This window comes from Cervus elaphus, chromosome 17 (genome assembly GCF_910594005.1).
Source record: "Cervus elaphus chromosome 17, mCerEla1.1, whole genome shotgun sequence".
In the NCBI taxonomy this organism is placed as follows: Eukaryota; Metazoa; Chordata; class Mammalia; order Artiodactyla; family Cervidae; genus Cervus; species Cervus elaphus.
Window position 1 is genome coordinate 14,225,397 of NC_057831.1, and position 1,086,289 is coordinate 15,311,685.

Consider the following 1,086,289-nt stretch of genomic DNA (forward strand, 5'->3'; position numbering starts at 1 on the left):
AAAGCAGGAATACAGATACTCTCCCAAGAATATTAATTCTTCCAAGACACGGAAAGTGATGAAAGAAATTTTCATATTGATATATGGGGAGGTCCTTCTGGTTAATACATGAGTTACCTTGAATTCCCTGCTGACTCAAAAGGAAAAGAATCTTCCTGCAGTGCAGGAGACCTGGGTTCGATCCCTGGGTTGGGAAGATCCCCTGGAGGAGGAAATAGCAATCCACTCCAGTATTCTTTTCTGGAGAATTCCATGGACAGAGGAGCCTGGTGGACTACAGTCCATGGGGTCGCAAAGAGTCAGACACGACTTAGCAACTAACACTTCAACTTGAATTCAATGCTCACTAAAATTCCCATTTGTGGCCTATCAAATTTGCATTGTACATCTGCTTTAATTATTAAAGAAAAAAACATTGATGAGAAACAAAGACTGTCTACGTTTAAAGATTAAATGCCTCTTTCTGGAATGCCAATGCCAGCCCTCCTTTGGGGCTAACAACAGCCCAGGCTGACTTGCTATGTACATGCTGGACTGTTCTTTTAAAACCTTGATGAAACCCTGATGTAACCCTGACATGTTTAATATTCTTTGTTCTGACAAGATACAAAACTGCTGAAAACTGCTTCTCAGAAAGTGCTGAGAGTATTTTCTCAGAGTAATCTGGAAAGCAGGCTTCCAGGCTAGTCCTTAGTTTGGCTCAAATAAATCTCTTTTCTATTCTTATTATAGATTGTTTATTATTTTCACTGACAAAACAAAATGCTTTGCTGGCTGCCTCATGATCACCAGTGGCTGTTCTCTTCTTAACGGATTTGGTTTCTTTCCTCTTTCCCCTCCCAGCTTACTAGAAACACGATGAGCTCTAACCCCTAAAGAATATACAGTGGAAGTTACAAACAGATTCAAGGGATTAGATCTGATAGAGTGCCTGAAGGACTATGGACGGAGGTTCATGACATTGTACAGGAGGCAGGGATCAAGACCATCCCCAAGAAAAAGAAATGCAAAAAGGCAAAATGGTTGTCTGAGGAGGCCTTACAAATAGCTGAGAAAAGAAGAGAAGCAAAAAGCAAAGGAAAAAAGGAAAGATATACCCATTTGAATGCAGAGCTCCAATGAAGAGCAAGGAGAGATAAAAAAGCCTTCCTCAGTGATCAGTGCAAATAAATAGAGGAAAACAATAGAATGGGAAAGACTAGAGATCTCTTCAAGAAAATTAGAGATACCAAGGGAACATTTCATGCAAAGATGGGCTCAATAAAGGACAGAAATGGTGTGGACCTAACAGAAGCAGAAGAGATTAAAAAGAGGTGGCAAGACTACACAGAAGAATTATGCAAAAAAGATCTTCATGACCCAGATAACCATGATGGTGTGATCACTCACACCAGAGCCAGACATCCTGATATGCAAAGTCAAGTGGGCCTTAGGAAGCATCACTATGAACAAAGCTAGTGGAGGTGATGGAATTCCAGTTGAGCTATTTCAAATCCTAAAAGATGATGCTGTGAAAGTGCTACACTCAATATGCCAGCAAATTTGGAAAATTCAGCAGCAGCCACAGGAATGGAAAAGGTCAGTTTTTCTTTCCAATCCCAAAGAAGGGTAATGCCAAAGAATGCTCAAACTACCACATAATTGCACTCACTTCATATGCTAGCAAATTAATGCTCAAAATTCTCCAAGTCAGGCTTCAACAGTATGTGAACTGCGAACATCCAGATGTTCAAGTGGATTTAGAAAAGACAGAAGAACCAGATATCAAATTGCCAACATCTGCTGAATCATCAAAAAAGCAAGAGAGTTCCAGAAAAACATCTACTTCTGCTTCATTGACTACTCCAAAGCCTTTGACTGTGTGGATCACACAAACTTTGGAAAATTCTTCAAGAGATGGGAATAGCAGACCACCTGACCTGCCTCCTGAGAAATCTATATGCAGGTCAAGAAGCAAGAGTTAAAACTGTACATAGAACAACAGACTTGTTCCAAATTGGGAAAGGAGTACGTCAAGGCTGTATATTGTCACCCTATTATTTAATTTACATGCAGAGTACATCATGAGAAATGCTGGGCTGGAGGAAGCACAAGCTGGAATCGAGATTTCTGGGAGAAATATCAATAACCTTAGATATGTAGATGACACCACCCTTATGGCAGAAAACAAAGAACTAAAGAGTCTCTTGATGAAAGTGAAAGAGGAGAGTGAAAAAGTTGGCTTAAAGCTCAACATTCAAAAAATCAAGATCACAGCATCTGGTTTCATCAGTTCATGGCAAATAGACGGGGAAACAGTGGAAACAGTGACAGACTATTTTCTGGGGCTCCAAAATCACTGCAGATGGTTACTTGCAGTCATGCAATTAAAAGATGCCTGTTCCTTGGAAGAAAAGCTATGACCAACCTAGAAGCATATTAAAAAGCAGAGACATTACTTTCCCAACAAAGGTCTGTCTAGTCAAACGTTATGGTTTTTCCAGTAGTCACGTATGGACGTGAGAGTTGGACTATAAAGAAAACTAAGCGCCGAAGAATTGAAGCTTTTGAACTGTGGTGTAGGAGAAGACTCTTGAGAGTCCCTTGGACTGCAAGGAAATCAAACCAGTCCATTCTAAAGGAAATCAGTCCTGAATATTCACTGGTAAGACTGATGCTGAAGCTCCAATACTTTGGCCACCTGATGCGTAGAACTGACTCATTGGAAAAGACCCTGGTGCTGGGAAAGACTGAAGGCAGGAGAAGGGGATGACAGAGGATGAGATGTTTGGATGGCATCACTGACCCAATGGACACAAGTTTGAGCAAGCTCCAGGAGTTGGTGATGGACAGGGAGGCCTGGTGTGCTGCAGTCCATGGGGTTGCAAAGAGTCAGACTAAGGGACTGAACTGATAGGACCAGAAGCCATGATCTTAGTTTTTTGAATGCGAATTTTAAGCCAGCTTTTTTCTCAGAAGACAGGTAAAGCATTCTGGTATTCCCATCTCTTCAAGAATTTTCCACAGTTTGTTGTGACCCACAGTCAAAGGTGTTAGCATAGTAAATGAAGCAGAAGTACATGTTTTTTCTGCAATTCCCTTGCTTTCTTTATGATCCAACAAGTGTTGGCAATTTGATCTCTGTTCCTCTGTCTTTTCTAAATCCAGCTTGTACACCTGGGAGTTCTCCATCCACATACTGCTGAAGCCTAGCTTGACAGATTTTGAGTATTACCTTACTAGAATGTGAAACGAGTGCAACTGTGTGGTAGTTTGAACATTCTTTGGCATTATCCTTCTTTAGGATTAGAATGAAAACTGACCTTTTCCAGTCCAATGGCCACTGCTGAGTTTTCCAAATTTACTGACATATTTCACTTACTAGCATATAATATATTTCATTTCAGTATGCTTCTATAAACATTACTTTTAGCGACCTCACACTATTTACCTAAATGGTACATTTCCCTATTGTTGAACATGTATGCTTCTTTTCATTTTCACTCTATCAACAATAAGTAATGAACTTCTCATAGCTAACTTTTTGCATAGATCCTCGATTATTTCCTTAGGAAAATTACCAGAGAAAAAAATAGTGAGTCATCCATTTAATTTTAGTCTCACAAAGCAGTTATACTTTATAGGGCAAATATCAAATACATTAAATTATATATCCAAGCTCTCTCAGTGGCAAAATTGTATCTAAAATCCAGGTTTCTGATTTCTTGTGTAGTATATGTTCTGCTCTCAAATCATCTAAAGCTCCTTGGTCACCATAGTGGAAGGACAGGTACTGCATAGGTGGGAAATTCCAGAACATTCTTACTAGTCATAGTTTTAGTTTTGAAATACTTCTTTCCACTTAATTACATTCATCTCCAGATATTCCTACATATGGACTTTGCTGTTTAGGTTCCTGTTTGGGTTTTCTGTTCCTTTTTTCCCTCTTCCACTTGTCCTTTAAAATAGACACATTTATTTTTCTAATATCATTTAGCTGCTCTTAAGTATTATTAGGCTGGCAAGTACAGTTAGACAGGCCTAGGAAGTCCTGATGGAATTAATCAGCCTAGATTATCAGTTTGGGAACTACAGATTGGTGAAAGTGACTATAAACACTCAAAAGAACCCATGATCCATTGAAACTTCTTCTTGTTAATTTTGTTCTATTACTTGGAGTTTCTAGAGAAATAGAACCAATAGAAAATATGCATATATACAGTTTTTACAAAAAATTAGCTTACATAATTATGGAGAGTGATTAAGGCCCACGATCTGCAAGCTGGAGACCCAGAAAAGTCAATGGTTTGGTTCTGAAAGCCAAGGAATTTGAGACCTAAGAAAAGCCATGTTTCCATTCAAGTCAGAAGGCAGGAAAATACCAATTGAAGTCTCAGTGCAAATGCAGTCACACAGCAGGAGTTCCCTCTTACTAGAGGCAGGGTCTGCATTTTTATCCTATTCAGGCCTTCAGTTGATTAGAGGAGGCCCACACACAGGAGGAAGGGCAATCTATCTACCAATTCAAATGTTCATCTCTTCCAGAAACACCCTCACTCACTGACACGACACACCCAGCATAACATTAACCAATATTTGGGTACCCAAATTTTGATCCCTGGGTTGGAAAGATCCTCTGGAAAAGCTATTTGGAATCCACTCTCACCCAATACATTTATGGTGATGAACACAAACAGTGATTAGAGACTAAACAGAGAATTAATTAAATGTAGGATGAGAAAAAGTATAGGTCATCATATATCAATAAGATAAAAAATAGATCTGGATAGAATCAAGGAGGAAAAATTGCAGCCAAACATAAAACTTGACTAGAGGAATATGACATGTGGAGAATGAGAGGAAGGTGGAAAAGAAGTCAAGCATCAGACTTCCCTGGTCATACAGTGGGTGGGAATCTGCCTGCCAATTCAGGGACGTGGGTGTGATCCTTGGTCTGGGAGGATTCCACATACCATGGGGCAACAAGGCCCATGCACCACAACTGCTGAAGCCAGGCTCTGGAGCCTGCGAGCCACAAGTACTGAGCCAGTGCACGGAAACTCCTGCAGCCTGTGAGCCTAGAGCCTGTGGTCAAGCGAGAGAAACCACCGCAGGAGCGCCCCACACACTGCAGCCAAGCGTACCCCGCCCGGCACACCTAGGGAAAGCCAGTACTGTTCATACTGTTCACGGGGTTCTCAAGGCAAGCATGCTGAAGCAGTTTGCCATTCCCTTCTCCAGTGGACCATGTTTTGTCAGACCTCTCCACCATGAACTGTCTGTCTTGGCTGGCCCTACACAGCATGGCTCATCATTTCAATGAGTTATGCAAGGCTGTGGTCCAAGTGATTGGTCTGGTTAATTTGCTGTGACTGTGGTTTTCATTCTGTCTGCCCTCTGATGGATGAAGATAAGAGGCTTGTGTAAGCTTCCTGATGGGAAGCATTGGCTGTGGGGAAAACTGGGTCTTGCTCTGGTGGGCAAGGCCATGCTCAATAAGTCTTTAATTTTCTGCTGATGGGTGGGACTGTGTTCCCTCCCTGTAGTTTGGCCTCATGGCAGGGCTAATGACAGTAAAAGCAACCTCATTCAAAAGGACTTATGCCAGCATGTTGGGCCTCCCAGGACTGTTGCAGTCAGGGCCCCTGACCCCCTGGTAGGTCACTGTCCAGCCACGCCTCTGCCAGAGACTCTCAAGCACACACAGGCAAGTCTGGCTCAGTCTCTTGTGAGGTCATTGCTCCTTTCTCCTGGGTCCTGGTAAACACAAGGTTTTGTTTGTGCCCTCCAAGAGTCTCTGCTTCCCCAGTCCTGTGGAAGTTCTGTAATCAAATCCTGCCGACCTTCAAAGTCAGGTTCGTTTGGGATACTCAGTCCCTTTGCCAGATCCCCAGCTTGGGAAGTCTGTTGTGGGACCTAGAACTTTCACAGCAGTGTGAGAACTTTAGGCTGAGCACTGAAGAACTGATGCCTTTGAACTGTGGTGTTGGAGAAGACTCTTGAGAGTCCCATGGACAGCAAGGAGATCAAACCAGTCAATACTAAAGGAAATCATCCCTGAATATTCATGGAAGGACTGTTACTGAAACTGAAGCTCCATACTTTGGCCACCTGATGCAAAGAACTTACTCAATGGGAAAGACCCTGATGCTGGGAAAGACTGAAGGTAGGAGGAGAAGGGGAGGACAGAGGATGAGATGGATGGATGGCATCACTGACTCTTAGACATAAGTTTGAGCAAACTCCAGAAGTGGTGAAGGACAGGGAAGCCTGATATGCTGCAGTCCATTGGGTCACAAAGAGTTGGACACAACCAAGTGACTGAACAACAACAAAAAGCCAATATATACTTTGATATGGTTATACGTCATTATATTTAAAAAAAAAAGTCAAGCGTTCAAAATTAAGTATGCCAAGATGTAGTCTGGGGACTAGATTTACCTTCTAGCTTGAAACAATTTTAAAAATAGACAAAATGGCTAAAAAACAAAGCATGGTTTTCAGACATTGGGTATTAGTTGCCACAGGAAGTGATCTCTGAGAAACAGGACGAAACAAGATAAGTCCTATGATTACCCAAGTTCGGTGCCTAGAGAGTTTCCAGCCATAACACAAAGTGGGACTGAGGACCCAAGAATTACTCAATAGTCTCCTTGAGTTGAGGAGAAGAAGGCAGGAGAACAGGGCAGCCAAGGGGTACAGTTCACAGGGTCAAGTTCCAAGAAGAGAAGTGCAGAGTGAATGTGCTGGATATTTGCAGAGGATACTCCTTGAGTCTTCAGCTGAGTAACGATTAGCAAGGCTGGGAGACAATTCCCAAAAACTAATCACGAGGGGCCACACAGAGCTGGGAATAGTTTGTGCTTTCACTAGCCAGAGTGAGACGCTCTTGTGGACTCATCTGTGAATTAGAGTACCTAGGTGTCAATAGAGTACTCAAAAGTGTACATGGCCCTGTAGTGGGAGAAAGTTAGCCTAAAGGATTTTCTGATCTCATCTAACAGATCATTAAAAACAAGCCTCAAAAAGAATCAAACTCTTTCCAAGTAACTTAACTGAATCACAGAAAAAAAAATTTTAACTACAGGAGTACAAAATACCCAGCAATAAATAAGGCAAAATTTACTGTGTCTGGCATATGATAAAAATCACCAGGCATGCGAAGAAGCAGGAAAACACAAACCATGATATGGAGAAAAATCAACAAAATGAACAGATTAAGAAAGGGCACAAAATGATAAAAATTAGTAGAGAAGAGAATTAAAACAGTTACTATATTTCATATGTTCAAGAAGAGAGAGGAAAGATTTGAGCATGTTAAGTGGAAATATTTAATACATATAGGAAAAGTTCCAAAAAGAACTTCTAGATATAAAAACGACTATGTGTGGGATTAAAATACACTGGATGGGATTATGAGTACATTAAACACCACAAAACAAATGAATTAACAACTACAAAGTAGTTCAAACTATGCAAAATGAAGCAGAGGAAAAAAACTAAAAAACGTTGAAACTGAAAGCCGCTCAGTCATGTCTGAATCTTTGTGACTCCATTGACTATACAGTCCATGGAGTTCTTTAGGCCAGAATACAGGAGTGGGTAGTATTTCCTTTCTCTAGGTGATCTTCCAACCCAGGGATTGAACCCAGGTCTCCTGCATTGCAGGCGGATTCTTTACCAGCTGAGCCACAAGGGAAGCCCAGGAATACTGGAGCGGGTAGCCTATCCCTTCTCCAGGGGATCCTCCCGATCCAGGAATTGAACCAGTGTCTCCTGGACTGCAGGCGGATTCTTCACCAACTGGAAAAACCATGAGCACTTGGTTAATGTGCTGTGAGCAACTTCACATAGCCTAAAACATGTATAATTGAAATCCCCATAAAAAGAGATTTATTTCCACAGAAAGAAATAAAAAAACATTTGAAGAGATTATTTGAGAGATATACAGACATGGTATGGACCTAAAAGAAGTAGAAGATATTAAGAAGAGGCGGCAAGAATACACAGAAGAACTATACAAAAAAGATCTTCATGACCCAGATAACCACGATGGTGTGATCACTCACACCAGAGCCAGACATCCTGGAATGCAAATTCAAGTGGGCCTTAGGAAGCATCACTACAAACAAAGCTAGTGGAGGTGATGGAATTCCAGTTGAGCTATTTCAAATCCTAAAAGATGATGCTGTGAAAGTGCTGCACTCAATATGCCAGCAAATTTGGAAAACTCAGCAGTGGCCACAGGACTGGAAAAGGTCAGTTTTCTTTCCAATCCCAAAGAACGGCAATGCCAAAAAATGCTCAAACTACCACACAATTGCACTCATCTCACACACTAGCAAAGTAATACTCAAAATTCTCCAAGCCAGGCTTCAACAGTCCATGAACCATGAACTTCCAGATGTTCAAGCTGGATTTAGAAAAGGCAGAGGAACCAGAAATCAAATTGCCAACACCCATTGGATCATAGGAAAAGCAAGAGAGTTCCAGAAAAACATCTATTTCTGCTTTATTGGCTATGCCAGAGCCATTGACTGTGTGGATCACAATAAACTGTGGAACATTCTTCAAGAGATGGGACCACCTGACCTGACTCCTGAGAAATCTGTATGCAGGTCAGGAAGCAACAGTTAGAACTGGACATGGAACAACAGACTGGTTCCAAATTGGGAAAGGAGTACCTCAACGCTGTATATTGTCACCCTAATTGTTTAACTTATATGCAGAGTACATCATGTGAAATGCCAGGCTGGATGAAGCACAAGCTGGAATCAAGATTGCCAGGAGCAATACCAAAAACCTCAGATACACAGATGACACCATCCTTGTGGCAGAAAGCAAAGAAGAACTAAAGAGCCTCTTGATGAAAGTGAAAGAGGAGAGTGAAAAAGCTGGCTTAAAACTCAACATTCAAAAAACGAAGATCTTGGCATCTGGTCCCATCACTTCATGGCAAATAGATGGGGAAACAATGGAAACAGTGACAGACTTTATTTTCTTTGGCTCCAAACTCACTGCAGATAGTGACTGCAGCCATGAAATTAAAAGATGCTTACTCCTTATAAGAAAAGCTATGACTAACCTAGACAGCATATTAAAAAGCAGAGACATCACTCTATCAACAAAGGTCTGCCTAGTCAAAGCTATGGTTTTTCCAGTAGCCATGTATAATGTGAGTGTTGTACTATAAAGCTGAGCGCCAAAGAATTGATACTTTTGAATGGTTGTGGTATTGGGGAAGACTCTTGAGAGTCCCTTGAACTGCAAGGAGATCCAACCAGTCAATCCCAAAGGAAATCAGTCCTGAATGTTCATTGGAAAGCTTGATGCTGAAGGTGAAACTCCAATACTTTGGCCACATGATGCAAAGAACTGACTTCTTGGAAAAGACCCTGATTCTGGGAAAGATTGAGGGCAGGAGGAGAAGGGGACGACAGAGGATGAGATGGTTGGATGGCATCACCGACTCGATGGACATGAGTTTGGGTAAGCTCTGGGAGTTCGTTATGGACAGGGAAGCCTAGCATGCTGCAATCCATCGGGTCACAAGACTCAGGACAGGACTGAAAGACTGAACTGAACTGAAGAGATTATTGCCAAAATTCCCCTAATTTGATTTTTTAAATATAATCATATCAGTCTGGATGTGATGTGTATTTTATGTTTCTTGTGCTCAGGGTTCATGAGCTTCTCAATCTGCGGGTTATATGACACAGGAGTGGGGGGGAGAGAAACGGCAGGAACAAAGTCCTTGAACGGAGAGAGGTTTCAGAGCCTACAAGAAGGGTTGACTCAGATGGGAGCACTGACGGATCTTTTACATAACAGAAGGAAAAGTGGATAACAGTAACTCACTACATACAGGAAAGGAGGTTTTAGATGGGCAGCAAGAAATTCTCTTTGCTTTGTTCCTACCATTTCAATTTATACAGGAAGCAAAATCCCCAGTCTAGTGTGAGGATGGAAGAAGGGATATTAGATTTTGAGAAAGGAAAAGAAGGTAGGAAATGTTGTTGGGGAAGGGAGGATAAGAAGAGGGAGCACAGTAGGGAGGTATGGTTGTGTCGACAGGAAGTTCTGTGAGCTCACTAGAGTTTATGCTCACAAAATATGAGACAAGTCAGCACAGTGAAATGTTTTTCCCCTGTTATGTTCATCTGCGTGGGTGCTGGTATTGAGCAAATCAATAATTGGATTTATTCAGGCTTATGCAAGGCAATTATCTAAGACTTCAGTTGAGTGGATACATATGTTAAAATCTGAAATATTAATAGAAGCTTTCTAGCAGAACTAAAGAGGAATTTCAGGTAGATGGAACAACATATGGGGAAACAGTGAAAGACTAAAATGTCAGGATACATTCAGAAATCTATGTGAAGTTTAGAGTTGCTGAAGCAAAAATTAGAAGAGCAGGGAAAGTATCAGGAAATAATACTAGAGAGACTCATGGTTTAGTATTTTCTCCTGGCAGGTAAATCTACTAAAAGTAGCAGATAGCAAATAAAATGCATTATCATGTATGGTAAGAATAATGGAACTTACTTATACATAATGGATAGAGAGACATTAAGGAGTTGGGATGAACTTCCCAAGAAACAAACGTCCAGGACCAGATAGTTGCACTGGTGCATTCTACCAAATATTTAAGGAAGAATTAATACCAATCCTTCTCAAATTCTTCTAAAAGATAGAAGAGGAGGAAACACTGCCAAACTCACTTTATGAGGCCAGCATCATGCTGATGCCAAAAACAGACAAGGCCATTACAAAAAAAGAAAAATACAGGCCAATATCCCCAATGAACAAACATAGATGCAAAAATCCTCAACAAAATGTTAGCAATCAAATTAAATAATACATGAAAAGGATCATAAATTACAATTGAGTGGGATTAATAGCAGGGATGCAAGGAAGGTTTAACATAAGAAAATCAATCAACATGGCATACCACATAATAATAATGAAGGATAGAAACTGTACAATCCTTTCAATAGAACAGAAAAAGCATTTAACAAAATTCAATATATATTAGTGATAAAAACTCTCAATACAGTGAATATAGAGGGAATATACTTTAACATAATAAAGTTTATATATGTAAGCCCACAGCTAACATCATACCCAATGATATTTGGGTATGGTATGTATGGGTATGGCATGCCCATCCTCATCACTTTTATTCAACATAGTATTCAAAGTCCTATCCAGAGCAATTAGGCGAGAAAAAGAAATCATCCAAATTGTAAATGAAGTAAAACTGTCACTATTTGCAGATAACATATTTTATATATAGAAAACCCAAAAGACGCCAACAAAAAAATTGTTAGAATTAATCAACAAATTCAATAAAGTTTCAGAATATAAAATCAATATACAAAAATCTGTTGTGTTTTTATACACCAAAAATGATCAGAAGAAAAATTAAAAACAGAATCCCATTTACAGTTGTATTAGGAGAAAATACTCAGGAATAAATTTAACCAGGAAAGAAAAATATCTGTATGCTGAAAACCAGGATATTGATGAAAGAAACTGAAAACATTGATAAATGGAAAGATATTCTGTACTCAAGATTTGGAAGAATATTGCTAAAAAGTCCACACTACCCAAAGCAATCTACCGATTCAATGCAACCTCTATCAAAATTCCAACGGCATTTTTCACAAAAATCCTTAAATTGGTATGGAACTATAAAGATTCTGAATGACCAAAGCAAACTTGAGAAAGAAGCAAAGTTGGAAGCATCATGCTTCCTTATTTCAAATTATATTCAAAGCTATGGTAATCAGAATACTATGGTACTGGCATAAAAACGGATACTTAAATTCATTGAACAGAAGAGAGCCCAGATATAAACCCAAACATATATGATCAATTAATTTATGACAAAAGAGCCAAAAATACATAATATCAAAAGGACAATCTCATCAATAAATGGTGTTAGAAAACTAGACAGACACATGCAAAAGAATGAAATAGGCCACTACCTTACACCAAACAAAAATTAACTCAAAATGAATTAAACACTTGAATTTAAGACCTGAAACCATAAAAACGCCTAAGAAGAAAACAGGCGATAAGCTCCTTGACATTGGTATTGGCAAGGATTTTTGGATTTGACACCAAAAGCAAAGGCAACAAAAGCAAAACAAACAGGTGGGACTATACAACTGCAGAGCAAAGAAAATCATAAAGAAAATGAAAAGGCAACCTACCAAAGGCAAGAAAATAGTTGCGAATCATCTATCTGATAAGGGATTAATACCCAAAATATATAAAGAACTCATACAACTCAATAATAAAAAAACAAACAATCCAGTTAAAAAAATGGATGGCAGTGCTAAACATATTTCTCCAAAGAAGACATATGGATGGCACACAGATACACATGAACAGATGCTCAACATTACTCGTCAGTGAAATACAAATCAAAACCAAAATGAGGCATCGCTTCAGACGTGTTACAATGGCTATTATCAAAAAGACAAGGAATAATAAGCGTTGAGAATGTAGAGAAAAGAGAACTCTTGTACACTGCTGGTGTGAATGTAAATTGGTACAATCATGGAAAACAGTACAGCGATTCCTCAAAAAATTAAAAATAGAACATATGATCTAGTCATTTCACTTCTGGACATTTACCCAGAGGAAACAAAAACACTAACTCAAAAAGATATTTACATTACCATTTTCACTGCAGCATTATTTACATTAGTCAATATAAGGAAGCAACCTAAATGCCCATCAAAGGATAAATGGGTAAAGAAAATGTGGTGTATATATACAATGTTTATCAGCCATAAAAAAAAAGAGGAAATCGTGCCATCTGTAACAAAGATGGACCTTGAGGGCATCATGCTAATGATTATATGTAGAATCTTTAAAAAAAAAAAAAAAAACTGAGCTCATAGATACGAATAACAGATTGGTGGCTGCCAGACGCAAGGAATGAAGGTGGAGGGAGGTGGTAGGAGAAATGGGTGAAGCGTCAAAAGGTGCAAACTCCCAGTTATAAAATAAGTCATGGACACAGTAATCAAGAGAGTATAGTACCAGCACAAAAACAGACATATAGATCAATGGAACAAGATAAAAAGCCCAGAGATAAATCCACACATCTATGGGCACCTTATCTTTGACAAACGAGGCAAGAATACACATGGAGGAAAGACAGCCTCTTCAATAGGTGGTGCTGGGAAAACTGGACAGCTACATGTAAAAGAATAACATTAAAACATTTAACATCATACACAAAAATAAACTCAAAATGGATTAAAGACTTAAATGTAAGTCCAGAAACTATAAACCATTTAGAGGAAAACATGGGCAAAACACTCTGACATAAATCACAGCAATATCCTCTTTGACCCACCTCCTAGAGTAATAGAAATAAAATAAAAACAAATAAGCGGGACCTAATTAAACTTAAGAGCTTTTGCACAGCAAAGGAAACTATAAACAAGATGAAAAGACAACTCTCAGAATGGGAGAAAATAATAGCAAATGAAACAACTGACAAAGGATTAATTTTCAAAATAAGCAGCTCGTGCAGCCTAATACCAGAAAAACAACCAACCCAATCAAAAAGTGGGCAGAAGACCTAAACAGACATTTTTCCAAAAAGACAGACAGATGGCCAAGAAACACGTGAAAAGATGCTCAACATTGCTCATTGTCCAGTTCAGTTGCTCAGTCGTGTCTGACTCTTTGCAACCCCATGAATCACAGCACGCCAGCCCTCCTTGTCCATCACCAACTCCCGGAGTTTACTCAAACTCCTGTCCATCGACTTGGTGATGCCATCCAGCCATCTTATTATTAGAGAAATGCAAATCCAAACTACAATGAGGTACTACTTCACACCAGTTAGAAAGGCCATTATCAAAAAAATCTACAAACAATAAATGCCAGAGAGGGTGTGGAGAAAAGGGAACCTCTTGCACTGTTGGTGGGAATGTAAATTGAAGCAGCCACTATGGAGATTCTTTTAAAAACTGGGAATAAATATAACCCAGGAATCCCACTACTAGGCATATACTCTGAGAAAACCATAATTGAAAAAGACAGGTACCCCTGTGTTTACTGCAGCACTATTTACAATTGCTAGGACACGGATGCAACCTAGATGTCCATCAACAGATGAATGGATAAAGAAGCTATAGTACATATATACAATGGACTACTACTCAGCCATTTGAGTCAATTTTAGTGAGATGGATGAATTTAGAGCCTGTTATACAGAGTGAAGTAAGTCAGAAAGACAAAATATCATGTATTAATGCATATATATGGAATCTAGAAAAATGGTACTGATGAACCCATTTGCAGAGCAGGAATAGAGACACAGACATAGAGAACAGACTTTGGACACGGTGTGGGAAGAAGAGGATGGGACAAATTGAGAGAGTAGCATTGAAACACACATACTACCGTACATAAAACAGATGGCTAATGGGGATTTGCTCTCTAGCACGGGGAGCTCAACACAGTACTCTGTGAGAATGCAGATGGGTGAGATGGAGGGGGGAGTGGGGGACGCTCAAGACGGAGCGGACATACATATACTCATGGCGATTCATGTTGTTGTGTGGCAGAGGCCAATACAATATTGTAAAGCAATTATCCTCCAATTAAAAGTAAAATAAGCCATGGAGTGTAATATACAGCATGGTGTCCACAGTTAATAAAACAGAACTGCATATCTGAGAGTTGCTAAAAGAATAGTCTTAAAAGTTATCATTATGAGGAAAAAAACTAACTACATATGATGATAGATGTTAAATAGACATTCACAAATATCAAATTGCCTTGCTGTTTATCTGACACTAATATAATTATTCATATTGATTATAATTCATATAAATAATTTTGAATTGTGTATATAGGACACAAAGAAGTAAACTGAGAAATTAGAAATGCTTCTGCTTCTATATCCTATATGCATTTTCTCCAATTGGTGTGATCTTATTTGACTCTTCACGTTAGATTTGCTTTGAGAAGTCATTTTCCAAAATTCACCAGTCTAGTACTAAAATGTACTACTTAAAAAAACATACGAATGATTTGGCTAGTTCTGCATTTTAGATCATTCTGGTAGCAATGTGGAGCATATACTGAAGTGGGTCAAGATTAGAGATGTGGATTCTGGGGTAGGCAAAATAATCATCATCAAAAGATGCCCATGTCCTAATCCCTAGGACCTGGGAATATGTTATCTTACAAGATCTATACAGTCAGCAAAAACAAGACCAGGAGCTGACTGTGGCTCAGATCATGAAGTCCTTATTGCCAAATTCAGACTTAAATTGAAGAAAGTAGGGAAAACCACTAGAGCATTCAGGTATGACCTAAATCAAATCCCTTATGATTATATAGTGGAAGTGAGAAATAGATTTAAGGGACTAGATCTGATAGACAGAGTGCCTGATGAACTATGGACGGAGGTTCATGACTTTGTACAGGAGACAGGAATTAAGACCATCCCTATGGAAAAGAAATGCAAAAAAGCAAAATGGCTGTCTGAGAAGGCCTTACAAATAGCTGTGAAAAGAAGAGACACAAAAAGCAAAGGAGAAAACGAAAGATATTCCCATCTGAATGCAGAGTTCCAAAGAATAGCAAGGAGAGATAAGAAAGCCTTCCTCAGGGATCAATGCAAAGAAATAGAGGAAAACAACAGAATGGGAAAGACTAGACATCTCTTCAAGTATCTCAAAATTAGAGATACCAAGGGAACATTTCATGCAAAGATGGGCTCAATAAAGGACAGAAATGGTATGGACCTAACAGAAGCAGAAGATATTAAGAAGAGGTGGCAAGAATACACAGAAGAACTGTACCAAAAAGATCTTCATGACCCAGATAATCACGATGGTGTACATCCTGGAATGTGAATTCAAGTGGGCCTTAGGAAGCATCACTACAAACAAAGCTAGTGGAGGTGATGGAATTCCAGTTGAGCTATTTCAAATCCTGAAAGATGATGCTGTGAAAGTGCTGCACTCAATATGCCAGCAAATATGGAAAACTCAGCAGTGGCCACAGGACTGGAAAAGGTCAGTTTTCATTCCAATCCCAAAGAAAGGCAATGCCAAAGAATGCTCAAACTACCACACAATTACACTCATCTCAAATGCTAGTAAAGTAATACTCAAAATTATCCAAGACAGGCTTCAGCAATACATGAACCGTGAACTTCCAGATGTTCAAACTGGTTTTAGAAAAGACAGAGGAACCAGAGGTCAAATTGCCAACATCCACTGGATCATCGAACAAAGCAAGAGAGTTCCAGAAAAACATCTATTTCTGCTTTGTTGACTATGCCAAAGCCTTTGACTGTGTGGATCACAATAAACTGTGGAAAATTCTTAAAGAGATGGGAATAGCAGACCATCTGACCTACCTCTTGAGAAACCTGTATGCAGGTCAGGAAGCAACAGTTAGAACTGGACATGGAACAACAGACTGGTTCCAAATAGGAAAAGGAGTACGTCAAGGCTGTATATTGTCACCCTGCTTATTTAACTTATATGCAGAGTACATCATGAGAAACGCTGGGCTGGAGGAAGCACAAGCTGGAATCAAGATTGCTGGGAGAAATATCAATAACCTCAGATATGCAGATGACACCACCCTTATGGCAGAAAGTGGAGAGGAACTAAAAAGCCTCTTGATGAAAGTGAAGAAGCAGAATGAAAAAGTTGGCTTAAAGCTCAACATTCAGAAAACTAAGATCATGGCATCTGGTCCCATCACTTCATGGGAAATAGATGGGGAAACAGTGGCTGACTTTATTTTGGGGGGCTCCAAAATCACTGCAGATGGTGACTGCAGCCATGAAACTAAAAGACGCTTACTCCTTGGAAGGAAAGTTATGACCAACCTAGATAGAATATTAAAAAGCAGAGACATTGCCCACAAAGGTCCATCTAGTCAAGGCTATGGCTTTTCCAGTAGTCATGTATGGATATGAGAGTTGGACAGTGAAGAAAGCTGAGCACAGAAAAATTGATGCTTTTGAACTGTGGTGTTGGAGAACACTCTTGAGAGTCCCTTGGACTGCAAGGAGATCCAACTAGTCCTTCCTAAAGGAGATAAGTCCTGGGTGTTCACTGGAAGGACTGATGTTGAAGCTGAAACTCCAATACTTTGGCCACCTCATGCGAAGAGTTGATTCATTGGAAAAGACCTTAATGCTGGGAAGGATTAGGGGCAAGAAGAGAAGGGGATGACAGAGAATATGGCTAGATGACATCACCAACTCAATGGACATGGGTTTGGGTAGACTCCGGGAGTTGGTGATGGACAGGAAGGCTTGGCATGTTGCGATTCATGGGGTCACAAAGAGTCGGACATGACTGAGTGACTGAACTGAACTGATATGGCAAAAAAGAGAAAGATTTGAGTAAATTAAGGATCTGAGATGGGGAGATGACCCTGAATTACCTGGATGGACCCAGGGCAGTCACAAGAGTCCATATAAAGGGGAAAATAGGGGCAGAAAAATTAATGAAGATGTGATTACTGAACCAGCTATCAGAGAGAGGGCGAGATTTGAAGACACTATCATTCTGGCTTTGAAAATGGGGGGAAGGTATATGAGGCAAGGAACAGAAGTGGTCTCTAAGAGCTGAGAAAGGCAACCAAGCAGATACTGTCAGAGAGCCTCAGAAGGTACACACTGATTTTAGCCCAAGGAGAATTCTGACTCTCATAATTGTAAGAAAATAAATATGAGCTGCTTTAAGCCACTAAATTTGTGGGAATTTCTTACAGATGCAGTAGGAAACTCATACAACTAGGAATTTAAGGTAGTTACCCCAGGTGAATGATGGAAACTCCTGAGCCCTGATGATAACAGTACATATGGAGGAAAAAACAATGAATTAACTGGATATTTGTTATTTGCAACCATAGAAAATTGCCCGCTTCATGGACACAGCCTTGCCGGGGCAAAGGGGTTTGCATTACTCAATGAAGCTATGAGCCGTCCTGTGCAGGGCCACCCAAGATGGACGGGTCACAGTGAAGAGGTCTAACAAAACGCGATCCACTGGAGGAGGGAATGGCAGACCACTCCAGTGTTCTTGCAGGGAGAACCCCATGAGCAGTATGAAAGGGCAAAAAGATACGATGCTGGAAGATGAGCCCCCCAGGTCAGAAGGTGGCCAGTATGCTACTGGGGAAGAGCAGAGAGCAATCACAAATAGTTCCAGAAAGAATGAAGCAGCTGGGTCAAGGCAGAAACGACTGTGTTATGGATGTGTCTGGTGGTGAAAGGCAAGTCTGATGCTGTAAAGAACAGTACTGCATAGGAACCTGGACAGTTAGATCCATGAATCAAGGTAAATTGGAACTGGTCAATCAGGAGATAATAAGAATGAACACTGACATCTTAAGAACTGGTGAACTAAAATGGATGGGAAAAGGCAAATTAAATTCAGATGACTATTATATCTACTAATGTGGGCAAGAATCTCTTATAAGAAATGGAGAAGCTCTCATAGTCAACAGAAGAGTCTAAAATGCAGTGCTTGGGTGCAATCTGAAAAACGACAGGAAGATCTCATTTCATTTCCAAGGCAAACCATTCAACATCACGGTAATCCAGCACTATGCCCCAGCCACTGATGCTGAAGTTGACCAGTTCTATGAAGACCTACAACACCTTCCAGAATTAACACCAGAAAAGATGTCCTTTTCATCAATATGGGGTTTGGGGAAAAAAGTAGGAAGTCAAGAGATATCTGGACCAACAGCAAGTTTGGCCCTGGAGTACAAAATGAAGGAGGGAAAAGGCTAACAATTTTGTCAATACCAAAATCAGATTAATTATATTTTTTGCACCCAAAGATGAAGAAGCTCTATACAGTCAGCAAAAACAGGACTTGGAACTGATTGTGCCTCAGATTGAATTCCTTATTAAAAAATACAGGCTTAAATTGAAGAAAGTAGGGAAAACCACTAGGTCATTCTGGTATGACTTAAATCAAATCCTTTATGATTATACAGCGGAGGTAACAAAAAGATTTAAGGGATAAGATCTGGTAGACAGGCAAAGTGGCTGCCTGAGGAAGCTTTACAAATAGCTGAGAAAACAAGAGACGTGAAAGGCAAAAGAGAATGGGAAAGATACACCCAACTGAAAACAGAGTTCCAGAGAATAGCAATAGTCACGTAGGGATGTGAGAATTGGACCATAAAGAAGACTGAGTGCCGAAGAATTGATGCTTTCTAATTCTGGAGCTGGAGAAGGCTCTTGAAAGTCCCTTGAACAGCAAGGAGATTGATCCAGTCAATCCTAAAGGAAATCAACCCTGATGAAGGATAGAAATGGTAAGGAACTAATGGAAACAGAAGAGATTAAGAAGAGGTGGCAAGAATGCACAGAAGAACTATACAAAAAAGGTCTTAATGACCCAGATAATTATGAAGGTGTGATAACTCACCTAGAGCTTGACATCCTGGAGTGTGAAGTCAAGCAGGCCTTAGGAAGCATCACTACGAACAAAGCTAATGGAGGTGGTGGAATTCCAGCTGAGTTATTTCAAATCCTAAAAGATGATGCTGTTTAAGTGCGGCAGTCAATATGCCAGCAAATTCGGAAAATTCAGCAGTAGTCCCAGGACTGGAAAAGGTTAGTTTTCATTCCAATCACAAAGAAGGGCAATGGGAAAGAATGTTCAAACTACCACACAATTGCACATGCTAACAAAGTAATGCTCAAAATCCTTCAATATAGGCTTCAGCAGTATGTGAACTGAGAACTTCTAAATGTATAAGCTGGGTTTAGAAAAAGCAGAGGAACCAGATGAAATTGCTAACATTTGTTGTATCACAGAGAAAGCAAGGAAATGTCAGAAAAACACCTATTTCTGCTTCATTGAATGTGCTAAAGCCTTTGACTGTGTGGATTGCAACAAACTGTGGAAAATTCTTCAACAGATTGGAATATCAGACCACCTTTCCTGCCATCTGAGAAACCTGTATGTGGGTCATGAAGCAACAATTAGAACTGGACATGGAAAAACTGACTGGTTCAAAACTGGAAAGGAGTATGTCAGGCTGTATATTGTCAACCTGCTTATTTAACTTCTATGCAGAGTATATCACGCAATATGCCGGGCTGGATGAATCACAAGTTGGAATCAAGATTGCCTGGAGAAATATCAACAACCTCAGAAATGTAGATGATACTAGTCTAATGGCAAAAAGTGAAGAGGAACTAAAAATCCTTTTGATGAAGGTGGAAGAGGAGAGTAAAAAAGCTGGCTTGAAACTCAACATTCAAAAAAATGAAGATAATAGCATCTTGTCCCATCAAATCATGGAAAACAGAAAGGGAAAAAATTATAGTAGTGACAGATTTTTATTTTCTTGGGCTCCAAAATCACTGCAGACTATAACTGCAGCCATGAAATTAAAAGATGCTTGCTCCTTGGAAGGAAGGCTATGATACACCTAGACAGCATATTAAAAAGCAGAGACCTCACTTTGCCAACAAAGGTCCAAAGGTCAAAGCTATGGTTTTTACAGTAGTCATGTACAGATGTGAGAGTTGGAACATTAAGAAGGCTAAGCACCATAGAACTGATGTTTTTGACTACAGTGCTGGAGAAGACTCTTGAGAGTCCCTTGGATAGCAAGATTAAACCAGTCAGTCCTAAAGGAAATCAACCATGAACATTCATCAGATGGACTGAGGCTGAAGCTACATTACTTCAGCCATCTGATGCAAAGAGCCCACTCACTGGAAAAGACCCTGATGTTGGGAAAGATTGAAGGCAGGAGGAGAAGGGGACAACAGAGGATGAGACGGTTGGATGGCATCACCGACTCCGTGGACATGAGTTTGAACTAACTCCGGCTGATAGTGGAGGACAGAGGAGCCTGGAGTGCTCCAGTCTACAAGGTCACAAAGAGCTGGACACAACTCAGTGACTGAATAGTAACAGAAAAACAGGATTCTGGTGTCCAGATCAGAAAGAAGTTTGCCCTAGAAGGGGGAAGGTGGTAGAGGACCAACTCACCACTACAAATTGTTCTCCTTCCTAAGTACAATGCTGTCACTGGAAAGCAGCTGCCTGACCCTGAGGAGGGATTACACATCTCATCCCCCACCTCATGTGACTGCTCCTTGCCAACAGAACGTGAACAGAAACCCTGTGTGTCCCTTCCAAGGCCAAAGACCTGAAGCTCCAGGCGTGCACTCTGTACTCGTCCCGTCCTCTGCTGAGCGAGCACCCTGAGGCTCTGGGGGCGGGACAGCAGCAGGTGCGGGGCCACGGTATGCACGCTCAGTCGCTTTGGTCCTGTTTGCCTCTTTGCAATGTTATGGACTGTAGTCCATCAAGCTCTTCTGTCCATGAGATTCTCCAGGCACGTATGCTGGGTGGGTGGCCGTTTCCTTCTCCAGAGGATCCTCCCGACCCATCAATCAAACCCACATCTCCTGCAACTCCTGCCTTAGCAGGTGGATTGTTTATCACTGAGCCACCAGGGAAGCCCCGTAGTATGAATGGAGGTCCTTAACTCTCCACATGAAAGGTCACTTGCTGACACAGAACACCCACATAGGTCTGTGTGAGGAGCAGGAAATACACTTGTGCTTTTCAGATCACTTATTTTGAGACATTTATTTTCACCCTAAAAATTGGTCCTGCAACTAGAGTGGTCTTCTAACAGAATCCTGCAAAAAATGCCATCATTCAGGGGATGGCAGAAATTGATGGAGGAAACTGGAAAGATGGAGAGCTATTTATGCAGTGGCAACTGATTTGAAAAGAAACTTGGCTGCCAATAACTAAGTACCTGCCAAACTTGCAGCTCTAAATTAGAATGTTGTGTTAGCTCATTACTGGCTGTTTTTAGCATGCTGTTGGAAGAAAGATGGACTCAGGCAAGAATTGACCAGTTTGCAAGCAAACATGAAAGGAAATAAAGAGAATGCAGCTATCCGGGTTTTCTCACAATTGTAAAGTCTGCCTAATTCTAGAACTCAAACACTAATAGGTAACTGAAAAGGTTTGGAACAGCAGAGGTTCTTTGTTTTCAATTAAACAACATGAGTTAGTCCTGGAACAAAAATCAGAATAAAGGACATTTCCTTTCCACGTAAGCCTGTTAAGATAGATTTAAGATAGTCATCATTAAGTTAAGAGAAAGATGTGGGACAAGAAAGCTAAGAAATAAAGCAGACCTGAGAATGAGTCTGGGATATTAAATGTTTAGGTGTAAGTGCTCATCTATGAAACTGCCTGGAACAGGAAGCTACTTTAAGTTATGGAGGGAGGAAGTGATACTGTCAAAGAACCCAGAATGCTGAATTAAAATGTTGTATATGGTATAGCCACTATAGAAAATAGTATGGAGTTTCCTTAAAAAACTAAAAATAGACCTACCATATGATCCAGCCATCCCACTCCTGGGCATATAACAAGATAAAACCAGAATCCGAAAAGATACATACTCCCCAGTGTTCACGGGAGCACTATTCATAGTAGCCAAGACACGGAAGCAGCCTGGATGTCCTTTGCAGAGGAATGGATACAGATGCGGCACACATACAACGGACTATTATTCAGGCATGAAAAAGAATGAAATAATGCCATTTGTGGACCTAGAGATTATCATTCTAGTGAAGTCAGAGAAAAACAAGTATCACTAGCTATCACTTACTTGTAGAATCTAAAAAAAAAAAAAGATACAAATGAACTTATTTACAAAACATTCACAGACTTAGAAAACAAACTTAAGGTTATCAAAAGGGAAAGGTACAAGGGAGGGATAAATTAGGAGGTTGGGATTAACGTATACACACTGCTGCTGCTGCTAAGTCACTTCAGTTGTGTCTGACTCTATGTGATCCCATAGACGGCAGCCCACCAGGCTCCGCCGTCCCTGGGATTCTCCAGGCAAGAACAATGGAGTGGGTTGCCATTTCCTTCTCCAATGCATGAAAGTGAAAAGTGAAAGTGAAGTTGCTCAGTCGTGTCTGACTCTTAGCGATCCCATGGACTGCAGCCTACCAGGCTCCTCCATTCATGGCATTTTCCAGGGAAGAGTACTGGAGTGGGGTGCCATTGCCTTCTCTGTCATATACATACTACTATATATAAAATAGATAATTAGCAAACACCTACTATACAACACAGGGAACTCTACTCAAAACTCTGTAATAACCTATAGGGGAAAGAATCTGAAAAAGAATAGATACACTAAGTTCCCCATATATGAACCTTCAAGTTGTAAACTTTCAAAGACACAAAAGTGCATTCACAAAGTCCAATCCCTTAAGTTAGTTCACGTTTCTGGCATTATCTGTAGAAGTTGGGTACTTAGGCAAATTTTGTTGGACTTACAAACAAACTGGACTTATGAACACACTCTTGGAATGGAACTCATTGTATATAGGGGACTTGCTTATGTATACATATAGCTGAATCACTATGTATACATCTGAAACTATCATTATGTAAATCAACTATACTCCAATATAAAATAAAAGTTAAAAAAAAAAATAACAGTTCAGTGCCCATGAAAAAAAATCCTGTTGAATGTTTAAGCATTATCCTCAAACCCCAAAATTTACACAAACAGAAAACTGAACAGAGGCAAAGGACATTCTCCAACATTCACTCCATCATGGCTATTTCCACAAGTAGAATCGCTACCAGAGGGCTGGTTCCATATTCAATCAAGAGACGCTTTCCCCACCTCCCACCCGCCCCCTGGCCAGCACAGAGGGACTTCACAATGTCACAAACTCAGCATGATTTCAACTTTGCCAGGGAGCAGGGGCTGCTGTGTGACTCCCATTTTTCCTCTGAATTGTTGAATGCCCCCAAATTTTCAGACCTTATTGCAGTAAAAGAGGTCATCACTGGCACCATCCTGCCACTCCAGAGTTTGGCTGCAGTCACAGAGCACCCGGGCACAGGGCGAGCACCGGGGCTGGGTGTCCAGGACTGTGCCCCAGTGCATTGCAATCTCAGGTGGGAAACTTACGTGTGCGTGAGGCCAGAGCTCTGCACGGGGCCAGGAAAGGCCAGGCAACCACAACACATCTGTGGGCTAGATGAGAAGCCCAGATGAACTTAAGGACGCTAGCATGGGATTCTTAGTTTTTCAAGTCCTCTGAAAAGCAAAGGACTTAATAACTTGCTTCAATATCATTTAATATTGACTGAAATGTGAACCAGATGGTATTACAGCCATGGAAGAAAATCCAAGTTTATAGAAGAACCTAATGGATGAACACCCAGTCTGCACCAGTATTTTATTTGTACTCCCTCTTCCAGCCTTTGGGGACCTCTTTGCCCGACTTCAGAACTATTGCTAGGAGCTCAGAAGTGGTGACTCTGGAAAAGGAGCACTGTTATGCCATGCACAGGAAAACTTCCTGTGACAAACGCCCCCTGCTTGTCTCAGGAAGGTCCTGGATTCTCTGAATGGGACTACTGAAACCCACAGAGGAAGGCGCTTTTCAGGTAACCCTCACAGCAGAAACCTATGCTTGACATGTGTCTTGGAGGAGAAAGGAATTATACTTGCTCTTGGCTCAGCATCATTGTATCTCCAGCCTGTTTTTGGTTTTATTTGGCAGTGACATTGCAGATAAACTCCATTTCTTGAATGACAGGATATATACATAGGAAAAAGATATCATTATGATATTTGGTTACCCAACTTCCTTCAAATGTCAAGTCCAGAAATGTCCAAGTTATCCCAGACAGAACATTTTCAGAATTCTAGACAATATTGTGATAAATGACATCAAAGTCTCAAGCTTTATAATTATAAAAGACTCTCCTCTTCATTCCCCAAGTGAAACTGCAAAATACAGCAAATTGAGCTAATATTTTTATAATCCAACTCAGAGGAAAGATGCCATTGCCAGCTGTTTTATTCATCTTAACTTGTGCATTATGAATAAATTTTACAATTTTTTTTCTGTTAAAAAAAAACAAAGATGATCACCTTGATGGAGGTTTGGAGTATCTCAGGAGGGAGAAGCCAGAAGTGGGATATTGATAGGTTTCAAAGTTTGGGATCAATTGGTTTAGGGCAGGTCATTCAAGGTGAAGAAGTACTTGAGACAGGCAAAGTAGGTGCTAGATCAGTCTAGGAGACTTATATGTAAGTGAAAGGGAAGATCTTGAAGCAAATTCTTGATATGTAAGATGTTGTAACATTTGAGCTATTTACCCAGGTGACAAGACCATTATATCTTAACAAAAAATCTGTGGGAATTTCCTAAAGCAAACCATAAAATTACTTCTTGATTTACACCCATGCTTTTCCAAGTCAAAGTTTTCCTGGAACAGACAACAAAATTGTGGTCCACAATACTTAGTTAAGTCCCATTGACACAAGGTCTCAGTTCTCACTATTCTAGCTAACCAGTCCCTGCTCTACCATGATATGGGTACCACAGAGTGGCTTTTAATTGAAATGTTGCCAAACCAACAGGAACAACAACCAAACTTGTGAAGAGGACATTCCTCATCCAGAGATCTAAGATTTGGGGGGTGCATTGATTGAAAATTCCCTGGGGAGGAAGTAGAGGTATTCTGTGTTTAGAAAGAAGTTTGAATGTGGATACTGGCTGCCCACATAGGTAGAACAAGCAGGAAACACTTAACTGATCATCACAAATTTTGTGCTTCCCTTCCATTGCCTAGAATCATCACAGTGAAGCAGCTGCCCAGCTGGAGGCCACACTTCCCATCTTCCTGTGAGGGTAGGTGGAGCCTTGGGACTGGTCCCAGGAATGTGAGTGCAGTGAGACTGGAGGTGAGGCAGCTTACTTCAAACTAGAAATCTGTGAAACAGATGTGAATTCTCCATTTTCTCTTTCTCCATCTGGCACTGAAGGAAACGCATTTTCGAACTCCAGGGAAAGGCCAAGCTACAAGGGGAAGATGCCTAAATGTCTGAATCTACACCTGAAAAGCTGCCCACAGACCAGAGGTTCTCTCTGTGGCCTTTTAGGCAAGGTAGATATAAGCTTCTCTTGGGTTAAGCCAGAGATGTGGTAGCATATTTATAATGGTGCCGGTGGTTTAGTCGCTAAGTCGTGTCCGACTCTTGCGACCCCATGGACTGTAGCCCGCCGGGCTCCTCTGTCCATGGGATTCTCCGGGCAAGAATACTGGAGTGGGTTGCCATTTCCTTCTCCAATATTTATAATAGTGGGTAGTATTGTTCTAACTAATGCATGGGGCTTATTATAAAAGATGGAAAATATATATCAATAGCAATATTTGATACATTCATTTCAAAAGCAGTACAAGCACATATGTATGGAATAATCATGCCATTGTTGTAACAACCACCATCTATACAAACAGAAGAAACATGGAAGAATATTGAATAAAATATTAATAAACATGTCTGAATACTGATATTACTGATAATTCCTGTCATAGTTTATGCTTTTCTGAATTTTCCAAATGCTCTATAATATTTTTGACATAAGGAAAAAGTCTTTTTTTTTAAGAATTTTTTCTATTAATAACTAGATGTGAGTATCTCTAAGACATAAACCATTACTATTATGTCCTGGCACATAGTAGGTTCTCAACAAATATCTACTTAATAATAATACTTAATAATAATAATAATTAATAATGAAGCTCTCATACAGTGGCTTTGAGTTTCCCAGGGGTTGGTGATAGAAGTGGAGGGTTACACACATGCTTTTTCAGAGCTGTGCTTGAAGATGTTCTTTTTTCAATGAAGAGCAACTTTATGAGTAAGTCATTTTTTGAGTGATTGGAAAGTAATAACAAAGTGAACTTTACTCAGGCATGGGTTTTTTTTTTTTTTTTATTAGTTGGAGGCTAATTACTTCACAACATTTCAGTGGGTTTTGTCATACATTGACATGAATCAGCCATGGAGTTACACGTGTTCCCCATCCCGATCTCCCCTCCCACCTCCCAGGCACGGTTTTAAAAGTGTGAGGCTGAAACAACGGCTTTCCAGGCATGCCTGACCTAATCCTGCTGTGACTCACGGTTGAGAACCCTCACCGGCGTAAGCAGTCAGTTCCTGAAACCGCCTGGGATCAGAGTGAAGCTGCCAGCCGCGGGGTTTTCTCCCCAGGGGAATGGTGAAGTGCCATCCAGTTCTGGCTCCCTCTGAAAACATGCCTTCCATCACCATAGCAGCAAGACTGATCATCTCATTCTGATTAAAGAGGTCTCTGCTCTCAATTCTGGGAGGGTAAAATCAGTACTTCCAGACAAGGGATGAGTCACTGTTTTGGGCCTCATTAACATAGTATAGCCCTTATGTCTGCTAACAACCAGGTATTAAAAAAAAAAGAATTCAGTTAAACAAATGAGTAAAATGGGGCAGCCAGGCAGTGAGAATTACGGCAAATAACTCCATATCTCAACTTTGTATTGGATGAAGGAAAGGTCAACTAAAAAACAAGACAAAACCCACAATTCTAGAAAGCTACATCAACCTTTTAAATACACAGTCCAAGCTCTTTAAAGAGGCAGAGCCATCTGGCTGTGAGAAGAAATTGTTGATTTAAACATATACTTACCTCTGAAGGACAAACAAGGTTGTTATCATGAAGGGTTCCCAGTTGAATATGCCTCTACAGAAGGGATTTGGAGTTAGAAGAGAGACTGTGTCTTGCTGCTGCTGAAATGGAGGGTTGAGTGGACAGGAAATGGGAAGCCCAGTAACAGCTTTGTGACGAGAGGAGTCAGTTAGGAACATTCAGAAGCACCTTTGTGGCTTTTGGAACAGTAGGTATGTTGTTAAATAAAAGAAGATACATGAAAGAGACAGGGCTAGACATAAGAAAATGCAACTGTTCAGTTCAAATTTGACTAAATAAGGATATGTGATCACTTTCCCAGGGTTAAATACAGACACACAGCATAGAAAATACAGAGTTCAAACTAGCAAACCCCTACCCTAACCCCTACAAAAATGTACAGGCAACCTTCATCACAAGTAGTTAATTGAAGCCCCATTTTTTTTCTTGCAAAGATGACACTCTAAAATTTTATAATCTCTAATACAGTAACTGTGCCAGTATTATCATATGCAAGCCCTTCCTGATTATTCTGGTTATAAAGACGCTGTCTTGTGGACTGAGATGGCAGCAGCAAGACTCTTCATTAGGATGAAAGGAGAGGCTAATAATTTGTCAACAGAAGTTATGACGAGCTAGGAGCATCTTTAAAGAGTCCATGTGAACATGATCTCATTCTTAAAGACAGTACAACAGAGAACTATTTGGTAAAAGGACAGAAAAGCTAAGAAAAAGAGATTCCATCCAGGATGGTGCTGAGAGCTGTCATATACATGTGTGAGGGTCCCCTAAGGTCGAAGACACACAGTGAATGGACACCAGTAAGTTCTCAGTTGCTTTGACAAAAGTTATCTCAATGTCTCAAAACAAAGCACCGGAAGAAATCCAATAAACAAAATAGATTCAGGCTCCAGAGACCTCTAACAAAATGTGGTTACTGAGGAGATAATACCCAAATGTGAATTGTAAACTAAACAAGTGCAGGAATAAAGAGCCAGTGACTATATTTAGTCTGAAATGTACTAGTCAATTGAATTTCACATTTCCTAAAGCAGTCTGACTTTGCCTGAGTTGAACAGATATACAATTTCCCACAGAAAAAACCACAGCAGTTAAAAATAAGACTGCATATTAACAAGATGGGATTGATGGCAAAATGCTTGTAGAGATGATAAAATCCATGGTACCTCAGGTCTACTAACAGCCCGTTGTCCATGTAAGGGCTACTGGCAACCTCTTACTTCACTTCCTGGGATATCTACCTTGTCAAGGAAATTCAGATAGCTAATTGCTTATCTGAATTATTTAGATAAGCATTTAACTTATGTTTATTTACCTTATATACAGAGTACATCATGCAAAATGCCAGGCTAGATGAAGCACAAGCTGGAATCAAGATTGTCAGGAGAAATATCAATAACCTCAGATACACAGATGACTCCACCCTTATGTCAGAAAGCGAAGAACTGAAGAGCCTCTTGATGAAAATGAAAGAGGAGAGTGAAAAGGCTGGCTTGAAACCCAACATTCAAAAAATACAGATCATGGCATCTGGTCCCATCACTTCATGGCAAATAGATGGGCAAACAATGGAAAGAGTGGCTGACTTTATTTTCTTGGGCTCCAAAATCACTGCAGATGGTGAATGCAGCCATGAAATCAAAAGATGCTTTCTCCTTGGAAGAAAAGCTATGACCAACCTAGACAGCACATTAAAAATCAGAGACATTACTTTGTCATGAGCAGATGTGAGAGTTGGACTATAGAGAAAGTTGAGCACTGATGAATTGATGCTTTTGAACTGTGGTGTTGGAGAACTCTTGAGAGTCCCTTGGACTGCAAGGAGATCAAACCAGTCAATCCTGAAGGAAATCAGTCCTGAATATTCATTGGAAGGACTGATGCTGAAGGTGAAACTCCACCTGATGCAAAGAGGTCTATTTTTGCTTTGTTTTTTGATTTTCACTTTTAGTCACATTGCCATTAGATATGTAAGGATCTCTTTTTCTGAAATCTCTCATCTACTTTTAACCAAGGATTATAAAATGGCACCATTCAGAATATCTCAGTTTTATGATTTGAAAGCAATTCTGGAATCAATGGACCAGAGATAGGAAGGACTCATGATCTTCATCATCAAGTGATCACTGTCATTATTTCTCAATAACATCCCCATCCAGAATGTGCCATGTTGGACTGCCAAGAAAATGACAATGAGATGGAACTGGAGCACAAGATATTTATTGGGAACCAACGCCTATGAAGGAAAGGAGAAGAATTAGATCTGGGGATAGGAAGAAGCCAAACTACAGTGGACTGCCAGCAGACCTTGGCCAACCAGACTAGAAATTCTTGAGCAAACATGGCCTGTCAAGAGTGTCACACATTGACCTGAAATGCCTGGTCTTTATATTCCTTTCTGGTCAGTTGTTCTATATGGGCTGTCCTGGGAAGGGCATGGACTTAAGTGAGGAGTTTCTTTGCCAATGAGGCAAACTTCGAAGGAGCTGACAGATTATCAAGTTGTCTGGTAATCACACTTCCCACAAACTGAGTGGCAAATTTTTCTTCAAAAGGCATCTGGACAGTGCTTCTTCACATTTATCAAAGGAAAATTTTGAATTTCCTCTTAAAAATGGTCATGACTCATATGTCCACACAAATATTTATAACAGTACCAAAGAGGAAGCAACCCAAATGAGTGGATAAATACAACGTGGTGTATCCATCCAAAGGAATATCACTTGGCAATGAAAAGGAGTTAAGTGCTGACAGATGCTACAACATGGAACCTTGAAAACATAATGCGAAGTGAAAGAAGCCAGTCATAAAAGACCAGAGCAGAGCGATAAGAACAAGATGGCAGAGTAGAAGGACGTGCCCTCATCTTCTCCTGCGAGAACACCAAAATCACAACTAGCTGCTGTACAACTATCACAGGAGAATGTTGGAATCCACCAAAGAAAGATACCCCACATCCAAGAGCAAAGGAGAAGTCACAACAAGACGGTAGGAGGAGCACAATCACATTTAAAATCAAACTTCATACCCACCAGAGGACGAGATGGTTGAATGGCATCACTGATTCAAAGGACATGAGTTTGAGCAAACTCTAGGAAATAGTGAAAGACAGTGAAGCCTGGCATGCTGCAGTCCATGGGGTCTCAAACAGTTGTACACAATTGAGCAATTAAACAACAACAAAATACCCGCCAGAGATGCTTGTAGGGCACAAACAAAATCTTGTGCGCATAAGGACCCAGGGAAAGGAGAAACTACCCACCCAAAAAGATGGAGCCAGACCTGCCTGAGAGTGCTTGAGGGTCTCCTGCGGAGGCACAGGTCAGCAGTGGGCTGCCACGGCGACAGGAACTCTAGCAGGAGCAGTCCTGGGAGATGCAGTGGGTGGCATATGTCCTCTTGACGAAGGTCACCGTTAGCCCCACTGTAGAGCTGCCAGGGGGGCGATCCACAAACTGAAGAGCAATTATACGAAAGGAGTTCTCACACTGTTGTGAAAGTTGTAGGCCCCTCAACAGACTTCCCAACCTCGGGATTCAGCAAGGGACTGAGAACCCCAGGGAATCTGACTTTGAAGGTCACTGGATTTGATTACACAACTTCCACAGGCCTGGGGAAACAGAGATGCTTGGACGCACAAACAAAATCTTGTGCGCCCCAGAACCCAGGACAAAGGAGGGGTGACCCCATAAGAGACTGTGCCAGGCTTGCCTGTGAGTTCTGGGGAGTCTCCAGAGGAGGTGTGGGCCAACAGGGGCCTGCGGAAGGGTCAGGGGCACAGGCAACAGGAGTCCTGGGTGGGAGGTGCAGCAAGCTGACCTAAGTCTTTTGCAGGAGGTAGCCTCAGGCCAAACTACAGGGAGGGAACATAGCCCCACCCACCAGCAGAAAATTGGATTAAAGATTTACTGAGCATGAACTTGCCCACCAGAGCAAGACCCAGTTTTCTCCACAACCAATCCCTCCCATTAGAAAGCTGCACAAGCCTCTTATCCTCATCCATCAGAGGGCAGACAGAATGAAAACCACAATCACAGCAAACTAACCAAAATGATCACATGGACCGCAGCTTTGTATAACTTAATGAAACTATGAGCCATGCACTGTAGGATCACCCAAGACGGACGGGTCATGATGGAGAGTTCTGACAAAATGTGGTCCACTGGAGAAGGGAATGGCAAACCACTTCAGCATTCTTGCCTTTAGAACTTCATGAACAGTGTGAAAAGGCAAAAAATTATGGCACTGAAAGATGAACTCCCCAGATCGGTAGGTGTCCAACATGCTACCGGAGAAAAGAAGGGAAACAGCCCCAGAAGAAATGAAGAGAGTGAGCCAAAGTGGAAACAAGAGTTGTGGATGTGACTGGTGGTGAAAGTAATGTGACTGAAGCTATTTAGAATAATGTTACACAGGAGCTTGGAATATTAGGTCCATGAATCAAGGTAAATCAGACATGGTCAAATGCAAGATGGGAAGAGCAAACATCAGCCTCTTAGGAAACAGTGAACTCAAATGGATGGGAACGGGCAAATTCAATTCAGATGGCCATTATACCTACTACTGTGGACAAGAATCTCTTAGAAGAAATGAAGTAGCCTTCATAGTCAACAAAGCTGTCTGAAATGCAGTGCTTGGATGCAATCTCAAAAATGACAGAACGATCTCGGTTCATTTCCAAGGCAAACCATTCAACATCACAGTAATCCAACTCTATGCCCCAAACACCAACATCAAAGAAACTGAAGTTGAACATTTCTGTGAAGATCTACAACACCTTCTAGAACACCAAAGGGGGAAAAAAAATTGTCCTTTTCATCACAGGGGACTGGAATGCAAAAGTAGGAAGTCAAGAGATACCTGGAGTAACAAGCAAGTTTGGCCTTGGAGTACAAAATGCTGCTGGGCAAAGGCTAACAGAGTTTTGCCAAGAGAATGCACTAGTCATAGCAAACAGCCTCTTCCAACAACACAAGAGATCACTCGACATAGATATCACCAGGTGATCAACACCAAAATGAGTTGATCAACACCAAAATAAGATTGATTATATTCTTTGCAGCCAAAGATGGAGAAGGTCTATACAGTCAGCAAAAATTAGACCGGGAGCTGACTGTGCTCACATAAACACCTTATTGCAAAATTCAGACTTAAATGGAAGAAAGTAGGGAAAACACTAGGTCATTCAGGTGTGACCTAAATCATATCCCATATCACAGTGGAGGTAACAAATAGATTCAAGGGATTAGATCTGATAGTCAGAGTGCTTGAAAAACTATGGACGGAGGTTTGTAATATTGTACAGGAGGTGGTAAGCAAAACCACCCCCAAGAAAAAGAAAGGCACAACGGTTGTCTGACGAAGCTTTACAAATACCTGAGAAAAGAAGAGAAGTGAAAGGGGAAGGAGAAAGGGAAAGATATGCCCATATGAATGCAGAGCTCAAGAGAAAAAGAAGGAGAGATGAGGTCTTCTTAAGTGAACAATGTAAAGAAATAGAGGAAAACAATAGAATGAGAAAGACTAGAGATTTCTTCAAGAAAACTAGAGAAACTAAGGGAACATTTTATGCAAAGACAAGCATGATGAAGGAAAGAAATGGCAAGGAGGACCTAACGGAAGCAGAAGAGATTAAGAAGAGATGGCAAGAATACACAGAAGAACTGTACAAAAAAGATCTTCATGACCTATATAACCATGACGCTGTGGTCACTGACTTAGAGCCAGACAACCTTGAGTGCAAAGTCAAATGGGCCTTAGGAAACATCACTACAAACAAAGCTAGTGGAGGTGATGGAATTCCAGTTGAGCTATTTCAATTACTAAAAGATGATGCTGTGAAAGTGCTGCACCCAATAAGCCAGCAAACAGAAAATTCAGCACCAGCCACAGGACTGGAAAAGGTCAGTTTTCATTCCAATCCCAAAGAAGGATATTACCAAATAATGCTCAAACTACCACACAATTGCACTCATCTCACACGCTAGTAAAGTGATGCTCAAAATTCTCCAAGCTAGCCTTCAACAGTACATGAACCGTGAACTTCCAGATGTTCAAGCTGGATTTAGAAGAGGCACAGGAACCAGAGATCACATTGCCAACATCTGAGTGGATCATAGAAAAAGTAAGGGAATTCCAGAAAAATATCTACTTCTGCTTCATTGACTACACAAAAGCCTTTGACTGTGTGGATCACAACAAACTGTGGAACATTCTGAAAGGGATGGGAATACCAGACCCCCTGACCTGCCTCCTGAGAAACCTGTGTGCAGGTCAAGAAGCAACAGTTAGAACTGGGCATGGAACAACAGACTGGTTCCAAATTGGGAAAGGAGGATGTCAAGGCTGTATATTGTCACCCTGCTTATTTAACATATGCAGAGTACATCATGAGAAATGCCAGGCTGGATGAATCACAAGCTGGACTCAAGATTGCCAGGAGGAATATCAATAACCTCAGATATGCAGATGATACCACCCTTATGGCAGAAAGCAAAGAGGAACTAAAGAGCCTCTTGATGAAGGTGAAAGAAGAGAGTGAAAAAGCTGGCTTTGCAACTAAACATTCAAAAAACTAAGATCATGGCAAATAGATGGGGAAACAATGGAAACAGTGCCAGACTTTATTTTTCGGGGCTCCAAAATCACTACAGATAGTGACTGTAGCCAAGAAATTAAAAGATGCTTGCCCCTTGGTAGAAAAGCTATGAGAAACCTAGATGACATATTAAAAAGCAGAGACATCACTTTCCTGACAAAGGTCCATCTAGTAAAGCTATGGTTTTTCCAGTAGTCATGTACGGATGTGAGAGTTGGACCATAAATGCTGAGAGCCTAAGAACTGATGCTTTCAAACTATGGTGCTAGAGAAGACTTTTGAGAGTCCCATTTTTGGGGGGCTCCAAAATCACTGCAGATGGTGATTGCAGCCATGACATTAAAAGACACTTACTCCTTGGAAGAAAAGTTATGACCAACCTAGACAGCATATTAAAAAGCAGAGACATTACTTTGCCAACAAAGGTCCATCTGGTCAAGGCTATGGTTTTTCCAGTGGTCATGTATGGATGTGAGAGTTTGACTGTAAAGAAAGCTGAGCGCCGAAGAATTATGCTTTTGAACTGTGGTGTTGGAGAAGACTCTTGAGAGTCCCATGGACTGCAAGGAGATCCAACCAGTCCATCCTAAAGGAGATCAGTCTTGGGTGTTCATTGGAAGGACTGATGCTGAAGCTGAAACTCCAGTACTTTGGCCACCTCATGCGATGAGTTGACTCATTGGAAAAGACCCTGATGCTGAGAGGGATTGGGGGCAGGAGGAGAAGGGGACGACAGAGGATGAGATGGCTGGATGGCATCACTGACTCGATGGTCATGGGTTTGAGTAAACTCCGGGAGTTGGTGATGGACAGGGAGGCCTGGTGTGCTGTGATTCATGGGGTCACAAAGAATCAGAAACGACTGAGCGACTGAACTGAACTGAACTGGACAGCAAGGAGATCAAACCAGTCAGTCCAAAGGAAATCACTCCTTAACATTCATTGGAATACTGATGCTGAAGCTCCAATACTTTGCCTACCTGATGTGAAGAGCCAACTCACTGGAAAAGAGCCTGATGCCAGGGAAGATTGAAGGCAGGAGGAGAAGCGGGCAACAGAGCAAGAAACAGTTGCTCAATGGATGTGAGTTTGAGCAAACTACTCCGGAAGATAGTGAAGGACAGGAAAGTCTGGCATGCTGCAGTCCACAGGTTGCAAAGAGTCTGACACGACTGAGTGAATGAACAGTAATGACAACAGAAGATCACATATGGTATGATTTCTTTTATATAAATATCTGGAATAGGCAAATCTATATAAATGGAAAGCAGATCAGTGGTTGCTTAGGACTTTGGTTGGAGCAGGGGAGGAAAATGACTGCTAATATGTATGAAGTTTCTTTTGGGGTTGAAAAAATATTCTAAACTTAGATGGTTGTGATGCACGACTCTGTAAGTACACTAAAACCATCCAATTTACTATTTTAAACCAATGAATTTTATAGTCTGCTATGTAGATTTCAATAAGATGTTTTAAAAAGGGTCACCACTAAAGTGTGGTAGGCAAATGTACTTGTTTTTCCTCTGAATATAGTCAATTAATCATCATTACGATCAGCAACATCATCATTATCATCATGGATATTTACAGGCACTCATCTAAAATGCATTGCATCCATTATCTCATTTCTATATCAACGAACAATTATTTGCTTTCCCACTTTTGAGGAATTGAGGGAAGGGATATTAATAGTTAGGGAGCATGGGGCTGACATATGCATACTACTCTATTTAAAATAGATAATCGAGGTCCTATCATACATGTAGCATAAGGAACTCTGCACAATATTATGCAGCAGCCTGGATGGGAGGGGAGTTTGGGGAGAACTAACACACGCATAGGGATGGTATGGCTGAGCGCCTTTGCTGTCCAGCTGAATCTATTACAACACTGTTAATCCGCTATGCTCCAATATAAAGTAAAAAGTTCAAAAGCACCAGACTTTAGTGATACATTAGCTATAGACGTGACAAAAAGGGAGCTGTCATGACTTTAATATTTCTGAAACTCTGTGTGCATTTCTACGTTAAGGTAGGGATATTTTTCAGTTAATTTTTTTTTTGGACTGCTGCTTACTTTGGATTTTTTGTTGTTGCTGCTGTCATTATTGATTTTGCTCCATCTGTTCTATCTTCTTGGCTTATAGACCAAATCTCTTTTGTCTTTCATGTCTGTCATCTCTTCTACCTTATAATAACAATTTCCCTGTTCATTAAAATCACTTATTCACTTTACCACTTTATGTATGATAAAATTTAGGTTTAGAGAGAACTGAGTAATTTGTCCAGGACTACAGTTAGTGATATCAAAACTATGGTTCAATTTCTTTCTGATTTCAGACTTGTTTAATGAGTGAGTACATTATCTGTGTTGTAGAAATAGAACAAAACACACATGTTGACATAGTGGCACTGTCCTAAAATTAACTTTGTATGATGATATGATGATTTCACATTTTACACGCCCTGTCCTCCATGAGGTTTAAGAGAATTTAAATCATATTTTCTAACTATTCATTTTGATTTTATTTGGATAATCAAGTTTTAATCTAGTTCTTTACTTTGGGAAGTAGATTACCACCCAACTAGCATAGTAAAATTATTATTCACTGAAATCCAAAAATCTGGAGAATTTAGGCAGTGGTTCAATGTTTCCAATTGAAGATATTAAATTTTCTTTGCATGTAGGTATAATAAACTCTACAAGTAGACAAATGGACTTACAAAGGTAAGGTATATGTACCAACAAGTTGTTGGATTTGTACAAACTTTTAGACTATTTTTTTCTTTAGACAGTTTCAAAATTTTGAGGCATGGCATGGGCAGATATTGTACACTAAGATTCAATATGCCAGAAAGTAGGACTGCAAATGACTTAATGAATATAGTCTAAAAAAATATGCCCTGATACTTTATTAAAGGTGTTAGGGTTATTTGTGATGTTTCTTCAGTTAAGTGGGATTTTAATTTGCTGTAGATTAGAAAGTATGAGTCTAGAATCCATCTCTAGTGGATACTCCTTGCCTCGGAACAAAATGATATCTGAAGAACTGTGCATCTCATCAAGAGGTAGTCATTCCAATATAAACCACAAGGAAGCTTATTTTAAAAATAAAAGAAAATTTGACAAGGTGAATAATGATTTCCTGTATAGAAACAAAGTTTAAATCTCAGAGATCCTTAGAACTATTGTTACTAAGGGAAAAAAAGACAAGACACAAATTACTAATATCATAAATGAAAAAGGAGTCATTACTACCAATCTCATGGATGTCAAAAGAATGATAAAGGGAAACTATAAACAGCTCTCTGTGCACAAATTTGATAACTAAGATTAAAATGACTTCTCCCTTTAAAGACACAAACTACCAAAACGCACGGAAAGAGAAACAGATCATTTATATAGAGCTCTATCTATTAAAGGAACTGAATCCATAATTCAAAAAGTCACCAAAAAAAGTGCCAGACACATTTCACTGGTGAATTACACCAAACACTTAAGAAAAATATAAATTCTCCACAGTTTCTTCCAGAAAACAGAAGCAGAATACACACATTCTAACACATTCTATGAGGTTAGCATTATCCTAATATCAAAGCCAGAACACTATAAGAGTGGAAAACTAGAGACCAATATCCCTCATGAATATAAGCATCCTCAATAAAATATTAGCAACTTGAACCAATGACTTAGTAAAAATTATTTACTATAATCAGATGATTTATTTCAAATATGCAAGGTCGATTCAACATTTGAAAATGAATGTAACCCATCATATCAATGTTTAAAAAAATGGTATTAGTTGCAGAAAAAGCATATGACAAAAATCAACTCACATTTATGACAATAAGTCTCAGCAAAGTAGGAAGAAAAGTGTCTTTCTTGAGAGATGTCAGCAAGATGATGGAGAAGGACATAAAAGCCTTTGCTCCCCCTCCAAACCCAACAATTAGACAGCTACTCATGAATGAAAATAACCCTGGGAGGACTCAAGAGTACAATAAGAACCTGCAGTAACACAGTGCGGAAAGAAAAAGAATAACTGCAAACAAAGAATCTCTGGAGAGATCAGCATAACTGAGATTTCTGGAATTCTCAGTTCCTGGAATTTGGTTTTAGGAGCAAAAAAGAGATGTGGAGACTATGAGTATCAGCCATGCATCAGGCGCCACCCTGGCTTCCAGTGGCCCTGGTGACAACCAACACCTGCAGACGCCCTCTAGTTTTCACAGCTTAGGGTCCAGAGTGTTCATCAGCGTCAAGCCCCGTGGCCTGTTCCAGCAGCTTTTGCCACTGATGCGATGACAGCCGTCACTGCAGCAGATCCTTGGAGAGGAGACATTGCTGCGTGCTCACCCACTCCCAAGAAGAAGCCATTGTTGCACTACCTCAGGACCGGCCCTCCCCCAGCCCACAATCCTGCACGTGCCCCAGGTCCGGAGCTGCAGCCACTGTGCATGCCCACACTCCAGACCTCAGCTCTGCAGTGATTTATGCCCATGCCATAAATCCTGACTCAGCAGCCAGCCAGTCCACGAGTGCCTGTGCCTAGGACACCAGAGGATGAGCTCTGCGGCAAGAGAACTCACAGCCCAGACCTGGAGCTTCGCTGACAGAGGGGCATGGAGACCATGCTGCCACACCCTCCCCAGTGTTGGAAGCACCACACCCCACTCAGCCAGTATCCTCACACCCCCTGGTAGACAAAGATCGCTCCCTATTAAAGCCAATTCGTAAAGTTTGGAAGAGATAACTGTTCCAGCAAGTGTGTGAACAAAAGGGCAAGTCTACATGAAAACATGAAAAAAAAATCAAGGAAAATGGTAACACCAAAGGAACAAAATAACTTTCCAGTAACTGTCTACAAAGAAATGGAGATTGAAGATCTGCTGGACAAAGAATTCAAAACAATCATCTAAGGAAGCTTAGGAAGCTACAAGAGAGAGGACAGACAGAAAAAAAAAATGAAATGAAATCAGGAAAATACACAAGTTCAACAAAGAGATCAAAAGTCCCCCAAAAATGAATGAGTAAAGTAAACATATGGAGTTTATTGGGGATTATCCAGTGAAACACATTATGGGGGTCCATAAAGTAAAAGCAAGAAAGGGACAAAGCTTATTTAAAAGAAATAATAGCTGAAAGTATCTAAAATCTGAGGATATATATTGACATCTATGCATGTGATGCTCATTGGTCTCCAAGTTCAATCCAAAGAAGATTCCATTAAGATACATTATAATAAAACTGTTAAAAATCAAAGAAAAAGAATTTTGAAAACATCAAGAGAAAAGAAACTTCACATATAAGGAAATCCCATAAAGCCATCAGTGCATTTTATCAGTGTATTTTTCAGCAGAAACATTGTAGACTAGTATAGAATATGATGTTACATTCGAAAATCTAAAAGGAAATCTGCCAACCAAAAATACTTACCATTATACAGTGGAAGTGATAGACTCAAAGGATTAGATTTGATAGAGATAGAGTGTCTGAAGAACTATGGACAGGGGTTAGGTTTATAACACTGTACAAGAGGCAGTGATTAAGATCATCCCCCCCCCCAGAAAAAATAAATGCAAAAAGGCAAAATGGTTGTCTGAGGAGGCCTTACAAATAGCTGAGAAAAGAAGAGAAACTAGAGGCAAAGGAGAAAAGGAAAGATGTACCCATATGAATGCAGAGCTCCAAAGAACAGCAAGGAGACATAAGAGCCTTCTTCAGTGATCAATGCAAAGAAATAGAGGAAAACAATACAATGAGGAAGACTAGAGATCTCTTCAAGAAAATTAGAGATACCAAGGGAACATTTCATGCAAAGATGGGCTCAATAAAGGACAGAAATGGTATCGACCTAACAGAAGCAAAACAGATTAAAAAGAGGTGGCAAGAATACACAGAAGAACTGTACAAAAAAGATCTTCATGACCCAGATAATCATGATGGTGTGATCACTCACATAGAGCCAGACATCCTAGAATGCAAAGTCAAGTGGGCCTTAGGAAGCATCACTACAAACAAAGCTAGTGGAGGTGATGGAACTCCAGATGAGCTATTTCAAATCCTGAAAGATGATGCTGTGAAAATGCTGCACTCAGTATGCCAGCAAATATGGAAAATTCAGCAGTGGCCGCAGGACTGGAAAAGGTCAGTTTTCATTCCAATCCCAAAGAAAGGGTAATGCCAAAGAAAGTTCAAACTACTGCATATTTGCACTTGTTTCACACGCTAGCAAAGTAATGCTCAAAATCCTCCAAGCTAGCCTTCAACAGTATGTGAACCAATAACTTCCAGATGTACAATCTGGATTTAGAAAAGGCAGAGGAACCAGAGATCACATTGCCAACATCCAATGAATAATAGCAAAAGCAAGGAAATTCCAGAAAAACATCTACTTCTGCTTCATTTACTACATGAAAGCCTTTGACTATGTGGATCACAACAAACTGTAGAAAATTCTTCAAAAGATGGGAATACCAGACCACCTTACCTGCCTCCTGAGAAACCTGTATACAGGTCAAAAAGCAACAGCTAGAACCGGACATGGGACAACAGACTGATTCCAAATTGGGAAAGGAGTATGCAGAGAACATCATAAGAAATGCCAGGCTGGATGAAGCACAAGCTGGAATCAAGATTGCCAGGAGAAATATCAATAAACCTCAGATATGCAGATGACTCCACCCTTATGGCAGGAAGCAAAAAGGAATTAAAGAGCCTCTTGAAAGTGAAAGAGGAGAGTGAAAAAGCTGGCTTAAAGCTCAACATTCAGAAACTAAGATCATGGCATCTGGTCCCATCACTTCACGGCAAATAGATAGGGAAACAATGGAAGCAGTGACAGACTTTATATTCTTGGGTTCCAAAATCACTGCAGATGATGACTGTAGCCAGGAAATTAAAAAACACTTGTGCCTTGGAAGAAAAGCTATGACCAACCTAGACAACATATTAAAAAGCAGAGACATTAGTTTGCCAACAAAGGTCCAGCTAGTCAAAGATATGATTTTCCAGTATTCAAGTATGGATGTGAGAGTTGGACCATAAAGAAAGCTGAGCGCCGAAGAATTGAACTGTGGTGTTGGAGAAGTCTCTTGTTGAGTCCCTTGGACTGCAAGGAAATCAAACCAGTCAATCCTTAAGGAAATCAGTCCTGAATATTCATTGGAAGAAGCTCCAATACTTTGGCCATCTGATGCAAAGAACTGACGAATTGGAAAAGACCCTGATGCTGGGAAAAGATTGAAGGCAGGAGGAGAAGGGAATGACAGAGGATGAGATGGTTGGATGGCATCACCGACTGTATGGCCATGAGTTTGAGCAAACTCCAGGAGTTGGTGATGGACAGGGAAGCCTGGCGTGCTGCAGTCCATGGTCGCAAAGAGTCAGACACAACTGAGCAGCTGAACTGACTGTAGAATACTTTACCTTCAAAGATGCCCTTCCAAAATGAAGGAGACACCTACCTATGGTCAGTTAATCTATGACAAAGGAGGCAAGAGTATACAGTGGAGGAAATACAGTCTCTTCGATGAGTGGTGCTGGGAAAACCGGACTGCTACATCTAAACCAATGAAATTAGAATATTCCCTAACACCACACATACAAATAAATTCAAAATGGATTAAAAACCTCAATGTAAGGCCAGATACTATAAAAGCCTTATAGGAAAACAGAGCCAGAACACTCTCTGACATAAATTGCAGGAATATTTTAACCCACCTCCTGGTATAATGGAAATAAAAATAAAAATAAACAAATGGGATCTAATTAAACTTAAAAGCTGTTGCACATCAAAAGAAACTGCAAACAAAAAGACAATCCACAGAATGAGAGAAAATGTTTGCAAACAAAGCAACTGATCAGGGATTAATCTCTGAAATATACAAGCCATCATGCAGCTCTAGGTCAAAACAAAGAAGGAAAGAAAGAAACCAATGACGCCAATGAAAAATGGGTGGAAGATCTAAACAGACATTTCTCCAAAGAAGACATACAGAGGATTAAAAAGCATCCGAAAAGATGCTCGAAATGTCTGTCAGAGAAAGGCAAATCAAAACTACAGTGAGGTATCACCTCACAACTATCAGAATGGCCATCATCAAAAAATCTACAAATAAAAGCTGGATAAAGGGAACCCTCCTCCACTGTTGGTGGGAATGTAATGCTACAGCCAGCAGGAAGAACTGTATGGAGATTTCTTAAAATACTAAAAACAGAGCCACCAAATGACCCAGCAACCCTACTCCTGGGCACATATCCAGAGAAACCCATAAGTCAAAAAGATACGTTCAGTCCAATGTTCATAGCAGCACCATTTACAGTAGGCGAGAGAGGGAAGCAACCTAACGCCCATCGACAGAGGCATGGATAAAGAAGACGTGGTACGTACATGCAGTGCGTGTTACCCAGCCATAAAAGTAAACAGCGCCATTTGTAGCAACATGACGGGACCTAGATAGTATCATACTGAGTGAAGTAAGTCAGACGAAGACAAATGCATGGCATCACTCATGTGTGGAATCTAATTTTAAAAAGGATACAAATAAACTTTATTTACAAAATAAAAACAAGCTCACAGATTTGGGGGAAAAACTGGTTATCAAAGGGGAAAGATGGGGGGAGGAAAAAGCATAAACACAGTATTATATATAAGATAGGTAGCCAACAAGCACCTATGGTATAGCACAGGGAACTACTCAATATTCCGTAATAACTGTATGCGTAAAGAACCTGAAAAAGAATGAACATATGTATATGTGTAACTGAATCATTTTGCTATACAACTGAATCTAACATAACATTGAAAGTCAACTATAGCCTAATAAAAATTTTAAAATATTTTTTAAATTATATTAAAAAATGATGGAGATAGAGCTTTCTTTTAGAGAAACAGAATCTGAGGGATTTCATCACCACAAGACCTGCCTTAGAAGAAATGCTAACAGGTGGAGTTTTTCACATTGAAATGAAAAGGCAATAACTAACATGAAACATGTGAAAGTATAAAACAATGGTAAAGGTAAATATATAGTCTAATTTAGAATACTGTAATAATGTATAAATCTCTATTAACTGTAGTATAAAGTATTAAAAACAAGAACAAAACTAAGTGTTCAAAAACAATAGCTACAATAATTAGTTATGAACATACAATATAAAAAGAAATTATGACATTAAAAACATAAAATGTGGGTAGAGGACTAACAAGGTAGAGTTTTTGTATGCAATAAAGCTATTATTAGCTTAAAATAGTGTTACAGGGGATTCCCTCGCAGTGCAGAACTCTGGACTTGCCCTGCAGTGGGGCACAGTTTTGATCCTTGGTTATGGAACTTAGCTCCAATGAGCTGCAAGGCAGGCTCAAACAAACAAACAAAAGCACTGTTGCAGCTATAAGGTGTTTTATTCAAGCCTTATGGACATCACAAAGCAAAAACTTATAATAGATACACAAAAGATGAATCAAAGCATACCACTACAGAAAATCAAACAATAAAGACAGACAGCAAGAGAGGAAGGAACAAGGAAAGCACTCAAAAACAGCAGTTACACTTCTATATATTAACAAATTAACTGAAAAATACATTAAAATATCCTATTTACAAGAGTATCAAAAATTTGGAATAAATTTAACCAAGTAAGTGAAAGATCTGTACACTGAAAACTGCAACATATTGATGAAAGAAATTAAAGACACCAATAAATGAAAGAATATCCTGTGTTCATCTCTTGCAAGTATATTATTAAATGTCCATACTACCCAAAGTAATCTACAGATTTAATGCAGTCCCCATTAAAATTCCAATGGCATTCTTCACAGAAAATCCAAAAATTTTTATGAAATCACAAAAGATCCCTAAAAGGTAAAGTAATCTTGAGTGAGAAAAACAAAGCTGGAAGCATCATACTTTCTGATTTCAAACTACACTGCAAAGCCACAGAAATCAAAACAGTATTGCTCTGGCAAAAAGACAGACACACAGACTAGTAGAATAGAATAGTTCAGAAATAAACCCATGCATATAAGGTTAACTGGGCTTCCTCAATGGTTCATCAGGTAAAGACACTGCTTGCAATACAGGAGATGCAGGTTCGATCCCTGGGTCAGGAAAATCCTCTGGAAGAGGAAATGGCAACCCACTCCAGTATTTCTTGCCTGAAAAATCCCATGGACAAAGGACCTTGGTAAGTTACAGTCCAAGGGGTCACAAAGAGTCAGGTACAACATCACAAGCCATCCATCCATCCATATGTTTAATTAAATCTCTACAAAGGCACCAAAAGTATACAATGGAGAAAGGAGAGCCTTTCCAACAAATGATGTTGAGAAAACAGGCTATCCACATGAAAAAGAATGAAACTGCACCCCTATCTCTACACAAAAAATCAATTCAAAATTATTTAAAGATTTGAACATAAGACTTGAAACTGTAAATTCTTCAGAAGAAAACATAGAGCAAATCTCCATGACATTGGCGGAGGCATTTCTTTGACTTTAACATCAAAAGCACAGGTAACAAAAAATGAAAACAAGTAAGGCTACATTAAAATAAAAAACTTCTACACAGCAAAGGAAACAATTAAAAAAATAGCAAAACCAACATAAAAGCTAATTAAGAAATGCACAAATGAATAGGATAGACATTTTTCCAGAGAAGACCTACAAAATAATCAATAGTTATATGAAACAGCCATGAAATTTAAAGATGCTTGCTCCTTGAAAGAAAAGCTATGACCAACCTAGACAGCATATTAAAAAGCAGAGACATTACTTTGCCAACAAAGGTCCATCTAGTCAAAGCTATGGTTTTTCCAGTAGTCATGTATGGATGTGAGAGTTGGACTATAAAGAAGGCTGAGTGCTGAAGAATTGATGGTTTTGAACTGTGGTGTTGGAGAAGACTCTTGAGAGTCTCTTGGATAGCAAGGTGATCAAACCAGTCAATGCTAAAGGAAATCAGTCCTGAATATTCACTGGAAGAAGCTCCAATACTCTGGCACCAATGCGAAGAACTGACTCATTGCAAAAGACCCTGATTTGGGGAAAGATTGAACACAGGAGGAGAAGGGGATGACAGAGGATGAGATGGTTGGATGGCATCACTGACTCAATGGATATGAGTTTGAGCAAGCTCCGGGAGTTGGTGATGGACAGGGAAGCATGGCACGCTGCAGTCCATGGGGTCACAAAGAGTTGGACACGACTGAGAGACTAAACTGAAATGAAAAGATGCTCAACATCAATAATTATAAGGAAAATTAAATAAAACCCACAATGAGTTACCACCTTATCCTTGTTGGGGCAGCTATTACCAAAATGTCAAAAGGTAAGTGTTGGTGAGGATGTAGAAAATAGGACCCCATATACTGTTGGTGTTTTTATAGCCATTATGGGAAACAGAGTGGATTTTCCTCAAAAACTAAAAATAAAACCATCATATGGTTAAGTAATCCCATTTCTGGGTATATATGTGAAGGAAATAAAATCATCATCTCAAAGAGATAACTGCACACCCAGCTGACTGAAGCACTAGTCACAGTAACCAAGATATGGAAACAATCTAAGAATACAGCTATGGATGAATAGATAAAGAATATACACACTCACACAATAGAACATTGTAAAGACCAAAAAAGAAAGAAATATTGCCATGTATGACACACAAAGACAAATACTCCAGATCTCACTTATATGTAGCATCTAAGAAAAAAACCAGATTCACAGCAGCAGGGTAGAATGGTGGTCACCAGGGTCTGGGGATTAGGAGGAAAAGGGAGATGTGAGTCAAGGGGACAAACTCTCAGTTATGAGTAAGTTCTGGAGACCTAATGGACTTAATGATGACTATTTTAATAATATTGCATTGCACACTTTGCCAACAAAGGTTCATATACTCAAAGCTATGGTTTTTCCAGTAGTCATGTACAGATATGAAAGGTGGACCATAAAGAAGGCTGAGTGCTAAAGAACTGATGCCTATGAATTGTGGTGCAGAAGAAGACTGAGAGTCCCTTGGACTGCAAGATCAAACCTTGCAATCCTAAAGGAAATCAGCCCTGAATGTCCAGAAAGTTCTGACTCAGGAAGGACTGATGCTGAAGCTCCAATAATCTGGCCAGCTGATGGGAAAATCTCACTCACTGGAAAAGACTCTGATGCTGGGAAAGATTGAAGGCAAAAGGAGAAGGAGGTGGCAGAGAATGAGATACTTAGATAGCATCACTGACTCAGTGGACTTGAATTTGAGCAAACTCCAGGAGATAGTGGAGGACAGAGGAGCCTGGCCTGCTACAGTCCATGGGGTCCCAAAGAGTAAGACATGACTTAACAACCGAACAACAACCCTGTACATTTGAAATTTGTTAAGAGAATAAATCCAAAATATTCTCACCACAAAAAGGGTGCAAGTAACTCTTGGTGAATATGTTAATTAGCTTGATGATGGCAGTCATTTCACAATGCACGTGAATATCAAAACGTAGTACAACCTAACTATACAACTTTTATGTATCATAAAAAATTGGGAAAAAGCAATTACCTTTCTCAACTTGGTAAAGAAATCTACAGAATACCAACAGCTAACATCATACTTAGTAGTGAAAAACTGTATGCACATCCCCTATGATTAGGAACAAGGCAAAGATGTCCTTTCTCACAGCTCCTAGTTGTCATAGAAACTCATATGTGAAGAACTTATACAACAACAAAAAGTATACAGATTGGAAAAAGAAGGAGAAAAAAAAACTTTTTTAAACAAATGGCAAGATTGCTGATGTCAAAAACCCCAAATAACTGACAAGAAAATTCCCGGAATAAATAAGTGAATATTGGAAGGTTGCAGAATACAATGTTAATACAAGTAATTCAATTGCTTGCCTACCTAGCAGCAATTGACAATGTGAAATGTGAAGTTTAAAAAAATACTATTTACAGTAACAAAAGACTAATAAAATATATGGAAGATCTGTATACAGGAAACTATAAACTCTGATGAAAGAAATCGAGAAAGATATCAATTAACAGAGAGATAAGAAATCTCCACACTGTTTTCCATAGTGGCTGTACTAGTTTGCATTCCCACCAACAGTGTAAGAGGGTTCCCTTTTCTCCACACCCTCTCCAGCATTTATTGCTTGTAGACTTTTGGATAGCAGCCATCCTGACTGGCGTGTAATGGTACCTCATTGTGGTTTTGATTTGCATTTCTCTGATAATGAGTGATGTTGAGCATCTTTTCATGTGTTTGTTAGCCATCTGTATGTCTTCTTTGGAGAAATGTCTGTTTAGTTCTTTGGCCCATTTTTTTATTGGGTCATTTATTTTTCTGGAATTGAGCTTCAGGAGTTGCTTGTATATTTTTGATATTAATCCTTTGTCTGTTTCTGACCCAGCAATCCCACTTCTGGGCATACACACTGAGGAAACCAGATCTGAAAGAGACACGTGCACCCCAGTGTTCATCGCAGCACTGTTTATAATAGCCAGGACATGGAAGCAACCTAGATGCCCATCAGCAGATGAATGGATAAGGAAGCTGTGGTACATATACACCATGGAATATTACTCAGCCATTAAAAAGAATTCATTTGAATCAGTTCTAATGAGATGGATGAAACTGGAGCCCATTATATAGAGTGAAGTAAGCCAGAAAGATAAAGAACATTACAGCATACTAACACATATATATGGAATTTAGAAAGATGGTAACGATAACCCTATATGCAAAATAGAAAAAGAGACACAGAAGTACAGAACAGACTTTTGAACTCTGTGGGAGAAGGTGAGGGTGGGATGTTTCGAAAGAACAGCATGTATATTATCTATGGTGAAACAGATCACCAGCCCAGGTGGGATGCATGAGACAAGTGCTCCGGCCTGGTGCACTGGGAAGACCCAGAGGAATCGGGTGGAGAGGGAGGTGGGAGGGGGGATCGGGATGGGGAATACGTGTAAATCTATGGCTGATTCATATCAATGTATGACAAAACCCACTGAAATGTTGTGAAGTAATTAGCCTCCAACTAATAAAAAAAATTTTAAAAATTAAAAAAAAATAAAACTGAAAGCACTTCCTCAAAAAAAAAAAAAAAACCAGAGAGATACTCCATGTTTATGATAGCTCAGTCAGTAAAGAATCTGCCTGCAATGCAGGAGACCCGAGTTCCATCCCTGGGTTGGGAAGATTCCCTGGAGAAGGAAATGGAAATTCACTCCAGTATCCTTGCCTGGAAAATCGTAAGGACAGAGGAGCCTGGTGGACTGCAGTTCATGGGGTCCCAAAGAGTCGGGCAGGACAGAGCAACTGACACTTTCACACTTTCATGGATGGGAAGCCTTACTACTGTTACAATGTCATTTCTTCTCAAATTGTTCTACAGCTTCAATGCAACCCAGTCAAAACCCCAAGAAGATAGTTTGTAGATAATTGACAAAATGATTTTATATTTTATATGAAAAGGCAAAAAACATAGAATAGACAACATAACACTGAAGAAGAACATACCTGGATGACTTATACTATCCAATTTCAATACTTATAAAGCTCCAGTAATCAAGTTATCCCCTGGACTAGGAAATGGCAACCCACTCCAGTATTCTTGCCTGGGAAATTCTACAGACAGGGGACCCTGGCTGACCACAGTCCATGGGGTCGCAAACAGTCGGACATGACTGAGCGCACGCGCACACACACACAATCAAGTAATCAATAACAGCATGGTATTGGTGAAAGAATAACACACTGATCACTGGACCAGACTAGAGAGCCAAAAAACAGACCCAAACAAATACAGTCAATGAATCTCTGACAAAGGAGAAAAGACAATCCAATGGAGAATGGATACTTTTTTCAACAAAGGATGCTAAATTTGAAGCAAATTGAATGTCTATATGCAAAAATATGAACATAGACCTTATACTTTTCATAAAAATTAAATCAAAATGCGTCATAACCCTCCCAGACAATGGAAAGCTATAGCACTTCTCCTATAGTTTCTGAGTTTCCTCTAAAAATATAAAAATTCTAGGAGAAAAAGATATATGTGATTTTGTTGGTGACTTTTTCTGTTTTAGATAAAACATGAAAAGATTGTCCATAGAAACTGTCAGTGGAACTTTTGCTTTGTGAAAAACACTGTTAAGAAAATGAAAACACAAGTCAGACTGGAGGAAAAACCTTGCAAAACACATACCCAACAAAGGACTTGGACCCCAAACATACAAAAACCCTCAAAAGGCAACAACAGAAAAACACAACTGTAATTCAAAAAGACACAGAGACGTCAACGTTCATTGCAGCAACCTAAACGTCCAACAGAGGAACGTTCATTGTGTACATATTCACTGTGATATTTTTCAGCAATAAAAGGAATGACATTTACAATACTGTAAAGCAACTATACTCCAATCTTGAAAATATTGCAAGAAATTACAGTTGCAGTGCTAAATAGTCACTTTAAATTAGAGGATAATTTTATATCAGCTATCATAAAATAAACTGTAAGTGCAAAAAAAAAATAAGCAAAAAAGCGTTGGACACCTCAAAGTTTGTATACAGATGGCAAATGAGCATATGACTCATTATATATCATTAGGAAATCACAAATTAAAACAGCAAAGTGATAGTGTTGCACACTCAGCTTTTGGTTAAAGTTCTTTTTAAACTGATACCAACTGGTGATGAGAATGTGAAGCAATAGGAATTCTCATTCTTTGCTGGTGGGAATATAAAATTGTAAATCAAATTACAAGACAGTTTGTTCATTTCTCTCAAAGCTAAACATAGTCTTACCATACAGTCCAGCAATCACGCTCCTATATATTTACCCAAATGGATGAAAATGTATGTCCACTCAAAAATCTATATTAGAAGGTTTATAGAAATATTCATACACCAAACTACAAGCAACCAAGACATCCTCAAAAGGTAAATGAGTAAACGAACGGCTACACTGTTACAATGGAATGTGCTTTTAGCAGAGGGATTAAAAAGGAGGTGCTAAATCACAAAAACTTATGTGTAACTCAGTTCTGTATTGCTAAGTGAAAGAAGCTAGTCTGAAAAGGTACATATGTGATTCCAATTATAAGATATTCTACAAAAGGTACATTTCTAGCAATGGTGAAAAAAATCAGCGGTTGGCAAAGGTTTAAGGATGAGGGACACACTGAACAGGTGAAACACAAGACATTTCCTAAGATCATGAAACAATTCTGTATTGCTACTGCGTCAATGAATAAGCGATACCGAATCTGTCAAAACTTATGGAATTTTACAGTACAGAATGAATCATAAAGCAAATTTTAAAAATTTATCACATAGGACATCAGGGGATCCACGGATGGACTGCAGAATGTGACTATATAATCTAACTGTATTTCAAATGTGTCAGTTCAGTTCAGTCACTCAGTCGTGTCCGACTCTTGCGACCCCATGAATCGCAGCACACCAGGCCTCCCTGTCCATCACCAACTCCCGGAGTCCATCCAAACCCATGTCCATCGAGTTGGTGATGCCATCCAACCATCTCATCCTCTGTCATCCACTTCTCCTCCTGCCCTCAATCTTTCCCAGCATCAGGGTCTTTTCCAATGAGTCCACTCTTCACATGAGGTGGCCAAAGTATTGGAGTTTCAGCTTCAGCATCAGTCCTTCCAATGAACACCCAGGACTGATCTCCTTTAGGATGGACTGGTTGGATCTCCTTGCTGTCCAAGGGACTCTCAAGAGTCTTCTCCAACACCACAGTTCAAAAGCATCAATTCTTCTGCACTCAGCTTTCTTTAGAGTTCAACTCTCACATCCATACATGACCACTGGAAAAACCACAGCCTTGAGTAGATGGATCTTTGTTGGCAAAGTAATGTCTCTGCTTTTTAATCTGCTGTCTAGGTTGGTCATAACTTTCCTTCCAAGGAGTAAGTGTCTTTTAATTTCATGGCTGCAATCACCATCTGCACTGATTTTGGAGCCCAAAAAAATAAAGTCTGACACTGTTTCCACTGTTTCCCCATCTATTTCCCATGAGGTGATGGGACGAGATGCCATGATCTTAGTTTTCTGAATGTTGAGATTTAAGCCAACTTCTTCACTCTCCTCTTTCACTTTCATTAACAGGCTTTTTAGTTCCTCTTCATTTTCTGCCATAAGAGTGGTGTCATCTGCATATCTGAGGTTATTGATATTTCTCCCGGCAATCTTAATTCCAGCTTGCGCTTCCTCCAGCCCAGCGTTTCTCATAATGTACTCTGCATATAAGTTAAATAAGCAGGGTGACAATATACAGCCTTGGTGTACTCCTTTTCCTATTTGGAACCAGTCTGTTGTTCCATGTCCAGTTCTAACTGTTGCTTCCTGACCTGCATACAGGTTTCTCAAGAGGCAGGTCAGGTGGTCTGGTATTCCCATCTCTTTCAGAATTTCACAGAAGAGTGTGAGGGGAGAAGTTCTGATCAAGATAACTATGGAAAAGAGTGGAGTCCGTAAGACTAAAAGCAAAAGAAACTGTATGTAAGTACTTCTGCTGCTGCTAAGTCACTTCAGTCGTGTCCGACTCTGTGCGACCCCAAAGACGGCAGCCTACCAGGCTCCTCTGTCCACAGAATTCTCCAGGCAAGAACACTGGAGTGGACTGCCACTTCCTTCTCCCATGTAAGCACTATACACTGATATAAGTTTGTTTCCCACGGGGCTGCTGGTTAGTGATCTATACCACTGTACATGTAGGTATGTGTGTGTGAGTCAGTCAGTCATGTGACTCTGCGACCCCATCAACTGTAGCCTGTCAGGCTCCTCTGTCCATGGAATTTTCTAGATTAGAATATTGGAGTGGATTTCCATTTCCTTCTCCAGGGGGTCTTCCTGACCCAGGGATCAAGCCCAGGTCTCCTGCAAGCAGAATCTTTATGGTCTGAGCCACCACACTAGAAGCAAACATATAAAGGAAAAGTGGCTGGTCTGAATGGGAAATCAGTAACATAGATGAATGGTGAGGTAAGGGAAGAGGCTGGAGTGATTCATGTAATAATGCATCAGAGTTGGAGACGTCAATAGAAACTCGTATGTATCCTAATGGAGAGTTGGCTACAGATAGTATTTTTCAGTATACGTAAATGTAGGGGGTGTTGTACGCATGCATCTCCTTGATCTGTCAGCTGAGAGGGTCTGTAAGAAACAATGCTGCAACAACGGTGTGCACCCTTAACGCCCAGATCTTTATACCCTTCTCCAATCAAAGGGACTAGCTCAGAGAAACGGCTGGTTCTAGAACTGCAGCAGGAAATAAACAAGATGAGCCTGGAATATCCATGATGCCACTAAGTAAGGAAGCGTTTAAAAAAAATAACAACCCACAGTGATGGGAATCTATCAAAGGCAACACTGGAGCCGATGAAAGGGCTTCCAATGGCCAAAGCTGAAACAACCTGATGAACAAAATTAAGTGCTATTGATATAAAAACTCAAGATAATGAAAATATTCCTAAGTCGATAGTGATACAATTAAATGACCAAATAAATTAATAAATGGAGGGGACAGACAAGTCTTCTGTGCATAAGAATTAAAAATAATTCATGTCTCCCTCCAGGAAGTGGAGCATAACGATCCACTCCTTATTTGTAGGTTGTGCAGGATGACTTTTTTCCAAAGAGTAGTTCAGAAACAGAATGTTTGCAGTGGAGAAAACTGACAAGCTCAACAACCAAGGTAATCAAGGTTTAGCACCACTAGTGATGTCACAGTGAGATGGGTATTACGTACCCTGAAATATATGATAAAAATGGCACATTCTCTCTGGAGTCTTTCTTCCTCAAACATATAACTCTGGTGTAATCATGAGAAAAGCATCAAACCCCAATAGAGAACATTTTCTGACAAGTATCTCTAAAAAACTGTCAAAGTCATCAAAAAATAAGAATGTCTAAGAAACTATCACTGCCAATAACAGTGTAAGGAAATGTTACAACTAAATGTTATGTGGTCTCTTGGAATAGAAAAATGACAATAATAACTTAGGAAACCTGAGTTAGTATGAACTTTAGTTAATATTCAGTTCTGTTCAGTCACTCAGTCATGTCCGACTCTTTGCGACCCCATGGACTGCAACATGCCAGGCATCCATGTCCATCACCAACTCCTGGAGTTTACTCAAACTTATGTCCATTGAGTTGGTGATGCCATCCAACCATCTCATCCTCTGTCGTCCCCTTCTCCTCCCGCCTTCAATCTTTCCCAGCATCAGGGACTTTTCCAATGAGTCAGTTCTTCACATCAAGTGGCCAAAGTATTGGAGTTTCAGCTTCAACATCAGTCCTTCCCATGAATATTCAAGACTGATTTCCTTTCGGATGGACTGGTTGGATCTCCTTGCAGTCCACGGGACTCTCAAGAGTCTTCTCCAACACCACGGTTCAAAATCACCAATTCTTCGGCACTCAGCTTTCTCTGTAGTCCAACTCTCACATCCATATATGACTACTGGAAAAACCATAGCTTTGACTAGACGGACCTTTGTTGGCAAAGTAACGTCTCTGCTTTTTAATATGCTGTCTAGGTTGGTCATAACTTTTCTTCCAAGGAGCAAGCTAATTAGTTTATTAGCTTATATTATATATATTAATTAATATTACTATGTCAATATTGTATCATTAATTGTAACAGCTGTACCATACTAATGTAAGATGTTAATGACAATAGAGAAAATTAGATGTGGAGTATACAGAAACTCTTTGTACACTTTTTTCCTATAAATCTTAAATAAGGGTTTTTGTTTGTTTGTTTAGTTACTATTACAGAGAGGTTATGAAAGTTTACTCTGACAGAAAGAAGTTGACCAAATTACCGAATCCCTGCCCTAATTCCTCACACATATGTGTATAGGAATATCATGATCAGTGGGATAGTCAACCTAAAAAGTGTATTTCTTTGAGGCACAGCTCCTAAAAATTAGAACCAAGTGATTAGGAAACATCTGATAAATATAAGATTTTCTCAGCAAAGCACTCATTGGCATACCAGTACAGTTTGTGAATACTAGCATTTGTCCAGAAAAGCCGCCACTGCTTCATCAAATTATGATTTTGGCATTCTACATCGATGTCCAACAAGTACTTCCAAACACGGAGGCCAGATAAATAGGGCTCACATTCAATTGTAGCATTTGAGACTGCCCTTTTTTTTTTTTTCTTTTTGCTGTGTAAAACAGCCATCCCATCTGAGATCTTAGAGATTCTTACACTGTGTCCATGAATCTGGATTGATTCTGAAACAGTTTCTGCTTATCACCTAATGATAAGAAAGAAGAAGCGGGGAGGGAGGTAAGGAGGGAGACGATAATCATCTGATTATCTTCATGTCTCATTCCATGTAAAGCAAATGTGACAAAAGAGGCAATAATTACTCCTCTGTCCCTTAAAACCTTAATTTCTTTGCTCCTTTTGGGTGAGTAAATATGGCATATAGCTAATGCCTAATTCAAAGTCTCCCAACAGAAACCTAATACCCTTGCCTCCTAAGCCTGGGCTGCATTCAGGAATCACATGGGCACACTGATGCCTGTCTGAGTTAATCACTTTGTGTAATAAAGTATATGGAATCGGTTCTCCTGTATCAAGTTTCTGGTCATATATCCAGCATGGCAGCTTTGTAACCTAAGAGTTATTTTTTGGCCAAGTAATTTAACTTCCCCGGGCCTCCATTTCCTCATGTGAAAAGGGGGACTTTGGGCCAGATTCTAAAAGCCATCTCAGTTCTGTCAATCCATATCCAGCAGCCCGAGATTTACTCGAGACTCAGAGCTTTTGTGCTGTTATTTCAGCACCTGGTAATTCTATTTCTATCTTCATTGCTTTTCAGAAAATTTGACTTCAACTTGAGTTACAAACTTGTCTTTTTTTTTTTTTTTTTTTTTTTTTTTTTTTTTTTTTTTTTACAAACTTGTCTTTTAACCTTATCTGCCCACTCTCCATTTCTCACAGTCCACTGACCAAACCAAAAAATTTAGAAAATTTTTATGTCCCACAGAGGAAAGGTCTACAATTTGATGACATTTTAATTTGTTCTTTTTCATTCTAAATATTTTCAAGTAGTATACTCATTTCCCGGGGCTGCCATGATAAACTACCATGATCTGGGTGGCTTGATCAACAAAAATGTGTTGTCTCCTTCCAGGAGGCTGGAAGTCACAAATCAAAGTGTTGGACATGCTGGTTCTCTCTATGGTCTGGAAGGAAGACACTGTTCCTGTCTCTCCTAGTTTCTGGTAGCGTCAGGCATTTTCCTGTGTCTTTAAATTGCTTTCTCTCATGTTCTATTTCTGTGCCCAAATTTCCTTTTTATAGATACCAGTCATATTGAATAGAGCTAACCCTAATGACCTCATCTTAATCTTATCTGCAAAGACCTTATTTCCAAATAAATTCACATTCACACGTACTGAATTCAACATCTTCCACACAATTCAAACCATGACAAGAAAGGGAAAAACTGTTAGTCCTAATAACAGGTAAAAATATTTCCTCTTCCAAGTTTGACCTTTATAAAATGATAATGTCATCTGATGTCTAGTTGGCATAATCTTGCTTTCATTTCATATTTATATAATTTTCTTTTTCTTCTCCTTTTTCCCTTCCTCCACTCTTTCTTCCTTTATATATGAAAATCCAAGAACTTGATGTAGACTTTTAAGCTTTCTGCTTTTTCTTTTAATTATCTCATTCATCTAGTTAGCTTCAGCCAATGTGGATCAGATGGCTAGAAAAATGTAGTGCTTAACCCCTGAAAGAGGGAGAGTTAGAGCAAGTGAGAGAGGAATCAGGACAAAATGAACAGTGGCCAAGGAAAGCGGAGATTATATACTTGCAAGTCCATTAACCTAGGCTTGGCTAGTTTTAAAAATTGCTTGCAAAGTTGCCAATAAAATTTGTACAATTTGGACTTCCCTGGTGGTTTGGTGGTAAAGAATCCACCTACCAGTGCAGGGAACATGGGCTGGATACCTGGTCTGGGACGATTCCACATGCCAAGAATCAACTAAGCCCACATACCACAACTACTGAACCCACACTTGAGCTTACACTCTGCGACTGCTGAGCCCGCGTGCTGCAAATATTGAGCCCCTGCTCTAGAACCTGCACCCCGCAACAAGAGAAGCCACTGCAATGAGCAGTCCAGGCACCGCAACGGGAGAGTAGCCCCGCTCGCCCCGACTAGAGAAAGCCTGCACCCAGCAATGAAGACCCAGCTCAGCCAAAAAAATATAAATAAAAATGTTTTTAAAAATTTGTACAATTCTTCTTGATTATAATGGGACACCCCCCTCACCCCATCCTATTGTCATGGAATAAACTGGCTCTGGTTTGAAATTTGTACTTACACTAAAGTGTTGTGAAATACACCTTGAACTTACCACTAGTGAGAGCAACATAGTACAAAAGCCAATTAAGCTCACCAGAAAAATCTACTTGAAGTTCCTGGGTCTGAGACTGGTAAGCAATTAGCATCTCTGCGGTTAGCACTTATTAGTAAAGAGGATTCTGATGCTGAAAGGTATGTAGAGTATTCAAAGTTGTTTGCTCCTCCTTTGAAAGGCATGACAGACACATGGAAGAAGAATCTGTCTCTGTCCTCACCCATGGTAAACCTTCCTCCCACCACGTATGTATGCAATATGTCTAGAAGTTTCATGACACGTGCATGGAACTATTTTATGATTCAGCAAATTCAGTAAAGAGTGATTTTCAGACTCTTTTCAGGTCCAACTGAAAGATATTTTTCATAATCTTAGCAAGTCCAAGAAAAACTCTGAAGCATCATTTTGTTTGCTTCATGCATTTTTGCTCAATATAAATTATTTCAGTGGTTTCAGGAACTGCAATATAGTAAGTGTTATTCTTTTTATCCACATTTATTATCATGGGTTAAATATATTCCCTATATTTCTCTATGTTCTTACCTTATTGTATATCTATGCCAAGTTGTACTCTAAGATTGTAAACTGCTGTACCAGAACTCCCTAAGCTTTGGTGTGCATAAAATCACTGAATTTTATTTTTAAAATGCATGTTCGGGCCATTATCCAAATGGATTCATAATAAGTAAATGTTAAGAGAGACCCAAGAACCTGTACTTGTAACAGGCATCATCTATGGAGCTGATGTAACTGGTCCATGGACCTAACATTAGGAAATAAACATGAAGGGTAGGGACTAATTCCACTTAAGATGATTTATACCATGCCAAGGGCTTCTCTGGGGTTCAGACAGTAAAGAATCCACCTGCAATGTGGGAGACCTGGGTTCAATCCCTGGGCTGGGAAGAATCCCCTGGAGAAGGGCGGCAACCCACTCTAGTACTCTTGCCTGGAGAATCCCCATGGACAGAGGAGACTGGTGGGCTACAGTCCATGGGGTCCCAAAGAGTTGGACACAACTGAGCGACTAAGTACGTACTATGTCGCGAGATGCTTACCTCTAGGTGTTGACTACTGCTAATTGCCTCCTAAGTACTCCTTATAGCCAACTTGGTGTACAAAAATGGAGTTTTACATGGTTGGTTCATTAGCCACTGAGAAACAGACTAAAGGGCTGATGGATTTTTTTCCCCTCCCTGAGTAGTAGAGATGGCCATTAATTCCTAGACAAGTTACTCAAACCCCTCCTTTCTTTGGCCCATACAACCCCCTTGGCTACAGTTCTTAAGGATGGCTGTTCTATGATTGACAACGTATGAATGAAAAAGTGTTTACAGCTAAGATCACTCACTGCTCTTAGTAGTTTCTCGGTATGTCACCTGTCTTTACATTTGCCTGATGTCAGTTGTGTGTGTTTGGGCAGCTCAGTCATGTCTGACTCTCCGCGACCCCATGGACTGTAGCCTGCTTGGCTCCTCTGTTCATGGATTTTCCAGGCAAGAGTACTGGAGTGGGTTGCCATTTCTTCCTCCAGGGGATCTTCCTAACCCAGGGATTGAACCCACATCTCCTGAGTCTCCTGCATTGGCAGGCGGATTCTTTGCCACTGAGCCACCTGGATACATTTATTTTATCAGTTGCAAAAATAGTGCACATGAAGGAAAGAAGCCAGTAGACAGTACCATGACACTAGGGGTAAGGTTTCTGTATGAAGACCTCTTAACTTCAGGGCCCCACAGATACGTCACCTGACCCTGTATGGTGCCGTGTAGCATCCTCTGCCCCCTCACTCCTTTCTAGCCCCCTCGATATAGTGTCATTGACAATCTACTTGTCTGAATCCCACTGTCATTTCTCACTGAGGGTAGGAATTACATCAAAACAATCTGTGTATCCACAACTCTTGGCAAAATGACTGACTTAAAGTAGACAATGAAAAAACCAATCGTCTAATGAATGAATCAATAAACCAACCTCCTGAGAAAGGAGAGCCAGTTTCTCCCACAAGCTTCTAGGAAAATTTCTAGTTTTTCCAGCTGTATTAGATCCGTACAGAAACCCATGCTGCTGCCCAACTGGTTCATCACATCTCAGCCCTGCATTGCATCGGCTTCATTAGATTTGTTTTGGAAGGATGGGTTAAGAAGAGATTTAGAAAGAAATCTAACTTCAACTCTCAAACACAAGATGTTCAAAGTAAAGGGCAAGCTTAGGCGCATGAAGGGGGAATGTGTATGCGTGTGTGCGTGGTAGGTGGTACGTTAAAGGCATTCTCACAGCTTACAAAATTTCTGAAACTAACCTTTCACAACTGAATTTACATTTATAAATCTACATATTAGGGATGTGTTCAAGGCCTTAATTTTTAAAAAGCCTTTCCTCAAGAGAAGTTACAATGGATATCAGAGAAAAACAAAGGATCATAAGACACTACTATAAGCAACTATACACCAATAAAATGGACAACTAGAAGAAATGGACAAATTCTTAGGTACAATCTTCCAAGAATAAATAAACCAGGAAGAAACAGAAAATATGAACAGATCAATCACAAGTACTGAAATTGATTAAAAATCTTCTAACAAACAAAAGTTCAGGACCAGATGTCTTCACAGGCAAATTCTATTAAACATTTAGAGAAGAGTTAACCTGTACCTTTTGAAACTCTTCCAAAAAAATTGCAGAGGTAGGAACACTCCAAAGCTGATTCTATGAGGCCACTATTACCCTGTTACCAAAATCAGACAAAAATGTCACACAAAAAAGAAAATTACAGGCCAATATCACTGGTGAACATAGACACAAAAATCCTCAGCAAAATACTAGCAAAGCAAATCCAACAGCACATTAAAAGGATCATACACCATGATAAAGTGAGATTTACCCCAGGTATACAATAATCTTTCAATATCCACAAATCAATCACTAGGATACATCTCACCAACAAACTGAAGACTAAAAGCCATATGATCATCTCAATAGATGCAGAAAAAGCTTTTGACAAAATTCAATACATTTATGATTAAAAAGAATCTCCATCTACATCAACATATAAAGGCCATATACGACAAACCCACAGTAAACCTCATTCTCAACGGTGAAAACTTGAGAGCACTTCCTCTAAGATCAGGAATAAAACAAGAATGTTCACTCTTGCCACCATCATTTAACACAGTTTTGGAAGTCCTAACCATGGAAATCAGAGAAGAAAAAAAATCAAAGGAATCCAACTTGGAAAAGAAAAACTAAAATTATCACTGTTTGCAGATGATGGGATACCATGCGAGAAAACCCTAAAGATGTTATCAGCAAACTGCAAGAGCTCAGAGAACTTGGTAAAGTGGCAGAGTACAAAATGAATACACAGAGACTTCCGTGGTGACCCAGTGGCTAAGACTCTGCCCTCCTGTGCAGGAGTTGCAGCTTTGATTCCTGGTGAGGGAGCTAAAATTCCACATGCCCCAAGACGAAAAACTCAAATCATAAAACAGAAACCATATTGTAACAAATTCAAGAAAGACTTTAAACATGATCCACATGAAAAATCTTTAAAAAATTAATATGCAGAATTCTCTTGCATTCCTATATGCTATCAATGAAAGATCAGAAAATAGAAATCAAAGAACCAATCCCATTTCATCAAAAAGAATAAATACCTAAACCTACCTTAGGAGGCAAAAGACCTATACTCAGAAAATTGTAAGATATTGATGAAAAAAATCAAAGATGACAGATGGAAAGATATACCATGTTCTTGATTCAAAGAATCTATATTGTGAAAATGACTATACTATCCAAGGCAATATACAGATTCAGTGCAATCCGTATCAAATCACCAATGGTATTTTTCATAGAATTAGAACAAAAAATTTCACAGTTTTTATAGAAACACAAAACACCACGAATAGTCAAAGCAATCTTAAGAAAAATAGAGCTGCAGGAATCAGACTGACTTCACACTGTCCTGAAAAGCTACAGACATCAAAAAAGTATGGTTCTGGCACAACAACAGAAATACAGATCAATGGGACAGAATAGAAAGCCCAGAGATAAACCCACACACCTACATTTGCCTAATAAAGTGGGCAAGAATACACAAGGAAGAAAAGGCAGACTCTTCATGTAAAAGAATGAAATGAGAACACTCCCTAACACCAATCACAAAAATAAACTCAAAATGAATTTAAGACCTAAATATAAGGCAAGATACTATAAAATTCTTAGAGGGAAACATAGGCAGAACACTGTGACATAAAATCGAAGCAAGATCTTTTCTGACCCACCTCCTAGAGTAATGAAAATAAAACCAAAAATAAACAAATGGGACCTAATTAAATTTAAAGCTTTTGCACATCAAAAGACATAATGAATAAGTCAAAAAGAAAATCCTCAGAATGGGAGAAAATATTTGCAAATGAAGCAACTGACAAAGGATTAATCTCCAAAATATACAAGTAGATCAAGAAACTCAATATTTAAAAAAGTCTCAATGAAAAAATGGATGGAAGACCTAAATAGACATTTCTCCAAAGAAGATATACAGATGGTCAACAAACAATGAAAAGATGCTCAACATCACAAATTATTAGAGAAATGCAAATCAAAGCTACAATGAGGCATCATATCACACCTGTCACAATAGCCATCAAAAAAAAAATCTACAAACAATAAATGCTGGAGAGGGTACAGAGAAAAGGGAAACCTCTTACCCTGCTGATGGGAATGTAAAGTGATACAGACACCATCGAGGCTACTATGGAGGTTCCTTAAAAAAGGAAAATAGAATTACCATATGACCTAGCAATTCTACTGCTGGGCATAAACCTGGAGTAAACCATAATTTAAAAAATACATGCACCCCAGTGTTCATTTCAGCACTATATGCAATAGCCAAGACATGGAAGCAACCTAAATGTCCATCAATATAAGAATAAAGATATGATACATATATACAATGGAATATTATTCAGCCATAAAAGGGACAAATTTGTGCAAATTACAGAAACGTAGATGGACCCAGAGACTGTCATACAAAGTGAAGTAAATCAGAAAGAGAAAAACAAATCTAATAATATCCTTTATATGTAGAACTTAGAAAAATAATACAGATGAACTTATTTGCAAAGCAGAAATAGAGACAGACACAGGCATAGAGAATGGATGTATGGATACCAAGTGGGGAAGCGGGGGATGAATTAGGAAATTGGGGTTGATATATAGACACTATTGTGTATAAAATAGATAAAGAAGCTACGGTAAGAACCTACTGCATAGCACAGGGAAGTCTGCTCAATACTCAGTAATGGCCTGTACGGGAAAAGAATACTGGAGTGGGTAGCTGTTCCATTTTCCAGGGGATCTTCCCAACCCAGGGATCAAACCTAGGTCTCCCGCATGGCAGGTAGATTCTTTACCAGCTAAGCCACAAGGGAAGCCTGAGAAAACTGGAGTGGGTATTCTTCTCCTCCAGCGGGTCTTCCTGACCCAGGAATTGAACTGGGGTCTCCTGCTTGGCAGGCGGATTGTCTACCAACTGAGCCATCAGGGAAGCCCTCTGTAATCGCCTATATGGGAAAATAATGTTAAAAAGAATGGTTGTATACACATGTGTAACTGATTCTCTCTGCTCTATATCTGAAACTAACACAATACATTACATCAACTATACCCCAATAAAAACTAATTTTAAATTTTTTTAAAAATTGAAGCCTTTTCTCTCCCCCATTTTTAGAAAACATTGTGTCCCTTATAATACATCTGTATTTCTATTTTTACAATATGAATTGGATATAAGTTGGAAAAGGAAATATGGCGATTTGGGAGAGTTTATCATCCACCATCTCCTAGAATGTTCTCAGTGCCCCAGGACCCTGGAATGAAATAAAGACAATCCCACTAGTGTCTCAGAGTGGAAAGAATCTACCCGCAACTCAGGAGACCTGGGTTTGTTCCTTGGGTTGGGAAGATCTCCTGGAGAAGGAAATGGCTACCCACTCCAGTATTCTTATCTGGAGAATTCCATGGACAGAGGAGCCTGGAGGGCTACAGTCCATGGGGTCACAAACAGCTGGACACAGCTGAGCGACTAACACTTTTACCAAGAAGAGGAAAGGAAAACTTGTCTCCCTAGCATTCTCCTGCCCCATTCCCATCCAACCATAACTCTTGTAGCTGAGCTGTTATCTACTTTTGATGCATCCTTGATAGAAAAATAAATGCTGGCATTTGTAACTGAGCTTCTAACTGTAATGTTGTTGAGTCAATAAGACATGTCTGACTCCCATGGACTGTATAGCCCGCCAAGCTCCTCTGTCCATGGGATTTCCCAGGTAAGAACACTGGAGAGGGTTGCCATTTCCTTCTCCAGGGGATCTTCCTGACTCAGGGATCGAACCCAGGTCTCCTACACTGTAGGCAGACTCTTTACCATCTGAGGTACCAGGGCAGCCCACATACAAATAAGATAAAAATACCTCAGATTATTGACTGTACTGCAACTTTATAGATTACTGATAGACTGTATCTCTAAACAGCATATATAGATCATATAGAGGTTAGTTAGCATAGCAACTAGCTCACTGTAAATGTTCCACAAAATCTGAGAGCGCTGAACTTTGAACTAATGCAGAAGAGCAGACATTTGGAGACTCAGCCCCTGGTCACCCAATTGCTCTGTATTATTTTTATAGTTCCCATCTCTCCTACTTCTCCAGGTTTTTGAATGCATCAAGCATTGTCCTTTAAAAAAAAAAAAACTATCATTTTAAGTCTTCTATAAAATCGGACCTATAAAACTGCTGCTTTTCTACCATTTTTGATCTGCAAAAAATAGCTACCTCATCAGTTAAAAGTCATTTTCCATCATTAGAGACTTTCTCAAGTGAATAAACAGTCTGGAAAAATTACTGTCTACAGGCTGAAATCATAGTATTATAGTTAGTTCATCCACTGAGCTTAAAGGGGCTCTAAGATATAGGATTTAGCTTACAGAAGCTCTCTCCACTACAAGCTTTGTATTAAAGCCCCTGTTATTACTTCCATTAAAAGGCTCTTCTTTTCTTCACAGTAAGACTTTTATAGGAAATCATATGCTGTGTAGCTGAAGATTTTAAAGACAATTTTTCTATGTAGAATCCAAAACTGTTTTCTACCATCCATAAAATCAAGAAACAACGAAAACTGTGGTTACTGAAAATAAAAGCCTCCTAGGCAACCATCTCATACAATACAAAAATAATCTAATGCTGGCAGAAACGGTCCCTTGGAAATAATGGCTCATTTGTTTAGAGTTCTACTGTTATTAACTTCTGGTGATTGGGGAGTGAGGAATGGAAAGGATGCCACAGAGAATCGTTAAGAACAACACACCAGATAGACAGAACCATTTAGATGACAAGCCACATAACGCACTTTGGATTAAAAGCAAACAAACATAGAAAAACAAAAATTTAAAACCACTGCTGGAGAGCATGAAGTCCCTGAAAATCTGGGCAGATTCTTAAACTCTCTACAAAGGAAGAGGCCATTACAATTTTATTGTCCCCAAACAGTAAGAAATACCAACCGTGTTTAAAAGGAGCTAGAAAAATAAAAAATAAAAACTCTTATCTGGAAGTTGGCACTGTTTAAATAAGAGATTTGAAATGCCGAGTGGCTCATGACCTTTTGTGACCTCTCATGCTCAGATGCTTCAGTGGGCAAAGCCTGCAAGGCCAGGCCTGCCCGGACCGCACAGCCCTATCTGGAACCTTCTCTGCCCTGCCAGAGAGCCTGGATCCCAGTCTTTGGGTTGTTTCTTTTTGTCCTGCACCTTTAGACTGTCACTCAAAATGACAGAACCAGCCTTTGAACTCGAAGACAAAATTAATCATTGTGTCCACATCGAAAAGTTTCCTGAACACCTGCTGAGGGCAGAAACTCTACTGACCTTCCAAGAAGGTGAGGGGATGATGGACCCTCACAAGCCCAGGACAGTGTGGATCCTTCTCCAACACAGGGCAGATACAAAGGGTGCTTACCTTCTCTTCCTGGGACTGACAATGTCCCCATCGAGCAATACCAGCTAAAGGCTTAGAGCACACTTGCTCTCTTACCATTTCCTCCCCTATAGTTTCTCAGATTGGAAAACTGGATAATAAGTGCCCAGGCAATGAAGGACTCCTGTTGTGATTATTCAGATATGGGGAGGACAACTAGAATGCTTGCCTCCACACATAAGGCAGTTTAGGGATATTCACAGCCATTAACAGAAGATTGAGAGATATAGATCATATCAAGCTTATAAAATTAAATACTTTCAAATTATTAGATTTATTTGACTCATAAATAGAAGCTGGAAAATGATGTCAGGTTAATTTTCCCTTGAAGAAAGACTTTCACCTCAATTCATTTTCTAAAATTTTATTTTACTGTGGTAAAAATCACCAAAAACAAGACCCGGGCTGACTGTGGTTCAGATCATGAACTTATTACAAAATTCAGACTTAAATTGAAGAAAGTAGGGAAAACCACTAGGTCATTCAAGTATGACCTAAATTAAATCCTTTATGATTATACAGTGGAAGTGAGAAATAGATTCAAGGAATTAGATCTGATAGAGAGAGTGCCTGAAGAACAACCGACAGAGGTCCGTAACATTGTACAGGAGGTGGTGACCAACACCATCCCCAAGAAAAAGAACTGCAACAAGGCAAAATGGTTGTCTGAGGAGGCCTTACAAATAGCTGAGAAAAGAAGAGAAGAGGAAGGCCAAGGAGAAAAGGAAAGATATACCCATCTGAATGCGGAGTTCCAAAGAATAGCAAGGAGAGATAAGAAAGCCTTCTTAAGTGAACAATGCAGAGAAATAGAGGAAAACAACAGAATGGGAAAGACTAGAGATCTCTTCAAGAAAATTAGTGATACCAAGGGACCATGTCATGCAAAGACAGATACAATAAAGGACAGAGCAGTATTGACCTAACAGAAGCAGAAGATATTAAGCAGAGGTGGCAAGAATATACAGAAGAACTATACCAAAAAGGTCTTAATGACCCAGACAACCACAGTGATGTGGTCACATTCCTAGAGCCAGATATCCTGAAATGCAAAGTCAAGAGGCCCTTAGGAAGCATCACTATGAACAAAGCTAGTGGAGGTGATGTAATTCCAGCTGAGCAATTTCAAATCCTAAAAGATGATGCTCTTAAAGTGCGGCACTCAATATGACAGCAAATATGGAAAACTCAGCAGTGGCCACAGGACTGGAAAAGGTCAGTTTTCATTCCAATCTCAAAGAAGGGCAATGCCAAAGAATACTCAATGTGCCTGCTAAGTCACTTCAGTCATGTCCAACTCTTTGGGCCCCTGTGGACTGCAGCCCGCCAGGTTCCCCTGTCCATGAGGACTCTCCTGGCAAGACCACTGGAGTAGGTTGCCATCCCCTCCAGGGGGACCTCCCTGAACCAGGAATCAAATCGGTGTCTCCTGCGCCCTCACATTACAGGTGTATTTTTTCCCACTGAGCCACCAGGGAAGCCTAAGAATATTCAAATCACAACAGAATTGTGCTAATCTCACATGCTAGCGAGGTTAACGCTTAAAATCCTTCAAGACAGGATTCAACAATACATGAACCAAGAACTTTCAGACTTACAAGCTGAATTTAGAAGAGACAGGGGAATCAGAGATCAAATTGCAATATCTGTTGGATCGTAGAAAAAGCAAGGGAATTCCAGGAAAACATACTCCTGCTTCATTGACTATGCTAAAGCCTTTGACTGGGTGGATCACAACAAACTGTGGAAAATTCTCAGAGAGACAGGAATATCAGACCGCCTTACCTGCCTCCTGAGAAACCTGTATGCAGGTCAAGAAGCAACAGTTAGAACCGGACGTGTAATGACAGACTGGTTCCACATAGGAAAAGGAGTATGTCAAGGCTGTATACTGTCCCCCTGCTTATTTAACTTATATGCAGAATACATCATGAGAAATGCTGGACTGAATGAAGCACAAGCTGGAATCAAGATTGCCAGGAGAAATATCAATAACTTCAGATAGGAGACAACACCATGCTTATGGCAGAAAGCGAAGAAGAACTAAAGAGCCTCTTGAAGAAGGTGAAACAGGAAGTGAAAAAGCTGGCTTAAAATTCAACATACAAAAAACTAAGATCATGGCATCCAGTCCCATCACGTTAAGGCAAATAGATAGGTAAAAATGGAAACAGAGACTTTATTTTTGGGCTCCAAAATCACTGCAGATGGTGACTGCAGCCATGAAATTAAAAGACACTTGCTCCTTGTAAGAAAAGCTATGATGAACCTTGACAGCGTATTAAAAAGCAGAGACATCACTTTGCAGACAAAGGTCCATATAGTCAAAGTTATGGTTTTTCCAGTAGTCATGTACAAATGTGAGTTGGATCATAAAGAAGGCTAAGTACCAAAGAATTGATGCTTTTGAACTGCGGTATTAGAGAAGATTCTTGAGAGTCCCTTGGAGACTCAAGGAGATCAAACCAGTAACTCCTGAAGGAAATCAACCCTAAATATTCATTGGAGCTGAAGCTCGAATACTTTGGCCACCTGATGCGGAGTCAAATCATTGGAAAAGACCTGATGCTGGGAAAGATTGAAGGCAGGAAGAGAAGATGATGATAGATGATGAGATGGTTGGATGGCATCACTGACTTAATGGACATGAGTTTGAGCAAACTCCAAGAGACAGTGGACAAGGAAACCTGGCATGCTGCATTACATAGGGTTGCAAAGAGCTGGACATGACTGAGTGACTGAAGTGAAGGATACTCTACGTGAGATTTACTCTTAATTTATTTTCCCTGAACTTATTGATCATTGTCTCATACCTGTACGTTTTCTCTCTACAGAGTAGCTTTTCTGTTATTTGTCATAAAAATAATTGCTTCAAAGTGAAATGCAGTTAAATCAGTTATTTGATAAAATAGTGGTTTTATCTAAATTTAACAAAGCCTAGCAATAAAACAATCAAATCTGTTTATATAGCCATTTTAGACTAACACTTCTGAGATTTCTTCACAGTATTTTACCTTTCCAAACCAATTAGTTAATTATATAGGTGTCTCAGTCCTCTTGGGGCTACTATAACAAATTACCATAATCTAGGTAGCTTATAAACAACAGAAATTCATTTCTCACAGTTCTTGAGGCTGGAGACCTGAGATCAGGGTGTCAGCACGGTGCAGTTTCAGAGAAACCTTCCTCCAGGTTACAATCTGCCAACTTCTATTGTGTCGGAGAGGGAAGTAAAGAGCAAGAGAGCTCTCTAGCCTCTTCTTGTAAGGGGACAAATCCCATTCGCGAGGGCTCCACCCTCATCACCTAATTTACCTCTTAGAGAACCCATCTCCAAACACCATTACACTGGGATGTTTCAATATATGAATTTAGCGACTGGGCTGCTGCTGCTAAGTCGCTTCAGTGGAGTCCGACTCTGTGCAACCCCATAGACGGAAGCCCACCAGGTTCCTCCATCCCTGGGATTCTCCAGGCAAGAACACTGGAGTGGGTTGCCATTTCCTTCTCCAATGCGTGTGTGCATGCTAAGTCACTTCAGTCGTGTCCGACTCTGTGTGACCCCATAGATGGCAGCCCACCAGGGGGCCGGGGGCACAAACTCACAGTCATAAACACACCCAATCCTTATGTAACTATGGTCTCCCTTTGCAACACATGGACCCAAAGGAATCAACCCGTGTATGTAAAGGACCACACTGACTCTTCTCCCTGACCAGCCCTTCTTCCCCTCAAGCTGTAAACCACACTCTTGCATCTTTCAAATCTTTATCTATTTAGGCTGATCCAGGTCTTCAGAGCTGCACACGCCTTCTCTATTTTGTCAAGAGGGGGCTACCCTCTGATTGCAGTGCTCAGGATCCTCCCCGCGGTGGCTTCTCTCGTTGCTGAGTGCAGGCTCCTGAGTGTGTGGCTCCAGAGCACAGGCTCAGTAGCTTGGTCGAGGCTTAGTCGTCCTGTGGCATGTAGAATCTTCCTGACCCAGGGACTGAACCGGAGTCCCCTGTATGGGCAGGTGGATTCTTCACTACTGGGTCACCAGGGACGTCCTCATATCTTTACTCAAGTGTCACCTCAGTGAGACCTTCCCTGCCCAGTCGGTCCAAAATACTGCTGTATTCCCAGGATCTCGAAGAATACAGACGTATAATAAACAGGAAATAAAGACTTACTATATGATGGAAGGAGAGACTTGTTTACTTCAAAATGTGCTTTGCAATCATCTTTGAAGTCACTTGACTATGAATGGAATTTATAGATGGTCCCTAACTTAAGATGATTCCATTTAATGACTCGTAGACTCTACGGTGGTATGAAAGCTGTATGCATTCAGTAGAAATCATATGTTAAGTTCTGAATCTGGATCTTTCCCAGGCTAGCAATATGTGTTACCACACTCTCTCATGATTCTGGGTGGCAGCTGCAGTTTTCCAGTCAACCAAGTGACTACAAGGATAAACTACCAACACACTTAATCATTCTGGACGCACACGACTATTTTGTGTTTCACTATCAGTACAGTATTCAACAAATAACACAAGATATTCAACACTTTATCATAAAATAGGCTTTGCCTTAGATGATTTTGCCCAACTGCAGGCTAATCTAAGTGTTCTAAGCATGGGTAGACTCAGCTATGATGTAAAGGTAGCTTAGGTGTGTTCAGTGCATTTCCCACTTGGGATACTTTCAACTTACAATAGGTTCATGAGGACATAACCCCATCATAAGGTGAAGAATATCTGTATATATCCAGGAAAAATATATCATGCAAAGTTCTTTGCAGGACAAATCAAACAAACTAAAACAAACAGTGATATTAAATGTGATATGTAATTTTTAAATATTATAGAAAAGAAGAAAGGGCAAGCTCTGTGGGGGAGAAAAACATACAAATTTTATATTTGTATCTAAAGGCCAATTCTCAAAAGGGCTTTACAGCGCTCACAACTTTACAACAATAGCGTGCATGGTCATTATTATATGAATAAACAGATGAGTTGACTATAGTTTACTGTGGGTATTCAGTTCCTTCATGGGTGACTGAAGAGGCTGCTAAACTTCATGAACTGAAACCAAAGGAAAAGATTTCCCTGAGATGCTGACAGGCTCTCCCTGCCACGAGTTTGATGTTTCTGAGCTGGAGGTGCAGTTGAACAGCAAAAGAGACTTCCTGTAGCTAATGAGGCTTTTTGCAGGTGCCCTACACTGAGGAGGCCTCACAAAAGTCAACACTGTGTTAGCGATTGCTCAAGGGAACTTTCTGGAGCCTAATTGGGCTTTCCGATATTGTCATTAGGCACAGCTATTGGCGTGCCCCCAGGTGACCCAGGCTGCCTGCTCTGGACTCACCGCTGCCTTCCTTCAGTGCCTGCTAGAGAAATGCTTACCATCTGTTGAGTCACAGGAGAGAAAGAGCAGAAAAGGATCTAGTGTGAGGCTTGATGGCAGCCCACAGCTGCCACCTAAGCTCTCAGGAGAGCTCCTTCATAAGCTGGATAGACCAGTTAACAGAACGGGCAACAGCAGTGTCTGTTTTGTCCTTTGTGGGGGGACAAAGGTACACCCACGGTGCCTCCCTTCCTCTGCCTTCCACCGTCACTTGCTGTGAACTTTCTTCTCCCCCTTACAGTAGGCTGGGCTGTCTAAATTCCATGACACAGGCATACCTTGGAGATACTGGGGTTTGATTCAGACCACCGAAATAAAGCAAATATCCCAATAAGGCAAGTCACACAAGATTTTTTATTTTCCAATGTATATAAAAGCTATATTTATATCACATTTAAAAAAGAAAACAGTGTATACACCTTCATGAAAATAATACTTTATTAGTAATAAATGCTAACCATCATCTGAACCTTCAGTGAGTCAGACAGTAACAAAGATCACTGATCACCATAATAAACATAGTAATAAAAAAGTTTAAAGCATTACCCAAACGTGAAAGAGACAGGAAGTGAGCAAATGCTATTGGAAAAAATGGCACTGAAAGACTTGTTCGACACAGGATTGCCACAAAGCTTTGGCTTATAGACAACGTGGTACCTGCAAAGCACCATGAATTGAACTGCAGTGAAACTCAGTATGCCTGTACTCTCTTGTCACTATTTTGATGAAGCCTGTCCAGGGAGTGTTGCTTTAATGACTGAGTTATCATCATAGAATAGGAGATCTCAGCTCTTGAAGAGCTATTTCATTCCACTCTCACCTTGTGAAGAAAAGATGAATTTCACAGATTAATTCACTTTCTCAAAAGAAAAACACATTCACCATATTTTTTCCCCCTAAAAATGAGCATGCCATGGTTTCCTATTAGAGCATGGTGGTTTAGTGGCTAAGTCATGTCCAACTCTTGCAACCTCAAGGACTATAGCCAGCCCAACTCCTCTGTCCACAGGATTTTCCAGGCAAGACTACTGGAGTGAGTTGCCATTTCTTTCTCCAGGGGAACGAACCAGTGTCTCCTGCATTGCAGGTAGACTTTTTACCACTAAACCACCAGGGAAGGCCTATTAGAGTATGGAGGGTAAATAATACAAAAATGTTCAGCTCCTGGACTCCTTAATCATGTAGCACTGCCTCTTATTAGGTATGTATGATTGGGCAATAAAAATATCTACCACTTAGGGTTGTAGTGAGAATTAAATGAAACCATGTACATAAAATAGTTAAGACCACGCTGGACACAGAATTTCTCCATAAACATTTACTGTTAACTGAAATGGAGCAGGACGCTATGGTCCTTGACCCCCAGGGCCTCAGCCTGCCTTTTGCCTGTGAAAAAAAATTTAGCCAAAGAATAAATTTTATTGGAGAAGTGAGAAAATGCAGAAACAAAACAGTCAAAGGAGACCAAATAATAATAATTTAGTCATTAAGTGTGGTCAAGGAGCTTTAGTTCCTTCTCAAGGGCCACAGTCTTCCCTGGATGGCTTGGGGGTTAAAAAAAAAAAATCTGCCTGCAATGCAGAAGATGTGGGTTTGATCCCAGGGTCAGGAAAATCCCCTCGAGGAGGAAATGGCAACCCACTCCAGTATTTCTTGCCTGGGAAAGCCCATGGATAGAGGAGCCAGGTGGGCTACAACCCATGAGGTTGCAAAGAATTGTACACAACCGAGGTGAGTGACTAAGCACCCACGCAGCACAAGGTCTACAGGTAAAACTGAGCCACCTCCTCCGACGGGTCTTACAGATACTGAAACCCCCACCAGGTGGAAGAAGTGAACGACACGAGGACCTAACTGTCACCATGACCCGAGCTGCCACAGTTCTGGGACCTGGCCTCAAAGGAAAGGGAACAAACTGACCCTGGGACTGAAAATGGCCAATACTTAATCAACATGACGCTGGGCAGACCACAGGTGACCAATTTCAAGATGATGCTCAGGGCTGTCTGTGCTCTTTCTACACATAGCCCCCCTCTCCCCAACCCTGTCTATAAAAGCTCTTACCCACTGAGTGTTAATGGGAAGGAGTTGACCTCTGGACCGACCCAACAGGGCCCCTCCCCCCCACAGAGGTTGCCAGCATCCAACATAAAGCAAATTTCCCTTTCCACCAGCTTGGCTTCTTTATTGACTTTTGCACAAGGAGTAGCCGCACCCCACTTATGATGCTGTTACAATGATTTCTTGCTATAACTAAGAAAAACCTAGAGTTTTTTCCTACAGCATAGGGGGGAAAAAGTCTTTCCTTCCTACGCCTTTCTCTTGTTTTTCTTTCCTGTATACCTCCTTTACTACTCAACAACAACAAAAAAAAACACTTCACTTCTGACACTTCTAATCACCAAATGTCTTGGGGTTTTCCCCACACCACCCATTTCTCCAGCCCAGCTGGGTGTCCTACAGTTTAATTCAACTCTGACACCATCTACTCAGGTATAGCATGAGATTCCACAGAGTCGGGGTTCAGTCCCACCAGACTGCTGCCCCTCACGGGGATGCTATTTGCAAACCTAGATGTCACCTGTGCTTCTGACCTACTAACAATAGAGCTTCCAAAGACTCCATCCTTGAATTTAATGTGCCGAAGCAGCACACAGAATTCACACAAAGACTTACTTACCTTAACTGGATGTGATAAAGGATACAGGTGAACACCCACATAGAAGACTCAGGGCAGGGTCCCACAACCTCTTCAGGTACCTTGCACCATCCAGGAAGTTCACCCAACCCTTTTGGCGGTTTTACTGCGGTGATATTACCTAGGCATGATTGACGGGCCCATTGGCCAATGATGATTGACGCAACCTCCTGCCTTTCTTTCCCTGGAAAGTGGTGGGTGGGACTGAAAGTTCTAACCTAATTAACTTCATTGGCTCCATCCGGCAGCCAGCCCTCAACACTTAAGTGCTTTCCAAAGGTCAGCTCGTTAACATAATAAAAGATAATTGTATTCTCCTCCTTTAGGAAATTCTAAGGGTTTTAGGAGCTCTGAGCAAAAAAGCGGACAAAGATCTAAAATATACTTATTTTAAATCACAATATCACAATGTGAGAAAAATGCATTAAACTCTTCTTCCCATGAATATGTGATACATTTAGAGAGTTAAATAATATCACTGATGCCTCTTAAGTATATGCATTTAGCAGACGGGGAGGAGATAAACGGTGATTCATCCACAGTTCTAACTGCATTTCAACTGCAACTGGTCAACTCTTTTCACCAGATTTAAGAAGTAATTAGCAGGCTTGTTTACTTCACCATCTCCAGCGCTTCTTCAGCATTTGGTTTAGGTGCTAATTAGCAGTAAAATAGTTGAGAAGACACAGTTGAAAAGAGAAGAAACTGACAAAAAGAGGAGAAATCTGGGGTCCAGGCTGGTCCTGAACAAGCAAAGGCCCTGAGTTAGTGGGCAGGCGCCCCATGCAGTCAGGGGGCTCATAGGATTTCCTCTTTGAATTCAGGATCTGCTGGGAGCTGTGGAGGAAATGTGAACAGCTCTGGGCCCTGTGGGCACGTTGTCCCTTTCTACTGCTACAAACCTAGGGACAACTGCAAAGGTTTAAATAACGTTAAGTGAATCTGCCGGAAAACCCTGGGAATTTCAGCACAGCACCAGCAAGAGGCCCCAGTTTAGGTGATGACTGGTTACAGGATGTGGTCTCCTGACTGGTAAAAGGTCAGCCTCCCTCCTGTCTGCACCCTCCAGAGCAACAAAGCTCCACGCTCTGGGACTTTGGCTAAGACTTGGTCATCTGCCCAAATCCATCCTCGCTTTTCTTCTGAGGTGGTAAGACTCTAATGGGCCTGAATTTTCAGAGCAGCAAGGCACACACCCTCTTTTCCTTCCACTGCTGCCTGAGTGTACCGGTAAGGCCCAACGTGTGGGTCTCTGAATCACCATGTGAAGGAAAACTATCCAGTTGCATCCACACTGAACTGCTGTGTGAACCAGCTATGAAATTCTGTTGTATTTGATCATGTACATTGGGGTTTAGCTGGTCCCAATTCATACACTACCTTCAGTTCCACTGCTGGAAACAGACTTTGGATTACAGTTTATTCCGTTGTCCAACCCCAATAAAAGACAAATACACCTGGGATATATAAAATAAATGCTTTCTTAGTTATTTTCTCCTTAGTGAGACAAGTGAGTCAGAAATTTCCTGAAAAGTGATTATGACATGGGTCACAGAAAAGGGGACATAAAAAGGCAGGAACATATGTAGGAAGGGAGGAGAGATGAGGATCCCAAGAGAGTAAGTGAGAGTGACCTTTAAGTCTTTCCCAACTTTGCGTGGACTCCTCTAAGGATGTGATGGATTGAATAAGACCAAACCCTATCCCCTCTGTGTTTATTGGATAAATGGCTTTTCTCCCAGCCTTGCTCAGAAAACTGTCTGCTGTTCTCTGGGACATGTTTAAAGGAGTTCTTCTCTATTGACTGAGCACCTACCATGTGTCAGCTAAAGTACACACAAGGTCCCAAAGAGCTGCTTCCCCCTGCTGGAATTAACAAACCTCAGATTCTTACTGCCAGGATTTCCACAGGGTAAGGTGGGGCTCACACCTCGTATTCCAGGTCACCATGGCTGAGGATCCCCTTGGACAGCATGATGACTGATATCTTTCATAAAGGTGCCTGCTTCCAAAGGAAGCTTTGATCTACTGAACTCATTTTGGCTCCGCTGCTAACCAAATACATATTTCTCATTATAAATCGCAGTAACACAGTATTACACAGAGGAAAAAAATATTAAACTCATAATATGAATATGTGATAAAGTCAGAGTGTTACATAGTATCACAGACATCTCTCAAACATCTGTGCTTATGAGACCAGGAGGAGACAAAGAATGATTATCCACAGTTCTAAGTGCATTTTAGCTGCAACTCATCAACTCTGTTTTCAGCATTCTTAAGGAGTAATGACCAGGCTTGTGTTTATTTTACCATCTCAATCTCCTTTTTTACCATCTATCGTGTATATATATATATATATATATCTCATATTATATCAGATTATATATATACATATATATATATATATAATTGTATAATAGTTCAGGTGCTAGTCTACAGTGAATCAGACAAGGGTCCTCCTGACTCAAACAGCCATTTCCAAACTACTTCAATTTAGTAGAAGAGCATTTATTTAATACATACTGTGTGCTAGGGATTCAGTGTTTGTTGGAAAAGGAGAGTTTTCATTCCAACCCCAAAGAAAGGCAATGCCAAAGAATGCTCAAACTATCACACTATTGCACTCATATCACATGCTAATAAAGTAATGCTCAAAATTCTCCAAGCCAGGTTTCAACAATACATGAACCGTGAACTTCCAGATGTTCAAGCTGGTTTTAGAAAAGGCAGAGGAACCAGAGCTCAAATTGCCAACATCAGCTGGATCATCAAAAAAGCAAGAGAGTTCCAGAAAAACATCTATTTCTGCTTTATTGACTACACCAAAGCCTTTGACTATGTGGATCACAACAAACTGTGGAACCTTCTTCAAGAGATGGGAATACCAGACCACCTGACCTGCCTCCTGAGAAATCTGTATGCAGGTCAGGAAGCAACAGTTAGCACTGGACATGGAACAACAGACTGGTTCCAAATAGGAAAAAGAGTACATCAAGGCTGTATATTGTCACCCTGCTTATTTAACTTTATGCAGAATACATCATGAGAAATGCTGGGCTGGATGAAGCACAATCTGGAATCAAGATTGCAGGGAGAAATATCAATAACCTCAGATACGCAGATGACACCACCCTTATGACAGAAAGTAAAGAAGAACTAAAGAGCCTCTTGATGAAAGTGAAAGAGGAGAGTGAAAAAGCTGGCTTAAAACTCAACATTCAAAAAACGAAGATCATGGCATCCGGTCCCATCACTTCATGGCAAATAGATAGGGAAAACAGTGGCTGACTTTATTTTTCTGGGCTCCAAAATCACTGCAGATGGTGACTGCAACCATGAAATTAAAAGACACTTGTGCCTTGGAAGAAAAGCTATGACCAACCTAGACAGCAGATTAAAAAGCAGAGACATTACTTTGCCAACAAAGGTCTGTCTAGTCAAAGTTATGGTTTTTCCAGTAGTCATGTTTGGATGTGAGAGTTGGACTATAAAGAAAGCTGAGCGCCAAAGAATTGATGCTTTTGAACTGTGGTGTTGGAGAAGACTCTTGAGAGTCCTTTGGACTGCAAGGAGATCCAACCAGTCCATCCTAAAGGAGATCAGTCCTGGGTGTTCACTGGAAGGACAGATGCTGAAGCTGAAACTCCAGTACTTTGGCCACCTGATGTGAAGAGCTGACTCATTGGAAAAGACCCTGATGCTGGGAAAGATTGAAGGCAGGAGGAGAAGTGGATGACAGAGGATGAGATGGTTGGGTGGCATTACTGACTCAGTGGACATGGGTTTGGGTGGACTCCGGGAGTTGGTGATGGACAGGGAGGCCTGGCATACTGTGGTTCATGCGGTCACAAAGAGTCGGACATGACTGAGCGACTGAACTGAACTGAGGGCGTTGACCTTCCTCTTTTTCCTTTAAGATGAAGAACTTTACCCGTATGTAACATCTGTCCATGTTCTGGGAGACTGCAGTTCAGAAGGACAAAGTCAGCCTCCACTAGTGCAGGACCTGAGGGGCGGGGAGGATCCGGGTCTTTGTGGACTTAGGCTCGACAGAGAGCCTTCTTCCTTGTCTCCACTCCCAACCTTCCTCCCTGGTCAAGGCGTCTGACCTTTCCTCAGCTCTTGGCTCTTGATTCAAATTGGCTCCTAATACAAAACCCTGGATCCACACCAAACCTCGGTTCTCTGCCTAAAATCTTGGACCGTTATTGAGGAATCAAGGCCAGAAACAAATAAAACCTCTATTCATCAGCTTCCATTTCTTGCAAGACTCACAGGCTGTTTCAGGAAGAGTTCAGTTACCAGCTCTCTCCCTGATAGGGGAGGACATGAGGCCATAATGGTCTGTTTACTCCATTCATTTCTAAGCCAAACAGGAAGCCCAGTAAACACTGCTGTTAGCTCTTCCTGAAACTGAACTCTTATTTTAAAAACTCTTCATGATTCACCCTCTTCACTTTAGTGATCATTAAATCCATTTATTTAATCCAAAGGAAGGAAATATATAAAATCCTAAGTAAGTGCAATTGAAACAAACACCATGGACATTGCATGAGGCAATCCACTGATAAAACCCCATTTCATATACCGAGTCCTATGTTTTTAGCAACAGGAAAAAAGAACTCAGACATGTTCAGTTGTAAGCATGACATTTATTACCACATTCCTCATATTGTTAATGAGGTAGCTCTATTCCCTGTAAATGAACAACTTTTGAAGAAAATGATTGCTTTTGCTCTCCCCTTGGTTTGGCAGGTTCTGAAAGGTTGTGGCACACATGTCCTCCTGTAGGACACACACCTTGCCGTAACCAAGCAGGATCCTACTGGGCCTTCTCAGGTCAGACCTCACTGCACCCATGTTCTCTACCTGCTTCTTGTCTGTAGCAAAACTTTACCCTCCTAGGCCTTCCCTGGTTCAGGGCCCCCTGGTGACTCAAGATGGCATTCGCCTACAATGCAGGAGACCTGGGTTTAATCCCTGGGCCAGAAAGATCCCCTGGAGAAGGAAATGGCAACCCACTCCAGTATTTTTGCCTGCAGAATTCCATGGACAGAGGAGCCTGGTGGGCTACAGTCCATGGGGTCTCAAAAAGTCAGACATGGCTGAGTGACTAACACTTTCATTTTCGGGCCTTTCCTGAGTTCCAAAGAATAAATTTAATCAGAGAAGTGAGAAAATCCAGAAATGAAGGAAAATAGTCAAGACGACAAAATACTAATAGGTTAGCCACTAAACAAAGTCAAGGGCCTTTAGCTCCTCCTCAAGGGCTATAGATAATATTCTGAGTCATATCGTCGAGCTCTTTTGCAGATTCTGAAACCCTCACCAGGTAGGAGAAGTTAACTGTATGCTAACCACAAATGCGCAGGCCCCAGACCAGTTGGAACCAGAAGACTGAAGATGTTGACCCCTGGTCACCTCACCACCAGCCAATCAGAAGAATGTCCATGACCTCATCTCACACCCCACCACCGTCTCCCTCACCCTGTCTTTAAAAATCTTACCCTGAGAGCCGTCGGGGAGTTCAGGCCTTTGAAACATGAGTTGCCTTGACTCCTTGTATATCTCCTTACAATAAACACCACACTCTCCTTCACCACAACCCAATATCAGAAGATTGGCTTTCCTGGGAGGGGTGAGTGGACCCAAGTTTGGCTCAGGAATGCTGCCACCACATGAAAAGTAAGGGCAAAGTCTCTCCACCCACTCTTTCAAACTGGGTGGAAAAATCAGTAAGGAAAAGTGGAACAGAGAAAGGAAGCCCGATTTTGGCCCAAACCCCTGCCTGCTCCTACCTTATCTTACTGCCAGAATGAAGCTGATCTTTACTCCTCAGCTTTTCCCATCTGGTTGAGAACTCACAGGAGATTCACTGCAAGCAGGGGGGTGGATAATCAAGGAAGAATATTCACTTCCTTATACATAAACTCAGATATTTGGTTTATGAAAACTGTTTTCAAAACTTCATTTTGAAAGTAGAAATTCCAATATCCCTTGTGAATGGTTTGTTGAGTTTGTTGTTGGCCAATTCGGGATCACAGGTTGGCTGCCTGTGACACGTGCGACCAGAACGAGAGGACATTCAGAAACCCCAGTCTTTGTGGAGAAAATCAGGGGTGGGGGTGAAGTTCTGCTGACGTCATGTCTGTGATTCTAGGCTCCTATTGTGATTGTTCAAAGGAAAAGAGCAATCATGATTTAATCAGATTTTCTAAATATTTATGAGCCACACTCATTTCTAATGCATTATAAAGCCCCAAACTGAATTTCCAACCAAATGTGAAATCAGCACAATTGTAAAGTCTTTTTAAAGGTGTAATAACTTAAAATATATAAATATTTCACAGCTTTGTACACTACTTTGTATTACAAAAGGATTTCTTCAAGATAAAGAATGAAACTATAAAGTTTCACAAATAGAAATGAGTCCATTGGCTCATTAGACATATACAAGAGGAAATATTCTTTCCCAGAGGAGTTTTGCCAAATTTGAGTGAATTATATAGAATTTATTTTGCCTTGGTTTTCTTACATTTTTGCAATATTTAATATTTTGTTACTTGTGAAATGTATTTTCAAGGCAGAAAACTTGAAAAGCACAGAAAAGCAGAAAGAAAAAGAATAATAATTAATTCTTGTACTCACAGATGACTGCTGGTCATCTTGCCATTCCTCATGAGTGTGTGAGGTATGTAAGTGTGAGAGCCTGTAAGTGTGAGCAGGAGTGTGTACCCATATGTGTGTGAGTGTGTGTGTCTCAGACGCTAAAGGGTCCTTTTCTGCTGACCCAGAGTCTGGCGCTTTTGTGAGCCCAGAAGGCACAACTATAGGTACTTGGCCATCTCTCCATCCCAAGATAGATTGGGCTGGAGAAACCAGTTTGGCAACCCTAACTCTTGCTTTCTGTAATCTAATTTAAAACAAAACAAAACAAAACATGACCCTTTCAGATTTACTTCTCATCATTCCCCCAAACTAGCTTCCTCTGTCATGAAAACTATCCGTATTCCCTGCAGAGGCCTCACCTGCACCCACCTCCCAGGTCACGCTTTTACATTCCTCAGGGCTCCTCTCCACCCACCCAGGATTAGCAGGTAAAAATTTTGGCCTTAAGTGTGGGGAGGAAGAGATATGGAATATGTATTTGGGGGACATATCAGATTCTAGTCAAGTTTAAGTTGGGCTTAGAAAAGCCATAAAGGGACATTGCCAACGCTGTGGAGAGGAGGGTGGGGAGAGATTGGTTCAGAGACCAACAGCCATGGCAATGGACAGATTACAGTGCTCTTTGTGGTAACAAAATAGTGCTAAAATCGCAAGGTATGGGATGCAGTTGCATGGTTATGTGCCTTGGGAAAGCTCCCAAGAAAGTCATTTTCTATAAAGACAAAACTATGAATTGCCAGCCAGCTGCAATTAATACCATTTTATTAGACATTTGGGTTTGCCTTTCATTGCACAGGTTCCCCGTGTGATGGAGCAGTTATGATAAATACGACCTCTGGCGTCAGAGCACTCACCTCCCGGCCCTACCCCTCCTGGCTGAGAGACTGAGCAAGTTACCTCACTTCTTTATACCTCACCTTTCTCTTCTGCAAAATGGGAGCACTTGTATAGCAGTAAATGGAAGGCTGTGTACCAGCAAAGGGCTTAGAACAGTATTTGGCTCATAAAACGCTCTCAGTAACTGTTCGCTTTTTACCCCCAAAAGGAATAGAATAGTATCTACATAGACTTTGGCTTAAATCGGGTTTATTTAATGGGTAAAGTTTAACAAGGTTAAATTCCACCAGTTGCTCCAGCCACCAAGTGAATCTAACTACGATAACGTCCTGTTAGAGCTGGCAAAGGTCTCATTTCACAGCCCCTCCCCATTTTCCCGGTAGAACAGCTCCCGAGCGGGGAGATTTCCACTCTATTGTGGCAGCCACCACCTGGCGCAGTCAGGCAAATGACTGATCCTCTGTTGCCCTCTGGTGGCACTTTAGGGAATTTTTCTTAGGTACAATGTGCTTTGCGTAGTCAGTTGCTCAGTCCTGTCCGACTCTTGGCGACCCCGTGGACTGTAGCCTGCCAGGCCCCTCTGTCCATGGGATTCTCCAGGCAAGAATACTAGTGGATTGCCATGTCCTCCTCCGGGGGATCTTCCCGACCTATGGATCAAACCCAGGTCTCCCTCATTGCAGGCGGATTCTTTACTGTCTGAGCCACCAAAAAGTCCAAGAATACTGGAGTGGGTGGCCTGTCCCTTCTCGAGGGGATCTTCCCAACCCAGGAATCTAACCGAGGTCTCATGCACTGCAGGCAGATTCTTTACCAGCTGAGCTACCGGGGAAGCCCTTATGGACACTAGTAGATAAGAAACTTGTAGGGGATAGTGGTGCTAAGTCGCTTCAGTCATGTCCGACTCTCAGTAACCCCGCGGACTGCAGGCTGCCAGGTTCCTCTGTCCATTGAATTTTCCAGGCAATAATACTACAGTGGGTTGCCATTTCCTGCGCGAGGGGATGTTCCCGACCCAGGGATCGAACCCGCGTCTCTTATGTCTCCTGCATTGGCAGTCAGGTTCTTTACCACTAGCGCCACCTGGGAAGCCCAACGATAGTACAGTTGACCTTTGAGTATGAGAGAGCAGTCGTTAGGAGTGCCAACTTTAAAAGCAGTTGAAAACTCAGGGATATATTGTAGCTGACCTTCAGTATCTGCAGTTCCAAACCCAAGGTTCCCCACCAAGAATCATCACAGCCTTTTTCCTGTGCCTGTGTGAAGTCCCTCCATATCCTTTTCTGTTTTCATATTAGGTTGTTAACATATGCAGTCTCTCTATACAATGAGTGACTTCATACTTTTCCATTTGTCTTTTAATTTTGCTTATAATATTTTTCCTGCATAGAAAGTTTAGATATTTATACAATCAAATGTATGAGTTTTGTTCCACCCAGGCTTCTGAATTTTGTCTACAAAGATCTTTTTTATTTAAGGTGATTTTTTTCTTTTTTTGCTATCACTTTATTATTTTTATGGTTTCTTTTACATTTTTTGGCATTTAAATAATTGAGCTATCTCTAATTTGTTTTTGTGAAGCAAATAGGAATTTAGCTTTTTTTCCTCCCCTAAATAACACTATATAGAATAATCTGCTCTCTTCTGGTTGATTTGAAAGGCGACATTGATCATATACAAAATTTCAGTTTTGGGGGGGATCAATTTCTCTTTCTGGATTCCCCATGCTATTTCATTGTTCTTTCTGTCACTTGCTACACTAATAATAAACTATTTTAGAAGTAGTAGACTATTACCACTTCTAAAAAGAAATATTAAACTATTTTAGAATGTATTAAAATACATTTTAGCATCTAGTAGGGCTACCTTGTTACAAACAGTTCTTTTTTTTAACCCCTAGAATCTTCTTGGTTAATTGCACATGCTTGATTTTTGTCATACAAACTCAAATTAAAATAAAATTCTACAAGAAATTTTATTGTAATCATATTAGGAAACAATGGAAAACTGACACCTTTACAATATTTTATAATTACATACAAGACAGTATATATTTATCCAATTAAGTAAAGCCTTTAAAACATTTTTAATAGGCTCTGTAGATTTCTTGTTAAATTTATAATTAGGCATTTTAATCATTTTTGTTGCTATTATAAATTAAATTGACTATTTCTTTCACTTTTAATCTGGAGATTTTCTATGTTAAAGAAAGTAATGGACTTTATGTTAATTTTGAGAAAAGAGACAAAATTGTTGACTAATTTTTCTTTCAGTTTCTCTCTGCTTTTCTGGTTTCACAAATATTATCTGCATAAGTTGGGAATGTTTTTTTTCTTCTTTTCCAACTTTTATGCTTTAATTTCTTTGTTTTTCATTTGACTTTTGGTTAATACTACCCAGAATTGATCAAGAAGTAATGGAAATAATGGACTTTTTTGTCTTGTTCACAGTTTTAAAATAGGAATATTCCCACTGTTCAACATTAAACAAGATGAATTATGGTGTGTCCCTTCCTTTGTGCTCTTAACATATATTTTTTTAAAAAAATAAGCTTGTGTGCAATGAAATATTTTCTATGAGGCACAAATTTTGCTTAAAATTGCAGCATCATTTGTAAAGAACATCTTATAAGTGAGTTCTTTCTATTTGTACTACATATGTAACAAAATTTGTTGCACATTTTTTCTCTTACGCTTTAAATAACTTAATGAATGTACTAATTTTGAAAATTTTACATGTGAGGATTCATAAATATTCCATACATGACATCATCTTACAGAGAGACAAGCTTGGATACAAATGAAAAATGTATGTTTTCAATGAAGTTTTTTGTCATTTGCAGCAACATGGATATCCCTGGAGGGTATTATGCTGCGTGAAATAAGTGTGACAGAGAGAGACAAAGACTGTGTGATATCACTTGTATGTGGAATCTTAAAAAATACACAGTAGTGAATAAAACAAAATAGAAGATCGTAGACATGGAGAACAAACTATTGCAGTGGGGAGAGGGGAGGGAGGAGGGTCGAGATGGGATAGGGGATTAAGAGGTCCAGCTATTAGGTGTAAGTCCATAGGTCTTAAGGTCTTAATTAAGCTATAGGTCTTCCGTAGTGGCTCCCTCGTAAAGCATCTGCCTGTCGATGCGGGAGACATGGATTCAATCCCTGATCTGGGAAGATCCCACATGCCGCGGAGCAGCCAAGCCTGTGCTCTACGACCACTGAGCTTGTGCCCTAGAGCCCGGAACCTGCGGCTACTGAGCCCACATGCCACAAGTACTGAGCCCACATGCCACAAGTACTGAGCCCAAGCACCCTAGAGGTCACGCTCTGCAGCAAGGGAAGCCATTGCAGGGAGAATCGTGCACAGGGCAGCTAGAGAGCAGCCCTCACTTGCCACAACCCGAGAAAAGCCCCACAGCATCGAAGACCGAACACAGCCAAAAATAAAGTTTTAAAAAATTAAGTTACAGGGATGTATTGTACAACATGGAGACTAATGCAATTATTTTATAATAACTAAACTGCAATATAACCTTTAAAATTGTGAATCACTGTATTGTACACCTGAAATTTATATAGTATTGTACACCAAGTACAGGTCAATTAAAAAAAAAATCTCATTAAAAAAGCCTTGAGGGTTGAGGGGAAGAAAAGAGAAAAAAATGCTTTCACTGGTGATAAAGGAAATTTGTATACCGGGACCCGCAGAACGGAGGCTGCCCCAGTGGTCTGGCCCATGTCGCAAATCTAAGTCAGTCCACATTTCCAGGAAACAGGAAAGTGTGTTCCTTGTTTCTTACTGTCAAGGAAATCTAATATACCAATAACAACCCTCAAAGTTAGCTTTGGCTTGCTTAAAAGGGGCTCCTCAGGTGGCTTAGTCGTAAAGAATCTGCCTGCTGATGCAGGAGACATGGGTTCGATCCCTGGGTTGGAAGGATTCCCCTGGAGAAGGGAAAGGCTACCAACCACAACCCTCCAACTTGGCTTCAGGTGGCTCACCTGAGCCTAGAAAACAGCACCTGCTAGCCTTATAAGGAAATCCTCGACCTCCTGGCCAATCATGCCCTTTTCCTGATTTGCCTCCTGTAATGCTCTATAAAACTTGCTCTTGAGCCCAGAACCCTCAGGAAGAGCACTTCACCACTTGGGAAGCACTGTTGTTGTTCCGTTTCTAGGTCATGTCTGACCCCATGGACTGCAGCATGCCAGGCTTCCCTGTCCTTCACTATCTCCCAGAGTTTCTCAAACTCAGGTCCATTGAGTGAGCAATACTATCTAACCATCTCATCCTCTTCTACCCCACTCCCCATTTGGCCTTCAATCTTTCCCAGCATCAGGGTCTTTTCCAATGTTAGTTCTTCCCAGGGTGGCCCTAGTGGTAAAGAATCTGCCTGCCAATGCAGGAAAGATGAGTTCAATACCTGGGTCGGGAAGTTCCCTTGGAGCAGGAAATTGCAATCCACTCCAGTATTCTTGCCAGGGAATTCATTATTGGAGGAGCCTGGTGGGCTGCAGCCCATGGGACCACAGAGAGTTGGACATAACAGCACATAGAACATGAGCAATATATTAAGAGCTATTAGCAATGAGCCACTTTTGTCTTGGAATGAAGCCAGTTGGTCACAGTGTATTATTTTTAAAAGTGTGTGCCAAATTATGTTTGCTATTTTGTGAGTTTTACATAGTTACACCTTAGTAAAACTGGTCTATGAGGTTTATTTGTTGTTATTTTGGATGTTTTTTGGTTGCATTTTGTCCAAAGATATACTTTGTTAAAAAAAAAAAATAATAATAGTAATGGGAAATTTTCTTTTCTCCCAGGGCCCTGTGGCAGCTAAAATGGTATCAGAATTATCTGTTTACTGAAAACGTAGTATAATCCATCAGGGACAGCACAATGATCTAAAGCTTTCTTGTGGGGTTAAATCTTTGGCTATTTTCTTGATTTCTTTCATGATTATTGGGTGTGTTAATCAATGTTCTCCTGAGAAAGAGAACCAATTGGACAGGAGGGAAGGGGGCAGGGTACAACCTTTAAAAAAATGACACAGCCATGGCGGATATGACATAAACTGGTTAGAACCAACGGGATTCAAGATGGCGAAAAATTCAACTTCCAGTGGGTCTTGAGCCTCACTGTATGCTCATTGTAACAGTAGTTAGCCTGTACATGACACCCACAGGTGCCATGACAGCTCCCAGGCTGACCACAAAAAACCACGAAGTAGGTGGTGGCCCAGTTCTAGGAAATCCTCTCTGCTTCCCCAATATAATTAGAATAATCCTCCCATTTTCTAGCCTATGAAATTACCCAGCCCATTACAACTAACTGCCCCCTTATCCCAGGCCACTCTCACCTTCTGACTTAGACCTCATTCTATCTATGGAATGTCAATTTCTCTGCACAGACCTGCTTTCACTTCACTATGGCTCGCTCTTCAATTCAGTCTTGCAAAAATCCCTCACTGGGCAGCCCACCCGGGGACTCACCAGAGACCTGGGATGTGACCATCCTCTTGTAGCCGATACCTCTGTGACAGAATGAGATTTACTGTGAGGAATTGACTTACCCGGTTTTAGAGGCTGAGGTCTGCTGTCTGCAAGCTGGAAGCCCTTGGAAGCCAGTGGTGGGGCTCCAGTCCAAACCCAAAGGCCCAAGAACCAGGGGGTCCACTGTGTAAGGCATGGCCCAAGTCGCAAAGCCCCAGAGCCAGGAGTACTGACATCTAAGAGCAGAAGATAAACGCCCCGCTAGAGCAAACTCACCCCTTCTCTGCCTTTTGTTCTGTTCAAGCCTTAATGGAATGGATGATCCTCACCTGCGTGGGTGAGGTGGGGGTCTCCTTATCAAATGCCACTTGGTCTACCCATCAAAGGCTCTACTGCCAACAGCTGCAGACACCCCGACGTCATGCTGTACCAGCTCTCGGGGAACCCATTAGCACAGGCAAACTGACAGATAAAATGAACCATCCCTTTGGGGTTTACCGTTACTATCTCTTCTGCAGTCAATTTTTAAACAAAATCTCTTTTATTCAGGTTTCTACATTTACTTTCATAAAATTAGGTACTATTTTTTTATCATTATTTTCCTCCCTGGGAAATAATATTTCTTCCTATTCATGTTATGTGTGTGTTGGAGGGATTCCCCACACTTAGGGCGCAATCCTCCAACACTAGTTGGATAGGGTCAATTCTGACACTGTTCCTACCCAGAGACCCTATCAGACCCCAGGTTAAGGTCCCTGTCTTACAAGACTATTCTCTGCCTTACACCCACCCTCTCTGCCCCCACGGCAGACACCAGTCAAAAGCTCAAGTTGTTACCTCTGCTTCTGACCAACCAGCTATAGAGGCTCCAACAAGCCCCTTGTTGAGTTCGATTAAGTTGCCAGTTCGATTAAGTTCCATTAAGTGGCTTACAGAACTCAGATAAACATTTAAGTTTCTAGGCCACTGGTTTATTACAAAAGGACACAACTCAGGCACCGCCAGCAGACACAGCAGCATGGGGCGAGGTGTGGGGAAGGGACAGGGAGCTCCCACGCCCTCTCTCTCCTGGTGCCCACTGTCCCCACATCTCCCCAGGTTCAGTCACCCACCAAGAAACTCTCCAAACCCCTTCCTCTAGCTTTTTATGGAGGCGTCACTACACAGGCATGAGTACTAAATCACCTAGGGTGGGACTGAATATTCCACCTCTCTACTCAACCCATGGACAGAGCAGCCTGCGGGGCTACAGTCCATGGGGTTGCAAGAGTCAGACATGACTCAGCCCCTAAGCAACAATATTCTCGGTTGGTTCCCCTGGCAACCAGCCCCCATCCTTAGGTACTTTGCAAAAGTCACCTCATTAATCTAAACTCAGGTGTAGTGGAAAGGGCTTTTTAAGAATAACAAGACATCCATCCCAAGCTTTGGGGAGCTCTGTGTCAGAAACAGATGAAGACCGAACGTGTTTCTTACCATAAATCACAATGTCACATTCATCCATTCTCTTTCTTAACATTGCGTATGTCTGCTTTCTCTTTGACCCCTTCTTTATGTTAGTGGCAATTCTGTAGTATTGTTTCAAAAGATAGCTCAGATATATTTTGCATTTTTACTGTTTTCTATTGTAATTAATAAGTTGGTTCTTGAAGGTTTCTATTTATCTCAATATATATAACATGTGGCATACTCCCTAGGTTTGCCACAGGCCTGTCTCGTTCTTTTCTTTGCCCAGACAATCCACACATTGTTTTCCTATCTGGCAATTCTAGGCATAAGAATTATGTCCCCTAGTTTAAGGTTTTCAGTTTGCCTGTGACCTCTGCTTAGATACATCGAATAGTTTCTAATACATTAAGTTTGTAGATTTTTTTGAAGCCAGACTTAAAGATAGTGAAAGAGGAATCTAGGGAAACACATGTGGGGAAAGGGAGAAAGAAAATTGGTTGCCTGGGTTGGAGGATGAATTTGTTTTCAAAAACTGGGAAACACCTGAGTGTGTGCCTCTGCTTGGAGACAGCCAGTGGAGAGCGTGACTGGTGAGATCAGTGAGGGCTAGTGTGCACGTGAACTTGAGTAATTTGGGAGGTAGGAATGGGAAAAGCATTTGTGATGGTTAACTTTTTGTCAACTTGACCGGGTCCTGGGTGGTAGATACCTGGTCAAGCATTGTTCTGAGTGTCTGTGAGAGTCCTTTTGGATACGACTGACCTCTGAATTGGTAAGCTGGGTAAAGCAAATTGCCCTCTCCAGTGTGGGTGGGCCTCACCCACGCAGTTGAAGGCCAGCCCAGAACACAAAGGCTGACTCTACCTTGAAAAGGAGAGACTGTCTGCTGCTGCTGCCTTGAGTTGGGACGTTGGTCTTTTCCTGCCTTCAGACTTGGACTGAGACACTGCCTCTTCGATTTGGAGGCTGTTGGCTCTTGAACTAGAAATACATCATCCTGGATCTCAGCTTGCTGACTGCAGAATGTGAGACTTCTCGGCTTCTAAAGTCACATGTGCCAATTCATTATAATTAGTTTATATTTATGTATACATCCTATTGTTTCTGTTTCTCTGTAGAACCCTAATACAGAATTGAAGTAATGAATGCCCATTAACATCTACTTTCTTATCAGCCAGAGTCAAGGTCGTCAGTTGAGCGTGAAGTAGATGAGAAAGAGAAAGTAGGCTTTGAGAGAAAGAGAGGGACTTCGCAGAAGAACAGAAATGAGGATGATACTGAACAGGGCTGATTTCCTTATAAATAAGGAACAAGATATTTCTCTAGAAGAAAATTAATTTCTAATTATTTGTGAAATTAGTGGTTCCATATGTCTCTGCTGCAACATTACAAACTCAAGGGGGAGGGACTGTGTCTGTCGAAGATGGAGCATGGTTACTGTTGGAGTCATAACTTGGATTTTATCCCAACCTTGCTGTTTTTTAACTGCCTGGTCTTGAGTGAATTACCCAGTCTCCTTGCCCCTCAGTTTCCTCAGCTGTATCTACTTCATAGGTTTTTCTAGAGATTAAAGAAGTTTCAAAGCCACTTTCAATGGTGACTGGCAATGGAAAAGCTCATGATTGTCTTGGCCTGCATCTACCATGAGGACTTAGCAAAATGCCTGGAACAGAATAGGGCTTGAATGCAGGAACGAGTGGATGGAGGAAGACGATTATTCTGTGGCTCAGCCCCTCTGGTTGTCGCTAACTCCGCATCATTTCCGCTCTACAGTCTTCCTTTCAGGCTGGGGGAAGATCCTCAGAACTCTATTTCCTGGCATCCCGTCTCTAGTGGTGTTGTGTGACACATTCTGCCAATGATAACATGTTCAGCTGATGTCTGAAAGGGAAAGAGAAGGAAAGAGTTTACTTGTCAAGGAGCAGCTGGACTTTGGCAGAAGACAGAGGAAGTCTGCACTCACGTCCAGGCCTTCTCTTAAGCAGCCCACACTTGTTGCTGCAAAGAGCTGAACCTGTCAGGGGCTGAAGTTCTGATTTCTGCACCTACGAATTTCTTTAAAGTAGCATCAACTTTACTGCCTTTCAACATTTGTATAAGTAACTAATTCCCTGCATTAAACCCTTTCCCACTAAAAATACCCAATGGACTTTCAGTTCAGTTCAGTTGCTCAGTCGTGTCCAACTCCTTGCAACCCCGGGAACTGCAGCATGTGAGGCCTCCCTGTCCATCACCAACTCCCAGAGCTTGCTCAAACTTGTGTCCATCGAGTCAGTGATGCCATCCCACCATCTCATCCTCAGTCATCCCCTTCTCCTCCTGTCTTCAATCTTTCCCAGCATCAGGGTCTTTTCAAATGAGTCCGTTCTTCACATCAGGTGGCCAAAGTACTGGAGTTTCAGCTTCAGCATCTGTCCTTCCAATGAACACCCAGGACTGATCTCCTCTAGGATGGACTGGTTGGATCTCCTTGCAGTCCAAGGGACTCTCAAGAGTCTTCTCCAACACCACAGTTCAAAAGCATCAATTCTTTGGTGCTCAGCTTTCTTTATGGTCCAACTCTCACATCCATACATGACCACTGGAAAAACCATAGCCTTGACTAGACGGACCTTTGTTGGCAAAGTAATGTCTCTGCTTTTTAATATGCTGTCTAGGTTGGTCATAGCTTTTCTTCCAAGGCACAGGTATCTTTTAATTTCACGGCTGCAGTCACCATCTGCAGTGATTTTGGAGCCCAAGAAAATAAAGTCTGTCACTGTTTCCATTGTTTTCCCATCTATTTGCCATGAAGTGATGGGACCAGATGCCATGATCTTAGTTTTCTGAATGTTGAGCTTTAAGCCAACTTTGTCACTCTCCTCTTTCACTTTCATCAAGAGGCTCTTTAGTTCTTCTTCACTTTCTGCCATAAGGGTGGTGTCATCTGCATATCTGAGGTTATTGATATTTCTCCCGGCAATCTTGATTCCAGCTTGTGCTTCATCCAGCTCAGCGTTTCTCATGATGTACTCTGCATATAAGTTAAATAAGCAGAGTGAGAATATACAGCCTTGACGTACTCCTTTCCCAATTTGGAACCAGTCTGTTGTTCCATGTCCAGTGCTAACTGTTGCTTCTTGACCTGTATATAGATTTCTCAGGAGGCAGGTAAGGTGCTCTGGTATTTCCATCTCTGTAAGAATTTTCCATAGTTGGTTGTGATCCACACAGTCAAAGGCTTTAGGGTAGTCGATAAAGCAGAAGTAGATGTTTGTACTTCTAAAGTAGACTAAATCCAATTGTTGCAATTGGAATTGTATGCTCCAAAAATTCATATTGGATTAATTCAGCATTAAGCTCTAGTACTTCAAAATGCAACTATAGTTGGAAATGGGGCCTTTAAAGAGGTGATTTGTTTAAAAGGAGACCACAATAGTTGGCCCAGCTGAGTCTGACTGGTGTGCTATAAGATGACATTTGGACACACAAAGAGACACCGGGCTGCCTACACACAGAAGAAAGAAAATGTGAGGACACAGCAAGAATGTGGCAAAGAGAAAGAGAAAAGAAACTAGTCTGCTGACATCTTGACCTCAGATTTCTGGCCTGCAGAACTGCGAGAAAACACATCTGTTTTTCAAGCCCTCTAATATGCGGTGTTCTTTTATCACAGCCCTAGGAAACGAACACACCAGTCTAAACAGTAACTGCATCTTTGGAACAACAGATGCTCCACATTGTCCCTCTGATGCTTTGGAGTGACAGAGTGTGGTTGGCGAGGTGGTTCTTTAAGGTATCAGATATTTGGGAGTCACTCAGAAAGTGCACACAAGGCCCAACTCACGCAGAAGTTGCTGCTACGCTCGTGTCATGTCAATCCTACCTACATCACGGCTTAAAGGAGGTCTGAGTTCAACGCCCAGAAAAAACTGGCAGGATGAGGATTTTATGCTGACATTATAATTCAATTGTTTCTGCACAACCACAAAGACAGCTGTTGTGTTCAGACCCGCCTCCAGTCCAGCTCAGGCCCCTGCCAGCACTTCTGTCTGTAACAGCTAAGTTGGACCTAGGAGAGTTTGGGTGGTTTTGTCCAATTCTGCAGTTTTGAAAGTGAAAAAAAATGGAAAGAAAGAAAACCCCCAATAGAACATGTGTGGGAAGTTTGAAAAAGGATTGGAAACTAGAACTGTGCTCTAAGGACCTGATGAGAAAAAAAGAGATCCTGAAGAATCCTTCCTCAGAAGGGAAGTAAATCAAAGGCTTAATTGACAAGCATGTCCTGTGAGTCTCTGGGAGGAAGTAGCTAAACTTTATTTTCTAACCTAGAGGACCCCCACCTTCAGTACCAATTCAGAGGCTCACTCCTTCCCACAGAGGTGGAAGGTCACAAACATGGGTCCATGCCTACTGGCCTCCAAGGACACATAGGACATGGTGGCATTTCTGGGTTAAAGGTGGCAAGTGGGGCAGGACTTGCTGTCCTTCCCTGTGTCTCGTAAGGCGAGAGGATTCTGAAGCAAGCACAGTCAGCCCTCCTTATGTGGGGTTCTCTATTTTCGGATTCAACAAACTATGGATCAGTTTGTAGCCTACTGAATCCCTGGATGCAGAGCCCATGGATTTGGAGGGCTGACTCTATCAGGCAATTTTATACAAAAGACTTGAGCATCCGTGGGTTTTGGTGTCCATGGGGGGCTTCTGGAACCATCCCTGGAGGATAATGAGGGACAACTGATTACCATCTCTTATTTTACTCATAAGGGAGTTGTATTCAAGTGGGTAAACCTATTCACAAAGTCACATAAATATTGACATAGCTAGGCTGATTCCAATCCAGTCTTATTCACTATCATCTATTTAACCTTTGTGTCATCTATTTAACCTTTGCTTCACGGAGACATTTCAAGGATGTATCAACTGAACATTTCCAGTAATTGAAGATATCTGTTGAAGTGCTACAAATACCACTGTCAAATCTTTGGCTACTATACAGAACAACTGCCCCCAAAGTATATTGGTGTGTATTGGTATATAAAGTATATTGATCAATATATTGATGTATATTGATACCATGGAGTAATTAAAAACAAGGGAGTACTTCTTTTTTTCCCAGGAAGTCTGAATATAATAATAACAATAAGAAAAAGAATAGTTTAACTTGTGTGCAGGAATTGGATGGGAATGCAGCTTTTTCTTAAGGTCTTTAAAAGATTTTCTTAAATAATCTGTTGAATGAGAAAAAGCTGTATTACATATTTACATCAGTGATTCATTCTAAGATTGTAATTCTAGCTTTAATTAGATCGGAAATAAAAATCATACCTTAACTGATGGAAGGACAGTGTAGTTTTTCAACAGGGCGTGCATGATGACTGAAGATAACTTTCCAACAGCATCTTTTATAGCATAAAGAAAATAAGCAGACCATCTTTATTCTGTGAATCAAGAAAATCTTGTAATGATTTTGGCTCTTATTAAATATTTGTTTAGCTTCCCTTTATCTGTCTTACTGTGTGCTTATATCTACCTGTGCACACCCAGAACTTCCATAGTGACATAAATGACAAGGGCAACTCAAGTTTAAATTCAAGTCTGTTTCAATGTGCATATAGGTGATCTGCACCTATCTATGGTTAATTCAAGTCATTTATGAGATGTGCATATCTTCCCTCAGTCTAGGGGGTTCCCCTCAACTTCACATTTTAAATATTTTTCTGTAAAATGTGATATGAATCACTGCTCATTTTTTATTTGGGGTTGCAAACCACATAACTAAACATGGGAAGACATTGAACATTCTCTGATGCTTTAATCTCCTAATCAAGCTCAAGGAAATGGAAGCTCAGAGTTCCTGTCAATAGAAAGCATAGCACATGAAATAAATGGGATGGTCACACAGCCACTCCCACTTTGGAAAAAATTCTTTTACTGTTGATTCTTTTTTCTTTGAAATACTTCAAGTATAATTGGTACTTCAATTTTGGAAGATCTTACAAATCAACCAGGCAGATAAGCCAGATCCAGTGAGTTTTCTATCTCATACTAGGTGAGATTTAAATAAATCCTAGGTTTTTACCTTGCTCCTTCATCTGTAACATGTTTTTTTGTCCTCTCATTTGTGTGTGTGTGTGTGTGTGTTCCTGTCTTACTGGATATTTGGCCTGAGGCTTCCAGCACTGGCGTCTGCAGGCAGTTGGGCTGAGCTGTGTCTGGGTGCCAAAATGAGGACCTTCAGGAGACTTCACCCCAGTTAATATCCTCTGGGGTCTGAGGTTCTCTGTCAGCCCAGCAGTTTGTATTCTGTGCTCCCACCACAGGAACTATGGGGTCATGAACCAAGGTTTCCACAAGCCACACAGTGTGGCCAAAAAAAAAAGGGAGAGCAGAACAATAACAAAGAATAAAAACTAAAATTATAAAGCTAACAGATATATTAGGGAAATATAAATGAAAAAATAACTGGAAGGTAAAATAGAACCACAATAGCAAAAAGAAAAAGAAAAAAAAAAAAAAAAAAGGACCAGAAAAGGCCTTGGCATGAGGGTGGGGTGCAGGGAGGGGGCGGGGCCTAGGCTCAGGGCCTGGGGTGTGGGGGTGGGACTTAGGACCCTAGCAGGCACCCCGGGGCCTGAGTGGGTGGGGGAAACACTAGCAGCATTTCCCTGATTTTCTGAATCCTTGAGGGTCTCTCCCCATCCCCACTGATCCCCTTGCAGTGAGTGGGCCTCTCCAGGTGTGGGAACACCTCTCCTCCCCAAGCCTGTCCTCCCCACTCCCAACATTCTACCTGGTCACTTGAGGGTCCCTCTTGTCCCCTTGTGTGTCAAGGTCCCCCACCAGCATCTGGTAGGTGCCCTAAGTTATGAGGAAATGTGAACTCCATGTCCTCCTACTCCTCCATAATAAAAGCCATATACAACAGACCCAAAGCAAATATCATTCTCAATGGTGGAAAACTGAAAGCATTCCCTCTAATACCAGGAACGAGACAAGGATGTCCAGTCTCACTACTCTTCTCAACACAGTTTTGGAAGTCCTAGCCATGGCAATCAGAGAAAAAATGAAACCAAAGGAATCCAAATTGGAAAAGAAGTAAAACTATCACTATCTGCAGATGACATGATACTATACATAGAAAATCCTAAAGATGCCACCAGAAAATTATTAATACTAAAGCTAATCAGTGAATTTGGTAAAGTTGTAGGATACAAAATTAATGCACAGAAATCTGTACTCAGATCTGTACTCAGATAACTATAAAACACTGATGAAAGAAATCAAAGATGACACAAACATATGGAGAAATACACCATGTTCTTGGACTGGAAGAATCAATATTGTGAAATGATTATATTACCCAAGGCAATCTAGAAATTCAATGCAATCTCTATCAAATTACCAATCACATTCTTCACAGAATCAGAATGAAAAATTTTACAATTTGGAAATACAAAACACTGAATAGGCAAAGCAACCTTGAGAAAATAAAACAGAGGAATCAGGCTCCCTGACTTCAAACTATACTATAAAACTACAGTAATCAAGACAGTATGGTACCAGCACAAAAGAAGAAATGTAGATCAACGGTACAGGATAGAAAGTCTAGAGATAGACGCACACATCTATGGTCCCCTAATCAATGACACAGGAGGCAAGGGTATACAATGGAGAAAAGACAGCCTCTTCAATAACCACTACAATATTGTAAAGTAATTAGCCTCCAACTAATAAAAATAAATGAAAAAAAATGGTGCTGGAAACTGGACAGCTACATGTAAAAGAATGAAATTAGAACACTACACACCACCACACATAAATAACCACACATAACACCACCACAAATAAACTAAAAATGGATTAAAGATCTAAATGTAAGACCAGACACTATAAAACTCTTCGAGGAAAACATGGGAAATCCACTCTGACAGAAGCAACAGCAAGATCTTTTTTTACCTCTGAGAGCAATGAAAATAAACACAAAAATAAGCAAATGGGACCTAATTAAACTTAAAAGTTTTTGTACAGCAAAGGAAACCATAACAAGATGAAAAACAACCCTCAGAATGGGAGAAAATATTTGCAAATGAAGCAACTAACAAAGGATTAATTTCCAAAATATACAAACAGCTCATGCAGCTCAATATAAAAAAAAAAAACAACCCAATAAAAAAATGGGCAGACCTAAACAGACATCTCTCTAAAGAAGACATAGAGATGGCTAAGAGGCACATGAAAAGATGCTCAACATCACTAATTATTAGAGAAATGCAAATCAAAAGTACAGATATCACCTCTGACTGGTCAGAATGGCCAGTCAAAATATCTACAAATAACAAATTACTAGAGAGGATGTGGAGAAAAGGGAGCCCTCTTGCACTATGAAATGCTCAAAGTTCTCCAAGCCAGGCTTCAACAGTACATGAATAGAGACTTTCCAGATGTTCAAGCTGGATTCAGAAAAGGCAGAGGAGCTGACTCACTAGAAAAAACCCTGATGCTGGGAAAGACTGAAGGCAGGAGTAGGGGATGACAGAGATGGTTGGATGGCATCACTGACTTGATAGACATGACTCCAGGAGTTGGTGATGGATAGGGAAGCCTGGTATGCTGCAGTCCATGGGGTCACAAAGAGTCAGACACGACTTAGTGATTGAACTGAACTTGCACTATTGGTGGGAATGTATATTGATAAAGCCATATGGAAAAGAGTATGGAGGTTCCTTTAAAAACTAAAAAACTACTATAAGACCCAGCAATCCCCCTACTGGGCATATATACTGAGCATATATACTTTTGGGATATAATCCAAAAAGACACATGTAACCCCAAAGTTCACTGCAACACTATTTACAATAGCCAGGACATGGAAACAATCTAAGCATCTAATGACAGACGAATGGGTAAGGAAGACATAGTGCATGTATACAGTGAAATATTACTCAACCGTAAAAAGGAGTGACACTGGGCCATTTGTCGAGAAGTGCATGAACCTAGAGTGAAGTAAGTCAAAAAGAGAAAAACAAATATTATATATTAATACATGCATGTGGAAACCATACAAATGGTACGGATGAGCCAATTTCCAGGATAGGAATGATGTAGAGAATGAACATGTGGACGTGGAGGTCGGGGGAGGGGAGAGCGGGACAAATTGGGAGACTGGCATTGACATATACACACTACCGCATGTAAGCTAGATGGCTGGTGGGAACCTGTTGTAATGCTCAGGAAGCCTGGCTCGGTGCTCTGTGATGACCTAGATGGGTAGGGCTGGGGGCAGGGATGGTGGGAAGGCAGCTCAAGGAAAGGATATATGTATACACAGAGCTGATTCACTTCACCATACAGCAGGAAGTAACAGAACACTGTAAAGCAATTATACTTCAATTAAAAAAGCATAAAATAAATAAATAAAACTTGACCAGTTCTTAAGCTGTGCCTTTCTCTTGTTTTTGCAGTAAAAATGTTATAGCAGCACTGAAGGGTTTCCTTCCAAAAACAAAACCAAAGATGCTCTCCAAACACAACTGATTTCAGTTTTGCACATTCCTGCCCTGTTCTTTATTTGGGTTAATGGATCCATTTCATGTCTAACTCTCAGTCAATGAGAGATGAGTAAAGCCCCCGAGCTAAATGCTGCTCCCAAAGGCAAAAGGTGTTCTCTGGGCCCCATGACCGCATAGGAGAGAAGTGAATCAGGGCCCTTCTCACCTCTTTCAGGCCCCCAAATTCCCATTTCTCATTTACTCGTGATCCCAAAACTAAAAATAAATCTTTGTTTTTCTCCTTTTGCATAACAATAACAATAAAAATTCTCTCAGGACAGGATACAGTCTGTTTCTCCCAGTGCCTAACAGCGTTGGGCATGGAGCATATTCAGTTCCCAAATAAGAACAAAAGCAAGTTGTGTGTTCCTTCAGGCTCCACATCTATTCCATCTCTTTAATATTAATCTGTTATCTCCTGGAATCAAAGGTGAGTGACAAAGAACAAAAAATCACTGTTGCCACATTTAACACTTGTACATTTTATTTAATTAAATCAGCCATTGTACACATTGCAGCTATGTATTGTTAGTGTTGTATTTTTTCCGTTAACTAATACATGCCCTCATAGATATATTCAATTAGTGTTATCACCATGGGAACAAGATGCTGATTCATCAACTGAAAATTCACTTCTTCTCACAGTATTCAAGTTTTTTGATTACACAGCAAAAATCAAAACCCAAAAAAAAAAAAGGTGAATAACCATTATGTTGTTACACAGACATCATCTGCACTGCAAATAACACAACAGAAATGCTTTTCTTGAGCTCCAGTGAAGGTTTGGACAAGAAGGCCATGGTGTGCTCAAAAAGTTTCACCACTGGCCTCCCTCATTTTGGCTGCCAAAGAATGCTTTATTTCCTATCCAATTGCCAAAAAGTGCTATCATTTGAGGCTTAGGAGATTTGGCTTGTGGGAAACCTCCCTCCCAGGAAATTTTCTCTCTTGGCAACATTACTTGAAATGATGAAGTACCATTGTTTGTCATCTTTCGGAACAATGAGTCATTTTTGCACAACAGGAAAAGGCCAGATAGAATTGGAAAATGTTCAATCCCTGGAGGATAGACTCTGGTTTTTAAAATTTTTAAATTTCATCTTCATTGAATATACTTTTCTTTAACAAATAACTGATTCAAAATGTATACTGTTTATATGAATATATTTGTGAATATATATATGTTAAAATGCTACACAGCTTCAACCACTAGAGGAATGAGGAATAGGACATGGAAATCACTCAGATGATTAAAGTCCCTTCTTTGAAACAAACAGACAGGAAAGTGCACAAATGCACTTCAGAGTTTTCAAGGGAGTTTGGATTTCAAATAAATAAACTAAAAATTTTAAACCCAAACCAAATTTTTCAGGATTTCTCAATCTCGTCTGCAAGCTAAAAAACAGACCTAGCAGAAAAGTGAAAAGTGCTTGCTGAGGGTAAAAAGAATGAAAACCATCGATGTGATTAGAAGAGGGGTTTGTGGTTTGATTCTTAAATGCTACATGCAGGTATTAGAGAAGATATAAACCTGGAGGAAAAAAAAAAAAGAAAGAAAGAAATCACTTCAACATGGTGAAGGAGTTCAACCATTTGTGTTGGGCAAATCTTGCTTCCGATGAATTATCTACAGTGCAGTGGCCAGGAGAGAGTACCACCAATAAGACAGCGTGGTTTGCTAAAGCAGCAATGAAAACTGGAAAACTACAGTAGTTATAGCTTTTTAAAATACCCTGCCAACACGTCCCCAATCTAAAGGACCTGAAGATGCTAGACAGCTGTGGGATGCTGCTGCTGGCAACTGAACACCTCACTGCTTCATCTCGTTGCCTCGGCTCCCCGCCTCCCGCCCTCGGTGACGGCTGGAGAGTCATAAATCATGGCTGGCCGGCACCAGCAGGAAGTGCTTAGTCAGGACAGTTCTTCAAGGTTATGACCCATCTTTAACTAGGAGCCAGGGCTACTGTGGAAATTCTAAGGACATGGTAGGTCTGAAGTGCTTCTTTTGTGGTAGAACTGTATTATCATTCGATTGTGTTAGCAATATCTTAATGAACCATAGTTCAGCAATTCCTCTAGAGGCCTTTTACTCCGTGATGCCCAGTGTAGTCAGGATAGGCAGTGGTTTCAATTTTAATATAGTGTTCGTCTGAGCATTAGCTATATACATCGTACACGGGTATCTCTTGGAAGGATTCCTATGTGTCATCATTTGAAGAGGTCTGCAGGTGAAGTTCTCCCGTTGAATGGATTTTCATGGAGCTTGTGCAGAAGCCAAGAAGAACAATGGAGGTGGCCAGGTCCCAGGTGAGCATAGATACAACAGAGTAGCGGATACAGCATCCAGAATGAGGGATGCTATCTTTGGTCACAAATTAGCTTACAGTTAAAGAGGATGGGGAAAAACTCAAACCAAATGCCGCATGTTTGCTAAAAGTGAAATGTCAGGGTATCCCATTAATCAGGCCAGTGAGGTCAGTCCTCTAATGAAACGGGAAGTTGCATATTGAGTGAATGTGTGGTTTCTGGTGTGAGAATTGGGCAGCCCCTCACTGGGCCTCTTGCTTTGAGTCCTCCTTGCAGAAATGCCGAAGGAGTTGCTGGAGGTCGTGCTGGAGGTCGTCCTGGTCTAGTGCTTCTGGGACATCCTCCAGGTGCTCCAAGTAAATGCGTTTTCCCTGCTGGTCCTTCACCACAGCCCTCTTCTGGGTTCTAGCTTTACTCATTGTTGTCCTGGAGGAAAGCAGACAAGAGAATGTCACATTCTTTCTTTACTGCTAAAGGCAGCCACTACCTTTGGTATGAGGGGACCCAAGACATGAACGTGGTACTTACTGTCGACGCTTCTGTACTGGGCTATTAGAACAACTACAGCCATCTCTGGACTTCTTTCTTTTAAATGTGGCTCTCCTATTTAAATGACTCATGAGATTTCTAAAAAGTATTCTGGAACAAGGCGTATTTTTTTTTTAAACTTTAAGAAATATTTCAAATAAAAGAAATGATGCTTTCATATGATTCTCTTAAGAACTAACCATACCATCATGCCTGTTTTGATTAGGGAATGCAGATTTAAAACAACGTGCATTCAAGTGTGTTCAATTGTGAACAACTCTTTGCGACCCCATGGACTATACTCTGTGGTATAGTCCACATGGCTCCTCTGTCCATGGAATTTCCCAGACAAGAATACTGGAGTGGGTTGCCATTTCCTCCTCCAGGGGATCTTCCTGACCCAGGGATCAAATCCATGTCTCCTGCATCGGCAGTCATATTCTTTACCACTGAGTCACCTGGGGAGCAAAGTAGCATGGCTCCTTCTGAAATACTGATTCCATATATAATTTTTGACAGCCTAAGAAAAATGGCTTTTAATTTATTTAAAACACTTTCGCTTCCAGCTTAATCCTTAGAGTCACTATCCAAGTCAGACTTCCCCAAAATATTCTGAAAGAACTTTCCCACGGGATATAGGTCTTTAAAAACTGGAATATTACTCCATCAATACAAACGAAGGTTACTACCAGCAAAAAGATGAAGGTCTATCCTAGCCTCTGAAATTCCATCTGGAGATGGGGTGGAGGGGGAGGAATGGGGAACGAAAAGGAAAAGACCACCAAGAGACAAACCCTTCTTGCGTCTCCCCAAAGTCCACGCACTGGCCCACTTTATACCTCTTATAGCCACTCGGCAGTCTACGCTCTCTTGGCTTCCTCGTCAGACTGGTGATTACTGGAGAAAAGGGGCGCTGATGGACTATTACATTGGTATGATTATTCTCCTGCATCCTTACTGCAAAGTGGTCATACTGTGATTTGCTCCCTCTCTACTCATAAATACAATTTTTCATTCCACAAATATGTGGTGAACATGTCTTATGGACCAGGTACAATTATTATAATAACAAATAAGGAAACTGGATCTCAAAGAATTTAAGCAATGCTCTAAATTAAAAAAAAAAAAAAAAACTCAGTTACTATACAGCAGGGCCAAAAATCAAAGATTTCAGGATTTGAATCTATAATCATGAGGCCATAGAGACCAACTTTATACCAGCATTGGAAGTATCAGTTTTTGAAGCTTTACCCAGTATTTTCCTTACGGATTCCTAGTGTCAAGAAGCTGAGGGTTCTGCCCATGGGCTGCCCTTAAGCATTATTCTTCCTTCTAACATCTCTACTCATTTGTTAAGATCACCTTGATTTTTAAAAAGGCTGACTTCAGTCAAAACACTTCCGGTTTACCTTTGGACATTTTGTTTCCCTCCTTCTCTTATCTCCCCTTCCCTTTAAGTCTACATGAATTATTTTGTATCTGAAAGCAAACTTCCATTTGTTCCTTTTGAGTAAAAGGTCAAATTTGGTGCCAGGGGTTGAAGTCAGATTGTTTTATAACTATTCAGCATCCATATATATATATATTTTTCCCACCCAAAATGCAAATTTCTGACTATTGCCATCAACATCTAGTATAAACCTTTAGGGCACTGGCATTGGGGGTTAAGCTTCTATCAGAGGACACCGCTTGGTGTTCTGTGTCCACATATGTCAATGAATGTGTTTATGAATACAGGACTCAGTGGAATGAATTGTATGCCTATCAGGGGAGCAGTGGGTATGATCAAATGTCTTCAGCAACATACAAGATAAAGTGTTGCGGATCACAAATAGACTTCCATAAACTAAGTAGCTGTGGGATTGGACTGAGATGTCTATATTCCTGGCTTTAAATTCACCAGCTGTCACCGAGAGTTTTGGATGAACTGGTCTCAATCTAATTCCATCTTACGATCTCATGATGCTAGGTGGTACGCAGTTTATGTGGGCCCATGTGAATAACTGAATAAAAGACGTAAAAGTTGAGTATAAAAAGAACTTTCTCCTTAATTCATATAGCATTTTTAAAGTTCTGTGAGCAATTACTCTCTTAAATTCCTAGCTGGGGCTGTTTTTCACATGTGGTTGGAGGGTGGAATTGTGACAGAACCTTTAATTTCACTGTTCTAATTATTATGTTCTACAGGCTAAAAATAGCCTTGTAGAGTACTATAAATGACAATCTTTCTTTTCTTTTCACTGAAATGAAAAGCGCAGCAGTAACTTCAATTTCCATTGTGTCTTCACTGAGAAGCCGAGGACATTTTGTTAATACATACAGCACTGCTAGAGGCCCAGAAAGAAGTGAGGTAACAGTGCCCAAGTTTACACATGGAACAAGCAGTGGGGATAAGGTAGACCAGAAAGCCTCAGAGCTAGTCCTTGTTCATATGCATAGAGATGAGCTGCTTACTGCTTTTATAGTACTTTCTGAATTTATTAAAGCCCCCGGTTTCAGCCTCACTAGGTACTAGCTTCATGGGTATCAAATTTATGCTCATGTTATTTGCCACTCACATGCAGAATCACGAAACAGCTTGTTTAAAACAAAAACAAAAACCCATCAAAGGAATGGTTTACCAAGATTGAGCTGAAGGCAGCTAGGTTAATTTGTGAGCAATTTAATTTGATTCCTCTTACGCTGTTCTACAATGGAATATCCCAGATGGTTGGCCCAATGAGATTGGTGACTTGCTGAAACCTAGGAAGTGACTGTGTAAAAGTCATCTGACTATTTTCATGTCTTAGTATTACTTAAAAAATTTTTTTGTTATTTGTTTATTTATTTATGGCTGTACTGGGTCTTCATTTCCGTGGTATGTGGGATCCTTCTGGACCAGGGATGGAACCCAAGTCTCCCGCGTTGGCAAGTGGATACTTCACCACTGAGCTACCAGGGAAGCACCTTAGCATTACTTTTAAAGCATCAGGAGAACACTTCAGGAATGACACAGTGACAGATGCATCACTTGACAGAAGTCGTAAAATGCAGGGTGAGTCTGTAGTTCCCAAGAGGTTTTAGGGTAGATGTGTGGACTCTATCTTTTCTTAAAATTAGAAAACTTTTAAAAAGTGTTAGTTGGCAAAGCATCACCCCATGCTAACCCAAACCTTCTAATTATTGATCCATCCTCCTTCAGGACTTCATTCTCTACTAAACTGGGGGAGTAGACTTTCATGTGGCTACCTGTGTAACTCAGAGCCTGAAATAAGGAAAAAACAGAACAAGACAAAATCCATCATAAACCATAGACTTTAACTTAATCTATCACTCTGCTTAATGGATAGTCAATATAAAAACACATGCTTGAAAGAATAAAGAAAAGCAATTCTTAGGAGCAGATCTAAGGATCAAGTTTTATTTAACAGGTCTGTAAAATTTCTTCCATTCATGAAGGAGACTTGTTCAACTACTTTACAGTTGTCCCTACCTATACTGGTTAATTTCTAATTTCCTCCTTGCCTCACCCTGTTCCTTTCTACAATGCAGACTTTAATGACAAACACAATCAATAACGATCAGAGGCAAAAACAAGCAACAAACAAAATAAAGCCCAAAGTGTGTAACTCAGGTGATTCTTCTTTTGATAGTTCAAGGTCACCAGCTGTCAAAATGTGAAGAACTAGAAGTATTATAAATAAAGTATGCTCTTAATATTCTAATGCATTCATATATAATCTCAATGCATACTGTGGGTATAAAAGAGGGCATACACATAACATTTAACTTCAAAATGTTTCAATAGCAAAGAATGTTTCATAGATGTATTTTGCACATGCCCACCAGCCCTTAGCTGAATCTTTGGGACCACAGGTGTTTCAAATTTCAGATTTTTTTTTTCTTTTTGGATTTTAGAAAGGTAATATGAGGTATACACTCTATATTCTAATATCTCAGTTGGGGTAGGAACAGCATCCTGAAATCACACCCATTAATGTATCAATAGCAAAACACAAACATTCATTCTTTTGGAATAAAAAAGACTCCAAGTCATTACAATTCCTTGTCAGTTCACACTTAAGTTTTCCTGCCAAACTAGCTTGCTACTAACTTAAAAAATTTGTTTCGGTTTTCAAAATTTGGGGAATTTTTGTATTGTAGTTAGTGTTTATGGATATCACTGTGGACCCATTTTGTAATTATTGAAAATCAGAACTTAATTATAAATGCTTGATTTATTTATGGTTATGAAAGATATCTGAATCTTCTTTAATGCTTATCATTGGAAATATCTGAGAACATCTATTAGCAAAAATAAGGGGCAATATCTAATTCTTTCCCTTACTAGTTGGAAGTACAGGTCAGTTCTGAGACTTTTAGGCAAGAGGTACCATCATGCCCCAACTTTGGAGATTCTGATTCAGAATGAGCTGAAATGAATCCTGGTCATATGGATTTATAAAATCTCTTCAGGTGGCTCAAATGAATACAAGTTGAGGAAAATTATTTCACTGTACACATTATTCAAATAGGAATTCTACTCTCTTGAATTATTCTGCATCCTTCCATGAATACAGGTATGGAATGACACAATGATAAATCATTTTCTTCTCAAACACAAGGCACACATAAAGACAAGGTGATGATGCTTCTATACCTCTTCAAAGTCATCTTTGGCAGAAGGAAGATCAGTGGCTAAACTAGAATCCCCCAGATGTTTCTCCATCCTCTCTCCATGTACCATAGTTGTCTTAACAACTTTGCTGACTCTACGGCCTTCCACTGGTTCAGCCTGAAATTGTGAGGTACTGGACAAAATGCTGGGCTCAGACAAAGTCACCTGATGAATGAAGGACACACAATATACAGTTTCTGATGACCAAAATGTAACAGTGATGAATTTTTCTATGCCAAAACCCACATACTACAATGGTGTATCTTAAAAACAGCATTTTGTCAACAAGCAGCAGAAAAAAACTACAATCAATTGGTAACATCTATATAATGACTATACAGACACAGTGCCAAATCAGCCGCTTGGACAGAGGCTGGTCGGGAGGTTTCATGACTGAGGAACTGGCTGCCCAGTGCAATGCAGACACAGCGCCCTGCAGATGAACTCTCTTTTCCCAAGGGTAAATGTGTTGTTCTGACATGAAGACAAAATTAACCATCAAAGAAGGATCTGACAGAGACATGAGAAACTGAAACTGTAGATTTTTAGAGAACCTCATGTGTAGAATAATAAAATTTTGAGGATGTGAATGGATGCAAGATGGTGCGCATGTCAAAGAGAGTCAATACGTTTCTAAAAGAGGGAAGTGAAACAGGAAGAAAGAAAAGTACAAATCAAGGGAGTTTCTGGATCCTGATTTCAGCGACTCTGAAACGCCAAAGTTTAGAAATCCAGCATTTACCAAAGGTGCCCTAGAGAGGGCTGCAGTGAGCGGCTGGGCACAAGCACCTCAGTGCGTCTGCACAAGTTTTTTCAGAACCTACCACCTGCCCGCTAACAGGATTGCTGTCTTTTAAATGTTGACTCTTGGATGTCTGCTGCAGTCAACTGAACGAATGAGAAAGTGGAAATGAACAGAACTAAAGACAATGAGCACAGGGCTACACTTCCCCCTCGTGGCTCTTTAAAAATTTTCCAAATCACGAAGACAAGAATCAACATGGAACTAAACACAGACTGCCTTACAAAGGGGAGAAGGGAGGCCAACAGGAGCAAACGATCTCGTCCGCCTCCTGTGAGCTCTGTTTTACACCTCCCCGTAAGTCAGCTCTAGAGGCGTCACGGGCTCACCTCTGACTGCTCGGTGTCACTCTTCAATACAATGCGCTTTATGACTTTGGAATAGCCATCCCCTTCTTCAATGTTGATAGAATCCTGCGGTGTTCCCTGCATCGTAATCTCTTCTTTCTCTGTGCCATCAGAGGAGATGAACCGCCTGATGATTTTCCTAGTAACCTAGAAGATATTTTATTCATGTATCTTGTTTTTGAGTGACAGTGCCGGGGTACTGATAGACGTTTAGACAGGACACTTGCATCAATCATGTTAATACCTTCTTTACCACGGTGTGTCCATGCTCATCGATGTATTCTTCTTCTGTGACTGTTTCTGGGGGTATGTCAGGCATATCATCTCCCTACACAGTTGAGAGAAAAGGGTCACTTCTGTGTTTGACATCAGTGCTGAAGAACTACTCCCAAGTGCTTATAATGCAAGGAATGTTAGAAAATTAAAGGAGCTTTGAGAAGCATTGCTGAGATGCCAAATCCTGTCAAGTAGTATGTTTAAAAGAAAAAAAAAAAAAAGGTGGGTAATAACATGCTAGAAAATCTGACCAAAGTTAGCTCAAACTTAAACAAACAAACAAAAATAGACCAGCCAGAGGTGAGGTGGGTGGAGCTGGAAATGCTAAATCTTGCTCTTGCTGTTCATTCTCTCAGAGGGAGGCTGTGGATGTCATTACTGCTGCATTTCTTTACAAACAGAACTTAGGAGAGGTAGGATCTGCTTTCTGAAGGCCATGCACTACCTAAGGAGCATGCCAAGCCCTCCACTGAAGGTGGGTCACTCTCAAAGGGTTATGGGGACAAAAGTGTCCCGGACGTGCAGTAATGTAACAACTGGTACCTGAATAATCACTCGTCGGCGGACAACCCTGGTTGTTACCATCGCCTCCTCATCTGAGCTGGCCTCCAGCTCACCTAATTCCTCTGTTAGCTCCTGGTGGAAGCATGGAAGCAGGGTTTTTGTTTATCATGCTAAGGAATGTCTTCACGACAGGTTTCTGTTTTAGCTCACACTGGTTTCTGCAAGTTCTATTCATGGAGGCTTTGGTGGAAAAGCCAGGAGGGGTGAAAACAGCAATGCTGGGCTCAGACTTTAGTGAGAATATAGCTTCTTGTTTACTGAATTAAAAAAAAAAATCTGAAATTCTGAGAGCGGCCTGAGCACCCATCTGTCAAAGTACATCAGAAGAAAGAAGCAACTTGCCCACTCTTCTTGGACTTCAACTCCTGATGCAGACACAGATCACAGGCAGCACAAGAAACACTTGTGAGCTGTTGATTCTCGGGCTCAGGCTGAGAATGACCCATCAAAGGTACAGAAATATCTTATGCTTGTAGCAGAACTTTCTGCAGGAAGTCAAAATTTCCTGTAGCTATTATCTGGCCAGTAGTGAATTTCCCTGCCATCAGGGAAGACAGGCTATGAATAGTATTAGACTCACAGTGCAGAGAAGCGGAGGTGCAGAGGCCAATCCAATTTTATGGGTCTGGCCCAAAGCCAGAGCTGGAGCTAAGATCATAACTTTAGATGAAAACATATCTCTTGGGAACCATATATTGAATCATTCTTTCCTAACGGAGTGCTATTTTTTTTTTAAAAATTCTATTGAAAAATAGAAAAGATTACTCAACTAAATTTTGTCAACATACTTTAAAATACCACTTATATTTCCATATTCTTTCCTGCTGCAGGAAAACATGTAAATTCCAAGCCAAATTATACTTCAAGTACACTTAGAAATCTGCTGCCTAGAAATACGGTCAGTAAGAAAAGTGACTGAAATTGGACCCTTAAGTCAGGGTCATGAGATGAAAAGGGTCAAAATAGGAAGCTTAAGAGAAAGAAATAGAAATTCATCAAGAATAAGTAGAATAAGTAAAATAATGTGGAATATAGGGCAATTTATCAAAATTTACTTATATGCATAGGACAGATTAAATATATGAATTATCCAGATAACTGTTTCAAGTCTACACTTCAGTTAGCCTATAGATTCTTAGACTAAAATTGGCAAGTTTAAAGTTCAGACACCATCTATGAAACATTTTTACTAGAATTCACTTAAGCCAAGAACTTGAGAGATGAATAAAGGCTGTACAAAGGCAAACTTGGAATAAACATCCATTCATGGGATGAATTCATTATTTAAAATAGCTGCCAAAATTTGGAGCAGTCCTTATCTGCCTGGACCTCCCCTAATTTTAAACTATGATTGTAGATAAATCTTGCCAGCAGACATCACACTCAGAGTGAACAAAAACAAATGCAGATGTTAAGCCCAAAGATATTTTCCCCCTAGAGTCTTAATTCTCTTATAAAACATTCTTTCTTAGAAGATGTATATTCATGCTTTAAAAATACTCTGACATATACAATGTTTTTAAATCCAAAAAAGGAAAAATATATCTAATTTAATTTACATTAAGTTTAATTCAAAAAGATTTTCACACTTGAGTGTGTGTGTATATGTGTGTGTGTGAATCCTTCAGGGAGCTATTGAAAATGCCAGTTCTTGTCCTTTCCCCTCCCTGGGTTCATTCTGATCCAGGAATTCTGAGGAGGGAGCGATACGAACCATTCAGACTGTGTTCTGAGATTAAATGGTTCAACTGAGTTTCTTAAGATGGTCTCCACCTCTCTTCACAATATCAAAACTCACTTAAAAACAAAGAAAAGACAGTGATGCATATTCATGCTGCTATCGGTTTTCTGACTTTTGGAACCAGCCATCAATTTAGGTGTAATGTCCTTTTCCTGAGTCATTCTTAAAAGAAATAGGAGATCTCACTTGGAAATAATACTTCCTCTAATGAGAAACATTTGTTTTGGGAGGTAAAGCCCACTCCATACCCACAGTCTGCGTGCCTATCACCTGACTGCACAGACAGACCTGCCAAGAGGGCAGATTCCAGCACTCTCCCATGGCTCGCCAGCTTACCTGACGCTCGGTAAATTCCCCTCACTGGTTGTCTTTATTTATAAGATAACTAATTCTGAAAGGTAATATCAGGTGTATTATTTCACCCCAATGCTCATTCTTCTTAGTAAAAGGGTTTCCAACTATAAAACTGGGGCTGATGGTCAAAGAGCTAGAATTAGAACCATGTACTACCTTTTTCTAGATTCACGGGTTCTCGGGTTTTAAAAGGGATTGGCGGGCTTCCCATGGCCCAAGTTAATTAATTTGGCAAGCCATTCTGTGGAAAAAACAGGTCACTGGAGAAGGACATGGGAGAGGGTGTGTAGCTTTGTTCCACGTGGGCAAAGAAACAGAGGAGATTTTACCTTTTGAAAAGCATCATCTTCATCAAGCTTCTCGAAGGCCTGCGGCTGGTCCTCGGCCGACTCCACGATCACGAGGCTGCTTTTCCAAGGTGAACTCTCCTCCCCCTCTTCGGGGGGCTCCTCAGGTTCCTGCACGACTGGAGAGCCTCCCCGCTCACTCGATGTCGGGGTCTGGAGATACAGCCTCTCCTCCTCGGGAGGGGTGACAATTTCCTCGGGTGTCTTGGCGGGGGAGCCAGATGTTCCCGCGGCCTTCAGAGTCTCTGACATTTCTGTCCCTGGGGTTGTCACGCTGCAATGGAAAAGCCCCAGGACACCATGAGAACACAGACATTTCTGCCCCCGTTGAAGAAAGGGAAGATGAGATCTGTCTTCATAGTCTATGGAAGTCTAAACATGTTTTCTAAATTTGGCCAAGAAATGAAATGTGAACAAAAATTGTATGTAAAATATAGTTATAGCACATTGATGTATCATTGACTGGGAAAGATGCATTTTAAAAGAATAAAAATTATCCTCAAATGTATTACCATTTCCTAATCTCTACAAAGTAGGGTAATAAATAATATGAGATATTAATAAATAAATAAATAATTTCATCTTTCTTTGACAACTCAAGGTAATATTGATGATCTGAGGAGGTTTATGTAAGAAAGTTCTGTGGACAATAAGGCTTCTGAAGCAAAACCAAAATTTGGCAAAAATTTTAGAAAGCAATATATAAACCCCATGGTAAATATAGTTACCATAATCATAAATAGAGGGAGATTCTTGTTATATCTCTGGAAAATCGTTATTACTTGATAAGATCTTTTGGTATTGAAACTTTTTCTGTTGATATAGTTTAAGTAATGCAAACTTTATAATTGCAATTCCTTTTTTTTAAAATTATTTATTTGGTTACACCAGGTCTTAGTTGAGGCACGTGGGATCTAGTTTCCCGTCCAAGGATTGAACCCAGGTCCTCTGCACTGGGAGCATGGAATCTTAGCCACTAGACTACAAGGGAAGTTCCTATCATCTCAATTTCTAAAAGAAAAAAAATGTTCCCCTACTTTATTATAATTTTCTGTCACTCTATAGATGTTAAATGCCCTGAGTGCTTTTCTGATAGTCCCTCTTTGCTTCCCATCTTTTTCTTCTTCCTTCTCTCTTTTCCTGACCTCTCCTTTATGCTCTCCCCTACAATCTGCAGGCGGGTGGGTAAGAAGGCGGTGCTCTGTGGAAGGCAAGGTCATCTCAGTGCCCATTTTACCCCCTTCTCCAGTTGCAATGATTTCAGCATAAAGCTCACCCAAGGACAAGGAACCCCCTGACACACTGTTCTCGCATTTCAGGGCAGGGACATGCTTGCCTTTCTTATGATCTGGCTGGTTTTCTAGACAAGTGTCATTTAAGAAACTTTCTTTTGCTTTTGCTTCCAGGAAGCCCAGAGCTTGAGTTCTAAGCTCGCTGAGCCCTGCAGCTTCCTTGAGCCAGCAGCTCTCCAGATGACTTCTCTCCATTCCCATTCCAACCTCTAATGGCCTTTCAGTCTGTGTGAGTGATCTGTGTGGCATTTCTGTGTTTACTGCCAGCCATCTCATAGCTATGTTGAAATACACACGGTGGCTTCCCCTGCACTGGCCCTGTTCACACTGCACCAGTCAGAACACAACCAGCGAACACAGAGAAGTGAGGCACAGCAAATACACAAGTAATAGCCGCATGGTCTACAGTTTCAACAATGCCTTCAGACACACCCTTGACCTCTGACCCCGTAAGGTGAACAAAGTGGATATTATTATCATAATCTGTAGATGTGGAAACAGAAACTCAAAGGGCTTAGGCATTCGCCCAAGGTCACCGAATTGGAAATTGGTTCAAGCAAACTTGTGCCATGCAATGCTGTCACATGATGTCTATTAAATATTTTGCTTCTTTTCCTCTAGTTCTGGCATTTGTTATTTGTGGGGTCATTTGAGAACTATCTGAAAACGCTTTACACTTGGATATGCCTGGCACCCTCGTCATGTGGGCTGTCTGGAGTGACCCAGTACAGGCTTTCTTTTGCAACTCACAAGTATTCTTGCTGTTCAAGAGATGACTCCTCAGGCAGGTCTTGCATTTTCCCTGAGAAATCCTGTTGAACTTGCTCCTTTTGAGTCTGGGGAAGGAGCTCTGTTGTGGAGCCATCGCCCTCAGTTTTGGGGATGCCATCCTGAAAAGTGGAGTAACCAACAGAAATGTCTTCCTCTGAGACGATGGGAGGGTGGTCAGAGGCCTCATCCTCTTTAGAAGCAGCATGCTCCTCTTTCTGTTTGTGCTGGGCAGTGCGTAGCTCCTCTTGCAGCACTGAGAACCCTAGAATGGAGAATGATTCAAATTAAATGTTTAATTGAAGCGAAACTATATTAAGTAGGTATTTATTAAGTAACTACTACATGCCACGTCTGTGATAGGTTCATGGTTACAAAGTTGATAGAGGCACTGTGTCTGCTTTCCACCTAATGCTGACCATCTAGGGAAGCATAGGCAAGTAAGAAACATTAAAATGCACAATGACTGGGTCACCAGTGCTAGTTGATGAATGCCAAGCACCCAACAGGGTTAAAGAATCAGGAAAGGAAATGCGGAGGGCGAGACATCTTTAGGAGACTTAAAGATAAGCAGGAATCCCCTGCAACAGTCAAGGCATAAATCTACGTTGTAAGAAGAGGGTTAATAAGAATGGTAATAAAAATACTACTATTACTACTACTAATAGCTAACACTCTCTGAATATTTATACTATACATCAGGTCCCATTATGGGCTTCCCAGGTGGTGCTAGTGGTAAAGAACCTGTGTGCCAAGGCAGGAGACATAAGAGACATGGGTTTGAATCCTGGATCTGGAGAAGGGCATGGCATCCCACTCCAGTGTTCTTGCTTGGCGAATCCCATGGACAGAGGAGCCTGATGGGCTACAGTCCATAGGGTTGCAAAGAACTGGACATGACTGAAGCGACTTAGCTCAGCATGGGCACTATTATAGGTGCTTTGCAAGTATTCACATGTATTATACAACGCTCTGAGGTTAGCACTCTTTTTATGAAAGGTCTCTTAGTGGAATTTCATTATATCAAAGGGCAATAAGGAGTCACTGAAAAATTTTTTGGCGGAGATGAGACTGACATTCATCTATCTCTCTATTCACTCAATAGATATAATATGTTGAGTTTTATATCTAATAGGTGTTGTTTAGATGCTGGATACACAGTAGTAAACAGGACAGGAAAAGTTTCTGGCCTCACTGAACTTGCAACTGCAGATATATATTTATAATAACTTTTAGGGGACAAGGAAGCCAGGGGAAAAGTACAGAGTAAAACTGGGCCAGCATTTCAGATAACCTCGTCAGAAAAGGCTTCTTTTAGGAGCTGATACTTGAGCAGAGGCCTGAATAAAGTGAGAGAAAAAGGTACCTGATGATCTGAGGGAAGAACACCTCAGAATGGAGGGGACAAAAAGCCCCAGAGCCTAGAAGCCTGAGAAGACGGAGGTGCCCAGGGAGCAGCCCAGAAGTCAGGTGTCTCGGACTTGGAAAGAGGGGGAGAGATGGGGGACAGGACAAGCTATGAGGCGCCTGCTGACAATAATACATGCCATTGTGTGAATTTACAGAATGTAAACTGCACAAAGACACTGATGGAGACTACCCTGTGAAATGGGAAAAAAGGAACAAGAAGAGAGGGTATCATTTTAAGAAGAAGAAGAAGAAGGGATTAATTTTCTGTGTCAAATGTTACAAGCGGGTAAAGGAAGATGAAGACTGAGCTGCTCAGTGCATTTGGTGATGAGGAGCAATTGGTGAATTTTGCAAGATTCTTTTCTGTTGAGTGGTGACGACCACACCTGGCCTGAATGGATTCTAGAGACAGTTCTACAGAGAACAGGAGGAGAAAAAGTAGAGATGGGAAAGTGAGACTCTTCTTTGGAAGAGACTTCCCATGAAATGACTGGAGAAACAGAACAGTCATACAGGGGGACATGTTGGGTGAAAGAAGATATTTGCTTTGCTTTGTTTTTTAAAGCTGGGATCTAGGAAGTACATTGTAATGCTGTAGAGCATGGTCTAGTACTAGGAAGACAGAGTGGGTCACTGCAGGAGTGAAGTCCATAGCTGGTAAAGAGGATGAAATCCAGTACAAAAGATGAGACGATGGTTTTAGCAAAGCAAGGGCATTTCATACAGCAGGGAAGGTAGACTATAAGCACTGAGGTGCACTTAAATCAGGAGATTTTGTGGTGAACGGATATGGTCATTTGCTTATAGTTATTCTTTTTTTTTTTCTAAGGAATGTGAGTTATGATCAGGTTGGAAAAAATGAAGAGAAATATTGGAGGCTTGAAAGAAGAAGGGACAGTGCAAAAATAGTGATGAGATAGATAGAAGGAGAATGAGTCAGCGAGAATGGAAATGAATGGGTAAATTAGAGACATTTTCATATCAAAAACAAGGTAGGACAATGGCTGGAGCTGCAGTGGGTTTGAAGGATGACTGTGTAGAAGCAAAAGAGGATGCAAGTATAATACCTCGAGTTAGGGCCTAGAAGTAGTGCAGTCACTGATGACTCAGTTTGGGTTGCAGGCATAGAAGCGGGTTACTAAGGTAGAGTGAAAGACACAAGTATCAGAAACGCCACCAAGGAGCTGAAGAAAGGGCACTGGATGGATCACCCATGCGGATGGTTGCTACTTGTGTGCATGTGTGCACGCTGAGTCGCTTCAGTCACGTCCAACTGTGTGACCTCGTGAACTGTAGTCCACTCCACCAGATTCTCTGGTCATGGGATTCTCCAGGCAAGAATACTAGAGTGGGTTGCCACGCCCTTCTCCAGGGGATCTTCCTGACCTGGGAATCAAACTCACATCTGCCTTTGTCCTCTGCATTGGAGGCAGAGTCTGTACCCACTGAGCCACCTGGGAACGTTGGGTCCCCTTCAAGTTCATATGCTGAAACCCTAATCCCAGTGTGATGATATTTGGACATGGTATCCCTGCTGCTGCTGCTGCTAAGTCACTTCAGTCATGTCTGACCCTGTGCGACCCCATAGACGGCAGCCCACCAGGCTCCCCTGTCCCTGGGATTCTCCAGGCAAGAACACTGGAGTGGGTTGCCATTTCCTTCTCCGATGCATGAAAGTGAAAAGTGAAAGTGAAGTCACTCAGTCATGTCCGACTTGTAGTGACCCGATGGACTGCAGCTCCTCCGTCCGTGGGATTTTCCAGGCAAGAGCACTGGAGTGGGGTGCCATTGCCTTCTCCAATGGTATCCCTAGGAGGGAATTAGGTCATGAGGGGAGAGCCCTCATGAACATGATTAGTGCCCTTATAAGAAGAGGCTAGAGAGCCAGCTGTCCTTGGTGTAAGGAAAGAGCAAGAAGACAGCCGTGAACCACCCTGAAGAGGGCCCTCACCAGACCCTGAATATGCTATCACCCAGATCTTGAACTTCCAGTTTTCAGAACCAAGAGAAATAAATTTCTGTTGTTTAAACTACCATGGTCTTCTGTTGGAGCTCATGGTTTTCGGTTGGAGCAGCTCACGATGACTGAGACAGTGATGAAACAACAAAGTATAAGCAGTTTTGGGTACCTAAAATGGGCAAGGAAGTCTCAGGGTAGTGAGGAGAAGAATGTATGACCAAAGACCATAGGTAACCCTCCAAAAAAGGAAGATGGTGGGTCTCATTGCCTGAATTAACCATATACAACAGACACACATACACACATAAGCTGTCTAACCTTCACTATGATCCAGTGCAATGGTCTGCTCAATCTCTGCATAGCTATGACTGATGCGCTCCTGGAGAGATTCTGTGCTGGTCTCCATGAGATGAACGATATCCATTCGGTTGATCTTGGTGAGACATTCAATGAGACTGGTATCTGGGATATTAAAGAAAAAACATTGATTACATCAGAGGGCTAGTCTTTTAAACTCTTTCCTTTAGTTGTCTTAGTGAATTTCTTTTGTTGATACATTTTAAGTATAGGAAATATTTACTAAAATTTTGATATCTGTACCAAAAACAGCCAAAGCCCAACTAAGGATCTTTGTGAAAGTAAGCAAACAAACAAGAGAAACACACAAAGTGGGTGACACAGCGTGGTGAGAAGCCCTAAAAGCTGAGTTACCAGACAACATGCAGGAGGTCCTGTCAATGTGAACCTTAGATAAAAAACAATTTTTTAAGTAAAAGTATATCCCAAATATTGCATGGGATATACTCATACTTGAGATATCTGGTCTTTCCCATTCTATTGTTTTCCCCTATTTCTTTGCACTGATCACTGAGGAAGGCTTTCTTATCTCTCCTTGCTATTCTCTGGAACTCTGCATTCAAATGGGTATATCTTTTGTTTTCTCCTTTGCTTTTCGCTTCCCGTCTTTTCACAGCTATTTGAAAGGCCTCCTCAGACAACCATTTTGCCTTTTTGCATTTCTTTTTCTTGGGGATGGTCTTGATTCCTGTCTCCTATACAATGTCACGAACCTCCATCCACAGTTCATCAGGCACTCTGTCTATCAGATCTAGTCCCTTAAATCTATTTCTCATTTCCACTGTATAGTCATAAGGGATTTGATTTAGGTCATACCTGAATGGTCTAGTGGTTTTCCCCACTTTCTTCAAGTTCAAGAAAATTAGAGATCTCTTCAATCTCTTCAAGAAAACTAGAGATACCAAGGGAACATTTCACACAAAGATGGGCTCAATAAAGGACAGAAATGGTAAGGACCTAACAGAAGCAGAAGATATTAAGAAGAGGTGGCAAGAATACACAGAAGAACTGTACAAAAAAGATCTTCACGACCCAGATAATCATGATGGTGTGATCACTCACCTGGAGCCAGACATCCTGGAATGTGAATTCAAGTGGGCCTTAGGAAGCATCACTAGGAACAAAGCTAGTGGAGGTGATGGAATTCCAGTTGAGCTATTTCAAATCCTAAAAGATGATGCTGTGAAAGTGCTGCACTCAATACGCCAGCAAATATGGAAAACTCAGCAGTGGCCACAGGACTAGAAAAGGTCAGTTTTCATTCCAATCCCAAAGAAAGACAATGCCAAAGAATGTTCAAACTACCGCACAATTGCACTCATCTCACACAGTAGTAAAGTAATGCTTAAAATTCTCCAAGCCATTCTTCAGCATTATGTGAAATGTGAACTTCCAGGTGTTCAAGATGGTTTTAGAAAAGGCAGAGGAACCAGAGATCAAATTGCCAACATCCGCTGGATCATCAAAAAAGCAAGAGAGTTCCAGAAAAACATCTATTTCTGCTTTATTGACTATGCCAAAGCCTTTGACTGTGTGGATCACAACAAACTGTGGAACCTTCTTCAAGAGATGGGAATACCAGACCATCTGACCTGCCTCTTGAGAAACCTGTATGCAGGTCAGGAAGCAACAGTTAGCACTGGACATGGAACAACAGACTGGTTCCAAGTAGGAAAAGGAGTACATCAAGGCTGTACATTGTCACCCTGCTTATTTAACTTATATGCAGAGTACATCATGAGAAATGTTGGCCTGGAGGAAGCACAAGCTGGCATCAAGATTGCTGGGAGAAATATCAATAATCTCAGATATTCAGATAACACCACCCTTATGGCAGAAAGTGAAGAGGAACTAAAGAGCCTTGTGATGAGAGTGAAAGAGGAGAGTGACAAAGTTGGCTTAAAGCTCAACATTCAGAAAACTAAGACCATGGCATCCGGTCCCATCACTTCATGGCAGATAGATGGGGAAACAGTGGAAACAGTGGCTGACTTTATTTTTCTGGGCTCCAAAATCACTGCAGATGGTGATTGCAGCCATGAAATTAAAAGACGCTTACTCCTTGGAAGGAAAGCTATGACCAACCTAGACAGCATATTAAAAAGCAGAGACATTACTTTGCCAACAAAGGTCCGTCTAGTCAAGGCTATCAGGTGGTCATGTATGGGTGTGAGAGTTGGACTATAAAGAAAGCTGAGAGCTCAAGAATTGATGCTTTTGAACTGTGGTGTTGGAGAAGACACTTGAGAGTCCCTTGGACTGCAAGGAGATCAAACCAGTCCATCCTAAAGGAGATCAGTCTTGGGTGTTCATTGGAAGGACTGATGCTGAAGCTGAAACTCCAATACTTTGGCCACCTGATGTGAAGAGTTGACTCATTGGAAAAGACCCTGATGCTGGGAGGGATTGGGGCAGGAGAAGAAGGGGGGGCAGGAGAAGAAGGGGACGGCAGAGGATGAGATGGTTGGATGGCATCACCAACTCGATGGACATGAGTTTGGGAGGACTCCGGGAGTTTGTGATGGACAGGGAGGCCTGGCGTGCTGCAGTTCATGGGGTCGCAAAGAGCTGGACACGACTGAGTGACTGAACTGAACTGATACTCATACTAGAAAAAGCATTTGTTGACTACCTGAAATTTAAATTTAACTGGGTGCTCTCTATTTTTATTTTTATTTTCTGGCAATCCTGTCTAGAAAAATGGTAAAAGAAGGAAAAATAAATGTGGGCTGGAAGTCTCTAGGTAGGTCTTCAAAGAGATATTAAAGGAAGTAGCAAATTTAGACCAGCTGAAGGATAAGAAGCAGTTATGGTTACTTCCCATTTTATTTGATGTGGTCAGAATATCCACTTGACATTTTCCCCCCATTTTAGTTATTTAGGAGTAAAGGAAGTAGGAACTGAATGTAATGTAGCATCAATAAGACAGACTAATAAAGCAAGTGTTTGCTGTTAATATTTAGAAAATTTAAGGATCTTAATAACATTCCTGTTAGCAACCAGTGCTAGAATCACTTTACACCACTTAATGCTGTTCACAGAAACACAGTACAAGAAGTTTTATGCAAGATTGTTATTTGAGAAATGTTACAGCTTCTTCTCATTTGCTTATAGTAGCACTTCAGATTGATGGCACCTGGCATAAAAGGTATTGAGTAAGACTTGGTTCTGCCTTCATCCTATTGCCTTTTATTTATAGCTCCCCACCTACCTGTAGCATGTTTCCCATCCCTTTCTAGCCAGTACTTCAATAGTGCATGACTCTGATCCTGGAGGGAGTTAGGGTTCTCAATTCGAATTTGATGAATTTGCTCTTCAGTGAAGTCCAGTTCTCTTGCTAATTCTAGAAGAGAAAATACTTCTTTGTAAACACATTAACTTCAAAGTTTGAGTCTCAACACCTTGTCTTGTGATTTTGCAAATGATGTATTCTTTGTACTGCTGTAACAGAGTTCGTTTATGTTTTCCTACTTATTAGAAAAGACTCTCATATGCCTTTCTTCCTCTAGCACTAATCCTGGATATTTTCCTTACAATTGGGTTTAGAATTGATCACTGTCCTAGTGGAAAAAGTAAGTTTGAAACAATGATTATAAAATATGTAAATTCAGGCCCATTTAATTCCAAAATTGAGAAGAGACCATTAATACTGGCTTATACTCTTAACCAAGATAATGGAAAATAAATAAGTGAAAACAGTAGAAGGGACCATGTCTCACTTTTAATCATAATTAGGTAATTTTCAAATACTATAAATCCTGTTTCTGAGTACTTGGATAAATATTGGTTGCAGCTATATTATGGTGGCTGGATAAACTCTTTTTTATAACACTATGTCATATGAATAAAAGGTCTCGGAAGCATTAAGTGACCTAGGGAAGAAGCCACAAAGTTCTTATTGAAAGTCTATACCATTAACATTCTACATGGATGCTAATGTATTGAGGCGGGGGTGTGTGTGTGTAAATGAGGTGTCCTCTTTAGAGGGTAATTTGCTAACATCTCTCAAAATTAAAAATACACACACCCTTTACCCAGCAATTCCCCTTTCAGGGGTATGCCCCACAGTGTGCGCGTGCTCGGTTGTGTCTGACTCTGTGCGGCCCCATGGACTGTAGCCCGCCAGGCTTCTCTGTCCATGGAATTCTCCAGGCAAGAATATTGGAGTGGGTTGCCACTTCTTTCCCAGAGGATCTTCCCGGCCCGGGGATCAAACCCACACTTCTTGCATCTCCTGCATTAGCAAATGGACTCTTTACCTCTGAGCCACCAGAGAAGCCCGCCCATGCCCTACAGACACAGCCACAGAACTACCAGTGCTCAGAGACATTTACTGCCACCAACAAGAAACAACCTAGGTATCCATCAACAAAGGCCACTGATAAAATGGCCTCCTATACAGTGGGATTAAACATTTATTTAAAAGAATTACATAGATATTTCTATGCTGATGGATTATTAATGAGAAATACTGCTAATTACACAGCTTATTTTTTAAATAATAGGCATAGACGTGAGCACTGCAGATTTTGTCTGAATACACGAGAAAGTGTTAGCAGTTACCCTTGAGGAATGGAGCTCGAAGGTAAGATGTAGGTAAGTGTGAGGGACTTATTTACTTTGCATTTTATACCATTCCATATGATTTTAAGGTTTGAATTTTCACCAGCTATAATAGATATTGCATTTAACATACATATACATACATACTTAAAAGGCAAAATAAATAATTTGGAATGCTACCTATTTAATAAGTCAACTAGGGATATTTTGAGATCCTCCCTTCCTCTAAATTCCTCAATTAAATAAATATGATCAGTATTATTAAATTACTTTAAACTATTTCAGTCATTTTTTCTACATTATCAATTATCTTTGTTAAGAGTATTATGACTTCATACCAAATCTTTAAGAAACTAAAGGAGCTTAATATTAACTTTATAATGTTTTAATTACATAGTCTGCCAGTCTCCTCTGCCCATGGAATTCTCCAGGCCAGAATACTGGAGTGGGTAGCCATTTCCTTCTCCAGGATATCTTCCCAACCTAGGGATCAAATCCAGGTCTCCCACATTGCAGGTGGATTCTTTACTATCTGAACCACCAGGGAAGCCCTTAAAACTGTTTCAGTTAAGTAGTCACAAATGACATAAAAGTCAGACCAAAAAAAAAAACCAGGAAAAAGAAAAAAATTCTGACAATATTGTTTTAGTATGTTACATCATAAGAAAGATGAAAGGGTATACCTTTTAAATCCTGATTTGTAAATAAACCACATTGACTTCAGAATTCACTTTGCATCAAAAAATTATTTAACATATAATTTCTAAACAGAAACATTCCTATTTCTCAGAAAATTAGTGAACATCTCATTCATATGTATTTTAACTTCCATTTGAAGTTAAGTTTAGTACTATTCACAATGAAAATATCTGATACAAGGTATCTAAAACAAGAAACCCTGGTTGAATTTCAAATTAAACTCTATGACAACTGCGTCTAACAATGGTTTTGAAACACAGTAATCTCTCCAAAATTTAGATATCCAAAGGAGGGTGGTGGGAGTTGTTTTGTTCTCAGTCTAATGTTCTATTATTCAAAATCCCAGAGACAATAAGAGGCTGGCCCTGGTTCACACAGTGAGTTGATGCAGACCCTGGATTTTTGAGTTCACAGTTTATCACTGTTTACACTATTCTGTGTGGTCTTCCTCAAGGGGGAAAAAAAAAGACCTTTCTCATTGTTAACGACACTTGGCTGATGCAAACTATGTCACTCAAACCAAGCAGGTTTTGTTGAAGAAATGGGTCATATGCATTTTACCTGTCCAGCTGAAGCCAAGGTGATCTGCAATATATGCCAGCCTTTCCTCAATCCGTTCCTGCTCATCCTGTTGATCTACAGAAGGTCAAAAACAGAATGGCCAAAAGTTGTCCATGACAGGAGAGGAACCACAATACTGATCATCCAAAGAAAGATAGTCAATTGTCCAAATATTTGATTACATCACAAGTTAACTATTACATTTTAAATCATATTAAATTGTGTGTTTGCCTGATTTCTGGAATGGAATGGGGGAATACATTTAATAAAAATCATGAAAACCATCTGCTTCCATATCTCTTTAATCAAGACTAGTCATTGGACATATTTGCATAAGTTACTGATTTCTAGTAATCTTACGACTTTCCTCTTAAATTGTCTGAGAGGATACTGCCCACCCTAAGATACTCATCTTGCTCATCAAACAGCAGAAAAATCATAAATGGAACGGAGAAGTGGAGTAATTGGTTAGGACCTCCTATTATTGCCTGTGGTAGTATGAGATGAATTCCGAGTCACATAGCAAAAAATCACATCCAAGATTCAAAAGAGACCTAGATCACGGGTTGATCGGACCATCCCGGTTTTTTCCTGTATGGCCAGAAACAATGTTTTTCTTGGTCCTGGTGACCTTGGAAGAAGGAAGAATAAAATGTACATAATTGTATGTGTATATTATATTAGTACGTATATATGTCTTTTGGGCAAAGTTTCTGTCTGCTTACTACTAAGTAAACTCAGGTAATACTCCCACAGACAACAATTTTGCCTTTTATTTTTAACTTCCATTAATTGATGGGCAGCATTTTAGGTCATGGTATCATGCCATTTTTTATAATCCAAATTTAAGAATAATAGTCTTTATTGTAGAGATATTGGAAGACAAGAGGCTTCTTCTCAAAGCCATCTATGGTTTCCTTTTTTCATAATTCAAAGGGTCATCATCCCCTCACAGTCAACTTAAATCATGCAAAGTTTGAGTTTTCGTTGTCTGCTGCATTTAATCAGAGTCCATTCTCTATTCATCTGTCGCATAAATGAAAAGCATGCTTTTACCTTGTGATTGCTTAAAGTATTTACCATTGGTATCTGAAATCCAACCTTTCTAAATCAAAAACAAATCCACAACAATTAATATTTCATGATATGTGAAATCTTCTTGTGCAAACGGCTTTCTAATGATCATAAAATTGCGAAGTACTAATTATTTCAAAGTACACAAAGGTAAGAAGAGAAAGCGATGAATCCTCATAATAACAAAACCAAACCAAATAAATCCATGTGCTTAATTTGAGGCTAAGCCTGGAAAGTCAGAACAACAAAACTCAAAACTTGCATGGCCTCACGTGCAGCAGCTAGAGAAAAGGCAAGATCCTGGTTGCCTGCCGATCATGTTTATGTTTTCCATAAGCATTCTCGTTACTCAATCTTGAGATTGTTTCCACGGACAAGAGTATACAGAGAAAGCACAAAACACAAAGGGTTTACACAAACATAGTAACCACTACAGAAAGCTTAAAGGAAATGAGACACAAATCACCAAATAAAACAGACAAAAAAAACTATATCACATTTATGACATGCGTAGCACAGGGAATCTCAGCAGCTGGCAAATACCTTCAGCATTGTCATGGCCATTTTCATCAGGGATGCGTTCAATCAGAGTCTCAATGGACTCATCCCAAATGGGCCTTGTGTCAAAGATGTCCTCGGGAATTGAGTTCTCGGTCTCAACAGGTGGCAGATTTTCAATTACTGAAACTTCCAGGGCACTACTACTTTCATCATCTGAAACTAAATCTTGCTCCCTTTCTGACTGTGTAAGTCTATCCACTAACTTGGAAGCTTCATCACTAATCTCCTCAAAGAATTCTATGGAGTTCCTGTAAAGATCAAAGAAATGCTCCTTATTGTCTTTTGTGGGGCTTGTGGGCCCCCTGCAGGAAGATGCGGTGCTTTTGCTCTTTACTGGCAATCGGGATGCAAATATCTTTGGTCTTGTGGCCCCTTCCTCTGATTCTAACTCAAGCTCCTCTTCCTCACCTGTGCTTTCTATATCTGTCTCAATATAACTTCTCATTTTTACTGGACATTTGGTCTTCACGTCCAAACTGGCATCGGATTCAGATTTGCTTCTATCATCTGGTGTGCTGCTTGTCAAGTCCTGTCCCTGGGGACCATCTGTCTTCTTCAGAGGTGAGTCTAGATGTGAAGGTTGCTGCTCCACTCTTTGGGCAGGTGCTTTCACGGGGATTTTAGACTTTGGTTTTGCTTCATCTTCTTTACCTTCCTCATCCAGGCTGGGTGGTTTTGCTTCATCTTCTTTACCTTCCTCATCCAGGCTGGGTAGCGAATCTTCAGAAAGGGAACTCTCATATTCCGCCGATGGAGGTATTGAGGTTGAAGTGGGGATAGTCCTTACAGGGGTTTTGGATTTGCTCTCAGTAGAAGGCACATTCTCCATGGGTGCAGTAGGGATTTCAATGACTGATTTCTGTTCCTCTGGGGAGGAATCGGGAGAATCATCACCCCGATCTGAATATACAGACCTAGTGACTGTGGGAAAATCTAACTGAACTTGTACAACTTGTTCAGGGAAGTCAGGGCAAGTTGGCTGCTTCACACTGGACAGAGGAACAGAATCATCCATGTGCCTAGTGGGTAGGTCCTCAAGCCCTGTAGAAGGAGCCTCTTTCATGGATGTTTCTATGGAGGCTGAAATGTCTATTTGGGAGCTAAGTGGGGTATCTGAAGTGTGTATTTCTTCTACCTCCTCACTCAGGTCATCTGGGAGTAACTCTGCTTCATCATCCACTGTTTCTTTTGATTCTGAGAGTGTTAATGACTCAGCTGATATCTCCACCTGTGGGGGCTCAGAACCTGTACCCTCTTCTTTCATGTCTTGTGAGAGAGTCTCTTCCCTGGATTCTTGCCCAATTTGGAAAAAGTGAAAGCTTTCATCAGCATAGGACCTTTTGGTCATATCAATGGCACCACTTCGGGTCATCTCAAACAATTTTCCTTCCTGAAAGAGAAATGGATTTTGCTCACTGGTTGGGGTCCCCTCTTCAGTTGGGGTCCTAGCAGGAGTGGTGTCAGGGGTGGTACCCTGCGATTGTCTGTCTACCATCAAACCAAATATCTTCTGTTCTTCCTCTTTCACCCGAGCCTCAAAGGCTTCGTCATCCTCACGAATTTCACTCCAGGAATCAGAATCCACATCAGTTTTTGTGATGATGACTTTGCTTATTTGTTCACCAACAACTGTTGATGTTTTTGGTGCAGTTGGCTCCATAGATGAGGAGGCTCCATCTGACTGTGTTTCCTGCAAGGTACTCTCTTGTTTGGATCCTACTTCCAAGACCTGGTCCTCAAAATTAGATTCTTTACTTGAAACAGTTTCATCAGAGGAGCTTGTCTCTACTATGGCTTCAACAGAGGATGTGATGGTAACAGAACACTCTTCAGAAGAATGAAAACTTGTGTGTCTTGTATCTGTTTGGGTTTTGCTTTCTTCACCAGAGAAAAAAGATTGAGAAGGAACATTTTCATAAGGGCTTATGATTTGAGGATCATAGATTTCATCAGTCTCTGTTAGGTCTGACACTGGAACATCCAAGGATGATCTATCAGTTTGAGTAGTAATGAGTGAATCTTGAGTGGAACAGTCCTCTGGTAAGCTCTCAAAAGCTTGGTCAGTTTTTGTGACCTCCATTTCTGTAGCAGAATCTGTAGAGACCATGTCTTCATCTAATCCTTTTGCTTCAGATGCTGGACAGAGAGGTAAAGAGGAGAAAGATGAAGAGCTTTCACTGGGGGGATCGGCTTGTGGAGATTCGACTCCAGGAACATCAAGCTCCTCTTCTAGGTCTTTCACACCAGTGTCTTGGAGAGCTAGTGATTCCTTATGGATAACTAGCTGCTCACTGACATCGTCACTAGGGGAACTTCGGGGACCCGAAGAGACAGGAGCGGCTGAGTTGCTAGAACTCCCAATCTCACACCCAAGGCTATCACAAAGTTTTGGCTGATAAGTATCTCCATTCAGATCATCATAAGATATCTCTGGCCCATCAGTGGCAGGAGCATGACTGTCTTCAGGTAAGCAAGATTTATCATCTTTTTCTTCTTCTGATTTATCTGAATCTTCCTGAGCATCTTCATTCATCTTAAAAGTGTATTGTTTGGAAACGATAGGCTGGAATTGTATTTCTTCAGGACTGGAATTTGAGTCTATGCTGGATGGAAGTGGGGAAGGAGGCTGCACGCGAATAACTGGCTCTGCCAAGAGGCCCGAGTCAGCACCTTTCTTCAGCTGTGTCAACTCAGGTTCACTTTCTGAGGAGGAAGAAGTCTTCCTGCCCTCTGTTGTCACTACCACGGGAGCATCACTTTCATCCTCCACACTTTCTGTGTGTTTTGGTTCGTCCGTGTCTGCTGAACAGTCGACATCTGCATCAGAGGATGAAGATTCCTCCTGCTTGGGTTCCCTTTTGTAGTCCCTTTTCTGCTTTGCCTCTTGCTCAAGTTCATCAAACGTTTTGACTTTGGTCACCATTTTAAACATTTCCTCTTCCGGCGTGAACCTCTTTTTCTCCCCATTTTCTGAGTCGTCCTCCTCCGCACATTCAGGAATCACAGCCGGTTTTGGGGTGCCTGTGTCTGTGGTTTTGGGCGTGACCTCATAGCTAACTTCTTCAGAGCTGGGGGTGTCTGGGGAAAGGGGGCTCTTGCCCGAGCTCTCCATGAGTGACGTCTGCTCGAGGCTGTCATCCTCGGCACTGCCGTCGGGGTCTCGGAGCAGCCGGGACCGCACAGAGGCCACTTCCGTGAAGAGCTCGGTCTTGGCAGCAGCTGAAGGAAGAGGAAAGTGACTTGGGAGGATTCCAGCCTTCATCTTTGGTTCAACAGGGCTGCTTTCAAGAGAGTCACGGCAAGGGGATTCCTTCAGAGGACTCGGTTCCAGAGAATCGGGAGTTTTGTGTGAGGAGTTATCTTCCAGCACAGGGCTGGCCTCCAGGGAGTCTTTGTGGCTCACAGCGAAGGATTCATCAGCCCCGGGGCTGAAAACCTCACTCTCGCGGCTAGGGAGTGCAAGTTCTAACCCTTGGGGACTTCTAATGGCTGCCTGGGGCTTTGATTCAGTCCCTGAGCCTGCCTTTACAGCAGCCTCGGACAACTGCGAGGCCTCTGCCTCCTCTGAGGGCTTGGTGGCTGTGGATTCCTGAGCTTTGGTGTCAGTTTGCGTCTCATGGGCTGGACTAATGTGTGCAAGTGGACCTTCGTCACAGGTCACTACCTCAGTCAGCCCTTCAGGTGTTTCTTTTGCTAATGATACACTTTGACCGCCAAGGCTGTCACCTTCTTGTGGGGGGCACATGTCTTTGGAAGGGTCTGGGGTGGCCTCTGTCAGCTGACACTCAGCAGAGGACTCTGCGGCCTCGGTGACTGCAGCACCTTGCCCTTCAGAACCGTCGGCAACATCTTTGGTTGAGGGATGTCCTTTTTCGGAATGACTTTCTGGTGGTGGTTCTAACTGGGTAGCTTCACGTGTTTCCCCAATCTGCTCCTCACTTTTCTTTGGCGAGAAGGCAAGGCTCTCTGGGCTTGTCTCGGGGGTCTCGGCTAGGCCCTCATGCTTATAGCTTTCCTCTGAACTAATCTGAGGGGTCCCTTCCATCAGGCTGCCACACGGAGAATCGGCCACCCCTTCGGGCTTCAGGCTCTCAGAACTGCCATGTAAAGCGCCACTCTGCAAAGACAGGGCTGGGAGGAACTCATCTTTCATGTAATCTAGTGGAAATGTTGTGTTGAAAGGACTAGTGAGCACTTGGTCTAAGTGAAGCTGTGCCTTCTCAGGCTCCTCACTCATACGGAACTGCTGGTATTTATCATTGTCTTCCAGTTCTTGCTTAATGACGTCAGAAAAGTCAGTGGAGGTTTTCCGGTCTGGGCTGATCTGGAGATCCATGTCTCCCTGGTCGTCAGCCAGCTTTTCTTTGGGGACTTCGCTATCTTTATGGCTTTCTTCTTCAGGCACTGGCTGAACAGGTTCGGGTGTTCTGTGGTTGAGAGATTTCTCCTTTTCTCCAGCCCCATCTTCTCTCTTAAACCCTGTGGAGGAAGCACGGACTGCTCTTCTGGGCTCTGAGAGTCCTGTGACCAGGAACCTCTGGCCTCGTTTGATTGTCTGACTCTCCATTTTCTGCGTTTCTCTTGGGGTTACTGTCGGTCCCTTTTCCTTTTCTAGCCGACCTCTGCCTTTTTCTTGTGGCTGTTTTTGTTTTGCAGATTTGTGCTCAAAGAGTCCGGTCTTATGTTTCGATGGGTCCTGACCTGACTGGAAAGCTTTCATCAGCTCCCGAACAGACATGGTCTCCTCGATTCTTTCTGTTTTTGAGGTGGGGGAGACAGGTGGTTGTTTGTCTGTTTTCCCAGAAGGTGACACTGGCAGGTGCTTCTCAGTCTTCCCGGAGCTTGAGACGGGAGAATGCTTTTCCATCCTTCCCGCGGGTGACACCGGCAAGCGTTTCTCTGTTCTGCCAGGAGATACTGGCGGATGTTTCTCGATTCTCCCAGAGGGAGATCCAGGGGGGCGTTTGTCTGTCTTACCTGACGGCGAAACAGGTGGGTGTCTTTCTGTTTTTGCAGAAGAGGACACCGGGGGGTGTCTTTCGGTTTTGGTCGAGGGTGACACGGGTGAGGGTTTGTCGGTTTTACTTGAGGATGACACGGGTGAGTGCCTTTCCGTCTTCGCGGAGGGTGACACCGGTGAGTGTCTTTCCGTCTTCGCGGAGGGCGACACGGGTGAGTGCTTCTCGTTCTTACCCGACGGTGATAGCGGAGGGTGCCTTTCTGTTTTGGCAGAGGAGGAAAGAGAAGGGTGTCTCTCTGTTCTAGAGGCGGCGGATGCTGGCGCGTGCCTCTCTGACTTCAGAGAGGGGGATGCAGCCAAATGTGTCCTTTGGGTTATCTTTTTTGGCACATCCTCTTTGCCTTTGACTCTGACAGGCAGCTTGCTTCGACCTTTCTGCTCATCTTCCACTCGTTTCTGAAGGGCCTTCACCTTGTCCTTTATGGAACCAATGGGCGTTTCCTCGATCAAAGGTGACGTAGCTTTGACGGCGGGAGGAGGCTCGGGGGCTGAGCCTGTGTCTTCATCTAATGACTCTTCTGAACTACCTTTTTTAACTTCTGTTTTTTCTGCACTAGCTGGTGAACCATCCTCTTTCTGCTTCTGTTTCTCCTTTAATTTCCTTCTCACTGGCTTCTTTATCCCCAGGCTTGGTTTGGGCTGTTTCTGGGCACTCTGTGTCTCCTCTGAGGGTGCATCTTTGCCTTCGCTTTCTGAGCGCCTGCGGGGACCCTGAGCCTCACGCTTCTCCCCCACCATACCTCGCTCCCTCTGGGGCTGCTCTTCGTGAGGAGGCACGTAGGAATTTAGATCCTCAGTAAGGTAGTTCACTAGCCCCGTTGAGTCTTTCTCTACTTCTGCTTTGGTCTCTCTCTCTAGTCTAACCTCTACACATGGGTGTTCGGTGATCTCTGAAGATGCTTTCCGCTTAGCCTCCTCTATCTCCTCCTCACTGACAATGACCCACTCCTCTTCCACTAACTCTCTCTCTGGCTGAGACCTCGGCACACTGCCTTCATCTCCTGTGCAGGTTCCGCTTCTCAGGATTTCGTTCACCTTCTCTAAGTCCTCTTTAACTCTTTCAACAATTTCAAAAGGCTCCCCTGGCTCTTCCTCGGCAGCCTTCACCAGCTCCTTCACTTTGATGGAACCTGCCCTATCAGATCCATCTGTGGTCAAGATGGCGGTCATTTTGATCAAATCTTGTTTCATCTCAGAAACTTCAGAGAGCAAGTCCGGACTTGCCAGGACAGGAACTTCATTAACGAGGTGACTTTTCAGGACAGATGTTTCTGTAGATTCTGTCTCATCATCTTTGATGTGAATGGAAAAACATCGAAAGTAAAATGGAAATCAAAAAAGATATTGGCAAATGTAATCAGGACTGAAACGACACAGTGTCTTTTCCTGTCGTGGCGGGAGGGACAACAAAATGGGCTGGGAATGGTGGATCCACAAGGTCTCAGGATACAAAAGCAAAGCAAGGCTAACGGAAAAAAAAACTGAAAAGGAAAAATGAGCAGGAAATAACTTGCTTAATTTTCTCACTTGTAGCACATCCACACATATAACAAAGCTTTAACAAATAATCAAGACACACACAATCACAAAACAAAGAACGAACGCAGTGAAATTACACAGATATCTCAAGATTGTTCAGATGTTACAGATCAATGTCGAAAAAAAATGAATATGGGAAAAAAAGGAAAAAAGCATTAGAAATCGCAGATAGTTGATTTCCTCTAGGAGAAAGCCAGTAGTAGCAAACTCAGAATACTTCCTAATGCTGTATATACATTATTTAATCATAGAAAAATCTGGAACGCAGCATGTTTAGTTCTGCCAATATACAATGACTATATAAAATATATCTGAATCAGCTGCAAACCGGCATTTCATCTAAGGGAAATTCACACCTAACAATGAAACAAACAGTCTTGTGCTGAGAGGCATGGTCCTTTCCTTGGAGCAACCTCCTTGCTTAGACACGTAATGGACAGACCAAGGAGGGAAAGAAAGGAAAGGAGAGAAAAACAACAAAAACGATTGTGATCAAACTTATATGTGAGTCCAGAGTTAAAATGTGATGCATGGCAACCCAAATCAGAGACAGTCACACGGGACACACGCACAGTTTATGTAAGCCAAGTTATTTCCATGCAAAGCAAAGGTGGACTAAAACTGGTGGGAGAGGCAGCCTTGCTGAAATGCACGGGCAGGAGGATGGTGAGAAATTAGAACAAATGTGGAAAACGTTACTATGGTGAAGCATATTTATTTGCCTAAAAGTCCATACACAAGATGCTCAATGCAGTATGTCTGAGGCATGGGTAGTAGGTACCTGCATCCATTAAAGCAAGGAGGAAAACTCAAACTCTTTTAGGATTTACTCATGAAAAGACCTTAGTTCAAAAAGTCCTTTCAACAGAGCCCTTCTTTGGAGGTTATTTCATACCTGGATGAAGATTATTTTAGGATTGTTTTTACACTAAAAGAAAGCAAAACATGGGACTTCCCTGGCAGTTCAGTGGTTAAGAGCTTCCACTACAGGGGATAAACATTTGATCCCTGGTCGGGGAACTAAGATCCCACATGCTGCACAGTGTAGCCCCCTCAAAGGGAAGCCAAATGTAAGCCTATATTTGAAAATTTTTAAACAGTCACAATACCTTGTGATTCATTCAGGAGGATTAATGGCACTATATCAATAGAGTAACCTTTTTTTTTTTTAATGATTGAGCCAGATGGATGAATTTTTAATTCCTATAAGCTTGTATCTAAGGAATAAAGGGTCATTTAAATAAACATATTAGTACCAAAGAAAAAAGTGGAATAATAAATCTCTTTATAAAAAGGAATTAATGAAAGCAATAATAATGTAAAATTTTTTATAAACATAGTGCCTTCTCTTGAGAGAATCAATATTTGTTGAGATATACTCTGTGAAATGTGTATATAAGGATATATTTAACTTATATTAATACAGATTTGTTCAGATATAAAACAATGAAAACATCCAGAATTTTAAATATGCTAGTCCTAAACAATGATTTATAGTGGGGAGTAATAGTGGTTAATAATGGCAACTAGCTTGTATCTTACATCATGATCTTAACCCTCATATTTAAGAGGGTAAGGAGACTCTTAACTAATTATTTAAAAAACTTACACAGTAAATTACACTGTGCTAGGTAGGACTTCAAGAAAGCAGGGGAAAGTCCAAAGATTACTGCATTGGGCCTAAAGACCATATTAAACATACTTCTAAGTTTTCTCCTTTAGTGAATAGCACTGTGAAATACAGTGAATCAAAATAAATCTTAAGATGAATAAACATTAAAAATCAGATTTTTTTTTCTAAAGCATTTGGGGCATAAGAGTAAGAAAGAATCCTGAAAAACTCAACTTCTTCCACACAAGAACGTAGTCATCAGAAACAAGCCAACAAACTGAAAATCTAACTGAATGTTACAAACCTAAAATGAGCTCTAACATAGCTCTTTCAATGTCTATAAAAACCAGTTCTTTCTGTACTATATTATGTTTAGGCTTTGCATCATTATTTAAAATTAGCCCTATTATGACTTATGACATACTGTTATGATTAGTAATTTCATCCAGGAGGTTTTCATTTTTGCTTTTCCTGGTTCTTACTTTTTCAGAACACTTTTACAAAAGTCTGTTAGACCTCAGCCCTAGAGAAGTCAGTTACACTTCACCACAGTAAGAGGTGCAAGGGGTGGGGGGGTGAGGGGCGCGTTAGCTTTAGCTGAGAACTATTAAGACAGTATCACTTTTGCAGGTGTGGCCTATATAAGTCATGAGCTCTCTACCGATGTCAGGGTTGCTTGATATAAAAAGTGATACTGTCACATCAGAGCTTAAAAAAATGAGATGACAATGTTATGCTAACAAATGGACAAAAACGTTAGGGTGAGTTTCTAAACAAGCATAACAGCAAAAAGCAGGGTTAACAGGGATCCAAAAGAAAGTGAATGCTTAGATGAATAATCATTGCATTTTACTGATAATTTGCTCACAAATTAGATATATTCATAATTTAACTGGCCAAGCTGCTTTTCCAAAAATATATTAATGATTAATAAGGATAATATAAAAATATAATTATTATAGTGGTTAGTAATGGCAACTAGCTTGCATCTTAATTCATGCTTTTCTTTATTGTAGCCAGCTTTCAAACAAACTCAGTTTTATTTGAAATCTTACTTTTTTCTGATGTCATATCGATCTGAAAGAAAAGATATATAAATTGAATGGTTACAAATAGTGTTGTGTCCCACACCCCCGATTTACACAATAAACTCTATCATAATTATAAACATGGGAGACACCATAAGTTATAGGAAGGTCAGAGTAATTTGCTACAGTTTTTCCCAAGAGTGTCTTTGATTCTTATCCTAACTTTGGAAAAAATAAATCTGCTCTCTAGACACTATGGGTACAAAGTCCTTTCCAACATGTTTCTTTGGGAAGATATGACTTAGAGGTGTTTGATGTTAAAAATATGCATTAGGGAAAAGGGCCAGGAAAAAAAAAGTGAAGTAGGAATAAAACAGTAAGTGTCAATTTAGTTGAAAAAAAGCAAAGAACATGCCAGGGTGATATGTTCTATAGAAACAGTTTCATTATTGGTTACAAGACAGAATTCCAAATCCCCAAAATAACACAAACTAGATGTATTGCACTGAATAGTTCCTGAAAATATTCAACAGGAAAATCGTAAGCCTAATAGAAAAACTCATTTGGATATAATAGCAAAGCTGGTTTCATAATTTTGTTGCTCTTTCAACAAGGTATGTAGGTACCATTTTGACCAGCCTGGGGATCGAGTCATCAACTACAGAAGGGAAACTGAATATGTGAGACAAAGAGTGACTGTAACTTGAAGGTAAGAATGGCTTCAGTCTTGTAAGTTTATTGTGCATCTGGCCATACACGGTAGGACAATGAGTCTATAATCACCCCTCTCATCCTGCTCCACGGCTGGTATGAATAAAGAAGGGAATTGAAGGGTAGTCTCTGAACTGATAAAGGCCTTAAATTTTAAGCTAGTGAGCACAAGGGTATTTATTACGTTTTTCTTCATAGCTTTGTATTTCAAATCCATCAGAATAACATTAAAAAAGAAAACTGATATATTTGAAAACATTTATGTGAAACAAATAACAATTCCATTTGTCTGTCTTAGAGATATGAAGCAATATGTTAATTAAGTATAAGAACTTTTTCAATAATTTCTTTCATTTCTATAATGCTTAGGCAGTTTCAGATCTTTATTAGGAAAACAAACACATACCTTCTTTGACTATCAAAGCAGGTATAATTCAAATGGCTATTTATTCAAGGTAACCTCTCTAAGACTCATTTTTTTCATCTGTCATATAGCACCTATGGTATGACAATATACATCTTTTAGCATGATTGTGAGATCACTATTGATGGGGTATGTGGAATACTTAATAAAATGTTTACCTTAAAGGAAGTGCTAATTATTAGTAGAGTTCTGCATTACAATATTAGTATAGTAAAAGGGATGAACTATATGCTCCTTTTGATTTCAGTGGTTCTCAAACTTTTTGTTCTTGAGACTCCCTTTATACTCCTAAAAAAGTACTGGTGAGTCTGAAGAATTTTTGCTTATGTTTAACATATATAAATATCTATCTGCATTACAAATGAAAGCTGAGAAAATACAAGAACCCAAGTGTAAACAGGCACACATTCCATAGTGTCAGGGTGGTAATGTCATCATATGCAGCGCAGCCTCTGGAACACTTCTGTGCAGCTTGTGAGGATATGGGGGCTAAAAGGGAAATGATGACTCAGTACTAAGGAAATAGTTTTCTCTTCCCAGCATCTCCTGACCAACCTTTTGAGAACCACTGAGATTGTGGTTTAGTTTTCAGTAGTTGGTAGAGAAATCTGTATTACTGCACAGATAGGTAATAATTTATAGAGAAGTTTTACTGTCCTATGAAATCAGTCCATAACATGAGAAAACAGGCTCAAGGAGGTTAAGTAAAATCGTGACCCTTCAATTACTAAAAACAACTGTATAACCCTTCTCTGTTAATCATGTGCTCTTATCAGTGGTTATAGCAATGACACAGCCATTAACAAGCGACAATGCCATATAATTACCTCTTCCTCCTGTTCTTGATCTGACTCTGATTCCTGGCCACCCCAAGATGCCATGCAAGATGGAGAAAGAGAGCAGGAAGAGTAAGAGAGTATTTAGAAGAAAAGACAAGACTAAATACCCTGACAACAAACATCAACAGGCAAGCATACAGTTAGCATTTGCATATGTTTTCTTACTAACAGTTTACAGAAGACAAGCACAAAAATTAAAGAAGATTGATTTAAATGCAAACATCTGTAGATTCAAGAGACAAAAGAAAGAACCAAAATTATAAATATACTAATCCATTAGGCAAAAGAACTAATATTATAAATGTACTCATTTCAGATGTAGGTTACCAGCAGCCACAAAGTGTGACATTTCATGGATTTGATGGCATATGTCTACAGAAATGGTGATGATAATATCTCAGCATAATATCTTGATGCTTTTGAACTGTGTTGTTGGAGAAGACTCTTGAGAGTCCTTGGACAGCAAGGAGATCCAACCAGTCCATCCTAAAGGAAATCAGTCCTGAATATTCATTGGAAGGACTGATGCTGAAGCTGAAACTCCAATACTTTGGCCACCTGATGCGAAGAACGGACTCATTGGAAAAGACCCTGATGCTGGGAAAGATTGAAGGCAGGAGGAGAAGGGGATGACAGAGGATGAGATGGTTGGATGGCATCACCAACCCAATGGACATGAGTTTGAGTAAGCTCTGGGAGTTGGTGATGGACAGGGAAGCCTGGTGTGCTGCAGTCCATGGGGTCGCAAAGAGTTGGACATGACTGAGAGACTGAACTGGCTGAACTGAATATCTCAGCCATTACAGATATTGGTTAAACATGGTAAAAGCCACAAAGGAACATGCAGTGAAGATATTTTCAATACACAGGCAATACTTAGGGGTTCTCTTGTAATAAAGAGCTACTCTGTTCTAACCTATATCTAAACTCTACCATGTTTGTCAATTTTTTCTTTTTGTTTTAGTTACTAATTGGAGAGCTGTCCTGGACCATCATTGAATTAATAACTGTGCCTGATATATCTTGATTTAGATACAAGAAGAAATAATGAACTAAATGCTTTCTTTTATAGCATACTGAAAGCTCATTTGAATCAGAGACAAAGCTCATTCATCTCTGCACATCACTCAGATGGATTGCCCCAGAATTTACATATTTCTCTGTGGTTCTTATCTGGCTTTCTGCTTCAGTGATTCAAAAGTGACCAGCACCACAACCCCCAAAGTACATTCTTTACCATTGGAATGCTATTAGATAACAGTTATTTGTGTGCATATGCCTACTTATGTATTCTAATTCTTGTAATAACATGTAAATTTACATATGCAGATTCTGGTATTTAATTTCATTTTTCATCATTAAATAAGAATTTAGTGTTAAATATGATGCTACATGGTTTTCTCTATGTGAACAATTTCTAATTTGTAAGAATAATTAATCATGAAAAATGGTGAAAGAAAATAAACAGAAAATGTTCTGTTTCGTGGAGTTAAGATTTAGGCTTTTAAATGTTTCTACCTCTCCTCCTGGGCTTCCCTTGTGGCTCAGCAGATAAAGAATCCGCCTGCAATGAGGGAGACCTGGGTTCTATCCCTGGGTTGGGAAGATCCCCTGGAGAAGGGAAAGGCTACCCACTTCAGTATTCTGGCCTGCAGAATTCCATGGACTGTACAGTCCATGGGGTCGCAAAGAGTCAGACAAGACTGAGTGACTTTCACTTTCACTTTTCACCTCTCCTCCAAGTCTCACCTGCCAGTATCCCAGGTCTCAACCTCTAAAATAAACTCTGACAACTTGCTATAACCTTCTATAAATTGCCACATGGGAACTTTCCATTAAAAAGGAATACTGGTCAAAATTTTTCAAAAAATAAAAAAAGCTCTTCCCAACATTTAATCCATTCTCTTGTCTTCTTTGATTTGATCAGAATAATCAAGGAATTCTGTAAAGAGGAGAGGTTTGAATAGAAAGAAAAACCTCTAGTAGATTTGGGTCAAGTATTAATTTTCCTTTCAACAATGTTTCAAATCTATTCCTATAACATGTGAGTATTTTGTATACTAATCATGTTAAAATAGTTGAAAAATGAATTTGATGCTCCCCAAATAGTATAGGTTACAAAACGAACACATAATTATTTTAGCAACAAGGTAAAATATCCTGAAGTTGCTCTGAATTTCATAATACATAATCCACCTGTGAACTGGTAGTAAACAGAAATGAATAAACTGATAATGTTTTGGCGGGGCTGAAAGCACTACTAGCATGGTGCCAGGAGGGCACATAAAAACAATAAGGAAGGCAAAGTGAATTATTTTATGTTCAAAATCAGTCCAAAAGGTTACATCTTAGATCGAAATTTTCTCTTACATATCCAATACATACTTATAGAAACTCTTCCATCAAAGTGAATTTAATGCAAAATGAGGCAGAGCTACTTTTTCCCTTACTTAAAAGGAAAATCACAAATTGGACAGGGTATCAAAAATGACTATTATACACGGTTGCATTCAGTGTCTTTACTTGTATCTATTCTAAAGGATTTGAAAATCAAATCCTCTACAGCCTGAATTGCACTATAGCAGATTATAATACCTTCGTATAAATTGGCAGGGTGATGTTTAAGTTGCAAATAGCTTGGTGCACCAGGCCTCTCGTAGATTTTGGCTCTTTCATAAATGATAGTCGTCCGCAAGGTTCCTGAGTTGTATCACGTACCTTAAACAAGAAAGGCATACATGCTTCACTCACATGTGACACACACTGTTTACTTTAGTGAGACGACACTCAAAAGAACCAGAGAAAAGTAAAATTCACTTGCTAACACTGAGTGATGATTTGGAAGTGTTCCTTTTCCCCTTTCCTATTATCATTTAGAATGATTAAAAAAATCATTCAGCTTTTAAAAAATTGTGGTAAAGTATACATAACATAAAACTGACCATTCCCAAAAAAAAGAACGTAAAAAAAAAAAACAAAAAAAAAAAACCTGACCATTCCCACTTATATTCTTACCACTATTATGCATACAACTCAGTGGCATGAAGCTCATTCGCAAAGTTATCTGATTATCACTACTGTGCAAAATTTCCCATCATCCCAAACAGCAACGTTTTACCATTAAACAATAACTCCCCATTCTCCTCTCCCTCCAGCACCCAGTAGCCTCTACTTAACTTTCTGTCCCTATAAATTTGCTTCTTCTAGGTACCTTGTATAGACAGAGTTATACAATCTTTGTTCGTTTGTATCTGTTATTTCAGGTTGCATAATACTATCAAGATTCAATCACATCGCAATATATACCAGAATTTCATTTTTTTTAAAGTTGTGTTAAATTGTACATAAAACATCATTTTAATCATTTTTACATGTATAGTTTAGTAGCATTAAGTACATACACATTGTGTACAATCATTACAGCCATTCATCTTCAGAATGTTTTCACCTTCACAGACTGAAACTGTTTCCATAAAACAATAATTTTCCATCCCTTCCTTCCTCCATACCCTGGTACCCACTATTCTATTTTCTGACTAGTTGGCGACTCTAGGTATCTCATATAAGAGGGAACATACAATATTTGTCTCTTGGTGTCTGGCTAATTTTACTCATTTTAAGGCTGAATAATATTACATTATATGCATATATCACATTTTGTATATCCATTCATCTGTTGATGGATATTTGGAATATTTTCACTTCTTGACTATTGGGAATAATGCTGCTATGAACACTGCAAGTAACTGGTTGAGTCCCTGCTTTTAATTTTTGGGGAAGTGCTGGATGATATGCTAATTCTATGTTTTAACTTTTTGAGGAACTGTCATACTATTTTCCACAGTATGGAATGGCTACACTATTTTACATTCCTTCCAGCAATGCATCAGGGTCCCCATTTCTCCATATCCTCACCAATATTTGCTATATTTTTTGTTTTGTTGTGTTTTTGATAATAGCCATCCTAATGAACATTAAGTGGTATCTCATAGTGGTTTGAATTTGAATTTCTATGCTGTTAAACATCTTTTTATGTGCTCATTGGCCATTTGTGCAACTTCTTTAGAGAAATGTTTAAGTCATTTTCCTATTTTTGTATTTGGTGTCTATAGGATAACTTTTGCCCACTAACAATATCAAATATTAGCATAATTACATAGCTGTTTATGGTAAATGGATCCACTACTCCTTAGAAGAACCTATCTTTAATCAGGCAAACCACTGAACCAGAAATGGCACAATGAAGGCCTTCAGTAGAGATCTTGAGAAAACAGACATTAAAACTTAAATAGAATTATTATTTCCTTTTATTTCATGAATCTCTCCCTCATACTCATTTTTGTTCTCTTCAGAACTGGTATCTGAAATGCAACTTGCATATGTTACTGACAAATTCCTAACCCAGATTAATATTCCTAAACAGGGACAACAAATTCATGGTACACTGAAGTGTCTCCACAAATGTTTGTTGAATGAATTTATGAAAGTATATCCAGTCTATTGCTCTATCTGGGATAATCTCTTGATAGATTAACTGGGTCTTTTAAGAGCTTTTACTACAAAAATTTGTCACTAAGAACTCTTTTTGGTCTCCACATTTGTGAAGTTCATATATTAAAAAAAATTTAAGCACAAATATTTAAAAGAAATAATAGTCAAAAAAATAAAGAGAGGCTTCTCTTAAAATTTGGAAAAGAATGACCAGTTTTCCTAATTAATCAGTTGGCGATGTGTCCCTCATTCTTGGCCTATAACTAAAAATCAAGGTTGAATCTGAAATTTTAAAAAATAGTTTTTAGGAGTTTAAAATTTTATAGAAATATTTTTAAAAAATCATTAGAAATGATTGAAAAGCAAATATTCTCTTCTACCAAAGGAAGTCAAAGCCTTTCTTGATGCTGAATAAAATGCATACCAAATTCTATGTATATATTACCTTGACAAAGAGAGGAAGTCTGTTTTCTTTGAAGGCAAAAAAACTGAATATATGATGTTGGCCACTCTTGGTTAATGGCACCAGGTTGCCAAAACAATCAACGTAGATGGGTTTTCCTTCTAGGACCTGATGAAAATAGAGAAAAACAAAAAGAATACAATAGCTGAAATTATTACATTACTGGAACAATATCCAGGGTTTTGTTACACTACTTTTTCTTGTTTCTTAATTTTCCATCAGTGTGGACCTTTGATATTGAATTCAAGTAACCCAATTTATTGTGATGTCAAAAACAAATATAAATTTATGATTTAAAGACATATTGATTTGGGAAAATAACACAGTACAGGGTTAGACCTGAGTATAGTACGATTAAATGCCCCTGTGCATTTGAAGATTCCTGTTACTAGTAAGAGGGAGTGCTGGTACATGCTTGTCACAGATAAGACAAAATGTCAGTCAGAATTTAAAGATTATTGTATGCACATTTTAAGAATTTTAATGTTTATGAATAATGTATAATTTTTCCCTTAAAAATCTTTAAAAGAGTCCTTTTATCCCTAATGAATGGGCCCAAACTGGCTAAAAATGGCACATTTTAGACACTGGCCTTCTAGCTGATCAAGATGTTGACTGGTCTGTTTTTGATGGCGTTATTTATTAGATGGGCTTCCCTGGTGGCTCAGCATTAAGAACCCATCGGCCAAAGCAGGAGATGCAGGTTCAGTCCCTGGGTTGGGAAGATCCCTTGGAAGAGGAAATGACTACCCACTCCAGTATTCTTGCCTGGAAAATCCCATGGGCAGAGGAGCCTGGACAGCTATAGTTCATGGGATCGCAAAGAGTTGGACATGACTGAGCGACTGAATAACATTTATTAAATACTATTTTAAGTATATTAAAAGAGGTATAAACAACATACTAACATAAATTGGTTTTTCAAACACAGTACCTCCACGTCCCTGCTTCTGGCCACCTCAGCAAAGTTTTCTTGTTGTTCCAGGGTCTTATCCACTTTATCATCAGTCATGCAGAAACACCTCAACCTGGCTTCAATGGGGTCATGTGATTTGGCAAACACTACAAATTTGGCCATATATGGTACACAGATAATTTCTCTATACACTTGTGATGCAAAGGTAACAGATTCCTGAATTTGTCGACAATCAATCAGCCAGAACCTATAAAATAAAATAAAGTCAGTTATCTGAAATTTAATTACAGTCATCCCTCAGTATCCATGGAGGATTGGTTCTTGGAACTCCACAGATATCGCGATCCCCAGATGCTCAGGCTCATTTTACAAAAAGGCAGAATACGGGCGGTCCTCTGTATCCATGGACTCCACAACTGTGAGAAAGGATAGTTACGTGAGAAACAAATCAGTTCCTTCAATACAATCAGAGTAATCATTACATGCCTCTTGGAAAAAGTGAGAAGCAAGAGAGGGAGAGAATGAGAGAAAGCAAAAACAAAGGGAAAAAAAGACAGGGAAGGGAGGACATGGAGGAGGACCGATGAGGAGGAGGGAGAGACAAGGAGGCACCAGGTGTTCAAGGTCAAATATTAAACACTGTGTGACTTTCTTCCCTGGAAAGTCTGAGTATTCAGTCTTCTGAAATACATCTTCAGGGTCTAGAATCCTTTTGTGGTGCACCCTGGTATCATGCCAATATCTTGCTGGATGAGCTTCTATATTCTTTGATCGGCCCTGCTGTTCTTCATTTCAGTTCCTAAAACTCTTTTCAACAAAAACTACCTAATGTTTCTTCATCTCATCATTCTTTTCCAAAAGACTCATAGTCACCAAGGTTGGATCAACCAACCTACTTTTTAAAAAATATGCTTTTGCATCAGAACTCCTAAATATTGCTTAATATAACCCATAGAAGAAATCATTGGCTTTGTGAATTTATGATTTCTAGCCTCAGTCAAATCTGTGACATATTTTGGTAAATTTTTTCTCAGATATCGTTTTATATATTATAGTAATGTTGCTAAACCTTTACGACACCCCTCAGGCCTTCAGAAAGGTAACTTCACAGAAAAAGCAGTAACCATCAGATGCACTTTTTCTCAATTTGCTCTTTATACACATCAAAGATTTATTCCACGTCCTCTCACTTTGAAACCTTCCTCCATCACTGATCCCTCCTTCCTGACTCATTGCTCATAATCTTTAAACGTTTGGAAATTTCCTTATCTTCTTAGTTTTTCTTTCCTTTAAGTTCCTGATCCATCTCTCTTCTACTTTTTAATTGGGATAAAATATGATTTAATTGGCAGCCTCAACTCCAAGAAATGGGCTGTGTGCACTAATGATCATATAAAATTTGTCATCTTAACCATTCTTAAGTGCTCAATTCACTGGCATTAAGTACATTTAAAATACTGCACGAAAAAAAAAATAAATAAATAAAATACTGCATGACCACAGCCACTCTCCATTTCCAGAAATTTTTCATCATCCCAAACAGAGACACTATACCCATTAGACGATAACTTCGAACTTTACCGTTCACCTCAGTCCCTGGTAAGCTGTTAAACTTTGTCTGTATGAACTTGCCTACCCTAGGTACCTCGTTTATGTGGAGACATGCAATATTTGTCCTTTTGGGTCTGGCTTCTTTCATTTACTGTAAAGCGTTGAAGGCAGCATAGCTCCTGGTTCTTGGCAGGCACTCAGTATTACCTCCTTCCTCTTTATACTGACTCACCTATACTTGATTCACTGCTTCTTCGACTGTCTGAAAGAATTATATTATTCCTATAATAATGTAATAACTCCTGATTTCTTTGTCTCTCCTATAAGGCCTGCTGTAAATAATGTTGGCCAACATTCCGGCATTATTTCTGAATTATAGACTCTGTTGCTGCCAGCCTCCAATGCCCATCTGCATCTTGGCTCATGTTACCTTCTTTTCCACTTTTACCTGCCTGTTAGGTTTCTATCTCATGGGCTACCTTCTCTCTGACCACTCTGATGTGAACACCCTTTTTTGAATTTTTTCAGTAACTCTTTTGTACCTTTCCATTCAGAACTTGTCGTTTCCTGGCATCAGAGTGGAGATGAGCGAGCGGCAGGGCACACAGACGCACAGGACCAGAGACTCAGAGTTGAGCCCTCTGGGTGGCTCAGACTACAAAGCGTCACTACACCCCGCTGTTGCTGTGCACTGTTATCCATGCATCTATCGTTTTACTCCCTGAATAAGGATGTAAGCTAACCACTCTCAACTTCAGCTTTCTCACCTTTCAAATGGACATACTGCCTCTTGCTCTTCTTAAGTCACAAGATTTTACAGTAATCAAATTAAACAAATAGGAAAACACTTGGCAATCCATTAAAGATCAAGCAAATGAGAACTAATAAGTTGAGCTGGTGTACACACATGCAATAAAACTAGACAAATTAAGCTTTTGAAAGATACGTGACACAAAAAGGATAATATGTAAATATGCTGTGATGCATTAAGAGTCACCGAAAACTCTAAACTGTGTAAGCAAACCTTAACATGCTCTGTGGTTTGGTTATCATTACGTTTGAAAAAAACCAGTTCAGGCTGCTTTGTTGACAGCAGGAAACCCATCATTCCTAAGTCCTTCAGGACTGGAAAAATTAGCTGTGGCTGCTAAAACCAGAGTCTGGGTCATACAGTAATAGCTGGCAATAATTTATTTTCTTTAGATTTTAATCTGAATGGCTGTACTTCATACTTCATTAATGCATTATCACTATTACATTTACTGGCGAGTCTGGTTTAAGACATGAAAGTAAATGCAGGCCATATTTAAAACCAAACCCAAAAAAAATTACTTTTAAAGAATCTATGAAACAAAGCAAAACAAAAGACATTTGGGCACACAATTTCAATGGTTTTTTCTGTGCAGTAATAACCATACCTGGCAGACACATTGGTTGTAAAGGAAACACATTCATTGACAAATGTTAATGGCGTAGTTCCTGTAATATCTTCCCACTGAGCAGGGGTGGTTCCACCTGAAATAACATGATTGTTGAAAAAAAAATTAGGCAGAACTCCAAACTCTGTGTTATAAAATAAAGGTTTTGTGGTTCTGGCTTCTGGCTACGTTCATTCACTCTTCAAGATGACACCCTGGAAACAAAATGACTGAAAACTACATGCTAAAAAAATGACACACACTGAAAACAAACATTAACACCACATTTCACGGAACTAAATTTAAGGGTGGGCATTTGAATAACTGCTTCAAATTACTAGGTGCTCTTTTCTCTCCCTGACATTCTAAAGTTTTTTACTGTAATAGTTTATGGAGATAATTTTGAATTGTATTCAGTTGATGATTTTAAAAGATCCTTCGACTAACCAAGGAGTTGAATGCTTTGTTAAAACAAAAATCCAAATATTCTTTCACTTGACATTTTAGGCAAGTATTTTCAAGAAACAAAATTTCCTTTCAATTTGCAATTGAAGGTTGGCAAAAATCCTTGGAAAATATTAAAAGCTCAGTAAATATTGCAAAGTGAAAGACCAAATGACTGAATGCCTCTGTACACAGACACATCACTCTGGAGGGTGATGTTGACTTTCATTTCTCCTGAGAAATTAAGTTGGCATAAATAAGGACAAAACTGTCTTCAGGTATTGCAGGAGAAATGTATGTTTGAGAAGAGAACAAATTTTGACTTTAAGGTTTCTTAAAGAATGGAATGAGTTATCAAAGTTCCTTATTCTAGGAGGCATAAAATACACATTCTAAACAGAATTCTATAATAGAGCAAAACACAAAAATCCAAAAATCTATTAATGTATTTGTAAAAATTAACAAGTAAGAAATTTTTTAGAACAAATCCATTCCAAGACAGAGGCCCAGAATAACCAGACTAGATGGTGTCAAGGCCCAGGTGGTATCTTCATTTGATCATCTAGAATGGTAGGATGTGCCACAGACATTTTTCAACCTGACTTGTTTTGCATCCATGTTGCTACATAGCATATTATAGGATGATTAATCATATACACATGAACCAAAAAGTATGGGAATGCTATCTAATAAGCAGAAATGAGTAATTGGAGAGGCCCTAAGTGAAGCATAAGATTTCGCACTACTCTCATCTTAGTGCATGTATTTTCTTTTATTATTTTTGCTTGTTTTGGTTTTGAGTGCCTTTTTTTTTTGTGGTCATGCCATGTGGCATGTGGGACCTTGGTTCCCCAACCATGGATCAAACCTGAGCCCTCTACACTGGAAGCACCGTCTTAACCACTAGACCACCAGGGAAACCCCCACGTATTTTAAAATTACATCATATTATTAAACTTATGGGGTAAACTCTTAATAGTTTGCTATCAAGAGTACAGAAAAAAAATACTGGTAAGAAGGAAGAATGAAAAAAAAAAGGAGGAAGAATGAGAGAGAGGATAAAAGAAGGGCTAACATTCCTGCTAAAATGAGGAGAAATGAAAAAACAGTCCAATAATACTGAAGCAGATATGGTTATTATTCCTACTAAAAACAGTATGAATGTTTACTGAATGCTAGTACCATGAAGTTTTTGTTAAATGAGGAAATTCTCAATTATGTAGTTCTAACACAGGTTACTTGTGTGGGTTTTTTTAATCTCTCACCATCTGTGGTAGTATTATTGGTCAGAGACAACCAGTGTCCTGGGAATATCCTTCTGGAGTTTGATGGTTAACTGAAAGCTATTAGGCTAAATATCCTTCCTTTTTCCAAAGTTAGTCAACAGATTAATGATAAAGTCATAACCAATTCCTGGACAGAAAAGTTCGAAATAGTTGGTATAATTATTCAAGATATTTAGTTTGCAACAGGTAGATAAGATGATGCCTTCAATGAAGTCTTGAAGTTTGGGTTTAGAGGTACATGGACTTGGATTTGAATCCCAACTCTGTCAGATATTTACTACAGTATCAGTTCAGTTTAGTCACTCAGTCAGGTCCAACTCTTTGCGACCCCATGAACTGCAGCACGCCAGGCCTCCCTGTCCATCACCAACTCCCGGAGTTTACTCCAACTCATGTCCATTGAGTCGGTGATGCCATTCAACTATCTCATCCTCTGTCGTCCCCTTCTCCTCCTGCCTTCAATCTTTCCCAGCATCAGGGCCTTTTCCAATGAGTCAGCTCTTTGCATGAGGTGGCCAAAGTACTGGAGTTTCAGCTTCAACATCAGTCCTTCCAAAGAACACCCAGGATTGATCTCCTTTAGGATGGACTGGTTGGATCTACAGTTCAAAAGCATCAATTCTTTGGTGCTCAGCTTTCTTCACTGTCCAACTCTCACATCCATACATGACCACTGGAAAAACCATAGCCTTGACTAGACAGACCTTTGTTGGCAAAGTAATGTCGCTGCTTTTTAACATGCTGTCTAGGTTGGTCATAACTTTTCTTCCAAGGAGTAAGGGTTAGGATTAGGGTTCAGAGAGCAGACAAACTGAAACCACAATCACAGACAACTAGTCAATCTGATCACACGGACCACAGCCTTGTCTAACTCAATGAAACTAAGCCATGCCGTGTGGGGCCACCCAAGACGGACGGGTCATGGTGGAGAGGCCTGACAGAATGTGGTCCACTGGAGAAGGGAATGGCAAACCACTTCAGTATCCTTGCCTTGAGAACCCCATGAACAGTATTTACAGTATAATCTCAGGCAAATTATAAAGAAACTTCTCTTAGTCTTGATTTCCTTTCTAGTAAAAGGGGGTTAAAGTTTTCTCAGAGGGCTACTTTGGAGATAAAAATGACAATGTGTATGTATGAAGTGTCTAAAAGTCTGGCATCAGGCTTTATTTAGAAAATATCAGTTCACTTCCTATCCCCTTTCACTTCCCTAGTTAGTGTGCTTTTCCTGAACTAATGCATATTAATAAGGTGCAGGCATCTTATGACAAAGGTAATTTAGTATTTACAATCTAAGTTTCTTCTTCCAGAACTTTCTATTACTAACACAATAGTCCTTTGTGACTCACCTGTGATGCTGCATAGTAATCTTAAGGTTGGTGCATCTCCCCCAAAACCATTCAACATGACATCACTTGAAGCTTTGGGGACAGGAATGGTCATGGTAATTGGCTTGTGAAATTTTCTTCTTCTAGGTTCCAAAGTGACTATAGGGCTAAAGGTAGCTTTGTTGCCCAGAATCTTCTTAACCAACTCACTGTGCATAGGTTGAGCCTTTTAAAAGAAAGGAAAAATATTAAAATAAACAATACATCATTATATTCCATGTCAAATTTCTTAACACATTGTTTTTTATTTCATAAATCAGTTTTGTGTCTTCAAATAGGGCAACTGTAATTTCCTACTGTTACCAAACACTCATGTAAAACTTTATGACACTGATGACTTCTGAGGGCAGCTTTTGCTCACCCAGGAATAATTTGATTCTTTAGCCATTTAATTCTCTTTTGAAAAGCTGATTTTGAATCGCTGGAATAAAATCCATGCTAGGTTTAAGCTGCCTCTTGGTGTGGGCGTACCTGTAGGCCAACACGGATCCGCTTGGTTAGCGCCCCCTCGGGGAAGACGGCCTGCACCTGGGGCACCACGGTGCTGCTCAGCACGCCTCCCTCTGGACCAATGAGGTTGCTGTCCTGCTTGATGCGAGACACCACCGCAAAGTACTGTGGGAAGTCGCGGGTGATGATGCGGCAGATCCGTTTCTTTTCTAGGTCTTCCGGGCTATCCAGCACTGAGACAAGAAATGACCCATCTTCATAGAGCAAGGATTCGCTTTTGAAAGCATTCTAGCAAACTCACTGGCGTAGTTAACACTGAACAGATGTGGCAGCAAAAACCGTCTTTTTTAAATAATAGGAAAATTTAAAAAACAAGGCTATCTTAACAATACCAGAATCTCTCAAGACCTGACAGCATTTGCTTGGCACATTTTCTCTCTTTGTGAAAACTAGGTCTTTTCCAGGGCACTGTGAAACAAAAGCATCTACTTCCAGAGGGAGTTTGAGGGCAATGAAAGGAACCTGTCCTATTTTTGGCTCAACGTGATGAAGAGGAAGTTGATTAAAGAAAGGGGCTCCTTTCTTTGCAAATTTCAAAGTTAGTTCAAAACCAGTTATTTGTGGTTTTAAGAAGTAATATGGTCCTTTTGGTTCTCAGGGGAGGAGTGCAAGAATAAAATCTGTCTTCGAAGGGTAAGATTTGTATCAGGGTGTTCATTCCAGTGGCATGGTTGTCTCTGAGATAATCACTGTGGATATTTTTAAAAGATCATGATTGCAAATTTAGGGTTTCAATATTCCCCTGAAATCATGAACTTACCAAGCAGATCATCTAACATCAGGAGGATGGGATAATGGACTCTTGATAAATTGCATTAGTGTAGATATATAGGGCAATACAGTAAACTCAACTGGTTACAAATTTGAAAATTTGAACTAAGTAGATTATTGAATTTTAAGGGATTATGGAAAGCTATTCATTTTTAGAAAACATTTTACAATTCTTACAGAGGCATGAACAGCAACTGTGTTTTTCTTGACTCTTGAATATAACTAGATAGCAAAAGTCAGAAGTCCCAGGATCTGATCATTCATGACTGAAGACTAACTAATACATTGGCAATTACTAGCATATACTTAGGAAAGAACAGGTTTTCACAGAACAAACATAACAAACATAAAAATACACAAACTCAATTTGGTTTCAAAATGAGCTTTTTACTTATGTAAAAGTTATGAGTGGGTCCCCATCTAAGGACAACATGGCAGTGTTAATAACAGGTAAATATATCAGACAGAAATGTCCTAAACTCAATGCAAGCAAAAGAAATGGTTCCCAGGAGCAGAAGCAGCTCAATACAGCACAGAACAAGCTTTATCAGTAAGAATACTGATCTTTACATCTTAATTGGAAAATACTGACCCACACATCTAGAAGGCATACTTTCCTCTTCGGTGGGCTCTCTTCTTACTAAATCTCAGCAGGGTACAGGAAGAAACATTAAACTGTCAGGCTACACTTTATTATCCATGAGCCTCACATGAAGCTACAGCCAGTGGTCCTGGAAGACTGACAAAATCTGACAAACAGCCACACAGTTGTGTGCCCAGGTCGGTGCAAATTTTGGTATGTTTTTCACACTTGGGCAAAAAGCATGCCTATTTGTGTAGTCACGTAAAGTGGAATATATCTCTGGTTATCAGGACTGACACCTCATCTCTGTGCAACGTCAGGAGGCCTAAGAAAGAACACCTCCCTCTAGGCAAACTAATGTATTTCAACCTGAGGGTAATTGGCCTAAGCTGGGATTTGGGATTTACAGAAACTAAAGCCCTAGTGAAAAATACGGTCCTTAACTATATGTGTCAGTGTGCATATGAAATTCAACCCTAGCTAACTCTCTGTTTAAATTAAGTGTAAACTGTGAGTGAACTTAATTTTCCTAACTCCTTAATAGAAAGTTAAAAGTATTATTCTAGTGAGAAGTTGCTATATAATCCAGAGAGCCCAGCCTGGTGCTCCGTGATGATCTAGAGGGATGGGATGGGGGGAGGGGAGGGAGGCATAAGAGAGAGATAAAGGACTTCTCAGGTAGTGGTAAAGAACCTGCCTGCCAATGCAGGAGAAGTAAGAGGTGTGGGTTCAGTTCCTGGGTTGGGAAGATTCCCTGCAGAATGACATGGCAACCCACTCCAATTATTCTTGCCTGGGGAATCCCATGGAGAGAGGAGCTTGGTGGGCTACCGTCCACAGAGTTGCAAAGAGTTAGACACGACTAAAACAACTTAGCACACACAGTACGTGTATAATCATGGCTGATCTGCATTGTTGCATGGCAGAAAACAATACAACACTGTAAAACAATTTTCCTCCAATTAAAAAATAAGTTAATGAAAGAAAAAATTACATTATCCTATAAGGTAGTAGTTATGGGTATATGTAAGTTTTCCTATAGAAAAGTTTAGCACTTTTTATCAATGCCTTAAATATCTAAATGTTCAGGTTAGGCATTTTAAAAAATCATGGATATATTATCCAGTATCTATCCATTTTGTTATGAAACAGCATCTATTCTATTTGATATTTTAGAAGAGTTTGCACAAGAGATAGAGATGGGGCTGTATTTCTTTATTAATGTAAGATATTTACTATTAAAGAATTTCATTTTCCTGAATGCAACAAAAATAAGACTAGGCAAACATACTGTGCACTCCAATGCATCACCATGGGAATATACCGGAACACTTTTGTTGTTGTTTAGTCACTAAATCATGTCCAACTCTTTTGTAACCCCATGGACTGTAGCCTGCCAGGCTTCTCTGTCCATGGAATTTCCCAGGCAAGAACACTGGAGTGGGTTGCTATTTCCTTCTCCAGGGGACCTTCCCAACCCAGGGATCAAAGCCACATCTCCTGCATTGGCAGGTGGATTCTTTACCACTGGTGCCAAACAAGCTAATGCTCAAAAACCCAGACTTCTTGTTTGGCACCTGCAATAACCTGGTATTTCCTTCACCACAACCTAGCGTCAATAGGCAGGCTTTACTGTGCAAGTGTCAGCAGAGAAGACCCAAATTGGATTAGGTAACACACACACACACCCTAGGATATAAAGAACTGCATCATTATCATGCCTCCACTTCAGAGTCCTTTTAAACCTTCAACATGAAGTACCTTCATCCATGCCATTCAGGATTTCATTCAGCTCATCCTCCGTGTATTCACAGTAATGCTCTTTCCAGCTGTCCCCGTTCTCACTGCGCAGGACCACCAGCTCCCTCTCCTTTCCTCGCAGGGCAGCGAAATGAGGGATCTCCACGATCACAGGCCTGACACAGCAAGGCAGAACACTCAGTGTGGACAGGAGCTAACCACCAGCAAGACAAGCACCTCGACTCTGTCTGTCGCAAAGTGACCTGGAATTCTTCTCCTTCTGGGGACAGGGACAGAGCGGGGCCATCCTCTGGAGCCCTGCAGCTAGCAGACAGTCCCACAGTAGCTAGCACCCCACCTCGGGGGCACCAGTCCCCGGGGCCATGCTGCTACCTTAAGCCAATGATGTCTCCCTGTGAGTGCATGTGGCATTCTGGAACTTCTCCTTTGATAAACGTAAGGATAACACATTTAACCAAAAGAAATGTACATGCATATCTATGAGGTATGCCAATCTCTTAAAATGTTTTCTACAAGGTGCAAAATGACAAAATGGTTTAAGAGGGAAAATGGCTCATACACTGCGTAATTTCATGTGGTAATAAATGAGGAGATGTCAGAAGAGTCAACTACTTCGGAACGCGAGAGACATGCACTCAAGGACTCTTTCCGTCTATTTCCTCCATTCAAGGAAACAATAGGCATGTGTACACAGTGTGGCCCTAAAGGAGCACCTCCGCAGGCAGCCAGGTTGTGTCCAATGCCTATTATATTCAGGATCCAGAACATGCACTGCCCTACTATTTTTCGGTCACATTCACTCTCAAAATCCAGAGAGGCTTTTGATTTTTTTTTTCAGTCCAGGTTGCTTTGATACAGACTCCGAATTTATCATAACAACACCATAACTAGCACATAGTACAACTAGGCAGATCTCATGCTTTAAATGAAAATGAAGGTCACAGCACTTTAAGGGAAAAGATATAAAAACATCACTCAAAAATAAAAGTCACATACCACAAGGGTCAGAAATGGTCCACTAAAGATAGGTTGTACAGAATTTAAATCATAGAGAGGGACATGTCATGGGCACAATGACAAAAAGAGAAATCATATTGCAGAAGAAGGAGGAGAATGGGGGCCCGCAGCCATCGATTTGTTTTAAGTCACTCCTACCCAAGGAATTTGGTTCCAGGAGGCCCCAGCTGAAGGATGCGGCTGACCAAACTTTCTCCCTCATTAAGTGGGGGAGGAGCCGTTGGCAGGTGAAGTTTACTGAGTACATCCAAAGCAGCAGTGAAAGAAAGAACATAGGTAAGCTTCAGGTGTTGTGTTGCACAGAACCCCAGCGTCACCAGCTGATGAACAGAGTGAAGTTTGGTTTCACACTGCGTTTGGTTCTGCCCCCTCCATTGGTCACAAAGAGCGAGAACAGAGACCCAGAGTGTACAATGGAGGCGCGTGGAAGGAGGGCGCTTGGGGGTCGGATCTATTCCTGCTTAGGTTCACCGCCAGGGCATGAGCCAAAAAAAAAAAAAATATGCTCCACAGGAAAGACAAAGCTGTTGGGAATACAATAAAAACTCTGACTCCATAATGAGGCCAGAAGTTTTCATGGGTATTTCTCAACAGATTTGTCAATTATTAAAAAACCTACAACTATCTGTCCATGAGGAAGGAGAAAGGACCTGTTACAGAATATGAAACAAATCACTGGGGAATTATTCCACCCATAATGGAGTTTTCTGATGCAACCCAGAACTTCACAGGCTCCTTCTAAATCTCTGGTCTGTGATAGGAGGACATGGGAGGTAGTTTCCATAACTGGGAAATACATACACACACCTTTTCAGGTGTGAACATAATTTGGAACAACCTGTTAATAGTTTGCTCCAAATTACGAGGCTTTAGAACATTTCCTGAGTTCTAAAGTAAGAAATCCTCTCCCCAGTATGACACTAGCAAAGCAAAAGAGTTCATAATTAATAGGATTTTCTCCCAGTTTTTTAGCACAAAGACTTTATATAACAAGACTTAAATACAACCGATTTGTTTCAAAATGTTTTGAAACTTGTCCCCCTCCAAAACTTCGTTTTGTCAGTTTTCAGCAGGCGCTACTTTTTCTTGGCATACTGAGATACCAGGTAACATAACAGCAGCAGTACAAATAGAAGAAAAGCTTATTTCTGCTCAAAATTGCTAAAATGAGCATGGTGAAAGTCATTCTTGATTTTGTCCTCTTAATGAAATCTATGCCAAATAAAACTGCCAGGATAATTTTTAACTCATGGTAGTAATTTTGATAACAGAAAACACAAATCACATAGATTAAATTTTTGTATGTTCTATAAAGAACACTGCTCTCCAAAGTGAAGACGATGACTGTTTGTTGTAACTATAAAGACGCCAAGTTTATGCTCAGAACAGACTAGCACAGTTGACTCCTGAACAATGAGGTAGGCCCATTTGATTTTTTTCAGTGGCAAATATTTCAGAACCACGTGGTCCACCAGGGGCTGCTGGAGCCACAGATGCAGCACCTGGGATGTGGAGGAGCCTCTTACAGGCAGAGCCAACCCTCAGGTGTTTGCAAAGTTTCGACTGTGTGGGGGGCGGTCAGCACCTCTAACCCCTGCCTTGTTCAAGGGCCAACTGTTTTTTTTCCCTACGACCTTCCCACTTAAATCCAGATTAAAAAATACCTACCATCAACCAGAGTAAGATTATTCATAGTGGAAGCCTGGCAGCTACCATCACATCCAAAGAGAAAGAATAATAATCAACCTGAATGCTTAACCCATTAATGCCTTAAAACAAGAGGCATTTAAGTGCGGTCAAACATTGAGGCATTACTTTCAATTCTTAAAAAATTTCATAGGGGCCAACCTTCTTCCAAAAGTTTGACGTACCTTTTTCCCCTCCATCCTAGTGATTTCATGTAGAGGACAAGCTCACCGGTGACTAACTGGGAGGTTTATCAGAAACCCTTACCCAAGGAACTGAGCACCAGAGGGTCCGACTTCAATCAGACGACTGGCCAGGCCTTCTCCTTCCACCATGGGAGGCATCGTCGCCAGTCTATGGCGTTTGACCAGTCGGCAGGTGACTCGTGTTGGGGCAGTACATTTCCGAGGCGGAATAATGATGCGGAGCCCGTTGTGTCTGCATCCCCGCATGGCACCACCTCGGGCATCCACCATAAAACTAACCAGGAAACTAAAAATCAAAATGGAAGATTAGGTGGTGTTTTGAAATATCGAAGGCAGATAAACAAGCTTTGTCAAGTTAGCTTTTTTCCATAATGCTCTGTTCTTAAAACATTTCTTATTTATATGCATGGTAGCGAAAAACATGCCCTTAAAAAGTAATTTTACTTTATACCAGTGCCTTTATTTCAGTTTGGTTGATGTTTTAATTTCTGTATTTTTTGATTTGTTACTAAAGAACAGTTCTGCTCCTAATTTGACAATGGTGAAATTAAACATGAATTTGTAGATTAAAAATACATCCAACTGACTTAGAAAGTGGAATGAAATTACATAAAGAATATGAGTTTCCTTTTGTTATAAATGCAGAGGCATTTGCTTCCTTCTATATGTGTCCTGAAAAATCCATAGTTTGAAATAATATAAAGACAGAGCAGAGAGGGAAGACTAAATTGTAGCTTTTCTAAGTTAACTCAACTTGACTTTCAAAAATTACATTGTGTCCAGATCATTTTTGCATAATTCTATGACTTAAGAAAAATTCACAGGCTTTCTCTCAAGACCAAACCCGTGTACATGCATCTTGCTACAACACTGTCATACCCAGGATGCAGGTTTTTAACTGATTACATTCTAAAAAAGAGGAAAACCAAAATAATCAAATGCTTTGGAAAGAGCCCAATTACTGATTCAAAGGTGCTTTTTCACTTCTTAGGTGGAAATATCTCTTCTATACCATTTTAATTGATAAGGGTAAGACAGAAAACAAGATTATCAATCCCCTCTGCTCTGGGTTTTGAGGCGGAAATCCTGGGCTCATGATAATGGAAGGCATCTGTGCATCATGATTTTCCCCAAATTATAAAAAATTGAACATGGAAAATCATAGCTAGTAATTCAGAAATGTAAAGGCATCTCTTCTTTTGCTTCTTTTCTGCCAACCTAATGGTTCATGAATAAGGGAATAATGATCCAAGGTGATTTGGCTTGTTTATTTTAACTGTACCAAGAGAAAGTGTTTGTCTCAACTTTGAAGTTGGTTCCTTCAGGATGTTTCTGCAGCTTAGTTTGAGTTCGTCTCACTAGGTTAGTATAAAACTCAAAGTCTGGGAGGCACTCATTTTGTCAAGGAGGAAAAATTAAACCAGGCAATCTGATGGTCATATACATATACACAAAGACACACACAAATAATGTGCACACCCTCTCACAAATAGCATTACTGTCTTTCCCAATGCTCCTTGCATTTGCAAGAATTTTATACCAAAACAGAAAGAGGAGAGCAACACATAGGTATAGTAAGATCTACTAATACTTAACCAGCACAGAACTATACCAGATTCATCACACTCAGATATTACATCCATAACAAACATGTAAAACATTTGAAAGGTATTTTAGTAAAGTAAGTTATGGGATAGAAACACAATATATTTGTGTTATTTTTAAATAAGTGAAGGAAAAATATCTTAGCATCCTCTTCATAGCAGAACACAGAACTCATTAAGCATGCTATTAAACAGAACCCCTGTTGCTAGTAATGCAGACGTCTGTGAAGGACTCAGAGTGCCTATCTGAAGCAGGTCAAGCAGAACGAGACCAAGAGAAGAGGTCTCACACTTCTTTCCCCTTGCAGGAGCCAGTCTAGACCTACCAGTTCAAACCCAGTCCTCTCAGTTTTTAGTATGGGGCACAAACTGGGGAGTATGAGCAACAGGTCAGTTCTGAAGTATGGATGCTTCTGGTCTTTATCAAAACACAATGAGAAAATGTGGGCTGCTTTTCTCATTACTAGTATTTAAGTAGGAATTCTTAAATTATTTTCTATTTGCTTTTTAAAATGCACTATCACTCAAAAGAATGAAAGAACTGGTAAAACGTCTAGATGACTATAAAGGTTTCTTTTCCATTTTATTATTTTCATTTGACTATGATATTTATGTTGATTTTTATAAAAACTAGAAAAAAATGACTGACGTTTCAACCGGTGCTATTTCGAACTCATTGCTGTATTTCTGACTTTCTCTACTTTCTTTGATTTCTTTTTCATCTTTTGATTACTAGCACCCTTGATGAAGAACAGGGACTCAAACTAGTAAGGAATTATTATAATACATCTGATTAATATTATCAATATCCAATACTACCTGTATTTTTTTAAAGCATTCAGGGTGTTTCCCCATTCATGGTACATGCTATTATATTTTCACTATATTTGTTCTGGTAATGGTTTACAGCATATATATTCCATTTAGAATATCTTCTAGTGGTGCATTCTATAAGGAGTGAATTGAAGTAGCTATATACTTGGCTGTAACAATGTCTAAGCACCTACATGTTTGATTAGTTTCTCTGATTTCTATGTTACTGACTTTCTTTCAAAATTTTCTTTTGTTCTCATTTACCCCCAAATTTCCATGCTGCTTTTCATGTCACATTTTCCACACTTCTTGTAAGTGCCAGGTGCTCTGCTAGGAACTGAGCAAGGATACAGAAAGTAAAGACATAGTCACTGCTGCCAAGATGCCCACAGTCTAAGCCCCAAATGTCACAGGATGATTTCACTTACTCGGAATCACTTACTCCCCTGCTCAAGGAGAAATGAGCTAAACCACACACAGGACCATAACAGCGTCACAATGGCAGTGACCTCGTGCTCCGTATTTCTTCCCGTGTCCCAAGTGCCTAGTGCAATGCGAATGGGGCACACAGTAGGCAGTTAAGAAGTAATTGCTTAATAGTGAACGAATGGAAGAGTGAAAAGGGTAAGTTGTGAGAAGCTGTATATATTTGTTTCTAATTGAGAAGAAGGCTAAAGTAGGTTATTTACTTCTTTGATTCCTTGACAACCAATCCAGTCAGACTTCATTCAAATTACTACACTCAAACACTTCAGCTCATAAAATAGCTAAATAGTTGAGAAGGACTGTCTTCAATATTAAATATTCCTCTACAGGCATTTCCCTGCTTGAAAATGAGAGAGTGAGTATATTTATTTCCCTTGATAGAGGATTAGTAGAAAATGAGAGTAAGCAAAAAACCAAGAGTTTGGATACACCAAAGTAATGATTTTGTTAGGAGTGAAAACTATATGAAGAAAGACCAAAGACTGGGATGTAAAAGGGCCTAAAGACTGAAGCTGCAGTAGATAAATTTAACTACATATGTCTTGGTGTCATCATAGATCTAGAAAATTATATTTAAGTATTGCACCAGAACACCAAGCAAATTTGAAAAATTAAAGAGGCAATGTGTCTAATTCAGAGAAAATTTCCAACAAAAACAAGCTTTTGTGTCTTTATGAAATAACTAAAGGAAGTGCAATAGACTAATAAATAGCAACAAGCTCTATTGAGGGAATTATTAGAGGAGAGAGGGAGAGAGAGATGAAGGAAGAGAGGGGCAGGCAGATAGAGAAGAAAGTAAATCAGAAAGATATCAAGAAAGAAACAAAAGGATGGGAAGTCATGAAAGAGCTAAATATTGATAGTCAAAATGAATAAAAATGTTTACAAATTTAGTAAGAAAATACTCTAAGCAAAGCAGACTCAAATAGTGTAACTGAAGATGCTGCTTAAATAGTGAATGATGGAAGAATGAAAAAGGTAAGTTGTGAGAAGCTGTATATATTTATTTCTAATTGAAAAGAAGGCTAAAGTAGAAATTTAACACCCGTCAGATCTCATTAGAGTAAACAACTAAAAAGCTGACTATGCAGAATTATATGTAAAAGTCTTTTCTTCAACTAAGACAGAATAAGAGAAATAACTATTCAATTTCTTTTTTCTAGGTACTGACGAGAAATCTTTTGATAAAAGTCAACATGCTGATCAGTTAATCCAATATAAAAGTTTGTAAATATAAAATTGGCTTATATATAAAGTGTTTATATATAAAATTGTTTATGTATAAATATAAACAAAAGTTTATAATATAAAACTGGCTTAGCATTTGAATATTTTCATTAAAAATATCAGGATATCAAAAGGTGTTACTACTTGGATGTGTGTTAGTCATTCAGTCGTGTCCAACTCTGTGCCACGCTCCTTTCTGTCCATGGGATTTCCCACTGGAGTGCGCTGCCATCTCCTCCAGGGGATCTTCCCGACCCAGCGATCGAACCCAAGTGGCCTGTATTGGCAGGCTGGTGGTTAACCATTGAGCCACCAGCGAAGCTGAGGTAATAGATTAGTGGATAAGTTATTTTGTGATGTATAACAATCTGAAAAAGCAGATTGTAAGAGACATTTTTTTGTTGTATCACAGGAAAAAGTGAAAGGCTAGGGTGACTCATGAGAGAAATTAGTTCACATACCAGATTTTTCTCATATTTTCAGGAGATTAAAAATGTAACAAGATAACCCTAACCCTAACACTGGGAGATGAAAAGAACTAAAGTAAAATGTATTGATAAATGGATTGAAGTTCACTTCCACTGTGAGCTGTGACTGAAGCCTCATCTGTCAATGAGGGATAATCCTATCACCACTTAAGGGTAGAGCAAGAATTAAATCATTGTGGGTCAAGCAGATAGAATTCAATAAATGCACATAATTTTATAGATTTTGAATGTCTTAAAATTAGCGTATAATATAAAAAATTAAACAGAGAAACTAACACTTATTAAATATCTACAATGAACCCAGAGCTTTGCTAAAGTAGTTTAATATGGAGTTTTGATTAGTTTATGAACTGCACTAAAGAAGATGTAAAAAACACTATTATTACAGAGCACAAGATAATTCAACAAGTACCACATTCTTTCCTGGCTCCAGCCTGGATCTATCACGAGATCTAACCCTGTGTTGAATTACTGCTGTAACCTCTAGCAAGTCACTTAACATCTTTAGGTTTCAGTTTTCTTATCCCCAAAATGAGAGACTTTGATTAAACTCAAACTCTAATGTGGCATTCTGGTATTAAAATTCTAACTAGGTTAGTTGACCTACTGGAATGTTCCATTTCAGAAGTTCTGGAAGCATTTCTATTTGAAAAACAAACTGCTATTCCTCCAAGAAATATATACTATTTTTGCTGTATGGCTAAAACAATCAAGAGTAGTTTTGCAGAAAATGTATACACATACTACACTAAACATTGACTTCAGACTGTACAGACAAAAAAAACATCACATAACATACTTGGTTTTAATTGTTTATCTTACTCTTCAAAGGAAATTCAGCAGTCATGCAAAGTAGAAATCCTTATTGAAGTTTTCTAAATTGTGAGATACAGTGTTATCACAATTTAAAAGGAATAAAACAAAAGCAATCCACCATTATTATGCAGATGACTTGCCTAGGAATATGTAGTTGATTAGCTAGACAGATACATGCTTCAGAGGAGGCAGCAGAAAACAATGATTCTGGTCTTTTGAGGACTATATCCTCCACCCCAAAAGTTATGAATCCTTAGGTTTACGTTTAATTCATCCAGGACCATGGGGTAAGGATGGGGAGGAGATTGCAGCATTCAGAGTTAGTTATTGAGTGAAAATAGGAAAAAAGTCTGTCATCAGGGTGCTTCAGTGATCCACACATACATAGCAAGAGGGCCTTCAATTAAATCTGACTTCTGGGTTGCTGTGAGAAAACCTGTCCTCTATAATTTCCTTAATTTCTTCCTAATCTTCCAAATTCCGTCAACGGAAAAACTGATGAAAAATAACTTTGAAATAAAGTGACTTAAACCTGTTAAAATCACCAAAAATGTATTTATCACTATGTTCATGAATAGAAACAAAATATTTAGTGGGTATTGCAGACAAAGTAAAAAAACGGATATAAATTTGTCAAAATTGAAAATTGTCTGATTTGTAGACAATCTTCAGTATCCTGATGGATGACTGTACAATAAAAATACTATAAACAGTAGTCTGATAAGAGCTTTAAAAAATAACTTTATCAAAATAGCATAGAGTCATTGATACTTTTAGAACAGTGGAATCATTCTATAGTACTATTTCCAAAATAACAAAAGTTGCATTTAAAGCAGTACTAGCAAGCAAGTGCACTATTAATAAACTTTCAGCCTTTGGTTCACCTAGACTATAGCTTTAAAAAACTCTGCTAAGTGACACTTAAAATCATAACCTTTACTATAACTTGAAAATAGCTTAACCAATTTGCATAATTGTTGGGAATGACATCTTTCAGCTCTATGTAGCCCTTTTTCTCTGGAAAGCAGCAGAGATATGGAGACTTATGATGAAGACAGCCTCTCACATTAGGTCTACATTCATTTTAGCATAAACCCACTTATTTCCAACAAAATAAAAAAATACCCACTTTCCCTGTACCATAATGGGGAATTCAGTAATGGTCATGGCATGGAGACAATAAATCATTCTCCTTCGTGTGCTCTCTCTCTCGCTCTCTCTGGCTAGGTATGGTCACACTAGAGCATCCCGAGGCAAGGTATAAGGAGAAGGACATGGAGAAAGGGGAAGAGGAGAGGCAACATGTTCAGAGAAGGAATGATGTGGAAGTTCACCTGCTGTTGTCACGATCAAGACATGGAGAGGTGCGGCTGCAACAGAATAGATACTTTAGCACAGAGAAGGAATGGATAAAGCGAAATATAAAGAAGGAAATCAGAAGTGACTTTCAAATGAAATATTCATATACCAATACCATATTCACTGAAAAAAAGGATGGAAATACAAATGAGATACAGCTCTATGAAAAGGCTGAGAGAAGACCCAGATATGGGGGCTATGGAGTAACTCCCAGGTTAGGGAATTGGGATATAAAATCACTGGAGAGGGATTTGTGGCCTTATTCAACATTGGCGTATGTGGGTACTCAAAGTCTAAATATCCAAGAAGCTACACAACATCAAGGGGCAGTATAATGAAAGTTAAAAAGTCTTTGATTTGATAGACATAGTTTTGCCTCCATAGCTTTTCACTCACACTTTTAATACTTTCAAAATAATGGTAATGCCCTTTGGGCTGCTACATAAGAAATGCAAATAGAAAAGGTGCAATTTAAAAATTAGCTCCAATGACAAACAGTAGCATAAACTATAAGGCAGAGTAGATAACATTAATTACCTACTATAGGTAACAAAAACTATGCAATGAAGTCTTAGTGCTTTTTCAAGACTTTCGTTCCCTGTCTTCCTCACTGGTCACATTGTTTAATCTCACGTTACAGTCCTGTCTTTCATCCTCTTCTACTTGAGTCTGCTCTTCCTCAAAACACTCCATATGTTTTCACAGAGTCCACTTGGGTTTTCAACACCTGATATACAAATGGATATACGTATACTTTGGACCAGAAACCTAACTTGACAAAACAGTTGTTTTACCGCTTATGAAACAATTTTCTTCACCCCAAAGAATTTACCTTCATGTACCATTAAAAAAAAAAAAGAATGTTTGAAATACATGAACAACTAAATTAACTGCCACGGGTACTTAGATAAATATTGATGTCATCAAATGAAAAATATCTTTAATTTCAATGAATTTCAAATTTTTTTTTATTTCAAATATCAACTTCCACTATTTGAGCTAACATCTTTACATTTTTAAAAAATAGACTATATTTTTTAGAGTAGTTTTAGGTTCACAGCGAAACCACCTTCAACATGTTTTTATGAAAAGAAGACCTATAAAAGATTGCTTTCCTATTGACTTCTAGTTCCTATGTCTTATATATGAACTGACATCATGAACTGACATTTATTTGTTGGCACTTGGCTGACATTAAAAAACTGTAACAGTAAAGACTTTTGAAATAATATTTAAAATGAGTCACAAAACTAGCTATTGATAGAAATTTGTGGCTTACATCTGTTGATTCATTACGCACTTAATGAAATGGGGAAGAAATGTAAAATTTAAGTTCTTGTCCAAGCTTGCATTGGATGTGATCATGGTTAGGATACTAGAAATAATAATCACACTGTGAATCAGTAAGGTAACTTCTTTAAAAACAACAAAAATATTAACAGTCAGCCTTTCTTTTGCTAGATAATAGCTGTATTTACGGGTCAGAACAGATTTTTTAATCACTGATACTTTTTCTCCTATTGTGATGAACACTAGTCATTGGAAAGTAGAAGTAAAAGGAAATAATGGTGCTTATTGGTAGAAGTTGTGTCTTCTATTAATCTAAAATCTCTTCATCTAATCTAATAGATCATTATACACAAAACTAGAGACATATGCATATAAAAGCTAACTTTATTATCCCCTCTATCAAAAATTATTTTTTTCTTACAATTTGGGCAGGCTTTGAAGTGGCCTAGGAAGGAATTCACCTAATTAATTAAAGAGAAACTCAGCTCCTTGAAAATTACATAAAAACTATTACTCAGGAACCTGATGTATAACAAATACAATTATAAGAAGTCATTTTTATATGATATATAATGAATACTGTTTATATTAATATCACAGTAGCTTTCAAATACCATCATATTCAGAAATATTAAATTTTTAGTGGTAACTATCCATTCTACTGGAGCCATCTTTTGCAGTGTTCATTCAAATACTATAGTAGAGACACAACTTTATGATAGATTACCTGATAAAAAATAAGTCAAATATTGCCATTATGAATTGTATCACACTGGTTATTCCCATTCAGAGAATTCAGAATACTTTTGTTTCACTAATTAGAAACTTGCTAAAGATGTGTGTGTGGATTGTATAAATACTAATGGCTAAAATCTATTGAGTACTTATTCTTTCTAGGCAAAATGCTAACTAATTAAGAAGCATCTAATCCTTAAGTCTCCCCTATGGACTCTATAATATAACATTCATCTTATAGATAAGTAAACTGAAATATTTTATACAGCCTGCCCAGTGCCACATATTGAGTGTCAGGGCCAGGATCTGAATTCTGTTTGATATGATTCCAAAGCACATTCTTAACCATCACGTTATTGCTTTTTCAGAGACTGTCTTCCAAATTCAAATAACAACAAATCAGCAAGTTTCTCAGAGGTACTGGCTAGGTCTTACTCATCTGTTTTCCTTAGTGCCTGGCACAAAATTTGGTGTGTTGTAGAAGTCAACAGTGTGTGAAGAGAGAATACTTAAGTAAATGGAAAGGATAAAAAGATATTTGAGGGAACTAGTCATATGTTAATTACCTAAGTCAAACTTATAGTCGAAGCTTTATTACACAATGTTGTTCCTTTCTAATAGCTTATATAAAACAAATATATTTGACAACTGGTGCTTGTAGAAAATACCAATGCCAAGGCCCAAACAACAGAGACTGTGATATAACTGGTTTCAGTTGGGGCCTGGGCATCAGTATTTTTAAAGCCCCCAAGTGATTACCACGTACAGCCAGAGTTGAGGATTAGAGTCAGTGATCATGTTTCATAGTAAAAAAAATAAGCATCTTTAAAATCTTGGTCTGCAAAAAGACAATTTTTCTATGTCTATTTTGCTTAAAATAATATTGTCACTTTGTAGGCTGGACATGGACTTCAAATACTAGATAATGGTTTCTAAATTCTGATCTATTATCCATCAACACTCTAGGCCCAAGGTTTTTTTATTATTGTTGAAAAATTTAGTATGTGATGTTATGCTTTCTGAACCACTTATAGCTGTCAGATTTTAATTATCTCATTTTATACTTAAAATAAGTAAATTTGAATGAGGTTTAATTGGTTTTTATTCCCCTGAATAACATTTGCATCAAGAACTAGCTTTTACTTATTTAACAAAGAAGAGTATTATGATTATTTTCAATAACTAATTTTAAGAGCCTTTAACAGAAGATCAGATTAAGAAGTCCCAAATTTTAAACTACAGTATCTTAGAATGCTTTCCTGAAAGGAGAATATTTTAGAATAATAGAAACAAGAAAGGATCCATTACTCAAAATCATTCTGTGGATTATGGATAAGGAGTTTGGGATAATAATTTAAATCAAAATATTACATTTAGTTAGATAAAATATGAGCAGGGTTTAAAAAGTAATTAAAGAAAAACATTTTAAAAGTTTATTCATAATTATGAAATTATTATACAACTTGAAACCATTAAAATGTAAGGAAAAGACCAATTGTGAAGAGTATTACAATTTAAAACCCCTTAAGGAATTTATATTCCAAATAATTGAATTCTTCTAACTTAAGAATATCTTTAACAATACTTAAAATCATTAACTCAAAGTCCTACTTTTTAATGAGCTAATATAAATAGGCAGCATTTCTTAAGTAGTGGCATATATATTACCTGAATGATTTTAAAACGATAAAGTCATCTTGAGAACCTAACTGGTTGCACTCAAATCTCCCTTTTTAACATATTCCTACTTCAAGCATCATGTGAACTCCTCTGTATATCTATATGACTCAGACTCCTGTAAACATTATTTTAAATGCATTAATATGCAAGGAAAGGCATTTATTAAACTAGTCATTTAATCTTAGTAAACAGAACTTTCAAAAGCAAATGGATCTTGCCCCTCTTTTCAATGTATCTTAATGACAAAAATATGAATAATAAGGAGGCCACAGGTATACTCTGGTTAGTTAACAAGCTATTTGACGTAGTCCTATGCGTTATTTTAAAACAATGGTCAGTTCTTCCATGCTGAATTCAACCCTTTTTGCTGGTCTGTTTGTGTGGAGAGAGTCCGTGGCAGATAAAGCGGATAAAGCATGACCTTTTTAAAAAAGGTCACTTCCCCTGTAAGCTAGCCATCAGCTAAAGCTACTGGACAAAGCTGTTATTTTCACTCATCTCTTTTTACCTCTTGATCTGGATACATAATATTGATTTACTCACCCTGAATGAATAGGGCTGGAAGAAAGAGCCACGTTGTCTAAGTTCTCAGTGCCCCAGCTTAGACGATAAGAATTCCTTTCTGCCTCCTTGGCTAGAGTTGTCACCTAAACACAAAGAACACTGGATTTAATAAGAAAGACTTTCTTTCAATTAAATTAAAATATAATGAACTTCAAAAATTGGCATCACAGGAAAGTGGTATTACATGGGAAAACATTCTTTTAAAAATATGATATGAGACTAAGGCATTTAAAATATATCTTTATAATGTATTCCAATTTAAATTACATTATTGATGTAGGGTTACACTTGAGAAGTTGTCTCTGAAAAATGTAGGTTTCATCTACTTTCTTATATACAGTCAAAACTGATAAAATCATATCTAAAATTAAGTTCATAACAAATTCTACATCTTTTCTCATAGAAAACAATTTTAAACATTGAGAGACATAGTTTAACCTGTACCTTTTATCTTATACTTTAAAATGCATCCAACCTTACATTTTCCTTTAATAGAGATTACACAAAGAAATTGAGTTTTATATATAATCTTCATAGAAGAATCCAGCATAGCTGAAGACACAAGTAGTATATTATTTTAGAAAAACTCTGCTCATTGAGAAACGCAGCAAACATTCTTTATGCTTTTGAAAAACTTGTAAATCTCTTATCCTAGGCTTATCGACTGAATTAAGACAGTTTTTTTTTTAGGTTAAAAATCTTCCTCCAGACATTTCCAGTGTCAGAGAATGTTAAAAAGGTCTCCAGAAAACAGAAAGGTAAAGGCAAAAAGTCACATACCTGGTGACTGGGGATCACAACCGTGTCGTCGATCATGGCGCTGTCCCTCAGGTAGGAGGCATGGCTTAGGGTGTGAGACCTGTCGGAACTGAAGGACCGAAGGCTGGTAGGTTGGCAGGAGGTCATGGTGATTTACCAACAGCAGTAGTAGGGTTGGGAGGATGGAATGATGAGCCGAGCAGGAGAGTGAAAAAAGCGTGCTATTAGCTAACAGTGCAACTTCCAGGGGGACATAAATCGCAACCGTGGAAGAAGGAAACACGGGGCTCTGTGTTGCCACATCTCTCTGTCCAGCAACTAAACTAACACATCTTTTGACTGGTTCCTACCACTCAATGGCCAGGGCACAAGGGAATCCAGAAGATAAAATCTGATACTCCTAATCTGATTCATTTTCTTCCCAGAAATGTTTTAAAACCAGCAACTGTAGCTTACTGCCAGTATAAGAAATTCACACAGAAAGTAATTCCAGGATAGAGTGCTTAAATCTGTGTTAAATCCCTGCAGCTAGGAAAAATATGAGTAGAGCAGAAGACAGCCCTCGGAGAGAATGAAATGAAAGCACAGGTTTCGTTTTCACTCCTTTTCCTTTGTCTCCACACCTCTTTCTCCTCCCCTCCAGCTGTGAATGACTGAAATCGTCGGTGCACACCCCTGGAAGCTACACGAGATGAATGGTGGCCAGATGCGTGCTTCCTGTGGAAGCAGGGTTTCTCCTGTTTGTCTCTGGTGTTTCCAATAAAGGTATTTCAAAGGACAGCACTGTTCCCTGTGCATGTCCTGCGTGTGGTGAGTGAAGCACCAAAGAACGCTGGCTGCTGTGGCAATGAGATGCAAGGGCACAAAAAAACGTTCCTAAGACCAACCCACACCACGCGCGCGCACACGTCTGCCAGCGGACACTGAGCAGAACTGAGGTTTGGCTTCACAACGGGATTCAGGCCTTGATAAGCGATGCTTTACATTGTCGGCAAATCTGAATTTCAGAGTTCTGAATTACATACTCATGTGCAACGGGTGAAACTCGATATGTGCACAGAGGCAATTTCCTTACGCCCTAGTCAATTTGTACAATCAAATGATAAATACATTGGTATCTTAAATAAACTATATTTTATACATGGTAGCCCAAGAATTAAAGATTTGTATTCAAAGTAGTAGCCCAAGGCCCACAGGGGAAAATAAAGACATAGGCAAACTTTCAGTATTTATAGAAGCAAGATTTCATTTACTTTTAGCTAGTAGGTATTTGGCCAGTGAAGCGCTATAGAATTATGGACTAAACATCAAGTTAGCAGATCTATTAGTAGAAACTATTTTCTTTTGCAAATATACCTAAGTTTGTAAGCCATATATTGTCATCTTTGAGAGGTGTCAAAATCTCCAATTATCTTTGAGGAAATCATCACTTGGTAGATAATTTATAGTAATTGGGGTCTTCTCCTATTTTGCTGTAAGATCTATGCCCCCAAAGTAAATGCTGAATATTAGAGGGTAAGTGACATCAATCAAAAGCTAAAGTATCTGATCATATGTTTTTACACCTATATAAGTCTGTGTGTTTATAATACAATTAAATTTAAACAGAATTTGTCAATACACGATCTTATGTTCTACAGGCTCTTGGGGAAGATAGAGGCTCCTGACACGGCCATGGCAGGAGCCTGGATGCCAAGCAAACCATTCACAGGGGTTTCAGTCCTGGCACCAGGAAGCAGCTTATATTACAGCTATTTTTACAGCTGCGCAGCTAGATTTGATGGTGCACTTCATAAATGGGCTACTGTGACTAACCTTAGCCTGACTTTGAAATTGAGGATAGGAAGGGGATTAAACTATTGGGGACAGGGGTCTTTAATCTCAGCAAAAGCTTGTCTCAACTGGCGGACTTTTTTTTTTTTTCCTGCTTTAAACTACAAAGATAACTAAAGATTCACTTGTATGTGTTCTGTTCCAGGCAGCACTAGATCAACAGCTCTTAAATTCTATTCTTCTTTATTTTGTTTTGAATTGAACCAAGAAGGGAAAAATAGTAGAGAGGTCAACCTCTTGAAATGATATGTTGTCTATGGGCTCCTCCATCTTCCCCCATCAAGTTCTACTGGGTTGAGATGTATTAATTACACAGTCTCTTTCCTTGGCTTTGAAATTCATAGATCCAGACAGTGAATTTATACATTTAAAAGTGCTAGATTTATATTAATGAAAAGCACAAAAGGATCAACAGGCCCTGGAGTGCAGGAATAAAAATGCCTGCTCATAACAGCAAGTAGAGACTCCATCACTGTGTAGAATTTACCCTTAAAGGCAGCCCTGGAATAGAAGAAACACAGGTGTCAAAAAGAAAATGGATATTTAGCTTGGATGGGCACAAACTGAATGGATTAAAAAAAAAAGATGCCTCAGTTAAGACCCAGTGACGTGGCTGCCACCACTGTAAAAGTGTAAACTTTGAAAGAGGGCAGCCAGGTCTCAATTGCTACTCTCAGCGAGGTCCCATAACTCAGTGGAGGTGTGTCTGCTTTAGGAATGAAGTATTTAAGAGCTCCTTTGGGTGTGAATGTAAAGAGGTATTAACGAGGTTTTTAAGAGTTCCTTGGAACTCGAATTTAAAGCCACATCCTGTAATCAATGTGTCAGTAATAAACGTGGATTACTCATATCCATCAACCTAATACCTGGGTCTACCTTTCAACTAGTTTTGAACCAAGAGGAGCAAAGGGATGTTGGTGCTATTTTTTGTCTTTCCTAGAGCCCAAACACAAAAGAAATACAGAGGGAGAAGACAGGAAACAAAGAGACAAAATGATCACAAAAAGGAGATTAGGGTAGGGAGAAAAAGATATTAGGATCTACAGACAGAGAGTGAGGGAAGTTAGAGAGAGTAAAGAGAATGAGTAAGTTAAAACCCTATGTCTGAATATCTCTACCCTCTGATTTTATTTTAGCTCTCTCTGTTTACTGCCTTATAAAATGCTAATTGGTATTTAATCAATGTTTATAGTTCTAACTGCTCTTTTTTTATGATATTATAGAATCTACTTAAATGAAATCAATGAAGTTAGAATATTCTAAGAGTAAGGAAATTCTTCTCTCCTTTAGAATAATGACTATAATTTAAGTCTCTGGATCAGAAAATGTCTACTCTGATTTAAAACACTGCTGCTGCTGCTAAGTCGCTTCAGTCGTGTCTGACTCTGTGCGACCCCATAGACGGCAGCCCACCAGGCTCCCCGCTCCCTGCAATTCTCCAGGCAAGAATACTGGAGTGGGCTGCCATTTCCTTCTCCAATGCATGAAAGTGAAAAGTGAAAGTGAAGTCGCTCAGTCGTGCCCGACTCTTCGCAACCCCAAGGACTGCAGCCTACCAGGCTCCTCAGTTCATGGGATTTTCAAGGCAAGAGTACTGGAGTGGGTTACCATTGCCTTCTCCTAAAACACTGCAAGTAAATTCAAATAGTTTGCAACAGAATTGCCACTTTTTAAATAGGTCAGAGGTGGTGCTGTTCAGTTCAATTTGCAATAACACATATCTATAGAAGTGTAAATTTTTACTCACTGCTCAGCTAAGGGATGAGCCAAAAGATTTTTATGATATTAAATTTATACTTTTTCACCATGATACAGCTGCTTATGGACACATATTAGGTGGTACAAAGTTTGCAATTTCACTGAAAATTATAATAATTACTATCCTAGTAAGCTGCATGATTTATTAGAAATTCAATTAATGGTGCTTTCAAACCTATTATAACAAGTGAATATCCCCAAATTCAGTGTGTTTGCTTTAATACATGGGGAAGCTTCTGTGGTTCACTGTTACTTAGTTCTGCACTGACTCTGAATAGCATTTTTTAATTTGTAAGCAATAATAAAATAAAATGGAAACAAAATCCAACTAATCAGATCTTGGTTGTATTCCTATTCAATGTAATCAAAGTTTAGCTATTTTTATTCCTCTGCATCCTTATACATTTTAGGCATCAGAATAATTTCTTCTATCATCTCCAGCTATAAATAGACTAATCACATTTCTTTTGGAGAAGGAAATGGCAACCCACTCCAGTGTTCTTGCCTGGAGAATCCCAGGGACAGAGGAGCCTGGTGGGCAGCAGAGCACGGGGTCGCAGAGTCGGACACGACTGAGCGACCTCACAACAAACACCTTTCTTTCGGGGAAGCCACGCTAATGTTTGATCAGCCACAAGGTGGTGCTGTGACAGTTAAAATAAAGTCGGGCTGGGGGCATGTCACAGACTTTCATTCTAGTAAAACATTCCCCCTTCTAGCTCAAATATTAATAGATACTCAATTTAATACATAAAAATCCTAATTTGAGAATAAATCCATAATTCTAGAATATAAGCAACCCTTGCCAAAACACACATGCACACACGCACACACACACATACACACACACAATACACATATATTGAGCAGTAAGCAGGGAAATGTGGATGTATCCAGGAAGGTCATGTTTTCATGCTATGCAATTAATACCTACCTGGGCATGGTACTATTGAAAGCACACCAAATAAAGAAATGAGAAGGAAAAAATGATTACCGAAAAAGATAACATATTCAATTGGCTAAGCAAAACTTAAAAAAAAAAAAAAATGCAACCATGAAAATGAAATGCTGACTTTAACGCCAACTCAGAAAGGATGAATGCATCTCATGTTTTACAAATGCAAGTGTGGCCCCGGACAACTGACCATGTCTTCATTGCTTCATATCCCCTGTCTCTACAAGCTGAGAAGTATTCAGTTTAGGTAGAATCCTCAAACCACTGATACTTGTCTTACAGAAAGTATTGTTCTAAATCTTTCTCCTTACTAAGTATTTCAAAGTAGGCAAAAGGATCAAGTTAAGCACTTATTCTTAACAAGAGAAATCAAGCTGAAAAAAAACAAGGATTTTTGGATAACAGTAATATGATTATTCACAGATTACTGTGAATTTTTGCAAGGCCATAAATGTTTTATTGCAATTTAAAGTCTTTCAAGAATCTCAGGTTGTCAGGCTCAAATTAAGCAGTGTATCAAAATTCAGAATCTAGAGCACTGGCCCCTCATAAGCTCCCCTATCCTCCCTCTCCAAGCAGCCCCTCCTATATCCTGATCCCAAGGACCCTCTCCATCTAAGTTACTGCAGCCAATGAGCCAGTTGGGTCTTCTTCCTCTTCCTCGCCCACCTCATAAAATCTGTCACCACATCTGGCCAATTTTGCCTCACTGATATGTTCTCAAATTTTTCATTTCTAAAATTCTCTCCAGGATTGCCACCACCCAGGTTAAAAGGTCAAGTCTTGTCCTAGCTACTCCAGTGAACATTGCAGCAATAGTCTCTCAGATGGTTACCAGAGGGGGGTAGCCCTTTGACAAAGCCGCTGAAATTCACCCTCTATCTCGCTGTCAGAGAGAGCCATCCAGAATGCAGACGAGGCCTCCCCGCCTTCACACTGGCGCTCCAGCCGCATCACACTATGTTTCTCTCACACACCACAAGCCTTTGCTCACCTCACTAAAGCTTCAAATGCCCTCCCTGCCTTTCCTCACCACTATTACTCATCATTCCTTCTCGACCTGAGCTCATCCGCTCTGGGAAGCCTGAGCCTCAGGGATTCGGGGGCACTGTGGGCCTCACCCTTCTCTCATGCCATTAGATTAGGAACTCAGCAATTATATCTTAGTCATCCTTGTACCCCAGCACCTACCACAAAGCCAGTCCAGAAAGGCACTCATGTGTACATTGAATTAAAAAAAAAAAAGATAGGAGGGAGGCATTAGTACTCAAGGAAAAAGCCCAAGGTAGGCTTGTTTTTGCTAATTATCCCTTTAGCATTGACTACTCTCTAAAGTATTTATTTCTTAAACTCCACCTATGCTGGATATAGCCAAAAATAGAGCCAATATTAAAATTATAAACCTGAGATTATTGATTGGCAAAAGATATCACATTGTATGAATAATCACACACAACCTAAATTGGCAGTCATGAGGCACCATGGAATGTTCTTAATCAGTTTGTCTCAAAAAAGAATAAACACCTGATGTGCTAGTTAGTAATAACCCCCCAAACTGATTTTATATTTCAGAACAAAATGTAAACCTCCCTGGATCTGGTGATAAAACCTGGTCTCCTTCAGATTTTGCTCAAACTGCTTTTGGTATCCAGGCTCTTGGGGAAGTCTATTCCAATTCCTTTTCAAACAGTCAGTTCCAGGCAACGTTTCCTTCTCAATTTGTTATTTTTAAATCCTTCTTCACAATGTAGTTCGGTTCACAGAAATGATTCCACTAACAAAAAACCCCAAGGGGATTTGGGAGCACCTGTAATGCCACTGAGTAAAGATTGCCCCTAAGGCAAAACCATCCTTTTAATTTGCCTAGAGAAAAAGTTGTAGGTGATTAAAAGTATCATACTTTAATGGTTCAGAGCCCTTTATCTATCATGACTCTGCTTCTTACAAAGTTACACTTTCACTGAACTGCTTACACTCTCTAGGCCCCCTTTCCTTTAAAGCGGACACAGAGTTGCTAGAGACGCAGTAAGATCATACACCGACTGCTGAGAGTACAGGACACCCGTGAAGTGTCCACGATCGTGTCTACTTCTTTTTATCACTATCGTCACAAAGGGAGCGCTTTCTGTGAATACCTGTCGGAGCGGCCTCCCTCCAAGCTGTATCGCAGGTAATTCATGCCGTCCAGGAACTGGCTGCTGGGCAGGGAGTCGTCACCCAGCTCCTTCAGGTCCTCGGGCCTAAGGTACTCGCCCCCATCACCGGTCACTGTGTCATCACCTTGAAACAGTCGAGAGAGATGGGGACTTACTTGTTGAATGTAATGTCAGCGACAAAATATGATTATAATTGTGAGAAAAATCAGCACAAGAGCATTGACATCACTGAAATACTGCAGACTGGGAAAAAACCGAACACACGCAATTACAAAGTGCTGAAACTCAGGGAAACAGTATTTGACCCACTTTTCTACTACTTAACAAGAAGAAATAATTACCTGAGTTGGAAATCTTTTAATATCAGTCATCTTTCTTTACTCATTTCTTATCATAATAGCTGATTTATAGCTTTATATTTAACCTAATAATTAGTACAATATGCACAACTTAGCTTCTGAATGTGGTTTCAATAATTTTATACACAGTAGCCAGCATTAACAGTCTTCATGTAATCAACAATATGCTAAGAAATATCTACTACTCTAAAACAAATAACAAGTGTACTAAATGGAGTTAATAAGGCTTATATACAGATATTAACAAACTATGCACATTAGGAAAAGAACACTAGGACGAAGTGGGCAGATTGTGACATTTTAATAAACAACCAGGGATTTAATTTTAAAAACATTACAGAGCTTAGAAAGGATGCTTTGGGATGGCTTCCCAAAGGTGAAGTACCAGGGAAAAAGTGAGTTAAGTAATGAAGCAGTGGCAGAAAGAGATGACGAAGTGTTGTAGTGTCATCTGGACGCACAGATGGTGCGAGTACATTCCCTGCCCGTGAACTGGAATAGAACACTTTCAAAAATACAGATTTCAGGAAATTCAACAAATGATACCTCATTCACACAAATGCTCTCTCTCTCATTAATGTGCTAGAATGGGGGAATAATTTAGCTAAGAGAAACTATTTTTGAAGACCCTTTAAGGGCAGTAATCACACAAAGCCTGAAAACCTACGTAAGGGAAAACCTGAAGGAATGTACTTCATTCTTTTAAGTTAAATATTATTTTAATTTCTTCCATTAAAAATAACTATTTCAAATCAGCACTAATTTATTTATAAAGACACAGCATTAAAGAAATATAAGAAGCATGTCTTCAGCATTTCATTACTTCCGTGTATATATGATCTTAAGAGCCCATAATCAAAATATTATTAGCTTTCTAAATTACTTAAAGCTAAAGACAGTTTGAACAAAAGATCTTGCAGTAAATAGAGATGCAATTTATTCACCACTGGAGTTTTTTCTCAGAATCATTACACTTAATATTTGGCAGTTACAAGTCTCATCATTAAAATTACTTTTTGTTTTTTCCTCAGTGAAATAATTATATTTTTATTTAGTTTTAGTTGAGTGAGCCTACACAGAATAGTAATTAAAAGTTCAGTCTTTAAAATCAGATAGACCTGGTTTAAAATTCTAACTCTGCCACTTACTGGCCAGTCAATCTTCCCATGAGAGTGATACTAATAATCTATCTCACACGCTGGGGATCTGAATTAAATAATACATAAGGACGTATTATAGAGTTCTAGAATATAATATTACTAGGTATTATTTTTGTTAATACAAAATGGTCAAAGTATTGACACTTTGAAATACAAGCTAAACTTCATTTATGCAAAATAATTTTTGAAAATATATAAAGAAAAATATAATTGCACTGCTTAAACAGTTCATAAGTCTGATAACTCTAATGAAAACATGAGTAAATTTTTAAAATTAATTTTGTTAAACTGGTTCCCCCTCAACTCTTGTATATAATCTCTTCTTCAAAGTGTTCCCTCACAAAACCAGATGCAGCAACAGCAGCAACCCATAGGCAAATAACAACACAGATGCACATGAAATGCATGATGTTAGTTAACGTTAAGAACCAAAAAGGCCAAAGGAGAGACAGATCTCTTGTAGTGCAGTGGGTTGAGCAGTATCCCCCCAAAATTTCATTTTGTCAACTTGGAGCCCCAGGAGGTGGTCTTATGTGGAGTCAGGGTCCTTCTAGATGTAAAAGAAGGATTTAGATGAGATCATATGGGATAATTTCAAAAAGAGTGTTTTCACAAGAGACAGAGAAGGACAAGAGAGACTCAGAGGAGACTGCCGTGTGAATGCAGATGCTAAAGAGATGCGTCTATAAGCCAAGGAACACTAACGGCTGCTGACAGGCACTGAGGCTGGAAGACGTGATCAAGGGTTCTTCCCTACAGCTTCCGGAGGCAAGCATGGTCCCACCATGGACTTCCAGCCTCCAGACCTGTGTGAGAATAAATCTGTGGTGATCTGCTGCAGTAGACCTAGGAAATTCCAGGGAAGCTGCAAAAGGAATCGCTGAAGAAGGAATGGGAGCTGGTCAATTGATTGGGGGCAATTGTGATGGGCAGCTGCTGCTGCTGCTAAGGTGCTTCAGTCGTGTCCGACTCTGTGCGACCCCATAGACGGCAGCCCACCAGGCTCCCCCGTCCCTGGGATTCTCCAGGCAAGAACACTGGAGTGGGTTGCCATTTCCTTCTCCAGCGCATGAAAGTGAAAAGTGAAAGTGAAGTCGCTCAGTCGTGTCCAACTCTTCGCGACCCCATGGACGGCAACCTACCAGGCTCCTCCGTCCATGGGATTTTCCAGGCAAGAGTACTGGAGAGGGTTGTGTGATGGGCAGAGATAAGGGTATTTCAAGTGAGAGGCTGGTGTGTAAGGGATCATGGAGGGCAGCAAAAACAGTATGACTATAAGAGTAACATGCATTTCTTACTGAGAGAATACTAAGTGGAACGACTTAGCATTAGTCAGAGATCATGTTGGTGAGCAACGGGAAAAATCGACGAAGAAAGCCTGTCTCTGAACACAGCAATGAGATCAGGAAGCTTGGACATTTTATTACAGGACTTGTGGGACTTTCCACTATTTCTCCCTCTTGTATAACTGGTAAGTCTTTACACAGGAGTATTTTTATGAGTCAAATAAGTTGGGATTCCCCCTTGGTTTATTTCTGGGAGACAAAAAGTTCTAAGATCAATTCTAAGACTTGGCTTATTAAAACACAAGTATTGTTTGGATATAGGCCTAAATTATTTCAGAAAAAAAATGCAAGTTTTGTTAACCTTTGAGAAAACTAAGCCTTATTTATGAAAAAGTGGAGGGAATGACTGAATTCATGATGACATATAAAACAAGCTGTACTTCATGGATCCCTTGAGCAAAAGGCCTACAGAACTATTTAAAACCCAAAAGTCTGCTTGAATGTACTCTCTCGTTCTTGCTCTATCCCCTACTCTACTACCCCAACCCTCCTCTAAGATCCAGCAATCAAATAGTTGAGCTTTGCCTTCTAGCATCAAATTCCTAATTTCACCCAGACTGAGGCATCCTACCCATCCCCAGAGTCAATTGGCTTTTGCATTTCATCTTGCTTCTCATAATTTGCCAGCTCTCACCAGTCTCTTAGCAACCAAGATGGTTACAGAGAACAAAGACAAGTCACAATGAGCTTCAATTTCTTCTTAAAATTACTCACAAGTGAAAGCATGAGCCACTCAGTCATGTCCAAATCTTTGCGACCCCATGGACTGTAGCCCACCAGGCTCCTCTGTCCATGGAATTATCCAGGCAAGAATACTGGAGTGGGTCGCCATTCCCTTCTCCAGGGGATCTTCCTGACCCAGGGATCAAACCTGGGTCTCCTTGCATTGCAGGCAAATTCCTTACCATCTGAACCACCAAGGAAGCCCCCAAATTACTCAAAATTCCTTAATAAAGTAGGGCTTACACTTCAGGTTCTCTGTCTTATTCCTCCCCTTCATCTTCCCCTCTTGTCATCCCTGAGTGGACAGAAGGTTTACATGGTGAAGGAAAGAGAAGAGAAGGTCGCCCAGCTGGACTCACTCCCAGTCTGGATAAGCAAGGCCCAGTGTCAGCAGTTTTACCTTGTAGAAGATGCAGATGAACTTAGCCTTCCCCTCCTGTGCATGTAGTCATATTAAAAGACAGAAAGAAAGCAACTGGAAGAGGACACTTTTAATCAAATATATAAAATTGAGTGACTGTGGTGATAAGTCAATGCACAACTGAAAAGCCCCTTATTTCACTGAGGTCATGAGAGAGTGGATGTCCTTTACATTCTCCCTCATTTCTGCATTTTGATGGTTTTATTACAATGGTATCTGCCTAAGACAGCTGCTACATTAAAAAAATCCCCTCCTAGGCTCTGTATTACCAAATGTGAAGTTCAAGGCTTTCGAGACCCCTATGGTGGCCTTGTGTCCATCCTGATGCCTGACTATGTTTCAGAGTCACTCAGTCGTGTCCAACTCGACTCTTTACGACCCCATGTTCTGTAGCCCGCCTGGCTCCTCTATGCATGGCATTCTCCAGGCAAGAATACTGGAGTGGAGGTCCTACAGTATAGCACATGAAACTCTGCTCAACATTATGTGGCAGTCTGGATGGGAGGGGAGTTTGGGAAAGAATGTACACGTAAATGTATGACTGCTTGGCTTCCCTGATAGCTCGGTTGGTAAAGGATCTGCCTGCAATGCAGAAGACCGCAGTTCGATTCCTGGGTCAGGAAGGGATAGGCTACCCACTCCAGTATTCTTGGGCTTTTCCTGTGGCTCAGCAGGTAAAGAATCCGCCTGCAATGCAGGAGACCTGGGTTTGATCCCTGGGTTGAGAAGATCCCCTGGAGAAGGGAAAGGCTGCTTACTCCAGTATTCTGGTCTGGAGAATTCCATGGACTGTTTAGTCCATGGTGTTGCAGAGTCAGACACGACTGAGCAACTTTGACTTTCACTTTCATGTATGGCTGAGTCCCTTTGCTGCCCACCTGAAACTATTACAACATCGCTAACTGACTGTACTCCAATATAAAATAAAAATTTTAAATAAAACAATAAAAAAGAGAATACTTAAGTGGGTTATGATTCCCTTCTCCAGAGAATATTCCTGACCCAGGGATCAAACCCAGGGCTCCAGCATTGCAGATGGATTCTTTACCGTCTGGGAACAGATTCTTTACCCACCAGGGAACACTTACATCTCAGAGAGAAATGGCCAAAGATGCAGAATCCCAACTTGCTGGCGTCAGTGGCCAGATGCTAACCCAATGTTGGAATTATCTGGAAAGGTACGTACTTAGGTAGTATTCTTGCCATAAAACTCCTCTCCCAGAACATGTGTGTATGAACCATGCTATTTGATGGTGTCTGCAGTGTGGGATGGAAAGCAGAAATATCTATAGAAATTAACAGAAAATGAAAAATAAGTCTGGGAAAAACATGATACAGCTAATGCTTTAAATGTTATTATGGTGTCCAAAAAAATAAGACAATCATATTCTTGCCTTTCAACGTGGTAAGAGGACTTCTACAGTCCAAGGCGAGCCTATCCCGGCCTTTAAACTCTCATCTTTTTTCATCTTCCTAAATTCCTTGTCTGCTAGATCCTTTATCTTCGACCTCTGCATCTCTGCTAGCCCTTTCTTTCCTCAGAAACATCCATGTTTCTGCCCGCTTTGAAATACAGCAACCTCTTCCTCCAACTCTAAGGCCTTCTTTATTTCACACTCTGAGTCCTTTTCCTTTCACAAACAGAGGCTTTCGTTTTTACAGATTAATCAGTGGCCAAGAGGTGACTTCTTTGCAAAACTACCCTCCTTAATTTTTCTGATGTAAATCCTCCCTGGTCTTCCCCCTTACATCTTTGAGTCTTTCTTTCCAGTCTCCACTCTCCTTAAATGTTGATACTTCCCTTCCAAACTTTCTTCTTATTTGATACATCATCATGTGTTTTTAAAACTTCAAAGATAACCTATATTTTGCTTACACACTTTCTGTATCCATCCCAAACCTCTCTCACAAACTTAACACACACATTCAAATGTTTCCTGGACTTCCCCACCTGAACTTGCTATAAGCGTCTCAGATTCAGCATGGTGACCCCCGCCTCATCTTCTTCCCCACCTTCCTCTCTATCCATCTGCTTCTGTCTGCAAATTCCCTACATGAACAAGCAGTACAACTACTTACCTACCAGAGCCAAGGCGGGGAAAAGGGATACAGGTCTACTTTCAGATAAGATTCTGAATTTAAATACTTAACCCTTATTTGTTCAAGTACAGTTCTACAGGCTTGGAAAGAGTTTATGACAGAGTGGTTATACCCTAGCATTCTTCATCAACTGCCTTATTTGTTGTAAAACAAATCAACAAAAAGTAACCCCCCCCTTTTTTTTTTTTGCATCATAACAAACCTAAAGTGAACTTCCTTTCTGTTTCTTATATTTGAACAACCCTTTCCCTGACATTACGTTTTCACTTACTTAACAGAATTCTGACTTCTAGGTTTTAGGAGTTAACTTTTTTTTTCATTGTATTCTCCAATCATTCCAAACAACTTCATGAAAACCCTTTCCTACTAATTGTATAGCATTAATGTACTGCTTGCTGTCAGTTTCCTGTTTTGTTATCTGGAAACTAAAGAGTCCTCCGGGCCAGAGCCACTGCCAGTCTCTAGAGGGCACAGACCACAGGATTATGGTGACAGATCCACACGTACAGGGGAAAGGGCCCAGGATTCTCCCTCCTGACAACTCTGCACAACGCCAGGAAGAAGGAGACTCTCTGAAATGCTCCCGAGGTCTCTCCCTCTCAAGGTTACTGAGCACTTCTGCAGATAAGTGCGTAAAGAACTGAAATCTGGGGGAGGTGCCGTCCTAGGGTCAAGAGTCCACAGTGGAAGTGGGTCAGAAGGAAAAGACAGATGTGCCTCTGTATTTCATCCCAACACTCAGCCACTCTGGAGTTCTCTTGATTATTAGGACACATCATCCCAGAGAACTAGTGGAGAAGTTTGTACAAACCTCCCGCTCACAAATCCCTGAGTATAAGGGATACACGGGTCACATTTCCACAGGTAATTTAGTTACTCAGGTGTTCTCATCCCAGAGCCCCATCATATAACTTATGGCTGAGGAGCTGAGTCAGCAAAGACAGGAAGCAGCTCACAATCCTTTGAAGATGTAAAGGATTACATTGACGGCTTGGTTTTAGTCTGCACAGTAGACTAGACTGAATTCTCATGTCTCTTTTTCTTCCATTTCTCTGCCATCCGACTTATTTTACATCCCGACTGAGCTATTACAGCAGCTTTCCAAGTGGGTTTAGATTCCAATTCTCCCACTTAGTAGCTCTGTGCCACTGAACAAACTACTGAATATGTTTAAGCCTTGGTCTTCCCATCCTTACTTAGGTGAGCCTTTTCACCTGAAAAAAAAAAAAAAATGAGGGAAATCCACAGTTGATCTCATATGGATGCTTTGGGGATGAGATAATGCATCCAGCTTACACACAATAACATTACTTTAACCATCTGTTGATTGGATTCATGAATGGAAAATTCTGATTTCTTTACTATAGCAAGTTAGCCTGCTAGGACATCTATACTTGGTTTGAACACTCTTCTGAGTGTTGACACACAGATGATTATTAAAACAGTAGAGTTGTAAAGAAAACAGGGACTAGCTAATACTATCCAAACACAAGCAGCTGTACTTTGCCCATATAAATGATGCTAGGTTCCAAGAAAACATTTTAAACTCACAAAAAATTAAAGGATTGGCAATGTCAACTAGTCAAACTCTTTTATACTAATTGTACTAAAACGTTAGTTCACAATACTTAGCTATATTCTACACAAGAAAACTATTCAACTTGACTTTCTTAGTAGGGAAAAATGCTCCCTGGTGGCGCTAGTAGTGAAGAATCTGCCTGCAATGCAAGAGATGCAGGAGACTCAGGTTCGATCCCTGGGTCGGGAAGGTCCCCTGGAGAAGGGCATGGCAACCCACTCCGGCATTCTTGCCTGGAGAATCTCATGGACAGAGGAGCCTGGTGGGATGCAGCCCATAGGGTCACAACGAGTCAGACACAACTGAAGCGACTTAGCATGCAGGAAGCCACAGAAATCTTCCTCTCTCACCATGAAAGATACTCCTGACCATTCACAAATACTCCTATAAATTCAAGAGTTCTTATCACTAATAACTTTTAACATGTAACAGTTTTAACAAAAGTATATAAGATGTTATAACTAGATCTTATATTATGCAATGGGTAGGTTCAAGAGGTTGTTTCATACAAATGAAATTACTAACACCTCAGTAAATACTTTGGAAGCATTAGCTATTAGAATTCTTTATCAATTATTTTAGAAATAAGTAACTATTTTTAAATTAAATAATCACTGCCTAATTTATCTCATTTATAAATTTAGATTTTCATGTAATAGGTCTCCTTAAAGTGGTACCACATGTACTTTGGAGGCTACTTGGTAGAGAAGATATTTTATATTATTCATTTTTCCCTATATGACAAAGTCTCCCCCAAATTTTTAAAGATTACTTTGTTCCTAGGTAATTAAAAAAATTAGATTATAATTGCTAACCTAATATATTTTTAACTACATCTAAAACATATCTTTATCTAAGAATGGTATGACTACATATTCAAGCAGTCTTAATATGCTCATGCTAATTCAATGTCAACTTATCAAAAATTAATTTTTCTCCAAATTTGTATTCTATGAAGAAATATTAGTTTCTAAAAATATTTCTAGTGTCATTAGATAATGTAATTAGTTTATAGGTCTCAATAATAGTTTCAAATCATTAATATTACAGTATAAGCAATTCATGGCATTAAACTTCCAAGTTAATACAATCCACACACTCAAATGCACATGTAAACAATTCCACTCATATTATACATGCTATATATATAAAAAAAAAACAAAAACAGGTGAGTATTAGGCACCCAGATGTAAATATTAAGCAAGTTGCTTCTAGCCAGGTAAGAAAAATTAAAAGCAAAGACAGGCTTTCACTCCAACAATTTCCTCGAAAGGTACCTGAATCACTAAGGACTTCCCCATCAATAAAGTGGTCACCAAACTGTTTAAAAGCTGTTCAACATGTAAGTGAAGATAAGAAAGATGATCACACAAAGCAAAATATAGTGTGCAAATACGAATGCAGAAAATTGGCAAGTATTAGGATGGAACACAAATTATCATAATAAATACCGGGAACCATTATTTTTGGCAACATCTTTTAATTAGACCCAACATTTGTTTGTTCTTATCATAAGTTCTCACAAAAGTTGAGACAACTCAATGTCTGTCACTGATAAGTGAATTAATGAATTGGTTTCAAACGAGGGCATCTCAACGGAAAGTTTGACCTTATGATTTTATCTTGAAGAACCTAAAGAAATATCTTTAATATTTCTCCATGAAAGCAATTAGTATTGGGCCTACTACTAGGGCCAGTATGGCAATAGTTTTTCAAACATATACACTTGCCATGTGCATGTGTGTGTACACATATTTTTCAAACATGTATGCCTGACCAATAGCTGTACTACTGAAACTTGGCTATTCACTTTATTAACTCACGAAATTTTTAGATTTTTCTTTTTGTTCAAGGAAAGCCAGCTACCCTAGTAAAGTACAGTAGTGGAAACCTGCTGGCTGGACCTCAAGCATAATGCCTCATACTCACCCCAGAGAGTCCCTACTGCTCCTCATAGAGCTTCTCAGAACTTTGAAATCCACTGGCTTAGATAATTTCTATCAACTTTAAAACTACAGGGGGCACATTTTCTGACTTAAAGAATCAAATCTCAGGTTTAATTTGTATGACTTACTGCTGTGCTACTTTTGGCCTTCTCTAAGGTTCTCTTCCTCTGGATTTAAAGTGGACTCTTGTGTGACTGAACCAGTTAGAAAGCAGAAATTTCTCAACATACCATCGATAAAACATGCTTTAAGTTCTTTTGCTTTCAGGCATTTTAATAAAAAATGTATTCTAGCATAGTTAAAATATATTAACAACAATTGTATTATCAGGTAGATATTTTAACAGATGGTCAATTTCCAGTTTATTTCCCTTTTCCCAGTCCTGTTATTTAGTGAGTCATTAAAGATAATACCAGTTGAAAATACATAAACAGAATCCTCCCTCCCCCCAAATTGAAAAAGTAAATGTACTGAAACAAAGGTGAAAAAGTGACTTTAAGTGCTAAGATGTTGTCATCTACACCCACTGTACCAGCTTGGTCCCTGAAAAAAAAGATGATTTCCTTCATGTAAGATCCTGACAGATGTCATAAAAGATTGAATAAAAGTCTTACCCTCTTCATCAGAAACATCAAGAACCTCAGTCATGGTCTCAGGAACATTTAGCTTGTGTTTTTCAGTGATAGTCTGGAAAGACAAAAATCATCAACGTTCAATTTATTTATTTATTTATTTTTTTATCAGCGTTCAATTTAAAACAAAGGATGAAAAGGATCACAGAGGAGAACACAGTCAATAGCGTCAGCAGTGATCACGCCCTGAGCACTCCATCTTCTCCATGTGGACATTCTGGAAGCTTAGTCTCTTATTCTCCTTTACAGAAGTTCTTTTGTTCTTTCTGAAGATAAATGACCATTTACTCCAGTGAAGTTGTTAAGAGAAAGTTCATTATTTTGAGTTCCCATTTGCAAAACACATTCTTTAGCAATGGCATTAGAAGCCATGTGGAGAAAGCAGATTCGTGTTTTCAAGACTTCCTTAAAATGGACTAAGTTATGTCTTTAGACAATCTTTAAAAAGCAGCAGTGAACATAGGCAATCTGTTATACACAAAACCATTGGTTAGAAGTTGTAAGCAACATGACAGACTTGGGAAGAAAATGTGATGCATCTGTTCTGGACCAGAAGATCAAGAGTGCACAGTCAATCATCCTTGTCGTCTTTCACTGGGCTACAATTCTGGTTTGCTGCCTAGCTGCCTTCCAGCTGCCAAATTCTCTGCCTTCCAGCCCTGATGGACCAGGTAAGGCTATGAGACCACTCTCTGGAGTCTGGCTGCCTAAGTTCAAATTCTAACTTCATCACTTTTCAGCTATGAGGCCTTAGCAAGTCCCTCTATTTTTCCATGCCTTAATTCCCTCATTTATAAAATGGGAATAATAACACTACTTCCTAAAACTGTTATGAAGATTAGATGAAATAATATATAGAAGAGGTCTAAGAACAGAGTTTAGAATATAATAATATTCAATAAATATTAGCTAGCATAACTTATCATAATAATTTGATATTAGTCTTAAAAACAAAGGTCCTCTGAACTTTTTAGTCATTCAGGCACTCAAGAAACATTTTGAGTGCCTATTCCATGATAGGCACTATTTAGATACCAGGGATACCAAGGTGATTAAAAACTAAAGGTAAAAAGTCAAATCCCACAACTTTAAATATCACTTAGAGATAGTGGAGTCTCTTTTTTGTGAATCCCTATCTCTTGTTTCTGTATTGAAACTGTATTAAGTACATCTATTGGCATAGTCATGAGAATGTTCAAATACTAATCTCTCAGAATAAAGAATATAATCCTCAACTAAAGACACCAAAATACAGTCAATAGGTTGTCAAGGTTTTTAAACTTTGTTGAATAGGTATTTCAGACTTGTTTGTCTTTAGTCTCCCATTACCATCTCATTTCTTTCCAAAAGCAGTAAAGAACTTCAAATATATTTATAGGGAAATTCAGTTGATTAATTTGAAAATGTATTTGTGTGTGTGCTGGCCTTAGTCTCTCAGTCGTGTCTGACTTGTCTGACTCTCTGCGATCCCAAAGACTGTAGCCCACCAGACCCCTCCATCCACGGAATTCTCCAGGCAAGAACACTGGTGTGGGCTGCCATGCCCTCCTCGAGGGGATCTTCCCAACCCAGGGATCACACCCAGGTCTCCCTCATTACAGGCAGATTCTTTACCATCTGAGCCACCGGGGAAGGCCAACATACAGGTATAATTTCTTTGTATTAAGAGGGATTGATTAAATCATAACCTGATACTGAACAACCTTTCAGTGGCTTCCCATTTTCTTCAGAAAAAACTTAATACAGTTGATCCCTAAATAATTCAGGTTTGAACTGCATGGGTCCACTTACATAAGGCTATTTTCCAAAAGTAAATACTATATTACTACATGATCTGAGGTTGGCTAAATCCATGGATGCAGGACGGGACATGGCTGACTAGAAAGTACACTTGGATGAACTCCCTAGGCTGTCAGGGGGTCAGATGAACTGGCTCCGATAATGCCTGGTGATGCAGCCGGAGACAGGGAGACCACATCACTCCCCTAACCCTGCAACTGCGTTGGCAGCCACGTTCTCTTACACCTCCGTTTTCCTCCCATATCCTTTTCTTTACAAGAAATGTTCTTCTCTTTTCTTGGCTCATGTAAGATGTAACTTCCTTGGAGAAACATTCCTTGACCCTCCCCAATGAATGTGTTTTCTTAGCCGTGTTTATCTGCTGCTACTCCCTCCTACAGCATCATGTGAACCACATCACACACACCTGTATATGCCTCATGCGCCTCCCACCTGAGTGTGAGTCATTAAAGAGATGGTTTCCGCAGAACCAAAAGCACAGTAGGGGCTTCTCAAATACATAGAGGAATAAATTGATGACATAAAATTATGCAAAATACATTTACAATTCACATAATGACTACATAGCTTTCCTCTGGGGAAGAAAAGTAAACGAAGACATGGAGAAAGTCCTGTGTTACCCAAAGGAAGGCACACGGAAGCCCAGAGGAGTGAGGTCAGCTTTCCAGAACGTTGCTTCTGATGTTTAAATAGTTCCATAATGTCATATGCACTGAAAACAAACTCAACACTGTAGGAATGACAAAACAACACCTACCCAAAACGACGGAGACTAACAGGTGGTAAACAAGTATTTGATGAGTGAACAAATTTTGAAAATATACCACTTAATTATAATATTAATTTATGAATATAACACAAAAAGACAATAATCTAAGTTCTATATCAATGGTTCTCAACTCTAAGCTAAGCTAAGCTAAGTCGCTTCAGTCGTGTCCGACTCTGTGCAACCCCATAGACGTCAGCCCACCAGGCTCCGCCGTCCCTGGGATCCTCCAGGCAAGAACATTGGAGTGGGTTGCCATTTCCTTATCCAATGCATGAGTGAAAAGTGACAGTGAAGTCGCTCAGTCGTGTCTGACTCTTAGCGACCAATGGACCACAGCCTACCAGGCTCCTCCGTCCATGGGATTTTCCAGGCAAGAGCACTGGATGGGGTGCCATTGCCTCCTCCGAACTTCTTCTTCTCAACTCTAGGTGCGTATCATAATTATTACAGAAGTTTAAAATGTATTATTGCTTGGGTCTCAACACAAGTCAATTAAATCTGTATCACTCAAGAGAGGAACCAATCACAGGTGCTTAAAAAAAGTTCCTCGGGTGGATCTATTGTGCAACTCAATTTGTAATCTGTTATACTTTCCTGTATTAAGAAAGTGCATATATTGCAGAAAAATGACTTTTTTTTGCATTTAATATATAGGATAGAGACAATGAGATCCTATTAAATTATGGGGAAACTGTAAAATGAAGTCTAAGTGTAAATTAAATGATTTAAAAAGTTAAGGGATATCTACTGTATTAAACTACACCAAAGTCAATTTTTGCAGAAACATTCTGGAGTAACTGTCCTTCACTGGAAACAGTTTCACAAGAAGATACATCTCAATTTAAAAACTGATGGAAATATACTTTAAACAGGTAACTTATATTGTCAAACATTCTCAGTTTCTATTTCAGATGCTGATAATCTGACTGTATTTTCTTTGAACTTGTGACAGTGGAACTAGCTTTGCATTAGTTTGGTTATTGCATGCTATTAAAATTACTATCAGCAAATATATGTGGCAACAGAAAAAGTAACACACTGATCATATTAGTCATGGATATTTTTTGGTACAGATGTTAAAAACGCCTTCTATTTACAAAGTAGTAAATATAGTATGCATTTTTACATGACATAGTGTCTGACCTTTAAAAAATCATCAGTAAATATTTGTTAAATGGATAATAAGTCTTGTACTCATGACTAATGATAAAAGAAATTTTTTAAAAAGTCCCTTTAAATGAAGTATCCTTTGAAAACGTGATTAGCCAAACATAAATATAGTTTTGTGCAACTCCATCTGAATAGTCCATGGAAAACAAGGATATAATTAAATGATCATAGGCATCTTCTTCTGCTATAGAATCTCAGATTCTATGGTCAAGACTAGAAACAACTTTAAAATTAAAATGAGTAGTGCACAAAGCATAAGTGTAATAGGATGTAGTTAAATCATATATTGTGGCAAAATAATTATGTGATATCTGGCAGACTTAACTTACATCATAACGTAGACAATAAAATATGAGTCCTTAACATGCTATTTTTGTAAATGGGGGATAATACCTGGCTTGTTTCATGTGGAAGAAAACGTGTGCTTTACTGCCCTTCACGTGGTCCCTCCCCTGGCCAACCACTCACTCTGTATCACACACTCTGCAAGTCGCAGCATGCTGAGCGACCCCAGCGAGGGTACCACCTTCCAAGGCCCACACAGTCTCCCATCAGCACTACAAGCTAAACCTTTATACCAATTGCATAAGGTAACATAATTTTTGTATATAATTTAAGTACTATGTAAGTAATATTTTTCTATTAAAAAAAACTAAGGTTAAAGGCTTGGAAAGTCTCAGTGAAGGTGAGTTACCAAAAATAACTGCTACTCAGATGTTGTTGAGACAATTAGAGTGCATTGGGAAAAATATGTCAAAAGTTTAAAAAGTTTCTGCATTCAGACTAGTGTTCTGAATCAAAAGTTTTAAAAAGTTCTGTATACAGACTATCTCTTTAAGATAACACATCAGATACATTTATATAGATATTATAAGATACCCACATGCAGCCACAATACAGTATGTATTATTGATGTTCTTTGTGCAAGAATAACAACTTTTATGTTTCTAGTCAGGCACCTGTGTCAAAGAAAAATTCTTGACTCCACCTTAAAAGGTGTCAAATGATTTACATGTTTTTATTGCATTGCCATTTTTATGATTCCCACTTTATCTGACTCTTGGTATCATATAAGATTTAGAACCGATGTTTAAATGCTAAGATAAATATAATGCCATTTTTATTTTAGTAGGTTATTCAGTATGTACGCCCTACATATCAATGATCATACGCAACATAAAACACGATCCCTTTAAAACTCTGCCAATAACTGATGATTGCTGATCAATCATCTGAGCCACTGCTCCCTGGTGGCTCAGATGGCAAAGAATCGGCCTGCGATGCAGGAGACCCAGGTTTGATTCCTGGGTTGGGAAGATCCCCTGGAGAAGGGCATGGCAACCCACTCTAGTATTCTTTCCTAAAGAATCCCATGGACAGAGGAGCCTGGCGAGTTACAGTCCATAGGGTCGCACAGAGTTGGACACGACTGAAGCGACTTAGCACGCAGACCAATAACAAAAGGATGAGTCATATCTCACAGTTCTTCCAAACTGCATTAGGAGAATGAGCTTGTTGGCTTCTGTGGCCAGAAATGTGTCCCTCCCACTGTGATGTCCATTCCAGCAAACAGACGTTGATTGTAATCCCTGGAGAATGCTCAACTGTCTCATATTCCCTGCTGCGTCTTATGAAGTTAGAAAAGCAAAGGTTAAGGAAACAAACTGCAATCCCAAAATGTCTCACAAATTTCTGAAGTGGTGACTTTTCCTTTACAAACTGCTATCTTACTCTCCTCTCCACACAACGACTTTATTCATACTTTGGGGTGAAGAGCTCTGGAAGGAGGAATAGCTAAGGAGACTTTCTCTGATGGCAAAGAACTCACATGGCTGCTCAAATGGCACATTGTACCAAGTGAACGATGTGAAGTTTGTATGTTAGGCGTGTGGCTGTAGCTCAGCTAATACATTCAAATGGTAATAATATTAAATTTAATTTGGTTTATTTTACATATTATTAAATTGCTTCATGCTATTTGCCTACCACCAGTGAGCAGTTCCAAATAATTTTTAGTGAAATCTATAGACTTTAGAAAATGATATTGAACATGATCCTTCCATGAATATCAATAAAGGGCTTTATGTAAGCTTTTAAAAGTTGAAAATTCCTATTAAACTACTTTTAGCAAAGCCAAGGTCAAGTATATCAGAAAGGTTAAGAATACGGATTTTGTAATCTGACAACCTAAATTTGAATCCTAGATCTACCCTCAATGTTTGGCATATCTGTAAATTACTAAATAATAGTCATAGCTTTAAATATCATTATGTGGAAAAAGAAAGAATGGAAATCTCTCCTGAAAAACAGTATAAAGTAGGAAGACCTACATCACAGAAGGAATAAGTTTGTATTTTCAATCCTTAGACCCAAACTCCATTTCATAAAACAATAAAATTCATAATTCTAAGAATCCAATTCTAAGAGAAGCAGAAAATAAAGATAGGACAGGAGCAAAACATGCAACCAGTAAAACTACCCACTTAGAGAAAGGGGGTATTTGTTTGGTTAATGTGGGCAATGATGTCTTATTTTGCCAACTTATAAAACATTTTATTATGTTTTATATTTACTTGCTGGCTTTTCACATAGAAATTTGATTGCTAAGTACGGTGGTTTTTGTTGGAGCAATGCTTAGCGAGGCAGTGTAAAGAATAATAGATACAAGAAAGAAAGCCCATGGAGGAGATTTGAGGAGTTTTCACATCCCCCTAGAGCTACATGTGGAGATATGACCATATGTCTGATTTGTGACAAGGTATCTGAGAATTTGTATGGCAATAGTATTTAAAAGCAATTGCTCCTCTTTTAAAATATAGCTCTGAATGGTTAAAGTATCACTCTAAGCAATATTTATGAGCCTGAGATCCCTTTGAAACATGTAAATTTTATAGTTTTGGTGATATTAAAGATTTTCTGACAAAACTTAAAATCTCATTTTCCACTCCCCCTACACTGTAAGTTATTGGTCGGGAGGAATAATGTTTTTACCATTGATGACTCTTCAGTACCCAGCATGGAATCCAACATACCTTTTATATCCAATAAACACTAAATGAATGAAAGAAAAGCAGGTCACAATAGCAAAAAGATGCCATCTAGTGGCCATTTGATAAAAAATGCATATACATGATTCCTAGAACATGGAAGTGGTAATAAAGTTGAGAGAGGACTTGAACAAATGTTTAGCCAATCTTGCCACCAAAAGTTTCACTTATCTGTGATGTGCACACTGTTTCAAAGGGGCCAAATAAAGACATATGTAAAGGTCCCTAATACGAAGATTCTCCTGGTATAAGAAACCATACCGTAAGAAAAAGCCATTACGATTCATTCATATACAGTGACTCAGGGCAGTGCTAGACGGTGACAAGACTTGCTTTTCTCCTATATAATTTATGAATGCTATGCTTTAAATCTTTAAAAATATTGTGGTACACTGGCCAAAGATTTTTCTTGAGGAAACAAACAGTGCCATTCTCTTATCCAAATTCAGTCTGTGTCTTGCAGTTCATCAATACATCATCCTTCCACTCTACTTAAAACTTCACGTCAAACTACTTCAACGTCTGTCAGCAGGAACTTGCTGTCAGCCTGAAGAACAAAATTCTCATCTTTTCCTTCACATCTATCAAAAGAATCAAGAGTTCTAAAACTATATGCATCACTCCTAGCTTGAAGCATGTGTTAGAACCTCATTCAGAATTTTTTAGTTGTTGATCCATGATCTCATTGGATCTCATCTCATTTCTAAGGAAAAGCTAGTGATTTGCTGTCGCTCTACTTTTCTACTTCACGAAGAGAAATTACAGAGCCGTTGTTCTCTCTCAAAGAGAAAAGTTAATAAATAAAAGCAAACAGAAGAGCACTTTTAGCTGTGAGTCTCCCTCTTAGGTGGAGAAGGCAATGGCACCCCACTCCAGTACTCTTGCCTGGAGAATCCCATGGACGGAGGAGCCTGTTAGGCTGCGGTCCATGGGGTCGCTAAGAGTCAGACACGACTGAGCCACTTCACTTTCATTTTTCACTTTCATGCACTGGAGAAGGAAGTGGCAACCCACTCCAGTATTCTTGCCTGGAGAATCCCAGGGACAGGGGAGCCTGGTGGGCTGCCGTCTATGAGATCGCACAGAGTTGGACACGACTGACATGACTTAGCAGCAGCAGCAGCTCCCTCTCAGGAGGGCTCCTTTAAGCTCTGCTCCAAATGAATATCACAAGAGCATTAGGAATGATTCCATCATGGTCTTCACTGTTTCAGAGTTTCTCTGGCAAAGGTCAGTGATGATCATTGGCCTAAAGAATCAGCACTTATATACCACATAGTGAAAAAAAAAAATTAAACATATACTCTATCAAGTTGCAGACAACGGTTTCTCTCCTATGCACACTCAATTTTCTTTTTGAATAAAAAAATACTCAGAAATAGGAAGAAAATCAGGATGAACTGTTCTCACTGTGAATGCATCTAAACCAGTCCTGAGCTAAGAAGGGGTCAAGGTCTTCCCCAGCATCTGGAGGGACCTTCAGACTAAGATAAAAAGTGGAGTGTCCTACCACTTTGCCAGCAGTAGGTGTCACACCCAACTCCAGCAACAGGGCAGCAGAGAAAAAGCAGTCAGTCACAGAAAAAGGGCTAAGTGTTATGAAATTACATTCACACATTTTATATGGATTTACGTTGACAAAAGGAAGCTGGCATCCCTGTATGCGCTGTGTAAATGCATTTTCATCTGCATACTTCAAGGTATACAGGCTCAGCAACATGTTCACCCAAAGTCCCTACAACCTGTTCAGCAAAGAAGTTCAAAAGCTCAAAACATTTTGTAAGTGAAAATGCCTGTGGCTTAAAAACCACAACAACGGAGCCAAAGTCGTTGGGGTCTTTTTACTCACCGTGGTGGTGGTGGTGACCTCCTCCGTTACAACCTTCAGGGTGTCCACCACCGAGATGTAGCCCAGACGCTTAGCTATCGCCAAGGCGGTGTTGCCGTTCTGAAGAGCGAGCGAAAGAGAGACAAAGGCAGTGAGAGCCGGTGGGGAGGACGGCGGCGTGAGCCAGTGAGCTCACCCGCGGCTCCACATGAGCCAGCATTTTCTTCCAAAACAAGGCACAGCTTAGGAAAATCACTAGTTTTTACCATTACATCTGAATCTTCTTTGTAACTTCTTCAAACTATAGCCCAGGTCACCATGGTAACACAACAAGCTGCATCTGCGTGCTCTAAGAAGAAGCACTCATTGCTTTAACCCTGAGGTCGTCAAGCAAGCGCTCCGAATTCTGTACTGTGCTTAGGAGAGTCACCTTTGAAACCCGAAAGAGGCCTCCGAAGAAAACTATTCAAGAACCAAGTACACTCAGTCCTCATCAGAAGTCAGGCCATCTGCTGCAGGTAAGATGTTACCGCGGGGAACGCGGCAACATATTTAGCTACAGCTGTGCAGAAGCTCTCCTCGCAGCGAAAGAACACAAACAAGCAACTGCGGCCCCAGGCCAGGCCACCGGGGACCCCGGGGTTTAACTGCACCGCTTACTTTACATTTCAATGGCTCCACATCCCACAGAGCTCCGTGGGAGCCAGCGGCCTCGGAAAGCGTACTCCCTTAAGAAGATCGGGCGGGAGGGGTGGACTCCGCGCCCAGCCGAGAGCCAGCTGGAAGCCGAGCCCGCTTCCGCAGCCCGAGCCCAGGGCCCCCTCCCGGGAGGGACGGCTGAGTCAGGCCGCTGCGCTCCCTCCGGGACCAGCGCTCCCAGAAATCACATGCTGATTGCTGGAAATCCCGGGCTTTCCCCCCGAGTGCAGAGGTTTAAGAAGGATGGGGACGGTGGGGGGGTGGGGAACTCAGCTCCGCCGAGCGGCTCCCGGGAAGGGGGATTCTAAGTCAATCAAAGGGAAAGAGGGGCGGCGTGGTGAGGGGCAACCGGCGCCCCCTTACCGCGGTGGTGGCGTTGGGCTTGGCCCCATGCTGCAGCAAGACGTTGATGATGTGCGTGTGGCCCTGCTGGGCGGCCTGGTGCAAAGGCGTGTAGCCATTCTGTAGTGGAGGCAGCGGCGGCGGACCCAGCAGGGGAGTGCGGGAGAAGGAGGAAAACTAGTTAGCCTTCATTTTGAATTTCTTAGTCTTATTTACACATAAGTCGGCGCGGAGGCCTGTTTTTCTCTGGAGCAAGATATCACCAGCAACCCATTTTCTCAGCAGCAAAACTCCCTCACACCTTATGGTCCGCTAAACAATGAGGCTGGCTTCTGAAATTAGCAAGATTAACAGACTCCAAATGGTAACTATTATTATATTTTCACCAATTAGCGTTCTAATTAGCATTCAAAATGGATACGCTGAGCCAGGCGATTTATAATGAGGAAGAGTATTATCACAGTGATTCCTTCCCTAGGAAAAATGGAAGCATCAACTGTTTAACTGAAACTTAAGAGGATCATACAAACCACTGTTTGTTCATTGTGACTTCCTTCGTCACTAACCTCTGGACTAGCTTTAGCAATTCTAAACCAATGACAGTAAATCTAAATCTTCTATTCCTTTCAGAAAATCTTCAAAGACGTACACACTTAACAGAAGATTTCATTGGAAGCTGAGGGGTCCACTTTCAAATAAAAACTCCTTTAAAAGTAGGTTCTTCTAAACATTGTGGTCTAAACTTTCACTTAGATGAAAGTTCTGCAACTGGGATTTGTGAAAAATTGCAGCTGAGGTTAGTGAGAAGCCAATCTTGCTCAGAACTCTAGTGAGTGCTAGGTGTGGTACAGATTGGTTGCATACAGACATCAATACAAGCTAACTGCCCTGGAATCCTTGGAGGCACAGTGAAACGGTAATAGCTATCATGTCCTAAGCACCCATTTTATGCCTGATATTGGACCTTATATTTATTCTCTTAATCTTTACTACCATTCTGAAAATGAGGGTGCCTGGTACCTAGTATGTGTCTTATAAATGAGTACATGAACAAATGAGTGAATGAATGAATAACTGTCTCCCTACTTCAGAGATGATGAAACTGAAAATAACGGGGCTAAGTAATTTGTTCACAATCATTCTAGGTTCAGATCCTATATCGAAGATCATGAAGACAATGACCATCAGATTGCTTTTTTATTGTCTACCTGCCTCACCCCTGATAAAATTTTATCTGTATATGTCAGACCCCAGGGTCCTGGGCTCTAAGTTCTGAGTAGCCCATTCATACCTTAAACTTGTAAGAGTATACATCTTCTATTTCTAGTGTCACTATCTCTTGATGACCAACACGCACATTTGCTTCTCCTGTCTACATGATGTGACTATCCCTATGCTGTTAAAAAGAAAACTACAGGCCCAAAATAGAGTCACTTATGCCAGGAAACCCCACCACACTGGGGCTTAATACCTAACCTAATAGAAGCTTTAACCTCCCCAGAAATGTCGTCTTAATTGGTCAGTCAGGAATTTTCTGGTCAGCACCAAAGAGGTAATCTGCCACTGAGACCCCTTCTGTCCGCCATACATAGGTTACCTTTTTTTTTTCTTTACGACTTCCTGGTTCTGCATTTAAAAAACCCTTCCCTTACTCTCTTCCTTGGGAACTCCTCCCTACGTGCTAGATGGATGCCACCGATTCATGAATCATTCAATAAAGCCAACTAGAGCTCTAAAATTTACTTGACTTAAAAGACTTTTAAAAAAGCAACGCACGGGGTGCCACATGATCCCGCCTGTGCTTCCACGTGGGCCTTTCCATCCACGGGGATGCACCATGCATGTGAGAGTCTGTCTGAGGATCTCTCAGACTGGAATGTCAGCAGCTCAGCCTTGTCTGCTCTATGTCCCTGTAATGGGATGACTCCAGGAAACCTGGAAATATAAATCAACCTCAGGGACTCTGCTCACAAACCAGGCAATCCATGGATATTTCAGGAGCATAAAATAAATAATATTTCTTTCTTAAAATTTTTTTTCCTTTCCATTGTGTTTATAAATATTACACCAAAGTTTTACAAACTTTTCCAAATTTTTATACCAAGTGATGAACATTTGAAGAGTAAAGGAAATACACATATTTTCATAGCAACAAAACAATTTGTAGTAACTATGGTTACATATGAGATGTGAGGAAGAAAACTAAATTTCTTCTCCAAAAGTGTCATTCTATGTGAAAACATTCTGAAGTGTTTATTAAAAGACTGTCCTTTGAGGTATGGATCAATACACTCCTCTGAAGATATATGAAGAGATACTTCCAACTGCAAGTAAAATCTACATAGTTCACTTTTTAAAAACCTTAAAAGTTAAACTGAGATTTTTCTCTAAACTAAATGTCCATTTGAATGCAGATCAAACCCGAGGGAGAAAAATTATGCTATCTAGACCACATGTTTGGCTTCTCAATATTATAACTATTTCAACAGTCAAACACCTAACATAAAAATATAGTAAATATTTTCAAGTTCTGCCAAAATTTCATTGCATTGCTGCATTAGGCCTTACAAGAGAATACCTGGATTCCAAAAGTCTTTCCTGTAGTACTTGTATGTGAACTGACTCAGCCAAAATGGTATTACACATTAATGCCTGAGGGAGACCTCATATTGAAGCTTTTAAATAAGTCTCCAAGTGCAATTTCATGAGAACTCAAGAATTGCTCAGAAACTAGGCAGTGACCATTCTTGGTCAAGTCAGATTAGAAGTTTTGAATCTCAAATGTTAATAGTATAATTTTAAAAATAACTTTAATTCATTTACAAATATGCTTATGTATAGACATGCTTTTGTTTATGCTTCAAAGAGGATATGAAAAAGCTAACGTCCAAAACTTGTTACGTTTCTAATTAGTATCATCTTGAATGATGACTTTGAAAAATCCTGAATGTGCTCACAGTAATTTACTTGTGCCTACTCACGTAGCTGAAATTAGGGATTTGTGATACATAAACGACGCAATTACATATATCTTTGGACTAAAAAAATTGGAGCTCCTAGGTTACACTACCAATAGTTATTTTACCCATTTCTCTTCCCTTGAAATAATCTGAATGTACTGAAGTGTGGTGTTATGTTCCCATCATGCTCTGCAGGATAGAACCCTTCAGATTACACTGCGAAAAATACTCAGCTCTACATTATCCTTGAAAACTCCCAACCCAGCTTACATGTTATTGCCTCACTGAGCACGACCACATGGTATTCCAAATGTGACAGAGTTCATTAAAATGAAAGGCAGGCAGTCTAGGCGGCTTAATTGTCTTTTCTCACTACAGGATGATTGATGGCTAGGGGAAGGGGGTCAAGGCTCTGAAACAAGGTAAAGGAAATCGGCCTGAACATCAAGATGTTCTTGCCGGCTTCTATTGCATCCTGCAGTGAATTGTTAAATCGATGTCAGCTACTTGAACTTCATAACAGAAGTAGTTCTGAAGCTGACCTACATGGCTGTCAAAGGTTATTAAAAAGAAAAGTCTCGAACAATTGCACAAAGCTACATGGCTTATTCAAAATCACTAGAAGCACTGAAAGGAAAATATGTAACTATGGTGAGCTAGTGAAGTGTCCCTATGGCTGAATCAATGGCTTACAGAAAACAGAAATGAGTACAAGTATTTTACCTTGGTTTTTGCATTGACATTTGCTCCCTGCTTCAGAAGGAAGTTGACCATTTTCACGTTTCCATAGTGACAGGCCACAATTAAAGGAGTGTAGCCAAGCTATAAATAATAAAAAATAAATTACTACTCCAGTGGTTAAAACTGAAGGGGAGAGGGATTAGGGAGAACTTCAGTTCTGGTAGGATTGGTAGAAATTCTATTTGTTTGTACAGATATTACTTAGCAGATGATATGTGCATCCTGTGGATATATATATATGGACAGGAGCAGAGCCCTGAGCATAGGAACTTCACGCAGCACAGGAGATCTGTCACTGGGTAACTTAATCTGACAAAGAGCTAAGAGAAAGACACAAATAATAGCATCTGAATACAAGGAAGAGACACTGAGTCTAATAGGATCCAGAGGAGATGCACAGAAAACATAGAATTTTTTGTTTTTGCTCACCTATAAGAATAAGGTGAGCTCATAGAATTTAATGACATGGAGAGAGAGAAGCTGTTTAGAAATCAAGGGCATGAAGGCAAGCAGGCACAGGGAGAAGCAAATCATTTTGCCTAACAGATGTGATGAGGGGAAGAGGGTAAACTTAAGCCTGCAAAGTTGGAGTCTTTTGGTAAAGAGCCCTAACATCTGCTATCCATTTTGACTTGATTCCAGCAAAAATGGAGAACCATTAAATATTTGTGAGCAAAGAGAGCCACAATTAAATCAGAATGGCCATCTGAAGAGGCGGGGACTTGGACTTGGGCTGACATGAACGGGGGCTACTGGGAATCACCCAGGTCAGAACCTGTCCCAACATCAACAATGATTGGCTTTACCTTTGTGTGAGCATCCTGGTCAGCGCCATGCTTAGTGAGAATATCAGCGACATTCACTTTATCTTCCTGGGCTGCCAGGTGTAAAGCTGTGAGTCCACTCTATGGAGAGAATGAAAGCAAAGGAGTACATTTGAAGAAGAAAATACACAGTAGCATCTATAACAGCATGTCGTGAAAAAAATCCTGGAAAATTCAGAACCTCTCCCTAGAAACTGCATCTTTTGATATCTAAAACAAACTCTCCAAGTGAATATCACTTTCCATCAAAGACATGCTCTCTAAGTTAATCAACTCTTCCCTCAAATTACATTTTCTGTATTGGGTACTTATATTATGAGACTTTAAAATAACCCAGCTAATAAGCTTCCAAACAACATTCATTTCAAACCTGTTCTGTTTCTCCGGCTGAATCTACTCACTTAAATAACTGATCAACCAATTACTACTTCTACTTTATAACTGCAGTAATAATCTATATTTTCATCAGTAAAACATTACATCAATGTAAAAAACATCCAGAGTTACAAGAAATGAGTTCAAAATAAATTTCTCCAGCACCCAAAGACAGGATACTATTTTAGGGATTTCCTAAGTGCTAAATAGTGACCCTATCACTCATATATCACACCATAAATTTGGCCAGTTATATGTAAATTTCCTAGCATATGTACATCAAGTAATTATTTTAAGTAATTAGGCACACTTTAAAGTACAGTTAAGAATTAACAAAAGAATAGAGAAAGGAGGGAAAGGTGATTTAGTCAGTCAATGCCACAATCTGACGGCCTCACTACATGTGCAAGTATCTCCCATCAAGCAAAACTGAAATTTAAAGGGTATCTTTAAAACCTAAATCACTTGTATGTTTAAAACGTGTTTTTTGAGTACCTCTCATATGCCAGGAAGTGTCCTAGACACTTGAAAATATCAGTGAACAAAAGTTTCTGCCCTTTTAAAACTTACATTCCAGCTAACAGGATATTCATACCATATGTTCATCTCCTCCTGTATTGTTCAAATACCTAGTATATTTATCCTCTCCTGGTACTCTTGCATCTGCATACTGAGGTATCGTACTTGTCCTCTCAGTTGGCACTCCCACTCCTCGAGTTCATATCCAAAGTGTTTCAACCATGGCCTGCAGGCCAGCTCTCCTACAGTCTAGTTGGGTTGAGAAATCTAAACCATGTTCTTCAAAATTCATGATCTCTAGCCATGGTGTTACTTCTATAAACTGACAAGTTCTCTGACCTTTAAAAAATCTAAGTAATATTTACAAAGAAAAAAAAAGAAAAAGATTCTCCAACTAGAGAAAGGGCTTTATGTTTAAGAGTCTGAGGCCTTTTAATTCTTAGAGTTCTGGCTGAGCTCAGCTTTGAGTTTCATAAACCATAAGAATGAGATGGAAGATACACCCTTCTGCATTAAAATGTTATCATTTCTAAACAAATAGTATATAGTCCTAAAGTATAAACATTATGAATATTAGGACAAAGCAGATTTTTCTTCATCTTGTTATTCTCTATATTAAAAGAGCAAACATAAAATTATTTCTCCTTAGAAATAATCAAGCTTTTAAAAATGTTACTGAAGTGATCATTAAGTGAAGTAATCATCAGATGTCTCAAAGGCATCTTTCATGGCATTTCGAATCTATGAGCTGATTTCTACATTATTTGCAGAATGGATTTTTTACAATATAAGATGGCAAACTAACAACCAGTATAAAAATCCTCTACAGTTTATTATGGTAAATTTGCATGCCTAAATCAAATTATGTAAACCTCCCTGATAAATTAAGAAGACAGAAGATGTTGAAAGAGTTCTTTTCCAAAAAAAGTAATCTATTTCCTAAGATGCACTGGTAGACTCTACAGTTGGTTTTATAATTAGATGGTGATTGGATAAGGCATGAAATATATATTTCTGTATTATAGTTCTCACTGAGAAAGAGTCACTTAGAGCATAGTAGTTGATTTTAGTTGACCTTTCTTTCTTTCTGGCCACACCGAGTGGCATGAGAGATCTTAGTTCTCAAACCAGGGATTGAACCCACGTGCCCTTCAGTGGAAGCATGGATTCTTAATCACCAGACCACCAGGGAAGTCCCTGATTTTAGTTGGTCTTAAATAGAAAAAGAATATATGTAGTTTAAAAAAGCAATGGGAAATTTATTATCAGCTTTGCTTATTATCTAAAATACCTTCACAGTCGCATTTTCCTGTATTTATTTCATATAAATTTATTTATTATTATAATTTATAACAAAAATAACACCAACCAAAAGGCAAAGTTATATTTTTCGATATCATATTATTATTCAGATATATCTTAACATATTTACTAAAGTTTTACTCCAGTAACAAATACATCATCGTTGGTCTTTAGGAAATCACCCAATATTGAAATCACGTTATACAGATAACATAAATACTTTGTGGTTCAAATGGAATATTTTTCTCCATTGCTGAGTGGAGAAAATATTAAAAAATACTCATTAAGTATTTGTTGACTACTAAAATTGTCTCAAAAGAAGTAATATGTTTAGAAGAATACCATCAGGGAGGACATAGCAAACTGATTCTAGATATATGTGTGCCATTTTTATGAATTAAAAATTACACCATCAGAAGCACAGTGTGATCAGTTTCATGAAATGTCAATTCTACTCAAAATTTTGCATAAATCGTTTATGGATTTCTTGTGTTTATTTTCAAATGAAGATTTGTTTTTAATGGACAATAAACATATGACTCATTTGTGTACTGATGTAAAATGAAATATTCTACCATTGTTTTCATGATGTGACTGTCCCCAGTGAGCTAAAAGACTAACTGAGTCTCATGATTTTAACAATCACAAAGAAATCTATGTCCCAGACTTTAAGGATTGTCTGGCTGACACATTGAATTCCACCGTAAAGCTTCATCATGTTCATTCTTGTTAAAAATGCAAATATCTTTTGGAGGGTTAAGCCTATAATAGGTCTCACCACACTTTAAAAAAGGATCTCTGAGGCCTTTTGATAGAGAAGAGAGAAATGCATTAGGGCAAGGAATGTACTAGAACACTTCTGAGTGATTAAGGCACAGAATGGGACTCTGGAGGCAGTCAAGACAACCTGTCTTTTTCACAGCTCTTTCTAAAGGACATAAGCTACATAACCTATTTACAAATGTTATTAAGACCAACTTACAACTGAGTCTCCAAAAATAATAATTAACTCAACAGTGAGATGTGGAAAATATCTTATTTGTTTATTTGTGGGAGATCATAAGAAACTTAACTTTCACTAAACCCACACCATGTATTAAAAAAAGCATCAGAAGATATAAATGATGAGCTAACTTATAAATAGGCTCCAATTTTTTTGTTTCTCAGCAGCTGGTTCCAATGGAGTACAAAGAAGTGTAAAAAAAATGATAAGATACATAAATAGACAGGGTTATGGATATATATTGAGAGACTGACATGTACTTGCAAAAATTTTAATATCTTTTTCCGATAGGTCCCTGACTTACTCTATTATAGTTAATACACTTGTCCACAATGGCTATTCTCTGGAGAGGTGCTTTATTAAAAACAGTGATTCTCTGACCACTACCACAACCACCCAAGCTAAGCAGAAGTTGGCCAGAAATCATTATTTTACTGAGTTTCCTGCTACTGATCAACAGGTGCCTCTGATGCTCAGCCCAGTTGAAAACGACTTGGGTCGTAGGCACAGAACAGCAGCTTAGAAGCAAGTGTTTGGACTGGGCCCCAGATGAAACAGCCAACTCTCCTCTCTCTCTGGAATTTGGAAGTAGGACCAGCAGGTTCTATAGCAGTCTGGACAGCTGCTTAACCTGCAGTGATACTAACTCTAGGGAGCGGTAGGAGAACCTCTTTGGTCACAGACATAGAGAAGCAAAGGGATCTGGTGCACAAAGAGAGGTAAAGGACGCCAACTTGCCGGAAAAGTCAAGACACAACAGACAGCCCTCCAGGCAGAGTCTGTGAGTCTCGCCCCTCACTTCCTTCTGATTTCCCAGTCCCTTGTAAGGCTTGACTCCTTTGCTACCATTGAATTCTATAAGATATCCCCGTTTCTCTCCAATACACGCCCCCTTTTTGTTCCAAATTATCTTAGATTGGTTTCTATTTACGTTCACTCAGAAGACTCCTCACGAAAGTAAGAGGCCAAACTGGAGTACCTTGGTTGACATGTGGATATTGGCTCCCTTCTCCAGAAGCAAGGTGACCATATCCGTGTGTCCTTCCTGCGAGGCCAGATGGAGCGGGGTGACTCCTTGCTTCGTCACGATGTTCGTCTCTGCTCCGTAGTTCAGGAGTGTGGAAGCTATCTGCATTTGATTCTTCTTGGCAGCAATATGTAAAGGAGTGTAGCCATTCTAAAAAAATAAAAACAAAACAACACACCTATATTGTAAGCTTAGCAATTACCCTGATGTATGCCTAATGGAAATATGAATCTCTCATCAACAGAAAAGTTAAAAAGTAAGGTTATAAGAAATCCAAGTTCTTGCTCATCATAAGTTTCAGTTCAATAACACCCAAATCTTTGCAAACCATTCTACTATATATATGAGACTTATACAGACACAAATACCCCAAAGCTTAAAATCTCCCCATCATAATGCTGCTCCTGAAGAGCAACAAGCCAGATACCTCATCTACACCACCGTCCTTAAAATACCTGGAGATGGTTTTCATATCTTCTTTTAGTCTTCTGTTTTTCAGGTTAAATTTCCCATTCCTTCAACTATTCCTGACAGAAGCCCCATTTCTAGAATTCTCCATTGAGGAGGACCTGCTTTGGACTGACTCTAGTTTAATATACTTTAGAAATGATTTTAATAGCACAGAATAAAAAAATATTATTTCCATGATCTTGTTATAACACCCCTACTAATGTGCTTCTAGTTGGAGTGTACTTTTTAATCATTTAACAACTATTTAGTATGTGCCTAGCATAGCCAGTCAGTGTGTGTGGTGCGGTGACAAAGATTTCTGTTGTTGTTCAGTCACTAAGTCATGTCCAACTCTTTGAAACACCATGGACTGCAGCACACCAGGCCTCCCTGTCCTTCACCATCTCCAGGAGTTTGGTGAAATTCATGTCCACTGAGTCAGTGATGCTATCTAACCATCTCATCCTTTGCTGCCCTCTTCTCCTTTTGCCTTCAATCCTTCCCAGCATCGGGGTCTTTTCCAATGAGTTGGTTCTTAGCCTCAAGAGGCCAAAGTATTGCTGCTTCAGCTTCAGCATCAGTCCTTCCAATGAATATTTAGGGTTGATTTTCTTTAGGATTGACTGGTTTGATCTCCTTGCTATCCAAGAGACTCAAAAGTCTGAGAGTCTTCCACAGTTCCACAATTCAAAAGCATCAATTATTCAGTGCTCAGCCTTCTTTATGGCCCAACTCTCATATCTATACATGACTACTGGAAAAACCATAACTTTGACTATATGGACCTTTGTCAGCAAAGTGATGTCTCTGCTTTATAATACTCTGTCTAGGTTTGTCAAAGTTTTCCTTCTAAGAAGCAAGAATCTTTTAATTTCATGGCTGCAGTCACTGTGAGAAGTGATTTTGGAGCCCAAGAAAACAAAGTCTCTGTTTCCACTTTTCCCCTTTTACTTCTATTGGCCATGAAATGGTGGGACCAGATGCCACGATCTTTTAAATGCTGAGTTTCAAGCCAGCTTTTTCACTCTCCTCTTTCACCCTCATCAAGAGGCTCTTTAGCTCCTCTTCACTTTCTACCATTAGAGTGTAACATCTGAATTTCTGAGATTGTTGATATTTCTCCCAGAAATCTTGATTCCAGCTTGTGATTTATGCAGTCTGGCATTTTACATGATGTACTCTACATATAAGTTAAATAAGCAGTGTGACAATATACAGCCTTGTCATACTCCTTGCATAATTCTGAACCAGTCTGTTATTCATGTCCAGTTCTAACTGTTGCTTCTTGACCCAAATACATAATTCTCAGGAGACAGGTAAAGTGATCTGATAGTCCCATCTCTTTAAGAATTTCCAGTTTGTTGTAATCCACACAGTCAAAAGCTTTCACATAGTCAATGAAGCAGAAGTAGATGTTTTTTCTGGAATTCCCTTGCTTTCTCCATGATCCAATGGATGTTGACAATTTGATCTCTGGTTCTTCTGCCTTTTCTAAATCCAACTTGTATATCTGGAAGCTCTCAGTTCACATACTCAAAGCCTAGTTTAAGGGATTTTGAGCATTATCGTGCTAGTATGTGAAATGAGGACAACTGCATGGCAGTTTGAACATTCTTTGACATCGCCCTTCTTTGGGATTGGAATAAAAGTTGATCTTTTCCAGTCCTGTGGCCACGCTGAGTTTTCCAAATTTGCTAACATCTTGAGTGCAGCACTTTAACAGCATCATCTTTTAGGATTTGAAATAGCTCAGCTGGAATTCCATCAAATGATGGAATTCCATCAAAGCTAGAATGTGTTCTAGCTTTGTTCATAGTGATACTTCCTAAGGCCCACTAGACTTCACACTCCAAGATGTCTGGCTCTAGGTGAGTGATCACACCATCATGGTTATCTGGGTCACTGAGACCTTTCTTATATAGTTCTTCTGTGTATTCTTGCCGCCTCTTTTTAATCTCTTCTGCTTCCATTAGGTCCTTACCGCTTCTGTCCTTTATCATGACCATTCATGCATGGAATGTTTCCTTGATATCTCAATTTTCCTTAAAGAGAACTCTGATCTTCCCCATTCTATTGTTTTCCTCTATTTCTTTGCATTGTTCATTTAAGAAGGCCTTCCTATCTCTCCTTGCTATTCTCAGAAACTCTCCATTCAGTTAGGTATATTTTTCCCACTTTCCCTTGCCTTTCACTTCTCCTCTTTCCTCAGCAATTTGTAAAGCCCTCTCAGACAACCATTTTGCCTTCTTGCATTTCCATTTCTTTGGAATGGTTATGGTCATGGCCTCTTGTACAATATTATGGACCTCAGTCCATAGTTCTTTAGGCACTCTGTCTACTAGATTGAATTTCTTGAATTTATTCATCATCTCCATTGTATATTAACAAGGGGTTTGATTTAGGTCAGATCTGAATGGCCTAGTGGCTTTCCCTACTTTCTTCAATTTAAACAATAAAATCAGCTTATATTAATCTTGTGGTCAACTAAAATCCTCAGTCTCCCTTTTGTCTCTAAAAGCTGCTCAAAGGTAGAAGTATGATGCTACTAGTTTTACGTGGGAGTTTGTGGAAAGAACCAGAGACCAGAGGAACTCAAACTTTGCTTGTAACAGCTGAAGTCTAAACCTCATGCTTAGTTAAAAGGACAAACAAATTAACAAGACTCTGGAACAAGTGTAAGTCTGGAACCTGTATTGTTTCCTTTGCTTTGTCAATTCTGGTAGAATGGTTCATGAAAAATATGTGATAGAAACTAAAAACAGTGACTGGCCACTAGTTGGGACTCCCTGAAGGGAGAACAGCATGTTGATGAAGCGCTTCTTATGAGACTCCTAAGGTCTAACTGCAAAGTGCACCAAAAATAAAACGGGGCTCTGAGAATATAAAAGGCCTTATGTGTTGTCATGAAATCTTGATCCTCAAACGTCCCCACATTATTCCACTGTCGTCTTCTCTCCAAGTCAATATAAGCATCTTTCAGTTCCAATGAACATTCCCCTCTGAGCTGCTCGGGAAATTCAGCAGCTCTTCCTGGAAGTCTTTTCACAGGTCCCTTATGTTCCATGTGATCTAGAACACTGCACTTGAACCATGGGCTCTATTAAATAAAAGAGCACATAGATTATTGTGGACCCTATAAGTTTACACATTTTTTTTTGCAGTGGGCTTTCTTTCCTCAGCCCCAACTCCCCCCAGCCCTGTAGCACAGACTACCAAAGCTAAGCAAAGTATCAGTAAACCTACCAAGGTTAGGTAAAATCCGTGACGCAGAGAAGGACAGAGAAGTTTTAAAAAATAAAAAACAACAACAACATAAGAGATCAAAGAGAATGCTAAGTTGTAGCAATGCAAGAGGTCTGACTGTCCAGCAGATACTTAACCTGCTAGTCTGAAGACCCCTCCTAACTCCATATAGAGTCAAATTCTGGGGAACCAAATAACAACAAAGCCAATGATGACTAAGAAAGGATTCTGGAGTTTGACAGAAAGAAGCTAAGAGGTTCCAAGATCCAAGGGACAGAGTGTGTGTGTGTGTGTGTGGCAGGTGGGGTGGGGGGATAGATGGGCTTTGGGGGGGTGGTTAGGGTACTGTAGTGAATAGTGTCAAGAGTGGAAACAGGGGCGGGGTCCACCCACCAGCAGCCTCTCGGAGCAGCCTTGGAGCTACAGGACTTATGCTCCTTGACAAGCTGGGGCAGGCAAGACACTCTCCCCACTGCAAACCCTGGAGCAGAGGCCACTCTCCCGAGCCTCTGGACTCTGTATGTTTGCTCCTGAGTAAGGACCACACTTTGTCCAGGCGAGAGATCAAGGCTATATTTGTCTGTTTAGAAAAACCATACACACTGTAAGTTAGGTCTTCTCTCTCTGGCAGATTGAGACTCTCCTGTGGGAGGCAAACATCCATTTTATAGTTTTACAACAACCCTTTCTTTATACATATTAAGAGTTCAAGTAAAGAGTTGTGTTGGGTATTGACAAAGTCTTTCATACCTTTGTTCAAAATGGTCAGCCTAGAAGTTAATGGAAAAAACACTGGGATGTTAAATGAGCAGGTATTCTTATCTCATTGGGACAGTTGCTCAGTCTTCATTCTTTCATTAAAATTTATTGAGAACCAACATAATACTGTATGAGACACCTCAGAGACATACAAATGTGAATATAACATGATTACTGTCCTCAAATAGTTTATAGTCTTGTAAGAAGAAAGACGTGTTATGACAAGTGCAGAACTGATGACATTACAGAGAAAAGGGGTTATAAATAAGAAGAGTATGTGAGATAATAAAATTTGTCCTGTTCTTTTGATAAACATCACAAGCTATATATTTGTAACAATAAAATATGTGTATAACATATTTATACATACACATATAGGCACATATGTAGGTATGGGTACAAAGTTTAAATATTTGTAATAGTTCCTCATATATAACATTTTTATATACAAAATATTTGGTATTATACAAAATATACTTCTAAATAGAGCATTCCATTTTATTACATATGTATAATGTATATAATTTAAATAGACATGTGAGTATATATGTACATAATGCTATTCTAGAAGTGGATAATTCTCTCTCTAATGCTTTGGGACACAATAGACCTAGTAGTTAAGAGTGCTGGCTCTAAAGTCCGATTGTCTGAGATCAAATCCTAGCTCTGTCAATTCTTAGTCATGTGACTTTGGATTTACAAATTAACCTATTTAAATCTCACTTCCTCATCTATAAAATAGAAATTATTACCCTAATCTCACAGGATTATTATGAAGGTAAATGAGATATTGCGTGTAAAGTGTTTGGCATACAGATGGTAACAGTTGTTGCTCTACTATGTCATCTGATATATAGCATGAATATTTTTCCACCACAATAAATACTGTTCCTTTTAAAATAAATAAAGTCTGACATGTTTTCAATAAATGTCTGCTGAATGAATAAATGCAACAGACAATAATGACATTATGTGTTATATGACATTCATATGTATTTTCAGTGTAATAAAGAGGCAGCTCAAATGATAGAAACATCATCCAAAGGTTCAAGTCTTAGCTGGATCTCTTTTACGAGGTGCTGCTGCACATACTCCCCAAATGCATTCCTAGACTAGAAACTTAAAAGGATGTATGCTACAGTTAACAAGAATGCAACATTTAAAAACCAAAGACCATTTCATAGAGCACAATGAAAATTCAGAGTCAGAAAAAATGAGCAAGTGAAAGGGTGGGTGTATCACATTTGGTTTATGCAAGAAAAGGAAAAACCTGAACTTTCTTATGTCAAAATTCATACTTCGGTGTCTAAAACACTGCGTGCTGGCAGTAATGGTCATCTTTCCTGGTTCCTAGGCACATCTCCTTAATGTTTGCTGACTTGCAAAAAGTTTTAAAAGGCTTTGTGGAATCAAGTGGAAAGGAAAAAATGTTCATACCAAAAGCTACTATCAGTACTAGCTGCAGTTATAACAATACCGTGTGTTTAAAAACCAGTTCCCGCGCGCTGTCAGATTAGTTACATCCTGCGTCCCTCAGTCCTCTCTGCGGGCCTCACCTTGGCCGTGGCGTGAGGGGACGCTCCCTTCTCCAGTAACAGCAGCGCCACCTTCTGGTTGTCATAATGAGCAGCGACATGGAGCGGGGTAAGGCCATTCTGCAAAGGGTGTGTTTAAGTTTCAGTATTAATAAATTAGCATTAGCTGCTGTAAAGCTGCCAGGATGCACGGAAACTAATACTGATTAAGTTCACGTTAATGAATTAATACAGTCAACAGGAAAAAGTCAAAATAAATATCTCATGATTTTCATATTAGAAATGTAACTAAAACTGAAAAGGACCAGTTGAGCTTACGATTTAACACATAGCATCTGGATTCCACCATAAATAAACGTCTAAAATGCCATGTAAGAATTATTACATTAACATTGCAAGGATTCTTCTTAATATAGAGAAGTTCTGGACCTTGTTGTGACACCAACACACGTTTCAGACACTGCTTTTTTAAACACCTTCAGAATCGGTATGTATGTGGACAGGTCACGGGCAGACACCTGCATCATGTCCATTTGGCATAGTTTCATCAATTGCATTGATATTTCTTTCAGAAGACTGGGAAAAATATCTTGGAACAGCGATCCCCCAAGTCTCCAACTTAACCGAGTTATAGGCTAAGAACAAACGTGCATTACTGAAAACTTTTACCTTCCCCGCAGAATCTGCGGCAGCACGGCGTTGCAAGAGAAGTTTTGCCACATCCAGGCTCCCATACTTGGCAGCTACGTGCAAGGGAGTAAAACCCTTCTGAAAATGGGAAGAACAAAAGTAAAATGTAGCATTTGTCTTTGTGACTGCTAACAAAATCGTTTTAACAAAACCTATTAAGCAAACTATGTTGATTCTCCACTTGGGAAAAATACTGGCAATATTAAATCTGTTAGTCATAAACAAGGACTAGAATAAGGAATAAATCTTATTTTGAGGGCTTGGAGACTGAAATTGGACCTTATAGGCTTGGAATGTGCAAGGGTCAGTAAAATGGCTCTGATCTGTAGTGAAAAAAAAAAAATCCTGTCTTTTTCTGACCTCTAAAATAAATAGGATTAAAACAACAGTGACTTCTGTCCAGACTCTTTTTTCCTATTCTTTTTATAATACCTGAATTCCAAATTTCTTCACTTAAGGTTTAGGGTATTTTAGCAGTCATGATAAAAAAAAATGATTTGTGATTCAGTTGATTGCATTTTCTGTAGATATAGCAAGATAAATGGTGAACAGAACAAAAAGTGTTCACCTTAAAAACCACCTCTCTTCCTGACTATGATCCCTTTTCTCAGAAGACCCACACTTTATCTAATACCTTTTGGAAAATACACTTTACTTCTGGCATTCTGTTGAGCTGATGAACACCAGACAAACTTGCTCTCCTACACGTTTGTATGTACAGATTCAATGTCCTGTGTGCCTAATCCACGTCACTGTCTGTAATTAGCAGTGTGTTACAAATATAGCCAAGTTCCTGGACTCAGATCTCTAGGATGGTACAGCTCCTACACCGTGATCTCAAATCCATCCTCTTGGCCAGACAGTCTAACCACAAGCTCTTCTGGCACTGGGGTGGGCGTGGGGGGATTCTAAAGCTGACCAGGGCTTGCAAAACACACGCAACAGACATGCCTGGGTTAAGTGGTCTAAGATCCGGCCTATCCTCCAGACCACTTGGGCCCGCATCAGAACACAGACCGTCCCTCAAGAAACAACACTGCTTTCTCACGGTATCACCATACAAATTATTTTTAGCTAAGAAGTCTTTTTTCTTTTTTGCTTTTTTTGAACCTTAGTTACTAGTCAGTCTTCGGAGGAGAGTAAATCTGCTTTTTGCAAGTGTGGGACGAATACAAGAAGTCCATTGAAGCCAACATATGTTATTAATACTCTCCTCCCTACACACAATGACCGGGGTGACCCCCAGGGTGAAGCAGAGTTCTTTGAGACAAACCATGTGGTAAAGAAGACAAATAAACTCCTTATCCTTAAAGTCTTGCTGGGATAGTGATCCAGCCCCTTTATAAATTTGGAAACTATTATTAGACAAGACTACGTAGAATCTTTACTGTAGAATCACAAAAGAGGTTGGAAAATCTCTCTTGAGTCACACATTTTCCTTCTTCCCCTATGTTAATCTCATCAGGATTTCACTGCCCTCTGATATTTATAAACACTCAAATAGCTTTAATAATGATGAGTCAGCTACTCTTCAGAACCCCAGTCACTTCCACTGTGGAACTGTTTTGTTTAATAAGTCCTTCTATTTAACTGTCGTAATATTGCTTTAGATATATCTTTAATTCCAAAAATCTTTGAAAGACAAGGGACTGTATTTTATTCCCTATTTCTATATTTTACATATCTGAATTTCATTTATTTATCACCTTTGTCTGAGGAGACAATCACCCAACCTTTCTTGGGTTGCTATTGCTGCTATTATTTTTATTATGGAGTTCACCCTTGAATAAAATGGGTTTGCACTGTGGGAGTTCACTTATATGCAGATTTTTTTCAATGGCAATACTATAGTACTGCACAGTCTGCATTTGGTTGAATCCAGGGATGCACAATGAATATGGAAGAAACCAGGATACAGAGGAAGTGCGGACGTGAGGACAGACTGCAAGTTATATGAATATTTTCAACTGCATGAAGTGTGGGTGCCCTTAACCTCCTCAGTGCTCAAGGACCAAATACATTTTTGTTGTCTATGATTTTAAAAAAAATTAAAAATACTTTCAACCCTTTAGATCTCAGCATTTGAATAACCACCAATTTCTTACATCAAAACATGTTTTGCAGTCATAGGCAACCAGGTAAGTCATGACAGATAGTGGACTGCTTCTACCGCTAAGAGGACAGAAGCCACAATACTTCGGTTTATACTTGGAAACTTCATTCTCGCTCAGATGTCGTATTTATGTCTATTTATTATGAGCAAATTGAAGTTGTCTCTTTAATAATCTGAATCACTGTTGGACTTGTCGGAATCATTTTGCCCTGCAAACAATTCAGTTGTCTTAGGTTGTAATATGTCTCATTCTCCTCTTCTGGACTAGTTCATTTCTTTTGCTCCAGTAAATTGTGTTTCATTCTAAGTCACATTCAAATAGTGGATCTCAAATAGAATGCGTCAAGTGGAAAACAATTTGTCTGCCCTAGCATTAAACTTTGAGGATAAGTGATATGGATATTCTTTGTTAGATGACAATAGTGACTAATAAAGTGTGATTCTGCAGCCCACTTCTGTTTAGTCCACTGTTTAACCACTGTGAGCTGGTTAAGTAGAAAACAGAAAAGGCGTGATAGCTGATACCAAGGCTGGGAAAAAGCAAGATTAAGTAAAGTGAACTTATAGGTGGTACTCTTAACAAGCTCTTTAACTCTTAACAAATACAGTACTGCCAATCTAATGCCATTTTCTTTTCCTCACTAGTAATACTAGCTCAGTGTTATTTGGGAATAGTACTTTTTTTTCCTCGTGACAATATATTACAGATTTTACCACGGAAAGTGAAGAGAATGTAGCCCCTGCTTTATGGAAATCATCTTAATTAAAGTTCTAGGGGGAATTCCCTGGCAGTCCAGTGGTTAGGACCCCACATTCCTACTGCAGGGAGCCCAGGTTTGATCCCTGGTCAGGGAACTAAGATCCCACAAGCCAGACAGCCTGGCCAAAATAATAATAATAAAGTTCTAGAAATAACACTGGCATTAAATTAGAAGAAGAAAATCCAGCCCTCTTTATTGAAGATACTATACGTAATCTCACAATCCCCCTTGGTCATCTGGAAAATGAATCTGAAATATTCAAAGAGAAAGAAGCCGCGGGAGGCTGACGGGAGACCTGCCCTCCCTGGCACCCTGTGACCAGGGCCGCTCCCGGTCCCCGTCGGCATGAAGCCACTCCCCGTACCTTGGTCGCCAAGGAGTGGGCTGCCCCCGCTTCCAGGAGGACCGAGGCCACGTCCACCTGTCCTTCCCTGGCAGAGATGTGCAGCGGTGTGTACCCATTTGTAGTGGCCGCATCTGGATGAGCCATGTGTTGTAGAAGCAGCTGAACAATTTCTGTCTTACCCAGGCGGGAGGCAATATGCAAAGGCGTCTGTTCCTCCTACAACTCAAGTCAAGTAAAAAGTTAGTGCCAGGATATACCGAACTTTACCGATAATGCTTTTCACCCAGATGTGTCATGATGTCTCCTCAGAATCTTTAGGAACCTCTACCCCAAAGGAAATTATTTCAACTCTGACCACAATTGATATTTTGTTACAGAATGACCTGTTTGATCACACACTCTTCCTCAGATTTTTTAAAAGTAGATATTTCCATGAACTTGGTCATTGTTTTCTGTACTTGCCAAAATGCTTCTCAATTCATTAAGGCTTCAGCCCTCACTTATGTTTAAATATAAACCAGCTTATCGTTCTGAATAAGAAAGAAATCTAGTCCAGAAGTCCTACAACCTAGATTCTCATCCAAAAGCTTTCAGCAAGAGACAGTATTCTGGGAACTGTATCAAGAGAAAAAGAACAAAGGATGCTGGGAAAACGGTGTTATTATTCCACTTAGCAGGCCAAGGATACACATGCTGGTTATTTTCTTCAAGGAGAGACTGTGGATAAAGAAGATATTGTAATCTGATTTAAAAAGATGTCATTCCAGGAAATGTGGCAGACGGATCTGGGACTTGCATCCAGGGCTTCAAAGATCAAATGGAAGTCTGGCGAGAAGCTAATGGGGTTAGGAATTTGCCAAGTGCTTTTCATTTAAAAAAGGGAGAGGATATAGCTGGTATAAGAGAAAGGAAGGACACATTCAAGGAGGCTCAAGAAACCACCTGACTCTAATGTGTGGTCAGGAAAACGTTTTCAGTGTTCAGAAAACCAGGCCAAACTATTCTCTCATAAAAAGAAAATTCTGTGTAACCTTAGTGATGAAAAGAGGTATATCTCTAATCTGCCCAAGGGCATGTCCTAACAAAGGTGAAGAAGGAAAAGCTGGGCCAGCTTCCAGGGCTAAGAATGAATAGAGAAGATACAGTGGGGAAGAACTGTTCAAAAAACGCCGTATCTTAAAGTTATAAGAAAAGAAGTATTAAGAGGGAGTGACAAGAAGAGATGAAATAGCACTATATGCATTCCAGGATGGTAAGAACAAAATAATAAATAGTAATTACATAAAACTGGGATTTTAGAAAAATTTGCACTTTCTAAACTTCTCTCATGTACTCGACAAGTCCTATGCTTCTAACAGACCTCAAAGGAAGGGGTAGGATGTATTAGTCGGTCTTTTCCAGAAGGAATTAAATGAGTTCTCCAGGACTGTCCAAGGTCACTCGGTTATTAAAACAGAACGTGAATTCAGGCAATGAATTCTAAAGACATTTCTTTGTCTGTTCATTCCACAGAGACAATATGACGGCCACTAAGAAAACTAACGGGCTTCCCAGGTGGCACCAGCGGTAAAGAACCTGCCTGCCAATACTGGAGACGCAAGAGACCTGGGTTCGATGCCTGGGCTGGGGAGATCTCCTGGAGGAGGGCATGGCAACCCACTCCAGTATTCTTGCCTGGAAAATCCCATGGACTGAGGATCCTGGTGGGTTACAGTCCAAAGGGTCACAAAGAGTTGGACATGACTGAGCAACCTAGCACACACGTAAGAAGACTAACAGGACAATGGGGGAATCTCAACAGGAAAGGAGACTGACGACACTTTAACAGATACAACTTCCCCTGAAATACAGAGGAGATAAGAGAGGAGTGAAGAGAAAAGAAGAGTGAAGTGCCAAAATAAATGGATAGCGAACACCACAACAATCAAAAGACCAAAGAGCTTGAGGATAGCAATCATGAACGCCTGTGGTTTCTGGGCGTCCTTTCTTGGGCTTCTGCCCAGCAGAATTTGATAGAGGGGGCATTGCAAAGTGACACATTGTAATGTGTGTTTTCAGTGAGCAAGGGAGAGAGCTGGGGCAACGATGACCCCTCACCCATAGCTGGGAAGTGACTCACCTTGACGAGTGGTGACAGAGTAACTGGTTAAATTATCAGTGTCTCTTGGTTCTTAGACCAAGAGCATTAAGGTACTTTTTTGTTTGTTTTTAAGAGTTAAAAATTAAGCTTTCTTGCCTAATTTCTTCAATTTTTGGTACAATCCTATCTGAAAATTGAAAAGGAAAGAACATACAGATTCAATAAGAAATTCTTTCCACCTGAAATCAGAGACTATAAGACTGCTGAACATGTGGGTTGTTGTTTTCCTGTTGAATAACAAAAGTTTAATTTGCCACCCCCAGTTAAAGTTAATTCAATCCAAGGCAAAGAATTGGGAAAGCACAGAAGATAATATTAAAAACTGTATGTATCTTGACCTTCTCAGTCTCCTGCAACTATCAGTTCAGCCGCTGAGTCGCGTCTGACTCATTGCGACCCCATGGACGGCAGCACGCCAGGCTTCCCTGTCCATCACCAACTCCCGGAGCTTGCTCAAACTCATGTCCATTGAGTCAGTGACGTCACCCAACCATCTCATCCTGTCATCCCCTTCTGCTCCTGCCTTCAATCCTTCCCAGCATCAGGGTCTTTTCCAATGAGTCAGTTCTTCGCATCAGATAACCAAAGTACTGGAGTTTCAGTGTCAGCATCAGTCCTTCCAATTAATATTCAGGACTGATTTCCTTTAGGATGGACTGGTTGGATCTCCTTGCAGTCTAAGGGACTCTCAAGAGTCTTCTCCAACACCACAGTTCAAAAGCATCAATCCTTCGGCACTCAGCTTTCTTTATGGTCCAACTCTCACATTCAAACATGACTACTGGAAAAACCATAGCCTTGACTAGAAGGACCTTTGTTGGCAAAGTAATGTCTCTGCTTTTTAATATGCTGTCTAGATTGGTCAAAGTTTTTCTTCCAAGGAGCAAGCATCTTTTAATTTCATGGCTGCAGTCACCATCGGCAGTATAGAGAGGCAATAATTCTCTCATCATAAAGCATCACTCACTGTGATACAGCCTGATCCAGGCAGACGTGAGCTCAGCCTTACCATCACTACTAGCTTGAAAAATCAGGGAGACTTTCTGAGCCCCAACCCCTTTTACCAAAATGACAAAAATCAATGGCTGGGACAGGGTTAAAAAGCTTGATAAAATTTCCGCTACTAGTTTCTAGCTAACAAGATCCCCAGGAACCATATCTGCTGGCAGCTAACTAAGGTTTCAAATTAGTTAAGTTTCAAGTGAGTTTAAATCAGGGGCCCTGTGATTGCTCAATACCTAAAGAAAATGTCAGACCCCCATACTGTGCCAGCAGAATGTGAGTGCTTAAAGCAGGAGAGCTCCCGGAAGCGCAGGTCCTAGCAGCCCGCCCCCACCGTTACGTCCATGGCGGACGCTGGATGAGAAAGGACCTGGGCCGGGGGTGGGCCAGGGACACGGTGTGAACAGGAACCCGTGCCGTGGCTGCCCCTGCTCCAGTCCTTCGGGCAAAATATGACCCATGCTCTTGACTAGTGAATAGAGTATGCTTCCTGCACTTCTTAAGTGAAAGATATTATTGTGATGACATGACATTTCTTTCATTATATATCACTCATAAATATGACTGAGCCCCATGATTATATAACCATGCGGTAATATTTCTACCACCCGATAGAGAAGAGTACATACGACCCAGAGACCTTGGCCTTAGAGATCAGTGTGGTAACCGGGTAAAATTTTTACTGTCTCCCCTTTGGAAGAAAGTGAATTTTAGCACAACAGGCCTAATACCTGTTAACCTGTTAGGTTAAGAGAGGGAGTTTTCACAGAAAAAGAGACACAGAAATACAGAACAGACTTTTGAACTCTGTGGGAGAAGGTGAGGGTGGGATGTTTCAAAAGAACAGCATGTATACTATCTATGGTGAAACAGATCACCAGCCCAGGTGGGATGCATGAGACAAGTGCTCCGGCCTGGTGCACTGGGAAGACCCAGAGGAATCGGGTGGAGAGGGAGGTGGGAGGGGGGATCGGGATGGGGAATAAGTGTAAATCTATGGCTGATTCATATCAATGTATGACAAAACCCACTGAAATGTTGTGAAGTAATTAGCCTCCAACTAATAAAAAAATTAAAAAAAAAAAGAAACCAAAAAAAAAAAAATAAAAAAATAAAAAAAAAAAAAAAGAGAGGGAGTTTTCAGAAGTGCATGCATGTGGGAATTTCACTCAAACTATTAGGCAGTTTCATATTAAAAGAAAGGGCTTCCCTGATAGTTCAGTTGATAAAGAATCCACCTGCAATGCAGGAGACCCCGGTTCGATTCCTGGGTCAGGAAGATCCACTGGAGAAGGGGAAGGCTACCCACTCCAGTATTCTGGCCTGGAGAATTCCACGGCCTGTACTGTCCATAGGGTCGCAAAGAGTTGGACACAACTGAGTGACTTTCACTTTCACTTCACTTCATATTAAGAGAGATAAATGTGAAGGCCTTTTATGATTAAGCATGGATTATAAAATTTTTGCCAGAACACTACCACAATTTCTGGTAAACTTAGTGAAGTTCATAGTATTCAGAGTGCATTGACTGACCATAATTCTTTTCTAATAGCTGAATTGCCAGGCAAACTTAAAAGGAAGTGAGAATGGGCAGAGTACAGAGGATTTTTAGGGCAGTGAAACTACTCTGTTTGATGCCTTAAGGATGGATACATGTCATTATACATTTGTCCAAACCCAGAGAATGTACAACACCTAGGGTGAGTTCCTGTGTAAACTGTGGACTTGGGGGTATCATGATGTATCAATGTAGGTTCATCATTCATAATCAATGTACCACTTCCGCGGGGAATGCTGATAATTGGGAGATTAGGGGGTCAGGTGCCTTTTGGAAATCTATGAACCTTCCTCTCAATTTTGCTGAGAAACTAAAACTGCTTTTAAAAAATAGTCTTTAAGGGTGGGGGAGGGGAGAGGGAAGCAAGAAAAATGCCAAGGCAGGGAAGAATAGAGACTGGATAACAAAAACACTTAATACATAAGAGCATAAAACATCAATGATGATTACCAAAGAACACAAGTTACACTACTTGTGCAGTGGATAGAAAGGTGGATAAAATCTAAATGCACAACAGTAATGTCAAGGCTGCCCATGCATCACTGCATTCTGCATGAAGGTCTGCAGGAAAAAAATGCTGCAACATTCGCAGAGTCAGAGAATGTTAAGGAAGTCTAGAGGAGTTTCAAGGTTTCTAAGTCGAAGCTTACATTTTAATCATAAAGACTCGGAAGTGAAATGACTTGCCTAAAATGACAATTTGTATGACTCCAGTAGAATGCTTTCATTCCAGTATACCAATGTTTCTGAAATGGACTCACAATGGTGGGATTCATGCTGAAGTGAGTTCTAGCTTAGATATTGAACAAGGAGAGAAAAAGTATTTAAATATTCTATGAGAATCCCAAAGATGCTAGCGCAAAAGTTAACAGCGTAGAAAAGGAAACAGAAGATATCGATAAAATATTCAGTGTAGAGGAAGAAGGTGAAAAAAGCAACAGGGAAGCAAAACTTTTTTAAAAAAGAAGACGGAAAAAAATCAACTCATGGGGGAATTAGAAATGGAAGAATCCAATCACACAATCTCCTAGGCCAAAATTCTCATATTTTGGAAGAGTGGAAGGGCAGAATGTCTAAATATGGAAAATCAGAGTAAGAAGAAATGTAGAACTCATTACCAAAAGGAAGAAAGTAAAGCAGATGAAGGGGAAACATGAAAACTTTAAACATGATTTGTTTCTTGGTAACTAGTAAGAAACGTCTATGGAAATTTGATCAGCTTTGGTGGTAAGAAATAAACTTTATTATGTTAGTATCTATATAATATAGACAAACATATTAAAGCTCATGAAAAAGAAGATATTTGTGGAAGTGCTTTCATAGGTTAAAAAAAATCATTAAAACATTACTCAATGCCAAATTTCTTAGACACCATACTGTATATTTTTTCAAATGTTAGTTTCTAAAATTGGAGTGTATTTTCCATTGTGTATGTTTACTGTACCATTCCATTTCTGCCTGAAAAACTGTTCCTGAATGAATGCGTTCACCTACAGCCCTTGGCACCTCCAGGTCAGGAGATGAAGGACAGCAGCCTCCCTTGGAGACGGAAGCCACGCACTTCGGTGCAGCGAGCCCGAGCACCAGCACCTACCCTGGCTCTGGCGTCGACGAGGGCGCCGTTCCTCAGGAGGCATCGCACCACTTCCACCTGGCCTGCTCGGGCGGCCATGTGCAGGGCCGTCTCCCCACGCTGCCAGGAAACAGAGACCGCTGAGTCCCAAGCAAACCCACCGCGCGGCATGGCACACGACCAAAATGTGCCTTCTTGTGAAAGATGGCATTATACCCAAAGGTGTCAGAAATCTAGGGAAAGGCACAGTTATTTCACAATTCTCCAGTCTGGGAAAACACAGTTTGGTATCTTCTCCATCTTCATAAGGATAGAACAAATGTTTATATATATATTTTTTTCTGCTCCATAAAAAAACCAGTGAACTTACCCAAACATCCAGGATACCCTGAGGTTTGACTTTGTAACCAACATAACCTAAATTGTCTTTGGTGACATGAAGTCATCTTTCATCCTGCAAACCTAAAATCTGTCACACTTGCCTATGTGATTACGGCTTCATCCTGTTATTAATAATGAGAAACTCTAGATGCTGAAGATCAAGTCAACACAAAAAACTGCAGCACCTGCACCATACGGAAGCCATTCCTGTCCAGAATTCAACATTTACTTCTGAAAGAAGCTGTTATTTCACATTGCATTTGTCTTGGTGTTACGAGAGACAGTCATATGAGAAATCTGATTTGCCCTGGAGGTCCCTGCTTATCACTGATGAGCAGGTTTGATTACAGACGGTTATCTGAGAGAAGCACTCAGAGGTGAGTACAGCAATGTTAACAATGCTTAGGTTGAGGGGGGCTGCAATGAGCTTCGGGTCTCCCCTTAAGCGTCTCCATGCTGCATCAAGGGGACACGCTCATCAGGAAAAGGGAGCTTACCCTGCAGCATGAAGGATGATGGTTAGACATAAGAGAATTTTCTCATTAGGAAGCCTGTTAATTACTGCCTCTAAGAGAGAGATTTTTTTTTTCCCGATCAGCATACTAAAATCACAGTAGTTCTAAAGAAAGCAGGGGTTCATTCTGTTAAACAATTTTACAATTACAAAAGAATAAGATTCTAGAATAAAAGTTACTGTTGTCACCACAACTATACTAGAAAAAAAGGTTGACTTCAACCTGGTAAAGTAAACCATTCCAAATAGACTAAATTGATTTCAAAGTTGGCTGAGGTAACTGGATAACACCTGACAAATCCTGGTGAATAATTTCTTCTGATTCCTTGCACAACAAACACTTAGACCAAGAAGATTTAAGGCAAACTTTAGTTTGGTGCTTAGCTCACAGTTCATTTTTTGCTAGTGTTCAGCGTTCCACTCCTTATGAAATTATAAGACATTCATTTCCAGTGATCTGAATTTAAAAGCACTGAATTGGATGTCTAACTCTAATTTTCTTTTTGTTGGTGATTCATTTACCCTCTAATGACCTTATTTTCTGACGCTATCTTTTGTAAATGTATCTGGAGTATGTTATCACATCAAATAACATTATCAGAATAGCTACATTTTTTTTCACCCTTTGGATATATGGGAAGATTTTTCCTCTTCAGACAACCACGATTTCTAACTTTTCTGTATCACTTAAAACCTGTCCCTAAATAGATGAAGCTAGATCTTCTGATTAAAAAAAAAAAAAAACCTCAATTTTTTAATTCAAAGTCCTATAATAATATGGCAATTTTACTAATTTTGGAAGAAATGAAGACAAAAATAAGTTTTCTTATAAGAAGTTAAATCAAAGTGGTCTCAGGAGTACCTACTCAATGATGAATTTATATGTTTCCTTTACAAGCCAAACTTTATCAGTAAGGGGTTTCCAAAATGTAAAGTGTTTCCAGTATTTCCAGTATTTCCAGTAGCTTAAACTTAGACTACTAAGTTTCCAGTAGTCTTAGTATTTCCAATATCTTTATTTGTACTTAAAATAAGTTATTTTTATAGTGTTTATGCATTTGAAATTGATAAGATATAAACCCTAAAATATTAAACATTATATTCAAAGAAAAGTTACACATATATACACACAAATCATCTGTCTGCTTTAAAACAATGGCCTTGTTCAATTTTTATTTAATGACTTCTGGATAACTTACTTTTATCATAAATTGTCCTTATTCATTTAGCTTTATGTTATCCTTATTTATACAAAGTATAAATAAGAAAATGAAAGATATTATATATTATTTTAATCAGTAACTTCCATTTCTTAGTTACTGGGTACCTCATCTTATTCAATTACCTTATTTTCCTTATCTTAAGCTAATTAACTTTAAGGATTAGGGGACATTCTTAAATATAATATGCAGTGTGAACTTAAGCCATGAATCCATTGATTAAGAAGAGAAAAACTCTGTGTCCCCTACATTGCACTCTGGACAGCCCCCAAAGTGCTGGGGTTTTTACTCCCACGCTTGTCAATGCATACTTTGGATTATGGATGTATCACAACTGTCAGCTCAGCTTTCTAGGTTGTAAAGTACATCTGTGAGCTTTCTGGAAAGGGAACTTTGTAGTAATAATATTTGCACATGATTGAGTTGTTGGTACACTTCAAGCTTGGAGTGAATTCTGAGACAAAAACAAGACTGGCAGGAGAATGAGTATGCTCATGTCCAAAGCAGGTACTAAATTTCATGCCCCTCCTCCCAGTCATTAAGATTGACTCTGCTGACAGCTACGTTGACTTCCACTTTGGCTGCATCAGTTGGAAAGCATCAAAGCACAACAGACAGCATTGCATTCAAAAATGCAACATGATTTCAGGCAACACACAAAGGCTCCAAGGGTGGGGTACTTTGGGGTCAGGAAATGACCAACTCTGACACAGCAAGCAGGCAGCCAGTGTTCACATGGTTTCTTAATCAACCCACAAAGAGTTTTCGATCCAGTAGCTATAACCTCACGTTTTGAGAATACATCAGTTCACAGGCATCCCACTACTAGAGAAAGTTAGATTCCTCTAAATGTTGGGTTGCCAGAATTACCAAATCAAAATACAGGATGGCCGGTTAAATTTGAATTCCAGACAAAGAATAATTAATTTAGCGTAAGTGTGTCTTGACTATTGCCTGGGGAATGCATATACTAAAAACAATTAGGTGTTGTTTTTCTGAAATTCAAATTTAACTGGGAGTACTGTATTTTTTCTGGCAACCCTATCTATATGGTATCTGCTCCCTGAAGGACACATCATACAAAACTTAAAATGAGCAAACAAAAAGCAACTAAGAAACACATTCAAGGAGAGGACTGCATTGGCAGGTGCCCCTAAAGTATTTATTGTGAAGGATCTGAAGGAAAAGAGTGTGGATGGACAAATGAGAAGATGAAGAATGAAGAACTTTATAATGACCACCAGGTGGAAGTGAAAGTTTAATATAGCAATTGCCAAATTTGGGAGTATTTAAGAACCTAAAGATGTCAATATTTTTATTGCTTTAATTGCTATTTATTTTTATTTGAAAATCTGTATGTAGCCTATACAGGTATTTTTTGGTGGAATGGAGCATATTAATATGGAATAAAACCATAAGCATCAAGCAATTTGGAATTGGTCAGTTAAGAAGCAAATTAAGAGTGCCACAGAATCATACAAGCATTTCTTGTGGCTTTTCTTTGATTAAGAAAATATTTAGCAAAAATCTCCCCGCAGAAAGATTTTTCAAAGTCTCCCCTCAGAAAGATTAACATAGGGAGTTTCAACCAAGCATTGCATAGACTACACTTATCTATATTATTATTATAGCATGATGATGTAATTAACATAGTATCACCATTGCTCCTGAGATGCTGTAGGCATTTTAATGCAGAGAAGGAAAATACAGTACAGTACTCAGAGAACTTCTTTTAAAAGGTACTGGGTTGTACAGGTCTCAGTTTAAGAAAAGAGAGGCAGTCATTTCTGAACACACAAAAAGGTGCTGTTGATTTCTTTTAAAGTTCTAAGAAGTGACCATAAATTAAACTCAAATTGGCATGCTGTGAAACTTATCTTTAATGGAGAAGTTAAAATTAGCATACAGTATTACTTTAGGATCAATAAGCTATAAGTAGGGTAATTATAAATATAGACTATATTTATTACTTTAGGATCAATAAGCTATAAGTAGGGTAATTATAAATATAGACTATATTTCAATTCTTTAGTGGTTTTATACTCCAATTGTGAATACAAGCAGAGGTATTAAATCATATTTAAAATCAAATGAATTTATTTCATATGGATTTTGTCCACGCATCAGAAACTTCAGCATGGAAACAGAGTGTAAAACACAAGGAAATGAGAAAGTGAGAGGGAATATGAATAAAAAGTGAACTTGAACATTTTGTTTTACAACTTAAAAGGAATGGGATACCCAAAATTAATAGCCATAGTAAACCAACTGCTTTTGAAAACATGATTCATTTTAATAACAAACACTAACATGTATTGGGGGAGTTATTTCTGTTGAATACTTTTTAAAACCTCTCAGTGGTTCAGTGGGTCCTGGTGAGCTTCAAATACTTGACATCATCTTGTACAGAGCAAGTTCTCTTGTTCAAAAGAAAATCTGCATTCAATGATCAAAGTTAAACTGGGCAGACTCCGAGAAAATGAGAGAAATAAGAAATGGGAAATAAAAATCCTAACTTAGATTATGTAGAAGAATTCTGAAATATCCAGCATTTATTGGCAGAACAAAAGCTGTCTGGAGACCAACATGGACTTTAGGATACATGAAAAGTTGCAAAATATACCTATTTCAGCAAACAAAATCAAATCAAAAGGAAAAATCAGAGTAAGGTTAGAAAATGGAAAATCCATGTAATTTAAAGAGGGAGAATTTGATAGTAAGTAAAAAAAAAAAAAAACTCTTGGTCTACCTCTGGTTAATCATTTGATATAACCAATTATGGTACTAAATATTTTAACCAAAATTACCTGGAATATGATTCACTAAAAACAAGTAGATTGAGCCTTAAAGTTTTTATTCCAACCAATAATTCATTCATATTCAGAGGACCTCTTAAAATGCATTTGGTTTTAATAAGTGTATTTAAGAATGTGTGGTCAATTCATCTGCACCAGGAAGCTGACACAGTCTTGCTCCACAGCTTCCAGTGTATTGTGTAAAATATTTCTTACCCTATGGAGGTTCTCCTCAGCGATATTCTAGCAATTATTTCAATAAAGTTATCACAGGGGTGCTTCCCAAAGCTCAGCCAGCCACGGAGCTTTGATCACACACACACACACACATCTCTGCACACACCCACACATGTCCTCTCGCTCTTTCTCCTGTGGTTATTCGGACCCAAGCCATACTCACAATGTTAGTGACATCTGGAGAGGCTCCGTTCTGCAGCAGAAGGAGGACAATGTTCAAGTGGCCCATGAAGGCAGCCACATGTATTGGTGTGAGGCCAGACTGTGAAACAAAGCGACAGGAGTTTTACTCCTCTGCACCGGTGGGGGCCTTGGGGCTTCTTCAGATAAATAAAATTCGGAGAGGACAGAAGATGGGTGGAAGGAAGGGGAAGAAGGAGTAAGAGAAGGAATGTTTCGTGACAAGCTGAAACATTTTTCTACCTCTGTTATAGCTTGGATTGAAGCCCCATATTTCACCAGCAGTTCCATGACTTTGATGCGGTTTTTCTTGCAGGCAATGTGCAGTGGAGTAAAACCATTCTGTGCAAAAGACAATCAAGTTAGTTGAAAACATGCAGAAACGCGTCTCACACAACTCCATGCTGGCACATTGCAGGCAGTACTGCTACATTGTCACATAATGTTACCATTTCTTCAAATGCTGTAGCTGTTGGGTTAGAGAGACAGTGATGGTGTGTTCTGGAGGCTTGTGTCATATGTGGGGGGCAAGTATGGCATTGTGTGTGGTTACAGAGAAAACAAAAGGGACCTGGGCCTATTCTTCTAAGATGGAAAACACACACATAATTATGGTTTAGTTCCAAAATGGTTTAAAGTATACTAATAGGCCAGATTATGAAATGGCTTAAAGATGCTTCAAAGAATACATTTTTTTGATGATGGGCTATTTCTTAGAGTGAAAAATCATTACCTGTTTTATTTCAAAATCTAAGATTTATGATTACCTCTATAATAAATATTTCAGGTTAGCTCCTTTTTTTTTTTAGGGAAGAGGTGTTACAAATTAACAGAAATCATTATTTGTGCTGATCATTTTTTATAGCCAGAAGTTATACTGTTTATATTAAAAACTTTTTATGAGGAGTTGTTGCATGTTAGCAGAAATCATTATTTATGTTGATAATTTTATAGCCGTTATATTTCTTATGTTTTTAATATAATATTTTTATAACATGCCAATCAAGATACATTTTATTTTAGAAAGACATGATTAATAAGTGCCAAAATATTTTCAAAAATAGTATGGAGAATTTCTGAAATAACTGTAAGAAGATATCTCTTAAAAGCAAAGAAATGTGGAGAAGTTTTTAAGGTACTTTTTAACTTTCCATACTAGGCTAATGTGCAGGAATTGGGGGAAATTACATAAAAATTTGTAAACCCCATGCTTAATCCTTATGTGTTATATTTAAGTATTATATTTTTATCTGAACAATGATGACTCTATATAGAATAGCTGTATCCATTCTGCTAGTTAACAATTTTGCATGTCCCAATAGGGACTTTTTATCAGAAAACATTTTTCTACACTAACAGTTCTCGGGAAAGCATATAATTTTCTTTAACCTATGACATTATTATTCAAAACATTTTTAAACTAATTCCCCATCTATTAGCTATGTAATAAGCCAGATATAAATAACCACAGCACTTAAAAAGATCTGCAATGATTAGAGTGTGATATCTTACAAGCGTACTGGCCACTATCCAATTAAAAATGAGTACTTTTTTCTTTATAAGAAAACAAATATTCTCATGTAATTGCACATAACCCAAAAAGTATAGTTGTTTCCCAGGCAACAATAAGTAAGTTGATTCCAATGGAAAATTTCTCATAAAAGTAAGATCCAATATTTTCTAATACATTCTCTTAAATATTGATTGCCTGAAGACTAATTTAACTGACATAAACAAATAGAAAAAAGGATTTGCCTTAGTTAGAGAATTAGGAAACAAGAGGCATAAATTAATACATGCCTAATACTTCCAATGATTATGGCTAAAATATAAGTGAAGCAAGGAGACTTATTAATATTAGACTGTGAGGGAAACAGAAGGTGCTCTAGGGACAACCACTTGCAGATTTCTCTTGAGCAATTTCTGAAATAGTTCATATAAAATGCTTCCTAAAGTAAAAAGATGACAAGCATTACTTTTCTATTAGTCTATGGTTGAGTAATCAGGTCAATAAGGAACATCTCCAAGTGAATTCTTTACAGCTTACATTTTACATTACCGTACACAGTGAAATCTGTTCACCACTTTAAAACATTTTTCCCCCCAAAGATTATAAAGTTTAGCTTTTTTCCAATTTTATTCTGACTCTACATAGAGTGTATAGAACTTATTTTTATAACTGCCTATTTTGCAACTCCTATTTTCCATTTAAAAATGCTTATCCCTCCAGAGGTTTCACATTATCTATGACTTGCTAATTATGGCAATGTTACCTTGGTGTTCTCTTAAATCTATCCCTGCCATTATTTAATAGCAAACTGTGAAGGCATGAAGTAGGCAGGCAACGTGTGGGAGGTGGCATTTTTAGAACTAATTACACATCTGTAACCATGCACGGCTGGTGTCTGCAACCACTGATCGATCAGTGTGGGTTTGCTGGTGTCAGTCTGTATTCATCTAACGCGGGCTGGGCCAGGTTTACCAGGGCTCTGGCGTTCGGGTTGGCTCTCTTGTCCAGAAGAAGTTTGGTTACACGGTAGTGGCCACAGTGTGCGGCAACGTGGAGGGCCGTCAAGTAGTCCAAGGTGACGTCATCAACAGGCGCCTTGTGCTGGAGCAGGTGCTTCACACATTCCACGTGGTCCCCCTGTGCAGCCATGTGAAGTGGAGACAGCCCATTCTGCGCATCAAAACCAAACCAGGCCACATTTTAGTCATACTGGGTAATGTAAGAGAGAGGAAGACACATCCTATGCTATCACTCATACGTGGAATCTAGCAAAAGGGCACAGATGAACTTATTTACAAAACAGAAGCAGAATCACAGATGCAGACAACAAGCTTAAGGTTATGGAGGGATAAGGGTGGAAGAGGGATAAATTGGGGGATTGAAGTTGATATATACACACACTACTATATATACACACTATATATAAATAGATAATTAATAAGGACCTATTGTGTAGCACAGGAACTCTACTCAATACTCTGTAATGGCCTATATGGGAAAAGAATCTAAAAAACAGTGGATGTATGTATAACTGATTCACTTTGCTGTAGACCTGAAATTAACATAACATTGTGAATCAACTATATTCCAATAAAATTTAAAAAAAAAGAAGAAGTTTGAAGGAACAAGAAAATGTATAGAACAATCAGATGGCAGGGAGTGACAGTGAACAGACCTGGAAATACAGTATGTAGTCAGGCAGCAGCAGGCTGACATAGGGATCTCAGGGATCATTAGGGATTACAAAGTTAAAGAGAGCCCCATCACTGCAGTTGGGTGCTTTCTGCAGCCCCATTCAGCCTCAAAAATGGGAGTTGGATTTAATCAGGGTGAAATGTAGCAAGTGTGTATGAGTATGTCAGGGAGTGGTACAAGTAACCAGGGAATTTCTGGTGCATTGTGGTGAGGGCATAAGGTGAACGGGGACCGTTCAACGACTGGCTAATGACACCAGCACAATAAACACTTTTCTGGAGCTGGGCTTCTGGGGAGTATTCACTGAAACAGAGGAGGAGGTGGTTGGACAGAGGGGAGGTTAAACACAGAAATTACAGAGGCTTTACAGTGACCAAACTGAGAGGCCAAGTGGGAGGATCATCTACTGCTCTCACCAAGATTGTTAAAACCACCAATTGGAACCGGGGTTGTGGGGACTTCCCTGGTGGTCCAGTTGCTAAGACCCAACACTCTCAATGCAAGGGGTCCAGGTTTGATCCCTGGTGATGGACTAGATCTTGTATCACAATTAAGACCCAGTGCATCCAAATAAATAATGGATACATCTGTTTTGTTTTGTTTTTTTTTTAAAGGATGAGTTGTGGAGAAGAGTCACAGTTTATTGAGAATTTGAATTTTCAAAGAAAGAGGGAGAGTGACAACTAAACAGATGAATATTTGCTTGAAGGAGGAATAACAGATGATACAAACATGGGAGATTTTCTGGAGAGGAAGGGAAGATAGTCTGCTATTAGTTGCTGTGGCGCTTTCCAGGCTAGTGGTATCAACTCACTCCAAGATGGTTAAGTCATTTTCTTCTCTTTCTTACCAAAAACATAGTTCTACTCTTTGTAACTAACTCCTTTTCTATCTTACCCACGTAAATTTCAAGCTTCTTCAAAATACAGATGCCATATTATTTATCTTGATAGTCCCTTGGTGTCCAGAACACTGTTTGGCATATTGTAGCTACTCACTATGATAGACTGATGATGCATGCATGCATGCTCAGTTGATTCAATCATGTTCGAATCTTTGCAACCCTAAGGACTGTAGCCCACCAGGATCTCTCTCCATGGGATTCTCCAGGCAAGAATACTGGAGTGGGTTGCCATGCCCTTCTCCAGGGGATCTTCCCGACACAGGGATCAAACCTGCATCTCCTGCATCTCGTGTATTTCAAGCAGATACTTTACCCACTGAATCTCCTGGGAAGCCCAGTTTGATGATATATGAATGATATCTGATTTTAAAAGTAGGCCAGTAAAAAATTCCATCAAGGTAATCCATAGTCTTCATTAGTGATTACAATTACAGGCAAATTCTGCAGATGAGATTATTTAATAGTTTGTGGAATAGCCTATCTGCCTACCCTCAATTTGATACAGGTCTTTTATTAGTTATAGCATGCCCCGTCTGAAATTTTGTTCTTTCCATTTAAATTTCAATCTGTTTCCTCAACAAAATTTTCCTTAATTATGTACGCATTACTCAGCCCAAAATGTTGCATTTTAAAGACAGATCTTTACAACATTCATAGTATAGATATAAGAATGAAAATGATGCAGATGATTTATTCTTTATCTTCATATACTTCTGATTTGAAGCCACCCTTTTAGGACCTATGAGGCACATCTCTAAAGACTGAGTTCATTCTATACAAATTTTGAGCCTGTGAGCTTGTTTTTGCTCCAATGATTTCAATTAAATATTTAATTATAACATAAATTGAAAAATATGTACTTGTGTTGGCTGCCTTATTTTTCTCAGCTTACCCTAGTTAGAGCATCGGTTGATATGAATCATGTTCAGGGGATGGAAGGAATGCAATAGGGAGAAAATAAAAGAATTGTCCCTTGTCTAACTTTCTGCTGTATTTAAGGATCCAAGTGTTGTTACATTTCCCATTAAATAACTCTGTGATTATTTTCAGACTGTGTCTCACAATATCTTCTGGTAACCCAAAGAAAATATCCAATAAATCAGCTCATCACTCTGTTTCTGTTTGTATGGATAAGAGTTTTCCTCATAGCTGGGAATATTGATGAAATGAGACCAAAATATACTAGATGTACTATGCCATAGAGAACAATATGCTTGTTTAATTGTTCTCTGTAGCTAGACTATCCTAACTTTTGCTTTTCAAATCACGTATTAATCCCAATTATAATCAACCAACACCACTGGTGAGTAATTCTTTTTAATAGTTTGTCTAAGAAATAAAGATTGGAGAGACAGAAATCTTATCTTGTATTGCTATTTGAACTTCTTTAAAACATAATTTTATACGCATTTTATAGCCATCTCAAAGTATCATAAAAATGTAGACTAACAGAATGTTTAGAAACATTCTCACATATATAATATTCTCATTTATATATACTACAGTAATATTCACATTTCTATCTACAGAGAGAACAGCAGGTAAAAATGTAGAAATAATCTGAAGTTATACATTTAATATAATATAAAGTTGGCTTAAAACTCAACACGCAGGAAACTAAGATCATGGCATCCAGTCCCATCACTTCATGGCAAATAGATGGGGAAACGGTGGAAACAGTTACAGACTTTATTTTTGGAGGTTCCAAAATCACTGCAGATGGTGACTGCAACCATGAAATTAAAAGATGCTTACTCCTTGGAAGAAAAGTTATGACCAACCTAGACAGCATATTAAAAAGCAGAGACATCACTTTACCAACAAAGGTCTGTCTAGTCAAGGCTATAGTTTTTCCAGTAGTCATGTATTGATGTGAGAGTTGGACTATAAAGAAAGCTGAGCACCGAAGAATTGATGCTTTTGAGCTGTGGTGTTAGAGAAGACTCTTGAGAGTCCCTTGGACTGTAGGAGATCCAACCAGTCCATCCTAAAGGAAATCAGTCCTGAATATTCACTGGAAAGACTGATGTTGGATGAAACTCCAATACTTTGGCCACCTGATGTGAAGAGCTGACTCATTGGAAAAGACCCTGATGCTGGCAGGGATTGAAGGCAGGAGGAGAAGGGGGCAACAGAGGATGAGATGGCTGGACGGCATCACTGACTCAATGGACATGAGTTTGAGTAAACGAGAGTTGGTGATGGACAGGGAGGCCTGGCGTGCTGCAGTCCATGGGGTCGCAAAGAGTTGGAGACGACGGGGTGAACTGATACATTTAATACATCTCAGTGCATGTATTTTTAAAATAATTTTTAAAGTTTGATACCTATAACTCATTCCTCAAACACAACTATTGAGCAACTAGAATATGTCCAGCTGATGCCTTGATTTTAAGAATAGATATTATCAAAAAATGTCATAAAGAGTTTGCGAGACACCATCTTCCTCATAACAACTCACCTTTGTCCTTGCCAGCAAGGGAGCGCCCCGCTCCAGCAGAAGCTCCACCACTTGGTCATGCCCACTCCTTGCAGCACAATGAAGAGGTGTCAACCCATCCTGCCAAAAGAATGAAAGATAAAGCTTGAGGTCACTTAAAACAAACAAACAAACCAAGATTGTATCTGCTGCCATCTTGAAGAGAGGGTTTTCTAAATTTAGTCCCAATGACTCAGATCAGTGATAGAATTGCTATCAGTTAAGTGATAGAGAAGAAAACTTAAGAGAGAAAACAAGATAGAGAGATCTTGATAGAGAGAAAGAGAAAGGCAAAGACAAAACAGAAAGAGGGAGAGAATAAGAGAAATCCCATGTGTGGAGGTTCAACATTAAAAAAAAGAAAAAAGAAAAAAACTGTGGCTGGTCATGAATTTGCATATTTAGGAAGATGGAGAAGCAAAGTGTGCTGCATTTGTTGAACTTCAAAGTCCTACTTGCCTGGAGCCACCCCCAGAGATGATATTTGATGATTCTATTTTCATTCTGGTTATCCTAACACAGCTCCTAAAAATTCTTCTTAATCTAACTTGTCCATCTATCTTCTCTCTTAAATTGTCACTTTTGATAAATTCATCTGAAATGCTCCATGAGGCTTATTAAAAAAGGGTCATTTTTTTTCACCTTCTTCTAAAGGTTTCTGCTCATATTTTCATCATTTTACAAAATACATAAAAGATTAAATTTATTATCAGTAAATAGCATTAAAATAGTGTCAAAATTATGGCACAACTGCATGTTATGCTATTTATAAAACTTTCTGACCTTGATAATGTCACGGGTAGTTTTTAACTCTAGGGCAATCTCCAATACTTTGGCCACCTGATGTGAAGAACTGACCCATTGGAAAAGACCCTGATGCTGGGAAAGATTGAAGGCAGGAGGAGAAGGGGATGACAGGGGATCAGACGGCTGGATGGCAGCACTGACTCGATGGACATGAGTTTGAGCAAGCTCCAGGATTGGTGATGGACAGGGAGGCCTGGCGTGCTGCCATGGGGTCGCAAAGAGTCGGACACAACTGAGCAACTGAACTGAACTGAATCTCCAAGTACCCTCAGTCTTTTGGGTTTTATTTCTCTTTAGGGCAACATGCCCCAAGAGCAGAATAGATGGAAAATATGATATAAGATATGTAAAACAAGATATAAGAACAATGGGTAAGAAGCAAAACAGAAAATAAAACCGTGCGTACATAAATTTACTAGTGATTTCAGATTTAAAGGAAAAAAAAGGATTGTCTCAGGAAAAGAAGTTGGGAAGGTATATAGTAGAGAAAGTGAGGGATGTCAAGCAGTTAAGAGGACTTTAGAAGCTTCTGGTTTATCCAGAATTTTAATGGCCTATCTTTTGTGTCTCTGCTTCAGTGACCGCTATCTCTGGGTTATGTTTTCCTCCTAATAAATATCACTCATCTGGATTGCAACACTCTTCCTGATCCAACATTCTGCGATGTCTAAGCTACCTATCTTCCATTTGCCCTTTCAGATCTGTGCTCTGCCATTCTCCACTGTGGGCTTTCTGCCCCCTGGCTTCTGGCTGGGGTTGGCCAATGGGATAAACAGCAAGACATAGAGGCAACCTCCTGAAGGGTCTCCTGGGTCTGGCAGTGACTCTTTAACCAAGTGTGCACTCCCACCAAAACAGCCTTCTGTGTACAACGCTCTCCTCTGAAGGGCGGTGACCTCTTCTCCTCACCTCTCAGACCTAGGGTTGGTCATGAGCCCTGCTGGTCACTAGCCCCAGGGATATGCCACCATCCCTGTTGCCTCTCCGTCAGTCCAGCTACAATGGTGTAAACAAGCCCTTGAATAATCTCTATTCAAATTATCAAATTTGAGTGTGCCATCTGATTTTGGCTAGGACCTTAATGATAACTATTGCTTGCTTTGTTAAATCTCTTTGGCCAGTACTGAGATACTAATAACCAAAACAGACCTTGCGGTTTTTGGGTATCTGGGAATTAGCATGAAAAGACTGTCTTTTCAGCAAAAAGTATGTATAAAAACTACTGCAGTTGGGATGCCAATGTATTTTAAAGTTTGCCAAAAGAAACTTAAAAGAAAAACTGTGTGGACAGGTGATTACCATGATGACGCATTTGTAAACTGCTATCAGCGACTGGTGGTGGACGTAGTGAGCACTGGTTGCTGTATTCTAAGTGAAACAGCAATTAGATGCAACTGTATGTCTCAAACGTGTTCTCGGTGGGGGCTTCATGAGGTCTAGAGTTTAAGAAATTCAACACAGCAAATGAACACAGTCCAGCATGTAGTCTCTGGAACCACTGAGCTCTGGGTGTGAGTGTGTCTGAGGCTCAGCTTCACGATATGCTGCATGAAGATGGTTTTTCTTACCCAGTTTTATTTACAGCCTTGTTTGAAAGATGAAGGGATGCTATTTCAAATCACGTTTAGAAAAGGCAGAGTATTGTTTTCTATAGATTGTATGAAATATTCATTGCATAATTATTTTGAAACCTCCAAAATGCTCTCAGAACAATAGGAAAATATGGAGCACACTTAATAAACCCACCAGAATAGCAAGGAACTGTAAGGGTTAAATAATTGGTTCTACTAATAAATATTACAATTTAGTGATGTAATTTATCTGCCTGTATAAATGATATGTAAATTGTATCAAATTCAAGTTGCCCAATATTATCAATCTGGGAAGATTTGGGATATTGTCTAAAAAATACAGTGTCTCAAAGTACAGCATCTCATCCCCTGTCCCAAATCTTTATCGAGATGTTTTGAGTTCAAGAATATTTTAAACTCTTTTCACTCTTAGGAACTATTACCTGTTCATTACCTTTTTTTTTTTTACTTACTTTCTTAAGACCGTATTTGAAGATTACCTTTTCCCCCGCTTCAGCGTCCCCTTCCCTGTGTTCTCTTCCCCCCACCACATTGGAACCATTTCAAATCACACTGCAATGTCTGTAATTCTTAAAAGGACACCATTTATCTGGCTAGTAACCCACAGCATTAGCTTCTTACAACCATTTCTCTTCTTATCTTTTCCTCTCCTCCCTGTCAGCTTAGATTATTCTTCCAGCAGTGTATCCTAAAGTCTGTGTGTTAATATAAGCTCTGCCAATTACTAAGCTGTGTGTCCTTGGTTAAGTTACATAACTCCTCTGAAACTCATTTTTTCACATTGGTAGTCTCATTCAATTGAAACCACCATATCTTCTCAATAAGAAAACTTGGTAAGTTGTTAGGAAGATGAATTAAGATGATATTAGCATAGTACTTAACAGAGTGCCTAGAACAGCATGTGCACATGACGACTTATAGGCACTCCTACCACTTTAATTATTCCTTCTAATAACGAGTAGCAGGGGTGATCTCTTTTTCTGATGCATTGTTTTTCATTTATCATCCTCTAATGTTTTTTGCATATTTTTATTGCTTGCATTGAAATATATCTTTCAATATTTTAACCATAATCCTTATAGGAAGTATTTCCACATTTAGATAAAAATAAGTTTAAAAATAAAAAAGAATAGTGCCTTTAATAAAAGTTGAATTGATAATATCATGTTTAACTAGCTATAACATTTTGTTTTAACATGAAAATGAGGTTGTTCAGACAGCAGAAAACCAAGGCTCTGGTGAAAATGTCTTAAAGTTTCACATGAGATTCTAGTCAATGATGAGAATGCCTCTGAGATGCAAAATGTCTCAATGATTGATACAATGCTGGTGAAAGTGGAGAGAAACTGTGGATATGATTTTTTAAATTGCTCCAAAGCCTTTACATATCATATTACAGAATAATGTTTATATTATTTAAAATTTCATCTATAGACACATTGTTATATTACCTAAAAAGATAGTCAAAAACAAATACAACATTTTAAAATTTTTAAATATATTTTTAAAGGACTAAAGAAAAACAAACCATGAATCGGCCTCCTGATTCCAGACATAGTCCTGGATTTTCAGTATTTACCTCTACGTGATTTTACTTTTGGTAAGAAGGATACAGGTATAATAACTATAGCCAAAACCTAAAGAATATAACAGCTTTCAAAATTCTACTTTAGAAGTGAGGAAATATTTCACTTATGGGAAAAGCTCAGTGCCACCTTCAGTATTGTGACTGATCCTAGGGTACATTGGAATCAGTTTGCGCAAATCGGTGAGAGTCAACCTTTTGCCTAGCTTTTCTCAGTTCTGCATCTGTGATAGGACACTGGTAGCTCTAGTTGGCCATGATACAAGTATGGAAGTATTTACACCATGCGGATCACCAGAGTGAAAGGCTACAAATCAGAGTCTATGGTTTATTTTTTTTGAAGAGCTTATTATTAAACTTTTACCAGTACATGGCTAACCTGCTCCCTTGGGTATTCTTGATATGCATCTCTGAGTACAGGGATCTAGTCTGTTAACAGCTGTATCACTAGGGTTCATAACACCAAGTAGGAAACCAAGAATTATTTGTTTAAGGAAGGAATGAACAGAAGGTCTGCACAATGTGTACAATTAGAAAATCTATTTTCACTTTATAAATTCCTGAGTGAAATTCTATTTATTTGCTATATCTAAAAGCTACACTGGATGAAATACAGTCCAAATATTCCCTATAAGAAGAAAGCAATGCTTACATTGACAGAACTAGTATAAAAATCTGTTTCTTAATATTCTTTTTATGAAAAAGCAATGCTCATTTGCAGTTACACTTTTAAATCATATATGCAAATGTATGAAGGGCAAGCAAATTAGAGCATATTGTAAAGGACAAAGCAAATATTGTGATGATCAATAAAAACAAAATCAATTGCCTCAATAATGAATGAATACACCAGAAAAGCATTAATAAGAGTAACATGCAGCCTTAAAACACTGATGAAGATAATTTTTTTTTTTTGCATTTACAAAGTGCTATCTTTACATTGGTCCTCTCAATTACTAGAGTCTCAAGAGAGACAGACAGGTAAGTGTAAAGGGACTCATTATGTAAGTAATGTACTTAAAGAAGGAGGTACAGAAACTTTTTCTTTCAAATACAGAGAAGAAGTAAGCAAAGCATGTGACATTACATGTAATTATTCCAAATTCTGCATGCCTACAGCATAGCAAGAGAAAAGGCATGCCATCAAAGCAAAGGGTAGAAACCAGAGAAGATCCTGGTGAAAGACACTAGACACCATAGCAAAGATCTTGACAGACAAAGCAAACCATTTCAGAATTCCCACGTGATAACATGACCCAGGTGCTCTGGACCAAATGTCTTAGAGAAATGAGATTTAAAAAGTAATATATTCTAAAGTCATTAAAAACCAAATTGTAGAGTCTGGCACTGGTGTAGTTTCTAAAAGCTCAAAGATGATAAGATTTATTAAAATATTTTTTAGTGTTAAGATTTGCAAGGGAATTAGGTTAGATCTTTATTCCTTCGACTATGAGAATGCAGAGTCCCAGAATTAAACAAAGTGACAATAAAATATCATAAGGGACATATTCTATCTACTAACTTATATAGACTTCTTCCATCATACATTTCAGAATTTTACATAATATGGATGTTTAAAGTTTTGCTTAAGTCTATGATTAATCAAATGTATTCGAGAATTAACACTGAAGTACTAGAATTAACACTGATGTACAATTACATCAATTGTACATCATTTCCATAACATGATAAAAATTATGAGTAGCTAAGTAATTTATTGGTAGTTCAGCTGGTAAAGAATTCTCAATGCAGGAGACCCTGGTTTGATTTCTGGACTAGGAAGATCCTCTGGAGAAGGGATAGGCTACCCACTCCAGTATTCTTGGGTTTCCCTGGTGGCTCAGATGGTAATGAAGAATCCACCTGCAATGTAGGAGACCTAGGTTCGATCCCTGGATTGGGAAGATCCCCTGGGGGAGGGCATAGTAACCCACTCCAGTATTCTTGCTTGGAGAATCCCCATGGACAGAGGAGCCTGCTGGGCTACAGTCCATGGGTTGCAGAGTCAGATAAAACTGAGCAACTAACCACAAAGCACTTAAAAAAATACCTAAGAGTTGATTCTCACACAACCCTATGAGGTAGGTAGTATTATTAGCCTAACTAAGTTTAGAGAAGATAAGTAAAAGGTTAATATCACTCAGTTAGTAAGCAGAAGTAGGATTTGAAATCAGGTAGTCTGCATTCAGAGTCTGCACTTTAAACAGTTGAATTGTCCTGCTATCTTATTATCTAGTTTTTGGGAGTGCATAAAATTTGAAATGAATGAAGGGCACTGTCTCTTGGCAAGTTGACATGAGTAAAAGTGCAACATAGTAATAACTGTATGCCTTTTTTTCCATAAGCATAGCCGCATATCTCCTGCTCAGATCCCTATAGCATAGCCAGTTAAGAAAAATGACTTAGGAATTGAAAAGTTCAAACCAAAAGATTTTCAACATGTTTTAAAATATTTTTATGTAAAAACCACACTCTCATAGCTTAATGTGTCCTAATGAGTTTGGGCTCTTGATATTTATGGCTAGCCAAATCACAGATGAGCAAGTTCAATCTTTGATCTTTGTGCCCAGAAAATCAGTAAGCAAGAACTTTAAAAACTCTCTCCTTGAGGAGTTAGCATTGTGCTTCTCTGGGTACTTATGAGCAAATATTAGTGCCACTTTATCATGTAAAACCTTTATATAATGTATGAAGTTTAAATCAAATCCAAGAAGGTAATTTCCTGGAAAATGCATTGCTTGTGTTGAGGGACTGGTACTTTAAAGTGCCTGCTAAAAGAATACAAAAAATAATAATTGAAAGAACAGAGACACTCAGGAAATTGAAAGAACAGAGACACTCACGCGAGTTTTGGCGTCAATCTGAGCACCGCGATCCAGTAAGAGCTTCACCATGCTTGCGTTTCCCCTCTTGGAAGCCACGTGCAGAGGAGTGATCCCATTCTACACCGTGCAGAGACCAGACAAAAACATGTTGATATGACAGGGCATGGTGGTGCTGGCTTTGTGCTCAAGAGCACAAAGGAGGTTGTGACCTATTTTGCAATTTTATCCAAGGTTTCTATGGCTTCAATGCTTTTGATTTTTAAGGAACAAAAAAAGCACACAAACCATATAGCACTGTAGAGAATGAAAAATACAATGAAACTGCATAACTAAGTTAATCAATAACTATGACATATGTACTAAATCTACACATCACAGTCAAGAGACAAAGGAAGCAATTTTGCATAATAGAAAAGCAAAATTTCAGATCCTACCTAGGATAGAGCCCTAGTCCAAAGTCTATCTTTCTTAAAACATTCATGCACTTAAAGATTCTGGGATCCTCAAGTTTGCTATCCTTAAAAATGGAATACACATATGCCAATAAATACCCAATGGAAAAATGACTCTTAAAAACATCTTCTTCAGAATAATTCAGTATGAAAAACTTGAAAATAACTCAATATAGCTTCAGGGCAGAAGATTTCTAAGGACAAAGACACTGTAAGCATGAATTATATGTATTTCTTTTTCTTGGCTATTCTATAATCATCATGATGTCAAGGATACATACCTTGTCAAGGATATGATTTTTTGGTATGCTATGTTTTTGCAAAATCAAGTATTGCATTTACAGTATATTAAATATACTGAATTTTATATCTGTCATGTAAGTGAATTCTTTCCAATGAAAGTATACCATTAAACCTATAACACCTCGTAATAACTTTAGCTAATATGACTCCCCATATGACCAAATTCTCAACCTATTTTAAAAAATCCGTGTCAAATTATGTGCCCTATAATCACTGTTAAGACATAGTATAAATGTACTTATATATTTTATACTGAACATTTTAACAGTTTTTTACTGACTTGAAGATTCTCATTCATGATTCATGGTGTGACCTTTAAATGTAACTGCTCAAACTGATGTCAAATCAACATCCTCCTTATCGAAAGTGATCTGCATGCATGTGAATTTACACACTATTTTTCACTTGCTGGGTCATAATGACTTCCTACGATTTGAAGAGAAAAAAAAAAAAAGGAAAATCTAATTTCTCCAGCACAGATAAATCCATTAAGAAAAAAGAAATAAAATCTTTATCACTGTTTATTTTTACTTCAGTAAAATGCCAAATTCCCTGGCAGTCCAGTGGTTAGGACTCTACACTTTCACTGCTGAGGGCTCAGTTTAATCCCTGCTCAGGGAACCAAGATGCTGCAAGCCATACAATGTGGCCAATCAATAAATAAATTAAATTGAAAGAGAAACTATGTTAATCCATACCCTGGCTGTGAAGTCCACAGCAGCTCCCCGGTTTAGAAGAAGAGTTGCCACGTTGACGTTTCCATAGTGGGCAGCGATGTGCAAGGGGGTGAATCCACTCTATGGAAAGCAAAGCAAACCACAGTCAGTCAAGCATTTCACCTCCATGGGTTGTAGTCACTGGATTAGTGAAGATAATCACTGGTAACTGTCTACCTCACACATGAGCAAAGCAAATCAGGTCATAAACGCTTTAATAAGATTTTTGAGTGGTATTATTTACATTTAGTGGTAAATAAGTCAACATAAAAAGGTCAACAAACATCCTATAGTTCTTGGCAACATTATTTCTAATTACCGTAGCAATTTATTTATTTATGAGATTGGTTGTTTATATAAAGCCATGTTTCCTGAGTTGATTTAGCTTTAAAGCAAAACAAACTATGATTAAACAACATTATTTTTTCAGCCACAGAATATAACTATGAATAAAGAATGTTTTCTCCAGAGAAAATTTCAAATCTTCTATTTTTAAAGTTTGTGTTTTGGTTTGGGTGTTTTACAAAATGAAAAATAGCATTGGTTGATATTGTATCTTTGGAACTATGAATATATTGTGAGAAATTCTTACAGAAAATATATAATTTCATCCCACATCGTTTATACTATCCTGATATTTCTATCCTCTTTAACAACTGAGTTTTGTCAGTCTATATTGTTATGAAAAAAAGTTTAAACAGCAAAAGTTAAACAATACACTAGAATAAATATGAATATAAAATAAAGAAAAAAATTAAGTGGAATCCAACTTTGAATGTTCATGAAACTAAATTTTATCAATAAGACTGATATAAAAAAATAAGAAATTAAATAAATCATATGAGCATTAGAGAACAGTTTACTCTCAGAGCATTTTAATAATGAGTCTGAAAATCTTAAATAGAGAAAAGCATATTTCCTTTATTTTTGCTAATGAAAGCATAGTTAGAAATTTCTGCCATTTTCACAGCAGAAGCATATTGATTTTTTTCTTATTTACTGTATTAAAAAAGGCATTGTTCCTGCTCTCCATAATTTCCATTGCTTAATAAAAGGTAATAGGGACAATAAAGACTGCTCCTGTAGAACTGGGTATCAAATCCTGCAGTTTTGAGGCCATCTTGCATTGCCGTCTTTAGTTTGAAATGAATTTTGATATACACAATATTGTTTTTAAGAAATGTTACTCACATCACAACCATTATTTTCCTATTCACTTGAGGACTTTGCTTTTAAAATGGCCTAAATAAGTATTCAGATACCTTAGGTAACAGAAATTCCTCTGTGCTAGTAGCCAAATTAGCTGCAAATAATTTCCGACTCTAGTGAAGCAAGATACAAAATAAGAATAGCAACTATCAATCCAAAGCCTACGCTTGTAGTCATGATATTTTTATTTTGTGTCTACATGATGCCAAATATTCATGTCAATATAGAAGAAAAAAAATCAGCCTACAGCCTGGCTGCTATTTTACAAAATGTCAAACTTTAATATTTTAGGAAATAATTGACTAGATGTTTTTCATTTTTATCTTGATATTTCCTGTCACCCAGTCATATCCTGAACATGCATCTATTATTTGAGTTACAATTTAATTTCAGAAAAACACAGAGACCGCTGATGAATCATTTTCAAATTATTCAAGTATAATAATATTATTTTTCCCATTTTCAGAAATAAACTACTTTATTGCTTGACACAGCCTCATTGAAAATCCACAGTGCTGCCTCAGGCTGTGACTCTTGGATCAGCATGAGGCTGGTGTAAAGCCCCTTAGGAATCCTTCCCCGATTAACAGAGATGGAAGGCTCAGGTCACGATTCTACAGGACTGTAGATGAATGGGTTTCTCTTCTCTGTTATTCTGTTGTCCTTGAAGAAATACTTCTAACTCAGTAGGTATCTACTCAAATTGCTGCATAATGATTAGAACCAACACTGCTTTCAAAAATGTAAACAATTACCAAAAATTACTTATAAGTAAAAAATATTAAAATCAGTAATTATTTTGTATCAATTTGTATTATTCCAGTCTTGAGCAATTTCAGCAAGCAGTTGGGCATTTTTTAAAAAAGTCTCTGACCTAAGATTTGGAACAGAAGAAATGATATGAATAAGTCTATTCACATCTCAGTAGATAAACTTGTTAATAAACAGGTATTAGTTTTAGAAATACACTACTAAGTGCAAATGCTCAAAATTCCCATAGGTCCACAACCCAGTGATCATATGAAATGTTAATCTAGAGAATTTCCTCAGCAAAGTGAAAATCAATCTATAGAAACAGTCACTTGCCTTTGAAGGTTAAATTTTATAATACAGGTTAATTTTTACAATACACTTTCAAAGTTTTTTTTATTAGTGCCTCTTGATAGCAACAAAGAGAGACCACTACACACACACACTCACTCTCTCACACACATACACACACACACACACACTCTAAACCAAATGCTCTTATTGATTTTGTTGGTGGATGGGACTTACTTAGGTATGTGGAAAACGGATGATTTCATGACAACTATTATCAGATAGCAAGATGATGAAAATATTTTGTTCATAATATGCTCAACATCATTACTGATTATATACAACGTGGTAAAAAAATACAAAAAAGGGCAATTGCAATTAGACAAGAAGATGAAACACTGGCAGAGCAACCTCCTTAAATTACACTTCACAAGATTCTAAACGGAGAATTCTCATTAAGAGAAGGAGGTCACATCTCTTATTGGCAAAAAGTTAATAATAAAGCTCACTTAGTAAAATACACATTATGGAACAGTACTGTTTCATGCTCTACTCTAATGAGCTATTTAAATAGTTATACTGATTAATAATGTTTCAAAAATATGTTATATTAAAATTTTTGAATTACCTATTTGCCCTAATTATGGGCAAAGTTTCCAAATTAATTTCCTAATAATGAAAGTTCTAATCATTAGTATGAATTAGTGAGTATTTATTCTAATTGGACAAAAAATACAATAAAATTTTTTGAAAGATATATTTTGGTATAACTGCAATACTGTACCTCGGTTGTCCTATTCACCATCATCTGAAGCAGTGTTGTGTGGGAAAAAGAGGGAAGATATTACACAGTGCAAAATTAAGGAAACAATCAACCTGCTCTCTGCCATTCCAGCATGCCAAAATGCATTCTACTTAGCAAAGGCAACCATAACACTATACAATACAGTTGTATCTTTCTATTTCTATTCCTGTTATTTTTTATCATAAATAGAATAAATAAGAAGATTTCTAAAAAGCTTCACCTTTTAGAGAAAATTATCTTATAGGGTTCTTTTTTGTTTTCTTACTGTACCCAGTAGACAGTCTCCTTTATTCTGAAATACCTCTGAAAGTAATTTATCTCTTTTGATGACCAGAAGTAATTTTGCATCATCACCATGGCCTACTTCTTTATCATCCCCCAGGAGGAAGCCGGCAGCTGAAGAGTTCCTGTCCACAAATACGGGCAGCTTTTACCTTGGATTGGACGTCAGCGTTGTGATCGTTCTGAAGCAGGAGGGCGGCAGATTTGGTGTCATCTTTCCTGGCTGCAATATGCAGAGCTGGCAGCCTCACTTTCCCTTTGGTGTCGTTCTCCAGGAGGATGGCCACTGCCTGGTTGTGACCCTGCTGGAGCGCCACCGCCAGGGGCGTAAAGCCATCCTGGGAAAACAGAAGGAAAAAATTTCCATCAACTTTGGGAAGCCTGGGAGTCAACTCTAAGAAACAGTGCATCTAATTTTCAAATTAAAGATTAAGATTGACAAAAACATTGGAAGGAATAAATATTACTGTGAAGATTGAAGCAACTTAGAGTCATTTATCACACTATGTACTGGCTTCATCAGATATTTTTAAATGTCTATTCTATGTATTTTTAAAAAACATCTGCATTTCCTAATGAAGCATACTGCACACAGGATATGCTCACTTATGTTTTGAATCTGAAAATAAAAATAGAAGCAAACCAAAGTGATGCCTGCTTATAGAAAGAAAACTGTGGGAAGGGGAGAAATAATGAAAACCAGGTCTGACTGATACGGTAGCCAACACAGGGAAATAAATGACATGATTAACTTTGCAAGTCGCTAAATATCTCTGTATTGATCAGGGAAAACAACAACTGTTAATGGAATGGTCTATTACCAATTAATTTGGGGAACCTGGGATATAATATGATCTAAAATTCTTCTGCAAATAAGGCTAATTAATTTTGCACTTAGTTGAATTTTATATTGTCTTCTGAATATAAAAGTGTGCTAAATAATGTAGAAAATCAGTCTTTCACTTTGAATCTTAAAAAAAAAAATTAAAGAAATAGCACAGATCATCAAAGTGAGAGGAGTCTTAGCGGGAGATGGATAACCATGCTAAAAAACTGGGAAGCTATATTTTCTGTCTAGAAACATGTATTCAAAAATGGAAAGGTGACAAGTAGAAAAAAAATATACTGTAGGCTCTGTTAATGTGAAAACCTCCCTTAATTCACAAAAGCTTCAAAACAAGTCTCAGAGTTAAAAGTTTCCATTCCTAGAGGAGACAAGGGGAATTGGATGGTACATCTAACAAATGCATACCAGAGACAATGGCTATTGAACCACATCTAACTGCTCCATTGGTTTCCAAAGGTAATTTTTAAAAAGGGAACTGCGGGACTTCCCTGGTGGCTCAGTAGTAAAGAATCCTACCTGCCACTGCAGGAGACACGGGTTTGATCCCTGGTCTGGGAAGATCCCACATGCCGTAAGCCCCTGAGCCCACACACCACAGCTATTGAGCCTGTTCTCTAGAGCCCAGGAGCTGCAGTTATTGACCCACAGGCCACACGTGCCGAAGCCCAGGAGCCCCAGAGCCCGGGTTCCATGCAAAGAGAAGCCGCCACAATGAGAAGCTTGCGCAAGGCAACGAAGGCAGCCTCCGCTTGCCACAACTAGAGAAAAAGCTCGCGCAGCCACGAAGGCCCAGCACAACCCAAAATAAATTCATTAGTTAATTTTTTAAAAAGGTAACTGTAGACTTTGGAGGGAAAATTGTTTTCCTCAAATGTACGTATCATATATGCACTACCACAATAAGGACTGAATTTTTTAAATTAGAATTGAATTTCAAATAAACACATTACTTAATGAAATGGAAGAGGAAAGCATGAATGTTGTAAGATGAAAGAGAGTAGCCTAAATTCGGAACTTTGGCACAAATTGAGTCCTCTGCGAAGGAGGAAAGAACAGTCTCATTATCATATACATATTTAATTTGATTCCCCCGCAACACTGGGATAGTTTATATTAAGAGTGTGAACTTTATTTTTTTCTTAGAGACAAGGCATTTGCTGACAGTACAGGGCCTGATTAAAAAATTCCTAGCCTTCAACTTTGGTAACATATAGGAAGAAAGAAGAAAGTAGAAAATTATAAAAATGATACTGGATGGACAGATAACTCCCTGCAGAAAATTTAACTTTGAATCTCCACCACATGATTTCATTCTAATCTACACTTCATGGAAGAAGGGTAAATATTTGACATTTTTTTTTCAAGTACCTCCACTAACTCTATGAAAAGGAAACCAATATTAAAATTCAATAAGCTTCATTTTTCACCATCTATTTACCAATGCCAATTGCCATAATTATGGGAAATTTCAAAACTTTAAATATTTCTTTTCAAATATGAGTTTCCCTGCCATACTGAATGATCTCATAACTATCTGATAAACTGATCATAATGTCTTGCTTAATAATTTTTGCAAATTATGGCTCTTAATGGGTTCAGGGTGTCTTCTTTAGGTATTTTCATACATGCACACATGATGGTTGTAGGTATTTAGCAATACAGCCTAAAATATCACATAGTATCAACTATAAATCACTGTGAAGATGTTATTTATTCACAGAATGGTAGACTAAAGCATGCATCCGTTCATGGTCAGTCATGTCTGACTCTTTGCAACCCCAAGGACTGTAGTCTGACAGGCTCCTCTGTCCATGGAATTTTCCAGGCAAGAATACTGGAGTGGGGTGCCATCTTTTCCTCCAGGGGATCTTCCCAACCTAGGGATCAAACTCGCATCTCCTGCATTGGCAGGTGGATTTTTTACCACTGTGTCACCTGGGAAGCCAAATAGACTAAAGGGAAACATGCAAAGAGTTTTCTGTTAGTGCATTTTCTGATAACCATTAAGGCCAGTGGTGTGGAATAACCAATTAAGTTTACATATGTCCACTCAGGAAAAATTAGAGTTATTTAAATGATTAAGGGGGCTTCCCCGGTGGTTCAGTGGTAAAGAATCCGCCTGTAATGCAGGAGACTCAAGAGATATGGGATGGATCCCCGGGTTGGGAAGATCCCCTGAAGGAGGAAATGGCAACACACTCCAATATTCTTGCCTGGAAAATTCCACGGGCAGAGCAGCCTGGGCAGCTACAGTTCATGACGTTGCAAAAGTCGGACACAACTGAGGACTCCCAATGCGAATGATTAAAAAATGAAACAACAGGCATAAATGAGTCTAAACCAGGATTCAAAACCTCATGCGACTGACTTGCAAGAGCCACACTTCGGTGTGGAAATCAAAGACCATTTTCAGTTTCTGAGAACCACAGTGTGACATGGACTCAACCAATGCGACATACATACAAAGGTGTTAATACTTCTGGAAACAGACTGAGATGGTACAGAGATCTAGTCTGGAGGAGCCATGAGACAGCTGAGAGTTCTGGCAGGCTGCGCTTCCCTAAACCATACACTGGAAATAGTAAGTCTATATGACAGGGAGACTTCTGTAGTGTAAAGATTTCTCTAGGTAAATGATTCTGTTTTTAAGGAAATAAAAGAAAACAAATGCAGATAACCATACTTAGCTACAATTCTCAGAGGATGTGACGCAGAGATATAGTCTTATTACTGTTACCCAAGCTTTGCCTGAGGATATCCACATGCCACTCATTGACAGAATTAGTGTCTCAGAAAATCATAAAATCAACAATAAAATCATAATTATAAAAATCACGCTGTACTCACGTGATAAGAGTGTAAACTCTGTGTGCTGAGTAGAGAACATGAAATTGTTTCACACTAGGTGGTTGTATTTTCCAGTCATAAGCAGGAAACGTGGTCTCATTAATAGTGATGTCTTGGGATTGTTTTTAACTAATGAGAATAAGCTGTCAGAAAGTTACTCTGAGGCTCCACAAAAAGTTTTCTGTCAAAGGGCCTGAACATGAATTCAGCAGATTATAATGACCTCTCCCCACAATGCAGGGTAGAAGGGATTTTGTGTTTATTTTATCTGGAGATTTAACTGCCCATAAAGGAGGTCATTCAGACATTAAAAATTAACAAGACAGTTTCTATTAGTCATCTTTCACTCCAGGCCAGGAGTTTTACAATTTTGTCAGTGGAGCCACAGATCATGAACCAGGGAAGTTAAAGCTGATTGAAAAGGGTGAGGAGAGGCATGTCCCAGTGGAGGTCTCCTCCCTTCCTCTCCTGTGTCACCTACTTCCAATCTTCCAGCGACCCTGAGCATTTTCCCCAAGCTCAAAAACATCCTGACCATCATGTACAAATCACTATTCCAAATAGTCACTAAATTCACTCCTTAATCTGCCTAGGGCAAAAATCAGAAGGAAAATACAAGGCAGGTTCTGCTTATTGGAGGACACACATAAGGAAAGCAAAGTGATACACGATGTTGGCTCATTTCAAAACCATTTTATGTCTAGATGTCCTGAACATTTGGAGACTGAATTGATTTTGAACATTCTATTCAGTTGCTGCCATAACCACAGTCATACAACCACGTCATAATTTGAACTTCAGAAATACGAACAGCTTTCTGATGTCCTATTATTCCACATTAAACTGTACAAATACAAAGAACTATGAATCAGTGCTTATCACTAAAAAAAGTTCCTTTAAGAAATTGTATTAGATCCTAACAAAGATAAAATATTGATGAAAAGAGATGGGTAGAATTTACTGTAATTTGATTTTAGAATGGTATAAAGCTCCAAAAAAGCTACAGAATGGCAAAATTGATGGAAGCGTGATTTCACATAAGAATAAATTGATATGAATCCCAAATTATAAACTCATTGAACGGTGCATTGGATTGTTCGTTCATGGCCACTGTTGTAGATTACAATAGTGACATAAACATTCCTAAAGGAAAGATAATGGAGACCCTTTACAGCTCGATACAAAGAAAATGGACACTAAGATTAAAAAATTCACGTCTTTAGAGTTGACAGTCTTACCTCAGTAGCCGTGCTCTGATTAGCTCCATTTTCCAGCAAATATTTCACCACGTCAATGTGATTCTCTTGGGCAGCCATGTATAAAGGAGTGAAGCCATTCTGAGGACAAACAGTGAAACAGGGGTCTTCAATCATTTGTCAAGTTTAAACCAAGGAAGAATACAAGACAAGGAAAGAATGAATACTATGGAGAAAAATTCTGAAATGTTGAAACTAATAACATACCTTCACACTGAAGAAATCATACCTGCACTTACCACCATAAAATTAGACAAAATCAAAGTTAACCAATTCCCACCTATGATATTTCAAAGGAGGAGAAATGGAAGAAATAGCCCCCTCATTTCCTGCCTTCATTTCAGTATCAGAGATTCACATTTCTTATCACCCAACACTGTGTTAAAACTAAAGATACTTAGTGCCTAAATATCTATATAATTCTATAGTATATAGAATTCTCATTATATATACTATCTATATAAAGCAATGTTAATGTAATATCTCCTATATTTATCAATTCATAAGCCATTTAAACAGATGACCATTATCTTGAATATACACATTTTAACCTCTTAAAGGTATGAAATATTACTCATATTAAAATAGGCTGGGAGAAATTATAAATCTGGTTTAAAATCTGTATTTCAATGTTCTGCCTGAGGTAGCATGATTTATACTGAACCCTCCATTCTGAAATTCTATTATTCGTTAATTCTCATATTCATTTACTCAATTATTTACAAAAATCCAAGCACTGGTATCTGGGCCATTGCTGGGAAATGATGACAAACAAGACAGACATCTGCCCTCCTGGAGAACATACTACAGTAATTTGACAATATCATGTAGTCATAGTTTTTTCAAAGCATTTACATTTTATAAATGAATTTCAAACTAAGTTTAAACTGGCAAATTTTCTTTTCATTAGAACCTTTGCAATATGTAATCTTTTATTAAGGTAAAAACCCATAAAGCTTTATTTTTAAAAACACATGAAATAATTCATAAACTACCAAAACAATATTCTCTCAAAATTATGTCAGAATCTTAAACACAGTTGGTTCCCTTAAAACTTGAATGCATTAATGAGAAGTAAAAATACAGATGAAACTTCAGGGAGTTTCAAAAACTTACAAGGAAAGAAAAATAGCTTTTTTGAAAAATTCTTCCGTATACATTGTATAAGTGTGGAAACATTATTCAAAATGGTCAAGATACAGCAAAATATAAATACACAAGGGTATAAGTAGAATGGGCTTCCCAGGTGGCTCAGTGGAAAGAACCCATCTGCCAGTGCAGGAGACGTGGGTTTGATCCCTGGGTGGGGAAGATCCCCTGGAGGAAGGCAAGGCAACCCACTCCAGTATTTTTGCCTGGGAAATCCCATGGACAGAGGAGCCTGGCAGGCCACAGTCCATGCGGTCACAAAGAGTCAGACATGACTGAGCAACTGAGCATGCACGCACAAATACAAGTGGAATAAGAAAAGTAATTTAAAATCTGATTACAAAGGAAAATTTGTAGGTTTCAAATGATGGTGGAAATTTTAAAACAAAGAAATATTACAAGAGGAATGAACTGACAGTTTTGTAGGATTCGGGAATAACTTGCTAGTTGGAGAGCATATTTTTTTAAAAAACATAGAAAACAGGTGAAATTTTGTGTATTTTAAGAACTGAAGAGGTGGCGGAAGGATGGAATTAGAGATTCAAAGGAAGGGAAAGCCAGTGAGGATGGTTACAAACAATGAGTGGGTGTGGACTGGGGCTCTTTCACGACAAGTAAAAGGCAGAGATACCAAAAGAGAAAAAGAACTTTGAACAGAATAAAATAATTTGCTTACATGTTTCCCTCAGACAGAACCTTGTATGTGGATCAGGAGAAAGGTAAATCGACTGTGGCTGCCAGATGGCAGGGGGAAGGAGCAATGGGCCATCCTTAGGCTTGTCTTGGGTCATGGACTTTAAAGGGACCTCCTCTTGCTGACCAGGGTAAGGGATCCAGAAGGCTAAGGGGACATGCCCTCTCTGATCCTGCAGCTCCTCTGCCTCAGATCACACATCAGACATGCAGACACCCAGAGTCCCCTCCCATGCAGCCCCAAGTGTGTTTCAGTGCTGTCTCAGACTTCTTCCTTCGGATCACCCTCTCAAGGGTCCACTGGCAGGCACACCCTGCAGATGGTTGAGTGAAAGTGAAAGTGAAAGTGAAGTCGCTGAGTCATGTCCAACTCTATGTGACCCCATGGACTGTACAGCCTACCAGGCTACTCTGTCCATGGGATTTTCCAGGCAAGAATACTGGAGTGGATTGCCATTTCCTCCTCCAGGAGATCTTCCCCAACCCCAGGGATCGAACCTGGGTCTCCCGCATTGTAGGCAGACGCTTTACCGTCTGAGCTACCAGGGAAGTCTAAGATGGTTGAGTAGTGGTCCTCAAATATGTCCACATCCTAATCCCCAGAACTTGTAAATGTTACCTATAATGGTAAAAGGAATTTTGCAGATGTGACCAAGTTAAAGATTTTGAGATGAGGAGATTAACCTGAATTACCCAGGTGGTGGGCTTGATGTAATCACAAAAGGTTTTTACAAGAGGGAGGCAGCAGGTCAGAAAGGAGAGATTTACTCAGAGCATTCAGTAGGAATCAGCAGTGACAGCACCTTGACATTAACCTTATAGGACTGATTTTAGACTTCAGAATTCTAAAATTATAAAAGAATAATAAAAGAATAAATTGTGGGTTGTTTTTTTTTTTTTACTACAGTTTGACATTTTTCATTGAAGGATGCTTGCTTTATACCATTGTGTTGCTCTCTGCCATACATCAACATGAATCAGCCATAGGTATACATATGTCCCCTCCCTCTTGAACCTCCCTCCCTCCTTCCACCCCATCCCACCCCTTTAGGTTGTCGCAGAGCACTGGTTTCGGCTCACTGAGACATACAGCAAATTCCCACTATCTATGTTACATATGGTAACGTGTATGTTTTCATGCTATTCTCTCCATTCATCCCACCTCTCCTTCCTTCCTACTGTGTCCACAAGTCTGTTCTCTATGTCTGCAACTCCACTGCTGCCCTGCAGATAGGCTCATCAGCACCATCTTTCCAGACTGCATACACGTGTTAATACACGAAGACTGAATTCTGTTATTTTAACTCACTGAACTTGTGATAACTATGACAGCAGCAACAGGAGTCTAACACACGCTACTAGATGTTTCTGTGAGAAAGAGTGCAAGTAACGGATGAACAGAGCCTGGCTGTACAGGTTGGCATGTCTGTACCTTTACACATGATGTTCCTGCGGCATGGATGGAGCCCAGGGTGAGGAAGGGGAGGGGGCCAAAGTCCAGAATCAGTCCCAATCCTGCACAGAATGAACTCGCAGGTTTTTAAGAAGTCTAAATTCGGACTTATCATATCGCTAGAAAGATATATTTATCAATGTAGGAGGATGTGGGCGTGTTTAGTTGCCTCAGTCATGTCCAACTCTTTGCAACGCTATGGACTGTAGCCCACCAGGCTCTTCTGTCCATGGGATTCTCCAGGCAAGAACACTGGAGTGGGCTGCCAAGCCCTCCTCCAGGGGATCTTTTTGACCCAGGGATTGAACCTGTGTCTCCTGCATCACAGGCAGATTCTTTACTGCTGAGCCACTGGGGAAAATGTAGGAGGATTTGATAGTGTATTAGCTTGATACATAACTTTTAATTTAAAAATATGCTATGAGTAGACCTCTTTTGCACTGTTGTCCTGGGCCCTGTAAGCATTAATGGTAGACTAGAATAATGGACAAGAAAAGGGAAAATATAAAAAACAGAGAAATATCAAGGGTGACAGTGTATAGTGTCTAGGGGAGAAAGGCAATGACAAATGTCCAGGATCTTGGTTAGGGGGCACCCTGATCACCATTTGCTCTTTGTGCCACAACCTCAGCATGCAAGCGCTTCCAGCAGAGTGTGGGATGCAGATGAGAAGAACAATGAAAATAAAAATGATTTATTGAACACACGCTATATATCATTCACTGTGAGAAATGCTTTGAATATATGGCTTCAAATTACTATGACCACATGTCTCAGTTGCCTGGGATGGTCTAAGTCTAGGAATAGTATCTTGGAGTAATTATTAGTAGAGTCTCAGTTCAGGTGTTAAATTAAAAGGCCCAATACTATCTCAAATATTTTAAACTGTGCTATAACACTGGTATTATTATCCCCATTTGCAATAAGGCAGCTAGGTCTCAAGTATTAGGTAACCTTGCCAAAATCTTACAGGTATTAAGTGAACTGGAAGCAACAAACAGGAGGCAGTCCATGGAGAATCTTCTTCCCTACAAAGGACCTGATCCTGTGGATGTGTGGTTCTCGGCCTGGCTGTGTCATAGAATCTCCTGTGAAACTTGTAAGAAAGCCTAGGGACTACGCTGCCTCCCCTGAAGTGGAGTCTCCAGATATGAAATCAACACACACGCATTAAAAAAAAAAATTTTTTTTTAAACTACCTTTAGGACTTTGTTATAGGCGATGCAGAAAACTACATGGTTTTTGGCAGGGATCACATTTGCATTTCGGAAAGGTCACTCTGGTGACCACAAATGCCTTGGTTTGGGATGGTAGGGGACAGAAATTGAAAAATGGGATTAATCAGCTTTTGCAATATTTGAGATAGTGTATGGAAAAGATGAAGGACACATGAGCTAAGACATCATCTTTGCTAAGAAGGAAAGGGAGCTATTTACTGTTACTAAATGTGTGAAGTAAGAAGGCAGTAAAGGTTTACTACAGGTGCTAAAGATGTTGGAAATTACCCTTCCTTCACTTACTGATGCTATCTAGTAAGAATTAGTCTACCAGACAATATGAAACACATCTCTGGGTAATTGGGAAAGGACACGGCAACACTTTAACACCACTGTCAATTTTATAGGGAAGCTTTTATCTTCCTACATTGATAGTTCCTCAACACGGAATTATTGGCTCCTGTGTCCATGTATACAAGTACTTTCCAATAAATTATGTCTCCATGTTTTTCTGTAATAGTCTGACTGCATGTAGGCATCAAAGTATACATATTTCCTCCTTGTTGGTATCAAAAAGTCAGAGGGACTTCCCTGGTGGTCCAGTGGTTAAAACTGCACGTTCCCAATACAGCAGGCCTGGGTTCAATCCCTGGTCAGGGAACTAGATCCCACATTCCACAACTAAAGATCCTGCATGCCACAACTAAGACCTGGCACAGACAAAGAAATAAATACATATTTAAAAATAAATAAATACAATAAATTAAATATTTGTTGTCAGAGTAGTTCCAAGGTGACCAACAGAAGCCTCTACCAATTGGTTATTAAATATTTTGAATGCTGTTCCTCTCCATAGCAATTATTAATTATTTGCCATTCATTTATATTTATTCACTAAACAAAACTATGTTTGGTGACTTCACTGCCAGGCATTGTTCTCAGTTCCAGTGATTCAGAAATGAAGGCTCCCTGTTTATGAGGAGTTCGTGGTCCAGAGGCTGAGATGGACAAGTAAGCAAACTATAGTATTACAATTCAGTTGACACATATCTAGTTAAGTTTCTTTAAAAAAAAATTATGTGTTGGATACAAGGAGAACATAAAGGGACACAGAACTCAACTGGATAAAAAAATTATATATGAAGGAAACCCTGGGAGTGATGCTTGGAGTGTCACTTGAGCTTGAGCTAAGCTAAAAAACAGAATTTAGGAGTGATTTGGCTTGAGCTAAGCTTAAAGACACAGAATTTAGGCACAGAAGTAGAGAAGGTTTTCCAAACAGAGGAAAGCCCACGAGAAGAGAAAATCCTGACCTTATAGGGATTTCCAGAAAATTCACTGTGACAAGTGAGGAGAACAGGCTGAGACGGGCAGGGATCAGCACCCATCCACCACACTAAGGCATCTGAATTTTATTCTAAAGTCTTGGGAGTCACTGAAGGGTTTTAGGGCTTCCTAGGTGGCGCTAGTAGTAAAGAATCTGCTTGCCAGTGCAGGAGACAGGAGATGCATGTTCGATCCCTGGGCTGGGAAAATCCCCTGGAGGAGAGCATTGCAAACCATTCTAGTAATCTTGCCTGGAGACACAGACACAGGAGCCTGGCAGGCTATAGTCCACAAGGTCACACAGATTCGGACATGAACGAAGTGACTTCGCATGCACACACAAAGGGTTTTAAGCAGGGGTTTGGCATGTTCATATTTGCATTTTAAAGAGATTAAGTTGCCAGAATGGGGAGGATGAATTAGAAAGTGGTCAGAGAATAGTCTGGAAGAGTAGAAAGAAGGTTTTTGTCATAATTCAGATGAGAAATGAGGATTAGAAACATTTAATATGATTTGGGGATTTTGAACTGTCATTAACTATTTATATGTATTTATATGCCACTTAAAGATTGGAAGTGGTTTCAGTCTGCATGATTTATTAGTCATTATAACATTTCTCAGATTTATTGAAAAGTTATAAGACCTTTCTTCAAATCCAGAAATTATATTTTGGAGAACTGAAACACTTGCAATATTACCAAAAATATTTTTCCTACTTTCATTAGTGATATAACTATGAACCAATAATGAGGTTTTAGTCATTGGAGAGAAATTTTTTTGGTAATTGGATTATTTGGGGAAATTTAATGAATATGAGCTAATAATTTTCCTATCAAATGTAGATTTATTGCAGTTTTGGGAACATTTTAATGGAATTAATCTATTGCTACCTGTATGTCATTGCAAAGAAATTATACAGCAACAGATAATGTGAGTATGAAAAGTAATGAATGGATTAGAATCAAAGTTTTAGATAAGGACCAAAACTCTAAGAACTATCATTATCACCAATTTTTAACAAATCTTAACTTTTCAGACTTAATTGTGCCAGAACATATAACCTTATTCTTCTATTACACAAATTAAGATTTATCAGTTGGATGATTTGAAATGGTTGATTATACAAAATCACTTTTATCTTAACATAAGAGTCAATGTTACTATTCAATTCAATAGGTATTTTTTTAAAAATTAGATATAATTGACACATATTAGTTTCAGGTGCATAACATAATGATTAAAAGGTTATACATATTGAAGTTCAGTTATCTTCTAAGATCATAAATAATTTTTATAATCATGAAAACTTCAAAAAAAGGTCTTTTTTAACAGCACCAGATTTGTTCTAAAGTTTTTCACTTTAGCACTGGACTAGGTGCTTTGAGGGAGAAGGCAATGGCAACCCACTCCAAGTGTTCTTGCCTGGAAAACCCCATGGACAGAGGAGCCTGGTGGGCTGCAGTCCATGGGGTCGCTAAGGGTCGGACATGACTGAGCGACTTCACTTTCACTTTTCACTTTCATGCATTGGAGAAGGAAATGGCAACCCACTCCAGTGTTCTTGCCTGGAGAATCCCAGGGACGGGGGAGCCTGGTGGGCTGCCGTCTATGGGGTCGCACAGAGTCAGACACGACTGAAGCGACTTAGCAGCAGCAGCAGCAGCAGGTGCTTTGAGAGTAACAATTATGAATATAATATTGTTCCTGCCCTCAAGAGCAGAAAATGCAACAGAATTCATTGATTACTACACAGATACAGAATCATAGCACAAGACATATTATAATTGCCAAAAGAGAAACATGAATAAAATGCTCTCAGAGCACTAAAGAGTGAGCGATTAACATTGAAAAATGGTATCATTGGCCTAAGCACACAGATCTGAGAGGAAATTAGGAATTAATGAAATCAAGAGGGTAGATCTAGAGAAAATGAAATGTTCTTTGCAGCTTTTTTTTTTCTTGTTTCATTTTCTCTATCTCTCAAGAGATGTGGTTTTTGTGTGAAAAGTCAAAAGATTCTTACAGGTCTAAAAATTAAAAGAAAAAATTCAAAGATCTCTTAGGCTCCTAACAAAACTTCAGTTCACATTTAGCATATTACTACCCAGCTAAAGATAAACTTTGGGTAATTTTATAAATCAAGAGTGAGCTAAAATAGTAGACAATGATTGTGGAAACTTCAAATGGTGTATAAATTAATTTCTCTATAACTGCTCATTATCATTTTATTTGTTCTTAATTTCAGTTCTATGTTGCTAAAATTAAGTATATTTCAATGATTAAAAAAACTATCCTATTTTTCTAGATGAAAATGTAGTATCTAAAAGGAGACTCATCATTTTACAATTGAGGAAATTTTAACCCTGAGACTGAGTGAACTTTCAAGTGGACAGGGCAGCGAAAGAGGTTAAGCAGAGACCAGAAGGTTTGTTGTTTAGTTGATAAGTCATATCCAGCTCTTTTGATCCCAAGGACTGTAGCCCACCAGGCTCCTCTGTGCATGAGATTTCCCAGACAAGAATACTGGAGTGGGTTGCCCTTCCCTTCTCCAGGGGATCTTCCCAACCCAAGGGTCGAAGCCACATCTCCTGCATTGGCAGGCAGACTCTTTACCACTGAGCCACCTGGGAAGCCTGGAACAGAAGGTCAGTAGGAAGTAAATGGCACAGCAGAGGCAAAGATGCTTGTGATAACTAACCCTTTCCTTCTCATCTTTCAAGCCCTGACACGTGTCACCCTCCCTGGGAGGCCTTATCCACACCCATAGCAATGCTTAACTTGTGGTAGAGGTTAAATAGCTGGTAAATGGATGAATCAATAAAGTGGAATAGGACCCAAGATTTTTTTTTATGTCTGTCCTGGTTTTAAAATATGTCTACCTCTTCTTTTCCCATAAAGTTTATTACAGAATATTGAGTAGAGCTTCCTATGCTGTAAAGTAGGTTCTTATTGATTATCTATTTTATATGTAGTGGTATGTATACGAAAATCCCCAAAAAGAATAGACATAGGTATAACTGAATCACTTTGCTGTACAATGGAAACTAACACAGCATTGTAAATCAATCAACAATTCTCCAATATAAAATAAAAATTTACCAAAAAGGAGCACTGCATATGTCTAAAAGTTCAAATCTTATGTTATATATCATGACAGAATTTTGGAGAAGAACTGCGTTGTTAGCAACGGTACCTTAAAAAATAAAAATATAAGTAAAAATTTTAAATTCATACACAAAAGTAAAACAAAATGGGTCTGCAAATTCTTTGACACTCCTCCCTTCAAAAGGTGGAGCCTAATTCTCTTTCCCTCAAGTGTGGGCCAACTTAGTACTTTGCTTCCAATGCACTGTTTACGGTGGAATTGATGATGTGTGACTCCTGAGGCCACGGTTTTTAGTCCCTATCCTATTACTAGGTCTCTCTTGGGTTGTCTGCTCTGAAGGAAATGAGCTGCCATGTCATGTTAACATTCAAACAGCCTGTGGAGAGACTCAAAAGAGGAAGAACTGAAACTTCTCACCAACGATTAGCACCTACTTGTCAACCATGAGACAGAAAGCTACCTTGGGAGTGAATCCTCCAGCCCTAGGAAAGCCCTGGTTGGCATCTTCACTTCAGCCTCATAAGAGACTCTGAGCCATAATTTCACAGGTAAGCTACTAATGAATTCCTGATTCACATATACTGTAATGATAACATGTGTTTATTACTGTTTTAGGCCATGAAGTTTTGGGATAATTTGTTACATAGCAATAACTAACTGACACAACGTCCAACAAAGTCATACACGATCTGGCCATGGCCTACCTTGCCGACGACATCTGTTACCGCTCTTATTCTAAACTACTCCCTTTTTGTTTACAAAAGAAATTCAGATCCTAATTTTGTTTTGTTTTTTTCAAATTTTCTAATCATATAACTTTCTTCAAATGCTATCTAACCTAAGAACTTTGAAAATAAAATATTAAACAGGGGTCCTCTGTTTGATGTTGAGTGAGTTACAACTGTTCAACAATGTCTTCCTTATTTCCAGACTACCAGGACAGTCATTTGTAAACTGTAGAGTTCCAGGGTCCCTCCTAGTAGAATAGCGAGTTTTATGTAAGTTATCGCTGTTTGAAAACACAAAGACAGAGCAGCATAATTCCATAGTCACGTGTTACTTTTCCTTTAGTATTTTGCAATTAAAAATGATATAGTCTTTGCATTAATAAGAAGACATGACTGAAGTAGGCAGTTTGCATACATTTGCTTACATGGAGCAATCTATATTTCAGAGAGTTTGAAAACCACAGCTTTAAATATTTATAATACTCTTAATTGCCTGTGTCATTTGCCAGTGGATAAAAACATTACATAAACTCTCCATATCTACTGGAAAACTCATCAACAAGTTACACAATCAGTCCTAAAAGTAGAAAATGGTAATGGCTATAAATAGCTCTGGGCTTCCCAGGTGGCGCTAGTGGTAAAGAATCCACCTGTCAATGCAAGAGACATCAGAGGCGGCAGACGTGGGTTCTATCCCTGGGTAGGGAAGATCCCCTGGAGAAAGAAATGACAACCCACTGCTTTATTCTTGCTCGGAAAATCCCAAAGACAGAGGAGCCTGGCGGGCTCCAGTCCATGGAGCCACAAAGAGTCGGACACGACTGAGCACATAAATAACTCTGGGTTTGAACTCAGCAAAATTAGAATTTCCTTTTCGATGAAACCTTCTGTCTTTTGCAGGAAGGTCACTATCAAGATTTAGCTTTTTCACAGAGCAGAATTCTTCAGCAGCCTCAGCTATGACGTGCTCAGAGGCTCTTTGTCATATACCAGTTAGCACTGGTTAGGAATTACTCCTCTAGTTTCTATTCCAAATACTATGTATCATCTTCTTCTTTTGAATTAACATTATGAGACATAAGGTTAGAAAGCATCCCCAAATTATCACATAGCTTTAAAGTCAGGATGATTCAAATTATTTGCCTAAAATACCATAAATGCGCAGCTGCAAAGGATGTAAAAAGCCAACAAGTACTAATTGCTGTCACAAAAATAAAGGCTACTTTGTGTACTTTAGGGGTGTGCTTAGGGCAAAAGAACAAAAGATACAATTATCCACTTGCTTAGTAGTTAAGAAGGCATTTTATTAATTAAAATGTCATATAAATTTTCTCAGATAATCTAAACATGATGATTCCTTACAAGGGTTAGGATATTATATGTTATTATAACCATCTTTTCTCCAAAGGTCCTCTCTAAAGGATTATAGCTAAACTATTACATGACTCTAAAACGATTAATACTAAATTTTTCTAGGAAGGTTAAACTTTATGAAGTGTTTGCTATGTCATCGTGTTTCCTCCCCACCCTATGTTATTAAGGTCATTTAAGACTATGGCTGGGGCTTCCTTACTGGTCAAGTGGTTAAGAATCTGCCTTGCACTGAAGGGGACTCGGGTTTGGTCCCGCGCCAGGGAACTAAGACCCCACATGCCTTGGAGCCGCTAAGCCTGAGCGGCTCAACTAGAGAGTCTGTGTACTGCAACAAAACATCCTACATGATGCAACACGGAGGCCACACGCTGCCAAATAAATAAATATTTAAAAAAAAGAAGATCATCGTCCACAGTCATTCACCCAAGGGCACACCACAAGTGGTATGGTCAGGGTCTGAACCCTGAATGACTCCAAATGCAGTGCTCCCTCCTCTCCCCTCAGCTGCCCCCTTCAACCAGGATTACACTGCCTCAGAGATCAGACTTTTCTCTAGTAATCGGACAACTAGCCTTCTCTCAGACTCTCCACTAGAGTCAGTAGAAATGCTGTGACTTGCTTGATGAAGAATGTCCAAATGCACTCTTAAGCCTAAGAATCCTTCCAGTCTTTATTTCCAGTGACTAAGAAATTTAGGGTAGTGGTGCTAAGGAGAAAGAAGGCTACATACTTTATATTTGCTATTTAACCCTAACAGCCGAGTGAAATAAGTAATATATCTCCATATGACTCAAAGAAATTAACATTCACAGGGATTAAGAAGCATGACTAGGGATTTCCCTGGTGGTCCAGTGGATAAGGCTTCACCTTACAATGCAGGGGTTGTAGGTTCAATCCCTGGTTGGGTAGCTAAGATCCTACATGCCTCATGGCCAAAAAAAAAAAAAAAAAAACATAAAACAGAAGCAATACTGTAACAAATTCAATACAGACTTTTTTAATGGTCCACATCAAAAAAAAGGTAAAAAAAAAAGAAGTGTGCCTCAATTTTCACACCACTTACAACATGGAGCTGGGATTTGAACCCACATATAACCAATTCTAGAGCTCATGTTCTTTCTACTACACTAATCTGCCATGTGTTTTAGCAGCAAATTTGACAGACAGTATTTTATCATGTCTGGATTTTGCCAGCAATCAGAAACATGACTGAAAATACTGTATTCCCATAATCATTCTTGTCACCTTCTCATGGATAAATTACCAAGAAAACATATGACCTATTTTACATATTTCAAGTTACTCACTTCAGTGTACCTTATACATCAACAGGAACCAATTTCTCTAAAACTATTTTCAACACTTTCCTGCACTGACTGACCTTACTGACCATAATCAAAGACCTTTTGATTATGACAAAAGACCTTTTTGTCATAAAGACAAAGACCTTTTCTACCCTCACCCACTGTCATATTAAGAACAAACCTTCAATGTGTAATAGAGTGTCATTCCAGACCAGCCTCTCATCTGCATTTCTACACTCACCAAGCTCAATTGTACCTTCCGCCATTGTTGTAATTAACCCCATGTGGAAAGTCTTCTGTCTCAATTTCCCCTCTGCAGACCTTAGCTCCTTCTCACGGCTGGGCTCAGTCCTCTGAGAATTTGTCACTAACAGAATTTAGCCAATTTCAACCTTCCTCTCTATGTGCTTGTGTTAGCCGCTCAGTTCTGTCCAACTCGTTGTGACCTCAGGGGCTGTAGCCCACCAGGCTCCTCTGTCCATGGGATTCTCCAGGCAAGAATACTGGAATGGGGAGCCATTCCCTTCTCCAGGGGGTCTTCCCGACTCAGGAATCGAACTCAGGTCTCTTGCATTATAGAGGAATTCTTTACCACCTGAGCTATCAGGGAAGCCCCTCTAGAATATAGCCTGTTCCATACAAGTTATACCGAATTGCCTACCATCTTCTGTTATTTACCTTTTCTTGTGTGATTGTCTGGACTTTGCAGGTAGCCGATACACTTTTTAAAGCAGCTTCCTGCCTCACGCTTGTTCAGAATCTTCCACAGCAATGAGACCTCTGCTGAGTACACAGTAAGCACCTAATAAACAGCTTCTGACTAACAGTTTACCCTCAGTTCCTGACAACTATCAAGAGCTTGAAAGTGAAAGTGAAAGCCGCTCAGTCGTGTCCAACCCTTTGCGACCCCATGGACTATACAGTCCATGGAATTCTCCAGGCCAGAATACTGGAGCGGGTAGCATTTCCCTTCTCCAGGGGATCTTCCCAACTCAGGGATCAAACCCAGAACTCCCACATTGCGGGCAGATTCTTTACCAGCTGAGCCACAAGGGAAGCCCTAAAAAGACCTTAGATTTGTGCTTTTCTCCTTTCTCATTTAAAATTTAAATTTAACAGGTGACACAGACCCAGTTCATTCTACAAAGGAGCTAAGGTAGCTGGTGATGTTCTGCTCATTCTCACAGAACTCCAAAATACTGAAAACATTTATGTCTATGTTTTACTTTACAAAGGTAAATAGATACCTTATTACATTGTTAAGCCATTACTGAATAATTACACAGTTTATGTTCTTTAATTTGCAAACAAAAAATGAGAAGTCAAATGAATGTTTAAATAAACACAGAGGAAGCAAATGCATTTTAAAAGAAAGTAAATGAAATTTTAAAACTGAAGAAAGCAAATGAATTTTTTTTAATGGAATGCCCAGGATATGGTAATAGGTATTTGTTGATGCCTACCCAGGATCCTTCCACTTTTTTTTTTTTTTCAGTTGATTTAAATACATAGTTTAAATGGATGCTATGGTTGAAATCTTCCACTTTTTAAATAAGCATTCTAATTTCCTCTTGGAATATCTAAGAGATACTCTAGATATCTGTGTCTTTCCTGACATAGTTCATGTAATTCCAACAAAATTGAACTTCTCTCCTCATCGTCTAGCTCCAGGAAGAGTATCAGATGACTTCAGACAATCAACACTTTTCATTCTCTTACATATAATTAGTGTCTCAAGTTTGGACAAGAGAGTTAAGATGGCCCAATCAGTCAGACTCAGGATTCTCTTATGGAAAGCTGGAGCAGAGTTCCCTTATTTTAGCCCTGAGCAAGAAAATGCCTGGCTCTAATCTTAGGTCCACAAGGAAACCCAGTCTAGAATAAAGCTGCAGAAATCACAGCAAAGAGAAAGAGCGAATCTGAACTCTTGGCTATGAATAGCTGGCAGAGGGAGGGAAGACAACAAAAATAATCTAGTACTGGAGTTTAGCATTTATCTACTTCAATATTGTGGGCTTCCCAGGTGGCACAGTGGTAAAGAATCTGCCTGCCAATACAGGAGGTACAGAGATGCTGGTTTGAATCCTGGATCAGGAAGATCCCCTGGAGTAGGAAATGGCACCCCACTCCAGTATTCTTGCCTGGGAATTCCATGGACAGAGGAACCTGGTGGGCTACAGTCCATGGGATCCCAAAGAGTTGGACAGGACTGAGCAGCAGGCATGGCATGGCTGCATTTGAATGCTGTATTCATGAAAACTAAGAAAGTCCCTTTTTTATTTACCCAAATATGAAGTAAGTTTTTTCTTGTTTGCAACTGAAGGTATCCTAGTTAATATAGACACCTACACTAAAATAAAGCTTATATTGCCATTAGTTTAAAATAAAGCACATGCCAGGAAGTCCAGAGTATTACAAAGTATATCACAGAAATAGAAGTATTAATAGGGATGCAATCTACAACAACTAACTACTACTAACTAACTACTACAACTAACTAACTAACTACTAACTAATGACTACAGCTAACACTACTGTATGGTATACAGGAAGCTGTTAAGAGAGTAAATCCTATGAGTTCTCATCACAAGGAGAAAAATTTTATTTTCTTTCTTATTCTTTTTATCATGTCTATATGAAAAGGTGGGTGTCAGCTGAAACTATATGGTAACTATTCAAAATATATATAAATCAAACCACCAAACTATACACCTTAAGCTTACATGATCAATAAAACTGAAATGTTTTTTCAATAAAACTGAAAAAATAAAAATATAAATAGACTTTTAAGAATGAGGTTAAACTACAAAAAGGCAAGTGGATCATTTTCAGTAAGGAAATAAATTTGCTCATCCAAGCAATAAGTTTAAAATATTTCTGAGTGAATGGCAAATACAAACTAAAGTATTCAGTGGTAGGTTTTCTCCCATTACTGTTTTTGCGCATATAAATGCTAACTTTTATTTAAATTATTGATAGAAATGGCAAATTTATGTACCCCTAGATTAAATGCTTTCTCACTAATCACATAAAATTTATATTATAATCTATATAAATGCTTTTATGTTGCATGTGTACTAAATGATTTTGATGACAAAAACTAAAAATAAATTTGCAAATGTTTTAGTAGAACTAATCTGTATAGAAGTAATAAAAATGCTGAAACATCAAAGATGAAAATTTAACATAAAATTAATTAATATTCACATACTGAATTTAAGTGGAAATTAATTATTGGATACATAGGCTTTAAATACACTTTTCTAGATGTTCAAATTGCTGAGTAACATGGATTATTTGGTTCAGAACTTTAGTATGTAATACAATTTACTTGGTATATGTAGCAGGTGCTTTAAAAAATGTGCATTTTTGGACCGCTTCATAATGACCCAAAACATTTGAAGCAAGAAGAAATGTGTCACCTCCACAAGCAAAAAATATCAACTACTTGTACAGGTCCATGACATTGAGAAAATTAAGCCAATAACAATCACTGTAGGGTGCTTTTATTTTCCCTCAGCAGAGTAAAATCCCTAAAACTGAAATAATTATTTTGAATTAAACTATGCATGCATACTAAGTTGCTTCAGTCACATCCGACTCTTTGCAACCCTACAACCTTATGGACTGTAGCTCAACCAGGCTCCTCTGTCCATGGGTTTCTCCAGGCAAGAATACTAGAGTGGGTTGTTGCCATGCTCTTCTTCAGGGGACCTTCCTGACCCAGGGATCGAATCCACATCTCTTTCTTCTCCTTCATTGGCAGAGGGGGTTATTTACCCCTAGTGCCATCTGGGAAGCCCTGGATTAAGCTATGAAAAGTGAAAGCATTAGTCTTTGCATTAGCTCTTTGCAACCCCATGGACTACAGCCGGCCAGGTTCCTGTGTCCGTGGAAGTCTCCAGTCAAGGAAAGTGAAGTGGGTATCCACTCCCTCCTTCAGCATATTCTCCCCACCCAGGGATCAAATCTCAGTCTTCACACTGCAGGCAGATTCTTTACTGTCTGAGCCGCCAGGGAAGCCCCAAATTAAGCTATAGCACTAACTTAATTGGTTATTGTTTTATTATTTTGAGGTCAATTAAATCTAATAAGGATCAAAGAATTTTGACTCACCAGATTAAAATACTCAAAATAAGAATAATGGGTAATAAGTACTTCTCTTGCACATTATACAAAAATATTAAATTAATGCTTACTAAAGAATTTTCTTATTTCTACTCAGCTGCCTTTAAGAAAATAAAATGCTGCTCTAAGTCTTTAAAAATATACCTAACATCAAAACAATGTACAATTCATCTAGACCAACAAATGTAAAGCCATATTTCTTAGAATCCTGTCAACAGCTGCAACTACAAAACTTAATTTTGTTAATAAACATAGAAGGCAATCAAATAGCATTTCTTTATCACCTGAGACACGTATCCAGAAAGTTTAAATATTTAATGCAAATGACATCATTGTATCCCTCAGTAATGTCAGTCACTTTTTGCTATTTAATAATTAAAGTACTTTGCAAGCTAATTTAAAAATTAAACCATATAGTTGAGAACATGCAGACACCCAACTCCACTGGGTTTCAAACATTTTTTTCTTAATTTTCCCCAGGTAAAAGTTTCCTTTTCTTTGTTTCCAAAATATTTGCTGTAAGTTTTCTCAGTCACTCAATAGCGGTCAGACTTACACTGCAATTCTTACCTCTTGTCCAATGTTAACAATCTGGGATATAAATAACATTTCATTTTGTATCATATTAGACATATTACACCAACAGAAATTAGAACAAAACTCCGGAATATAAACAGGTTCGGTAATATTTGAATCACAGAGTCGTAGGGCAATAAAAGCCTTAATACAGAACTCTTCCCTTACTAAATATGGGATTTTATCTGTGTTGATTTACCCTTATCTAAGCTCTCATAAAAGCTGTGACAGAGTTAGAGCAGACAGTGCTTCCAGGCAGTCTTGAGATCAAGAAAGAAAATAGATCCATTAAAATAACCAGCCCCACATGATACACTCAATATTTAACAGCTGCTTTACACATCTAGTTCATGACTTGCCAAAGATATAACCTCAAAGAATGAATAATGTAATGATTCAGAAACTCATGTAGACAACATGTGAAACCATTCAGTCATGTACTCAGACTTGGTGTCCCTTGGAGTGTTATTTATAATTTACACTTTGAAATATATTCACATTCACAAAGGATTTTAGGTTACCTAAAATACTTCATACACACATAGAGTTAACATATATACCTATAGTTAAAATAGGGCTATAAAGGCCTTCAATAAACAAACTTTAGTTGCAGAAATCTAGTGGGGATGAGCAGGACCCAGAATGAGCTGGTGTAATCACTGAACACTTGAATTTTGGCAGCCACAGAAATAAGGGAAATGGTGGGAGTTGCCATATTTTTGGAAAAGGGAAGCTTGCTGATTGTCATCTAGAATCTTGATTTCATACAAGAGACAGAGAAGACACAGAAGCTGGTTGTCTAAGCATGCCTGAGGCTATTCCTTGGGAGAGTGGTCTCAGGTGCAAAAATGTCAGGGCAAGAATTGTCACTGAACGGAGAGCAAGTTCTCCTCCAGGGAAATAAATTCTAATTAGCATCTGAGGTGACAAGGCTGATTCATGCTATTCCTGAAAGCTATGAGCGTGACATATTCTTCTTGAGTCAGAGGCTGCCTTACTGCAACTTAGAGGTACCAATAGCAACCCTTCTCTTCAAAAAACTATATTTGATCTGCTTAAAAAGTTTGGGTGCATGGAATTCTTGATCTCAAAATAGAAAAGCTAAAATTTGTATCCAAATTATTTTGAGGGAAGATGTACCCTTCAAGTTCACTCATAAGTGGATATAAATATGCCCCATTCATTCCTTGAAAGTGCAAGTGTTAGTCATTCAGTCATGTCTTTGCAACTCCATGAACCGACACCCACCAGGCTCCTCTGTTCATGCAATTCTCTAGGCAAAAATACTGGAGTGGGTTTCCATGCCCTCCTCCAGGAGATCTTCCTGACCCAGGGATAGAATCCATGTCTCCTGCATTGCAAGCAGATTCTTTCCTTCTGAGCCACCAGGGAAGTTCAATCCATTCCTTATTCTGCCATTAAATATCAGATTTTAAACAAAAACATTGTGATAGTCCTTCCTGAATGCAGTGGCTTCAAACTGTACACAGCAACAACCAACTGGCTGTTAAGATGTGTTTCTGAAGCATGCCTTCCCACACTTGTCATGGTCCCTGAGATAATAATAATTATTATGTTTTCAAATGATGATGTCTTAACAGATCTAATTACAAAAGGATTACTACTAGTTTGTGTTCATAAGTCATCATCATTGCCATTGAACAGAATTCTTATCTTTCTTTTGGCTGTGGCAAGTGGATATCTACTAAAACATGTAAGTACAGAATCAGGTTGTTTTAGACCTAAGCACCTTTAAAGGTCTGAAATTAGAATCTGATTTGTCAATAGACAGTGCTTTTCCTTCCTGGTGTTATAAACTACAATAGTTGAGAAAGCCTGTATTGTGTGAGGTCACTCACAGCATCCTGTAACTTGAGCTCAAACAGTTTCTAGTTACAAAATCAGAAGGTGAGAAAAAATTGGTAAAATGGTTCAGGAAAATGTATACTGTTTTAATAATTTCCTCAGGAAACTGAAAGATGATGACAAATATTAGTCATGAAATGGTTTTGCCAAAAATAGCTTGCTCTTTACATAAAGTAATATATTAAGAGGGTGGGACTTGAAATATACCAAGAAAATCTAGAGAGTAGCTTAGTTTAACAGTTGAAGAAGAAAAAATTGGATTTTTCTAAGCAAGCAATTTTCTTATCTTTAGCCTTCAAAGTGTGTTTTTCATGTGTAACAAGATAAAAAGAACAGGTTTTTCCTTTATGAAATCATATTTAAGAAAATTTGTTAAATACTGTGGTTTAAGTTATGTTGAAATAATGGAAAAGAGAAAATCAATTATTAGATAAAGATAACAATATTGTTATCTTTAGGCACAATATTATAAAGCAATTATCCTCCAATTAAAAATAAATTTAAAAAAAGATACAAGAAAAAGGTGATACTTTTCAGCTTGGTTGTTTTAACTATGAAAAAGTTGATAAAACAGATTTTTTTTCTTGCATTGCCAGCAGCAACAGCAATGCTTGGCATATGGTACATGTTCAACGAATATAGCCATTTTTCTTTCTTGCTGTTTATAGCAAGTTCCTTTTCTCATCTTTCAACTTCATGCCCTCTGCTCTGAACCTATATTCCATCAAGGAAAAGTTATATATTGTTAATCACTAAAGTTGAAATTTTTGTGAAATCTTTCCTCTACCTCTCTCCAGATAATATAATGATCTCACAGCTAGAATGGACAATCATCCAAAATAACAGATATTGTCCTAAAGTGATCTCCATACCATTTACCTCTTACTCAATAACTTAAGCAGGTAATACCATTATATCTAATAATTAGGATAATAGCTAACATATAAATTGATCTGGGCCTCCCAGGTGGGTCAGCAGTAAAGAATCAGCCTGCCGAGCAGGAGACATGGGTTCGATCCCTGGACTGGGACAATCGCCTGAAGAAGGAAACCACAGCCCTCTCCAATATTCTTGTCTGGGAAATCCCATGGACAGAAAGGAGCCTGGTGGACTCAGTTCACAGGGTGGCAAAGAGCTGGACATGACTAGTGACTAAACAAACAGCAGCAGGATATTGCGTTTATTGTGTACCAGGTACTTGTTCTAAGCACTTTACATGTACTAACCCACTTCATCTTTATATTTACCGTGTGCAGTAAATACAATTATCCCTATTTTAAAGTTGAGAATATGGAGTCAATGAGAGTTTCAGTAACAAGCCCAAGGTCATACAAATAGTAAGTCACAGACTAGGGGTTCATAACCAATAGACTACAGCGTCTCTCAGGAAGGCTACAGCCCTGCATGCAGTTTTCCTGGGTTAATTAAACATATTTCATTGCCTTCTCTCTCTCACTCAGAAGTAAAGTAAAATCCGCCAGGTTCCTGTGCTTGTGGCAACCCCCAGTTTCCCCATCAGTCAGTCTCTGCCATCAGGAAGCTTCCATAAGCCTCTTATCATTTTCCATCAGAGGGCAGACAGACTGAAAAGCACAATCACAGAAAACCAACCATCTGATCACATGGACCACAGCCTTGTCTAACTCAATGAAACTATGAGCCATTCCATGTAGGGCCACCCAAGACGGACGGGTCATGGTGGAGAGTTCTAACAAAACGTGGTCCACTGGAGAAGGGAATGGCAAGCCACTTCAGCATTCTTGCCTTGAGAACCCCATCAACAGTATGAAAAGGCAAAAGATAGGACACTGAAAGATGAACTTCCCAGGTCAGTAGGTGCCCAATATGTTACCAGAGCTCAGTGGAGAAATAACTCCAGAAAGAATGAAGAGACGGAGCCAAAGCAAAAACAACACCCAGTTGTGGATGTGACTGGTAATAGAAGTAAAGTCGGATGCTGTAAGGAGCTAGATTGCATAGGAACCTGGAATGTTAGGTCCATGAATCAAGGCAAATTGAAAGTGGTCACACAGGAGATGGCAAGAGTGAACATCGACATTTTAGGAATCAGTGAACGAAAATGGACTGGAACGGGGGAATTTAACCCAGATGACCATTATATCAACTACTGTGGGCAAGAATCCCTTAGAAGAAATGGCGTAGCCATCATAGTCAACAGAAGAGTCCGAAATGCAGTACTTAGATGCAACCTCAAAAATGACAGAATGATCTCTGTTCATTTCCAAGGCAAACCATTCAATATCACGGTGTTCCAAGTCTATGCCCTGACCAGTAATGCTGAAGAAGCTGAAGTTGAATGGTCCTATGAAAACCTACAAAACCTTCTAGAACTAACAGCCAAAAAAGATGTCCTTTTCATTATAGGGGACTGGAATGCAAAAGCAGGAAGTCAAGAAACACCTGGTGTAAGAGGTAAACTTGGCCTTGGAGTACAGAATGAAGCAGGGCAAAGGCTAACAGAGTTTTGCCAAGAGAATGCACTTGTCATAGCAAACACCCTCTTGCAACAACACAAGAGAAGACTCTACACATGGACATCACCAGATGGTCAACACTGAAATCAGATTGATTATATTCTTTGCAGCCAAAAGATGGAGAAGCTCTATACAGTCAGCAAAAACAAGACCGGGAGCTGACTGTGGCTCAGATCATGAACTCCTTATTGCCAAATTCAGACTTAAACTGAAGAAAGTAGGGGAAACCACTAGATCATTCAGGTATGACCTAAATCAAGTCCCATACAATTATACAGTGGAAGTGAGAAATAGATGCAAGACTAGAGATCTCCTCAAGAAAATTAGAGATACCAAGGGAACATTTCATGCAAAGATGGGCTCAATAAAGGACAGAAATGGTATGGACCTAACAGAAGCAGAAGATATTAAGATTAGGGGGCAAGAAGACACAGAAAAATGACACAAAAAAAATCTTCATGAGCAGAAATCACCATGGTATGACCACTAACCTAGAGCCAGACATCCTGGAGTTCGAAGTCAAGTGGGCCTTAGGAAGTGTCATTACGAACAAAGCTAGTGGAAGTGATAGAATTCCAGTTGAGCTATTTCAAATTCTAAAAGATGATACGGTGAAAGTGATACACTCAATATGCCAACAAATTTGGAAAACTCAGCAGAGGCCACAGGACTGGAAAAGGTCAGTTTGTTTTCATTCCAATACCAAAGAAAGGCAATGCCAAAGAATGTTCAAACTACCGCACAATTACACTCATCTCACACACTAGAGTAAAGTAATAATCAAAATTCGCCAAACCAGGCTTCAACAGTACGTGAACATGAACTTCCAGACGCTCAAGCTGGATTTAGAAGAGGCAGAGGAACCAGGTATCAAATTGCCAACATCTGTTGGATCACCGAAAAAGCAAGATAACTCCTGGAAAAGATCTACTTCTGCTTTATTGACTAGGCCAAAGCCTTTGACTGTGCAGATCACAACAAAATGTGGAAAATTCTTAAAGAGACAGGAATACCAGACCACCTAACCTGCTGCCTGAGAAATCTGTATGCAGCTCAAGAAACAACAGTTAGAACTGGACATGGAACAACAGACTGGTTACAAATAGGGAAAGGAGTACGTCAAGGCTTTATATTGTCACCCTGCTTATTTAACTTATATGCAGAGTACATCAAGAGAAATGCTGGGCTGGAGGAAGTACAAGCTGGAACATTTTTAACCTCAGATATGCAGATGACACCACGCTTATGGCAGAAAGTGAAGAAGAACTAAAGAGTCTCTTGATGAAAGTGAAAGAGGAGAGTGAAAAAGTTGGCTTAAAACTCAACAGTCAGAAAACTAAGATCATGGCATCTGGTCCCATCACTTCAAGGCAAGTAGATGGGGAAACAGTGGAAAGAGTGACAGACTTTATTTTGGGGGGCTCAAAAATCACTGCAGATGGTGACTGCAGCAATGAAATTAAAAGACGCTTACTCCTTGGAAGGAAAGATATGACCAACCTAGACAGCATATTAAAAAGCAGAGACATTACTTTGCCAACAAAGGTCCATCTAGTCAAGGCTGTGGTTTTTCCAGTGTCAGGTATGGATGTGAGAGTTGAACTCTAAAGAAAGCTGAGTGCAGAAGAATTGATGCTTTTGAACTGTGGTGTTGGAGAAGACTCTTGAGAGTCCCTTGGACTGCAAGGAGATCCAACCAGTCCATCCTAAAGGAGATCAGTCCTGGGTGTTCATTGGAAGGACTGATGTTGAAGCTGAAACTCCAATACTTTGGCCATCTGATGCGAAGAGCTGACTCATTTGAAAAGACCCTGATGCTGGGAAAGATTGAGGGCAGGAGGAGAAGGGGACGACAGAGGATGAGATGGTTGGATGGCATCACTGACTCAATGGACATGGGTTTGGGTGGACTCCAGGAGTTGGTGATGGACAGGGAGGCTTGGCGTGCTGCGGTCCATGGGGTCGCAAAGAGTCGGACATGACTGAGCTACTGAACTGAACTTAATGAGAATGCTTCTACTATTTTAACATTTAGACTGACGTTTCAGTGGTTTCTGGTATATTTCTTCATAAGCAGTCTAATATTACTATTTGAATATTTTTACATTATTAAAATTAAATTTTAATTTATAAATTTAAATATATGCTTGAAACATCATTTAAAATGATACTACAATGTTAGATACAAAAATATGAGTAGTAAAGGACTAAAACGACCCTTAAAAGTACCACAAATTAATTCTGAAAAGTGCTATCTGCCCATATAATAGATGTAGTATGGAATTTTAAAGAAAACCAGTTTATATCAATCAAACACTCTGGATGTTTTTTAAAGAATTTAAACTTTCTCTATACCTTCAACTTGGGACTTTAGCAACATTGATACCTTGTTCTAACTAAGGTGTACTGCTAAGTCGCTTCAGTCCTGTCCGACTCTGTGTGACCCCATAGACGGCAGCCCACCAGGCTCCCCCGTCCCTGGGATTCTTCAGGCAAGAACACTGGAGTGGGTTGCCATTTCCTTCTCCAATGCGTGAAAATGAAAAGTGAAAGTGAAGTCACTCAGTCGTGTCCGACTCTGAGCGACCCCACGGACTGCAGCCCACCAAGCTCCTCCATCCATGGGATTTTCCAGCCAAGAGTACTGGAGTGGGTTGCCATTGCCTTCTCCAACTAAGGTGTACTAGCACTATATTTTAGATATTTTTGAAAAGATTTTTTATTATTGTACTATATGAAAAATGTAAACCATACTTATAACGTTTATGGTTTTTCTATTTAGAATTTTCGACATTAGGAATTTGGCCCTGAAAGTGATTTTCAAAAATAATCACATTTCGTTATAACCACATTTTGCTATTTGTACTTCCATGTTTATTATCCAGAATATCTAAAATGAGAATTCTCATTCTTTAATCCATTAGTGTGAAGCTGCAAGGGTCTCTAGGTAATCAATGTTTATACGCTAAAAGAGCTGATCATTCAATTACTTAACCAAGTAAATTACTGCTGCGTCTATGCTTAGAATAACCATGGAGCCAAATGGCAGTGTTCTGAAGAGCATGTGGAAAAAGCCAGTCATGTGAACTACAGATTTCACTGTTAGTAGCAATCTCTTAATCTACGTCAATGAACTGATTTTTTACATTCTTCACTGTGCTAAGAACAGTCAGCAGTGAGTATGCAGAGTGGCTGTTATTACACAAACCCACTGTCACTGAATCTAGCAATAATGACAGCTAACAGTCATTGAGTTCCTATGCCAGGCATCATTCTAAGTGCTATACATGAATTAACTAGTTTAATTCTCACAACAACTTCTATGAGGGAGGTACTATTATTATTATGCCCATTTTAGAGAGGAAGACTTTCCTGGTGGCTCAGACGGTAAAGCGTCTGCCTACAATGTGGAAGACCCAGGTTTAGTCCCTGGGTCAGGAAGATCTCCTGGAGAAGGAAATGGAACCCACTCCGGTATGCTTGCCTGGAAAACCCATGGACAGAGGAACCCGGTACGCTATAGTCCATGGGGTCGCAAAAAGTCAGACATGACTGAGCGACTTCACTTTAACTTTAGAGAGGAAGACACTGAAGCATGGTTACATGAGTAGAAAGTAGAAGAGTTTGACAATCTCACTTCAGAATTTGTATTCTCATCCACTTCACTATGCTGCCTACCTATGCAATGTCAAAATGAGTCATGGGCAATTTTAATATCTTAAAAACATGTATTTGCTTTCATGGATTCAAGAGTGGACATAAAAAGTAGAAATAATCCAAAGATTTCAGTTATAACACATAAGTAGTTTAGCTATAGTTAACACTGTAATATATTCTAGTGCTAAGTCGCTTCAGTCGTGTCTGACTCTTTGTGACCCTATGGACTGTAGCCCACCAGGCTCCTCTGTCCATGGGATTCTCCGGGCAAGAACACTGGAGTGGGTTGCCATGCCCTTCTCCAGGAGATCTTCCAGACCCAGCAATCGAACCCACATCTCTTATGTCTACCTGTATTGGCGAGCAGGTTCTTCACCACTAGTGCCACCTGGGAAGCCCCAATGGTGTAATATATTCACATATAAATTTGTAGTATTTTACATGTGCAGTAAATTATTGGGCACTGCTTGTGTGTGTGTGTGCGTTAGTCACTCAGTCATATCTAACTCTTTGTGGCCCCATTCACTGTAGTCTGCCAGGCTCCTCTGTCCATGGGATTCTCCAGGCAAGAACACTGAAGTGAGTTGCCATTCCCCTCTCCAGGGGATGGTCCCAACCTAGGGACTGAACCCAGGCCTCTTGCATATTTGGTGCTGCAAATTTTCCCAAATAAGGAAATAAGTGAATACTTAAGATATTAGTTAGAGGACTTCCCTGGTGGTCCAGTGGTTAAGAATCTGACATGAAGATTCCTCAAGCTGCAGGGCAATTAAGCCTGCAAGCTGCATCTACTGAAGCCCATGCACCTAGAACCCATGCTCTGCAACAAGAGAAGCCACAACAGTAAGAAGCCTACGTGCTGCAATGAAGAATAACCCTCTACTCCCTACGACCAGAGAAAGCCGGCATGCAGCAATAAAGACCCAGCGCAGCCAACAATATGTAAATAAATATTTTTTAAAAAAATATTGGTTAGAATAACACTTGAAAAGAATCATGAGGAATTGTACCAAATATGAAAGTTTTAAAAATTAAGACATAATGTAGATGTTAATTTCATCTTCAATTAAGGTTATATAGTTAGTCAATGTTTGGGAAATAAACAAAATCACTTGAGACCATGAGTGTTATCTAAACTCAATTTCCTCTCTACAAAATGAAGAAATGGCTGATCTCTGTACAAATAATGCAGCGAGGAATAATACAATATTCTCAATAAATTTCCTTGTGCTTTCCAGAGTTTCAGACACACACACCTAAAAAATCCTATTAAGGGACAATAAAAATGCAATTACTTATGAAGTATTATAGTATCAATAGTATAAAGAGAGTTTAACTGCACAGAAAGAAACCAGAAAAATAATTACTTCTGAGGAAGGGCGTGGCACTTGGGAAAGGGGAATTAGCCCTTTTTAAGTATACTTTTGCACTGTTTTGATTGTTTACAATAAGAATAAATTCACATGTTACTTGTTAAGATAGATAGCTAGACACTCAAGTCACAGGGAGTATTTAACCAGATATCAGAAGACAAGTGACACCAACATGACTTTGGGTAAGACACTTGACTCTGTGGACCTCAGATTCCTATAATTAGTGCTAGAGATAGGCTGTCTCTAATACTACTCTTTCACTGCTAAACTACAATAATTAGTGAGGGGCATAATAAGGAGAGAATGCTAGGAACTCACAGCCCCAAAATAAAGCAAATACTTAATAGTTCATCCACAAGAGACTTACCCTCAAAATAGAATACTGTCCCCATCCTATCGCCTCTACTGTTTTTGCTAAAGCACAAAATACAGTGTGAATATAGAAGGTCAAAAGCTCTTCAAAACAATTTCATAAAATAGAAAAAACACCAAAGTACCTATGTACGGTGTAACACACTGAGTAGGGAGTGAGTGGGAGTCGCTCAGTCGTGTCCGACTCTTTGTAGCCCCATGGACTGGTGCCTGCCAGGCTGCTCTGTCTGTGGAATTCTCCAGGCAAGAAAACTGGAGCGGGTTGCCATTTCCTTCTCTATAGTATACTGAACCTAGCTCCAAACTGCTGTTTAACTGCTAATGAATGACACATTAAAATAAAGGAAAAGATGGGCCATCTCCAAAGTCTTTGCAATTGGTCCAGTTATCAAATGTCTGAGTTATAAACTGGCACAACTAACAAATTCATGACTGTTAGAATGCTTGTCATTATATACAATACATGGTGTGCACACTGATACAAGAATCGCTTTTTAATCAGGATTGAAGTAGGTGTATAAGTTGCAAATCTCTGATCTGTTTAAAAGGCCTTGATATAGTTTCAGATTTTTGACTCTCTCCTGGCTTCTCTCTTTTTTTTTTTAACTGATTTTCAGTGGTTCCCAGGTTTCCTCCAGCACTCCTTACCCCGCTCTCCTTTCTTTTACACTATGCTTGACTTGTGAATGCAAACTTAGATTGTGCCCTATGCTTTTATTCCTATGAATCAATAAATATAACAAAAAGAGGGAAAGTAATTTAGACCTAATGAATCAATAACAACTGAACCATTGCTTCCCACATAGAGTAATATCCTCCCCATGCCCATGAAGCTCACAACAAAAAGAATAAAAGTAACAATAACAGTGTAACATGGATTGTGCTACATACTTCAAACCTCACAAAAATCCTAGCTTTATGTACTATAGTTACTCCTGTTTTACAGATAAGTAAACCCAGACACACACATGATAAGGAACTTGCCCAAAATCACGAGGTTAGTCAGTGAGGCAGGAATCAGGATTCCAGATTATCTGACCCCTGAGTTGATGCTCTTAATTACTGTTAAATTGAAGTCTGTCCAACTTTAAATCAAGTGCTCATTACCCTGGTCTTAAGTGGTTCTCATTCTAATTCTTCAAAACTTGCTATTTTTCACTCACTTTACATTAAGGACCCAGAATCCTCAAGACGATTACTATAACATTGTCCCATTTTTTGGCCATATGTCCCAAGTTTTCTTCAATATGAAACATTTCCTTAAAACCTAGACCCTCCTCCACCTCTCCCCAGCTTCACTGCTTTGGCAGTCTCATTGAAGTCCACTGCTTCAGTAACTACATCTGTCAGATGACCCATAAATGTCTTCATTGCATTCCAGAATTCTCTGAACTCCAGACTTGCAGCTCAAGCTTCCCATTAAAATCTCCTCTTGGATGTCTAACTACTCACCCCCATCCCTGACAACAAAAACAAAACCTTTTCCTTTTCCAGCGTCCTTTATACCAATGGACTGCATCACCACCCATAGCGGTTGACAGACGAGAAATCCAAAAGTCATCATTGTCACCATCCTCTTCCTCACCTACTTTATGCCACCATGACCAAGTGATGAACAAGGTCCTACATCTCTTTCAAAGCAGTTTCCTTCCATCACCCAAAGCACCAGCAAGCACTCCACTCTAAGCTAATATCACCTATTTGCTAGAGTCGACCTCTGCAATCATCTCCAGTTTGCTTTGCATCTGTCCTGTCTCCCTCCCAGTTGTTCTCTGAACCATACCAGGTGACATTTTCAAAATCTAAGTCTTATGTTATCTCCCATCTCCATCTCATACTGGGCTTAGGATACATGGCTTAAAACAAAACCCTCAACGTGGTTCACAGGGTCCCATAGGATCTGACTTTCTCCCTCAGGCCTCATATATATCTCATTTTCCCCTTCATGTTTTAACCCTCAGATTTATTTTAGGCTCATGCACGCACTATTTCATCTTGCTGTAGCACACATGATCTCCTCTTATCCCTAATATTAACCCCTTTCTTTAAGAGAACAGGTCACTGGAGGAAATCATGCTAAATGAAGTTAGTCAGACAGAGAAAGAGAAATATCACATGGTATCACTTACATGTGCAATCTAAAAAAAAAAAAAAAACAGCCAAACTCATAGAAACAGAGGGTAGAAAAGTAGTTGCCAGGAGCTGGGGGATGGGAGAAATAGAGGTTGGTAAAAGGGTATGAATTTTCAATTATAAGGTGAAGAAAGTTTGAGGATCTAAAGTATAACAGGGTGATTATAGCTGATAACACTTGTATAATGTAAATTTGCTAAGAGAATAGAATTTAAATGTTCTAATAAAAGAAGGAAGGAAGGGAAGAAAGAAAATAAAGAAGAGAAGGCAGGGAGGGATGAAGGAAGGAAGAAAGAAGGTAAGGAAGGAAGACAGAGAGGAAGGAAGGAAGGAAGGATGAAAGGAAGGAAGAGATATTTGAGGTGATGGATTGTTAATTAACTTGATGGCTTGGGGGGGGAATCCTTTCACAAAGAATATATACAACCAATTATCACGTGGCACACTTCAACTAACTCACAATTTTATTCATCATTTATACCTTAATAAAAATTGGGAAAAAAAGAAAATTTGAAAAATTATTTATAAGTTTAAAAAAAAAAAGATCAGTTCAGTCATCCTTTCCTCAGACTCCATCACCCTTGTCTCTACCAAATCATCATATCTCTAGCAAACACTACAGAGCACACATGAATTCCCAAATACCTGCTGAGTATGTGAGGGAAGGAGTAAAGGATTACTTCCAACAATTTTCTATTGGCAAGTTTTATTTAGTGTCATATTTTCAAAATTACAATTGTAATTGCATATTTTTCTCCAATTGCAATTACATATTTGACAATTACAGTGTCAATTTTGTTCTGTGATCTTTGCCTTGAAGGATCGTTGTTTTGAGGTCTTCCTGAAGGTTCACCTAGCATCTAAGCTGCTGTGGGATGTACACACTGAGCCCTCAGATCTGAAATAAGAGGCAAACTGCTGCAATGCTGTTATAACTACTTACTGCCAGAGTACCTTATCCTCCACATTGCCTCAGAATGAGAGGGGAGAAAAGGGGAGTCCTCTGTGAAATTCAAACTCCACATTTATTAAGAGAAATTTGGAGCTATCTTTGCCATTTTGCTCTTCTCCCTTACTACAAATTTAAATTTTTACCTTACTACAAATTTAAAATGCAGTAATATAGGAGTTGGATAGGCTTGTGAAGGGATAAATAAATGGGACATCTACCAAAGAGTTAGATTTGATGATGCTTATGCCTTAATTCATTCAAGTTTCAGGAAAAAAGGACAACTAGCACTCAATCTTTCCACCTCACCTGTCTCCAGAAAGATGAACAGAAAGACAAAGTATGTGTATTAATTTTATGACAAAAATTTGAAATTTGCTTTATTTTACTACAAATGAAAATATTACCATGTCTTTTCAGATATGTGTATATGTATTTTGCAGACCAGTAAATTTAATGTTAGAATTCTACTGGGATCTGAGACAATTCCATTCAAGGCAATTTTTAAATGTATCATCAATCCTCAACATCTCTCCAAGCATACTGGAGGGTAGAGAACTGGAGAAAGTATATTACCTTCATTTAACTTGGAATGCTGCAGAATGCAGATACTCCTGCAAACTTGTAATCACCCAATAAATTGATTTTCAGAGTAAAAAAAAAAAAAATCCGGACTTCAATCTTACCTCCAGTCAAATGCAAGTATATGTCATCATCTTAACATCAGAGAATTTGTATTATTATAGCAATTTTCCTATAAAAAACCAACCCCTATTAAGAATCATATGTATATATTTGGGAAAAAAGCTGAAAATAAAACATTTTTTGAAATGTGTGATCATGGACCCCATTTTATACTGTGTGTGTGTGTGTGACAGAATGGAATGTCCCATTCTGAGTTTTTGTCTGGAGAGCCAAGAATGGCTATGTGGTTATATGGAAGCAATTCAGTGTAGCGGGCATGTAGGCCAACTGTGTAGGCTTTCTGCCTCTTTACAGTCCAATCCAAACTATGAGACAATGGGTGAGTGCCAGTGAGGAAAAAACTATTGGGAGCCATACCTGAACAGATATTTATCATTGCATATAGCAGTTGTTGTTGTTGTTTGTTACTAAGTTGTGTCCGACTCTTTTGCAACCCCATGCACTATAGCCCCCGGGCTCCTCTGTTCATGGTAATTCCCAGGCAAGAACACTGGAGTGGGTTGCCATTTCCTCCAGGGGATCTTCTCAACCCAGGGATTGAACCCACATCTCCTGCATTGGCAGGCAGATTCTTTACTAACTGAGCCACCTGGGAAGCACTGTGGGTATATGAACCCCTGTAATTCTGGTGGGGTATCGATGGTTATTTAATCTTGCAACTGGCATTACTGGTCATAGTGTGTCTAAAAGTTAATAAAATAGCAGTGTAATCATGTTTGTGTTACAAATTGAAAAGTCTTCTTCTAGAATAAAACTACTAGGATTTAACGAACAAAGAGTAGTGATCATAAAATAGGCAAAAGGATTCAAGGAAAACAGAACTAAATTCAGTAAAATATGGTATCAAGAATATCAAATCAGAATATCTTATTTGGACTCACCATTGAAACAAAATAAAAACTACAGTGTTCCTGAAGGCCTCATTAAAAAAAAACTGAAATCAAGAAATTCCAAGAAAAAGTAGAATAATGTGGACTAGACAAGTGAATCAAAAAAAAATCACAAACTATATTTCAGAAAGTATAAAATATTCCATTTGTAAAAAATTGTTTGATTAAAGAACACTCTAAAAAATGGATGGCTGAGTATCACAGTGCTAATGAATTCCTTTATGTGCCAGTTGTCTAGCTTTTGTGGAATCCTTTCAATATTCCTAGCATCTGAGTGACCAGACCAGGAGAGAATGGATGGCATTAAGCCATAGACCTGGCTCTGGTGGGAGGTAACCTCCTTAGAGGAGACAGAGGTGTAGCAACAGCTCAATGAGAAACAGTGAAGTATCCTGAAGATTAGTGGAAGGAAGGGGTCCATAGCATATGGCCATGCATCCGTAGCTCCATCACTAATTGATGATGAGACCTTGGTTTTCCTATTTGAACCTCAATTTCCCCCATATCCAACATAAGGATAATCATTGCTGATTCACATAATTATAAAAATAAAATTAAATAACACATGAAAAGACTTTTTACAATTAAGAGTCGAAGTGCAAGATATTACAATTGGGCTGCAGTTCTTCGGCATCTGGAATCTCTTCCAAGCCACACTCAGCTCCCTGGACATCCTTCTAATGAAGTCACCTTTTCCTTTCTCTATAACTGCCAGGGAGCTCAAACACTGTGGGCTCCACTGAACGAAGGTGAAAGTTACAGAGCTGCAGCTGACCACGAGTTCTCTCCCCACGCTCCGTAAGGTCCCTCAGCTGTCTGGAGGTATCACCTATGCTAGAACTCAGCCTGCTGTTTTTAAAGCTGTGGTAAAACATAAATAACATAAGCCAGTTTTCTTTGTAAAATCAAAAACCAAATACACATTTTAAAGTCACTTTGTTCTATTATTAGAACAGTCATTCGGAGAAAGCAATGGCACCCCACTCCAGTGCTCTTGCCTGGAAAATCCCATGGACAGAGGAGCCTGGTAGGCTGCAGTCCAAGGGGTCGCTAAGAGTCGGACAGGACTGAGTGACTTCGCTTTCACTTTTCACTTTCCTGCATTGGAGAAGGAAATGGTAACCCACTCCAGTGTTCTTGCCTGGAGAATCCCAGAGACAGGGGAGCCTGGTGGGCTGCAGTCTATGGGGTCACACAGAGTCGGACACGACTGAAGCGACTTAGCAGCAGCAGCAGCATTCTTATTTTAATAATTTTATATACAGAGACGATAATAAAGATCTAAAAACGTACACTTATATGAGGAACAAGAGTTGATAGACAAATGTTTCTCTGTCAACACATGTTGATAGAGAAAATTAAATAGGGGAGATTTCTCAAGCCACATATCCTTGCAGAAATAGCACATGTTCATATTTTGAACACTCTGCAAAGATATGGCATTTATAGTTCACAACAAATACTAGCTAAAAAATTTTCACATTAAGCCTTTTGGATGGATTCTGCTTCAGGAGAATCAGCTTATTTAGACCTTAACAGGATTTCAGCCATAAGAAAAAAATTATTCTCTGGGGTCTGGAGCGAAGGTAGAACTGAGGTCTTGATGAGATCTTCACACCACTAAATCCAGGAGACCAAAGAACCAAGCCAAGGAGCTACATGGTCAAGGCAAGGCTTAAAATCACACCAAGAACTGACTCAGTAGAGACCACACTTCTATCACTGCTGAACAAAGAACCATGTGTTGACTGTTTTTGTATCCATCACATAGTTCTATTTAAAACACTTGAAGTGCTCCTGCTGGTGCTCTGGAATTCTTCTTGAATGAAGGCCACTGCCTACCAATCGTGGCACAGTGCCATAGGAAGGTAAGCCTCCCATGGATCTCACTGTTTATGTAGAGAATGCATAGGAACCCATAGAGGCACACATCTCCATAACCTATGAGTCTGTAAATATTGACTCAGTGGTGGTTCCTTGGAGCTTTTCAGAGTTTCCTACTTTCTCAATTCAACAATGACCTTACTGCTCCATTTCCAAATAACTTGTCAGAAGTTTGTCAAAGGCAAGCTACTGTGCAGTAACCCATGATGCTATAGTAACAGACTATTCTGCATTCGCCATGCATTAGGTTCTTACAAAGAAGTAGGAGAAGACATAATTTGAGTACAAAATTCAGAATTTACATTATACATCTGGGATTCCTATGCTCTTTTTTTGGTTATCAAAAGGGAGTATTCAACTATAATAAGCACAGTTCCTACTGATTCACCCAACATTCACTGTTCTCACACAAGAAATCTGTATCTTAACAAGCCACCATCGACAAGAATCATACATGGAGAAGGGCCCGCATTCCCCTTCAACAATCCTTAAAATGACGCTTTTGGAATATGCTCACACACATGACAAAATAATCAATCTGTTTTACATAAATTCCAGCATTTTACCTACAATTATAAATTATAAAATATTCTAAGTTTTAATAATTTTTGTTAATTGGTAGTGATGGCTACCTAAATTTAATATAGCAAATAATGTTATAGATCTTATCAAATGACTTAGGCATTCAGAAAAACTAAATTTTAATTATGAATTTTTCTTACTCTAAAACTTTCCCACAAAAATATATGAAAATATAGAAATTAGTGTGAAGCTATCTGTCAGGATTCCCTACAATATAAACCTAAATTGAGTTAACTGAATACAGACAAATAAAAACTTTTTTAATCTCAAAGATAATATAAATTTTCCTTTAAGATCTGTTATAATCTGGCATGGTGTGACTATAAAGAACAGCCTCATTGACAATGAAAGCAAATCACTGATTAAATGGTTTGTTTTCTTTGAAAAGTCTCCAAAGCATATAATATCTAATAGACAGCAAAATAAATGATATGACTTTTAACAAGTTTTTACCTTACAGCATTTGATACCTGTCAGCTTATATGAAATTACTATGCTTAGTTGACAATTTTGAGGAAAGTAAGCAAGTTCTTTTGATAGATACACAGTACCAACATATATGTGAACTTTTCATCAAAAGTAACCTCCTATGAGCAAAGGAAGGCTTCTGTTTCCATGCTCTTTTTAAGGTCACAGACAACTGATTTATTACATGTAGTTGAATCTGTATTTAGACACTCTTATTGCAATATTCTTACACTCAATTTTCTCTTACATTCTCTCTAAAGCAGAGGTTCTCAAAGTGTGGTCCCTAGATCAGCAACATCAGCATTACCTGAGAATCTGTAAGAAATGAAAATTCTCAGGTCCCTCATCAGAATTGAGTCAGAAGCTCTGAGGTGTGGCCCAGAAACAGGTGATTTAACAAGTCATGCAGGTGATGCAGGCTAAAGTTTGTGAAACTCTGCTCTAAAGCAAAAAGATATTCTCTAGCTATGAAGAAAAGTTTGCTTGTTTTTTTTTAAAGTTTTTTAATATATTTATTTTTAAATGAAGGATAATTGCTTTACAGTATTGCGTTGGTTCCTATCGAACATCAACATGAATGAAAAGAAGTTTTTATCCCTTACTTTGGAGCAGTCAATTTTTTTTTTAATCATTTATCTTTATTTTTTTTTCCATTTATTTTTATTAGTTGGAGGCTAATTAGTTTACAATATTGTAGTGGTGTTTGTCATACATTGACATGGAGCAGTCAATTTTGTAGTGTCCTATGTCTCTAAGCCCAAGATACCATTATACTTTATAGAATATACTAGAGTTCTTTAGAATGATACTGATTTTTTAAAGAATTTCATTTAACAAAGATTTTAGAATATGGCATATTCTCAATGTGTTAAAATGCTGATGCACACTTAACTAAAAATGTGGATTATAAAGGGAAATGTGCTTATTTAAAACAGTATGGTATAGAGACAAAAATTGATAATGTTTTGTCTGTTGTAATTCCAACAGATTCTTCCCTACAATTAAGCTCAAAGAAAATAGGGCTGATTTTAAATTCTACCCTCTAGTGTTTTCTGGGTCCAGAATTTGTGTCATTTATACAAGCAGAGCCATGTCTGAGTGATGAATGAATGAACAGTACAGGTAATATATAGTCCTGTACAAAGGTCTTCAAAGCAAGCTGGAGAGATTAACCCAAGGAATATGGACAGAGAGGAACTGGTTTATTTTGCCAATAGCACCTCTGGTGTGGTCTATGTTATTAGAAAGGCTAAAAACTTTAAAAACGGAATGAATGGATTTGATTACAAAGATACACACCTCAATTTCTGCATAAATACATAATAGAAACTAAGAATAAAGCTTTGGGCAAAGCAATATTTTCTCGACCTTTCAACTACAAAAAAACAGGGATCAAGTTTGTAGTATGATGCATTTTGATTATTATTTTAAAATTTTAATTAGCTTCATTTTAAGATTATCTTTCTCTATACTATATAATTAGTATTACATGCACCTTAAGGCTGGGGGTCTCAAATTTTCCTATTTCCCTAAGGAGATCTGTAAAGCCCACATTTGACATGCAAACTACCCAAAAGAGTATGATTCCCACTTTATAGTTGATTCTCCACTGGACTACTAATCTTTTGATAATATTTTTTTTAATTTAAGGAAAGAAAATACTTTATAGACTGACATAACTTGCATGAATAATTCATCTTTCACAGATGTTACGTTCAGGGAAAAACACGGTATCATTTTTTAATGCACTTAAAGCTAATGATAGACTGTGAACTTGTCAAATTTTCAGTTAAATTAACAGGAAAATGATGTACTAAATGAAATAAGTCAGAAGGAGAAAGACAAATACCATAAGATATCACTTATATGTAGGATCTAAAATATGACACAAATGAACCTATCTACAAAACAAAAACAGATTCACAGACAGTGAACAGAGTTGTGGTTGTTGAGGAGGAGGGGGGATGGATTGGGACTCCAGAATTAGCAGATGCAAACTGTTATATCTCTAGATGGATACACAACAAGGTCCCATTACATAGCATAGGGATCTATATTCGTATACTGTGATAAAGCATGGAAAAGAATGTGAAAAAGAATGTATACATATATACATAAAACTGAATCACTTTTCTGTATAGTAGAAATTAACATAACAATGTCAACCAAAAGAAAAAAGAAAAACGCTAGAAAAAAAGAGGAAGATGATGATACGTAACGAAAATCAGAAATGGTATGAGTTAGTAAAATAACTTGGCTGAAATAAATCACAGAGTGTTTACAGTAAATTTATGTACCCAACACCTGGCTAAACACATTAAATCAATTTCACAAGGTTAATTTAAATTTCTTTACATTATAGAAAATCAGAATGTAATACCTGAGACTGTGCATTAATATTGGCTCCTTCCTTGACAAGAACTTTGACAACTTCTGCTTGTCCAGCCAAAGATGCAATGTGAAGAGCAGTATTTCCTTTCTGTTTTGGAGAAACAAAATAGAAAATGTTAGAGGCTTCTAAACCTTGTAGAAATCAAAATGTACAGGTATTTTCAATTTTGCTGATTATTTTAAGTGGTTAAAACTTGTCATTCTATTAAGATAGCAGCCCACCTTGGGAAAAGGTAATCTTTACCATCAAAACATTGGCCATCCTATAAAATGTTTTCCTTCTCTATTCTGTACAATCCTGGTTTAATGTTAAGAACATGGAAAGACTGAGATCTTACTGAAGTAAATAATTTGGGATGTGTGTGCATACGTGCATGTGTGACAATATTACCATTCATGTTATTTAATCAACAACAAAAAAAGTCCTACCCTAAGAAAAGTTAACCAAAAAAAAAGAAAGAGTTCATCTGAATTCATTTCACAATGTAGAGAACCCTAGGAATTTTAAGTGGTAAAGAAGATGACAATTCACAGTTCTATTTTGAGTCACCAGAGCACATAGGTGTTCAAAATATTTGGGGAATAAAATAATAAATTTTACATGCACTACACAATATTACCAACAATTTCAACCATTAGCTACATCAAAAATTTACCATTAAGAGTATTAAACAAAAATGAAAAATAATTTAAAACCATCATGAAAAGAAAAACCATCATGAAAAGAAAATAAAGGCCAAGACATTAAAAGAGGCCTAGGATATGATTAAAACAAATATAACAAATAAAAAACAAACAAATCTGGGGCTTCCCTGGTGGCTCAGTGGTCAAGTGTCCACCTGCCAATGCAGGAGACACAGATTTGCTCCCTGATCCAGGAAGATCCCACATGCCATGGGGTAACTATGCCCATGGGCCACAACTACTGAACCTGTGTTCTAAAATCCAGGAGCCACAACTACTAAACCCCGCGCACTCCAGACCCTGTGCTCCGCATCAAGAGAAGCCACTGCAATGAGAAGCCCACACATCGCAACTAGAGAAAAACCCACACAGCAATGAGGGCCCAGCGCAGTCAAAAATAAATAAATAAAATCATTAACAAAAAAACAAATCTGTACATTCAAAGTCATAAATTTGGGGGGAAAATAGTCATAAATTTTGGAAACTGGTTCTTTTTTCGCCACTAATTCACTGTGGACCTTAACCACTCACATACTATATTGAAGGCTCAGTTGCCTTTCATTTAAATGAGGAGTTTCAGTGAGATTTGTTTCTGGATCTCTACAACTGTTGCAATCTGTGATTAAAAATGAACCTGTATTTTATTTTATTTATTTTTTTTTCTTGAACCTGTATTTTAAAACATCAACAGAGTTTAAAGAAAAGGAAACAAACGATAATAAACAGTTAAGCCAGAAAAAGCAGTTGGTTTAATGAATACATTAATATAGACAACTTAGGGGAACCAAATAATTTGATATAGGTTAAAATTTACATTCTTTAAATATTTAACATTTATTTGATGTTGTCAAGAGAAATGTTAAAAATGTTTATTCTCTCTTTAGGTTTAAAAGTAAGCAATTTCTTGCATATGGTGGACTTATATTTTAACTTCTTTGGAATTGCCAAAGAGTTTTTCACTTGGTTTTGTTTTTATATTTCCACTGGAACTGCTGTATACTACACTGGGAGCAGTGTCAGTCCACATTTTGGCAATTGTGTATGAGGTATTGGAAATTCGGGTTAAATGGTCATATTTCTAACTTACTCCAGCACCCTTTTTGTCTATTCCTGACGAGGCTAATGACCCAGCTGGGGGCTGGGGTGCCTGCAACCTCTCTCTGCATCACACACAATCAAATTGTCATACTTCAGCCCTAGTCAACAGGCTTGACTCTGATTGGCTGTGGGTTTTGTTTTTTTTTTCCCCAAATTAAATTTTCACCTTCTAAAGATAAAGATTTGTCACCACTAATGATATTTTTTAAATACTTGTTGTTTTTGAAATGATCCCCCAAAGTTCAAATATATTTTACCAAAAACAGCATCAAGTAACAGGTACTAATGTACTGAGCATCTTATAAATTCCTTTAAAAATGAGCCCAATTTCTTTACAGACACACATAATAGTGACAAAAATCTAGTTTTACCCTAATAACTCAACCTATGATCAAAAATCTCTTTTCCATTAGAGTATAAAGTATCTGTATATTCTCTTATCAAGTTAAATGAATATATTAAAAGTTATAACAACTTACTGAAAGCATGAAAATTACTTGTTCATTTCCATCAAGTAGTTTACTACACCAATTTATTTTAAAAAATGAATTAACCTTGGGAAAATAGGTGCTTTTGTCTATAGAGGATTATATTAATCTAGTCTCTATGTGAATCAAACAAGAAAATAAAAGATAAAATATTAAAAACTAGAGATACAGAATTCTTTAGTCTCTGTTAAGTCCCTAAAGGAAACAATTCAAACTCTGCAAGATTTAATGAACAGGGGTTTCAATTTCAGTTCTGCATTGTGAAGAATCTTGGTGTTCCTGCAAACCTCTGAAAGGGAAAAGAAGCTTTAAATCGTTTCCTCTTTACCGTGGAATAAATATGACCAGCACAAACATTACCTTGGTGGCGGAGTCCACAGCAGACCCTCTTCCCAGCAGCTCCTGAACTAGCCCCACGTGGCCTTCCTTGGCAGCCAGGTGAAGCGCGTTGAGTCCATTCTGAAAGGAGAAAGCAACAAGGCTCAGAAGTGGAGTGATGATGAGGCACACCGTTGCTGATCTTAAGCAAGTATAAAACACAGAGGATAGACAGACTCTGATCCTCTCATTTTCTCTCTTTTTGTGTCAGCTTGAAGCTATTAATTTCACAGAGACTAATTTCCAATGGTTTTGATTCAGAGAGGCAAAGAGGTAAATATCATCACTGCCCCTTCCTTCTCTTTCAGGATTAACCCCAAACCAATGCCCACTGCTTGAGGCACTGCTGGCTCTTCTTGGAGAGGTCTCAGAGCAGCCATGGAACCCAGAGAAGGGGCCCAGGGTTCCAAGCCATTGGAGGCAGTGTTAGAGGTAGTCCAGGGGTGGCCCAGGCAGAAAAGGAGGCCCACGTGGGCCTAGTGATGGAGCTGCAAGGCCATGAGTGAGGACCACCTGCTGCAGAGGAAAGAGTAGATGGTGCTCACTGTAGCCTGGGGGGGATTAGGGCTGGATGCGGGACAGGAGCCCTCGGGTGAGGGGGCCACAGCTGCTGGTGGCAGAAACGGGGCTTCTCAAGCCACTGGACTGTCCAGGTGACTCCAATAACCATGGCAAAATGCACCCAATTCCACAAAAGGAGGGTCATCCGCCATGGGAGGAACCACGGTGGCTGCAACCGCTGCCCGGAACTGGAGAGTCTGTTGGGCCCGCTAGTATGTGTGGGTTGTGATCATTGGGCAGGTCACTGGAACTGCTGGGACCTGCATTGCTTCTCCTATGGGGACTGTGGGTGAAGCAGGTGTACAGTTGGGATTCTGGCTACCAGAACCCCAGAACTGCCTGCTAAAACAGGGCCATCTCTGCCTGCATCTCTTTCAAGCATTCCTTGCTGCTCTCGCCTGGCTCTTGGCACCAGGGCCCACAACCAGGGGTCCTTGTGGACCCAGGAATTGTGAGGCTGACCTGCCAGCTGATGTCTTTACTGTGGCAGCATCCTGAATACGGACCAACCAAAACAGGCTACTGTTGATAACTCTTTGATATTGGCTTTATGTAAGTTAATGTTGATAAAAGAATATGAACTTGAAAAAAAGGAATAAACAAAAAAATATATGAACTTGAGTCTTTTGAAACAATAAAAAAATATTCATTGAGCTGGCTTACTGAGAGCAAAATACTGATTAGGCTTATACACCTGTGAATCCCAAGCAAGATATCACCTTGATCTACACAACTTTTGGAATGATGCTATTTCTATATAATATCATTAAAATGACTAAATATACCACATAGTTAAAAAATAAGATCTTACCACTACTTTGAAACAACCATGTGTACATTATCAGAGGACAGTTATCTCTTTTGATTTAGCACTTTTATTAAGTGGCTATAAAGTAATATTGTACTATTTTATTTACAATTACATTTTACAATAAGCTCTATTCTCCATTTCTCTTGCTGATTTTATGAGATATTTTGCCCATTGACTGCTTTTCCATGATCATACCAAACTAGTGGATGAAAACCCAGGTAAAACAGTCAATAAAAATTTTATAGAGCCACTGACCATTGTTTACATTTCTGACACATACAGAATATGCATAGATTAATCCATTTCTAAAAGTTGAGGAACAGATTCAAGAAGAATAGCTACACATAACTGAATGTTAAAAGCATCAAAATCCATTAAACTGTTTTGCATCTTAGGACAAATCTGTAATTAATACAAACTTAGCAGTTAATCAACAAGCGTTTGCTAAGTTCTGACCAAGTGATCAGCTCTAGGTGCTAGGTGCTAAGAGAGGACCCATAGCATAGTTTCCAGGCCCAAAGAGCCCTGAAATATTTATTATTAAACTACTGAAAATTGCTTCTGCACTAGCATATACTTGTCCATGACTTTTTCAACTCATTGTCTATTTCAATTTGCAAATCTTACATGTAGAGTTAAAGGTTCTTCAATCTATTTGAAAAGGAACTAAATGCCCACATATAGAGATACAAATAATTGTGAAATGTTATTTACTGTTTCAAGCTTCCCAAGTGGCTCAGTGGTAAAGAATCCACCTGCCAAGCAGGAGATGCTTGGATCGGGAAGACCCTCTTGAGAAGGTAACAGCAACCTACTCCAGTATTCTTGCCTGGAAAATCCCATGGACAGAGGAATTTGGTGGGTTACAGTCCAAGGGGTCACAAAGAGTCAGACACAGCTGAGTTAATAAAACACCACCATTTAGAGCTTTACTCTGCCATTAGCATAAATGACACTGATAAAAGGAATCACCTATAATGGGAAGGAAAAAATCGAACTCAAAATGAAAATGACTGTTTACATATTCCCAACCCACTTCCCACTCGGTAAACTCATCCAGAATTTATCTGCACCCTTCCCATCTTTTTCACGGTGGCTGCTCTAAGCTAAGAGTACTCACTGTGTGACAGAATTAAGAATGTATTCCGTTTTCAGGAAAACAGGGAAAAGTAAAGCATGTGTCATCTTTGTCAGTTTAACTGATTTTACTGTGTCGAAGAATTGATGCTTTTGAGCTGTGATGCTGGAGAAGACTACTCTTGAGAGTCCCTTGGACTGCAAGGAGATCAAGCCAGTCAGTCCTAAAGGAGATCAGTCCTCAATATTCATTAGAAGGACTGATGCTCCAATACTTCGGCCACCTGATGTGAAGAGCTGACCATTTGAAAAGACCCTGATGCTGGGCAAGACCGAAGGCAGGAAGAGAAGGGGATGACAGAGAGACAAGACGGCATCACTGACTCAATGGACATGAGTTTGAAAGCTCCAGGAGGTGGTGAAGGACAGGGAAGCCTGGAGTTCTGCAGTCCATGGGGTCACAAAGAGTTGGACACAATTGAGCGATTGAACAACACTGTGTCTTTGATGTCCAAAGATTTCTGATTTAATAAGTAAATCAAGCTATGGATAATCCAAGAGGAATCTTGTTTTGTTAGTGAGTTATTCTCAAATCCTAAAGACTTTCTTTTTAATTCCCAAATGATGAATATTTAATGAGGATTTACTGAGTCTTTAATTTAAAAATATTTACAATGAGGCTTGAAATTTGGTGACTCATTGATAACTCTATAGGGAAAAGTCTTAGAATAAGAGTGATTTGAAGATACTACTTTATAAAGCCTGTTTCTGGATCTCCATTTCAACCACAGTGGAAGGCCTATCTACACCCCTAGCTGGTAGCTCCCTTTATGGCCACTAGTCCTTCTCCCCTGTCCAGCCCTATCAAATGTTTCTAGTGTACAATCCCCAAATATAGAGAAGGACATTAAATATGATGGTGAGTTACCTGTGAGAAGAAAGAGTTGCAGAAATCCTTCAAAATCTTACCAAGAACAAGTGGAATGAAAATATTATGGGAGCTGAGAAATAAATACTTAATGAGTGAAAGATAAGCTTATGACATAAATATCATTATATTCTATACTTTACATATATTATATCACATTATAATATTTTACAGATGAAGATACTAAAACCCTAAGATGCCAAGTGACTTGCCTCAAAGATCCTTACCGTTAAGAAGAGGAAAAGAAAAAACTCAAACTTAGATCTGATTTCCAACCTCATGTTTTTAAAAAAGTTAAAACAGTATAACTCTACACTAGTGTTTCAAACAGTAGGTTATCATGCACAAGTACATCTAAAATCTATTTAATGGATTGCCAATCAATGTATTTCAAAACATGAAGTAGAACAAAGAAAAACAGAGTACACTGTGGATGGCAAGTGTTGATATTATTTGGGGTTTTTTTGGTGAAATTTTACATACACAAACACAGGTACACATGTGGAAAATTATAAGAGAGATGAGAATACCAGACCACCTGACCTGCCTCTTGAGAAATCTGTATGCAGGTCAAGAAGCAACAGTTAGAACTGAACATGGAACAGACTGGTTCCAAATAGGAAAAGGAGTACGTCAAGGCTATATATTTTCACCCTGCTTATTTAACTTATATGCAGAGTACATCATGAGAAATGTTGGGCTGGAGGAAGCACAAGCTGGAATCAAGACTGTTGGGAGAAATATCAATAACCTCAGAAATGCAGATGACACCACCCTCATGGCAGAAAGTAAAGAAGAACTAAAGAGCCTCTTGATGAAAGTGAAAGAGGAGAGTGAAAAAGTTGGCTTAAAACTCAACAGTCAGAAAACTAAGATCATGGCATCCAGTCCCATCACTTCATGGCAAATAGATGGGGTAACAGTGGAAACAGTGGCTGACTTTATTTTGGAAGCTCCAAAATCACTGCAGATGGTGATTGCAGCCATGAAATTAAAAGACACTTACTCCTTGGAAGGAAAGTTATGACCAACCTAGACAGCATATTAAAAAGCAGAGACATTACTTTGCCAACAAAGGTCCGTCTGGTCAAGGCTATGGTTTTTCCAGTGGTCATGTATGGATGTGAGAGTTGGACTATAAAGAAAACTGAGAGCTGAAGAATTGATGCTTTTGAACTGTGGTGTTGGAGAAGACTCTTGAGAGTCCCTTGGACGGCAAGGAGATCCAACCAGTCCAACCACAAGGAAATCAGTTCTGAATATTCACTGGAAGGACTGATGCTGAAACTGAAACTCCAATACTTTGGCCACCTGATGTGAAGAACTGACTCATTTGAAACGACCCTGATGCTGGGAAAGATTGAAGTCAGGAGAAGGGGACAACAGAGGATGAGATGGTTGGATGGCATCACCAACTCGATGGACATGAGTTTGAGTAAGCTCCGGGAGTTGGTGATGGACAGGGAAGCCTGGCGTGCTGCAGTCCATGGGGTCACAAAGAGTCAGACATGACTGAGAGACTGAACTGAGCACATGTGCACACATCTGCATTGGGTGTGCATGCGGTGTGCACCTGTGTTTGTGTGTGTATGTGTACACGCACACTGCTCTACATTACAAGAAAAGCTTGAAGACCCAAAACATGAGAGCATCTTTGGGAAACAAGATGTTGTTTCAGACTAATAAGTAAGTTAAAAAGCTGATACAAAGTCATTTTAAAAGAAAAATGGTTTTTATGATATGTCTATTTGAATTTTATGAAATAAAATTTCACAAATTTCATAAAATTTCAAAATAATTTTCATCTTATATGAGTATCGTGATGTAAATAAAATGAAGGACATTGGCACAAACAATATTTCTTTATTTTGAAAATACTGGCAGAATCACAGTTAAATGACATCCACATTTTGAGTTCTAAGAAGGGCTGTGGTATAGTAGACAACACACATGTTAGAGACCCAATCCTGTCTCTCCATTACTGACAATGTAATTTAGTTTCTTCACTAGCATAAAATGGGGACATTTCCACTCTGCCTACTTCAGATAGCTACTTAAAAGAGAATATAAAATAACGTATGTTTCTATTGTTTGGATAAAGTAATATGCAAGTGTAGGTTAGATGCAAAAAAGTAATAAATTCACACATATTCCTAAGTCTTTCTTTCTGTTTTCTATCACAGAGATTTGGTTGAAGGATGATGAGCTGAACTGAGTATTTTTTCTTTCATGAAAGGGACCACAAGCAAATGGCATTCTAGAAGTCAGATGTCCAAATCGAATTTCACCAGGCTAAAATTATAGTGTCAGCAGCGCTGTATTCCTCCCAGAGGTTCCAGGGTAGAACGGTTTCTTTGCCTTTTCTAGCTTATAGAGGCCACCTGCATTCCTTGGCTGGTGGCCCCTTTCTCCATTTTTAAAGCCCACAGCACAGCATGTGCAAACCAGTCTTGAGTATTTGGGGTCTAACCTATAATGTTAACCTGGGCTGGGAAAATTATTAATTTAAACTGAAATGATTATTTTAAAAAGGATTTTGAATTCTGAGTGCTTAGACACACGCATACACACACATACACACACACACACACACACACGTTTAATGCACTGCTGTCTGTGTGTGTGGGCATGTGTGTGTGCTTCATCACTCAGATGTGTTCGACTCTTTGCAGCCCCATGGACTGTAGCCCACCAGGCTTCTCTGTCCATGGGATTTCCCAGACAAGAATACTGGAGTGGGTTGCCATTTTCTATTTCAGGAGATCTTCCCAACCCAGGAATTGAACCCCTGTCTACAGCATTGGCAGGTGGACTCTTTACCACTGAGCCATCTGGGAAGTCTCATTTTTATTTTTTGGAATTCTAATGAAAACTAAAAAAGCAGATGGGAACCTGGTCCATTAGTAGTCACCCTGTCAATAATTCAAAGAACTGCTATTTTACTTCTGAGTTTTAACTCTCTTAACTTAAATGTCATTTTCACATGGTCTCATTTCTTTGGTTAATTTAATTTCACAAGAAATGATAAATTATTTTAGTATTTGACTTGTGCTAAAGCAAAACATCTGACCTACCCATGACACTCAAAGACAGAAAATTACTTGAGCTACTTATTCTAATATCATGGTTTAAAGCAATTTAAACATCAAAAGTCAGCAGCAAATCATTTAAATAATAACTAAAACTTATTCAAATTTATACGCATGTGTTAGGCTTGGCTCTAAGCTTTTAATTGCATTAACTCATTTAACTCTGAATTGAACATTATGGGTTATGAACTACCTGGTGATTCTAGCTCAGAAACAACACTCCACTTCTACAGTCAAGACAAAAGCAAACTATATGGGCCCTGTATTATAATTTTATTTCACTTTCTTTAGACCTCAGTTTCTTATCAACTGTTATTTGGTATTTTTTAGAATAAAAATATCTCAGCCTTTGATAATAAGTCAGCAGTTAAGGAGAAAAATGATTTCCTCTAGGCCTCTACACTTATAATGTCTAAATGTGTCAAAATTAGAGATAAATTCTATAATGAGTTCTAGACTGTTATAGTATCAAGTCCATGCCAAACTTAGTTGGTTAAGTGGGTTAAGTGTAGTTGATCTTTAAGTTATATACAGTAATAAAATTCTTTGGTTCTTAAATGACAAGTAATGAGAGTATAATTTCCAGATGATTTAAAGAAAGTACCCATGAGATGAAGTCTTCTCTTTGTATATTTATCACTCGTTTAACTTTTCAACCGACTCATCTTGACAGAAAACTTTAAAAACATGCCTCTTCTTCTGACACAGAATTTATCAAGATTGGAAGCAGGGGAAAGAGTCTACATCAGAATTAATCAGCAATCTCTTTTTTAAAAAATGAAATGAAAAAACTCCCCTAGTAGGACAGTCTGAATTGGATGTGCATTCAGGGGTAAAGGGTAAAATTGAAGTGAGAGAGGGAAAGAGTAGCAGGATCTCAAAGGGAAGGAAGTAAGACAGGAGAACAGAACCTTAAAAGGTCCCACACAGTTCATTCCAGTTGTGTCCAGTCCTCCTACTGTTAAACATGGCACAGAGTTTTATATTAATATAGACTAGAGAAGGCTTTAATTCAATAATTAATAATAACTGAATATCAACTATTCAACTATTTAAACTGTTCTGTACATGCATTATATGCCAAGCATCATGCTAGGTACTAAGTCTACATTTCAAGGGACCCATAAAAAATTTAGTAATGTTGTCATTACTAATAATTAATCATATCTCCCCCTCCATTTTACAATTTTAATTAAAAATAAGCCATTTGGCTTACTGAGTTCTAAAGGAATATGGGGAGAGAGAGGAGGGAACTCTCAAATAACAAAAGTTAGCATACAGCAGTCTTCTAAGAATCTCATCATCACTCTGTTTTACGTCATAATAAAATGATTCCTGCAATTTGCATTTGGTATCAGTTTCAGGTTTGTCTGAGATACACTCACTGGCTTAGTCACTTCATCCTTTGCACAATTTTTAGTTCTTTTCACAATTGGTTGTATTTTGTGTTTCCTGTTTATATTCTATGAGAAACAAGGTTTCTCATGAACAACAGTCAAATCTATTCAACCTTGTAAACTCTACACCTAACATAGTACCTAGAACAAGAGGAAGGATACTGCAGTAACGTTCATACAATGAATGAGCTAATAAATAGTATGTGCCATGCAGAGGGAAACAAGAGTTTGCTTAACTCATCCAATAACTGTGCATTTTGTCAGTAAATGCGACAGGTGCACAGACAAGTCAGGAACAATTACATCCACCGTTAGCCTTTGGAAATACAATCAAGAAAAGTGCACTTTCTGAGGCTGAAGTTGGTTAACATTAACATATACAAGAGCAAATTAGACTCTGAGATAAATATTTAAAGTGGTTTTTCTCAACCTGAAATCCTCGGATGTGCTCTTAAGGATCTCTGAATTCTCTGAGAACTTTTTTTAATTTGGCATTTTCATGCAAGTGCCAATCTTAAAGTTAATAGACATATATGCTGGATCATCTGGATAATCACATTTAATTAAACATCATCTAGCAATTTCTTGTTCTCATATTCTTGATTGATTCCAAAGGATCATTTAAAGGAACATGAATTTTAATGCAGTATTTCTGAAACTGAAGCGTACAGATATATTCTCAAGGTTCTCAAAATAGTCTCCTTCTCTAAGTAGAAGAAATATGGCCTCAAGAGATGGTTTGTAAACATAACCTAATGAAACTTGGGTTGCTCCATTTAGAAAGTATAACAGATGCTTGAGGAGGCAAGATAAGAACTACTCAGCCAGAAAAAGGAACAAATTTGAGTCAGTTGTGAGGTGAATGAACCTAGAGCCTGTTATAGAAGTCAGAGAAAAACAAATATAATAATGCATATGTATGGAATCTAGAAACAGAATACTGATGAACCTGTTTACAGGGAAGAAATGGGAGATGCAGACATAGGAAACAGACTTGTGGACCCAGCAGGGGAAGGAGAGAGGTGGGACTAATTGAGGAAGCAGCACTGACATCACACAGCATCAGGTGTAAAAGGAAGCATGAGCAGGAAGCTGCTCCGTAACACAAGGAGCCCAGGCTGGTGCTCTGTGATGACCTGGAGGTGTGGGATGGGAGAGGGGAAGGAGGCTCAAGAGGGAGGTTCCTGTATAGATGATTATATATATATTATATAAATATATAAAATATATATTATAATTATGTTCAGCAGAAGCCAACACAACATTGTAAAGCAATTATCCTCCAATTAAAATAAAAGAACCTTCCTAAGCATTAGAAGCTTCACTATGTCCCAGAGAATTATAAATCGCCTGAAATGAATGATGACAATGTTGATCATATTGGAAAGAATAAGCTTGTTAGAATGTCTCTAGAATTTGTCCATCCAGCTATGCTAGCTTGAGTGAAATCAGTAACTGTGGCCAGCCCAACTTTTTTGTTAACTGCTATCCAACTGCAACTGACACAGCCATAATTTGGTCCCCTGAATAAGTGTGTGCAACACAGTGGGTTTTCTCTGATATCATTTGAGCCTAAAGTAGTCTTGCTTTGAGGAAGAGAACTACGCTGTGAAGGTTACATATATAAAGTACCTAGACAGTGATGAGCATGTACCCGGCGTGCAATAAAGTAGTATTTAATACGACAGGTATTATGTCCCATTTCATGACTGGGTAATTTGAGATTCAGAATGATTTAGGAGATTGGCTCGATATCCATATTTATTCAATTATTCATTTAGTGAATATTCATTGGAAACCTCTTGCGTGACAGGTCCTTCCAGCAAAGTGCCCTTTTCACTAAACAACACTGAAGCTTAAATTTTAGCTTATAAATCATTTTTTGTTTTTGTTTTTGTTTTTTAATTTTTTTATTAGTTGGAGGCTAATTGCTTCACAACATTTCAGTGGGTTTTGTCATACATTGAGCTGGTTCATATAAGTCAGTAACCATATTTAGATTGCTATACTTCATGGACTTTTCTTTTTAAACCCCTTAATTTTCCTGTGCTGTTAATGTTCCAAGTTTTCAGCCTGTGGGTTATGCATTTCTTTCTGCGTTTTGCTAAACGGTTAGCTCAGGATACAAAGGGTTAATAAGAATATAGTGCCTTCTTTAGAGACATAAAAATCTCACTAAAAGGAGTCATTAAAAAAGGCTATAGAGATCATAGCTAGTTTATTTTTCAAATTAATAAGTTCAAGAGAACTTGAACAGCAAATCTCTTAAACAACTTCTCTTTGGTTGCTTTGGATGAGAAAAATATATTCACATCTCCCTCCCTGATAAACTGCTTCCTTCCATCCTTACTTCTCTCCCCTGCCTCCCATGGGCACTTTGCTGTCTTCCTTCACTCCTTAAGGGAAATATCACATCACAGGTTCTCCAATAAACCTCTTTCTCAAGGGCAGTAGCATCCTTCTCTCACCCCAGCAATGGGCTTGTACACATGACCAGGTGCAGGGTTTGATATCAGCTTGTCCCCACCGCACCCTCTACCCTGCACAAAGTACTTGTCTTCTTTGTATTGTTGGTAACTTTTTTTGGTGGTGGAGGTAGTGAAGGGAGTCAGGGGAAGGGAAGACCCAGGGATTACCTTTTCCAAGGTGTGCCCTTATGAGCCCTTGTTCATCTGCATTTTAGACCCTTTCATCCTACCCTGAAGACCTTTCATAGCTGAGGGAAGGGGCTGAAGAAAAAAACAGTATGGTGCTAAAATCAATCACCTACATCAAGTTATACACATGTACATACACAGGTTCATCAACAGAAAGGTAGCTCCCCATCATGTCCGTTTCAATGGACAACCACTTTTAACAGGGAGCTGCTGAATTCTCTTCTAGAGAATGTCTAGAGAATGTCTATTTTCCTCATTTCTAAGAATCTGAAGAAGTTACCATCTGAAAACAAGGTTTCCTTTTCTTTCCTACTCCTTATCCATAAGAGAAGACTTTGAAGACTAGGGATCCTAGGATTTGGAGTTGCTCCTTTACAACCATCAAAACACACACACACAGAAGGAGAAAGAGAAAATTATGAGGGTAGACAGGCATGGTAAAGGCCTGGGAAATGTCTATAGAAGAGTGGGGAAAGACTGGAATAAGTGGTTAGCAAAGAAAGAGACTGTTAGACTAGGAATGGGCAAAACCTCAGCTACTGCAAAAGGGCTGGCTGATTTTTAATGGTACAAGGAAAAAACCAAGCAGAAAAATGACTAAGCAAGAATGGCATCTAAATACATCTCACTTCAAACACCCACTGTGTTTGGTTGTTGTGTGTATCTGAAGAGCTCTACTGAATAGACGTTTGGATAAAGATCTTCCCTGTCTTGACCCTCCACAGCAGAAATCAAGGTGGGACTCCAAAACTCTGTGGGCTCCTGGCTAGACTCCCCACTGCCTCATATGTTTTTCCAGACAACTTTCACAATCTCACCATCACTATCTGGTTGAGACTATATAGACTAAATTTAACAAAAGTTAGCATACCCTGTATCTTTGTGTATGCCAGTCACCAGGTCAATCCTCATCCCTCCAAATGCAACCCCCATATGCATCCCTTTTTCTGATCATCTCTGATGACCTCCCATATTCTGAAACTCTTACACAAGGTCTTCTAGAACACATGAAAGTGGTTATTAGCAGTGTCTCTGTGCCTTAAATCTCTTCTCTGAACATTCCTTTTAACCTTTCTGTTCTAACTGAAACTCAAACCACTGCTTCCCTGAAGTCTACTCAAGTGGTAGTATTATACTTATCCCCCATTAACCACAGGACTTGGTGGAGCTGTGCCGATGCTTCTTGCTCCTCAACCTGTTCTTCAAAACTATTTTTCATTCTCCGTTTACATGAATCTCCAGATGCCATCAGCCTGTATCTTTCGGATTCCATCATCTCTTGAAGATTTTAGCTTCTAGTTCATTGTCACTTTTTCCAACAAATATGAAAGTGGTTTTTTCACAACCATTTTCAGGTTCCTGACTTCTCAGCCAATAATGTTTTCTTCTCTCTACCTCATCTACTCTTTCCACAGTCATTTCCTGTAACATAATCTTCCTCCAGGATTTTTCAACTTCAAGCATCGAATCTGTTTACTACCATTGACTCTCTTGACAACCTCCTGACCCAAATCCAACAATCCTTCAGTCCCTGACACCTAGAGTCTGTTCACCTCTTCCCTGTGTCCATTTCTTTCCTCACTCAGCCTAAATTCCATGCAGAATCTTTATAATAATTTGATTCATTCCATTGCAGGCATCCTCAGTTGTCTTGGCCTTCTCTAGCTATACATACATACACACATGCTTAGCTGAACCACATTCCTGGTGACAGACCTCTCCATCTCACACCACTTCTGAATGTGGCTGCAGAAGGACCCATGCATACATGCTTGCCCATCAGGCTGCCTGGCAATCATACTCTGTTACTATTTCTCCCATTCCCCTAGATGATTATTTCACATCTTCTCTCTTCTCAATCTCCAATAACACCTCTCTCCCATTCCCCCTCTCTGCTGACGACCTTCATTCAGAAGCAATGAAAAGAACTTCCATTCCACATCCAGCTCCCAGCACCTCATCCAAAGTGCTTCTTGCTCTTTTATTCGTAAACCCTTCCCTTTTCCTGAACTATCCCTGTTCTTAGCAAAGGCCAACTCCCCATGTGTATACCAGGCCCCATCCCTTTTCACCCACCTTAGGACAGCATCCAGCATTTCTCCCTTCTCTCTCATGCCTCATTGACTTTTCCCTCCTCTGCTTATTTTTTCCATTAAGGAGACAAAAATGCTATAACTTACCTCATATTTTTTTCAAACGCCTCTCTTGACTCTACCTCCTCTTCCAGCTCCCTCCTCCGTTTTCTCCTTCCCTTTAGAGTCCGAGCCCTGTAGTATCCGGCCTTCCCATTACTGACTGAATCAACTCCAGTCAGGCTTTCACCCCACCAGGCAACCAAGACAGCTTTAATCAAGTCATTAGCTATCATCACTTTACTAAGGCTCTTGTTCCCTTCTTCAGCTTATTTGAACAGTGTTTTACAGAGCATTTTTTTTTCTCCACTTGAAAATAAACCTTTTACTTGGTTTCCTGGACACCACACTCCAGGTTTTCTCCCACTTTCCAGGGCACTTTCCCCCATTCTCCTTCCCAGCTCCACCTCATCTTCCTGACCTCTAAGAGTTGGAGTGTCCTAAGGCTCAGTCTTTGGACTTCTTCAGTTTTCTCATATAATTTTCACATATTGTTTTGGTGACATGGTCCAGTTTCATGGCTTTACATAACCATCTGTAACACTGAATGCTCCAAAATATGTATCGCTGGTAAAAAGCTCTCCTCTGAACCCAAGACTCATACGCCCAACTACATGCTCAACATTTTGGATATCAAATAGATGAACTGAACTTATATTCACAGCTGAACTTATGATTATTTCCTTAAACCTGCTCAAATCACAGTCCTTCCCATCTCAGTTAATGAAACTTCTAACCCTCACTATTCTTGTGACCCCAACCTTCACCCCCAGCTTCTCTTGTTTCCACTCATTCTACTTCGCTGCTTGGCAACCATTCACTTCCCAGGCGGTGCAGTGGTAAAGAATCCACCTGCCAATGCAGGAGACACGGGCGACTCGGGTTTGATCCCTGGGTTGAGAAGATCCCTGGAGAAGGAAATGGCAACCCACTCCAGCATTCTTGAGCGGAAAATTCCATGGATGGAGGAACCTGGCAGGCTACAGTCCATGGAGTCACAAAGAGTCAGACACGACTTAGCACCTGAGAACAGACACACACAACCATTCGGTTACCCTTCATCACGCTCTTCCACTCTCCGAGATGATTACTTCACAACTTCTCTCTCCTCTCCAGGAACGAATCTTCAACCCTCATTAGTGTCCTTGCAGCTCCAGTCTTCATCCCCGACATCTCTCTTTGGCTCTCAGGCTACACTAAATCCACCAACAACATTTATCAGCTCTGTCTTAAAAATATATCCAGACTCCGACCACTTCTCACATCTCTCCTGCCTGAGGCCTTAGAACAGAACACCTCATCTCTCACCTGAAGTATGACAGAAGTGCAATACTCCTGTGTCAAGAGTAACAGTCCTTCTTCATAAAGTATCCCAAAGCATTTCCTCCTTCTGCCGTTGCTCTTTTTCAGTTGAAGGGCTACTTTTCAACATAAAGTCAGCTTATGCTCCTTCTTTGCTATTACTTCTAATCAAGTGTCTTCTCTCAAATTGAAGCCAAAGTTCCTGAAATAGCCTTTCTGCTCCTTGGTGCTGCCCCGGGCTCTCCCCTGACCCTCTCTTCCCCTCCCTCATGCCACTTCAGCTACACCGGCCTCAAACATGCCAGGCGCACTCCTTCCCTGGGGTTTTCTCTCTGCTAAGGCTTCTTTTAAAATGTACTCCCTGGGATTGACGTATATACACTGTGGATAGCACGGATAAAGCAGGTAACTAACGAGAACCTACCGCAGGGCTCAGGGAACTCTGCTCTGAGCTCTGTGGTGACCTAAAGGGGAAGCGAACCCCCCCAAGAGAGGGGACATGGGGATATATATAGCAGGTTCACTTTGTTGTATAGCAGAAACTATACAACATTGTAAAGCAACTATACTCCAAAAAAGGTAAAAAATAAAATAAAATGTACTCCCTCCAAACAAAGCCGAGTTTCCTTGTTCACCTCTTTCCGGTCTTCTGACCATCCTGCCTTCAAAGACACACTGCTCTCCATCCCCCTCCCTTTCTTCCTCCTGACGGTATTTTTCTCCCTGTCATTCACTGCCATCTCTCTTCCCACACAGTTTACTTTTTCCCTTGGTGACCATCTCTCTCCTCTCAGGCAGACTGTAAGCTACATGAGGGCAGGGTTTTGCTTCTTCCTTCATGGCACCTAGAATTCTGCCTGCCACATAGTAAACATACAATATGTGCTTGAATAAACAGATAAACAAATGGTAAGCTTGCATTCAGGCTGGCAGAAAGACTGCTATGAGGGTAAAATCTGAGATGACCTAGGGAGGAATGAGCAGACTGCCTGGTTGTATGTTTAAAAATCAACATCTTTTAAGTCAGAAGGCAAGCACTGAAGAATAATCTTAGAATATAAATTGTTCTGTTCGGTCTAAATCACTTAGCAAAGTACTTAAGAAGACAGTCACAGGAACAATCTGCGTGAAGCTACCCTTGGGAGTTTTTAAATGAAAAGTGTGAAAGTGTTAGTCGCTCAGTCTTCTCTGACGCTATGCTACCCCATGGACTGTAGCCCACCAGACTCCTCTGTCCATGGGATTCTCCAGGCAGGAATACTGGAGCGGGTTGCCATTTCCTTCTCCTGGGGATCTTCCCGACCCAGAGATCGAACTCAGGTCTCCTGCATTACAGGTAGACTCTGCCATCTGAGCCACCAGGGAAAGCTGTTTTAAAGTGAAAGAAGAGCTACATTTCAAACATTTCGTAAATCTGTGTGGTTATACATGGAAACGAAGCTTTTTAGAGCTATGGAGAAGTAGCTGAGGAAAAGTCTCTGTGGAATTTCTTTACATTGAATGACTTAACTCTGAAACTAAAAATTCTAAGTGCTCAAATTATTTGGCAGACATCATTCAAATCCAATTTGAGTCAACACTACTCAGTATAAAGCAAGAATTAGTATTAATGTATTGAAGAAAATCAGAGAATGATGCAGAATCCAATAACAAAAGAGTGTACGTAACCTGAATCAGAAAAATACACCACCTTTTGCTTCCTCTAAATGAGATGCCACAATTAACTCATGGATATACACCTAGATTATCTGTACAAATATTTGTACCTCATTTAACTTGTTAGAAAACTGTGTAGTTCATTTCATATTCCATTAATTTTATGAATTCAGTTCTCAGCTATTCATTTTTCTTTTTATCTTTATTAAGTCCCAGGCTACCAATTGTTTTTGGCATTTTTAAAAAGAAGTTCTGACCAGATGGAGCCAAATGACATTCATAAAAATGATTTTCATTCCAAAATAGATTTTAGTTTAAAATAACCCATATAAACAGTACCTGTTACCAAATTGCTACTAAATGGGATCTTTCCTATTTGATGACACAGGCTATGATAATACCTTTTATGTTCTGCCTATGAGAACCGGCACTACTTTTTCTAAAGCTCAGGTTGAGAATCAATATAAAAATATTACATTATCATAAAAAGGATTATAATTTTCTAGTATTTTTAGAATGCTTGCTCTGTTAAGCATTTTGCAAACATCATATTTAATATCACAAAAGCCCTATGACTTCAGTGTTGTTATGAACACCATTTTTATAGTTGAGAAAACAGTTGAGTCCTGGAGAAACTGACTGCCCAGGGTCAGGTAGCTGAGAGGTGGCTAAAAAGAATTTGGGTTTCAGCACCCTCATTTTTAATGTGGCTTCCAAAAAGGCTGTGTGGTCTGAGTCATAGCTATGTGAGCATATGATAAAGTCATTGTTGGGTACAACGACACTACCCTCTGCGTTTGAGAAATGAAACATAGGCTGTAACTGATATTTCACTTTATCACTTCAGTGTAAAATGTCAAGACCAAAAATCAGAACACTTTAAGAACTGTTAACCTTTAAGGTAATAATGAGAATTGTGTCCAATAAATGATATGTGACATCCTTCATTCTGAAGTCATTGCAGTGGAACCAATAAATTTTGCACATGGTGAAAGTATCTCAACCTTCAGAGGCTTTTTTTGATGTATGCGCTGTGCTCAGTTGCCCAATTGTGTCCGACTCTTTGTGATCCCAGGGACTGTAGCCTGCCAGACGCCTCGGTCCACAGGGATTCTCCAGGCGAGGATACTGGACTGGATTGCCATGCCCTCCTCCAGGGGATCTCCCCAACCCAGGGATCGAACACAGGTCTCCTGCATAACAGATGGATTCTTTACCATCTGAGCCACAAACTGGCTATAAAATCTTATGAAAAGGTCATAAGAGGCTATTTTTAATATCTAGATGTTAACTTTGTTTACAATATTATCTTATAAACAATTACTTAAATAAATATAAACTAAGTACACATGAGTTTCAAAAATGGGGTTCAAAAGCTAAGATCTATTCTCTTTTTCTGAATGTATAAGAGATAAAAAATAAATACATTGCCAGCTTAATCTTATAAGAAAAATGAAAGGTAACAAAATTGTGATTGCTTTGAAAAGAGAAAAATGAAACCTCAGTTCTTTTTTTTTTTTTAAAGAATACTGTCATATGCCAAATTTTTAATTTTCCCCATATCCTTCAAATGAAAGTAGAAGCCAAATGGCATTTTTCAATTAAATTTCAAAATTTTCATGGTAGTTATGAGACCAATTTTATAAAGAAAAGGACTTTCATCCATATTTCAGTTTAAGGAATCTTAGCATGCCAACACACATGGTATTTTTGGAAAGCTGGTGTAGTCCAGATTGCTCTTCATTGAGAAATACAACAGGGTACAGAAAGTCCTGGTTTCTATGTTACATGTCATAATGCTCCCCAGAAGCTCAGATTTATGAGCAAGAAATGCAATATTAGCTTTGAGATTTTATATATTTAGAAATAGCAATACTTTGGCTAAAGAGTTGCCTCTTTTGCCCTCCTGTATGTTTGGGAATTATTTCTGTTCTATAGTTTATTTGAGTTTTAGTAGTAATCCTGGTGGTGGTGCTCTTTGACTTAAAAGTTCCTTTAACTACATATTATGCTAATCTGTGGATGAATAAGGTCCTTTTTATACCAGCAATATTAGATTAAAAATCAGATTTGAGCTTTAAAATAAAGGAAAGCACCACTGCAAATTTTGAAGGGCAGACTCAAACATCTCAGGAAGATTAAAAGTTGAAAGAGAACAGATCTCTGTGACCCTGGGGACATCACTTAACCATTTATTGACTCTTTCTGCATTTGTAAACTCAGGCGAGTCTCTCCCTTACATTTGTCTCTGGTGACTAATGAAGTATCAGGCCACCAACACAAAGCCTGATATGTAGTAACTAATTAGTTAGCATTTGTCACTTCATCTGCCTAATCTCTACTCAATATACATTCCTGAATGGTAATAAAAAAGAGCCAACACCAGACAACAATATTTACTTAATACCTGGTAAATTCTGGTGACTGAGGAGAATCAACCTCATACTTTGCAAGGAGGTCAATTTCATTTTACTGGTTCTTGGTGGATTATACACAGTCATTGCAGTTAGAATATGCACACCTCAGAAAGCCCTTTCATATTTCATATTTAATTCACATTGTTACTCAGTGTGTGAAATTGAACGTATTATTATTTTCTTATTCTAGAGATTAGAAAAATGTCACTTTCTAACTTGAAATGACTTGTTGAAAGTGGAGACAGAACTTAAACTTGAGCCTCTGGGCTCTAAATTCTGTGGGATTTTATGACATTGTTGCCTTCTCACAAAAATAGACATTCTTCCCTCCTATAGTAATGTGTTAGTGGACAGTGGGCTACAAGAAAAATATGTTAAGTTACTAAAAACTTTTCTAGGTAACTCAAGAAGTTAGGTTTATAACTCTATATAGCAGATAAGAAGTGAGTATTTACTGCTGAGAGTTTTTCTTTAAAAAAAAAAAACACCGAAGATCTTTTATATAATTAAGATATTTCTTATATTTTAGAGTAAAGTGGACTTGGTTTGACTGAGGTTAATGTCATTTTCCGTGGGTTCCTCTTTCAGCATCACTTATGATGATTTTATCTAAATGAACTAATACTTCAAACAGTTTCATTGCCTTTTTTCTAGCATATTACAAATATAGAATGTTAATGAATTGATATTAAAATTGGGAGAATGTATTTAATGTACTTGAAAAAACTCTAAAATAGCGTGTTAAAATATTCAAACAAATTATATTCATTCTCACAGGCAGTTTTGGAAGAAGTTCATATGTCTATACAGGAATTTAGAGAAAGTTCATACAACTATATAGGAATTTCGTATAGTCAAAGCTATACTTTTCCAATAGTCATGTTCGGATATGAGAATTGGACCATAAAGGAGGCTGAGTGCCAAAGAATTGATGCTTTTTAATTGTGCTGGAGAAGACTCTTGAGAATCTCTTAGGCTACAAGAAGATCAAGCCAGTCAATCCTAAGGGAAATCAACCTTGAGTATTCATTGGAAGGACTGATGATGAAGCTGAAGCTCCAATACTTTGGTCACCTGATGTGAAGAGCTGACTCATTGGAAAAGACGCTGATGCCGGGAAAGATTGAAGGAAAAAGGAGAAGGGGGCAGCAGAAGATGAGACTGTTAAATAGCATCACCGACTCAATGCACATGAAATGGAGCAAACTCCAGGAGATGGTAAAGGACAGCAGAGCCTTGCATGCTCTGGGGCCCGTGGGGTCACAGAGTCAGACATGACTTGGAGACTGAACAACAACAATAAGAATTTGGATGTTCTTTCTCTTCCAATATATGAAAACCTCAAATTATTTGTTCAAAAAAATACTAGAAATGTATCAAATAAAAGAACTCATAATGAAATATAAGATAGATAAGAAAAGGAGGTATAAAATGTGAAGATCTTATATACTAGGATAAAGGCATTTGGCTTGATTCCGTATGTCAGTGCCAAAAACTATGTAAGGTCTGCTATTTTATCTTACCTATAAGCTAAAATGTTAAACCGCTACTGTTTCTTGATGCTAGAAGAAGACACAAGTCTCCTAGATGAGAGGCAATGGACTTCACGCATGCGTGCTAAGTCGCGTCAGTCGTGTCTGACTCTTTGGGACCCCATGGACCGTAGCCCGCCAGGCTCCTCTATCCATAGGATTTCCCAGGCAAGAATCCTGGAGTAGGTTGCCATGTCCTACTCCAGGGGGTCTTCCCAACCCAGGAATTGAACCTGCATCCCCTGAGGCTCCTGCATTGCAGGTGGATTCTTCACTGTTGAGACACTAGGGAAGCTCAATGGACTTCACAGTTCACAGCAAAGAATCAGCTGACTGTCAACATGTTGCCTCCACCAGTTCCATACCCCCTCCCAATCCCAAGGAAGTTACACAGAGGACTATGGATACCTGTGCATACCGTGGGTTATGTTAAAGAAGAATTAACCTTGAGGGCTTCACAGCTTTTAAACTAAGAATGAATAAGCCTACTTTTTCTCTGAAGGAATGAGCTACCTAATCCCTTAAGGTTGCTCACTGCAAACACTACCCTGAGAAACGCCCCAGATAAACAGCATTCAGTGTCTTTCATTCTTGCCACACCCAAAGGGATATATAGGGATGCTCAGGGTTATAGCAGATTGATATTCCTAAAAGTTAACAGCACTCAATACTTTTGATGCCAAGAGATACACTCCCCTAAAGGACAAGAAATATTGCCGTTGGTGACAATACTTCCTGTGGTGGAAAGTCTTGGGAGGAGCAAGGAAAACCCTGCACCCTTTGCAAAAGTCTGCAGGTAATTTTTATACAACAATCACACTGATCTAAGCACTGGAAGCCGGAGAAAGTTTGGGGGTGGGGGAGTACCATAAAAACATTTTTATTTTAGAAAGATGACTCAAGACATAGCATAGAGATTGACCAGAGTGACGAGATGAAGACAGAACCTAATTAAGGAGGCTCTTATGGCAACTATGGTAAGTAATCATACTGTGGGTTAATGCAAATTTGTGGATGTGGAAAACGAATTAAGAAAGGAGTGCTGGAATGGAGTAGGGAAGAAGACAATGGTGGAAATCGGTTTGAACTAAGCATTAGTAAGGCTAAAACCTTTCACTGTGTGGATCACAACAAACTGTGGGATATTCTTAAAGAAATGGGAGTATCAGACCACCTTACCTGCCTCCTGAGAAATCTGTATGCAGGACAGGAAGCAACAGTTAGAACCAAACATGGAACAACAGACTGGTTCAAAATTGGGAAAGGAGTATGTTAAGGCTGTATATTATCACCCTCCTTATTTAACTTATTATCTGCAGAGTACATCATGCAAAATGCTGGGCTGGAGGAAGCACAAGCTGGAATCAAGATTTCCGGAAGAAATATCAACAACTTCAGATATGCAGATGATACCACTTTAATGACAGAAAGTGAAGAGGAACTAAAGAACCTCTTGATGAAGGTGAAAGAGGAGAGTGAATAAGCTGGCTTAAAACTCAACATTCAAAAAACAAAGATCATGGCATCCAGTCCAATCACTTCATGGCAAATAGATCAGGAAAATGTGGAAACACTGTCAGATTTCTTTTTCTTGGGCTCCAAAATCAATGCGGACAGTGACTGCAGCCACAAAATTAAAAGATGCTCCTTGGAAGAATAGCTATGACAAACTTAGTGTATTAAAAAGCAGAGACATCACTTTGACGACAAAGGCCCATATGGTCAAAGTTATGGTTTTTCCAGTAGTCATGTATGCTTGTGAGAGTTCATAAAGAAGGCTGAACGCCAAAGAAGAGACACTTTTAAAATGTAGTGCTAGAGAAGACTCTTGAGAGTCTCTTGGACAACAAAGAGATCAAACCAGTCCATCCTAAAGGAAATCAGCCCTGAATATTCATTGAAAGGACTGATGCTGAAGCTGAAGCTCCAATACTTTGGCCACCTGATGTGAAGAGTGACTCACTTGAAAAGACCCTGATGCTGGGAAAGATTGAGGGCAGGAGGAGAAGAGGGAGACAGAGGATGAGATGGCATCACTGACTCAATGGACATGAGTTTGAGCAAACTCAGGGAGAGAGTGATGGACAGAGAAGCCTAGCATGCTGCAATTCATGGGGTCACAAAGAGTCGGACATGACTTAGCAATTGAACAACAAAAAGAAAATCAGCAGGTAGGAATTTGGGAGGAGAGCAAGTTTGAGTATGAAAAGACACCATGTTCAGTTTTTGAGAAGTTGTATTTGAAAGATTTACTAATTTCAGGGGACTATAGATTGAATGTAACTGGGCTCAATGAACACATTAGGATATATATATCAGTATATAGCACGACATTCTATAGATGATTTAGAACTAGACAATGAAATTTATCTCCTGCTAGCTTATAATTATCCAGGACCCGGTAACATTTAGCACATTATAGTGAATACTGGAGTTCACCAGACACTTTCATTCATGGTATTAAAATCTTAAAGAAAACACAAAAATCTCAACATCCCTGGGATCAAATAATATCCAAAATGTATAACACTGTCTAAAGTCCTTGAACTGCAAGGAGGTCCAATCGGCCCATCCTAAAGGAGATCAGTCCTGGGTGTTCATTGGAAGGTCTGATGCTGAAGCTGAAACTCCAATACTTTGGCCATCTCATGCGAAGAGCTGACTCATAGGAAAAGACCCTGATGCTGGGAGGGATTGGGGGCAGGAGGAGAAGGGGACGACAGAGGGTGAGATGGTTGGATGGTATCACCGACTCGATGGACATGGGTTTGGATGAACTCCGGGAGTTGGTGATAGACAGGGAGGCCTGGCATGCTGCGATTCATGGGGTCGCAAAGAGTCGGACACAACTGAACTGAAAGTCCTTAGCAAACGGATGTGATAAATAAATAATCCAAACTCCTCATTTAAGCCAACAGTATCAAACTCTCCTCACTCAAATCCATCCTTTAAAAGTAATGGCAGGATGGGGAGGGGTAAGTGGGTGCATAATTTTGATTTTATTCTTTTATTTCTCTATCCCAAGTTGTAATAATCAGTTACCCCCTGAATAAAAGGCTTATAGCAGACAAGAACAGAAGCCAGCATCTGGATAACTAGTTGATAATAAAAGAGCAGGAAAACATCTTTCTTGGTCAGCATTTCAGTTAAGGGCAGCCCAGATCATTTCATAGGCAAAACTGATGTTCAATCACTTTTGATCTATCTACTTCGCTGGTATTATTAGCTCTAGATACAAATGTCTGAGGCTTTAAAAGTTGGTAAGGAGGCAAAAATGAACTTTCATAATTCTGGACGGGTGCTATTTTAATAAATTCAACAAAAGACAAAAAAACTCTCTGGGCTCTTGGAGTGTACCTATAGGTAACAGGTGTGCCTTCAGCATATAATACCGAGGCAGCTGCAGGGCGCTTACCTGGTTGCAAGTGTTGATGTCTATGCCCCCCTTCAGATATTCCACGACTTTGTCTAAGTTGCCTGCTCTGGCGGCACGGAGGAAGCTTGCATTGCTGTCAGACTGAAAAACAGAAAAGAGCTTCAGTGAATTACTGATAAAGTGAACACACATCACAGACAAAGAAACAGGAATGTCTGCACCGCATATTGGAAAAGCTTCGGCTGCAAAACAATCCAAACCTGAGTTTAACAGTTATTAACAGGACAAGTGAGCAACCTCACAACATTTCTAGAGAGCTAAGGACATTAAGGTCAATGGGAATACATTCTGCTCTATTAAAGAGTATAAAAGAATCATTAAAATAAAAATAATTTTTACTGCTTTATTCCAAATCTTTGGCTACATTTGAAGATGAACTTATACTACCCCCACATCCACTGTTACCCATTCATTTTAGCTTCAGGAAGCTAGTGACTTTACTCTGAGCCTAGTATGGAGCCAAAAAGGAATAAAAAACTGAAAAGAAATGAAAGGTTTCTTCTTTCTTCCTTGACTGGTTTTCAGACGCATCTGAGGGAGAATACTGACTATGGGTCACTTGGCAGTCATCTGTCCTTATGATAGGGGAAAAACAGAAAGTTGCAAGGATGCTTTGAGGAAAGCAGATAGTGCTAGCCGGCAGATGTGGGCTGGGCCAATACAGATTTTGTGATCCTAGTGATTTTGGAAAAACAAGATTAAATTTAAACCAGCTGACATAATACCAGATTCAAATCTCTTGGTAAAGATGATCACTCTGAGTGGAAACTGCTTTCTAAGTCCTCATCTTAGAGTCCATTCCTCGCAAAACCTGATCCTGGGAAAATCAGCTGAATCCCCCCACCCCCACCAAAGAAAATGTCCAAAGGACATTTCAGAGATGTAGCCACAGACACCTTGCCTCTCTGACTTGCTGACAAAATCTTATTTTCAAACCTTAACACAAGGATGATGATAACTTCATTAGGTTCCAAGATACTGGCATCACTTTATAGATCTTCTTGTGGTATAACATCTGACTAAAGAGGAAATGGGCTTCCCAAGTGGCATTAATGGTAAAGAACCTGCCTGCCAATGCAGGAGATGTAAGAGATGTGGGTTCAATCCCTGGATCAGGAAGATCCCCTGGAGGAGTGCATGGCAACCCAGCCCAGTATTCTTGTCTGGAGAATACCCATGGACAGAGGAGACTGGCAGGTTATGGTCCATAGGGTCGCAAAGAGTCAGACGCAACTGAAGCAACTTACCACGCACACAGATAAAAAGAGAAAACAGCAACCTACCTACAATAGTAGATCCCTATGAAAAGGGACCTACTAGAAAGGGAGATGCAGGTGGGATGGCTCTTAACCCACCTCCTTCCCTCTTGAAAGGACTCGGCAAGGGCCCTTGGCATACTCTCGGACCTATTTATTATGACTGGTGATGAAGTACACACATAGAAATGGAAGTGTTTCCTCTGGGAGTCTCAAATATGGAATTACTTGCAGACTGTTAGAATGATTTACACAAGGGAAGACTGAACACCCTAGGACAAAATTGCCTCACATTTAAGCCAAATACGACAATGCCATATATATTTACAAATCTGATAGATAATTTATGAGGCGTCGAAAGGTATGACTGAAATCTGCACATCTGGACTGCACGTTCAGAGCCTTCAGAAACATATCCCAGTGTGACTAACATAATGCTGCCTTCCTCCTCCCCACACCGCTGTGATCCTCACGCTTCATCCTTCCTGAAAGCTACGCTCATGGCAGGGTGCCCCCGGCATATCTGCAATGCTGCAGGGGCCGAATGGTGACTCATTTTGAAATGCCTATTCTATGGAAGTATTTGTGATTTGCAGCAAATTCTAAATTCCAGGAAGATTTCCCTCCTTCAAGTTTCTTGCCCCAGCACTTAAAAGTGAAACATGATAATACTTTGCATTATGCTCTGTCAATATCCCACAGGAAACATCAGTTATTACAAAACAACAATTAAATAGCATTAAGTCACAGAAAGTATGACAACATTATTTCCTATATCCAGGTTTCTAAAAATAAATCCACATGCTATATATTACATGGTCTTCCCAGGTAGTACTAGTGGCAAAGAATTTGCCTAGAGATGTGGTTTTGACTCCTGGGTCGGGAAGATTCCCTGGAGGAGGGCATGGCAACCCACTCCAGTATTCTTGCCTGGAAAATCCCATGGACAGAGGAGCCTGGCGGGCTATAGTCCACAAGGTCACAAAGAGTCCGACAGGACTGAAGTGACTTAGTACGCACATATATTACATACTATATTAAAGATGATGCCTAGAAAGTACTTCCATCCGGCGGTACACAAGGCTTCATAATTATAAGTAACATTTATGAGTGTCAAGCACTTCCCAGGTGGCACTGGTGGTAAAGAATCAACCTGCTAATGCAGGCAAGACACGGGTTCAATCCTTGGGTCTGAAGATCCCCTGGAGTGAGAAGTGGCAACCCCCTCCAGTATTCTTGCCTGGAAAATTCCATGGACAGAGGACTCTGGCGGGCTACAGGCCATGGGGCCACAAAGAGTCAGACACGACTGAGCACATGAATGTTTACTGTGGATCAGGCACAGAGCTAAGAAGTCACATGCATTATATTGTGATTACAATAATATTAGGCGAAAGCAACTATTATTATGCTCATTTAATAGGTGAGGAAAGAGGTTTAGAAAATTTTCAAGGTCACAGAATTTTTCAGTGGAAGATCCTATATTTAACTCTTATTTCTCAGTCTCAAAGCTAGTCTTATCTGCTGTTCTCTCTCATCTGGGCAAGGTATCAAAGCAGATGTTACTGTAGATACCTAACCTCAGCTATAGGTTTAGTTGGTTTGTGATAACCTCAGTATGCCCTTGGTCTACCTATTTGTTCTGTAAATCTTGGCACTTGCTAGATAGAGTGCCTTAGCTAGAGAGAGAATTCTTGGCAGATAGCTCTAGCCTCAAATTTATCAGTCATCTATGCACTAGAGAAATGAAGAGTTGGCTTGAGACAAACTACTTAGAAACACATTCACTTCGGAATAAGGAAAGAGACAGTAAAGTACATACTGCATTAAAAAGCCAGTTGACTGTCTCTCTCTACATGCCTAACATGATCAAACTCACAGACTAAGATCAGGGTTCGCTATCATTCCTGTAAAAAAAAGAATGCCATGATCAGAGGTAGAGCCAGAGGGTATAGCTGACCCTGCACAAATGAAGAAATACCCAGAGACACCCTGTGAAAGCTTGGCGGGGGAGGTGCTGTTGTTGGTCTGAAGGGACTTCAGGTGTCATGGAGGGGTACCTATTAGACACTCTCAGAACGTTCCGTAGGGGTTGGGCATGACATTGAGGATTGCTTTTCCTGTTACATAATAACAAGTTTTAATAACTAATTTTCTCTTTTCTGAATCAAACTCCTAAAAAGTAAAGGCAAGTAAAAGACTTAAGGCCAATCCCTGGAATTCTAGCAAAAAAGAAAAGTCCCCAGTGTTTTAGACAGGCTAGAGTCAATAGAAAGGAAACACGTGAGCTATCCTGGCAAGTATCTCTTCAGCAGTGGAGTCATAGTAAATTTTGCTATAAGCTGTATTCTTCTAGAACCCTATTAAGGGATTTAGTTTTCCCAAAGTAAGAAAATGCATTAGAAATGGATTTTGCAAATGCAAGTAAGTGTGTTACTATAAAATGCTTTCAGAGCATGAGTTTCAAGAACAAACTTAAAATGAAACTTCAAAATGTCTATGTAGATACTGACATTATTGAAGGTTAAAGGTATAGATTGGTACGGAAGTACATATTTTTCTCCCACTTCCAGATAAACACTTGCAAGCCCTGTACTACAAAGAGGTCAATCTGTGATTAAAGCTCTTGACATAAGAGCTTAGGATAAACAGCTTTCGGTCTGGTTACCTTCAATCAACACAGAGATGAAAGAGGATTCCGGGACTCCTGGTGAGAGATGCAGCAATTTTTACTACGCTATGTTTCCCTCTGAGTATGACAAAAGTAAGAATTTTAAAATTAAAATTAGGTATTAGTAGTGGGAGAGGCATGCTTTCAAAACAGACCATAGTCTCTTGGCCTGACCAGGAGATTTCACACATAAAGAAAAAAGAAGGCAACAGCAATTCCTTTGAGAGCAAAGTCTGACATACAGACTAACTTTTTATGCTTTGTTGTTGTCTGTCCCTAGAACTCTCAATCCTAAAACCAACTGTGCTTATGCCTATATAAAGTCTGACTCTGAACAAGGCATTCAAATGCTGAGCTCCACTTATTTTAATCTGCAACAGATGGATGTCATTAAAACTTGTCCCTTTTACAACCCGAGTGTGGCATCTCAAGCCGAGAAAGAAAAATTTCCTCTTCAATTCTTCTTGACACAGTTCTGTACATTTTTTGATCTGAATGTTAGAAAAACAATACTTTCTCAGCATCCAGCAGAGCGGACATGAAAGGCAAGGAGGAATGTGCATTCACAGAGCCACATTACGGCCTGAAGGAGTGCTTCCCCGAAAGATCCAGGGGCTCACTCACAGGGGTCCTTGAGTTTGCGCCAAGATTTTGCAAAACGTCTATGTTTACAGTTCAATAACAGCCTCACAAGGAGAATATAAGCATGTTCCTGGTCATCTAGATGGCTACCCTTCTACGGAGTACAGCCATTTATCTTTGGTATGTGACTTTGGGTTTATAATTCAGTGCATAACAGGTAAAGCAGAGATGGAATACAGACAGAGGCATAATATGCAAAATATTTTGCCTTGGAGCAGACTCTGACTCTTGTGACCCCATGGACAGTAGCCCACTAGGCTCCTCTGCCCATAGGATTTTCCAGGCAAGAATACTGGAGTGGGTTGCCATATCCTTCTCCAGGGGATCTTCCTGACTCAGGGATTGAACCTGGGTCTCCTGCATTACAGGCAGATTCTTCACTAACTGAGCTACAGACCCTGCATATTAGTAGGGACTTCCTTGACAGTTCAGTGGCTAAGACTGCAAGCTTCCTCTGTGGAGGGAGCAGGCTTGATCCTTGCTCAGGAAACTAAGATCCCACATGTCGCACAGAGTGGCCAAAAAAAAAAAAAAAACTAACAAAACAATAAAGTTGCAAATAACAGGCTCAGATGCTATCTCGGTCTGATCCAACTTGTCATAACTATTGGCAGTAAGTATAACAGAAAATCCAGAGTAAAATGTTTTTCAGTTCCTAATTGCAGTGTTATTGGCTTAGGTACCTATCTTTACCACAGTACTAATTCCATCACCAAGTAAATGAAGAGAGTTTTAAATGATTATCAAAGAGCATGCCATTAATATTGGCTTCCCAGGTGGCTCAGATGGTAAAGCCTCCGCCTGCTATGTGGGAGACCCAGGTCCGATCCCTGGATTGGGAAGATACCCTGGAGAAGGAAATGGCAACCCACTCCAGTACCTTTCCCTGGAAATTCAAAAGAGTTGGACATGACTGAGTGACTTCACTTTCACTTTCAATATTGGCATTGGCAAAGTTCTCCGATAGCTTTATGTTTTTATTCCGAAGTAGGAAACAAAACTTTAAATGTATTAATAATGGTTGCAAAATAATAATAATAATAATAATAATGGTTGTATGACATGCTTCTAAAAATGTATGCTCTGTATTATTTTTATTTAGGGCAAATTCAGAAATACATTATAGAAATACAAGGTTAAATCTTTTTACTATTAAACCAACATCTGTGATTTAGTTTTACACAGTCCTGTCCATTCTATTACATTGGTGCTATTTTTTTTTTAATAATACTAGTTTTGTAGTTCTGTTCATGCTTAATTTGTAAAACTTGCATTTTAGTAATGGTCTAAGAGTTTAAGGAGTTTTATGTAGTTTGATTTTTACATTTAAATTACCACTATAGGGAATTCTGTGGCAGTCCAGTGGTTAGGACTCCAAGCTCTCACAGGCCAAGGGCCCATGCTTAATCCCTGCTCAGAGTGCTAAAATCCTACAAGCCACATGGTGAGGCCCCCAAAAGTGTTTTTAATTAAAAAAATAAATTAATGAATAGTCTAATAAAAATAGAAACACTAGAGGTTACAAACTGTTTTCATACTTCAAAGAGGGGAATATAGTATTAATATTTGAGAAGCTCACATCCTCTAGCGTGAATCAGCCACCAGCCTCAACTAACCTAGCAAGTGACACTGGGTACCTACCCTCAGTCTGGCTTATCCTACAGCCTCCACAAATATTTGCCAACCGATTAACCATAAGAAACCACATGTTCCTTCTGAAACTTAGGGAATTTGCTTATTTTCTTAGGATACAGCTATTCCTTTAAAAAAAAAAAAACGGGGTCATTTACCTGCCAACTCGGAGATCTACATTTCTACAGTAATACAAAATAAACAAAATGTATTAAAATCACTTGAGGGGAAAAATCTTAATATGAACATAATAAAATAAGGGACATTTCTACAATTCCTTAGGTCTTTTCTTAGGAATGTTGGATAAGTTAAAACTATGTCCAGCAAATCACAAGTTGGATGATCTTGAGTCTTTGTGGGTCTCAATTTCCTTATCAAAAAAATAAATGTACTTGATAGAATTGCTGTAAGAATGAAATATGGTTTGAACTGCTTAGCCCCATGACGGGCACAGTAGACACTGGCTGAGCTTTTTTTAATTGCAGTTTTTCTTGTAAATTATAAAGGCAAAACAACAATGGCAAATCAAAGCATAGATGCATACATATCATCTTTAAAGAAGAAGGTGCTGCCAGAAGCCCAGAGTATTGGAAAGTATCCTGCTAACTGTTAAAAGTGTCCTAACTGTATAAACACTTTACACTGCAAAAGCCCACTTAGTTTCAATTCAGCTGGCCACTAATAACAAAAACTGTGACAAAACATAAGTTTGTACACTGCAGCTCAAACATGCTGATTAAGCTACATTTTTAGTGTCATTTAACAGGTCTTTACACTGCAACTAAATGGGAAATGCTGAAGGAGCTCTGATCTTCAGAAAGAATTAACATAACCTCTCGAAAGGTTGTTTTTACTTCCTTGTGACATATGTTTTAAGAATTTTAGTTCAGATATAGGTGTTTCCATTTTTACTTTTAAAATGTTACTTAAGATAATCAATGATTAACACATAAAATTGAGAATTGGTATCAAAACAATATCTAACTTCAATTAAACAAATAAATTGTACCTGAATATTTCAAGCAAATACCTATTTGGTATGCAAGATCGTTTGAAATTACTTTTAAATAAAGACAAAGATTTTTTTCTTAACTTCATATGACATTTTGACATTTGATTTGCACTAGCACACTAAATCAGAGAAGGCAATGGCACCCCACTCCAGTGCTCTTGCCTGGAAAATCCCAGGGACAGGGGAACCAGGTGGGCTGCAGTCCATGGGGTCGCTAAGAGTTGGACACGACTGAGCGACTTCACTTTCACTTTTCACTTTCATGTGTTGAAGGAGAATGGCAACCCACTCCAGTGTTCTTGCCTGGAGAATCCCAGGGACGGGGGAGCCTGGTGGCTGCCGTCTATGGGGTCGCACAGAGTCGGACATGACTGAAGTGACTTAGCAGCAGCAGCAGCACACTAAATACATTTTTTCATTATCAATGTTCTCCCTGAGATTATTATCCATGAGAACTGCCTATAGGATACCAATTCCACACCTATTCTGCAAAACTATTTAAGATTTCTGAATCCCTTATCAATCCTTATATAATTCTTCAAAAGAGAGTTAAACTAGAATATTATATACAGGGGAAATAGAAATGAATGAACCACATGCACATGGAACATTGACAGGGGTCACAAAAATAATGCTAAGCAAAATAAGTCAGACCCAAGAAAGGACACCTTCATGACTCCATTTATTAAAGTCCAAAAACTGACAAAACTAACTATACTCTTAGAAAACAGAATAGCAATTTCTGGGAGGTGGCAGAAAGGAGATTTTTGTTGCTGGTAATATGATAGTTCTACTTGCTTATTCTGGGTGTTGTTAAATGGGTATGTAAACTTTGTGAGAAATATCAAGAGAAACATTATATAAAAGCTATGTATTTCCATATGTATGCTATAATTAAAAGAAACATTTACTTTAAAAAGATGGTGACACTGAAAAATTATCTCTGGGCTTTCTATTCTGTTCCATTGATCTATATTTCTGTCTTTGTGCCAGTACCATACTGTCTTGATGACTGTGGCTTTGTAGTAGAGTCTGAAGTCAGGCAGGTTGATTCCTCCAGTTCCATTCTTCTTTCTCAAGATTATTTTGGCTATTCGAGGTTTTTTGTATTTCCATACAAATTGTGAAATTCTTTGGTCTAGTTCTGTGAAAAATACCGTTGGTAGCTTGATAGGGATTGCATTGAATCTATAGACTGCTTTGGGTAGAATAGCCATTTTGACAATATTGATTCTTCCAATCCATGAACACGGTATGTTTCTCCATCTGTTTGTGTCCTCTTTGATTTCTTTCATCAGTGTTTTATAGTTTTCTATGTATAGGTCCTTTGTTTCTTTAGGTAGATATACTCCTAAGTATTTTATTCTTTTTGTTGCAATGGTGAATGGTATTGTTTCCTTAATTTCTCTTTCTGTTTTTTCATTGTTAGTATATAGGAATGCAAGGAATGCAAGGAATGCAAGGAAAAATTAGTTGTTCCTAACTTACACAATGTTGACAAAAATCACTGAAGAGTAAATAGATGAAAAAATCAGTATTCAAAAGCAAAATCTTTTTCTTACTGTGGAGGCAGTTTTTCTAATGCAGATTATTCATATTATGCAGGGCTTCCCAGGTGGCACTAGAGGAAAGGAATCCAGCAGCAAATGAAGGAGACCAAGAGATGGATCCCTGAGTCGGGAAAATCCTCTGGAGTAGGAAATGGCAGAGTTCAGAATTCTTGCCTGGAAAAACTACACGGACAAAGGAGCCTGGCGGGCTACCATCCATCGGGTGGCTGAGTCAGACACAACTGAATGACTTGCTCTTTTACTTTCAAGGTGTCACACAGTCAAGAAAGAAACAATGTAGACTATTAAGTACGCAAGCCTATGGACTTGAACTCAAAATATGGTTGCTAAGTCAAATTCTAGAGCATTTTTTTATTATACTATTCTAATAGCACTCCTCTGGTCTTCAAAAATATTTAACATGAATCCAGGAAAACCAGATATGGCTCAGAGATCTTGATTGCCAAGTCTTCTAGGATAAATAGAAGTAAGTTGTTAGAGATAATTTTATACCTTAAAAATTTTCTGCATCACTTTTTTGAACACTGAGTCAAAATATTAATAATGTAACAATATCTTTCCTCAGTAAATTAAAAATATGGCAAGAACACAAAAAGCTTAAATCAAAAAATCATTGTAATGTACATTTGATTGATAACTATTTTATACTTCAGATTCCCTGTGATTTATATACAGATATATCCATTTTTAATTATTTCTTTATTTTTAATTATTAAACAGAAGAAATATGAATTCCTCAGTTAGTATATCATCAGACAGTAGAAGTCTGACTTGAAAAGTAACTCTGTTTTGCTGACATGAGTTTGATTTAATAAAAATTACAAATAAGACATACTGAAACCTTCACTAAAATGGGAACTTTTACAAAGAAAAGGTAGAAACTTTCTTAAGTGTTTATAAGTTTCAGTTTTCTACTGAACATTAAAACAACTTTTCCTAAGTCAGGAAAATCAACAGGTTTTGATTATTTATATTCTAGCTATATGTTCTGCCTATGACTACAAAACGCCTACAGAACTCAGAAATTCTGTCACAAAATACAACATGTCAATTTTTTTTCTGAATTTAAATGGGAAGATAGTAATGGCTCCACCACAATACTTACAAATCTAAGGAAATCAGAAAAAGGGAAACATTTTGCCATAGCTATAAGTCAGACATTAGATTAAATAGTTTGAGGTTCGTCTTAAAAATTTAAATTTTAGGACAATGCAACTGAATGCTTCAGATTGTTTCAAGGGATAAGATCCTCTGTGAAAGTGAAAGTGATAGTCACTCAGTCATGTCTGACTCTTTGCAGACCCCATGGACTGTAGCCCTTCAGGCTCCTCTGTCCATGGGGATTCTCCAGGCCAGAATACTGGAGCAGGTAGCCATTCCCTTCTCCAGGGGATCTTCCCAACCCAGGGAGGAAACCCAGGTCTCCTGCACTGCAGGCAGATTCTTTACTATCTGAACCACCAGGGAAGGCTTCAATTACACAAACAGATTAAAGGTAGTACTATAGTCAGTCAGCTAAGCACCTTAATAATTGCTTTAAACTGTTTATCTATAGTTAATATTCCTTCCTAAAGAGCATATCCCACTTGGAAAAAAATGGCATATGATCAGGAGATTGTGACATCCCCCTTTCAGCCATTACAGGTTCCTCTTGGTGTAGCGGGATCCTGTCACATTTCATGCCATTTACCACCCCTAACACTACTGTCTGAACTGATGTATTTGAAAAGTTCTGCTTTATTTATGTTCAGAATGCTAACAATGCAAAGGCCAGCAAAAATATTCTACAAATCTTATATTACTGAATATTAGTTTCTCCGTAATATTCGCTAATTTTCTCAATAGTCGACGTAACACGGAAATCTGCATTTCACATGCCAACAACAAAAATAATGAATACTCAGATTTCATATATATGCATTAATATTTGATATTTGTTTTTCTCTTCCTGATTTCTGGAAAAATAGTGCTGGTGAACCTATTTACCGAGAAGAAATAGAGACAAACATAGAAAACCGTCTGGTGGGAACACTGGAGGAAGGAGAAGGTAGGACCAATTGAGAAAGTGGCATGGACATAAATACACTATCATGTATAAAGTAAATAACTAGTGGGAAACTGCTGCCCAACCCAGGGGGCCCAGCCTGGCACTCTGACAACCTAGAGGGGTGGAATGGGGGGCGGGGGGTCGTTGAGTGGGGGGTGGGAGGGGTGGGGCCGGGGCGGGCTGAGGCTTAGGAGAGAGAAAACCGAAGTCAGAAGTGGCTCAGTCGTGTCAGACTCTTTGCTACCCCATGGACTGTAGCCTACTAGCCTCCTCCATCCATGTAATTTTCCAGGCAAGAGTACTGGAGTGGGATGCCATTTCCTTCTCCAGGAGCTCTTCCCGACCCAGGGATCGAACCCGGGTCTCCTGCATTGCAGGCAGACGCTTTACCATCTGAGCCACCAGGGAAGCCCCTTATGAGGGAGGGGATAGATATAAATATGACTGATTTGTGTTGATGGATGGCTGAGACCACTACAACACTGTAAAGCAATTATCCTCCAATTAAAAAACTAACGAAAACCTAGAGTTCCACAATAGAAATTTAACAGCACACACCACGTCTGTATAGGACTGAATTCAAAGCAGTTCTCTACTATTGCTTTGGGATCTCCAACTAGTATTAATTGAGGGTAAAACACTGAAAACTTATTTTTAAAACAATCTGTATCCCAAGCCTAATATCTTTCCTAATTTCCAATGAACTGGACATCTCCGTAAAAATGTTCTGCCAGCATCTTAAACTTAAAAGAACATGGGCCAAAGCTTGGAACAGATTATCAAGCTTTCTGTCAGTACACACAAATCCCCAAAGGAATTTCCCTTTGCCCAGCACTGGCCATAATAAGAGTAGGTTTCATAAATTAATAATAACCTACCATAATAACACTCCAGTCAGAAGAAAAAAGACAGAGCTTTTGATATAATTTGGTAACAACTGCTTATTTAATTCTTTCCTTAAGAAATATTCTCTATACAAAACTCTTCTCATTCCCTGACTAATCTGTGTGTTAAAATATTACAGAGCCTTTGGGAGGAAAGATATATTAGCGTTTATCCCACTCAAGGATCAGGATAAATGAACCTGAATTACATTTTAGTCTCCTTTGAAGGCCTTTAGAACTGTCGTGATATGAAAAAAATAAACCCAACCAAGTGAAAATGTCTTTCATCAATTCTTTATTATGCTGGGCATCCTACAGTGTTAATTTACTATTGCCCCCTTGAGGTAGGCACTGAATTTCTATCCCCATTGGTCTGATTATTCATCCTTAGACCATCTGTTCTGAAGCAGACATCACTCAGTCAAAAGCAGCTTCGTGACACAGCACAAATGAGGCACTGACCGCACCCCCACATACTGCGTACACGAAAACGTTGATTGCTTCTCTAGTACTGAATTATTCAAGACTGAACAAGAAAATACACTCTTCCAAGGAAAGCTTTACAATGGCTTACCTTAACATATGACCACTATTTTAAAAGAACTTGCATATATTTTTCAGTTCTTACATTGTTAATTTTAGTATGGGCCTCCTAAAACTCACATGGAAATATAGAAGGGTTTTCTGCTTACAATAGTCCAGTGTACATCTGTAATTGTCAATCAGATGGATTTTTTAGAAGGGTATCACTTATTTACAGCTCAGCAACCACATACAGTGACAACCTGACTCTACTTGTTTAAAATGTAACCCGGAACTCATTTCCCATTTATGGGAAGTCATTTCCCATAAAAGACCAGTATAGAGAAAATGCATCAAAACTGAGCAACTCAATTTTTTAATTTTACCTTTTTGAGTACGTATGTTATATAATATTAATATTCACTCCAGAATAACATAAGAATTTGAATTCATTACTTTCTAGTATCATTTTTGTCCCAAGACGATATTTTAATTTCTTGGAATAACAGACCTAAGAACTCTGTTTGTGCCACTCTTGGCATTTCTATTTTTTTTTTAAATCTTTCTAATTACTGGGTGTCAGGAATTTCAGCATGATAATTATGTTGCTTATTGGAAATAATTTGAGTCACTAGTCCCTTTGGTTAAACTGCTCTTAAGTTTATTGTTATCTATAAAATGGCAAAAGCCAACCCTTCTAATGTGCATATAATTTTTGAGAAGTTGTTTATTCAACCCATTCTCCAAAGTATGTGGGTCCCAAAGGAGTATGTACAGTTTTCAGACTCTTCTGCAATTTGTGATGATCTACATGGAAAGCAAAATTCCAATTCTCAAAAAGTCTGCATTATGCTAAATATAACATACAAAATCATTTTTTACATTCATTTCTTGACTCTATTTATGCTGGTCCAGTGGTGCACAGTTGAATGTCAACAAAACTTTAAAGTTAAATTTAAAAAATACCTAAAGGATATACAACATGTGTATTGCATAAGAAGGAAATCATTTCCCAGTTTGAGTAATTTTATTAACTTGATTAAATTACTGAAAAAATAAATGTGTACAAATCGGAAAAATCAAACCTTCAGTTTGGAAAAAGTGAAAACAAATTAGTAAAAAAACAAATTATTTTTATAATAAAATATACATATGGGATGGATAAACAACAAGGTCCAAATGCATAGCACAGGGAATTACAATCAGTATCCTTTTAAAAATCATAAGGGAAAGAATATGAAAAAGAATATGTATATATATGTGAGTCACTTTTTTGTACACCAGAGACTAACAAAATTGTCAATCAACTAAAATCAATAAAAAAAAACTTAAGTAATTAAAAGAATTTAACCAGTTCTTTATAAGAAGTTATTTAGTTGAGAATAAGACAACTTTGAAGCCAAGCAGCGTGTTAAATTGGAGAAGGCAATGGCAACCCACTCCAGTGCTCTTGCCTGGAGAATCCCAGGGACGCCGGAGCTGCTGTCTATGGGGTCGCACAGAGTTGGACACGACTGAAGTGACTTAGCAGCAGCAGCAGCAGTATGTTAAATGCAAAGAATTAAAAGTAGAAAAATAAACTTGATTTATCCCCTCATTTATCGCATCACTTTGGCCACCTCATGTGAAGAGGTGACTCATTGGAAAAGACCCTGATGCTGAGAGGGATTGGGGGCAGGAGGAGAAGGGGATGACAGAGGATGAGATGGCTGGATGGCATCACCAACACGATGGACATGGGTTTGGGTGGACTCCGGGAGTTGGTGATGGACAGGGAGGCCTGGCGTGCTGTGGTTCACGGGGTCACAAAGAGTCGGACATGACTGAGCAACTGAACTGAACTGAACTGAACTTATCCCCTCAAAGGCTTCCCAGGTAGCTCAGTGGTAAAGAATCTGCCTGCCAAAGCAGGAGACACAAGAGACTTGGGTTCTATCCCTGGGTCAGAAACAATCCCTAGAGTAGGAAATGGCAACCCACTCCAGTATTCTGTCTGGAAAACTCCATGGAGATAGGAGCCTGACAGGCTACAGTCCATGGGGTGACAGTGACTGGGCGATTGAGCACACATACATCCCCTCGAAAGATTTTAAGATCTGCATTTAAAAAATATTTTTTAGCTGCAACATAGTCCATGAATTAGATAGAAGTGGGCAAAAATGGATCCATGGATATCCATTTAGAAACAGTAGTCCAAGCAATAAATGCTTGTTTGTTTTATAACATATTTTACATTTGGAACATATAATAGGAATAGCAACACAGTATTTTACAACGTTCCTGGTGATGAGTTAGGTGGAAAACACAGCAGGCATAGGACTAGCAAGTGAAATGTTATAGTGGTAGGGAAGAACACAGTATGCAGGAAATTATGAGTAATGCAGTGTGGTGCATTACAAAGTTGGAAATGACAAAGAAGTTAAAATTCTCAGCGTAAGGCAGCGCCCAGAGTATGAATGTTCTTCCATGCTATAATAAGAAGACTGAATATTACCCTTTAGGTGAAAGGGCAGGAACTGCCAAGATCAGAATGCTGTCCTCAAAATAATCACTGGAGTAACATATGGAGGGTGAGTTAGAGGTAAAGAGAATGAAGTCTGTAAGATAATTTGGATACTATTGCAATGGTCCTGGTGAGCAATGTTTCAGGGACAGCAATGTGAAAAAGGAAGTGATTTGTCATACATGCAGGGGAAAGACGGTATACAACTTGGGGAAATTGAATTTAAGGGTTTATGGAAAAGACGAAATTAAGGAAACCTTGGAAACATCTAGCTTTGGTACGTAATGAGCAAAAATACTAATCAAGATCAGAAAATTAGGGAAACCGAATACCTAAAATTGGAGAGAACACAACAGTGAGATTTTGGTCTAATGAAATCTGATGTGCTATCACAGCATGGTAGTGTGTTGGAAATACAAGACTAAAAGGTCCAGGAGAGTGTGTGGACTACAGACAGAGGCCACGGTGTAGCTTCTGGGAGATGGTCTGGGTATTTTTGCAGTGATACTAGATTTGTCTTCATTCCTTTCCATTTCTCTGTCAATAAGACTGCTAAGAATAGGGAAGCACTTCTTGTGTTGCCTGTGGAAGCAAACACTGTTGACCTATCAACATCTTGCATGAATGCCAGGAAGTGCTGATAAAATAAATATTGCAAGGTGCACGTATACTTCAGTATACATGTATATGCATACACCAGAGAGACTAAAACAGAAATCTGTACAGGAGATTTCTCATGAGCTCAGGATACTGACAGCATGCAGCTGACGTTTCCCCAAAGACCAGGGCACAACTGCAGTACCGCTTTGTCCACAGTGGATGTGACCTGCTGTAGCTTTCTAAATTTACCCTTGTGCTATGTATGAACTGTAATTGTCTAGAATGGTTCTAGCTATTCAGTTCTAACTCTATGAAAGGTAAAGAGCCTCCTTAACCTTACACTGAAATGTAAAAAAGGTATGGAAAAGTGGCTTTAAAAAGAAATGTGAAAAAAAAGTAAGAAAGAAATGTGTTTAATTAATTATAGTACCTGTAACATGGCAATGGAAAAGGACTAGCAAATCAAGTATTTGTAGCTGGCACTGCCTTAAAAAAATTTTTTTTAGCTTATACTACAAAATCTCTGTTGGAAATCAGTCAATAAAAACTCCTCCAGTTATTACTGCATTTCACGGAATATCTGAACTTCTTCTGAGGCAGCTTTCAAAACAAATTCTTAATTTGTTGGGGTAAGAGTATTGGCATCAACTCCAAAGAGAATTTTGAAAAGTAAGGGATCTCCTAATTTAAACATAACTAAAACCAAAAGTAGGGTTAATTCATCTCATGAAATTAAGCTTTGCTTCAGATGCTCAAGACCGCTTTTAAAAAATTGAGCTTAAGCCAGGTTTTAATGAGAAATGGAGAATTCTCTATTAGTTATTTTTTATTATTTGACTTCTACAGTTCAGTTCAGTTCAGTTGCTCGGTCGCATCCGACTCTTTGCGACCCCATGAACTGCAGCACGCCAGGCCTCCCTGTCCATCATCAACTCCTGGAGTTTACTCAAACTCATGTCCACTGAGTCGGTGATGTCATCCAACCATCTCATCCTCTACCGTCCCCTTCTCCTCCTGCCTTTAATTTTCTATAAGAATTTGTATTAAGTGGATCCTGTGGGTCTATTTCCAGGGGCTTGGGAAAACTTCTTCACAACACCCTCCCAACCTACCCTTCTCCCCTCAAGTCTGACCAAGTTCCATCACTCTGGGGTCCCAAAACACCCCGAGAATCATTCAGTCATTCATAAACACTTGCTGACTACTAGTTATAAGCACAACATTGCACTAAATGTTGTGAATGGCTATAGCAGGATCCCCAAACATATGCTCACATATCTATCTCCCCAACTAGCCTGACCCTCCAGGATAGATGAGGCCATGACTTATTCATCTTGGATGTCTCCACTGCCCAGCACAGGGTTTAACAGAGAGTAGATCAATAAACCTTTGTGGAAATAAGATAAAATAAAGGAAGAAGTTCAACAAAGTGAAACTGGCCAAATAGACATATGAAGCAGCACTGGTCACTATGAATTAAACTAATGAAAAGTTTGGTGAATCAAGCACATTTTCTCAGTACTAAATTTTAAAACTTGGTTTAAAATCGACATGTATACACTATCGTGTAAAATGGATAGCTAGCGGGAAACTGCTATATAACACAGACTATATGACAGCCTAGCGTGCTGTGAAAGCCTAGAGGGGTGGGATGGGGGCGGGGAGGGAGGCTAAAGAAGGGGAGGATTTATATGTAATTATGACTGATTCTCGCTGTACCGCACAAGCCAACACAACACTGTAAAGCAGTTTTCTGCCAATTAAAAAATAAATTAAAAAATAAAATCCTGATTAGCAACATTTATACTCGTTATGTTAATTCACCTTTATAATCCTATTAGATAACCACAATAAAATCAAATCCTGCCTAACTCTTCCTAAGGGTATGTGAATACAGAGTAATGGGGTCAGGATGCCCTCCAACTATGGGACTGCCCCGAGACTCAGCAGTAAAGAAGTTGCCTGAAATTCAGAAGACACAAGTTCGATCCCTGGGTTGGGAAGAGTCCCTGGAGGAGGACATGGCAACCCACTCCAGTACTCCTGCCTAGAGAATCCCATGGACAGAGGAGCCTGGCGGGCTACTGTCTATAGGGTTGCAAAGAGCCAGACACGACTAAAGCTACTTAGCACGCATGCACGCCCTCCATCTGTATCATTATTATCTTACAGTTGAAATCATGGGAAAACTGTTATACTTAACAATGGAATTGGTTAGATAGGCCATGGACTCAACATTCTCTGAGCTAAATTAGTTTAACAAATAACTGCCAACTATGACATTAGTAAAGAAATTAAACACAGAAAGAAATGGTATTTTACTGATACTGACTACATAGAACTATTAGTATCCTGTTTCTCAGAAATAATAAACTATAATTTTATTATTATAAAATTGCTATTATTGCTAAAATTGTTACATAATTTTCAATAAAATTGTTTAAATTGTTATTGTTTTATTATTATAAAATTGTTCTCTTCTGGAGGGGGAAACTTTACAAAAAGCAGTAACATAAGCTTCCATTATTGTAAAAATTATCCAAAGAAGAAGGGATTATAATGTCTAACAATACACAGTGATACACAGCACTGTTATAATGTAGAACAACACACAGTAATACATCGCACTATCCCCAGTAGTTACAATAAGACTAACTTCTAAACAAAAGAGATGATTGGCATGTTTAAATTATTTTGACCAAGACACCAATGAGAGAGGCTATTTTCTTTTAGAATTACTATGCATATAAAATACCTCACTTCACTCATAGGGAAACTATATATTTAATTCTACCTCCACATTCTTATATGAATATCTATCTGTAACAAGATATATAAAATTAAACTAATATATATGTGCACAGGTGTATGTGTGGTGTGTATGTAAGAATTTGTGTGGAGAGTGAAAAAGACAACCTACTGAGTGGGAGAAAATATTTGTAAATGATGTGATGGATAAGGGGTTAATATTCAGAATATATAAAGAGCTTATACAACTCAACATCAAAAAATCAAACAATTCAATTTTTTAAAAAAAGGGCAAAAGAACTGAACAGACATTTTTCCAGAGAAGAAATGCAAATGGCTAACAGGCACATGTAAAGATGCTTAACATCACTAACCATCAGGGAAACGCAAATCAAAACCACAGTGAAATATCAGCTCACACCTGTCAGAATGGCCATCATCAAAATGACAGAAAATAACAAATGGTAAAAACGTGGAGAAAAGAGAACCTTTGTATACTGTCAGTGAGAATGCAAATTCGTGCAGCCATGGGGGGAAACCGTGAGGAAGTTTCTCAAAAAACTACGAACAGGACTTCTATGTGACTCAGCAATTCCATCCTGGGTATACACCTGAAACAAACCAAAACTACGAATGCAAAGAGATCCCTGCACACTGATGTTCATAACAGCATTATTTACAATTGCCAAGATGTGGAAGCAACCTAAATGTCCATCAACATAGGAATGGATAAAGCTGGGAGATACATACATATACATAAATACACACTCTATGTAGTAATACGTGAAGTGAGTGAAGTCGCTCAGTCGTGTCCGACTCTTTGCGACCCCGTGGACTGTAGCCCACCAGGCTCCTCCGTCCATGGGATTCTCCAGGCAGGAGTACTGGAGAGGGTTGCCATTTCCTTCTCCAATCGTCAGCCATAAAAAATGAAATTTTGCCATTTGTAGCAATATGGATGGACTTGGGGGGTATTATGCTCAGTGAAATAAGTCAGAGAAAGACAAATACTGTCTGATATCACTTATATGTGGAATCCAAAAATACAACAAACTCGTGAATGTAGCAAAAAAGAAGCAAACTCACAGACACAGAGAACAAACTAGTGGTTACCAGTGGGGAGAGGAAAGGAGGGGCATTAAAGGAGTAGAGGAGCTTAGGAGTAGAGGAATTAGTGATATTAGCCATTATGTATAAAATAAGCTAGAAGGATATATAACTTACAGCATAGGGAATATAGCCAACACCTTATAAATTTATTCATAAATGGAGTGTAACCTTTAAATATCGTCAATCACTATACTTATAATTTACATAATATTGTACATCAACTATACCTCAATAAAAATAAAAAACAAAAGATGTTTAGATTGTGCCATTTCTGATCAGCAATGTTTAATATGGGAACCCAGCACATAATACGAAGCTTGATGAGAATTTGGGTATATGTTAAAATCCTGTGGCATCCCAACAAGGTACAGTCCTTTATAGTTGGAGAAGCTCCACTTCTATTTGGTTTCCTTTTCCTGTTGGGCTTTCCTGGTGCTCAGACAGTAAAGAATCTACTTGCTGTAGCATCGAAACATGTATACTATTAAGTGAAACAGATCGCCAGTCCATGTTGGATGCATGAGACAAGAGCTCGGGGCTGGTGCACTGGGATGACCCAGAGGGATGGGATGGGGAGGGAGGTGGGAGGGGGTTCAGGATGGGGAACACATGTAAATCCATGGCTGATTCATGTCAATGTATGGCAAAAACCACTACAATATTGTAAAGTAATTAGCCTCCAACTAATAAAAATAAATGGAAAATAAATAAATAAATACAGACAGGGGTATAGAAAAGAATTTCAAAGCACAGCAAAAAATTTAACATAATTTTAATTGACCAACAGAAGAATTAAAAATATAATTAGGATATTAAAAAAAAAAGAAGAAGAATCTACTTGCAATGCAGGAGACCTGAGCCAGGAAGATGCCCTGGAAAAGGCAATGGCTACTCACTCCAGTATTGTTGCCTGAAGAATTCCATGGACAGAGGAGCCTTGGGCACTACAGTCCAGGGAATCACAAAAAGTCAGACACAATAGAGCAATGAACACTTTCCCACATGTAAGAAGTGTGGCATATTTTAGCAGTTCAGTTCCCTCTACTAATGGTATCTTTTCATAGATTTAACTATTAATTTAACATTAATTATGTAAAGTAATCATTACAAAGATTTAGCCTGACCTAAAGCCTTTCTCTTCTAGTTATAATTTCAAGTAAGAGAATTAATTACACGTGTTTTGATTACGGTCACTACACTTTTGTTCACTATGTTCTGTTCAAAGATAATTGTCAAAGGCACATTGAACAAGTCAACTGTTCACCATTTTTACAAGATTTGTGCACATTTATGTAGTTTTAGTGATTTTTTCCCCTAAATTTAAAAATTATTTTCCTATAGAATATGAACTGACATATACCATGTCAGAATCCTGTGGGACTTCCTCGGTGATCTCTGCGCTTCCACTGCAGGGGGTGCAAGTCCAATCCCTGGTCAGGGAACTAAGATTCCACATGCTACATGGTGCGGCCAAAAAGATAGAAAACAAAAAAAGAATTCTACATGCCACATAGATCTGCTTTGTTTTAAGGCATTTTTCTACTCATGAGACTGTGTGACGTGCAGTCTGCTTCGTGTGGTTACACGATGGCTATTCAACTTCCTGAAGGAATGAATAATAGTTTGTACTTTCTGTCTTTCTCACACTTACTACTACAATATTAACTGTAGGCTAATCCCACTATATGCCAAAATATTTATGTTCACATTTAATAAAACACACAATTGAAGAAACTGAGGTTCAGTTATATTAAAGCACTTGTCCATGGATATTTGGTAATAAGTGTCAGAGCTGTGAGTGGTACCCAGTCAGCATTACTCCAGAGGCCATGAGCATATCACCATATGATACCACCTCCCTGGTTCTGCCCAAAGGTGCCATATATCTTTCCACTATTGAATGCCTTGAAGAAGCGTCTGCTGCTTCCTGTTCTGGGGGTAGATTACTGCAGTCAGATTGGTGGCCCCAGTGATCATGTTCTGATTGCCCTTGACACCCAACTCCCTCTCCTGTGCTGGGGCAGGGCCTGAAGTTTGAGCATACGGCACTGACGCCGCTGGAATATCAAGATTTCTTTTCTTTTTTCTTTATTTTTTATTTTTTTATTTTTTTTATTAGTTGGAGGCTAATTACTTCACAACATTTCAGTGGGTTTTGTCATACACTGATACGAATCAGCCATAGAGTTACACGTATTCCCCATCCCGATCCCCCCTCCCACCTCCCTCTCAAGATTTCTTTTCTTTAATGTTGCTAACTCAAGAGTTGTGACTCTCAGGGACTCAATCACAGTACTTCAAAATATTATTGCATATTATACTCAACAAGTGAATCCAGAGCAATGTCTCCATCACCCTTGTTATTACTACGATGCACAGGGAAAAAGTTTCAAGCTCCGGAGCACAGCAGGCTTCAAAGACAACATTTGTTCCTCTGTTTTCAAAACAGCATGCAGACTTTTACGAGCTTGTACTGACATATTTTCCTGAGTGGGATTTAAACCTGGACTGCTTCCAAAGTGGATGAAACCTCTCTCAGCTGTTCTTAATTAATCACCATACCTGGTATTTAAATGTTGATTACACCTATACAAACTTATAATAGTAAATCTTGTTTTCCCAGTAAAAATTTAGTAAAATGTACCTATAGAAAGTCCTCTCTTCCAAATCAATTGAAAAGTTAAATGTAGAATAGTAAATAATAATTTATTATGCAACCTAAAGGATACAGAAAAGCATATTCCATCAGAGTATTTGTCTAAAACTATATAACTTTCTGGGCTTCCCAGGGGGCACGAGTAGTAAAGAACCCACCTGCCAATGCAGGAGACCTAAGAAACTTGGGTTTGCTCCCTCTGGGTTGGGAAGATTCCCTGGAGAAGGGCATGGCAACCCGCTCCAGTATTCTTGTCTGGAGAATCCCATGGACAGAGGAACCTGGTGGGCTACAGTCCATAGAGTTGCACAGAGTCAGACAAGACTGAAGTGACTTAGCATGCACATATAACTCTCTAGGCTCTTTAAATCCTTTTTTGCTTTTAAAATCTCCCTTCTCTTAAAAAAAAAAAAACAAACCTGGGGGAATCACTATAAAAGCATATACATATTCTCATAGAACATTTTAAAAATGACTTAAAGGGAATTCCCTGGCAGTCCAGCGGTTAAGACTTGGCGTTTATCCCCGGTCAGGTAATTAAGATCCCATAAGCCTCGCAGCACAATCAAAAAATAAAATAAAAAATACACTAAAGAAAAACAGCCAGTAGCTCTCGTTCCATTACTCAAACTTAACACTGCTTATTTCGATGTATTTTCTTTTAGAAGTTTTCTCATGTACACTGTATTTATGCATATAAATAATATTTTTACAAAGTTGGGATAATAATACCTTGTTTTCTACTTTTAAAAACTAACATTACTTCATGTACATGAGCTGTTCAAGCAAATCTGTTGAGTGAATGGTCTATTTTCAAAAGCCTGTAAATTAAAGTAAACCCAATGAATTTAAATAAACAAATAAAAATAAAACTAACATTACCAAATTAATAATGCTGACATCACTCAAAAATTGTAAGGGAGATTCAAAATCTCATATAGTAATTTATAGTTGGGTTACAACTTTTTTTTTAGCTTTCCCTAATTATTTGTAGAACTAGTGCCTTTGTTTCCATTGTTGTCAAGAATGCTATAATAGGGACTCCCCTGGGATTGATATTTTTACACCCTTTTATTTATTTTATTTTTTATTCTCTTGCTGTTTTCCACATCTAAGTCAACTGTTCATTATAATAGATCTAGTCCCAATACCAAATCAAGTGGTTAGCAGCAGACCAGAAGGCACCCCAGGATCAATAATTTGGCTGGCGATCTCAGGGCTAGGGTCTGACACATAGCTAGAACTGCATGGGTCACACTTTAAATGGAAATGGAAGCTGCCCTGTCCATCTGGATTACTGTTTAATTCTTCAAAGAATTCACTAGTGAGTTTACACAAGCCAACACCAAAGAAAAGACAGACTCTTTCATCTGTATTTATATATTAATACTATATCACAAAAGAAAGAAAGAAAAGAGTATGGAGACAATGGAGTTCACTATTTACTTTCTTGGAAAAAAAACTGATTTAATACTTAATTTTACAGGTCTTTTAGAAACGCACATATACTTTTTCAAACTGAAAATAGAGTGAATATTTAACACCTCACATTAGTTAATGTATTATACTAAGAAATTTTATTAACGCCAGAAGAACTCTGTCAAACATCCCTCACATGCAACATGACGTTTTAGTCACAAGTGTGGAATTGAGCCAGGAAATTGTACTCGACTTCAATTCCAAGGCAGGATCAAATCATTCTCAACAATCTTACTGTTCTAGCTCAACATGGAATGAAGTTTTGACTTTTACAAAAAATTTGGGGCACATTTTTATAACAACATCTTACAGTACCTCAGTGTCTAGGTTTCAGATGGAAGTTTATGAAGTTAAGCAATGAAAGGACTCTAATAGGTATATAGCGATGATTACTTTTTGGAAATAGAGTTTAAATTTAAGAGTTGTGGTTTAGAGTTTCTTTGTAATACAGTGCAGACACCTTTACTTTTAAGATAATGCATGGGACTACAGGAAGCCCCATTCACTGGCAGAGTAGCCTTAGTCCCCAAGTCCTATGTGGTCCTGGTGTCTTTGTCAGGAAATGGAATTTGGGAATTGTAGAATTAACCTGAAATAGAAGAAACTTAATATCATGTGAAGGGTTTTTATACTCTTATACCCTTCTGGGCAGTTGTTACATATTCAGCCCCATCTCTTCAGTAAAGTCAACCACTTAGAACATAAAGCAGTGGTTATCATACATTAATGCACTTAAGGGTTACTTAGAGATCATGCTTAATCCTGTTAAATAAATATTCTTGGCTCCCACCTCAGAGATTCTAATTCTGAAGATCTGGAATGGAGCTCAGCAATCTGCATCACTTTAAAACACTGCAGGTGATTCTTCTGATGAGAGCAGTTCAAGGAACACACTTTGAGAGGTGATGACATAAGGGATTAACTAGACCTTTCATTCTATGTATTTATTACACAAATACACTTTATCCTTTATGTCATCCTCAATCATTTAGGCAGTCAGAATGTATGAGGCAAGAATGCATAAGAAGCTGAATGATAAGCCACTCCTAAAGAAATAATTATAAACTACAGATATATAGACAATTTTATGAAACATACACCTTACTAACAGCGAACTGTTGAAAAAGTTTCACTTTTCTGAAAAATGAGCTTTTTCTTTTATAAATCTAAAGAAAAAATTGTATGTGACAACCAGTGGTTTTAAGAAAGGAAAGGAACCACAAATTTTCCTATTTACTTCTGTTTTACTAGAAGCCTCAGTATCGACACACACTTTCTAACTTATTTCCCTCAGAAAGTCGACAGTCTAGAAAGATATGATTCTAAAGTAGCAAATCTAAAGAGACTTCAACTCTAGTTTTAATCCATTATTTCTGCCTGACATGATCCTTCCCATGATAAAGTAAGAATTCCTCACTAGACAAATGATCAGTCTTAGGGATTTAATTGTAAGTACACAGTATGTTTATTTAATAGAGTTGTTATACTAGATACAAAAATTGCTATGGCATAAGGTAAAACATAAGATTATATTTAAAAGTTCCCTTTGAAACTCATTGATAACTGAGGTAGGTAAAGAGTAGAAAAATCCAAATTTTAAAATAAACAATATGTCAGTAACATTTATAATTCATCAAAAACACTGCTTCAGCTCACTATCTCTAATCAACACCTGGCTTTCACATAGCTTTTAGATAGAATTCATTAGCTCAAAGACACCATTGAAATGATTATGATTCTGATGAAGTTACCTCATATAAGCAAATATTAAGGGGAGTTTTACTATAATCACATAAGCTCAAATAAATACGACACGAATGTAAGGTTTGAAAACTTGAATTACTAAAATTTTGGCAATAAAAACGTAACATTATAATGCCCCAAATTTCCAAAAGAAATCTTTAAATGAAAATGAAGAAACCAGAAAGCCAGTAGCTATTTCTTATGGCAAATAAATTTTAAGTTTCACCCATTAAAAGGGCATTCAATCCAAAACAGTAACTGAAAGTGGGTAAGAAACAGCAGATGCCTGTGTGGGAAGAAAACAAAAAACAGTTGAAAAGACAGCACTCTCTCAACAGTCTTCTCAGCTCCACCATACATGTGACCTTAGAAAGGCCACTGTATGTCCAGTAGAACTGATCTTATTAAATATAGCAAAGAGAAGATTTAAAGATTATTACATCATTCAAATTTGGTTTGGATGAACATCACTGTAAGAAAAATATAACAGAAATAGTATTATATATTGATTTTTTATATTATGAAAATAATTCCTCTTATCACAGTGTAATCTTTCACTGAAGGCATCTATTCCATTTTTGTACAATTTTATATGGAGAATGCATAATAGCTCAAGAAATTATTATAGTAAATACGCTTTATACAATTAATATTTCACAGCAGTAATGTGTGTGCACTTGCAGTAGAGTACATTTTTTTTTTTTGAGCAGAAGGTTATAATTAAAACTTCTTAGTTTTTCCAGGTTCTTTAAATATTTTTTTGAAATGCTTTTTGTATCTTTCTTTATCACTTTTTCAATCTTCACAGCCTCTGGTTTCATGTAGGGGCTTGTCACCTGTAGCTACAAAATGCCCAAAACTAGATTTGCTACCTTGGGTGACTTCTTAGCTATTAATTAATTCATATTTTCCAAAAACATTTATGGAGCATCTGTTAGGTGCTAGATGCTTGTTAGGCACTGAGAACAGAGTGAAACTTCTGATATGCAAACCACAATCTAACTGGTTCTCCTAAAAAAGCCTTTGTCAGGGGTCTTTCAGTAGAACAGAGGCTAAATACTGAAGCTTAGCTTCTGAAGCTCTTGATAGCCTGATGTCACGAATACTAACCACATTTCACAAATTCCAAATATGTCCAATAAAAATGATGTGTTACATCCAGGGGCATTCATACACTGCTTTTCTATCATTCTATATTACAACTGACTCCAAGACGGAGTTTGTGATCTGCTCATAACGCTTCAATATTTGACTTTTCTGTAACCCTCTGAGACTCAGCTGTCATTCCAAGGCATTCCACACAGCCTGGGCTTTCTCACTACACTGTAACACAGTACTGGACCCCTGCTTTGTCCATCCTTGGGTCCCACTCCTTCAAGTCAAGCGTGCAAGTCTTATTCATCCTGGAAGGCCCAATGCCTGGTACCTAACAGATGTTCAAAAAATGCTTAGGAAATGTGCCTTCTTCCCAACAGGAACCAAGATTGTACTCTGCTTCCAAGATCTACTGCAGGCTAGCATACCTATACAACATGTACAATGGAGTACTACCCAGTCATAAAAAAGAATGAAAACTCGCCATTTGTAACAACATAGATGGACTTAAAGGGCAATATGCTAAGTGAAATGAGAAAGACAAGTAAAGTATGATATCACTCATATGTGGAATCTAAAAAATACAAAAAACTAGTGAATGTAACAAAAAAGAAATAGACTCACAGATGTAGAGAACAAACTGGTCAATACCAGTTGCAGGGGGTAGGGAGGTAAGTCAGGGCTAGAGGTTTCAGAGGTACAACTACATATAAAATAAATAAGCTGCAAGGATATACTGTATAGTTTAGGGAATACAGCCAATATCTTATAACACTTAGAGTATAACCTTTAAAAATTGTGAATCACTATGCTATACACCTGAAACTTATATAATATTAGATACCAACTATACTGCAATAAAAACATTTAAAAATAAAAAGATCTACTACAGGCTACAACATACCCATTAACAGACTGGATATTCAGAATATTTAACAACCGGTACAGTTCACACATCAAACAATCACAATGGATGCTGGCTGTAACACTGGAGGAAAGTGGTCCTGAAGGTCTCTAGCTGGTCCACACATTAATCCTTTGTTTGCTCATTTTAGGGTTGGAAGTAAGCTGAAGAATCCTGGGGATGGGCTCTAGGCAGCATTATAGAAGGAACAGCTTGGTGAGCTCACAGAAGCAGCTCTTTAGTCAGTCTGCATGAAAACGTTTCAAATTGTTGGCTGAATCTCAACCCTGTCTGTGGTCATCCCCCAAACACTGTGGTCTGTACTGCTCCTCTCCTTCCTTGGCATCTTTTAGGTACTCATTTCACCACCCACACTGCCACCTACTCCCCTGCTGAGAGGTCACTGATTACATGTGAATAAGTCCTGCTTCTAAAACTAGATTGAAAATTCCTAGAGGACAGAAGCCATATCTTTCTTCTTTCAATATTTACCTTTAACAAATCATCCAAGAGTTACATAACCATGCTCTGTATCATTTTATACTTTTAAAAATGCTTTACCAGAAAGATTTTCATTATACTTGAAGATCTTTTTAGGGTTAATAGCAAAACTATATGAAGAACCTTTTCTCATAGCAGTTATAAAAAGACTTCAGAAGATAATGCTCACAATACCAAAGTCTCTTACTTCTGTCTTCTTAGAACTCAAACTTGAAAAGTTTAAGTCTCTTGACATTCTGTGTACTTCATGGATAAGGAATTATCTCTTTCTTTCACCTACACACCACATTCATTCACACTCTTACACATGCCACTCCATCTTAGTAAATAGCACCATCTGGTACCCAGTTGCTTAAACCAATAACTCCTTGTCTTTCTTTTATAAGTCAATACAATCCTTTGATAAAAACAAAAAATACTCCCAGAAATTGATCACTTCGCGCTACCACTGATAACACCTTAATTTAATCTTATATCATCATTCACCTGGCAGGCTAGTCTATGGGCTTGCAAAAGAGTTGGGCATGACTTAGCAACTAAACAACATTGTTCACCTCAGGGGTCTCTGGGCAGCTTAAATCGGCCCCCCTTCTTCCTCCCTTGATAGAATGTATAACCCATTCTCCACCAAGCACAGACAGACAAAGAGAGAGGCAGAGACAGAGACATAGGGAGGGAGGAAGGTTGGGAGGGAGGGACAGACAGATCTTCTGAAGCACAAAAGAGATTCTACTATTTCCCTAAAACCTTTCGGAGATTTCCCACTGTACTTTGAATGAAATCCAAAGTCCTTTACCAAGACCCACTACAATTAGAAAGAAAGCTAAATGTCTGCCAAGGTAGGCTTGTGTCCGCCTCTCAGACCTTGTTGCCAGCCCCAATCTGTTCACAATGCTGCAGCCACGCTCTCTTCTGCCCCTTAAATTAACCCAACACACTCCCACCTCAGCTGGGCAGCATGTTTCCCCAGCCTCCCTAAGCATAGCGCCAGCATTCAGATCAATACCTAGCTCAATAAATATTTTCTATCTGACTTACTACCTTTTGATTCAGCACAGAAGAAAAGTACTGAATTGTTTTCACAATAACACCAGAGTTCATTGATCATGGACTAAAGTCAGAGGAAAATGTATACAGTAACAAAAAGCCTGAAATAAAGAAAAAATTCTTTGCTATAACTGGGGAAATAAATACATGAAACAAGAAAATAAAAATCTCTGAGGAAAAAACCTGATAAAACAAGGATATCATAATTCAAAAATCAGGACAGATAATCTAAGTAACATTTGCAATGAAGCATCACATTTATGGTTTTGCTCTTGGGACAAGGCAAATTAATCTGAAAGAGTAAAGAAACTACAATGAAAAGTACATGATCTCAATGCAAGAAAAATATATAGAACACACAGACCAAAATGCAAATCTATAAATGATGCCATGACAAAAACACAAGCCAAGAACAAGAAATAAAGATACATTCCTGATGCTGTTCTAGACTGCACTTCACCAAAGCATGGTCAAGAAGCTGTCTCTCTGCAAGCCCGCTTAGCCCCTGCGTGGCTTTGCAAACTTAGGTCCCTGATAGAGCTCCCCTAAATGTCCAGGACAAGTTCTGTAAGGCATGTCTTAGAACTTCTTCTTTAATAAGTGAGCCTAGAATAAACATACCAGTCATCTGCATAAATGAAAAGGAAAAGGTATCTGAGAAATGATGCCATTTTCCCTTCTGTGATCAACAGAAACATTTAGCACTATTACTAGAACTTACTCTGAATAAGAATTTGAATTTTGTTCTTGACTCTCTCCTGCCCCACATGCTTCCTCTTTCTGAAACTGTCAAGCTGACTGATAATAGCAGATTGTGGAGTCCTTTAAGGACTAATGTAAGAGACAACCACATTTCAGAGGAAAACCCTAACATATGCTCAGGAGTCTTACCTTTCCAGACATTTTTTTCTCAGTGGATTTTGAATAAGGTCTCTGAGGATAGAGTTCCCTGGCGCCCTTAAAGTTTGCATTAAGGGAGGGGTAGGCTTGGGAATACTCACAATAGAGGGGTTGGAGACCGGTGTGGTTGGGGGTAGGAGTCTGCCCAGGAGGTTTGCCTGCTCTTTTTCTCCATGCAAATACCTCCTTGCTACTAGAGTCCTCACTGCACTAGCAAAATGAAAAGAGACACTGTAACTAGTCTGAAATGTATTTCCAGATTGCATTCCAAATATTCAGAAAAGGTTTACAGCATACCCAGGAATGTCCACCAGTCTCAAAGCATTCTTCTGAGACTGAATATCACTATAATCTCTGTTTACAGATAGAATGATATTTTATTATTTTTAAAGTATAGTACAAAATGCAAAAGGTAACTAAAATTAATATTTAGTGACTGAAAAAATCAGCAATCAAAAATTTAATTTAAAAATTTAGTGATTGTTTTAATACAGCCAGCTATTTGTCTCCTACTGTCTACAACTGCTTTTTCTCTACAACTTAACACAGCTAAGAAGCAGCAACAGAGCCTACATGCCCACAGCGTCTATAAAATCCACTCTCTGGCCCTTTACAGAAGGGGTTTGTGGAATTTGGCTCTGCAGTTCAAGTATTAATTTGTACATAAGTTATAAAATAACCTATTTTTATCCAGCTGTAGAATTTTCAAATGCTGTGGTGCTCATCTTTTTTGCTATAATCTTTTAAAGTTGCTTTAAAGCTTAGGAAATTATTATATTGCCACAATATTTAGTTTCATTTTCTACTTTTCTGGTATACCTTCTGGGCTTAACTATGTAACAAACTTGGAAATTACTCTGGTCTGATTTTTTTATCTTATAAAAAATGAACAACACAACACTGTATAGCAACTATCTTCCAATTAAAAAAAAATTTTTAATGGATAAGTCTATAAGTGAAATTTCAAATATACACACACAAGAAGAAATTCTTTTTGCTTGCTTACTTCCAACACAATTCCTAGTAACTGATTTATTCCTCATTCCTATACTTATCTATACAAACAAATGTCAGAATATTCAAAATTCTAAGTAAAAACTTAAAAGAAAAGAATGAATTATTAATTTACATAAAGCCCAGCAATTTTAGAATCTTAAATTTATATTTTCCCCTGAGTTTAGTTCTGATTATGAATAAAGTTGCGAAATTTATTTATTTGAAATGTTTGGTCCCCAAACACAACAAACTCTATAAAACACATACAAGTTAATTTTTCAGAAGAAAAAAAGTGCTAAGAACCTCTGTTTTTCCCCTTAAAAAAAGAATATTATAAAAATATAAGTTAATAAAACTTGAATCTCCTAACTGAATCATCAACTGTGATAAGCCTGAATGATTAAAAAAAGAGACTAATTAAGATATGCATTTATCTAGATGATCTAAGGAGTGAGTGACTTCCGTCTTATAGTACCCTTTTAAAAGTAAAGAAAGATGGTAGATTACTTATATCTGGAGAACTTAAGCTACAGAGAACCACATATTTTGCCTGCTATTATTGGTATTAAGAATTAATCTTTTTTGCCCATGATTAAAGTGATAAAAAATCCTGAGTAGAATATCACTTCATAAGGTAGACAACAGGTGCATTTCCACTTCTGCCATTTCTTTCCATATCACAGCAATCAATATATGCTCCTGCCTGTAAAATTTTTGACAGAAGAGTTTATTTAACTATCAGCAGGTTAGAAGTATATTATTTAATTCACAGAAATTAGATTGTAATTATTTTTTAAAAAATCAACTCAAAGATTTTTAGGGCTAATATCTATATTAAAAGATTTTTAACAAGGGAATGAGGTCGCTATTGATTATTTCTTCTTAAAAAGCTTTTTTAAATCATTTTCTGAATTCAGAAGTTTTAAATGAATTTATTTTAGCCCTTGAATCTCAAAATCACACTAACTCTTCTTGCTCTTCTTAACTCACTAACTCTAACACTTGCTCTTCTTTACCTAAAAGAAACTATAAGTGCATCAGAATACTGTCTCTTCTCTACATTTTAAAAATAGGCTTTTATATGGACTTTTAAAGTACTTTTAATTTACTTTCATGCTTTACATTTTCCTTATTGGTTTTTTAAAGGTGAAAAAACACAAAATAGAGTTGTTTAACTTAAAAATAAAGTATTAGTTAATATTTTAAAGAATGGCCTAAATGATAAATTAATGGAAAAAAAAAATCCCTAGAAGCTATTTTTTGAACAAGGGAGTCACTGCTTAGAAAATATAAATATATAATGCAACAAGAGGCTACTGAACAGTTACCCAAAAGTTCACCCTTTCTAGCCTCTTCAGGCAATAACTGCACTCCAAGTGGCTACTCGGAAATTCTGAATGACACTCCTGGTGGATGTGGGAAATTTAAACCTTAAACCATAGCCTGCGACAGCCCCCGGTCACAAACCCAAGCTATTTTTAAGGCAGGTGCCTTCCCTCCACAGGGAATCACCTCTCTCCCCACCTTTTTGCTTCATCTCTTGCCTGGGTGGCTTCTTTCTAATTCCAGAAGCACCATCTTCCTTTGCACTACAGTGCTGACAGACTTTCTTTTCACTGCTGACTGTAAATGCTGGCCCTGCACGTTATTTTTATTGATAAATTCTTAGTTTCTCTTTCCATTTCACTGTGGTCTGACAGAATTTCAATGCTACAAAATTATGAAGTTCATCCAGGTCAGAGTAAAAGTCAAAGAGAATAGGGAGTCTCCTCAGAGTCCTCACTCCTGGAAATGTCAGGCAAACACTTCAAAGTATTAATACAAAGTATGCTTCTCTGATTCGGAAATCCTCCTTATCTTAGTTTCATGGCTTCACTCTGAAATAAATGCCTTGCAATGCAGGTCAAATTCCTGCATCTGACAGATCAAAGATACACTTTATCCTCCAGCAAAAATGAAAATAAAAATATTTCAGAAAGATTTCTGGCCCTCTCCCCCACCAAAAAAATTCAAAGTAAGCCTTTGTAACCAGTTTAAGGAACCTACCATAACTGAATTATTAAAGCATGTAAGTCAACTTAAATAAGTGATGGCTCGACTTCTCCAGGACTCTGAACAAAATACTATTATCATAATCAGAACAGTATTTAAAGGGCTTTTCACTGAGGTCAATTAAATATTAGAAGAAAAAAATGCCTTTATAAGCCGAAACTGAGATTTGAAGTTAGTATGTGCTTTTCAAAAATAATCTGTGATCCTAATGAAAAATGAACTATCAATATATAAACAGGCAAAATAAATTAACAGGTTGAATGTAAGTGAATCTGTGCAATATGGCTGCAAGTCACTCCATAATAAAATATATATTCAGTTTTGCACTAAATTTTAAATTAAAGAGATGGCATCCTTGTATACTCCCAAGTGTCAGTTCATAGCTACAGCCAGATCAGAAGGTACAAACATGAACCTTGGGGATCACGAAGAGGAAACCGCAGCAGGCCACAGAACCAGAGGCAGTCAGCTGGCTTGATCACATTGGTTTTTATTCTGTCAGCTTCCCTCCAGGAAGTTTAGAGGTTTAACCAATGAGGTCCAATGTTGAGTCTTAGGCCACCATCCTCCTCTCCTCCAGTCTGTAGCTTAGAACTTACCCGCGGCCCAAGTTCTTTGGTGTCCTCGCTGTTGCAGCCGTAGTAGTCTGGGGTTCTGTCCAATTCCTGCAAGTGTCCCTGAGCTCTTAGGCTCTTATCCGCATGGCAAGACGGGCAGAGAGCTGCATTCCCCATCTCAGCTCCAGTCTTCCCGCTGTCAGCAGGCCCGTCCTTGCCCTCTCTGCTCTGTCCAGGGCTCCCAGGGGGACACTAACGTGGACGATTCATCCAGGCGATCCTTGGCTCCTCTGCTCAGTTCCCCTTCACGCCCCTCACCAGTTCTCCCCATCTGCTGGCTGGCTTGCTGGTGTCAGAGAGAACTCAAAACCCCAGCAACTGCAGGCTGCCTTCAGTGACCATTTCCAATTCAGGCGCTGCCAGTCTATTTTTACACCTACCAGGCCAGCTATGCATGTCAATGGAGTTGGGGGGGGGAAGAGGCCAAGGGCGGGCAGGGGAGGGGGCGGTGTTGTTTTGTTTTTCACCATGCGAGCAGCCTGCTTTACACATGGAATTAAGTTCCTGCTGTGTAAAATGTCTCCACATAGAATTCCTGCATTACTCAATGAATGCCTTTGATTTTTCCCCCTCAGTCTTTCTACTCAGGCAGAACACCAAAGCTGCTAACCTGACTTCACCAACATAACAGGTAAAAATTACTTTTGTAATGGCATAAACCAAGAAGCAGCCGCTTACTTGGCTTAAATAGATTTTCTTTTTCATAATCATTTACAGAAGACAATTAACCATCCTTGCAGCATTTAAAGTCCACTGGGAAAACATCAATCAAAATGGCTCATTTTACACCAATATGGATGTTTGAAATTTTATACGTTATCCACAGTTTTTCACTATCTACGAGCATTTCAGGAAGAACAAACATTTTGCTTCATTTATAATTCATTTTGGGCTTCCCTGGTGGTTCAGAGAGTAAAGAATCTGCCTGCAATGCAGGAGACCAGGGTTGGATCGTTGGGTCCAGAAGATCCCCTGTAGAAGGGAATGGCACCCACTTCTGTATTCTTGCCTGGAGAATTCCATGGACAGAGGAGCATGGCGGGCTACAGTCCATGGGGTCGCAGAGTCGGACTGAGTAAATAACACTTTTTACATAATTTGTTTTAATTCGTACTATTTTGAAAATGTTTCACTCAGCTTCATACAGATATTCAAGAATGGTTTTCAACATAATACATACTATCTTTGAAACCACATTACAGATTTTGAAAGAAATTGTTCCCCACTGAGATGAGCACAGCAAATACACCATAGCTTTTTAAAGCCAATTATGATTTAAAAAAATATATCAAGACTTTTGTTATAGATTAATATGGGTTGCTGGAGAAGGAAGTGGCAACCCACTCCAGTATTCTTGCCGGGAGAGTCCCATGGACAGAGAAGCCTGGCAGGCTACAGTCCATGGGGTCACAAAGAGTTGGACATGACTGAGCAGCTAACACGCATTATGGGTTGAACTATATTCCCCCCATAGAATTTCCTCAAAAATTTATATATTTAGTTATTTTAGTAGTTCTTCCTCATTTATTATTTGTTTTGTGTGTGCATATTTTCTCTTCCAAATAGGTTTTTAAACTATTCACTTGTAGGGTCCAGTTTTGACTTTTGTATCATCCATCTATCCATATGTTACATATTAAATAGTAAATGCTTAAATGTTTTCAACTGAATTGAAAATAATCATTTGGGGAAAACACGAAGTAGAAGATACTTATGAAGTAAACACATTACACTTGATAAATAGAGCTCACCTTTCAAATTGTCATTTTTTTAAAAAGCTAAACATGCTTTGTCATTTTTTTCCATTAAAAATGGCATTCCTGAAATAGTCTATCACTCTATATTGCTGTCCAAAACTCTATGAACTTGAATCTGAGAAAGACACTTTTGGATTATTGACTTTTGTAAGAGCCTCATGCTGCTTTTTTTTAAACAATCCTGATTTTTGCTTCTGTTTTTGTTTAACCTTCCATTTCTTTCCTTTTTTAAATGGAGGATAACTGCTTTACAACGCCATCTTAGTTTCTGCTGTAGGACAGTGTGAACCAGGGATCAAATCAGTTATAAGTATACATATATATGGGCTTCCCTGGTAGCTCAGCTGGTAAAGAATCCGCCTGCAATGCAGGAGACCCTGCTTTAATACCTGGGCTGGGAAAATCCCCTGGAGGAGGGCATGGCAACCCACTCCAGTATTCTTGCCTGGAGAATCCCCATGAACAGGGGAGCCTGGTGGGCTGTGGTCCCTGGGGTTGCAACGAGTCGGACACGACTGAGCGACTAAGCACAGCACAGTATATATATATATATATATATATATATATTTTTTTTTTTTTAATTGACTGAACCAACAATATTAGGACAACAATGGAGGGGTAGACATGATTTCTTCATTCATGTTAAAGAGGAACATAATGTAAAGACTTAAAATGTTAAAGGTTTGGATGAAGGTATTAAAAAAGATGGAGCTTCAGTATCAGTTACATGATTGGATTGGTAGCTGAGATATATCAAGCAAAGCCTTCCATGTTGCCTGAATTATCTTTAAATAAACTATTTGCATAGTATGGTAATTTTTCATCAAATGTTCCATGTACTTGAACCATGTACTCTAGGAATAAGGTAAGCTATGATGTTTAATGATGTGGTTACAAACTCTACCAAAAGGATATCCTTGATATTTCCATCTCTTTTCTAGAAGGTATTTAAAGCCTTACAATGCAATACAAACTCTTACAATGGCTGCTTCTTCCTGACTATATATGAACTATTTTACTCAAAATATAAACCAAGGTTTTACCAGTCATTTATCCCCACCTTTAGAATCAATTAGTTGACTTTTTTTATACAAGAAATTTAATATTCAAGTCTTTTGATATAGAATTATGCAACTTAATAACTGGAAGCAAATCCTAAAAATTCTCTATAGCCTCCTTGAGCCCTCACTGAGCTGAGATCTGAAAATCGGTACAAAGCCATGTTGAAAATAAGAAAAAAATAACTCCTCCAGATTGGAAAAGATGTTCCTAGGTGCTTGATAAATACTTTTACAGTGCTTTACCAGCATGAAGTCTTCCCTGGCACGTTTCTGTCATGTTAATACATCACCCATTCTACCACCACTGAGCCTTAGATTTTGTTTTTCAGCCAAGCATGCCTTGCCATTCCTCTACCCAATACGAGTTCATTGTCGTTTGCAAAACTCTTAAAATTCACTTCCTCCCGAAAGTCTTAATTACATCTATGTTAGCCTCTTTTTCTATTTGTTCTATCTTGATAAAGTTGAGACTACCATTGGCTCTTGTCTTTTTACATAATGTTATTCATCTCTCTCACTGACCGTCTCAGAGGTAAAACACACACAAGAGTATTAAATGTTTGTTAAGTAAATGAATAAAAGGTAGCCACAGAAAGGAGCACAATTTGTAACAACAATATTTAACTGGGCTACACTGACCTAAACTTCTCCATTCATACATTAACAGTGACAGATTTAATCATTATAAACATTTTAAACATGACAAACCTTTAATTTTATTTCCAGATCTGCAATAAACACCCTTTTTAGTCTTTGAAAAAAATATTAACAGTGTTTGGGTGAATCTTTCTAGAAAAGAATTTGTAGTGCTTTGTTACAGAAGAAAAAAATTCCAAGAAGCTGTTAGCAACCCTTAGAAGATACTTTTTCTAAATGACTAGCCATCAATCTTCAACCCTTTTCTTATATTTTTATGCCAGGGACATCTTCTCATTCTTCCCCTAGAAGAGAAATGTCATGTTTGCTGACTGTAACATCCACGCTGCTATCATCTGAGCGGCCCAAAGTATGTCCCATAGTGGTACCAAAATCCCATTGCCAAAGTTCAACGGCTAAACAAAAATGGGCAAAGGAAAAGTACACAAGACCGGTGCTCCTGTAACTGCTGACATTTTCTATTTTCTGGCTTTTAGATTTAAAGTAGTGACTTGGAAGATACGATAGCTACTAAAACAGAACTTCCAACAAACAGCTTTCACATTCCAAACTTTGCCAGTGGTCTGACGCTTTCAGTCTGATCAAAACAAAATGATGAGAAGGGTCCACAGAAAAAGGCATTACTTCAGAAGTTAAAACATTTCCAGTTTCACACCTAGTGCTTAAGTAAGAGTGACTGCCAGACAAGTCTGTTACAAAGTCTTGGGTGACATGACAATGTATACACCTCACACTGTGTCACCTAGAAGGTAAGTTAGAGAATACTGTGCACCACCCATGTCCTGACAGCATGCCCACAGACTGCTAGGATCTCTGTGGGTACAACAAGGGGTATGCTTTCTGCTAGGGCAGAACAATGTCACCACTGTTTCTCAAAAATGTTCCAAAGTCATTAGGGCAAATTACTCAGAAAGCAAACATTTGCATGTTTGGCCACACTTGGAGCAGGATACTTGAACTTGGTGTATGATGTAGAAAGTGAAATTAAAGACACCTGCAATGTGACATATTTGCAATATCTTCATAAATTCCCAGGCACTTTTACTGTTATTATTTCACCTATATTGCTGTGTTTCAAATCCATCAAGAGAGAAGTGATTCAGGACTGAGAACAAAGACCATCTTCTCAGCTCTAATCTGAAAGTAGCTCCTGCAGTCTCTATGGTAGCAAATCTGAAAACCACCCACTGTAGTTTTACATTTCACCTCCTGAGTAAGAAGCAATGATTACAGAATCATCAGAAAACTAACACCTTGGAGAAGAAATACCTGTCAAGGTTCTACAAGTTAACCTATAGAGTTAGATCACAGCTCTGCAGAGGCATGAAAAGACCTCATAGCTAGGAGTAACTAATCCCAGATTTTGGTTTTACCACTAATACACCTGTGCAGATGTATCAAATCAAGGCTTTCATTTTCTCTTTTCTAAAATAAGGGGGTTAGACTGAATGATTGCTAGATTCCTTCCAGTTCTGAAGCTCTTTACTTCTATGAAACAAGTTAACACTTGAACATACATCTAACACAAGGTGATGAGAGAAGGTGACATCTGTTTAGTTCATTAGCATTAAAAACAAACAAAAACAATAAGAACTACTCAGCGTCTTCCATCACGGGCCCCTGTGCTAGGAGCTATGACACACAGCATTTCCCTGGGAGACTCATAGAGAAAGAAGAAAGGACCATAGTGTGAGATATGGCCAACTCTTTGTTGGGATCCAGGAGCTCTACTCTAGGACGTAGACTCTTTAGCTTTTGCCCAACCCTTTCTAAATATTAGCCGCACTGAAAACTTTCAAACATTTTGGAAACTGCACCCTGCCAGTATTCTATATTTCACAATTTGTAATGGAACTTTCACTTGGAATGGTCTCATTCACCAAAATGGGAGTGGTAGGATAGCTTTATAGGACTTCACATGACATGTTTTTGAAAATCAACTGCAAATGCTAGTAGGGGTTTCATTTTTCCTCCAATATTTTGATTCATTTGTTCTTAAAGGGCAAGTGCTATCATATTAAAAATACTGAAAGAAAAATATTTTGCCAAAACTCTTAAAAGTGGCAAATCAGAAAGAAAATTTCACTCAGAGTCATGGAAATTAATTTTTTTTCCCTCTCTTCCAAGTAGTAAGGGTTTTTCAGGGATATCTATTACACAGATGAAAAATTCAAGGTAGAGTCTCTCTTAATCTGAACTATCATGTACAAAGTATACGGTTCTAACATGATATTTAGTTAACACTTTGATTGTATTTTGAAGGCTACTGTTAATATGTAAGATTTATTTTACTTCTGCTGAATTTAGAAATCTGCTTAGATTACAAACCATACCTTTCTGCTTTGTTCCCCCAATTCAAGACTAACTGCTATGGTCAAATGTATTTATCTGATTAGAGTAGTACTTTGTTACTCCTGTTGTGTACAAAATTCTCCATGCTCAAACACATGAAACCAAGGACAAGTTCTTCTAACTTTGGGAACCACTGACCTGTGGAAATAAAACTGGAACATTTTGTGCAACAACTGAGGCAGCATGCTATTTTCTCCCTTGTCTCGGTACATTCAATGTCGTTTCTTTGACTAGAAGTTAAATATATAATGATTTTCACCAGTTGGAACTGTTATATAATTGATTGATCAGAAAAACCGTTGCATAATTTATAGATCTACACTAGATTCCCTGTAGTAACATGTGACATAACTTTTCTAATTGAGGTCAGTGCAAAGGCGTTTTACAGTTTATGCTGTACATAAATTAATCAAGATGACTATTGCCAAGCTATTTATTTGCCCACAGACATCAATTAACTGATTTAATTTTACATTCCTGCCAGTGATTATTTTCATTCCAGACTGCTGGCTCTTGACTTCCAGTATATAAAGGAGGACATTCTTTAATAAACAGTGCTAACAGCTTGAGAAGTTTTCCAAAGGCTACTCCACACAATGCCCACCACAAAGTGGGCACTCAATAAATGTCTTTGACATTAAAGAGACCATGAGGCAAGAAGTGTAGGGTGTGCAAACTCGGCCTAAAGGGTTTTTGACCGAGCTCTATGCCCTGTCATATTAAACTGGATTTTGAAACACAACATGAATAAAACAATTTAGCCATTGTGCACTCCTACTTTTTCTGAAGAAAACTATGTGTGTACATAATACTCAGAAAGAGGTTAACAACTAAAGCAGGCGTTCCCGACAAGCATTGTTTATAGAGACGGCCAAGTGACAAAAATAAAAAGCAGGTAGAAGGCTCTATTACAATCTGGCTTTAGATTACCAACACTTCTTGCAAATTTCCACCTGTAAACTAGAAAGACAGCTGACAAAGGGAATCTGAAAAGGACTCTGTTAAGGTGATTTTGAGATCAATGGATGGTGCGGAGCACAACTATGGGTCAGTTAATATGGGAAGTCTAGGGTTCAAAGGCACAATGTTCTCCAAGGCTGCAGAGAAAGCTGACCAGCTCTGTTCTGTACGTTGTCTGCCACAGTTCTCCAGACCTGCCTATCAAAGAGGTCTCTGACCACCACAGTGATTAGACGCAGGACTTGAACCTTAGGACAAGATAAACAGGAGAGCTGTACTAGTAAGAATTCATGATCAATCTCTTCAAATAATGTTCCACTATTAAGCATATAGGAAATCCCACTAAGAAACTCAAATCAATTATCCATGACTGAGACAAAAAAAAAAAAAAATTTACTTATCCTCCCCATACTTCTCAATTCTCACTTCCCTCAGAATCTGGACAATGTTTTCCTTTGATGGGTCACAGGCATTGAGCTACATGCATTTATAGTCTCAGTTTGTACATTCACTCTGGAAGGTCCAGAGAAATAGTAACTTTTCATCAACGTTGGGGGTTATGCCATCCAATATGATGGTTTAAATGTTTTAATCTATTTGTCATTACTGCAAGAATGTCTTCAGCTGTAAAACAGAGTCCAATTCAATGCAATCATATGCTCAGATATTTTAATTTGTTGGTCTCAAATATTTTAAAATAATATTTTCCAAACAAAATAAGGGCAGATACACACACACACACACACACACACACACACAGCGCATTTGAAACAGACTGTCAGGCTATAGCCAAGTATTGATCAATCAAGAACAAATTCAACTTCATATTAAATATCTAACCAAATTGGAGCAGATATGAGTATTTATCAAAATTACAGATTAAACTGAATTATTATGAGTATGGTAGCTGATATTCTTGTAATACATTAAAACACTGAAACAACTAGTTTCATCCAAGTGTGACTGTAAAATATGGTATTACTAGTTTTCGTTTAAAACTACTCGTTGAGTGTGCATTCAATCAAGAATTAAATGAACTATGATATAAGATGATAGACTAAATTGAATTTATTTCAAAGGCTGTGATAACTTAGAGCACCAGAAAGCATCTGAATTTCATTGTCCAAATGATAATTAATTCAGAATCTATTTTAAGCTCTATCTAGAACAAATGTATTCTATGCACCTTAAAGTACAAATAACTTTATTTTTAAATATTATTTATACTACAATATTCTGATCAGATGTAGAAAACAATCTCATGGTAACCAATGGGGGGAGGAATAAATTGGTAGATTGGGATTGATATATACACGTGAATGTGAAAGTTGCTCAGTCATGTCCAACTCTTTGCGACCCCATGGACTGTAGCCTGCCAGGCTCCTCTGTCCATGGGATTCTCCAGGTAAGAATACTGGAGTGGGTTGCCATTTCCTCCTGCAGGGGACCTTCCCAATCCAGGGATCGATCCCAGGTCTCCCCACACTGCAGGCAAATCCTTTAGTGTCTGAGCCACCAGGGAAGCCCATACACACACTACTACATATAAAACAGATAGCTAATAAGAACCTGCTGTCTAGCACAGGGAACTTTACCAGCACTCTATAATGACCTATAGGGGAAAGAACCTAAAAAGGGTGAATCCATGTATACGTAGAACTGATTCACTTCACTCTACAGCAGAAAGTAACACAAAATTGTGATCAACTATATTCCAATAATTTTTTAAATAAATAAATATCCTGATTAAATGTCAGTCATTCTCCCTCTAAAAGTGGAAAGATTGTTTTTAAGTTTTAAATAATGTCCTACATCTTTTGAAGACAGAATAATTTTATAGCCAATCAAAAACCATAAAAATTAAAATATCATAAAATTAATATTGAAAATTCAAGTCGTCATAGTGTCAGTGTGGTCTTATGTCCTCTGAGCTACAATGCTATTGGCCACATGTTATTAAAGAATGAATACTGGACAGAGTGCTGCTAGCTGCCACGTTGAAATTTATTCTCATCTGTATAATAATGAGCTACAGTAAACAGACTCTTATGCTAATACTTGTATGTCTTTAATCTTTAGAGTTATAACCTATAAATCATGCCACGAGCTCAGCAAATGATATCTTCTCTGCAGAAGATAAGAAACAAGGGAAGGAAGGAAAGAGGGAACGTAAATACGATATGAAAACACAGATCTGTTTTGAAATCTTGAATACTTTTAAGAGAGGTTATTTAAAAAATCTTTTAAAAGAAAAGTTTTTCCTTTCTAATAGATCTTAAAAGTTAGTATTTAAACAAGTTCAGGGCTTTCCTAGGTCATTAAAAGTCTCTCCTCTGAGCCACTGTTTCCCCTAAATCCACTCCCAACCCTGTCTTCTCTGGCTCACTGGGCAGAACCCTTGCATACCATGTTGCTCCAGCTGGAAACTGCTGATGTATTAACGTTCCCTTTTCCATACACTGTGTCCTGAAGAAGCCACTTTTGTACACCCCTTTGCTACTGTGTTACATCAGGAATTTATCATTTCCTGGCTGCTTTACTATCAGTTCAGTTCAGTTGCTCAGTCAGTGTCTGACTCTTTGTGACCCCATGAGTCGCAGCACACCAGGCCTCCCTGTCCATCACCAACTCCCGGACTTGACTCAAACTCACATCCAAACTGAGTCGGTGATGCCATACAACCATCTCATCCTCTGTCGTCCCTGTCTCCTCCTGCCCCCAATCCCTCCCAGCATCAGGGTCTTTTCCAATGAGTCAGCTCGTCACATGAGGTGGCCAAAGTATTGGAGTTTCAGCTTCAACATCAGTCCTTCCAATGAACACCCACGACTGATCTCCTTTAGGATGGACTGGTTGGATCTCCTTGCAGTCCAAGGGTCTCTCAAGAGTCTTCTCCAACAACATAGTTCAAAAGCATCAATTCTTTGGTGCCCAGCTTTCGTCACAGTCCAACTCTCACATCCATACATGACAACTGAAAAATTCATAGCCTTGACCAGACGGACCTTTGTTGGCAAAGTAATGTCTCTGCTTTTTAATATGCTATCTAGGTTGGTCATAACTTTCCATCCAAGGAGTAAGCGTCTTTTAATTTCATGGCTGCAATCACCATTTGCAGTGATTTTGGAGCCCCCAAAAATATAGTCTGACACTGTTTCCACTGTCTCCCCATCTATTTCCCATGAAGTGATGGGACTAGATGCCATGATCTTAGTTCATTGCTATACTGAACTGTAATCATCTTTTTACATGCCTGTCTCCTTCACAAGAATAGGAGCTCATTATATATTTATTTTTCTATCTGTCTTCAGTGCTTCTGGAATGCCTCTGATATAGCAGATACTTGTAATTGATTATTAACTATATAAAAAAATAAAAATCTCCCTTAATACATTTAAAATAAAATTGGTTTTTAAAAACATTTCTTTCATTCATCTCATTAATATTTATCCAGCAGTATAAGCCAGGTCCAAGTATATCATTTATATAAAAAGAGGCAAATGTGCAATATTTCTGATGTACACACAGAAATCCTTCAATAAATCTCTGAGAATGGCAATCCACAGCAAACTATTCAATTACCAGTTAATGCTCCTTGGTTTTATTCATATTATTATTCTGTCAGTTCTCATATGATTGTTTTTTCCGATGTTTGATTTTTGTCATGAAATAGTCTAGGCACTGATCCTATTGGTAATCATTTGCATATGAGCAAGAGTGAAGAGAACAAAAATACAAATGACCACAAAAGTAGCCACAAACCAGAATATGGTTTATTAAGTAAGAGAAACACTATTGATTTTTATCATGGATAGTTCATCCATGCCTAAAACCTATGGAGAATAATCACTGCTAATGCCAGAAAAATGCAATGACTGTTCTCTAGAGGCCCAAATAGATTACTCTTACAATGAGTGTTTACACACACACACTCCTCTGCGGTTTGGCCACTCTGGGTCTCTAATGCGTTACTTGTGGTAGAAAACCTCTTTTCATTCCATTCTTTCCACCTGGGGTGCTGCTCTGTGCTCTTTCACTATTGGCTCTTTTTTATTGATGATGATAGATTATCAATAAATCCCTGCCCTTACTGTCACATCTAATCCTCTTCATGGCCATCACCTCTATACAGTCAGGACCTCCTCTGACACTGCCTCCAATCTACAAAACCCACTTCCATCTCCTCTCGCCAGTTTTTATTTCTTCACATGTACCCTCACTTCTAACATATCTAACCTTCAGTGAAAAACACTAATATTTGCAGACAACAACCAATAATACAGCAAATCCATAAGTGCAAAAACACCCCACAGTGATCTGTCTACAGTAAGTACTTACAGAAAAGGTTTGCATTTTCAACTTTAGTTCACAAGAAATCATCAATTAAAGTGCTCAAGTGGAACTCCCCGATATTTGCCACTATTAGGTGCCAGTGATTCTGATATATGTTAATTGCAGGAAATGTATGTCCTGAAGAAAGGAGCACCATAAAAATTCAAAGTCTTAAAAAAAAAAAAGTCTTGCCTTCTTTTTTATGATAACTCTAAAGCTCGAAATTACAATTTACCATTTCTAAATCCCTATGGCAATAACATTTATTCCTAACTTCACACTTTAATAACTCATAGGATTATATTGCAAGATTCTAATCAGATTTTTGTCAAATTTTAATAAACACATAGGTAATGTTCTATTTGACTGACTAAGAAGCATGTTATGACATCAATAAGTGTGAATGTAGCTTTCATTAGCCACTGACATTTTAAAATGTCAATTTTTGAAATATGTTCTTTCTATTTTAATAACATTTGATTTTAGCTGCTTTGGGGATCAAATGTTAAAAATCATTTCTTAAATGTTTCCTTTGCTTTGCTCTGGAACCCAAAATAGTTCAGTTTATTATTAGCCCACACTAAGGTACAGCACGATCGATCTCTCTGTGTTACAAAGATAACATTCAGATACTGGTCCTCACTGCTCAGCAAAGCCGAAATGGTACCCAAAGACCTTTATGTGCTATATACCTTTTGTGTTCAGAGTTAACAATGCCTCAGTGACCTTCCTTTTCCAGTTTGTTTTGTATTTTTGTCCTTGGGTTCTCACTATGGTCCAGTGAAAAAACTAACTTTCAAGAAAATTTAGAACCACCTGCATCCACAGTTTGATAAACTGACTTCAGATTAATCAGCTATGTGATACAGCTCTACAAGACCTACCTCATCTGTCTTCCACTCTTACAATGTATTTCTCTTAGAGCCATCTAGGACTTAGACATCTGCTTTGATGTTATTTTGATTGTTGGAGATGCAAGTCACACTTGAGCACTTAATAATTTTAATCGCTTTGTCCTTCTTTCTATAACCTTAGTATTGAAGAACTTGATACGGTGTAAACCACATTATGACTCTCAAGAGGCTGCTCTATCCTATTTGCTTTGTTCCTGGAAATGTCAGGAATATTTTTATGTGTGTTGGTGTTATATATCCTACATCACAGCTACTTTTCTCTCCAGCATTATAGGCAGATACAAGTTGTCGAGAGCTTTCTCTTTCTTCTTCCTTAAACCTCATTTTTCCATTCGACAAAAGGGGGTTATAATCATTTCTATTTCATGGTGTTGTGAGAGCTGAAATAAGTTGCTACATAAACACTTAACATAGTGCCTGGCACACCGCATTGTTCAGGAAATGTTAGCTATGATAAATTTGCCTCATCTTTATTTTTCTTTGTTTGAATTGCACTTGTATTTATTTATCTGTTCTACAATTTGGTGGTACTAGTGGTGAAGAATCCGCCTGCCAATGCAGAGATGTAACATAAGCAGGTTTGATCCCTGGATTGGGAAGATGCCCTGGAGGAGGAAATGGCAACCCATTCCAGTATTCTTGCCTGGAGAATCCCATGGACAGAGGAACTTGGTGGGTTACAGTCCATGGGGTTGCAAAGAGTCAGAAACAACTGAGCATCTGAGCATACACACAATATAATTTAAAAGTACTGAAAAAATAGATGTTGTATCATAGTACACACCAGCATGGTTTAGAGAAAAGGCATGAGCTCTGGAATTGGATATCTGCGATGTATTTGCTCTGAGATTTGGGGGAAGATAAATTAATCTTTCTAAACGTCATTTATGCACCTGAAAAATGAGGCTGGAAATATACTTCATTGTGGGAATCAAATAATATAATGAATAATTGTTTTTTTTAAAAAGTACAGAGGCTATATGGTCTTATTTCTCTCTAGATCCCACTTGCTGCCTCCATTCATTCTTAATTTCAAAGCAAATGGGTCAAACTTCCCCAGGTTTCCTCCTAGTGGTAGCTGACAATGAAGTCATTTTCAGGAAAAGTACCTCCTGCTCCCCTGTCTCATTCACCAACCATTTGGAAGAAAGACCTTGAACCTTCATCTGCATCTAAGGACAACCAGTAATGATGTCATCCCCAAAATATAACTTCATCTTTATCTCCATGTTGTCACTGAACAGGAATAACCCTTCCTTCTAAATCTAGTCTGTTTGGCCAAAGCTGCAGCGCCTCTCTCTGGGTGGAGGGTTGTCATGAAGAAGGTTGTAGGTGGTATAGCTTCCAAGGTACATTTATGACACTTTTCTTTCCAATACCAAAGCTTTGTCCCATAATCACTGAGTCATATCATCCTGGCCAAGAAGAGATGTTTGCTTGATTGCCAAGCAGCTGACATTCCCCATTGCTATAATCCCCCTGCCCAATAAAAACCCCAGGGTTTCCTGCTTTCTTCATTGCAGATGAGGTGATTATGAGACACCACACCTGGAATGGGCTTCCCATGGCTGAGTGATAAAGAATATGCCTGTCAGCGCAGGAGACCCGTGTTCAATCCCTGGGCTGGGGAGATCCCCAGAGAAGGAAACGGCAACCCACTTCAGTATCCTTGCCTGGGAAATCCCATGGACACAGAAGCCTGGAGGGCTACAGTCCCTGGGGTCGCAAGAGTCAGACATGACTTAGTGACTAAACAACAGCAAAGCCTGGCATACCTGTCTGGGCCCAGACTTTGCAACTACATGGGTCTAATGCCAGATCCCAAACGCTCCCATCCATCTCATGGGCTGTCTCACTGAGACCGTGCCATCAGGCCTCAAGCCTGAGTGGCAAGATAGAAAGTAGTGCTGTGAAACGATTCTATATTTTAAATATTGATACTTTTTAACTTACAAAATTTGTTTTTAATTTCACATACTTATGAAATGGATCCATTCTTTTGTTAACTCTTACTAAAATGATCGTTCCCTTAGGTACACTTGAAGTACATACAATAAGACTACAACACTCTAACTTCAATATATTGACAACTCAGGGGAAGAAAAAGTAGAGAGAGAAATTAATAAAATTTTGAGAAATACAGATGTATAGAATCTAGATACCTATATGCATATATATACCTATACATCATACCTTAGGAACAGAGTTCTAAGGATAGGTTTTCTCGGAAAAGATACTACTTCAAAATAAGCTAGTTAGAAGAAGGAAGAAAAAAAAAAAAACCTCTAATCAAGTTGCAATAGAATTTATCATCTTGTGACATCTCAGAACAGTGTTCTATTTTTTCCTTTATATGATAGAGATAATTTCCTAGTCAACTTTACTTCTTTGGTAGGTCACACTGTTGACCTATGTACTCCAAGGAATTAGACAATCATTGAACTCAAAGAAGAAAGGGGGAGGGGGAGAGCCTTTGAACCATTAAAGCTTTTATCTTTACAAAAGCTATATGAAGCTTTTGTATGAAGTCTATATTTCATTTTTATATCTTGCCTGGGTGTGTTTTCACCCCTGAATCTTTCATGAAAATGAATGTGGTTTCACAAAGAGAAAAACTGCTTCTTCAGAATATGAAGACTCACAAAGAATCCCATTTAATTCTACCATGCTTTTGTGTACAGGAATGTCAGGAGGTTTTACACTCAGTTACAATGTACGCTTGTTGCAACAGAAGTGTGCCTTTGGTGTTCTGTTCTGCATGTTGGTCTCCACTTGAGAGTCTATAAAATATACTGACATGCCACAGGTTCTTTGCCAGTCTTTAAAGTCTAAATGAGCTTCACAGTTCCTTGCTTTATTTTTGCACTACAATGATGTGTACACTTTCCAGCAGCTTTCCATTGGAGAAAGCTACACATCAGAGAGCTTCCCAGGTGGCACTAGTGGTAAAGAACTTGCCCGCAAACACAGGAGACGAAAGAGACATGGGTTTGATCCCTGGGTCGGGAAGATCTCCTGGAGAAGGGAATGGCAACCTATTCCAGTATTCTTGCCTGGAGAATCCCATGGACAGAGGAGTCTGATGGGCTACAGTCCATAGGGTCACAAACAGTCAGACATGACTGAAGCGACTTAGCATGCATGCATGTGTGCTAAGTCAGAAGAGAGAATCCTTCAGAAGTTTTAGAAATCACTGGAACCTTGATATATCTCACAAAGGATAAAATCATGATTTCAGTAATGCAGCCTATACCTAAACAAGCTACATGTATGGGTCACTGGCATGCAGACACTTCATCACAAGAGCTTGGGTAGCATTCATCAAAATAGAGCAGGAAGAGAACAGGAAAAGTTACTGACTTTGGCCAGCTAAGCATGCCATTATTGTGTGTGAACAAGGATCAAGGTTAAGAGGAGAAACAGGGCAAACAGGAGTTATGAGAGAGTGCTGCCAGCCTAATGTAGCAGACTTCATGCACCCAAGAGGAAAGTTTCAAGTACTATGAAGACAAGGGAATTTGCACTGAAAACAGGAAATCAATAGTTTACAAAAATATTAATTTATAGTTTTAAACATCAGTGTGATTTTTAAGATGCAAATTCTGTGCATTAACTTTTAAGTATACAAAGGAAGACAAAAAATATTCTTCTAGAAAAATTTTTGTCCCATCCTTCATAATATCTTTCATTTCCTTGTTAATAAATGTAATTGAGAATAGTTTTTCACAAAATGTTAAAATTTCTGGTTCTGTTTCATTCTGTGATAACTGTTTATGCTACAATCTACAAGTTGCCCAAACAAACTTTTCTTCCTATGTTTGATTCAGAAGACTAAGTTATGACAAATTAGAGTTGATGACACAAAAATAGTACTTAGGTATTTAGAATTGGCAGGGTATCTACTGTGTCTTAAGCAATGGTGACACAGTATAGGAAGAAAATCAGCCATTATTATGGACACAGCAAACTGGTCAAATTCCATGATACCAGGGCCTGTGGGACACTGTTCTCATCTTATACATTAAAACTACAAAGTGCATAGGCTTAAAGAAAGAACTTTAGTCATCCCAGGTAAACACATTTAGTTATCACTATATCATGCAGTCACTTACACAGAGAAAAATGCATGGAACGTTAACAGAAGTACTTATGTGTGCTCTGATCAGTGGACAAGTGCTCTCTAGAGGAGATTGTTGGAAACAGCTCAACTTACAAGGTCATCATACCCTTGATCATAGCGATGAATTTAGTGTCAAGAGTGAACCAACATTACACATATAAATATTTTACCAAGCTAGACTGAGGTAGGCAAGTAGACTACTAATGGAAAAGAAATCAGAAAGGAAAAAATTTACTGAGTTTGGCCATTCAGTAGGAAAGTAAACTGAAACTAGAAACGAAGTGTACTTTTGGGAGAGACCAGGGATTGAGTCATAATTTGCGAGGTTATTATCTGTATGTGGAGAGCAGATGCCTGCTTCTGAAAATAATCAGAGAATTAAGTATGGCAAATCAAAGAGAAAGTCAATTCTCATGGCCAAGGTAGGAAAAGGACTACTCAGACATACACTGTTACCACCGAAACGGAAGGAGCATAGGTTCTGCAGATTCATGGTGTGTGTTAATTTACAAAAGAGGCAGAGAAGCAGTACAATTATCCCAGGAATTCAAACTATGTAAAATTATAATTTTGCACACCAATGCGAAGATGAAAAGTGCTCAGCAAATGTTAGTTGCCAATATAATTTTATCACCAGCAAATAAATATACTTACACACATTACCAAAACACCTCAAATACCTATTGAGAAGAGTTGTTTGATATAAAATATTTTTTACTCAATCAAAAATCTTTACCAAAGTTTAGTTCATAGTAGTTATTACTTAATTATTTTATCCAAGGTACTGCAATATGCCAAAACATATCTGCATTCATAATGGAAATAGAGAGGAGGATTAATGGGAAATGAATTGTGATAATATTTTTTAATGTAACACAAGAAAGAAGAGAAATTAAGAAGTACAATATAAAAGAGCTTCTGGGTGGCTCTAAGTGGAAAATGTTCAACTTTCTAGCATAATCATGAGTTTCTTGATTGAGTTTCACAGAATTTTAAAGCTCATTGGAGGGACTAAATTGTTTTGTAAGCTCTTATGCAACTTACTATAGAATACATAATCCAGAAGGCTCATGTGTGAAGGCTAATTACAGTGATTAAAGAGACATGCATCTCAGTTATCAAGCTTCCTTTGATGGCAAAAAAGATTTCTCATATTAGTTTACTATAAATTCTTCTTCCAGTGCTGTTTTCTAGTATAAAAGTCAAAAGTTCTGAAATATCGCCACTTGTGTTAAATGGGTGAGTGTGAGTGTTTTATGTTATATACAAAGCCCTTTCTATGGTTTGATAAAGTGTTTGCAGTTACAGGGTTGGCATCTGCTCCTGGGTCCCTTGTCATCTGCTTCCTCCCCATTCATGACAACTTGTGCTTCCACAGATGGCTCTTTTCTCCACCACCCACGCCCAGTCTTTGACTCCTGTCCTTCAGAGCCCACATGTTTTGTAGCCCCATGTTTTGTAGGTAACTGCCCTGAACAAAAGCTCCTCATTTCCTAAGTGACCTCTTCCTCAAAGGAGTTATGTTTCCAGGTTACCTGTTCTGCTTATTCTTCTTTGGTTTCAGTCATGTCAGGATGTGACATAGTTTAATTAAGCATCTGGCACAGTTTGAGGCAGAAGCCATAAATACGGAGGAAGTCTGTACTACCCCTAGAAGAATGCAGGGGGAGGAGGCAATGGCACCCCACTCCAGTGCTCTTGCCTGGAAAATCCCATGGATGGAGGAGCCTGGTAGACTGCAGTCCGTGGGGTCGCTAAGAGTCGGACACGACTAAGCAACTTCACTTTCACTTTTCACTTTCATGCACTGGAGAAGGAAATGGCAACCCACTCCAGTGTTCTTGCCTGGAGAATCCCAGGGACGGGGGAGCCTTGGTGGGCTGCTGTCTATGGGGTCGCACAGAGTCAGACACGACTGAAGTGACTTAGCAGCAGCAGCAGAAGAAGAAGAAGAATGCAGGAGATGTCTTACTTTCACTGAGCTATACGGCTGAATTGTTTGTGAACCGCTGAGGTTCCTTTAAGTGCTTACTACAGGCTCTTTTCACCACAGCACCCTCTAGTTCAAAGGCACCTATCATTACTACCATTGGATCTTTGTAAAACAATTAACACCATGATGATACTTTCTGTGGGTTTATAAGATGTGGCATTATCAGGATACACAGGCTCTAACAGAAAATAATGGAACCACAATAAACTTCTTCCTGCAAAATGACTCAAATCAGTACCTAAAATACAAAACAAAAACAACTGCACAGCTTCATAACATTACTTCATTTTCTGTATCTTCTGTCTTAACTACGTCCAGAAAATTTCAAGTGTTACCACAACAGGAACTATTTTCTTCCATTATTTTTTCTGCCAGATAAGAGCTTACAAAAATACACAGTCTATTAAATAAAACTTGCGTCATATACATAAAAATAGACAATCTTCATTCCAACTTAATGGCCCAAATAACATTTTATTCTTGTTATTTGTACCTATCCCCCAGTGGGTCTCAGAGCTTCTTGGTTGCAGGAACTGTGTCTGGGACATAGTGTCAGGCCAAAGCAATTCCTATTATATGAAGGAAAACTTGGAAATTCAATGGAACTATCTCAATCACTTACAAAAATAAAGAGAAGCAAAAACAATTGAAAACAGTGCAGAATCATATAGAAACAAGAAAGATCGCTAACAGATCAGGGCCACATCACTTCATAGGTGAGAAAACTAAAGTCAGGTTAATAGTTTGGCCCAGTGTCACAGTGAGTAGATGCAATCATACACAGGTCTCCTGAATTTGTCTTTATGGAGCTTTAGGAGTATCTGGTAATTTTATGTAAATATCACTTATTAAATTAGTAAACAGCTTTCTAGTATGTTTCCCGTTCTTTATAACCCATCTACCATATCCACCTCCAATTGTGCTGAATGTCTTGCAAAGATTGGCAGCTAAACTTAGTTTCAAACGCAAAGGTAATATTTGATCCCTATAATTAATAAAAAAACTAGAGTAGATTCTCAGAGTTCATGTTTGTAATGCTAATTTACTTTTAAAAAATTTAATCGATGTTTATTGATTAGATTTTTAAAGTAAATTATATTAGTAACACAAACATGAACTTGAAGATAATCTACTTTAGCTTTTTTTAATACACAGGGATCAAATATTACTTTAGCACTTGAAACTAATTTTCTTTGTGGCAAAACTTCTATATAACCTGGCTCCTCCCTTTGCCTCCTTGGATAAGTTCTCTCAGGGTCTCTTGAGATGCTGTCTCCTAGGCTTAAAATCCTAAGAATACCCACCAAATAAAACATAACTCTCAAAAAAAAGTGATCTAGAGATTAAATAACTCCCTTGAAAAAAAATAGAAATTTGGTAAAACCATCATTACTCACATAAAGATACATAGAGGTCAAAGTCAGTTTTGATTTCAACCTTTTTTTTAACAGACAAACTGTGAAAAAATGAGTTAAAATTGGTAATTAACAGGTCTCTATTTGGGTCAGTGGTGCAGAATCCACCTGCCAATGCAGGAGACACAGGTTTTATCCCTGACTCAGGAAGATCCCCTGGAGGAGAAAATGGCAAAACCCATTCCAGCATTCCTGCCTGAAAAGTCCCATGGACACAGGAGCCCGGGGGGCTACAGTCCATGAGATCACAAAGAGGTGAATGTGACTGAGCCACTGAACACACATGCATGCAAAATATATAGAGTGCCAAGAAATATATATTAATGTGAAATGACGCTATTTCTCCTAACCAAATAAAGATGAGGTTGATATGTTTATAATAATTTTTGTACCCCTGATATTTCTCCTCCTTAATAATAGATACTTTTTATTGAGGTGTTCCTCACGATATGACCTGTATAGTAATGATAAATATACAGTAAAGGGACATCTCTAGAAAAGGGCTAAGTTGGCGTCAACACGGATCTAATGGGAAAAGTTTTGGTAAGGTACTAATGAAGTGAAGGAAAATGGAAGGAGTAATATTCCAGCTATACATGCTGAAAAGTCCATTTCAGAATTCTATATAAACTAGCGGGGAATCCCTTTCTGGCTACCCTGGAAGCTCTGGTGAGCGAGGACGAGAGTGAGAGAACAGCTGGTAAAATATTCATGCAAGTAACCAAAAATATAACAAAGAAACAAACAAACAAAACCCTGGTATCGTAAAGAGCTTGTTGAGTTAGAACTATTAAAAGGAGATAGCTGAGGAACTGGGAGAGAGAATTCATCTATGAGCTGCTCATTCCTTCTTTCTTCCCTACATTCATGGATTTTATACTATTTTAAAGATATGGAAAATCTACCAAAGTCAAGGACAAAGAACAAAAAGTAGCTGTTGTCTTGTGTTTAGGAGTTTCAGAACTGCTGATGTCTCCAAAGGTTTGAGGTCTCCAAGGCTGCCAAATTACCAGTTAAATCCCCAGGACATTTATTAGAAGTTTATTCAAAACAGCACAGTCTATTTAAGGCATAACTTTTAAACCACACTTTAGTGGTCTTCTTTCCAAAATTCAGCTTGAGTAACACCTCGGGCCTCCATGAGCTTAGTTATGTATGTAGGTATCAGAAACACACAGCCTCATTCCTGAAGATTATACCATCAAGACAGACAAGTCATACTTCACGCAGATCATAAAGCCTTTCAACTCATCTGATAAAACTGTCTCCTCTTTCCCATGCTCAAAAGTAACTGGAGGGCAGGGTGGAAGGAAGGCTCAAAAAGGGGGGAGACACGTGTATACTCACGGCTGGTTCACGCTGTTGTATGGCAGAAAGCAATGCCACACTGCGAAGCAATCTTATCCTCCAACTTTTAAACATTCCCAACAGTTAATTGGCTATTAGGTAGACCAGTTAGTCTCACTAAACATCAAAAAATTGCCAGGGTGCCTCATATACACACACGGAAAATTTTTTCTCAATCGCAATGTAGAGTCGTACTGATTATTAGAAGCAGATCTGTTATTGCTTCAAATTCAAAGATGGGGTGGGTAGAGTAAGGGTTGATAGGGAGATGAAAGTATTTATTGCAGTTGTTTCCAATTCTGGTTGGAATCATCAGGGGAACTTTAAATGTATATAGATTATGGTCTTCTTTCCTCTTCAGCCTACCCCAGGATCCTGATTTATTATGAATGGAATGGAGCCAGATGACTTTAATGAGATTTTCCACAAAAGGCATTTAAAAATGACAAGTCACCTTTGAAGCAAAAGGGTCATACTCAAACAGCTGATGATTCCACTAGCAATTTCTGTAGAACTCCAAAGTTTGAGAAGTGCCTTTTTTGTACTATTCTTTATTTTAATATACTATCTCTCTGTCTCTGATAATAAAGGTAGTCATTCTTTGTGAAGAAATTATTTTGAGAAATACAAATGAAAAGAGTGATATAATGGAAAAATATAAACACAAGAAATCATTAAATAAGGCACAAGTTGAATTCTTAACTTCCTTGTATTTTCACTGACTCCTATAATACTTCTACAAAATATTTTCAGTATTCTTTATGGTGTAAAAATGTATGGTAAATAGCATTACTTTTATCCAAGTGATGAATACAGTAACTAATAAAAATAAAAATTTGTTAATAAAGGTCACCAATGAAATCTGTTTTCATAAAGATTAAAACATTTATATGAATTCAGATTAACATAACCAAAAGGGGATGGTGAATTCCACTGAGGTATGCTTAAAGAATTTAGATTCCAAAAATGAACCCACTCATAGTAGCTTATTTACTTTAAGACTGTTGTCTTTTTAGTCTTCTTAAAAACTTATCTCAAGCCATATACTTGGGACTATTTCTGCCACAATCCCACAAATTTGACAGTTGTAATTCTAACCTAGTAGTTAGTCACCCACTCAAATGGTTGAAAGAGGTTCTTTATAATTAAAAACTAATAAAAACTTAGATTACGGTGCTATTCAAGAGTACCATTAATAGTGCAAGTCACTTACATAAAAATAACTATTCTAGCCAGGAAGGGGTTTCTGAATTGAACTAAGAAAAGAGGATAGAAGGAATGTAAAAGAAAAAAAATATAGGTTTTAAAAAAATCATGATCCTGGGAGTTCCCTGGTGATCTAGAGGTTAGGATTCGGCCCTTTCACTGACGTGGTATGGGTTCAATCCCTGGTGGAGGAACTGATATTCCACAAGCCATGCAGGTGCAGCCAAAATTTCTTAAAAAATCGTGATTTTATAGAGGTTTCCCCATGTAAATAGATATGCCTGAACATACTTATTGAGACTCAAGTGACTATTAATTCATAAAAAGAGATAAAGCTGTCCAGATAAAGACCTCACCAATCTACTTTATGTAAATGCGGTTTCTAGAAGTACTGATGTATCACTGAAGGGGTTACAGGAAACTATATGAAGGCAGTTTGATATAAGTGCCAAAATACATTATTGGAATTTTCCATATTTGAAGAGTTCTAGAATGTAATACAGACTTCCCTGGTATCTCAGAGGTTAAAGCGTCTGCCTGCAATGCGGGAGACCTGGGTTCGATCCCTGGGTCGGGAAGATCCCCTGGAGAAGGAAATGGCAGCCCACTCCAGTATTCTTGCCTGGAGAATCCCATGGACGGAGGGGGCTGGTGGGCTACAATCCACGGTGTCGCAAAGAGTTGGACACAACTGAGTGACTTCACTCACTCACTCAGAATGTAATACATTATACAGGACCCACATTATTCTGTTGTGATTTGTACTTTTAATCATACTGCATTTGGTTTAGTATCCAGGAAACTGCATACACGGTTCTTAACTAAGTGTTGTTCATCTCAGAGGAGGGCTTCCCTTCAGAAGCCGGCTGGGTGTCCGTCAGAAGGGACAAGTACAGGAGAGATGACTGGCCTGTCCACCTCCCTCCCGTACCACTGAGTTCACTCAGAGACCACCAGGAAAGCAGGCTCAGCGGACCACTGTATTTTATGCTTATTTAAAACCCAGAACATAACTCAAAAGTTACAGAATACATTCCTCTCCACACTTGTAAACAAGCATTCCTCCATTTTAACAAAGTATACTAACAAACTAACTTTCAATAGTCTTCATGTTTCCATGTTCCCTTCCAACTTAGTGATAGGTCCATTAAATATACTAAGAATTCTCATTGTCATCAATTTAATAACAAAATGGACAAGACAAATATGGTTGGGACAGTACCCAAAAGTTATCCTAGAAATAAGAAGTCTTATTCTTTCTGAGATAATAATTATATACATTTAAAAGAAAGCAAATAACTGATCAGAACACTTTTTTATGACAGTCAATGAAAAGGACTTGGAAAAAAGTTTGCTTTTATTTTCTACTTAATCCTATGCAAAATCACCTTTCTGTGTTAGTTAAATAAGTGTAAATATGCAAATACATCTGATGTCTTGATAAAACTGTAACAAAGAATGATCATATATAATCATTTATCATTGACAGCAATTGCTATATTTAAGAAGCAAATGTTGACTTCTAACAATTGATTTTCCCAAAAATCTCATGAAATATTTTGGTGCAATTATAATAGAAGCATAACCTGAAATTTATACAGTTTCCTCTAAAATATGTCATTTAACTTATTCTCACAGTAATTAAATTTCTGTCAGCTATACGAAGATATTTTGGAGGTTAGAAAATTGAGACATTGGCAGATTAAGTGATTTACTTACGCTCTAGATTCAGTGTAGGTACAAGACCAAGAAATCATACTACCTTTTTTCCCGATGAATTTTGGAGCCTGAGGTTCAAATCACAACTCTGCCATATACTAGCTGGATATGATTGAGCAAGTTTCATAATGCTGACCGTAAGTCTCCTCACTTGTGAAATGGAGAGAATATCTAATGTATAGAACTGCCATTGGGATTAAATAGTACAATGTGTGTGCCAGACATGGGACCACCTTGGTTCTCAGTAAATATTATCATAATTTTCACACAAAATATGAACTCGGCATTTTAATAGTACAAATTAAAATAATAGGAATAATTCAAGCATTACAATGCCAAAAACTAGCCATACAAATTGCCTTTCATGCCATATAATTTAAATAAACATTGCAGACATTATGATGGATTAAAGAACGGTTTGTCCATGCTGAAAAATGGAGAACACATCTATTTATTTGAACTGGTAATCTTAAGTTTAAATGACAAAGATAATTTAAACATATGTTTTCCTTTCAAGAACGAAATTGTTTTGTTTAGTGATCCTCTGAAAATTATACATTTTTCCAAATTTAAAAAAAAGTACATTTGGGAAAGAGTATATGATTGTGGAATGAATATTATACTCAAAATCGCTTTCTAGAACAAAGTCTTGGAAGTCTGTGAGAACACATTCCTTTTGGAATCCTTCTCAAGCCCAAAGTTCTGAGTTTAGTATGAAAACTAGATATCTGGACATACACAGAAATGACTTAAGTTAATCAGCAAATAATGAGCTCTCATCTCTTGTAAAAAAGCTGGAATACCACTGTACTCTTTTGAGCAAATAAATGATAAATTAACTTGCTTCAAATAATCTTAATCTTGGTCCGCTTGCTTGAAGCTTGGTTTTATTCTCGGCCTACCACAGTATGACACATGTACCATATACGTTTGGTACATACTATATTTAAAACAGTCCAAAGAAGCCTGAACATTTTATTCTAAGACAAATCTTGCTTGTAATGAAGTTAAAACTAGGTTCCTTAGTATACAAATCCAGCATTTACAAAAACTGCACCACTGAGAAGCTGGTAGAGGGCTTACAGCCAAGCGTGCAATGCATTTTAACTTTACAAATAATTAAAATTTATTTAAAATGTTTTATGGAATACAAAATAACAATGCAAAGATTCTTTCAATTAACAGCAAGTTTATAAAAGGATATTAAAATGAAATCTAAATATGAGGATGCTTAATTGATTTAATACTCTATAATATTTTACTTCACTAAAGTATCACAGTATCAAAATCAGTTTATTTTTTTTCAAGATACACAGTTGGTTTTAATACCACAGGGGCATGTCTCATCTGAATTTTTTGAATAAACTGGTTCATCTACAATACACTTTACAAATGGATATGTAAATGATAAACTCAATCATCTCTACAACTGATGTATTCCCTTATGGTTATAAAACGGCATCAGCAAATAAAGTATAATCATTTTTAGGTTAATTTCTGGAGATGGTGTTCCAGAGCGCTGCTAATAAGCAACCATCCTTTTTTCATTTTTTTTTAATTACCATTTTATATACCTTAAGGAATAATTATGAGGTAGAGCTTTCTTCTTTCAAACCAAATTTTAGAACCGACTCAATTTGGTTATGTGCGCACGGGGCCAGAGGAGGGGGAGGTGGAAATATATCTAGAAGATAAACCTGAGAGCTAAAAAACCCAGTCACTCTTTTAGAAGCACTTCTTGTGCCGTGTAAACAGCCACGTAATGCCACACGCATCTGCAGGAGAAAAGGGAAGAGGACCAACACATGTGTATATTCCCCCCCCCCAAAAAAAGAGGAACAAAAACAAATAGTAGCTATGCCATTATTCCCCTAATTTAATGATACTATCTAAATACGAAGATCAGATGACCCCATCATATGATCACAGTATCAACCAATGATCTCTCCCTGCCGAGCTGGATTCAAGCTAAAGCAATGCAGCACCCAGGCAACCAAGACTCAACAACTGTTGGCACACTTCCATCTTAATGATGAGGCTTTGCAATTTTACTAAAGTGTAGAAAAAGAAGAAGCCTGGACTAGATACAGAAGCAAGCCAAAGGAGACCAGGAGAGTGGGGTGAGTGGTACTTCAGGTAGGCATAACGCTAAACAAGCACTCCTGGCCAAAAAATAATAGACTGTGTTTCAGAGAACAAAAGATAAAAAAAGATATAATCACAGGAAATTGCTTTATGGCACAATGTTCCATTTAGACAATTAGAAACAGAACTGCAGTAGCTGTCAAAAAGGGAGCCAACTCCCACCAAAAATGGCCAATAATATTCTTGATATTATAAAACAGAATTAATGCATCCTTGAAACAAGGCCATTTAAAGGTCAGGCAGGAAGTATTAAAGTTTTCCCCAGAAGGAAAATAATTATATACTGCAAATTTTATTTGTTTGTATTGCCTAATGACAGTCATTTGATCTAACTACTGATGAAAGAAGTGGTAAAACTGAAATGTAAGGAATCCCTGTGCAGTAAGATCTGAACTTAGTGTGGGTCCTCAAGTGTCCTTCTGAAAGTGAGGCAAAGATAACAACCCCCAAAAGAAAAGGTAAACACATCTATTACTGAAGAAACACAAGACATTGAGCACAAGGATTATTAAGGCTATGGATCCCCAGTGCATCCCTAATCCCAGAGCGATGTTTAACAGCTTGTGTACAAACCACTATTTTTATGCTCTACTAATGTAATATGCCATTTATCATCTTCTGAAATTATTCACTGACCCACTTTATTAATTAAAGCATTTATAGAGATCTCCTTGCCTTATAGAAACAGACCACTAGCTAAAGAATAGCTCAGTCCCACCAAGTTGTAAGATTGTTTCTGTCTTAAAGAAAAAAAATATTTTAAAAGACAGAAAGAGAAAGACAATGATTCTATACTTTAATGTAAAGGGAATCAACATTTTGTTCCACTTACTTAACCCTGGTCTTTCCATTTAGTGGCTATAGTCAGAAGAGAAAATCGTAAGATTAATAATGAAAACCAAAGAGGGAATTAATTAAAATAATAATTTTGAAAATTCTGAGACACAGCTCACTGCATCAAGACTCTGAGCATAGTTTAACATGGAACAGTGTCAACCTTTAGAAGTGGGGGGGGGGGGGAAGAGTAAATAAAACCTGTGGTTTATTCTTAAGCAGAGATCTACAGCAGATATGTAAAGTCAGAGGGAAGGCCCAGGCTAAAGATCCTGTAGCAGAGGTGATGAACAAGAAGAAAATACTTTAACCCTCCAATCAACCTTCCCTGCTTCTATGACAAGTGTTCAGAATCACTTGGAGGAATAAAAAAACACCTAGCTTTGAGACTGAATAAAGATATTAAGAAAAGCAGATAAATGAAGTGGAGACTTTTTTTTTTTTTTCCTTTTACTTGGTTAAGCCAAGGAAATTTGCTCTGCTCGGGCATCTCCTCCCAATGCAGCAAATTTAGGCATGAGCTATAGGCTGCAAACTGAGCTTGGAAATGGTGCAGGGGAATGACGGAGGGAAGGGAGGTGGAAGTTGCCCGTTCTGAGGCTGAGGGTTCTCACTGAGCCTCAGAAGCAAGGGCCTAAAGGGATGCTCCTCATACCTTTCTTTTCCGTTCCATACGTTCCCTGGGGATTTTCCGTTGTTTCTTTCTCTCTCTCTCAAGAATTTTTTCCTTTTCATCCAGTTCCGCCTCTCGAACTTTTTTAATAGAAGCAGCAGCGTGAGCCATGTTTGCAGAGGACAGCAGCAGGGGCAGTCGGCGACAGCTCCGTTTCCACTCCCCAGCAATCCAGGTGATATTAGAGCTAGATGGGGAGGAGATGTTCCCCACCAGGGCAAGGGCTGGCAGCCAGAACACTCACAAAATAATCCACTCCGCCCCCGAGCTGGGTCGGAACCTTGCTCCAGCCTCCGCAGCATTCATAATGCACAAGGTACCGAGGTCCGCGGCCAAGCCCCTCCAGAAGCGCACACCTGCACACACGCGGGCACAGGCGGGCGCCCACACTTAGAAATGGTCCCACAGGGAAGGCGGAGCACTAGATTTCCAGCTCTGCAGCCGTTGGATGGCCGCAAGGGCAGACAAGCATCCTACTAGTTGAAAAAGCCTTCCTCTTAGACACACATCACCAATTGGAACGGTCTTTGGGGACTCCTCCAGACAGTCTGTGTCCTCCGACTGGAGCCAGGAAGAGGCCACCTCCGTGGAACTGCTAGGGGGTGGGTAGTTTATTGCCGCTTCCAACCACACCTCTATGCAGGGTGAGAAGAAAATGGTGCAGTCTTGCTAAATGACTCGCTGCTGCTGCTGCTGCCGCCACTGCCGTTGCTAGGGCTGCTCTGCTGTAGCACATGACATGAATTCCTGTCTCTTAAATCTCTCAGCCCTTCCCCTCTCCAAGGGTCATTTAAGAGGGAAGAATCAACGCTGCAGTTCCGACAGAAGACAGCGCGGTTGGAGTCACTTGCCAGAGAAACACCGGCGTGAGCCCGTCTGGGAAGGGCTGGGAGTCGTGTCATGCGTGAGCCCGCATTAGGGAGCTGCGTTAAGCAGGGAATGGAAAGGAGCTGTCAGCGAGCACACAGCATAATCTGGACTCAGCCAGGTTATCCTGGGAGAAAGAGGGGTCAGAGGCAGAGAAAGGGAGAGAGGCAGGCAACACCTGAAGTCACTCTCCATCATTCTGAGAGGCACACAGGTACTCATCACTCATTACCACAGGCTTTCCTTAAACACAAAATTAACTACCGTGCTGAGGTCACGCAGGATTAATATTTCTGGATGTTCCTGTATGTATACCCAATAAAGAGACGCAATGAAAGAAGAGAAAGGATACAGCCTGTTAATTCAAGAAGATGCAGTTCTCTAGTGTTTCAATTGCTTATAGTACCAGTCTTTTTTTTTTTTTAGAAGTTTACAATTTTATCTGGGGCCAATAAAATGTCACTCATGTCTTAATTATTCATCTCTGGACTCTAGAGTCATAGCACTGTGTTGTACACACTGGATTATGGATCCCCCATCCCTACAGATAATCACACAGTTGTCTCATTTGCTCAGCCGGCAAAGTGTCTGCCTACAATGCGGGAGACCTGGGTTTGATCCCTGGGTCAGGAAGATCCCCTGGAGAAGGAAATGGCAACCCACTCCAGTATTCATGCCTGGAAAATCCCATGGACTGAGGAACTTGGTGGGCTACAGTCCATGGGGTTACAGAGAGTTGGACACAACTGAGCGACCTCACTTCACTTCTCATTTTAGGAGAAAATTTTTGACTAGTACTGTAATTGTTGACATTTAAACAATATAATCCTATCCTACTTATATCCTATTACTAAGAAAAAGGTAAAATATTAAAAGTGCTCTTTTACAAAATGGCATATTTTTGTATCCTAATTCTATGACATATCTACCTAGATAAAGGAAAATGTCACATTTCATTTCTAGTACTACATGAACAGAGTAACTCTTCTGGAAGAGGACATACTAATTTTCTATACTGTGGGTGGTCTCTACATATTTTGACCTATTACAACATAATTTATAATTTTTCATTTTTACCTAAACTAAGTTGAAAGAAAGGATTAATAAAATATCCCATAAGCAAGCAAAATGTACTTCATGATAGTTCAGGGCAGTGGTCCCCAACCTTTTTGGCATCAGGTTTCATGGTAGACAATTTTTCGATAGACTGGGATGGGGGGGATGTTTGGGGGATGATTCAAACACATTCCATTTATCGTACACTTTATTTCTATTATTATTACATCAGCTCCACCTCAGATTATTAGGCATTAGATCCTGGAAGTTGGGGACCCCTGATACAGCAAACCCTGCACTTAAATCGGACTCAAAAGTCAGTCAAAGAATAGAAATAATTGGCATGGCATGAACCAGCATTGTATTGGCACCATGAAGATTCACAGGTCGGTTAACTTACAGCCAGCATAGCTAGGTTTTTATATATGATGAACATAACTTTCTCTGACTTGAGCAGCTGAGAATTCATCTTCTTAAAAAAAAAAAAAATCAGCTTCTTACTAACTCTCTCCTCTGGGAAATCTTGTATGTATTTACAAAGAAACATACATAGATATTGAAGCCACTTAACCAGTTGAGTCATTGCCTGCCACTTGATATAAGATAATTCAAACATTTTCTCCTCTGAGGGACTTTGAGATAATTATCCGTGATGGTATCAAAGCCGTTGTTAGAAATGAAAGTGGTTCAGCGAAAGTAACAAGACTGAAGCACAGGGTGATCCTAATGCCGTCTAGCATTCTCTTTTCTTCTAATTTTTTAAATGTTTACAACCAACAAGTCTTACTTGATTTGTGAATATCCTTTTAACTTAATAACATGAATCCCAACAAACTGTACCTGAGTCTACAGCAGATTCTCTGTGGTGAGAATCTTTCTGGGCTTGTCTGGGATGATGCCTGTCCCACGCCCCTTTAGAACCTGCTTAAACTAGATCACAGTATCTTCTCCCCTCTATCAACCTCCCCAAAGGAAAATGAAAAGCCACAAGCACAGCTAGAGAGGAAAGTGGGGAGTTCCTGTTGTTAAAAACACTGTTTGTTTCATTAGCCTTTAATGAACTCAGTAGACCTACTTGTAAAATTGGACAGTATCAGTTTAATTATGTGATTTTCTAGTGACTGGAGAATTACACATTTTAAAAACTGCAATCTAATAACTTTACAAAAATGTTTTTAGGCATAGTTAACAAAGTCTTAGTCCTCTAGATTCCCTCCATTTTTCTACAAAAAGTATGAGAGCTCTTTTCTTCCTCCTGTCACATGAAGAAAAGGTAATGAGTCAGATGTTAGTTTGACATTAATCTTTCACAAAGCACCGTGATTGCCAGATCTTTAAAAACAATAATTACATGACTTTGATTATATTTTCTCATAATATCTTTGGATGCAACTCAGGGAGCAAAGTCACCGTGCTTTTACAGGTGAGGACCCCAGAAGGCCAATGACTTGCTCCAGATAGCCCTCCCCAGGAATGGCAGGAAGGCTGAGGTTCAGTGTTCTTCAATCAGCCCACCTCGGGAGAAGGAACCCACCCAGAAAGCCTCACTGTGGGCTCTCCTACTTAAATTACAGGAAATCTCAGACTAATATGAATACATTTAAATAAAATAAACTGATCACAAGTTCTTTTTTAGCCTGTGATTTTTCATTCATCTTTTTCCCAATCACAGAAAGTTTTGTTCCCACGGAAGATGGGTAGAAGCACATAATCCTTTTCGGAGCATCAGACTGGACATTCCTATCCAGTGATAATGTTGCCTCTCTACTGATTTATTTAATAGTAAACTGTTGAGAAAATCATTTTATAAAATCATTCCTTCTTGTATATTTGTGGTGCTCACACTTTCCTATGATTTTCTATTTGAATGGGAAAAAAAAAAAACCCCAAAACACCAGTCTCACTTTTCTGAAGGAAGAGAGCAGCATACACTCACCAGCTGACCTCTGCAGAGACAGGGTCCCAGGCTCCAGTCCCAGGGGCTCCGGGCCATTTAAATGATGCAGGTGCCATGAAAAAGGAGTCTTCCCATCAAGCCTCCAGCAGAGAGAGAATACTGGCTGAATTCTGAACAAGTAACAAAAGCTGCTTCCTTTTACAAAGCATTTTGGCCATCATTGGGATAAGCTCACGTCTGCCTTCAAAGTAAGGAATGCACTGTCGTTTACATTTAAACTTGAGAGCCAGCTTAGATAGATTGCCCTTCAGAGAGGACATACTTCACTTTAAAGACAGGAGAGAAGATGGCCATTTGCTGTTCTCAGTCTCTAGCATTCCATTGATCCAGAATCCCAAGAAAATCCTCTGCAGACATCAGGCATCAGTCGGGACGTTGTTCAATAACAACTGAGCTAGGCATATGCAATTTAATCTCCCTGCTCTCTCCCCAGCCTCACCCAGGAGAAGCAACTAAACAATTAAACAGCATATGTTGCCACGCCTCCACAAATGGAAAGTGGATGGTAAGTGGGTCAAGAAGCAGAGGCACTACAAAGACTTAAAACATCACCTAATCAGGAAAAAAAAAAGGCTCTGCTAACTTGAACTATGAACCAAGAGTTCATTCTATTCAAGTTCAAGGGTGTTTATCCATATTTAAAGATGTGTGTGTGTTCTCAGACAAATGAATGGTCAGGGTAAGGTAAAGTAGACCGAATGAGTGACTACATTGATCTATCACCGCCCAATTTGTTTTGTTGTTGTTTAGTAACTAAGTCGAGTCTGACTCTTTTGCAACACTGTGTATGGTCTATAGTCCACCAGGCTCCTCTATCCCTGGGATTTCCCAGGCAAGAATACTTGAGTGTGTTGCAATTTCCTTCTCCAAGGCATCTTCCTGACCCAGGGATCAAACCCATGTCTTCTGCATTGGCAGGTGGATTCTGTACCACTGAGCCACCAGAGAAGCCCCCAGTTTGTTTTCCTCGAGCCAAACCAAAAGTCAATTTGATAACACAAATTAATAAAGCAGAGCTTGCTAGTAATGTAACAGGTCCTACTCTCTCGAGCCAAACCAAAAGTCAATCTGATAACACAAATTAATAAAGCAGAGCTTGCTAGTAATGTAACAGGTCCTACTTTCGGTTGATAATACTTTCTGTAAGAAGATGACTTGGTTAAAACGACAATACCCAAATCGTATCTTCCTTCTACTTCTGCCTGAGGAATGGAAACAAAGAGTCTCCATAGCTCAGGATGGGCTTCCCTGGTGATTCAGCAATAAAAGAATCTGCCTGCCATGCGGGAGATTCGAGTTCAATCCCTGGGTCAGGAAGATCCCCTGGAGAAGAAAATGGCAACTCACTCTAGTATTCTTGCCAGAGACTTCCATCGACAGAGGAGCCTGGCTACAGTTCATGGGGTTGCGAAAGAGTCAGACACAACTGAGCAACTGAACAACAACCTAACTCAGGATGGAGCAGAAGTGGTCTCAGACCCTCGCCTTCCAGCCTCTGAAACAAGCTCACAGCACTTCTGAGGTTTCCCCAGAACCTCCCTGCTGGTAACAGTGGTAAGGGCACAGGGAGTGAAAAACTTCCAGCCACACAAATCGTAGGTGATAAACAGCTAACATTTTGTCACCACAGGCCTCGGCTCTATGACGACAGTCAGGGGGTCACTGGCAGCAGCCGCATTTGTAACAGGGAGAGGCAAGAGGAAAGCACAGACAGAGAAGGCAAAGTCGAAAAAGCCACAGCGCAGAAGAGAAAGAGAGCCATAGCCTCTCTCTCCCTGAACTCTGCCAACCCTCGTCTCCAGTCATTCATTCCCCAAGTGCGAATTTAGATGAACGAAGATGTCTGTGCCTCAGCCTCACTGCTAAGATGGGAGCCTGTGGGCATGGGTTGTATTTGTTCATTGTGAAAAACTTCTGACAGAAAATCCCTTCCACCGAGACTTCTTATTCAAATGTATTTTCTCGTGCCCAGTTGGACAGGAAATAAAAAAATTCATTCAGGAATCAGAAAAGCCCCACAATGCTAAAAATCTTTCTTCCTTTTAATCTACTCTATAATATCTTAGATTAAAAGCCTAGGAATTAATCTTAAAAAGCGCTTCTAAAATATTTTTAAAATAAAAACTGTCTCCCTGTCCTCACCTCATTACTGCCCAGCTTGCCTCTGGTGCCATCTTTTTATCAAAAGCAGTTACTGAAGGCCTGATAAGAGCCAGTCAAGGAGCACTGGGGATCCCATAGGGAAAACGACAGTCTTCACCCTCGTGGAGAAGAAAATCCAGCTGTTGTATGTTCTCAGACTTCCTTGCAACATCTCAGTCCCTTTGTATTATCTAGTTTCTGGAACTATGAATATTCAAATCTTGACTAGAAAGCTACTTCACAAGGATCACATGCCTTGTTTCAAGTTTCCAACTATTTCTTAGATATCTTCAAATGTCTTCTTGGGACTACACTCTTCTTTTAATTATTTAAACTTTTATTCTGAAAAACACAACGATCATGGGTAAGAAAGACCCAGTCTATTTTAGGGATTGAATTATTGGGGTTAAGTTCTAACCCCTCCTGAAAATTTACTGCTATGTTTTAAAAAACATAAAACTTCCCTTTGGGGTTTGTAACAGCCTTTTATAAGAACTCGGAATGTGTTTCTTAACCTTTTTATTTTGGTAAAGAAAAGAACACTGAATTGTGGTTAAAATGCAAAAATGCAAACTCAAGCCTCTTAGTCCTAAAGAACCCTGAAGATATTTGTGTGTGCCTATTATCCATAAAGGAATTTATATTTTAGAAATTTTATTTTTCCTCAGGAATTATTATTTGACAGTAGCTTTAGCATCTCAAAGGAAACAACTTACTGGTAAGGGAGAGGGAAGTCTGATCCCTACCTGCAGGCTTATATGTGCACAATGTCAATTACATAAGTGCCACTGAGATAGTCTGACAGAACATGTTTTAGTTAGACACAAAAACAGATTATTTTCTTGATTGTGACAAAATTAGTTTTAATTTTTATTCTTTGTGTAAATCCAAATTAAGCCATGTGTATCCTAAATTTTTGTGAAATAACCTATTGCATATAAATCAGTAAGGCTTAAAAGCCAGTAAGTAGGGGTTTAAATGACTGGGCTATTATACTATACATTTTATGGACCATGAATTGTAGCCCTCTAACTCATTATTCCCGGCCAGTAAATTATTAGCCAAAAGGTCTCATTGTTTTCCAAAATTAACCATATAAAAAGGGCAAAGTGTAATCTTAGAGTATAAGCAAATCTGCTGAAGATCAAATATCAAATCAGTGACAGACATTTCAGATCTCTGATTTTCCAACCCAATGCACTTATCATTAAAACATGCACATAAACACTTTCCAGAGTTTCAACAACCACTTTAAAGCCCAGTAGAGTTTCTGTGTAGTAGATAATTCAATAGGGATAAAAGACATAAAATATGTTGTTTCAAAAATACAAACACTTGGAAAAAAAATCTCCTTGTGGTAGAATTGCTTGTACCAAAAAACTGAAGTACTATATTATAGCCATAGGTAGTTAGTAATTTTTATAAAGATCTGGATTATTATTGTTTCTGGTGCGACTACATATAGTTAGCCATCTCCTCGCTGACTCACTAAGTGTCCATGAACTGTTTCACAAAAAAATGTTCTTTTTATTGCAACCTTTGTTTAATTAACCTATAAATAAAATCTGTTGGTAGGCAGTCAATGTTTCTTGATTTAGGCATGACCAGCACTTTTCATTTTACACTTACTCATGCAAAGTCATAGTCCATGAATATGGGAGCCAAAGTATAAAATTTAATCAAACTTTCTTTGGAAATCACATTTTAGAGGTAAGGCATGGTCAAGTCTTTTCTGTGACATGAAGGTGAAATCAAGGATCACTTTGAAATCAAATCAATCATGGAAATACTAAACACCAACATACACAGCATGTGTTTCCAGCTACTGAAACATACTAGCCATGTTGGATGAAATATAAATAACTTCTAAATAGCAACAAATAAATGATGTGATAACAAGGAATTCCTAGGCAAAACTGAAGGAAAATGGAGCCACTGGGAGATTAAAAAAAAAAAAGCAGATAAATTCCTTTTGTTTCCTGAGTGTATTTCCTAGAAAATTTGAATTTTCATTTTGAAAACTTCATCAGCAGGAGGGCAGAAATCAGGGAACTCTACTCAATGCTCTGTGGCAAGGAAAGCCAAGAAAGTTTGTTGAACTTTTTGGCCAGCCCAGTATTTATACACACAGCTGATTCACTTTGCTGTTCTGCAGAAACTGGCACAAGATTGTAGAGCAACTGTACTCCAATAAAATGCAATTTCAAAAAGGAAGGCAGGAATCAAAGAGCAATCAATGCCTATACAAGGTGCAGAGTCAAATAAGTGCCTCCCCACAACAAAAAGCTATATTCTCAAGCTAATGAATAAGCAGCCCTTCAGCAGAGGTTTTATTGCCTGGAGTTTCAACAAAACTCAAACCCTGAACTTGGATCAGGGTGATTTCCAAAGGATTTGTGACCACAGAGCCTGGGAGAACTAAATACATTATCTTCTCTGAAGAAGTTACCTTCATCCTTGGCCTCAAATTATCTACAGAAATAGTATTTCAAGTACAGTGACCTGCCCGTAATCAAAGACAACCAAACATAAAGCAAAAACCACAGAGCAGAGAGACAGACCTATAAAGACTTGAGCAAAAGGGAACTATGAACAAGGCACAGACACAAAAGAGATAAATTAAAAGAAAGAATAATCAGTTCTGGTTCCCCAAAGCAGCATTACATAGATTGGAAGTTAAATAATCTGAACTCTTCAAGCACAGTCTTATCTAATTTTTTTCTGTACTCTTCCACCAAACTACAGTATTTGCGTAAGAACAAATAACAATAAATGTTAGCTAAATGAGCAACATAAGCATCAAATGAATTGTAGAAGCAATATGTACTATAGACTTTAGAACAATATACTTATTTCTTAATAAAAAGTTTTAACAACAAAGTAATAAATCTTAATAAAGAATTGCATCCTTAAATGTTTGATAATTCAAAAATGGCACCAAAATCTAATAAATACGTGTTACTGAAAAAATACAATAGAAATATTTTTCACAAGTTAGAAGTTTTATATAAAAAGCAAACTTGATGGCTTAGGTAGAAACTTTAGGCAGTGTTCAACAAACTTTGTTAAATAGAACTATGGAGAGTTTTTAACGTTTCAAGTCTGTGATACATTTAGATTTCAGGGTCTTCAGAGAAAGGGAATGAGTTTTCTTCCTCCCCTCATTTCTTAAACAACATGAAGTAGAAGTTCTCTTAACAAACCTTGACTTAATAAAATGTCTCTATGCTCTCTATGAATACTGACTAATGCTCACCGTATATTAAAAGCTTGTAGCTTATTAGCTCTTGAATACTATGTGTATATTCTTCTCCTACCAGTAAAGTTGTATGCTTACCAAGAGCCAGGTATGCTTACTACTAATCTTTTTAATCTCAGTTGTAATTTTATTGCAATTATATAGTACAAATTAATAAATCTTTTCTAATGAAATATGGGTACAAAAGAGTTGTTTTCTGAAAATTAACATGAATGCTTTGTAAGGACTTGATGAAGATGAATCCCTAAGAAATATTGCTGTTGAATTATAGGTATAATTATTATACTTGCTAAAACAAATGTAAAAGAAGGGGGAAGTGGCTTTGAAAATCTAAAAATTCTACAGATTGTTTTGAAAATGTCTTTAAGTTCTGACTCGAATTAAAAGACATCAAACTGGAAAATAGAGATGGGACAACACCTACAAGTATGTATTGTTAAAAAAGATAAGGTGAAGCCCCAAACAGTGGCAAGTTCATAAACAAAATATTCTTAAATGAAATGTTATGATCTTACATCAAACCACTGGTTAAAAAATCCCAACATAAACATTTCAAGTTAAAATAAAATGTTTTAAATATGTATGTATCATTGTTTTTGATTCTCCACGTTAACCATCTTTTTGTTTTTTTACTAAGGGATAAAATAATAGTTTCGATAATGTTACAAAATAGAGTTTTTTGTGTGTGGTAAAGGGTCTTGAGTTTGGGTTTTGAATTCCAACTTTGGCTTTATAACTTTGGGTATATTATCTAGTCTACAAAGACTTCAATCTTCTGTTTATATAAACGGGGATAATGTCTATCAAATAGAACCAAGAGACCTCGTGCACATAAAACATCTGTTCTGAGGGAAAAAAGAAAGACATGAAAAAAGAAAGGCATGAAAGGGAAGAAAACTCAACTTGTAAAACAGAAACACAGGAAATAGGACATGAGATAGAATAACCCTTCAAAATAGTGTGTGTAGATAGCAAATGCTGATCGCTTTGGATTACCAACATCATTAATAAACTCACACTCTCAGGACTATATGAATAACGAAAGCCAAGACAGTCCTTGTAACACAGAATGAATCTTAAAGTCAATGAACATGTGCTATGGTCTGAGTGTTTGTTCCCTCACTCCAAAATTCACATGTTGACATCCTAATACCAAATGTAATGATGCTATCAGGTGGGCCTTCGGGAGGTAATCAGGTCATGAATGAGATCAATGCCCTTATAAGAGATACCCCAGAGAGCTCCCTGCCTGCTTCCCACCATGCGGGAACACAACCAGAAGCCTGCCCCCTGGAAGCCGGCCCTCATCTCCCCTGACCGTCTTGGCACCCTGATCTCGGACTTCCAGACTCCAGAACGGTGACAATGCATTCCTGTTGCTTATAAGCTACCCAGCCTGTATTTTGTTATAGTACCTTGAATAGATGGAGATAACATATGTGCCTCGGAAAGTATTCATTAGCCCCTATGAAAGCACAACTTTTTATAGCTGTATTGCTTAAATGGATTAAGTACCAAAGACTTGGACCAGGCCTCAGTCAGAACAAAGGGACATCCTACAAAAGCTTCACTCTGATTAGAAAAACAAAACAAAGAACAATGACTGTCTGGATACTGGGGAGGCACAGTTCCAAATGGAAGGTTCTGTAATGGTTTCTTTTGTGCATAGATTTATAACCAAGGCAAAGTCATAAACAGGTAGGAGAGAGAATGCTTTTTCACTCTCATAATTAATCCCTAAAATTCAATTTTAGTAAAGGGCACAAGTGGCCCCATTCCAGGAACAGTTTTAGAAGGGCACATTCTATCAGTGTGGCACGCCTATGAAGTCCTGCGAGAAAATCTGTCAGAATCAATGCCTTTGCCTCTCACTGCATGGCCCAGGGAATCCTGTTCAATGTTATGTGGCAGCCCGGATGGGAGGGGAGTTTCGGGGGAGAGTGGATGCATGTATGTGTACGGCTGAGTCCCTCGACTCTTCATCTGGAACTGTTCATCTCTTCATCTGAAATTGTTAATCAGATATACTCCAATTTAAAATAAATAGTTTTAAAAAAAGTCTTTTCCATTCCTAAGATTGGAAATAAAACTGCCATCTTTCCTGAAACAAAAAAAAAAACAAGACATACAACCACACAGTAGGAATTATAATTGAAGACAAAAACCTGTGTGAGGGACTTTTGTAATGCAAACATTATTCTGCTTATCTTTTTCCTGCAGTGTCAGCATTAGGATTTTCACAGAGGGAAATATATTTACGACTCTACTCAAAAAGAGCTGACTGTGAATTTGGAAGAATATTTTTGGATAAATCAGAGCTGAGAGTTTCGATTATCTTCCTCACCTCAGTGGGGTTTCTGCAGAGGCGTACAGGGGCCCTTCTGCAATTAAAGTATATCTCCTCTATGTGTTAGAAAATTCCATTTTAGGAAAAGGATCTGGTGCTTAAACAAACAAAAACTAGAAAACTGAAATCCTGTGTGCTTCTGCTCAGTCTTGTCCGACTCTGAGATCCCACCAGGGTCCTCTGTCCATGGAATTATCCAGGCAAGAACACTGGAGTGGGTTGCCATTCCCTTCTCCAGGGTACCTTTCCAACCCAGGGGTCAAATCCGCATCTCTTGCATCTTCTGCATTGGCAGGTGGATTCTTTACCACTATGCCACCTGGGATCAAAACATTCAGTTCCTCAAATAATACTTTAGAGCAACTGGATTTAATAGTTTATATCAGAGAAATAAACTATGTAAATTTGTAGTCATGTGTATAAATAGAAATTTATAGAGTTTGGTAGCCCTCTGCTGGCCGAAAGATATTAAATCCAGTTGCTCTAAAGTATTATTTGAGGAATTAAATGTTTTCATAAGGATTATAGGACTCCTTTAATGCTCACTATATGCATATTTTTGTTTAGTGGATATTTTCTGTTATTGCAGAAGAGAGGAAATATCCTCTCTGCCAAGCCATGTAATGTAACATTAAACTAGAAGAATATAATGGAGATTATTATTAAAATACCTTGCAGTTTTCTTAAAAATAGAAATTGAAACAAAGCAAGTAAAATTTGCAAACAACAAATATATTTGAAGGTTCTCAGTTGTCAAATCGCAAACCAGGATTTCTCTTAATTAAAAATTACTTGTTGATGCAGTCTTAACTGTCTAGTAGTATGCACTGTCAGATCTAATCTTACATACATTTGACTAATAAAAGATAATCAGGCTTTTTGCTTAGAGTAAGTAAATTTCTAAACATGATGGTAGAATCACTTTAGACTATTCAGCTCTTAGTTTGGATGTGCAATTTCTGACACAAGCCAGGTCCTAGAACAATACTATTTTTACAAAACCTGTTTCACAAATGAACTTTCATGCTTATTAAACCCAATTGGAAAATTATTTGTTGTATATTTTGAAGCCTCAATAGCAACCCTTAAAAATGAATGAGTCTTGAAATAGTCTCTTTAGAACTTGGATTAATTTCTGGTTAATTTTATTCACGTATCCAATCTTTTCAAAATCCCATCTTCCTGTTGTATCACTGAGGATGGGATATGCCCGTCCTCCTCATATGCCCAGCCTCTGTCATTGCTGCTTCCTAAAACTAATTGATAAGGTTCTGCCCAGTCCACAGTCTTCAATGTTCCCATCCTCACAGCAGAGCCACTTGATATTCACTTTCAAATTCTTTTAATCTTGTCCCAAGGCAAAAAGGGTTTAGGAATTAATTTCCAATTATCTAAAATGCAGGACCAACTCATTTTTATATCTCAGTTTAGATAACTTGGTTTATGCTTTAATGTCAAAATTTAATCTCAACCTGGGTTAGTAAAATGCCTAAGACTTCAGAAGTGCTGCCTCCTGACAGGGATTCCCTGGTGGCTGAGACGGTAAAGAGTCCACCTGCAACGCAGGAGGCCTGGGTTCCACAGTTGCCTGGCACCAACTGCCCATCATTCTACCAAATACCCAGAATAACTCTCCTCCCAAATTTCCATCTCCATGCCTTACCTATCTGGTGGGACACCACTGTCACACACATTAGACCCTCTCAATGTGTTTGGATTATCACCTATTTCCTGAGGCCATTTTCTACCACCACCCTAACTACTGAGTATACCAAGCCTCACTATTTTCTGTTCTGCTGCTCACTGTTCCTAATGAGACACTGCTGGAGGAGTCCCAAGGTACCGTGCTTACTACCAAAATAATGTTCTTCACCTTCACCCATTATATTTTATTTCATTTATATTCAATCACATGACACTTCACTTGATCTTTTTAATGATCCTCCCCTGTCCTTCAGTTTTTCCTCCATTATATATGCTTTTCACTCTTCTTCAAAACAACTGTCCAGATTTATAAAGCTCCTTGTGATACCAAAGTTTTCAATTTTCTTTTTAAGGTAGAAGTCTGCTTTTCCTTTTCACCTTATTTACCAACTGAAAAGCCCCATGATGTCTTCATCAAAATCATATATCACTAACTTTGGGGGAAAAAGACTATGACATTTCACCTGGAGAACAGTAACATGAAGTAGGGGTTACATTCTTAGTTTGATACTGAAAAAGAAACAGACTGGGGGAATGCTCATGTGGACAAAGCAGGTTTACCCTTCAATCTGCTTCTAAGGTTAACAGATACTCATCAAACCTCAAGTCTCTTAGATATTTTAAAAAGCACTGCCCAAGTCATCATTTTGTCTGCTTTCCAAGGACAAGAATGAGAGGTATGTAGAAGGAAAGGGACAAAAATGACAACTCATATTTTTTAACTTCCTAAAATCCAAATATTATTAATCTTTTACTATAAAACTAGGCTTAAACATCTTCCTCTTATTTTTTAGTTAAATAAACATTCATATGTTTATAAATATTGAATAAACATTCAATATTTCATGAACAATTTATGCAATATCCTTAAAAATGACTAATGGATACATCTAATGTATATACTCCATCAACTTTATACAGCTGATTTTTAAAACAGTGGCAATATAAGGTTATTTTCCTAAGTGAGAATCAATCATTCAAGGCACAAATTATATCCAGGAATGCATTTTCAGAAATCTTACATGTCTCAAAAGTACTAAGCATTATTTTAACTGGATTTTGCTTAGTGTCAAACAAGATTCTAGATTATTTAAGTCATTTACAGTAAATTCACAATGATGCATATACTGGAGCAACTTTTGATTACTTTCAAAAGTTGCTTTTAAATATTCTTTTTTATCTCAAAAACGTTTTCTACTTAAAAGAAATCTTCAATCTTAGGTAACACTATATTTAAAACTACATTTAACTATATTTAACAGTATATTTAAACCTATATTTAATACTACATTTAAAACATTTGATGTTTTTGTACCACATATGCCATCAAAGTTGCCATCAATCATGTAAGCATTTATTTCTTAGCTTTTAATGCCATGTATTTTCTTCTATGAATGTTATAAAAAATTAAATAAGTGAAAAAATATGAGAAATTTCAAGTCATCATGACATAAGCCATCTCAAGTATTCACGTTCCAAATTGAGGCCAACTTCATTTTATGCAACGGATTCCAGCAAATCACGTTACAAAGAGAACTCTATTTGTGACTTAATCCATCAGGAGGAGACAAAACAAGGACGTATTCACATGGGTTTGATAAAACAGTATTTTATTATTGATTCTTCTAAGTAGATGAAGGTAAGTAAACTAATATAAAAAAGAAGAGAAGTAATTCTATGAAGGACAGTAGAAAATAATTATATATTGGACGGATGTTGCATTAACTTTTTCTTCTGTCCTGCTCCATTCTCCCTGCCTCCCCTCTCCATGTGTCATACTTTTCTTTTGGCTCAAAAAAAAAAATGAGAAAAATTAGATAGGGGAGGATAAGTTGGAGTGGAACAGAAAATGCAGTCATTCCCTGAGGACAATACAAAGGTGAAAAGGATAAAGACGAGGATGTCCTAGAAATTCAGCTCAGTCTAGTTATGTGGTTTCAAAATACCTTCCTAAGTTACCAGTGACCTCCATGTTGCCAAATCCAATAGAGGGCTGTCAGTCCTCGTAACACTTGACTTTCAAACAGTATTTCATATACCTGAATATTCCTTACTCGTTTGGAAAACTCTCTTTCCTCAGTTCTGGCTCTAGAAACTTCTGTTCTTCCCCCCATCATTTTAGCTATACTTCAGCCTCCTTTGAGGGGTCCTCCTTATCCATCATCTGAACTCAGATGTTCAGAACTGTCCTGGGTATTACGTCTTCTCAGCTACACATATTCCCTAGCAGCAGCATCTACCATGACTAGTAGCCAGCCAACACCCTGGGAATTGTCCACATTTAATCCCTCTTGTACCTGTGCTGTAAGTTTCTCACCTAAATGTATCTTCGTCTATATGATCCCTGCATCCCTTCATTATCACTGCCTCTCACCAAGGCTATCACAAGAGCTTCTTATTAACTCCCCACTTTCCCTCCATCCCTCCTGCCTTCCTCTTGGTAAAAAGGTATCCAAGGATAAATTGTATCCTGCTTAGCAAATGCCTAAACAGTTCCAAGGCATTCACACGGAGCTTAGCAACAGTTCCAAAGTCTTCCTGACCTGGCTGTTTGCTCCTCTCTCCCGACTCTGCTCCAGGGACCTGATCTTACTTCAGTCTCTGTCCCTGTGTGCGACAAGCCTTGTCCCACGTGAGGACATCTCCTTCCCTGTGCCTAGAATGTGCTCTTCATTCTTCTCCTCACTTGCCTTTCAAATCACAGATTCAGTGTTACCTGCTTATAGTAGGTTCCTCTGATAACTTTCTCAACCAAGCCAAATTAGGTTTTCTTATAAAACTCTCTTATAACAATCTGTATTCTATTTTATAGCACTTATCACAACTTATAATGATCCAGTTAATTAGGTTCTTGTTTGGTTAATGCCTTCCCCACCCCCCCACCCCCTGCCATTGGGATGTAAACTCCATGAAGGCAAGTTCCTGGTGCCACAAACACGGACAGCACTTAATACTGACTCTGCATGTTTTTGTTTGATAGACGGATGAACGCATGAATGATTTATTAGTAACTAAGATCACGGCATCTGGTCCCATTACCTCATGGGAAATAGATGGGGAGACAATGGAAAGAGTGTCAGACTTTATTTTTCTGGGCTCCAAAATCACTGCAGATGGTGACTGCAGCCATGAAATTCAAAGACACTTACTCCTTGGAAGGAAAGTTATGACCAACCTAGACAGCATATTAAAAAGCAGAGACATTACTTTGCCAACAAAGGTCCGTCTGGTCAAGGCTATGGTTTTTCCAGTGGTCATGTGTGGATGTGAGAGTTGGACGGTGAAGAAAGCTGAGCACCGAAAAATTGATGCTTTTGAACTGTGGTGTTGGAGAAGACTCTTGACAGTCCCTTGGACTGCAAGGAGATCCAACCAGTCCATCCTAAAGGAGATCAGTCATGGGTGTTCATTGGAAGGACTGATGCTGAAGCTGAAACGCCAATACTTTGGCCACCTCATGCGAAGAGTTGACTCATTGCAAAAGACCCTGAGGCTGGGAGGGATTGAGGGCAAGAGGAGAAGGGGACGACAGAGGATGAGATGGTTGGATGGCATCACCGACTCGATGGACGTGAGTTTGAGTAAACTCCGGGAGTTGGTGATGGACAGGGAGGCCTGGTGTGCTGTGATTCATGGGGTCACAAAGAGTTGGACATGACTGAGCGACTGAACTGAACTGAACTGAAGAATATTGAAAAGATGTTTGATTTTGTCAAACATTTTTTCTACATCTATTGATACGATCATATAATATTTTTGCTTTAGTCTACAGATGTAATGGATTATTTTAATTGATTTTTCACTATTGAAATAAACTTGTATACCATCATTTTACTTTATTTGTCAATATTTTTATGAAAGATTTTTACATCTATTTTCAAGACAGATATTGGTCTGCAGTCTTCCTTTCTTGTCATGTCCTTAATCAGATTTTGGTATTAGGGTAATGATGGCCTCATAGAATGGTTTAGGATGTGCTCTCTCTTTATATTTCCTGGAAGAGATTGTAGAAAACTGATATTATTTCTTCCTTAGATGTTTTGTTGACTTCATCAGTGATGCTTTCTTATTGAAAAGTTATTATTGATATAATTTTTTAATAGATATAGGTTTATTCATAGGCCCAGGTGGTACAGTCGTAAAGAATCGGCCTCTAAATGCAGGAGACACAGCTTTGATCCCTGGGTGAGGAAGATCCCCTGGAGGAGGAAATGGCAGCCCACTCTAGCATTCTCGCTGGGAAAATCCCAAGGACAGAGGACCTTGGCAGGCTACAGTACGTGGGGTTGCAGGGAGTCGGATACAACTGAGCACGCACACACAGGCTTATTCATACTATCTATTTCTCCTTATATGAGTTTTGGTAATTACACTTTTCAGTGAATTGATCAATTTCTTTTTTCAATAAAAAAATATTTCTTTATTGTCCTTCTAATGTACATGGGGTCAGTATTGATAGTCCCTCTTTCATCTGTGATGTTAGTAATTTATGTCTTCCCTTTTTTTCCCCTTGGTTAGCCTGGTTAGAAATTTTTAAAATTATTTATTTATTTTTGGCTGCGTCAGGTTTTAATCGTGGCTGGTGGGCTTGGCTGCCTGTTGGTATGTGGGATTTTTAGTTCCCCAACCAGGGATCAAACCCACATCCCCTGCATTGGGAGGTGGATTCTTAACAACTGGACCACTAGGGATGTCCCAAGCCTTAGAATTCTATCAGTTTTATTGATCTTCTCAAAGAACCAGTTTTTGGTTTGGTTGATTTTCTGTATTGTTTTGCTATTTTCAATTTCACTAACTTCTGCTCTAGTTTTTATTATTTCTTTTCTTCTGCTTGCTTGAGGTTTATATTGCTCTTCCTCCTACAGCTTCCTAAGGTGGCAGCCTAGATTACTGGATTTTGGATTTTCTTTTCTAACACTGCATTCAAGGCCATAACTGTCCTTCTAAGCACTGTTCTTGCTGTTTTGTTTTGTTCATCTGGATTTTTTAACTTTTCAAAAGAAACTCAACACGTGTTACACATAGGCATGAGTGCGTGCATGTGTGCTCAGCAATGCTGGACTCTTTGCGACACCTGTAGCCCACCAGGCTTCTCTGTCCATGGAATTTTCCAGAGAAAATAATACTGGACCAGGTTGCCGTTTTCTTCTCCAAGGGACTTTCCCAACCCAAGGATTGAACCCATGTCTTCTGCATCTCCTGTACTTGCCGGCAGATTCTTTACCAGCTGAGCTGCCAGGGAAGCCCCCATTACACATACAGGCAAATATAGAAAAGCAATATAAACTCTGAAACATGGATAGAAATTGTTGATCACTAAGATATGTTAGACCTGTGTAGCACTTTATTCAAATCATACATGTATATATGCTTATGTGTATGTACAAAAGAAAAATGCCTATAGTTTTTTCTTGGTTTTCCCTCTGAGCTAATGGCTAACCGAAATTTCAAAATAAGCATTCTAAAAGGTAAAATGATTAGCAGTTCTCAAATATCTGTAGCATATGATGTTACTGAATCTGTCTACAATTTCTCCTGATTGTATCTAAAAATTAATTTCCCTTCAAACAGGATCAGCCTTAGGCAAAATTAGAACATTTTTTCAACCACACAATGCTTTCTGAAATAAATGTGTACCAAAAGCAGATAGCTCTGAGAATGATCTAAACATCAATTGATCCTGATAAATTGATTTTTAACCAATAGGATTTTTTTTTAAATGATTGCTTGCAACTTTTCAAAGTGTCCTTAATGACAAGGCATGAATATCCCTCCCAACTGCTAGATACGATGACTAGAGCGTAAGTCATTATTCCAGGCTATAAGGGAAAAGACTCATGGTGAGGATGGCTGGGCAAAAAGATAAAAGGACCCTGGATTCCTGGCCCAGTGAAGTACCTCATCAGCCCCAGATTATTTTATGTGAAAGCGAAATGAACTTCTATCTCATTTAGGCCACTATTACTATGAATTTTTAATGGTTCCAGTGATAAATCAATCAGTAAACTAACTAATCCTAATTAATGAAGAGATTTACCTGCAATGCAGGAGACCGGGGCTCAATCTCTGGGTAGGGAAGATACTCTGGAGAAGGGAAAGGCTACCCACTCCAGTATTCTTGCCTGGAGAATCCCATGGACAGAGGAGCCTGACGGGCTAAAACACGACTGAGCAACTGACACTTTCACTTTTCAGGAAACTTTTAGGTTAAAAATGAAAAACACAATACTGTAAAGTAATTAGCCTCCAACTAATAAAAATAAATGAAAAATAAATAAATAAATAAAATTGAATTTCACACACACACACAAAACCACCACTTAAAAAAAAAGAAATGAAAAACAACTCATTCAATCTCTTCAGCAAGTGATGCTGGGAAAGCTGGGCAACTGCATATAAATTATTGAAGTTAAAACACTCCCTTACACCATATTCAAAAATTAACTCAAAATGGCTTAAAGACTTAAACGTATGACATGACACCATTAAATTCCTAGAAGAAAACGTAAGCAAAATATCTCTCTCATAAATCATGGCGATACTTTCTTAGATCAGTCTCCCAAAGAAAAGAAATAAAAGCAAAAATAAACAAATGAGACCTAATCAAACATATAAGCTTTTGCATAGCAAAGGAAACTATAAACAAAATGAAAAGACAACCCACAGAATGGGAGAAAATATTTGCAAACGATGTGACTGTCAAGGGATTAGTCTCCAAAACATATGAGGAGCTTATACAGCTCAATATAAACAACCCAATCAAAAAATGGGCAGAAGATTTAAAAAGATATTTCTCCAAAGAATACATAAAGAGGCCAATAGGCACATGAAAAGATGCTCAACATCACTCATTATTAGAGAAATGCAAATTAAAACTACAATATATTATCACCTTACATGAGTCAGAATGGCCATCATCAAAAAAGATCCACAAATAATAAACGCAGGAGAGGGTGTGCAGAAAAGGGAACCCTCCTACATTGTGGCAGGGAATATAAACTGGTGCACTCACTGTGGAAAACAGTACAGTGGTTCCTCAAAAAAACTAAAAACAGAATTACCATATGATCCAACAATCCCACTGTTGGGCATACACCTGGAAAAGAGGAAAGCTCTAATTTGGAAAGATACATGCACCCCGGTATTCACAGCAGTACTGTCTACAAAAGCAGCCTACACGTCCATCAACAAATGAGTGGGTACAGAAGATGCGGTACATATATTCAACAGAGTATTAGTCATAAAAAGGAATAAAATACTGTCATTTTCAGCAACATGGATGGACCTAGAAAGTGAAGTAGTCAGAGAAAGACAAATATCATATGATATCACTTATATGTGGAATCTTAAAAAATGACACAAATGAACTTGTTTACAAAACAGAAACATATTTATAGACATAGAAAGCAAACTTATGGTTACCAAAGAGGAAAAGAGGGGATAAATTGGGAGATTGGAATTAACAGATATATGCTCATATATACAAAATAACATGTACCTAACATATAGTACAAGGAGCTATGTTTAATATCTTGTAATAACCTATAATGGAAATGAAGCTGGAAAGGAATCTGAAAATCTATATTTATATCTGTATCCATATATATATCAGATATCTCTCTATATATATATATGAGAAAGAACTGGAATGAAATTTGTGAGACACTAGGCCACAGGCCACACTGCTTCGGCTGCCATTCCCCGTTTGACGCAGCGGGAAATGAGTTCCCATCAGTGCCTCGGTACCTCAAGGGCACTGATGCCCCCGTGGAGCCTGGTGATAGAGCAGTGGGCAGTGGGAGAAAAGGGGTGATGTGCTCAGAAATCTTACAACGCCAACGAGCTGGCTCACCAGACTTGATGACCACACCTGGGGATCCCTGCCTTCCTCAAATACAAGAGTGGTGAATGAGGCCAAGGACAGCAGGCTTCTCAGGAGACTGAGATGGGGATAGAGGTCACTAAAGAAGACACGTGACTTTAAACTGACTTTATTTGGATCCATGGCTGGTGAGGCCTAAAAAAATTTGGAATCCAGATGTGGTTTCTGTCAGCCATTGCCATTGTTTTAGTTAACTAAAACAAAATGCCACATAAATTACAGAAGAAAATAAATAAGAGCAGGAACAGTGAGATATACAGTATAAATGTATTTAGATGAGAAACTGAAGCAAGGGATGAAGATTCCAGAGTTCCTGATCCAGGCTAGAAAGCAGAAGGAGAAAAAGTGTGTAGCAGTGGTGGTCTGAAGGAGGTGAGCAGCAAAATCTTAGAAAAACTTAGTAGTGGTACAGATTTTCTCACAGCTGGTCCTAGCCAGTTCAACTGATATTTGAAGTTCCCCTTTTAATATGCTGAAGAATTTGACTTTCTACATAAGAATCAATACATTTATAATTTTAAAAAAATACAATATTTGCTTCAACTCTTCTAATCTAGGCTCTTTCCCTGGCCTGCATCCTTTTACTTATGGTGACAAGAGGTGTCATTTCTGGAGACAATAGAAAAATAGAGAAAAATAATAAGGAGAAAGGACAGGCCAAAACAGTTTAAGGTCTGAATACTCTCCGTCATCACACACGCCTCTCAGTTACCCACACTATCGCTTATTTTAAATTCAAATTAATTCAGATTAACAGGGCTCTTGTTAAGTGGATCCTTCATTTTCATCTACATAGGTACCATTTCAGAATTCTTAAGAGTATCTAGCCAAAATTAAAAGCTGCCAGAGAAAAAAGCAGAAAAGAAAACACAAGTAATATAATAAAGGTATATCTTGGAGAACTATCAGCATGGTAGAGAGAAGACAGCCAGAGCGAATAAGTCTCTTCACTGAGAAAAAGAAAATCAGTATAAAACTTTCTCTGTGAAAAAGTCCTGAGCAACAACTGCATTCAAGTGTCTCCCAGCATCAGAACACTTTTTCCATGGTGGGGGAATCCCAAGATTAGAGGAAGGCAGTTCTGACCTCCCATTATGGAAGACCTGATGCTCCTTTCACCATACCTGCCGATTAGCACGTGATGCATGATCATTGTTCTCTAAATTCATCTGTTGCTTTGAATCTAGCAGTAATGCTATTCTGCCAAGACACCACTGGAGGCCAGTCACGCTACAGTATAAATTGCAGCCACACCCTAAATTAAAAATACATTTGTACCTAAATGATACTTATAAAAACAATGACTAAACACAAATAAATGTACACAATAAATGTATACATTTGTATACATTGTAATGTACACAATAAATGTGCACATTTATTTGTGACTAAACACATAATAGTAAACATAATAGTATACATTTTTTCTGGAGAAAAGATGGGATTTGGTTTGGATATTTCAATTAAACATCTCAATCAATCCAAATATAACTAAATATATTGATTATCTTGATGTGGTAACTGCCTTATGGTTCACACATATGTCAAAACTTCTCATATTGTACACTACGTTAAATATGCACACTAAATATTTATGTCAATTATATTTTTAAAAGCTGTTACTACAACAGAGGGGCTTCCCAGGTAGCCATGCTGGTGGTAAAGAACCCAACTGCCAATGCAGGAAACACAAGAGAGGCAGGTTCGATCCCATCCCCTGGAGGAGGAAATGGCAGCCCCCTCCAGTACTCTTGCCTGGAAAATGCCATGGGCAGAAGAGCCTCACAGGCTACAGTTCATGGACTCATAAAGAGTTGGACATGACTGAGCACACACACAAATAGAAAAGAAGATATACACACCCACACAAGGGCTATACACTCCTCTCCACAGCAGGAAAGTTTTTCTGGCCTTCTCAGTATTGAAGGAATAATTTTGAATCCCTAACCAAAGTTCCTTCTCCAGATGAAATGTCCAAACTTTTAAACTTTCTATAAACATGGTTCCCTTGAGATTGTCTCTTTTCTAATGACACAAAGTCTCTGCCTCAGAGATCTGTTGATAAGTAATGTCTTTGCTTATTTATGAGTCTGATGATTAAGCAAAACAGTATTCCCATGGTTTTTAAGAAACTACTCTTTTTTAAAAAATCCCAGAGTACCTCAATGGGATATGACTTGCAGATAAATTAAAATAAGCAGAAAAAAAGGACCCCATTTAATTTGTGTTCACGTGAACAGGCAATTCAGTTTAAATATTTATTCAATGTGTTGCCCACATGTTCACCAGGAAAATTTATCATCACTAATTGAGAAAGAGAACTGAAAGCAGCAAATGAAGAAAGGTCCAAGAAGTTCTATTCATTTATAAAACTTACATAATAGACTCTAGTTCCACATAAACACTGACTGAGTTAATTATGAATTTGGGACAGGCTTTTCAGGCAAAGAAGAATTACTGAACTCCCAACAGTTGTTTTTGGTTATCACAGAGTTGAAATTTTGCTACAAACTTTATAACCAGAAAAGAGAAGCAACAAACTTCAGAGAATTTTCCAATGGAAAACAGACAGTTAGGATGAAGGTACTGTCTTTCATCCAATGAAGATGTGCAGTGTGTTTGCAATGATTTAGCCAACATGCTCACATAGAGCCTAGTCAATAAGGGACAAAAAGAGGAGAGGACAGCCAACTTCTATTCCAAGCTTTAATTAATGAGCTATTGCATTTTCAAATAGCAAATTATTTCCTATGGAAATAATGGATTTGGTTGCCTCATCCACCATACGCACCTGACCTCTCACCAACCGACTACAACTCCTTCAAGCATCTCACAACTGTTTGCAGGGAAAATGAGTCCACAACCAGCAGGAGGCAGAAAATGCTTTCCAAGAGTTCACGAAATCCCGAAGCATGGATTTTTACATTACAGGAATAAACAAACTTATTTCTCGTCAGAAAGAAAAAAAAGAAATAATGGATTTGGGATTAGACATGGGTTGCATGAATGCTCAGTCGTTCAGTCGTGTCCGATTTTTTGCAACCACATGGACTGCAGCACTCCAGGGATTTTCCAGGCAAGAATAATGGAGTGGGTTGCCATTTCCTTCTCTGTAGATATGGGTAATTAGAGTATATATGTGTGGTAGAAACAGTAACAATAATTTGAATGATTTTCTGAAACTTCTAGAAGTACCCAATGATAATCCCACAAAAAGATAGTCATCTGAACACAAATTCTCATCATTAAGATGATAAGTGGTTTTGCCAGTTCTATAAAATCTATAAAATAGTACTATGCGCATTTTATAGCATTTTATGTTCTCATATAATAGTCATGAAATCCAAAGATGTTAGACTTCAGGTTCAAGGTCAAGAGAATGGGACTAGAATATAGTTTGTCTAATTCCTACTGCAATGTTCTTCCAGTGGGCTCTTTAACTGGAAAATCTTGCTCCTTTTAATTTCAATTTTTAAAAGCATATTTACATTGGTATAACTTCGGAGGGAAAGTTATGATCAACCTAGACAGCATATTAAAAAGCAGAGACATTACTTTGCCAACAAAGGTCCATCTAGTCAAGGCTATGGTTTTTCCAGTGTTCATGTATGGATGTGAGAGTTGGACTGTGAAGAAAGCTGAGCGCCAAAGAATTGATGCTTTTGAACTGTGGTGTTGGAGAAGACTCTTGAAAGTCCCTTGGACTGCAAGGAGATCCAACCAGTCCATCCTAAAGGAGATCAGTCCTGGGTGTTCATTGGGAGGACTGATGCTGAAGCTGAAACTCCAATACTCTGGCCACCTGATGCGAAGAGTTGACTCATTGGAAAAGACCCTGATGCTGGGAGGCATTGGGGGTAGGAGGAGAAGGGGATGACAGAGGATGAGATGGCTGAATGGCATCACTGACTCGATGGACATGGGTTTGAGTAAACTCCAGGAGTTGGTGATGGACAGGGAGGCCTGGCGTGCTGTGATTCATGGGGTCGCAAAGAGTCGGACACGACTGAGAGACTGAACTGAACTGAACTTCGGAAAACAATTTTGTATTACCTCATAAAATTGAAAACATGCAGAAAACATATCTATTTACAGGTACAGGGAATTCTGAAATAAGTGTATTATCTCACTTGCCATGTGATAAAGGTAATATAATACAGTACATCAGAGAAACAATGAAAAAAAAAATCACTGCACGCATTTATTCACGACATACAACATGTGAATGATAGTCCATACACCTTTTAACAATTACACCATTTAATACTCACAACAGGGTGAGGTAGGTAATATTACTACCTCTATTTTCCAAGCAACTAAATGGAGATACAGAATAACTTGTCCAGAATCAATGTGGCAAGTGACAAGGAAGGAGGGAACTAAAATATGAGCACAGTAAGTGGCTTCCTAAAGACTGCACAACTAATAACTGGTGTAATCCAATATCTCTAGCCAAGTGTTTTTCAAACTTTAGCAGGTACGTGAATCAGCTGTTAACGTAAACATAAGTTCTGATTCCCTGGTCTGGGCTGGCATCTGAGATTATGCATTTCTTACAAGGGGATGCCCGTGCTTCTGGCCTATGGTTACCCTTTGATTAGCAAGGATTTATACTATTGTTTCTGCCTCTGCGTCAAGTTACTTCTCACTAATTGTTCCTTATATTTATTAAGCTTAATACTTATTAAACCCTAGTCCCCACAGTCAGGAGTAAGGGCAGTTCTGCACTGGGATAAGTGTGGTATATACCTTTGCTATCGTGTATGGAAAACACTTTGAACACATGGATTTTAATCCTATAGCCAGATGCCGTTCTAAACAAACTCAAATCTGTGCTCTGTGTTCAATCACTCAATTGTATCTGACTCTGTGGCCCCATGGAGCTTGCCAGGCACCTCTGTCCATGGAATTTTTCACGCAAGAGTACTGGAGGGTGTTGCAATTTCCTACTCCAGGGCATCTTCCCAACCCAGGGACTGAACCTGTGTCTCCAGCATCTCCTGCATTGGCAGGGGGACTCCATACCATTAGGACCACCTGGGAAGCCCTAGGTAAATTTAAACAGTCTAACCTTCATTTTCATCTTTGCACATTACCACATTTTAAGAATAACTTTGAGAATGTACACTGATTCTATTCAAGCCATCTTAGAGAAGAAAAGTAATGTTTAGAGTAGGAACACATGATTTTATTTTATAAGATTCTACAAATCTTCAAATTGAAGAATCTTCTGTTGTTATCTGTCATTATAGTCCCCACAGGGCTTCCCTGGTGGCTCAGGTGGCGAAGAATGCCTGCAATGCAGGAGACCCTGATTCGACCCCTGAGTCAGGAAGATGCCCTGGAGAAGGGAATGGCGACTCACTTCACTGGATTCTTGGCTGGAGAAACCTATGGACAGTGGGTCGCAGAGTCGGACACAACTGAGAGACTAACACACATGCACACACAGTACCTAGGATGAATATTCTTTAAGTTTCACACAATATGTTCCAGAAGCCACATGCATTGTAGACTCCTGCACATTATTAAAACATCTGGAAACAGGCCGTTGTGAAATTCAGTGGAGGCTGGAATGCATGTCAGAGAAACCAGGCGAGAGGTGGTAGAAAAGTGTGATTAAGAGCAGATTTGGAAATAAGACTGCCAGGAAACACATCCCTGTGCTCTGTGACTTTAGACAAACTTTATCCCCTCTGTATGCCTCAATTTTTTGTATCTATAAAGTAGGGCTCTCTAATAGGAATAAATGAGCTAATTAATATGGAACTTAAAATACTAGCATGTAATAAGCAGTCGATAATGTTAGCTACTATTGCAAAAATTTTGATCATTTTCAAAATTATTCATGGTGATCCATTCTTTGATTCAGAAAGGAGAACAAGAGAAATTTGGTAATTTTTTCTTTTTAAACAACCTTAAAATTGACATGAAATTCATAACTATATTCTGTAAAAAAATTAATAATAACAAGGCAGAACACATAGCATTTTAAAATAGAGAGATCAAGAAACATATATTATAAAGGCTTGGATCAGTTCAGTTCAGTCGCTCAGCCATGTCTGACTCTTTGCAACCTCATGGACTGCATGAAGCACGCCAGGCCACCCTGTACATCACCAACTCCCAGAGTCTACTCAAACTCATGTCCATTGAGTTGGTGATGCCATCCAACCATCTCATCCCCTGTCATCCCCTTCTCCTCCTGCCTTCAATCTTTCCCAGCATCAAGGTATTTTCAAATAAGTCAGTTCTTCGCATCAAGTGGCTAAAGTATTGGAGTTTCATTCAGCATCAGTCCTTCCAATGACTATTCAGGACTGATTTCCTTTAGGATGGACTGTTTGGATCTTCTTGCAGTCCAAGGGACTCTCAAGAGTCTTCTCCAACACCACAGTTCAAAAGCATCAATTCTTCAGTGCTCAGCTTTCTTTATAGTCCAACTGTCACATTTATACATGACTACTGGAAAAACCATAGCCTTGACTAGATGGACCTTTGCTGGCAAAGTAATGTCTCTGCTTTTCAATATGCTGTCTAGGTTGGTCATAACTTTTCTTCTAAGGAACAAGTGTCTTTTAATTTCATGTCTGCAGTCATCATCTGTAGTGATTTTGGGCCCCCCAAAAATAAAGTCTGTCACTGTTTTCCCATCTAAATGGGACCAGATGCCATGATCTTAGTTTTCTGAATGTTGAATTTTAAGCCAACTTTTTCACTTTCATTAAGAGGCTATTTACTTCTTCTTTGCTTTCTGCCATAGGGTGGTGTCATCTGTGTATCTGAGGTTATTGATATTTCTCCCGGCAATCTTGATTCCAGCTTGTGCTTCATCCAGCCCAGCGTGTCTCATGATGTACTCTGCATATAAGTTAAATAAGTAGGGTGACAATATACAACCTTGATGTACTCCTTTTCCTATTTGGAACCAGTCTGTTGTTCCATGTCCAGTTCTAACTGTTGCTTCCTGACCTGCAGACAGGTTTCTCAAGAGGCAGATGAGGTGGTCTGATATTCCCATCCCTTTCAGAATTTTCCACAGTTGGTTGTGATCCACACAGTCAAAGGCTTTGGTATAGTCAATAAAGCAGAAGTAGATGTTTTTCTGGAACTGTCTTGCTTTATCAATGATCCAATGGATGTTGGCAATTTGATCTCTGGTTCCTCTACCTTTTCTAAATACAGCTTGAACATCTGGAAGTTCACAGTTCGCGTATTGCTGAAGCCGGGCTTGGAGAATTTTGAGCATTACTTTACTAGCTTGTGAGATGAGTGCAATTGTGCAGTAGTTTGAGCATTCTTTGGCATTGCCTTTCTCTGGGACTGGAATGAAAACTGACCTTTTCTAGTACTGTGGCCACTGCTGAGTTTTCCAAATTTGCTCGCATATTGAGTGCAGCACTTTCACAGCATCATCTTTTAGGATCTGAATAGCTCAACTGGAATTCCATCACCTCCATTAGCTTTGTTTGCAGTGATGCTTCCTAAGGCCCACTTAGCTATATACAGCTCTAGACAGCAAAAACAAGACCAGGAGCTGACTGTGGCTCCGATCATGAACTCCTTATTGCCAAATTCATACTTAAATTGGAGAAAGTAGGGAAAACCAATAGACCATTGAGGTATGACCTAAATTAAATCCCTTATGATTATACAGTGGAAGTGACAAATAGATTCAAGGGATTAGATCTGATAGACAGAGTGCCTGAAGATCTAGGGACAGAGGTGCATGACATTGTACAGGAGGCAGGGATCAAGACCATCCCCAAGAAAAGAAATGCAAAAAGGCAAAATGGTTGTCCTTACAAACAGCTGTGTAAAGAAGAGAAGTGAAAGGCAAAGGGGGAAAGGAAAGATATATCCATTTGAATGCAGAGTTCCAAAGAAGAGCAAGGAGAGTTATGAAAGCCTTCCTCAGTGATCAATGCAAAGAAATAGAGGAAAACAATTGAATGGGAAAGACTAGAGATCTCTTCAAGAAAATTAGAGATACCAAGGGAACATTTCATGCAAAGACGGGCACAAAAAAGGACAGAAATGGTATGGACCTAACAGAAGCAGAAGATATTTAGAAAAGGTGGCAAGAATACACAGAAGAACTATACATAGAAAGAGGCTTGGATATCAATCCAAAACATGATCAAAGGATTTGACCACTATTTAGTTTGCCTAGATTTCTGAATTCAGAATTCAAGGTAACTTGAAATTATGTTTTTTTATTTTTTGTAGCTTTAGAAGAGTATTCAGAGAAGTCACAATTTCAGGCTATGTTGGCTTGCGTTTCAATATGCTGCTAAAGATGACTGATGAGTATTTTTAAAACAGCAGGTACAATCTGGTGCTGAAGTATTACTGCCAAAATCAGGTTTATGATACGGTTCAGAGAGAGACAGAATCTGTACCACTGCAGTTCAGAGCTTGATCAGCAGGTGGATAGACAGAGGTTCTTTTTTGCATTTGTTTTTGTGCCCATACACCTGATGGTCTCCACACTCGGTCATGCGTCTGCCACTGAAACCCCACTGTAGCCTCCAAAGTCTTAGATTCTCAAACATCACAGGGGTGTTTGGATCCTGTCAGCCATAAGCCCTCTGCTATCTCAAACCCAAAATGCATCTACAGGCAAACAGGTTATGTAAGCATAAGAAGCAGGGATGATGGTGACCAAGACTGCATTCGCCCTATCCAAAGAGGGCAATTTCTATTCAGCCTCAAACCATTATGTTCAAGTGGGAATGCTGGCTCAATATCATCAGATATTCTGATTTTTATAAAGAAGCTTGATTTCAGACTCTTATGTAAGATACTCTATCAAAATATTGACAACTAAATCAATGTTTAAACATTACATAAGCAAAAGAGAACATACCTATAGCTTAGGCCATGTTTTCTAATTTCCAGATTTTATGGTAGAGGATGCAATTTAAGCAGACAAACTTACATAAAAACAAATCAAAAAAAAAATCAAAAGTCACAGAAGGAAACCATAAATCCTTATAACATCAGTTACCAGAGCCATTTAAAAACAGATCATTTAGGGCTAATTTTCAAGAACCGATTCCTAAATAAAGCCCCCAAAATCTCAGACAGCTTCCTCTTAGAAAAGCAATCTCAGGAGGATCTCTCTTTTTGTTAGGTTTTCCATTTTAGAATTCATTTTGGCACACTGCAGTAATATTTTGAGATGCCAAAAGAAATTAAGATTTTTGGAAGAAGGAGTTAAGAGTCATGATTTATTACACAAAATGGTAGCTTATCAATTATTCGATGGTTTTATGAAAGTCATATTCAAGGTTAGAATAATCATTAGAAAGAAAGGCTGTCATTGAGAAATATTATGTTGGGAGAACACCTTTGGGTTAGCAGGCATCTCTGCATTGCTGTTTGTTTTTCAGTCCGCCAGTTGTGTCCTACTCTCTGCGACCACGTGGAGTGCAGCACGCCAGGCTTCCTATCCTTCAGTATCTCCCGGAGTTTGCTCAAACTCACGTCCATTGAGTCAATGATGCCATTCAATCCTCTCATCCTCTGTTGCCCTCTTCTCCTCCTTTAGCCAGAACCATTCCACGCTCATAATATGATTCTATAGACTTCTTGATATTAAAAACAACTGGATCTAATAGTATTAACCACCCAAAGGATGGCAAGACTTGGACTTCACACAGTTTTTACTTATTTCTTGATTCTACACAAACAAAAATACAATTAAAAAAATCACATTTCACTGCATTTCAGAAAACCATTAATGCTTCTGTAAGTCTAGAAGAAAATTCCTATGCCCTATGAACTAGAGATTGTTTCATATTTCTTTTTAATCTCGTTTTAATCTATTGAAAATTCCTTTTAACTACAAATCTACCATCTTTTATAAATCATAACATCTTAAATTACAGAGGGCTCTATTTATAAGCTTTCAAGATATCTTGATGCTCAAATCTCCTTTAAAATGGTAAAGCAGGACAAAATTAGGAGATACATTCAAGAATCTAAAGCATTATTTTCTAACATTCTTCAGTGTTTTGGTAATAATGCAACACAATATCACATATTAAAAATCAAAAACAGAAAAGAATAGCAGCCAATTAAATACGATCATAATATGTTTGTAGTCCTTCCCATCAGGAGACAAAATCTTTTTCCATCCCACTGAGTCTGGGCTTCCCCTGTGACTTGCTCTGACTACTGCAATTCGGTAAAGTGGCACCATGGGACTTTAAGAGCCCAGGTCTCAAGACACCTTGCAACTTTCATTTCTACCTTCTTTTCTGTTACCTTGAGACCCCCATGAAATAAAAGCTGACTGAGCCTACTAGAGTATGAGAGAATTTAAACTGCTGTTGTTTTAAACCATTAAGTGTTCCAGTGGCTTGTTATGCTGTAATAATTAACTAGAGTAGAACTAAGGCTCAGAACAAACTAATGATGTGTTTAAGCAGAACTGGGACACATGATAGGCAAGACCATGGACGTTAGAGCCAGAAAGGCTGCATTCCAATTCATGATCTAGTCGTCCAGTTTCTCTGAGCCTCGGTCTACTCATCTGTAAAATACGGTGCTAATGATGTCTGTGTAACAAATTGTGACACATGAACTAATGCAAAAAAAACAAATACAGTTTGGTTGCCTTCCCAACTTAGGTCATTTGTCTTCTGTTTCATTGTCTTTTGGAGACACAAAATGGTCTTCTTTTCTAAATGACATTTTGTAAAAGATTAATATTCTGGGGGTTTTGAGCTTTATTACATAAAGCTTATTAAAGAAAGAGCACAATCATGCTTTTAGGCCAGTTGTTGATGATGATGTGCTCTGAAAATCTCCACTTTAAAATAATGTTTGAAAGGGTGAAACAGATCACCAGCCCAGGTTGGATGCATGAGACAAGTGCTCAGGGCTGGTGCACCGGGAAGACCCAGAGGGATGGGATGGAGAGGGAGGCGGAAGGGGGATCGGGATGGGGAACACATGTAAATCCATGGCTGATTCATGACAATGTATGGCAAAAACCACTGCAATATTGTAAAGTAATTAGCCTCCAACTAATAAAAATAAATGGAATAAATTAATTAATTAAATTAAATAATGTTTGAAAATTAAGAATATGCTAATGTTTTGTTCACAAGGACACACATATTCTAAAGTACCAGTGTTATTTGATCATTCCTAGATGAACTGTGACTGCTGGCAACCACTAAAGAGAGGCCCCTCACATAGTCAGAGAGGCGCCCATGAAAAACTCCCAGTGACCCAACTGTACCTCTATGGGGGCTGCCTACACCTCTGAAGAACCTCAGAGTCCCTGAGCTCACGTTCTACATGGCCTGTGGTTCCCAAGACATTACTTCACATAGTACTTTCAGTTCTAATGAAGAGCATCAAGGGAGAGCTTGACACAGCAATTTATCAGCCTTAAACCTACCCAGTGAACAACATTCATGAGTGAATTCTTTTTTTTTTTTTTCCTCATTAAACTTTTTTTAATGGGTCTCAAATTCTGTGACAGATTTTTGGTCAAGTTGTTTTCATTAAAAAGTACTGATGAGTGAATTCTGATTTCTTATAGACAACATACAGCACTGTTAGAGGAATTCTAGGAACACTTTAATCTTCAAAAACAGTACCAATGAGGTTTTGCAGATGCCACCAATGTCAACACCCAGCCAAGGTCAACCCACCCAGTTCTTTGACATCACAGTCAAGGGTGAGACCTTCAGGCACATCTCTTTCAAGCTATTTGCAAACAAAGTTCCAAAGACAGCAGAATACTTGCATTCTGATCCCTAGAGAGAGAAGGTTTGGTTGTAAAGGTTGCTGCTTTCACAGAATTACTCCGGGGTTTGTATGTCAAGGAGGTGACTTCTCACGTGGTAATGGCACTAATGGCAAGTTCATTTGGGGGAGAAATCTGATGATGCAGACTTCTTCCTGAAGCATAGCCTGGCATCTTGTCCGTGGCAGATACTGGGCCAATACAAAAAGTTCCATGTTTCACTTGTACTGTCAAGACAGTCTGGTTGGATGGCGCATGTAAAAAAGAAGGTATACAGTAGAAGCCGTGGAGCACTTCTGGTGAAGGAATGGCAGGACCAGCAAGAAGCTCACTAATGTCCACTGTGAGTGATTCTAATCAATTTGACTTGTGTATTTTCTTAACCACCAGGTCATCCTCCTGTAGCTCAGGAAAACACCCTTCCACCCTTATTGGTAGGCAATATTGCATAATCATGCTCTCACTGCAGTTCTTCAAGGTCAATGTTTTCCTATCTCCAGGTAGGTCTAGCTGGATTGCAGAATTAGGTTTATGATTACAAAATCAAAGCTAAACAAACAATAAAAAAAACAATACCAATGGAAATATTGCATTAGGAAATTTATGTTCAGAGTCTAGAATTTATTTACAATTCATTTCTAAAAGTTTCCAGCCAGGATGTAAGACAATAAAGCAAATAAATTTTAAATAATGCTAACAGTCATTCAAAACATATGGAATCTCCTGAAAATATTACTTGAGCAAGAAAGAGTTGTTAAAAAATAGATTACTATATTTATGTCCCTAGAACTAATAGAAAGTCAATTTCTGTGAGGAAACCAGAAAATCCATCATTTTTTAAAAGTAATTATTAAGTAAAGTAGATACAACTTTGAGATTTTGATTTTTTTCCCCCAAAACTGAAAGTTAAAGCAAACATGGAAATTCTCCTTATTTGCCTGCCCTGAGGAAATAGAAAAATTCATCTATCTTTGATATTATTAATTCTTGTTAACAATTAGCCCTACTTTTAAGGAGTGCCCCCCCAAAATAAAACAGAGAAAAACAATGAATTTAATATAATTGATAAAATTTTATACTTCCATAGCATAAAGTAACTCAAATTAAAAAGGAAAAACTGTCTGGAATACTTTAATGTTCAGTTTTCTTTTTTCTTTTTTACTTGGCACTTTTATAATTCGATTCTAATCTATTCTCCAGCCTCATCTCCCATTACTTTCCAACATACATCTCGGGGGGTTTTGTTTGGCTTTTTCTTAATCTCATCAAACATTTTCTTAAATCTAAAAATATGCCTTGACTCTGGCATGTGCTCCTCCCTTCCCATCCTGGAAAGCTTGTACTCATCTTTCAAATTCCATTTCGGCATCACTGTCCCCTGAGTGCAGTCAGCTATGTTAGCCACTGTACTTTGTCCCTTTCTTCATAATGGCACCTACCACACTGTATGTAATTTACTCACTTATCCATCCATGTGCTATTTGAATATAAGCCCCGTGAAGCCAAGGGCTGTCTTAGTCACTTCTGTATTTCTGTCTCCCAGCATACACATGCCACCTAGAGCAGTAATTACAATGTGGTCCCTGGTGACTTCCGACCTTATCTCTGACCATCCTCCTTCTTGCTCCATACGCTTCAGACTTAATGACCCTTCTGCTCCTCATCAAGCCTGCCAAGAATGTTCCCTTCGCAGGAACTACTGTTTCTCTGCCAGGAATGGCGTACCTGAGTGTCACAGAGTCTACTCCCTCTCAGGTCTCCAATCAAATATCACCAACACTTCCTTTCCTAACTACCTACTTTAAACAGCCACCTGTCACTCTCTAGCCCCTTACTGGGTTTTAGCTTTGGTCATAGAATTTATTGCCATTTAACATTGTCTGTCTGTTGATTTATGTCTCCACTGTCTACCCTACCCCTCCCTCCACTAGAACATAATCACCGTAAGGGGAGGGACTGCTTTATCCATGGCAGTGTCCACTTAGAACAGGGTCTGTCAAGGGTGGGCACTTAGTCAACATTTGTTGAATAAATGAACAATCAATGCTTGAGTTAAACTGAATTGCAACTCTAGAAAAATATCAATGAATACAAAGAATGGAATATAAATATGATTTTAAGATAATATAGCAATTAACCTCTTTTCAAATTTTTCTTTAATTTTATTGTATTGGTTTTTCAATAAAAACAAAATGGTTTTTCACAAAAGAAGGGAGAGTCTTGCAGACATACTGTCTTTCATTGACTTTTGAACCTCATGTCAAAAGGCAGGCAAGATGCCTTCAAGGTATATATTAACAGAGTACAGTGGTTCTTAAATGAGTTCCAAGGCAGCTTTTGTGTTTACATTAAATATAATATGTTAAATTAGTTCTACTATAATCTTCTGATAAATGATCAATAAATATATAACACTGGAACAGATTTGGGGACATATAGAAGGAAAAACCGATTAGCAAATTGACAGATTTTACAAGGACAAGAAGCTAAAAGCAATCTTGCTAGGTCCTCTGTTCTGTCCATATTTCCCTCTCCTGTCTACATTTATGCAGCACTTCAAGAAAACTGTTCCAGACGATGAGAAACTATTTTTTTAAGGAAAAATAGGTCAAGGTTTTACAAAGCCTAGTGACTGAAAGTCCTTCCTTCCTCTCAACCTCTTAGGCTGCATCTAAGTCTGGGCTGGTAGGGCTTCCCCAGCCCTTTCCTCACAGCCAGCCTCTCTGCTAACAGGGCCTTCAGAGAGTTCAACAGTGTTACAAACTCATGTTTTGGTTCTATAATGAACTTTCTCTGATCTCCCAAAGAATTTCAATATGCAAAGTCACAATTTGCATCCATTGGTGACTTCTAGGTAGGCAGTAAATACTGCCACTGGAATTAAGAAAAAAAAAAAAAATCAAAGCCTGCAGAAACAAAAGTGTTACAGAAACCTGTGAAGGACAAGGACTAACACAAAAAAGTTGGGCCTAAGTAACCCACATGGAAACAACTACACATAACAAGCACATCACAGCAGGCACGGGAAATGATTAATGCAGGCTGGGCCAGAGGTAGAACAGAGACAGGGTAAAGAGAAGGATACACTGCAAATAAATACACATAGGTCATATACGTGAGGAAGCCCAGAATAAGCACGAGTTAATTATAAATCTAACCATAATAGATTTATACTTATGGAACAGTTTGCCCTCCCTGGAGAAGGGAATGATGACCCACTCCAGCCTCCTTGCCTAGGAGATTCCATAGACAAAGGAGCCTCTCTGGCTACAGTCCACGGGGTCACAAACAGTTGGACACAACTCAGCAACTAACACACACACACTCAGCCATAATACATGCCTACCATAGTATCCTATATTTTTAATTGGTTTTATTTCCCAATGTTTATGGGACGACAGAGAATGAGATGGTTGGATGGCATCACCTATGCGATGGACATGAGCTTAAGTAAACTCTGGGAGTTGGCAATGGACAGGGAGGCCTGGCATGCTGCAGTCCATGGGGTCACAAAGAGTCAGACACGACTGAGCGACTGAACAGAACTGAACTGAACTGATGGCTCTCTACTGAGCAGTCCTTTAAATTCCTTTTCTGAAGCCCAGATGTGGATACTATGTTTAGATATTATTTCAGAATTTTAAGTCAAATAATTATAATGTAACTGAACTTTGTATTTTACATTTTAAAAAACACCAGGTCTGGTTTGAACTTCTACTCATCCTTCCAGAATCAATTCAAACATCACCTTCTATAGCACCTATTCCATCCCACCCATTCCATCCCACCCTTTTCTGGGGGCCTATAAGGCTCCCTGAATATTCTTTCATCAGCTTTACAGATTGAGAAGTCTCTGCTTACTCTCTGACCCTCATGAGACTGATCTTCTTGAGAAAAGTGACTTTGTCTGTTATATCTGTAACAACAATTTTAGGCAATAAAAGCTCATTAATGTATCAATGAACAAAAAGGTTAAAAGTCAACTATACTAAACAAAAGCATTTTGAAAAATATACAAGAGTTCTGGGTTCATTTAGAAATACACTGGAGCTATAGCTTCGATGGCGCTTCTGGATTAAAAGGAAAAGCCTTAAGATCTGTCCACTCCTGGAATTCTACTCTATAAATATTTAAAAGCTAATGCACGAGATATGCCTACACCAGCAAAAATGAGTAAGCCCAACAATGCTGATTTGTTATTTCAGTCACCTTGTGATTCTCACATCACCTGCATCAGTGGTCATTTTTATAGACTGTACAAACTGAAAAATTCAGACTAATGGTCTTTTCCAGTGTTCAGATAGATGCAGTCACGTAAGTAAAGAAAACAGCATTAGAAGATTATACTTCTAAGGCATCTAATACTTACAATTCCAAGGATTTTAAGCTAGTCATTTAAACACTGTGAGTCTATATTTCTTATCCAAACAAGGGACTAATAACACCTTTTCTATGTTTCTCAAAGGCTCACTGATTGCCTCAGTGGTATAAGGACTCAGAAATACTTTGAAAAGTACTCTAAGGACACAGCTATTCTTAATCACAGAAATTTATTTTAGCAGCACAGAATGATTATATGTCATAATCATTACAATACAAAATGATGTGTTGAATATATCTTCTAAATAAAACTATCCTCTTGCTTAGCAATTTTATTTAAGCAGCTACAGAATGAGGGCTTTTATTGCGTTACTTAAAAACAATCACCAGAGGGGAAAAAAAGGAAATAACTATTTTAAACTTCCGAAATTTAAGAATATCTCCATAATCACTTAAATGGGATTCTACTTGATGACACAACCCATCTAGTTATAAAACAATCGTCCTAAGTTTATTCAATTATGGGTTGATAATGCTTAGTTGTTGTTTTTAAAAAGAGCCTTATTTTTTATTTTTTTATTTTTTTTAATTTTTTTATTAGTTGGAGGCTAATTACTTCACAACATTTCAGTGGGTTTTGTCATACACTGATATGAATCAGCCATAGATTTACACGTATTCCCCATCCCGATCCCCCCCCCCACCTCCCTAAAAAGAGCCTTATTTTTAATACCATTATTCTAAAGACAATTCTCAGTTGTTGCTTGAATATAGCAATCATAATCACCTTCTAACCAAAGCAGAGGAAGCTAGCTATTCACTAAAGGTTCATGCTGTCCTTTCACAGAAAAGTATTGTTTCTGGAAAATGGCCACCCACTGAAGAGCCTGTCTTCTTGTTCCCTTTCCAGCTGGCTAGACTATAAGACATTGCTGTTAATGAGTCACTAAATCGTGTCGGACTCTTTGCGACCCCACAGACTGCAGCAGGCCAGGCTTCCCGGTCCCTCACTATCTCCTGGAGTGTGCTCACACTCATGTCCATTGAGTCAACGACGTTATCCAACTGTCTCAGCCTCGGTCACCCCTTCTCCTGTTGGAGGAGGGAATGGTAAACCACTCCAGTATTCGTGCCTTGAGAACCCCATGAACAGTAAGACAGATTATGGAACCCAAATAGAAGGCATACACACCCCTTTCAGATGAAAATATCCTGCACAATTCTCCACATTTTCCTTAGTTGGTCAACGCTGAGGGAGACCTCAGAAGCCCAATGTTAGAAGAAGCAGAGTTTCTGTCAACCTGAGTCTCTAAACAAATGCATATAAAGCCAAGTCCCTGACAACAGCATGCAGAAGATGTAAGAACCTCAACCTCCAATCCACCATCACTGCACTACACTTCATGTGAACAAAAACTAAGCTTCTTCTGTGCGAAGACATGAAATTTCAGGCTTTTATGTGATAGTGACCATCAACCATAACACTTATATCACCTAAATTTAGCATAAAATATTAAATATCCATTAGAGAATTTTCAGAAAGAAATAACATGAATGAATGAATGATTTTTACCAGATACATAAATATTTTCTGTACTAACCTTGCTATCGGCTAGTATCTTTAATGCGATTGAGATTTCTTATTTCCTAGTCAATGCTGTCACTATAAATCAACATACCTATGCTATGGCCTTGAAATTCAGTGCCCACAATATTTGCTTGGCTCAGAGGGCCTTATAGATTACACAGTGGGAGGAATACATTGTAATCCCCCTTTCCCACTCCTTACATCCATCATGGACCTGGTTTGTGACTCTGAAAGAAGATGGAGTTGAGAACAAGATGCAAGTCATTTGTGTAACCTAATTGCCGAAGTAACTAGGAAATTATATGGAAATGCACTGTTCTGTCCAGATGGAGCTGAGGGCATGTATCAGAGAGGAACTTACACTACTGCGCCCAAGCTACCAAGACATGTTTCCACCTTTGAGATTCAGACAGATTTTGCAGTTTTAAGCAGAATCAGTTTCACAAAGATGGCTCAACATTTATAACAAAATTTACACAACATTTTAAGAAACATAACAATGAACCCTAAATATATTAAATTTAAAGAGAGAACTAAGAAAAAAAAAAGAGAACTAAGAATAATACAGAGGCATTCTGTTTTGTAATATTCATAAGATGAAAAGTATATTGAGTCAGAATATTTGAACCATGTTTTCTCTCCCCTCTTGTATAATATTCTCAACTGAAGTAGTTATCCACAACAGAGGAATACTCTCATCATGTTTCAAATACTAAAGCTGAATTGTAAACAGTCCAACGGATAAAATGGAAAGAGTAAATTGTGTGCTAAAACTAAACATGTTTCATTAAACTTTAATAATGACAGCATTTCATCATTAATAGTATAATATTATTAAATAAGTTAGTAAAATGTTTAATTATTATAAAACCTGAAAATAAAAGTAATCCTACAGAAATAAGAAGTAATACATTCTTGTACTAAATGAAGTTGAAGTACTATACACATTTGCTGCATGTTTAAATACAAAATGTCAATCACGCAAATCCAAATCCAAGTTGGTATTTTAAAATTTTTGTATATTACAGATTTTCATGTATGAGTTATTGGGCAAATATTTATCAAGTACTTAGAAGGTGCAGCTACTGTACTAATTGCTGGGAATATAAGTAGGATCGAGTTATTTTATAGGGAGCAAGATGAAAAAGTATAGAATGACTGAGTTTACTTAAGTAGAAAAGATTTTCTCAGAGAAATAGGATCTAACCCGAGACTTGACAGACTTGACTGGCCAATTTTGCTTGCTATTAATAAATAATTTTTCATCATCATTAAAAGCACTTATAAAACTATCTGAAGTCTGAACCAGCAATGATTACATGTTCTCCATAAGTGATTTAAATAATTTATTCAATCATCAAAACACCTTGGTTCCAAAGAAGAAGAACCAGGCAAGATTCTACTATGAATAGTTGACATGACAGCAAAAATTTCCCCAAGAATTGTCAATGATAATAAATTTTTCACACCAAAGAACAGGTCTTTTTTTTTATTCTATTAAATATTCAGCTTCTTATTACTTTATTACTAAACAGTCCTTAATGTCATGCTGCTAGGATCGAATTAGTGATGAACTCAAAATTCAATAGAAGCCAGCTTTATTAAATGGGAAAAAATGCCCAGTCATTCCAGCAGAGCATCGAAGACTGCTACCGCAGAGTGGAACCATGTTCTTTGAAGGAACTAAAGACTATTTAGAAATACACTCCTTTTAAACTTAAAAGCAATCAATATACATAGGAGATTCCCACTGATATCAGTTTACACTGAACTTAAAAATCTAAAGTGGTACATGGTACTAGATATACACAGTAAAAATCTTATTAACAGACCTAACTAAATGAAAAGACAGTCGAGTTAGTGAAATCTCTATATTGTAATATTTTTAAAAAGAAATTCAACTTATTTAAAAAACACAAAATAATAGATTTCTAGGGTCTGATAAGAATGATATACGTTTTGTAAGTAATACCTTTGAAGAGCTTGAAAATTGTTTGTTTGTGTATTTTATAGATTAAACTCTTCCCACACAATTTTGTTTATACTGTCAATGTATCTCTAAGGGATCAATGTGGAGGCTACCACACTGTCCTTACTGGGCTTGACTGTATCTTTTTTCTCCGTCAACCTCTCCTTTTCCACCCTGTTATTTCCTGTTCACAGGGTCCCTGGTTTCACTTTCTGCCACATCTCCCTCTGCCTTTCTGTCCTAGGGAGACTGATTCCAAATACAGAGGTGTAAAAAATAAAAAAATCAGTGAGTTACTTGCCCACTAACCACCAGGTGATGGCACAAACAGGGAAACTAGTGAATTACAGATTCAATTACAATTACAGATATAACAGATTTTTTTGCCAAGTAGCAGGATTTCTTGCCTTCCATTTGAAGGGCTTTTAAAAGTCTTGCATATACCTATACTAATTCCAGGCTTGAAAATTTTAACCTGTAAGAGCATAAAATCATGAAATCAGTTTTCCTGTGTAACTTAGTCACTCACAATTATAATCATCTAAAAACTGGTCATGGCTTGGAGGTTCCTTTAAAAACTAAAAATAGAGTTATCATACGATCCAGCATTCCCACTTCTGGGCACATATCCAGAAAAGACAAACACTTTAATACAAAAAGATACATGCACCTCAACTTTCACTGCAGCACTATTTATAATAGCCAAAACATGGAAGCAACCTAAGTGTCTACCAAGAAAAGAATGGACAAAGAAGATGTGACACCACTTATACATGGAATCTAAAAAATGATACAAATGAACTTATGTACAAAACAGAAAGGGATTCACAGACAGAGAAAACAAACACGGTTACCAAAGGGGAAAGGAGGTGAAGAGAATAAATTGAGAGGTTGTGATTAATAGATATGCACCACTATATACAAAATAGATAAACAACAGGAACTTTGTATAGAACAAGAAACTATATTCAATACCTTGCAATGACCTATAATGGAAAAGAATCACTTTGCGTATACCTGAAACATTGTAAATCAACTATATTTCAACTTTTACAAAATAAAATAATAAAAATAAATAAATAAATTGGTTACAGCTCAGTTTAAGAAAGTGACCTTTCACTTTGGTTAGAATCTAGGGTCTATAGATAATAGAGTTTATATCCATTACATTGGGTACATTCTCTCAAAATGATATGGGAAGGAGGCTTCCGGAATGTGCACTTGTTTTTCCATCAAACAATTTAAAAGGCTTCCCAGGGTTTTTATACTTTATTTTATTATTCCTAATTTTTAAAGTCTTTTAGTGATAAAGAATAACAATGAAAAATACAACCATTAGGGGCTGATTGTGAAACGACAGACTGCTATAACAAATAAAACCAATTCTACTTTAATAAACCACACACAAATCTCTTCCTTAGGAGAGCAATAGCAACTGTTTTGCTCTAGAAATCATCTTAAAGCCCAGCTAATCATTGGCAAGTTCATAATTCTTGGAAGTCACAAAGGACTGTAGCCAAATTAGCTAGAATTGTATCCACCAGAAGCAAGACATTAAGAATGTCAGGGCGGCAACTGGCTGCTCTCTCTTCAATGGTTAAAAGTGCCTTCTGCTGTCATCGTTGATTAGGTTTGAATATTCCTTGCTTTAGTTCTTGTCTAGGTTCCATCTGTTTTACCATGAGAAATTTTGGAGCAAGTGAGCTTTCTCTAGGTTTTAATTTTTCATTTTTAGGAAAGAAACGGTTTATATGAAATATTCTGCAACTTTCCATCTGAAACTCCATTTGAAACTCTCCTCTATGAGTCTCTAATTTGAGAATTAGCAATTTTATTTGGATGTTAAGCTATGAGTTTAAGAAGAAGGCAGCTTACTACTTTGCATTATTTTTACATGAATGACTAATCCTAAAATACCCTGTGGCAGTTGAGCCTTCTAAGTGCTTCAACGTTCCTTTTGGAACTCTGTTTAGAATATTTATAGGCAGACATTGCTAGATACTGTGCAGCAGAGGTTTTACCATCAGTCTGCCTGGGAGGTTCCAAAGTTTGGTCCCACTGACCTTGAGTGCACTGCCTGGTTTTTCTTAGCCTTGGTTTCCTCATCTTTAAAACGGCAATAACAATAGTGTATCACAGGAATGAGGAGAAGGATCAATGAGACAGAGCATGCTTGGCATAATGCCTGGCACATAAAGTGTTCAATTCCTGTTTTGAATTCAAAACATACTTACATGTTTTTACCTTTCTTTTCTCTACTAGACTGTAACTAGACAGAGAATATTGACAGCTACTTGTAAATGTGTCATCCCAGACCCCCAATCTAGAGACTGGCAGTCAGCTTTACACCCAACCTATACCTCTTGATCTCACCTCCTGAATGTTTCTTGAATTCTTCTTCCCACCCCTGACTATCAATACCCTCACTGAAGAAGTCCCCATTTGTTGCCTGGATGATAATCACATCCTATATGTCTCCCTGCCTGCATAGCTGCCAAAGTGACTTTTCTATAATTACAAATATTGCCATTATTTCCTCTCCTGATCAAAACTCTATTGCCTAAAGGACAATGTACCTCAGTTTTTAAGGATCTCAAAAAATATGGTGCCTGCTCACCTCTTCGCATACCAGGGGAAAAAAAAAAATCACAAAGATCTTATGGAGAGCATCAGGGAAGGTTTAATCAGTAAGGCAGAAGGAGAATCAGAACAGTATATTGTTCTGTAACAAACATCAATAGTATTTCTCCTTTCTCAAATAGGTAGGACTGCTGCTGTATAAATTTAGTAATAAAACAGCTAAAGAAAACAGCAGGACAGGCTCACACCTGGGTATTTTTCTGACAAGAAAGAGGAAAACGTCTATCTACCACAAAATTAATAAACTTTTAGAAGGCAAAGAATTCGGTGCTGATGACTCTATGAGGTTTAAGCTTAATTTTAGGGGGAAAAAAACCATAATTTATCTGTGTCCAGCCTCCACCTCAGACAGGTTGCAGCTGTAACCACTAAATCATTAGTAATATGGTGCTTCACTTGACCTTATTTCCCCAGACATCACCGCCACTACTGACCAGAGGCATCCAATATGCTGAGGGAATAATGTCACAAACAATCCTCAGCAACTCTGCCTTCTGGAAGTGTTGCTCCTGCCAATGACATCACAGCCTGTCAGCTCAATATGCTACTGGCATATGGACTCACTTTAAGTGGTGATAATAAATAGCATCGGGCCATCCAGTTGCACTCCATTTTGAGATCACATTACAAAGCAGCATGAAGTCCTGGGCAAGGCAGGAGGTCTGATGCTATTTTACTGACTCCTTAGCATCACTATGTACTTGAAAAGGAAAAGAAACCATGAGAAAAATGTGAACATAATCCTCTAACAACTATTTTAGAAATGTAGGTTACAAACTTCTTTATTACATGTTTTACAGGAGTTAGAAAAAGCCATTATGATTCCATTTTAAAGATGAATTAATTGAAGTTCACTTGAGTTTTCCAAGGTCACTCAATAAGATGTGGCCATCATGCATCTTGTCTTCATAGTTTCTGTATTTTTGGATGAGCAGAGGCAGATAAAACTGTACTCAGTAGTGTCTGCTTTTCATGCAGGCATATTCAAGATATGGGAGCAGGGCCCCTCTTGAGAAGCTTGGGCTTGGACTACTGTTCTCTGTAACAGTGTGGATGGCCAGCTGCTGGCTTTGATTCAGTAGCCAGTTGTAAAAAGTGAACAACACTTGCATAGAAGCAAAGTAGAAAGCAGCCTTCCTTGGGGACAGTTTGAACTCAATAAATATCTTCATTAGTTTAAGGCGGCGGATATGCACAGGGATACAGAATAGAACTCACAAAGACACATTTCATTCTGCTTTACTAACTGGAACTAACTTCTTTCAATGGTTACTGGTTAACAGAACTGGACAGATGGTCCTTAAAATTGAAGGGACACTAAAGGTTCACTTCACTCACCCGCCTGTCATTCAAAGAACCACACTTAACACAATTTCAGATTTTTAATGTTTAAATTTCTTTAAAATTTTTCCCAATCATGAAAGCCACATAAGCTCACTGAAAAGATTTTGAACTATACAGAAAATTATCAAGAAAGAAATTAAAATCACCTAAAATTCAATACTCTAGATATGACCATTGCTGTTTTGTGTTTCCATTCAATTTTTTATGTGTATGCTTTTATTTTTGTTCTCAAAATTAACTTTATTAATCCTGTTTTTCTCTTAACATTATATGAGAAAAGCCTGATTATGTGATGTGATACTTCCTGTTAAATACTCTTGAAAAATATTAAAATTAAATGGCTGATGAAATTATTTGCAGGGCAGCAAAGAAGACACGAGACATATAGAACAGACTTACGGACATGGGTTAGCGGGGAGAAAGGAGAAGGTGAGATGTATGAAGACAGTAACATGGAAACTCACATTACCATGTGTAAACTAGATAGCCAGTGGGAATTTGCTGTTATGACTCAGAACTCAAACTGGGGCTCTGTAACAAAGTAGAGGGGTGGGGTGGGAAGGGAGGTGGTAAGGAGGTTCGAGAGAGAGGGGACATATGTATACCTATGGCTGACTCATGTTGATTTTTGGCAGAAACCAACACAATTCGGTAAAGAAATTATCCTTCAATAAAAAATAAGTTAATTAAAAACATTTTGCATTTTCTCTCATACGAATATAACATAATATGTTTACCCTTGTTTCTATGGTTCAACAGTAAAGTTCACTTTGTTATTGACAAAGAAAGCTGCAATGATCATCCAACAGAAATGGTTGTCCAAATTTGTTCAAATGATTACTTCCTTAAATTCTTACAGAGGGAATTACTAGCTGAAGAAATATTAAGAGTTTATGACTTTCTGGGCTTCCCAGGTGGTGCTAGTGGTAAAGAACCTACCTGCCAACTCACGAGACATAGGAGATGAGGGTTTGATCCCTGGGTTGGGAAGATCCCCTGGAGGTGGAGGATAAGGCAACCCATTCCAATATTCTTGCCTGGAGAATCCCCATGGACAGAGGAGCCTAGCAAGCTACAGTCCACAGGGTCGCAAAGAGTTAGATATGCCGAAACTGACTGAGCGCACACACACACACACACACACACACTTTTTAATACAACCATGATTTATTCTTGTTTTCAAACAAGCACTAGCAATATATAAGAGGGACTCTTAACCTTCATAACCTTTAAATAATATGTTTTATATTTATGTTTGAATTTGCTAATCCAAAAGCTTGTAGGACTTCCCTGGTGGCGCACTGGATAAGAATCCTCACGCCAGGGCAGGCAACACGGGTTTGATCCCTGGTCTGGGAAGATTCCACACGTCCTGGAGCAACTAAGCCTGCGGGCCACAACCATGGGGCCTGTGTGTCGCAAATACTGATGCCCACAAGCCTAGAGCCTGTGCTCCGTAACGAAAAAAGCCACCATAGTGAGAAGTCTGCACACCTCAGCAAAGAGGAACCCTGCCCATCACAACTAGAGAAAGCCTCGGGAAAGCAGAGACCCAAAAACAGTAAAAAACTAACAAAAATAAACAAATAAACAAAAGATTGCAAATATTTCTGAATTGTATTTTATTTTTAAAGATATTCAGAGAATGGGATTTTTTTTTTTAATTTTTTATTAGTTGGAGGCTAATTACTTCACAACATTTCAGTGGGTTTTGTCATACATTGATATGAATCAGCCATAGATTTACACGTATTCCCCATCCCGACAAAATCCCACATGAATGATTAAATACAGACTGAATATAACAAAGTTCAAAATGCTACAAACACTTGTTGTCACTTGATGCAGAATAAAGTCAGGAACAAGAGATAAAATGAAATGGGACATGAAGGTAATTTAATCATATCTCAAATAAAAGATTTCTTGGTGTCTTAAATACACATAACAAATATATATTTTATCCTTTACTTGTCAAAAAGATATTTCACATTTGTCAACCTGAGTTTTTAACTCTTGTATCTCCTTCTATGGACATGAATTTGAGCAAAACTCCAGGAGATAGTGAGGACAGAGGAACCTTGTGTGCTACAGTTCATGAGATTGCAGAGTTGGACACGACTTAGCTGCTGAACAACAACAATCTCCTTCTATATTACAAATTCTCTTAGCTCCATTTTACATGGAAATGCAATGAAGTCATTGATTAGTCACAGTTGCAAAAATTTACTGATAAATTAAGCATGAGAAGTGGCACAAACTCCTCACTTTCCAAGATAAAACTCGACACTGACCCTGCAGCAGATTTACAACAAGATAACTTATTATCTAATATTTCTCAGCCCACAGATGGACAGAAACATCACTTAGCTTTTTTTCCTTTACCTTTCCTCTCTTCTACAATGGTAAGTAGGTATGGAAAAACAAACCAAACCAACAAAAAAAGTTTTCAGTCTAGGAAAATCAGATGCTAATTATAGATTTCTTATAAAAAATGTACTGAACTATTTCCTACAAAAATGAAACATGATCAATACTCAAATACAATGGATTGTACATTTCAATGCTTAGAATATGAAATTCTACAGATAATTAAAAAATCATTTCTTGATATCATCTCCTTCAGAAAGTTTGCCTGATTAAGTGGATCAATCTCCAGTTTACAAACCTTAGGTAATAGTCTGACAATTGGGTTTTAGAAATACTGGAAGAAAGTTATTAATTCCTAAGATTATGATGCCTACAAGCAATGTTTTTTCAAAATATAGTACTCTTAGCACCACCTAAGAACAACAGAATCTCTTGGAATATTTGTTTCAGTGCAGATTCCTGAGGCTTTTCTAAGCTACTAGATCAGAATCTCAGGTTGGAATAATTCTTTTTGAACAACTTCCTCACGTATTCTTTTGCACACTAAAGACTGAGAAAGGCAGATGGTTTCTGTACATAAAGCAAAATATTTGTTGCCAAATATCAACCTAAGGATATTTAACCAGATTACCACATCCAATACTACCATACATTTAAATTCATGTGACTTTGAAGAGGTTTTCCTCTTTAGTTCCCATCATTATGTCCTAAATGAGGATCTTTCAATTTTAGACCTTGATAATATTTCCTCTTCAAATGGGTGTCCTCAAAACTCACCTCTGAAACCCATTATAATCCAATATACTGTGCCACTGCCAGTCTACTACACGTGGGTTTGGCGGCATGTGGCAGATGGGAAAGAAGAAGAGGGGCTTGTGAAAATTCATCCATGGAAAACTGAATGCCAGAACGGACCTGATGTACACAGGGAGAGAGCCTAGCATGGGAGCTTAAGCATTATTTACCTCTTTAGTAGGAATTAAACAAGTGACTGCAAATAGTAACTCAGAGAGGTTTTGCTAAATGGCAGACTATTTTATGGAAAAGGCAATGGCAACCCACTCCAGTGTTCTTGCCTGGGGAATTCCAGGGACGGCGGAGCCTGGTGGGCTGTTGTCTATGGGGTCGCACAGAGCCGGACATGACTGAAGTGACTTAGCAGCAGCAGCAGACTATATTATGAATGGCTATTTGCCAACGGTGTCTCCAACCAAAAAGAGGCAGTATATCACAAATAATTCTCAAGACATCACTTTTCTCAAATATGTATTAATCACAATTAAGGAAATTATCACATGGGATTCTATGGTGTGATAAATAATAAGAGAGCTCCTGATCTGAGACCCATACACTTTGAATAGCAACGTATGGGCCTCCCTTGTAGTTCAGTTGGTAAAGAATCTGCCTGCAGTGCAGGAGACCCAGGTTTGATCCCTGGGTTGGGAAGATCCCCTGGAGAAGGAAATGGCAACCCACTCCAGTATCCTTGCCTGGAAAATCTCATGGACACAGGAGCCTGGTGGGCTGCAGTTCATGGGGTCGCAAAGAGTCGGGTACAACTGAGCGACTGACACTTACTTAAGTACATTTTTTATTACAATGTTTCATTGAAGTATAATTTACAATGCTGTCTAAAGTGCATTTTTATATCTATGCCTATCATGATATCTATTATATCATGAGACACTTTCAACCTTGTGGTTTTAACAATAACTCTTAGAGCATGAGAAAAAAGTTGCTGAAATATCCCATCATTTCATACATGTACTTGAGCTTTTACTAGCCCAAAATAGTTAATACAAATCCATGGTACTTTTCATAACAATCAACTGTGTACTCCGTTTATCATAATCACTCTCAGTGTTCTCAGAACTGGGCCCATTCTTTCCCATCCTTGCCTTTGACCCTCTTCCTGGATGCCCAAAATTTCACTCATTTAAAGTCCACTGAAGTATTACCTCCTTCATGAAGTTTTTCCTGATGGCCTCAATAGAATGTAATTCACCCCCCTTCTAAGTCCTCATACTTTTCAAACAGACAATTAAACATCTACTGTAACTTGGCCATGTACCTTTTCACTTTCTTTAGACTAGCTGTTCTTTCTCAAATCCAGTGGCACATTATGTATATGAGGAGACATATGAAAAATACTGAGGCCACAAGCCTCACCTAAGACTTCTTAAATCAAAGTATCTGGAGAGTGAGAACCAGGTATCAGATTCTAACATGTGGCCACAGTTGAGAATCACCATCTTAGATGGTAGGTTCTCCAAAGGGTAGCACTAGGTCTTAGGCATAAATATTCATAACAGTACACTCAGTTTAACTCAATAAATATTTACAGAGGCCCTTAAACACAGTAGGCATTTAATAAATACACATCAAATTGAACATGTAAATTTTCCATATGTGAACCTTGGGAAGAAAAGGAAAATACATCAATCAAAATAGTTTTATTCTTCACAACATTCTTTAGTGATAGACTGTCAATAACAGAACAAATCCTTTTGTAAAAAAAGAAAAAAATAGGTGAAATTGCTGATATATTCCTCCATTCAATCTCCCTTCATATGTTCACTCTGTAAATTAAGATTTTCCATAAGACTGGGTCCAATTTACTTTTCTTTTTTCAGACAAGCACTTTTCTCCTCTCTTCAAGTTGAATAGATACTACAAATCATTAATGGAATTTTCAGCAGCAACCATACTGGAAATAATCAGCTGACATCCAAGGTAGGGTGCACTTTTTGCCACTGTCAAACAAAATTAATCACAAGCTTCCAGCATGCTGAGTAGAAGCGGCTTGGGTGCCATCAGATGAGGCGTTTCTATGGCCTGGCAGCCGTGGGTGACCAGCAGGAGAGCCAAGCTGTTTTCAGAAAACACTGCAACGGGTTTCTGTATATTGCTTTCTTTTCTTTCTTCTTTTAACTTCCTAAGGGAGACTCTCCTGGCAATGCACCCAGGAGATTTTCTTATCATAGAAACAAGGAAGTAGGGTGTTTGAAAAGCCAGCTGCAGGAAAGAATGCTATTCTCGTTGCTTTGTTCTACCTCTGCTTATAGTCTTCTGCAAAGCACTAGGGGGATTACTGAAACAATGCAGGCTGAGTCCTAGTTTCACCAGAATTGCACAAATGATCCAGGTATATTGGATTGCCCTGACTATATTATCCAGATATATCTGTTCTAGTATTCTTCAGTATTATTTAGTAGAGATCTAAATTGTATATGTTCAATCAATAATGAGTTAATTTACTCATTATATTAAAAAGAAATTAATTGAGCAACATTTATGTGCCAAGTTGTGCAAAACTGCAATAATCAAAGGATGCAGTGGAGAAAACAGGCAGGTCTGTGAACCATGCTACTCAACTGTCATAAACTCTATAACAGGGTTTGAATAGAGACACCAGGAGTTTTAATTAAGCACCCAGTGGAAAGTTATGACCAACCTGGATACGATATTTAAAAGCAGAGACATTACTTTGCCAAAAAAGGTCCATCTGGTCAAGGCTATGGCTTTTCCAGTAGTCATGTACGGATGTGAGAGTTGGACGGTGAAGAAAGCCGAGTGCCGATAAATGGGTGCTTTTGAACTGGGGTGTTGGAGAAGACTCTTGAGAGTCCCTTGGACTGCAAGGAGATCCAACCAGTCCATCCTAAAGGAGATCAGTCCTGGGTGTTCATTGGAAGGACTGATGTTGAAGCTGAAACTCCAGTACTTTGGCCACCTCATGCGAAGAGTTGACTCATTGGAAAAGACCCTAATGCTGGGAAGGATTGGGGGCAGGAGGAGAAGGGGACGACAGAGAATGAGATGGCTGGATGGCATCACCGACTCGATGGACATGGGTTTGGGTAGACTCTGGGAGTTGGTGATGGACAGGGAGGGCTGGCGTGCGGCAATTCATGGGGTCACAAAGAGTTGGACATGACTGAGCGACTGAACTGAACTGAAATAATCTAAACACAAGCTTTAGTAGCTGGAAAGGAAGGACAGCAAAAAAATTTTTTGAAGTAAAAAGCCTCTAAAGAAAATAGAAATTACAGTCAAAGCCATCATGGTAATTTCTCAAATATTGCTTGAGTTGAATAACGTATTGTTTTGGCCACCTGATGCAAACAGCTGACATTACAAAAGACCCTGATGTTGGGAAAGACTGAAGACGGACAGAAAAGGGGGCAACAGAGGATGAGACAGGTGGATGGCATCACTGATTCAATGGATATGAACTTGGACAAACTCTGGGAAATGGTGAAGGACAGGGTTGACTGGCGTGCTGAGTCGGACACAATTTGGCGACTAAACAACAACACTGTCTAAACAATCACCACAACTTCCCTATACAACTAGTACCTCCAATCCCACTGCCAATACCTCTAAAAAAGATTCTTCTAAATTTCAGACTATCTCACACTTAATTTACTTGGACATCACCAAGACAAATCTAGCAAGAAGACTGATATCTGAACACCCAGATATACTGCCGCTTGAACTCTAGCATTCAAAACACAGTTCTGCCCCTAAAAATACAATTGTCTGGTTGTTTGAGTTAGCTTATTATATGAATCCGTACAAATCTACCTGTCATCTCTCCCTGCTGGAGATGCCCTGGACAGAGGATCTGCTTCAGTTCAGTTCAGTTTAGTTGCTCAGTCGTGTCCGACTCTTTGTTACCCCGTGGACTGCAGCACACCAGGCTCCCCTGTCCATCACTGACTTCCAGAGCTTGCTCAAACTCATGTCTATTGAGTCGGTGATGCCATCCAGCCATCTCATCCTCCGTCATCCCCGTCTCCTCCTGCCTTCAGTCTTTCCCAGCATCAGGGTCTTTTCCAATGAGCCAGTTTATCGCATCAAGTGGCCAAAGTATTGGAGTTTCAGCTTCAGCATCAGTCCTTCCAATGAATGTTCAGGACTGATTTCCTTTAGGATGGACTGGTTGGATCTCCTTGCAGTCCAAGGGACTCTCAAGAGTCTTCTCCAACACCACAGTTCAAAAGCATCAGCTCTTTGGCGCTTAGCTTTCTTTATAGTCCAACTCTCACATCCATACATGACCACTGGAAAAACCATAGCCTTGACTAGATGGACCTTTATCAGCGAAGTAATGTCTCTACTTTTTAATATGCTGTCTACGCTGATCATAACTTTTCTTCCAAGGAGCAAGCATCTTTTAATTTCATGGCTGCAGTCACCATCTGCAGTGATTTTGGAGCCCCCAAAAATAAAGTCTGTCACTGTTTCCATTGTTTCCCAATCTATATGCCATGAAGTGATGGGACCAGATACCATGATCCTCATTTTTTGAGTTTTAAGCCAGCTTTTTCACTCTCTTCTTTCACTTTCATCAAGAGACTCTTCAGTTTCTCTTCACTTTCTGCCATAAGGGTGGTGTCATCTGAGTATCTGAGGTTATTGATATTTCTCCTGGCAATCTTGATTCCAGCTTGTGCTTCATCCAGTCCAGTATTTCACATGATGTACTCTGCATATAAATTAAATAAATAGGGTGACAATATACAGCCTTGATGTACTCCTTTCCCAATTTGGAACCAGTCTGTTGTTCCATGTCTGGTTCTAACTGTTGCTTCTTGACCTGAATACAGATTTCTCAGGAGGCAGGTAAAGTGGTCTGGTATTCCCGTCTCTTTCAGAATTTTCCACAGCTTGTTGTGATCCACACAGTCAAAAGCTTTGATGTAATCAATAAAGCAGAAGTAGATATTTTCCTGGAATTCTCTTGCTTTTTTGATGATCCAATGGATGTTGGCACTTTGAGCTCTGGTTTCTCTGCCTTTTCTAAATCCAGCTTGAACAACTGGAAGTTCATGGTTCATGTAATGTTGAAGCCTGGCTTGGGGAAATTTGAACATTACTTCGCTAGTGTGTGAGATGAGTGCAAATGTGTGGTAGTTTGAGCATTCTTTGGCATTGCCCTTCTTTGGGATTAGAATGAAAACTGACCTTTTTCAGTCCTGTGGCCACTGCTGAGTCTTCCAAACTTGCTGACAGATTGAGTGCAGCACTTTCACAGTATCATCTTTTAGGATTTGAAATAGCTCAACTGGAATTCCATCACCTCCACTAGCTTTGTTCATAGTGATGCTTCCTAAGGCCTACTTGACTTCACATTCCAGGATGTCTGGCTCTAGGTGAGTGATCACACCATCTGTGTCATGAAGATTTTTTGTATAGTTCTTCTGTGTATCGTTGCCACCTCTTCTTAATATCTTCTGCTTCTGTTAAGTCAATACCATTTCTGTCCTTTATTGTGCCTATCTTTGCATGAAATGTTCCCTTGGTATCTCTAATTTTCTAGTCTTTCCCATTCTATTGTTTTCCTCTATTTCTTTGCACTGAATAGCATTCTTATCTCTCCTTGCTATTCTTTGTAACTCTGCTTTCAGATGGGTGTATCCTTCCTTTTCTTCTTTGACTTTCACTTCTCTTCTATTCTCAGCTATTTGTAAGGCCTCCTCAGACAACCATTTTGCCTTTTTGCATCACCTTTTCTTGGGGATGGTCTTGATCACTGCCTCCTGTACAATGTCACGAATCTCCATCCATAGTTCTTTAGGCACTCTGTCTATCAGATCTAATCCCTTGAATCTATTTCTCACTTACACTGTATAATCATAAGGGATTTGATTTAGGTCATACCTGAGTGGTCTAGTGGTTTTCCCTACTTTCTTCAATTTAAGTCTGAATTTGGCAATAAAGAGTTCATGATGTGAGCCACAGTCAGCTCCTGGTCTTGTTTTTGCTGACTGTATAGAGCTTCTCTATCTTCAGCTGAAAAGAATATAATCAATCTGACTTCGGTGTTGACCATCAGGTGATGTCCATGTGTAGAGTCTTCTCTTGTGTTGTTGGAAGAGGGTGTTTGCTATGATCAGGGCGTTCTCTTGGCAAAACTCTGTTAGCCTTTGCCCTGCTTCATTCCATACTCCAAGGCCAAATTTGCCTGTTACTCCAGGTATCTCTTGACTTCTTACTTTTGCATTCCAGTCCCCTATGACGAAAAGGACATCTTCTTTGGGTGTTAGTTCTAGAAGGTCTTATAGGTCTTCATAGAACCATTCAACTTCAGCTTCTTCAGCATTACTGGTTGTGGCATAGACTTGGATCACTGTGATTATGAATAGTTTGCCTTGGAAATGAAGAGATCATTCTGTTATTTTTAGATTGCACCCAAGTACTGCATTTTGGACTCTTTTGTTGACTATGAGGGCTACTCTATTTCTTCTAAGGGATTCTTGCCCACAGTTGTAGATATAATTATCATCTGAATTAAATTCGCCCATTTTGGTCCATTTTAGTTCACTGATTCCTAAAATGTAGATGTTCAGTCTTACCATCTCTTGTCTGACTGCTTCTAATTTACCGTGATTCATGGACCAGGTTCCTATGCAACATGGCTCTTTACAGCATCGGACTTTACTTCATCACCAGTCACATCCACACCTGGGTGTTGTTTTTGCTTTGGTTCCATCGCTTCATTCTTTCTGGAGTTATTTCTCCACTGATCTCCAGTAGCATACTGAGCACCTACCGACCTGGGGAGTTCATCTTTCAGTATCATATCTTTTTGCCTTTTCATACTGTTCATGTGGTTCTCAAGGCAAGAAGCCTGAAGGAGTTTGCCATTCCCTTCTCCAGTGGACCATGTTTTGTCAGAACTCTCCACCATGACCCGTCTATCTTGGGTGACCCTACACGGCACAGTTCAGAGAGGATCTGGTATGAGCATATAAAGATTGTTACAGAAGCTGTGTTTTATTGGCCTTCTTTCCCATACCAAGTAGCCCTTAGGTTATGATGAAGCCAAAGGCCACTCCTACTTACATCAATAGGACAATGGTAAAAGCACTGGTAAGAGTGGAGAGGTTAGTTTGTAAATGCCTCCTCAAAGTACTTGTTTTTCTGTCTGATCTCTAGCTGTATGGAGCAGATGTTATTAAAAAGAGAGAAAGGCAAGGGTGTACCACAGTCTTAGCCTAGACCAGATTATAAAGCTATTATGGCAACAAAAGGGCTTCCCTGGTGGCTCAGTGGTAAAGAAATCGTCTGCAATGCAGGAGACATGGGTTCAATCCCTGAGTCAAGAGATGCCCTGGAGGAAGAAATGGCAACCCACTCCAGTATTCTTGCCTAGGAAATCCCATGGACAGACGAGCCTGGCAGGCTATAGTCCCCGGGGTCACAAGAGTCAGACACAACTTAGCAAGGAAACAGCAATAGCAACAAAAAGGAAGCAATGGAAAAAAAAAAAAAGGAAGCAATGAATTCTACCGGGGCTATGGGTAGTGAGTAGGGAAGAGTAAGCATGTTAGACAATCAAGGAAAGAGGAAGCTTGGTTAAGGAGAAGGTAGATTTAAGTCTAGAAAGAGTTTTGTTGTTTTTTTTTTTTTTTTGGCAACCAAGGTAAGTAGTCCAGGTAAGGTACAGGTATGAAATACGTGGAGATGTTCACAAAGTGGTACCTGATCCCTCGGTTTGAGTAGGGGATGGTATTGTACATTTCTATACCACTCTTCAAAAATATGTAGCATGGCCTTCATTGCAATGAACTGTAAACACTGTTTACCATCTAGCCTTCCATCTTATGTGCTGACCTACGTTGGAAACCATGCTGTTATATCTGCCATTCCTTGTCACTAATTCGAGTGAAAAGACATCAGGCCTAAGCTTCTGTACCTCCCACTTCATTTAGGCTTGTTTTTAAATAAAATGTGAGGTAATTAAGACAAGAACAGTATATATTAGAAGCAGTCATTATTTTAGAACTATGGGATGATTGTCATCTCAATTTAAAGTGAACTTAATCTTATTCATAAGGCTTTCTCCTGCCAGTTACTTCTTTCTAGATAAATCTAACTAGACATTCTTGCTCAAAACTTCTCTGGGATGTGATAGTGTCCTTTATCCATCACCATTACAGTCATCAAAACTGGATACTATAACTGATACTAAGGGTTTACTAAGCAAGTAAATAGAAGCATTTCAAATGTCCCAAGGGCTTATTGTGCCATAAATTAACTTAATTAGTATTTAAGTGTTTTCAAAAGATTCAGTGCCTTCAATGGCAACAGCAAGTAAAGTCAAGAAAGTCACATAAGGGAATGAGGCCACTGGATGGACTTTCAAGGAAATGTACAATCTCACTGAGCAGAAATGGTTGCTTCCCAAGAAAATAAACACTGGTTGATTCCAGAAGTGTAGTGACAGACTCACAGGGCAAATATTCTGTCATTCAGACAAATGCAGTGATTTTTCAAATACACCTTGAATTTCCAGGAAATTCAAGTAAGTGCATTTTTGTTGGAATTCAAACTGAGTCACTAAATTCAGCTGCAATCAGAAGAAAAAACTCAAACATGGGGCAATGCCATTTGTACTGATTATTTCCAGAGTAAAAGATGCCAAGTAATTATGTGTGTGGAGAATCGCCATTACACTTCAAATTAAAACCCACAGTTTCATGAACTTTAATGATGCCAAGACTTTTAAAATGATACAGTGACAATGTTGGTATTTAGGAATAGATCTCGGTAGAGGACAAAGGAAAGCTGATCAGCGTTGTCTAGAAGAGAAAACATTCCACAACCAGAGAAATGAATACTAGAGGCTACATTTTTAATTTGGGGAATATAACACATATTCTCTCTGAGCAGAAATGCATGGAGAGGAGAATTTAGGTACCAGTTCTCCACAGTGTTCTCCCAGGATGAGGAACAAAATAGACAAGTGGTGTAAAGACTGACACGTGGGCTGAACCTCCAGTTGACCGGACATTCAACTGGGCGTGGGATAAGATGGGTTAGATTATTCTGGTCAAGTGTCAACCCGGAGGTAGATAATTCATTTAAAGCATGATATAAAGCTGTAAAGCCTGCTCACCTAGAAAACAAGATGAAAGGGAGGAGATTAACAGAGTCAAGCAGAAGATAGCACTTTGGCAGCAGCACTACTGGTAGACCAGTCATACATCCTTGAGGAAGGCCAGAGAAGGAAAAATGAATAGGGACCGTGGTACAGGTAAAAGTGATGAGCTACAGAGACACATTGGCTATTTAGCATAAGAAGAGCAATGAGTCACATGTGGTCCCCAAGGTTAAAGAGAAACAATACCCTCTAATGGAAAAGTTCAGCATAAATGATGATGCAATAAAGAGATGAGCAGCTCTTTCCTTGTCCTATTTAATTTCACTCAGTAGCAAAATACTCAGTTTAAGATAGGACATACAGTAGTTGTGCCAAAGGTCAAATGAATTATTTGACTTTTGAAAGACTGATTGCGGGACTTTCCTCATGGTCCAGTGGTTAAGACTCTGTGCTGCCACTGCCTGGGGCGAGGGCTGGATTACTGGCCAGGGAACTAAGATCCCAAGGGCAGCAAGTGTAGCAAAAAATTGGGGGGGGGGTGGTGCGGGGAATGGCTGACTGCAGTAGGGAAGTCTCATGAACGTCCATGGATCTTCTTGGATTGCACTATCCCTTCTTTTACTAAGTACCCTTTCTTGCCCCCCTACTCCCCACCCCCGCCCCGCCCCCAGCTGCTGCTAATCCTCCACTGCAGCGTGAGCTGGAGACCTGGATGTTGGCCTGCTCTAATTTGGCTCACTTGCTGGGTTGCGCCAATAAATACTACAGTTCTGCTCTCCAGGTGGCAAGGCTGCTTTACAACAAATTGCTGGCTAATTAGGGCATAAATGTTCTTTTCCTCACTTCTCCCTGACCTTGCTGATTACAAACCCAGAGACAAAGCTCCCTCCTCGTTCTACAACATCCCTTGTAATTTGTCCACATCACCTATGCCTTCTAGGACTTTGGTTTTCATTTCTAACTTTCTTCATCTGTTGAGTCTGACAGCCCTTACTTGATATTATATCTTTTTAGTGTTTCCCTAAATCTAGACTGTTACTTTATTATTTATTTATTATACAATTGCCTACATTTTGGGACTCTTAGCCATGTTATCATTCTTTTGGTAACAAGTATACAATCATATGAGTCATTTTGGATCATTCTCTTGACCCTCTGTGTCTGCTTAGTCACTCAGTTGTGTCTGACTCTTTGTGACCCCAAGTACTGTACAGCCTGCCAGGCTCCTCTGTCCATGGGGATTCTCCACGTAAGAAGACTGGAGTGGGTTGCCATGCCCTCCTCCAGGGGATCTTCCCAACCCAGGGATCAACCCAGGTCTGCCCCATTGCAGGTGGATTCTTTACCGTCTGAGCCACCAGGGAAGTCCAAGAACACTGAAGTGGGCAGCCTATCCCTTCTTATCCCAGGAACAGAACCAGGGTCTCCTGTATTGCAGGATTCTTCACCAGTTGAGCTACCAGGGAAGCCCATTGATCCTCATCTGATATCAGACTCTAATCTGAAATCTGGGAAATACATGCAGGTGCTCCTGTAGGCACTTTTCTAATCCATTACTAAAATGGTGTATTTTTATTTGCTTTTCATCATAGATTATCAAGTTACAATTTTCCAACACATTTAGGGGATGCCTGTTTGTATAACATTCACAATACAGCAACTGGTGGAAGCAAACAAGGGTAACACAAGTTTAAAGGACTTCCAGGGACCTCTATTTTGCAAATTATTTTAAAATAACAAGGTAAATATTCTTACAATACTTTCTGTCATCACTTACATGCAAAACATCCAGTATATACATAACTAATTGCCTCAATTTTGTATATCTTTACAATTCTTTCATTGTATAGGAGAAATTCACTCACAAAGGCAGGAATAGCTTAAAGACTTTTATCTGGTATTCATAGGCAATTATTAGCAGATTTGATTTTCTGCAAAGATGTAGCTATAAAGTTCAGGTCTTTCCACACTCAGGAGAAAACTGAAGAAAAAATAAGATATCATAGAGATGATTTGAATTTCTTTGGGAATAGTTGCCCAAATGAACTTTTTTTAACTTTTTATATGAAGTATAGTTGACTAACAATGTTGTGTTAGTTTCAGGTATACAACAAAGTGATTCAGTTATACATATATGTGTATCTAGTCTTTCAAAAATTATTTTCCCATTTAGGTTGCTACATAATATTGAGCAGTGATGCTATAGTGGTGGCTCAGATGGTAAAGAATCTGCCTGCAATGTGGGAAACCTGGGTTCGATCCCTGAATTGGGAGGATCCCCTGCAGAAGGAAATGGCAACCCACTCCAGTATTCTTGCCTGGAGAATCCCATGGACATAGGAGACTGGTGGGCTATAGTCCATGGGGTCGCAAGAAGTCAGACACGACTGAGCGACTAAGCACAGCTATGCTATACAATAGGTCCTCGCTGGTTATCCAGTTTTTAATTTATTTATTTTTAATTGGAGGATAATTGCTTTGCAATGTTATGTTGGTTTCTGCCATACATCAACATGAATCAGCCGTAAGTATACATACGTCCCCTCCCTCCTGAACCTCCCCAAATGATCTTTAGTGATCTCTTTAGTTTGGGAATAACTGTCTAAATGATCTGCTTAATACTCCAATGATACAGACTCTAACAGCATCAACTGGCATCACTCAATGGCCCCAAAAACACAATGACTGTGTGACCAATGGACAAGGGAATGAGCTTGGTCCACCTAACAAAGGAGAAACATGTGATCAGTTAACATTTTCACGATAAGCCATGCAGTCTGGGTGGAAAACCATGTAACCTTAGACTCATGGTTTGGCCTGGCATTCTTAAGTGGGGAAATCATACCTGGAGACAAAGATGAGCATGTGCTCTTTCCCAGCTCTCCTGGGGGCTCTCTGTCTCCTCTTGTCTCTCTCCTGAGAATCTCTTTCTTAGCCTTTCCTGTAATTACAAGTGTCACTCCAAGATTCTGTCCTCCATCTATGAGAGATTTCATCACTTCTCATGATTTCAATCTCACCATGCTGATGGCTCTTAAAATTACACCTATCCAGATCTTTCCCCCAAGAATCACACTTAAAACATTTGTTGGATTTTTCCCTCAGCATATCCTACAGGAACTACAAACCCTACTGGTGAAAATTAGGACCCAACACCTTTCCCTCTGAATCTGCTCCTCCTGTGCTATTCACTATGTCAGTTGTTAGTACCACCAGCCACCAAATCACCAAAATTGGACACCAAGGAGTCATTTTGACTCTTGCTCTTCCCTTAATCCACCTCACCACTGTCCACAATCAGACTCATATAAGTTTATCTGTCCCTTCCTCTCCACACCTACCACTATGACATCTTAGTTTATTCCCATATCACATTTCCCAAGCTTTATAGCTTCCTAACTAAATTCTCCCTATACCCTGGAGGAGGAAATGGCAACCCATTCCAGTCTTCCTCCCTGAGAAATCCCATGGATAGAGGAGCCTGGCAGGCTACAGTCCATGCGGTCTCAAAGAGTCAGACACAATTGAGCATGCACGCATGCACAATTTCCAGTTCAGTCTCCAGAGTGATGGAAAAACTAAATCTGGTCACATCACCTCATTGCTTAAAGCCTTTTAAAGTCTCCCCTTTAGCTATACAACATACAGTCCAAGCTCATCACCATGAGGCACAACAGCTTTACTTTTGCCGGTATCTTCAGCCTCATTTATCACATGCCCTACTTACCTTCCACCTTATAATCTAGCAAAAGAAAACTTACATGATGTTCATTATTGCCAAGTCTTCTTCTAAGCACTTTACATATATTAACTCACTAATTCTCACAGAAACCCTAATAAGCAAGATGAGGAAAGTAAGACACAGAGAAGCTAAATAGCTCATCCAGACTTACATACCTCACACACAGCAGAGCACCTGTCCCATTCCAGACTCTGACCTCTACCCCATTCTGCCCTGCTTCTCCAGGAGAGCTGGGCTATTTTCACTTCTCCATGACATGAGTCATGCTCTAACTTCTGTCGGAAATGCTTCTGCTGCACCTGTGCCGGGGTCACTCCTTCTCATCCTTCAGAGCTCAGCTCAATCACCATCACTTGCAGGAGTTTTGCCTGGCCTTTTCTGTGCCCTTATGCTAGACTATGCACACTTCCAGCAGGTCGGGTATCATCTAAGGATCAGGAATTAAGTGAGGGAGACATATTGTTGGGCTTCAAGGAATAAGTATTCTGTATTTTGCACCATATAGTATCCAGAGGCATTCAATAAATGTGTGTTGAGTGAAGGATTAATAGTACCTGGATAAATAAACAGCACTCCACAAGAGTAACCAAGAGCCTTTCCTAATAAGAGTACGAGAATAACAAAAATGTCAACACTCACAGAATGAATCCATTAGCCCCTGGAGAAGGCTTACAAGAACCATAAGGCACATGTGTGTGTGTGTGTGTGTGTGTGTGTGTGTGTGTTGGGAGGTGGGGGAAGACAACAGGAATCAAAGTAGGAAGAGAATAAAAACTGAAGCTGCATGTCCTCTGTCCTTGCCCAATGGGGTAGATATATAAACTTCCATTTTATTCCCTCTACTCAGATACAAAATGATAGAAAGTCTTCTCATCCCCACTATTTTGTAACAGTCTTATTTATAAACTTTGCACAATCCAAAATAAAATATTAAAGCTGCTCGACAGGCTCTTAGAAGTAACATTTTGGCAAGCTCTTCTAGCATGTTTATTGCATCTTGGGTTTGTAGTTACAGTAAGTCAATATATGTTGTTTGTTGTTTAGTTGCTAAGTCATGTCCAACTCTTGTGACCCTATAGAATGTAGCCCACCAGGCTCCTCTGCCCATGGGATTTTCCAGGCCAGAATACTGGAGTGCATTGCCATTTCCTTCTCCAGGGGATCTTCCTGAACCAGGGATCGAACCCACATCAGCTGCATTGGCAGGTGGATTCCTTACCACTGAGTTACCAAGGAAGCTTGATATATACTTCCAGATAAAATTTAAGTTTACACTTAAACACTAGATGCTTAAAAGAACATCAGAGAATGGAATATTAAATAATACTCCACCAACATCTGATATTAACTGTTAATTTTGAATAATACAAGCATTTAGGTGTTATAAAAACCTATCTTGAATTCTGTGAGCCTGGCAAGGAGGGCAAGGAACAGAAGCAGGATGTACTCCACTGGGGATACAGAGAAGTAGAGCGGATGGCTCTACTGAGGAGGGGAAATGTACGCTGAAGCTTGAAGGTGGAGCTGGGACAGAAAAAGATCTTGTGAACTGTGGGTTGTTATAATGTAAAGTGTGTGCAACAGATCTTATAGTCTAGTAATTTAGAATAAATGCAAGAGTAACTGATTTTTAAAAATTGAAGCTATTAATACAGAGACTGTTAGGTAAAACCAAGTCCCTTTATAAGACAGAGATATGTTAATGGCTCAACAAATCCATACAGTTTCCTAATAATGTTTGGATTCCAGCTACCTTTTTAGCTTGTTTTAAAGTTCTAATTTCTAAAGGCCTTAAGGTATTATAAAATACATACCTGAACCCAGAGGACACAAAAGTAGTGACTTCAGGAAAGGAGCCCCCGTCACATATTCCAGCTGAAAGACTGCCCTAGATCGAGAGCGCTAGTATAACAAGTTCTCATGAAGCATTTGAATGCTAAGTATCAAGAAATTAGCTTTTGCATAGGAACCCTGCAGATGAAAATTTAGCACATCACTTGGCATTAGAAACATGACTTGTCCTGTCAGCTGACCTAAGTCTCCTCTATAAGCATATAACGGGCCTTTGTAAAGTTTTACCTTGCTCAAAATCAAAACTTTAATACTCTTCTCATTACTAGGCTCTGATTACTATTTAAGATGACCCCTAAGCAATAGAAAGATCACTGTTCTAGGAGTCAGGAGACATGAAGTCTAGGCCCACGTCTGCCATTAATGACTTCCATGATTGTGGCCAACATATCTGATTTCTCTGCCTCTTAGTTTCCTCATATAAAATAAGACATTTGGATTTAGAAAATTTTAAGCTAATTTCAGCTCCATTTTAAGCTACTTGGAGCCCTAAAGTTTATACTCTCAAAGAAATTAGTAAGAATCACACAGTGAAGTCACTTGATGCATACACATTAACACACACATTCATACACACAAGAGTGAGAGACACTAAGCATTCATAAATATACTGGTTCTGCAATAATAAAAAATGTTACCTTTTATCCTATGTATTATACACACAGGATAGGTACTGTGGATATTTGAGAGGTATTACATTTGTTTATGCAAGGAGACCCAACCAGTTCATCCTAAAGGAGATCAGTCCTGGGTGTTCATTGGAAGGACTGATGCTGAAGCTGAAACTCCAATACTTTGGCCACCTGATGGGAAGAATTGACTCGTTGGAAAAGACCCTGATGCTGGGAGGGATTGGGGGCGGGAGGAGAAGGGGACGACAGAGAATGAGATGGCTGGATGGCATCACCGACTCGATGGACATGAGTTTAAGTAAACTCCGGGAGTTGGTGATGGACAGGGAGGCCTGGCATGCTGTGATTCATGGGGTCGCAAAGAGTCGGACATGACTGAGCGACTGAACTGACTGAAATGAACTGACATTTGTTTAAATTTCAATTCTAAAATTGTTTGTTAGAGCTTCTACAGATACATAGAAAATGAATGGCAATTTATGATTTAAATCATAAATAAAAGATTGCTTACTTCTCAAAGAAGTATACAAGGTCATATTGTTCACAATAGTCTGGATTTTCTAAAAAAAAAAAAAGAAAAAAATGGGGTAACAGGGGGCTTCTGGCATGGGAAAAACAAAAGGCGGCTCTGTGCCACAGTGGAGCGCAGAGTCCTCCTGGCTAATCCTGGCTAAATCCTGACTGGCACGCCTGCTGTTATGTATGTACTCACTGAACAATTGGCACCTGCACATGGGAAACATGATTAAAGCAGGCACAAAATCCTATCATCACGATAAGCCCCTAGGAGTATTGTTGAGGGAGTTTAATCCACACAGAGAGATGATGAGGTAAGTGGATGGGATTTTTTGTTTTTTTTTTTTACTGTTAGATTTGCAGTGAATTGTATTTATGCCATATCAAACTCTAAAGGGTTTCAAATTCATAAAGAATTAATGAGCCAAAATTTCTCAAAAAATAAGTCATATACATCTTTAATACCTATAATCAATACAGTTTAAACTGGACCACGGTGCTAAAAGTTCCAAAAATGACTTTCAACAGAAGGAAAGCCATTTGTACATATCTACTGGGGGAAAAAAAAAAATAAAACTTTTTTGTGTGCTTTTTAAAAAAATCAATTTCAGTTTAATGTTTTAGGTCAACCCCAAAATAAAACACTGTATTAAAATGAGCTTAGTGGTGAGTTTTCGATAAATAAAGTGCCATTTGAGCCATCAAATGAAATACAGAAGCAGAAACGTATCTTTCCCTTTGCAACCTAAATAAATTCTAATGAATTTAGTTGAAAATTATTATAATGTCTACTCAAAATAGACCAGAGATTTAGCTTTCAGCCTTACTTTTACATTTGCATTGAGTTTGGTTTCATAATTTTAAAAAGTAGAAATATTTTATTATAAGACAAAATATCATTTTCCATAATTCAATTATTTGATTTTCACATTTACATTAATTTTCAAGAATTTTTTAAATTAAAACACAAAACAACTACTGCCAGCAAATGAAAATAATCTCTAATAAATATCATAGATGTAGACTACTATTTACCAGTTTATTTGGTCTTCCATCTTCTCCCGAGAAAGTGGCCACATAAAAACTATGTTCTTTTATTGTGACAAAATGTGATTCTTTTTACAATGGAAAATGACATCTGCACCATTAAAGAAATACAAACTTTGACTAGACATATAGTGAAAGTGAACTCAAGAACTACAATATATCTTCTGAGAGAAAATACTGAAAGCCATTTTTCTCAGAATTTATTTTAATAATGACTGTTAAAGATATCATCTTACCTGCAGTGTTGGCTGCAGGTATGATTTTACTAAATGATAATCCAGTACTATAACTTAGAAAAGGTAGCAAATTTTATGGTCTCTTTTGCTATTATTTGGCAATATCCAAATATTTGTTATACATATACATATATATGTATGAACACATGCTCATATCTATTCCACTGGATATATTTTTACCAAATATCATATTCAATTTCAAACTTTTGATTCAAGTAGATAATACACTACAGAACTGGAATTTTGGTCACCTATAACACAGACCAATACAAAAATAAAGAAATATATAAAGAAACCTGAGCGCTGAAGAATTGATGCTTTTGAACTGCAGTATTGGAGAAGACTCTTGAGAGTCCCTTGGATTGCAGGGAGATCCAACCAGTCCATCCTAAAGGAAATCAGTCCTGAATATTCGTTGGAAAGACTGATGCTGAAGCTGAAACTCCAACACTTTGGCCACCTGATGTGAAGAACTGACTCATTTGAAAAGACCCTGATGCTGAGAAAGATTGAAGATGGGAAGAGAAGGGGACAACAAAGGATGAGATGGCTGGATGGCATCACTGACTCAATGGACATGAGTTTGAGTAAACTCTGGGAGTTGGTGATGGACAGGGAGGCCTGGCGTGCTGCAGTTCATGGGGTCGCAGAGAGTCAGACACAACTGAGAGACTGAACAGAACTGAACTGATAATACAGACACATCATTTGTTACTTAAATTGGTATAAGGACCTCATTTTCTCAAGGTCACTTTAGGGTCAATAGACATAATTGCTTTTCACTGTGGCACTAATCAAATTAGTTCTGTAGAAAGAAAAGGTAAAATATTAAATCCATTTTTAAATATCTCAGCTATACAGTCTTGAAATTACTGGATAAATAACAGATGAATAAGTACTAGACAACTGCCACTGAGCAGATGCAAGGAATCATTTTCATATTCCAGAACATTCAGTATATAGAAAAATGTAGTCAGCCATATTTGCTTAAATATCAGTCACCCCCATGATGTAATTATTTGTATCAAAAACATTCTAGGAGTTCCATGTTGGATCCCATATTCTCAGTTTATTGAATTCTTCACAACTGTTCACTTTTTCAGTTCATATAGTAATAAATAATCTTTATTCAAAATAAAGTTCTTCTGGAGGTTAAAAAAAGGTACTATGAAAAGGTGATATGCCTTCATATAGGAATATACAAAGAGCTCGTAGGCAATAAAGAATGTAACAAAATCTAAACTAAACCTCATTGATCACCTTGAAATGAATTTGAGAAATCATTCCAAACAGTAAAAATTCCACGATGCACACTAATGTTACTTTCTTTATTATAAAGTGCTAAGTTGAGATGGACATGATATTTGAACTGTAGGCCATCCCATGATAGTCTCCACGTGATCTTGACTCCTGGGCTGGCACTTGAGACTGCTGTCATAGATCCTGACATACACAGATAAAAGTAGTCTAACCTACCATAAGAGGAAGGAAACCTTTCTGGACATTTGGAAATTCAATTTATAACTTCCAAATTAATAATCTGGTTGTAGACAAGAATCTAAAATCTATATATGGCATAGCACTAGCTTTTTAGAATGAGGATAATTCATTACAGAAACTTTTTAGGACAACAGCAATAATAAAGTTATTTCAAACATCCAGGCAAATGTGAGTTAGACTATGGTTATAACTTATTTTTCAAATTAAAAGTTTCTAAGCCATTTCCAATAGTATCATAGCTGAAACTCAGAATAATACAAATGCATATGTATCTGTGTATACAACTTATTCCTAAACTCTTTGACATTGCTATATAGGCAACCTACAAAAAGTTGATCTCCTAATATCCGTTTTGAAAAGAAAAATTAATTTCTTTGCAAAGGAAGAAATAATTCCACTCTACTAATTGTCTTCACAAGTGGATAAATTATAAGTCAGATGTTACAATAAAAGAAATAATCATCCCTTATTATCAGAAAGAAGCAATAAGGAAAGGACCTTCACCATCTCAGTGAACTCTGGCCAGTGATTCAGAAAGTTGTTCCAAGGGTAGTTCTTTGTCTGACCAAGGTATTCTGTCAAAAGAAAAAGTACCCAAATCACATAGACTTGTTGCTGTTACCTAAGAACTATCTTCACAAATCAGGCACGGAAGCCACTTGGGATTAAGCCATTTGGAGGAGTGTGGAAATGGACCTCCTGTCCTCTCAAAAACTCCAGGTTACTCCATGGCCAGGAGACAAATGCTTGATTGGCCCCATGTAATAGGGCAATCACTCCTACTGATCCTTTAACAGCTGGAAAGAGGTCCCTGCTGTGTAACGAGATTATGGAACCCATGATAGATTAGTGACCTTTCAAATTAGGACAAGCAACAGAAACTGACTAACAAATTCCTCCTTATATTGGAGAGGCTGTGTTAATGGTATCAGTCATTTGCCTAAAATAGCTGAAGCACAGATGGAAATACCAATGGATAAAGCTTCATTCTTCAGTGTTCCAGCGCAAAGACTAAGCATTCACATCTGGCTTGGATATTATGAAAGCTTTTGATGATTTTAGTCAACAACGACATAAAAAACATTTTCCTATTTGGATTTATATTTTTATTTTGAACTATTTTTGAAAAAAAAAAATAATCAAAATAGCTTTTTAGATTCATTGGCCAATCAGTGAAGGCATATTGGTAACAATGGGTTTTGCACATAAAGAAAACTTTATTTCTTTCATTCTTTGGTCCTGTCTTAATTATTTAAACTGTTCTATCAGCTTATGACGGGGTTTTGGGGATGGGCAAAATGGTAGGTTTGACCTGGGGTTACATCTGGGATAGCTACTCATCTTTAATATGAAGATTATATGGTCACCCACTCATCGAATAATTGTGAAGAGAAAATTAATCTATGCAGAACTCAGCACAATGGCTGGCACCTAATACTATGATAAGCTCTCAGTAATTTTAATTATTGCTTTTTATTTATTCTCGTAAAATGTTGTTACAATGAGGTGAACTATTTTTCTTAATGAATATTTTTTCTATTATTAAATGGCTCAGTTTATTGGAAAAAGCATAATTTATTCAAACAAGCATAATTAATTGACAGGCAAACATCATAAATCAAAGAGGACTTACTCCTCGTATGGATCCTCTACAAAAGATAGAACTTTTTTTTTATTGAGGAGAAAGTAATTAGGGACGAATACTGATAAATAAATGTGTCAACAGAATATCCATTTCTTAAGACGTGCTGGGTAATGGATTTGGATTTACACACATCTAGCAGTATTCTCCGTCTCTGCCTCCTTTCAGTCAACTACTCTTTAAGGTTAAGAATGAAGTCCAAGGTTTGAGACTACAAGGTGTCGGGAGCCACCGGCATGCGCCCAGTCTGTGACAAGGTCATGGGACCAGAGAGGAACCTGCAAGGCAGCTCTTCCTTACACAGGACTGCCCCGGGGGCCCAATATGTCCCCTGCGGAGCCGCCGGGAGGAGAAAGGAACCTGCAAGGCAGCTCTTCCCCTCAAGGTTGTCCCGGGGGCCGGTATGTCCCTTTCTTCCTTCTGTCTTACTGTTGTTTGGCTTTCTATTAATTTTTGGAAATATAATATATAGTAATAAGACCTCGCTGGAAAAGTCCAAACCTTTTTGGAAATGCTCATGATTGCTCTGGCTCAGGACAAGACCATAAACATCAAGTCAAAAAAGAAAAGGCCACAGGTACAGTTTGGCTGCTTGCTTAAAAGATTATAATGTTCTAGAATAGAAAAGAGTAGAGGCATTTAGATTTAGATATACTGCTTTAGTTGAAACGGTTTTCACTATTGCTATTTCCTTGCTGCTATTTGTTCATTGTTTCCCTTTCTTTAAACAACATGGGATATTATGAGTATTTTTGTAAAATTAGAAAAATGGGGTACATAGGATTTCAATAGAAGACTTATATTAACCAGCTTCACTGCCATTATCTCACTATTAATAGAGGTGTTTTGCTGCTTAATAGTTGATCATTGTAAATTGAGATTTTGTGGTTTCAGGTAAAGAAAAATATCAGGTTTTTCTCATGGTACTATTCTCAGAAATGTCAAACATGTTACTGTGACCCTTCCCGTCTATTGTTTTATTGTCCAAAGAATTTACACTATACCTGAGATTTGTGGAACCTTGTTTTTGTTAGAGTGAGAATGTTAGGCCATTGAGGCAAGAAGACTATGTACGGGATATTTAAGAATAAACCCTGTAATCAGAAACGTTCTAGATGAATGCATAGGAGAAAAACATGAAAAAAAAATATTGACAGAAACACAAACCAATATCTGATGTAATATGTGGTGACTTAAGGGGGAGATAACGTTCATTCTATAAAAACTGAGCTGTCCTAAAAATAAAAAAAAAAGCTACCTCTTCTACACAACCTTCTGTGCGTGTCTGTCTGTCTGTCTGTCTGTCTTCCTCGCCGACGCCACTCATCCCTTGGGTATTCCTGGTCCTGCCGGGGCTGGACCTCGGCAACTACAGATAATTGGTCTGTATGGGATAAAGTGGCTAGATTAGCACCATGCCCTAAATAGGTGAGCAATTCAAACCAAAACTCAGTCACTATTAATCCTAAAACCCCAGTGTCGTTAATGCTGTTGTTCAGTTGCCAAGTCGTGTCTGACTCTTTGCAACCCCATGGACTGCAGCAGACCAAGCCTCCCTACCCCTCAGCATCTCCCAAAGTTTGCCCAAGTTCATGTGCATTGCATTGGTGATGTTATTCAGCCATCTTATCCTCCAATCATCATCCAACCTTTCCCCTTCTATTTGCCATGCAGTAATGGGGTCAGACAGAGAAGGCAATGGCAACCCACTCCAGTACTCTCGCCTGGAAAATCCCATGGACAGAGAAGCCTGGTAGGCTGCAGTCCATGGGGTCACTAAGAGTCGGACACGACTGAACAACTTCACTTTCACATTCATGCACTGGAGAAGGAAATGGCAACCTACCCTTGGATCTTTCCCAGCACCAGGGACTTTTCCAATGAGTCATCTGTTAGCATCAGATGACTAAAATACTGGAGCTTCAGCTTCAGCATTAGCCTTTCCAGTGAATATTCAGGGTTGGTCTCCTTTAAGTTGACTGGTTTGCTCTCTTTGCTGTCCCAGGGACTTTCAGGAGTCTTCTCCAGCACCACAGTTTGAAGGCATAAATTCTTTGGTGTTCTGCCTTCTTTATTGTCCAGCTCTCAAAACTGACGTGACCATTGGGAAGACCATAGATAGCCTTGACTATACAGACCTTTGTCGGCAGAGTAATGTCTCTGCTTTTCAACACACTGTCTAGGTTTGTCATCACTTAACCACCAAGAAGCAGTTGTCTTCTGGTTTCAAGGCTGCAGTCACCATCCGCAGTGCTTTGGGAATCCAAGAAGAAGAAATCTGTCTCTACTTCCAACCTTTCCCCTTCTATTTGCCATGCAGTAATGGGGTCAGACAGAGAAGGCAATGGCAACCCACTCCAGTACTCTCGCCTGGAAAATCCCATGGACAGAGAAGCCTGGTAGGCTGCAGTCCATGGGGTTGCTAAGAGTCGGACATGACTGAGCGACTTCACTTTCACTTTTATGCATTGGAGAAGGAAATGGCAACCCACTTCAGTGTTCTTGCCTAGAGAAACCCAGGGTCGCGGGAGCCTGGTGGGCGGCAGTCTATGGGGTCACAGAGAGTCGGACACGACTGAAGCGACTTAGCAGCAGCAGCAGCAATGGGGTCAGATGCTACAGTCTTAGTTTTTTTAATAGTTAGTCTTAAACAGGCTCTTGCACTCTCCTCCTTCACCCTCATCAGGAGGCTCTTCAGTTCCTCTTCACTTGCTGCCATTAGAGTGGTATCATCTGCATATCTGAGGTTGTTGATGTTTCTCCCGCCTGCCTTAATTCCAGCTTGTAACTCATCCAGCCGGCATTTCTCATGATGTGCTCAGCGTACAGGTTAAACAAACAGGGTGACAGCAGACAGCCCTGTCTACTCCTTTCTTAATTTTGAACCAATTAGTTGTTCCACACAGGGTTCTAACTGTTGCTTTTTGACCTGCATACAGGTTTCTCAGGAGACAGGTAAGATGGCCTGGTATTTCCATCTCTCTAAGAACTTTCCACCATTGGTCATAATCTACACAGTCAAAGGCTTAAGCCCAGTACATGGACTTATTCAGAGTCTTAGACTAATGTATTACTCGCATTTTATTAATGTTACTCAAATACGGTTTTCGAAATAGTCTAAATTTATTAAAATAAATGGGTAATTTACATTAAGACTTTTCCTAATCACTACTATAAATTATGGGCTATGAGCAAACTGTTGCCAATTTTGGAATTCTCAAAGTTCAGATACAAAACCATCCAAAAAGAATTTTACATATGTATTTTATTTTATCCCTGTCACTTGTTTCATTTTGTTCTGTATGTTGTCCTGGGAGAACCAAATCCCTTTGCTAGAACTAGAGGGTAAATGCCGTAATGTAGATTCTATTCTAATATCAGATTTACTTGTTCAAAATGAACAAAAAATTATAGTACCTTGAAACACACACACACACACAAACCTGCTGTGCAGATAAACCCTAGATGCAAATTTACTGTGTCCTGCTGAATCTACAAACTCTGATGCATGTCTTCTGATACGGCTGGAAGAGGCCACGGGACAATCCCTCCATCCTTCTCCTTACCTGTGCTACATAGGATAAAGCATTATCAGGGAAGAGCAGCACCTTGACTTTCTACAGAGGATGGGAAGCTGACAATCATACTGAAGGTCACATCAGCTTTCTTCAGGAGATTTAGAAGAAACATCACAACCCTGAATATGACCAATCTGCCTCAGCGCTGTCACAGGCACACATTCCCAGTACATGCTGTGTGCCCCAGCAATGAACAAACTGTGGCATACTGCCACGTCAAAGTCCTGGGACAGAGGAATAACTCATACAAACGCATATGTGATAGCCCTCTCATCTTCATGCTGAGGCAGAACAGAACTGATTCCTATAGGCTACTTATAAAGTCTATTCACTGACCATTTAAATGCAAGCTTTGGAACAACTTTTCTACACAAATGATGATAAATGATAAGACATGCTAAGCCTCAGTTGCATACACAATCGTTAACTGTACTATACTACTACAGTTCATGATAACATATGCACACCAAATTCCTATGTAGATCTTGTCTTTTGAATCTGACTGATTTAAGAGGGCACTGAAATGATTTATTGTGCCTTACATGGAAAATACTATACAATTGTAGCAGGTGAAACACATCTAACACAGATTTCATTGGATGTGAGTTAAATAAAACAGATACTCATACTCATTTTAATAAGCCAATAGGATGGGTAGTTCTAATGGTATCTCTAAATTACTGAATATAAAGTGTCTGCACTTGTTCTAGTTTTTTTTTCTTCCTGATTTTCATTTTAGAATATTGGTTTCTAGGTCTGTTGCCACCTCTCTGTGCAATGATCACGATGAGAGAATGTTGTAAAATAAGAGAGGAGGGCAACTCGCCACCACACCCTCTCAAATCAGGGCAAATATTTAGAACACCTAGGAAAAGGAATCTTTAGGGAAACACATTTTATGAAAAGAGAACTGAAACCCTGACACAGAAAATACCAAAGTTCTCATACATAGTTCTCATAAGGTTTTGCTTTTTTAAAACTTTCAATAATTTTTTAAAAGTTAGAACACCCTCACCTAAACTGGTTCAATTTGCCAGAGATATTTGTTGCTAAAGATCAGCATGACAATAAATGATTACATTAAAATACTTATAAAAAGGTATCACATACTAGAACTTGGTAGAACAATCTAGAATGGTCCACGTTTCATTTTTAACTTATTCAAACTTGCAAAATCCACACAGATCCTAGCACTTATTTCTGTCTTCATAGTTTTACTTCTAAAATACTCCCTTACTTCCTCTTCAAACCTTAAGTGTTCTTTGAAGTGGCAGTAGCTATTACTGTCCTTATTTTATGGATAGAAAGTCCAAGGCAGCTAGAGGCAAAATAATTGGCCATGAGTCACTCTGCCTGCCAGTGAAGATGGACAAAGACCAAGGGCAGAAACCTGTAGACAGACCACGTAAGTGGGAACAAAGGAAAAAGTCATGAATTTCATATTCAAAGATCTGAAAATACAACAGGACCTAGCTACGTGGGGAGAATTGAAAAGCATGCCAATACACAAAGCAGGCTAACGCACAACAGATATAATAACAACCAAATAAGAAAAGCCATTTTCAGCTAATATGTAAAATCTTAGAAATTCCTGTATAAGTGTTCTAGGTAGTTACAGTCCTGAGTTAACCATATCAGTATCTCTTAAAGTAAAGGCAGAGACTGATAATTTGGATAATTTATAAAAATGTTCTCATGTTTATTTATTGGAACTTACTATTGACTACAGAAATAATGTATAAATATAAATATGAGGCAAGGCCTTCATAAATAAGTGACTAGAGATATATAAGAGAAGGACACAGTAAAATTCCCCAAAGAAAATGGATTCCAAAATGCAAGCCTAGAACTGACCAAGGCTCAGAGCATCAGGATGCAACAGCGAGAGTTCACTCACCAAGTTTATAGCTGTGAGCTACAATAAATGTCTCAATAGTTTCTTAGTCTTCAATGTAACTTGAAATTACATGGCTGAAGTTGCTCCATCTGATTGCCTGTGTTCCTTCATACTGAAGTATTCGTTGAAATTCAAGGCTTAGGTCTATTGCTCATCCACTCATATGGCTTAGTGTTTTAACAAAATCACACTGATCTCTTGCTCTCCTCCAGGCTCTTACAGAATTAATTTTTGGCAATGTACAACATAATAATTATTATAACATAGGTTATACATAATATTCATAATATTTCTCCAAATGGCTTAGTTTTCAATAGAAATGTCTGCTCAACCAGATTATAAACTCAAAGTAAGGGTACCAAGCATTGACTTTCAGTTTAGGAATACCACAGCAGCTCTCGCAGGACTATACACCTAGCAAACCATTGTTGAATTAAAGCAACTTTCCTATGCATAAGGGAGAAACATCTAAATTAAGCCGAGTTAAACAAGTTGATTCTTAGAAATTGAAGCTCGTTAAGTAAATGTTAGAAATCAAGGTCTTTGTCTTAATGAGCACAAACACAAATTAGTGGGTAGAAGATGATAGTTGTCTATGAGCTACCAGGAGGAAAAAACGAAAACAGGTCTGGTAGCTAAGCATAAGCTTACCCTCTAGATTCAGGTGTATCATTAACTAGAACATTTCTTACTGTCTCCTTTCCTGGTGGCTCAGAGGTAAAAAAATCTGCCCGCAATGCAGGAGACATGGGTTCGACCTTTGGGTTGAGAAGAGCTCCTGGAGAAGGAAATGACAACCCCCTCCAGTATTCTTGCTTTGAAAATCCCATGGACAGAGAAGCCTGGCGGGCTACAGTCTATGGGGTCACAAGAGTTAGACATGACTTAAAGACTAAACCACCACCACCACCAGCTTTAAAAAATTCACCCTCCCTGAAGGGTTGGGAGGCATTAATGGATTTCAAAGAAATGCCCTATCATATTTACTTGGTCTCAAGTATATAAAAGATTTTTCTCTATCAAAAAATTGTTTCATTTGGTAGCAATCCCAACTCTGACTTTCTAAAGTAAAAGGAAATTGAGATGGTAAATTTATTTGCTATAATGAATCTGGTCAGTGCCAACTAAGATAAAAATAGTGATTTTGTTTCTGCTACTACAGAATGCAAGCAGGAAAGAAATACAACTGTAGACTCATTTATAATTTAGTATGTTCTAACAAATGCAGATTAAAGATCTTAATTCTATTTCAATATGCAATCACTTGTCTCTTTAGAAACTTTATCAAGAAGGAAAAAGAAACCTCAAACACTTTGTAAAAGAGTACATGAAGAAGAGTCTTCTACAGGACAATTACTAAGAATATCACGCTAACAAGTTCCTCAAAAGAATAATTAGAACTCAAATTATGACAGTAGGATCAACTTTTTATGCTAGCTTAATTTAACACACCTAAACCACATCAAGATACCTGTTTACTTTTTTTGTTGTTCCATTCATTATTGTGGATTTTCAAAGTCCAGTACATTTCTGTGTAAACTGAAAGAAACATCTATACAAATATGCCACAAGATGTAATGGAAGCAAAATGAATAGAAAAAGAAGTCCTGCTTAGAAGAATATTTCAGAGAGTCAGGAAAAATATCCTCTTTACATATTATTTCCAGGGATTACAGTAGGCATTTTGGAAACCGTGATCAACTGATGAAAGATAGGAAGTAACATTGGGGGGAAAAATCTGGAGGATATCTTAGCAGAAGATGAAACTATAGATAGCTTAGAAGCTTTGCTAGAGACACAGGAATAGCTTAGCATAGAATAACTTAGCATCTGGTTTGCATGCGAGAAATGGTTCAAAATATGTCACTTCTTGATTAGTGGGAAAAATGTCCATCATTTCTCCATCACCATCTCTACATAAAGCTTCCAAGTCTCCAGTTGCTAATCGATAAAACTGGGATAACAGTATTCGATAGGAGTTATTGTGAAGATTAAATGATACGGTGTATGTGAAGCATTCTAGGTTTTAGATGTAGAATAAGAATATAATAGGAGAAAAATGCTTTCTCCTCTTGTATTGTTACTACTGCCATTTAGACTTAAAAGAAACAAATGTAATAGCCAAGAAGCAATTTAAAATATGTAACTGAAATCAGAGATTCTTCTTTCTAAAGGAACTCAGCTTCATGGTTGCTGACCACATTCTAAAGCAATGGTTCTCAACTCCAGCACATATCAAAAAGTGTGGGACGCCTGTCAAAACTCACCAAAAATGACTGAGCAGATCTAAAGTGGATCCTAAGAATTCTATTCTTTTAGTAGGCAACCCAGGTAATTCTGGAGTTGCAGTCAGCAGACAGCACTTTACTCTAAAAAGGACATTTTAGGATTAATTTTCTAGTTATCGCATATGAAATTAGCAGTGGAAAAAAAATAAGTGTCATGAAGGTGAGTCCAAAGAAATGGAAACGAGTGACAGATAAAGAAAGAAAATCATGGAATATCAAGTTGCAAGGGATTTTTCCATCCAGTAAAAATACTTCCATCATCTCTGACAGATGGCCATTATAAATACCTTCACTGATGGGGAATTGCTGTCTTGCAGCAACACACACTGTTTTGGATTATAAACTAATGTAAAATAAAGGGTAAATCATAAATTTTTGGAAAATTGAAGAAATGGGGTATTATTCTGGGAGAATTATACATTGAAGCCTTTCTAGTCCTGGTTGAAAAAGATAAGGCACTAACTGAAATCAAAACTAATTTGACTGCCAGACAACTGCCAGATCCAACACCCAAATATTGGATCTGCTACCTGATTCCACTAAAACAGTCATACTTGCTGTGGCTGCTATAAAAATAAACCTTTCACTAGGTCTGTCGTTCACATTTCAATGGTGCAGTATTTCCACCATATATGTGGCACTACATTCATCTCCCCATTTGGGCAGTGGCAAGTAAAGAGCAATAAAATTATATAAAATCAAAATAATGTTGCAATGCTCATGAATATTCTCAAATAATGGCCCAAGTCAAAATTGTTTAAATGAATATAAGATACATACAAAGCCATTTTATTACTACTCTGTTAAAAACAACAGTACATATTTATATTTTAACTTCATCTTTATATTCATTTCCCCAAACAAGGAAAATAATTATAAAGCCATTTAATTATTTACTTGTTTTAGAAGAACTCACCAAACCTAGTGGCTTCAGATGGCTCTGCCACATGTGATTGATGTCTGGGCATTTCCATTATCATTTATGCAAATTATCTAAGGCTCCTGCAGCCTCTTTCAGGGCAAATCCATTGTCATGTCACTGACACAGAATTGAAAAGTGTGGGATGCTGCACACAAATATGGTCTTGGATTCTTTTCATCTAATCTGCCAAAATATTATCTGGGATAAGAAATTTTTATAGAGTTGGTTGGGATTTAGAACAGGCTGAACACTCACCCTGATACATCACACTAGTGTCAGGGCTTCCTTTTCGTTCAGGATACCAGGTGAGAATTCCAGCAGTTCTCTATCCTCTTCTCCATTCTCACTAGAATGTTCTCACTAGAACACCAATCCCAAATCTGTGCCTTAGCTAATATTTACTGATATTTGTGTGAAATAATTGGGCCTTAAGGAAATTATTTTGAAGGAGCATTAAATGAAAAAGTTTCTATGAATACTCTGGCAAAAACACTATCTGATTTATTTTCTTTGGACACTAAGGAGCAGCAAATAATAAATACATCTGTCTCTCTCTCCAAAAGTATCTTTGTGTACAGCTTGAGAAAAAGCTATTGACATCCAGGAACTGGTCTGTTCCTATCAGTTTGACCTTGGTGTTCTGCTGTTGAACATAAATAATTTCAGAGAGCATCCCATCATCAGACCAGGCCACTATGTGACCGTGATGGAGAGGGACAAAAATGACACCACTCTCTTATCATGTCTAAACACAGACAAAACATGAATACTATCCAAGCCACAAAAGTCCAGACTTCTGAGAGACTGCCACTTCTTTACTGATTCCGCTTTAGTCTGCTCTCCTAGAGCTAAGATTTACTGGGATACACAATCATAAAACTGACCCTGCTTCCTGAGAACACCCAACCCAGAGTGAGTCCTCGTTTTCTTGGACCCTACCCCAGATCACTCATTCAAAGCCCAAATCTAATGAGTCATTTCTCACTCAGCTCCTCACGATGAGCATCCACCCTCAGTGCAATGGCCTGTAATCCCAACACACCAAACCACATGTGTGCTCCTGGGGGGCTTTGCAGGAGAGCACCGACAAACGCAATGACTGAAGCCAGAACAGACATTCTTAACAAAAGAATTCCTGTCTTCCAGATACTCACTAAAATTCTAACACAAAATAAACTCCTTGAGCTTATTTTCTCACATGGTGGGTTTTGTGGCAGAGGAGCCTTTAGTTCTGACCCTCAGAAGAGTTACTTTTGTGAGGTGTAGAATAAACAGATGAATTGTGCTCATCTGCTAAATATTTACTTGAGGAAGAGGCATATTTCCAAAAACTAAGATTCAACATATTAGATCAACACCCAGGCCACAGTGAGCCTGGTGGTCCGTAATCCTGGATGCTGCACAGAATCCTATGGAGGATTCAATAGAAACCTCTAGTAGAAAGCAGACCATTGAATTAAAGTGATAGACGACATTGACTTCACTCCAATTCCTGCTTTTCTCAGATTTCATCCTTATTAGGGATGCTTATCTCTTGATTATTATTTCCTCATCAAAGCACATTTAATGGTCTGTTGAATTTAGCAAGAGAGGTATGACTGGTGTTTTCTGGCTTGGACAATTTAGAAGTTTCTAAATATGAAATTAAAGTTGTCTGCTGGGCAAAAGATGTGAAGCATAACTCTGAAGACCTAGGGTACATTTATGTAAATCTCAATAATTTGTATGAAATCAAGTTTCCAATTTTAACATATAATTTGTGACATTTTGAAAAATGACTATGAGCCTTTGCAAAGTACCAATAGTATATTATGCCTCTCTCTAAAACAATCTCTATAGTCTCTATATATAGACTTTCCTTCTACATGCTTTATTCCAATAAATAATTTCCACTTAAGGGAACAGCAACAACACCTAAAAGTTACTGTCAACAATATATTAACTACTGCTCAAACAATACTAAACACATTATTTTTAACCCTCACAAAATACCAAAAAGTATTCACGATTATTCACATCTTACAAATGAGGACCTGGATCAGAGATATTAAGTGATAGGCTCCAAACACAATATTAAAGGATAGAATTAAGATTCAAACCCACTTATGTCTGATTTGCCAAACTGAAGGATGTTTATGCGTGTGTATGTGTTCTTTTTAGATGAAATTACTTTTAATACTCAAAATTCACTATCTTAACAGCTCATTTAATATATGCCTATTAATGTATGTACAAACACACACACATTCAAAGCTTGCTATCAGTTGCTATTATTTTGACCTTAAGTGTGGAAGAGAATTTATTCTTAAAGTAAATATGTTTGAGAAAATGGAGCTTTAAAAATATTATAGTTATCACATATGATGATTTTGTCTCCTCTATCCCCTCAGACACTTTAAGATGGCTTTGGTTGTGTGAATTTAGTATCATCACTCAGAGCTTAAAATCTCCTTGAGATACATTCTCCAACCCTTTAATAGTTCTGAGTATATTGTTTCTAATATAGGCCAGGCCCTTCAGAGAGAAATTAAGAGGATTTTGGAATGATATTGTGAATGCAAGCAAAAATTCCCTTTTTCCTTTTCCCTCTCTCTAGCTTTCTTTCTCTTTTCTAATTGTTTTCTTTTAATGTTGATCAATTAGCTAACACTATAAAAATGACCTCAAGGGCTGGGGTATCCATAATCCTTAAGTACAAAAGGATATTCTATCAATGTTCCTGCCTGCCCTGAATTATCCTTTTGCCTTTATCAGATTGCATCATTATCTTCATGTTATTATCTAAAAACTGTCATAGGTGAGCATGCTTATTTTTATCAAATTACATGGTACTGTACAAATATACTAATCCCTTGCTTGCTTATACAATGATCTTTTGATATCAGAGGTTTTGAATTTTTTTAGATCATGAGACATTTAGTACATCAGGGATCTATCACTTCGAACACCATGCAGTTTCAACATTATTAAAATAAAAAAATATTCATTTCTTCAAGATACCTATTTTTTAATCTGCTCATTCAAAACCCTAAACCATCTAGCCCTGGAATCCATTTACATTAGAATCACAGATCCTGCCCATATTATTGACTCAGGAAATAAAGGATTTTAGGAGACTTTATTTAAAAGGCATCTCTGTCAGAGGTGGAGCTCAAAGAGCTCTGTGAGGCTGCAACAGTTTACCAGGAGTCAGGCCATAAAGAAAGAAGTGCTGGCATTGGGTGGGGCCGAATAGTTTGCATCTTTTCCCACTGTTTCTCACTGGTATCATTTCCATGATAATCACAGATGTGGGAACGCATGCCAGGGTAAGAAATCCTACATATGGCTCTGTGTGCCCGACACCCCGTACCCCATAACACTGTTAGCTGTTTACGTTAATCAATGAAAGAGCTATCACATTAATGTCTGGGAAAACTGCAGAGGAGCTAAGCAAATCAAAGAAATATCATGGTGGGGATCAAATTTCTCCTGTGACAACAGTCTTTTCTCCTTAAGAAGAATACACCTAGCACAGAAGCAAAAGGCATTCGCTGTCCAGCCATCTCAAGATCACCACGGAGCAAACACATCTGGCCCCAAATCTTCCTTCTGCTACACAATACACCTTGCTTAACCCATTCCTTTCTAAAGAACTCAGCCATTCTAAAAACAAAATGACTCTCTCTGTACCCAGTTACTACCAGAAGCATCTATCTGCGGCCGCAGTCCTCAGTAATCCATATGCCGAACACACCTTAACTCTGCGCTGCTCATCATGCTCCAGTCAACCTGCCCATTATGAACCCCAGCTCCTTTCCTGTTCTCAAAAAGCAGCAGCTTGCACCTGCCCTTTAAAATGCAATGCTTGGCACGGTTATAGTCTCTAGTTACTCATAACGCTCGGCGGTTTCTACAGCCTAATATTACACTCTTACACAAACACACACACACATCTCTATACGGCAGCAATTTACCTTTTTGGGTTTTTTCCTTCTCTGACTACTGCCATTGAACTTCTCTCCACTGTCGCTTTTCTGAGCTGCATCTTCGTTCATCATTTTGCACAGTTTGGAAAGAAAATAGCTCTGCCATTAAACCCGGCCGCCTGTACGGACCACTAGCGAGTCTGCACTTACTGGAGGAAAGCAGGCGGCGGAGGAGGGGTGGGGAAGGGGCGCGCTCGGGGAGGGTGAGGACGGCGACGTTGCCATGGCAGCAGCTGCCACAACTGTTTATCTGATTGCATTGTTAAATCTGATTCGGCCAATTACCATCAGGGACTGGTTACAATGAAGAAAGCCTTCAGAAAAAAACAAACGCCAGGGACTCGAATGATTGGGGACTCTGCCGGCTGGTTTTTGACACACCCGCAATTCCATCGGCTTTCCACCCACACACAAAACCTGCACTTAATTTTCTTCCTACAGGTACTTCAACACCGAGCAGACACAATGTGTAATGAGAAAACTGTAACACCCTTGAATGTGTCTCTGAACCTGAAGAGGTACATTTTAGCTGGTGAAGAGGCTACTCGATGAACAGGGTTAGCCATTAATATTCTAAAGTAAATGTAAGCTACATTTTTAAGATGTTATTCACTTGATTCCAGATGATAATCTTTCAAAACTCAGCTCAAAGATGATTTCTGTTATAAAGCCTTGAGAGCAGGCTCCCCAGCACCCAGGTAACACAGACCACTCCCTCTTCTCTGCCTCCTCCTTCCACTGAACTGTTCTGACATAGCACTGTAGCAGCTTACCCAACTGTTTACCCAGCTGTCTATTCTTGACAGGCCAGGAGCTTCTTACAGCCATATATATAGTGTGTGTGTGTGTAACACAAACGTAAGAAAGTTGTAGAGCTGAAACATTTTATAACTGATCTTAAAAGTCTTCTTAACCTAATTCTCTCTACTAACTGATGAACAAAACATAATTCCTGCTCTCCAGGAGTTTATAAAGTTCCAGAATTCTTCCCGATAAGAAAAGAAATCAGCGTTTGTTTTTATAACAAAAAAACCAACTTCACCTATTGGATTGTGGTGGTCATATTTGTATATTGAGGTGGTCACAATTTGTTGTAAATTGTGGGTGCAACCAAAGCCCAACATGCTTTGTACAAACACACACATGCACATACTTAACACTCATCTCTATTCCTAGAAAACAAACTCAAAGGATAACACAAAGAATACTTAAATGTAAAAACAGAGTAAAGGATTAAATCAATGAGATAATATATATATATAGAGAGAGAGATATGTACTTTGAAAATTGAAGGTACTTATATAAATGTGTTGTTTTAATCATATTATTAATACGAATATAGGTAATTTTCAACTCAGAAAAATCTACCTTAAAAATGTTTCTTATAGGAAAATGGCTACCAAAATTGGGAATTCATTTTTCCAGTAAACACAGCAAGAAAAACACCTTCTTTCCCCACTGCTATTGGGGTTGCTCTTTATCTCCGCCTGACCATTCCTGAGACCCTGGCCACTTCCTCATCTAGTGGCAGCCCCCGCTGACTGCCTCTCACTCTCTCCACCCTCCTGCTTGAGCAACCCTGTCCCATCAGTGATTCCTCAGATCCCACAGACAGGATAGAGGCAATAGAACTCTTTTTTTCCTAAATGAAATCCTACAGGAACTTCTACAGAAGCCTGACCCCCACTGCTGTCAGAGCCCACACCAAAATCCCTCACGATATCCCCCCATTCCTCCACTATCTCCTCACCCAGCCCCTCACTCATTCCCTCACCTGTTCCCATAGTAACTCCCTTTTTGATCTTCCTTAGGAGCACCCTCAGCCTGGAAACTGTATTAATTTACTCAATAAATGTTTATTGAATGCCTATCATGTGCTAGGAATTAACCACTAGGGAGACACTGTGTCCTAACCTCCAGGGATATAATGGTGAACAAAACAGGCAATGTTTTTTGCAATCATGGTGCTTATATTCTAACAGGGAAAATAGAGAGTAAACATAAATAACAGTGATAGAGCTATGGGGTGGGGGGGGAAGTAGGGTAAAGAATGATGGGGAACAGACGCTATTTTAGATAAGTTGCTGACAGAACAGTCTCTAGAAACCTGAATGAGGTTAGGGACCAAGCAAAGCAATTATCTGGAGGAAGAATATGCTTCCTTATTGTATTAAAAACAAACTTCAGGCCCCTATTATATGCCATGCAATGTGTCAGGTTCCATGTGGGATTTAGAGATAGATGCTAATCTTGCCCTCAAGGCAAAGAGAAAAGCAGTTCCAAAGTCCTGAAATGGGAATTTCTTGTAAAACACATTAGAAAAATTATGATACCCCAAAAGGGGAAAAGAAGGAAAAAGAAAAACTTTTCCAGAAACTGGATCTATAGGAGAGATATGTTATTAATACCCTTTATTCGCATTTGATGCCAGAATGTGTTTTTCAATCAATGGGTTTGGTGGCCCAATTGGGAACCTAATCATATCATCTTTGCAATATAAATCACAAACAGATGTACTTCATATTTCATTACTTTATGAATCGGCAACTTTTGTGTTTGAACCACCTCTTGTAACATTGCCTTCTCTCTCAATATCCAAATACATAGTACACAGCTTAGACACACAGACGCAGATCTCCGATTTGGACAGTGGATGCGTCTTCTGAAATGCTAAGCCTTTCCATAATATACTGTCTTTACAGAGTGAAAGTGATGTACACATACTAAACCAGCATACCACAGAGGCAAGCACCCATATTCAAAGTGTTAAATAAACATCTCAGCAAGTAGCTAAATAGGTGCTAGTAGTATTACATGCATTACAATATTAGAAGGTGAATTTTATACACATCGAGGTTATCAGCAACGTGTTATAGTATTGTGAGTGTGTGGGTTTCTCTTTTGAAGCTTTCAATCAATTTCTCTGTACCTCTCTAGTGGACACGCTCCCCTTTCCAATCTTACAGTGCCATTTTTGTGGGCATCTGTCCAACTGGACATGAAGCTTCTTGAGGGCAAGACTACTGTCTATCTGCATTCCACATGGAACCTAAGACATTGGATGGTATATAGTAGGGGCCCATGGCTCATTTTTAAATGCAATAAGGAAACATTTTAAATATTTACCATGAAATTATACTTATGGCTAAACTTCCAGTGGGTAAATTCTTCATATTGTGTGTACTTTCTGACATCTAGGAGCTAAGCATAATTTCAAACAAGATTTTTAAAGATATTTGAGAAACTGGAGTTGCAGCACATAAAATAGCAGTGATGACAGTACCTTACATTTTAAAGCATTTTATAATTTATATACTTTGTAGCTCCAAAATGTAAGATCCACAAAGACTGAGATCTTTGATCACTGATCTATCCTGAGGGCTTATTACAATACTGGCAGATGACAGACAGAATTATTTAGTGACTCTATGGGACTCTCACAACCACACAGGGAAAAAGATTAACATCGACATAGTGCAGGTGAAAAAATTGAGGTAAAAAGCAGTTTGGTGACCCTCCCCAGATAACAAGGTGAATAAGATACAGAGCTTAACGTCTCCTAATTCTAATGTCACTATTCTTTTATTAAATCTTGGCTTGCTTCAATGAAGAGCAGCCACTTAATAAAGTACAGTAAGATGGAAAATGCCAAGAGCAGAAACCATAGTCAGATGACAATGATTCAAGTAGAAAAAGGAAATCTTTATTAGTTTTATATTAAGCATATTTTATAAGCATGGACTTTTAGAGGCAATTATATTAATTTTAATATGCCTACTATGTTTTATTAAACCATTTGAATTAACAATACTACAAAATCTGACACATATACATACTCATACTGACACATTATAGCATTATTTGAGTGGGGAGAATTTCCCTGAAATATAGGCAACTGTGTCTTAAGATAGGTTATCTTCCAAAAGTTTGTCAGTTAAAGTTGCCTAGTGTTAAAAATATTTTTTTTACAGAAACAATGCTATCAATAAAGGCTTAGTTCTCCAAAATTCTCAAAAATATTTCCTACTCACTATTACTTGTAGTAGAGAATCATAACTAGGCAGAGATTGGACAGTGGTTCATCAGAAAATCTCTTTTCCTCCTGGCCAACTAGACCACTGTCCTGGGTTGAAATGTCCCCTCTTCCAAAAAAAAAGGACTTAAGTCTTACCCTCCAGCATCTGTGAATGTGACCTTACTTGGGAATAGAGCCTTTTGTGAATGGAATCATGTAAAGATGAGGTCATGATGGATTAGAGTTAGACTCAATCCGATGACTGGTATCCTTACAAAAGGGGAGAAATCGGCACAGAGACTCACAGCAGGAGGAGAGCCACATGAAGACTGAGGCAGAAGCAGGAGCGATACGGCTGCAAGCCACGGAAGACCAGCTGCCGGCAGCCGCCAGAAGCTAGGACAAGGTAAGGAAGGGCCCTCCTCTGGAGCTTTCAGGAGCGCGGCACTGACAGCACCTTGACTTCAGACTCCCATCCTCCGTAACTGAGAGAATACAGTTCATCTTAAATTGCTCAGTTTGTGGTCCTTTGTTATGGCAATCCTATACAACCACACTTACCAGCCACCCTTGCCAATGCCCCCAGGCATGTGACTTGTTCTAGCATTACAGAACACAAGTCCATGTGCCCACTGCACAGTGACGTCAAGCAGTAATAAAGCTAAAACATCAGAGTCACAGCAAGAAAAGGTTTATTGCAGGGCCATGCAAGGAAACAAGCGGATCACGCCTTAAAAACCCCAAACTACCCAAGAGCTATCAGCAAAGCCTTTATAGGAAAGGTGAGGGGAGGGTGTGGTTAGTTGTTGTAAACTTTTTGGGATCAGATCCTTTGTTTTTGAGGTCAGGTCACAGCTCTGTTCACCTCCACCAAAACAAATGTTATGCCTGTACTGACCAGAAAGGGCAAGGTCCCAAGGCTCAACTTTTCCCCTCTGAGGTCCAGTCTTTGTTTAAGATGAGAGGAGTCCCTGCACAGACCAGTTACCCTGTCTGAGAGCGTTCATTCAGCACCCAGTCTGGGTCCTCCTGCCAGTGCCCTGCCATGACTAAAGAGGCAGATCTCAGCTGTGGCACCCTCCGGGTCCCAGACCCTTCCCAGTTGTCATCACTGAGGGAGCAAGGTGCCCAGAACTCAGCTGGCTCTCAGAGAACCATTTGTATAGAATCAATAGGAATACCTATTGTAACAAATACCAATCAGGTTCATTCCCAGCTCACAACTGCCATTCTTAGAGAATAGCCCCAACCATAGAGGTGGGCCTAAAGGAATGTTGTATAACATCCTTGCAATTGAGACAAGGACCACTTCGTTGTACGGTTGCCCCAGGCCTGTAGTAACCACTTCATCCTAGGCCTGAATGTTTCAACAAGTGTACCTGTCCACAGGCTGATTATTGCCCCATGTAGGTATCCAAATGTGATCATGCATGTGTGTTCAGTTGCTCAGTCATGTCTGACTCTTTGCAACCCCATGAACTGTAGCCCACCAGGCTCCTCTGGGATTTTCCAGGCAAGAATACTGGAGCGGGTTGCCATTTACTTCTCCAGCGGATCTTCCCAACTCAGTGATCAAACCTGCATCTCCTGCATTGGCAGGTGGATTCTTTACCACTGAGCCACCTGGGAAGCTCCATCCAAGTGTGATACCTAAACATTATTGTGAATCATGTAACAAGATGACTCTTTTAGTTTAGGAAGAATATATATTCAGGCTCCCCCAGTGGCTCAGATGGTAAAGAATTTACCTGCAAAGCAGGAGACCCGGATTTGATCCCTGGGTCTGGAAGATCCCCTGGAGGAGGGCATGGCAAGCACTCCAGTATTCTTGCCTGGAAAATCCCACGGACAGAGGAGCCTGGCGGGCTGCAGTCCATGGGGTCGCAAAGAGTCAGACATGACTGAGCAACTGAACAACACCAACAAAAATTCAAGTTCTGGGAGGAAGTGAGAAGAGGGCAATGGGGAGACATCCTGCCTAAATCGCAAGAAGAAAGAGACCTCCTTTTCAGTGAAGCTTTACATTTAGGAAAGGCCTCAGAGAAAAGTTTTGGAAATCCATTTCAGTTAACAAAGAAAGAACAAGACTCAGAAGGATTAGAAATTGTTCCCGAGCTTTTACGACTAGCTAGTAGCAGAAGGAAGGTCAGGATCCTGGACTCATGCCCCTTCACTGAGCAGCCTTTACACTGGTAATCTTCACATGGGTCTTAGCTGTTTTTTTTATTTACAGAAGATGTAACAGAAATCAGAGAAAAATTAGTTCACTGAACAACCATGACCCTCAGGGAATGATTGGGAAGAAAGACCCTTGTTTCTCATGTAAAATGGTATGTGTTTGGCCCGGATTGAAGCAGGTTTATTAAATGTTTCATTGGGATGTATCTTAAAGAAGCAGCAGCAACAACTGATTAGGGACCTACTTCTTTCCCTTTAAGGTTTACCAAAGAGATATATGATTGCTAAATTTACCATGTCCAGCATAAAAAGGAGCTTTGGGAACCCACGGCAAACAATTTGAGTACCTCACTTCACCTGCAAAGTGAAAGTGAAAGTCGCTCAGTCATGTCCGACTCTTTGGAACCCCATGGACTATATAGTCCTTGGAATTTTCTAGGCCAGAATACTGGAGTGAGTAGCCTTTCCCTTCTCCAGGAGATCTTCCCACCTCAGGGACCAAACCCAGGTCTCCGGCATTGCAGGCAGATTCTTTACCAGCTAAGCCACAAGGGAAGCCCAAGAATACTGGAGTGGGTAGCCTATCCCTTCTCCCGCAGATCTTCCTGACCCAGGAATCAAACCGGGGTCTTCTGCATTGCAGGCGGATTCTTTACCAACTGAGCTGTCAGGGAACCTGAACAACCTAATTATTAAAATTAGCGTGTGTGTGTGTGTGTGTGTGTGTGTGTGTGTGTGTTCAGTCATGTCTGACTCTTTGTGACCCCATGGACTATAGGTCACAAGGCTCCTCTGTCTGTGGAATTTTCCAGGCAAGAATATTGGAGTGAATTTCCTTCTCCAGGGGATCTTCCCAACCCAGGGATCAAACCTGCGTCTCTCGTGTCTCCTGAATCGGCAGGTGGATTCTTTACCACTGAGCCACCTGGGAAGCCCGAAAATTAGCATAGTAATTAATTACAGTCTCATTTTACATCAACATCAGCAACAACACTTTAGATCAAAGGTGGAGTTTTATGTGCGAATAACAAAATATGGGTGAGCTCACCATGTCCATGCACCTGTCTAGGTCAGTTTTTTAGGACGCACTGTTGTCTGCTTGCTCTACTATAGGGCGACTCCGCTCAGTCTCCAGTGATATATGAGTTCTTGAAAACAGCTGTTATAATTGAGTTTCTCTGCAGATGCAAATGGTACATTTGGGCAGGCTGTGTCCTTGACAGACATTTTTCCAATGCCATTTAATTTTATTACTGTAAACATTTTAAACCTTAACCTAACCCAGCTTGAAAATAAGTTACAATTTTTTAAACTACAAAGAGAAATCGTGTCGCCATTGATAAATATGCCACATTACAACTATCCAGAGGCTTAAGTCTCATGCAAATATAAATCATATTTTAAAAGTGTGTAACCACAGTGGTAACAGAAGTGACAAACCACAAAGAATTACAATGTTAGAAGGTAATTTAGAGACTACTGTATCCAGCTCCTTGCTTTTAACAAGAAAATTGAAGCCCAACTTTGTATGCTACTTACTCAATGCTGTACCTACACTTATTAGCACTTTGAATTCAATTCCAAGTTTTCTCATTCCTAACCGAGTATTGATATCTTCCAGTGGGGTGTCTCTACTAAAATAGACTTCAAGAAGCCCTCCCTCCTAAGCAAACACACAGGCCCAGTGATGGCCCAGTTACTCAAAGAAAAGAGAAAAAATTATATGATTCCTTATACACCAGGCGTAAATGTTTCAGGCATTAGAAGTAGAGAACTAAATGAGACAAAATATTTTCTAATGTTGCAAAATATGCCAAGTTTGGACCAGAGTTTACTATATATTTACTATAACAGAATCACAGGAGAGGGGAAAGGAGGATTGTTTTTTTCCACAATGTTGCTCTTCTCCAAAGACTCAAAAATAACAGAAAATTAGTGATAATATGAACATTAAAGCTTCAAAGAGACTTTAAACAAATGGCTATAATAAAAAAAGACAGATGAGAATGAATTATTAATGAATGACCACTACTACTCCGTCCATTTAAAATAAAAGGTCAAAGTGAAGAGTTTATTATCTATTAGTGCTCTGACTTGTAACTACCATCCTGTCCAGATTTATGGTACTCCAAATATTTATTGCTGTTGCAAACTACCTCATAAACTAAGTGGCTTAAAACAATAGTTCTCTTTGGCTCACAGACTTGCAGGCCTGGGATTCAGAGGCGCTCAGCTGACGGATTCAGTCATATTCATGCGGTATCAAGTGAGACAGCTAGGGCATCCTTACTTGCACATCTGGGACTGACTGGTCTCTCTCTCTCCACATGGCGTTTCATTTTCCAGGTCTCCCCACAAGGCTGTGGCTTCTCACTGTATGGTGATCTCAAGGCGGCTGTACCCGTCTATGACAGTTGGCTGCTAAGAGGTGGGCTGTGGAAAGTGCCAATTAAGGGTGCTACCATATTGTACTGGTCAAAGCAGTCACAAGGCCAACCCAGATTCAGAAGGTAAAGAAATGGACTCCATTTCTTGATGAGAAGGGCAGAAAGGTCACCTGACAGAAGAGCATATGGGATGGGAGCCATCCTGGAAAATGCAACCTGCCATAGACGGCTGGCAAGTAAAGCAGGCAATGTGGGAGATGAAGTGTAAGGGCTGACTCTGCATCCTATAAACACAAGGTCTTTTCCCAAATGAACAGACTCTGCTAGCTATAAACACTGTGTTCTGTATTCTTTCATTTATTTTATTACCAAAAATGTCATCAATATTAATTTCTAGAATGATATTACTAGAATATATTACTGAGTCAAACTGGACTTATTTCCTCTTAAAGCAAAGTCTCTGTTGATCACTGAAGATGAGTCTCACATATTACACTTTCTGACTGTGAGCCACTGTGGCTAATAAATTCATAGGAAGTATTTTGTATATTTGAAGTACAGCTTGTTTTGTACTTTTTCTTTTTACTCTTTCTTTCCATTCTCCTTGGCCTTTCACTCATTCTTGCATCCATTCTATCCTTCTATATAATATCAATGTGACCTCATAACAACCTTAAATTTTACAGTATAAAAAATATGATAAAAAAGCTTTAAAAAAATGAAAATATGTTATAGTTTAGAATTAACTTCAGCTAATGTCTAAAGAGAAAGTTATGCACTGCACCCATATTCATTATTTAAACCCTATACCAGGTAAATAACTGGAGACAAGATTATTAACTCGTAAACTACACAGTTAGTACAGCCCAGATTTAGTCTGTAGGGCTGATATGTATAAATGCTGGATATTATATTTGTTCAGGGCCCTAACAAATCCTAAGTGTCTAATGGGTTTTCTTCATCATTCAATATTCTTAGTGTTCTATTCTATTTAGGCCTCACATTTAGTGTTTATGGCTTGGTGGTAAAATTAAAATAGACAGTATCTATTTTAATTATTCAATCTGCTTAACTACCAAGAGCAAATTGTGCCTTGGGTCTTGATAATACAGTGATAAGCAGACCTGAAAGAGAGTTTGCAAATTCAGGTAGGAAGAAAAAATCTTCCTCAAGGAAGTTTTTTGCAAAATTCGGGAACCAGGGTATAGGCAATCCGTCCATTTTGGTCATACTGACTATCTATATAAATAACTATATAATATCTACTTGCCAGTTGATCCTGCATAAATGTGGCAAAATAACTTTTATCACTATGTCAATTCACACAAACATTTAGAATATAATAAGAATAATATATTCAATGCTCTATATGTTGTAAAGGGTGATAAAAAGTCTTATTTCACAAATGCTACTATCAGTGAATCCCAGGATATTAATGCCACACTTGGATCTATGACTATTCTATCTAAAATTACAGAAGTCTAACCAAGTAAAAACTGATTTACAGCACTCCAAATTTCCTTTCAGTTCAGTTGCTCAGTCATGTCCGAGTCTTTGCAACCCCAAGGACTGCAGCATGCCAGGCTTCACTGTCCATCACCAACCCACAGAGCTTACTCAAACTTATGTCCATCAACATGATGGACAAATTTCCTTTCAGTTCAGTTGAGTTCAGTCATTCAGTCATGTCTGACTCTTTGAGATCCCATGGACTGCAGCACACCAGGCCTCCCTGTCCATCACCAACTCCCGGAGTCCACCCAAACCCATGTCCATCGAGTCGGTGATGCCATCCAACCATCTCATCCTCTGTCGTCCTCTTCTCCTCCTGCCCTCAATCTTTCCCAGCATCAGGGTCTTCTCAAATGAGTCAGCTCTTCCCCTCGGGTGGCCAAAGTATTGGAGTTTCAGCTTCAGCATCAGTCCTTCCAATGAACACCCAGGACTGATCTCCTTTAGGATGGACTGGTTGGATCTCCTTGCAGTCCAAGGGACTCTCGAGAGTCTCTTCCAACACCACAGTTCAAAAGCATCGATTCTTTGGTGCTCAGCTTTCTTTATAGTCCAACTCTCACATCTATACATGACTACTGGAAAAACCAGAGCCTTGACTAGATGGACCTTTGTTGGCAAAATAATGTCTCTGCTTTTTAATATGCTATCTAGGTTGGTCATAACTTTCCTTCCAAGGAGTAAGTGTCTTTTAATTTCACGGCTGCAATCACCATCTGCAGTGATTTTGGAGCCCCAAAAAATAAAGTCAGCCACAGTTTCCCCATCTATTTGCCATGAAGTGATGGGACTGGATGTCACGATCAGTTTTCTGAATGTTGAGCTTTAAGACAACTTTTTCACTCTCTTCTTTCACTTTCATCAAGAGGCTCTTTAGTTCTTCTTCACTTTCTGCCATAAGGATGGTGTCATCTGCATATCTGAGGTTATTGATATTTCTCCCGGCAATCTTGATTCCAGCTTGTGCTTCTTCCAGCCCAGCGTTTCTCATGATGTACTCTGCATGTAAGTTAAATAAGCAGGGTGACAATATACACCCTTGACCTACTCCTTTTCCTATTTGGAACCAGTCTGTTTTTCCATGTCCAGTTCTAACTGTTGCCTCCTGACCTGCATACAGGTTTCTAAAGAGGCAGGTCAGGTGGTCTGGTATTCCCATCTCTTTCAGAATTTTCCACAGTTTATTGTGATCCACACAGTCAAAGGCTCTGTCAATAAAGCAGACATAGATATTTTTCTGGAACTCTCTTGCTTTTTTGATGATCCAGCGGATGTTGGCAATTTGATCTCTGGTTCCTCTGCCTTTTCTAAAACCAGCTTGAACATGTGTACGTTCACGTTTCACATATTGCTGAAGCCTGTCTTGGAGAATTTTAAGCATTACTTTACTAGTGTGTGAGATGAGTGCAATTGTGTGGTAGTTTGAGCATTCTTTGGCATTGCCTTTCTTTGAGATTGGATTAAAAATTGACCTATTCCAGTCCCGTGACCACTGCTGAGTTTTTCAAATTTGCTGGCATATTGAGTGCAGCACTTTCACAGTGTCATCTTTCAGGATTTAAATAGCTCAACTTGTATTCCATCACCTCCACTAGCTTTGTTCGTAGTGATGCTTCCTAAGGCCTACTTGACTACACATTCCAGGATGTCTGGCTCTAGGTGAGTGATCACACCACCATGATTCTCTGGGTCGTGAAGATCTTTTTTGTACAGTTCTCCTGTGTATTCTTGCCGCCTCTTCTTAATATCTTCTGCTTCTGTTAGGTCTCTACCATTTTTGTCCTTTTTTGCGCCCATCTTTGCATGAAATGTTCCCTTGGTATCTCTAATCTTGAAGAGATCTCTCGTCTTTCCCATTCTGTTGTTTTCCTCTATTTCTTTGCATTGATCACTGAGGAAGGCTTTCTTATCGCTCCTTGCTATTTCCTTTATGCTTAGGTAAATTTCCTTTATGCCTAGCCAATTATCAGACTTTTCCAAGGTCCATTAACCTCTCTACCTAGAAACTGTTAAGAATTGTGAAAGGTCTGAGATCCTACTTGAAAGCTAACAAGTTAGCCTGCTACAGGTTGATGGATGTTGGTAGAAGATAATAAACTCTTGGGTCCAAGACAAAGAACTTAATTCCGCATGGCACAGCAAGCGGCATGGATATCAACATACTTGTGTCAGTTTCCCTGACTCTCAATTTTCACAGAGGTTCAAACGCATACCTGCACACTCAATGGGTTAGACACAGGAGAGGACCTCTAAGTGTCAGAATCCTGAATCTTTTATAGCAGACAATAAGCATATCTGTACTTTGCTCCACAGGGAGTCATTATCTTTATTATACTGGATAATAAGCAAGTCTGATCTTCGCTCCGCTATCTTCTAGGGCTGTATGCTATACCAGCATCTTGGAAAAAATAATCTGAACAAAGAAAACCAGTGCAAAATGTACGGAAGTGTAAGAAACCAACAGAAATTCTCTCTTCAACAGAAAGTTTTTTAAAAAATACAGATGAGGTGATAAATGCCAAATTGTTCTTTGTGACTGTCTAAATTTAAGTGGAAATTGAACAAGGCTTCCTGCAAATTTTCTACATACATGTCTGTGCAATGAGGTTTAACAGTTATCTTAGTTGTAAACATTTGGAAGATTTTACACATTATTTGTAGTTTTGCCAATATTACTATAGCACACAGTAAGGAGCAATGGTTTGAAAGTCAGCACATCTGGGTTTTCATCAGCCTGCTGTCATCAACTGACATGACTCACAGCAAATCATATAATTTACCTGGACCTTAGTTCCCACATCTCTGAGTATATGTGCATTCTCTTATTTTTCTCCTAGGTAATTCTCTACTTCTTTTTTATTGCTACAAGTCCTTGAATCTATGAACCTACATTTTAAAGGACAAAAATATGCCTCAAAGAGAATCTAACTGCAGATAAATAGCCAGTGATTCAGTATCAAACAGAACGTGGTGTGGCTGTCTTCGTTTTCAATTTCCTTTGTTTTTTTTCTAATGGAAAGCAGAGACATCAAAAAACACATGAGATTACAGAGCCTAAATTTTCTCAAGGTCAACAAATGAAGCCAGAAATAATGAGGGAAAACAGAAATGCTGACAGTTATAATACAAATTATTTAGATCTGTAAAACAAATCTGGCACTCATAAATATGCCGTGGAGTCTTACCCACCAGTCTGGAGAGAAATAAAATGTCTACGAGGCTGGACACTTTTGTCGCTTTCCCCCTCTCTCTGTTGAGTTCCTCATACCCAGTAAGTAAAATCTTCTGTTTCTACTTTGGAAATCTATCTTATGTATTCTTATTTCTTCCCTTCTGCTCCTGTCACCACTGTACCACCATTTTTCTTTTCATACCTGAACTATTTAAATCAACAGAATTTGCTACCTCATTACCTTCAAGTTTTCTCCTTCAATCTGACCTGCAGACTGTTGTACTTCTGTTGTTCATAAAACATTTTTTCTAGTCTTCATCATCCTCAGAATAAAGTTCAAATACCCTCAAGTATTACTCAAATTCATCGATATATTTTTGTCTTCAAGTGTTTTATTTAATGGTTTATTTTAAAGGACATAGATATATCACAATACAATGTGCTCAAATTTTTCTTAAGAAAATGTTATCAGATCTTTTAGAATGAGCGTCCATGAACTGCATCAATGAGGTAGGTCTGTGAATAATTCCCAGTTTAAAAAATACCTATTTTTCTTTTCTTCTTTCTCCCTAAAATCTACCCACCTCAAGTCCCAAACTGATCATGGAGCTTTTTCTAACAGCAAAGTACATTAAACTTTCTTTCTCTCAAGATTATTGTGCTACTTCTGTGTATTAATCACACAAGCTAGTTAACTGTTTGATACATAACTATCTTTTATGCCCAACTAAATGCCTTGCAAGGTTGAATAAAAAAACCCGTGGATGAACTCGGAAAAACTCCCCACACCACCACTTACCCTTTTATAGATATCTTTTTATCCTGAGTGAAAGGCACTTGATATTTTTTATTCCCTCTACAGAGTCAAAGCAGTAAGAATAGTAGAAAAGCCTATTTATATATATATATAAAAGGTGGATGTCAGACCCTAATTTATAAAAAGGATTGGGTTCCCAAGTTTGAATATATTTGGTCCCAGAAAATATATGTGACCTGATGGATAACCCACAAAACCCTTTGCGTTCCCCCAAATGGTTTTTCAGTTACATCCAAACTGCTATTTTAAACATGTTTTAAACATGAAGATGCAACATGTTCATCTTCCATAGGAAAATGAATTTCATTTTCCAATACAGATGCCAAAATGCACTTCCTCATCATGGTAACCTGAGCAGGCAAACAGGGGTGAATGGAGACAAGGAGGTCATTAGGTGGAAAAGAATCAAGTAATTTATTCATTCTCTACATTTCTCCAAAAAGGTTGTCAATACTCCTTCAGCAAACATTATTGTACACCTGCTAAGTGCTGGGGTCTATTCTCCATTCTAAAGATGCAAAGATAATTAAGAAATGTTTCTTGCCTTCAAGGTACAAAGGTGCTTTCTTCTGACTGAAACTCTGTTCCCACCTTCACTATAAATTAGGAAGGTTAAAACCACCTCCAGGAGGTGCCTTTGTATTGGTCACAGTTTCTTTTCATCAGTATTTTCTTTCCAATAATGCTGGTCACTCAGCAGACAGTGCATATTTCTTGATCAACTGAATAGACAGCAGATAAATCAAGACTACTTAGTTATTATAAGTTTAACTGAAAAACTCCATCTGGTTATAAGCTACATAAAAATACAAATAGACAGCAGAGATTCTTCTTTTTTGGCCTATCTAGAGAACATCTGTGACATATGTAAAATTAATCTTGATTTCCCCTCAGTATCATTTCATTCTCAAATTCACCCATCTTTAAGGCTTTCCTGTTCCAACATTCAACCTGGATCTTCCCTTGAATTCAGAGCCTCTTCCTCTAGAAATTTTTTGGTAATTCCTAGCAAATTTACTTATTCCATTCTACCGGCTAATTTGCCATGACAGCATACTGACAGAAAAAAAACGAAGCAAGCAGGAAGACAGATTGGCCTCAGCAAGCAGGAAAATAGATCTACACACTGGATTCTACCAGGAGGTTCAACGAGGGAGTCAAGACACACTCTCATTCCTTGGATGACTCAACCAGTCACCCAAGATGTGGTAACGAGACAATGTAGGGGAGAGGCTAAGGCATATGACTCCTGGAGACTGTCAACATAGGGGTCAATGCCAGTAACCATGGCAGTTAGATTGTCCCTACAAGGCTGTCTGTCTTAGACCCTATACACCTAAAACAAATGGAAAACACCCACTTAATTTGCTTTTTACCATAAAGAGTCACATACTCGGTTAGGCTGTAGGATACTATTAAATGAGAGCAGTCGTGAAGATGACAACTTCCATTTGACCCAACTTGAAATCGAATCCACAGACTTCTTTTTCAAATTGTCAGTAGCTATTACTAGGGAAAGAAATCTCTCCTCTCCAAAAATATAATAAAGGCATATGATAATAATACAAAGTTCACATTTGATGTGGAGTTTTGTTTGACTTTGTTTTTTAAAGTATTTCTCTATTTTCTAAGGTTTAATTCCCTATAGAGCACTCCCCCCCCCACCCCGTCATCCATTATTCACCTTGAGTTTTTGGTCTGCTGTATAGTGTAAGCAGGGCTTCCCAGATGGCACAGCGGTAAAGAATCTGCCTGCCAATGAAGGAGACACGAGACAGCAGGTTTGATCCCTGGGTTGGGAAGATCCCCAGAAAGAAAACACTATGGGGCGGCTGTACTAAACTGATTCTTACGTCTTTCACTGGTAGCACTGACTTTGGAAAACAGAAGCAGCTACCTTTGAAAACACCTCACAGACATGTTACAGCCTTCCTTCATTGCTCAGTGGAAGATTTGGGAACCACACAAACATCTCTCCATCTATTTCCAGAATCTCAATACCAAAATTACCAGATTGGGAAATTAATAATCTATACTCTCAGTGAATCCTGGGAAAACAGTTAAAAGGCAAATACTGTATGTTAACACTTATAGGTGGAATCTGAAAAATAAAACAGAAACAGACTCACAGATATAGAGAACAAATTTGTGGACACCACTGCAGAGAGGGAAGAAGAGAGGAGACAAGACAGGGTAGGGCATTAAGAGATACAAACCACTATGTATAAAACAGGTAAGCAACAAGGATATATTATGCAGCATTTGGAAACATAGCCATGATTTTGTAAAAAATTTAAAGGGAGTTTATAAAAATATTGAACCACTATGCTGTACTACACCTAAAACTAACACAATATTGTAAATTGAATATAATGCAATTAAAAAATTAAACTTACAAATGATCAAAAATGAGTAAGTGTAAAGGCAGGAATGAAGAATAACTGGCAATAGAAAAAGGACTCAGAGAAAGAAAGATTGATTTGTCATTGCTCTGGAATCCCTCTTATGCCCCACTGGGAAAATGGAGTTCAGTTCCCCAGTGAGAAACCAAATTGGTATCATAGCACATGGCATTCACAAGGTGACTTCACCTAGATTATTGCCCTTGGTCTAACACCAGAACCCTCTATGAAGAAGTTCTCCTTGGTTCTCTCATTTTACATGGGAGGAGACTTGTAGCTCAAAGAGGTTGCTGCTGCTGCTGCTGCTAAGTCGCTTCAGTCGTGTCCGACTCTGTGCGACCCCATAGACGGCAGCCCACCAGGCTCCCCCGTCCCTGGGATTCTCCAGGCAAGGACACAGGAGTGGGTTGCCAATTCCTTCTCCAATGCATGAAAGTGAAAAGTGAAAGTGAAGTCGCTCAGTCGTGTCCGACTCTTAATGACCCCATTGGCCTGCAGCCTACCAGGTCCTCCATCCATGGGATTTTCCAGGCAAGAGTACTAAGTACCAGCCTAAGCAAACCCCAGTCAGTGGCACAGACGGGCTGCAACGCAGGTCCTCCAGTTCACATTTCCACTCTTTCATATTCCTTATATTTAACCCATGCCCTGGACTTTCCATATAGTTTGTGCCCCAGGTCTGGGACAAATCCATGGGACAACAGGTTTTCTAAATGTAGAAGCCAACTGGAATTATAGAAAAAATTAGAGATGAATTCAAAACATTCCTCATGAGTTTCTCCCTCCCCAAACCACAGTTGCACATGTTTTTCAAATAGTGTGTGTAGCCAGAGTAGTACAGTAAATAGAACTGTTAATTAGAGTCAAGATAATGCTTTGATTCCTGTTTGAGGGCATTAACCTCTCTGCCATGGATATTTGGGATGCTTTGGCTTGAGAAGCTCTTTATTTCTAAAGCGCTCTATTGGGCTCATAGAGGGATTACACTACAATTTGATCACACTGTAATTACATCAAATGGGACTACCTCAAAACCTGCTATGCTTCAGTAAATATGAAGGTTTTGTTTAAGGGAAGACAAAAAAAAAGAAAAGAAGGAAGAAAGCATACGGTTTAGTGCAATTCTCACATACCCTTGCATTTGAGATTAAGGATCTCACTGTTTTATTCATCATGTGTTCTACATTTACAAAATAATAGGAGGAAGGATGTTCAGATGGGATTTCCCAATTCCTCTTTAATGAGAGGCTTCTCCTAGCTACCTCCCGCTGAACCCTGCAGTTACATCTGTCCTACTCTGATAACAAAAGAACAAAAGAACAAACCACTGGTCCATTTAAGGATTCATCAGTGATAACACTAAGTCACCAAATCAAACCATAATACCAAAAATTAGAAATAAGTGAGGGTTGGGGGAGACGAAATAATATCTTTATTTTTAATTATATTTCCATGATTGAATAAACCTCATTTTAAGTGGCTCCTCTCCCCCAGGAAGAAGTTTAAAGTCAAACCATTCCAGCTTACTAATAAGCAAGAGATCAGCCCATCTGCCCATTATTCTCCAACAGTCCCCAGGGCACCCTCCCTCTCCTTAAATGAATAAACCTAAGGCAAGATGTATGACTACTGCACAGAGATGAGTATCTCCCAAAAAAAAGATAAAAGAAAGAGAAATTTTCAGGCAATTAAGAAATTAATTATAAAATGTAAGTGTCTCTAATGCATCTCATAGGAGTCTCAAAAATAACATTATATAGCTCTGCCTTTCATTTATTTAAATTAAAACATCATTTATTTCAGAGTTTTTGGCAAACTTCAAATTATAGTCTCAGGAATGGTAGACAAGACAATTCAAGTCATCTGCCAAGTATTTTTCAAGTAAGTAAATATCTCAAATTTTCAGGAAAAACAACCATTCATTATCTCAGTCAAGATTTCCAGGATGGTAATTTCACTATTTTCCTTGTCTCCTCTAATAGTTATCAATCTGATAGCCATCAAAATGTCTTTTTGCCTTCACTGAACCTCTTTTCCTTCCATTTCAATTTAAAAACAAAATAATCAACCTCTCTCTTACTTAAAAAATTCTTTCCTGTACTTAAAAGCATCTATTTAAGTAATTTTAAAGCTCATTTGTTATTTTTTTAATTTTCTGGACTGAACCATACTGATTTCTTAAATATGTACTCACGTATGACCTTCATTTTCTTTCTTTTATATCATTTGGGTTTTCAGCAGTCTTCAGTTCTACCTTTTCAGTTCTTAAAGTACATTCGCTTTTCACGAACACAGAATTAACAAAAACCACAATCATCATGGGACAGACATTTTTAAATAATGGCATCATTGTATTATTAATATTCAACTTATACCAGATTTTTCCCCTAGTCTTTTCCTTCTTTTCTTTTGCTGAGTCAAATTATGTGTTTAAATTACAAAAAGCACCATACTACTCTGCATGTAAAACAACTTGAACTTTACTTCTATCCTTTGGGGTCTTGCCTTGCATCAAGTACAAATCTGACAAATATATTCCAGATTCTTTTCTCTAGGTCCTCTCTAAAGATACTAAAGCAAATGGCCCCAAACTCATTCCAGTTGCTTGATATTCCGTAAGAAAGGAAATGAGCTACCAAGAACCATGTAGGTTCTTGCTTCAAGGTCACTCTTCTGCACAACAGTCAGCCTGGCTGCAGACAACTACTTTGTTTAGGAAGCTATCATGCGTACTCAGTCACTAATTTGTGTCCAACTCTGCAACCCATGGACTGTAGCCTGCCAGGCTCCTCTGTCCATGGGATTTTCTGGGCAAGAATACTGGAGCAGGTTGCCATTCCCTTCTTCAGGGGATCTTCCTGACACAGGGATTGAACCCGCAATTCCTCTGCCTCCTGCATTGGCAGGATTCTTTATTCCTGAGTCACCTATCACGTGATGTCAAATACAAGACTTTCCATCCTCTAGATGGTTGGCCCTTCCTTTAAGTTATCTGGTTGTTTTTACTACAATATAAAGAATGTACTTTTTCTTCTGATCTTATTTTAGTTCCGCAGATCAAATACATGCTTTATTTTCCATATTGCCAGTCTATTAGACATTATTTTCAATATATATTTTTATTCTAAATAACAGATAGAATTATTTATTTTTCATTGAAAAAATATACTTTAGTAGCAGGTAAGTTAAAAAGTAAACTAGATTTTACACTAAATTTCAAATTTTTGAAATTTTTACACCAATTTCAAATAGAACAATGAGAAAACCATGTAAAATTGTGTAAATATTAATTGATGAGGCATGTGCATTTTGTTATTTCTCTCCCTTATAAATTTAAGAACAAGTCAACAGACATCCCTATAACCCTACCTCTTTAACCTGTCTCCTTACTCACCGGGTACTTGGGCTGTCACGACAAGGATGCCATCCCGAAGCACGGGGTACAGAGAACAGGCAGAGGCAAGAGGAGAAGGCGCACAGCTGAGGCCCCACCTGTGGGTGCGTCATTCTGAACAGGGAACTCCAGTTTGCTGGGTCTCAGGGGGCCTCACTAATCGCTCTGGCCTCTTAAGTGCTAAAGGTCCATTTTTTAAGGGAAATGTCTGCCATATTTATCTGTAGTACCTTCTGCCAAATCCCCAAATCCTCATATATCATAAAAGTCCTTTCTTTACCCAGAGATAAACCTACGCACCTATGGGCACTTTATCTTTGACAAAGGAGGGAAGAATATACCATGGAAAAAAGAAAGTCTCTTCAATAAGTGGTGCTGGAGAAAAAACTGGACAGCTACATGTAAAAGGATGAAATTAGAACACTTCCTAACATCATATATAAAAATAAGACCTAAATGTAGGACCAGAAACTATAAAACTCTTAGAGGAAAACATAGGTAAAACACTCTTTGACATAAATCACAGCAAGATCTTCTATGACCCGCCTCCTAGATTAATGACAATAAAAAACAAAAAAAAATTTTAGTGGGACCTAATTAAACTTAAAACCTTTTACACAGCAAAGGAAACTGTACAAAGGTGAAAAGACAACCCTCAGAATGAGAGAAAATAATTGCAAATGAAACAACTGACAAAGGATTAATCTCCAAAATATACAAGCAGCTCATGCAGCTCAATGCTAGAAAAACAAACAACCCAATAAAAAAGTGGGCAAAAGATCTAACTAAGCAAGCATTTCTCTAATGAAGACATACAGACAGCTAATAAACACATGAAAAAATGCTCAACATTGCTCATTATCAGAGAAACGCGAATCAGAACTACTAATACAATGAGGCATCATCTCACCCTGGTTAGAATGGCCATCATCAAAAAGTCTACAAACAATAAATGCTGGAGAGGGTGTGAAGAAAAGGCAACCCTCTTCTACTGTTGATGGGAATGTAAATTGATACAGCCACTGTGGAGAACAGTGTGGAGATTTCTTAAAAAAACTAGGAATAAAACCACCATATGACCCAACAATCCCATGACTGGGCATATAGCCTGAGGAAACCATAATTGAAGACGAGCCTCTTGATGAAAGTGAAAGAGGAGAGTGAAAAAGTTGGCTTAAAGCTCAACATTCAGAAAACTAAGCTCATGGCATCCGGTCCCATCACTTCATGGCAGATAGGTGGGGAAACTGTGGAAACAGTGACAGACTCTATTTTCTTGGGCTCCAAAATCACTGCAGATGGTGACTGCAGCCATGAAATTAAAAGACGCTTCCTCGTTGGAAGAAAGCAAAAAAAGTCCTTGCTTTAGAATAATCTTGCTTTCTTAAAATATTATTTGTCTAGGAATTAATTCCTAGGAATCAATATAATTTACTCTTATTATAGGTTAATAGTGCTTATAGTTTTCCCAGCTACTCTGAATCCAGGTTTCCATTTTAATCATCTACATTTATTCAATTGTGGACTTCCCTGGTGGTCTAATGGCTAAGACTCCATGCTCCTAATACAGGGGGTCTGGGTTCAATCCCTGGTCAGGGAATAGATCCCACATGTTGCAGCTAAGAGTTTGCATGTTGCAAATAAAGATCCATTGTGCCACAACTAAACCTGGCACAGCCAAGTAAATAAATATTTTTAAAAATATGTATTAAATTAATTCAATTGTGTTGATACAAGATATGATCAAGCTTTCAGAAGCTGAAATGCAATAAAAGAAAAAACACTACAGAAAACTATAAAACACTGATGAAAGAAATCAAAGAGGACACAAACAGATGGAGAAACATACCGTGTTCATGGATTGGAAGAATCAATATTGTCAAAATGGCTATTCTACCCAAAGCAATCTATAGATTCAATGCAATCCCTATCAAGCTACCAACGGTATTTTTCACAGAACTAGACCAAAGAATTTCACAATTTGTATGGAAATACAAAAAACCTCGAATAGCCAAAGTAATCTTGAGAAAGAAGAATGGAACTGGAGGAATCAACCTGCCTGACTTCAGACTCTACTACAAAGCCACAGTCATCAAGACAGTATGGTACTGGCACAAAGACAGAAACATAGATCAATGGAACAGAATAGAAAGCCCAGAGATAAATCCACGAACCTATGGACACCTTATCTTTGACAAAGGAGGCAAGGATATACAATGGAAAAAAGACAACCTCTTTAACAAGTGGTGCTGGGAAAACTGGTCAACCACTTGTAAAAGAATGAAACTAGAACACTTTCTAACACCATACACAAAAATAAACTCAAAATGGATTAAAGATCTAAATGTAAGACCAGAAACTATAAAACTCCTAGAGGAGAACATAGGCAAAACACTCTCCGACATAAATCACAGCAAGATCCTCTGTGACCCACCTCCCAGAATATTGGAAATAAAAGCAAAACTAAACAAATGGGACCTAATGAAACTTAAAAGCTTTTGCACTACAAAGGAAACTATAAGTAAGGTGAAAAGACAACCCTCAGATTGGGAGAAAATAATAGCAAATGAAGAAACAGACAAAGGATTAATCTCAAAAATATACAAGCAACTCCTGCAGCTCAATTCCAGAAAAATAAATGACCCAATCAAAAAATGGGCCAAAGAACTAAACAGACATTTCTCCAAAGAAGACATACAGATGGCTAACAAACACATGAAAAGATGCTCAACATCACTCATTATTAGAGAAATGCAAATCAAAACCACAATGAGGTACCATTACACGCCAGTCAGGATGGCTGCTATGCAAAAGTCCACAAGCAATAAATGCTGGAGAGGGTGTGGAGAAAAGGGAACCCTCTTACACTGTTGGTGGGAATGCAAACTAGTACAGCCGCTATGGAAAACAGTGTGGAGATTTCTTAAAAAACTGGAAATAGAACTGCCATATGACCCAGCAATCCCACTTCTGGGCATACACACTGAGGAAACCAGATCTGAAAGAGACACGTGCACCCCAATGTTCATCGCAGCACTGTTTATAATAGCCAGGACATGGAAGCAACCTAGATGCCCATCAGCAGATGAATGGATAAGGAAGCTATGGTACATATACACCATGGAATATTACTCAGCCGTTAAAAAGAATTCATTTGAACCAGTCCTAATGAGATGGATGAAGCTGGAGCCCATTATACAGAGTGAAGTAAGCCAGAAAGATAAAGAACATTACAGCATACTAACACATATATATGGAATTTAGAAAGGTGATAACGATAACCCTATATGCAAAACAGAAAAAGAGACACAGAAATACAGAACAGACTTTTGAACTCTGTGGGAGAATGTGAGGGTGGGATATTTCAAAAGAACAGCATGTATACTATCTATGGTGAAACAGATCACCAGCCCAGGTGGGATGCATGAGACAAGTGCTCGGGCCTGGTGCACTGGGAAGACCCAGAGGAATCGGGTGGAGAGGGAGGTGGGAGGGGGGATCGGGATTGGGAATACATGTAAATCCATGGCTGATTCATATCAACGTATGACAAAACCCACTGGGAAAAAAAAAAAAACAAACACTGAGCAACACATCATGCCAAGATATTAATTTATATTAATACAGAGTACTTGAGTTGATTGTTTACTTCAATCCTCTTCCTGAGGAGACTACATATATGGGGTTTACATAAAGCAAAATGCAATGGAAGTAGATGGCCTTTAAAGTTTCTCCTGCAGTCTTCGAGCTAACAAAACATTTTCTCCATCATGGAAACAATCTCCCAAATAGAATGAGTAGACTGCACAAGCATTGTTCTGATCACTTACTCTAGGTTTCTTATTCTGAAACCAGATGAAAGCAAACATATTATCTTGGTAGTACAATCTTGAATTCAGAATTAAGCACCTAAGTAAAAACTGAACAAAAAGTCCCTTTAACTTTTGGATTGTGGTAAAAAAAAAAAAAAAATCTCCAGCCTTCCTTCAAACCTCTAAACATAATTGATTATTCCTCCTTTGTTCTACTGCAGCTTTTGACATGTCTGTCTAATCCACTACTCATATACTGTCCTGCAATTATTTGTTAACGTGTTAATGGTACTTCCTGACTACAGAGCAAACACATGTAGTTGCTTTGACGTTATAACTGACTTTAGTATAGTGCTTGGCACACTTGGATGAATGAGAGCTAACAAATGTTCTCTGCATTTTCTGAGTTGCTGTGTCTGACTGGTGTCTGGGACAGTGTTACCCGCCTTTCCCTCTGTGCTCCTTCAGGCCTTATGTCACAGGTGACTTCCTCTGAGAAACCTCTATCCTGTTAGATCAGTTGCTTGCTCACTCTGGGCTCTCAGGGTATGGCACCTGCCACTCTACTGCAGTCACTTAATTGACCATGTCCCCTGCTAGACACACATAAATATATTCAAATTGCTTATCATCACCACTAGGGCATAATCCACAAAGGTGCTAAATAAATGCTAGTTGGATGGATAACTATCGGTCACCTTTTTTTTCTTTTTAAATTTTCTGGCTGCACTAAAGCAGCTTGTGAGATCTTAGTTCCCCAATCAGGGACTGAACCTGTGCCCTCAGCTGTGAAAGTGTGAAGTCCTAACCACTGGATTGCCAGGCAATTCCCCAGTCACCTGTTTTAATACCTTTACCAGAAGAGAAGAAATAAATTTGAAGTAAGTTAATTTCAAATTTGAAACAAATAAATGGTTTGCCTGGAGGAATGCACATTTTTACACCATCACATTTATGTTATTTTTAACATCAACAAAACTCTGTTACATTACACAACAACACAATAGTGTTTATAACCAAGGAAATCGATCATTTCATCCAAAGTCACCACTTCAAGATAAAGCCACTAGTCTCCCCTCCTCTATACAAGCTTTATTTATATGTGTTTTGGGGAATTTCAACAAAAAAGACAGATTTCTATTTCTATGCATTGCCTACATACCATACAACACAGTATTTATGTTTAATTTCCGCAAATAGGCTAACAGGAACTTCAAAATTAGTGAAAACAGGACTGTGTTGTACTATTCAGTACTCCAAATATGCTCAAGTGATGAGTCAGAATTTTATTAATTATCTCATGCAGAAGCTAGCAAGAAATTTTATGTTTCAACTATGTACACCAGAGAGGGGTTCACATAAGTCACCAGGCATGCTAGTCAAAAGAGGTCACTTACTTCCCAATATACCAGTGACAGTGAAGAGAGTGTATCACCACCCAGCTTCAAGCGAGCACAGGTACTCCCCATTTCCAACACATTGTCTTCCCTGAAACCAGTGGATTCCACAACTCTCCCCTCGTCTCTCTTCTCTTCGTATCCAGACTCCTGAGAAAGTGGCATACTTCTGGAGCTTCCAATTTCTCACCACTAACTCCAGTAACCTTCTCCAACCTGGCTTCCATCCCAGCTCATGCAAAGAGCCACCCTTTCCAAGGTTTCCAATAACCTCCTCTCAGCCAAATCAAATTGCTTCTTTCCTGGACTAATCACTTGATTTCTTCACTCCCAAAAGCCAGTCAGCACAGTCCACTATTATGAATAACTCCCTTCTCCCTGATTCCCCATTGTCCTGTACTTCCAGCCATACCCCAGCTATTTGTCATTTTCCTCTGCATCCTGTAACATCTTTTCTAACCAGATTGTAACATAGGTTCCACAGTTTATTGCCTGGGCCCTTTCTTAAAAATGGCTCCCCTCCTAACTATCAGTGTTCTTTGTCCACTAAAAGTACCTTTATAGGTCAAATTTCCCCATAAAAATTCAATCCAAGGACAGTTCTGATTAAATATTTTTGTCAGTCGCTGATCCACAGTAGCAATGCTTTTTATATAGTTAAAGAATAGATATAGCTCCTGCGCTCAAAGAACCTAGCACGGAGATCTCTAGCACTAGCTGGGTATTGCCTTCATTGTGTGACCTCATTGGGTTTAGTTTGGTCTACACAGCTTTGTTTTTGTTAGAGGTCACTTTAAAAAGTCAGGAGATTTTGTATCAAAATGCCAATTTCTTAATTCTTTTGAAAACTCAGATCTAGACACATTGAGCTCCCAATCCTACATAACAACAATAAGTTGAGCTAAATTGCTACAATTCCTTTCAGATAGGGCATTTGATTCCCACATACCAGGTCCCAAGTATCAGCTGCCATATATCACAGCACTTGCGTTTGTGGGGCGGTTGCCCTTAAGAAATTTATCTCATCCTTTGTGGCTATTAAATGTCAAAGTGCAAAATGATCAAGAAACAATGAAATGCTTCTTATGCTCATCCAGCTTCATTTGTTTATTTAACATGTTTGTTACTGTTTTAATTTATATTCCTGATCTCCTAATTTTATAAATTAGGACATTAACATACATAAAGATGAAATAACCTACGTAAATTCAACTATGGGCTTCCCTCGTAGCTCAGTCAGTAAAGAGTCTGCCTGCAAGGCAGGAGACCTGGGTTTGATTCCTGGGTCGGGAAGATCCACTGGAGAAGGAAATGGCAACCTACTCCAGTATTCTGGCCTGGAGAATCCCACGGAGCCTGGCGGGCTACAGTCTATGGGGTCACAAGAGTCGGACACAACTGAGCGACTAAGCGCACAGCACATACACACAAGTTCAACTACGCATCGTTTCTCACTATTAAAGTTACACTGCTGTTAGTTATACACCCATATCTCCACATCTCAGAAAAACCTTTTTAACCAGAAAACAATTCCTGATCCCTCCATCAGAGTAAGACGCCCCCCATTCCCCCAACCCCGTAGGTCCCCTTAACAATTTATATTTACAGATTTCACAAAGAAAGAAGCACTCATTAACCATTCATAAGAGCCCAAGAAAGAATGAACAGAGCTAATTACAATTGCACAAGGAGATAGCTACATTCATTTTGAAAGAATGTGGGTATGATTAAAAAGAAGCTTTAGAAAGTGTCACAGAGATTAATTTTTATCAATGCTTTGAATAGAAGAAAATGGCAGCCCACTCCAGTATTCTTGCCTGGAGAATCCCATGGACGGAGGTGCCTGGTGGGCTATAGTCCACGGGGTCGCAAAGAGTCGGACACGACTGAGCGACTTCACTTTCACTTTTCTGAATAGAAGAAACATGTTATCAGGAGTTTGGATATTATCCACAAAGGCTCAAAGAAAAGAGAAATTTACATTTGTTTGAACAAAATGAAGAATACAACTGGAGATGGGCCTGTCAGGTAAAACACGTGTGAAGGAGGTGGCAGGAGTGAAGTGATGTATAAAAATACCCAAGGAGGGACTTCCCTGGTGGTCCAATGGTTAAAACTTTTCCTTCCAGTTTATGGGGTGCGGGTTTGATCCCTGGTCGGAGAGCTGAGATCCCACAGGCCTTGAGGCAAAAAAATAAAATAACATAAAAAGGAAGTATTATTGTAACAAATTCAACAAAGTAAATGGTCCACATTGGAAAAAAAAAAAAAATCTAAGAAAAAAACGACACAATGACCAGGGAGACTCTCCCAGTCCACGTGCACACACAGACTTCCTCGCTCTGCCACGGCTCTTCCATCACGAGCCTCACATGACCGGTGTGTGTGGCGAGGGGTAACCAGTGGAGACTTCACAGAGGCAACCACTCTAGACATGTTGCCTTGTTGGAAAAAAATGCAATGTGATTAGGGTGGCACCTGAAGACTGATGCTGGCTATTATGTTTAGGATAAACTGGGGAAGAGAGCAGAAAAAGAGCAAAAGAAAAGAAGCAGAAGAGAGTTGGAGGGATATTGAGGGGTACTTTGAACAAGGATTGAGACTGCAATAGGAATTAGGAGGGAAAAGATGACTTTCAGAATTTTAGTTTTAGAATAATAATGAAATAACATTTCCAGAGTTATAAATCAATTGCTTTAAAAAAAAAGGTACAAAACTAACATAAAATATTAATTTCTAAAAGTTGACACAAGTATATTAATATGAACGTAAGGATAAGGGGTTGCTTGGGTAATCTCTGTACCTTTTAAATTTGACGTGAACCCAGAACTGGTTTTAGATAACAGTTTGGACCAACACAACATTGTAAAGCAATTATTCTCCAGTTAAAAATAAATTTAAAAAAATAGTTTGGGGACTTTCCTGGTGGTCCAGTGGTTAAGACTCCACATTTTCACTGCTGGAGGCTTGGGTTCCATCTCTGGTTGGGGAACTAAAGATCCTGCATGCTGCATGGTATAGTCAAAAGAAATAAATAGTTTCTTTTCCTTTTTTAAAATAAAGAAACTCCCTTTAGTTTGAAATGTAAAAGAAAGTACATGCTGGAAAATATTAACCTTTAACATTTTGAATAATACATTCTTCATACTTTTTACTATCATCACAGGGACTGAAATTTTGTAACTAACAAATATTTAGAACCAATAATATAAATCGTACTAGCTTCCAGTCTCAAACAATCACTTACACATGGCATTCCCTGTATGTTCTTTGTAAGGCTGGGAAACGGAGGTGTATTTAAATTTGCATTATGTCCTCAGGGTCATTAGTCTACAAGCTCTATGTTTCTCACAAAGACACAGAATTGTTTGCCCTGGCGACCTACACAGCATCTTGCCAGTCACAGGTCAGGTGACTGCTGTAGTTACCGAACTTCTGGCAGAGACACCCTGCAGCAGTATTCCTTAAAGTGTTTTGGATTATTATTTTTTTACTTTTACTGTTTGTTTGTTTTTGTAGATAAAAGAAATTTTCTGCATCCTTTTAAGAGTGCTATCTTCACGTGACAAATTAACAAAATAAATAAGTAGAGAGAAAAAAATTTTAATGGGTGAAAAGAAATCTGGTATCCTAAAATTGAACAACAGACTATCTCACCTGTGTCTCTGAGAGAATGCCTAGTATGTTTGTAATCCTTAAATTAAACCAATGAACATATACTGTTCATTACTAAGCCCGGCTTCTGCAGCAGCAGAAGATGCTCTTTGAGTAAATATACAATTTTCTGCTGTTAATAAGTTAAAGAATTCCTTTATATATATCCTTCTCAGTTACCATTCTCATTTTCTGGTCTCTAGGCTTGGTATATGTTCTGCTTTAATGGACTAGAATATATGTAAAGTTACTAAAATCAGAGGCTAAATATTTTAAATCCCATGAAGGAAGGAATTTTGCTGATTTCCTTCACTGTTTGCCTTTCGAAATTATCTTCTCATGAAGGAACTCACTGATTTTACTCCAATTATTACTAACCACCTACTAAGTACCAGGAACTGATCTAGATGCTGGGGATATAACAATGAACAAAACAAAGACCCCAACTCATGAAGCTTGAATAACAGAGCAAAGAGACAGAAAACAAATAAATGAAGAAGGAATATGGCCAGTGGTGACAGGAAGACAACACAGGGTGAGGTGTTAAGAATGTGGCGAGGGTGGAGTGGTTTTAGATGAGGTTCAGACACAGTGACTCTGAGAAAGTGGCTTTTGTTCAAAGACCTGAATGGGGTGTGGGAACCAGCCACTAGCACATCTTTCTTTACAGGCGTTCCAAGCAGCAGATTAGAACATGCCTGCAGGGAGAACTTGAAGAGGACCACGAAGGTCTATGTGGGCGGAGTGAAGGGTAGGAGGCAGAGAGTGACGGGGCTGAGGTGGCCAGGGCCATGCATGGACAGCCTGACTCCTGCTGGGTTAGACCGCTGGTGTGGAACCTGTGAAATGAGACGGGGGTTAATGAGAAAGAACAGTGTTTTAAGCTCTGATCTGAATTCACTCTACTCTTTGCTCCATATTCTTGGACTGACTCACTCCTCATTTCCTATCCCACCCATACTTTAAACCATTTTTGAACAATAGACACTACCTGGAGCTATGCACAGATTTTTTTAAAAAACTCAATCCTAACATGTATTACTTTTATAAAAATTCAAATAATGGAAGGAGAAGTCATCTCTTTTGCTTTAGCTTCGTTGTATTGATTATGCTAACCTCTTGAAATTTAGCAACACGGCCCCTGTCAGGATAGAAGAAAGCACAATGATAAAAAATTGGCTAATTTTTCAGGACTCATCATCACTGCATCACCCAATGAAAGGTGCAATGAAGTCTCTGCTGAAAACAGGCCACTCCCTGAACCCCCTCAAGTTTAAGTGAAACAGTGTCAGACACACTGACACAAGTAGCAACTATATTTTTACATTTTAACATTTTTCTATCATGGTGAGCCCTAAATGAATGATATAACCCCAAAATTCATTTCATATAGATGGGGAAACAGTGGAAACAGTGACAGAGTTTATTTTGGGGGCTCCAAAATCACTGCAGATGGTGACTGCAGCCATGAAATTAAAAGATGCTTGCTTCTTAGAAGAAAAGTTATGACCAATCTAGATAGCATATTAAAAAGCAGAGACACTACTTTGCCAACAAAGGTCCATCTAGTCAAGGCTATGGTTTTTCCAGTGGTCATGTATGGATGTGAGAGTTGGACTGTAAAGAAAGCTGAGCACTGAAGAATTGATGCTTTTGAACCGTGGTGTTGGAGAAGACTCTTGAGAGTCCCTTGGACTGCAAGGAGATCCAACCAGTTCACCCTATAGAAAATCAATCCTGAATATTCATTGGAAGAACTGATGCTGAAGCTGAAACTCCAATACTTTGGCCACTTGATGCGAAGAACTGGCTCACTGGAAAAGACCCTGATGCTGGGAAAGATTGAAGGTGGGAGGAGAAGAGGATGACAGAGGATGAGATAGTTGGATGGTATCACCAACTCAATGGATGTGAGTTTGAGTAGACTGGGAGTTAGTGATGGACAGAGAGGCCTGGTGTGCTGTGGTTCACGGGGTCACAAAGAGTCGGACACAACTGAGCGACTGAACTGAACTGAAAATTCATTCACATAAAGACAGCGCCTCCTGGCAGGGAATGGTCAAGTGCCTGCAGGATGTAACCAGGATTCTAGGCCTCCCAAGAACTGGAAAAATCTCTGAACCACTCTGAGTTACTATGAAAAATGATGAGTTTGTAGTCAAGCCCCTTCCAGTTGGAAAATGATGTTATCTTGGAACTGATTATCAAACACAATATGGGTTAGGAATGTCCAATTTAAGGATGAGGAATTAGAATAGATCTTAATAAAAATTATGGTTTTTCTCTTAAATTTTAGTTTGCAAGCTGGTAAAACATGCATTTCATAAATGACAGGAGCAATGTTGCTGAACTTGCCCAAACACACAGATCAGTTAATTTATATGTGTTATTAAATACATATGATCAACAACATCACATGGAAAAATTGATGATCTATCCTAGTTTTCCTTCCCAGTAGGGAAAAAACACATACAAACTCATCCATGTACATACACATATATTCTCTTGCTTAAAAAAAAAAAAAAAGGCAACCTTGCTGGAGGCCCTGACCAAAGAATCCCAAAGTTTTTACTTATTAATATAAAATTATCCAAACTTGGGGAAAACTTCTAAGTTCTAAAAGATTGGGAAAAGGAAGAAATAAAAGAAAGAAATCCAGACCATTGACTTCAAAGTGGGAAGCTTAGCATTACATTGTTTAAACATAACTTGTTATTAATATTTTAAAACATAGTTAATTCTTACAACAGTTTTATCTAAGTGTCTTTTCTTTCCCTTTATGTTCCAAGCTCCTCAAAAGCCATGGCTCAAATTACCTAACATATATTTATATGTAATACAGCTTCAACAGTCACATAGGGAGAGAGGCTGCCTAAATACACAATACTATGTCCCAGTCAATGAGCTATAAACAGTTACATATATTTCAGAAAGGCATCTCCTTATAAAGACGGCAAAGTTATTTCTCAAGATAATGTTTCTTGACATTTAAAAAATCATGCAAAATAGATTAAATGAGATCTAATTCAGTAAGGGTAAATAAAAAATGTCCCTAGAACTCATCTCCCTCTCCTCCAAAATCCAGGCTGAATTTCGTTACTGACTCTACCACAACTATGCCTTCTCAGCTCAGGATCCATCACCAAGGCTCTCTATATCACCCCCTCCCAGGCCTTTGGGAAGCCTTTTTAACACAAAACTGAAATTAATATTTATATTTAAAGTTCCTTTTAAAAAATAAAAGAAATGAAGCATCACACTGGGTATTAACAGTTACTTAAATGAGAGTAGTACTCGCTATTTTCAGAATTAAAACAAGGTCTTGTACCGTGTAGGTTACATGACCTGCAAGTTTTGCACCCCTGAAAGAAAACCTTCTTTCAGTTCTGTGAGTTTCTCTTTAATGAATTCCTTTATTTTGGGACTCCTGAACTTCAGAAAATATATTGGAAGAATTCTTACTTAAAGCTGGCTTGAAAAAGAAAAATCAAGAACGGAAAATGAGAGGATCCTGGATTCAATCACAGGAGTTAAGCTGTCAGTCATTTTGAATAACTTGGTCTCAACTGGGTCACTAGAGAATCATGAAATACAATTTACAAGTGTTTTCAGTGCTAGTTTTCAGTCAGGTTTGATTGAATCATATGGGTGACCTAATAATTAATGGAGTATTTTAAAATAAAAATCTGTGACATTGAACAAGCTGTCTCACTGAAGCTAACATCAGCAAGAGGATGAGGAAACTTCTGATATCCCAAATGGCCTTCACTGGGGAAACCAAGAATGGTTTTATAAAAAAATGCTTGGTCTCCATTACAGGCAGAGACCTATTCTGAATGTTTCTAAAGAGCTATTGAAATTCAGTGATGACTCTATATCAGGTGGAACAGCAGTGATGTGTTTTTTCTATTGTGATTGCCTTAGGAAGTGAATTCACATCGTGTGTACTAGAACATTTTTTGAAAATGTAGTTTTAAGAACAAAAGGACAGGAAAACAGTAGAAAAAACCCGATAGACTTCTGTCTGATACTAAATTGCATCGCAATGTTCTCTTCCTTTTTTGAATAGTAATAATTATCACTTACCTAGTGCTTTATTGTTTACAAAGTTTATTCATATTTTCTCAAGAGCCCAAAGAGGTAGGTAGATTTATACCAGTAACATAAGGGAGCATTTGAAAATGCAAACACTTGCTTCTCTCTTTTCTCTGGGACTCTTCCTTAATCCTTTCAGGTTTTTACCTCCAAAATGCCACCTTTTTCTGTGAGACCATCCCTGGTGGCCCTACCTAAAATTATAAGTCATCCCACATCTTTCACAGCTTTATTTTTCTTTTTTCTCTTTCTTCTTTGCACTTATCACTCCAATGTATGATATATTTTCTTTTTTAAAAACTCTTCATTCCCCTTCCCTATTAGGACACAGGCCTCTCTAAGACCCTGCCTTTTCTGTCTGAGTTGTTCATGGCTACATCTCCAGCATCTGGAGGAGGAATCTAACAGGTAACAGGGGCTCAGCACATACTCTTTAAATGAATAGAGTCAGCTTCCTTCTCTGTACTTGTTTCTTCCTCTGTAAAATGTTGCAATAGCTCCTATTATCTAAGGTTGTTAAGGCGATTAAACCTCGTTAAGTCCTATAATGCACTGAGCACAGCACTGAGAATGTAACAAGCATAGAGTCAATAGAAATCACTACTTTCATTTTTCAGGTAAGCAAACTGAGATTTGAAGAATTTCAATGACTTTGCTAAATCACACAGCAAGGATTTAATGGTGTCTGATCAGGATCTGGTTTGACTTCCATTTCAGTATCTTTTTTAAATGTATAGGAATTATTCAATACCGTAAGTGTCACCTTCTGTACAACAGACTTATTGAAAAGTGCTTTGGAATAAAATGCCTAATAAAAATAACTACCATTTATTCAGTGTTTACATGAGCCAGACATTTTCCCTTACATAAATCATTTCTGATAATACTCATTAAAGACTCTATGAGACCAATTCTATTATTATCCTCATGCTATTGATAAAACATAGAGGTACAGTTGAGTAACATGCTCTCTGTATTAAGTAACTTGACAGAGGTCCCAGTGTTACAAAGCAGATCTGGGGTCTGCTGTGAGGTCTTTCAACTCCAGAGCCCCTAACTACCCCACCGCATCCCCTGCCAGCCCCGCCCCAGCTTGCCATTGCTCCCCACACTCTCCTGCAGAGATCTCACAGAGGTTCACCCGAAGGTGACTACATATAGCGTCTTCTGGTTCTGAGTGACCCGTGGGAGAACAGAATAGTCCTGTGCAACCAGAAACCCCTGCAACATCTTACCCTGAGGATCTGGTAGAATAACGGGAATGCACAAGGAGAAGTGTTGTGCTCAAAGAGTACAGGGCTCTCTGAATTCTTTCTTTGTGTATAAAAGCTTCTATTCACTGGGACTTAAGAGAAAAAAAAAATCCCCTTTACTCTCTGTGCTTTGAAGGGTTTACATCATTTCTTCTCACATTCCAATAATTCAGCAGAAACAGCTGTTCTGCCATCATGGGCAAGAAGCCATAAACTGCATTCCAAAGAAAGTGTTCCATTCTGTCATTATTTATTAATTAATGCTATAGCTCCTGCCTTATAGTAAATGAATATGTCAAAAAGAGTAAAAAGGAATTAGCCTCCAACTAATAAAAATAAATGGAAAAAATAAATAAATAAATAAAAACAAGAGTAAAAAGGGAGAAAAGTTACATATTTTCTCTATTTCCCTAACCCAAAGAAACATCTGATTTTATATCCCTATCTTCTAAATGAACTGCTATGTTATTCTCTCCATTTTTCTAATAAATTCATTAAGAATCCTTCCTTGTCTTTTGCTACAATACAGACCAGAAATATTTTATCATTAAAGCTGTTTCATAAGTAAAAGTGAAAAAGACTTCTTTGTCTCAGGGAGCCAAAAAAAAAAAAAAGAAGAAAATTTCAAGACAGTGAAAATGGGAAATGTCTTGCATATAAATTTTTTAAATGATAAACATTCAAAACAGAACAATTCTACACAGCTAGTACAATCTTATCACTGAAAGCCTAACCAGTTACCCAGATGTTCCGAATCACAGGAGAACCAACATATCCTTAATGCAACTAACAAGATCTAATCTTTGAAGTTTGTTCTTTATCTATACAATTGCATCTATATATTTATTACATGATAGAAAATACCTTACTAATCTATATTTAGTTCAGAAATAAAATCTACAGCATAAATATATTCAGTTGTATTTAGCAATATATTCACTATTTTTCTGGATTTTTATGGTCATAAAAAATAGCTTGGCTACTTCAGATTTAAATTAGTGATCTAATTCTTTCATAAAACAGAAAATTGGGACTTTTCTCCCTAAAACATTATAAAGCTACAAAACCAGATTCTCAGAAGTACTCAAATTTTTTTGAATAACATTGTAATTTTTCATATACAGAAGGTATTTTTTCTGTTCAAAATTATTTTTAATATGCATTCATGAAAATACATTTTAATTCCTTTTTAAGATTAGTTTAAAAAAAAAAGGATCCAAGTACTAATATGAGCAAAAATAGTTGCATTTACTCAGTCATCAAAAACTAAAATGATTTTTTCTATAGTATAGTATTTTGCGTGTTTTGTTTCACCTGATTTCTGTTCAAAAAAATCAAACAAAAACATTTAACTGAAAATATTTTGCTTGAAAGAACTGACTTTGTATTCCTAGGGCAGATTTTAGATACAAAATGTGTGCTCACAACTTTATTTAAAAGTGTGATTAAAGTATCTGTGTATCTATTTCACACTATAAGTATAGTGACAGAGAACTGATGAGAATTTTTAACTAAATATTGTTGAAAAATACAGAATATCTTAACTAAGATATTTAATTTCTTTCAAACCTATTGGCAGTAGGTTAACTACCTTTTCTTATACACATAATCTGTAAGTACAGATATCTTTAAAAATAAATATGTACACACACCTTTAATTGTTACCGTAAATAAAAATTTTTGAAATCCTATCATAAATGCTCAAGAATAAGGAAGTCACACAGTTCTCCTCAGTCAGTTAATTTGAGAAGTCCAATATTTTAGGACATTCAGCTACACCTTGAATTTATGTGTCTACTGGGATGAAAAGAACAATAGATAATGGAGGGAATTGCAGAATTAAACAAGAAACTGATATTCTAGCAAGAATCAGCAACCCAACTCTGTCCACTTACATCCCAAGGAAACGTGGAGAGTGAAAAGAGTCGTACCACCCAGGGGCCACCTGAAGAAGCAGCCTCCAAGCCTTGGGCTCCTGTGCGTCTGTGACATGATCAGAGGGGAAACCATGCTGATGCTAGAACTGGTTTATTTCTTACAGTTTCGCTTTGATTAGCCCTGGCTATGGCCTTAAAAAAAAAAAAAAATCATCTTACTCACCACATTTGGCAGAAGTGCTAAAGGAAGCACCCTTTAGACTCTAAATTTAAACTCTAAGTTTCTGGACTGGTGAGCTGTCAAATGGTAAAGAATGATTTAACTTTTCTTCCATTCACACAGGCTTTTCTCCTAAGAGAATAAGATCTACTCCTATGATGTTGATTTTTAACACAATGGTTCCTTAGAAATTGTGCTACCAAAGCAAAATTATGCAGTTTAACTGCAAGCTGATGTTTTGATGGATGGTCAATGATTAATATTCCTCAAAGGATGGCCCTCACCCCAAGATAGACTTAATTTCAAATTTCCTCCAAGTCACAACCACTAGCTTTGCAAAATGGCTTCCTGTCAAGTTGCCTGTGTTTTCTATCATTAATTTCAGCCAGCTGCCTCAGGCAGCAGAATACTGGTCTTGTCAGTTTGAACACAGAGACATCGAGAATGACTGACAAATAAAACACTCTTTAAAAACCAAACACTGAACATTTCATCTTGTTATTTTCAAGGGAAGTATCACAGAGAATTGTGATAAATCCCCATTGTTTTCACATGTATGACTTTGAACTTTTCTTCTTTGTACCCATTAAATTCACATAAGAAGGAGTGCCTCAGTGGCCCTTTGCCCTAAAACCCACCACATCCAATTATGTAGAAAGTGAATGTTTTCTGTATCTAATGATCAGGTCTGCTGGGTCATTTGACACTGAAGTAAACAGAGAGAAGAAGCTTTGGAGCAATTGGTATGGATCTCATTCCATCATATACCATTGGTTCAGAGTGTGTAGCTAATAGGGGCTTCTGTAAAAACTGCATGCTGCAGCTAAAATTCAACCCCACTAGCCAAGTACTTCTACTCCATTTTTAGGTGCACGTAAAACAACTGAAGCATTAAAGGTCCACATGAAAATCTGCATGTTAATGAGAGACACAAATCCAAGGTTTGGATGGAACCCAAATAATATGAGTTTCTAAAAGATTTATAGTTGCAGCATACTTCATGAAGAGAGACTCCATCAACTAAATTATAGCGTCTTCGGGAAATGTATTAGGGCTCTGATTTCTGCAATGTTGGTTTAGTGTATCTCTTTTGTGATAGGCCAAAGTAGAAGCCTCAGTCTTGCAAAATTCTCTCTGTAATGTAAAAAGATCAAAGACTACTATGCTATACATGCAACACACTGGGCTACACTTTTTGTTTTTTCTGTTTTTTGCACAGTTCATACTGTCAACCATAGTTATTCAAAAAACAGAAAACTGATCAAGTCAGAGTTTCCAAACACCCAAGATACCTCTTGAAAGTACAATGGGTACTGGGAAATTTTAAGTTACACTATGTACTCAAAGAATATGAAAGTTTAATATTTAGCTAAACAAAACAGGAAAATTAACCCTTGCAAAGAGAAAATTCAGTAGCATACAAAGAGGTCAAAAATCAGCCACAAAGTCTTTTGAGATACTTTTAAATTAGAAACTAAGAGCTGTTTACTTGCTGTTTCAGAAGTGGTCTGCCACCTTTCTAAGTACACACTTGCTTAGAAATGAAGCGGATGGTAGAGAATGCTAATGATAATTCTTTGCTGGAGAGAGGAGTTGGGCTGGGGGTATGGAGATGTGGCCCCCAAGCCCTCCTTGTTGCCGTGAGGTAGGGCGATCAGGGACAAGCCGCACGCTTCTGATGAGAAGAGGCGGAGACTCATCTCTGCCTCACTACTTCCCACAGCCTCTCTGGCAGAACATATAGGTGGGCTCTACAGAATTGTTAGGGACGCGAACTGACTGAAATAGCCCACCCTGGCCAGGCACCACAGTAACCATTTGCGTGAGTTATAACCGGAGATCTCGGTAAGGAACACAGAACCAACAAGTCAGGAAAAGCTCAAAAGGAGACTGGCCGTGTCCGACCACCTCCCAGAATGCCTCTCGCTGGCATCCATCTTGGCTGAGCAATGAGAGCACCACCAGGAAGGACCCTGTGTCAGAATGATTGGCCAAGGACAACACAGAAACTAATCCCATCACCATGAAACCTGAGCCTGCGAGCCATGCGGCAGAGCAGGTCTCTTGGGTCCCCTTTCCCTACGGCTCTCTGCCCAGGTATCCTTTCCTTTGTCAACACAGGAGTCTCCTCGGGCAATTCATTTCCGAGTGTTAGACAAGCGCCCCCTTTCAGGCCCTGGAAGTGAAGTGAAGTGAAAGTCGCTCAGTCGTGTCCGACTCTTTACGACCCCATGGACTATACAGTCCATGGAATTCTCCAGGCCAGAATACTGGAGTGGGTAGCCTTTCCCTTCTCCAGGGGATCTTCCCAACCCAGGGATCGAACCCGGGTCTCCCACATTGCAGGGGGATTCTTTACCAGCTGAGCCGCAAGGCAAGCCCTTCGGGCCCTGGAAAGAGTCCCCTTTCCTGCAACAGAACCAGGATCCAGCTTCCTTTTCACATTGCTATCTTGGGCCTACTTTCCTATTGTGTCACTTTTCATTCCTTTGGGTCTTGACCATTTAAGAAGCAAAAACCCCGTGGTGGAGGTGAAAGGTCACGGCAGGAGAGGCAGAGGGAGGTACCACACTATCACTTAACCCTTCCCTGGTATATAGCCTTTGTAGAGCCCAGATGGCAACCCAGGGAAGAACGGGAGGCCTGGTAAGGGTATCTTGAAGAGACATAGGAGCTCTGGAAATGAAACAGGTGGTTGTCAAAACAACATGACAAATGTTGCCATTTCCCCAAAACTGTCTTCCATCACCATAAGAGCTATGAGTTGCTGAGCAGAAACTTGGTGGATAAAGAATCTACAAGAGCTTGTGCTTCCTGGACATTAAGAATGCATGTGAAAGATTCTATGGGCCACATATCAGATGAGACTTCCATCTTACTAAGCCCTCCTGATCATTCTCCAAAAGCCCTCAAAGACTGAAGCCTACTTGGAGAAAAACAAAACAATGTGAGAAAAATCATCATTTTCTCTGATGATTCTCTCAAATGCTTCTACATCTTTCTTCCCTGAAAAATAGTACATGTGTGTTTTGCAAATACTGACTTTTAAAAGGCCATATCACAATCTCATTAATCATTTGCTTGTCTTCCTAGTTGTATAGGACATTATTCCTCAAACCTTGAGCATAACCTTTTAAATCTATGCTAAATTGTCTTTAACTCTCTAGGAAAATGAGCAAAACTTCATGAAAGTAAAAAACATATGGGCCAAAAAAATATATGCACAATTGAGCATTTAAAATCTGTCAAGTTTTTACAATACTTCTAAACTGCTTTTGTGAAATGGCATCCTCCCTAACAGTAATCATTAGACCATGTAGTTTGCAAGGAAAATGGAACATGATTCAATATGATCCAAAACCCCATATATTTTACACTATTCACGAAGTAGAAGAAAGAGCAACAAAGCTGCAGGCAGCAAAAAAGGAAACTAATAAATTAATGTTATTAATGACCTCATGAACATATTAAATCATGACATTTAATTCAACAACTGAAAATGCAATGGACAGCACACAGAGGGCTGAGTTAGACACTCTCAAAGTTTGGGCATATGAGCAGGAACATGAATGAGCCTTTGAAATTTCAATTAGTTACACTATTAAAAAGTAGTCTTAACCATTTATTTAGGGCTCTGAGCTAAGTTTATTCTCATCTCATCCTTAAACTCTTTCACAACCTTGAAAATCAGGTATTACTATATCTTCTCAAAGAAAGTAAGAAACTATGGCTTAAAAGAGGCTAGGGGTTTGCCAGAAGCCATATACTTTTAGATGTCAGAAATTTCTAAAATTTCTTTAAACCTGCTCCATAAACAATAGATAAAATTTTTCATGATCTCTACTTACAGAAATGATATCTCATTTGACAAGATATGACAAGAATTTTGGCTCCTATGTACTAAGAGCACTATGTGAGTGACACAAATAATAAAGTTTTTCATATACACTTTTTCATTTAATCTTTACAGTAAGTGTAAGCAAGTATCTTAGTCCTTTCAGGCTGCCATAATAAATACTCAGACTGGGTAGCTTATAAACAACAGAAATTTACTTTCCATAGGTCTAGAGGTTGAAAGTATAAGATCAGAGAGCCAGCATGGTCAGGCCCTGGTGAGGGCCCACTTCTGAGTTGCAGACTGCTGAGTTTTCATCGTACTTTCACAGGGCAGAAGAGGGAAGTGAGCCCTCCGGGGTCTCTTTTAAAGGACACTAATCCCACTAATGAGAGCTTCACTCTCATCACCTAATCACCTCCCAAACAGCTCACTTCCTAACATCATCACCTTGGAGATTAGGTTTTCAACATATGAATGGGGACAAGAGATACACATTCAATCCATAGAAGAAAGTTACTTATTATCGCCATTTATTAAGATGAGAAAACTGAGGCTTTGAGAACTAGTGTCTAGAGAGGATGTGGAGAAAAGGGAACCCTCCTATGTCGTGATGTGAACGTATGTTGGTACAGCCACTACAGAAAACAGTATGGTGGTTCCTCAGAAAATAAAATGGAATTACCATATGATCCAGCAATCCCATTCTTGGATATATATCCAGGAAAAACTCTAATTCAAAAAGATACATGCAATCCCATGTTCATAGCAGCACTATTTACATAGCTAAGACATGGTAACAACCTAAATGTTCATTGACAGATGAATGGATAAAGAAGATGTGGTACATGTATACAATGGAATATTATTCAACCATAAAAAATAATGAAATAATGTCATTTGCAGCAACATGGGTGCAACTAGAGATTATCATACAAAGTGAAGTCATAAAGAAAGACAAATACCACATGATATCATTTATAAGTGGAATCTAAAATACGATACAAATGAACCTATCTACAAAACAGAAGCAGACTCATGGACACAGAGAACAGACTTGTAGTTGCCAAGGAGGCTGGGGTTGGGGAGGGACAGAGAGGAAGGCTGGAGTTAGGAGATGCAAATTATTGTACATGGAATGGATAAGCAACAAGGTCCCTACTGTAGCACACAGAGAACTATATTCAATATTCTATGATAAATCATAATGGAAAAAATATAAAAAAGAATGTGTGTGTGTATACATATACATATATATATATATATATGTATAATCACTTTGCTGTAGAGCAGAAAGTAACACATTACAAATCAACTATACTTCAGTAAAATAATATATAAAAATATTTTAAAAAGTTGAAAGAATTAGCTTCCCCAAAGACATGCCATACTAAGTGGCAGAGTCAGTCTCTTGGCCCACTATAGCCATGATCCTAGACCACTTTGCAATATTGCCATTACCTCTTCAAGTAGGTCAGCAAATGAACTGAACTCTCATTTTTCATACCAGAAAGTAAGCTAAATGCATGAGGAAGAGCCAGTTAATACTAATTGGCTAGTTTTTATCCAGTACCATTGTGAAGTAAAAGTGCTTTGGTCTTACATGAACTTTTTATTCTTTGATAGTAATACATCCCCAGAGTTAAAGAAAACCAGATACAGTGAAATTGAAAACATACTTTGAGAAATATTCATTCTAATTTCATTTTCATCAGAACTATCTGATTTGTAATTTGGTTCCCTGAGGAGATCTGCACAAAGAAAACAAGGTGTAAAGATGACGTGTATGAAAAAGTGGTATCTTATTTTGTGAATGGTTTATCAATCCATACCCTATGCATATACTTGCCGTGAGCACACCATTAAAATAGTGTGCCCCTTGATGAATTAACAAAGATACAAAAACTAATCTCTGGACAAGCAAAACTATGAACAAAATAATGGGCCATGAATATCCCCAATAGAATGAATGACTTAGCCTAATACAACCATCCAGTACTCCTCAGAGCAAAGCACAGAGGTTTTAGAAGAGGGATCTTGAAGTACCCTCCAGGTTTGAATTCTGGCTCTAATACTTAGTAGTCATGCAACCTTGGAAAGGTGTTCAACTTCACTCTTCCTCAGTGTTCTTATCTGTAAAATAGGACTCTCCTAGGGTTATTATTAATAGAAGTGGAATCTTCTTAAGAGTGCCTTGCACATACTTAGTTCTCAAAAAATACTGGCTATTAGTAGTTTCTCTTAGATTCACAAGCATCTCAATTTTTATTGATTAGCCAGCCATCCTATGAAATCATCAAAGATACGCTGTTTTATTTTTCATTCATGGTCTCCGTGAAATGACAAACAACAGACAGAGGATGCCACTTAGAGTTCATGCCTGACTCAACCCCATATTCAGTCAACCTAAAACCAACTCCCTAGGCTTCAGTGCTCCACCTCTTAAAACATGTACTTATTTTAATTCCATAAATTGAGTAAAATTCTTCATTACAAAGTTGAAATGAAACAGTTGCATAGTCTCTTTCCCTAGTTCAAAAGTTTAGTGACAAAAACAAGAAAAAATGCTGGCTTCATGTTCTATTAAGATGGTGATTAACCAAATCCTTAAGCCAAATATTTTGAATACCTCTTGAAACAGGACACAGCAGATATTTAGTAAACATAGAGGATTTCAACTTTATGACTAAGCCCTGACCATTTCAATGTTTCAGTGTACTTGTGAAGGAAAAACAATGTTAAAACCACAATAGAGCAAACATGAAGATAATTCAATGTAGATATCTTTTAAAAGCACACTGCCATCGAAACAAATACGTGTTGTACATCTCTTTATTTAGCAGCTATAGATATACATGATTTTGACCACAAGATGCACAAAGCAGTTAGCTCTAGGAGATTTTTAACTATCTATTTTATTCAATCTAAACTTTCAAATAAGAAATATGTAATAAATATAATTAAAAATTAAAATCATTTTCATTTCGAAAAAGAACTAAAAATATTATTGTTGGAGTCCTCAAGCATTCTGATGTATAACAGAATATGAAATAATAGTTTTGCTTTCAAATAATCAATGTGTGAGGATTGATGGTCTGACCCTTCTGTGAGCCCTTGAAGAGTCAGATGGTACTGACCTAGACTTAGGTAGTATCTGTGAAATCAAGACACTCCAAAAAACAGGTTGCTAAATTACCACCCTGGTACTGAAGATTACCTACTCTGAACTAACCATAAACTAGAGGGCATTTCATTGGGGATATCAGTTCCTTTCCAAAGTATGGAGTTCCTGCCTCATGCTAGCTAGGATGACTTTAAAATACCACTGAGATAAATAATGTCTTTCACTTATGAATTCCAACTGATTGCAGGGAAACTTTAAAGTCCTAGCAACACTGTTGCTATAGCAATGCAACCTGATTAGATATTCTTAGCAACCAGCCACAACTCACACCCACGGAGTCCCTTCATTTATTCCAAGAAGAATAATGTTGACATTCCAATCTCTCAAATATACAGAATTCAGTGACAGACATCTATGGATGAGAGGCCTGTGAGATACAATGGAATAGCAAGTTAATAAATAATACACCTGGGCCTTGAACACATTCTATATGCACACAATAAGCACATATTTAAAGTGTATTCTACATGGCTAAAAATTGAAGATGTTTCAATTTTGGCCCTTGGAATATATGTAAATCAGCAGAACCTTTCAATTTCATACTGTAGTAATTAAAGTTTACATGCTTCTCAAATAGTATATTTCATACTGAATTAATAGAGATAACAATAAACTTTCACGTTTGTGACCTACAGCAACAACCTGACATTTTGATTCTAAAGCTTTCACCAAAACTGGTATCACACTTGAAAAACCACAGGCACTGCTGAGAGTGTGGGTATGGCTAATTACGAGGGTGCACAGTGAAAATGCTGCCTTTATCACAGGTGCTTAAGCCAGAGCTGATACCAGGGATGGACGGAGCCACCGCTCTGCAGGAAAGGATCGGTCACATCCTGAGCAGGATGAGATTATGAAGACCAAATTCTGGAGTCATCTCCAGGCTGATCATAACAGCAAGGTCAAAAGCAGGATCAGACCTATGAAGGCTCAGAAAAGAAAACAACAGCCCAGAAAGCTACAAACATGACCCAAGATTCTGTAACTAAATAAAGGATGCTTTTCTATAAACCGAGATCCTGAATCATTCTGTTTTGATATGGAAAAGAACCCAATTACATTCTTAGCCTCCCCTGAATGGCTATACTCCTGGCAGTTAATAACCCAGTCTCTCCGCATATACAGCTTCTGTTATAAATAGAGGAGTACAGTGGGAAGGAATTAAGGTGAAAAATAACCAGAAGCTTTTACTGCTGTTGTCATTGCCTTTGAAAGTTATTAAATTTGAGACATGGATACAATTTTCTGAAAATAATGACTCTCAGCTAGCTACAGAATTAGAAAACCCTTTTGAGAGGTCTCCAATTTTGATAATTTATTTTAAAATTTCAATTCTATCTTAAAAACCTGCATTGAAAACTTTTTGCACATCCCTATATAAAAATTTAATATAAGAAAATTATTATCATGCACATATACATGGTTAGAAGAATGTTCATCCCAGCAGTCAAAAATAACAAATAACTTCACTGGAAACAGTCTAAATATATAAAAACGTGGCATTAACTAAATTAATTATGGTGTCTTGTGTCATGAAATCCTGCTCCACAACCCCCTTACCTGTCATCTTGAAACCTAAAAAGTATAAAAAACTGAAAGTTTATATATAACTTAATTGGAAGAAAAACCTGATCAGACCAGGACTCATTTGATACCAAAATCTAACTGGAAGTGAGACGATTCAGAGGCTTTATTTGTCTCACACAGTGTGATTATTCTTATGCTTCACTGCATAAAAACTCATGTGTTTGATTACAGAGTGCTACCACAGACACTGCTGAAAATGTTTCCTGAAACATTTCCTGAAACATTGCTGAAAATGAAAATGGTTTGACTTTAACCATATTACATTTCAAAAGTTTAAAAATTCCTCATTCTATTAAAAAAAATATATATGTGGACTGTGATATACCCTGTGTTTTCTCTACCTCACATACTGTCTTCTTGACTTTTACATGAGTTGTTTCTTCTCACCCCTCAGGTCTGGACTTTGTAAGACTCCTCTCCGAGTTGGTTCCCATCTATCAAGTCTAAAGAAGCCCCTGTAGTTACTCTCCACCACACATGCTCGTTATTCTTCCTTCACAGCTCTTCCTACAATCACTGGTGATCTCATTTGTTTCTTGGCTTGCAAATCTAGTGGCCGTCTCCCCCTAACTAGCTCCAGGAGGGCACAGACCTTATTTGCCTCACACAATCGGGCTTCCCTGGGGGCTCAGACAGGTAAAGAATCCGCCTGCAATTTGGGAGACCTGGGCTAGATCCCTGGATCAGGAAGATCCCCCTGGAGGAGGGCATGGCAACCCACTCCACTATTCTTGCCTGAAAAACCCCCATGGACAGAGGAACCTGACAGGCTATAGTCCATAGGGTCGCAAGAGTCAGACATGACTGAAGCGACTTAGCACACACTCATGCTTGTCCGTGATTAAATTGATTCACATTACACCAAACGGTCTTCCCTGGTGGCTCAGCTGGTAAAGAATCTGCCTGCAATGACGGAGACCTGGGTTCGATCCCTGGATTGGGAAGATCCCCTGGAGAAGGGAACGGCTACCCGCTCCAATATTCTGGTCTGGAGAATCCCATGGAGTATATAGTCCATGGGGTCGCAAAGAGTCAGACACGATTGAGCAACTTTCACTCACACCAAACACTTCTCTGAAAACACTATTAGAAAAAGTACACAACTATCAAGAGTTTCTTCAAGTCAGGACCACACAGCACAGCTCCACCAAAATGATAAACCCACAAAATAAAAATGAAAGATAAAAGTAAGCCTCTCTTAACATACATACAGCTGCTTCACTTTGTTGTATAGCAGAAACTAACAACATTATCAAGAGATTTTACTCTAACAACAAAAAAGTAAACCTCTCTAGATGTTGAACATTTTTTCTTCAACTGTTTCAAACTGTCACTTTTTCACCAAGTGTGGATTTACTATGTTATTTGCTCTCCTGCCTAATTCTCAAACCAGAGCACTACCCATACTGTACCACAAGCATAACGGGTGTGTGTGCCCGTGTATGTGTGATCTCTCCCAACAACAAGGCCTTGAAAACCACAGAATCTACCAAAAACTTTGGGCCAAACACTCTCTTCCTATTGATGAAGAGAGGCTGAGAATTAGAAACACAAACCTACTTCATAAAGGTAAAACATTTTTAAAATCCATAATGAAGCATTTCTAAAATGGATTCATCATGCTGAGTTACTGTGAATCATTTTACAAAGGACACATACGACCAAATGCTAAAATTTCCAAATTCGTTGCCAAGACCCAGTTTATCCTGAGAGGCAGTCCAGCAATGAGCAAGAGAGAGCACCCTGTCCTCTGACCCAGCCACCCACAACCTTGAGAACTGCAGGCTGTCTGGAAACAGAAAAGCTACATCATATTACAGCCACATTTACACAAAACATTCTCAGTATGCTTTTCTTCAACCTCCAAACACGTTTTCAGGAAACTACCTCAAAATATCCCGGTGTTTGCAGACTTTCCACACACTCTGTTTTCCATTTTTTCCGCACACTCTGTTTTCCACACATTCTATTCTGTATTTTTTGCACACTGTTTTGTATTTTGTACCTTTTTCAGATTAATGTACCTGGGACCATTGCTTTGAAATTAGAGGTACTTCAACTGAAAAGGTATCAGGACAATGAAGAAATACATCCTAAACACATAAAATTTTTAAATAACTAATGTATATTTAAAACAGCTCCAGATCTTGTGGACACTATAGTTTCCAGGATACATTTAAATCAAGAACAGCGTGGATTTACTATCATTTTGAGGAATTATTTGACACCACATCCATCTCACTTAGTTCTTTCTCTAATTCTAATAGCAGCTCAAAAAGCAAAACAAAACCAAATCACTCACCAGAACAGGGTTCTCCTTTATCTGCATGTCTGCAATGTTTATAATTAAAAATCTTTGGTTCAGGCCTGGTGGAGGAATCAGTTCCCGCCAGCCCTCGGCCTAGACTATTGTGCGCAGGTGTGTCGTATTGTTATTTAAAACATGCTGTTTAGAACACAGAATTCTTTCTCTGAGGCCCCTTAAGTGAGGCAGCTGAAGACCAGCAGCTGCAAGTTTTTTGCTTTATTGCTGAGCGCGAGTCATTGTTAGCTCTGGTCACTGAGCCCTTTTCCCTAATGAACAGGCTGGGTCTGGGGGCTGGGGAGCATCTGGACTGCACTGCTCCTATTTACCCCAGACGAGGAATACAGAGCCCCAGAGCCACACCTGCCAACGGCCAACAAGCATGCTGTTTAAGCAATGGAGTGTCTGGGATATCAGATAATAAAATTATCCCACTAATGATACAAAATGAAAAATCACTTTTGATTCAATAATTTTCTGCCCGATGTTCTCCAAATAGTATTTGGATACACTTAGGTTTAACTTATCTACAGAGAACCTCATTTCTTTTAAATTCACATTAAAACACAAAATACCAAAGGCTTATTTCAGGGTAACTCCCCCCCCAACTACATACTAAGTATGAATTAAACTAAATTCTTTCATCACCTATTCCATTTTTTTGTAAATGATTTTCAAACTTTTAGCCTAAAACTGGCTGTAATCAGAGGTCAAAAATACTCCTTCTGGTATGAGAATTAAATTTCCTGTCTAAGAACTTCAATCTTAACTAAAGCTAAAATAACATTCCTATTGGCGTATCAGTTCTAAATTCTAAGGCTACACTTGCAAAAACAAACAGATGACAATCATGTGAGGTTTCCCTGTAATTACAAATACAAGACTCTTGTACTAAAACCTCACTTAACAGCCTTTAATAGCCAATAAAGCATAGCACACAAGGCTTTATGCAGTATTTACAGTCCTATGCAAATAGGAAATCCTGAAGTTATAACCTGAGTTTATTTCCATTAAAACTTAGTTCATAAGGAAAAAGAAAAAATTCCATTCAGAAAAAAATAAAAATAAAAAAGCTTAAGGAGTGAATGGTGCAGAATGGTTTATCAGGGTAAAAACTACTCTAAGATGTAAGAATTAAAACTGTACATGATGGTGGCTCCAAGGAAGAAAATATTTGCTGTTCTTAACCCTGGAAGATTTTAGAGTAGCTGAACTGGAATCCTGAAGCTCACTAGCTGGATTTATATGGTGTGGAGAAATAGCACTCTATAATTTCTGTATGCTGCATTTTCATTTTTCCATGCCATATCACTACCATATGACAGTACTGTTCCACATTTATTTTGCAACCCACGTTGATACTGGCTTTCATTTGAGTTATGCTTGTGTTTGTATAGCCTTGCCCTTGTATTCACTTCTATCTTTTTGCTTCTGTTTTTAAATCTTAAGGTACTCCCAGACACAAGCTTGCACAGTTAATAAATTCAGTACGCATGTTCTCTGTTTAGCAACCCAAATCATTAATGTGATGTGATGCTAAATAATATTTTCTTACATCAAAGTCCTTCAGAGCTCTTTCTTTTCTTTGAGCAATAGTTTTCTCCTGGGATGGGGAGAATAAAACACTCTGAATAAAGTACATGGGAAAAATACATCTACCCACTTCAGCAGATGGCACTTTGGGTGTCCTGTAATGGAACTATTGATTCTTCACAGTTTCTGAATATAGTTGTCAGGTAGGGCTAAATCTTTAGGGGTTTGTGGGCCAGGGTCAGACTTGGCCACCTGCTTGAAAAGCTTAAACCATACACTACTCCCCAGAGGCCAAGACCAAGGTCAAAATATTTACAAGCAACAGCTCTACAAAGCAAGTCAAGAAATTCCATGTATTATATATTTTCCCATTTGTATTATAAAATCAAAGCATGTACCCTAAAAGATACAACTCTCTTTAAAAACAGATATTTTAGAAAAGCAATGGATAGTACATGCCAGTTTATGGTGTACCTATAATTTTTAGACCATTTATTTTCTCAGGCTAAATAAAATGCTAGCATTTCAGTTTCAAAATAGAAGATAGGAAGAGTAACTCTTTTCTTTCTCTAAATTTTCTAATTGCTAGCAGTCTTTAAAGTATGAGTTTCCGTGGAAATGCATTTGTCAGATTCATGGCGGATTCACGACAGTCTTACATGTTTGAAGCAAAAATAGGGAGACACATTGCCCTCGCTGGTGGTGGAGAAAGGCAGCAGGGAGAAAAGGACAATGCGGGACTAAAACATTATGAAATAAAGGTTTTTAAAAATAAAATAAAGTTGTATTTATATTTTAATATAGGAAATACATTAATACAGTTCTAAATATATCCATGAATTAAATCCCTACATGTAAAATTACCTAATCAAAGGGCATATTTATTTGTAATGTTGACAAATTTTGCCAACTACCCTCTATAAAAGATGTACCCACTTAGACTCGTACCAACAACCTATGAGAAAAATTGTTTTCCCACATCTTCTAGCACAATTATCAGAATTTTTCTTCATTTTTGCTAATCAGAAGGATGATACATGATACCCCAATAAGCTTCAATGTGTACCACTCTTGTGAGTAAAATCATACCTCTATTCATATGTCCAAGACATTTCATTTTCTGTTAACTGTCTCATTTCTTTTACCTATTTTCATTGGTTCATTCAACTTTTTCTTATTCATATATGAGGGTCCTTTATATATTTGCTAAATAAGTCTGAAGTCCATGATACAAGTTGCAAATGTTTCCCTTATTAAGAGATTACTTCTTGAATTGACTATAGTGATCTCTGCATGCAGAAATTCTTTATATGTAGTTGAACTTATTTTTCTTTCTTATGGCTTATTATTTTTATGTCATACTTAGAAAGATTTTTCCCTACTCCAGTTTTATAAAAATAGTCTCCTGTGGCTTATTGAAGGATATATATTATGCTTCCATTCTTCATATTTAAATCTTTAATTCATTGCCATTTATTGTGGTGTCACATTAGATTATTTTTCCTAACTGATCAGTGGTCCCTACAGATTTGAGATGTCATGTAAATCATATATTCAGTCCTCATATGTATTCCAGTCTATTTCTTCATCTTCCATTTGGTTTAATTGATTTGTTTCTTTTTGTATTCCAAAACTATGTTCTATGTTTCATGCTTTTATAGTATTTTCAAATATTTAACATTTTAAATATTCAATATAATATTTTAAATATCCAGGCTCCAGGTGGCGCTAGTGGTGAAGAACCCATCTGCCAATGCAGGATACATAACAGACACGGGTTCAGTCCCTGGGTCTGGAAGATTCCCTGGAGGAGGCATGGCAACCCACTCCAGTATGCTTGCCTGGAGAATCCCACGGACAGAGGACCCTGGTGGGCAGAGTCGGACATGACTGAAGAAACAGCATGCACACACAGCTCTCTTCCCCCAGGTATTGTTCATCTTTTATAGAAGCTTTCAGTCAATTCTTGATTATTTTTTCACTTGAATGTTAGATTCAGCTTGTCTTGCTCAAAAGAGAAATAGAAAAAAAAAATCAATATTATTTTGGGCATCATGTTAAATGTATAGATTAACTTGGGAAAAATGTATATGATATTGAATTTTCCTATGTGAAACATGGTATTGCCTTTCCATTTGTTAATATCTTTGAGACTTCAGGATATAACTTTTTTTTTCATAAAAGCTCACAATTTTTTGTTTTATTTAAAGTGTTTTATCTTTTCTGTTGCTATTGTAATTGGGAGTACAAAGAATTGCATGATAAGACTTCTAGAAAGAGTTTAACTCCAATAATAAAGCATTCAGGTTCCTAGAACCACTAAAATATAATGTGATGTGTGCCATTTAAAAAGTCTGTAAAAGCACTCTGTGAAAATGGGACCATGGAGATTAGCACACAGAGGAGTCCCAAAAGACCAAAGGCACTTCAGATGGAAAAATCTGTACAGATGCCTGAGAGAAAGAGGTGACTTGATGAACTGTAAATAGTTTCTCAGAAAAAATCTGTCAGAACCTTAGAGGGAGTTAGGAAGAGATGAGGCTGAAAAGGTGGGTAAGAGTCCAGTCACAAGGAACCTCTGAGTCCTTGCAAGGTGTTTAAACTTTATAGATATTAAGGCTTATAAACAGAAAGGGTCCAAAGTGCCCCAGAAATGGGCTAGCCCATAAATTAGGAAAATAGGAGAATATTTCAAACTTCAAGATAGGAAATAACAAAGATCTGAAATATGGAGTTCAATAAATGGATTAAATTGATTCCCAGGAAGTAGAATTTGAATTTTAGGACTTATAAATAATAGAATATGTAAAGTAAGAAGGAGGATTCCAGCTTTCTGCCTTGAGCATGTACCAGGCAAGGACTAGAGAGAAAACTTCAAGACAGTAAATATTTGGAGATAGATGAAACACACTGTCAAAGTCAAGATAATCATTTGGTGGTGGTTTATCTCATTACCATTCACTCGAGGGGTGAGGTTGAAGGGATAAAGTGTGACAACAGAGACTTAGGAAATCCCAAACTTTAAGTGTCAAGTGGAGGAAGGGAATCCTTGTAAGACTGAGGAATAAGCAGAATTGTAAGTGCAATTGACTCAGTGGTGTCTCAGAATCCAGTGCAGGACCAAACTCACAAAGAGTGAGCGGTCACTAATATCAAAGGTAAAATAATATTTGAATAATTTTCACTTAATCAGAAACATAGGGACACTTGAGTGTGGTTTAGTTTGGGGGGATGGAGTGGGATGGGGAAGGAAAAATCTTAGTTAAATATTTATTAATCTGACACACTCTCAGAATATTCTAGAATATGTCAATCATCTGATTGCAGTCTTTGGTAGTTTTGCTTCATAAACCACATCTGCTTTATGTTTTTCTGTATAATAAAAGTATTTTTATTAAAAGGTTCACACTGTTTTTAAGGAAAAGAAGAAGAAAAAAAAAGAGAAAAAAAGAAGAAAATGCAATGGAAAGAAAGAAACCGTTCAACATTCATCTCATATCTTTACCATCACAGATATGAGACCAAAATTTTGTAGAAATTATTCCTGTGTTTTTTGTAAACAGAAAAAGTGACAAATAATTATGTCTTTATGATCTTCCTTACAGTGATGATGGTTTGGGTCATAAGGAGAACAATAAAATCAACATGTTCAGTAATGAAACTATAACAAGGAGCCATGTGAAGGCATCTGGAGTTTTGAGTCAGTTTGTTGGTAGTTGATCTGAACCACCCACACGCTTTCACCAGAAGCTGTGTGCACAAATCTAGTTTTTCTGGTTTACTCAAATTATGACTCTGTCTTTAGATACCATATTCAACTTTTCTTCATTTCTTTCTATATCCCTAAAAAACTTGCCAGCCACTTATCAGATTATCGTCCTCCATTAACACGCTGGCCAGTGTAGTATGATGAGAAAAATACTGGATGGTGTATTAAGAACTTTAGATGGCCCTAGCTTTATTATATGTTATTGAGTAAGTCTCTTTACTTCTCTAGCCCTTAGTCCTTTCTAAGACCCTCTGGATTTCACAGTCCCAAATCAACTGGCTTATGATGTTTGTCAAGAAAAGCCAGAAAGGATTCCAGGAGGTTCAAATAAAATTAAAATTCACAGCAAAACCCTTCATGGATGGTATTCCATGGGCTCTTGTTTTTCTTTTTCTTTTTTTAATTTTTTTAGGAAGAGGAAGTGGAGGTGGGGTGGAGGGAAAACAGTATATTACTAGAAATCTCCTACTGCTTTTGCAATATAAAATTTTAGATATTCTTCAGTGAACCAAAACAGTGAACTGAATATTTCAAAGCTATATATAGGCTTTTGGAATTTTTATCCCTTTGCCTCCTGAGACGCAGGCCTAGATCAGGCTGTGTGGTCTTCAGCAAGTCATTTAACCTCTCCCATCTCCATTTCACAAGTGTAAAAGGAAGTCAGACTGGACCTGTCTATTCCACAGTGTGATTTCAAGGACTAAGTTAAATGATTATATTTAAAATTGCTTGGTAAACTGTAACATGCTAATATAGGGTATTAAATTAGTTACTCTTTTGAAACTGTATTCTTTATCACTATTTTATTATTAAAATAGAGCAAAATATTTTCAACATGAGGAATGATCTCAGGATCTCTCTGCATCACACAGGAAAATGGCAGAGTACAATGCATGTCAATTTTATTTTAATATTTAAAAAGGCATAATGTGCACATAGAGCATTTTGTCTAATATATGTGTTGCAATAGTTTATATATGTGTATACCTTATAGACATACAAGAATAGAAACAAGGATACTCTTGCTAAATTACTGATTATCCTCCTAATTTCTTTTTTTGATTTGCAATAAAATATATATGAAAAGGAGCATATACAGAAAGATTTCTCCAAATTAATTTAGACGTGTGTTTATTTTCTGCAAGATGAAAATTGGTATTTTTGAATTAAAGAAAATGTGCTGTGATCAAATATGTTTATTCTATGCCGTGGACTCTATGCTTATCTTAGAGATTAAAAATACAGCAACTTATGAAAGGTTCCAAGAAATCTTGCAACAGAGGAATCTGTTCAACTTCATTTAACACAGTTTCCCAAATTTATTTAACCATGACACTCATTTTTTTTTAACTAACTGCCTATTAATAGCTTATGAACCTCCAGTATTCTGCATAATACAATGTAGGAAATGCTGAAACCTGTTCCAAATATGAAACAGTCATTATAAAATAAAAGACGCGCAGTGTTGACTCTACACTAGGGTTGCTGAGCTCTTTTTCCCTCACTAACATTTCAACCTAAAAGTCATCCTGGAAAACCCTGGTAAATGCAAACAAAACATGCCACCACGTGACAGATCGAAGGAAAGGCAGAGGGACACTTCTGGCAAATGGTACAAAGTATTACAGTTGTTAAACACCATCAGTCATTTTGGACATAAAACCGCTTCTGAATTATACCCTCAGGGCCTAGGGGGTGAGGGGAAAATTGCACCCAATATGAGGCAGGCATAATTGACTTCTGCTTGAAATAGTCAGTTTGCCCTTGGCAAAACAGCCAAATGTACCTTGAAAATGGCAATTATTTATTACCACTGGATTTTCTGAGATTTATGAAAAACTCAAAGTGTGCCAGACTCTATGAAAATATTAGTCTCACCTAATGGACCTTTTAAAATTTCTTTTAACTTTCGAGAATAAAATAAGAGGAATTAAGACCATCATGTTTAGTCAGAAAAAAAAAAAAAAGACCATCATGTTTAGGACCACATGCTCAAAAGATGACCTTGGTGTATGTTACAATTTTCCACATGCTATATAATTCAACAAAATTTTGTGAAAACTGATGTTACAATTAGAAAATAATGGCCAAAATATTTGTGTACATGCATACTGTGAGAATAAAACAAAATGCTACACTCTCCAAGAACAAGGGAGTTCTGTTGAGTATTGTTAGTGTTTGAGTAGAAATGAGTTCCCAAGGGTAAAACGTCCAAGAGATGTGATGGAGAAATCACCTCAGACTCTGAGGGGTTTCAACATGAAGACTGGTAAAGCTTGTGTTAGCGGTGGTTTCCTGGGGAAGGAGGAGAGGCGAAATGGAGAGGGGGCTAGGGGAGACGGGGCTAGGGGAGACGGGGCTAGGGGAGACAAGCTCCGAGATTTGATTCTGCCAGATTCCACAAAGTGCGACACGTGTTCAATTTGAAAATTTTTACTACGCTTACTACCAGAAAAAAACCTCCATCATGCTCCTGTCAACTACAAACTGGCTCTTGCCAAGGACGTTTGCCACCTGCCTCCATGGAGACTGAACCCTGTGTTACTGCAGCTACTGACCTTCAGCGCGCCCTGCAGGGAGTTCAGCGTAGAGAGGGAGGCACTCTGTGCGCTGGGGACACTGATGCAACAGGTCTTCAGATGGCCAGATGTTCTCAGGAACTGATTTCATGATCCCAACCCTTGCATCCCCTCATATCTAGAAAAGCATTAAATCCCTTCATGGTGACATCAGCTCCTTGTGACCAGCAGAAAACCTCTTGTAAAGAAAGTGACTGATTGCACTGAACTCCCCCTTCACCAAAATCTTATATATTGACCTTCCCCCACTACCTCTTTGGGGCAGTCTCTCAGAGCTATCTGAGGTGCTGTCTCCTGGGCTGCAGTCCTCATTTTGCCCCAATAAAACTTAACTTGCAACCCTCACATGGTGCATCTTTTTAGTTGACACTCTTGACTAGTGAAGATACGCTTAGCACAAAAGCACTAGAAGAGCTGAAATGAATGAAATATTATGATACAAATTAAGTGGATAGTGCAATAAAAGAAAATGCTCCTATTGCATTCTATGAGCCCAGTCTGTGTTTGATGTGTAAAATGAATTATATATGCTTTCCCTTTTTAATATAGTTTTGAGGTAAAATTTATGTAAAATAACCTGCATGTATTTAAAGTATACAATCAGAAGCTTTGATGTATGTATATACATGTAATATATGTAAGCAATCATCACAGTTAAGATAATGAACATATAAAGCACTCCCCCCAAATTTCCTGATGTCTTTATAATCTGTCCCTCCCTATGCCCAACTTTGTCCCCAGAAACTCACATATCTGCTTTCTGTCACTATGGATTAGTTGGCGTTTTCTAGAGTTTCATATAAATGGAATAATACAGCATGTGTTTGTTTTATCTCTGGTTTTTTTACTTAGATAATTATTTTGAGATCATCTATGTTGTTGTGGATATCAATAGTTTGTCCCTTTTGTTTACCCATTTGCCAGTTGATGGATATTTGGCTTGTTTCAAGTTTGTGGCTATTACAAATAAAGCTGTTGTAAATATTTGCATACTAATCTTTGTATGGATTCATGCTCTCACTTATCTTGGGTAAATATTTAGGAGTGGAATGGCTGGGTACGGTAGGTGTGTGTTTAACTTTTTAAGAGACAGTCATATTTTTCTCCAGAGTGACTGTACCATTTTACATTCCCACCAGCATTGCATGAAAGTTGGAAAGGATGTGGAATCCTCACCAATATCCCATGAAAATAGACCATCCTATCAAAAATCCAACATATAGATCACAAAGAAGTTTTTCAAACTAATGAAGAACTTACTCATAAAATCTTGCAGTCTGAGTGCTGCCAAACTTTATTATTAATAGTAGAGGAAACCCAAAGTAATCTTCGCTAATTCTCTTATGAATTATTGGCCCTAGAATATAAATTTCAAATTCTGTAAACAATCACATTATTTTTCTTTTTGCTACTAATTGCAATGACTCTATCAGTGAAAGGGATTTTATCTATCTACTTGTTTATTGCAATATGTGACAAAAACATGGAAGAAGAAATTCCTTTCCTCGGTGTCAAAGAGAACCTGTAAAGATGTCTCTGAGATAAAGTCAAAACCATCACTAGAAAATTGGTTAATATCTGTTTTTATTATTGCATTCACTGATTCACTCAGGTCCAACCATCAGCATGCAGATCTACCTAGCAACGAATTAGATGCTCCAATAAGATGACAGTCCATCAAATAGAAATATGTTTGTATGCATGGATGAGCTCAGGAATGCAACGGCCACTAGCGCGTAAGCTCTATGTACCTGGGGACTTTGTTTCGCTTATCCCTGTGTTCCTAGTACCCATGACAATGCATGGCACACAGAAGGTACACAACCACAAACATGCTGGACGTTAGAGAACAAAGAAGTATCTGGGCTTAATCCAAAAATAATACTCAGAGTACAGCGTCATCTACCCTATGAGAATAGAGCCTCATACATTAGAGATTCTGCTCATGTCAGCCTTTTCAGGGCCTCAAAGCTCCTGTTTTGGCTTAATACATACATTATTATAGAAAGTTATTAATTCAGTTTGCTAATATATTGTATTTTCAACAATACCTATTTGGAATTCAATGTTAATTCTCAATTTCATCTTGGAAGGATACAGTCATGAATTCTCCAAAGTTAAAAAAAATATTTCCTTATGATCCATTGGTTTAAAAGCAAGTATTATTTCCACAGTACAAAACTTGGCACACTATTAACATACCATATACTACCATTAAACCATCAAGCTCGCTGACCTCCCACCATTCCCTTTAAAACTCTTCTCTTTCCAAGACCTCTCATGAATCTCCACCATTTGGGGGAGTTGACAAGACTACACCATGAGGCTGCAGGGTATTTCCTAAAACTACTCATTTAAAATTTACCCCACTGAGACATATTTTATGAAACTATAGTGAGAACATACTGTATAAGGCTGCTGAGTCAGAGGCACTAGGGCTTGTTTTTATCCCCAGAATCAATTAGCTACAAAAAATATAAAATAGCACCACAAATAGAAAGAAATTTGGTAGGTAAATATTATGGCTAAGAGGAATCAATGAATCAGTAAGACCAAATGTTTTATCGTATGTTTGTGTCTACAGATTTCATTTTCATCAATATTATAATGTAAGTTGTCCTATTTTATGAGTTTCTGTTATACTATTAAGAAATTTTTAACTTGGGAAACTGATGACCTCTTTGTGTCTCAGTTTTCTTATTAAAGTATGAGAAGAACTAGATCTCTAGGGTTACCTCTAGTCATGTGTTGGTTTTTATCTGCTTTAAGAAAAACACAACATGGAGATACATCTACACATAAATGAAAGTAACATTTGTCTACAGAGGGTTGAGCAGAATCATTCTCTTGGCATCTGGCTCACCTAGAAAATCTGCCTCCTCCCATCAGACTAAGACCAAGCTCTTTTTCTCTCCCAGGTGGATGAAGAAAGTCACCTCCCATATCAGTAATCAAAGGATGCTGCAGCCCATCAAGCCATCAGCAACTGAAGTTGCCCCATGTGTACCCTGAGGGGATTCAGATTGGGAAAAAAAAACAACAGGAAACAGGATACTGACCCTAGACAGTAAAGGTGCATATCAAAAGCATGATTTCAGAGAGCACAGACTCTTGCAATCTTCCCATGCATTGAAAAATGCTAAATTCATTAACTTGAGATGTCTGGTTTTTCTTTAATTAACAACAATCTTTTGATGTTCAGACCACCAGGGTTTTGTTGCAAAAAATGCCTATATATCCTGGCTGCTCCTTAACTCTTCAGAACAGTCCCTCACAGCTGTCTGAGAGGCTGTCTCCCAGGCGTTAAGTCCTCTCAGTATGTCTGCTGAATAAAAAATAATTCTCAGGACTTCCCAGGTGGTCCAGTGACTGGGACTCTGTGCTCCCAATGCAAGGGGCCTGGGTTAGGTCCCTGCTGAGGGAACTAGATCCTGCATGCTGCAACTAAGAGATTCCAAGTGCCACAACTAAGACTTAGCACAGCCAAATAAATCCACAAATAAATAAATATTTTAAAAATAGTAATTCTCAAATTTTAGGGTGTGCTTTATTTTCAGTTGACACCCATCAGATTTTTTTTAACCATTTGGGTTACCCAGCAAAAGTTGGTTAAAAGTTACAAGCAGAATAAAGACTCTCACTGTTGTTTTATCTACATGTTCTCATACACACATACAGGTTAACTTACCTTTTCCATTTACCTATAGGGTTTCTGTTAGGTTCTAAAAGCATGAATTAGGTGAAAGGAGACTGTAGAGCATAAGGCACTGTATGTATTTTAGCTGTTACTATTTAACAAACATGAACATGACATGGTGACTGAGCAACAACAACAATTTAACAAACAACAAATAAACAAAGCTAAAATACATCCCAAGTTAATCAGTCATTGTATCTCCAGAGAGGAGTCTCCAATTTCCATGCCTAAGTCTAGAGACTGGAGGTGACTGCTTGCCCTGTAGCAAATTGTTTCCTCTTGCTTTGAGAGTAAGTATATGCTGGATTTCTTCTCAGTTCAATCCTTCTTTCCACTGATTTCGTAAAGCCTCACTTCCACATCTCAGAATCTACCCAAGTGGAGGGTTGGAGTAAAACATGGAATAACAAGTCCACAAAAGTAAGAAGTAGATCCCCCACTCAAAGTACTTCAGCCATCATCCTGTAAGCAATGCTCCTAATGTGGTCACCAGAAAAACAGGGACAAGCTCTGCTGAGGACACTTGATTCCTACCACAATGTAAATGGCCAGAGAACAAAGGGCTTTCTCTGTTTTGTTTAATGTTGCACCCAGTTGTGGGAATAGAGCCTGGCACACAGAAGTGAAGTGAAAGTCGCTCAGTTGTGTCCAACTCTTTGCCACCTCAAGGACTGTAGTCTGCTAGGCTTCTCTGTCCATGGAACTCTCCAGGCCAGAATACTGGAGTAGGTAGCCGTTGTCTTCTCCAGGGGATCTTCCCAACCCAGGAACAAACCCAGGTCTCCCGCATTGCATGCAGATCCTTTACTGCCTGTGCCACCAGGGAACACCCTGGCACATAGAAGGTGCTCAATAAATACCTAGTGAACAAATCAACCTGCTTCAAGTATGCTATCTTAGCAACTTCTAAAAGAGTCTTTTCTCACATAGCAGTCACATGTGTGTAGCTATTATTAGTCTGCAACGCAAAGGACTGGTTTCTTTTCACTAGGGCACCGAGAAAGCACTAGAGCATAAATGAGATGCTAATTTGGAGCCCATTCCTCCTTTCTTATGCTAGTTCTGCTCTGGTGTCTGAGTCACCTTCCCTGTTTCTATTTCCTATTCTGTTCCACACTAATACTGTCACTTCCTGGAATCTGAAATGATATTATTATCATTCAATTCATTTATCATTCAGTAAATGAAGGTTATTCCTGTGTCCTGCCACATTTACTCAGGCATTCCCTTTCCCAAGACAGGACAGCTTCTGACAAAGGCGGGTCCCAAAGCCAACCTCCAATCTGAGCCAGGCTAGCACCCGAAACAAAGGATAAGCGGTTGTTGTTATCGTTCAGTCTCCAAGTCTTGTCTGACTCTTTGCGACCCCATGGACTGCGGCACGCCAGGCTTCCCTGTCCCTCACCGTCTCCCAGAGTTTGCCCAAGTTCACGTCCATTGAATCAGTGATGCCATCCAATCATCTCATCTTCTATCGCCCTCTTCCCCCACTAACCTCACCTGGAGAGGTGAGCACATAACCTGCTTATACCCCAGCACTGCCCACAGCACCAGACGAGAGGAGTCTGACCCAGAAGAGCAGACATCTGCCCTGGATGCCAACCCAGGATGATCAAGATGGGGAGACGGGACCACAGAACTATGCAAGATCTTGAAACAATTGGGCAGCGGACTTGTGAAAAACTGAATTAGATATATGCAATCTGTGTTGATATCCATCTAGTGTATCAAAGTGCAAGTGAAACTTGAACAGAAAAGGTGGAACATGGCACAGTGTTGGTGTCTAGAAGCACTAAATGTTCACTCTGAACAGCTATACCAACTTTATTACCCAAAATACTATTACTCTATTATATATATATATATATAGATAGTACACCCATAATACAATTTAGCAATTTGATGTCTCACAAATCCAAAATACTAGAATGCTTAATAGTGAAATGCCTTAAAAGCAAACACTCTGTTACTGCCTTCTGGAAAAATGTCACCTACAGAGAGATCTGTTGCAGTCAGTCACACAATATATAGGGCATCTCAAATGTGTTGAGGATTTTCCTAGCTGAATGTTACTAGGAAGAGTCTTCTCCAAAGTCAAAGCCATTTTTTCTATGCATGTGTTTCTTCTTCCACTCTCAGCACTTCCCTAGCTAGAGTAACTTAGGAGAAAAACCCTCTGCTAACCACCTTTCTGAGGTTTTTACTATTTGCTGGTTTTATGCTCATGTTGGTTACCAGAATACATGCCCTCATTTAAAACTAGAACTGCAAGCATTTCAAATTCTGTAACTTCATCTTTTTTAATAAATGAAGCTTTTAAGCCTTAAAACACATATGAATGGAACATACAGTCATGACTTGTTCAGTTAGAATAAAATTCACTATTTATATACAGCAACTGTGTATATAGCTTCTCCATCTTTGGCTGCAAAGAATATAATCAATCTGATTTCAGTGTTGGCCATCTGGTGATGTCCATGTGTAGAGTCTTCTCGTGTGTTGTTGGAAGAGGGTGTTTGCTATGACCAGTGCGTTCTCTTGGCAAAACTCTATTAGACTTTGCCCTGCTTCATTCCGTACACCAAGGCCAAATTTGCTGTCACACCACGTGTTTTTTGACTTCCTACTTTTGCATTCCAGTCCCCTATAATGAAAAGGACATCTTTTTTGGGTGTTAGTTCTAAAAGGTTTTGTAGGTGTTCATAGAACTGTTCAGCTTCTTCAGTTGGGGCATAGACTTGGATTACTGTGATATTGAATGGTTTGCCTTGGAAATGAGTTTATATAGTCAGCAAAAACAAGACCGGGAGCTGACTGTGGCTCATACCATAAACTCCCTATTGCCAAATTCAGACTTGAAGAAACTGGGGAAAACCACTAGACCACTCAGGTATGACCTAAATCAAATCCCTTATGATTATACAGTGGAAGTGAGAAGTACATTTAAGGGGCTAGATCTGATAGAGAGTGCCTGATGAACTGTGCATGGAGGTTCGTGACATTGTACAGGAGACAGGGAGCAAGACCATCCCCAAGAAAAAGAAATGCAAAAAAGCAAAATGGCTGTCTCAGGAGGCCTTACAAATAGCTGTGAAAAGAAAAGAAGCAAAAAGCAAAGGAGAAAAGGAAGGATATGCCCATTTGAATGCAGAGTTCAAAGGAATGGCAGGGAGAGATAAGAAAGTCTTCCTCAGTGATCAGTGCAAAGAAACAGAGGAAAGTAATAGAATGGGAAAGACTAGATATCTCTTCAAGAAAATTAGAGATAACAAAGGAACATTTCATGCAAAGATGGGCTCAATAAAAGACAGAAATGGTATGGACCTAACAGAAGCAGAAGATATTAAGAAGAGGTGGCAAGAATACACAGAAGAACTCTACAAAAAAGACCTTCACAACCCAGATAACCATGATGGTGTAATCACTCACCTAGAGCCAGACATCCGGGAAGATGAAGTCAAGTGGGCCTTAGGAAGCATCACTACAAACAAAGCTAGTGGAGGTGATAGAATGCCAGTTCTGCTATTTCAAATCCTGAAAGATGATGCTGTGAAAGCGCTGCACTCAGTATGCCAGCAAGTTTGGAAAACAGCAGTGGCCACGGGACTGGAAAATGTCAGTTTTCATTCCAGTCACAAAGAAAGGCAATGCCAAAGAATGCTCAAACTACCGCACAATTGCACTGATCTCACATGCTAGCAAAGTAATCCTCAAAATTTTCCAAGCCAGGCTTCAACAATACTTGACCTGTGAACTTCCAGATGTTCAAGCTGGTTTTAGAAAAGGCAGAGGAACCAGAGATCAAATTGCCAACATCCACTGGATCATCGAAACAGCAAGAGTTCCAGAAAAACATCTATTTCTGCTTTAATGACTATGCCAAAGCCTTTGACTCTGTGGATCACAATAAACTGGAAAATTCTGAAAGAGATAGGAATACGAGACCACCTGACCTGCCTCTTGAGAAATCTGTCTGTAGGTCAGGAAGCAACAGTTAGAACTGGACATGGAACAACAGACTGGTTCTATATAGGAAAAGGAGTACGTCAAGGCTGTATATTGTCACCCTGCTCATTTAACTTATATGCAGAGTACATTATGGAAACGCTGGACTGGAGGAAGCACAAGCTGGAATCAAGATTGCTGAGAGATTATATCAATAACCTCAGATATGCAGATGACACCACCCTTATGCAGAAAGTGAAGAAGAACTAAAGAGCCTCTTGATGAAAGTGAAGGAGCAGAGTGAAAAAGTTGGCTTAAAGCTCAACATTCAGAAAACTAAGACCATGATATCCGGTCCCATCACTTCATGGCAAATACATGGGGAAACAGTGGTTGACTTTATTTTGGGGGGCTCCAAAATCACTGCAGATGGTGACTGCAGCCATGAAATTAAAAGATGCTCGCTCCTTAGAAGCAAAGTTATGACCAACCTAGATGGCATATTAAAAAGCAGAGACATTACTTTGCCAGCAAAGGTCCATCTAGTCAAGGCTATGGTTTTTCCAGTGGTCATGTATGGATGTGAGAGTTGGACTGTAAAGAAAGCTGAGTGCCGAAGAATTGATGCTTTTGAACTGTGGTGTTGGAGAAGACTCTTGAGAGTCCTTTGGACTGCAGGAGATCCAACCAGTCCATCCTAAAGGAGATCAGTCCTGGGTGTTCATTGGAAGAACTGATATTGAAGCTGAAACTCCAATATTTTGGCCACCTGATGTGGAGAGCTGACTCATTTGAAAAGACCCTGATGTTGGGGAAGATTGAGGGCAGGAGGAGAAGGGGACGACAGCGGATGAGATGATTGGATGGCATCACCCACTCAATGGACATGAGTCTGAGTAGACTCTGGGAGTTGGGGATGGACAGGGAGGCCTGGCGTGCTACAGTCCATGGGGTCGCAAAGAGTCAGACACAACTGAGCAACTGAACTGAAACTGATACAGCAATTGTACATTTTTCTAAATATATTGTACAACTCAGTTACAAACAGAAACCAACTGACCTTACCAGGATCTTAAACCCTGATTCTATTAACTTAGACCAGAGTATATTTCTTTAATCAGAGCCTAGGGTCTCTAGATCTTCAGTCCCAAATCCTGCCTTCCTAAGGGAGCTGTGAAGCCTAATCAGAATGGCCCTCCAACAACTTGAATAATGAGACTACAGGTAGACTGCTATATTACTAAAGTAATATACAGATGTCTTCTGAAGCTAGTAGCTTCAAAGAACTAACATTAAACCAATCAGGTCCCTGTGGAAGAGTGAATATCTTTAGAAACCTCCAGATGAGAATCATTTTATTAATATGAAAAAAAAGGAGTATCCTTAATAAAAGCTCAGAAAGAGGTTTCTTTCTGTTAAAACCACAACATAACTTCGGAGGGAAAGCACACCCTGTTTGAGAGTCTTCCCTGGAAGCCTTTTTGCTGTCACTGCCTATCTTCCACCCTTAGGAAAATGACTGGAGAGAAAGGGGGAAGAAAACAGGCTTGTGTCAGCATTCTTAGTATACTGGCACAGGTGGGTGTGTTGCGGTAGTCACAACTGTAATACAGATTTCTTACCTGTGAGAGTGAAAAGTTTGCAGAAAACACTCAGCTGGTAGTAGCTGGAACTATATCTCAGTAGGACTTCCCAGGTGTGAGACTGGTAAAGAACCTGGCTGCCAAATGTAGAAGACATGAGAGACTCGAGTTTCATCCCTGGGTCAGAAAGATCCCCTGGAGGAGAAAATGACAACCACTCCAGTATTCTACTCTGGAGAATGCCATGGACAGAGGAGCCTGGCATGCTACGGTCCACTGGGTCGCAAAGAGCCGGACACAACTGAAGCGATTTAGCACACAGACACACACACATATCTCAGTAGGAGAGGCTTAGGCATAGAACAGTATTCAAAAGTAGATTTGGGGATTTCCCTGGTGGTCCACTGGTTAGGGCTCTGTCCTTTTACTACAAGGGGCATGGGTTCAACCCCCTAATTGGGGAACTAGATCCTGCAAGCCAGATGGCACTCCCCCAAAAAAAGTGGGTACTCTGTGGGAGGCCCTTCGGTGATTTAGTAGGTAGATTAGAAATATAAATATTGCTACCTTGATAACAGCAGATATAGATAAATTTATGTAAACATTTAATTATAGAATCTAGGTTGTAGGCATATGAACATTCACAATACAATTATTCTGTACATTTGAATTTTTCATAGTAAAATGTTAGACACTGTTGAGGAAAAACCACACTACAGAGGAGTTAGTTCATGGAGCTGAGTTTATCAGGGGCTACATGCGGCTCGATACATACTGGTAACATAATTGAGCAGCTCGAATCTAAAGGCGGTCTGAATGTTCTCTGCAGGCTGGCATGCATGAGCTCACTCCTGACTGCTAGGATGAACTTTAATAACAGTCAATAACATTTGCAACAACATGGATGGATCTTGAGGGCATTATGCTAAGTAAAAAAAAAAAAAAAAGCCAGACAAAGACAAATCCTGAATGCTATCACTGATATGTGGAATATTAAAAAATAATCAAACACACAGAAAGAGACAGTGGGAAACTGACTACAGGGGCTAGGGGGTGGAGAAAACAAGCAGAGGTTGGTAAAAGGGTGCAGCCTTTCATCCATGCGGTGACTATGTTCTAGGACCTAACGTAAAACATAGGAACCTATGTACAACATAGGGACTATAGTTTATAACATTTTATATAACTGAGGTTTGCTAAGAGAGTAGAACACAAATATTCGCAACAACAATAGAAATTTCTTTAAAGGATATTAAAACAATGTATATTAAAACACATATCAAATCCCTATTAATTATATCTCAGTAAAGTTGAAATTTTAAAAAGTTAGTCAGTAACCTACTTGGATTAGATGAATTTCTGGGGCTCTACACACCCAGTCACCTTTATTCTTTACATGGAAAGCAGGGGTCTAGTAATAAAAACCTGGGCTCTGGATCATAGTTCAGATCTTGACTCTACTGCTTTACACTCATCAATCTTCCCGATCCTCTCCCCATACATCAGAAAAACAAAGACACTAATTTCAATTTTTTTTCCTCTGAAAATATGTTTTTAATTTACTGAAGTATTGTTGATTTTCTTTTTCTAACATTATTGGAGTATAGTTGACCTTCAATACTGTGTTAGTTTCAGGCACACAGCAAAGTGATTCAATTATACATATACATATATTCATTCTTTTCCAGATTATTTTCTCATATAGGTTATAACAGAATGTTGAGTAGAGTTCCCTGTGCTATATACCGTAGGTCCTTGTTGTTATCTATCTTATATATTAGTAGTGTGTGTATGTTAATCCTAAACTCCTGATTTAACCTTCCCCCCAAAATTTCCCCTTTGAAAACCGTAAGTTTGATTTTGAAATCTATAAGTCTGTTTTAATTATAAATAAGTTCATTTGTATTATTATTTTTCATAAATAAATTCCTTTGTATTTGTATTGTATCGGGGGCTTCCCTCATAGCTCAGTCGGTAAAGAATCTGACTGCAATGCAGGAGACCTGGGTTCGATTCCTGGGAGATCCCCTGGAGAAGAAAATGGCAACCCACTCCAGTATTCTTACCTGGAGAACCACATGGACAGAGGATCCTGGCAGGCAACAGTCCATGTGGTTGCAAGAGTTGGACATGACTTAGCAACTAAACCGCCACCACCATTTGTATTACTTTTAATTAGATTCCACATATAGTGATATTATATGATACTTGTCTTTGTCTGACTTACTTCATTTAGTATGATAATCTCTAGGTCCATCCACATTGCTGCAAATGGCATTATTTAATTCTTTTTTATGGTTAATATTCCATTGCACATATGTACCATATCTTCTTTATCCATTGCTGTGTCAATGGACTTTTAGGTTGCTCCCAAGTCTTGGCTACTGTAAATAGTATTGCACTAATTTTAATTTTACACAACTGAGCACAGGGTAGGAGAAGTTTAGTTATGATTTCATGTTGACTGAGCTTTGCCCAGGATTTTCTAGAACTGTTAAAATAGCTTTCAGGCAGTAGGATATCAAATTACTATTACTATTTTTTTCAGAATATTAGAAATATAGATAAATTCTTTTAAGCAGACTCTATATTAACTTCCATACATCTACAGAAAAATATTTGGGTTGTTGAATGATGACCCCGAGGTCCCCAAAATTCCTAAAGTGGCTCCTGAATCATGTTGCCTGAATCATGGCGATGAAAGGGACAAAAGGGGAAAACAGCTGTTCACTCTTCTATAACTCAGTTCTGTCTGTTCCATTTTATCCATTAAATTAGGGAGGAAGCAGAAAAGAAATTGCAGGAGATAAATTTATAAAGGAAGTTCAATTTTTTTAGCCCACATTTTGCACTCTGATGTTAGAAGTCTATGCCCCTCAGATGGAGATTTAATGCATGCAAATGCTAAGGAAACATAATCATTTTTGTCATTATCTGAACAATTATATAAATATACATGATCTAGAAAATAAGAAAAATCTAGCATGCTGAATAAAATAAAATATATAATGATGTGAGGAAATAAATACATTATATTGAGAAATGCATATTCTTTTCTAATTCAGCATGATGTTTTTCTCAAGATAATAAAGAGAATTTTGACTTTAAAGATAGCTAAAAATATTACTTAGAGTTAATGAGAGAAATGAAAATGATTACTATTATTAGTCTTGTTGGAGTGGTTGAAATGCCGTGTGGGTCTGGTACACTGGTTGCCATGGTGTATACTGTTGCATTCTCCAAAATGAGGATAAAACAATTCTGCAATCAATAACAAAGATTGAAAGAATAAATTCCACTGCACAAACTGCAAAACAGCTTTTACATATCTGATTTTTCCTTCAACTATCAGGAGGAGTAACAGAATATACACTAAATGATGGTACTTTCTAGAACTGCTTAACTAAAGGTGTAAACAGTGTTCTTGGCGGTTCAGTTCAAATTTGGCCAGTTTTTATGTCACTGTCTCCCCATCTACAGGACAAGTTCAATTTATGCTAGTCATACAAACTAGATTATTCTGTTTTTCTGATGACTTCACATTGATAGCTGTATATTAGACAATAATGTGGCTTTTCAGTGTCTGTCAAAGATGACGATCCTTTTTCAAAATTTAATGCTTGAGATCACCGACCTCTAATGCAAGACCTTCCTCCTATCAGCTTTACGCTTCTCCCTGTCCCTCTCAGTGACCATACCTCCTCCCTTCTCCACTTTCTCTACCTTTCCCTTTAAAACAGGAAAATGTCTTGAAGTTTCTTCTTTTGATAAATTTTCTTCTCTATCATCTTTTGTTCAATGACCTCATCCTTCACCATGTCTTCCAAAATGTCCTCCATGAAGAGACCCACTTCAGTCTAAAAAAATGACAGTTCCCAGTTTTTCCCTTCAACATGGATGGAAACACAAATGCCCACTGAAGGGTGAATGAGTAAGCAATATGTGGTATACACGTACAATGGAATATTATTCCGCCTTAAAGGGTAAAGAAATTCTCACACACCACAACATGGATGAACTCTGAAGACATTACAATAACTGCAATAAGCTGGTCACAAAGAGACAAGCATCACACGACTCCACTTACATTCAGTCCAGTTCAGTTCAGTAGCTCAGTCTTGTCCGACTCTTTGCGACCCCATGAATCACAGCACGCCAGGCCTCCCTGTCCATCACTAACTCCCGGAGTTTACTCAAACTCATGCCCATCGAGTCAGTGATGCCATCCAGCCATCTCATCCTCTGTAATCCCCTTCTCCTCCTGCCCCCAATCCCTCCCAGCATCAGGGTCTTTTCCAATGAGTCAACTCTTCGCATGAGGTGGCCAAAGTATTGGAGTTTCAGCTTTAGCATCAGTCCTTCCAATGAACACCCAGGACTTACATTAGGTGTATAGTGTAATCAAATTCATAAAGATACGAGGAAGAAAGGTGGTTGCCAGGGGCTGAGAAAATGGAGGAAAAGTCGTTTTTGTTTAATGGATATGAGCTTCAGTTTGGGAAGATGAAAAAATTCCAGAGAGGTATGGTGGTGACTTTCCCATAGAAATGTTAATGCACTTTATGCCAGTGAACTAGACACTTAAAACTGCCTAAATGGTAAATTTAAAAATAAAACAAAAAATAGATCAAAACTACCTTGCAAACTCAGAGTAAGAGGGATTTTTAAATGAAAGCAACAGGGAAACAAACTTTCAAAAAAGACTAATAAATACTTTTTATCAGAAATTTATTAAAAAATCAACAAATTAATGTTAAGTGCTTAAAGAAGAACAATGACAGACATTAGAAAAAGAATCACATTTAAAAGAAATTCAGAAAAGACATTACAGTCAATGATTCAAACTCACTTTTAAAATTTCTTTGTTTTAGAGTTAATATAAATTATTTTTGAAACTGAATTCAAAAGATACTTTATAACGGTTTGTACCTTGTTGATGAAGAAAAGTTTACTTTGCTATCATTAATTTCAACAATATTCTCTAAGGGAGAAAGGTAATTATCCATAACAAATAACTTAAAAGTAACTATTTCCATATCAAAACAGCACATTTGACATTATCAATTCATTTCTTTAAAGATACAGTAAAGATGAAAGAAAGCTCTATGATTACAGTCTGCTGGGGCTGCCTGCTGCTAAGTCACTTCAGTCGTGTCCGACTCTGTACAACCCCATAGACAGCAGCCCACCAGGCTCCTCCATCCCTGGGATTTTCCAGGCAAGAATACTGGAGTGGGTTACCATTTCCTTCTCCAGTGAATACAGTCTAATACCTGCTATTTGCTTCTCCTTCCATAAACATCTGATTTTTAAAATAAATTTGGCTCAGTATAAACTTTCTTTTAGCAGAGCAAACCTCTATTTTATTTAAGAAAAGATAAACAAGTGAAAGAATAGAATGCACAATTCCTGCTTTCTTGTCTTGCAAATTAAATCTAATTCAATGGAGACTTGCAAGAGCATACAATTGGCAACACCCAGTATAAGATTCTAGGGCTACAAAGATGACTAAGGCCTTTTCTTCCTGTTCTCAAGGAACTAAGTCTGTGGGAAATACAAACATGCATGTAAATGCATCTCTATGTTGTGAGCAGAGATTCAAAGAAGTAGACTTAACAACAGAGGTAGATTCAAAGTACAGTAGGGACACAAAGAAGTAATCAACTTGAAGATGGTGATTCTGGAGCTCTCTTAAAGAAAAATGAAAAAAAAAAAAAGAAAATTACAAGTCTCTCTAGTTTGGCATGGGCTTCCCTGGTGACGCAGACGGTAAAGAATCTGCCTGCAATCCGGGAGACCTGCATTCCCTGGGTTGGGAAGATCCCCTGGAGGAGGGCATGGCAACCACTCCAGTATTCTGGCCTGGAGAATCCCCATGGACAGAGGAGCCTGGTGGGCTACAGGCCATGGGGTCGCAAAGAGTCAAACATGGCTGAGCTACTAAGCACAAAGCAGCACATAGTTCAGAACGGATGTCTAGAAAAAAGCCAATATAAACATTAGTGTCACCTTACATTTCTAATATCACCTTATGTTTCATTGTAAAATTTATTAAACAATTCCTCACACCCTGCTGGATATAAACAACCCATGGAGGCCTGTGTGTGTGTGTGTATGTGTGTGTGCGTGTGTGTGCGCGCACACTCAGTCGTGTCCAACTCTTTGCGACCCCATGGACTGTAGCCCTCCAGACTCCTCCGTCCATGAAATTTTCTAGGAAAGAACACTGGAGTGGGTTGCCGTTGACTTCTCCAGGGGATCTTCCCGACTCAGGGATTGAACCCAGGTCTCCTGCATTACTGGTGGATTCTTTACCATCTAAGCCACCACAGAAGCCCTAAAAGCAACCTGGGAAGCCCAGGATTGTTCATGATAAACTCTTATAATTCCTAAACTACTTACTCACTTACACCAACGTATTCACAAAACAAAGGCATAGGGAAATTGTGGATTGCAGAAACAAGTCTACAAGAAACAAAAAAATGTCCGAAGCAAGTTTTGGTATATCACATTTTCAAACTGAGAAACATCAATTAAATGTGAAATGGAAACAACCTCTTATCCTTCTGAGGCTTTCTGAATTAAAAAAAAAAAAAAGAAAGAAAGAAAGATTAACTAACACTAGACACAGATTTGGCATATTCAAATATACCCACAAATGGTAGTCATTCACCATCTGTGGAGCATTTTTTAAAAAGTAATTAATTGGTGCTGTAATCTAATAATCTAATAGTTTAAATGAAATTATATGATTATTAAAATATAGAAGAACTACTGTAAGTCATGCTTCCTGATTACTGTCAACACTAAGAAAAGCACTTGTGCAAAAAAAAAAAAGTAGAGAACGCTAAAAGAGAGTTTGCTTCCAATCCTGCTGTATATTATTTGTGGAAGGAATAAAGACTAGAGTGGTTGATGATGTTTGCTTTCAATTAATTTTATCTACAGGTAATTTTATCTACAGATCACTGTAGATAAAACTGTCAGCCCTTCCTTTTTATTTATTTCCTCTAGCTTAATTAAACCCATTTTTTTCTGTATTTAGTCTTTCCTTTCTCCAGGAGATCTTCCCAACACAGGGGTCAAACCCAGGTCTCCCTCATTGCAGGTGGATTCTTTACCAGCTGAGTCACCGGGGAAGCCCTTCTGTACTACCAAACAAGGAAAAATCATTTGAGGTTGTGTGTAAAGTTTTCCAAAAAAATTTTTTAGGATCCAGTAAGTGTTTTTCCTTTCAAGTTTATATTTACTTCAATGATATTTGACAGTCTGAAAACTATATTATTTTATTTGAAGCAGCAATGGCAACTTCAAATTTACTCTAGCAAGAAAAAAATTGTAAAAAAAAAATCATCATGCACTTGGGAAAATTACAAGTCCTGCTAAGTGAACAGAAACATCATTAAAATACACGGATACAAGTGACTGAATGGAAGTTCCTAACCACTATATTCCTTTACAAAAAAGTCTATGTCAGACAGACAAATAACCTCATCTAACTTAAACTGTCTGGGAAGGGGGCATTTTCTTGGTTTGCAATGAAGAAAAGCAATGTAATACAGCATATGAATAGTACTAGACTGAAAGTGGGCAACACTTGTTTCAAGTTCAGGCTTACTTCTAACTAACTGTTTTATTTGATTATTCTGAAAGCATAGTTAAAACATCTGAAAATGAAAATATTCTACTAGATAAACTGCAAACTCCTTCCTATGGTATTTCTTCTCTTCTTTCGATAACCCTGCTTCTCCACTTTTGACTAAGCACAGGCTACACCTATGCTAACTTCCTTTCTTCTTTTTCTACATTTGCCAAGGCAAGACTGGGGGCTAACTTGGAGAGAAGAAACAGAGAAGACATTTCTATGGAAAATGTGAGTTCTTTAAAGAACACTATTAGGGAAATGAAACTAGACCACTTTGTTAATCTCCCTAAACTTCACTGTGTCCATCTATAACGTGAAATGATAAAATTATCCCAAGGATTAATGATATAATTCATATGTAGGCCCTGCTGCATAGAAAGCATTTAATAAATTCTGGCTATTATTATTATTGTTTATTTACCATGGGGAGGTAAAAGGAGACATAAGACAAGTCCAGGATCATCTATATCCTCTCTTTCTTCTTTTTATTTCATTTTCCCTTTCCTCCCAAACATTTACAATTCCACTTCACTGTGATGATCTATACGAAATGTCAAGTAGTATTTTAATTTAGCAACAAGAGAAAGTAGGCCTTTTGAATTAACATTTTATGTTTATTTGATCCCTCTAGGCTCTTTATATTGGACATAGGAAATTAGCAAGGCCCTCTTTTAAAGGAAAATGTTTTCCAGCTAACTCTACATTGCTTTCCAATTTAGGCCCTTGTCATTGTGCTTCCACAAATGACACAATTTAACAGTGCATGGGTGGATTCTCTAGAGACTGAGAAGGCTCATGAAAACATGCATAAGAGAGGTGTGCTATTTCCCTCAGCACTACGCATTGCACCCAATTTAGAAAGACAAACTCTAAGCAGATGGGTCTCCTGGCCTCTTTCCAATACATGATGCGAATTGCTCTTCAAAAACACCACAAATCAAAAGCTGACTGAAGTTACAAACAATTTTTATGTCTCAGAGACTCAAGTGACAAGGTCACTGTGAGGCACTGCTTTAATTATTGTACCTTTTAATGACTTGCTTTGTCAAGTATAGCTGGTGGCATAAGTAGCTTGAGGCTTTCCTAAGATTATAATGAAATATTTCTTACTTTCAGTTATCTATCCAGTCAGATGGACAGTGACTGACCCTTAACAACAGTGCAGTGGCCTGTAAGAAATACATTTCTGATTTTAATCCTGTTCCTCAATAGAGCACAACCTACATCACACAACCCATCACCCGAAGTGTGACAGCTGAGCCTGAAGGAACAGTGGCCAGAAGTGGCCCGCAACCGGATGAGTTAACGCTTCAGTCAGCGTCCTAAATGACGGCACGAGGGGCACGCTCAGTGAGTCTGAAGAGGAAGCCAGGTCTGAAGGGAGGCAGAGGCCAGCACCTGAGAAGATGCTACCCAGCTCTCTGCGATCATGCCTCCTCGGGTCCTTATCAAAAGCAGCACCACAGAGCTAGGCCAGGAGAGTACAGATAGACACAGCGGAGGAGGAAGGATAAGACAGCAACGTGCTAAGCTGGTCAGAGCTCTGAGGTCAAGGCCTAACTCTGCCATCGACAGAGAAATGTGTATTACATATTTATTAATGTATCATCATAATTATAGAGTATAAATATACATTTTAAAAACATATATTTAAATCTTGAGCATATCACTCTGCTTCTCTATATATAATTTGTCAACTATAAACTATAGAAATATCCTACCACACCTATTTGCTAGTTTTGTGAAACTCAAACTGCATCCGTTCACTTGATTTTAAAAATAAAAACATTAAAAAAATAAATAAATAAAATAAAAATAAAAACATGAAAAACGTGCATTCCAGAGAAAATGGCCTCAGTGTTCTGTTGTCCTACTCATATGGAAGTTTTATTGAGGAAATTATATTTATGGAAGACTGCACTACCTGTGCTATCCTGCTGAAGGCCACTACCACGCGCTCACCCTCGCATCCAGGCCCTCCCCTGGCTCAGAGTGACACCCGTACATGATGACTCGCCACACTCATCACCAGATCCCTCCTCTGCTCTGAACTTCAGTCACTTCAGTCCACCTAACATCCCCACCTGCATATCGAGGAAGCACAGCCAAGCTTATTTTATAATAGGAATAATAATGATAGTGATGATAATGGCAGTTACAGTTTATTGAACCCTTACCTCACGTCAGGCACTATACAACATATGTTTTCAATACCACCTTATTGTTTCTGCCCTGGCAGGCTTCCTGAGAGAGTCAATTCCTATAAGAAGCCCGGGGTCCCCGAGGAGGAGAAAAGGGTCTGGAATTCTCAAGGAGGAGGAAAGGACAAATGTCTTGTCTTTTTTTTCTCTACATTGCTTAGTCTTCATCACTTAAAACTTATTTTTTTTTTCTTCTTTAAGGGAACTGATGATTATACAACAAACAACTCTGTTTAAACTCTGTACTAAGGATTATATAATGACAATGTACCCTGCTTGAGGACAGTTTCTCCTTCCTGAAAACCTTCCAGCTAATCCTGTCATCTTAAAATGTATATTGTGTGCGTGGGTCTGGTAAGACCTTTACAGCCTTGAAACAGTTTTTTGATTTACTGCAATAACCAGTCGAAAAAGTATATAACTCCCTTTTCTAAGACTAGCAAGGCGGGCACTCTCCATCCCCCCTCTGATGTCTACGTCAGAAGTGTTCTCTGTCCCTTTTTCACTTTAATAAAACTCTGCTATGCAGAAGCTCTTGAGTAATCAACACTGGTCCCTGGTCCCAAAGCTAAATCGTCCGCTTCAGAGATCACGAATCCAACATCATTCACCACAAGCTATCACTCCTTTCTCTTAAATTTCGCACTGCTCCTGGCTCAACTGCAAAAAGAGCTCACTCATTGAACCTTGGGTGATTCTTCTGCATCTCTTTGAAAAGAACCATTACTAGAGGTAGATCACATAAGCCATCTTAAAGTCAGATTCTTGGACTATAATGATTGTTTCCCCTCCATCTCACCCTATCTCAGTCCCAGGGGAGTTGCTTTATTTGGGTGGATTTTAACGTCCCGTTTGAGGCCTCCATCACAGGGCACTAAGAAAACAGCCCTATGACATTTGTAATTGCATTTTCTGGAGAACTGTTTTGAGGACTGGGATGTAAAATTCCAAGTTCCCATACCCTGACCCCTAATAAGAGGCTCCCCAGGATAAACTTGTCTTTTTTTATGAATTGATGTATTCTTTCCAGCCATAAAATCTTCTAACCTTTCATATCTTCTATTCTCTTTGGATACCAAAAGACCTACAACTAACTACAAATTTCAAACATATCAATTATGTAGGACCTTACAGCTAGTCTATGAACTTATAGTCAATTTCCCACCTTTATCTTGATCCTTTACACTAATTTTATGAATTATCTGTCAGAAAAATTATCTGAAACTTGGAAATAGGCAAAAGAAATTACTGCATATGCTTTCGTGCAGTACTGTGCTTGACATTCTATTTAGTGAATATTTACATCTCTGTAGAGACAGAAGTTAAAATGTAGATTCTGTCATTAGAAATGCAAGTAATTTCTGTCCAGTGGAACCAGAAGGTTATGGTTTATAGTCCTGTTGGACAGTCACCAATTTTGCATTTAATTTAGTAATCTAATAAATTGTAATAAATTTAGTAAAACCCAAATGTTCTTTGGACTGATTTTTAACATTTTACTTGTTCCCTCATCAATTAATATGATGAATGACATCTGTAATATGCACTCATTTTATATTCTCATGAATTAGGGTTTTTCATTTTTAAAATCACTTTAAGATATTTTATGTAATCAAGATTTTAAATCTTTATTTATAGTTTACCATTTTGTTATATGTACTTTGGTAAGCTCTCCAGAATCATATCATTTATATAGAGATAACATGTAAAAAGAGATTTGTATCATACATATATGTACATATAGTTTGGCAGCACTGCCAGTTAAAACGATATGACAAAGTCCTGTATCAAAAATAGTATTTAGAATTTGATATTAGCCCTCTTACACTTATCACTAATGGGACTAGTATATTAAAACACCATATAAGGACACAGCTATGAAGAAACATAATACTTCTCATCAAATACAAAAGAAGGTTGAACTACTGCTACACGTATCCACCAAGGACAGAACAAGAGGTTACTGGTGCACAGTACAGGGCAAATGTTGGTTTAGATGTAACAACAAAATAGTCTATAAGCAAAATTGATCTAAAATATTTTTTAAAACTAGCTAGATGAGGTTTGCTTGACTTTTTCTCCTCCACACCATTCAGCTCATATTCCGCCTTTTCAAAGCATCAGCCTCAAGCTTACTTTTCCATTTTTTTTTCCTCCCTACCACTTCATTTTTCTTAAGTCTTACCCTTGAAACATCTAAACATAGTTTGGAAACAGCATAAACTGTTCAATATGCAATTCCTGGGCAAGGCCAATGACATGAGAAGTCAGAAAAGAAGGCTAAGAACTGAAGTGAGAGATTTGAAAATAAGAAGTCAAATTTTGGGAAAAAGCAATACCTCTTCCCTGGACACTTAGGAAATGGTAGTCTCTTCCCCAGGAAAAATGAAATGCTGCATGTCCAGGGCAAAAAATATTCAGGGCATTTTTATGGCCTGAAGTCTAAGTGGAGATGCAAGCAGCTCTCACTAGAGTGTTTTGGAGTCAAGAAAACAGAGCGTCAGTGCCTAAAGTCTGAGAGATCTAGATATCACCATTACTAACCATGTGTGTACCTGCCAAGGTATTCAGTCGTGTCCAACTCTCTGAGACCCTATCTATGGACTGTAGCCCGCCAGGCTCCTCTGTCCATGGGATTCTCCAGGCAAGAACACTGGTGTGGGTTGCCATACTCTCCTCTAGGGGCTCTTCCCGACCCAGGGGTAGAATCTGCATCGCTTATGTCTCCTGCATTAGCAGATGGGTTCTTTATCATGAGCACCAACACCATGAGGTCTTGAGTAAATACCTCCCAGACCCTCATTTTCCCATTTGTAGAATATGGGTGATCACATACACTTTGCAATATAAAGGTGAAGATTAGACACATATGTAGAACTTACAGTGTAGATCCTGTGCTATTCAAACTACTAGTTAAACAATTTTAATCTGTAATTATTATTAAGGAAGAGAGCCATTCTGAGTTCAGGCTATGGGGATGAATCTGAGGCCAAGATTCACACACGCAAAAAAACCCCAGCTTCTCCAGAGATCTAGGACCAGCTTAAAAAACCAAGAAAGGTCAGTATCAATAAACAAATGAGCACCTAAAGAGTAAGTAAAATATTAAACTCTCTAGGACGTATCATTTAATGCTTTAACCCTATACTAAGATAATTATATAATAAATGTTTGTGTCCCTTATGGAAAAAACATGTAATTTCTAACTTGGGATTCCCTCCCATTGTAGTAAAAATTGCTTTGAGTGTTATAACAGTAGTTGCTATTGGCAACAGTGGTCAGAACGTAGGAAAAGAGGAAAAACAAAAAAGGAGGTTATTCTATAGGGAATCTCTCTTGGCAGAAATTCTTTACCCTTATTCCTCTGTTCTTCATTTTGGGGGCAGGATAAATTTCCTAAAGAGAAGCTGAAGAAAAAACCAGGCCTAGGGCTGCATGAGCAATTCCTCAGCCAAAGACTCAGGCTTTTCTCTGGGATGGCCATTCCCTTCAGCCAAGAGCATGGCACAGGAGAGATGAGACAGGAAAAAGCACCAACCAGCCAATCTGATGAGCCCTGTCAATGGTGAGGTGACAGATGCCCCAGTCAATTGCTCTAACATCTGAGAATAAAATCTGTGACTGTGGGGATCAATGCATCCGACCATGATTTAATAGCATTACTACCTCTTTGAACCCTGTACAGTGATACAGATTTCAATTTAAGAATTTCACTAACTCACTAATAATTCATGTTAAATTATAATTAATGATTCATAGGAAAGTCCTTCAGACGAATAATCTACTAAAAGAAAGTCCAATGCCTTCAAAATTTACATATTCTATGACTAAATAAATCTCTCTGGAATAAATTTTAAAATGTCAAAAATGAATAAAAATTACTCTAAGAATCATCTAATTTTATCCCCTAACATATGTAATTTACCATCAACTTCTAGGGAAATGTCTGGATGGTAGACAAAATGGGTCCAGTTAGATTTTATCTTTTTTTTTTTTTTTTTTTAGATTTTATCTTTTTTGAGAGACAATGGATTTGACAGTCTTCCTTGATATGTCCACAAGTATCTGTCTACTCACCTCAAACTGAGAGGGGAAATAATTAAATTTAAAATAAGCAAGCTGCTATGTCTCTCTGCCACCCACATCTAAGGATTTTGCATTTAAGAGCTGTCTGAGTATGACTAATAAGCTAAAACTAAAGGGTCTAACTAAAATAAAAACCAATATAACATCAAAAACATATTGGCTTGACATAGTTTTTAAGGAGAAATGTGAAACCATTAATCCTTTTGACTTGCTACAACTTTGGTATCATTTCTGCTCATTTTTATTTTTTACACGTTTGGAAATGTATACATTTCAGTAGCCATTTTCATAGATTTTTCTAAAAAGGCAAAAGTCATTTAAAAATGGACAACTTTTATCACCTAGATTACTATTAGGATTATAAAATAAAGAGACTTCTGAACGTCCGTACTAAACGGTGGCGAGAGGAAAGGAGACAAACTCAAGCCCTAAGATTCAAGTTTCAGGTCTGACACAGAATAATGTGGCTTGGGGGAAAACTGTTCCACCTCTTTAAAAATTGCGTTCAAAAATAAAGAGATCTGGATTAATTTAATCTTGATCTTGACTCTCGGTATTCAGCCCTGGAAAGGCAAAACCCATAATCCAGCCTTTGGTGCCTGACGAGGGAGAGGGAGCCAGGCCACGTGCACAAACATGCAAATTGCACCCTCCTGGAGGGTGGAGATGACATTTGTTTATGTTTCTTATTCGAAACAGTACAATACCATACTATTTCAACATTTTAAAATAATAAGTACTTATTTCATGAAGAGACCAACTAAGAATATTTCTAAATTATCTGTAGAGAATATATTTTCTCCTACCACTCAAAGCTGCTCAGTTTGTCTTAAGCACATCCGCAAACAACTATTATGCCAAAGAACCCGCAGTTTGCTTGACATGCTAACCCCAAGGCGCTCGTCAAGCTTTCTTACATTTATTGACAGTGCTTGTTTGGGCTGGAAATGAGAGTCTGCCGTCCCAAAAGGAAGGTGTCAGAAGAGTGACACTTTTATTTAACAGGTTTTACAACATTTTATGCATTGTCAATCAAATACCACCACTCAAGATTTTTCAATTGTTTATAAAGTGATTTCATAATGGATTTTCAAAGTCTTATATAGAATACATTGTTTTCCATATATACCATCTTACACATGGCTATGGTTTTCAGTCATACTCAAGCACAGATATTTTTAATTCTCTAAAAATCAACTCTATGTACAAAAATATTCACTGTAGCACTACTTGAAACAGTAAAAAAAAAAAAAGCAACACTGATAAGAACATTTTCTGAGCATATTTATAAACATGAAGAAATTCCTATTATATAATTAACTTGAAAGATTAATTTTCAATGTGATCACAAATTTGCTTTTAAAAGTATATGTGTGTATATATATATATATATATACCTGCTGCTGCTAAGTCGCTTCAGTCGTGTCCAACTCTGTGGGACTCCATAGATGGCAGCCCATCAGGCTCCTCTGTCCCTGGGATTCTCCAGGCAAGAATACTGGAGTGGGTTGTCATTTCCTTCTCCAATATATATAACTATATATATAGTTTAAAAAGGACTAGAAAGAAAAATAAAACATTAACACTAATTTAGGTGGCTAACGTGACTAATGTGAATAATTTTCTAAATTTTATAATAGTAAATTTTTATATCCCTTGGACTGCAAGGAGATCCAACCAGTCCATCCTAAAGGAAATCAGTCCTAAATATTCATTGGAAGGACTGATGTTAACGCTGCAACTCCAATATTTGGCCACCTGATGGAAAGAGCTGACTCACTGGAAAAGACCCTGATGTTGGTGAAGACTGTAGGCAGAAGGAGAAGGGGACGACAGAGGATGATATGGACTCGATAGACAAGAGCGTGAGCAAGCTCCGGGAGTTGGTGATGGACAGGGAAGCCTGGTGTGCTGCAGATCATGGGTTCGCAAAGAGTCGGACACAACTGAGTGAGTGAACTGAACTAAACTAGATCATATATTCCATATTTAGTTTTCCAATTATCTACAGGAACTATTCTTGTCTGGAATAGTCCATGGACAGAGTCTAGCAGGCTACAGTCTATGGGGCTGCAAAGAGTCACGGCTAAGACATGACTGAGCAACTAACACTTTCACTTTAACTTTCATCTACAGGGAACCAAGGTTTGAAGACTAAAGGCTAGACTAATGGTTCTTAACTCTGATAGCATATTGTAGTTAGGAAGCTTCCAAAGGAAAGCTTCACAAAAATTCCTAGGTACAGGCTCCACTCCAGACAAATTAAATCAGAAATTTCTGAAGGACTCAAATATCAGTACCTTTTAAAGCCCCTCAAGTCATTATAATGGACACGCAAGGTTGAGAACCACTGCATTCTTTTGTTTTCTTGAAAGCTCTTAAGTCTACTCTGTGAAAGTGAAAGTGTTGGTCACTTAGGTTGGGTCCAACTCTTGGCACCCCGTGGACTGTAGCCCACCAGGCTCCTCTGCCCATGGGGTTCTCCATGCAGGAATACTAGGGTGGTTCCCATTTCTTTCTCCAGGGGATCTTTCTGACTCAGGGATCAAACCAGAGTCTCTGATGTCTCCTGCTCTAGCAGACAGGTTCTTTACCACTAGCACCACCTGGAAAGCTCCATCAGCAGATTACCTTACATTAATTGAAAAACGAGAGGAAACTGTTTAACAAGAAGTTGACCCAAGACACATTGTTCAACGGTCTTAAAAATGAAGGCAAATGCAACATGCTTTCATCTTGGTTATAGAAATCATAGTCTGCAAAAAGCAAATTTTATATGTCACTTGGAACCTGCTCCTATCCCCACAGGAAGAGGAGGTAATCTACAAGGTAAGATCCTTGCTCCTGGCTCAAAATATTCCTCTCTTTCCTTTGCTAATGACTTCCTGGACCCACTCCCCTTTCTATAAAATCCTTCATTTTTTCTATCACTCATCAGAGCTCCCTTCTAGTTGCTAAATGGATGCTTTGTGATTCATGAATAACCTATCAAAGCCAATTAAATATTCAAATGTGCTGGGTTGTATTTTGTTTTTTGATGGACCAAAACATTATCCTGGGTTCCAGTTTTAAGATTATTTTTACTCCCCTGAACTTCCAGATGTTCAAGCTGGTTTTAGCACCTACAGGTAAGCCAATGCCCAGTCTCTAAGGCATTTAGAACCTATTAAAGAAATAAGCTGATTAAATACAGAATTTTCCTTTCTCCATCCTATGTTCAAAATCTTTATGGTCGTAACTTTGTTTTGGTAATTTTAGTGTAAAACAGATTCTGTTTGGTAGTGTCTTTGAGATGGAAAGAAGTAATGATCACTTATATACCTAAAAAAAAGATCCTTTAAGTCAGTTCTTTTCCCACCAATGTTGAAAGTAGCACACAGGAGTGTTGCTGCATATGATATACCGACTTTTAGAATCCAGAGAAAGCACTTGTTTTTCTTCACACAGAATTCATTGCTACTAGATCAGACAAACATTTTCCATGGGCTGTCTGCCCAGGCAAGGAAATATCTGTTTGTACAGAACTCTTCTCTGTAATGACATTTTTGTAAAGGAATGTTATCTGTAACCTATTTGCCTCAGTTCAGTCCACTATTATGATAGCAATTACTTAAGCAATTTACATAAGCTAAAGAATTTATAATACATCTTAAAAAATAACCATGCTACACAGATTCCCATAGAAATTCAGTTTTGCAAACAGCTTACGAATCTGATGATCTGAAAAAGCATCTGATGATAAGGCAATGTGGCAAACTGAGAATAACCTGGAACTTATGTCCTAAGGAAAAAAGCAAATTATTATTTTCTGAGGAACCTTGGTTTTGTAGGTAAAATTAGAGTAATGATACCTATCCTCAATATCCTCATGGGGATGTTACAAAGGTTAAGAGGGAAAAAGCATGGAAGGAAACTTGGCAAGCCAATATATAAAATAAATTACTCTTAATACTATAAAAAATGGTGCAGTTAAGGGAAATATTGGTAGAGTTAAATTTTATTTTAAGAATTATCACTAATTTATTATTTTAAAGAATATATTTATCAAAATAATAGTGTTTGCTTATTTTAAATTGATTTAATTCTGGTCTTGAGCTAAACACAATCTAATTTTAGGCACTGTGATTGCATTCAAGATTAGGGTTAATAATTTCTTCTAAAATAAAAGATGTTTTGAGTTCTGGTTCTTAAAAAAACAAATGTTAAAAAAAAGCAGAAAAAAAACAAACAAGTCACTCTCACTTTCTGACTTGAACTATGTTCTATATATGGAATGTGTATCTCTCTAAATAAACTTCCTTTCATTCTACTTCAGCTCACTCCTGAATTCTTTCCAGCAAGAAGCCAAGGACCCTTACTTGGTGGCATGTCCCAGGGACTCACCTGAGACCTGGGATATGACCATCATCTTATGCCCCATTCTATTGCAATGCCCTGGGGTCAATTATATCTCATTTTTTTTTTTTTTAATTTTTTTATTAGTTGGAGGCTAATTGCTTCACAACATTTCAGTGGGTTTTGTCATACATTGATATGAATCAGCCATAGATTTACACTTATTCCCCATCCTGATACCCTCTCCCACCTCCCTCTCCACCCGATTCCTCTGGGTCTTCCCAGTGCACCAGGCCGGAGCACTTGTCTCATGCATCCCACCTGGGCTGGTGATCTGTTTCACCATAGATAGTATACATGCTGTTCTTTTGAAACATCCCACCCTCACCTTCTCCCACAGAGTTCAAAAGTCTGTTCTGTATTTCTGTGTCTCTTTTTCTGTTTTGCATATAGGGTTATCGTTACCATCTTTCTAAATTCCATATATATGTGTTAGTATGCTGTAATGTTCTTTATCTTTCTGGCTTACTTCACTCTGTATAAGGGGTTCCAGTTTCATCCATCTCATTAGGACTGGTTCAAATGAATTCTTTTTGACGGCTGAGTAAAATTCCATGGTGTATATGTACCACAGCTTCCTTATCCATTCATCTGCTGATGGGCATCTAGGTTGCTTCCATGTCCTGGCTATTATAAACAGTGCTGCGATGAACATTGGGGTGCATGTGTCTCTTTCAGATCTGGTTTCCTCAGTGTGTATGCCCAGAAGTGGTATTGCTGGGTCATATGGCAGTTCTATTTCCTTTTTTCAGTCGAATCTCTCCAGTCATGGCATTGATCTCAAAGGTTTTGCTGATGTCTTCTGAAGCCTGGGAAAGTGAATAGGAAATCTCTCCATTGACTCCTATGTCTACATCGGTAGCAGAGACTTTGACAACAAGGAAGCCTTTGGGACTGTCCTCAGGGATCTTTATTCTGTAGAAAGGCTGCTCAAATTCAGGGGCGTTATCATTGATGTCTATGACTTCTATGTAGACGTGAGCGGTGCCAGACCGTGGTGGAGAACCACCATCCTGAGCAGTGAGGGTTAACCTGAGCTCAGCTTCCTCCTCGCGATCCAGCACTTTGTCCAGCACAAGTTCCGGATATTTTCTGCCATCGCTGCGTTTGCGAGTGAGGACCCGAAAATAGGAGTTGGGACTGATTATATAATTTTCAATATTATTTTGACCTACATCCATGTCCTGAGCATTCTTCAGAGGAAATGTAGTGCCAGGAAGACTGCTCTCTGATATTTTTAACAACATATCTCCGTCCATGAACACTGGAGTATGGTCATTTATGTCTATTACCTGTAGCTCAGCTTGAAAAAACTCTAAGGGATTCTCTAGCAAAACCTGGAAACGCAGCACACATGGTTCGCTCTGACCACACAGTTCCTCGCGGTCCAGTTTCTCATTTAGCAGTAAATCCCCAGACTCCTGATCCAGCTGCAAATACAGTTTGTTCCCTTTGGAAATGACCCTTGTTCCCCGCCTGGAGAGTTCCCCCTGCCCCAGACCCAAGTCTTTTGCTAAATTGGTTACAAAAGAGCTCCCTTCAGCTTCCTCCACCACAGAATAACGCCTAAATTCAATGCCTATCTCATTTTTTTTAACATGGTACTTGCAAGCTGCATTGCAAACAGTTATAACAGTGAATAGAGATCACATACTTTTTCTAATGGCTGTAGCAATATATTTAAGAATGAATGAAATAAGAATGAATCTAAAACTTTCAAAACTAAATAAATAAAATTTTTAAAAATTAGAAAAGAAGCAAACAGGGATTATACTTGGGAACCAGAAAAACTGTATTAGAAAATAGAAACTTTTTATGTGTCTGGTGGATGGGATGAGATCTCAGAGGACAAGGCTGTATGGCACCACTGACTCAATCAACATGAACTTGAGCAAACTCCGGGAGATGGTGAAGGACAGGGAAGGCTGGCACCCTGCAGTCCATGGGGTCACAAAGAGTCAGACACGACTGAGCGACTGAACAACAAATGTGGCTGGTGTAATGGTCAACTATTTTCTGTCATTTTGAGTCACTTTGGAAATGAGATACCAAAAGATAACAGTATTTTTTAAAATGCAGCATTCACACTGTTCCTTCTCTGGTTTGGAATCTACCCTACACATATTTCATTTACGGTCATCGTGTTTAGACAACCTTGCCCTCAGAAAGTGGCTTTCTGACAATACAGGTAGGTCCTAAAGCCTAGGGGCACCTCCTGACATTCCTGACACAGATGGGCTTCGTACTATTATACTAAGGTTCTCCCAAAAGTTTTCCTCTTAGATGATACTATCCATCCAAGTTGTTAGGCATGGATACACAAAGTCTTTTGTCTTCACCTAGGCTATTTTAAATAAATTCTTAATTATTACCAGTGTCACCACAGGAGATCAACAAAATGAAAGGCTCATCAGAGTTTCCATTACGCACTTTCTCTGTCTGGTTTCAAGTTATTTCAGCTGTTTAATCTTAAATCAGTCTAAGCCTTGACCTCCAGATTGCAGGAGCATTTTAATGGCTGACAGTTCCGAGGCAGATGTCAAACAGGGGTGTCTCAAACTGGGTTGACATAAGGTTCTCCTCATGTTTTCTTTTTTGGCTATCCCAGGCAGCATGCGGGATCTTCAACCCCTGACGCAATAGGACCCTTGCCCTCTGCGTTGCAAGCGGAGTAGGGGAGCACCAGGGAAGTCCCAAGTCCTCACGGACCAAATGAGTACTGGTGGCTGGACTTTACAATTCTTCTCCAACATTCCTAGAGTTCATCAGCTAGTATTGCTTGTCTCCATTCTTTAATCTTACTGCCAGCACTTTCAGTAATGGCAAACAGGAAAACTTGAATGTACATATATTTCTAAACATCAACAAATTTGAAAGAATTCTGATCATAAAAGGTGGTACTAGAGACTATCTCAAGTAAAATAAACTAGTATCGATCTAGCTATCTATATGCATGTATGTGTCTTATGATTATCTCCATGAGGTTCCTAGGCCTTTATTTTTTACCTTTGTATTAGTTCATTTAGGCAAACATTGATTAAAGCATTAGAGAACCAAAAATAATTTATTAATATCCCTAAGGAACATCCTCTTATTTGTGGCAGTAGGGAACACTTCATTAATAAAATAATATTTCATATTCTGACCCTTTTTTCCCCAGAAAATCTGCTTCTTTAGGGGTTAAGTCTGAATTTCAGCCTCCTTTTCTCCCAATAAGTGAAACTATTATCACTGGATAGGGACAAACACTTGGCTCCACATATTAAGAGTAATTTATCATTAACTGCTTTTCAAGTATAATCAACTCAACCTTACGTGGTACATATTAAATCTTCAAGACAAGGGCAATATTGCAGATACACTATTTTTAAATTTAAGAGGCCACTTTAAAGAAATATGTCATCAACTACATAGTATAGATAGTGTCCACCTTTCTATCCTCAGCCATTATATTTAACTGACACCCAGAGCACTCAATGTCTTTTATCCACTTTACTCCCTTCTTTCAATTTTAGCTTTTTCACCAAGACCCCAAGAGAAAATGACTTAAATATCATCCACAATCTTGGGATGCCTAATATTTATAAAATGCAATAGTTCTCTTTGAAGGAAGAATAAAAATAAAAATCATTTTAATGTTTTAGCTAATAATTATCTTTCCTGCACTAAATACAGAGACTGGTGATTGATAAGTACCTATTAAGTGAATGAATAAATTAATAAATGCCTGTATTGCGGCAACAAAAAAAAATTCTTAAGGAAACAAGGTGACATCCATACAAACTTTCCTAACTAGAGATATAGATCCTTCATTTTCCCTCATCCCTCAAATCCTACTATTCAAAGATTAGTACGTAAATATTGGCAATTACATATTTGATGTTTTATATGCCCAGCATATTACTGCATATAATATGTTTGTTTTTAGTAAATAACACTCACGACATTACAAACTAGAATCCCATTGTATCAGGTGGCTGCTGCTGCTGCTAAGTCACTTCAGTCGTGTCCGACTCTGTGCAACCCCATAGATGGCCGCCCACCCATAGAAGGCAGCCCACCAGGCTCCGCCTTCCCTGGGATTCTCCAGGCAAGAATAGTGGAGTGGGTTGCGATTTCCTTCTCCAAAGCGTGAAAGTGAAGTCGCTTAGTTGTGTCCGACTCTTAGGAACCCCATGGACCACAGCCTACCAGGCTCCTCCTTCCATGGGATTTTCCAGGCAAGAGTACTGGAGTGGGGTGCCATTGCCTTCTCCTGTATCAGCCTACATGTGTGCATATAGTAAACTGGTAATTCCTTATGTAATCAAGTATATGTTAACTTCATTTTCATTTAAAAAGGTTTTTACAATAAGATGTTTTGGGTTTAAAAGATTTTAGACTAAGAATTAAAAGACTAAAGTTTTAGCCTTTTTTGCTACAATGCTGTCACATCTATATATCATATGGAAATTTAGAATATGTGATCTCTAAGGTTCTGGCTCTTTCACTATTAAAACTTCTTACCTTCAGTATAATCTTAAATTACTGTAGGGATGAAAGATGGTTTGTACAAATCATTAGACCTAGGTTTACCAGATGCCTAGTTCTGAATGAGGAATGCAGCTCATTTTTCATGATCTTTATTATAAAAGTAATATGACCCTTTTAATTCAAAAAAAGAAAATGTTAGGCCACAACCACTATTAACACATCATTTTCTTCCATAGAAAGTTTAAATTTTTGCCTATTTTTAGTGAACTTTATATAATTTGTATCAAAGAAAATTATTTCTACCTTCTTTTTTACTTACATTGCCATAAATTTTCATTTTGTTGCCTTGCTTGTGTTAATATAATTGTAATATGAGCATAGTTAATGTGACTTCATATTTCTTGCCAGAGATCTACATTTTTTCACAATTATAAGCACATTTAGCCACGTAGAGTTTTTAAAATATACTTAGGATGACTTCCTCAGAACTGGTTCCTAGAAGTTGACTTCTCGCTTGTGTGCACTTTCACATCTTTAATACACACTTCAAAATTATTTTCCAAAAATATTATCCATCGCATGCTCGTGCCAGGAGGCAAACCCTATTTACAATATTTTATCTACACAGAATGTGTACCTACAAACAAAAAGCAGAGATTACTTTTCAATTCTCTGAATTTTTTCATTTCTAAAACTAGTGCCTTTTTAGTTTATCAAGATGTCTTCTTAGAGACTATATTTATATACTGCTATTCTTTTTGTTTAGAAATAAATGCCAGCTAATGGTCAAAGATAAATTAAATCTACAAAGAAATCAATGGAGGTTAAAAACCAGGAATTACTGGTCTAGGTAGCTAGTACAATTGTCTACTGAATGAAGCCCCAAAACCACCACCTGTTTAACAATTTAGAGTTCTTACTAGTGGGCTTATATTTGAATTGTGTGTTAGATATGAGCCATCAGGACTCCTGGTGCACCATCCCTTCCATTTAAATACTTTATCACATTATTCTCATGGACAATAAATGGCATAACTGGAGTTCAAGTAATATTCTGCCTCAGTTCAGGAAATAAGTTAATGGAAGTACTTTTTGCCATTCTAACTCTGTAGAGGGAACGATGCCTTTTTAGGGCTGATGTATTACTGAATTGATTTATGGAAATATAAGAAGGAAGGAAGGGATGAAGGGATGGATAGATAGATAGATGGAAGCAAGGGAAGAAGAAAGGAAAGAAGGAAGGAAAGACGGAAGGGGAAGGGAGGGAGGAAGGGAGAGATGGAGGAAGACAGCAGAGGGAGGTATCAATATCCAATGGCTAATACAATACCATAAAAATGAACCAAATTATTCACAAAGGAATAGCAATTAAGCAATAAAATCCTGTTTGGGTTTAAAATGTGGACAGAAATTATGGCATTTTTCTTAGTCTATAAAGTATCAAACTATCCTGTTCTCTAGTCTTTTTGTTTTTTGCCTTTCATTTATACAAAAGAAGAAAAGATCTGTTTTTATAACTTCAATCACCTAACTGAAAACTTAAAAAATGGGATACTTGAATAAAGTGGCTAAGATCTCTGTGGCTAGTTCTTATTTATTTTCACGATGTATGAGATGCTTAAAAGTGGACAACCAAACATTTGATAATGTCCTTAACAAAATTCAAGGGGTAAGCTCTAGTGCCAACATGCAAAAGAACTACCTTCTTGCAGAGTGGAGAGCCAGGGCTTAGAACTGCAGAGAACGCCAGAAGTTTAATTTCCTTAATTGGAAATTAGTATCTATCAGAAAGAGTCTCATATGAGAAATGCTAAGGTCAAAGCTCCGAAATTAAAGCAAACTAAACAGGAAATCAGTCCTGAATGTTCACTGGAAGGACTGATGCTGAAGCTGAAACTCCAATACTTTGGCCACCTGATGCGAAGAACTGACTCATTTGAAAAGACCCTGATGCTGGGAAAGATTGAAAGCAGGAGGAGAAGGGGATGACAGAGGATGAGATGGTTGGATGGCATCACCAACTCAATGAAGTTTACATGAGTTTGAGTAAATTCCGGGAGTTGGTGATAGGCAGGGAGGCCTGGCGAGCTGCAGTCCATGGGGTCGCAAAGAGTTGGACATGACTGAGCAACTGAACTGAACTGAACTGAAACAAGTAATCCTCTCAACAGCTAATGATGGGATTCTTCCTACATCCAGGTGAGGAAGCTCAGGAATGGGATGCAGAGTGGCCCTCTGTGTGACCATCTCCCTCACTGGAACCTCAAAAAAGAACTCCAGGTTTTGAGTTTCACATAGAAACAAATACCTGAATTTAGCACTTTCTTTCTGGAATGATGCAAAATAGAAACTCAGAACAATGAAGCTGTATTACTGAGTGGCTAATTGTTTGAAAATATACAATCCCCTAAATAGCAGAATATTAACTTTAGTAAGTTAGCAGAGAGAAACTCATATGCAACAAAAGTCCATGAGCAAACAAAACTCTACAAAGATGTGGTACAACAGAATACATCTGTTACAAGAAATCAGCTTTAATTAGATATTTAAAAGAACAGCTATGGTGTATTCTCCCCCTGGGTGTTAAAATATTTAAAGAAGGGAAATTACTACACACATCAAAGCTTGGACAAGAAGACGCTAGGATAAGGCTAAAAGTGTCTGAAGAAAGAAAAGGGGGGAAAGTATGAATACTGTTAAAAACAAAAGCAGAAACTATGGTTGAAAAATAGTTCAGTAAGTTTTAGTCAGTATTATTTCTATCACAAACTTGAAAATATTTTTTTTTTATTAGTTGGAGGCTAATTACTTCACATCATTTCAGTGGGTTTTGTCATACATTGATATGAATCAGCCATAGATTTACACGTATTCCCCATCCCGATCCCCCCTCCCACTTCCCTCTCCATATCTATGGTGAAACAGATCACCAGCCCAGGTGGGATGCATGAAAATATTTTTAAAAGCCATTCATCATGATTTCTTTATTTATTTAAAGGAAAGATACTAAAAGTTCCTCAGAGGCTCTTAAAATAACCAAAATTTTAGAAAATAAAAAGGAAAAACAATCCTGTTTAAGGAGAAAGGTAGTATTTAATGATTTTTCCCCTGGAACTAATTTTGTAACATTCAAATAAATAGTAAATCATACCTGCCTGAGAAATGAGCCAGATATTAAACTACATTTCCCATTCTTTATCTGCATAGAGTACAGAGTACAGGTTAGAAATGGGGGGCAGGAGCTTGTTGCAACTCTTGGAATTAGATTCGAGTCACACACACCTGACTGTGAAACTTCATGCTTGTCACTTCTTTTATAATCTTGCACAAATCGCTCTTCCTCTATGGTCTGGTTTCCTGAATTGAAAAATGGAGATTTATTGGTTTGCTGAAGGGATTAAATGAAACCCTACCTACAATGCTTCGTATATCTCCAGTCGTTGGCCAACAATTCCTGTAGTGACACTGTTCCTCCTGTTATAGTTGCTGTTCAGTCGCCAAGTCGTGTCCGACTCCTTGCAACCCCATAGACAGCAGCACGCCAGGCTTCCCTGTCCTTCAGCATCTCCCAGAGTTTGCCCAAACTCATGTCCATTGAGTTGGTGATGCCATCCAGCCATCTCATCCTCTGTCGTCCCCTTCTCCTCCTGCCCTCAATCTTTCCCAGCATCAGGGTCTTTTCAAATGAGTCAGTTCTTCATATCAGGTGGCCAAAGTATTGGAGTTGCAGCTTCAGCATCAGTCTTTCCTAAGAATATTCAGGGTTGATTTCCTTTAGGATGGACTGGTTGGATCTCCTTGCCATCCAAGGGATTCTCAAGAGTCTTCTCCAGCACCACAGTTCAAACACATTAATTCTTCAGCACTCAGCCTTCTTTATGGTACAACCCTCACATTCATACATGACTACTGGAAAGACCATAGACTTGAACATATGGATCTTTGTCAGCAAAATGTCTTTGCTTTTTAATACACTGTTTAGGTTTATCATAGCTTTCCTGACAAGAAGCGATTGTCTTCTAATATCATGGCTGTAGTCATCATCCGCAGTCATTTTAGAGCCGAAGAAGAGGAAATCTGTCACTTCTTCCACCTTTTCCCCTTCTATTTGCCATGAAGTGATGGGACCGGATTTCACGTTCTTAGTTTTTTATTATTGAGTTTTAAGCCAGCTTTTTCACTCTTCTCTTTCACCCTCATCAAGCAGCTTTTTAGTTCCTCTTCGCTTTGGGCCATTAGAAGGGTATCATCTGCATACCTGAGGTTATTGATACTTCTCCCGACAATCTTGATTCCAGCTTGTAACTCATCCAGCCTGGTATTTCACATGATGTGCTCCACATATAAGTTAAATAAACAGGGTGACAATAAACAGCCTTCTCATACTCCTGTCTCAATTTTGAACCAGCCAGCTGTTCCATATAAGATTCTAACGACTGCTCTTGGCCCGCATATAGGTTTCTTAGGAGACAGATAAGATGGTCTGGTATTCCCTTCTCTTAGAGAGTTTTCCACATTTTTTTAATGATCCACAGAGTCAAAGGCTTTAGTATAGTCAATGAAACAGAAGTAGATGTTTTTCTGGAATTTCCTCACTTTCTCTATGATCCAGAAAATGTTAGCAATTTGATCTCTGGTTCCTCTGATTTTTCTAAACCCAGCTTGAACATTTGGAAGTTCTCGGTTCATGTACTACTATTATAATCTTTATTATTATAACTCTCCTAATCTCTCTTGACCTTGGTCAAGCCACTTAACCTTCTGTATTCCCATTTCCTAACCTATAAAATGGGAGTAATGATACCCTCTTAATGGGGTGTGAACAGGGTCAAATGAGACAACATGAAGAAACAATTTTAAAAATAAAAGATTTCATAAAGCTATCCCCAAGAGATATTTTATTTTGGATAACTGTGTCTGCATGATGATAATTTCACTAGGTAACTGAGAACTTTGCATGTATCTTCTATGCTTTATTCCCCCTTTTTAAATTAACATTTAATTTTTGACTGTGGTGGGTCTTTTTCGCTGCACATTGGCTTTCTCTAGTTGCTGTGAGCAGAGGCGATACTTCACTGCACTTTGCAGCTTGCTCTTTGTGGTGGCTTCTGTCTTGTGGAGCTCAGGCAGGCTCTAGGCATGTGGGCGTCAGTAGTTGTGGCTTTTGGGCTCAGTAGTGGTGACACGTGAGTCTGGTTGCTCCGAGGCATGTGGTATCTTCCTAAACCAGGGATGGAACCAGTATCTCTTTCATTGCAAGGTGGGATTCTTAACCACTGGACAACCAAGGAAGCTCCCCCGACCTTTGTGTTTTAACAAGAAGCTCAAAGATTTAAAAGACATGTGTCAAGCAGGAGTTTTCTCCTTAATTAATGCATGTTAAGTAAGTAATTAGTCTTCTTCAACATGTACTAATGGCAGATAACAATAAGACAAGCCATAATATGCTGCACAAATACAAATTAGAAACTCAAAGAATGGTTCTCTTTCATGGTTCTGCAGTTTTCCCAGAACAATAAAGATAACTCAGAAAGCAAAGATAAAAGCTATATTCAGTGATGTGCTGGAACTGGCTAACACAGGCTTGCAAAAGCCAAGTGTCAACTTTTCAAGAATTTTGTAAGTCAGTTGTAACAATTATTGAGGTTATGGTAATTTATAATTAAATACATTATATGAAAACTAAAGAAAACTGCATATTTCAAACTTACCTCTTCCTATTTATCACACTGACTACACTGTACTATTATACCTGTTTATGTTGAAAATACTATATAATGGTGTCCTACTGTGCATCTGTTCCTAAATTCATGTTTAGTGAGGCCACGTTGATTAGATTAAGACGGACCATGGTGAGAATATTTACACAGCAGAAATTTACAATTGCTACACAAAAGGGACTTGGTTTAGTGCTAAAGGTGAGATTTGAGTTTAATGAACATAATTCATACAAGAGTGATAAACAGTTATAAAGTAAATCAGATATAACTGGGAAAAGAGTGGACTGGAACACAACTCTATGTGTCAGATCATGGTTGAACTCAACAATGAGCACCCTTCACAATGACTATCATCAAAAAAGTCTACAAATAAATGCTGGAGAGGATGTGGAGAAAAGGAAAATTTCCTGTACTATTGCTGGAAATGTAAATTGGTGTAGCCAATATGCAGAACAGCATGAAGGTTCCTTTAAAAAATGAAAAATAGAACTACCATAAAATCCAGCAATCTCACTCCTGGGCATATATCAAAAAAAACTCTAATTTGAAAAGATATATGCAGCTCACCATTCACAGCAGCACTATTTACAATTGGTGAGACATGAAAAGAACCCAAGTTCCCATCAGCTGACAACTGGCATGAGATGTGGTATATACACAACAGAACATTACTCAGCCACAAAAAAGAATGAATTATTACCATCTTTAGCAACATGAATGGACCTAGAGAATACTGTACTTAGCGAAATAAGTCAAAGACAAATACTGTATGATATCACTTATATGTAGAATCTATTACAAATGAATCTATATACAAAATAGAAACAGACTCACAGACCTGAAAGTCAAATTTATAGTTACCAAAGAGGAGAGGGGGAGGAATAAATTAGGAGCATGGGAGTAACAGGTACCAAGTATTGTATATAAAATAGATAAGCAACAAGAATTTAGAGTATACACAGGGAGCTATATTCAACATCTTGTAATAACCTATAATGAAAAATAATCTGAGAAGAATTATATATGTGTATATAAATGTATGTATATAACAAAATCATTCTGTTGTACACCTGAAACTAACACAATATTGTAAATCAATTATACTTCAAGTTATGGTTGAACTGCAGCCATCGTTTAGCTACATGATGTCAGCAAAAAAATCAATGAAAGCATTTTGTGATAATTAGGTATATATAGCTTAAATAAACAGCATTTCCTACTTTATTATTACTTGTACATTGTGTGCTACCTTTACATTAATTGTGTGCATCTTTTATGTGAGTAGAATTTGTTAAAATTTATGAATATATATAGTTTCTTGGAAATTTTGTTCTTAAACATTTACCAGTACACCACTGGTGATTTTTTTTTAAAGACTCCTTTAAAAATAGAGCTATCTTTGGGAAAGAAAAAAGCTACAATCTCAAATAGTAAAACGGTAAACAACTCCTCATCCACTAGGTGGCAGTAACAAGAATCAAGAAAATCAGAAAAACAAACTAGGAGGAAAAGGAATTTACAAAGAAATTACTTCATCTGTTTTCTTTTCGTTTGACTCATTAAATAATATTGGGAAAGAAAATTATGACCATTTTTAAGGCTGCCTGTATACTAGCTAGTTAAAAATAACCCACGTTCAGTATAAAAATTGAGAAAATGAACAAGGCCATATAAATCAAGTAAAATGGCCCATAAAATGACTAAAGAACTAACTGCTGTCAATATTTTGGTGAATATCCTTGTATATATTTTACAAAAATAGTATCATATTATGCACACTTTTTTATAATTTTCTTTTTCCCCTGCTGTATCACAAACATTGTTTTCGCAAAAAAATAAGATCTATACATCATTTTTAGTGACTGTAATATTTGGTTGTTTGGATGTGCTACAACAAATCAATTTCCTATTTATTACTGAGCACTTCACTTACAAATAACTTTTCCCTATCATTAGTAATACTTTTATAATCAACCACATGCATATATCTTCGTGCATAATTTGTCCAGTAATTTTCTTAGAGTAAATTCCAAATTGTGAAATTACTTGATTAAAATGATGTATACATTTTAAAATTTGATTCAATCTGCCAAAGTTTCCTGCAGAAATATCGTGCTAGTTTATGAGAATACATTATTTCACCCACACCGTGCACCTTCTGTTTTCAACCTTTTGCAATTCAATAGGTAAATATTATATGTTCCAATTTACCTTCTATTAACTCCTTCATTCATTTATACAATTACTCAACAAACATTTGAGAATCTACCCTGACCAAGCACTAGACATACATTTAAAAAAAAGAAACCAGAGATTAGTTTCCTGATCTGAGAAAGCTTCTATTCAAATAAGAGGCAGGCAGGCCGTGATGCTGAGTGTTACTGCGCTGAGGGGCATTAGAATGAAGACCTGAGGGGAAAGGATCAAGCCTATAAAATTTGTGAGGAAAGGAAGGAAACATTTAATACAAACCAAATTGCAAGTCATTTGTGAGACTGAACATATAATCACAGCTATATTTATCTTTACTGAGTTGCCTATTTCTAGCCTTTGTTAATTTTTTTATCATGTTTCTATTTTTTCTTAATATCTCACATATTGAGACTATTAGCCTATTTTGCAAATTACTTATCTATTGTGATAATTATTCTTTTAAATGGTGCACATCATACAAAAGTCTTTAATTTTTGCATATCTCAATTAAGCATCACTTTCCTTTACAGTTTCTTAACTTTGGCATCAAATTTAGAAAGGCTTTTCCCAGACTAAAATGATAATATCTCTTTTTTCTACTCTATTTATTTTATTATCAACTTTTTCATCATTTTAATCTTTAACCTACCTCAGGTTTATTTTTGTGTCTGGTATTAAAATAGAGATCATACTATTTTTGTTCCAAATGGTCAGCAGGATATACCATACCATTTGGAAAGAACTTTCTCTAACATGTATGATTATTATATTCAAAAAATACCATGGAATAAAACCCTTTGTTTTGACCCAGAATTTAAGTCAAAGCCCCAGTAGGTCAGCAGTATCTACAAATATTCTAAAAATAACCAATAAAAAGATTCATCATCTCCACAAGAATCAACAAATACAAGAGTCAGCCAGTGGATATATACAAGATGGCTAGACAACATTAAGGCTGTTTCTCTGAAGACAATTTTAGCAAGAGAATCCTCTGTGATATCTCCCCTCCACCAAGCCTTGTAGGAAAAGGAGGGGCCAAGAGAACCAACTGGGAGATGGTTCCAAGTTTTACCCAGCTGAAGATATACCAATCTTTTGTTTCACACTAAGACCAATGAAACTAGACTCAAGTAGCTTAAGTAATTAATAGTCATTGTCAAGAAAGCTGCTACTTGGTGGGACAGAAGGACCCAACAGGAAATGGTGGGGGTTGAATTGTCTGGGACAAAAGCTGAGGGGTGAGAGAAACTCGGAAACTCACTAGAGAAATCTCATGGGAGATCCTCAAAGAATTCTATTGATGGTGGCCTCACAAAAGAGGCAGCAGCTGAGTACTTGAAATAAAGAGGACATTTGATACCAGGAAAGTGCCACAAATGACATGACTCATTATCCTTTTTCTCCCAACCCAAGAAGATCTGAAAGTGAGGAGAATGTGGGACAAGAAGACTAAAAGCACAGGCTTTACTCCTCCTTACCCCCTGCTGACACCACATCCAAGCAAAAGTCAGACCTGAGCAGAAAGGAGACAGAGACTTTAGACTACATATCAAAACTAAGTTTTGATATGCATAGACTAGACTTTTTAAAGGTCTGAAAATAAGATCTTAAAAAGGTCACCTGAAAGTGGCCAAAAGCTATCAGATGATTTGAGATGATACCCAGAGCTAAGGATGACAGAGCTTGAATGAAATGTTAGGGAGAAGTCAAAGCTGTTTCCTGTGTGTGACCCCTTCATTGAATCAAGCCAGCTATACATCTATCATATAATTGGATTTCTTTCTGGATTCTATCCTGGCTCATTGATCTGTCTATCTCTCCCTTTAGCAGGGACCATTTCAATGATGAATTACTGTTGCTTTAAAATTGCCCAAACACAAATAGCAAATACGTTCAACTTTAATCCAAACAGTTAAAATTTTACATCAATTCTCACAAAAATGAACTATAAATAGAAAATGGACATGGGCTGTGTATATATACACACACACAGATACATACATTATCAGTATAACATCTATGCTAAACATATACTATCTAACTGCCTGGAAACAATAAGCTTACAACCTTCAATTGTACAGATTTCTGAGGCCATCCCTCCGTGGCTTTGCTCTGGATGCCTGCATGCTTCTCTTGCGTGCTTGCATACTAAGTGGCTTCGGTTGTGTCCAACTCTTTGCAACCCTATGGACCATAGCCCCCCAGGCTCCTCTGTCCATGGGATTCCCAGGCAAGGATACTGGAGTGGGTTGCCATGCCCCCCTCCAGGGCATCTTCCTGACCCAGGGATCAAACCTGAGACTCTTATGTCTCCTGCATTGACAGACAGGTTCTTTACCACTAGCACCACTATTCATATCTTGATTTTATGAAAGCAAAGTAAATTCTACTCATTTTTTGGCATAACTCATAACAAAGTATAAGCACCACATTTGATAGCAAGATCCCAAAGCAAAGATTTTCCTTTAAATTTTGGGCATATGTCATCAGTTAATGAAATAGGTAAAATGCCAACCATAAAAGAACTACGCTTCATAAAATCAGCACGCTGAGATTAAAGGCACCACACTGAGATTAATAATGGGGTTAAAGAACTGCTTAGTTATGGTTCCTACTCCCAAAGGGCATATTATGTGGAAGATAACATGGACTTAATTAATGCAGCATCCATTCATAAGAGTGAATCATTTGAGAGAAAATACTGCTCTTTTTGCATTGGTTTCATATCAAGGAAACCAATGCAAAAAGAAAGGGAGTCTAGAAATGTGGGGTGAGCAGAGATTTTGAGAAGAGCTGTAATTCTTCAACTTAAAAGTAGAATTGATCCACTGAAAATAATCATCTACATAAGTATATTTCAAAGAAAAGCAGATGTTTGAAGCTTAGAACCATGACTTTCCAGCTGTATAACTGCAGAGGAAATTATTTGCTTTAAGTTTCAGTCTGCTTAGCTATAAAATGGAATCATAATCAACAACCCTCATAGGGTTGTGAGGAGTCAATAAAACAAGCTATATTTGGCATAACTCCAATACTTCAGCCACCTGATGCAAAGAACTGACTCATTTCAAAAGACCCTGATGCTGGGAAAGAATGAAGGCGGGAGGAGAAGGGGACGACAGAGGATGAGTTGGTTGGATGGCATCACCGACTCGATGGACACGAGTTTGGGTAAACTCCAGGAGTTGGTGATGGACAGGGAGGCCTGGTGTGCTGCAGTCCATGGGGTCGCAAGAGTCAGACACAACTAAGTGACTGAACTGAACTGAACTGAACCTGGCATTGTTTAGTAGTTTCAACAAAAAGCAGATTTTTTTTTTACTATTGCAAACACCAAAATTAGTTGGACTGATATTGTTCCTGGTGTATATATAGATACGATATAGGGCTTCCCTGATAGCTCAGTGGTCAAGACTCTGTCTGCCAATGCGAGAGATGTGGTTCGATCCCTGGTTCAGGAAGATCCACTGGAGAAGGGAATGGCTACCCACTCCAGTATTCTTGCCTGGGAAATCCCAGGGACAGGGCAGCCTGGTGCTCTACAGTCCTCAAGGTCACAGAATTGGACACGACGTAGCGACTAAACAGCAACAACTATATATCTGATATAGACCTCATTTATCTCTAAGTTAGAAATGGTGAATAATAGATAGCTACATCTGGGTGACTGATAATTTCACCCTATTTGCCTTTTAATTCTCCCTGAGTGCTGTCTTCCTCGCTTGGTTTGCTTTAAGCACCCCTTTAAAGGTCCATTAGCTGCCTGTGCCTTAATCAAATTATAGACAGTCCTCAATTTACAAGAGCCCTTGCTATTTACACCAAGTTCTCACTGTGGCAGCACTTAGGGCCTATCAGTCAGCCTGTTCATTTCCCCAGAGCTCCGACTCCTAAAAGCCCACCTCGCCCTCAGCCCCACCACATCCAAGTATCAGGAAGCCAGCTCTGCCGGGCAAAGGCTCTTTTCCAGGAAGGGCTCTGGTCTTCATCTTCTGGGAGATCCCTGGCTCCCAGCCTCAGACAAGGCCTTTCTCCCAGGCCCAGAGCAAACAACAATAATAACTGGGCTTCTGTAGCAGAAGTCTAGAAAGTCACTCATTTAAAAACACTTTTTTCTGGTAAGATTATGAGCACAACTACTACAGAGTGCCAAGATCAGTCACTCTTCCCCCAAGGAGTCTGGCTGACCCAGCTATACCAGCCCTGTCTCCTGACTGCCCATGGCCCCGGCAGCCAGGTGCCCCATGCCACTGGGCTTGCTGCAAGCTAGCAGAGCATGCGATTGAACACATGTGCTTCGGGGCCAGACAGGCAAAGCTCCATGCTACTCGGGAGATGTGACTTGACCTCTTACAGCCTGGGCTCCATGTCCATAAAATAGGCATCACAGCACCACCTTCACTTATTATAAGCATGATAGGAGGCAGCCTTGTATCTCTCAAACTAGAGTCTGTTCATCTGAATTCTTGAGGCTGGGGCTTGCAGGTGAGAGTGCAGTCCTGTCTCTGCTATTGACTCATGCTGAATTATTATACCCCTCTCCCAAGAAAACAAACTTCCTTAGTGATAATTTGCAATTAATAGCTTCAGAAAACAAAACTTCAGTTTGATAAACTGAGGTTCCTCAGTCTGTTGTTCAGGGAGGCATTCCCCTGTACTTCTCAAAGTGACTGCCGTGTGGTTACCGAGAAGAAATAGCAGCCTTGACTCAGGGATTTATTAAATAATTTTTTGTGATTAGTCACTATATCTATTTTTCCCTTAAACCTTGATACTAAATAGTAATTGAAAATAAACTTTGCTCTTTTCAGTTGAGCTTGGTGCAATTCACCAGTACTTTTGGTTCTCCCCCTTCTGGGCCCAAGGTGGATCTGTTCTTTTCTTGCACTTGGTTTAGCCAAAGAAGTATGAGGAGAGGTAACGTTCCTTTCCTCGAAGGAGAAGCCTCTCCGTCAATACCCATGTCACCCACTGCCACAGCACACAGTGATACTGAATATGGTGGAGGCTCTATGAGCCTGTGCCTTGAATGAGGGCAATGTGAGGCAGAGGCCCCACCAACCCAAGGTGCACATGTGATAAAAGCAAGAGCTAAACCTTTGTAGTTGTAAATCACTAAGTTTTGTCGTCATTTGTTACTTCAGTATAACCTTGTCCATTTTGACTGGTACACACCTGGTTCTATACTATGTAATAACTTGTATAAAACCTGTCTAAGAATGTCAGCTTTCACTGTAGCATTGACCTTTTCAATAAGCTGCTTTTTCCTAAAAGGCAATCAGCCACGAGAGGGTGAAACACCTACACTAAATCTTATTTCTCAAAGCTGAGCTCTCATCCTCACCAGTCCACTGGTGGCTGTGTTGCCTCTCTTTCCCTCTAATGTCCTCTACAAGCCATATTTTTACTTTATACTATCTGCCTCAGCTCTTTGCTGAAAATAAGCTGTCATTTCCTTTCTTGGTCTATGTTGCACCTTAACCTTGGAATCACTTCCCAACTGCCATATGCAAGCAACTACCTGGCTCATCACCTCAGGAATTCACCCATTTACACCATCAACAATGGAGGAAATAAATATAAAAGAGAAAATTAGAGTTTATAAGGCCCTAGGCTCTTAAAGTTAAGGGTACCTTTCATGCGCTACATCACTCACTAAATGTATTTATTCATAATAATAATTTCCCATTATCCTATCACAAAGATATCCTACATCTTTGGAACAATTCCAAATGAGCCCATGATTTTGTTTACCCAAGTTAAAGAAAATACTATGTTTGGGAGGTCTATCAACTGCAAAAATCACTGCCTGTTTATTAACTGGAACTGGAAATACTTATACAGTAGTCTGAGGGTAAGATTATGGTAGACAAACAGACAAGGCAGCTAATACAATCTATCCTCATCTTGTCAGTTAGGAACAGGCTATGACAAACAGATTCATCCAAGCCCAAGCCCTCTCAGAACAATAAGGGAAAGGCTGGTCCAGGACGGAAAGTGGGTTTAAAAGCTGATTTCTATGTAGATAACCCTGATGCATGTTTTTCCTAGTCCTCATTAAATACAAATATTAGTTCAATGGACTGAAAATTCTGCAAACAAGACCTAGACTTCTCTAATGAAGGGCTACCAAAATCCATTCTCATTTCACATAAGTAGTCTGAAGTCATCTAAATTACATCGGACATACAAATTAGATTTGAATCCATAAAGCCTGTTACTGAATGCCAACTCTGCCTTCCTAATTAAAAAATATTACCCATGAATGCCAGAAAACAAATTAAATTATATTCTCTGAGTAATCATCTCTTTCCACTGCCCCAATTCCATCTTCCAAATGTTTATAGCAAAATGAGGTAGAGGAGAAGACAGAAAAAAATTATTATAGGCTCCACTTTACTATTATTTTTGTAAAATGTCATTAATCTTGTTATTATTGTGTACACACACACACACACACACACACACACACACACACACACCCCTTTGATATACAATAAAATCAGAAGAGTATAAAGCTGAAAGAATCTCCAGATGCCTAATGCCATTATTGTGAAGATGAGAAGACAGAATCCTACAGAAATCAAATCCAGGACTAGAACTCAGATCACATGACTTCTAGTCAAGAGTTACTCCCAACAGTGCACAATGGTCACAAGCGGAAATAAACAGAAAGAGACTAACAGGATCTGGTTCTCCCAACAACCTCTAATTTTCTCCAACAGAGGGAGAAGGAAGCGGGGAGACACAGGGAGAAACTACGTTTATAATGAGAGTTCTCACAGAGGATACACTTTCCTTTCAAGCTGTACATTTGAGACGTCAGCATCTAGCATCCAGGATAAGAAGACTTAGCCACCCACTGAGCCCCATCTTTTTGCTTAAATCTGAACTCAGACTTAAGGGTTTATTATGAGACTTAGGCTTCCCAGTGGCACTAGTAAAGAATCTGCCTGCCAATGCAGGAGACACAAGAGAGGCAGGTTCGATTCCTGGGTCGGGAAGATCCCCTGGAGAAGGAAATGGCAACCCACTCCCGTATTCTTGTCTGGAAAATCCCATGGACAGAGGAGCCTGGTGGGCTACAGTCTGTGGGCTGGCAAAGAGTCAGACACGACTAAGCACACATCACAATGAATATGAGACTTAGACTCTGCCATCTCCCTGTTCACAAAAGTCTAGAGAAAGAAAAAAAAAAAGATTAAGAGCTGCAAAATGGTTACTATGTTTTGGGCTTCCCTGGTGGCTCAGTGGTAAAGAATTTGCCTGCCAATGAAGGAGACACAGCTTCATCCCCTGGTCCAGGAAGATGCCACGTGCCATGGTGCAAGTAAGCTCACGTGCCACAACTAAGGAAGCCCGCAGGCCCTAGAGTCTGCTCCACAGCAAGCCAGGCCACTGCAGTGAGAAGCCAGCGCTCCGCAGCTGCAGACCAGCCCCCACGCTACCCAGCTAGGCAAAAGACTGCACAGCAACGAAGACCCAGGACAGCCCACATTGAATGAATAAATATTTTTTAAATTGTTACCAAGTTTAATTACTTACATGTTTGGGCAAGTAAAATTAGGTTCCATTTTGCCGTTTGTCTTGTTGCTAATACTTTGACTACTGTTAATTTTAAAAGCTTCCCTCCCCCAAAAGAGATAGCCTATAAGAAATGAATGGAGAACATTATTTTCTTAATTTTATCTTATAAATCTGAGGTAATATAAAGAGATAAGCAAATAAATATAAAGTTAAAGTTGACATAAATAGAAATGATTTGCTTGGGAAATTATAAGGAAAGAATGTGGTATGTATACACATGCAACCCCATCTGTAAAGCATGCTAGATATGCGCACATTCTGTTCCGTTCTTCCCAGTTTTATTTTTTCAGTACCAACAGGTATTTCAAGAATGTCTTATATTATTGGTGTAATTCCTTAGCAGTATTGCTTTAATCACTTTTCCTCATTTTTCTCAGGAGAGACAGCACCCTTTAATAACATTACCTGGGTTCAAATCCTGACCCCACTGCTTGCTTGCTTGTGCGTCAGCCTGGTTTTCTCATCTATAAAGTGGGAGTAATATCACTAAACGACATAGCACAAAGTGCTAAATGGCTATAAATTCCTTTGAACATATCCTTAGCTTTCATTCATCCAACAAACATTTACTAAGCACAGACTGGGAACTGGAAGAGCATTAGACACAGAGGAAACTAAAATCAGCAAGACCCTCACTGCCCTCTCAGGGAAGTGTCAACAGCTCACCGACAACAAACCTCAAACAGACAACGAATGACAGCATCAGTATAGGCCGCAAAGGAGGATGATGAGAGCCTAGCCACCTCACTAAGTTTTGGATGACAGCATTTGGGAACTAAAAAAATTCCCAGAAATAGATAATATATATGTTTTTAAGATTTTTCTTGATGTGGACCATTTTTGGTCTTTATTGAATTTGTTGCAATATTGCTTCTGTTTCATGTTTTGGTTTTTTGGCCATGAGGCATGAGGGATCCAAGCTCCCTGAACCGGGATAGAAGGCGAAGTCCAGTGGTCACACTGGAGCAACAGGGAAGTCCCTAAATAATAAATAAGTAAATAACAATCATAAATTTAATATATTGACTATAGAAAAATTAAAAAGAAGTAAGGAAAAAATAAATCTACATAACAATCTATAAAACACTATTCATAGCAACAAAGATGATAATAATAATAGCTATCATTTATAGGAGACACTATTCTAAGCATTTTATAACTATTATTTTATTTAATCTTTATAACAACCCCATGAAATAAGTCCTGTCATTTATCTCACTTTTAAACTGAAGAAACTGAGGCACAGAGAAATTGTCTATCAAAGTTTTGATATATAGCTTTTCAGTTTTTTCTGGGCATGTATAATATGTGTTTTTCTTTTTAACCAGATTAGATTAACACAGTTTATATTCTTTTCTAATATGCTTTAATATGTTCTATTTACTCAACAAAATAGCATGACCATTTTCCCGTATTATTAACAATTCTTCTGCCACATGATTTTAGTGCATATTACGTAAGTGAAGAATGCAAACATCTCAGTGTTAGTCTCTGGGTCCTGTCCGACTCTTTGCGACCCCAGAGACTACAGCCCACCACATTCCTCTGTCCATGGGATTCTCCAGGCAAGAATACTGGAGTGGGTTGCCATTTCCTTCTCCAGGGGATCTTCCTGACCCAGGGATCAAACCTGGGTCTCCTGCATTGCAGGCAGATTCTTCCCCATCTGAGCCACCAGAAGTGAAGTGAAGTTGCTCAGGCGTGTCCAGCTCTTTGCGACCCCGTGGACTGTAGCCCACCAGGCTCCTCCGTCCATGGGATTTTCCAGGCAGAATACTGGAGTGGGGTGCCATTTCCTTCTCCAGGAGATCTTCCCGGGATTGAACCCAGGTCTCCTGCATTATAGGCAGACACTTTACCATCTGAGCTACCAGGGAAGTCCATAAACATCTTAAAGATGCTTTTAACACATTCATGGCAAAGTAGCCAAACTCCTCTGACAGTAGAGTTTCAGTGTGTTTTCTCAACCTTTAAAATGCAAAATATTATCTACAGCAGTATGGTGGGTTGAAAGTATCTGTCCCTTTCACCCGTTGTTCTTAAGTTCTTAAAGGGAAATCAAGCATTAAAATTTGTGCTCCAGTTCATAAATAAATCTTACAGCTTGACACAAGAATCCTTGTTTGGCTACACTTTCACCAAGACAGACGGATGGGTCAGGGACCCATCCTGTTCTTTAAGCTCTCTGAAATAAAAATGCTGCTTTCCCATACAAAAAACAAACCAGAAAAAAAAAAAAAAAGTTCAAAGATTCTCAATAGATTCCTTTACTTTCGGTTCTTTATTCAAAATACAAATACTGAGCTAGCATTGCAGGTATGATTCAGAGGCTGTTGTGTTAAATGAAGTCCCACAACAGTTATCCAACTGACCATGTGTCAGACAGTCTGAACTCCACTGCATGATATTAAAAGGTACCCAAGTTTTCTGCACAATGCCTCCAGCATTTGGAAGAGTCTTTAAAAGCTCATGACATCACTTCTCATTATCCAAAGACTGAAAGTGATCTGGTGTCAGTAAGTTTTTTTTTTAAGTAATTAGACATTCCTTGTGTGTGTGTGTTCAGATATAGCCAAGTTTTAAAATGTCACTAGTTTCTTTTATTTACGTGTCCCTAGGTAGAATTTTTACCACAAATGGTCTACATAATTACTAGGTGATTTTTAGTCTTTAGCATAGTTTTAGGTTTACAGGCATATTTAAGAATGACTTGTCAAATGAATACGTATCCTGCGTCTTGGTTTCTTAATAGGAAAATAAAGAAATCAGGCAAAAACAAGGCCAGGTTAATAGGCAACTAACATTTGATAAGGTAAAAGGCCTGTAACTGTGTTTCTCCTGCCTGCTGCTATGATCGCAGCAAATTACCAAGGCGTGGAAACATGAAGTGCTTGGTGGACATTTACAACCACCTGGTAAAACTGTCAAACAACATACAGAGAATCTGTGTAAATAACTTACATGCAAGTATAAATTTATTGTGACAACTAACTTAAGAAATTGACAAAACTAAAATAAGGACTCCAATTGAAACATAATTCAGGGAACACCTAAAGGAATTTTTTCAGTGGGAAAATACTGCTATTTTTAATAATAAAAGCCTATTATGAAAGTTAAGATGACTAAGTAACTAAGTTTTCCATCAAATTGTGTTCTTTATAATAATAGGTTTAAGTTGTCTAGTAGTTTTATAATATGAGGTACAATCTTATAGACAGGCGTATTCACTTGCAAACATCTAAGACGACTCAGGAAAGACCATGGGAAAACAATGCTGGTGGCTTCCAGGTAAGGGAGTTGGGAAACTGGAAGACAGAGACAGGGAGGGAGAATTTTCACATTTTTTGTACTTTCTGAATTTTGAGTCACTTTAATGACTACCCAATTTTAAAATAAAATTGTAATTTTAAAGAATGATTTTTCCCTGACCTTTTGTTTTTTAAATGAACTCCTCTGTACTTGATTACTTTGCCCATGAGCTTTCCCATTTTCTACTGACTGACTTGCCATTTCCCAAGCAAATTTAACGAACTAGTCATTTCCACAAACCCTATTTTATTTTTTTGAAAAATATGCTTCAAGTTTAGATATTAGCAAAGTGACTGTGTAATAGGAGATAGAATTCAAAATTCTAAAGTACAAATAACACTTTCAATCTTGTTTTTATATATGAACTATAGAAAATTGTCCAGCTAAAAGAAATCTACAAATAATATTTTTAATGTAAAAATGAGAAGTCAACTCATTAATTAATTCATTTAATGCATACTGAGTTGTGACATGTGATGGACTGTTCTGGATTTGGGGATACAGTAGTGAACAGAAGAGAAAAATTACTGTGCTTACATTCCAGTGTAATATTCCACTGATGGGTGGTTAAAAGTACACTAGAGATTCTAAGGCGGTAAACAGACTCCTTGGTTACATATCCCTTTTCATTATTTTCCATTATTTCCACTTTTCCTCTAGGTGCAGAGCTGTCTAGAAAAACTCCACCAGGTGGCACTGTTTTCACTGATCGGAATAAAAAGTAACTGGTTGTTTACAATGTATTCTTTCTGTCTCTCCTTTGGTTTTTATTTTTAACCTGCATTTTTTGTGACCAAAACACAATTTACAAGTATACCATTTGGCGGAAAACAACAAGTATAGAAAAAGAAGACCTATTAGTCTAAGTGTGCTGACACATTCCATCTTCTAACATAAATTATGATCCATCACTTAATCACACCCCAAAGCATATAATAGTGGTTCTATCCATTTGTGGTGGATGAACCACAAATGGATAGGACCCCTGAAAACTAGTGTAGAATGATGGAAGAGAAGTCAGCAGAAGGTATCTAGAGCTATACATTCAAGTCCTAGCTTTAGCTCACCTTTAACTCACCTTTAGGTAAGCAACCAGGGACCATTCACCTAATCACCATGAGCTTTCTTTACTAATTAATGCGGTCTTGTAAAGATCAAATGGTTTAAAATCTGTAAAAGTGCTATTTTGAACACATTTAGCTATATGGTTCTGATAAGGTATTTTGGCTAGGAGAAAATACATGATTTTTTGAATTGTGAACATAATAAATAGCATTTTTAATTACTGTTTACTATGTATCTTGAGCTTTTTGAACTGCTTTAAAAATATAAACTCACTTAATATTTTAAATATAACACTATGAGGTAGATACTACTATTATCCTTATTTACAGCTTAGGAAACTGTGTTACAAAGAGCGAGAATAACTTGCCAGAGGTCACTCAGTTATTAAATGGCAGAGCTCATCTCTTCCCAAAGATCACCTCATTTTTATAAACCAACCATTACAGGAGCTATCTGAGGAGCCCCTGTACCACTGAAAACATCATAGCCAGCAGAACACTTAGGGTATGCTAGGACTAAAGAAGAGAAATTTCTTCCAGAACATGACAGTGTAATGAATGCTTCATATACAGAAATCCAGCTATTCAGACCTAAAGATGCCCAAACTGAAAGAGATAAGAACTGTGATCATACAAATAAAGCCTTACTCACATATCTTGGGTACTGCTTCAGCATACAGCTGCCATCCCAAAGGGAAGCAATGAAAGGTAAGATTTTCAACACCTACTTATCTCAGGGAGCCTCATCCTACAATAGTTTGGAGTAGGGCTTGGGCTCCCAGCCAGAGACTGGGGTCGGGATACAGCAGTGAAGCACCAGATCCTAGCCCCTAGATCAGTTGTCAGTGACAAGGGCTCTGGGCCTTCAGCTCTGCAAAAAAGAATTTCCAAGTAGACAGGAAGTAATGAAACAAAGCATTTATTAAGAGGAAAAGAGTACTGTATGTGTGGACAGGCACAATGACGGACTGAAGGAAAGAGAGAGCAGCTGACTCAACCTCGTGGCAGCTTGAACTACTTTTACAGAGTATTTCTTTTGGGTTTCCTTTGGCCAATCATTCTGATTTGCCTGGTTCACAGTCCGTATTTGGTATATCTCAGGATCTTCCCATGTGTGTGCATGCACCTCTTGGCAAAGATGGATTTTACTAAAAAGGCGTATGGGTAGAGAACATCCCTTGATATAACTCCCCTGTGACTTCCAATGAGCGTCTTCTGTTTATGTGTGGTCAGAGAGCTCTCCTGACTTAGAGAGCTATGTGGTCTGAGTAGGGCCCAGCCTCCCCGCTTTTAACTGCCCTGCTATTTTCATTCTGGAGTTTCGATCAATAGGGAATGAATCTCCAGTTGCTTTACGCTGGGTGTGGAGGGGCATCTGCCTCCTGCCTCACACTACCACTATTTCATCCAACCCTTCATATACGTGTAAGCTCTTTGAAAACAAGTTCAGATTTATTTGTTCATAATTTTTTTTAAAGTTGTTGAAGTACAAATAATAGTTTGGAACATGACCTCTGCAGAGTATGGACTATTTTGGAGAATTCTGGTTTCCCATTCACCAGTTAAAAGATTTAGGGAAAGTTATTGACCTCCCATGTCTATAAAATAGGGGCAGTAATAGTATCTCTTCGAGTTGCAAAACAGTAAAATGAATTAATACATGAAAATGCCTAGAATTGGACCTAGCACATAGTAACAGCTCAGTAAGTGTTAACAATATTCTTTTTGTTCCCACTTCCCAAATCACAGGAACTCTTTGCACTTAGTGGTCAAATCATCTTCCATTTAGTGCTATACAATAGAGAAGCTCCTCCATTTACAAACTTTCTATTAACACGATTACTGAGACAGACAAAGTAATGCTCTAGAAGAGCATCTACCACTGATAGGTGGTGAGAGCAGTCACTGATAGATGGGAAACTCTCAGGGTGTTTGTTGTCATCCTTGTTGTGCTTATTGTATTCTCCAAAAGTCACAGAACTGAGAGGACAAGGTGGATGGTCTCCCATCCAAGTACTAACCAGGCCCGACCCTGCTTAGCTTCCAAGATCAGACGAGATCTGGCGCGTTCAGGGTGGTATGGCCGTAGACAAGGTGGATGGTCTCAAAGGCAGGGTCGTGGCTTAGATATCTTTTTCTCTCATGACTGATATTGTTGTAGGTGCTATAGTCCCATGGTGTTGTGCTGAGCTTGTCACTCAGTTGTGTCTGACTCTTTGCAACCCCATGGACTGTAGCCCACCAGGCTCCTCTTGTCCATGGGGCTTCTCCAGGCAGGAACACTGGAGTGGGCTGCCATGCCCTCCTCCTTCAGGAGATCTTCCCAGCCCAGGGATTGAATCCAGGTCTCCCACATGGCAGTCAGATTCTTTTACCATCTGAGCCAGCAGGCAAGCCCAAGAATACTGAGCAGATAGCCTATCACTTCTCCAGGGATCTTCCCAACCCAGGAATCAAACGGGGGTCTCCTGCATTGCAAGCAGATTCTTCACCAGCTGAGCTACCAGGGAAGCCCCCATCTTTGCTTAAATGTCATCTAATCAGAAAGGACTTTCCTCTCCATTTTATATATTAAAAAAAAAAAACAACTATCCTACATATATAGTTTACATATCCTCCATGTAAACTATCCTTCACATATAACACATATTACTATCTAACAAACATATTATTATTAGCTTGCTTTCTGTCTTCTTCCAAGAATATAAACTCCATGAGAGCAAGAATCTTTTGCTAATTTTGTTCAGTGCTATACACCTCCAGTACCCAAAATATCACTGGCATGTAGAAAATGCCCAATAGTTATTTATTCTAAGTTAATTTTCCATCATCTCCCTAATATATAACTATGTGTTTAACAAAATATGAATAAGTAAATTCAGTAAATACTGGGAGAAGGAAGGAGGTGGATTGACAGTGACCCTAATGACAGAAAGAGAAAATATGGAACCTAATAAAATACCAGTGAATTGACTTAAATGCTGGAAAAATACGAGATGTTGACTAAAACCTCAAGCAGAGAGGAATTAGGAGACCAGAGGGAGAAGAAAAGAATGTTGAGAGAGAATAACGACTTAGATAAAATGAAAACCAGAGAGATATGCAGCTACAGGGATCAACAAAACCACAAACAGCTGCAAGTTTTCTCAAGGCTCAAGAGCATCTAACCCCCGCCCCCCCCCAACCCCTGACATTTAAATATAGAAACACCTTAGCAGGGCTTGATAGTAGGTCACTAGCTTCCACTGAAAGCTTCAACCACAAAAATAGTCTTATTTTACAAAATAATCAAACTCTATCTGGAGAAATTCTCATTAAGTAGACCTTTCAAATTCTGAACCCAAACCTTCCACTTTATACTCCCATAAACTGGTCCCATTCTGCCTTCCAGAACTACACTGATTCTCTTTCCACAAATCTCCAAATATTCAAAAGCAACAAACTGGCCCCATCTCCCCCAACCATTCCTCCTCTAGGCTAAATCTCTACAATGTCTTTGGCCATTCTAATATGATATCATTTCCAGACAGTCATCCATTTTTCTTAGTCAATCTCCTTTATATCTATCATAATTTTTTAGTTTGCTTTAAAAAAAAATTTGCACAAGGATAGGTTAAAGTTAAATGATTATTTATAACTTGTACCTTATTTATGGAAATATTTTCTTCTTTCTTCAGAGTTCTTTACATGAGTTCTATAGTTCAATCCTCACTGGACAATGCATTTTTTTTTCAATTTTAAGTTGGAAAAACTGAGAATCAGAAGGGCTCATTAACATATCCAGAGGGTGGGTCCAATATCAAACACCTGTCTCTAGTTTTGTTTTTGTTGAACTTTCTGTTATGAAAAATTTCAAGACATACAAAAAGCAGAGAGAGGCAGAGAGAGGTTTGTAAACTGAACACCCATATCTCTTTCCCTACATTTAACAATTGTTGGCGTTGGCTTCATCTAAGTTATTTTATTCTGTGGTATTTTAAAGCAAATTCTAGGCATATGCATCCTGGCATTCCATCACTAAATTTTTTAACATGCATCTCTAAACTATAAGGACTTCTGCTTACGTAACCATGAACTGGTATCACATCTAACAAAATTAACAATAATTTTTCAATATCACCTAATTATCCACCCCATATTCTAATTTCTCTGCTTATATCCAAAATGGCTGGATGTTTTGCAATGAGTTTTCTTCATGAGTCATATCCCTTAATTGGGGCTTCCCTGGTAGGTCAGACAGTAAAGAATCTGCCCGCAATGAAGGACACCAGGGTTCAATCCCTGGATCAGGAAGAACCCCTGGAGAAGGGAATGGCTACAGTATTCTTGCCTGGAGAATCCCATGGACATAGGAGCCTGGCAGGCTACCCCTAACTCCTGATCCATTCTTATTTCTTCTATTCCATGGAAATTATAAACAAAACGGGAAAAGATATGCTTAAGAAAGCAAAGATGAAAGGGGAAATCGACTGATTAATTAACTGATATTTACATTTTCCTGAATATAGGAAGAAATAGAATATCAAAGGCTACATGAAGTTAACTCCTTTGATTAAGTGAAGGAAAATTATATTAGCAATTTTAATAAAGTTTTTTACTAACATGTCACTTTCCTTTAGCTTTACATTAGGGAAATTTTAATCTTATCTAGCATGCAGCTACTTTGAAAACTAATTAAAAGAGGTTTTTGGGTTTCCCTTGTGGCTCAGCTGGTAAAGAATCCACCTGCAATGTGGGAGACCTGGGTTCAATCTGAGTTGGGAAGATCTCCGAGAAGGGAAAGGCTACCCACTCCAGTATTCTAGCCTGGAGAATTCCATGGACTGTAAAATCCATGGGGTTGCAAAGAGTCGGACACAACTGAGCGACTTTCACTTTCATACTTTGAAGAGTGAAATTATATGTAGTAATCTGGGACATATTTTCAAGAAGTTTCTTTCTCTTTAGTCTTAAAATATTCTATTAAATCTGATTACAAACAACTGAAACTTTGGATTAACACTGAACCTTATATCCTCTGTAGGCAGAAAGTCACAGCTGCAAATATGAATGAGGCTAGCTTGTTTAAGACTGTTCAATATATCAGCCAAATGTTTTACCTTTATCACTTTCATCAGGCTAGAGGCTAAACCTCGTACTTATTAAACAACATATTAACACTTGTTGATAGATAGCTAGTCAATGGCAGTAGGAACACTATGATATTCTGTTGTCTTTTAAAATATGAATTACACTAAATATTCAGCACCTATATTAAGCAGCAGTTTACAATTTTGTAGAGTCACTATAAGCCTGAGTGTTTGATTTCATCACAACTCCTAAATATGAGTGAAAATTAATTTTGTCTATTTAGAAAAAAATATGTAATTCCTGTTAAGATAACTAGAGATAGCAGGATTGGGGATATAAATCAGTATGGGATGCTGTCTGATGGAATTATTGTTTGATTCTCTAATCAAGGTATCAAGACCAACCTGAAGTAACTTCAAGTGAGAGAGGAGCCTTTATGGAACTGGTTAAAGTAGAAATCCTGGAAGGGTACATAAAGTTAGTAGTATGCAATCAAGGTTATCATTAACTTACAAAAAACACAGGGCTTCTTGCACCCCCATTCATTTGTGCTGTGAGCCAATGATAAAATGGGATTGAGGAGAAGACCAACTTTGTAGGTTCCGGCCTCTCTATTTCCAACCATTAAGACTCTGGTCTCCATGGCTCAGTTCTGCTCAACCACCTTCCCAGAAATGGCCCCAGGCTTTCTCCCTAGTCACATGCAGAGTCCATAAAGGGTTTAAAAGTTCTTACCATACCAAGAGCAAAGGATTACAGTACTGTTACAAAACATCAAACTTTCTGTTCATCTCCACCTGACACCTTGAAACCTCAATGTCCTATTCCACATGTGCTCTTCTGACCAAATCCTGGCAGTTATTCTCAATCCTTGCTTAATATAGTTTCCCCACTAAGACATTTATACTTGTCAAAGGCAACCCCACCTGCTACTCCTGCCTGTTGTCCTTTATCAATTTGAGCCTCAGTCTTATATCTCACTTTTTTCCCCATATACAGTCCAATCTCACCTTCTCTCTCTGCCCCTCATACCCTGGTTGGTATTCATAGGTAGCACCCTAAACAACACCTGAGTATTTTCAATAATCAGGAAAATGACTGTACAAGGTGAGTTCCCATCCTGATAAGAACTTCCACCACCAAATAGTCTATTCCTCTACCCTCTCAGTGCCATCTTCTTCACCAGCTCCATTTTATAGGTCTGGAAGCAAAAAATGCATTATTCTGCTAGTGGCAAGAGAGTCACTTAGAGACTGCACTTCATAAGTCAGAAACTCCATCACAGGGTAACAACTGGGTAACAACTCATCGTAAATGGGTATAGAAGAGTTCTTCCAACACCTATATAAGCCTCTACTTTCTGGTAACAAGAGAAAACAGGCCACTACGCCAGTCCTCATCCTATGGAAGGACATCACTAGACCTATGGTCATCAGAGAATCAAGGTTTAATCTGTGGACCAGATGGTTATGGTGAGAGAGCCTGCACTGGGATGCAAGAACAATGGCTCATTGTAATCCAAACTCATTAATCTCTGCATTCACCTAGAGAGAGTCATTGAGATAAAGAAATCGAAGATTGCTAAGGGGAAAATCAGCTTGGCCAGCTGGCTAGTGCCTAGGTTGATCATGATAGAAACAAAAAAGAAAGATTAATGCATTGGTTGCACATGAACACAGTTTCAGGCTGAATCCAAAGAACAGGATGAGTATTTGTCACAGCAAAGCTACTAGGTCAGGGATGTCCCTTCCACAAAGCTCTCCTCACTTCTTCATTTTTTCCATAATCCTAAAAACAGTTTGTTTTCATCATAGCAAACTCTGTTTAGAATAGATATATGTCTAAAGAAGAACAGTATGATCATCTTTAAGTGAGGAGGTGTATAGCAGTATAAGTCAGGGACTTCCTAAATACAGAAGTTAACTTTGACCAAAGTATGAGCCAAATAAATGTTGACTGGTAAGCACAAATCAACCTACTTATAAACTTAAATACATATGATTCCTCATACTATCTTGAACTCAATGAAAACAAAACAAAACAAAACTTAAGAGTGGGTGGCTTAGACAAGAAAAAATATTTCCTGACAATTCTGGAGGTCAGGAGGAGTCCAAAGTCAAGTGTAGTCAAGATTGGTTTTTTCTGAAGCCTCTCTCCTTGGCTTATAGATGGCTGTCTTCTCCCTGGATTTTCAAATGGTTTTCACTCTGGATGCGTCTGTGTCCTACTCTCTTCTTACAAAGACAAAAATTGTGTTGGACTAGGACCACTCTAATGATCTCATTTTAAAGAACTATCTCTAAATATAGTCTGGAGTACTGGAGCTTACAACTTCAACATATGAATTTTGAGAGGACACAATTCAGTCCATAACAGTTACTATTCCAAAATATTCTTAGACGTTTTAAGAAAAATGCACATTTTTATGATTGATAATGGAAATATCTCATAGTGTCATTTGTGTTTTCTTTTGTAAGTGCTAATGACTTGAGAATATATTCTTTTCCTATTTAAAACATTTCCTAATTGTATCAGCTTAGGAAAATAAAAGATACTTCTTCCTATCAATTATAATTATTGCAAAAGCTAGTTCAAAAAAAACACAGCAACTGTTTTATTCTGAATTCCAATGTATTATTATTTTCTCTATATTTTCACTACTTAAAAATGCAGCTATACTTACTATTAAAACTTAAACTTATTGGCACAGGTGATTCTATTCTTCAGCAATGTTTTCCCTGATATTTCCAAAAGTATACATATTAATTTATTTTATTTTTTAAGATTAAAAATGAACCAATAAGACAATTAGAAAATCAGAAAATGCTTATACATTTTATAGGCTAATAGCACAGCAGAGACTTTCTTAAGTAAACATGAAAAAAATCTAGAGATAACCTTATAATGGCTCTGATCGTTTGGTATGAGAAAGTTTACTGGTCTGGAAAGCAAGAGAGGATCTTTGAATTGCTTCAAAAGCAAAGTAACATCTCCATACAACAGGTCAAAGAAATAATTACAACTTAACATATAGCTTTGACATATTTTGCCTATTGCCATAGGAGCAAGGAAACTTTCTCTAGTGAATACAATGGGGTTATGACTATAGCTTAGCAAAAGATGTAAGAATTATTATGATGTAATTAAAAGCTGCAGAATGGTTAATTTTTTTGTCAATAAATCTGCCAGAATAGATTTTTAGAAAATGACAAGGTAGATGATTTTGAGAATTTTTTTATGTGTGATATCAGAGGCAGACTCATCTCAGCTTATGAAAGAAGAAGTGATGGGCAAGAAAGATATATATCCTATCTCCAACTCCAGTCCCAAGTAGTGATAAGTGAGAAAACAGCCACCACTTGGAAGAGCAGCAGGTATAGAAATATTTCTGACGGGAAGTCCTTTCCAAAGTCAAATCTAAGTCATACAAGGATTTACAATTGAGAAAGCACCATTTTTGAAAAGGTAAAATCATAATTATCATTCAAATATTTGATGATACATGTCAAAGATTTTATGTATCTAATTAATGACAAGATCAGTAAAACTGGTTCAAAGGAGAATCTGAAGAACAGACTTACACATGGATCACTACATACACTAAATGCTGAGATAATTGGTTAGTATACACAAAACTGGTTACTATCCTATTTGACACAAAAACATGTTCTGGATTATCTTTTATATAAAACAGAAATTAATCATATTCAAACTGGACAAAGTCTATTAGCATTTCTAAGGAAAAGAATCATTTGCATTCCTATCAGTTTTCTACAAATTAACTTCTACTTCTACAATGTTATAAAATGGCCTGGAAAGAGAATTAAATATGCAAAGCCTTACAAAATCAGATAATTCTAGGAAGGTCTGCTTGATAACACCTACCACAACACTGAACAGACACCCAGGAATCTCTTCTGCCCATCTGAGATCTTTGACAATTTATTCTGACACAGTTGAATCAATCAACCTGTTGTCACTGTATTCCTGGCACGGTAGAACCTTAGACAATAGACATAAAAACTATCAGTGTGTGGGATGAGCGCTCATGAAAGAAAGATATAGTTTCTAATAGAAAAAGTAAGTATTTACCTATTTTAAAGAGTAGACTCTGAACTCTTTCAGAGAGTAAACAATTTTGAGGACGAGTGGACGTCTTATTTCTTCATATTCTCAATGATCTGCACATACAGCCCAGTCATTCCTAATCTAGGCTACACTTCAAAATGACTAGAGGAGATTTTCTGTTTTGTTTTGTTTAAATACAGTCACTCTGCTGGTGATTTGTTTCACCCTAGATAATATACATGTTTCGATGCTGTTCTCTCGAAACATCCCACCCTTGCCTTCTCCTACAGAGTCCAAAATTCTGTTCTGTACATCTGTGTCTCTTTTTCTGTTTTGCATATAGGGTTATCATTACCATCTTTCTAAATTCCATATATATGCGTTAGTATGCTGTATTGGTCTTTATCTTTCTGGCTTACTTCACTCTGTATAATGGGCTCCAGTTTCATCCATCTCATTAGAACTGATTCAAATGAATTCTTTTTAACTGCTGAGTAATATTCCATGGTGTATATGTACCACAGCTTCCTTATCCATTCATCTGCTGATGGGCATCTAGGTTGCTTCCATGTCCTGGCTATTATAAACAGTGCTGCGATGAACATTGGGGTGCATGTGTCTCTTTCAGATCTGGTTTCCTCAGTGTGTATGCCCAGAAGTGGGATTGCTGGGTCATATGGCAGTTCTATTTCCAGTTTTTTAAGAAATCTCCACACTGTTTTCCACAGCGGCTGTACTAGTTTGCATTCCCGCCAACAGTGTAAGAGGGTTCCCTTTTCTCCACACCCTCTCCAGCATTTATTGCTTGTAGACTTTTGGATAGCAGCCATCCTGACTGGCGTGTTATGGTACCTCATTGTGGTTTTGATTTGCATTTCTCTGATAATGAGTGATGTTGAGCATCTTTTCATGTGTTTGTTAGCCATCTGTATGTCTTCTTTGGAGAAATGTCTGTTTTAGTTCTTTGGCCCATTTTTTGATTGGGTCATTTATTTTTCTGGAATTGAGCTGCAGGAGTTGCTTGTATATTTCGGAGATTAATCCTTTGTTGCTTCGTTTGCTATTATTTTCTCCCAATCTGAGGGCTGTCTTTTCACCGTGCTGGCTGGATGCATGAGACAAGTGCTCGGGCCTGGTGCACTGGGAAGACCCAGAGGAATCGGGTGGAGAGGGAGGTGGGAGGGGGTTCGGGATGGGGAATACATGTAAATCCATGGCTGATTCATGTCAATGTATGACAAAAACCACTACAATATTGTAAAGTAATTAGCCTCCAACTAATAAAAATAAATGGGAAAAAAAAAAACACTATCCTGTCATAAAAAAAAAAGAAAAAAAAAATTTAGTCACTCTGATCCTACTGAAATCTACTGAATCAGCTTCTCCAGGCACAGAATCCAAGTCTCTGGACTTTTTTAATGACGCTGATGAGTGACCACAGGAGAGACACACTGCTGATTGACAGAAAAGAAAAGGTTCAAAGAAGTTATTTCTGAAATTGTTGTGCAGGAGCCCAGAGCACAAACTCATTGCTGACTTTAGCTGCAACTATCCTATCAAAAGCAAAGTATCACTGTATTTTCTTTTCATGATCACTATAAATTTTCTCCTCTAACTATCATAATTATAGTCAACTGTAGATAAATGTGTTGATTACCAGAGAAGCCCAGGAAAGAAACTTATTCCATGCTCTACAACTTTAATTAATTTTATATTCTATACCAGCTAACTCTTCTGAATAACCTCTCAAGTTCTTCCAAGTTTATTACACTCAGGTAATAAAACCCTAAAATGTTTACAGTATATTTGCACCATCAGATTTTATCAATTAAGAATTTCTTTGAGTTACTTACTATCACTAAGTATTAGAAGGACTATGCCAACTTCATCTTGGTGGGGATTTGCCAGAATTAAGCTATTATTTTCTTCCAACCATGTGCAATTTTTCTTACAGATCATAATTCATATAAGCAATGGAACATACATTAGGCAGATATATTTTCTGTATTAATGAAAAAATGTCATACAATTTACCATGGCAGATAGAAAACAGATGAGTGTTATTCTTCTAAGATCATGACTGCTAATCTGAGAGGTGAACTGAAACCATTGATCCCAGTTTCAGGCTAATAAAGGTATTTTTGCATTCACTGTTGCTTTTCCGTCACACATTTCAGAAAAAAACCTAGCTTTTAACATGTATTATTGATAATGATTATTTCACCACTGTGGCTTGAAATAAGATTTGGAATAAATAAGCTTTGAAAAATGCAGTTTGCAATTTAAAAAGATAATGTGTTCATTCTAAGAAAAATTTGAAATTTAAAAAGTTGAAGAAAAATGATAAGTATCCAATAAAACTATTTACATATGTATTTCTTTTGTATGTTTCTATGCATATGGATAATATAGTTGAGGGCATATTGGATGCATTTTTTTCATCCTGAATTTTAAAATTAATAAATCATGAGCATGTTTATGTCATTAACCTTTCTTTTAAAAGATACTTTAAGAATGGATTCATAATATTCCATTTCATGGATAAAGATAAACCATAATTTATTTAACAATTTCCTTATTATTAAATATATGATCATTTTTAATTTGGCATCATAATAAAATAGTAAATCAGCCTTTAAAAAGCTCTTTTCTCAACAAGCTTTATCCATATTACACACTAGTCATCTAAGACTAAGTGTCATCCATGGATAAACTACTTGAATTTTCTGGAGACGTTTCAAGAAATCTAAGGAGCTCATAGCTTTAAATTATCAGTATATACTTTTTAATTAATTTAAAAATCATTTTTATAAAAATGGAAACCATTATGAGATATCATCTCACACCTGTTAGAATGGACATCATCAAAAAAATAAAAGATAACAAATGCTGGCATGGATGTAGAGAAAAGGGAAACCACTGTACACTATTGTTAAAAACTGAAGCAGCTATTGTGGAAAATAGCATGAAGGATCCTCACAAATTATAAATAGAACTGCCATATGATTCCGCAATTCCACTTCTGAGAATATACTCAAAAGAAACAACAACACTAAGTCTAAAAGATATCTGCACCTCTTTGTTTACTCCAAGATATGGAAACATCCTAAGCATCCATCAATGTGAATGAATAAACAAACTGTAGCACAAATAAATACAAGGGAATATCATTCAACTGTAAAGAAAATAAGAATTTGCTACAACATGGACCTAGAAGGCATTATGATAAGTGAAACAAATCAGACAGAGAAAGATAATACTGTATGATCTCACTAATACGAGGAATTTAAAAAAAAAAAAAAAACCTCATAGAAAAAGAGATCAGACTTCTGGATACCAGACACGTAGGGTGCAATGAGGGAAAAAAGGAGGAAGTTGATCGAAGGTACAAACTTCCAGTTATAAGATAAATAAGCACAAGGATATAATGCACAATGATGATTAAAGCTAACACTGCTATAAGCTATACATAGGAAAATTGTTAAGAAAGCAAATTATAAGAGATCTTATCATAAGAAGAATTTTTCCCTTTTTTTCTTTATTCTCTTTTTATTGTATCTATATGAGGAGATAGAGGTTAGCTGAACCTATTGTGGTAATCATTTTGCATTGTATGTAAATCAAACCATCATGCCAGATGCCTTAAACTTACACGGTGATATATGTCAATTATTTCTCAATAAACTGGAAAAAAGCTTCTTAAAAAATAAATTAACTATATAAAAAAACATTTTTACATATCATCTCTTAGTTTTTCACACCAAGATTTATAGAAGTACCTTTGAGGTCATTAAAACAGAGGTGTGACTAAAGTGCATCACAACTGGAAGAATCATTATTTTTAAAACTGTGCTAAATTTCAGAGATCGTTTCCTTTCGGTTTGAATCAAACTCCAAGAATTTGGGCGTTGCATTGTATTCCTTTCCAAATCCTCATTCCTCTCTATTTCAATATCTAAAATGCCTTAACAACATAGAAAAAGTGACCAATTCTTTTTTTTTTTTAACAACTTTACTCAAGAGATGACTTAATATTAATATTTTGGTTCCCATTTTGTTCCAATCTCTGCACTTGGCCCTTAGGAGTATTTAAAATAAACATTCTAATTTTAGAGCAGTCATGAACTTTTTTTACTTAAGAGCTAATTCATATTTGCAAAACACAGTCTTTTTATTTTAAAAAATATCTAGTTCATGTTATTCTCCCCCAACTTCATCTACAACTTGAGCTGGCTATTTGTTAGCATTTTATTGGCCTGACACGAGTTTAAAACAAAATGGCAACAATTAGCTTAATAATCAGCTTCCAAAACTATACTATAGAGTTCCATACTATAGAGTTTAATATTTTAGTTAGCAGTTTAAGTACCCACAACATACAACACTCTCTATCAGAATGACTGCTTTAGCATTTTATTTGGAAAGGCAAAGAAGCAACAACATTAAAGACATTCTTAAAAAGTCTTCATTATTATCTTCTACAGGAAATTATTAAATTATTGGAATATAAATAAATTTCATTCCTCTAATCTCTAGTTTAGTATTAATGTGTTAAGTGGGATTGGCTTTGACTCTAGCACTATTATATGTCAAAATACAAAAATGTCAAAAATGGAATGATAAGTCCAATAGAATATATTGGTTAATGAAACCAGACCTCCATTTTAAAACTATTAATACCTATCTGGTGATGACATTTAAATCTATGCTTTTCTAACAACAAATCAAGGTATTATTTTCTTTGAAGTTAGAAAAATAATCTTAGCATTATGTAAGTTTTCTTTTTTAAAAGGAACATTAAAAACAAGTTATCTTTTATAATACTAGAAAAAAGAGAAACAACCTAAAATAACTCTGTTCCCTCTGCTTCTGCATCTTGAGTTTTGCTAGGCTAATGTCAGTGACAATAAGCATTAAAAAGATGGTAACGATAACCCCATATGCAAAATAGACAGTCATTTTTAATTACAGCTGTTTTTTTAGAGTTTGGCCATACTTAATGAAAATGCAACATTGATATTGAGCTGTCTGAACTGATTAATGTATTAAGTCAACATTAAACTTCAAGACCTTTTTGAAACTTTAAGTAATCTCTTTACAAAACCTTTGCTCAAAATAAGTGATTCACCCCATCTCTGAATCTATCATACCAGACTGAGCAGTTTTTGCTATGATCTCAAGTATTCTCAAGCAAAACACACTTTAATCAATAGGCACTTCGGTGTTTTAAGATAATAGGGAAAAAAAAATGTATATATTGGTCTCTCACTGGTTCCTGGCACAGCCAGCCTAAAATCCATGTAAATAACAAGAACTGAAGAAGAGAATCTTTCTGTTCTAATATTTGATCTTTGGCCCCAGTTTCTGACATAGCTGGAACTTCCCTGTGAGACAGGAGTGCCTCTTGTTCTAAAGAGGTGAGTCCTGGTGGGACCCCGGACAGGGGCTGATCACCAGAAACACCAAGCCTTGTTTAGAAGCTTCTTGTTTTCAGCCCCACCATCCCCCACTCTCCAGAGAAGGGAGAGGGGCTGAAAACGGAGTTCATGAAGAATCATACCACATGATGAAGGTCCAAAAACATCCCCAAAATAGGGGGTTTGGAGAGCTTCCTCTGGGTTGGTGAACAGTGAGATGTCTCCCCTTCCCACAGGGCTTGCCCTACGCATTCCTTCCATCATCCAGTCCTCCACCTTTATTTAACAATTTAGGAAACTGAGGCCCAAACATGTGGGTCAGGTATTCAAGGCCACAATATTAAATAGCACTGCAACTGGACTAGCATCCCAGTCTTCCAGCTTTTCAGACCAGACCTCTATTCCCTCTGCTGTGTGTCAGATAATAGTCCCCAGGCAGATGTACACAAGGACAGAAGATCCAGAGGTGACCTGCTGTGCATTCTAAGCACTATATATAGGAGATCATGATGTCTGACATTTTACAAGAAATAAGTAATAAATTCTTGTTAGTTGCCATGGCCACAAACATTTAAACACAGGAACAAATAGAAATGTAAAAATGTGGAATTGTATTTAAAGTCACTCTTAAAAATCTAATAAAAATTAGAGAGAAATGGTATCTCATATTTCTCAAGGCACCTTACTTAACTCTGAATCAGAGCATTTAATAGTGACTATAAAAAAAAAAAAAAGAAACCTAAAGCAGAAAATTTTCTCATAAAAAGGAAATACTTAGAATTATTCATTCGGGCTAATTACCATTAAAAACACTCTGATAACATGATGTATTTAAATAAGTAAGATTGCCTGAATATTTCTTAACCAGAAATCCCTGAGCTATCCAAGCCAAAGTTTTGATTTAAGGTGGATGTTAAAAGTAAAATTTAACAATTTTATATTTGGCATTTAAATCAACACTGAACAGAAAGCGAGAGAAGGTGGAAGGAAAATTCTTTAACCTTAAGTATGTATGTGTGCAATAAGGAATAGCCAGAATTAAAGCAAATCTGCAAAGTAAACATGACAATTCAATTAAATAAAAAAGAACAGACCACCTTTGATGGCATTATCAAAGTCTATAGACACTGTATCTATGAAGAAGGTAAGCAATAAATGGCTTCTCTGTGCCAGTCTGCACATTATTTATAACCAATGTGGTAAATCTTTCAAAGTTCCAAGAGAATATAAAATATTCAAGCTGAAATTACTGTTCATAACTGAAAATAATGTATGCCTGTAATAAAAACTCATTGAGATTGCTTTATTTTGTTCAGATTTTAAAAGCATAGCTCTTAATAAAAAAACAAATCGTGTTTCTTTAGTGCTACATTCTATATCCTCTGATATGTGTGTAATATCTTCGAAACATTTATCATTTCTTAGCTAACTGCTTTTCCATAGGGAACACGTTTTGTGTGAGTGTGGGAAGGTGTATGTATACACTGACATTTCTGACTCAAATGTCATGCGATCATGTCTCTCACCTGACACCATCTCAGGAGTTGTTGCCAACACATAATGTACTTTACAAATACTCGAGGAAAGAATAGTGAGTTGAGTCTCCTCAACATTAGAAATGCAGACTGATTTTGTGTCATATAACAGGTTTAAGTGATATCCTATACCATATTCAGAGGTAGCACTGAGTGAGAAGCAACAGCCTGAGATTAGAGACAGGAGATGTGACTTCTAAACCTTGCATTGCCACTAACTAGCCAGTGGAGAACCTTCACTTCTATTGCACTTAAAATAAGATGACTGGACTGAATGATCTGTAAGGGTCATTTCTAGGAGACCTAAAATCCTATAATATTATTATTATTCTACTCTAAAATATAATAAACTTTATTAATATCTGCATGAAAAAATACTATAAGCAGATTGACAGATTCATTAATTAAAACCATATTTATTGTTTTCTAGACAAAATAATTTTTTCATGAAGATGTTCAATTTTCATTGATGGCAGACATTTTAATGCAATTAAAATTCACTTTTCTCATTCCCCAACTAGAACTTTAGTTTGGCTGCACTTACATTTTCAAGCATTAGCAAGACACTTAATATGACTAAAGCAAATAAAAGGTTATTTCCTATTACAGAAAGTATGAGCAAAATGCTGGCTTATGAGTTTTCTGCTTAGTACTTAGCAAAAACAATGCACTCATTCCATTTGTCTTAGGAAAAATAAAGAGACTATCAAAAGCTCTATGCATCTCACATTCTTAGGATTTAGGAAATTTAAAAATAATGTAATATATATCCAAATTAGTTACATTAATTATCCTCTATTGGCTTTCATGAAATAAACTAATTGTTTTATTTCCTCACCTGAAAAGTTGGATTTCAATCAACATTAATGACAATGACTTCTCATGTTAAGTTTCTATTTAAAATATCATTTTTTTAAAAGCATAGTTAATACCTATAAAGAAAAACATCTGTGATAAAGAAATGAAATCTGACTAAAGTTACAAAAGATGCTTCTCACATGAAAAAATGCTCAACATCAATAATTATTAGGGAAATGCAAATCAGGTCATGTACACACTGCTATACTAAAAATGAATAAACAACAAATACCTATTGTATAGCAGATGGAACTCTGCTCAACGTTATGTGCTAGCCTGGATGGAAGCAGGGTTTGGGGGAGAATGGATACATGTATATGCATGTCTGAGTCCCTTCACGGTTCACCTGAAACTACCACAACACTGTTAATCAGCTATACCCCAATACAAAATAAGAAGTTTAGAGTTAAAAATAAAATAAAATTTTTTTTAATTTAATTAAAATAAAAACTGCAATGAGGTATCACCTCACACTAATCAGAATGGCCATCATTACAAAGTCTACAAATAATAAATACTGAAGAAGGTGAGAAGAAAAGGGAACCCTCCGACACTACAGGTAAGAATATACATTGGTGTAGCAACTATGGAAAACAGTATGGAGGTTCCCCAAAAAACTAAAAATAGAGTTGCCATATGATCCAGCAATCCCACTTCCATGCATATCCCAGACAAAACTGTAATTTGGAAAGATACATGTACCCCTACTGTCAGAGCTGCACTATTTATAATAGCCAAGAATACATGGAATACAAGAATACATGAATACAATACAAGAATACATGGAAACAACCCAAATATCCATCGGCAGATGAATGGAAGATGCTAATATATCTTCTAGTATCTTCTATGTGTCTAGCACATAAAAAACATCAATTAGGGCTTCCCTGGTGGCTCAGTGGTAAAGAATTTGCCTGCCAATGCAGGAGACATGGGTTTGATCCCTGAACCAGGAAGATCCCACATGCTATGAAGCAACTAGGCCTGTGTACCCCAACTATTGAGCCTGTGAAGTCCATGTGCCCTACAACCCATGCAATGCAACAAAAGCCACAGCAATGGAAAGCCTGTGTGCCACAAGAGGAGCCCCTGCTCGCTGCAACCAGAGAAAAGCCCACGCAGCAACAAAGACCCAGTGCAGCCAAAAATAAATAAAAATATTTTGGGAAAAAAAAGCATCAATTATGTCTGGCTCATCAACTAAGAAAAAAAAAAAAACAGTTCTGGATCATAAAAGGCCCAAGTCTACTAGTTCGTAATTACTTGCAAAAACAACCATGTCTTATAATAAATTATATCCCTAAGTCAGGTGCCTCATATACAACATTTTAAAAATACTCTTTAACAGACAAATGAGATTCCAGTCATTAAAAAGTCTATGTCTGGGGGAAAAAAAAAGACTGCTCAAGAAAGAGTCTCAACCTTGTTAGTGAGATGTGCACTCAAGTCATGCTATAGTCAGGGACTGCCTAATTCTACTCACAGCAAAACTGATGAAAACAACCCTCTTTATCAATTAAGTAGTGCTTTATCAAACTGACTCCACTTACTAACAAAATAAAGCAACAAACAAAACTATAAATCCTCGGATGTGGACATGGGAGTCGGGAGAGAGCATTAAAAGCACTTAGTGGAACGCTCTGAATAATAGTAGTGTTCAAATTAAAGGGCACCAGTAGATTTAGGCCATAAAGTATGATGGACTTGTCTCTCAGTTAACCATTACTCAGAATTAAGCAAGAATTTTCCACTAAACTGAGGAGTGCTGATTATAAAAAGGCCCTCAGCTTTGCTCAACAAAGCCAATACTTTTTGATATGTTTTTCCTTATTCTTCATACAGGAAAAATAGTATTCACTTGGACAACAAATGCCATCATGATGAAGGCAACTATAGAAAACCAGTCTCCAAGGTTAGATGTTTCTGCGATTTCCCTCAGCTATTCCCAAGTAGCTTACCCTCAGTGATACTGGGTACATCAAAACTGGGGAGGCAACTCGGTTATCTTGGCTCCTCCTTAAAGGAAAATCTGATGAGGTCACTTTTCTGCTTATGCTCTTTCAGGTACTAGTACAAAATATGAATTATTCATGCAGAGAAAGAAAATATAGCGAATTATCTCTACCCTCCCCTCCTGGAGCCCAGAGCATTCTTCAATCACAATCTTTCAGGCACTCTAGTCCTCTAAGCTTGTCTGAGTTTCCAAGTCCTTCTCAAGACAGCTCCAGGTAGCAACTTCCAATCAGTCGGAGATGGCCCATGAAATAAAACCTATTTATCACCTGAATACACTGCTAATCAGGAGAATGCTCTGGCCAGAGGAGGGTCTAGGCAACACTGGCCTCACAGGTAAAGCAGAGTCAAAGAATAAACACGTGGACAGTGCCCGTCCAAGCAAGAGAAGTGATGTGTGGGCCCCAGGTCACCTGCACTCCTATCCTGCTAGCCATACGACCCTTTTATGCAGATGGTGTCTTGGGATACTAGGCTAATGCCCCAACAATTAAATTATCTAAGTATCTTCCTCTTCCTCCAGTCTCATCCTTATGTAAAAATCTTCTGTAAATATTTGACACCCATATAATTTCATTTGCTTATAAAGTTAGAATATCAAACTCATGTTGGCACTATTCCAAAGCTGTAACAATATAGTGGAATCCCGTTTTAGATATCACATTCTGTGAGTTCAGTTGACATGAAAGTCACCCCTAAGAGATTTATTCTTGATGTACTAACAAAGTTAGCTCCTGATCCTACAAAGTAAGGATTCAATACAAAACCATGATGGATTTACTGAGATCTATGCCATCTTATAAAGCATCATAACAACCAAACAGCTGACGTTTATTGCTAATGTTACCTCTTTCTCACCAGACCCTCAACATGGAAAACAGGTCCCCTGTGATCTAAGCCCATCTTTATTGTAATTTGACCTCCTACAGTTAGTACCAACAGCAGGAGTGCCACTCACGGCAGCGCTGGTGGTGGGGCATAGGACGCATTATATCTACAGTCATGAAGCAACATCTAGAATAGGAGAATGAGAAATAACATGAGAAGTCGGGAGCATCAAAAGCTCACAGAACGGACCTGGATGTCAAATGTTACAGGAAGTGAGTTTATATCCAAGAGCGCTGTCAGTGATGAGACTCAGGAGTCCTGGGTTCCGTGGTGTCTGGTGCTGGGGCAGAAAGATGGCAGCTGCGAGCACTGGTCTGACCCCTGGGCTCTCGGCGCTAGCTTACCTCGTGCACAGGCCCCAAGGACTCGCTACTCTGAATCATTTGCTCTTCTGGAACTGGCGTTTTCTTCATACTCCTGTGCCTTTGCAAACGCTTTTCCTTCCCTCTGAAATATCCATCTCTTCTCTGCTCCCACAGCATTTATGAAATTGGAATTTAAGTTGTTCCTGTATATTTCCTTTGTGATTGTAAGTTCCTTAAAAGCAGAGCCCTGTTTAAGTCATCTTAATCCCACTAAAGTGCTATAATATTACTTTATATCAATATATAATAAGGAAATATGTAATTTGATCATTGAATTATTCATTAAAATACGCTGAATGGAAATCCTGATGCTATTATAATGGTGGAAGATATTCTCACATATACTCGTTTATTCACTTATCTGACAAATGCATATTGAGATTTTAGTTTTTTACCTTTTTAATGTGTCAGACCAGGTGCTAGGAAAGGGAGATATGAAAGTGACACGACCTTGACCGTTACAGTTCTCTGCACTGTAAGCCCACACAGAGAGCACAGTCTTAGCAGGAAGTTGATGCTTTTACTCATTACTATCCAAATTCCCATAAAATATACACAGACTAATATTTCATTGAAATACTTGTATACTTAATAGATTACAGGTACAAATTTTAATTTATGCATTGGTTAGTCATCAAGTTTTTATAGATCAATTTCCTCTGCTTCATAACTATAGTTTTGAATAGAATTATAATGTGCATCAAAGATGATTTCAATAAATGACCCCACTTTTCAAATTTTCCATTACTGAGGTTCAGAGTCCTGCTCAGTGGTAAATATGCAATAGTACATTTAGTGCATTAAACTTCAATAACAAAATCAAAGGCAGATTTTTATTACCTATGTCCATAAACTATTAGATCTTAATATTAGCCCATTTCCTCATCAAATCACATTAGAACACAAAAATTCCACAGATTCATGTGTTTGGTTTATTAACTCAGGAACTGTACCATTTAGAATCCGCAAACCAAAAGTGTCATTTGATCTCTAAAATAAATATATTTATTGGATAGTTGAACAACTTTTTTACCTTAATGAAAGTCATACATCAGTTTTTCTCAATGCAGAAGTTAAATATTAATTAAAAACACTAAAAAGTACACATGAAAGGAAAAAATTTCCATATCTAATTGTGATGGTCTGGGTACAAAATTCTGTGCTAATAGGCAAATGTTTGGCTTCCCTGGAGGCTCAGACAGTAAAGAATCCACCTGCAATGCAGGAGACCTGGGTTCAATCCCTCAGTTGGGAAGATCCCCTGGAGGAGGGCATGGCAACCCACTCCAGTATGCTTGCCTGGAGAATCCACATGGACAGAGAAGCCTGACAGGCTACAGTCCATGGGGTGGCAAAGAGTCAGACACAATGGAGAGACTAAGGACATACCCAGGCAAACGTTACATTGTTATACTAAGTTCACTTAGTAACTACACTAAGCAAAGTCATGTGCCCAGAGGCAAAACTGCAAAGCCTACATCATGAAAGCAAATGCAAGACCAAAACCTAACACAAACTGAAAAATAATTTATACTATATTGTTATCAGTTTTTAAAACTCAGAAGTATTATTCAAGATAAACCCCATCCTATATTCTGCTTTGACAATTTTAACTTATTCTTTTAAGAAAAATCTGTCTGGAGTCTAATTTTCCTGTCAAATCTGTTCTTGGCAAAGATTTCTTTAAATCTAGTTTGCCATTTGCTGTTTGTTTATCCCAATATGATTACCAAGCTCCATCATGAGCTCCAAGGCACTGAGAATCCTGAGGTTAAGAAAATGGACAAGACTCCTGCTCTGAAAGAGCTTTCTCTAGAAAACAAACCAGGAAATAGAAAGAGCAATAATAACTAGAGAAGAAATCAAAATCTAATTTTTGTAGCTCAATTCAATTCACTAAAAGTCATCGACTTATTATCTTGGGAAAAGACATTAAATTTAGCCACACCCTTTAGTCTAGATGTAATTTACTTAACTATTCAGAAGAAACTAGCAGTCATGGAGAATCAGCCTCAGAAGCCCCAATAATTACCATTTACATTAATACGGTATTGCATTAAGCTTTCCAAAAATAGGATTCACATCTTCAAATTCACATGTGCCTTCATGTATCCTCAACAGATCTCGCCTCCAACAGAAGAAACATTATGTTCTTCCTAGACCATCATTTCAATGGTGAGTTAGGGATTTGAATGTTAAAGATAACAGGGGTTGGACTACTCTGTAAGAACATTATAAGCTCTAACTTTTAGGAAACAACAGGTGCCACTGCCTCTCACTCTGAACACACATATGCTGGGGTCTTTCCCCCCTCAGGTTACAGAAAAAAACAGTAAGCAGGTGTGTAATCAGATTGTGGTTCATGTTAGAAACCACATGCCATCACTTCACACTTTATCCTACGTTAATTCTATCAACGACTGGATGTAGTCAGCGTTACACAAATGGATGTTTCATTATTATGTTTATGTTCGAGACAGATGTGGATCTGAAGCCTAGCTATGCCACAACTGATGCTATCCAAACAAGCTATGCAGCCACGCTAAGCCTTGGTTTCCACTTCCACAAAATGAGTCTAAGCATCTTCCTCAAAGTAAGATGTGCCTGAGGTCCTCAGGAGCAAGTAAGTACTAAAGATGTCAGCTATTACCGCAATAAAACATTTCCATTGAAAAGAACACAGAATAGTATCTGTGAAAAGTTCCCTAATATAAGAAAACATAAATACAGAAAGCATATCTTGAAGATGTTATTACATCTAAATTTCATAGCAAACTGTACCGTGTTTATAAGACTTGGATCTCTTTCCAAACTCCAAACACTACAACTTCTCTAGAGTTTCCAAGCAGAGCTTTCAAGTTACTAAATAAAAATAGCTACATCTGTACCAGTCCAGCAAGTTTACAGATGAGGACAACACAGATGAGGAGAATAAAGGGTATGAGAGTTCTGAAACATTTAGAGAATTCAAGGTGTTGGAATTAATTACAGATTCAAAAATCTAACTGGGAAAATTCAAGAATATGCACTTTTCCAAAGGTATTATTCAAATTAATCCTGATCAAAAAACAATGTTTTAGGAAAATAATTTAAAAGCACAAACTAAGATCAATTTTCAGCATTAAAATATTCCATTTGAAAGGGGCAGATCTGGACTTGACAAAGTACTCATATGATACACTGGGAAGTCTCCCTCATTCTCTCATTCCCTCCATCTCTCCTTTCCCTCCTTTTTACCTGGTTTGTTTTTAGAATGGCAGAGATCATATTCATTTTAAAAAACTTTTATTGAGAATTATTATATTCAGCAAATTTCTTATTCTCTCAGTATCTTAATTACCTTGCTCAGAAAGTGGGAATGATAATAACTTTACCTATTCAAAAGGAAAGGAATTATACTGGTCAGAAGATTTTACAATGAGCTTCATTTTGCTATAAAATTATACTGCAAAAAGATGCTAAAGCGCTGATGACTGATTATTTTATACAGATATTTTATATTATATAAATATTTGTTATTCAGGCAACATTTAAATGGCACTATTCAAGTGATATCAGATAATATGGATAGTAACAATGGTATGAACTAGCAACAATAGATGCGAACAACTATGTAAAGTATTCTGACTACAAGCTAGTATTAGTTCTTTTAGGTAACCTGGGCCTATGTAGTGCATCTTGTTCCAACCCTTTATTGACTTATTATATCAGAAAAGTATAGATCTGGAAGAAACCTTTGAGACTTCAATGAATACTCTTCACTCCAGTACATTTTTTCCCTAATATGTTTTCCTAGCTGTTTTCATTATCAGACCATATGGAATTTTAATGCAGATTTATAGTAAGTGAAACTGATGGACCCAAACCAAAACTCTACATATGTTATGAAGGAAAAAAGCTAAATGCTAATTATTTTCCCACTCACTAGCAATGGCTAATGATGAATTCTGTCACTCTATCACATATAATCTTCTCTATCACATGACGTTTTTGTGACTCCCCAGTTTCATTACTTTCAGAGTAACATTTACAAATAGAAACAATTTTATTTTAGTGCTACTCTCTTGACACCATCATAACTCTACACTTATTGCAAAGTTCTTAGCCTAATTATCTCAATAGAACTGCTATATTTTCTACCTGTCAGTGACCTTATTTAACAACAAAAAAGTTAATCTTCTCTTCCTTATCCATGATTCTCTTAATAAACATAAAATATTAAGAGGAAATAATAATAATAATCGTAAGAGCAAGACAAGCAAATCTATTTACTTTTTTAATGGTCACACACTCAATAACAAAGTCAGGACTAGTAGTCTTTCTACTTTGTTATTCCTCTTAAAATATATACATATTTCCTTAAATATATATATATATATATGTATATATATATATGTATATATATATATATATATATATATATATGGGTGTGTGAATACTTGAATACATATGTATTAATAAACACTCATTGAAAAAAGATCCAAACAATACAGAATCTATTTATAAACATTTCCGTGTCCACTGACAGAGTCTTATTTACCAAAGGCAGCCACCATTAACAGTTTGGTGTCCTTCGAATATTTACTGTGGCCAGGAACAGCAATAGATTCAAGCATAGCATTACAAACCTTTCTTTTCTCTCATTTTTCACTTTTTTTACTTTGGCCATCTTTTCACCTCAGAATACATAAATTTATTCATTTTATTTTAAAAACTCTTCATCCACCATCCATTCTTAAAAAGGTATGTTCTCTTTTAATATGCCTATAATTTAACCACATTAAATATTTTGTAATACCCCAACTGTAACTAAAAATTCTACAAAAGGTGAAAATCAAGGATTTATATTTCAAATAAGTCAGTCCTCTCTACTGTTTTGTACGATTTAACTCTGTATAATTAAAAAAAAAAACACTTAAAATATGTATATTGAACTTAAAACATTTGTATCAAATTACTTTAAATTGCTATAATAATTTGTTCTGAAAGACCATGTCATCACCCAACCCATATATTTTCACACAAACACATATACTATAAAGTATATTCTGTATGTTAATATTTATATATACATATGTAACACATTTTCATTATGCCAACATTTTCTAGAAAATATTCTTTGTAGTAAACTCATTTCTACTCTTTTATAATGAGAATTTTCATTGGAAGGCCTGATGCTAAAGCTGAAGCTCCAATATTATGGCCACCTGATGCAAAAAACCGACTCACTGGAAAAGACCCTGATGCTGGGACAGATAGAAGGCAGGAGGAGAAGGGGACGACAGAGGGTGAGATGGTTGGATGCCATCACCGATTCAATGGACATGAGTTTGAACAAACTCCGGGAGATGGTGATGGACAGGGCAGCCCGGTGTGCAGTCCATGGGGTCACAAAGAGTCGGACACGACTAAGTGACTAAACAACAACAACTCTTTCATAACTTGTTTTTCTGTCACGTAAACAGGATTTGTTTCATACAGATACGTACTTAGAGAAATGATGGCATTGGTTTTATAACAATGAAACTAAAGCAATAAACAGCAAGAAAAAAAATGATAATGAAATAGAATTTTGGGGTAAAACGGCAAAGAGTAAATAAATGTCTTCAAATTAGAAACCATATGGCTTGGGCTTCTGTTAATTATGATAAACTATTTAAAGAGCACAAATGAGTATTAAAAATATTTTGATAAAGGTTAAATATAGATTTTTCTTTTAACATTTTTCAAATGTTGCTTCTAAAACCTCTTAGCGGTTAATTGTCTTCCAAATATTACCCTCTTTCTAAGGTAAAAAAGACAAAAGATAATTAGTTGCTCTGGAAGTTTATGTTTGCCTGATTATTCTGAGTAGAAAAATGCACATTTGCAGATCTGCCAAGTTCAACCCATTTTGCTGGAGAATTCCCAGTGCACTGGATTTTTGCCAAAGAACTAAGCTAGGCTGTTGAAAGTTCTTTTATCCATCTGCAAAATTTCACTCTCCCTCTGCTGGCGGCCACAGACACCCTTTACAGACACTAGGTTTAGACGTGCAATGAAACACACATTTGTTCCCTATAAGCTTTTCAACAAAGCACACTTCAGTGTCCCCTTCTTATAAGTATTTCACTTTAGAGCAGCTCTCACCATTCCCTGTGGAGCTGAATAAAGCTTTTCTATGATAGGCTCTTCCTATAAGATCTGCAACTCTTACCATTATTTGAAGAGTTCAGAAGCACTTCTAAAAGCTCTAAGCATTTTACAATGTTTTCTTTGCACCACTGAACAGCTCCAGCTGATGAAAGCAAAATGAAAAGGGCCAGATGCATGCTGAGAAGGGCATGATCTTTTCTGTGAGATCAGTATTTCCAGCTTTAGTCCACCGAAGGGTAAGGTCCTGCTTCCCTCATATACTTTGCCCTTAAGCATGTGGACTCAGACACTGTAGATCACTGCGATTCATATCAGGTTGTGATTTTTAAAAAAAGTTCTCCAACTTATCCAAGACAAACATGCTTATTCTATTGTTCCCTTGTTTGCAAAATTTTAAACACTAGAGAATATGGTTGATAAAAAAAATAACACAAATTTTACTGTTGTGCCCCTGATTATGTGACCAATATAGTAACTGTAATAAAGAATTATTAGCATAGCTAGAATAATTTATACAAGTTAAACGAAGGAATTGGGGGGGGGGCAAATTTGGCTAGGAAAAAAATAATCAATTAGCTCATTAGAGCTTTGTTCATTATACCAGATATCAATCTGCTCTCCACGGTCTGTGTAAACTAACCACAGACTTAGGGACTGATTAGTTTCCAAAAATCTTGTCATGGAGTGAACCCATTCTCGCTCCCACCAAAGTCTCTTTTTCACTTTCAGAAAAATCAGTAATACTTTGGTTTACTGAGTTTTCATATTCTCCCTTTTTCATAGTGAAGACAGAAAAAGGGGTTTTATGCCAATTGTGAATAGATTTAACCAAAACCAAAATAAAATAGGAAACAGGACAAAACAAAAGGACATTCTTCAGTCGTAAGAACTGTATGTAAAACACAATTCCAGTAATACAAAGATTATATATCTATTAAATTTAGCCAGGGGGACAGAGAGCATCTAGGAAGCTGCCACATTGATTTGATGCTTAGTAACACTTTAGGGATTAATATGAACAAATCTAATTCTATCATTACTCCTAATTACATACATTCTCCAAGAAAGAAGTATTCCAGAAGATATAGAGCTTAAGAGTTTGAGTTTTCTAAATTAAAGCAAATTATATCATAGTTACTGATCAGAGCAAAGGGTCAACATTCCAGCACTGTAGCAAAGTCTCAAATATTACATTTGATTTATACAAAAGATAAGAAGTTGGAACCACTTAAGTATAAAATATTTGGCATCACAGGCAAACAAAAACACACATTATCAATAATCATATTAATGCAGAGAATTCTATCCCCTAACATCTGAGAAGTTTATAAACCTTTGCTACTTTCTCCCAGTAACCCTACACATTTTAAACAAGTCTTGAAAAGCCTTTTGAAAACTCAAGGTTGTAAATTTTATATCTGGCTCACATGATATCATAGTTAACTTTTCAATTGTTACTTCCTTTTGCTACTTGCTTCTGTATAGCCGGAACAAGATTTCACATACTAGGAGATACAGATCTCAGTGTGTGATTCAGGGATCAACACCTGAATAGAAGATGTCAGGGCACAACCCAGAGCTGAGCTCTTTTTCCTTCCCCAGGAAAGGAATCCTGGAATAAAAAGACAAAGCTCTCACCATCAATGGGCAGAATCTCAAGTCAGGGACACATGGGGAGTCCTGAGCCACTCAGAGTTCTTCCCATCTGACCTCACTATTGAAAGCTGTTGGTGGCATAAAGCCCCAAGTGATCTGAGCCATGAAGAGACAGTCCTCTAGTCACCACAGTTTTTAGAGGAAGGACTGTCTGGAGGCAATGAGAAAGACAGTAGATTCTAAGGGTAAAAATCCTCATTGGACTGTCAGAGTCACTTCTTTCTTGGTGAGCTAGTGGAGATACCTAACTTCCTGAGAAGCACTCTGGTGTGGAGGACAAGCCGTCTTCTTGCTATGTCTCAAAAGTTGAGGACACTGTTTTCACTTCAGTTACTTCTAATCCCAGCTGGCTGTTGAGACTGACTTCAATAGGCCATTTGGTGGTGAAAGAAAATGATCTGGATCTCAATTTTGACTCCACTACACTTGCTGGTCATTTAGTGTGTGAGTTGGACAAATTGCTTAACCTCTGGGAGACTCATCAAATACAAAATCAAGTTATAATATTTACCTCATTCAGGTACTATGAGAAATAACTGAAGTACACAATTTGAAATTGTATGTGGCACAAATCATATGTTCAACACTGTCGTATATTAGTTTGACTTTATAACTCCATTAGCAAGTTCTACATACTCTAATTTAGCTTTCTTTTGACCATTCCCTGTATCTATCTTATCCATGCTCTAGTTCCCTAAAGGTTATTGTTTTCTTTAAAACACCCCATTCTATTTCTATGAATACTGTCAGCCCTAGACAAAGTCACATCCTAACAGAACAACATCTTTGCAACTTATACCACATACTTTCATGGCTGCTCAAGATCAAGGCAGTTAAATCCTCCCTGTCCATCTTTTGATGACTACTCCTGAACTTAGTAAAAGGGTCCCCATGTACAAACTTAAATTAAACTAAGTGCCTGGCTTTTCAAACTCCAGATTTGCACATATGTAGCAATGGTTTTTATGGAGTTTCTTTGGCCAAAATCAGTATCTATTATCACTAAAATTACCAATATAATTATGCACTAACAAAGTAATAAAGTCAAAGTAAACACTAACCTGCCTATTGGAGAGAGAGAAATTATCTTAAAGTCACAGTTTATCTTAAGAACTTTATATTTTAGTGAAATTCAGTATGGCTGTGGACCACCTAGAATTGTAATTTTCAAACAATGTTCCACTTCAAACAATTATAACTTTTCAAACAATGGTCAATAGTGATGTCTCAGGGGATTTACACAAAAGTGGATGAAGAAGGAGGAGAAAGAGGTGACCAGAGCAATTGGGTTCAGGTCCCGCATGCCTACTGGAACCAGAATACTTCTCTTTTTATCTTTATTTACTCAGATTTTATTTTTCAGTGTGGTTTTGCAGCTAAAACAACATTTGACAGTTCCTCAACTAGAGCTCTTCTCAGTTTTATAAAAAGCTCTACACTCTCAAGTAAACACTCAAAAGAACCAAAATGGGAAATAGAAATTTAGAGTTCTCTCATTAAATGGACATATTAACATACTCACAATTCAAAGTCAACAAACAAGTCTTTCATCTCTGGGCCTGCTTAGTACTCCCACAGTCTAACTCTGCCGTGCCAAGGACTCACGCCAGAGCAGGAAGAACATGCCTGAGGAGCTTCAGACAGCAGGCTCTCTCCAGTCATGGCACACAAGACAAAAGTTTTGGGTTAAAAAAAAATCATCTGGTCAAAAAGTGCTCTTAAATTTTGCCATAAAAACACCATCATGAGGAGACACACACCAAAAATGAGCACCTAAGAATACTCAATAACTTCTTTTATCCCTTTTCTCCAAGCTGAGTATCTCAGATTTCTGATTTTTAGAAAGAAATACTCAACATACAGTTCACTTATAAACACACACATGTTCATGCAAGCTAAGGGAAAACACCACGCTTAGATCAATGTCTTCAAATATGGCTCTGTTTTAATTCTTTGGGAGGAGGTCATTATACACTAGATTGAAATAAATCTTCCTACCACCTAAGGCTTGTCATGATCTACAGTGGTCAGTTGAGAATTGTAATCAGATTGGAAACTTTAGTCCACTGATAAAATTTAGGGAATTTGATTATACTACAAATTTCCAGTCATTGATACCAACCTAATGCAATTTTTCCCTCTCCCTTTCTCCACAAACACTACTTCAAACTTTTCTTCTTTCCTCAAATCCCTATTAACTACTCTGGCCACACCCTCTTCATTGAGAAAACAGAAATCTTTGTTGACACGCCCCTAAACTTCCTGCACCAAGTCTATCAGCTCATCTGTGTCTGTGCATATTCTACTGTCATTGCCTTAGTTATGTGAGGTGGAGTCCTCCCCTCAGTCACGGGTAATCCTCCTCCCTGCCCTGCGACTCCACCCCTTCCTTCCTTCTCTCACCTTCAATCCATCCCCTTCTCTTCACTGTTCCCATTAACACTGAAACATGTTTGAAACTCTATCATCCCACCATCCCATTCCAGCTACTGGATTCTCCTTACTTTTATTCACAGACAAAATTTTCGTAAGAACTATCTTTGTGCCAACTTTGTCTCCTTACCTCACATTTATTCTTGAGACCACTCCAATATGGCATATGCCCCCACCATTCCACAAAAATTTCCCTAGCCAAAGTCACTAAGGACGTTTATGTGGAAAAATCGAGTGGGTTTATTGAAATCTTCATCTTCCTTGACCTGTCTCACCATTCTCTCCTTTTCTTCAAGTATTGGAACTGGTCCTCTGTTCTTCATCATACTATAATCTCTACTAAATGGGTCTCATTTATTCCCACAGTCTTAGTTACCAACTGTGAGACAGTGGTTTCCAAAATCTACCATAGATCTCTGCTCTCTAAGACTCATCTATCTATCCAACTGCCAGTTTAGCATTTATGCTTGGAAATATCACTGGTATTTCAAGTGAAGCAAATTGTATCATAATATATTAATATAATAAGACAGGGTAATAGCTGCCTTGTCTAAAAATAGCCCAAGCTAATTAGGGCTCTCTCATTATAAGTATTAATAAAGTTGCCTAGTTCTCATTTGACATTCAAAAAATAGCCACAAAGTAGAGAAAATTCTTGCTAATTAAACGATCATCATTGAAAAAGTATAAATTTTTTGATGTAAAGCTATTTCCCTAACTTTTTTTAAACTTAGCTTCAAATTAAGCCTCTTCAGAGCACTTGCCCTGGGTTTTGTAAGGTCCCTCAGCAGAACTAAAAAGTTTTTTAAATTGTGGTTTTATACAGACATTAAGCTGATTTCTCCTCTTTTAGTATTCTCATATATCTTCTATTCACTGGAATGAATTTTTAATTTAGTATAAAGGGACAATACATGCTTCATTGCATCTAAATGTCACAGGTCTTTGCATAATCGCCAACACTGATGGAGTCACACAGCTCATCTAATAGTTCATAATGCAATTGTTTCCCTTGTAACCAGACATCATGGTTTCTATAATATTTTAGATTCCTTCTTGAAAATAAAGAGAGTCTTCTAAACTTCAAAAAGGAATTGGATTTCCCCAAATCATGCATATGACAGATATTTAAAACTTTTATATTCTATTATTTAAGTGCATCATTTCCTTTCCTCTATTTTATTAAAAAATTTTTTTCATGTAAACAGAAACTGGAAAATTCTCCACACTGACGCAATCTATTTGAATTATCCAAAATCAAATTGCCTACTAACAAACTTAGAGCAATCAATTTTATAAGCAATTCTGAAGATAATTTTTTGATCACAGAAAACAAACCATAAGCCTTTGGAGAAAAACAGACAATTTTGATGCACAAATCCCAATGTATTCACTTTGTCCATTGTATCTAATTTCTTTCCATCATCTCCCTCATTCTACCAATGAATATAGATAAAGTGATCGATTTACTTATCTTTCCAATCCTAAATAGTGACAATAATTTGCTAGACTCAGAAAGAAAAGCCCTATCTTATTGCATTTCTCATAATTAAAATGTTTAAATTATTAAAAGTGTAACATCTTTAAATCTGTTTTGCATTGGCACCCATGCTTAGTTGTGTCCTACTCTTTGCAACACCATGCCTAGCTTCCTCTGTCCATAGAATTTTCCAGGCACGAATAGTGGAGCTGGTTGCCATTTCCTACTCCAAGGGATCTTCCTGACTCAGGGGTCAAACCTGGGTCTCCTGAATTGGCAGGCGGATTCTTTACCACTGTGTTACCTGGGAAGAACTTTAAATCTATTTACACACACACAAAAAAATGTTTACCAAAGTAGAACTTATACATTTCAACTTCTGTGTCTTTTTATAGTATTCCTTCTACAGTAATATTAAAAATACCAAAAGTACCTTTTGCAACATGGTTGTCATTTGAAATTTCAGTTCTTCATGTCCCTGTTCAGTTACTTACCTAGAAGAACAAAAAAGAAAACATAAGTTTGAAATCATTTCAATATATCTTCAGGAACAGCTTTCACATTTCTAATAAAATAAGTTTTAAAAAAAAAAAAGTTTTGTAGTAGGCATTGATAAACTTGTTAATAAGAAAATTGCCACTCTATTAGAAATATGAAAGAGCAGCCAAAAACATGTAAATCTTTCAAGAGCTCAGAAAAGTAAGCAAAACAAACTTTAAAAATTATGAAAATGTTTATCTAATTATTATAAAGAACTTTAAGCAACATTAGTAGATTTGAGATGGTCAAGATAATTGAGACCAAAATTAAATTCTGTGTTCATACTTCCAAATTATTTTTTGTTGGTTCACATTTAGTATGACAAACATTATTTAGCCAATATGCTTCAGCTGATGCTTTAGTCATAGTCTATATGAAAGTTTACATAATCTACATTAAAACTTTTTTTATTAAACATTATAAAAACAATAAGACTTAGGAACAATAAAAATCATTCTTATTCCACTATATGAAGTCAACAGGTTTACTTATTCATGTTCTTCCTCTTTTATTTTTTTTTCATTTATTTTTATTAGTTGGAGGCTAATTACTTTACAATATTGTAGTGGGTTTTGTCATACATTGACATGAATCAGCCATGGATTTACATGTGTTCCCCATCCCGATCCCCCCTCCCACCTCCCTCTCTACCCGATCCCTCTGGGTCTTCCCAGTGCACCAGGCCCGAGCACTTGTCTCATGCATCCAACCTGGGCTCGTGATCTCTTTGACCATAGACAATATACATGTTTCGATGCTGTTCTCTCAAAACATCCCACCCTCGCCTTCTTCCACAGAGTCCAAAGGTCTGTTCTGTACATCTGTGTCTCTTTTTCTGTTCTGCATATAGGGTTATCACTACCATCTTTCTAAATTCCATATATATGTGTTAGACCTACAAATATGAATAGGCATTCATTTAAACAGGCATGAATATGTTCTTCTTTAAATTGAGAACATATAATACACTATAATTACAAAATATTGTATTCATTTTTTACCTATGATTTACACTCCATGTTTCTATCTACTGTTCACACATGTCATTTTAACATCTGCAAGTGTGTGCACTGCAGTGCTGTTTCAATGGTCTTTATCTTCTTAATGAAAAATTATTGTCAAATTTCTATAAATTATCATTTAAGTATGTGTGTATACACATTTTTTAATCTCTTTTCACTTTGGTCCTAACTTTTGCTGATTTATGCATCCCTACATCAGGTAGGATATATCCTTCTCCATTATTATGTCAAAATATACTTTTATATTCAGGCCTATGTCTTTTCCAACTGAAGCGTAGTACCAATTTGTTGAAAGTTTAAGTCCTTAAGTTCCAACTAGGTTTATTAGGACTGCATTCAGTCTATAAATAGACTTGATAAGAACTGACATCCTAACAATTATTTGCCATGTGATCCATCCCTTATTCAAATCTCCCTTTTCATCTCCCAAAAGAGTTTCAGTATTCTTTGCATAGTCCAGGCACACCCTTTGCTAAGCTCTTTCTGAAGTACTTAATACTTTTTCTTGCAATTTTCAAAAGTAACTTCTTTCTCATTACATTTTCTCCTTGATAGACATCACTACTATTAACTCATACACTTTTATTTTGTGTTTATTCTCTTTAGAAAGTTTGTTGGCTCCTCAAAGTTTTTAACATTTCTCTAATTACATTACAGCTTTTAAAACCATAAGAAAAATTCACAAGTTCTTCCTGAATATTCCCATTAGAGAAGCTAATATAATTAGACAAAGGTATTTGGGTCAATCGAGTTCATGACAGTGAGAGCAATTAACATGACTTTGGAGATGCGGCTCCAAAGCAGGCTTTGATTTTAGCGTGTCCTTCCAGTTACAAACTACTCTGCCTCCCACACAGTATTCAAATATTTCATACCTTTTCATTAGGAGCCTATAAGCACCAACCTAAACAGTTCTGCCGATTAGATTTTCAGATAAAACTTACTACACAATTACGTGGTTTGGCTTTTTTCAGAAAGCTACGTAAGTGCATGTGTGCCTTACGGGAGAAAAGGCCAAAGCGTGGGAACTGTGATTAAATAGGAAGAGCCTGGCTTTGGGATCTTATTGGTCTGGTCTCAAGGTCTGACTTGGCCACTTGCTAACAATAGGCCCTTTGCAAATGGCTTAACTCTGAGCCTGGTTCTCCTGAAATGAGGTTAGCTGGGGGCTTAGACACAGGAGATAGGATGCGCCTGGCATAAATTTTACACTCAAAAACTGGCGGGTATCATCATCCAATAACAGAAGACCACCATATCTATACCCAATCCCAAGCATTTTATATATGTTTAATCATTTAATTTCACAATAGCCATGTGAAATACCTCTTTCCATGAGGAATGAGGTCAGAGTCTATACCGAACAAGTTCATGGTAACAGTCAACACAGATCCACAGAATAAATCAGCTAACATTGATCCCTAGTCAGCGTTCTCTCTACTCTGACAATGCTCTCTGTCCTATCTTCTGTTTTCATTACTTTTTCCTACTAATATCTGGGCTTCCATAATAGTCTACAGATTTCTTTTTAATTGAAATGATCAAGAAGGCACCTTTTCTAATTAATTTTAAAATGCACTGAATAATGTCCATAATGCTGAAACTGTCATTAAAACCACTTATCATCTATCTGACTCAAAATACCTTTTCCAACATTATCATTAATTCCCTTTACTCATCCTACAAAGAAACCAAATTCCTTGCTATTCCTCTTTACATACTTAGAAAAATTTATCTCCTTTTCCTGTCTCCATATTTTATCCCAAGATTATTCATTTTTTAAAAATTTATTACAAAATAAATAACTGCTTGCACTGGTTATTTTCTAGGCACCCCTGAGCTCCCATCTGTTCACTTTTCTTCTCTACCCTTCTCTCATTCTAGGAGGTTGACCCCACACTGTGTCACACAAGCTCTCCTACAAGCTGACTTCCATTTGTGTTTGCTCAGCACGATGCTCCAGCAACAACAGATCCCAAAGTGGAATCAGCGTGATATGAACATATGTATTCTTCATGTTCCCTCCCAGCTTTGACATCCAGGCAAGAGTTGCATTTTTCTAGCACCAACAGATTCCATCAGAGAGTCCCTCTTCTATATTCAAGTAACACAGTTTCCACACTTTAGTCTTTCAGGTCTAACCTGAGGGTGATGGTGGTTGCCCCCACAATACCTCACCACCCATTGATGGTTCCCTTAACCTGACTCAGTTCTTCTTAAACTATCTCTTCATTAAAATCTCTTCAAGATCCTGGCTGAGGAACTTCCATGGCAGTCCAATGGTTAAGTCCCCTCCACACTTCCACTGCCAGGGACACAGGTTCGATCCACGGTCAGGGAACTAAGATCCTGCATGCCACAGGTGCGATCTTAAAAAATAAAAATAAAAAAAGAACCCTGGCTGAATGCTTCCTATCCCTTCTCATTAAAAAAACAAAAAAGGAAACATAAAATGTACAAAGAAGAACATTCTATGCACAAAGCATATGAAAGTAAAGAGAAAATTGTTCTTGGAATAACCAGGCTTATAACAGGAGACACACTACTCCCAGAATCCCTTTATATGCACACATATAGCTACTTTTGTAAATATTATATTATATTATCTAACATTGCTTTTTGCCTCATGGTCCTTAGCCATGCCAATATTAATATATACAAACTCACTTCATTTATTTAAACATTTTCCTAGCATTCCAGAAAATATGCATCAACCATATGTCTATTTAATCAAAGAAAGACATGCTTTCTATTATATAATATCCAAAATTAGTTTAAAATTTTCTTAGTTTTATATTTTCAAGTTTTTACATTTATAATTCTTACATGAAAGAAACTTGAGGGATGTTTACTTGCAGAGTCAATCTAAAATTCACACAAAAGCATTGACTGAAATTGTTGGCCAAAGAATGTTAAGTTGAACAGGCATCTCCTGTCTCACAGCTAAACTGCAGTGAGAAGAACTGAAATGAGAAATGCCTGTGTCCTGTCATTTCCTCTTCCCTTGTAACTGCTGCTGCTGCTGCTAAGTCACTTCAGTCGTGTCCGACTCTGTGCGACCCCACAGATGACGGCTCATCAAGCTCCTGTCCCTGGGATTCTCCAGCCAAGAATACTGGAGTGGGTTGCCATTTCCTTCTCCAATGCATGAAAGTGGAAAGTGAAAGTGAAGTCGCTCAGTCGCGTCCAACTCTTAGTGACCCCATGGACTGTAGCCTACCAGGCTCTTCCGTCCACGGGATTTTCCAGGCAAGAGTACTGGAGTGGGTTGCCATTGCCTTCTCCGTCCCTTATAACTACCATTTATTAATTATCTACAATATGTCTCTCTATGTATCATCTATTTATTCTTTGTAACATGTAAGATTGTTGCTTAGTAGTTCAGTTGTGTCCGATTCTTTGGCAACCCCATGGACTGTAGCTTGCCAGGCTTCTCTGTCCATGAGATTTCCCAGGCAAGAATACTAGAGTGAGTTGCCATTTTCTTCTCCAGAAGATCTTCCTGATGCAAGGATTGAACCTGCGTCTCCTGCATTGGCAGGAGGATTCTTTACCATTGAACCACCAGGGAAGCCCAACATGTAAGATAGGAATTATTAAATCCCTTTCACAGATGAGAGAAGGTTAAATAATATGCCTAGGCTCTGAATGCTGAAGTCAGGAGCTGCCCATCTGCAAAGTCTTTTGTTATATTTTGCTGACTCCTTTAAAAAATTTATTTATATTTTACTTGATATCAGGAGATTAGGCAACTTTTTCATGCCAAAGTCTAGTTATATCAGGTTTTGCTAAATTCTCATCACATTATATCACAATATATCATATTTTTATCAAAAGTGATTTGACCTATTGTATCAATAAACCATTAAAAATATTGTAAAACAAATATTGTAGTGTTCTCATTTTATTGCCTCTGATTCTTCAAGGCATATTACAACTCTAACAGTCTTTAACTGACAGTTGAGCTATAAACAGTTAGGAACATATGAAGGACCCAAGTACTAAAGGGTTAGTGATGTTCCAACGGCACGGAGCCCATAGACTGGTGTCCCTGGACCAATTACAGAATCACTGAACAGAATCACCACAGGCTTTGTTTAAAAGCACAGAGCCTTCAGTCTCACTCCAGTATAATTTTTTTAAGACTTAACAACTTTTTACAACCTCTGCATGTACTCTTTCTGCATATGAAAGTTTGAGAGAATAAGGCAAGAATCATTACCTTACTTCAGTGATCTCTGACCAGCAGAGATGTCAGCATCACCTAGGAACTGAGATGCACAATCTTGGGTCCCACCCTAGGTCTTCTGAATTAGAAATTTGGGAAATGGGCCCAATAATATATTTTAGCAAACCTTCCTACTTACAAGCTATTCTAGAACATTATGGAGCCAAGGCAGTGTCACTCTTCACTTTCCAAGGAGGCTCTTTAAAACTCCCAAAAAGCACCTTCTCTGATACATACAGTATCAAATGCCCACCACTTCTCTTCCTTGCCCTATTTATTTCATCTACCCGACTTCTAGACTAGGGCATCCCTTGTGGCTCAGCTGGTAAAGAATCCACCTGCAATGAGGGAGACCTGAGTTCATTTCCTGGGCTGGGAAGATCCCTTGGAGAAGGGAAAGGCTACCCACTCCAGTATTCTGGCCTGGAGAATTCCATTGACTGTATAGTCCCTGGGTCAGAAAGAGTCAGACACGACTGAGTGACATCATAATTCATAATAATGTCTAGATTAAAAGATTAAAGTTTCAACAGATGCAGTGTCTGCATTCAAACAATCATTTTAGGAGCTGACAAAATCATACAGAGTTATTGAGACACTTAAACCAGAACCATCACTTCAAATTGCTTTAGAATCATGTATGTAACCATAGAGATCACACAGCTTGCATAATGCTCTTTAGAAAAAGTCTTCCCTAGTCCACTTTGTTTGTGGTGAACAATCCTCTCTGTGCCTTGGCCCCAATTTAGAAAGTACAACATTGAAGCATTCATGAGATGTTTCCATGGAAAAGGCCAATCAAATTGAAAGAAGAAAAACATCGTCTCCAGGTGTCAAGAGAAGAAAACAAGTTCACAGAAACCTTGTCCAATTAAAGTTCAAGACAAACAGCCAATAACATCACAGAATAGTAATTGTGGGTTGTCTTGCTTTCCAGCTCTTAATGCTCATGAATGTACTCACAAGGACCTGACTCAACATTTCACACAACAGAAAAACCAATGTGGTACACGACACGCTGAGTGAAGCGTTCCATCTGACACTTAGAACTGGCTGCACTCAACTACTTTTCATTTTCGTCCCAATTTCAAGACTGCCACCAACACAGGGCCTGACGTCCTTGCATCTAGCTTGGGCTGTTCTGTCAAGTCTTTGAGTAGTCTGAGCTCCACTGCCAAGAACACGCCTTATTTCCTTTTGAAACCGAAAACCAGTGTCTGGGCCTTTGCATACGTGTTTATTCTTCTCCAAGAAAATCAAAAGCAATTTACGTGCATTCCCCTTCACTGTGAGCCTGTAACTCTCCTCGCTTAATGAGGCCGTATCTTGTGCTTAGCTGAGTTTAAAATGCACTTTCTCGGCCTCTTCCAGATATACAGTTCAACTAGATTCTCTTGGCCTCTGACTGTGAATAAATTCCTGCAGTGAAATATATCACACTCTGATTTCTCTTCTTTCAGGGGAGAGTATTTTGCTTTGAGGTTGGCAAGGAAACAACTTGGAAAACCATTTGCAACAAACAAAATATTAACAAGACAGAATCTCTCAGCATCAGTTTCTCAACATCTCTTTCCTCCCTAAACTTAATAGAAAATCCCATGTAAAGACAAAGACTCACTAATTTAATCTTTTTGACCTCATTTAATAACTCCTTAAATACGAAAAATAGCTACAGTTGCTTTCCTTCATGTTCTAGTCATTTTTCACAATGTATGTTTCTGTTCATACTTTATAGTTGTCCATTCACAACTGACTACTAAAAACAATATCTGGACAGGTGGATTAATATTTAGATGACTATGTAGGAACCCCAGGGTTAAAGGTGGTAAGTCAGAACCTGAAAAATGGCTGCCCATAAAATGATATGCAGTATCATCAGTATACTAGGCATTAATTAACGGCCATTCAGTCTAGCTAGAGATGACATAATTAAGCAGAAATTAATAATAACAATAACTTATAGAATTATTTCTAAAATTATTTCGGTAATAATAGAGCCTATAGAATTTTCCAAGTGCCAAAAATTACATTGACTGCTTTACACACATTATCAAAACTATTCAAAACTACTCCATGAAATCATCTTATATTTTTTACTCTAAGACAAGGAAAGAGAAATATGAGAAATAAAAGGACTTGCCCAAGACTGTACTGCTAATAAGTGATAAGACTGAAACTCAAATCCAGGTCTCTGATGTATAAAGCCTAGGTCTCAGCCACATTTGACTGTAAATGAAGGCAAGGTAAATTAAGTGACATATTGGTGGGCTTCCCTGGTGGCTCAGCAGGGAAGAATTTACCTGCAAATGCAGGAGACCTTGGTTTGATCCTGGGTCAGGAAGATCCCCTGGAGAAGGAAATGGCAACCCACTCCAGTATTCTTGCCTGGGAAATCCCATGGACAGAGGAGCTTGGTAGGCTACAGTCCACGGGGTCGCAAAGAGTCAGACACGACTTAGTGACTAAACCAACATCATCCCTGGTAGAGCAGGCATTAAATGGCTTGGTGGTGTGTAATCTTTACTGAGGTGATGAAGCTGAACTTGGAAGTAATTAAGAGGAGAGAACAGAAAAAAGAACTGGAGGAAATGAGATAGGAGGGAAGAGAAAGACCCAAAGAAAAATGTAACATGTGATGTGTTACTCTTGGCCTAAAGTTCCCTGCTGGCTCAGATGGTAAAGAATCCACTTGCAGTGCAGGAGATCCAGGTTCAGTCTCTGGGTCTGGAAGATCCCCTGGAAGAGGAAACGGCAACCCACTCCAGTATCCTTGCCTGGAGAATTCCATGGACAGAGGAGCCTTCGAGCTACAGCCCATGGGGTTGTAAGAGCTGGACGCAACTGAGCAACTGACACACGAAGATGCCCAGAGGCTTCCCAAGGGACTCAGTTGTAAAGAATCAGCCTGCCAACGCGGAAGACACAGGTTCAGTCCCTGGGTCAGGAAGGGTCCCTGGAGAAGGAAAGGACAACCCACTCCAGTATTCTTGCCTGGAAAATCCCATGGACAGGGGAGCCTGGCAGGCTATAGTCCATGGGATTGCAAAAGAGTCAGACACAACTGAGAAACCAGCAACAAGAAAGATACATAGCAGATATCCAAGGCAAGTTGAAGAGACTAGTAGAGTTATTACTAGCTGCAGTAGAGCTAACAAAACAGAAAGATAAAATTGAAAACCTAAGTTAAGGTTGGACTTCAGGGTTTTAAGTGTCCAGCTATGCAGTGTGACCTTTATTGATAGAATATGATGCATCATACTTCAGGTTTTTCAGTAAGGAAATGACATGATCAAAATAGAGTCTTAAAGAGATGCATCTAGTAAATAGGCAGGCAGCTTGGATGAGCATTAGAGATAAGTAACTGCAATGAAAATAATGCTCTGAGGACCTGTCAACTGCAAAATGCTTCAAAGCTTAATTACATCTTAGTTCTTAAACATCAAATCTACATCAGTCAAATATTCTGGACTTATTGGTAAACTTGCCTTTCTTCGCTCCAGGTCAAGTCAGGGCTATCACTTCCAGAGGCTCTGGCCATCAGACTGCAAGTTCCATGAGGTAGGGATTGCTGTTGCTACTTAAATTGATGAACATCTGCGCTTAACACTGAGTAGGCATTGAGTAAATACTTACTGAAAGAATTCATGCCTGAGTCAGAATGCTCAATCCTGTAAAGGGCTAACTCTAGGCCTATTGTTATTAAATGTTTAAGTAGAACAGAGAAAAATGGAAGCAGAAATACACTTTGTATGCAAACCATCATTTACATATCTTTGACATAAATCAATATGCCAGAAAATTTGGAAAAATCAGCAGTGGCCACAGGGCTGGAAAAGGTCAGTTTTCATTCCAATCCCAAAGAAAGGCAATAACTAATAACTGGGCTTCCCTGGTGGGAAGATCCCCTGGAGAAAGGAATGGCTACTCACTCTGCTATTAACAATACAACCAAGAACTATAATTCATAGTCATTTCTTGTTAATTGTAACAAATGTACCACACTACTGTATGATGATAACAATAGGTGAGATGGGTGACAGAGTAATACAGAAATTCCCTGTACTATCTGCTCTGATTTTTGTAGACATAAAACAACTCTAAAAAACAAAGTCTTAATTTTTTAAATGGTTCGCTTCTTCCTTGATGAAATACATCAAAATATATTCTTACCTTTTAAATTTATGTTTCATTTTATGTATTAATACTATACTAGATATTAAATCTCTATTCTTTTGAGCTACCTGAGAGGAATATATATCTTTTTTCTCCATTACCCAAAATAGATTTCCCAGTCTCAGAAAGGAAATATGGTGGAAACTATCTCTTCCCAGGTGGCGCTAGTGGTAAAGAACCGGCCTGCCAATGCAGGAGACATAAGAGACACAGGTTCAATCCCTGGGTCAGGAAGATTCGCTGGAGGAGGGCATGGCAACCCACTCCAGTATTCTTGCCTGGAGAATCCCATGGACAGAGGAGTCTGGCGGGCTACAGTCTCCAGGGTCACACAGACTCGGACGTGACTGAAGTGACTTAGCCTGTATGTACGCATCTCTTATATTATTCTTGGAAATAATAAGAATTAAAAACTCTTCCAGAGACAAGAGGCATGACAGCTTCTGGAGAGGCGTTCTGTTTCCGCCAGCTGAAAGGGAGAGCAGGGGGAATTGCAGTGCAGTGGTGTCAGAAACCCCAAACAGATGTTCAATCCATTGATCAAAAAGATGAGCACTATGGAAGCTGAGGATCCATCTGTCCTCTCCCACAAGGAGACGGAGCATCACCAGTGCATGGAAACTTTTGGCACAAGAAAGACCTTAAGAGATTCTTTGCTCTCATCCCTTCATTTTCACAGATGAGGGAATTTTAATGGCCAACTAATTTCTGATAGGCAGTTCTCTCCAAACTTTTCTGAAACATGAAAAATAAAGAGCCTGATTCTAAGAGGTTAGAGAAAATCAGCCTCTTTTCTTTATCATGTATGCAAATAACTTCTGCTTGAGACATAAGAATTTTTTCCATTTGAACTTCTAGTAACAAGAAGGGGCAAATAGAAACAGAAGCAAAAACAAAGACACAATGAGAGGTGCTGGGCAAAGAAAGAGAGGATTGGTAGATTAAGTCAACAAACTTGAGGCTCAAGGAAAAAGCCAGGAGCAGGGATTAACTTCTGTGATGAACTCCAGAAGCCAGAGTCATACAATGTTTTTGGAGGCAGATACAGTTTTTGTTTTGCTTGAGTGAAATCCTGAATACTCATTGCCAAATCCCTAAAGAAATGGCCCCTTCTTCAGTGACCAGTGATCAGAGAAACTCAAGGAGAGGAGACTCTAGCTTTGGCTGTAAAAGAAAGAAGACTTGTATATCACCATCTGGAAAAGAACCAGCGGGAGAGCACGCTGGAGAAGGGAAATTGAAAAAAGGAATTTGTGACTGAGGAACAATTTTCACCTAGGATACAAGAGGCTGCACTTTCACTGATACATCTGTATATAGCTCACGTGTGTGCGGTCGGCATCCTCACACTTGGGAGTTAAGTGGTTTGCTTTCCTCTAAAGGACGGTTTGACTACAAAGTCAGTGATGACCCAAGTCAGAGGGAGCTGTCCTTAGAGCAGGAAAGTGGCCACGGCCAACATTCCAAGGTTGGACACAGAGGGAAGCCCCTAACGGGGCTCAGGTTGATGACAACAGAAGTGACAACTGACAAAGCCCAGCATTCATAGTTTTTGTCCAAAACAGCCCCATGGCAGCAAGAAAAACTTTGGCTGAAAGCTCTTTACCCCTTTCTCAGCATCTGAGATGCCCCAAATGAGAACTCAACTGCTGTCTTAACCCACCCCAAGAAAAGCACCCAGATACTCATTTATCCTTTCCACAAGGATAGAGAGGTCTCAACAAGCTGAGAAGCTTTGTGCTGAGTTCCTCAATCTTTTTTTCTCCCTGCTCTTTATTTTATTCTGGTGAAAACACTTCGAACTTTCTTTCCAATGCACAGATTTATCTCTCAGAATGTTACTTGCTTAGACAAAGCGAAGGACTTGGCAACACATGGACTGTAGGAGAAATTCCTGCTTGCACTGAGACTACAACCCTGGTTAATAAATGGCTTTGCTCTAAACAGAACTTTTTCAAACCAGAGTCTATATCACCCATGGCAAAAGAAATAATTTTTGAAAGTATATTGTAGTTCCTTCCCCTATGTCTGGGAAACAACACACAAACAGGTAAGCTCTCAAAATAACCAGCTGGCATAAATTAAATCAGTGCTTTCCTCCAAGTGCAGCAGTTCCGCTGACCCTTCGAAGCATTCTAAAGCAGGTTCCTTTCTCTCCACTAGAGTGTGGACACAGTGGCTTGGAACTGAAGCAGTGCAGTGACAAGAGACGGAAAACAAACGCTCCCATTGTGCAGCTGGCTGGGACAGAAATGAGAGTCTGACTCGCAAACACAACACAATTAGAGGCAGTGGAGAGGCCACAACGGGCCAACATGGAAACACAGACAAGTGAACGCTTTCACTTTGACACATACTCTCAGAGTCCAGCAGGCCCCCTGAAATTACTGCCAACCAAGAAAATGATTTTTAAATCGCTTTTACTTATATTTTGATTCTGGAATTCATGAATACTCAGGAAGACAGATTTGACTGGATGTTTTGCCTGGTTTGCTGTTTGTCAGCACTTTTTAAACATTAGGATCTTGCATTTCTCACTAGTTTGGGGACGCACGATTGTGAGAGGGCACAGTCAGGCAGAATTTCAAAGTAACGGAACCACGCGATGCAGTTGCTTACGAATTAAAGCAACTTATCATTTCTTATCATTTGCCTGATGTGCCAGCACCTACAAGCTCTGGTGCTCTATGAGCATAAAACTGTGACCTCGCTTGAGCATTTAAAAATATCTATTTAATTCCCCTGAATTACAGACAATGGTAACTTTCTGTTACTCTGGGGAGAAGCAGATGGCTTTCTTCACCTTAAAGGTCATAAAGTTGGTGGGGAAAGTAATGCTGATCTTCACTAATGAAGGAAAATTCCTTTTGCAAATCCTGCTTTGAATGATTATTTTTTTCTGTTACATTGAAAAGAGGCTTACCTCCTCACGTCTGTGAAAGAGAAGATTCACAGGCGTTACGGTGAGTGTATCAAATTCTCTCTAAGTACTGCACTGATGTCATGCACTGTGGCATTAGGCTAATTAGGCATTACACCCATTTCCAGTGCCATCTGCATTTTCAGACAAGTGGAATATGATAGCAATGAAACTAAGTGGTTCAGTGTTTATCACAATAAAAATTTCCATTAGGAAAATATGTTTAAGAGGACTCAGGATAACTGAATTAGCCTTAGGTCACTTACCAGAACATTGATGCTTCATTTCTAACAGGCTCCATCGGAAGTGGCCTCATAAAACTATTGCACAAAATGTGTCTAATGCACCAACATCGTGATGTCACCAGTGGCATAATTGGTACATTAACCCTGCCAAGCATTTACTGAATTTTTGAAATTTTGTCACTTGTTAGTCATGAAAACTGAGGGGGGAAAATGTATTAATACACCCAACGTGGCCTTCATCCCATGCAGCCTCATCATATCTTTGAGCTTGGCTGTTCTGAAGCATGTTTCATTAACGTGACTCAAAGAAACCACAGCTAAACCATGACTATCACAGACGCCCCCCTTGTTTCCACCCCTGTGAATTCATACTGGAATGGCCAAGGGATGGTGGAAAAATTGGGGCAGCTACTGAATCCAAGAGAACATCATGCTTCCAATGAGAAATAACAGGGAATTATGAGTAACTGCATTTTCCTGTGTTTTCCACATCTATCTTTCAGGCAATTGTGGAACATTCTATAGCACACCCAGAGAAAATAAGTAGCCCCCCAAATTTTATGTCAGTCAATGACAGTTATCTCCTTGAAAAGAAAGACCAGAAGAAGCTATTTATACAAATGCATGGAGTCCTCCTTCCTCACAGAATTTCCCAAAGATAGAGACAGTGTTGTATTCACTTCTGTATTACGGGGGCCTTACATGGCTGGTATATACTAGGTGCTCAAGAAATGAAAGAATTAGGCTAAAAAATATATGCTTATAAGTAGTCACCTAGGACATCTTGAATTGGGACATCACTGAGCTTAGAGACTACGAATCAACAGGAGATGGTGGAAACTGCACAGGCTTGTGTTTCTGTCCTGATTTTATCACTTCCTGTCTGTATGGTATTGAATAAATATCTCAACCACTGCAGTGATTTCCTCCAAAACCACTAACAAGAATATATGAAAAATGTAGAATTTGATAAATGGTAATTAAAGTATCACTACGAACAAAGCTAGTGGAGGTGACGGAACTCCTGTTGAGCTATTTCAAATCCTGAAAGATGATGCTGTGAAAGTGCTGCACTCAATATGCCAGCAAATTTGGCCACAGGACTGGAAAAGGTCAGTTTTCATTCCAACCCCAAAGAAATGCAATGCCAAAGAATGCTCAAACTACCACATAATTGCACTCATCTCACACTCTAGCAAAGTAATGCTCAAAATTCTCCAACCCAGGCTTCAGCAATACATGAACTGTGAACTTCCAGATGTTCAAGATGGTTTTAGAAAAGGCAGAGGAACCAGAGACCAAATTGCCAACATCTGCTGCATCATCGAAAAAGCAAGAGAGGTCCAGAAAAACATCTATGTCTGCTTTATTGACTACGCCAAAGCGTTTGACTATGTGGATCACAATAAACTGTGGAAAATTCTGAAAGAGATGGGTATACCAGACCGCCTGACCTGCCTCTTGAGAAACCTGTATGCAGGTCAGGAAGCAACAGTTAGAACTGGACATGGAAAAACAGACGGGTTCCAAATAGGAAAAGGAGTACGTCAAGGCTGTATATTGTCACCCTGCTTATTTAACTTATATGCAGAGTACATCATGAGAAACGCTGGGCTGGAAGAAGCACAAGCTGGAATCAAGATTGCTGGGAGAAATATCAATAACCTCAGATATGCAGATGACACCACCCTTATGGCAGAAAGTGAAGAGGAACTAAAAAGCCTCTTGATGAAAGTGAAAGAGAAGAATGGAAAAGGTGGCTTAAAGGTCAACATTCAGAAAACCAAGATCGTGGCATCCAGTCCCATCACTTCATGGCAAATAGATGGGGAAACAGTGGAAACTGTGTCAGACTTTATTTTTTTGGGCTCCAAAATCACTGCAGATGTGATTGCAGCCATGAAATTAAAAGACGCTTACTCCTTGGAAGGAAAGTTATGACCAACCTAGACAGCATATTAAAAAGCAGAGACATTACTTTGCCAACAAAGGTCCATCTGGTCAAGGCTATGGTTTTTCCAGTGGTCATGTATGGATGTGAGAGTTGGACTGTGAAGAAAGCTGAGCGCCGAAAAATTGATGCTTTTGAACTGTGGTGTTGGAGAAGACTCTTGAGAGTCCCTTGGACTGCAAGGAGATCCAACCAGTCCATCCTAAAGGAGATCAGTCCTGGGTGTTCATTGGAAGGACTGATGCTGAAGCTAAAACTCCAATACTTTGGCCACCTGATGCGAAGAGTTGACTCATAGGAAAAGACCCTGATGTTGGGAGGGATTGGGGGCAGGAGGAGAAGGGGACGACAGAGGATGAGATGGCTGGATGGCATCACCAACTCGATGGACATGAGTTTGAGTGAACTCCGGGAGTTTGTGATGGACAGGGAGGGCTGGCGTGCTGCAATTCATGGGGTCGCAAAGAGTCGGACACGACTGAGTGACTGAACTGAATTATTATAATACTATCACTTCCTGAGGTTATTTATAGCATGCTAAGATTTAAGATGCATCATTATTCATATTCATAATAATAATATGTCACACTTGTAGGTATAAGGCACTTTTCTAAGCATCTTGTAACTTTTATCGTGTTAACTCAATCAACAACCAAATAAAGTAGTAGTATCAGAAAAAACTGAGGTTCATATTCCTAAGTATATTTACAAAATTAATTAGAATCTCAGAATCCAATCCTCTAAAGGAAACAAATAAAACAGTTAAAAACCTTAAACATTTATCCAAAATGCAGTTGAAATGACTATTTTTTGGATGTATTATCTGTTTTAATGAATAATTTGTAAGAAAAAATACAAATAAGATGTCTGAAGCTCAAGTAAATGCATGAAGAATGCATCTTTTCTCACCTTAAAGGCCACTGATGTGGCATCATTTAACAGCTGAATATGTGTTGTCAAACTGATTTTTCAAAGATTGTAATTAAGCTCAAAACCACTGAAGCCCCATATCCTATGATCTCAGGGCACTAAGGGATTTTTTTGAGGGAATTTAAAAAGTAAGTATGCTTTAAAGTTTAACCTCAATACACTCTTAGCAAACACATCAGTCACAGCCTCAACTCTGACCACATGAATACGGAGCACTGCCGTTTCCGAAGACCAGCACCCAAGGACCAGGGCTCGTAACTAGGACAACGTCAGCATTCATAGCAAGGCCACATCTTTGTAAAGCACTCCACAGTCACAAAGAGCTTTCAAGTACTTAACTTCAAGATTCTATGAAAAAAAAAACTCTATGAGTCAGATAGTTGCTATGATCCTTAAAAATTATAAAGCTGTCATTTCTTGAATTTCTACTATGAGCAAACATTATATTCATGTATATGCACATGCACGCACACACATACTTCATTCTAATCCTACAACAACCTTATAAAGGAAATATTATTATCCCTAGCTTTCCAGTGAAGCAGCTGAGTCTGCCTGCCCAAGGGACTTGCTCAAAGTTAATAAAGACAGTCTGATTTCAAGAGCCAAATTTTCCTACCATGCCAGAGCTATTTCTCTTTTCCCAGTATAATGCCAATAAAATGTTTGTGCAAATGACATTTATCTAAGAGCCTCTTCCATTTCCACCCCTTCATGACACCTGAAATCTAGAAGTTTTACTGGCCCGGAGAACATGTCTAGAAGTCCCACATCCCATCGGAGTCTGCCCCAGAAGTTGCACACAACATTCTTCCCACCCAAACTCCCATCTTCCACTGCCACCATCAAAAACTATGTGCTCGTCTCCATTCCTTTCAGTTTCTTTAAAATACAAATGATCCTTGTAACACAAATGGATGGTAGCACATTTTATTTCTCTGGAATAGTACACCCATTCATTCATTTAATTAACATTTATTGAGAACTCACTATGTAATTAATACTTTCCAAAAACTAATGTTTAAATTCTAAGAGCCAATGAAGCTATATTTATCACCTGACAAGTGTTTGGATGGCACTCAAAGTTCTCTATGTATAAAAATAGATAATGCTCACCAAGTGTTTTATTCTGTTCTACTGCTATACAAGTATTACTTCATTTAAAACAATGGCCTTATAAAATAGGTACAATAATATTATTCCTATTTTATATATGAGAAAATTGAGGCATACTGGTGAGATACTGTCACAAAAATTACTTGGCTAATTAATAGCAGAATCATGCTTCTGCTTGACTAAGTTCTATCATGAGAACAGCTCCTCTTAATGAGCCATACCAGCTTTAGAGGTTTTTGTTTGTTTTTATAATTAAAGTATGTATACATTCTAATTTGCCTGTGATAATTCTAGGATTAGTCTATTTTCCCAGAATAAGTAACAACATCCTTTCATGCAAAGATGGGCTCAATAAAGGACAGAAATGGTAGGGACCTAACAGAAGCAGAAGATATTAAGGAGAGGTGGTAAGAATACACAGAAGAACTATACAAAAAAGATCTTTACGACCCAGATACTCACAATCGTGTGATCACTCACCTAGAGTCAGACATCTGAAGTCAAGTGGAATGTGAAGCCAAGTGGGCCTTAGGAAGCATCACTATGAACAAAGCCAGTGGAGGTGATGGAATTCCAGTTGAGCTATTTCAAATCCTGAAAGATGATGCTGTGAAAGTGCTGCACTCAATATGTCAGCAAATTTGGAAAACTCAGCAGTGGCCACAGGACTGGAAAAGGTCAGTTTTCATTCCAATCCCAAAGAAAGGCAATGCCAAAGAATGCTCAAACTACCGCACAATTGCACTCATCTCACACGCTAGTAAAGTGATGCATAAAATTATCCAAGACTGGTTTCAGAAATACGTGAATGGTGAACTTCCAGATGTTCAAGATGGTTTTAGAAAAGACAGAGGAACCAGAGACCAAATTGCCAACATCCGCTGGATCATCGAAAAAGCAAGAGAGGTCCAGAAAAACATCTATGTCTGCTTTATTGACTATGCCAAAGCCTTTGACTGTGTGGATCACAATAAACTGTGGAAAATTCTGAAAGAGATGGGAATACCAGACCACCTGACCTGCCTCTTGAGAAACCTGTATGCAGGTCAGGAAGCAACAGTTAGAACTGGACATGGAAAAACAGACGGGTTCCAAATAGGAAAGGGAGTACGTCAAGGCTGTATATTGTCACCCTGCTTATTTAACTTATATGCAGAGTACATCATGAGAAACACTGGGCTGGATGAAGCACAAGCTGGAATCAAGATTGCTGGGAGAAATATCAATAACCTCAGATATGCAGATGACACCATCCTTATGGCAGAAAGTGAAGAGGAACTAAAAAGCCTCTTGATGAAAGTGAAAGAGAAGAATGGAAAAGGTGGCTTAAAGGTCAACATTCAGAAAACCAAGATCATGGCATCCAGTCCCATCACTTCATGGCAAATAGATGGGGAAACAGTGGAAACTGTGTCAGACTTTATTTTTTGGGGCTCCAGAATCACTACAGATGGTGACTGCAGCCATGAAATTAAAAGACGCTTACTCCTTGGAAGGAAAGTTATGACCAACCGAGACAGCATATTAAAAAGCAGAGACATTACTTTGCCAACAAAGGTCCATCTGGTCAAGGCTATGGTTTTTCCAGTGTTCATGTATGGATGTGAGAGTTGGACTGTGAAGAAAGCTGAGCGCCGAAAAATTGATGCTTTTGAAATGTGGTGTTGGAGAAGACTCTTGAGAGTCCCTTGGACTGCAAGGAGATCCAACCAGTCCATCCTAAAGGAGATCAGTCCTGGATGTTCACTGGAAGGACTGATGCTGAAGCTGAAACTCCAATACTTTGGCCACTTCATGTGAAGAGTTGACTCATAGGAAAAGACCCTGATGTTGGGAGGGATTGGGGGCAGGAGGAGAAGGGGACGACAGAGGATGAGATGGCTGGATGGCATCACCAACTCGATGGACATGAGTTTGAGTGAGCTCCGGGAGTTTGTGATGGACAGGGAGGGCTGGCGTGCTGCAATTCATGGGGTCGCAAAGAGTCGGACACGACTGAGTGACTGAACTGAACTCACTCTCAAAAGTGTCCTTCTTTGAAGAATAAATTATAGTGTCATCCTATTTCTAATAAAAGAATAATAGTTAACTTGACATGGCTGGAAGAGAAAAAGCACAAGAATATTCTGTAACAGTCATTAAGATACACACAGAATATGGAGAGGAAGGAAAAACAAAAAACTAGATGTCAGTTGACCTAGATTCAATACCAGGTTCTGCTACTGGTTGGTTATGTGGCATTGGCCAAGTTGTGTTGTGAGTTGTGATACTCAGACCTCTCTGAGTCTCAGCTAATATCCTCTATAAAATAGAGTTTAAAACCCCAGCTCCCATGGCTATGATGGGAAGAACTTCAGATTACGTAGGAAAAGTACCTGGAACATGACAAGGTCTCAAAAAAAAAAATACATGTTTAGTTATTGTTTGGAACAGTTTCTGTTATATTCCATGTGATTTTTCTACTGCAAATGAAAATAAATTCTTAGAAGAATTAAACAGGATTTGGATAGGAATCTAACATTTAGAGCCAAGAGAAATTTATACCACTAATTCCTGCAATGCTTTTTATTCTTCTAGTTACAGTACTGGGAATTATTAATGAAAATGAATTCATTACATAATGCACTCCTTGAAGGCCACACAATATTCTAAAGCCGGAATGTCCACTCATTGTAGGTGGTCTTATCATGGAGGCTGAAGTAGCAAAACGACACCACACTCTTGGATACATATTTTAATTCTAGAATCTGGGCCTTCAAAGATTGAGGAGCCAAATTTCAAGGCATCTTGGGGGAACAGGAAAGGAAATCCAAGAGCAGCAAGGTAAAATGAAGTTCTTTCCCCTTCTCCCACTAGGAAAGGGCAAAACTATTCTGCAAGAAATACTATGTTTGTACCTCCTTGTCCTATGTTTAAAAGAAGAAAAAGAAGTACGAAAGAATGGACGGGACCTGAGTGTATTAAAAACCTCTAAATATGAGTTTAACATTTCCTAAGCCTATTATTCAGGAAAAAATATTTATTTCATCTTTGAAGTAGTCTCTCTTCTTAGCATGGCTTAACTAGACAATCGTGAGGCAAGATGCTAAAGAATTACATGTTTTCACCTAACAAACTATAAAAGAAGAAATAAATTTAGAACAGCACTAACCTAAGAGAATATCACAGTCCCACTGGCCTCTGGAACCCTGAATCCTTGAAGAATGTGGATTTATCCAGCATTGGCTATCATTATACTGGGGAGTGATTGTGTTTCTTTAAATTCAAATAATTCATGTCAATTACATAATTCATGTAACTCCCTATGGATTTAATAATTCCCTAACAGCTGGGATGTGAAATAAAGACCATAAGCTGAGTTCTTTCCAAGGATAAATTAAAACATAAACTGACTGCATCATGATATTACTTACTTTATGAGTGAGTAAGTAATAAGTTATTTATTTATTTATTATAAAGTACGATGGTGGACTTTCACTTCTCACATTAATTTTGTAAAGGAGAAATAACTGGTTATTTTTTAAAAGGAAACTGAGAAAAAAAATCAAGAACCCGGCAAAAAAAAAATGAAAAAAGAAAGAAATATGAAAAAATAACACATCCCCGAAATCCGAAGTGTGACATCTAAAATACATTGAGGTAAGTGTTTACGCTGTTCTCTTCAGTGTGGCACTACAGAATTATGGTCCCCACTGTACCCAGAAGGAGCAGGATGGAGCACACATCTATAAATGTGTGCAATAGCCTATACAGTACTCTATTATAAAGCAACATCATGCATCACTCACTTCAAAGAGAAAGGCTGATAGATTCGATAAAAGAGAAGACCAACAGTAGCCACAGTGTACCAGTGAATTTAGAGTTTATCTTCTTAAATGAGAACTTCAAGAGAAATAGCACTCAAAGAATCCAGGAACTAACTGAAGTCGTTTCTATGTAACAAGCTTAAAAAAACTGAGAAATCGTTATTTTAAGGAAACCTTCATAAATTGAGATTTTACAGAGAAACATGTCATTTATAGGAGAGTTAGGAATTGCAAATCACATTTTTGTAACACCACTATATAAGTTAGTAGATAAATTTGTATCAGTCAAAGGGACCAAATAGAATGTGGAGCTTATGCCCTCATTTTTTTTTTTTTTTTTTTTTTTTTGCATTACTACTAACAAGCTTTCGAAAAACACCACCAGACTCAATAAGGTTCAGTGCACTGGGGTCAGCATTCTGAATCATCCTCTTCTTTGTTTGGCTCTCCTGACATGATACATGTTGGAACCACAACAACGACAGCTGACAACGGCTTTTCCTATTTGAAAAGACTTTGCCATTCAACTTGGACCAAAAACATTTGTCATGTTGTAGGCAGTGGATTAGCTATAATCAGACCAGGCCAGCGGTAGTGCCAGTTCTAGGCTGAAAGAATCTGGTGGAACAAAGGCTGGATTTATCTCTTTGAGCACTGTTAGTTTCTTTTTGAGGGGGTGGAAGGGTGAGAGGTTAGAAAACAGACAGGACTCTTTTTCTGTAAAGTTGAAAGAAAATTTCAAAATTAAAATTATTTAGAGCTATTTATTTTGCTAAAATTTTCCCCAAAAGAATGTTTTCATATTGAGTATTTATCTTAGTTACATTGTAAAATACAAACATTTGTTTAATCTCAGAATGCCAAAAAAAAAAAAAACAAAAAAACTTCTTCATACATTTTTTTTTTTATTGGTTATCCAAAATATCAACTTTTCCTGACTGTGAACCACTCTCTTTAACTTTCTGGAATTAATTTCTTAACACCTCTGATGATTAGATGAATCTATAGGGTCCATTTTACTTTAAAATATGAGGACATTAAACATTCTATTAACCACTGCCACTGTTTATATAACTAGCAATTCCCCATCCACTGATTTTTTTTTAATTTGTGAGTTGTTATTAAAGAGAGAATAAAATTAACATCAGTATGATATATAAATAAAAAGCAAATAAAATCTACAGCTAAAATCATCTTGTAAAGGAAGTAAAGGAAATGAATACTTATTTTTATTATAATGTAGATGTCAGTTAATAGGCCTTATATTGCAATTGTCATTTCAGACAAAAATTATTTGAAAACTCTGAAGATTTTTCTTGACACACTCAAATGGTCTAAAACAAATTATCATGAAATGCTAAAATGAGTACCATACTTGTGTATGTGTGTTAGTCGCTCTTTGACACCCCTTGGACAGAAGCCCACCAGGCTCCTCTGTCCATGGGATTTTCTAGGCAAGAATACTGTGGTGGATAGCCATTCCTATCCCCAGGAGATCTTCCTGACTCAGAAATCAAACTTGGGTCTCTCGCATTGCAGACAGATTCTTTACCACCTGAGCCACCAGGGAAGCCCATATATGTATCAAAGTTTGGCCAAATACCAGTAAATATATGAAACTTAATCAATATTTATCAAGCATTTACTATCTGCCACAAATTGTTGAAAATATTGGTGATAAAAAACAAAGTCTCTGTCTTCAAGTAGCTTACATTCTAGAGGAGAAGATAGAAGTAAATAAATTTATATTCAATGTTTAGTATAAAAACAATTAGCAACTACCTTTTAGGAAATACAATCCCTGACCTCAACCAAGAAAAAAAACATGCATGTAGATGGTTGCTGCTCAGTAGGTAAGTTGTACCCCACCCTACAACCCCATGGACTGCAGCATACCACTCTCCTCTGTCCTCCACTATCTCCCTAAGTTTGCTCAAATTCATGTCCATTGAGTCAGTGACGCTATCTAACCATCTCACCCTCTGCCACCCACTCCTCCTTTTGCCTTCAATCTTTCTCAGCATCAGGGTCTCTTCCAATGAGTTGGCTTTTCGTATCAAGTGGGGGAAGTATTAGAGCTTCTGTAACAACCCTTCCAATGAATATTCAGGGTTAATATCCTGTAGGATTGACTAGTTTGATCTCCCTGTTGTCCAAGGGACTCTCAAGAGTCTTCTCCAGCACTACAATTCAAAAGCATCAATTCTTCAGCACTCAGACTTCTTTCTGGTCCAACTGTCACATCAGTATATGACGAGGTAGCCATAATATAATACAATCACGTAGCATGGAAGAGACATAAAGCAGTGAGAAGTCAAAAGAGAAATAAATTATTTTAAGTTGAAGGAATTTAGGGAAGCCTCTTGAAATTTTCCTACCATTTAAATAGAATCTTGAAGGACATATTAAATATCAACTTTAAAAATGGGAAAAGGCACTACAGATTTTTTGTGGGTTGGCAATAGCTGGGTTGTTTCAGGCTCTCTTTCTCTTGACTGCATTTTTTTCTTGATCATGGATCTTGTTTGTCTTTTCCACATAACTAGCATTATTTTTAATGTCTGGTGAATATTGTGGGTGATATGTTGTATGAAGTCTGGATTATGTCATCTTCATGTAAAGTATGTTGCACTTTTTTTCTGGAAGGCAGTTAAATTATTCACAGACCCTTTTAGTTCCATAAGGATTCATTTTGCATTCTTTGTCAGGGCAAGTCTATTTTGAACTTAAACTTGAGTAGGGATAAGCCATAGTTCTTATCCCTACTTCACACACTCACTGAAGCATGGTCTTTAGGGAATCTCAACTAAACACAAAGGGTCCAATGTGGTATCTCCATTCTCACTGGACCAGAACTTGAACACCTCCCAGAACAAGCTCTGTATCACATTCACCTCTCTGGCCTGTGGCAGGCGATTTCTGCTGGGTCCCCTGGAATCTTGCCTTGTACAGACGTAGGCTTGTCTTTGGTCAAGGAAGCACAGTAAGTCCCCCAAAAGACTTCTATGACACTTCTTCTCCAGACTCCTGCCCTACAAAGCCAGCTGCTTCAGCAGTTTCAAGCTCTGATCTCTGCCTTCTCAGCCCTATGAGACTGTGCATGTGGCTCCACCTCCTTATGTCATAGCAGGAAAGTGTTCCCAGAAAGAAATCAGGGCCACCTCATCCCCATCCCTTTAGATATCCAAAATATATTATCTCAGGAAAAAATTAACTCCTTAACTCAATACAGAATAGACATATACCAAAATAAGCAGAACATTTTATTGTTATTGTTGTTAGCTTTTTTATAAAGAGCAGACTTGAGCATGACTACGGACAAGAAAGGCAGTGGAAAAGATTAAGAAAGAGGGGGAAGAAAGGATATTTGAGACCAAAGACTCAAAAGTGCTTTACAATTTAGTGAAAGAATAATAAATATTGTATTTTGACAGGAAACATGCCCATCTAATAAGTATTTATCCTTTGTGTGCTTCCTCCTATGTTGAGGAAAATTAGAGGGAATATAATACATGATCTCTGGTCCAAAAAGTTATAATCAGAAGAATCAAAGCTCACAAATCTGAAATAATAAAGGGTTGACTCACACTACAGAGAAGGCAATGGCACCCCACTCCAGTACTCTTGCCTGGAAAATCCCATGGACGGAGGAGCCTGGTAGGCTGCAGTCCACGGGGTCGCTAGGAGTTGGACACGACTGAGTGACTTCACTTTCACTTTTCACTTTCATGCATTGGAGAAGGAAATGGTAACCCACTCCAGTGTTCTTGCCTGGAGAATCCCAGGGACGGGGGAGCCTGGTGGGCTGCCGTCTATGGGGACGCACAGAGTCGGACACGACTGATGTGACTTAGCAGCAGCAGCAGCAGACTCACACTAATCATAGGAAAGAGAACAAAGGTGCTTAAAAGAATTTGAAGGCAAGGGAGACACCTGAGGGAAGCTGGGAACATTATGAGGAAGAACAGAGGAATTAAGCTAATTCTGGATTAGAAGACACAAAAAAGTTATTCCAGGCAAGAAAAAATATGAGCAAAAAAATGTAAGCAAATGTAAACACAATGTGTTTCTGTGATGCTGAAAGATCCTGATTAGGTCATGAAAAGGCAGTGTTGAGTAATTAGAATAAGGGCTAGATCAGGAGTGGGCAAATGAGCCTAAGGGCTAAATCCAGCCTCCCACATGTTTTTTAACAGACTGCAAGCCAAAAATAGTTTTTATATTTTTAAATGGTTGAGAAAAAAATCTGAAGAAGAAGAATATATCATGACATGTTAACATTATATGAAATTCAAATTTCAGTGCCCATAAGTAAGTTTTACTGGAGCACAACCATACTTAGAGCACATGTTGTCTGGGGCTGCTTTGGGTACGAGTAGAATTGAGTAGTAACCATATAATACACAAAGTCATAACGATTTATTATCGGGTTCTTCACCAAAAGAGTTGCAACCCACAGTCAAAAAATAATGAAACTCCTAATCTATTCTATTAACCACAGAACAGTTTTAACTGTTTAAGTCAAAAGAGGCCAGTTTGTTTCATTTTTGTGATAAGACTACTAGAGAGAATTTTACAGACTACATATTTGGGACTTTCCCGGCGGTGCAGTGATTAACACTCTGTGCTTGCAACACAAGGGACATGGATTCAATCCCTAGTCAGGGAACATAGATCCCACATGCTGTGTGACATGGCCAAGAAAATAACTAAAAAAATTTAAAAGGCTACAAACTTATAATCTATCACTGCTTTGGAAACCTTTTATCAGAATTCCAAGTTTTTCTATAACTACCAAAAGTATTGATGAGTCTAAGTCACATTTTTATAGTTACTCAGGGGAATTTATGAAATGAGACCAAATTTGGTTGAACCGTTATAGAATCTTCTTGTTTTTTAAATCCCTATTGAAAATCACTCACAGTTTCAATTCACTCTCTTACCTCCTCACCTACAACAAATCAGGTCCAAGTCTTGACTGATAAATTGAAAAAGTTAGAATTGAGAAGTAGTTTAAAAGATATACATACATATATATATAATAATTTAAATACTTTAACTTAATTAAAAGTCATTCATTCACCATTGTGTAAGGCCAAGAGCCCTTGTTTAATTTCATGACTGCAGTATCGAGTTTTAAGTCTTCTTCCTTGCATATACCACAGCCTCAAAGGAGAGTCTACTACTTCAAATTTTAGTTTAAGTGGAGGGAAAGTGTCAAGCCAAATGTGAGACAATCTGAATACAGATCCTTCGTGATCGAAGAGGAAATTCTCTCTAATCTTTTAGTTTTCTGGCCCACCTTGACTCACCTTTATTATCTTTCCAAAGCATTCCATTTTACATAAAAATAACTTTTTTCAAATATGTTTCATCTGCTTTTGTAACACATGTGTTTGCGTAACTACAATAACAAATACAAATAGAAACACAAGTAACTGTGATATGCATACAGCTCCCAGGTAAACCAGGAAGTGGTCTCTCACCACCTGCATTCAGCACATCATGGCCCCCCCTTCAACATATTCTCCAGGGGAAAGAAGTATATAAATTAATCCAGCCCGAGGCTCTGTGAGCACTTACTGTACTCTGCTACAAGCTAGTAAAGGTTTGCATCCTTTGTACAAGACACTGTTATTTTCATAGAATTTGTCTAGAAATACTTCATATTCTCAGATTTCCTAAAAAACTTAAAATATTTTCTGTTTATATTAAGCGATGAAATCACAACAGAATCTAGGAGTTTTTTGTTTTGCTTTGTTTTTTAATCTTTCAGTTATTGATGCTTTAGACCTAGCATTCTTGCTTAATTTTAATTTGGATAATTCCATGTTGCCTACATAAATTTTCCCAAAGTTTCAATTAGATATGGTATCCTTTGATTCTGATCCTAAATCAACACTCATTGTTTTGAACCATGGTCCAGCTGCCAAATTCCATTTCCCAGATCAGGTTTCCAGTCATTCCAATTAGTAAATATCATTCAGAATCTGAAATGAAAAACACATTTTAAACTACAAATGAATATTTCAGCAACTAAAAATTAATATTTTCTTCTTTTCTAACTAAGCTGGCAACCTTGACCCTAACATTGCTTGAAATTACTTTTGTACTTTTTCCCCTGTGTGTGGGACTATAAAAACAATTCAAGGGTAAAAGGCTTAGAGGAAAAAATGTCTTTATTCACAACAGCTGATATTCAAATTTCATTAAACAAAAATATATATTAGCTAACTTTGTTCTGCATTTTCCAAGTCTCCAATAAATGTTATCATACTTTCATGATTTAAAAACTAAAGAAAAAAAGGGAAAAAAGTATACATTAGCTATTTTAAATTGTGCTACAGAATATATTTGAAAACATAATAATTTATGATACAGTAGGTAAGTAACACTTAAAATGTATATCTTTATTCTTATAAAGAAGAATGAGAATTCAGTTTATACTAAAATAGTTAATAAAACTGTAATTGTAAAAAAAAAAAGAAAAGAAAAGAAAACTATTTCTGTATGTTAGGCATAGTCATGATTTTTGCTTTCTTTTTTAGCTTATCTGTACATCTGAATTGGAGCTGTTCCCCAAGAAACAAACCACTGGCGCTATTCTTCAGGAAAACACTGCCATATTCCTCTCGGTCTAGGGCTTCGGGTGAAGGTGAAAGGGACTAAGATCTTTCCTAATTCATCAATCCTAATCTAATCCTAATTTATCAATCTCTTTGAGGAATTTATAGGGAAGTTACCAACCTCTAGTCTAATCAAATAGAGAAAAAGGAAAGAGGATCAGAGGATACAGATAGGGAATGCTCTGATCATATTTGTATGTGATAACTAAATGGAAGCAGCAAGTTTTATTTTCCTACTTCAATCAAAAACTACAAATCTCTCTTCAACCTATAAAGCTAACTTTTCTAATTACAATCAGGAGCTAGTTTCCTGGAAGAAGATGATGATTTGCTGTTAGCATTTCACACTCTACATAATGGGGTAAACTTGCTATATCTCAGTCAATCTGGCAAACACATCCCTAAAATTCAAGAGCTATCTCATCACAACTGTCAACAGACAGAATTGTTTCCCTATACTATTAGGTTGCAATGCTCACTGACTTTGTAGACAACCAGTATATTAACTACAACAAAATAAAATGGGGTATTCTTAACCAGACCTGCACAAGCACTTTCCAGTAGAACTTTCTATAATGATGGAAACGTTTCAGAATTTCCCCAAAGAAGTATAATTTGTTCAAAATAATTAGGAGAAGAGAGAGATGATGTGAGAAGAAGGGGTCTGGAAGAAACTTTTAGGCATAATAGCTATATTCACTATCTTGACTATGGTGATGGTTTCAGATAAAAGTCGCTACAGTCGTGTCTGACTCTGTGCGACCCCATAGACGGCAGCACACCAGGCTCCCGGTCCCTGGGATTCTCCAGGCAAGAACACTGGAGTGGGTTGCTATTTCAAATATGTACAGTTTATTACATTTTAATTACACCTCTATAAAATCGTGTGTGTGTGTGTGTGTGTGTGTGTGTGTGTATCCCACTGTACTAGAAACACATAGGATATATCCCTTCTATTAAAAAATTTGTATGTCTAACTCTTCCCCTAACTTTCAACACAAACACACACACACAGAATTTTATGTTTGCTGCCTCTGAGGTATCTTCACCTGGCTGATCAATCGATACTTCAAACTCAATATTTCCCAAACTCATTCCTGTCTTAAGGTTTCTCTTTCTTTCAGCAGTTAAAGAACTGCTTTAGGGTGTACCACTGGGGTTTCAATTCAAGAAGCTCATCTTTGTTGACCCAAGAATTCTGAAACGTCAGAACACAGATGAAAGTCCAGGGGAACCAGCGCTAAGAATCTCCTAGCTGCAGACACTGAAGAGAGAAGTGGAACAAGATCACACAGACTGGGTAAGTGCAAGGAATTCAAAACGTAATGGGAAACCGCTGGGGGATTTAGGCAGAGATTTCATTTTCAGAGCTCCCTTTGTAGTTGCTATGTTTGTTTACACAGATAATACATTCCCATGGTTCAAGAGTGCAATACCTATAAAAACGTATACAGCAAAAAGCCTTCTGTGTTAGTTTTTCCATTGCGATGTAACAAATTACTCTAAAACTTAATGGCTTAGAATAATAAACAATTATTATTTCACAGCTTCTGTGGGTCAGGGATTGGACAGTGACTTGGCTGGGTGGTTCTGTCTCAGGGTCCCTCAAGAAGTTGCATCAAAACACAGGCTAGGACTCCAAGCATCTGAAAGTTTGCAAGAACAGAGGATCTGTACCCAGGAAGGGACTCACACATGGTTTTTGTCTGGAGGCCTCAGTTCTTCAACAGATGGACCTCTCTACAGGTGTGGGCTGTTTGAGGGCCCACAGCAAGGCAGGTGGCTTTCTCTAGAGCTACTGACCCACCAGGACAAGATAGAAGCCACGTATCTTTTATAACCCAGCCTTACAAGTTTTGGCAATGCCCCGTATGTCCCAGGAGCCAGCCCCATGCGGTGTGGGAGAGGAGTACACAGGACGTAAATGCTGGGAGGTGGGAATCTTTAGAGACCATTTTAGAAACTGACTACCACGATCCTACCCATTTTATCTTTTATGCAACTTCCACCTTTCATCTTTCCAAATTTACCTTTCAAGTCCTACTTCAGAGCTGACATCTTTCCTGAACTTCTCATATTGGTCAAAAAATATAATCTCTCCCTCGATGAGTCCTCCCTAGTATTTTATGCCCAGAATGCCATTAAAAATAAGAGTCACTGAAAAAGGAGAAACCATGGAGATAAGAACCAGTCTGGTTTGGAAAATGCTGAATTTGAAATATCAATTGATCAGCCAGGTGAATCTATCTCAGAGGCAGCAAATATATATTTCTGTGTGTATATGTGTGTGTGTGTATGTGTGTGTGTGTGTGTGTGTGTGTGTATCTAAAGTTAGGGAGTTAGACATATAGGTTTTGAAGTTACCAGTTTACATACAGATTTTGAAGTCACACACTTACAGAAAAATCTGGAGTAACTAGGGTGAAGGTATGGAATAAGTGAGAGGACAGTTGGCACCATGAGGATCCACTTGGTAAAATCCAGGGATGGTCATTTACTCATTCAAGAAATAATTTGCTACCAACCATAGTGCATGAAAAGGAGATGGGACTATATAAAGAAGATTAGGTTAATGCAAAAATTTCAAAATAAGAACTGAAAAACATGCACTGATATTAGCTGTGTGGTAATCCTACATGGCATTAAGAAGGAGATAAAAGATAGTTTGCAGTGGGGCAAGAGGTGAACAGGAATTCAGTGAATAGAAATAAGGAAAAGAGACCAGATTACAGGGTAGATTTCATGATGTGCAACCCACTCAGTTACAGGGGCCCAAGAGCCTATGCTTGATTTAATCCTCTGCTTTTGCCATCTAGAAATTCTCAATAATTTTGGGCAAGAGGCCTCATATTTTCACTTTGTACTGGATTCTGCAAATTCTGTAGCTGGTCCTGTTTAGACCATACTTTGAAGATGTTTGACTAAGCGAGGAGGGATGAGGCAGCAAGGGTGAAGTGCAGACATCAGACTGTTCTCTACCTAATTATTGTGGCCATTCTGGTTATTGTTGATATTTTTATTTTAGGATGAGAAAGACTTACTGGCTTATGGAAATGAGCCAAAGGTGAAAGGAGGTTGAAGGTAAAGAACCAAGAAAAATTGGGCAATAGAGTGAGAGAGAGATGAGAAAGAAAGGAACAATGCAATAGAGCCCAGGAGGACACTTCATACCCGAGACTAGAGGAAAAAAGATGAAAAGAAGGAGAAAGTAACACAGGTTGATCTGAGACTCATTTATCTAGTGAAGGAAAACAAAAGTCACGTACTCCTAGGAAGGCAGAGGAAACTGTTGGGTAAAAAAGTTGGACAAGAAAAAGAATGTTTAACACTAGAAGGAAATGGAACAAAATGTTCACCAAAAGTAGGAGGGTTGAATAGTAAACTTAGAGTCTAATATTTTAATATTTTACATGGATGAATCAGAAAACAATTATGCTAAGTAGAAGTCAGGTGAAAAAAAAAAGGAGTAGATATTGTATAATTCCATTTATATAACATTATAAATGCAAACCAATCCATAGTGACAAGCAGCCTGGGGGTAAGGGAGGGGCAGGAAGGGGGGATCCCACAAAGGGGCGTGAAGAAACTCTTGGGGTGATGGATATGACCACCATCTTGATTCTGGTAATGGTTTCATGGTTGCGTACATATGTCAAAACTTATCAAATTCTATACATTAAATATAATGCATATAACTCAATCAAGCTATTTAAAAATTATGGGTTGAATAAATAGTTCTGTGTCATTTTTGGTACAACTTGACTGTACCTCTCATCTGTCTGGTGCAACAAATATCTCTGCTAATGGGGATGAGGTACATCCGTGATCCCAGACATGCTGTGTGTGCTACCTGATGCCTGTGTTTCTTAATTTTTTTTTGGCTGTTCTACATCACACGGCTTGCAGAATCCCAAGTTCCCCAACAAGGGATTGAACCTGGACCCTGGCAGTGAAAGCCTGGAAACCTACCTACTAGCTACCAGGGAATCCCTTAGTATATCCATTTCTACACCTGTTTGTTTCTTCCATTCCTGCGGGCAAGTGGTACATCCCATCTCAAAGTTAAAGCCTCCATCTATGTCCTCCATCCCCACACACTTCTTTTCTTGCTTCTGAAATAACTTCTATTCTCCCTGGTTTCCTCTTCCTCTTAATTTGCCTCTGTAGATAGTTTCACCACAAATAAAACTTGCCTAATTTATCTTAGTTTGAGACTGCCTGCTGTTTTACTCCTGACCGATAGGCTGCATAATCTCAAAATAGCCACCACAATGTATGTATGTACATCAATTTAAACTGATATGTTTCAAACCACATAGAAACTCCAAGCAGGATTCCCTATTTTAAAGAAGAGATACTGTGATTATCATTATGATGAATCCCTTTCACCTGTTTTGTGCTCAGTTTCTATATATTGGCTTTCTATTTACTTAAACAACAAACATCTGAATAGCAACATTGGCAAAGGACTGACTATACACATTCATGAGTGCATGCTAAGTCACTTCAGTCATGTCCGACTCTTTGTGACCCTATATATCGTAGCCCACCAGGCTCCTCTGTCCATGGGATTCTCCAGGCAAGAATACTGGAAAGGGTTGCCTGGGATGCCCATGCCCTTCTCCAGAGTATCTTACCAATCCAGAGATGAAAACTACGTCCCAATGTCTCTTGCATTGGAGGCAAGCTCTTTACCACTAGGGCCACCTAGGAAGCCCATACACATTCATGAAACCACTTTAAACTGTTGGAAAGACAATGAACACTCTAAAGAAAACAAAACAAAACAAAATTCCAAATATTCAGGGAGCATTTCACAGTTGCTTTAATGATAAATACAGGGAGAAAAGGTAATTAGAGAGTTGAAACATAATTTCCCAGAAAGGGTTTCATTTGTCTAAGCATCTCTTGCCTAAAATTTTAAAAACAAACTAGTTATCCTGCCTGTCTCTCAGTTTTTCAATCCACACTTCAATCATTCAACAAATATTTGTTGAGCTGCTAAGTAGAAGGCACTGCCCCAGAAATGCAAGAGATACTGTAATTATTCATTCCTGCTAAAAACTCCCACTGACTTTCTATTGATTACAAAGAAAGTCTATACTTATTGGCAAGGCAATCACCATCTTTCATAATCAGACTCAAATTTGAGTCTAAGGTCATTTGTCACCATTACTTTAAGTCAGTGGTTATCAGCCATTTTAATCTTAGGACCTGTTCACAATTATGAAAAGTTATGAAGAACCTCAAAGAACTTTAGTTTATGAGTTATATCTATCAACATTTATCATATTCAAAATTAAAACCATGAACTTTAAAAATGTTTTTCAAATCGTTTTGCATGTGGATTATTCTCTAAGATACACCATATATTATGCCATAAAACAAGTCATTAAATGCAAAAGAAAGTATATGAAGAATATTCTCCAAACACAAGAGAATGAAATTAGAAACCTATAACAGTGGAAAATATTAAAAATTTTAAAAGATGTAGAAAATAAATAAAACACTTCTAGTAACCAATGGGTCAGAGAAGAAATCACAAGAGTTATTAGATAATAATTTGAGATGAATTAACATGAAAACACAACATAACAAAACTTATGGATTGGAATGATAGCAGGGGGAAAATTATAGCTGTAACCATGCATGTTAAAAATATTTCAAGTCAAAAACCTAATGTTTCACTTTAAGAAACTAGAAAAAGAAGAGCAGAGTAAACCAAAAGCAAACGGAAAGAAGGAAAAAATAAAGATTGGAGCATAAGCAAAACAGAGACTAGAAAATATATCAACAAAACCAAGAGTTGGTTCTTTGAAAAGATTAACAAACTGACGAATTTTAATTGGATTGACCAAGGGGAAAAAAAAAAAAAAAGAAGATTTTCAAATTACTAAAATCAGGAATAGAAAAGGAAGATCCAAAAAAATAAAGAGGATTAAAAAAAAAAGGATCCAAAATGCCAAACAGTATTAAAAAGGAACATGGGTGAGGGGACTGCAAGATCAACCCATCAGTCCTAAAGGACTGAACATTCATTGGAAAGACTGATCCTGAAGCTCAATACTTTGACCACCTGATATGAAGAACTCACTCACTGGAAAAGACCCTGGTGCTGGGAAAGACTGAAGGCGGGAGGAGAAGGGGGCAACAGAGGATCAGATGGGTGGATGGCATCACCCACACAACAGACATGAGTTTGAGTAGGCTCCAGGAGTTGGTGATGGAGGGGAAGCCTGTTGTGCTGAAGTCCATGGGGTCGCAAAGAGTCGGACACGACTGAGTGACTGAACTGAACTGAACTGAGGGGAGTGGGATAGGGGAGTGACTGCTAACAGGTACAGAGTTTTCAGACACAGAGTTTCTTTTTGGGGTGATGAAAATATTATGATGGAATTAAACAGTGTTATTTGCACAACTCTGTGAATATGCTTTTAAAAACACACTACTTTAAAATGGTGAATTTATGGTACACATGTTATAACTCAATTTTTAGAAAAACAGAATTTGTACAAAAAGTAATGCAAAAAAATGAAGAAAAACAGCAGAAATAAATAACAAATTAAGAGCATTCACCAGAAAAATGCTCCCAAAGACAGATAAGATTTAATCAAAAATATTAATGTTTTTTAAACTTTTAAAAGTAATTGCATTTATAAAATAAGAGCACAAACTAAAAATACAAGTACTTAGGGAAGATGAGGAGATATCAATACTTTCAAAGGAGATAAAACATGAGCTGGTAGAAATCAAGAAAAAATTAAAAGCCCTCTGGAGTTCCCCAGTGGCCTAGTGGTTAGGATTCCAGACTTTCACTGCCAGGGCCCAGGGTTCAATCCCTGGTCAGTGATCTGAGATCCCACAAGCTGTGTAAAAGACCTCAAAAAAGGAAATCATTGTAAAAGCAGAAAAAAGGGACATTACAGAGAAAACATAAGCTTTTTTAGAGTATATTAAAGGAGAACTTAGAAATCCAGTATAGCATAAATCTAGAAAAGAGCTAGACCTATAGAAATACAAATAATTTTTCATTGTATGGAAGAGTAACTTTGAAGTAATTGCACAAACTTAGATTTATTTACAATTTATGGCAAGCTTTGATACAAGGAAATTAACTACAGACCAAGACTGATAAACTACCACAAAAGTTTATCAGCAGACAATGTGGAATTGTGAGGGAAAAGGAAAAGACCATAGTTGTCTGCTAGATATAATTGACTTTTGTTGTTTGTTTATAGTAGCTTTATTCATTATCACCACAAAATAGAAGCAACCAAGATGTCTTTTAGTAGGTAGATGGATAATAGATATAATTTACTTATGAAAAAGTTAAGAATTTAACATTGGGACCACAGCATAAAGCTTCCATATCTTTAAAAAATAACAATAAACATGAAGAAAAACATGTAAAAAGTTTACACCAGTGTTAACATAAAAAATTAACTTAACTTCTGGGTGGTTAGATAATAAATGAACTTTATTATCTTCATTTTGCTTGTGTTTTATTAATATTTTATTAATGTCAATTTTCTTTAATAACTAAATTTAAAAAGTATAAGAAAGGACAATGGTATATATTGTTTGCTATGTAATTATATACCTGAAGAGTATTCTTATCATTCTTATTCTGCAGTTTGGGTTTAGTAACTCTGTCATTATATAATCTCATATAAATGGTTCCCTGAGGTATGTGGACTAAGACCTTAACTAGACCTCTACCACAATATTTTGACGTTCTTACCAGCAGCTGGATAAGCAGCACTCATGGTATCATGCTGCTTAAGAATTTTTCCCATCCAGGATTTATAGGAGGTAAGAGGACATAAATTATAGTCACAAAGCATACCCAATAACAAATAATTAAGAATATTTAGTTCTCCAAAAGATAATTTTTCCTTGCTGTACCATATACCATACCCCAACTTAAAAACAATCATGGGTAGTATTTCTTTAAGAAAAACAGTAGTGCTGACTTTTTTCAACAGAAAGCTTCATAAATGTAGCAAAATGATTCACCAAACAATCAAGCAAAGTCAAAAGTGTGTGTGTGTGTGTGTGTGTGCGTGTACACACATCTGTAGTTAATCCTGCTGCTGCTGCTGCTGCTAAGTCGCTTCAGTCGTGTCCGACTCTGTGCGACCCCATAGACGGCAGCCCACCAGGCTCCCCCATCCCTGGGATTCTCCAGGCAAGAACACTGGAGTGGGTTACCATTTCCTTCTCCAATGCATGAAAGTGAAAAGTGAAAGTGAAGTCGCTCAGTCGTGTCCGACTCTTCGCGACCCCATGGACTGCAGCCTACCAGGTTCCTCCGTCCACGGGATTTTCCAGGCAAGAGTACTGGAGTGGGGTGCCATTGCCGTCTCCAGTAGTTAATCCTAATTTCCCACAACACACTATTCAACAACTGAAATGCACATTGCTATGGAAAAATAACAGGGTAATTAATTTCCTTAAAACTTGGAGCAAAAAAAAAAACAAACAAACTTGGAGCAATAACTTTTTTTGGAATGAATATATAAGAAATCCAGTGGACCATCCTCTGCCAATAATAGATATTTTTAAAACTGCAAGGAAATTTGTGAAACATCCATCTTCAATGTTTTAAGTATATATGTCAGAAAATAAATCTTAGGTAAATGAAAGAGTCTATATTTTTAAGGTTATGGTATAAAATGAAATTAGATACCTTGTAGTGTTTTCTATCATTGCACCTTTTATGAATTCTAACTGCAGCAAAACTTCATTCAAGTGACTCATTATGTTCCCCAACCCCACACCACATTATGTTTCGCCCTCATCATTCTGCAAGTAGTCTGCTCCTCTATTTTTCATGGGTGAACCTAGCAGTACATGCAGTGAGATTACTGTCACAGAATATATCCTTTTTATGTGACACAGTAATGTTATACTTGGGCTTCTCTAATGGCTCAGACAGTAAAGAACCTGCCTGCAATGCAGGACATATGGGTTCAATTCCTGGATCAGGAAGATCCCCTGGAGAAGGCAACAGCTACCCACTCCAGTATTCTTGCCCAGAGAATTCCATGGACAGAGGAGCTTGGACAGCTACAGTTCATGAGGTCACAAAGTGTTTGACATGACTGAGCAACTAACACGCGTGCATGCACAAACACACACAATGTTATACTTATACCCCAGTATCTTTCAAAAAGAGATTTTTAACCATTTTTTAAATTGGGCTTCCCTTATGGCTCAGCTGGTAAAGAATCTGCCTGCAATGAGGGGACCTGGGTTTGATCCCTGGATTGGGAAGATTGAAAGATAGTTAATTTACAATGTTGTGTTAGTTTCAGATGTACAGCAAAGTGATTCTGTTATATACATACATATATGTTCTCTCACAGATTCTAAAACGAGATTAAAAAAAAAATTGAGTTAAAAACAGTACACAAACATTCCCATTGAGACCTTCTACTGTTGTGAGTTTGGTATAAACCAAAATTCATTGTAATTGCAAGTAATAGACGTTTCAAAATCTTTGAGAAAACAAAAAGATGGGAAGGTTAATATCTTTATTGTAATTTTTAAACTGTCTACAATAAGTTTCAGAACTATTTACAAAGCTTTTGGGAGATTATGACTCAAAATGCTGAGCCACAGTTCTCCCCGTTACTTTGGCAGCAAGTGAAGTAAACTGTACCATTGGGTGGATCAGTCATCATCACGCACAGGTCTTAGCAAATGCCATTTCTAAGGCTAACAAATCCCCAAGTTACTCCTAACAGTCACTCAAATTAAAGGGTCATCAGCATAGAACCTAGTTGCTTTTAGATAATTTCAAAATATAGCGTGAGCTAATGAATCACTTTTGACCATGTATACAAGAAAAAAAGTCTTGGAGGTGTGGCCTCAAAACCCTAATAAAAGATATTGCTTTCTCTTTTTTTGTATTACAGACAGTAAATAATGTCAACAGTCACAAAGAATTAACCTATAAAATCAGCCCATGATGCAAACTCTTCTTAGAGGCAGAGTCGCAGAAGTTCAAGGCAGGCAATGTCATATCTCCTGTTCCCCTGCCCTGATCAGTGCCTGCCACATAATAAGTGGCGGTCTCTGAGATCATTAACACTCTGACAAGGCATTTATGATACGAACATACCTGAAGTAAGAATGTGCTATGTGCTATTTCAAATTAGAATTCATCAGTAGTGGAAAAACAAAAGGAAAGTCATCAAAGCAGATGTTGGCAATGCCTATCTTAAAAAAAAAATCTTTAAAAATCCTTATCAATATGTTAATTAGAAAGTAGTTCCCTTTCACAATGTATATGTATATCAGATCACCAAGATGTACACTTTAAATATTCTACCATTTTGTATGTTGATTATACCCCAATAAAGCCTAAAGTTTAAAAAGTCTTTACCATTTAATGAAAATGTTATTGGTCTTTCCCAAAATGTAATAATGTCACAATAATAGGACAGCACTGAGAATCAGTGATGTATGTGATTAAAGGATATTTTGATCCCACCTGGAACAAAATCTTTCTTGAATGCTAAATGGGTGCTAATATTCATTTCTTAACCACAATCCTTATTTTTAGGTCTTCCCTAATCATCTTGAAACTGTTTTCTTCCTTCTATAAATGATTTTGGGCTCCCCTCCATTATACTCAATCTCTGTTTCTTCTTAGTGTGACTGCCTCATTTAAATAGTTTTTCTGGTTGGATGTATTCCTACATAAATGTAAGGTTCTTGGGGACCCCTGGCTGTACTGTCAATTTATCTTTTATTAATTCCTTTAAAATTCCAGACAATTCCTAAGTGGGCCTTAGGAAGCATCACTATGAACAAAGCTAGTGGAGGTGATGGAATTCCAGTTGAGCTATTTCAAATCCTGAAAGATGATGCTGTGAAAGCGCTGCACTCAATATGCCAGCAAATTTGGAAAACTCAGCAGTGGCCACAGGACTGGAAAAGGTCAGTTTTCATTCTAATCCCAAAGAAAGGCAGTGCCAAAGAATGCTCAAACTACCACACAATTGCACTCATCTCACATGCTAGTAAAGTGATGCTTAAAATTCTCCAAGTCAGGCTTCAGCAATACATGAACTGTGAACTTCCAGATGTTCAAGCTGGTTTTAGAAAAGGCAGAGGAACCAGAGACCAAATTGCCAACATCCGCTGGATCATCGAAAAAGCAAGAGAGGTCCAGAAAAACATCTATGTCTGCTTTATTGACTATGCCAAAGCCTTTGACTGTGTGGATCACAATAAACTGTGGAAAATTCTGAAAGAGATGGGAATACCAGACCACCTGACCTGCCTCTTGAGAAACCTGTATGCAGGTCAGGAAGCAACAGTTAGAACTGGACATGGAACAACAGACTGGTTAAAATAGGAAAAGGAGTACGTCAAGGCTGTATATTGTCACCCTGCTTATTTAACTTATATGCAGAGTACATCATGAGACACGCTGGGCTGGAAGAAGCACAAGCTGGAATCAAGATTGCTGGGAGAAATATCAATAACCTCAGATATGCAGATGACACCACCCTTATGGCAGAAAGTGAAGAGGAACTAAAAAGCCTCCTGCTGAAAGTGAAAGAGGAGAGTGAAAAAGTTGGCTTAAAGCTCAACAGTCAGAAAACTAAGATCATGGCATCCGGTCTCATCACTTCATGGCAAATAGATGGGGAAACAGTGGAAACGGTGGCTGACTTTATTTTGGGCTCCAAAATCACTGCAGATGGTTACTGCAGACATGAAATTAAAAGATGCTTACTCCTTGGAAGGAAAGTTTAATATGCCTAAATGGCATATTAAAAAGCAGAGACATTACTTTGCCAACAAAGTCTATCTAGTCAAGGCTTGGTTTTTCCAGTGGTCATGTATGGATGTGAGAGTTGGACTGTGAAGAAAGCTGAGCACCGAAAAATTGATGCTTTTGAACTGTGGTGTTGGAGAAGATTCTTGAGAGTCCCTTGGACTGCAAGGAGATCCAACCAGTCCATCCTAAAGGAGATCAGTCCTGGGTGTTCACTGGAAGGACTGATGCTGAAGCTGAAACTCCAATACTTTGGCCACCTGATGTGAAGAGCTGACTCAGTTGAAAAGACCCTGATGCTGGGAAAGATTGAGGACAGGAGGAGAAGGGGATGGCAGAGGATGAGATGGGTTGGATGGCATCACTGACTCAATGGACATGATTTTGGGTTAAAACCCTGGGAGTTGGCGTGCTGCAGTCCATGGGGTCAGAAACAGTCGGATACGACTGAGCAACTGAACTGAACTGCACTGAATTCCTTTAAAAACAGCATTTCATCATATAGTATTTGACCCTCCTTTGTTTACAAATATTTGTTTTTCTTGTAATGCAAAAAAGAGTCATCATTACATCAAGAATAAAGATACCCCAAAGTTAGATATTTTCCCCAAAATTGTGTAGGAGTGAAAAATTAAAAAACAAGATTTTCTTTCTTTTTTAAAAAAAAAAAAAAAACAAGATTTTCTAACCTTTAAGATAATGCTGAAATCTTTAAATTCAGTAAAAATACTGAATTTATTATACCTTACATAAAATTACAAATTATTTAATTAGGATGTAATACATGATCATTAATATTTTTAATGATACTATTTGAAAGATAAAAAAAACTAAACCATCAATATTTCCACTGCCCAAATATAGCCACTCTTCCTCCTAGCCTTTTTCTTTATTGAAACACTCTTTATATTTTCATAGTTACACTCACACTATGTAGAAATTATTGTCTCTTTAAGTCAATTTTTTAAATGAAAAAGCATATTTTAGGAGGGAAGAGGTAGTTTGCTAACCTTTTGTTTCAGGAAAAAACATAAACATACATTAGAAGAAATTATAAAATGGCAAAACATTTAATAGATTCCTAAATCTTTGCTTTATTACTAAAGGTACACATGGTAATTTATGTATAAAAACTGTATTTATAGGAAAATTCAAGTTCTCGAATTGCCTGAATCCTCTAGAGTAAATGGTTTTCATTTAATTTTTTTATTTGTAGGAAAAACATTTATCTCATGCCTTATGAATGTTTTCCAAATCAAATATATAAAATAATTGCAAAGAAAAAAACTAGTTAATCTAACAATATTATTAGGTCATAAGACTTCACATTTGAGTATTTGATTGACTAATTTCATTGCCATCTATTCTGAGGAAAAATAACCCTTCTCAAAGGAATCAGACTCAAACCAGAATCCATAAACATTTTTCCCACTAGTTTTGTTTCTGAGCTTTTTTTAAAATTCCATAAAAACAACTGGGACTCTGGAATACAGCTGCCCTTGTTAGCATTCCAAAAATTAAAGCTCTGATCTGCTTTGGCCAGGAACACTCTAGAAATAATGAAGTCCAGCTTTCACATGGAAGATTAGCATGTTTAAAAACATAGCTTAGAACTGCTCTCATTGGACAAACCATCTCTATCTCTTTGAAATCAAAAAGTAATAATTAGGTGTTAAAAAATAATGAAATAAATTTACTCCAAGAGGAGGCATCCTTCCTGACATTTGTCAAGCACCATTGTATTAAGCCTCTTGGTTCCTGTTTTTTATATTGAGAGCTCAGCAGTTTAATGTCAGTGGTGGAGGGGACGATGCTCCCTAACTAATACTGGGTGCTGAGCAAATGCCAGATAGTCTCTGTCCATCCTTTCTTTCATCTTCACAACCACCCCCAGTGAAATTAGACCCCCTAAAACTCAGCTCCTCTGTCAAATTAATAATTAACCTCTCTACCCAAATCTTTATTTCCTTTCTTGTCCCGCACCTGTTCCCCTTCAAAATTGAGGAGTATCAAAGACAAGAGGGGATTGAAACTGAGCAGAATTTCACAAGGCCCTTCCAGGTACAAAATCCCTTTTGTACCCCACTATTCTTTTTCTAGAAAAAAAAAAGGGGGGGGGGTGGCCTTCCCTGAGTTCCAAAGAGCAGGATTAAGCAGTTAATGATTAGGACAACAGTCACAAAACTCCTAGCTCCTCCTGAAGGGAGACAGATCTGATGAATATCTTTGAGTTGTCCTGCAGAAACTGAGACCCCCACCCAGGTGGAGGATGGTGACTGCATTCTGACCACAAACACCTCAGACTGGCTGGAACCAGGAGGCTGAGATTCCGGATACATCACCCCACTACCTCACCACCTACCAATCAGAAGAATGCCCACGAGTTGCTCACACATCCTATGAACCTTTCCTCTAACACTACCTTTAAAAACCCTTTCCTGAAAGCCAGAGTTTGGATCTTTTGAGCACAAGCTGCCTGTCCTCCTGGCTTGGTCCTGTAATAAGTCTTTCTCTGCTCCAAACTCAAACATTTCAGTGTGTTGGCCCTCACTGTGTACCAGGGACACAAGCCTGGGTTTGACAACACTAGGAGTATTATTACCTTCCCCATTTTAGATGAGGAAAATGAAGCAGATAAGCTACACAACTTGCTCCAGTCACTCTAGATTTGACTCTGGATTTGAACTCAGTGCTGAGTTCTCAATCCCTTTACAGAAAAAGGAAAAATGTCTTTATGCTCTCCACGCAGCTTTGACTACTCCCCCCCACGTTCTTTCCTCTTTTCTCTAAGCACCTTTCTGTTTGCCTGTTTTTAACAGAGTGATCTCAATGAACATTTATGATAAAATGTTGCCACCATCAAAGAGCTCCATTTTAAAACATCATACCAAGTTAAAAGACTAGAAGCCTCATCATGTCCCTTGGGACACGGACCATGTGGCTGAATTTTATTTAACCCTCTCATTAACTCTTTACTTACCCCATTTTATACATAAACTCAAGTAATTCAAGTAACTCCCCTCAAAGCAAACAGCTATTTAGTAGCTATTTATGAAGTTGAGATTTTGTACAGCTGAATTTTGAACCCACATATTGTTTACTTCAGAGTCCATGAGCTTTAAGAGGCTAAAATATGTATGCTACCATGCCTGCAGTAAAGAGGATATTTAAGACAACCCTCAGTAAACCAGAGTAACCACATGTTTAGTTTGGGTCTCAATCTAAATCCTCATTAGTCAAATATGATCAGCCTTTGGGAGAATCCTAAATTCCTCAGAAATAGATTTAAAAGTTCCAAATTTCAAGGAATTCCAACCTAATTAGTAGTCCATATGCAATTTCAACCTTTCCTTTCCCCAAGAAGACACAAATCCAAGAGCTTGAGTGTAGCCCAGCTAATTAGGTCTTTGTCAAACAATAGCCCTTTTCTTTAAATCTGTGGCTTCTCACCCAGATGATAAAAAGCTATTTCAGCTCAAGACTTTTACTTAATTGGTTTGCACCCTCCCAGGGACCTCCTGGGCTCCTCCTGCATATCCCCACATCAGAGTGTAGGGAGAGTTCTCTGCCTGCCAGCAAAGCACAGTTCTTCTAAGATTTATGCCTGCCTTTCATGTTCAGCCACTGAATTAAATCGAAAGGCTTTGCTCCTATTGCAGCAACTACCTTCCCCAAAGAAAGCACCACTTTGGAAACTTGGGCATGTCAAAGGAAGTTTGTTTACCATTAGAAAAGTCCTGCAGAATTAACAGTGAAGCAATTCTTTTGTAGCCTTTGGCAGCCTCTATGGCTAAGGACCCCAGATCACAATAGCCCCAATCACCCAAACTTGGAAGGCAAAACGCACACTGAAAAACTAGCTGTTGTAAAATCTTTTCACTCAAAACTGTTAACTTTTTTAAGATTCTACTGATACTTATTAAACCTGCAAAATTAAAGAAGCTCCTAATTTGGCAATTATTGCCTTATGTTGTAACTATATGGTATATGTACACTACACAATTTTAGACCTAAAGATACAGTAATTATTTTCGCAAATTGCTTCATTTTTTCAGAAACTTAAGGCCCAGAGGGTTCAAGTGTCTTTTCCATTAGTAGCAGGGTGGGTCCAAAACCCAGATCTTCTCAATTATTTCTTAGTGTTCAAATTAAAACTTAAAAAAAAGGGGGGGAAGAAAAAAACCTCTGTTAAAAACTTGAGTCACAATTAAATGGTAAATCTGACTCCAAGAGACTGTGGGAGGAGAGAGTGACTGGGAAAAGCAGCACAGTCAATGGCACTAAATCAAATAAATGTTTTGTTCTCCGAGTGCTGGGACACTGTAAGAAAGAAACGCGGACACAAATCTTGCTTTCACTACAGCTCTTTTCCCCCAGGATGGATCAGATTTGCCGGGATGTACCACCCAATGGATATATGTGCTCAGTCGTGTCCAACTTTCTTGTGACCCCGCCAGTCTCCTCTGTCCATGGGAATTCTCCAGGCAAGAATACTGGCGTGGATGGCCATTCCCTTCTCCAGGGGATCTTCTTGCCCCAGGGATCGAACCCGCATCTCCAGTGACTCCTGTAATGGCAGGCGGACTATTCACCACCAGGCCACCTGGGAAGCCCATACCACCCCATGGATGTAGAGAATAGTATTCTGTATCCTGTAGAGAGTGGTCACTCCGTGATAAGCAGATCAGCCTGTGTATTCACAGCTGTTAGGGAACAAACATCATGGAAACCAGGGCAAATTTAAAACTAAAATTTCATCTGTTTAGATCTTTCTTTTTTTCTTTCAAGCAATCAAGATCATTAGTTCAGGAGAGTGCTAGCTCTTAGCCATCAAGTGGAAGTCAGCCAGGTGAGAGGGAACTCCAGAAAGGGCTTGGGGCCAGGCAGGGTGGTCACAGATGAGCAGCGATGCAACTGCCACCACGCTGACCGCGAACACACACACTGGATCCTTAGCAGAGACTTTCTGAACAAGACTTCAGGCAGCAGAACAAAAATCCCTGGCTTCCTGCCATATAAGCTGGCAGCAAATGAGAGACAATAGAAGGGACAAACTTAAACTTAGGCCAAGACAGCTCCCTTGAGGGCTGAGGCCTTCCTAGTCACGAGGAGGAGGAGCCTGCTGAGGCCAGAAAAAACCCAGAAAGACCAACATCTATCTGGACCCAGCTACCCTTGTCCTTTCCCAAATCCAGAAAGCATAAAAGAAGAGTACCAGGAGTGTAAAAGGCATGGTGTTTTAATGTAGATAGTGAAACAAATGCTTGTAATTCTTATATAAAAGTATAATGCTTTGAGAAAATGCTTTGTGTTAAGAAAACCCCTAAGTTCTCTCTTTAGCTTTGCCCAAGAACTATTTGGCCCAGATATTATACAGCCCTCAGCCCAGACATATTCGTTTGTCATTTTACTTCAAAGACTTCAGGGTAGGCAGTGGGATAATACAGTTGTACACTGAAGTGACTTAGCACATAAGCACGCAAACTGATTTTAATCCACACTCTGAGGGCAGCTAAATCACATTTCTTAGGGGTGGTTTTCTGCACTGGACAAACCTTCACCAAGAGTCAAAATTCCCAAGGTTGCTTGGGCAAACACTTCAAGCATCTCCATCTGAATCTATGCAAGAGGCATCATGAACACAAAGGCCTTCGATACAACCTGTTATTGTGTGAACTGACCAGTGCTCAGGCAACGGGGACGGGCTGGAAACGTGGGAGGGACAGTCCTACCCTCCAGAGCCAAGCACCTGTCTAGCTGAGCGGCGTAGAAATTATGAGGTGGCTCTTATGGGAAGACCCAGAGGGAGCGGGTAGAGAGGGAGGTGGGAGGGGGGATCGGGATGAGGAATACATGTAAATCCATGGCTGATTCATGTCAATGTATGACAAGACCCACTACAATATTGTGAAATAATTAGCCTCCAACTAATAAAAATAAATGAAAAAATTTAAAAAAAAAAGAAATTACGCGGTGGCTCTTATGACTAGAACTTCATGTGCTCCTGCATCTGTCACATAACAGAGAATTCTGTCACCTGTGCCAACTACAAGGTTAGGAACCCGGCTGCCAGGCCGTCATGACATTGCTCAGACAGAACTCATATGCTGGGATCGCAGGAAAGCACGGGACAGTGGAGAACCGCAGCTGCATTTCAGATTGTGTGACTACTTTTGTGCTCGCCAGCTTGTTGAACGTGTGTTCACAGAACAGTTTGGTCTGACGCACGCTTTCACTGTATCGCATCACGCGGTAGTGATATTGTGGATGGGAGAAAATACAACTTTCACTCGTTTCATCCGCTCGCAGCAACTACTCCATGCACAAAAAGAGCCTGAGAACTGTCACTGGCCACACCGCAAGACAGATGTACCCCTGAAACCACCACCGCCCACCTCTGCTTGTATTTGCTAAAAGTTAAATGGGAAATTTCGCACACTTATGTCTCCCTCTAAAACAAAATCCTATAAAAACTATGAAGTTACATTTACTTCTGCAACTCCCAAGTATGTTAGCAACATGATTAAACGGTACTGACAAGATGCCATATACGAGTGACGTGTGATGTTGGTGGTTGTACTCGGACTGATCCCACTAACCGCTGACAAGATGAGCATCGTGGGATTTTAGGATGACTGAAGGCATGGCCTCTGAAGGTTGAGTAAACTGTTAAAACTTAGGATCCATCAGGCCCTTTGCTTTGTGTTTTGTCTTTAGGCCTTTTCAGCTTGTATATCAAATTTTGTTGCTATTTTTCACCAGAAAAAAAAAATTATTCAGAGTATTTTGCTGCCAGTGTGGCAATTTACTGAAAATATATGTGTATTAATATACTTTAGAAGTGACTGATTAGCATTTGCTGTACATAATCATGAAGCAATATTCCAGGTCAAAAAAAGAGAAACTTTCAAGGGAGACAATAAGATGGTAAATAGTCTCTAAATCATCTTTGTCTTCAAAGATGTTATTCACAGTCATGGTCCCAAACAAAACCGTTCAGCCAAGCTGGTCTTCTTTTCTAATTTTCCCTTTGTTTCAATCAATACAAGAACTAAGATGGACTGTGAAGAATAGAATCCTCCTGAGAAAATAAGGGACCTTGACATCATTCCCATTACCACCCCCAAATTTGCCCTTATGATTAGACATAACTTTAGAGTCAAGCACATCTGAGTTCAAATTTCCCTTCTTTCATTACAGGTTCCTAACTTCTCTGAACTATGATTCCTTATCCATCAATCAAAATATATTTAATAATACTAACCCGCAATGTTGTTATAAGGACTTAGAAAGATAATATATAAAGAGCACCTGAAAGAAGGCCTAGCACATAATCCGTGCTCAACATATGACAGTTTTATTATTTTTCTTATTGACCTTATTTTTATGAGCAATAATATTATCACTCATTAGGAGCTTGTGTCCATAAAAATGCTTCCTCTTAAGAAGAGATCCTAGAATGAAGGAAGCAATGATACTTATAAATAATTCATGAAATGTCCATGAAAGAATAGTCATCTTCACTGCCTGGAAGTGATAAATAAATTAAAAATCTGATTTTCTTCACCATGTGATAAGAACACAAAGGAGATCAAACTATCCTGTCATAACATAAATCACAGCAGGATCCTCTATGACCCACCTCCCAGAATATTGGAAATAAAAGCAAAAATAAACAAATGGGACCTAATGAAACTTAAAAGATTTTGCACAACAAAGGAAAGTATAAGCAAGGTGAAAAGACAGCCCTCAGATTGGGAGAAAATAATAGCAAAGGAAGCAACAGACAAAGGATTAATCTCAAAAATACACAAGCGACTCCTGCAGCTCAATTCCAGAAAAATAAATGACCCAATCAAAAAATGGGCCAAAGAACTAAACAGACATTTCTCCAAAGAAGACATACAGATGACTAACAAACACATGAAAAGATGCTCCACATCACTCATTATCAGAGAAATGCAAATCAAAACCACACTGAGGTACCATTACACGCCAGTCAGGATGGCTGCTATCCAAAAGTCTACAAGCAATAAATGCTGGAGAGGGTGTGGAGAAAAGGGAACCCTCTTACACTGTTGGTGGGAATGCAAACTAGTACAGCCACTATGGAGAACAGTGTGGAGATTCCTTAAAAAACTGGAAATAGAACTGGCATATGACCCAGCAATCCCACTTCTGGGCATACACACCGAGGAAACCAGATCTGAAAGAGACACGTGCACCCCAATGTTCATCACAGCACTGTTTATAATAGCCAGGACATGGAAGCAACCTAGATGCCCATCAGCAGATGAATGGATAAGGAAGCTGTAGTACATATACACCATGGAATATTACTCAGCTGTTAAAAAGGATTCATTTGAATCAGTTCTAATGAGATGGATGAAACTGGAGCCCATTATACAGAGTGAAGTAAGCCAGAAAGATAAAGACCAATACAGTATACTAATGCATATATATGGAATTTAGAAAGATGGTAATGATAACCCTATATGCAAAACAGAAAAAGAGACACAGATGTACAGAACAGACTTTTGGACTCTGTGGGAGAAGGCGAGGGTGGGATGATCTGAGAGAATATCATTGAAACAGGTATACTATCAAGGGTGAAACAGATCACCAGCCCAGGTTGGATGCATGAGACAAGTGCTCAGGGCTGGTGCACTGGGAAGACCCAAAGGGATGGGATGGGGAGGGAGGCGGGAGGGGGGGTTCAGGATGTGGAACACATGTAAATCCATGGCTGATTCATGTCAATGTATGGTAAAAACCACTACAATATTGTAAAGTAATCAGCCTCCAACTAATAAAAATAAATGGGAAAAAAAACCCACTATCCTGTCATAAAATATACCACATTTGCATAAAAATTGTCTTGAGCTGAAAGCAATTAAACTACAGCAAATATAGAATGTAGAAAGAGATCTCTGCCCTCAATTTATCTGCCTAAAAGTGGAACATAAGTTTCCCTTTTGGAAGGTATTCTCCCTTCCCTCTCCCACACCAGGAAAAGGAAAACAACCACTATTACTGGAAGACAGAAAGATTTTAACACCAAGATTGATCTGCACAAACAAGCCTTACTAAAGCCTTTATCTTTCATTGTTGTTGCTCTTTAGTCACTAAGTCATATCTTACTTTTTTGTGATCGCGTGGACTACAGCCCACCAGGCTCCTCTGTCCATGGAATTTCCCAGGCAAGAACACTGGAGTAGGTTGCCACTTCCTTCTCCAGGGGATCTTCCCAACCCAGGGACTGAACCCATATCTCCTGTGTCTCCTGCATTGACAGGCAGGTTCTTTACCATTGAGCCACCAGGGAAGCCCATTTATAGTCCATTATTTCTCCCCCACTATATATTTACTCTCCCACAAAATACTGTCCATAGAAACCCAAACCCTCTTTCTTTCACTTAATCAATTCTCCACAATTTATTGCTCTTTGTGAAAATGGTATATGAGGCTAACTGCTTCTTTAAATCTTCGTTTTCTTTCTATAAGGGGCTCTGTGTCCTAAAATTAAAACATTAACACCAAATAAAATGTATATGCTTTTTCGCCTGTTAATCATTTTATCAGTTTTTGAACATTTCAATAACAGAAAGAAGAGGTTTTCTTTCTCTACAAATTTACATACGGTTTGAAACTAGGAAGTACTCATCTTAATTTTAGGGGAGACAAGTAAATATTAATAAATAGCTTGAAAGAGCACTTAATGCTATTCCTTTAGAGTTAGATCTTTGCTACAAATTCAAGAACAGAATCAGCATCACCTGGGAGCTTGACAGAAACGCAAAATTTGAGACCCTACCCCAGACCTATGGAATCAGAATCTGCATCTTAACGACATCCAGGTGATGTGTATGCACACTGGACCCCTGACTATCCTCTTTGTTGTTATTGTTTAGTTACTAAGTCGTGGCCAACTGTTTGCAACCCCATGGACTGTAGCCCACCAGTCTCCCCTGTCCATCGGATTTCCAAGGCAATAATACTGGAGTGGGTTGCCTTTTCCTTCAGGGGATCTTCGCGACCCAGGGATCAAACCTGTGTCTCCTGCATTGGGGGATTCTTTACTGCTGAGTCACTAGGGAAGCCCCCATATTCCTCTACTTGCATATTTAATGATACTTTACGCCTAGTCAACTTGCAGTGGTGGGCATTCTGTAATTCTGTTTCTAATCAGTAGGAGGTGACTAAGTAAGTCACTGCAGCATCAGTTCAGTTCAGTTCAGTTCAGTCGCTCAGTCGTGTCTGACTCTGCGATCCCATGAATTGCAGCACGCCAGGCCTCCCTGTCCATCACAAACTCCCGGAGTTCACTCAAACTCATGTCCATCGAGTTGGTGATGCCATCCAGCCATCTCATCCTCTGTCGTCCCCTTCTCCTCCTGCCCCCAATCCCTCCCAGCATCAGGGTCTTCTCCAATGAGTCAACTCTTCACATGAGGTGGCCAAAGTACTGGAGTTTCAGCTTCAGCATTGGTCCTTCCAATGAATACCCAGGACTGATCTCCTCTAGGATGGACTGGTTGGATATCCTTGCAGTCCAAGGGACTCTCAAGAGTCTTCTCCAACACCACATTTCAAAAGCATCAATTTTTCAGCACTCAGCTTTCTTCACAGTCCAACTCTCACATCCATACATGACCACTGGAAAAACCATAGCCTTGACCAGACGGACCTCTGTTGGCAAAGTAATGTCTCTGCTTTTTAATATGCTATCTAGGTTGGTCATAACTTTCCTTCCAAGGAGTAAGCATCTTTTAATTTCATGGCTGCAATCACCATCTGCAGTGATTTTGGAGCCCAAAAAAATAAAGTCTGACACTGTTTCCACTGTTTCCCCATCTATTTCCTATGAAGTGATGGGACCGGATGCCATGATCTTAGTTTTCTGACTGTTGAGCTTTAAGCCAATTTTTTCACTCTCCTCTTTCACTTCCTGCAGCATCATAACATGTTCTTTCTTTTTCTACACCCAGTTCAAGCCTTGTACAACATGTACAAGGCTCAGAATATCCATGGTGACAAATTATAAACAAATATATTCTTGTCAATGGATTTTTCATGCTGCCTTGGCCTAACCATGAGCATCTGCCCCTTGTGCTATGGTCTCTGTAGCAGAGAATATAGTTTACATAATATGTTAATGGTGAGCTCAGAAGGTAGACACTGTTGATTTGACATTTCCTGACTTCTTGAAATACAAAATCTCAGTAAGTCTAAGGAGTACCTTCCTTCATTTCTTAGAAAAGTGATTTCATCCACGTGTCTATTTCTCACAGTCCTTTTAAAATCTTTTTTTTTCTCACTGATTGACAAAAGGCTCATTACCGAGGGCTTCTCTGGTGGCTCAGTGGTAAAGAATCCACCTGCCAACGCAGGAGACAGGGGTTTGATCCCTGGGTTAGGAAGATTTCCTGGAGAAGGAAATGGCAACCCACTCTACTATGTTTGCCTGGGAAATCCATGGACAGAGAAGCTTGGTAAGCCACACAGTCCATGCGGGTCACAAAAGAGTCAGACACGACTTAGCAGTGAAACACCAACGACTCATTACCAAACTTTAGTTAGGTTCCTTTGGGCCCTCAACTAAGCCTCAGTCTTGGCCCCATCCTTGTTAGGACTGGATAGATCAGTTTCAGTAAGAATTCTGCTAAGTTAGTTTAGAGAATCTCCCACCCTGGATATCTGATCAAATTCTTCATCTCCCACTCCTAATATCTAGTCACCTCAGCTTGTCTTCAGCAAGAATCCTGTTAAGTCAGTTCAGCAAGCATTCTCCTACCCTTCTCCTCTTCATTACTTTCCATCCACTGACTCCCTCACTCTGCTCATTGGCTTCAAATCCCCAGCTCTCTTTGCTATACTGGAAGTCGAGTCTGATCTCACACATCTATTACAATAGTCACGACATTTTTCATGATAGTCCTAAGTAGTCTTCCTTAGCGTTTTAATACCTGTCAAAATAATTTTCCCTTTAACAATAAATTTTTTAGAAATTCTTAATGAGATGCAGCCAGAGCACAGAAACATTGGCAAGAATTCATACTCATAGAGAACTATGGCATACTCATACAGAACTGTAAAACACTGGCAACAGTTTGAACAGAATTTACAGAAATTGAACAGAAATTTGAACAGAATTTATTACAAGTATATCTGAGACTATTTAACTCAAAACAAAACAAGTTAAGTTATGCAAGGTTGTGATTTTTACCAGAATGCTAAATATAGTCCAAGTAAAATCAAACATCTAAACAAAAAATGTGAGGTCCCAAAATACTAATGATCTATTTGTTTGTATCAATAGTATAAATAGAAATGAGTAAGCTGAACAGAGGTCCAATAATTCTGCATTAACTCATCTCTTGGGCAGGTAACCACATCTAGTTTCACTCACACTGCTCAAGTTAAGCCCAGAAATGAGACAACAGGAGACTCTTCTCACATCCCTCCAAACGACGACAGGGTGGTTCATTTACAAAGGTCTGGGCACTCTACACAACAGTGCCCCCACTGCATCAAGCATCTCACTACGGATAATCTTTAAAAGACCTCTAAATACTCTCAAGTCTAAAAATTAGCAAAATAGTTCAAAGTAGATGAAGTTGTAGACATCTCCTTGATTGGGTGCTTCCTTATCCACAAGTGTCTTTCCCAAGGCTGCATTCTATATAACACAAGCCAATAATATGTTCTCAAAAATAAATAAATAAATGAATAAAACAAAAACCAAACAATGGTATCTTGATCAAATAAATTTGGAAAAGAATGAATGTTCTATCCTCCTTGAAAGGATTCATGTGTTCATTAGCATACCCTGGCCAGTGAACTAGATCCCAGGTGTTGCAATTAAAGACCCAGTGCCATCAAATAAATAAATAAATTTTCAAGATTCTAAACCATATTAGCATTTAAGGTTCTGAAAAGTTCTGAAGGAAAGGAGCTTGTAAAAACTTTCTTTAATCCATGGTTTTCCCAAATGACAATTGGCACGGAATCACTTTTCTAAATCTTACATTGTGCATTACTCATTGAAAATTGCTGAACTTACAGTGAGGACTTCAACTTCTTGGGGAAAAAAAAGGAGGAGATGAGAAAGAAAGGTATGTTATATATAGTCCATGAACTTTATAAAGGAAAGGATTAAGGTATGGCATTCACAACACTCACACACACACACTCTCACACACCACCATCATTACTTTCTCATCTGTTAAAAAAAATACTAGAGAAATTTTGCTTTTCCTTTAAAGGTGGAGAGCTGAGATTCGAGTGCTGTCAAGCAGAAGAGGCCCTGCTGGCGACAGGAAGTGAGGACAGGCGTGGAGGGTAAGAGGCATCCCCGTAGTCCGCGGGGCTGGGGGGATACCTGCACTCACCAGGGGCAAGAGAGCCCAGGCTAGTGGCAGCAGCTCACAAAAAAGTCTCATTTATTCAGAAAGACAAAATGCAATCACTAAGAGCACTGGAAAAATAGGAGGAGGACCCGAGAAAGCAAAGAACAGGGAGGTAATGGAGGTGACATTTGCACCCACTGTTACCCACCATTTGCTAGTACCTTGAAGATGTGGGGACCTTGGCGGTTAAGCTCAGGGACTCTGGAGCCAGACTGCCAGAGTCTGAACCCTGGCCCTGTCACTCAGCAGATGTGGGATCTTAGAGCAGTCGCTAACCTTCCTGTGCCTCTAGTTTTCTCACATATATATGACATATTTACATGATACACTTATGTCACAGGGCTGCTGGGAAGCTGGTGTGTACAATTCAATATGGCAGTGTCCTGCACACAGAAAGTACTAAGAAATATTAGCTATCATCATTACAGATATTTTTGCTGTAGCTTAATAAGAATTCTGGAGAAAAACCTCTGTATCCAACTGTGCTCTAAAAATACAGTTTATGAGAGGAAAACAAAGAGGAATAGAGGTACGTGTCAAAACATATGCAACCTGTCATCAGGGCACTACAAAAACTGTAGGTAGCATTGCTCGGACTTCCCAGGTAGAAAACAACACAGCTGAAAGCTGCCGCAGCAGGTGCTTCAACTGCACAAAGACCAGTGAGTGGAAATGTGGGCAATCCTTCAGTCTGGACTGATGGGTGCCGAGAGGATGCAGATGGGCACAGGGCTCTGGGTCAGAGGTGCTGCCACTGAGGTGATCCCGGGAAGCAGTGTGACCCAGGAGTCATCAACGGCATGAGGCCAGGGGTGTGTCCATAGCGGAATGCAACCTTCAGTCCAGACAAATGATTTTATTTTTCACAAAATACAGCAGAAAGTATCCCTGCCAACAATGCAATTGACCTATCCCAGGGTGTCCACTGAGAGAAAGAAACTTAGGAAGCTCACTGTTTCCACACATCTAAGCCACATCCTTTCACCCAGTTTTCTCAGCACTCAAGTGAGTAGTTTGCTATCTCTTTCTTTGCCTGAATTCTTTGTCACTGAGTTAATATATAACTCATGCAGGAAAGAGAAGTATTTTATATTAGATTCCCACTTAATAAATTTTCCCATTTTATTTTCTTGGTCGTGCTGTTCAGTTTGCAGGATCTTGGTTCCCAGGGATTGAACTCTGACCCTCAGCAGTGAAAGTCTGGAGTCCTCACCACCAGACTGCCAGGAAATTCCCTAAATTTTCCCATTTCAAGACAAGGTAACTGAGGAAAGGACTCATTGACTTGCCCAACATCAGACAGCCATACAGAAGCTGAGTCTATGGTCTGTATTCAGAGAGTGGACAGCCTGTCTTCTTCAGTGTCTTTGTGAGGTTAAGAAACTAAACTCCAAAATCAACACTTGTCTCAATCGGAGCTTAAAGTTCAAAAACAAACTGGAAAAGTTTTTTAGGTTTGGCTATATGCCTTCAACCTAACTCTTCAACACCCAATCAGAAACACAAGTAATACAAAAATGTAAGGAATTAAACTTAAGTCAGAGCACCTTGCCTCCACACTACCCGACTCCTCCCACACTAAGCCCCTCCCATTCGGCACACAGTCCTGCCCTTCTTCTCCTCACACCATTCCCAATTTGTGCACAATCAGTCCTAACTGAACCCTCCAGACACAAGTTCGTTATGAACCCATCATCTTGTTTTGCTCCTGAATCCAACTGACTTGGAGAGTCAGTCTCCAAGACTGACTCCAATCTTGGTCAACCATCTCTCACTCCGTTAGGCAAGAACCTTTGCACCTTCCTGAAACCTGGAACCTCTCCAGACAGGTAAATTGCTGAATCATGTGGATTTAATCTCGAATTCTTATAACAACAGCCCTTATCATCTCTCTGGAGTCTACAACACTCTCCCAACTTACCTCCTGCCTGCCTGCCACCACCTACAGTACTTCTACAAAAGCAAGCAAGCTGCAAGCCAAGGTGCTCCCGTCCCCACAGCACAGCAGTCTGTCTGTCGTCTGCCCTGCACCACCACCCTCTCGTCTCCTCCCGCCTGCCTTCATCACACTAGATGGCTTAAAGTTCCTTAAACATGCCAGACTGGTTCTTAAAATTTTGGTCCTTCAAGCACTTATCTTATTCTGCCTGAAAGATCCCCTCCTCTGCTCCCAGACCCACCTCCTCCAGTTCTACAATCCACATAATCTCTTCCTAGTAAACCCTCACCCCAAGTTTATATGGTTCTATTTAAGAATCATGTTCATTGTTGTGCCTTTACAAACCTGCAGTCCCTCCTGAATCCCACAACTTCTGCAGAAGTGCCCATGCCTTCTTTTGGTTCCTTATTATTCTTGGTCATAGAGAGTTCTAGCTTCAGGAATTCCCTGGCAGTCCAGTGGTTAGAATTCAGCACTCTCACTGCTGAGGGATGGGGATCAATCCCTGGCTGGGGAACTAAGATCCTGCAAGCCACACCAAGCGGCCAAAAATAGTAAATAAATAAATGCTGCTGCTAAGTCACGTCAGTCGTGTCCGACTCTGTGTGACCCCGTAGATGGCAGCCCAACAGGCTCCTCTGTCCCTGGGATTCTCCAGACAAGAATACTGGAGTGGGTTGCTATTTCCTTAGTCCTAGCTTAATCCCTATAACACTCTTATCGCCCTTTGTTCCTTACAGGCACATCTCCCTCTACTACACTCTGGGCTCCTTGAGGACAGGAACTGTATCTAAACTATTTCAGTATCTCTGGTGCCTAACATTATTCCTGGTATGTAGTTGGGGGCTATTAAGTGCTTGTTTACTGAGTGAATGAATGACATTTATGTATGTTTAAGGTATTTATTTCTACACCTTCTTGTAGTCATTCTTAGACATGGCACCTTCTCCAAGATCCTGAAATCCTGTGAATTAAGAAACATTCCAAATTTCTTCAAGATTTCTTATTCTTAGCTGTCCAAAACACTCATAAAGGTGGGAGACTCAACTGATTAGATAACTTGCAATAGTTGTTCCTCTACTATTAAAAGGAAGACTTTCTTAATGACTAAAAGTCAAGAACAATAAAAACTTAGGGAATCAATCTCTCAAGTTGTTCTGCATTTATCAGAAAAAACAATTGTGTGGATGTAAGTAAGACAAAAGCAGAGACATTACTTTGCGAACAAAGGTCTGTCTAGTCAGCACTGTGGTTTTTCCAGTAGTCATGTATGGATGTGACAGTTGGACTATAAAGAAAGCTGAGCACCAAAGAATTCATGCTTTTGAACTGTGGTGTTGGAGAAGACTCTTGAGAGTCCCTTGGACTGCAAGGAGATCCAACCAGTCCATCCTAAAGGAGATCAGTCCTGAATATTCATTGGAAGGACTGATGCTAAAGCTGAAACTCCAATACTTTGGCCATCTGATGCAAAGAACTGACTCACTTGAAAAGACCCTGATGCTGGGAAAGACTGAAGGTGGGAGGAGAAGGGGACAACAGAGGATCAGATGGATGGATGGCATCACCAACTCAATGAACATGAATCTGAGTAAACTCTGGGAGTTGGTAATGGACAAGGAGGCCTGACATGCTGAGGTCCATGGGGTTGCAAAGAGTCAGACACGACTGAGTGACTGAACTGAACTGAACTGAAGTAAGACAAAATCTCCTTCTTATAATATTTTCCTTTAGTAAACTAAATTCTAGTAGGTATTTCTAGAGTACTTGTTGGCCTTTCCATCAGATATTTTATGCTATTGCACAAATTCAATTCAAACTTACCAGTACATACAGCAGAGAGAAACTGGAGTCATTATAAATAAATAACTTACTTTATTTTCCAAGATGAATGGTCTAGAAAGTGGCTTTAAATATTAAATGTACCCAAATGTTTTCTTTTAAAATCAATGAGCCCAGATGACAATATGTCTTTTCTCCAAATTCCAGCTTAATTCCTTCTGATGCTTTCTTGATTGAGGCCATGTGTTATCTTGAGAGGTTGGTTTTTTTTCCTGTCAGTATTCCATTGCAATACTCTCTCTCAGGATCCAACAAAGAAAAGGGTCTAGGGTCTTATAATCCAGCAAGGAATGCATCAGGGCTTTAAATAGGATACTTATAAATGCCTATTCATTTACAGAAATTCATAACTAGAAAACAGAGAAGTTTTTTTTTTTTTTTTTTTTTTTTTACTTTTTAAAATGTGGAAGACTCACAACTTAACCTGGAAATTTAACCTCAAATATATCAAGTAACTCATGTTATCCTAACTTTCTCTACTAATCAGTTCCACTGATTTTTTGGTTGTTGTTGCTGTTTTTAGTCCATACTAGATATGTAGGGTAAGGTTGAGCAGACATAAGCTAAGGAAATCCTCCTGACCTCAAGAACATTAGTTGAAAAATTAAAACCAAAAATAATAATTTGAGAATTATAAAATATAAATTTTAAGTACCATGGCAGAGATGCCAACTAGAGTACACAGAAAGCTATCTAGGAGAGATGGAATTTGAATTGGAAATTTAAGAATATAAAGGGTCAAGGGGCTTTTTTCCAAGAATAAATGTCCACTTGGGCAAAGATGCAATAGGAATGAGCATGAAATGTTCCAAAAGCATTTCCTTTCTAAAGTGCTATTGGTAAGCTGCAGTCTGTCACAAAAGAATGTCATGCAATGAAGAACCACTTAAACACCAATGTGCATTTAATCCAAAATACCCCAGATTTATAAACAGTCTTCTATAAGAAGCAAATGAGAATGCTTAAAGATAGGGCAAATTCATTCAAGGGTACTAAGGGCATGTCATAAGTTAGTGATACTGATACTGATACATAAGTTAGTGATACTTCCAATACTGAAGAATGGACAAAGAAAAGAAGCATTTTAAAGAAAAGTAATGATAGCAATCTGTATCCAGGAAAGGAAGCAACAGTTAGAACTGGACATGAAACAACAGACTGGTTCCAAATCAGGAAAGGAGTACGTCAAGGCTGCATATTGTCACCCTGTTTATTTAACTTACATGCAGAGGACATCATGAGAAATGCTGGACTGGATGAAGCACAAGCTGGAATCAAGATTTCTGGGAGAAATATCAATAACCTCAGATATGCAGATGACACCACCCTTAAGGCAGAAAGTGAAGAAGAACTAAAGAGCCTCTTGATGAAAATGAAGGAAGAGAGTGAAACAGTTGACTTAAAACTCAACATTCAGAAAACTAAGATCAAGGCATCCGGTCCCATTACTTCATGGCAAATACATGGGGAAACGGTGGAAACAGCGACAGACTTTATTTTGGGGGGCTCCAAAATCACTGCAGATGGTGACTGCAAACACAAAATTAAAAGATGCTTGCTCCTTGGAAGAAAAGTTATGACCAACCTAAGACAGCTTATTGAAAAACAGAGACATCACTTTGCCAACAAAGGTCCGTCTAGTCAAAGCTATGGTTTTGCAACAGTCATGTGTGGATGTGAGAGTTGGACTATAAAGAAAGCTGAACATCGAAGAATTGATGCTTTTGAACTGTGGTATTGGAAAAGATTCTTGAGAGTCCCTTGGACTGCAAGGAGATCCAACCAGTCCATCCTAAAGGAAATCAGTCCTGAATATTCATTGGAAGGACTGATGTTGAAGCTGAAACTCCAATACTTTGGCCACCTGATGTGAAGAACTGATTCATCTGAAAAGACCCTGACGTTGTGAAAGACTGAAAGCAGGAGGAGAAGGGGACAACAGAGGATGAGATGGTTGGATGGCATCACCGACTCAATGGACATGAGTTTGAGTAGACTCTGGGAGTTGATGATGAACAGGGAGGCCTGGTGTGCTGCAGTCCACAGAGTCGCAAAGAGTCAGACACGACTGAGCAACAGAACTGAACTGAATGATATTATAATACTTGTGGCAAATGAGCAAGGTCAAGTTACTTGAGAAGTTCAAGTATAATAAGAGTAGTCAGGAAGGAACGCTGTCTTTGAGGAGGATGTGATGAACATGGATCTGGGATGAGCCTGGGCTATCAGGAAGGAGATAGGTATGTGGAGGGGAGAAGGAGAAATGTTCCTCCCACTCCCAGTGTTTCCTCCACGTGGATGAATGTCCAGTAGTGCAATCCCCCGGCCTCACTCCACCTCCTCATTCACTCCTCCCCACATGAGGCTGATTGAAGAATTTGAGAGTAAAAGTTGGACAAGTACCACATCCCTCCTTTTTCTCCTTATCTTGGGCAGCAATTGCCAGGAGGAGGTACATCCTGCTCATTCTCCACCTGCTCAAGTTTTAAAGTGGACTGTCTAGTTTTAGGCCCAGTATTAGGAACTCAATTTCTCCTAAGTATAAGCCACTCTCTCCAGTTGCAACTTTATTAATAGTAAAGATGGTGTTTTGGTTTCATTTGACTTACTCCCAGTCTACCTCTTACCTAACTCATATCCAGGTGTGGAGGTTGAGTGCTAGTCCTTAGTTCCCTAAAACCTCAGTACTGTCCTTCAGGCAATGAGACCATACACAGTGATGCTGATTTAAGAAATATCAACATATAGGTTATAGTTAATGCTGAATTCCCTAGGAGTGAGTATAAAGAAATAAGAGTGGAAGATGGCAGACAGAGAGATGAATAACCAAACACAGGTCACTAATGCATGCTAAAGCTTTCCAAGCAAAAAGACCAGCACAGGCAAAATCAGGAAACTATGGGGCATCGTAAGAAAAGGCGATTAACCCTGATGGACTAAACTATAAAGTCTGTGTAGGGAATGAGAGAAAGGAACAAATGATAGGCTAGAAAGGTAAGTCAGAGCCAGATTTTAGAAAAATTTAGACATTTCTGGATAGCAATGGGCACACAGTAAGTATTCTAAACAGATCTATGACAAGACACATGCTTCTTTAAGAAGCATAACCTAGAGGCAGTGAATCAACTAGCCTGGAAAAGTGAGAGACAATGTATGAAGAGACAGAGAAATCCTGACAGGACTGATGAGCCATATATGCAGTGGAGTGGAAAGAGAGAGAATGGGTGTAAGAACTACTACAGAACGGAGGGGTATTAGAGAACTATTCATTATAGGGGACAAGGAAGAATAGGGAGGGATAACTTCAAGACTTCAGACCCATAGAATACAAAGACTGATAACATCATTGAAAGAAATTTAAAAGTCGGATAGAACATCAAAACTACAGGCAAAAAAAGCAAAAACAGATAAGTGGGACTACATCAAACTTAAAATCTCCTGAAGATCAAAATAAACAACCAAGAGGGTGAAAAAAGCAGCCTACAGAATAGAAGAAAATAACTGTAAATCATATAGCTGATAAGGGGTTAATATTCAAAGTATGTAAGGAAAAACTCAACAACAATGACATCCAATTAAACCATGGGCAAAGGACTTGAATAGACATTTGTCCAAAGAAGATACTTAACATCACTAATGATTAGGGAAATGTAAATCAAAATTACATGAGATACTACCTCACTCCCATCAGGATGGTCATTACAAAAAAAAAAAAAGAAAATAACACAGTTGGTGAAAATGAAGAGAAATTGAAACCAACCTGTGCACATTGGTGAGAGTGTAAAATGGTATAGCCATTACTGAAAAGAACATGGTGGTACAACCATTATTGAAAAGAACATGAAAAATAGAATTACCATATTACCTATCTATCCCATTTCTGGCTATTTACCCAAAAGAATTCAAAGCAAAATCTCCAAGATATTTACACACCCATGTTCATCACGGCATTAACACAACAGCCAAGAGATGGAAATAATCCAAATGTTCATTGACAGGTGAATGGATAAAGAAAATGTGACATATACAAATAATAGAATATTATGCAGCCTTAAAAAGGAAGAAATCTCATCACATGCTACCACATGGATGATTCTCAAGCATATTATAAGTGAAATAAGCCAGTCATGAAAGGACAAATGCTCCATGATACCACTCATGTGAAGTACCTAGAGAAGTTAAAATCAGAAATAGAAACTAAAAGGGTGGTTGCCAAAGGCAGGAATAAAACAAAAAGAATAATTACTGTTTAGTGGGTGTAGAATTTCACTGTTACAAGATGCAAAATTTCTAGAGATCTGTTGTGCAGTATTGTGAATATACACTACTAAATTATAAACTTAAGAACCGTAATGAAGGCTTCCCTGGCAGCTCAGCTGGTAAGAAATTCACCTGCAATGCAGGAGACCCCAGTTCAATTCCTCAGGAAGATCCCCTGGAGAAGGGATAGGATACTCACTCCAGTATTCTTGGGCTTCTCTGGTGGATCAGTTGGTAAACAATCTGCCTTTAATTCACTAGACATGGGTTCAATCCCTGGGTTGGGAAAATCCCCTGGAGGAAGGCATGGCAACCCACTCCAGTGTTCTTACCTGGAGAATCCCCATGGACAGAGAAGCCTGACGGGCTGCAGCTCATGGGGTCACAAACAGTTGGACACAACTGAGCATCTAAGCACACACACAAGAATAGTTATGAAGGTAAATCATGTGTTTTATGTTTTTACCACATTTGAAAAAAAGAAATAGAGAAGAATAATTTCTTTGATGGGGGAAGCTGATGTTAAGCCTGATTTTGTCACATAAATATATACCCTGTTTCTAGTGCCAAAACGTCCTCTATAAAAATAGCAGATTAAATTGTCAACTCTGAATGCTTGAATACATCAATTTGTCTTACATGTCACTTTTTTGGGACTGTGCCCCACTTCAACTTTGGCCTCCAAACAGATGCTCCTGTAAATCCCTTACATGGTTCAATAAACATGGACTATGAAACAACATTCTACCCTAGTGATGCCAAAACAAAACACTCCAGAATAAATGCAATTTTGCAGATTGTTTCACAGTCCAGCAGTTGCCATTTCATGTTCAAAATCAGAAGTCTGCTCCTTTTCGTTACAAAACAGCATATGCACATCCATCAAACTCCTTTACCATTCCTCATGGGAAGGGTAAGTCGGAGCCAAAAAAACTGACTGACCTTTATTTTTCTACTAGAAATCCATTTCATTTCAATTCAATTCAATGCACATCAGCTTAAAAGACACTTGTTTTATATCTGTTTTTGCCTAGCATCGAGGACTAAAGGTGAGTGAGTCAAGACTCCTGACTTCAAAGAGCTCAAAGTCCAACAGGTGAGACAACCATATACATAAATAAATATAATAATTTAAAGTTCTCTTATAGAAGCATTGTTGTTGTTGTTGTCATTGTTTAGTCACTAAGTCATGCCCAACTCTTTGTGACCCCATGGACTATAGCCCACTGGCTCTTCTGTCCATGGGATTTTCCCAGGCAAGAATACTGGAGAGGGTTACCATTACCTACTCCAGGGGATCTTCCTGACCCAGGGATCAAACCTGACTCTCCTGCATTGGCAAATGGATTCTTTACCACTGAGCCGTCAGGGAAGCCCACAGAAGCATTATCAAATGCTGTAAAAACACAGACTGGGGAAACCAACTTCTTCCTGCAGGAATCACACACACCCAAATATAGAGAAGTGACATTTGAGAAGGGGAGGGAAGAAACTGACATTTTGAGGTTCTCTTATGGCCTGGGTGCTTTGTGTAGATTCCCTTATTAAATCCATTTTTCCAATGAAGAAATCAAGGCTCAGGTGAGCTCTGAATCCAAGTTATCTAGCTCCAAAGCTCACGCTTTCTCAGGTGAGTAATGGTGTGGCCAGGGAACAGGGAGGAGCCACGCAGGACTGCAGAAACAGGAGCAAATGCAGACCCAGGAGAACCGGACTCGTGTTGAGGAGTGATTGATGCCATGTGACGAGAAGAGAGATGATAGAAATACTGGCTAAAGGTAAGTTTGAGAAGGTCAGCTAGGACTGGGTTGTGAGAACTTGTAAGGGACTTCTAATTATCAGCAAGTAATCTGAATTAAAATCCCGAGGCCAGTAATTTTCAAATGACATTCTAAGGACAATGCCCATTCAAGAATTCTGCATATTTTTATAGGGGGAATTTGGAGTAGTATTTAAGGAAAAGGGGTTCCATTTCTAAAAATCATATTTAAAGAAAACCCACAGCAAATGGAGGGCCATTACAGATTTTTAATCATCCATATGTGCTTTAGAAAGGTAAATATGGTGGCTGTGTAGAGAGAACAGACATTTAAGGAAACAACTTTTGGACTAGAGATCAGTCAGAAGGCTTCAGAAATAATATAAGATAAAGCTTTTTTAATATTTATTTTTATTTATTTATTTTGCTGGGTGAGGTCTTAGTTGTGGCATGTGGGATCTAGTTCCCCAACCAGGGATCAATCCCAGGCTCCCTGCACTGGGAGTGCAGAGTCCCAGCCACTGGACCATCAGGGGAGTCCCAAGATCAAGTTTTTTAGGGTCTAGAAAGACATAGACAGTGGTAGTAGGATGGATTCAATAGTTTAAATATATGGAATTTGGTGGCATTTCCTTGATAGTCTGGTGGTTAAGACACTGCACTTCCACTGCAGGGGAGCAAGGGTTCTATCACTGGTCAGGGAACTAGGATCCCACATGCAGCATGACCAAAATAAAATATATAGAACCTGGTCACAAATTTGCCATGGGGAATTAAAAAAAAAAGAGCCAACTCATTGGAAAAGACCCTGATACTGGGAGAGATTGAGGGCAGAAGGAGAAGAGGTGGGCAAAGAATGAGACGGTCAGATATCATCACCAACTCAATGGACATGAGTTTGAGCAAACTCCAGGAGATAGTGAATCACAGGGAAGCCTGGCATGCTGCAATTCATGGGGTCTCAAAAAGTTAGGCAGGACTTAGTGACTGAACAACAAGATTTTTATAGCTCAAGCAACATAGTAATGACCACTAACTAAGAATGCTAAAGTTTGCTAGGAGTAGTAAACTTGGAGAAAACAATTAGTTCACATTTGTTTCATTTTGACATGTTGAGTTTGAGGTGTCTACAGTACACACAGAGGAAGACATCACGTTCAATGAGAAGATTCTTTCACAATGTTTACATAATCAAATCACCACAACATATACTTTAAATATCTTATCATTTTATGTCAATTACACTTCAACAAAGTTGAAATTAAAAAAAAACTAATGAAATACATTTTTAAAATGAAGACATCAAAAAGCAGACAGATCTGTGAATGTGGAACATCAGAGAGTAGGGCTAAAGGTATTTTTGTGGGGATCAATAATTTTGCCTTCTCCCCTTCATCCTCCTAGTCATTAAGCTCACTCCCAACCCCTTTAGATACTACAGGGGGTCAGCAGACTACATCCTCATCAAAGCAATTTCAGCAGAAACACTGCATAGGTTCTTTTTTTTTTTTCTGTCACTTCCTTAGGCCATTCTTGATCTTCATTTCCTGGGTGTTAGAACACAGACATGGTGCTATTGGGCTACTGCAGATGGTACAAAAGACAGCACATTAGCAGACGGTGAAGGAACAAGAGAGAAGAAATCTGAGATCCTGGGTGACCAGATGGAGCAGAATCACCCGTCTACCTCATTGTTGCAGCAGCTTAGCCTCACTCTGACTACTGCAGGGGTCTTCAGCATATAATGGAAACCTTAGGATGAATGAGATCACCAGAAAAAGGAGAGAAAACCTAGAGAAATACACAAAAGCATAATCTCTAAAAAGTAAAGAAAGGCACTTTACAAGGCCAAAAAGAAATAGCCACAGGGGTAGGAGAAGATCAAGAGAGAGGAGAGTGCTCCAGACGGGAAGAAGACTGGTTTAGGAATATAAAATGGGTCACAGGAAAACTAAGATGGAGATTTAAAAGAGGCTAATAAACTTAGGGATTTTTGCCGGCACAAAGTCAGTGAAATTGTAGGGGTTAGCCTATTAGAAGTTAATAAGAAAGAAGGAGATACAGTTGGGCAAGACTACTGTTTCAAAAAGTAAAGAAAAGAGAGACGGAGAAAATATTTTGAGGGTCAGGATTATAATTTTTTAAGCAGCTTAAAACTCCTGAATGTATGGTGACTCAAAAAAATTAGAAACCAAATAATGCTTATTTACCATCCTAGATCTGTCTGCTTACCCTTGCCAGCACCAACACCACAAGTCAGAAGTAAGGATGGAGTTCAGAGTAAGGTTTTATCCCAACCTCAGAATTTCCAATATTAAGACAAGAAGCCAAAAAGTCCCCAAGATTTAACTCTGGGGATGTCACATTTTATAAAACTCTTCAGTACATTTTTGTGTGTGCTCAGTCACCTCAGTTGTGTCTGACTCTTTGTGACCCCTAGAACGGTAGCCTGCCAGGCTCTTCTGTCCATGGGATTCCCCAGTCAAGAATACGGACGCGGGTTGCCATTTCTTCCTCCAGGGGATCTTCCCCACTCAGGGATCAAACCCAAATCTCCTACGGCTCCTACTTTGGCAGGCAGATTCTTTACCAATGAGCCACCTAGGAAGCCTCAGTAAATTTTTGCATGTGGACAAATATCTCCAAACTGACATTGGTGGTGCCTCTGTCACAAAATGGCAATATAAAATCCTCACAAGTACATAAGAACCTGACAGTTAATTTCCCAAAAGACATACTATTGCTATAACATCCCTGCAGTTACAACACTTCTATCCAACTTTCCCATCCCCAAGAGAGGGCTCCAGGTGCATGCTCTTTAATTGGTTTCTATTCTCACCTTTCTTTAAGTAATCATTTTCTGGGATAATTGGTATCTATGAATTTTCACTACAGTCCATTTCCTTCTACTGAAAAGGAGCTTAAATTACAACCTAAAGAAGAAGTATATTCTCTATTTAACTCAATTTTCCCTGCTGTTTAACAACTAGTTCTGTTTGCTGCATTCTGTAGTTATAAATAGAAAAGTTAAAAAAAAAAAAATCAGTAAATGATGCTCATCAATATTTGAGCCCCATCTCCAGACAATTGTTTATAATTTATTCTAATAATTATATAATACATTTTATACTCTTCCACATTTTTTTTCTTTTACCTGCTAGTGAAACTTTATATCCACATTAATTGCTAAATACAGATTTTGCAAAAAATGTTTGACAGATGTTTTGCAATTCTGTTTTGATCACAGGATTTCATGAACCACTGCTTGTGGTGGAGATGCTACCAGTATAAACCAAGGGTAATATAATACTCTTTGAAGTGCCTTGCTGTGCTTAAAGATAAGCTGAATATATTATTCTTTATACTATACAGTAAACTCCTTCCAATATACCATGAGAAGAATTTCTCTCTGGTCTTAGTTCCAGCAATAACTGTTTCATGTGATCAACCAGCATCATAATTTTCTAGATATGGAAAATCAACTGCTTCCTTCATACGCTTCTAGTAAGTTTAACACCAAATCAATGTTCTCCACTTGCAAATGCATATGATTTTATGGTATATATTTTTCAGAAAAAGGTTCAGTCCTACTCATTTTACTTTCCAACTCTTTTCTTTGCTGTAATTATCTTACCTAATTTTAATTTAGCTTTTTTCTTAATCTCTCTATATATGTATCTTTGGGAATGTCCTCAAATTTTAAGTAGGGAAGGATACAAATGCATGGATTAACTGATAGATAATTGACATACACACCTGATATTGCTAGGATTTCCATTCTAAATTAATGCATTCATTCATTCATTGAGTCTTTCATTTGACAAACACTGGTCCAGTCCATGCTAAGGGAAAAGCACTGAAACAGGCACATGACGGATATATACCCTCAGGAACTTTACTTGGTGCAGATAAACTATAACACACAACTAATAATGCATGATTAAAAAGTTATTGGTGTCATAAGAAAGAAACAAGGAAAGTACAATGAAAGTCTTACCTGACAAAGACTGCACTGCCAACCTATGCTAAGGACCATCTTTCCATGAACCCAGAAGGGGAGGCTAAAGCTCTCTTCACACCATTGTTGGAAGCTTTCAGGTGAATCAACATAAGTTATCAGTAGCATTCTGGACCCCTTTAGAGGAACTGTTTTCTCAAAATAGGAAAAAGATGAATATAATTTTTCAACAAATTAACAGATTCAAGTAGTCTGGTGATTCAGAAATGGTCAATTTTTCTACACACCTTGAAAAAAATCAAGACATTATCTCCCTTCTTAAAACAATTTCGTTTGTGTGGTCACAGTCACATAACATTTGTATGCATGTAATACTATTCTAAATATTTATTAACAGAGATATAAGTTATTCTTAATATCAGTTTTTGAATTTAAATTATGAAAGTTGGTTGCCTTAAAATAGAAATAAACTAAGTTCCACATAAGTAGAGAATTAAATAGGAAATATGTCATCTAGGAGATACTTAGAGTCAACTCTAATATATGCTTTTTATTTTATTTTTTCAGGGCAATATAGTTAAGCTTTAGAATCAAAGACCACAGTAAGAAAAACAGTTACTGAACATGATACACTGATATCCTCGAGAAGACTACTGATAATTATTCTTTTAAGAAAATAGAAGAAAAAATTTATTGTCAAATATATTTACAATCATAGACAATATGCTAATGTATATTAAAGAGGAAGGAGCATACAATGTATTTCAATCTTATTCAACTCAGAATACTTTTTTTTTTTTTTTGGCTGCGTCCTGCCTCTTGCAGGATCTCAGTTCCCCGACCAGGGACTGAAGCTGGGGCCACAACCGTGAAAGCGCCAAGTCCCAAGCGCGGGCCCACTAGGGAACTCCCTCAGAACAGTCTCTGATACAGAACATCTTTAACATTTCATGGACCTCGGGAGCTCCAGTTTGGTAAATGCTGCTCTAGGGCCCTTTTCACATCACAGTCAGGTGTTCTCAGATAAATCAAATGGGAGACCTTAATGGAACTCCTGGTATTTGGATGAAAACAGAAGAGTTGAGGGAGAAGCACTAATTTAATATGAATTTCTCCCACACAAAAGCTGCTGGCAAATCTGAGTTGTATTCTATGGAATGTTTTTAATAAGGAGCACATATTATTTTAATGGAAAACAGCTGAAATTAACAAAATAATTTGGGTTTGAATATTCAGTGGGGTTCATCAGAAATTCATGCATCTTTTCACAGTCAGAAGTAACAGAAATAACCATGCCTTTCAGTAAAGCTACAAGAGCTGGCCCAGTTAGGCAGGGGTATTGTTGAGTGCAGGAGTTAAGTATTTATGCTGCAAAGCTATGCCTAAGAATGATTTGGTCAGTTTTGGATAACGGCTTGTGCATATAGTTCTTCCTACAAGATGGCCTGGAAGATGTCTACATTACCAGGCTACTGGGCAAAATTTCCAAGAAATGGCAGACCTCTTGCTCCTCATTCTACAGGAAAAAAAAGAGAGAGAGTGAGTCATCTCTATTTATCAATTTCCTTCTGATTTAAGACAACTCCAGATCTGTTTATAAGCCATGTCTCTGACAGCTGGTACAATATGTGAAAGAACGTTAAATAACTCCTGAAAAAGAACTCAAATCTAATAACTCTTGATGTCAGAAGCTCAGAGTTCACAAGTATTTTTCCTTGTTAACATTTTTTAAACTTGTTAATGATTATTAGTCATGTAACTGAACACCCAACATGAAAGCATTTTTTAGAGGCTTTCCTCTGAAGAAGTCCCAGGTACTAAGAATGTGCAAGACAAAATTTCAACTGCTATATATAAATTTGTTAATATCACCCCTTCATCCTGGGCACATAAAAGTTTTGATTAAAGAGCAGAGATGGGTCATTATTGTTTAAAGTTGGTCATTGGCATCTCAACTAACTTGTCATGGATTAACTGTAAAGTGACTGAAAAAATAAGCAGCCTCCATGTTCCTGATCTTTTCCTCTGCTTTATATTTTATTTTTCATTTAAATAACAAAACGATTCTGTGAGAGTTTGTGATTGCTCCAAATCTCATTAATACACCATTCATCTTAACCAAGATCATTTTTCAATACTTAAAAGTTATTTAAACTTGTGAAAATATTTACCCTCACCACTTTTTAAAGACTCAGCACGTGTTCATGGTATGTTTCTGTCAAAGCAGATCGAGTATCACTAGAATTACCAAAAGTACCTCTTGTTCTCCAGACTGTTACTAAAATATGAGTGTGCCCCTTCAGCAGATTTCATTAAAAACGGCCTGATCAAGCATCACGGAGCCAACTGTTCTTTTTCCAGTCTGCAGTGCTGACTCCGTTATTATCTTCGACATATCATTTCAAATCACTTAACCTTCCTGTACACTGTATATCTAAGAAACCTGGAGCCAGTGAGAGAAAAGCGCTTGTCAGCTATTATATAGGAACATGGGAGAAAAGAAATGAGGTAATGCTGAGAAAGGCCGGTTTTATCCAATAACAGGGACAAAGGAGTACTGCAAAATGTCTCCTTACTTCATGAACATTTGGTGCTTCTGAGAATTGAAAGATAGATCAGCAAGTAAGGAGAGGAGATGCTAGAAGCCAAAGTCCATAGGGGTGAGAGGGAAAAAGTGGCCATGATTTGACAGCGGTAAGTGGAGGAATAAATCTAAGATGAAGACCTCACTAAGATGAGGTCTTAGTGAGATAAGAGTTGGACCATAAAGAAGGCCGAGCATCAAAGAATTGATGCTTTTGAACTGCGGTGTTGGAGAAGACTCTTGAGAATGCCTTGAACAGCAAGGAGATCAACCAGTCAATCCTAAAGGAAATCAACCCTGAATATTCATTGGAAGGACTGATGCTGAAGCTGAAGCTGAAGCTCCAATGTTTTGGCCACAAGATGCAGAGAGCCGACTAGTTAGAAAAGACGCCGATGCTGGGAAAGTTTGAGGGCAGGAGAAGTGGGTGATAGAGAATGAGATGGCTGGATGACATCATCAACTCAACAGACATGAGTTTGAGCAAACTCTGGGAGACAGTGAAGGACAGGGAAGCCTGGTATGCTGCAACCCATGGGGTTGCAAAGAGTCAGACACAACTTAGCAACTGAACAACAACAAAATGCCATATGGTCTTTAAAAGAATAAGCCAACTGTATTTAGATTAATCAAAAAGTTGATATGGGAAATATTTTTGTACACACTTCCAGGCAATAAATGCAAAAAAGGAATGGAAGAACTAGAAAATCATTTTGCCACTTTAATGGAATAATAGACTGAGGCAGTAATAATCACAGATTTCCAAAAACATTAGATAAAATGCTGATGGGAAACTTTACAATAGGCAGATCAGACTGACACCACCCAAATCCTCTGCTCAATTTCTGAATCACTCAAAGTGAAAAGTTAGACCTATGAGCCTCCTAAGGTGATGTATCAACACAGCAGAACACGGCAGGCACCACCCAGGAAGTGGTGCCAAAAATATTCAACCTGAATACAGTCAAGCCCCAAATACAAGGGGATAGAGGAACAAGTTGAACAACACCTGGAGGGAACAGTCAAATCCAGATGGTGGGGTAAAATAACTTAGGATAAATAACTTAGTTTCTTAAATGAATAAATGGCTTTTTTAAGGAAGAGAATTATTAAAGTTTAAAAGTTTTAATGAATGCCATATGTGGACTTGATTTGGCTCCTAATTTAAACAAAACAACTTTAAAAAGACATTCTTGAGAAAATCAAGGAAATGTAAAAATAGACTGGATTTTATTATAAATTATATTTAAAGATATCAATTTTCTTGGCGTGATAATAGCATTGTAGTAGGTTTCTGTTCAGTATGCCTTAGGAATACACACTAAAGTATTTATAGGTGAAATTACATGATATCTTCTATTTATTTTAAAACACTCCAGAGAAAAAAGGAGAGCTAAAGATGAAATCAGAGTAGCAAAGGTATTGTTATGGAAGTTTTCCAACATACACAACAGCAGAGAAGTAATACAATGAATCTGCATTCATCCAACTTCAACATTTTGTCAATCTTGATTCAAGCTATTCCTCCTACACATACCTTTTCTTGTATATTTTAAAGTAAGACCAGAAACTATAAAACTCCTAGAGGAGAACATAGGCAAAACACTCTCCGACATAAATCACAGCAAGATCCTCTGTGACCCACCTCCCAGAATATTGGAAATAAAAGCAAAACTAAACAAATGGGACCTAATGAAACTTAAAAGCTTTTGCACTACAAAGGAAACTATAAGTAAGGTGAAAAGACAGCCCTCAGATTGGGAGAAAATAATAGCAAATGAAGAAACAGACAAAGGATTAATCTCAAAAATATACAAGCAACTCCTGCAGCTCAATTCCAGAAAAATAAATGACCCAATCAAAAAATGGGCCAAAGAACTAAACAGACATTTCTCCAAAGAAGACATACAGATGGCTAACAAACACATGAAAAGATGCTCAACATCACTCATTATTAGAGAAATGCAAATCAAAACCACACTGAGGTACCATTACACGCCAGTCAGGATGGCTGCTATCCAAAAGTCCACAAGCAATAAATGCTGGAGAGGGTGTGGAGAAAAGGGAACCCTTACACTGTTGGTGGGAATGCAAACTAGTACAGCCGCTATGGAAAACAGTGTGGAGATTTCTTAAAAAACTGGAAATAGAACTGCCATATGACCCAGCAATCCCACTTCTGGGCATACACACTGAGGAAACCAGATCTGAAAGAGACACGTGCACCCCAATGTTCATCGCAGCACTGTTTATAATAGCCAGGACATGGAAGCAACCTAGATGCCCATCAGCAGATGAATGGATAAGGAAGCTGTGGTACATATACACCATGGAATATTACTCAGCCATTAAAAAGAATTCATTTGAACCAGTCCTAATGAGATGGATGAAACTGGAGCCCCTTATACAGAGTGAAGTAAGCCAGAAAGATAAAGAACATTACAGCATACTAACACATATATATGGAATTTAGAAAGGTGATAACGATAACCCTATATGCAAAACAGAAAAAGAGACACAGAAATACAGAACAGACTTTTGAACTTTGTGGGAGAATGTGAGGGTGGGATATTTCAAAAGAACAGCATGTATACTATCTATGGTGAAACAGATCACCAGCCCAGGTGGGATGCATGAGACAAGTGCTCGGGCCTGGTGCACTGGGAAGACCCAGAGGAATCGGGTGGAGAGGGAGGTGGGAGGGGGGATCGGGATTGGGAATACATGTAAATCCATGGCTGATTCATATCAATGTATGACAAAACCCACTGGAAAAAAAATAATAATAATAAAAAAAAAAAAAATAAAGTAAACCTCAAACATCAGACAACATATCATCTCACTTATAAATACATCAGCATGTATCACTACTCAATAAGGAATTTTTCTTTTTAACTTAATAACTAGGCCAGTATCACTGGAACAAAGTTAATGATTATCTCAATATTTTCTAACATATATAGAAAAATTGTCAAAATCTTAATATGTATGTTGAAGCTGGATAATAGATACCTGGAGTTCCTTATATATCCCAAATTTCTGTACATTAGAAATTTTTCATGATAAAATATTTGCTTAATGAATAAGGCAACTTTGTGTATACTGATATAGAACAATACTCAAGACATATTAAGTGAAAAAAACATAGAAAAGTGTATGTACTATGCTAATATATATGTATACATTGAATATATACTATATATATATACACACACACACACAATCATGAAATAAATCAGAAAATACACATAGAACTAAAATCAGTAGTTGTCTCTGAAGAGGGCAACTACAGCACATGGAAGAAAGAAGATGCATTTATCCTTTTGTATCTGTTCAATTTAGGATGTGTGCCAAGTTGCTTCAGCCGTGTCTGACTCTTTGCGACCCCATGGACTGCAGCCTGCCAGGCCCCTTCTGTCCATGGGATTCTCCAGGCAAGAATATTGGAGGGGTTGCCATGCCCTTCTTCAGGGGATCTGACACAGGGATCGAACACATGTCTTCTGATGCTACCTGCATTGCAGGTATATTCTTTACCACTGAGCCACAGGGGAAAATTTAGGATATTATATCAAAACATAATTTTATATTTATATATATTTTATTTATATATATTTTATATATATATAAAAATATCAAAACATATTATACTCAAAAACATAAATCAGAAACTAAAAGGAAAAAAAAGCAATGTATAGACATCTGGTATATCATGTATCTTCAAAACTACTAATCATTAACTGTGATTATTGGCCACAGCTTAAACTAATCTAACTTTGGGATCCTTCCAATTATGTTGGAAAATTGCCCTGATATTTCTAAAATCAGATATCTCCAGCCATCTGTTTAATCCAATATTGTGTATTGTGTTTTAAAGCTACTATGGTCTAAAAGAATGCCACTTCAGCTTACTATCATCTGCCTTACTTACTACCTCATGTTTGGCTTCTTCTTGTTCAATCCTTTTCTTATTTCTCTGTTCCAGCCATTCTTCAGTACAGCAGATCTTTTCTGTTTATTTCTCAGGTGGTTGAGCTGAAAGCAAGACCACCATTCAGAGGGTGGGTGAATTGAGAAGGTAACACTGACATGCATATTCTACCAGGTGTAAGACAGACAGCTAGGAGGACACTGCGGCATAACGCAGGGAGCTCAGCTCAGTGCCCTGATAGACGGACGGGAACGGGTGGGGGAGGCAGGCTCAAGAGGGAAGGAATATGCGGATACTACACTGATTCATATTTTTGTACAGCAGAAACTAACACAATATTGTAAAGGAATTATCCTCCAAATAAAAAACTAAAAACTGTCCCACATTCAAATGAGACCTATATACAACCCAGCTGCTACAGATCATTCTGTGCCCTTTCAATCCAGCTAACTGTTGATCAGCTAACATACACCAGGCTAAGAGTCATTAGAGAAGATTTGCCTTTTTTCCAAATTAAATTTTAAATATTTTTGAGATTAATCCTTTGTCTGTTTCTTCATTTGCTATTATTTTCTCCCAATCTGAGGGCTGTCTTTTCACCTTACTTATAGTTTCCTTTGTAGTGCAAAAGCTTTTAAGTTTCATTAGGTCCCATTTGTTTAGTTTTGCTTTTATTTCCAATATTCTGGGAGGTGGGTCATAGAGGATCTTGCTGTGATTTATGTCGGAGAGTGTTTTGCCTATGTTCTCCTCTAGGAGTTTTATAGTTTCTGGTCTTACATTTAGATCTTTAATCCATTTTGAGTTTATTTTTGCGTATGGTGTTAGAAAGTGTTCTAGTTTCATTCTTTTACAAGTGGTTGACCAGTTTTCCCAGCACCACTTGTTAAAGAGGTTGTCTTTTTTCCATTGTATATCCTTGCCTCCTTTGTCAAAGATAAGGTGTCCATAGGTTCGTGGATTTATCTCTGGGCTTTCTATTCTGTTCCATTGATCTATGTTTCTGTCTTTGTGCCAGTACCATACTGTCTTGATGACTGTGGCTTTGTAGTAGAGCAACTCCTGAAGCTCAATTCCAGAAAAATAAATGACCCAATCAAAAAATGGGCCAAAGAACTAAACAGACATTTCTCCAAAGAAGACATACAGATGGCTAACAAACACATGAAAAGATGCTCAACATCACTCATTATTAGAGACATGCAAATCAAAACCACAATGAGGTACCATTACACGCCAGTCAGGATGGCTGCTATCCAAAAGTCTACAAGCAATAAATGCTGGAGAGGGTGGGGAGAAAAGGGAACCCTCTTACACTGTTGGTGGGAATGCAAACTAGTACAGCCGCTATGGAAAACAGTGTGGAGATTTCTTAAAAAACTGGAAATAGAACTGCCATATGACCCAGCAATCCCACTTCTGGGCATACACACTGAGGAAACCAGATCTGAAAGAGACACGTGCACCCCAATGTTCATCGCAGCACTGTTTATAATAGCCAGGACATGGAAGCAACCTAGATGCCCATCAGCAGACGAATGGATAAGGAAGCTGTGGTACATATACACCATGGAATATTACTCAGCAGTTAAAAAGAATTCATTTGAACCAGTCCTAATGAGATGGATGAAACTGGAGCCCCTTATACAGAGTGAAGTAAGCCAGAAAGATAAAGAACATTACAGCATACTAACACATATATATGGAATTTAGAAAGATGGTAACGATAACCCTATATGCAAAACAGAAAAAGAGACACAGAAATACAGACTATTGAACTCTGTGGGAGAATGTGAGGGTGGGATATTTCAAAAGAACAGCATGTATACTATCTATGGTGAAACAGATCACCAGCCCAGGTGGGATGCATGAGACAAGTGCTCGGGCCTGGTGCACTGGGAAGACCCAGAGGAATCGGGTGGAGAGGGAGGTGGGAGGGGGAATCGGGATGGGGAATACGTGTAAATCTATGGCTGATTCATATCAATGTATGACAAAACCCACTGAAATGTTGTGAAGTAATTAGCCTCCAACTAATAAAAAATTAAAAAAAAAATAAATAAATAAATTTTAAATAATTTAAATAGATTAGTACCTAAACACAAACATATAGTTGTCTTTTTACAGCAACAATTTAGATTTTTTTTTTTTTAACAATTTAGATTTAACTGAGGCAGCATATTGGGAGATTATAAAGCACCAAGACACTTCTTTCTTAAATATTTTTTTTTCCAAATTTCTTTTCAATCACTAATGGAAAATGAAGTCAGAGTACATAACAAATAGAAAATCACTGAATGTTATTATTCCCTGTATGAAATTTTAGAGTAATAATTATTTTTATTAGTAACATCTGGGTCACATGTTCTTACATGATTTAGTTTATTCTTAAATTAAATACCATACAATATTAGGATGTGGCATTTAATATTCTGCAGTATTATTCCACAAGTCACTTTACAACTGGAAGGAATACGCTTTTCTATATACCAACAGTTTTAGTAAGCATAAAATATATAACATGGAGAACCAATAGGCTTTTCTGGGCAAAACAAAATAATTATGTGAGTGTAAAATAGTGCAAAATCTACTTTGCAACTCAGCTTCATTCTTCATTGGGGATGGTTTAATGCTTTTTTTATTATAAAACCAATGATATTGAGTTATGAGGAAAAGTTATGAATGGCAGAGTTGATGTTCCAACACCAAGATGAGGAAAAGATCTAATATGTAAAACCTGCTGGAACCTATTTTGCATTAGCTCTTGAATAGCACATTTAAGGGCATACTTGTGTCACAAGACCAGCAACAATATGTAGGTATCCGAAACGGCTGGCATGAAAGGATTTGTCAAATTGCTTTGCTAAAAACCAAGGCACAAGCAGTTCAGTCTGGATTACTTAGATGCTCTTCTGTTAAGTCAAAGAAATTCTACTTTGAAGTCCCAACCATTAACCTTACATCTTTAAAGAGCTGGCCTCTGAGTGGATGGTAATTTTGTGAACAAGCAACATCTTATACCAGCCACTGTGCCCAGCTGAGAAGACAAAGGTAAAACCTGACCTTTCTTTCAAGAACTAGATTTCAAAGATACATGGGCAACTGATTACTCAAGTTCAGGGACGCGAAAGATACACAAAAGAAGGAAAACATAACAAATATGATAATGTGCTTTTTCAGATTTTTAATAATATTGTTCTGTGAAACATTTTTTTAATTTTTAAAATGAATTTTTATTACAGTATAGCTGCTTTACAATGTTGTTAGTTTCTATTGTACAGCAAAATGAATGAGCCGCACATATACACACATGCGCCCCCTTTTGGACCTCCTTTACGTTCAGGCCCCCACAGTGCATTAAGGAGAGTTCCCTGTGCTACACAATACGTTCTCATTAGGTATCTACTTTATGTAGTATCAATAGTGTGTAAGTGTCGATCCCAATCTCCCAGTTCCTCCCTGTCTTTCCCCCTTGGTGTCAGTACATTTATTCTCTACAACCGTGTCTCTGCTTCTGCTTTACAAATAAGATCATCTATACCATTTTTCTAGATTCCACATATATGTGTTCATATATGACATTAGTTTTTCTCTTTCTGACTTACCTCACTCTGTATGACAGTCTCTAGTCCATCCACATCTCTACAAATGACCCAATTTCATCCCTTTTATGGCTGAATAATACTCCATTTGTATATATGTACCACATTTTTTGTAACCATTCCTCTGCTGATGGACATTCAGGTTGCTTCCGTGTCCTGGCTATTGTAGATTGTGCTGCAGTGAACACTGGGGTGCATGGGTCTTTTGAATTATAGTTTTCTTGGAGTATCAGTGCATTAAATTACTTTTATTTTCTTTTTTAAAATTTATTTTTATTTGGAGGATAATTGCTTTACAATGTTGTATTGGTTTCTGCTATACAACATGATTAGCTATAAGTATACATATATCCCCTCCCTCTAAATCCTCCCTCCCACCCCACCTCCCCTCCCCATCCCACCCATCTAGGCCATCACAGAGTACCAAGCTGAGTTCCCTGTGCTATTCAGCTGCTACTGGCTAGCATCTGTTTTACACATGGAAGTGTATATATGTTAGTTCGTCTCTTCTCTCCTTCCTCCGCTGTGTCCACAAGTCCATTCTCCACATCTGCACCGTAAATAGGTTTATCAGTAAATTTTTCTAGATTTCATATATATATATATATATGTTAATATATGATATTTGTTTTTCTCTTCCTGACTTACTTCACATTGGGGCGCATGTATCTTTTTGAATTATGGTTTTTTCTGGATATTAGTGCATTAAATTTCATTGATTACTTTCAGTTCAGTTCAGTTCAGTCGCTCAGTCGTGTCCCCATGAATCGCAGCATGCCAGGCCTCTCTGTCTATCACCAACTCCAGGAGTTCACTCAAACTCATGTCCATCGAGTCAGTGATGCCATCCAACCATCTCATCCTCTGTCGTCCCCTTCTCCTCCTGCCCCCAATCCCTCCCAGAATCAGGGTCTTTTCCAATGAGTCAACTCTTCACATGAGGTGGCCAAAGTATTGGAGTTTCAGCTTCGGCATCAGTCCTTCCAATGAACACCCAGGACTGATCTCCTTTAGGATGGACTGGTTGGATCTCCTTGCGGTCCAAGGGACTCTCAAGAGTCTTCTCCAACACCACAGCATCAATTTTTTGGCGCTCAGCTTTCTTCACAGTCCAACTCTCACATCCATACATGACCACTGGAAAAACCATAGCCATGACCAGATGGACCTTTGTTGGCAAAGTAATGTCTATGCTTTTTAATATGCTGTCTAGGTTGGTCATAACTTTCCCTCCAAGGAGTAAGCGTCTTTTAATTTAGGAAGTCCTTAATCATCGCAGGACTTTATAGTAAAGTCTACCATGTTTTGGATAAAGTTGAAAGAACTACTTTTTTAAAAATAAGATCCTGTCATTCAAAGTTTTGTTAAATTATATTTTTGTTAGTAACTTGCTATGGGGACTGTCTTCTAGATACTATACTTAGAGTAAAACTAATAAGCAAGTTAGTATTACTTCTAAGCCTTCCCCATACCTTTTAAGCATACCATACCACAATTCATTAACACAGTGAAATCTTACCTAAAATAAAGGCAGTCCCTTATCCGTAAATTAACATCCCCCCCATCACTAAATCTGTGTTGTATATAGATAAAAAGGGATCTGTCATAACCTTTTAGTTTTGTGTGCACAACTCGATAGAAATCCATAGGTGAAACAATAAGCATAAACAACAACAATAAAATAAAGCACTTTACACTTAGAAAGACCTGGTTGGAATCTTGGCTGATGTCATGTGCTTTGATGCAAGTTTACCTTACTATCTGTGAAATGTCCACAATAAATGAAATGTTGGTACAGGGTATAGCATATGGGAAGTTCTCAGCAAGTGGCAATTGCTATTATCATTATTATCATTATTACTTATTGATACCTGAAAATTTGCTAAAAAGGCACAAATAAAATGAAGAAAGATTAAAATAAGGCATATACCCGAGTCAACAAAATGCAGTACTGGGTCTTGAATGACAGAATTTTCTCTGAAACTGAGAAGAGTAGGTAGTCTTTTTCTAAATCGGTATACACAGAACTATTTTTCTATGCAGCCTTCTCAAGGGCTGTGTTGCAGTGGTATTTTCAAGTGTAGCATTGTGCAAAGATCTTCACGCCTTCCTTTCTGTGCTCAAGACAGAGGACAAAAATATGCTGAAGACCTATACCAAACCCAAAGCCGAAAAGACAATAAACAGTTTTCACAAGGAAGTTCTCCATCTAAACAGTTTAGACAGTTGGGTGTATATTAGGTTTAAGAGACTGCTCTAAAAAGAAACATTAATCAAAACAGACTGGAGCATAGGAGCTTGAATTCATGATTGGAAAAATCAATCTATAACTTCCATTGACCCCAAACTGCAATCTCAGATTTCACATTGAAGCTGGCTGAGTTACTAGCACAGTAAACAGTAGCATCTGGCTCTGATGTGGGATGGTGTATACGATGGACTGATCCATAACTTTAGTCTACTTTAGATGTTTAGATAGATGGGCTAAGAGCCCAGTGTGTTATAGTAACCCTGAAAAGCTTTTGGCTCTGGCTGTGAACACATTAGCCTTAACTTAAATCTGTTGCTTTGTTTACAACAAGAGGTATTTGCTTGTGCTTTTGGCCTCAATGGAACCAGCGAAAGGCACCCAAGACCTAAGAGTGAAATGTACAGCCGTGACAGCAGCTACTCACTGTGCTGAGGCCCCATTGAACATTTTTTTTTTTTTAATTTCCTCTTAGTTATTACATCTTGTGGTACCTTTATTTGGAGTTTCTCCCTTATTAAAAACATTAATGCCTAATTTCCCTTTTCTGTTTTTTTCCCCTCTCCATAACCTGAAGCCTAAACTAAAAAATCAGAGGGTTCCTCGACTATGTCACCATTTAGAAATGTCACACGTGCAGCCATTTGTTTCTGAGCTAGAGAGTGCACGCTCTTAGAACAGTGTTCCAATTATTCTTGTTGAAACCACCCAAAGCTACCAGAACTAATTTCTCCCAATATATCACTATAGTTTAATGTCTAGAATGAAAAGATGCCCTCACTGGACCAGTAGAAACGGATTATTGCACATTAAGGATATAATCAGAGGGCGTCTAGATTGTAGTCAAGGATTCAAAAAAATGTAATTAAACTGTACCCAGTCTAACTACATGTTTATTGCTTTTACAAATAAAATTAACATAGATAAATGTGACATTTATTCATATTTATTTAAAAAAAAGATTTCAAACTACTATGTTAATCACACCCTGACTGAAATTAGATTGAATAATTAACAGATGGACATTCTAATACCATAAAGGAACAGTGTAACACTACATTATCTTTTATACTCATAAGAGGCATTGTGTTCTGTATATCCTATCATTAAATCAATAAGTATGTTTCAAAAATTCTTTTGGGTCTAGCAGTAATCTCAGGAGAGTAAGTCAAGCTGAAGTTTTATTTTAAATTAAGCATCTCTTATAAATAGTTTTAAATATGTTACCGTAAATAGGGCCTGTATAAAGAAAGAACATTAATATGACTCAGAAAATTACCCAAATGGGAAGAAGTTTCTAAATGTTCTTGGCATATTTGATTTGCCAAAACTGAACAAGAATCCTTTTATTAGTTAAAGTAGTCCCCATTCCCAGTAAGGCAAGACTGGAAAACTGATGATCAGGTGTTTGAGATCTCACCACATGACCTGTAAAGACAATATACATGCTACACCCCTAAGGAAGGAAAAGAAAATTTTCTCTTTAAGGACTTTCCAATCTATTCCAAGATATTCTAAGGAAAGTGAAATTGCAGTGGTTTTAGGACTCCAGTAATACCATGCCTAAATTAAAAGAACCTAAAATTGTGGGGGTTGGGAGGGGAGGAACCTCAGTACATAGGAAAATACTCTTTCCTTGTGATACGTGATTGCAGAAGGCAGACTGAGATCTGGGTGCTGGTCCTAATTCTATCACTCGTCACATGTATAACTCTGGCCAGTCTTCCCCTCTTAAAGTAAGGGGATAAGGTCTGTCCAACTCTAAGTCCCTCCCTGCACGTGCTTTCCCTGAAAAGTAGCAATGTGGGGTGTAGATGGCCTCTCTGCATTAATCATAGCCTGCCAAAAGAGATGACATTAAGACAAGGGAACGCTAAGACAGTAAACGGAGCTTGTGTAAGATGGAGAAATGGGTAATTTCCTTCCATTTCTTTTCATAGCAGTGTATCAACTTTTGCAGAAAAGAAATTCTAAAACTCCCAGAAAGGGGCATCTTTATCCTGAGAAGTGGGCAGTGTTCTCTTACAAAGAGAGGAGGGCTCCTCGAGTTTATGTCCAGGGAATCAACACGCTCAAGCAGGGACAGCACTTCATCAGGCCTCCCTTCGGAGAGACGGAATTTGGCACATGGCCAAAAAAGGGGGTGTGGTCTCAGGGAGGGGGGACGGTGTGGGTGAAAACACCTCTGAAGACCCGCCTCACACAGCGCTCACCTACTTCACCGGCAGAGTACCAGCAGCATTGCCTCTGCCTTTGTCAGCGTCTCTGAAATCACTAACAAAATTACAAGCAGTGATAGCACCCTTTCCGGCATAAATCTGGCTTCACTCAACAATATGGAAGGCAGACAAGGTGGGGTGGGGCAGAACAGGGGGAAGCTTCATTTTTCTGTGCTTCATTTTATTTGGCTTGCACTCTATTCCACAGAGCTCAAAGGATGAATTGGAAGCCTCTCTGCACTGAGTGCTCACACAATTTAGTGGAATAAAATGGCAAGTGAATAATCCGTGTTCATAGCACCATGGGTGGGGCAAGCTCTTGTCTGTTGTGTGATGTTCTGTGACTTAAATCATCTCTTGTAAAAGGCTACAATAAAAGAACAGACCTCATATCCGCTTACTTTGCTCCCACCTCACCATCTTTCCCACCCAAAAGTTTCCTCAATGCTTAAATGTTTCTGGAATTGGTCTTTGGCCCCAAAGTCTACAGTTTATGCAGAGACTCACAGAAAAGACTAATGTTATCCCTCAAAATAAAGAAAAGAATAAATATTTTTCAATGCTTAAAGACATAGTCTATTTATGTGCTATTGTCTTTCAAGTGGACATCCTATATACTTTGACCTAAAACTCTGTCAAGTCTTCATAAAAAAAAATGCTAAGACAAACAATTTGTTCTAAATTTCCCTTGAAAATCCCTTACAACCATACACATTTATTTTCAGTCTCTGAAACATTTAGTGTCATATGCCCAGAAAGAACAGTAAGATGTTGCTGAATTTATTCCCCTGTTCTCCAAAAAGGCCACACCTAAACATTGCCAAGGTGAGAATCTCTTCTGATGCCTAAGTGTGGCAATGTGATACATATTACCAGCAAAAAAAAAAAAAAAATAGCCCCCAAAAGCTGGGCTTAGGAATCTGCACTCTCGCAGTTCTCATCACTCTTTAATTGGGCTTTTGAACCAGACGAGACAATCTGAAAAGGGAGTGAGAACTCCATCATTTTCTCACCGCCGGCACCTGTTCCGCCAGCTGACACCACCTAACATAATTTGACCATTAAAAAAAAGGCAATTTATCAACACCAGTAACTCTAAATCTACATGCTCCTCACTGCTGGTTCATCCTGCTTTCTCTCTCAACACTCATCCAAAGCAGAAAAGCAGCAGCAACTGCTAAATATTTCTCCAGCACAGACACAGTCAATATCTTAACATAAGAAGCAGTGATTCTGACCGAGAGAGCCACCACCCTCTCTCCCCGCTCGCTTACCACACAGAGACCACACCAAGTCCACCCAGGGGTCTGCGAATCTGAAATCAGTTCGCTTTAACCACATCCAGCATATCTCCACTACAATCACAAAAATAGAAAATGAAATTCAGAAAAACACATCACGTGGAAAACAAACCGAAATCAGGGCTGGGGGACATTTGCACATGGGCGCTGCCTGTGAACTCCGGGATGGCATAGAAAGCAATGCTGCCCAGCCCAGATTCCGGGAGAGTGTTTTACAAAGGACTTCCAGGCACCCCCATCAACACCATCGCTTCCTTTCCGCTTCCAAAATGCTCTGAATAAAGCCCCTCTTTAAGCACTTACTGGGAGCAGCAGCTTCTCTCAGCAATGTGCCCGTGAGTCATGCAGCAGGAGGGGCCCGGAGCAGAGCAAATCGGAGAGCCCCCAGCTTCCCCGCAGGCTGATGTCTGGGAGACAGTAGCCCAGGAGCCGACTTTCCCATCACAGCCTCAGACTGTAATCCATGTGCTTTCGGCGGGCCAGTCCCAGCTGCCCACAGAGCACCACATGATCTGCTGTGACATCAGATCAGCCAGACATGACAGCCCATCCGCCAGCCTCTTCCACACTCGTGGGTTGCATCATTTGGGTGCCTTGAGCTTGCCTTTAAGCAGGTGGTACAGAATAAGGAACTGTTGTTTTCTCACAAAATATTTTTTTGGCCTGATTTCTTCTGTTTCTAACAGAAGGAAAAATAAGAAAAGCACTTGGGTTTGTTTGCAGCCAGAACTTATCAGCTATCTGGGAAGTAACTGGACTTCCATGCCTGGTTCTGAAAAGGTGAGAAATGAGCCCCTGTCACGATGCCAATACCAAGGGAGTTATTTCATCTGCAAATCACCACCACCTCCCCAACCTTCCTGTGGATTATCATGCATGTTATATACACACACAGACACACATATGTATCACAAAATATTGGTGGGTTCTGTGTAGATTTTATAAGCTAGTCACCACTGATTTTAGTTCACAGAAGATCATCTCAGGGAGATAACCACTGGACTCAGGGCCAGTTACAACAATTCCACTGTGAGGGAATTCATAATACAGTCCAACAGAAATCGATTTGTAGACCTAGAGAGACAGATAAGTAAGTAGGTAGAAAGTCATTAATGCTTCTGTTCATTCAGTGACCATTTACTGACCACCTACCAGGCACCCAGCAACAAAGGTGAAATATTAAATTGCAAGGAGGAGGTGAATATTTGAACAATATGCATAGTTTCAGTATTTTATTTAATTTGGCACAGGGCTTCTAATTCTATTTCTGTAATAATTATGGAGGTAATAGCTTTATCAAGGCTCCTTATGATATGTTCTGCACTAAATCTGAATGCTGATAACAAAACCATGTTTTACCCTGATTTCATTATGATAAATGGTAAAAAATATAACCTTTAAGAATAACCAAAATTATTACACTTTTATGAAGCAAAATAATAGCCAAGCTAGGCAGCAATGACCAGAAAATACATTCTTCCCTAATCAAGAGGAGGATTCACTCTGTCTGCTTTAACTGTATTACTTCCATGAGTTTGGTTAATCAACTTCACTTCAGATATTTATGTGGATACTGGATCTCCCTAACCAGCTTATTAACCCACTGTATGTCATGCAACTCGGTATTACTTACTGTAACTTAAACGTAATAGTTGTTCAATAAGTAGTGAGAATGAATTGGCTCAAAACAGTTTTATTCTTTATGTGGCTTATTCCCAATAGAGATCAAATGGACGTTAGCTGCCCCACGGAATCTCATATTGAATTCCATACAAACAACCTGGTAATCTCAGGAAAAAATATCACAAGCTTGATGCAAAACAACAGATGGCTTAAATATTACATATATATGACAGATAAATTATTAGATGAATAATTATGTAGATTAATAGATTATTAGACTAGACTATTTCCATAACAAAGAGGATATGTAAATATTATCTAAACACTGATATTATAGCTTTAATAAATGCACAAGAAAAACAACACAATCCACTTTATTTTATTTTTTTTTTATTTTTTTTTTAAATTTTTTTATTAGTTGGAGGCTAATTACTTCACAACATTTCAGTGGGTTTTGTCATACATTGATATGAATCAGCCATAGATTTACACTTATTCCCCATCCCGATCCCCCCTCCCATCTCCCTCTCCACCCGATTCCTCTGGGTCTTCCCAGTGCACCAGGCCGGAGCACTTGTCTCATGCATCCCACCTGGGCTGGTGATCTGTTTCACCATAGATAGTATACATGCTGTTCTTTTGAAACATCCCACCCCACAATCCACTTTAAATGTAAAGAACAAAGCTAAAATGCTTTTGATTATTCTGTAGGAAAGAGCATATTAATTAAGATGCAAGAAAATTAAATTGAGGTATTATTCTACTTGAGAAGTATCCTTTAGTTTCTTGGCATTTTACTCACCTTTAACTTTATAAACATAATTAGCCTGAATATTTTAAAATAACACTTTCCAGGTAAGTGTCTCTACCAATAACTCACCTAGTGATATTGTGCCATTGTCCCTTACTATATGGTCTGAGTAAAGTAGGGAATCTGGCCTCACAGACAAAATAGTCCTTCCAAATCTATACAGTTAATAAAAATTTAATATTTAAAAGACTAACACTGCCACTGCTAAAACCCTAGTCGAAACTACATCACCATTTGTCTCCTAGACTATGGCAGCTGCCTCCTATGTCCTCCAGACAGGAAGCAGAATGTTCTTCTTAATCAAATTGAATCATTCTGCTACTTAAAACTTTCTAGCAATTTCCCATCTCATTTAATTCCTTACCATGGCCTCTAAAACCCTTCAATAATAGTGCATAGATGTTTCTCAAGAGCCTTTCTTCTCTAGTAAGTAACATACTGAATATTCCTCTCATTGGCTGAATTATTATTCTTTAAGTAATTAACACATTTTCTGTAACTGATTTATTTCACTAGGATAGACTATCAGAAAGTGGAATTATTGAATTGAAGGATATGGCCTTCTTCCAAAGTAATAATGTTTAAGCTAGATACACAGTTAACTGAGCAGACTACAGCTCCCAACCCCTCTTGCTAGATGTGGCCTCGTAAGCAGAACTCTACATCTCCTGTTAAAAGAAAACAGCTTATTCTAGACTTCTTTCTTTTCCCTTCATACGAACTGAAACACAGACTTACCTGTGACCTAGCATCAACCACACAGCTTTAACACTTTGGAAATGGCAGAGCAAGAGAAGGGAAGGAAACAGGGCCCCCAAATGATCAGAGAAAGCAGAGCTTTTCTTCCAACCCAATCCATGTACTATGGACTATTACATGGGAGAAAAACTAATTTTTTTTAAGACCCTTTATTTGGCACCTCTTTGTCACAGCATCTGAGGCTCTATCCTAGCTAATACAAGTGGTTGCATTTTTAATACTGCAACTTATTTCATATTGCCCAGTTACTTAGCAGAAAGCCAAAAATCAAGTGACATTTCCACCAATATGTACAAGATTATAGTTTTAGTGCATTTTTATCAACATTGAAGCTTATTTCTTTCAAAGAAAATCTACTGAATTGATAAAGGAAAATAATTGTATATGTTCTCTCTTATTATTAGAAAGTTAAACATGATTTATTGCTCATCAGCATCTCTTGAGAATTGCTTATTCATGTTATTTTTATTTTTATTGGAATTTTAGTATTCTTGTCCATTCTGCTAAGCTTCATAGTTTGTCTTTCAACTCTGCTTTTGGGAAATATGCTGAAATGTTTTATTGTCATCAAGTTTGTAATTCTTTTATTACAACTTGTTTCATGAAAAGCATTCCTAATGCCATGATTTTGAAACCTAAATACTATTACCCAGTAAAAAGTTTTTAGAGGGTTTTAGGAGCAGAGGCTGATTTCAGATCTGAGACAGAGAATGTACAAGGTAAATTTAGGACATTCTCTTATGCCAGAAAACAGGGAAAGTATTATTGAAGAGCACTGGCACTGTGTCAAAGGACACAGGAATCAATTCGGGGAGACTCCCAAAGACCAACTTCATTAAAACATCTGTCCTAATTACTGTGGCCATGTAAGAGCCACACCAAACTTGACTTAAAACATTTATTCTTTGCTCAAATCTTCACTCTGGGCAAGACTGAATGCGGGGTCAGCTAATGTCTACTCTGTCAGTATCGACTGAGCATCTCAAAAGCTGGAGGCTGACACTCCTGAGAGCTTGTTCCCTCACATCTCTGTTGCCTGGAAGTGAACACCTAAGGAATGGAACAATTAGAACAATTAGTTAACTCTATATTTCTGTGGTGTCTTTTCACAACCTCTTTTCAATGCAGTGGCTTCAATGTAATTGAATTTCAGTGAACACTCATGTTTCAACAGAGTGTTGAGCAGAAGTGATGGACAAGTGTCAGCATGACATTCTAAGAACACGTGAGACCAAGTATATTGGTAGAGCCTTCTTTGGTTAATGTGCATTAACCAAAGCACAATCACAGCATCATAAAGAATACTATAGTTGATTGATGTACTTGAATATGTAAAAATCCTAAAGACATTCAACACAGGAACAAAATTAACACACTGACTACTAATTCCTTACTCAAAAATTGGTAAAGAGGGGTGGGATGGGGAGGGACATGGGAGAGAGGTTCAAGAAGGAGGGGACATATGTACACCTATGGCTGATTCATGTTGATGTTTGGCAGAAACCAACACAATATTGTAAAGCAGTTATCCTTTAATTAAAAATAAGTTTAATTGTAAAACACTTTGTAAAGAGAGCAATTTAAGTATTAATTCTTTCTTTTCCATGTGGAACTGTATTTCAGAGTAACAATTAGCTCCAGTTGACAAGGGAAAGCTCTTTTTGACAGAAGAATTCCAATTAATGAATGCAAAATGACTGACAGAATTGGGAAAGTCATCATTTTGCAACTTGTAATGGAAAATGTGGTTCCGGCAAGAATCAGCAATGGATGCTAAAAGCATAGAGTATGAGGTTGACAAGGGACTGGATACTAATCTTCTGCCAAGTGATCAACACATAGAATATTTACTCGCCTCAAGGGAAACAACGGTAACTTTACAACGGACTGATGTGGCAACTTTGACATTAACCATCAATCCAGGGAAGGAGCTTAGCATTATAAAAAGAAAAACAACAACAAAAAAAGAAAAACAACTGGGCACTATGCAACTCCTAAAATAATACGATATTCACAGCATCACTCATGAAGTATTCCTGACAAGAATGTTTTACCTGACTTTAGTCATAACTTGAGATCACAATTTTCAGTTTATGGAAAATACAATGGAGAGTTAATGAAAAGTGAAATAAAACCAGAAGGAAACAATCATTTAAGTACAGAGGGTGGAATTTTACCAGAAGGTGCATTCTACCAGAAAATTGACCCAATTTCTTGAATAAGTATATCAGTTCAGTTCAATTCAGTTCAGTTGCTCAGTCGTGTCCTACTCTTTGTGACCCCATGGACTTCAGCACACCAGGCCTCCCTGTCCATCACCAACTCCCGGAATTTACTCAAATTCATGCCCATTGAGTCAGTGATGCCATCCAATCATCTCATCCTCTGTCGTCCCCTTCTCCTCCTGCCTTCAATCTTTCCCAGCATCAGGGTCTTCTCCAATGAGTCAGCTCTTTGCATCAGGTGACCAAAATATTAGAGTTTCAGCCTCAGCATCAGTCCTTCCAATGAACATCCAGGACAGATCTCCTTTAGGATGGACTGGTTGGATCTCCTTGCAGCCCAAGGGACTCTCAAGAGTCTTCTCCAACACCACAGTTCAAAAGCATCAATTCTTCGGCGCTCAGCTTTCTTTATAGTCCAACTGTCACATCCATGCATGACTACTGGGAAAACCATAGCCTTGACTAGATGGACCTTTGTTCACAAAGTAATGTCCCTGCTTTTTAATGTCTAGGATGGTCATAACTTTTCTTCCAAGGAGTAAGTGTCTTTTAATTTCATGGCTGCAGTCACCATCTGCAGTGATTTTGAAGCCCAAAAAATAAAGTCTGCCACTGTTTCCCATCTATTTGCCATGAAGTGATGGGACCGGATGCCATGATCTTTGTTTTCTGAAGGCTGAGTTTTAACCCAACTTTTTCACTCTCCTCCTTCACATTCATCAAGAGTCTCTTTAGTTCTTCTTCACTTTCTGCCATAAGGGTGGTGGCATCTGCATACCTCAGGTTATTGATATTTCTCCCGGCAATCTTGATTCCAGCTTGTGCTTCATCCAGCCCAGAGTTTCTCAGGATGTACTCTGCATAAAAGTTAAATAAGCAGGGTGACAATATACAGCCTTGACATACTCCTTTCCCGATTTGGAACCAGTCTGTTGTTCCATGTCCAGTTGTAGCTGTTGCTTCCTGACCTGCATACAGATTTCTCAGGAGGCAGGTCAGGTGGTCTGGCATTCCCATATCTTTCAGAATTTTCCACAATTTGTGGTGACCCACACAGTCGAAGGCTTTGGCGTAGTCAATAAAGCAGAAATAGATGTTTTTCGGGAACTCTCTTGCTTTTTCAATGATCCAGCGGATGCTGGCAATTTGATCTCTGGCTCCTCTGCCTTTTCTAAAACCAGATTGAACATCTGGAACTTCACGGTTCACGTATTGCTGAAGCCCGGCTTGGAGAATTTTGAGCATTACTTTACTAGCGTGTGAGATGAGTGCAACTGTGCAGTAGTTTGAGCATTCTTTAGCATTGCCTTTCTTTGGGTCTGGAATGAAAACTGACCTTTTCCAGGTCCGTGGCCACTGCTGAGTTTTCCAAATTTGCTAACATATTGAATGCAGCACTTTCACAGCATCATCTTTTTCAAATAGGTATATCTTTCCTTTTCTCCTTTGCTTTTGGCTTTGCTTCTTTTCACAGCTATTTGTAAGGCCTCCTCAGACAGCCATTTTGCTTTTTTGCATTTCTTTTTCTTGGGGATGGTCTTGATCCCTGTCTCCTGTACAATGTCACAAACCTTTGTCCATAGTTCATCAGACTCTCTATCAGATCTAGTCCCTTAAATCTATTTCTTACTTCCACCGTATGATCATTAGGGATTTTATTTAGGTCATACCTGATGGTCTAGTGGTTTTCCCTACTTTCTTCAACTTAAGTCTGAATTTGGCAATAAGGAGTTCATGATCTGAGCCACAGTCTGCTCCCGGTCTTGTTTTTGCTGACTGTATAGAGCTTCTCCATCTTTGGCTGCAAAGAATATAATCAATCTGATTTCGGTGTTGACCATCTGGTGATGTTCTTGTGTAGTGTCTTCTCTTGTGTTGTCGGAAGAGGGTGTTTGCTATGACCAGTGCGTTCTCTTGGGAAAACCGTATTAGCCTTTGCCCTACTTCATTCTGTACTCCAAGGCCAAATTTGAACAAGTCGCGAAGAGTCGGACATGACTGAGCATCTTCACTTTCACTTTTCCCTTTCATGCATTGGAGAAGGAAATGGCAACCCACTCCAGTATTATTGCCTGGAGAATCCCAGGGATGGTGGAGCCTGATGGGCTGCCGTTTACGGGGTCGCACAGAGTCAGACACGACTGAAGCAACTTAGCAGCAGCAGCAGCATATATAATTTTTAAAAAGAGGGAGTAGAGAGAGAAGGAACTTTCCTGGACTAACAGAGAAATGTGATCTATAATAGCCAAATGGTAACAGCCCTGTGTGTCACTGATTAGATCCTGGTTTGGACAAATTAGCTAATAACAAGCAAACAAAAAACCACGCCCTTTAGGGACAACTGAGAGAATGTGAATGTGTACTGAATATTAGAACATATCAGGAAATTTTTATTAATGTTTTAGATGTGATAATAATGCTTAGGAAAAATATCTTTAGTTTAGAGGTGCATACTATAGAATCTAGGGATAAAGCAACATGCTCTGATTTATTTCCAAATGCTTTAAAAAGAAAATTAAGTAAATATGGCTAATTTTAATGATCAATAAACCTATATAGGAGTGTATGGGTGTTTGTCATGCTATTCACCCCATTTATTTTCATATTTGATAGGTTTTATAGTAAAACATAGTAACACAGAAAATTCTTTCCAAGTCCAAGAGTTTTCTAAATATTCACTTCTAATTTTTAAACTATTTAACAATTTAAATTACCTGGATTGTTTTTTGCAGTATTTTGTCTTTCCTCAATTATAAAACCAGTTGTCCTAAAATATCGATTAAATAATCCTTCTCTTTCTCCTCAATTGTTATACTTCTTTTGTCTTTTATTAAAGTGTTGATATATTAGGGCCTATTTCTGAGATAATTATTCCAATAACTTGTCTATACCAATGTCATATTAATTTAATCATTATAGCTTTATGTAATAACAAAACAACTTATCTTTCCAATTTTTAAATCCGTTATTGCCCATTTGTTTTTTGATACTGTTGTTTTTGTTTGCTGTTATTATATTCACTAATTCAGTTTATTTTTTTAGATTCCACATACAAGTGATATCATCCAGTATTTTTCTTTCCCTGTCTATTTGATTTTGCAGGTAATTTTTGGAATTTGTCCCCAACCTTCCCAAAAGTCTCATTTTTATTTGTTTTCCATTGCAGTTTGATTAAAATTGAATTGGGAAGAATTATCATCTCTATATTACTGACAATTAATACTTAATCTCACTCAAATTTTAGGAGCTCTAGTTTTTAATTCTTCATCACACTGAGTTATAATGTGCTTCCTTCAAACTTCCCACCCCACTGCTTCAGTTCTGCTCTCTGGAGTGACATACAATTTATGTACTCCTTCTTCTACATAATTGAAGAGAGCAATTGAGTTTCCAGTTTATTCAGCCATTTCCTGTCTGACACGATTTTTCGTTTTCTTCACTCTCCTGCTTACCCACTTCCAAATACACTCTGCTTTGTCAGTGTTTCCTCTTGAAATGTGAAACTCAGATCTAAGGACTCAAGACTCCAAATACATGTGGTCTGAGAAGCACAAAGAAATGGGATTATTATTTATCTTATCCTGAACACTCGGCTGTTATTAATGCAGTCTCGATTTGTATCCACTTTTCTTGGCAGTCCTCTACACTATTGGCTCAGAATGAGCCTGCAGTCAACTAAAATCACTAGAACTTTTCCACTAAATTGTTCTTAAAATATTAATAGGTCTACATTTTCTTGAACATAAGCAGATGAATGCTGAATCTAATTGTATATATATACATCATTATATGTATCCTTATGAAATTTCATCTTTTCAACAATGGTCCATCATTTCAGCCTAACTATAAATCCTAATTTTACTTTCAAGGAATTAAAACTTAGTCATCTGTAAATCTAATAAACATGTCTAACAAAGAGGAAAAAAACCAAGTCCAATGACAAAATAACCAAATACTTCATTCTGGGGGATTACCCAAGGCTGAGTTGAAATAGTAGATCTTTAGCATTTCCTTCAACTAGGAGATTTATGAAAAAAGGAGCAAGTTTGATCTCACCTGCTCTTTGTAAACCCATACTGATTCCTAATTCCCAATCTGAATGCGCACATACTTCTTATTTTCAGTTCATTCTAAATTTTGCTGAGAACCAATGGCAAACCCAATGGTACATCACAATCCAAAGATGATCCCTTTTCTAAAATTATGAGTAAAAATCACCCATCACCCAGTATCTTTGCCATTCTCCAGTTCTCCTAAAAAAAAATATTGACTGTGAATTGTATTTGCACTTTTTCATTGCTCTAAAATATCATTCCTTAGGTCCTAGAACCATGAATTTATTATAGTACCTGCATGTACTTCTGTGAAGGTGTTTGCATACACATTTGTCTTCTCAACAAGATGTTAAGTTACTTAAATAATGCTGAGTCACATTCAGTTCAATTCAACCTAGTTAATGAGTAGCAGGCATTTTAACAGCAGCTGTAATAGGAGACGGAGAGACAACAGAGAAAACACCAAACAGAGATGCAAAACAGCATAGTGTGTACAGGGCCTAGAAACAGTTATGCACTACCGGAGTGAGAGTTACGGAATAGCAGAAACAAGGATGGAAAGAGACCTCAGTTAGAGAGGGCCTTGGCAGCCATGCTAAGAAACTTGAACTTTATCCTTCAGGAAAAAGTAACAAACAGCCCTCCCAAAAGCCCGGCTCCCCTGCAGACTCATTTTGTTTGCCCCACACAATCTTAAAAAGAAAAAACAAGATACAAAAGTCCAGAGAGCCTTCGGGCTATACTTTGTCACAGTCCCTAATTCCTTGGGGTCTTAAACGGCAACCAGAATATTAGCTCTTGGAACACTGGGCCTTCCTCTGGATACTTTATAATGGTCTCCTCAGAGTCTAGGTCAGCGTCTGGGGCATACAAAGCATCAAGATTTTCAACATCCTTTCATGATAAAACCCTCAAGAAATTAGGTATAGAAGGAATGTACCTCAACAAAAGAATATATACAAGCCACATCTAACATTATACTCAATATAATATATATTGTCTATGTATATATAATACAAGCCCACATCTAACATCATACTCAATGTGAAAAGCTGAAAGCATCTCTAAGGTCAGGAACAAGACAAAGATGTCCACTTTGGCACTTCTATTCAGCATAGTACTGGAAGTTTTAGCCAGAGTAATAAGGCAACGGAAAGAAACCAAAGGCATCCAAATAGAAAAGAAAGAAGTAAAATTGTTTGCAAATGACATGCCCTTATACATAGAAAACACTAAAGACTACACACACACACACACAAACTTAGAACTGATAAACAAATTCAGTAAAGTTGCAGGATACAACATCAATGTACAAAAATCAGTTCTGTTTCTATACACTAACATCCAACTATCAGAAATGGCATTTTAAAAAAAGAACAATCCTACTTACAATAGCATCAAAAACAAAACAAAACAACAACTTAGGAATAAATATAACCAAGAAGGTGAAAGACCTGTACACTGAAAACCATAAAACACTGATGAAAGAAATTAAAGACAAAAATCAATGGAAAAATACCCTATATTCATGAATTTGAAGAATTAATACTGTTAAAAGATTCCTATTTCCAAAGCAATCTATAGATTTAATGCAACACCTATCAAAATTCCAAAGGCATTTTTCACAGAAATAGGAAAATTTCCACAATTCATATGGAACAACAAAAGACCCTGAATACCAAAATAATCCTGAGAAAGAAGAACAAAGCTGAAGTCATCAGTCTCCCTGATTTCAAACTATATTACATATCTGTAGTATTCAAAAAAGTATGTGATTAGCAGAAAACATATAAATCAATGGGACAGAATAGAGAGTGCAGAAATAAATGCATGCACATACAGTCATCCAGTCTTTGACAAGGACACCAAGAATACACAATAGGTAAAAGATAATTTTTTCCAAAAAACAGTGTTGGGAAAACTGGACAGTTACATGTGAAAGAATGAAATTGGACCCTTATCTTACACCATACCCCAAAATTAAATCAAAATGGATTAAAGACTTAAATGTAAGCCCTAAACTTTGAAAGTCCTAGAATAAAACAGGAAAACAACTTCTTGACAATGATTTTTTGGATAGGAAACCAAAAGCAAAGACAACAAAAGCAATAATAAATAAGTGGGTCTATGTGAAACTAATAAGTTTCTGTACAGCAAATAAAACAACAAATAAAAGAGCAGCCTATGGAATAAGAGAAAATATTTGCAAATCATATATCCTATAAGAGGTTAATATCCACAATATACAAGGAATACACACAACTTAATAACAAACAAAAATATGATTAAAAAATGGGCAGAGAAATGAACAGACATGTTTTCAAAGAAGACATACAAATGGGCAACAGACACATTTTTAAATATTCACCACTAGTTACTAGGGAAATGCAAATCAAAACCACAGTGAGATATCACCTCACATATGCTAGCATGCCTATTATCAAAAGAACAATAAAAACTGGTAACTAGGTGAGGTGATGGATGTGTTAATTTATCATTTCACACTGTATACATATAATATATCATCACATTGTACAACCTTTAAAAAGGATTATAAGTAGATTAAGGTTATTTTAACTATCATACTGATTTTGATTACTTAAATACCCATTTACATACAATTAGTGATACTGATTTCAAATTATTCTTCTTTGGTGACATTTTATTGCACTTTGTTGTCTTGAAGTACTGCCAAAGAGTATATGTCAAAATAGAGAACATAATTTTCTCATTCTTTAAATCAGATTTCAATTAATTCAGACATCTTTCTCAATTATTTTGTGAGGCTGACATGTATGGAGTCACTTACAGGTATATTTACTATAGACCTGGATTCTTCTACTGAATATTTCTCATTATAGATATCAATCTTTGGAGAATAACTAGAAAGTATTTTACTTAATGTGCATGATTCTAGGCTCAAAACCCTCTTCTGCTACTTACTACCTAAAGGTAAGTTGCTTTACTTCTTTTGTCTCAGTTCCCTCAGTTATAAAACGGAGATTAAAATAATATCTATTGGGACTTTCCTGGTGGTCCAGTGGCTAAGACTCCAGGCTCTCAATCCTGGGGACCCGGTTCGGATCTTGGTCAAGGAACTAGATCCCACATGCTGCAACTCAAGATCCTGCATGCTGCAGTGAAGATGGAAGATCCTGTGTGCTCTAAGACCCAGTGTGGCCAAATACATAAAAACAAACATTGAAAAATAAAATAATATCTATTTGTAGAGGACATGGGGAGAATTATGTTAGTTAATGGATATAATGTGTTTAATATGTTACCTGGCATGCAGCAAAGACTTTATAAATATTCATTGGTATTAGAATAAAAATTGAGTCCCTAATCTTTTTTAGATACATTATTTATATTAAAGATATTATTTTTACATTTCAATTATCGACAATTAATAGATACAAACAACTGGTATTTATATAAATAAGACAACAATCTTAAAAAGAGATAAGAGAAAAGTTGGAGAAGGAAATGGCAATCCACTCCAGCCTTCCTGCCTGGAGAATCTCATGGACAGAGGAGACTGGCAGAATGTGGCCCACAGTGTCACAAAGAGTCGGACACAACTGAGCACACACACAAGAGCAAAGTGACCTTTCTAAGCCATAGCAGTTGTGAAATTTACTTTAAAATTATAAAGAATTTTCAGGTCCCAAAGTAATACAGTATCATTTTTGAGGTGCACAGTGAAAGAACAATAAATGCTTAATGCCTGACATGTAAACAAACAAGCAATCTTTCTTATGACACATTTTGTGCATTTCCCTGACCTACTTTCCTATTCATTTTTCTCTCCTCATTCTTACATCTTCATATGTTTTAGACATATGCAAATTTATTTGTCAATTAAACGTCAATAAAGCCAGAAAAAGAAAAGGCTCTCTCAATATATATAACTGATTCACCTTGCTGTACATCTGAAACTAACAAAACATTGCTAACAACTATACTCCAAAAAATTTTTTTAAATAAAAAATAAAAGAAAGCAAAGGTTCTCTCAGCTAGTTAGTGGCCTGGCCCACTCCATTGGCTCACACCACCTGTTATAAGGATGGGCAACCAACAGCAGGTGCTAGAGATGCCTTCTGGTCTTCTCTCTCCCCATAAAAATGTATGAAGCTTAACTTAAATTTTTGCTTTTTTTTAACAGAATTTTCTGTTTCTCTCACACCTGCACATCATTCACCATCCTCATGATGCAACTAAACCTGAATTTTGGAAGTCTACTTTTCCTACAAACCATGGTCTGACTAAGCGCAGCCCTCCACTCCTTGAGGACTTCACATTCAGGGATGATATGGCCGTGTGGTCACACCCTCCCTCAGTGGTAGGCACTTCCAGGCTTCCAACCTGTTCTTCCTTGGCGTTCAGAATCAAATTCTGGATGTCCATTCTCCTGATTGCTTCCTTGCTATACTGAGAGGTAAAAAGCAGGAAAGCTAGTTGAGGGCTCATGAAACGCTTTGTTTTTAGCAGAACAAGACTACCAGAAGTTGTATTTACTGGGCTCTGTGCCTATGTTTCAATTTATATTTGGAAAATATTGGCCACGTCTTCTATCATAACCAGCATTCTATAGCAAGCACCTTCAATCATAAAATCTTGTTTTGCTCTCCTGTCATTCATATATAAATGCTTATCATTCTCCACTTCCCTGTTTCCTTTGGGAAAACATGCTATTTGAAATTCAGTGCTATTGACACCACACCCTTTTGCTATATATATGAACATATACTCATAAATATATACATACAAAACAAAACCGCCAGAGCTGCTTATTGTGAACAATGTATTGTTTTAAAAACTGTGAGGTCGGCTATCCACTGATAATTGTGGAAGCTCAGGGATAAATACATGGGGCTTCACTCCACTATTCTCTCTACTTTTGAATATATTTGAAAATTTCAATGATAAAATATTTTTAAACTATTTGTAAAATTATTATTATATTTTCCCCCCAAGCATCCATTTTACCAAATGTTGCTAAATAGTAGTACAAACATTAACACATAATCTCCATTTAGGGTTACAAAATAAAATATAAAATGCCTGCCCTGTTAAATTGAAATTTCAAATAAACAACAAACAATTGATTTTCAGTATATTTAGGGTATTTATTCTCTCAGATTTCTAGAGGTTTTTTTTTTGTTTTTTAGATTTCTAGAATTAAAGAACCCTGAAATCAGTTTCACTAAATCAACGTCAAGGTGTTAACAAGGCTGTATTCCTTCCCAAGGCTCTAGGGGAGAATCTGTCCCTTACCACTTTTAGCTTCTAGTGGCTACCAGCATCCCTTGGCTTGTGGCCACATCTCTCCAATCTGTAAAGCCAACGCCTTCAAATCTCTATCTGCTCCACTTACACTACCTTCTCCCCTGTGTGTGTCAAATCTCTCTCTGCCTACCTAAGGATACTTGTAATGCATTTAGGGCCTATCTGGATAATCCAATATAGTTCCCATCTCAATATCTTTAACTTAATGACATCTGCAAAGATCCTTTTCCAATTAAGGTAACATTTAAGGGTTTCAGGAATTTGGACCAGATATTTTTAGGGGTCATTAATCAACCCACCAGAGGAGCCATGATAGAATCTATCAGGAAACACTGGAGAAGCAAAAAAGGAGCTGACAGTTCAACTTGAAAGGAATTGGAAGAAAAAGAAGATGTCAAGAAAGGTTTCCTAGATGAGTGATGCCAGAGATTATAAATAACTAAAGCAATAGTGATAAATAACAACAGTAATCAGACCAATCACAAGAGACATTAGCTATAAATCACCACTACAGCCTACCAGTGAGTACCAGTTGAGCATCATTCTTGCTAACAGGTATGATGTTGGAGGATTGCTACAAGAGAATAAAATAAGCAGCAGCAACTGAATAACAAAAGTCCTTATACAGGGTTCCTGATAAAGGGAGGCAAGAAGGCAGGAAGACCTGCTCTATGTAGTTTGTGGAGTATCCGCAAACCACGTATCTTACTTCCAGTCTTTTTATTTTCTATGTCTTCTGCAATGCCCTTCAAAACTTCCCTACCCCTTTAACTACTTTTTATCAACTCAATGTACTCAAAACTTTTGCTCAATCATTCACTCAATAATTTTCATTTTATTATTTTCATTAAAATAGTGTTCTGCATTTAAAAAAAAAAATCTAGCAATATAAGCCTCCCAGGTGGCTCAGATGGTAAAGTGTCTGCCTGTAATGTGGGAGACCGCAGTTCGATCCCTGGGTCGGGAAGATCCCCTAGAGAAGGAAATGGCAATCCACTCCAGTACTCTTGCCTGGAAAATTCCATGGACGGAGGAGCTTGGTAAGCTACAGTCCATAGGGTCACAAAGAAGCGGACACAACTGAGCGACTTCACTTTCATTTTTTCAAAGGTATATAAAGTAATATTCCTATCTCCAACTAATGCTAATGAGTACACATTAACAGATATATCAGGACCTTATCTATCTATGTACAACCATATATATATTTAAGTAAACAGGAAAGTGCAATTGTTTAGCTGTTGGCAGAAAGTGATAATCAAAACAATGCTACCTCAGCCCATTATGCTTCCAAGAAGCAGCAAGTTACATGCTCCTGCTTATTATACTCTTTGGATCCAACCCTACAGGAAATATCTCTAATTCATAAATTATTTCTTCTACAGTGGGATCCTAAAAGAGGACTGGCAATAGGGTAAGAATTAAAACATCAACAACAACAACAAAAAAATAAAACAAAACATCAACAACAATAATTTCCCTTAATCTCCCCTTAAACTTTTCACCCCAAAACCCTTCTTGGTTGTTGAACAGGCACCTCAAATATAAATTACCTAAAATTGAATTTACTATCTCTGGAAACCTGATACTCCTATTGTTTTCCAATTTACCAGTGGCCAAGCCAGAAACCAGACAGTCGCCCTCTTCCCCCACATCATATATCCAAAAAGCTACCAAAGGATTATAATATCCTAGATTAGCAATTTCCTACTTAGCTCCCTGGCTTCATCTCACACCCTCACAATTCTGGTCTCAAACCACCATGCTCACACTTTTTTCATTTTCTTAAGAATGTATGTTTACCCATACTGGAATTTCGTATGTGCTATTTGAACCCATGAATTGCAGCACGCCAGGCCTCCCTGTCCATCACCAACTCCCAGAGTTTACTCAAACCCATGTCCATCGAGTCGGTGATGCCATCCAACCGTCTCATCCTCTGTCATCCCCTTCTCCTCCTGCCCTCAATCTTTCCCAGCATCAGGTTCTTTTCCTTGCTTACCTAAGTCCTATTAAATTGATAGCTCTTAATTTAGTTACCAGTTTTCCCAGGAAGTCTGCCCTTAATTCTTCTAGTCTGAGTTAGTGGTCTCTTTTCTATCTCAGCATCTTGCGCTTTCTGTCATTTACTAATTCTTCACAATTATAATTGCATATTCACTTGTCTTTCACCACCAGTAGACTACAGGATCACCTTTGTATAATCAGGACCTACTCTGATATTCTTGCCTGGAGAATTCCATGGACAGAGGAGCCCAGCATGCTGCAGTCCATGGGGTCTCAAAGAGTCAGAAGCAACTGGGCACAAGACAACAATAACAAAGCCTGGTATTGGGGACACAGTAGGGTCTCAGCAAACACTTATTTGTTGTTCATTGTTCAGTCGCTCAGTCGTGTCCAACTCTTTGCGACCGCAAGGACTGCAGCACACCAGGCTTCCCTGTCCTTCACCAACTCCCAGAGCTTGCTCAAACTCATGTCTATTGAATCAGAGATGCCATCCAACCATCTCATCCTCTTCACCCAACCTCTCATCCAACATTGCCCCCTTCTCCTCCTGCCTTCTATCTTTCCCAGCATCAGGGTCTTTTCTAATGAGTCAGCTCTTTGCATCATGTAATGAAATACGTAGAAAGAGTAATGCAGATCCCATTAGCAAACTGTTATACCTGTGTGTTCAGGGAGGCAGTTCAACACATGACTTGAGCATAATAGACAAAATGGGAGCATAACTGTTACAGCATTTTGTTTACTTGGTCATACGACAAATAAAACCCACCTTCTCCCCTCCAAAAACAGCCCATTCTCCTCTGCAACAGGAAGAAAATCTGACTGTGACTCAGCTCCAAACACGTCCTCCTTATCTCTCTGAATTTATACAGAAAGCAGAAGTAGTAATAGAATAGTAGAGCTGATTGACTCCGCCATGCCTCTGCCATTACCATGGTCCAGAGAACAGTCCTCAGCTTAGCAGGTTCAGAAGCTCGATTTTATTGTTTCACTCAAAAGTAGAAAGTCACTGAGGTAGGCGTTCTTAACAAGGGTTCTTCATCCGAACACAGAATACAGAAAATTATATGAGAGATTATTTCTCAATTCTCCCAAGGATGGCAAATAGCTACTCCCAATCTAGATGGGAAGAGAAGTTAATTCATTACATACAATAGATGCTTTATAGCCTTTAGATCCTATTTCACTTCCAATACCCCCAGGGGCTTGAATGCCATGAAGTAAATTATATATATATACATGCATGCATATACACTTTATACATATATATGTATACATGTGTGTATGTATGTATGTGTGCATATGTGATGAGTCATGTCCCGCCAGGCTCCTCTGTCCATGGAATTTTCCAGGAAAGAATACTGGAGTGGGTTGACATGTCCTTCTCCAAGGGATCTTCCCAACCCAGGGATGTAACCCTTGTCTCCTGTGTCTCCAGCATTGGCAGGCAGATTCTTTACCACTGAGCCATTTGGGAAGCTGGTATGTGTGTATATGTATATATTATATGTACTAATTTGTAAAAGAAAATACATGTGTCACAAAAACTAGAATACAGCATCATTACTAATAATGTAGCTTGGAAAATACGGACTCTAGAGCCAAAAGACCTTTCTATTGTTAGTTTTAATCTTGTTAATTTAAGAGGTATGTTGTGGGAGTGGGTCTGATAAAAGTATATATATGGCCTTGGTAAGACTAGTGAGGGGGGCACTCTCCATCACCTCTCTGATGTCTTGTCAGAAGCTCTCTGTACCTTTTTATACTTTAATAAAACTCTGCTACACAAAAGCTCTTAAATGATCAAGTCTGGTCCCTGGTCCCAGAGCTAAATCTACTTCGTCGGAGATCACAAATCCGACATTGTTCACTACAAGTGATCAGAAGCACATTTGTCTTAGATTCACTTTTTATTGAAATTTGAACTCCTAATAATTAATGTAGTGCATGGCACACATTCCATTTCATTAATAGATAGATGATTAAGTTGTACTGTAACACATCCTGGATTATTTTCTAATGATATTTCATTTCATATATGAAATGCAAATTCTTGCTCATTCATTTAATAGGCACCCATTACATACATGGAGCCTAGACAGACTATGCACTATACATCATTTCTTTAAAATTAATCTACCACTTCACATTCATTAGGATTACATTATCAAAAAAAAAAAAAGAAAGAAAAGAACAAGTGTTGGCAAGGATATAGTTAAACTGGAACTCTTGTGCACTGCTGATGGGAATGTAGAATGATATAGTCACTATGAAAAAGTTTTGGTGATGCCTCAAAAACTTATAAACATAACTACCATTTAATCCAGTAATTCTACTTCTTGGTATATACTCAAAAGAACTGAAAGCAGAGACCTGAACAGATATTTATACACTCATGTCTTTAAAAGTTTACTCACAATAGTCAAGAAATGGAAGCAACCCAAGTATCCGTTGACAGAAGAATGGCTAAACAAAATGTGGGGGATATATATATATATATATATATATTCTATTCTATGTACTAATTTGTAAAAGAAAATACATATATATATGTATATATATATATAAAACAGAATAGAATAGAATGTATATATAATATATAATAGAATATTATTCAACACAAAAAGTAAGAAAATTCTGACACAAGCTACAATATAGGTTGAACCTTGAAACCATTGTGATAAGCAAAACAAGCCAGTCACAGAAGCACAAATCTGTATGATTCCCCTTGTGAAGTATCTAGAATAGTCAAATAAAGATAGAAAGTAGAACAGTAGTGACTAGGGGCTGGGGATAGGGACTTACTGTTTAATGGGCATAGACTTTCAGTTTTAGAAGAATAAAAATGTTCTAGAGGGAATTCCCTGATGGCCCAGAGATGAGGACTGGGTACTTTCACTGCTGAGAGCCTGGGTTCAATCCCTGGTCAAGGATCATGGCAAAGTCAAAAAAAAAAAAAAAGGTTCTAGAGGTGGATATAAGTAATGCTTGCACAACATTACGAATGTATTTAATGTCACTAAACTTGTACACTTACCTGAAAATCGTTAAAATAGTAAAGTTTATACTATATTTTCCCACATTGTTTTAAAGATTAACCCAGTTTCCTTTTCTGATCGTGTTAACTTAACCTTTATCTTAATTTAGCATCTGCAGTCTTGTCCATTTTTCATGAGGAAGAACAGTAACCCACCTTACCTGAGCACTGGGATTCTATAAGCAATTGGGATAAATCTCGGATCACTTTACCCTGGAATGCAGGCCTTCATCCTCATGTCAAGTTTCTAAGTAATATAACCAGAGATGAGGCTTTGGGGAATTGGAATTAATTGGATTTACACAACCTGAAAATGCAGCTAGGGCTGAAAAGGGCTAGGAAGGGGGCACCCTGGAGAATGGGAATCCCAATCCCCTCCTACACACACAGTGTCCACAGACAAGATGCCTTCTGTAGCAGCCCAGTGTTCTGTCCACACCTCAGTTATTCTGCAGTTTGGTCTCCAAAGGAATCCAAAGGAAGTAGAATTGGATTTGCAGGGAGACAGGGAGGGAAATAAGACCTGTAGCACGTACCAGATATTGCCACTGGTGCCTGACGTTCATGATTTCATTTGATTCTTATAAAGAACATATTATTATCCTCATTTTATACATGACCAAATTAAGGCTTAGAGCAATTAGCATTTCCCAAAGTCATTTGCTTGCAAGTCCAAGGACTAGGATTCAAACCTAATTATTTTCTAACTCTTTTAGCCCAGAATCATTTTGTTGCTCTGTCTCACAGTTGCCTACGGAGTCAATTTCTGCCACTGGCTCCTCTTTAGAAAGAGCTATGTTACCCTGTATGAAAAAGCAAAAAGATACCAGTATGAAAAGGCAAAAAGATAGGACACTTAAAGATGAACTCCCCAGGTCAGTGGGCGCCCAATATGCTACTGGAGATCAGTGGAGAAATAACTTCAGAAAGAATGAAGGGATGGAACAAAAGCAAATCAACACCCAGTTGTGGATGTGACTGGTGATAGAAGCAAGGTCTGATGCTGTAAAGAGAAAGACTGCATAGGAACCTGGAATGTTAGGTCCATAAATCAAGGCAAATTGGAAGTGGCCAAACAGCAGATGGCAAGAGTGAACGTTGACATTCTAGGAATCAGCAAACTAAAATGGACTGAAATGGGTGAATTTAACTCAAGTGACAAGTGAAGTTGCTCAGTCATGTCCAACTCGTTGTGATCCCATGGACTAAAGCCTACAACACTCCTCCGTCCATGGGATTTTCCAGGCAAGTGTATTAGAGTGGGTTGCCATTTCCTTCTCCAGAGGATCTTCCAACCCAAGGATCGAACCTGGGTCTCCCGCATTGTAGGCAGATGCTTTACCATCTGAGCCACCAGGGAAGTCCTGAATTTAACTCAGATGACCATTATATCTACAACTGTAGGCAGAAATCCATTAGAAGAAATGGAGTAGCCATCTTGTCAACAAAAGAGTTCGAAATGCAGTACCTGGATGCAATCTCAAATACAACAGAATGATCTCTGTTCGTTTCCAAGGCAAACCATTCAATATCACGGTAATCCAAGTGTATGCACCAACCAATAACACTGAAGAAGCTGACGCTGAACAGTTCTATGAAGACTACAAGACCTTTTAGAACTAACACCCCAAAAAAGATGTGCTTTATAGGGGATTGGAATGCAAAAGCAGGAAGTCATGAAATACCTGGAAAACAGGCAAATTTGGCCTTGGAGTACAGAATGAACCAGGGCAAAGGTTAATAGAGTTTTGCCAAGAGAATGCACTGGTCATAGCAAACACCCTCTTCAAACAACACAAGAGAAGACTCTACACATGGCATTCACCAGATGGCCAACACCAAAATTAGACTGATTATACTCTTTGCAGCATAAGATAGAGAAACTCTATACAGTCAGCAAAAACAAGACCGGGAGTGGACTGTGGCTCAGATCAGGAACATCTTATTGCCAGATTCAGACTTATATTGAAGAAAGTGGGGAAAACCACTAGACCATTCAGGTATGACCTAAATCAAACCCCTTATGATTATACAGCAGAAGTGAGAAATAGATTTAAGGGACTAGATCTGACAGACAGAGTGCCTGATGAACTATGGATGGAGGTTTGTGACATTGTACAGGAGACAGGGATCAAGACCATCCCCATGGAAAAGAAATGCAAAAATGCAAAATGGTTGTCTGAGGAGGCCTTACAAATAGCTGTGAAAAGAAGAGAAGCGAAAAGCAAAGGAGAAAAGGAAAGATACTCCCATTTGAATGCAGAGTTCCAAAGAATTGGAAGGAGAGATAAGAAAGCCTTTCTCAGCAATCAATGCAAAGAAATAGAGGAAAACAATAGAAAGGGAAAGACTAAAGATCTCTTCAAGAAAATTAGAGATACCAAGGGAACATTTCATGCAAAGATGGGCTCAATAAAGGACAGAAATGGTATGGACCTGACAGAAGCAGAAGATATTAAGAAGAGGCAGCAAGAATACACAGAAGAACTGTACAAAAAAGATCTTCACGACCCTGATAATCACAATGGTGTGATCACTCACCTAGAGTCAGTCATCTTGGAACATGAAGTTAAGTGGGCCTTAGGAAGCATCACTACGAACAAAGCTAGTGGAGGTGATGGAATTCCAGTTCAGCTATTTCAAATCCTAAAAGATGATGCTGTGAAAGTGCTGCACTCAATATGCCAGCAAATTTGGAAAACTCAGCAGTGGCCACGGGACTGGAAAAGATCAGTTTTCATTCCAATCCCAAAGAAAGGCAATGCCAAAAAATGCTCAAACTACTGGATAATTGCACTCATCTCACACGCTAGTAAAGTAATGCTTAAAATTCTCCAAGCCAGGCTTCAGCAATACATGAACCATGAACTTCCAGATTTTCAAGCTGATTTTAGAAGGCACAGGAACCAGAGATAAAATTGCCAACATCCGCTGGATCATCGAAAAAGCAAGAGAGTTCCAGAAAAACATCTATTTCTGCTTTACTGACTATGCCAAAGCCTTTGACTGAGTGGATCACAATAAACTGTGGAAAATTCTTCAAGAGATGGGAATACCTGACCACCTGACCTGGCTCTTGAGAAATCTGTATGCAGGTCAGGAAGCAACAGCTACAACTAGACATGGAACAACAGACTGGTTCCAAATCAGGAAAGGAGTATGTCAAGGCTGTATATTGTCACCCTGCTTATTTAACTTATATGCAGAGTACCTCATGAGAAATGCTGGGCTGGATGAAGCACCAGCTGGAATCAAGATTGCCAGGAGAGATATCAATAACCTCAGATATGCAGATGCCACCACCCTTATGGCAGAAAGTGAAGAACTAAAGAGCCTCTTGACGAAAGTGAAAGAGGAGAGTGAAAAAGCTGGCTAAAAATTCAACATTCAGAAAACTAAGATCATGGCATCTGATCTCATCACTTCATGGCAAATAGATGGAGAAACAGTGGAAACAGTGGCTGACGTTATTTTTTAGGGCTTCAAAATTACTGCAGATGGTGACTGCAGACATGAAATTAAAAAAGGCTTACTCCTTGGAAGGAAAGTTATGACCAACCTAGATAGCATATTAAAAAGCAGAGACATTATTTGTCCACAAAGGTCTGTCTAGTCAACGTTATGGTTTTTTCAGTAGTCATGTATGCATGTGAGAGTTGGACTATAAAGAAAGCTGAGCACCAGAGAATTGATGCTTTTGAACTGTGGTGTTGGAAAAAGACTCTTGAGAGTCCCTTGGACTGTTAGGAGATCCAACCAGTCCATCCTAAAGGAGATCAGTCCTGGATGTTCACTGGAAGGACTGATGCTGAAGCTGAAACTCCAATACTTTGGCCACCTGATGCAACGAGCTGACTCATTGGAGAAGACCCTGATGCTGGGAAAGATTGAAGGCGAGAGGAGAAGGGGACCACAGAGGATGAGATGGTTGGATGGCATCACCAACTCAATGGACATGAGTTTGGGTAGGCTCCAGGAGTTGGTGATGGACAAGGAGGACCTGGTTTGCTGCAGTTCATCATTTCGCAGAGTCAGACATGACTGAGCAACTGAACTGAACTGATGTTACCTGAAATCAAAAATCTATAACTAAACTTTTATGTTGTCAGGCAAGTAAGGCTCTTGGCAGCAAGTTTGTTCTTTGATGAAAGCACTTAAAAATTGATTCCCAACAAGAATAATTAGAGGCAACAGAAGAAAGTGCTTCTTATCTCTGTTTCAGTCCCTACCTTGGCTCAAAAGGAAAACAGCCCTGCCTCATATTGATGAAAGAAATTAAACCTGATGCCTGAAAATCACTAGGTTTAAATGCAAGCTTGTATACTGTACTCCCCTACAAGCATTCAAGACCATGTACACTTAATTATACTTTTTTCAGGAGTATTTGTTAAGGGATTGATTTTGCTTTATTGGCTATAGACAACCAAAGCAATAAATGAATAAGATAACTATACACTCTGTTTTTGTTAATCATTCAACCAACTGAGTATCTTCCAGTAAATGACCAGTTCCTCTTCCAGACAACAGGGGACTTGTCTATCAAAATACTGCATTAAATCCATCAAGTTCTTAAAAATTAAATCTTATTATATGGCAATTGATTTTATAAGACTTCCAAGTTAGAAATCTATGCAAATAAGCTATTAACTTCATGAAAACTTTCCAAAGGATTTTCACAACGTTTTATGGCCTGTCTTAAAATGAAATCCACTTTTGTCACAGAATCACTTCAGAATCTCTTGCACTGTTAATAAGTCTTCCAACACAGTGGATTGAAATGGGGGAAATTAACAGTTCATTTCATTATGCCATAAATCCACAAATGAAATGTGATGAAATGCAATGGGGCTGGTAGGAAAGGGGGAGCTGATAGTTACTCAGTGAAGGAAATTATCTCATTTCTATCTGAGCTTTAGTTTTCTCATTTATGAAAGATAAAAATTGGCCAAAATCATCTCTAAGGATACTCCAGTCTTTGAGTTTCTATGATTTGGTTATTCAGCAATGTGATAAACCAAAACACAAAATAATTCCTATCTAATTTTGAATAATTAATTGCATGATGAGATAAAATTCATAACAAAGGGTTTAAGGGTAAATAACAATGATAAAAACTACTTTTCTTATAACTACTTTCCTAAGCCATTATTGTATAACTAAAATGCCTATAATTACATTTCATATCAATAATCTTGATATAAACTAACCTATCTCAACTTTTGGCTCATTTGTGACATTTTCATTTTAGGGGCAAAATAATTTAAAGAATGGCATCAAAAAAAATTAATTTGAAGATTTTCTTATATTTTTAATACCTTTTGGTTAATTCTAAAAATTGAAGTTCTTGTTAAAGTAAACCACATTGTTGTGGCTTTATTTTGTAATTTTAGATCAAAAGGGATGATGAGTTCATGTTATCCCCAGAAAAATCTAGTTTCAAGGTAACAGATGGTAAGTTTAAAAATAATGCACTCTTTTTCAAGCTTTCTATAATAAGCATGTATCAAATATATACTAAAACAAAAAGAATAGGATGCCATGCAAATAAAATTCACATTTTCCTTTTTTTCAGGACAAAACTTCTATTTCTCTCCTTCCTTCTGGCCCTTCATTTCTCCATGTTTCTAAAAAGTAGCAAATCAACTAAGCAGGGAAAGTAGACAATTATGATGTGTCACATCTACATTTTTCTAACATCTTGTAGCAGACCAAATATTTATTATGCTGCAGTTAGGATAAAGTATATATTCTTGTGGGACTTCTCTGGTGGTCCAGGGACTGAGAATCCACTCTTCTACTGCAGGGGGCACGGAGCTGATCCCTGGTGAGGAAACTGGTATCCCGCATGTCACCCAGCATGGCCAAAAAATTCAATAAGTAAAAAAAAAATTGTGAGACCAGAGTAAATATCAAACACCTAAGATGATGACTGTCCTCTAAGTAACCATTCTATAGTCATCACAACACTGAACAATGCAAACTATCACCTATTTTTCATGCTAAAAGAATTCAAGTTGCTTGAATAGAATTCGTATCCTATTGTGTGAAAATTGTGTAAACCTTAATTATGTTGAATTGGTTCATAGTGCTTTTCAAGTCTACTATATCCTTCTACTTTTCTGTATACTCATTCTATTAATTTTTTTGTGTTTGTTTGTTTTTCATTCTATTAATTTTATACAGCTTGATATTGAAACTCCAACTAAAATCTTAATTTATCTACTGAAAAAATAATTGTAATATACAATGGAACTATATGTAACTTTTTTCTGTATTTTCCAAGTCTCCTGTAAATGTATCATATTTGGATAATTTAAAAAATAAAAAAGAAAGAGAAAAAGAAAGGGTTCAAGTTCCAAGGAGATATGACCTATGTAAGAATGTTTTCAAACCATTCAAATGTTTAGTTATTAGGTTCAATTCTGATATCCTAACAGATGCAAAATTTACCTCATTGCCTATTGAATCAGAAATTCTGTTGGAACATGCTGAAGAATAAAATTAAATGAGGTTTATGTTCTCAAAAAGTAGGTTATCAGCCTTTCCTGGTGGTCCAGTTGTTGAGAGTCTGCCTGCCAATAGGGTCACAGGTTCAATCCCTGGTCCAGGAGGATGCCACATGCCATAGGGCAACTGAGCCCATCAACTACAACTACTGAGCCTGTGCTCTAGAGCCTTCGGACTGCAACTACTGAGCTCACATGCCACCATCACTGAAGCTCAGATGCCCTAGATCCCATGCTCTGCAACAAGAGAGGCCAGCGCAATCAGGAGAAGCCAGCGCACTGCACCTAGAGAGCAGCCCCTGCTTGCCAAAACTAGAGAAAGTCCGCACACAGCAACCAAGACCCAGCACAACCAAAAATAATAATAATAAAATTAATTAATTAATTTTAAAAAGTAGTTATCAACATCCATGAATTACACAACGTATTTAAAATGTTATTATCAATTTGTCCTTTAAAGAACCAACAACATTACAAAAACATATACGTTCCCTTTATTTCTGTTATTTATGAAGATTAAGATATTCTGAAATTCTATCTAGGGAGATTTTAATGTTCTCAATTCTCAAATTTAACTATGTACAGGCAGCTGTAGAGGTTAGAGGTTTTCTTTATTTCTACCTTGATTTTCCAAACTCTATAATTTTGGCTCCCAAGAAGCTTCCAGAATAAAATCAAAAAAAATTTTTTTTTCAAATGTGTGCCCCAAGATATGCCTGTCTTCAAAAGTTGACAGCTTAACCTTGTTCCTTCAGAAAACTGAGAGCATCTGGCCAAGACTTTCCTAGTTCAAGGATTTCCTCTAAAACTTTCCTGACAGATGGCAAGCAGTTTCTATTTAAACACTCCAAACACAGCCTTCTCCTATCTTATTTGTGTCCCCTCAAAATTCATATGCTACAGCCCTAACTCCAATGTGGCTGTATTTGGAGATGGAGCTGCTGAGGAAGTAATTAAGATTAAATGAGGTCAAAGGTGGCCTGATGGGAAAAGGATTCGTGCCCTCACAAGAAGAGACACCAGAGCACTCGCTCATTCTCTCTCCCTCTCCCTCCATGTCCTCAGGAAAGACCATGTGAGGACAGACTGAGAAGGCAGCCATCTGCAAAACAGGAAAAGAGATCTCACTAGAAACTGAATCAGCCAGAACCTTGACCTGGGAGTTCCAGCCTCCAGCCCTGTGAGAAAATAAATTTCTCTTATTTAAGCCACCTAGGGCATGGAATTTTGTTTTGGCAGCTGACTAATAATACATCCTGCTTCACAAGTGGTTAACTCCACTCTCAAATAATTCAAAGTGTTGGAAATTTCCTATTTTAAGTAGAAACCTGCTTTCTGCAGCTTCCACCCAATAATCCAAACTTCTGGGGCTACATGAAATATATTTAATCCATCTTCACAATTAAGGAAGAGATTACATGAAGAGTCCCCAATATTTTAACAATTCTTCCATATCCTTGGGCTCTTACTTAGACATACTCTAATTTACCAAGACTCTCTTTAAAATGTGGACACTGCTGTTGCTGCTGCTATGTCGCTTCAGTCGTGTCCGACTCTGTGCAACCCCATAGACGGAAGCCCGCCAGGCTCCTCTGTCCCTGGGATTCTCCAGGAAAGAATACTGGAGTGGCTTGCCATTTCCTTCTCCAATGCATGAAAGTGAAAAGTGAAAGTGAAGTCACTCAGTGATGTCTGACTCTTTGCAACCCGATGGACTGTAGCCTACCAGGCTCCTCCGCCCATGGGATTTTAGAAATACTCTGTAAATATGAGTAATACAGAGGCATGATACTTTGATAAATTAGTCCTACATTTTCCTGAGAAAAAGCTACTTTCTGAAAACCACTAAAAATCCTTAAGAAGGCAACAGTCATTGAGACCACCTGTCTACAAAGAAAAACCTTCTATAAGACCCCCTCATTCTGCTGGAAATCTAGTCAACTGATTCAGAAATCAACAAGATATACTTCAAGATCAACTGGTTGGAGACCTGATGCTTCAAGCACATCATTGAGAACAATTATTTCTACTTACCTCAAGGTCACTGTGGACAAAGAATTTATTCATTCCTTCTCACCAGCAAAATTCCTTAATTTTTTATCACCTTTCTTATGTCCAATGTCTAAATGGGTTTTCTTTTACTCATTCTCTTTTTTCCATAGGGATAAACTAGGTGGCCCAATGCACATCTTTGTAAACTACCACTACTATATTAGAAGAGCATATACGCATAGTCCTGTGGGGTCTGGGGAGCTTCTCAGTGAATCCCCTGCGGTCACCATCTTGGGTAACTCTCTGGCTTCTTCCAAAGATCAAAGAGAGGGAGACTTCTGTCTTCAAGTCCTGGACTTTTTGGCTTACATCCTCTCACACCCATTTTTTTTTTCTCTAACTTATTCTATTGTGCTTTTCTTCTAAATATGTCACATCTGAATTGTCAAAAAAATCACTTTGAATACCAACTGCCGTGATCCACAGCACAGAGATCAAAGCACAGATTTACTAGTGCCTTTACCGCAATGTGGATGGACCTAGAGATGATCACACCAAGTGAAGTCAGAGATACAAACAAACGTCATATGATATGACTTATATGTGGAATCTTAAAAAACAGTACAAACGAACTTATTTACAAAACAAAAACAGACTCATAGACAGAAAACAAACTTACAGCTACCAAAAGGGAAGCAAGGAAGGGACAAACCGGGAGTGGGGAGTGTGTGATTCGCAGACACAAACCGCCACATGGAAAATAAATAACAAGGATTTCCTGTACAACACAGGGGACCATATGCAATATCTTATAATAAACTATAATGGAAAAAATTTAAAAGAACATAAATATATACATATACATGTATAACCAAACCACTTTGCTATACACTTGAAACGAACACAATATTATAGATCAACTATCGCAAAGAGTCAGACATTACTTAGCAACTGCATAACAAACAACAACAATACTTTTTCTTTTAAAAAAGCACAGATTTACTAGAGTATAAGGGAGATAGGGAATACAAACCATATACCTGATTAATCACTGGTAAGATCTGAAGAATTCATGAATCTATGTTGTCCTTATTGTCCTTATAGGCCACGCTGCTTCTCTCCACACTCGTAAGCCCAGAATAAATTCAACTCCAAATGTAGTAGATATTAGTATTTTCATTTTTGCATTCTTACACCCTCTTGAAAAAGTCATTCCTCTCTAGGCCTTTCTCCAGTTCCTTGGTCTCCAATCATCTTCCTTTTGAGACAATGGAAATTAGTCCAATCAGACTACTCCCTCCAGAATTCATAAGGAGAATGAAGAGAAGATAGAACAGGGGGAAGCAAAGAAGAGAGCAGTCAACGAGAAAGGCACCAGAAAACAAAGTCTAGGTCCTTAGTATTTACAATAAACCCCTTATATATTAAGATTACCTTAGTGAATTTCCTCCTTACAACAACAACAAAAAGCCTAGTGTGATATATTTTAGGAATAGTCAAAACACAAAGTGAAAGTGAAAGTGAAGTCGCTCAGTCGTGTCTGATTCTTTGCGACCCCGTGGACTGTAGCCCACCAGGCTCCTTCGTCCATGGGATTCTCAAGGCAAGAATACTGGAGTGGATTGCCATTTCCTTCTCCAGGGGATCTTCCCGACCCAGGGATTGAACCCAGGTCTCCCACATTGCAGGCAGACGCATTAACCTCTGAGCCACCAGGAAAGACACAAAACACAGGTCTACCCTAAAGAATGGTTTATCCAGGGGATAGCAAAAGTAGATTAGATTCAGTAGATTAGGGTCTTCACTTGTGAAGAATCTTGAACACTAGCTATACTTTTCCTTATTTTTTTTTTAATCTTATCTAATCTTACTTTCATTTTGCCATTGCACAATTGACAAAACTTTAAAAAAACAAGAGTGCCTATCAGTTGAGACTGAAATAAATTAATTTACAAGTGTGACTTGAGTACCATAAATAACAATATTTGATTTTATACCTATTTGTAACAGATAACCAAAGGTATTTAAATATCCAGTAGTGTGCTGACATAATAAGCAGATGCTCTCTAAACTTTTCCTTTTTTCATACATAAAAAAGATGGGCATCTCCCACTCTGATCAGGCATAAGGAAACGACATTCCCTCTCACCACCTCTTTGCAACATCATAATGGAAGTCCTTGCTAATGCAGTAAGGCAAGAAAAGGAAATAGACGATACACAAGGGCACACTGGGAAGGAAAACATAAAACTGTCTGTTTGCAGAGACATGATCATCTATGTACAAAGTCCAAAAGGACCAAACAAACAAAATTCCTGAAACCAATAAGCAATTATAGCAAGGTTCCATGATACAAGATTAATATATAAAAGCTAATTACTTTCAATGTACCAACCATGAACAAGTGGAATTTGAAATTAAAAACACAATAAAATTTGCATTACATCAAAAATAAAAGAAATACTTAGGTATAAATCTAACAAAATATGTATAAAATCTATATAAACAATACTCTGATGAATGAAATCAAAGAACTAAATCAATGGGAAGAGACTCATCTTCCTGAATAGGAAGACAATACTGTTGAGATGTCAGTTCTTCCCAGCTTGGTCTATTGATTCAATGCAATTCTAAACAGGATCGTAGCAACTTCTTTTACAGATATTGACAAACTGATTCTAAAGTTTGTATGCAGAGGCAAAAGACCCAGAACAGCCAACACAATATTGAAAGAGAATAACAAAACTGAAGGACTGATCCTACACAACCTCAAGATTTGCAATAAGATGGCAGTAATCCAGACAGCATAGTATAGGTGAAAGAATACACAAGTAGATCAACAGAGCAGAACAGAATTGACAGAAATAAATTCACATAAATATAACCAACTGATCTTTGACAAAAGAGCAAAGGCAAAACAATGGAACAAAGGTAATCTCTTCAACAAATGGTGCTGGAATAACTGAACATCCATACGCAAAAAAAAATAATAATAATAATAATCTAGACAAAGCCCTTACACTCTTCACTTAAAAGTTAACTAAAAATGGATCACAGGCCTAGACATAAAATGCAAGAACTATAAAGCTAGAAGATAAATTCCTAGCTAACCTTGGGAACAATAACAACAAAGGCATGCTCCATGAAAAAATTAACTGGTACACTGGACTTCATTAAAATTAAAACATCTGTTCTGCAAAAGACATTATCAAGAAAAAGATATATTTGCAAAAGACACAGCTAAAAAAGGACTGCTATCCAAAATATATAAAGAACTCTTAAAACTCAATAATAAGAAAACAACTGGATTAAAAAATGTGCCAAAGGCCTTAACAGACATCTCACCAAAGAAGATATACAGATAGCAAATAAGCATCTGAAGAGATGCTCCACATCACACATCATCAGTTCAGTTCAGTTCAATTGCTCAGTCGTGTCTGACTCTTTGTGACCCCATGGACTGAAGCACATCAGGCCTCCCTGTCCATCATCAACTCCCAGAGTTTACTCAAACTCATGTCCATTGAGTCGGTAATGCCATCCAACCATCTCATCCTCTATTGTCCCCACTCTCCTCCCGCCTTCAATCTTTCCCAGCATCAGGGTCTTTTCAAATGAGTCAGTTCTTCGCATCAGGTGGCCAAAGTACTGGAGTTTCTAGTAATGCATAATAACTGGGTCTGCTTTATAAGTATTTTTAATGCAAAGCATAAGTAGCAAGAACGTTTAAAGGCATGTGAAAGTGATACTGTTAGTTGCTCAGTCGTGTCCTCACTCTTTGCTACCACATGGACTGTAGCCCACCAGGGTCCTCTGTGGAACCTGTGTTCCACCAGTATTCCATTCCTCAGGGAATACTCCAGGCAAGAATACTGCCATTTCCTTCTCAGGGGATCTTCCCAACCCAGGGATCGAACCCAGGTCTCCCGCATTGCAGGCAGATTCGTCACCATCTGAGCCACCAGAGAAGCCCTGTAAGATGTTAAAATGTTCTTTCTTGTGTCTAGTTGTATGCTTTAAAATTTTTTTTTAATTTAGTCATAATTCTTTAATTGAAACATCTTCCTTGACTGTCTCTGAAGTGAGGGCAACTGAAACCTTTTACAAAAATAAGCTTTCATATTCAGAGAAAAAAAAAAAGCATCCAGTTTTCCAAGATAATTTCAACTAAAAATTTACATACAACGCAGGAACATTGACCACTAAGGATTGCTAACATGGGAATAAGAGAAAAGCGTGGAATTAAAAAACAATACCAAGTGGTAACGACTTATTTTCCAGTCCCTCCAGCACCTCATCTCTTTCTACAAATGCATGTGTCAATAGTGCAAGGGCCATGGAAGCTTGGCAGAGAAGATTCACCTTGGTATGCCTAGCAGTCATTACTGAAGCTCAGGCTTCCCTGTATCTTTATAGGTTTTATGTGAGAAACAGTCACTGCTTCCAAGAGCCTCAACCATTGAGAGTCAACAAAAAGGCTGTTGATAATCCAGACTTATGCAGAAAGATATATTAGGGATCAGGAGAGGTGGAAAAACAAATGTGAGACTGGGACAGTAAAAAAGGATAAATATGTCCACCAACAATCCAGATGTACAAACCCTTCCATCATTTGTATCCACAGCCCCTAGACTCTTGAAGATGAATTTCTCTCAAGAGCAAGCAGCTGTTTCACCAAAGCTACACTAAGGTTATTTCTATATGACAATATATTATTATGTGAAAACCTCCTCCTTCTTTGTATTTCTGGTTCTTTCTCTCTTTTTTATATTATTGGCCACATCATCAAACTAAGTAAACATTTTCCAGTTCAGCCACATTATCTGCTTTGTCGATCCACACACATTCAAAGTTGCACTAGAGATGTGGTGGGGGTGGGGAGGGATGTTTTTCTGTGAGAACAAATTAAATACAGTGTCAAGAGAATCAGTGAGAACCATCTGGAATATTTTCAGGGAGGACCAAATGAAACCCAATCAAATATGTTCGAGAAGGAAAAGAAGTTCAATGTGGGATTTTTATCCATTAATTGTAAAGTTTTTAAGTTGCCATTGTTGATATGTATTCATCCTTTGAATGTAAATCATACAAGTATGCCAAATACATTTGTAGGGGCAGTGCTTATCATAACAAAAGACCAGAGGCAATCTAAATGTCTATCATTAGGGAGCTAGTTAAATAAATTGGTTTATCTCATACAAAGAATAGCTACTATGCAACTAATTAAAAGGAATGCAGTACACCAATAGTTCAAAGATGTAATGCACACCAAAGAATAAGCAACATTGAAAAACAAGTGAAAATGAAAAGTGTAGCTTTAGCTTATGTATTTTCAATTGTATAGTATGCCAAAGTATACCACAGTATATTTATAAAATATATCAACATAAACGTACCTCCTAAACATAAGGATAAAATGCAAATTACTAAAATACTAACAAGGGACTTTCTCAGTGGTTCAGTAGTTAAGATTCTGCACTTTCAATGCAGAGGGCACAGGTTTGAACCCTAGTCAGGGAACTAAGATCCCACATGCTGTGCAACAGCAGCCAAATAAAAAATAATAATACTTATTGATTACTGACGGTATGATATTTACTAATGGTATTAATACTAACAGTATGATATCATTTATATGAACTTTTAAAACATGAGAGACAATTCCATCTACTGTTAGGGACACACATATATGAAATAAGAATACAAAGAAATGCATCAGAATGATGTTAGTTACTCACCTGAGTATTAGTGGGGAGGATGTAATTGGGACAAGATATGGGGTTAAGCTGACGGAGCAGGAGCACAATCAGATTAAGCCACATGATACTGCCAATGTTCCGTCATTTTTCACCAACAAAAACAACAATGTCATATATGGTTCAACCTCACATGTAAGTGGTGTTTGACCATGCTAAATAGTTTTTTTTTTTTTTTTAAAGCTGAGAGGAGGATACACATGGGTTCACAAGAACCCATGTCAATCCACCATTATTTAGCTCTATGAGCCGAAACAAGTTATTTAACCTAATTTCTTCATCTGTAGACTTCCCTGGAGGCTCAGACAGAAAGTGTTTGATCTTCCTTTGTAGCTCAGTCGGTAAAGAATCTGCCTGCAGTGCAGGAAACCTGGGTTCGATTCCTGGGTTGGAAAGATGCCCTGGAGAAGGAAATGGCAACCCACTCCAGTATTCTCGCCTGGAGAATCCCATGGACAGAGGAGCCTGCCATGGGGTCACAAGAGTTGGACACGACTTAGTGACTAAACCACCACTTCATCTTTAAATGGGGATAAAAAGAAAACATACCTCACAAGAGTACATGAAGATCAAATAATTGAATATGTATTAAGCACTTATATAGTACCTGGCACATGGGTAAGCACTATCAGATTCAGCTACTGTTTCCAGTGGTTAAGCGGAAAAGAATTCGCCTGCAATTCAGGCGACGTGAATTCAATCCCTGGGTCAGGGAAGAGCCCCTGGAGAAGGAAATGGCAACCCACTCCAGTATTCTTGCCCGGAGAATTCCATGAACAAAGGAGCCTGGTGGGCTACAGACCATGGGGTCTCAAAGTGTTGGACACAACTTAGCAACTAAAGAACAACGACTGTTATGAAAACACAAGTGTTTCGATACGCCCAACACACCGAGAGGCCAAACACTACCAAAACCTTGCAGTCTGGAGCAAAGAAAGATTTGCAGAGGGCTATGCAAGGAGATGAGTGGCTCACGCCTGAAAAAACCCAAACTCCCTGAAGGCTTTCAGCAAAGCTCTTTTCTAGGAAACGTGAGGGAGAGGTGTGGTTAGTTGTTGCAAACTTTTTGGTGTCAAATCCTTTGTTCTTGTGGTCACTTTGTTGTCAGGTAATGATGCTCTTGTAAATCTCCACCAAACAAATGTTATTTTCTGTTCTAACAAGAAAGGGAAGGTCACTAGGTACAACTTCCCCCTCCCCACCCTCCACCGCCCCGAGGTCCAGGTCCTGGCTGAAGAGGCAGATCTCAGTTGGCAGCTCCTAAGCCATACCCAGCTGTCACCACTGAGGGAGCCAGATGCCCAGGACCCAACTGGCCCTCAGACTCCTCAGGCCAGCCAATGGCAGGGGCCAGGCCCCACAGACTGTGACCCAGACAGAGGGCCACTGCCATTACTTCACAGAGGCGGGGATCGGGGAGAAGTCCACTGCCACCTCAAGGCCTCAGCCTGACCAGTGGGCAGTCTTGGCAAGGGCTCTGGAGCCCTGCAGGGCACAGCCCCCTGACCTGAGGCCTGCTGAGCTGGATCCAGGATCCACTTCTTACCTCACTCTCTGCCTGAGGACCACGACTCTGCCGAGTTTGCTGAATGGACCCACTAAGCGTCACTCACGAACAGTTGGCTGCTTGTAGGAGGACCCTGGAACCAACCAATGGCTGAGCAGAACCACTAACGGTCACTCACTGACAGCTGGCTGCTTGTGGGAGGAGCACAGAACCAACCAATGGCTGAGCAGAACCACTAACGGTCACTCACGGACAGCTGGCTGCTTGTGGGAGGAGCACAGAACCAACCAATGGCTGAGCAGAACCACTAACGGTCACTCACTGACAGCTGGCTGCTTGTGGGAGGAGCACAGAACCAACCAATGGCTGAGTAGGACCCGGAACATCGCTAACGGTCCCACAGTGAGCCCCGTCTACTAGCAGGATGGGGGCGGGGGGTAGCACACAGCGAAGGCTGCAGCGCTCAGGGCTATGCCTGGCCACGCTCGGCCATGCTCTGTTCACTACTATTATATTCTACAGCTTTCTGTACAGCCGTACGATTTCATGACAATATTTTTCATTTATTAAGGAAAACTATCTAAATATAAACAAAAGCAAGAAGACTAGTACAATAAGTCCAAATGTACCAATCATTTTGTTTGAATAATTAGCAAATCATGACCAATATGTTTCATTTCTATCCCCATTCCCAGAAACATACATTAGATTATTTTAAAGGGAATCCTAGATTTCATCCATTAATACTTTATTACATGTCTTTAAAACAGAAGAATTTCCAGAAATACAACCAAAAATACCATTATCACTCTTTAAGAGTTAAAAATTCCTTAATATTATCAAATACCTACTCATTGCTTCAATTTCCTGGCTTGCCTCATAAATAAGTAAATTTTGTCTTGCAGTATTTATAAGTACACAGCTTGCTGAATTTTTACAAAGTGAACATTCCCATTTAATCAGCCAGCACTTGAAAGAAGAAATAGAATGTTGAATTTTTCTTTTGTGTGTGTGCCTTTCACAATTTTTTTCAAATCAGGATTCAAACTGGGTCACATCTTACAAATGGTTGACAATCTCTCTTTCACAGTAATTTTACATTTTTAAATTCACATTACAGTGATGAAGGATATGAACCTAATTCTACTTTTGAGACAGTTTAGATGCTTTTCATTATTTCTAAAAGAATATATAAAATACTGTTTGTTACCACTGGCAATGGGAATGGAAGTCAGAAATTTGGCAGTGTAGTTTTTCAAGGCATTACCAACAAACAGCCTTTTTAAAAAGGAAATACCATTGAAAATTAAAACAGACTCAACTATGGTCATTAAAGAACAGTATACACCCAGAGATCTATTCTCCAGCTAACTCAATGTAGAGATTCACTTACGGAATTTACTTGTTTTTTTCAATAATCACAATTGTGTTCTAACTGTGCTTCTTGAGTTTCCAGCCCTGAATCACAATGAAATAAAAGTCTCTTAATGGTATGCCACTAATAGAACTTGAAAATCCTTACTCTGAGATATGGTAGCTTTGCAGCCCTTAATGGCATTGTCCTTGACTGGAGATGTACAGCAAATTTACTTCCTGCCAGCCCCTCTAAGGCTAATGGGCCTTCCAACTGCAGAGTTTGCACTGATTTCTAATGACTGGGTGCAGCAGAGAAGGGAGTCTGGGAGCAGGATGCTGTCTGCTGGCAGAGTTCCTGGGAGAAAGGAAACCTTGAAAGATGCACTGCAATGAACACCTTGTTCTGGGAAAACAGAAAGTCAAGCTCTATCATAAATTTTTTATTTTCCTCCATAATTTGACTGTAAGATTACATTCAGGAGAAAGCAAGAAAAGACTGATGAAAATAATTGTGAAAAGATCTGAAATTAAGATAGATAGATATTTATATAAAACAACTGTGTAGTGTACACCGCTCTCTAGGACTTTGAGAAAAATGCTGGTGATAAAATCTGAGACTGTCTTTCATACATTTGTAAAAGTAAGATAATTATGTGAGTAAATGAGAAGAAAATGAGAAATCTATATATTATTACACTGCATACTCAATGAGAATAAAGTGATTTTTAAAGAAAATGCAGAATTATAAAAAATATCACTTAGCCATTTCACATTGATATTATGAGATATGTGCAACTATAGAAAATACACCAGAACCTCACCCAAAAAGTGTTTCCACAGTCCAAGAAGACAGCACTGATAAATGGAAACTGCATATCACACAAACTGAATAACAATATAGAAAACTTGCACAGAAACAGGTTTTCATTTCTGACCATGCATGCAGTCTCCAGTCAAGAATACTGGAGTGGGTTGCCAGCCCTCCTCCAGGAGATCTTCCCAACCCAGGGATCGAACCCATGTCTCTTATGTCTCTTGCATTGGCAGGTGAGTTCTTTACCACTAGCACCACCTGGGAAGCCCCCCATTTCTGACCACTTTGATACAAAGGAGATTTCCCTAGAGGTTCAATGTGATGTAAAGAATAAGCAATTTAAGCTAGCTCAGGAAGTCAGAAAACAGTGGTAATAACAAAAGGTATAGTCAAAGGAATGGTTTTTCCGGTAGTCATGTATAGATGTGAGAGTTGGACCATAAAGAGGACTGAGCGCCAAAGAACTGATGCTTTTAAACTATGGTGCTGGAGAAGACTCTTGAGAGAGTTCCTTGGACTGCAAGGAGATCAAATCAGTCAATTCTAAAGGAAATCAACCCTGAATATTCATTGGAGGGACTCCAATGCTGAAGCTGAAGATCCAATACTTTGGCCACGATGAGTCAACTCACTGGAAAAGACCTGATATTGGGAAAGACTGAAGGCAAAAGGAGGAGGGGCCAGCAGAGGATGAGATGGTTAGATAGAATCACGGACTCAACTGAATCTGAACAAGCTCTGGGAGACAGTGAAGGACAGGGAAGTCTTGCATGCTGCAGTCCATGAGGTTGTAAAGAGTCAGACATGACTTAGTGACTAAAAAACAACAACAACAGAGTGCTTCCTGGAAAAGGTGATGTTTAGAAGTTGGAAGGTATTATGGAATTCAATTTCCCCATTCAAGAAAAAATAGCAAAGCAACAAATTGCCATTCCAGACAATGGTGTATGGAATGTTTATCTGACAGTCAAGTCACTCTCTTGTGTCCCCAGCCCTCAAACACAAACAGGAATAACATAGCTAGCCAATCTTGTTGTAGCCTGCCATCAATTCTCAAAAGATTTGGTTCCATGACAGCTCTTGCAAAGGGGTAAGCAAGGCACAGAGGACTTGCTTTGAGAGGAGGTAGACAAGATGACCCTCTCAAGGCAAGGACCTATGTGTTCTATATACTCATCCTCTCAGTTGTTGGCATCACCAGGTCTCACTGTATCCTCCACAGATGTTTGTTTGGCATGGAAGCTGGCTGGAAGTCATAATATTTCAGGATTTGTGTGCAGCCAGACCTTGAAGTAGCAGGGTGCTGATAAAATTTAACTTCTATATACTCATGAAACAATGCATCCTTTTAAAAGAACTTTCATATACATAGCTGATTTCTTCTTTACCATAGTCTTAAAGGAAGCTAGAATAATTCCTATCCTGATTTACAAAAGCTGACTAAGACTACAGGGGACTGCACTGAAGACATCAAGATAGGTAACAAAAATGGGCCTCAAACTCTGGTAGACTATATCCAGCGTGCTTTTCTCCAAGCTTCATCTGCTGAACTATCCAGTTCCAACAACCACAGAAATGGGAAGGACCAATGACAGCCACCATGATCACCTCTTCAAGGTCTCAGTTATCATCAGCAGGACCCTGGTCTTGTTTGTGGCCAATACAAAGATCAACTGTCTTGACAATCCCAGAATCAGCTGTGGCCCCAGGACTAGCAAAGTCTTGGTTTTTACTACATTCTGATGAGAGTTGGGGATTGGGAATATTCATCTGGAAGTAATAAGCAAGATGAGAAGTGACCTGAAGCAGGAAGAACCATGAAAATAGCCCTAGAATAAGAGACTCTCCTAAGTAATATAAGGGGCTTCCCAGGCGGCACGAGTGGTAAAGAACCCACCTATCAATGCAGGAGATGTAAGAGACGTGGGTTCAATCCTTGGTCAGGAAGGTCCTCTGGAAGCATGGCAACCTACTCCAGCATTCTTGCCTGGGAAATCCCATGGACAGAGGAGCCTGGCAGGCTACAGTTCCTAGGGTCGCAGAGTCAGACATGACTGAAGTGACTTAGCATGCACATAAATAATATGAAAGGAAAAGAAATATGGATCAATAGCTGAACCTTAGATGATAGGTAGGTAGATATATATCTGAGAGACATCAGATACATACATATAAATTATAATTTCTTAATCCTGAAATATATATCTTTACACACATAACGTTTGTGAAATAGGGATGCATTTTATAATCAATGCACATATTTAACACAATGGTATTATTTTCCTAACACTAGAGAAGGGAAGAAATATATATGTAATTTCTACTGCCTAGTTTCTTTCCTTTAATTCAGAACTGTAGATCAGAGAATAGTTGACTAATAAACTAAATTTGATTATCGTTTATAGTCTTCTCATATTTTTGCCTCACTACATTAGATCTCTTGGAGAGCAGAGGCCTCATTTTACTTATCACTGTAATTTCCCATATCTAATATTTGTCAATACAGAGTTTAATAAATGCTTGCTACTGGGTATTGTTAAAAATTACACACATACAATTAGCAAAAAATATGTCTCAAGCAGGTGACTCATGTCTAACAAAATGAGAGAAATTGAGAAAATTAACACTGTTGCGCACATTTAAGCACTAGACATATCCATTAGACTCAGATGAGATATCACCTAAATATCTAAAGAGCAAAGATAATGTTGCCAAAAGTTAATTTCTGATTATGATATTTTTGTAGAAATTCTCTATCATACAAAGAAGAATATTAATCTTTACCTCACTATATTTCAATTAGAATAAACTTTAAAAGGGCTTCCCTGATGACTCAGATGGGTGAAGAATCCAAATGCAATGAAGGAGACCCAGGTTCAATCCCTGGATCGAGAAGATCCCCAGGAGAAGGGCATGGCAACCCACTCTAGTATTCTTGCCTGGAGAATCCCATGGACAGAGGAGCCTGGCAGGCTACAGTCCATGGGGTCACAAAGAGTCGGACACAACTGAATGACTAACACACACAAACTTTAAAAGGATACAACTTGAGGCAATAGTTAAATTATGATAGAACCATAAAGTAGAATGCAGTGCTGCCGATAAAAAAGTGAAGTTTCCAAAAGATACTTAATGACCACATTATAATACTCAGTAAAAGAAAAAAAGCATGATATAAAATTTAATCAATTATTTAATTTAAATTTTCTAAATATTGATGGAGTTCAGAACATGCTGTTCCCAAAATATGGCTCCTTGACATAATGACTATTTCAAGGCAAATGACAGATATGGAAAGGACTCTCTGACCTCCCCCATCTTCCCTGAAACAAGTCATAAGACCCTCATGTGAGAGGTGCCCTCCTTATACCTGGATGAAATCTCTGAAGGCATAGGGGCACCAAGACAAAGCCCAATGAATAGGCCTTGCTAAGTTTCCCCCAGTTTACTACCTTTAGCTCAAACTTTTCTGCCCATGACTGTCCATTCTTCATCAGAACCAGTATAAAAACACTCAGGTTTAACTATTTCTTCAGGTCTCCATTTCCTTATGAAGGTTCCCATGTCACATAAAGCTAAAATAAATGTGGTTGCTTTCCTCTCGTTAATTTGTCTTTGGTCAGTCTAATTTATAGGGCCCCAGCCAGAGAACCTAGAAGTACAGTAAAAATAAAAAAATAAAACAGGCTTCCCCGGTGGCTCAGTGGTAAAGAATCCACCTGCCAACGCAGGAGAGACAGGTTTGATCCCTGATCTGGAAAGATCCCACGTGCTGCGGAGCAACTAGGCCCATGAGCCAGTTATCGAGCCTGTGCCCGAGAGCCCAGGAGCTGCAACTTCGGCGCCCTCACGCCCCAGAGCCAGCGCTCCACAAGAAAAGCCACTGCAATGGGAAGCCCGCGCTCGGCTAAGAAGAGTAGCTCCCACTGGACGCAACTAGAGAAAAAGCACATGTCGTAATGAAGACCCAGAACAGCCAAAAACAAATAACTAAATAAATAAAATTATTTTTTTTAAATTTTCTTCCCCTACAATATATATGAGACTAGAAAGAAATATACCTAAATCTTCATAGTGGTTATTTCTCTAATATGAAACTACAGATATTTGTTAAACTAATTTCTATAATTTTTAATATTTTTATCAGCAGGGCTTTTTAGAAATTTGCCTTAATGAGCAAGCTCCCCACGATGTGATTTTGCCCATTTGAGTCTTCTATGTGCATACTGCTGGCCAGCTGGAGCTCACCCTTCAGAGCAAAACTGTGTATGGAAACGACTCAACCCAATTACAAGAACATACCACACCAACATTTACAGAGTCATTGTTACCAATATTATTTTTATTTTCCTCTAATAAGAAAAATTAAAATTCATTTCAACTTTTAGAAGCAACTCACATGAAATCTCAGATTATAAACTTGATCTGACTTTTTTATCCAGGAATGGGTTAAGCTGCTCAGTTAATGAGAGGACTAGTTCCTGACACTTGCACAAAATGGATGACACCCAAACAAAAGCCATTCAAGAATTAAACAGTGAGACCGATTTCCCAAAAAAGACCAGACTTCTGGGATTGAGAGCATCAGGTATCTCTGTGCCACCCATGGCTCATTGCTCACACCTCCATGAGAGCTTCCTTTTTCTTACAGGTACACGGTAGCTATTTAGTTATCTAACAACATTTGCCCTGAAGGGCATGATGGTGACCTTAATTCACTTCTGTATCTTCTACTACTTAGCCCACTTTGAAATCACTGCGCTGGGCTCTGAATGTTTGTGTCCTCCCAAAATTCATATTTTGAAATTCTAATACTTAATGTTATAGCATTAGGAGGCAGAGCCTCTGGAAGGTGATTAGGTCATAAGGATAGAGTCTTCATAAATGGATCTGTGCTCTTACACAAAGATCTACAGACCTCCCGGCCCCTGTGGCCACATGAGGATACAATGATAAGTTGTCAGCGGGGAAGGAGATCCTCACCCAACTGTGCTGACATCCTGATCATGGACTTCCCAACCTCCAGAACCGTGAGAATTAAACTGCTTTTGTTGATAAGGTACTTAGTCTGTGGTATGTTGTTACAGCAGCAGAACAGACTAACACTAACTCAATAAACACTAACAGTGGAAATACACATGGTATCAATCACCACACAAAGGTTAAACCAACCCAACCTGTCTTTGACACAAACTGAATGCTTGAATGGGTGTCTTCTAGTTTCTCCAGAGCAGCGGCTGTCACAGCTGGGTGATGGTGAAAGAAGAGAGCTGAGAGTGGATTTTGCAGAGTGCCCAGTTTAAGAAGGAAATAAATGAAGAGGAGCTAGGGCGGGACACTTACACATATGTTCTAGAGTTTTCCTCACATTGTAATAAAAATAGTTGCACATTCAGTATGCACATTTCTTCCCCAAAAAGTAGATTCCCAAAATACCATCTAGACAGAAACAGGGAAAAGCAATATGTGAATACTTTTTAGTAAAAGACCAAAGGAGCATAGAGGGAAAGTTTTACTATAGCAGTGTTTCAGTACGTTCTTCATATTCCTATTCTTTTCTTAATGCCAATATAGGTTATCTGATTACAACAACATATGCCACTTTTATGGGTTTTTAAAAAATAGTTTCCTGTGTTTTTTTAAAACCTAATACATTGTTTTAAAATTAAAATAAAATATAGATTCTAAGGGCTCATCCTGAAGGTTCTCAGCTGGTAAATCTCCAGTGGGGAATGTGCATCTTTTTCCAATCTCCCCACAGGATTCTGGTAAACCCTCCGGGGGCACATACTCTGGTGGTTAAAAGGGCGAGGCAAATTCTGTTAAAAGTGTAACAGAAAGATTCGTCTGATGGTGCAGTGGATAAGAATCCCCCTGCCAATGCAGGGAACATGGATTCAATCCCTGGTCTGGGAAGATCCCACAGCTACTGAACCCATGCCCCACAGCTACTGAAGCCGAGGAGCCGAGAGCCCATCCTCCACAGGAGAAGCCACTGCATGCGGAGGTCGAGCACCACCATGAAGGCCAGCCCAGCTCAGCACAGCTAGGGAAAACCCCACACAGCAACGGAGGCCCAGCACGGCCAGCGATAAATATTTAGAATTTAAATAAAAGTTAAAGCGTATCTTTATATTTAATAAAAGTGTAACATAAGGGAATTCTCTGGCAGTCCGGTGGTTAGCACTCTATGTTTTCACTGCCAAGGGCCCAGGTTCAGTCCCTGGCCAGGGAACTATATGATACCATGAGCTGAGAGGTGTGGCCAAAAAAAAAAAGGTGTAACAGAAGAAGAAAGCAACTTCACCAGCAGATAACAAAATGGACTGGAAGGTGTAACCTGGCGACAAAATCAGTCACACAAAGGCACCAAACAGACGATACAGCAGAGGTCTTGGCCTCTGCCTCTGGAACACACACTTCTTCCCAGAGGTTACGCTACACTATTCAGGGAGGCTGCCTTTGCCTTTGCTGTCTTCTTTGCCCCTCAAAACCGTCTTTCATATTCTTTTAAGCCAGATTTAGGAGAATAAAATACTGCCTTGCCAAACGGGGAGGGGAATACAGGAATGACATTGTCACTTCACCTCAGGAGAATCCCCCATACTCACACCTGAGCTCAAATTATAGGAGTCCTTATTAACTGTGCTGAGGAGCTGGGACGTTAACCTGAAATAAAGACCTTTCAAAGTGCAATTACCTGACCATCAGCATCAACCCGGTACTGGGAACCTATTAGAAAACGCAGTTCTTAGACCTCAACCTAGATCTACTAAACGGGAAATCCTGGGGGTGGGACTTAGAAAACTGTGTTTCTTAAAAAGTCCTCCAGGTGATCCAAATGTACATGAATCTGTACACCAGTGTAAGGGAAAAGCAACGGGACTTTCCTGGAGGTCCAGTGGTTAAGACTTCACTTTCCACTGCAGGGGCGGTGGGTTCATCCTTGATAGGGAAGCTTGTTTAGTTGTTTAGTTGCTCAGTCGTGTTGGACTCTTGGTGACCCCACGGACTGCAGCCCGCCAGGCTCCTCTGTCCACGGGATTCTCCAGGCAAGAATACTGGAGTGGGTTGCCATTTCCTTCTCCAGATAGGGAAGCTAAGATCCCACACACTTCATGGCCAAAAAAAAAAACCAGAATACAGAAGCAATATTGTAATGAATTCAATAAAGACTTTAGAAATGGTCCACGTCAAGAAAAAAAAGAAAAAGGAAAAGTAGTGACTGCTGGTTTAAAACAAAGAAATGATGTACTTAAATCTGTTTTAGGAAGATATCTCTGAGAGTATAAATCAAAGCCCAGGGAAACACAAGAAATCAAACACTTCTATTGTACCTGGAGTGTATCAAGTGACAGGGACTTTACAGGTTGATGTCTTGTTTGGACGGAAAGCCAGTGAGGCCATCTGTTCAAACTCCCAGAGAGCCCTCAACGCAGGGCTCCCACGAAGGGTCCCCTCAAGCTGCCCGTGCCTGCGACCTTCTGCTGCCTCTGCTGGGCCAGCGGGTCACTGTCTGCTCATTATCTCTTGTCCTTCTCACACACTGACCTTTGAGTCCCCCAGTCCCTCTCTTAACGGCCAGAACCGACGTGCATGGGCCTCAGTGGGGCACACTGATACTGTAGATTCTGCTGGGCCAGTGTACCTTTGGGACCTTCGCCACAAAGCCCTGGAGCTCCTCTGATCAGCAAGGTAAGTCGGCACCAGGCTTTCCAGCATGGGCTCCCTCTCCATCCCTTGTGTCCCAGGGCCATAAACAAAAAGAAGACACCCGTGCAGACCTGGACGAGACACTTGCTAACTTCCACCATGATGGTCCCAAGATCACAGTGCTCCCCAAACACTTCTTCACTCCATCCTTGTGGTGGAAATATTCCTATATCCCACCCAGCTTTTTGGCCACAATAGATTCTAGACTTTCTTTTAGAAATGTGGAGCCTGTGGTACCAGCTGCTGCTTGATCCTGTAGAAAATCTGGCAATTTAAGGCTCTGAAAGGCATCACCAGAGGCATGCCCACCAGGAGACACCACAGAGAGACACTGGCATCCCAACCAAGGTCTGTTTTAGTGACCTTCTGTGACCCCAGCGTTAGAGGCCTCCAGAATCTATTTCCAGTGCTGATGCATCCGGTTCTCTGCTGATGAGTGTTCTGTGGGGAACTGGAATCTTCATGAGCATTAGCTACTGTTAAAACTGCTCTCCTCCCATGTAACCAGTAACATAACTGATGAATGAAGCCTGAGTCCTTGGGATGCTTCCTAATACGCTGTCTGTAAGCAAACAGGACCCTTCGGGCCCTGCCCAGGACAGACCTCTCCTCCATATCCTCTGCTTTAGCTCCTCTTCCAAGTTCCCAGATAATGATATCTCATGCGTATTTCCTGAATTTTTCCGATGTTAAAAACCACCATTCCACCAACTGGAATGAATTAACTGTTTGATGATCACGAGCATGTAGCCCCCAGACCCACTGGTGCCTAAGGACTGAACATATTGATATGTTGCCTCGATATCAACCAGTTGGAGAACTGTGGACATGCTGATCACATGCCCTGTGAACCCCCTCCCTTACCTGGCCTTTAAAAATGCTTTGCTAAAACCCCTGGGGTTCAGAGCTTGGGGAGGCATGAGCCACCCATCTCAGTGCCTGGCCCTACAGTGAACCTTTCTCTCCTCCAGACTCCAGGGTTTTGGTACTGTCTGGCCTCATCGTGTGTCAGGCACACAAACCTGCGTTCAGTAACACACCCAAAGGTGGATGAACAAACAGCACAGAAACAAACAGCAGGCTCACCCACACTGTATGTCCACACTCCGTGAAGCTCCTCCAGGCACAGGCCTAGGAGGGCTAAAACACCTCTGGGGGCGTGGGTCAGAACTTCCAGAAAAGGGAAACCAAACTGATGGCTATCTACAGGGTTCTTAGAGAAACTGAACCAGTTTTATTGTGATTTGATCTAGAACTTGATAAAATGGGGTAGGGGTGGGGGAAGCCTACCAATACTAAAACTGTTACAATAATTTAGGAGAGTGATGGTTAAGGTCTTAAATCAACTAGTATTAGTGGGCACTGATGAAGACAAAGGAAGAATAAAGAAGACGTGATTAAAACTCTTAAGAGGAAAACAGAGGCAGGGCACTTTTTGACATAAATAGCAGCAATGTTTTTTTGGAACCACCTTATAGAGTAATGAAAATAAAAACAAAAGCAAACGGGACCTAATTAGACTTAAGAGCTTTTGCATAGCGAAGGAAACCCATAAACAAAATGAAAAGATAACCCACAGAATGGAAGAAAATATTTGCTAACATAGCGACCAACAAGGGATTCATCTCCAAAATATACAAACAGCTCATGTAGCGCCTTATTTAAAAAAAAAAAATCAAAAAATGGAAAGATCTAAATAGGCATTTCTTCAAAGAAGACATGCAGATGGCCAAAAAGCACATGAAAAGATGCTCAGTTTATTAGAGAAATAATACAGTGAGATATCACCACACACTGTCAGAATGGCCATCATCAAAAAGTCTACAAACAGTAAATGCTGAAGAGGGTGTGGAGAAAAGGGAACTTCCTACTCTGTTGGTACAACTACTAGGGAGAACAGTATGGAAGTTCCTTAAAAGACGAAAAGTAGAACTACCATGTGACCCAGCAATCCCACTCCTGGGCATATGCCTGGAGAAAACCATAATTGGAAAATGAACACTCCAGTGTTCATTGCAGAACTATTTGTAACCACCAAGATTTGGAAGGAACCTAAATGTCTATCAACAGAGGAATGTATAAAGAAGATGTGGTATATATATATATATACACACACACAACGGCATATTATTCAGCCATAAAAAAGGATGCAATAATGTCATTTGCAGCAACATGGATGGACCTAGAGATTCTCACACTAACTGAAGTAAGTCAGAGACAAATATCACATGATATCACTTATAGGTGGAATCTTTTTTTTAAAAAAGGACAGAAATGAACTTATTTACAACAGAAACAGACTCGCAGACTTTGAAGACAAACTAATGATTACTAAAGGGGAAACGTGGAAGGGAGGGATAAATTAAGAGTTTGGGATTAACATGTACACACTACTGTATATAAAATAGATAATCAATAACAACATATAGCACAGGGAACTCTACTCAATATTCTGTAATAATCTATATGGAAAAAGAATCTGAAAAAGAACAGATACATGTATGTGTATAACTGAATCACTGTGCTGCATGCCTGAAGGTAACACATTGTAAATCAACTCTAATACAAAATAAAAAATAAGTTAAAAAAAAAAGGAGACATGATCAATGAACTGCATGAAAAGTAAGAGAGAAAAACCAAGGATAACTCTGAGTTAAACTTAGACAAGTAGAGTAAATTGATTCCACTAGTGGCCCCAATTAAATGGACTCCAATATCTATACCCTTTACCCTATACTTAGATCCTGCCTACTCTAACTCTGGGCTGGGCTATGTGACATGCTTTCACCAATGGGACAATAGCAGGCTTGGAGCAAAAAGTGACTTGAAAAAGCTTTAGGAATTTCCACCTATTTTTTTGCTCCTCTTTGATCACTAGGAGCATATTCTCCAAGCATGCTCAGGCTAGCCTACAGGGATCTGAGAAACATCTACATGACAGACACATGAAAAAGAGCCCAGTTATCTAAACTAAGGTCATCTTAAACCAGCCTATAGCCAGCTGCCCCCCACAAACATGTGAAAACCTAGCCAGGCTCAGCAGAAACCTGCAACCAAAGGGCAGCTGACCTCACTTTACATGCTGGAACCCAGCTAAGACCTAGGAGCCCTAATAAAGAATGTATTTTAATGTTAAACAGCATTTCTGTAGCAACAGGGAACTGAGATACTAAGGAACCCAATGGTTCTCTTTTTATAGAATTTGAAACAGGAGCAGAGCATGTGAGTACAGAAAGATAAATTCAGGTCTAGACATCATGAGTTTGAGCTCACTATAAGATGGCCTGGTAAAAAATAGAATAAAAATATAAAAAGACGGCCAGGTAAAAACAACTAAAAGTAACATGGAAACAAAAGTCTAGAACCCAAATAAAATTTTTAGATAGTGACATAAGTTTGCACAGTCAGCATAAAACTGATCCCAGGAAGAACAAAGTCTTTTTTTAAACAGCAAAATGAGAAATCTGGGGAACATCACTTAAAAGGTGGCTTCCCAGGTGGCACTAGTGGTTAAAGGACCCATCTGCCACTGCAGGAGACCTAAGAGATGCTGGTTCAATCCCTGGATCAGGAAGATCCCCTGGAGGAGGGCACTCCCAATGAGGGACTTCCCCGGTGGCCCAGTGGTTAAGAATCTGCCTGCCAATGCAGGGACATGGGTTCAGTCCCTGGGTCCAGGAGGACCGCACATGCTTGGGGCAGCTCAGCCCAGGCACCACTACTGAGCCCACACGCCCTAGAGCCTGTGCTCCGCAACAAGAGAAGCCACTGCAGTGAGGAGCCTGCGCAACCAGACAGCAGTACCGCTCACCGCAGCTAGAGGAAGCCCGCACACAACGACGAAGACCCAGAGCAGCCACAAATGAATAAACAAAAAAGAAGACTGTAAAAGATTTGTTTAAAAAAAAAAAAAAAGAAAGACTTCAGCTCTTTTGGGGAATTCCCTGGGAGTACAGTGGTTAGGGAAGATGCCCTGGATGGCACAGCAACCCACTCCAGTATTCTTGCTTGGAGAATCCCATGGACAGAGGCGCCTGGTGGGCTACGGTCCTAGGGAATCACAAAGAGCAGGACATGACTGAAGAGACTGAGCACGCACATACAGGAGTTAGGACTCTAGGCTCTCACTGCCAAGGACCTGGGTTCAATCCCTAGTTGGGGAACTAAGATTTCACAAGCTATGCAGCATGGCTGGAAATAAAAAAAAGAAAAAAAAAACCTTCAGTTCTATTTGGAGTACTCCTTTAGTTTCTACCTTTGTGGTAAGATAGGAATAATGCTTTACATCATAAGATATCTAAAATACACAAATAATGTTCAATATTTGGTCTTATACAATTACATTAAAATTACACTGTATAATTACATTTAAAAAATCTGTGCCCAGTTCAGATAATGATGATGATGATGACTGAGTGAATATTTGATTAGTGTTCTGTACTGTGTGATGGGTTTAAGCAATGGAAATGTATGCTGTTTTGCTGTTTGTTCCTATTCAGCATCCATCCCCTCTTCTTTTGATAAAGTGTCTGGTGCAGATGGGCTAACTTCAATGCCTGCCCTGAGTAAGGAAAAGAATGAATCATGTCTGACCCATCAATGTTACCCATCTCCTCTGGCCACAGTGATGGGTTTGGGTACAAGCATGAGTGAGTATGGGCTTCCCTTGTGGCTCAGCTGGTGAAGAATCTGCCCACAATGCGGGAGACCTGGGTTCGATCCCTGAGTTGGGAAGAGCCCCTGGAGAAGGGAAAGGCTACCCACTCCAGTATTCTGGCCTGGAGAATTCCGTGGACTGTATAGTCCATGGGGTCGCAAAAAGTCGGACACGACTGAGCGACATTCACTTTCACTTTCACATGTGTGAGGATGCGAGCTCAGTTGCGTCCAACCCTTTTGTGGTCCCACGGACTGTAGCCCACCAGGCTCCTCTGTCCATGGGATTCTCCAGGCAAGAACACTGGAGTGGGTTGCCATTTCCTACTCCAGGGGAGCTTCCCGACCCAGAGACTGAACCTGACTGGGTCCCAAGTCTCTTGTGTCTCCTGCACCGGCAGGTGGGTTCTTGACCACTGCTCCACCTGAGAAGCCCTTATGGATAAGCCGGTGATGCAAATGACTAGTAAGATTAAAGTGTGGGTTGGAACTGCTAGGAAAAGAAAATCCTTCCTTCTCCTGAACTTCAAGGTAAATGATAAAATCCTTGAGCTGTTGGGCACTCTCTTGAGGAAAGAACCCATCAGAAAGGGTATTCAGAGTAGAAAGCCAAAAGTTAAAGGAAATCAAGTACCACTAATACAACTTAAACCCATGGATCTAGCAATTCTGAAGTTGAAAATCCTGGAACTTTTCTATTACATAATGCAGTGTGAACTGAGTTTTTCTCACTTGTAACTAAAGGAATAGTTACAAATACAAAATAGTTTTGTATAATGTGTGTGTGTGTGTGTGTGTGTGTGTCAAAACAGTTTGCTTTAAAAGGACAAATTCCAAAATTTATTCACTAAACAAATATTTATGGAGCACCTACTATGTACTGGTGTATCAATCAGCCAAAAGTAAATTAACCAAGGTCACTTGCATGGTGTTTTGACACTATAATAACTTTAGGCAAGGTAATTCTTAGTTGGTCAGGATTGCTCCAAGTAGGGAAGAACATGTAGCATCCCTGGTCTATGATCAATATACATGCTAATAAGTCCTCACTGTGACAACTGGAATTGTCACACATTTCCAGAAGTTCCCCTAGGGGGCAGTGTGTGTGTTAGTCACTCAGTAGTGTCCCAACTCTTTGCGACTGTACCCCAAAAGGCTCCTCTGTGAGTGGGTTGCCATTCCCTTCTCCAGGGGATCTTCCAGACCCAGGGATCAAACCGGGGTCTCTCGCATTGCAGGAGGAGTCTTGACCTCTGAGCCACAAGGGATTGAGAATTACTGAACTGGGGAGGTAGGGTTGGGGGGGTGGATGACCCTGATTCTGACATCATAGAACTAAGAATTTTAAAGCTGTCAGGCATAGCCAATATAAAGGACATGTTAGAAGTACCCATCAGGAAAAAAATAGAGTGGGAAAAGTTTGCTCAACAAGTCAGAACAAAATGATAGCTACTATTAGAAGGTAAAAGGCAAATAAGGGTTTCAATGAATAAAAAGAGATTTACAAAATAGCAAATGATTAAGGACACAAAGAAAAAAAAAATGTTTGAGGTCACCAGTAGCCAGGAGTAAGATACAACAAGTTATTAATAAAATTGAGCTTCAATCTGACAAATGTAAAAAGGAGACATTCTGCAGAGAATTGGTCCTCCCTCTCAGCAAGACAAAGTTAAAAGAGCAGTTAGGGCAGTGAGAACTATCCTAGATTAAAAGAGACCTAAGAAACAGAACAACCAAACAAAATAAACACGCTAACCTTGCTTGGATCCTGATTTTAACAAATAAGAGGTAAAAGACATTTTGGGAACAATTGGAAAAATTTGAATATAGACTGAATCTTCGATGACATTAAGAAGTTGTCAATTTTGACTGATGAAGCAAATATGGTAGGACCTTAATTGTTAAAGCTAGTACACTGTGTTAGAGATTCATTTAGCATTTTAATTCTCTCTTTAACTGCTTTTTAATTATCTTGTTAAAATGCTGCTCGATATATAGATTTTCACTAGCCTGTTCTACTTTTCTTTATATTAGAAAAATTTTTCTAATAAAATGTCAATTAAAAAATGAGAACTTTATCAGTTAACTGAAGAAATAATACATATGCATCCTTTCCACAGTTTTCTATAGCCTATTCTGCATAGTTTCTATATAATGATACTATTTAAAGATTAGTTTAAACAATTTCTAACTTTTTAAATAAATGTTTAATTTAAAAAAAAAAGGAAGGGTATGAACTGTGCTATAATATTTTGGTCTTCCCCCCTCCTTTTTATCTTAAGGCTAAAGAAAATCTAGAGAAACAGCTTAACCTATATACTTAGAACATTGTTTCAAGACTACTTGAATCTAAAATATGGGCAAGTTGCTTAATATCTCAATATTCAATTTCTTCATCAGTAAAACAGACATAATAATTATTTTATATTTTGCTGAGATTAAATGAATTAATACTTGTGAAGTGCTTGGAACAATACCTGGCACATATTAAGCTGTATATAAATTCTTTTTAAAAAGACCATTTCAGTTTAATAAGAGACAGTTTGGAAGAAAAAGGTAAATTCCTCATGAGATATCCTAAAATAATGGTTCTAAATTATAATTGTACATTAAAACAAACCAGGTACAGGAGAGTATTTTAAACTTCTTTGTGGGCCCTATTGTAGACAAATTAAATCAGAAACTTTGGGACTAGAACCTGGGCATCAGTAGTTTTTAATGCTTCTCAGGTCCTGTGAGCAGCCAAGCTGCTAACCACTGACCCAAATTTTACTTTGCATGTGTGAATGTGGTGGTTTCACATCCTGTCTCAGTGATGCCCTATCAAATTCCTGACACCACCCTGCAGCTTGGAATTTATACTGGCTTGAGTCAAGAGAGGATTTTTTTTTTTTTTTAAGAACATCAACATTTATTTAACATGATAAAAAAGAAATGAGATATGAACATTTGCATTTAAACAATAGTAAGTAGCCTTTAATACTTACATTACGTGTGCTCATTGTATACAAAGAGAGGATTTTTAATAGCTCCAATCCTATATGTCACAATTCGGCTACTCTTTCTTCTAGGGCCATTCACACTTTACCATCCAGTTCTGGAATCTGAGATAAACTGAGTGGGTATCAATATCTAATCACCATAAGAAGAAAATGGAATGTGAATATATAAAAGATCTTCATAATTGAAGAAGTTTCTGATCCAGATAAGAATTCAGTGTCCTGATTTATCATCATCCCATTTTATAGACCTTATGGCTCAAAGATATTAAGGACTTGTCCAAGTTTGTTGTTGTTCTGTCACGAAGTTGTATCCAACTCTTTATGACCCCATGGACTGCAGCAAGTCAGGCTCCTCAGTACTCCACTATCTCCAAGAGTTTGCTCAAATTCAAGTCCACTGAGTCTGTGATGTTATCTAACCATCTCATCCTCTGCCTCCCCCCCTTTGTTTTGCCTTCAATCTTCCTCAGCATCAGGATCTTTTCTAATGAGTCTTCTCTTCACATCAGGTGGCCAAGTATTGGAGCTCCAACGGCAGTCCTTCCAATGAATATTCAGGGCTGATTTCCCTTAGGATTGCCTGGTTTGATCTCCTTGCAATCAAAGGGACTCTCAAGAGTCTTTTCCAGCACCACAATTTGAAAGCATCAATGCTTCGGCGCTCAACCTTCCTTCATGGTCCAACTTTCACATCCATATATGACTCCTGGAAAAACCATAGCTTTGACTATACAGACCTTCGTCAGCAAAATGAAGTCTCTGCTTTCGATTGGGTTTTTTGTTTTTGGGGGGTTTTTCTGCTTTTTAATATGCTGTCTAGGTTTGTCATAGCTTTTCTTCCAAGGAACAAGCGTCTATTAATTTCATGGCTGCAGTCACCATCCACAATGATTTTGGAGCCCAAGAAAAGAAAATCTGTCACTGCTTCCACTTTTTCCCCTTCCATTTGCCATGAAGTGATGGGACCAGATGCCATGATCTTAGTTTTTTGAATGTTGAGTTTCAGACCAGGTTTTTCACTCTCCTCTTTTGCCCTCATCAAGATGCTCTTTAGTTTTCTTCACTTTATTCACTTAGAGTTATATTATCTGCATATCTGAGGCTGCTGATATTTCTCCTGGCAATCTTGATTCCAGCTTGTGATTCATCCAGTCTGGCATTTCACATGATGTACTCTGCATAGATGTTAAATAAGCAAGGTGACAATATACAGCCTTCTCATACTCTTTTCCCAATTTGGAACCAGTCCATTGGTCCACGTCTGGTTCTAACTGGTGCTTCTTGACCTACATACAAGTTTCTCAGGGGCAGGTGGTCTGGTACTCCCATCTCTTTAAGAATTTTCCACAGTTCGTTGTGATCCACACAATCAAAAGCTTTAGTATAGTCAATGAAGCAGAAGTAGATGTTATTCTGGAACTCCCTTGCTTTCTCCATGATCCAGCAAATTTTGGCAATTTGATCTCTGGTTCCTCTGTCTTTTCTAAACCCAGCTTGTACATCTGGAAGGTCTCGGTTCACATACTACTGAAGCCTAGAGTCACAGAGCTCATTAAGAATGTAGGCAAATCATAATCATAGGCTTCTGACTCCAGGTTCAATACACTTGAAAAAAGTGAAACCACAGGTTAGCCATGACCTGTGTTTGAAGAATAAAACTTTAGCAAGTGTATACAGAATGCCCTGGAGGAGTGCATGGCAACCCAGTCCAGTATTCTTGCCTGGAGAATCCCATGGGCAGAGAAGCCTAGTGGGCGACAGTCCATGGGGGTCAAAAAGAGTCAGATACGACTGAAGTGACTTAGCACATAGCACACAGAATTAATTAGACCAGAGAGTCTAAAACTACACATTCTTGAACCCCATCAAAAATCTAGTGAATGTAATCTCAAGTCCAGAAATCACTCTAGCTGATTCTCATTCTTTGGTAAAAACTGGACTGAACTCACTAGTTCTCTGTAGAATGTAGACAGAAGAGAAGACAAAGTGTATTGCTGAGGGTCTGATACATCCTGGGTGGCTTGAGGGGAGCAGAATGCAATAGAAAGCTCTCTAGGTTATCTTGATGCACAATGACCACCTGTGCCAGCCCTACCAAGTTCAAACCATAAGATAAAAGAGATTTAGTGGGGTCAAGGAGACCAGTCAGAAGATACAAGGGAAAAAATCAATGAGAAATACAAAAAATACAAAAGTGACTGGATTAGAAAGAGCCATAGATTAGGGAACTACAACAGAAAAGAGATCCGTGGGACCAAGAGCCATCTAATTAGATATGCAAATAGTCAAAGATAATGTCAATATTTAGTCGCTATATAGTAGGAGGATGGTGGAGGTAAAATAATGAGATGCAGGGGAATAAATATGACAGTTATGCTAAAGTGTAAGTGACGGGGCTTCTCTGGTGGCCCAATGACTAAGACAGTGGAGCCTGGCCAACTACAGTCCACAGGGTTGCAACGAGTCAGACAGGACCGAAGCAACTTCACACTCACACGTGCTGGCTTTTAGTCTAAATCCTGCAGGCACAGAAGGAAACTTCCTCAGCTACAAATCTAATCCTTTCATGTGCCAGAGAAAAAATGGCCTTTGGGATAAAATCCTAAGCAATCAACATGACCATTAGGGTTTGGCCTCAGCTTCCAGGCTAATGTCTGTTCATTAATTTTAAGTTTCAATTTCAGTATCGCCACGTTCTTTCTTGGCAGTAGTTAACTCATCACACCTTAAATTGACTGCTTAACTGAAAATCCCACATGCCACACTACAGAGTAAACTCCCTGAGAGCAGAGAGCAAGTTTGTCAGCCCCGCGCAGCCCCTGAGCACGCGTGCACGCCTGCGCCCACTTCAGTCGTGTCCAACTCTGTGCGGCCCCGTGGACTGCAGCCCGCCAGGCTCCTCTGTCCATGGGATTCTCCAGGCAAGAATACTGGAGTGGGCTGTCATGCCTCCTCCAGGGGATCTTCCCAACCCAGGGATCAAACCTGTTTCTCGTACATCTACCTGCATTGGCAGGCAGGTTCTTTCCCACAAGAGGCACCTGGGAAGCCGACTTAAGCATAGGTCCTCAAAATTTATCAGGCAGATGGGGGGCTATGGAGTCTTCCTCAGGCTCTTTTTATGTCTCTCTCTATGGTTTTTGTTTGTTTGCTTGCTTGCTTGGGGGTTTTTTGTGGTTTTGTGTTGGGTTTTTTTTTTGGTTTTGTCTTTTGGGATCTCAGTTCCCCAACCAGAGATTGAATCCAGGCCATGGCAGTGAACACTAACCATTAGACTACCAGGGAACTCACTATGTTTTAAATGTCTGTTTCACATGCTATAACCTCTGCCCCAAAAGTACTTACACCTACTTAGTCTTAATTAAATCTTCAAACTCCTTGACCTTATTAAACATTCTTTTAACTTCCCACTCCGGCAACACTGCCTTGGTTCTCACTGCTCAGTTTGTGATTTCTCAGGACCCCATGGATCGTAACCGACATCAGCATAATGCCATAGCACTGAAATCGGACGGTACTGTAATGCTGGGTGTGTTTCCCACACCAGACCCGAAACTCCTCGTTGCACTTACTGTTTTTAAATACTTTGTTAAAGATGAATAAAGTGCACAAATCATGATGTAGGGCTTGACAAATTTTCACGAAGTAAACACATCCATATAATAAGCAATCAAGTTAACAAACAAAACATAAAACACCACAGAACTCATTTTCCAATATCCAGTGACTAGCACAGTGCCTCTCAACCTCCTATAAGACAGTCACACACACACACTGAATGAATGAATGCCTGAATAAGAGGTTTGGAGAAGGATGAGTCAGATTGATGTGTCACAGAAATCAAAGGAAAACACTTCAAGAGGGAAAACTTAACAATGCCAAGAGTAAATGAAGGTTAAAAAGAGAGAGAGAGAGAATATGTTAGACAACTGTGACTGCTGATCTTTCTTTGTTGTTGTTTTTTCTTCCATTTTAATGAACACTTTACAAAGTACAAAATATACTATCTTTTTGGGGGAACATTAGGTACTTTTTTTCTCTCCATCATACAGTACATGAATCTCGAGGGTTTTGTGTTTCTTCAAGAAAGAAAGAAAGCGTGAGGGCCCTGGGCAGGGCTGCTCCGTTCTCCCCGAGCCCAGAACGTGAGACAGATAGATGTAAGTGCCACTGGTACTGCTGGTGACCCAGGGCGTGCAAGGCCCCGGGCAGGGCAGAGGCCTCTCTGAAGCCCGCTGTGCAGCCAACATCCACTCACCCCTGTCTCAGGATAACGGAAATGGTTTTGGCAAAGAGCAGGAGGAGGGCCTGGGGTTTTGTTTGCCGTTAGCCCCTCCTCTCCACCTCCAGTTTTGGAGCCAATGTTGCCCAGCTCTCCCTGGACCATTTTCTGAACAGATAAGCTGAAGCAGTGGATAGGAAGATGCACTAGGCTTGGCCTTTGCCCTGGGACCTGAATTTGGCCTGTTTTCCACAAGCTCCTCGCCCCCTACTCTGGCCTTGTTGGATGCTCTCTGTGGATGAGCCCCAGTAGGCAAGGGGGCACTGGCCCCCAGAACCTCTCCTTGTAAATACTGTCTTCAGGGCTGGCTGCATCTGAGGAGTCTGCTGGGCAGGTCTAGCCCTTGGGACTGGCTGCATGGACCACCAGGCCTCTGCAGGGCGGAGCAGGGCCCCATGGGGACACCTCTGATCTCTCCCCAGTGTTAGTAGTTCAGTTGTGTCCGACTGTTTGCCACCCCAAGGACTATAGCCTGCCAGGCTTCTCTGTCCATGGAGTTCTCCAGGCAAGAACACTGGAGTGGGTTGCCATTTCCTCCTGCAGTGACTGCTGATCTTAAAAACAAGTTCTAATGGAAAGCCAGAATGCAAGGGGTGGCAAAGTAAGTAGGTGATAAGGGAATAGAGACAGTGGATGTGATTTTTGGTGATGAAAGGAAAAGAACATGTTGACAAGATCAGAGAAGGATTTTTATTTTATTTTTAGAAAGATCTTTAAGTCAAAAAAAAAAAAAACCTGCATAGCACTGGAGTTGACAGTAAGAACTCTGAAATCCCATTTCTCGATTTACGTATTCACATCACCAAACACTAGACACGTGACTTGAGACCTCTTCACTTCATATTTCATCCAGTTCGTCATTTGTACTACAAGGTTCATAGCTTGTACAACATGGGCAATATAGTCAATACTTTATAATGACTATAAATAGAGGGCAACCTTTAAAAATTGTGAATCACTATCCTGTACATCTGTAACATGTAACATTGTACATCAACTATACTTTGGTGTTTTAAAAAACTAAAAAAAAAAAAATTTCATAGTAATATCTTTCCCTTACAAGATCATGAGGGGAAATGACAGACTGCAAAGAAAATACTGATATAGTAAACACTCAACATTTATCCTTGAAAAATCTCAGATGGCAGACAGTATTTGAAGAAAGAAAAAGAGGTAAGAGGTCAAGAAGATAAGAGAGGGACGGTAATTCAATGGACAGAACACTGGACTAGGATCTTGGAGATGAGTAATCTTATTCTGGCTCTGCCATTATCTAGTGAACACAGACACCAAAATATGGGAACTTTGCATAATGGATGTTTTAAGCTAAAGAAGTCTGGAAATGGCAGATACAGGAAAGACTCTCTGACCTCTGCTGATTCTCCCAAAACAAGTCTTAAGACCCTCTTGTGAGAGCTGCCTTCCTTATACCTAGAGGAAAGGAACATTGTTATTTCCAGAGACAGGAAGACGCAGAGAGGAACAGGCCTTGCTAAGTTTCCCCCAGTTAACTACCCTTTTCTCCTATCATATTTTTCCATGACTGTTCACTCTTCATCAAACCTAATTCAAAAACTCTCAGGACTAACAGTTACTTCAGGTTTCCATTCCCTTATGAAAGCTCCTGAGTCACATAAAACTTATGCTATATCCACTAAAACATTTTTCTCTTATTAATCTGTTTTTCATCAGTTTATAGGACTCTAGCCAGAGAACTTGGAGGGCAGTAGGAAAAAGAATTTGGGGGCTTCACTGGTGGCTCAGTGGTAAAGAATACACCTGCCAATGCAGGAGACACGGGTTCAATCCCTGGTCCGGGAAGATCCCACACGCTGCAGAGTAACTAGCCCATGTGCCACAAATACGGAGCCTGTGCTCCGGAGCCTGGAAGCTACCACCCCTGAGCCCACACTCCTTAGAGCCTGTGCTCTGCAACAAAGAGAAGCCACTACAGTGAGAAGCCAGCAACACGACTAGAAAAAAGCCCGCACGATAATGAAGACCCAATACAACCAAACAAAGAAAAGTCATTTTTAAAAATTTTTAAAGAATTTTTGTTCATCTAGCAAATCATTAAGTTACTGAACCACACATGTGAAATGGGATCACTGTAGCCTATCCAGAAGGATAGTGTAAGATCAAATGGGACAATGTGTGTGTACAAAGGCACATCCACTTTTCATATATGGATGGTAAGTAGTTTAAGAAGAAAGGAACACAGAAACAGCTGACTGAAAGAGCTAGACTAACCAACCCACTCACTATAAAAGCAATTAAATTAGAACTAGGTGGAAATGGTCAAGTAGACCCTAAAGGGAGGCTGCATATCAGTGACAAAGGAGAGTCTTGGAAAACAAAGCCAGTGCCAGAATCCAAGACATGTAGCCACTGGAGGTGCTGCTGCCTCTTCACTATGGTTTTAATTGAGAACTGAAATAGAAATCCTGAGCTCAGATAGGAAGCCAGAGCGCAGTCAGGGTGCCTAGTAAAAAGAGAGGCTAGAAAATCTAGGGGGCATAGACAGTGCCAAAAAAAGGTGATTTCCAATGAAAGAAAAGATATATTGAGAAGCTTTGCCCCAGAAATACTTGCAACTGTCACTGCTTTATTTTAATACTATGACACAAGCAAGGTTCCTCTGGCTTACTCAATAGTCAAGATTCCCTGCAACTCCTGAAATTAGCTTCAGCAATTCTATTATGGGTTCTCCATTGATTGGGACTAGGAATTACTGAGTTAGAGGGAAGAGAGAGTGCAGTGAGGAGACCAGATTAGAAGATGCAGGGAAGTGCATCTGTGGAAGAAAAGTGTGTGGATTCCAAGGAAATGACTTCTTTAAGGGAAAACTTCCTATTTGCCAGATGGTAGAGCTAGTCAAAGTGTGGAATGAACCCTTAGATGAGTGAACCCTCCATTCCAGAAGCCTCCTTGGAGTCTGACAGTGCTAACTTCTACTGGCAGACTCAGGAGGGAAAAGCAGTGTTTTTTGATGAAGCCTGAATCTTAATGGCTGCATCCTAAATAAAGCGATGCGTGCGTGTGTGCGTGCGTACTGAGTCACTTGTCTTGTCTGACTCTTTATGACCCCATGGACCGCAGCCCAACAGGCTCCTCCATCCATGGGATTCTCCAGGCAAGACTATGGACTGGGTTGCCATGCCCTCCTCCAGGGGATCTTCCCACCCCAGGGATCGAACTCCTGTCTCTGTGTCTCCTGCACTGTCAGGCGGGCTCTTTACCATTAACACTACCTGAGAAGCCCCAAATACAGTGACAATTGATATAAAATTGAAAAGTTTCAAGGACAATTCACAAAGGCAAATGAAAACACCCTAGAGACTCCAACAAAGACCCAAATTAAGCCTTAAACAGCTACATAGTGAAAAGAGAAAGGTGCACGATAAACATTGCTCCCAGATCCAGAGAGAAATGTCCAGTCCCCTTCCCGGGGGAGGCTAATTCTACCTGCCTTTATTGACCTTTCAGGCCTAACCTCCTCTGTACATTATAGTTTCGAACTCAGAGACTGGCATTTTTAAAATGTCTTAGCAGTTGCCAGAAGCCGGGTTGTAATAACCCTCCTGAATGGCCCTCCATCTGTGTCTCCTCAAGCTCTGCCTCCTAACAACACTAACAATTATTAGGAATAATAATAACCTTATTTTAAAGTAGTTCTAAAATTAGCAAGTGCTTTTCCTACACATTTAAGACACAAACTAATAAATAATGAGCTATTACAGTTTCCACTGTACAGACGAGAAAACTGAAGCCCAGCAACAGCTCAGCAACACGATAAACGGCAACAGCCGGGGTTGAAGTTACTGTCCAAACTCATTCTCCAGACTCTCGAACTTGAGCCCACCATTGGCGTGATGGCAAACACAGGCATTTTAAATGTCATGGGCACCATCTTTCCACTGGTGTGGAAACTGATCTTCAACAACAAGCAAGATTTTAAGATTTTAAAGCTGCATGACCCTGCCTTGAGTTTTTCAAAAGAAACCTGACCAAATATCCGATAATCTGTATGCATATAAACTGATTTCTGGGATCAAGGAAAATTCCATTGCACTTGGTTATCTTTTGAATGTAGCAGATTATTACCTCCCAGGGGCAAAATTTCCTAATTATTGAAAATCTGTATATGAAAGAAACTATGTAGATTATCACTCCACTTTGGCGTGATCGTCATTTATAATCACATCATTTCCTCATTTCCTCTTGGTGTGATTCAGATGTGACACAGATTCTTAGATAACTGTGTCAGTTTCAAACTATGTACCTTAACACCTTTTGAGAACTGCAGCCCACAGATTCTTTTTTCTTAAATGAATTGAATATTCATCAAGTATTCCAACAGTGTTTCTAGGAGTTATTACATTATGTTAATCCAAATTAGTTCTTCCGTCTCATTAGTTGAAAGCCTAATTTTCTCCTAATGAAATGTTGAATATGCATAAAATTAACTAAATCAAGTAGTATTGAGCATTTTCAAAACACTAAATTAAGGATTTAATAGTTCATTCCTGCCACGAGAGGGCACCAGATGCTCAGAAGCATGAGCATTAAAAAAATGCCACTGTTTTTCAAGTTGCTAAAAATTCATTAATTTTCATTCAATTTTGAAGTATTTAAAAAATAGAGTACAGGTTAGAGTGTCAAAATATTTAGAAAAATCTAACTCATTGCTTAATTTTACCCTTTTTCATTAAATATTTTAGACTGATTTTTAAAAACTTGATACAATATTAGAAATTCTTACAAAAGAATGATCTTGTATATCAAGCTTACTGCAATTTTAAATTAGAAGATATTCTGCTTAACCAAATAAATTACCTCACTTTACTGAGGGTGCAGATTTCAGCTTAGTAATTATCACCTTAGCTAACACATTTACTTGTCTTCTTTTGTGTTACAATGATTTATTCAATCAAAAGCTAAGAAAACATTATTTACTTGTATTCCAAAGAAACTGACTAACTCTTAGAAGTCTATATTTTCATTCTGTCGGTGCACTGATCATATGGGACAACTTGGATAAAGTCACATCTAAAATGCTGAAACTCCCCCTATATTAATATATATGATGTCTTTTACCTGAAAAGTCCTTCCCCCTAGCCCAACAAATTCAAGGACCAGCTCAAATACTGGTCCACCTTCCTTTAAAACTGTATCACCTATAGAAAAACTAATCCCTCCTCCCTCTGTGCTTCTCTGTACACTGGTATAATCATCCAGTTTCACTGGGTCTTCATTTCCTTAGAAAAGTACTGAGATTATATAAAACTTACTTTAAGAAACTTGTATGCTTTTCTCTTGTTAATCTGTCTTTTGTTACAGGAGTTGTAGCACAGAACTAAAAAGAATAGAGAAAAAAGAGTGACATGACAAAAAAAATACAAGTACAAGCAAAAATAGGTATATGGTAATGGAGGAAGAACAGTGGAAACAGTGGCTGAGTTTATTTTCGGGGGCCCCAAAATCACTGCAGATGGTGATTGCAGCCATGAAATTAAAAGACGCTTACTCCTTGGAAGGAAAGTTATGACCAACCTAGACAACATATTAAAAAGCAGAGACATTACTTTGCCAACAAAGGTCCATCTAGTCTAGGCTATGGTTTTTCCAGCAGTCATGTATGGATGTGAGAGTTGGACTGTGAAGAAAGCTGAGTGCAGAAGAATTGATGCTTTTGAACTGTGGTATTAGAGAAGACTCTTGAGAGTCCCTTGGACTGCAAGGAGATCCAACCAGTCCATGCTAAAGGAGGTCAGTCCTGGGTGTTTATTGGAAGGACTGATGTTGAAGCTGAAACTCTAATACTTTGGCCACCTGATTCGAAGAGCTGGAATTGGGGTGGTGGTGGGAATGAGAGTAGGGAGCTAAGCAGTCTCTGCCTGGAAAGCAAAGTGGTCCAGGTACCTGCAGGGGGCTGGGAGGTATGGTGGGGCTGACCTATAAAACTGTCAAAGCTAGGTAACTCTCATACCTCAGCTTCTTTATTTAACGGATGATGAGTTCAAATTAAATGGTCTGCAAGGATCCTTCCAGCTCCACCATGCTGTGATTTTTATGGTATCAGTTATTGGAATAGAAGTGTTGAATTTAAAAGATATGGGAAATTCCCTGGTGGTCCAGTGCTCTTACTGCCATGAGCCAGGTTCAATCCCTGGTCAGGGAACTAAGATCTGACAATTTGCTGGCATGCCCCCCGCCCCCCCCCCCGCCAAAAAGTAAAAGACATGATAGTCAGGAAATCAACAGGAACTTAACACAAACTGGATAGGGAGAAGATGAAGGGAAGACATAACATGAAATACATCATGGATGCAGAAGCACTCTGAAAAGCATAAAGTCCTCTACAAGAGATTCTGAGAGCTCATTGAGATTATTAGACTCTAATAATCTCTAATAATTAAATAAAGTTCCAAGCCTGGATGACAGGCAAATGCTGAGGGATCCCACTGAAGCCAATCAAAATCGACAGAAGTTAAGAATGTGAGTGAAAAGGGGCTTTCCTTTCACGTGCTAATTTACTCACCCCCCACCTCTCTACAGTATTGAGATGGAATTTACCACCAATGAACAGACCAGAGGGAATCCTCTTATTCTCATGCAATTTCCACCTTTGTTCTTATTGTCTGATACCAATTCCTAGGAAGGTAAAAGAAAATTGCAATTCAAGTTTGGTAATTAGAAAGATCTGCTGCCTTGTAAAGACTGTTCTGACAGTTTAGTAAATCTGATCCTTGGTACTGTTTTCTGAAAATCATAAATAGAAAAACTAATTTGGAAGAAAATGACATTCAAAACAGATCAGAGAATAAAATACATGTAGGCTTCCATTTCAAATCCAAATTAGACAATAAATTTTTTAAAGTTCTATTTTTCTAACTTTGAAACTTATACACAACCACACACCTACAACACTGCATCTTTGGAAAGCCAGGGGCTTCCCTGGTGGTTCCGATGGTAAAGAACCTGCCTGCAATGATGGAGGCTGGGGTTCGATCCCTGGGTGGGGAAGATTCTCTGGAGAAGGGAACGGCAATGGGCTCCAGTATTCCTGTCTGGAGAATTTCATGGACAGAGGAGCCCAGCAGGCTACAGTCCATGGGGTCACAAAGAGTCGGACAAGACCGAGCAAGTAACACTCACTTTCTTTGGAAAGATTATGACAGAGTCCATAATCAAGACATACTACCTCAGAATATGGCCATTTGGCATATTAAACATTTTAAGCTAGAGGAATCTGAGAAACGGCAGGTGCAGGAAGAACTTTCTGACCTTCCCCTGAAGCAGGTCTCAAGTTCCTCAGGTGAGAGTCGCCCTCCCTACACTGGAGGCAACCAGCACTCCTGTCTTCTAAGAAAAGGGGACGCAGAGAGGAGCCTGACGGGCCTGACTTGTTACATTTCCCCAGGTTACCCAGCCGCCCTCATTCCCTCTGTCTTACCTTACCTTCCAGGACCGCCCACAGCATGTCAACCCAGCATAAAAACCCTCAGGTTTTGTTGCAGGAAGGGGGACCCCTTCCAGGACCGAAAGGGGGCTCTTGTCTTAACACTCGGAACTAAACTGTCTGAGGAGAACGCAGGTGCTGACAAAGCAAGAGACTTGACTGGGGAGGGGGGCCCAGGCGAAGAGCCGTCGGGTAAGGGAACCCAGGAGGGCCGCCCTGCCTCGCGGCTCACAGTCTTGGGCTTTATGAGGATGGGATTACCTTCTGGGTTGTCTTAGGGAAGGGAAGGGAAGTCGCTCAGTCGTGTCCAACTCTTTTTGACCCCATGGACTGTCGCCTCCCAGGCTCCTCCATCCATAGGATTTTCCAGGCAAGAATACTGGAGTGGGCTGCCATTTCCTTCTCCAGGAGATCTTCCCGACCCAGGGATTGAACCCAGGTCTCCCGCATTGCAGGCAGACGCTTTACCGTCTGAGCCAGCAGGGAAATCCTCTGGGTGGTCTTAGGCCAATCATTCTGACTCAGGGTCCTTCCTGATGGCACACATGTTGCTAAACCAAGATGGATGCCAGTGAGAAGGATTCTGGGTAATGGCAGGACACACGGTGTCTCCCTTTGATCTTTCTCGAACTCCTCTAGTTGCTGACGTCTTTTTAGTTCCTTGCTCCTTACAAGAACCCCATCATAAAATAACTGACTCAGTGGTTACTATGGTGCCTAGCCAGGATGAGCGGATTCAGTCAGCGTGTTTCTCCTAACAGTTTAACTTCTTCTAATATTTGCTTTAAGGGTGCGTGTGTTCTGTAACACTTATATTACATAAAAAGGACTGAAGCTGAAGAGCCAATACTTTGGCCACCTGATGTGAAGAGCCAACTCATTGGAAAAGACCCTGATGCTGGGAAAGATTGAAGGCAAAAGTACCAGTGGTCAGCAGAGGATGAGATGGTTGGATAGCATCACCAACTCAGTGGACATGAATCTCAGCAAATTCCAGCAGATAGTGAAGGACAGGGAAGCCTGCAGTCCATGGGGTTGCAAAGAGTCAGATATGACTTAATGACTGAACAACAACAACAAATATTACATAAATTTGTACACTTTCTCCTATTAATCTTTCTTTGTGCATCTCATGTTCAAATCCAGCCAGGAACCTAAAAGGATCAAGGAAAACTTTTTTTTCTCCTATAGCCAACAATACCAAATTATGAAGCCCTTGATATTCCTGTTTTTGACCACATACACCATTTCTCAATCCACAGAACTTACTCCTATATTATGATGAGATGGCTACAAACAGAAAAATTAGATTAACTCTACAATGCAACAGGGAAAATGTTGGAAAATGTAAGATATTCATGCCTTAGAAACTCTACAACTGCAATTTTATTAATTGTGAATTCCTTATGAAGTAAGTGATGAACTTCTCAGAAGTAATCCATCATATACCAACTCTCTTTATTTCAAATTCCTCATCTATAAAACCAGAGAAGGTAATAGACATATTTCACAGGGCTGTTGTAAGACTTCAATAAATTAATACATGTAAAATGCTTGGACTTGTGCCTGACAAATGGTGTGCCATCAAGGTAGACTCTCATTAATACTGCTAAGTTACTAACGAGAAATGTCACTGCCACAAACAAACCTCAAGAAAGTGCCAAGCTAAACTGTCAACAACAAAATTGTAACAAGGGGATTGCAGGATGATATAATCACAAATGGAAAAGGTGAAATGAAAAGAAGTCAGGGATTGACTTTAAAACACTATAGCCACAAAAATAAAGGAAAGGAGGAAAGAAAAAAATTGGGTTTAGATGAAGTAAGAGCAAAAGTTAATAACTGTTGAGTCAGAGTGATGTTATAGAGAGGATTATTAAACTATTCTCTCTACTACTCTATAGGATTGAACACTTTCATAACAAGAAGAGTAATTTTAAAAATCAGAAAAGCACGAAGAAGTACACAACTCTTAAAATGACAATATAATTACTATTATTTACTGTTGAACATATTGAGAGCTTAAAGTGTTTTTATCAATTCAGTTTTATTTTTGTTGGCTTTTTCTTTTATTTTTGTTGGCTTGTTCTTTGGTCCTACTGCTGTTAATAATCTTGGCCTTTAAATCTTGGCCTAAACAAATCAAAACTGAACTTCAGTGTCAAGGGAAGTCAAGTTTCTCCTATGCTTTCCACTTGTACAATCTGTCCATACACTGGAATCTAAGGTTTTTAGAAGAATGATGTGTCTGTGTGAAGTGGTGAAGGAAGATACTGTCATCTGGGATCGAGGCTTCAATCTATTAACAACCAGCTGTGTGGTTCACCTCTCAGAACCCAATCTCAGTTCAGTTCAGTCGCTCAGTCGTGTCTGACTCTTTGCGACCCCATGAACCGCAGCACGCCAGGCCTCCCTGTCCATCACCAACTCCCGGAGTCCACCCAAACCCATGTGCATTGAGTCGGTGATGCCATCCAACCATCTTCTCCTCTGTCGTCCCCTTCTCCTCCTGCCCTCAATATTTCCTAGCATCAGGGTCTTTTCAGATGAGTCAGCTCTTCACATCAGGTGGCCAAAGTATTGGAGTTTCAGCTTCAACATCAGTCCTTCCAATGAACACCCAGGACTGATCTCCTTTAGGATGGACTGGTTGGATCTCCTTGCCAATCTACTCACTTCTAAATGAGGGATCTGAACTCCATCTCCTAGGTTCCTCCCAGATATAAAACATTTTGACTTCTAATTGCAAGAAGAGTGGCTTCCTTTTAAAAACTAGATGCATAGGGGAACAAAACAGAAAAGCATATATCAACATGTTAATGATGACCATTCTCAGGTGAAAAATCAGGGATTTTTACTTTTGTCTCTTTGCTTATGTGCTTTCCTATTTTTGCTTTTCTACATCTATAAGATATCACTGAAACTATTTTACTTACTACATTCAAATATTTTAAGATTCAAAGTATCCTTCCCCTCACCTAACATAATTTTGTATCCTCAAAGAGAACAAATAATATTAGTGTTTTGAAAATTCTACAAAGCATGGTCTCTCTATTTACAATACTTGGACACTGCTTTGTAATATGGAAAAACAGTGTTTTAAAGCAATAAATAATTAAACCACAAATGCTGGCTGTCTACTCTAGCCCCTTTCTGCACTGACCTAACTGGGTCAATTTTTTTTGGCTGTGCTTCTTCGTTTTGGGGATCTTAGTTCCCAGACCAGGGATCAGACCCATGCCTCCTACAGTGAAGTACACAGTCCTAACCACTGAACTGCCAGGGAATTCCCCGGATCCCAGTTTTCACTTGCTGAAGGCTCTCGTATCCAGAAGTCAGTCTTGTATTCCTGCTGCCCTCCCAGCAAGGAAGTGAAAGTGAAAGTCGCTCAGTCAAGTCCAGCTCTTTGTGACCCCATGGACTATACAGTCCATGGAATTCTCCAGGCCAGAATACTGGAGTGGGTAGCCTTTCCCTTCTCCAGGGGATCTTCCCAACCCAGGGATTGAACCCAGGTCTTCCTCATTATAGGCAGATTCTTTAGCAGCTGAGCCACAAGAGAAGCCCAAGAATACTGGAGTGTGTAGCCTATCCCGTGTCCAGTATTCTTGGGCTCGATTCTTCCCAACCCAGGAATCAAACCGGTGACTCCTGCATTGCAGGCTGATTCTTTACCAACTGAGCTATCAGGGAAGCCCCCCGCAAGAAAGACCCTTTGTTAAAGGAACTAAGGAGTCTTTCTAGTCAAAAAACATTCTCCATTCACAGTTATTAAGGAATACAGGCTATTTTCTTCCCTTTTCAAAAACTATTCAGAAATTTAGTGACTTAGTTTAATAATAATTTCTAATATAGAAGACGATGTTACACAGATAAATAATGTAGAAAACTTATGGCCATTAGTTAGGAAATAATAATAAAACCATTACCCTATTTATAAGGATTAACAAGATTAGCAAAGATTGCAAATCAAATTAGGGGAGAAACAATGCTAATTAAGGGCCTGCTGAGTGATTTTCATTTCACTTGGTATGCTCCCAGTCTTTCTGAATTGCATCACCTTCACTTCTTTTTTTTTTTTGGCTGCACCACAGGGGAACTAAACCTAGGCCCTGGGCAGAAAAAGCTCAGAGTCCTAACCGGTGGACCATCAGGGAGTTCCCTGCAACATCCTCACTTTTGTCTTCATTTTCTTGATTTACTATGGCCAGCCCCTTTCCCTATCACACTGCCTCTTCCCTACCTCCCGAGTCTGTCAGCAGTTAGGGCTAAGAGGCTCCTTACACATCTATACTGTCTCACCTGCAATAAGCACTGAATGTCAAAAAAAAAAAAAAAAGAACTGAACGTCATTAATTAAGCTATATATATCAAATAATGTCAAAGATATATCACAGAGAACATTTAAGAGTCTCAGATTGTTTTCCTATAAATCTCTATCTGATAGGGACAGGACACCTATTGGTTTCATATTCTCTCTCAGCAATCTATGATTTTATGAAGGCTAGCGCTATATTAAGCTTTTTCCAACAAAACTTAATACAAAGGCAACAGTATACTTTTCCTCAAAATTAAAGGAGATACTTGTCTAAAAATTAGAAAAGGCAGATCAGTAGATCTACATTTTCCTGAAAACAATCTTAAATGGTGCATTTGATTTGCCTATTTTTTTTATCTGAGATTCAGGACTGGATGCTTTACGTTTTAAACAAGGTTGGGAACTAATGACAGGCCTGAACAGAGCTTGCAGGTTTAGATGATTTAATTTCTTGAAACCAGAAGTACAGTTATTTTTAAGATAAGGCTCTGGTTTCCTCCACTTTTTTCTGTAGCAATTACATCCCTAAATAATAGTGTGGATAAGGTAACAATGGAAGGACCACCATCTTCTGTTGAACAAGTATTTATGAAGAACTTTACACCTGGCCTTAAGGAATCTAGTCTTGACTTTTTAAACTGTAGAAACCAGGCCCATATTGTTTAAAGGGCAGAATCCAAGTCAGATGACATAAGCGACATGTTGGAACCCACGGACCCAGCCTGGGCCCAAATGAGTAAACATTCTCCAGTGAATAGTCAGACTAGACGCTGACAGATTCATGGTCAGATACACTGGAGCCATTATCCCAACAGGTTCAAGTCACATCTATAAATCTCAGCTAGCCAAAGAATAGCCCAAAGGATTTCAGGGATCAACTTTGAGAAATACTGAAATGTATTCAATAATCTGAAGATTATTAGTTCTCTTATTTAAACTCAATACAGATTTACTCTGCACCCATATCACTCTGTAGCGCTTACTGAGTAGTTAAAAGAATGAACAGGAGTTGTTCCCGCCACAAGGTCTATACATTTGGTCTACTATCAGACTTAAAATCTCGTCAGAGTAAATATCAGCTACTTTTAAGTTGCTGATGCGCCTTAAACTTTTCATCTTGGATTTTTCCCACTTGTAGATTGTTAGGACACAGAATTTAAGGCAGAAAGTAAAAGTCTTCTCTCTATCCCTCCTCCTCTGTCTCAATTTATAGGGGTGACCACTGTTAGGTTAGAATTATTCATTATTTCATCCCCCACAATCACCGCTCCTAGTTTTTCTTTACAGGACTCCTCTCTCTCTGATTTCTACCACGGTCCTCTCTAGCAAGTTGTCCTCAGCAGCTTCAGGGCAGGGACTCAGATACAGAACATAGAGTGGTTAGGAAATAACAACAACAGAAAAGCTAAAACAGGCTTATAGGCCTGAGAAATGGTAAACTTTATCAAGTCCACAGAGAGTCACCCTAAGAAAGTGACTCCAACCAATATGTATCAGAAGGAAACCACACTTTTTTCAAGAGAAGCTAAAATCTGCACTTTTAAGAGAAGCCTTTAAACCACTGGATAGTAAAAATTTTTGCATTAATTCAGCCCCCAAAACCCATGCAACAAAAAATGTAACATGGACCCAACTCAGCTCACAAGTTGACAGCTACCTATACCTACCTATGCTTTTAATTTACAAGAAGTTTTAGATGACTTACAGAAATTTAGAATTGAAAAGGGTTTTAGAAATCATTAAGTGCAAAAACTTTGCGAAAAGGAAACTGGGGCCCAGGGAGCGGCTACACCTTCAGCGCAGGTGAACCAGTGTAAACTCGGGTTGAATCCCAGTGCCAGGCAGAGTACATGGACGCCCTCAAGCTATCCTCAAGCTGCTTGCATGCTCACAGAGTTGAGAAAAGAATCTGCGAACACTTGGAAATCAGTTTTATGACGGTCCAAGCCTTTAGAATGCCATATACCACAATCAGATAGTCTGTGAAAGAAAAGAAATACTTAGATTTTAATTTTTAAAATATGGTGGGCCTTCCCAGGTGGCTCAAGTGGTAAAGAATCCACCTGCCAATGCAGCAGACACGGGTTCGATCCCTGATCCGGGAGGATCCCACGTGCCACAGGGTAACTAAGCCCGCGAGCCACAGCCGCTGAGCCCAGGTGATGCAGCTGCTTCAGTCTGAGCGCCCCAGAGCCCGGGCTCCACGGTAATTGCCTCCGCAACGAGAAACCTCAGCTAGAAGAGCCCGCACGCCCAGGTAGCCTCAGTATAGCCAAAAATAAACAAATAAAATTATTTTTAAAAATATAATAACAAAACCTAGTGGCGCAGCTAACAGCCCTGGAAATGAAAAACGCAGAGGTCTAGACCTGGCTCAGCCATTAACCAGCTAGGCAAATACCTAAACCTATGGAGTGAGACTGGGAGGTGACTTAAGGAGCTGGGAGTTCAGTCATCTTAAGACTTTTTATGACAGACTTCACTGAAATTCAAACATGAAAGATATTACTATGGGTAGGAAATGGGGGCAGAGAAAACTGCAGAGGAGTTATGGATCAGATTAGGTCCTAAAGGATGAGAAGGATTAAGGAGAAGAGGGGGGAGGGATGGAATTAGAAGCAGGGGGTGGGCACTGAAGGAAGTAACTTTAGCAAAGCTGTAGGGGCTGGTATGCATCCTGAGATATGCTAAGGTGTGGAGGGAGTTTACACCAGATGGCAGAGATCTTATCTCTAAAGTAGGAAGTAAGGTCTATCTGCATAAGGAATCCAAGGGAGTTGTTAACAACTTAAGAAGTGGGGCAAATTTTTTAGACCTTATCTTGTGGGGGGATGTGCTGAGGTTTAAAGAAAGGGTGTTGAAGCAGAGCTAGGAAGTCTGCTTAATGAAGGCTGGGACATTTTAGGGAGTTGCTTGTACCGTAAGTACAGTGAAGAGGGGGAACATAGTTTGGAGTATCCTCTGGTTGACGTTTTTGTTACAATTCTTAGGACTTATTACCTGAGGATAAATGAGAACTGAAGGAACTATAGTTTCTTTAGGAGACAGAAAATTCAAGGGGGAAAAAAAAAATCAATCCTTTATTCATTCATCAGTCATCTACTGAGTTCTATACAAGACACTGTTAGGAACCTCACTCAGTAGCATTCTCTGCTCTTCATCATCCCTTTCAACCCCACCAACCCTCCCTGAGTGACAAGCACAGATGCATGCAGGGTGAGCATCCCTCTCACCCCCAGAACAGAAGGATGGAGCAGGAGAGATGCTTACTGCCTGGTTGTTAAAATTTGGGGCAATAGGTGCCTCCTGTTTCCTTCTAGGCCAGGGCTCGGAGGATACAAGCAGCATTTCCTTCCCTCTCTTGTAAGCAAGCTTCCTGGCTGGGTCTGACTCTTTCCTTCACGGCCCCACTTCACAGCAGTGCTGTTCTCAGAACCTTCGCACAAGCCCTGAGTCTCCTCAAGCCTCTGTTGCAGGTTCCCTTCCTTCACAGAGTACCTCTGACTCTCAGGCCTCACCTGGGGGCTTCTCCTGAACCCAGTACTGGTCTTGCTTCATCTGCCGATATTTGAAGGACTGTGCTGACAGGTAGCAGAGCTTTGGAGAAATCCAAGCCCACAGATATATACAATAGATACAAATAGTTACATCAGTAGTAAATAGTAATATTAGATAGCAAACAAGGCATCTGGTCAAAATGCAGTGTGCACTTGTTTGAAGTTATAACTCACCTGTACCTAAATACATAAAAGTCTGAAGGGTGATTTTTTTTCTAAAAAAGAAGTAGGTATTTCCTACTGAGTGAGCTTCTGTCTGAAGGGCTTCCACTTTCCTTTGCCTCTCCTTGATGTGCTCAATCACAAACAGGTTTTTTGCAGGGTGTCCTCGGGGCTTTCTATAAACACTGATTCCTGCTGTTAACTACCCTTCAGTTCACTGTTGTTCTTCAGTGGCCTAGTCGAGTCTGACCCTTTGCGACCCCATGGACTGCAGCACGCCAGGCTTCCCTGTCCTGCACCATCTCCCGGAGTTTGCTCAAACTCTTGTCCATCGAGCTGGTGATGTCATCCAACCATCTCATCCTCTGACGACCCCTTCTCCTCCTGCCTTCAATCTTTCCCAGCATCAGGATCTTTTCCAATGAGTCTTTGCATCAGGGGGCCAAAGTATTGGAGCTTCAGCATCAGTCCCTCCAGTGAATATTCAGGGTTGATTTCCTTTAGGATGGGCTGGTTTGATCTCTGTGCAGTCCCAGGGACTCTCAAGAGTTTCCTCCAACACCACAGTTCAAAAGCATCATTCTTCAGTGCTCAGCCTTCTTTATGGTCCAACTCTCACACACATGCATGACTACTGGAAAAACCATAGCTTTGACTAGATGGACCTTTGTTGGCAAAGTAATGCCTCTGCTTTTTAATATGCTATGTAGGTTTGTCATAGCTTTTCTTCCAAGGAAGAAGCATCTTTTAATTTCATGGCTCCAGTTACCATCTGCAATGATATTGGAGCCAAAGAAAATAAAGTCTATCAGTGTTTCCATTGTTTTCCCATCTATTCGCCATGAAGTAATGGGACCAGATCTTTGTTTTTTGAATGTTGAGTTTTAAGCCAGCTTTTTCACTCTATTTCACATTCATCAAGAGGCTCTTTAGTTCCTCTTCCCTTTCTGCCCATAAGGGTGGTGTCATCTGCATATCTAAGGTTACTGATAAATCTCCCAGCAATCTTGATTCCAGCTTATGCTTCATCCAGCCTGGCATTTCTCATGATGTACTCTGCAAGTAAGTTAAATAAGCAGGGTGACAATACACAGCCTTCAAGTACTCCTTTCTCAATTTTGAACCAGTCCATTGTTCCATGTCTGATTTTAACTCTTCCTTCTTGACCTGCATACAGGTATCACAGGAGGCAGACAAAGTAATCTGGTTTTCCCATCTCTTTAAGAATTTCCAGTTTGTTGTGATCCACACAAAGGCTTTAGCATAGTCATTGAAGGAGAAGTAGATGTTTTTCTGGAATTCTGAGCATTACCTTTTGAATATCTGTTTTTCTTTAAGAAAAAGGGAATGGCCTTACAGATAAATAAAGCCTAATAATATCCATGCTCTCCAACATGGAAACAATGAGGTGCTTATTTATGACTTATGTGTTTAAATTCTTCTCTTTCATGAATATCCAAGTGAAAAATGATGGAAGTAAGAGAATAATGTGTTGGAAGGTAACTAGAGCTGAACAATAGTGAAATGAACTCCCTTTATGTTCTATGATAAACCACTATGCCTAAAAATTTGCTCCTTTATTATCCAGCACCATCGAGAACATCATGGCGCAATCCTAGAAAATATTACTGTGATTGTTTTCAACCCCGTGATTCGATCCAGTAGCAGACCATCTAGCCCACAAGCACTGCACTGTTGGAACAGATGACTTCAGGAAGTTTTAAAGTAAAGGGCCCATGCTTTTTCGTACATTATCTGAATGAAATATTTTCTCCTAAATTTCAAATTATTTATTTAGGTTCCTAGGCAAATGCTTGCCATTAATATCTATGGATCTAGTTTTATACCTAAGTGCATAGTCAACCAAGATATGTTCCCACAAGAAATCTGAAATCTTCAATTTAACATTACCCATAATAACATTTTACAGATGGTGATAAATGCTGAAATGTGCAACAGACAGAAAAGAGTTGATTAAAAGTAACTTAGAATCTTGAATCAATCCAACGCCTTTATTTTGAAGAACCACCTCTATTTTTGTTATTCAGTAAGTTCATTATCTGTAATTTTTTTCCCAATAATTCCAAGCATTTAGAAAGTATGATTGTGTTTCAAAATGTTCTCCAACTAAGTGGTTTTCAACTGCCGAGCTTCAGGGTAGATAAGAATCTTATATTCATTCATTCTCAGAACACAGGCAGGGCAGAATCAACTACATTGGAATAGTCTGCCAACAAGCCAACAGCAGCAGGTTAGAAAACAAGGGTAAACAGGAATGTGTTTTCTGCGTATGAAATTAACAAATACTCACAGGTTAACCACAGACAAAGATACAGCCAACTTAAAAAATCAGATTTAAGGAAAGAGTTTATCATTATGAACTCTCTCTCCAGGAACTAGCCCTCTCCAGGAATTAAAGACCCTGGGTCACTCACTTCCCTAAAATTAAGTGCTTCAGATTTGTTATTAAGAAATTTTCTATCTTTCCAGTGACAGTTTAGTTGAAGCGAGCCTGAATTAGATCTCAGCATACTTGGGGACCTTGAATTTTATTTGATGGTGCCTCCACATTTGCTTTACGAACTCCACAAAGACCAATTTAATTTGCAGTCTAAAAATTATTACATGAGAATTAAACATGGGAAACATGTTTGTATAAAAAAGGCAAATGTGGTGATTTAGCTCCAGATTTAATAGGGATTTTTGCCTCAGGTATCCCTTGTAAATTGGAACAGAAATTCAGGAACAAGTGAGTGTTCCAAAAGGGCTTTTAGTGTTCCATGTCATACAATATTAATCACTACATTTTCTTGATGTACCAAAGATATTGAATCACTTAGAGGATGCCTTACTAAAAAATGTATGTATGAAAACAACTTTTACTATATCTAAATAGCAAATGTAGAACTCATTAAGTTCTAGGATGATAGCCAATCTTTTCAACAATGAGAAGAAAAATAAACATACATACGATGACATCTTTGGGAATCTCTACAATAACGAACTATTAACTCATTGTGCAAGGGTTACTCTTGGGTTACGGTTATGCTAGATTTAGAAATACTTAGCAATTTATGCCTTGTATCTCATAATTTCTCAAAAACGACATCATAATCTGTTTGTTTCCAAGGCAAACCATTCAATATCACAGTAATCCAAGTCTATGCCCCAACCAGTAATGCTGAAAAAACTGAAGTTGAATGCTTCTATGAAGACCTACAAGACCTTTTAGAACTAACACCCAAAAAAGATGTCCTTTTCATTAGAGGGGACTAGAATGCAAAAGTCGGAAGTAAGAAACACCTGGAGTAACAGGAAATTTGGTCTTGGAGTACAGAATGAAGCAGGGCAAAGGCTAATAAAGTTTTGTCAAGAAAACGCACTGATCATAGCAAACACCGTCTTCCAACAACACAAGAGAAGACGCTACACATGGACATCACCTCATGGCCAACACCGAAATCAGACTGATTATATTCTTTGCAGCCAAAGATGGAGAAGCTCCATACGGTCAGCAAAAACAAGACTAGGAGCTGACAATGGCTCAGAGCACGAACTTCTTATTGCCAAATTCAGACTTAAATTGAAGAAAGTGGGGGAAACCACTAGACCATTCAGGTATGACCTAAATCAAATCCCTGACAATAATACAATGGAAGCAAAAAACAGATTTAAGGGACTAGATCTGATAGACAGAGTGCCTGATGAACTATGGATGGAGGTTCGTGACTTTGTACAGGAGGCAGGAATTAAGACCATCCCCATGGAAAAGAAATGCAAAAAAGCAAAATGGCTGTCTGAGGATGCCTTACAAATAGTTGTGAAAAGAAGAGAAGCGAAAAGGAAAGATATTCCCATTTGAAGGCAGAGTTCCAGAGAACAGCAAGGAGAAATAAGAAAGCCTTCCTCAGTGATCAGTGTACAGCAATAGAAGAAAACACTAGAATAGGAAAGACTAGAGAGCTCTTCAAAAAAATGAGAGATACCAAGGGAACACTTCATACAAAGATGGGCTCAATAAAGGACAGAAATGGTATGGACCTGACAGAAGCAGAAGATTTTAAGAAGAGGTGGCAAGAATACACAGAAGAACTGTACAAAAAAGATCTTCATGACCCAGATAATCACAACGGTGTGATCACTCACCCCGAACCAGACATCCTGGAACGTGAAGTCAAGTGGGGCTTAGGAAGCATCACAACAAACAAAGCTAGTGGAGGTGATAAAATTCCAGTTGAGCTATTTCAAATCCTAAAAGATGATGCTGTGAAAGTGCTGCACTCAATATGCCAGCAAATTTGGAAAATTCAGCAGTGGCCACAGGACTGGAAAAGGGCAGTTTTCATTCCAATCCCAAAGAAAGGTAATGCCAAAGAATGCTCAAACTACCACACAACTGCACTCATCTCACACGCTAGTAAAGTAATGATCAAAATTCTCCAAGTCAGGCTTCAGCAATATGTGAACCGTGAACTTCAAGATGTTCAAGCTGGTTTTAGAAAAGGCAGAGGAACCAGAGCTCAAATTGCCAATATCCACTGGATCACTGAAAAGGCAAGAGACTTCCAGAAAAACATCTATTTCTGCTTTACTGACTATGCCAAAGCCTTTGACTGTGTGGATCACAACAAACTGGGAAATTCTGAAAGAGACAGGAATATCAGACCACCTGACCTGCCTCTTGGGAAATCTGTATGCACATCAGGAAGTAACAGTTAGAACTGGATATGGAACAACAGACTGGTTCCAAATAGGAAAAGGAGTAATCAAGGTTGTATATTGTCACCCTGCTTTATTTAACTTATATGCAGAGTACATCATGAGAAACGCTGGGCTGGAGGAAGCACCAGCTGGAATCAAGATTGCCAGGAGAAATATCAATAACCTCAGATATGCAGATGACACCACCCTTATGGCAGAAAGTGAAGAACTAAAGAGCCTCTTGATGAAAGTGAAAGAGGATACTGAAAATGTTGGCTTAAAACTCAACATTCAGAAAACTAAGATCATGGCATCCAGTCCCATCACTTCATGGCAAATAGATGGGGAAACAGTGGAAACAGTGGCTGACTTTATTTTTTGGGGCTCCAAAATCACTGCAGATGATGACTGCAGCCATGAAATTAAAAGACGCTTACTCCTTGGAAGGAAAGTTACGACCAACCTAGACAGAATATTAAAAAGCAGAGACATTACAATGCCAACAAAGGTCCATCTAGTCAAGGCTATGGTTTTTCCAGTGGTCATGTATGCATGTGAGAGACTATAAAAAAACTGAGCACCAAAGAATTGATGCTTTTGAACTGTGGTGTTGGAGAAGACTCTTGAGAGTCCCTTGGACTGCAAGGAGATCCAGCCAGTCCATCCTAAAGGAGATCAGTCGTGGGTGTTCATTGCAAGGACTGATGCTGAAGCTGAAACTTCAATACTTTGATCCTGATGCTGGGGAAGATTGAAGGCAGGAGGAGAAGGGGACAACAGAGGATGAGATGGTTGGATGGCATCACCAGCTCAATGGACAGGAGTCTGGGTAAACTCTGGGAGTTGGTGATGGACAGGGAGGCCAGGGTGCTGCAGTCCATGGGGTCGCAAACGGTCGGACAAGACTGAGCAACTAAACTGACTGAAGTGAACTGAACTGATCTCATCATTAACATTTTTCCTTTCCAACCCTAGGATACTGAAGGGTTAAAGTCTATTACTAGAGTCGATGCTGTTCATTCTGTCCTATCACTCTGCATACTTCTCCCTCCTTCTTTGAGTTCTCAATATTAAGAGGGCAACTGAGGGATTTCTTCGGTGGTCCATTGGCTAAGACTCTGTGCTCCCGCCAAGTTCAATTCCTGATCTGGGAACTAGATCCCAGATGCTGCAAGGAAGATCAAAGATCCTGCCTGTGGAAACTAAGACTCAGCACAGTCAAATAAATAAATAAATACTTTAAGCCTATATTAAAGGTGGGGAGGGCAGCTGAGGGACTTCCCTGGTGGTCCAGTGGCTAAGACTCCCTGCTCCCAATGCAGGGGGCCCAGGTTCCTTCCCTAGTTGAGGAACTAGGTCCTACAAGACACAACTAAGACTTCACTTGCTTCAACTAAAGGTCTCGCATGCCTCAACGATGACCTAGTGCAGCCAAATAAATAAATAAAATTAAAAACTAGATACTGAAAAAAAAGAAGAGGGCAGCTGAATTCCAGTAAACGGAATCAGGAATTAGAGAATCACTATTAAATCACTTCAGAGCAAAGTCGATTTGCTTAATGTCAAGACTTGACATGTAACTATGAATTTGCAGATAAGTCTACTTTTAGACTTAATGCTTGCCAGTAAAACTCTGCCTCCCCCATGCCCTATACCCCAAGGGAACAGTCACCTTCCATCTCTCCTACAAAAGGTATTCAGCTAGCCAATTTGCGCTCAAACCACTCATTTTCACATGCAAATATCATTGTACATTACCATTTAGGACTTTTAAATGTGATTTTTCTATTTAAAGGCCAGTGGTGAGGCTTTAGAGATCCCAGCCTGTGGTCTCTGGATTAAGATTTCATTTCTAATTATCATTTCCTTTTGGTGCTAATGTGTTTGTTCCTTATTAGTGCCGCTCACTGGCTTGGATGTAAACCAGATTAAGAGAAATTCCTTTGATTTTCCTGTTTTCAAAGATACAAAAGAATTTCTCACTTTGAGAATCCCCACAGAGTTCTGGGTGAAGAATGTATCACCTCAGGATGTTGATACCCTTCATTATAACTTTCGTTCTTAGAAATTCCTCAATCTCAAAAGACCTGGTTACTGTTACTCCTTTCTGTGGGAGAATATGCATCTGATATTGTTAATTGCACTCAATTCCTGAAATAATATAATGCATACTGAAATTCATTTTAGGCATCTTGGAAATAAGTGAATACAGTCATAGACCTAGCTACTGCTTAAAATTGACTATTTGAATACATTTGAAGTCTCTGCAGAAACATAAAATAACCAAAGTATATGGTCACCAAATAATAGGAATAACTTAAAAAAAAAATACTTAACAGGCTTTCCCTGCTAGGCATAATTAACATTTAAAATAATAGATGAAAAAAAAAAATAAATCATTTAAACCAATTCTAAAGTAATAAATATTAATAAAATTACTAAATTCTTTTAACACGTAAAAGAGTTGTTCCTATTCTGCAAATCTTCAGATTAAAAACTAAATATAAAAATAAAAATTAAAAATATATTAAAAAAGAAAAATAAATGAAAACTAAATATAATTTAACAGTAAGGCATGTGTAAAAGGTAAGAACCTCATCATCTGCATCTTTCCAATAAAAGACAAATAATGATGTTTTTCTTCATCCAGATAATTTTGCACATTAGAAAGAGGTAGGTGTGTGAAGGCATTTCTGGCCCCTAAGTTAACTCTGCTACCTCCACAATCCAAAGAACATTTTATTTGGACTCTTATTTGGATTTGCATCATATGTAAGAAATTTTTTAAAAAGCAGCTTCAACTAATATAAAACACACAAAAAAAGTGCTCTTTACAATTAATATAATTTTTCAATTTTCTTAATTCTTGTACATTTTAATGATTAACAAAACTTGGTCATACATGCTAACTTTATTGTCATCACAAATATGTGTAATGTTATCTAATAACTTCCAAATTATCCTAGCAACTATACCAGTGAAAATTCAGTAGATTCCTTTCAAGGGATGGAGTGAGGAGCAGCAGTGGGTAAGTTGACAGGATAAAATCTATACCGTATTGCAAAAAAAAAAAAAGAAAAAAATGTTATTAGAGTTCTTATGTATGAATTTATATTTATGCTTATGTTTTAGTACCTGTACAGTAGGTGTATATGGAATTTTTCTTTTTAAATATTAATCAAAGGAAAAAAATTAGAGAAGTATATAATGAAAGGAAAAGAAGTGGTAAATATGACCACCTATTTATGAACAGGATAAAGAAAAACTGCGATAAACGGAATTCAAGAATTCCAAATTAAAAAAAAAAAACAAAAGAATTCCAATCAACTGCAAAAAAAGTTAGTTGATCACATGTACCATATACAAAAAGTTCTCATAATTAAAAAAAGACCAAAGCACCAATTGGAAAGAACAAAGACTGTGAGCAAACATTCACAAGTAGGACAACAAGCTTATAAAAATATGTCTAACCTAATGACAAATCAAGAAGTAAGTACATGTTAATCCAATGAAATGTGTTTTGACTGTCAGATTGGCAAAGATAAAAAATGAGAGGAAATATTATCATTGGCAAGCATTTGCTGAAACACACCCTCTCATCTTCTTTCAGCAGGAATGCAAATTTGTGCTGCAACTGTAGAGGACAATCTGGCACTACATACTAAAATTCAAAATACACATAATCTGACCCAGAAATTCAACTTCGAGGATTTAATCCTAAGGAAATATCAAAAGTAACGTGAAAATTGAAAACAATGCAAATGTCCCCAAAGAGTAGAATTACCCATTAAATGTAATACTCCACAGCCATTAAGTAAAGATACTTGTGTTATTTTACCTAAAATGTTCAGCAAAAATTTAAACTACAGAATAATATACATCTACATGTGCTGGTTTAAACAACAGACATGTGAAAAAGTTGAAAGACTGCATACTAAGGAAGTTATCTTTATCTTGTATTTTCCATTAATACATTTCCATAGTGTTTCAAGTTTTTATAAGCATGCATTATACTGTAATTTCCCTGGTGGCTCAGATGGCAAAGAGTCTGCCTGCAATGCAGGAGACCTGGGTTCAATTCCTGGGTCAGGAAGGTCCCGTGCAGAAGAAAATGGCAACCATCCCAGTACTCTTGCCTGGAAAATCCCATGGACAGAGGAGCCTGGCAGACTATAGTCCATGAGGTCACAAAGAGTTGGACGTGACTGAACAACAAACACACAACACATGCTCTAACCAGAAAAATACAAACTTTAAAATCAAATTCAATATGTACAGTTAAAACAAAATATGTAAATAATAATTTAGTAACTAAACAAAGTGACTCCTATAGGAGTCTACAGTAATGGACTTGTCAGTTACCAACCGTGGACTGCCTGTATTTTCATGTTTCTGTTCCAAATGGAAAGGAAAGAACCTAGAAACCATTAAAATGGTGAGACTGGGAAAGAAGCCAGTTCCCTAAGGACTGTGTCATTGACTAAGCAATGCAGTGAGCTGATCTGGGAAAAGATTTGCTTTTACAGCCTAAGGAAGATTAAAGTTCCATACTCTTCATGCAAAAGAGCAGAGTCAACATTTGGGCTTTGACTTGATTTGCTGGCCCCAGCAGATCTGGGAAGGACATATGGAATGAAGATGGAAATCTCCAAAATCTGTCTGTGGATTGTTGGAGTGGAATTTTTGGATCATCTGGCATTTCATCTAGGGAGACTTTTTCCTCATTTTAGTATTACTTTGTTTTAAGAAGAAACAAAGTAAATCTGTTCATGTTACTTCCGTACTTAGAAATCTATTACCGGTAACCATTGTTCAAAGGATAATGCCCAAATTCTTCCTTATCAAGGCAAACAGGTGCTTAACATTGTGGTCCCAACCTACCTTAACTGGCCTTATCTAGCATCTCAGTCCATCCAATTCCACACCCAACCTACACACACACACAAACAACTTAGTGAAAAGTTTGATAAGGACACAGGAGAAATACAGTGTGGACTTCACATTATCTGTGGAGCATTCCCTGAGTTTGTGTGGTATTTATCCCATTTTATTTTATTTATTTAAGTGCTTATTCTCTGCCCTAAATAGTAAATAACTTATTCAAGTAAAGTATAAGGAAAATGGAATCCAATACCAGCTTTAAAGATTCACAAACCAATTCACAGGAAGCACGATGAAATTCAAATGGAACAAGAAACAAAAAATAAATGTGTCATGATAAAATTACCTCCAGAGCAAAATATGACTATGAGTATCTATCCTAGGCAACTCTACAGACCTCCACCCTAAGCCAGTGGTGGCAGGGGACAGCCCACACTCCCCACACTTCTCTTCCCTAAGAGAGAGTGGACAGGGGAGTTTGCTCTGTCCAGGTGACCATGTAAGGAGAAGGAAGCCCTCTACCTGGGCAGAGCCAAGTAGAGGGCTCACAGGCCTGCTGGAAAGAAGAGGCCTTCCTGGAAAATGCTTTTGGAAGGAAGAAAGTCTACTGTTTAGGGAAAAGCACAGTGGGAGCCGTGAGATCACTGAAAAAAGGGAGTCACGCTCATCTTGGTCTCCTGGGTGTTTATGTCCCAGTGAGAAAGGCAAGCTGAATCTCTGGATACTGAAGCACACAGTAAATGGTTGTTGCTAGGGACAGAATGGTTGTCATATGTGATAATAATCCTTCAGAGAATATGCTTTTCTCCTTTTGGTAATAACCATTTGTTTCTGCTTTTTCCTTTTCCCCCCACTCCCTCAAACAGAACCTGGACTACAAATACTGATCCCTAAGCACATTTAAAAGGAGCTGGTTGGTGATAAGAATTTGGAAAATAAAACAGCCGAGCTAGAAAACAGAGCCCGCACACGAGTTTACTTCTTAAGAATGGTTTGTCCCAAGAAAAGCATTACCATTCATTTGAGAAGTCAGATAATATATATTTTGTGTCTTCTCTGCATGATACATCATACTAGACACTGGGGATAAAATAAGATATAGTCCATCCCCTTGAGGATGTTACAGATGTTAAAACAAAGAAGTGTATTAAACTGGGACTCCCCTGGAGGTCCAGTGGTTAACACTCCGCCCTTCCACTGCAGGGGGCTCGTCTTCCATCCAGGGAGGGAACTAAGATCCCACATGCCTTGCAGTATGGCCAAAAACAAAGAGCAAATGAAAAGAAGTGTATTAAACTATTAGAGGTGGCGACAATGAAAGCTTATAAAGGTAGAGGCCGAGCACAAAGAAAGACTGATCAATTCAACCTGGGAGACCCAGAAAAGGCTCCCCTAAAGGAATGACTCTTAAGATGAGTCTAGAGAAAGCAGCAGACTGCTTGGGTGGCAAGGAGGGCAGAAGGCTTGGAATCCAAACAAAGGAATTTGTATGAGAAGCAAAATTTGCATGGCCCATTCAGAGATGTGGGGCCCTGCTCTGAAGGGCCAAGTCAGATGGTGCAGGATCTTAGAAGCCTTATTAAGAATCTGAGCTTTATCTTAAAGGCAATAAAGAATCATTTAATAGTTTCAGGCAAGGAAACAACAGGCAAGGATCAAATTTGAGTTTTTAAAAAGATCTTGCTGGCGGCAAAGTAAGGGATAAAATAGAGAACATTCTAGGCAGGATAAAAGAGATGAGAATCAGAAAAGTGGAAAACAGCAAAGTTACATGTAAGAAATGTTACTTCATCATCCTAGCTGGGGTGGGGGTGGGGGATGTACTGACAAAGACTAAATTTTAATCCATTGTTTTAGTATCAAAATGTTTGTATTGTACACATCTTCCCCCAGCCCTGAAACTCCAACCATACTTTCCTGATAAATCCAGAAGAAGCATATAGGTTGTTTTATAGCCCTACAGGAGCGTTCATGCTAACTGTGCCCTGGCATCTAAAGAAGACCTTCTAGTTCAGGGCAAACTGTTAGTTTCATGGAAATAGGCAGAGGAACCATTCACTAGAAAACTAACCTGACATTTACCTGGGCTTTCTTAGAGCTAGAAAGAATTTCCTAGGATGAACAGTGATGCAATCTATTTAGACAAATTTCCCACATCCTTCTGAAGAAAATATGGTGACACAAGGTCATACTGATGAGATTGAAGATTGGCCTCCTCAAGTATCTATCACTCAGTAAATTAGTCAAAATGTTCATTATAAACAAAATATTTTAGATATAAACTTAGCAAGTATATATAAGATTATATATATTATATGTAGGTATGTAAATAATATATGCATATATATAATATAATTTACCAATATTTATTTAGTTCCAATTGGGTTTCATGGGAAGTGAAAAATGAAACATAATCCCTGCCCTTTTGGAATTTACACTCGAGAAAATAAAGGTTTATACATATATATATCCTCATATTTTCTGAATACAAAATATTATGTCATAAAAAGTAAATTTGAAAATGTATTTCATAGCATACTTCTCTCTCTCTCTCTCTCTCTCTTTTCCTTTGACCCAGTTTGTGGCAATTTTAGTTCCCGGAACAGGGATGGAACCCCAGTTCTTACAGTGAGAGCTCAGAGTCCTAAACACTGGACTGCCAGGAAATTGCAGCATACTTTTGTTTTGATTGTATAAAGCACTCAAATATTTCAGAAGTTACTTTCACCCTGTGTCTACATTTCTTTTTAAATGGTTTAGACTCATTTTTAACATTATCGATTCAAGGTGACAATTTGGGTAATGTAGAAAGTATTTTAGGCGGAAATTTTAAATTATTACAACTACTACTTTTTTAATCACAGACTTTGCATCCTATTGCTTCCTTCACCCATCATAGGCAATTCATCAGGAAGTCTGCCTCTTTATCTACTAAATACCTTCAATACCATCCACTTTTCTCTGTCTCCACTGATACTGCTCTAATCCAGGTTATCATTATCTCTTCATGGATTACTACATTATCTTAACTAGTTTTGCTAATACTCTTGTCCCCCTTTCACCTACTCTCCATCAGTCGTGAGTGAATTTTTTAAAAATTAATTCAGATGAGGTCACTCACCTACATATTATCGATCAATGTTCGGCGACTCATAAGCAGCTCTCCAGAAGTTCTTCATCATGACAGTGATCTGTCATGATGGAATAACTGTTGCATTTTTTTATCTACTTAATTTTTCCATGGATGCAAAACACCCCCTCCCCCACCTTTGCTTCTTGAGTATTATTCTGTCTCACTTCAATTCCTGTCTCATTATTCCACATTAAATGAAGTTTGAAAATGATTCAGCTACACAGGATCTCAAAGGTCCTAACCTCCATCAGTTTTGTTTTTATCTGCATAACTCAATGAACAATTATACAGCAACCCAATATATAAAGTGATATGAGCTCTATCTTACTGGAATAAATGTGTATCTATATTTCTTATAAAGACACTTGGTAAGACGTGCCTAAGATAGTAACCTGGAGCTGGTTATGTGCTTGACTCTACTTGATGGACAAGCCTGGTGGTGCTGATGGGAGCTTATGGGAAGTTCTCTCTGGATGGCTTTAATTTTTCTCAGTGAATCCAGAAGCAAAGTGAGCGTGAAGGTGAAGGATGAGGTGTTAGAGGTTTAAGAGAATGGAGAAATGAAATTATAACATAGAGTGAGAAAGCAAATGGTCTAAGGCACTAGTTTGCCAAGCGTGGTGCCCAGACAGCAGTACTAATAAAACATGGGAAGTTATAAGAAATTACAAATCTCAAGGCCCACCACACTTACTGAATCAGAAACTCTGAAGGTGAGGCACTCCTGGATATCTTCTTCTAACTAGCACCTGCCCCAGAGAGAGTAATAATACACTGAAATCTGCATACATGGGATGAGGGAACTGCTGTAACATTTCTGGCCAAAGTTACAAGCCCCTGGAGGCTCAGGATCATGAATATAAAAGGAAACCAGGTACTGCTCTTGCACATTTTTCTTCGGCCAGATTTAACGGTGGGGTGCCAGGCTTGAAGTAAATGGAGATTTTAATTTAACTCAAGTTTGTGGATTCCTGTTAGTGTACTTTTTTTTTTTTTAATTTCCATGTACACTTTTATCAATGTTAAAAATAAAATAAAAATATATTTGAAAAACAAAACCTGGGGACTTCCCTGGTAGTCCAATGGTTGAGAATTTGCCTACCAATGCAGGGGACGCAGGTTAGATCCCTGATGGGGGAACTAAGAGCTCACGTGATGGAGCCAAAAACAATAAAAAATAAAACCTGAACCACATGGTTTTCATCTCTAAAGCAGAAACACAGTATGAAGCCTAAGTCACTAGATTGAATCCAGCTTCCTCATTACACATGTGAGTATACCTCAACTGATTACACTGGCCTCCTTTTAATTCTAATTGATAAGAATTCCTACTTTGAATAGGAAATTGGACACTGGTTATGTTCAATAATGACAATGATATTTTTAAGAACTGTTTTTCTGGAAACTTTTTAGTGTACTTGAGTTAAACCAGTGATATTCTAATATTTTCCTCTGCCAACAAAAGAGAAGGCAATACAGATTTATCAGAAAGAGTAGAGGGGAGGTAGGAGGAAACTGCTTCTCCTCTCAGAAGGGAATGTCAGAAAGTTGGTAATTTGGCATAAGAGGGCGTGGACAGAGGTAGCTTTTAAAAGCTTCAGTCCTATGCATATCATTTATTTACTGGGGGGAGGAAGTATAGTTGATTTACAATATTGTCTTAGTTTCAGTTGCACAGCAAAGTGATTCCACATATGTATATGTGCACCAGGTATACTTGCCTTTCCACTTCTGGAATCACTTGGGAATTTTACTGATAACCTCAAGGTCAAAGGGTCAATCCCTAGATTCCTGAGTATCAAATGAAGTCCTCTCTGCTTGCTGTTTCTAAGCACAGGATCATGACTCTAGGTTAGAGAGCAGTAAAAAACAGCACACCCTGAGCAGTCCCATGACAGAAAGGAACACATAATCCTAAAGGAAATCAACCCTGAATATTCATAGGAAGGACTGATGCTGAAGCTGAAGCTCCAATACTTTGGCCGCCTGATGCAAAGAGCCGACTCATTGGAAAAGACCCTGGTGCTGGGAAAGATTGAAGGCAGGAGGAGAAGGGGGCGACAGACGACAAGATGGTTGGATGGCATCACCGACTCAATGGACATGAGTTTGAGCAAATTCCAGGAGATGATGAAGGACAGGGAAGCCTGGCGTGCTGCAGTCCACGGGGTCACAAAGGGTCAGACACGACTGAGCAACTGAACAACATCACACACGCACTTGCTTCCAATTTCAGCAATCAGTTTTTACATCTAGGCTTCCTCCCCTACATCTCACCATATTAAGTGTTTCACATCATTTAGCATTCAGACAAGGGAGACTTTTCCTTACCTATTTTAACTCTGCTTCTCTTCTTTCATTGAACTCATACTGAATGTGTTATTTTTACCTCAGAATCCAGAATTTTCCTGAACCCGCAGACTAGGTTAATGCTTAGTCGCTAAGTCATGTCCAACTCTTTGCAACCCTAGGGACTACAGCCCACCAGGCTCCTCTGTCCCTGGGATTCTCCAGGGAAGGATACCGGAGTGGGTTGCCATGTCGTCCTCCAGAGGATCTTCCCGACCCAGGGATCAAACCCGTGTCTCCGGTGTCTTCCTCACTGCAGGCGAATTATTTACAGCTACTGAGGAAGCCACAGACTACGTTAAGATGCCTGCTGAACCCTGCCAACAAATAGCTCTTACCATTCTCAGAGCACCCATCAAATCAGAAGTTAATGAAATCATTTGTTTAATTGCCTGATGTATGCTCCATCAAGGCAAGGATCTTGTGCATTTTGTTAAATTGTGTGTCCCCAGTGCCTACTACAAGCCCTGGCACAGGATATATGCTCAGTAAATAACGGTGGAAATAATAAGTGAATATCCTCTTATACGCTAAGGGTAGTCAAATATTTACATTAGATGAAAAGTGTGGCAGTCTGTTAGATGAACGGGCCCTGATAAACCGCCCCTCCGCTGTTCACATCCTGTGCAGTCCCCTCTTCTCAAATCTGACACTGTACCCAATAAAATAGAGCAGACGACACTCTGTGCCGATAATCAGGCCCAAACCTTTAGAAAGCTTAGCAGCATCCTCTTTCGGTGATTTGGAAGTTAATCCATGTACATAGGGGCTTCCGCGGTGGATCAGTGGTCAAGAATCTGTGTGCCAATGCAGGAGATGTGGATTCGATCCCTGGGTCAGGAAGGTCCCCGGAGAAGGAAAGAAATGGCAACCTACTCCAGTATTTCTTGCCTGGGAGAGCCCATAGACAGATGAGCCTGGCAGGCTACAGTCCGTGGAGTCACAACAGAGTTGGTCATGACTTAGCGACTAAACAACCTCCATCATGTACATAATCCAACAACCCTGAGACCACTAAGATAGAAGGAAGCCCAAGTTACCTATATGCTGGGGCTCCATGGAAGAGCACTAAGAATGCAGCTGACAGCGAGAAAGGCATCTCTTCCCCAAGCCAGCACCAACCTCCCAGGCCTGTAAATGGGCCATCCGAGATGTGGACCATCCAACCCCAGTCTAGCAGTCACATATTTTCTAGACCTAAGAGAGTCTGATGTGTTATTAAATCAAGCATTATGAAGTGTCTGCACATTGTAGGCATCACTTAATCCTCAAAAGGGTTCTATGCTACTCATAGTGGTAGAAGTCAGTTGCTAAGTCATGACCAATTCACTGTGACTCCATGGACTATAGCCCGCCAGGCTCCTCTCTGTCCATGGAATTTCTCAAGCAAGAATAGTGGATGGGTTGCTATTTCCTTCTGCAGGAGATCTTCCTGACTCGGATCAAACCTGGGTCTCCTCCATTGTCGGCAGATTCTTTACCGACTGAGTGACCAGGAAGCCCCGTGCAACACATATTAGTCCCAGTTTACAGATGGGCAAACTGAAGGTTAGCGAGATGAAGTAACCAGCTGAAGGTCACACAGCAGGCAAGATTCAGGGCCAGGATTTGAACTCAGCAATGCATGTTCAGAGCCCAAGATCTTAAAAACACTACAGTGATTCTCAGAAAAGCATCACCACCACCACCCGGTCGCCAGAGCCATTTCATTGCGCTTCTTAAAGGGAGAAGACAGCGCATCTGCCACACTAATCACCTCTCCTTCTAGTCCCAGCAGAGCTCCTCCAGGTCACGCGGGAGGATCCGCACGATTTCACCTCTAAAAGCGGTGGGCACAGAGAGCTTTAGCCTTGCCAACATCAGCACTATGGTAATTATATGACTGTGCAAAGAAAATCCGTCTGACCAAAACTTTTCTCCCCAACTGGTAGGTGCGTGAAATGTGCTGTCTCAGAGGGGAAGTCACAATGCTCTTCACATACGTCTGTAAACCCAATTCTCTGGACTCAACTTCTTCATGTGTAAAATTAGAGAATTCTATGTTTTTTAATTCTATGCTTCTATTTTTTAATTTCTTTAAGATAAATTTAGCAGCAATATCATTGCTGCTGCTGCTAAGTCACTTCAGTCGTGTCCGACTCTGTGCGACCCCATAGACGGCAGCCCACCAGGCTCCCCCGTCCCTGGGATTCTCCAGGCAAGAACACTGGAGTGGGTTGCCATTTCCTTCTCCAATGCATGAGAATGAAAAGTGAAAGTGAAGTTGCTCAGTCGTGGCCGACTCTTAGCGACCCCATGGACTGCAGCCTACCAGGATCCTCCATCCACAGGATTTTCCAGGCAAGAGTACTGGAGTGGGGTGATATTGCCTTCTCCGGCAATGTCATTAGGTTAGGTAAATTAGATAATTTGGCTGCTTCAGTCATTAAGCTAGGCAAAGCAGTATAAAATACCATGACTTAGTTTAACGGTACTGGTAAGACATGGGATTTATTTCTACTCTGAAACCTACAAGAAAAGGAAAAATTTAGGAAACACTTAGTACAAATGACTCCCAGACAAATTACCTACATTAAATCTGCCAGCAAAATTAAAGCTTGTTGAGAAAAAACAATGTTTAAACCCAAGAATAAGAAATGCTACAGAAGTAGCCCTCATGGTCTCCGCCAGCATGCACAGCATGCAGCTAAAGCTATAGATGGGTTAAATTTTAAAATCTCCATTTATTCATTCCATACAAGTTTACTGAAAGTATTTAATGAAAACATTTCTGTTCTAATCAATATGAACAATCAGAAATGTACATTAAAAGAAGGAAATGTACATGACAGTATCTTTCTGGTAGCTGAAAATCTAGTAGGAAAGAAAAGATACATATGTGAATAATTACAATCAAGAAAAATGTAATATATGAAATACTGTATGATTCTACTTACATGAGGGGCCTGCCCGCTGCTGTGACTCAGTGGTAAAGAATCCACTTTACCAAACAATGCAGAAGAGAAGAGTCTGATATCTGGGTCAGGAAGACTCCCTGGAGGAGGGAATGGCAACCCACTCCAGTATTCTTGCCTGGGAAATCCCACGAACAGAGGACCCCGGCTACATTCATGGGGTTGCAAAGAGTCGGACACAACTGAAGCAACTAACACTACTCGCGTGAGGAATCTAGAGTAGCCAAATTCATAGAAACACAAAGTAGAATGGTGGTTACCAGGGGCTGTTAAAGTGATGAAATGTGGTACTGCTGTTTAATGCCTACAGAAGTTAAGTTTTGCAGGTTGAAAAAGTTGTAGAGATCAGTTGCACAATAATGTAACATATTTAACATTACTGAACTGCACACTTAGAAATGCTTGAGAGAGTCCATTTTACGTCAGAAGTTTTTTACCACAATAAAAAGGAAAGGCAACAGAATATAAATACCACACGAATTGTACAGAAAGTAAGTAGTGTAGGGGTTCAAGGAAGTGAGAGATCCATCAGTTTGGTGTGAATGTTACTGTGATAAGGAAAGCCTTCTTGTAGGAAGTAAAATTGGTGTCAGTCTTTGAAGAGGATTTGAGCCTTGACAGGTAGAGATAGGGAAGATTGAAGCAATGAGGAAAGTACAAAAGGCTAGGGCACTGGAAGATCAGAAGAGAACCACTCTGATCCCGCACTAAGCAATGAGCACAGAGGAGAAATGCTTAAAAAACCACAATCCAGGGAATTTCTTTTTTTTTTTTCCAGGGAATTTCAACTTCAAGGTAGTTACAGTTATATTTCCACTATGCAGTATTTCAGAACTGACAACATACAAGACTGCCCTAGGGAAGGAAGTTTTTATTGCTTTAAACTTAGATTGACAAGAACATGTTATGATGTATCATTAGCAACAGCTAATAACAGTAATGATTTAATAAGTGTAACGCAATCTAAGACACTTCACAAATAAACAAAAATTAAACCAAACTGGGCAAAATGCCCAGATTACTTCCTACACACACCAACAATAATGCTGGTTCTATTTTGGATGGTAAAACAATGGAAGACTTTTTTTTTTTTAATCTTCCCTGTATTACTTTTAATTTGTCTTAAAAATAAGCATGAGCACCTTCTCTAATAGAAAATCATTCCATGAAATAAATTTTCATTATAATAAATGACAATGGAAAATGAAAGTACTCCTTGAAAGATGGGGTCCCTTTGATAAAATAAAAGGACATATTCTCTTGGTCAGATTTCCTCAAAGCCTTCTCAGATCACTCTCCACAACCATGTATCACCAAGCAAAATGAGGATTACAACCACACGGTGGCAGGTAACTTGTCTTTCATTGATCTACATACCCCTAACAATGCCCTTCCCAGCACTCTTTCTCAGTAAATAGTTCCTGACAATTAAGGACTCTGAACACAGAAGACAGAAGGGAGCAAGTCGTCCCTGGGGTGCATTTTGGCCCTGAACTTAACTAGAAAGTGGGAACGGCAGGAAGGCTCCACCACTTATTACACCAAGGAGTCAGTAAGCCCATTTGGGGAGTTAGTTCCCTCACCCAGAAATCAGAAAACATGGCATCTTCTCATAAGGAGAGACTCTGAGAGGGCTTACAACTGAACTCTTACTCTTCACCCCTAAAAAGAGAGCAGTGTTACTAGTTTCTCCCATTTTCTTCCATATTTTGTGTATATAGACACAAGTATGCATGTTAAAACACGCATTATCACATCACATTACATCATAAACCTGATCAGTGTCCAATTTTCCAATTTCTTTCCACCTCCAATGTATCCAACCTCTATTCACAGTATTAATCCCTGTTGACGTTGACTTGTTCAAATCAGTCAAAGAAAATTTCATTTATTCATTCAACAAATGCCTAATTTGAACTAGACACTGAGCCTACACCAGTGAACCAGAGTTTCTGCCATCACAAAGTTTAAAGTCTAACTTGCAAAATCACAATAGGCTATTAGTCTAAAACCTACCTAATTTGTGCAAAAAATGTACTTGTATGAAACAACTAGAGAAAAATTACCAGTGGACTCAAATGCTTAATCACTGGTAGAGCTATGGGCTACACACGGAGCTGACACCGAGTCTCCAAGGATCAGGGCTAAGAGGCAGAACTAGATAAGCTTTGCTTAAGCAAGAATTTTACTCCTGGAAGATGTTTTAGACATAATAAAATCCAAATTCTTTACTTTTTTTGGTGAGGAATCTGAGTCTCAGGAAGAACAGTGAATGCTATTTAGATGCAAAAGGAGACCCAGGCCCTTTACAATCCAGAGTAGACCTGATATATTGTCCAGTGTTGATGAAGACCCACCTTAGATGACTTTTAAAAGTACCTTACAACCTTCATTGTGAGGCTGCATTTTTTTCGTAGAAAGCACTGTAAGGAGAGAACTCTTCTTTGGGGGTAATCAATAGTAGCAATGCAGAGTTCAAGGCCATGAACTCTAGAGCCTGACTGCTGCAACTAAAATTTCTACTCTGCTACTTATTACCTGAGTGACCACGGGCCACGGACCTTAACTTCCCTTGCCTCTGTTCCTTAATCTGTAAAATGGGAATGATAATGGTACTCATTCTATGGAGTCATTTTGAGATTAAATTGAGTTGATACACAGTCGGTGGTGTGATGGGAAATGTTTAACAACTGGCCTGTGAGATAAGGTTGCATTACAGAGATTGCTTATTTCCTTCCATGACTAATTTTAAGTTACCAACATAAAGCCAATCAGCTTACAGAATTCCTCATATTTTACAAATTGGCTCTCTCAAGCTGGCCATGGCATACCACTGCATGTAAAGCATTATAAAAATGTCTGGCACTTGGTAACCATTATCTATCTATCTATCTATACACACACACACACACACACACACACACAATATGCAGATATTAGTTACTAAATATACTAATATAACATATATGACAGCATTTTCTCTGATTTTGAATCATTCAAATACCCTATAATACTCAAAATAGCTAAATTTATAGTGGTGCTCAGGGAGCCCTACTTCCCAGGAGGCCCCCCAAAACATACCATGTAACTAAAATACTATGTTTACTATGGAAATACAGCTCAAGACAGATTCCCCCAAGGTCTCCGCCACTTCTAGTAGGGTTTCCACCCTTATTCCCTCCTAGACAGAGTAGAGCCACTGCAAATGCATGAATGATTTTTATTTGAGTGATATTATTTATGATATATGATTTATAACTACATAACAATTAATTGTGTATCCCACACGCTTCACTTACAATGTCTCAGCAAATCCTTACAGCAACCGTGTGAATGGATATTATTCCCAAGTGAAGAAACTGAGGCTCAGAGGGGACTCAACTTTCCAAAGGATATACATCTAGGAAATAACATAACATAAATACTTAACCTAGTCTTTTGAGGCTAAACCTTAGGTTTGCTCCATTATCACAAATCACTTCATAATTATCTGAGTTTTTTTCTTTGGTTTTCGTTTTTTTCAGTTCCATGTAAAAATTTGGGTTAGCTTATAAATGGTATTTTGACAATAACTCACCCTACAACAACTACTATATACTGAGCCATGTATGTATTATTTAATTTCATACATAAAATCCATAGTAAGCTCTAACTAGATATTTATAAACACTGAGAAGACCCACCTTAGTATATACTGCCCAGTGAATGACTCATAATACTGAAATCAGTAAGGCTGATACTTTGATATTCGTTATTTTTAATTTACTTTCACAATAATAGAATTCTTAAGATAAGCTTAATTTATGACTGAAGAAGTTCTGGCATGGGGAGCTGAAGGGGTGAGAAAGAATCACACGAATTCAGTCCAGGGACTGTGTGAGCCAATACGAATGTTTATCTCTTAACTGCGGAGGTGTAGAGAGGGGAAACATATACCATTTAGATCAATACAATCATCTGCTTTCAAAAAAACCAACACTATGCCTGCAATCACAGAGAAATAGAACACCCATATCTTATTCATACAGGATGCATTATACACACTCAGCGTCATAACCTGAAACATGAGCTGTTCACCCCCCAGCCCGCTGAGATTTCATTCTGCCACTCTCCTCCTCCCCTACTTTGCTTGAGCTGCATTGCCAAGCTCCCTGTTCCCAAAACACAAACCGGCCCTGCCTTCGACCATTCCCATTTGCTTTCACATCTGCCTAAAATGCTCTTCTCCCAAATGTGTGTTCCCTCCTTCGGATATTCCATACCTCGGCCTGATAGTCACTCATTAGGGTGGTCTTCTCTGAACACCAAATGTACAATAACAGTTCACACCTCCCCAACCTCCCGCATGCTCCCACAACCATCTCCTTTTATCTTCTCAATAGCCCTTATCACCACCTGATATTTTATTTTTTTTAACTGTGGTAAAATACACATAAAATGTACCATCTTAAGTATTATTTACATTGTTGTGCAACCAATTTCCAAAATTCTTTTCATCTTCCCAAACTGAAACTTTATATCCAATAAACAATATTCCCACGTCCCTTCCCCACAGACTCTGGCAAACACCATTCTACTTTCTGTCTCTACGAACCTGACAACACCTCATATAAGCAGAATCAGAGGGCACTTGTCCTCTTGTGGATGGCTCATTTCACTTAACAGTGTCTTCAAGGTTCATCCATATTGCAGCACATGTCAGAGTCTTTCTGCTAAGGCTGAATAATATTCCATTTCATGTACAGTTGGCCCTCCATATCCAAGGTTCTACATCCATGATTCACTCAACCACAGATGGAAAATATTAAAAAAAAAATTTCCAGGAAGTTCTAAAAACCAAACTGTGAATTTGACACATGGCAGGCAACTATTTAAATACATAGCATTCACACTATATTGGGTGTTACCAGTACCCTAGAGATGATATAAAGAATACAGAAGGATGTGCATATTATATGCAAATACTACACCATTTTACACAAAGGACATGAACATCCTCACATTTTGATATCTGAGGGGGTTCTGAAACTGATACCCTATGAATACCAAGAGATGGCTCTATATATAAACATGTAGTGTGGTGCATGCTAAATCGCTTCAGTCATGTCTCACTCTTTGCAACCCTATGGACTGTAGCCTGCCAGGCTCCTCTGTCCATGGGATTCTCCGAGCAAGAATACTAGAGACGGTTGCCATGCTCTCCTCCAGGGGATCTTCCTGACCTAGGTATTGAGCCTGAGTCTCTTATGTCCCCTGCAACGGCACACAGGTTCTTTACCACTAGCCCCACCTGAGAAGCCCTATGTATATGTGTATAGATTTTTTATTTATCCATTATTCCACTGATGGATACTTGAGTTGCTTTCACATTTTTGGCTATAACACTACTTTGAACCCAAGTGAGCAGATATCTGTTCAAGTTCCCGCTTTCAATTCTTTTGGTTACATACCTAGAAGTGGGATTGCTGGATCATATGATAATTCTACTTTTACCTTTTTGAGGAATTGCCATAGTGTTTCACATAGCAGCTGCACCATTTTACATTCCCATCAGCAGTGCACAGGGTTCGAATTTCTGCACATCCTCACCAACACTGTTTTCTGCTTTTTGTTTTTGTTTTTTTTGTTTTTGTTTTTGTTTTCTGCTTTTTGTAGAAGTCATCCTAATGCCAATGAGATCATATATATTTATTTTTATGTCTTTATTTCCTACCTTTTTTACCTATTAGTATATAAATTCTGTGAGAGCAAGGACTTCATTTTTGTCAGTGTTCTATTCCCAAATCTTATAATCCTGCCTGATACACATTAGGCATCCAAAAACTCTGTGGAATGAACTAATGATAGCCCACCTAAAAAATTTCATTTATCTCAGTATAACTTTGAAATTGAAAAGATAAGAGAATACTTAATATAAGAATTATTAGACAGACCATCTTTAACAGATTCCCTCAGAAGTTTGAATATAAAATTGAGACTCTTATTACTGTTGATGACATTTTAAAATTTAAAAGTAGATATAACTTTAGTAATGCAATTCATACATCACATCCAACTGAAGAATAAATTCTTTCAAAACACATTCTCAGCAGTTGTCAAGAACCATATTCACTGTTCCTGTGATCATCATCTAAACTGTGTCTTTTGTTGTTAAGTTCTAAAGAAATGCTCTTAGACGACAATGTTTTTGATCACCATGGAAATACCAACCACAAACGTCCTTATAGCAATACCTAAACAGAAAAAGAATTTAAAAACAACTTTTCCTTCCATTGAGGTAGATATATATATATATGTGTGTGTGTGTATATATATATATATATATATATATATATATATATATATGAGATAAATGGATATATATATATATATATATCTATGAGATAGATAGATAGATATATTGATATAACACCCTTTAAATCTAAGGATGGTAAACATCCAGTAAATTAATTGCAGATTTATGAGATTTAAAATTCAATGGAATTCTATCTATGTAGATGTATCAGATTTGTTGGTTAACTACCAAACACACTTCTCTAATTTTTCCCAACCATTTTGGTTGGATGACAATGTACCCAACCAAATGCCATCGTGTTCATTTTTAGGGATTTTTTCAAAGGGTAGGCAGGCACAAGATCCAGTTCTAACAATGAAATGAAAGAGGCTTTTGCAGGATGCCTCCTAGGAAAGATTTCCCTCTCTTATAAGAAGGAGGCACAACCAGAGGAAGACCTGGCCACCACCGTCCCCCTACCCTTGTTTTTGGCTTTAGCTATTATACAAAGACAGGATGCTTGGGATTGTGGCAACCATCTCGTGACCAAGAGAGTTGACATAACACTTGAGGACTGCAGAACAGAGGGCCCAGAGAAGCTTCAATCACTGATCACATTACTGAGCCACTGAACCAGCCGTCTCAGGACGGATAACTTCAGCTTCCTAGCGAGCTAAACAGTAGAGATCTGTATGGCTTAGGGCACGATTAGGTGAAATATCTTAAATGATGTGCATGTATTTGTCTTGTGTGTGTTGTAGGTAAATTCTTCCATTAAATGGCTATGAATGTAGACCATAACTTCATCATTTGCAAAGAAAGAGCGAGAGAGAGAGACTGTTGGGCGATTCAAATTTATAAGCTTTGGGAACCAGAAGTACGGGTGAGTTAAAACAGAGTTGAAACCCAGAGGGGTGGAATGGGGGGCGGGGTGGGCGGGAGGCTGAGGAGGGAGGGGTATATGTATCCTTACAGCTGATCAACATTGCTGGACAGCAGAAACCAACACAAGATTGTAAAGCAATCATCCTCCAATTAAAAATAAATTTTAAAAGATTTTGAAAAAGAGAGAGAGAGTTGAAGACCAAATAGAAGGTATGCTGCAACTACATGATGTTTGCGGGAACTGTCCCTGCCAGCTTTGAAGCAATCCAGAGCATAGAGAATGGGGGGACCTAGTTAAAAATCATCCAAACAATATGTCTGCAGACACAGGAATTGGTGGACATAAAAGCTAATGAAACAAGGATTTCCCTGGTGGTCTGGTGGTTAAGAATCCACTTGCCACTGCAGGGGACACGGGTTTGATCCCTCATCCAGGAAGATTCCACACTGCTGGGAAGCAACTGAGCACCTACACTCCAGAGCTTGTGCTCCGCAATATGAGAAGCACCACAGGAAGAAGTCCGCGTGCTCCAACTAGAGAAAGCCCGGGAGAAGCAATGAAGACCCAGTGCAGCCAAAACAAAGAAACTAAAAAAAAAAATTAAAAAGTTAATAAAACAAAACCCTTTATGAGATTACACTTTTTCCTATGAAATTGGAGGACAATCAATGGAGTCCAATAATAACGCATGCGAGATATGCACACTCCCTCTCTGATGCTTTTACTTCTCTTCTAGGAGAAACTCATTCAAATCACTCTAGATGCCATGAGTTTAGATTAGTGTGATCCCAGGTGATTCACTTACTCAAACAATGACACTGCCTTCCTCAGAGCAGCCAAACTCCTAGTCTGCTGCAAAATGATACAGGAATCTCTACTATCCTCATCACAACAGCAAACTCAGTTTGAGAGGCACAAGGGAACTCTTCATCTTCTGTCCTACCCTTTCCTCAGCATCGTTCTCCTACCATACCTTCCATGTACCTAACCTGCAGAGTGGCCTGGGAGCATGGGCTTTTAAAACTGAAAAAGAAAAAAGGAATAAAAGGAACCCACAAAGCTGGTGCAGGTCCAGTAGAGGATTTTTTAAAATATGAGATAACCCCATATAACTTTTCAGAAAAACAACAGGGAGGCAAAACTTCTTAATCATGGACATGTTATGTACTTCATCTCTCACAAATAGTCATAGCCAAATGTAAGTCCTTTCTCAGAACATAATGGTTTTTCCATTTGCCAACATAATCTCTAGACAACACATATATAAGTTATTCATTACATAGTAAAGTGTTCTGATATACCTTAATTATTAAAAATACATTATAAAACCAACCTCTAGTTTTTCCCTTCAGTCTAGTCCATATATGTGAGACTTTTTGTGGGGTGGGGAACAAACAGTGATATCTTTTTAGATATATTAAGTTTGAAGGCCATCTCAAAGCCTTAAAGATGACCCTGTGAAACTGCTGCACTCAATATGCCAGCAAATTTGGAAAACTCAGCAGTGGCCACAGACTGGAAAAAGTCCGTTTTCATTCCAATCCCAAAGAATGGCCATGCCAAAGAATGCTCAAACTACCACACAATTGCACTCATCTCACACACTAGCAAAGTAATGCTCAAAATTCTCCAAGCCAGGCTTCAGCAATACATGAACTGTGAACTTCCAGATGTTCAAGCTGGATTTAGAAAAGGCAGAGGAACCAGAGATCAAATTGCCAACATCCGTTGGATTATCGAAAAAGCAAGAGAATTCCAGAAAAACATGTCCTTCTGCTTTATTGGCTACGGCAAAGCCTTTGACTGTGTGGATCACAACAAACTGTGGAAAATTCTGAAAGAGATGGGAATACCAGACCACCTGACCTGCCTCCCGAGAAATCTGTATGCAGGTCAGGAAGCAACAGTTAGAACTGGACATGAAACAACAGTCCATGGGGTTGCAAAGAATCAGACACAACTGAGCGACTGAACTGAACTGAATTGAAGTTTGAAGGATCTGAAGAAAAAAAGGAGAAAGTTTACAGAGGTCAGATGAAAATATTACCTCAAGAGTGGGTGGAAGATAGAGATAGAAGGAAGATGATAATTTCAGTGGAGGCTATAGGATCTGGGAAGAAGTATAAATACATAAAAGAAGAAACTCAAAGATAGAAAGCAGAACTCTGAGAGACATGAATATCTAGATAACAAGGGAAGGAAGAGGAAGTGATGGAAAAGAATGATAAAGAAGTGCCTGAGGAAACAATAGGCAGAAAACAACAAATCAGTCATGATAATAAATAAAGCTTTTTATGATCTGGCTCCAGATGAACTCACCAGTCTCATCTCCTGTGACCTCCCCCAAACATTGTGTTCCAGCCATTCAGGACTGCTGATAACTCCCCAAAACGCAATTGCTAGCTACCTTCATGCCTTTGCATCTGCTCTTCCTCTGCCTGAATTCCCTCCCTATCTTAGTCATGTTACAGACTCTTTACCATCACTTCATGGCAAATAGATGGGGAAAAATGGAAACAGTAACAGACTTTCTTAGGCTCCAAAATCTCTAGGGGCAGTGACTCCAGCCATGAAATTAAATTATGCCTGCTTGTTGGAAGAAAAACTATAACAAACCTAGACAACATATGGAAAAGCAGAGACATCACTTTGCCAACAAAGGTCCATCTAGTCAAAGCTATGGTTTTTCCAGTAGTCATGTATGGATGTGAACGCTGGACCATAAAGAAGGTTGAGCACCGAAGAATTGATGTTTTTTAAATTATGGTGTTAGAGAAGACTCTTGAGAGTCCCATGGACTGCAAGGAGATCACACCAATCAATCCTAAAGGAAACCAGTCCTGAATACTTATTGAAAGGACTGATGCTGAAGCTGAAGCTCCAATACTTTGGCTACCTGACACAAAGAACTGACTCATTGGAAAAGGCCCTGATGCTGGGAAAGATTGAAGGCAGGAGGAGAAGGGGATGACAGAGGATGAGATGGTTGGATGGCATCTTCAACTCAATGGACATGCGTTTGAACAAATTCTGGGAGATAGTGAAGGACAGGGAAGCCTCGTGTGCTACAGTCCATGGGGTCGCAGAGTCAGACACAAATGAGTGACTGAACAACAACTGTTTAGTTTGTCTTCACTTTAACATGTTCCCCACAGAACTACAGCATAAGTTCCATGAGTACTGAATGTTTTCACCTCTGTATCAATGTGTTTTCACCTCTGTATTTCCAGTCACTACAAAGGCATCTGACATGAAGAGGTGGTATCACAGGCTCTGTTTAAGGACAAGCATTCTGCTTAACACATGTGAGTATGAATCCCTCACTCCGCCACTTACTTAGTGTGTGATCTTGGGAAAACTATTAATACTAAGCCTCAGTTTAATCGGCATAATTACTGGAGTAATTGAAATTGGGATAATTATTGTACCTACCTTATACAATGGATGGGAGAATGAAACGAGATAATACATGTAGAGCACTTGTCACAGAGCTTAGCACACACCCAGGCTCAGTTAAGTGTGAACACCATTACTTCAGAGGAGTTAATACAAGCATATGAATGGAGCTGTACAGTCTATTAGGAAGAGTTTCAGGAAGGAAAGAAAGTTCAACAGAATCAACACTTCTGAGAAGTCTAGAAGGATTATGGCTGTCAGTTTGCTAAATTCTCAACCAAAGCATCCTGCTATCCACAGCAGTTGGGTTTCCTTAACCTCACCATCAGGCTCATCCCTGCCTCAGTCTCTATAACAATGAAGAAGAAAATAACTGGAAAAAAAGAAAAGCAGCTCCTGGACATAGTCAAGTCCTAGGATAAGCAAAAGGAGTGTGACTGAAGTCAGGCTAATTCTTCTGAAATAGGAAGAAAGCAAGAGTATGTGAAAATACCATGTTCAGAAGGAGAGGTGTGTTCTTGGTTTTCTTTTACAACTGAGGAAGATGGCTATAAAAGAGGCATTCATGAATAAAACATTTTGTACTCAGATGAAAGAATTAATTCAGTGATACAACAATCTAAGCTTTTATCAAAAACAGAGATAGGACTTTCTGTGTTGACATGCAAGGTCCTTTATCCAAATAGTCTGATTTAGTCAACAGACTCTGACTCTTGTACATTTTAGCTATTTATATTTATAAATCCATGTTTTCTTAAAGCAAATATTCATTCATTGGTATCTAAATAGAATCTATGAGAACTAACAAAGTTATACAAATATTTGATAACTATCATGGATAGCGAATAATACTAAATATACTGACTTACTGAGTATTATTTTTTAGCTCAATAGTGCAAATGTATAAAATAAATACTTTTCTTTTTAAAGTGGCATTATGAAAGTGATTAGCCCATAACATTTGCATTAAATATATCTGTTACTCTTAAATTCATAAGCTCATACAATTTAAGCAATATCACAAAATCATGCATCTAATATTCTTGCTTGTGTTTATGACTATCAGTCATTACATGGGGCAGCAAATTGGTTAAACCAGGTTAAATCCAGTTCCAGAAAAGGTTTATTTTACTTGCTTGATCCAAAAATAAACTAAGGTGAAATAACCTTATGATATTAAAGCAAAGATGGACATCAAAAGAGAAACACAGTATTCATAAAATCTGTGGGAAGATTGCTTTTAGTTTTATAAGCCTATCCTTAGGACAGTCAGAAAAAAGGTCAGATAAATGCAATATATTAGATCATACACTGCAGAAAAATGACGTGATCCTTCTACATTTATTACCATAAGAGTTGAATAAAAGGTAATGGATTTGAAAAACTGCATTTCCTAGAGTTTGATTTTTAATACTAAGTGGCCAGCAAGTTACCATCTATTATAAAGGAAAAGTGTTGAGATATAATTTATATATAAAGATAGTGTACCATTCCACTGCAGGGCATGCAGGTTCAATCCTATTCAGACAACCAAGATCCCACATACCATACAGCACAGCCAAAAAATTAAAAATAAATAATAAACAAATAGACATATAAGATTTGAGGAGATTTGTTACTACTTCAGCCTATGTGAAATAAAGCATTTAAAAGAACAAAACTGTTTTCACACCTTCTCAGGTAAAATAAAAGAATGTTTAACTTCCATTAAAAGAAGAAAATAAAATTCAGGTGAAGCACTTGCCAAGAATTCAGATCTTGGTATTTCCTCTAATTTTTTTCACCTGTGAGATACCATTCTCACTGAGTATGATCACATCTTTGATTTACTGTTGGGCTTCCATTCCCTAAACTTGAGTACATCCCCACAGACTCTGCTTCTGGTCATGTGTGATATTGGAAGTACCACCATTCTGCCCAACAGGTTCTGTTTTGAGCTTGAACTCTCATCCAGAAATGACCTAGTAAGATAAGCTGTAACTTAAAATAACCTTCCCATCACCTACAGCTCCCCAAATGGTGATCAGGGCCAAATACACATTCTCAAGACAGAAGACACTGACTGGAGACCTACCATTAACAGGATAATAGATATATATTGGTGGAAGATTTATAAACTGACAGTGGCAAAATAGTCCACAAATCAGAGGATAAAACTTAGTACTCTGAGTAACGTTTAAACTAATTTTTAATAAAATTAATTAGTAATTTCCAAATTAGACGTAGCATCAAATGACATTAATATACAGATAATGATAATGACCTTAAAGAATTTATCAAACCACAGCACAAACACTACTGGGAAAAGATATGGGATTCAGAATGTGATCAGGCTCTATCTGGAAGAAAGGAAATCCAGACAGGATTGATTGAGAGATACTGAAGAAGCACAGAACTTCATATAAAACCCCACTGAAGAGTATTAATAATTGCAAGGATATGCTTAACTTACTGTATCTTTAAATACAGGTAATTTTCATTCTATCTTGCAAGTTCCATTATTCCCTAGGTATTCTTCTATTACCTTTGTAAAGTCCTGAACTAAAGAACTTAATGCAAGCATTATTACCAAAAAATATCTAGTCTAATTCTCAGACATTAGTCAAGATTCTGGTGCTCAAATGAGACAAACCAGATAAGCAATAACTACTAAAATGATCATTTTTTTTCCTGAGTGTTCTACAAGTTACATGTGCACAAAAGCATCTCAGTGACAACTATAATTTTAAATTTATTACTGCTTAGCCCTTGAAATAAATTAGTCCCTCAACTAAAATCCCAACATGCAGCAAAAGCTCCAAAATTTTTTATTCAAGAAAAGGCAATCTGATCGAAAGACACAGAGAATCTAAGGGAGCTTGGCATGAAGTTATCTGTGCAGAGAGTAAAAATATTGGTTTCCTTAGATTTTACATTACAAAATAGATGAAAATAGCAATGTTTCCTAAAGTAACTTTTATTCACAAGATTGTGAAAATATGGCATATCCATGACTAGGTGATGATGAAGATGATTTTATTTGAAGGTAGCTTTTATCTGGGGATGACAGAGAGGGGGACAAAAAAGGCAAACCCTAGCAGGAGTATTCATATTCTAAAGAATAAAGACCAAACTCAGGTAAATTGAAGACTCTCCATGATATCATACCATTTTCTTTCCAGATTTGTCTATCACTAATCACTCCTTGTCTCCTACTCTGTAGCCAATCGGGATTGATTACTAACCATTCTGCCTACCCTCTTATGTTTTTTCCATCTCTGTGTGTCTCTTCTTGCTGTTTATTCTGGATCTGAAATGCTTTTAATCTAATCCCTACCTGTCAAAATAAAATCCATTCTTCACTATTCAACTCAGATTTCAACTGTTTCACCAAATCTAATATGATTTCCTCCAACCAAAATAAACTTCTTTTATCTTCCTCCCATAGTATTTTGTACTCTATTATTATACTTACCATATTCTATCTATATTATAGCAAGCCATGTAACTCTTGATATCTTCTTCTAGAGGACTGTAAGATTTTGGAGAGCAGGGATAGACCTAACATCCTTTTTAGGAAGAATTTTCCAAATGAACTGTAGCTAATTCTATAGAACAATGGCTTTTCTTTTGAAAAATCTGAGGAAGTTATCTCTTTAAATGGCCACTAAGGTATATCCCACAAGTGACAATTGAAAATAAATTTGATTTCTCAAGAGAGCTACTCTTTATATATATACCCAAGTATATACTTTCTATGTCCAAGTGAAAATGTAAAGAAGAGTTATATTATTAGTAACCTTCCACCAAATGAGAGCTAAAATTGAAAATGTGATTGATTGATCTCTTGTTGTTTAAAATACAATATCTTTTCACTGAATAAAGAGCAAATAATTAGCTAATCAGAGCTCTGTTCAGACTGCCTTCATTTGCCAGATAATCCTGAAATAACTATTTATACTGTTTGTGCATCCACTTAACTAATCTGAAATCTAAAATACGGATTATCTGCTTTGAAGTTGCTACACATATTGGTCATTAAGTGATTTCTTTTTTTGACTGTGCTGGGTCTTTGCTGCTGCAAGAGGGCTTTCTCTAGTTGCAGCAAGCAGGAGCTCCTCTTCTTGTGATGTATGGGATCCTCGTTGCGGTGGCAGAACTCGGGTCCAGGTGTGTGGGTTTCAGTAGCTGCAGCACACAGGCTTGAGATCGAGGGCTCAGTAGTCGCGGCACATGGTCTTAGCTGCTCTATGGCATGTGGAATCTTCCCAGGCCAGGGATCCAACCTGTGTGTCCTGCATTGGCAGGTGGCTTCTTAACCACTGGACAGCCAGGGAAGTCTGGTCATTTAAGTGATTTTAAGAATTACTGGGTCCAATATTCTTGCCTGAAAAATCCCATGGACAGAGGAGCCTGGCGGGCTACAGTCCATGGGGTCACAAAGACTTGGATAAGACTTAATGACTAAACAACAAAATAACAAAATCTCTTAATCCATAATAAAAATTTAATCTGTAATGAAAAGAAAAAAAGAAAAAGAATTATTGGGAGGCCTCCCTGGAGGTCCAGTGGTTCTCCCAATGCAGGGGGTACAACTTCAAATCCTGATAGGGAAAGGAAGATCCCAAGTGCCACATGGCATGACCAAAAAAAAAAAAAAAGAACCCTTGAAGGACACATCGCAAAAATCAGCTCAAAGTGACTGACAAACAAATGTCAAAATGATAGGATTTTTTTTAAATAGGAGAAAATCTTTGTGACTTTGGGTTAGAGAAAGAGTTCCTAGATACAACAAAAGGACAACTCATTAAAGAAAAAACTCATAATTGGACTTGATAAAAAAAAAAAAAAAAAAACTTGCTCGAGAAAAACACTAGAAAGAGAATTAAAAGAGGAGAAATAGACGAAAATATCAAATCATGTATCTAACAAAGAACTTGTCTCCAGAATATATAAAAAAAACTCTCTCAACTCAACAAAAGGAAAACAACTCAATTTAAAAGATTGCCAAAATATATGGACACCTCAACAAAGAAAATGTTGACAAAAGCATTGAACATCATTTGTTATTAGAGAAATACAAATTAAAATCACAATTAAATGCCTCAGTGGATCTATTAGAATGACTAAAACAAGGGGGGAAAAGGCCTTACCAGACTTGGAGCAATAGGAACTCTCATTCATCCTTGGAAGGAATGCAAAAGCAGTATAGCCACTTTGGAAAATAAGTTTCTTATAAAGTTATACATATATTTACTATATGATCCAGCAATCCTACTCCTAGGTATACATCCAAGAGAAGTGAAAAATCTATGTTTACAACCTCTACACAAATATTTAATAGCTACTTTATTCAAAACTGCCCCAACCTGGAAACAACCCAAATGTCCTTCTTCTGAATGGCTAAATACTCATACAATGAAATACTACTCCATAATAAAAAGGAACAAAATACTGACAGATGCAAGAAGTTAGATAGCTATTAAGGACATTATGTTGAGTGAAAAAAAAAAAAAAAAACAGTTTCAAAAGGTAATGTTCTGAATGATTCCATTTATATAACAGTCTGAGAAAGGCAAAAATACAGGGCTCCAGGACAGCTCACCGGCTGCCAGAAGTTGAAGGTAGGAGGATTTGTTTGACTACAATGGCATAAGCACAAGGGAAGGTTTCCGGGAGCTAGAACTGTGCTCTACTTAGACTGCGCTGATAAGACACACAACTCTAAGGTTCTGTCAAAATTCATCAAAATATAAAAAAGTGAATTTTACTGTATGTAAACTAAAAAAATTAAAGATTGAAACCAATTATATCAATGAATCACTATATTCACTTACTGCTTTTCTCTCATCCTTTCACCGTCTAAAGGAACAAATCCTCTTTTTGTAACTCAAATACTTTGCATAACAAGGAAATTCAAAAATATAACTTACTTTGACTAGCATAAGCAAATAATAGAATTAATACTGGAAGAAACTAAAAAACTTGAAAATGAAAGCCTACTATTTATTTATTCCTGAATAAGAAGACTCTCCATTAATCCAACTCATTCTCAAAATTAATTTATTATCTCAATTCATACTCCAGAGCAACATGGAAAGAGCAGGAATAATGGAGAAGCGCTCAGAGAAAACCAGGGCTTCCTTGGTGGTTCAGATGGTAAAGAATCTGCCTGCAATGCAGAAGACCTGGGTTTGATCCCTGGGTCGGGAAGATCCGCTGCAGAAAGGAATGGCAACCCACTCCAGTATTCTTGCCTGGAGAATCCCATGGACAGAGGAGCCTGGCGGGCTACAGTCCATGCGGTCTCAAAGAGTTGGACACGCCTGAGTGACTAACACTTCACATCAGGGACAAGAGCTAAATGAGCGCCTTAGTTTCTCCTCTCCGCAACCATGAAGCTGGAGAAACGCAGTCTTAAAGAATACAGAAGTGAAAATGGAATTCAAGTCACTCTCATTTGATGAATTGATATAATGAAAATTATTTCAATTCTGTTGTAAATCCTACAGTTAATCAAGGCAAACTAAAGGAGAATTCCTGAGAATGGTTACACACGGCTCAAAGGAGCAAGAGTACTAAGATCTCCCCCAACAGTCACAAATTAGAAGAGGAAGACCAAAAAACAACAGTGAGTGTGAAATGAGGCATCAAGACCAAGTTTTAAATCCCCATGTTGCATAGTTGCAACTTACTGGCTATGACCTCGAGGATGTAGGTTAGTTTCTCTAAACCCACACTTCTCATCTGGAAAATGGGAATAAGAATAATATCTCTTTCACAGGACTGTTGGGAAAACTGTGCTTTGCTTAGCATCACACCTGCCCACTGTAAATATTTTATTATTACCATCTGGGATGTCTCTGAGTTTCTACAGCAAAGAACGAACACTGGTTTGCTGCCAGCAATGAAATAACACTAATACCCACAGATCTTGGAGAAGGACTGATCAAGAAATAAGAAAAGGACACTAAATTTTACTGGCACCAATTTAAAAGGATGTCTTATAGCTCTCCAATTCTCAGAGTAATCAATGCTTTGGAAACTCCTATCATAGCTCATCGGGCTTCCCTTGCTCAACTGGTAAAGAATCCGCCTGCAGTGCGGGAGGCCTGGGTTTGGTACCTGGGTTGGGAAGATCCCCTGGAGAAGAGAAAGGCTCCCCACTCCAGTATTCTGGCCTGGAGAATTCCATGGACTGTACAGTCCATGGGATCACAAAGAGTCGGACTTGACTGAGTGACTTTCACTTTCACTTTTCATCATAGCTCATCAGAAAGATTATAAGGCCCAGAAACATGTTAGCTAAGTATCTTAACTCGAGATCTTAATCAATACTCATTTAATTAACTGATTTAAATTTTCTGGCAACAGCCACAGAAATCATATGGATCTCTTGATGTATGTAATATGTGTAGACAAACTATTTCAAAAGTTCGTTGCAAAACTATCATTTCTTAATCTTTTCTTTTACGTTCAGAAAATGAATAAAGAATAAATACAAAATGAAATCCAGGAAGTTTGTAGTTTGGTAGCTAATTTGACTTAAATGTTTTAAAAAACTAGTGAAATTTCTGTACTATAGTTATCTTGTATAGAAAATTAACAAAATATAACCTCTTTCTTAAAAGAGGAAAAAATAAATATCTATTATCTTAGGAGCCTAAGAAGACAGAGCATATTAATAAATTTTTCTTTCCCTTAACACAATAATTATGGATAGAATGTAGTTGAAGGTCATTTTCCCTTGATCATCTCATTTTTGGAAACCTCGATTTTAACTGCACTATGCAAAGGCACTGGACTATTTCAGCTATTTCATGCTACAACAGCATTTTCCAAAAGCTAAAAAAAAAGATAAAACTTTATCTAAAAGATCAAGTTGTAAAAATAATATATACTGTTCAATATGTCATTCTAATAACAGATTAAGTAATTAAAAGAGAATGAAATATATTATATATCAAATGTATGTAGGCATTAATTCAATCATACAATGACTTTTTAAGTATATGCAAGTTTATGAATTAGACTCACTATTAGAAGACTAATCAAAACAAAAAGCTGAGAAATACATTTTTAAATAATGTGGAAAGGCCTCCATAGGCAATTCAAATTTCAGTTACTTTAATGCTTGTCCTCATTAAAAACACCTACACCTCCTAATGGATAAGATTTTTATCTTTATCATTTCTGTATCTTTAGGGTATGAAACATTACATTGTACTGAATAACTGCTTGTTGAATAAATGAGTCTTCACATAGCATATTTTCATTGAAATTAGCAATTAAATATATGAATTTACAAGATATATATATTTATTGAAAGCCTTTCTAAAATATATTTCTAGGGGCTTCCCTGGGGGCTCGGTGGTAAAGAATCCACCTGCCAATTCAGGAGACACAGGTTCATTCAATCCCTAGTCCAGGAAGATCCCACATGCTGCAGGCCAACTACATCCTTATACAACAACTATTGAGCCTGTTCTCCACAGCCAGGGAGCCGCAGCTGCTGAAGCCCGCATGCACTAAAGCCCAAGCTCCACAAGAGAAGCCACTGCAATGAGACGCCTGCAGCCCACACCTAGAGAGCAGCCCCTGCTCGCTGCAAATAGAAAAAAGCCTGCCCAGCAAGAAAGACCCAGCACAGCCAAAAATAATACCATAAATAAATAAAATTATTAAAAATGAAAATATTTCTATTATATAATTAAAATGATGACCAATAAGTTTATCTGTTACTAAAACCCATGCTATGTATTTCATCAAAATCCTTCACCTTTAGACTTTTCTGTTCTTTCAATAACACTTTTTCTGTCAATTATGGTTTAAAAAGAGGAAAAGAATTCAGATTATTTTAATTCTGATTCAGTCTAGAATTGATTTGGAAAAAGAATTACTAAGGAACAAGGAGAAACAGTGACATAATTAAAATATAGTAGGACTGGAAACTAAAATATTTCACTGCTTTGCAGGAAAACACTGTTATTCCTCCTGTTTTTTTAATTTCTGATGTGCTCAAAATCACCTGCAGGAAAGTGGTGATGCTGCAGTCAGATGTTGTCAGCACTTCCATTCCACCTGCCTGAATGAATCAGGTAGACCAAGATGACCAATAATTCCAGCAACCCATTTCTACGTCCTATGCAAATTAATGCACCAATCACTAAAAAAGTGCTTCTGTAAGGTCACATAAATGAAAGGCTGAACAGACAATATCAATTGCTTGTATGTTGCAGCATGATGTCATTTACACAGCTTCTAATTAGGAAGTCCTCTAAGTAAAGTATCTACTCTGCAAAACAGCAATGACCTTTCATGCAAATTTTTCCTAGTAGCTATTTTCATAATACTATTTCTTAAATCAGCAGAATTATCCTAAATACAGAATGAGACTTCAGAGAGATTCCTATGAGTATTTACATTCTACTAAAATTAACATATTTTACTTCTTCAATGCTTATGTAACTATGTGCATATACATACACACATATTTAGCCAAATAGGAATAAAAATTATTTTTCCTGTATGATATGATTTTTTTATATTGCAAATAGTAATTTCGCCTTCATTTTTAGATGGCTAAATATCACAAATATAGGTGTAATGATGCCAGCTACCACAATTTCTCAGGGGAAAAAAAATACCTCCAAGTGCAATTAAAAATGTATTGTCATAAAATTAGTCTTGGATTCTATAAGCATTTAAAACCTTAACAATTTCATTGAGACATAGAGGGCCATTAAAAACAAGCACACATTGATTTTTTCAGTCATTGCATTTAAAATGCACATTAAAAAAGGTTATCCCTAAAATACATTATCGATACACATTAAAATTCAAATGCGGCAAAGACCTTGTTAAGTGTCAACCAAATTTTACTGTCATATAAATTCTAAAGCTTCTGGGTTCTTCAAAATTTCCCCACAGTTTGGAGAAAAACCATTCTGTCTGACATGATCGTCCTGCTGCATTATCCAATTTTATCCTGTTTCTAAGCAGGAGGTCAATTATCTTTGGTAAAGAGGTTGCCTGTGGCAGTCAGGGGATCATATTTTCACACCCATACACTACCCTGCCCAGGGCTGTGACACTTGGCGTTACCACTGCGATAACCTAAAGCGCTAATGCTATAGCTCCTGACAACGAAACGGTAGCACAAAAAGGAGAGAAAAAGAGCTCTTTTAGATACCGAATCACAGATCACAACCAGCTGGAGTACTCTCATGTTTTAATATTACCATATAAACAGAAAACAGGGCTTATTCAGACAGCCAAAGACACGTGCATCACCGCCCGCCCTCCCTTGCACTGCTGGGGAAAAACTGTGTCTCTGCAGACGTCGGGAGAACAGGAACACATGTTTTCTTTCTAGTACTAAGGGCTAAGACAGGGCTGCAATTGTTGGGTGTAGCTCGGTCTGAAAGTTGAGAACTGGTAGGCAACCTCTAGACACGGTGACTTCTCTCCCGAGGGCGGGAGGTGAATGCTGCCAGCCGGCCCTCTCAAGGTCGTCACGGGGATGGGGGTCCAGGGCAGATGCCCCCATGAGGGCGGCAGGGGCTCCTTTCTCCTGGTAGCGCCGCAGTGGGTCATGTGATAGCTGGGCGTGTGCCTCTGTGCGCGACGGGGAGACGAGTTTGCGGGTTGTGTTTGAGCCTGCGTGTGTATGTGTGTGCGCGCAGAAGTTACACGTCTGGTTCTGGAGAACGCGTTTTTCCAGGAGGCGTGTGTGTGTTTCTGTGCATGTTTCTCTGCTCCCGTGTGAAGCGAGACTCAGACAAGGGGATTCCGAGAAGGGTCCTGGGCCAGGCGACGCGGCCAGGTCCGCCAGCGTCCGTCCCAGCCGTCAGCCTCTGCACCGGGGGGCCAGGACCTCGGCCTCCCTGGCGGCGAGGACAATGGGGTGCCGCGCCTCTCCCCGCGCCCCGCGCACCCACCTGACGAATCCGCGGCGGGTTCGGCGGGGTGGAGGCCCCGCCTTCCGGGGCCGGGGAGGTGGGAGAAGCCATCTTCCCGGTGCTCCGGTTTCCTCCTGCTGTCACGCCCGGGTCTCTCGGGTCTCCCGCGGCTGCTCAGCGCCGGGCCTGCCGCCCGCGGCCCCCGCCGGGCCGGGAGGCTCCTCCGCCGCGCCCGCGGCCCCGCCCGGCCGCTCCGCCGCAGAGCGCGAGGGGCGGCCGCCCCCGGGGCTGGTCCGGCCCGGCCGGGAGTCCTGGCCGGAGCCTCTCGCCCCCTGCCCGCGCCCACCTACCTCCCGGCGGGGAGACTCGGGGCCATGGCGGGCGGGGCCGGGCGCGAGTGCGGCCGCGGGGCTGGGTCGGCGGCGGCTGCTTCCCGGGGCCGCTCGCCGCGCGTGTGTCTGGATGTGCGAGCGGCGGGGCTTATTCTAGCGGCGCCGGGAGAAATGCGGCTGCTTCCCTCGCGGCGGCTGCTGCTGCTGTTGCTGCTATCGCCGGGAAAGCGATGAGCTCATGGACAGCTCCCAGAAATATGTCTATATGCACCACTGACTGCCGGCGTTCGGGAGGTGGGTGGGGATAAGGAGGCTCCTCGGCGGGCGCTCCCGCATCACAAGCAGACGTTCCCTCGGGAGGCCCCCGGCCGCTGGGGCGCGTCCGGCTCTTCCCTGCGCGTCGCCACACTCGCTCGGCTCTTCTCCATTCATACCGTGCACACACGTCCTATTCAGACGTGTTCGCCCTTGTCCCGTTGTGATAGGCACCCACCCCACGGCTAGCCTCCGCAGACACGCATTCTTTGTTCTGCCAATCACTCCCTCTTGATAAGGAGGAATTAATTTCTGGAGTGAACGCAGTGTGAAGAAATGCCACTGCGACTTCACCTATGTCACATGTGAGCTGGCTGAGTGAAGTGACTTCAGCCATGTGTCTTTCACGCTTTGGGCGTTTCCAACTTGCCCAAGATCCAGCTTCTCCCTTCCCACCTTCTTCACTATGAGAAAGCATCTTCCAGCTACTGTACAGGGTTGGTTTGGCCCCCATCCTCACTAAGACAGATGGCTCGCCTTCTGCAGCACCCTGAAGAACTGAAAGGGCAGGACCAGGTTTTGCAGACCCTCGTCTGCGCCAGGCCTCGTGGCAGGAGAGGTGAATTCCCGCACAGGGGCATCACTTTCTCAGGAATGCAGCGGGCACTGTCATTGACTGAGGGCAAACCGCTTTCCAACGCCTGATCATTATCTCCTTCAGCTGCCTGAGGAAGTGGGAATTATTATGGAAGTGGGAACTATTATGACCCTTTATAGATATGAAGATGACTCTCAACAGAGTACTTCGTTGCCTCCTAATTTTCCCATCGCCACAGACAGGCCCCTCTGCCTTCTTTCTCTCTCCCCCAAGCTAGTGTTCAATTTCTACACTGCTTTCCCGCAAGATCCTCTATAAAGTTTTAACATCACCAGTTCCTCTCTTCACATTCTTTGCTGAACCCACTCCAGGCAGGCTTTCTTCCACCTTCTCCACCAAACTTTCTCTTGACAAGCTTCCCAGTGACCCCCATAGTACTACGTCTAATGGTCACTTCTCGGTCCTCATTTGGCTTGTCCTCTAATCACTCCTTGCTTCTTGAAAATGTCTTCCCTTAGCCTCTGGACACCATTCCCTTTCGATCATCTCCTTACCTCACCGGTTGGTTGTCCTCAGTCTCCTTAACTTGTTCTTCCTCATCTTTCAGACCTCTGCACTTTGAAATGCCAAAGAGTTTAGTTCTGGGACTCCTTTTCTTCTCTATCTCAATTGTTAATCAACAACTCTGTGGTGGATCTCACAGTTTCATTGCTTTGAATAGCATCTATATTCTGATATGTATGTCCAAATGTATGTCTCCATCTCTAATCTTCTCCATTAAGTTCAAACCTCTATTGCCAACTGTCTTCACCTCTACCTGATTGATATCTAAGAGTATGAAACTGATCATGTGCAAACCTGAGCACCTTTTTGGTTTTAATTGGAAAAAACTGGGCTCTGTTTTATCTTTCACTGCCAAATTAACTGCTGTAGTATAGCTTTGCCCGCCTTTCAGATGCTTAGGAAAAACCTCAGAGATATTTTTAATTCCTTATTGTTCTCACAATCCCATCTGCTATAACAGCAATTCATACAGAATCCAACCACTTGTGTGTCCCCACCACAATCTGTCTAGTCCAAATCACCTTTATCTTTCATGTGCCTGATAGCAAAAGTCCTAAACAGTCTATTTCTCTGCCCTTGCTCCTCACATGTGGCTTACACAGAGCACCTAGAAGGGCTCAAAGTCCTCCTGTGTCTTCCCTTCTCACTCAGGGTAAGAACCAAGGCCTTTCCATCTTCTGATGTAAGATTAAGAGCTGTGTAACCCATCCTCCATTCCTGCCCACTATCCCTCGAACTTTATTTCCAGTCGTCCCCTCACTCACTCACCATGGCCACACTGCCCTTGTTTCTACGTTTTGGTTTTGAGCATGCTAGGCCTTCTCATGTCTCAGGTCCTTTGTATCTGGAACTCTCCTCCCCTAGATATCAGCATGGATCATTGTCTTACTTCCTTCAAGCCTCAGTGCCACTAACTCCTTATCAGTGAGGTCTTCCTGATTACCCTGTTATGGGGTACATTGTCAGTTCAGTTCAGTTTAGCAGCTCAGTCTTGTCTGACTCTTTGCGACCCTATGGACTGCGGCACACCAGGCTTCCCTGTCCATCACGAACTCCCGAAGCTTACTCAAACTCATGCCCATTGAGTCACTGATGCCATCCAACCATCTCATCCTCTGTCGTCCCCTTCTCCTCCCCCCTTCAATCTTTCCCAACATCAGGGTCTTTTCCAATGAGTCAGTTCTTCACATCAGGTAGCCAAAGTATTGGAGCTTCAGCTTCAGCATCAGTCCTTCCAATGAATAGTTAGGACTGATCTCCTTTAGGATGGACTGGTTGGATCTCCTTGCAGTCCAAGGGACTCTCAAGAGTCTTCTCCAACACCACAGTTCAAAACCATCAATTCTTCTGTGCTTAGCTTTCTTTACAGTCCAACTGTCACATCCATACATGAATACTGGAAAAACCAAAACTTTGACTAGACAGACCTTTGTTGACAAACTAATGTTTCTGCTTTTTTTATGCTGTCTAGGTTGGTCATTAACTTTTCTTCCAAGGAGCAAGCATTTTTTAATTTCATGGCTGCAGTCTCCATCTGCAGTGATTTTGGAGCCCAAAACAGTAGTCTGTCACTGTTTCCATTGTGTCCCCATCTATTTGCCATGAAGTGATGGGACCGGATGCCTTGATCCTGGTTTTCTGAATGTTGAGCTTTAAGCCAGCTTTTTCACTCTCCTCTTTCACTTTCATCAAGAGGCTCTTTAGTTCTTCTTCGCTTTCTGCTGTAAGGGTGGTGTCATCTGCATATCTGAGGTTATTGATATTTCTCCCAGCAATCTTGATTCCAGTTTGTACTTCATCCAGCCCAGCATTTCTCATGATGTACTCTGGATATAAGTTAAATAAGCAGGGTGACAATATACAGCCTTGACGTACTCCTTTCCCGATTTGGAACCAGTCTGTTGTTCCATGTCCAGTTCTAACTATTGTATGTGCCCACCCCCCAAAATGCAGATATTGAAATCTGAATCTTTATTATATCAGAATGTGACCATATTTGGAAATAGAGTTGTTTTTTTTCCATTTATTTTTATTAGTTGGAGGCTGATCACTTTATAATATTGTAGTGGTTTTTGCCATACATTGACATGAATCAGCCATACAGATGTAATTAATTAAGTTGAGGTCATACTAGAGTCGGGTGGGTGCCCAGTCTGATATGACCGGTGTCCTTATTAAAACGGAAAATTTGGACATAGACATATAGATAGGGAGAACACCTAGAATGTGAACATTAAGGGAGAGATTGAGACAATCTACCTAAAAACCAGCACACGACCAGACTCCAGGAAAGCAGCATGGAACAGAATCTCCTTCATAGCCCTCATTAGGAACCAGCCCTGTGGAGCTATATCACAGACTTCTAGCCTCCAGCACTGTGGGACAATAGATTTCTGTGGTTTAAGCCACCTGCCTGGTGGTGCTTTGTTATAGCGCCCCTAGAAGATTAATATATACTGTAAGATAATAACACCCTACCTTTCTTGTTTCTGTTACTTTGCAGAGCAAAGTGATAAGTGTTTATCACTGTTCTGACAGAGTTTATGTATTCACTAATTGGTTTATTGACATCACCTATCACTAGACGGTAAGCGTGAGGACAGGGGAGTGGTTTTTCACTGTTTTGTTTTTTTTATTTATTTATGGCTCTGCTGGATCTTTGTTGCTTGTGCAGACTTGTTGTAGTGAGCAGGGGCTACTCTTCATTTCAAGTGCGCAGGCTTCTAGCAATGGCTTCTCTTGTTGCAGAGCACAGGCTTAGTCACATGGGCTTCAGCAGTTGTGGCTCATGGGCCCTAGAGCTCATGGACTCAGTAGTGGTGGCACACAGGCTTCGTTCCTCCACCGTATATGGAATCTTCCTGGACTAGGGACCGAACCTGTGTCTCCTGCATTGGCAGGCAGATGCTTAAGCGCTGGACCATCAAGGATGTCCTGCTCACTGTTAAAAAATACCTAGAACCTCCAGCACTTTGTACAGTGCCTGACACATTGATGTTCAATAAATATTCATTAAATGAATTAAATATTTTTGTCAAGTTTGTTTGAGTACAGAATCATTATTTGAATTCTAGCTCAGATCTTCAAGCCCAAACTCTATACTATAACTCAGACACTATACTATGGCTTTTCAAATGTGTAGATAAGAATTACATTCATGTTCAAATATGAAGTTGCATCATAGAAACTGTTTGTTTGTTTAGCCCTTACAAGCATTTCCTCTAGTCAACCAATGTGAAAACTCAGGGTGTCAGTGCAGTATGCTGCTTAAGATGGTGAACTGAAGTCAGTTACTACCTTGAAATTCTAGTTAATTAACGTTTCTATACTTCCTTATCTGTGAAATGGAAACAATAACAGTACTTACTTTACAGTTACTGTGACTATTAAATGAGATAATATACATAAACATTATAAACACACAATGTAAAAACATAATAATATAGTTACTACTATTTTTCTTTTTAGTTACTACTATTAAAATTCTTATTGGCGTATAGTTGATTTACAACGTTGTGTTAGTATCTGCTTTACAGCAAAGTGAATGTTATACATATATCCACTCCTTTAAAAATATTTTCCCATATAGATCATCACAGAGTATCAAGTAGAGTTCCCTGTGCTATACAGTAGGTCCTTATTAGTTATCGATTTTATTTATAGTAACGTGTGCGTGCCGATCTCAATTCCCCAACTTCTCCCTCTCCTATTTACTATCATTACCTATTTATGTAATGATAGCTACCTAAAAAATAGGAGGTTGAGTAATAGGGGGGATATATTAGGAGTATGGGATTAATAAATATACACTACTATACATAAAATAAGGACTTCCCTGGTGGTCCTGACTAAGACTTCAGGCTGTCGGTGCTGAGGGCCTGGGTTGTATCCCTGATCAATGAACTAGATTCCACATACACCAACTAAGAGTTTGAATGCTGCAACTAAAAAGATCCCCCATGCTGCAAGGAAGAAGATCCTGTGTGCTGCAATAAGACCCGGGCAGCCAAATAAATGAATACATTTTTAAAATGAAGACAAAAAATAGATCAGCAGCAAGGATTTACTGCATAGAACTATATTCAACATCTTGTAATAACCTAATATAATGGAAAATAATCTGAAAAAAATGTATATCTGAATCACTTTGCTATACACCCAAAACTAATATGATATTGTAAATCAGCTATACTTCAGCTTAAAAGAAAAGAAAAAATAATAGGAGGCTGAAGATAAAGATGGTTAAAAAGAAAATCTCTTTTTCAGAGAATCGGGGGAAACTTGGTGAGGCAAGTAAATGACAGTAATTCAGCTATGACTTCCTGCTCTTCTATGTCATGACTGGGTACATGGAAATCCAAGCAGAGTCTTCAGTCTCTAGTGGCTTGGGGCATTTAATTCAAGTTAACAATAAAGGAGCATATCAATAAATAATGTTAAAGTTTGAAGTAGACAGATAGGTAAGTAATAGGTACAACAATAGAGGTAGAGATTGAGACTGATAGATATGGACAGGTAGATTTATAACATAATCTTGTGACTGGGAACTATTTCCTTTTTACTTTCATAAATCTTGGCATCACTTGTCACCTGCCACAACAGTGAAGAGTATTCTGGGAAAGTTTTTGCTCCAGGGGGTTAACTAATGACAGTATTCAGTCCCTAGAATAGGCAATGTTTAAAGGACAACACATCCCTTTTTTCTTATCCATCCCATCTATCCATCCATATAACAGACACTCAACACCTGCTCCATCCTCTTCATCCCTAACCTGGATAAAGATTCTCACCATCAGCTGAGTGGCTCAAACGAGAAACGGTACTGTAACTCGAGGCCTCTCTACACTTCTTCCACTCTATAATCTCTCACCAGACCCTGGGAACTCTCATATGGTAACATCCTGCTTCTTTTTCTCCATATCCATGGCTTCGGTCCAGGCTTTCAGCTATGCCTAGTGTAGTTTCTTAATAATGACACTGCAGAGCTTTTTGTATCCTGGGACATCTTACATAATTCAGCCAGAATTACCTTCCTTAAAAAGATATTCTCTGATTTCAAAGGGCCTGATGGCTTTCCATTGCCCTCAGGATAAAATCTATAATATCCCTTTACTTTGAAGTAAAAGCCCTTCTTAATATTAATATATCTTTTGTGTTAAAGGACATGTTTTCAAGAATGATAGCTATATTGTTCATTCCCTAAGTCATGTCTAACTCTTTGCGAACCCATCGACTGCAGCACACCAGGCTTCCTTGTCCTTCACTATCTCCCAGAGTTTGCTCAAACTCATGTCCATTGAGTAGGTGATGTCATCCAAACATCTCATCCTCTGTCACCCCCTTCTCTTCTTGCCCTCAATGTTTCCCAGCATCAGGGTCTTTTCCAATGAGTCTGCTCTTCACATCAGGTGGCCACAGTATTGGAGCTTCAGCTTCAGCGTCAGTCCTTCCAATGAATATTCAGGGTTGATTTCCTTTAGGATTCACTGGTTTGTTCTTGCTGTCCAAGGGACTCTCAAGAGTCTTCTCCAGCAGCACTTTTTGAAAGCGTCAGTTCTTGGGCGTTGTTCCATGTCCAGTTAACTGTTGCTCCTTGACCTGCATACAGGTTTCTCAGGAGATAGGTAAGGTGGTCTGGTATTCACTTCCACAGTTTGTGGTGATCCACAAGTCAAAGGCTTTAGTGTAGTAAATGAAGCAGAAGTAGATGTTTTTCTGGAGTTCCTTTGCTTTTTCTATGACCCAACAGATGGCAATTTGATTTCTGGTTCCTCTGCCTTTTCCTAAATCCAACTTGAACATCTGGAAGTTCTCAGTTCACATCCTGTTGAAGCCTAACTTGAAGGATTTTGAGCATTACCTTGCTAGCATGTGAAATGAGCACAATTGTGCGATAGTTTAAATATTCTTTGGCATTGCCTTTCTTTGGGATGGGAATGAAAACTGACCTTTTCAAGTCTTGTAACCAATGTTGAGTTTTCCAAATTTGTTGATATATTGAGTGTAACACTTTCATAGCATCATCTTTTAGTATATTAAATAGCTCAGCTGGAATTTCATCATCTCCACTAGCTTTGTTTATAGTAATAATGCTTCATGTCTGGCTATAGGTGAATGACCACACCATCGTGGTTATCCAGGTCATCAAGACCTTTTCTGTAATTTTATGGATAGCTATAAAAGAATAAAAAAGAAAAAAATGGATTTTTTTTCCATATGAGAGTGTAAGATTTCTTTATGTTAAAACTCACACTATTATAATTTGGGTATGAAAATGTGTAATATATATATGTATGAAGAGAAAAAATTTTAAAAGTTAAATGACGCCAAGAAAAAGTATGTACACGATTTTTATGGACAGATGGAGTTAATATCCTTATGTGGAGAAGACAAACACCTTATCAAAAGGGAGGAGGGATTTTAGGAAAACTCACAAAAGAATAGTGACTTCCAATGAACAGATGAAAAAAAAAGTTTAGACTCATTAAAAATAAAAGAAATTCAGATGCAAAATACTATTTTCACTTATAAACTGTCAGAGAAGAGATTTCAAGTAATGAAAATTTCCCTAGAGCTTCAGAAAGAATATTCAGGCATTGTTGATAGAGATGTAAATTGGTTCAAACACTTTGAAGTGTACTTTGTCACTCTGTATCAAAAAAAAAGCCTTAAAAATATGCATAACTTTTGAATTGGGAAAATAATCATGAACAACAGCAATTTTTTTTTTACCTGCAACACTCTTTATAATACTAAAAACATAAACAAATAAACAATAACAATCTGGAAATCACCTAAATTGAGTACATCCATTATATAAACTCCATATATCATGATGTATAATGGAATGCTATTCATGCCATTTACATACTATTTACTTTAGGCAACTATTTCAGGTATAGTTGTTGTCCTAATAAAATTGTTTCCAGTTATTAGTTGGTTGGAACTTTTTCTCTTTGGTGCCTGCCTTTCCCAGGCTGCCCACAACTGACCTTTTGAGCCTGTTTCCTTCTGTTCCTCATTCATGTTCTGTTCCTGCTGCTCCGCAGTTTTGTTTTGTTTTTTCCTTTGGCTGAGCCACATGACATGTGGGATTTTAGTTCCCAGACCAGAAATCAAACCCTCGCCCCCTGCCTTGGAAGTTCGAAGTCTGAACCATTTGACCAGCAGGGAAGTTCCACTTCTCAGTTCTTGAAAGCAAGCCTTGCCTGTAGCTGATGCCTCCTCACGTATGCTGGGTTCTCTCTGGTCCGAATGCCCTCATCTTTCTTCTTCATCTGATAACCTCCTTGTACCTTGCAACACCTGCATCAAGAGAAAGCCTTCCTGACTCCCTCAGACACATTAGAGTTTTGTTCTCTGTGTCCCATAAGCAATTTTCCCTAGTTCTATTTTAATATTTGCACTTTGTAATTTGTCTGTCTACACAGCTGTCTCCCCAAACAGACTACGAGTGCCTAACAGTTAAGGCTGGATTTTATTTTTTTCTAAATTCCCAATGCCTAGCATATTTCTTCACATTTAAAAAGTACTTAGTAAAGCTTATGATTTAAAGAACCACAACATGAAACAATATTGAATCATAATCTATAACCAGAGACAGCTGACTACATTGAAGTTCCACCAAACTGTGTGTGTGAAAGTGTGTGTGTGTGTGTGTGTGTGTGTGTAAGATAGGTATATGTCTCTGTATAAATAATTTTGAGAGACCTTTATATCAAATATGAAGCAAAGAAACATAAACACAGGACTTCCCAGGCAGTCCAGTGGTTATGACTGAATTCCCAGTGCAGGGGGCGCAGGTTCTGTCCCTGGTTGGGGACCGAAGACCCTGCATACTGCACAGCAGTACCTTAAAAAGAAAAAAAAAGAAACATGACCACATCATTCTTAATTTACAGTTCTCAGAAAACAGCCAACACTTCTCAAAGGGGAATGCTTTGTTTCCTCTAAGAGATTATAACTTCTTACAGACGAATAGAAATTTACACAGAAATTCATGATCTTGTGACTTTCTTAGAGTCACAAAACTCCCCCAATGCTATTATATGCATCATAAATACATATATATGTTAATAATATATTTTACAGTTGCATTAATTAGCATTTCAAATCAAGCTTCAAAAAACACAGGGCCCCCAGCCTCTCCAACGTTTCCAATTAGCTGTTCTTCTCTGTTTCATAATGGAGACTCATTACCATCTTGCCCAAATGCATACATATTTGTGCAGGTCCAGAAAAATAAAAGTATGGTTTTTGGTGTGACACCCTTGGCTTTGAGTTTGGATTCTGTCTCTTATAATCTGTTACATTAGGCAAGTTGCTGCTCTAAACCTCATCAGTTGTTTTGTGTGTGTGTGTATGTGTCTAGTTGGGGAAGGAGGTCTAATTGGGGTATAAAACAATTATTGTGTCTGGGAACTAAGTGAACGTGAAACAATATTAGACATTATTTTTTCATCAATCTGAAGTTCCCATTAGAATTGCTCTTTCATTTGCAGGCTTTCATACCTATCACAGATTTGGTCTTCACAACTAGTACATGGGGGAGCAGAAGAGCATGACACTCATGTTACAGTTAAGGAAAATGAGGCCCAGAGAAGTCTCCTTCTATGACCCTAGTCACATGGCTAGGAAGCACTGTTTTCAGAACCCTCGTCAAATACTTTGTCGATTTTACTACTGTGGAACTTTATTAAAATTCCTAGGTGTTTTCTGATTCTGACCAAAAAGCATTCTTTTCTTTCCTTTTCTAACTCTGGGGCTTGATTTCCCTCCACCTGCTTTTACTTGTTTGGTCCGATGAGCTGAAGACCATGAATAACATCAAATAAATGCTTCAATGTGTAACCAGACTAGGCCACATGAAAAGCCAAATCAACTTCCTAAGAAGGTACGGGTCTGCCACTGATGTGCCGTTACCCTACCCATTCTGGTGTTTCTCACGGGCCGCAAGCCCGAGGATGAGATCCATGTGATAGCACACTGTACGTGATAAGTGGGTGTGGCATCTGAATGTTGAGGATCATTGCTTGCAGCCCAGCACCTGGCCAGAGCTTTGTAGTTAGCTTGCAGGCATTTTCTCCTCCTCGACTTCCATATATAACTGGAAAAGAATCTAAAGACCCATCTTATGCATAAGAGAAAATAGTTCTAATACAGTATAGTTGATATTTTAGCTGGGATTTGTAGTCTAAAACCCACGTCCTTGAATTCCACAATATACCCTGTTGTTGTTTAGTCCCTAAGTCGTGTCTGACTCTTTGTGACCCCATTGGCTGTAGCCCGCTAGGTTCCTCTGTCCATGGGATTTCCCAGACAAGAATAATGGAGTGGGCTGCCATTTGCTCCTCTAGGGCATCTTCCCTACACAGAGATCAAACCCACATCTGCACTAGCAGGCTGATTCTTTATTACTGTGCCACCAGGGAAGCCTAGCAAAGGTTAAAAAAGTCTTTCTCCAGCTTCCAGACAAATTTGAAAAGGGTTATAAATCTCTAAGGATAATTGGGCCCATTCCCAAATAAACATACGAAAACCATATTCACTTTTCAAACCAATATGCATAAACTCCAAAACAGTCTTAAAACTAATCAACTGAAAGAACACAAAACAGACTGGGAGACTGAAATTCAGATATTCTAGCTTATATAGATCTTTTTTGGTACTTTTATTTATTTTTTAATTGAAGGACAACTGCTTTACTTGTATAGATTTTGATCCAAGTTTTATTTTCATATTAAATATAGACTGAATGTTAGCAAACTGACGTTGAAGACTACATGTTAGACCTGACCTGCTTGTCTTCAATTTTATTTCCTATCTCTTCTCTACATAAATCTTTGTAGAGCTGAACCACTCATCCTTAGATTAAATCCCCACATTTATTTTGGCCTGCTAGCAAAAGTATTACTGGATTTCCCGAAACTTCTGTAACTGCCTCATCCTCTGATGATTTATTACCACTTACTGTCTGTAGCAATTAAATAATTCTTACATATATATACCTATGTATAATGCTTATTGTACAGTATCTACATTTTATTTATATACTCTATTTCCCAGTAGCTATATCATCAGCATGTTGAAGTCAGAGATTATGTCATATGCTTGCTTTTTTCCCCCAAAATCCAGCACAAATACTACAAATAGACATAAAATAAAAATGATGATTTTTTTATTATTTGAGGGAGTTGTCAGAAATAGAGGGGGAAAAAGCAAAAGAAATGGAGGGTTTTTTTTTTTTTACAAAGGAACTTTTTAAAAAAGTGTTATTTTAAAAATAAATAAATAAATAAAAATGAAAAAGTGTTATTTTTCGGCCCCCGGGCCGGGACACGCAGAGGCGGTGCAGATGCGCAGTCCGGGCGCAGGTTCGCGGGCCGGCGTGGAGGGGTTCTGGCTCACGAGGGCGTGGACCTAGAAACCCTGTTTCAACGTTAGTTTCATGACCGCAGGAACTTTGGTCTGGTATCTCTTTCAGGAAGCGTGAACTCTTCATTCCTGTCTCCGGGGCAGGTCTTCCTCGGAGGCCGCGCGCTCTCCAGGGCCCTGCAGGACGCGCTCGGCCGCCTTGGATGAACTTGAGGGGCGCGTGGGAACTTCTTGGGTCGCGGTCACCGAGGAGAGGACGGAAACGGAGCGTTTCCAGCGAGGAGAGCATGCAGGCTGGAGAAGCGTGAACTGAAGACCCCAGAGAGAGGCGTCAGCCGCTGCCCCCCACCTGCCGCAGACCCCTTGGTGGCAGACCCACCACCTGCCCCGCCCTCTTCCGTCGCGTGATCTTCGCCGTCACCCACAGATCAACGACGTTCCAGAAGGATACTGCCTTAGTGCTCTGTCCAATCCAGCCTGTCTCCACACACTCTTCTTTCTAAGCAAATTGTATTTCAATATGTCAGCTAACAATCCTTACATGGATTCCCAGTGCCTTCAGGATAAAGTCCAAATTTAAGCATGAACCGGGCCCCATCTCCTCTCTGAATTAGCATGCCCCCCATCCCAGTGACTTGTCACGCAGAGGCACACCTCTGTGTTGCCGTGTCTTTCCTGTCCCTCCTTTCATCTTGCTCACCCTTCGCAGACTGTTACAATCTCCAGCACCCAGCGCAGGTTGGATGTTCTCCGCCTTTCGCAGGGCTTCCTTGCGGGCACTTGGCCTGTGCCGCTGTGAGCTCGGTCTCCATCTGACACAGCTGACCCTGATTTATTTTCCTGCATCTCCACCGCACAGAAGCAGCAGGACTGCACAAGCTCCTGTTGCCGCTGTCTGTCCTCATTAAGACTATACTTAGGAAGTGAATGATAGACTTATACACCCATATAATATTTCAACTTCATTAATTTAAAAAATTCTTTTCAAGATTCCACATTGTATTTAGTTGCATTGAGCAGCTTCAGCTGCATGCAACAAATTCTGGTAAATTCTCATTTCATTTTTATTCTGTTACAAATATTTTCTAATATAATTATATTATATTATCTATAAGTTATCTAATTTATAAATAATTCCTGTTACAGCTTCTTGGTCTTGTATGTGCTCAGTTGTGTCTGACTGCGGCACCATGGACTCTGGCCCGCCAGGTTCCTCTGTCCATGGGATTTCCTAGGGAAGAATACTGGAGTGGATTGCTATTTCCTCCTCCAGGGCATCTTCCCAACCCAGCAATGGAACCTGCATCTCCTGCATCTTCTGCATTGGCAGGCAGATTCTTTACCACTGTGCCACCTGGGAAGCCCATGGCTTCTTAAATACACCCATCATTTAAAAGTGGACATTTAATTTCCAAATACACGGGGTTTTTAAAGTAAAAAAAAAGTATTTTTCTCATTTTCAAGTCATTTTTGGTTTCATCAAAATAATAGGGAGTGTAGAGAGGCAACTTTTGAAGAACACATTGGTTTTTAGTTGACAACTTATTAATACCATACTACCTAAAGTATTCCAGATATTTTTGATTCTTGTATTTACAAATGTATTTCATAAATTTTATTAAGATTTAGAAGTTATTAAGCTATAATCTTTTTTGTAAACTGTTAATTAAAAAGGTAAAGGTTAATACCTGTTCATGGTAAACAACATACAAACATTACAGGAGTGTATAAAGGGAAAATTAAGAGTCCTCCATTCCCCATTATTCTAGTCCCATGTCTCAGCAGCAGGCTACCAAAAACTGTCTCTTATTGTCCTTCCTAAATTCTTAGCACACATATTTGCAAAGAGATAATAAGTATAATTTGGGGATTGTGTTATACATCCTATTTCTTTTTCACTGTACAGTATAACATGTTTCCATATCAGTACATATAAATCTACTTTTTAAAATTTTAATACCTGATACCTACAAATAACTTATATAACAAATTTATAATAATTACAAAATATGAGCCTATATTGATATAAACAAACTATGGATTCTTCACATTACTCATTAAATTGTGGTTTTTATTGAGATAATTATAGATTCACTTCCAGTTATGAAATAATATGCCAAGATTCCTTGTACATGTTGTCCAGTTACCTGTCATGGTAACATTTTATGAAGTTATAATTTCACAACAAAGATATTGACTTTGATACACTCTACCAATCATATTCAGATTTCCTCAGTATTATTTGTATTTGTGTGTGTGTGTATGTGGATGAAGGCAGGTATACATTAAGTTCTATACAATTTTACCATCTATGTTGACTCAGCTATCCACCACCAAAGGCAAGATATTAAAGAGTTTTAACACCAAAGGATCTTTCACATTGCCCTTTTATAGACACCTCTGTCCTTAACCCTGGTAAGCACTAATCTGTCCTTTCCATCTAAAAATATTGTCATTTCAAAATGTCATATTGAATATAAGTGAAATCATGTATTAGTTTTGAGATTAACATTTTTGTTGAGTTTCCAATTAAGTTGTTGCATCCACCAGTGAGTTTTTCATTCCTTTTTACTGCATAGCGGTATAACTTAGAATCTTAATACTATAAGCAGTGTGCTATAATCAGATGCCACAGGATCTCCTGTCACAATTTATTTTAAGAAATCACATCGCAGTGACTCTTAACCATCAGGAATTATGTTATGAGATTGAGATAGGCCATGCATGTTTTCAGGAGTGTAATGGTAACTTCATGAATATCATCCTGGGTGTGGTGGTCTTTCCAATAGAAAATATGTAATATTCAAAAAAACATTTCATTTGTTATGTGTTTTATCATTTGGTCAACATGATTTAATTTGAACTTCAGAGACAGATACAGTCACCTTGGGTTGGAGGAAACCCAGAAGACTTCTGACATTCTTCTCCACTGGGATATCCTCCAGCTCAACCAGGGCAGAGTGCCTGGTGCATGAAGAGCCAAGGTGAAAACCAGCCATCTGAGGAGGGCACCCGGGCAAGCAGTCTTTCATGGACTCACCCTTGTGTTTGGAAGAACTTCCTGTTGAAGAACAGGGAGTATCTTAGTGAACTAAGATAATATCGTCCCTTCAGAGCAGTTAGCAAACTGCAAAGGAAAAGGAAGACTGAGGAAAACCACAAATTTAGGACACATTTAACCTCACAATTGCTGAAACAGCTAAGGTGTTTCAGAAAATGTGCAATAGTATGCTCTCAAAAAGCACTGTTCTAAAAAAGGAAATTAGAAGAGAAAACAATCGTGCAAATTTATAAGAATTCTCGCATATAATAGAACTTTTTTCCTTAGTGATGTTAATTCTTGGCAAGGGAATGGGGGAATACAAGCATAGGAAATCAAGTTAGACAATGGGAAAACGTACATTTGACCTTTTATGTATTTTTAATAAATTAAAATGTGAGCTAAGAATCTGTAAATAGAAGTAGAATATTCATGGGCAACTAGGAAAATCTGAATAGCAAATTTCATTGGTTTGCAGATGGCATATAAATGTGACTTTGTAAAAATAGATCAGAAAGAACAGGAGAGAAATGGGGAGTAGTTTATTTCTGTGGCAAAGAAAATAATGTCCAGATCCCCAAACTAAACAATATTTTCCTATTTCTGCAGAAAGTGCTTATATATTAGTTAGCTGTTAAGATAAATATCTCTATTGTTTTCAATTTAACAAGCAAGCAAATTTCAGCTTGTGTCCTTGGAATAGATTCCTCACTTTTATGCTTTCTTCTTCTTCTTCTTTTTTTTTTTTTTTTTACAGTGCAAAAAGGAATATGGAGAATAATAATGAGAGACCTGAATGAGGATGAAGCATCCTTTACAGGTCAACTATTCAGGCCCATTCAGCATCTCTAACTCAGCATGTCCACAACCACTTCAGCTGCTGCTTCTCCATGTTCTCACAGTGAAAACCAGAAAGTCAGAGATTATCTCACTCTCCTTTCTCTCTCCATCCAGTCATACCCACATCAGTTTTTAAATTCTCTTCACACCAGTTTCTTTCGTCTCAGTCACCTTCTCTTTCATCGCAGTTGCCACAATCTCATTTCAGGCTCTCCCTGCTCTTTTTTTCCCTGTTTTACTACAGGGACTGCTTGACTGGCCTCTCCCACTCCAGTCCTGAGATCTATCCTAGAGTGATCTTTTTAAAGCAAATGTCTAATCAGGGGGCACTTCTGCTTCCACTGCTTCAGAGTTTCTCTATAGCACTCAGGAAAAAAATCTAAACTCTTTAGTTCAGTGCACGAAGCTCTTCACAATCTAACACTGTCTACCGTTCCTATACCTGCACATGTTTTCCACCATCTTGCCTTCAGACATCCTGCTCCTTATCACTCAAATGTTCTTCCAGTCTTTAAAACACAGCTTAAGATCCCTCTTCTAGGTTCTGCTACTCCTACCCCCATGTCAGTCTCATTAAATTAATCTGTCTTACATCCTTATTTTACCTATCTTACTCATTCATTCATTCAACAAACATTTGAGTGCCTACATGTGCCAGGCATTAATTATATTGTCATAATGTGGTGATGATTTATATGTCTCTCTTCCCCACTTGAATGCAAACTCCGTGGATTTTGGGTTCAATTTAAACAGTGTCTAGTGGATGGATGGATGGATGGATGGATGGAGATATTTAAGGATAGCTGACAGTGTTCCATACAAGCATCAAAAATTTTTTAGATTAATCATTTTATGTAGAAAATTTTCTAAGATATATTCTAACCTCCCTGCATTCTAAAAAAATACGGAGACTGCTTGACTCTTCTAAATGACTCTTTATTGCTATTTTTTGAAGTATTTAAGTTTTCCCTCTACATTTTCCTGTTTCCTTTCTTGCTGATATGAAATCATTGGTCACTTAGTACTGTTGTCAATATGCCACATGAGGCGGCTGCTCTTCTAACACCATTCTGATCTGTTACAAGTTTGGAAGCCACGTTGAGAAAATTGCTATAACTGTAACAGAAACAAATTGCTATAACGAAACACAGACAGATTCAGAATGAAGTCCTGAAGACTCTCTTCTGAGAATGGTCATGAATTCTAGGGTAGTAGTCGTAATGACAATTATTTTTGCCTACTAAGATTGCTTTCCTTCATGATATGTTGAGCTTTAGATAGAAATGGTATTAATGTATGGTATTGTAAAAGACAAATCACAAGGTCAATTTAATTAAAAAATCTGACACAGTCTATGTATTCTTCAGTATATGAAAAGAGCATGAGCTTTGGAGACAGATAAATACAAGCCCAAATCTTTGTTCATTCTTTGGGTGACCTTTGGCTATCTCCCTTAATTTCACCTATAAGATCTATAGCCTGAAAAATAGAGATTAAGTCATCCTTCTTACTGACTTGTTCACAAGTAGAATAAGATAATAATTTAAATAGTCAACTGTCATGTGCATTTAAAAATTTGTTGAAAAAAAATTGTTGAGAGTAACTCTTATGTTAAGTGGACATACCACAGTAAAATAAAAGAATTTTAAAGAAAATAATTTAAGAGTATTTGCCTATTTGGCATTTCCTCTTGCAAAAATGAACATTCAGGAAACTAAGATCATGGAATCTGGTCCCATCACCTCATGGGAAATAGATGGGGAGACAGTGGAAACAGTGTCAGACTTTACTTTTTTGGGCTCCAAAATCACTGCGGATGATGACTGCAGCCATGAAATTAAAAGACGCTTACTCCTTGGAAGGAAAGTTATGACCAACCTAGATAGCATATTAAAAAGCAGAGACATTTCTTTGCCAACAAAGGTCTGTCTGGTCAAGGCTATGGTTTTTCCAGTGGTCATGTACGGATGTGAGAGTTGGACTGTGAAAAAAGCTGAGCGCCAAAAAACTGATGCTTTTGAACTGTGGTGTTGGAGAAGACTCTTGAGAGTCCCTGGGACTGCAAGGAGATCCAACCAGTCCATCCTGAAGGAGATCAGTCCTGGGTGTTCATTGGAAGGACTGATGCTGAAGCTGAAACTCCAATACTTTGGCCACCTCATGTGAAGAGTTGACTCACTGGAAAAGACCCTAATGCTGGGAGGGGTTGGGGGCAGGAAGAGAAGGGGACGATAAAGGATGAGATGGCTGGATGGCATCACCGACCCAATGGACATGAGTTTGAGTAAACTCCGGGAGGTGGTGATGGACAGAGGCCTGGTGCGCTGTGATTCATGGGGTCACAAAGAGTCGGACACAACTGAGCGACTGAACTGAACTGAACTGAACTTGCAAAAATGAGCACTTGCAAAATAAGATAGGAGTATACTTCAGTAATAAATAGAAAGTTTAAGTTTCAGCAAAATGATATGATCTATATTAAAGTTTCATTGGACAAATCTTACAAACCCTTTAAATGTATGCTATCAGTGCCTCTTACAAGCAATCTTGTGACCTTTGCTAATTTAGGATTACAGCCTTACTTAGTCTCCTGTCAGGAGATCTCCCTTCTACTCTGAGTGCCTCCTCTTCCCTGACAGACCATCAGGCCATTTTTGGAGAAGGTTTTGTTATTTGAACTCTAAAACTGTGCTAAGCTTTCATATCTAATAACTCATTTAATCACACTAGACAGGATTTTTTTTTTATGTTATCTTAATTTTTAAGTGGGGTGTAATTGACAAATAACATTATATTAGTTTGAGGTATACAGCATGATTTCAGTATTTGTATTATTGCAAAATGACCACCACAATAAGTCTAGGTACCATCCATCACTATGCATAGTTACAAAATTTCTTTTTCTTGTGATAACTTTTAAGATTTACTCTCAAAAAAAAAAAAAAAAAAAAGATTTACTCTCTTAGCAACTTTCAAATATGTAATACAGTACTATTAACTATAGTCACCATGGTATACATCACATCCCCATGATCTATTTATTTTAAAACTGAAGTTTGCACCTTTTGACCTTCTTCACCTGTCGGGTGCCGCCAGGACGTGCCCAGGCTGTGACAAGGTCACAGGACGAGAAAGAAACCTGCAAGGCAGCTCTTCCCCTTGAGGTTGTCCCGGGGGCCCAGTATGTCCCTCTCCTCCTTCTGTCTTACTGTGGTTGGGCTTTCTATTAATTTTTGGAAATATAATATATAGTAATAAGGCTTCCCTGGAAAAGTTCAAGCCTTTTTGGAAATGCTCATGATTGCTCTGGCTCAGGACACGACCATAAACATTAAGTCAAAAGAAAAGGCCACAGGTAGTTTGGCTGCTTGCTTAAAAGATTATAATGTTCTAGAATAGAAAAGAGTAGAGGCATTTAGATTTAGAAGTAGATATACTGCTTTAGTTTACTTGCTCCTTGGTTGAGAGGGTTTTCATTATTGCTATTTCTTTGCTGCTATTTGTTCATTGTTTCTCTTTCTTTAAACAACATGGGATATTATGGGTATTTTTGTAGAGTTAGAAAATGAGGTACCTAGGATTTCAATAGAAGATTTATATTAATCAGCTTCACTGCCATTATCTCACTATTAATAGAGGTGTTTTGCTGCTTTAGAAGTGTTTTTGCTGTTTAATAGTTCAATTGTAAATTGAGATTTTGTGGTTTCAGGTAAAGAAAAATATCAGGGTTTTCTCATGGTACGATTCTCAGAAATGTCAAACATGTTACTGTGACCCTTCCCATGTATTGTTTTATTACCCAAAGAATTCATACTATATCTGGAATCTATGGAACATTGTTTTTGTTAGAATGAGAATGTTAGGCCATTGAGGCAAGAAGACTATGTACGGGACATTTAAGAAAAAAACCCTGTAATCAGAAACGTTCTAGATGAATGCATAGGGGAAAAACATGGGGAAAAAATTATTGACAGAAGCATGAAACAATATCTGATGTAATATGTGCTGACTTAAGGGGGAGGTAACGTTCATTCTATAAAAACTGAGCTGTCCTAAAAATAAAAAAAAAGCTACCTCTTCTACGCAACCTTCTGTGTCTGTCTGTCTGTCTTCCTCGCCGACGCCACTCATCCCTTGGGTATTCTTGGTCCTGCCGGGGCTGGAGTGCGGCATTCACCCATTTCACCCTCCTTCCTACCCTCCAGACTGTACCGTTCTTACACACAGTTTACAGATAGGTAAACTGAGGCAGAAGTTTAAGCTGAGTTGTTCAACATGATAGCCACTAGCCCATGTGGCATTTGAGCATTTAAAATGTAGCTTGTCTGAATTGAGATGTCAGGGTGAAGTACACATAAGATTTCAAACACTTAGCACAAATTAAAAGGATGTAAACTATCTCATTAATATTAGTTTCCATTGATTGCATGATGAAATAACATTTTGCATATATTGGCACAAGTGAAATACGTTATTAAAGTTGATTTCATTTGTTTCTTTTACTTTCTTTAACATGGCTACTGGAAAATTTTAAATCGCTTATGTGTCTCATATTATGCTTCCATAGGACAAGTCTGGTTTAAGCAAATTACCCCAGATCACCCTGGTAGTGTCAGAGGCAGGGTTAGAAACAAGTGGTCTAGGGGACTTCCCTGGTGGTCCCGTGGGTGGACTGCTGGGTGGTTAAGAAATCCACTTACAATGCAGGGGATGCAGGTTGGATCCCTGGTTGGGGGAACTAGGATCCCACATACTGTGAGTAACTGAACCTGGCTTGCTGCAACTACTGAGCCCGCATGAAGCAACCAAGATCCCTTGGCCACAACTAAGACCCAACACAGCCAAATAAATAAACATCAAAAGAAAAAGAAAGAACCGGGTGCTCCAGTCTGGTCTCAGAGCATGAGCTCTGCGCTACTGAATAAAGCACTTAGTGGGTCTGTGCACATAAAGTCAAAGTGAAAGTGAAGTCTCTCAGCCATGTCCGACTCTTTGCAACCCCGTGGACTGTAGCCTACAAGGCTCCTCAGTCCATGGAAATTTTCCAGGCAAGAGTACTGGAGTGGGTTGTCATTTCCTTCTCCAGGGTATCTTCCTGACCCAGGGATTGAACCCGGGTCTCCTGCGTTGCAGGCAGACCATCTGAGCCACCAGGGAAGTCTGGGCATGTAGTGGAAGCACAAATTCAGCAAATGCAGTTTCCTTCTATATTCATTAATAGCATGTCCCTTTTCCCGCACCTCTGCTTTCTTCTAAAGTACTTAACAGATATTATCTGATTTGATTTCTATAATAAGCCTACTAGTTGTCTGCTATTATTATCCCCTTACAGACAAGGATATTGCAGTCCAGAGAGGTTAGGTCCCTTGGCCAAGATCACAAAACCAGTGAGGAGTTAAATTATCTCAGAATACATTCATTAGCAAGGATCGTAACATTCAGTGAATCTAAATTGCTTGAGACAACTCTACCAGGCATGCTCTGTGGAACCAGTTCAGTTCGGTTCAGTTGCTCAGTTGTGTCCGACTCTTTATGACGCTGTGGACTGCAGCACACCAGGCCTCCCTGTCCATCACCAACTTCCGAGTCTACACAAACTCATGTCCATCAAGCCGGTGATGTCCAACCATCTTATCCTCTGTCGTCCCCTTCTCCTCCCGCCTTCAATCTTTCCCATCAGGGTCTTTTCCAATCAGTCAGTTCTTTGCATCAGGTGGCCAAAGTATTGGAGTTTCAGTTTCAATGCCTTTCCATCCAATGAATAGTCCGGACTGATCTCCTTTAGGATGGACTGGTTGGATCTCCTTGCAGTCCAAGGGACTCTCAAGAGTCTTCTCCAACACCATAGTTCAAAAGCATCAATTCTTCGGCACTCAGCTTTCTTTATAGTCCAACTGTCACATCCATACATGACTACTGGAAAAACCATAGCTTTGACTACATGGGCATTTGTTGGTAAAGTGATGTCTCTGCTTTTTAATGTGCTGTTTAGGTTGGTCATAGCTTTTCTTCCACGGAGCAAGCGTCTTTTAATTTCATGGCTGCAGTCACCATCTGCAGTGATTTTGGAGCCCAAAAAAGTAAAGTCTGTCACTGTTTCCATTGTTTCCCCATCTATTTGCCATGAAGTGATGGGACCAGATGCCTTATTCTTAGTTTTCTGAATGTTGACCTTCAAGCCAACTTTTTCACTCTCCTCTTTCACTTTCATCAAGAGGCTTTTCATTCCTCTTCACTTTCTGCCATAAGAGTGGTGTCATCTGCATATCTGAGGTTGATATTTCTCCCAGCAATCTTGATTCCAGCTTGTGCTTCTTTCAGCCCAGTGTTTCTCATGATGTACTCTGCATATAAGTTAAATAAGCAGGGTGACAATATGCAGCCTTGACTTACTCCTTTTCCTATTTGGAACCAGTTTGTGTTCCATGTCCAGTTTTAGCTGTTGCTTCTTGACCTGCATCTAAATTGCTTGTGACAACTGTGCAGGGCATGCTCTGTGGAACCAGTATTCTAGGTAATTGTTAAGACAATCTGCAGTCAGTAGGTTGAAATCAAGTTTCAGGTCCCCATAGTCACATAGAGACATAACTTCAGAAAAATATGAAGAAATAATTGCTGCCATATTTCTGTCATAAGTTATACATCATTTCCAATATGAATTAATGCTAACAGATATATTTAAAATTTGTAATGCAATCAATCAAAATATTTCCAGTTTAGTATACAAGTTACTTTCTATGCCAGATAGCTGGTACTTGTCATTGTACAGTCAGTTTAACACATTATTTTTTTAGCAGTAGGATATTTTTGGAACTTTTCAGCTTTCAAAATTAAAATTAAAGAAGAAATTAATTTAAGGTGCCCTTATTACAAATCTTTGAGATAATTCAGAGGGGGGAACATATCAATAATCTTTTAACAATTACTAATTGTGTTTTAATTTTCAAAAAATTAATTTTGTGTCTAGTAGTGAAAAAACAACAAGAAAATACCTTGTTTTAATGGAGCTTATGTTCTAGCCAGGGGAATGGTAGGGGCGATAGATATTACAAGTGAATATGTAATATGAATATGAATATTCAGGTGGTTAAAAGGGCTATGAAGAAACACAAAGAAGAGTAAAGACAGAGAATCTCAGGAGAGTGGTGGATGGAACTGGGGCTATTTTTAATAGGAGAATCTGGGAAGTTCTCTTTGATGTGCTGACATTTACACAGGGACCTAAATGAAGTGATGAAGCAAGCTTTGCAGTTATTTTGGGGAAGAGAATTCCAGGCAGAGGGTAAGGCAGGTGCAAAGGACCTAAGGAAGCAGCAAAAAGCTAATGTGGCCAAAATGGAGTGAACACGGGTAGGCGATGAGGTCAGAGAGATGTGAGGTGGGGGCAGATGCAGAGGGCCAGGTGGGCCTCAGTAAGGACTTCTAACTTCATTTTGATTGACATTGAAAGTCATTGAGGTTTTAGAGCAGAAGAGTGAGAAATTCTGGGTCACGCTCTTATGGCTTTATGGAGAATAGATTGTATGCAGCAAGAATGAAAGTAGGGGCAGGGGCAGGGGCAGGTAAGAGCTTACTACAATTGCCTAGTTCTGCAAGTTTGGTACATTAGACTAGGATGGTACCAGTGTAGGTGATAAGAAAGGTCAGATTTGGGTTATTTGTGGAGCTAAGGCTGACCAAACCTGATTGGATATTAGATATGGGGAAAAGATAGCAGTTAAACTGGCCTGAATGCATAGGACTTTGTCTTCATTCATTCATTCATTCATTTACTCATCCTATCGTAGGGCCTAAAGTCTGTCACCTGTGCCCAAGCCAAAACTCATGTTCAGACAAAGTAATCCCTCTTGTTCCTATATTGTTTTTTGAGTGATGTTGTTGTTGTTTTTTTAAAGATAATTTTTCCCTTTAAAGAACAAGCCACATCTATAAAAAAACATTTTTTAAGGAAATAGATGGAAAATCATTCTAGTTACATCTCCCTAAATCTACTACTAATATTTTGCGTATTTGTTTCCTAGTACTTTGCAAGATACAAGCATATTTTTACATAATGACATCATTGGGCATAATCTATCATCTTATTGCATATTTAGCTTTGCCTTTTGCCTACATAATATTCAAAAGTAGCATTTATAATGGTTACTATTTCAATCACTATTCTGCTTGTAGCTCCTTCCAATTCTTCCTTATTATAAGTAGCCCTGAAGGAATGTTTCTAATTTTGGATTATAATTTTACATCAAATTTTCAGATTTGGATTGTTGGGTCAAAAATAATGAATACTTTGCCTAATAACTTAAAATTCATTTAAAATATATCTATTAAATATGTGTATAAATAAGACCAAAATTAAAATGAACTTGGTGAGTATAACAATTTTTTGGAGGCCTAAACAACTAAGTTTTCAGTAAAAAATCCCAGAAGAATAATCTTTCTCAAAATTTTTGGTTAATAGGTGAAAAGGCAGTTATTTTAAACTTCTATTACTGTGGCTTTACCATTTATTTCAAAAGTAACACACTTAAATTGTTTTAGAAATATTGAAAAATAGAAGTAGGAAAAACACTTTACTCATGTTCCACCCTCAAAGTCACTGATAAACTGTTAGTGGATTTCCTTCAAGTCTATTTTTTAATGCTCAGACTATTTTTATTTTTTAAAAACTTATTTCTCCTGGAGATGGAAATGGCAACCCAGTCCAGTATTCTTGCCTATGAAATACCATGGGCAGAGGATCCTGGTGGGCCACAGTCTATGGGATCGCAAAGACTCAGAAATGACTGAACGACTATGCGTGCTGCAGTGCCATATCCTGGAATGGAATACAATCACAGCTTCAGGTTCCCACGAGACAAAGTCACATTAGCTTAACTGGAGAACGTATCCCAGAGAAAGTACCGCACATCAGTTCACAGAATTTAAGAAGGTAGAGGTTGCTAATCCCAGTGCCCTGAGAACACTGGTATTTCAGACTTCATGGTTGGTTCTTTGGAAGGCTGAATTGCTTAATATTTTGATTGCATCTAATGAGTCAGAAATCCAAAACCATATCCATTTTACATAAACATTAAATCCAGAGCAGCCAAAAAAAAAACAAAACAAAACCATTTGTTTTCCTGCTACAAATACATTTTCACATTCCAGTTTATTCATTTAACATCTTTCCACACAGTTTTCACACTGCTGCTCCTAAGTCTCTCAGTCGTGTCTGACTCTGAGACCCCCTAGACAGCAGCCCACCAGCCTCCTCTATCCCTGGAATTCTTCAGGCAAGAACATTGGAGTGGGTTGCTACTTCCTTCTCCAACGCACGCATGCATGCTAAGTCGCTTCAGTTGTGTCCAACTGTGTGCGACCCCATGGACAGCAGCCCACCAGGCTCCTCTGTCCACGGGATTCTCTAGGCAAGAATGCTGGAGTGGGTTGCCATTTCCTTCTCCACACAGTTTTCATGAACGTACTTAATAAAAAACTTTTCTTTCTTTCTTTTTTTTTTTTAGCCACAGGGCTTTTGGGATCTTAGTCTCCTGACCAGAGATTGCACTTGGGCCCCCAGCAGTGAAAGTTTTGAGTCTTAACCACTGGATCTCCAGGGAATTCCCATCCCAACTGACTTTTAAAATCACTGTCATGTAAAAAAATAAATAAATAAATAAATGGCTGTCATGTGCTACAGAATTTACTTGGATGTTAATACAATCTGTCTTTGACTATTGTTAACCCACCCATCAGAGTTTAAGCAGGTTAACCCATCAAGCTCAGCGGTTGTTTCAGCCCTTCCTTCCTCAGCAAGCTATTAGCGTCAAATGAACAGTTTTCCCAGAAAAGAAGGCTTGTAGAAGTCTCCATGCTAGACTCTCTACAGTTTCCTTAACTATCCACCTATTAATTTTGGTTTCTTTAATTCTATCTTGGTGCTACATCTGTTCTTATGTAGCATTTCCAATTCATATGTTGTTTTCCACTTTTAAATATACTGGTAAGTCATCATATACACTCTTTAAAATTACATATAATCTTCATCTTCTTTATTAAAAAAGCAATGTTCACTAAAGAACATTATAAAATATACAAGGGGGAACAAAGGAATCCAAAAACTGTAATCCAAGCAACAATGCTAATTCCTGGCATGATGTGAACAGCCACCTCATCAGAAAAGTCCCTGATGCTGGGAAAGATTGAGCGCAGAAAGAGGGCGTCAGAGGATGAGATGGCTGGATGGCATCACCAATGTGATGGACATGAACTTGGGCAAACTTTGGGAGATGGTGAGGAAAAGGGAGGCCTGGCATGCTGCAGTCTGTGGGGTCACAAAGAGTCAGACACAAATGGGTGACTTATCAACAATGACCTTCAGCTTCTTTATTAAAAAAGCAATGTTCACTAAAGAACATTATAAAATGTACAAGGGGAAGAAAGGAATCCAAGAGCTGTCATCCAAGCACCAGTGGTAATTCATGGCATATTCTGTTCTACATCTTTTGTTCTTTCTGGCCACGCTGCGCAGGTTGCCCGACCAGGGATCAAACCCACGCTCCTTTCAGGGGAAGCGCAGATTCTTAACCCTGGACCGCCAGGCAAGTCCCCTCCCCCTGCCTTTTTTTAACGTATGTATATATGCCCCTTGCCGTTCACCTGTAGTCATGTTATTGGTCATCAACAATTAAGACTAACCTAACTTTTCATTTTGAAGAGAAAAAAAAAAGCTGCCTCCTTGAATGAAAGTTTCATATTGTTGTAAAGTTTTTCCCAAAGGGATGCAGAGAGCCTCACCTGTTCAGTTCAGAGAAGGGACAAGCCAAAGTGAGAGGAGGCTGATGCTGGATGTCAAAGAAAATGGAAAGAAGAAGTCAAGGTCGAAGAGGAAGGACAGCTTCCAGAGGCCCTGGGTCCTCAGCTGCTGCTGCCTCTCATCTTGCATCTGGCCTCCTGCCGGACACCCGTGGCTGCCCTGCACCCCCCCCCCCCCCCCGCCCTGCCCTTGAGGAGACACACACTGAGACAGGGCGGGCCTGAGCCCCGACTCCTGTGCTAACCCCACGAGACTCAGGCTGGTACTGAGTGATCCCTTAAGCTCCTCATGACCAGCGTTGTTTTAGGGAACTTCCTTGTGTTTGGGAGACATTCTCACTTCAATAAAAGATCAAAGAAATCTCTTGCCACAGGAATACACAATTTAAAGAGTTTACTTATGTTCAATGTTCCATGAAATAATGAAACTGTATAGAAACTGTACGCTTCATATTTATATTCTACCTTGTAAAACATCACTTGTGCTGGTAAAAAATGGGTTTTGATGTAATTTAAGATTGAAATCTTCCTCCTGACTTTCCTACTTACTAATTGTGGGAACTTCATTAAGCAATTTAATTCTCTGAGCTTCAATTTCTTTAGATGAAATGATGCTAATAGTTCCCAAATGCAAATGTAAGTCTTAAATGAAATGATATATTTTAAATGACTAATTGAGTGCCAGCAGATAGTTTTTTTAAACCTTTATTTCTTATCACAACTATAATAGTGTCTCCTGTGTATTTGTTGCAACTGAATTAAATAGATTAATATATATAAACATGAGTTTAAACCCTTTGCCAGCATAGGCATCTGAGAATTTTTGCAAGGGAGAGAGAAATCAACTTGGTCCTTCAGAGTCACAAAATGGTGCTTAGCACTATCACTCACATGAGTACCCCAGGTTACGGGGTCTCCTCGGGTGCATGGCAAAGGAAAGAAGGGACTGAGAATCTCAGAGTGACCAGTAGGACCCAGATCTAGGAATTTTCCCTTGTGTTGCCTGAGACCCTGCACTACTGGATTGACACAGGAGTTTGCATTAGCCATCAACTCCAGGGACTCTCAGTATAAATCTGGCTCAGGCAGATAATTTAAGAAAGAAAGAGAAATAATTGTCCTGCATCATCCTTGAATGAACTTAGGGTCCAAGAGGAGAAAGAATATTAAGCATCAAAAGTTGCTCAGAATTTTTTATGATGAGTTAGCAATGATGGGTCATCCTCTAATGATAGGTTAACAGTGAGAATATTATTTCTGGAACAACGTATTTTGAAACTTTTCTCTTTATTTTTTATTTTACTTCTTGTCACTAAAAGAAGAGCTTCATGCTCACATTACCAGCAAAATTCAGGGCACTGCCTGGCTGGTCTTATCTATAGACACGGGAAGAGAGAAAATGAGGTGATTTCAGAAAGATGATACCCTGTGCCTAAAAATATCCTCCTGCCCCTGAAATTCTATTTCAAAAGCTCCTTGTGAAATGCCTAGCACTAGCACATATGTATTAACTGGTCAATATGTGATGGCTATTTCTATTACCATATTATATATAAAATTATATATTATGTTTACTTTTTTTTTTTTTTAACATGCTGCAAGCATGCAGGATCTTAATTCCCCAACCAGGGGTTGAACCTGTGCCTCTTGCAGTGGAATCTCCAAGTCTTAGCCACTGGACTGCCAGGAAATTCCCTATTTTTATCTTTACAGTTTTGTGTCTTGGAAGAGAAGTACTTTAAGATGTTTAAGATCACATTATTCTGCTCAGAACCCTCCAGTGACTTCTCATCTGCGCTAGAATGAAAATTAAAAAAAATTTTGCAGTAACCGCCTTACCCCCAAGGACCCATATCACCTGATCTCCAGCTCCATGCTTGGCCTCACATTCTGCCATGCCGTCCCTACGTACTCTACCGCTGCTATGCCAGCCTTGTACCTCAATAGCCAAGGCACACTCCCACCTCAGGGCTTTTGCATTTGATCTTCCTGGACTTAAACCCTAGACTCCCCCATCTCACATCCTGCAAGTTCTTCACTCAGCTGTCATCTTCTCAATGACACCAACCCTTCCTGGCTTTATTTTTCTCCATAGAATGTGTCATAATCCAAAATAGTGTATATGTGTTTCTACATTGATTGCTGTCTCCTTCCACTAGTGCATTAAGTTCAACAAGGGCAGATATATATTTTATTGCTGATGCTTAGCCATTGATAGCTGCACAGTAATATTTGCTGAAAGAATAAATGAATGAATCATATATGGTGCCATTTGAAATGCATTATCTAAGAAAATATTTTAGTAAAAGTATAATCTTGAGAGGAGGCATGAGACTCAGATGGGACATCCAAGGAGGTAAAGAGCACAGAACAGAACAGTCTTGGAGATCAAAAGATAAACTCATCTACTTGATCAGTTTGGAGAAAGTCAAGCCTCTTTGGTGGGCCAGAAACAATACTGCATTAATATAGGCAACTGAAGAAAACCTAAACCTCATTTCAGAAATTCCACTGTATTAAAACCCTTTTATGGACTTCCCTGGTGGTCCCATGGCTAAAACTCTATGCTTTCAATGCAGGGCGTCTAGGTTCCATCCCTCGTCAGGGAACTAGGTCCCACATGCTATAATTAAGAGTTTGCATACCACAGCTGAAAAAAAAATCTTCGGGCCTCAACTAAAGATCTCGGATGCTGCAATTAAAAAAAACAACAACAATAAATAAATAAATCACCCTTTTGTGGTCATTTCTCATTCATGTTAATAGATCTCTCCTTTTCCTCTAAGAGTGCTAGAGCCAAAAAAGAAAAATTACTTCAAGGGCCCGGAAGGGAATGACTTAACTAAATATAGCCACATAGTACTGTAAGAAATAAAGACTGTGTAAGTCTGCCAAAATAAGATGCTGTCAACAAGGAACACATTCTGTTGTTCCTCATTTCAACCTTGAGATGGGAAAGTTTAAGAAACTAAGATTTGCAATTCTCTATTTTCATATAATAATTAGAAATTTAAAGTGATCTTGTATTTGGACCATCTTTTCCAAGTGTGAACTGGATATTAAAAGGCAGAGGCTACGTGACTCCAGACAAAAATACACTGTATCATATTGGGAGCCATGTATGCCTTCCCAGCTGCTGCAGGAACATTTGTCATGTGGTGACAACATTCTTCTCACTTCTGATAGCACGCACACTCTCACCCCAGTACCCAGGGCCTCTTCAAGTCTCTGTCTCTGTGAAGTCAATTTTCAAGAATGCTTTGAGATTAGAACAATGTGAGAAAGGTCTTAAGCTCCCTCCTACTTTTTCAAGCTATTTCAAAGGTACATATAGGATCAGCAGAGACAACATTTCAGTGATACAGTTTGGGGTTGGAGGTGTAGTGAAAACAAACACTTCTTCTGCCCGGCACAGGGTCTCATAGCCTTAGGATTAAACACCAGCTTTGGATGCCAACTGAAGCAGAGTCATCCAAAACTTGCTCTGGAAAACTTTTAATTATAACTCTCTCTTTCTTGGCATAGGTAAGTTATGAAGCAGTGATGGAGTGAAAGGCTATTTAGAGGATGGTGTTCTTTTTTTACTTAGACTTCTTAGGGGAAGAGAAATTAAGTATAAATAGAGAGGGAGTATGTTGGAAGCAGACTATAGGTTACCCCAGAAGGGAATATGATGTGGGGCATAAGCAAGTAGAAGCAGCCAGATGATTGCAAAAAATGTGTTGTATGAGATAATAATACACTTCCATGTATAATCACGAGATAGTCATGAGGACAGTGGTCCTCAAAGTGTGGTCCCTGGACCAGCAGCATCTATATCACCTGGGAACTTGTTTCAGCTATAGAGAGTCAGTCCCACCCCAGACCTAGTGAATCAGAGACCCTGCGGGTAGAGCCCAACAAGTTTACCCAGCCCCTCAAGGAGTCTGCTCCTACACACTCAAGTTTGAGAACCACGGAACTAGTGAATCTCGGGCCCTGTGCAGGAGTTCTGCCATGTTAATGAGCTTCAGGGTCATCACCTGGTGATAGATCACAGCCTCTAACACCATGCTCAGACCAGGCTTTTCATCAGGCCTTGTGGAAGAAAGGAAAGGAGGGAAGGGAGGACTATATTCATACATCTCAAAGAAGCAGAACTTAACAATTTCCATCATTCATCTCACATGTCTTGGTTTTTGTTATACGCAAGCAAATTTACAAAGAGATATAAACTACAATGTATAACAAATAACAAGGACATATTGTATAGCACAGGGAAATAGAGGATTATTTTACAATGACTTTAAATGGAGTATAATCTACATAAATATGGACCATATTGTACACCTGAAACTAATAAAATATAACAACCATACCTCAATTGGGAAAAAAACAAATTTACAGAAAAATTCATCGCTAACACCATTTAAACTGTATGAAGTGGGTATGCATAACATTTTGCTGGGTTGAAATCAGTGTATATGCATTATTTTTGCAATATGATTTTAATTTTTTATTTATGCTTTTACCTTTATCTATTAAGGATATGAGGCTACAGCTTCTTTTTCACTTGATTTATGTACACACTCCCATGTATCAGTTTAGCCAATATGCTTTTCATTTTTATACTTTATAATCTTTCTGTGTGTTTCCTTTTCAGTGGCTTAAAAATAGAAAATAACTAACTCTGATTTTTATGACAAACAGTGGCAAGAGCATTTGAATCTCCTGCAGAAAGTGCTACCATGTGCTAAATTCAATTCAAATAACAAAGAAAAAAAGAATCAGTCCCAGCTCTGCAGACAACAGTCACCTGAAGTAATCTAAGGAAACTAATGAGAAGCACCAGGGTACTTAAGTGATTAGAGAATACACAGTAAAGAAGTGAGCAGAACAGGAAGGCTCCCTGGAGAAGATGAAGTTCTGGATCAGCATCCGGAGGAAGTGATAGATCTGGACTGGCAGAGAGTAGGACAGTCATTCCAGGTTTACAGAATGGCCTTTCCAAGGGCTCAAAGAGAGGAACTAGCAAGTCATATGCTGGGTGCTATTTGCCAATTAACTTGGCTCAAGAAGAAGGTCATGTTAGGGAATAACAAAAGTTGAGGTTGGAGAGCTGACAGTAAGCCCAGAATGCTAAACTGAGAGATACGGGAACTAGTAAACAGGGACTCTTGATAGATTCATAATGAGCAGTGATGTGATAAAAACAATTAAAAAAAAGTTGACATCCGAAATGAATGCTGATATAGAAGTAAAACCCATAGGTTTATATTGTTGGCAATATAAGTCGTTTAAAGCAGGAATTGTTGTGAATAAGACATAATTATTTGCACTATTATGTCTCTCTCCTTTTGTTTTTACACTTAATCTGCTTTATAACTCTCCTATTCCCCAAGCATGACTATGTAAACTAATTCTCATGTAAGTCAGATATGACTTAGCAACCAAACAACAACAAACTTGGGCCGGAAAAAAATCTCTAACACACCAAATTTCTATCATGCAAAAGTAGTTCAGGTTTTTTGGAACCAATGCTAACATTGTATTTCTGAACTACATTTCTGAACCTCTGTTTGTCTTCAGCTGTGAAGGCTGTACCACTTTACCTTAGTCAAACCGGTGAAGTCTGTGCTTGCTGCATCCTTTGCATACAATGTCAGTTTCATTTAAGACTTGTGTTTCACCATCTTTAACTGGAGCAGCAACAAAGCTGGAAATAGCTCTTAAAAATCTTGATATTTTAGAAATGTCAAAGATATTAAATAGGAGGGAAAATGTGATGCTATACTGTCTAGTACCAATCTTGAGTTTTATTTTTCTTTTTGATAGTCTACATGCATAAGAAGGCATCTATAATTGAGCTCTGATTGTTCACTCTGGGGTCCATCTACATCAAGGGTACCATGGTGAATTTAAATCAAGAGCAGGTTTGATGAATAATAAATTGGTGTAAGAATTTTGCTAAGACTTCACAGCCTGGAGGTGACAATTTCAAAGGGAAACTTTTCCAAACCAGTTTAGGACTCTAAGAGCTAGGGAGAACAAAGTATTTAAAAAGCAGAACTCATGGTCTTCATTCAACACATGTTAAGGGTCAGCACTAACTTTTGGCCAAAAGTATATAGAAATGAGATTTTGTTTTGGGAAAGTAAGTCACTGGGATGGTGAGAAAAGAAGTGTAAGGATTTCCTTGTTGATAAAAACCAAAGAAAATCACCGGCTAGCTTCCTGGCCAGCAGACGCCCATCATTCTTGTATTTTCTTCCCTCTTGTCACTATTTCAGCTCCTCTTGTGTGCCTATGGGCCCATCAAATATGATGGAGTCATAAAATATGTATGTTGACCTTGAAAAGCAAACCGTACATGCTCAGAAAGGAGAAAGGGAGAAAAAGAAAGAAGAAAAGGAAAAAGGGGGAGAGGATTGAGAATGTGACAATTTCATTAGTATGGAAAAGCCTCCTTAATTGCGAAATGGGAATATGTTCTTCCCTGACTTCTTTTTCCACAATCCTGAGTGTGATTATAAAGCGACACTTCAGCGTGCTTTAGCACTTACGGATTCTTTTGTCACATGACACGACCCTCATATACGTTAGTGTTCACCTGTTGGAAGAGGGACTGCTTCTAAGAGTAGTAGAAAATGGACTCAGTAGAGTTTAAAGAACAAGCTTTTCCAGTACATTTGGGGGATTTTTTACCCCGGGATACATCTGACTATCTGTGGTATTTCTATGATTATTTTTTAATTTCTTTTATTATTTTTCTTTTATTATCTTGATATACATTCTTCTATACCTAATTTGTTGAGAATTTTATTGTGAAAGGATGTTGAATTTTGGTAAATTCTTTTTCTGCATATTTTGAGGTGACCAGCATCTCTTTTTTGATGCTTCCTATGTACCAGGTGCAGATCTAGGCACTGGAGACACCTAGTTTGAAATCCCAGCTCTGCCATTTACTTGCTGTGTGGCCTTGGACAAGTTTCTCAATTTGTCCGACCCTCAGTTTCCTCAAAGGTAAAATATATCTCCTAGGATTGTTAGGAGTGAATAAATTCACAGTGCTTGTAACTGTGCCTGGCACAGTAACCAGCTGTGAGTATTCTTTCTACTGTTAATTCAGACAGACGTGTGTAATATAAAAGACGAAAATCAATACCCCATCCCACTCTGCATAGATAACCAGTGTTAATAGTCTGGCTAGTATGAGTCCTATTTTTATATGCACATATAAAATTTACACCTGAATTAGGTGTGTTAATTCTCTTACACGAGTGGGATCATTCTGCTCTTGAACTTGTTTGCTCACTTACCTATATTTGTTTCATAATCAGAAAGAAATGGATATTCACAATATATCATATAGAGTTAAATACAGGGACTTCTCTGGCGGTCCAATGGTTAGGACTCCATCCTTGCTTCCAATGCAGTGGGTATAGGTTCAATTCCTGGTCAGGGAACTAAGATGCCACAACTAAGTGGCCAAATTTTTTTTTACTTAAACAAAATTAAATACACTTCCTACACACATGGGCTTCCCTGGTGACTCAGACTGTAAAGAGTCTGTCTGCAATGCAGGAGACCCAAGTTCAATCCCTGGGTTGGGAATATTCCCTGGAGAAGGGAATACTCCAGTATTCTTGCTTGGAAAATCCCACAGACAAGAGGAGTCTGGCAGGCTCAAGTCCATGGGTCGCAAAGAGTCAGACGCAACTGATGACTAATGCTTCACTTTCCACATACATACTCATAATAAAATATGGATAGGATAGTGACTTCTAGGCTACCTTGAACCAAGCTGGATATTTTCTGGTTAGAGAGGATAAACATGTAGTAGAAAATAGGGGCCTTTGGTAAGCTGGTAAATCTATTTATTCATCTTCATTGAGGTCAGTCTTTCTTCTTTAAAAGTAATCTAAGAAATCTTGATATATGATATATTAAATTTGAGACTAATGCCAGATCCATCCAAAACAAAATAAGTCCATAGAAACAGAGAACAGTCCTGAGGGCTGGTATTAGGTAGGATCAGTGAGGAATGCAAGTGAATAGCATAATATGAGTAAGTTTCTTGTTCAGTCGCTAAGTTGTGTCGGACTCTTTGTGACCCCATGAACTGAAGCACACCAGGCTTCCCTGTCCTTCACTATCTCCTGAAATTTGTTCAAACACATATCCATTGAGTCGATGATGCCATCCAACCATCTCATTCTCTGTCACCCCCCTCTCCTCCTGTCCTCAATCTTTCCCAGCATCAGAGTCTTTTATGAGTCACCTCTTTGCATCAGGTGGCCAAAGCATTGGAGCTTCAGCTTCAGCATCAGTCCTTCCAATGAATATTTAGGGTTGATTTCGTTTAGGATTGACAGGTTTGATCTCCTTGCAGTCCAAGGGACTCTCAAGTCTTCTCCAGCACCATAATTCAGAAGCATCAGTTCTTTGGCACTCAACCTTCTTTATGGTCCAACTCTCATACCCACACAACTATTGAAAAAACCATAGCTTTGACTAGATGCACCTTTGTTGGCAAAGTGACGTCTTTGCTTTTTAATACTCTGTGTAGGTTTGTTATACATTTCCTTCCAAGGAGCAAGCATCTTTTAATTTTGTGGTTGCAGTCACCATCCCTAGTGATTTTTGGAGCACAATAAAATAAAACATGTCACTGTTTCCATTTTTTCCAATCTATTTGCCATGAAATGATGGGACTGGATGCCATGATCTTAGTTTTCTAAATGTTGAGTTTTAAGCCAGCTTTTTCAATCTTCTTTTATTTTCACCAAGAGGCTCTTTAGTTCCTCTTCGCTTTCTGCCATTACAGTGATATCATCTGTATATTTCAGACAGCTTATTCTTAGAGAAGTGTTTTAATCAGATAGCTAAAACACTGAACACACAATTGGGAAGAAACAGCACATCTGAGGATTCATTCAGGCATTGACAGTGAGCAACTGATGCTCAGAAACAGCAGGCATATTCAGAGGTTAAAAAAAAAAAAAATTACAGTGTCTTAGAACTTTCTCATTAGGTGTTCCTTTCTTCCAGTTTCTCTTATTTCATTTTGAAGATGGAAGGCTAGAGCCTTTAAAGTGGTAGGAGAGAGACATACTCAGATGACTTTAGAATACGACACAGATGTCAACTCACCAGCCATTCCAGCCAAGCCTGTGATGAAAGCAGTCCTGTTGGAGAGCCTCCCATCAGCCCAGCGTGTCCCCAGTGGCCTACACCCGAGAGTGAAGGCACTGCTGGGCCCCGTGGCATGCTGACTGGAGGGCCTGGATTCGCCGGGCTGGCACACAGGTGTGCCTTTGGCTCTGCTCTAGCCAGTCGTGGTCACAGTAGCAAGTAGGTTCCTGACATGCATAGCGTAAACCATATTAGCTTTGCAGGATAGACAAAGAAAGGCTTTTAGAAATATTTAGCAGGCCCTTACTGAGGATTTTATGGCCCAGCCTCCTCTGTACGCCACTCCTTTCCTGCCATGAACATATCTAGAAATTTATCCTAAGCACACATGAATACTTAACAATAATAAAAAAAGTAGAAAACTAAACGTCAAGCAATAATGTATTGATTCATAAATTATGGAAGATAACATAAGGGCATACCAAATAGCTATTAAAAATAAGGATGCTATTTTAAGAGATTTGATGAATGATTACCATATGCCAAGCATGTGCCAAATGGTAGGTAATATTTCTATCTCTACTTTGCTGATTAAAAACCTGACTCAAAGATATTTGTTGACAGAAAAACCTTTGTAGTATACTACTCGGTAAACATAGAAAGTTATGAAACAGTATAATAAGATATATAGAATTTTGATGAATGTTTTTTTTTTTTCCTCATATATTTTTCTATTTTTTTCCTTAGAATTTGTGTAAGTTATGTATCTGAGATATAATAACAGGGTAACATTTTTTTAAATAAAAAATTTAAAGTTAATTTTCAGTACTTGAGATAATTTAAAAATAAATGCATTTCCATTCTTTATTTAGTATTCCTTCCTTACCCTTAATCAAATTTTTTTTAATCTAGAAAAGGGGCAAATAAAGTTGGTTTCCTTAGTAATAGCAGCAAAAGCTTCCAAACATTCTTTTTGTTCTTCCCATTACTTTCTTTTAAAACTGTTTGGATTTCCTGAGTAATAGATATGCATACTAATTATCGGTCCAATTTTATTCCAGGGTTTTTTCAAAATGATGACTGTGAAAATGGCCTGATTCAAAGTTTAAACCAACAATTTTAACAGCTTAAACAAACAATTAAGTGGGTCACCATCTCCTCCTAGAATCTGCAGAGCCTTTCCAACACTACAGTTTAAGTTGAAGGGCCAATTTCTTATTGAAAAATGTCAGGAAGGGTTCTCATTTTAAATGTAAGGATTGTGTTTAGAGGATTCTTCAACTTTCTATTCATATTTTAAAAATTAAATACAAGTAATGCATTTTTTAAAATATGCAAACAGGACAGAAAGACATAATATTCTTTGTCTTTACTTCTGTTCTTCACTGAAGGGATCATTATTACCAAATTTCCTGTGTATTACTCTAAAGTGTGTTTAATACATTTACAGTACATATATGATATAAGCTTTTTTAAAGGAGATATTCTCTTTTTAATATGTTTGCCCAGATGGGCTCATACTATATTACTGGTTTGTAACATCTTTTCTCCACTTCAGTTTAAATGCAACAGAGTATTCAATTGTATAAATATGGCGGTAGTTTAGTCACTAAGTCATGTCCAACTCTTGTGGCCCCATGGACTGTAGCCTGCCAAGCTCCTCTGTCCATGGAATTTCCCAGGCAATAATACTGGAGTGGGTTGCCATTTCCTTCTCCAGGGGAATCTTCCCGGCCCAGGGATTGAACCTGTGTCTCCTGCATTGCCAGCCGATTCTTTACCACTGAGCCACCAGGAAAGCCCCATAATAATGTACCATTATGTAAACAATTAGTCTCTTTTTGTTTGATTTAGGATTTCTTTTAGAAATAATTCTGGAATGAGCAAAACAGTGATCTAAAAAGGACATCTAAATGTTTGATTTTATTTACATAAAGCACAAAATCAGGTGAAATTAATCTATGCTGAGTCCTCACTTGGTGAAGGGAGTTGGAGGGGTTTCTAGGCTACTTATCTGTTTTCTAATTTGGGTGCTGGTTATCCTGGTTATTTGGGTACAAATGTATTCCTTTTGTAAAATTTCACCGATGTTTACTAAGCTTTAAAGTACAGTTTTCCATATACAAGTTGTACTTCAGTAATAAATTGAAAAGAGAGTTGTTAGTGTAACTGCTGTTTGTAAGACTTAAACGCTGGTTCTTCCGGCAGCACACTGAACACTTAGGTGACTTTCATTGAGTTTTAGTCCTGTACTTTTGCATGGTTAAATGACTAAATATATGTTACAAATAAATGACTGATATATGTGACCTTATACCCTCTTCTCCAGAGTACAGTGCTAGCATCACAGCCTCAGTAGCACAGCTATGTGGGGGAAACCCAAATCCCTGTGTTTGGCCTCTTGATATTATCTGATCATGGTTCCTATTCATCCAATAACCTGTAAGACATTACCATTTAGAATTCCACCCCCAAATTAGCACATATTAAGAAGCTAAGAGTCATGCCTCTACCCTACCAGTCTACCTCTTAAAAATCAATTCTCATCTTAACCCCTTTTTATTTGTTTTTAAAATCAACTGCTGTATTCTGCTACCCAGCCTAAAATCTCAGGCTTTGGCGACTCCACTTCCGTCAACATTTATATCTGATGTATCAATACAGATTGAAGCTCTTCCTTGGACGCAGGCCTTGCATTCTTCATACCCTTTCCATTTTCACTTAACTCCACTTTCTCATGACCGAGATATTCTAGTGGCTTTCTCATCTTGTTTCACTGGTATCTGATTTTCCTTCTTCACTTCAAAGACTTACATACTGATGTTGGTTTTATTGGACTGGTATTTCATGATATCTTTCCCTTGTTTAGAATCTTCAGTTGCCTTCAGGGCAAACCCCTGAGTCTGACATTCAAAAAATTTCTATAGACTGATCCTTATCAACCTATTCTATTCTTATATCTTTTCCTTCTTTCTTTTTACTTTTCAGCTGCTGAGATTCTTTGCTATGTTCCAAACATGCCAGACGAGTTCCAAATTTATTATTTTTACATTTGCTGTCCTCTCAATTTTACCACTATAAATATTTAGCTAACAACCTTTGCCCTCTTTTAAGAAATACTTTCAAACCTGTAGTCCCAGTGTATTTGGAACATCTACTCCTCTGGCCACAACTGATTGATCTAAGACTGCACCCAACTCTAGGCTTGGTCTGTCAGAGTTTGCCTTCTGGGAACTGGGAATTCTGCAATGGAATAGTAGAAGTAGCCTCTCTAAAAACTCCTACTTTCCAGGGATCCAGAGTTGCCTGGGATCCTGTACTTCTTAGGACTTTATTATTCATCCACCTCTTCCTCATATTTCATGTGCCTCCCTTGTATTCTTACAATAATTTTTTTTCCTTTGCTTAATCTAATGGATTATTATCTGTTTCTTGCAACTGAAAACACTATACATGCATAATATACTTTCTCACTTACTTTCTCTTCCACATTTATTCTACAAATATATTGCTGGGTCCCATACTGACCTAGACTTACTCTGACTGAGAGGTGAAAGGAGTCGACAATCACCGAGTGATTATTTAATGGGAAGGGCAAGTTCCAGCACAGCACAAAAGCTCTGGAGTTAACTCTTCTGTCCTATGCATGGCCCAGAAGTAGCAAGAGAACTACTGGGCCAAGTACACGGGAATATCCATGCAGCTGACGTGAATCCAAGACTTGGAACTTCATAATTGGGAGAGTGGCCTTCTTGGATATATTTCTGGAGCAAATGGCCTCCACAACTGGGTATTGCAAAAGCCTGGAGAATTCTGACTCAACACTAAGTAAAAGGGAGAGAATCCTAAATTGACTGAAATTAAAAACCTCTATGGGATGTGGGGCTTGAAACTGAGTTGAATTATATAGGAAAATAAAGTTACATTTCTTGTACACTTTAGTTTGTGGGCTGACTTCTACTGCAACAGAAATAATGGATTTTGTAGTATTTTAGGTAAAGATGTACATTATTATTTTCTATACTCATTCGGTTCAGAATGTAATTTATCAACTGAACAATGAATTCACTAGTTAACGCACAAGATGCTTAATTGCTAACGATCCATCCTAATTTTGTACATATCCCTTTATACTAAAATAAGGATTAGGTAGGTGTACGTTTGAAAGGTTACTTCATAAGTAATTCCACGAATTGCTCAAAGTACAGGAAAATAAACTCCTTATATCATGACAATTTTTATTTACTCATGCCACTAGAGACTCACAGAAATACAAATCTAAATCTATTCCAGGCAAAAGATTAACAAAGCAAGAGGCTTATCAAATGGATTCAGGACATAAAATAGCCTTTTCTTTGCCTGGCATCAGCTAAGTTTATTGCAGAGATATAAGTGTGCTGATACTGATATTGTTATTCTATCAAATAACTGCTCAGTGGTATAATTATTACTCTGTATACTACCATGGATTCCAGTTGCATGGTGACAAAAGTTCTATCAATTCACAATACAGCATATTACCCCTTTAACCTTATCCCTGACCACACTGGATAATACTAATCTTTTTTTGTCAATCTAGTCAATCCATACAAGAGCAGAGCACCTTATTTTATTTTTATTTTCTAGATTACTAATGAATTCATGGGTCTGTTCATTATGTTTATTGGCCATTTATATTCAGTTCAGTTCAGTTCAGTCATTTAGTCGTGTCCAACTCTTTGCGACGCCATGGACTGCAGCATGCCAGGCCTCCCTGCCCATCACCAACTCCCAGAGCCGACCCAAACTCATGTCCATTGAGTCGATGATGCCATCCAACGATCTCATCCTCTGTTGTCCCCTTCTCCTCCCACCTTCAATCTTTCCCAACATCAGGGTCTTCAACGAGTCAGTTCTTTGCATCGGATGGCCAAAGTATTGGAGTTTCGGCTTCAACATCAGTCCTTCCAATGACTATTCAGGACTGATTTCCTTTAGAATGACTGGTTGGATCTCCTTGCTGTCCAAGGGACTCTCAAGAGTCTTCTCCAACATCACAGTTCAAAAGCATCAGTTCTTTGGTGCTCAGCTTTCTTTATAGTCCAACTGTCACATCCATACATGACTACTGGGAAAACCATTCCTTTCACTAGATGGACCTTTGTTGGCAAAGTAATGTCTGCCTTTTAATATGCTGTCTAGGTTGGTCATAGATTTTCTTCCAAGGAGCAAGTGTCTTTTAATTTCATGGCTGCAGTCATCATCTGCAGTGATTTTGGAGCCCCCCAAAATAAAGTCTGCCACTGTTTCCATTGTTTCCCCATCTATTTGCCATGAAGTGATGGGCCTGGATGCCATGATCTTAGTTGTCTGAATGCTGAGTTTTAAGCCAACTTTTTCACTCTTCTACTTTCATCAAGAGGCTCTTTAGTTCTTTACTTTCTTTGAGGGTGACGTCATCTGCGTATCTGAGGTTATTGGTATTTCTCCCGGCAATGTTGACTCTCGTTTGTGCTTCATTCAGCCCGGCGTTTCTCATGATGAACTCTGCATATACGTTAAATAAGCAGGGTGACAATATACAGCTTTGATGTACTCCTTTCCCAATCTGGAGTCAGTCTGTTGTTCCATGTCCAGTTCTAACTGTTGCTTCTTGACCTGCATAGAGAGTTCTCAGGAGGCAGTTCAGGTGGTCTGGTATTCCCATCTCTTTTAAGAATTTTCCAGTTTGTTGTGATCCACACAAAGGCTTTGGTGTAGTCAATAAAGCAGAAGTAGATGTTTTTCTGGAACTCTCTTGCTTTTTTGATGACCCAACAGATGTTGGTAATTTGATCTCTGGTTCCTCTGCCATTTATATTAATACTTGCTAATCCTTATTCATTTTTCTATTGTTGAATCTTTCCTCATTGGTTTACAGTATTAAAAACTACAACACTTTTCTTAAGACCAAGCCCTGTTTAGTCAAGACAAAGCAAATCTAAAAACTTCTGGTAACATAAATTATATTCCATACCTTTGGAGTGGAGTTAAGCTTTAAGTACTGCTACAGAAAAGAATCATGAAAAACTAATACTGTCCCCTTTAGTAGTTGAAAATCTCAGGAAGATGGACCACATTTAAGAGATTCTTAATTCCTGACCCTGAAGTCTCTACTTAGATGATGATCTGGTCTATATTACAAATCCTGACTCTAGGTTTGGATGACCTCAGACCAATTTGTGATGATTTAAAAGAATGTTAGGTTTTTGTTTTGTTTCCTTCAACAGTGGAAGAATATTCTCAAATACAAAATACAAAAAGCTGAACATCCTTGTGCACTGGGCTGCCACGAACAGTGGGCAGATTGTGCACTGCACAAATCCAAGAACACCATTCACATTGTAACCTATGCAAATACCGCCATCAGAGTAAGACTTGTGCCTCTGCAGGAATAAGGCAGCCTTGTTGGTATGGAATCATCGAGAAGGTCAATAGACAAGTGCGGACCAAGTACAAGTGACAATGTTGACTCTTTCTTAGTGTAACTCTTCCCTAGTTTTTCATTCCAATTGCTTTTCTCTATTATAAACTTTCTAAGGCATTTTTTAAAATGTGTGATTTAAAAGCAAAGACCTACCGTATAGCACAGGGAACTGTGTTCAATACCTTATAATAACTTATGATGGAAAGGGATTTGGAAAATATTTATACATATATCACTTTGCTATATACCTGAAACTAACATAACATTGTAAATTAATTATATTTCAATTTTAAAAATGGTTTAAAAAAATAAGGAAATTCAGGGAAAAGAATTTTAGATGAATAGTATAACTTTGCCACAGAAACTCTTAAATCCAGAGAGAGGTAAGGAACCAAGATAGCACAGAAGTATGTCTTAAAAAAAACAAATCAAGGATGTGGTTATGAGCATGTGGAATTCTCTAAAATCAGATAGGAAGTCTGCTGAGTTTTTGAGAAATTACTACTGCCTAATAAATTAATAAACCTGAGTATGATTTATTTTTTAAAGAATGGTAATGCTTTTTTTTTTTGAAGTATGATATTTACTTAAGGTTGTGCTTAGCTGCAAAGAACACACTCACTCATGCTAACTCAAGAACGGTTTCTGCTTATAACTCTCTCTTCTGGGTATCAAAATCAAGAAATGAAGTACAGACAGGACTCACAGGTTTCAGAAGGAGAAATCAAGTTCTGTTAATAGCAGATTAAAAGATAAGGCTCTAGGAATTCCCTGAGGGTCCAGTGGTTAAGACTCAGTGCTTTCATTGCCATTGGCCCATGTTTGATCACTGGTCAGGGATCCCACAAGCCATGTGGTGGGGCCAAAAAAACAGAAAACAAAAATATGGCTCTGTAAAAATAGAAAATATCTATAAAACTGCCATAAACCAAATTTAAAGGCAAGAGATTGAATGGGAGAAAATATTTATAAGAATGCAATAGCTGTTGCTGGCAGTGAAAGTCTATACAGCATTTTTGGACTATTTCAGTCATGTTATATAAAAGATTTCTCCCAGCAATCTTTATTCCAGAAATCCATCATGCAGACATACACATGTCAACAAAGGTGGGGGATACAATGTTCATTGCAGCATTGCTTTTAGTAGTAAAATAAAGCAGACAACTACAAGCCCAGTAGAAGTACAGTTACATAAATTGCAGTACATCTCTACTATGGGATGCAAAGCACTGGTTAGAAAAGAAATAAGGAAGAAAAGAAGTTGGCAAGAGGTTGGGAGAAAGGGAGGTATCCTAATCATTAAATGTGTGGTCTTCAGAATAAGAGAAACTGATTTTAAATCCTAGACTAGCTGTTTATTATGACCTTTGGCAAGTGCTTCAGCTTCTTCATTTTTAAAGTGTAGTGATACCACTGGTACCTACTTCACTGAGATAACACAGCAAACAAGTAAGAAAAGACAATAGCCAATGAGGTTTCCTTTGTGAAAGTGACAGGGAGCGACTGCAAGGTGCTTAAATCAGTACTGCAGTTAAGGGAAGCAAACCCCATTGACATGCACACAGACAGGTGTGTAGCAGACACTTAAAAAAAAAAGGAACATGAACACTGAGAATCAGCGACTTGAAAGAGAAAATATCCTTTATGCAACTAAATCAACCTCTGACCCTGGGGAATACCTTGAAGCACACATTCAAGTCACATTTATAAAGCAACTACTATGTGCTAAGTGTTGGATAAGGAAGGGAATATATTTACCTGAAGGATCAAAGGTTATATGTCTTGAAAGATGATGCAGAATTAGGACTCTGCTTTCAGGAACTGATCCCGTCATCTGGAGTAACTGTCCTGTTACTTACACTGTACTGCCAGTTTATGTTGTTGACTTGTCCCGGTTTCCCTCAAGGCTGTAAATCCCTCATAGGCAGGGGACCTTACCTTTTCTTCACGTCTCTCAAGTCTACAGTGTGAGTGGCTGATCTGCTGGTTAGTGGTGTTAGTGTTAGTCGCTCAGTCGTGCCCAACTCTGCGACCCCATGGACTGTAGCCCACCAGACTCCTCGGTTCATGGGATTTTCCAGGCAAGTGTACTGGAGCATGTTGCCATTTCCTTCTCCAGGGGATCTTCCAACCCAGGGATTGAACCCAGGTCTCCTGCATTGTAGGCAGATGCTTTACCAAATGAGCCACCAGGGAAGCCGGGGTCAAATAAGTATTCCTTTAGTTAAGTGAACTGAAGAATAAATGCAAGAATGAATGAATGAAATTTTCTCCCCCTCCATCTTTTTCTGTTTGTCCCTAGGACTTATCTAACACTGTGTAATTTTTACTTGTTTTTATTTATTGTCTCTATCTACTGCTGGAATATAAGCACCGTGACGGAGGGATCTTTGATTTACTTCACTAATGCCTCCCAAGTGCTACAATGGTGTCTTGATTATCTTGTTTTAAAGACTGCCAAGGGGACAATTTCTGAAAGTTTACTTGATAACCTCTCCAAAGTCACCTTATGACAGCCCTCCTTGACATTAACTGAATTCTTGAGACATATACCTACTACTGATTACTCTGGATCAACCAGTGCATATTTAGTCATAATCCACCTAAGAGGATTTAGCAACAATTTACTGATCATTCTTTTTCTTCACGAGTGTATATGCCGGTTTTTCTTCATGGGGAAAGAAAAACCCGTGAGTCAGTGGCAACCTGCCAGCATGCCTATTTCTGGCAGTAAGCTGCTGCCACCCCACCCTGATGCAGCCAATCTCCTCAAATCTCTGGCCCATAGGAGTGAACAGATTCTTGATTCTTTGCCTCCCACAATGCATCCAAGGGACAACCAAGTTCATTCCCCACTGCTGGACAAAGCTGACGGGACTAGAAATGGGTTTGTAGTTCAAGGAAATGAATCCCAAGGTCGTCCAGAGTACTTTCCTGATATCCTGATGAGAGATTAAGATGCCAGTCATGTACATCCCTGGACATTCAGTTGTAGGAAGGCCTTCAACACTCCCTTCTGTGATTTTCCTGAATAAAATGATATACTCAGTTATACCAAAGGCTGGTTCCTAGAATTTTTTTTTCTTTGTTTACAGCATCTGGTACATTTTATTTTGTCTAACCAAAATAAAATGTTTAACTTCATTTATGAAAACAAACTCAATATGTTTAAAATATTTAAATTGCAAACAGTTCATATGGTCAGTTCAATGGGAGCTGGGACAGGCAAAGTACAATAAACAGAATGAAATATCACACACATGTCTCTGTATAAATCAACATGAAAGGATATCCAAGATATTTCAAATGGAGAAAGCAAGTTACAGAACAAAAAGCACAATGAGCATTCTCTGTTAAACATTTCTCCCAACCTATTTATTTAGATAGCATTATTATTTTTGCATATATGTTGTTTTTGCAATATAAACACAGCAAACATAATGATAATTTCAAACACATTTATTTTCTAAATCACTTTGAGGTTGATTTGTGTCATATAATTTCAACAAATGCAACGTTTACAGAAAAACTGTGGTAAACAATGTAACTGTCTCCAGGAAAAGTCGTATTTACAAGTTAAAGAAAAACTATTTAATTAAATGTAGGTTTTAGAAAAACATTATGCATTACCACCATAAAAAAAAGATATTCCTAAGAATAGCTCTAGTATCCAGTGAAACCTGAAGAGGTGAACAAAAAATTTTTTTCAGTCATATTCAGAAAATCTGATGTGTTGACTTGCTTGTTGAGTCTTTTCGAGTCTAATCTTTTCAGCTTTGGTGATTAACTACAGAGAAAAAATCAGAAATTAGAAGGAACTGGATATGTAAAAACAGAAAGACAATTATGACTAGAAAAATCTCACAACTATTAGCTTGAATAAAATTTTTTAAAAGGGGGACAAGGAAAACAAATGAGATAATTAAGCTCAGATCAAATCAGTTACAGAGAGAACTGCCTAAATTAGAGCTTATTAAATATAGTAGATATTAAATCTTTGAATTATCTAAGATCCTTGCATTTTAGTGCTAGACTGCTAAAATTTTTTTCAATTAAAAATAACCAATAATTTGGTTATTAATCAATTAATAAATAACCATAATTCCACCAACATGGACCTACTATTCAGTATAGGGAATGCTCCTCAGTATTCTGTAATAACCTAAATGGGAAAAGAATCTGAAAAAGAACACATGTATATGCGTAGTAACGGAATCACTTTGCTATACACCTGAAACTAATACAACACTGCTAATCACCAATGTGCCAATATAAAATTAAAAAATTTTTTTGACATTTTAGGAGGGTTGAAGACCAATCTTTGTTTCATCATATCCCTTTGGGTTTGAGTATTAATTATTAAGAAACTTTGCTTACACATTTGAGAAATATTCTAAATAAGGGTCTGCTATTAAAAGTACTTATTATTACACCCTTACATAAATAATCAAAAATTTTAAAGAAGGCAAATTAAATTATACAGAATGAAAAAGACCATTTAAAATGCCCAAAAGCTTTCTTGTAGAAAAACTAAAGTATCATATTTAGCTTTGGAGGAAATGAAAATCTTATTCTCTTATAAACACAGATTCTAATGACTATTCATTAAAATAGTTTCTTTAAACTGGTGATAAGTGGTCATCAGCAGGAAGTCACCTTTATTTATTTTTCATTTTTTTTATTGTGGTAAGTTTTTAGGAAGTCATTTTCAGATTAAACTAAAAACAAACTGTCAGTGGAGTCAAAATTTAAGTGTTTCAAACTCACAACCATATGCTTTTCACAAATTTTATGAATTCTATCTTTATCTGTTTAATAGCTGACCTGTCAGTACTTTATAAAGGAAAGACGATTTTGGTAAAAACAATGAGAAATTCAAATGTGCTTTACAAGCTAAAGAAAAATGAGAAAAGCCTCACTGTGTCTCCAATACTTGTTATCTAATTTTACTAAAATGGTCAATGGGATAGGGTACACTAGAAAGATTTGGTTGAGGTAGAATGAATGAGAGCCCTTTTGGCAGGTCTTTTCTTCATCTTACTGATCTTTGTCTCAGGTCTTAATTTATCTGCACTTGATTTTTATACGTCAAAATATCATACATAGAAAATGAAGTATTTCTTAATCAACTGTCTTTTAATTCTATACAAACTGAACAGAGCTTAGAAAACTGTCCCCAGTAGCCTTCTCCTCCACAAAGTGAAAAGCAGAACCAGGATTTTCTATTAGTGCTTTTCTTTCACTCAAGTATACTACTGTGGAAATAGTAGAATGGTATGTCAGTGAGGTATTTACACTATACTTTTGGCTGTTAATTTTTCCTAAATACTTATTTTCTATTACTAACATGCTTGCTTGCTTCCTGTACCCCAGCTACACTGGCCTCCTAGTCTGACAATCTCCCTCCAAGACCTCTGTATTTTCTGTTGCCTTAGAGTGTAAAGTGGAGCGCCTAAATTCTCCTGGGTTGTCTGCTCACTTCCCTAAGGTCTGCTCTATGGTCACCTTTGTACTTTTGAGTTTTCTGAACAGCACTGGTCATCATCTGACCTATATTAACTCTAAGCCTCATGAAAGGAGGAGACCTTGTTACTCATGGCTAAACACTCAGTTCTTAAACAGTGACTAACACAAACCAAAACCAAAAATGTTAATTAAATGAATTAACAAAGTAGTAAACTAATAACCTCCTCTCCTCTGAGAAGCTAGGTCGTGTGGAACCTTTCTTCATTTTATGAAATGAGCAAATTAGTACTTTCATTGCTTTAGCTAGGATTCTATACTTTCAGAAGTTTGCTTATCATACAAATCATGCTAATGATAAAAAGCCTGATCCTGTTAACCAATACATGAGAACCCTTCAAATTCAGTGATAGAACTACTCACTGGTTTCAACCCAATTTATAAAATTCTCTGTCAATGTTTATTTCCTTGTCTCAAACTTAATTTATGCAGATGGAGTCTTTCTTAAAAACAAAACTGCTTTTTTCTAGTTTTAAAAATATATACAATTTACATGATATTTTACACCAACTAGAAGGAAAAGTATTATTGAACAAAGTGATTTCATTTCAATTGTGAGTTCTGGATTAATGATTTTAATATTTAAGTTAATCAAAGCTTAAATAGGCTTTGAAATTAACACCTCATAGACCTGAAAGAGTCTTTAAAGAGGAAGGAGGCCTCTCTATCTCAGCAAATTCAGTCTGCATTCATGGAAAGAGAATTAACAAAGATCAGTAGAAAACCTCCTCCCAAATCATTTTAAATTCCAATGAACCCTAGGAGATGCAAGACAGACGAAAAAAACTTGATTTTCCAATTAAAAAAAAAAAAAAAAAAAAAAAGAATAGGACCTTAAATCAACAAACCCAGAACACGGGAAGTATGACCTTTCAAGTACTAACCAATCATAAAATAATGCACATACATCTTTTTGGATTTTACTGATTTTTATAATATACATTTAGAAATTGATAATGTTAATTATTATGTGCCCTATTTTGCTCTAAGCATTTTAAGATGTACTTTTACATGTATAATATTTTTAAAAAGAATAAACAGCTTACTAGCAACAACAAACATCTGATAAATTCTTAAGTGTCTTTTAAAGTTATTGAGAGACTTGCTTTAAATTATCATTGTTTTTTTCTATAAATTATTTAATGTATTAATTTAAGCTTGTTTATTTCCCCCATCAGCTATTCTAGAGAAAAAGGAATAAAGCTTACCACTGCTATTGGGAATGATATGCACAGATTCTCAATCTTATCTGTGGAGACTCATATCTTTAAAAACTGCACTCTAAATATATTGTGCTTTTTACCATTAAGACAATCTTTAAATAATCATTTACTACCAAGTTAGAAAACAGCCAGAAATTTAAATTACAAAGTATGAACTGATTACCTTCTCAGTGCCTCTTTTCTTTTCACGAGGTTGATTAAGTTTGGCCTGCCTATCTACCAAAATCTTCTGCCAATACCTCTGTTCATGATCACCTTTAAAAAAAAAAAACAAACACAAAAATGCTTATCACTGAACATAAGGATATAGATGAAGAAACACATCCACAGCTTTATATTTTCAGTAGAACCAGAATAGTTGTCCGAGTTATTTAATGCCTTTTTACGTATATTAGTGTAAAGAACCGACCCCCCCCCCCAGTTTCATTTGCCAAACTCGGAAATTATAAAACAATCACCCCACAATAAGCATTGTTAAAATAAAAAAAAAAAGAAAGAAAAGGTTCTATAAAGTTTTACCAGAAAGAATCTCTAGTTTCCAGCAGTGTTTCTTTTTAATTTCTGAATGTGCAGTTACTACTGCTTGAGCATCCTCAGGAGTTTTAAATCTAGCATGGCATTCCGTATCTCCTTCCAGCAAATCAACATAAACAACCTCTGAGACTGCTGCCAAAGTATCCTGCATTAGAATTTAGAAGGGCTTAAAATAAACAATAAAAACATTTCATTATAATTCTAAAATTATTCCACTGTAGGATCTATTATAAAATTGAGCCATATATCATTTCAAACGAGGAGTAACTATTTCATTTCAGTTAGCTTCCAAGATATATACAAATAGAGAATTCCTTGGCAGTCTAACGGTTAGGACTCTTCACTCTCGCTTCCAAGGGTACAGGTTCAACTCCTGGTCCAGGAGCTAAGATCCCATAAGCTAATAAGAAAGGCGCCCAAAAAAGACTCCAAACGAAAAACCAAACTACCACCAGAAAAAGACCTCAAAACAAATGCTCTTAGAAATGGACTTGAACAAAGTTGAGGACCAATTTAATATCAACTCTATCAACTTTCTTTCATTCAAGAGTATCCTTAAAATCGTACTAGATGGGAATATGGAATAAGAAAAAAAGATCTATAGTATAGAATGTACAAATACTTTCCTCTAACCCTCAAATTTAGAAGAAGGGTTCCGTGTCTGGGTGTAGGCAAAGAGTAAAACAAAAAACAAAACTGAAATGGCATTAAGGAAGAAGTTGTGTTTCCACTTACCTGTACAAAATCACTTAGGACTTAAAATGCATGCAAACTTTTTATAACCACTTGTGAAAAAAGTTTCAAGGCAAACAGAGAGATATTTGGTTCTTAAATTGTCTATAGGAACACAGATAGGCCAGAGTTTTTAACTCTGATAAAACATCTAAGCAACCTTTTCGAGTCACGTAGCAATGAGAAGTTTTACCTATAAGGCCTGCTGTGAGGGCAAATTAACAAGATTCCTGCATTCCCAGGTCATTTTTTTTTTCACAGCAGGTTCTACAGTGTAAGCAAGGTAATTATGCAGGAATGTTACACTAATTCTTAATTCATCAACTTCCATTCATAAAGCTAAAGAAGTAACTGAAGGTTCCCAACTGAAAGAAAGAAAAAAATAGTCCTACCTACCTCAACCCCTTCAGTTTAAACCCAAAATTTCAAGGTACAACTAATTTAGATTATTTATTTATTAAAAGAAATATTTTTTTTGGCCGCGCCTCTTGGCTTGTGGGATCTTAGTTCCCCAACTAGGGCCTTTCACAGTGAGAGCTTGGAGTCCTAACTACTGGACCACCAGAAAATAACCTAGATTACTTTTTGATGTTGAATTTTAAAATTCTGAATTACAGAAAGAACTCAGCAATACCTGGAAATATCATTTCAAAAGAAAAGTGCATTAGTTAATAATAAAGAATAAGTAGTAAAAAAAAAAAAAAGAATAAGTAGTAAAAATCCATGCTTATATATTAATACAAGCCAGGTACTAAGTCTTAATTTATCTCAACACTTAAATCACCGCCTATCACAAAATAGGCACTTTATAATTTTAGGCAAATTCAATTTAAAAACTGAAAACTGGAGAGAAATATACTTGCCAATTCTTCCCATTTCTCTATCTAGTTAATCAGTATTTAATTTAAACACAAAGAAGGAAAAATAAGGTATTAAGTGATGAAATTTGAATGTGCTTATTGGTAGTAGTGAGGGTTTTGTAACTGATTTATCAGACAGATTCAATTACTTCAATTGAAAAGATATTTACTAAATATCCATTATAATGTCAGGCTAATCTCCAGATTTAAAACCCTTCTTAGAATGACAAATTAACCTGGCAATCACATGGGCAACTCGCAGACAGCAATAAGAATTATATAGCTCAGTTTTTGTTCCAGCAAAATGTAAGTAATTAATAATTTGGTTAATGCACTTATTTTATGATTTTGGTGATCAAAAATGAAGAATTTGTAATCGACATAATTAACATTTAGATAATAAAATCTGATAAATGCAATTAAACCTATACCAGTTATTCAAAATAACAAACTTTGAGTAATTTTTCTTTTAAAACTTGGGCCATCTGACTAACCACAGCAGCATTTACATCTTCAATTTTTTAATCTTTCTTATTGCAAAGTCTATTTTGCTACCAAATTTTGAAGTGCAAGCTAGTATATCAATTTGGGATTGACCAAATTCCTCATCAATACTATAGTAAGAGTCTAGATTTACTTGTTAGTGACAGCTACAGGATTTCAGGGGATAGGGTTTCAGATAAAGAGTGCTTACAGATGGTTACAATGAGCAACTTTAATGTTTACAGAAGTTAAAAAATGTTGACTGGTAACAGTCTATGGAAAACCAAAGCAACATACCACAAGGTCCTGAAGTCAGTGTAAGAATTATAAATATACTTGCTATGTTATAGAACACCTTACATAGTTTAAAAAGAAAGTGTTTCACTTAAATGGATGACAAAGTTAAAAAGTAAATAGGATATTCCCACTTAAAAGAGTATGTGAATAAGATACATTGCCCTGCGAGTACAAAATGCTGTAGGGGACAAACTCTATAAAGTGAAAAAAGACTTAGGAGGACAGCAGGGATAGGAATTTACGTGTAAACTATAAATTTTTGGAGATATTCAAAATACTTTACACTTTCCTGTAATTGTTTCAAAAATTTTAATATAATTGGTGAGGACTGAAAATACCAAAAAAATACTTTTAGGAATAAAATTTTAAAAGGCTCTTCTTGCCGAAAACAACCACCCTGCATTTTTTTCAGGAGAAAATTTTCAATTCTCAAGAGGATTCATTAACAGACAAAAATAAACTAAGTCTTTGCTAAGTGAAAAATATGCACACTATCCGTTTTATTTCAAAATAGTTCTGATTTTTAAGTCACAAAATCTTTTAGGAATTTATTGAAAACTAAAAGCTCTAATGAAAACAAATTACAAATTCTCTAGTTTGCTCCAAATAAGACAACAGCAAATAGTTTTATTTTAGAAACAATCACAAACCAACTTTAATGTTAGTTCAATCTTTATGAATGTTTTATTCCTACGTATTGCCCCCAAATCTAGTTTCTCTTGATTTTTCTGAAAAACAGAAAAGGTCCCCTGAGAAAATGAATATTGGGAAAGCATTTTACTTAATCTCCTCATTTGATATAATAACTACAGTAGGGTTTCATCCTTTTCCTATACACAACCATTGGGGCACCAAGAAAAATAAGCACAAATTGCTGTTTTCCTATAAAAGGATTAAATGAAGTTCACTATAAATTTGATTCAGTGAGGAATTTCAGCTATCAGAATTTGCCTTGAGTCAGACTTAAAAGGTTATTATGGAATCAAACCCAATAAGCAGTTTACCACAAGAGAACAAATTCTAATTTGATTTGCCTCATTTTCCACATTCAAAACACTTTCACACGGGGGTTTTTAAGAAGAAAGAGAAACAACTATCATGGGGATTCAAAAGCATTACCCTGACTTGCTTCCTGCCAGGTAAAGGCTCGGTGCTAATGATCTTCACAATCACACCACTCACAAACTGTGGTCCTGCTGCATTAACTTTCTCCTGGGGACCACACTCTTCACTGTTTGCTGTTGAAGCGAAAACAAAAAGACCAGAAAAATATGTCTTTCATTTAATAATTTAACGCTTATAGGCCCGCTCTAGAGTATCAATAATGGTCTTCCAGCTTTATTTAAGTAATCTAAACTTACTCATAAGGTCATTATGTTTTAAGTTATACTATTTATTACAGATTACCATAAAGTAAAATACAGAAACTCTTATTACTGTAAATGCAAAGTTTTACCATTAGAAGAACACTTTTAAAATCTTAAAGAAAAAATGTCCTCTTTCACTGAACCAATAACAAATTGTTTTACTCAATAAAGAAAGAACAGGTACAGGTATACCATTACAATTCAAACGTGGAAATTTATATTTTCAACTTATGGGAATTTAAAATATAAATATCAAAGATCATCTTTGTTTCTACAAATGCGATGAACTACAAACTAGGCACTCATCACTAATTTTGATTACTAATGAAAACTATATAGAGAAAATGTATGTGATTAAAAAAGATTCAGTTTAAAATGAGCCCTTCAAATATTTTTAGGTTAAGGATAAATCACATCTGGACAACTTGAGAAATCAGTAATTGCTCTAATAACAACCACTATATAATTGAGTTTCAAAAACTAAAGCTTATCCTACAATAACTCAGTGCGTTTTAGTATAAGTAGAATATAATGCTACAAAAACTATCATATTGATGCTTACTTTTTTCACTTTTCATTCCGGAATTAGTAGGCACTCCATTTGTTTCCATTTCTGATTGTGACTTTATTTGGGATATTGTTTTTTTTAAAGAAGCCATGCTGGCTTTTTGCAGTGCTAAATACTCTTTCTTCAAATCCAACCATTCTGTCCTGTAGTGAAAATAATTGTACTTTTAAACAGTGACAACAGATCATTAAATAAAAAGTAAGTCTCAAAATACAGACATTCAGTAACTTACAACCACTCCTTCTCCCAATCTTTCTTTAAACACACTTAAATTATTTCCTGAGTTCTAAGTCCATCTGGCAAACAAGAAAAGGGGAGTTCCCTCTGTCCCAACATTCAGATTAAATGTTTTATATTTGCTGATTCAATTCTTAAGTATGTTTCAAATGTTTGACAAAAATAAAAGCACTGAGTTAACTAACTAGTAACATTTACTAGAAAAGTCAGTTAACTCTGGGTGAAAAATTAAAATTTTAACATTTGTTAAACTGCTTCCAATTCGAAAGGTAACATTCCTCAGTATTTACTGGAGTCAAAGGAATTTCTAAGAAGAAGAAAAACACCCCATGGAAGCAATTTATTTATTTACATACATTGATCGTGTAGAGGTTTCCTCAAACAGCTAGAGGTCCTCCAGATAGAAACACAATGCCTCTCCTGGCTCTGCAGGAGCACTCATTGTTACCCTAATCTGTGCCATCAAACACGCAGATAGGGGATTTTTTTTTTTTTAAGAGGAGAATATCTGTGGTAATGGTTTTAGCTGTTAACATTGACATCTGTATACTTCAAAAAAAAAAAAAAAAAAAAAATCCAGACCCACCCAGGACCATACATTCCCTGAGAGCTGATACATTAGAATAACAAAGGGCTCTTGTAAGGATTCTCTGAGATAAAAAGGGAAGAGGAATTCAGGAGTTAAGAATAGTATAAATAGAAGTACCCAAAGTCCTAGCCTTTTAACCCTCCAAGAGCAAAACTGGGGTCTTTGGAAACCGTAATCCAGAAAGGTTAAGAAGGAAACTTTCTTTTAAAAGGTATGCCATTTTCTTTCTTCTCCATATCTCCCACCTCTTGAGAAGTTGGACTCCCTTTAACTTTAACATGGTAGTACTTTCTGTGACTTTAAAATAGTAAGTGCTTCCATGTTTTAGTAGAAGTGAGTCCAAATTACACCTCTGGATACAAGATGGCAACGTTTGCAATCTGTGAGGCTGAAATGGGCGCCCCTCTGCTTTAACACGGGGGTACCTGCTGTGTAAAGAAAAGCAAGTGCTTCCGTGTTTCAGTGGAGGTGTCTCCAAGTCAATACTTTAAAAGCGCTTGTGATCTGAAAACTGGCTCTGAAAATAATAAAAATGTAGCATTGCTAAATTTCAAATTAAAGGTAAAAATAAGTAGTTCTTTTAATGATGAAATTTATTCTGTTCCCAGATTATTTTCTAAATGCACTTTACAGGTTAAAGAAAATTCACGATTTTATTTTTCTCAAGACTGGGCTCCCCACCACTTAAACGTGGATGTACTTGCTTTGTAGCTAAAAAAGTAAGTGCTTCCATGTTTTAGTGATGGTAAGTCTTCTTTTTTCATTTTGTCTTATCCTGCCGCTCATTGGTATACTACAAGATGCACCTTTAAGTCTATTAAGGAATACCCTCCACTTTAACATGGAGGCACTTGCTGTGACTTCATAAAAAATAAGTGCTTCCATGTTTTAGTGTGGTGGTTCCTTTTTAAACCCCAACATTGTGCAACTTCTGTGCAGATCATGGCTTCAGGCCATTACTGTTGCTAATATGCAACTCTGTTCAATTCAAACTGGAATTGCACTTTAGCAATGGTGATGGAGTGTGTCAGTTGCCAACAACGTAATTTGCACCCGTGACTTACTTCGATAGCACTCGTAATGGAATAACCTCTTCTCCCATCTTATGCCTCTCTTTATGTTTTTTCTTATGCTTTCTTTTTGCTTTCAGTAGGGATCCGTCTTTTATATCTCCAGTATCCTTTTCCTCTTCCGTAGAGACTTCTAATTCTAAATTATACATGTGAATGAAATAAAGAGATGAGTTAAGAAGAAAACCCTCCTTATCTAACCATAAACGTAAAGTCAGAAATACCTTTGTTTTCTTTACAAACTTCTGGAGCTTCTTTTTTAACATTGTCTTTCTGAGACACTTTCTTAGCTTTCGTTTTGGGAGCGAGGCAGTCTGCATCTTCAGAGCTGCTTCTTTTCCTCTTTCCTGCTTTGACTAAAGGTAAGCTGGATACTTCAGTTTTTTCTCGTTTTTTCTTTTTCTTTGTGGGTTGCTTTTGGGGTTCAGTAACCTCTACTTCAGAGCTCTCAGATGTGGTCCTTGATCTTTTTTTACAGATACTTTCCTTGGTTACGTCCATATTTGACTCCTTGGGCTGGATATTGTCATCTTTCTTGGTTCGGCCTTTCTTCTTCTTCTTCTTTTTCTTTTCTTCTGTAACAATGTTATTATATTTACTTACTTTGCTTCATCTATGTCTATGTCTAAGTATTTAATGACAACTCACCAGTTACTGTCAGAGCAGGAATGGGCTTGTTTTTCACTGTCTTGGGAAATACACCAGGTTTTCTCGGTGCTTCCTCTGGTGGGTTATTAAGAAACTGAAAAGAAATAAGCAAAATTCTGTTACTGTTTAAAACACTTAGTAATTTTCTTTCTCTTTCTTTTAGGTTGTGGACCTACCTCAATAGCTTTTGCAGCTTGTTCTTTTGTTTCAAATTCCACGAAGGCAAATCCCTTTGGGTCCCCAGTAGACTTATAATGTGGTATACTTATATAAACAACATTGCCACATTTCCCAAATACTCTCTCAATCCAGCTGTGGTTAACATTTTTGGGAAGCAGTTCCTATGATAAATTAGTAATAAATAAAGTGTTGAAAACCTTAACTGAAAATAAAGTCTTACTTAAATTGAATACTACAATGTTTCTGCTGGGAGGCAGCAATTCTGAGCTGTCCAGAAAAGTGGCTTACCACATACACTGTCCGCTCATCCTCATCCTTGGGTCTCTCACCCAGCGGCTTTTTCCTTCTGATTCTGGTGCCTTCTAAATCCAGCTGTAAAACACTACATAAAGTCAATATTAACTAACAGCATCATGTGACACATCATATGTAACAATTCTTACCTCTACAACAGCAGAACTTTTCAGTGCTCTGGCTATTAACTTTCCATCGGTGGTCAATTTTTTCATTTTGTTGAAGGACACAAGAAGTGATATATCAACATCTAATGAAAAAGTTTCAAAAACATTTTCAACTGTTAAAATTTAAAAAACATGTTTCATATACAGTGTATATTATACATTATATGTGGCATATATATATTTTAACAGCTCTTAAAACTTTTATACAGTGTATATTGTACATTATATGCAGCACATATAGATTAGAAGTAGATACAGCTCTTAAATCTGGTACAATACACTGAAGGAAACTTACATCCATCTCTAGATTTTTCTATCTGCTCGCGAAGAAATCTATCCTTGTGGAGATTTGCATCTCCAAACCAGAAGTCCACTTGCTTCACAATATCTGCAAGCACCTGTTTAACTCTAGACCTTTTCTTTTTTTCTACTTCTTTTTTCTTTTCTATGCTTTCTTCTTCCATTGCCTTTTCTTTATTTCCACTTTCAATTTCCATTTCTGTGAAATAGGAAATAAATATTAAGTCAGCAAAAATTATTAGTGGTATAAAAAAATACTTAGTTTAGCCTTTATCTGAATGGAAATGGGCTCAAATATGTCTACCAGAGAACAAACTTTGGACATTTTCACTATTAGCTGTGGCAACTTTCATTTTCCCTGTTTCTTATAACATTTATCTTCTACGTTAACAGCATTTTTTATGCGTTCTGGTATAAATAAGAATGATAGACTGATGTGTTCATTTCACAACCTCCACTGAGAAACATTTTAAAAATGTTCTTTACTTGCTGAAGTAAAGTGAGATCTCCTATACTCAGACTCCAAAGTTCTGGACAGACAACTATCTCCCCGTCCTCTTCTGTTTTGAACTTAAAACCTTACTAATCTGTTTATCCTAGAATGCACTTACTGGTACATTCCCAGTTCCTGGTATATAGTAATTCAAAAATCTGTTGAATGGTATCATCTTAGTTAATAACATACACACAAAAATGAGTGAGCAAAGACCTAACAGGAGGCCTGGGGTGATATTAAGACAAATGTGAAGTTTCATCTGTCTTCTCTGTTGCACTGGCTGGGAGATGCTATTAGTTGGGATGCAGGCCTTGAGGCTATGACCAGCATGACAGAATAGATTGGTAGGCAAAAGGGCTAAAGCTCTTAGGTAGGCATCTAGATAAGGGTGGGGGGAAGCAGTGGATTTGGGTTAATTGCTGTATTTGGGGAAGACTGGGACTAGGTCTCCAGATGAGATGAAGATTCTGTCCCTACTCTATCTTCTGTCTTATACCCTTTAAAGCTCAGTAAACAGTTATTAATAAAGCCTATTTGTGTCTCCTGAGTCGGACTGTCAGCTATAATCTGACAGTGCAGCAGTGATGCTGCAGATAGAAACAGCGACACCCAGCATGAGGGTACAAAGCCATTAATGCATTTCACTTCAAACCTCCAACTAAGTGTGCATTCTCATCAAAGGAAGAGTATTTTGGCATTTTTAAAGCAGGCTTCCGTTGATCAGCTAAACACTAATTTCTAAAACATATAAGTAATTATTTAGATGATGCTAGCCTGACTCATAAAATGGAAGTACATGCCAAAATTAATCATTAGAAAAACAACCAGGTGGCATTTAGTGCTGCATAACCATTTATCACACTCTCACTTCAACCTATCCTGTCAGGCTTTCCTTTCCATCATTCTAATGAAACTAAAAAACAATGATCTCCACTGTCCACCAGATCTCTCAGGAGCATTTGCAGTTGCTAACTCCGTCACTGAAAACATTTTCTTCATTTGGCTTCCAGGAGTTGTCTTCCTTCTCCATTTCCTTTTCTGGACCCTCCGACTCTGTCTGCTCTACCCTTCCATGATGCCCAAGACTGCATTCAGTCCTGGGCTCCCTTATCTACACAGATGTCCTTTCAGAGGGTCTCTGGCTTTAAGCTCCATGGCTCTCTATATGTTGATGTTTCACAAACCCATCTTCTCCACTCCCGACTTTTCCCATTATCTCCCCATTCCAACATGCAAATACCCACCTAACCTCTTCACTTATTTAGCTGAAGCTAAATCTATCTCAAGCTTCAATTGAATTCTCAAATTTTAGCAAACCACATTTTTTGCCTAGTCTTTCCCATCTCAGAAAATACCAGTGAAAATTGCTGAGAGGGCAAAAACACTGAAATCCTTCTTCATTCCTTCCTCACATCCCACAGCCAATTCATTAGCATTTCTGTTAGCTCTAGCTTTTCAAAATTCATATGAATCTTCATTTCATCCATCACAACCACCTGTTACAAGCTATCACGAGTGTCTTGCCTGCAGTTGAAACACATCCTCACATTTACTTGCTTCTACTCCTTTTCCATTATCATCAATTCTCCAGACAGCAGCTGGAATGATCATTTAAATATGTAAATAAAATGTCAATTTCTTGAACAAAATCCTCCAAAGGTTTCTTATCCCAGTCAGAATAAAACAAAAAATCCTTATTGTGGACTATAGGTCCTATTAGATTGGGCCTGGGGATCTCGCTCTAACTTCATCACTTGCAACTTCTTTCAGAGTGCTCATTACAACCTCAACACAACATCGTTCTGTTCCTCGAACAGTCTAATGCATCCCCATTTCACGGCTTTTGCTCCTGCTGTTCCCCAGCTTTCCTGTCACAGCTGCAGGGATTACTTCCTTGTCCACCCAGGCCTCTGCAAATGTCACTTTATCAAAGAGGTTTTCTCTTTCACCAAATCAAAAATATCCCTTCCCTGCCGACCATAACCCTACCCTCTGCCTCACTCACCACTTTCTATACTTATATCCTCTTATTCCTATCTGGAATTATAATTTTATTGCCTACCTGCTTCATTATAATATAAACACTATGAAGGCAGAGACTTCGGCTTGATCACAACCTTGGCATTTGTTGAATAGTTAAGTAATATAACTAACAGTATCTAACAAACTGTCAAGTGTTGAGCATTTCAAGTTATTTTGTAAGGGGGTAGAATTATAAACAAAATACAAATGTAGGCTATGATTGTCACTACAGAATTCACTACTAACTCTTCTGAAAAATCTATAAAGAGCAGATTACCACTTCTCTATTTGTTTTCATCGTCAAAGCCACCATCTAAGGAGACAGTGGACAGAACTGCATAAACACAGAAAGCCACAAATCTCCCAGAAATCAGACTTTTCCCAGCGTTCTCTTCTCAGCCCTGATACTCTCCTTCCTTCCTAAGATTTTTTTTTTTGAGAGTGTGTGTGTGTGGCCTGGAGAATTAAGTTCAGAAAATCCTGCCCCATGTGAATAACACTCATTTGCAATTTTCAATCTTAAAAATCTGTAAAGACTCAAACATACCTTCATTTTCGAGTACGGATATGGATCAGATTAAACAGGACATAAGCTATGGTACAAGTTCTCTTCTCTACACATTGGTTACAGAAGATCAGGAAGTTACATGATAGTCATAGTTTACTTTCTCAATGTCTTATGATAACAAATAGGTATACTGTCATTCCATACATTCCAAATCAAAGTTATCTTTCTTAGCAATGTCTGTTCTACTGTTCTTACCACCCTCATTTTATTTAAGGATGACATATTCCACTTAGTAATCCACTGAGTCGAGCTATTTACTAGCTGTATGGATTTTGAGCACGTTACCTCATCTTTCTACGATCTATAAAGTGGAATAAAAGTTATACCGACATAAAAGGGTTGTTGTAAAAATTAATCAAAATGAATAAAGTACTTTCCATTGCTGCTATATAGCACACAGTCAACAATATGTAACTGTTATTTATTGCCATTTACCAATCTGTCATTAAGTCCTATCAATGTAACCTTTGGAATGACTCTTATCTTCATCCAGTATTTTCCACAACTACTGTCATAATAATATGGAAATAGTTTATAAATTGTTCGGGAAGTCATCTATCCGTCACAGAAGCTGTGTAACTTGTCTAAACACAGGTCTAATTTTGTGACTCTGATGTTAAAACTTTGAACAACAGTAATTCTTTAGCATCTTTTGGTAACACAGCATATATTTTTAAAAAATTGTTAAATGAATCAACTAGTTTCATAGGCTTTAAACAAAGAATAAAAGTTACTGTGTAACACCAGTTACTTGACACACCTTGTTTTAAATCCTCATAATCCCTCTAGGTTGTTTCTCTTAGCTTCTTTTTACAAAGGCTCAAAGGTTAAGTGACCTGGCTAAAGCTAGCTAGGTAAGTAAGCTCAGGTATGTTTAACTCTCACACTGCCTACGTTTTAGTAGAACCTCTTACCATGTAGTCTATGTTTTGACTCAGAAATCCTTTTTTTAAATTGTTAAAAATTTTTTTTACAATGTTGTGTTGGTTTCTGCCATACAACAATGCGTATCAGCCATCTGTGTGTTCGTGCTAAGTCGCTTCAGCAGTGTCTGAGTCTTTGTGATCCCATGGACCACAGCCATCCAGGCTCCTCTGTCCAAGGAATTCTCCAGGCAAGAATACTGGAGTGGGTTGCCATGCCCTCCTCCAGGGGATCTTCCTGACTCGGGGATCTAACATTGCATCTTACATCTCCTGCAATGGGAGGCAAGATTTTTTTAACAGTAGCGCCACCATCAGTCATAAATATACATATACCCCCTCACTCTTGAGCCTCCCTCCCCTTTCCCCATCCCACTCCTCTAGGTCATCACAGAGCACCAGACTAGGCTCAGTATGTTACACAGCAACTTCTCAACAGCTATCCATTCTACACACAGTAGTGTGTATATGTTGATGCTACTTTCTCCATTCATTCCACGCTCTCCCTCCCCACCCCCACTGTGTCCACAAGTCCATTCTCTACATCCTGGCTCAGAAATTCTTAACTTGAAATCCATGGAATTTGGGATGGATTTCAAAAATTATTGTGAATCCCATGAAATTTTCAAAGGTAAATTTTAAAGAAAACGTGAAACCATGACTTTTCTACATTTATAAAATGAACACGTGTCAATCATTTTATTTAAGTAATTAACCAGGGAACTAGTTAAGTGCTAAAAACCAGTTTAAAGGTGAACTCAAAACCTAGACATGCACAAATACAAGCAAGCAAAAACGTTGAAATGACCTTGTTAACAGATGCAACACTAATCAGGGCAATAACTGTAAGATATTTCAATTATGACTGTTTTCTATAACTTACATAATTGTAACATAGCTCAATGACAATGAAGAGTAACCTAGACACCTTTTTTGGGGGGCCATTTCAACGTGTTTCACAATTTTTCTTTAGAAGGTTATAGCAAAATGTTTAGACATGTATACACATTTTCCTGGGAGGCTCATCCATATCTTTTAAATCACGTTTCAAAAGGAAATGGCGTGTCAAAAAGGTTAAGAACTATAGTTCTAGTCACATCTGACTATTCAGCGGTGCCCACTTTCTTGTCCCTGTGCCTCTGCTTTAAACGAGTCTTCTCGTCTTCCTTGTCTTATGAACTCCTATTCAATTTTCAAGGCCCAGGTTAAACGGCATCTCACTCTTTCTAGGCTTCTGCTAGCACATTTCCCCTAACCAACCGCCTCATCTGTTTCCCTTTAAGTATGTCTATTAACGCACTCAATAATACACTGTATTTAACACTCATTAGTTCTTCCTTCCACAATTGAATTTTCAGCTCTCTGAAACATAGAGGCAAAAGTTCTGAAAAAGGAAATGACTTAATTTTAAAATACAAGTCCACATTTGCTTTCTTTTGACCACCAAAACTCGAATGTGCGAAGAAAAGCAATTCCCCTTTTGACTACTGCCCCATTAGGTACCCGTTCTTCCTCACGGAAGCCGTCAAACGCGGGACTGCCCCCAAACCTTCCAAAACCGGACGACAAGCGCCCCCAATCACTAGAAAACTGGAACTACAAGGGCTGCCGGAGGACTCTTGCGCGTGCGCACACAGAACTAGGACACTAGGACAATCGAACTGATGGGTTGGTGGGAGGGGGCGGGATGAGAAGGACCAGAGATGACAGAAAGGACTGCATAGAAAAAGACTGAGAGTAATTTAGACCTCACCCAACCTGGGCTACCCTAGAGTCCCCTTAGAACTTACTTTGTCAAATTCCCAAAATACAGGGCCAGAGACTGCGTTCTTCAGTCCTTCGCGTCCCCTGAACCTTACAGTCGTAGTTATTTTAGCGTCACACGAGCGACACTTCTTCCGAACGCCTTGGAAAAGATAGGCCTAAAGGCTGTGCGACCGCCGTTTACGTCGCAGGCGTAAGCTCGCTCAGCGTGGGGGCGGGACATCAGAGAACGCAGGAGCCACAGAGGCTCGCAGCCGGAGAGGAATTTGATTGGCAGTTTGAAAACGGCCGTTCAGTTCCGGAGCCTGGGGTTTGATCTGGTGCGGTCGCGAGTTGATGATGTCACGACTTTTCGCGGGAGAAGTTCGAAAGTGGGTTTTGTGCAATGAGCAAGTTAAAAGAGCTGCTTCCACTCGGGAGTTTCTGGGGAGTGAGGGTAGATAGGCTGGAGTTTTGAGCTCGAGGTGCTATCACTGATTTTGATGCGACGGGCGAAGGAGTTTGCTCCGCCAGACGGGGTCCGGTAAGGAAGCTGTGTGGAGACAAGGTTGGATCACGGCTTGCCCTAGCAACCTGTAAATAATTAGTGTTTCGTCTTTACCACCTTCCCCCAACTCCTGCTTTGCAGTTCCGGTATCCGTGTGAGAACCGGGGATGGTTTTGCTGTTTATTTTTAGGACTGACAAAGGGTCACTTCTTCATTGTCGTCTGGTTACACAAGATCGTGATAATTAGAACGTTGGCAAATGAAATGTGAGCATCTTTTGGTTGTCTGGACTGGACGGTTTCTTTTTTTTTTAATATTTATTTATCTGTTTGGCTGAAAAATATGGAACGCTTCACGAATTTGCGTGTCATCCTTGCGCAGGGGCCATGCTAATCTTCTCTGTATGGTTCCAATTTTAGTATATGTGCTGCCGAAGCGAGCACTGAACGGTTTCTTAAAAGGCTATTGGGCTCGTGATTCTTAAAATTTTTATATCTGTGAACCATTTAGGGATTCGAAAGATCCTGCTTGTTCCAAAAGAAAAGAACCAAAAACATCTCATCGTACTTAGCAAGAACAGCTCATATTTTAGTGATAACACCGAATTTTATACATAAATTTATAAAACAGCACAATAATGTATGTGTATGTGTGAAGATATGTATGTATTTCTGTAGTAAATTATCACAAAACATCTAATCTCTCCCCCCTTTTTTGAAGTGTAATCCTTTAAAGTAATCTACCACTAATAAGAGTTTGGACCTCCTCAATACCTTTTAGATTGCAAATCCCTCAAATAATATTTCTAATTTAGGAAAACAATGGGGAAATTTATTTTGCAGTTGGTAAACAGCATATAAGTAATCCTAAAGAAGTAAATACTGGATTTCTAACCTGTAAATTGTGATGGTAATAACAACTTTTCAGGATTATGAGACTGATAAATATTATATGTAAAGAATCCAGTCCCATTCTTGCCTGATACAGTAGGTATTCCATAGTCACATAATGTAGTTTTTGTGAATAGGAACACCAGAATTTAGACTATTTAGTTTTGAATTCTGAATCTGCCATTTGTTTACTTCATGATCTTAGGCAAATTACATACTTATTATGTACCTGACTTCCTATTTTTGTAAAATGAATATAAAATATAGTATCTGTACTATAAGGTGTAAACATTTAAAGCAGTTTAACAGTGTCTAGCATATAATTTACACTGTTATTAAAGCTATCTAATGTTAACTGCTACATGCCAAGCATTGTGTTGACACTGTGTAGTCTTATCTACATATATAGGATGTCTAACCCATTCAGTGGCTGGAGGCAAGTTGCTGTGAAAACAGCAGTGAACTATGTGTTTCTTTGAACCTCTTATCTTCTTGGCTTTCACTAGGCACCTAGCAATCCTGTAAGCTGGAGGGGAGGGATTAGGGTATGGAGGAGTTGTATTTCTGAAAGGCAGTGCCTCTGTAGGTCTGGTCCTGTGCTGTGAACCATGTCATGGGACAAGTATTCATGTCTCATTTGTGTACTGTTTGCCCTACCCTTTCTCCATTTGGCAGCCAGAGCAATCTTTGTAAAACCCAAGTCAGATTATGTAATCTTATTTTTAAAATTCCGCTTTGGCCTCCTACTGTCTTTTTAAAAAGTCCAAACAACTTAGCATAAAATAGAATGTCCTTCGCATCCTGTTATTGCTCGCTTTTTCAGTCTTATCTCTCACAACTCACTATCTTACACTTGATTATAAACTAGAGTTCCTTGATTATGTCTTGCTAAGTCTTCCACAGCTTTTTTGTACATGTTATTCTTACTTGGAAATACCCTCCTTAGAATTTTTCCTTGGTTAATGATTATTTCAGTTTACAGTATATGCATTATGTCTTTCAGGAAACCTTGTTTGATGCCCTAGACTGAGTTGGGTGCCCCTCCAAGTGCTTTTCCTTCCATATTTTTTGTAATTACTGTTTATTACCCTGCTATACTGAAAATTCCTTGCGACTAGGAGTAGTATTTTGTTCATTTTAGTATCTTGGCCTAGCGCTATGTACACACAGTACATAGCACACAATAAGTACTAAATATATGTGATTTATAAATAATGTGTAGGTGGCCTATTTTTATACATTTTATATGTAAAAAGGATGAATTTAATCCAGAATTCCAAATTATTGCTTTATTGAATTACCTGTAGGTTTCAAATTTGAGTGTGTATCACTGTCACCTGCAGTGCTTTTTAAATTACAGGTACTGGACCCCAATGCCTGCCTTTATGATTTAATAGGTCAAGACTCAAGAATTTGAATTTCTTTTTTTTTTTTTTAAGAATTTGAATTTCTAACTAGCTCCCAGGTGTTGCTAATGCTATTGGCCCAGGGATCTAAGGCAGTGGTTAAAAATAATACTTTTCTTTGGCATCTCTATTTACTTCTTCAGTTCATCGTCAGTGATTTTAGATTTCCAGATTTGCCTACAATAACAATTTTATCCAATAGCATGGGATAAGTATAGTAGTCATTGCAATTATATTGGAAAAGTTTTTCCTGGAGAGGTATTATAATGTATATTTGGTCTTAGATACTATGTTACATTGACTTTGAAAATGTAAAAGGGAAAAATTTGAAATGCAAGGGGGCCATCTTGTGGTGATCGTAGCAATTCAGAGAATTTTAGAAATTGAAGCGCTTTCTCAGAGAAACCAAGCTTCTGAGGGAGGGAAGAATCAATTTTCTGACACATATTATGGCACCTGGAAAAATGTCTGCAGCCTACTCATTATTTTATATATTTTACTTAGTTTTCTCTTTACTTGGAAAATTCTTTTTCCACAGTGTGGTGTCACTATTCTGTAGGGTCCTCAGCGGCAGATAATTTGATTACACCTGTGGGTTTTTTTTTTTTCCTCTTTTGGCTTGACCTGGAAGCTTGTGGGATTTTAGTTCCCTGACCGGTTCATACCGGCCGTGTACAGCGAAAGCAGAGTGCACAGCACTGGCCTGCCAGGGAATTCCCTCGTGTGCGTTCTCCTCGGTAATTACTTAGTCTCAACACATAAATACCTCCCTTTGGTCAAGAGTTGGCGGGGAAAAATTGTTGTTGCTACTTATTCTGTTCATCAGGGTTGAATATTGGTCATTTTTCATTTTAGGTGCTATAAATAATTGAGTGACCACTGATTATTTTCTGGACCTGACTATAACTTCAGAAGAAACAATGGAAAGCCAGGAATTTATTGTAAGTCATATTTGTTTTCACTGTTTCCTTTTTCCTTCCTTCCTTTCATGTTTCACAATTGTTTTGCCAGATTTAGCTATAAAAAACCTAAAGTAAATGTTTTAAAAACCCCAAACCTGGGACTTTCCTGGTGATCCAGTGGCTAAGACTCTTTGCTTCCAAGGCAAGGAGTCCAGATTCGATCCCTAGTCAGGGAAATAGATCCCACGTGTGGCAATGAAGAGTTCACATGCCGCAGTTAAGGATTCTGAACGCCACAGTGAGGATAGAAGACCCCACATGCTGCAACTAAGACCTGGTGCAACCAAATAAAAACAAAAAACAAAAAAACAAAAACCCAAACTAAAATAGGACACTCTGTTACATTTGAATTTCAGCTAAACAGTGAATAATATTTTAGTATAAGTATGCATCTCTTAAATATTGCCCTGTATTCTGTCTGGCAACCCTGTATTTTGCCTAGAGTTCACACTGGTTATGCAAAGTTCTTTGGAACAAATTCTTTGGAAGCTTGGAACCAGGAAATAATTTCTTTCTCTTGAAAAACTGGCATGTCTGTTCTATCTAGATGAATGGTTCTTAACCTCTTTGGTGTCAGGACCCTTTTATATTCTTACCTCTCCTTTGTCCCCTCCATTGTCTTTTACTATCAAGTTTCCTTCTTTTTTTTTTTTAATTGATGTTTCATTGTTATGATATCTGTGCTTTTATTTTGATAAATAAAAGATCCTTGTGATGTCTTACATATTTTTTGTATAAAAGAAGGGTATAAAAATATATAACATTTAATACATGGAAGTAGAAACCATTTCTTTCCTTTATACTTTTGGAAATAAGGTACTATATACTCATCAAAAGATGAAGAAGTCAAAAGTATGGCAAGATGGAATTCTGAAGATCAGTCACTTAGGAAACAAAGTAAGTGCAAAACAGTGGACTGAGGAGTCTAAAAGTTGGGTTCTTTTGATTGAATATTAAGAAAAGTCTGTAGATGATAAAATCTTGGATATGTCCATAAGCTGATGTGAAAACAGAAGTTGTCAAATGATTCCTATATCACAGTGATTAATTTGTGGATTATAAAAGCTCAGTTAATACTATTTAATTTTCTTTGATTTTTTAAAAAATGAGATTTTCTATGAAACTTTTTAGGAATTTTGGTACTTTTTTTCTATGCTGTAATAAGAGTTTAACTATACCAAAAAAACTACTATAAATATATTTGTAACACAATAATGCTCACAATGTAATGGTACATATAGAGTTGACATATTTTAGAAAAGCTGCCAATTTCTGAAACTATGTGGGATTCTTTTCTTCTATTTTTGGATTTTCTTCATTATTTTCGGATATCCTATCAAGTCTTGAGAGAACTATTTACTAGGATAAATCTTTGACCCTACTAGATATAGTGATCCTTCTATGGGTGTCTTTTCCCATTATCATTACCTTCATCTGTCAAATTTAAATGTTCTACTCTTATCAGTTCTCATGACTTTGTTTAATACCCTTGTCTCCTCATTCATCATAACCACCTCTTCTTCATCTGACTTCTGTGATGCCACGCTCTCCTAATGTTGCTTACTGTCCACTTGTAAGTATTTTCTGCTGGCTAATTCTCTTCCCATGATTAAAATTTTTGCTCAGGACTCAGGCCTTCATGCTTTTGTAGAAATGTATAAAGATGCATAAATTATCTCTCTCTCTATGGAGGAAAGGGAGATTTATTGGAAGGAATTGTGTAATGTGATCACAGAGGCTGACAAGTTCCAACATTTGTAGTTGGCAAGCTGGAGACCCATGAGAACTAATAATGTAGTTTTAGTGTTTATGCCAACAGGCCTGACACCCAGGAAGAGCCAATATTTCAGTTTGAGTTATAAGTTAGGAAAAAACTGATGTCTCAGTTAAAAGACAGGCAAGAATTTTCTCTTACTTGGCCTTTTTGTTCTATATAGGCCTTCCAGTGAAGGGATGAGGGAGAGCAATGCTGTAGTCATTTATTTTATTGAGGTGTATTTCTGACATGACTTTATTTTAGTTTCAAGTGTATAACTTAATGATTTGATGTGTGTATACATTGCAGAATGAACACAGTAAGTCTATTTCCCATCCATCACCATCCATAGTTAGAAAAATTCTTTTTCTTTTCTTTGTGATGAGAACTTTTAAGATTTACTCTCAGCAAATAAACAGTTGTTGTTGTGAGCCCATGGACTGTAGCCCGCCAGGCTCCTCTGTCTATGGGATTTTCCAGGCAAGAATACTGGAGTGGGTTGCCCTTTTCTTCTCCAGGGGATCTTCTTGACCCAGGGTTTGAACCTGCATCTGTTGTATATTTTGGACTTTTCAGGTGGCTCAGTGGCAAAGAATCCACCTGCCAATGCAGGAGATGGGGGTTCTATTGTTTCTCTTAATAGTACCAAATTTAAAAGAAGAACTTTATTACAGATGAGTTGATGACATATTGGACACATTGGCAAGATTGTAGCCTCCTGAATGAAGCCAGCAGTTAAAGATCTCCACATTCCGTCCTTGTTCTACTTACACGTATCTATCACTCTGAGATTATCAGTAAAAGAGACTTTTTAATATAGAAAGACTACTTGTAAGAAAACAAACCTCTTAACGAGGTACCAGGCACATTTAAAGCATGCAGTGAATAGTAACTATTGCTATAGATTTTGTCTTCAAGGGACTTTTATCTACTTTTTATCTAAGAGCCTAATAATTAAAATATGTATAGCGATATGTTTAAGGTTCTATGAGATTACAAATGAGAGATGTCAAAATTTGACTCTGGTTCAAAGAAGTCTTTCTGGATGAAGAGCATTCTTTTGAGTATTTGTTTTGTTTTGTAAACAAAGTTGATAGGTTTGAGGGCAGGAAGCTGAGCCTGGAGTCATGGCTGTAACAATGTGGAGGTGTAGCACAGTGTGAAACACTTCTGGGAGCTAGAAACAATTGACTGTGGCTGGAATAAGGGTCCATGTTGGAAAACTGTAGGAGATACAGCTAAAGACGTGGGCAGGAGGCATATTATAAAGGACTTCGTGTGCTCAGCCTGAGGTGCCAGTGAAGAATTAGGAGCAGAAGAATGACATAATCATGTTTCTATTTTTAGAAAGATCACTTTGGCAGCTATGTCTAACATACCTTTTAAGTGGCATAGGATGAAAGTCAGATTGGATTTAGAGGACTTACAATAAAGAGGCTGTAGAATAATACAGACAAAACGTAATGGGGCTCTGACCAAGCAGGCATTAGCCTTGACAATGGAGAGAAATGATAATAGAGAGAAATTGTGAAAATATAGAATCTGAAGGTCTTGGATATGAAGGAGAGGAGAATCCAGAGTGACTTTTAGGTTTCTGTATTATGATCATGGTACTGAGTGAGATAGGATCTTTGAGAAAGAAAAGCACATTTCGAGGGAATGATGAAGATTTTGAGTTTCATTTTGAAACTCTGTTTCATTGACTACGCTAAAGCCTTTCACTGTATGGATCATAACAAACTGTGGAAAGCTCTTAAACAGATGGGAATACAGACCATCTTACCTGTCTCCTGAGAAACCTGTTTGTGGGTCAAGAAGCAGCAGTTAGAACCCGGTACAGGACAACTGATTGATTCAAGGTTGAGAAAGGAATGGACAGGGCTGTCTGCTGTCACCCTGTTTGTTTAACCTGTACACTGAGCACATCATGAGAAATGCTGGCTGGATGACTTACAAGCTGGAATTAAGACAGGCGGGAGAAACAGCAGCAACCTCAGATATGTGGATGATACCATTCTAATGGCAGAAAGCAAAGAGGAACTAAAGAGCCTCTTGATGAGGGTGAAGGAGGAGAGTGAAAGAGCCAGCTTAAAACTAACTATTAAAAAAACTAAGATCATGGCATCTGGCCTCATTACTGCATGGCAGATAGAAAGGGAGAAGGTGGAAATAGTGACAGATTTTTCTCTTCTTGGGCTTCAAAATCACTGCAGATGTGACTGCAGCCATGATATCAGAAGACGATTGCTTCTCGGCAGGAAAGCTATGACAAACCTAGACAATGTGGAAAAGCAGAGACATTATTCTGCTGACAAAAATCCGTATAGTCAAGGCCATGGTCTTCTCAGTGGCCACGTACAATTGTATAGTTGTGAGAGCTGGACTGTAAAGAAGACAGCACCAAAGAATTGATACTTTCGAACTGTGGTACTGGAGAAGACTCCTGAAAGTACCCTGGACAGCAAGGAGGTCAAATCAGTTAGTCTTCAGGGAAATCAACTCTGAATACTCATTGGAAGGGCTTGTGCTGAAGCTCCAGTATTTTGGTCACCTGATGCAAACAGTTGACTCATTGGAAAAGTCCCTGATGCTGGGAAGATTAAGAGCAGGAGGAGAAGAGGGCGTCAGAGGAGGAGATGGCTGGACCGCATCACTGATGCAATGGACATGAACTTGGCAAACTTCGAGAGATGGTGAGGGACAGGGAGGCCTGGCTTGCTGCAGTCCATGGGGTCGCACAGAGTCAGACATGACTGTGATATCGAACATCGAGCAGCATGGCTACAGAGATAGAGAGACACAGGAGAAAGCAAGAAAGAGATCCTCACCTTAGTTTCCTTTTTCTCCCATATCCTGCACATTCAGTAGGCTTTACTCTTTATGCCTCAAACAATTGTCTTATCCCATTGCTGAGGACTTATTTCAAGTTCTAATCATCTCTTTGATCCTTCATATCACACCATTACAATAAACTCTTTACTGATACTGTTTCCTGATTTGCCTCCTGTAACTTACTCCAATTCTGTTTTCTCCCCAGTTTCATTCTAAGATTCTCCTGGTAGGGATTAATTTCTTGAATTTATGTGTACGCCTTTGCTGTCTTGCACACACTGAATGGATGATTAGTAAACATTTGAGATAGATGTACTTTCTTTTTTTCCATTTATTTTTATTAGTTGGAGGCTAATTACTTTACAATATTGTAGTGGTTTTTGCCATACATTGACATGAATCAGCCATGGATTTCTAATCCAAGTTTACAAAGTAGGTAATCCTTTCAAGACATGATTTACTTATATAACAACTTTTTATTTGCTTTGAAGATATTTCAGAAAAGTAGAATTATTTTGTGTCCTTTTTTTTTTTAAAGTGTTAATAATTGTTTTGTTTTAATATAGGCAATTTTATATGATGACAAAGGAGGATGTTTGGAGAGTTTATTTCTTAAGTGCCTTGAGGTATTTTAATATATCTTATTTTTAAGCTATTGTTAAAAAATCTTTTACTTCCTTTGTGAATATTGTTAAATAGTATATTAATGGTACTAATATTAGTAATTATAGATAGTATTTATTGAACATTTATTATTAGCTAGACTCTGCTAAAGGCTTTTAGATATTGTTTCATTTAATCTTTATACAGCCCTGTGATTTTTATAGACTTAAGAGTATAGTACTGAAAGATTAAATAATTTACCCATGTTAAAGTGGTAAGGCTGGGATTTGAGCTAAGAAAATTATTCTAATTCTATTATGTGGTTTTGAAAAGCAGAGAACTACAGTGGGATATATTTTGTGAAACTGTTCTTATTTAAAACATTTTCTCAAATATTTATGTTTTTCTCTGGAGAAGGAAGAAAAGGGAACCAAAAGCATATTTTAGTGTAAAGAATAAGGATAGTAGAAGTTGTTTGTTCAGGATTTATTTCCCACTTTCACATACTTCCTAGCTAACCTAACCTCTCTGTGTTCACCTTCTCTACTATAAAATGAGGACCATGGACATATTCGACTTGATTGGTCAGAAAATTAGAAATAGCTTAGGTAAAGTGCCTCGCTGTTTAGTACAGTGATTCTCAAAGTACTCAAATGTATACTTTTATTATCATTGTGTTGATTTTGGCCATGGTACTTAATCTGTTTTAAAATTTTATGACAAAAATGGTAGTGGAATTTTTATATTTATCAAAAGAGGGTCTAGGAGGAGCGTTATTTTAGTAGATACTTAGTTGATGGTAACAACGGTTATTGTTATTTCATTTAAAGTTATTTCATGAGTAAAGATTGAGTACCTTATCTGTGATAATACACAGATTTTGCATGTTACCAACCAGGTTGATAATCTTTTTATGTTGCAGTCTGAAATGGTGATAGTACTGTATTCTGTTTATTAAAGTGATTAGAAATGCTATTTTGGAATATAATTGTTTAAGTAACAGTTTATAATAATTCATGATAATTTTATGTATTTAATTCAATTAATTTATAAAGATATATGTATAACTGATTATTTAATAGCTCTAATTTAAGAATTACATTTAATTTTATGAATTCTAAGTGAAATCCTTGAGATGAAGCATAGTTTTCTTGTTTGTCTTTGTATCGCCAGCATGTAGCAAAAGTGCTCATATAATCCTTAATATATATTGTTGAATAAACAAATTAGTGAATTTATTTTATTGTATTACTTTTTTGTGTGCTTGTTGATAACTAGTGCATAGTAATAAATAATTTAGTTATTGATTCATTTAGCAGCTATTTATTGGATATCCATTGTGTCTTTGCCTGTGCTGGAAGCTTATTGCAACACATATATCATCAAATAATTAGACATATATGATTTTGATGTTTATTCTTTAAAATTTAGGTTAAACCTGGAGATGATTTAGAAAGTGATCGGTACTTAATCACCGTTGAGGAGGTTAAAGTTGCTGGAAGCACAGCTGTCAAGCAGGACGTCATTAAAGAAGCACCAGTATTAAATTCAAAGAGGTGTATGTCTTCTGGCCGATCCCTTGGGTGTCAGCTTGCTGGTCTAAAAAGGAAGTTTACTGTAAGTTTCTCTGTTGAAAATAATAAGTCAATATATATTTATAAAATCATTTCAAGAAGTAGTGAATTGCTAAGCTGTTGTACTGTATGATTAAAACAGTACTTCATAGTAAAGGCTGTGGGAGAAAGGAAGTGAACTCTAATCTTAATACAATGAGTGTTTGCATTTTAGCATAGCAAAATTTATATATATATATATTTTTTCGCTATGCTGGGTCTTAGTTGTGGCATGTGGGATCTAGTTCCCTGACCAGGGGTCACACCCAGGCCCCCTGCATTGGTAGTGCAGAGTCTTAGCCACTGGACCACCAGGGAAGTTCCCCAAAATTTGTATCTTAATTATTTATCTTGTAAAACATGCACATTCTTTTTTCTTTTTTAGCCAGTTCATTTTACATTTTCTTTATCATCTATAGAACAGCTAATAATTGTTTAATATTTTTAGGGTTTTCAAGGACCACGTCAAGTGCCAAAGAAAACGGTTATTACAGAAAATAGTGAACCAGCTGCTTCACTTGAGTCTGAGAAACCTGGTCCTGTTTTTCTTTCACCATTGTACAACACACCTCCTTTGTTTTCTACAGTTGGCAAGAAAGATACAAGTAATATGCCAACAGACTCTGAGAACATTGTCACTTACAAGAACAGAGAGCGAAATGGCATACCTTTTTCTTCAGTTATCTCTACTCCATCCTTCAAGATTAACCCAGAAGTGCTATGTGAAGAAAATTATGCTTGCTGTCCTATCAGTTCTGTAAATAAGCATTCAGATTCTTTACTGACCGATGAGTCCATGAAAAGAGATAGTTTGGTATCTCACGGTTTAGGAGTTTCACAAAACATTAGAAGCAAAGCCCAGATATTAGCTCTTCTGAAGTCCACATCCACAAGTACGTCTAAGGAGCTAAATTCTGAGATTATAGGACATTTCCCTCAGATACAACCACAAGGAAGTTTAGCAATTCCTACTGAACCAAATTGCTTAATTGAACAGGAAGAGTATGTTGAAGTGACGAGCACAGAAAGTTTACACAACCAGCATCAATCAGAAAATGCCATGAGAAATAAAAGTCGGTGGGCCATGTATTTATCCTCACAGAGTTCACCTGTAGATTCTTCTACAGTAGATGGAAAAAATGCAGAAGAGAAACCCAAGACCCAAGAAGGTAATTTAAACTTGAAAGACCTTTCGATGCAAAAAAGGATCCAGTTCTTTGAAACATGTGCTGAAAAGGGAAAAAGGTATAATGAAGATAAGCTAATAGATGATAATGATCAATCCTGGGATCAAGAAGGAAAACTAGAAATTTCTTCATTCTATGAAAACAGTAGCTTACCAATTAATTGTAGCATTGTAGTCAATGATGGCTTATTATTAGATTCTGACATTCAAAAAAGTAATAAAAGATCTGTTGATCAAAATGACCAGATAGGCATAAAAGGATCAATTCTTATTAGAGAAAAAGCACAGGAGATAAATATAAATGGAACACCAGAAAAAAAGTATGAACATCTACAAATTGAATCTTCACTAAGTAACAATTCTGGGATCTCTGATGATAGTACTAATATATTTTCTAAAAGTAGTACTAACAATGAAAGCCTTAGTAGTATTCATGAACCCATGAGTGATATATCACAGCCACTTGTGGAAGTCACATTTAATCTAAACAATTTTGAAACCAGTGACACTGAAGAGGAATCACAGGAAAGCAGCAGAATTTCCCAGGATTCAGAGGATTGGGTGAAGGAAACTTCGGTTAATAGCAGCAATTCAAGATGTGAGAATATAAGCTGTAAAGAAGTTAGCAGTGAGCATCTGCCTCTCTCAACGTCTATTGGGGACACACTTTCAGAGACATTTCCCACGAAAGAGATTCTGCCATCACAGTTTTGTGATAAAACTTGTGTAGGTTATGACACAGAAACTTGGAAGGCTGGAAACACTGGAAAAGAAATAAAGGAGGTGTGTAGTGACACATTAAGCAATTTTGACTCATCTTTAGAGTGGACTGATGATAGACATGTAGAAAATGATGAAGGCGCTAATAAATCCATTAGTGCTTCCTTCCCAAGTAAATCTGAAAGTATGAACACAAATTTAAATATTCCTCATTTTTTAAACATAGCCACTGATCAGAAACCTGAAAACAACCCATTTTCAGAACAGGCTCAGACTCGGCCTCTTATTTTGGGAAGTGACTTAGACAAAAATACCAATCAGGTTTTACCATTAACCTCTAGCAGTGGGAACAGTATCCAGCTATTAAATGCCAAACAGATTCATTCTAAAGAATGTATTGCACTTGATAAATCACAGACGCAAGCTTCCAATTCTTTGTGTTACCCTTTGGGAAAAACACATATTTCCAGAGACACAGAATCACATATTTCTGAATCTGAAGAGGTGGGAAGGAGTCAAAGTTTATTCCAGGACCATATTGATGTAGAAACTTCTGGAGAAAGCAAACAATACTGGAATAATCTTAGAAATTCTTCAGAAATTTCTGGATTAGTAAATAGCATTTCTCTCTTAAAATCATTGGCTGAACACAGTACGGCTTTGGAAGGCTTGGAAGTATTGAAAAAGAAAAATACCTCCTTTAAACAACAAGGAACTCTGCAGACGTATGAGTCAGATAGCAATCCTGAAGGTTAGAATGGCATGTCTCATCCTCATTTGTTTACAGCTGTGTAATATTTTACTGTGTGGTTGAACCATTATTTGCGCAACCAGTCTCCAGTATTTTGTTATTGCAAATAATGTGACAATGAGTAACCTTTCATATCTGTATAACTCTATGGGTTTTTTGCATGTTATTGCAGGTCTGTCTTCAGGGCAAATTCCCAGCAGTAGGTAGGTGTGTTGCGTAAATGTGTGTCTGTTAGATACTTCATAATTCCCTCAAAGGAATCATACCGTTTCTCACTCCCAGTAATAATGGATGAGAGTGCCTGTTTCAGCATAGCATTGCCAATAGAGTATGTTGCTAAGCTTTTGAAATTTTACCAATCTAATAGATGAGAAATGAGAGCATGTTTTAAGTTTGTATTTCTGTTACTACAAGTGAAGTTGAACTTTTCATATACTTAAACATCATTTGTCTTTTTTCTTGAACTGTCTGTTCTACCTTTTTTTTTTAACAAAATTCAGCAGTCTTTAATACAAAGATAAATTAACACAACCTTTAAAATGGCACTTTATTATAGGATACATACCAAAATTTTAAAAGATGTATTTTCAGTTTACCGTTAAATAAAGCAAACAAACATTTCTGAAACATCAGTGCCCATTTTGCTATTTTTTTGCGTGTGTGCTTCAGTTTTTATTTATTTATTTACTTATTTATTTTTCTACCTTTTTATCCAGTCTTTTCATGGTTGTTGGTCTTTTTATTCTTTTTTGGAAGAATTCTTTAAATATTAGAAATATCAGCCCTTTATCTATGATATATGTTGCAAATATTTTCTTTCAGTATGTTATTAATTGGCCTTTTGACTTGGCTTATGGTGTTTGCCAACAGTATATTTTTTAAAGAAAAATAATGTAGGAGATAATATTATGTACATATGAACAATTACTTTATAATATTCAAAAGTTAAAATTGAACTCTTATTATTCTCAAGGAATCCCTGAGAAAAATAGAAATAAATTATTGTACCTAGAAAATGTTTTTTTTAATGTAGTTAATTTGATGGTTATTACTATAATTTATTTTCTAAAAAATTAAAAATATTGAAAAATGTGGGTAGATGTAGTTATGCAATATCAGATAAGGATATAAATTTCTAATATAAGATTTAGGAATTACAGAATTTAGTTTTGGGAAATTTTTTCTTTTTTCTCATTAAGTTGGAGAAGAGGATTACAGTTAATTCTCATTATTTGTGTGATATATGTGCTATAAAGTTACCAAACAGTAAATTAGTGAACAGTAGGCCATTGCTTTTAGGAGAAATGCAGGGTTAGTTTCCTTCAAACCTCTGGTCAGAACATTTTCATCAGCTAATCAGTATAAAACGTTGTTTTTTTTTAATTTATCTTTTTATTGAAGGATAATTGTTTTACAGAATTCTGTTGTTTTCTGTCAAACCTTAACATGAACTATCCATAGGTATACATACATCCCCTCCCTTTTGAACCTCCCTCCCATCTCCCTCCTCATCCCACCCTCTAGGCTGATACAGAGCCCCTGTTTGAGTTTCCTGAGACACACAGCAGATTCCCATTGGCTGTCTATTTTACACATGGTGATGGAAGTTTCCATGTTACTCTCCATACATCTCACCCTCTCCTCCCTTCTCCCCGTGTCCTTAAGTCTATTCTCCATGTCTGTTTCTCCATTGCTGCCCTGTAAATTCTTCAGAACCGTTTTTCTAGATTCTGTATATGTGCGTTGGAATACAATATTTATCTTTCTCTTTCTGACTCACTTCACTCTGTATGATAGGTTCTAGGTTCATCCACCTCATCAGAACTGACTCACATGCATTCCTTTTTATGGCTGAGTAATATTCCATTGTGTATATGTACCACAATTTCTTTATCCATTCATCTGTCAATGGGCATCTAGGTTGCATCCATGTTCCAGCTATTGTAAACAGTGCTTCAGTGAACAATGGGATACACGTGTCTTTTTCAACCCTGGTTTCCTCAGGGTATATGCCTAGGAGTGGGATTGCTGGGTCATATGGTGGTAAAACCTTGTTTTATGTGTGTTTCCATTTAAAGATGCCTTACTTAATATATACTGGTGATTGATTAACACTGAAGTTATGACCAGCAGCACTCTAACTCCTGCCTGGATGAAACCTATCACTTGTTTTCTACATGAGGGACACCATAGCCTTCCTGCACTTAGGAACACTGGGCAGCAGTACACGTAGGAAACATTTTAAATGTTAGCAGAGTCACCAGTGAAAAGCCCTCAACTATGAAAAACGTACTAGCTAGATCGCAAAAGGGACACTTGTAGCAGGAGAGCTGAAATTAGAAGGTGGAATGTCTCCTTGTTCTACCTCAGCTGGGAATGTGCACATCAAGAAACTCATTTTTTCATAGTTCTGCATGTCTGCAAATGACCTCAGAAAGATAGCTTTGATCTGGGAGTTACAAAATTTTAGTAAGTAAGTGGGATCTGTGAATAATGAGGATCGACTGTATTTTCTGATATAGATGTTTCTCTAAAGAATGATTAAGTTGGTTTTCTTGAGACAATTTGAGGAGATGGAATTTCTTATTGGAATATAACAAATGACTTCATGGATTTTAATTCAGAATTAGAGAAGAATCAGTTTTACCACCATTTTAGGATGTGTGAAAATGTTAAAAAACACATTTTCTCCAATATGTTAAAGTTTTTGTGAGATAATGGCATATATTTTAGAAATGTTAATTTAGAAGTTTATTCTTGAGTGAAGGCAGTAAAGGAAAAAATAATTTTCATCCAGTGCCTTTTAAAAATTCTTTTTATAAATAAGCTCAAGTTCCAAAATTTTTGTTTCATTTAAATATAGTCTGAATGTTTACAGGAAAATAATGAAACCAAAAATAATAATTGGTAAAGAATGAAGTTTACACTGAATATAGCTATGTTTATTGTTTTTTTTTTTTTTTTTTACCAGAAGTAATCACTTAAAAATTATAGTCTTATTGGTGATTTTAGAAGAAACTGAGATTATTGAATCTCTTTTAACGGAAAAAAATCCCATTTTAAGCAGATAACTGATAGGTGTTTTGACTTAGCCACCCTGTCCTTCTTTCCATTCTGCAGCCTTCCCAGCTCTTCTGTCTCAAAGTCTTGCCACTTCTTTTGCCTTTTGCCTGAACACCTTTATTCCTGCATAGCTGGTCTTCTTATCCTCAGGTCTCAGCATTTCTTCCCATGAGAGATCTCTCCAGATCATCCTGCTAAAACCACTCTATTATATCGCCCTGTGTTATGAAATCCTTTTGTATCACAGGCTGAATTTATTTACCTTCTGTGTCCCTCTGTTTTCAAGGGATCGTGTTTGTTTTGTTCACTGCTATTTCCCCAGTGTCTGGCATACTGTAATTTCAAGATAATGGTTACATTGTTTCACTCAGTTTAAGAAATAAGTTTTAAAAAATTTTAGAGCACTACTATATGTTTGACGAATAAGATCATTGGATTTTGTCCATTATAGCTAGGAAACCATTGACTACAATAGTTTCACAAGCTACACCAAAGTCTCCTCATCTGAACCAGGATCCTCATCAGGTACATTTTTTTCTCAGTATATTTATTATTTTCAGATAGAATGCTCTAGAATTTGTAATGATATTATAGAAATACCGAGGGTTTGAAGCTATCTTGGTTCACCACCTCCCCTGTATCTCTGATTTTATTGCATCGCTTGGCCAAAGGAAATACCTAGCAGTTCCATTTAGTTAGTTAGTAGTGTTAAAAACTTACCATGCCCTATTAACTTGGTAAGCATTTTGGTTTTTCTTTCCAGTTTTATGGAGATATAACTAACAGTACTGTATTAGTTTAAGATATGTAACATAATGATTTGATATATGATATGCATATATGACTGTGAAATGATTGCAATAAGCGTTTTATTTTTAAACATTTACTAATGGAATGCATGTCCCTGTTGGACACTGTCCAGTTTCTCAAACCTTGGAAGAGATTCGGTTTCTAGGTCCACACTGATTTTTGCTTGGTAGTTGATCTTTATCATAGCAATTTCCTAAAACCCAGCTTCACAAAGATAAGCTGTCACTGACGGAAATGACAGATTTGATGTTGAAACTGAGCTACCTTGAATTAGTAGTTTGTTCAGTTTCTGACAGATGTCTAATGACACGGTGTTTCCCTCGAATTTAAATCATCTTGTGGAGCCCCCATTGAGTACACTGAGGCACTCCAAAGTACCTTGTTACACCAGTTTGGGAACCATGGAAATAATGTAAAAAATAATAATACTAATTAGGGTGAATTGAAATTCTGGAATAAATTATCTAAATTAGTGTTTCCCAGTGAAGATGCTTTTAGCACTTTTGAAGAAACAATTCTTTTATTGTTTCATTTACCCCTAGTTTGTATCGTATTTTATTTTTCATGTTACCATTTTTAAAAAAATAATATCAATTTTTTCCTCAGTTTTTAAATACAGAAAGAGGTAAAAAAAATAAAACTTACCAAACCACCTGAATGGTAAAGAACCTGCTTGCCAGTGCAAGAGATGTAACAGACATGGGTTCGATCCTTAGGGTGGGAAGATCCCTGGAGGAGGAAATGGCAAACCACTCCAGTATTCTTGCCTGGAGAATCCCTTGGACAGAGGAGCCTGGCAGGCTACAGTCCGTAGGATCGCAAGAGTTAGACATGACTGAAGTGACTTAGCATGCATATTACCTGGAGATAATTACTGTTAACAGTTCCAGCTTTTTTTGGCCTATTAAAAAGTGTGGTTAGATTAATGGGAACAAATAGTTTTATATCCTTTCTGCCTAATATCGTATTTTATTTTCTCACATTATTAAAAACTCTTAAATGTACCTCTTTTTTTTTTTTTGCTGCACCAGATCTTAGTTGCAGCATGTGGGATCTAGTTCCCTGACCAGGGATTGAACCCGGGGCCCCCTGCTTTGGGAGTGCAGAGTCCCAGCCACTAAGCCACCAGGGAAGTCCCTTACATGTACCTTTTAAAGGTTACTTACCATTCCATTCTGTGGATATCCTGTGCTTTGGACAAGTAATTCCCTATTTTGGACATTTAGATTATTTCTAGCATTTTGCTTTTGTAAATAAAACTTTAGTAGATAATTTTGCACATAAATGATTATTTACATTTTAAAGTGTTTCCCTAGATTTGATTCTCGGAAGTGGAACTGATAATTTGAAAGGCCAAGAACATCTTTCTTAGATGTTGATATAAGTCAGATTGAAATATTTTAATGTTTTACAATAGGAATATTTGTTTCACTTTATATTTACCAGTACTAAGATCTTTTAAAATTCTTCCTAAGTTAAATAGTATTTAATTAACACCTACCTTTTATTTCTTTGATTACTAGTAATGGTGTCCTTTATTTTTTATTTTCTAACTTACTGTTACCTTTTGGCTTATGTTAATGTTCTATTCCTAAGATGATAAAAGAAAATAAAGTTGAACCAAGTGAATCACTTCAGTCTTTGCAGGTGAGTTAACTTTTAAAATGTAATGTAACCAGACATTGTATCTGTATATACAGATAAGTATGTATCTGTATATGCCAGATAAGTATGGCATGTAATTATATGTTTGTGTTTTATATTGCCAGTTTTCAAATTTATTTGTAATTAGTTACCCTTTTCTACTCATTTAGATGAGCATACTGGCTTAAGTGCCCTGTGTAGCCAATAGGATTTGGTTAAATAACAAATCTTTTATCATAAAGTTAATTTTGCAAACTTGCAAGCATTACCTAATCCAAGAATTGCCATCAACAGTTACAGCTGCATCTGCAGGCTGTGTTGCTTAAAACACCACAAAACAAAATTCACTGTGGTCACTCAGTCATTTTTCACCCTTATATTAGTATTATAAGATCAAATGTATAACATAACAGCAGCTTCCTAATTTAACTTAAATGATCACATCCTTACTGCTTTTTTTCAGTTAAAAAAATATGGTTTAAACTTTTTCAGTGATAATTATCACAAAGTATAAATTTCAAATTAACAGTCACTTTTTCCCTTCAGGATGAGTTGCCATTTAAAATAAATGTCATATATTTTTAAAGCAAAATATTTTATAATCTCACAGTAATGAAAAAGGTCTTAGAATCTTTTGCAAAAAAAAGTAATTTAAATCTCTTTAGTATTAATATTGAAGTACATTTGTGTTTTTATAATAGTTTTCTTGCTACAACTGAAACAAACTCTTCATATATAGTAGTGCTGGGACTTTCAAAATTTAAAGTTAGGGTGCTCTTTAAGGATATACTTAATGCCACCTTCACTTTAGTTTTGTAAGTATAATTAGTCACACACAGCAAAGGAGCTAGAAGATATTATACTATGCTAATTAACTTTTAAAATTCACTATATTAAAAGTGCTAGTAGGAGTTGAATATTTTTAAGAGCTACTTGATTGGCAGTTGTGCTTATAGAGTTATAAAAGGAAAGTGACCATTGTGTGAAGAAATACAGTTTACCTCTTTTAATGACAATTTTTTTCTTCATAATTATTAAACAAAAATTACTCCTACAGTTGAGTTCATTTTCTAAGTCTCAAAGTCTCCAAGTCTATAATTCACATTAGAAATTATGGCTATTTTATTTAATAACTTGAACTAAAAATGACTAGTTGCTGTTGTCTATATATTCTATTTTGTAGTTGCTAGAAAATGATTCATTTTTTAAAGAAAGTATTATACTTTTTATGATTTTCCTCCTTTAATTTCACTCTAATTTTTGAATTAAATAATCTGCATTAACGTAAATATTAGTATGGGATTTATAACATACTAACATACAGTCTTAAAAGATTACAATTAAAGTTTAGAATTAGAATTTTCGAATATGCTGAGTTTTTAAATGCACTAGGATAGTCCTTTTTTTGCTAGAGCACTCCTTTGTCAGGGGCAGTTTATTGTGTGTATGTATAGAGAGAAGCGAGATGGAGATGATGTGTCCTCTAAGTTTGGGAATATTTTCCCATCAAACTCATAAACCACCTACAAGATTATTTTAGCTAACACAGTAATTTATATTTTATCCTAGTTCTTTCCCTTGGGCAGTGAAGAAGAGACTGCTTTTCTAGCTGTTATTCCTAAACAAATGGAGAGAGAAACCTGTAAAGACCCCAAGGTAAAATTTGTGAATTGATTTTTTAACCCACTGTGTTTTCCTGCTGTTTTTTACACAACTTTAGAGTTTTCGTAGACAGGTTAGTGAGCAAAATGAATTAGCCTGATTTTAAGAACAAGAGAAACTAATGACTGCTACCCGTTTTTTGGTCTTGAGCCCTCTCTCTGTTACTGATTCCCTGGTAATGCATTATTTATACATAGGATACCCTAGGGATTGGACACAATGATATATATAAAGTACAGTTAATGAATGTTCAGTGCAGAACAAAGTGAAGGTGTCCATGGCTTTTCATTTACTATAGTTTACTTCACCACTTTTACTTCAGGCTAAATGGGTAGAAGTATATATAACCAAAGCTCTCAGTAGTACTGCCCACTCCACAGCAAAAATTGATAGAGATAACAGCATATATATGGGTGGGTTTTGTAAATAATGATTCTGTTCTTAAAACTCAGCATACCTCTGGAAAAGATAGACATAGTGGCAAAGAAAGCAAGGCATCTGTTTGCTTATAGAGAATTTGTATTCCCCATCAAACAATGCAGAAATATACAGTCTTTAAAGGTTTATACTTTTTTTTTTTAATTGATATGTGTCATATTTTAAAATTCAGAATGTTTTCAACAAAACTCCTGTTCCAGAGGCATTTTAGTTCCTTTAAAATGTGTAGTTTAAAATCTTCATTATTAAGTAAGGATGTTCAGATTATATTTTTTGTCATTTTGTTAATTTATCAGTTAGAAATAAATCCATTCTTTACGTACTTTCCTTCAGCTCTACACACTATTTTTCCACCTTCTGGGTAGACTTTGTCACCTTGTATAGAGTAAAAATCCTAGAACCCTCAAGGGGGCAGCAGAGAAAGCCATTTGAAGTCTGAAAGCAGACCCTGTCTCTGAGTGGGTGAGAGCACCCCTGTGAGGTACTCTTAGACCTCGTTTGTCATCAGAGCTACAGGATCAGATTATCTGGGAGACTAAGAGTCCAGCATCTCCCTTGCTAATAGCCTGATAGTTTACAAAACCTTTAAACAAAGGAAATGCTTCCTCTGTTCCTTCTTTCTTCCCTTTCTACATTCCAAGCATGGTGTTAAATGCACATGATACCTTGATGAAGCAGAAGAGTTTCTGCCCTCAAGGAGCTTGCAGTTCAGTTAGTAGAAAGAAAAGAAGAAACTTCATTGATGTCTGTAGGGGCTTCCCTGGTGGCTCTGGTAAAGAATCTGCCTGCGGTGCAGGTGCCACAGGAGACACGGATCCGAACCCTGGGTCAGGAGGATCCCCTGGAGGAGGGCATGGCAGCCCAGTCCAGTATTCTTGCCTGGAGAATCTCATGGACAGCGGAGCCTGGTGGCTACAGTCCATAGGGTCATAAAGAGCTGGACATGACTGAAGCAGCTTAGCATGCACTCACACACATGATGTCTGTAATGCAAAGCTGTGGGGCATTTCCTGGTGGTTCAGTAGTTGGGACTCTGTGCTTTCACTGCCTAGGGCCTAGGTTTGATCCTTAGCTGGGGAACGAAGATCCCACAAGCTGTGTATCATGGCCAAAAAAAAGTAATACTTAATAGAAAGCTGAATTATGCATTGTTTTCTTTGTATGTATGCATTGTAAATATATTTCTCACTACTCATTTTTAATAATTTACTGTAGCCTGTTGAGTTTCAAGGGCACCAGGTGAAAGGATCTGCTACTAGTGCTGTGATGGTCAGAGGACACAGTTCACAGGTTGGATGCAGTCAGTTTTTGGATAGCACTGCGTATGAAAGCTGCACAACAAACACTTGTGTTTTGACACCAGAGTTGCCTAGCACTTGTATGCAGATTGACTTCTTGCAGGTAAAATTATTCTTATAGTTGCACCTTGCCAAAGCATTTTCTTTATGTCAGTACTAAATTTTGCAAAGGAAGCATATTTACATCCTTGTACAGCTGTAAGTTAAAAAAGAGTTTAGTAGATTCACATGAAGCATCATAAATCAAACTAAGCAAGACAAGACGATTTGGAAGATTTACTGCCTTTTTTAGGATCAGGAACTTAAAGGAATACTTTTCACTTTAGAGAATAGTAGGAATTCATGACAAGAGCAAATAGGCAGATAATATATAGAAAATATATTTTAATAGCTACTAGATCTATTTTCCTTCTAATATGCACCCCTCTCCCCTGCTAAGTAGATACCAGGTACCTCTCATTGCTACCAAGTAGAAGAGGTTATTGAGAAAAGGATGTATGCATGTATTTGAAACAGTATCTGTTAAAGAGATTTAAAATTTTTCCATTTTTTATTAAAGCATAATACACATACAAAATAAATGCACAGACCACAAGTGCACAGCTCAATAATTACCATAGGGTGAAGAGAGCCATGTAACCTCCACCCTTAAGAAACAGAGCATTACCAGCATTACCATGGTTATTGGGGTTTATCAGCTTGTTTCTTATTGGGATCTCTTGTAGTAGGTACTTTGGTTTGACTTTCTTCCATATTGCTAAGCCTATACTGTTTCCCTGTCCTTTTAATATATTGTAATTCAGGGATACCATCATTTCTTAGTTTCATCAAAGGTAAGAGATGTTTCTATTTCTCATTTCTTGGTTTTTTTTTTTTTTGAGAGGAGAATAAAGAAGTATTCCATACTGAAAAAGAAATTTATGTCCATTTGTTTTATTTTTAAATATTTTCACATACATAAGTATGGTCATGTTTTATATCCCGAGTTTATAAAAAATGTTCTAAGGCAAAGTGACTAACTTACCAACAGAGATAAGAACTTTGAGAAGTGTGACAGATTGCTTGCACACAGCAGTATCTGAACTTTAAAAGCTATCTTGTATTTCATAAAATCCCAAGACACTAATTAACTGTAAGCACCATTATAATGTATGATTCTAAGAAATGAACACCAGTCAGTTAACATTACACAGTGCTTTTTCACTGCCCTTTTAAAAACCACACACTGTAAGATTTACAGTCTTCACCATTTTATGTGCATACTTTGGTAATGGGAAGTACATTAACAGTGCCATGAAATAGATCTTCAGAACTTTGTTCACCTTCACTTGGATTTTTAATGTTACATTTAGTGAAAGACTCTTAGATTTATTTGAGCATAGAGTTTTATTGTATATCACACTGCTTTGTTTTCTTGTCTTTCCATGAATACAATACTTTTTGTTTGGTGCTAAACCCTAGTTTGATCTTCTTGAAGACATATAGACAGTAGAATTGCTTTAATATGTCTAATATTAACAATGCACAAATTCATATTTGTGATCATTATTTGACCAGTATGACTCTGCATATAGTTGCCCTTTCACAGGCAGAGATAACTATGTCACAGCTGTTGTCTGTGCTATAGAGATATAAAAATGCGATTATTTTTAAGGTGTATCCCTATCTCAAAGATGTTAAGAGATAAGAAATATGAGCGATAAGAATTGATGAAATATAATATACTCTACTTTCTCTGAATGGAATTGGCTTCATAACATCTCTTTGTTTTTCTGTGTCTCAAGTTATAACTATAAACTATATATATGTATATATATACAGATAGGTAAAGTTATGGATGTATACACACTTTTTTGTAAACTGATAAATGGATCTCTATTTTCTAGTTCCCAAATGAAGAAAACTTTCCAAAAGGAGATACTAGCTTTACTATTGAAGACAATTTTCAAGTGATAGCTGAGTTTAATAAGGACTTGATTAAAAATGATTGTAAGTATATTATAAATAAAATATAATATTAAAAAGTTATTTGACATTGAACAAACTAGTGTATAAAAATATTCATGCTTTTTCCCGCCCCACAGCAATTTTAGATTTCCCTCCTAAAGATTCAGACCATTTACATAATTATTTGGATTATAATTTTAAATCAACAGAGAGGACTTCGTGGGAAAAAAATAAGGTATAATGTAAACAAAGTTGTTTTTCTTTTTGGTTTGTTTGTTTTTGTGGCCACACCCTGTAGTTTGTGGGATTTTAGTTCCATAATTAGGGATTGAACCCAGCCCTGATAGTAAAGTGTTGAGTCCTAACCACTGGACTGCCAGGGAATCCCCTAAACAGTTTTAATAGTTGTGAGTAAAAAATTTTGGTGAATCTTAGAAACAGCAAGTGTAAATACCCTGAGATTGACGAGCTGGGTGGGTTCAAGAATGTGAACGAGGGCCACAGTAGCTGGATTGTGGGAAGTCACAGGGAGAGCAGTAATCACATGAAATTGGGAAAGTGAGCAGGACCAGATGCACAGTCTTGCAGGTCAGATTAAGAGCTTGAATATTGGTCCGTGTTCCAGTAGGAAATTACTGGAGGGTTTCAGCAGAAAACTCATTACATTTACATTTTTAAAAGGTTTTGTTGGCTGCTGTGTGGAAGATGGATTTGATGGACGCTGTGGTGGAAGCAAGGAAACCAGTTAAAATGAGCTGTAGATGACAGTGACTTGAAGAGACTGTGGCAGTGAAAGTATAGAGGAGTTGGTAATTAGGTTTAAGGTAAATTTTGGAGTCAGAAGCATGGATGTTGCTAGACTGGCTGTAGAGAGCAGAGTGAAGGAAGGGGAGGAGAAGGCCGCCTGGATTTCTGACGTAACAAAGTGGCCTGAAGTGGGCTTTACTGAGTGGAGTCAGCTGCAGGGCTCTATTAGTCTGCTAGGGCTGCTGTAACGGAGGATGAGTGACTTAAACAACAGAAATTAATTTTGTCACAGTTCTGGAGGGTAGAAGTCCAAGATCAAGTTTCTGATGAGAACTCTATTCCTGGCGTACGGACAGCTACCTTCTCACTGTGTCCTCATGCATACTTCCTTGGCGTGTGCACATGGGTAAAGAGAGTGCAAGAGAGTGAGATCCGTCTTCTTGTAAGGACACTAATGCTGGTGGATCAGGGTACCACTCTTTAGCCTTGATTACCTCTTAAAGGCCCCATCTCCAAACACAGTCACACTGGGAGACTGGGAAGAAAGCAATAATAAGAGGTGTTGTGTCGTAGTGGGCACCCACTAAGAGGCCTCCTGTAAAACAAAACTCAGGATTGTCCTCCCTGAAGGATAGAAAAGTAAGGTATTCATACACCAGTTCCCGTCTCTCTTTGGCTGAAGGTTACACCTGGCACGTTTGGCCTGCCCTACCTGCTGTCCCAGCCACTGTCCTCAGACAGAAAGATGTAGATGCTTGAGGCAGGAAGCCTGGGACAGGTAGGGGAGCGATTCCCCAACTGTAGATGACCTCAGAGATAGGCCAGGGAGACACGGCAGGACAGCAGCAGCGTCTGTCACAGCGGTCAGTGGTGGAGACCTTAGGAACTCTTCAGTGGGCTGTGCTTCCTGCCACGCAGAGGAGTCTGGTCTACTGGGAAAGACACAGAAGCGGACTTTCAGAGAAGGGCCAGAGTTAGTGGCAGCAGAAGCCCTGATTCCAGCTGGTTTTGAGGCCCTGGGCCCAGTTGTTCTGTTCAATTCATACTAGATTTTTTTTTCATTGGAGGATAATTGCTTTACAACGTTGCATTGGTTTCTGCCATACATCAACATGAATCAGCCGTAGATACAGATATGTCCCCTGTCTCTTGAACCTCCCTGTCACCTCCCACCCCATCCCACCCCTCTAGGTTATCACAGAGCACTGCAACCCATACTAGATTTTTAAGGTGATTAATTTCTAGAAGTAGCAACAAAATTAAATCCTATTAGGAAGAGAATAACATAGAGAATGATATGACTGTTCAGATATGGAATAATGTTTTAAACAGTTTATTCCATTTAGAAGCAATATTTTGAAGTTTAGATCAACTGTAGATATGCCCTAGACCTAAGGATATAAAGAGAAAGCTGTTCAGGCCTTGGGTTTGCAGGAAGTGTTGCCTTCACAGCTCCAGACATGAGGTCTGCTTAAGCCTATGTCCCTAAGACTGGAACCTGATCTTCACAACCAAATCCCCATAACCCATATCAATCCAAATCAGAATCTGACCCATTTCAAATAAACCCAGCAGGTTTTATGTTCTGTATTTCACTTTCCATTATCCTTGTTTATTTTAGTGCATTTATTCTATCCTGCCCCTTTTGGAAGAAACTTTGCCCCACTATAGCTCTACACAATGTGCTTGAAAGCATTGTTTTTATAATACAGTTACTAGAATTTGTTCAGACTATAGGGAAAAAACGCAATAAGAGGATTTTGGTCTGTAGTTTTGTGTCTTCTTTCTGGATAGGTGACATCACCAGAACAGAAGATCTCAACATTAAGCCCTGTTTCTACTTTATGTTTTAACTCGAGAGATGATGACTTCATGCTAGAATTCTCTGAGGAGTCCCTGAAAGCGCAAACTTTACCTGGTAATCTTCACTTTCTCAACGAAGATAATTGTTCCCATATGGTTCTAATCTATCTGTCCATGTAAAATGAAATTTTTTATTTGAGAGATTGCTTCTAAACTAAAAATAACCTTGAAACCAGACTCAGTGTCTTATACCCTCATGCCTTCCCACACTCTGCTTTGACTTTTTCTGTTGCGGATGCCTCTTACTTCCAAACCCAATACTCCCTTCTAGCTCTCTGGTACCTTCTTCTTTATCCTCTCAGCTTCTCATCTCAGACCTCTACCATTGCCAACACTTCTCACAGCTGTAACTCCAGAGCCTGGCCCCTCTGTAGCCCCTTCCCCTCCCAGGGAACGGGTTCATTGTGAATGTCAATCATGGTTGACCTTCTCATAACCTGTCAGCGTCCCCTCTTTTGCTTTGGGATCCTGGCATTATCAGGGAGCTCTTCAACTGCTGCAACCTCAACTGCATTCTCAGGCTTCTGTGTCTTCACACGTTACACCTCTTCCCTATGAGTAATTGCCTGCTTCTTGGTAAGATAATACATCTGTAGGATCTTTTCCAACTTTTCTGTTCCTCTCTCTTTTCTTGTAATCTCATCAATGTATCTTCCCTTGATTCTGAAGTTAGGCTGAGTGAGGAGTAAAGTTGTAGGTAATTTTTTGGTCATGGGTGGATGATATAAAAGCTGTAAAGTGTCTGGATAATTGGGTTGGAGAAGGTTTAGTGCGTGTGGATGGTAGAGGAAACGAGGTAGGAAGGAGTCAGTATGGGAAGAATGAGTATCTAAAACAAGTGAAGTCACAGTGACATATAGGTGAGTTACACAGTTCTACCATGACTTTTACTGTTTAATCAGGTGTTAACTTTTCTGTCAGTGTTGCCTAATCAATTTGTTAGGATTACATCATAACACTTTACAAAAGAATGTCATTGACTTACCTGCTGTCCTACTACCTTCCCAAGTGACTGCCAAGATTTATTTCCAACAAAGCAGAAACTGTCAAGAAGAAACATTATTATAAAATAGGAAACCATAGCATTTTAGATAAAAACTTGAAGCTTATATAGTTCTCATACAGTATTACTATTTATTCAGCAAATATTACTGCTTTTAAAATTTTCAGGAATGTATCAACTACTCATGATGCTGAAAGGAATTCTAATACTCAGCCAAAATCTGCTATAACATGAGTTTACCACAGTTGAGCTCTTATCACATAACAATGTATCAAAATAAAGCTAAAACTCTTCTTTACCCTGAAGGTCAACATATTAATCCATGAATGTAATAAATATATAAGAGAGGTTACAACACATCAATAAATAAACCTTGAACTTCAGTCTCTGGAGAAGGAATATAAAGATGAGAACAAAACCTAGCTTTGGTTTTCTGTCTTAACTTTCTTAACTCTGCCAGTTGGTTACCTCTAGGCCTTGGTTGGCAACCTCATCTGTAAAGTGAGAATGATGAATCCCTTCTTGGTTGTAAAGTACTTGAAAATTTTAGTGTTACATAAATATAATGCAGTATTTTGAGGGTGGGGTAGTTGTGATGGTGGTGAGTGGAAATTATTAGCTAAGAAAGAAAAGAAAAAGAGAAGGATTTCAAATTTATCAACCTTAAAAAAGTTTCAGAGTCTAAAATTAAGTTTGAAATCTTTATTTTTTTAAGACCAAAACCATTAAAAATTTTTAAAAGGATATGTGATTTTCTGGTACAAGGCATGTTGGTACTTTTTGCTTTTTTGTATGGATACCCACTGTTTTCTAAAGATTGGATGATACCTGTAATACATTTTTAATTAGCTCTTTTTTTTCAGTAATGAAAAAATCAAGTTCTCTGGAGAATAAGAACCTTCAAAGGCTTTCCTTCCAAGTAAGTAGAACCCAAGCTCCACCTGCAAGCGGGCCACCTGACTTAGACTCTTGTTCATCTATGATGGGCGGCAACAGGCAAAAGGCTTCTGGTTCTCCCATACTCAGCTTGTGTGAAGAGTCAGCAGTTCCTTCTTTTAGCTTTGGGCCCAAGGACCAAAGTGAGGCTTCTTTCCCTAACGAATCTAGGGAAATGACTCCAAGTGATGTTTCACTTCTTGATAATACATCTACTCAAAGCAAGTGGCAGAAATATCAAAATATACGCCAGTGCAACTTGACTACTCCAAACAGAGTTGATGAGAAGGTAACAGATGGCTTCCATGCTGAGGCTGTTTCTGGGATGCATTTTAGTAACACAGGTGAAAGAGAGAGTGATGCTGTGAATGAAAGTTCTTTAGACTCTGTGCATTTACAAATGATAAAACACGTGCTTCAGCAGCAGCAGCAGGACTTTAGCAGTCAAGATTCGGTTTGCAGAAGGAAGACATTTTCTTTGAATATAAACCAGGCTTCTAAGACTGAGGAAATTCAGAATATGTTAGGAGAGTATGCCTGCTACAACTGCAGTGTAACAGGAGATTTACAGGTGAGGAAATACACCAGTGTTTTCTTGGTGCATCTTTTCCAGTACTTATCTGAATTTCAACAAAAGAATTACCAAAGTCATACAAGTGAAATGATTTTAGTCTTGAAGCCAGTGGCTTTGGGTTTTTTTGTTTTGTTTTGTTTTGTTTTTAGTTTTCCAAAACTCTTGCTACAGTCACATTTTTTTTTAAAGTTCTTTTTATTTATTTAATGGATTGATTTGGCTGCACCTGGTCTTAGTTGTGGCCTGTGGAATCTTAGTTCCCTGATCAGGAATCAAACCCAGGCCCCTGCCTTGGGAGCATGGAGGGAGTCTTAGCCATTGGACCACCAGGAAAGTCCATCACATCTTCTTTGACTTAAGACCTTTCTAGAGGTTGTAAACACTAAATTGCATATTTGAAAGTGTCTGGTGCGGTATCTGGCATATAAAAGGTACTTAAATTATAGTTCTGTTTCCACCATGACTTCCACCACTACTATTACCATTATTTTCATTTTTCACTATCATCTCAGTTTTGCTTACCAGATCATTATTAGGGTAAAGGTACCTCCTATTTACATTGGTTATGAACAATTCTTACTATAGTTGTGACCAAAAGTAGAGATACATCATGATTCATTGACATCAGTTAACTTTTTCCTACAAAAATATTTAAAAATTTATTAAGGGACAGACAAGAAAAGTTAGTCTTATTTATCATTAAAAGTGCCATGTCATAGCCTTTCCCACTACACTCAGTTTCTCATTTAAAATTAGAAAATGATTTTCATGGATTCTGGAAATCAAAAGAAAAATTTAATATTATCTATAGAATTTGCTTATTAGTAAACAGTATTTTTCTGGAGTTACTGTAATAACTTGAATTATTCCATTTCAGGAGGTAAATGACTCTGAGCTATGCTTCCCAAGTGGGCAGAAGGTAAAATCTGCATGTCTTCCCCAAAGGCAAATTCACATACCAGCTGTTTTTCAGTCTCCTGCTCATTATAAGCAGATTTTTACATCTTGTCTCACAGGTATGAGAGGAGATTATTTTATTATGATTGACTGCTGCTTAATGTCGATAGTATAACTGTGAGAAAGTGTAGTATCTTATATTATGAATTTTTACATTAAATTTCTACTTGAGATTTGCTATTTTCTACATATTTAAGCCAGGTTTTGACAGTAACATATTTCAGATCAAAATTGAGTTTTAAGAGTGGGAAATGACAGCATTATCTTTTTCAAGATGTAGTGTAAAAATTTTTTTTAAAGTGTTACAGGTAGTTTTGATAAATCAAGTAGGAAATTTTAAGTATGGTGTATGATGAGTAATACTTGTCTTTTAAAAAATGGATGTTAATGTTATGTTACAGTCAAAAGGCTATTTTCAGATTTAACTAATAGTATATATCTGATATGTGAAATTATTTTGTATTTAATTTTCATCTGTGTATATTTTTAAATTACCTTAAAAAATTTTTTTTGTAGAACATTTAAATATATTGCTATTTGGATTGGCACAAAGGTTACACAAGGCTCTTTCAAAAGTTGACATATCATTTTACACATCATCAAATGGAGACAAACTGAAAAATGTAGAAAATAATGTGCCATCCTGCCATCATCAGCAGCCTGCAAAACTGGTCATGGTTAAAAAAGAAGGTCCAAATAAGGTATTTTTCCCTCGTCCCCTCCTTTTATTAGACTTACTTGTTTATAAAAGGCTTGGTACCTGTTGCTTTACAAAAAGTTTAAAGTGTTAAGTCTTGACTAGGAGTCTTTTGCTTGAGGCATTAGTAACTGACATATAGTAAACATTCAGTATATTTTTCCTGAAAGATGGTCTGCGTTCGAGGATACAAAAATATGAGTTAAGATCAGCTTTCAGATTGCTTGGGAACTTGCTGCATAGTAGTAGATGGAGAAAAAGATGTAAAAGGAAATTTTATATAATACTGGAATTTAGAAAATAGGAGGGATGCGCAAATTACAGGAAGGGCACTTAGAAGGGACTGTGTCCCAGCCTGAGGGCTTAGAGAATGCAGAGATGAGCCTGAAGGAAGTAAGGGCTGAAAGAAAGAAAAAAAAAAAAAGAAAGTAAGGGCTGAAACTGGTCTCTAGTACGAGTAACAAAACTGGTAAGGCCAGAGGAATAGAGAAGCAAGCTGACTTATTTCATATTGCTGATAACATTATTATGGAAGTTAAGTTAGTAAACTGTATGTAATGTTGACGGATGGTTTGTACTCGTAACTGTACTTTCAGTCATAATACAACTTTCCTCCACTGCTTGCATATTCCACTTCATCGTTACTTGAGTATGTAAATCTGGATTTAAATTTAGTTGCAAAAGCAAGAATTCATAAATATTATTGGAGAAGTCTCCAAGTAGCCTTCTTGACAAACATGGTACTAAAATAGTAAAATAAATAAATAAACATTATTTTTCTCACTAAGTTTCAATATCTTTGTCCCCTCAGGGTCGTCTCTTTTATACCTGTGATGGACCCAAAGCTGACCAATGTAAATTTTTTAAGTGGTTTGAAGAAATGACCCCAGGATATTTAACACAGGAAAAATCTCTACCTAGCATGGTTTTAAGTGATATAAAAAGTATTGGCTTATACTTAAGAAGTCAAAAGATACCCCTCTATGAGGAATGCCAACTTTTCGTGAGGTATGTTTTATGATGCTAAGTAACTGCATCTAATCATATCAAAATAGTAACCTCACAGAATTATCACCAGTTTTCAAAGAGATTGAGTTAGGAAAAATATCTAAAAGATACCTCAGTTTTTATAACTATAAAATGGGAATAACTTTCTAAAGCTGTTTTTGGTCCCCTCTAAATGTTGAGCAGATATTTGGGGTGGCCCAGTGGTAAAGAATCTGCCTGCAAATGCAGGAGATGCAGGAGATACACGTTTGATCCCTGGGTCAGGAAGATCCCCTGGAGAAAGAAGTGGTAACCCACTCCAGTGTTCTTACCTGGAAGATCCCATGGACAGAGGAGCCTGGTGGGTTACAGTCCATTGCGTCACAAAGAGTGGGACACAACTTAGCAACTAAACCACATTAAACAAACATTGAGCAGTGTCAGCAATATCAGGATTACTGGCAGGAATGCCATTTTTCTAACCACTTTTACATTAATCATAATCCTAAGGAAAACTCTGTGAAACAAATCCCAAGAATAATTTGTATCAGTGCAGGATAATACATAGTGATCATTCACAAACCTCAATTACATAGTTTATAGGATCACAGAATGCTACTTTTTGGAAACAGTCGTTATAAAAGTTGAATTACCCAAAAAGTAAAATAATGAGCATTTGGATGGTAATTTAATAATAACAGCATTTATTGGGAGCTGGTATATGTCAGGTACTCTTCTAAACACTCTGCAATATTATTTCATTTCATTGTCATAAGCTATGGAAATATAATCTATTATTGCATTTTACAGTTAGAGAAACTGAAGTATTCTGTCTTTTAAATACTATTCTTATTTGTCCTTTTTAAAACTAATGATGCTTCTGTGAGGCTTGTATTTGACAAAATGTATTTTTATTGTGTATATATACACATGAAAGTGAGCTTCCCAGACAGCTCAGTGGTAAAGAACTCACCTGCCAATGCACAAGTAGAAAGAGATGTAGGTTTGGTCCCTGGGTCAGGAAGATCCCCTGGAGAAGAAATGGCAACCCACTCCAGTATTTTTGCCTGGGAAATCTCATGGACAGAGGAGCCTGTTTGGCTACAGTCCAGTTCAGTTCAGTTCAGTTGCTCAGTCATGTCGGACTCTTTGCGACCCCATGGACTGCGGCATGCTAGGCTTCCCTGTCCATCACCAACTCCCACCAACATGCTCAAACTGATGTCCATCGAGTCGGTGATGCCATCCAACCATCTCATCCTCTGTTGTCTCCTTCTTTTCCTGCCTTCAATCTTTCCCAGCATCACAGTCTTTTCAAATGAGTCAGTTCTTCGCATCAGGTGGCCAGTATTGGAGTTTCAGCTTCAGCATTAGTCCTTCAGTGAATATTCAGGACTGATTTCTTTTAGGATGGACTGGTTTGATGTCCTTGCAGTCCAAGGGACTCTCAAGAGTCTTCTCCAACACGACAGTTCAAAAGAATCAATCCTTTGGTGCTCAGCTTTCGTTATGGTCCAACTCTCACATCCATACATGAAACTCTCCTCTTTCACTTTCATCAAGAGGCTCTTTTGTTCTTCTTCACTTTCTGCCATAAGGGTGGTGTCATCTGCATGTCTGGGGTTATTGATATTTCTCCCAGCAGTCTTGATTCCAGCTTGTGATTCATGCAGCCCAGCACTTCTCATAATGTACTCCACATATAAGTTAAATAAGCAGGATGACAATATACAGCCTTGACATACTCCTTTCCTAATTTGGAACCAGTCTGTTGGTCCATGTCCAGTTCTAACTGTTGCTTCTTGACCTGCATACAGATTTCTCAGGAGGCAGATAAGGTCGTCTGGTATTCCCATCTCCTTAAGAATTTTCCACAGTTTATTGTGATCCACACTGTAGTCAAAAGCTTTAGCATAGTCAGTAAAGCAGAAGTAGATGTATTTCTGGAACTCTCTTGCTTTTTTGATGATCCAGTGGATATTGTCTATTTGATCTCTGATTCCTCTGCCTTTTCTAAATCCAGCTTGAACATCTGGAATTACACGGTTACAGTCCATGGGGGCTACAGTCCCTGGGGTCACAAAAGAGTCAGACACGACTTAGTGACTAATCAGAACAACAATATTTAAAAGCATATAAACATACACTGTCTTTGGTTCTTTCCTCTTCATACTCTATTTTAAAGAAATTTTTTAGAAAACATTTGTACTTTTAAACTTCCGGTTGCAAAGTAAATAAATCCTGCAGATGTAATATACAGCATGGTGACTGTGCTTAATATTATTTTACTGTATATTTGAAAGTTGATAAAGAGAGTAAGAGTTCTCATTATTACAAGAAAAAACTTTTATTTAAAAAAAATTTATACATGCAATGAGTTCTTCAGTACTTTATAAAAAAATTCAATATATTTATTTATTTGGTATGCCTTGCAGCATGTGGGATCTTAGTTCCCCAGCCAGGGATCAAACCCAAGTCCCAGCAGTGAATGCTTGGAATCCTAATCACTGGACCACCAGGGAATTCCCCTTAATTTATTTAAAAATAAACAAAAACACTTCATTCATTTTTTTCACAAGAAAACAACATTGTGACTGTGTGGTGATGGATGTTAACTGGACTTATGGTGATAATTTCACAGTATACACATAAATCATGATGTACACCTGGAATAATATAGTGTATGTCAATTATATCTTAAAAATAAAGTTCATACCTTAATATTCAAATTCAGTTTTGTCTCTTACTCACTTTGCAGAAAAGGATTTGATTTTCAAAGAAAACGGTATGGTAAACTAAAGAAGTTTACTACTGTAGATCCTGAATTTTATAATGAACCTAAGAGCAAACTTTATCTTAAACTGAGTCGGAAAGAAAGTTCATCTACTTACAGCAAAGGTGGGTTGGTCTGATGATGCTGTGACTGAGTCTGGCCTTGTTCTCAGTTATATGTCTGTTGTGCTGTGTGCTCAAGTTGCTCCGTCGTGTCTGACTCTTTCATGACCCCATGGATTGTAGCCCGCCAGGCTCCTCTGTCCATTGAATTTTCCAGGCAACAACACTGGAGTGGGTTGCCATTTCCTCCTCCAGGGGATCTTCCTGACCCAGAGATCGAACCTGAGTCTCCTCTGTCTCCTGTACTGGCAGGCAGATTCTTTACCCCTGAGCCACCTGGAAGCCCCATCTCAGTTACATACAGCTCTGTGAATTCTTTGTATTAAAGAGATTTTTAAAAGTACAGTTTCATAGTATATATTGTGAATTATTGTATAATAAGTGAAACCATTTCTTTTGAAAAAAGCATATTTAATTCTTCCCCTCACCCCTAGAAAATAAATTTTAAATTTTATTTTTTTAAAAACTTTATTATAAGCTGTCAAAAACTGTTTAATTTTGTTTAAAAAGTCACATGAGTTCTTGGCATAAGTATACTAGATGAATTGTACCCTGAACTTAATGTCAAAAATAAGCTGAAAATGTAGAGTTTATTGATACTTCTGTCATTGCTGCACAACATGACAACACTGGACCCCAGATTTTGTATATTTGGAAATAAAATTCTTAATAAATTATTTTTCTAAGGACCTTATGTACACTAATTTGGGTTAATTATTATCTTGGTTTCATGACCTACTCTTGTGATTTATCCTCACCTAGCTTGCTTTAGGAGAAGGCAATGGCAACCCACTCCAGTACTCTTGCCTGGAGAATCCCATAGACGGAGGAGCCTGGTAGGCTGCAGTCCATGGGGTCGCTAGGAGTTGGACATGACTGAGCGACTTCACTTTCCCTTTTCACTTTCATGCATCGGAGAAGGAAAGGCAACCCACTGCAGTGTTCTTGCCTGGAGAATCCCAGGGACGGGGGAGCCTGGTGGGCTGCCGTCTATGGGGTCGCACAGAGTCGGACACGACTGAAGCGACTTAGCAGCAGCAGCAGCTTGCTTTAGTTATTTGATTAGTTATTTTAAATGATAAAAGTGAATCAACAAGGCAAAGCTAAATCTGGTACCTATTATAGCTACCTATAGTTCATACAAAGAAACCCCACTAACTTATCTAGTTGTTTCTCCTAACCTAAGGCAGTTAGCATTTTCATCCCTGTGTTCATCAACATCTTGCTTTGCTTTGCATATGTTTATATAAATGAATTCCTTAGAAAGCATTTTTTAAGTTTTAAGGTTTTTAAAATGTTATTCAAGTGATATAGTTCTGTAAGTAATCTTATAGAATTTATCTTTTTCACTGAATAGTATAATATATTGCTGCAGTATATAGATATTATTGATGTTTATCTAAAATCTAGTCTAGATTACGTGTTTTGTGTATAATATTTTATTTTGTGACTGTGCCATAGTTCATTTATTCACTCTTCCATCGATGATCATTTGGTTTCTAAGTTTTGTCATTGTGAACAGTGTGCCGTAAATATTCTTATACTATCCTATAGATGTGCAAGAGTTTCTCTTAGATATAATCCTAGGAATGAAAATGCCACACAAACCTGTAGGGTGTAGTGCCAAACTGATTTCTAAGGTGGTAACATCAATTTATACTCCTGTCTTGTGACTCGGCATACTCAAATGAGCATAAAGTGATCTCATTGTGGTTTTAGTTTGCATTTCTCTGCTTGCCAGTGATGTTGAGTAGCTCTTCATGTGTTTATGAGTTATATATTTCTTCTTACCCATTTTATTATTCTGTTGTTTATAATCTTATAGTTCTTATATATTTTTCATGTAATCTTTTGTTGATATATAAATATATATATAGTGACTATCTTCCCTCATGTATAAAATAGTAATAATAATAGTTTCTATCTGACATTTAAAATGTCTGTTGACCCAGAATGTACCATAGGTTATTGTGTTTTACTTAAAAAACAAAATTCCCATAGAGACGTGACCCCTGATGGACTCTGATCTGTTTACCTGTCCTGGGTGCTAAGCGGCCACGCGGACTGCTGCCCCGCTTCTCACACTCAAAGTCCTCTTGGTAGCCTCAGGTTTTCCCCAGAGTTTCACCTCAGGATAGATCCTGGAGTCAGCTGCTCCAAGAGTATAGGATTATTCCATCATCTATTGAGTAATGTCCCAGTCGGCCTTCTGTACCCGTAATTCCTTGGTTGGTGAGCTTGGAGTTAACGTGGGAATCTGTTGGGGGAAATTCTGTGTGTGTGTTTCCAGAATTCCTTTCTACCTGTGAAGGATTAGTGTTTTCCCAGCTTTGTAAGATGTGATCATCCTTTTCATCCCGTTCCCTTTGTGACTTCCTTAAGAATCTCTGAAATAAGGCTTTTCCTGCCCCACCGCTGGTGTTTTCCAGTACTGTACTGGATTTGAATTTCATATTTCTTCTATCATTTCAATAGGATTTAGGGAAAAAGGAGATTTTTTTTTCTGTCAACTATTTTGAATTGGAGATCTTTTTAAAAATTGTGAATATTAAATAAAAAAGTATTTGCAAATAGGAAATTGCTTAAGTATATGTTACCTCAATTGGCAGATATTTTTAAATAAATTAGGTCTGAGTGAGTGAGTGAAGTTGGCTCAGTCGTGTCCGACTCTTTGCAACCTCATGGGCTGTAGCCTACCATGCTCCTCCGTCCATGGGATTTTCCAGGCAAGAGTACTGGAGTGGGTTGCCATTTCCTTCTCCAGAGGATCTTCCCGACCCAGGAATCGAACCTGGGTCTCCCACATTGTAGGCAGATGCTTTACAGTCTGAGCCACCAGGGAAGTTATAAAAGTATAGTAGCAAATACAGCTATTAATATTATAAGTAAATTTTACAACAAATGCAGTTGACTCTTTGTAGGTGTAAATTCAAACTGATGGTAGAAATAATGCAGGGGTAGTCTGGAAAGTAGCCTCCTAGCTGAGTGCTCAGTGTACTGTGGAGAAGAAAGGAGAACATTAATTAATCTGGAGCATCTGTTAACTGGAAGTCTATTAAGAGAACTTGTATTCTGTCCACAGATTGCCAAATTTATTTGAACACGAAACCATTAAAGGGAAGAGCTATAAAACTGTTTTATAAGAGAAAAATGAGTTAGATGTTTTTATTTATAGTTTTTTTTTAATAATTATGAAGTAACTTTAAAAGCATAAAATTGAGTTAAAGTCATGGAAATGAAATGTTATGAGTTCAGCTGTCTGTTTGGGTGGAATCATGTCAATTACAATAACCACATTTTTTTTTTCAAAAACTGTAGGACTAAGTATCAAAGAAAATCCAAGGTAGCTTTGGATTGAGCATTGTTCTGAGACCTGTAAAAGTGTTTGTCTTTTCAGATGATCTTTGGGTGGTTTCAAAAACCCTAGACTTTGAATTGGATACTTTTATTGCATGTAGTACTTTCTTTGGACCATCATCTGTCAATGAGGTAGAGCTTCTACCTTTGAAAGGTTATTCCCCTTCGAACTGGCCCGCTAACAGTAAGTATTACTATGACCATATTACTTTATATTAAAAAAGAATGAAAGACATGTGATGCACGGTAAGCAAGCCTGCTAACTTTGTGTGGGATTATTTGATTAAAGCCAACAAAAAAGGAGAAGGAAATGGCAACCCACTCCAGTGTTCTTGCCTGGAAAAGTCCATGGACGGAAAAACCTGGTGGGCTGTGGTCCATGGGGCTACACGACTGAGCACACATGCATGAGGCGGGTGGAGGCAGATGGATTGGTAGCAATAAAAAAGCCAACAAAAAACATCCACCTCTGCTTCCTATTGGGCTTCCCTGATAGCTCAGTTGGTAAAGAATCCACCTGCAATGCAGGAGACCCCAGTTCGATTCCTGGGTCGGGAAGATCCACTGGAGAAGGGAAAGGCTACCCACTCCAGTATTCTGGCCTAGAGAATTCCATGGATCATAAGAGTCAGACAGCGGGGAGTCGCAATGAGTCAGACACGACTGAGCTACTTTCACGTCTTCCTATTATTGTATACAATGTTCCTAAAAATGTGTATACAAAATATTTCTACAGCTCAAGTCCCAGAGCATTAACAGTACAGTAAAATCTTGACCCCTCACTTAAGTGTTCTGTTATAGTTGAATTTTACATGGTATATATTTAATTTCTAAAAATATAAATAAGAATTTTCTTAATTTCTTACAGCAAGTTCTGGTTCTTGATTTATTTAATTCTCTTGGTTTATTCTAGTAGTATACATTTAATAAACCATTTTTATATTGAGAAGGTCTTGTAGATTTTACAAGAGATTTTGTGAGCAGTTGGATAACGATGATTTTCATTTTGAGGCTATTTTATCATCTACCTTTAGAAATTCTTTTTTCTAAAAATTGTTAAAAATTCGAACATATGGAGGCTAAATAACACGCTTCTGAATAACCAACAAATCATAGAAGAAATCAAAAAAGAAATCAAAATATGTATAGAAATGAATGAAAATGAAAACACAACAACCCAAAACCTATGGGACACTGTAAAAGCAGTGCTAAGGGGAAGGTTCATAGCATTACAAGCTTACATCAAGAAACAAGAAAAAAACCAAATAAATAACCTAACTCTACACCTAAAGCAACTAGAGAAGGAAGAAATCAAGAACCCCAGGGTTAGCAGAAGGAAAGAAATCTTAAAAATCAGGGCAGAAATAAATGCAAAAGAAACTAAAGAGACCATAGCAAAAATCAACAAAGCTAAAAGCTGGAGTTTTGAAAAAATAAACAAAATTGACAAGCCATTAGCAAGACTCATTAAGAAACAAAGAGAGAAGAACCAAATTAACAAAATTAGAAATGAAAATGGAGAGATCACAACAGACAACACTGAAATACAAAGGATCATAAGAGACTACTACCAGCAGCTCTATGCCAATAAAATGGACAACTTGGATGAAATGGACAAATTCTTAGAAAAGTATAACTTTCCAAAACTGAACCAGGAAGAAATAGAAGATCTTAACAGACCCATCACAAGCAAGGAAATCGAAACTGTAATCAAAAATCTTCCAGCAAACAAAAGCCCAGGACCAGATGGCTTCACAGCTAAATTCTACCAAAAATTTAGAGAAGCGCTAACACCTATCTTACTCAAACTCTTCCAGAAAATTGCAGATGAAGGTAAGCTTCCAAACTCATTCTATGAGGCCACCATCACCCTAATTCCAAAACCAGACAAAGATGCCACAAAAAAAGAAAACTACAGGCCAATATCACTGATGAACATAGATGCAAAAATCCTTAACAAAATTCTAGCAAACAGAATCCAACAACATATTAAAAAAATCATACACCATGACCAAGTGGGCTTTATCCCAGGAATGCAAGGATTCTTTAATATCCGCAAATCAATCAATGTAATACACCACATTAACAAATTGAAAGATAAAAACCATATGATTATCTCAATAGATGCAGAGAAAGCCTTTGACAAAATTCAACACTCATTTATGATTAAAACTCTCCAGAAAGCAAGAATAGAAGGAACATACCTCAACATAATAAAAGCTATATATGACAAACCCACAGCAAGCATCACCCTCAATGGTGAAAAATTGAAAGCATTTCCCCTGAAATCAGGAACAAGACAAAGGTGCCCACTCTCACCACTACTATTCAACATAGTGTTGGAAGTTTTGGCCACAGCAATCAGAGCAGAAAAAGAAGTAAAAGGAATCCAGATAGGAAAAGAAGAAGTGAAACTCTCACTGTTTGCAGATGACATGATCCTCTACATAGAAAACCCTGAAGACTCTACCAGAAAATTACTAGAGCTAATCAATGAATATAGTAAAGTTGCAGGATATAAAATTAACACACAAAAATCCCTTGCATTCCTATATACTAACAATGAACAAACAGAAAGAGAAAGAAACAATACCATTCACCATTGCAACAAAAAGAATAAAATACTTAGGAGTATATCTACCTAAAGAAACAAAAGACCTATACATAGAAAACTATAAAACACTGATGAAAGAAATCAAAGAGGACACAAACAGATGGAGAAACATACCGTGTTCATGGATTGGAAGAATCAATATTGTCAAAATGGCTATTCTACCTAAAGCAATCTATAGATTCAATGCAATCCCTATCAAGTTACCAACGGTATTTTTCACAGAACTAGACCAAAGAATTTCACAATTTGTATGGAAATACAAAAAACCTCGAATAGCCAAAGTAATCTTGAGAAAGAAGAATGGAACTGGAGGAATCAACCTGCCTGACTTCAGACTCTACTACAAAGCCACAGTCATCAAGACAGTATGGTACTGGCACAAAGACAGAAATATAGATCAATGGAACAGAATAGAAAGCCCAGAGATAAATCCACGGACCTATGGACACCTTATCTTTGACAAAGGAGGCAAGGATATACAATGGAAAAAAGACAACCTCTTTAACAAGTGGTGCTGGGATAACTGGTCAACCACTTGTAAAAGAATGAAACTAGAACACTTTCTAACACCATACACAAAAATAAACTCAAAATGGATTAAAGATCTAAATGTAAGACCAGAAACTGTAAAACTCCTAGAGGAGAACATAGGCAAAACACTCTCCGACATAAATCACAGCAAGATCCTCTATGACCCACCTCCCAGAATATTGGAAATAAAAGCAAAACTAAACAAATGGGACCTAATGAAACTTAAAAGCTTTTGCACTACAAAGGAAACTATAAGTAAGGTGAAAAGACAGCCCTCAGATTGGGAGAAAATAATAGCAAATGAAGAAACAGACAAAGGATTAATCTCAAAAATATACAAGCAACTCCTGCAGCTCAATTCCAGAAAAATAAATGACCCAATCAAAAAATGGGCCAAAGAACTAAACAGACATTTCTCCAAAGAAGACATACAGATGGCTAACAAACACATGAAAAGATGCTCAACATCACTCATTATCAGAGAAATGCAAATCAAAACCACACTGAGGTACCATTACATGCCAGTCAGGATGGCTGCTATCCAAAAGTCTACAAGCAATAAATGCTGGAGAGGGTGTGGAGAAAAGGGAACCCTCTTACACTGTTGGTGGGAATGCAAACTAGTACAGCCGCTATGGAAAACAGTGTGGAGATTTCTTAAAAAACTGGAAATAGAACTGCCATATGACCCAGCAATCCCACTTCTGGGCATACACACTGAGGAAACCAGATCTGAAAGAGACACGTGCACCCCAATGTTCATCGCAGCACTGTTTATAATAGCCAGGACATGGAAGCAACCTAGATGTCCATCAGCAGATGAATGGATAAGGAAGCTGTGGTACATATACACCATGGAATATTACTCAGCCGTTAAAAAGAATTCATTTGAATCAGTTCTAATGAGATGGATGAAACTGGAGCCCCTTATACAGAGTGAAGTAAGCCAGAAAGATAAAGAACATTACAGCATACTAACACATATATATGGAATTTAGAAAGATGGTAACGATAACCCTATATGCAAAACAGAAAAAGAGACACAGAAATACAGAACAGACTTTTGAACTCTGTGGGAGAATGTGAGGGTGGGATATTTCAAAAGAACAGCATGTATACTATTTATGGTGAAACAGATCACCAGCCCAGGTGGGATGCATGAGACAAGTGCTCGGGCCTGGTGCACTGGGAAGACCCAGAGGAATCGGGTGGAGAGGGAGGTGGGAGGGGGGATCGGGATGGGGAATACGTGTAAATCTATGGCTGATTCATATCAATGTATGACAAAAAACAATAAATAAATAAATTTTAAAAAAAACAAAAAAGAAAACAAAACAAACAAAAAAAAGAAATTCTTTTTTCTTTTTGGCCATATTGTGTGGCATGCTGGATCCTAGTTCCCTAACCAGGAGTCAGCCTGTGCCCCCTGTACTGGGAGCGTGGAGTCTTAACCACTCGATTGCCAAGGAGGTCCCAAGAAATTCTTAATGAGACAATAGGGTATGAACCTTATTTATTTATTTTTTAAATTATTATTAGTTTTTAATAAAGCTTTAGTAAGCTCAAAGTGAAAGTGAAAGTCACTCAGTTGTGTCTGATTCTTTGTGACCCCATGGACTATACAGTCCATGGAATTCTCCAGTCCAGAATACTGGAGTGGGTAGCCTTTCCCTTCTCCAGGGGATCTTCCCAACTCATAAGCTGAATCCCTAACCAATTCTATGAATCTGTTACTTCTCTATACATTTTGATCTCTGGGATAATTTCTGATGGTTGAATTTGATCCATAACTAATTAAGACACGGCATGTAATGACCCATTTCACCTATTTCATAGACTTTTTAAACTTGATTTTTTTTCCCTTTAGAACTAAATAAACCTAGTCAATCAGCTTGAGTTCAATAAGAGCCTAATTAAGTGAACATTTGTCATTTTTCAAATGCATATTTTTGTATTTGTTGCAGTTGTTTCCTCACTAGTAAACAGCATTCTAATTCCCTGCTTCCCTTATATTTCTATGAAATAACTGAGGAAACAAATGTTGAAGTCACACACACACTACTCTACAGTGCAATGTGGCGTGCTGACTGAATGGGACTGCCCGCTCTTAAGCAGTGCCACCGTGCCCTGACTCAAAACAGTTGTTCTTGTTTCATTGACTGATACGTGGAAGTCCAGATTTGGTATGTTATGCAGTTTATAAAGTATGAATGAGCAGGTCGTATACTGGTTTAATGGATAAAAGGACCTCTGCCTATATACTTAAGGGTTTATTTTATGTTGTGACTAATCCATATAACTCTGAGTTATATGGACATTTAATAGTTTTTTTTAATGGTCCATTTGTTTACATTAAATGTTCATTTTTTGTATTCTGTCTGCAGCAGTGGTCCATGCATTATTGGTTTGTAATGCCAGCACAGAGCTGACCAGTTTAAGAAATATTCGGGACTACTTTAATCCAGCTACTCTACCTCTAACACAGTACCTGATAACAATGTAAGTCATTACTTACCTTTGGGTCATTGGTATTCAAAAACGGTGACTAATCATGAATATGAAAATGGAGTAAAAGTACATTACATAAATTTTTGCCAATAAAGTGTTAGTTTTCTTTTGGGGATTATGGGGTTACTCTCCATTAGTAGTTAAAAAGAGAAAGGGGAGGTACACATCATTTCCCAACAGTTCATCTATTTATTTATTTATTGTAGTTGGGGCTAACAAGGGTTACCTGCAGATATTTTTCCTTTTTGAAGGAATAATTTCTTAAGGATGTTTTGAGTGTTTTTATTTTTTTATTTATCTGTACCTTTATGTTGCAAATTATTAAACATTTAAAGTTACATAACATTTTACAGCTTTAATACAGTGTATGTATTGATACTGATCTTATTCTTGCTGCTGCTGCTGCTAAGTCGCTTCAGTCGTGTCTGACTCTGTGCGACCCCATAGACGGTAGCCCACCAGGCTCCCCCGTCCCTGGGATTCTCCAGGCAAGAACACTGGACTGGGTTGCCATTTCCTTCTCCAATGCATGAAAGTGAAAAGTGAAAGTGAAGTCAGTCAGTCGTGTCCGACTCTATGTGACCCCATGGACTGCAGCCTACCAGGCTCCTCCGTCTATGGGATTCTCCAGGCAAGAGTACTGGAGTGGGGTGCCATTGCCTTCTCCGGATCTTATTCTTGACATAACCTATATCTTCATTTTAAATTTCTCAACCACCTTGTCCCTTTCTTTAAAAAATTGGAAGTGACATATTGAATTCACTAAAGTGATAGAAAAAGTCTACATTCTAATTTGGAATGTTATGATCTAACTTGTGGTATTTCATTTTTTCCACCATAATGAAGTCCTAGGTAAAAAAGTAAATATCCTTATCCATTTTGTCATTTATCTACTTTGAAATGAATTCAGTCTTAATAGAAATAAAACCAGTTTATTTTCATTTTACCTTAAATGAAGCTATATTAATTGTCTAAGTTGGTTTTGTTTCACAGAACATGGGCTTTAAAGTCAGCATACCACTTATTAACTGTGTGCTTTCGGGGGAATAAAAGGTTAATATTTCTATATCTCTATATGGGATAATTAAGTACATAGTATTGTTGTGAAGATTACATCAAGTAACATAAAATGCTTAGCATAATGCCAGCACATAGTAGGTTTTCAACAAATGTTCTCTTTTCATCCACCCTCCTCCAAACTGGGGTATATGTTCATTTGTGTCTCCAAAAAAATATTCTCTGTGATGCTTATAAAGTGAAGGCTAAGTTACAAATAGGTCTGCTCACCTGTTTCAAAAGCCTCTCATTTAAAAAAATTTTTTTCATGCTGCCTTTTTACTAGGTCTTCATCAACTACAACGAGCAACAAGAGAGTCAATAAGAGAAAGTTTATCCCACCAGCCTTCTCAAATATCAACACAAAATTTGAACTTCTCAGTATAGAAGCAACACTGAAGTTGGCTAGTGAGTTAATTCAGGCGCACAAGTTAAACGAGGATCAAGCTGCAGCTCTAATTCAGATAGCTCAAATGATGGCATCACGCCGGAGTGTTGAAGAAGCGAAGGAACTGGCAATTCATACCCTCCCTATCACGATCATACACGGTAAGAAGCAGGAAAGAAACAGCTCTAGTAAATACATTGTATTATAAGCTTGTGTCAGTCAGTCTGCACCTTTGTAATCTCCTAGTCAAACAAGATTCCAGAATAACTCGATAGATTTTTTTCAAACCTGAACCCCCTTTAGTATCTTTCTCTCTAGATTAAGTGATTTTCTCTTAACCCTGCTCCATCTCTCTTACTGTTTCCCCCTGTTAGATCACTCACTGAGATGTCCCTTCTAGTTTCCTCCTATTTTTCATATTGATATTTCATTTTCATTTCATATTTTCTATCCTCTCCAGCTCAGTTGTACCCGCTCAATCCAGGCCTTTAACATAGCTCCCTATCGCCTAGTTAGTGAGAGTGTGGGCTCTCTTAAATTCCCTCCTCTGTAAAATAAGGTTTGATAAAGCATCTGTCTCATAGGTTTGGGGATCAAATGTTAACATAGATAAAGAGCTCAGAATGGTACCTGGCACATGGGAGGCACTTAGTAAAGTTAGCATGTATTTGTTATGATCTCACACAGCTTTCTAATTGACCTACCTTCAGTTCTTCCTTTCTTCTTATTTTTACTCAAGTTGTTGTTCAGACGCTAAGTCATATCCAACTTCTTGCAACCCCATGAACTGCAACAAGCCAGGCTTCACTCAAGCAGTTTTTCTTAAAAAAGAAAAAAAAAAAAAATCTGATGAAGTCATTTCCATTGCTTAAAATTCTTCATTGATTTCCATTGGCCTTTAAGATATAATTCAAACTTTTAGCCGTAGCAAGCAAAACTCTTCTGTGATTTATCCCCTTGCCTTCTTTGTCAAACAGCCTCCTCTCCTCTCTTTTTGCTACAGCCCATACAGAAATACTTAGCAGCTTCATGCATTGTCATATCTCTGCCTGGAATGATCCTTTCCTCAAGAGTTGGGATATCTTACCCTGGAAGACTTAGTTTTCTCCTTTTTATTTTTAGGAAGCATTCCCATCTCCACCAAAGGAAAGAGAGATGTTTTTTCTCTGATGCCAATAGTGTTACTTAACTGTATTGTTTTATCACTGTTCTTTACTTGTCTATCTTCCTAAGTAGACTGTGGTCTCGTTAAATGTGAAAGTCTTTTGATTATCTATGCATTTACTCCTTGTGCTAATTAAACACATGGTTGGCACGCAATATTTTTTAATAAATTAATTAAATGAAGGAGAGAGGGAGGGAGATGGATGAGATATTTCTTGTGCTTTTCAGAAATTTATTTATGATGTTGCTTTTACTTTTCTTCCCCCCCTTCAAAATAATTAGGCGTTTTCGGAGCAGGAAAGAGTTACTTGCTGGCCGTGGTGATTTTGTTTTTTGTGCAACTATTTGAAAAATGTGAAGCTCTTAGAGTTGGAAATGCAAGACCATGGAAACTTCTGATTTCTTCTTCTACTAATGTAGCTGTTGACAGAGTGCTTCTTGGGTAGGTGTGACAGGTGTATGTAAGTGCCTAATGTGTTAGGTTGTTGAGAGGCAGTCCACCATGGGCTCTGAATGTCCATGCACGTTTGTGCTGCGCATGCCAGACAGGCAAGGCCTTTGTCTCTGACTCGAGAACCAGAGTCCATGAAACAGGAAGAGGCTGACTTAACAGTTGTAAGTAGGATAAAATACATACGAAACCTGACAGTTTTGACGTAGGATGGGATCAGTTCAGTTCAGTCGCTCAGCCGTGTCCGACTCTTTGTGACCCCATGAACTGCAGCACGCCAGGCCTCCCTGTCCATCACCAACTCCTGGAGTCCACCCAAACCCATGTCCATCGAGTCGATGATGCCAACCAACCATCTCATCCTCTGTCGTCCCCTTCTTCTCCTGCCCTCAATCTCTCCCAGCATCAGGGTCTTTTCCAATGAGTCAGCTCTTTGCATCAGGTGGCCAAAGTATTGGAGTTTCAGCTTCAACATCAGTCCTTCCAATGAATATTCAGGACTGATCTTCTTTAGGATGGACTGGTTGGATCTCCTTGCAGTCCAAGGGACTCTCAAGAGTCTTCTCCAACACCACAGTTCAAAAGCATCAATTTTTCGGCACTCAGCTTTCTTTATAGTCCAACTCTGACATCCATACATGACCACTGGAAAAACCATAGCCTTGACTAGACGGACCTTTGTTGGCAAAGTAATGTCTCTGCTTTTTAATATGCTATCTAGGTTGGTCAAAACTTTCCTTCCAAGGAGTAAGTGTCTTTTAATTTCATGGCTGCAATCACCATCCACAGTGATTTTGGAGCCCAGAAAAATAAAGTCAGCCACTGTTTCCACTGTTTCCGCATCTATCAGCCATGAAGTGATGGGACCAGATGCCATGATCTTAGTTTTCTGAATGTTGAGCTTTAAGCCAACTTTTTGACTCTCCTCTTTCACTTTCATCAAGAGGCTCTTTAGTTCTTCTTCACTTTCTGCCATAAGGGTGGTGTCATCTGCATATCTGAGGTTATTGATATTTTTCCCGGCAATCTTGATTCCAGCTGTGCTTCCTCCAGCCCAGCATTTCTCATGATGTACTCTGCATATAAGTTAAATAAGCAGGGTGACAATATACAGCCTTGATGTACTCCTTTTCCTATTCGGAACCAGTCTGTTGTTCCATATCCAGTTCTAACTGTTGCTTCCTGACCTGCATTCAGATTTCTAAAGAGGCAGGTCAGGTGATCTGGTATGCCCATCTCTTTAAGAATTTTTCACAGTTTATTGTGATCCACACAGTCAAAGGCTTTGGCATAGTCAATAAGGCAGAAATAGATGTTTTTCTGGAACTCTCTTGCTTTTTCGATGATCCATCGGATATTGGCAATTTGACCTCTGGTTCCTCTGCCTTTTCCTAAACCAGCTTAAACATCTGGAAGTTCACGGTTCACGTATTGCTGAAGCCTGGCTTGGAGAATTTTGATAGGATGGGATACTCATGTAAAAATCTGAGTCCAGCCAAGGACATACATTGTTGGGGGAGGCAGTCCACTATGCGTGGCCCTGACCACTCTAACCCAACACAGTTTTTCCGGTTGTGTTTGCAGTAAGCAACCGTGACTGATGATGTAGTGTCTCCCTCGAGGACAAAGAGCAGAGTTGCTGATTTCTTGTTAAACAATCGTGGGTTTCCAGGCTCAGTGTTCCTTTCCTGCAGCTCATCCACTGCAGTGCAGGTGTCCACCTGTGTCCTCTGTGTCTCCTCATGTGACTCGGGGTCACAGGAAACCACTGTAAATACGCCAGTGCTTATGCTGCTTCCAGTGCCATGAGTAAAAGGCCTTTGTCTCTGACCCAGGAGCTTAGGGTGGCTACTTTGAAAGTAGGCTAAAATTGCAGAACCAGGTGACAGGTTATTCTCTCATGTACCTGCCTGTATGAACACATAATAACAAAATAGCTGAACAGTTTGATTAAATTATGTTTTGATTTCAGTAAGAGGGATCCACCTTTAATTTTACCTTTATCCCATCCTTGTGCCAAAACCATCAGGTTTCCTATGTGATTTTTTTCCTTGTTGCTGTTGTTTAGTCACTAAGTCGTGTCCAACTCTTTATGACCCCATGGACTGCAGCCCACCAGGCTCCTCTGTCCATGGGATTTTCCAGGCAAGAATACTGGAGTGGGTTGCCATTTCCTTTTCCAGGGGATCTTCCCGATCCATTCTTCCAGGGGTTTAACCCAGGGATTAAACCCATGTCTCCTGCATTAGCAGACAGATTCTTTACTACTGAGCCACCAGGGAAGCTTGATCTTTTTTCCTACGTACAAACTAAAAGGTTAGCCTCTTGCTGTTTCATGGAAGCAATAGTGCAGTCTGTTATACAGGGTAAAATTTTTGTGTAAGATTTTATTAAAAATGCAAAGAAGATATTACATAATGTTTTACCAGTATTCCAGTGTTTAATGATCTGAATTTCAACATAAATGATAAAGTTTGATTGGGAGAAATAATCCGTTATTTATAAGTATAGCCTTTTAAAAATTAACTTTTATAATTGTATTAGGTAATGGGTATAGTAGAAAATATGCAGACCTAACATTTTTTTATATTTATTTACAGACTTTCAATACATACACACACATTCATGTTGTTTTCCAAACTTAGTTTTCAATAGTATATACTGTTTTGTGTCCTGCTTTTTTTTTACTCAAAGATTATTTCTTTATGGTATTAAATCTTAGAAACCAAAATTTTCATAGCTCTATTATATATGCCATGAGTTTTGATCTATAAACAATTTTTGTACTATAAACAATTTTTGATCAGTAAGTTCTTTCCAAGCTATTGCTATTATAAATAATGTTATAACCAAGATTCTTAAACATAAATCTTTGTCTCCATTTCTGATTCTTTTCTGAGGGCAAACCTAGGCCCAGAACAAAAGATATGAACATTTTAAAGCTTCTTGATATACTTTGTGAGATTGCCCTCTAGGCAAGTTCTACCTGTGTGTACTATTCTAAGTAATCTAAAACAGTGGCTGAGGACATTTTTCGACTCAGGATAATGAGCAGTTACTTGGGGACAAACTGGAAAGAACTTTAGATTGCTTAGCTTTAGATAAAAATTTAATCTGTTTAGAAGAGAAAAATCAAGAAGCTAGAAGAGTGAGGACTATGAAAGGTACCAAAAAACATACAAGAGATTCTTTAATGCTTAAGCCTCTGATGCGGACCTGAGGGATGTGGACTGCAGTTAGGATCTGTATCTATCCCAACTGCATGTAAGCTGGACCCAGACATTTCTTCACACTGAACTGACATTTAGCTATATACTTGGATAATGCATTTCAATTGCAATGGATGGAATAGGATGAAGAATTTCTTGAGAAGAAATAAAATATTTTTTGCCCCATGATATGATGAGGATACTACACTGTTCTCATAGAACTAATACACTTATATTGAAAAACATATATAAACTAGTTTTTCAGACTGAAAAATAGCTATTATCCAAGATAAAAACTTAAAAAATGCAAAACCTGAAGTCTATTCATGTATTGATTGACATTAAACAAATTGCTTCAGGATTATCTAGGAAAACGATGTTTGGAGAGCCATAGTTTCTTTAGTTTTCCAGTTCTTTATCCCCCATTTGAGGTGACTGATGTTTCAGAAGTCTAGGTGTTCAGTGGGTCCCTCCTCTGTTCCTCACGTAAAGCAGAAGCTGTAAGATACGTAAGAAGGAAGGGAGGTGAGGGCTGCTGCTGCACAGAGCCCTCACTAGGGGTCACGGATGTGGAAGAACAGTCACCCATATCTTTTGGAGGCAGGCAGACTTGCCCAGGTTTGATTCATGATTGCCTCACTTATTAGCCATGTGGCCTGACTTAGCAAAATACCTGACTTAGAGCTCTGAGTTTCAGTTCCTCATCTCTAAGATGAGATGTCGTGCAGAGCTGTAAGGAGTGTTAAACAAGGCAAGGTATATAAAGAGGCTAACAACTCTTCCCACTAAATCCTGATGCTAAATATATGGTAGCTGTTGCTTTCCATGATGTCTTTAGGGCAGTTTTGTCTTTTTTGTTTATTTTTGTGGGTTTTTTTTTTTTTTTTTGGCCATACCATGTGGCTTGTAGGATCTTGTAATAATTCCTCAACCAGGCATTGAGCTGGGCCACAGCAGTGAGAGCACAAAGTCTTCATCAGTAGATTGTCAGGGAGTTCCTAGGGCAATTTTATTTGTGGTAAATTCTAACATCAGTATTTTGTGAATATTTCATGAGCCCTCAACATAAGTTAATACATCTTTTTAAAATTCTCTGAAACACGTTTTATAAAAAGTTTTTCCGCTACATTGCCTTTGACTTTAGGCATTTCACATTAAACTACATAACTATAAAATATATTAGTATACAAAGTTATGTTAATAACATGTATATTATATGAAAGTTTGTTTTAGATTCTCTTTTCTAAATAATAAATCTGTTTCACCCTGTCTTCTTTAAAGGCTTCTTAGTCTTGGATTTGAAAAGTTTGTCAGAGTTGGGAGTGTCAGAAAGATTGCCAAGCCAGTTTTACCTTACAGGTAAGAATGCCAAATTCCAAAAGTCACAGAATGTGCACAGAAGTATAGTTTTACATAACTCTTACCTTAAATGTGGTTCTGAAGAAGACTAGAGAAAGCCTTTTTCTTGGTGTTAATTTAGGGACTCTGTGTTTTGCTTTTTTGGGATACTAGTAAAATAGAATAAAAGGGTATTCTTTTATGTAATTGTTTTTTAAGTTTGTATGCTGGCTCAGAAAATGAAAATGAACAATTAAAAGAACTGCATGCACTCATGAAGGAAGACCTGACTCCTATGGAAAGAGTCTATGTGAGGAAAAGCATTGAGCAGCATAAACTGGGGACCAATAAAACCCTGCTGAAACAGGTGAGAGGAAACAGCGCCAGCTGTTTATTTCTTTAATTTATATATACAATTTATATTACTTTTATTCCTATTGAGAGGAATATTATTCCTATTTATTTCCCTTACTTAAATTAAAAAAACCCAACTATGATAGCTTAGATTCAACTAAAGTGTGCCTGTCTATGTAATCCATGTTTTATTTTATTGACGCTGGGCAAAATATCCAAGTAAATTTTATCTTTGATGCTTTCCTAGAAAACCAAACCCTTCAGGGTCTGTCTAAAATCTGTCCAAAAACCTGGGAGGCTCAGACCATGGATCCCAGGTATTGGGAGCCCACATTGGACACATAGGGTCTCTGACTGTAGCAAGTAGCATCATCGCCTTTGTCAAGTTCTGACTCAACATAGGGTGTCAGCTTTGAGGAAAGAAGTCTTTAGTAGCTTTCTCCTATAAAACAAAGCATGGGGGAAGAAAAGGGAATGGAAGAAAAGAGGGTTGTTGACTTGTTGGACAGCATGGACATGGGTCACTTTCTGCAAGAGGTTTGGGACAACCATGGTGCTTGGGACCCTGTTTCAGTGAGCTACTGCTGAAATACCATTGCTTAACAAACAAAATCTCAACAACTTAAGACAACAAACTTAATAATTCAATGATTCTACAGGTCAGTTGGTGTAGGTAAGACCTCTCATTCTGAGAACAGTTGTCTGTGACATGATGGCCCTCTCCTGACAGATGGCAGAAGTGCAGGAGGGCAGGCTAGATCATATAGATACATGTGAAGCTTTTGTTCATAGCATGTCTGCTAACATTCCATTTGCTATAACAGGTCGTACGACCAAGCCCAGTGTCAGTGGGGCTGGGAAATACACTTCACCTACTTCTCTGGTGGGAAGTGCTGCAAAGCCATACAGCAAAGGGTGTGGATGAGTAATAACTACTCTCGTGGTGAAGGAGAGAAAATTGGAAATAATAATCAGTCTACAACAAGTTTTAGTTCTAGGAGTCCCCAGAATGCGTCAGACTAGCTTTTTATTATCCTAAGTATGGACTTAACTTCCCTCCTTTTTCCCCGACCAAGTCCAGAAGGGCTTAGTTTGACTACAGTCAGCTAGTGCAGATTAGTCATTTATGTGAACTACTTGGGCTTCTCAGCTGGCTCAGACGGTAAAGAACCTGCCTGCAATGCAGGAGACCAGGGTTCGATCCCCGACTTGGGAAGATCCCCTACAGAAGAGAATGGCAACCCAATCCAATATTCTTGCCTGGGGAATTCCATGGACAGAAGAGCCTGGCGGGCTACAGTCCATGGGGTCGCAAAGAGTCGGACACGACTGAGTGACTAACACACACACACTTATTTTACATCCTTTTCCAACATACTGATATTTTACTATAATCTATTGTTCATTGGTATCATTTGTTCACTAATAAAATTCTTTTAAGAGGAATTCCTTATGTGGGGATAATGAAAATGTAGATGTCAAGTGGCCTATTCTGATTGGTGGTGATTAAATTAAGACTAGCTCATTTATGGTTTTAGCCTACAAGTTCTTTGGTAAGTATATTCTTTGTTTAACAGTTGTTAACAACATTCTTATTACACTAAAGGTTCCAGTAGTTGGAGTTACTTGTGCGGCCTGCCCGTTTCCATGCATGAATGATCTGAAATTCCCTGTGGTTGTCCTGGATGAGTGTAGTCAAATGACAGAACCGGCTTCTCTCCTTCCCATTGCAAGGTAACCTAAAAAGTTCTTTTCCAAAGACACTCGGATGTTGCAATTATTTCAAACATTCCCTCAGTTCAAACTCTTACCAAACTTTTGTGAAAATTCCTAGCAATGCAAGTACTTAACTGATTCTTTAAAAGAATGTGAAAGGAAATTTGAGGGGGGGAGGTGTTAGTATATAAAAATTTGGTTAGATCACAGTTTAGACACCTGAATCATATAATTCACAAAAGCCTTGAAAGTTCTAGTGCTAGGATTCTGCTGGATCATTGCAGATCTCTTAACCCGATTAAAGGTGCCTCTTTAGTCACAGTTTTAAGAACCTAACTCTACTGAAGAAAGTTCTTTAGTTCTTACCTTGATATAATTCCAGTGTTTAGGTTCAAAAATAGTTTTTAGATTATGAAAGTAGATAAAATATATAAAGAAAAATAAGTTGAAAATGAACATTTATCTACTAAAATTTAAAAAACTATGAAATCTTCTAAGCTGTCTCAGCCCACTGAAACACTGTGCCTTTTTTTTTTTTTTTTTTTTTAAACACTGTGCTTTTAAAGCATCTCTTACTGAGGAATCCTAAAGGCAGAGGAGGGTGTGCTAAACTAGACCAGACTAATAGGCTCCAGTCCTAGGCCTTGTTCTGTCCCCCTTTGCTGTTTTGCTTTTTCCTTCTTTATAGTAAATATTTAATCTTCTGATTTCCAATGTACACGTGTTGAAAATACACAAGAAAGATTTTACTTCACCAGTACTTTTACATTAATATATTTTGATGCAATATGTATATGGCAATAAATTGCCACACATCATAACCAAAAGTATGGGGTTTCTTCCCTTTAAAAAAAATGGGGATGTAACATTAACGAACACTTTTAAAATAAAGCACACAATGACTTTGGTGAATTTACAGATCTTTTTTCCCAGCTGTAAAGGATGAGGGGGGAGGGCATCAACTGTCACGCTCTGCCTGAGGCTTGGGAGGTTCCTGCATCAGAGGGCTTTCAAGGTTTAAACTGGGACAGTCCTGGGCACCAGCACCAGTTGGTCACCCTAATTAGGAGCCAGGGACGGAGAAAGTAAGGCCCTGCATAGAGGGCAGAGGAGCAGTATTTATGGAGCATCTACTGTATACTAAACATATTACACGCATTAAGTCCTTACAACAGCCATGCAAGGTATTATTATATCAAGGTTACTGATAAAAATACTGACACTGTGGAGATTAAATAAGTTGCTGTGTCCATAGAATATAATAGAGCTAAAACTTGGATATAGGTTTTTCTAAAAAACTTGGATTTTCCCCCACTATATACTACTCCTATTTAAAAAGACATTTAACCCCTGAGAACCTAATATACTTCATCTCTAAAACAAAAGTTTAAGCTAAATGACAGCTAAGAAAGTTTTTAAGTCTAAGTTTATAGATTCTCAAAATCATTATTCTCAAAGTGTGTTCTGTGAAATACTGATTCCTTGCCAAGGCAGGGGACACTGAATAGGTTTTATGTGGGCAAAGTTAAGTTATGTGGAGGACTCTTGACTCCATGACTTTGTAAAGCCTTTGAGTACACCCAGTGGCACTACTAAGCCTTGTTTGTTCTCTGCACACTTCATGGTATTCAGACTCTTTGAAATACGTTTTAGAAAAAGGTGCAATAAATGATGTTAATGCATATTTTTCTCATTGCTTAGATTAATCTTTAGAATTTTGTTTTAGGTTTGAGTGTGAAAAGCTGATACTTGTTGGAGATCCTAAACAGCTTCCTCCTACTATTCAGGGTTCTGATGCAGCTCATGAAAATGGACTGGAACAAACTCTTTTTGACCGACTCTGCTTAATGGTACTACTTCTGAATTCATACAGTTATCATTTATTGATTATACACTGTGTAGGTTGATAGAAAATAAAATATAGGGCAAGACCAGGTCCTTGCCCTAAAATTATTTTAATTGGAGTCATTTAGAAAGTACTCATCTTAAAGATAAGGAGAACACTAATAATCTAACAATAAAATGAATCTTTCCCCTGTGAATTTTAGTAGTGGGTAGTAAGTATACTGATTTTGCTATAAAATAAAAACAGTCTATAATGTTTCTCTTATCCATGTCCAGTGTTGTAGAGCTCAAGTGCAACTGCTGGGTCTGATGCTATTTCTATATTCAACTTTTGAGAAACTGTCAAACTGTTTTCTATAGCAGCTGTACACTGCATTCCCAGCAGCAATGTGCAAGAGTTCTAATTTCTCCACATCTTTACCATAATGTTATTTTTCATCTTTAAAAAATTAGTAGTTATCTTGATGGGTGTGAAACGGTATGGGTGTGGGTGTGATTGTGTTTTCCCTAATGTGTAATGATGCTGCGCGTCTTTTCATGCACTTATCTTTGGAAAAATGCCTGTTCAAGCCCTTTGCCTATTTTTGAATTGGGTTGTTTTTGTTGTTCAGTTGTAGGGGTTCTTTATATATTTTGGATTTTAATTCCTTATCAGATATATGATTTGTAAATATTTTCTTCCATTTGATAGGTTGTCCGTTCATAAATTTATACCCTAAAAGAGTTTTGGGGATTGATTTTTTTCCTCACATGTTTTTCCCCTATAGAAGACCCTTTGTCCATGTGATCACTAATCCTGCATTTTATTACATATTATTATCAGAGTACCGTGTAACTTTTCAAAATGTTCAAACAGTATTATGGAACATTTTGCAAATAAAGACCAGGAGAGCCCTAAAATAGATGGGAAGTAGTTTATGACGTGTTCACAAAATCGAAAACTTGTTTGAAGATTCAGAGTGAAAAATAGCTTGTACCCAAGGAGGAAAGTTAATGGGTTATCACCAACAATTTCTGATTTTTTTTTAAAGATTTCTTTTCAATTTAGTGTTAGGCCAACTCCACATAGGTTCTGAAGGCATAATGTTAGATACCAAACTTACTAGTCTAAGATTTGTTTGTTTTATAATTTTAATATAAAAAGTTTACTATGGAAATATTTTTATTAAATTTTTTTAAAGTTCTTTTTATTTATAGTCCATTTTATCACGGTTGTAATTTATTTACTAAGAGCACAATATGACAGTAGTTTTAAACTTTAAAATATTATTGTGGATTTTTTTCCCCTAAGGAAAAAAAAATGTTTTAATTCCTTATTTTTCTGTACTTAAATTTCTTAGGGTCACAAGCCAATTCTGTTGAGAACTCAGTACCGTTGTCACCCCACAATCAGCGCTATTGCTAATGATCTGTTTTATGAAGGACATCTCGTGAATGGCATTTCCGCAACAGAGAGGAGCCCTTTACTGGAATGGCTCCCAACTCTGTGCTTCTATGACGTAAAAGGACTGGAACAGGTAAATGACATTAATGTTGATAAGAGTCAACACAGTTTAGTTTCCTGTTTTAATTGTATTGTTGTCTGTATGGTTTTCTTGGACTTTGTGTAGCACTTCTGGGAAATATAATCTCGGTTCTGTTTCTTATTCCAGATTGAAAGAGGTAACAGCTTTCATAATGTGGCAGAAGCTGCTTTTACACTCAAGCTGATTCAATCACTGGTTGCTAGTGGGATCGCGGGCGCCATGATTGGGGTGATAACATTATACAAGTCCCAGATGCACAAGGTCCGTGCTGCATGTGGTGATACTTACCATTATTAAACATTATAATTTCATATTATCGTATTTGGTATTACATTCATCGTGCTTTAGGTTGTATTGGTTTGGTGCTAGAAAAACTTTTAGGACTTTAAGGTATTAAAAAGCAGCATTTAGATTTTTGTCTACTGTGGCTTTTTTCTATATAATTAGATGTAAACCTAACAAGGTTTAATTAAATTCCGTTTACAGCTGTTGGAGCGAAAATGCAAATAAACAAATTAGAGGGAAGGAAATATGGTGTATGCTTTGTGTTTTGGGACAGATGGGTTTGAATCTGTTTTCCAAAATGTTCTTTCACTATTGTTACATTTTATCAGTAAATCAAAGATAGATCCCAGATATTAATCTACTCACAAGCCAGTTACTTCTAACTAGTTTTAATTTATATGAATTTACTTTTAGTATTTTTCATGTTTCATTATTAGTTTATCAACTCTAAATATCCAGATGAGTTCCCAGCAATAGATAAATCATCACTTTGATTTTGTTTTGCAACTTATCATCTAGCTATTTATCATTTCAGAAACTAAGTCTCTGTGAGTAATAACAAAATGAAAATTACCCACTATTAGTTAAATGATAATGGCTGCCAAGGGTAGGCGGAGAGGTGAGGGCTCTTCATGAAGACGTTGCCTGCCCTGCATGATTCCTGTCATCTTTCCTCTGCAGCTCTGTCATCTGCTCAGTGCCGTGGACTTCGATCATCCTGACATGAAAGCTGTGCAGGTGTCCACAGTAGATGCTTTTCAGGGAGCTGAAAAGGAGATCATTATTCTGTCCTGTGTGAGGACCAGACAAGTAGGATTTATCGATTCAGAAAAAAGAATGAATGTTGCATTGACCAGAGGAAGGAGGCATTTGTTGATTGTAGGAAATTTAGCCTGTCTAAGGAAAAATCGACTATGGGGGCATGTGATCCAACACTGTGAAGGTAAAACAAAAATGTATTTAATTCACGCATTTTGAATTAAAACTGACTTTTGTGGTGCTTGGGGTGTTTTAGGTAGGAACTACGCTGAATTTGCCACCATGGGTGATGAATGAAATGATGAAATGGTCACCACTGTAAAATATAGTTGTCTCATGTTTTGTATCTTTTTAAGGGAGGGAAGGTGGATTGCAACATGCAAGCCAGTATGAACCACAACTGGACCATCTCCTTAAAGATTATCTTGAAAAACAAGCAGAAGAAAAACAGAAGAAAAAGGCTAAAAAAGATAAATTGACAGATAAAAAATCTTATTCACAAAAAGACATGGTATAGTTTGTAAAGTTCAAATTCACTTTACACTATACATTTGTATATTTTTATTACTCCCTAACCCTTGTAATTGGGGGGAAAAAAGATTTAAATATAAGTAAAATCTGCTCTTCATAAAAAGTATAATTACTTAAGATAGGCAAATGTTGAAGGAACTATAAAATCTCACCAATAAAATTCTTTCTAAAAATTATGGCTCTGTTTCTAAAGAAATGAATTTTTCAAGGAGCAGGAAAAAGCTTTTATGGGGATGTTACTTCAAAAATAAGTGATTATCTCAAAAACTCATCTTTTAAAATGCATCTACACAGTTATACCAACATACTCCTTTCTGAACTACAGTGCTACCAGAATCTTCAAAAAAAGAAATATAATGCCCTATCATTCTGTAGGTAAAAACATATTCACCATAAAACTTCTTTTAAAAAAATATTTATTTGGTTGTGCTGGGTCTTAGTTGCGACATGTGGGATCTAGTTCCCTGACCAGGGATCGAGCCTGGGCCACATGCCCAGATTGGGAATGCAGAGTTTTAGCCACTGGACCATGAGGGACATTCCTTCACAATGAAATTTTTAAGAAGTACAAAAGAAAGAAAAAAAAATTATCTAAGAGTTCGTTCCTAGAGATAGCAGTGCTCAAAACTGGCCATGACTCTGGAATAGCAGGTGCTCAATAACGATCTGTTGGATGAATAAAGAATGAATGAAAGACTCCCTTTGGCTCATTTCCTTCGGGTCTTTTTCCTATGCATTTATTTTCACAGTAGTTACTGGTATATATTATAATGGATTTTAACTATTATAAAAAGAATACATTCCCCGTACAGAAAATTTGAAAAATTCAGAAGAGTACACAATGAAAAATAAAAAGCACCTAGAGATTCACTACCCAGAGAGAATAATGGCTAATGTATTGCTTCAGTCTTTTTTCTATCTATTATACTTCTAATACATTCTATATGTATGTATGTAAATAAGTTAAACCATTTGTATGATTTTTAGCCATTATTAACAAGGGAACATTTACTTATCCTTCATGGAAAGATAGCAAGGGCTTGATTATAATTAATATCAATGAAATATTTGTCTTTACCAATTACAAACTCATGGCTCAAGTCACTCAATATTTATTTTAAAGAGGCAGGACTTCCGTGGTGGTCCAATGGTTGAGAATCCGCCTTCCAGTACAGGGGACATGGGTTCAATCCCTGGTCATGGAAGTAAGATGCCACATTCCTCAGGGCAACTAAGCCCGCACTGTGCACCTAGAGAGCCTGCAAGCTCTAGAGCCTGTGAGCTGCAGTAGGAATACATTGCCACAATAGGAATAATATGCCACAATATAGATCCAGCACAGTAAAACAAAGATGCAGAGAATTGCTTACTTGAACTACTTCCCTATGAAAAATGACCTCTATGAACCTCTTCTTTTGTTTGGGAGAAAATGAATCTAACAAACAAGAGTTGTAATTCTGCAAGCCTTGTCCACAACGTGTTAATGTTTACAGCAGCAGGTGCTCTTTAAAGGTAAATGAAAGCGGTAACTTGAGTTCCAGGTGATAGACAACTGGATAGGAGACACCCCAGAAATCACCCATTGCCTGCTGCAGACCCCTGTGAGCTCCCCATGTCTTCAGTAGGTTAACCAGGACAGAGACCCAGGCCGGGAGATAGTGTGTGAGATGCCACCTGCAGGCTAGTCAGCGGAGTGAGCTCTGCATCACCATCCGGGAAAACAGGAGTGGAGAGACGCCTTTAGCGATCTGTCATTACCCTAAACAGGCCTCACTGAGCCAGAAGTTACCATCCTGCCCTGTAATTGTGTGTCTTACAACCGGAAGAAGAGGAGAAGAATGGACCAGTTTGCTCCCAGGCTCTATTGAGAATTCAAACTTGAGCACCACATGATGTCAATTATATGAACAAGAAGGGAGCCACATTTTCATGATGTGAAACGATGGCAGAACAGAAGGACTTTGAGCTCTTCTCTCGTGAGCACACCAAAATCACAACTGACTGCTGAACAACCGTCAATAAAAAGACTGGGACCTAGCAAAAAAAAAAAAACTATAGATCCAAAGACATAATGAAGAAACTCAACAAGATTTTATTTGATAGAATCAAGTCTCAAACACTCCAGGTGGGCAACCCACAAACTGGAGAACAATTACATTACACAGGTTCTTCCACAGGAGTGAGGGTTCTGAGTCCCACATCAGGCCTGGGGGTCTGGCATCAAGAGGAGGAGTCTCTAGAGCATTTGCTTTTGAAGGCTAGCAGGGCTTTGAGTGCAGGAGCTCCACTCTTGGAGGACACGCACAAAGTCTCATGTGCACCAGGACCCTAGGCAAAAGGAGTGACTTAATAGGAGTCTGGGCCAGATCTACCCACTGGGCTGAGAGGGTCTCCTGGGGTGGTGTAGGGCAGCTGTGGTGCATTGGAGCTCACCAGTGATGGAGGTCCTGGGGAGCATCCACTGGTGTGTGTCCTGGAGGCTGCCATTTGGGGACCAAGACCTGGCCCCACCCAATAGCCTGTAGGCTCCAGTGCTGGGACATCTTAGGCCAAACAACAAACAGGGTAGGAATACAGCCACATCCATCAGCAGTCAAGCTGCCTAACGATTTCCTGAGCCCATAGCCACCTCAAGACACAGCCCCTGACATGGCCTTGTACACCAGAGGGCCAAGACCCAGCTCAACTCACCAGTGGACAGGCACCAGCCCCTCCCATCAGGAAGCCTGCACAAGCCTCCAGACCAGCCTCACCCACCAGTGGGCAGAAACCAGAAGTAAGAAAACTAAGATCCTGCAGCCTGTGGAGCCGAATCTGCAGATGCAGATCAGAACCTACCCTGGGACCATCTGGTGCCTGGCCCTTGATAGGACACATATGACATCCCCCACAGATGGCCACTTATCCAAGGTTGAGAAACATAATTAACCTTCCACATAGAAAAAATACAGATATAAACAAACGAAATGAGACGGCAAAGGAGTATTTTCCAAATGAAGGAACAAGACAAAACCCCAAAACAGCTAAGTGACATGGAGATGAGCAGTTACCCGAGAGAGTTTAGAGTAATAATCGTGAAGATGAGCCAAGAACTGGGAAAAAGAGTGGATACACAGAGCAAGAAGCTACACGAAGTGTTTAACAAAGAGGCAGAAAATATAAAGAACAACCAGAGTTGAAGAATACAAAAACTGAAATGAGAATCACACTAGAAGTAAACAACAGCAGAATATATGAGGCAGAAGAACAGATAAGTGAGCTGGAAGACAGAATAGTGGAAATCACTGCCCTGGAACAGAGTAAAAAGAATTTGCGACAGTTTAAGAGACCTCTGGGACAATGTCCTGCACCCTGAAAACTGTAAGATGCTGATGAAAAAATCAAAGATGATACAAACAGCTGGAAAGATATACTGTGTTCTTGGATTAGAAGAATTAATATTGTCAAAATGACCATACTACCCAAAGCAATCTACAAATTCAATGCAACTCCTATCAAATTACCAATGGCATTTTTCTTAGAACATTTTAAAAAAATTTGTATGGAAACACAAAAGACCCTAAATAGTCAAAGCAATCTTAAGAAAGAAAAACAGCTAGGGGAATCAGGCTCCCTGACTACAGACTATACTACAAAACTACAGGAATCAAAACAATGTAGTACTGGCACAAAAACACATATATTGATCAATGGAACAGGATAAAAATCCCAGAGATGAAATCCATGCTCCTATGGTCAATTAATCTATGACAAAGGCAACAATACAGAATGGAGAAAAGAGAGGGTCCTCAGTGAGTGGTGCTGGGAAAACTCAACAGCTACATGTAAAAGAATGAAATTAGAACATTTTCTAACATCACATACTCAAATTAAAGACCTAAATGTAAAACTGGATACTATAAAACTCTTAGAGGAAAACATAGGCAGAACACTCTCTGACATAAATCGTGGCAATGGCTTTTTGGATCCACCACCTAGAACAATGGAAATTAAAACAAACAAATGAGACGAAATAAACTTAAGAGCTTTTTTGCACAGCAAAGTAAAACATGAACAAAATAAAAAGACAACTTACAGAATGGGAAAAAAATACTTGCAGACAATACTACTGACAAGGGATAAATCTCTGAAATATACAAATAACTCATATAGCTCAATACCAAAAATACAAACAACCTAATCAAAAAATGAGCAGAAGATCTAAATAGATTATTTCTCCAAAAAAGACATACAGATGGCCAACAGACACTTGAAAAAATGCTCAACATCACTTATTATTAGAAAAATGCAAATCTAAACCACAATGAGCTATCACTTTACACCAGTCAGGATGGCTATCATCAGAAAGTCTACAAATAATAAATGCTGGAGAGCATGTGGAGAAAAAGGACATCCTCCATGGTTGGTGGGAATGTATATTGGTACAGCCACTAGGGAGAACACTATGGAGGTCCCTGAAAAAAACTAAACTCTAAAAACAGAGTTACCACATGTTCCTGCACCCCCACTCCTGGTCATATATCCAGAGAAAGCCATGGTTCGAAGGACACGTGCACCCCAGGATTCACTGCAGTACTATTTACAATAGCCAAGACATGGAAGCAACCTAAATACCTGTTGACAGATGAATGGATGAAGAAGATGTGGTATATTTATATAATGGATACGATTCAGCCATAAAAAATAATAAGAATGTTCTCTATATTTTTATTTATAAAAGAAGTCTGTTTGTGCATCACAGAATGAAACAATGCAATTTCTAGACTGTAATCCCCTCATCAATTGCCTTTGCTTTATACAGGCAATTGGGTATGTGTGCTAGGTTTTTTCCAAGATTCTTTTACAAACACCACATTGATCCCTAGGGAGGAGAACAAGTAGTTTCCCCACTTTATAAATGATAAAGCCAACAGAGAAATTGAAGTGATCCATCTAATTGACCATGAGTAGTACAAGTCAGGGCTAGAACCCAGACTAATCCAACTGAGGCTTTTTTACTACACTGCACTGCCTGAGTGGTAAGTCATTCACTTTATCAAACTGTGAAAGACACTGAAACCAAAGATTCTACAATCCTCTTTGATTAAACCAGACTGATTTGCTGTTAATTTAACTTGATTAATTTATATGCAACACTTTACTAATAATTTGTTTGTACAATCTATACCTTCCTGGTAAATAAACTTTGCTAGAAAAATGGGATTGTTGATTTTTCTTTGAAGTGCTTGAAGGTCTACATTTGCTACTAGAAGATCTGTTTGGATATAATGGAAAAAAAACTGATTTATCAACAAAAAGGTAGTGATGTGGCTGAGCTGGTGATTTTTTTTTTTTTCCATTTTTTTTTTTTAATTTTTTATTTTTTTTTGAGCTGGTGATTTTTATTATCGAAAGTTTGTGAAAAACTAATAACTATGATTCATATTCTGCTCCATTCTGCAGCGAACCACTATCCTTAAAAACATATGTTTCAATATTTGAGTTACTTGTGGAAAATCAGAAGTTAAAATCTGAGATTATGAAGCCCAGCTTAAAACTTCAAGATAAAACATAACTATTGGTATAGTTCTTTAATATTTGAACAAAAAGAATGCTTGATTTGGAGATGCCAAAGCAAACCCACATGCTTCATGCTCTTCTTGACTACAGTTTAATTTAAAGACAGCTGTGAAATAGCTTTATACTAATTTGATTTTTTTATATTAAATAAGAATGAAATGGAAATTGGTGATTTACTCGACAGATATTGGACCCTGAAAATTAAATAATTGTTCTAAAAGCATTAGCTCAACACTGATTTGAAATGCCTGCTTTGTAATTAGTCTTGAGTGAAATGTATGTTCAGTTCAAGTTGTGTTTTTTGGTTTATATTAGTATGATTTGATTATAAAGTAAAGGAAAAATACAATCCAAATATCGCTGCAAGCCTTTGAATACCTTTCATCCTAAAACACCAGTTAGGCTGATTTTTTAAAAACTCTTCTATTAGTCTCTTAATTATTGATATTCTTTACTATTTGACTTTCTAGCTGGGCAAATCTGGTCGTGATAATATAGTAAATGAAGGTCTGCATGTGTGTGTGTAAGTGTATGTGTGTGTGTATAGAAAAATTAGGAAGCAGTCAACTTGCAGGTTAAAGAATTAGTAGAGAAGACTTCCTAAGTGAGTTTTTTTTTTTTTAACATAGTGAAAACTTTTATATTTGGAATTAGCCAGCTGGACTCAGTTTAGATGATCCCAATTTTGTTGGCAACATCCAAAGCATCAGTGTCAGGAGCCAGTCGAACATACGCCTTCTTCTCTCCATCAGGCCTGATCAGAGTATTGACCTTAGCCACGTCAATGTCATAGGGCTTCTTCACAGCCTGTTTAATTTGGTGCTTGTTGGCCTTGACATCCACAATGAATACCAGTGTGCTGTTGTCTTCTATTTTCTTCATGGCTGACTGGGTGGTGAGGGGGAATTTGAAGCTGGGTAGTGGTCACGTTTGTTTCTCCTCGGGGCGCTCTTCCGAGGATATTTGGGCTGCCTCCTGAGCTGCAGTGTTTTGGGCCACCAGAAGGTGGGTGACGTCCGGATCCTCTTTTTCTTGTGGCTGTGGACACCTTTCAACACTGCTTTCTTGGCCTTCAAAGCCTTTGCTTTGGCTTCAGATTTAGGAGGGGCAGGGGCTTCCTTCTTCGCCTTCGGCGCCATCTTCATGAAAAACCCTAAGTGAGTTTTAAGGTACCAATTGCTTCTTATTAAAACAAAACCTTCAAGTACATTGATTTTATTGGCTGAATGAAGGTGACTTTGTAGATTCTTAGAACAGAACAGATTCTTTGGTTCCACTGAAGTCAGTGCATTCACTAAGCATCCACTCTGTGGCTGGTCTGTGTTAAATGGAGATCAGTCTGGTTCATTCTGGAACAGTCATGTGCAACTTGTTTTATTTGTCAGCCCAGGCGTGACGAATAGGTGAATCTGTTACATATCACTCTATCCTTATATGGGGCAAGTTTCAGCTCTAATAGAGAAACTGGGTGGAATCCTGGAAGTAAGAAAATTGGGCTTTTGGGGGGCTTAATTTTGGAATATATTCTTCTAAATAAACCAAGAACCAACAAGGCCATGATGTATTGGGAGCTCAGATACACCTGAGCTCAGGTTCACCTCAGGTTCAGGATAAGAAATCCTCAGGTTTCTTATCTCTAGAGTCAGTATCATGCTTTTACACTTTGGGTTTTGAGGTCAAGGCCAGACACTGAGGACCAAGTAAGGCAGTGAGAAGTAAAAAGAGGGATGGCTACACATGGTGAGGAAGACCCATACATGGCTGACAAATTCTGAGGCATGAAAAATTCTAGGTCTTTCAACACAGTTGTGTGCATGTGTAAAACCAAATGACATCTACTGGTCTTTGACTTCTTTTAGCTATCCTGGGCCTTATCCAGTGTTTTGAATGGATAGTGATAATCTGGACCCACATGGTGACATCACATGAGTCAGGGTGTCAGGCAAAGTGTAATTACTGAGTCTAGATATTGTATATGACTTGCTTTTATGTGCTGGCATACTCTGTAAGCAAGCTGACTGAAATATAAAGAATCAAGGACAAAACAGATGACATATTGCAAAGAAACTACACATATAACGTTAGTGCCGATGGCTCCTCAGAATGCTATTTTGCATTTATAATTTGGGATCAGCACCATCACAGGAGATGCTAAGTGTTTAGACAATAAAATCAAGACTATCCAGTGATCTGCTTTTCTTTTCTTTGATTGCCTTCTTATTAAGCATTTGTTTCCTATATTGTAAAACAAACCAAATAGGACATGTTTCTCTTGCCATCTTCTACCGGGTCATTTATGTGCCTAAGCATATAGAACTTGAAGCAGACCTTTATATGTTAAGTATGACTACCTCATTTTGTGTTGTTTTTATTCATTATAGCACATCTATTGCCTTTTCCTTGTTTTTTTAGTTTTATTTATATATTTTTAATATATAATAACACATGCATGGGGTCAATATTCAAGAGGAACTGAAGGAAGAGAGTGAAGAGTCTTCCTCCATCCTGTGTCCCCAGCTACCTAGCTCTCATCTCCAGAGTCAACTGATACCATATTTCTTTCAAGAAACAGTTAATTAACATGCAAGTCCATACATATAAATGGTCTCCCCTTTGACATGGTAGCCTACCATGCAGCAGTCCATGAGGTCACCAAGAGTCAGACACGACTGGGCAGAGAAACGACAACTACCACGCACACCTTCCTGCACCTGGCCTTCTCCACTAAACAGACATCTTACAGTTTATTCCACGTTGTCTATACTTCTTAAAAATTGCCTGAGATTTGTCATCACCTAAATTACTTCAACATGTCACTGACCACAACCTCACCCTCACTTCACCTCCACATACTTTCCAGCTCCACCAACATCTCCCATCTCCTGACTCCTTACTATTCTACCAGCCTCCTTTTATCTTCTCCTGTCTGTCAAGACACCATTGTGTTTAATCATTCTCAACAGACCTGATGCCTTGCCTCTTTGCTGCAGGTTCTTCCAGGGATTAGTCCAAACATCCTCTTCCATTTTCTTACTCCTGGGCTGCTGGGTGCTGGAGAGAAAATTATACTAACGTGCAGATGTTGCCACAATACATTCACGATAACTGATCTCACAGGTCCCATAGGCCCAGAAGTTACATGTCCCTAATAAGAGCTTCAGCTCATTGTTTTCAGCCACTCTTCCCACCAAAATGATTTTTTTAACATGCAAAAATCCTATGAATTCAATCAATCCCTCCCCCACATGAGGTAACCACTAATCCACTCTGTAACCATAGATCAGTTCTGCCTGCCTTAAAACTTCATGTAAATTGAACCAGTGTCTACTCTTTTGAGTCTTTTTACTCCGCATATTTTCAGGTATATCCATGTTATTAGACGGATCAGCAGTTCATTCCTTTTAATTGGAGCATATTCTGTTGTATGAATTTTGTTGTTGTTGTTTTAAATCTGTTTGCCAGTTCTTCACTTCTGAGATATTTCATCTTCTCTATTTTCTCTGTTCTGTTAGTCAGATGATGGACTCCTGGAACGTATCTTATCCTGGAAGTATCTTATCCTTATTGTTGTTTATATCTTTGACTTTTTTTCTATACTCTAGGAGATTCCTTTGAATTTATCTTTTATGTTTTTAAATTAAAAAGCCTTTATTGGTGCTGCAGTCCATGGGGTCACAAAGAGTCAGACACAACAGAGCGACTGAACAACAGGCTGAGTGGAGGTCTGCTTCCTCTGCAAGAGGTAGCTCCTGTTTCCTCAGCTTTCGTGAGGTGTCAGACACAAGTATAAGCCTTTAGGAAAGCACTCCAGAAAACGTTGCCTCCTTTGGCTACTTGCTGCAACCTAAAAATATAGGGGAAAACTAAATGAAGAAAAAACTGCAAAAGAAATCGCTCCTTTAGAAGACAGTTTTGGACTTCCCTGGTAGTCCAGTGGTTAAGAATCTGCCTGCTGATGCAGGGTACACAGCTGTGATTCCGGGTCCGGGAAGGTGCTCCATTCCACGTGCCATGGGGCAACTAAGCCTGTGCACACAACCACTGAATCCAAGCTCTGGAGCCTTTGAGCCATAACTACTGAAGCCCGTGCGCCCAAAGCCTGTGCTCCGCAACAAGAGAAGTCCCTGCAGTGAGAAGCCGTGCGCTGCGACAAGAATAAACCCCGCTTGCTGCAACTGGAGAAAGCCCGAGGGCAGCAAAGACCCGATGCAGCCAATAAATAAAACACACACTCATTCCCTTTGGAATGAGTTTTGCCAAGAGCACTGTTATTGATCTGCATGGCCTTGGCACAGCCATGAAGTACATACCATTTGATCCATATTAATTAATAAAGAGGAGGAAATGAAAAAAGTGAGAGTCTGCATGCCTTGTTGACCCCGATCTTGACTTTTCCTATCATTAAATTCACTCTGTGTTCTATAGCTATAGGTTTATTTCTTCTTAAATACTGAATTAGAAATGTCCAGCTGCCAGCAAATTGTGATTGAAGTCACATCAAGGTATTCTTTCCTGGCCAAGTGCGTGGAACCAAGGGTCAGTGAGTGTATGTGCCTCGGTTCTTTGTCTCGTCACAAGAAGGATTTGGAGCGATGGACATTAAGGTCCCCTTGGCGTGTCACAGCTCTTGGGCCTTGGACAAACCGTGTCATAGCTCTTAGACAAATCAGTGTTACAGCTCTATTTATTTAGAAGGTAGCAGGAGAATCCATCCTGGAAGAAGAGAAGAGAGTGGAGGAGCGCACCAGTGCACGGTGGTGGTAGGGGGGTGGGGGGGAGAGAGAGAGAGCCCTTTGGCTCCTCTTTTTATGTGTTTTTCTTCCCCCTGGGCCTGCCCTATGCAAATTGGGCTTGGCCAGGAGTGCTGTTCTACCTGAAGTCCTCACTCCGGTCCTCGGACCTTCTTTGACCTTCCTCTGTTCTATTTTCGCGGGCTTTTCCCTTCCTTGTCTTTTAGCCATCGCCATTTTGGACTCCTTTTCCCTATTCTAACTACCTAACACAAGGAATGTATTACTGGCTTCTGATTAGACTGTCTGCATATGTTTTCATTATTATTTTAAAATTCTGTGTGGCATGTTTTTATTTCATCCCAATTTGGGAGGAAAAGAAAAACACTTGGGATGAGAGGAAAGGAAAAGGCTGTTATTTTAATACGATGCTACTTCATAATTTGCTTATTTCAAACAAAGGGATTGTTTTCAAGCATCAGCACAGGAAAAGTGAGCTCTGTTGATGCCAATTTCACGAGACTGAGGATGAAAGTAAGATTCAGAACAAAATCCAAAACACCATGTGATTCCTTGGGAGTGGCCAGCAACTCAAGGAACAAGGCACTTAGCCCCAAAACAGTGTCCTTGAGCCTCCATGACTCGCTCTCTGAGAAATGGTGTTGGTCTCAAATCCAGTACAACTCAAATCATTGGTGGTATAAGAGCAGTGCTCACTAGGTTCATGGAAATAATAAAGCTGTACTTCCCTCTAATTTTTAGTGACACAGACTCTCTACAGCTGGGAAATTTTTTAAAAGGGAAAAGCTATATTCGAGTTAAGGCAGTAACAAGAGTTCAAGTGTGGGTTAATATTGACATAAAGGTTTAGTTTCTATTTCTAGCGTGTTTCCTTTTTTTTTTTCAGAATTTCTTAGTAAACATTTACCATGAAAATATCTCTTCATTTTTCTGCACAATATTGCATTGTGAGATTATTCTTTCTTTTCCTTTAAGAGAAAATGAGCTCTCAAATCCTCAAAAATAAAAACTCTGGAGAAAAAGAGAATTTGCTGAGAAGAAAGCCAAGAATTATCCTCTTGCAAATCCTTTCCTTTCTCTTATTCCGAGTCCTGCTATCTCATGCACTGCCAATAATACGACATATTCTCAGTGTGGTGATTGCTGCTTTAAAAATGTAGAGTTAAATAGAAGCCCACAGTAGCCTCCCTTGGGCTAAAGATGGTTTCTGTCAACAGAGAAAGCCCAAGACCTAAAAGCATAGGTAAGCAAAATTCAGAATTAAACATTTTCTGGATTCTGATTATTTTTAAAATAGAAGCTTTAGATGCTATATATTCAAGCACAGAATAACAGAGGAGGCAAGTTTTTAATCACCTCTGAGGATTGGTCAAGAAACACATTTAAGGAAGATTAAATACAAGTAATTTCCTGTTAGCAGATATTAATAAATAAGAGAATTATTACTCTGAGACATTGGTAAAAAATCTTTCTTTAGAAATTCCTCAAGTCCCTGGGATCTCATCTCTCTAGGAAAATTAGATGTGATTTACCCAGAATAGAGAAAATAATAGCAATTGAGAAGCGTTTCTTTCTCTGTGAAACCCCAGGAACTGTGAGTTAACAAAAATTAAATTTTGAGAGAGCAGTATGGAAACACATACATTACCATATGTAAAATAGATAGCCAGTGGGAATTTACTGCGGGACACAGGGAGCTCAACCCAAGTGCATCCTGATGGCCTAGAGGCCAGGATGGGATGGAGATAGGAGGAGGTTTAAGGAGGGGACACAAGTATACCTATGGCTGATTCATGTGATGTAGGGCAGAAATCAGCACAATATTGTAAAACAATTATCTTCCCAAAGAAAATTTTTTTTAATTAGCACTGAATGTTTCTCTTCCATACATTTCCATCATAGTTCAAGAACAAATTTTAAATGTTTGTGGGGGAAAAAAAAAAGTTACAATATGGTGTTTGTGCTCAGTCCTGTCCTACTCTTTGCGACCTGATGGACTGTAGTCTGCCAGGCTCCTCTGTTCATGGAATTTTCCAGGCAAAAATACTGGAGGGTTTGCCATTTCCTGCTCCAGGGGATCTTCCTGACCTAGGGATCAAACTTGAATTTCTTGCATCTGTTGCACTGGTAGGCAGATTCTTTACCAGGGAAGCCTTTTCCAGGATTCTTTACCTGGGCAGCCCTACACTATCCCATGTTAATCCAAAGGTCCAACTCCTAGGGCCTTAATTATAACTGTGAGCAAGTTCTGTGATATAACTCACCCTACTTCAGACATCTCTGATCTGAAATTTACTCCCAATTCTTAATACTACACTTGATCTTAGCCAAAAGGCTGAGAAGCAATCCAATCCTTAATAATAAGAATAGAAAAGACAGAGACACTTTGCAGAAGGCCAGTGGTGGTGGTGTTTTTTAATAACAATTTCTGATTATAAATGTTCCAAAATTTATCTGAAAAACACAAAAAGAGAAAATTTAAATTACCAATAACAAAAAGATAGCCACTATGAATACTTTTTTGCCCAGGATCTATGAGTTTGTATTTCCCTACAATCATTCAGAGATATATATCATATACAGATTGGGGTCACACTAAACATTTTCTCGAAATTAAAAAAAATTAAACATCCAGGCTTCCCTGGGGGCTCAGTGGTAAAGAATCTGCCTGCCAATGCAGAAGACATGGGTTTGATCCCTGGTCCAGGAAGATCCCACATGCTGCAGAGTAACTAAGTCTGTAAGCCACAACTACTGAGCCTGTGCTCCAGAGCCCTGGAGCCACAACTACTGAAGCCCTGCAACCTAGAGCCCATGCTCACAACAAGAAAAGCCACCGCCAGGAGAAGTCCTGGCACCACAACGAGAGAGTCGCGCCAGCTCGTAGCAGCAAGAGAAAAGCACAGCCAAAAAAGAAAATAAATAAAACTTAAAAATCAAACATCAATCAAAAATGTGATCTTAAAGTCTGCATGACAGTTTGGTATTGTGGCAGTATTGTATTTATTATGAGTCAATCTCTACTCTTGGCAGATGTGGACAGCCCAAAAGATTCACAGGTACACTTGGGAAAATACAATTTGCCTGACACAGTTAAGGACAAGCAAGCTGAAGCAGGAAAGCGATGAAGCAGAGGGGAAATAGGAATTGGGGTGTCTGGATCCAGGGGATGGGGCCTAAGGCGACTGCACTTGGAGCCTCCCGCACTCCTTCCCCAACATTTTACACACCCGACATCTAGCTAAAGCGGGCACTGAACACCAATTCGGAAGAGAATAAAAAATACCAGGGGAGCGACTAGCAGTCTGGAGAATGACTCTGGAAATGGCTCTAGGTGGGAGGAGAAGTACTGATCCGTATAGATACAGTATATTCCCAGCAAGCGCATAAGAGGTCCTTTTACTAGTCTGGAGTCCAGGGCTTTCCCCCAAAGTACTGAGTCTTGGCCTCACTTCTAGCTGCTAAATAGCTAAATCCGCACAACGGAAGCCTTGGGACCCAGGCCCGCTTCTCTCACACTTGGCAGCCCTCAGAACTACCGCGGGAGGTGTCTTACGTGTCTGTTTATTTCGACTCGGAGAAGCACACCATCGACGGCTTTGAGCCTGAAGGTCAGAAGTGGCCAAGCCTATGCGCTCCTAACCGGAGCCACAGGTGAAGGCCCCAGAGCGCATCCCAAGAGGGATGCGAAACGTCGCCCAGCCCCACGCGGTGTGGGCTCCTCCGCGGACCCCGCCAGGGGGCACCAGGACCTAATCCTGCAGCCAGACCTGCAGGCGTTCAGGTGCCACCCCCAGGCCGCCGTGGGGTGTAGGGGGCGCCGCCTCCAAACCCAGACGCTTTCCGGCTGCCTCGGCCAGCGCCCGAGCCCGAGATCCTGTTTTGTGTTTTGTTTTAAAAGCCTTCCCCGCCCCGGTACTGCTTGAAGGCGTAAATGAGAGAGGGTGGGAGGGGTGAGAGGGGGAAATAGAGAAAAGAGGCGCGGGAGGACTGAATGCCTTCTTTAAATTACTGCTGACACCTCGGTTCCAGGCCCCTAAAATCTCAATCAACAATCCATTAGAACTCAACAGGAGTAAAACGAAATCCTCGTTTAAGTGTATTTATCCGATCTCCTTTCTCTCTTTCAAATGCTAAATCCATTTCAGCATATGCCCCCTTCTTTCTCTAGCCTTTCTCTCAAGACTGGCAGCCTATACCACTCTTGTAAATATGAAAGATGCTAATCATATGACATATCACGTCTCCGTCGGAGCCGGAATAAAGCCTTCAGATTTGGGATCATTGCCTCCAGACAACAGCTTCATCAGCCGGAAAGTTGGTTTTTTTCTCCTTTCCTTCAACTCTCAATCCCTTCTTTGTCTGGAGTAAAATGCAGCCGACTCGAGCCACCCAGGCCATATGGTTCACTCTGTATTTTCTTAGTTGAATTCTGAATTGTTTCTGTGACTCGCGAAAGTTTTTTTGGAAGTGCGTATAAAGACATAGAAGAGCTACTTGTGCAGGGCTACCCGGCGCCGCGGCCGCCCCCTCCCGGCCTGGAGCCCCGGCGGTGGGCCGCGCGGAAAGTGGCGCCGGCCGCCGCACGATCGCCGGCTAAGCCCCGCGGACCGCAGCTGCCGGTGCGTTTGCCACGCGGACTCCGCGAGGGAGTGAAACGTGGGGGCAAAGAAGAGATGAAATAATCAGGTGCTAGGGTAGACCCCAAATAGTTTGTGTCCTAAAGTATCCTTTTGGATCCGTGAAAATAAAACGTAGCCTTGCTCTCCTCCGACATTACATTGCAGTCTTATTGTCCACCTAACACAGTTTTCTGACATGTGTTAACTTTTTCATTTTTTTGTCTCCCGATTTGAATGTAAGCTCTGTGGGGGTAGGAACGGTGGCTATTTTGTGCAGGCGTTGTCCCCAGGGCTTGCTGCAGTGCTTGGCACACACTGGTTGCCCGTGTTTGTATAAAGGAGGGATGACTGAATGAATGCGTTAAGGTAGAAAGATGGTTATTTCCCAAAGGAACAAATTAAAGAACTTTCTCTGCTTAAGATTCGAATTTATTCATCCCAACCTGACCCTTTTAACTTATATCATCAACAAACAATAGTTTCCAGAAGAGAATTCAGTGTTTGGGGAGGTTACATTTTTCCTTAGTGGGGGAAGGAGTTGGGAAAATCAGCTTTCAGATCTTTTTTCCATTGCTTTGAATGAGTTTTGTGTTTTTCAGGTTGGGGACTGTCCCTGCGAGAGAGCAGGCTGCCAAATTTCCTTTCTCTCTGTCTAACTCCTTACACAAACCCCAAAGAGTTCTTTCAGCAAATCATTAAATTCTACAGAGGTGGTCAAGCTCGCTCTGCTTTTCATGAAACGGAGAAAGAAAAGGGTCCTTGAAGTTTAGAAGATGCCCAAGGAAAACTCCTTGAATGACATCAAAAGAATGAGTTTCCATAGCTGTTGAAGCACGAGGGCCATGTATCCGCACAAAGAGGGACCGGGGCACCGGGACGGGCTCGCAGCTCTGTCCCAGGACAATTGGGTCACTGAAATAGGGAATTAATTACCATTGGAGAGTGGGCAGCCCATTCACCACTGGCTGAGTTTTATTAAACGCCAATATAAATAACAAAACAACTCTTGTGGCTGCACTATTCCTACACGCCAAAGGAAGGATTATGCCGGGGATTAACATCTTAAAGTCTATGAGACTTTCTGACTCAAGGCTCGGAGCTGGTAATCGTGTTTGTCTCCTGGTTCAGCGATTAGTGCTCTCTTTCTTGCACTTTCCCCTGGATAGCCAATGTCCCTTTTTGCAGGCACAGAGGGGGTGAGGGGGCTTCTCTCCCTAGTGGCCCCCAGCCCCCCATTCAAGCGCCGGCTGTTCTTTTCCCCTTACCTGGGGAAAACAATCAGAGAGCTGGCGGAGACTGGCCAAATCTCCTACAGTGACTTCTTTCCTTCGTGGGAAAGAAGAGGAGTGCTCGGGCAGCGGGTCGCCTACCGAGTGCAGAGAAGCCTGCTGGGTGCTGCCTCTCCGGAGCTGCTGGGAAGACAGCAGAGAGGGCGCAAAAGGAAGGGAGCCTTTCCGCACCTGCCGGGTGGATTTCAACACCATCAAGACCTCGTGTGTCAAGCTGGATTCCCTGGATGGCTGGCTTGCGGCGCCAAAGCACATTATACGGGTTTAATGCAAGGGAATAAGGGTCCCCAGAGAGGGGGGTTACGACCTTCTCTGCCTTGCACCTCCTCTTGTAGATTCCCCCCGCCGATCCCCAAATGCGGAAGGGGGAGGGGCTGGCGCAGTGAAGCTGCCCGCGCACCATCCCAGGTCCGCACCATCCCAGCTCCGACCTCTGCAGGAGGGTGACAAGCCCTCCCCCTCAGGACCCGAGGGAGAGATCCAGGGTGAGACTGAGGATTCCGCACAGGGGCCCTACAGTAAGGCGGGGAGGGAGGGGGTGATGAGTTTACACTGTTATTGTTCTTGACCTCCTTGGCTCCACAGAAGGGCACCCCCAAAAAATCCGAGCCACTCTGCCTCCCAGCGCTTCACCATCTGCTCATCACTAGTAATGAACTCTGGCGTGGCAAGGAGCCCTCCGCGGGGAAGGGCGGGGGAAGCGGAGGGGGCTAATCGTTTCCACTCGGTCTTCACCCACTCTGGAAACCGGAGTGTTTCTAGTCCCCAACAAATAACTAAAGCTATTCAGGATTGGCTAACTTTTTCTGTCCATCTTTCCGCCTTTCGGAGAGCTAACCGGGTGGACTGGGATTTAGGCTACAAAGCCACCCTTGGCAGACGCATCATCTAGTCCTTTTTAGCAGAGCAGAGCCCCTCCCTTTCCTTGCAGGCAGGACGGTTTACTGTGAGCCTGGGGACGGGAGGCAAACTTAGGCTCTTGTGCTTTCTGGGAAAAGGACCTTTCTTCACACCCATCCCCCCACATTCACCTGCAGCAGCAAAAGTGTGGCGGGGTGACCCTTTGTCCTCTTCGGCCACTTGTGAGGTCGAAGTGTGGATGGGATGTAGTCTCTGGCCCCACAGCAACACCTACCCTAAACTTCAGGGCTCTTGGGTCGTCTCAAAGTTCAAGCTTCTTAAAAACAACAAAGACTTTCTAAAGGTCTCCACCCCGCTCGCTGCTCCCCTTACTTCACTTTTCTCTCCCTACACATACTCGGGCCTTTCTTTTTAAGGCTTGGGGATGAGTTTAAATCACTGGGCTCCCATTTCTTGATAACTGCCTGCTTTGAGCTTTTGTTCTCTTAAAGTAGGGATTGCACGCTGAAAGAGGGGCTGAAGATGAACAGTTTGACCCTTTAGGACAGTTCACGCAATGGACAGGAGCGGCCCTCGGTCACCAAATTCACTGACGCTATTCACGCGCTCCCCTCCCCCTTCGCATAACATTTCAGCCTCGTTTCATCTGGACAATCTTTTAGACCACACAAGTGCCTCTTGAATTTATTTAAGTTAAAAGAGTGCTAGAAGGGTCCAGCTAAGGATATCTGGCACTGGCCGCGTCTTTGAAAATCTGAGTACAAATCGAAATTGCTTTCTTTCAGCAAAACCAAGGAAAATGTGGAACAAATAAAATTTTGCGACTGAGTGTGAATGGCTGACTTCTGAATTGCACTACTGTGTTAATAGTTCTTGATGTTCTTTTCTTTTAAAAAACAACACTCTTCATAGTAGGGAATATTTTCAGAAATATTATCAACAGTGATGCTTTTCTTGAAGGTTACAAAGCAAAAGTAGAACCAAAATTCTTAAAATTCCAAGATAATGTTATTGTTTAGTCACTCAGTCGTGTCCAACTCTTTGCAGCCCCATGGACTGTAGCCCATCAAACTCCTCTGTCCATCGGATTTCTCAGGCAAGAATACTGGAGTGAGCTGCCATTTCCTTTGCCAGGGGATCTTGCCACCCCAGGGATTGAACCCAGGTCTCCTTCATTGCAGGCAGATTTTTTTTTTAAACTACTGAGCCACTAGGGAAGCTGGAAGATAATATAGGGGGGTGATTAAGAAAAAAAACAAACACAACTTTTGCACAGTAATCTAACACAAACCACTCACTGCATATAGCCAACCAACTCCTTACTTTAAAAAATAGTTATATAAACTCCATGATCTCTTTATAGCTACATAGATTAGAGATTGATTTCTGTCATTTGAATATGTACACAAGCTTATGTTTCTTTGCATATTTTTTCCTTTTGGAAAGAATCTCCTTTCCTGGAAATTTCCAGAATCAGAAATGTGCAATTTACCCTAATAATATTTTACTGTTACTAAATATCTGCACAGGATACTCTTAAATATTCATTATTAACTTCTTACAGACAGTATAGGAAGTTTGGGTTTTAACAAAGAAAAGCATGTACCCTTTCAGTGCATCATAAAAACATAAAATCTTGGAAGAAAATAAAAACTGAGTGGTCAGACACCAAAATAGTCTTAAAAATCAGCTAAAGAAATCCATTGTGTGTTTCACCAGCACTAAACATTAAAACCAGCTTGATCTTGGTGTTTGTTTGGAGTTATACACAATTCATCAGGTTTTCCTTTAAGCCGCCACTTAATTGGATTCTGATTCTGTTTTCCCCCCTAATATATTTTATCATCAAATCAACCCAGCACTTCCTAGCCAGACCAAAAATTTAAGACCTGTCTAAAGAAGTATGTTTCTACTGATACTAAAGTAAACTTTCCTTTGTTTCTATTACATTAACCTATTGGCTTGTCTTTCCTTGCAGGCCACTCCTGCCATGAGATGTAGGTATGTAAAAGCTGACACTCCATAATATCTCCCATCATTCCAGTATTTGTTTTTAGCAGTCTTTGATCATTTCCTCAGAACCCAGCTTTCTCATCCTATTTCTTTCAAAATTAATACAAAAATCCTGCATCCATTCCCATGTGTTCCTTCAATTTTTGACTAGACAAGACATTAGAAAGTTTTCTTTTAGGGGGACTGTAAAGAGTATTTACTTATTTGGCCTCAGTGATCATATCCTATAAAATAAGGCTAAAGTATGCATCAACCATGGTAAGCACTTTTGGTATCTTTCACTGTTGATGCATCTTTTCCTTGAACAAACTCTTCTATGGAGTTCTTATTCTGCAGGTTCGTGATACAGAGAGAGACACCCAAAGAAGGGTGGGACAGGCAGATGCTGTGTTCTGAAGAGACTGAACATTTCCCTTCTTTTTTGTTTAATATCTGCACTTCTGCCATAGGAAATTAAGCTGTTCTAAAAGAACTGAGGAGGGAACTGGGGAAATAATGCTATTATGTTTAGGGACTTCGTTTTTAAAGTGTGTGGGGGGGGGGGAGGGGAGATGCAAAGCACAAGTATCAACCAGCAAGGTGAAAATTGTGGCAATTTTCAAATAATTTCAAGACAAAGAAGTCTGAGGTTGGATAGCTGCAGCGGGTAGCAGTCCCTTTCATGAGATTCTAATTTTCATTTTCTTTACTTTATGCCTTCCAAGCCTGCTCATTATCTCCCTGAAGAAAACATTAAACAAATTAAAACCATGCCCACTTTCATCGTCCGCTTCTCTGAAATACAGCTTGTTTCCAATTCCTACAATCCGAATGAGACCGAGACCACAGACAACATTCTTTTTCTCTCACCACTTCTCAAATCTTAACATTTCCATTGCGCCTTGCTGAAACAATCTGCAAAAGAAACGCCTCTGCAATCTACTGGAGTCCAGATCCATTCCCGCTACCCATGCACCATCTAACCCTCGGCCCAGCACACACTTCCGGGTCCTGTGGTTCTAAGAAGTCAGCCACTTCGACACGAGGGTGGGCGTGAGGAGGAGGAGGGGGAGGAGGAGGAGGGAGGGAGGGAGGGAGGGAGGGCTGTTGAGCAATTCAGGACAAGTTCCCTCCGAGGTCCAGTAGCCCTCCAGGTCTTTTTTCCTATTGAAAAGCCGGGAGAATCGGGAGGACGGGCCCCATGTCCCTACAACGCCCCCCAGCGCGGATCAGAGGTCATGGAAATGTCAACGCAGCCCATTCGCTCTGCCGAGCTACAAGCTGGCCACCGATGCAGGAAGGCCTTTGCGGTCCCGCCCCACCATAAACAGGGGTCAGGCCAAACGCCCCCCACCCTTCACCGAAAACCAAAACCCCCTATGGTGCAAAATCACACGTAAAATGAGGAGGCCCTTTTAGCTCTAATATGTGAGTGTTTTCAGCTTCACCTCCTCTAAAAGCCCATCAGCTGCTCCTCCACTCGAGCTCCCCGTCAGGAGACGCCTCTGTGAATCCTCCGGCCTCCTCTCTCTCCACCCTTCCGCGTCAGACTTTCTGGAACCTACACATGCTTGCCCGCCAAGTGACCACAGCTCGCCATGCCTCCCTATGCCTCCTTTAACCAAAGGAAAGCGTTTTGAAATACTTCACTATTTGATACCGTTCCTAAGCAGCTTTGCCAAGAGGCGTCCGGCTGCAGCAGAGGGCTTCCTACTTTTCCTGGGATTCTGACCCCTATTAACTAATTTCTCGGATCCCGACGTCCGGGAGCTCAGAGGCCAGACAGCGCCGGGTGCCTTGCGGCGCGTGCGCGTGCGCGTCGGGACGGGGGTGGGGTGCGGCCGCGAGGACTGGGACCCCGGCGGTCGCCTTGGTCTCCCCACCCGCCCCCAGCGCCCCGGCCCCTAATGAGCCGCTGAAAGGGAGCGGGCTCCTGTGCGCGTGGCTCGCAGGCCTCCCGGAGTCCGGGGCGCCCTGATTGGCCAGCTGCGCCTCGCGACCTCCATTCATTAATAAATTAGCGGCACGCTCCAGCCGAGCGCGAGCCACCAATCACAATGGGCAGCGACGGCAACAGCCGCAGCTTGAGCCGACGCCGCCGCTCCAGCAGTCCGACCGCAGCCTCGAGCTCCAACGGGAGCTTAGAACCATGTTATGCTGATTAGATAAAGGGGGGAAAGAGAGGCGGGGGGCGATGGAAAGAGGAGGATGGATGGATGGCAGGGCCAGGGGAGGGGGGGAAGTGGGTGAAGAAAGAAAGAAATGAATGATGATAATGCAATGAAAAGAGTTAGCCGGGTAGGGAAAAGCGGGGGAGAAGGGGGGGCCGGCACAGGGGAGGGGAGGAGAAGGCGGCGGCCGAGGGTTGGGGTGGGGGGAGCTGGGGGCCCCGGGGGCAGATCTGATTGTTTTCTTGGTGGTATATAAGGGGTTTTAAGGAGAGTCGTGTGCCAGACACGCAGCCACTGAACCACAAGCAGCTTCGCTTTAACTGGAGTGCCTGGGAGTCGCGTGCCAGGAGCCGCGCGTCCAGGGACTGACTGACAAGACAGACACGCACCACCAGCACAACACACGAGACCCGGGCGGGTCGCCGAGGCCGCCGGGGCTCTTGGCAAAGTCGCCGGTCGCAGAGGTCCCCCGCGGAGCCGCGCCGCCGCAGCGCCAGGCCGGGTGCCTCCAGGCCGGCAGAAGGAGCAGCGCTGAGCTCCCGGCTGCGCGGAGAATCGCAGCACGCGCCAAAGAGCGACGCCGGGGCACGTTGAGAGAGAAAAACAAGTAAGTACCCGCGCTGCGGCTTCCAACTCAGGGGCGTTTCCCGCACGGCGTCCCGCCACATCCGAACGCCCTTCGCTCGCGACGAATCTTTTGTCGCGGGGTCGCAGTCCCTTCCCGGGAGAGAACACAGCTGTCAGGGCGTGTCAGAGTTCGGAACCCAGTTGGCTGGCGACAGGGTCACAACAAGGGGCGCCCGCGAGCTGGGAGAACACGGGCAGGGTTTCCTCCCCAACTTACTTTCCTCCTTGGCGCGATTCCGAGCGGGCCTTCTTGGGCGCGCAGCAGTAAGTCCCGCTAACACCGCTAACGCTATCTCAGCTTCTATATTCACACCCCGTTTGGTTCTTTCTCCCGCTCTGCTCTCTTCTCCAGGATGTTCGTCAAATCCGAGACCTTGGAGTTAAAGGAGGAGGAGGACGTGCTGGTGCTGCTGGGCTCGGCCTCCCCCGCCTCGGCGACTCTGACCCCTCTGTCTTCCAGTGCTGACGAGGAGGAAGAGGAGGAGCTGGGCGCGGCGGGCGGAGCGCGGCGGCAGCTTGGGGCAGAGGCCGCGCCCGCGGCGCTGGGCGGCTCGCCGGGAGGAGCCGAGGGCTGCCGGCCGGCGCGGCTGCTGGGTGTGGTGCATGAGTGCAAGCGGCGCCCTTCGAGGGCTAGGGCTGTTTCTCGGGGTGCCAAGACGGCCGAGACCGTGCAGCGCATCAAGAAGACCCGGAGACTGAAGGCCAACAACCGCGAGCGCAACCGCATGCACAATCTCAACGCGGCGCTGGACGCGCTGCGGGAGGTGCTCCCCACATTCCCGGAGGACGCCAAGCTGACCAAGATCGAGACCCTGCGTTTCGCCCACAACTACATATGGGCGCTCACCGAGACCCTGCGCCTGGCTGACCACTGTGGGGGCGGCGGCCTGCCCGGGGCGCTCTTCTCCGAGGCCGTCCTGCTGAGCCCGGGAGGCGCTAGTGCCGCCTTGAGCAACAGCGGAGACAGCCCTTCGCCCGCCTCCACGTGGAGCTGCACAAACAGCCCCGCGGAGTCTTCCTCGGCCTCCTCCAACTCCACCTCCCCCTACAGCTGCACTTTATCTCCCGCCAGCCCGGAGGGTTCAGACATGGACTATTGGCAGCCCCCACCTCCAGACAAGCACCGCTACGCACCTCACCTCCCCATAGTCAGGGACTGTATCTAGAACTGCCATCTCTGCTACCCACGCCAGGCCTTAGTGGGTACCCTTTCCTGCCCCCGATCAACCCTCCTCCCACCCCCCTCCTGCCCCCCCCGCTTCCCATGCCCCGGAAACCATCTCACTTCTCTGAGCATGTGTAGCCGTTATGATTACTCTTTATTTGTTGCATTCCTTGGCTAAGGGCTTCCTTAGTTCAGCCGGGCTCTCTAATTTATTGGTGTGATGGAGCTTATTGTCAAAGAGGATTCTAGAGTTTGGGGTGGGGAGGGGGGGAGGCACTTAAGGTAAAAAGATGCTGGGAAGAGATAAAGGTGACATGTCTGAAGAGTTTGTAGAGCGGACTCAAGCTCCCGCCCTCTTGGTGCGATTCCTGTGAATCTCCCAGGGGGAACGCAACCGGTTCCTGTGATCTCTTCACCTTTGCTTCTACATAGAGATGTTAATGTCGAGTAGAAAGAAATGTATCTTAGCATCTGAATGATTTTACCGGTAATAATATTATCCACAGATTTGCAATGGCTGGCATCTGCTTTATTCCCAGTGCTGCCTGCGGGCTGTGGGAATTTCACCTGTCAAACCAAACTTTCCCTCTCTGATGTGCACTTTGTTCTGTTTCCCAGATTCGTCACAATGCCTATTGTCCCGCTCTTCTCTTTCCTTTTTCTTCTCCATTTTGCCATCTGTCTCTTATGATTTATAAGGGGGAAAAAGTTGTTTTGTTAGAGGGCCAGGTTAGAAGTCATTGTATAATTTGTAGGCTTTGTAATGATTGAATGCAAGCGTGGAAATTTAGGCTGAACTCTCTATCAAAAGGAAAAATGTGGAGGAAAACGGAAAAATCAGGAGGGAGGATTGCTTCATGAATTATTTATCTCGACCTTTTAGGGGAGAAGAAACTCCCCCATTCTTTCAAGAGATTAAAAATAAATCAACAGACTGAAAACCTAAGCAGACACGGAGCATTATCAGGATCAGCCACACACGTGTTTCCTTCTATTTATTATAAAGAAAAATTTCATGGGAAAAGTATGTATTTTTTGTATATTCTACAGAGTTTATTCTAGTATGTATTTACGTCTTGAAAGAACAAGAAAATTGTTCTTGTGATTAAACTATAAATAAAGTATCTAATTTTCATAGTTTTTGTGTGTTTCATTATTACTTTTCCTGTTTAGGTGGCTTTTAGAAGAATGTTTCATTTTTTTCTTAACTCCCTATATCAAGTTGAATAGAGTACTTGTTTTTGTTTTTTGTCAATGTTTGTGTATGGATTTCATTGACACATAAGGTCTAAACAATCACAAGAAGCTGAATTACATTCAAGACACTAACATTGGCATAAAAGTGTAACTCTCCATACAAATAAAAGCTTGGTTTTTAAGAAATCAATTTCTGAGCAAACAGGTTTAGTTTAAAAAAAGTTTTGGGAATTTAAATTATAATTAATGATGAGCACCAAAGTTCAGAAACTTTGCTTTTAAAAAATAGTATAGTTGAGCTATCTAGACGGAGTGTGTAGAAATTTGGTTCTTACACTTCACTTTGAGCTTGTTATCATCTGTAAACAAAAGGGACTGGACAGTGATCTCTAACATTTGTGACATAACAGAGTGTTTAATAAATTCATTATTGGAAGCTGACTTCATGTTAGCCAATTCAGTCTTTGTTAAAACGGTTTACATAGTCAAAACATCTTCAGAAAGAAAGCAGAAATGGTTTCCTAATCTCCAGGATACATAACTCTGTAACTTGCAGCTCAGTCTCCAAAGCAGAAATCAATGCTCTTTGACTGGCCTTGGGTCAAAGATGACCAAGTGAAGGTTGACCACATTCTAGGTTTAAGTCCCTTAGGGGATGTTGGCCAGGACTTCACAAGCCAAAAAAAAAAATCATGCCTGCAAAGAAATGTTGGTTGTTCATAGTCCTCCCCCACCTCATGAATTTCATATCTGCTTCTGGTTTAAGCAAATCCTCCACTACTCTGCATAAACTCATGATCATTCTAAAATGTCCTAATTACTCCTCCTCTCTGTTCATGTAGAAATATTGTGTTTAATAACTGAATAACTATTTATAAGAAAAGAAAGAACCAACCCAAGATTTGTTTGGATTTCATCTCTGGATGTAAGGGAGACTTGTTGGAAAACCCCTTCTAGTTTAAAGATTTTATATTGTTAACCACTCTTGATTATCCAATAAGGAGAAAGATATTTCTCTTACACTTCTATGTTTCTAGTGTTTAAAAAGCCAAGCAATTGTGGTATGAGAATTCTAAAACATCACAGTTTTAATGCCAGATCACTGCTCTTTTAGTGCTGGTGATGGTTATTGTGAGAACTTGCCAGGAAACAGGTTCCTGACACAGGTCTGGGGAGGCAACTCTTCAGGTGCAGGTACTCAGGAAAATTCGACTGGAGGGGGGAGGGAGGATGGGAATCCTATAACTAGGTGGTGACCCTGATGGCTTATTTGGAGAGGCATGGATCGAGAGAGGGTTCAATAGTCACAGTTTTGATTAATGGTAATACAGCTAATGACTTAACCTGTGACCCAGTTGAATCTAGCAGCCGCCTCCGCACAGCTACTCCAGGGCCAGGGTCTCGTTCAGCCAGAGTGTGCAGGTCCTCTTCCACATCAGAAGCACCTCATATATGGGAGGAATTCCGTCTACCCACTGTGATCTACACTCAGGCTTTCCCTTCTCTATCTACAACACACCTTATTTTACACTGCTGTTGCTACTTAGCCGCTCCAGTCGTGTCCGACTCTGTGCGACCCCACGGACTGTATCCCACCAGGCTCCTCCATCTACGGGATTCTCCAGGGAAGAGTGCTGGAGCGGGTTGCCATTCCCTTCTGCAGGGGATCTTCCCAACCCAGGGATCGAAACCCGGTCTCCTGCATTGCAGGCATTCTTTACCACTGAGCCACCAGGGAAGCCCTATTTTACACTAAATAGGTGCAATTATTCTTTATGGCGTCTAATCACTTCTAGCGATTAAGAACGTTCTTTCCTCACTTCGCACTAGGAGTTTTCCTTCCCAACCCACCGCAAGCTCCACAACCTGTGGGTTGAAGCCCAGTGGTCCTCTTCCCTCCCCTGTAAGGATGAGAACTACAGGTCGCAGCTTCAGCAGAAGGGAATACAGTCGCTCCTCGATTTAATCCATTCGTCCCTCCCCCATTGTGCCTGCCCCGTGACCAGCCTGGTTTATCTGCACCAAGTAGGTTCCTGGGCAAGCTAAGCCAAGCCATTCTATTTCCGGAGCCCTCTGCTGAGAGACGTTTCAAGCAAGACCGTGGAACTGTTCTGATGACCGTCCCACACCGCTACAGTCGCCAGATCTTCCCAGCGCCAGCGGCGCGCGGCGGCGGCGCGTTTACCTAAGCGCGGTGTGAGGATGGTCCTGCCCTGGGTGGATCGTCGCTTTGGCGCCGCCAGGCTTCAGGCATTGATTGTATTTACTTGTTCTGAAGTGCCCAGGACTTAAGGTTGATTTTCCTTCACCAGATTTAAAATACATTCATCTGCGGGCGAACAAGGAGGAAAAGAAAAAACGGAGCGCCGCCAGGCGAAGCAGGAGCCAGAGGAGTACCCGGGTGCCCCTGGGCAGGAGCCGGGTGGGCGCCTTTCGGGAAGAGACCCCCGAGGGCCCGGTGGAGGTGAGGGCGTCGGAAGGCCCCGGGCGGCTTTGGCCGGGAAGGAGCAAGGGTCCCGTTTCCCGTAGAGGATGTCTAGGCCCGAGGCCCGCTTCTGCCGCGCCCACCCTCGGCTCTGGGTCGCCTGGGCTCCCGGCCGCGGCAAGGTCGGGTCTGCTGGAGAGACTGGAAGTTGCGAGCCGCTGCCGCCCACCGCGTGCACCCCCTGCATCGCATAGCCTTGGGCCGGTTGTGACTGCTGGGCGTCGACACCTGGAACCCGTTAAAAGTGCCTCCTCCTCACGCCCGGCCTCGGTCTTTCCCCACCCTCAGGCTCTCCGGGCCCAGGCGAGCTTTGAATGTATTAATTAAATAAAGCAGGCAGCCCTTGAGTCGCGCCAATGCAGGGCGCTCCCGGGAGCGTGAAAGTCCTGGCCTCCGAATCCGCCAAAGAAAATGTGTGAAAAGAGAATTAGTGAAATTAGGTTAGACCAATAAAACGTGAGGGCGCCAGCATCACTCTCCCCTTCCCTCTCCCCCAGCCTGGGGCTAGAAGGGCTATCTAGTCTGATCTATTGTTTCCCGCCCTGGCAGGGGGTTCATTGTTTGATAAATAATTCCCCCTCCATTTTATTCTTAAAAAAAAAAAAAGGTATTTGCATAATCACTGCTTTGATGTAGCTAGAAATCGGAGGCTTGGTCTCCCCAAGTCCGCTATTGGTAGCGAGGCAACCAAGCTGGGTCCAGATCTTTCACTTCTCTGACAGTGTGTGGCAGATTGTCAGAAACAGCACTGTTCAGCTGCTGCCTCCTTTTTAAAAAGGATCCACTTTAATGATTAAACCTAAGGAATGTCCAAAAGGGGTGGGAGGGGGAAGGACGAGGGTTCTCACCCCCCTCCACCTCCCTCTGTCCTTCAGGGGTCATTGTTCCCAGCAGTTTCTTTTCCAAAACCCTGGGGGGGGGAGGGGGCGCGGTTTGCGTCTCCCTTGGGGCTTCTCCACGTGGCTCGCCGTAGGCACCCGCAGGGGTCCACCCGGGCCGAGGAGGGGCGAGGTCGGCTAGAGCGGTCCTCCCCGTCCCTCACCCTTTTTTCTTTTCCGGGTTTGGTTTACCCAGCACCTTCCTCCTCTCGCTCCCGCTTCTCCTGGCGGCCCACCTCTGGGTTTCTGCTTTGCCTTTATGTTCACCCCCAGATGGATGACTGGATGCGGTTTGTCTTCTGGAGGATGCCGAAGTGAGCTGCTCTTTGGTTTCCGAGTGGAAACGGAGTGGGGAGGGCCCCTGGGAACGCGACTTGGGGGCAGTTTCAGATGGTTCCCGACAGGCGAGAGGAGCAAAGAAATTCACTCATCCGGAAAGCAGATCGAGAAAGCCAGTGTGGCCGGAGCTGCGATTTCCCTGCAAGGTGGCGGGAGTCGGAAGATGGAGTGGGAAAGAGTCCTGATGGTGTGTGTGCGCTACAATAAATGATTTCTCCGTCTCTGTCTCTCTCTGCGGGAGGAGGGGACGCGATGAGAATGTTGCTGTCTGCTTTCGCTTGCGCCCAGCTTCTCCAACCGCTCAAGCGCAAATCGGGAAAAGTCAGCTTGGATTATGAGAAACACTACGTTAAAAAGCCGGGGCTGCCCCAGCAACTGGACAGGTGCCAGCTCTGATCTCCAGGCTGGGTAGGTTTCACCTGTGGCAGAAACGCACAGCCTCCCCCGCCCTGAGTCCAGAATTTCGGGAGGGCGGGAGTGGGGAGACTCCGGAGGGAAAGAAGAAGGATCCCTGATGCACCTGCGCCACCGGGTCCCACTACCTGTCCGTCTTCCGAGTCCCCGCATCTCTCCGAGCTGGACCCCGGGCCATTCTTCAAGTGTCTCACCAGCTTTTGGACGCAGAGCTTCAACGGTCGCTTAGCTCATTAGAAATTCTCTTCTTTTTACTTTTGAAGGCTGTAGCCGTATAAACAATCGGTTTTCTTTGTATCATATAAAATAAAAGATTCAAGATTTTCCCCCAGAGGCAGCATACTTGTAATTTTGTTTGGACTTTGAGAGTAGCTCTGTAGACACTATAGGGTATACTGAATTTCAGAGATGTAAGAAATCAAGAGGCAAAAGCTAAAATTATTTCAAAGGACATATCTCTAAGAGACACTGTTGGACTGTAGCTGGTCTTTGAACGATTTAATAACAAGTGTATCTCTGCTCTGATCTTGTTGAATTGTAGAACAGACCGTGACTCCAGTATTTTTCTTCACTTTTCCTTCCTTTCTAATGACTTCATCACTACTTTCTCCTTGTTTTTCTTCAGGACCTGCAGGCATACTTGGAGACTTTAAACCATGAAGCAAAGAACCAAAACCTGCACCAATTTTATTTGATCTAGAAACAATTAAGTAAAAGTGCTGAAGTCCATGTTATATGGGGAACAGGAAACTTCAAAATAAGCAGAGAAAGCTGGGGGGCTGGTTTCCATGGTAGCAGCTTGCAGTAAAGCCTAATTCCTTGTGACAAAGAGGTCATCTTCCTTTCCAAATGTGTTTATGATCCCTTTGTGCATTGTATTTTGGCATAAAGGCTTCTATGCCCTGTCAGAGCTCCGCAGGCAGCTCTATGACTCTCAAGGGGGGTTATTGCCTCCTTGGTATAAGAATAGCAGAAAGAAGCCAAACTAGTGCCGGTGCGACAAAAGAGCCTCACGGGCTTGCTGTTGCTTTCTTTCTGTTAACATATAAATCTTGCTACGCATTGAAATAATTTTAAAATGAGAGATTCTGGGATAACTTTGATTGTGTTTTTTCAACTTTTTCCATAAATTGAAACACTACATGCAAACATGTACAAGATTGATTCAGTGTGAGGATATAATTATTTTTGCCTCACTTTCCAGATAATTTTGGAAAAGAAATCAAATGAGGTAAAACCTGGAATATACCTTTGAAAATGTATGGAGAAAGTCTAACCATAAACTTCAGATGACTATTGCATTAATGCATTAATACTTCTTTCATTTCACAGTGCCTAGAACAAGATCAAGAAGAAGACAGAATCAAATCTGTCTGAACTAGTATCTTCCTTCACTCAAAACTGCCATGGCAGCAGCTTGAAATAGACAAATAAGAAAACTTGAATTTTGCTAGTAGAGCAGTAAAGCCACTGAAAAGTTTTGAGGTCAAACCCAGTGTTTCTTCTGAATTAGAAGGAAGTCAAATCTTACTGTGGAGCAGGAAATGGCACCCCACTCCACTGCTTTTGCCTGGACAATCCCATGAATGGAGGAGCCTGGTAGGCTGCAGTCTATGGGACCGCTAAGAGTTGGACACAACTGAGCGACTTCACTTTCACTTTTCCCTTTCATGCATTGGAGAAGGAAAGGGCAGTCCACTCCAGTGTTCTTGCCTGGAGAATCCCAGGGACAGAGGAGCCTGGTGGGCTGCCGTCTATGGGATCGCACAGAATCAGACACGACTGAAGTGACTTAGCAGCAGCAGCAAACCTTACTAACAGAGCTCTTGATGGCTTTGCAACGGAAATTCCTATCACTTTCAGGAGACCTAGGAGAGTCCATCTGACATCCTCAGTCTGGGAAGAATCAGAAAGAGTGTAGTGAAAACAGTTTTATTTCTCGGTGAGCAAATAATTTAAAAGGGGTTTCAGTTCTACTAGGATAAAACTTCTGGAATCTTAGACTGTTTTGCTCACTTACATTGGGGAGAGTTGTCGAGACTTCCTAGAGTTTTTTTCAGAGCAACATGGTTCTAAGCTACAGAAGGTGAAGCTGAGCTGATAAAGGCACTGGTCAGAGACCCCTCACCTTTACATTATTCTGAATCTCTCAGATATTTATGTCTTTGACGATAACAACATGTATAAGATGGTAATGGTGATACTGCATTACAAAGCAGGCTGGAGCAAATCCCTATGGTGACAACTACCTGGTTCATAGTTCTCCAGATAATTGCTAATTCTCTCTCTTTCCACTAAAAAGACAACAAAGTTCAATTTTCTTCAGTGGTGCTCTTTTCCAGTCAGTCAGTTCAGTCTCTCAGTCGTGTCCGACTCTTTGTGACCCCATGGACTGCAGCATACCAGGCTTCCCTGTCCATCACCAACTCCCGGAGCTTGCTCAAACTCATGTCCATCAAGTCAGTGATGTCATCCAATCATCTTATTCTCTTGTTGTCCTCTTCTCCTCCTGCCTTCAATCTTTCCCAGCATCAGGGTCTTTTCAAATGAGTCAACTCTTCACATGAGGTGGCCAAAGTATTGGAGTTTCAGCTTCAGCATCAGTCCTTCCACAGAACACCCAGGTGTGATCTCCTTTAGGATGGACTGGTTGGATCTCCTTGCAGTCCAAGGGACTCTCAAGAGTCTTCTCCAACACCACAGTTCAAAAGCATCAGTTCCGCTCAGCTGTCTTTATAGTCCAATTCTCACATCCATACATGACTACTGGAAAAACCATAGCTTTGACTAGACAGACCTTTGTCAGTAAAGTAATGTCTCTGCTTTTTAATATGCTGTCTAGGTTGGTCATAGCTTTTCTTCCAAGGGGCAAGCGTCTTTTAATTGCATGGTGCAGCCACCATCTGCCCCAGTAAAATAAGTGACAAGATCTTTTGTAAGAGAGCAGAAGGAGAGTATTCATAGATGGTGGACTTCTCCACTTTTTGATATTCATGACACACTTGAGAATTTTGATAGCATACTTGAATGGATTGGGAATCTTCAAAAAACATAACAAAGCAGCTATGAGTATACACCACACAGTATCTTCACCGCGTCTCACGGAATCTGTAACCGTCACAACCATCAGCCACTGCCCTTCAGCATTGTATCACTGTTTGAAAAGAATTATTTCTTGTCGTGATAGCGCCTCCCATATACACTTGGCAATATTCCTACATGTTTCATTGGTGCCATCTTTATTCTATTCTAGAATTCTTAAAGCCTATGATTTCATTTCATTCCATCTGGACAAACTCCTGCTGCTGGATACTGTGGAGGGCGTTTCTCATCTCTACCAATGTGGTTCTAACCCTACTGGGCATGCTCAGGCCCCTTACAATAGGACGAGACTTCATCCGTGGTCTCTATCTCCCTCTTCTCTTGAGCGGTGAGGCCAAAATATCAAAGCTGGTTGGTATTCTGGGTGATCATATGAAGAGTATATAAAGTGTCCACCTCAACTCACAGTGGATGTTACTTGAGGGAGAAAAGCTTTCGAGTTAAAAGCCATGAAGATTGGAAGGTTGTTATTGCATCATAACAGCCCACTTTGATTAACATGGATGTATATTTATTTGAAGACTTTATAACTTATTCGTAGCAAAAAAAAAAAAAAAGTCTGAAAACTTGGTGGCTTACCTCTGAATGGGGCTTCCCAGTGGCTCAGTGGTAAAGAATCTGCCTGCAGTGCAGGAGTCACAGAAGATGCGGGTTCAATCCTGGGTTGGGAAGATCCCCTTGGGGATGGCATGGTAACCCACTCCAGTATTCTTTTCTGAAGAATTCAATGGACAGAGGAGCCTGGCAGTCCTGGCAGGAACTCTACAGTCCATAGGGTTGCATAGTTTGAAGATTCTGTTATAAAAGATAATTTTATTTTTGGACATGCAAGAAAGTTTTATAGCCATTCTATAAGTTATTTTTTAAAATCATCTTTATCATTTTTAACTGTACAGTTAGTTTAGTTTTAAGTATATTCACAGTGTTTTCAACCCATCTCCAGAACGTTTTCATTTTACAAAACTGTAACTCTACACACATCAAACAACAACTCCCCATTTCCCCTCCCCTCCAACCTCTGGCAACCAATATTTTTCTTTCTGGTCCTTTGAATTTGACTATTTTACATACCTTGTGTAATAAAAGCTATTTTATTTTTGAAGCATCTAGTGTCACTGTCCTCATTTTCTCTATTTTATTTTAATAAACTAATTTTATTTCTCCATGCTGCTAATGTAGAAGTAAGTATGTATGAAGTCCTTTTATTCACCACACCTAGCTTTTCTATCTTGTGGGAAATAACAGTATGGAGCTGTACTCTCCTTTACGTAGTGTTACTGATTGCCTGAAGGCGGTTTTCTGGGAGAGCATCCATTGTTTGAAGCCATCTATCCTTGAGAGAATCCTACACATAATTATGTATTTGCTACGTCCTATCCAGAATGTGCTCCTGCATGCTAGTATCCAAGTCTTTGCGACCCTATGGACTGTAGCCCGCCAGGCCCCACTGTCTACAGGATTCTCCAGGCAAGAATACTGGAGTGGTTGCCATTTCCTTCTCCAAATGGAAATCAACCCTGAATATTCATTGGAAGGACTGATGCTGAAGCTGAAGCTCCAATATTTTGGCCAGCTGATGCGAAGCGCCGACACATTGGAAAAGACCCTGATACTGGGAAAAATAGAAGGCATAAGGAGAAGAGGGCAGCAGAGGATTAGGTTAGGTAGCATCACTAACTCAATGGACATGAGTTTGAGGCAAACTACAGGAGATAGTGAAGGACAGGGAAGCCTGGTGTGCTGCAGTCCATGGGGTCACAGAGTCGGACATGACTTAGTGACTGAACAACAACAAAACTCTGAATGTGATTGACATGGTACCATAGGTTCTGGAGGCTAGATGGAAGAGTAAATTGATTCCTGGGATGCTTAGATAGAACTCAAACAACAAATGAAATGTTACTTAATCTTGTTATATCCAAGCCTATAAGGTGACTATATCGATAAATTGCAGATTTAGCTGAAGTACCAAAATCAGTTTATTAACTTTTTAGAGTATGTGATGAGGCTTCTTGTTTTAGGGAAGCCAGAGCACTGAATTTTTGATAAGGATCTTTTTTGTTACTGATTGGCTATGTGACCAGGGGTAAGTCTCTCAGTCTGGTAAAACTAGATATTTCTAAAATCTCTTCTAGTTTTGACTTTCAAAGTTTTTTTTTTTTTTTTTTTAATAAAATACTATAGGTTTGTTTTTAGAAACACTTTGGACAAACCTCAACAGTTTTATGTTGATACATATATTTTCAGAAGACATATTTTCAGAAGAACTGCTGTGTCGATTTTTTAAAAATAGATGAAGAAAGCAAATTTTAAGTTGCTTTTTATAACTGTGTCTTTAAAAAAGGAAGATGGAGGCTGGAGCAAGGCAACTGAAATGTCCTTCAAGCTAGGCTAATATTTAACAGTCACATCTAAGACTTGTCATGCACTTTGAATCCAATCTTGTATTTAGTCAGCATTTGCATTGAACAGAAAAAGTCAATCATTTTAGGTAGGGAAGAAAAGCAAACCTTTAAAAAAAGCGTCTCTTTCAAGTTGTCCCCAAGTAGAAGATGACTATTTCTTTTATTCAGAGACTCGTAATTCTTCATCTGCCTCATTTTTCTCTCATCTTTAAAGGTATATCTTGATTTGGGCATCACGGATCTACAAACACATCACACAAGTAATTTAAAATGGTTCTTCTTGGGGGGAAAATAGATTAAGTCTCAGCTCCCCATGAATGTTCTTGCTCTTTCCTTTTTAATAAAGAAGAGTTAGACTGGACCAGTGCCGATGGCATATTTACCTTCATGAGCTGAAAAAAAAGAAAAAGAAAAAAGTTAATTACTGCTCGGAGCAAGTTAGTCTGGCTGTCCTGAGCTGTCTTTTATTAGTTGTCCCCTTCATTAATTTCCCTCACTGGATTTGCTGCTAATAGCTGCCCGGTCCCAGTCAGCTCAAAGCCGCATCTGTGCCATTGAGCAGAAAAGTAGGATCCTGGCCAAAGGGGGGTGGAGATGGCATGAGGGAGACGCTATTTACAAATCAACTCTTATTAACATGATGGTCTGGTTTGCTGAAGAGGGGGAAGGGTGGGTCTCAGAGCAGAGAGCTCTAGAGCAGAGGAGAGGTAGTAAAACCTGGAGGAACCAGCCCCAAGCATGGCAGTTTGGAGTTTTGCTCGATTCCTTATGAACTAATGTTCTCCTCTCCTTGTTTTCCAAAGGCTGGATGAAGTATACTACTCTGTCACTGAATTTCATGAAAAGTAATAAAAGTATGGCTCTTTTAGTAAGGAGATCTGATTTTCACCTTATCATGCAGAGACTTGGAGAGATCCAAGTCAACATATGATTTTTTCCTTTATAAGTTTATAGCTTATTTTTAGATATTAATTCAATTAAAGACAATGTATTGAATACATATACGATTCTTAAAATTCTTGTCCAGTTGTGTACCTTGCTTTGGAAAGGTCCAGCCATCTTTGTTTTTCTCACACCTATCACCAACAAGTACTTACTTACTAACTTATTTTGCTTATCTTGTCTCCCCTCCCTGGAACATCTATGAGGGTGTATGTGTGTGTGTGTGTGTTGTGTATGCATATTCATGCTTCCTTCAACACTACCTCCAGCAAATGTAACAGTGCCTCCCACATAGGAGGAGCTCAATAAGTATTTGTTGAGTTAATGCTGACGAAGGAAGGATGTTTTTTTATAGACAAATAACCATCAGTTCCAAATTCCTATTTATATTATACTCAATTATGACACATCTCAAAAGTTCTCCCCTCCTTCGTTTGAGAAGAAGAAAGTAGGGAGTAGGAATGTTAATCCTCCCCTCGGCCCCTGTCGTAGATAGATGTGGTCATTATTAACAGGTCTGCCTTGTCCAGTCCTTTTTTTTTTTTTTAATGCAATAGTTCACCTTTTCCAGCCATACCTAGAATCTTTTGAAGCCTTGAAGAGCATACAGAAGACCTGAGATAGGAGATGGTGGATTAGGTGGGAGTTAGCCGTTCCGGATATGTGCTCTGTAAACACAGTTGTTTCAACAGGTTGAGGTGACCATAAGGCCTTTCTGTGTATGTTGTAATACACTTGTATCACACATACAATTCACATGGCTCTGTCACAGTAAGATAGAAAATTAAATCTGAATACTCAGAGTATCACATACCCGGGTTTGGGGATCAGTTAGCATGGGTTCAAACTCCACTTCTAATATTTATTAGCTGTGTGGTCACCTTAATTTTAGCTTTTGTTCCCTATTTCTAAATAGAGCTAAGTGAGCTAGTACACAGAATGTGGTTGGGACATAGAAAGTCCCAACAAATGGTTGCTATTTTATTATTTTTTGGAAATGTGTACTAAATATGAAACCAAGGGTAGTCACCAGTTATCCTTTAAACTATAAATTGCTTAGTATATAATGGACTACAACTTACCGTCTCTGATGAATCTTCCCTTTGAGTATTTTTGCAAAAACTTGCATGTCCTCCAAGTGTCATGTCACCTGAACAATATTTGCTCAAGATGTTCTTTCATGAACTTGGGGTCAGCTGTGTCTAGTTTGAGCTGGTTTTGGCTGGCTGAGACCACTGACCCTCCAGCTGGGCATGCTCAAGTGTCTGCTTGGTGACCTGGTGACATCAGAAGCCCCCAAACTCCACCCTCACATTGTGCTAACCCCACCATTTTCTTCCCATGAAGAGGTCTGCAACTGAGTTGTACCTTTGGAATCTACATGGAAGGACCATTATCTCACATTTTCCTTGTTTTTGATCACCTTTCTCCATGCTCCCCATGCCTCAGCTTTATCCCATAAATATCCCCAGCCTCTTGCCTGGGGGGAGGCAGATTTGAGACTTGGTCTCCTTTGTCCTCACTTGGCTGACTCCTGAATAAACCTTTTCCCTGCTTCAAACCTCCATGTCTCAGCACTTTGCACGCTGAACTTTGGGGCAAAGTTCAGAAAAAAATATACATAGTATTTTAAGTATAAAAATCCAGATTAGTAAAAATCTAGAATAATCATAACTACTGTTGACTTGAGTAACATTATTTATAGTTAATAACTATAATTAATATAATTCTTTGGAGAGTGATATAAAATATTCATCCTTTGATAATATTATATATCATGGAACAAGAGAGGAGCTTATAGAGGGTGGTTTTGGAGGGGTTGTTTCAATGATTGAGAAGTACATCCCCTTGAACCTAAAATTCCATTTTTAGGGAGTTACCCACAGAAATACTCTTTTTTGTCTCTTATTGTCTTTCTGTCTTTACATACACAAGTAACACACACACTCAGATGTTTATTATAGTATTACTTGTAGAAAAAAGTTTGGAATCAAGTTAAATGTTCATCAATAGGACATAAGTTAAACAAGGCATGGCACATTCACATGGTGCAATACTATCTACCATGCTAAGAATGGAATAACGCTAAGTGAATTGACTTGCAGTTGACCACAAGCTTATCTTCCATTACTAATACGGCCAATGTGGTTTCCAGGAAACATGGATGTTTCTATTGTCTCCAAATGGGGCTGACCACTAGAATCCCTTGTGTTATATTTTATAAATTCCCAGCTCCTTTTCCAGACTTACTATAGGATGAGACTTATTGAGGCTAGAGCCCAGAATCCGCTTTTTTTTTTAAAACTAGAATGATTCTGATACAACCAGCTTGGCACTAGTTCTAGGATGGCCATTCAGAAACTGTGGAGCGAAATAGTACAGATAAATACGAAGGATTATTTCTAGATGGCCTTGATTAAAATGCACATACATAATTTGGAAGGGCTCTTTTGCAAAGTGAGGAGGAGCTGTCTCAGGGTAATGCTTCCGATTTACCTTATTTGTGGTTTCTCACAGATGGGCTTTCTGACAGGATCTGGGGATCAGTGAGCCGCATGAAGCAGTTTGCAGCATCCCTTTGATGAATTCTGAGCCCTGGCTGGTACCTCTCAACTTCTCCCAGCCACACAAGCTTGCAGATCACCTTAGTACTAACGGGGTGTGGTAAGAAAGAAGTGGGTTTCTTGGGTAGCATCCTGACTGGCTGGAGGATCCAGGTACTCACACATGCTCTCAGTTTTCCTGGTGAAAGAAATCTTGGCTGTGGGGGGTCATTCCTGGCACTGCGCCTCAGTAGAAGAATGATGTGGGCAAAGTGAAACTGTTCCTCTTACCTCTTCAATGGTTTATTTTTGGATTCTTCAGTTTCAACGACATGCTGTGGTTTCTCTGCCAGACTTCCTGGCTCTAACAAAGATGTTCTTATCTGTGGATGATTACAAAAGTAGATGTACTGTGCGGGGAAGAAGGTAGAGAACTCCTATTCTGCCATTCTGCTGATATCACTTCAATTACATTTCTCTGTGCTAGACTGAAATAAGAAAATCATACTATGTACAGCATCAAAGACTATGTATAGCATCAAAATATAAACTACTCAGGAAAAATTAAATAAAATATGGGCAAAATGTACATGCTGAAAACTAGAAAGAATATGAGAAACATTAAAGAAGACTCAAGTACATGGAGAGTTGTATGGTACTCATGGATCAGAATATTTCATATGGTTAAAAATGCCAATTTCCCCCTATTGTGGTCAGTGTGCAGATGCACAATGGAACCCTGCCCCATCCACAGTCTGGATGTCAACACTGATGATGCCACACATGTACCAAAGGGTGTGAGATTATTATTCACATAGGGAAGTTTTCTGGGAAGAACAAGGCAGCCTCCCAAAGGAGGGCAGAATGGCTTGAAAGAATGGGCTTAGGGTTTTATGGTGTTTAGAGGATGAGGCTTGTGTGAGAGTTCTTTCCATGGGTTGGGGTTTCGTGCTTTTAACCTCCTGCTTGTGCCAAAGGAGACAGCACCTGGGCTTTCTGAACAGCTTGTCCAGATGTGGGACAGAGAGGTAAGGCAGAGTGGTGGGGCTTCATCGCTGTCAATCAGCAAACATCAAAAGTCAGAGTCAGACACTTCATTAGAGTTCCAATTTGATTTATAAATCCAATACTAACCCAATTAAAAGTCCTCTTTATCCCTCATAATTTTTTTTCTGAAGTCTATTTTGCTTGATTTTAGTTTTATGATGTACCCTTAATCTCAATGATGCTTAGCTACTCTGGCTAAAGGACAAACCACAGTCTGGACAAACCACAGTCTTTAATTCAAGAAACTTGAAAAATACCCTTCTTAATGCACTTTAAAACACTTGGTTTCCGAGCCAAAACCAATAAATTAGGTCTTCTTTATTGCTTATTTTTATAATAATTCAGTTCTTTATTTGAAGCATATTATGTAATAATACTTGTAATGACAACATTTATCATAATCATCTTAAAAATTAGATAACCAACAAATGTGACCACATAATAGTAGAATACTCCTTGAGATAATGATGCCTTATCACTAGAATCCAAGAACAAGTAATAATCAATTTCTCCAGAGTCAAATTATTGGTCGATGCATCAAATAATGATAAAAATCAACATTTTAATACAACACTGGGAACCATTATATTTTTTAAATAATTTTAATTCATGTATTCAAAATAATTTAATTTTAAACACTAAAATCAAAATCATGGAAAATAAGAGGGGACTAAATCTCCCTAAGTGATGGAGCACTCATCTTTTTTTTTTTTTACCCAGACAAAAAACAAAAACAAATAACAAACAAATAAAGAAAAAAACCCTGTCCACCGAGGAGCTAATCCATTTTCCACACTCATTATCATTCAGATGAGTCTTTTGTAAGACAAAGATGGCGGCAGAGCTTTTTTCAGTGTCTGAGAACGCCTTTCTTATTTGGATTTTACAAATAAAGAGGACCCTCTGGATCTAATTAAGAGATTTTTCACCTGCCATCATTCATTCATTCAATTCACAAACATTTATGGAACACGTGCAATGTGCATGGCGCAACGTTAAATACTGTATTACACCAGGAGTTATGTCCCAATGGGTCAATCATAAAACTACACTCTTAATTAATCTTGTGATTTTTAATGATTTAATTCTTTCATTCAACAGGGCCTTATTAACAACCAAGTGCTAGGCTAGGCACTGGTGCTGACAAAATGAACTCACAATCTCTGCTTTCACGTACTCATAATCTAATGGGGGAGGCAGATACATAAACAAGTAATTACTGTGCAATTGAGGTCTCACCATAAAAGGTTTCTGATGATGTAATGGAGACTCTGCAAGTGTGTGCAAGTGTGGATTTGTGTGCATGTGTAACTAGAGGGTTGCAGGAGAAGAGTCAGAGAAGGTCTCCTTGACGAGGTGACACTTGAGCTGAGTCTTGAAGGGCAAGTAAGAGTTTCCCAGCAGAGGCAGAGGAGGATACTGCAGGCATGGGAAAGAGCCCCGGGAAACAGTTAAAGGAAGGCAAGTCACACCTGGGGAATTGCAGTCAGATGGGGCTGGGAGGATGTGGGGCTACCGGAGGTGAGATTGAAGAGAGATGGAACAAGAGGATCATGTTGAATATTATTTAGGCTGAATCATATGAACTTGCCAATATAAGATGATTTTGACTTAAAAAACAAGTAATTTGATACAGCTGAAATATACTTCAAGGTAACATGATAATGGTGAATAAATATTAGTATTACAGAAAAAAACAAAGAAACTTTTTGGCCAAAACCCAACAAATAACTACATGAATGGAACCTACTACTGTTTCCATTGTGATTTACATTTCCTACTTCTTCATACCCTGATTAGAACTGACTTTTCCCAAATACTTGTAACCAATGCTACCAACAGGGGGTTAATTTCCAAAATATATAAACAGCTCACACAACTTAGAAGCAAAAACCTAAATAACCCAATAAAAAAAAACAGGCAGAAGACCTAAATAGACATTTCTCCAAAGAAGACATATAAGTGGCCAATAGGCACATGAAAAGATGTTCAACATCACTAATTATCAGAGAAATACAAATTAAAGCTACAATGAAGTATCACACCAGTCAGAACAGTCAATACTGAAAGTCTACAAATAACAAATGCTGGAAAGGGTGTGGAGAAAAGCGAATTCTCCCTCCCACATCGTTGGTGGGAATGTAAATTGGTACAGGGGCTATGGGGAATGGTATGGAGACTCTTTAAAAAATTAAAAATAGTTTTATTAATACCATATGATCCAGGAATCCCATTCCTGGGCATATATTCAGAAAAAAAACTCTAATTCACAAAAATACATGCTCGCCAATATTCATAGTGATAGTATTTACAATAGTCAAGACCTGGAAGTAACCTAAATGTCCATTGATAGATGAATGGATAAAAAAGATTTGGTACATATACATCGTACAATGGAATATTACTTGTCAAAAAGAATGAAACAGTGTCATTTGAAGCAACATGGATGGACCTAGAGATTCTCACACTAAGTGATTAGATCAGAAAGAGAAAGACAAATATGATATCACTTATCTGTGCACTAAAAAGTGACAGAAATGAACTTATTTGCAAAACAGAAACAGACGCACAGACATAGAAAATAGTTCATGGTTATCAAAGGGGAAAGAGGGTGAGGGAAGGATAAATTAGGAGTTTGGGATTAATGAGTATGCATTCTTGCACCTCATATAAATAAACAACAAGGTCCTACTATATAGCACAGGGAACTATATTCAATAACCTGTAATAAACCATAATGGAAAAGTACCGAGTCACTTTGCTGTACACCAGAAATGAACACAACAATGTAAATCAACTCTACTTCAATAAAAAAAAATTTTTTTAAAAAGAGACGACTTCTTAAAAGCAAGACTATTCCCTGAGTCTGGGGGAGAATCCAAGATGACATGTAGTTAAGGGGTCTTGGCCACTAACGTTAGTGAGAGTGGGGCTGGGAAAATCAGCAGCACTGCAAAGGGAAAAGAGTTTAGATAATAATGATAACACAATTCTATCCTTTACTGAACACCAAGATATGCCAGCCACTGGACTAAGTCCTTCACATGTGTTACCTCAATCCTCATAACCCTCCAAGGTGTCTCTTTTTACACCCATTTCACATATGGGAACTCAAAGGGTCTGAGAGGCTAGGTACTACTCTTCTAGTAAGTGGCAGAGCTGGGGTATATAACCATTGACGCTTCCCTTCAAGGAGACATAATGGGAGTGACTGCAGACAGACCTAGAAGGGACCATCTGACCACCAGCTGGTCTTTAAAAGTTGTTTCCCAGAAGTAGAAAGACCAGAAAATGTGTGTAGCCCCATGTATCATTTCAATGCCAGAAGTTCTTGATTTTTAATTTCCCTGGTTTTGGTTTTAGAGAGGCAGGAAGGGAGAAAGAGGAGAGGGTGGAGGAGATTTGATAACGTGGGAAGAAAAGTGAAGACAGGATGCTCTTTCCAACCTCCCTGGCAAGCGAGGAGCTGGCTCTATAATTTAACTCTGTTTACTGTTCAAGGACGGAGCACAACCTGCTTAGTGAAGTCCTTCCCAACAACAGCTAAACAGCGAGGCGAAGAAACTGTGTGGACATCATATAAAGAAAACATTTTTCTTGATTTATTCTCCATAATATGTGCATAGGAAGGAATTTATAATCACAAAAATGCAACATCGAAATCTGAAACATGTTACCGAGGGAGTGTGCTTAGCCAGGAAACTTTAGACAAGGTTTTCAACTCCTCGGGATGATGGTCCAGTGAGTTGCTGCAGTTCTCTGCAGCCCTGTTATCCTGAAGCCGCCCAGCGCCCTCACACACACAGCAGGAACAATGCCCTAGGCGCCCATGTGGTCCGCAATCACAGGGTCTCATCTATTATCCAAGCGGCCTATTCTAGAAACCATCTTTTGGGTGTGTCTTTTCATTTGTTTCTTCCATCCCACATGCTGAGAGTGATGACAAGGGTCATTTTTAGTTAATACTGTGAACAGTGCACTTAAAGTGACCTTTCCAACTGAGAAGCAGCTATTCAGAGGCTGGATTTTTAAACAGATTTCTCCAAAAAAAGTGGGTGTATTTCCTGAAAGGTCATATAGACTTAGGTGCCTGTGGCTCTCTGAGTCTTCGTTATTTTCATAACAAACATGATGTTGTTAAGTGTCTGAAAAAGAAAATAACTCTAGCGTTATTTTGCAGAGGCAAAAGGGAATATCGATTTTTAGTAGGATGAAATATATAATTAGTCTTTCCAAAGGAAAACACTACAATAAATACACAAACCAGTGGGCAGAGTCTCTTCTCTCTTCTAGCAATTGCCTGAGTAAGCTGTACCAAACTATAAAATGCTTCCTGAAAAAAATATTTTCTTGATGACTGGATTGATTTTTAAAATTTATAAAACATTAAATTTTCTTGAATATGTTTTTCAATTCACCCTTTTAGCATTTGAGATATACTCTGGTAGGAGTTCTGAGCAAGACATTTTGGGCACATTTTCAAAAATCACCAAGGGAGTAAAACAGCTGACATATATCAAGTGACCAAAGCACTTAAGTCATCTCAATCTTTTAATTTTTAAGTTACTGACAAAAATCTGGCATCTCTTGACATATGGGCAACTTGAAGCTCTCAATTTCCCAATCATCAGCTGCTATGTTAGCCACTTGACAACAATAACAATAGCATGTTACTGGCCTGTATAGAAAGGGTCTAAAACAATAGGCTTCTTTTTGATTGCTTGCAGTTTTCCCTTCCCTCTGGTAACCGAGAGTTAAATGTAATAAAAGCTGATACCTAGCAACACAGAGTTTTAGAGATGCCAAATTTAATTCGACTTTATATGTGATTATGTTGTCTCAAGATACTTAGGAATGATTTTCGCTTGTTGAGTGTGTGTCCTTGCTCAGCTCAGACAAGGCAAAGACTGAGCTGCCAGGATGGAGTGGCAAGAAGAGGCAGGAGGGGATGAGCTCGTGTCTCTTTGCGGTAGGTTGTCGAGGTCATGCTGAACTGTGGAGCTGTCACTAATATCCAGCTCAATCTCAGATAGTGTCCTCTGGTGCTTGTCTGAAAGTCCTAGGACTTTGATAATTTAAATTGCCTCTGTCAGTACAATTTATGGCTTTGAGTCCTTGTACAAGGCATGTTTCAACGGCCCCGGGCTCCGTTGCATTTAACCTTTATCTACACCCATTGAAGGATCTTGCTAACTCGTCCACAGTGGGGCAAAGGGGCAAAGCCACTCAGATGATGCCTGCCTGTGTGCTAGTCTGGCCTGGCCTGGCTGCTGCACTGACATGCCCTGAAGGCTGGGGAAGGATACAGCTGGCCAGAGGCTCCCGTCCCTCATCCCATCCTCTGTGCTGCAGGTGCCTCAGTGACTGCTGTCCGGCCCAAGGGAACGCTGCTCACGATCCAGGTGCTCAGCCCGGGGAGAATGTTCCCTATTGAAAACATGTTGGGAACACGGCCCTTCAAAGCCAGGCTCTGTGGGTCCTTCTGTTATTTGGAAAAGACCATGTCAAATGTCTAACAAAAGTGTTTAAATAGTCCCTCTCCTCTTTGGTGATTTGTGTAGGAAAAGAAGGTTAAATCGGGTGTTTGTCTTTGGCACAGAAAACATATATTCTCTAGCACTATCATCTGTTCTTGCAGGACATGTATAGAACATATAGATGGTTACTAAGTAAGTAACGTTTGAAAATCTAGTTAAAAGTTACAAAATAGGGCATTCTTTGATTTGAAACCCTTTTGACTAGAAAAATGGTCTGCACCATTTAATAAAATTTGGTGTGGCAAAGTATAGGCAAAATGTAAAAACAGACATTTCTAACAACAGTGTTGCCTAAAATTCATGAGGACTTAAAAGTAAACAGAATTCTTTCTCATGTGTCATTTTCAGTGTAAGGCCTAAATGGCAGAACACAAACTAAACTTTAATATTATTTTAAGTTAAAAAATTTAGAGAGAAATGAATTTTTCTTATGATGACTTTAATTAATGCACTTACTTAATCTCAGTTTGATACTTACTCTAGTTTTCTTCCTTTTGAAAATTACTTTTAAAAACAAATATGACTGTTATAGATTCAAATATTTAAAAATCTGTTTTCTGTAATACAATAAATACTTGCCTCAGTGTAGTGAACTAAAGGCTATAATCCCAGCCTTCCATTGTGAACTCATTTCTGTATGGGAGTCATTAAAAATTTTATCATTGTGTAGATCACACAATGGAATAACAGTGTTAATAACTGGATACTGTAGCTGCAGGATTGTAACCTACTCTTAGGAAGCTAACTGCCCCAGGGCCAGTGGCTGCTCATTTATTTCACTGTATTTAAATCAATTGCTAAGGCAGTCAGACAATAAATTGTGTATCCATCTCTGGTAATAAAATTGGCACCTCAAACAGCAGAGGCTTGTACAAAGATTTAATAGCTCCCCTGTTCAGGATGGATTCTTCTTTGTACCATCTTTTGCAGGCAAGTTGCCTACATGTAAAGTAACATTCTTGTTTCTATCTTCTTGTTAAATTTTGTTTTACCACTGTACAGTTGAGCCCAACTTTTTCAGTTTCTGTAAAGCTTCCACTTACTGCTTGAGGGGAATTCTTTTGTCTGGGCAGCGGAACAAGATAACTGACTTAATCTTCCTAGGAACACGTGAGTCGCCATGTATCATTTTAATCTGCAAAACACTAGGGCTGAGTAGTGTCACATGCTGATTTTACTTTTCTATGAGAAAGTGACTCCCTGGTTCAATGATGGATTGCTTGTTCTCTTTAAACAACAGTCAAGATGGTGAATGCCCCGGGGTGATAGACAGGGTGTGCAATGGGTATGGGGGCCAATCTGAAGGCTTGGTTCAAGTTCACCTCACAAAGCTGGAGCAGTCTGCAAGCAGCATTCGAGAAAGGATTATTCACACTGGCATTATTGTTTTGAATGCATTTTTCTCCTTGTGCAGCTGCAAAGCTCCCTCACACTGAAGGTTTATGCACCATAATAAAGAGATTTATTTTTTTTTTCTCTCACTTTCTCTGGCTTCTTACACTTTACACCTAGTTTCTACTGAACTGTTCAGGCAGAGGACATCTGTATATCCAAACTGCACAGAACAAGCATCATCTTCAAAACAATAGCAGTGCTGAAAGACAGTATTAAAAGTCTGACATTTTTGATGTCTGAAGGGACAGAAATTAAGTCTCCTTACATTGAACTCAACTCCTCAAACTCAGCTTTTAAAATATTGTCATTTCACAACTTTATACACAAGGGAGTACAATGAAAATGATTTAGTTTGCTTTAGAAAAATTATAATGGAATTTTTCTAAAAATTACTTGAAAATTTCCTAATACCGATTTTGCTATGAGAAATTGAAGAATAGGGGAAAGAAATTAGAAAAAGGTAAACAGAATGAAGCAAAATAATTTTCCTTATAAACAGAGAGGTAGGATTGGAGGGAATTTTGCGTTTCTTTCCTTTCAACTTTCCCCATCTTAGTGTCCATCAACTTACCTACCTACAACTCACCTTATTGGAGAATGGCTTTCTGAAAGCTGGAGCTCTCGGAGATTCTTTCCTTCTATAATTAAGACATAGGTTATTGTTGCCTCTTGCTCTATTGTAGCAAGAAGTAGTTATCTAGTAAGCACTTATTGAGCATAGAAAATACATAGAATTGCCATTCTCATTCATTTACTCACTTTTTAAACAAAAATGAACCATCAACTGTTAAGCAGACTGTATAATACCCGTGTGCGGTGGGGGATACAAAGGGGCCCAAGACTCAGTTTAGGCCAGTGAGACAGAGTCACCTTCAAGCTGGCCTCCAAGCGATTCCTGCCTCTGGCTGGCCACGCCCTTTGACCTCCCACACGGCACCGGGGTTGGTCTGTGTGACTGATAGATGATGAAAGCGATGGTTTGTCACTTCTGAGGCGAGGTTATAGAAGGCCTTGTGACTTCAGCTTCTCTCACCCTTGGACTTTTTGCCCGGGCTTGAGCCAGCTGCCATGTTGTCATACGGACAGGCCCGTGTGGTGAAGAGCTAAGGCCTCTGGCCACCGGCCATCAGGGAAGAGGCGTCCTGCCCAGAGTCCCATGAGAGGGCCTGGAAGCAGACGCTCTGGCCCCCGTCATACTTTGAGGTGACTGCAGTCCCACTGACGTCTGACAGCAGTCCTCAGGAGAGGTTTTGAGCCAGCACTACTCAGCAGGGCCACTCGCCAATTTTTCATTTGAGTAACTTTGAGATGGTAGATAAATGAGGTTATTAGCCTCTAAGTTTTGGGGTAACGTGTCATGTAGTAAAACACGAATAATACAACAGATAATTATAATTCTCCTATAATGTAGGTAATATGACACAAGAGTGTATTAGCTTCCATGATAACTGGGCCTGTGCAGTGATACTTGTATAGCTATTTGGGGAGGTCAAAGGAGGGGTAAATTACCGAGTTTGTGGAAACGGAGTGAATGAGGATGATGGATATCAGGGAGGATTTTCTGAAGGAGGTGTCGGTTGAGGTGAGTATTCAAGGGGGAATTGTCCCCGTCCGTATAAGAAAAACATGAAAACATTTATCAAGTCACGAAGCATCTTCATGCTGGGGTGGAAGGACGCAGGCTGGATTACAAACTGACGCGATAAGCGATTCGGTGTTCTTAGAGTGTATTACAGGACTGGGAGTAGCAGTCGGCTAAAGGAGAAAGCACCATATGATCATCCGATAATGTGGATTTTCTACTGAAAAAGAGGATCATTTGAATTTCTCATTAAATACTATTTTTTGGTATAAGTAATACATGCTTATTGCAGAAAGCTTGGAAAAAGTAGATGATAAAGAAGAAAATAAAATTCCCTACCACAAATTCACTAGCCAGGGAAAAACGCAATGAAGATTTCCATGTATTATACATATATTATTTTTTCTATTTGCATACATATATATACCGAAATTATGATCAATACTATAATGTTGTTTTAGAGACTGCTTTTTTACTTCAAAGTTTGTGTGTAATTAAATATTTAAAAAATATACAATTTAAATGAATAATACTAATATGGATAAATTAAATATATAAAACTATTTCTCTGCTGTTGAAAAATTGTTTGCTTTTTACTATCATAAGCAAAGTTATGACAGACACACTTGTATAATCATTTGTTCATATTTCTGTTTATTTCCTCATTAGAGGTTTGTAGAAGTAGAATTACTCAGTCCAACATATATTGGATTTTTCTTGATAGTTTTCCCTTTATGCGATCTCACATTTTAAAAAAAAATTTTGTGGATATTTAAAAATGTATATAAAAGGGGAAAGATTAGTGTAATGAATCCTTATATACTCTTCTACTTGGCTTCAACACTATCAAGAAAGAGCCAAGCTTCTTTCATTTCTCCAGTTCTCTTTGGCTTTTGTATTTTTAAAATACATCACTTCATTAACTTTTATCTAATACTCAACACAAACTAAAAAAATCCCTAATTGTCCCCAAAATGTTATTTTATTATTGATTTATTATAGAGGTATAGAGTCACCTCATTATAACAAGAGACCTGCCTATCAGGAAATTCCAAGGGATTTAAGAGCTCTGTGCCAGGAATCAGGGGTGGAGACTATATATATATGAATACATATATATTCTGATTTTTCCAGATGTGGATAGGTTTGGGATAGTAAGCACATTTGCTTGTTCCCTTTCTCAAATGAAAACTTTTAAGTGTTTCACTATTAATTATGATATTGCTGTTCAAAAGAAAAGTTAAAATACCTTTTTTCAGATTCAGGAAGTTTTTCTTTATGTCTAATTTGCAAGGAGCTTTTTTTAACCATAAATTGATTTTCAATGTTATTAAATAATTTTTTCTTCACCTTTGAAATGATGAATTTTCCCCATTATTTTGTTAATAGGATAAAATTTTTAAATTTTCTTTAATAAAGTTAAGTTTGGGTTTTTCAAGAAGCAAATGCTGAGAAGGAATGTGAGACATATGAGGTATTTATTGAGAGAAATGACTGTAAAGGGTAAATGAGAGAGAACAGGAGTATGCAGGGAGACCATGATGGAGGTCTGGCCCTGTGAAAGGGGAGGGCGAACAGAAGGGAGGTCACAGCAGAGATTACAGTAGAGTTCTGAGAAAGTTCTGGTCTGGCCATGGGAAGATTCTGTGCCACCCCCTGTCAGAAGCACTTTGAGCCTGGCGTCCATGTCTCACTCGGTCATTGGCTGAGAGCCCACAGTGGTGGATCGGATGGGGAGCAGGCTGGAGGTGTCCGCCACCTGTGTTCACAGCAAGAGAACGGGGTGGCTCGCACCAGCTCTAGCTGCAAGTGTAGACAGACATGTGCAGTAACCTCAAACTGAGAAAGGTGCAACCATCTAGAATTCAGAACTCAGAACGTTCATGTATGCAGGTCTGAGTCACATCACTAGATAAGGCACTAAGATCTGTTGAAGTAATAGTTAAGAGAAATTTAGAATGAATAATGGAGGAAGGAGAGAGTGTATACCAGCTGCAGTCCCAAAGACTAAGTACAGTGAGGGAATATCTCACCAATCTCTTTTGTAAACTTCAGCAAGATCGTGGAAGCACTGCTCTCCAAACCTGTATGAAGCAGCACGTCTGTGCGGTCCAAGGGCGGACTGTGGTGGCCATCTTCCCTCACACCTCCTGCAAATGTAAATGTGCTAGAAGAAAATATGAAGGGTTAAAAATAACAAAATCCCAGACATGGAGAACAGACTTATGGACAAGAGTGCGGGAGAAGCTGGAGAGGGTGAGAAGAATGGAGAGAGTAGCCTGGATGCACATACACTAACATACGTAAATAGGCAGCCAGTGGGAATTTGTTGTATGACTCACAGAACTCAAACTGGGGCTCTGTAATAACCCAGACAGGGTGGAGATGGCGGGAGGTGGGAGGGAGACTCAAGAGGGAGGGGACATATGTACACCTATGGTTAATTCGTGTTGATGTAGGACAGAAATCAAACCAATATTGCAAAGCAATTATCAATCAATTAAAAATAAATAAATATTAAAAAAGTAAAAGAGAAAAAACAACAAAACTCAGAGGAGGGAAGCTCTATGGATGACATATAACCTATAAAATAAAAGACTGATGAATTCACCTGTATAAAATAAATTCTGCATGGAAAAAGTCTCTTACAAAGTCAAAAGACAAAAAAATTGGAATGCATATCACAAATTCCTGAATTCTTTAATATATATCTATAAAGAATTCCTAAATCAATAAGAAAAACACTGAAAGTATCAGTCTTGATGGATAGTGACTAAAGTCCCCAAATCTCGATGGCTTCAGCTAGAAAAGCTTATTTCTCAGATGTGCTTCATGTTCATTGCGGTCAGCTGGAGCTCTTTCCTATGTTTTTCTCATTGTGGGACTTCTGATACATTCTTGGCAATTGTGCAGAGGGAAAGAGACTCTGTAAGTGTTGCACTGGCAATTGAATATCGGCCTGAAGAAGATACTCTTCAATTCCTCTCAAGATTTATTGCCTAGAACCAGTCCCATGGCCCCACCTGAACCCAAGGACCAGGCTGGGCCATAATTTGTGTGCCTGGAAGGAGAGGAGAGCCCAGCATTGGTGAGCAGCATTGAGTGGTCACTTCCACTCCAGACAGTCTATGAATTACTTGGTTTCTCAACTGAAGGTCTTGTCAAAGAAAGACGACGGCATATTTCGTTACATTCCACATGCTGGTTATTAAAGAAGTAAAAAATTCCTTTCTCTCCAAAATTGGTAGTGACATCTTTCTGACCAACAGAGTGAATCTGGGGATCTGTGAGGTAGATAAGCCCTTTTCCATTCCCAGTCACCCAACCTAAAAAAGAAATAAATATGTCTGAGAATTAAATCCTCTATAAATTTTAGCAAAGTGCTTCAGAAAAAATATAATATACACATAGTGAAATAGCCATTTTGTAACTTGGTCATCCTATTGTGTGAAAATTGTTCAGTTGTGTCCGATGCTTTGTGACCCCACAGGCTATATATAGTCCATGGAATTCTCCAGGCCAGAATACTGGGGTGGGTAGCCTTTCCCTTCTCCAGGGGATCTTCCCAACCCAGGAATTGAACCCAGGTCTCCCACACTGCAGGCAGATTCTTTACCAACCGAGCTACAAGGGAAGCCCTATGGTTGATGATTAATAAATTTCTGCTAAGGGATCTGGTGTTGCATATTCCAATTATTGGTCTAAGAAGAATTGAATATTGGGTAATTAAATTTGTCAAATATGATATGCCCAGACAACCAGTTTTCAAGGAATTAGCAGTAGCACACACTTAGTGTTATTAAATTATTAAATTTATTTATTATTTATTATTAATAATATAAATTATTAAATTATTAAATCCCATTGAATATTTTTTATTTCATGATTCAGAAGTTTCTTTAAAGCCTTACTCATTAATTCATACATTCCTCTGTTCATTTAACAAATCTTTATTGAGTGTACACACTGTGCAAAACACTATTGTGTTTTGTGAACAAGTTAGTAAAAAAATCTCTGTTCTTGGTGTCACATTCTTGTGAAGATCAATCAGTGATATAAGTAAGCAAAATATATAACACAGAGTGATGGTAAATGCGATGGATAGGGGATAGAAAAAATCTTGGAGGATTATTATTAGAAATAATCATAACAAGACTCATTTATCATTTCAATAAAGTACAGAATGATGGCTAATAATTCTGTTAGATAAAATACCAAACTGAAACAAAATTTACATATTAATGCAGATTTTAAAGGAAGCTAGATTCAGGTATACAGCTTGCTGTTCCATAACGTTCCCAGTTATGAAACCCAATATCACACCTGTAGTGAAGGTAAAGGGCTAGAGCAAAGAAAGTGTGGGAAGACTTGACATACTAAACACACAATCATAAGAAACCCACATCACCCAAATCCACCTGAGTAAAATTAAAAGAGAAAACTGTTATGGATTTGCTCTAGAAATAAGCTCAACAAAATGTGAGCCAGATCTTCTCACTGATCATCTGACGCCCTTAGACACTTGTAGAAGCTTTAGAAAATTTTCCCATGCATCATTTAGTATATACAGCAAGACTGATTCATTCCAAATAGTAGCCTGTGCACTAAACAACCTATTAAAATAATGACTAGCAAAGCTAGTTATAAAACCTCACATTTACATATAAATAATACTAAAATAAAAAATAACTCCCAGTTTCACATACCTTGTAAATCAACTACAACATCTCTATGATTGGAAAATTCATAAGAAAAGTGGCCATAAGCCAAGCCGTATTCTGTGGCTTTGTATTCTGTTTTCACCACTTTTGTGTTATTTGATAATTTTACAAATTCCCCTAGCATGTAAGGTTCCACACTGACACATCCTTTGATTGTCTTGCCTTCTAAAATCTGAAAAATAGAAACAGGAGACAGTATAACAATGGTGAAAGCCATGGGTTTTGAGGTCAGCAGATCTCAGCCTTTGAACTCAGGCTTTGCCACTTAGGAGCACTGTGGTTGTTCGGTCACTAAGTCATGTCCAGCTCTTTTGCGACCCCGTGGACTGTAGCCCAGCAGGCTCCTCCGTCCATGGGATTCTCCAGGCAAGAATACTGGAGTGGGTTGCCATTTCCTTCTCCAGGGGATCTTCCCGACCCAGGAATTGAACCCAAGTCTCCTGCATTGGCAGGTGGATTCTTTACCACTGTGACACCTGGGAAGCCTCAAAATATATTTCTAGATGTGTTTAATCATACCCCTGATTTCTTTAATCTTACCAGCAATACTGAGGATGGTATGTAGAATATCTGCGTGTGAATCTTCTGCTCGTAAAGTCTCTTGTTAAATTCTGTCACGTAGTGTTGTGCGGTCATCTGCCTCTCCACGTCACTGAAGTGGTGCCAGAGCCCCTTTTGCTCCTTATATTCTTTCCCAACATATCTGTGAATGCAGAAAAGCCACAGCAAGAAACGCAAAGTGACCCTACTCTAGAGTAAGAGAGAAGAGACTAAGACAGAGATGCAAAAATGCTTGAGAGATGTTACTTTTTCTCTATCTTGGTTAATATTATCTTATCTCGTGACTCAGATAATTTTGTAAGAGCACGCTGAACAATGGAACACAATTTATACTAGCTGCCTGATGGTTAAGTTCATGTGTCATCTCGATTTGACCACAGGGTGCCCAAATATTTGGTCAAACACTATTCAGAGTGTTTCTGTGAGGGTGTTTTGGATGAGTCTAACATTTACATCAATAGACTGAGTAATGAAGACTACCCTCCCTGGTGTGGGGGAGCCTCATCCGATCAACTGAAGGGCCAAATGGAACAGAAGGCTGAGCTTATTTCAAGTAAGAGAGAATTCTTCTTGCTGACTGCCTCTGACCCGGGACACCAGTCTTTTCCTGCTCTTGGACTTGAACTGAAACATCATCTCCTCCTGGGTCTCAATCCCGCTGGTCTTTGGGCTGGAACTATATATCATCAGCTCTCCTGAATATCCAGTCAGCAGTAGATGCTGAAACTTGAGAGTATCCATAATTATGTGAGTTAAGTCCTAATAATAAATCTCTGTGCACACACACACACACACACACACACACACATGCACACGGCCTTCCCTGGGAGCTCAGCTGGGAAAGAATCCTCCTGAAATGCGGGAGACCCCGGTTTGATTCCTGGGTCGTGAAGATCCCCTGGAGAAGGGATAGGTTACCCACTCCAGTATTCTTGGGCTTCCCTCGTGGTTCAGATGGTAAAGAAACTGCCTGAAATGTGGGAGACCTAGGTTCAATCCCTGGGTTGGGAAGATCCTCTGCAGGAGGGTATGGCAACCCACTCCAGTATTCTTGCCTGGAGAATCCCCATGGACAGAGGAGCCTGGCTGTCGTCTATGGAGTCACAAAGAGTCAGACACAACTGAGTGACTAAGTACAGCACAGCATACACGCGCATGCACACACACACACGCACACACACACATATACATCTTATTGGTTTTGTGTTTCTGGAGAACCCTAATGAATACATAGACCCAAGGGTGATACCGATTTATTTTCTCCTTATAAGAGAAAGTGCTCACTTGTTGTAGCAGTTCACCAGATGTGGGTAAGTCAAGAAAACCAGCCAGGGTACTGGAAAACACATGGACTCTGGAACCAGATCTTTCGCTGACTGCAACATGACCTTATACAGGTCAGCAGATGAATCAGAAGCCTTCCCCTCCCCCTTCCTTCTGTGATTACTTCATCTCTACAAATACTTGCTTTCTATCCTACAAATACTTTCTTCATCTCTACAAATACTTCCTAATATATGTACAACACTTTTTATACTATCCAGGATTCATTGTGATTCCTATATTTGAAGATTAATATATTTGGGCAATTCTGGAAAACTATCAGAAATGATTTATTAAAATAATAATTCTTTCCTATTTGCTCTGTTATCTTTTTCTGATCAGATGTATGTTAGACCCTCTTGCTCCATCTTCCATGTCTCTTCTTCTCTCTTTTATATCCCATCTCAGATCCTCCTATCATGTATCCTGGTGTGTTAGTTGCTTAAGATTGCTGTAACAAAGTGCCACAAACTGGGTGGCTTAAGCAACAGAAATTGATTCCTCATAGTTTTAGAGTCTACAAGTCCAAGGTCAAGGTGTCAGCAGAGTCACGCTCCCTCTGAGGATGTAAGGGAAGGAGCTTTTCCAGACTGTCAACTTTTCCAGACAGTTCTGGCTTGGTGACCATATAGCTACAATTTTCACATGCATTCTCCCTGTGTGTGTCTATCTCCAAATTTCCTCTTTTTTATAAGGATATCAGTCATAGTGGATTCTGGGCCTACCCTACTCTAGTTTAATCTCATCTTAATTAATTACATCTGCAGTGACTTTACTTCCAAATAAGATCACAGTCTAAGTTACTTAGGGTTACAACTTCAACCTGAATTTAGGGTGGGGGGGGTCACAATTATACCTGTATTACCTGGCTCCACCACTTTGATGTGCGAACTTGGGGAGGTTTCTTAACATCTCTGTGTCTCAGCTCCCTCATCTGTAAGATGGGATAACAATAGTACCTACCTCATCGGGTTTTGTGAGGATTGATTAAGTTAGTATATAAATTACTTAAAACAGGGCCTGGCACATGAAATTTACATGTTTACTATTGTTATTATCATCAACATCCTTTTCAAGAAATGTATTTCTACTATTTAAGAATTTCCCAATTTCTCTCTTTTTTTCTCTTCCTATTTATTTCTTACATTTTTTTAGATTTGGGAAAAGAGCAAGGTCTACTTTAAAAGTCTTGCTCTATAGGTTCTTTAAAATATACATATGGTATACAATTAGGCTTTATACCAAACGAGGACCACCTGTGATCACTAATTTGCAGGTAAGTTTTTGCTTAAAGTTGTCATCAAGAATTAAGGCCAAAAAAAAAAAAAGAATTAAGGCCAAGCAAAAAATCTTTCTAGGTTATTTGCTTCAGTGACATGGCATTTTTTTAATTAACCTTTTTGTTTGTTTGTTTTTGAGGATATAGCCATTCCTGAGTCAATGCTTTATATCAGCCGTCTCTCTGCTCGTCCCCTTTCATGCGTAACTTTTGTCACTAGTTGCTCCCTCATCCCACCCCTGCCCAAAACCTCTACAGAGAGGTGTCTTAGGATTCAGCATTCACTTAAATCCCTGAATATGTTTCGTTACTGGCCTCAGAGGAGTTTTGTGCCTTTTTTCCCAGGCTCACTCATTTAATCAGAAGTGTGGCTTGCGTGGTTTAACTACCCTTTCTTGCCAGCATTTTCAATGAGAGTGTTCAGGACTCTGACTTGTCATGTGGCAAGAAACTCTATTTTTCTTATCTGTACCATGGGGTTAATGTTCTCCAAGGGGTTTAAAATCATGTATATAAAACATCCAGCCCAATGGCTGACATAGTGTGGGCTCTCTATCCATGGTGGTTGTTGCTCAGTTGCTAAGTCATGTCTGACTTTTTGGACTACATGTGACTCCATGGACTACAGCACACTAGGCCTCCCTGTCCCTCACTATCTCCTGCACTTTGCCCAAGTTCATGTCTGTTAAACCGGTGATGCCACCCAACCATCTATGGTAACTGTTATTAATTAGCTAATGAGGAAGAGGAAAAGGAGCTGAATTAGGAAACATTTAGCCACTTTTTCCAGCCCTTTTATAGTCTCATAAACAATTACTTAACAGAAGGGACAAATCAGCCCATTATACATTATTATATATGTTTTTAAGCAATACCTGCCCAGAGTTTCCTCTTGATGAAGGTGATGTACCCAAAATGCATTTCTTTGTCTGCCTTTCTTCGTCACAGGTAGGTAGTCCCCCAAATATGCAACTGTTTCTTGGGCTGTCCACAGTTCAGATTTCTTGGAATATTTTAACAAAAGAGCACCTTGAATAAAAAGATGAATATTGACCTTATCTTTCAAAAAGATCTTGTAATTCATGGATAAGATGAATTGTAACACAGGTACCAATCTGTGTTCATTTGAAATATTCAACTTTTTAATATATTTTCTCAAATTTTATCCTGTTCCATGACTATTACTAAAAAGTTAGTGAAGTACAATAAGAAGGTAAAATTTGAGAAATTACAATGAAAATTGCCTTTGATTCACAAAATCTCTTGTTTGTGATGGCAAGGTATCAAGGCCAGAGCTTCTGTATGAAAGTAATGAAAAATAAAAGGGCTTTTCAAACAGCAAAAGCCCAGAGACCATCTTAGAACAAGTGACATGTGAATACACCATCCTCTGATTATCTGGGAATCTCGAATAAAAGAGGCTGCTACCTATGTGAGTTCACATGGATAGAAGTCAGTTGAATAAGTTTACTCCAAAAGTTCCTGGCAACTCCAGGGATCCTAGATTACATATGAAAGTTCAACCTAATTTTCTCTTACATATTTTAAGTTGGGAAAGTCCAGGAATTACTGAGAAAATACAGCTCCTGCACAAAGACGAAAACTCAACTGAAAAAGAAAAAGATAAAGAGGAAAAAATAAGGGTTGTTTTCACCTTAAAGAAAGGAAGACCAATGTGAGCAAGAAAGGATCTCTTTGAGGGGGAAGAGACCACAATGAATCCTAAGAAAGAAATGCAACCTTTTGAGACCCAAGTTAAAGTGGACAAGGACCTCCAGTGACTAGGTTGTGGTAATGAATACATGAAGAGGAGACTCAGGAGAAGAGAGTCCTTAGAGTGAGGTAAGCCCACAGGTCTGGGATGGGGGATGGGGAGGAAGGAGACACCTGAGGTTGCGGAGAGATGATGCTCAGGGTTGGGTGACTCAATCAGAGAAGCTGGGGAAGGGAATGAACGGCGAACTGCATGTCCACACACGTAGAAAGGGCAGTGAACTAAGGCAAGAAGCAAGGAGCGGATGCATAACTTGTCCAGTTTCTTCAGCTTTGGGGCTCGCTTCCTCCCATGTGCTTTTTCACCCATAAAGTGGCACGCAGACAAAACAATAAAGCAGCTCCCTAACTCTCAGAAATGGAACTTTGAAACTGCAGACTCTCGCAGAAAGCAGGGAAACGCCATTATTAGAAAATTTTGCTTCTTTTGGCAACAACTTGATCTTTTACTCTGACTTCAAGGTGGCAGGTAAAACACTGAAATACTTTGAAGCAGAAGTTCTTAACATTGGCTTTATACAAAAATCACCGGGGAGCTCTTAAAAAATACAGATGCCTGGACCCACACCATAGACTCATGAGACCGGAATCTCTGGGGTGAGGGATTGGAAGTTTTAAAGAGCTAAAAGCCTCTTGGGAGATCCTCATGTGGCACCAGTGCTGAGAACTACTGCTTTAGTATCCAGTGCTTAGCAATCCACATAGCTTGTTTCCTCTGAAAGGCATTTTGCAATAGTTTTTTTTCCTCATTCAAATAATTCTTCAGTACCTTGGAGGATATTATAATGTGATCCTCTGGGCTAAGAGAAGAACCTTCTTTGGTCTTCTCCCCAGCTTCTCCACCACTTCTAAGCTGGGTTAGACGCACTGGCTGCTGGGAGGCCCCGGCTCAGGCTTCCCTGTGCTGTTCCTGAGGCCGGAAGCAGCTGCTAAACACACACGATCAATGCAGCACCTGGCAAGAAACCGCTCAGCATAGGTGCGGACATGACGAGTGCCTGCTAGAAGGGCACTGTGTAACTAGGTCAAACTCCACCCCCTGGGGTTTTGAATGGGAAACAGAGAAAACCAGCTGTGGCAATGAGGATCAATGGAGTATATATGATCAGTGAGTATATATGGCATCCAGAGCTGTTTCAAACCTGACTGATGACTGCTCCCACGTTCTGTAAGATCCTCCCTTACTGCCTATGTAGCACATCTCCAATGTGTGAGGCAGCCTGAGTGAGTCTCTATTCTTTGCAACCTTTAGAGTCCATCAAACAGGGAGAGAAGAGGCCCCTGAACTACATCTTTCTCTGTATACTCACAAAGCATCACAGGTGTCTATATCTTTCATGAGCTATAAGTGATCCACAGAACAGAAACTTCAGAGGGCCCTCAACAAGCAGAGATGCTTCCTGAAAGGGCGTACTTACTATGTGCTCCGTGGAGTTGGCTGGATTTAAAAACGCCTGTATGCTCCAGCCTCTGGAACAGCCAATCATGCCTCACTCCTGCCAGGAGTTTTTCAAAGTCATCAGGCTGCAGGGTGCGGGCCTCAAGGATCACCTGCTTTGTCATTCCTGGCAATGAAACAAAAGAACTTCCACTGGAATTCAGAAAAGACCATGGATTTTCTCCATCAGAAGAACCACTGGAGATTGCTGGTGATTTCAGCCACCAAGGTGAGGACAAGCTGGAGTTCTGGCTGCAGTTGAGCAGGTTTCCAGGCTCATTTGCTTCCTCCGTGGTAGTGCAGTCCTCGCTGAGGACAGGGCTGGGAGGCTTACTGCTTACTGAGGAACTGGGGATCTGGGCTCCCTGAATGTGCGGCTGCTTCCAAGCGCACGGTCTAGGGCAGCCACATGTGCTCGTGGTGTGAACATCTGCAGTGCCCAGCAGCGGGCTCTCCTCATCCACCGTGGAGGCATCAGGGTCAATGCCCTGCTCTTTGACTGAGTGACCATTTTTTCCTGAGTTAGGGTTTTGAACAAGCCAATGAGGAGTGAAAGAGTTACACGCTACCGTGGAACTTTTGTCCAGAGACTCGTCCACGACTGAGTGGAAGTCTACAGGAACATCTTCTGCTCTTTCTGCTATTTTTCCTTCTGGGTCAACCCAGCAGGGGCTATCTTTAAATGCAGGACCTGTGCCTCCTTTGATTTCTTCTCTCTTCTCTTCTTCATCCCCGTGCTTGGCGTCACCGTTGATTTCTCGAAACTCATCAATTGTTTCAAAGGTTTCTTCTTCTTGGATGGAAGGATATGTGGCCATGTTCTTAGGCCAACCAGAATCAGAAGTCCAAGAAGCAGAACAAAATGAGGGTCTGGAATGAGCAGAAGTATTTCTGGACCCCACATTTCCAACTTCCTGCCTACCTTCTTTAAACCACCCTCCACCAGAGGCCAGTGAAATGTCTGTTGTGTTATGAGGTGGGAAGGTTGCCAAGGGCATGGACTTGTGCAGCTGACATTGAGAAGACTCTAAACTGTCATCCTTGGACACCTGGAGAGAGAGACCATGAAGCTCTGAAGAGAGTGGACGCTCAGCTCTGCTGGCCCCATTCACCTCCTGCTCGTCTGACAGGGCAGTAGAACACTGAGTGTCCACAAGATGCTCTTCCTTGCTAAGCTCTTTTCCGGGGGACACATCATCAACATGATAATTCACTTCCTCCCAGCTTGTAGAAGATATGTACCCTGATAACTTGCTCCAAGAACTGGAGCTCTGGCTGTCACTCAGAGACTTGTTCAGAACAGCTCCCCCACCACTACTGTGGTCTGTTGACTCAGCTTCGGTCTCCACATCTTCATCCACGGAGACTCGAAATGCATCAGAACCGGCCCAGTTTCTCCTCCCCACCCTCCTGAGTTTCTCCTGACTGTTCATTGCAATTCGGGAGGAAGATATTACTATGCCTTTTTCAAAATGTGGTCTGTCCTCAGTGGCACTCATGGTATCTATGTTTTTTGTTTCTGTTTTTAGATCAGTGATACAGACTCCTGTTTTCATACCTTTCTGTTTATTTTTGTTGTTTCCACAAGTGCTTTCAAATATTTCACACACTGAAGTGTGGTGCTGTGAATAGGGTTCAAGGATTTTTTGGAAATCCACTTGCCCATGTAAGATGGGCTTCTCTAATCCATGCCTGAATCCCTCGGGAACGTAAGACTTGTCATCTAAATTTGAGAAGCTTTGAACTTGTAACTGTTCCTTCACCCGGGTGATAACAGACATGATTTCCTGAGAGAGAGCTTCTCTCTCCTGACTTCCGGAGGAATTGCTGAAAGTATACAACTTTCCCATAGCTTCGCTACAGAGCTGACTTGCTGTTTGGACGGTCTCCATCTCCCCATAGAGTCTTTGGTGCACAGTGGTGAGACCAAAAGCAGCTTTAAGAAAACTATGGAGCTCCTGTTTTCCAGTAACTGGTTCATCACGTTTCTTGGTGAGGAGGCCAATTTCAAAGGCTTCTTTGGCTTCACATAGATATGAGTTTTTCATTCCTGGAGGACAGTCCTTAGAACTACTATATGACAACAGGCAAGTGCCACGAATATTCTGAGGAAAACATCAGATACAAAATCAGACACTGAATTAGAAACTGGAAGTGAATCGGAAAGTTTTCATTCCTGGAGGGCAGTCATCAGAAATAGTTTTTTCTTTTTTTAAAAAAACGTGTGCCATGGATATTCTAATAAAAATACATAAACATTGAGTCAAGGACCTGTGATCTTTTTGATGCCTCAGGGGATAGGACTAGGACACATGTGATTGGTTGGCACGAAGGGGTAAGAAATTAGCTTTAGCTTCCATCCTACTGTAGCCCTGATACTTTTGATCAAAGATGATAAAATTGCTGTCACTGTTGCTAATGTTAGTTTTAGCAAACAGAGTCTAAACATGGGACATGGATGTAATAATTTTGTTATATACAAACACATAATTTGTTTATTGATGGTCAAAACAATAGACTTGTGGCTTCCAAATCCCTCTGGGTATTTGAATCACCTGGGAGGTATTCCATAATGAATGATTTCTAGGTAAGAATACCAGTCCTTTACATTTAGTGGATTTAGGGTAGACCCAAAGAATATGTATTTTGAAAGGGCACGACTTCACTTTCACTTTCACTTTTCACTTTCATGCATTGGAGAAGGAAATGGCAACCCACTCCAGTGTTCTTGCCTGGAGAATCCCAGGGATGGGGGAACCTGGTGGGCTGCCATCTATGGGGTTGCACAGAGTCGGACATGACTGAAGTGACTTAGCAGCAGCAGACATGCGTGGGAGCCCTTGTTCTACAGCAGATACCATCATATCCTCCGGCTGCAGTAACTTAGCTCCCCATCAGCAGGATGTCACTACTCTGACTGGTATGACCTTTACATACATGAAGTCCGCTCACAATTATCTAATGGTGCACACGAATCCTATCTTAGGGTTAGACTCTTCCCTCCCCTGGTGATGTCTGTCTCTGGGTAGAGGAGCAAGGAGGGCTACGCCCTGTTTACCATAGCCGTGAGCACAAAGAGGGGCGTGTAGGGGCTGAAGGCAGCCGCCAGCTTGCAGGCTTCAGCGGCTGACAGCAAGTGGTGGTCAAACTCCTTCAGCAGGCCCTGCAAGGGAACAGGAGGCCAAGCGTGCTGTGAGAAAACAAGAGGCCGAGTGTACTGCTGACAATGATTTACCCACTAGCAAAAGACAGGCTATAAAATTCCTTTACTTTTCTTTCAAGGTTTTGAGGGGTGCCCTGCGCCTCATCACACTCATTTCAGAACAGTGCCAAGAAAGAGTAAGTGGGTAAAGACCCCAGGGCATTGACCATCCTTTCCCCCACACCCACACACCATCCATCTCCAACTCGTACCACAGAGAGAGCCTCACACGTGCCAACATTCACAGTGCCTGCCCACGCAAAGTAATTCAGACAAGTTTCTTCAGAGGATCATGCAGCTCTCTGTTCACAGAACTGTGAGCGTTTCACAGTCAGATTCACTAATGATTTATGCATTGTTCTTGGCAAAGAAGCCTTTAACGTACAATTTCATAGCAATTAAGATTCATTCATTTATTCCAGAAATATGTATTGTGCCAAGCACTGTTCTAGTCATGAAGGAGAGAGGAGACAGTGAGCCTGCAATGAGCTTATTTTCTATCAAGGGGAGGGGATTAATCAATATACAAAATAAGTAAAATATGTAATATTTGAGATGGCAATAAATGTTCCAGAGAAAAATACAGCAAGAAGAGGTCAAGGAGGTCCAAGGCGGAAGGGCAGTTTGCAATTTTAAACAATCCTCAGAGAACTTCACTGAACAAGGAACATAACCCCTTTCCTGTGTTTTGGTCTGTCTGATAGCAAAAGCAACATTTTGCTAAGCTTCAGAGAACAAGCAGCAAGCTATATGGGTTCTTATGCTATACTAATTAGTACTGAGTCCAGTTACTACTGTTGTTTTGGTATTGGAAAAAAGGCAATGTTGATGACACTATTAAAAACGTCAATTTGAGTGCAGTGCAGAGAATAGTCAACGTCTGTGCAATGCTCTGAACGGGTCAGAGATCTGGTTTCTGCTCCCAGTTCTCTTTCTTACTGACTGTGCAGGTTGCGGAGGTCACCTAGTTTCTCTAGACCTCAGTTTACTTTCCTCTAAAATGGGAGTGACACATTCTGCTCTAACTTATGCCTAGGTAGATGTGGTGTGTGTGGATCACGTACATGTGTACACACACTTTTTGAGCTATAAAACAATAAACAAACATTCATAATCATTATTATTACAGATAGAAGCCTGGACAAGCAACTGATGTGATTTGGACAGACTGTAATTAAAGTCTTAAAGTTATTACTCTCTTACTTTGTCATTGAGAGAGTCCAAGTGTGGAAAATGAATTTTGTGATAATCTGAAAGGAAATCATGGGGTTCAAAGCATTTATCACTTTGATTTCTTTCATTCATTCATTCATCAAGTCTTTTTTCCCCCTAGTACCCTCTGTAGGTCTGGTGCTGTGCTAGGTGCTGGGGTAATAAAGTCAAATGGGACAACATAGGAGCTGTTCCTCAGCTTGTTCATGTTACTCGAAGAGGGGAGATACTGTGCTCCCTGACTCCTGAAGAGAGAACTAGCCAAGAATAACAGTGACAGTTTTGGAGGTGATGCTGCTCTGCACCATAGTTTTGCCAAGTGATGATTACCAGGTTAATGTCAGGACTGCTTTTAAACTTTTCATAATCTTTCTTGCTCATGGAGATGAAGATGTCTGCCAGTATACCTAGTGACGTGGAAATGCCCTGTAAGGAAATACAAACAAAACACAGATGAGGAACTTACAGTCAATTCTTGCTCTCAAGTCCCACAGTCAATGACTGGCCCTCCATATGAACCATTGCTTATTATTATCATTTGTTATTATGACTCTGAAGATACTTCTCGACTGGATGTCACTGGGTTTGAAAGACTATCATATCCTGAGGACATGGGCATAACGTAAACTCAGCTATTGCTTAGCAGGGCTTTGCTCGATCATCAACATGAACTTGTCCACAATGCTAGGTATAAAGAACTGACCCAAACAAGAGTCCCCACCCTCAACTCCATTTGTGTTGTTAAAAGGATTGTAGGCAGCAGTGTTGCTGACACAGTTCAGGGAAATGTGTAACCCAAAGCTTCAGTTAACGAGGAGAATATTCTCACAGAGTCACAGAGGATGAGTACACCAAGGAAAGCTAATGGTGCTTCTCAATTTCTCAAATAAAGATGCTATGTAAACGGCTGAGGTCTTTCCCCACTTAACCAAAGGAGAATGATTTTACCAAAGGAGAATTAACCAAATTGAGATGCAATTGAGCCATCCCAACTATGTTATGGAATGAGGTGAAGGCTAAATATATAATAAAATCAATACCAGTAGGAATAAATGGATAAGTAGAAATAAATATACAAACAGATAGTTGCAAATATATAGAGAAACACTAAATACAGGCCAGGAGTCTAGCTGTCAGTAAGGATGAGCAGGACAGAGAGGGAGCTTTTAAATGTTTCTGGTCCTATTGTTCTTCCATTCATGCTCATGCTCAGTCATGTCTGACTCTTTGCGACCCCATGAACTGTAGCCCACCAGGCTACTCTGTCCACGGGGTTTCCCAGTCAAGAATACTGGAGAGGGCTGAATTTTCTTGTTCAGAGGATCTTTCCAACCCAGGGATTGAACCCAAGTCTCCTGCATTGGCAGGTGGATTCTTTACCACTGTGCCACCAGGGAAGTCTATCCTGGTCCTATGTCCATGTTCAGTTCAGTTCAGCTCAGTCACTGAGTCACTCAGTTGTGTCCGACTCTTTGTGACCCCATGGACTGCAGCATACCAGGCTTCCCTATCCACCACCAACTCCCAGAGTTTACTCAAACTCATGTCCATCAAGTTGGTGATGCCATCCAACCATCTCATCCTCTGTCATCCTCTTCTCCTCCTGCCTTCAGTCTTTCCCAGCATCAGGGTATTTTCCAATGAGTCAGTTATTTGCAACAGGTGGCCAAAGTATTGGAGTTTCAGCTTCAGCATCAGTCCTTCCAATGCATAGTCAGGACTTATCTCCTTTAGGATGGACTGGTTGGATCTCCTTGCAGTCCAAGGGACTCTCAAGAGTCTTCTCCAACACCACAGTTCAAAAGCATCAATTCTTCGGCACTCAGCTTTCTTCACAGTCCAACTCTCACATCCATACATGACTACTGGAAAAACCATAGCTTTGACTAGATGGACCTTTGTTGGCAAAGTAATGTCTCTGCTTTATAACATGCTGTCTAGGTTGGTCATAACTTTCCTTCCAAGGAGTAAGCGTCTTTTAATTTCATGGCTGCAATCACCATCTGCAGTGATTTTGGAGCCCAAGAAGATAAAGTCTGTCACTGTTTCCACTGTTTCCCCACCTATTTGCCATGAAGTGATGGGACAAGATGCCATGATCTTCGTCTTCTGAATGTTGAGCTTTAAAACAATTTTTTCACTCTCCTCTTTCACTTTCATCCAGAGGCTCTTTAGTTCTCCTTTGCTTTCTGCCATAAGGGTGGTGTCATCTGCATATCTGAGGTTTTGATTTCTCCCGGCAATCTTGATTCCAGCATGTGCTTCACACAGTCCAGCATTTCTCATGATGTACTCTGCATATAAGTTAAATAAGCAGGGTGACAACCTACAGCCTTGACATACTCCTTTCCCAATTTGGAACCAGTCTGTTGTCCCATGTCCAGTTCTAACTGTTGCTTCTTGACCTGCAAACAGATTTCTCAGGAGGCAGTCAGGTGGTCTAGTATTCCCATCTCTTGAAGAATTTCCCACAGTTTGCTGTGATCCACACAGTCAAAGGATTTGGCATAGTCAATAAAGTAGAAGAATCAACAAAAATATAACCAATAAAATTGATAAATGATAAACTCAATTGTGCCATAAGGTGATAACTTTCCAAAGGCAAATATAGAAAATGAGAAAATAAACACGAGATAAATAACCTTTTTATCTGGCTGAGGAAGTGTCAGGTATCCCGTGATTGAGGCCCATATTAACTCTGCGGCTTCATACCACATCCCTGCAAAAAAGGAGATAGGACAAACTGCTAGTGTCTCTGCTCTTGTGTCAGAAAATACTTTTATTTATTATTTTTTCTTTTAGAAAATACTTTTAAAAACTAACACAGAAAGATGATTTTGCATTTTGTAAGAAAATTTACAACTAGACGAGATTGACAGCAATGAGCAGATAGCAACCTGCTAGAAAAACAACAATCTGCTTTTCTGGTTGGTTTAATACAGATAATTTCTCCTGTTCACAGGGAAACAGTAAGAAATATTACATATCACATGTGTGCATATGAAATATATTAATATATAAATGATTATCTCCATTATTTTCAAGATAACAATTACCATCTTCTATTTAAAAATTTCAAATACATTAGTTTGCATTTTAAAATACAGTTAAGGTCCCTCTAAGCTTTGCTAGTAAAACTCAGAAATGCCCTCCGAGGAACAAACGGGTAAGTTATCATGGTGTGTGTATGCATGCAGTCATGTCTGACTCTTTGCAGCCCCATGGACAGTATGTGGCCTGTCAGGCTCCTCTGTCCATGGGATTTTCCAGGCAAGGATACTGCAGTGGGTTGCCATTCCCTACTCCAGGGATCTTCCTGATCCAGAGACTGAACTCGTGTCTCTTGCATCTCCCGCATTGGCAGGTGGATTCTTTACCACTAGCGCCATCTGGGAAGCCCAGTTGTCAGCATAGGTTTAGAATAAGAGAGTCACTTATCACATGGAGTCCTGCTGAAATGACAGCCAGATGCCAGAAATAGTACCAAGAAAAGTCACAATATAGAAACGTAAGTTTCTTTAATAAAACTCACCAGAAAACTATTTTGTTTTGTTAATACTCATAATATTCCTGGCATCTTAAGTGTCAGTCTCTTTTTGATGAGAAAACTAAGGGAAGTAGAACAATATCAACCAGATACAATGAGAAAAGCCCACAGTGGAATCTCTTAGCCAGACTTGGTAAATGAGACTTGAGAGGATGACTGTACCCAACTTCTGCAGAATTTGCCCTCTTATCTGAATGCAGACTGATTGCACCAGGACCTTGTCGCTCTCATTTCTGTACAGCCAGGTACCTATAATAAAAGAGGGGGGCAAAGAAAAACATTTTTGGCCTTGAATTATTAAAAAAACAGCCTGGTGAAATAAAACTATGTACATGGAAGCCTTCATGAACACTTGTGACATGGATTCGGTAGACAATCTCTTCTCTATATAGAATAAGGTCTAAACTCCTTGCTATAACCTACAAGGCTTCACAGAAGTTGACTCCTGCCTGGTCCCCACCTCTCCCCATAACCAACTGGGCACTGCTTGTGTCCCTTACAATAGCAGCCAACTCTTGCTGATGATAAAGAATCCACCTGTCAATATAGGAGATGCAAGAGATGCGGGTTTGATCCCTGGACCGGGAAGATCCCCTGGAGTAGGAAATGGCTACCTGCTCCAGTATTCTTGCCTAGAAAGTTTTGTGGACAGAGGAGCCTGGTGAGCTACAGTCCACAGGGTCATAAACAGTCAGACACGACTGAATGTGTGCGTGTGTGCACACACACTTGCTTCACGGTATCTGAACTTGTCACTCCCAGTACCTGGGATTCTGCTCCCTCCGACTCCTACTTCAGGGCTCATCCTCAATGGTCTTGCCTCCAAGGCTTCCCAGGTTAATTAACTACAGTGTCCCCCCAACTGTCTCGTGGTTCCTGAGAGGAGGGCAGGATCCATCCCATTCACCCAAAATTGGTTTGGATGTTGAAACTGATGATTCCACACATGCACCGAGGGGATATGAAAAGACTTAGTGCTCACATAACGAGCCTTTCTGAGGAGGGCAGGGAAGGCACCTAAGCTGCTCCGTTTGACTGAAGTGAAGGGAGTGGTGGGTGGCTTCTCTTTTTATTTTGATTTGGCTGTGGGGCTGGGGTAAAGGTTTCCACAAGCTAGGCCAAGGTTTACTGATAAATGAGCTTTAAAAAAGCTCAGTCTGTCCAGATGTGGGGCACAAGGGAAGAAGCTGGGGCCTGATAACTGCCAGTGGCCAAACATCAAAAATAGTCAGGCTCTTTATTATAATCTCTCACTATTCTGCACCACACTGACCCCCCTTACTTTCTCCCTGGCTTTTTATCTACATGTGTATGTGTGTTGGCAAGTGCAGAAGATGGAGAATAATGCGTATTGTAGGTTAGTGATGGTGGCCACAGAAGAGAGGTATGTGGTCAATATTTTTATTTCCAATTGGCTTCCCACTGGAAATGTCTACAAGTTTCAGGGAGCTTGAGACCTTATATCCAAGTATATTGAGCTTAAAAGTCAACTAGGGGACTTCCCTAGCTTCAGTGGTTAAGATACTGCACTTCCACTGCAGCGGGCACGGGTTCAATCCCTGGTCCAGGAACTAAGATCCCACATGCCGTGTATGGCACAGCCAAAAAATAGGAATAAAAAAATTTGACCGGGAATTGTGTTCAACTTGTTGGGAAACTTGTTGGCTTAAGCGCCCAGAAATTCAGACAAGATATCTGAGGCTTAAATTACTTGTTACTCAACTATTAGGACTTCCTTCCTTTCATGTATGATTAGCTAGTCTAAGAAATCCATTTCAAAGTAAGTTTTTACTACAGTTTCTCTGTAGCCAAATACAGTTTATTTTTCAGATCACTTAAATACATAAAACTATAAGTGTATTCTCCTGAACTTACAGGGTCAATTTCCATTCACAATTCTTTACAAAGCTTCAGCTGAGCCTTTTCTGAAGCCCAGGGAGTTACCTACTTTCACAGCTAATGCTGATTAGGTACCACACGCCACTCCACAGGGCAATATTAGAAGACGTGGTTGTTTTGTTTTCATTTTTAATAAGAGAAAATGGAAACAGAGAAGTAAACTGCTTGACCGTAGCCACTTCTTTCATCAGGGGCAGAGCCAGTTCCAGGGAGCTCTGGGAATATCCAGTGTACAGTAACTACGAAGCCCTTAGGTTGTTTCTAAGCTGGAACTCCGGTAGGGACAGTGTGTGAAGGTTATGGTGAAGATACGGGAGCACCTTACCCGTTGCTCCGTTGTTGCTTATTAGACTGCTCAGGATATACTCTGCTTTTAAAAGTTTCCCTGAAAAGAAGCAACCAAATGCCACATAATCAGTTTTGAACACGTGCTTTAAATATTACTGCTGTTCATGCTCTAAGGTTAACACATTATAACAGGGAAACATCCTATTTTAAAATTTAAAATCAGTAACCACATCACACACAAAAGTGAAAAAGACACAGCTTTCAGGAGTTGGTAAGATGGGAAGTTATGTAGTAACTGAACCTGCGATTAGACTCACATGTATACACACATGTGTATATGTACACACACACATTCATTTATATGAATAAATAATCCATTCATACAGAGTAAGGCTTGAGAAGTATAGGCAAACCTTTCTCAGAGGCTGCATCTCTTTCTTGTGAAAACTATGCCAGGACTCTAGTCCAAAAGTACAGTTGAGTTGCCTGTGAAGTGAAGAGGACTATTTATAGAATTATTAGGGCTTCCCTGGCGGCCCAATTGGTAAAGAATCCGCCTGCAATGCAGGAGACGGCCTGCAATGTAGGAGACCCCCTGCAATGTAGGAGACCCAGGTTCAATCTCTGGTCAGGAAGATCCCCTGGAGAAGGAAACAAAAAACCCGCTCCAGGATTCTTGCCTGGGAAACCCCATGGACAGAGGAGCCTGGTGTGCTACAGTCCATGGAGTCGCAAAGAGTTGCACACAGCTTAGTGACTAAACCACCATAGAATTATCAGGAAGGAATTTTCTAGGGGGTTGGTAGAGAAGTTCTTTGTAAACTTTTCACTGACTTCATCAACACCACATAGGAGGGGCCTAACCTATGAATTCATAGGCCTAACCTAATGCATAGGCCTAACCTGTGAATGTAAGTAGGAATCGCAATCACTTATCCTTTTATCCATTTCTGCTTCCAGGTCCCTCTAAGCCCTCCATGGTCTGGTCCCTGGGACTTCTTTGACCTCATCTCTACCTTCTTTCCCTCATCCTCACTCCTACTTTGGTGATAGTGGCTTCCCGACTATCCCTTGAACTATCAGACTTGCTCCCATGTCAGGGTCTTTGTATTTGCAATTATTTTAGTTCGGAATGTTTTTATCTTAGATATCTACAAGGCTTGCTCCCTTCTCCTTTAGGTCTTTGCTCAAATGTCACTTCACTGTCTCATAAGGTCTTCCCTGACCACCCTATTTCACAGTGCACACACAGACATATACCTGATTGTGGCAGAGTGTGTTCCAAAGGTGGTCACAACAATCTCTTCCAACCCACATGTTCTTCTGCAATGTGACCCTGCCATTCCTCCAACAAGAAGTAGAATCTAGAATTTATTTTCCTTCTCCTTGAGCCTGAACTGGCCCTGTGACCTACTGTGGACAAAGGATGTGGCAGACATGACACTGTGTACCTTTCTGGTCTGGACATTAAGAGACACCTCTGGAGTGTGGATGTTTCTCTGGAGCATAGGCTTGTACTTGATCCACTAGGTCCCAGAAATTTCAGTACTGAATTAGTTTTCTCTTAATTACTTGGTGGGGGATTCATTGTGGGTAAATTCAGACTCCACACAGACACTTGGCACAGACTTGTTGCTATTTCTTTTTGGATGGATATATACAAACACATTACTCCCTGGCAAATAGAAGGGGAAACGGTGGAAGTAGGGACAGATATCCTCTTCTCGGCCTCCAAAATTACCTCGGACAGGGACTGCAGCCATGAAATCAGAAGACAATTGCTTCTTGGCAGGAAAAGAGATGACAAACCTAGACAGTGTGTTGAAAAGCAGAGACATTACTCTGCCGACAAAGGTCCATATAGTAAAGGCTGTGGTCTTCCCAGTGGTCAGGTATGGTTGTGAGAGCTGGAGGCATAAAGAAGGCAGAGCACCAAAGAACTGATGCCTTCAAATTGTGGTGCTGGAGAAGAATCCTGAAAGTCCCTTGGACAGCAAGGAGATCAAACTAGTCAATCTTAAGGGAGATCAACCTTAAATATTCACTGGAAGGACTGATCCTGAAGCTGAAATTCCAGTATTTAGATCATCTGATACAAACAGACAACTCATTGGAAAAGTCTCTGATGCTGGGAAAGATTGAAGGCAAAAGGAGAAGAGGGCATCAGAGGATGAGATGGCTGGACGGCATCACCAATGCAATGAACATGAACTTGGGCAAGCTCCGGGAGATGGTGAGGGACAGAGAGGCCTGGAGTGCTGCAGTCCATGGGGTCTCAAAGAGTCTGACATGACTGGGTGACTGAACGACAACAAAATATATATATATCTATTTGGCTTCCATCTCAGAGTTTGGGCAGAGAGGAAGCTTTCCTCCCCCACTTCTCTGGCTGGGTTAGTAGAGCTGTTCAGTTCCATTTCATAGCTGTGCAAACTTTTAAGAATTTTATGCAAATATTTCACCCCATGAAGCCCAAGGCCCTGTCCCTGCACAGGAATTAAAGCGGCAATCCCCTCCCTTAGACTGTATCCAAGTGTAAATCCCTTTGGTATAGAGTCAGGAGCAGTAATCTATTATTCTGACTTTGAACATCTACCTTTTGTGCATTTAAAAAAATTTAATTTACTATATTTATGTAATGGGAGAAGATTCCGCATTCTCCACGTTGATGGAACTGTACGTCTGACTCTTTATCTCTAATTGTGGCTTGGAAGGTTTTATCTAATTTCAGGCAAGAGTGAGCTGAGCAGGCCCAGGGCATCCTCTCTTGCCTCTGAAATCTCATGATGTTGAATACTTAGACCTTTGGAATGGATTTTGAGTGGATACCAGGAAGGCTGAGTCAAAGGGCAAAACAGGAAGACTGTGCTGTCCCCTCGTATTATTTCCTTACCCGTATAGTATCACACACACACCTCTCCTGCATCAGGGTTTCCCAAATGCTGGGGATTGAGATGCCCTTCCCCTGTACCTTCTTTGCTTTCCAGGACACCGCCCCTGCTCTAAGCCTCCCTTTCTCTCTGGGAAACCCAGCGGAGGTAGAGGCTCAAGAGATGTTTGGGGGCAGATGTTTACAAGTAAGCACCTAATCCTGAGGCTGAGTTTGTTTTCTTCAGGTACTTCTGGCAGTATCTTTGAGGAAATGACAACTCCAACTGCTGGAGAATAGGATCTAGGACTTTTACCTTAGACATGTGATATGTGGGCAGAGAAGTGTACTGCTCATGATGGTATCAAGGCTTAACCCATCATCAGGAGAAAAGTTCTATACTACCTTGGTGAGAGGTGTGAGAACCAACCAACCAACCAACCAACCAAATAAGTGAAAAGATTATTTGCTTGTGTAAAGCAAAGCTATCAATACGCCTGCCTACCAACTTGACCTTGATTAACAAGTCACACTACAGCAAATCAGTGTATTATAAAACATGCCCTCTGTTCCAAGTTCTATTTAATGAGAACAAACATCAGAACACTGCCTGCCCACACCCAGCCCTCATTTTTGGTGCCACCACCCCCTCACCATAGAACATTCTGCTGACACATCATTCCATCTGATGCTGTCAGGAGGAATATTAGCGATTAGGTTTCTCTCATACCTTAAAGATGATAAACCCCGAACATTATAAAAATGTCCCCAATTATGGACATTTGAATTAAGACTTTTTTTCCCCTAAGTTTAACTCTGTTGATGTAGTTACTTTAGAAAACTATATAATAATAAAAAAAAGAAAACTATATAATAAGACCCGGGTACAATTTACACACAGCTGCAAGAACTTGAGAGCGAATGAGCTTGGGCTTTTGAAAAGTTAGCCTCCACAAGCCCATTTCTCTTATGTCCTTTTATCTCTGCCCCTCTCTGTATTCAGCAACTGTCTCATTCAGTATAGTCAGTACAGCTCCTTTTCAAAGGAAATGAAGTAGTTAAAAGATATTTTAACCTCTTCAAGTCCAGAGTTATTAAAACAATAGCAATAACTAAACTCAGTTTTAAAAATGAGCCAGTTCTGTTTCTGGGAGAGGCAACTTGCATTCTATTTTTGTCCTTTACCCTTTCAGTCTTGGAAATGAGTACAGCACGCTACAGGTTTCTAAATCTTATGGTTATCAGTAATTTAAATAATTCAAGAATTCTATGGAAGTGAACTTTGCGGTAACACAGAGCAGGCCCCTGCCCCCACCAGCCCTCCTCTACATTACAGCCTCAGTTAGAATGGCAGCCTCATTTTTCATTTCATTCAGAGTGACAGAAGGGAAAAAAAAAGATACTTTAAGGCCTAATCAGGTACTGTACCGGTGCTCCTAGTGATGGAAAAAAAATCTCAAATTACTTCAGTGGGTTTGTCAGCTCTATTGTTAGCATAGTCAAGTGGCCCTACAGAAAGGAGACAGGAGAGCTAAGAGAAAATAGTAGAATTCTAATCTGCTTTTTAAAGGCTCTTGGTCAGAAGTATAGCAATTCAGATACCCCTGTTTGAAAGCAGCGGGACAGATTTGTTAGACGACAAAAGCTCCAATTAGTATTTTCCACCCCCTTTCACAATTTTCTCTATTGCTTTTGGCTCTGAAACCCTTTATGCCAGGGCCTTTGTGCTGGCAAGAGGCGGGTGGAAGGGCGCCGCGGCAGGCCGGCCGGCGGGAGCGCGGGAGGCGGCAAGGGGAGGCCCGCGGGCCTCGGTTCCCGCCGGCCCCGCGGAAGTCAAGGAGCCCCGGGGGCAGACGCGCCCCGGACCGGGCGCCGCCGGGACCTGGGGGGCCCGCCAGAGGACGCCTACCTGCGTGCATTGAGATTCGGGCCTGGCGGACGACCAGCTGCGGGGCGATGGGCGTCGCGGGCTGCAGCCTGTGCAGCGCTTTGGCGACCCGCAGCAGCTGGCCCGAGGCGTCGAGCCCGTACAGGAGACGGTCGCTCAGGAACACGACGGCGGCGGCCGTGGCGCAGTCCCGGGCGAGGATGGAGGCTTTCAGGGACGCCTGGGGGAACATCCACCGGACACCATCAACGGGACCGAAAGAACGCCCGGCAGAAGAGAGAGCAGTCTTGGGACCAGGCTAGTCTAGGTATTGCGATCAAAAGAACAACAACAAAACCTAGATCTAGGAGAGGAACCAGCAGGCGACTGGAGCCAAAGACAGTCATCATCATCGTCGTCATCCCAGTTCATTTGTGGGAGAAACTATTTTTTATTCCTTTTTCCCTATTACATTTCTAAAATTATAGAGGTGATAAAATGCATATATCCTGTTATTAAAAATCCAAACAATACCAAGTCAAAATTAAATGTGCCCCTTTGCTTCCCGATGTTCTAACTTATTTTCCCCCTGCCTCCCACCAATTTCATTCTTGTTCTTCCTGATAATGGTTTCTCAGAGATCTTTCCAGAACTTCCTCTACTCTTTTATGTATATTTAGACATTGATTGATTCCTTGCGGCGCCTTACTTTCTTCCTCCCTTTCTCCTTTTCTCCCCTTTTTCTTTCTTCTCTCTTTTCTCTCCCTTTCTTTTCCTTCCTTTCCTTCCTAAATGAAATTACACTAGACATACTGTTGTGCTATTTGGTTTCTTCAGTCATCATAACATCTAGAATAGCTTTCCACATCAGTGCATAACACCCTGCTTCATTTATTACCTACATTTTAACTAATAAGAAATACAGAATTCTAGGTAATGTTTTATATTTATATGATCATGTTTAGTGAATGAATAAAATAAGAAACAGACATGAAAGTATAACGAAGAGTGAGAAATAGAGATTTAAATGAGGCAAAGTTTTATGGAAAAACAACATATTTAGGGCTTTTAAAGTATTATACAGTGAGTGAAAGTCACTCAGTTGTGTCCGACTCTTTGCAACCCCATGGACCATACAGTCCATGGAATTCTCCAGGCCAGAATACTGGAGTGGGTAGCCTTTCCCTTCTCCAGGGGATCTTCCCAACCCAGGGATCCGACCCAGGTCTCCCGCATTGCAGGCAGATTCTTTACCAGCTGAGCCACAGGGGAAGCCCAAGAATACTGGAGTGGGTATCCTATCCCTTCTCCGGCGGACCTTCAGCCAGATTCCTTACCAACTGAGCTATCAGGGAAGCCTAAGATATTATATTAAAGGCATTATTACACTAAAGACATTAAAAGTCATACAGCTGATAACATAAATGAATTTATCACCCATTTGCTAAACTGAATCAAGTAGACTGTTTTCTGGGCTTGTTAGTTCACATATGAAGCCTAGAAAGCACTGTAAGCATTGCCCATCTTCCTAATCTTTTTATACAAACACTGCTTTCTTCATCACATAAGTACTAACATTTATGGGGCAAAACTAGGTACCAGGCACAGTGCTAAGAGCTTTATATGTATTAATTTATTTAATCATCACCAAAAATCCAAAGAGGCAGATTCTATTTAATTATCAAAATCAGTATTTTAATCATCCAATTGAATTATTTCTCCCATTCTGACTCCAAATCCTACTGGGTTGGCCAAAAATGTTCATTTGGATTTTTCCAGAACATCCTATGGAAAACCCAAATGAATGTTTTGGCCAACTCAATATTTCTTTTCATTTATACCTTGCTACCAAGAGCCACCACAATAATCCTCTTTTCAAACTAATGCATTCTTGTTAAGGCTTTTAACCTATTACTGTGTTTTTTAAGTTTAAAAAGTGATAATGTGCTCTTGTATTTGTTCTTTTGTTCTGAGTTGATCACTGTTGAAATTGTGACATTAATAGTAGTACCACTTGTTAGGGGGATATCTCTTCTCTCCTTTTGATGTTTCCTTCCATGTGCAGGGAACTCAGTTACTGTAGCACTCCTGGCCTCTTTCTACTTATTCTGCCCCAGGAGAGGGGGACGATTTTGATTGGTAAACTTGGGAAGAAACTGGGCATGCATTGCTGAGCTCCTCAGTTTTTTCTTTGGGGATCAGAGTGTCTGAAGGAAATAGGGATTCTTCTCTGCTCTTCTGTCAGGCCTTCTCTAGAAAACCATCCTATGTGGGGTGTTCTGCTTGGTTTGGTAATCTCTGTGACTGAATGGGGAAGTCAGCATAATTCTGGGGTTCATCTAGCAGAACCCCTTGCCCTAAAACCTAGCTGTAACTTCCAAGTTAGCCTTTGTCAGAATTAAAGGTAATATTTAATCTCTTGTCTCCCTAACTCTTTTGTTTTATTTCTTAGGAGGGTAAGAGGGTTGTTATTTATGGGATCTGCCCAAAGACCCCAATGTTAATCATTACCTAACACACCATGTGTGCTGTGTGGTAAGTCGCTTCAGTTGTGTCTGAAACCTTTGTGACTCTTTGTGTCCAAGGGATTCTCCAGGCAAGAATACTAGAGTGCCCTCATCCAGGGGACCTTTCCCACTCAGGGATCGAACCTGCATCTCTTTAGGTCTCCTGCATAGGCAGGCGGGTTCTTTATCACGAGTGCCATCTGGGAAGTCCACCTAACACACATAACCCTTTTTAAAGGAAACTGCTCTGCCCACTGCTCCTGCCTTTGAAGCAGCAACGTTTTGTGTTGACCTTGATCCCCTCTCCCCATCTTACCACCAGCTGAAGGCTAACCTAAGAGTACCTACCTCATATCTAGCCCATGACTCTCTGGCCTGGATTGAAAAATGAATTTATCAATCTAAACTAAGAAACACAGAATTTTCCAGTTGCTGCAGGATAGGAAGAAGCAGAGAGTAGAGTTTAGCTAAGCTACATTTATGTATAACACCCGTGTGAAGGTCCGAGAATGTGACTGTGAATCCAGATCCACATTTTCACCAATGCTATTATTAGAGTTACAGGCTTCCTTTATCATCCCATGTGTATCTTCATAATAATGTACACCCTATTCTATGAATTTGCTTGTGTGCCTCTGTTTAACTCAACCAAAAATGCCTAACTAAAACTGAAATGCTCGAAACTTCTATTGAGGATTGTCAAGTAAACCATCAACCTAAAAAACACAAGTTTTAAAATGAGAACAAGTCAGTCATTTGACATTTGTAAGACATAAATTTAAAGGTAGAAAAGGAAGCTGCTGGCTTTATGTATGCCCAGCTCTGTTTAATGTGGAGTATCTGATCAAGAGTTCCCTCTACATTAGGTGCACAACAACACGGCCCTTTGGTTTGCAACCTCAGCGGCTATCTGCAGAACGTGCAGCATCTGCCACTGCCAGGCTCTCTTAAACCGTTCTTTGAAACAGCAGCTCTATTCCTGTCACCCTGCTCATGACCCTGTGGAGGGGACTCAGCAAGCCACAGTGAGCCCCTTCTCGTAGAGGTGCATGCCTGATGTTTAGTTCTGCTCTTCATTCTCATTCTGGGTAAGAGTACCTACGTGGGATGCAATGTTCAGAGGCAGGTCTGTTCTCCAGGGCTGATTCTCCTCCCTTTCCTCCTTGACAATAATGGTTTCCATCTTTGTAGGACCATATAGTTTATGAAAAATGTTCACACAAATGATTTCATTTATATTTATAGTAACTACAAAATCTAAGTAGGGTAGGGAAACGGAGACTGAGAGGTCGACTTTCCAAAGTTACAAAGTCAAAAGGGTCAGGGTCAGGCAGGCAGGAACTCAAGTCTCTATCATTTTTTTCCCCCCTTTTCTGTTGTGGTAAAAAGCACAGAACATAAAATTTACCATCTTAGCTTTTTTGAAGTATGGCATTCAGTAGTGTTAAGTGTATTCACATTGTTGTAAATTAGATCTTCAGAACTTTTTTATCTTGCAAATATGAAACTCAATACACATTAAACAAACCCTTTCTCCCTTCTCTCTAGCCCCTGGTAACCACCGTTTTACTTTCTGTTTCTATGAATTTGACTCTTCTAAGGTATGTCATACTAGTGAATCATACAGATTTTGTCTTTCTGTGACTGGCTTACTTGACTTAGCATAAAGTCTTTAAGGTTCATCTGTGTTGTAGTATGTGACAAAATTTCCTTCCTTTAAAATGTTGTATGGAATATAACAAAATATACCAGTTTTTGTTTATCCATTCATCTGTCAGTGGACATTTGATTTGCTTCCACAGCTTGACTACTGTGAATAGCACTGCTATGAACATGGGTGTACAAATATCTCTTTGAGGCCCTGCTTTAAATTCTTTCAGATATATACCAAGAAGTGCAATGGCTGGATTAAATGGTAGTTACATTTTTAAGTTTTTGAGGAGCCGCCACACTGTTTTCCATAGAGTTTACACCATTTTACAATACTGTTAGGGGAAGCACACTGATTGAAACCGCCCACCCTGGCCAGGCACCACAGTAACCATTTGCATGAGTTGTTTTATGACAGGAGATCCTGATAAGGAATACGGAACTAATAAGCCACCACCAGCCGGAAGAGTTTGGGAAAGGTTGAAAGGAGACACCACGTGTCCGTCCACTTCCCAGAATCCCTCTCACTAGCATCCATCTTGGCTGAGCGATGCGTGTGCCACCAGGAAAGACTCTGAATTAGAATGATTGGCCAAAGACCATCCGGAAACTAATCCCATCACCATAAAACCCAAGACTGCGAGCCACGTGGCAGAGCAGTTCTCCTGGGTTCCCTTTACCTCCTGCTCTCCACCCGGGCGCCCTTTCCCAATAAAATCTCTTGGTTTGTCAGCACATGTGTCTCCTCGGATAATCATTTCCGAGTGTTAGACAAGAGCCCAGTTTCGGGCCCTGGAAGGGATCCCCCTTCCTGTAACAATACCACCAACAGTGCACAGAGCTTCAGTTTCTTCACAACCTCAGCTAATACTTGAGGAACTCAAGTCTCTTGAGGGTCAGTCTTTCTTCTGCTTCCCCCCTGTGTCTGATCAAGGTGATTCTGGGCAGGGCCTAATCTGCACAGGAATCTGGGCATAGGAATCTGAGTCTTTGGAGCTTGAACTCTTCACTTACTGAGTTCAAACAGTGGTTCTTAGGAAGCTCTATCCTGTATTATGATTAAAAAATTTCTAAGAAAAAAAGAAAAACAGGGGCAAATAAAAACAAATCCCAATTGAAAAGAGTGTTCTTGTTATGTATTTTAAAATAAGGGAAAGAAAACTTTCCAGGAGATGACCTTTAATTTCAGTATTTTAAACCTCTCTAGTGGAAGCTGGTATGTACCATGAGACGAAATGATAATTTGGTGATTAACTGGAGATTATTCCAACTGGGCATTCCTTACACAGCTGAAAGGATGCTCTGTGAGTCTAGTGAGGTGGTCTTCCCGAGTTGAGGAGATGGAACTTCTAAGAGTCTGTAGAAGATAAGGTGGCCAGAGTTCACAGAGCAAAGTACCAGAAGGAGAGAGCCACACAAAGAAAGAAATCCAGAGATCTGCAGAAGGTCCCCTTGAATCTTCAGAATACTGATCAGCTCATGTTTGGAAAGACACCACCCAAGACTGGGGAAAGAACCACTTGATTGGAACAGAGGAAACAATCCCCAAGCCTCATGTAGTTTGTATTTCTTCCAGCCAGAGTAGGAAATCATGTCATTCACAGGGCATGGGGTAGGATGTTCAGAAATGTAATGCTTTAGTAGTGAGACCAAATTAACTTCAGAGAAAGCGGCTCTTGGCCCACTCTGAAAGTTTAGAAGCAAGCTTGAAATGGATCAAACTATTTCCTAACTTGACTGAGGTCCAGGAAGAAGTTCAAGAATATTTACAGGCACACAAAGAATCTGCCATATCATAAGGTAAAATTTATAATACCTAGAATCCAGCCAAAAATTAGCAGGCATGAAAGAAGCCTATACTAAAGAGGAAAAGAAATCAATAGAAGTTGAACCCCAAATGACACTCAAAACTGTATTTCTTAAGTTCAAGAAGGTACAGTAAAAATTAGGTGGAGTTAGGGACATCAGAGATATAAAAATGATCCAAATTCACTTCTAGGGATAAAAAATGTCTGAGATGAAACCATAAGTATCTGGATTGTGTCCAAGGTCTTCCGTTCATTTGCCATGGCAAGTTACTTAACCTCTCTGAGTCTCAATTTCCTCATCTGTGACACGTGGATAATATCGATTTTTAGTGCTGTTTGAGAATTAGAAGAAAGGTGGGTCAAATGTTCAGCACAGAGCCTGGCACATTATGGGTGCTTCATAAATGAAGGGGTACAACGTAGGGAAGAGAATTTAATCCCTGTGCTCCCATTCCCCTGTATGGCAAAATAGCAACAAGCGAAGATAGACTCCTAAAATAAATGTCAGTGGAGTTTTCAATAGAGCAAAAAGGAAATAACAGATCATTCCTATAGCATCTCTAAGGTTTATCTCAGAAAATGGTGAAGCCTCTCATTTAATTTCTTTCTTCTCTTTACCCTGTCTAAGGAGTGATATTACTAGAAACTGAGAAAAGAAAATGAGCAGGCTCCATGGCAGTTGGTGAAGGAAAGCTGGTGCTTGAAAGACAGCTTTCTCAGCATGCACGGGCGAGCTGCTTTTGGCTGTGGCCAATGGAGGAATCCCCCCCGAGCACCTGTAAAGGATGCTGCAAACACCCTATTCTGTGTCCCGCGTGAACACGCCATATATTTGAGCAGAGAACATTGCCTCATCTATTTTTCCCCCTTCCACTCTTAATAGGTTGGAGCACAAAAGCCTGAGAGAGGGTGACCTGCCAGACAAAGGCCCTTTGAGTTCCTTGGAAAAGTAGACTTGGAGGAGGATGGAAGGAATCCAAGTGGCCCTATTATTTCCACTTGCACTAATTAGACATTTTTCTGTCAGCTATTGAGCACGGCTGAGAGGCCAAACTCTCTGAATTCGTTTCTAAAGTGTTTACAGAAGTTTGCATCTGTTTGTGTCTCTTCAGGAGGAAAATAAGCACTTCAATAGCATTGTGGAAAATCTAAACGAAGCATCCTATTCTGGAGGGCCTGGCGTCCCCACAGCTGCATAATTTAACTTCGCTCAGGGCCCGAACCTTTCGCATCTCACTCCAAAACCTAACGACGCAAAATGCAGAGAAAGTCAACTCAGGGGAATCTTTTCTTTCTTGTCATTGTCTTTCCTCTCCCTCCTTTGAAACGGCGGCCTGCTGTGCATCACATACAGATCTGGGTGGGTATCATGCTTGCAGTCCTGCTCTCGTGTTTCTACCAGCACTCTGAGAAATTAATACCCACTTTCATTTGCTGCCAAGTGAGGGGATAGCAAATTCCTCAGCAGCAAAGCCGAATACATCACCATCCTGGGAATCTCCCCCAAGTGTCTGCCCGGGGAGCACTCTGACTTCAGAAGGGGAAGAATGAAAGGGGGCCCCGGGTGTGTGGTAGGGAAGGACGCTGAAGAGAAAGTTTCCCTACATGGCAAACTGTGCCTGGGTTATGCACAATTAGATTAACATGAAAGAGAGCCCCTTTCCCTCCCCCACCCCCCAAAAAAGAAAGAAAAAGAAAACAACACAAAAACCCTAACCCACTGACTACGTGGCAGTACCTTTGAAATGCATATTGGTCTACACGGTATTTGATTCAGGGGTCTTTTTGTTTGGGTTTTTAGGCCCACGACTGACCTGCCATCACAGAGTACTCAAAAATAAAATCTTCTAAGATGGTGTCACAGTAACAGAATTTTAGTGATGGAACCAATATAGCGTAACTCAAAATTTTTTTAAAAAAGGAATTCTATTCCTTTATCTTTGCTCAGAGGCTGACTTAAGAGAAAGCTTGTCCAAATAGGCACTAAATTGTGCTTTTCTTGTTGAGTGAACCTGTTTAAATGAAAATATATGAACAAAGACAAAGCAGTGTGTATGCTGGATTTCTAAAGATAGGCTTACAAATGTGCACACACACATACCCCACCTTTTTTCACATCTGTTTTCAGGATGGGAAATATGGGGTTCTAATTGAGTCTATGGTGCAAAGGGGAACTTTGTGGCGAGGAAGCTGAGTCAGGTGGTAAAGGAATTAAACTCCACAATGAGATTTCAATACACAGATGATTGAAAAAATACTAAAGAGCCTGTTCTTTTACTGAACAGCAGCAAGGAAAAGTGTGTGCAGTTTCTGTAGTCCCTCGCATTAACGCTAGCCCCTCCCAGTGCTGAGCATCAAGTTTGGGTCCCAGCTATGGGTTCAAAGCCATGATGTGTTCACAGCAATGACAATGGCAGCTGTTCTCAAGGGGGGCTGGGTGAGGGGACTCAGAACCAAAGCCATCTGGCATTGCAATCGGCAGGCGCAGTGTAAAGGGAAATTATTGCTGCATAGCAAATTGGGAGATAGGAAAAAGGCAGGGGAAAGGGAGAGGGAGAAACGTCCCGAGGTGAGGAATTAGCAGAATAAACAAATGAAAAGTGATTGACGCCTACATAGTTACGTGTCAACAATAAAGCAGAGTAACAGTCAACCGATCCAACTGGACTCCTCAAGGTCAAGGGAAGACCAAGCGCAAATGCTCCATGTTTGTTCACCCACTGAACCATGAGGAGGAGGAGGAGGGGAAAATCCTGAACTTTCTTACAGTTTATGCTCAGGGCTTATTAATATTTCATCAATCTTTCCTTCATTTTACCAGTGGAACATGCAGATTCAAGCACTTTCAGAAAAGAATTATTGATGTAACATTTTTCTTGATCCCAATACCTGAAGATAATATTTTGGATCATCTATCCCCGCTTTCTTACCCTCCCTCTCACACATCTACTGTGAATGGAATTGTGTTGTCTGTTGAAAGAAAAAGAAAGCAATATCAAAATAGATCCACCAGGATGCTGGTGAAGCTCATGGCCCCTGAGTACCATGGACCTGCACCTGTCTTCTGGATTCCAGGTTGCTATGGCCGCAATGACTCCTGTCATCATTCTTGGTGAGTTCAGGCTCCATACTGATGATTTACCCAGCACACATGATTTACCCTGTCTCTGTTGCCTCCTTGTCTCCAGTGAGCTTGCTCTATGCTCAACCTTAGTCACTCTCGTGGTCAGAACTTGCCATTTGATTTTCTGATCTTTATCTCCTATTCTCCCAGCTTTCTTCCTGGATAGCCCAACTTCGGTGATTCTGCAACACTTTGGGGATGTCCACACTGTCTGCTAACCCTACTGTTTTGTTTGTTTGTTTGGCTATGCCATCAGCCCCTCATGTCCTCACCTGTCCCTTTAAATTCCATGGTGCATCAACATAACAGCTTTTTAATAAGCATCCTTGATTCCTTTGCCACTTTCTCCTTCCGCCATATTTGTCTGGCAAGTCTAACCATGTTTACTGTTAAGGGGAAATGTTGGCCTCATATTAGAATCACCGGAGGAGGCTTTTTAAAAATCTTTATGCCCAGATGGCACCCTTGGCCTGTAAAATCAGAATCTCTGGACGTGTGCCCAGGCATCAGTTGCGCCTTACCATGCCCAGGTGATACCAATGATCCCCAGGTGATTCCAATGATCCCAGCTTTGAAACCACCGTCCCTCACCTTTAGCCTCTTTCCCCACCCTTCCCTCCCTCCTCCCTGATGGGAGTGGAGTGAGTTTTCTGATGGGAATGGCACAGCAGGCGCAGACCTTCTTCTTTCCTCTCTTCGAATCTTCCTCCCTGCTCTACAAAAAGGGAAGGGGCCTGGCAGCCACAAGATGCGTGAAGAATTTTCCAACTACTTGCCCAAAAACCTAAAGCTACGTTCTCCTGTTTTAGAATAATAAAGGTTGCTCTTTTACGTCTGTCTTTCAGTAGGTTCTGAACACAGGAGGAGAAGATGAATGTTATTTATTGTCACTTAATATTTTCAAATTATATCTAATTCTCTGCCTAACCTGGGCTTCTACCTAAGCAAATGAATGTGGCTGGAGAAAAACACACAACTGTAACACTTTAAATTTATGACCATAACCTGAAGCTGGCCCTCAGCGTGGCCAGACAATCCAGCTACTTTACACCTTTGCTCCCTAAAGCTGCCCTTTAACCTCCTCTACTCAACTGATGACCTGGCTTCTGAATTCACTAATAGTCAGTGAGGTGAGAGCTTCCTTATTCTCTTCCCCAAATCTGCCAACCCGCTTGTGTTATAACTCATGTGTTCTCTCTACCCCTACTGGCATGTTTAAGACCAATCACCACTTATATACCCAAATCTATCTTGCCTTCTTTACTCTAGGACATGATGCCTGTAAACACTTTCTTTCACTTCTGCATCATTCATTTCCTCATCTCTGCTGGATCATTCTCATCAGCATACAAACACTGTAGCTTCCATCTTAAAAAGTCCTTCCTTAACCATATACCTCTTAGTCCTTTCAGGATGATATAACAATAATGTCATAAACTGGGTATTTTATGAGCAATAGAAGTTTATTTCTCATAGTTCTGGGGATTGGGAAGTCCAAGATTAAGGAACCAGCAGATCTGATGTTGGGTGAGGGTGTTCTTCCTGGTTTACAGGTGGCATCTTTTCTCCGTGTCTCTCTGGAACCTCTTTTTAAGGGCACTAATCCCATTCATGAGGACTCTGTCCTCAGGCCTAATCACTTCCCCAAATCATCTCCTCCCAAACCATCACCTTGAAGGGTAGGATCTCAGCCTATGAATGTGGGAGGTAAGGGTACAAATACCCAGTCCCCAGCATTCTCCTTCTAGCACCTGTCCCATTTCTATGTCGCTCCTTACAGTCAATCTCAAGAGAGTTGTCTAAACTCACTGTCATGCTTTCTCGCCTCCCACTTTTTAAAAAATCTATAGCTTTCATCCCCAACACTCCATTGAACCCATTCTTTTAAAGGTTGCCAACAGCCTCCAAATCCAATGATCATTTATTAATCCTCATCTTATTCAAACTCCTAGAAGCATTTGGCTGTGACAATCAATCCCTCCTTTTTTATTCATGTGACTTCTGGTATTTCACACTCTCCTGGTTTTCTTTCTCCTTCACTGACTGCTCACTCTACTTTACTGGCACATCCTTTTCCAGCCTCTGAATGTTGACAGCCCAAGGATTCAGTCCTAAGACTGCTTCCATTCTCTAGCACACACTCATTTAGACGGTCCCCTGGTCTCAAATATGACTCATGTTGATAACTCCAAACTAAAACACTATCCTATTGTCAAGCAATTATCCTCCAATTAAAAATAAATACATTTAAGTTAAAAAAGAAAAAAAAATACTCTTCTGAGTCTCTTTCCTGCAGTGCTGTGCAGTATACGAAATTGCCTACGCAATAAATAGCCTGATGTGGATGTCAGTTACATATCTCAAACTTAATATGTTTGAAACAGAACACTTTAATTTCTCTTCTGTACTTGCTTCTCCATTTCAATAATGACAACTCATTCCTTCATTTGCTGAGGACAAAACTTTAGAGTTTTCACTCTGTTTGTGACTCTTCTCTCATACTCTATATTAATCCATCTGCAAATGATACTGGCTACACCTTTTTTAAAAAAATATTTATTTAAAAAAATTGGAGCATAGGGCTTCCCTGGTGGCTCGGTGGTTGCATTGATCTGCATTGATCTGCCTGTCAATGCAGGGGTCACAGGTTCAATCCCTGCTCTGGGAAGATACCACATGCTGAAGAGCAACTGAGTCCGTACACCATAACGATTGAGCCTATGCTCTGGAGCCTGGGAACCGCAACTACTGAAGCCCGTGAACCCTGGAGCCCATGCTCAGCAACAAGAGAAGTCTCCACGATGAGAATCCTGCGTGCCACAACTAGAAAGGAGCTCCCGTTTGCAGCAACTAGAGAAAGCCCATGCAGCAGTGAAGACCCAGCACAGCCAAAAAATAGATTAGTTAATTTAAAAAACTGGAGTATGATCGTTTTTCAGTGTTGTGTTAGTTTCTGCCGTACAACACTATGAATCAGCTATAAGTATATATATATATATCCCTTCCCTCTTGAACCTTTCTCCCACCCCCTCATCCCACTCCTCTAGGTCATCACAGAATACTGAGCTGAGCTGTATACAGCCAGTTCCCACCTTGAAAATATGCACAAGCCCTGACCACTTTTCATCTCCTCTAGAGCAACCACTTTAATTCAAGCCATTATTGTAAATTTGCCCTCCCTTATCCTGCTGTTCTCTGTCTGGCTGCCCTTTCCAATAAAGTCTCTTGCTTTGTCAGCGTGTGTGTCTCCTCAGACAACTCATTTCCAAGTGTTAGACAAGAGTCCACTCTTGGGCCCTGGAAGGGTCCCCCTTCCTGCAACAATGCTGAAGCTGAAGCTCCAATACTTTGGCCACCTGATGCGGAGTCAACGCATTGGAAAAGACCCTGATTGCTGAGAAAGATTGAGGGCAAGAGGAGAAGGGGACAACAGAGGATGAGATGGTTGGGTGATATCACTGGCTCGAAGGACATGAGTTTGAGCAAGCTCTGGGAGTTGGTGAAGGACAGGGAAGCCTGGCGTGCTGCATTTCATGGGGTTGCAAAGAGTCGGGCATGACTCGGCGACTGAACAACATGCACCGTTCTAAGCATTCCATGTTATACATTCACTGAATCCTCTAAACAATTTATAAAGTGGGTAGTTATACCATTGTAGAGGTAGAGAAATGGAAGCCAAGTGTTTAGGTAAGGTGCCCAAGATAACAAAGCTAATAAGAGGCAGCACTAGGATTCCAACCCAGGTAGTCCAGCCCAAGTCAGCTTCCTTAATCCCTATCTATATGACTTTAATTTCAGCAAGACTGTCATTGCCATTGTTATCAAAACCACATACTAGCATAGTGGCAGACACAGAGTACAAAGAGCTGTTTGGACCTCATTGTCCCTAGGACTTTTCATTTGTTCTTAAAGTAATAATTATCATTGAAAGGTTTGAGAGCTTAATTATGCCTGTTGCAATTTTAAAAGCTACGGATGATTAGAGAAACAAATAGACTGATTTGTCACTTTATAATCTTATTACCCAAGAGAATCACATTTATATAAGCAAAGCAGAAATAAATGTTTTAAAGTAAGGGGTTAGCCTTGCTGTAATAAAACCTCATTAAAAAAAAATCTCATACTACTAAACTAGGAAGTTATTCACAAAGTATGAATGGTTATTCACTAAATCAGAATCTCTGGATAGTAGAACTTGTGGAAAAAAATTTCAGAAGCTAAACTTTTCCTCATTCTTTGTCTCCCTCCCCAGCTAATGCATATTCCCACACAGATACACACAGATATACAGACACACAGACACAGACACACAGGTAATCCTGATTCAGTCAGTCCCTTGAGCAGTATTTAGAATCTCAACTATAAATTACTAAAATCATAAGCAAATCTAAATTATGTGCATTTTAAGCATATTAAGCAAAGATTTGGCCTTACACAAAGAATGACGAGAGGCTGCTGTAGTCCTGTGTTCAAAGTCATAAAATGTGAGGCTTACTGAGAGAGAACGTTAGAGGTCTGACTCCTATGCCCCTGTAACATTCTCCTTGACAATGACTCCAGAGGCGTAGAGGTATCAATTTTATATACAGTGCCAGTGGGAATAATTTGTGACTGCAAGAAAATCCAACCAGTCCATCCTAAAGGAGATCAGTCTTGGGTGTTCATTGGAAGGACTGAGGCTGAAGCTGAAACTCCAATACTTTGGCCATCTGATGCGAAGAGTTGATTCACTGGAAAAGACCCTAATGCTGGGAGGGATTGGGGGCAGGAGGAGAAGGGGACGACAGAGGATGAGATGGCTGGACGGCATCACCGACTCGATGGACCTGAGTTTGAGTAAACTCCGGGAGTTGGTGATGGACAGGGAGGCCTGGAATGCTGCGGTTCATGGGGTCGCAAAGAGTCGGACATGACTGAGCGACTGAACTGAACTGAACATGATAGAAGGTTTTCAGTAACCATGAAAGAAACATATTTTGCTTTCAGTATTTACACGGTAAAGAAATATAAAAAGTTCTAGAACTGGGTCGGTAATACTTTCAAAATGTGATGGATTGTACATATGTATGGAAAAAAAGTCAGTTTATTTGAGACTATTCTCAGGAGGAAGAGAGTCAAATTAGTTACTAGGGGGAGATACTGTGGGAAAGTGAAAAATAATGGGCTTGGATTGAACTGAGGCACTACTTGCTTTGGACCTCATTGTCCAAACTAAGGAAGTTACTTAATTTTTAAAATTTCATTCTGTTATATATAAAATAAGGATAATAAAACCACAGAGATTCCTGAGAAAATTAAAGAAAAATATATGTAAAGTGTCTTGCACTTAGTAGATACACAATGAATAACATTATTTTGAGAGTGGACTGATGGTAGGTCTGTAGAATCAGTGTCTCATATCTCAAAATATAATGAAAATTTTAAACGTTTCCACCAAAGTTTACCATTGAGAAAGAAAGTAAACTTTACTGTAACATTTTAAAAAGTGGGTAGACCGTGGCCCCTTCCTTTGCCTGTATATCAGATGGTGACTCATGACAAACTGCACAGAGGAATTCCTCATCTTGGAGGGGCTGATGATGAGGACTCACCCACTGAACTGTTTCAGTTTATTATATTGCAGTTATACCTGGTTAAGTAGATTCACAGTTTATATTATCACAAATTAAAAACACTTCAGGAATAATTCATAATAAGAGAGGGAAAGACTGCAAAAATCTCAAGGCAAAGGTCTTTAAACAATAGTCAAATGTAAAGAGTTTGGACATCTTTGCTTTATAAACAGACAAGTGCTAGTTTTGTGTTTTGGCAGCGTGTGTGTGTGCTTAGTCGTGTCCGACTCTTTGTGACCCCATGGACTGTAGCCCTCCAGGCTCCTCTGTCCATGGGGTTCTCCAGGCAAGCATACTGGAGTGGGTTGCCATTTCCTCCTCCAGGAGATCTTCCTAACCCAGGGACTGAACCTGTGTCTTTTGTGCTCCTGTATTGGCAGGTGGATTCTTTACCACTGAACTACCTGGGCAGCCCACTTTGGCAGTATCACAGCCAATAAGTTTTATCTGAGGTGTGATTATTGCTAATGGAAACAGACAAGTGCTCCAAATTTACTAGCCTTTTCTGTGATGACAAGTAGCTGACAACAGTATGTTATCTAACAGGTATTCTGAAAATATTTTTCAGATAATGATACTGGAAGTGTTTTCAGCATTGTCATTTTAAAAGAAAGTATCTATATTAAAAACACTGACACAAATGGGAAACTTTCAACCTGTTTAAAAATCTTCCAAATGAAGAATTTGAATGAGTTTCGACATCCTTTGTTAAAACGTAATGTCAGAGGAATCAACCTGCCTGACTTCAGACTATACTACAAAGCCACAGTCATCAAGACAGTATGGTCTGGCACAAAGACAGAAATATAGATCAATGGAACAGAATAGAAAGCCCAGAGATAAATCCACGAACCTATGGACACCTTATCTTCGACAAAGGAGGCAAAGATATACAATGGAAAAAAGACAACCTCTTTAACAAGTGGTGCTGGGAAAGCTGGTCAACCACTTGTAAAAGAATGAAACTAGAACACTTTCTAACACCATACACAAAAATAAACTCAAAATGGATTAAAGATCTAAATGTAAGACCAGAAACTGTAAAACTCCTAGAGGAGAACATAGGCAAAACACTCTCCGACATAAATCACAGCAGGATCCTCTATGACCCACATCCCAGAATATTGGAAATAAAAGCAAAAATAAACAAATGGGACCTAATGAAACTTAAAAACTTTTGCACAACAAAGGAAACTATAAGCAAGGTGAAAAGACAGCCCTCAGATTGGGAGAAAATAATAGCAAATGAAGAAACAGACAAAGGATTAATCTCAAAAATATACAAGCAACTCCTGAAGCTCAATTCCAGAAAGATAAATGACCCAATCAAAAAATAGGCCAAAGAACTAAACAGACATCTCTCCAAAGAAGACATACAGATGGCTAACAAACACATGAAAAGATGCTCAACATCACTCATTATCAGAGAAATGCAAATCAAAACCACAATGAGGTACCATTACATGCCAGTCAGGATGGCTGCTATCCAAAAGTCTACAAGCAATAAATGTTGGAGAGGGTGTGGAGAAAAGGGAACCCTCTTACACTGTTGGTGGGAATGCAAACTAGTACAGCCGCTATGGAAAACAGTGTGGAGATTTCTTAAAAAACTGGAAATAGAACTGCCATATGACCCAGCAATCCCACTCCTGGGCGTACACACCGAGGAAACCAGATCTGAAAGAGACATGTGCACCCCAATGTTCATCGCAGCACTGTTTATAATAGCCAGGATATGGAAGCAACCTAGATGCCCATCAGCAGACGAATGGATAAAGAAGCTGTGGTACATATACACCATGGAATATTACTCAGCCGTTAAAAAGAATTAATTTGAATCAGTTCTAATGAGATGGATGAAACTGGAGCCCATTATACAGAGTGAAGTAAGCCAGAAAGATAAAGACCATTACAATATACTAAACACATATATATGGAATTTAGAAAGATGGTAATGATAACCCTATATGCAAAACAGAAAAAGAGACACAGATGTACAGAACAGACTTTTGGACTCTGTGGGAGAAGGTGAGGGTGGGATGTTCAGAGAGAACAGCATTGAAACATGTATACTATCTAGGGTGAAACAGATCACCAGCCCAGGTTGGATGCATGAGACAAGTGCTCAGGCCTGGTGCACTGGGAAGACCCAGAGGGATCGGGTAGAGAGGCAGGTGGGAGGGGGATCGGGATGGGGAATACATGTAAATCCATGGCTAATTCATGTCAATGTATGAAAAAAACCACTACAATATTGTAAAGTAATTAGCCTCCAAATAATAAAATAAATGAAAAAAAAATAAATAAAAAGTTTAAATTAAAAAAAAAGTAATGTCAAAAACAAACAAACAAAAAAAACCGTAATGTCTTCTGATTACCTTGCAGAAACATATCATTGACATTAAGGAAAGTGGAAATTTGCTAGCTGAATTTCAACAAATGACTTTTCATAATTGGTGGATGGATTGAAATATGAGTAGCGTGAATTAGCAATCATAGCCTACCTCTTTTTTTTGGATCTACATACCTTTGAGACATAATTTTTTCAACTATTACAGTCATTAGAACTAAGTACTGAAATAAACTGTGCTAGCCATATCTTCAAAGGGCAGTGCTAACGTGAGTTTAAAAAATAGTTAATCATATTTAATTATAATTTTAATACAAACAGAAAGGTTCTTGTGTCAATAATTCAGTTTTTAAAAAATTATTTTAAATATTAATTTAATATTTGTTTTGTTTTTCTTAAATTTCTATCCTATAGAAATATATAACATAGTAATGTTATATGCACATGCATATGCACATACATATACTTTATTAAACAAACAAATGTGTATTAGAGTGCCTGCTCAAAAGTTTTTACAAACGATCAGTAAAAAAAATTTAAAGGCAACTGATTCAGAATGAATTAATCAATGAGATAGTGAAAGACTTTTCTTTTGTCCTATACAAACACATCCGAAAAAAGAAAGAAGTAATTCCAAATATCTTTGAATTTGTTGAGCTTAAAATTTTTTGGTTCCTGCCCTCTGAGGCAAGTTGGTTTAATAAGCAAGGCAAGCGATTCTACATCATGAAGGGATAGTGGCAGGCAGAGGCGGGTGGCACAGAGGGGAGGCTAAGGGTCACATCCCAGCTTAACCACACTTTGTAGTGTGGATTGGGAACATCTCTCAAGCTCTCTGAGCCAATTGTCTCATCAGCAAAATGGGCATAATCAGTTCTATTTGCAGGGTTGTCATCAAATTAATATGTTGTTAAAAGCATATCATACAGAATCACATGAAGTTGTCAGTATTTGGTGCTTATTGATATACAACACAATAGTGTGGTTCAACTAATATAAACAGCATCAGATATGTGGGGATATAGATATATATATATATTTAGAGATAATATTGTTCAACCTCCTTAATTTACTTAACATAAAATGTAGGAGGTGATGTTATTCCTTCTTGCTGACAGGACAGAATAAGCATATCCCTAGGACTGATCATTTTCTGAAGGTCGTCACTTTCTCCTTTCTGCCCAGCACTTCAATCTGTTCGTTTTCTGCATTGTGAACTGGATTGCTCTGCCCACTTGTCTTAGTTTGATCAACTCCACCAAGACTTGGCTCAGCTTTTGGGCCTCATTATGAGGAGACATGCAATTCATGCCATAGGGTTAGTCCTCATCAAAGGGATAACTTGCATGCCTGATTCTGTGGCAACCAAAGTTTCATCAGTAGAATTCTAAGGACAAGTCACCATTTTAATTTATCTTCCATTGAAACTTGAAAGTACCGTATTAAAAGGGGTAGTTTTTTGGCACAGTTTTAGAGCAGGGTTTAAATCCTTGGTGATTTTAATCATATTCTATCTTAAAGTCTGAATTCACATAGGCCTTGGGACTAATATTTATCCTCTGAAGGTTTCATTCTCTTGGTGCCTAATTTTTACGTGTTAAATGTAATTCATTTTTGAAGGACCTGAACCTTTTGTCTGGCTCCTTTTCAAAAGAAGGACTATAGTGTTCAGCAGAAGGAACTAAAGTTTTTTAATGTTGATTACTGAAAATTTTAAGATTTCTGTCTTAATTCTGCACTGAGTAAAAAAGTGAAATCACATTAACGGAGAGGAAAGAGGGCAGGTTTCAGGGCAGCTGAGACAATAGGAATGCACTGGGGAAAGGCTGCCCTGGCCCCATAACAGCCGTGTGTGAAGGATGGAATTGTGTAGACTCAGGGAAGACATGCCAGGCTCAGAAACCTGGGTGCTAGGTCCTGCTGCCCCCACTAGCAGGGGGTGTAACTTACAGCAAGTCACTTCTTACTCTCTCTGGGTTTCACTTCCCCATCTATCATATGATGGGCTTGAAATAGATGACCTTTAAATTTCCCTCCCTGGAAGAAAAGCTATGACTAACCTAGACAGTGTATTAAAAAGCAGAGACATCACTTTGCCAAACAAGGTCTATATAGTCAAAGCTATGGATTTTCCAGTAGTCAAGTATGGATGTGAGAGCTGGACCACAAAGAAGGCTGAATGCCAAAGAATTAATGCTTACAAACTGTGGTGCTGAAGAAGACTCTTCAGAGTGCCTTGGACAGAAAGGAGATCAAACCAGTCAATCCAAAAGGAAATCTACCCTGAGTATTCACTGGAAGGACTGATGCTGAAGCTGTAGCTCCAATACTTTGGCCACCTGATGTGAAGAACCAGCTCATGGAAAATACCCTGATTCTGGGAAAGATTGAGGGCAGGAGAAGGGGGCTATAGAGGATGAGATGGTTGGATGGCATCACCGACTCAATGGACATGAGTTTGAGTATACTATGGGAGATAGTGAAGGATAGGAAGCCTGGCGTGCCACAGTTCATGGGGTTTCAGAGAGTTGGACATGACTAAGCAACTGAACAACAAAATTTCCCTCCAATTTTGGTATTCTATCTGTCAATAAAGAAATAATTTGTATTATGAATATCAATTATATAGATATATATGTATATTCCATAGGTGTCTGTATGTGTATGCACACATATGTGCTAAAATGATCTCCAAAAACTTAACAGGAGAACTTAGCTTATAGCAGGCCATCAAATGGGAAAAGGAAAGATTCAGAAACAAGAACACTGCATTTTGAATCCTCACTTTATTAGTGGAAAGATGCATGGTCGATGTCATTTAATTAATGGTATAAACTTTTCCATTAGAATCTGAGTTAAGTATTTGTTTTTGCTTTTAGAGAAGTGATGCACCATTACCTTACTATCCTTACTTAGGTTTTTGAATATTTGATCCTATTTAGATTTAAGGACAACTGGACAACAGATGCTTTTCTCTTTCTCTCAATCATCTTTCTTTTTTTTTTTTTTAATAACAGTAAAAGATGTCTATTATGGAATTAAAGAAATATAAAAAAATTAACTTGTAATCCAACCACTTTAATAAAAATGTTCATTCACATTTATTTAGATTTTATTGTTCAGGATTAGTTTTAGGTGTTTTTGTAAAGTATACATGTTATTTATTATTTCTAAATTAACTGAGATTCCCCCACCCTCACGCCAAAGATTTAAGCAAGAAAAAATGTCAGATTGCAATATTAGAAAGAAGGCTTTGGTTACAGTGCAGAGAAACCTTGTGGAGCCATGGCAATAATGGGGACTGTCCACCCATCTATTTATGGGTCTCTTCCTTCTGTGCACATAGTACAATTGTGTTTCCCTGGCTCCTTGACGTGAGGCATGACTGCGTGGCTTATTCTGACCAATGGCCACTTCTGTATGAAAATATTTAAGAGCCACTATGCAAGTCACAATTTCTTCTTCCCCTTGCCATAGCACTCAGCAATATTTTAAATGATAGGCATTCCAGGAAGCTGAGTCCCTGAGGAAGAGTGACATAAGGCTGAGCTCCCCCCATTGTCCCCTCAGATGGACACAAAGGAAGAACAAGGAACAAGTCTTTATTTACTTTAAGCCCCTAAGATTTTGGAGTTATTTGGATTTTTTTCCCGCAGCATAACCTTACTATCCTTATGATACAGGAGACATGACTAGATAGGGAAAGGAGTTGGATATGATCTAGGAAAGAGATGACAGGGTCTGAACCAGAATAGCTGCAGCAGGGTTGAAGATGTACTTGAGAGATATTTAAGGGGGAATCAGGAGGATGTGATAACCAATGAGATATGAGAGTTGAGGGTGAAGATAGAGTTAAAGATGATTCCTAAGTCTTGATCTGGGTGACTGGGTGGCTCATGGTAACGTTTAATTACATGTGGCCACTGGAGGAGGATAAAATGTGATTGGTGGAGGGAGAAGGAGCAGGGAGATGAGGAGTTCAGGTTTTGACCTATTGGGGTGGAGCTGTCTGGAACATGCAAATAGAGATTTTTAGTGGGCTGTTGTATTGTGATATGTTCTCTCCAATCTACTTTCTCCAGTCATGTCTAGGGATGATATAATACAGTAGATACTAGAACCTACATTTTTTTTTTCTTGTAGAAACTATTTTTATTGAAACGTTCTTTGGAACAAATTCTGTTCTTGACTGTGATTTATTTCACCTTCCTTCCTGTAGGGATATAAGATGACATGCTAAGAATCTTGAAGCCATTTGAAGCCTTCTTGCTTCCTCATATCCTACATGTGCATAAGCCAGCTTTTGCTTGGTGTGTTAGTTTCCTGTGGCTGACATAACAAAGTACCACAAATGGAGCGGCTTACAACATAGAGATGTGCTATTTCAAAGTTTTGGAGGTTAGAGGTCTGAAATCAAAGTTTCCATAGAGTCATGCTCTGCTAAGGTTCCATGCCTTTCTCTCAGCTTCTGGTGTTGCCAGAAATCCCTGGTATTCCTTGGTCTGTAGCTGCATAACCTCAACCTGCATAACCTTCTGCCTGTGCCATCACATGGCATTCTCTCTTCATCTTTGTGTTTTCACATGGCTGTCTTCCAATAAGGACACCAGTCAGATTGAATTAAGGGCTCATCCTACTCCGGTATGACCTTATCTGAGCAAATTACATCTGTAATGGGAACAGTCTCAGACTTTATTTTTGGGGGCTTCAAAATCACTGCAGATGGTGACTGCAGCCATGAAATTAAAAGATGCTTGCTCCTTGGAAGAAAAGTTATGACCAACCTAGACAGCATATTAAAAAGCCGAGACATTACTTTGCCAACAAAGGGCCATCTAGTCAAAGCTATGGTTTTTCCAGTAGTCATGTATGGATGTGAGAGTTGGACTATAAAGAAGGCTGTGCACCAAAGAATTGATGCTTTTGAACTGTGGTGTTGGAGAAGACTCTTGAGAGTCCCTTGGACTCAAAGGAGAGCCGACCAGTCCATCCTACAAGAAATCAGTCCTGAATATTAACTGGAAGGACTGATGCTGAAGCTGAAACTTCAATACTTGGCCACCTGATGTGAAGAACCGACTCATTGGAAAAGACCCTGATGCTGGGAAAGACTGAAGGCGAGAAAAGAAGGGGACAACAGAGGATGAGATGTTGGGATAGCATCACTGATGCAATGGACATGAATTTCAGTAGGATCCGGGAGTTGGTGATGGACAGGGAAGCCTGGCATGCTACAGTCCATGGGGTTGCAAAGAGTGGGACATGACTGAGTGACTGAACTGAACTGAACTGAATGGCCCTATTTTCAAATAAAGTCACTCTGAAGCATTGAGAGTTAGAACTTCAAAGTATTTTGATGAGAAAAAAATCAACCCATAACACTTGAGAAAACTATGATAACCCCCAGATTTCAGGGCCTATAATAGTAAAGTTTTTGGTGGTTGTTTGTATTTCACATTTGGGTGCAGTTTGGATCCAACTCTGAGGCTCTGCTTCTGCCCGTTTCTAGGATCCAGACTGAGGGAGTAGCCCTTCTCCTATTTACGAAGCAAATGAAAGCCTCCAACTGCTGAACTACACAATGGCTTATACTGCTTGGGACTGAGATACGTCATCACTTCTAATCTACCTTTCAATGGTAGGGCAGGTCATATGGCCAAGTTTGTAGGGATTAGAAGAGCATGTGTTGAGTACCTGCCACACATTTAGTGTTCAGTAAATGGAAGGGATCATGCCAATAAGCAGACTTTTGACAAAGGGTTGCCCTATCCATTCTTGCAGTTTTTCCAGAACATGAATTAGGTCTTCTATTTCTCTTACATTACTCTGGGTGATCTATATCAATGCCTGGCATATGTTAACACTCAGTAAAGTTTTACTGAATGAATGAACAAATATACAGTTTATATTCACTTTGCTTTTTGCATCCTGATGAAGAACATTTTAGTTATTAAAACCCCAAGGCCATAGTTAAAGATGAAAACCTCATTTGAGAAAAATCAGTTGCTGAACAAATCATAATCCCAAATGTACCTATTATGGGTATTGAGTTCTCTATTATTAATATGAAAACTGTTATCTGAAATAAATGCTTTTAAAACGATTTTTAAGATGCTCTTTTAACCCAGAACTTATTCATGGAAGAAATTTTATTGTTCCCATGGAAAGCATCTCACCCTCTTACCTAGTCTTCATACCCTGCATATCTTTCTTTGACTTGACATTTCATTTTCTAATAAATTCATACTTTAGTTATCTTTTGCTAAAGGCCCTTTTTCACCTCTCTGCTCCCAGGTTACTCACACTAGACTTTCAAAATATTTCCCTGAAATCTTGTGATGAGCAATTCTTACATTTATTCATGTTTTAATTCTTGACCATTTAATATTTTAAGTAGTTCAAAATCTAAAATATCAACTTAAAGGCACCCAGAATATCTAAAGAGACTTATTAAAACATATTCTGAAAGCTAAATTTATCAAACTCCATTCACAAACATTTTCCAACCATATTAGCACAAGAAAACCAGTAATCATTTTTTTTAATCTCTCTTAAAATTACTGCAAGGTAGCACAGATATTTCCAAAAATGTCTGCTGAATAAAGGTTATCAGATTACCCATTTTCGTGGTTGTAAAGTTGAAAAGGAAATGAAAAAAAAAATCCTCATCCTGCTTCATCTCCTTGTACTAGTGAGCCAGCCTGTGAAGACTGCAGTGGGTCTCCTTACAGAGGTGCCACATAAACTCAGGTTTCCTCCCCCACAGAAGTAGAGTTGGGGAGAGGCCAGTCCCTCCCAGCACTAGGACCCCCAAATTTGCAGGGAATGCTCAAAACCACGGTCTATGAAACAAGTCTTGGCCTGGCAACCCCATCTTCTCCCAACTGCCACTGACATGCAAATCCAAACATGCCCTTAATCTCCCTTTCAGAAGTTTTCTTTTCACATCTTCTCTAAATTATGTAGACATTGTCCTTGTCAGGAGTGTACAAGTTACTGAAGAAATCACAAAAGTTGGCAATCACAGGGAGGCCAGGGCCTTCGTGTCTTGGCATCTCACAAGCAAGGACAGTTTTACTAGTTAGAATTCTGCTGTGTCCACCCAAACCAAGCTAAACAGAAGCTAATGCTAAAAGCGTTCAATACTTTTTGAAAAATCCATCAAAGGTTTTTCTGAATGATATTTGTAAGGGCCTTACTGTTCTCTTTCAAAAACTGAAATGCCCTTCTCGGATACTTGAAAAAAATTGCTTGTGCTTTTCATCTTTCCCTCTCAGAGTGTAAACATTGTTTTGAGTGAAAGGAGCTGAAGGAGCGCTTACTTTCCCTTGAAATTTTATTTTTAAATAAGAGAGGGAGAAAATCCTTTTTCTGACTAATACTAATAATACAGGTCAAAGTGTCAGGGGATATACAATTAGATAGAAAACAAAAAAGGTTCCCCCTCTTTTTCCCACCGTACAATGGCACTGGAATATAAATTACCGATGAAGATGAAATAATACTTCAAAGCTTCTAGGGCAGGGTAGGGCAATGTTTACAAAGTATTTTCTATGGCACGATGAGACACTACAGATGACGGTAGCCCATGGACTTCAGGGTGTTGCTGAATAGTCTAAACTAGCATGAGGTAAGATTGTACGTCCCTATAGCCTGTGACCCTGTGATGGGCTTTGTTTCACAAGGGCAGCTGCAGTTATCAACAGATGTTTCAGCAATAAATAATTGGTATCATCTCGGAAAACACCCATCTACCTGGGGAGAGGGCATAATACCCAAAACACTGGCCGGCTATCACAGCCGCATTAATCTCCCATCTCTCCAGGTTTCTCGGGGAGCGTACTGCAGGTGTTTTTTCTGGGAGAGAGAGGACAAACTCTCTCAAGTCAGCAAGCTTTGTGTGGAGGGTAAAGGAGGTTGGCCCCTGCCATAAATTTCTGTCTGTGGCCACACAGCAAAGGAGAAAAGATGGGGGGGATGGGAAAGTAGGCGAGGGAGGAAACAGAGGAGGCTGTGGAACAGAAAGCAGAGCACAAAACACATGATTTTTTCGCTAATTAAGTTAAGCCTAAGTGAGGAACATTAGAAATGACCCTTCATTTTACCAACTCAGGCACTCAGCACAGTTTCATGCTTAACTTTGCTCTGTTATCTATGGAATTAAAGGCAGTGTTTACACTCCAAATGTAATGCTAATTTTTAAAATGGAAGGGAAATTTTTTATGAGAAGGATTCGTTTCAAGGCATAAAATTATCGTGAAAACTTAGATTTACAAAAAAAAAAACTGTAAGAAGAGATAACTGAAAAAAAAAACTCAGCAGCCTTTATTTTTTTATGTAAAAATAGAATCTCACAATTAATTGATTATTATAATAACGTGGCCTTCCAGCCTTGGTAAAATGTGATATTGAAACCAGTGGATAACGGGACAAAAACAAATCATGGAATTTCCTTGCGATACTTTTGACAAGCTAAGATAGCTCTACAGTTCTCCGTATTTACAAAACAGAGTGGTTTAGCAATTGTGCACTTGGGGTCTGACACAATAAGAAAGCATCTCAAGACTCTTTGGGAGGTGTGGTTGCTTAATTTATAGCTTGCTGGGTAAGCTAAAGAAAATGATGCTCAGCATTCAAAAGGCTCCCAGGTTAAACACATTATGAGCTAAAGCAGCCTAATGGGCTGATTCCTAGAGCTGCCCCTGAGTGACCTTGTGAGCAGGGCATACATTTCTTAAATTCTCTGTGCCTTTATGCTCCCCCAATTGTGATATCTGTGCAATATATAGAGGGAAAGTAGAAGGAATAATGAATGGGCTCCTGAAACAGTCAACAACGATGAGCAGCTTGTCTCTCAACTCACATTAACCCCCAAGGGCAGCAAGACTTTAAAACACCATTTTCAGTTTTTTGGCCAATGTCACTACCAGCTTTGAATGCACCTAGGGCGATCTAGTAAGCGTGGATGGAATGAAGGGAGTAAAACCCTGGTCACAGAGATGTGCTTGCATCTCAGTCTATGCTGGAAATCCCGAGGAACTTTCTAAGCCTCAAAGGTCGAAGCAGGGGTCACTTCCTCTGTGAAGCCACCATGCTCTCACCTTCCTCGGAAGCCTTATATAGAGTGCTTATATGCCACTGGCTGACGCACACAGGGCTTTCAAAGCCCTTCTCCTCTCACATTTTTGTTCAGGCTCTCTGTCTTTAATTTATAGCTTCCTGGGTAAGCTAAAGAAAATGATGCTCAGAGTTCAAAAAGCTCCCAGTTTAAACACATTATGGGCTAAAGCAGCCTAATGGACTTATTTGAGCTGCCCTATCAATCGTCACCCTGTTCTCTTTCCAACAGTCATTCTCAAACTCTAACATGCATCGGAATCATCCAAAGCGCTTGTCGATGTTGATTGCTAGACCCTCAGCCCCAGAGTTTTTCATTCGGTAAGACTAGTATACGGCCCAAGAATCTGAGCCAGTTTTTGGGTGATACTAAGGGCTGTTGTTTGGAAGTCTAACTTACAGCACCACTGCTTTTGAGCTGCACTATCCAATTAGTGCAGAAGGAAATGGCAACCGGAGAAGAAAAACGGCAACTCACTGCAGTCTTCTTGCCTGGAGAATTCCATGGACAGAGGAGCCTGGAGGGCTACAGTCCCTGCGGTCACAAAGAGTTGGCCACGGCCGAGAAACTGAGCACATCTAATTAAATAGTAGCCCTAGCCACATGGAAGTATGTACGTAGAAGTTCATTTTAAAAATGAAATAAAACTAAAAACTCAGTTCTTCAATCATTCTAGTCACATTTCAGGTGCTCAAGAGCCACACGAGGGCAGGGCTTAGCCTATCGGGCAACAGAAATATAGAACATTTCCATCATTGCGGAAAGTTACAGCCTACAGCTTGCACTAGAGTAAACGAGTTTCAGGGTTCCCACCTGGGCTCTCAAGTTCACCCCTTGGGGCTTCTGGAGGGAGAACTGGAGTAGGACGGAGGAAGGAGCTGAGTCACAGCTTCACCACTCACTAATCTGTTCCCATGAGAAAGTTAATCTCCCTGTACCTTAACTTTGTCATCTGCAAAATGGGTATGATAATGGTAATCATCACAGCAGAGTTGCGCAGCGGGAGCGTGCTGGGCCCATAATGGTAATCATCACTGGAGGGCTATTTTGAAAATTAAATAAGATGATGCACATATAAGCATTCTATAAACCCAAAATGATATATACACTATAATTGTTTTCCATTCCACTTCTCCACAAATAACAGGCACACTTATTTAAAAACCCTGGCTCACCACCAGATTTGTTCGATGTATTCACTTTCCTTTGCCTGTGGTCCTCAGTCTGTTTAACTTCAGTCTGTTTTTTGGAGGGTGGGAAATATTGATGAGGAGGTTACTGTTTCAATGAAGTCTCCAATGATGCTGTTATGTGTACATAGATCAGGGGGATCTTTCTGGATTTTTGTTTTGATAGACAAAGATAATGTCTATTTATACATTTATTTTGGGATGACCCCCAAACACATTCCCATGTAAACCAATAAAATAAAAATTTTAAGAGATTATCATCACTTGTAATGCTTGGTCTCCATGCAAATGTCTGTATTTTATGTAAAAAAAAAACCAAGCTAACAGGGTCTCTTCTTAGAGAATGTGATGGGGGGGACACTATCAAAAAGCAAATCGGCACTTATGGAAGCATCCCCAGAACCTAAGCCTGAAATCTGAGCTCCAATCTGAGTTCATGTGTTATTCTTGAGGCTGTCTCCTCTCTGGGGCAGAGGTACCCATTGGATTCATTTCCATTAAGTGAGTTAAGGAATAATAATGCCAATAACTCTGACAATACTTCCCAAACAGTGTGAATCATGAGGAGATAGGGAGAGAATAGGATTTCAGGCAGGACTCAGGCAGGGACATACCAGGCTTCAACAGCTTAGACACCAAGTCACATGGATGAAATAGTGACTGAGTTTATTTTTTTTAGTTACCCAACTCTTAGAAAGTAGCATTTCAAAATAAAAATGCTAATGAAGCATGGTGGAATCAAAACTACTGCTTCCAGCCCACCAAGAATATGCAGATATTTCAGCATGACAGGTTCTCATTGGCCCACTGACCACGCTTCTCCACTTTTACTTGATTTGCCTTTCCAACAGAAGGTCTTATGGGCAAACAGAGCTCTTTGAAAAGCTTCCCCCCCACCCCCCCAACATTAGTCAATTTGGCAGAGCTGACCATAAGGGTAGGGGCTGTCTTATGCTTCAAAGAAATTTAATCTATTACACCATTTAGAGGCTAAATGCCTGACTTGGGGGTATCAAGGAACAGCTGGTGTGGTCTTCCTACCAGTAACTGCTGCAAGCTGGCGCCAATCACATCCTGCAGGTTTGTTTTGTCCTCTGGGCCCACAGCTTGTTTGTATTGCCACTTTTCAGGCACGAAGGGCCATTTCATTTCCTTTGCCTCCTGGATCAGGGTTCTTAACTCGCTGGGGAGTGAGGCTGAAAAGGTCAGAGTTCAGGTAAGGAAATTGCAGTTGAAGAAAAGGTTGTTGAGTTACCAATGTTATGATGAAGCACCTCAGTGGCACAATTTTTTTTTTTTCCTACTTCTCACTGGCTGGCCTAACCTGGTGTTCTGACTCAAAGAATAATAGCAAAAAGCTATCTGTCAGGGGGTGGCTCTGGTCTACTTTGCCCTACAGGTAAATTGGGGTAGTCAGGCATTAAGAAAGGTTTTAGCAGGAAGTAAAGCACTTCAGTGACTGTCTCTGCATGAAGAATCAGAGAAAGGAATGAAGGAAATATTATTTTTCCTGTAAAATGAGAAAGGGCCTGAGATGGAATGGCATTTGGGGCTTGTGGCTAATGCAGCAAATCAATCTCTTTTTTGCTCCTCTAAGACCTCACCTTGCCTAAGACTTTCACCGTGGACTATGTCTGAATATAGACAATGAATATAAACAAACCCACATCAATTTATTATGAAATAGCCTTGTATCACTTTAGAAGATACATTTAATCTCTTAAAAGACATCAAATTTAATTAAAAATATAAGTCAATAATCTCTTATCCAAACTTGGGAAACCTAGAAAGCTTTGGAAACTAGATTTTTTTTTTTTAAGTTTGGCCCCCAAACCAGACTTGAATTGACTCAGGATTATTTATAATCTTGCTATGGTGAGATCAGTCAACATTTTGCCCTGAAAATTTTAATGTTTGATGGTGCTGCCCCTAGCTTCTACTGCAGTGTTAGTATAACAGAGGGTATATGCACCATACTACCCTTTCTAACATTTGAAAATATTCTGAATTCTGAAGCACATGTGACCACCAGGGTTGTGAATAAGGGATCATGGACCTGTATACACAACTGCCAGCAATACATCTTTAAGTGCTTGTCTCTCAGACTCAGTATATCTAACACTGAATTCATCACCTTTTTTCTAAATATTGTATTTCCCTCTCCATTCTCTGTTGATGAATGCTACTACCACTCACTGAGTCACCCAAGTCTGAAACCCAGAAGTCAGTCTAGACTTTTTGCTCTTCCTCCCTGAGTCTAACTGGTTATCAAATTCTGTGGATCCTAAAATGGATTTCTGTCTTTAAATCATCAGTAATTCCTGCCTTATTCATTGTCTTCTATCTCCTCCTATCCATTTCATCTTCCACATTGTTGAGTCCCATTTTGCTAAACCCAAGATGGACTAGGACATTGCTCCACACAAAATTCTTTAATGCTTTTGTATATCCTGTCTTCATATTAGGCATTGTCCTGCCTCAACTGTCTAATGACCAAGCTCAGGCCCGCTGATTCCATTCAGCTTTCAGTGTAGACATTGCCACTTCTCATCAGCCCTGCCATGATCTCCCAGTGGAATTGAGATGCTCCTCAGGAGTATTCTCAAACCCACAGGAGCACACTCCTTTCAGCATCCATCTCACTGCTCTCTAGCCACATCTGTCCTTTCATTGGACTATGGACTGTGAGCTTCCAGAAGACAGGCATCATGTCCTACCGTGTTTGTAAATCACACCATGATGGTTAAAAAAATTAGTCTTGTGTTTACATGAGATATGCTAAATAAGACAAAAGAGGTATGAGAGAGAATAAAAAAAAAGAAGAAGAAGAGAAGGGAGAAAACCTAACTCTGCCTTGGCTCCTGATGCCTTTTTGTGCCCTTGCCGCCAACTGGGCAAATGTAAGGAAGCCTCCTGATGGAGAGGGACTGCTTGGCATTGAGGGGATAACTCATGGGCTACGTCAATGAATGACTGATCTGGGCTGGCTCCTAAGCATGACTTACAAATATCACACTGAAATCACTGTCCCCCCACCCCATTCAGTAACCCAGAACCACCGAGCCTCCTCTGGGCAATGGCTCTCCTCTAATGAAAGCAAAAACAGGGGGTTGGAGACCAACTTGATTCCCCAATCTCTTCTTACCACCACTGACATACTGTCAATCTCTGAAAATGTTTTCGATGTACATGTAGAGAAAATTTCTTAAATGATATTTCTAAATAGTCATGAATAGGATGACTATCCAGTTCTGTTTGCTTAGGACAGTCCTACGTAGTCATCGTGTGCTTGTTTAACAGAGCCTTTTCACTCTCAAAAGTATTTCAATTCTGATCAATTATTTGGACACTCTGTCGATGAGTGTCAAGCTCAGGAGTCAAAGGAGTAGTTAAATGACAAAAGAAATGTGATTTCTGGATTCATAGAATTTCACTATGTTTTGGCACTAAAAAGCTTTAAGTACTTTCAAACTTTCTTCATGGTGATGAGGAAAATCCATTTGTTATAAATAAATTTTTTTCCTCCTCATATCACTCTTTCCCTATAGGTCATGCCCGAACGTGGATTGTCCAGTGGGGCATACTGAAATAAAAGATGTCCATGAAATATGTTTTTAAAATATATACCTGTTTGGATTTCAGTTCCTGCTCTATCTCAGGGGGTTAGAGTCTCTAAGGCTGGTCACCCATGCTGACTGGGACAATTTCTGAGGGAGAACGATGGGGTTGAGAGGAGGAGGGAAGAGAATGAAACCTCCAGTGTGAAGGTTCGAGTCCGCCTGCTGCCCCATCGCCCTAAGTGGCCCTGTGCTAATGCCCTTCTCTGGGAGCATGTGCGGGAGACATCGGTGGCCGTGGCAGCCTGAGCCGTGAGCTAGAGCCGCTCAGGACCCACGCCGGGGACAGGCTCTGTGCTCGGACCGCGCCCAGCCGCACCAGTGGCTTGGGTGGACCCTGCAACACGCAGTGGCGATGGGCAAATGCCGAGCTTGTCAATGGCTCAGCATAGGATTCCTCCCACGTTGGTTTATCAGATTCAACCCCAGCAGTCAGCCCCTGACGAGCAGGAGCCTCCTGTGCCTCTCTGATCCCTCACTTCCCCAGGCAGCTTACCTGGAGGGCCATGGCTAATTGAGTGATTTTGCAGTCGTGATTTGCCTTATCTGGAACTAAACTGATTATTTCTCCTATTCTGTGGCACTAGAGAAGAGAAAGAAAAAGAAAATGCTTCCCGCTTAGGGGTTCAGAGTCTTCACTACGGAGAACACAAAACTTAAAGGAATTTAAGCTGAAGGGACAAAGGACATGATGTAGTAAAAGGAGAAGAGAAAACGTTCAGGAGAAATAACAGAACACAACACACTGCCCCTGGGGAGAGCGAGGACCAACCCTGGGGCGAGCAAAATCAGACACTGGTGTTTCTGGCCAGCAAAGAAAGGAAACACTAAGGTTTTGAAACAACTGGACACAGGGCATTTTATCTTGAAAAGAGCATGGCTGGCAGACAGGTTACACAAAATTAGACTTCTAAAGGCACCTGAAGGTTCCCCTGTAAAAACATATGCACTTATATACAAGAATGTGGGGAAAAGGCTCTCCTAGAAACTTTTCCCATTACATAATTAACAGAAACAAAAGAGATGGGGAGTGTGCATTTTATATGGGAATCTTGTTTCTGTAACAAATAGCAGTCAACTAAAAATATAAAGAAAAATATTTAAAGCACATAAGAGAGATACCCTGATAGAAATGAAGGGAAATTTATCTGAATGCTAAGAAGAAATCTAAGGAAGAAAGGTTGCTTCTCCAAAACTAGCTAAAGAAGAAATTAGAATTGCTTTAACTTTCTAGATTTTGTGATTGAAATTTCCCAAACAATGACTCATCTAAAACTACGTATGGTACAAACTATGAATGAGCAAAAAGGCCAAATTCTCAAATCCTGATAATGATGCAATAAGTATTTATTAGTTTGAGTAAATTTATTTTATAAATGGTATGTAAATACAACATGAGAAACGAATTGATGGTCAAAAAAGAGAGATGGGACTGGTGAGATGACATATTTGTGGAAACTGTAGATGTCTATGGAAACTGATGAGGCACAAAACCTATTTTGAAACAAAAGTATGCACCACCATTCAGAAGTTGCTTCAATTTTTTAATAATTGAAATTTACGTGCACCAGCCCACTTGGACCCTTTGTTCTTCTTGAACTAAACTGTTTCTTGTAGCCCTCATGTTTACTGAAGCTTAAAATTCAAACTGACAGCAATTCACTGCAACAAAGTGAGCTTCCTCCCCTGCCCGTCCACCCGCAGCCCATGTCCCATTCATGCCCTAGAAATCCACTCATCTCTCGGTGGTCATCTGCCAAGAGAAGAAAAATAGGGCAGAGATGAGACCGTGTCGTTCAGACAGGGTAAAGGAGAGCAAACCTGCTGCTCCCCGCTGCCCCCAGCGCCTCCCATTGGGACCTCACCTCTGCATCTCTCGTCCTCCCTCTTGTCCTCCTCTGACATATCTGACGCCTCCAGTAGGAGCTGGTCCAGCACTTGCTTACACTCTTGCAGCAGCGTAGCTACAGCTTTTTGATTATTCATGACGATTACCCTTTCTTGATGATGAGTCAAGTGTCCCTGGGTCTACGGTGATCAATTACCTAGGAGAAGACATCGATTCTCAATAAAAGAGCCCCTTCAAGCCTTAGGTACCTGGTGAACAAAAGAAGGGGAAAGATGATTAACTGAAGCATCATCAATTATCTGTAAGACTCAAGCAGGGAGGGATAATAGAGCAAACACATGAAAATACATGACAGCCCCTGAGGACTTTATTAGGGGAGGGTGTGAAATTATTTCAGGCCTGGTCTAGATGGGCAGCACCTCGAAGGCATCAGAGAGCAGAAGGGAGAGGGTCCTGCGGCAGACCCCGGTCACCCACAGTGTAGTCAGTGGCATCACATGGAGTCAAATAAAATGAATATACTCTATGATTTATGTATCTTCTGCATACTTCACATCAGTGCCTCTGGATCCCAGTGGCACACCACTTTCTGCTTCTCTGAAAGTCTACAGGAAGCATCTGGCTAACAGTTCTAATATTCAGACACAAGCACATGGTAATATGAAGTCTACCACTCTCATAACCCACTGCTGATTTCCCCTGTGCGGTATCCTTTGTGGTATTCAGTATCATATAATTTGGACCAAAATAGGCAATGACAGATGCCAAATTTAAAGCTCTTCACTGCCAGGCACATTGACAAATAAAATGGAGAAATGAAATCCCAGAAAATCCAATTTCCTAGATCCATCATATGGATAAGATCTACTTACATCCCATTTAACACACATACAGTTGAGAGACTTCTTATGTAAATATGAGTATGTTGTAATGAGCTATTGCAGTCAAGGTAATTTTAAGAACAAAATAACTCACTGACAGTATAAAAAAATGCCCGACAAATAAATACCCAAAAGTCTCTTGATTAACAAATCATTTTTAAGTTGAAGTATACTTGATTTGGGCTTCCCCAGTGACTTAGCAGTAAAGAATCTGCCTGCATGGGGAATACGTGTAAATCTATGGCTGATTCATATCAATGTATGACAAAACCCACTGAAATGTTGTGAAGTAATTAGCCTCCAACTAATAAAAAAAACCAAAACAAAACAACAACAAAACAACAACAACAAACTCTTAATTAATGTCAAAAAAAAAAAAAAAAAAAAGAATCTTCCTGCAGTGCAGGAGACGCGGGTTTGATCCCTGGGTCAGGAAGATCCCCTGGAAGAGGGCATGGCAACCCACTCCAGTATTCTTGCCTGGAGAATCCCATGGACAGAGAAGCCTGACAGGCTATAGTCCACAGGGTCACGAAGAAATGGACACAACTGAAGTGACTGAGGATGCATGCACGCGTAGTTGGTTTACAATGTTGTGTTAGTTTCTGGTATAGAGCAAAGTGATTCAATTTCATCTACATATTCCCTGTGCCATACAGTAGATCCTTGTTGTTTATCTATTTTATACACAGTAGCTAACAAATCCTTTTGCTTTCCTTTTTTTAAAAAAAATGTATATTATAAACAAAACAAAGGAAGTTATTCTCTTTCTGAATTTGCCAGAATAGACAGTGGAGATGCCATTTGGCTTAGGCACTCTTGTATGGCACTAAGAATCTTATTATCAATGCAAGAGAATCTGAAAAGGAAGAAAGTACAGCAGATGTATGGATGACTCGACCCCCTCTGTCACCTAGCAGATCCATGCAACACAATAATTTACTGCTTTAGGAATCATTAAAAATATTAAAGTGGTGAGTTATTGTGTTGTTCTTGGGGAAAATGTGCTCTACTATCCTCACTTTAAGAAGCTGGTTTTGAATTTGAAATTGCAAGAAAGCATTTTTCTATCTTTTTTTCTATTTTATGACTTAAAAGGAATAGAAAATGAAGGATAAGCTGTGAAATCTAAATTTTGTAATTCTCATTCTAACCTGAAGTGTTATGCTTTAGGTTTTAAAACAGACACACACACATACTTCACACAGATGGAACTGCCAAAGTGAAATTTTAGAACGTGACAGACTTGTTTTGTGAAGACAACCATGTATTTGTTGAAGAAGAAAAGTAGAGGTTTTTCATGCAATGTTCTTGTTACTTGAAAGAGCATTCACATAAGTGAGGTCATGAAATTAGTTACTTGAAGCATTTAAATGTAAATCTAAATCTAACTTCTTTTCTGTTTAAGATGTTTCAGAAAGTATTCCTGCTTGGATTGGGTTGTTGGACTAACCGGTTTTCAGTGTCCCTTTAAGCTCAAGTGTTTATAAGTCAGTGTTTCTGTGGTACAAGTTGACCATTAACTTGCTTTTCTATGAAAAGAACTAAACAATAATGACTGGTCAGAGTTAATTAGCAGACTAGAGTGAGCAAGAGGCCATGTAGCAATGATATCCCATTCCACCATTCCCTGAAAAAAGGAGATGGTGATTATAACGGGAAGCTACCTGGAGACCGGGAAATGCAGTTGCTGGATGAGAAGGTTAAGAACAAACGTTGCTCAGAATGAGTTATGGGTGAGTAGGACACTTAATTTTCCTCAAGTCCTAAGTTAGATCAAGAAAGGGATTCTCTTTCTCCCTTTTTAAGGACTTCATATAGAAGCATTAGTCGCTTAGTTGTGTCTGACTCTTTGGGGCTCCATGGACTGTAGTCCGCCAGGCTCCTCTGTCCATGGGATTCTCCAGGGAAGAATACTGGAGTGGGTAGTCATTCCCTTCTCCAGGGGATCTTTCCGACCCAGGGATCAAACCCAGGTCTCTAGCACTGCAGGCAGATTCTTTACCGTCTGAGTCACCAGGGAAGCCCAAAGAGAAGTGTAATAAGAAATACGAGAGCTTGTGTGCAAAGAAATAAAACTGCACTATATAAAATTTTACTAGCACACCACGCCTTTGTCTAAAGGCTTATAGTAATGTTTTATTGGTGCTGTATCATCCTCTTAAGGCAGACAGTCGTCTTTCACTATAAATTTTATTTGCTTTGTTTCTGTTAATATTTTAAGCTGAAAGAATGTACTGTAGTAAAGAAAAGAGGACCTAGAAATAGGAAAACATATATGTAATAATGCTCAATGACTAATTCCACTTCATTCTCTACCATTAACTATCTGCCTGAGACCTCTGAGATTCACTTTTGAGATTCATTTTTCTCATCTATATTTTGAGCTGATTGATTTAGGAACAGTTGTTAAAATCTTTCCAAGTCTTAAATTCCATACTCAGGAACACAGGGTTGTCTATTGCTAAACAACATCTGATGTTTATTTACTGAAAAATTCCTGGCTCTTTTCAAAACCCTGAAATATAATATTTTTATGCATACTTTCCTCTGTGGTTTAGAAGTGTTGGCTTGAATCTTAGAGGCTAGGTTATTGCTAAATATTCTTCTTTGCTTTTGTTTCCTTACTTGAAACCCTAATTCCTGATGCACAAGATCATAAATCTCTTCCCTTTGTCTAAGTGCAGTCAAAGAGAGATAAGATACATGGTTTTGTGAGGGCAAACAACAGGACTTGACCTAATCATTTGGGTAAGGATAGGGTGGGTTAAAGGGGGCTTCTCGGAGGATGTGATGCCTGAATCAAGCTCCGAAAGAGGAACAGGACTTAAGTTAAAATGGTAGGGAACAGCCCTAACTAAAGTAGAAGGAAGTATAGAGGGAATGAAAGAAGGTCAGGTTGGCTGAACTATACATAAAAGGAGAAAGTTGATATGAAGTGATGCTAGAGGGGTAAGCAGGGACTCTTAAAGGCCTTGTGTACTAGGCAAGGAATTTTGTGCTTACCCAAGAGTCATAGAAAACTACTAGTAGCAATAGGAACACAACCAACTTTACACTTGGGGATGATCATTCTGTTTTGAACATAGTTTGTGTATTGAGGGCAGGGAGGAAACAGCAGGTAGATCAGTTAAGTACTTATCGCAATAATCCAGGTGAGAGATACCAGGACTCTGGACTAGAGTGATGACATCAGAAGTATAGAAAATTGGACAGATTTGAGAACTGTTTATGGAGTAGGTGCAGCTTTGGTGTTGGATGGCTAGGAATGCTCTTAAGGGTTAGTCCCAAATGTCTGCCTCACCATAGCTCAAAACTGAATGGATGATGTTAACATACTTTGAGACAGGGAATACAGACAAGAAAAGACATAAATACATCTATTTCTAGCAATATAGTAAGGAAGATAAATCATACTGCCCAACATAAGCACTGAGATTTTAATCAAGAAAGCATGTCTAAAAAGGAAGGACAGATTTCCAAGACAATGAGTGTTTGTTACTTGTGAATTTCCAAACTGTACTGAAGATATTCTTTATACTTTTTTGAAAGTTACAGCATTTCCCCCTTTCCCTGTAGAATTCAGAAGAGACAATAGGAAGAAAATACTGTAATATAAGAAACACTTTGGAATCCAACCATCTGTCTAGATTTGTATGGTTCATTGTTAGACGTAACAGAGGCTGGAGCCCAGGAAATTTTCCTTCAGGCAACAGTCCCACTGAAAATTTTGTTCAGCTTCATGTATAAAAAGAATCATTTTCAATTTTAACACATATCAATTTTTCCCCCTTGAACTGCAAAACTTTATGAGCTATACATTATTTCTAAATTGGAAAATGGATGTTTCCCAAAATTTTTTATAATCTATGTATTATTTTTTCTATTTTAATGTCCCCTATATTTTTTTCCTTAAAAATAAAATAGAAAGAGGCCAGAAAAAGCAATGAAACATGCAAACAGACAAATCTAGGATAACAAAGTTAGAATCATACAATTTAAGACACACATGCATACATATAGCCAAATGGCTATGTGTTCATACAGTTTGCATTTGATTTTGGCATATTGATACTTTAGTTTTATCCATGATTAAGAATTTAGCTGAGTGGCTAAGTTACAGAGTAACTGGCAAGTTGGCCATCATTAGAAAGAAGAAAATCAGTGAATTATTCAAAGCCCCATTTCTTTTGGTATTTATGCTTGGGTTTTTTCCACTGTATGATCAGTGCCTCTACTAGGGGATAAATTAGGGAAAATGAAAGAACTCCAAAGGTATTCCATGGTCTGCTGGCTACCACCTCAGTAATAATTGACCAGTCAACTAGTGAGAATCTTAGACTTGAAGATGTGGGGAAGCATAAAGAAGTAAAAGAGATGGTCTCTACCATTAGGGAATGTACAATTAGTTAGAGGAATAACACATACATATATAAAAAATTAACTATACAAAGCATATCACAGATGATTGTATTCTAAATGCTCAATTTAAATTATCTTTGAAATTCAGTGAATGGTTGGTTAAATTTATAAGCAAGCTTATAGAACTCATTTAATTCATGTGCACGTGAACAATTATACTAAAAATCTTTTTCATCTACATTCAAAATTATTTATCATATTGCTTTTAGGAAAAAATATATTCTGGTATGCAACATAAAACAAAAAGAATAAGTTGCTTCTATCAGGCCCTAGCAATGACAATCCAGTCTTTCCCACACTTTCACCCTTTTTTGAGCCACACCACAAGTCACCGCTGACCATAATACCTCTCGTGCCGATTGGTGGTGAAGTGAAGTGAAAGTTGTTCAGTTGTGTCTGACTCTCTGTGACCCCATGGACTAAACAGTCCATGGAATTCTCCAGACCAGAATACTGGAGTGGGTAGCCTTTCCCTTCTCTAGGGGATCTTCCCAACCCAGGGACTGAACCCAGGTCTCCGCATTGCAGGTGGATTCTTTACCAGCTGAGCCACAAGGGAAGCGATTGGTGGTAGAAATGGGTAAATAAAAAGAGAAAAAAATCTGATTGGAGTGTAACACAACTGTGTAGCTTGGTTGGATATGTTTGCATGACAGACATTTGTTAGCATTTAAAAACTGCATAAAAAGGGAAGAGAAGCCAACTTCTAAGCCACCAAACAGCTAAAGGGTAGACTTACATTTCTAGCAGTATGGAAGACTATGCTCTGACCAACATTCCTGCTGAAAACAACTAATAATACTGGAGAAGTATGTTAAAAATCTCTAAAGTGTATCAGTGAAACAGCAAGAGAGGAAAGACTGCACAGAAGACAAAAAATCAAGTAAAAACTGGAACCCAGAAAGTTAACACGGAAGCTAACCTTTGCCTTGAGTGTATCTGCCGAACATTGTGAGCTGAAATGGGTTTTCACTATTTTGGCAGGTGGGAGGATAGGAAATAAAACCAAAGCCCTACCCAGGAGGGCAGTATAAGAAGAGACCACCCCCCTACCTTGCATAAAACTGAGATCCTAAAAGCTTGCACTTTTAGCATACGGGTGAGCTAAAATGTTTTCTCATCTTCTTCCCCTGCTTTCCAGGAAAACGGTCTGTGTTAAATAGGCAGCCTCAAGGAAGAGAGCAAAAAGTTTTTCTCTTGTGAATCCGAAGCCACAGATCCAGAAAACCTCTAGCTGATAATTATTTTGAAGTAAATTATTTACAAATAAGCCCAGGTTGGTGATTTTCTTGGCCAACGGGTTGACTGAAACATAATCATCTCTAAAGGAATCTAATTTCAACCCAAGTTTCAAAGACTCTCACCTATAAAATACCAAGAAATATGAGCTCCTGATCAAAGCCGTCAAAATGCATAAGGTAAAAAGAAACAATGAATGAAAGCAGAAACAACAGATAGTAAAATTAGACCCACAAGACTATAGATGATGGAATTTCAGATATATACTACAAAATATGCATGTTTAAAGAACTGAAAGAGTATGTTGAGTGTATGAATAAAGATCAAGAAACTATAAAAAGGCATATTAAAATCATAAAATTTCTATTATTTAATTTTAATAATTAAAAATTTTAAATGTAAGGAATTGGATATATTTGATCAAATTTAGCTCTGACTGAAGACAGAACTTTTGAAATGAATGATACATCAGAACATGCCACTTAGAAGGCAACAGAAAAAAGACAAAGGGATGGAAAATATGAGAGAGATTAAGAAACACAGAGGACTGAAGGAAAAGCTCCAACATATATTCAGAATCCTAGATGAAAAGAAGCAGAATAAGTTTGGAGAGATAATGACTAACAACATTTTGGCCAGGAGAAAGACAATAATCAGAATTCCCATAATACTCAAACAAATAAAAATTCATACCTAGAAATATCACAGTGAAACTAGGTAGCAAAAAAGATATAGAGAAGATCCTCAAAATGGCCAGAGAGAAAAGGCAGATTACCTTCAAAGACATAACAATAAATTTATAGATAGCTACCTAAAAGCAACAATGGAAACTAGGAGACAGTGAAAAGATAGCTTTAATATATGCTAGAAGGGGAAACCCTGCAAAATAATAATAAACATCAACAGTTCCAAGCATATAGTTATAGTTATACTTTAGTTAGTTAGTCTATAGTTAGTACTTTAGGTAGAAGGAAACTAATTACAGGTGAAGAGCCAGAGATTCAAGGAGAAATAATAACCATTAAAGTGGTATGTTACTGGCTAAGTATAAACAAACAGTGATTGCAAAAAGCTACAACAACGTCTGCCTTGTAGGATGAAAAATATAAAAATATATATACAAACACAAACAACAAGCATATATGTCAGAAGGACAGTGATTGACATTTAAGTTTTCTAAGATCCTTGAGTTGGTCAGAAGGATTGGAGACATTAACATTAGACTCTGATAAAATGTCTAAGAAGATCCCTAAAAAATTAAAATAAAACATATAACTTTGAAACAAGTAGAAGGAAAAAAATGAAAAAAAAAAGTCTAAAAGAAGGCAAGAAAAAGGAAAATCAAGAAATATACTTCTAAATGATTCAAGTCAAAGAAGTCATTATTATGGAATGATAAATACTACATATCCAAGTGGAATTCAAAGTGGAACATAAACATATCAATGCTTCTGATAAAGATAAATGAATTAAATACAATAGTAAAATGATAACAAAATTATCATTATTTCAAATATATCATTATTATAGTAAAATTCTGAAGGAGATGGGAATACCAGACCACCTGACCTGCCTCTTTAGAAATCTGAATGCAGGTCAGGAAGCAACAGTTAGAACTGGACATGGAACAACAGACTGGTTCCAAATAGCAAAACGAGTACATCAAGGCTGTATATTGTCACCCTGCTTGTTTAACTTATATGCAGAGTACATCATGAGAAACACTGGGCTGGAGGAAGCACAAGCTGGAATCAAGATTGCAGGGAGAAATATCAATAACCTCAGATATGCAGATGACACCACCCTTATGGCAGAAAGTGAAGAAGAACTAAAGAGCCTCTTGATGAAAGTGAAAGAGGAGAGCCAAAAAGTTGGCTTAAAGCTCAACATTTAGAAAACTAAGATCATGGCATCTGGTCCCATCACCTCATGGCAAATAGATGGGGAAACAGTGGAAGCAGTGTCAGACTCTATTTTTCTGGGCTCCAAAATCACTGCAGATGGTGATTGCAGCCAGGAAATTAAAAGACGCTTACTCCTTGGAAGGAAAGCTATGACCAACCTAGACAGCATATTAAAAAGCAGAGACATTACTTTGCCAACAAAGGTCTATCTAGTCAAGGCTATGGTTTTTCCAGTAGTCATGTATGGATGTGAGGGTTGGACTATACAGAAAGCTGAGCACCAAAGAATTGATGCTTTTGAACTGTGGTGATGGAGAAGGCTCTTGAGAGTCCCTTGGACTGCAAGGAGATCCAACCAGTTCATCCTAAAGGACATCAGTCCCGGGTGTTCATTGGAGGGACTGGTGTTGAAACTGAAACGCCAATACTTTGGCCACCTGATGCGAAGAGCTGACTCATTTGAAAAGACCCTGATGCTGGGAAAGATTGAGGGCAGGAGGAGAAGGGGATGACAGAGGATGAGATGGTTGGATGGCATCACCGACTCAATGGACATGGATTTGGGTGGACTCCGGCAGTTGGTAATGGACAGGGAGGCCTGGCGTGCTGCGGTTCATGGGGTCTCAAAGAGTCAGACATGACTGAGCAACTGAACTGAACTGAAAATGATAATGATAGACTAGATTAAAATTAGCTACATGGATTTAGCAAAGCATAAGAATATAGAAAAGGTAAAAGTAATAAGATGGAAAAAGATATACTAGAAAAATACTAACTAAAAGTTGATGTACTTATATTAATAGATAAAATAGACTTTAAGGCAAAAAGCATTAATAGCATCAATAATTAATAAAAAATTGCCTTAAATGATACAAAAATAATTGGCACTAAGATAGACCAAATTGATCTTCTAAATAAAATCAGGAGTCCAATACATATGAAATCTTGACTTACTACAAAGCTCAATATATAACATTGAGCTCATTGTTTTTTTAAAATCAGTACAAGTCAGATTAAAGATCAAAATGTGAAAAACAAAGCCATTCAACTTCTTAAAAAAATACCTAAAAGATTATGACTTATGGTTAGGAAAGAATTTCTTAAACACAAAAATAGCAAATTATAAAGGAAAAGATTGATATATTTAATTAACTGGAAAGACACGTTTCTCATTAATAAAAAGACATCAAAAAGAAAATGAAAAGACAAGTCATAAACTGGGAGAGAGTATTTGTAACATATGTAACTGACAAAAGACTTCTATCCAGAGTATGTAAAGAATTCCTGTAAACCGGTGAGAGAAGGATCATAGAAGAAAAAGAATGAGCGAATAAATTGAAGAGATGCTTCACACAAGGAAACATGGTGGTCAATGAACTTATGAACAGTATCCAACCTCATCAGTGATTGTTATTGTCCAGTCACTCAATCATATTCAACTCTCTGTGACTCCGTGGGCTGCAGCAGGTCAGGCTTACCTGTCTTTCACTATCTCCCAGAGTTTGCTCATCAGTAATTAAGAAATATAAACTCAAACCACAATGAAAAAACATTCACAACTTTTTGATTGGAAAAAAAATGTAAGTTGGATAACAGTTGTCAAGAACAGTCAGCGTTAGTTATTCCCATTCACCACTGTTTGGTATTATCCAGTAAAATCAAAGATGCATACACACTGTGGCTTGGTGTCCACTCTCAGGCATATACTCTTGTTTAGGGAAGCTCTTGGACCTGGGTTGAGGAAATATGTATAAAAATGTCCACTGTGACACAGTTTGCAATAGCAAACAAAAGGAGGCAATTTGAATATCCATCAATAGGAGAATGAATTAGAAAACTGAGGTGTAATTATACACTGGAATAGAATAAGCAAATGAATGATTACAGTTACATACAACAACATGGATGAATCTTGGAAATAAAAAAGGAAGCCACAGATGAATACATGCATACAATTTATAAACATTCACAGCTAAACAACATACCTAGGATACAAATATATAAGGTAAAATTACAAATAAAAGTAAGGGAATGATAAACTAAAAATTTAGAACACTGGATTTACTGAGGGAAGAATGAAGAAGTTGAGACGCAGGTATATGGACACAGATTTCAAAGGAAGTGATAGATTCTTTTACTTAAATTGGTTGTTTGATCTATGGATATTCACTGTGTTCTGTGTATAGTACATCTAATTCACAATTTTTTGATACCTAGTTGACATCTAATGAAAAAACTAAAGATAATAAGATGGAAATTCAAGTCTAGGTGTATTGCATAGGTAATAAACCCTTAGGACTGGAGCCAGTGATTTCATCAAAAGAGAGTAAAAGGGTCAGGATTTCAGAGCAGGAAGGCGCACTTGCACAGGGGTTTCTCCAGGGTAGGATTTGGAACAGTTGAAGAGAGAAGAGAAGGAAAGAAATCTAGTTGGGGAATGAAGTTCGACTTCAAGGAAGAGATCCTCCTCTTGTATTGGGAAGCCATGAGTATGCACAGGCTACTGAAAGAATCTATGAGACAGGTGGCTTGAACTGTTAGTTTAACAAACACTAGATTGAACAGAAATTTATCTTTCATTCCATTGATAAAGGAATGTGTTGTGATTTTTAAAAAATAGTGAAATAGACTTTGGAAAATTCTATTAGTGAAAATGAAGTTCTTTGCTATGGCCCTTTGGTACCAAGGTTTCCAGCCTCAGGGCCACAGCTTGTTAAAGTGGGAGGTTGGGGCCCAGCGCCGCCTCTTCCCTCTTTCTCTCCTGCTCTTGTGTACCAGCCTCTCCAGTTCCCTGCATGTGTTCATCAAACTTGACTGCACAGGAAAGTGCAATGAGAGTGTTCCGGGTCACAAGCAGGTTACCTGCTGGCCTCAGGAAGAAAGAAGAGGAAAAAGAAAAAGCCATTGTTTCAGTGTCTGCCGCTCTTACTCCCCGGCTACAGTTACCCACTTCATCAGCTATGGTGACATCTGAAGAACTATTAGCCTAGCCCCCATGGCTAGAAAAGCAACTTCTCAGGTCAAGGTGAGTCAGGCCTGCCATCTGGTCCTGCTCTGGTCTCCTGTGCTTAGACTTCCAAATGATCCTTCTAGGAGAGTTTTCTTTGTATTTCTGCACCCTGAATAAAAGAAGAGCAGTCCCATATATGGACTCTGTTATGTCTTAAATCCAGAACTGCATGATACTGGGAGCCATTCACAGAGTAGGCAAAATTATTCTTACATATTTGAAGGGCCTTCAATCTGAGGCATATCTTTTGGGAAGCAGATATTGTCTATTCAAACTCTAGGTAAAGAATTTGAGCCATGAAGAGGGGTGAAGAGGCAGAAAGAGGTCAAGTAACAAGCAAAGATCAGGATAAGAATTCAGGGGTTCTGTTCAGTTCAGTTCAGTTCAGTTGCTCAGTCGTGTCCAACTCTTTGCGACCCCATGAACTGCAGCACGCCAGGCCTCCCTGTCCATCACCAGCTCCCAAAGTTTACCCAGACTCATGTCCATTGAGTCAGTGATACCATCTAACCATCTCATCCTCTGTCATCCACTTCTCCTCCTGCCCTCAATCTTTCCCAGCATCAGGGTCTTTTCAAATGAGTCAGCTCTTTGCATCAGGTGGCCAAAGTATTGGAGGTTCAGCTTTAGCATCAGTCCTTCCAATGAACACCCAGGACTGATCTCCTTTAGGATGGACTGGTTGGATCTCCTTGCAGTCCAAGGGACTCTCAAGAGTCTTCTCCAGCACCACAGTTCAAAAGCATCAATTCTTTGGTGCTCAGCTTTCTTCACAGTCCAACTCTCACATCCATACATGACCACTGGAAAAACCATAGCCTTGACTAGATAGACCTTTGTTGGCAAAGTAATGTCTCTGCTTTTTAAGTCAGGGGTTCTGACTTGTCCTCAAAACACACTTTTGCTACCTTTTAAATAGTATTAGAGTTCTGCAGATTAACACAGCAAGTGTAATTTGCCAGAAGAGAAACAATTCTCTTTTAAAAGAGAAATTGCATTAAAAGGAGAAATGGAGTCTATGCTGTGGTGGATGAGGCAGCTGAAGGGCTCTGTTTACTTCTACAGTCAGAATGGCAAACTTCCTGGTCTCCAGGGATGGAATAGGGAGAAAGTCCAGCTGATGCTATGGGATGTATATGGAAATGGCATGAAGCATGCATGCCTGTATGTGTGCTAAGTTGCTTCAGTCATGTCCAGCTTTTTGTGACCCTATGGGAGGTAGCCCACCAGGTTCCTCTTTCCATGGGATTCTCCAGGCAAGAGTACTGGAGTGGGTTGCCATTCCCTTCACCAGGGAATCTTTTCACACCAGGAATCGAATCCGTGTCTGTCTTCTGAGTTGACATGCAGGCTCTTTACTACTAGCGCCATCTGGGAAGCCCTGCATGAAGCGTACTATGATATAAATTGCCAGGGCTATGAAGCATTATGTATTTCTGATGAGGCCAGCAAATGTTAAGATTAAGATTAATTTCGCAACAAAATATTTTCAAATTTGTATATATAATTCCCACAGTCAAGAGTTATTTTTCAAAGAACCATGTGGATTTTGAAGTTAGAGATGGCCCACAAAGAAGCAGTCTGTATTGGAGAAAAGGAATGAGGGAACTCTGAAACTGTTGGAAGAGAAAAACAAAGGTACTGATAAGAACTGCAGTTTCACTGTATAAGTCATCAATAGGCAGTCAAGTGAAGCACTTGCATTTTGCAGTCAGGGTTCTTAGGTTTAAATTTCAGTTCCACTACTTGCCAGCTGAGCAGCCTTAGACAAATCATGTCTCAGTTTCCTCATCTCTAAAAAAGGGGTAGTAATAGGACTAATCACGCAGTGTGCTAAAAGGGTCAATGGAGTTAATATTTGTAAAATATGAAGAATGTTACCTAGAATGTAAAAAGTGCTTTGTAGGTATCAGTTACTGTTATCAATACAATTTTCAAGAAATAAAATTTTAATTTTTAAAGGGTCACCCAGTTCCCCCTTAATCTGCTTTTTTTTGGATTTGATTTCCTTGTTGGCTTCATTAGAGTTTACGGCTTTGAGAAAAAAATTGCTTGGCTGTGTAAAGTCTGCACGTTCTTGATAATTTTCTCAGTATAATGCCATATAATAATGGGATTATCCCCTAAATAATTCTCCAGATCCATATTCAATTAAGGAATAAAATGCTTGTAGAAAATTGAAATATTATGACCAGTCAGACAACTTCAGGAAGAAAGATGTGAATTTTATTTACTTTAAAAAAAGAACCTCTTAAACCCAGCTCACCTGGTTTAATCATCTGTCTGAGTTGTCAGAAAAGTGAGCCCTGGAGCAGCTAAGGGAAAGGGCGGCCATCAGATTACAGATCGGACAGAAACACCTCTGGCCCCTTATTTTCTTTGCTCTGAGACACAGGCAAAGCTCCTTATTTATTTCACACTTGCAGTGTCAAAGGCGCCTGGGGGTGGGCCTCTGGGCCCGGGATTGGCAGGCCACACTCCTGGACAGACAGAATAGAAGTCCTCCGTGTGGCCGTGGGACTCACACAGTGTGTTCAAGTCACCAGCAACCGATGGATCTTGGCAGGGAGCCTGCTTCTGGCCTGGGAACAAGTACAGACTTGTGTTTCCTCCAGTGCCAAGTGACCGTGATGAAGCAGCACTCAGATACTCACGTGCTTTGAGGGCCAAAAGGTAAAAGTGTTGTTCAGTGGGGCCAACACCCACACACCAAACCACTTAAACACAGTGACAACCCAGCGGCAAGGGGCTCTGTAGGACAAGGAGTTTACAACAGAATCTTGCTACTTTTGTCTGATGGTAGAGAAAAAAAGAAGTGTCAGAAAAGGAACGATAGCATGCTTACTTTTGGGGGTATTTACCTCTTGAGGTCTAGCTTCTCTGGTGGCTCAGTCAGTGGTCAAGAATCCACCTGCCAATGCAGGAGATGTAGGTTCGAACCCTGGGTCGAGAAGATCCCCTGGAAAAGGAAATGGCAACCCACTCCAGTATTCTTGCTTGGGAAATGCCATGGAGAGAAGAGCTGGCAGGCTATAGTCCATGGGGTGGCAAAGAGTTGGACACAACTGAGTGACTAACACTTTTGCTTTCACTTTCACCTCTTGAGGTAGGTATCCCACCACACATGCAAACCCACAGAGTCCTCAGCATGGCTCATCTTAGCTGAAAAGTCTAAAGTACTGTCATACAGAGTGAAATAAGTCAGACAGAAAAAAAAAAACCCACAAATATTATAGATTAACACATATGTAAGGAATCTAGAAAGATGGTACTGATGAACCTATCTGCAGGGCAGGAACAGAGACTCAGACATAGAGAACAGACTTGTGGACACAGCGGGGGCACGAGCGGGTGGGACAAATCGAGAGAGTAACACTGAAATATATACGCTACCGCGTGTGAAATAGCTAGCTGGTGGGAAGTTGCCGTGTGGCACAGGGAGCTAACTCAACCCGGTGCCCTGTGAAAACCCAGAGGGGTGGGATGGGGTGGGAGGTGGGAAGGAGGCTCAAGGAGGGAACACATTGAAGTCTATGGCTGATTCATGTTGATGTATGGCAGAAGCCAACACAACACTGTAGAGCAATTATCCTCCAATTTAAAGAAATGAATTAAAAAAAAATAAATAAAAAGGCTCAATTAAAAACCCAGGCCCACTCTGAACCTGCATAGAATCTGAAGGCCCTCTCTTCATCCGGCTGACTTGGAAAATGGGTACAGTTTTAGAATCTCAGGATTCTATGCTTTCTGTAAGAGTTCTGCTACGGAGTAAAATGCCACCCAGTCTTGGAACAAATGTGCTCAGCGTGTCAATCACCTGATTTGGGGGACAACTTGATGGTTTTTAAGCCACTCCACTCACTTTCTTTGGTAGTTCCTCAAGGCGAAGAAGTCTCATTTCCTCTTTTCTATAATAAACAGAATAGAGATCTGAGACTTGGTGTTCACTCCTTTGCTTTTAGCTAATGAAGGACTATTTGCCAGTATAGAGTTAAGAGTGATACAGAAAAAAGTTTTTTAAAAAATTAGTACATCAGAAAAGACAAGTGAAACACACTAGTTTTTTACACAATCTATTACTGGCAAACAATTTTTTTGTTTCCTACTGTTTCCTTAATGCTTTGTTTTAATAACTAACTTTTAGAGTTTTAAAATATAAAATGATATATACTGACTAGTATTTGCAAACTCCTGAGTGGTAGTTAAGCATTTATTGAGTATCCGTTATATACTGTACTTCAAACTTTTGAAAGTTACCAAGAAACAGAATAAACATTTCCAAGCCTCAAAGATAACCTCATTGGGGAAGTAAAACGAGTGTCTAATTCAACTTACAAAAAATTCCAAAGCAACATTCTGACCTACAGGATGAGTTTACTTAAATTTAGACAAGTCAGAGAATTGATTCTATCTTTCCCACTATTATAGAAGAAAAAGTATTTCACAGTACATATTGACAAGAGGAAATAGAAGAATTGGGTTGATTATTTTATTTTTATAAGATTACAATGGGGAAGGTGGCAAGTAATATGGTGCCAATTTGAAGATAAAGAAAGTCAGAAGTTTAGTGATTTGTCCAAGTTCAAATGGCAACTCACTAGATTATCTGCCGGAGTTAGACACAAGCTTTTAAACATTCAATACACTGGTTTTTCATGAGATCACTCTGTGTCCTGTATTTTGTGGGGAAGAAACCAATAAACACACTAAAAAAAAATGTATTATTTAGGTATATGGTGATACTGTGACAGAAATGTATAACCTGATTTGTTTTAAAAAGCAGACTTGATTCTTAAATTTTAAAGCGCTGAAAACACAGCAGCTATGTTTTTTCTTGGGGAAAAAAAAGTATCCTAATTTGACCTTATTCAAGCAGTAATATAATTCCAGGGGGACCAATGAAGAGAAAGGAAAGATCTGATGAAGTCTAAGTGGTGATTGCATTTATAGATTAATCCTGACAGGGAGGAAACACATCTCCTCCCAGGAGAGCTCAATACAGCCAACTGAGAAGTGAGGTCATTATTTATGAGCACAGTGGATTTTTCTGATTACAATAAGCATTTGAATTTCTTTAAGTGAAACATTTTTTTTAGTGGTAGTAAACTTAAAAATTAAGCACTGCACTGTGTTTTTTTTGTTGTTGTTATACTGGCTAAAATGCAATCCTCTCATTCTTTTTACTGCTTCATACAGCAATTTGTCTGCCCTGATCAAAATGGGAAAATGCTATACATTTATTTAAAAAATACATACCAAAATCTGCAAGACCCCATATGGGGAAAGAATAGTATGAATGAATGGTCAGCAGGATCTCCCCAGAGCAGTATCATTTCCGCCCATGTTCTACAGTGGCCTTCACATATATTAACAGTTTCATTTGAAGCTAAGAAGTTTAGAAAACTTACCCAACTGAATCAGTGAGGGTGGGGTAGGAGCAGAATAATGATTCAACTTTTATTTTTCAATCAGATGATAAATTCTCATTCTAGGAAGACACTACCACATACCACAAAATATACCAATGACATGTATCCCCAGTGAAAGTCATTATGAAAGAGTGTTCATGAAACCACTGTGTCATGGAAGCAAAACAACTAATTTGGAACATGAGAGCCAAGTAATCAAGCTTATTTTAAAAGGGAGGGTGGCAAAATATTAAGTCATATAATATTGTGATAACATTAAGTCACAATAAATGATATTAAAGAGTCTGTCTTAATCTTAAAGGTGAGATAACAGTATTGTGGTTACTGTAAATATAAGTTCATATCTTTTAAGGAAACACTCTGAAATACTTACAGATAAATCTATATGAATGGCAACCCACTCCAGTATTCATGCCCGGAAAATCCCATGGACCTAGGAGCCTGGGAAGCTACAGTCCATGGGGTCAAAGAGTCGGACACGACTGAGCGACTTCAGCTCAAATCTATATGAATCTGAGGTGTAGGGCATGGAAGTGCAGTTTTCTCATGGAAGTGGGGATGTAAATTAGGCAAAATTGGCTATAGGTTGATAAATGTTGAGGCTGAATCAAATTACATTAGATTTTGTATATTGCCCCCACCACTTCTGCACATATTTGAAATCTCTCTTTATAAAATTCTTTAAAGATTTTGTTTTGAGGACTGTAAAGCAAAAAGGAGGGCTTTCCAGGTGGCTCAGTGGTAAAGAATCCAACTTGCCAATGCAGGAAATGCAGAAGCCCTGGGTTTGATCCCTCAGCTGGGAAGACCCCCTGGAGAAGGAAATGGCAACCCACTCCAGTATTCCTGCCTGGAAAATCCCATGGACAGAGGAGCCTGGTGCGCTACAGTCCATGGGGTCGCAAAGAGTCAGATATGACCGAGCGCCTGAGCACAAAGCACAGGCAAAAAGGAATGGCTTTCATGACCCCTGAGAAGCAGCGAAAGACAATTCTGAAATTACTTTAAGTCTGCCTAGTCCCAGCTTTAGACTGGGCCAGCAAAATTGGGCTTCAGTTCCCTAATGTGGAGTAAGGCTCTGTAAAGTGAGGCTATGACTTTATCCAATTCCATGATCAAGCCCAGGCTGTGATCGTACATTTGGAGTGTCTGCCTAATGAGTTACCAGTAACACACTGTATTTTTTATCACAGCTCTATTCCACCTACACACCCATCATATAAATTTGTAGGGTATGCTGTTGCATTTCTCTGTTAGTTTGTGCTCTGAAATCACATTCTAAGTTTAATATTATCTTAAGCAAAATATAAACAAAGGGGCAAATGTGGAACATAAATAATCACACCAAATATTTCAAAGCTATTAGCACAGGTAAATGAATTCTGTCTATAAAAACACAAGAAGCTCATGCCCTATTAACACTGTCTTGGGAACTCAGAAGCTAAACTACTGTGAGTAAATAGAGAGGCCCTGCCTGTTTTTGCCAAACTGGGTAACATGCTCCTATTCTACTTTTAGAGAATTAAGAAGTTAAGCAAAACAAAAATTCAAAACCATGGAAGAAAAAAAATCTCCAACTTCATCTGTCTTCAAAAACTTTTTAAATGTGAAAAAGTAGTTTGATTAATTGAATGTTCAGGCATTTGAACTAAGTTAACTAATATTCTAAACCCACAGTTTGCTGACCCCAAAAGGCAGAGTGGAGAGGGAATTTTTCATTGGTTGAATGAATACTTTCTATACTTTATGTACTATATACCTCAGACACAATCCCTTTTGATATAGGCTTTATTATTCCCACTTTAGAGATAAGAAAATTGAGGGTCATGGAGGTTAAATAATTTGTCTTAAGATCACATAAAGAATAAGGGGGCATATTCAAACTTTCAAGAAGATTTTGACCCCATGGGTGTTTTTAAAGCCATTTGCCATCCAGCTTACTGACATAGTCCTGAATATTTCAGAGTGTGTTAATACACAGAAAGATAGGATTAACAGTAGCCTTTCTAGGTACTCTTATCGAACTTCTAATAAAGTAATTCTATAAATATGCATGTGTGTATCACATATGTATGCTTCCATTTTACTAATGAATCAATTTCTACCCAGCCTGGTCCAGAGAAAGTTGATCAAATTTCACAATTTTCTTTAAATACACTAGAGAGAGGCAGCTGAAAAGCCAGAGACTAATTCAGAATGTCACTCCTACTATTATCGCATTGGAAAGACAATTGCTCACAACTGAATTCTCTCTAGATTTCAACCAGCAGTAATTCAGGCCAGAACGCGCTCTGCCGTCACACTATATTCTCCGAGTTCGCGGGAGTTTTGTTTCGTAAAGATAATTAAAGACATAGCAGTGCCACTTGCTAGGATTCCTCTTTTTCTCTTTTACCTCTTATAAAAGAAGAAACTTTAAAGATTAGATTTTTTTCTTTTTCTAAAGCTGGGTATACCAACTGGCATCGGCTGTATTAAAATCAGGAGAAACCTCAATCAAAAAGCCCCTCTCGGAAGGCAGGCTTTCTTGTTAATATGCACCAACATGAAAGGCTTTCTTTTCATCCTATACAACTACAGTGTGTGTAAATTGCAGGGGGCTCATTGGCATAAATCTCGGCTGCGACCTCTGAGGTAAACTGGATTTACATTACTTTCTGACAAGAATTAAATGAAGGCCTTGTGGATATATGAACAGCCTTCTAGGCTGCAACAGATGGGCCTGAATGTGCTCCCTAGGAAAACTATCAGTGACATCTGTGTCCTCCAAATTCTGGTGGTCTCAGCCAATTAACAGGGGGGAAGAAAAGGTGGGGGTGGGGAGGCCATGACACAGCCCCCAGCCAAACCGAGGCAGAGTGTTTGTGTTTGGAGATGGGATCAGGCTGGCCCTAAGCGGTGAGGTTAGCACTTTATTGTCAGCATTCAAATGGAGAATGTGGCTTACACGCTATTTGTATACCACAGTGAGGATAATATGATTTTTCTCATTTGACCGGAGGAGATGGCCCTCTCTTGCAGCTGATATCATATTTCAGCGCGGTCTCTTTGAGACGGGTGTTTACTGTGGTCTCTTCCGAGGCAGGCTGATGGTGTTGCTGTCTGCCAGTTAATGCGGTGCATTCACGTGTCACGAAGCAGGTGAACTCCAAGACAAAACAGAGATCTCGCTTCAAAATGTTCTTCTTCAAAATCTATTCCTTTCCTCCTCCAAAGGAGCTTTTACTGATTTCGCAAGGAAGTGAAAAATCAAGGTTTTCTGGTTAAAAGCAAGTCAAGATAAATTACCTCACAGAACTTTCATGAAGTGATGGAAGAGTCCTTGAAAAGACAACAAAATGAACCCTGAACCCTACTGTCTGAATTTATCAGATTTTGGCAGGCCAATCCCCCTGTGTTTAACGTGCAGGCGGAAGGAAAACTGGATGAACCTAAGCGGAGAATAAGAATCCCCTTGTACCCTCTCAGTTCCTTGGATAGAACGGAGCAGACAACCAGGACTGGGGAGCTGGAGAGACAGCAGGGAAGATGAGTATGAACATTTACTTGTTCAGGACCAGGAGGAATTAGGAGATGACTATTTGAGTATTCTAGATCCTGTGTCTTCCAGGTCCTAGGGCTAAGAACAGAGGCTTTGAACCCAAAGTACCCACGTCTGGCTCCACCACTTCCTGGATATGAGTCAATGGGCAAGTTACTGAACTTCTTTGAGCCTCAGTTTCCTCATCTGTAAAGTCAAGCTAATAATTGTATCTACCTCTTAATAAAGATAAAATAACCTCACACATGGAAAATATTTCTGACATTGTTTGATAGCTTTTTCTATCCTGACTTTACAGAGAAGAGTACTGAGGGCGCAAGGGTAGAGTCCCAAACCTCTCAACTGATTTTTCAAAGTGAAAGGCATTATGTTCTACTAGTTTTTAGAAATTCAGGAAACTGATTTTCAAAAGAAACAATTTGTATTGCTTTTAGGAACTTTATCATGCTTTAAAATTACACATTTCTTTTAATGTGTAAGATTTTGAAATTATGATTTGCTGAAATGAACTTATTATCAATAGCATCTAGATATCTCTGAAAATTATAAAATAGCCTGTCAAGAGGCTAATAAAATAGTATAGTTAGACACCTCCCCCAAATTTAAGCCATTTGTTTTAACTCCCTTTTCCTAGCTGTAGAAATAGAAGTGAGTGGCTTGTGCTACAGTCAATTGAGGTTATTATATGTGACGTTTTAGAAGACAATTGTTAACTGTGATAGTTTGGATATAAACTATCCAAAGGATTTACTCCTTTGTCCATGGTGTAGTTTAAAACACAGTAATTCCATGTAACAATTGCTTAGAACAACGGCAAAAAGAGGGCAAAGAGGGTAAGTGGACCTTCTGAACAAGAGAACCAATATCTAACCATACAAGCTCATCTTCCTGTGTTTTTAAAGTCTATTTTCACTTATGGATTCTTAGCCTCTTACTTTCTGCTCTGTATGATTTTCTAATGATCCAATTATAAGAACTTGAGCAAGCTGAGCCTCAAGGATTGCTTCTAGAGAAAGCCAAATTATTGGTTCACAAAGAAGCACTTGCTCTTTCTTCTTTACTCATTTGCTGGCTTTCAAAACTCATGGACTCAGTGATGAGGATGAAGACAATTGTGGGCACAATTTTGCACAAATTGAGAGGTTTTCAAAATCTTTACTAGGCTGCAATGCCAAACATAATCCTGTCTTATTCTGTTGGTATAATATCTTCATGTTGATCTATAGACAGCAGAGGGGCCTTTGTCTGCATAGAGATTCAGAAGAGAATTGACCCTAAACAAAAGCACCTGTTGTTTGGTTCTCGTAATAGCCTCAGAAGTGACCAGTGGCTGCATTTTCCCCACACTCCTCCTTAGGCTTTTCCCAACACTACCATCTCACACATCATTACTGGACGTAAAAAGAGAATAATTGAGGAGAAGATCAATAAATTTAAAAGCTCTTTAAGGAAAGACATAATGAATTTGGTACAGCACATATTTTTAGATCAAAGATGCCTTTGAAGTGACAAAACCCTAATCCATAAACTGCTGAAGCACTTCCTTTCTCTCCCAAACTGCTTGTTGTCAAATAAAATGGAAGTTAAGGAAATTATCTTTATCTGAAAATGGCCAAAAGAAGCCATCACCTAATGACAGCCTTGTCACAAATGACAATTGGGGAAATTGTCAGGAAGGCAAGGCCTAACAAGCAGAGAAGTGGGCTTGCTGTTTGCACTAATCTGGCCATGCAGCCCCCACACACAATCCCAGTCAGCTTGCTGTGTGAAACAGCCAAGGCTTTGTCAGTGGTGGCAAGGACTGGAAAGAGTGCTCTTTCATGAATATGTATTACCACCCCTTGAAGCCTACAGAGACAAACCCTTCAAAACTGAGATATAAAACACATACACACTACTGAACAACAAAAACCAAGAGAATCTAAGCTATTCGGTTGAGTGTAGTGAAATGCTAGTAACTAATGAAAGATCACGTGTTGGAAATCGAGCCACGACACCCGGTTGCATGTGTGTGCAGGGCCTTTATTTCCTAGTAATTGAGATGAAATCTTTAGGGGGCTTTCAATCTTTGGGAACACGTGTATGGATTCTGAGAGCTACACACAGTTGCATGGTTTGCAAATCACACACCTTATAATAAGTTCACCTTCCCAATGCCAGATATTCTGAAATTCTAAATATGTGAAAATAATTTTCATATTAACTGAGTATACATACAGTTTTAAGAAACTAATCAAATCTCACATTTGCTTCCAATGAAAGTAGTAAAAACACTATATGGAAAACTATGATAAAGATACAGTTGTCCAATATCAAGCAGAAAGATTGTGCAGGCAAAAGGACCACAAGCAAGAAATTTTAAGGTGAAATAGGGAAAAGACCCACCCCGCAAGCCCTCTGTAATCCTAAAATAGTATTTAAAAAATAGAATTAAATGTTTTTTAAAAATTCATATTATATGTACATCCTTTTCTACAAAGATAAATTATTTCATTTCTGGACAAAGATCTAGTAGGATGCATTTGAATGACTAAACTTTGGTTTTTCTACTGACATGGCAACTTAGTTTAAATATAAATATATGTGAATATATATTTAAATTCATTTTTATAGCAGCAGATGCATAGGCAGAAAAGTATAAGGTTGTTTCCCTTTTACTTGTTCTTCTGATATGATAAAGTTTGGTTTCCCACTGTGCAAGAGACAAAGCTCAGTTTTGAAGGTTTTAGATATTATGTAATGTTTGCCATAGACATTTACATTTCATTAGCATATTCTACTCCACGTGAAATCCAATGTTGAATGCTCCCAGCGCGCTAAAGCTAATCCTCTTTAAAGAGTTACAGGCTATATTACATGTGGCCACAGCAGCAGCCCTGCCATCGCTGCATCACTTTGAAGACGATGAACAGAGTTCTCTTGTGCGTCTGTCTGTATCCAGACTCATAAACCTCTGCTTTCTGTGCTGTGAAATCCTTCTGTTTTCATCAAGGAGAATTACGAGGAGGCTGAAATCCACGTTACCACTCTGAAAGCTGGACTATACTTGAAGAGGAGATATTATGCTGATTTCACTTTTTCCTAAGTGTCTATCCACAATCTTTTCAACTAAGATTCAAATGAACTATAGTCAAGTGTTTTTGGTCCTTTGATTAGCATCAGGTTCTAACCACATCTTTCATCTAGGGAATCTGACCTTGGTTAATCAGAGGAAAGAGACTCAGTGATGCCACAGGTCTTTTTTTCTTTACCCTTATTTTTACAGGATAGCATTAAACATTTAGGTGCAGTAGTCTATAGTAGCTCACTTTCCTGTAGACAAAGATGGCTTAGCTGGTATTATTTATGCAGCAAATAGATAATCCAGTAATCCAATTTCAACAAAATATAACAAACTAAAAGTTGTACAACATTGCAGAAAACGTAAGTTTTTAGTTAGAAACAAAGAAGCAAGTACATCCTTCTACTGAGGATACTCCCTTACTAATGCTTAAATTATACTGCAAATAAAATTGATCATATTTATTTTATTACAATTAATTTGCAAAAATGGTTTATAAGTTGTCATTTGGAAAACAATTACTTGGTAAAAATTGCTGTTGAATATGTCTAGTATACTGCTTAATGTTATTTTACTTTTAGTTGCTCAGGCGTGTTTGACTCTTTTCGACCCCATGAACTTTGTAGCCTGTCAAGCCTCTGCCCATGGCATTTCTCCAGGCGAGAATACTGGAGTGGGTTGCTCTATTTCCTTCTCCAGAGAATCTTCCCAACCCAGGGATGGAACAGGTTCTCCTGCACTGCAGGCAGATTCAATGTCTGAGCCACCGGGGAAGCCCTAATTTACTTAAGGTGGAACTGATCACAGAATCTGAGTTTCCCGGGAGTAAAGGCGAAAAGCGACAATATGATGAGGTTTAGATTTTTTTGGTTTCCATGCCAAATGGAAATATTTCTTTTTATTAGACTACAAAAACCTAAGCCTCATCACAGTGTCCCTTTTCGCCTTTATTTCCAGGAAACTCAGATTCTGTGATCAGTTCCATGTCAACCTTCACTTAGATAATCCTTATAAACCATCTAACACAAATCCTTCATTATTTTGTTCACAGTCTTTACTGTTGCCTGAGTAGTTCTTTTTTGGTAATTTTCAAATATTTTTGAACATGTGTGCAAGTTAAATACATTTCACAATAGAGTTCCTTATTTAACTTGGCCATTTTCTTTACAAGCATGTGCCAGAAAGTCTTTACAGACCAATGGACAGAATTCAGCATCTGGAGTTATTAATAAATGGGCCTGGATTTGTTGTATACCTGCTATGTGGCAGGGACAATTTCTTCCCTTCTGAGGTGACTGCGCTGTGAGTCAGGCAACCAATTATTTCTCTCACTGTGGGCAACTTCAGCACTTCCATACACAAAAGAAAATTTTGCTATAAATTTTAAAGCTGTACACCTTTAATCCTGGTAATACATAAGTTCAAGTTGAGGTTTCATTTGCATAACTTGATAAATTTACTAAGAAGAATTAAACTGTACTGTTAAAATGAGTAAATTTTATGGTATGTAAATTGTATCTCAATAAAGATTTTAAAGGGCCTTCCTGGTGGCTCAGATGGTAAAGAATCTGCCTGCAATGCGGGAGACCTGCCTTCCATCCTTGGGTTGGGAAGATCCCCTGGAGGAGGGCATGGCAACCTACTCCAGTATTCTTGCATGGAGAATCCCCATGGACAGAGGAGCCTGGCGGGCTACAGTCCATGGGGTCGCACAGAGTAAGGACCCTTAGTTAAAGAAAAGCTTTTAACTCCCCTTAGTTGCAGCCCCTTTAACTAAAATGTTAAAGGGGCTTCCCCAGCGGCTCAGCAGTAAAGAATCACCTGCCAAGCAGGAGACACTGGTCCAATCCCCGGGTTGGGAAGATCCCCTGGAGGAGGGCATGGCAACCCACTCCAGTATTCTTCCCTGGAAGAATTCTATGGACAGAGAAGCCTGTGGACTACAGTCCATACGGTCACAAAGAGTCAGACAGGACAGAAGTGACTGAGCAGGCATACAAAGATGTTAAAACTATATTTAGCAAAGTTTCATTCATTAAGTTTTTATCATCTCTATTTACAAAAGAGGCAATGAGACTCAAGGAAATTGCATCTCAAGGCAAGGAGACTCAAGGAAGTAACCTACTTGCTGTTAGAGATTTTTGTTTTACATGATAGAATTCATACCTTCAACTGTAATTTCTGTCTGCCTGTGCCTCACTGATTGAATTAGCTGATTGAATTCCTACTGAATCTCCCTTGACCCACTCTATGAGTGAATCTATGCAGGGTACTTTCTTATCTATCTCCACTGTATCATGGTTACGCAGATCTATATATGTGTTAAAATGATAAACTAAAGACCAAACCAAAGGTAAATTTTACTGTATGTTAGGTTAAAAAGTAAATATAAATAAAGCCAATTTATGCTATTTTCCAACAGAAGAAAGAAAGGAGAAAGGAAAAAAGAGGAGGAAAAGAGGGAGGGAGAGAGAAAGGAAGGAAGAAAGGGAAAGGGAAAATATCAGTGAGTTTTAAGGTTTAGCCTTTTGAAACTGAGGTACCTAAATACCAGAAAAAGAGTCTGACCAAGTCATACCTCAAGGAATAGGTTTACACACACCCCCAAAAATTATATGATTTTTTTCTAACTTGTATCAGTAGGAACCAGGGGAATGTGTATGTAAATAAATTCTAAAATGATAAACTAAGAAGAGAAAAAGGAACATAGCTCCCCTGGGTCAAAATGATTAACATGGGAATGTTTAACAGAGACTTTAGATTCATTGTGCTATCCATGAGGTGGGGTTGGGTACCACAATTTGGTCAGAAAGTGTAAAATACATAAGACACCTTGATAAGACACATATGTCACTGGGGATAAGAGATAAATTCCATGAGAGTTCAGAGATCTACTAACTCACTGATGTTTCTGGGAGTCTAGATGTCGGGGGGTGTGCTTAGGTATCTCCTCCAAACTAGAGGATAGTTAACCGCACCTTGTATCTCTAATTCCATGAAGAAAGAGGCACACACATTTCATGGGACTTTAGTATAAGACAGGAAAAATAAAATTATATTTGTGTTGCTACTTCCTACTTACTGAATAAACCATAAGGATTCTATATTTCAAGAGGGCCCAAAGCAAAGGAGTAGTCTTCAGTCAGTTCAGTTTAAAGAGTAAGCCGTTTTCACCAGCCGTTAGACCTTGTGACCGGGAAATCTAATGTGTGCAATATTTTGTAGCAGATCACTGAGCTTATAGAATTCCCAAATAAAATAGTACAGCCCCTAGAATTGAGAGAAAAGTCACACCTCTTTGATAAATAACTATTTTCCTCAAGAAACAGCTGCTGTTTTTTTTTTTTTCCCCTGCTGCGTCCTGATAAAGACTGAATATCTGGCCATGTAGAATGAACTGATAGTGAGACCTGTGCTCTCTCTTCCAAATTAGATGCTGTTTGATGGACCCCCTTATTAAATTGCTTCCCTGGTGGCCCATCAGAACAAGACCCATTTTCCCCCTCAGCCAGTCTCCCCCATCAGGAAGGTTCCATAAGCCTCTTATCCTTATTCATCAGAGGACAGACAGAATGAAAACCACAATCACAGAAAACTAACCAATCTGATCACATGGACCACAGCCTTGTCTAACTCAATGAAACTATAAGCCATGCCGTGTGGGGCCACCCAAGACAGACAGGTCATGGCGGCGAGTTCTGACAAAACGTGATCCACTATTGAAGGGAATGGCAAACCACTTCAGTATTCTTGCCTTGAGAACCCCACAAACAGTATGAAAAGGCAAAAGATAGGACACTGTGAGATGAACTCCTCAGGTTGGTAGGTGCCCAGTATGCTACTGGAGAAGAGTGGAGAAATCATTCCGGAAAGAATGAAGAGACAGAGCCAAAGCAAAAACAACACCCAGTTGTTGATGTGACTGGTGATGGAAGTAAAGTCCTATGCTGTAAGGAGCAATATTGCACAGGTCCATGAATCAAGATAAATTGGAAGCGGTCAAACAGGAGATGGCAAGAGTGAACATCGACATTTTAGGTATCAGCGAACTAAAATGGACTGGAATGGGGGAATTTAATTCAGATGATCATTATATCTACTACTGTAGGCAGGAATCCCTTAGAAGAAATGGAGTAGCCCTCATAGTCAACAAAAGAGTCCGAAATGCAGTACTTCGGTGCAGTCTTAAAAACGACAGAATGATCTCTGTTCGTTTCCAAGGCAAACCATTCAATATCACAGTAATCCAAGTCTATGCCCCAACCACTAATGCTGGAAAAGCTGAAGTTGAATGGTTCTGTGGTGACCTACAACACCTTCTAGAACTAAAACCAAAAAAAAGATGTCCTTTTCATCACAGGGGACTGGAATGCAAAAGTAGGAAGTCAAGAGATACCTAGGGTAACAGGCAAGTTTGACCTTGGAGTAAAAGTGAAACAGGGTAAAGGTTAACAGAGTTTTGCCAAGAGAACACACTAGTCATAGTAAACACCCTCTTCCAACAACGCAAGAGATGACTCTACACATGGACATCACCAGATGGTCAACACTGAAATAAGATTGATAATATTCTTTGCAGCTGAAGTTGGAGAAGCTCTATACAGTCAGCAAAACAAGACCGGGAGCTGACTGTGGCTCAGACCATGAACTCCTTATTGCCAAATTCAGACTTAAATTGAAGAAAGTAGGGAAAACCACTAGAGCATTCAGGTATGACCTAAATCAAATCCCTTATACAGTGGAAGTGAGAAATAGATTTAAGGGACTAGATCTGATAGACAAGAGTGCCTGATGAACTATGGATGGAGGTTCATGACATTGTATAGGAGACAGGCAGCAAGACCATCCCCAAGAAAAAGAAATGAAAAAAAGCAAAATGGCTGTCTGAGGGGGCCTTACAAATAGCTGTGAAAAGAAATGAGGCAAAAAGCAAAGGAGAAAAGGAAAGATATACCCATTTGAATGCAGAGTTCCAGAGAATAACAAGGAGAGAGAAGTAAGCCTTCTTCAGTGATCAATGCAAAGACATAGAGGAAAACAGTAGAATGGGAAAGACTAGAGATCTCTTCAAGAAAATTAGAGATACCAGGGGAACATTTCATGCAAAGATGGGCTCAATAAAGGACAGAAATGGTATGGAACTAACAGAAGCAGAAGATATTAAGAAAAGGTGGCAAGAATACATGGAAGAACTATACAAAAATGATCCTCATGATCCAGATAACCATGATGGTATGATCACTCACCTAGAGCCAGACATCCTGGAGTGCGTAGTCAAGTGGACCTTAGGAAGCATCACTACGAACAAAGCTAGTGGAAGTGATGGAATTCCAGTTGAGCTATTTCAAATCCTAAAAGATGATGCTGTGAAAGTGCTGCACCCAATAGGCCAGCAAATTTGGAAGACTCAGCAGTGGCCACAGGACTGGAAAAGGTCAGTTTTCATTCCAATTCCAAAGAAATGCAATGTCAAAGAATGTTCAGACTACCACACAATTGTACTCATCTCACACGCTAGCAAAGTAATGCTCAAATTTCTCCAAGCTAGGCTTCAACAACATATGAACCGTGAACTTCTAGATGTTCAAGCTGTATTTAGAAAAGGCAGAGGAACCACAGATCAAATTGCCAACATCTGTTGGATCATCAAAAAAGCAAGAGAGTTCCAGAAAAACATCTACTTCTGCTTTATTGACTATGCCAAAGCCTTTGACTGTGTGGATCACAACAAACTGTGGGAAATTCTTCAAGAGATGGGCATACCAGACTGCCTTACCTGCCTCCTGATAAACTGTATGCAGGTCAAGAAGCAAGTTAGAACCGGACATGAACAACAGACTAGTTCCAAATTGGGAAAGGAGTATATCAAGGCTTATTTAACTTATATGCAGGGTACATCATGCATAAGGCCCGGCTGGATGAAGTACAAGCTGGAATCAAGATTGCCGGGAGAAATATCAATAACCTCAACTGTGCAGATGACACCACTCTTATGGCAGAAAGAGAGAACTAAAGAGCCTCTTAATGAAAGTGAAAGAGGAGAGTGAAAAAGCTGGCTTAAAATTCAACATTAAAAAAACAAAGATCATGGCATCCAGTCCCATCACTTTATGGCAAATAGATGGGGAAACAATGACAGTGACAGACTTTATTTTCTTGGACTCCAGAATCACTGCAGATGGTGACTGCAGCCATGAAATTAAAAGACACTTGCTCCTTGAAAGCAAAGCTATGAACAAAAGCAGAGACATTACTCTGCCGACAAAGGTCCATCTAGTCAAAGCTAAGGTTTTTCCACTAGTCATGTATGGATGTGAGAATTGGACTATAAAGAAAGCTGAGTGCTGAAGAATTGATGCTTTTGAACTGTGGTGTTGGAGAAGACTCTTGAGAGTCCCTTGGACTGTAAGATCCAACCAGTCCATCCTAAAGGAGATCAGTCCTGAATATTCACTGGAAGGACTGATGCTGAAGCTGAAACTCCAATAGTTTGGCCTCCTGATGCAAAGAACTGGCTCACTGGAAAAGACCCTGATGCTGGGAAAGATTGAGGGCAGGAGGAGAAGGGGACGACAGAGGATGAGATGTTTGGATGGCATCACTGCCTCAGTGGACATGAGTTTGAGCTAACTCTGGGAGTTGGTGATGGACAGGGAAGCCTGGCGTGCTGCAGTCCATGGGGTCGCAAAGAGATGGACACGACTGAGTGACTGAACTGACTGGGGGATCTGACTTTGTTAAATTTGGAGGGGCAGAGCAGCTCTTCATCACCAAGATGAAAAAGCACCTGCAAGATCACACTCAACCAAGTTCTAGAGGCACAAGAAGCTTTCATGCGCAAATGGCTCCAAGTTTTGTGGCACCTAGTCTTGCTGCAAGGCCTGCCTCTACCTGGACCTATACATACGGGCAGGGAAGAAATGGTTCAAGACTGACTTACTGATGGTTATGCACAATATACAGGCAAGAGCCATAAAAATATTCATGCTGCAGGAGAGTTCTTCACACTGTCACGATGAAGGACAAATAGGAAGATAAATCTTCAAGATAAGCAGAACTTTAAGAAGTACATCTACTTGTACATTTTACCTAGAGAGAAAGATCACCATAGTGAAGGTGTATACATAGAGTCTAAAGGTTTCTTTTGCTGATGAGCAAGTAGGAAGGAAAAAGATTGGATTGACAGGAGGTTTAGGGTAGAGGTACATGTATGGACCTCTTAAAATAGGTTCACAGGTGTGAGAATATTGTGCCCCATGTGAATGCTCAGCAAAGGGCTCTCACTACGGAGGAGACTCAATAATCAAACGGGCAGGAAGATCAGGACTGCAAATGTCAGCTGTCCTCTTCCCCAAGAATCACTGTTTTTCAGTAGGTTCAAAAGCAAAGATGGAGGTTATCCATGAGATATAACCACGAGAACTTCTTACCAAGGCAGATCTGGCTACTACCACCACAAATGAATGCTTTAAACGCCAGCAGCAGAAACCCACGCTGAGCTCTCCATACAGCTCCCAGTGTGGTCAATGGGGTGGAGTGATTTATATTGAACCACTTTCATTGTGGACTTGGTAGCAATTTTTCTCACCAGAATGGATATATGTTCTGCATATAGATTTTATTTCCCTGCTATGTTCTATTAGCAAAACTTTCTGTGGACTTACTGAAAGTTAATTTCACCCACAGTAATGCATACAGCACTGCTTCTGGTCAAGAATGCTATAGGAGTCCCACAGGATTCATTGGTTTTACCATAAGCCAGGAGCAGCTGGCCTTGCAGAGCAGTGTGATAGTCTGTTGAAGGCTTGGTTACAGAGCCAGCTGGAGGACACCTTACAAAGTGGGGGTACTAGCCTAGAGAAAATGTTGTACACTTCAAATCAATAACCAGTATGTGGCATGTTTCATCCAAGGACAGATCAGATAGGATCATCATTGTTGCTCAGTCATGTCTGACTCTGCAACCCCAAGGACTGCAGCATGCTAGGCTTTGCTGTCTTCACCATCTCCCGGAGTTTGGTCAAACTCATGGCCATCAAGTCAGTGATATCATCCAACCATCTCATCCTCTGTCATCCCCTTCTCCTCCCGCCTTCTGTCTTTTCCAGCATCAAGGTCTTCTCCAATGAGTCAGCTCTTCATATCAGGTGACTAAAGTATTGGAGTTTCAGCTTTAGCATCAATCCTTCCAATGAATACTCAGGACTGAGTTCTTTTAGGATTAACTGGTTGGATCTCCTTGCAGTCCAAGGGACTGTCAAGAGTCTTCTCCAGCACCACAGTTCAAAAGCATCAATTCTTTCACGCTCAGCTTTCTCTATGGGAAGGAGTAGAACCTCTCAGACTACCCTTCCCCTCCTCCTTACTGAGAGTACATTAAGAAAGTTATAATTGTCATATCACAATCAGTTGCTATGGGGGCTTTGGTCAATATTTATATTTTCTTGCTTGCATGGCAGTGTATATGTGCATGCAGTAACCTATTTCTTGTGCCCCCACTCCTTTTCACTTGTTATTTTACATAGGCTGTATTGGTGGTGGTTATCTTTATAGTTTAGTACATGAATAACATGTATGTAGCTTTCACAAAATCAAATGTTCTCTTATTTATCTTATTTAAGTGTCTGTGCAATAAATTCTTTCTAAAATTTATTTCTAAGGATGAAGGAATGTAAATTCTAAGGAATGTAAATTCCAGATGAATTTACACACTTTGCTGACTGATGAAAACCATACTATATAGCATGTTTCTCTTTTAAACTGGTTGTCTGGAAACAGAGCTTTTTATAAGCACCATTATAATGATCCATTCATTCAGGTTTCCAGACATGGCTTCCTTCCTTTCTTCTGAATGGTTTCTGATTAGTGCTTTTCATTTTATCTTTTCCTGCGCTGGTTTCTACCCATTTTTTTCACTTCAGTTTCTGTTTATAAATGAATGCTCCCTTAGCGAAGCAGTTCATGACTTCCCTTAGCAGCAGTTCAGCCTCAGAATGGCCTGTTCATTCCACCAGTGCTTCCTCAGTGCTTATCACGTGCAGACACAATAGTCCTACTCCCATCACTGTACATGGTCCCCATGTCCTCGACCATCCCCATTATTTTATGTCAGATGTCACTGTCAATTCCATGAGCAACACCGGGGTGATGTGTGGCTCCTCTTATTTGGACTGTCTTTCAGGGTCTGCTTCTCACCGTTCGTCACTCCCAACCTCTACGGTCTGTCTTTCACCAGTGGGTGCCTTTATACCCAAATCCAACTCTTAGGTAAGATCTTACAATTTCTGGATTTTCAAATAACTTCCCTATTTATCATAGCTTAGATTAACTGCAACCTTTTAGAAGCTACCTGAAAACCAGAACTGCCTCATCCTGAGAGCAGAGAGGAAGAACTGCCTCTTCCTTTTGAAATGCATGAAGATGCTATGATCCTAAAGTGAAGATCCTGTGATTGTACAGTGGTTAGTACTCTGTGTAATAAAATAAATGAAGATATGAAATACATGGAATTAGGAAACAAACACCGCGATCTCTGGAGAGATGTGTTCTCCGCTGGCAACAATTAACCAGGATGTTAGTCAATCTCTTGAGAGTTTGGCTAGTAAAAATAAATGGATTAGGCTGTACACAATCTACTGCTCTTTTCTCTTCTTCTATTCTTTAGGAATAATATTTGTCTAACATTGGTACAATTCCTCATGGGTAGGTTGCCTATCTTCCTCCTTTTTTTTTTTTAACCCTAAATGCTTCCTGCATGCTTGTCCTACCCAAGCACATATATTAATTCTTTCAACATTTCTGTAAGTACCTACTGTGTGCCAAACACAGACTGTTTAAGGATCAAGAGATGAATATGATGCTGTTTCTGGACTCAGAAGTCCACAGTTGTGGGGAGGCCAATGTGCAGACAATAATTACAACCTCATAATAAATGACAGGGCAGAGGTACCACAGAAGTCTAAAGATGTCCCTTCACCTGACCCACAAGCTGAGAGGCCCTTTAGAGACAGTGACCCTGCTTTATAAGGCAGCACGTGGTCACCAGTCCATCATGCTGGGGGAATTGCTGAGCTTTTTTCACAACTGAAAGAACCAGCAGAACATCTCAGGCCACTGTAGGAGCAGGCAGTTTTGGAAAGTCACACTAATTTCCCTACAGACTCACGTGTTATAGGGAGTTGTGACCTGGGATAGTAAAATCTGTACTCCAAAATAGAAATTTGAGGGAGAAAACCCCACATGCATCTAGTAGGTAGGGCACATACATTGTACAAAGTACTACAGAGCTCCCTTAGTAGTCCTGAATGCCAAGTGTGGTGCTCTAGAAATCCTCAGCCAGTGAAATGATATCAATAAAGAATGGTAACTGGTCCCTAAAGAACTGCCTTGGGGAGGGTAACAGAACAAATACACCACAGCGGCAGTAATTGAGCAAGGGAGGATATAATTATTTATAATATACAGATCAAAAGATGTGGCTATTTTGGACATGCACAGTGGGTTCAGATACAGAGTGTTACCTATGGATATTCTGAGAAGGTAACGTTTCTATACCCCTCAAGAGATTTACAAGAAATCTGTTTATGTTCCCTACTTGACAGTCCTTTTCCTTGTATTACTAACTAGCAACCAGCATGGCTACTCAACCAAAACATTTCTACCAGCAAATGCAGTCTTGTCTGTCAGTAGCACATATGACTGAGGGTGGATTCATTTTGACATTCAGACTGATGGTCCCCTTGGAAGAAAGAACCCAGTGTGTTGGCAAAGGATGCTTTTGGCTTGGTGTGGGTTGTGCAGCTTTTTAATAATGTATCCACTTTTCTTAGTCCTCCCTTTAACAAAACAAAAACCACTGCTTTCTTTTCTATGTAGTCATTGTTTAATATTCACCCTATCCAAGTTCGCCATCTACAGGTCATATAGTTTACAATTGCTTTTAAGGTCTTGAGAACACATGTGAGAATTCACATGTGCCTCCTTTTGGGGGAGTTTGCTCTGCTTCTGCTGCCATATTGGCCACCTGATGCGAAGAACTGACTCATCTGAAAAGACCCTGATGCTGGGAAAGATTAAAGGCGGCAGGAGAAGGGGACGACAGAGGATGAGATGGTTGGATGGCATCACCGACTCAATGGACATGAGTCTGGGTAAACTCCGGGAGTTGGTGATGGGCAGGGAGGCCTGACGTGCTGCAGTCCATGGGGTCGCAAAGAGTCGGACACAACTGAGAGAGTGAACTGAACTAAACTGAACTCTGCTGTTGATTGATACCACAACTGATGGCTATCTATTGCATAACTACTATCTTGTTAGATGTTTCCTGGACTCTTCTTTTACATTTGTCTACATGCAGGGATTTATTTTGAAAAGAAAGAAAGTGAAGTCGCTCAGTCGTGTCCGACTCTTTGCGACCCCATGGACTGCAGCCTACCAGGATCCTCAGTCCATGGGGTTCTCCAGGCAAGGATACTGGAGTGGGGTGCCATTTCCTTCTCCAGGGGATCTTCCCGACCCAGGGATTGAACCCAGGTCTCCTGCATTATAGGCAGACGCTTTACCGTCTGAGCTCCCAGGGAAGCCGGATACCAGTAAAGAAGAGCTATGACATACATGTTTTAGTGTGTTTAAGTGTCTAAACTTAAGCTTCTCAGATGGCACTAGTGGTAAAGAATTTGCCTGCCAATGTAGGAGACACAAGAGAAGCGGGTTCACTCCCTGTGTAGAGCCCCTGGGGTAAGAAATCCACTCCAGTACTCTTGCCTGAAAAGTCCCACGGACAGAGGAGCCTGGCAGGCTACAGCCCATGGGGTCACAAAGAGTTGGACATGATTGAGCACGTGCTCACACATACACAAACTTAAAAAAATGCAACCTCCCTTCCAGTTAACAGGAAAATAACACACTTTTCATTGACCCTTGTATGACAAAGCACTAATTATCCTACCCACCCCTACCATTTACTGAGCACTTGGTTGGTACTGTTGGCCTAGGAACTTACAGACATTATCTAATCTAACACTTAAAGCATATTTATAAGTATTTTTTCTCTGCACTGTGTAGATGAGAAATCTGCAGCTCTAAGGGGTTAAGCAGCTTAGTCAACGACACAGAGCGAGTTAGTAAGTTGGAGAGTTGGTCCTTGACATTGGTGTCACCTCAAAACTATGCTCTTGAAAAATACCATATTGCTGCCAGGTATTTCATTTTTCCTTGTTTCAAGCCTATGATGATTGCCAATGAATTTTTCAACGACTCCCCTGCCTCTCAGGTTTGTATGTGTCCTCCCAGGCAGGGAGCAGGAAAGAATAACCTTTTTCTGTGGTGTGCTATTCAACAGCCAGGAGTACAACCAGAAACTGTCAAGAAGTCTCTGTATCACCAAGTCACTCCAGTAGCATTCCGGAGCTCAGGGTAAAGCTGTGACTCGCTGTTCTTCCTCCACCTGGAGCTTAGGTTGGCAAGTGTCCCAATCATGTCTGACACTCTCCACTGACTTTAAATGAAGTCATGTTCAACCAACAATGCCTAAAGTCTGACCCTCTCTCCAAAAGGATCCTCAATCTGCAGTTTCTATTATGTTTTTCCTCAAAGGTTGCCTTTTAAGAAGATGAAGAAGCTTTATTTGGGGAGGTATTTTCTTTATTCTCGGTTGAATTTGAGTTTCTATTCATCCCCAAAAGGTGAGGTGCACTTGGACCAAGTAGAGACATGCCCACTGAATTGGGAGATTCTTAGATTTAATTTAGCTGCAAAGGAACAGAACACACCCAAACTAACTTTAGCATAAAGGGGAAATTATTGGATGGACATAGGGATATCTCATGGACATAGGGCAGAAAAAGAAGGTTGTCTTCATGAGGGATTGGAATCAGGAAATGGAAAGCTGTAGCAGGCAAAAGTATTCTCTCTCTCTCTCCTCATTCTCTCTCTCTCTCACACACACACACACACACACACACACACACACACACACACACACACACACACACACACCACAGTCTGCTTTATTCATTCCACTAAGACTTACTGAAAACCTTCTATGTCAGGCACCATGCTAGATGCAAAGACCACAGAGGTGAACAGAATAGACAGAGTCTAATTTATTTCTCTCTGTAAACCATCCTTATCTGATCCACTCACCCTGGCTTTACTTGCCCTCCTGATTCAAGCGCTCAATAGAAAATGACTCAGTCTGAGCATCCTTAGTTCACAAACAAAGTCTTAGCACAACACACAGCTCATTACCTGTGGGCATCACCTGTCCATCCCTGGTCCAATCAGTTAAAGCAACAATGACTCTGTGGTGGTGGGGGTTGTATAGGACAACCTCAGCAGTCGGGGAAGAACAACAGAGCAAACTGTGTGAAAATGGGATGTTGGCAATGAGCATATGGCTGGGAAAGAAATGATGATCATCTCTACTGCAAAGAATTCCAAACACAAAAGGATGATAAAAGTTTCCATAAACTCGAGGGAAGGAAAGGAAAGCAACTCAGGAAGCCTGAAAACTCACCATGAGGTGTGGGAGGGTCTCCAGATATACGGTCTATGTTGGAAACCAGTTTGAGTCGGAGTGGAAGGCTCCGAGTGAAGAATGAGTTACTGAAAAGCCCTATAACTCTGCCTCAGGGAAGCCTGGGTGACTTTCCTTGCAAGGGGTGAGAAAGAGAGCAAGGGAATTAGAGATCTTAAAAAACAAGGCCTTCCTTGAAAAGTCTGAATAACTTGTGGCAGCTTAGAAGTTCAAATTACTTAGGGTTGCTTGAAACATTTGTGAACCTTGGCAGCAGTCAATCTCCAATTTTAAGAGCAACAGTGACACTGCAGTAGTACTTGTAAAGATTGGAAAGCATCCTGAAAAAAATGGGGAGTGGAGAGGCTGAAAGTCGAAATAGGCAATGACAAAATTTTTGTGACTGTTGCCTAAGTTTTTTAGTCACCAGGGCTAATATGATCTTGGGAAACAGGAGTTACAATCATCAGTGTAAAAAGTAACTCCCCTCTCAAGTGTGGGCTGCCACCTTGCATGTCTCAAGTCAGTTCAGTTCAGTTCAGTTCAGTTGCTCAGTCATGTCCGACTCTTTGCGACCCCATGGACTGCAGCACACCAGGCTTTCCTGTCTATCATCAACTCCTGGAACTTGCTCAAACTCATGTCCATCAAGTCGGTGATGCCATCCAACCATCTCATCCTCTGTTGTCCCCTTCTGCTGTCTCAAGTACCTCACATCTATACGCTGACAAGATATTTCAGGTTAACTCCTTTCCTTCAAGAGAATCTTGAGAGGAAAAGATATTTCATTTGTTCAACTTCACATATCTAAGGAAGTGTTTAATTCTAATCCAATTTACTAGCATACTGTAATTTGCAGCTCAATTTACCATTTTGAGAGAGTAAAAGTCATACCTGATAAAAACCCTCTGATGAGTATAAAGTTCTTAACATTTTCAAAGAAACTCAGTATGTGGCAAAAAGGTTGCAGATGTAAAAAACTATAGTTACTGTAATACTAACCTAGCAAGTTACAGACATTGCCTTAGGTTGTTTGGATTTAGTTGGTGGTTATTTTATATATGAGTCCTAGATTCACTTCTCATGAGGTAAAGTGTTTAGAAATTTTGTTATAAAACCAGGTAGACTACAAAGTCTTATTCTCATTAACCCTCTGATTTTTTTTTCTTCTCATCGGGTTTAAAATCTAGAACTGTTTTCTCAGGGAACAAAGTGTTAGTTGCTCAGTCTTGTCTGACTCTTTTCGACCTCATGGACTGACGCCCACCAGGCTCCTCTGTCTGTAGGATTCTCCAGGCAAGAATACTGGAGTGGGTTGCCAATTCCTTTTCCAGGGGTTCTTCCCAATCCAGGATTGAACCCGGGTCTCCTGCATTGCAGGCAGACTCTGGGTATGTTATGCTGCTGCTGCTGCTGCTGCAAAGTCACTTCAGTCGTGTCCAACTCTGTGCGACCCCATAGACGGCAGCCCACCAGGCTCCACCGTCCCTGGGATTCTCCAGGCAAGAACACTGGAGTGGGGTGCCGTTTCCTTCGCCGGGGTATGTTATGAATGCCTGACCAATCTTTCCTTTCTGGGCTATCTATCAGGTTGTATTTACAGCAACTGTGAGGAGTGAGGCAATGTCTCCCTCTGGGCCAAAGAGGATTCCTTTGTGACCCGGCTGCAACACAAACACACCAGCATCGGTCTGGACTGCTCAGGATCACTCCTGCGACCCAGAAAGACATGAGGAACCGACGGCAACATGATGGTCGTGCTACTTGCTGTGCTCTGAGGAGTAAAGTCCTTGGTCTTTGACCCAAGAGTCTCATGCCTTCAGTCAGCATCCGTGGAAAAGTACCAGGCTAACGCACCAACTCTAAGGAAAGTAAAATAAAATCCCAGACCCTGAGACTTCATCTTGATTTCCAAGAATTTCATCACCCTTAAACAAGCCTCTTACAGAGTAGAATTGCCTAAAAATCTGTGTCAACTGAAATAGGATAAAGGCAAAAATGTCAACTTTAGTCAATATATTTGTTTTTGTACTCTCTGCAATCTCCCAAATTTGTAGCCTGCATATTACAAACTGCACTCTTCAAAATAAACAATTCTTAAAAATTAAGATCTGCAGTACTTTTCTTCCAACAACACAAACTAACCAAAATGTTCAGGGTTTCCGCTATGTGCTGTGGTTTGCAGTAGAGATATAAAGGTGAATAAGACAGTCCCAGTCCTTTTAGGACTCCGGCTTTGATAGAAACAGCAAGCCCAAAGGTGTATCTCAAAAGAAGCCTGAGTATGATCAGATACAGTTGAATTCTAAGCAGAGAATGGGTGAAGAATAGGGAAGAGGAGATTTAGTTCAGTTATTATTTATTCTGAAGGTAAAACAAGAGTCAAACATTGAAGGATGGCAACTGTAACAAGTGGGAAAAATGAGGGAGAGGCAGGGTATAGGAAACAAGGGAAATGGTGTGAGGAGATGCAGTGCAGACAGACAGCATGGGATAGGGACACGCAAGAGCAAAGGGCAAAAGGATCTTGCAGATCCTGACTGGAATCAGCAGGTAGTTCAGACTGCCTGGACGCCACCGAGAGATGGTGAGTTCAGATGAGTTCTGTTTGAAGTGCCCATGAAACCTCACAGAGAAACTGCTCTCTACAAGAGGTGGGAAATGTGAGTTAAACCCAGGAGAGAGATTAGAACAGGAGATAAACTTGGGAATAAGGGGCAATACTTGAAGCCATTACATGAGAATAAAGGAGGCAAAGTTAGGGTGTGCAGAGGACATGGACTTCTAGACTTCCAGAAGCCAAGTAGTAAAACAGTAGCCTGCAAAAGAAGTAGCCCGCCAAGTGTGAGAACCAGGAGACTGCGGAGACAAGATACTGTGGAACAAGTTCTGCAGGAAGCCCCAGGGAGTGACTAGGAAGTGGCAACTAGATTGGGTGATTGGGAAGTTCCCATCGATTCTGTAAACAGACGTTTCAGAAGAGGACAGAAGTTGATGGATGAGTGTTAAACAAGGAAGTGAAAGGGATGAATGTAGACTTAAATATAGACTACTATTTTGAGAAGTGCTGCTGTAAAAGAAGGGAAAAGATAGAATATAGTCTCAAAGGAAATGACTATTTCATAAAGAATGATTCAATTTGAATATGTGTGCAGGCTAAGGAGATGATGTCAGAAGGGAAAATTTTTAAAAAAGAGAAATGAAAGAAAGGGACAAGGAATAATAAGACAAGTCACAAAGAAGGTAAAAAGATGTCACTTTAACACAGAAGGAGTAGGCTTGAATACAAGGTAGAATATTGTTTTTCTGAGGCAGAATGGAAGGGGGAACAAATGACTAATGATTCAGAGAAAATCTGAGCATTTTCCATGTATAATCTGGTAACCTATGAGTCAGATACAAGGAAATTTGGCAGGAGTAAATTCAGCTTGAAAAGAGAGAGTCTGGATTGAAACAAGTGCTGTGGAGAATTGAAAAGACAATTAAGGATGAAGAAAAGAGTCGATAAGCATCTCTCAGAGCCAGCTATGGTTCCTCATAATGGACCCCAGCAGAGTCAGCTGGGGCACTGTATTAGCTCGGGCCTAGAGAGCTGAGCGAACCCGGGTCTGGGAAGTGTATACAATGGAGGTCAGAGACCAAACAGAAGTCTATAGTGCTTGTAGAAATTTAGATAACCTAATTTAACCAAGGGGTCTAGACTCACAGGGAAGCTAGAGAGTCTAGAAGTGGACTCACAGCCTGGGAAAACTGGGAATTGGGGTCTAGACTGGGCTCACAGCCTGGGCAAACTGCCAATGAAGACAAACGAAAAAGAAGAGGGGGATTATAATCACACACCAGTTTTTCAGTCTTGATAGGGATCTGTAGTTTAGAGTGGATCAAGAGAGAACAGAGTCTCAGCGGCAGCTCAGGCTAGCCTGATGACTGGTGGAGTTGATTGAGGTGGTCAGTGAGGCTCGGGGCATTTTATAACACTTCAAACTGGCAAAGGTTTTATTGCTGCTTATCAACTACCCAAATATTCTTTTGCAATGTTGTTTTCACACATCTGTAAATTTTACCTGATCCACTTTATGTATTGTTAAAACACATGGATAATACAAATGGGTGTTAAGAACTTCAGAGAAGTTGTTCTTGAGTCCTTTTAAAAATTTTATTTACTTTCCAACTTGGGGGTTGAGCCCAAACTAATTTATTTATGGCCCTGTGGTAGACAGCTTTCCATTTTTTCTCTCACCTATAACTAATGAATAATTGTGAGGTTTTGTTTAAAGTCTACCTTCCCCACTATATTATACCCTTCAACAGGTCAGGGAATGTGCCTGTTTTGTTCTGTCCTATAGCCTGGGATATTCAACACCGAAAACAATTCCTAGCACATAAAGGTATTCAAAAAATACTTGCTCATGTGTGATTGCCAAGGGGAAGGAGGTGTGTTGGAGGGATGGAGTGGGAGTCTGGGGTTAGCCCACGCAAACTATTATATTTAGATGGATAGATAACAAGGACCTGCTGAATAGCATAGAGAACTACATTCAATAGCCTGTGATAAGCCATAATAGAAAAGCATATATTTTTTTAAAAAAGAATGGATATATATCTGGATATATATGTATAACTGAATCACTTCACTGTATAGCAGAAATTAGCACAACATTGTAAATCAACTATAGTTCAATTTCAAAAGTTGTGGTTGTTAAATGTTTCTAAAAGAAGATACTGGCTAAATATGGGCAGCCTCTGTTAGTTGATTAATGCCACTCATTGCTTACTGCATATATGATAAACTGGAAATGCTTCTTTTTATTTCATGAATATCTATAATGTTCAAAGAAGATAAGATGCCTTTTATTGTCTCTGTAAACTATTACATTCTCTGCATACACTGTTGAAATTACAAGAAACAGCATGCTTACTTTTAACTCATCCTCCAATCTCTTCCTTTCGAACTGATGTAAAATTTTCAGAGTATTTCTTAGTGTTAATCTTCAACAGTTTTAATAGAAATTTCCATAAATTTCTCATCTCATTGCATTATGAGATCATCAGATTTTCTGAAATTTCTGTAGCAATGTTTATGTCATAGTCTCTAGCTCAGAAAATAAGCCAGTTAATTAGGATGTTAGCCAGAAGGAATGTATCCATTCATTCAAATCATGGTCTTAACTGTCTGCACTGAAGAATCTGTAAATATTATTCTTTATAGTGCCTCACTGCTGCCCTCTTCTGGTGGCACATAACAGCTTAGGCATATGAGATAACTCTTAATACATGTTCATTTTTACTTGGGCTTCCCTGGTGGCTCAGGGGTAAAGAATCCACCTGCAATGCAGGAGACACAGGTGCAGTTCCTGGGTCAGGAAGACCCCCTGGAGAAAGAAATGGCAATCCACTCCACTGTTCTTGCCTGGAAAATCCCATGGACAGAGGCGCCTAGAGAGGCACAGTCAGTGGGATCGCAGAGCTGGACATGAGTGACTGTTCACGCACGCGTATTTTTACTTATGAATGAAAACAAATATGGCACTCCACAAAACAAAAAAGTTATAAATAAATCACAAGACAGTCACCGTGTAAGAAACTGGAAAACTTTTTTGAAACATTAAAATAGTGACACATACCATTTACCTAACCAACAATCTTTTTTTAACCCTGTTTCAGTAAAAATCCATTAACTGTTTTGAATTTCAGTACAGAAAAAAATAATCCACTGTTTCACCTCTATGATATTCCATTGTAACAACAATAAAAATCACACTGTGCTATGGAGAAATAGTGCTAACAAGGGCTTCCCTTGTGGCTCAGCTGGTAAAGAATCCACCTGCAATGTGGGAGACCTAAATTCGATCCCTGGGTTAGGAAGATCCCCTGGAGAAGGGAAAGGTTACCCACTCCAGTATTCTGGCCTGGAGAAGTCCATGGACTGTATAGTTCCATGGAGTCACAAAGAATCGGACATGACTGAGCGATTTTCACTCATTCACTAGCATTGCAAGGCATGTTTAAATGCCTTGAGAGAAAAAAAAAAAGATCTATTGAACTGTTAGAGTATTTTAGAGTGACTATATTAAAGATATACTGGTAATTAAAAGAGTATTATCTGTTTATGAAATGCTCCAGAGGTCCTTCGCCAGCAAATAATGCAGTGGTTCTGAACATACACGTTAACTGAAGCCTTTGTTCATGCTCTTGTCTTGATTGCTACCTTATTCTCACTATACATCCTGCAGCCGATGAAGCCTGACGAACTTTTCATAAATGCGGTCTCCCCTCTGTCTGTCTCTGCTGTTGCTGCCTGTTCCGGGTCCTCTCCAGTTCACACTGGTTTTCCTGCTATCTGCCTCTCTCTGTTTTCCACGCTCCACCCCTCAGGGTCTGCCAGATAGCTTCTTAAAAACAGAACACCGTCACTTCTCTACTTAACAAGTCTGCTGGCTTTCTGTTGCTGCTGGGATGAAGTCTAGGCCTCTGATCTTGGCCTGGAGAGTCCACCCTGCCTTGCTCAGCTCTGCAAGCAATGTGGCACAGTTTCTGCCCTTGAGCACCTGCCCTTCGCGTCCCGGAACAGCATCCCATAGCACTCTGTCGCTTTTGACTCTGTGGCAGAGCTCGGTCCAAAGGCTCTGTTATACATCAGTTACTTAATTGTCTCCCAAGAGACTGTGAGGCCTGAGAGTGGCAGGGTCTTACTGGTTCTCTTTTGAATCTCCAGCACACGGCTGGAGCTGGCCGTGTGACTAACACACGGGGGAAGCTCAGTGCAGGTTTGTGAACAGATGAATGAATGAACGAAGGCGGTTCTCCCCATCTTTAGTGAAATCTTCAGTTTTTGAGTTTTATAGTGCCACCTCTCTAAAACCTTTCTTGACTCTTACCTAGTGTTAAGTATGTGCCATCACAGTTTTTTGTTCATATAAGTTAGTTGTATATACTCCAGCCTCCTTTCAGGTCATGATTGCTGAAAGGCAGCCTGGGAGAGTGAAAAGGGCATGAGCTGGAGGTAGACAATCCTGAGCTTGTATTGCAGTCTTGCCACTCACTCTTCCTGTCACCTTCGATAGGTAACTCAGCTCTTTTTTAATTTTTTAAAGTTGAAGTATAGTTGATTCACAATATTGTGCCAATTTCTGCTGTTTAGCAAAGTGACTGAGTTAGACATATATTTCTTTTTTTCCTATTCTTTTCCATTATGGTTTATTACAAAGTATTAAACATAGTTCCCTGTGCTATAACATAGGACCTTATTGTTAAATTATTTGTTTTTTTTTAATCTATTGGCTGTGTCACACAGCTTGCAGAGGACCTTACTTTCCTGACCAGGGACTGAACCTGTGCCCTCATCAGCGAAAGCACAGAATCCTAACCATTGGACTGCCAGCGAATGCCCCAATTATTCTATTTTATTTGCTTTTCTAAAATGAACAAAACTTTCCTGGAAGTCCAGGGTTAAGGCTCTACGGTTCCACTGCAGGGAGCACAGTTTCCATCCCTGGTTGGGGAACTAAGATCCTGCACTGCTTATGACACATTCGAGATTTTAATGAAATTTTAGTATTTATTCCCTTTCCCTGAAGGTGAAAGTGAAAGTCACTCAGTCATGTCACTTCCCTTTGTGACCCCATGGACTATATACAGTCCATGGAATTCCCCAGACCATACCTAATTTAAATCTAGGTTTCCAGGGCTTCAAAAACTACAGGAACACAGTAATGTTTCCTGAGTAAATAAATGAATTCCAGAGTTGTATTTGGTCAAAAGTAGTATAAATACACATTGTAACAGACTTTTAAACTAATACAATTGCTTGTCATTCCTTCCGACTCAGTGTAAATATTGCATCTTAACACTCTGACATGGGTCAAATAAAATTTTTCTCATTTTTATGATTATAGTATCCAAAGTATACAGAGGTCACACAATTTGAAGCATAAATATTTTCTAATCTTTTGGGTATACTTCCATTTGTTTATTTTCTTTCCTGTAGTCATTGTAAAGTATCTCTATGAAGTGTTTCAATAAAATGAACTAATGTTTATATTTTAATGGAATAACTATATTATAATGTTAAGTAAGAAAAAATAGAATATAAATTAGTTCATACAGCATGATAGCAATTATATTTTAAAAAGTCACTGAGGATCAATGATTTTTTTTTCCAGAAATAGCAAAAATCCACCCTAAAATTCATATAAAACCTCAAGGGACCCTAAATAATCAAAACAACCTTTAAAAAGAAGAATAAAACTGGGGGTCTGCCGTTTTTAGAAAAATTGGATTACATCAAATTAGAAAACTTTTGTTCATCAAAGGACACAGTAAACAGTGTGAAAAGGAAACCCATGGAATGGGGCAAGTATTTGCAAATAATATAACTGATAAGGAGTTTATATCCAGAATATACAAGGAATTCTTACTACCCAACAACACAAACAACCCAATTGAAAAATTAGTCACGGGACTTCAACATTTCTCCAACGAAGATATACAAATGACCAACAAGCATAGGAAAAGATAAGCTCAATAAGCATAGGAAAAGATAAGCTTCCTGTTACTAACCATTAAGGAAATGAATAAGCTCACCATTACTAACCATTAGGAAATGAAGATTAAAATTGAAATGAGATGCTGCCTCACACCCATTAGAATGGCTACTACGAAAAAAAAAAACAGGAACAGAAAAAGTGCTGGCCACAATGTGGAGAAGTTGGAACCCTAGCACACTGTTGGTGGGACTACAAAATGGTACAGCTGCTATGGAAAACAGCATGATGGTTCTTCAAAAAATTAAAACATAGAAAAATCATATGATCCAGCAATTACACTTCCAAGTACATACCCAAAATAACTGAAAGCAGAGACTTGAAGAGATATCCATGCACAATGTTAATAACAACACTATTCACAATAGCCAAAAAAGATGGAAGCAAACTATATGTCCATTGACAGATAAATGGATAAGAGAAATGTGGTATATACATATGATGGAATACTATTCAGCCTTAAAAGGGAACTTTTGACAACGGCTACAATAAGCATAAACTTGAGAACATCAGACTAAGTGAAATAAATAAGTCACAAGAGGACAAATACTGCATGATTCTACTCACACAAGGTACCTAGAGTTGTCAAATTCATAGAGACAGAAAGTAGAATGACGGTTGCCAGGGCTGGGTGGAGGGGAGAATGAAAAGTGATTGTCTGACTGTACAAGATGGACAGAATTCAGTGGATGGATGGGAATGACGGTAGCACAACAATGTGAATGTAAATTAATACCACTTAGAAGTGTACATGTAAAAACAGTTACAAAAGTAAACTTCATGTGTATTTTACCACAACTCATGCAAATAATTTAAAAACAGTCAGTAGCCAAGGAGCCCAACCTGGCTTTCTGTGATGACCCAGAGGGGTGGGATAGGCGGAAGTGAGGGAGGTTAAGGAGAGAAGGGATATACATATAATTATGACTGATTCGCACTGTTTTACAAAATTGTAAAGCAATTTTCCACCAATTAAAAAATAAGGGAAACATAAAAAGTTAATCAGAAGGAAATACACCAAAATATTGAATTTTTGCCTCTAAAGTAATACTTTTTGATTATTTTCCTCTTTTCATATTTTCTACAGTGACTATATAGAGTTATAATGTATTAGGAAGTTATATATTAGGAGTTATATACATTAGGAAAAAAATAATGTAATTCAAAAGATTCATATGAAAACTTACCCCAAATCTGTGTTAGATTTCAATCCATTTCTGATTTAGAACTTCCTAGTTAAAAAAAAATTAAACACAGAGGCCTTTGAACAAACACAGTAAGAAACAATCTCTACTTTTTTATTTCCTGCATTGTGTCATAAGCATTGTTGCATGCTTGCTATCTGAAACATTCAGATAAGAGAACAGAAGAAACTCATGTTCCTTTGTCCCCCGAGAGAGTGGAGAAGTTACAATTGGTCATCACCGTTCCTCACTTTCGATACACAGGAAGACAACTATTACTCCAATCAGACTTTGGTTCCATCACTCTACTGAAAATGCCTTGATTAAAGTCACTGATGAACTCTACATACCTAAATCCAACGGTCTGTTCTCATTCCTCATCTTAGTCAACACACCAGCAGCATGTGACGCAGACCCTGCCTCCTCTACCGCCCTCCAGGACACCACAGTCTTTTGGTTTTCCTCCAACATTACAGGTCAGCCCTTCATGGCCCTTTTGACTGGTTCTCTTCCTCTTCTAAATCCCATCATGTTGGAATGTGCAAAGGCTCAGTCTCTGGCCCTCCTGCTTTCTCAAGTCTAAATCCACTCCTTGGTGGTTTCATTTAGTTTATGGTTTTAAATAACATGTGCTTCCCTGGTGGCTCAGATGGAAAAGAATCTGCCTGTAATGCAGGAGACATGGGTTCGATCCCCGGGTGGGGAAGATGCCCTGGAGAAGGGAATGCCTACCCACTCCAGTATCCTTGCCTGGAGAATTCCATGGACAGAGGAGCCTGGTGGGCTCACTGTCCACGAGGTCACAAAGAGTTGGACACGACTGAGTGACTAATACTTTAAAAAACATGTATTGGTGAAAATCATCTATTTCCTCTCTCCTACTCAAACCTCTCTTGAACTTTACAGAAGCATATTTTCAACTGTTTGTTTGATTATGTGCCCTTGGATATTCAATAAGCATCACATTTGCAAAAATGTCCACACTGAAATCCTGATCTGCCTCAGCTAATGACTCTCCCTTTCCAGGCGAATGAAATGAAAGGCCAGCTCTTAGATGAACTGTGTGGTCAGAGAGGCTGAGTGGAAGCAGATGGGGTGATTGGAAGGGATACATTTTTGGGGAAAAATTTGGCCAGGGGAACTCCTTGGTTCCCTCATGTCCACTGAGTCTTTTACTTTGTATGCATGCAGCTTCAGTCTAAAAAGTCTTTCCTCTGACAACTGTGACTTGTGGGAATTATGATGTTAAGATGCTGTGGAACTTCTGAAATCTGTTGCATAATAAGCAATGCTTTTCTTTCACTCCAACTTCCCTTTTCACACATGGTGGCTATTAGCTTGCATATGAGAGTTATTACCAGCCTACCAGATGCTTCCCAGAAGCCATGATCAAGAAGTTTTTATTTTATTTTTTTTTTTTAAATTTTTTTATTAGTTGGAGGCTAATTACTTCACAACATTTCAGTGGGTTTTGTCATACATTGATATGAATCAGCCATAGATTTATACTTATTCCCCATCCCGATCCCCCCTCCCAGAAGTTTTTAAATCATAAAAGATTTTAAGGTTGTACCACAGTTATTTCTGATGTATTTTTTAAGAATCTAGAATTTTGAAATATTTTATTATTATGAGAGCAAAACTGTTATTGTAGAAAATTTGGAGAAAAAATATGGTAAAAAAGAAGAATTACCCATGGTTGCACTAAGAAATAAGCATTATAGTTTGATAGCATTATTTCTCTGCATAGTTACAATATTTATAATGAAGCTTTAAAAAGTGTAAGTTCTCAAAATTTAAGTATTCTTTGACTATAATCAAGCAGTCTGATATCTCTCTCAACTGTGATGCCTAGATAACATTCAGAAGTGATTTAACAAAACATTGTGACTCCATACTTATTTTGGTGGCGCTTCTTTTACTCACGCTGCTGCTGCTGCTGCTGCTAAGTCGCTTCAGTCGTGTCCGACTCTGTGTGACCCTGAAGACGACAGCCCACCAGGCTCCCCCGTCCCTGGGATTCTCCAGGCAAGAACACTGGAGTGGGTTGCCATTTCCTTCTCCAATGCGTGAAAGAGAAAAGTGAAAGTGAAGTCCCTTAGTCGTGTCCAACTCTTCACGACCCCATGGACTGCAGCCTACCAGGCTCCTCTGTCCATGGGATTCTCCAGGCAAGAGTCCTGGAGTGGGGTGCCATTGCCTTCTCCTCTTTCACTCATATCCTATGGTTAACTCAGAGACAGTTTCTGCATGTGTTTTCTCTGTCAGCCCTACTTCAGAACTAGATTTCCTCACCACTTTGCCTGCCCCCTACATCCCACCTAACACAGATGACTAATCCCAACCCTCAGTAGTAACTGTTAGCGTTTATCAAAGTGTTCCTAAGAAAAGATCTCTCCTCTTGTGTATGTGGCCGGCACGGTGCACTTGATAGCAGGATGCAGGAGCCTGGGGTAAGGTCAGAACCTCCTTTGGAGTCATCTGTTCAAGTCAGGAAGGCAAGTGGAGGGCAGACAGAGTTGCAGGTACTGGGGAAACTCTGGTTTGGCACATGTATCATCTTACTCAGAAGGGATATTAAGAGACAATTGGCAGAGTTCTAGTAAATGGTTGGAATTAGAGGTAGAGGAAGTGTATTGCATGATGCTAACAGCATAGCAAAGAGGTGGAAATAATCCCTGTTACCATTTATTAAGTAAATATGATGAATAATAGTACCTGTCTCACAAACTGTAGTGAGTATTAAATAAAATAAATGTATATAAGCCTTGTAGCAATAAGAGTGACATATGGTAGTCTCCCCGTATCCACAGGAGATTGTTTCTAAGACACCCCAGTGGATGCCTGAAACCATGGACAGAACTGATGGGATAAAATTTATATTTTAAAGGAAGACAAGAAAATTTAAGCATAAAATTCTCCCTCCATTTGGGCCTTCTCCCTCCCCGTTTAGTGTGCAGTGTTCATCTGCATTATAAAGGCTCCCCTGTCCATGGGATTCTCAGGATTCTCCAGGCAAGAATACTTGAGTGGATTGTCATGCCCTCCTCCAGGGGATCTTCACACCCCAGGGATTGAATCTGTGTCTTTTATGTCTCCTGCATTGGCAGGCAGTTTCTTTATCACTAGCCCAATACATTATCCAGACCTCAAAGGTGGGAATGCAATGATCAAGTTTTTCCTTTCTTCAGTACTAACAATGTTTTCTTCTTTATTGTTAATCAAATTTTGGTTGACAGTATCAAACCCTGTATATACCCTACATACATATCTATGACAAAGTTTAATTTATAAATTAGGCACAGCAGAAGAATAACAATAACTAATAATAAAGGGGAACAATTGTAACAATACACTGTAAAAGAAGTTACATGAATGTTGTCTCTCTCTCTCTCAAAATAACTTTTTGCATAAATTTAATGCCTTTCTACTTTAACTACACATTAAGCTCAAACTATGTCAAAACATTTGCAATTTGAGGTGTGGCAGCCAAACTTGCACAAATTTTATTTTCTTTCTTCACAATTTCGTGAATAGAAGGCGTGTCCTTACAGTAGATCTTAGCAAATTCAGGATACAATTTTTTTCCTTCCCTTACTAAGTCAAGAACTTTCATCTTTCCACTTAGAGGAAGCACTTTATGGCTTCTCTTTGGCATACCTGAATTGCCAATGTCACTACTCTGGCTCTTTAGGGCCATTATTAAGTAAAATAAGGCCGACTTGCTGCTGTGACAGTGTATTGGATAACCAAGATGGCGGCCAGGTGACTAACAGTGGGCAGCGCTCCACAAACACTCAAATCACGAGATTCACGCCTGGGCCAGAGCGCAGGATTTCCTCACGCTGCTCAAAAGGGAAGGTAATTTAATATTTCAGGGGTTTGTCCCTGGTGGTGCCAAAGGTAAAGAACTGGCCCGCCAGTGTAGGAGACATAAGAGATGTGTGTTCCCTCCTTGGGTTGGGAAGATTCCCCGGAGGAGATCTTAGCAACTCCTTCCGGTGTTCTTACCTGGAGAATCCCATGGACAGAGGAGCCTGGGGGCGGGTACAGTCCCTAGAGTTGCAGAGTTAGACATGGCTGAAGCGACTTAGCAAGCGCCTGATGGCTCCGTTGTAAAGAATCCATTGCAGGAGACACAAGTTTGATCCCTTCCCTCTGGGAAGATTCCACATGCTGAGGAGCAAATAAGCCCAGGCACCACAACTATTGCGCCTGTGTTCCAGAGCCCAGGAGCTGCAAATGCTGAGCTCACGGGCTGCAGCTACTGAAGCCCACTCTCCGAGAGCCGGTGCTCCTCCGCAACAAGACGCTGCAGTGAGGAGAGGAGCCCCCCACCCCCAGCACCTAGAGAAAAGCCCACTCAGCAACGAAGACCCAGCACAGCTAAAAGGTTTTCTTTTTAAATTAAAAAGAATTCAAAAAATAAAACTTAGGAATTTCTGAATTTTTTCATTTAGTATTTCTGGATCAAGAGTAACTGAAAGCATGAAGAGCAAAACCATAGATAGGGCGGCCGGGGGAGGGGGTGGACTACGGCACAGAATATGCTTAATAAATATGCATTAATTAATAACGAATGTGTGCATACTCAGTCATGTCCAACTCTTTTGCGACCCCGTGGACTGTAGCCCACCAGGCTTCTCTGTCCATGGGATTTTCCAGGCAAGAATGCTGGAGTCGGTCATTTGCTTCTCCAGGGGGTCTTCCTGACCCAGGGACAGAAGCTGTATCTCCTGCATCTCCTGCACTGTAGATGGATTCTTTACCCCTGAGCCATCAGGGAAGCCTGAATAATAAACATTTATATTATTATTTAGAGGGGCTTCCCTGGTGGCTCAGCGGTAAAGAATCCACCAGAAATGCAGGAGACTCAGGAGATGCAGGTTTGAATCCTGGGTTGGAAAGATCCCCTGGAGGAGGGCATGGCAATCCACACCAGTGTTCTTGCCTGGAGAATCCCATGGATTCTCTTGCTCCCAGTCTCTTTTCATTCATCACACATTAGGAGATCTGGTTCTAATTCTGCCTGTGTCACAAACTAGTTGTGTGAATTTAGGCAAGACCTCACTTTCCTCACTTTTAAAATTGGGGGAGTTTTAGAGATTATCATGCTAAGTGAAGTAAGTCAGACAGAGAAAGATGAAAATAGTATGACATCACTTATATGTGATATCTAAAAAAAAATGATACAAAAGTACTTATTTACGAAACAGAAACAGACTCACAGACTTCAAAACAAACTTAAAGTTACCAAATGGGAAAGGTGGAGTGGTGGGGGATAAATTAGGAGATTGGGATTAACATATACACACTAGTACATATAAAATAGATAATCAACAAAGACCCCCTGTATAGCACAGGGAACTCTACTGAATACTCTGTAATTCTTAGATGGGAAAGAATCTGAAAAAGAATATATATATATACACATATAGTGGAATCACTTTGCTGTACGCCTGAGACTAACACACCATTGTAAATTATACTCCAGTATAAAACAATTTTATGTATTCTTTTTAAAAATTTATTTAAAAATAAAATTTAAAAAAGAATGTTAGGAAAAGAAAAACGTTTGAATTAGGAGGGTTTGCTAAGGACTCTAAAGTCCTTTCCAGCTCTGTGATTCTACAATCCTATTTCACCTCTCTCAAAATTCAGCAGCAAGTAACTGAGGATCAGTGTCAGACTGGTCTGCTAGCATAGGAGCTACATGTTCTCCATGGGACTTAGAATTATTTCCTCCCTAGAATGAATTCCTTAAAATTGCCAGTATGACTATTTTAATGGTCACTGGCACATACCATGATATATTAATGGCCCTGGACCTAGAAGATATTTACCGTGTCCTCCCCAACTCCCACCCACCCCACCCCAATTTCAGAGATAATGGTGTCTCAGTGAAACAGGCAGAATGGAGCCATAATACTTACTCTGGATAATTCATCCTCTCTATGATTCTTATTTCAAAAACTACTAGCTAGATTCCGCATCTCTTCAATTTTATGACAAGTGGTGAGGGCTGTAGATCTGATAAGTTTGATAAAGCATTTCTTTATCTATCTATATTTTGTACATCTATAATTAGGCAATTCAACAGATCATGTTAACATTGAAATCTGTCACCAAGGACCAGTGAAGTTCAAAGATACTTCACTGGTTCAGAAAATACCACTTCTCAAACATGTTAGGGCCGTATTTCCAAAACTTTAGCCATTTACATGCCACCTTCACAATCTTTACTATATCTGCATATTACCTGTAATAGTTTTTACTTAATCATTTCCTTAAAATCAATAGTAAATTTATTGTTACTTAACATCTTCCTGAGCAATAATATCCATGAAATTATAGATTTTAAAAGCTAATTACGTTTTCAATGTACCTTGAACTAAGCACAACTCAAATTTTCAAAGTTGGGATATGTGTCATCTAAAATTGGTGGTTTGTATACCATATTTTGGGCAAATTAAATTAATATGTAACCGATATTTAAGCTATGATCATCTCTTTCTGTTCTTCAGCCATAGAAGAACGACAGCGTCAGATAGTATTCTTACTTTTAAATCTGTCTATCCCATAGAACTCTAGAAACAAAGTGATCTCCAAAGCAACACTGCAGAAATAGATGTCACTGTCAATTAAAAGGGACTTCCCAGGTGACTCAGTGGAAAAGAATCTGCCTGCCAATGCAGGAGATGCAGGAGAAGAGAGTTTGATCCCTGAGTTGAGAAGATCCCTTGGAGGAGGAAATGGCAACCCTCTCCAGTATCCTTACCTGGAAAACTCCATTGACAGAGGAGCCTGCTGTGCTACAGTCCATGGAGTCACCAAAGAGCCGGACACGACTTAGCAACTGAGCATGCTCGCACGTCAGTAACAAAGAACAGAGTATAGAGAGGCAACAAATGCAATAAAAAGATTGCGGAATTAGTTTACACCAAAAGTTTGAATGTGCAGTCCTGTTAAAGTTCTTCAACCTAGACACTTAAAACTCAGGAGATAAAAGCATTTCCAATGAACATTTTATTTTGAAAAGCCATCATTTTCTGAAATAGACTAAAGGACAGGAAAAGCAGTGTATGTGCTGTGTTCTGGGAAAGGGGTCAGTGAAATTCTTTAGGAATGGGAGAAGCCATAGAATTTCAGAAATATCTTGAGATGCACACACTTCCTCTTAATAAAAATTCCAGGTTCTAAACCCAAGCTTAGATCACGCAGCACTTGAAGGGAGAGTGTTACAGCTTCACAAGTCAGATGTGCTCATTACACAGTATTATTTTGTGTGGGATTTTATAATATCCATCATAATTTACATATGGCTTTTTCAACTTCAAAAGATATTTTTATATATTTATTGTCTCCCTACTCATGCAAGTGGATGCTATAAAATTCTGGTGTCTTGCTGACACCAGAATTGAAGAATTGATCTCAGGTTCAAAAAGACATTTGAAGTAGAAAGTAAATTATTGCTAGAATAATTTAAAGTATTTTGTTTCTTTGAAGCTACAGGTTGATAGATTTTGGACAGAAGAGATGAGAAGAGAGACAAATTTTTTTGGATAGAAAGTGGATATAAAGACTTGGTTTGACAATTAGGTCTGGTGTGTCTTCCAAGTGGTAAATTAACCTACACCCACCCTTACCCCAAATAATGCACACCATACAGTCACCAGTCACATAATCTGTTGACACACCAATCAGACCTAGGGGAACACAGCTTCTGTGGTACGACTACTATTGCTCTTTTTAGATCGCAGGGAAGAAAGAGGAAAAACAAAAGAATGTGGAGACCATGCTGAAACATCATGTATGGACTTGTACAGCAAAAGTGATTACACGTGAGGAATTAAAAATATTTATAACAATGAAGTATCAGCCAACCAAAAGTGGATATTGTTTCTCCTAAGAGTACTAGTTGTACCAAGTAAAAAGAAAAGGCAGAGGCAAACAGAAGACAATAGTACAGAGATGCCATTATGTTGTGACATAAAGTCCCCTCCTTTCTGATCCTGCCTCTTTGCACACTCACCCACCTGCAAATTCCAAACAATTCTAAAGGTTTTTAATCTGTGGCTTTCCAAAGTCATTTGGAGCCCTAAATTTAAATGCTAATATTGGCATTTTAATGAAAACACTTTGGAATGGAAAGACTCTTTGGAGTAGAAATACAAAGAATTTTAATTTTTCTAGATATTTTCCCTCTACATAATACTTCTCTATATGCTGAATTCCCCTTGGTTCTTCCCAACTGAGAAGTGTAATTCTGCAGCCTTATCTGTTTCCTGGAGAAATTATTGAGCCATCATAAAAGTGATAGCTGCTGTTATCACTACCTACATACTCCAGCCAAACGTCCCAGGGTTAATTTTTCAAATAAGTAATCCCAACTACTTACTCAAACACCTCAATTCAGTGATAAATGAAGCCAGATTTTCACTAGCAGCTCTAGCATGCCTTCGGACTTGAGGACGTCATCATTTAAACCTTTAAAAAAAAAAAAACGGTTTCTTTTCTTCTCTTCCTAATAACCTAACACCACTACAGGTGGCCCTTCCCCGCCCCCAACTCCTCCTCCCTTTCTAGGGAGTTTTCAGAAATGCAAATGTTCTAGAAACTCCAATGTTATTTAAATGTAGAGAAGACTACCGGATGGAAACAGGATCACAATTTAAGAAAATACTTCCTTAAAAATTATTCTTTTATACCCACGTATACTGCATTTTGGAGAACGCAATGGCACCCCACTTCAGTACTCTTGCCTGGAGAATCCCATCGACAGAGGAGCCTGGTAGACTGCAGTCCATGGGGTCCCGAAGAGTCGGACACGACTGAGCGACTTCACTTTCACTTTTCACTTTCATGCACTGGAGAAGGAAATGGCAACCCACTACAGCGTTCTTGCCTGGAGAATCCCAGGGACGGGGGAGCCTGGTGGGCTGCCGTCTATGGGGTCGCACAGAGTCGGACACGACTGAAGTGACTTAGCAGCAGCAGCATACTGCATTTTTGTCATTAAAAGACTGATACTCACCATTATCTCGAGGAAGAGGAAATACACTTTAAACCAGCAAGTCTAACTCTTAAAAGTTAATTATAGCACGAGTTCCCTGAAATATACTGTTTCTCATAAACAGCCTCCATTTCAGGAAGTAGGGATTTAAAAGAAAACATGGCCTGTTATTGTCTCAGAGTTTGATTGTGTAATTCAGCTCGGGGACTTTTCAGCAGTTCTGCACCATAAGAAACTCCCCTTTAGGAATTGCTTTAGTGAAAGGTATTCTGGGAGTTGTATTGCTACAGAGAAATTCCTTCTTCTTAAGAAAGTGCAAGAAAACTCCTTATTTGGATTGAGTCAGAATGGAGAGCCAGTCCACTGAGAGAATGTCAGCAAGAAGAAATGAACATGACATTGTTTTTGATCTATTATCAAAAGAAATTCATGTTAAGGCTCCATTCAGTACTCTATTTTAGAATTAGTGTCTACAACTGAGCTTGTCACGAGGACACCTATATTACCAAGTTTTTGGGGGGCTGAAAAATGAGGTTGGAATTTATCTCATAGAAAATCTCATCAGGCTGCTTGATTTAACAGTGAGGACTGTCTAATTGCATCACATAGTGGACATCATCCTTCAATATAAATCTGTGCTCCAAATTCTGACAAAAAATAACAAAAGTACATGAAAAGTTTGGTAAATGTTTAACATTTTATTGAAAAAAATCATTGATGTCAATACTTTTAATTTTCTCAGTCCTTTCTGAGCCTGCTGGGTTAAAGAAGTGTCCTCTCAAGTGAAGGAATAAAAGCTTTCATTAGAAGTAATTTCATAAATCTTGGTAGAGCCCTTTTGATATATTTCCCCAAAACTGAGAAAGTAAATGACTAATACAAAGAAAAAAAAGTTTTAAGTGTTACTCAGTCACTCAGTCGTGTCCGACTCTTTGCAACCCCACGGACTGTAGCCTGCCAGGCTCCTCTGTCCGTGGGATTCTCCAGGCAAGAGTACTGGAGTGGGTTGCCATTTCCTTCTCCAGGGGATCTTTCCAACCCAGGCATCGAACCTGGGTCTCCTGCATTGCAGGCAGGTTCTTTACAGTCTGAGCCACCATGGAAGCCCTGGTAGAACAACTCACTCTCCCAAACTGGCCCTTTTCTTCCTGCTTCCATAGCCTCTGGCTCTCATAGTAAGTGACTGGGGATTCCAGGATCATATCTACTGGGGATCTCATAATCCACTGGGCTCCTCTAACCAAAAAAAATCATATTAGTGTTCTATTGTTACCTAAAAATTAACACAAATTTAACACCCACTAAACAATCTGTTCTATGAAATAAATTAAAATATTTATAAATGAAGATGCATTTAAATGTCTATAAACTGTTATTATAACTAGAGCATGGACATTTTATAAGTAGTTAAGAATTTAAAAGAAAAGTTATAAAGGTTCTTCGGTATACAAAAGCAAAAGAAAAAACAAAACAAAACAACCCAGCACCCATTTATTATTTCAAGTTCTTGTCCGACAGAAATCTGGGCACATTAGAGCTGAGAATGCTACAGTTCTCATGTGAAGCTTGGAACAGGGGCTCCTTCAAGGCCCATGCAGGTTGTTGGTAGAATTCCAGAGAAAGGACCAAGGTTGCCATTTTCTTGGCCGTTGTTGACCGGGGACCACTTAGCTCCTGGATGTCAGCCACAGTTCCCACAGTTCTTTGCCGTGTGGTCTCCACAGGCAGTTTCTGATATGAAAAAAAGAAAGATAGCGCAAAGAGTGTCCGACTCTTGTGACCCCCATGGACTGTAGACGGCCAGCCTCCTCTGTCCAGGGGGTTCTCCAGGCAAGAATACTGGTGTGGGTTGCCATTTCTTTCTCCAGGGCATCTTCCCAACCCAGGAATCGATCCCAGGTCTCCTTCATTGCAGGCAGATTCTTTACTGACTGACATGGATGTTTGCTTTCTAGGCCAGCAGGGACCTGTGTCTCTGACTGCCCGAAGGACTGAGCCCTTATAAGGATTCATATGTTTAGATCAGGTGCAACCAGATAATCTCCTTTTGGATTCAAAGACAACTGATTAGAAACCTCTCCTCACAGGAGAGATATCTTATTAAATTCACAGATTTTGCCCACATTCAAGGCAAGGAGATTTTACAAACTGTGTATATCTGGGGATGGGAATCTTGGGGGTTATCTCAGAATCTTGCCTACCACACAACTCCTCCTCAAGTGTCCAGGGAGGGGCAGAACCGATGGCCTGAGACAGGCCGACTCCTCCTCTCTCTCCATCCTTCAAGTGCCCTGACAGTTTCCATCTCGCCATCTGATCATTCTCTTGAGAGCCTGAATTTTATTGCAGTTCTCCACATGTGAAAAATATTGGAGCATGAAAAAATTAAGTGAGAATTTTCTCTCAGGAGACTTCTTTCATGTGTGTTCTTAGTCACGGTCCATTCTTTGCGACCCCTGTGGACAGGCTTCTCTGTCCATGGGATTTTTCAGACAAGAATACTGGAGTGGGTTTCCATTTTCCTCCTCCAAGGGGTCTTCCCGACCCCGGGATCAAACTTACTTCTTCTGTGTCTCCTGCTTTGAGGTGGATACTTTACCTGCTGAGCTGTCGGGGAGGCCCAAGAATACTGGAACAGGTTGCCATTTCCTACTCCAGGGGACATCTTCCCAACCCAGGCAATGCACCTGTGTCTTGCAGCTCCTGCATTGGCAGGAGGATTCTTTACCCCTGGAGCCACTTGGGAAGCTTTGGTTTTTCTTAAAAAAAAAAAAACTGTGTGTGTGCGCATGTAACCATATTGCACGCAAATGAGACCGAAATTCAAACAGTTTGGAAAAGTACCCAATGAAAAATCTGTTCCATCTTCACCTTCTGCCCTCTGTCTCCCAAATTCTTTCTCTCAGATTAACCAATGTTACAGTTCCATTTCTTGGATCTCTTTGTAGATAGTTCACGCATTTACAGACATCTCCCCCCTCACTGCCACAAATATAGCATTTTTATTCTGCACTTTGGTTTTTTGCTTTACTGGTGCATCCAGCAGATCTTCCCACTTAGATCTAACTTGCTTTAACTGCAGTTGCTTAACCCCACAAACAGCAAGAAAGTGAAGTCCAGAGTAGCTTTTCTTCATTCTCAATACTTTGGACCTACTCTTGTCCCCCATTTAGGGGACAATGGGAAAAGAGCTGAGTTATCTCAGTTGATCCTGAATGTTTTCATAGGTTGGTAGAGAGCATCAGCCTGAGATGGGGCACTTCTGAACTGAGTTAGTCCGAATCTGAACATCTGAGCTGGACTGGGTAAGTTAGATGAGTCTGTATCCAAGGTGCTTAGAGTGCATTGAGCAGAGGGGAATATCATACAACCTGGTTCCAAGGCAACACAAAAAAAGCATCACTTTCTAATTTTTTTTTCTATTGTGTGCGATTGTTCAGTTCAGTCACTCAGTTGTATCTGACTCTTTGCGACCCCATGAATCGCAGCATGCCAGGCCTCCCTGTCCATTGCCAGCTCCCGGAGTTTACTCAGACTCATGTCCATCGAGTCAGTGATGCCATCCAGCCATCTCATCCTCTGTCGTCCCCTTCTCCTCCTGCCCCCAATCCCTCCCAGCATCAGGGTCTTTTCCAATGAGTCAGTTCTTCGCATCAGGTGGCCAAAGTATTGGAGTTTCAGCTTCAACATCAGTTCTTCCAATGAATATTCAGGACTGATTTCCTTTAGGATGGACTGAATGGATCTCCCTGCAATCCAAGGGACTCTCGAGAGTCTGCTCCAGCACCACAGTTCAAAAGCATCAATGTTTTGATGCTCAGTTTTCTTTATAGTCCAACTCTCACATCCATACATGACTATTGAAAAAACCATAGCCTTGACCAGACGGACCTTTGTTGGCAAAGTAATGTCTCTGCTTTTTAATATGCTGTCTAGGTTGGTCATAACTTTTCTTCCAAGGAGCAAGCATCTTTTAAAATCATGGCTGCAGTCACCATCTGCAGTGATTTTGGAGCCCCCCCCATCCCCCAAATAAAGTCAGCCACTGTTTCCATTGTTTTCCCATCTATTTGCCACGAAGTGATAGGACCAGATGCCATGATCTTAGTTTTCTGAATGTTGAGTTTTAAGCCAACTTTTTCACTCTCCTCTTTCACTTTCATTAAGAGGCTCTTTAGTTCTTCTTCACTTTCTGCCATATGGGTGGTATCATCTGCATATTTGAGGTTATTGATATTTCTTCTGGCAATCTTGATTCCAGCTTGTGCTTCATCCAGCCCGCCATTTCTCGTGATGTACTCTGCATATATAAGTTAAATAAGCAGGGTGACAATATACAGCCTTGACGTATTCCTTTCCCAATTTGGAACCAGTCTGTTGTTCCATGTCCAGTTCTAACTGTTGCTTCCTGACCTGCATACAGATTTCTCAGGAGGCAGGTCAGGTGGTCTGGTATTCCCATCTCTTTAAGAATTTCCCACAGTTTATTGTGATCCACACAGTTAAAGGCTTTGGCATAGTCAATAAAGCAGAAGTAGCTGTTTTTCTGGAACTCTTGCTTTTTCAATGATCCAACGGATGTTGGCAATTTGATCTCTGGTTCCTTTGCCTTTTCTAATTCCAGCTTGAACATCTGGAAGTTCACGGTTCACATACTGAAGTCTGGCTTGGAGAATTTTGAGCATTACTTTGCTAGCTTGTGAGATGAGTGCAATTGTGTGGTAGTTTGAACATTCTTTGGCATTGCCTTTCTTTGGGGTTGGAAAGAAAATTGACCTTATTCAGTCCTGTGGCCACTGCTGAGTTTTGCAAATTTGCTGGCCTATTGAGTACAGCACTTTCATGGCATCATCTTTTAGTATTTGAAATAGCTCAACTGGAATTCCATCACCTCCACTAGTTTTGTTCGTAGTGTTGCTTCCTAAAGCCCACTTGACTTCACATTTCAGGATGTCTGGCTCTAGGTGAGTGATCACACCATCATGGTAATCTGGATCAAGAAGATCTTTTTTGTATAGTTCTGTGTATTCTTGCTACCTCTTCTTAATATCTTCTGCTTCTGTTAGGTCCATACCATTTCTATCCTTTATTGTGCCCATCTTTGCATGAAATGTTCCCTTGGTATCTCTAATTTTCTTGAAAATTTCTCTAGTCTTTCCCATTCCATTGTTTTCCTCTATTTCTTTGCATTGATCACTGAGGAAGGCTTTCTTATCTCTCCTTGCTATTCTTTGGAACTCTGCATTCAAATAGGTGTGTCTTTCCTTTTCTCCTTTGACTTTTGTGTCTTTTCTTTTCTCAACCATTTGTAAGGACTCCTAGGACAACCATTTTCCCTTTTTTCATTTCTTTTTCTTGAGGATGGTCTTACTCACTGCCTCCTGTACAATGTCATGAACCTCTGTCCATAGTTCTTCAGGCACTCTATCAGATCTAATCCCTTGAAAATATTTGTTATTTCCACTGTATAATCGTAAGGGATTTGATTTAGGTCATACCTGAATGGTCTAGTGGTTTTCCCTATTTTCTTCAATTAGTAGCCTAGGAATGTTTAAACCATCCAGAAAGCATTAGCTTACTCTGTATATCTGTGAGCAACACTCACAGCATTTGGCTGTGTCAAATGAAGTTACAGCCAAGCTTTGTTATTTTTGTCGTTTAGTGTTAAATCATGTCTGACTCTTTTGCAGCCTCGTGAACTGTAGCCTGCCAGGCTCTTCTGTCCATGAGATTTCCCAGGCAAGACTACTGGAGTTGGTTGCCATTTCCTTCTACTGGGGATTGTCCCCACTCAGGGATCAAACCTGAGTTTCTTGCTTAGTTGGCAGATTCTTTATCACTGAGCCACCTGGGAAGCCCTAACCAAGCTTTAAAGCCACCTCAAGTCTTCCTTCATTAAACTTACTGGAAAGGAGTTTAACCACATTATGTGTAATTTGAAAGATGTTTACAGTCCATGAGTAGTTGTGAGTGCAAGAGAAAGTGCTTGAAACTTCAGAATCAAAGAATGGGTTTGTCAAAATGACAAAATCACATTGAAACCAAAACAAAAGTTGTTTTGTTCCTTTCCAGAGAGGAAATCATAAGAGGGCCTCAAAAGTGACTTTTAGCAGGTACCTTCACATGAGCACATTTGTGAGCACATGCTAAAATTCTTACCTTTCTTCAGTCTGATGTTACTTTGGCTGAAGTATTTTCACGGGGCACTTCTATGATTCACTGTTTTCAGAGAAATCATAGCTTGAGATGAGTATATTTTATAAACCTCTTCCTGTTATAGCTAGTAAACTTCCACCACAGAGAGTCCTACTGTATTCCTTCAACAGCAAAGACATTTCCTTTATCAAAGAATGACTTCATGTTTTTCTGTAAATGCTATTGTTACTCTATTTAAACTCTGACCCTTACAACAATAAAACAAGTAAAACCTGTAGTAAAACTTTAAAATAACCTCTTCTATTAAAAATGCTTTTAGTGGTTTTACACAAACAGAAACAAAGTAAACCACATATCGCAAATTACTTTGTCTAATTTAGATATTAGTGATTTAAAATCTCTTTTTTAAAGTAAAGTACAAATAACTTATGATACTATGAGTTTCAGGTATACAACATGATTTGATATTTTTACATTTTATGAAATGATCCCTTGGTAAGTCCAGTTACCGTTTATCAACTAAGTTATGACTGTTTATTGTATTCCCTATCTTGTACATTATATCTCTGTGGCTTATTTATTCTATATCTGGAGACTTATAAAACATACCACAACCAGTATGTTCTCTGTATCTATGAGTGTTTCCGTTTTATGTTTTTTCACTTTTCTTTTTTCAGATTCCACATATAAGTACAATTATGCAGAATTTGTCTTTCTCTGACTTATTCCATGTAGCATAATGCCTTGTAGGTTCACCCATGTTGTCATAAATCCCAAAGTTTCTTTCTTTTTATGACTATGTTACATCGTATATATTTACCATATCTTCTTTATGCATTCATCTATCAGTGGACACTTAGGTTGCTTCTATATCTTGGTTACTCTAAATAAGGCTGCAATGAACATTGTGGGGGTGCATATACCTTTTCAAATCTGTGTTTTGTTTCCTTTGGATCAATATCCAGGAATGGAAATGTTGAGTCCTATGGCAGTTCTATTTTTAATTTTTGTGGACTCTCTATACTGACTCCCATAGTGACTGCACCAATTTAAATTTCCATCCATCGTGCATGGTTTCCTTTTCTCCAAATCCTTGCCAATAGTTAGTTTTTGTTTTTGTTTTTTTTTTTGATAATAGCCATCATGGCAGATGTGAGACGATACCTCATTGTAGTTTTGATTTGCCTTTCCCTAATGATTAGTGATGCTGAGCATTTTTTCACGTGCCTGTTGGCCATCTGTATGTCTTCTTTGGAAGAATATCTGTTCAGGTCTTCCATACATTTTTAATTGGATTGTTTGGTTTTGAAAATGTTATTATAATAGTTATATGGGTTCTTTGCATATGATGAATGAAAGCTCCTTATCAGATATGTCATTTGCAAGTATCTGCTCCCATTGAGTATGTTTCCTTTTTGGTTTGTGATGGTTTCCTTCACTGTGCAAAACCTTTTTAGTTTGACATACTCCCATTTATTTTTGCTATTGTTGCCCTTGCCTGAGGAGACAGGCCAGGAGACAGGCTCCCCAGCTCCCTCACAAATATTGCTAAGACCAGTGTCAAAAAGTGTAATGTTTATGTTTTCTTCTAGGAGTTTTAGGTTTCAGGGCTCACATTTAAGTTTTTAATCCATTATGAGTTTATTTTTATATATGGTATAAGAAAATGGTCTAGTTCTATTCTTTTGCATGTAAACTGTCCAGTTTTCCCAACATAAATTATTGAAGAAATGGTCTTATCCTCTTTGTATATTCTTACAGTCTTTGTCTAGATTAATTGACCATAGGTGCATGGGCTTATTTCTGGATTACATTCTGTTACGTTGATCTATGTGTCTGTTTTTGTGCCAGCACCATACTGTTTGTTTTTTTAAAAGGCATTCACTCATTTTATTTTTTTAACTAATTAATTTATTCTCTGCTGCTGTGTGTGGACTTTCTCCAGGTGTTCCAGCGGGCTACTCTCTAATTCGGTGTGTGGGCTGCTCATCACGTGGGGCTTCTCTAGGCACACAGGCTTCAGTAGTTGTGGCACACGGGCTTATTTGCCCCACAGCACGTGGAATCTTCCCAGACTGAATCCATGTCTCCTGCCTCGGCAGGCAGATTCTTTTAACCAGTGGACCACTAGGGAAGTCCAGTACCATACTGTTTTGATTACCATGGCTTTGTGGTATAGTTTGAAATCTGGAGTTTGTAGCCAGTACCAAACGTCTCTTCAAACCTTTAAGTAACAATAACTTTTCAAATGTGCACTCCTGGCTGTTTCTCAACTCACACAAGCCATTTTTGGTTTAAGGTCCATTGTTTTTAACCAGTTGTCAGAGGGAGGAAAGGATTACTGAGCTTAGAGTCTGACCTGGAATTGAAGGCTTATTCAAATTTTATTTTGGGTAATTTAGCAAATCAAATAAGTCATCTTAAAGGACAGAGAAACATGGAATAATGTTCAGCATCATGAATTTTACCATTTGTCTAATTTTGTCTATTCAGTAGTTTGTCTATTTTGTAGTTCATCAATAGCACTGAGTTAAATAATCCTTTGCGGTTTATAGAGCATTTTCATATCTTATTTCATTTTAAAGGTTAGAGATCAGATGCTGCAATTCAGATAACATTATTTTATTGTGTGACTTTATTGATGTAGTCAAACTGCATGTCTTATTCCACCTGCTCTAATGTTCTTTGACAGAAAAAAGGTAGAGAGAGACTGTCTCTCTCTCAGGGAAGAAATAGCAAGTGTTGAAGATTAACGAACAAGATTGCAGCCTTACAGGAATCTGCTTCACTAACAGATGCACTCATCCTTCCTCAGCCTTATGGTTCTTGATTATACGTAACTCTGAGAGCTCAATACCTAACCCCTCCTCAGAACCTCTTTATCAAGTGATGAAGCAAGAGCAAGTATCACTGTTGTTTTATGGCTACAGAAATGGACCCATAAACAAGCACTGTGGAGTCAAGGGTGGAACCCAGACAAATGAAAGGCTTCCACCAGACATTTACCAGAACTGGTGGGCGGCTTCCCAAGCCCTGAAGTAAATAGGCCAGTACGACCTCGGTCGCTTCAAGCTTTGTCCTCCTGCCGCTGTTCTGGGTCCTTTTCCTCCTCACACGGTCTCCTGTCTCCCTCTAGACACCTATTGTCTTTAAGCTCTCTCCACTTTGAGTTCATCGCAAATCTTCTCCCTGAGGCAGGAAAATAGTATCACCTTGTTCCCCCTAAGTTATCAAAGACGCTTGGGAGGTTCAGTGTTCCCAGGAACCCGGGACGCTGGGTGTTGAGTGAGGAGTCCCTTCAGGGGGCTGGCGGCGAGAGGAAGCCCTTGGCTGCTCGGGTGTCAGGTGAGGGGACCATGGGGCATTAAGGGGTGGCGTAGGCGCTCTGGGGCGAGTTTAAACCCTGTCGCCCCCCGCCCCCCGAAACCTAACCACTTTCTGGGCCTCAGTTTACGCATCTCCCGACTGTGAAGATTAGCAAAGAATAATGCGGGCCCTGCACCTGGCTTGCTTGCTAGGTTAATTCAGCCCTTCTCCTCTCCCCACCCTCGGCATGTGTTTGTTTGGGGCGGGGGGTGCCGGAGAAAGTCGCCCTTACTGTTGTGGTCATCCCGTCCCCTTTTCAAAATCCACATCCTCTTCGGAAGGGCGCTAGTTCGGCAAGCTGGGTCCCCGCCGGGTTTACCGCGCTTCACACCCGACCTGGGGGCTGGGCTTTTGGCCTGAAGAGGCGGCTGGGGCCGCGCGGAAGGCGCCCAGGCGGAGCGGCGGCGTGGGTAGGCGGAGCGGCGGTGGGGTGGGCGGAGCGGCGGTGGGGTGGGCGGAGCGGCGGCGGGGGTGGGCGGAGCGCGGGGCGGAGTCCGGGAACCTCCGCGCTTTCCATCTACTTCAGGGCTCGGGGGGAGGGGGCGCACTCGGCCGGTCGGGGGAAGGAGTCGCCGCGGCGCCTGGAGCCCTCGACTGGGTCGCGTCTGCGTCCCTCCCCGCCTCGGTCCTGTCCCCCCGTCCCCACCCCAAGCCCCAGCGCAGGAGGTGCGGCGCAGCGGGCGGGAGCCCTCCGGGTGGGCGCGGTGAGCGAGCCTGGCGGTAGGCGGTGGGCGTCCTGCGATCCCGGGCCTCCGCGGGCTCGCGCGCATTAGCCCGGTGCCGACTGAGAAAGCGAAGGGAAGCTCACCGACGCTCGAGCCTCGAGGTACTTGCTAGGTGGCGGTCCGGGGGGCGCGGGGGCGGGGTGAAGCGGGGCCGCCACGTGTCAGTTATCGCCTGCAGAAAGCAGCTCTGTCCAGGAATCCTCCGGAGCGTTGCAGGGAAAGTCATCACCTACACCTCCCGCTGGCTCGGCTGCGGACCGACGCTCGAGCGATCATTTACGGCGTGATCTTAGCTTTACAAAATAGAGGAATATTTATAAATGGAGCGGAGGAGCACTGACAGGAAATATTGGGATGCGTGTTCCTTGTACTTTTCTGTGCTTTGCAAAGGCTCCCCTCCTTCAGTAAACAGAAAATAATTCCATTTATGAAGTGTAGTTCACCGCGCGATTGTGTGTATACCTGCCTTGCTTCAGCCTGCTTGGTTAGGAAAATAACGTAATCTGTGGTTTTCTGGGACTTTCTCCAGCTTTCAGATTGAAAGGAATTTCGCAAATTGAGTCTCGCAGCCACTGAGAATCCGACGCAGCAATTTTGGCTGGAAACAAGCCAATCAGGCGGAGTGGGAGAAAGACACCATCTCTGGGGGAAAAAGAAACTGAACTTTTTCTAAGGCTTTCCTCTTGCTGATTTTGGTTTTTACGACTCCTTTAGCAAGACCTGTTGCTTAATCTAGTATTGATTCTGCTGAACGTTCCATTTGTTTTCAGAGCCACACTGCTGGGTGATGACCCGGTGAGGAGGGTCAGGATAGCTGTTTTTTGCTGTGGTTTCAAGTTTTCTCTTCCTTTCCTGTTAGCTCAGTGTCTGCAAAGTTATTGTGTTGATTTGTTAACACAAATATTACTGTATGCCACACATCATTCCAGTGTTTTACAGCTTCTTGATGTCAGAGAACATGGTTTACTAGCTTTGATGATAATCTCCAACTCCATTTAGTTCCATAAAAATCAGGTGGTTTGTGACCTCCCAGTTGGCTCAGATGGTGAAGAATCTGTCTGCAATGCGGAAGACCCAGGTTTGATCCCTGGTGGGGAAGATCCCCTGGAGAAGGGCATGGCAACCCACTCCCAGCATTCTTGCCTGGAGAATTCCATGGACAGAGGAGCCTGGTGGGCTACAGTCCATGGGGTCACAAAGAGTCAGACATGACTGAATGATGAGCTTTCTGACTTTGTAAAGAAAATACTTGTGATATGTTTGAATAGATATTAGATGCACATGGTATAAAATCCCACAGGTACAGAGTGCAGTGAAACGCCTCCTTTCCACCCCCTACCCCAGGTTTCCTCTCTAGAAGCTCCCTCACTATAAAATCTTGGTTCTTAGGTTTCTTTGATAACTTAGGCCAAACAGATTTGAAAAAGCTACTTTTGAGCACCTGCACACTAGTGATTATTTAAATAAAAGAGCCACCAATTTTATTATTTTGATTTTTTTTTTTGTTAGTTTCTGTCTTTGTTTTTCTCCTGACCACTCTGAAATGTCAGAGATTCAGGTCACTTTGCAGAAGGAACTTCTACAGCAGCTCTGGAAATTAATGAATAGCTTAGTTTCTAAGTTCCCTGAAGTCTGAGACCATGGTTCACTAACTTTGGAGCTCCCTAACCAGCCACCATAATTACTAGAGACATGCCAACATACATACATCAGGCTCAAGGATAACTGATACTCGCTGTAATCTGGTGCTTCACAGCCTCTTCTACAATGAGGCAGTAACAGTGTATTTTTCTTCTCAATACTAGATTCCTGGTGTCTTGCTAGTTCTGGCACACCCACCCCATGGCCCTCTTCCCTGTTGATTGGCTGCTGTAGTTTGTGAAGTACCTAACTGGTAACAGGGAGTAGTGATGTTTGTAGTTGGCAAGAGAGACTGTGCATTTCTGCTGTGTTTGAATCCTGCCTTTGGCAGGGCTTTGTGACCTGGGCTACCTAGCTAAACCCTCTGAGACCTAGCTCCCTCATCTGTGATGTGGTGATTTTGACAGGTTATTTTGAAAAGCAGATAGTATCAATAACCTCAGATATACAGATGACACCACCCTTATGGCAGAAAGTGAAGAAGAACTAACATTCAGAAAACTAAGATCATGGCATCCGGTCCCATCACTTCATGGCAAATAGATGGGGAAACAGTGGCTGACTTTATTTTTCTGGGCTCCAAAATCACTGCAGATGGTGATTGCAGCCATGAAATGAAAAGACACTTACTCCTTGGAAGAAAAGTTGTGACCAACCTAGACAGCATATTAAAAAGCAGAGACATCACTTTGTCAACAAAGGTCCATCTAGTCAAGGTTATGGTTTTTCCAGTGGTCACATGTGGATGTGAGAGTTGGACTATAAAGAAAGCTGAGTGCCGAAGAATTGATGCTTTTCACCTGTGGTGTTGGAGAAGACTCTTGGGAGTCCCTTGGACTGCAAGGAGATCCAAGCAGTCCATCCTAAAGGAGATCAGTCCTGGGTGTTCATTGGAAGGACTGATGCTGAAGCTGAAACTCCAATACTTTGGCCACCTCATGTGAAGAGTTGACTCATTGGAAAAGACCCTGATGCTGGGAAAGATTGAGGGCAGGAGGAGATGGGAACGACAGAGGATGAGATGGTTGGATGGCATCACCGACTCAATGGACATGGGTTTGGGTGGACTCCGGGAGTTGGTGATGGACAGGGAGGCCTGGTGTGCTGCGGTTCATGGGGTCGCCAAGAGTCAGACACGACTGAGCGACTGAACTGATACTGATGTATAAAGAGCTAGCACTGTGCCTGGCATCTGAAAGGCATACAGTAAGTAGCAGTCTAGTTGGGCTCTGTAATCATTTCATGCATTCATAAGAAAGGTGAATGCATATGCTAGGGAACATCATAGTTCAGTAACTGCTTAGAAGGAGGGTTGATTTCCTGCTCATATTATAGGTCTCTATGGTTCTGTCTTTGGCCCTCGCTTCTGAGACCCCATGCTTGGCTGCTCCTTCCATGGCACTGATGTGGCATGTGGAAGGAGGAGAGACAGGTCTATCCACACAGTGGTTTTTAAATCCTACCCTTGTAAATAAGCTTCCATGTTACTTCCATTCACATTTCTTTAATATGGTTGCCACTGGAGTGAGAAGTATCATTTTTCCAAAGGGGCAGAACCAGTAGGGGTAGGTCTGGTAGTGAGGGGCAGCAGATGGTAACAGTCTACCTCAGTGTTTGTGGGAGGGACACAGTTGTGAAACCAGAAGTTCATCAAAAGCTGAGAATTGAGTCACCTGATTTATAAACCAGAATGCCAGGTTTTTCCTCAGCAGTGAATAATGTATCTGCCCTGGGTACTAGGCGTTAAGAGCCTGTATAGGGCAAAATTTTCTTGACGGTGGATTTGCTCAAAAGACTAAATTCTAAGCTAACAGGTTATACAAAGATCACAAGAACAAAAGTTGGCTGTTACCAAAAGACAATATCCAGAATATACTGTGTTTTAAAATCCAGGTCTCCTTTTGGAACTGTTACTGTGCAAAGCCCAAGAATGAATTTGAATGATGGCAGTGTAGCCCAGACAAGGCGGAGATCATGACGATAGATTCTTGCTCTTTTTAGGCTTTTTACTTTTTAACAGTGAATTTTTTCTGGAGAAGGAAATGGCAACCCACTCCAGTACTCTTGCCTGGAAAATTCCATGGACGGAGGAGCCTGGGCTACAGTCCATGGGGTCGCAAAGAGTCAGACACGACTGAGCGACTTCACTTTCACTTTCTTTTCTTGTCAGCCACTAATTGCATCATCTCTTGACTTGTTATAATTATTCTTTAAGCTGTCTGCTTTTTGAATAATGACTTTATTATTGTAATTAAAGTATTTTCAAATCATGGTGATTAACCAGTTCTACCTGCAGTGTGTTAATTCTTGCTGCCTTTGGTTTCATAGCAATTTTTACCACCCTTGCCCCAAGATTTTGAGTATTCTCTTTTTCTGCTTGTAGCTGGGCATTTGTTGTCTGATTGGTTAAGGCAATATGATATAATAATGTCAAGAAAGAACCTATTATGAAAGCAAATTAAAAATTAAAAATATATTTCTAAATCAATAAAAAATTTTGCTTTGTTATATCATTTGTTGAGTAATTCAATAAACTGAGTTTGATTTTTTAGCAATACAACTATGCAAAACAAGAAAAGATTGTACTTTAAAAGCCAACAGCATGGAAAGAAAACATTGTTTTTTTCCTGTTTAGCAAGCATAATTTTGATAGCAATATCCAATATAGATGGCAGACAAAAACCAGTAAAACTACAGATTTCCTTAAGGCTGTTGCTCCCCAAACCCCACTGTAAATACTGTATAGTATTTAAAGAATGCAGGGAGCACTCAGCATCATTCCATCTACTGGTGTAATTTATCACACTAGTTTAAAGGAATTCTATGCAGCTGTTTAAGATTGAGGTCTATTTACATGTATAGATAAATGGAAAAAGATCACCCACTTGTATTATTAACTGAAAAAATGCAAGGTCTAGAACTAAATACAGTATGTTCCTATTTGTGTAAGAAAATTTTTTCTTTGTAGAAAATGTGTTATGTCTTTGAACACAAAGTTTTGCTTGTTGTGTAAAGAATTCTGTAAGGATAAAAGCAACTTTTACAATGGTTGGCTGTGAAAGAATAGAAAAAATGATTAGGTCAGAGAGGAAAGATACTTAAAAAGATCTTTTTTAAGTGTTTGAATTTTTAAATCATGTGCATGTAATTCTTTTAAAGCAAATTAGTTTTAAAGTGGCAGTTTTGTGTCAAACCTTTCACAGATTTTAGGAACTAACTGCTTGGTTTTGCTGCTTTAACTACTCCACTGACTATTAAAGGTACATACAGTGAAGTGGAAGAAAGGTCACCACAGGACCATGCACTCTAGAGAGATGTGGTTAAGAACAGTTAGACTGTGCTGTGTAGGGTAAATGACGGTTTCTCCGTCCAGTCATTAGGAACCATTGACAAAAACAAATAACTCCAGGATGAGTACAGACTATGATATTTAGAACTACCTTGTGGAAATTGATTATTTTTTTAAATAAAAAGTGTGTAGTGTCTAAAAGTTATAGAATAAAATGAACTTTTAACGCCCTTACTATTTTTAACCCTTTACCTACTGGAAATCGAAATCAGGATATAAAGGACAAATGTTGCAGTTATTTGTTTCTAACATCTACATTTCTTCAGTCAGGATGATACATAGTAAAAATCACAGAAGCCTTTCTCTGAGTATGACAGTTATTCATACTGTTCCATCCAAAATAATACAAAATTCATAATACATTAAATTTTAACTTAGCTAGTAAACTATAGGTTTTCTTTTTATGTATATCCTCTTGAGGATTTAAACCAAAGGGATTCTTTTTTTAAAAAAAAAATTCATTTATTTTTCATTGGAAGATAATTGCTATATCATGTTGTGTGGTTTCTGCTACATATCAACATGAATCAGCCATAATTATACATATTTCCCCTCCCGCTTGAACGTTCTTCCCACCTCCCACCCCCAAAGAGATTCTTTATTCCTGATTTTCTTTCTAAAGTACAGACAGTTGTTCTGTTTGGTCTGGGCCCGAGTCATCTTATTTAAGTGAGAAAGGAACTGAAGTTTCTATATGCTTCCCCCCACTAAATTATTTTATCAGTAATCATTCCTTGTTATTGTCCAGATTATGGTCTTACTGTCAAATTGGAAATGAAAGAGAAGAAAATATAATGCACCAGTTCATCTGGGGCTTGGTATAAGATTTCACATATCTACTAGTTAAATGAAAGCATCCTGCCTATGTATTGTTTTCTTAGAGTCTAAATCAGTTACCTATTGGAAAGCTTTTCATCGAAATACTGGAATCAAAGATCTCAGAATCTGATCTCTGGGGTGAACTAATGTGCTGATTTCACTGTTGCAGGCAGCTGAGATTCCGGTGCTCATCATGTCCAATTTTGAGGATGCGGACACGGAAGAGACAGTAACTTGTCTGCAGATGACTCTCTACCATCCTGGCCACCAGCAAAGTGGAATATTCCAGTCAATAAGGTTTTTTAACCGTGAGAAACACCACACCAGCGAAGTGGTGAAATTTGGCCGAAATTCTAACACCTGTCATTACACCTTTCAGGACAAACAGGTTTCTCGAGTTCAGTTTTCTCTACAGCTGTTTAGAAAGTTTGATAGTCCAGTTGTCTCTTTTGAAATTAAAAATATGAGTAAGAAGACCAATCTGATTGTGGACAACAGAGAGCTGGGCTACCTAAATAAAATGGATCTGCCAGACAGATGCATGATTAGGTTTGGCAACTATCAGTTCCTGGTAGAGAAGGAAGATGGACAGTCATTAGAATTTTTTGAGATTCAGTTTTTTTTGTCGAAAAGACCACTCCTGCAAGAAAACAACTGGCTTCCACAGCCCATGCCTGAGTGTGGCAGTTATTCATCCTGTGTCACTCAAAACAATTCTCCCATGGAAGTGGGTGAAAATGACTGGTAAATGTTGAAAGCTAAGAGAATTATGAAGGATGAAGAACTCTGTACTTGTTTTATAGGCATTCCACTTACTAAGTTTCTTAGTATAGTATTTTACTGTCATTTGTTAAAGTTTGTCAAGTTTGAGATCTGGTATTATTATTTGAAGTCTGCAAATTGTGTTAGTAATTGATTGAGTCACCCGTTGCATTGTGGATGTATGAAGAATTTCTCTTAAGTGTATATATGTGAGCATTAATGTACAAAACGTAATGTTCATGATGAAGGAACAGTGTTCTCAAAATAAGGTTATGTTCTTTTCTTTTTATGCCTGATTTTGTTTCTATGTTTTATATTGTTTCATTTTGATTTGTATGTTATCATCTCTTGGTTTGGTCACATTATCTCACAGCAGCCATTTGTTTTTAAGGTCAAGGCTACAAGCAAATTATGATGTGTGTTTTAGCCTGTTGGTATTTATAGTACCAGAGTATTAGAACAGGGCATGTGTTTTAGTCTGTGTGCCATTGAGGTTTTAATATGGGAAGCAATAATTCCTTGATTTTCTGTGTTTTTTATCTATAGAATTATAGTGTTTATTCCCAAGAATACAGTTCTCCTTTTCTATATTCAGTATCTGAAACTGATACTTTAAACGCTTTAGTGAACGACTGTTTAGAATTATTACTTTGTGTACCAAATTTTAAATATTTTTTAATGTACTACAGGGTTTTTAACTCCATGAATTCAAAATTTTAACAACAGCTATGTACCTAATAAAGTCAAAGTCTAATTCTCTAACCATTTTCTTTGGACTCTTTCTGAAGAAAGAACTGTTTGTTGACTTCTCTAAGGAGGGATGCAGGCGGCCACCGGCAGAGGCCGTGAATTCAGATGCATCCTGCTGGGTCCCTCAGTGCGTGCTGGCTCCATCCTCCCTCTTTCCTACCTCCACGTGGCGGCACCTGGCCAACAGGAGCTCCCAGATTTTGTACGTTACTGATCAGCCACCTGAAGAGAGCCTTACTCTCAATTCCAGTCCAAAGAAAAAGGGTCAGCTTCGGCCAGGTGCCCCTCTACCGATCAACTCTCCTCAGGCCACTGATTGGCTGCTCCGATCAGTGGTCATGTGGAAAGGAAAAGCATTTTCTCAATGGCCATAGTGGGTTGGGGTCTGAGGTGAGACAGTCTAGATAAGGTATGACATAGTTTGGCGGTGAGGGCAAACAAATATATTGGTGTCTGATACCACGTACTGCAGCTGAGTTGTGAAACATTTTCAGTTCTCGAGGACTCATTTGTCCCAGGAACTGATTTTTTTCTTGGGCTCTTTAAGTAGAGGGGTGTATTAATTGGTGCCAGTGTTACAGGCAGTGTCTTCTTGAACCTGCAGCTTTATGACAAGGGGGGCTTTCCAATGGTGAAGTCTCATATGCTATATGATTATATAACTACATTCTAGAAGATTCTGTCTCTGCTGTCTACGGCATTGACTGATCTGAGGAAGCATTACTTTACGCTCTGAGTGTAGTATTTGTTTTAACTAGTATGCCTTGTAGAAAAGTTAGCTAGTATTTTATTACCAGGAGATGACTAGTGTTAATAATAGTTATGTATGTTGTGTGTATATCTTTGGTAGCTGCGTCTGTGTTACCTGGGCTTCCCTGGTGGCTCAGCTGGTGAAGAATCCGCCTGCAATGCCGGAGATCTGAGTTCAGTCTCTGGGTTGGGAAGATCCCCTGGAGAAGGGAATGGCTACCCGCTCCAGTATTCTGGCCTGGAGAATTCCATGGACTGTGTAGTCCATGGGGTCTCAAAGAGTCAGTCAGAACTGAGTTACTTTCACTTTCTATGTAATAGCCCTTTTTAACTTTTTCAGTTCTCCAGTTCAGTTCAGTCGCTCAGTCGTATCTAACTCTTTGTGACCCCATGAATCACAGCACGTCAGGCCTCCCTATCCATCACAAACTCCCGGAGTTTACTCAAACTCATGTCCGTCGAGTCGGTGATGCCATCCAGCCATCTCATCCTCTGTCGTCCCCTTCTCCTCCTGCCCCCAATCCCTTCCAGCATCAGGGTCTTTCCCAATGAGTCAACTCTTCGCATGAGGTGGCCAAAGTACTGGAGTTTCAGCTTCAGCATCAGTCCTCCCAATGTTCTCCAACATGTTTAATTCCTTATAGTAATTGTTATGTTAAAACAACAGGTGAGGTTACTCTTTTACTCTCTGAACCCTGATGGAAACAATTAGATCTTCCATCTCAAGTGATGACAGAGGAGGAGTGCTTGAAAACCTGTGGTTGGAATTCTCTGGGCTTCTAGCTGATACAAATTGTCCCTAAGTCCAATCACTCATCCTTCTACTATTCAACCTATATAAAAATATTTATTTGGCCAGTGGTATCTTTTTAAGCAATGCATTTAGGGCAGCGACACTGGTGAAATAACTAGGAAAGCAGTAATTTTAGTTCTGTTGCTGGTTTCAACATTTTGTTGTGGGTTGAAGGCCACTGAGGGACTAGAGCTGAGCCAGCTTGGCACTGCTTACCGAGAGACCATTTAAGATGCAGGGAAACACACCACCTTTCTTAATAGTTAGCGGGATCACTTCTCAGAAGTCCATATCAAGGTAGCAACATTTCTTTTTAATGTTTTGTTCCTGGCTGTGCTGGTCTGCGTTGCTGTGTGGTCTTTTTCTCTAGCTGAGCTGAGCAGGAGCTCCTCTGCAGTTACAGTGCATGAGCTTCTCGTTGCGGTGGCCTCGCCTGCGGGGCACAGGCTCTAGCGGGTGTGGGCTCAGCAGCTGTGGTACGTGGGTTTAGCAGGTGGGCGCACGGGCTTAGCTGCTCTGGGGCATGTGGGGATCCTCCCAGAGCAGGGGTCAAGCCTGGTCTCCTGCGCTGGCGGGTGGGTTCTTACCACTGAGCCCCCAGGGAAGCCCAAGGTGGTAACGTTTTAAAACAGGAAACTTCTGAGGTTAGATAGTCAAGGTGAGGTATGACGTGGGAATTCCCTGGCTGTCCAGTGGTTAGGACTCCTTGCTTTCACTGCTGAGGTTCAGTCCCTGGTTAGGGAAGTAAGATTCCCGCAAGCCACACAGCGTGGCCAAAAAACAATGATAGTTTTTTCACCTTAGGTCAAAATGCCTTTTTACAATATCATTTTTTATATCTTTAAAACAATCTTTCAGTCATCCAAAGTAAGACAGACTTAGTCTAATAGTTAAAAAGCCTCCAAACTTCAAAAAATCCTCAAGAACAATTCTGTTCTAATTTCCACAGAAAGGAAGAATGTGTGGTATTGAGTGTGGGCTCTGAACCACACTGCTTGGGTTTAGCTACCATTTCCTATGTAACCTGTCATTAGCTCTGAGTTTCAGTTTCCTCTTCTGAAAAAACAGTGCCTCCTGTGAAGGGTTTCTGTGAAAATCAACTGAACTGAAGTATGAAGAAACCTTACCACACCGTTATACACAGTACATGTTGTTATGAACAGTGCCGAGCGCAAGCAGGTCCTTGTACTGAATGGTTGCATATACAAGATTTATTACAAAAGACAGTACTGCTTACTTCTGAGTGTCGGAAATGACTCCTTTAGTTTGTAATATTAAAAATCTCACACAGAAATTTAATATCACTTTTCCAATTTAATTTCATTTTCAGCTTTAGTACTTCCTGAGGATATGAGTCAGATACTAGAAATCTGTGTTTTATACTGAACTCTTTAATGACCTCCTTTACTGCCGGATAATTAATCAGAGGTACCAGGTAAATGAATATGGGAGAACACTGTTAATATATTTGATATACAGTCTTTTTTAGATGTCTGTGTTCTAAAATTATGATTAGGATATCTTTAAATAAAGTAAAATGAAAATTCGGACCTCTACTAAAAAGGTGTATTTCTCCAATTACTGGATAAGAAAATGGAAGCAGGTCTAATTGCTGGTTATATCATTTTAAAAGTTCTAGCATCTGAACCCTCACACAACTCCACATACCCTCCAGTTACCCCGTTTCTTGCTCTGACAGTAACTTTTCAAATAAATTGCCTACACTGACCATTCTTTATTCTTCATCTCTTAGAAGATACTTCTCAGTTTCCATCCTTTCATTTGAAAAAATGATCACAATCAACAAATATTCCTGTCCCCAGACCCACCTGATGCAGCTGTCCTTTCTCTCAGTGACCAAGTAACATTTGATATCACTGACTCCTCTCTTTTTCTGACTCTGGTGACACCGATCTTTGGGTCCTCAAATTCCTCCCATATCTGCTGCTTCTGACCCATTCTCTATCCCTGACTTTTAAAGGTCAGCACTTGGGCTTCTCTGCTGGCTTCCTCAGGAGGCTCTCAGCTGGAATAATGACATTACTATTCACCTATTACTGACTCCTAAACTTGTACCCATTCTCTAAGCTGCAGACATATATCCCCATCACCTACTTGACATCTTCATTTCTGTTTTTTATAGATACCTCAAATTTAACTTTCCAAAACAGAACTTTAATTTCCCATACCTGTACCTCCTACTACATTTAAGTCAGAAACCAAGAAGTTATTGTCAAGAGTAGCTGCAGCTGCTAGGCCTGGCTGTCATCCTTCCACAGATTTGGCCAGTAGGGAGGCAATGAGCTCAAATAGACAGCTTATTACTCACAGACAGTGAAAGCAAGACCAGTGTGGAGTCAGTGACACACATCTCTGGTCTCTAGGGATGTTCCTAGCTGACACTGAACCAGGGGGGCCAGATGACAGATGCCTTAAGTGGAGGGTAGGTCTGTTATTGAGGGGCCAACTGTAAACTCCAACCAAGCAGTTTTATTAGCCTACATACTGTACCTGTATGTGGAAATCCCATGCCACACTGGAACCAGCAAGTGGGACCAGAAATTGCCTCACAGCAGCCTTCTAACAAGATAGTGAGGCAGATGATAAATGGCCGTGTGTGGCTCCTTCTAAGACTGCCTATCTTGCCGTGTTCCAGGGAGGATCATAGGGCTTTCTAAGTTGTGTGTCAGGCTATAGTTGAGTGTTGCTATATGGATATGCAAAATGAGGAGGTCACAAGGGCCCCATGCTGACTGCATCACCCTACAGTTAACGGGCAGAGGATCTGAAGATGTTTTTCCAAAGACGACACAGATGGCCAAAAGGCACATAAAAAGGTGCTCAACATCACTAATCATTAGGGAAGTGCACATCAAAACCACAATAAGCTATCACCTCACATCTGTCAGAATGGCTATTATCAAAAAGACAAGAAATAACAAGCTGTGGAGATGTGTAGAAGAGGGAACCCTTGTGCACTGCTGGTGGGGATGTAAATTGGTGCAGCCACTACAGAAAACAGCGTGGAGATTCCTCAAAAAATTAAAAACAGAACTACCATATGATTCAGCAGTTCTACTCTGGATACTTATCTGAAGAAAATAAAAACACTAGTTAGAAAGATTATATGCACGCCAGCGCTCACTGCAGCATTACTTACAATAGCGGAGATATAGAAGCACCCAAAGTGCCCATCAATAGATAAATGGA

At 39.0% G+C, this 1,086,289-nt stretch overlaps 6 protein-coding genes, 2 long non-coding RNA genes, 1 other non-coding gene and 1 pseudogene across 80 annotated transcripts; 4 read left to right on the forward strand and 6 right to left on the reverse strand.

Moving 5' to 3' along the window:
- The first annotated feature begins 24,233 nt into the window (after window positions 1-24,233).
- LOC122673234 lies at window positions 24,234-24,754 on the forward strand (annotated as a pseudogene).
- A 35,749-nt stretch (window positions 24,755-60,503) lies between these two features.
- LOC122673490 lies at window positions 60,504-83,817 on the reverse strand. Its single transcript, XR_006334695.1, has 3 exons — window positions 83,807-83,817; window positions 82,127-82,129; window positions 60,504-60,634 (listed from the first exon to the last, which is right to left on the reverse strand). It is a non-coding gene; the product is annotated as an uncharacterized LOC122673490 (long non-coding RNA).
- A 13,327-nt stretch (window positions 83,818-97,144) lies between these two features.
- On the reverse strand, window positions 97,145-781,802 carry ANK2 (ankyrin 2). 50 transcript variants are annotated; one of them, XM_043870787.1, is made up of 49 exons: window positions 668,916-669,076; window positions 586,643-586,703; window positions 305,803-305,904; window positions 282,811-282,909; window positions 280,170-280,268; window positions 243,344-243,442; window positions 238,564-238,749; window positions 238,109-238,132; window positions 235,057-235,155; window positions 233,622-233,720; window positions 226,777-226,875; window positions 222,689-222,886; window positions 220,450-220,548; window positions 220,190-220,288; window positions 214,901-214,999; window positions 208,625-208,822; window positions 205,366-205,464; window positions 204,718-204,816; window positions 198,662-198,859; window positions 194,466-194,564; window positions 193,642-193,740; window positions 189,980-190,078; window positions 188,939-189,037; window positions 180,286-180,358; window positions 170,017-170,161; window positions 167,861-167,872; window positions 163,357-163,444; window positions 162,556-162,659; window positions 158,283-158,318; window positions 151,576-151,800; window positions 149,761-149,859; window positions 148,606-148,760; window positions 145,452-145,663; window positions 144,942-145,146; window positions 141,863-141,959; window positions 138,912-139,140; window positions 137,960-138,085; window positions 135,619-135,741; window positions 133,012-133,044; window positions 131,077-131,098; window positions 120,216-120,290; window positions 117,604-117,735; window positions 114,354-114,497; window positions 110,648-110,930; window positions 108,588-108,879; window positions 106,143-106,235; window positions 105,568-105,651; window positions 105,306-105,470; window positions 97,145-99,415 (listed from the first exon to the last, which is right to left on the reverse strand). In XM_043870787.1, the coding sequence occupies exons 2-49, from the start codon at window positions 586,661-586,663 to the stop codon at window positions 99,401-99,403; spliced, it is 5,679 nt and encodes a 1,892-aa protein (XP_043726722.1). In that variant the 5' UTR covers window positions 586,664-586,703; window positions 668,916-669,076; the 3' UTR covers window positions 97,145-99,400. The 50 variants fall into 50 exon arrangements, with proteins under 50 accessions (XP_043726722.1, XP_043726711.1, XP_043726730.1 ...); XM_043870776.1 differs by lacking the exons at window positions 106,143-106,235; window positions 149,761-149,859 and adding exons at window positions 102,670-102,761; window positions 104,157-104,339 and having other exon boundaries at window positions 668,916-669,075; XM_043870795.1 differs by lacking the exon at window positions 106,143-106,235 and having other exon boundaries at window positions 668,916-669,077.
- A 44,955-nt stretch (window positions 781,803-826,757) lies between these two features.
- LARP7 (La ribonucleoprotein 7, transcriptional regulator) lies at window positions 826,758-844,359 on the reverse strand. 6 transcript variants are annotated; one of them, XM_043870882.1, is made up of 13 exons: window positions 844,186-844,359; window positions 838,382-838,585; window positions 838,069-838,169; window positions 837,914-837,997; window positions 837,622-837,786; window positions 837,446-837,539; window positions 837,022-837,369; window positions 836,792-836,936; window positions 834,896-835,044; window positions 834,086-834,204; window positions 830,580-830,739; window positions 830,224-830,315; window positions 826,758-827,101 (listed from the first exon to the last, which is right to left on the reverse strand). In XM_043870882.1, exons 2-13 carry the CDS (start codon window positions 838,581-838,583, stop codon window positions 827,021-827,023), a joined length of 1,740 nt encoding a protein of 579 aa, XP_043726817.1. In that variant the 5' UTR covers window positions 838,584-838,585; window positions 844,186-844,359; the 3' UTR covers window positions 826,758-827,020. The 6 variants fall into 6 exon arrangements, with proteins under 6 accessions (XP_043726817.1, XP_043726814.1, XP_043726816.1 ...); XM_043870879.1 differs by having other exon boundaries at window positions 837,022-837,372; XM_043870881.1 differs by having other exon boundaries at window positions 837,022-837,372; window positions 844,182-844,333.
- An 88-nt stretch (window positions 844,360-844,447) lies between these two features.
- ZGRF1 (zinc finger GRF-type containing 1) lies at window positions 844,448-902,693 on the forward strand. 7 transcript variants are annotated; one of them, XM_043870875.1, is made up of 30 exons: window positions 844,448-844,530; window positions 847,798-847,883; window positions 848,721-848,801; window positions 853,059-853,118; window positions 854,527-854,712; window positions 855,157-857,365; window positions 860,880-860,953; window positions 862,835-862,885; window positions 864,452-864,538; window positions 866,198-866,383; window positions 868,167-868,269; window positions 868,365-868,462; window positions 870,769-870,892; window positions 872,704-872,759; window positions 874,228-874,366; window positions 874,824-875,008; window positions 875,816-876,012; window positions 878,750-878,889; window positions 882,284-882,427; window positions 887,773-887,887; window positions 889,239-889,501; window positions 890,787-890,946; window positions 895,446-895,523; window positions 895,722-895,869; window positions 897,463-897,590; window positions 899,299-899,422; window positions 900,758-900,934; window positions 901,070-901,204; window positions 901,910-902,171; window positions 902,344-902,664. In XM_043870875.1, the coding sequence occupies exons 2-30, from the start codon at window positions 847,863-847,865 to the stop codon at window positions 902,502-902,504; spliced, it is 5,892 nt and encodes a 1,963-aa protein (XP_043726810.1). In that variant the 5' UTR covers window positions 844,448-844,530; window positions 847,798-847,862; the 3' UTR covers window positions 902,505-902,664. The 7 variants fall into 7 exon arrangements, with proteins under 7 accessions (XP_043726810.1, XP_043726813.1, XP_043726806.1 ...); XM_043870878.1 differs by having other exon boundaries at window positions 844,496-844,682; window positions 872,704-873,347; window positions 902,344-902,693; XM_043870871.1 differs by having other exon boundaries at window positions 844,496-844,682; window positions 902,344-902,693.
- Window positions 844,983-845,089, reverse strand: LOC122673679. The gene has a single exon (XR_006334789.1). It is a non-coding gene; the product is annotated as a U6 spliceosomal RNA (small nuclear RNA).
- Window positions 890,103-924,844, reverse strand: LOC122673262. Its single transcript, XR_006334648.1, has 3 exons — window positions 924,608-924,844; window positions 901,807-901,994; window positions 890,103-890,161 (listed from the first exon to the last, which is right to left on the reverse strand). It is a non-coding gene; the product is annotated as an uncharacterized LOC122673262 (long non-coding RNA).
- On the forward strand, window positions 923,900-926,692 carry NEUROG2 (neurogenin 2). Its single transcript, XM_043870885.1, has 2 exons — window positions 923,900-924,370; window positions 924,743-926,692. Exon 2 carries the CDS (start codon window positions 924,744-924,746, stop codon window positions 925,554-925,556), a length of 813 nt encoding a protein of 270 aa, XP_043726820.1. The 5' UTR covers window positions 923,900-924,370; window position 924,743; the 3' UTR covers window positions 925,557-926,692.
- Window positions 926,693-952,105: 25,413 nt separating this feature from the next.
- On the reverse strand, window positions 952,106-1,073,908 carry ALPK1 (alpha kinase 1). 12 transcript variants are annotated; one of them, XM_043871142.1, is made up of 17 exons: window positions 1,063,990-1,064,278; window positions 1,063,664-1,063,822; window positions 1,063,354-1,063,442; window positions 1,054,959-1,055,003; window positions 1,008,242-1,008,473; window positions 1,003,801-1,003,955; window positions 975,443-975,641; window positions 970,702-970,761; window positions 968,640-968,726; window positions 967,573-967,649; window positions 965,261-965,356; window positions 963,575-963,679; window positions 960,497-962,621; window positions 958,181-958,334; window positions 954,683-954,845; window positions 954,128-954,314; window positions 952,106-952,747 (listed from the first exon to the last, which is right to left on the reverse strand). In XM_043871142.1, the coding sequence occupies exons 5-17, from the start codon at window positions 1,008,360-1,008,362 to the stop codon at window positions 952,548-952,550; spliced, it is 3,729 nt and encodes a 1,242-aa protein (XP_043727077.1). In that variant the 5' UTR covers window positions 1,008,363-1,008,473; window positions 1,054,959-1,055,003; window positions 1,063,354-1,063,442; window positions 1,063,664-1,063,822; window positions 1,063,990-1,064,278; the 3' UTR covers window positions 952,106-952,547. The 12 variants fall into 12 exon arrangements, with proteins under 12 accessions (XP_043727077.1, XP_043727081.1, XP_043727079.1 ...); XM_043871146.1 differs by lacking the exons at window positions 1,063,664-1,063,822; window positions 1,063,990-1,064,278 and adding an exon at window positions 1,073,723-1,073,908 and having other exon boundaries at window positions 1,008,242-1,008,421; XM_043871144.1 differs by lacking the exon at window positions 1,054,959-1,055,003 and having other exon boundaries at window positions 1,008,242-1,008,421; window positions 1,063,668-1,063,822.
- Window positions 1,073,909-1,073,974: 66 nt separating this feature from the next.
- TIFA (TRAF interacting protein with forkhead associated domain) lies at window positions 1,073,975-1,081,548 on the forward strand. The gene is made up of 2 exons (XM_043871153.1): window positions 1,073,975-1,074,316; window positions 1,080,194-1,081,548. The coding sequence occupies exon 2, from the start codon at window positions 1,080,218-1,080,220 to the stop codon at window positions 1,080,770-1,080,772; it is 555 nt and encodes a 184-aa protein (XP_043727088.1). The 5' UTR covers window positions 1,073,975-1,074,316; window positions 1,080,194-1,080,217; the 3' UTR covers window positions 1,080,773-1,081,548.
- Window positions 1,081,549-1,086,289: the final 4,741 nt, after the last annotated feature.

Coding starts and splice junctions, on each gene's coding strand:
- LARP7 (XM_043870879.1), bottom strand. CDS start 838,583: ATGGAAATTGAAAGTGGAAATAAAGAAAAGGCAATGGAAGAAGAAAGC. Junction 837,998..838,068: donor AAAGTTCTGCTGTTGTAGAG/GTAAGAATTGTT, acceptor AGTGTTTTACAG/CTGGATTTAGAAGGCACCAG. Junction 836,937..837,021: donor AGTTTGTAAAGAAAACAAAG/GTATTTCTGACT, acceptor TGTATAATTTAG/AATTAGAAGTCTCTACGGAA.
- NEUROG2 (XM_043870885.1), top strand. CDS start 924,744: ATGTTCGTCAAATCCGAGACCTTGGAGTTAAAGGAGGAGGAGGACGTG.
- ZGRF1 (XM_043870878.1), top strand. CDS start 847,863: ATGGAAAGCCAGGAATTTATT. Junction 860,954..862,834: donor TGAACCAGGATCCTCATCAG/GTACATTTTTTT, acceptor TCTATTCCTAAG/ATGATAAAAGAAAATAAAGT. Junction 900,935..901,069: donor ACGTAAAAGGACTGGAACAG/GTAAATGACATT, acceptor TTCTTATTCCAG/ATTGAAAGAGGTAACAGCTT.
- TIFA (XM_043871153.1), top strand. CDS start 1,080,218: ATGTCCAATTTTGAGGATGCGGACACGGAAGAGACAGTAACTTGTCTG.
- ANK2 (XM_043870765.1), bottom strand. CDS start 339,128: ATGGGGAATGCAGCTCTCTGCCCGTCTTGCCATGCGGATAAGAGCCTA. Junction 193,741..194,465: donor ACCAGGATGCTCACACAAAG/GTAAAGCCAATC, acceptor TATTATTTATAG/CTTGGCTACACTCCTTTAAT. Junction 105,471..105,567: donor GACACACCGTGGTAAAGAAG/GTATTAACATGA, acceptor AATATCTTCTAG/GTTACTAGGAAAATCATCAG.
- ALPK1 (XM_043871151.1), bottom strand. CDS start 1,008,362: ATGAATAATCAAAAAGCTGTAGCTACGCTGCTGCAAGAGTGTAAGCAA. Junction 962,622..963,574: donor TCTTTGTGCTCACGGCTATG/GTAAACAGGGCG, acceptor TGTTTTCCTCAG/AATATTCGTGGCACTTGCCT. Junction 954,315..954,682: donor TACCATCCTCAGTATTGCTG/GTAAGATTAAAG, acceptor TCTATTTTTCAG/ATTTTAGAAGGCAAGACAAT.